The sequence below is a fragment of the Anoplolepis gracilipes genome, chromosome 7 (assembly GCF_047496725.1).
Source record: "Anoplolepis gracilipes chromosome 7, ASM4749672v1, whole genome shotgun sequence".
Taxonomy (NCBI): Eukaryota; Metazoa; Arthropoda; class Insecta; order Hymenoptera; family Formicidae; genus Anoplolepis; species Anoplolepis gracilipes.
This window is the reverse complement of record NC_132976.1, coordinates 1,194,076-2,331,173: the sequence shown is the minus strand read 5'-3', so window position 1 is coordinate 2,331,173 and position 1,137,098 is coordinate 1,194,076. Positions and strand designations below refer to the sequence as shown.

The following is a 1,137,098-nucleotide window of genomic DNA, read 5'->3' as shown; positions in this document are numbered from 1 at the left end:
TTAACATGTTTTATTTTTAAAATTTAAATTCCTCATTTTTCGAGAAATTTAATTTCAAGAAGATAAAATTTATTTAATTAATAAATGTTTTTAAAAATTCTTCCAAATGTTGCGTCGTAAAGTTACTCAAAATATCTGAAAGATAACGACTATCTATTTAACTTAAGCTTCTTAGATAATTTTTAATGAAACTTAAGGGGAAATTTAAAAAAGATACTTAAATGAAACTTAAGGGGAAATTTTAAAAGATACTTAAAAAGTTACTTAACAAATAGGAAAAACTTTTAATTTTTTAATTAATCTTATCCGTTCGTTCTTTATAAAAAATTTGCAAAAAAAAGCCTAAAAATCAGGCCTCTAGATCAAATTCCCCCCTTAAACCATACACGTGCCTCTTTGTTTTTTCTTTTTTTTCTATCTTAAATTCACTTGATGCGTCATCTTCTTATTTCAAGATGGACCGCGCATTATCTAATATATCGCGAATTGGCCGTCATAACGGCTCTTAAATTCCGCCTCGCAGCGGGACGCTTTCGAGAGAGTATTACAAACGATTGTCCGGATAGGTTGCCGAGAGAGAGACGCTTCTCCATTCTTTTCGAGACGCCGGCGGGCGACTTGGTTTCTCGAGAGTTACATCTCGAGGCTCACCGTCCCTGACCATTCGCGCCCGACAGGAGGATCCTTCTCACGTTTAGTCATTCTCTCCTTTGCCGCGAACGATCTCTAGGACCGAGAGAGGAGGAAGAAAAGAAGCGCTTCGCAGAGAGGAGATCGCAATCGCATCCTCCGCGCTACGACATCGCCGACGAATCTCGAAGTCGCGGATTGCCGTCATCCTCCAATCGCGCGCGTTGCACGCTGACCGGTTCGTGATGTCACTCGGTATTTCCGTTTTGAAAAGGACGATACCCGCGGGTCATCCTCTCCGTCCCGCGTGACGTCTCACCGCGGAGAAACGCGACGCTTTCGTTGAGTTGCTGAGAGAAAGAGAAAGAGAGAGAGAAAGAGAGAAAGAGAGAGAGAAAGAGAGAGAGAGAGAGAGAGAGAGAGAGAGAGAGAGAGAGAGAGAGAGAGAGAGAGAGAGAGAGAAAGAGAGATCCTTTTCTTCTCGGAGCGTCCACTACGTCGCCGAGGGAACGAACCCGAAGATTACACTTTAATTGCCTTCGTGCCACGAAGAGATTGCCGCTTGTCAAACCTTTTACTACGGACCACTGATGCAAAATCAGCGCGTCAAAAACACGTTTCCTACGTACAAGTTAGGCAAGATATGCTATAAAGCGAGATATCGTAAAAATGTCATACGTGAGACAAGTTAGAGCGCAGACGTCAAACTGCATCTACAGTGAATCTTCGTAAATAATTTTTCTTCTTTTCTATCTTAGAAAATAGCGAGTTGTTAATAATTTTTCCAGTCACGTAAGCAACTAAACTTGTGTATCGCACCCAAGTCTATATTTACGAGTCTCTTTATTAGGTGATATAATCTGGAAGCGCGCAGTGTTCGAATACGAGCAATTTGTCGAAGGAAAATAAGAAACGATTTTATGCGCTACAAGCTGTGATTCTCGAATCGGTTGACTCTTACGACCAATAGTTGGCGAGTTTACGCATAAACAGTCCAATAATGGTCGGACCTTGACATTGCCCGGCAGCGCAAACAATGTACCCCGCTGTCTCTTCTTTTCCCTCGGTCGAGAGAGAGCCTCACGCCTCGGAGGAGACAAAGCGACAGAGAGGGACGACATCCGGTGTTGAGCGCGTTTGTGTGTCGTTCAACTCGCGCCTCGCGCCCGGTTATCTCGCCAGCGGAAAGCGACCGACTACTTCTCCTCTCCGCCTCTTCGTCTCCTCGCGACTAATGGGACTCGCGACTAATTGGGGACTTTGTCTTCTGGGAGCGAACGGAAAACGCAGCCGTGCCTCGAGCGCCCGGCGAGGATTTCGTCCCGCGCCATTGACGGACGCAAAAGACCGCGCGTTCGCGGAAGTAATCCTCCTTATGACAGATTTCCACGACGGCGACGGCGAGGTAACGAGAAACGCGGCTGCTACATCGTTCCATTAAAGTCATTCTGAAACGAAGGTAATCTTGACGCGATCGAGCCGCGTGTTTATCGATTATCGCGGAGGAAGTGCAAGATGATGCGACAAGTTCTCAAGGAAGGGAAAAGTTCCGAACTGCCAGTCTTCGAGTCTCGCTCAACGTAAACGTATATTAATGGACGAAATTATTATCGCTCCGTATACCTATCTTACACAATATAATCTATTAGCGATCAAAGAGGTCTTATTTCCCGACCCCACACACGCACATGTATGGCGGTCGGCTTTTTCCCGGAGCATGTGAATGAAACTGACACGTTCGCATGATGGGAACACGTTGGCGAACGCAGGACGACGGGCGCCGATAGCACGGTGATTCACGAGATGATAGCAGGTGGGAAAAGATGAGAAGAGAAGAAGAGAGGAACGACGACGACGACGACGACGACGACGATGACGATGACGCCGATAACGAGGAAAACAGTTTCTCTCTGAAGAGAAAAACAGAAGAAAAAGGGAGAGAGGAGTCTAGGATATCATCGCCTATAAATACTCGCGCGTAGCCTCGGGCAAGGACGCGGTTGCTTACGAACAGGCATCCCGATTTCTCTCGCGCAACGTTTTCCGACGACGACGAGGACGAAGACGACGACGACGACGACGACGACGACGACGAGCTGCTCGACGGATAACATTGACGCGCACTAATTGGTATCTTGAGCGGCGAGTGGAAAAGGGACCGGGATAATAAAGGGTATTAGCAGCGGGGTGGATTCCAGGATATATACCCTACGTACGCGAACGCGTGCACGCAGTCGAGGCACATTATCCGAGGATAATGAATCTTGGAATATGATATATTACCGGTCGCCTCTCCCGGGAACGGAAGAATCCTCGTCTCGTAAATTTGCTCGTCAGATTGGCGGTAGTAACGGATCGGATCCTGCCTCCGCGACCGTGTATTATGCCTTGATTAGAGGCCCCCCCCCCCCCTCTCGATTAGAACCCGGCTGTTATTACGCAATGTTTTAATGCGATACACGATGCGCCGTATATAAGATCGACGTGATGAGAGCGCAAGATCGGAGTCGAACATCAGTTCAACCGAGTATTGATACCATATTAGCTTGTCCGCTGTCAGCGCGCTAATCATGATACGTTTTTTTCTTCACTTCGTATAACACGCGCGGCTATAATTTTACACACTTGTGTTTCATTATTTACCTGTCGAATAAATATCAAGCGTACACAATCTATTCGCTTCGAAGCGAGATATTAGTGCATTTGGAAGAAAGAGAGATGATGGAATCAGAAAAGAATGTCAATGATATTAAGAAAAAGAAATAATAGTAATAGCAGAAAAACCTTTGGTTTTTTTTGGCAGAAATATAATATATACTCGGCAATTCATATTTTATTTAATGACTTTAAAGCACCGTTCTTCGGATGCGCATCGACTTCCTTAACGATCTTTGGTCTTACTGCGTGTTCCAATTGGAATTCCAGAAATCTTTCGGTATCTAGATTACATCTACATTATAACCAGCCACTTTTTTCCGATGCAGAGATGATATATATTCTTATTTAAACACGTGTATTTAATTAATGAGAGAGAACATTTGTTTAATATAAAAATTCCTATCGCTGAAAAAAAAATTTTCGCGCGTAATCAAAGAAAGACTGGCTTATAAATTTACTCTTTGAATGCTATGGAACTACTTGTGCTGATTCTTATCATCGACTGTCGCCGCTGACGTAATCCTCCCATCGTGTCGTCTTGTGTTTACAACAATTACGATCAATCAACTTACAACGTTGTGATTAGTACCTTCTAGTCAATGACGCAGCGTACGCGAATCAAATCTCCGATCGTTTCTCGATAATCGCTGTCGAATTTACTAGACCTTCCACTGATTTCCTTGCGCTTCAGTGATCGTCATGCTCGGCGTAATAGTCAAGAACGCACGGTTGTGATTAGTCTCCGTTAATTACAATGATATGCGACCATTTTGCTTCAGAGAAACTGTTTATATTTTCTAATTTCATGAGTAATTACAAAAAATTATATTTAATCAGACTTGAGAAATACAGGACTTTTTTTAATTCCATTTGTTAAAATCGTTAACTAAAATATTACACAATTCAATTATTATTATTGTACATTAAACAATTATGGTTAATAATTTAAAGGTCAAAACTAGATTTCAAATGTAATAGGCTACATCCACGCCTGTGGAACATAGTAAGTTTTTTTATATTAATTATCAGGGGTTTTATGAGACTTTTTTTTTACATTTACTTTTAATATTTAATTTATCATTTTAAAAGATGTAGTTAAAAAAACTTTACGTACTTTGCGGGATTTCTCTAACTTTTCCAATATTTTTTTTTTTAATTATAAAAAGATGTGATGTGATACAGGACATTTGAAAGCAGATTTGGATTCAGAACGCCAAAATTGACTAAAAACATTTTATAGAAAAACAATTTTTAAATGCATACCGGTGTTATCGACTTTGGTTTCATAATTATTTATGCATGGCGTAAAGATCGAAAACAACGTCATATTTACGGTAATCATAAAATCGCGACCGCTTTTCAAGCCGGAGAAATGGTTGTAAGAATATTCAAGGATCCAACAGCCGTCTTCAAACTTATCGCGTCGGAGACGGAAAAAATAAGCGCGACCGTTTGCTGAATGGAAAACATTACCTATGAAACGGGCCCTAAATATGGAGAATGTTCTCAAACGCGCATCCAAGACTGGACATAAGTCGTCGCGTCAAAGAGACACACTGTAACGTAAAGTTTCCTCGTTATATTCGTTTGTATACAGTCCGAGGAAGTTACGTTCCGCGGACACCAACTTGATCCATTAGGACCCTTCTAGGATAGCTCGGCTGTTACTCGGAACTAATTCCAGACGGCAAAAGAGCCGCGAGATAAATTCTCAAATGAATGGTCTGGGAAACGTCACCGCCGTCGACGTTCGGTCGATAAATATCGATTGTTGATGGCGACGTCGAACCTCCCTCGACGCCAATCCGTCTCCCACGTGTGCGAAGGGCAACGAACGTCTTGACTAAGGAACATATTCGGACGGGAGGAAGGCTGCCGGAAGACGGTCGTTTCTACTTGTACGTACGAGTAATATCTTAATAGAACAATGACTACACACGCGACGAAACGTTATCCGGGAAACAATGAATCTTTTTTCTTTCTCTCTCTCTCTCTCTCTCTCTCTTCCCGTGCCGGAACAGTTCTTCTCTGGAAGTCATCGCGCTGCGCATGGATAATGTTGGGAGTCGACAACAACAACAGTTACGGCGGGGTTGTTGTGTCACGAGACTGTCGTTGTGAGACGACACCGGGATTTTCTATCCCGGCGGCTACAAGATTCCCGCGACTACCAAGCACCGGGAGATCGCGCAAAAATGATATTAAGCAGCGCTAATCAGTGTTTATGTCATGGGGGGCGTGCACGCAAAACCGCGTTGATGAAGGTTGCGTGTTGTAAAAGTATGTGCGCGCCCCAGCGTTGAATTCCACCGATAAGAGACACTCACGCTTGTACGATGTAATGAGAATTTAATTTCTCCAAGAACGAGAGAGAAAGAGAGAAAAAGAGCAAATAGGGTTTGCAAACACGAGATCATTATACTCGTTAGAAAGACGCGTTACTGATATAGGACGGCTGCGATTACCCTTCATTTTAACCCTTAGCTAGTTCGTCCCCGACGGATCCTCTCGTGTCCGACTAGGATTTGACCGATCGAAATAACTTTGGTACACGTTGCGTGTCGCGCGCGCTAACCGACTTAGTAAATCGCACAAACTTTGCGTTATATACGGTAGCACGTCCGTGCCAGCAAGGAAGGTTAAGCGCTCCAAAACGACACGCTCCTCTCCGACACGGTAAAGACGAGTTTCGTAACACGCGAGTTACGTCCAACTCGACCACGTAACACGACTCAAGACTTCTCTCTCTCTCTCTCTCTCTCTCTCTCTCTCTCTCTCTCTCTCTCTCTCTCTCTCTCTCTCTCTCTCTCTCCGACGACGACGACGACGACGACGACGACGACGACGACGACGACGACGACGCGGGAAAAATCATTTAAGCCAAATTCCAGAGCGCACCGAAACACATTAATTCGCAATAATTAGAAGACACGTCAGTCTCGCACGAATGAAAGCACGTGCAATTTAGCTGACAGTGACTTTGATTACAGCTCGCAAACGCCAGAGAGACGTAAGGTGCTCAAAATATCCCCGGCATCGCATTTTTCATATCGAGTTCCGAAATTATCTCCCCGTAAATGACATCTCGCGCGCGAGAGATCAGCTGTCTCTCTCTTTCTATTTCTCTCTAAAAAAAAAATAAACGTCACTCTTTCACACGCATCTCGACCAGAGCGTGACGTGAATCGCGCGCGAATTAACCACCTCCTTCTAGTTGCAGTTCTGGATGATGTGCACAGATACGAAGAATAGTGATTATCACGATGCGGCAATTCTTTTCAAAGAATTATATATACTATTTCTTTATCCTCTCTACAGGCGAACGGCGAACGGCGGTCAGGTTAATGACCCGAAATCGTTGCGACGAGAATCGGGCTAGCTTCCTTGTTTTCTCGCGCCCGTGTCGGTTACCGTACCGCAATTAGAATCGGCGGGTTCGCCGAGGACGGGGCATTAAAAATCTATTTAGCCGGATTTACACCGTCGCGTCACGAATCAGCGCTAACGGCCTCCTTTGGCACATTAAATTATATTTACGTGTTATGTAATTTATCTTTTACTCGACAAAAAGCGGCACTAGGTTGCTTCTTGTTAATGGCGATGCAAGTCGATGATCAAAATTAATCAACGTAGTAAACCGGTATCGTTTTTCTCAAAACAATTTTTTAAAGAAAAGTAGAAAGGATTTTACCCTTCTTATCATTTAATAATTTACACGTTATCGTTAAATACGGGCATGTAATAATTGCAGTTTGATATAGCGATTGCTATCCCAGCGAGGCTCTGGATTATTAAATACCATCAGCGACCGTAGCTCTGAGAATTCCCAGAGGTCGACCCTTTTCGCGGTTGCTCGTCGGGTATCTTGCTTTATTCGAAAATGACGGAGGGTCTCGTAGACGATGATAGAATGATACGAAGATCCGAGAAAAAGGGGTTTGCGTGAAGCCACATGGGTCTCTGTGGCTGAATTCTCCGCCGTGTGGTCTCATGTATAGTTTAGCTCGTGAAATAGTAATCAGTGTCGAGTTACCGCTTTTGACGGGCTGGCGAAGACTCGTAAACTCTTCTAGCGGCGCGATACACGAAGTCAAGATCTGTTGAAGTCGCAAGGAACCACCTACCACGAGAGAACAGCACCGCCAGTGCCTCCGGTACTTTCGTTCCCTCCGAGAGGGTTCGAGTCTGTGTAAAAACGTTCGCGGACTTTTGTAGAGAGAAACGTATTCCTTAATATTGCGAGCCTTTCTTTTAATGCCTATCTGTTTTATAAGGCCTATTTTACTCATCCTTATTGTTCGCAGAAAATTATAACAATGAAGAAAAAATGTCTAATAATGTTTTATAATTTTAAAACTGTATATTTTAGATACTAGAGAATTTTATTCTGAAAAAATAACTCATGATGACTTTGAGAACGAGACTTTCGAGAATATAATTATTATGATTTTATAACGCTACTGACACCGTTTATTCCCATTGAATAAATAATCGAGCTTGTCTTTGTTAACTGTAATTGCTGTAACGTTGCATAGAAACAAGTGTGGTTTTTTAAATTATCTTTTTATCGTTTTATTTCAAGAACAAGCAAAGAATAATATTACTTTCACAAAGATGCAAAATTTGAATATGGTTTAAATTTACATTTTAAGTAGAACACTCGCATATATATAAAAGAAATTTAAATTTAAATATATATATATATATATATATATATATATATATATATATATATTTACTGAAATATATTTTTAAAAATTCGTGAGAAAAAATCAATCAATACCAAGAATGAGAAATGAAATCTATATAATCGCCTTTTCCCCTCTCTTCCATCTAATCACGTGTTGGTATTTCTATTGGGCAATTGAAAGATACGGTAAAAAGAAGCGAAATAAAGACTGAAATAAAGATATTGAAATATTATGACCGCTCAATTCTAGTTGATCTCGCATGAGTATAGAAGGCATTCGCATATGCGTATCTCGATAACGGAGTCCGTGGATTGCTTCGCGAAGCGACGAAGCTTATCGTGGAACATCGTGAAACGATAGATGAAGTTGCACGCCATAATCCTTGGGTCTATACATACATACATACATATGACCAGTGTCGTTGCGAGTGTGATCGACGATGACAATGGAATGTGCGTCGTGTATGCTACAACTTTACGCATACACGATGCACATATCACAGAATCCATTGATATTTTGCTAGCAAAGAAAAATTCTCTCCCCGCAACAAAGTCAAAGGCGTGATATACGTCTTTTGTACTGATAAAACGACGGTAACATACTTGTTAGTATATTGAAATCTTAATAAAATCTTGTGTAAAGAGACTAAATAGAATATTAATTGAACAAATTAAATTGTTGAATTAAACACTAGTTATATTTCCATCGATTTTAAATGAATCAAAATTTTATCGATTTTAAATAAGATTTCGTGTTAATCATTTTTAATTTCTAGTGAAAGTTTCACGTATCAAAATTATTAGAATGCTTATTGAATAAATTAGATCGCCCGAGACTCAAAACGTATAAATATTGAGGTAAGACGCAAGTCGTATTTCGATAGGTCTATCGACTTTAAATGAGATTTGATTTTGTGTTATTCTGCAATCAATTTTAATTTTTAGCGAGAAATTTATGCATATTAATTTATTTATTAAACAAAAATCGCCTGAGATACCAGATTTATATAATACGAATTCGATAGTATACTATCGAAATATAACCACCGTAGTATCTCACCTTAGTACTTACACGTCCGGCATCTCAAACGATCTAATTTGTTTAATTAATATTCTAATAATTTTTATGCATATAACTTTTTCTAGGACTGTTGTGTAAAACTTTCAAGCGTTTAAAATTTGGAAAGAAATGCCAAAAAATCGTCAAAGAACAAAATGAGTAGTAACGCATGAATTTGACGTCTCAATCCCGAGTTATTTCTTGATTTAATGACAAGAACTATTTGTTTAATCTATTTAAAATTATTAAAATTAGAATCAATAATTAATGAGTTTTCATGAAATGTCAGCTTTATACACATCCAAAATGAATTGCACAAGATACATTATGCAATCACTGCGACAAAAAAATTAATTCCGCAAATAAAACGTAATAAACTACTTCATTATTCCTTCGACAAAATCATCTTTTCCTAATCCCTTGTCGATGCATCTTTGAAAGCGCTCACAAAATACTTGTATACTTAATGATGATCGGAAATATATTAATTAATCAACTATGATAATTGCGCGACCTTTTGCACGATACTTCTGATAATAATCGCACTCCTTGATGCGTACTTTTTCTATTAAAAATTTTAGAATTTATCAAATTCTAAAAAAATCAAAATTAAACTTGAATAAATTGTATGTACTTATTGTAAATAGATACAAAATTTTTTTAATTTTTAAAAATAAGAACTTTAGTTGTTTCATTATTTAATTAACAAAAAAAATACGAAGAAAAATAATATTATACAAAAAAATAATAAAAAGAAAATATCAAATTTGTTTTATTTTTTCAATGAAAAAAATCGTGTCTCTTCAAATCATGATTTCTTTTATTAAAAAAAAAAAAGATTTATTCGATTTTTTGTACATTTCAAAAAGAGATACTTTTATCCAGGAAACGTAGATAGAAATACAGTATGTCATTTTCTTCTACCTCCTCTCATCACCATTATACAAGTATGTTTATTATCGCGGGATACGCTCACGCTTGCGAGACCAAGATGGACAGAGGAACAGCTTTCGAGATTGGCGATCGCGGAAGTGCGTCAGGACATTCTCGCTAAAGTAGAGTATAAATCCCGCTCGCGAGATACTTGTTCCCCTATTTTATCGTCCGCGGTGAACGATTCCGCCGCATAACTAGCCCGAGCGTTGCGTGTACGCACCTACGCAAAACTCGTTCACCGCTTCTTCGTTGACTGACTCTCTGAGGGAAAAAAATTCACGCCAACTTGACGCTGGTAATTTGTAAACGTTCGCTCGATGAAACTTTGCCACGATGCGCGCCTAACGACCGTAAGGTGTCAATTATCGATTTACAAGCGGCGGAATCTGACATTTAGACGCAGCCGCGCGTACATCAAGTCACGCCTCGATTCACCGGCGCTTAATAACTTTGCCGATAATTTCTCGCTAATTCTCGTCTGGAAGATACATCACGCGCGTATACGCACAGAGACTGGATTAATTTTGAACTAGAACATGCGTGAATAATGCTAAAATCGATTAGCATATAAATAAAAAGGGACAGAACAAATTATTTAAAATTAATTATCTCTTACAAGCGTCTAAAAAAAATTACTACACATTTCTCCAACGAGATGGAAAAATTACAAAGACAACAATTCTAAACGCGAATTAAGTTTAATCTTGTTCATCTTATATCACAGACTTTGTAAGTCGAAAAGAGCGAGCATATAAATCCAGGAAAGGGACGAGCACGCAGCGGCATATCGAAACGACCGCATGCGAAATCGTTCTTCCCTGCTAATTGGAACGGAGCTCATTGTTATCGGGATACACGCAGCAGGGCTTAATTGGTACCGCGGATCGCATGGATTACAAGCGTGCTCGTTCGGGTCGCGGAACGAATGGACAGACAGACGGACGGACGGACGGGACCGACGTGTGCTCAATGTACGGCAATGTTGAAGGAGGAATGCCGCCGACCTGGCCGCCAGTACCGGGGAAACCTTCTAACTACGGTAGTGCATGCGTGTTCCAAGAGAATCGGTGGAATTTAATGGAACCTAATGGTTATAGCTTCGAGGTTAAAGTCTTTCTCGCCGAGAGCCGACGCGTCTTTTTTTTTCTTTCTTTTTTTTTTTTTTTTTAGTACGAGACCTTCTCCCATCCGCGGATATTAAGACGCGCGTCCCGTTACGAGGCTTATGAAGTAGCGACCATGCACTGACTTCGAAATTAATGACGTCGTCCGGTATTAATGACGATTGTTTCTCGCCTGGAATAAGAAAGGGTGTGCCAGTGAGCCGCATACTATCGTCGCGTATACTTGTCGGAGACGCTTGAAACATCTCAATTCAAAAACCGCGTACAGTTTCATAGGATAATATTTTTAATGACAAAAAATAGCAGATAGATTAACGAGATTCTTTTCTAAAAATTACTTCAATATATCCGCTAGAGTGATAAGTATCAACTCATTCATTTGATTTAATGCAAATTGCCAATACTCGAATGAGACAATAATAGACGATTACATTACAGCGAAACCTGTCGACGTGCGCGCGTTCCGAATGGAACAAAGAGATTTAATGGAATTCAGCGACGTCGGAGGTTAAACCCGTGCGCGGGATCGACGCCGATTCCGTTGCAAGGACTTGGCGATCCTATGAGAGAGAGAAAGAGAGAGAGAATGGAGACTTAAATACATATCCCGTTATAACACCGCGCGAGTCCAAGCTCGCGTAGATTTTCCGTGATAAATTCCTTTCCTTAACGACACGATGAAAATTCCTGTTGTCGCAAATCTACGGGAACGCTGCGTCATGCTGAGTTTATGAGCCGAATGCGCGCGTTTCGTATCCCTCGATGAATATCGTTCGTCGACAGGATTTTCGAAAGGGGTCAAACATATTGAAAAAAAAAAAAAAAAAAAAAAAAAAGAACAGAGAACTAAGTCGGAATTTATCAATCGCGGAAAACTTTAGACGATGGAAAATTCACCTCGGCAACCTTTGCTCAAGAATGGTGGAAGATCATTGTTATTCGAGAAAGGAGACGTGATGGATCGCGACTGACAGAAAGTAGGCGCCTTCTGATTCCTGGCAATTCGCCAGGAACAACGCACTCCCACACCCCGGACGATTTCCAGAGAGGTCGTGCCACCTGAAAGAAACTCGAGTATCGATTTTTTTCGAAAGAGTTGTATATATCACACACAGTGTGGTTGGGAAAAGGTATACACGTCGAGGTACGAGACCGTCGCGTCGATGAAAACGACAGTCACGCTTCGACGAATATGCGCGACCATCGCATCTCCAGGAAACTAACTGTTTACCGCGATGGAAGCGGAATCGATGGTTATACAAGACGATCGAATGCCATCTTTTTACGCGTTGGTCGAAGTTTCCTTTAGCGAGATGAACGATTATTCTCGGAAAGGACGTAACTCTCGATGCGTCTCGATTGTCGCGCTACACGAGCGTGATTATATACATAGGTGATAGAATTAAAATCAATGCGTCCGGCTGTCAGGACCTCTTGACCGCGTCCGCGGCTGACAAGTCGCCGTGAACGGCGAATGATGAATCCAGTCATTAACTTGATCCGTGCATTCGATCGTCATTGGGCGTCAGAATTATTAGCGGAGCCTAACGTCGAAGTTGCATCGTCGTTACCGTTCGTCGAGCACGAGGGTTAACGAGTCTACGTGTCTTCGGTCATTCGGGTTATTTCGTTATCGCAGCAGGAACCACGACCTCTCTCTCTCTCTCTCTTTCTCTCTTCCTCCGTCTTTGAACTCAATCAACCTTCCGTGTCTGTATGTATATTGCAAATAACAGAATGCGTTTTCCCGTTGGTCCGTATCTTTTTACGACCTAACCGTCGCCGGTCGGTTTTACTAATCGACAGTTTTGTCATAACTGTTAAGACGGGACCTCATTTTATCCAGGTGCTTCCTCTTTGTCCGTTTTACCCGGATCCTCGCCGGAGATGACGCGAGTTTTGCAATTAGCAACAAAGTGCGTTTAAAGACATGACGTGCCGTCTTGAGAGGTAGAATGGAAGGTGATTAAAAACTAAATAGTTATCTGAAAACAATACTGTATTCATACTAAAGAGTGTTTCAAACTAAAAGAGGGTAAACAAAAATCATAAAAGAGCTAAATCTATTTTGACCGAAAAATTTTCTTATCAAAACGTCTTTGCATATTTCTTCAAGAATGACAGAGGATTGTTGAGAAAAAAATAATCTTGCAAACAAATTGCAACGCAAATCTTTTACATTTGACCATGAATAAAACAAATTGATTCACCCATCAACGATTACGGCCAGACTCTGAGAGAAATTGAGAAAAAAAATTTTTCAAAACGATCGTCGAGGGTTTGCGATCGATCAGACTTTTGGTTATAAGCTAATCATGAAATCTATTCTAAAACGAGAAGGTTGTGATATAGAAACAGGCGAAATATACAACTTGCTGTTCGAACAAGACAATGTATTATAATCGTGCGAAAGGATGATTCGGCCACGAAATCGGCGCGCAACTTAATGCGATTCCGCGTAAAACGACTTTTCCTTTTAACAATTCACCGTCCTGTTCTAATCGATCGTCGCGATCGCGAATTCATTAACACGAAAAGAAAACCGGATCCGGAATCCGCGCGCGTGGAATACACATTCACATGAGTCATCGGCGACCGCGTCATCCTCGGCCATGTCCGAGTCCTCTGGTGTCTCGATACGTTAACGCGATAATCTCTTCTAATCTATCTTATCTCATAACGCTTTTACTTACATCTGCAAGGAACGACGCAACGGATATAAATAATCCAACCGGCTCATCGAATCACCATCCAGAATCGGCCATCCACGCTTGCTTTAGTCACGTTTATACGTGCTTCTCTCGGAGGTTTTGACAATCTTTATAACTCTTCAGAGTTATCGCGTCCTTGTATAATTCCAGAATAAAAAAAAATTCTATTAAGATAAAATCTAATTAATATATTGTAAAAGGATTAATTATTCGTATGTTTCAAGTCATTTATTCGCATTCTGACATTTAAATTTTATTCCATCAGTTGCTTAAAACTATTAATAGATTGTTGAGTCCAAATCAATTTCATATTCGCCTTTCATGCATTGATTCTTTGCGATTTTTCGCCGACCGTCCCCGAAAGACTAAACGCGACGATTAAGGGGATAGATGGGGGAAGAAACCAGGGTAAAGGAACGGGACAAGCGGAACGAAAGTGGATGATGTATAAGGGTGGACGTTTTGCACGGGGTCGCGTGGAAAACGAGTGAAACGGCGCGACACGCACTTTGCAAAAGAGAGAGGGAGAGAGAGAGAGAGAGAGAAAGACGACAGAAAATGAGAGAGAAAGAGAATGATGCACGCGAGGCGTATCATGGATGGCGTAATTGCGTTATCGTCCATTAATCATGTTACTTATGCCTCGCGCAGTTCTATGTATAGCGTGTAATTGTATCGTCCGTCCCGAGGGACGCCCCTTTACGAAAGGCGTCATTCCGCGTCCGTCGTTTCGTTTTCGTTGATTTTTTGCCTCTTGGTTCGTTGTCGTCGCCTTTGACGGCCGATCGAGTAAGTGCGTTTTCGAAGAAAACGCGTTCGCGGATGATGAAGCGCCCGGAAACCTGTTTCGATTTTTGGTCCGCCGTCGATACTGTAATAATTGCATCTCTGCAACGTTGTTAGCCGCGTCGCGCGTGATTTATGCGATCTCCGAGAGCCATTCTTTTCACGCTCGACGGGCGAGAAACATTTCTTTTCTTTTCTCTTTTTTTTTTTTTTTTCTCCTTTTTACTTTCCTCTCGCGCTCGAGTCGCCAAGTATAAAAATGCGACCGCGCTATGTCTGACCGCATCGATCTTTACCTCCTTGCTCGAAATCCCTCGAGTACATCCGCGGTTCTTCTACTCTATTTTCTTCGAATCTCGATCGATAGAGCGCATCGTTTCCCCTCTCCGTCTGTCAGACAAACGATTAATTATCAACTTGTTGACATGTCCAAGTAAATGATTGTCGTCCTCTCGCGTTTACCGCGGCCAGAAACCGGCTGCTTCGGAATAGCCGCTCCGCTGACAAATAGCGAGTGTCGGCATGGTGATTTACCGGCTCGGGGGTAATTGGCGACGAATGGCGAACACGAGGAACACAACGCGCGTTTCGTTATCTCGGCAGAATGCATCGGACGCGCAACGAGCGGCCGCCATGGCTACATACAATCGAATGCCGCGAAAATCTATCTGTCGTACCGTTAAGGCTAACGAGTGGATTATCGGGTTCAAGAGTAGCGGTTGTATTATATTCTAATTAGTTGCGTGCATCTTGATAATTATTATCATTGCGGCGAAACAGCTTGAAAGAGCTTATTTTTGCGAGCACATTTTAAATTTCTCATCTCTCATACTAAATTATGACATCAAAAAATTATGTAAATTTTTTCCTTGCGAAATATGTCAAAATTATTCTTTTTTTTTTTTTTTTTTTTTTTTTTTCTTTGTGCCGCGATTCTCGTTCAATAACATAGATTCTAATAAATATACCAAAAGCTTTTTCTTTTCAATTCGTGGATTAATAAATAGCTATAAAGTTTGATGAATTATCTATTTCCGCTAGAAATATAAGACACACGAGAGGGAAATGAGTAAGTATTATGCCTATATTTACTAATGCAAGATAATTTTTATCAGTACATGTTATCAAATATATGATTAATTTATGGCAATCAAGCGATGTTGATTCCGGTGATGCGATTCGCGCATCTTGACACAAATCTATCGCCTCATCGTTTAAATATTTATTTCGAACGTACTCGTTATTAAGACGTGGAACGAGCATCGGTCAGTGACGTCTTCTAACACGGGCAAGCGAACGGATTACGTGCGTCGGGCGTTTTCAATTCATCTCTCATACGTAATATCTCATCCCGCGCGCTTGATACTGTAATCTAGAAGTTGTTCTCTCTCTCTCTCTCTCTCTCTCTCTTTCTCTTACTCTCAAACCGTACCGAGCCCGAATAACCGTCTGATTATACCGACCGCTGTCTAATCCTATCGCGGAACTCACCACCATAAAATAATTACCTCGCCCCGCGCGGATGTCCCGCCTCATCGGGGAAAGGTTCATCAGACTCGCGATCTCGCGCGGCTCGAAGGAGCATCACGGAGAGAGCGAATCTCGTCCGGCTGCTTTTTACCGCGTGTTATTAGATGCAATAAACTATGACGCTCGCTTACCATAATAGCCTGGACAAGCGGAGCAGCGAGGGACATTGGTTAGAGTTTCCTTCCACATTTTTTCTCGCGTCGCGAGCAATAACAGATCGGATTTGAATTTATTCACTCGCTCGTATGATCGAAGAAACATTGACAACGAGGAACGGATTTTAATTGAAAATTCAATATTACTCTATCGAGAATCGGATCGCGTCCAAAGAAATAATCATAAAAAATTTAAGTAAGGAAAATTCAAATACATGTACTTTTATCTTTTAAAAAACTGAGAGAGAAGCTGAGAAAAAAAATTTTATTACTATTTTTAATCTCTATTTTCACGTTTATGCATTTTTTAGGGGTATTTTACATAAGAATCGTATTGTATTGAGCTTTGGTGTTTTTAATGCATCTCAAAGTTAGACAATTTTCTACTTAAATGTTCAGAAAAAAAATTTCGGCAAAACAATAAATTAAATAGTTTGAAAATAGAGTGATTTGATTGTCTAAAGTATCAAGACAGATGATAGATTAAAAGTGTCGAATCGGGAAGGCTATTAAATAAAAGTGATTGACAGTTGGTATAACCAAATGAGAGAAGAAAAAAATAATGCGATCGACAACGATGCTCGATGATCAAAACATCGCGTAGACTCCTCTGTTGCGAGAGTAAAACCCGATCGGCGATTTTCCACGCAGTCCAATGACGGTCGGTGCAAGGTTGCAGCACGCCTGGTCTATCTCGTCGGGGTACTTTAAGTAACTAGGATACACGCAACGTAGTTTTAGAATCTTCCCGAGCTATATTTAGACGAGAGATAACCAAGCGCGCAAAGTGTCTCCCTCCCTGCCTCCTGTCCTGCATAGAATCTCGCTTATCGGACCATGACTGAATCGGCTTCTTCATCGTGCCTCGTTGCTCTTGCTCGCCTTTTTCCCTCCTCGAGAGAAACTGCATTCGCTACTTTTTTCTCTCCTTCCTCCCTGGCCATTCGCGCCGCATCTCTTCCTTCTTCAGGAACCTTCAGAGGAACGAGTTTTCAATATGATATGCGTGTTATGGTTACGGGAGGATAATCAGCTACCGGATACCTGCTTTAGCGGGGGTCTCGCACTGGAAATTAGACGATAATGCGGGAGAAAAAATCGCCATGTTGTATAAACAGATCGTTATCATTTCGAGCGGGAGCGACGGCCGGACCGGTACGTCGCACTCCGATGACCACCAAGGTAAGGAACTCGCACGGAAAAGCGACAAAAGAGGAAGAGCGAAAGTTCGTAAATACGCCTGGAATAATACGTTCCGTAAAACGATGTCATTTACGAAACGTCCTTTCCGTCACGTCGAGTCAGTTAAGTCAAGAATGATTTTAGGATAATATCTTGGCCTTGTCAATTTCTGAGATAATAGTCCAAGATCCGGGAAAGCAAGCTATTAGTACAAACAAGCTCCAAAGTAAAAGCAATTAACGACACTTACACATCGATGGTGTTAATTTACGGTGGCGGGACTGGCGACGGATGAGTCTTTAGCGCGAGCGTTGGCGTGAAGGTGAAGGCTGACTGACTTTACGAGGTGGCTTTACCGAGAGAGAGTTTCCGAGCCTCACGTTGCGTTTATGAGCGACGCGTGATCGGCCAAGGAATTAATTTCGCAGCAGAGGTGCTTCATTGCCGCCTCGTTGCTGGCAAACGATGGTGGAGCCCTTCTCCGCGGACGCGCGCGACGACATTTTTCCTCGATTAATCGCTAAATTGACGTCAGACGGGTGGCGCGGGGAACGTGACGAGTCCAATTATCATTGTCAGAGGGTACAGTAACGTGAGGGTTTACGCCCCCTCTGCCGCCGACGTGAGCGCGCATCCACGCTCCCGCAATTTGCCGGCGGTAAGATTTTTTTACGCAGCCGCCAACCGCCAGCGGACTAAACGCGCCTTAATGGGATGATTTTCCAGTCAGCTTTTCGCGCGATGCGACGCTCGTTAAGCGGTCGTGCGTGCGTGAAGACGAAAAATCCACGAGGGGGCCGAGCCCGTGGCTCTTTCCTCGAGGGAGTGAGAAAAGAGAGAAAAGAGAGAAAAGCGAGCATGTGTGCATATGTACGCGTATGCATGTACGTCGTGTGTATGCGTGTGTATGCGTGTGAGAGAGGTGTTTTCGCGGCGTAGCGCGAGATTGAAATTAAAATCGATTAGCCTCGGGCGAATAATCGTTAATCCGTCAAGTTCTTTCCGTCGCGCGAGAAGGGAAGGCCGCCGCCACATCGTCGGCGGTATCCAATTAAATGGTCGTCGTGACGCGGATCGATGAAAAATCTTATCGAGAAGGGCGAGAACGCGCGTCTCTCTCGCACACGCGGACCATCGATATTATCCTTTACAAGGCTCGCATCCCGGTTATCCACATTATATTTCGAGAAGAAATATATGCCAGTAGATTAACTGGAAAAATAATGACGCATTCTTAAAGTTTTATTCATTTAAATACATTTATTAAAAAAAAAAAAAAAAAAAAAAAAACCTTTTTTTCAAATAATTATTTTTGTCGAAAATAATTGTATGTTAAACAGATTTCTAACATGCGTATGTATTTGTGTACATATTAATATTTATTTAAAAGCCATCTTTTAACGACCACAAATGCTAATTTTGAAACTACCTACGATAGCTGAAACATTATCGATACTCATCTTGAATATGAAATGCACTTTATTCTGACGTTAAGCATCAATTGCCTCGATATAACGACTCCGTGTCCGACTTGCGTGCGATTTCTTCCTCTATTACGACAGTACAGATGCGGAGATTATCGTTCTACACGGCGCTACGTTACTTTGATGCGCTTCCTCAAACGACCGCGATACGGAAACGTGAGAAACGCGCGCTAATAAGACACCCAACGTCGTTTATCTCAGTGCCGTAAAGTAATCTGTATTATATTAACGAGATAAATAATCGTTTACCTCGCCGGTGCCTCCACGAGGTGCCTAAGGTACCGGACCGGTCGGACGAAGCTGGAACGAGGAGAATCCCATGAGGGACTATAACGACGTCCGATGACTCTCGATATCCCCGTTAAAACGGCTCCTACAAAGCTATCGAAGCCGGTTTACGACGCGTCCGAATCGAACTTTTGCAATGGCGCCCCGCAGTATAATCGTTATGTAGAGAGACATAGCGCCGGTTTAACCAGTCCCGATACCATCTTTCCCAGGCTAAATATACCATCGCGCCGGCTAAATCCGTATCACGCCTATCGAAGGGGAGAAAATCGAGTAGGGACACGTATCGAACGCGTTCGCTTTGCTAAAACGACTCCTTGCCGAACGATTGTCGGCCACTATCGTTACGCGTAAATGCGTTGATCTCTGTGACTGTGATTGTGTGAGATCAGATGATATTTTTATCCGACAGATTTAACGTAACGTTCCATCGTCTTAATAGCGTTTTGAATGCCCGCGAATCTAAATCTAGTCTAAATATTTAATAGTAGAAATCTATTCGTGAAATACAAATAATTTAAATAATTTAGGGAGTTTAGAATAATTTTATTTAAAAAATGTATATTATAGAAATATATAATATATTAATAAAATAAAAAATAATAAATATTAAAAAATATAAAATTTACGAATAAAATGAATAATCAATGTATCGTAGATCTTTCAACTGTGGGAACTCAAAGCACTAGTCACTAAAGGACATCGCTGCAGCAAAGATGTTTATATCCGTGCTATCTGATGACAATTATTTCGTCGATGATGCTGATTATTCCGCATGATCGATTCGAGCTTGTAATAATAAACGGAGTCAAGGCAATCCATGTGATATACCAATGTCCCAGATACTTTACACGCGCATTCCGAAGACGGGGTGGATATATTGACGACGACAACGAGAGAAGAATCGAGATTTGTGTCAGAGTGTCTGGGAGTTAGCGGTCGGCGAAGAGAGCCGCGAGTACATCGATACTAAACGCATTGATCCGATAAACGAGCGCGAGATATCTCATATCGTCCCACAAAGCGCCAGGATTAACGGTTCGCCACCGCTAAACACGAGAAGTCAATTATTTGACTCCAACATTATCGCGGTCTGCTATCGGCCGGGAATTATAATCGTGGCGGAGCGAGAGGATACGCGCGCTGCTTCCAGGTTGTCTTTGCGCGTATCGTGGGAATATCGTGTGCGTTTGCCGGCGATGAGAAACGGCCGCGCGGTGCGCGCAATTATTCGACGCGAATAAATTCGCGCGCGATCCCGAGACGATCGATTCGTCTTTACCGTATACGCGGCTTCGCTGCGCAACACAGTGACGCGAGCTCATCTTAGCCGACCCGTTAGATATTACGAGTACCCGCGCGAGATACAACGAGGACACGGGAGAAAGGAGAGAGTGGGAAAAGACCACCGTAGGTTCGTGCCGTTATATCAAATCCAGGTCGTTATACGTGTTTCTAAAACGCTCGCACATTGGGAGTGCTCTTTGAATTGCATTTAGAAGCGCGCGTCTCGAGTCAAGTTCGTAGTAAGTTCAGGTGTAAAGTAGCCTTGAATAAGGCTACTTACTTTACTCTAGTAATGTATGAACAATTGATGATTTTTAGCAATTTCTTTTTTTATTGATGCAGTGTTTTTAAATTTTGAATATTAGCTTTTTTTAGCTTTTTTTGTTCAATATGAACGTCTGCGTGTTCAAAAATGCATGTTCGACGGTGTGACATGTTGCTGCTCATGTAATAAAAAAATTTGACGTATTTTTACTCCGGAGGATATTTTTCCGCTACTGAATCTTTTTCATTAGAAAAGATTTGAAAATAACGAAATAGTGTCATTTAAAAATTAGATATTTCAATTTTGCTAAAATTCATTTCTTAAGTTAGAAAGGATTTCAATATTAACGTTTTATTCCAATTAGATTTATCGTAAAAAAAGGATTCTCTTTTATTAAAAAAAAATTGAAATTATTCAATTTAATTAAATTATTCAGTTTTCTGTCACACCAATCTTATTGTTAGAAACATTTTGAGAAAAACGCATTTAAAATTTTGCAGCTTTATTTAAAGATCCCTATCTCATTCAAAGTTCTTATACATAACTGTCAATTTTATGATTTTTTTAATTTTTTGAAAGATATATTCTTTAGACGTTATGCTTTCAGAAAATGCAAAAAAAATCGATTTTTTAAACTCTCTATAATAGATTGGGCCCTTAAATCTAAACTTATCAAAATCATATTTTCTAACATAAAAAAATGGATTGAATAAAATACCATATCCCCTTTCTTCCTATCACATCATAAAAGTTCTTCTTTTTCTCATTTATTTTCCGCACATTTTTAAAAAGAAAAGTCTGACGATCCTTCGCTGTGATATCAAAATTCCACCGTGTCACGATGATCCGGAAGACCGGAAAACACGTTGAGGCGCCATCGTGCGATGCCACCTCCTTAATTGCTAGATAAGAACAATTGCGCAATTGAACTTTAATGATTAATTACGGTAAATTATGGCAGAGAGACGTGTTTGCGTCGAGAAGAAATGTGAATCGTTATCTCATCGTCGTCTCTAGCGGATTTCAGTTCGTTAACCAGACGGAACGTAAGAAGGAACGACACCCCACACAGGAAGATCGACAGCGATAAGTGTACATCGTCGGTCATGAACACTTACCTGAGAGTAAACAAAGGCGAGTTCTCGCCCGGGTGACAATGAACCTGGAAGCCCTTAAGTTACATTAACAGACTCTCCACGCGACTCTCCAGACGCATCGAAGACGTCTTCTCGGACGGACGTGATCTCGTAATTATGCGGATCCCGTAGACGAACTGTCTCTCCCATCGCGCTTTTCCCTACTCGCGTACGCGTCTCTATTTTCCTTCTATCGGACGTGCGCGCGTTATGCATCGGCGAACGGAAATTACACAAGCGCATTTTTCTTCCTTCCTTTTTTTTTTCTCCTCTCGATTTTCTTGTTCCTCAAGAGAATTTTCTTCAAGGATAAGTAAACGTCTGTATGTAGCGTGATGAGACGCACAATCGCGCGACGATACGCGACTGTGTTTAACAAATAATCGCGCATTCTTCCGTTTCTTTTCTTCAGATTCGGTGAAAGGGATAAACAGAAAGAGACAGACAGAGAGAGAGAGAGAGAGGGAAAAAAATTTTTAAATAGTCGGAGATAAGTAAAAATGGTCTCGCGGATTTAACTTTTCGTTCGAAAAGAGAGGCGTATTACGCGGAAATCGAAAGTAATGGTTCTTATCTAGCGGCAGCCTTATCGAGATATTCGCCGGATCACGAAAAACATCCGACATCTCTTGAGTTATCGATTCAATACGCATTCCATTTCAGAAACGGCGAGAGAGACGGGCAGTTTCCTGACCGATACATTCTCCCCTTTACTCAACCAACGTGTATCGTTGGCGCGTATCTCGCGATACACGGTTATCATTCATCGGAGGCTAACAGTACCTTCGGGAATTGGCATCGCACACGGGGAGGCACACGAGAGATGAACCGATGTTCCTCCCTTCCCCGACGTACTTATATATATCTACCTGCGCTTCCTCTCGATCCTATCGCGGTCGTACTGCGAGTGGAGTATCTACTGATATTTTACTGTCAACCGATGCTTCCGAACCGTTGTCCCGGGATCAGATTGCTCGCCGGCTACCGGGAAATCACGAGTGATACAGGAGGTACCTACGTCTTTGTCCTTTTTTCTAGATGTCATCCTCCGAATACGCTATTAATCCTATCGTGCTGCTTTCATTTCAAAATCGATGGATGTCCCGGAAAAACAACTGGCTATCTGAAAAATCAAGATCTAAAATTGTTCAGATTCTTCTCTAAATACGTCAATATATACTATTATTTCCTTCAAATTATTACCTTGGTCACAAATACGCGTGTTACTTCAGTCATGCGTGTCAATGTATAATGATGTTAATGGACATTCAAGCATGAACGTGCCTCATTTTAAGCGGACTATGACTAAGAATGTTGCATGCGTTCACAGTCTGGACGTCTTGGTCGGCACGTTCGCGGCTGTATAAACAAACGCGCTTTCTGGAATAACCACTGATGAAAAAAGCAAGCGAGTATAACTTGCTACTTGCATATTTTATTTCGCTACTGGCTGTGTGTAAAGCTAACAACTAACTAACTCATCGTTCCATGTTGCTCAACGTCATCTAATTCTCTCGTTTTCGGTTTCGTCGAATTCCAAGGAGAAAGAGCTCTCTGTTTCCACGAGTCGCGCGTCATACGCGAAAGGATGTCAATGCCCCGATCGTATGTTCAGGGATCCACCTAGTAGATCTCTGATCGTCTGTTTGCCCTTCGCACACTTTACTCCAACGAGACGATACAGTAAAACAGTTAGGTTTACTCGCGTTTTCGGGTAAAATCGGCGATCGCTCGAAACGAAAGGTCGATGACCGGTCCGTAATCCTGACGAAAAGACTCGCACGCGACATCGACGCCGACGAATTCCCAATCGGAAAGTGATCAATTTCTCGTCCGATTCTCGGCGGGAGAAACGTCGCGATTCTTCGATTCTCGCGCGGATCTCAGTCGGCGACCTCGACCGGGTCGATTCGCCTCGGGTGTCAATCCGAATCTCGCGGGAGCGTCACGGCATTGAGCGCGATCCTTTATACGCGTGTAGATACCTGTGTCCCGGGTAAAGGTTCGTTCCGGAGGAGCAGCGCGAAAAAAGCGCGCGTTCCGAGAAGCGCAGTTCCTCCGAGAGCCGGCATTCATCGGCGCGACACCGGTTCCCCGGGTCTTTCAACGTCGTCGACGCTGCTCGAGTCGCGTTTTTTCGGGAAATCGGATTTGCGCAGCGACGTTTCTTGCCGCTTTCGCGGCCATCGCGGTGTCCATTGTTCGAGGGCGAAAGAAAATGCTCGTTAAAGATGCGCCCCGGCCTTCGCCGAGGACGACGCGACGCGACCGGGAGCGAGCAAGAAGGTGGCTCGAACGAGAGGCGGTTTAATGGCGCTGTCAATTGCACTCGCGGATAACTTACGACTGGTTTATCGCCGTCAAAGAAACCAATTGTGCAAATAGCTTAATCGTCGCCAAGTCAGAAATCATTCGCGACGAGAAATATAGTTTTCTTCCATTCACGACTCTTTCCGATACTGCTGACTGTTAAAAATATATAAAGAAATTATTGTAGTAAAATTACAATATAATTTTCGGAACACACTAATGTTTAGTATAAAAGAAATTACATGAATTTTTGCTCAATAATATTAAATAAGTTTTATATTTTACGAAGAACTATTATAATTAATTAAATATTTTTATGTATCATTATTTAATCATTTTTATAGTAATAAATATTTTAATGTCGTTATATATTCTTTTACAATAATTATTGTAAAAGAAAATGTTATATTTTTCGGATTTTTCTATAAAAAACTGCGTTGTACTTTCTATGGGAAATTTATATTGGGATATTATGGAAGATTGCTGACTGTGTTAAAAATATATGAAGAAATTATTGTAGTAAAATTACAATTTTCGGAACATACTAATATTTAGTATAAAAGAAATTACATGAATTTTTGCTCAATAATATGAAATAAGTTTTATATTTTACAAAGAACTATTATAATTAATTAAATATTTTTATGTATCATTATTTAACCATTTTTATAGTAATAAATATTTTAATGTCGTTATATATTCTTTTACAATAATTATTGTAAAAGAGAATGTTATATTTTTGGGATTTTTCTATAAAGAGCTACGTCGTACTTTTTATAGGAAATTTAAATCTTTAAATCGATTATGTTTACTAGCAAATGCATTTTCTCACTCCATATTGATTTCTTTCATACGCAACTTACTTTATTCAAATAAACTTTATCACGATATCTTCAATAAGAATGCTATATTAAAATGATTCTCTATTACTTTTAACTTTATTATTACTTTCTATAAGCACTATTTTTTTCATTCTATTATTGTATCTACTGACATTGTTAAATAACTCTTATTTTTGTACTAAAAGGGGGATTTATTTTTCTCGTTTATATAATTAAATAAATCTTCAAGATTATAAATCCTCTTATACATTAAGCTTTTTTTCACTACCGTAAAAGCAAATATTAATACAATATTTTAGTTTCTCTGAAACACACTATTGCAGGCTATGTTTGCACTGTTTTGATATTTCTTGACGTACGTTGGAACCGCGTTTTAACAAGGAGTAAAGAGATGATTACTGTGACTCAAGGAAGCGTTTCAATGCTTAATGATTTTATACATCGGTGAATTCTCGCATGCGCGCTGTTTCGAAGCAATCGGCCGGTACGAAAATCGAATAATCGTCCCGCCATTAATGTAACATCCGTACCGGTTATTGGCTACGCATCTTGCGTGGATCCTCTTTCTCTCTCTCTCTCTCTCTCCTTTCGATGGCGATCGAATTACTCGGTAAAAATTGCCGGCGTAATTGGTTCTGGACGATCGACGATCGTAATTACCGGTAACCGGATGATTGAGGTAAGAGGTGAGGTCTTGGCAGGTCGTAAAGAGCAGTTTACGTGCTGAGAGCGCGACGTTGTACACGCACTTGAGCATCGCTCTCGCGAGAGATCGAGTTTGATAACGTCCGATACCGGGGAGAAGGTGAAGATCAACGACTCTCTCGAAACACACCGAAACGGCCGCGAGCATATAAACTCGGCTATCGATCTAGATAAACGGCATATCGAATCCTTTCAGTCTTCTCGACTAGTCTCAAATCGATCTCGCTCACGCTCGATAAAACGTGTGTCCTAACAGATACCATTGGAATTATTATATTCATGACCATGTGACAGCTTGAAGTCGCACTGTCAAATTGATTTGTCATTAATGGTCTCGCACATTAACGTCGTTTCGATAAATCATATGTATCTTGGCGAAAGTAGTACGCAGAGTTGTAATATTATCGTCTCAACTGTGTGACAACTTTGAGTGGCGTTACTGTTGCCAACAGACAGCAGTATCATCGATGCGTTCACATATTAACATCATCTCGATACACTGAGGATCTCTATCCGAGCGATTTGAACCAACCGATCTCGTTCCAGAGGATCGCGGACGCATGTTGAGCAACGAGAAAAATAACATGAAACCGCGGAGAACGTTTTACGGATAATCATCGTGAGAATGGTCGTGGTCCAGTAGGCGCTGATTTTATAGCAAGATTGTGTCTATAAGATTTTTTAAAAACGGGTTAACATTCGCACAAGTCGCGATTCATTGATCTTTGGTATTATCTGACAATGAATCCTTCTTCTGAAAAGGGAGAGATTCTTGAGGAGAGAATTCCCAAGTGTTTAGCCAGGACGTGTAGAACAGTGAACTATTATCACGACGTGAGAGGTCTTTATCGGTCGATTGATGACCCTACGCGAACTGTCAATTATTATTATCAAACCAACACGTCGCGAAGCTACGGACATATTTGTGATGCGACATAACTATAATCTTCCATGTAAAATGTCGGCTTTGATTGATTCGAGCCGCGGGTGAAGAGCCGCCGCGAGTCTCTAAAGTGCCGATCGAACGATAATCACTGTTATCCAGCGGAAGCGACGTTGAGAAATGATTTTTGCTCTGTTCTCATCGCCAAGCATAGGTAGGATAGGTACGTACATGACGCGAGAAGAGAATACGTTTTTGTGCTTACAATAACGCGCCAACCATTTCGATGACTCTGCAATCATTACAGGGAGACGGGCTTTATCTTTGCGGTTCAATCTTTCCCGTGGAAACGTCGAGTCCAAGGGTGGCCCCTGTGATAACAGATAACGGGTCGAGACGCGGCGTGCTAGTTCGAGTGTTTGCTTATCGATACGTCGTAAACGGAAGAAGACGTCGCATCCGTTACAGTTCGAGCGTTCGTACCATTTGACCTCGAGTAAAGTTGCGACTTATTTGCGCGAAGAAAACGTTACACACGAATAAAATATTGTGATCAAAATTACAATGTAATTTTTACAATTGCGTACACTATATTAACTTGCAAGACAAATCACAATTTTGTTCAATAGTATTATGCACTTTTTATTTATATTTTATGAAAAAGAGGAGGGGAACATTGTAATTATTCAAACATTTTGATGCACAAAAATACATAATTGCTTTTATAATTTTTATAGCAATAAATATCTCAATATATTTATATATTTTAGCTTTACATATAAAATATTGTGAAGAAAATGTATTTTTTCCATGTAATTTTTACTGCAAAATTTTCTGTATGCAAATACAAATAAGTTCTGCCTTAAAAAAAAGAGATAACTTTAAATGTATTTTAAATTTCATTAACAAAATACATACAATTACTAATATATTTCAATTTTTTAAATAAATGTATATATTATATAATGGTTATTTTAATCAATGATATTTTGAAACATGTGTCTTGAATATTATAATATTATAAGATAAATTCATAACAATATATTGTATTAAATAAATATTTTTGTTCAGTTTATGAGTAAAGTAACAAAGTTGAGTCTGCTTTTTGACGTGTGCTTGTGACGTTTAATAGACAATTATGTAATAATTAATGCCTATCTTCTTGAAAGACTTGATAAGGACCTAAACCAAAGGTTGAAACGTTGTCATGAGAAGCTTGTTTAACATCTAATAAATGAATAAAGCTTAATTCTGCCAGTTTGGTCGCCTAACTAATAAACCTTCTAAAGTAACAAATGTCACTGCTTTAATCAATAATATTTTCATTGTGTTGAGTCATATATAATTTATTATATATCGTCGATTTTTTTATACTTTTCCTCTAAACGCGTTCTCCACGTTATGTTCCTCGGCATTCGAAGCAGCTACGGAAACATTCACGAGCTCGCGTCTCCCAAGGCGACTCCATAAAGTATTCCCGAAGGGACGTCAGGTGAATTCGCCTCTTTATCTTTCTCCACGAGACCGCGCTGCTACAAAGTGGCAAGCTCTCCAAAGAGAAGAACGCCGGCTGCCGCGCCGCTCTCTGTATTCTCAATCGTGATTCCACGAAGTCATACGATTTCCGACAAAACGGGTCTACGAGTGATAAACTTACCCAGGAAATTAACTAGTCTCGAGGGAACGAGCGCGCTCGTTACGACTCGGTATGCGCTTGTCGGCGGATATAATCGGCACATAAACAATGACCTCTGTGAAATTAGCGTTTCATTTTCAGAATCATACGATATAATTGAGAGAGTTCAGGAACCTCAAAGTTCTTCTCGAGAGGGGAAAAAAAAACAAAGTTGGAACACTATCAATTATATCGAGAAATTCTGAAAAAGTAGGATGCTTACTTTCTTTACGGAAACTGAATGATACGATTCTGAAATACCGTGAGAAATTCCGTTGTAAATTAATTTCGTTACGTCACGTGTTTTTCCCCTCTTTTTCTTTTTTTTTTTTTTTTTTTTTTTTTTGTAGAAAAAATCGTCGATAAAAAAAAATCAGTTTTAAAATCAAACGTTTTGAATCTAAATATTCACTACGGAGGGAAAAAATTAATTTAACCCATAGTTTCGAAGAATAGATTATTGACTATCTCTTGTCTCACGCAATTCCACGACTAAATGGCACATCGTTTGGTTCTATAGCAATCTGGTACGTGAGGCGAAGCGACACCGGCAATGAGAAGTCTTAAGATCGTGCTGTATCGTCGCAAGGACGAAGCGTAAAAACTACGTTTAAACTTCGCTCTTCACTGACCAGCCTACCGTAATGGACTTTCGCGATAAATCAGATGAGAGAACGTGCCTCGTATGCGTCAAGAACGCGTGACGTACTTGATGGGCAATACTCTTCAAGATATCGCATATATATAACAGTAAAGTTCCCAAGATGGAAAAATAGAGCTCGAGAAACTCAATTTGTAGCTCTTTCAATGAGAGAGAGAGAGAGAGAGAGAGAGAGAGAGAGAGAGAGAGAGAGAAAAAAAAGACAGGTAAAGGAACGTATTGTCTCGGACTGAGAGAAGAATCTCGGGATGCACACGCGCCCTGTATAATAAATCTCGGCAACGTTATAAGCGCGGATTCCTCGCCGTTCTTCTTGCTGCGTTTCTTTCGCCCGGCACTTGGATCACGTGGTAATTGCCAGAAAATATTTCTCGCAGCGTCAGCTGAATAACGAGAGTGAAGGAAGAGGAGGAAAGTTGCACGATTGATCAGTAAGAGTGGAAAGAATTCCGTAATCGCGTAATCTGTAATCGTCTTAATTATTAATACCAGCTAATTGTATTGCAACGCACGGAATTCTCGATCGAGTAAACATTTTCAAGTGAATAAAAAGCGCAAAAACTCTGCGAGTCTTCTTTTTTTAAATGTATAAATTGTTGAAAAGTCTTTCCTCTCCGTGCCTCCTTCACCATTGATAATCGCCATTTATCGGTATGCGAGCTCTCGAATGGCAACGGGATGCCACAGGACGCGACAATCTGCACGAACAGTCGGAGAGAGACGACGAGTACTGGGTCTAGCGGAGTGTTTACTGTTCGGCCGGGCTGTAGATCGCCTCTATCTTCGATCTGGTCTCTCTTCTTGGTGCCATGCTCAACCTGAATGGCAAAGAGGAACGAGGCACGTTGAAGATCTCCGCGTCACACGGCGGAGCAACCGCCGCTACTCACCAGGGAATTTACAATCGCGCGCTGTTCATCCTTTATTGAGCGGCTTACGTAGGTACATGGCGAAATTCGCGGAGAACGCGCGGCGTGCGTCCCTTACGGTCGTGGATACTCTCGACCTCGTGGATCGTGACCTCGAGCGAGTTCCCTCGGCAGGGAGCACGCAAACGTCGACGGCGACGGCGACGGCGACAGCGACGTTCGATTATCGCAGTAAAAAGGATGGCGAAGGACGATCGTGGACAAACCATTCGGAAGGAATTTGATATATTTTAATATAAATTGACGATTGAATTTTTCAGCCAGGGTAGAAATGCAAGGACCGGTATTCTTCATCTCCCATCTAGGCCGAGTGTTTCCGTTTGTGTCACGAGAGAGAACTCCGTTTCCATTCCGTCCGAAGAGAAGCAGTACTCTTGTATTCTCGAGGGGGATCGATCCGCGGATTCGCCGGATCCGAAGCCTCTCGCGGACACTCGCCGTTTATCTTTCGAATACCTGCGCACGTAATAACGAGTGCTCTCGTCTCGCGAACACGCGGCATTATTCAACACTTTGCACACCCACAGGCAGAATGCGTGGGCGAGCGACTGGACATCGCGAGGTTGCCGCGGGTGACGCTTCATCCCCGAGAGAGAGACGCGCTCTCTCGCGAGAGGATCGACGCGGGGTCGACGAACTTTTAACCAGTTTCTCAGATTCACGCGCCGTTATTCCGCGCGACAAAACCTCGGCATCGAGGCATAATTCAAGCGCCGCGTAATTTACAATCGCGGACGATGATTTACGGAATTTGAGTATCTCGATGTAAAAACAACCGGACGCGTGCGCGCGCCAACGTGATTACCGTTACCGCTCGGAGACGCGCCGGATAAGATATTATTAATCGAAGGACTCTCGGAATTATTTTACACTCGATGAAAGAATGCCGACGATCGTATTACGGATTTCTCATACGCTTACGTTATCGTTTCAACAGTTTACGTTCGCTATCGCGTATAAACCTGCCACGGTTGATCAAATAAGCTCGTAATCGAAACTTTATCGTGCCTCGACGCAAAGTAGGTACTAAAGATGGCCAAATTTAATTAATACTAGTAATTCTCACTAGACTAAATAAACAGCTGAATCTAAAGTCGAGAGACATAATTTTTCTACGATATTTTATGGAAAAATTTTTCTAATGAGAAGAATATTACTACGATAACGCAATCAAATACTTATATAGTACAAAAAATATATAATAAAAAATAAATGTATAAATTGTAATTTATTTTCAAAGCTTAATCAGTTACAGATAAGCCAAACGTTTCGTGATCTATTATTTGGATGTTGATTTTTCATTTTAACATCGCACGCATACACTTTACTTTAGCGACTCGGTTTGTCTCGGTGAAAAGACGGTTTATCCAACCGACGTTTCTCTTGTATCGTTAAACGCACGTCCGATTATTCTTCGCAGAAACCAAAGCGGATAACCATGCGCACATGGCGGTGCATCGCGTGCAGGAGCATCGCGCGCACCTGGAGGTCCCGTCCGTGGATCAGTGGATCAACGCTAGCAGCGTTCAGACTGGGCGCCGCACCCCGCCGCGAGAGACGTTCCACCGCGAAAGAATCGCACGGTAAATTGAATCTCTGATAGGGGGAAATAAAAAGAAACCCACGCACCCCATCAGGCCGTCTTCTATTTGGAATATTAATTTCGACTCGGCGCACAAGTAACGCAATCGCGGGACAGGATTTATCCCCGACGCGACATAACTGGCGTATCTTTCTCTCTCTCTCTCTCTCCCTCGTTGGTTATCGGGACGCAATCGGGAGAGGTTTCTACTCCACCGAAGGTTGCGCGTATCGTTTCAATAAATTCAATTTCCCATCGAATTTTTGTTGTAATTTTAATGCATGCGCGCATTACGAACATTACAAGACCGATCTCGATTCTCGGACTGTACTCAATATCGTAGATCTACGTTTCAGATATAGTTGCGAAACTATTTCTCTTGGAAAATTCGCGTTATCGAGATAACAGATAGCTAATCTTGTGAAGGGATCCTTGAAAGCATTTCAGATATTATATTACACAAAGGATAATACTGGAATTTACACAACATTCCGTGGACGGGGATTGTGTGTGTTTCACATAACATTGAACTTGATGGATAGAGACCAAATTTTACAAACGTTATAATTTAATAATTATAAAATAAAATATTTTTAAAATTTTGCGCAACATCTTAATAAATAAATATTAAATTTTAGTTGTTTTATAAATATAAACTTTAAAAAAAAGTCGAGTAAAGAATAACATTCTGTCATTTATATTCGCATCTTTAAGTTCTCTAAAACTCATTGAATAATTATTCAGAAAAAATTATCAAAGTGCATAAGATAATTTTTGATTAAAATAAAATCCATTTTAAATGTGTACATTTTATGAATCAATGATTACATAACTGAAAAAAGATCTGAAATGTTTAGAGGTACAAAAGTGAGTCACACGCTTTACCCACTTTCATGAGGCCAAAACCTCACTGATTACAACAGTATTTCTTCATGGGCTGATCAGTTTCAGTAGAAGATGATCGTAAGCATTTTATATAAGAATGACGTAATAATAACAGTGTGTATGTGTGTGTGTGTGTGTGTGTGTGTGCAAATATTTGACTGGTTATACGGCATTCCGGCGAAGCGAAGCGAACACGCTGCCGCGCACCTTGACCTCAACCCTTTCTCAGATCGACGTATGCGATCGGGGATAAATCATTAGTCACGTTTCTCTCTCCTTTTTATTGATTTAACGAAGATGTGCCGCAGAAATGAGTAAACATCGCATATTTGCATAATTTCCATGCGATATCACCAGTAATTGCAATCTGTCGAACTTTATGCAGTTCGAAAAATATTATAATTGCTGAAGATATAGATTTAAAACTTTAATTGCAAGCTGAATTATCGCTATTCTTATAATTAGTATCAATTAATTGTTATTTTAATAGTTTTTCCTATTTAATATATATATCTCAAAAAACCGTGATCAGTAATATACTCGATCTTTATAAATACAATAATATTGATTTTAGATTTTCCTATACGAGACTCGAATAGAACCCTTTTTTTCATTTTTAATAACTGTTCATTCGTCATTGTAGCAATGTTGATACTGTTTTTTTTTACAGTTGTCAATTATATTTAATCAAAATAATCTTGAAAAAAAGATTCAAAATCCAAAGTGTGACTGTTATAAAAATATATGGTGCTGTACAGAAATAAAGTTTCCTCTCCCTTTTTGTAAATTTCAAGCTCAGTCGAGAGACAATAGCCTAGTAGAACACGACGCACAGGTGCAATTATTTAATAATTTTCGTCTAATATTTTTTTTTTTAGTTAAAGCACACTTATTGTCTTTTGTCATGCATATTCATGCATAAATCCTCAAGTTGGATACAAGAACATCGACTCGCGAAGGTGATTAGTACTCGTCGCAGTTACCCTTGGTGTTTGTCGGTCGATTGATAGGATCTTTCTCGTTGAATCTCGCGCGTCCTCGCGGACGCTCGCGCACGTAATTTGCATAAATAGAAATCAGTTGCGCGAGACGCACGCGATAATAGCGACTTATATCGTTCATGGGATAGTTACTTTTATCATAAGCAAATCGTTACGATCGCCGATAAATTCAATCGTACGGCGCGCGAAACATTTATGACGACGTCGTGTCGTCGAGGCCGCGGGTTGTGATAAAAACTATTAGATAAAATAAGTATTCATGAGACGTGGCATAAAATGCATTAATTACACGCGAGAAAATTTGAGATTAAAATAAACTTGGCGACATTCTTGCAGAGAAGGGAAAAGCTTACGTTCGTTCGGGATCCTTGGAATACAAGTTTTCCTAAAGTCCATACGATTCTTGTCGATACAAAGTTACAAGATGTTCGCGCTCATCGAAATTAATTAGCTCGGTAAACTTACGATGATCGTCTCGGCGGCGACGATTTGAAAAATCCGATGCGCCAGGTACTCATTACAGCGCGATATCGGTAATATCCTCTTCCCTTTCCTCTCCTTCGTTCGGCGCGTATTGTGATTACGACGGTGATTATCACGGCTTCTTATCGCTATCGACGCGCATAATTAATTCCTCGCCGCTCGTAACATCGGATTTGTTAAGGTAGCGATAAACACGCGAAAGGGATTACATCGTGCACTTTCTCCTCGCCTTGCGTCCTCCAAGGTCGTCCCGATATGCGTCGAAGATGCGACTGCGGTAAGGTAACGCACACCGATGTACGATATGTTTCATAAAGAGATCCATAAAGAGAAAAAAAGAAAAAAAAATGTGATGTGTTTAAAAAAAAAAAAAAAAAAAAAAAAAAAAAAAAAGGGAAAAAAAACCAACGTTCGCACGTGCGAAACTGAGAAGCTGACAGGCGGCTCGCTTTGTTCGATTCGGATTGCTCATTGTTTATTTTCGCGCGTTAAATAACATCTACCGCCGAGAGCGCGTATATGCAACCCAATGTGCCTTTTCTGCGTCCTTGAAACGAGGAACATACAGCGCTCACGAAGAGAGTAGCAACGTCTGCCGGTTAATTGCTCGGTCTCGCTGGCGCCGGATCTCTACACCCTATAAGAGATGCCTGCGCCTCGTTTAGGAGACGAGCTTCTTGCGGATTATTATCCACGCGGGACGTGGATTAGCAACATGGTATCATCGTGTCGTTTGCTCGGCCGCGTAACAAGCAACGACTTGAAAGCCTGCTATCGGCGACGCTTTCTAGCAAGAATGAGAAAAGAGCAAATATTCTTACATCGTAGGCATTGAAGATATCTCATTTAATTTTTTTATATTGTTAGATTATCTCTTGTCACAGCAGCCAAAATTTTCAAAAGATGCTATTTAACAATAGGAGGAGGAAACACTAATCCATTAATTTTTCTAAAAATACCAGCTCTTCGTAATAGGGAACGACTACCAAATGCAGATGAAAACTCCATCGTCGTCGCGATCTTGAAATAACGATAATGTTTCATCGGGGACAACGAAGAAACTCTTTTGTCGCGTTGCGCACGCATTCCGGGTGGAAAAGAAGGACGAGCCTGACATTTCGGCGACTGGCGTTGCTAATGAGACTCCTTTATGCTAATCGCTCGCGTGCTCGCTTCTGTGGATCCGCTCGACTCATGAATTTTATCGCGAGGCTCCATCATTCTCTTCGTAGACCACGAACCTACGAAGGAGCGAATTGAGTTGTCAGAGCTACGAGAAAGAAAGAGAGAGAGAGAGCGTCCTTCTTCTTTGTTCACCGGGATGAAGTGTCGTCCTCGGATGGAAGTCGGCAAAAAAATTGGAAAACGTTCTCGAGGGACACGACGATCCAGATAGGCAACCGAGAGAACCGTGGCGGACATTTTGTTTCGTTGCTGGTCGGCTCGCGATAGAGAGAAAATTCGCCGTAAACTCGATAAAAATTCGCGCCCTCAACGGCAAGCATAACCCCGATGCTGTTTATATGGCGTGGCCACGCAATTCTGTGTTGATTTGCTGCAGCATCTGCCGCTTCCAGGATGATTAAGGAAGATAAATATGGAACATCGGGCGCATTAGAGTGCGCGTATAGTGAAGAGGCATACCTGAAGGAACGGCGCAGTTTCTAAAGTACTCGGTGGTAAGGTCCAAGGCGAGAAAGGCAAAAAAATATGTCGAGAGAAAGCACGTCGACAGATTCTCTTGATAAATTCCTCATTTTCTGACGAATATTTCTTGGCCGATTGCAACAAGGACGATTAGCGTCAACCTTGGATGAAACGATTTCTAAAGGTATGATCATTTCCCTCTTACACACTTTTGAGGATCACCAAGATACTCCCGTGTCGCTCAAGGATACTCGTTTCTGTTTAACTGACAAATACTCGAATCTTCTTGTATGTCAAAACCTTAAATTAGGAAGTAAATAATAAGTGAGATAATTTTACTTAATATGTACATTTTAGTATTCACCGAGAGTCAAGGCTATAGTTTCTATTGCATCGAGATTACATAAAGGAAGATCGTTCTTTCATGATGGATTTACAAATAGACATACAATATGAGACAAGAGAGATGGCAAAAGCCATCGAAGAGCATATCGATCGTGCTTTCCGCCATCGACGAGAAACGCGCCGCAGAAACGATGTGAAAAACACATCCGGCGTTCGCCAAGAATTAAGCTTCGAAGGTCCTGACCTTGGCGTAACGAGCCACGCAGAGAAGACGAGAGAGTCACGCCCCGTGAGAAAATTAATTGATATACATTTTTGTCCCGTTTGCTTCTTTCTTTCTCTCTCTCTCTCTCTTTCTCCCTCTTATATACCTCTCGCCTCGCTTCTCTTTTCTTTCTTTCTCGCCTCGTGCTCGTTACTTGCATTACCGAGGATCGTCCGCTACCAGACCGCAGCGCAGCAACCTCGATTACCAGCAATGGACAAGAGGCAGCAACAACGACAACGGCAACAACGAACAGCGGGGGCTCTCGGCCGCGCCGCGAAACTCGACACAATGGGCGTAACAAATGGCGGAGCTTTATCCCCGCTGTCGTAATAATAAAGTGGTAGATGCCGCAATCGTCTTTGCGGTCGATTAGTAATGATTACGCGCGATTAAACGGCAGCGATTACGGCCACCGCACTGGTTCGAGACCGAGGAAGGGAGCGGAGCCGCGCGTCCTTGCAAGGATAAAGCCGCTCTGCAACCCGGCTTGCTTGGTGCATCGCGACTATTGCCGCCGTCTTGGCTCGACTCCCAAGACGCCCTTCCCAAGACCGATGGCATTCTACGAAGCGAGACGTGCATTCCGCGCCGGAATGAAATTAATCGCGCGCAATCACGGTCCAATTATAAGCGAAGCTACGCGAGAATGCGAGCGATTGCGATCGAGGGGTTTGAATGAAGAAAGCGCGGCTGCGCGAGTGAAAAAATCGCGGCTTACGTCGCTTGTATCTCGACGATGCAGAATCTGCAGAAGAATTTTATAAATGCAAAATTATCTGCGATTATATTAAATCATTAAATTTTCTGAAAGATAATTTTCATTCGCAATTTTAAAATTGTCAAAGTGCGGAATTTTATCTCTTATTGTTTTATATTATGCATATATATAAAACATATATTATATTACATGAAAATATTTATATAAAGAGAATATTTTTACATGAAAATATTTAACAGCAATATACATGTAGATGAGAAACCTAATCATTTTTTAAAATAACTTTGAAAATAACTTGTAAAAACTTTTAGTGTTTGTGAAAAACTCAATCAGTTTCGGATGAAAAATAAATATATGACACGATAGAATATTTTTATAGAATCGATTCTCTACGAGATAAGAAGAGTTTTCAATCTTTAGAACGAATTTAAACGTGCACACTTTTGAATGATGTCATTCAAGTCATCTGTATTTAAATAATAATGTAAATAAATAATTCTTATATGATTATCTTGTTACTTTTAGATATCGCGTCGCTTGATCGGTATTCATTAAATTCGAATAATGGTCGTATTATAAACGTAGCAAATCAAAGTCTAATGAAATTGCAGTAAATTTGCCTGCGGCAAATAATCTTAGCCGAATGCGACGTCCGTTAGCTCGAGATAAATAGCTTCAATCAGCGAGAGACGAGGGATTTCTTACCCGAAGCCGTGCGACGGTATAAATCAGAAAATCGCCTTGCGCTCGAGCAATCACGTCGGAAATGCAAACTCCGTAAACGAGAGAGACTCCACGCTCAAGAGAGATGTATTTGCCAACTTTTAAGTATTACACGCATATTTCAGTTACACGGACTGGTGATCTACCAATGCTCGCGAATGATACGTAGTCCACCTTTTTTTCATTCCGAGTTTCGCGATCGTACTGCGCGCATTAATCTCGAAATTATAATGGTTTATTTGAAATATGAGTGTCCTCGATTATTCCTTGTACTACAAGAGAGAAAGAGATGAAGGAAGAATCCTTCATCGCCAAGTCTCGGTTCCTTCGCGTATCTAAATTTGTAAATACACGTTCGGGAAACGCTTGCTCTCACACCTGCATCATTGCTACGCAAACAAAGCTGACAAAGTGAATATTAATGTTCAATCCAATGACACACGTGCGAACGAATCGAAGACACATGCGCTCATTAATCACGAAATATATGGTCATCTATCGGAAGGGAAAAAGACGACGAGAAATGCCGGAAAACGGAAATCTATAAATTTCGATGAGAAACAACTTAATCCGAAATTCTCATATTCTATATCGAGCAGAAAAAGACACCATATTAAACGCGGATAAACCTTAAAATCGGCACAAAGCTTACCTTGACAACGGATTTAAATTTAATGAAGGATTGAAATTACCTTCACAAGACATACAACGTGATCGCGTGAGCGAATATGTTGTGTTCTCGAATGAATAGTATTATTCCCCGGATTAAGTCCATAATTTTTTTATTATCGAGTTTTATCATTGTGGCGTCTCGACAGTCCACCGATTAGTAATTACAAATATTGCTTAACGCGATAGCAAGGAAAACAGGTATTTTTTTGTAAATAAGTGATAATTGTCGATATTTATATGCAATTTTTAAACCACAGCGATTCGTAATTTTTCAAAGAAAAAGTCAATAAATCTCAATTTTCCCGTTATCTCACGCAATTAATCTCTCGCAAAAAAACGTATATATACGAGATCAGATGTATCGTAAAGTTGATAAAGCGACGCTTACACTTTTAGGCAGACTTTAATTCTTTTCAATAATTATAATAAGATAACAAAATAAAAATAAATCTCTTGTTTAAAATTATTGAAAAAAATTTTTCGTTAAAACCTATTTTTTTCGTTTCGAGATATGTATATAGAGAATCACATAGAATTATTGAGCGATTAAACACGTGTGTTTCGCGATAGAGGATTAGATTACGAGTACGAGATGCGGCGAGGAAGCAACAACATGCAATACTGTTACTATTATTGCTCTAATAAAACCACGCGATTTTACGGTCGCTGACATTAAACTGCAACGCTTGTGCGCGATCATTAAGAGATGATCCGCCAGCCGGATTAGAGAAACATTGAAATTTAATCGAGTAATAACTTCTTACTTTTATTCATCCGGTATCCAGTATTAAATATCATGCAATGGCCTTTCAAAAAGGATGGACACTTTGTAGAATCGACATTACTATGGTAATCAAGGAGAAAGATTGCTTAACTCAGAAAGAGGCATGTTAATAGAATCGATAGATATAGTTAATATTTTATATTAATTTTATGTATTACAGATGTAACATTACATAACATATAATTAATATATGTTACATATATGTATAAAAATATATAATGTTTCAAGAATAAGGAAAAACATTTAATTTAAATAATAGAATAAGTTATGATAAAATTTTTATTAATAATTATTTTTATACATTTTATATTAGTTTTTAAAATAAACAAAAGTTACATCTATTATAGTTGTTATTTTTTAAAATTTATATTTAATTATGATATGTAAATTTATTAGTTATAACAAGAAATTAAAATTAAATAAATTTAGAATTTTGTGATTAATTTTATTTAAAAAATTTTTAATTAAGATGACAAAATATATACAATTTCACATTTGATTACCTGAAGCTCCCGTTTATATGGGTTTATAATTTTAGCTGCTATTGTATTAAAATTAAAAGTGCAAGAAATTCTTTTTTTTTTCAATGCTTTCTATTTGACATTTACTTTCTTATTAATACTTTATATTAATATCGAAGAATCTCGAAAAAAAAAATACTATCAAGAAATATCGTAAGCAGCCTCAAGCTGTCATCATCTTTTTGTCGCTGCTTCTTCTCTTTTTTATTGAAGCTGCATTACTACGGATTCACGTGCGACAACGTAATAGATAATAAAAAGTCAATATATGTGCACACAGAGAACTGTTTTATTGGAATCGGAATACGACGGAAAGCTTATACATATGTCTACGGTACCAACGAGGTCACGGCGGAGGTGACGTCATTCATGGATGATCACTGTCTTCGCGGCAGAAGATACGACCTTGAGGTGTCTCTGCGCTTCGATATAGCAAGCAAGCTTAACGATTCATCGATCGCTTTCGATCGGAACCGGCCGGCCTCTCAAGTTAGGCCGGTTGGTTAATCGGCCGATCGATTCGTGTCCGCAAACGAAATTATCGTTTTCCGATGGTTATTAATTTGCACACGTTAGTGCTCAAAATTATAGCTGTCTGTCCCCGTAATGTGTTAATCTCTATGCTAATGGCGCGAATCGATGTGCAGAACACGTTTCTTTTATAATGTGTGCAAGTCAATAGAGCAAGGTTTCTCCCGTGCAACTTTTCAGATGCTTAATCTTAAAGTCAAGAATAATCAATCGACAATATCAATCTGAACCAAGCTCAATTTTCAGATGAAGTACTAAACATCTCACTTTCAAATTTCAGTAAGACATATCACGGAGACTTGTGCTTTCTTACAGAAATTGAAAGATTGATATTGAAAGTATTACTGTGTATCAAGAATATTAAACTATATTTAATATTAAAGCCTGCACGATATTGTACTTTTAATATCAATATTTAAATTTGTCTAATATTCATTTTAAATCTGAGAATAAAAGTTAGCAGTTTTTTATTTTTTCTGAAAAATCGAACTTATCGCGAATTCATCGATTAATTATATTTTAAAATTAATGATTTATGTAAGAAATTTTGCGAAAGATATCATTTCAAGCAGTATTCGAATCTGCGTAATATCAATGAAATTATGGCTCGATTTTGTGATCGCGCGTGGAATAAATGAAAATCGATTAGTTCCGCGTACATCCGATTCAACTATCGTGACTTTTAAAACCGATAATGTTCGTTCCTTTAACATACATCAACCGTATAATATCGACTATTTGAGGCCGCTTATTATAAGTTTCTTCATCGATAATTCGCTTAATTGCGATGTGCTCTTTTGCGAAATTTTATGATTGTCCGTTTCTTACAACCAGGATAAAGCTAGAATCAACGTCTTTCCTTCAATTTGTCATACGAAAGTTAATTACGATAGAGGAATTAACGAATTAACGATCTTGAGTGAAGGTTACTTCTAAGCTCGTACCGTTATTACCCTGTCGCACCAAACGTACAAACATACTCGCGCATCGGGGGCAAGACGCGCGCGGAGATTTATTGATCATTATCAATGTAATTTCATTATACGCGAGTTATCGTATAATGGTATAAACCAAAGAAAATTCCTCGTCCTCCGACTCGCGGCTCGTTCGCGTCATCGTGATTACCATCGAGCATCGTAACAACCTGGAATTTCTCCATTTATGCACAGCTACTATCGATAATAATTTCTCTCTCTTTCTCTCTCTTTCTCCCTCTTTCTTAACAGATATAAATAGATTTACATTATTAGATACAAGTATCGCTAGTGGTAACCGCAATTGGAACCATTACTTTATTATGCACTTAATTACTTCATTAGTTCCTCGATATGGCATCGTAGAAAGCGCATATTACACAAACATCTGGATATATACAGTGAACAAAATAAAAAGGTCGCGATTCTAATTCCGTACAAAATGCATAATTGCATATCACACTGTCGTGAAATTAATTTCATTCTCGTGTGTTGAAATAATAAATTATCCTCCTGATTATTGTTGATAATTATCCTGATTATTCATAAAGTTTGCTTTTTTGGAAATAAAAAAAAAGTTAAACTTTCGCTATGCTTCTGCTCGCACATGATTGTTATTTATATTTTTAAAGTTTCAAAGATCGTTAAAAATATAAAAATCAAAACTTTTAATAATTAAACAACATTTTTATGTTATTATTAATTTAAAAAACTTTTTTTATTATAAAAATAAAATAAAAAAGTATCGTTAAATTTATTACTATTGACAATTGACTTTGCTTATCTTCATTGTCAGTAATAATTAATACTTAAAAGTAAGTAAGTATTTGTTTTTTTTTAGCAAAAATGAAAATATAATAATATTTCTTAAAACAGCGCGGATTCTTTAGTCAAACATTTTCTTTGATAAAGCAAGAATTTACGTAAGAAATTTTATATTCTATCGCGCAGATAAGAGCTCTATGAAGATTCACTCGCCGAACTGCATCGGACGACGATCCGAGGGCAAGGACCGTCGAGAATGCGGGTGGTTTTTATAATGGGTGGAGGACTCGGCTCGCCGGACTCACGTCGGGCGGCATAGGTCGAGTTTAATCGACTGTTCGGACCCGGCGCTCACAGATGAATTATCGATCGGCCTGTCATCGGTGACAGGTTATTGTTCCACGACGCGCGGGCGAGGCGCGTAAGTCAGGGTAATGCGAGAGCGCGTATATTGTCGGCACGGCGGTTTCGCGAGATCATTCGTGACGGTCCGACCGATCTGTCACCGCCATTAAGCTCACGTCAGATCGGTTTTTCATCTCTCCGTCTCTCGGGCCGCGGGTGGCGGATAGGAGGCCTCGATTCGCCACACAACCCTCGCGGCCTCAAAGTTAACAATAAATGCGAACGGTAATTAGTCACGGCGGAGGAGGATCGCACGTGGTATGCGATACGCAAAAAGTGCATCAGCCGCGATTCTCGCGCTCTTATGCCATCTCGCAAAGATTCATTACTGCGGCTGCATCGGGCTGCATAGTATTGTAAACGATTGCGTCGAGAATGCAGATTATTAAGAGGAAGGCAGATCTGAAAAAGTAGCATTTTGGATTTTTATTTTAAGATTTTTTTAATAAAAAAAAAAAAAAAAAACGTTCTATATAAAAAATGCAACTAAACTTAACATCGTTAAAAATTCTGCTCCAAAGATCTTTTATCAAAATTATACCAAAATTTAGCTTATCAAATCGCGAGCTCTTCGGGATTTTGTTCAAGATATGTTTCGCGATTGCAGACGTCGAAAATTTTCGAGAGAGAAGCGCAGTTGTCCTTCATTTCTCGCGCAATGTTGCGACTCGCGCGCGGCTTTCTCGGCGTCCCTTAACGGGATACAAGAGAGCAAAGGTGAGCGTACGAAGAAGCGCGTCCAACGGATCCGCGGCCCGACAAGGAATTATTTACGAGCCGTCTAATTAGGAGCTAATTATTAATGGCACGAAGCGATCGACTGCGGCGAATATCACTGATTATCGTGCATGGCGAACGCTATTAACGCCTAATTAACATATCGCTAACCGCACAATTTCGCGACTACTATCGACTCTTCGAAACTCGGCCAGTTTTCCTTCCACGAATCTTATTTCATGTAATTTTCAATAGTTTAACTTGAATTATTTTATTCAGATTTATTATTTAAGTAGTTTAACTGAAAATCATATTAAATTATTCGATATAATTATTTATAATAATCAACCTTTGGTTTTTGGTTTTTAGTTTTAATAATATTAATTTAGGAAAAATTGATTCTTTCAGATTGATTAAATTAGTCAATTTTTAAATAATTTAAAAGAAACAATAACACTTAGCGTAAAGAGTAATAATATAATAGAAAAATAATTAAAATATCTAAAAAAAATTTTTGTTGTTATATTAAAAAAAAATTACGATTAATAAAATCGCACGAAATAAAATTATTTCAGAGCTAGAAATTTTTAAACGGTTTTATCCTGAATTAATTTCAATGCTTCTCTTCTTAATTACCGATTAAGCTCGACGGGCGCTCACGACTATAGAAAGCGTCTATCATACTAGAGGCAAACGATAATCCGTGCCACAATAAACTTTTTTGATATGCAACGACAGGGACACTGTTGGCAAACTCGCAAATAAAAATCTGGTAGCTCGACAGCCGTGAAATCCATCAATTCTGAATTATCGCTACGACATTGATGGATGATTAATTTTTTCTCCTCGAAAAAAAACGATGGCCAAATTTTTTTTCCTTCGATCGTAATACGGAAGCATTTAGTTTTATGATGTCATTTTATATATATAATATTATTCTTTCAACTTTTGAATATGTATGTCGAGGAACAGTACGACATAAGGACCATTGCGTAATTAATCTCCTACGTTATACTTTTAATTACAGAATCGCTCAGCTTTGTTCATCTATCGTAATACGACAGACGAGAAGAATTTTTCCAACACAAATTCTGGCGGAAAGGATGTGTTATTAAGACACTAAAGTAACGCATCAAGATCGACGTTGTTTGCCATTAACGTACGAGCTCGTACATCTAGAACTATCGGAGTAAATTGCTCGATTGTAACCGCGATTAATTACACGCGCCGGTAACACGGTCCCCGAGGCCTCGTTGAGCGAGCACCTGCGAACATGACAATCAATCCGCTCTTCGGATATGGTAGCGCAATCGTCTAATTCACCGTGCGCCTTGTACTGATTTCCATTTACAGGAATCGCACACATTCCTCTCGCAGCGAAATCGTAATTTAATGCTATACGTTTGACGCCTTATCCTCTTTAATATTGTAACCTTCCTCTTTTCTTTTTTAGCTGAAACAAACCCCATTATTGTTTAGAAGAGGGGTATAATAATTAATTAGACGCATTACACACTTTTCTGAGTCTTCTATTTTCTCTCATCTCGAAACTCGATCAATTTAGGTTGTTTTCTCGAAGGAAAATATCGAGACACGAATAATTTTAGTTTTTATAAACAATTAAATATAAAAGAATTTTAAATAAAGATGTAAAAAAACTATACTTCTCCTGTAGGCCATCAAAAGCATTTCGTAAATCATCATTTTGCCTTAATTACTTTGTGGTATTTAATCAACACTCGAGTATTTAAATAGACGACTCAAATACAACGCAAATTCGACGAAGATACTTGACAAAAGTGCAATCTCACAGATTAATCCGCATCGACGATCACCAGCCAGCGAGCGAGCGGATCGGATAGCCGATGTAGAATCTCCAAGTTGATGGGGATTTCAGTTCTTATTATTGACTAATAATCGATCGCGATTCGAGTTAACGCCGCGCAAAATGGCGCGAGACATCGTAATTACGCTTCAACACCGGCGGGCATTAATTAGACACGACGAAATAATTAATCTCAGGTACTTAGATCATCCTCAGGAATCCGACGATTAGAGAGAAAGAGAGAGAGAGAGAGAGAGAGAGAGAGAGAGAGAGAGAGAGAGAGAAAGAGAAAGAGAGCCGTGCAAACATACTCGACCTCGTCGTCGTCGCTGCTGTTGAACAGATCGATTTATCGAATTTATTGCCATCTCTATCTACTGATGATCTCGCGCAGTTGCAATCGCTATGTATAGAAATCGCGAAGACACCTGCAACTTGTTCGCCTTTCTCGTCTCGCATCCTCTCTCTCTCTTTCTCTCTTTCTTCCTCGGCGCGTCTTGTCTCTATGCATATAAAATACGTCAAGTATCCGACGCTGCAGAAAAAGCTTTTCACGGCTGTCCGGACGATTATCAGGAATTGTAGGGGCCTTTGGCCTTTCCAGTAGTCATTGACGGTGATTATGACAGAAAGGAATGCCACTTTGGTGCAAATTCTCAGTGTGCGCCTCGCCGCAGAAAAGTGAATCTTTCGTGACACCTCTGCTAGTATTTATTCAATTAAATAACCGTCTTCGCGTACAAAGTGTGCAAGCTTAAATATAATATTTAAATTAAATATTTTCGTCACGGTAAACAAATGTAATGTTGACATTCTCAATGACAAAAGTAATCATGAATATTCAAGAAACTGAATTGTAAAACAAGACAAAATAAAGTCTTAAAATCTAAGAGAAATAAAGCGATATTTCGATTAAAAAATATTTTACCTATTGAAGAAGCTGTGTAATTTTAAACGATTTAGACACTACTCATTCTTACCGCTGTTTCAATCAAATGAAATCGATTTCGAAAATTTAACGTGTTTGCTGAAAGAGAGATGAATTTACGCGAGAGCGTTTACACAATCTCATGCAACACTAGATGATACACATCGCAATTGTCTACCAAAATTTGCATTTCAAATCGCGATTGAAATTATGCAGATTAATTCCATGAACGAAGATTAGGAGAGAGACTAAAGCTCGACTACTGTATACTCGATAATTTAGGATTCATAGACAGATTTTCGCGAAATCTCGCATAAAAAAAAGATATAAAACAAGATTAAATTAACAGCAATATAATTTTTTTCTAAGAATGTATATGTACAATAAAATTAACAATTACATAATTTATTTTAACGGATTGTCAATTTCGACGCGCACACGTTTATGAACATTGCATTGATAGCCTGTACGGCGAAATATGCGACGCAAATAATTTACAGTCAATTATTTATATCCTTTCGATTGCCGAGCGATGCGCAGCTTATTATATATTGATTAAACTACGCAGAAATCGGCGATGTTATCGGCACGCGATCGCTAATATATCGTCGCGACTTAACAGCGCGTCCCTCTCTTCTCTCTGCCGCATATCAGGCTCGTACGATTTGCATAACAGACTCTTCTTCTTTTTCCTCCTCCTGCTCCTCCTCCTCTCTTTTCCCTTAGTGAAAGATTTTGCGAGCGTAAATCGCGCGCGGTTCCATTATGCTAACCGTGAATTGGTCTGGTATCTTGATCGCATAATCGAACAATTAATCGCCGAGTCATCAGCGTGAATCAGCTCTCTTCGGTGCGGTTAATACGTTAGTTTACCTGATACGCATTTGCATTTCGACGGTTCATTCAGCGGGACGCTCGGCTCGTCAGAGTAGGAAGCGCCCCGCCCTGGCAAACGGCCGGCTAATTACGGCCGTTACATCCATAATTACACACCGCCGTCCGTGTGTTAAATACGGATTACGAGGACTAATTCTTGCCGAACGGAAGAGGAGGATCGATATTGTAAGCGCGCATGAAGAGAGAGACCGATCGCTTGGTTTGTCCGCTGAAGCGCGACGTTATTATCCGCGAGATTTGATGACATAATGAAAGAGCTATTGAAATAATCGATGATATAATCACGGATATTAGCGATAATTACTTTTACGCTCGCTTAAAGTATGGCGTTTGACTGTCATCGAACGGCATTCAATTAACTTATCCAACGGAGTGATTTATCTTCTTGAAATACTCGATTCTCTCTCATTTTTAGCCATGACGTAAACTCGACTTCGGGCAGAAATTAAATTTCAAATGCAATTTATTTATCTGCCACCGTGAAAAATATCTTTATTCGCTTGAAACTAAAAAATTATTGAAAAATTAGTTTCAGCATTTTTTTTTTAATGAGAAAAATTTTAGAAAAACAAATTTTGTTTTCGCATTCAAAGAAGCTGTCATTAAAAATCGAGTTAGCTCTATCAAAAACATCCCGTGTACATTATTATGCCGTTACAATTGTAATTGTATTTTCACGCTTTATTACTCAAACGTAACGCGGTGGCGTGTGCATAAGTTTCAATTAATAGCAGTAAACACGAATTTAATCGTTGTATATACAATTATTCATATATATGCGCTTCCTCGAATGGCAGACAACTTTATCTGCTTGTATCGCTTGTTGGCACCGCTGCATAGACAATGGCCTTGTCTACATATGTATATACAACATTCGTCTTTAAAAACATTCGTCGTAGCTACAAAGTGAGAATAATAATAGATGCTTAACGATTCGGTATGGAAAACAGTCTAATTGCACGGATACGTTTAGATGCGCCTGCCGTCACCAGGAAACATGCTTAAACATTGCGAAATAGTTTTCTTGGGAATGCGAATGACTCGGACTTAATCGTAAAACGATGTTTAATCATTTTATTATTCAATTCCGATTTATGTTTTACTTATGTTTTATTCATTGGCACGATTTTAATTTAGTAGTTAATTTTTTTTCAACATATGTATTTGATTCGATTTCATAAAAAAATTATCCAATTTCTTTCTTCCTGTCTCTGGGAAACGGTATATATATGTATCGTATTTAATGATATATCGCGAAGTTATTTTGGTGGAAATAAACTGAACGTGAGAGAGGTTATTGCACCCATTTCGGCAGATTTCCGGCGAATGAACCTTCCTCGTACACCGAATCTACCTTAATTAGCGAACCTAATAGATGATTTAACGGTGCTCCTGGCCTCCCACAATGGCGCCTAGGATTCGACCAGGGAAGACGACCTGAACGCGGATTCGATCTCACGAGCATTAGCATTTTTTCTGCCGGAACGGTGTGTCAAGTTCACGAAGATTATGCTAATTGAGAATCTTCTCTCCCGATGGAAACCTGTAATATTTTCTGCGTTGGCAATTTCGGACTTCAACGGCAGCCAAAATTGGGCGTGTGAAAACCATTGGCAAAATTCTTCCACAAAAGTCTCACATCGAGAATCTTTCACGTTCTAACAGATATTCTCTATCAAATGCTGTATATATTAGAAAAAAACATTTTAGTAAGATTCTTCAACGAATTTTAGAAATTGACGTTTCCTCAGCAAAACACGAGAAGTCGTTTATTTTAAGACGGTTCAATTTTTAGCTTTTTAGATATTTAATAAAATTCAATACTTAAAGAACCTGAATATTCGTACTTTTCATTATTAATATTCAATTGATTTCAAATTGTAATTTTATTATTAATTATTATTATTTCATCAATTAAATATAAAATTTTGTATAATTAGAAAAACCTTAATAAAAATTAAAATAAATATAGAAGTAATTGTTCAACTTAATTCAACTGAATGGCCTTGGAGTAAAAATTTATTAATAAATTTATTCTAAATTATTATAAATATAATTTTATAAACTAAGAATAATAAAAAACAAAGATTACTATTGTATTATAAAATCGTGAAAAAAAAAAATTGCTACATATATAAAAGATAAACTTTTGTAAAATTCAAGTATAACCGAGTTTTGAATTAAGATCAATCCAGGATTTCAATTAATGTCCTCATTAATTTAATTTCATAAAATATTTAAGTCTCTTTCCGCGAAATAAACAATTCAATTATATCCCTGTACCCGGTGCACGATTACTATTACTCGCTGTTAACCCCGAGCTATTGACCGAACGGTTATAACTTTATTACAATGTTATTTTTGCGCGCGTTCGATATTTGCCGGCGAAATTTCGCGGTGAAATGTCTCACGGTAAAGTCGATAACTCGCGTACGCGACGTGCGCTTGAGATACGTAGTTTCGTATCTGCCCCTTTGGGGGCCACGGGAAGAGGTCAAGTACTGGAGTCGGTCGACCTGCAATTTCGGTAATTTTGCGAGTGCGCGCGCGCGCGCTTGATTATCGAACCTCCGTCGGAACCCTTTCGTAAGGCGGTTCGGCCGATACCCCGCGTTTAGGATGTGCTTGGCTCTCCTCATCTCGCACGCGTTTCTACGCCCCCACGTCGTACGGTCTAACCCCTCACCTCTCCCCCTCACACTTCCTCCAGACGTTTAAAATCGATGAGCTTGCGCGAGAACGGAGAGATCGTTTCGGTACTTAAAACTACCCGCCCACGTCAAAGATTTCGTCGCAAAATTCGCCAAGAATCCCACCATAAAAGTGTACCATAAATTTCGAAGCAATATTCAGCAAACTTTACGAAATTATTCCATTATTCGCAATTAACTTTTTCCCCCGTTTCTGAGACACTTGAATTGCAAATTAATTAGATTAAAGCGTTCTTTGAAAATTCCATTCATACATATTGAATAATATTTATTGTCATTATCACATTCATTGTGACTTGATAGCTAATAATTCAATTGATTGACTCGACAAAAGCAATAAAAGTAACATAATTTTCACAGATTACATACAGAAGAAAATAGACATGCAACTTCTTATTACCTCCGTGCAAAGTACCGTAATAACACTCCCAATACGAGCGCAAATAATGAATCAAGAAAGTATCTAATAACGCAATTGTAAATAACGGAATTGTTATTTAACCCAATGTACCTCCTACTTTAGTGGGTATAAAGAATTTCGGGCTGACCGTAATTAAGTTTCATTAGAAAACTTCATGCTGATAGATTTTCTCGCATGTAACGAGGAATTAAATTATGTCTATTGAAGACAATAATCGCGCAAAATAAAATAGTAAAGATATAGAGAGAAAGAGAGAGAGAGAGAAAGAGAGAGAGTGCGATGGAGCGAATAAAACGGGAATCGTGAAGATAGAGTGAAAAGGGGATAGGGAAGGACGGGAGAGCATGAAGTAGACGAAAGTTGAGACGTTGACCAGACGCTGTCGAACCGCCTACCTCGTTAATTGATTTCGTTAACGGCGCGGCCATTAAACCGTAATAACTCCAAGGGTCCTGCCGGGTAGAAATAACCAGCCCCAAGCTGGCGGAAGAGGATTCGCCTTTTTCCATTAACGGACCGGGAGATTTATCGATCGCGCAAAATGTACGCTGTTTCTTCTCTCTATATCTCTTTTGACCATAGAATTTCAGGCGATTGACGCACGCGTGTGCGCTTCTGATATGTGGAGGAAAAAAAAATAGCGCTCGCAAAAAAATTAGAGGAAAATTCACCCGATATATAGAATAAATCAAGACGAATCAATTTTGATGTAAGGGAAATTGCAAAATTACAGCGACGATACGCTCGCCAAGATAACTCAATCAAGACTGATGCTGCAACTATGCGATATGCCACTGCATCTTATAGACGCGAGTTAATATCTGCTCTACACGATACACGAGATTATACTCACGATCGATCTAACGGAATACACGCGAGTTGTTAGTAATGCGCAAAGTGTTGAGCCGTCGTAACGTTTCCGAAACGTGTTACCGCTAATAGGACATGTTAATTGCATGTATTTTAACGAGGACAGTAACCCCGAGGAGGAGTACCTTCCGTCCGCAGGATTCTTCCTTTGTATTCTACGAAATTAAATCACCGCAATTAACTCGTTTCCTTAAGCAGCGAACATGATAACGAGGCAGATAATAGATAATAATAATTTATATATGCTATACGCATCTCCAACACGCGCGCGTATCACGCCTTTTGAATATAATCGTTAAATTGAAGAGCCAAAAGAGAGAGATAAGAGAAGAGAAATTAATTAAAGCAAATTTTCCTTTTCATTTTTATCATACGATATCTCTTTCATTTTTATCGTATAATCACTCTCTTCATATTAGACTGTATATCTCGTAAAAAAAAGAAAAAAAAAAAAAAAAAAAAAACGCCAATCGATGGCAAATCGATCGTTTCACATTCCAGACGGGTGGCATAAGTCAAACGGTGGCGTTGATCGCGATAATCCGTCGTTGTTTACGGTACAAAGGCGTGGCGAGCATATTCACCATCGATACGATCTTTTTTTGCATACCCCCTCGTCTGTAAATGACTGTCGATATTAATCGAGTCCTCGCGCGGATACCAACAGGTTCGTCGGTTGTGCGACGGAGCCCGGGTCAACGAACCGCGTCGAACGAAGAGAAGTAATTAAATGTTGAAACGTGACGACAGGAATTGACGGAACGAGAGTACGAAAACGTCGGCGAGATAGACGAAATCCGAGAACCGCGGGTCATCATCCTCCGGCGCGCGTACCTTGGAGAACATGCGCAAATTTGCCTCGCTTAATTACCTGGCCATTTAGAGAGAGAGAGAGAGAGAGAGAGAGAGAGAGAGAGAGAAAAGCAAGCGCCGGATCGATAAACAGAACGCGATAAAATTGCGCCCGGCGCGTTTTCACGCCGCCGAATAATTTATCCGTCTAATTTCGATCGCGAGCATCGCGTTTATACATCTGTGCCTCGGGGAACTCGGATTTCTCGAGCTTACCGAGTGACATACGAGCTAATTAAAGTGAACCGTTTCTAACTGTACGCGCGATCGTATGATCGCATCCGATCCGAGAAACGCATTTTCATTCGGCACGAATTGTGCACGCGAGCCGAGAAATTTATTTGTCGCTCTCCGGAGAGCAATCGGGATGCGCCGTTGAATTTGAGCTCTGTGCGGGGAATACGATGTACAATCCGAGTGCAATTTAACCTCGTTGCGATTTTACCGGTAAAATTTACAACGAACGAAGAATATTTTTCCAATGAAAATTGCGATGATGGAAGAGATATTTCACACAGGTGATATAATCTTTTCTAAATTTGTTTATAATAGTCTAAGTTTATATATCTAATAAATAACTAAATTATTGCACGATATAATGTATAAAAAAAATGACAAAATTTTATAAAGAATTTAAAAATATACAAATCATGATATTTCATTTGTAAAAAATGATATGAATATTGTATGTCTGATGCGAGTATAAAGTCTATAAGAAACAGTCCTTGAATAATTTTCTGCGGTATAAATTACTCGAGATGGGGGGAAGTATCGAAGGAGAAATCGAGTTATGTTAAAGGAAACGGATTTGTTTTATTCAGCCTCGTTCCGTCAGCATTCCAGACGAGGTCGATACCGCGATCAGCAAAACGAACGTTGTTATACAACACACCGTCCTTGAAACGCATAATACGCCTCCGCGTCTTATGTTCGTTCCATCTTTGCGCATCGACTTTCTTTATTATGTAGTAACGTCTACCAACGACGTTGTACCGAAAGTAGCAACGGGATTCAATTGTATCTTGTCAAAAGTAAACCTAACAAAACATCACCTAATAACGGCTAGATATACAAACTCGTAACTCGTTGGAAATATTTTTTTTAATTAACATAAAGGGGGTTTTTTTTAGTCAAAATATTAAGAAACAGATAGTAATTAAATTTTGATAGAAACAGATAACAGAATGTTTTTCATTCAAAGTGAAGTGGCGAGGAAAATTTTAAAAATGTTTATTTTTAAGACTTAATTACCAAGATATTTATTATTGACGAACAAGCAACTATCAACTTGACGAATAAAAGCCATACGCGGATATTAATGCGTAAATTTCTTAGGAATCAATTTTTTCCGCGAAAATTGAAACGTGCACAGGGTACATATCTTACTTGGTGTATTTTACCAAGAAATAGATTCTCATTTTTGAAAATTCTATAATTCTATAACCCCTCTTTACCCTTTCCCCCCTTAAAGAGAAAAATATCGGGGCGAAGTCGCTGATTTTATTATTGAAAATGGAGAGTTGTAAAAGAGAGGAGACAATCAAATTTTTGCCAAAAAAAAAATTCGACTCTGTGTTGGTCAAAGAATTCATTTCTGAAAAATAAACATGTTACCAACCTTCGTGGAAACTAATTGAATTTTAAATTGCAAAAATGAAACGCCGACATATTTTAACCTATGAGTTCCGAAAATATACAGATGATTGATATATGTATGTGCGTGATTGATGAGAGATATATGTATACAGTATTAATATTAATATTATCTCGACAGTAGGGAAGACCGGTCCATTTATAATCCAAGGGAATAAACACGAGGGGACGGTTATTCGGGGAACGTCATTCCGTCGTAAAAGAAAAATACGGGGTGATCGTCAACCGTCCAGTCAGCCGTCAAATGAAACGGCAGAAAATATTGCGGTGTCCGCGTGCAAATCCTGGAGAAAATATACGACGATTGTGTCTCGTTACGCTAAAATTGTCATTATTAAGTCGAGGGGGCAGCGATACGACCCCGATCCGCGATATTTATTCCGTCACCCGCGACCCTCGACCTCTCGCGTTTTCCCGAGGGAAAAAAATCGCGAAAACACCACCGCGCCTACGTTGTATTCCGCACAGGAGCGAGCGTCTAGACACCGATAACAGAACGGTTTTATCGCTCTACGGGAAGAGGAACTGCTCCGAGTGGACGACGAGGATGGCGCGCTTTTAGCATCGTCGCCACGTACGCGCGTAAATCCGTGAATCGCGGGCGCGAGCCTGTCGGCCGACCGGTCGTGCACACGCGATCCCCGTCGCGCTCATTTTTATGGGGGACACTTTTATGACCGAGGCTGATCGCCTGGAGATGAGAGAATCGGATGTCCACCGTCCGGCGAGCGCTCGCGCGCGATCGCATCGAGGCTTTCCATCAGGCTGTCCTCTCCCTTTTTCTCTCTTTTTACCCCGTCTTTCTCCTTCTCCGAATACGCAGGTATTGTCTCTCCAGAGATGAAAGATGAAAGAGAGAGAGAGAGAGAGAGAGAGAGAGAGGATAAAAGGATGATAAACTGCACTTGTGGGATTTGAGCCATGTCTGTCTCGAAATTACTCAACTTTTCGACACGCATATGGTATGTAAAACTTGAATGCAACTTCGTAACAAAGTTCAATTTTTTCTACCTTGTTTTATTTTTATTCTATATTCTACAACAGGTTAATACCCTCTCTATATTCACCATCCAATTATATTTTTCTACTCGATAACAAGACTATTAAAAATAAATTTTTACATTTTCACGTTAATTACTCTCGTCTTATGATATTAGGAATTCATACCGTACTTGATAATTCTGCTTTGCATTTATTAAACATATTTACTTATTTATTAATTTACTAAATAATTTTATTCATTTATAGTATTACATAAACTTCTTAATTAATTTTAATTTTCCTTTACTTTTACTCTATTTTTTCTATCATAATATCTGTTTAATTATTCTAATAAGCCTCTTGCTCCAGAAAAATTCATAGATTTCCTCTCTCTCTCCCCCCTCTCCGCCCCCCTTCCCGTTGATGTGCCTGCACTTTGGCAATTAAAAAATTCCTTTCTAGCGATCCAAAAAGACGCACGCGAAAGATAAGAGGGGAAGACGGGAGAAAGAAGCGTGCTGCGCGCGTACCCCGACATTATGACGGCGAATATAGCGCGAGTGTGATGTATGGTGCAATTGGACGTTCGACATAGGATGCACGCGGAGGTAGGGTGGCAGAGAGAGGGAAGATACGTCCCTCCTCGATCCACCAAATAATTGATGCATGTTCGAGCCTCCGCAGGGTTCAACGGATAATGATGGGGGTCCGGACTCTGCCTGGGCTCCCCGGGCTCCGCGGTTGCATCCTGGCCCCCTTACTCCCTTCCCTTCCCCTTCCCCTTTCTCGTCCTCGGCACGTCTGCCTCCTACTCTTCTCATCTCGGCTACAGACATAGACTTCCTTCATCCTTCGACAGGAAAGAAGGAGGAGATCCTTCCACCGCTAAATTAGAATCTCCCTATAAAACGGATCGACAGGATTGGTATCGTCACGGTCCAGTAAAAAAAATCCAAATTGAAAACTATGTATTGTAATAAGAAGGAAGAGAGGGAGGGCAGAAATTTATATTTCCCACGTAACAATTTACAACAATTTTTAGAAAGGTATAAATAATTTATATATGATACCGCAAATTTTTTTATTGCGAATGTCGTATACGCGAAACAAAGATTAAAATACATTTGCAGGGTTATTTTTAATGAGTATTATTAATCAAAGTTTGTCACAATTTATGACACTCATCTCTTTCCAGCAAATCGTCACTATATAAAAGGTGAGTAGTATCGTATAATATGACAAGAAAACCCGTGCAATCTAAAAATAGCAGGTTCGCATCAAGATAAAGACGTTATATGCACGAACGTCCGTCGATATGTATTAGCATTCCACCGGCAAGCGCGTGAGGTATTTCGATAATTCGACGGAGACGTGTCGCCGATCGTGATCAGCGAGCGAATTCGTGAAACGAGGTGAGCAGTATCGATATATCCCACGCAACATCGGTGTCATCGGAGGCTTCATCACGTTTCTATGCTTACATAATATATATATATATATATATATATCTTGATGAGAAAAGAAACGAAAAAAAATTTATCGGAATATTTTTCCCTTCGAGTCACTAATAAAGCAATTTTGTACTATTGTATATAAAGGCATATTGAAATCTCTCTGTGAACCGCTGTATCTTTCGGGATATATAACTAAAATATATATATTTATAACGTTTATATATTTTTTTAATTAACGTTTAAAATTCTTTGAAGAGTACCGTTGGCTATATATGTCAAAAACTTTTCCTTGCCTTATCAATCTTTCACGAAAAGACCGTTTTCTCTCCGTAGGCCTATATAAAACCCCCTTCGATGCATTCTTCGTTACGACTATACTCCGCGATAATTAATCGAATAATGGCATGGAAATATTGCAAAGATTTTTCCCAGCGGGACAAAGGTCGGCGACCTCTTGAGGACCTTAAACGTATATACATGTATGTATATATATAGACACATGCGAGACCATCCGCACACGTACATACAAGCCGACACAGAGTGTCGGTATCACCGCGCGAGAGAATGTCGATTGGAATTACGTCAAGAGGAGATATTCTACTCTCTGTGTTGGCGCGGGTTTACCGTTTTGCGTTTGAGAGCCGCGGACTCAAAGGTTACAAACGCACTGACCCATGCGTGTCACCGTTATTTCCATTGATTTTTCCCCTCGAAAATCCCCAGAGCGTGCGATCAGCCTCTCTCTTTCCTTCTGTCCCGTTGACGCCAGCACGTACGAATCGAATCGAAACGCTCGCTCCTCCCGAAGAGAGAAGAAGGTGCGCGTCATTACCTTACTTACATAGTACATGGGAATAAGCGGCGGCGGATCCGGAGAGCCATTTTCCACCGGCTCTCCCGAGCTACTGTATTTGCATGATTGACGGACTCTCAAGACAGAAAGGGATAGATAGAAGGAGAGTGCGATAACCCTCAATCGCGAATCAAGGTACGGACATTCAGTCCTCTCGTCCTATTTGTCCCGATGCGCGTACTTATTAACGTTGTTGCGGCCTAATCACGGTTGCTGCCAGTTTAATCTCCAGTGTAATTCTGCATTTCCCTTCTGGCCTCGCTCCGATTGATTAACCGCACGGAAATCCCTTCTAATCTGTCTTTCGTTCGTCTTAAGGGAGCGTGGAATGATGGATAATTTGTAGATGCAACATTGTAGATCGCCTCAAGCTAAGTTCTCCCGGTCCAATGTATTATATTATATCAGTTATTATATGTGAATGTAATTATAAATTTAAATCTTATATAAGACTTGTATTGTTTAAAAAAAAAAAAACATTGCGCACAACTCGATATTACAAATTTCATTGTGCCAATATATTTCCAATAAAAGCCGTGTTACGATTTTTATTCAATTTCTTCGAGCACTGTTTTTTGCCAAGATATCTGTTCGAAATATCGCAATTAAATTATCGATCCAATAATGCGACTTTACAGACTCGTGAGACTCGACTTGCGACTGACGGCAGAGTAAATCGTGAGATCCCTAGGTGGTTCTCTCATCTCCTCCTCTGGAGGAGATGGTGCAAACACAGAGAGAGGCGGTCCCTCCGCCGAGACGATTCGACCCTCGATATTATCGGGGACGCGCCCTGGCAACCCTCCTCGTAGTCGAGACGTTCCATCCCCTCGCGACGACGGCGACGGCGACGGCGACGGCGACGGATTGCGACGTTAGGATCGATCCTGGCGCGCTGGAGATTGTCACTGCACGCGCGTGAACGCTCCTCTCGAGCGCCCTCGGCTAAATTCCACCTTACGCCCGTCAAATTGAATCTCGGTACACTCGGTTGACCGCCGGTAGCTGCCTCTAATCCAGATCCTATGAGACGAGAATCTCATCGTGTAGCTCGGAGATCGAATATTTCTCGCGGCATTTAGTACTTAGAGACAGACTGTCTGACATATGGACGTATTCACGATATACGCGCGTCCCGGAAGATGATAACTTATCAAATTTCAGTCGAGAAAAGATTGACTCGAAATTCATCGAGGAATCTATTGATGTGAATTATTTGCGTAATCACTAGCTATTTTATTTCCGTTGAAAAAAAATCGTTGCTAAACACTGAAAAAAATGATCTTGCAACTTCAACAAAAATTTTCTAAGTGTAAAAAATTAACTGAAACAGATAAATTATTAGCAAATACTGTGATACTGCATATATTTTGCACTTAATCAATTCAAATGACAGAGACAAAATTTATATCTGTACTATTAGTGTAATTTAGACAGAAAATTTGTCTGCGATGCCTATCTTTAAGGCCTATTGTCAAGGACAGATATATTTGTGATTAATATTTGACAATGGGATCTAAATTTTTTAGAGATATTGCTAGATAATTGTTGCTATAAATTTTATATGACAAAAATATTCTAACAGATACAAAAAGTAGTAATAAATTTTAATGGAGACATTTAGAAATCTATCTACATTAGCAAAATATTTTTTTGAGTGAAGAGTTTGTCGTTGAAAAGATATTTTTGGATATTTTATACACGCATAAATTTTACAGTATAAATTATATGAAAAATACATCCTTTTTTTATAATAATTATTATAAAGCTGGAATGTAATAAAATTAAAGTATTCATTATTGTAAAAATTATAAATTTAATTAATTCATTAATGCATTTGCTTTTACATCAAATATTTAAATAATTCTAATAATTCTTTGTAAAATACGTAAAACATAAAATATAATATTATATTATTGAATTAAAATATTAATTAATAATTTTATTAATGATTTTACTTACAATTTAGTATGTTTCATAATTACAAAATTATGTTGTAATTTTTACTATAATATTTTCCGTTTTATTATAATATTATATTTTGCGTATTTCAACGATAGATTTCATACTTGGTCATTCGAGGTCGTGACACGACTTGATGTATCAATCGCCGTAGTTATGCATGACGATAATCGTCGGAATATTTCAACGATATTGATGTAGTTAGATTACAAAATCCCGGACATACATATGCAATACCTCAAGTGTACGTTTGTCTCTTTTCCGGGCCTTCTTGTCAAGGTTGTCGCTCTACTGTGACTCGGTTCGGATACCGTTAACCGGCAAGTTTTGTCGGTCTGGAGACACGTATAACCGTCTAATAAGATTAATAATGAGAAAGGCTTCGTAGGTGGTCGCGTGTGCGCGAACCGAAGGAAATTTTCATAGATTGCTTCGATCAGAGAAGAGTATCGTGTGCCGTCGAAGTGTCATTACGCGTAAGTGCAGCATGTATCATGTGATTACGGCTGCGACGTCAGGCAGATGGGCGGAAAACGATACTCTCAAGCGATTTCAATTAAATTATCGTCGATATAGGCAACGGCAAATATTCAATATTCGCGGAGAAATTACGAGTTATTATCCCGACACGTACTTTACGGCAGCGAACTTGAACGGAGGAGGAGATTACTTTCGTCGGAAAAGTTCGCACGATCGTGAAACACGTTCATTAACTTTTCAACAACTACTTAAGTGCGCGATTTCATGTTCAGTTGTATCAAATTTTCTCGAATTTAACATTCTCTTTATAGCGACTAGAAAGATGTAAATGCTCAGACAGGTAGACAGAGATAAATAAGATAATAAAGTCGACTCGAAATTTGTCTTCTACTTTCGATCTCAATCTAATATCACTTTGATACTTCAAGTAGTTAGATAACTCTGTTTCGAGAAACTATTTAATTTAATAGATTAATTTCTATTTAGAATTTAGTCTAAATAGAAATTTCGGCTTGAGCATTTCGTTGTAACATGAGAAAAAATTCACTGAAATTTATAATACAATCTCATATTTAAATATATAAATTTTAAAAATCATAAACTGACGAGGAACGAAAAGTTACTGTGTTTTAATATGATTTATCTCGTAAATATCTAAGACTCGAATTAAGTTTCACGATAAGTTTCGTATCAATATTTTATAAAAAAATATGAAATATATAAATTTGAAATTTTTCCCTAATTTTGTAAAACTTTTTAATTTTCTTTAAAACATTCGTCCAATCTAAATGAGTGCATTACATTGTCATGCGAGGACCGTTAGAATCGTACCTTCACGCGCGATTATCCCGACAGATATCCCTCCCTGCTCGCTTCTTTTAAACTCGCACGTACGCATGCACGCATATATACATATATGTACAAAACGCATGTAAGCCTCGTGAGAACAATTCTGGCGCCACGCTGTGAAAAAAAAGAAAAAGAAATACGGAGTGCGACATTTTCGCGCTTCTCGTTGCGCCCGTGTGTACTTTTATTTAAAAATAATTAGTATACGTATAGTTTATATGTATTATTTATAAGTTTACATAATTTTGAAGTATGTTATGAAAATTTTCCCCTACTTTTAATTTATTTTTCAAACTAATATCTACTAGATACTTTAAGCAATCAAATCTCTATCTTTTTAAAGTATTTAATATATAGTTTTTGAAAATTTCTCTCTCAGATTTTTAACAACAATAGAAACTTTTATATAAATTAAATCTATCTATTTATTAAATTTAATCTATCTATCTATATATAAAATTAATGAAAAACTATAAATTATATATATATATATATATATATATATATATATATAAATGTGTATAATAAATTAAATTTTCTAGAAATCCATAAATATTAGATAACAGAGGTTGAAAATAGAAGCAAAATTCGATTAGAATAGCTTCAGAATATGCAGTTGGCGCTTTTAGTTTTGTCCACTTGACTAATGTATTCCTTACTTGGTAAAAATATAAAATATTTACTCAAAGATAAATTTATCTTAATCAAATTTATTTCATATTTCTAACATCATGCAATATGAATAAATATGTTTATTTCCCAACAATAAATGTTAATTTGTAAATGTGTGTGCGAGGAAAGAAAAAAAGCATCTACTTCTCTTTTAATATTGTCCCTCGTATAATACTTGCTAACCACCTGCTGTATATATTCTATATGCACAGCTTTTATAAAAAGCAAACGATATTAGAATCTCTTTTCCTATACATCAGTCTTGCAAATATTGATACATACACGAGTACATTGATCCGAGTATTAAGTAGCAAATGTCAGATTCGATACGCATATCTACCGTGCGCACATATGTGTGTATACATACGTTATGGAAGGTAGAACGTCGCGATCAGACGTTGGTCGCACAATTCCATCACGTGTGAACGAATTGACCACCTGCCCAATATAAATAAATAACCATCATTGATATGCGAGACATGCGAGGCCGCTTGCGTGATCGATTGCCCGTCGTTACACGCATGTACGGTAATCGCTCCGTAATCGTATGCCAGAATCGCGAGTAAAGGCCGGATCGAATCACTACGAACTACGAGAATCTTTCCTTGACCCTCCCATGTATTCTGCTCTTATATGAGGATGCAATCAAGTTTTTTCACGTGCCAGTTAAAAATAATATACATATATATGATATGTACTTCCTCAGTTAGAGAACAGAACACTACTAAAGATTTTGCATTCCGAAAAATGGAAATAAAAAACGATAAATCCTACTTTTCTTTTTATAATCTAAATTTAATATACAAAATCTAATAATTTAATTATAAAAAGCGTCTATAACAAGAAAAAGATTTTGTGTCCAGGGTATCAGCGAGTGTATTAGATGTCATGATACACGTGTTTCTTATTAAAACGTGAATAAAATATTTTATTCGCGTTTATTGTTATAGAATTTTGTTGGCGCGATCAAATAAGGTTCACTCAAGTATATTCTTAAATCAATCAAACTCTCGATTCCGTTGGTTAATTCGATTTAAATCAGTTTTGTAAAAAATTATATGGAAGATTCGCCGCATAACGCAATACAGACGAGAAGCACGACGGATTTTCGCGCTGAGTCATCACTTGGTGGTCCATCATCAAATTAAACGTAAACGAAAAGTTGGCAATATCGTAATCAGACGATAAAAACCGAAATGACGGTATCATCCGGCTTACGTCAGCGAGCGGGTCCATCCAGAATCCGAATACGATCGATGACGTGCGCTACTTCGCGATGCGCCGGTATAGATCAGCAACAGCGATTAACGACGCTCGAATAACGCGACGGATGCGCGGCAGTTTACGAGCGTGACTCACGTTCACGCTGGTAACATCGATAGAGCCGAGTTAAATTATGTAAAGGTTCGCGCACACGCGCGTTCCGACACGTCGGTCGAGTGCTACGCGGTTTCCCCGGCAGCTATCGCTCTTAATGAGATGCGCGAAGCGAACGCGAAGAGATCTCTCACCGTCTATTTTCGCTCTTAAATTAAACCCCGCGCAACACCGACTCGGCATTTCAATGACCGCAGATTTTCAAACCCGGTAGCATGGAATGAATAATCCCTCGATTTTACACAAAGCGATCCGATCGATTCTGATAAGCAAATTATTCGGCCATCCGAATGAGACGTTTACGGAAATAAAAATTCCAAAAATATTAGCGAAATGGAAAATATATCGAGGCAATTATATTAATAATTAAAAGAAAAAAGATTATCCTCCTTGCACTTCTGGTTAGTTAAACCGATTGTTGTGATTTCAGTTGTATGAGGGATTTGCCGGTCTTCTCGCGATGATAGGAGCTTGATTCACTGGAGCATTGTTTCCGGACGATACGCATACAATGGCTCAAAGCGATCTGAATCTAATCTATGACTTATGGCCGCGATGCTCGCCTCTTGAATGAACAATGTGCGCGCGTACTTTTTGCTTTTTCCTTTTTCATTTTACGATTGGTTCGATCTCGGCTATATTCCAACTCGTAATCGTACTCGATATCTTCCTGTCGACGATAATCACTGGAAAAACCTTTTCGAGCAATTATGTCCCAGCATTTTGCAAATATTTCAAACATCAATTATTAAGAATATGTAATAAAAATTGGAGAATCTATTTGAAAAATTTAACATGACTTTTACAAGATTTTTACAAAATGAAGACCACTAATCGATAATTAAATTATTTGATTTTTACACACAATTAAATCACAATATTGTGCATGTACTCTTTTCACTATTATATATATATATATATATATATATATATATATATATATATATATATATATTATTCGATAGGAATGAAATTTCATATACATTGTGAAAATCTCAAAAAATAAATCACTTTAAGTCTTGAAAGTAACAAAAATCGACTATATTCTTAGAAATATATATTGTTATATATATTTTTTTAAATGAAATAAATCCATACATGTATGATAAATAAATCTGATTATTCTACAAATAGATATACTTGAAACTAAATGAATTGCTAATCTAAAGATTCAATTAGATTAAAATAAAAAAAAAAAAAAAAAAAATTGATTTTCTGCAACAAAAGGAAGACAAAGATCCTAATCTTTTAATCTTGGATGAAAAAAATGAAAAAGACAGTATGATATGTAACATGACATTCGGCGCGACAGAGTTGCCTAACGCAAGGTGCAAAGAGAGAAAGTCAATGGCCACGACGATGTGCATTTAGCGGTCGGAAGAGGCATTACCTAACACACGGCGCGAGATTGGATCTGCTTGTGCGGACGAGGAAAAACGAGTGGATGACTTCCTACATAGATAAGGATCGCCGTGAACGAGTATCCTCTTTAAAGCGACGAGGTCGAACCATTCGCCATTATGCGATTCCTTGAATTCATCGGGATATTTGCCGTTTGCTCTTTCGCTCAGATGCAATTCAGCAGAATGCAATTCGGAAATTGCCTTGGTCGAGGAAAATTTTGAGAAAATCAAATTCTCCATCACCTATTCTACTTTTTGCAAAAACCTCGAGAAAAGGAAGTATATAAAGAAAAAAGGAAAAGAGACAAAATGAAGAGTGCAACAAACTACGAAATATAATAGGTCTGAGTTACGGCCACGACTGTGTGGTCCTGGCTTGACCTCCGGTCGCGCGAGGTAGTTAGCTTTGAGGCTTAACACACGGCGCATGACGTACGCAACACGGCTTTTAAGTCGTGGAGGAGAGCGGTGGAAGGTGGTGGTATAATGCAAGTCTCTCTCTCTCTCTCTCGCGAGTTTGCTCGTCCGACGATGTTAACGCCACAGATCGACCCGCGCTTTTATTACGTAAAATATCTTATGCGTGATTCGCGCGCTATCGCGATGAAGCTCATCGCTGCTGTTGCGTTTACGAGAAACCTTATCGCGTGCACACCTAGGGCGCTCAGAAATCTCATCGCTTAAATTAAGTTATTTAACGGCTGTGCCATAACACGCGAGATGGTTACTCTGAACTTGTACATACATTCGACAATAATGAATAAATATACAGATTAATATATATGAACTCACGTGTGACATATCAGATTCCCGAGTTTTATATTTAATTAATATTGGAATTAATATTGGATTTATTGATATTTATTGATAATTTATTAATATTGGAAATAATTAGTAATAAAATAATAGCGAGAACTTCCTGTAAAAATTATTTTTTAAAAATGTTTTAAATAATATTATCTTTTATAATAGTGTGGATAAATTGATAATATAAAATAATATAAATAACGTATAGCAAATTTTTTAGAAAAGTTATATTTACTGATATAAAATTCTATCATTAAATTTTCGATTGAGTTTCACGAAAAATTTATATACATGTAAACATCGTGGAAATATTCTACATTAAAAGGACAATGTAACATTATTTCTCGAAGAAACTAGCTTTTCGTCGTCAGGATAAGAACCGGCAAGGGCAATAGCGCGGTTACTGCATTCGCGCAATGTGTCTGCCGCATTTCGTAATCCAGACGAGCCAGAAGTGCTCCGACGAATACAGAAAACACATCCACGAATGACCTGTGCGCAAAAGGCGAGGAACGATTGCCTCGGCTTCGCTTCTTAATGCATCCCTATCTGCATCCGCAAAACGTTACGTAAGAGTTCGGAAACGGAATTCGCGGCTCGAAGGAAGAAATGACGAAACATGAATAACAAAATGATGAATCATTCTTGTTAAAATTATGTTTCGTGTACAATTACGTATATTTTGTTACTAGAAACTTTAAAAATTATTGTATCATTCGTCAGTTAAAAATGGATTAACAAATATATTTTATTAAAAATTATGCTATCACGAATGTGTGCCTGTTTTATTCCTTCGATTATTTTCTCAGAATCATTTATTTCCGATAAAAATATATACATAAACAGAATATTTATTCAAATATTGGAAAAAATGCACTGAAAAGTTTCAAGTGCTAGATTTGCAAATGTACTAAGAAAACTAACTTTCATAAGATGTATATTCAATATGTATAAGAAGTACATATTCTTCGTAATTTTTAACAATAAAGATAAATTAAAATTTTATATAAGTAAATAAATATTTATCCCAGATTTTAAGCGCTTGACAGTTTTCACAATAATTCTATACAAAGTTCTATGCGTAAAAATTATTAGAATATTAATTAAACAAATTAAATTGCCAAATTAAATTGGTCATGTTTCGATAGTTCTATCGATTAATGAAATATTATTCTGCTATAGTTCTATACATGAAAATTATTAGAATATTTATTAAGCAAATTAAATCGAGAGAGTTTATATGTGTAAAAAATTTATAATATTTATTAAATAAATTAGATCAAGAGAATAATTTCATTTACGTCTAGCGATCTTGGACTATCTAATTTGTATAATTAACATTTCAATAATTTTTACTCATAGAACTTTTTGTAGAACTATTGCAGCACTTTGAAGCGCTTAAAATCTAGAAAGACTGTTAAAAAAATATTCAAAGCACAAAGTAAGACACAGAATAAACCTGGCGTCTCGATTTTCTCCAGGCCATTCTTTTAATAACACTATTTGTTTAATCTATATCAAGAATTTTAGAACTATTAAAAATAAAGCCAAAATTCTCAACAATTAATGAGTTTCCACAAAGTGGAAACGCCAGCTTTACACACGCCCAAATTGCACGAATTATACTATGCAATAATCGCGACAAAAATAAATTAATTTCGCGAATAATACGTAATAATAAATTACCTTGAGGAATAAATTATTTGATTGTTCCACAAAGCCCGATGCCACTCGAGTCCTGTTAATTTTCCTAATCCTTTGTTAGTGCATCTAAAGTATTCACAAAAATACTCGCGACATTTTACGACACTCCCGATTTCGATACATATACGATGTTATATATAAATACACGAAGCTTATGTCAGATCCGTACTTTCTCGCTTACGTGTCCCCGTACGAATAACAACCATCGAATAATTGCCGCGTACATTGCGTTGTATACAAAAAATTCAATATGTATTTTTTTTGCGGATTAATAGATTTGTACAATGAAACGATCATCCGTCCTTGAATCGCCACTTCCGATATTCGTTCGTGCGTGTTCACTCTTTCCCTCCTCCCCTCACGCTATTCGAATCACTGTTTCCGACGAATTCACGATCTTTAGACACGTCTCTTGATACACTCGCGGTATCTGTCGACTGGAATACTCATTTGTAATTGAAATTAATTATAATGTAACTATTTTATAAATATATATTTTGAATATTGAAAAATATAAATTTTTGCAGCATCTAAACAATAAATTTCGCGCAAGAGTAACATGTAGTAAATCAAATAAATTATAAATTACCTCACGGTTACTCCGTTCAATGCCTTTCCCTCTTCTTCTTCTTCTTCTATTTGGTATTTTTTCATGGTACAACTCGTGAAAACATTAATTAACATATACCGATTAATTAATATACAACGACCATGATATAATATACACGATCAAACCTAATTTAATACTTTACTTTTGATCTTAATATGTAACGCACGCTTTATATTTGCACACGTTATGATCGAAGCTACGATCAAAAGTCAAAAATTGTGCAAATAAATTCAAAACAAACGATTTTATTACGCAGTTGAAATGTATTATGATAATGATTAGATATACGCACGACTGTATTAATAATATCGCCAACTGTACTTCTCGTCGCTGTAATGAAATTAGTTATAAAAGACACGATGCGACGTACTTTCGAAAAATATATAATCAAAAGTAGTATCATGTGCGTCATATATTGCGAACATATAAATTCCGCATAATATGCTAAAAATATATCTTATTAACGCTTAAGTGATTGATTTAATTCGTGTCTTTATGTTAAATAACTTATGTAACAATTCGTGCATTATTTTATCACGCAGCAATTCACGTATTACGTCTCGAAAAGTAATAAGACGATACGACAACACTACCTGTTTGCCCGAGTCCCGGCGTCCAAATGACAACAAAACGATCGTGCATAAATAACAGCGACCTTCTCATACGCACATGTCGAGAAATTGAACACAGTATAACAACAAATATACATTGTATATTTCTTATCAGATTTAAAATTCAAAAAACAGAAAGTATTCCGTAAAAATGTCTTTCATAGTTTATTAAATATTTCGTAGCAATAAATATATATATACATATATATATATATATATATATATATATATATATATATATATATATATATATATATATATATATATTAAGTATATACAATATATAAATTAATATAAATAAATATTTATATATATTTTTAAATTTAATAATAATACTTTGTGCTCTTTGAATTTTAAATAAATTATTAATAAACAATTAATATACATATAATCGTTGTTACATGAATCCGGCGATGCGGGTTATTCACATATATTACATGTACTTTAGCTTTGAACTAAAAATAGTTAAACTAAATCACAAAATACTTATTTTAATAATTGACCACGTCCGTGATATTCTTATGAATTTTGCAAAACTTAATTATTACACTCTCTTTAAAATAATCTAATTTTAATAATTATAGAGAGAATGATCGTGTTCGGTGGCTCCCGATACTTGTAGCAAACGCGTGTTTCTCAAGTATTTATTTTTTATCATACATACTTTTATCATTTTACATGTATATGTGGCTCTTTTTGCACGCAGGCTACCTGTTTAATATACATTGGCGAATTTTGAACTTTCTCAAAGATGAAGTTTCAAGGGATATAATGTATACATGATCGTCGTAGAAGCGCAAACTCATGCGCATCTCGTTATCGCGTCCGAAAATTATCGAGACACAATTATCCCTCTTCCCTTTCTTCATTCGGCGCGACAAAAGAAATTACGCTCGAGTCAAAGCGGACGCACCGAGCCCACCCGGCGCGATCGAAAGTCATCCAGTCGCCGCATTCTGGCTGGCGGCCAGCTGACTTCGCAAGAACGCACCGACCGGGGTATCCGCGTACACCCACACACGTGAAAGAGCGGAGAGATGCCTATCTACTTACCACACGTGCAACGACCCCGTGAACTTGAACTTGTGCCAGTCTTGGCCACGGGTCCCGGCGCGGTCTGGCTCAGCTCAAATTGTTCGCCGAAACGTCGTTAAGCGGCGCGAAAAGAAAAGGTCCGACCTGCATCCGGCGAGGAAGAGCCACGCAGCAACTTGCGTTCACGCACGAGAGATGTGCGTTCGCGGAAGGGTATATAGTGAGGAACACGAGGTGATGTTAATCGCTACCAGGAAATAGCGAGCTGGGGGAGGAGAGGGTGAAGGGAATAGAGTTCCTCTCCTGAGACGCGACGTGGCCTGTAGCCTACAACAGCAGCAGCAGCAGCAGCATCGTGCACGTGTTGGGATCTGATGTGTGCTGTCTCTCTTCAGTTTCTAAACTTCGAGAAGCCGCGGCCCAGCTAGATTTCAGATGCACCGAGCGAATTTTTATGCCGCCATATGGCGACGGACCTCTCCTTCTTCCTTCCTTCTGTACTCGCCCGCCGGTTTTATACTCCCGTCAGACAAGTGCGGGTTCTCTTGTGAATGCGATTACGTGCTTCTCGCATAAACGCGATGTGCCTGCTCGTGGCTGCTGCTGCTGCTGCCGCGACGACCGGTAGCCACTCCGCTTGCCTCGCCAAATTATGCCGACGTCCGTCGACCGCATGTACATAGGGTCGTTTAACCCTACGTTAGAAGAGTCAGCGCGAACGTTCCTTTCGCGATGTTTCTGATAAAAGAGTCGATAAGTTTCGATATATAATAATGATACGATGGCAGAATGCAAGGCAACGATTCATGCTAGGCTGAAGGAGGAACGGAGACGATAATGCGCGAAGGAACGCGCACTAAAATGTCGAATTTAGCGCTTCAATCTGATTTCTCTTTTCGTCATATCGATTTAAAGTTTTTCAAGCATTTACGAATTACACGTGCGAAAAAGTAGCTAAATAAAAAAATTTTTCATCATACATAATATCATTTAAGAATTAAACGATATTTTCATGGTATTCTTATTTTATTTTCATTTAATTTCCCGTTTATCAAGAATTTTAATATTGGAAATTAAAAATTCGTAATGCTCAAACAGATCCTATCTCTCGTAAGCTTCTCGCTGAGAGAAAATCGACTTTGAATTTAATAGTGTCTACGCGTGACATCCGGTGATTCTAGTACTTGAAGATTATTCTGGCCTGGAGGACGAGGTAACTCGGTATGCGGGTCACTCCGTTCGCGCATATCGCGAGAGATGCATTGTCCGATCAGATAACGGGTAGGAGTTTACGTTATCTTGACCATTACTGCATAACTCTCGCCTTGCGCTTATTTAATCGTCCTGTGTGCATGCACTCGGTCAAACTAGAAAAAATTCTACAATTATAGTATATCTCTGAGAAATTCATTATATAATAAAAGTTAATTACAATGAACGCGTCGCATAATGCAGTGTTGAATAATTCGGGACCGTCATATATGTATACTTAATAAGTTTTGTCGCGTTATGTATTACCCTCCGCGTAAATGGGAATATAACGTAATTAGTCTGTAGCTAAATGTCAGAGACTAGAGAATACGTTCATTAATTCTAAACGTGTCTAAATGAAGAGAGCAAAGTCGGAAAAAATATTTAAATATACTTATCGATTAATTAATATTTAAATACATATCATGGATATGTGGATGATGGACATGTGTATTACGGTAGAAAGATAAATAAAATAGAAAAATTTAAAATAGAATGGTATATATTGAAAATTGTTTTTTAATCACTTTTAGACGTATTATGTGTATACGTCATAAAAATAATCGTAATGCAAAGTGTCAAGTGATTTGCAATTATCTCCCTGTATGCACGTGTGTCTCTCGATAAGCTGTTACGTCGCATTATGTATGCTCTCAAAGTGCAGCAGCTATGAGAATAAAACGTAAGTACTTACCCTTAGTCGCGACAGGCGATTGCCTTTCTCGGAATTAGATAAGTCTCTTTTATTGGTGATCAGATCATTGCTGCTGCTGCTGCTGCTGCCGCAGCAGCGATGGCAGCGGCAGCAAGTTCAAGGTTGACTGGGTAAAAATAGCTGGATCTTGCCGGACTCTCGCTCGACGGAGAACGTGCTGCTTCTCTCACTGCATCTGTTGACTGTACTTGACCGGAAATGTACTGTCCGCACCACTCTGATATGCCAAGACACTTCGAGAGAGAATCTCCCCGTATCGAATAATTTTCTTAACTATCACGGTAGTGAGAGGCATTCGAATAATATTATTCAAGATTTCTCAACTATTTTATCTCACATACGTACATATTAATTATTTAATATTTTTATTTAAAAAGTCGCTATTTGTTTTTAACTTTTAATTTAATTTAATTTAATTCAGCAACCATCTTCCTTCTATTAATTTTTCAGTTTACTGAAAAATTTCAGATCCAAAGAAGAAGATATCAAAATCAATTGTTCCAAGACAAATTAATGCATCGATTAATTTAATTCTAGATTTAAGAAATATATAAATCCAGATAAATCTGAAACGACCGTTAGTCTAACAGTTAAAGGAAACTCGCGATCTACGACACAAAGCCATTGATGAATATTGGAATTTGTCGATCGTGACAAGAAGCACGTATGTACACAAATGCCGTAACGGTGATTGTTGTCGTCGACATTCGCGAAAAAAAAAAGAAATTGCATCTCGTAGAAAAAAAGTAATACTCGAGATGACTCGGACGACCCTCGCGTGTCTAAGAGAAATACCATCCACGGATCTTCCGATTACGGGGATATAACGAGGTCGAGATCAACGGCTTTGTAACGCGACCAGGATCCACTTTGCTCTTGACTTTAAATCTTGCCAACTAGGTAAAGAGCACGTAAGAAAGATCTAGACTAGAAAAGTCGCCAGATTCTCGCAGGCAAAAAAAAAAAAAATTGTCGTATCCTGCCGAGTGGAAGAAATCGGCAGATTATTGCACTTACCATAATTCGCCGGAGACGTGATAATAATTCCGAGGATTAATTTCCTAAAAATTGTGCAATGGATTTTGGCATAAGGTCTTGATGGCATTCGAGGAATACCTTTTGTTTGTAATAAGCAATAAAAACAGTATTGTATACTAAATATCGTATAATTATACTGAATAAAGTACATAACGTAATAACGCTAGTCTCAACGTTTTATTGAATATTCAAAGTGGTAACACTATTAGTAGCGACATTTCTTATAATGTGTAATAAACGATTAGTCTAAAACTTCTGCTTTCGTAGCATCATCCTCATAGTTCGTCATCTCCGTCATCGTCGCTGTATCGCGTTATCGGCAAATATCTTTTCCTGAGACGAAATACAAACGAATCGAATTCTTTTACTTCGTCACATAATGATACAAGTACATAGATTTATTAGAAATATTGCGAGAATCTAGCGTAAAATCGGTGACGAATGGGTGTGTATTTGTACATATATGTATAATTATATATTAAATACGTAAGGCGCGTACAATTATATATAATTATACATATATACACCTATATACAATATAGATATAGGTATATTTACGGTGTTGAGAATTTATCTCGGAAGCGGAAAGCATCAAGAAAGCACTTTTCGCCGCAGAATTTTACTCGCATCCGAGATAAATTCGGCTCTAAAAGTCACGTCTATCTTTATGTCATAATTGTCTACCTATATTCAGGCATTTGTCAACCTCTCTCTCTCTCTCTCTCTCTCTCTCTCTCTCTCTCTCTCTCTCTCTCTTTCTCAAGTACTGGGAACTCGATCGCGCAAGTCGATCGGAGGAACGACGTATGTAATTTTAAGGTTGAAAGACCGGAGTGAATCGAGTGTGGAGTGGATATATATTACATCGAAACAGCGAAAATGGATGGTGATTATTTGGGGAAGGGACGGATAGAGTCTTATCGAGGTGGCTTAATCGCGAATAGAGTATCTATTGCATTGCTACGTCTATTGCAGAAGAGAGCTATTGCGATGATGTAGAGTAAACGCTATATGATATGCCCGGAGTACAATTGCAAACTATACCCTGATTATTATCTCATACAACAGTATCATAAATATCGCACATTAACGATAAACACTTTCCTCTCTATAGCCGAGAAGATGACAAAATTTTCCTTTGAACTTCGTCTTACAATATTTCATTCGTTATTTTTGATGACGATAAAATAGTATTATTTCTTTTAAAAAATATATAACAATTTTTTAATCTCTAATTTAATGTAAATGCGTGCGTATCTAACTATATTTTATAAAGTTAAATTTTATAAATTTTAATTTTTTAAAAATAAATTTTAATTTGGCTGCGATTCTAGATCATTTCATGACCCGAGCTTTAACTCCTTACATTAAATTTTAACAAAGTGTTTTCTCTTGAATCGGCTTAAAAAGAAAAGTGTTTTTCGATCATTTTCCTGCTATGTATTCACGATTGCATGACAAACTCGCGCAATCGATCTCGCCTGTTCTCATCTCTTTTACGCTTTTCTATATATATGTGCCTTATTAAACACATCTGTACTTCCTCGTACGAATTAATTATCGATCGCTTATGGCGATCGAATGCGCGCATTAAAAAGGCTATGAAAGGCTATACATACTTAAAAATTAATGAAACACAATAAGACAAGTGTATATCGTCCATGCTTCGAGCGGGTTTTTGTCAAATTGTCTAACGCTCGATCTCGCCGGAGGTTTGGATAAAAAATTGAGCTAAAAACGACGGCGACGGAAGGAAGGAGGAGGGAAGAGGAAGGAAGAAGGAAGGTGTGACAGGGGGAGAAAAGGAAAAAGACGCCAAAGCAAACGAACAACACGCCGAAGGACGAGAGATACGAATAGCTTCGCAGAAGGAATAGTCCCGCGTTTCTCTCTCTTTTCTCTTTTATTCTCAACCGATCCTGTCAAACGCTACTTCACCCGTCTTCTTACCGCGAACATTGACAAGTACGTATACTTAAACAAGACCTCGTCGCGTTTCGCAAATGGTGAATTTGTACGGTTCTAGCTTGCGGATTATTCGCAGCATATTATTCGCACAGGACGATCAATTAAATCCATAAGTAGTAGCAGAGTCTGTATGTATATACATGGACGACGTTTCTCTTTGGGAGAAAGAGAACACTTTCCCACAATGGAGATCAAAATATAGAAATGCTTTTTAATATTTCTTTTTACGCGTCCTTATAAAATACCACTGAACAGACATCCCTCGATACTCGTGACAGGATTTTCTTCTGCTCGAATGGCGCGGCCTCTCGAGCGGAACATCACGGTGTAACGAAATGATTCTGCCCGGGCTGTGTCGGTGGGTGGGTGGGCTCTTCTTCTACTTACTAATTCGATTTAATTCGCAGGAATTTCGACGCAACATCGAGATTTATCGCAGACACGGTTTTCAATATGTCAATATTTTCTTTTTTTTTTCCTCCCCTTTTCGTTAACTGTTTGCTCCCATTAATCTAATTATCATTTTTTCCTCTGTTTAGGTCACTCACTCTCTCTCTCTTTTTCTCTCTCACTCTTTTTCTTCGCGCACACACACACACACACACTTTATTACGCTAAGAAGCATTAAGTAACTACCTCATTTCTGTCGAAAAATAGTACATCGTGTTCGCTACTCGGTCCCAAAGTTCCTTACTGGTCGCGCGCGCGTGTCTCGACTGTGCGCTTTCGAAAACTTTTCTCTCTCTCTCTCTCTCTCTAAAGATTCTCTCGCGTATACATATCTGACAAAATCGAGGGATATCAAAAAACGCGGAGAAAACATCATCACGCGAGTCGCGTTTGAGAATGAAGCGATCTCGGCATCTCTATTTCATTCTCCACGAGAACCATGTGTCATGCAACTCTTATTTCGCGCTTATTAGTCGCTTTATCTCCTAATCGCGCTATCAAATGGCATCGCTAAGTCGACATCGATGGTAAAAGCATCAATTGAACGATTCTGACACGGAATGTTTGTAATAGCGATCGTGTCACGCTTGCGGGATACATTCGCTCGCTTATCGATAAAAGTATCTTTAATATTATTATAAAGAACTCGTACACATGTACGGTTGTGCAATCGCACACGTCATACTTTCCTACCTAGTCGTCCGCGTTGTCTTCTTACGTTAACTTTTCAAGTCTTAAATCGGTGAATCATAAATGTTAATATTAAGCTACACAAGTGAATAACTGCGGAAATTACAATGGAAAAAAGTCGATATAGTATCTTTAACACGACTTTAAAAGGTAACTCAAAAATCGACGTCTGATTAATACACAAGATATACTTCCAAAAAAAAAAAGAAAAAGTTTTTTAAAATTATATTATTAATATTAATAATTAATAATTAATGTTAAAAATTAAAAAAAATATATAATTTAAAATTATAATATCAATATTTCCTTTGAAAATATCCATATATATAATAAATTAAATATATAATTCTTTTATATTTTTTTATATTTTTTAGTTTGTATATTTTGCATAATCCGACAAGTTGATTTTCAAAGGTAAGCATCTTTTTCAATCGTTTCTAACGTAATTACACGATCAAGTTAGCTCGATTGTCAATCTTGACGATATCCTCGGTAACGATAATGTTGCAGTCATTCGTTGGAATAAACTTAATAATTCACCTTATGGTAGCTTAAAGGTAATGATGTTAATGACTTTTGCGTTGAAAGAATGGAGGGGAAAATTCCCTCATGGAAAATGTCACGCGGGACGATTAAAGACACGTTTCGCGATCGTCTCGAATCGTGCACACATATATAATATAAAAATTTTAATAATAACATCTTGATGAACAAAGTGAATATCGGCGAAACAAAATTATACAAAATAATTATACAACCGCCAATAGGCAATAGGATAAAAAAAAAGAGTTTTCTTTCTCTCCAAAAAGTCAGAGAAACTTAAGACAATTCTTTTTATACTTTTTCTCTTGATATTTTTTTCAAAACGTTTATTCTCCGTCCATTTTATCTTTCGATATTACTCTGTCTTTCGCCATGGCCGTACGTTCGAGGCATTCTTTCGGACCACCCGTTACACTAGTCTTCCTCGTGTGAAAGGGCTCTCTTCGGGATTTTTACGTCTGCACGTTCGAGATACACGGAACAATTAGAGAATAGGAAATGTCACGCTCGAGAGGAGTCTCCGAATGGCTCGCGCGTTTCCGCCAAGCAAAACGACACAAGCCTTTTTCTTTTTTCTATCGATGGTACCGTATTTCATTCAATGCAATTTTACGCGACCGTGCGCTTTCTTTTTTTTCTCTCCCTCTCCCCATAGATTTTGCTCTCATTCGTGTCGCACTTTGTGGTTTCGCTTCATGATCGGATAAGAAAAAAAATTTAAGAAAAAGAACATCATCGGGAAAATATCTGAATACCCCCTTTAAGAAGGAACTTACGCGATGACAACGTCGTGCGCGCACAGTTGACGGTCGATCGGACACGAAGCAATGAATTGCTCGACGACAATGACGAGCGTTCTTCTTCTTCTTTTTCTTCTCCTTTTACTTCTCTTTGCACTTCTCCTTGCGTTTGGTCGAGCTCGCGCGATAGGAACACGGAAGATTTCTCGTCAAGTGAGGATTGGAATTGGTCGCGATCACGTCATACTGTCTCAGCCTAATACGGCCCATTGCATGAAATCGGGTACTTCTCTCACAGGTACATCCCTCGCCAGAGCCTTCACCCTGAGGTTCCGGTCTTCCGTAAGCAGGACCACTTCTCGTCTCAAACGTCGCGGTTGTCCTTCCTCTGCTGGAATAAAAGACGGGATTCCCCGAAAGATTCTTTTTATTGAGTTTGCGCGATCTTCTCTTTGCGGGCTCCTCTCGCTACTATAACGCATTTATTCTCTTTTCCAGGTTCTCTTTGATAAATTTAAACTAGCGAAATATTGCCTTTAGATCTTCTTTAATAAATTTGGGACGAGGATTATCTTCTTTGAAAAATTTAAGGTCAACTGTGCACTATCGAAAAAAGTATCTTCTTCTTTTGGGAAGATTTAGAATAGAATTGTTAAGAATTGTAAATAATCGTAGAAGCATTCCAGGAATAATGTCCGACGTAATTAATTATCAGATAAACGAGAAAGATAATAAAATGAAGAAAAAATATTTCAAACTCGAAGCTCTAAATAGAATTCCTACCTGCGTTTGTCTGATCCTTGTTGCTCCTGCAAAGACTGAGGCACGTAGATAATATTCTGTCATCGTTGCGTATCAGTCCATCCTGAAACAAAACGATCCAAATTCCAAATATATCGATAAACTCGATATAATCACGTTCGCAATTTCAGTAAAATTTCCCGAGTCGTCACAAAGATTGTCATTAAAATTGAGTCTTCAACTAAGACATTACGTTGGTACAAAGATAAGATGAAGTTGCGATGCTACGGAAAATGATCTGCACGTACACCTGCGTGGGTGTTCTTGGCTCGTTATCATAACATTCGCGCTTCAATGAACACCGTGCCTTTACTCTCTTCGCTGCTATTGATCTTTCGGAACGACTACTTTCTGAGTTGTATAATACCATGTAGTTGTTAGCCTCCTATCGACTGAATGTCAAAATCGTTTCGTTTTATCGTGCCGCCTGTCATTACAGACTACAGGCGTTCGGATGTAAAGCCGCGATGAAAATATAAACAACCCTTCGATAATTTACATACTCAGTTGTCGTCGGAACGTGTTTTATAATCGCCAGTAATATTCAAAATCATATTATCTGCTTAACAGAATGTAAAATAGATTGATGTGACAGATGGAGATATATGGACGAGATTGGACAGTTAATTTGTGGCAATAAATTTAAAGAATTTTTAAATAAAGAGAGATAAAAAAAAAAGAATAGACAAGAACATTGCTCGTTGCAAATCTTCCTGCGGTCAACGATCGATGCAAATTTGCCTTTTAAATACCCCGAGAACATCAAGTACAGTTACTCGAGGCCAATGTAAGCGTATCGAATCGCCGACGTTCTCGTTCTCCGTTTCTCACTTACCTTGTCGACGTCCTCCTCCACCGTAAAGGTGCTAGATGTGAGAACGGTGCCTCTTGTGGTTAAGCACCGGATCGCCGGATTTCGGCTCCTCGCGAAGGCCAGTGCTGCCTTGGCGCTTTCAGCAACTCGTGCCACATGTTCGGGATTCAAAGCCGCCCTCGATGCTGGAGGACAATCTCTCGCATCAGCGCCCCGTGCTAGACCTTCGAGTTCGTTTAACACTGCAACAAAAGATACCACATTTCCGCTCATTAAACACGCACGTCTAAAAATCATAGTGGGTGTCTCACGAAAGAGGGGGAGGGTAACCAAATTAATTCCGCGTTGAATCGATTATTTCGCAAAAGCGTGAATTCTTGAAAATTAATATCTGTAAAAGAAAAAAAAAGAATTAAGTCGAAAGATATTAATCATCATGAAACACTTGTATTCATTATGATTCACGTAATAGTATAATGTATTTTATTTGACTTTATATCATTGATTTTCATATAATCACATTTCTCAAAACTTAGTTATAATTAATTTTTAATAGTTTATTACAATAAATATAAGAAGATAAAAACGTCATATTAAAAAAAATTAATAAAATTTAACAGCTATAAAATAAGATATAAATATGAATATTGCGATCCTTCTGTCTATTTTGTCTATCAAAAATGTCAATGATGTTTATTCAATGATGACCGATTCATCGAAAAAAAATTGCTACATTTTTTAAAGTTTCTATAATCATATAGATATAATTTATCATTCAAAATTAATATTTTTCTTTTCGTAAGTATGGAATTCGTTAAAAGAAAGCGTTGAAAGAAAGACTGTCTCTGTCAGCGTCGTCTTCATGCACGTGATTTCTCGACGGGATCGATCTCATCCTCGCAGCCAAGATTAAGAGAAAGAGGATGGCGACGTGTCGTTGAGGCAAAGGATCAGCTACGCTCAAAAGCTCCTCTCTCCCACCTGCCGACGACGATCATCGGGATATCGATATCGCCTACGTACTGATCGTAACCGGGATACACCGTCGTCGTCGACGTCGTCGAACCAATCGCGGGCGTTTCAAGCCGCATACATGCATTCATGAGCCGTGAGAACCTAACTGTGAACGCTCACCGTTGCTGGCCAGATCGGAGAGCCAGACAGGCCTGTGGTCGGCCGACTGGCCGACGAGGTCAAAGGGCAGCGAGCCAGCCGATTTCGCATGAAGGCGCACTTTCGTTTTTCGGCCCCGCACGAAAGGCAAAAAGGAAAGGGAGAAATGTGCCGAGTGAAAAGATAACAGGACGCAGATACTTCTTTTTCTAGAATAATGGCATTTTTTTACTTTTATTACACTAATGTGCAAAGTTTTGCTTAAAAAAAAAAAAAAAAAAAACTGTTTATATTTTATAATTCCTCACTATATAAATAATCACAAAAGTAATATTTAATATTGTTTGATTAAATTCAATTTTTGAGAAATATAGAATTTTTCAAAATTTCGCAAAATGTTCATTTATTAAAATCATAACTAGGATATTATTATACAATTAAATTACATTACACAGTTATGGTGTATTACTAATAATTTAAACGCCAAAACTGCGCAGGGTTTCAAGTGACATCTAATAGACTAAACATATTCATCTAGGACGCAGCCAGTGGAGCAGAGTAAGTTTTTATGTAAAATTAATTATTAAAATTATTTATGAAACTTTTCATTAATTTTAATGTTTATAATTGACGTAAAAATATAGTTAAAAAAAGTTTTACATACTTTGCGGGATTTTTCTATTTAAAAAATATTTTTCTAATTAAAAAAATTTTTTTTAGACATTACAAAAAAACCTGATATGACACAAAAAATCTGAAAGCAGATTTAGATTCAGTACTAAAACTGACTAACAATAAAACTACAGGCACTTTTTAACAAGAATGCAGAAAAAAAAATTGTTAATGCATCAGTTTTATTAATACATAAAACAAGAGTAAACTATTATGAATTAATATTTAACGAATTTGTTTTTCTTAAATCTAGAATCAACTTGATTTTTATAATAAAATTGTTATTATATTATTTTAATATGTAGAAAAATGAAACAAAACTAAAGCTTTAAATTGAGATTGAAAGAAATTAATAAAAAGATAAATTCAGAATTCGAGCTCACATTTTATTTGCCATCCTCTGAATCTTTTATCTTTTCTGTACAAACTGAGTTTTTTTTTAGCTCGGAAGATTATTGTGAATGCTGTGGGGGAGCTTTTTCGACTCCATTCGCCACAGATTGCGAGCAGGGAAGCAATCTGCGGAAAATGCAAATAGGAGATTCAGCAAACTTTCCCCGACTCAATAAATTAACCGGCTGCCAGCCTTATCCTCCTTCCAGACCCAACGAGCAGACAGACAAGGGTGGCGGATGAAGTTTACGAAACAGAGGGGCGGAAATAGAAAGAATAACTGCGGAGCGAGAGAATGCAGGAAATGGTATTATTTATCTCTTAGAGTTGCAGACATCATTTATCATCACGTGATAAATTATTATATCATTCGTTGAGATATATAATAAGATATAGACATATATAATAATAATTAATGCTTACAATTAGCTTTCGAACGATATATAAAAACTTCAATTAAAACTTTGTTATAACATATAAAATTGTAGTAAAATCAAACTTAATTCTTCATAATATATTTTTTGCACCTTAATTTTGCTGTCTTCTTAATTTTTCATATTTTTGCATCTATCTTATAATTTTCTTTATGCTAAAAAATAAGATTTTAATCATAAAATCAGAAAACCTAACAAATATGATGAGCCATGACTAATCGATGATGGCGATAATTATTTTTGCCATTGTAATCCTCGAGACGTTTGTCCTTGCCCTATCGCAACGGCCGCGACCTCGCCTAACAAACGCTTCGGCACATAAAGTTCTTTCGTCATGGTATCGACGAGTAATCCATAACAAAATAAGCTAGACAACAATGACGTAAGCTTCCGCAAAATACCGCATGCCTCATTATTGGCACCGTGAATCAATTTTGCTGAATCGACGATTGGATCAACGCTAATTGGCGATAGCGGATGATGATTGATGAGCCTTTCGATTTCCAACGGCCTTGAACCTTGACACCAGCCTCTTTGATCAAAAAGTGAGCGTGTAACCACATACGACTTTCACGATCTTTTTAAAAAGTTTTGTCAACTCATTATTTAGAAAAAAAAAAAAAATGTTCTTTATATTAAAGCTAATACATAGTGGTTTTAATTAATTTGAAAGATTCAATAAGCTATAACCTGGATGAAAAATATTTCTACGATATATTGCTCGAAAATTGCGAATACACGATTCTAATATAACGACTCACGATACACGAAATAAACACATTACAAGAGTTAGACATTCGAGCAAGTAAGACGTGACGAGCGAGGCAATGAATGCTCCGAATGTCTGTTCTACCATCATAGCCGTAACTCCAGACGCATTTACTGTAAAGTACCGTGAAAATGTCAGCCGCGTCGTGGAAGATTGTAAATTTATCGCCGATTGCGTTTCGTTGAGTAGCGAGTGCCTATAAACCGCGACTATTAAAAAAGAAACAACCAGTCGTACTCGTCGACCTATGCGTCATCGTAGTCATCATCATAGCCGATTGACACAAACGAGAGTCTCGTCTTCGTATCCATAAAAAAGACACCCCGATTGGAATGTGATTGATGTGACGCGCGATTTGTTTCATCGCTATAATTGCCGTCGTGGTGTTCAATAAATTAATCTCCCGACTGGAAACTTAATTCTCTAACGAGAAGGAAATTTTTCTTTCTTTTCAAGAATTATTATTTGCTTCAGAAGACGCAATTTCGCAGAAGAAATTATCATCCAAATAATTTATAATTAACTGAATTTTTTAGTTAAAATTTTAATAAGTGGAACTCGTTAATAACTTGTTAAATAATATTTCGGTAAATGTCTATAATAGCTACTGCAGCGAAAAATCAATTTATTTCAATACCAAAATCAACAAAACTATTATAGAAATGGAACATAGAAATGCTTTTAGAAGGGGGCAATGCTTCAATAACAAGTTATAGCCATAATTATTGTATTTCTTGCTTTATCTTCATATATATTTTCAATATTTTCATAATACACACACACGGAGGGGTGCAAGGGGGGGGGGCCTTCAGCCCCCCACTCATCCCATCCACCTCGTTTCGTATGTACATTGCAAGACAAAGCAAAGTTCATATAAGTTTGCAGCTTTTCACGCAAAGCGAGGTGGACGAAGTGAGTGCGGGAAAGGGCCGAAGGCCCCCCTTGCATCCCCCCTCCGTGTGTGTGTGTGTTATGTCATGAAAATATTCCCTGGTCCATATTTATATTATTCCATGCAAAATATAAAACTACGAACGAATAATTATGGCTATAACTTGTTATTGAAGCATTGCCCCTCCCTAAAAGCATTTCTACATTCCATTTCTATAGTAGTTTTGTTGATTGGTATTGAGAAAAATTGATTTTTCGCTGCAGTAGCTATTATAGACATTTACCAATATTTCTACTGACTGATTTAGAATTATTGTACACGCCTCTCGACAAACATCTCATCGAGTTAATACGCGTTTTGTTATTCCTCGTAATACGGTAGTATGATTACCGCTATCTAGATTCCAGTGCCTCACATACGTTCATTGAAACGAGTAATAATTAACGGATTCTAATAATATAATACTTTGCGATGTAGAATTTCTTGTATTAAAATTTAGATTCAATCTTTTCTTCCGCAAAAATATGACTGAAAGCTACTATTAATTACAATAATCTCACTTTCAGCATTAAATATATTTAACATTTGACATTGCATTAAAGTTTTGTTAAAAATCTGAAATTAGTAATTACAACTAGCAAAAAAAAATATATATATATATATATATATAACATATATTTAGATCCTAAATCTAAAAATTTGTATAAATTATATTTACATATCTGATAAATGCAACGCAACTGTTATCTTTACATAGCGGAACGCAATATGTATGCATTATAAAGTGCTCCGGATTTAACGGCTTCGGGTACGACCGGTGGATTGATTCGGTCCGGATTCTGACATGGGACCGTTAATAAAGAAGGCGCACTCTGACAGTGCGCGATCGGCGGCGCTCGAGAGAAATTGCTCAACGTTAATTGGAGCGAAGGAATCGGCGGCGACTCGCGTTCCTCGGCGTCATCATCCTCCGCCGTCGAGGAGCTGACGCAAGCGCCGTTAATGGCCGGTATCGGTCGTAGTTCGATCCAACAACCGCGACTCTCGCGGACAACGACGACAAACGCCAGGGATAAATAGGACAATCCATTCTCACGAGATGGAGGGGAAAGAAAAGTTCCGCGACAGGTGACAGGTGACGCGTAATGACGATGACCCAATGAACTATCCTCTGCCAGAGACCGACGACGACGACGGTGAACGTTGTGGACGAGGTAAGTTGGGTATGTTTGCGTAGCGACGATTGCTTTGACCCGAGACGTGACCCTCGACTGGTCGTCGTTTCTCTTTGGTAACAACCTATGGGGACACAACCTTGACAAGGTGTGCCCTGTCACCGTATAGTTTATCAAATATTCCGCAGATATTTTTGAGATTTTGCACGTATGAATAAATTCAGGTATAATAAGGCATAATAACCGATTTAATTACATTATGCGATATCTCTGACGATAAAAGAAAAAATGTAGACAATCTAAGATAATCATGTATCGATAAATTAACATCTCCAACCTCCTTCCCCTCTCTGTCTATATAAAAATGCTGTTAATTTGCAAATTTGTTCAAAAGTCAAAATTTACGAGAAACGATATCCATTTCTTTCCTGCAATGATTAGATAAATGCTGACAATCACGGTTATATATAGATACATAAATATATACTATATAAATATATTTCGATAAACATCATTTTGTAACGGCAACGTTTTCAATTTGCAAGAGATTTTTACGAGAAAATTTTATGAGACAACGGAACATCAGCGTAATGATATAGAGCCAAGACAGAGTTTACGACAGATTGATTCTCTTTCTTTTCCGTGATTCGACTTTTTCTTTGATTCGAAGACGAGTGACGATAGACTTTACACGATCTTTCTTTCTTGTTATTTATCGACGATTATTTCGCGCGCGCAATTTTTTTTCTCGGCAGGAGGAGAGGAGGATATTATATCAAACCTGTATTCATCTCTCTTCACTGATATTGACGAGCTTTGAATTAAAAAAATGATCGGTGAGGTCGAGGGTCAAACGACGGGCGAATCTCTCGTACCGTTCTTCCTCTCGCGTGATGATGGTATCTACGTGAAATTTTTCACTTACCTACAAGCGGCACCATGAGAGTGTAAATCGGCTGCGCGCCAGAAGTCGCCCTCGCAATGATCTGCAGCTGCGGCAGGTAGTCGATGAAACAGTTTGTATCTGGCACCAATTGCCTAGGTCTCACCTCAATCTCCACCGATACCGATGATTTTTGCAAAATGGCCTGAAACATGACAAATACATACACATGAATAATGTGTGTGGAGACAAATAAATAAATTTCAAAATTTTAACGTTCTTTTTTTATGAAAATTGAAAATATATTTTGACACAGATTCAAATATGCAAATTATTAACTAATAACTTAACCTATTATTAACTAATAATATTTAATAATTTTTGCAATTAAAAAGAGCTCAAATCTTGTAAAAAAAATTTCCTGAAATTTTCTTTGATTTTGCGGAAATTTTTGTTGAAAATTTTAGGTAAACAGAATTTTTTTTAGAAATTTTTTGAGTGCAATTTTTTAAAATTAATTTATTTTCTTTTGTGTTTTTTCTAATGTTAGAAATTACAATAAAAAGAATATATATTTCATATTCTTATTATTTATATAATATTTTGTGTGTGTATATTCTTTTATATTATGTTTATATATAATATACATATCTAATTATATATATTTAATTATATACTTCTTTAATTTTTAAATAAAAAAAAAAATCACGCAAAATATTTAAATCGTGGTTTCAAAACGTGTATCTGTCTTCGTTTGATTCTCTTCTTCGTCGAGAAGACGCGTTGCATTTTATGTGTATGTTACATATGCACGTTGCAGCCACCTTCCAAAAAAAAAAAAGAAAAAAAAAAAAAAAAAAAAAGACGTATATGTGTGCGCGGTGCACAGGATGCAGCGGAAGACACATTATCTTCCAATTGAATCCCACGTATGCGGACGGCGCTTCGCAGTGGCGCGCATTGAACAATGTCGACTCGGCAGCATAACGCGAATACCAAGTAACCATTGTCGTAACAGAGGCTACGAACTATGATGAGAACTCTATCTGATGTTGTTTTCTAGCATCATTACTCCAAACACAAGTTTAAATGTATTCTGAAATATGAAGAACGTCTTTGGTAATAAAAAATCTAATTTTTGGATGTTCAAACCGGCCTTACGGACATATATCTTCTTCATTAGAATGATAAAGTATTCAGTAGTTCTTATCTGAGGTCATTAACATATTCCTCGAGTGGTGTGATTTAAGGTGTTTACGCTGTCTATGATTTTGGAATGGAATAATGTATGCAAAAAAGAGTAGCTACTGAATACATTACAGCTATATAAATCTTATTTAATACTTTTTTTTCGATATTCTTCATATGACAATTTGATCAGTAAATTGCGAGTTAAACCAACAATAAAAATGCAATTATACATAATTTAAAATACGAAAAAATAATATAAATGCCAATCTACACATCAAATTATCTTAATTAATTAGTTTCAATCTATAAGTTATTGAAAAGACCCCATACAGATTAGAATACATCCAAAAAAATTGTTCTAAATTTTATATATATATATATATATATATATATATATATAAGTAAGTAACTTAATATAAGTACTTGAAAAAAATATAAATATATAATAAATAGCTAAAATTGTACATGTATAAAATAAAATGTTTCTTTCAATAAATAGTTTTCAAATAAAGACAAACTCTTGGTTACATATATTTTCTCAAGTCTTTGCAAGACTCGTAGAGTAAAAATCTACACTGATCGACGCGAATATATATATATGCGCAACGGTATCTCTCAAGAGAATTATTCCAATTCGAGAGTCTCCAGGATATGGTCTCGCACTAATGTCCGTGCGATGGCACGTCGCACGAGTCGGCGAAAAGCATGCGAGGAATCCGAAGACGAGCCTAATTGCTCGTGGGAGTGCATGGGTGGAATGCAAAACTAGGAGATCGCGCACACGTGACGCTGTCTCAAGCAAAAGCCACGTCAAACCGCACTACGCCGGTGTGCAAATGTCATACACGTGTCGACGAGACTTCTCGACCTCTATTCTGGTCCCCCCGACATATTACTCGCAATTCGCATTCTGCAAAGGGGTAATAAATAGCTGGCAGACCACCCGTCCGCTTTTCGGCAAAACTTGACGCGAGTACAGATTTGAAATCAAATAATCGCTCTCGAAACGAGTTCTTAGACAATGATTATGATGAGATATAAAACTGACGTTGCACGTATACATATTGCATAAAATTAAGTTTGCAAAATTATAGATAGAAAGTTTATTATTGCATAATTTATTTATTACTAAATAAATAATGTCCGAAATTTGATTTTTTAGATGCGTCTTTTGCAAGAATGCAACGTCGATTGTATATTTTCCGTATATCATTCGTTATATGATTGATATGAGATTAATGTTGCACATATTTCAATAAATTTAGTTTGTAAAATTAAATCGAATAATCGCTTTCGAAACGAGTCTTTAAAAAATGATTGATATAAGACTGACGTTGTACACATTATACAGTTCCATTAAACAATTCCAAGCAAATCCGTAATGACATAGAAATTACAATTAACATATTTATTTTTTAAATAAATTATTTATTATTTGAAAAAGATTAAACAATCGTATTTATTTCCATTTGATTACGCTCAGAAGATTTTCGAGTATCTCGCTACGAGGCACGTTCGCGTCGACTACGACTAGACTCGTCCGTGAATGAATGGGAACACCTGCTCGGAAATATTCAAGTGGGCATGGCACATGATCATAAACGTGTGCTCGAAATGTCCATTCTAGCTATAACTACGAGTGTTAAATTTAACTTCCGCGAACGATATATCATCAAAAGCGAGATTAATGTACGCGACATTTATGCAATCTGTATTAAATTGCATTCGACTGACAGCCGGTTGAACGGAAAGTGCAACATGTTAATTGAGATATCTGCCAATTTACATGCCAGATATTATTTATTATATGATATCTTTCACGAGCCGCCATAATTCACAAGTCTTCCTGTCTCGTTGCATCATCGCAAAATGAACGGTATTCACCCGCGAGCGTATTCTTCTCCAATTCAACGCCTCTCTGTCTCTCTTTCTTTCTCTCTTTTGCTCTCGCGGTGAGCCTCATTATGGCGCACCGTACGTGTGACAGCCACATAAAAAGTCCAGGAATTTACCCCCATTTAAAGTATTCGTGAATTCTTAAACGATGTGGCATGTACCGTTGCGCACTCTCTTTCTCTCTCTCTCTCTTTCTGTCTTCTCTTCTTCACGGTTCTTGTCACTTCTTTTCCTTTCTGCGATCCCAAGCTCATTCCTCGCGCCTCGCACCTCGAGCTCGGCCCATTCGTGAGAACCCTCGTTGAATCACGCATCGCGGCCCCTACGCCCGCGCGCATATTAAAGCGCACACGGGGCCTTCGCACGGTCGAGCGGGCCCGCGCCCCGTATAACAACGTTGTAAATGCGCAACACTTGCGGAAACGTACCTGGTAACCATCAGGAGACAGGTTCGTGATTCGCAGATCGTCCATTCGACGAGAGCGAGGAACGTGCGCGCGTGCTCGTGCCGCGGAATAAACGCTTTTCTTTACGTAGAAAGAAAAGACGGAATTGTCAGACTCCAATTTATTTATTTTTTTTTCTCTCAAATTGTCTGCATGGACCATCGATTATAATCTTTGCGACCGGATGCCCTCATTCGACAATTCATAATTTTTCTCTGACACAAAGCATGAATAAAAGACACGTCATATTTTTAATCTAAACTTATTTATTGTTAATCCCATTTTTTTTTTCTTTCAAATTGTCGACTGCATGGACCATCGATTATAATCTTTGTGACCGGATGCTTTCATTCGATAATTTATAATCTTTCTCTGACATAAAGGATAAATAAAAGACATGTCATATTTTTTATCTAAATTTATTTTGTTATTAATCCCATGAAGAAATTGGGAATTTTGTAAGTAGGTTATGATCAAAAGATCATCCATTTCTGCTCAGATATTGAATAAATAAAAAGACGTACGCGAAAAGATGATTAAATATTACATTCGGATAGAAAAACACAAGTTTTCCACAGTCAATGAATAATATATGTATATCATCGACTGAACAAGTTCATACGGATATAAATCAACGTTCCCGGTTCTAATATAACATCATATAATCTAAATTTTTGATACCAGATAAAAGTCGAAAATGAATCAAATTTAGTGCAGGGAATAAAATCGAGTTTGTTATAAGACTATAGATGCTATAAATAAGACATATATCAAAATAACAAATATATTAAAACCAAAAATGTATCAAAAGAATGTGTTATCATGAATAAATGCATCATGACACATGACAAGATAATTTGAGCAGATAATAATAAACTATTTACGGCAATTATAACGACAAGTTGGTAATTTATGGTAATTGTTAACTGTAAACTGGTTATGGTAATAATAATCTAGCATTTAATTTGTGCGTGTGTGCGAGAAACTACAGTGGAATAAGAAAATTGTCAACGATTAAAGAGCTAATTTTAAATAATGATAATAAGAGCGCGGGAGGAGAGAGTGTAAGAAATTATCTAGGAAAGAGTACAGAAATCAATGTTTTCCGGTAAGTTACTCAAGTTAATCCACGTTGATAAACGAAGTCGTATCATTACGAGTCGTATCATCGTACGCCCATTGGCAATGTACAAGTTCCCATAAATCAGGCGAATATCCAGCCTTACCGGGGCCGCCAACGATCAGCGTGTATCTGTTGCGCCATAATCGTTACATCTGTTACATCGTAATCGTTATCGTTCCAATTATCCGCGGACTTAACCAGTCAAGAGAGAGAGAAAGAGAGAGAGAGAGAGAGAGAGAAAAAGAGAAAGAGAGAGAGAGAGAAAGAGAGAGAAACAGCGATGAAGGAAAGAACATATCGAGTCGCGCGCAGAGGCGGACATACATTCGGCATAATTCTCATGTTACATCATGGGTTAAAGAAGAAAGACAGCAATCGCAAAATCATATGACAAAACTATCTATCCTTTTTCTCAACACTGAGTTAACATCTATCTAATTTTTTTTTAAATTTTTTAAATATACTTTGCTACATTTTGATCGATGCATGTATAGCTAATAGCAAACTTTTACTGAATTTTTATTATAATTTAAATAAAATCTTTGTGATCGTTTGTACATTTTAGTAAAATTATAATTTCTTTAAACTGACTAATCAAAAATTATAATTTATCCATTTCAGAATAAAGAAAATGATAATAATCCAACTAGTGAAAAAAAAGATATATAAGTTGACAAACATCATTTTATAAAGAAATATTTATAAAATTTTGACATCGTTTATATGTTTTTTTTTTTTTTTTATGTTTATGTTTTTTTTACATATTTAAATATATCCAAAAATCATTTTGTACAGCTCAAGTGTCATCAGGAAATTATTTACTGTTCTTTTATATAAAAAAATTTTAAATTATAAAACACACATAATATCTAAAACGTTCCATATTACGATTTTGTCGAACGCAAATCAGATTCTTTTTCGCGAATTATGAATTTGCTATCTATAACTTGTGTATAAATATCTCGTACGTTTTTCGAATCTGTATGCAAATATCTCTCTTCCTTTCTCCCCCCTCCTCTGTCTTCTCTCCTTCATTCTCCATCTCAGAGAGTGGAGTGAATAGCTTGTCTTTCTCGATCCCGATAATTAAACGTTTCACGCAATTTCTTCCGTACACTTTGTAATAAACGCTAATTCATTAGGCGGAGCCTCATTTACATGCATATAGAATGCTCCTTACGCATATACTGAGGTAATCGTCGACCAATATGTCTGACGCTAATGAGTCAAGTTTTTCGAAGTCTGTGAAAATTAGTCGCGCTACGCAGTTATTGCGCACGAGATCTCGCTGAAGATGAAGCAAAGGAGTGGAAAAGGAAAAACATATTATAGATAAATATATATCGGGTGTCCCATTTTAAGTATCCACTCCAAATATCTCTGTTATTTTTTATTTTAAAGAAAATTGGTTCAGACATGTGTTGTATGGTTTCGAGGGGGCCATAAGATGGTACCATTGGTTTGACCTTGAAGAGTCATTTAAAGGTCACGTGAAGGTCATCTTTAATTTTTTAAATGTAACCTACTATTTTTCATTACACATTCTTGTAGCTTACCTCAAAAGCTTTCCGAAACACTATAATAAAATATTTTTTCATTAAATATTTTTCGAGTTATAAGGCTTCAAAATTGCAATATTTTGACATAAAATACAAGATATCTCGTAAAATATTCATTTTTCGATTATCTTACCCTAATATACTTTTATCCACAGAATAATGAGACGAATCAATTGGTGTAAAGAAAGCACATAGTTATTTTTAAGAATCTGAATTTGCAACTAGCAGTTACACATTTTTACTTTAACATAATTATGTGTTTTAATTATACCAATTGATTTGTCTCATTATTCTGTGCATAAAAATATTAAGGTAAGTTAATCGAAAAGTGAATATTTTACAAGATATCTTGTATTTTAAGTCCAAATACTGCAACTTTGAAGCCTTATAACTCGAAAAGTGTTTAATGAAAAAATATTTGATTATAGTGTTTTGGAAAGCTCTCGAGATAAGCTACAAGAATATGCAATAATATATAGGGTGTTTGGTTAAAAAAAAAATTTAAGGTGACCTTCACGTGACTTTCAAATGACTCTTCAAGGTCAAACCAATGGTACCATCTTATGGTTCCCTCGAAACCATACAACACATGTTTGAACCATTTTTCTTTAAAATAAGACAGATATTTGGGGTGGACACTTAAAATGGGACACCCTGTATAAGGGAAAAAAAAAAAAAAAAAAAAAGGGAACAAACTTAAGTCGGTCGAGAGCGGAGGCTGCAAAAGGAATCGCGCGGCAAAAAGGGTGCTCGTAATTCCATCCTGATTTTATTGGCCACTCCACCCTGGGTGGAATTAGTGAGTGCCGCGTTACACGAGCGATATATTACAGGGAACCACATTCATAAATACAACCAACGGTTGCGGCATGCGATGCGGCCGACCTTATCCGTAATGGCACCCGCGTCGCTATAAAGTCCACTCCCACGTCCGTAATAAAAGCCGATTACTTCTTTGGCTTTTGTTGGATTCCCGAGACCTGTTACGAGGATGAATGTACGGAAGAAATTGCGTGAAACGTTTAATTATTGGGATCAAGAAAAACAAACTATTCGCTCCACTCTCTGAGAGGGAGATTAAAAGAGAGAAGAGAGAGGGAGAAGGGGAGGGGAGAAAGGAAGAGAGACATTTGCATACAGATTCGAAAATCGAATGAATCGCGGAGGAATTTTCGCAGATTAATGTAAGTAATCGCTGAGATTTGTCACCTGACGACGTATATACGACGAATTTGTCAGTCTTAAGATTACTGTCAGTTTATAAATAAAGGGCTCGGAGAAGAAATTGATCAGGTTTGTAATTCGTAAGATCCACTTTAGATATCCATTTTATATTCGAGGATTAAGTTCCGCCGCTTACGATAAGCGGCATAAAAGTGGATCTTACAAATTACTGATTTACTCTTCACTCTTTTATGCGCTTTGAACCTTTCAAATGCAGCCCCGGAACATTCTCAAACCGTTGCTCGCTTTATTTTTATCCTACAAAAGAGAACAATATGGATCGAAATTAGTTTTTCGTTCAACTTCCTTTTGCATATTATATTGAGACAATGGGTGGGATACCGAGAAAGAAAATATTAAAAGTTGTCTGACAAGGAAAGAGATTCATTTCGAACCGAGAGGCTCGGTAATGAAAGGTTCATTGAGGTAATATATTCGCGACGAGCGGAGCCGCACCGCAGACCTTCAACCGTGAATCTGTGCTTCCTTCGCAACTAGATCCTCGGTTTTAACTGCACCGAGAGTATCTTGTTGCAACGACGCAAACATTGACATTGTCACGAGCTACACAAGTCCTTTTTTTATTTCTTCTTTCTTTCCTCCTATCTTCGTCTCTGAAGAAAGAAAAGCGAGGAAATGGAGAAAGAAAGAGAAAGACCTATCGTGCAAGGAAAAAGGAGAAGCGGAAGAAAAGAAAGAGGGAGAATCTGTTTGCACTGTCGATGACTTGACTAACAGAAACGACGAGAAGTGGTGTTCGCTTTTCGATTTTCGAAGGCGCGTCGTCGGGTGCATTCCTAAGATATTTCTCGCCGCGCCGTCGACGGAGAAGGTAAATTGAAAACTGAGAGAAAACGCTGCGAGGCATCGAAGCATCGGAGGTGCACACACTCGATACACGAACAAGCGGAGAAACGAGAAACGTCAACCTTTCCCGTAAGGTGCGAACCCGACGAATTGAAAGAAAACTCTCGCCTTTGGTGCGACGGGATGGTAAAGTAAATTGTCGCACTATGTTATACGAGTGGAAATGATGTCGCAGATGCCAAACGGCCCGCTGTCGACGAGATGCGGAAAACGTAGGGAAGCGAAAAAATCGAGAAAAAAAAAAATATCGAAAGAGAGATGATGTCAGAACCAGAACTTGCACTCGTGCGATGTGAAGTATGATAGAGTGTGCGCGTTTTCATGTGTATTCAAAAATTTCATATTCCCAACCTCTTCAAGAACACCTGCATACATTAAATTTTAGTATATAAAATCCTTTCACGAATAATTAATCTTGACGTATGCTATATGTGCATTATTTTTGCAAACATCTGCAATTTTTTCTGTTTTGTTTAATAATTATAAATATATATTTTGGAAAAATATAATGGAAAAAAAAATAAAATACTTCATATTTTTTCCGACTTTAATAAACTCGTCTATGAAGAGATTAAAGAGGGACCTGCCCTTATTCAGCGAGAGTGCGCTTGCCTTCTAATAATTGATCGTTTCCTCTAGAAAAACAGAGAGCAATCTACGTACAACAAAATTGCTCGCATGTTACGCATGTAATAATACGATACACTTTATAATACGATAAAGTTTCCCAAAACGAGTACTTGATACATCAGCGATTTTACTCGATGAATCGTTTGACCACATTGACCTTTCAGGAGCTATTCTAGAATGGGTGAACACTCGAAGCGGCATGATTCATTTCACGGTAAATTAGCAGAGGCGCAGTTTCAGGCGGCGGCTACGACACTCTAGGGAAACGAATGTTCCCTAATATCTCGAAAATTAAAGATCCGTTTTCTCGCGGGAGTGGAGAGCAGCTATTCACCGTGTCGGTCCTGCGTCGAGGGACGACGAGTACAATACAACAATGTCCTTCTCGTCGGCGACAGACCCCTTAGAGTTCGGGTCGGGGGGTAGAAAATGTTATCTCGAGCCTGCGGATGATGCGGCGAGGGTGAAGTCCGACCGCGTGGTCGGGTTCCCGCGGGATTGTCGACTCGTAATATCTCGACCATAAATGTTTGAATATGACGCCCGGCACTCGGTTATATTCGTGCCAGGATACACGTCTTTATGCAGCGGATATGAAAAAAGAATAAAACAAAAGAAAGGACTTTTGGCGAACAAGAGCATCTCTGAAATAAGCGAAGGGATATACGGGCAACGTGATGAGTTTTTCTATAGCTCAAATCTTTTTTCTTATTACATCTCTTTTTCATTTATTGCTAAATTTTGACATTGAATTATTTTTTAATTTTTTTTCCAAAAGAAAAAAAAATAAAGTTACATCATAAAGCTGCAGAAAATAAAATTAAAAGATGTTTCACGTAAGAAAATTACATTTCACAATTTATCTTGATAAATAAATAATCAGTAAAAGAAAAAGATGTATTCAACATTGTTTGTAAACAGAGGGAAAAAAAATGTATTTTGAAATATTTAAATCGCTATATTTTTGTAAAAATCTATAAACGTCTTACCATCAAATTTATACACTAATATATTAAATAATATATTATGAATATTATTAGTAAATTCTCTTAACACATGAATAATGATTACAAATAAATCTTTCTGCATTACTAATAAATGCAAATTAAACTTGTGCCACGACATCGAACGAACGTGGTTCCAGCGTGGCGGGCTAACGTTCAAAAAAAGGCAACACAAAGTTTCGCGAACGTCCGAAACGTTTTAACGTCCGCTGCGAGATGAAATTCGGTACGTGCGCCCCATGGAGCAACGCGCGCTGGGTGAAATATAAGTTCACCCAGCGGGAAATGTATTCTCGCGAAAGAGGAACACGTGGGAGGAACCTCGTCACGACAGGTGTCTGTCTCGTCGCCGTATGCGCGTCCGGTGGGATTTATTTCTCTGATAGGTATAATTTATTCATACACACACACACACACACATATACGCGTCATTTAAACATGCACACATATACGTAGCTGCATAAACATGAAGCGGTATACGTGCCCTCGCCGGAGAAAGTAACGAGAGTGGACGGTAAATCACAATAAAGCGTATCGTTTATTAACGACCTCATTTAACCACGGGCAAAATAATGTTCCGGTGGAAAGCCACGTCTCGCATGTACTTTACATGGCAATCGCGCCGCCATTTATATTCCGACCGTTGCCTGAATCCTGTTGCCTAAACCATCGGTCGCGGAATCGCGATAAATTATCCATTATGCGGAGAATACGCGAGATATCGATTTGTATGCCCCTCTCCCCCACCCACCTTCCCCATTCCTCTCTCATCGAACGATGACGAGTTACGTTCCACCGCCACAAACCCGGTGCGAATCACAATGCGGCCCGATGCCCTACGGCTATTAACAACACCGGGATACCAACAACAATGAACGAACGTCAAAACACCCGCGCCGTTACCTCTACGTCGAGCTCGATACGCCGATTGTTACCCATAGTCGTCGGCTAATTAATTGAACAGCGATATGAAGTTTTGTTGCGGCTCGCGCGCGCTAACGGAATGCCAATCGGCTTGTTGGACGAGCGAACGTTGTCGATGAAAGAAAGTAGCGTCAATCAACTGTTACTTTCGCGCATAACTGTTACTTTTATCGCTAATAGAGAGTACAAATTCAAAGTAAGACGAAGCGAGACAGAAAATATCGTAGTCTCGATAGATAAAATAAACAATGCAATAAACGTTAAATTTTCGTTAAATCGACGACTCGAGTGATTGTTTAAATTCTTGGCGCTATCTTTAATTCTGGATTATTAATTAAATTATAAAATTAAATTTATTTCACATGGGTGAAAATTGCGACCTAGCAGTAAATTTAAATGACTGATACGCAGACTTTCGTCATTCTAGATATGCTATTAAAATCTTTATCTATCTTTCAATCTTTCTCTTTTTTTCAGAATAAAAATATCTCATTTTTAAAGAAAAAGATCATGTTTTACTTAGTTTTGAAAATATAAAACTTCTTGATAAATACTTTAGCACATATAAAAATAAAGCATTTGAAAATAGCGATGTAATTTTTTTGGTATAGTTAAAAAGACCTTAAAAATTTAGCCAATATTAATATTAAAAGATTTTAAAAAGATGTTAATATTCTAGGGTTAAAGTTTTCGAAACTCTTTTTCTCTCAAGTCTTGATAATCGAGTTAGGTTCATCCCTGGACGTAATCAAAAGTTGAATTGTTCTCTTCATCTATTTTGTGTGCAAAAGCTTTTTTATTAATTCAATAGCAATTTCGTTGTAATGGAGACTATAATATACTTTGTCAACGCGTTCGATGCTACGACGAATCTCTAAAGGTCCAAGAAAAGTCATCGACTATGATAACCGCTACGCGACTGTTCGGAGAGAGCGGCGCTAACAGAAGCTAATTACTCCAGAGTAATTAGCTGCTAGAGGACTCCCTTTGCTCTTACTCGCCGTCTTCACCGTCTTTGTATCTCCCTCCTCTTCTTTCTAACCGTCGGTAGCAGACACACGCCCATAAAACGTAATTGCATTTTGGTTTAATTATGCTTTTTATCGACCATTTGTCACGAAAGGATTTCCGATGTGACGTCGTACTCGCGTTAGTCGCGCAACCGTCTCACAACGAATATTTGTTGCAAAAGAGAGTAATATGCGTCATCCTGCGGCCATTTACTTTCATTTCGTGTAAACCGATAACGAGCAAATGCCCTTCTTTCTATGTAAAATATTTCATGCGTCGATAATAAAAATATATGCATACAACTTTTTCTTATTCGCTACGACTTCACGCGTCGGTTCCTAAAGTTGCGTCATGTCTTCATGAATCAGTCTGCATTAACTCAAGGACATTTATAGTAAGAGTATTTATCGTAAGAGTATTTATCGACATCTTAGAAATACGACGATTATTCTCTCGTAAATGAGTAATAATTAATTTCAAACACAAGTGTCCTTCTATTTCTCACACAACAATCTCTTTCGTCAAAAATCCTTCGGTATAATATATAGGAATTGATCTCTCTCTCTTAACACTTTATATAAAGATATGATAAAATCTAGATAAGATACTAGAAATATAATTATAATTATTGCGTAAACAGGATAGAAATTTATTGTGCGCTAGAGGAGTAGAACAATATTTTTTATTTTAATTATTATTTAACTAGCTAACAACGATGAAGACATGTTAACCTTGACTGGACCGTTTACTTTCAACGACGGAAATACAATAATTGTGAACTAAAAAAGACACAGCAAGTGAGTGGTAAATCTAAAGAAATAAATCTCATGAAAGCCAGAGAGAAAGAAAAATAAAAAGCGCAATCGTTGAAGTTTGTGTCAAATTAATTTAAAATTTTAATTTTGCAATTTAACAGAGATTTGAGTATTTAAAAAAATAAAGACCGGTATTTATGTAAGATTACAAGTGTATAACTTTTCTTTACATATTATACTAATGTAATTATATCGTTGATATGAAATGATGATAAGAGACAATTAGAAAAATAAGTACTTGAAAGCCGCGGAAATTATACGTACATTCTCGCGGGGAGCAAAATTTTATGCGACCGCATAATTTTGAGCAGTTTACGAGTAAATGCGAGTAGTCCGGTGAAATTATCTCTTCGGTCGCAATTTTCGCTCGTTCGCAGTCCACGAGAGAGAGCATCGGACTATTAATTTGTATGTACACGAGATTTGCGCGCGCACGCAAGTACATGTACAGAAAAACGCAATGATGTGCTCCGCACGGGTGGGTAAATGAAAATTTTGCATACGAAGCCCGGCAGTGATCTTAATTACGGTACTGTAAATTAGGGCCCGTTTAGGTACACGCTAATGCACGTTTCCTCGTCGAAGCAGAAACTGCGTAAACACTTGTCAGATCGCAGGGCGAATAAAAGGAAACTGACAAGGCAAAACCGAGAAGATCCGCCTCTCCCGTCCGTTAGGAAGACTTAACGTCGTGAGCGTGAGAGATCGTTTCGTATTTTTTTTTTTTTCTTTCTTCTTTTCTTTTTGAGGCACGCGAGTTGAAACTTTTCAACCATCTGTCTTCTTCACATTCATCACCACAGGCAAATTTTAGGTACGCGATACGCGCAAGATCTTCAGAGATAATAAAGGGCCGTACGAACAAAAAGATGTACACAAGCTGTATTCAACTCCACACGCTCGCTTTGAATTATTTGACAAGTTCGATTTTTTTGCAATTATTTTATCGACATACTGTCTTGCAACCTTTTTTAACTCCAAAACACAAAAAATGGTAATTTAATTGAGCGGTCACATCAAACAGATTGTTTTCCAGAATAACCTCCAAGCAGTATTTTTAATTGTTTTTTTTATAACTGCTAATCCCCATCGACCATTCTCTATTTTAATATTCTCGTGTTATATATTGGGAAATTTTTTTATTATTGTCCGAAAAAAAATTCTATTTTAGCCTTTCTGTTTTTATAACTTTTTTTTCTAATAGTATACATATATAGCAATTTAATTACTTACTTAACTTAATTAATTTAATCTCACAATTCAATAATTTAACACTAATTTACTTTAATAACAAAATAATATAATAGTGAGAAAAGACAGAAAAAGAACGAAATGTTTTCACATCATTCACGATGAGATTAACGGCAGCCTATAGGGTCCCAGACCTCGATCGTTCATCCATTCTAGAAAACGCCACTGCTCATAACTTTATGAATGTTCGCGATCTAATAACAAAAATACGGGGAGAGAGGAAAGAAACGATGAGATGCGCGCAAGAGAAACGGCAGGATGGAGATTCCAGGATAACCTTCGCATCCGCGGCGAAGTACCTAGAGAGAGAGAGAAAAAAAAAAGAGAGAGAGAGAGAGAGAGAGAGCCTCCCGTATATGAAGCGAATTTAATTGGCGTAATAAACCTTTAAATAGAAGCCTCGCATAGAGGAGCGAATGGCGTGTTAAGAGGTCGTTGGAACCGTTTTCTACCTCTCGTGGAGCCAGTTTAGATATCCTGAGATCCGCGAGTATACGCTCAGAACGAAAGACTCGCAAGGTATTGACGCATAAGAACGCGAGGGATCGTAATAAATTAATAGCACACTTCAGAATAGGGTACGCAAGCGATTATTTCATCAATTTCGCTTCTGCTTCAACGCACGTGCGAAAGTCACGTTCCGGTATAAAGTAAACTTTAGTTAAACTCTTATTAAATCACTATACTATTGTAATTTATTAGAAAAACAAGAAAAAAGAAATATTGCTATATATAATTTATATAAATGTATTTAACAATTTTTTAAATGTTCATTTAATTTTATTAACAAATTCCTTGACGTGATTTATTGTGATGGCTTGAATTCTTTTAAATATGTCAAGTATTATCTACATTAAATACTTTTAATTCTTTTAGAAAATCATTTATAAATAAATTGAATTTCCATTCTCTAAAAAAAGATAAAAAAGATAGAGAGAGAGAGAGAGAAAGAGAGAGAGAGAAACAAGCCGATCCAATGTAGCAGCAATCCCACGGTGGAAATTAAGGCGCAGCCTTGAGCCTAGGATTCAGTACGCGCGTAGAGCCAATATACGCGGTTGAAAAAAATGTCTCGAGGAAATGAATCGTTTCTTGCAACATCCTTCGGGTGCGTTACCGTTAGCCCAGCCCTTGCAATCGGCGCGCCGTGCGCCTCTCCGTTCTTTTTCCCATAGATCGCGCCCGGTCATCTCCACGTCGTCCGACCGCAACGAGAGGCGAACCCGTTCGATATTTCAACAGCGGGACACAGGCGTGGCAAACGCTTGTTATGTATAGAACTAACCCATTTCATATCTCAAGCAGCGTGTAAAATTGTTATTAATATGTCGTATCTCCTTCCCATTTTTTTCATCGAACCAGTTTTCGCTAACGTTCCGATTTTAGTCGAGTCTCACAGCGTTAAAAGATGAAATACAATATATTTATATTTCAAGAAAGAGTAAGAAAAATTTTACAAAAAGAGTTTATATAATGAATAAAATATTCTCCTGTCGCGCTTGCACAGTTATTATAATGTTCGAATTTTCCGAAAGATCGGTAAAGTGACTTGTGAAAAAAATAATAAATTGTAAATCCCTTTTATAATAAAAATTCGGCAAGAGCAAGAGGAAGAAGGGGAAGAGTTATTATTAGATATCTTTCATACTGCAAGAACCCGTGGTTAAGACGCATTACGATATTATCCTGAATCCGTGAATCGTACATGGTTCATCGACCAAGCATGACGGACCACCGTCGTGAACAAAAAGGAAACATTATCGAAGACCACGGGGATGCAAATGAAGGATTAATTGCTTACAGTTAGCGATGTATTATGTACACTCCGGTTCTCTAATGTAATTCGTTTGCGTCTTGATAATTATCACTAAACGTAACAATTAGATCAATTCGGCGGGAAACTTTTTATTTGTTTTGTAAATTATATTTTTTTTTTTTGTACACAGCAAGGAAGGGAATATCAATTTGGATTGGTCGACGTGACCGACAATGGAAGTTTACAGCTTCTTCCCTAAGAGAACGCAATAAGCACATGACGAGCAACAAAATGCGTATTTGATTATTCGGCTGATGGGTAAAAAAATCCTCGCAAAAAGTTATACCATGTGACGTGATTATATATGCAAAACACGCGACTTTCAAGCCTCGCTCTCGTTCGCATATGCGTACGTAAAACGATCGGCAAACTAAAAATAAAGATTTCATCAGAAAATAAAAATTAATAAAATCTGTTATATTTATATAAAACTATTTGGCAATTAGAAGCAATGTAAAGATAAAAATAATTAGATAAAGACTAAAAAATTTATATATGTTCCTAGAATTTTATATCTTTTGAATTTAAACAAATAAAAATTGATTATTATATAATAAATTTTTTATATAAACAAGCTATATATATATATATATATATATATATATATATGTATTTGCTTATGTAGATATAATATCTCTTCCAAAATTCTCTTCGAAAAGCAACTAATTTAATTTCTTACGTAACCAACTTACAGTTATTAATTTTAGCGTTACGGAAGCTATGAAATCAGCGTAATATTAAGCAATGTTATAATTAATTATTTTCTTTCAAAAAAAGAGTAGTTTACATTTCACGGTTATTCGCGTGTCTTGATGATGGAGATGAAAAACGGTATCCGCCTCTCTTTCGTCTCGAAATAACGCTCGACTAAAATTACAGATCTTGAAAAACGATAAAATTAAAAAATTATCCCCACTTTACAGACGAGCGACTGTAACGTAATCCGGTTTGGAGTTTATTATTTAACCGGTTTACAATATCCAACAGTATGACACAGGCGAAATTTCACCGGCCAATTAGCTACGTAGTTCTCGCGCGAATTAATTTGCGTTAAGGTAATTCAAAACTTGCAGAGTATGTGCAAAACGCAATTCACTCGACTCGATTAGCATAATTTAGAGTCACCGTTGTTCGTTGAAAAACTGGTTCCAAAATGTTGCGCGTGCAATAGGATTGTTCTAGATTCCGAGGCAGGTTCATTCAAGCATCAAATTTCATCCACAGATTTCAGACACCATCATTGTTGATTTCAGCGACGTAATATTCCAATGACGTTAAAAATGAAAAACTTTAAATTTTCACGATAAATTAAACTTAAGAAGAAGACACACTGCAATCATGTGTATGTGGAAGATTATTTAAAGTAAATTAAAAATAGTGTAATAATTATCATCTCTTGAAAAATTATACCCTTAGACCGTACAAAATTCAATCTTCATATTTCCTTAAGGAAATATATTTATATATTTATAAATAAAGAAATACTAATATATAGAAATATAGAAGTACAAATATAAAATATACTATAAATATATAAATATAATAATATATAATAATAATTAAATATATATTAATATATAATAATACTTAAATATATGAATAAATAAATAAGAATACATAATACAAAAATAATATATATATATATAAATAATAATAAATAAATATATTAATACAGAGATAATAAATAAAGAGTTATAATACAAATACTACAATAACACAAATATACGAAACATAAATTTGAAAAAAAACCTACTATTTCACGATAGGTATATTCCATGTTTTAAAGTTTTCAAATCTATTGAGAATTCAAGTTGTATCAAGAAAAAAAGACTTGGATTTACTGGATGTAAATAGCCCATACAAATTTAACGTGGTCATTATCGCTCCTTGCAAAAGGAAAAGCCGATTAAATATAAAAAGATCCGAATAAAAAAAAACAGAATATCCGTGAACCGGAGAAAGACGACCTGCGATAAAACTGCATGGGGCTGTCGAACAAACTACCGACGGCTACGATAGCACGGTTATTTATTTTGGCGAGGTCATACTGGTCTTCCACTGAACTTTATCCCCGAAACAATTCTACGATCGAGAGCTACACCGAGATCCGTATTTCGCCTCCAGTCTCGTTCTCTGATAAAAGCGTCGATCGAAAAATTCAAGAAATACGGAAAACGGCGAGAAATTTATACCAGTTTTTCAAATAGCCTGATGAAAAAGCTCGAGTAAACTTGTATTTTCTCAAGGAGAAAATTCCCGAAGTTTCCCGGATTTTATAGTTACAAATTACAAACGTAAATCGTTACATAAATCTATTTATACATACGTCTATTTAAATCTGATTAATACATTTTCAACCGTATTTTTCATTAACGTATTTGGTAAATTAATTTAAATATGTATATCTGTATTCTGAATACTTTCGAAAAGTGAAGCTTATACCTATGTGAAAAAAAATCAAGCCGAAGAACAGAACAATCGCGCGTGTACAGGCTCTCTTGGCCAGCCTACTCCTTTCTCTGTTGCTTTTTTTTCTTCGAGAAGAAAGATATCGCTCCGTGAAGGAGAAAGAATACGTGGCCGACCACATAGTATGCACAAAATCCGGCCCCAAGCTGGGGTAAGATAATAAATATGCAAAAAAGAGAAGTTTCGATGCCGTAAATAAAAACGGCTTGCGTGCTGTGCGAAAGTCTGCGGTGAGAGAGGATCGTGCGATTCGAAATAAAAGGCTGGTAAGGGCAAAGAAGGGTGGTGCGACAGGGGGTGGAGGAATGCGAAAAAAACGAGAAGGAACCGGAAGAGGAGGATGAGGAGAAGAAAAGAGATACAATATTTCTTCTATTCCTTTCGCGAGGAGGCAAACGCGCTCTCTTGATAATCTCTTGATTTAGTTCGACTTAGCCAAGATGAATACATTTCGCTGATACTTTGTCGGCTTTTTCGAGACGAGAAGGCAGATCGAAGGTGAATAAAATAGGGAAAAAAGCATAATATAGATAACAATTAGATTAATATCACGGTAGACGATTATTTGACAGCGACATTCGTGGAAAATAAATATCTTTGTTAGTGTAAGTTAAATTTAGAAAATGTAAGATTGCTCATTCAATTCCAAAATAGCATATTTATCTGGAACAGTTACTCGATCGAATTAAAAGTTTATTTTAATACGATCGAGTAGCTGTTCCAGATAAATAGGTAAACTATGAATAGTATTTTTATACAATTTTATTATTAATTTAATCGCGCTTATTTAAAACAATAATTCGCATAGATTTAACATAACGCGTGGAATTATTTAGTAATTTTTTGTTTATAATAAAGCTTCCAGTCTTCATGATAGAATATAAAAAATTATCATCAAAATGATCATATTATAGTATATAAAAATTATTATACGTATAATGTAGCATTGATTGAATTGAGCGTCAATCGAGACGATTAGGACACATTGCTAGTAATTCTATAATTATTTATATCGTTCATAGCGACAATCATCAATTTGAACAATTTTAAACCAGACAATTTCGATGTAATAATATGTAATAAGTGGCGTTTGATTGCAACGCCGTTTATCACGTCGACAAATCGATACATCATTCCCGGCTACGCAGGATATCGTTGTGAAATGTTTCTTGTACTCACCTGTACCCGTTGTCGATGTCGATCTTGTTTCCGCTGCCGCCTCTCCAGTTCTTCCTTCCTCTCGATCAGCGACCTTATCTCGACAGTCGCCACGGGAGCCGTCGTATCGTCAGGCACGCTGCCGCACGAGGGTAATCTTCTCAATGTGGAAATAGATTCCTCCTCCCCCTCGCTGTAACTCTCCACCATGAGCTCCGAGTCGCTCTGAAAGTGAATTAATTCCGTTCCTGGGATAATGAACCGTGGCAGATCGGATTTAACGGATTAGAAATTCAGGAGACGTAAATCTCGATATTTAATTTTCCGCTTCGATGTAATTACAAGGTACTTTAGTAATTACTTTTGTTATCATTTAATTAAATTTACTTTTTGTTATTGTTTAATTTAATTTTTTATAATTAATTAATTAATTAAAGTTATCTGAATACTTTATAAAATTATTTCTCTCTTCCTCTCTTCTCAAAATATATAATTGTATATAATATTCATTATTATTATTATTATATATTGTATATCAAGAAAAATTAAAAATATATAAACTTTCCGCGTCTCTTTCACCTGTCATTTCGAATCATGAAAATTGAATCAGGAAAATCGAATCCGTAATCCACCGGACTCTGCACAACGCAGCATACATGCTTTCTGTGGGCAACTAAAGATTTACGACAGTTACCAACATACCTGTGTCGGCGGCGAACTCGGCAAACTCGTGCTCGAGGCCTCGACCACGGAAACGTATTCGCTGACGCCGGTCTCGCTCTTTTGCAGTTTCAGCACCGGTGTCTCCAAGCCGCACAAGAACACTTGACCGAAGAAAAGGATCTTGCTTATCCTTAGACACGCCTGTGCCACTTCCTGAAAACGCATCGCGGATTTATCTCAATGATTTTAATTTATTAGTGTCACTGGAATATTCTCCGCGTAGTGAGGAAAATTCCCATTTGGGGACTTTGACATTTTTCTCGAAATATTGCATTCTTTTGATAAATCTATTATAAGTAGAAAAAGCAATATTTTATTTACAAATTTATTATCAGCAATATAATATGTAATGTAACCTACCATGTCTTCCGTCTTTTCCACATAGCAAGGATCTTGCGGATTCAACATGAGCGGCGTGAATCCTGCCAACGTGATATCTTCCGGTAATTTCACGAGCTCCAGATCTAGAAGCAAACGTAAAAATTCGATACAACCTAAATGCACGATATATAAATCCTAAATCCTACATGATATTCTGCGATCGTGCCAAATCGGATTCTCTTGCAGAGGCATGCAGAGGATTGACCCTGAATTTATCCGCAAAGATCCATATCACGTATCGCGAAAGGAGTTCAAATGTTTATGCAACGTGCCTTAGAATCGATAGAGTGATCGTATTCTGGCGACCCATCGCCTTTCGCGTCCGCCATTAAATTCTGCATGTAATTCTAATGCAATATAAGCGTAGAATAATAATCGAGCGATGTGAAGTATATCAAGTTTTTTGAAGCATTTTCATATACGGAAATACCAGAAAAGTATATATTAAAATGTTTATAAAAATATTTATCATTTATAAAATTTTAATCTGTTTTTAATGAGAAAATTACAAAAACATTTTAGCGTTTCGAAATATATCGGAATATATTGAGATATATATTAATTAAATTTAGATAATTAATAACGAAAAAAGATATACCGCGTCTTTTATCTCACTGATTTTAGGGCAGGCAATAGATACGTTAATACGAAAGGCTGAAAGACAAGTCGCGATTGTGGACTTGATTAACTTATTAATTCTAGTCAGATCCACCGTGTGATATTCGTTATGAGCAACGCGAGCACTGACATCTAATACATACATCGTACTCGGTTTAGAGGTAAGTATACCGTGAGCAAGGACGCGCCGCGAAACTGGAACGCTCGTTTCTAAGCGACCGGACCCGTTGGAAGACCCAGTTCGAGACCAAACTCGTGATCGCGAGTCATCTACAAAAATAGAAACTGACGAAAATAGGAAAATTTGTCGTTCGTTTCTATCGAAAATCGTACATATTCTCAATCATTGTCTTTGAAGTTGATCCATCAATGATGGCCACCGACAGTTACTTCTACTGGAGTTGGCAACTTTCAAGAGTGGATATAGCAGCCAACACTTAAAATCTTTGACACTTTCGCGGTCAACGCGATGACGTAGCACTACATCTCTTTGCTTTGAAAAAATTCAGAACCTTTGACTTAATATTACGTCTTTCTTGAATTGAAACTAATCAAGGGGGAGGGGAGGGAGGGCTACTAATATGTATTTGTATTGTCGTTTTAGAATGATAATTAATTCCACATAAAATCATCCGCAATCCGAAAGACTTAACGGTACCATTTGGTCGGATGTATCGACGCGATGCGTGCTAGATGCATATATACGGAAAAATCGACGACAGACGTCGTCGGGTCGTCTCGAGATCTACACGTGAATGAGCTTCGGGGCAATGTAATTTGTGTATTCATAACGTAAACGCAGCGAGCAACATATAGTGGCGATGTGGCTCGCACGCATGCTGAAAGACCATTGGCCACACGCTAGTAAACGGCCGCAAGAGAATGGCACTGCAGTGGTCATGTCGAACGTATTCACCGTTACGCAACCGTCGCGCCAGCTACCTACGGGTCAACAGACCGGTCACCGACTTCGTCGGCACTTCGAAGAACTCGCGACTTTTTCGATTAAGCCTGGTCCAGGTCTGCTCGCTCGACAGAATCGCTCTCCACCGAGCATCTTCTCATCGCATCTCGATTTCATGCACTTTTCCGAAATTAGTAGACAGTTCAGTCTTAGTGTAAAGGAACTCTCAAAGAGAATTTACTCAAGAGGGACTCCACTGTTATACAATAACTGTTACACATTCCTTTTTGAGTACCTAATTCTCCTCCAACTTTTTTACTTTTTCGCGCAGTTTCTTAAATGCTCCGAATTCGGTCTTGTTTCTCTGCAGAGAAACTTGAAGAACAGTTACATCTGTATATCCAATTACTCAGAGTTTCCGCCGAGAAGCATTCCTCCTCCAGAATGATGGTTATCTGTTTCAGCTAAACCGTGTCGCAAGTGTTAAGTAATTGCAATCCTTTTTTTGTGTATTCAAACACTTTATTTCCGTAAATTAATCGGAAAGAAAATTATTCACACAGTTTTCGGAAATACACAAACAGAAAATTTGTAAGTCTACTTTTAATAGTTTAAAATCAATTTTTTTACATTTTCTGAAAGTATGATGTTTGAAGAATGTCTGTCAAATTTGACTGAAAAGTTCGCAAAATTGACGGAATTGTAAAACTTTAAACAGGATAGCGCACGAGTCTTCAAATGAACTTGCAAAACTTTAAAACGCGTTTTTCTCAAAACACTTTTCAAACTTGTTATCTTGAAAACTAATGGACTGAATAACTTCATTTTTTTTAAATAAAAGGAAACACTTTTTGATGAAAGATACTGAATACAACAGGAATTTAAAAAAATTAATATTTAATATTTTTCTGATCTTTAATAAGTAAAAAAATTTCAGCAAAATTGAAATATCTAATTTTAAAATAACAAAATGTTATTTTTCAAATTTTTCTAATGAAATTGAGTTCAATTTTTCATAAATATCCTAAAGAATAAAATTAGAATAAGTTTATTCATTTTAGGCAACACGCGAAACACTATGTCACACCGTTCAACTATGTTTTTTCGATTACGCGTAGAAGTTGTATTCACCAAAGACAAGCTAAATATTTAAGTTATAAAAAATACTTTGACGTATTATTTAATCAAATAAATAAAAAAAACCAATAAAAAACATATATAAAACGGAAAGATCAAAATTTCTAATATTCTTTAAAAAAATTCTTAAAAATTATTTTCCATACTACTAAAATAGATTGGGCCTTTAATTTTTCAAGTCTTTTTAATTGTACTTTTGGCACGATTTTTTTAAACAAAATAATCAATATAAAAATTGTTTATCATATGCAAAAGAAAGACTATAAATTACCATACCTTTGTTCTCTTCACGATCCTCAGTATCCTTGCCCTGGATCAAGGTCGTCCTGGTATAATTTAATTTTTCTAAAAGATTCACCATCGTTGCCAGCCTGCTCCATGCGTCTCCCGGAGGCCTGTAACAAAATGAGAGATTCGAATTAAGCATCCTCTCTAAATTTCATGATAACATCCAGAATATATCCACAATTGAAAATTTGAAAGAATCGCCTACGGCTCTGTCTTGATAAAGATTCCCAATGATTTGGCAAAAACTCAATCAAAAGAATTTGATTCTTCTAACATATAATTTAAAGACGAAGGAAAAAATTCTCAATAATATCGAGGTGAAATGTCAAATTTATTTTCTGCGCGATTAAACCGGCTTAACTTCGAAGATTAAGTCGTCAAACTGTGATTTAGGATTCGCGCCGCTTTGAAATGATAATTCTCAATTCTCCAAAGTACATTTTTTACTAAATTCTTCCTAACGTTATTTGACGCCAGCATGACGCCTTAAGAGAGGCCGACGACCTCTCGTTTATACCTCCGATAATATTCGGGACTAATTTTCTACGGATTTCAGATTCCTAATTATTGTTTTTGTATAAGAATGACGGCATAAATTCCCCGAAAACTCGTGAGGGTCGCCGGCTGTGTAAACAACACTTGCTCAAACATTTGCTTAAAAAAATTAAACCGGGTAATTTGCTACTTGATTTTCTTCGCTACTGGCTCTGACATGAGGTAAATATTTTCAGTTTCTGGATCATTCGTCACGCGAAGAATATTCTCGCCGCAGGGTACGACAATTACCACGACGTGACCAAGAACCCCCGATGGAATTCTGTTTGCCCAAAATACAGTCTCGATGTGCCGCACAAAGGTACATCGAGATATTTCCAGAGATTTTGCGGTTTCGGAGAGCAATCATGATGCACGGCGTGAACGCGCGTTCACGAATTTTCGCACGCCTTTGTGTGCGCGATTTCGTGCATTTTCGACGAGATATATAAAATCCGAAGCGCGATAGACAGTCTTATACAGGATGTTTATTCATTTTTTTTTAAATTCCCTAAAAATTCCTTAATTTTCCAGTGTTTTTTTAATCAAAATTCCAGATAAAAAGAATGGTTTAAAGATTTTTTGATGCAACTTTCTCTAAAATAAATTCTTTTACTGCAAATTCAATATTTTTGTTAAGACATTGAATATATAAATAAAATAAATATATATTTATAATATATTTTAAACACATAATTCACTGGTTTGTCGACTGTTTACAATATAAGAGAAAAAATTATACCACAAAAATAAATTTTTTTTTTAAAATCCCAGAGTTCCAGTAAAATTCCATCAGAATTTTTTAATTATTCCAGATTTTCCATATTTTTGCGGGCAGTAGGCACACTGTAATAAAATTTATATCTAGTCATTCGTGTCGTGTGAAAGAGACAAGAAAACGTCACAAGTGCTCACGCGCAAATATGATATATTCTCGCGCGACCATTTATTATCAATGTCGAGAAGTACGTATTGGAAATTATTTGTGACGAGGGAGAGCCGCGTAATGCGCGCGCGGCGGATAATAATAATAGATCACGGATTTATACGTTTAATGTACTTCGCGTACGCGACCGGCGGCGGCTCGTTCCGCCGACGTTATTAATGATCTACCTACGGCGTACGGGGTATACGTTTCCATTCACCACTTCCGTATTACTGTAAAGTCACAGTGCTCAATTAAGGACCTGGTCTACTCTAACATGAACAATTGATGATTTTAAGAATGTTTTTTTGAAGAATATTAGAAATTGATCTTTTTGGTATTTATATATATATTTTTATTTTAATGTTTTATTTTAATGTAAGAGTACGTATATTAGTATTTTTAAATCTTGAATTTTTTAAGCTTTTTTTTAGTTTAATGCGAGCTCTGCGCGTAGCATGTTCAATAATAATAACGGAAATGAAAAAAATTCGGTCTTTTATTTCATAGAATATTTTTGAGATACTAAATTTAATTCGAATTTAAACAATATTTAATATTTTTTTAATCTTTAAAAAATGAAAAAATTTCAGCAAAATTAAAATATATAATTGTAAAATGTATATGTAACATTGGTTTGTTATTTATATAACTTTTTTAAAGTAAAATTAGGTTTAAAATATTCTAAATATTTTTCGGAATAAAACTAGATTAAATTGTTTCATTTAAGATAATTAGATAAAGAAGAATCATACCATCGAACAATACATTTTTCAATATCTACGTGCAAAATTCGTATTGATAAAAAAAAGTTTAATATCCAAAATTTAAAAATATTGACATATTATTTAAACATTACTACAATATATGTAAAACGTCAAAAAGATTAAGATTTCTAATATTCATAAAAAAAAAATTTCTAAATTCATCAATGTTTCAGACTACTAGACTTAATTCCCTCGCTGCTCTATGGCGGTTTCAGAATTGCTCGTCCGAGCAAAGACAATCTCATTTCCGGGACTTGCTATTCCTTTTATTCCCTACATGTTGTTTGCTGATAATACGCAAGTAGTTTCGCAACAATGTGTGCTCAATTATGCAAATTTTTATTATGCAAAAGAAATTTTTTACAAGCAAAAATATTTTTGATAATCCCGTAAAAAAAAATTGTAATGTCGGGTAAATATGTTACAATTTTATATTCCGTGGATTTTTTTCGAAAAATAAAAAAGTCACGTAGTAAAAAGAAGACGACTGTGAATTTTAAACATAAAAAAAACCATTCTATTGTGCAGTCAAGGAACGATTACTTACGATATACATCATGATAATTCCGATGATAATGCGTGAGAGGAAATCACGCGAGGAGAGACTTCTTAATCGACCGTTTAATTTCGCGACGATTTCCGGCGCGATTAATCGATCGACATCATTAAAGGTCATCGGTTAATCGCGTCCGTTACGGGACTCAGCTCGCGGAATCTACGTCCGGCATCGGCGAGAATCACTGCTCAGACCGTTCTAAGCAACGGTGATCAGGATCGGGAAAGGATCGGCGGCCGCGTCGTCGCGTCCTTGCCAAGGAAACGCTTGACTCACGTAATTGTTAATCGCTAACAAGAACAATAATTAACCTATCGGAGAGTAGCCGTTGGTTAAGCGCGCGTCTCGAGACTGAGAAAAAAAGAGAGAGAGGGAGAAAGAGAAACAGATAGACTGAGAGAAAAAAAGGGGGGAGGGAGCCTTGAGACTCTCGTTTAATGGACGGTAGATTGCATCAGTCGGACAAGCGTGACTCTGGCGTGCTCTTTTCTCTCGCTCTTATTCTTCTTTTATTTTATCTCATTAGCGAAACTCGCGCCGAGAGAAACGACGACGCGCCGTGCGTCGATAAGATGAACGGCGTGCTTTCTCTCTCTCTCTCTCTCTCTCTCTCTCTCTCTCTCTCTCTCTCTTTCTCTCTTTTTTCATCGTCTCTCTGCACGAAGTGCGCGCCAAAAAGTATTCGCTCACGCTCGCGGATGATCAATTCGAGACGCGTCGACCCGATCTCTTTGTGAAACACTGGTCCTTAGGGGCCCTCCAGCACCCCAGGACACCGGATCGGGATTTCCCCGTGCTCTTAGGTTCCTTATTTAGTGACGTGACTCAGCACAGGGCATACCGCTGCACTGACAATTCGGGGATTCAACTGGTTCGCGAACGAAAGAGTAAAACTCGAATTAGAATTCATTATATGTAAGTTCGAGCAGGCAGAAAATCATCGAATAAAATTGAATTAATAAACACATCTTACTGTAGTAAAAAAAAAATCTTCAAATATTAAAATCCATGTGTAATCTTTTAAAAACTATCCCAGATTATTCTTTAATTCAAGATTGTATTATATATTATGTATTATTAAATATGTAGATTGTGTATTATACTTTTTTCAATTGATTGTACTTTTTTGTTTTACATCATATAAATATATATAACATGCAAATATATCGCGCAAATTCCAGGTAAAATTCAAATTTAACAAAAGTCTGAATAAAGACAATATTTATTTTTCATTATAAATTTATAAAACACTTTACGAATATAATCATTTCGTCTAATTCGCTGGTAATTCATGTAACGCTTCCTCAATAAACTATTAGTTCTACTTTAAATAAATACAAATATTCGTAAAATAAATTTATTGTATTGTAAAATAAATTAAATAAATATAAATATTCAAGTATCAGTTGCAACGCGTTGTAATTTATCCTTTTTACTCTTCTCCGAAAATTCGTCCACCAAATCGCGGCGGCGGTTTCCGCGCAAGAATCATGAATTAGAAACGGAATGTGGAATGTTACAATCACGAACACGTGTCGCGCCACGAGGCCGCCGCGGGTGTCGCGACGTCTTTACCCGTGAGTTTCTCACACAGCGGTACGATTCGCCGAGGCATCATCGCGCGAGGAAAATTAATAGTCCGATACAACAACCATAATTCAAAACACCTCAAGTGTCAACCTGAATTAATAGTCGCTATGCGCAGCTGCGACGAAGCCAAATGCAGCGCGCGAGTTGGCGAAAGCTACCCTAACAAATGTCTCTCTCTCTCTCTCTCTCTTTTCTCGACACATCTCGGGGGATTAATTCGTTTGACAAAAGCGGAGGATGTGAACCAGCCTTCTCTCGCGGGGCCCGTACATTGTGCAAAACTCGTGCGTTCTCACCGAGTTGAAATTAGAACCGATGCGGTAATAATTAAAGCGGGACAGTAACTTATGCATTCGCGACGAAGCGTGATAGAAATAGCGCCGCGTGTACCTGTACTTGGCGCGCGACGAGGCGCGAAAGATCGAGCCTCGATACGATGCAGCGGTTGACCGTGACCTACGCCACGTTCGCTTCCATCACCTCCCTGTCCCTCTCACGCCCTTAGTGAGATATCGGCTCTCTCGCTAGAACAAGCTCGCGTCTATTAAGCAGAGGCGCAACCACAATCGAATAACGCGTACAGGAAATTTTGTATGCTCTCTTGTCTCATCTTATTTGTCACCCTATTTCGATTTAGTTGTTGGTTTGTCCGTTTCGTTAAAAAACAGTAGCGTTCGTTTAAGAGCCCAATCTATTTTAACAGTATAAAAAATTAATAATTTTTAATAATTTTTTTAAGAATATTAGAAATTAAGCTTCTTTTACATGTTTCTATTTTTTTGGTTTAAACAGTATGTCAGTATTTTTTTAATTGGATATTTAGCGTTTTTATTCAATACGAGCCTTAACACATGTTAACAAATATATAAATCGATGGCGTGACATGCTGCTTCTCGTATTGTAATTGTTGGAAATAAAACTCAATCTAGTTTTATTCCGTAGGATAATTCTGAGATACTATATCTAAATTTCAAATTAGAAAAAATTGAAAAATAACAAAGTAGTATTAGTTTAAAATTAAATCATTATTAAAAGTTTATGATTACCTCAATTTTATTGAAACTTTTTAATTTCTTGAAGTTAAAAAAATGTCAATGTTTAAAAATTTTAATTATGTTCAGTAAATAAAGCTCAGTCACAAAAATATATTACAAAATAAAACTAAATTTTTTTTTTCTTTCAGACAATTACAAGCAGCATGTAACACTGTCATTTTTCAACACGCTACGGATAGAGGTAAGTTTCATATTGGACAAAAAAGCTAAATATACTCAAGACTTAAAAATACTAAATTACTGCTTAGACATCAATAAAAATATGTAAACGTCAAAAAGATAAATTTCTAATATTTTTCAAAAAAATTCTTAAAAATCATCAAGTATTCATACTATTATACTAGACTGAGCCCTTAAGTTTACAGTCTAGCACAGTCAAACAAAGAAGAGGTGAAAGATTTTTGACAGCAAGAGTGCCTCAGGCATATTTAAATGAGTTTGATTATAATTTATTTCGATATGATAGCCAAATGTGATTAGGTCACGATACGATTGGTAGCATCTCGCGCACTAATGATCCCTTGCTCCCAGAATCTAAGTTATCTCAAGGCCACACGTCAACAGAAAGCATGATTGCGCTACATACTGAGTGCCTCGCGCTTCATTCGTGTTGTCCTTAAGGACAGCTAAAACCCCGAGGCTGAAGACGATCGAATATAACAATCATTTTCGAATTAATATTCTCCATCGTATAATAGTCTCTTCCGAACAAAAAACTTCTTGAAGGATGTACGAAAATGATTAATTTCCGAGTCTACATTGTTTATCGATACCAAAAGGAAGGACAATAAAATCAATTAATCTCCACCCTGCTATTACATTCATTTAGCCACACTATTCAATTTCAAATTTAAAATTATAAAAAACTATTTTAATGTCCATTTGAGTCAAAAATTGTGTGTTCAAATTATGTCTCGTATTATACATACATATATTTAAGTCTCGTTCAATTAATTAGTAATTAAAAAATAATTAAGAAAAAGAATAAATATTCAAAAAGATGATCATTAATGAATAAATACACTTTCAAATGGTAGATGCGTGTTTTGCGATCGGTCATCTCAATGATCGAGTTTTGGTTCTTAATAAATGCTTAATAATTTTTTTAACAACGTAAATCTCGCACTATCACAGTTGGAAATTGTGTATGATTGCAATTCAGACCGCACAACCCACAAAACCGCAAAATCGAAAAAAAATTGAAATATATCGCGCATTCCTGCTACAACAAGCTACAATGCAATGTACGTTTGTTTTCATATTAATTAAGTTGGCGTAAAAGTTAATTCTAACAGCAAATGAAACTTATTCGTTGCGAAACAATATAAAGGGATTAGACACCAAAGCCGAGAGCTGCTGTGACAGAAGATCGCGCTAATCTTATTTCGTTGATTGAGTTTAAAATTGGAAGAAACTTACCCGACTCTGTAATCCGTACAAGACGGCGGAGGATTCCAAACAGTGCTATGGCAGAGCATCCAGTCGCACCAGATCTACAGAAACAAACATGAAAAAATAGCAAAATTTGTAGCTCATTAATGTGTAATAAAATTGATGGAAACATACGTGATTAATACAAATAAAAAATATATATATGTAATTATAATATATATATATATATATAATATAACATAAAATAAATATAATTATTTAAATAAAAGTCAAACTATATATGAATCGTTTCAATCAAAGAACTGTCTGCGCATCAAACATCAATGTTCTCATTCATATTGATTTTTAAATGTGAAAAATAATAAGAATTCGAATAAAACAATACGTTAGAGTATTTTTAAAAATTTATTATTTGGTAGAGAAGACTTTTGCGCAGACACAAATAACATTGCGAGAGGCTGTAAATTTATTTATAAAAGCATTTAAACAGCAATTATATAAATATATGTATATAAAATTATGAAAAAATTTAATTATTTAATATTAATCTATCTTTAAGAATATTTTAAGAGTCTCTTTTAAGAACATATATTTTTCATTCAGAGAATAATAGTATTTTTGAAATTTTTATTTACAGTCGTATTAAATATTCAATTGTCGAAGAAGGCGCGAAAGTACTTGGCTATTTATAGCAATACACTCTCGCGAGGTAATTTTTTCATCGAGCACCGTCCATCTATCCTCTAAAGTGAAATGTATTCCAACGGCCTTGTATCGCGTCTACTTTATCGGCAATATTAATGGTCTCACCCCTCATACAGTCGTACGCGCGAGTCTGGCTATTATTCCTTGTATCAGCTCGCATTCCGATAGTAATCATTGTTTCCTTTTTTTCTTCACAGCCTTTCTTGTTAGTTGAGACTACATAGTAACTATGTAATGTAGACGCGCTAATTTCTAGTATGTTTGTGTATATGTATCAACAAAATATTTATTTATAACAAAATACTTGATTAAATCTGGCTAGTGTTAATTCATCATTTTAGCAAATTGCAAATCGAATTGAATAAAAATAGAAGAATGATTGTATCTTTCAATAAAATCAACTACTTTGCTAGATATTAACTTTATTTTTTCAATCTTATATAATTAAATAGCAATTATCATAACTTCGCATATTCAATCTTTTATAAAGATTAATTCCAAGCGAGATAAAATTGGTATCTCAAAGATATAAATTTCATAGAGCGATTATTAATCGATAAAGTGCGGATCGGTTTATATACGACATGCATCAATTGTGAACGCGTTGGATAATGTAATAGATCGCGATACGATCGAATCGAATTCCGGATCTGACACATCGGCCACCGGCAGCGAGTGCAAACGCTTCATAAATTCAGTCCTTTGACGGAGAATTTAACGCTTTCAAGTCGCGACAGCGACGGAGAATCGGCTCGTGAAGAAAACCTGGTGCCGTCCAAGTTGAGTCCAGGTGCTACGGACAACGGTGACAGCTAACTGACAGTGACCTGTCATAAATTATCCCGAAGAATACGGAAACGAATAAAACAGTGATGTAAACAGACAATAAAACCTTTTTTACGACCACACGCATATTTACACGAGCTTCCAAGACTGGAGAATAATAAACTGCGACCGCCAAAGAAAAGACTAAGAGGTTGGCCGTCACTGCTCCAGATCTAATTATCCCGTAATGGCGAGGAGCCATAGACGATGGACGTGATCGAGCGAACGTTTCGACTCGGAAATTGACTTACGCTCTTGCCAACTCGAGTCGCGAAATGCAATTAAGACTTCGTTCGTTCGATATGCATTGATAACGGCGGAAAGAGAGGGGGAAAAATACCTTAATTGCTGGTAGGAGCACTTGCAGATCCTCGCCGACCACCAGCCTCGGTTCCTGCCCGCTGTCTAGTTGAGCTTTCACCAAGGATACACCGCGTTCCAAGATCAAACTGAACATCTGCAGCGATACTACGAGCGCCCGTTCCTGGACCTCTGATCTATAGCCCTGTTCCATCTGGGAATCTGTAATCAAAAACGCCGACAAAAATATAAGATAAATATACGTACAGATAAGATTGGTTCTGAAAAAAGTACAACTCTTTACGAGAGATTAAAAATTATTCTTATTCCTGGAAAAAATTAAATACAGAAATAACTCAATAATATATCGCTTTACAAGAATTATAATCGATACGAGAGAAATATTCTTATAAGAATTAATTTCTTAGGTGAGAGTCATATTCAAATAAATTGTGAAAATTTCCTCAAAATAATTTCATCTCGCGATATACGCAAATACATGCGGAATCATCAGTATCGTCGCTCAAGATACCATCATTCCAATTGATTACAAACAACTCTTGGGAAGAAAGAGAAGTGCGAGGATGGACCTACCACGCGTGGCAATATCTGGCCGGCAAATTGGTGATGATTGTTCATCGGAGGAGGGGAAAACGCGTAAGCTAATGCCGGTAGCGATCACGTTTCGGTGATGATGATGATGATGATGATGATGGTGATGATGATGATGATGATTATGATTATGATGATGATGATCGGTGATGCACAATCTATTCGGCGTCGCGACCGGATTCGCCATTGGCGGCCGCGCGCTTTTCTCTTCGGGGCTGTCATTATGCGTCGTATCGAAGCTACGTGACGGGACGCGGCTCCCGGCAGATTCCAAGGAGCGAAGGTCATGGCACGACCTTCTGCGCCATCCCCGCTTCCTCCGAGTCATTCCAGATCGTTTCCTGGAGATGTTTCCTCGAAGAGAATCCGCCGGTGTAACGAATCGATTCCTCGAAAGGAAACGATACTCTCGATAAATTCAGGCGATATCAGCCATGAGAGAAGTTTAATTTGCAGTAACAAAAGATAATCTGAATATCATCCCCTGTAATTTCAACCTCTAGAGAAAATTAATTTTCTTCATTTCGTCTACTAATTTGAGTATATAATTGCTGTCTCACTGCCAGAATTATTTTACTCTTCTAAAAGTGTGATATACTCTTATAAGATATTTCAAAGATTTTGATTTCAAAAATCATAAAAAAAATTATAAAAATAGATACACAGACTCAGCATATGAATTAAATCTGTAAACGAGTTTGAAAATATTATAATTAAACTTCAATATTGATTTCACGAAGAAAAGAGAGAGAGAGAGAGAGATTTTTCATCTCACATATTTATTCGCTATTTCGTATCAATATTTTAATGGCAGTTTTTATCATTTCTCGAAAATGATTCGCTGATCGATACTAAATATTTTTCGTCCCGACACTAGAATCGTTCAAATTCTATTACTTCACGAATACTACGAATTCTACCGCGAGTATTCGTCTTCTCGGCGAACGACCTATCGTTAACTTAACTTGTGCGTCTTTATTAGCAGACTATAGTGAAGCTAATTAGATGAGCGTTGCTAATGATGGTATAACAGATCCGCGCAAGAACGCCATTTATCGGGACTACTAACATTTATTATAAAAACCGATTATAATGTAGTGACGAGTCCAACAAGCTACACAGATATGATTCTTTTCTACATTTATTAAAAAGGGGAAAAATGTATCATTCTCTCTTTCTCTTCTAAGAGAAATTTAATCCAAGGCAATAAGCGAAAATAAAATATTTCTATAAAAAAGAAATAAAAGAATATTATAAAATTAAATATATACAAAATTAATTGAATATATATTAAAAGATCCATGAAAAAACTAGAACAATATATATCCGTTAACTATTTGTCCTTCGCGATAGAAGTTGACAGTAACTCTCCAAAGGTTCGAAAATGCAAGTAAGAGTGTAATTTTTCGCGATGCGAATTAACTTTGCAAAATAGAAGGATAACACAAATCTAACAAGCGAAAGGGCAGCTCATCCATCCGTGCCATCCTCCATCAAGCATCCATACGTACGCACGAAAGCCATATTCGAAAGTGGACTCTGGCAGTTTAATTTATCGCGGACAAGGATAATAATTAGCGTTTAACCGCGAGGTCGCTCTGAGAGAAAGAGAGAGAGAAAGCCCGCATAGTCCTCTCTCCTTATCGGGAGTGTAAAGGGTAATTAGTTAGAGAAGATTTACCGGGAGAGGCTTTAACTAATTGCCACCGCGATCATTAGCGAAACTCAGGCGTATCGTCTTCTCTCGCATCGACTTCTCCAATTTCCCCGTCTTTTGCGCGATCTAACTGCGAGCGTTAATCCGCGAATAGACGTTGTCGCGCTGTCTCTTTCGAAACGGCGTGTAATTAAAATATATTTACGACAATTAACGATGTAACAGCGACATCGAGACGATGGCGAGCGACGGAAAGGAGTTCCTGTGCCCGAAATGTGCGGCAGTTGTTGAACAACAAAACTCGATATGGAATCAGTAAGGTGAACGAACTTTGCGAAAGATACGCACGCTTCCTCTTATCGAGATGTTTAACTAACGAAGTGAACGCGACAGAGCGAGATCCCGCGCTCTTAATGAAGTCGGTGGGTAAGCTCGGCCTTCCTGGTTCCCGGACCGATATTTTAACATGATTACGGACACGAAAACGGACGGAATCGAGTCACCGTGCACAATCAAATTAGCTGCGCGCAGCAGAGATAATTCGATTATTAGCGATTCTGACAGACATCGCCTCTCTCGCTGGCTTTGCGAAAATGTTGAAAATTATATTTACACGTCGACCCAAAAACTAACTTGATTCATAATTCGAAGAAATTTTATATTTACATTCCTCTTTTCGATTAATCTTATCATTGATTCTCTAGTGAGAAAAATGAAGAAAATTTAAAATTGTTTTAATTGAAAGGTTTATAAGCTTTTATCCAGTGATTTCATTTTTTTAGAAAAACAATATCTTTAGAGAAAATCTTTGTCATTGCCCAAGAACACATGTTTTACAGAGAATATACATAAAGTGTGTACTCTCTAAGATTCTCTTTACACAAGTTAGTCTTACCGTATATTTACGTAAATGTTATATTCTTCAGAAAGAGAGATGAGAAGTATATTACACGTCAAATATAATATCCGAACGTCTCTTTATTCTTCATTATAAATTCTATTATTATTTCCATTCAAAGTACACGATATTTTTAACGCTCGTTCTAAACATTCATTCAGACATTCGAAAACGATCACTTTTTTGTTCTCTCGCCAGTGTTTTGATAGATCTTGGGTCCTTAAGTGGTTAACGGTAAGGATGATAACCGATCGGCGTTCAGACATCGATATCGATGAATACCGTTGTCTTTGACAGGCAAAGCGCTTGTTTCGAAGTCCGCAGTAACATACACACACACACACACATGAAGTCCTCGTTTAATTCGGTTACACTACCCCATTCTCGTTTAGTAACGACTAAGGGAACGACGAGCAGACTATTGTCTGAGGATAATCGCGTTTTAATAGCCGACACGAGAACCTTATGTATCGTTAAATGTAGTTATAATGCGGAGCAACGGGGTCCGCGCAAGAGGTGTAGGATGATTTTAATGGCCGCGAATATCTCGGCCGAGCGTTTTACGCATTATTTAAGCAGCGCAGCACGCACGGACGCGCAGAACCGCGCGCTCGTTTTGCGGTTTAACGTTTCAATCCTCGCTACTACGTTTTACCCGCGTTTACCGCGCGTTATACCTTCCGAGTCGTTAACGGCTATTATAGAGATATTACGCCGCTCACAATGTATCGTGCAACCTTTACGATGTTGCATCTACTTGGCGGAGGACATGTTTTTCTCGAATATTGCTCTATAAGAACGATATTGAGTTAGTCATAAAATGCCCATGAATTTCTCTTTTTAATTGTAATCCGCTTGTTTAAAAACTTTCATCATCTTTTTTTTCTATTTATTTTTCTTCCGTTTATGAGTCCTCTTTCCCATTCCTATTTTTCATAAGCGATATTTCCTTTAAATTTTTCTCTTTAAAGCAGACATTTTGCGCCGAGTAATAAATGTGACTAATGTATTAATATCGCGCAACTCTTTGACACTTATGTACATATAATTGTTCGAGGTAAAATAAAAAAATTATCCGTCACAGAAACATAAGTTTTGCTGGAATTCTTGTCGTTGTTCAAACATACCGCTTCCTTTTCTTCTCCACGTGGCTCGGACAAACTCGCGACTTGTTTCAAGTTAAAAGATACAAAGTTGCGCAATGAATTTAACACCCGGTGTCTCCGGTGATAATGTCTTCGGAGAACGACGACGTGCTCGGACCGCCCGGAGGTAAAGACGATGAGCTACAAGCGCGTCCGTAAATAATCGGGCATAGGTGAATTCTCGTCGTCGACCTTCGCGTGAACGCCGTTTACATCGCACTAATCACCCCCGTAGATTAATGGGTTCCCCTCATTAAACCGGCCCGGCGTAATCGTCATTTTATTAGTCATTTTATCGATGCACTCGTGCGAGCGCGAGCATTTTCCAGCAGTAATATCCCGCTCGTGTCGCATTACCATACTATTAACATAGTGCATACCTCGCGGCTACGGTTCAACGACTTCAACCCTTTTAGCGCTCACGCGCGGGTACACTTTATTTAACTTTTAACTTAATTTCCGCGCGATCCCAACGCGTCTCTTTCGATGTTAAAATCTCTTGCGTACGTTGTTTTAACTATTTATCTTTTTTTTTTTTTTTTTTTTTTTTTTTTGCTTTTTCTAAATATAATAATTTGCGTTCTTCAGACTTTCGAAATCTTTTAACAGAATATATCCGGTTCTCTTTACATTTATTATGAATTAGAAAAGATAGAACATTCGTAACGGTAGATTTGCACAGATATTTACTCAAATCTTGTGAAATTATTTGCAGAGAATTTCCTGATTTTTCAAGTATTTGGTTTGTTCAAAACTTAAGCTAAAGACAATATTTTAAATACTTTTTTTTTTTAGTACAACTTTTTGAAATAAGTTTTTTGTATGTGTTTTCCAATGCTTTGCACTCATATGAAGAAAAAACATAAAGTCACTTAAGTTTCAAGTATTAAATGTCCCAGAAAAAAAACTGAATAGTTTTTTATTTGCGTACAACACATTTTAATTTTTTTACTAGAAATTACAATAAAAAAATATGTGTATATTCAATATTTTCTTAAGACATAAGTAAGAGAGATGGAGAGAGATATTATATTTATATTTATAACATATTTCAAACACACATAATTCGCGCAACTTGACGCGAAATTCTCTGATTTTTTTTTTCAGAAAAAAATCCCTGAGAATTTCAGGTTTCATATTTTTCCAGAGGAAGTAGACATCCTGATATACCATTATACAAAATCGCGAGCGAAGCAACAACGTATATATTCCAGCATGTGAAATTTAGCGACGATCGCGCGATCGTTTCTCAGCTGCTCGTGCACGCGACACCGCAGAAGGAATCACTTGGCGGCAGGCGCCTGGCGCCAAGAACACGTTAGGAGGAGGCTGCGTCGCCGCCAACTTCGCCGTCGTGTGAACGAACTGTAAGACACAGATTGCACGCACCGTGCGCGCACACACGCCAGGTATACACACGGCTAAATATGCGACGTCCTTGATCATTTTTCAGTCGATAAGGAATACGTTCGGTTCGCGCAAGAGAAGCTGGATAGGAGGAAGGGCTCCGGTTGCCTCCGTAAGTTTGTTAAGCTATCGTAAACTGGTTCCCTCCTGGTAAGGCCTCCTTGCGCCGCACACAGCAGATTTAATAGACCGGCGTCGAACGACGCCGGCCAGCCGGGGCCGTTCGATTACGATATTCTCGATACCTCCCCGTTTGGCCCGCGCACTCCTGGTGCCGCGGAATCAGATGGCAGTAAGATAAATTTCGCAAGAAACGACCGTTTCGGGCCGATGACCCCCGCGCGTTCGCCGGTCGACATTGAAAGTAGAAGGAAAGAGGACGGCCTCATCCCGAAATTCTGCACGTCACGATATCGTGGAACCATCATCATCTTGATGAACGTAAGCTGTTTGTGCTCTGTTAAGAATTTTTTTTTTTCATCGCAAAATACTCTCTGACGCATGTATGTATATAAAGAGATATTGGACCATATAAAAAGAGAACAATATCTTGATCATAATATTTCTCGAAGCAGTTGTTTTGCTTCCATTCAATTTAACTATCTGCTCTGCCATGTTTCCTGTACATATTTATTATCTTTGAGTTCAAAGGATAGCTCGTGTATAATTATATCTCGAGTCAAAATTGTTCTTCTTCATTTTTTAATCTTGATATTTAATCGAAACATTTAGTTTTGTACTTTAAGCAATCAGATTAACTTTATTAAAAATTTATTTCATTTATAGTTTTGTTCAAAGATTCTCTTTTAAATTTCTGAATCATCTATTTAAGATACAAAGTATAAGAATTCAATATATCAATTAAACCTATACACACACGCACGCACGCACACACACACATATATATATACTTACAAATCCATAAAAGTACGAAAATATAAGTTGAAAATAAAAGTAAAATTTCGACTTTGAGTGAGCAAATATTTTTATTTTTATAATGTAAAACGAAATTTGAAAAATATTAAAAACTGTGCACCCCTGTCTACAAGTATACATATTTATTTATTTATTGTATTTTAAATATTAAAAAAAAAAATAAAACATTTCACGAGCAGAACAGCGAGACTTAAAAAAATAATCCCGTTTCTTCTTTCTGCTAAAAATATTCATTTTTATTCATGTTCATTAATCTGGCAATCCTATCAAAAAGACGAGAGAAATCATATTCAGATGTATTATCAAGTACTAATTTATTACTAGCTTTTTACTGTAATATTACATTACATTAATACTGCTGCCAATTAGCAGGAAATTGATATTAAAATTATATAAAACATATTTTATAAAAATGTGAATAATTCAGTTAATAATTATAATTCAGCAATTAATTCGGAAAACAATTTGATATTAAGTTTATTAACTCCTTACTTTTGCCTACTTTATTGTTAGATTATACAACTATTTTACATATTATATATGTTGATATAATTGTAAAAAATATATTTTTAAATCAATTTTTTTTCAAAATATATTTACTACTTTTAAACTCAATTTGAATCTGTGAGCAATTAATTAATAATTAATTGATATATATTTTTTTGTTTATTATTCGCTAAAAGTTTTCAAGAACTGAAGATGCTGATACAATGTCAACTTTTCTATCTTTAAGATCATTTTCTAATTAGAAGAATAAATTCGGAATTACAATAATAAATTAGGATTTAATTATTCCGAATTTAATTCATGATACTCGAGATATATACTCCAAATTAATATTTTATACTTCTCTATTAAAAACTAAGGACTTCACAAAAATTACTTTCAGCATTTTTCAACATTATACACGTCTTCTCTCGACTTAACACGGAAAACGCATCTAACCGATGATGCAAATGAGTCGCTCATCTCGACGACTGGTCACTTTTATCTCCTCGAGAAGAGCGTTAACTAAACGATGGCTAAGAAATCCTCACATTATAATAAGAAAGAGAGCGTGAAAACGTGAGAGGTAGCGTTTTATTCATCCGCAAATGAGTCACGAAATCGATGTGCCAAATAGTAATAGTGGTAGCTGGTAGCAAGATGCTGATGATGACGCCGATCAGTAGAGAGATTAGCATCTCTCGAGAGCGACTCGCTCGCTGGAGCTCAACGTTCGACCTTGATGAGACCTTGCGAGGTCACCGACATGATTCCGTTCTGTCCACAGCTCGGTAGAGATCGGCAGGGATTAGGAGAGAGGAGTATATTACAGAAGAGCGGTGGAGTTCAGAGGGAAAGCAAGATGGGTCGGCATGACAGACGTGCGACGTTTTGTCATCCACCACAGACACCTCCACCTGCAGAGCAGCCGACTGGACTTTGACATCTGACTCATTCTTCTCGCGTCAGCCGCAGCTAGACTGATACGGTGTCGCTGAATAGCCGCGTAATTGGACTCGTTCGCGTAAAAAGGTAGCGTAAAAAAAGTGGGCAAAAAGTGTCGGGGGTCCGATGGGAGAATGGAACCGTCGCGACGAATACCGCGGATAATCCCGTTTGCAGACTAATCACAGTTCCTCGGGTGAGTTTAATTCCGGCAAAAAAAAAAGCGGTGAAAAGACACTTTGCATCACGCTACGACAACACGCGAACCTAATCTCCCCCACACCTTCGTATACTTTATTTATGCTATATCCTTCCTATTTCAATCTCTGACGTCGTGCATGCACGATGGAAACGATCAACGGCGAGCTTTCTACAGCGGACAGTATGTAAATTAGGCAACAGTAATCTGCTGGATATATATACGCTTGCTGCAGCTGCAGTAGCAACGTCGTGAAAAATTCTTCTCCGATAGAATAATTACTTCGCATGATTAACGAGCCGATTTAAAATCATAGAACTACCTAGATTCGTAAGTCTTTTATTACCACATCATTGCGCGTATTCCTTAAAACAGCTTGCATAATATAACGAGGTCTTATCGCGATATGCTGAAGAAAATTTAATTTCTACTTAAATTAAAACGAACCGTTTTGCGTAGGAGAATGCGGGAGAAATGCGTAACAGAGAATGAGAAAAAAAATTTAAGCCCGCGGTCTGGAAAATGAAAGATCTCTCTTTCTCTCTCTATCTCGTCTGCTCGATGAACTATTCAATTCCCGCAATTTCTGCACGAACGGTCGTGGTGATGAGATTGCGCCAAGACTTCCGCGTAGACGGGAAGCCGCGAACCACCCCAACAACAATCTCGCGCTCACGATCTACGTGCGCTATTTGTTACGCTCGCAGCAGTGATTCGCGAGTGTGTCGCTTATCCGAGGAAACGATCGAAAAACGATCATAGCAAATCCGCGAACGTATATTTCTGCAGATTGACACCGACATTGAATGCTCCTCGATAAATAAAAAAAGGATTTATTATAAGACGATCTCAAGAAGAAACTATTAACAGTAATAATCAGTACATAAGAACTTATGTCTTGAAAATAATTTTAAACAAAAGACTTTACATGGATGTAAACAGGAAGCAGAGATGGTTATTTAATTCTGGAAATTGAAACGTTAAAAAAATATAATAATTGTTAATCAAACGATTAATTAAATTTTATATAAAAATGAAATTTTCAATTATTCTTTTTGATTCAAGAATTTCTGCCTTAAATGAAAAATTCTAAAATTCCGCAAGTACACATATCTGTATGCGATGCTATAACAATAAAAGGCTTAATGAGAGTAAAGGTGTAGAGATGACTCTGGATTAAAGCAGTTTCTCGTTAGCGATACAAAGTAATACTCGCAGTTATCATTATGCGGGATAATTTTCAACATCGAGACGCATTGGAGGATGCATATCTCCTCGGTGCCGCGTGTGTCAGCGCATCGAAAATTCTTGCGGCAGGTATCTTCTGCAGTTATTGTGCGCGCGCGTCCCTTCTCGCGGGAAGTTATATATTAACGGTCGTAAACGGACGCGCTTCGCAAAAGGCCGCTCGCGCCTCAAGGTATAAGTGTTCGTGCAAATACAAAAGTAAACGCGTCTTTTTCTCCGAGTTCGCGTGCCGAGTTGCATACGAAGTTGTATGTGCGAGCGCGAGAAACCCGCGCCGGCTAAATTTAGATCTATAAATCTAAAACTCAAGTAAAACTTATGCGGAAGAGTAAAAAAGGAATCTCAACAACTCGATTCTCAAGCCAAGTCACGAATATTTCAATGCCCGCCAATGTTCAGATACTTCCAAGCAACACAATACAGTGTATAATAATATATTACGTATTGTAGGCATATATTGTACATATTATTACATATATAAATAATATATATACATTATAAAATCTATAATATATAATATAAAAAATATTATTTTTGTTTTATTACATATTTTATTATACATATATATATAATATTCAAATATTAAAAATTCTCTGAATAATTTCAGCATTAATTAAAAGAACAGTTCAATCGCTGGAAAATACCTTCGTATGTCTGAATGGAACCTGGTAAAGATTCATTGTACGTTTGCGAACCATCGGACGACGTTAATAGACGCATGTCGGATCACCCTGGGAAAGTTGATCTTATACAAACGCCACACGCGTTTCTTACAACATTCTTCCCCGTGCGGAATCTCGCTAGGCATTTTCCTGGGAGAGCCAGTATCGTTATTCCGCGCGCGTCAGCCAAGAAGAAGAGGACGAGCGCGTACGTAAGCGTTGATTACCGGACGACATTCGCAATTCACGCCGTTTCACGGCGGTGATGCGCTTAATGACAGCGCTATTAATTTGCAAATTGTCGTTTATCTGACGCGGCTCTCCGAGAAGACCGTCCGCCATCCCGCTCTCGTTGTAAACGAGTGGACTGTCGCGACCGCTAGTTAATTGATTAATCGTCCTGTTAGTCAATTTTATAACGTCGTGTCGCGCGTGAGTTAATATCTAGACTTAGTTTATGTAGATTAGAGTCTATATGTTTAACAAGTAATCCGTACATGGATGCGGACAAGCTTACTTCGGGCATATCAGTTTTTATTAATCGTCAAGAAACAAAAACAAAAAAAACAAAAAAAAAAAAAAAAAGATATACATGTATGAATATGTAGATCCTAACAGAAATCAATTACCGAAGATTCCGTTGAACGCTTGCATTTTATATTCCATAATTTCAATTTACTTACAATTAACTCTTACAAAATAACTCTTAATAGGGATATATGTAATTTAGATATAAAAAATTAATTAATAGAAATATAAGAAGGTATGTGACGTGTAAAATCTGCATATAAATCGAAAATCGTTTTCCAGGGTACGATTAAAGATAAAAGGAATAAATCCAAAACAAATGTGGCGCCCGTCAGGCGCCGCAAGTGCACTTTAAAGGTCAAAGCGGAAGAGCAACGGCATTCCGACGAATACTTCGATAAATCGAGAATTTAGATCGTGAGCACGCAACAATAAGCGTCGATTATCTATCACAGTACCGGTACTATTAGCATCGCCGTTAAGATTCGATCGTGGCAAGATAGAGACTTTTTGTCTCTAAAAAGAGAAGGCGCGCTTACGCTAAACGGTATTAACGAAGAACGCACCAAGTTTTTTTCTACCGGTTATGATTATTACCCGACGTTGCGATATGTTTCGTGATACGCAATCAAGCTGAAGAAGCGGGTTTTAATAGCCAGACCGAATTAGTCGCGACGTTACCTGCGGAACGATCGTCAATTTATTGTCGGCTTAACGAAGGAACGAAAGCACGGAATCTCTCCGCGCTCTCTCGTTAAGTAATCTCGTCCCGAGACCACGTGTGTGATTAGAAGGGCAGGAAATGAACGGCGAGCCAGGCTCAACTGACTTTTGATTCGCGGCCAATAACCGTCGGATGGAAAACGCGACCAGCCTTTGGCTCGTTCTATTCGCCGTAACTTGCTCTACGTGGAATTTCAATTACAAGACCGATCTGCACGTTTCCCGATCGAGAACGAAAGTCCGATTCATTGAATTTTAACGATTGTTTGCCGGTTTCCTATACGCATTCGATTACCAAACAAATCAGACTATCGAACCGTCTAGAAATAGAAAAAAAAAAAAAAAAAAAAAAAAAAAAAGGAAAAATAGGTACGGTTGCTTTCGTGTGTATATACATTCAATGGAAGAATGAAAATTTTCATTCTTGTTGAAAAAACTTTAACACGAGAAATTTTGATACTAAAAAACACATAATATAATGTATACCGAGATTTATAAATATATAATTCGTTGTATACTCGTCTCGTTGCTCAAGCGTTGCGATCTAACGCCGGCATCGTCAACGTCACCTCCGCTGCAGCTACTGCTGTTCGTTCACCCGACCTTGGCAAGGTCACGGAGTCAGAATAAAAAGTAGCGAAGCAGAAGCGCGGAAGGTAAGGCGAGGAGAGGTTCGACGAGAATGGGGGAGGGTGGAAGGGAGCGGGGAGAAAGTCTAATCAACGGCCGGCGTCATGCTCCAGAGAGCATCGCGGGAAGAGAAGGGAAGGCAGAAAAAGCGGCGAAACGGCCTGTAGGGAGACAGGGGAACGATGGCGATAGGAAGAGGAGATCGAAGGAGAAGCGATGCGGGCGCGAGAGTAGTGTCGGCCGACCCCACAGCTCAAACATCACATCCAGGGTTTCGAAAGACGTCGATGGCTCCCACGGGGGTAGAAAACGATCAAAGTTATCGATACCGCTACCAACAAAAAACCGTCTACGATCCCGATTACACGAGATAAGTTTAGCTTAGAAATTCGTCCTTCACACGATGCTTCCTCCTTCAATATGATAAGACTATCAAATAAATCTCTTCTGGAATTCCGCTCTTTAAATACTTCAATTATCATTATGTATATATGTATTGATATCTGTTTAATTTTCTCTAGTTCTCGCACACACATTGGTTATTTATAATAAATTCTTTAATATTTAACAAGGTATAAATGTGATTTGCATATGATTTCAGACTGTCAAATTATAAAGTAGAGAAAGAGATTAAAGATACATCGAGTTAGATTATTAAATCAACAGTAATTCAATATAAATCTCGCCATCTTCGCATCACATTCTCGCGTGACTTCCACTACTGCACGATACGAGTGCACGTTGGTCGAGACTCCGAGTTAAAAATAACGTCTCGCCGGATATTTATAGCGACAAAGCGGGTGGGGAAGAAAGAGAGAAAGAGAGAAGAGGGCGAGGGTTAACGGGATGAGAAAAGAAAGAAGAGGCGCATCTCTCGCACCGATCCGCGACGATAGCTGCAAGTCGCGGGAGAGCTCAAAGGCAAGGAGAAATCGCGGGACATACGGGTAGCACAGAAGGCGGATAAAGAGAAGGATAGAGAGGGCTGTAACTGTGTAACTTGCCTTGCCTGCCTGCGAGCTGAGTGGTAAATGGAGGGAGAGAAACAGCCCGAGTCTTGTACATGGCACGGGGTAGCTGAAGTGGAGCGCGATGCCGGTATATTAGACGAGTCCGGAACGCGTGAGAGAGAGAGAGAGAGAGAGAGAGAGAGAGAAAAGTGCAGCAGCGGCGGGTGCATTGCGCCCGAAGCAAGATGGCCTTGACGTGGGCCGACCGGCGAGGGCAAGGACGACCGCCCGAGGGATCTCCTCTCTTTTTATCCTCTCCGCAGTCGGCAGTCGCATCGACCACAACGACTGACGGCTCTCCTCTTCTTCGCCCGCAACCGCGCCCATCCATTACAATATTGCGACAACGACGACGACAATATCCCTCGGCGATATTTGCCGGAAGATTTCATAAGTCATTCGACTCCGCCTCTGCCGCGGATATCGCGAAATTATGCTCATGTCCTACGGGGGAGGAGCGATTGTGTAATGTAACGTAAAACGTGAGGAAGGGAATATAATCTCGACACTCGATCGTGAATGGCATTCTGGATCATCGCTGCTTTCAAGACCAGCGAGATAATTGATATACCTACATATAATTCGAGAATTGAAATTGAAAACAAAAACATTCACATGCTATAATTATATAGTATTGATTAATTATATCTTGAGTGTATTCTCAATTGATAATTACATTTATCAAAATAATACTATTATTTGAAACAGATTTTCTTGCAATTGTCTTCGATTGAGAAATTAATTTATTGATGGATGAATAAAATTAAATAAATCGTATGTTTCATATCTTGTGTTTTAATATCTAAATTCTATCTTCAATTCTTGATTAAAATAAATTTGAAAATATCTTAAAATAAAAATTTACATATTTTTTTCTTTTCTTGTCACAAATCTGTCGAAATCAAATTCAAGCCGACAATAAGTTAGTTTATTTTTTTTTTTCAACAATATGCTATTCTCTCTCTCTCTCTCTCTCTCCCTCCCTCCCTCTCTCGCTCTCTCGCCTTAAAAGTTAAAATACTTAAAAAAAGTGAAATGAAACTGATTAATCTTAAAACTGATTAATAAAAAGAAACATCTTTTTATACTTTTTTTTGCTCGCGTTTTAACGTTTTCCTTATAAATTGAAATAAAAAGCAAGTTAACTATTTTCATTTTCAACAAAAAAATTCAAAAAAAATTTTTTACTAGATTAATTATCGATTGCAACTTTCAAATATAAAAAAAATGCAAATTTTTGGCAAGCGATACAAATGGTAGATACTATCGATTCAGCGAATTTTGCAGTGGAACAATCTCATCCGTCACTTTTGTCTCTCTCGTGCTTTTTAATTTTTTTTTCATTGAGATGCCGAGATCTCGACTCTGAAAACTGCTCGACTTCGGCAATCGTTCCAAAGAATAATTCATGATCCTACGAAAATAGTTTATCGTCCATACAAATGGAAGTCATCCGATCGGAAATCGATTCGCAATGTATTGACGACATAAGTCCAATGAAAAATCACGTGGAGATAAAATAATATAGAAAAGAAGGAAATTCAGCTAATATGAATAAACGTTCATGAAATCGTCAACTAATCACTCCTAATGTGAAATACAGGTTTTCACATCCTATTCGTTCCAGTAATTCATCCGAGTTTCTTTAATTACGTGAGAGAGAGATGTAGCAAAGAGCAAAATGTTTGAACGAGTAGAAAAACTACTTATTTACGTCGAAATACAAAACATCTGCGGAAGTTCCTCGTTGACTTTGATCTCTAGATCAGGAAGTTTCTTCTACTTTAACAACTGAGATTTTTTTATAACATTCTTTCCCCTTGATCCTTCGTGATTACCAAGATCATTTAAGATGAAGTGAGTGATTAGTTAGATAAAACCGGAAATGACATAGCGGGTAAAGAGGATAATCTTACTAATCATCGTCGTTAGAGGAAAGTAAGATCAGTTAGACTAGTCGATTAGGATACTCAACTATTTTCCTGATAAGCGAATAAACTATGAAATAAGACTTCGTAAAGACAGCATATAATCAGCCAATTTATACTAATAATAAGATTTGAAGAAACGATAAGATCAGAGAGACAATATATTTATATATCTAAATATGTATACCAATATATATTTTCGAGATTTTAAACACAAATGAATGGACGAAAATCTATTTTGATAAAAGTCTAATTATTTTATGTCACACTTTCAGCTTGCTTTTATCGACATTTTCTTATATAGAAAATAGCACGAGATCTCACCAATGAATATTCTCTACAAAATTTAGACATTAATTTTAGCGCGCGTAAAAATAGGAAAAGGGTCTAAAACCGAGTTCTAGAGAAAGAGAGGAGAGGGCGACAGCCAGCGGGACAAATAGAATTTATGCGAGATGACCGGCGTAAAAGTATCGAAGTGCGATGTAACGCAGACGAAAGTGGCGCGAAAGAGGCGTGCCGCCGTCGCGCCGAGAATGAAATATCCGCGCTGACATATTGACACTGGGGAGTCGTAATTCGCGCCTCTCGGGCAAACACAGAGGGCTACGTTCAAGCGTTCGAGGTGGAGTTAGTTCGTCGATGTTCAACGGTGCACGGCTCGTGAAAAAGATCCTTTCTCTCTCCCAAGGGCGAGAGAATCCGTTTCGCCTCGCGGAGCGTGTATGAGCAAAGAGCACCGGTGCAAACACATCGGCCGTGTCGACCGGGCTGTTTGTTCTGCGTCGATTAATACTCGAACGCGGAGGAAGCGGAAAGATCCGCGAAAGATAAGGTACCATGGTATAGAATTTTGATTATCCAAACTTGTGAGACCAATTAAGTATGTACAATCGACTTCATCCGAGTTAATTTAGTATTATACAAGAAATAAAAGAAATTGCAATTTTTAATATAAAATAGAATATAAATTAATATTTTTAATAAAATAAATATATAAAAAATGTAACCTGTAGTATAATATTATTCGATTTTTAATCGGATTTTTCAATTGGATGCGAAGTAGAAAAAGATGTGTCATATCAGACAGTTTTTATAATAACTATATTTAGATTTATTCTTTCTCTACTTATTTTCAATTATTTTTCATGATGATTCGATTATAATATCAAATATATAAGTTAAATTGTTTTCTTAAACATAATATAATCTTGTTAATAAAATGCAATAGTGTTTAAGAGAGAAAGAAAGAAACTCAAATTAATAAATCATAAAAAATTCTTAAAAGATATCCAACATCTATAAAATAAATCTCATAAAAAGTTTGATTCTTATTATAACAGGGGTCTACACAAATCTTATAAAAAAATTCCCTGAAAATTTGCTAATTTTCCTGATATTTTTTTAATATTCCTAAAAAGAAAATTTTCAAGATTTTTTTTTAATACAATTTTCTCTAAAATAACTTTTTTATTACATTACTTTATGTTTTTTATTCATATCAAGGAAAAACACAGGACCTCTGAAGTTTCAAGTGCTAAATATGTAAATACCTAAAAAAAATTGAATAAATTTCACAAGATAAGCAATTTTCACTTGCATAAAATTTTCATTTCTTTATCATTTCAATGTATATATATATATATATATATATATATATATATATCTTATGATATTAAATATATAAACAGATTTATATATAATATAGAATATTTGTATTTATAATATATTTTAAACATATAATTTGTTTGGCTGACTGACTGATGTGTATGGTAAAGGTTGTGTCTTCTTCGTGAAAACTCACTAATTGGTGAGAATTTTGGTTTTATTTTTAATAATTCTAAAGTTCTTCACAAATTAAACAAATAATTCTGACCTTTAAGTCAAAAAAATTACTCAAGAATAAATTAAGACGTCATTGTACACGTGCTTCTTATTTTGTGTGCCAAAGATTTTTTAACTATTTTGTGCCAGATTGTAAGTGCTTGAAAGTTGCACAATAATTTTACAAAAAATTCTATATGTAAAAATTATTAAAATATTAATTAAAATGTGTAAAAATTATTAGAATATTAATAAATTAAATTGCCAAATTAAACATTCATATTTCGATAGTTCTATCGATTAATGAGATTTCATATTATTTTGTAATCACTTTTAATTTCCAGAGAGAGTTCTATTACATATTAAATTGCTAAATTAAATTTGTTTAATAAATTATAATATAATACTTGGAATATACTAATATATATACAATATAAAAGAAATCTCGCGCAATATTTTAATTCAATAATATTATATACGAGTATTATATTTTACAAAGGAATATCGTAATTATTCGTATTTTGATGCACAAATAAATAATCCAAGAATAACAGAATACATCGAGCATAAAATACAATACATAATCGTTAACGAACAATAGAACAAATATATAATTTATCATCTTTATAAGATTGTATATCTATACAATTAACTTATTCTAGACGAGCAGAGATACGAGTGTCTCACTTTGGCATTTATACGTTCGACATCTGAAAAGCGATCGAATTTGATTAATTAATATTCTAATAATTTTTACGCATAGAATTTTTTGTAAAACTATTGTAGAATTCTCAAGTGCTTGAAATTTTGTAAAAAATACTACAAAAATCGTCTCACAAAATAAGACGTGGCATGAAATCTCAGTTTGTTCCATTTTTTTGATTTAATAGATTATTTGTTTAATCTATCAAGGACTCTATCTAGAACTCTATCTATTAAAAATAAAGCCAGAACTCTCAACAATTAATGAGTTTTCACAAAGTGAGACGCCTGTTTCACACATACAGCTGATTGTTTATAATATAAGAACAAAATTATGAAAAAGAGAATTTTCGGAAAAATTCCCTGAATAAAATTCCACAAGACTGACCTGATTTTAACCAGATATAAAAGAAATCCTTAAAAATTTCTTAAGATTATTGTCTATATTTTTCCAGAAAGTAGACCACCCCGCATAATGTATAAAGACTAAAAAAAAAAGAAGGATTAAACGATCCTCGAATGATTCGATAGGTTTGCAAGGTGCGGTCGCGCTCGTGAAATCTTCTACAACATTGTTACAGGTCGTAAAGGTCGTCGCGCATCAAAATGTACAAAATTGTTGCACTTTCCGCCGCGATACGTTCAATCTTGACGGTATGCGCGATGGATATTATAAGCTACGCTTCTCTCCGTCCAACCGAGTGATCGTCCAACCCTCCAAGCCCCCTTCTTTCCGCTCCCTGCGTCCTCGCGCGCGCTGCCACATTAAAATAATTTAATTTAATACCCGGCAATTCTGCTTATTGCCATTGCAACATCAATTTTAATAATAGCCCTCTCAGCGAGCGAGAGCTTCCCGACACCCTCTCGGCGACGGCGACGGCGACGGCGGCGTTTCAGCGCCTCCGAAGAAACCGTGCAAAGCGCGCAACACACATTCGATATTACGACCTCGACGGTAATGACGTTTTTTCTCCGATATTACCGAGAGATTTTTTTTCTTTTCAGAACGCCAATCTATTTGCGCACCGTGCGCAACGAGATTGATCGGCAAAGAGAAGAAAAGATTACAGCCGTTGTTACATATTATACAGGGCTCCAATAATTCCGCTATCTGAAAACGCTCACCTTTTCCTCGATATATGTTAAATATGAAATAATAAAAATTCCTCTGATCATATCTAAATAAATGTTACATTTTTCATATTTTTATATGAGATATATTTAATCCTAAAAATTAAAAATTTTATTTTATTTTTTTGTAAGTTTATGTTTAAAATTACATTTTAATTATTTGTATGTAATATATTTCAATAATATGCATATTTTTGTTTTGGTTAGATCAGTCAATTACGTTTCAACAGTTTAATTTATTCTCAAGTTTATATAATTTTAAATTTATATTATAAATAAACTTAAGAATAAATTATATAAAGGGACGATACAACATCGACAGAATCTAAACGCAAAAAAAAATGTTATAAAATAAATTACGCATAAATAATATAATCTCATTCGCGAGGTCTAATATATTTGCCTATTGAAAGGCAGAATAAATTGATTTTCGCGTATAAAAATTTTTGTAAAAATTTTAATGAGAATATGGAGATTATATTTTTTTCATCGATTATGCTGAGTCTTGGTAAGACGCTGGTGGGGAAAAAATGTAGAAAGATCGTTTCTCGCACGTGTGCCCGCGCGCTCGACGAGATTTCTCCGCGGCAGAGCTCGCTCCAAAGTACTCCGCAAGTATCCCGAGGTTGGCGGTTGTTCGAAAAGAGCCACTCGACGTGCCTACATAAATTCACGGGCGCGTCGGAGCATGTTAGCGTTATTACGTGTGTCGAGGGGAGTATATACCGATCCGCCGCGGCCGTTTTCTCCGTCCTTGTACACCCGTTGCCGTAGCAGCAGCAGCAACAGTTTCAAACACCCGCTAGCGAAACTCCTCCCGGCCGGACACAGACAGGTGGTAGCGGGATCGCGTTACAGAAATTGCCAATTACCTATAACATGCAATTCCTGCCCTGCCCCCGTCCTGCTATCGTATTAATCCGCCGCCCGTTACAACCGGGCCGCGTAATCGCTCGGGAAGCCACGGTCGAAATTGGACGCCGTATCTTTTCCCGCGAAAACGTCTGCCAGAAAGCGAATCTCGGAGAACGTAAACGTAACGCCTTGCCGCAGCCACATTCGATATAATATATACGCGAGCGTTTTCTTTTCTCTCCAAGATTTCTTTCGTCTAGAAATTATCTACGCCACTATCTCGGCCAGACGCGTAAAAACGCGGTCCGGTTTTGACTTTTGCGCCGCGACGAAACGCATCCATCATTCACTCGTATACATACAATGTACGTGTACACCCGGAGGGTTCGCCCCCGAAGAGGAGAGGTCTCGGCTGCCAGCGGGAGTCGAGCGTTTATCACTTAATGACTTGGTCTACCGCCAGTTGCAAGGTTGATAGTCGGTAAGCAGGCACTCTCGACCGAGCCATCAGACGAGGCTAAAACCACTCGCTTAAAATTGTAAAAGTCCATGATTGGCCGCAACGACGTCAGAATGAGGAATGTTATGCTCGTACGCAAGGACGAACACTTTTGTACATCAACTTTTATATCCCTGCCCATCCCCCTTTTCCACGTAAAAAGGGAAAAAGAAAGAGAGAACAGATATTCGTGCGAGATAACATATCTAATTAGCGAAACTAAATAATGCACGCGACACATGCCGTGCTTAATTGGAAGAATCTCCAAATCACCGTTATACGCCTAATTAATTAACCGCCTGTGAATTTTCCTTTAAAGGCCGCGTGCTAGCGAGAGCCTCCTCGCCTCGATTGCGATTAATATCATCCCCGTCGTGCATGGTAAATCTTTCATATTACAGAGATACAGAAGCGATATGCTCAATTCATAAAGAAACAAAACGCAGTTTATAAGACTCGCGTGACAATTCGAGTTTAACTCGATTTTATTCTCACCGCTTCGTGTCAAAGTCAATATGACTAAGCGATTGTGATGTTCACCCGGAAAAGACTCGCACTTCTTTTTTTACGAGCTTTGCTCAGCAAACTTCCTGAACGATCAGCCGAGAAACGGCGTTAATGAACTCTTTCGGGTTAATATTAACTTTGCGAATATTTCAAAATTATAAAGAAACAAAAAACTCTAGTATGTAAATATAAAAAAAAATTTAGTTATGTAGAGAGGACTAATTGTAAGAACCAAGCACAAAAAGTAGACACAAGAAAATTATCAAAAAGTCTTCTTTAATTATCTGATACGTTTCGGTCCTTTTTTTTGGGCCATCTTCAGCAGAACCACTTGACAAAAAATTCATGCCTTAACCTTCCTCATCGGTTATCATCTTTGGTACGCCTCTTATCGATTCCAATTAAAAGATGACGAAAATACATAATCCAAATTGTCGAGCATTGATAATCGCAAGAGCAATCATAAACGAAAATAAAGAGCGAAAAACGCACATAATATCATAATATCACGAGATATTTTAATAAATTGTTCTAAACTATAAAGGATACTTTACCAAATTTTTAGGCGGTCTAAAGAAAGAACCGAAACGCACAAAATAATTAAAGAAAATTTTTTGATAATTTTATTGTGTCTATACTTTTTTTTTTGCGCTGGACTCTTGATAGCCCTTCAACTGAATTTTTCCAAAAAAATTTCAATCTATCGAAATATTTTGAAAAGATTTCTTAGTTCATTTTAAAAGTGATATATTATAAAAACAATACATGAATAATTCAATATCTACGAAAAGAAATGCAGACAAACGGATACCAATATTCCATCTCAACTATATTGGCATCCCGGGACTGTACTAACAGTAACTGTAGTAACATCTGAATATTTTAGAAAAATTCCCAACGTTTCAATACTCGCGTGTAGAAATAGCGTATGAATAATTCAAGCTGCTCTCTTATAATACATAAAGCATCGAAAGAGTGCCGAAAAAAAGAGTCGAGAAATGCGGTCAACCGATTACGAATGCGTAACCAACAGCCGGTGACCCGGCGGCAGACATCTCGCGACGTGTATCGCCGTTCGCGGTTTATTATTAATAGGACGATAAGATCGCGAGGCATTTACGCGAAACACACAGCTCGTCAAGTCGTAACTGGTTCCGCGCCGGAGATAGAGCCTCTCATCTATCTCCGGCGACGTGCGGGCGAACATAGATACGCAACCTCCGACTCACATGTGCGTGCGTGTGTGCGTGTGTGCGTGTGTGCGTGTGTGCGTGCGTCCCGGTCATTCGCGCGCCTAAGGCAATGGTCAATTTTGTGAGAGGAAACAAAATTTCGTACCGTACGCCAAGTGAGAAAACGACAAATGTCATCGCATCGGGGGTTTGACAAATATATCATACCCTAGAGAGACAAGATGTCTTATCGATCTCTAAATTCTCAGCAACATTCGTTTTTTTTTTTTTTCCTATTTTTTGACAAGGCAAAGTTTGTATTAATTCTACAAATAAAGCGTCATAAGGTCATAAAGAAGCAACTGATAAAAATATTGTATAGATCTTTAGATTATTTTTCTAATCTATGAATATATTACGCGTTTTACGCGTATATTCTGCCGAAATATTATCATTAAAATCGTGCAAAGAAACGAATGCTTTTACCATCAAGTCGGAAACAGTTACAAGTAAACATAACTTTAGAAAGACGCATGACCGGCAAAGTGATGCGTTTACGCGTGTTTTCTCGCATCGCTCTTGGCAGATTAGCAAAGCTTCTCTCTCTGCTGCTCTAATCGTCTTTACTAGGCTATAAATTATTCGCGGAAAATAAACTCGCAAAAACTCGCAAAACAGCTCCGCGCTAATCCTTAGAAACATAGAAACATGGAGATCGTCTTGAAATCGTCTCCGAGCGGAGAATTCGCCAAAGAAATGGAAGGTACTTTTTAAATACCTTGCAAAGGCTCGCATTTGCTTGGAAGCAAAGTTTGTAAAATGACAACGTTAAAAACGGCGATTCATCAAAGTTATATATAGATAATTGTATCCTTTGCATAGATATTAAAATCAAATTATGAAAAAAAATTAAAGCTTTCGGTTTAGGTCTGTTATCATCTTCCAATAAAATTATGACATTTGATCTACATTATTCTCCTTTTTTTTTCCCTAGAGGAAAAATAGAAGAAATTTTAACTGCATATTATGTATATCTAATTCATTATGAATTGTTTCCAAGTTATTTTCTAAGAATAAATAAAAAGCCGAAAATATATAACAATCCAGGATTTAAAAAGGAAAAATGTAAAGAAAAATATACGAATATTTAATGTTTTTATTTCTAATATACATAATGTATATAATTTTATTATTTATTAATTTATTTATAACAAATCTTGACTAAAGAGGAAAACGAGAAGCATTGTCTCTCTCTTACTAACACGGCAGGGTATATTTGACACGCGAATGCCATATCCAAATCTGAATAATAATGCCACTATTCAGCGAGTCTGGAGACTGGATTAATTTGGACCGTAGGACGTCTCGTCGCGTCACGTCAGACGAGGACCCATATTTAGGCACAATGACAGGACGATATTCGGACACCGCGTCTGGCCGGTTAGAAAGTTCAAAGGTCAATGAACCGCGACTGGCCACGCGAAAGAATCGCGCGCACGCATCGCGCATGAGAAGGGCTTGGCGAGGAAAAAAAGGAATATATTGAAAGACTCGTTTTTTGCCAGCTGATTTACGAATTGGCACGCGGAGAGATGATTTCTCTTTGGTGAGAGATAAAAGATCAAAACAAACGGCGCTCGCATTCGTGCGCGATGAAGCAGCGAGATGCGAGGTTCTCTTGCTCCCTCTCTCTCTCTCTCTCTTCCTCACTCTCATACTCGCGATACCGCCGATGGGTGGTGCGTGAATCCCGTCGTAGAAAGAAAAGAAACTTTTGCAAAATAAGAAATGCACAAATACCGCAGGAGGTGCGAGCGAGACGGAACGAAGCCACGGGCAATAATTCTCATATTTTAGGGAGGCAATTTCGAAGAAGCGAGTACGCGCACACGAGAGAAGAGCTGGATTTTTCGAGGGCTGTACTTTTCGATAATTTATGCCAACGAGCCCCCCCTCGCTCGGCTCGGCTCGGCTTTCCGAGAAGTTCACTCCCTTCCTCGCGATTGCCGGTCTGCGGGGCTCTCACTCTCACTCTCACTCTCATTCTCTCTCTCTTTCTCTCTCTCATATTCTCTCTCTCTCTCTCTCTCTCTCTCTCTCTCTCTCTCTCTCTCTCTCTCTCTCTCTCTCTCTCTCTCCGATCGAGTCGAAATAACTTGAGATTCGGACACTCGCGTGTACCCGGGGTGTATCGTGTATCGCGACACTTTCTTTATCGGAAAGCCCGTGGTAGTTTACTCTCCTTCTCCATGTAGGTACTTTATAATGTACAACGAGATTCGCCTTCGGATACGACCAAAAAACCTTACAGATACCTTAAAAATTACCTTTCGAAGACTCTATTTAAAAATAAATAAACTGGAATAACTTAGTGTTAAGATATCTTTGATTCGCCATTGGTTTTTTCAATTAATTGTATTCATAAGACTTAGCTTTCACGCGTTTATTATTTTACTTGAACATATTGAATATTAAACGATCTAAACCAAGTAAATTGTTAAAACTATATTAATAATAATAATTAGTATATATATATATATTTCTCTTGTTTTAACTTTCTAAATAAAAAGTGCTTGTGAATGCTCGAAAATCTGATTACATCGAATCTACAATGAGAAACGGAAGCACGAGAGCGTGAGAGATGAAAAAAAAGAGAAAGAGAAGATAAAACAATGAAACAATTTAATAACGCGCCAAACACGTGGAAAAAGGAACAAGTAATCTGTACTTGATAGGGTTCTACGGCAGGTAGTAGAACGTGGTTGGATTTAAGGTACGCAAAGCCACAAGCCAGCTCGGATGCAGATGATCCAAGATTATAGACATTAGGGACATCTCTCTTTCTCTCTCTCTCTCTCCCTCTCAGCCTCGACGTTATGCGATTCCTCGGTAGCCTCGGGGTTCCCGAGCTCTGTATTCGTTCCTCGTACATGCGTAAAACCCGCGTGAAATGATCCCGCAGCTCGCCATCGGCTTCCTCGATACGCATCTTAGGAGCCGATTAGATAATATTCGTAATATCGTTGAAGGATTCGCTTCAACTTAAAAGGAATTTTTCCAAAATCGAAATTGCAAAAAAAATTCCACATAATTTCACTTAATCGCTAAATAAGTTTCTTGTGCTTTCGAGCTTCGATAATACGCGAAAAAAAAATCGATGAGGATGAGGTGAAAGCGAGAGACGAATGAAACATCGAAATCGACAATTACGAGGAATAACTATCCTATAACCCACCAGTGAGGATGATTTCTCAGATCTGCGTTTGATTGGTAATTGGATCCGGCATAGAGAAGCATATACCTACGGATATATGTATATCCAGGAAGATCATTTACTTCTTTGAGGTGACCTCTTCACGATAAAATAATTCGAGATCCTGAATCTCTTTTTTTCTTCGTTTTTTTTCCCTAACACAATTATTAAAACTGAAAATTATCATGCAATCTAATAAGACTGAATTAAATAGTCCTAGGGACAGATATTAAGATAAATGAACCCGAAGAATTTTTCAAATATTTCTTTCTTGCTTTCTGGTGATATTTCGCCATTTTTCTATTGTACTTTAGGTTGTACTTCTCGTATATTAAAATAAGACGTCACAGACAGTATACTGTATGCTAGCTTCGAGATCCATAGCGTTAATATGCAAAGAGAAAGCCGAATCGGGGGAGCAAACCACAGGGATGTGTCGCGGCGGTTTAAGGATGATGAAGGCGGGACCTGACGTTCCTCGGCCGACAACCGCAGACAATGTCGACACGGTTGCATAAACTCAATGGTCCATTACCGACAGTGTTTACGATTTCAATTACTGGCTGGCTGATGGAGAATCATCACTACACCGAAGACAAGATTATATATATCCTGGAAAAAATTCTTAATAGACAGATATACGCAGGATCGCAGAGGGACAAACGGAGGACTTTATCGATCAGATTTCAAAGATATCGATTAGCTCTCAAAAGTTTTGAAAAAATATTTTTATGAAAAAGGTTTCAGGTGAGCTAAAATAAATATTCAATATCAAAAGGAGAGAGAAAAGAATTTGAGAGCTTCGAGGAAAAAAAAAAAAAAAAAACTTTTTCCTTTAATCGAAATCAATTAGCACAGAATTGAATGCAACCTATTCTCATGTCCGCGGAAAAACTTTGCGAGCACGACCGTTATCGTGCCATCTGAAGAATTTAACCACGAAAACCTATACGCTCAGACGAAGCCACTGCAGATTAACGCACGTGCAATATTACGAGAAGTCGCGCCAGGTATAACTCGCACGTGATGGTAACGCCTGCTTAAAGATTCAGGTACTAAAATCCCGTAATATCGCTCGCGCTCGTTTTAAACCGACTATTCTTTGGTGTAGTAAGGCCTTTGTCATTCCTCTATTATCAATGCTAGATAGATTTTCAATTATTGATGCAATTGCGCCAAGATTTCTTTATTATGATTTAAATTTTTTTTTTTATCTAATATATATATATGATGTATATATGTATATAAACGATTTATCAAAATATATTAGATTTGTCAGATATCATGAAATATAAAAAAATAAAAGACTAAAAAAACAAAACGATGATTGGATTAATTAATATTAAATATTACAAATATTAAAACACTAAACATAAATTAATTTTTTCTGTTGTAAGCGCAACCAAAAAATCAGCTTATACAAATTTCTAAATTCTGATATACTAAATTCGCGTTATCACAGCAAAATAAGATATACGCCGTCTGAGGGCGTAGCTTAGTGTAATTAAAGTAAAAGGGCAAAGAAACGTCCGGGCAGGTGCAAAGGATTCGAGCGGCCCGTTTCACTTCGGAAATAGAACAGTAAGAGAAGGAGCGCCTTGATGACTCAGGCTTAGGGTGCATTCTGAGAAGAGCGAACCTGATGCGAACAGTTTCGCTCTCGTATAGAAATTAGTGATAATTATATAGGGCTAGCACCTGCATGCAGACGCAAAAACTCAGAGAACGCTCGTTGCTGTTATGGTGCTCTTTTGAACCAGCAAGCAACCATGAGTCATTGTCGAGAAGCGAGAGTCAAGATACATCTACCCGAACCGGATATACCGTCATACCACGGTTGCTTGTCGATGACAAGCTAAAGCGGAAGAACGAGTCATCTTGATAGAATGTATCTTAACAACCGTGACAAAGATTAACCCTAGTAGCAAAAAAGTTGATCAACCTTAATCATATTAAGTTTATTATTTAATAAATTTTATTCTACGTTAATTGATTCTAATCAAAGTAATAGTATATTTTATCTTAAAATTTGCCTGAAAAATCTAAGCTCAATTAAAAGCAAAATTTCCAAAACAAATGTAGAAATCAATTCTACGTAAAAGAATGCTTTCTAAGTTTAAGCTGCACTAGAAATACCAGCAGCTTTGTCAAGATCAGTAGAAGTTATATATGCATTCCTGCATAAGTTAGGCATGCAAAATGCAAATTTCAAATAGTGACCGGTTCGGTATTTCCTTTTCTAACGTGTAGTCCACTTTAAAACGAAAAGTTCGCGAAAGAAATTAACATTACTCTGTATAAAACGAGTACAACTGGCTTGTTAGTCGGTTGATTTTATGTATTCCATCCGAATGGTATTCTTCCATAATTGAAGTCGCGAAAATTATTTGACAAGAGAGAATGACAATGTCTTAAAAAAAAAGTACGCGAATCTATATTATTTCACACATGCACGAACTAATTGTACATCATAAATTATCTCATTGTCAGTAAAAGTAAAATACAAATTTAATATTTTTTATATATGCATGTATAAAAATAAATTGTCTATAAAAATAACTAGTGTAATTTTATGTAAATTTATATAAAATTATTTAATTTGGATAGCCGAAAAAGATTTTTGTTCGAAATTAGTAAAGATTATTTTAAATATTTCTTTTCAAAAAATTGAGATAGATTTTTGTAAAAACTTGATTCGTTTTAACCGAAATTTTCGTAGATTTGATTATCCGAAATTTATTTTAATCTTTAAAATTATCTTAAAACGTTCTTGATGATAGACAAAGTATCTCACATATTCGTACGATTCATATGTTTTATAAATGTAAACAAGATAATTCTTTAATAAAAAAAAAAATTCCAGTAAATCTCGACTCACCCTTCAGCTGCGTGGTCTCGATAGCGAACATATTGAGCGCCAAAAGTTGAAGTAGACGAGTACCAGAAAGCGGTAGCGGCGAGTGTTGCAATAGGGCTCTAAATTCCTTTAACATTTGAACACCGGCTTCTTGAAAAGTTTCCATTCTGAAAAAAAAGAAAAACAATTTTCTTATATAGTGTTAAAAAATAACCCCCGTGAACTAGATTCTATCATTATATTCAATTTTTTATATCAAAATATTAATGTTGAAGATTATAAATAAGAATTGAGTTAAATATATAGTTTCTCGATAACGATTGAATATTTCAGTATATTGATCCAGACGAAGACAATGATCTGTGATTCAAATGAATGAACAATTAAAATTGTTCTTTTCAAATAATAAAAAACTTATTCCATTGTCACATACAGTCTGATATTACTTAACAATATCTTTCAAAATTTTACATAATTTGCTCACTTATAACGACTGAAATTTATTTCAATTTTTAGTCGATATGTCACGAGATATATATAATTTAATAATTTTTAAATATAAATCAATTTTTAATAAAATAAATCTACTTTCCTTATTTTGAAAATACTGTACAAATACACATGTGCGAAAATGATTAAAAGTATGAAAAATATATATACGCATGAAGATCTCCGACTGATCGAGCTCAAAAATAATTGAACTTGGACAAGAATCAATGAGTCTGCGACTCATGTGTGTCGACTAGATGGCTAATCTTACATGGTCAAAGCCGATGATAAAGGAGGACGAAGGTTGGCTGGGGGGGTCTAGAACTGCCGAGAGGGCATTCTAAACACGACAGCGAAACGGCAACGGGAGATCTCGCATAGCAGGCGCTATCTTTCCCACAGCCTCTTTTCGCGTAGCGTATCATATATATATATATATATATATATATATATATATATATATATATATATATATTTATTTATAAATAAGATACACAATCACAAATCCATATCTTACTTGATGTCACGATTCTATTCGCATTTGTAATACAAAATATTTTTTGTGTGTAACATAACTTTTATCTAAAACTATCCCTATAATACTTGTAAAAATTTCTCAGAATCTATTTTTCATATTTTCGACTTGTACTAGTCTGTAAGAAAAAATAGTAAGCTTTAATTAAGCTGTTTAAATGTTTATAATAAATTCGATCATTTATTAGAGAGAAATTACATGTTACTCATATTAGTATACTGATTACTCGTATTAATTTCATGCCATTCCTTCCAACGATGGTGTCATCTTAGAAGAAGAACGTTTCTAGTATAATAGAAAATTTCCTTTGTACTTCTTACTTTTAAAAATAAAAAAAAAAGCTTATAAAGGTTATATTTTTAAAATTCAGTTTACACTCTCCACATCATATATAACTACACTCAAATCCGGTATCTGGGATATCATATCCTTCTCCTCCCATAATTCACGAAGTTTATTAAGAATATGATATTGTTATATATTCTATTATAATCTCGTGACCTTATGTTCGCGTTCACTGTTTCTTCTACTCTTTCGAATTCTTGAAAAGAACCATACAACATGTGTTTCCTTTGAGATGAGATGAACAAAAGCATTAATTTCGTATTCAAAGAATAATTCAGAAGATAATATACCCTATTATTACGATAAAGGAGAAATGATGGAAAAGACTGACTTTATATGAAAATGCGAAAGAGATAGGGTTCACAAGTAATTGCACGCGTATTACCTAGCTAAATTATTGTATTGTCTTTGCCGCGTTAAAAGGAATCGATAATCGAGCTCCTTACAAGTTACCGAACGACAAACGTTCATAAGGAATTGCTGATAATTCCAGTCTTTCACAAAATGTAATATTAGTCTGTCACAAAATGTTTGACAAGAAAGACATTTGGAATAATCGCTACTATATTATTCCTAAAGTATACATGAGTCTAGCGGGAATATGGCCATATCGTAGACTTCGTGACAGATGTATATGCTTCGTACCAATGTTTACGTTCTGCTTTAGTATTCTGATACCCCAGGTATATATATTGAAAATTATACTTTTATCAGAGAACAATTCACGGATTATTTATTGTATTAATTCACTGCACAATTTTTTTTTTCGCCAATAAAAACGTTGATATATTCCACAATACTATAATTCCGATACAGTCACTGTACGCATTAACCGCAATGAATGCCGAAGCTATTTTCGAGAGTGTGCCATCCGCATTGATTAGCATAACATTCAGCTATAAATTAGTGAGCGCGATGTTGAACAGTAAACATGTAAGCAATCGTTATATATGAATGCAACGTAATCTTTATAAAAATCATTTATGCGATGTGGAAAATATGCGCGTATATTTATACAGATAAAGTCTTGCCTTAAGATGATAGAAGAAGACTGGCGATCATTAAATACGGATGCGGAAAGGGCTATTCTGTCACGTTACAGCGAATATAGTCGGTACTTAACAAGATTTTACGCAGGTACATTATAGAAACTGTAAATGTATAGCAAACTGTGCATTTCTTGGATGTATGTAAGAATGAGTATACATAAACGTACATTTTACTATCCTCTTTTAATGTCTCGAAATTTTCCTTGATTTTTATTGATTTTAGGCTTTAAAATTTGCACAAAAGATGCAAAAAAAAATTATTTTTACTTAATTTTTAAAAGAGATATTTTATTATCCTTTAAAAAATCGTAAAAATTAATAAGAATAAAATAAAATATAATATAAAATGCTTTCGTATAGCACGTAATACATATAGGATGTATCGTATTTATCAAATATCCTTTATATATAGGTGGATTGGAGACGATTGTTCCTCAACGAAAATGTTGAAGCATCGATAATTTTCGAGTTATAAGATTGAAAAAAAAAAAAGAAGAGGTTTTCGTAAACTAAACTTTATGAAGTTAAAAAATTAACATAATTACATTCTTCAGTAATTTCAGATGGAGTTTTAGTTTAAGACTTATTAAAGATATATAATGGAAAAAATTAAGTTTCCAAAAAATAATGACCTCTCGACATTTTCATTGATTGTGAGAGAAAATCCTCTCTAAATTGGTCAGAGAATACATAAAGATATTTGACAATTATGATACACCCGGTACATACATATTTTATATAAATATATATACATACACATATATATATATATATTTTTTTTTTCTTTTTAGTTTTTATATATATGACATCATTCTTTTATTTATTCAAACCAGTCATTCTAACGTTATTAGAGGACGATACAGCAAACGTAACAAAGTCGTCCATATCGGGAGCATCGAAATTGCCATTTCAGGTCGAGTACGGCGAGAAATTAGATCAATATTTTTACCCAATAATGATTCATTGTTATCTAGGGGTATACGCTCATGTATTTAGTACAATCGCAGTTGACACCTTATATTATACTTTAGTCCAGCATGCCTGCGGAATGTTCTCAATTGTTGGGTAAGAATATTAGGATCACAAAAAGAAATTCACACAGAAATTTGATGACGATTAACAACTAAAATATGAGAGTATGATTAAAAACTAAAATATAGAAGTATAATTTCTGCACTAATATTTTTGTATCGCTTGCAGATACATGTTAGAGGATATCGGTAAAGATAGTGACGCTAATTTTCACATAAAACTAGACAAGATGAAAGACGTCGATTACCATAAAGCATTAAACTGTTTGCGTAGGCATCTTCATGTGATAGAGTGCGTAAAAAAATATCTCTATTCTATTATTAGAATTCTTCTATATTTTAGAAAAGATATGTATATGTTAAAAATAATAGTCAATACTTTCGTGTTGTTTGCAATCGCGTTCAGATTCGCAGAACTGATTGAATCTACGTTTGCAAATGTATTTCTAATCAGTATTAGTTTAAATATGATTTGTGGCAGCATATGCGGTATACAAGTATGTATCAATTTCTTTTCGTGACTATACTTTGTTATTAATATATAATTAATATATAATTGTTATTAATATATAAGTAAGAAGAATTTCGTAATATTTTTCTCAATTATACAGTACATTTAACAAAAATAATGTTTACAGTTTCAATATCGAATTTTCAACATACTGTGTACATTTATAAGAACAAAGAAACTAATCCGAAAGTCAGAGGCAATTTGAAAATATTTTGATTAGCACTTAACTTATTATTCCAGGTAGTGATGAATTTAAGCAATGCGAGAGATGCTGCAGCACCTCTGGCAATTTATATTGCGCAACTCACTCATCTTTTCTTAGAATTTTGGCAAGCTCAATTTTTATTGGACTATAGCAATGTTCCATACGAATCGATGTAAGAATATAGATTTATTTTTTAGGTTTTTGTTTCAAGTGATAGAAATCTCTCTTTGTGTTATAGCTGCAGAGGAAAGTGGTATTACACTTCGAAAAGATGTCGGAAGATATTGCTTTTAATTATGAACAGAACTATGTCACCTTGCAGATTAACTGCTGGTAAAATCATAACTTTATCAATTGAAAGTTTTAGTACAGTAAGTAACACGATATAATTAATTCTCTAAATTTAAAAAGTCTTTAATGTTAAAAAAGTTGCACTGTATACTTTATTTATTTTCATTATTTATATGACACATTGAATAATTATTTAAAAATTGTATTAATAAAAAGGATATATATATATATATATACATACACTTTTTATTTTTTAAAGGTTCTGAAAACATCGATGTCTTATTTCACGGTATTACGTTCTTTCCAGTGATGATGTCATCAAAGTAGTTCATGCTTTTTGATATCTTATTAGAATAATAAAGTGATCTACATAAAGTCTCTCTTGATATTTTCCTTAGATCTCAGGATTATAATTAAACTATGTTGATTCTCTCACACACACATGCACAGAATCCAAGTACTTATAAATTTTAAAGTGCACGTTATCACCAATAATATACCAGCTACATCAACTTCGCTTACATCCTGTACAATTGTAATCTCATGTTCTTATATTCGTGTGTATGTGTTTAAGAGTTATTTTATTTCTCTTTCTTAGTTAACTATTCGAAAAAAATTTATAAAGTTTTATTTTCATGGAGGAGATGAACAAAATCAACTGCATTCGTCACAAGTTTACCACTGATTTGAATTTAATACTGATCTCGATACAGTTGATGTACCTTTCAACTGACTCAATGAATCTCGATGGTAAATGAGAATGTGCTACTTCGCCAGAGAGTGAGAGAGAAAGAGAGCGCCAAGTCATTCTGACCTCTACGCCGACGTACCGTTACGTATTACTCTCGATTAAACATCAAAGAATAGCTAAGTAATCGCTTAACCCCTTCTCTCCCCGCAATGAATCACCCGAAGGAATCGTATCCGAAGAGGCGAAATATCGAACGCGACGCCTGATAGTAGCCAACGATCCTCGATCGCAATCACCTGGGGAGATTTCTTCGAGAAGAAAGAATATTTTGTTGAAGAGAAGGCACCATTCCCATCGTGTCTGCGCCGCGAGCGATAAGAGCGGTTGCTGAAATCAGACACCTTCGGCGCGGATCAAGGCGCACTCACACGCTTGTTCGATCCTCGAAAAAGACCGTTAACCGCTGACTGAAATCAAGCTGGTATGCCACCATCCCATAGTATAATCGCACCGTGAATATTATTTATTTACGCTGATGCCGATGATGTTGCAGTCTACGAGCGAGAGAGTAAAACGCGAAATGTAATTTCGCTTAAATAGTCCTTTGGCAGCGCCTTGTTCGCAAAACCCGAAAACGATTGATATACAGTACTGTAATCAATACACGGAGAAAATATTATATAGTAAAAATTACTATTGCTCTAAACTATTCTTCAATCTTATTAATCAAATTACTCGATGCATTTATTTATCCAAAACTGACTGCAATTTTAATGTTCCCGATCGTCATTCATAGCCACCACTAATTTTGCGTCCCAGGGGAAGGGAAAATTCAAATAGACACTTGCGAAAAAATGCATTGCTCTAATGGCTCACCTTGTAATTACTGTTGTTTCTACGTGATCATCTTTTCTATTAACGATAACGAAGACAAAAAAAGAGGAAAACGATCGAATTTGTTTTTGTACGAATCAAGACTGAGCGGTGATCTTTTTTTCGTACGACGAATTTCAATGTCTATCAAGAGACCGACATACATCGCGCCAAGTCACGCGTAATAAACGAGTAGAGATAGACTGTATCTGCATATATTATAATTTAGCTTAGAGTATGTTACCTTGTCGTATGTCATTAGCACTCGGACCGATCGAATTCTTAAAATAGGCGTAAACTATATAATTTAAAAGTTCGATGTATTCAACAAACATTTTTTTATAATTTTCTTTTATTTACATGCGAAAACAGATGGAGCAATTCCGGTCGCTCTCTTTCTTTTGCTCGAATGTCTCTCGTAAATGACAAGATGACGTATAAATCATCAACGCGTTATATGCCACAAAAAAAAAAACATGTCGCAAAAGTCATAACATAAATTTACAATTTTTACATTTCTATTTTACTACTTTAATCGATAATCTATTTGTTTATAACATATGTACTATCACTCGAATATGATTCAATATAAAATTATAGTCTTATTGTATTAAAAATTTTTATTAAATTATCTTTAATTTGTTAAAGATAAAAAACAAGTCAAAGAGATGTGATTATTATAATTATTATAATTAAATGTACTTATCAATCCTATTGATTATGTCTCGCGATAAAAGATGCATAAAAGCATATCGAGATAAAAATGTTTAATATTGCTGTAATAAATGTTATATATATATATGTATATCCTAATTATCTATTATTATAATATATACGTATTTTCTACTTCAAAAATTTAATGAAAAAAATTAATATGTTATTATTCCAATATAAATCTATTTTTAGCAAAGACGATACTGACATGGAGGTGAATGGACGCGGGTAATTGGCAATTTTCATATTATTCGAACATAATCGTAAATCTGCCTACCTATTAATACTATTTAGCGAAATACATGATGATATCGGCTTGCTCGTGACTGCATGATCATCGATTTCTTTATCTTATTCGCGCTTTACAGGTCTTTCATGGAGGATCGAACGACCTCGTTTGGGATAATGCGTGGCAACTAAAAGTCATATCTGCGACCGATCGATCATAGATAACCGATAATAATCCTATGGCAGACCCGAGATGAGGCTCGTGAAAATTCCAAAGTAGCGACGACGGCCGATTAATTTTACGGTCTTTTGATAGATGCTAAAAACACTATTATTATACACCTCACGTGGGCTTATTAAACTGCCCGTTGCACTTTTATTACGACGCGACGTTACTATCACGTGCAAGATAAGCGCTCGAACCGCTTTTACGTTCAATGAGAGATTACGACGCCGATGCGGCGTGGAATTGAAATCACTTTATGACTGGAAACGTTGTAATAAGACTGACAAAGTAGCTTTTTTAATTTTAATTTTCCTTCCGCAATGTTTCCGAAAACAATAGATTTTCCTACATATAGAATTATAATACGAGATTTTGAAAAATAATTTAGAGAAAGAAATGAAGTTATAATTTAATGTAAGACTTAAAAATTTTAAACGCAATCAATTAATATCACGTCATTAACAAATTATAAATAATTTATTATTAAATATCAATTTTTGAATACTACTATACTATTTATTAAATTATAAATAATTTAGTAAATAATATAATTAAAAAGACTGACTAAAATAAGTGCGTATTTCTGTATATATCTCAATATTCTCTCAAATGAGATCATAACCGCGATCTAGGAAGAGAAGGATCTTTCAGTTAACTTTACTCAAGGACCGGTTGTAATAACGTCGCTCAGGGCTAAGTTAAGCAAATTTGTTTTCTGCATCTACACATCATAAATAAGACTATAGTTACATAAAAAGAAATAATAACAAATCGCTGAACTAGATCCACTTAAATCGATAATATGGAGAACTCCACCCTGTGCAAGCCTTATACAGATTCCTTGTACAACACCGGCATTTAAGAAGCCCCCTCGGCAGCCCGGGTTGTCCCATCGACATCGACGGGCTGGCTCTATGACTAACAAGTTTGCACTTTAGCGTATAACGGGGCATTCCGTCGTGTACCATAGATCATGGTCCATGACCCGCGGATTGCGTGGGCCGGCCACCATAATCATTCCTCGCCTCGATACAGCGACGGCAATGTGGTACCACGAGCATTAAGTTTCTTCTTCTTCGCCGCCTTTCATTCCCACTCCCGCTCAATCTCAATCGCGCTATTTCCCGCATTGAGCTCACTCCTCTCGCGATGGCGCGGTCAATTTCGTCGCCTCGATCGGAAGATACTCACGACGCGCGATTAATCCCTTCGGGAAGTTGTTTCAAATTAAAATGACGAATTACATATAGCAATCTGATTTAATAGAAAATTAATTCTTCATTATATATTGGTAAAATATTAATTGCTAATCTAAAATATGTTGTATATAAATTAGTAAAAATGACATTTATATATTTACATTATTTTCATAAATTTGCATTGAAATTACATCATAATCAAAATCTTTTTCCCACAAAAATATTACATCAAGTGTCTTTGAAAAAGACTACTTATTATCTATTATTTATATATACATATATATATATATATATATATATATATATATATAAATATCGTTTTAAAAAATATTTTTAATTATTATGTAATTTTATGTAAATTTATTAAAATATTTTAAAATATTGATTTTTATCTTGAAGAGTTTGACAGACATTCGTGGTACGTAGTATGTAATTTCATTTGACAAGAAAACGCAAATTCGAGCGAAATAGTGCGTAATTCTATGCACACGAGATATTCGCGAGCGGCGCAGGTTGTATCATAAGCTTGCGAAGATTAATTTAGCTGCAGCTATAAATACCCGTCAGATAGATAATAAATCGTCCCGCAAATACGCAGCGCGGATAAATAGGTACCTTCGGGCTAACGAAATTCCTCCGCTTTTTCATCGTCGGTCGTGCGATTATAAATAATTAATCGACTCGGCGTGACATTGGACGGGACACGTATATCCAGATCTCTAGATCGCCCGTAATAGAAACGTAATCCTCTCTTGGATTTTATCTAGATTGCAGAATCTAAATGACTCAATCGCCGACGACGATGTATCAACGTAGGACGCGAATCGAAAATGATTAAGGTCGATATACGTCTCGCTGTCTCGTAATCGATGTCATTAGCGTAATTATCATTATTTGTTGGCGGGCAATAATATCATCTAAAGTTGCTTGAACTGCAAAAATCATTCCTCAAACCGAGGTAGTCGATGCATTTTACTTCGGAAATCAATTATAGTAATAATACAGTGCGTGAAATGACACAGAGTAGCGACGCGTATACCAGCTCTGATTAAATACCATCGAGAGAAAATACACGACGACATAAATTGTAGGCTGCAATCGTGCAACACGATGTAAGTGTCAAGGTCATTTTTCATCTTCTTTCCCTTTTTCTTTACTTTGTAATATACAGGATAAGATTCATCACGTTTACTTTCCCAGCACTATATTATATTAGATATGTTTATTTGCTCTTCATTTATCATCAAAAAATATAGAAAAAAAACCAAGCTCAAATATAGGTAAATTTTTTACGAGATTATTATTGAGCAAAAAGTCTCTGATTTAAAACTGATTTTTTCCCGCTATATTTTTACTTTAATATATTTATAATTCTTTCTTTTTATTACGTCTTGAATTGTTTTAAATTTTTTAACCTCACCTTAAATTGAGCAAAAATTTTTCTTATTTTTCTGTTCTGAAACTTTGTACAAAATTTCTCACAAATATTTTTTGTCAAACAATCATTCTAGACAAATAATCTTTTTCAGGAATTTTCAAATATTGACACTTACAGTTTCTTTTACGTCAAATCATCAATTATGCCGTCTTACATCTATGCTACTATTTCACACCTCCAGAGAGACGTAAACTCTCTCAACCCAAGTTAAGTCGAAGAAATTCTGTCCAACGAACGTATTCGCGCATATCGTATAATCTCATCGTCCTTGCCAGCAATGCAAACATATAAACGACGGCATAATGAGCCATTAGGCTGGCAGTGTCGATGACAGTGGCCGATAGGTCGACTACTATACCCGCTATCTCATCGCAAACCGAATGCGTCGCGAACGACACTAAAACGCGTGTTTCTTGACGCCTTAACGCTTCAAACATCATTTAATCATCGATTACTATGGATTCTCGCGTAAATTCACGCGGAATCTAAGACAAATAAATAAAAATTTGCAAAAATATGTAAGTGCATTAGCCAAACGAGATGGATATCAAGGATAGTTGATATCAAAATTTTTGCTTTAGCAGTTGCAATGTTGCAAAACAATTATTTCTTTATGCATCCTCTCATATATCTGCACCTTATAAGTGAAAAAATGCAACAGTTAAAAAATGAATAAATATGTTATAAATTCTATGCATCAAAATTTCATTACAAGATATAAACTCAATATAAAAATTTTTGAATCTTTTTTTTTTGTAAAAAAATTTCAAAGTTGCTATTCAAACCGTAAGTTGCAATATGCTTGAATAGATATATTCATCAGCAATCTCTCATCAGATAAATTTAAATTTATATGCGAGAAATGATGATCTGTGAAAGGACGACGAGCTCTCGATCAATCAAACGACGTAAAAAGTGACGAGGTTTCATTATCGCGTAATTCGTCGAACCCGGTCGGCGGGTCGGAAATCTGATCGTCCGGAACGATCGGGAAGAATCCAGATGGTCACGATCGGTCCGCGTTGTGTAGCGTACGCCGCGGAGGAGACGACCAGGCCGGGTAGTCGGGTTCTGGTCCGCGGAGGCTGCGGTATCCGACAAGGAGGGTGCCCTTGAAGCGGGCGGGGTCGTCACTCGCAAGGGCCGCGGGTAAACGACCATCGGAAACCCATGTGTGTTACCAGCCGAGGAGTCTTATAGCGTAGCTTTACTTACTCGCACTACTTAAGTTTCTGACTGTGTATACGCGTCACGCTTCTCTTTCTGTATCTCTGTCTTTCCCTTTCTATCCTCGCAATCCTGCGTCTCTCTTCCTTCTCGAGAAGCATCACACTATGGTCCACGAGAGAGCCTACCTTGCCCATCTAACCACCACCGGTGAAAGCGCCGGCCGGCGACCACTTCTCTCTCGTCTTACGAGTGTTATGAAACGATTCCTGCCTTCTTCCTTCACACTGTCAATTTATAGCTTTAATTATCTCGCCTCTTGGTGCGACGCGACCTTCGCGATCGCCCGATCCTCGTCCGACAGGAAAATTTTAAGCGCCATCTCATACGGCGACACGTTAAGAGCGATTTAATCTATCGGACTATTATATTAATTGATGAAAAGCAATTTATCAACTTGCTCGAAATTATCGATCATCACCGATAAGCACGCACGTTCTTGATAGGGGATTTTCCAGAACCATTTTCAATCCTTTTACGTGTCCAATCATGAGTATGTATTTTTTTACTTGTAATATGTAAGTATATATTGTAATAATCAGAAGAAGAAACAACTAGAATTTTAATGTATAAAATTAAAATATTAGTAGAAAAAACGAAAAAAAAAATAGTTTACTTATAATATAATATATATTATTTAATGCCTAATATAAGTAATACCCATTTCTCATTTTCAATAATTTGCTCGTTTAACTTTTTACCTAACTTTTTAAATAAAAGTACTCTTCTCGTTTGAACAATTAAAAATGTAAGTATGAATATAAAAATACATTTAAAGTATTACATAACATATATATTAATTTAATCTCGCGTGTATTATACTATATTACTAGTGATATATTTGTCTATATTACAATTACAATAATTTACAAAATGACAAATCAATTTATATAATCAAAATTCACTATAAACTTTTGATAATTTATACTAGTCATATATCAGGTTGATATAAAAAATTGTTTTTATAACAAATTCTTTTAGGTCCATTTAAATAAACAATTTAAAAAAATTATATTATAAAATTACACTAGATAAGTGTGTATCTTTTATTGTAAAAGATATTTCAATTTAAGTAAAATATAATTTTTTAATCCCTTTTAAAATATACATGTAAATGTTTTAAAAAAATTGTTAATTATTTAAATGTTTATGTATATATATATATATATATATATATATATATATATATATATATAAAACACAACATCCATTATTATATGTAAAATAAGTAAAAATATTTTAATATTTTTATATGTAGATATAAATTAATTCAAGATGTATATATAATTTTACTTTCAACTTTTAACCTAATTGAAAAAATTCTCAAAAAAAGTTATATATGCTAAAAAGTGCTCAAAAAAGGGCTGATGAAAGGCGAGAAGCGTGATACTACAACGGAAAGGAAATAGTCCGCGAATGAGCCGTGTGAGAGCAACCTTGAGCGTACTCGGTAGGGTCGGAGGACGAACTCGGATGCTCCTGCAACCAGTAATGAGCCAAATCCATTACAGCAACAGCAGCCGCGACGCAACGAGAGTCAGCAACACCGTAAGCCAACCATACCACGCGTCCGACTGTGCACGGTCTCCCATCTCTCCCTCCGTATAACCCTCCCCTGTAACCACCTATCCGCGATCTATACGTGTGCCTATGCCACGCACGTACCTTGTCGTTAACAAGCACCTCTAACCAATGGCACTGGTTCGGTACCGATTCCAATTATAGACCACGAATACATTCTATGTAACTCTAGTAATGTATACAGAGCACCGAAGGTGCATTCGTATCTTAAGGGCTCAGTCTACTTCGAAGAATTAAAAAAAGGTGATTTTTGTTTACATTTTCTGAGAGTATAATGTCTGAAGAATATATCTTTCAAATTTTATTTAAAAATTTGTAAAATTGACAAAGTTATATGACTTTGAATAAAATAGTATGCGAGTCTTCAAAGGAATCTGTAAAATGCACTTTAAACATGGTTTTCTCAAAACATTTTATCACGAATTTCCAAAGTCGATGTGACGTATATCTTGAAAACTAATAGAACATCTTTAATTTTTTTTTAAAAAACACTTTTTTAGGGATACTAAATTAGAATTTAAAAAAATTAATATTTAATATTTTTTTACTTTGAAGAAATGAAAAAATTTCAGCAAAACTGAATTTTTTAAATAATACTACTTTATTACTGTTCAATTTTTTCTAATAAAATTAGAATAGATTCTCAGAAATATCTTATGAGATAAAAGTAGACCAAATTTTTTTCATTTTAAAAAATTACACGAGAAGCAGCATGTTACACCGTTGAATTATGCATTTTCTATGCTCAGAGACTGATTTTGAACAAAAAAAAAAAAAAAGATTAAATATCCAGAATTTAAAAATACCGACTTACTGTTCAAACATTAATAAAAACATATGTAAAACAAAAAGATCAATTTCTAATATTTTTCACACAAAACAAAATTCTTAAACAAACTAGAAAATTGGCGAATAAGAGCCAGCGCGGATGTTGATGCGTCATTTTCGCAGAAAATAATTTTTTTCTGCGAAATTGATGAGTGGGCACATATTTTTCTTGATGTATTTTACTAAGATTATTATTCTTATTTTTGAGAATTATAGAAACCCCTACTTTACCCCCCCCCCCCCCTAAAGAGATATAGGCAAGAAAAATATCGGGGCGAAGTCGCTGAATCGGGTAAATATTAAGAGCCTTATATTCGAATAATAAAATTCTTAAAAATCATTAAGTTTTTATCACTGCTAGAATAGATTTTTTTTTTTTTTTTTTGCCTCCTCTTGTAAAAGCTTCTCGTCAACCCGCTGGTTCTTTCATGTCACACGACTAACGCGAAATATTATTTAACGCGAGTAATTATTTAACTGGTAAAATTTAATTTTATATAAGTGAAAAATCCAAAAGATAGAAACCTTTCCACCTCGTTGTCCGAGTTTGTCGTCGGTGAATTATCGCTCAGAGGGTGCGCGCGTACGGTAGTCGCGAAGTTACATACCTTGCAAGGTCACAACAAGCACAGGACAACATCCCCGTCGTCGCATTACGGTCGAGACAGTGGTGATCGGGTGGCGCCATGCAACTGTCAATTAACATTTTTACCGCCGCGCGCAAGAAAACACGAAGCTATTACGAACCCGCGTCCGTTTAGCGTCAGGGATGAAATTAGGCACAGTTATATCTAATATATATGTATGTATATACAGGGACCGTTCAATCGGGTTCCGAGGGATCGCGAAAATGTGAAAGTATAGAGAAGAATACTGGACAGTCGACGATAAGCAAAATGCATTTATTTGTACTGTAAGTAAGACAACCGCGTTAAACGAGTAGCATGCTTTATTCCGTATGGTATTTATTTATATTTATTATTATAATATAATATAATTATAAAATTCCCTAAAATTTCTCTAATAAAATTAATATTATAAATAAGTTAGTATAAATTAAATTTAAATCAATTTTCAGTGCAACTTCTTTTTTTTATAAGAAACTTGATGATTCTTAAAACTTGTTTCGATTAATAAAAATAAAGGTAAAAAACAATGTTTAATATTATATCAAACAGAATAACAAAATCTTTTTTTATAAGAATATAGAGAAAAATATTATATATATCGGTACATAAAATTATAAATATAAAAATAATTAAAAAAATATTATATGTACATATATATATATATATATATACACTTTCGCAAGTATACACTGCTGAATATATATTTTCAAGAAATACAGAGAAAAAAAAGATAATTATATATACAAATAAAATATTTTTAAATAATGCATCTTTTCCTACGTACACAATTAAAAAAAAGTGATGAAAACCCGTGAAACGTATTCAAGTCAAATTTCAAGATTTATATTGTTACACTTTTTTCGTGCGTTTGATTGCGATCAATGACGTTAAAAAGTGAATATTAAATTAATTTGTTGACACTTTCTTGACAGTTCGGTGAAGCGTGCGCTATATGCTACTTCCAAATAATAAAAATGATAAAAGTGCATATATTTAAGCAAATATAAATTACTATTTTACTATAAAAACTAATATAATTGCATAAATATTTTTAATAAACTTGTAAAATATTTATTTATTTATTACAAATAATTTTTATTATACTGTCATCTTTGCACCTATCATCGGATGCAAATCATAATAAAGTTTACTCGATATCATCGACCAATCAATAATATATAGTTTGCCAATTTAATAGATTTAATATTAAATTAATACGCTTCTCTTAATCAATACATTACATTTACTAACCCCGCTTACTATATACGAAATATGATGCACTTTATTGAAATATTAAGAGATGTATTATTAAAATGCAATGTCCAATTATTTGTATTTAATGTATTAGACATTCCCTTTTATCAAAAATTCTTATTGTTAAGTGTTTAAAAATTCATTATCGTTCTTTTTATGCGTGTTATAAAAATATATTTGTTAAAGATTTTTATTTTGCATTTATCAAGAGTATTTAGTTACTTGAGTACTTAATGTACGAATAAAGTTTGTTCAAATCTTTATTTTTCGTTAATATTCGATTAGCAAACAGCGCGCGTTTTTTACATAGGCTCAATTTTTTCAATTTATTAAATAAAGAAAAAAAGAAGAATCTATATATTTAAAATTATTTTACTTTTACATTTTAATTATTTTATTTTATTTTATATATGTAATTATATATAAAATATATATATATAATATTTTTCTCATTCTTTTATAATTCTATAGTATAGTATATGTATAGTATACCTATTACATAAAATTCTTTTTCTTTAAAATTCTTTTATAATATAAAAAGATAAGTTATTTTTACATTTATATATAAAAGTATATCGTATATTAAAATAAAATTAATAAAAGAATTTATGGTTTTCGTGATTATAATATTGTTGTCACTTTCTGATTGATTTTAATTGATTTTGATATTTATTTTTGCACTGTCAGTTATCTACAAATATTTGCGCGGAAAATAATAACACTCTTTGAAAAAGCAGTATGTTAACTTTAATATTTTCGCAACTAAGAATACAAAACACAACGAACAAATTAAAAAAATAATCCTAACTGTTTGAAAGATAAGTCTACACAACAATCAATTGAAGTGTATAAATGAAATAATCTCTCCATTATTGATTCTCGAGACGAGAATCTTGAAAAGAGAGGACAATGTTGCACATCTTTTTATGTTTCATCTCCGTATTGAAGTAGCAAGTCAAACTTAATATGTATTTACTATACTCATCTTCAATCATCTCTTAGCACGCTGTCAAATTATTCATTAACAAAGACAACTTATATAAAGAGCAAATATCTTGTAAAGTCTTGTGATTGCTGAAATGCTTTGTGGACTCATCTTTCAAATGACTATATGATTATTCTATTAATTTTGTTGTTCCTTTTCAATCAATATTAAAGTTAACATATTTTAAAAAAGTGTCATATTTTTTGCGCAAATGCTTATAAATGAGTTATAAAACGAAAATAAATATTAAAATTAATTGAAATCAGTCAGAAAGTGCAACAATAATATATCTCGAAAATTATTAATTCTTTTATCAATTATCTCTATTTTAATATACAATATATTTTTATATAAATGTAAAAATAGAGCGTAAAAATAACTTATTTTTTTATACTATATAAAAGAAAAAGTATATGTATATGAAATTACAATTAGAAATTATAATATCGTGTATATTATAATGTACACGATATACACCTATAGGTGTGTATTGTAGGAATGATACTGTTGTCGAAAAAACTCTCCAGTGACATATGAATGCCTGGTTAAACTATTAGGTATTAGAAGAGCCGGAAGAGGATGAAACGGAAAACTTGTCTTTAGACAAGTTTTTCTTTTATAAGAAAGTAAAAGGAACGAGAGAGAATTAATGGCTATACGTGAGTATCCATGAAATAATTCCCAGTACTTAAAAAACTAGTTTTTCGCTTGTGAGAACCCGATATGCTTTGCTTTTATTTTTTCATTCATGAAAACTTATTGTTAGACATGCTTTTCCTTTACTGTGTAACATACACATCTCATCTCAATGAATTTTTCCTTTCATACTGCTAATCAAGTCGCATTAATCGACCAAACACGGTCGAGAAAGATTTTAATGGTAATCTCTAATATGTCTGAATTAATCAGTCTGAATTAAAATGCCACGAGCAAATAATATCCTGTTTGCGATATTTGAATTATATAAACTTGTCGAGATGCAGCCTCGAGTTTTTAATCGATAATCACTTTTACTCAGTCGCGTTGCTATCAGTTGCCGACTATTCCGATTATTTTTTTTTTAAGGATAATATTATTTATTTATGTATCTTTGGAATAAAGATATTCTGCTAATAAACAGAATACTAACGATAAATTTTCAACTTTCCATAAAAGCATCTTGCAATTTGCGCTTAAGATTAGACACTATGTACACTTCACTTATTTAACGTAATTGCTTCTGTTAATTAGAATTTCATTAAGATAATGAAGATGATCTTCGCCAATTTCCTGAAGCTATAAGTGAAGCCAAGATAAGGAAAGTAAATATCTATTACAGTATGTATTCCTTAGTAAATTGTATTAAATTATATTAAAAGATATTCGTGCGTTTTTATCTAAATTAAGTTAATTTAATTTAATAATTTTTATACTAAATAAAATAATTGCTTGTTTAACTGTTTTGTATAAATTTAATGTGTATTTTTAACAAATAAAAAAAAAGAAAATATAGCACAATTATAAAATACTGTTATAATACATTTCTGATTGAGTTTTAGAAAACACGAAAATTTATTATAAGAAAGAGAGGGAAAAGAAAAAAATAAAAATACGTTATTTCAACGATGCAAAACTATGAAATCGAGGAAGCTTCGTACTGGCTTTATTCACATTTAGTAAATACGAATGAGATAATAGTGTATATTCCTCAATAAAACGAGTAATAAACGCGAAAAACGATTCTTTGTATAGTATTCGTCATCTGACATCTGAGAATGATCTTTACATGAGAATATCGGACAACTGTACGGCCAGTCGATCACAATAATAAAACTATTCCTTTATTATCTATATACAAGTTTTCAAACGATTAAAAAACATAAAATTGTTAATCAGCGATTTACGCTTTTTCCTCTCATTTTATAGGAAAAAATATAAAGAAGATAGAGGATCAATATAATAAACACTCACCCTATCTTGGTGATGAGCTTCCCGTGAACGTGGAGGTATGAAGTGACGAATCGTTTGTTCACCTAAAAAAAGATTAAGTCACATGACTATCAAAGTATGAAATAATATAAAAAATATTTTCATAAGTATATAATACATTTTAATGATAATTTTATTAAAAGCGTATTAAGAATCAAAAATATAAAAAATAACTTTGTCAAACATAATAATATACATGTATTTACTTAATATATGTACATTATTAATTACATAGTTATCAATCATATAAGAAAATATGAAATTTTATATACAATGGACGTTTCAAGAGCTTTATGAGAATTTTGTAAATAGTTAATTTGTAGCATTTATCACTCGACTATAAAATGTATTCTATAGCAGATAGTTGCTTTTGAAGACTTTTAGATTAAAATTGTTAGACAAGAAATTAGCAAAACACAAACCTCGACACTCGTTAATTGCGATAACTCCTCCAAATCGCTTGTAACAGACAACCTCGTTTCGTTGGCAGTAGCCGTACTAGTTGTACGTCGCACCCGTCTACCATCACCCGGATGAATCCACGTTTCTCTCCTGAGTCCACCGCCGATAATGTTCGCGCCTTCCTTTTCTTTCATCCTTGCCCGTTCTTTGGACTCCCTTTCTTCCTTCCGTTTACGTTCGATAGACTCGTACTAAGAATATTTCATTTTTACTAAAGAAATACCTTTACCGCGTGATACATTTAAACGAATTCAGTGCATGATATAATTCAGCCTTTATAACTATTAACATATATTACATTTGCCGTTATATTTATGCACATCTCTGTCATATATGTACAAGTGTAAAATATACGAGCATTGCGTAATGCTATTAAAGTATCCCGCAACTAAATTTCCATATTCCTATAAATAATTTGGCAATTTTAATTCTTAATTACATCAAAATATTTGATATAGTAGATTAAGAAATTGCGAGAGAAAAAGAGAAATAATTGGTAATTTTGTATCTATTAATTTGTATTAAAATTTTTGTTATATTGAAAAATATTATCATTGAAATAGAAAAATGGTAGCAGGATTGACTTTGTATAGATAGTTAATCATACAAACAGCACCAATTGGACAAGTATTTATACTTCTCATTTGTACAAATTCCCGCATCTATGAGAAGTGCATGCTAACGAAATGTGCAGAGCTGTTGCAAAGACCAGAAAAGTCTCTAATTTGGATTTACAGCGCAAAGCATTTCTAGAAACTTAAGAACATGTCTTTCAAACAAGCAGTCTCAAAAATGCTGCAGGCAAATCGTTAACAGATATTGTGTTCTTGTATAGGTTTCTTCGAAAGTACAAATAGTATTTTTTTTTTTTTTTAACCTGTTTTGTATATTTTTCTTCTGTATAGTGTTCCTAACTTGTTATTAAAGCTAAAATTCGTGTGAACGAGTACTACTACAGCTATGTAAAAATAGCTATATAAATGTGTATTTAACAATAATGATGTATACTTGCATGAATGACATTTTTACTAGTTTAACAAATTAATAGTTGTGTGCGAAAGGCATTAATTCGCTACATTTGCGAAAAAAGAGTTAATAGAATGTAAAGTTTTAAAAGTGCACAAGTGAATTGAAATATCAAGGCTCCAAAGCACACAAAGTAGAAAATCTAAAATGATTAGCAGTAAAATAACAAATAAATAATAAAAGCCTTGACTAAATAAATATATGAAAAATGAATATCTAAAGGTTCACACGAAGTGTATCAAAATTTACTTACATAATGTAGATACTGGCGGCAGAAGAAAATCAAAATATTAACGTTAGTATAAATACAAACGTTTTAACAATACGGTTCATAAATTTCCTTACCTTTTTCCTGTTTTCATCAAAGAGCGCTATCAAGCTCTCCCTGGCAGAATGGAAAGGATTAGACGCCATAAGAGATCGCATGTAATAATACACAGCATCCAATTTTCGTCTCTGAAAACGTGATAAAGCATTAAGAAATATGTACACTATATTTAATTATATCTATTATGATAAAATTAATACGTACTGCATAATGTGCCAATAAGGCAAGCTGATTGTAAGGCCTGCCATTTTTAGGATTGATTTGTTGCGCTTTTAGGTACCACCTGCAGAAAAAGATTTTTTGTTCAAATTAAAAAATATTTCAAACTTTCAAAATTATATTATTTTTATAAGATTATTCTAAGCACTTACTGTCTAGATTTTCCATAATTGGTTGTTTCATTTGCTTGTTCCTTGTATCTCGCCAAATCTCCCAAGAACAAAAATATCTTTTGGGCGCTAACTAAGGCCAGTCCTAAGAGTCCAAGACCCTTGGGTAGACTCGACGACGCGAGAAATGTGTCCAACTTGAACTCGTATGTAGTTTCGAGAGCGGTCAATAAACTTTCCAGATAGGTGGTACCCTCATCAATGATATTTAACATTATCTGTTTGTAACGTTCACGTCCTTCCGAGTTCTCTTTGGGCATCGCTTTTCGAAGCATCTCAATCAGATTATAAAACAATATTTTCCAAAAGTGTTGCTCGACGTTTTCTGCCTGACAGAATTTGATATCGGTCTCGAGTAAAATTTTCAAGCTCTGTTGAAGGAAGTGTCGTATATATGCAACTCTATCCAAACGTGACGTAAAGCCACCGGAACTTATTATCCATTGTAGTTCCAAATCAGCACGTTCTATATCCAAGAGAAGGCAGTGATTTTTCGCTGAATGAAAACTGATGGCAGAAAAATATTAATATGTTATTGTAAAAGTAGGACTTATGTGTGATGATCTAAAAATTATTATATATATATGCATATTAAATAATTGATGTACCTGGCTGAAAACGGTTCGTACCACGAAGGTCTCATATTTCCGATTTGATCATTCATATATGGTGATGGCATACCATCCAGTTGGGTACTTTGAAAAGAATAATGTGACGGTGTGACACCTACATTAGACTGGAATACTGGAACACTCGAGATTTGCATGTCATTGTCCCTTAAAAAGAAAATAAATCATTGTTTATTATTTCTTGCAGTTAATAGATCACAAGAAAAATGTGAAAATCAAAATTTACCTTTGTACAGCTGCTCTACTTCCAGGTGAAGTAATAACAATAGGTTTATGCGGGTTATTCGGATCAAACAGAGTTCTTTGCTGCTGCTGCTGCTGCCCAGTTCCTTGTTGAGAAACTGTAGTTGTCTGATTGGGAGATGATGAAGTAGCATCGTTAGGCAAGATCAAGACGCCCGGCTGAGCATTATTGTGTCCGGTTGGAGACGAACGGAGTGCCACAGAGTTAGAATTAACAACACTTGGAAGAGGAGTATGAGAAGAAACTTTAGGAGTTTGTCTGCCGTCGTCAGATTCGCAGGTCGATATCTTTCTGCCTGTTCTCCAATCCTCGTCTAAGTATCTATCAGTTCTAAAATAAAATATTTGTTATATAATCTAAAATAACATTGAAAATTGTATTGGCACACGTAATATAAGCTTTTAAAGAAGTATACCTGCGTCTATGAAGATCATCAAAGTTTCTGTAACTGCTGCCATAATTTCTGTCTTTACTAGATTCTCGACTACGCTGAATAATATTACGCCTTCTGTGATCGTATCGTCTGTTACTGTTGTTATTATTATTATTCTTTTGATTAATGTTGGAGTTATCGTTTTCTCTGTTCTGTTGATTCTTTTGACGTTCGCGACTGTTGCCTCGCCCTTTGTCTCTGCTACTACCACTTGAACAATTTAAAGAGCACAATCTTACAAAGAATCTTTTGACATTCATATTTATATAATAAATCCGGATAATTTTAGCAAATATAAAACGAGATGAACAATAATTCCTATAAAAGAATTAACTTTCACCACGAACGAGATTCTAATTGAATCACTGTGTATTTGCGCTCGATTATGCTAATTATGCGCTCGATTAAGTTAAATGTGGTTGCGCACGTCATCACGTGATCTATTATGATATGAAAGTAGTACATTTGCCTTGTGGAAAAAATACAGACAAAAATATTACGCAAGCGACAAGCTTATCCGGATTGTAATTTTTAAACGGTCTTTAAACAATAAAAAGAACAAGCAAATAAAAAAGATAACATAGTAAAGTCATGCTTACCGATCAGCATCACGATGTTTATCGCGTTTTTTTTTTTTACGTCGCTTATAACTTTCGCCTACGGCCTGACTTCGCGGCATGCTTGCGCTCTCGCGTATACTTAGGACAGACGAACTACGGCTCAAATATTCTTGTTCCAACTTTTCATTCAATTCAACTTCTTCACTCCAGTCCTAATTAAAATACATTAATTTTATATTACCTAATTACTAGTTTATATTACCTAAAAAATATTTAAGAATTGAATTTATTAATTTTTTTTGTACTTACAAATGTTTCAGATGCAGTAATAGACGATGGATTAAGTGATTCACTTTTCATGGAGCTAAGATTTGTGTTTTGTTGATTGCTCTGTTTATCCAGACTCGAATTCTGCTCGTACGCGTTACTAATTGTTCTTTGCCTTGATTAAAAAATTAATCCAATTATTATCAAGCGCGTAGAAAGAATATAAAGAAAAAGAAGAAGTAACTGTTTAAATATTTTTGATTACATGTTGCTAGTGCGATTGTTGATTGGTGATGTTGCTCTACGATGATTCTCGGGTGACCTGTGGCCTCTGTTCGAATTGGATTGCGAAGTTGCCGGCGACGCGGATGACGGCGGTGGCATCATTGTACTATCAGCGCGACTTAAGCTCTCCATACTGGTATACATAGTGCTGTTACTACCACGGCGATCATAAGACCTGCCATGAGTTTTGTAACGTTAATTTTTTTAGATTTATATAAGATTATTTAAATAAAAAATCAAATATAAATATATATAAATATATATAAATATATATGTACCGATTCATATATTCCTGGCTAGGAGTATGGGATCTGGAACTTGGTGCTGAATATTGTTCAGGAGTAACAGGTCTAAAGATGCTGCTTGCTGTACCTTCCAGTTCCTCTGGTCTGAGTCTACCTCTTCCTCTGCTTCTCGTTGGTACGGTGTTAGCCCAATTAGATTGCGGTGGTAATGGCCCAGATGGTGGCAAGTTTTGCATTGTTTGCGAATGCTGCATTGATGGATAATTATAACTGGATGAAGCCTGCTAACAATTTATGTTGTGTTTCATATTAATCGTTACATTTGATATAAGCTTATGTGTAAGTATATAAAAAATTATATAATTAGCACTAAAAAAATCCTTACCTGAAATGTAACACTGCTACCATTCCAAGAGTCCTCTGTGGATGTTCCCGGATTGTTGCTAGGTAACGCGTATCCATTATCAATTAGATATTTCTTTTGCAATCGTGGTGGCAAAAGTTCCAACTTCATATTTTTCGACAAACTGTCTTTCGCATTATTGCGTCTACCAGAGGGTGGTTTGCCTTGAAATTTGTCTGAATGTCCAATGGGTTCCACACTACGCGTATCTCTCGTACGATTAAAATCATTCTGATTCGTCATAGACAGAGGTTCAGAACCCTAATAACACAGAAAAACATATTCTTTAAATTGTAGAAATTGTGCGTGAGAATACATTATAATTATATTTGATGTATACATTATAATTACATGTGTGCATTATAATTCTACATTATAATTTTATGTACAATTATTATTATAGCTTAACTTATTTTAATTTATATACAAACTTGTCTGACTTCACGTAGATTATCTTTCCGATTCGCATAGTTTCTAGCAGATATCGGTGAATCGGTTCGCCAACGTTCCTCGTTTTCATTGGCATGACGATGTCGTCGATTGCCCGAGTACCGTTTGCTGTTGTCATCTTTGCCCCTGCCTTCGTTGCCATTGTCTCGTACACTGTGACTGCTCGCGCGATTACGATCACTTCTGTGACTACGGTTGGAATGGGAATCACGATCATCACTCTCTTCTCTCTCTCGTTCCCATGTAGTATGATTGGGAGATCTAAAAAAAATTTAACAATGTTGCAATAATGAAATGAACACTGTTATCATATTATTCTTTCATAATAGAGATTATTTGCATATTATGACCTTTTTGCAGATCATTAAAATGAAAGCAAAACGTGTAACTACAAACATTTTTACCTATTAATTCCATCCTGTGCAGCCAATGCTTCTTTTATTTGTTTTGGTACATACAGCAACTGTTCAGGTTTTCTATTTTTCCTTTTTGAATCATTCCTTCCTGCTCCTACACTGATATTGTGTCCAGTACTCTGTGCTGGTTCACTGTTGTTGCTATTTCTATAGTCAATATGGGTATTGCCTAATTTTTCAGTTACATTGTCGATTTGTGATAAAGGTGGACTATCCAGTGTTTGGTTAGATCTATCGAGTTGTGACTGTCTCAAACGATACTGGACGGAGGTTGATCTAGGTTTTTCTTGCGAGCCATTTTCATTGTCGTATTCATTAGCAGCATTGCTGGATCTGCCTGACTTACGTAAAGGGCCACTTCCTGGTCTGTATAAGGCCTGAGATGCTCTATTCCCTCCGCCGCGCATTCCCGTCAATCTATCTTTCTCCAATTTAGAACTTGATAATTCTGAAAATGATTATTACAATATAAAATGTAAAAATATTGCTTTAAAGTTTTTTCTATATAATTATATAAATATTTTATTTGAATATTTTATACATGTCTCACACATGTGTCATTTTATTTATCGTACATATGTATAAGTAATAATGAATAAATGTTCTGAAAACATTTCAATTAAGATATTTATATAACAGCAATAATTTTTTGATAAATTAATATATATATATTAGACATTGTTAAATAGAGTTTTTTTTCTGTCAATGTTATATTTTGCATTATTTCTTCAAAACAGTAATACAAACACAGTACGCAAGAAATGAAGGAAAATTATACAACACTATACAATACAATCTTTGTGTAACATGTATGAAAACTTGTTCAATATTGCATACAATATTGTATGCAGAGATCAAAAATGTTGACACAAGAGATAAAGCAAACTCTGATAATTACATTTCATGGATCACTTTTCATATCTAAAGTTACCTTTCTGGATATGCGAGTGTAACAAAGTTAGAGAATTTGAATGGTGAAATATAAACTATTTTTTACAAAATTATATTGAAATCGTTCATGTTGACACTCTCTTGACAACGTTGGAATTTATTAAGGTGGACCGTTTGTCTTCGGAAAAAGACTACGTTCAGAACAATTAAACAGATTGATAATATTTTTAATTTACTTCATTAAACAAAGCCGATTATGATGGCCGGATTCAATCGTTACGTCGCCAAACGCCATAAAAATAACGCGATACCACAAGTGCCCGCCGTTAAGTTATAGGTTAGCTTGTTTAGTGAGGTTAATTTTGCACATCGAGTCTTGCGAGGGAGGTCGACGAATTTGGTCCCCAAGTCGGGCGAGCGCGAGTATCAGCAACAACACAACGGCGTTTCGTACACGATCGCGAGATGATAAAAGTTCTCGTCAAAATACCTTGTGAAAATCCTCCCCACTTTCTGCGTCCTTTGTCGCGGTTCGCCATATTGAAATGTAATCGCGTGAAATCGTATCAAGATTCTACCGCACTGACGACTGACGTGAATACACGCAACACGTGAAAGAACGAGAGATGTCGCGGGTCGCACTTTCTCGATCTCGATCAGGTGTACGCTATATATAATATCATCTATATATATATATATATATATATATATATATATATATATGCACGTTTTAATTAAATAATAATAAATTTCGTACGTTTTTTTGCGTTTTTTATTTGATTACATACAGATTATAATAGACACTAGGATTGAAAAAGAAATTTTTATAATTTACTCTAATCAGAACAAAGAAAGCTTTTTTGTTCTGATTCGAATTTTATATATCATTTTTTTTTTTTCGTCTTCAAACTCGCGCTACAATTTTATCTTTATCGTTATCAGACTCTCTTTTTAATTCAAAGAATTTACCGACAAATAAACTTCTCAGAAATAGTCGATAATTCTTCATGAGCTAAACAATCTGCGCCTACTCGTATATTTTGTGTCAGTACCGAGAAAAAGAAGATTCATTTCTTTCGATCTTTTTCTATTTATCATTTCAAGGCAAATTTATAGAATCATAATATATATATTATATTCTTTCCGATAAATCGTTACATATGTTTTGATAAATTCAATATAATGCTTGCTCTTTCGCGTTTTTTCCTTATGTTAAACGACTCTCTCGATCGATATTATTCCTTATCTTTTTCTTTGAATATGTTACATAGAAAATTGTATAATATATAAGTATATAATATAGAACAAATAAAATAAAAAACAATTATTTTTTAATTTGTACCCCCACCAGCAGATGTTGGACATAAAAGATCCGAGTATTCAGGGTCATGTCATCGTCAGCAGAACGTTATCGCGGTGTACTATATTACATTTTGTTGTAAAGGTACGGGAGAATTGTGGGACTTGCACTCTCGAAACGACAAACTTTGTTCATTTTCGCGACAGTTTCCTTGCGTGACAGTGTCATTCGGATATACATGCTAAACTATTTTTTCTCTATAAAAAGATTATAGTGAAGAGTGTTCGATCCAGAGTCCGTCTCAAACGTTTCGTCGCTGACGATGACGTAAAATCCAATTAAACTGTTTTTGCTTCTAATATATATTTACATAACAACTTTTTTTTTAGATTATTCACGCGTTATAGCTTTTGTTTATAATATTGACATATATGAGAAATTCGTTTATTTGCACTTATTTTAGTATAAATACATTATGCAAAATTTGAATCGTGATGAAATGGACAAAGAGAAGAGAGAGAGAGAGAAAAAAAACAAGAAATTTGACAATGAGTGCAGGTAAAATAAATAAATAAATAATCGAACCTCTATTGCTTCAATCAATCGACCAATTTGCATTCTAATCTTGATCATAAAAATTATAAAAATTTCTATTTCACTTTTTAATAATATTTATGTAATGCAGTGTATTATGTAACACAAAGATACGTTAGAAAGTCACAGACATTTTTTTACACACAATATAAATTTCTCTTTTCTCACGTTTAAATGTGATTTATTCACTATACTTGGACAAAAATTTGCTCGTCCTAATTGGTCCATCAAATTAAGGCATTTATAACGTCAAGTGGAATGCATCCACTGACACTTTTCCTTTTTTTTAATGCATATGCGGCATAATGGCGCGAAGTAAAATACATATAAATATTTATATAAAAAATGACATATATATACATATTTATAATATAGAAAGCATTTTGCACATATTGCAAACTTAAAGAGAAGTTTGCAGTTATCTAATGTATCTCTTTTATTCAGATATTTTTTTATATAAATTTGGTACGAAAAGAGACCATTCAATGCGCGCATGCGCGAAAAAGAAACCGTATGAGATGAGAACACACTGGGATTCCTAGCGTTTGACAAAGGAACATTCCAGAATGTTCACATGACATTTAAAGCACCTGTTTCGTGTGTCTCGTATAATGGCAAAATTTGCAAAAGCGCGCCTTATCTTACCTCGATATGTCGCCCGTTTAAATACGCGTTACCTAAATGGGCTAAGAATTTCGCGAAAGGTTAAGTTAGGTCAAGTCGGTGAACATGTTAGAACATGACAGTTTGCTATTCGTTCGCACTCTGGTAGGAAACGTGTGTAGTGTAGTTTGCTTTCGCGAGCTCAACGTTGTTGTAACGTTTTCGGGTTCAACAAGAATTTGATGACTGGTATCGTGTAAAATGGCAGAGAATACAGAGCGGACAAACCATCCTTGGAATGCTTTGACAACTGTAACCACGTTCGATCAGGGTATGTTTTATATATACATATTTTTAAACGTATAAATCGTGCATTACCGACGTTTTCTTTTTCAAAACGCTTATCAAATAACAGTCATCCAAACAAATGAGTTGATCGTTACATTTGAATTATATTATTTTGAAAATTATATTATCTTAAAATTTGTATTTTGCAGAAAATGCAGAAAATAAGTTTCAACAAGAAAAAAATATCGTAACAAAGATTTTTAATATTTTTGATGTAAATTTTTTCTACAGTAAATAATTTATTTAAATGTGAAAAAAATGAATCTTTTAAGAGAATATCATTGTCATGATTTTCTAATATATTTTTGTTATATTTATGTTATCATCATACTACAAATATTATGTATACATCATATTACAAATATTATGGAAATTTAAGTAAAATATAAATTTTTATAATTTTTATGATTAGAAGTTTGAAGATTAGAATACAAAAGAAATAAAATTTAAAAATCTTGACTTTTTTATGGGACTAGGTAGTAACATGACTTCAACCTTTTGTCTTAACACTAATACTGAAAGTTCAAACAGTGGACAAATCACACGAGTGAATCCTTCCTCTGGTATTTTAATTGAATCTCTCGTAAAACAGATATGTTATATATTAGAAAAGGATAAAACACGCAGAAATAAATTATATTATGGTAAACAATCTATAAATTTTTTTTTCATTATTATTGTACAGAAATATAATAAAAATTATATAATATTTATGATAAAAATGATTAAAAGTTAATATTTTTACAGCTCTCTGTGATGAATTATATAAATTGCAATTAATTGATAATTCCTACAAAAGGATAGAGATGCTAAGTAATAAATATCAACGTGCTCTTTATCAACTGATTAAAATGCTACAGTCTGCAAATGGCAATGAAAATTTATATCCACTTAGGTATGTATTAGTATATACATTGTAGTCTTTTATATGTTTACAAATATTGAGATATATATAAATATATATTTATATATATATATATATATATATATATATATATATATATATATATATTATAACATTAACATAATTTGTATTTTTACACAGTTCTCTGTCTGACTTATCCCGTTATCACCGAGAATTCATTGAAATAACCTTTATTGCTAGTGGAGGATTTGGCGAAGTTTATAAAGCGCAACATCGTCTCGATGGTATTGATTATGCAGTTAAAAAGATATCTGTACCTTCTAGTCAAGCAGATACTTTAAAACAACATTTGAATGAAGTGAAAACATTGGCTAAGTTAAATCATGTGAATATTGTTTCCTACAAAGCAGCTTGGATTGAAATAGCAACAATTGAAGTGCCATCTTTAATTTGTCATTCACCAATCACAGCTCGTAAATCACATAAGTCACGTTTAGACTCTTCAGATTACACAGAAGAATCCAAATCATACAACTTGGAGTCTACCAAAGATTCATTCAATAAAGGTAATAGTTTATATCTTAACAATATTGAACAAGATATATCATGTAATAAGAAAACAGCTTACACAACTGACATATATACATAACGAAACAACAAAACAGAAAACAGTGCTGGTGATAGTATAAATAGTCTAAATGTTAGTGAAAAGTTCGAAAAACTGAATTTTTCGACTGACATTATAGGAAAGCGGATAATCGAGGAATCTACTATAGCAGAACATATTGAAGACACCAATTCAGATATAGTATCTTTCAGAAATAGCAAGAATCAAACCGAAGATAATAGTACCGATCATAATAGTACCGATCATAATTTGTATGATAAAGCCACCAGTCAAGAAGTATGCACATATATCCCCAATGAAGTAAGTTGATAATATAATTAATATAATCTTAAATTTATAAAAATGTAATTAATAAAATTTTATAAATTTTAATATTTATAACATATTGCATTATTTTTTATATAATGTACAATACATGTTCAAAAATATGAATATAATCACACATATAGGTTTTAATGTTTATTTGTGTTATTTATTAATAGAATCATCAGTGCATGATCTTGTATATTCAAATGTCCTTGTGTGAGCAAACACTTGACCAGTGGATGCGTGGTAGAATAAATGCAACACCTGAACCAATGATTGAAGCAATATTAGAACAAATTCTTTGTGGAATCGACTATATTCACTCCCAAGATGTTGTACACCATGATATAAAAGTAAATGTTTATTTTAATTAATGTGAATTGAGATAATATATTCTTTTGAAATATAATAGAATGTTAATTTTGAAATATAATAGAATGTTTATGTTACAGCCACGTAATATATTTATTTCAACATCAGGGCAACTTCAAATTCAATTAGGTGATTTTGGTTTAGCTTGCCCGCTAAAGTCACAAGGAAAAAATCATTCTGCATGTGGTACTCATATGTATGCAGCACCAGAACAACTACAGGGAAAATGTGATTCAAAGGTAAATGAAGAAAAAAAAATTGATGAATAAAAAGCAATATTTTAATATTAATTTCACATTTTTATATTTGTAGAGTGATATTTATAGTGTAGGAATTGTTCTCATCGAGCTTTTGATTCCAACACAAACTCAAATGGAATTGAGCGCTATAATTCGTTGTTTAAAGTATGGTAATATACCAAAAAATCTTCCTGCAGAGCGACATAAATGGGTAAATCTTAAATATATTATAAATTATGTTTATTATATTTTATAATACATTCACATTTATATTTCATTACATTTGCATGTATATTTTATATTATATTAGATTACTTTCTTTTACTCAGGCACAAATGATCATACAAATGGTGCAAGAGGATCCTGTCAAACGACCATGCACAAAACAACTTTTAGAGAATTTAAAAAGAAACGAAGATGTGACAATAACTGAATTGAAAGATACTGTTGTGATATTGAAAAATGATATTCGCGATAAGAATAACAAGATTCAAAAGTTAGAAGAAACACTTGCATTATTAAAAAAAGAAGTTAAAAAATTAAAAAATCCCTCCGAACATAATTCATGATTACACATATGATAAAATGTATTCAATTCTCAAATATTTGCATATTTTAACTTTTTAATACAACTAATTTGAACTGCCATGGACATTACTATACATATATATAAAATAATTACATTGTGAGCAGCTTTTCCCAAGTATTCATTACTTGCATTGATTAGTAAGCTTAGCCAGTCAAGTTTTAATTATTTAACATTAAATATTATACTACTGTAAATATTAGATTTAGTAAATATTAGGCTATTTTACATTATTAAATATTATCTGACATATGTTGAAGTAAGACTGTAAAATAATTACAATGCACCTATTAGATAAATCAAATACAAAGGTTGTTATGCAGTATGAAGTATTTTTCATCGTTATTATGTGTATAGTATTAATTACATATGTGAACATTTTTACTGTATTTATTAAAATTTATATACACATATATACAAATGCATCAATTATTAATTTTTATAAATATAGATATCTCCCTTCTTGGCAGAAACTGAAGAAATAAAGAGATTTATTTATATAAATATAGATATTAAAGTAATAAAAAGAATAATATTAAATTTAGCTGTGTTTTATAAATTATGATTTTGTTTGTAATTTTATTATATATAAGTATATATTATTAGAAACTATTTTTTTTAGTATTATTAACTATATATACCTGTATATACATAATTATACATACACTTTTATACATAAGTGTGTGTATACATACACACACACTTAATATAGAAGTTTATTTGTATAATTTCTAATAATATATATATGTATGTGCTATTATGATATAGAAATATTTTGTACTATATAATATGTATAAAACAACGAAAATTATCGATTAATATAAAAAATCATATTCTTTGGGAAGTGTAGGAAAAAGAAACATAAGTTTACAATATTTAATATGTAATGTATAATGTAATTCTTTAAGCTATTTTGTTTCATTATATTTATATTGAGAAAATTCTTCTAAAATGGCATCCAATAATGCCTTGAGTCGTTGGCCGAAAAACATTCTAGTATTGGTAGACTTAGGGATGGCACATTGTTGTAACAGATATCCAATATCTGGATATTGCCATTGAATATTAACAGGTATATCATGAAGAAATCCATGAGGAAATAAATTTTCATTTGTTGAATCTAACAGAAGCTACAATTATTGATTTTCTGTTTTAGATATGTGATAAATATAATTATAAATTATTTATATAATACATGTATAAAAAGTACCTAATCTATAATTACCTATTAATGAAATAGCAATTACCTGACATATTGCATAATAATTGTGATCACTTAGATGATGATTGCAAATATCTTTGGCAGAAAATGCAAAACAATTAGGACAATCGAGTTGCATCGTGTTCTTTTGTAATTTATGCCATTCTTTTGGTATGTCTACAAATTAATATCATGCAAATATAGTACATATGTAATTTTTTCTATTTCAAATGATATCATGTTATAAATGATTTTGTAATAGAAAACATTTTACATTCTACCTCCCCGAGAAATATTTTTGTCAACAACAATAACATTTTCTAAATCGATAAATTTTGCTACATTTTTATAATCGACAGCAATATTATCGGCTGATACATCTGTTAAATAAAAGCCAAATTTTTCATGTTTAAAAGTAAACATGTAAGCGGCATTTAAAAGACTCGATGCTATTTTTGCTCTTTGAATCCAAGATTTATCATAATAATCAGAAAGTGGTGATCCAATATATTCTTCAATAATAATTCTGCCACATGCTCCAAAATATTTTGGCACTGGCCATCCATTTTCTGCAGGCAATATCTGAAAGAAATAAGTTGAGATGAGTTACAATATATAAATTTGTTTGTCTACAATATATAAATTGATTTTTTTTAAATAGAATAGAATTATCTATGAATTGTGTTTTATATATGTTTTTATAGTTTACCTGAAGAATTAATGGTTCTGGATTTAAAGAAATCAATGTCCAGAGATTAATCAAATATTGTGTAGGCTCAATATGTTTATTATTAAGATGAACATTATAAAATAAATCATCCAAATGTTGTATTGTTGGACAAAGTCTTAAACGGCTAGAATCGTCTTTAGAAAAATCAGAAGTAATTGTTTCTTTGATATAATTATAAAAATCTGCTGCATATCTGTTTAATAGGACATTTGTACAAGGATATTCCAGATGGAGCTTTTTACACAATGTAACATCAAATGCTTTTAATTCAGAAGAATGTGCCAATTTCTTCAGCACTACCTTGCTTTGATTATATGTTGCAAAGAATACATTTTTAACACCAAATAAGTGAAAAATTATTGCATTAATATCGTGCCATAAGAGATTTATTTTGTGAATATTATGACAAGCAGAAATCCCATAACACGCTGGACACTTATGTTGTTCTGTCAATTGTGTTACAGAAGGATACAAACTTGGTATAATGATATTTAGTCTTAAAACAAGAATACAAATGCCAATAAATAATAATAGTCTCCATTTCTTAAATTTAAAAATATTATGTATATAATATAGGATCATGAATCCAACATATGATCACATTTTAATTAATTCTTTTTATGTGGATATGCATTTTCTTAAATATACTTTTATATTTTATTTATCAACACCACACACATGTCACACACTGTTGTGATTACGTCAAACGTCAAATCACTGTTGTGAGCCTTCAAGGAGTGGAGATGTCCCATCAGCCGAAAAGGACAGATATATAATGGTGGGCTAGTTTTCTTTGTCTCAGCGATTCACTGATTGGTTAAAATTATTATATCTTAGCTAAAAAGAGACAGAGATCCAACCACTGCTATATATGTCTCCCTCTAATTTGCGGACACAATGTTCTTTGTTTGAAACAGGGAGGCTTGCTCCAGTCTCCAGTATGTTACAGAGTTTAGTGTGTCAAACTGTCAAATTGACATTGAAATGTTATAAAATATTCTGCTATAAGAAGTGGTATCGTTGACAACCAATGCTGTCACATGAAATTTATTCGCTCGCTATCAACTGCCATCTTCGAGGAGAATCGTAACAGAAGAGCTCGCCATCTTTTTTTTCCTCTTTCGAGGATCAAAACGCGAATGATGATAATACTCCGTTATTCTCCGTCCATTTAAACCTATAGCTATGGATTGTGCTTTGTTGAGCGTCAAATCACTTCGTCTTGCAATCAACTCCAGTGCCAGTTGTTAGTCCGATTTCTTTCGACACTGATGAATGATGACGATGCGAAATTGTTGAAATAACTCTTTACATGAGCCGAGTGCTGAATAAAACCAAAAATTTATCTCAGCACTCGATATCGTCGGGATACAATACAATGATATAACGTTGCTCCAATATTGCTTACATATTACAAGTAATAATATAAAAACAATATATAAGCGATATAATATTATTTCAATTCTTGCATAACAATTTTACGGAAAATTGCATTTCGTTGGCGGATTGTTATAAATTTTCGTGGCACCCACGGAATATTATTATTGGATATTGTAATGCGTTTAACGAATATGGGACTCAACGAATTGGTGCATTGGTAAGAAATTTCGATTGTCATTAAATTAATTTAATTTGATATTTTTCACCTCGAGCTGTCATTTAATTTGAAGATGTTAAATATCAAATCAAAAGTGATATCTATAATATATTAGAAAATGTATATAGAAATGATATATATATAAAAGATCAAATAATAAATAAAAAATTAATATAATAATTTCTTGTAGGTATCAAAAAAAGATTGGCACATATGATAAACAACAATGGGAAAGAACAATAGAGCAATATATTCTCGATGGACTTACGCATATTCCAATGAGAACAGCGAAACTTAAAACAGAATTAATTGACGTCGATCTTGTTCGTGGTATGCCACATAGATATATTAATAACTATATACAGAATATTATTTTAATATTCTTCTTGATAGACTTGTATATTTATGTGATATATCATTTTGTATAGGATCTTCATTTCCAAAAGCCAAACCAAAGCATGGCTTATCGACAGTAGCTTGCCTAGCATTTCAACGACTCTTGTTCCTTCCATTGTATAAAAAGTGGTGGATACAGCAAACGAGTTATCGCATCTTCCTGTTTTTCTTGTTGCTATATAGCTTACAAGTCGTCAATCTTTCCTTGTATTACATTTATATAAACAGGGAGAATGAGGCAGAAGTATGAAAACAAATTGTTGATATTTTAGAGCATGTTGTATTATTATTATTATTATGATTATTGTCTATCTTGATTGTCACATTGTTTACAGATTGTATCAATGTCAGAAGTATTAGTACCTGTTGTTATGATGCTTGTTCTGTGTATCGTTCATTCCCACATTGTATCAACGCATTCAGGTCCTACTATGCTATGTAATCAATCTAGACAACGAATAACAAGACGCTCTCGACATGTTAGATGCAGAAATGGAAAGTCTCGACATAGACAAAATTTACGTAAGTATTGAATAATATAAAAATGCTAATTTATTTTGATAATGCATTGAAATACAATAAATCTTTATTGAAGGTATACATAAGGATTCAAAATCTTCTCAAGATATTGCCTCTGAGAAGGCAAGTACGGGAAGTGAAGAAGTACTCACTGCAGTAAGATTTGCTAAAAAAGTGGTGATCGAGAATTCTTCAACTATTAATCAGGCTCAAGTAAGTACTGATTGATTCAAATTTGTGATATATTTTAGAAAACGTATGTCTGTGTACATATACATATGTATATATATATATTTTCTGTTGTAATAGGAATCTGTAAATGCTCAAATAGTGTTTGACAAAGAGGCAATAAGTGCAACTGAAGAGAATTCCAATCCCCCAAACGAAAATTCAGTTAATCATGAACCGCCAGGTAAGAGTATTATTATTTAATCCCTGTGGAATTTATATCTTGAGACCCAAGTGTCTACATGTAAATTACTGTATGTCTGTAATAGATGACATGCCAGAAGAACATGTAGCGAATATACATCAAGATGATGATGGCTTTGAGAGTTTAAATGGTAATGTTTCTAGTGATAATGATAGAGTAATAGGCCGTGCACAAGGAAATAGATCACGGCAGGGAGTAACGCGACAAAATAAAGATCGCAGATCGTGGTCGGAAGATAGTACTAGTCAACAAGTTTCACTTCCATCAAAACACTCAGGTTTGATTTTACAAGTACACGCTTGTAAAATAGATTGTAAATAATTAATATTTTGCAAAATTAATTATAACGTTTTATTTGCTATTGAATTCGTGGTGACATATACAAAAGTTATAAAAACGTGTAATTTGTCAAGTTTGAAAGTACATTTAGTGCTCCTTTGAATTTTAGGATTCATATAATATTCATGAAAATATGTGAGAAAATATTGAGAAGTCTTTTAATTTGTTTTTATATTTAGATGCATTTCGAACCGCTAACACGCTTTAATCTTTGTTGGAAAGGTAAAAAATGGAGTAATAGCTAAATCATCGTTTTCCACTTTCCACGCAGCACCCGATCCATTAAAAAATGATGACAAGTTTACGGATAATAAAAGCAACATTCACAACGATATTGAGGTACTCTATGTTTTATCTGTTTGTTTTTTAATTTATATATTTTAACATGATTTAAACACTACTTTTTTTTACTGTATCAAAAGATATTTAGTTTATGTTTTATGCAGTATTATGTAGTATTAATTTATTGATTCTGTTAATGTTGTTAATTTTCAAGGAGAAAAATGTGCCGTCAAAAATATTGGGTTCAAGGGAGGCACGGCAGCAGTGCGAGAGTGAGGAGGAAGGCGAGTGTGAGGAAGCTACAACGCATCATCTGACAGAGGCAACAACTTCAGCTACAGAATGGATGGGAGTAACAACCAATAGTGACGACTGTAGTTACAGGTAAGATTTAAATCTATTTTCTTAATGGGTTTATATTATAGTTTTTCGTGATTATATAGTTTTTTGCAAAACATGATTATTACAGTTCAGAACTCGGAGAATCTGATTTACCTAGTGAGACGAATCTTAATTATGGAGAATTTGTAGAACATCCTTTTTCCTGGGAATTTGAGTTGCCGCCTTCGATATTACTAAATTCTACTTGTACATCGTCTGATCGTGGTTAGTAATGGCAAATACATAGCGTACATATATAGTTATATGATTTATAATAAATAAATGTAGAATGGCAAATACATAGCGTACATATATAGTTATATGATTTATAATAAATAAATGTAGAATTAATAGCCTCTAATTTGTATTACTTTGTCTATAGTTTCATGTACGATTTGGACGCGACGTGATATCAAGAAAGCCGAATTGTCAGTGTTAGACATCAGTTCGGCAATCATCGCCAGGGTCGAATCTATGCCAGAGAGTATGAATTATTTTTACGGTGGTCTGATACTTAGTATCGCATTATGTCTAATACCATCAATAAAACGACTGAGCGATCATATGGGATCGGATAACATTAGTAATGTGTCTGTCAGCCTATTACCAAGTGATATGATTCAAGTGAACTTGGAAACTTACACCGATGTTTTGTGTAGAATAATTGGTATAGCATTTGGAAGTACTTTCTGGTAAGAAAGAATATCTTAATAAAATATGTTATTACGTATCTCATTTTAAGATATCTAGAAAATTAATAATTATTTGAAAACTAAAATTTAAATTGTTTCTTTCTTAGGGAACGAACACTAGTAGTTATTTCAACGTTCGAGCGACTTATGCTGTCGTGCTTTTTATTTTTCTTACTCGCAGTCGCAGAACGTACATACAAGCAGAGACTTTTGTACGCTAAGTTATTCTCTCACTTAACATCGTCCAGACGTGCGCAAAAGTCCGATTTGCCACATTTTCGCTTGAACAAAGTGCGCAACATAAAAACATGGCTAAGCGTCAGATCTTATTTGAAAGTAAGAATAAACTAATAATACTAAACAGTAACGTTTTAAACTATAACTGTATATATGTCTGACATTGTATAATTTTACGTTATAGCGAAGAGGTCCGCAACGGTCTGTGGACGTTATTGTATCGGCGGTATTTATCGTTACGATATTATTGCTGTCATTCGTAAGTTTGGAATTGATTAAAGTAAGTATATTTATCTCAGAATTGTGTGCTTTTATATTTTTCCTCTCAATAATGTTAATCATATTTTAGGATCTTGAAAGCCTACACTCGCGATATAACGTCGAAGCATTATTTTGGAGCTTCTCACTTGGAATATTTATATTACGATTTATGACATTAGGAACAAAAATCAACAAGAAGTACAGAAATCTTTCAGTTTTGATAACCGAGCAAGTAAGTTTTACAATAATATATACTTGCATTTTTATTCTAGATTTTTAAACATTTTCTCTTTTTTACACATACGTACACACAGTCATTTATTTATAATTTTTGGCATAACTTTCAGATTAATTTATATTTGCAAATTGAGCAAAAGCCACATAAGAAGGAAGAACTTATGGTCGCGAATAGCGTATTGAAATTAGCAGCTGATTTGATAAAGGTATGCGTTTCTGTTATACATAAATGGCTAATATAAGTGAATTAATTAATCCAATGGAATACTTTATAGGAATTGGAAAGTCCATTCAAGATCTCTGGACTCTCTGCTAATCCATATCTATATACTGTTACTAAAGTAGTATTACTATCAGCACTGTCAGGAGTACTATCGGAGTTGCTTGGTTTCAAACTTAAACTGCATAAAATAAAAATAAAATAAAACAACATAAGATGTAGTGTGTCAATCATGGAACAAAAAATGTAGATTCATTTGTCCATGATATCAACAGTCACGCATATATTATTTGTCAATTTCAGATTATCTATTGAATTTGAACTTAGTTTTTTGTAGCAGAAATTATTCTGCTACAAATTATTATCTCTTAATTACTCTTAGTAAACATAGTTAAATTACTTTAGCTTATTAAATTTGAGATCATATATAAGAATTGAATCATCAATGATTAGTTTGATTAGTTAAATTTGATTAGTTAATTAAAAAAATCTTATTTATAGCTAATCAAATTGATGATTCTATATAATATCGAATATGATCAAATTGATAATTTAATATATTCTTTTTAAAAATTACAAAAAAGGAAACTATGTAATAAAATTTTAAAACATTTTTACTAAGAGACAAATTAATTTTAAGTTCAAAAATAATCTGAAAAAAACGTGACTTTATTATACAACTACCTTCCTTATGTTGGAAAATTATTAAATTGATAAAATAGTGAATATATATATTTCTCATTAAATTAATTTCATAGTCTCGACTAATTTAATTTAGCACTAAAAAAGTTTTAATAGATTTTTTCATGATTGACAAGGCATACATTTATTACATGCTATTAATTAGCCTAGAAAGCATTAATTAGCCTACAACTCTCTTTTCGAGTTAGTATATTAATGATATCATACTATTTTATGGCATTATAGCTTAATATAATATTAAATTGTATAAAAAAATAATTTTTACACTTTAACAATGTGTAAAGTATTTAAAATTGTTTAAATAATGTACAGTGTAAATATTAAAAATGATAAGTGCTCGAAAAATTATGTAGAGGGAATATTCCAAAAAATTGTTTTATAATATTTTTAATCATAAACATTTCTTAAATATATATATTTTTTGTTTATTCTTACTGAATGTTACAGTAAAATTATATTATTGCTGTTATAAATGAAAAAAGTTTTCTATTTTTTTTTTAATTTTTTCTTATATATGTTTTATATCTTATTATTTTATACAGTTTAACTTTGCAGAATTGGTAATTTATTTAGAGCATGTTTATCGAGTTATGTTAATAATTATGTTAATACAAAATTATTATAATCAGACGATTACATGATATATATGTCATTTAAGACAAAACAATTTAAATTTGTGATCTGCTTTGACAGATATTTTAGGACATATCTAAAATATATAATCTAAAATCTAAAATGTATAATTGTACATTTCAATATAAAAGTTGAAAAATATATGTAAATACCATATGTATTATAAGAAAGAGTATATGAAAAAAATAGTACCTGTGCAATATTAAATTTGATGTAAATTATTTTTCAAATATATCTAAACTTACACACACACACACACACACACACACACACACACATACACACACACACACATGAAATAAAAACATTTACAAGAAAAATCCATTTCTTGAAATATTTTTTATTCTTAAATTGAAATATTTTTTTTTTGTTTTAAAAGACATATGTATTTCAATTTACAAATTAATCAATCTTACATTTATATAGCTTGTTTTTGTCTTACATTTTTAGTATAGAATAAGACAGAAAATATCTTAGTGATAAGAAAAAATTGTAAATTTCAAAAGCCTTGAAATGTATGTATATTCCTATTAGTATCATAAATTTAATAATGCATAATAAAGCATTTGAAAATACATTTTCTGCTAATAGAGATTAAATAAATGATAATAGACTAAATTTGGTTAATACTCTTGCAGTAATTTAAGTTTAATAATTACTATAGAAGATTAATGAAAATAAATCTCGGCAGTAAAATAAATTTGCATTTTTTAAAGAATGAGATTAATAATCAAGAAATTATCAAAAAAAATTATTAGCCAAAAAGAATAATAGCCTTTTTTATTTACCATAAATTTATCATAAATCTATCTATAATAAATTATATCATCTGGACTAAATTAAAAAGTCTTTATGTAAAGAAAGTAAATTGCATGTAAAATGTCACATTAAGATAAAGTAAATTCATAATTTACAATCACGATCAGAAATTCTGATATCTTTCTTTTCAATTTTTCTTTTTTTAAAATTTGAAAGTTACAAATATTTAAATAACTATGTCATGTGTAAAAATACAACAAAATTCGAAACCATCAGTATATATTGTATAATTTTTATCTTGAATGAATAGATTAATAATATCTTTAGTGTAATCAATTATATATAATGATAGCTGTAAACCATAATATTATTACATCATGCTAGTAGATTTAAAAAAAATTAAAGATTGTAATTTTATTAATCAGAACAAAGACGTTTGTTATTTATTTGAATTAAAGCACAGTTTAAATTTTAACTAAAATTTTTTCTGATTGGCCAAATTTCAATCTCAATCTTAAATGCGCAGTTTGATACAAGCTTAATTCATGCGACCACCTCTTTGGTACATGCTCGTAAGCGATTGGTCCGCCGCTCACACGAGCGTCTCACGCGAAATGACGCGAATGTCAAATGCCGGTAATGTAACCGGCGCGCGCTCTGCTTTGCTTTAGTTCGCCGGAGTCCTTCGTTCGCTCCCGTTTACGCGCGTTAGTGCTCAGCTGATTGCCGCCTGTATCTGATTACGCTCGTAAGTCACTGCCTCTGTCATCCAGTCATCTTTCTGTGAGTCCGGCGACCCCGTGGTCCGTCTCGCGTATTTCTCGCGACCACGGACCCTTTTCGGACGAATTCTTCGACAATGGCCGCGACCATGGACCACGATTACTACGACGGCTTCCGCACTTTCTCCTGGCTGGCGGATTTCGTTGGGTTACCGATTGACCAGGTGAGATACTCGGCTAATGCCATGGCCGATGACATTATGGTTGCGGAAAAGGACGATAGCGCGATAGTTGAAGTGCCGTTGTCCTCCGAGATTCTAGAGGCGGCAACTCGAGGAGATATCGATCGCCGAAGGGATCTTTCTGTCGCGCTCTTCCGTGTTATGTAGACGTTTCGAATAAAATCGGATATAAATTTATATAATAGATATATCTGTTGAATCTATTTTAAAATAGAACTTCTTCATCATGATTTTGCTCTATCGTATTTTAGTTGGAATAACTATGAAAATACGTATTGAGGAAAAGAATAAAAGAGAACGAATCTTTGAATATGTCACATACATTTGTGCTCCAAAAACCGCGTTTGAAAATAACGCAAAAATGACGTGATTCAATGTGATTTCCTGGATTATTTTAGGCTTATTTTATATTTCACCAATCATTTGCATTGATTTAAATAATTAACCCTGTTGTGTACGATCAATTAAAAATTTTTTAAATGTAAGAAAAACGGGAAACTTAGTTACAAATTAATATCATCATACACAATTGTGTTATGGAAAGTCTTTAAAAATTACGTAATAATAGTGTGTGAATAATTTTGAAAAAAAGACTTTGCATAATATTTTCTACATAATATTGCTTTTTTTCTAAAATGTTTTATAAATACAAAAATAATTATTAAGAAAATGTATATCTATACAGAGAAAAATTTTGTATGTATTACCTGTTGATTAAACTGATTTAAATGACTGATTAATTATTTCAACGAGGTTCAAAAATAGATTTTAACATTGGCCTGTATTATCGTTAAATGTACTTCTAAACATGTACAAACACATTTAAAGATACATTTAATTAATAATAAATAATTATAATTATTTAATTAATAATAAATGTGAGCTCAAAATACGAGTCAATGTCCATCGCGTCACTCACTTTTAATCGAAGGGAAAATTGGAATGCGCATTTTTTATGTAATAAAAAGGATAAAACTTGTAATTTATATTTATCAGTGCAATCTCGAGAAGTGGAATTAAAGATGTACAAACTTCATAAAACAGCGAGGCTCTATCATGTTCGATGCATGTCATATATTCCGTGTGTTTTATGATTAGAGTATTTTTGAAAGCTTATTATTATATCGAAGGCAATTATCTTGTTTACTGACAATCTCTAATTTTGTTAATTCTCTATCATTCAACATATATTTCTCTTTTTTCCGGATTTTCTTTCTCACTGGATTTTGCTATCGCGTATTATTCAACAAAAGAAGATAACAGCGAGCAATTTTATCTTTTTAACAATATAATAATAATAAACAATTAATTGTTTATATAATCTATTTTGATATATAGAAAAGAAGAGTTTTATTTTATAATTTTTTTTGTCTCGTGAAATATTAAATGCAAAATTAAACAGATATGAAATTCAGTAAATTGACAGGTATTATATATAGTAATTGCATAGTAAGGAGGAGGAGAGAGTGAGTTACAATATTATAATATTTTACATTATTTTATAATACTTCAATTTTTTAACAGTATTATAATCTTGTATAAAAAAAATGTTAAAACATATTACAAATTTATTATAATATTCTATGCCACACGCATAATTTTCAACATATTATATTTATATTACTTTAATATATTTTAATGACGTATAAGAAATTATATCAACACATACATTTTATCTCTTCTTATCACTTTAAATAAATAAGAAGTATAAGTATATGTATATATATGATTATAATAATTATGAATACTACGTACATTGCTTATCTGAATGACATAGCAATTATACAAGGTTATCATGAAATTGTGATTTAATTGCTTATCTTTTTATAAGATAATAAATATTTTTTCGATATTTATAAATAATAACGTGCAGCAGAGATGAGAACGGAATATATAAATGATAAAGAAATGCGCACGAATATACAAAAAAGAAACAATATTAACGATGATAAATTTTTTCCAAGTGTGATATCATTTATAAAGAAGTTTATCTCGTGATTGACTAGGTACTCAATCTTTCTTGAAATAAGACATGGATGAATTAGTGTTAACATTTTAAATATGGAAATAAATCATATATTACAAGATATGTAAATTTACATACGAGTCAATGTCCGTCGCGTCATTCACTTTTAATCGGACAGAAAATTGGAATGCGTATTTTTGATATGTAACAAAAAAAGATAAAACTTGTAATTTATTTTTATCAGTGCAATCTACGAATCTCGAAAAGTAGAGTTAATGATGTATAAACTTCATAAAACAGCGAAAATCTGTCATATTCGCAGTATGTATCGTTTACATTCTGTGTGTTTTATAATTAGAGTACATATTTTTGAAAGCTTACTATTATATTCAAGGCAAATATCTAGTTTACTGACAATCTCTAATTTTGTTAATTCTCTAGTTAATGAATATATTTATTTACTAGATATAAATCTTGAGATTCTCAAGAAAACTTAATTTCATTTAATTATATCTTGCAAATTATGTAGTTTTTCAATTAGCTAAGTTCAAGGGAAAATAATGAAAGTAAAAAATTAATTATAGTCTGCGGTTACCTTATATAATAAGCCATCTCTGTAAAAAATACTATTCTATTATGCGATGAAAAAAAGTGTTTTATTCATATTCATAATTTCAGAAGATTTACGTCCACTCACTGACTTTGAGAATAATAGAATTTGATGAACGAATGCAACATCATGTAATAAAGGAATTTTCATTTCACTCTGATGCACAATTTTTACGAGCCACTGTTCTTTGTCACATAATTGAAATTGCATTGTAAGAAAACGATAAAGTTTCGAACAGTAGGTAATAATCGCACATACCATCTCAAGTTCGTGATAAATATGGTTTTTATTACGGTATCTCTCTGGAAAACGATTGGAAGTAGGAAGCACATAGTATCCGTTTTATTTATCCTCTATTTTTAGCGAAACCTTTATCGCCTTCATTTTCAACGACGCATTCCACAAAGTGAAAACAACGGAGCGCGATCAGCTATTTACATAAATATGTTAAGAATAAAATGAAGAAGAAACAAAATAATAGAGAACTATTTTGATTAGCCTCTAGTAAAATAAAGATATTTAAGAAATTTAAAAATATTTTACAAATTTAAAGCACCAAATAATATAACGTTATTTCCTTTTTATATATTTATTTCACAATACGTGAATTTATTACGTTAATGAATACAAATTTAATGATTTAATTATTTATACATTTATTGCTGTCATTATGGAAGATATAAATTGTCTAAATTTGTATGCAATTTCTATACGATTTCTACAGTATGTTTTTCAAGATTTGCATAAGCTAGTATGTTATTTTCAATTTATTGTTGTAATTATAAAAACACCTATTACATAAACATTTTGTCTAAAAAATCTACATTAAGGGAGATACTCGGGGAGATATATCTTGAAATTTTTTAATTTTTATTTTTATTTAAAATATTTTTACACACAATTCTTTGCATTATTCATTATATATATATATATAATATTCTCTCCTTCTTGATTTTTATATAATTTAACTTTATATACGGTAAGTCACGGAAACTTGACTTGATAATTTTAAAATGAAATAAGTAAATAAAATATACTTAAATATTTATTTCTTGTCAGCTAACAAAAGGATATAGAGTACTATTGGAATATATTACTTGTTCTTAAATAAGTATTAATTTTTAACAAATGTCTTTTGCACTTATCCTAAATTGCTTTAGTTCATTACGTAAGTATTGCTGTAGGTCGCTATTTATACTATATTGTCTGGTATGTCTGTAAGTTTTTTCTGTATATTAACGAACTCAATGCTAATATCTAGGAACAAAACAATCATACCAAATAACATGGTGCATAAAACCTATATTATAGATTAGACCAATGTAAGATAAATGCGAAAAACATTTGACAAATAAAAATTAAAAAAAAAATTTTTTAAATGAATAAGATCAAGTAAATATACTCAAATGGCATTCTATATTTTATTATGAACTGATAAGAAATGTATATTTAATTATATATATTTAAATTACAATATATTTTATTTTATTTTAAAATTGTCAAGTTTTCCTGACTCACCTTATATACAGGTGTCCGGTCGCGACCGCCCCATAGCTCAAGGGCAGATAGAGCAGGTCAAACTGAACATAAAAGTCCTCTACCATTTTGCGATTTGCGCAATAATTATTAAACTATTAATTAAAAACGCTCGGCGAACGATATTACATATATATATATATACAAAGTGTTCGGTAATAATCGCTCCACCTCTCTAGGGCTGATAGAGCAAGTCAAACTGAACATAAAAGTCCTCTACCATTTTGCGATTTTCGCAATAATTATTAAAATATTAATTAAAAACGCTCAGCATATGCTAAGTGCTATATACAGCGCGCTCACACGCTGAGCGTTTTTAATTAATAGTTTAATAATTATTGCGCAAATCGCAAAATGATAGAGGACTTTTATGTTCAGTTCAGGCGGTCGCGACCGGACACTCTGTATATGCATAAAATTTATTAATTTAAAATAATTTGATTTGCAAATTTTTAATACTTTTATAAATATCAGACGAATGATAAATGCATTTAATTTTGCAAATAAAATTCCATTTGCTGTCAATAGTTAAGGAACAATGGAAATGTTATCTAGTTCAATTTAGTACCGTAAGCGCAATAACCATTGGCGCAGAGGGATCAATGACCTCGTCACTTGAGAATTGCAACAGTGTACCGAGGTAGAATGAATTCAAAACTTGAATTCGAGATTTTTTGAAATATAAAAACTCAATAGCAAAGGAAAAAATATAAAGAAATTAATATCTTTGCGTTTTCTAACGCGCGTAAAAATACCGTTGCTTTAATTATTCTGACATAGATAATTGGAGAAATCTGAAAGGAGAATTGCTTTATTTTTGCCTCTTTTCCTCTTGATATTAAATGTAGTGATATTCTCTGTGCATAGAGAAAAATAAGAAAGAAGCATTTCTCTCTTTGTACTATTATTTGTACAATTATTTATTTTAATATATCCTAATGATCCTAATATCTTAATAATACATTTATTAATTCAGATACTTCTTAACTTTATCATTATTCATATATTGGTATTATTACGCAATTATATTTTATTTTGAAAAATAATTTGATAAATAACTAAGAAAGTGAAGATGATTTTTTATATACGTTATATATTAGAATAATCTTGAGCTATCTACCTATCTTTAACTGTTAAGCTTAAAGTAAAAAAATTAAGTTATACTCTATAAATTATATATAATTGTATATAAATATTTCTTTTTTAGCTAAATTATAATTGTTTGTACATAATAATAATAATAATAATAATGATACTAATAATAAATAATGATTATATAAAAGAGGCCTTTGACAAAAGAATAGATATAATGAATAGATATAATGAACAAAGAATACATACAATGAATTTGTTTCTTTTCAGGTAAATTTCGTTTTGACACAATTCACAGCGCTTATACTAGCTGGATTTTTGAGATCGTCTTTGAGCCCCATTGCTGCTACCCCAGCTGCCAGACACGTCTATGGACTTATTATTGGTCTTGCCCTTGGATATTTCTGTTTTGGCAGGTGAGCCTATGTAGAAATCATCCTACACTGAAATAACATGGGAGTTTTAACACATGGAAATTTTGGCTCGGTGCAAAATGATTATAATTCAAAATAAGCTACCAATCATAAGTACATGCCACTTTCGAAAATAATTTCACGCTTTCAAATCATCACTTTGATAACAATATTTTTTTTTCATCTATGTCGTTTGTTTGGACAAATATTTAATCTGATCAAATATTTGATGTGAAATGAATAAACAAACAAAATATAAATTGGAGTTGAATTAGTTATATTGTAAGATATATTTTACATGATATTTTCTCTTGTGCTAATTCGAAAACAATTGACAAGTAATTGACAAGTAGTTATTAGTAAATACCTTGATAAATATTTAACAATGCAATTTTGTTTCCCGTTAAACTCATAAAACACTCATAAAACACGCACAATCTAAGACTTCATTCTTTCAACTTTTTTAAATTATGTGTCGAGTATTGGTATACGTTTATTTTTATAGAATATATAGAATACTTTCACTTATCAATATTTTTTCTTTCAGGCAAGCGATTCATCTTGCTAGTCTTCCCGCATTATGTTACATAGCAATGCGCACACAAAATCCCCGCAATATGCAAAGGTAAATATAAATATAAATACCTTGTGATATCATGAATCAAATATACTGTATTGATCGTTATTGGTCACTTGTTGCTCGCAATATTTAGTACCAAGCAGTAGGAACTCACATTTATCGTTATGTTCCTCTAAATGTGCTTTTATATACATGTGTGTGTATATATTTAAAGCAGATTTAGCGATAAATGTGATCTTAGAATACAGGCCTTTATTTCCGGTAGTCAGACAATTGCTTTTGTACTTTAATGAGAAGATAATTCTCTCATGTGTAATTAATTTAAGAAATAAACGTATATCACTATATGTGATATCATGCCTTTAGAAGACTGACGAGGATAGATATTAGCGCATGTCGTCGATAAGAATGATTCGCCGATAAGCTGTTAAGTATATACGATCATTTGCATTTACGTCGCACTGAATCACGCACTTATTAGCTGCGTTCAACAAAAAAAGTTGTTTTGCTACTGTTGTAAAAATCATAGCTCTGGTTTTCATATCCTCTTAATTTTGAATACAAAAGCAATTAGAATTTACTTTTAGATTGACAGTTGAACCGAGTTTTATAGTTGTAAAGCAGCTTTTTTTCTACTGAATGCAGTTATTGTCGTATTAACCGCATTGATCTCGCTGTAAATCACGCGGCCAATGATGACGGTCACATGAACTTGACTCGTCCATTTCAATGTTTCAGGGTCGTCCTCGCAATAGCGTTGATCTACTTATCGTGCATTCACTTTCACCGGCAGATTTACGATTATGGCTCGTATACTCTCGATATTACCGGTGCGTTCAACTCACAATCTCATTCAGTGTACTTCCTATTTATTTTGTTTACTTCTTTTTATTTGAACAAGATTATACGTCAGTTTGTTCTGTAGATCTCTATTTATGTCGCAATAATAATCGCTAAAGGGTTTGAGTAGAAGAAATTGCTGAAATTAAATTTTTATATAAAAGCAAAATGAAAGAGATACAAATAGTAGAAAAATCTTTAATACATATAAATACATATTTAAAAAAATACAAATATATATTTTATTTTATTTTAATCAGAAATATATATGCGAGTTGTAGATAATAAATATATTTATGCGTTCTTGTACGTTTTATATTTATGAGCTTTTTTAAAGAGACAAGAATTTTATTAAATATAAAAATTCTCTTTTTTAATAATACGCATATCACAAGCATAATCAGGTTACTACTAAGACAATAGTAAGGAGTGTTTTCGCGATGTTGTCATCTTTTTTTAAATGCATTGATGACGTAAGTCTCACGCCCGAATGCGACGCATCTATTTATTTAAATTACTCTTACACAAACGTGATTGCTAATATTAATTTCGCACACACTTGAATCTTTCGTATCAATCACTTGTAAGTAAGTTTACTTCTGTTATTGCTTTACGAACAAGGTTTTATAAGAATTGAATGCTTATTCAGGGCGACATTGATTATTGAACATCGTATACGTAACATCGTCTATTGAACGTCTATTATGTCCTGCTATTGTTCAGGCGCCAATACGCTTCGTTTGCGTATGTTTCGGCGCTACGTCGCGATAAATCGCGTTATTATACTCGTATTCTTGTCGCCTTTGTAACAAATGTTTTCTTTTCACAGGTCCTCTCATGGTTATAACGCAGAAAGTAACTAGTCTCGCATTCAGTATTCACGATGGGTTAACGCGGCGCGAAGAGGAACTGACACCGATGCAACGTCATCAGGCTGTACAGTGAGTGTACACGTGCTCTTTAAGGCCCGATGATATTTATATACCGAGCTATTAAGAAGCATGATGAATGTAAAGCAGAGAGCCGATAACTGTTTCCCTACGTTAAAACCGTATCGCATGTGAAATGTATATGAGCATGCTCCTCTCTCAAGACAAAAAAAAACAATTACAAGATTTTCGAATCTAATCGCGCAAAGTTTATTAAGAGATAAATTTTGTTTGCGTAAAGTATTATTTCAATATTACTTTTACAGGAAGATGCCAACTGCTTTGGAATACTTTAGCTACATTTTTCACTTTCAAGCCCTGATGGCTGGTCCAGTGATATTTTACCGCGATTACATCGATTTTATACACGGGCATCATTTACCCGGCGCAAAATCATTAGCTGTGAGTATATTGATATAAAAACCTATGTATATATTTTTTTTTATTTTATATATATATATATATATATATATATATATATATATATATACCTGTTATGGTTTTATTATAGAATATGTCACCTTTTTCTTAAAATAAAGATTGGTTGCGATGTTGCTTCGTAATGTAATGTCGCGAGGTTGCCAACATTTGATTTGCCAAAGTTGTTATTTATATAATATATATAAATAAAAGACTAAAAATAACGTTTTCTAAAAATAACAATATATGTACAAATATGATATACATAAAGACGCACACAGTATACAATATCAAAAATTTATTTAATAGACCAAAATTTATGTGTGCTTTTTTAGATGTTACTACATGAATTATTACACTTATTACAAAGTAAAATTTAGGTTTTACAATGAAATCTAACTAAATAATAAAAAATAATATTTTAGACTTTCTATGATAAAAAAAGTCAAGAGAAAGAAATTATCTTGGAGCCATCACCGACACTGGTCGTCATAAAGAAAGTCGCAGCGAGTTTAGCGTGTGCCATTATATTCATCACGTTCATCGCAGATTTCCCAATACAGCGTGTAAAAGGTTCGTTTGAATTATTCTTTATCTAAAGTCTTGTCACTTATAGCCTGTCTGTCACCATTAACGAAATTTCTCACTTTCAGAGGATGAATTCCTGGAGAACACAAGTATGCTTTACAAAGTATGGTATTTGATGCTGACGACTATGCTCGTGCGCTTCAAATATTATCACGCTTGGTTATTCGCCGATGCTATATGTAACAATTCCGGCCTTGGGTTCAGCGGTTACGACGAACGAGGCAACGCACACTGGGATTTGACATCCAACGTCGACGTTTACAAGTTCGAGGTGTGATACGTCTGCCGTTTATAAAGCGTAAATAAATATAATTAAAATTACGAAATACTACTTTCTTTCTCGACGATCAAACAGGAAAGTAAAATACTTGAGCTCTTCTTTTTATCGTCGACGCAATATCGCTAGGTATATTTATCGCGCGCGAAAATTGTTTTTGCAGTTTATCATTTGATCAATTTTCAGACATCACTTAATCTTAGAGAGAGCATCGACAGTTGGAACAAGGGCACAAATTTATGGCTGCGCTCGACCATGTATGAACGAACCGGTCGCAACAAACTGCTTTATACGTATGCTCTGTCTGCTCTTTGGCACGGTTTTTATCCAGGCTATTATCTCACATTCGCAAGCGGAGCGTTTTTCACTATGGCACAACGTTCGGTTAGTAAATTCTGTTACTTTGTTTCAAACAATTGCGAACGAATAAAATTTATTTTCACATCTTGTTACAACAGATCCGTCGTCATATAAGACCATTATTCCTGCAATCTCAGCGAAAAAAGACCTTTTACGATATATTAACGTTCATCACGACGAGAATCATGATGGCCTACATAACGTTCAGTTTTATACTGTTAGATTTTATGCCAAGCATTAAGGTGTACCTGTAAGTATTTAATATCGTTACATCATTCTCAATCGTTATTAACCATGGTTATAAGAATGTAATCTTTGAAAAGTCAATCCAGATTTGTCGAGTGAAATAACGTAATGTTAGTAAGTTTGATTTTTATTAATATAATTGTTTTTGTCGCTAGGCACTTGTACCTGCTCCCGCATTTATTGGGTTTAATTGCGATAATACTTCCACCTCATCTGGGACTATCGCGAAAGGCACACAAACAGTCAACCGAGACTGATCTCTCCAAGATGATTAGTAACGGAAACGCACACAAAACAATGTAGTCTTCTAATTACGATATGTTAACAAAGACAGATATTTTTTATGGATGTTTTTAATAATATATATACAAAATATATATAAATATATACCTAATAAATATAATATTTCTTGTTACGATGCAATTATACATGTGAAAGTCTATCGACAATGTGCTACGTGTGTGCATTACGTTTATGTATAGCATTATCAAAATCGACGTATCGTTTTTTTTCTATGGCAAACAAGAGAAGTTTTATAATTCGCCTAAATATATGACCGTTTTATCTACGAGTCTATTTATGAATTTCCCAAGCTATGCTTTCTCTGATATGTTACGGAAATAAAATGTAAATAAAACGGATAAAATTGAAGATTCATATGGAACCAATTGGAAAGGTAACAATGGAATATCAAAATTATTATTAGTTTTTAAGAAGATTTAAGCCAAGATATTTTACTGAAACAATTAGTTATTTTAATTGAGTATTCATTAAATATAATTACTTGACCGCGACTCAAATGGCTTTGCGCGCACAACTTTATTCGATCACCGTCTAATGGAATATATCACGTTAAGAGATTTATAATCTAGTAAAGAGAAGCACCGAAACTGTCAACGAAGCCCTGTCGTGCAAGAGACAGCGAGGAAACACGTCAAATTGTCGTGAGCAGTCAGTTAGCGTTTCATTGTTCGATGTCACCTTAGCAGAAGAGTACAAGAGTAAAAATCCCAGCAAAGGCAATCCAAAATAGGCATGGTAAAATCTGTCAGAATTATTATTTGTAATTTGAAACTCTACATTAATTGTATTGAAACTTTACCAGTATTTTACATATGAAGAACGATGATTATTAAATCACAGAAGGTACACACTATCTTGGAAGCTCCGAAAAAGAGGTATCTCTCTTATATGAGAATTGTAAAGAAGAAAATCTCAGATTTTATATGAGAAAAGGCTAATTAAATTTTTTTTAATCAAGAAAGCTACAGTAGATATGTAACACGATTGAATGAAATCAATATATACGGTATCTAAAATGTGGAATTTAGATATTCAAGAAAACAAGGTCACGATTTTTAGACTTATCGATATTTTCATGAATGCTTATGTCCTTTTACATGCGCATAATGAAAGTTTTATAACTACATCTGTTAAAAAATTCTTCTCTTCCACGATATGTTGCGTGTACCTTCGAAGAGAGTTCGAAAATGCGAAATCGATGATTTGCAGAAGCTCTTTACTTTGGTGAAGGTCGCCTACGTTATGCTGATAATCGTCCTGCTGTTGATGATGTGGGCGTCCGTCGTGCGGATGTACGAGTTACCGGTCCAGTATCCTCCGTGCTTTTTCAATCCACTCTGCACCTGCTCAAAAGTCATACCGGATCTTGGTATAGTGGCGTGTAATAATGTGCCGATGCCGCGAATACCACAGCCGATTAATTCCTCCAAAATGTTTATGCTACAACTGGAGAATAATGGGTTGAGATTTCTGCAACCGCAACATCTCATGAACACCGGTATGTAACTGAATTGAGAAAATAGTTACATTGAAGAGACTATCAGAGTTCAAGATTGATGTACCAAGATTTCCTTGAAATTTCTCATATTTGTACAAATTTTTAACTAGAAAGTTAATCTCTAAAATAAAATAGATTTAATCAATAACTGCCTGAAGACATGGATTCTTTATTTTTATATCTCGATATAATAATATATTATTATTTTATTTCAATAAATGCGTTTTTCTAATTATATCTATTATAAACATCAGTTCTTCTATCGAATTATATCAGAACAGCAAAAAATTCATAAGGTAACAAAAGTCATTGACATGCATTTTAGGTCTCTACAAACTACAGATCAAGCATAATCCTCTGGCGGACATTCCAGACGAAGCCTTTCTAGGTCTCGAGAGATCATTATGGGAGCTCGATTTATCCTACAATCAACTCGCAAGTGTGCCGAGCAAATCGTTCCGACATTTGCAAAAACTCCGACTTCTTGAACTCACAGGTATTCGCTCTTAGCGAATTAGATCAAATTAATTGCGGTCTAGCAATTCTTATAAAAAGCATTCTCACTGACATTTGTAATACATATAATATGTTTCTAAAAACATAATGTCGAGTTAAGAACCATTTAATGTTAATGATTTGATACAATTCCATTTTCTCTCTTCCTTTTTAATTAAATGTTACAAATTTTAAAAATAAAATTGTTGATAATGTAACAATACGAAAAATCTGGCATTATCAAACATACGCATAATTCGATATAGGTAACAAGATATCTCGCATCTCGGCGGAAAATTGGCGGGGTCTGGAGAACTCACTGCAGACTCTACGTTTGGGTCGAAACACAATCGAGAAGCTATCAGCCGACGCTTTCGCCGGTCTCACGTACCTGGAGATCCTCGATCTTCGAGAGAACAGTTTGATGGAGCTCGATCCGTCGGTATTTAGAGACGGGATGGCCCACCTGACGCATCTCTATCTGAACGACAATCAGTTTACATACGTGCCGTACGCTCAACTGTCCCAACTGAAGCACATAAAAGTCCTCGATCTCAGCTATAATAGGATATCGAGGATGCTGCAGACGCAACAGGAACCAGAAATCAGAGATATACAGATGTCCCTGGACGTGTTGCGGCTAGACTACAATCAGATCGAGATTCTCGAGTCCGGTGATTTTCAGCATTTTTCCAAAGTCAACCGCACGTATCTCAGCGGCAATCCTTTGACAATGATTGAGGTACGATTAAATTATAAATTAATGTGACTCATATATCATACAGTATAAAGTTGAGAGATAATATAGAAGATGATAGTAATTGATATTAATATTAATATCAATATTTAAAAAATAGCAATTGACGTATGTATTGAATTTCATGATTTAAAGGAGGGCACATTCCGAGACTCGCGCATTCGCGAGCTATACTTTAGCGACTGTAATTTACTGGAAATAAACTCGGCCAACCTTATTGGTTTGGAGTCGACGCTCGAATTATTAGATGTCTCAGGAAACAATATAACTACGCTTCCCAACCGACTGTTCCAAGAATTTGACTTCCTGCATACCCTTATCTTCCGCGAAAATCGTATCGACACATTTTCGCCAAGTAAGTAATTTCATGTAAGTACTCATGCGACGCAGATATAAAACAAACATCACTGTACAACATTTTAGCCGAGGTTTTCAACGGTTTCCAATATTCCTTGTACAACTTGGATATCAGCGGGAAGCAGAATGGCATTATCTCCCTTCAGGACCTACGACAGATGAGAAACCTGCGCTTCCTCTCGATCTCCCGGATGCCGCAGACGACCTTGTCGGCGGATGATTTTCTGGAGTTCGGTATGGATATTAAGGAGTTGCGAATCATCCATAGTAATCTCAATACAATCAAGAGTCATGCTTTTATGCACGTTCGTGGGATCAAGTACCTCGACTTTTCTGAAAACTCGATATCAACGATAGACGACGGGGCTTTTTCAGAGGTAAACTCTTACACGTCACATTTGAACCTTGTTTCATCTAAAAATTATACTTTATAAAGTATAATTTTATAATTTAGAATAATAATATTATACGTCTTCATGTATATATATATGAGAGAAAAAAATTTAACTTGTTAACTTGAAAAAATAAAATTTGTAAGATTAAATGTAAAATAAGAAAATTATGCAAAGTATACAAGTACACCGCTTTATAGTTTTTCGAATTCCTTACGCGTAGGTGGGCCATTCTTTGTTGACGTTAAGAATGTCCCACAGTCTGTCCTCGACGATTTCCGAGATACCTGATCGACCATTGAAATCGTTGACGAACTTGCAACATCTCGACTTTAGCAACAACAAGATTCGCTCTTTACCCTCCACATCGTTTCACTTCCTGAAAAGGATCAAGCGTATTGAATTGCAAGATAATGAAATCGACAATATACCTAAGGGTACTTTTCAGGTAAATTGATCATTTTAATGACACAATATCGTCTTACGCGATAAATATAATCGTTTGATTCATAGGGCGATATCCATTCGACACTGGAAGAGATCAATTTTGCGTTCAATAAAGTGAAGAATCTACAAACCCACACATTCGTCGATCTGTCGACTCTAATGACAATCGATTTAGAGGATAATGTCATTGACAAAATTGAGAGGCGCGCTTTCATGAATATGAACCGACTTAAATATATTAAATTGCGTGGTAATAAGATTAGGGATATCACCGACGAAGCCTTTCAAGTAATTTAATATAAGCAGATATTATGTAGAGTATCGTAGGACGTTTGAATAGATTCCTAGTAATAAATTCTATGACGAACCTAAGTTCTAGCAAAAAAGCATTAGTTATACGTAATGCATATTTTTCAACTATATATCTTGAAAGTTAGATCCTTGTCAAATCCAAGCTAATTAAAATTAATTGAAAATAAAGATCTTGTCACTTGATTGTGAATTAAAAATTCTTTGTTTCAATCTAATATAATTCTAATGTAAATCTAGTGCAATTCTTAATATTAATTGAGACTAATCCTTTATAAATATCGACGAGTTAATTAAAGATTCATGTGAAAACTGTGATATTTCAGAATCTACCAGATCTTGAGTTTCTCGATCTCGCATATAACAATCTTCGTGAATTCGATTTTGCTTCCTTCGATCAAGTGGGCACATTATCATCATTCAAAGTCAACGTTAGCCACAACGAGATTCTGAAATTGTGGAATAACAGCACCACTTTCACACCTACTTCTGCCAGTGAGTTCACTTTCACCACGCTCGATAAATATGATCTATCTGACAAATATTAATTTTTTTTTTTTTTTCACTTAAAAATGAATAATGAATAAAATTTAATTTTTAATTATCTATTTGTTTTAGTTGGAAGTACTGTACAATCAAACATCAAAGTTTTGGACTTGAGTTACAATAATATTTCTGATATCATAAAGTATTATTTTAAGCCGGTCGAATATTCGCTCACTCATCTGTATTTAGCAAACAATCAACTGAGGAACGTTACCCAGGGTGTCTTCGGCAATATGCCGCATTTACAGTGGCTCGACTTGAGACACAACGAACTGAAGGAGATGGAATTTGACTGCTTCAAGAATACAAAAAACTTGCAGGTATTGCTTCTCTCATGGAATGAGATCATGGATATACCAGCGGAGGCTCTGAGACCTCTGAAGAAGCTTCGCATCATGGACTTATCTCATAACAAGCTGAGAACACTACCGGATGACATATTCACCGATTCTAACATAGAGAGTCTCGATCTTTCGCACAATCAATTCACAAGGCTGCCTATTAAGAGTATGTCGTTGCCTTCTGCCGCAAGCTTAGTTAACCTGGACATGTCCTGGAATGTCTTATCAGGAATTCACAATACCGATACGATATTTAAACTCAAGGTAAATTTGATGCAGTTCATATTAAACTCTAAATTGCTTTTTTCAATCATCAACTATCTGGTTTAATCGTACGTTATTAAATAAATAATATTATACATTATATTTATGTATTTTTTGATAGAGTCTTGTATGGATGGACCTATCGTACAATCGACTTGTCAGATTAGATGATGGCGTATTTTCTGATCTACTATATCTGGCTCATCTCGACTTAAGTCATAACAAACAACTCATCTTGGAAAGCCGCGGAAGAACATTCTACGGTTTAGAAAATACGCTTCTGTACCTTAGTCTAAGCAACATCTCTCTTTTGAGCGTAAGTATTTTATCAGCAATGAGAAACATACATATGGAATGTCGTGTAAATAGTAACATAGGTTCCAGAGTTGCCTCTACGACGACTGCAAACCTTGTATTTGGCATATAACGAGCTAGCATCGATCCCAGCAGAAATGTCATCAAATTTGACGTCTCTCCATTATTTGGATTTAAGTGCCAATGATTTGACAGTGGTACCATTAATCACTCACTCGTTGCCAGAGTTAAAGACCTTCAATTTAGCGGATAATCCTATTACCGCCATTACGAATACGAGTTTCCTAGGCGTGGCCGACAGTCTTGAAGAGCTGGATATACGAAAGCTCACTCTGTCAAACTTTGAAGTAAATAAGCGCTTGTTTAAGTTCTCGTAATAAATTCTATAAAATTTCACAAACGAACGTGGAACGATTGGTAATCGACTTTTGCAGGCAGGTGCACTCTGTAAAGCCAGCAAGCTCCGCAAGCTGTACATCACTGCATACAATGGTGTGAAAAACTTTAACTTTCCCGATATTCTGCAGTATAATCATGGTTTGAAGCATTTGCTTATTGATGTAAGTAGTCGAATGAATATCATGTGATGCGAGTTAGATTTACTGAATTTACAAATGTACTTGTGTAGGTTCAGAATGATACTGATCTAGAGAAAGAAATGAAAGGGAAGTTACCTTACAAATTGTACAACATTACGTTGACTGGTAGAGCTTTAAAGAATATACATCCGGAGATACTGCGCGTAAGTTTTTGTCCCCCTTCTTCTAAAAACTTGTAAAATTTAAATAACTTGTAAATTTTATGATGTGGCAGTATTTTTATTGCTTTCACATTGTTGTAAATTTTATTGTGGTTAAATAACATTTCAATGGATTTTCCGAACCAGAATAATTATTGAATCAATTAAATTTTACTCAACTTAATTAACTTTTATAAATATACTCATTCATAATAGAATGTTATATGTGTATAATACACAAACATATGTACCACATATTATATGTATAACTTAGAAAAATTTCGGAGATGCTGATTGATGATAAACTTTACATAAAAATGTTAAAAAATTTTTATAAATAATATTAGATGTTCGAAATACATTGAACAATTTTTTTAGGGCATGCGAAATCCCCATCTTCATTTCGGTCTGTACAATACCAGCGTGGCGACTGTACCGCGACAAATGTTCAACAACGCGCAGCGAGTGCGCAACATAACTGTGGAAATTCGCAAGAGTGACACTCGAACGTTACACAATCCATCGTCCGGTTATAAACCAGGAGTGCCGGGGAAGCGATTTATCATGAAACTCCGATTAACAGGCAGCTATCTCAATTGCGATTGTGATATCGGGTACGATTGATACAGTAATGGAATGTCAATGACGATAATATAAATTTGAGCAGCGCAAAAATGAATCAAAATGCGATATCAAGAGTGACAAAAACTTAATCTGTATTGAAGTTGATGAGAAATAAATTTTTTTTCTTCTCTACAGGTGGATCGAAATATGGCAGAGAAAGCACAGACAGTATCAAGAAGATCGATGTACTTCTTATGAATTAAAGAATTTCGAGCACGAAGAGGGTGACGAATTCGATTGTTGGGACAACGGCTGGGACGACGATCTACGCGAGACGTTCTGCTTGAATAAAAACAATGTATCCTTGTCGAACGCATTGAAAATAGACCTGGAATGCGGATGGGGTGCAGGGAGTCACACTATTGTGCTGGACACTCTTGTTTTTCTGTTCTTCTCAATCGTCCTAGCTGTCTATTAAGCGTCTTGTTCGCGTTGCTTTTTATTTAATATTTTCGAATCGAAAGGAATATTATGATCATTGTAAAAGGACGACCAAGTCGCTATGCGTGTGCTTGTATAAAGTAAAACTAATTTGAAAATCTTTTGTAAGGGCAGCGCACTGTGATTTTATTCATTATATTAAAATCAGGATTTAATGGTGTGTTACGAATTTTGCCATGATACCAACTGCCATTTGTACAATCGGTAATACGATAAAGCTGAGTATAAATATAAGGCAAACATACACACTGAGCAATTGCGTAGCGAATACCGCGAACTTTACTATTATTTGTTGAATGTTCTTAGTTCTGCGTATGTCGATTATTTTGTCCAATACAAATCTTAATATGAAGGAAAACACCTGAAATTTATATTTCAGAATTTCAATCTTTATTCTTATTGTTAGTTAATGTAAGATATATCTTGTAAAGCTAAAGTAGGATGATATCTTGTGTATAATTACCTGAATAATGGGAACAATATTAACAATCACATATATCAATCCCCATAGAGATCGTGCTGTGGCTTGAGCCATTACTATGATCAAGGCTGCAAAGGAATATTCAGTACGCGGTGTACCGTAAGATTCTTGATAATTTGCTAAATATTCTCGACAATTGGAGAGAATGCTTTGCTTTGTTCTTCCTTCCTGAGGTTCATCCTCCTTGAGGTTTTCTATAATATTACAACAAAAGATTCAACTTAACTTGAAGCTTAACTCTTTATTTAGTTTAGTATTTCTTGTAAAAAATATGATTCTAGTCATGTGTACATTTTACACTATTTTTTTTTTTTTTTTAATTTATACCATTAATATATAAGATATATTTTGATTAATCTGTTTAATACAAAGGAATCCATGTAACGTGTAAAATTTTTCCACAGAATTGTTGGACAAACTTTACATAAATTGAATTGTCAATACTAAAAATAATATGTTTGTACAATTATAATTAATAATTGTTTGTTTACCTGATGCGTGATTGGATTTTTCATAATGTATAGAATTACTAATAGAAACGCTGTACGGATTTTTATACTTCCACGAGGCATATTCAAGTTGTCGAACTGCATTGCTTTCAGTTATTGATATATCATATTTTCCAACACTTTGAGTCTCGCTCGACGTACTCGAAAATTCTTCCGTCTTGATCGCATCAACCGATTGAAGAGATGGATCTGTTTGACCCGTCACATCTCTACTCTTTCTTTTGGAGATCTCGTCCACGATCTAACATATTAAAACCGAAGCTACAATTTTTTTAATACTTCGTTTATTCTTTACTTTACATTTTTATGCGGCTTGTCTGCTCGTTGGAATCGTTCGTAATGTCTGACAATGGGATTAATGATATCGCTCAATTTAGATGGAACAACCTTGTTGATTTGCTTCTCCTCGACATGCATACTGACGAAATTTACACAGAGAAATTATTTATAATAATTAAATTTGCATACGGAACGATTACATGTCTCGCAACAGAGAGGTTCGAGCGTGTGATTTTTACCTATCAAGCTTATCAAACATTCATTTTTCTGCAGAAAGATTGAAATATATAATACATATAGCGTATTTTCATGTGACAAATTTGAAGTTATCTTTTTTTAAATCGACAGCGGTAACGTACTTATCGACAGCAGTAATTTACGATACCTAAATTATTGACTGTCGAATTTTAGTTATCGATAGAGATACGAGGTTTAATTATTTTATAATAAAAAGCAAATTATTTTAGTAAAAATTTTTCAGATTGCTTATGACTGAGTCTTCTTTAGCAAAAAAGCTCTGATAAACTTATACCAATCGTAAAAATAATTTTTAATACATATTAGAAATTATTTATATTGACAATAAAACTTTTCATATTTTTACTCGTATAATTGTTTACTCTTTAACAAAGACTCTTATTTATATTAATGCGTAGAATAATTTAACAATTAACTTTATAACAAAATATTTAAATCTTTCTGATATAAATATAAAAATATGAAATTATTTTAAAATTAAACAATCAAATATAATTCTTTTTAAGGGTTTAATTTAAATATTGTGCACATTATATTTCTGAAACATTATACATATTAGTATATAAGTAAAAACCATTTTATTTATAATTCTACAAAATATTGTTGTATATAATACTAATAATATCAACAGAATTGCTTATGCAAAAGTAAAAAAATTCAATCGATTAAAAATTAGAAAGTTCAGAAATATTTTCCAATATAGGAAATAAATAAAAAATCGCACGAATGTATGTATATATATGTATATATATATATATATATATATTATGATACAATAATCTTTTATTAAATTTCACCTACAAACAACGAATCACAGAACGTTACATTAGAGTTCCTTACGTCAATCCATCGTGTTTTCATATATTTTACAGGTAAATAATTATGTATTTATCTCTATTACAGTAAAGTCTTATTTGTTAAAGTATCTCGTAGAGAGTGTGTAGCGTGAATCGTTATGTATATATATAAATTTAATTTACCTAAAAATAGGATTTCTGTTGTAGTGTCCATTCATTGTTTATAAGTGTCTGTTATCATGTATAGAAGTGGTATACTATAGGTACTTTTGTCCATTGTACTCTCTGATATATCTTGTTCTTTTATCATTATTATTATTATTATTATTATTATTAATCATATTATTAATGTTATTACTATTTCCCGCCAATACATTGTATTCAAAGTACGATAAAAGTCGCCACGTACCCCAAAGAACTCTGATAAAATTACAAAATTTAATTCCTCACAAAACGATGCTAGGTATATATGTAAAGAGCTTTAAGTACCTGGACAAAGTGACGGTATTTACGATACAAATCGCTAGAACTTTTATATGCATCTTTTTTTTTTTTGTTAGAAGGCAACACGTCTTTGTTAATACGAGAAGGCAATTTGCTTTGTATCATCGGTATGTCTGGTGTCCCCCGAAACATTGATCGATCTAACTAGCACCGCGCGCTCGACTCGAAAAGAGATTTCCGATTCGAACGATAAATGCCGAAGGGACCGTTTACAGGCATTATTGGCAGCACTGGATCACTGTGTCAAATATGTACTGTATATTTCTTTTTCGTTTCGTCGGAATATCCCGAGGTTGTAATGCAAAATCGGCCTGTGTATGTACACGCGTCGCAGTCACGTTTTACCATCGCGCGTGATCTATACAATTCCTCGTTTCCTTTCCTTTCACCTTACGTACGTTTTTTCTTTCTCCCGCGGATAATTCTCACGGGGATAACCAGCAACGTAAATTCTTTCTTAAACATATATATCTCTTTGCGACGATTCCTTTTTATGTACAAAAACTTAGGGCTACGTAGGATACACTTGCATTCGCGCGGATCACGCGTCCCGGGGCGCCAATAAGTTAAATTTTACTCTAGGGTTACGCGCTTTATTATTACGCGCCCCGGGTGGGCTTTCTCTCTGTTGTACGTGCGACGTCTCCGATCAGTCTGAGCATGCGAAACCAGAGCAATGTATATGTGCGTTGCGACGACTGCGACTAAAAAAGGGGCCGAACGGGATTTGGCAGACGTTCGTTCTTAGATATATAAAATTCATCCCCGATGTAACAGAGAGGGAGAAACAGTAAAAGATTAGAACAATAGTTTCGAAGGAGACGTCGCGGGCGCACGAGACGGTTAAGCTCCATACGCGTGTCGCCGTGTGTGACGACAAATCTCATAGAGACACATCAACTTTGCTCCATTTTTACTACATAACATATAATATATATATTTATATAATATATATAATATATTCAATATAATATATAATTTTTTTTTACTAAAGGTAAATTCTTTATATCTATATACACAGAGATATAATATAATGTCTGTCTCGATAATCATTAACACTAGGTTGCTAAATAATATTCTTGGACCTCGGTGTGTGTATGTGTGTGTATGTGTGTATGTATATTAGCCAGCACCTTGCGTTGTTGAACTCCTCGACTCACGAATTAGAAGGGCCAATCCCTTCCGCTTATACTTAAAAAAATATAATGTGTACCCCTCCCTGAGCTCGCTCCGTGAAACTTTAAGAGACGTTGCCTCTCATTCTTTCGCCGTGTTCATTTCTTGTCTCCTTTCCTCGTCTCTCGATACCATAATCCTTTCACAGCCCTCATTTCGTTACATTTTTGTTTTTTTTTTTTTTTTTTTTTTTTTTGTTTCTCTAAACTTTCCTCCGTTTTCGTACGTTTACCACTTGCGTGGATATAACGCGCATAACAATTTCCTTAGGTAACACACATATAAACGTCTAATATACAATAAATAATTTATATATATTTCTCGAATGTACAATTTTTCTTTTTCCGATGCCTCATGCTTAAGTAATTTGTCCACGGCGTTCTACCGTAAAAGGTACACCCCGAGATAAAATCTTTAGTTTTCCTCTTCTCGACGCGTTAAGAACTAAATTTTGTACAAATTTCAACGATTCGGGCGCCGTCAATCACACGATTCCGTCTCGATCCTACGCGATATTCGGACACACGAGAAAGAAACGGACCGCAGGAGGAGGACGAGGTACTGGATCGGGACCACCTCCGACGACGTCGCATCATCCGGCGCCTTAATATACATTTATATAGATATAATACAAGGAACAAACGAAGCCAGAAAGAAAGAGAGAAGTATACAGACAGACATGTACATGTGTAGAAAGAAAAATAGAGAAGCAAAAAGAGAGAGAGAGAGAAAGAGAGAGAGAGAGAGAGAGAGGGGGGGGGGGAAAGGAAGGGGGAAAATACAGTGAGAGAAAGAGAAAGAATGCATTTTACATCGTCTGAGGGGTGTGCCAAGTCGGCGCGTCTCGGCGGGAAGAATCGCTGGACGGCGTTCTCTCGCGCGAGTGAAATCCCGCGACGGGTGCGCGAGGTCGCAACGTCAGCAGGGACGACGGTAACGGTGGTCGACGTCGAGGCCGCGTCGAGACGACGGCGCGTTGCCGCCGTAGCAACAGTTCTTTCTCCTCGTCCCTCGCGGGACGGGCCGGCTCCCTATCTCATGCGCCTGTACAATCGATCTCGACGATGTCCTTCGGCACCTCGACAAACTGATAGACTAACCGCTGGCCGTCCACCTTCGCGAGAATACCGCGCTGATAGTAATAGCGCAGAGCTCTACCCATCGTCTCGTAATTCATGTCCGGTTTGTTCTTGTGCAGGCCCCAGAGACGCGAGACCGCTTTGCTGTCGACCAACTTGAAGACACCCCGCTCGCGATTCGTCCACTTGATGTAACGCGGACAGTATTCCCGATCTTGCAGCAGCTTGAGCAGAAACTCCCACAGGTATGTGGTCGAACCCTCGCGCGACTTCCGCTTCACCGCGGTGCCGCCGCCCTCGCCCTGACGCGGCTTCTTCAGCTTACTTTTCTTCGAGCGCGGCGGGAAGCCCAGATCGAGAAGGTAGAGATCGTCCGAGACCGAGCTGGTGGCCGCTTGGATCACGCTGGTAGGCACGCCACCGGGTCCTCGCGGTGGGCTCGGGGTGCAGGGTGTCGCGAATTGACCGCCTCCCCCATACATGGAGTTTACATAATTGTTGTAGCTCTCAGACACTGAAAAAGGAAAAAAAAGGTCTGTGATTAGAAAAAAAAAATCTCTATTATTTCTCTCTTGTTATTTATACGAGTAAGTTTTATCTACATCTACATAGATGTATTTAAAATAATTCAACTGTAATCTTTTGCTTAATTATAGGCTTAGCATATCAAACTACTATCTTGCATCAAGCATTTAATTACATCTCGCGGCATCTACAACAGTAACATGAAACCTGTACTTTATCGCGCTCATTTATGCGAAAGAATCAATATCCTTGCAACACGGTAGAAATTATTTCAGCATCGTATAAAACGAGTCTACTCGGCGAGGAGGAACCCTTCGAAGAGACACGCTTGAATCGTATATCGAATAAATCCTCGCCGCAAAGTAGCGCTATTATCTCGATTCGCGGCGGAGGGTCGGAGTCAGCGTTTATCGAGTTAGATTTTCACACCGCGCGGCTCAAGTATGTACGTCGCAGTTGAATGAAGCGTGCAATGAAGTATTAATAGCTTCGACGTTGACAAGGCGAAAGAGGTAAATCGTTGTCGTCGATACCTCCGTCGTTTCAATCACCTTCGGTTTGATCAACAAGTTCGATACTTTCGATATCGTCACCCTCTTTCCCACCCCGAATCATCTAAATCATTCGTCCCCTCTGACGTTAAAGGAGATTCTCTTTTTGACAGGTGCTTCAAAAGACGAAAGGCCCGAGTTGCCGAGCCGCTGAAAATTCGAGCGACCGAGAGGCCGTTTGTACGCGACATGTGCGTCTTCGGTAGGGAGTAGATCGGCGCGTAACATCGATCGCACGTCGGTAGGATCGTACAAACGCGAGTGCACACTGAGTGCATCGGAGTTTATACCGCGAGCATAGGGCCGTGCATTCTCTCATGGGCGTCGAACAGCGCGCGTTCCTCCTCTCCTTCGCGAGGAACTTTCGCGAATATCGCGCTGAAATGTAATTTCTCACTCTCAAGAAATAATCAGATTTCAGAAACTTATTCCCCTGGAAATTTAATAAACAAAAGCGCCTTTTAATAGCCTTATTACTTGTATCTTGGAATCGATTACGATGAAAATTCTTAACATTATATTAGGTTTTCCTTGAAAAAATAAATTTGATATTCCCAGAGAACGCAATTTGTCTCCCCTCCAAAGAATAATCAGATTTCAGTAGTTTATTCTTCTCCAATTTTAACAAATAAAAGCGCTTTTTTATATAAAAATTGTATGCGCACGCGAGGCTAAATAGTTTTATCACTTGAATCCATTTATCTCAGTAGCGATATAAATTATTAATCGAAATATGATACGGGTTTTTTCGAAAAAATAAATCTCATATTTCATGAGACTAGCATAAAAAAAAAAAAATTAAAATTTCTGAAATTTATGTGTGCATCACTGGCAAATATCTCAAGTATTTAAGAAAGAGAAAGGGTATTAGGCGAGAAATGACGAAAGTTTTGAAGTAATATATTTTCTTTACATCACACACATGTTGCGTCGAAGAAAGACTAGACACTTAAGCAAATAAAACTGGTTTGTAAGTACTGCTATAAATGTAATATTTCTTACGAAAAGCGCGATTGGTTTTATTGCATAAAGATTAAATTTTGTAGAGCAAACAATAAACATTCGTGAAAAAAAAAAAAAAAGAATAAAGATTCGTGAAAGACAGCCGTGCAAAATCTGCAGACGACTTGAAAATAAGTGCCTCTGAATAAATCTCACATCTTTTATGTCACTTGGTGCGCAGATTCGGCGTGTGGTTTTTATATAGGATAAAAAAAAATCTCTCAATATTTGACACACATATATATAAACAAAATTATACTACATTGTGCGCTGCGAAAAAAGAAAGTTTCAAAGCCGCTGCGGGATAAAATCTCGCATTCTTTATGCACTGGATGAGACGTGCATACCACAGTGTCTCGTCTCGCGTGATTCTCCCATAAGAAAAAAAAAAAAAAAAAAAAAAAAAAAAATTCTCTCACATTTGACGTACTCTATTATGCTGCAAGAGAGCAAAAGTTTCGAAGCTGCTGCGAGGCAGGAGAGAAACGTTTCCCTTACGCCACTGGCCTGGGAGGAAGAGGAGACGGGCCGAGATAAAGAGACGGCCGAGCAAGAGAGAGAGAGAGAGAGAGAGAGAGAGAGAGAGAGAGAGAGAGAGAGAGAGAGAGAGAGAGAGAGAGAGAGAGGTTAAGCGGAGAGTCGAGCGGAGCACGGGAGAACGAGACGGAGGAGTGAGGCGGGGGGAGGGGGGAGGGAATCGGGGGAACTCTGCCTGCAGTATGATAGAGGACTGACCCGAGCCAAGGTTGCACGGGTGACGCCATCAAGCTACTAGTGCATAATAGCGCCGCTCGTTCTGAGGCCGCCGCGACTGCGCTAAAATCGGAACTCGTTCTCCGGCCCCCTCGTCACCCTCGGCCCCTTTCCCCTCCCCCTCCCGCCATCTCCCTTTCCCCGTCGTCACCCTTTCCCCCCGTCGTCGCATCAGCTCTCTTTCTCTCTCTCTCTCTCTCTCTCTCTCTCTGCTCGTCCATCGTTCCTGTCCTCTCCTCGCTTGCATCCTTCTTTCGCGTTGTGCGTTGCAGTTCCGTGGAGACCCCGCGCGGTTGAGCGATTCTTGGGGCTCTATTCGAGGTTTTCTGGTTTGGATGAGACGAAAGGAAGAGGAAGAGAGACGGAAAAATATTTAGCGTTCTGTGAAGCGATATCTTCTGCGAGTTGTGCAGCAGTAAAGTATAAGGGATCACACGTACGAAATAATGGCTTAATACGATATTTTATGTGATACGAAAGTCTGATAAAAATACTGAAAAATTACACGAAATGGTCTCGAATTGAGAGATTGAAGGAGAGAAGGAAGAAGTATGGGTAGACACGGAGGAGCGGGTTGTAAATAAAAAAAAGTTCGCGAGAGCGATAAAATCAAATTCATTTTCTACGTATGTAGAAAATAGATGGATATAGTAGATTGGATATATAAAGCAAGAAATATAAAAAGCGATAGTACTTTATATTATAAAATAAAGACACAAAGGCAGAGGCGATTCATTCCATTTCTCTCGATAGGCGCAATAACATGTAAATTCACCAAGATATTACTCTCCGATTCGTAATATATGGATATAACATAACACACGGAAAGGCAAGAAAGAGAGAGAGAGAGAGAGAGACAAGATTTCAATAACTGAAAGCCGCGGGATATAAATAGCGCGAGAGAAACCGAGCAAAAATTTGAAGAAGAAGAGAAGAAAGAAGGAGGGCGAGAAAAAGACGGGGAAAAAGAGAAGGAGACGACGAAAGAGAGGTGGATAACAGGAAGATTTTCGAGGTGACTCCAAAAATATATGGAGAACGCACCCCGTTGTTCTCGACAAGCGCGCGAAAGAAACGAAAACGGAGAGAAAGAAAGAGAGAGAGAGAGAGAGAGAGAGAGAGAGAGAGAGAGAGAGAGAGAGAGAGAGAGAAAGAGAGAAAGAGTAAAAATGAATGCGAGAGGAAGGCGGTAGAGAGACCCGAGAGTGCGAGAACAGCTGGAGCGGATCGTGTTTACGCGCTGTATGACTGGCTAGATGAGTCAATCGTAGACCCGTTGTCTAGGAGTCGCCGCGGGGTGGGGGAACTGCTCCTACTTCACTGACCTATACCACGAGCGTTGTATAGCGCAAGGAAAGCACCGCTAGAGACGACGCATCGCCAGCCGATGAGTCTGGTGCGCCGCGTCGCGCGAAGACCGGATAGAGAGATTCCTAGAAGGCTAGGTAGAGTCTCTCTAGGATCGATTCAAGAGTCGCGCGTGAATGGAGGGGTGGATGTGATTCGATAATTCAATAATTTTCTACGATTCGTAAGCACGCGATCAAATTCTAGGATGAAGAACTTGACTTTTCGCACGAGACAAACGCGCAGATATTCCTGGAAACTCTCTCTTTAAGAGAGACTAACAATCGACAATATGGGGAGATCGCGTCATAAAATGTTTGGGGATTCAGGGACCGAGGAATTATAAAAGTTATAGATACGTGATTGAAACGAGTCCAAACTCTCGGTATCAACAAGACTTGAAAAATAAAGAAACGACATATACAAAGTATATAAATTTATCAGAGATTAAAATGTCACGGATATTCTAATTTAAAATATAGTGTAGCAGTAAAAGTCCGGTTGTTATTCGAAATCAAAAATATTTAGAGATAAACCCAAAAAGACTTAAAAAAAATTTAGAGACATCAGTCATTATCATTTTGCCGCTCTCTTTCTCTCCACGTACGATGACATTTTATCACTGCCGTTACCACATCGATTGCACTACAAAGCGCAGTCTGAGGTCGACTTAAGGCAATCATTGGTCGAATTTAAATTCAAGTTTCGCTCGGCCCGACAAGGCGATGTTTCGCAACAATGAAACGACAGTCTAATGCGTCCTCGAGGCCGTATTAATCTTCTACTTAAGTGGCATTCCTCTGCTCGAAAACAAGGTGGAGGACGAAGCAAAGATTAGAAGTTTAAGACGAAACTTAATTACTGAATGTTTCAAATAAAGTATATCAAAAAAATCAACTCTCCCTTCGCGAAACAAAAATAAAAAAAAAAAAAAGAAATATTTTTCTCTATACATCTTACAATATAAATGTATTTTTTTTTTTAATTTTATTACAAGAGAATGAATTTGCACGAATAAATTTACTAATCAATATACGTACGTAATATTCTAGAACTAAAATACATTCGTGTCTGATATCTATAATTTTAAAATCCGAGTAACATAATTATCAAGCCTGCTATGTATAAATATAGAAGAAGTTTCCATCATATCGAAAATGATTAAATTTGATAAACTTAATAAATTGATACATCTGATTCTGTAATTCTGAGCATACATATTCTCCAGAATATATGTAAAGAGCGATCGCAGAGCAATCGCCATTTCACATCCAAGTTTGTACTCATGAAAATTACACTCAATCGCTTTCGAGATGATTACACAAGGATGGTTTAAGTGAAACACGTTATTAATCTCTATATTTAACGAATATTTCGCAAGAGTCTGTCTCGAAGGAGAGGAGGGGGGAGAGAGAGAAAGAGAGAGAGAGAGAGAGAGAGAGAGAGAGAGAGAGAGAGGAAGAGACAGAGACCAACGCGAAGATGGAAAAAGGGAAGCGCGCGGCTGGAAAGAGCCGCATTTCCTCGTCGCGCTCTCGAGCCGCGTTCCTTCCTGACAGTGTCGGCAGGAAGTTTAGTCGAGGGACTCGGTAACGAGTCGATAGTTAAAAATATACGGAAGGGTAGGCACGCGTTGCGGCTGCGACGCGACGCGACGCGACGCGACGCGGCGCGACGCGGTGCTCGTTTATTTTGCGGAGGATTTCGCGCTACCCGCTCTCTCTTTCTCACTGCCTCTCTCTCTTTCTCGCGGGCCGGAAGTACAAGTATAGCGAGAAGGGTATAGGACGGGGTAGATGAAGAGAGAGAGAGAGAGAGAAAAAGAGGGAAAAAAAGCGCGATGAGCCGAGAAGAGCAGCGGGAGGCGGCTCGACCGGCGCGACGAACGGAGGGGATATCCAGGGACGTACGATTCGACGGAACGAGCGGTAAAAAAAGCGGTTGCGCTAAAAGCGAGCTCGCGGTAGAAGAGAGATGCTGCGGAAAGAAAGAGAGAAAGGGAGAGGCGAACGAGAAAAAGAGAGAGACACCTAGACAGAGAGCGCATTCTCACGTAGTGACGGTCCCGGATAATTGGCTGGGAAGTCGTACACGCGCGCGCGCGAGATCTTCCTTCGCCTTGATTTTCGACGGCCTGCGGCTTGTCTAAGCTAATGCTATCGGAGCATCGATACTGAATATTTTTAGTAATGATATTTCGTTTCTCTTTCTTTCCCTCCCAGTTCGCAGCTTCTCTGAAAATGCCGCTCAAGTTTCGACACTGCGCGGCAGTTTTGATGTTTGTATCTTCTGGAAATATATATGTATATTACATGTATACCGCGAGGCGAACTTGAAATATTAACTTGAAATAAGGCTGTGTGTGTTAACGATAATTCTGGAATATCCTCTACACTTTCGAACCGTGTGCTAATTATTTTTTATATCGTACAACGAATTTCAGTAATTTAATACTGCAAAGAAATTTTTTCTCCTTAATTATCGACGAAATTGAATATCAGTGTCACATAGCTTGCGTACTGTTCAGTGTAACCTGAACAAATTCAAACATTTGTAGACATGAATCGTCACGCTATGGAATAATTAAGTGCACTGTCAACCTACTCGCGCAAGAGTTAACTCGAGAAATTATCGCGTATTACAGTGTCAATCTTGTTACACTAATAGGCTAATTAAAGGGATTAATCATATATCTTTTAAACGACAAATATCTCTTCCGTATCTTTGTTTTCTCCAAGTTTCTTTGCGCGAACAACACTTCGTGTATAAAATTCCAATTTGCGCTTTCACGATTTTGTATAATATTCTACAACTACTAATCATAAAAATATTTACTAGTGAAAAATACTTTATCCGAGTATAAGAATATGAAATATTTAATCTGTTTAAGCAACGAATACGACTTTGGACTTATAGACAACTTTTATGGATATATCTTAAAAGAAAAACTGGGAAAAAATTAATTTTCTATCTGAAAAGGTAGAATTTTATCGGTTAAGAACTTGGTCCCTCCGGCTCTCTCTCTTCTTGGCGAGTTACTCTCGCGCGGCATAGTCGCGTGACGCGAGTTCTCACGTACCAGGATTTCGAGAGGCGGAATTCCGCGTGCATCTAAGTGCACGAGTTACACGTAGTCGAAGGGGAGAGGAGGAGAGGGGGAGAGGTCGAGAATGTCGGGGAGAGCGCCCCGTTCGTGAGGGAGAAAGGGAGATGCACACCGAACGGACGAGAAAGGAAGGGGGAGGGAAGGGGGAGGAGGAGACGAGGGGTGCAGCATCGGAATATAGGGGCCACCGAAAGTGTTCGCGTCCGGTATAAACAAAGCGCGATCGTGGATTATGGTTCCGACATAGCTCGGCGTGTTAGCGCACGATGAAGAGAGGGAGTAGGAAGAAGGGAGGAGGACGAGGAAGGGGAGAGAGGGGAAGGGGATGGCGGAAGGGCAGGGTGAAGATGGGCCGGGCAGTGTCGGTGATAGCGGAGCGACGCCGATAGCGGTAGTGGTGTGTAGTGGTAGTGGTAGTGGTAGTTGGCGGTGGTCGTCGACGAGCGATGGAACGGGTAGGAGGAAGAAGAAGAAGAAGAGGCAGCGGAGGAGGAAGAGGATGAGATCGAGGGAAGGGGAGAGTTGACCTTCAGCTGCGCCGGGAAAGTCAGGCAGTCACTGACCGACAGACTAACTTAACCGCTCTATCCTTCTCCTCCTTCTCTCTCTCCTCCTCCGCCTCCATTCGCGACCGGCTAGTCCGATGCACCGCGCATTGCGCACACACACACATACACACACACACACACATACATATATATATATACATATATACGTTCGCATACATATCGGAGAGTCTCGCTGTCCCTCCGTCCTCTCTTCCTCTCTTCCTCTCTTCGCTTTCCGCGTCCCAACTTCCCTTTCGCTCTCTATCCCGACCGATCTCCGCGTTTCTCTGTCTTCTATCCCCCTCTATCCCCCCCCCCCTCTCTCTCTCTCTCTCTCTTCCTTTCTCGCTTATTTTCTCGCCTTCCTATCCTTGCGTTTCCTTCAGCATCTCCCTATCCAATGTCTCGACGTCGTGACGTGCCCTCTCTTCCCTCGTCCTCCATTCTCCTCTCTCTCATATCCCCCTTAGACTCTTTCTCTCTTTCCTCTCGTTAGACCAAGTCCCTGGCTATTATGTTACCCTACTGCCTCGGGCTACTATCTTTAACCCCGAAACCCGTTCAAATTGCGAGTTCTCCGCATGCACGTGCACGTGCACCATCGTCGTCGCTCCTTCTCTACCTCCGTTTTGCCTCCCCTCTTCTCTCCGTCCGTCGTATCGTTTCTCTCTCTCTCTCTCTCTCTCTCTCTCTCTCTCTCTCTCTCTCTCTCTTTCGCTCTCCTCTCTCGGCATTCGGAAAAGGATAAGGAGCGGCCGAAGAGGATGCAGGGAGATTGATAGCCGAGGAAAGACTCCGCTTTAACTTTAAACTCGACGTTGTATCGTGTAAAACACGCCTCTGTTCCTCACAGTCTCTAGATTTGTAACTTCCGTCTAGCGATTAACACGCTATTAATTTTTAAGATACGTGAAATTTATTTTTTTTTATACACAATCATCTTTCAATTTATCATTATAATTATTTTTTGTCTCAGAAAAAAAAATAAAATACTTTAAACAGATTATATTCAAAAAGATTTAGCTTTTTTCTTTTTATCACAATCGTGACAAATTTTGAGCATATACATATATTTTCTATATTTTTCATTACATTTCGGGTATGCTTCCTCACTTTTGTTAAATTTAGATTTAGCATCATGTCTACGGATTAATATGATTTTTAATTATATTTGTGACATTCATTAACGTTAATATCATCCAGATTCGAATCTCATTAATTTTTTCGTCATCTCAATTCGCTCTAAGATAATTTATCAAATATTTTTCATTCGGAAAGGAATGTTCTCCTTTGGTCGTTACGTAAATGCGTTTCGTGGAGGAAGTTTCGAATGGGGAAACGGAACTTTGTATCCCGGATTAGGTTCGCATCGCGATGAGCAAACGCTCTTTTCCTTGTCGACAGGCGTGGGTGGCGTGCGTATATTTCTCTCGCGGTTTCTGTTTTCCACGAAGTGTCGGTCGCGTGAAAGACAAGCGATCGAGAGAGAGAGAGAGAGAGGGGGGGGGGGAAGAGACAGAAAAAGAAAGAGAGAGAGAGAAGAGATTTACGTTCCAGGCATTTTTTTTCGCACGACCACCTTGACTGCCTATAAAATGTTCGCGAAACGCGTGTGGGTTTCGCGCGAATCCGCCGACCGCGTCGATTCCACGACGAGCAATAACAATGTTCTGCTTGACGCAGGAGAGATGACGTTAACGTTAGGACAGACACGCTGTAACGGCGATGACGAAATCCCAAGGAAATGTCAATTCCAGCAACTCTGCTTTTTAACGAGATATCCATGATCCGGAAAGGTATAAGTAAATATCATCACGTATAAACTATTACATATATATATATATATATATATATATATATATATATATTTTTTTTTTTTTATCATCGCAAGCATTATCTTTGTAATTCATTTCTGCGAGTAAATATCGATTTTTGCCCAAGAAATACAAGAAATCCCCGGAACATTGATGATTGAGTGGGCAGTATCGATACTTATTCCTCCTCGCGAAGATAAGAAAGATTTTCTCGGCATGATCACTGCCAAATTTAATACAATGATCTTGACCTTTGCGACATTTGCGACACTTATCAAGAGCATTTCGATAAAAGACTATAGTTGTATCGCAGAATTAAAACATCTGCATCATCGAGAATCGCAGAGAAGAAGCGTTGTTGTCGGATAGATAAAGAAGCGAGTCAGCGAGTTGAAAATATCGACGACAAGAGCGTATATCATTTCTGGAGCGTGAATCTTGTTTCGCTTCTCGTCTCGTTTAAAAACTTTGCCGTGTTGATCATAAAATACTGTACAAATTTAAGGATGCCAAGACTATTAATCGTACAAAGTCGCTCTCCTCGCTTTTCTCTCTCTCTCTCTCTCTCTCTTTCTCTCGCTTTATACGGCTTTGTATCATTTTTATTTTTTTTTTTTTTTATCTTTATTTGCTTAACGCCTTCGGAACGATTATTTTTATGATTCTGACGAAATGAAAAAAACTCCTCCGCCATCGAGTTATAAACACTGGGCAGAATTACTTCAATATGCGTACAGAATGTTCTCAATTACCATATAAATTCCATATACAATGACATTTTTATTGCGGAAAATTCAGTAATGACGCAACGAATAACACCAAGAGATAATTTTTGGATCGTGGCATAGATGAGAAGATTCTTTCCAAACGGAAGGTTTATGAAGTACGACCTGGGAATAAGGGACGTCGATCGTCAATAAAGTGTACGCATTTTCGTTCGACGAAATATGTAAATCCTACGCGCGATTTATAACCGCTCCGGAACGTATCGTCGGCGCGTGCATCGTTTACGGAATACGTTTCCCCGGCGGGTTCGTCGATCGGTCGATGGGATTCTTATTGTCGGTTTCCTGCCGCACGCGTATCACGCCGGACAGCTCTCTCGCCCTCTCGTTATCCGGAAGTCTCGATACCGCGCTGAAGATCAACTGCGCCGCGACCGGAAGAGAATCGCCCTTCGCGCCATTTAAAGAGACTTTAGAATGTTGAAAATGTAACCAGGAGCAACACCGAGAATTTGTAAATTTATAACTGTTTTTTTTTTTTTTTTTTTTTTTTTTTACCACATTTATAACAAAACACCCTATATATTTTCTCTCACATATAATACGCGAGGACAATAACAACATAGATATAAAAAGACTTGCACGCGAAATACAGTTACGCACAATGGTCAACCGCAAGTTGCACGCCACCCATGTCATGTTATTTCTTTTGGAAGACGCGAGGGCTCGATGTAACGACGATAAGAGTCGAAAGAGCGACAGGTGTGAGCATAATGCGTCGACACTGTCCAATGACTTATGCAGAAACGATGCGTGTCCTCGGCGATGTCCTCGCGAAATGTGACGCGTGAGTCGACACTGCGGAACTCGGTGGCGCACTGACGACAAGTCGCCCTTACAGTCCCTTCAAATTAAGGGGCGTTACGAAGCAGTTGCGTTTGCGCTGACAAAAATGAGAAGACACGAAATGTGAGAAGAAAAAGATTGAACGAGTCTGCAAAAAGGAAACTCAACTATACCGGACGATATATAGATATCTGATGAATAATTAAAGAATTTAATTAATTAATAATTAAAAATATAGACAATTGTAGAGAAGGCAATAAACTCTTGTTGCAAATAATCTAATCTCAGAGCAGTCTCACTAGGGCAGTGTTGTATTTTGCGGAGTTACCTTATCACTTCCACTGTGCATCGATCCGTCGCGCGCATTATTTCTTTTCGACAGACGCAGGAGAAAGGGAAAGAAAGAGTGAGTGAGTGAGTGAGAGAGAGAGAGGGAGAGGGAGAGAGAAAGAGAGACAGAGAAAGAGACGGCAATCGGAAGACGACGGCGAAAGCGAACGGTAAGAATGCACGAGGCTCCTCTCTTCCGTCGGCGCAGACGACGCGATGTGTGCGAGGTCAGTGACCATAGCGCGCACTCTTGCCGCTCGCACTTCTTGTGGACGGAGGAGGAGGAAGAGGAGGAGGAAGAAGGGCAAGCGAGCGGTAATGCAACGGGAGAACGAGAGGGAGGAACGGGTGCAATCGCGCGGTACGACGGCCGGTGTTTATTAACGGTCGGATGGTACCGAATTTAGAGGCCGGAGGTGGCATCTCGCGTCCCTCCCTCCCGAAGAACAGCGCGACTATTAATCGACAAGAGAGAGAGAGAGAAAGAGAGAGAGAGAGAAAGAAAGAGAGAGAGAGACGATATCTGGATTCGGTCTGTTTGAAATGTGGCCTTGAAACACAAAGAGATGAGCGGCCGCCAATGTATTTACGAGACTGTTAATTTTGCAGGCCAATAAAATAAGCGAATTATTCAGCCAACGCGTACGCATCCCCCTCCATTTTTAGGCATAATTTCTCTGATAAGCGTGGATTTATATCATTTGAACAGAAAGAGCCCAGTGACGCGTTGCGTCATGTCAAGGCGGCGTTTGAATGTTTCTCGGTTACAAAGGAGGAGATTTCCCGTATATATTTCGTTCATGTGGGTGTATCAACACCTGCGTGACACTCGTATATTCATCCATACGTTTATGTATATGAGTTTGCGGTTTTAGAGAAACTAGAGAAGAGTAAATTTGCAAAATGATGAAATTTTTCGAAATTCTCTTTCAAGAACTTGTTTCGCAGAATTCTATCTTTGGAAAATTACAAGTATATATTTTTGTGTGAATAAATATATGATAATTTGACTCGATAGATTTCTTCTTGCTACCATTGAACTAAGAAGAATCTTGTTAAATATTACTTTAGATAAAAACAAATTTTTTACGACATTTTAAAATAAGATAAAGCAAAGTCGCACACACATCTGTTTACTTCTATAAAATTTTTATTCGTACCTTCTATCGCAAAATATAATTTATTTTTTAATAAGCTATCTCGAAAAAGCAAGCAATTACGTTGATAAACAGAGTCGGAAGTAGCTATTTTTAAAGGCACAATTAAACACGTAGTCTCAATCATGAGATAAACACCAGTTGCTACGTTAGCTTCTATTAGTAATCCAGCCGCGAGTCAACGTTCTCTCTCTCGGAAGGGAAATAATTCCGCCGACAGAGGGTCAGGATCATTACGTGCGGCTGCGAGAGTATCGCGCGTCGACCGTGTATTGCGCAAAAAATAAAAAAAAAAAAAAAAAAACGAAATTATTCGATAAGCGTCGCGGTCTCTCGAGTAACGAGGCGTAATGATATACATTCGTGAAATTCCACCAAGAACTCGATTTTCTTTCTTTCTTCTTTTTCTCTCTCTCTCTCTTATCAAGAGAGATAACCTTTCCTGGTAATTTTGCCAAAAGTATAAGTCTCTTGATTGAGATAATATCTCCTCGGCCTCGGATCAGCGACGGTTGATTTGGGTCAGCAGCGTTGACATGGATCGCTTCGGGATAGGCTCTCTTATCAAACGCTACCCGGCGCTACAATAATAAGATAACGATTGCAATGAAAATGTAAATAAGTCAACAATCCCTTGCCATATGGCCCAGAATCAATACCACTCATATTCGCGCGAATCGCGCCTATCTCGTCCGTTACGTAACGCGAGCGTTCGAAACGAGGCGACGTGAAAAAAATCATTCTGCGTCTTCTGTCACCGCGAGAACCGCGATAAGAAAGAGCGTCTTCCGTCATCGAGGCGTGGTGTATATATGTTCGCATATTATTACCTCTTACAACGTGATAACGTGCGCGCCATCAAGGAGCCTCTCGAAAGAGACGAAAAAAGATATATCTATATAATTTAAAGATAATTGAATTATTATATTCGTAATAAAAGTAGGCTGTATATATATATATATATATATATCACTACTTTGGATAATTTTACAGGAAAACACCTGCTAAAGAAATTTATTTTTATTCCAAATTCATTTTTCTATCGGTGGAATAAAAAATTTAAATTATTTTATCTGCTTTAAATTAAGGACAATTTTTCTTGCAATATTTTCTTGCAAATAGTTGTTAATGAGTGAGTCAAATTTTGAGATAAATTGGTCAATTCTGAAAAGTATAAATCTAATTTTTTATCTTCTTTTTATTATCTTTATCTCGAAACTTTTACTTCGTAAAGCAATATATATCATTCGCGTGGAAAGAGTTACGAGGAAGGGCTGCAACGATGGGATGCGTTCATAGAAGGGAACGCATTAATTCGATGGAACGATATGGTGTGCATGTCGGGCTCACAAGGTCGCGCATATGCAGGTCTCGTTGCAACGAAGAGCAGCAAGATTCCAGCCTGCGTGGTTTAACGCGAGTTTATGCATATACTGAGGCGGGAGAGAGAGTGCGTACATATGTATGTACAAATGTGGGTCGAGAGCTTATAATGCGGTGACTCCGAATATAAAAGGTTGCGGTATCGAATATGCTGCAAGAGTATATCCCGCTTTGTTACTTGCGGATGACGTAACGCATCGATGTCGACGAGAGAAACGAGTATGCTAAACGATATCGAGTGGATGTAAATTTAGTTTTACGAAAATTTGTTTCATCCTTTTAGGTACATTCATCAATCTTCTTTTATCGGGACAAGATTTGAAGAGAAAAACTCTGCATATACGAAGATAGAAAAGTTATACGTAGCCTGAAAGTGTTGAAACTGCTTTTCCAATATATTTCATGCGCACATCACAGGTATTATCTGTTGGTTGAAAAGTTCTGCTCGTACATAATATTTTGTATAGAAAATAAATGAAAAGATATTTTTAATTTAACGTATAATTCAACAGTTAATTAAAATTAATTTTCGCATAAAAAAAAAATGATAAAGAAAAACGCTATTATATAAAAGTTAAAAATTGACGGAATAAAAAAAAAAGCTTTGAAAAATTTATTTAATTTATGCATTTAAAAGAGTTTTACTGCACGCTCTTCTAATTCGCCAATGCGTATAAATGAATAATTGAATTAAAGTACAGATGTGGAAAACGGTGATAGAAAAAGCCGCAACTTTCGCGAACAACTTTTTATCAACCCAAGAGTTAGCGCGGCAGTAACTTCTTTTTTGCTCAACGACTCGTCCACCGCGGGGAAACAGAAAGGGAGATCATTTATTCATTATTAGGGTGAACGACGCGATGCGGGAACCCGTGCACCACGTGTCAATACACGCTCACGCACGACGCGCGCATACGTACGCCACCCAGTCCAGTATCCAGTGTGTCAAGTAGATAATAGAAATCGAATACGGCGGGAGAGAAAGACGGGGATGGGAGGGCGGGGGGAGGGGGAGGGGGAGGGAGAGGGGAGGGAAAAAGGAAGGCGCCGCATCGTGCATGACAGGAAGAGTTTCGCGTGCGAAGCCGCCGTCGCGACCGCCGCCACGCCCGTTCACTTTCTCCGATAGTACTAGAAACAGCTCGGTCCGTTCCCCTCCCTCCACCATCGGCGGGTTTCTGCCCTCTCGTCCCGTCTCCCTCCGCCCCACTCGCGGGCGCATATGCCCGCGGATCTAGGCTAGCTCAGTGGGTCTAGGTCTAGGCTGGCCGCGACGTCGCGTGCAGTATGCACCGGTGATGCAGCCGCGCGCGCGCGCGCGTCCCGATGCAACGTGCGTGCGTGCGTGCGTATACGCAGCAGGCTGCGTTATATTTAGATAGACGGTAAGCGGAGAAATTTGTGCACGAATTCGCAACCGAGCGCCCTAGACGATAGAGAGAAAGAGAGAAAGATAAACGGAAAGAGGGAGAGAGAGAGAGAGAGAGAGAGAGAGAGAGGGAATCACTCCCTGTTGAGTGCGACGGAAATGAATCATTTGGAATTGTCAACTTTCGGCTCCGTAGCTTTACACCCGTGCGTGAGAGATCGCGGGGAGGATCGAGGAAGTTGTTGGTCCGCTTGTATTCTGGAAATCGCTCTTTCTATTTTTTTTTTTTTTTTTTTTTTTTTTTTTTTTTTCGAATGCTGTACCTTCCTCCGGATTATGTAATCGACGGCTTTCTCATGCGCAGTGCGCAACTTTGATAAGCGGTTATATCGAACGGTATTATGGTAAAAAAAAAAAAAAAAAAAAAAAAAAACTGTCCGTGTAATTCAGTTCAAAATTAATGTTTAATAATAAAAAAAATCACGAAGGAAAATAGTCGAGGACGAGATATAGAGTGTCCAAAAGTTTCTCTTCAAAAGACTTTCTGAAAGGTGCTTTTAGAAGTTTTGGTTTTTGTGAGGGAGATCTATCATTTATAGAATTATTTACGATATTTTCCCGATGGTTGTTATTTTCGCGCTATTTTTTGCTCTCTTGAGAATATCTGTCAAATTACACAAGTATATGTTAAATTATATTGGAATATGTAGTTTATTTGACGAAAAAGTTTGACAATATATATATAATATATCCATATGTATTTTTTATGTTTTGCGTTACTGCATAATAACTGTGAATTGATCTCGACTTGTAGAGTTTAGCAAACATATGACCGACTGCGAACGGATATGTGGAACATTAGTGTATAATTTGCGAAACAGGAAGTGCGAGAGAGGCACGTAGTAGATAATGAGTATTGGAGGAAGAGAGAAAGAAGAAGAAAGACCGGAGCACAGCGTATATACGGTCGTTACCGCAATGAATTTAATTCCGTTTTTTTTTTTTTCCTAACAGAAATTTAATCCATTATTACGTCACAACTTACTTACAGGGGATAATTCTTACGGATTTATTTCCACAAAAGTTGAAAATTAATAAAAAATGGATAAAACAAATGTAATTTCTTCACAAAAAAATAAGAGATTATTACATTAATTTAGAAATTATTATCGTCATCATCAACTATTGTTGACTGATTACGCGATTCATGCAGAAATGAACACAGGCAATTTACGGAACAAAAAGCGGATCCAATTATTTTGACGCAAACTAGGTACGAACAAAAGTAAAAGTGCGCATAGGATGAAACTTGTATGTTCTTTTCCTCTGTCTCTCATTTTATAACTTCACGATAAACGAACAGAAAGTGTATACCTATCTTACATTAGTGAAAATAGTAGATTTTTAACTTTGACGTAAGAAGGAACGAGAGCGATGGAAAATATTTTTGCGGACATGTGTAAGCAAAACACGGTCGTTACAACGAAAAAAAAAAAGGTTGCTACAAGCATCTTGAATCCATATTTCTTCGAAAATGAATATTATGTGTGTGTGTGTGTGTTTGTATGTGAATATCACGAATCTGTTATGAATCTGCCTTCCACAGTTTTGTAACCCATTTCATTGTATGACTTGAAAACAAGCCCCAATTATAAGAACAAGTAGAGAAAGAAACGAAAATTTGGCTATATTATTTGGTCTAGAGAAAAAAAGCAGTGATTGAGAGAGATAGACGATGTATAAACTCTAATAATGTTTCACGCACAAAGAAGAAGAGGCACGAGACAAGAGTAGTGACTTTCGTCATAAACGAAGCGAAGGGTTCGACGGAGACGGACGTACTTCATCAAACGAGTGAAAGAAACAAAGAGAGAGAGAGAGAGAGAGAGAGAGAGAGGGGGGGGGGAGGGGCAGAGTCTAGGGCAAGTGAAAGATGGCATGAGAAGAGTCTGCACGCGATATATACAAGTGAAGCGCGAAAACGAAGATGCAAGAGGGAGAGGGCGATCAAGTAGAAAGACAAAGATAGCGAACGAGTGGAAGAAGCTGGAGGTAGATGCGGCGGCTACGTCTTTCTCGAGAAGTGCGACGAAGACGAAAGACGTCGGACGTGTCCGTCTACGCGCGCTCCGAAGGGGAAGGAGAGGGGTATAGGTTGTTGGGCAGGGTGTAGGGAGCGATCACACTACCCTGAGGAGCCCAGCGGAAGAGCGGAGAAGGGAAAGACACGAGGCAAAATGCGCGATGTCGGAAGACGGTGGGGAGAAGAGCGGTACCGATGAAGAAGAGGAGAAGGAGGAAGAGGAGAGTATACCGCGCCGCCGGGATGGAGGGGAGGAGAAGGAGAGGGGGGTCAGACGGGGTGAATTGCCGGCGACAAGGTCACCGTCTATATCTCGCTGGAACCGCCGATACGCGCCTTCGGCGTTATACCCGCACGATATACTCTAGCTGCGTCGCGTTTCTCTCTCTCTCTCTCTCTCTCTCCTGCTTTCCACCCTCTCTCCCTCTCGTCGGCAACCTCGTGCAGCGGAGTTACGTGTATGCACGTGTGCATACAGCCACGATGTGCGTGCAGACACGTCGAGACCCATGCGTGAGCTAGCATAATAGGAATAAAGAAAGTGACGCTCATCATACGTAGACGACGAGCACGTTGGTCAGAGGAATTTCGAGGGTCGAGAATAGACGACACAATCGAGGAAAAGGAATCTCCGATATATCGATAGATGTAGAAGCCACTCATTTCGAAAATATGTCACGTTCAAATAAAATGCTGTCACGTTTTTCCCACAAATATTGTTTACCTTCGCAATCATTCAAAAAAAAATTTCCAAAAAATGTTCCAGAAAAATTAGCGTTATGTAAAAAAATTATTAAATTAAAAAATCTTTCTACTTTCGCATTATTAACTCGGGAATTAAAGGCGATTGGAGAGCGTGAGCAACACGATTGAAAAACAAAAAAAAATTCTGATTCACGAATACAAAAACACTTGTGTATCTCACGGCCATAGAATAACATTAGTTGCCCCCTTTAACCAGAGATCTGATTCAGTTGCGACACTACATCTGTGTTTTCGTGACCGCTGTTCTGTCCGGAGTTTAACATTTTGGCATTCGATTCTGTTTATTTGGCATCGATTTCGGAGAAGGTTGGTCGGTGCCGCCGCGAAGAAAGGACCGCCGGTCGAAATTGAAAGTCGAAATCGAAAGCGCGAGAAAATTATTTTGGTCTCTCGCGCTTCCTCCTCGCTACCGAAAGCCGCGTTTAAATGCCCGAAGGAATCTATTTTCAGCGGCAGGAAACGCGCGAGATACGGACGTGAACGTGGAGTGTCAACGCGCGTATCAAAGTGTAGCGATCGCTCGTCTAAATTTTCTTATCGGCGAGGCCTCGGCGATAAAAAGACCGAGATCTCGGTGGTAATGTAAAGAGAAAAATCAACGGTGTGGACTGGAGAAATCGCTACAAATAGAATAATAAAAAAAAAAAAAAACGTAGCCTATTTTTGCGATAATGTTGTTGCTTACAGTTTCTTTATTTTTTTCTTGATAAAATATTTGTTTTAATAGCCACGGAAAATAATGATCCAAAGATAAATTGGAGAGAGACAATGTTTGCATAAATATACATATTTACATACATTATTAATTAATGGAATGATTATAATAAATTGGCAAATAATATATATGACATGGCTATAACTCTCAATAATGATGAAGTCAATAGCTCTTATTCAAGTAAATAATCGTAAAGTTTAACAATTTTAATGCTATTGATTTTATTATTACTGTAATTTGCGTTTATTTGAATAATAATTTATCTCAATTGATTATCAGTCGATTATTTCAATTAATAGCAAGATGAATACATTTTCAATTTAGAATATATAAAGACTGGTCTATATATATAAAGAAAATCTAAAAATAGCTACTTTTCTTATCTGCAAAAAAATTAAGTCATATCGCAAATGCCGCTACAAAAATGCATTGTTGTAGTCTCGCCGATAAAATAAAGCGAAAATAAAATTTTGAAGCGTCTTGTTTTTCGCGAATTACTATGACATTTGGAAATAGCATACGGCCTTGTCTGGTCCTTGCACTCAGAAGATTCTTCGATTATTGTCGTCGCGTGGGCACGCGGACACCCTGTCGATAAATTTCAAAAATATTTTGCGACATCGTGCGAGAGCCAACAACCGGAAAGATTAAAACGGTATGATTCCTCGATAGCAACGTGCTCCAATAGTCATCGGCAAACGATGGGAAAACCTTGAAGAGTCGTTTACTCGAACGACTTTACGAACACGCCGTGGCTCTTTCTTTCCCGCTTCCTTCCTCGACGCCCATCCTTCATTCGCCGATTATCTCTATCGTCGTTGAACTGAATCCATTGAACGTCGCGCGTATCTCTGTCCCGAGAATAATTCTCCGCGAAACGTGGCTCTTCTTATTTCGCGCGATACGACGATTCATACACGTACCCGGAGTTTACGCATTCCACGATCTCGCCGATTCAACTCTTCCGAGAATTTCGTAATTAAACTGCACTTCACATTGAATAACGTTTGAATAAAACATTTTATTTAAATCATTTTTTTTTTCATCTTTTTCAACGTTTAATTAAATTATCGATTTTTAATTTTCAAAATTAAATTACACGCTCTTCGAATAAACGAATATAATGGAGAAATCATATTACGCAAATGTATCAAAAAAATATATAAATAATTTAATAAATAATAATGTATAAAAAATTTAAATAATTTTTCTTCCTAACCATCTATTTCTGGAAGAAACGTATGGAAGAAAAAGCCTAGAGCTAAATAAACCTCGCAATCAAATTACATTTCACGCTAAATAAATCCGTTCGATTTAAATCGCATTTAAATTATCGATCCTTCACTCCTTCAAGATTAAATTATACATTATATGTTTTGCGATGGATGAATCACATGTTGCGCAAATTTAAAGACTTTCCTTCTCCTTCTCTCTACACCGATGCATTTCTAGAAGAAATGCGCGCGGAAGAAATGCCCTAGAGCTAAAGAGAGCTCGAGCGGTTGAGAACCGTCTGGTGCAACAGTGCTATGCATTTTTGCCGGCGGCGGCGGCGGCGGCACCGCGTATACCCACACGCACACACGCGAACGGCGGGCGCGCTCGTGTGCACGGCACAAGTGTACACGCGGAGGAGCGCACGCTCCGATAATATGTACACTGCAAATATACAATACTACAATACACATACGTCGGCCCCCGGTAGGGGCAGAGACCCAGGAAGGACGCGTGCTTCTCTGTCAGCCAGCGCCTGCCGCAGCCTATGCGCCTATCCGAGTGCTCTCCCCGTCCTCCTGCCCCTTTCCCCCTCCTACAGGGTGACGCCGAAAGACCGAACGCGCTAGTATCTTATCTCTCGCCTTACGCATACCTTACATATGTGAATTGCAACGTGTCCTTCCTCTACGATTTTTATGTAATGTATATCAATTCGACCCTCTGATTCGAATCTCTTACTCGCCTGGTGATTCGAGAATCGCATTTTGTTTACGGCGACTCTAAATGGAATTTTAATTTGCATCTTGTATATAGTTCTTGATTTTAGTAATTTTCGTATTCTCGTTTTATGATTAAGAAAGCAATGTTTTAATTAAACTTCTGCCTCGTGTACAAAATAATCCCACGTGGACTGTATGAATTATAACAGTTTTTACAAATAATAGATTCTTGAGAAGACAGTCATTAAAATTGTCCTCCTCGCACATTTACAAGGTTCTCTTTTACGTATTTTACTGACTTGACAATGAATTTTTTCTAAATAAATATTTTTCAAGTGTTGTCAATCGACTAATTAAAAATTTCGAATTAAAACCTCGAAGTATTTCGTACAGTTAGTATGTTTGCAGTAATATATTCCTTTGTGATTGAGCGATATTGCAGTATAAGCTAAAAAGCTGTTGTTTTATTTTTTCAATTTATAGATTAATTTACAAGTTCAGTTTATAGATAGTAAAACATCAAAAATTTTATCCGCACAAATTTGATTTTACATGATATAAGCATAATTTTTGTTAAAGGTTGCATTTGGGTCGCAATTTACATGGTAAGATACAAATGCAAAGCGAATTCGCGTCGAACTATTTAATTCCGTAACCTTCTTCGCGGTAACAATTGCGAATTTCATGCAAAGATTTAACTTCCTCGTGAATATTTAACAGACGCTAGCGGCGCTATTTAAAGGAACTTTGCACTTCTGAACTTATTATTGGATTGCGCGATATCAGCGCGAAGCTGATCATCGCCTCGTGCATAACTTTGTCGAGGAGAATTTTTGACCAGACATGACCAGACTTGAAAATCGTCGAGATTTAAATTTTTTGAAATTTAAAAAAAAACCAAAATGTTAAAATATTACGAATAGGTAAGAAATGTAAGCAGAATGTAATAGAGTTTTACAAGTCTGACATGAAAATCAAATCGTTCACAGATTTATGTTTCACTACGCACAGACAACAATTAAATAGAGTAAATTGGAAATTTTAAGACTTCAAAAAATGTGTTCACTCCAAAACACAATATTAATGCAGGCAAATGCGAATGAGAGGCAAAAAGAGTATATGATATAGCAAATTATCAAATTTAAAAGGTAATATTGCAAAATTCCTTTAACCAGGAAAAAAGATGTACGAGAGTTTGCATGCACGAATCGAAACTTGCTCGTCAATTGTGTTCACGGCGTCCCGTTATTTTCTGCCTCGCGTGCAATTTGCGAAACATGCTGTGGCCTACAATAAAAAAATCCGATACTGCTCGTACTTCCGGAATACGTTTGCGGATGCCGTTAATCAGCATGTCACGTGTTGACGATATAAATGCACCGGTCGACTTTCGATTTTTATGCTAAAAACGACGAGTCCGCGATTTCGCGGCAATTTTTACGAGACCCAAGCGCCGATTTATTTTTTCGCAGATGTCAAAATAAAGAAGAAACCGCGTACAATTTGCGAAAAACATTTTACTTATATTTCATCGTTCAAATTATTTATTTCTTAAAAATAAAGTCCTGCGAGTAACGAGAACATAAAATAAAAGGCTAAAATTTGATTACGTAAGACGTTATCAATTTTTCAACACTCCCGCGAAAAAATAATGCGATGTGCAACGAAAACTCGCGCTTTTCCAATGAAATGGATATCGCGGAAACCGGCATCCGTGTGTGTACCGACCATTGTCGAATAAGCCGACACGGTTCTATTGTTTCGTGTCTCGCTCGAGCGATCGGCGCTATTTTGCGCGAGCATTTCCAAGAGAAAAGTCGGATTGTTGTCCTCAGTCAGGAAATGAATCGCCCCTTCCTGATCGACCTAGACCTACACCTAGACCTAGACTCTGACGCGTCTCATTTCTCTCGCACTTGCACGCGCTTTTCCTTTCTTCGCGGTGAAATGCACATCTGTTTCGGGAAACAAACTCGCACTTTCACATCCGGATGAGTACAAATAATGTGATACATACATGAAATTATTTTTATTTTGAAAAAGAAAATTGTAGAAAAATGGCTTATAACAACATATCTTTATTAGAAATAAAACATGTAAAATGCATACTATTATTTTAAATTTTTATACATATAATAAGATTGCGTAATTTTAATATTCGTAATTGATAAAACATAAAATCTTCTTTTTCTCTTGCTTATAAAATATATAATTAATAAAAATGAAGTGAATGGTGATTACCGGAACTTAACTGTATTTTATAATTCGCGTTATGGCGGATTTCATCGACAAAGGAAGCCGGTTATAATACCGATCAGGAAGTAGACTATGGTACAAAGCGCAACATATGAAGCCGCACCCAGTCGACCTAGACCTAGACCCAGTCTAGCCTTCGTCATTAGAATCCACTCTGCATCACGTTTCGTTCTATTATTTTTGCTCGCCGTTATGCGAGGCGTGTTACATAAGGCTCTGTTCGCGCGCTCGGCCCTTTTTACGCGGCGCAGGAAATGCGCTTTATGAAATTCTTTTCCCTCGCGATCCATTTCTCTCGCCATTTTCACTCAACTTTGAAAAATGGTCTCGCGCTCTTCAAGACAAAGGGAATTTCGCGATGCCTGAATCAGGATACTTAAATAAAACTTGAAATTCACTCTGAGGCGTTCTAGATTCTTCGTCGATAAAAAAAAAAATTAAAAATTTGAAACGAGAATTTTTAACGATAAGTTTGTGCATATATTTTATTTATCGTCGGCTAAAACTATTTTTTCTATGACATTTAATAATAAAGTGATAAAAAAAATAAAACGACTTGATTTCGATAACAATTTCTTTATCACATTCCGTTAAGAAAATTTTGACGAGTCAATAAATGTGCGCCGAAGTGTAAATTGCACAAAAGTACTAAGAATAGAACGAGAAACTTTTATTACGCTGTTAAAAAAACGTGGAAAAAAAAAACGTCGGTACATATTGACTAAGAGCACTTTGAACTCGCTACGTTTCAGACTCACTTTCGCCGTTAAGGATGCTTGTTGCCAGATAGCGAAATCATAAAAATGATTGATCATATGTGGCAGTGGCGATGGCCTTTCTCGGCATTATCTTGCTTATCATCGATTGCTTATGCCAAACAAGATTTCAATCGCAAAGGTAAACCGAGGTAGAAAAATACTTGGATGAGACTTTAGCACATTTTACGCTGACTGATAACCGACAGCTGTGTAAGTGGCTTGATTTACATTGAGCAATTGTGAAAAGATTATTATTTCCGTCCGACGAGATGCCACTCGAGAGGAATGCAACGCGTGCGCTTGGCTTAAATCGAATATTCTCCGACAATTTGATTGGCAAAATAAGCAATTTGCGAAGATTAATCTTACGAAATCTTGATTGTACGATTACATATCGAAAGTAGCATCACGCGAGTCGCTTTCGATATATTAATATATATATATATATATCTAATATGCATAATCTGATATATAATACACATTCTCCTGAATGTAAACATCGTAATACGGAAGATAATTTCGCCAAGATTACGTAAACCATGTTATTAAATCACCGTCTGATAAACACACACGTAAATAGAGAGATAGGTTTATATTTACTGCGTTAATATTATTGAAAATTTTTGATTATTGTGATAACTCTTCGCCGACAGTGATATACTTGATGGAGAGCAATTATAATTAAGATATCAGTCCAATAAATTATACGTATATTACATAGATAACTTTTCATTGATAATCTTTATGACGACCGATTATTTCTCGTAAGAAAAAAAAATATTTAAAAAATGTACCTTCAAATAAGTATTTCAATTTCTTTTTCAATGATTGGAAATAGCTTTGGGATATCCTGCAATTCTTGATATTGCTATATCACTAAAATATTTAAGTCACATCTCGCAAAACTACATTGATCGATAGTTGCATCATTTAACTTGATTCCATCCGTCGTGCTTTGCGATTTTTCAAACAGCGAAGCTGCACACGGAATTTTTTCTGCAATCTCCCTGTCCGGCTGTCGGCTCTTTTACAAGCGAAACTGTTATTCGTCGACGTCGCGTTCTATTTTTTCCTCGAGATTTCCCGCGATAAAAAGTCACTTCCCCAGCCCCTCTTTGTGCGTTCACCCCTTCTTCCTTCGTCCGCGCGCATCTTGCGCATCCGCGAATTACGTCGTTGCGTTTCTCTCTCTCGAGCAATCTTTTAAAAATATCTCAGGAGTACTTGATCTAGGGCAACCAGGACATTCCCGATCCCCCACGGTTCTCACATTTTTCGCGCATTTTCTCGCACAAAATTAAAGAAAAATAAATACATCGCGTTTTATCAATCCCTTTATGTTTTTAACATAAAGCACTTTACTCGATATTATATTATAAAAATAGCGAATATAGTCGCGAAGAGAATTGCAGATGACAAAGTTATAGAGGGATGACATATAACGAATGTGACAGAGTATTTAAATACGATGTTAAAATTGAATTTTCCGTATTCACACAAGTTTGATTTCTTATAAAACGTTATGAGAAATCAAACTTGTGTGAATACGGAAGCCTATTCTTAAAAAGATTCTATAAAATAATTTGGCTTTTTGAAAGCAAAATTATTTTATAGAATCTTTTTAAGAACGCTTTCTCTCTACGATGATAAAATTGAACATATTTATTCCACTTTTGCATGTTTATGTAAATCATTTGTCCGTTTGTAGAAAAAGACCAAAATATTTTAATGGCATTTATTTGTTGATAATAAAGATGCTAATGCATTCGCAGACCAATATCAAGCTTTAAGTTGAGAGTATAATTGATGTTCACATATTTGTATAAAAATCGGGTTTATCCTTGACACAATACACGTACAGGTGAATGATGCGAATTAAAAGAGAAACAATATCGTAAACCTCAGAAATATGACATTTATGTATATTTCAAAAAAACCTGTGCTCTTTCTTTGAATAAAAATATTTTTTTCTGAATATTGCTTGAAAAAACTTCTAATTAAAAAGTACTACAACTTTATTCACAGTTATCCACTTTTTACTCGCGACAGAATATGATTCCCACGAATATGTTCTAAGCTCTCTTACTATATTGTTTACAAAATAAGCAGAAAATAACTTTGATGGTAAATTGGAGCAGTTATATAAATATATATATATATATAAATCATTCTTTTTATATTCTTAAGAATCTAAAAAGACGAACGTGTGTATCTCGTGCTGGAAATTTTGGAAAATTTTGAAATTTCTTAAGCAATATTACACAATAAACGCGAAGAGACTAAAATGAATAAACATAGGAACCAAAATCGTTTTGACGTATTAACGTTCTATCGTTATTCGCGGAACCTTGTAACACTTTCGCTTGACGCGTCGTCAGCGTCAAAATTTGTGCCACGCTGGTTTGCCAACGCGCGCCTCGCGTTCCTTCGCTTTCGTTCCCGGCATGCTTAAAGGGTCTTTCACACGTTCACCGAGAGAAGCGCTAACGGACGACGAATCGCGACTCGACCGATGATGATCCAGTCGAAAATAGCGGCGCGCTATGCTATTCTTTCCCCGGGTTACTATTCCGGTACGTACCCGGTTGTAAGAAGATCTATAACGCGAGATAGGCCAACAGTTCACTCGATAACGTCCCTGATTATTTACTACTTTTACGTAAACGGTGGTCTTCCTACGCTCTTTCATGCTCGTCGATCAATCGACCGAATAAACGAATCCGGCGTGAACGAGCGCGTTATCGATTTAATGGATCAATACCTAAGCGTGTAATCTGTGAATAATGGCAGTAAAATTCCGTGTGCACTTACAGATACATAAAGGTTTCAAGCTGGTCGAAGAGAAAGTTGAAAGCTGAAAGCGACGCGAGCTCGTTTTCGAGTATTCTGAGTTGTTATGCATCATCATCTCGTTTATTGCCGGGTTGCGCAATATTTGTGCGGTACAGTGATCTAGATAAAAGAGGCCTATGTCCAATTGGCTTCGGCGAAATCGCGGAAAATTGCACTTTTGGCAACGCGCAAATCCTCGCGGTGCAGTGGCCGGCCGGTTCCGTGGTCCGAATTCGAGAGATTTATTCGAAGCACAGAAGCGAGTCGCGTAAGCTCGCTGTCGGGAAGGAGAAAGAGAGACAGAAATTCATTGGCGTGAATAGAATTCCATTAAACCATAGTTTATACCTATCAGAGCTATAGTTACCGCGCGTTATTTCTTCCCACGAACAACGCGAGTATTTAACCGTATTTCTGCACAAATGCAAATCAGCTGACCATCAGAATTGTAGGTCAAATATAAATCTGCAATGCTTTTCGCATCAAATTTTATTAACAGTTTTTTTTTTTGGAGCATTTAAATCTATAATTAGACTAGTTATATTTTTCGTATAACTATCTATTAACAAATATCTTACTAATTATATATTTCAGATTTTAATTAACGTACAATCATCACGATATACAAATAAAATGATTATATTTTACATTAACCATTTTTTAATCCAGCAAAAAAAATTGCTGATGTTTGTTTTTTTTTTTTTTTTCATTTCATTTCGAATATTATTTTCTCCATCCTTCTCTGTCCTTAACAGGTTGAATTTTTGCCTGTCCACCATCACCGCCCGCGCGAACCGTTGCGCCTACCGCAATGGGAACACGGCCGTGTCCGTCGGACGGGGGGAGAAGAAGGGGGGAGGGGGCCGGCGACGTTACCAAATCGCTATGGCGTAACATTTTGCTTATTCACGTTCGATTATACAATCTGGCACACTTTTACTCGAAGTGCGGCGCGGCGAATCGAGGCGCAGTGTCGTTACGGCATTTTTGTCTTTTACTTTCCAAACTTTACGTAGCAGCGTCCTCTCTTTTTAAGAAGAAAAGGGAAATGTTCCCTTCTCTTTTACAAAATTAAAAATAAAGGTATATGCGACGAAACACAGGCTAATTTTTATAATTTATCAAAAGCTTTATTAAGCTTTTGATGTTTTCCCTCCTCTTGATTATTGACAAATTTTCTTTTTTATCTATTTAATTTAATCGTGAAGATAAAATTAAATTTTCAGAAAATAAAGAAATTAGCGTTTCTCTCATTAGTTGTCATTTGGAGTACGATGGGAAAATCATAATAAATATCAGACTATAACGTTTGTCACCGTAATTTATATCATTTTTCATGTCATCAAAAAGTAACAATAAGACGTTAAATTTCACACGATTAAATCGAAATTATGACAGAACTTGTCGCTTCGTTTCTATTTTCGTGGCTTTTTAACTTAACAGAGCTGTTTGTTTAAAAAAAAACTAAGTTATTTTGAAGTGCACAAATTTCGATTACTCATCTCTTATTAATGTAAACATGTATTTCGAACGATCGTAATTCACAGTGAGGTAAACGTCGATTATTCATGTTAGGTATCTCCGCAGCCACAAGTGGTATTTAGAATTTAGATATACGACGGAGATGCAGCAATCCTTTCCTGCGACGTCGTAAAAAGGAGGTTAAAAGGCAGCCTCGTGCGCGGGATATTTTCAATTAGGGAAAGTTCGATCTCATTGTCGACCGACGCGGCGGGAATCGCAACGTACGATTATAATAAAACGCAATGCTGCCGCTTCCGTTCGAGGCGCGCTTACTTTTGCCTGCCTGCTTCTCTTTTCTCTTCTTTTCGCGACGATAATTGATACTCCGCGCTCGCACGCGGAGAATTTCACCGCGATTTGTGAAGCGCCGGCACTTTCCACCGCGACCTGCGCTCGTCAAGAAATCAACTTTGGCGCCGATCTGAGAGCGCCCGTGTCTCTTAGAATTAATCTGGCGATGCCATATGTCGACGTGATCAGCTGTCGATTCGAATCAAACCGGTTTTAATGGCGAAAATGAAGAGATTTCACGAAATCGCCGCCGAGAAACTTTCCGGCTGGTTTGATCGTGTTCTGATTAATTATACCGATCCTCGACGCCATTGAATCACATCGTTTGCGTGTATAATTAATTTTCCCGACACCTTAACGCGCAACTTAATTCGGTAAGAATTTAATGTCGCATCCTCGACTTTTAAGATTATTTTACTCTTTATTAAAATGTTTACCGAAAAAAAATATACTTTTAACGAATGAAATTTGACAGACGCAAACAGATAAAACAGATAAAAAAGTAGAAGAATATCTAATCACGTGACTATTGTGAAAACCTGTGAAAAAAGAATGGCCGCGAGTTTTCTACGAGATCACAAGCATTGAAAGAGAAAACTGCACGCAACCGCAAGACGCGAGAGCGTAGACGGAAATGCTTCGGCGGTAGCAGCAGCAGGAAGCGAATCTGGGCCGTCGAATCGGAGAGCGGCAAGTGGGTCACGAGAACGAGACGAAGCCGTGCATCGGAGATGACGGCGACGACGGCGACGACGTTGGCGCGTCGCACACTTTTCAACGACGTTTTCCCGACGACAAGGCGAATCCTTTCACTTGGCATCTGCCGCGCGGAGGAAGTTCTCCGCTCGCGATTTCGTTTCAACCTGACTAGATCGCGGCCGACGTCGTTTCCTGCCTTCAAGCTTCTTGTCGAGAAACTCGGTGCAACTTCTGTTCCGCGATCGCGCCTGCCTTTGAAATCCTGATACGCGGGATATTGTTGTCTCTTTTTATATCCATTAGAAAACATTATCTTTCGGAGAGATTAATTTTATTTGCTCGTATTTAGCAAACAGTGTGTTTAGCATTTTTTGACGTCAATCCGTCTCGTATCTATAATATAGAATGTTATTCAAAGTTTATTTAATAAGAAAAGAATTGTTTTATTTCGGATTTTAACAGGAAATTAAATAAAAGTGTCAGTCATTTTGTACGTTCAAAATTGTATACAAATGATATATGCTATTAGAACTTAACTCTTTTAGAAATAAGCAGAAATAGAAATGTTTTAAGAAATATTGAAAATAAAATAAGCATAATATTAACCCTTATTCCGTATTGTTATTTTTGGCACCTTCTAACTGTACAGGTGGGTCAGCGTATTTTCCATAAGTTTATTAATATGTAAAAGTGTTTTAAAAAATCTGAAAAAATGTATATACCTTCTTTGAACATTCTAAATAAAGACTAAAATAATAAGTTTGAAAAATAATTTACTTAAATATATTATTTTATGATTATTTGTTTTCGAGAAATTGACGTTGTTAGAAAAATCACAGACAAAAATGATCCATCAGTACGGAGTAAGGATTAATAGATTATTATATCCGCATTTTGCTCGGCATTTTATTTGTGAGTTGCAGCGCGTTTCGCGAAATTGGATGTGGCTAAAAATCGGTTATTTTCAAGTTTTTCATATCTCACGTCAATCAACGCTTTTTACAAGCTGTTTGACATATTCAACAAAGGTGTATAAATATTCACGTAGTCATCGATTCAGTAGCGTAATACTTTTTTGTCGCAATTCTTTTCGACATTCACCAAAAAATAAACTTTTACGACTAAAGCGGGAGTTTATATTACCACTCGACGAAAGATTGACGTTTTGAAGGTTAAAACCATATAATGCGAATACATGAACGGCTAAACCGCTCACAGGATCATCGGGGAGCTGTATCTTGTAGATTTACGCTTGCGTGCATGATAATCCGTCAAAAGCGAGAATATTCCGCCGTGTTTGGTTGGTCGGCAACTACGATATCGAATCGATATCTCTACGAAGTCGAAATAAACTCGAGCTACCGAGAATTGTCGTTACGTCACGACAATCCAGGTTTCAGATGCCAGACGCAAGATACCGAAATCACTGTTTCATCGAACACTTTCTTGCCGTCTCTCTCTCTCTCTCTCTCTTCCTCTACCCTTCGACCGCCGATCGATCACGATGAGAACGAAGATACATTCGTTATCGTCGAAATTGTAGATAAGTAAACGAGGTCAAAGAAAAGGCCCGTCTTATTGTAAGTCTAGTTCGAATTCGTGAATCGCTACAGAATCTATTCCTATAGCTCTATCCATATAAAGAGTGTGATTTTGAAATTTCAATATTTGTTTAAAAAATCAAGCACACACACACACAATTTCACTGTATATTTTAAATATGATTTTTTTTTTAATTTTTACACGATACAGCCTGACAGAAATTTAATGTCTAAATATTATTGCTGTTACCTATTATTTTATCTATTGTTCTAATCAGTTAAAATCAAATACATTTAAGAAAATTGAAGATTTCCACGAAAAATTGCCAATCACGTACAAAATAAAAAATTTGGACTTACGCGAGGGTGGCTGACGGTAATGCAAGTGCTGCAGACTCTGCGATTGATGGTGATGGTGATGATGGTGGGGCGGCCCCATGGTCGAACCCATGGTGTGGTTGTTGTGCTGATGGTGCGGCGAGCTCCCCCGATGTGGATGATATTGGGAGGGATGATGCTGATGCGGATGATAGGAGGGCGGCAGAAAGGTCGCCGTCGACGGGTAAACGCCAGGGCTGTGGCAGGCTGACCTGCCGAGTGCTGCTGTCAAGGAATCAATACACTTGATAAGAAAGTACGTGTCCCTTCAAAATGTATTCAAAATTTTATCTCGTTAGAAACGCAAGGTTTATAATCATGTTCTCGTAATCTCTTTTATATAAATTATATTAATTTAAATTAACATTTTAAATATATCTATCTTTAAACTGTTCAAATATCTAATTTCTAATCAAACTAATTTTTTAAAGATAGATAATTGTTTATAAAAAGTTATGAAAAATATTCCATGAAATTATAAAAAGTATTCTTGATAATTTTGTTATCACACAATACGAGATCTTTAGGAAATAAAGACAATAAAGATTTAAGTAAAATCTTTTATAATTACGATCGTAAATATACTTGCATTAACGATTTTATTTTAATGATCGATAAATATAAAATAAAGATCGAGCTCACCAGACGACAAATGAGAATGATGAGACGCCAGACCTGGTTGGAGGGACGAATTAGGATTGAGCCTGGCTTTCAATAAGAGATTCGCGTCCTCATTGCCGCCGGAGGATGTGCTGGACTCGACATCGCTGACTCCGCTGTCCGCTGGGCTCGCTGGCAGTGATCCGCTTCCTGCTTCCGGCCGACGACGGCATGAAACAAAGGAAGGGGACGCGTCCTCTGTGATAAATAGCCGACAGAATTTAGGGCTAGCGATAAGGCGCGACATCGTCAATTAATCTTCCGACGATACCATTTCGCGCAAAAGAGCACGATAAATGAGAGGTGCTCGACTATCGCGTGTTAGAAAAAAAGAGTCGCGTTATCTTCTCGAAATTATTACTCGATTATAAAAGAGTTCTGTGCATCAAGGCCAAAAGAATATTTATAGTATAGAAAAAGAATTTTTAGGAGGAATTAAAGAAGAAAAAAAAAAAAAAAAAAAAAAAAACGCGCATATACATAATTTTAAATAGAGATAAATATTATTTAAAAATTTTTTAAACAGCTGCTATTTTTGTTTTTAATTATTTACCATTATTCTTATGTAAAATTGTCTTATTTCCTGTACGCATACACATAATTTTAAATAGAGATAAATATTATCTAAAAATTTTTAAGAATAACTGCTATTTTTATTTTGAATTATTACAATCATTTTTATGTAAAATTTTATTATTTCCTTGAATATTTTTTTTTCCAATAGTAATTTGCTTTTTAAATATTTTGCTCTTTCAAGATGTCCGATATAATTTTCACTTTTGACGTTATACACTACAAATATGTGGCAATTATCGAATTATTGTTCGATGTTGCATAATGCATCGACGATCGACCGGCTCGACGACTCTAAATTAAAGCCGCGCGTCGCTTTCGTCCATCGCTTTAAACAAATTAGATGTTCCATCGAGAGGTCCAGGGAGCTCGTTCGCTCGCTCGCTCGGCTTTATCGAACGTCGTCGAGCCACGCCGAACGTGTTCTCGCGCGCGCCGTCAATTAAAGGCATCTTTATGCAACGGGCGAAGGTCATCCGGTCATTGGGTATGCATATCGCTCGCTCTTCCCACGGTTCCCTCCCCTCTCCCTTTCTCCCTCGCGACGCGACTAACCGTCTCGAACGAGTCCTAAAGGGTTCTGCACGAGTTATTGCTCTCTTTCCTCCCTCTCTCGTCATCATTGTCGCTGTCGTTATCGTCATCGCCGCGTTATGCAAGCCGATATCCACGAATTGGATCGGCCGTTGCATAAAACAGCGATCGAGTCAAGTATTTTAAGAATCGATTTATGCCCGAATTCCTGGCGAAATGCAACGGTGACGGTGAGCGGTTTTGTCGTTGCGCGATGCAACTTTTGTGAAATCGACGCTGTTCCACTAATCCCAATTTCAAACTACAAACACGGAAATGTTTATTTTACTTTCGTTGTTGCTTTCCGCATCCCGTGCGCGTGTTACGACTATAATTGTTCGTCAGAAATCGCGGATATTTCTCACCTCCTCTTAACGGCCGTAAAACGATTGTTCGATTGCGCTACTTTTCGGTCAATTAGCAAATGGCACAGATAATTTCGACGCAATCATTCGACAAAATGTCCGAGTAATCCGTGATTGTTGCTTCAGTAATAAATCATCTACAAGAGAATGTCCGCCTTGATTTACGCCGTGATTCAATTAACGGTCGTTTCATTTTACACAAATATCAATCATTCGTAAAATGCCAATCTTTTATTTAATTATTCGCTTCACAATCAGCTCGAATGTGATATTTTTGATATTTCAATGAAAATGAATTTATGAAATTTTTTAGATGCATTGTATATTGCAAAATTGAAGCTTATAAAAGCTTATAAATAATTAAGTTAAAATATAAAATATCACATGTATTCTGTTTCTTATTACAAGTCAGTTCTTTTAAACTCACTTCAATTTCAGAAATGTAGATATTACGACTAATTATGAAATATATTTCTTCAAGTGATGTTAAAAATTTTAAATATTGGCGATCATCTATTTTACTTCTTTTTTTCATATTTTTTCACATAATTATTCTATATTATTACATTTATATAATATATCTATATAATCCATATAAATTATATCACAATCATTTGAAAATCTATCGCAAACTGACTGCAAAGTCCTCCAGAAATCTCGTCAACGTTTCCAAAAGATGTTTGCCGAATGCCTTTACCTGGCGTACTCGTGGCGATGGCGGCAGTAGTGTAAGGCGGCTGGCCCATCTGAGCGTGACCGGCCAAGTGTCGACCATATCCGTTCTGCAGCCCCAAGGCGTGCTGCTGGGGATGCTGGGAAAGGATGCCATGGAGCAGACGGGTTCCCGTGCTACTGGTGGTGGTCGCGCTAGTGGATCCTGGTTCCACTTTCACACTCGCGAGACCTAATTGTTCTTTCTCGCCCGTGTCATGTGGTTGGATTTCCCTGGTGTCCACTGCAACAGATAGACAAATAATCGTTGATAAATAAATGAGAAGAAGAAATATCAAAAATATTTAAGCTGGATCAATATTTTGAGTGAATCATCGTGAACGACAGAATATTGTAGATATTGTATGCAGTAGGGACACATCAATTTCGTTTATATAAAACAATAAAAATATAAAGATATTTTTATGCAAATTTCAACGTTTGCTTTATTTGCTCTTTATTTAAACTTTATTTACATATAAAGTGGAATTGTATCGCGTTCTAATAATATTTATCTGAATTCAAAAGATAATAATCACTCGGGTTTCATCAGTGAAATATCCATACAAATAGTAAGAGATATTTCAATAATATTTAACAATAAATAACAAAATCACAAGTTAACCATTATTTTTATTTCAGAAATTAAAGTACAGCATAATTTTTACTCGCTGCTTTACAAAGAGCAAAGCACCGATTCCTCATTAATGAACGTGAAATGATGCTCCTGAGATAAGCTGCTTATCGTGACCCGTACATTATATCGCGGATCGCTTGTCCAAATTAAGTGGATCAATTTGGGGGAGGCGTTCATTAAGATTTTACCGTAAACACATCTGCCAGTCGATCGAAATAATCGAGCGTAATCATAGGCGGATAAATATTCTCACGGGGGCAAGGAAAAACGCAGAAAAAGGAGTAAGAAAAAAAGGCCGCGACTCGGGAGGCGTTCTCTCTCTCGAGGAGCTCGCGTTGAGAGGAAGTGAAAGCCGGCGTCTCTCCTTGACCCACTGCAACGTTTCTACCTTCCTTTCAGGCGGTGCTATGCCGCGGCGCGGCTTCATTAAGCAATTTCTCGTGGCAACGGACCCGAAAAATCCACCGTGAAAAATGATCGGCGGCGACTGATCCGATCGATTAATTTTTCTCACCAATTCGCTCTTATGAATTTCATCAAGCCTCGCCGGCTCGTTCGTCTCCTCGCTCTCGGAAGGCCGGCGAAGATTGTATTGTTATGCAACCCCATGCGGATCTCTTGCCGTATCTCGTTTCGGAATTACGTTGATTTAAGAAAATAGTCGACGCTCACACAATTCGCGATCGAAAATAAAATCTGTCATCAACTGTCATCAAACATTTATTTTATTAAAATCACACGATGCAAACACGATAAAGATTTTGTTCAATTGATATTTATTATGGGCTTTCTTAAATCATCGTAGCTGATCTGAACGTTCGTATCAATTCTTATCGATCGATGTAAATTTTAATATATCTATAATAATAATTTTGTGATTTATCGTAATTTTATTTATTGCCATTTTGAGAATTAAGAGCACGTGATAATACTCGCTAAAATAAATCACAAGGTTGCAAGATAAAAATGTTCTACGTATAAGACGCATCTCTGCGTTGATGTAACATGTGTAAAGCAGAAAAAGGGGACCGCTTAGATCACACATCTCAAATCGTATAAAAACTGACATTTAATGCGCGCCGCGGCAGTACAACAGATTACAGAGACCGGTATTCCCATGAATAATATTCACCTCCGCTGTACAAATTGCATATCCTTGCGGCTTCGTAAGGAGCCACAACATTATAATAATCGCGGATGCGAGTTATTTGCGAGGCGCCGCGGAACGAAGAATGCAACATTTCCCCCCCCCCCCTCCCCCCATCCAATTGTCGCGTCGCGTAATATTCGCAACGGAAAAATTGATAATCATTGCGCAAAAATTAAAAGTGTATGACCTGATTTTAATACCGAGAAATATTGCGTTATTCCTATTATTTTGACAAAAATTGCCATAGCCGCGAAAGTTTTAGACAAGTTTTTAGAAATTTAATATTACGTTAAAAGTGTTTACGAGTATGAATGTACGAATTCGATGGAATTATGACGTTATATAGTGGCTCGAGTTTCGCGAATCATGGTTATATTTTAGCTGTGCACACTTTTTGTTAAGTCAATTATATCGTCATTCCATTCAAACTTCACATTCATCTTTCTACCTTTTTTCAACAAATAGCTATTATAAAGACAAAAAGATTGATATTAAACGCAGGCAGTTTTTTTTTTTAATACTCTGTTATCGACAAAATATATTCCCAACATTTATTTTCCGTAATCCACCGCGAGAGAACAAACAAATGAAATATGTCTCCTCTAAATAGCCTCAAGGTTCCCGGAAGTAAACAGCCCCGCTATTGTTCGAAAAAGCCGTCGTTTCATCGCTGCATTCCTTTGCAGGCCCAGCAGACAGCCCCCCAATGTGCTGTCTCGAATTTTCATCACGCGCGACTCACACATGGAGATCAAATCGACTCTCAATGGTCTTTTGTTATTCGCTGCCATCTACTTCCGCGAATCTAAGAAAGGAACAGTGATGGTTGAAATTGAAACGTAAAAAGTTAATATTTTTATATTATTACTAAATATAATTATAGACATTATTAGCTGTATCCTTCGTATCTTTTTTAAAGTGACTGTATTTTTATCTCAGCCAAACGGTCTTGCGTCAAGATGTATGCCGTTTCCTTCTGATTTCATAACATCTTGAAATTGATTGACTATGACAAATGGGACAAATCATAATATTTTACGAAAGGCTCGCAGCTTCTCGCGAATTCTCGACGACACGAACGGGAGATAAGTTTTTACTCGCCCACCGAAAACGGGGGAGTAGAATGACCTTACTTGGCATTGACTCGCGCCCTCGAATACGACAGACGGGGGGTGGGTGTCTAGCCACATCGACCGCGCGTGTTTCAAGTCGATCGGCGCGGCGCGAGCATAGTTTTCACGGCGTTTTCACCTTCTGCGCGCTTCCTGCCCGTTTCACCCGTAAGAACCAGAAGCCGACTTCCGTTGGTATCGACACACGCCGACAAGGTTTCACCGTAATCACCATTACCACGTCCCGGTTTTCATAGTTTCTAAAAGCCCGAGACCAGTTTCGCTCGCTCATCAAGTATCATTCGATATGATCGTAAATTAATATGCATCACAGGATTTTAATCACCGTAACGAAACCGTTAAAATTAACCACGAAATTATTCTTAGACCAATGGAAGAAAATATTGGCCGATAAATAACCGACATCCGTTATTCTTGACAAATATATATGTGCATCAACTCTCTCTTTCTTTAAGTATTTATATCGAAATAAGATACAAGTATCACTTTATTACTTTATACTATTTCAAGAATAAAGTTAATTGACTATTTTATAATTGTAATATTCTGCATACATGTATGTATTTTTAGATTAAATTACATGCAATTATTTTTATTATTCTGTAGGATAATAAAATGTTTTTGCGTTAAAGCATTCATCAAAGAATTATTTGCATGTGTAATGAATCTGTTAATATTTTCCTTATTAATATCGAGCATAGATAGAGAATTTTAATGCCTTCCGGATATCACATTATCTGTATGCGTTGCAAGGTATCGATATTTAAAAAACTAACTTATGTAAAAACTGTAAAACAATTATTTTCTTGCGGTTAAGATTAAGAAAAATACATTGTTGTCACGTGTCGATCAAAATTGCTTAAAGACTATATTCGAATGGCGACGAAACAGATCTACGAAACGTTCGTAGAACATGCGTACACGCTTGCGAACGCGCGCATGTATATGTATGTTGCGAACAGTATGTAAGGTCAGCGTTTGGCCGGGCCACGCAACTTTCTCGCACGCGCACACACGCAGAGACGCGTGTCCCGGTGCTGCGTGGCCGGCATTGCGTAACGGTAACGACTCTCTCTTTCTATGTGACATCACGTGCGTCCGACACGCCGTCGAGAAGCGGCAGCTCTCTTACGTATGTGTGTGCGAAAGTACGCAGGTACATGCCTCGTACGTATATGCGAGCGAGGACACATTTCCACTTTGTGTCACGTTGAGAAAGGAGGCAAACACGTTATTTCGCGTTCCGGCAACCAACTGGGATCCGGATTCGCCGTCTCTCGCCCACGGCGATCATGCGAAACCCGAAAAAACAGCCCCGGAGATATTATGACATCGATCCATCTCCGTTCAACGACACACCTGTTTTACTTCACAATAATATACGATCGATATTTCGCAGCCGAATAAAATATACATATTTAGCCAATAGCACGTGTGTGTATGTAAAATGTAACCGGGAAATTGAAAAGCGCACGACATTTTGCCGGCTATTTTCTCAATTTAATTATTTAATATTTGTATACAAAAATTTATTAACACACGCATTGATGGGAATAAGTATACAAAATTAATTATTACAACATGAAATTTTCCTTTTCTTTCATTTTTTCATTTCCCATATGACATTCTATTATGTTGTCATGTAAAATATTAAATATTGTATAATGTCAAGTTTCTAAAATTGTTACATATAATGAGTATATTACAAGTTACACGCGAATATCGTTGATGATATCGATTCATTGCTAACTAAATATTTCCTCCGCGAGTAGAACTGCCACGGGTGTTAACAGAGCGTAACCAGCCGTCATTCCGTTCCGCGAGAAACGCATATATCAGTGCATTCCAAGTGCAGCAGATGCATTGACACTCTGCATTCACGAAACATTTCGAAAAGAAAATTTATGTAGCGTTTAATCGTAAATATCTGTTTATTTATTCCAAATTTTTTTATCACGAGAATACAATTCTCATAATTTCAATATTTTCAAGAAATGTAAACTCGCAGAACAAAATAAATATCTTTTGTCTATCTTTTTCTCGATAGAGACAAGCATTATTTCATTAAGCGATATATGATGGAAAAATTATTTTGCCTTTGATTATATGTGTGTATGTCTATGATTAAAGCGTGCGTACAGTAGATCGCGATTATAAAGCGGAATCGATCTATTCACGTTTCCGCGTGCTACATCATCCGCGTACAGTTTATCACATGGCACACAATTATCGGACGTCGACATATGTCATTATGTAATTTAGCGATCGTTTATCGCCATGTATATTGATGAGACATGTTATTCGTACTAGCAGATACACTAAATTCCTTTCCATGTAAAGTTAAATGAACCGATGAACGGAAGTGATACAAGTCATATCTATCATTTTGGGAAACAAATTACGTGACGGGAAAAAAGAGTTATGAGAAATTTAATTTATATGTACTTCCAAATTATAATAAATTTAATAAAGCACGTCTGTGTGTGTGCGCGCGCGCGCGTGTGTGTGTGTGTGTGTGTGTAATTATTAAAGAGAAGAAAATATGTGATACAAAGGTTCAGATATAAAAAAAACGTTTCGTGTATATTTATATTTCAACTCAACATTTTTCCAGGCATTATATAATTATATATTTTTAGTATGTAATTTTATTAAAAAGATCTATAAAAATTAACAAGCGATTTATGTATCAGAAACGGCGATTATGAAATCGAAAGAGTTACATCGATCGCTCGCGGTTTCTGCGTCAACGATAAACAAGGGATAAGAAAAATACATATAATGCGGTGATATTATAATGGCCGGAAAGAGAAGTATGATTGTTACAACGGTGCGCAAGAACAAAAGTGAGCTATTCCATCACGACAGCGAGCGATCGATATCGACGAATACAATCCGACGCTAATCGAGGTCGTTAAAGCATTACAAGCGTGTTGATTTACAAGCGGTGTCGATTCAACGTTTACGGAATCCGGTCGGAGTCGGAAAGTTCATATATTAAATTATCATATATTAAATTACAGAGAAATTGCGAGAAATATGTCTCGTGCAATAAAATAAAATATTTTAGAAATATTATCGAATATTTATTATAAAATACAATATTTATTGTGTTGCACGAGATACATTTCTATTGTATTCAATATCTCTACAATTTAATATATTCAAAATCATCAAATGCAAAAAAATCCATTTGCATATCACTTGACGATCTGCGTCATTAAATTAGATCGTTAATCGTATTCATCAGACAGATTGAGTTAATATTAAATATAACGATTATTATGAATTCTTAGAAATTAAAATCTTATTGTTAGATCTTGTTCGCTACTATAACAATTATGACTAATAAATTTTTAAAATTTTTGATATTAATTTGTCAAATATTTTTATCGTAAAATAAATTCTCTTTTTATATATCATAATATTATAATCATTAATATTATATATATATATATATATATATATCATCACATATTTTGCTCTGTTAATCCGTTCCATTATTTTTTTTTAATTTTTAAGGATATATGTTTGTAGAAAAACAGTGAGGCATTATTAAATATTTTCTATAAACATGTCCGTTGTTCTTTTTAATCTAATATTTTAAAATGCAAGTCAATGTAAGACAGCATTTTAATATTTCGGAACAATAGCGGATTTGAAGACGATTGATAAGCCTTAATTATAATAAGGGTAATTATTTCGCCGACTCGGCTGCGTGAAGACGCTATTATGTGGCGCTAGGGTCTCTCACATTAACGGATTGCCAAAGCCGGAAGTTTCGATAGCGGAAACTGCGCGCCGCTCGTGTCTGTGTGAGCGACCCACTTCGACCTCCTCCAACGAAACCGAGAGTGTTCCAAGAGCGCGCGTGCCTGTGCATGAATGTGTATATGTACACGGGTCTGAGCACAACTATGTGTGTAGGTGTTTCGCGTGAAAGAGAAACCCGGTTATCGCGCACAAAGAGCTATCGGTGTGTTCCCGACATTCTCTCTTTCCGCAATTCTGCCCTCGCGCTTAAGCTGCATTTGAATTCTCAATTGATCTCCTTGCATCGTTCGGTTAATCTCCTTTTCATCAGCATCGACATGACGTCGTCTAATTTAATTCTTTCGCTTCCGCACATTTCTGTATATTTATTTGGAAAGGGCACATTTTTTACATTTGTCATAGATCGTTTTAGGAATCGCATTTTGACATATGGAGTTTCTTTCAACGTAAAATCGATACTGATGAGAAGAAAACATTTTCTTGCGTATTCCTGGTTTTCATTCTTACTATGATAATATTCTCTTTATTTCCTTATTCTTATTATGAAAGAATGATGACACTGTGAAATTTAGGAGACATTCGTAATCGATGAACTGCGACCTATATTCGAATAGATGCTACCATTTTGCTCTTTTAAAAAGGTAGGAACGACCGTGACCCATTTCCCCAACTGAATAGCTTTTATTGTCAGAATCATCTCCAGGAAAAGCTCTGTAGGTATTTAAACGAAGCATGTACATTCATTTTCCCTCAACAGATGAAAAAAAACCGACACAAGAAAAGAGAGAGAGAGAGAGAGAGAGAGAGAGAGAGAGAGAGAGGGAGGGAGAGAGAGAGAGAGAGAGAGAGAGAGAGAGAAAGAGAGATAAAAAAGAATTTTCTCTTAAACTTTTCTCTATAATAATTTCGAACATTTGTTCAAAGCTTTCAATTTTTTTAAAAATATCGATGAAAATAATTTTGTCTGTACAGAAAAAAATGTTGCAAGTGATTAATTGAATAATACAAACTTGTAGACTCTTTCTCGATTCATTTCGGTAATATTAAAAATTATAACTCGCATATTAGAAAATATTTGAGATAAATAAACTTTACTAATTTAAAATACGGAAGCTACATCGTTCCCTGTAGTGTCTTATAGCACTGTTATGGCGGATATTACAAATACAAAGCAAAGCAAAAAAAAAAAAGAAAAAAAAAAAAAAAAACTATATACAGTCAAACTCATATTATCGCAACAATGTCTTGCGTAAAGGAAATGGAAAGAAAAGAATCGAGAAGAGATTACTAGAGAGCGAAAGGAAAAAGAAAGGTACCTGAGTGGGCGCGTGTTTTAAAGGGGGTTTCGCGACGGTCGGATGAATTCTTTTCTCACGGGGGTGGGCACCCTTCCCTTCTCGTTAGGGCGTAAAATCGGGGGTCCCCCCCGCGCGCCGCTCCGACGAGTACCGTTATAAGTGCGCGCGTTAGGTTCGCGAGAAACTGGGTTATTCCATTCTCTCGGGATCGTGATCGGCACGCATCTCTAACGGTACCGTTTAAAGAATTCAGGTATCAAGGAAGAAAACGGATAACACCACATGGTCCACGAGAACCCAAATTGTTAGACATTAACTCATCCTTATTCGTTGCCTGTTTTCTCTTCTTTTCTTTCTCTCACTGCCACCCGCTGCCCTCTTCCTCTTTGCTACCAGAAGAAATGTTCATCGAGTGCATTTTTCTTTGAATTGATTGGTTTTTTTTTATTTGGCAGTTTCTTTCTTAGAAAAAAAATTTTTCTCCTGACCTATAATTGACAATTCTTTTCAGTTTACTCTGTCACTTCCGCTGAGAAACAACGTGCCTATTGGAGGTAGGTCGAAACTGTCAGTTGTCTAGTGACTAAATGTCTTAAGCAAATTTAGGATTTTTTTTTCTCTCGAAAGTAGAGTAAAATTCTGACTCTTCTTCCCTTCCCTGTTTCTCTCTCTCTCTCTCTCTCTCTCTCTCTCTCTCTCTCTCTCTCTCTCTCTCTCTCTCTCTCTCTTTTATCTTTTATCATCATATGTTTTATTTTTAATTGCTTATAATTTGTAATAAAGAATAATTTATAATAAAGAATCCTTTCTAATTGTATTCTTGTATCTTAAATAATATAATAAATCCTTTCGTTTTAATTATTTTCTCTTTTGGGAAAAATATATATTTCTTTATAAAATATAAAAAAGTAACCAAAAAGCTATTTTAAATAAACAAAAAATCTCGTCTAAACTATTTGAAAAATATTCTCGCACAGTTGCCTCTCTTCGGAATAACTAAATAAAATGATGCAATTCTATTGATTTTATTAATATTATATCAATATTTTATTTGCTATACAATATAATAATTCAACATAATTTTAGAACTTAATCAACATAAATTGAATTAAAAAGAGTAACTAATGTACAGCGATAACGATATGGTATATCTATTTGAAAAGATTTCAGACGTTATTATGTGTAACGTTATTATCAGTATCGTCTTTTACGTTTTCTCTTTCTGCAAGAACTCTCTTATAAATAATATATAAAAATATATCTCCATCCATCAGAGGAGTTCGATTAATCGACGGGCCCAATTAACCCAAGTCGAAAGAAGGCGCGGCAGACACATCATTGCGGCTCCAAAGTCCAGTTGTTTCTCGTAAAGGACTCATTATGTAAGCTAACGACGTAGGAATCTAATTTCTTAATTGCGCAACCTGATTGGAACGTTACCTCGCGTAGCGGTATTCGATGAACTTTCCTTTTTTTCCCCTCTAACCGAGTTCCTCCTTCTCCGAGAATCGATGACACCTAATTCGATTACGCATCGACCGGGGGAACTAATTGCGACAAGATCTGCCGAAAAGATCACTGGCTAGTTTGTGAATTGCCGGTCGAGGTCGTCAATTCGCGCGCATAAAGCGAGAAGGGGGATACGGGAAAAGGGTGTCAAGGACAAGCGGCGGGAATGTCGACGACGACGTTCATTGCGTCGTTTCTCTCGAAGCGAACACCGGCGGGAGATATTGTACTCGCTTTGGATTGGAAAATAGTACGTAGTCTCATTGCACCGAGCTGTATTGTGCAATTGCGCTACGAACGGCACGTAACAGCCATCCCGTATAAAACGCGCGTATTGCATAATATTAATCGTGCCGCGGCACCGTCGTCGATGATGATATAATAACGCGGGCACGAGCGATATCATCGGCCGTTGGATCTCTCTCTCTCTTTTTCTCTCGCCTGTCAAATGCGTTAGCCGGTGCATTCTTCATGCGCGCGCGCATGAATACGAATCGAGTAAATGAACGGGTCAGTCGGTGACATAGAGAGTAATTGTGACAGTGGGCCATGGTTAGATATAATATTCCTCTGTAATAAAACCATTTGTGGAGAGATGACCGAGTTAATTCTATTTGGCAAATATAAAAACAAAAAAATATGAATGAAACTCGTTGTTCTCGAAAAATACTCTCGCAGATAGTTTTGCTATTTTTAGAAAAATTTTGTAAAATATACGTATAACGAAATATATATAATAATATTTAGTTTTATAATATCCATTAAGGCTTAATGATTACACGTTATAAAAAGCTCGATGCTGATCGTATGTTAATCTGTTTTCTATCCGACTTGTAAGCATGAAGAAAAAAAGATGCCTCGTCACGACATAAATATTATATTTATGTCACAATTACTGTGTGACAACGACAATATGATTTCGCAATTGCATGCTTTTGAAAAACCCTGCTTTTTTTCCTTTTACACGTACAATGCGAGTTACCGTCATGCAGCGGAACACCCTTTTACACCCTCTGTCATCCCCTTCTCTCTTTTTCCGGTCAGATTTCAGAAACCGAACAAAAAGCGCGAGCGCGATTAACACGGTTTGCCCGTCACGCGTGTAAGGCGAGAGGGGAAAGAGAAGGAAGGGGGATAACTACACCCTACGTCTCTCGTTGCTATAATGGTCTAGGTAGCTCTAGCGTAGGCTCACCTAGCTCACAACACGCTCTACTATGTAGGTCAGGGCTGGTGCATTCAGCGACGCGCGCTGCTCTTCCTCTATGCACCTTTTGCGTACACACGTAGCTCCTCGTCTCTCCGCTCTATCTAACGGGTGTCCCTTTCGTTCCGCCTTCGTCGTCGACTCGCTTCACAGTTCCTAAGAATTTTGACATCGATCTACAGCTGGCGGTAAACGTATGCTAATTTTGACCGAGTATACTTATTTCTGACAAATATACATTGAACATCTTTTTATCATAGCGTTCTTATTGTTATTTCGATGAATTAATTTTTCTTGTTATTTTCTTCAAATTTTCTTTTGGACAATCCATAAAATATGAAACTGTGTCTGCTTTGCATTTCAAGAATAAAAGTTAAATCTAAAACAATAAGTGGCAAATTTACAAGTATTTAAATATCTTGAAAAAAAAAAGATATATATAAAAAAGTCGAATAACTTTAAATATTTGAATATATATATATATATTTATAATAATCTCAAAATCAAAATCACAGTTTTGCATTTCTAATTTCTCCCAATAATTATGAAAAATTCTTCGACAATAGATTCGCGATTTTGCGAAAATTATCACAACAGTTTCACGAAAAACAAATTTTTCACGTGAAACAAAACTTCCTCGTTACGACTAAAGTTCCTCGACGTTGTATTTTCTGTTGATTCATCAACACGTGAAATTTCATTTTATAAATGCTTGCAAAATCACGAGTTGGCATCTAGCGCGAATTCCCACTTGTAATTTTCGGTAAATTAATTCCAGCGCGCTGATTCACGTAAAAAAATCCTTTCGCGTAACAAATTCATATCCGCTGGGGGTAGATATCGGAAACATGCTCTGTGAAAAACAGATTCGCAAATTCATACAACCCTCCCGTACAGTTGAGTGCGTGCCGTTCGTTTTACATTCCGACGCGCCATTACTTCCCTATCGATCAATCGGCATGTAAAATTTGATGCGAGCTGGAAATTAATTGCGCGGCCGTCTGCTGATTATTTTCCAGTCGTGATTGCAGCCGCCAGTTGGTAATTAATGCACCGTTTGTGGGAGATATCGATCGCTCTACAGGGTGTTCCTATCAAACGATAGCGCCGTTAATTAGCCGCTTCGGCAAAATGATCGTGATATCGGATTGTGCGACATCAATCGAACGCATATGTGCGCGTGACGTGAAAAGGTATCTTCTCAGTTCACTGACATCGTCGATCGATCGATTTATCGAACGTTTAACTCGCGATCAGATATATATTCTCGAATACGCGAATATCTATTTTTATCTGCACGGTTATTATCGGCGCGTCACGTGATGATGCATCGTATTATGCGTAATGCAAGTCGCGTGCGTTGCGACTTACAATTAGTCAAAATAAATAAATCTTGCGCAACGTTTCTAATATTAACGTAAGAATTTCATGTGTCTTTTCTATTATTGGAAACTAGGGCTATCAAATAATTTCTACATACAGTGTTGATAAAATAGTGTCGCAGAATTTATAAACGTTTATTTTATGATAATATAAAGTCAAAATAATACAATCAATTTTTTAGCAAAAATATAATCGATAGTCGTCTTCCAGCGTTTCTCAATTTTCAATATTAAATATCTTATTGCTAGTAAATTATCTGTATATATATATTTTATACATAAAACTATATATAATTAAAATTAATACAAAATTATATAATATTCAGTTCTCATTTTAGATTTTAAAAAGCATAATAAGTGTATTACTTATTTATTTATTCGTGCATATATTATACGATATTATATATGCAATATTATACAATATTATGCGTATATTAAAAAAAAGTATTACTTTCTCGAAAAAATTACACTTTAGGAATATTTAAGATCTCTCTTTCGTGCCATCATCATTTAATTATGAAAAATGAAATATTAAATTTTATTACTTGAGAACACATAGAATGCTATCGTGATGCCACGCAGCTGTCTTAGAACACCCAGTTTATATATGTATATACACGGCATATTCCGAATATCCCACGTTCCCAAAACGTTTTTACGGCTTCCTCCGCGCGAGTATCGAATTTCAATGATTCGAGAGGCGTAAAGAGTTCCGCTCAACCGAACAAGGCATGCGTCTCGTTTCTCCAACTACAAACATCAAGTTTACATTTCAACAATTTCCCTTGTTTTTTCCAGATTATCGAGAGAAGAAACCGAAAAAAACTCCAAACTCAAATCTTCAATCATAAAAACTTCAAACATTAAACCATTAATCGTAATCCCTAAACGCATGTCCTTTATTTGACGTATGATTTGAGTTGTCTCAAACTTTGAAGTAAGAAAGTTTCATGTAGTAAAAAAAAAAAAAATAAATTTTAAAAATATATAAATTATTAATTTTTCATATTTATTATTGTATTTGTATATGTATTTAAAAAACGCAACAATGTTACGCAATTAAAAATAAAAACTTAATTTCAAAATTGAAATTCTACGCAAGTAACTTTAAGGATATATTCCTTCTGTGAGTGAGTTGAACGTAGGAAAAAAAAAATAAGAAATGGGACTTTATTATCAATTAGTATCGAAAGGGGACTAAGGAATCACGTTTTGAATGATGACGGAGCGTGCCAAAAGATCGCAAACCGAACACCCGGTAGACCAAGATAAGCGTCGCCGTGCCAACGTTCCAATAACCACCCGAGAGCGCAAGGACAGTCTACCCTAGTTTTCCTATCGCGACCGCCTACAGCACGTCGTCCTTCACCCCCTCCGCGCGCGCGCGCGCGCTTGTCACCCTGCTTCTCCCTCCGTCCTCCCCGGCGTCCTCTTCCTTCCTTCTCTCTCTCTCTCTTTCTCTCTTTTCTCTTCCCCCATTTCAATACCCGCCGCTCCCATTCTCGTGGGCATACTCTCTTCCGGGCCGATCGGCGTGGAAAATGCCGCGGGAAATCGATCCCGGCCGGACGAAGCGGAAATTCGTGAGGCGTGAGACCGCTCACGGGGTAAAAGGGTGGACCGAGAAAAGGGCGAACAAGGGTGATCATCGTCCCTCTTCTTGGTCAAAGACGCAGGAAGAAGTTCTTGGTTTCAAGGAGGAGAGAAAAAAAAGTGTCGGCGTTGCTTTTTCCTCGGCGATTATAAAAAAAAAAAAAAAAAAAAAAAAAACTTCGCGGAGGGGTTATAAAGACGATCGGTGATGGCGCGAGTCGTTAAACGAAATCAAGAGGGTGCGAAAGGCGCAAATGGCGTGAGTCGGATTGCGAGTTGAGAAAAAGCAGCCGCGGAAAATCACGGAGCCGTCGAGTTTTTTCGGCGAGCGAAAGGAAAAAAAGAAAAAAAGAGGAGGTGCGCGGCAAAAAAAAAAAAAGAAGGAAGGGCGAACGAGGGCGGTGCGAGGGAAATTAAGCGTGCAAAGAGCGGCCGCGGGAGGGTCTGTTCAGAATGTAGGTCAGTTTCGCGAGCGCATTCGGGGATAATTTTAAAATCACACCTAAGAGAGATCCTCGATATTGACATCCTGTTGACGACGTCCCTCACTCTCGTGATTCAAAAGAGCTATATTAGCGGATGTGTTACTTCTTACGGTTGTGAAGGCTGTACGCGGTAGTTTTATGACGTCAAGTTATTCAAATACCGCTGTCTGCCAGATGCTGACGTACATAATCGCTAATATACGATCCGAAAGATATAAAAATTTAAATGAACATAATTCCAATTAATAAATAAAATCCGACATTATAAAATATAAGTTTTTACCGTGTATGTATATAAACATAACAGTATAAAATTTTTAACATTCAATTTACAACTTTTACAACGAAGTAAATTTTGCAACTATCTGTTTTCAAATTGGCAACTTTCATTTCACAACGTTTGTTGTAATCGTTGATTTACAAATCTCAATCTATTCGTTATTCCTATTTTATTATTGCGCACAAATATCAATTATCTTTTCTAGAAAGAAAATTTACTAGAACAATTATTACTCTGCTACTTGAAAGAATAAATATGTAAAAAAGTACTTGAATATAGAACGCATTCGTATCTTTTTCCGAAGTGATGTAGAAACGAGGATCGTAACGTACCGCGATTTGTAAAACCTCTGACACTTTAATCGTCTCGAAACAGACAGTTGCTTGGTGAAAAGTGAAATCGCGTATTCTCAGCGATATGACGCGCCAACAAGACAGAATCTTCGTCTAGAGATGAACAGAACGAACGAAAAGGAACGGGGAAAAGCAAGCTGCTACGAGAGGGTACGTGCAGACAGGAAGCGAGTCCTTCCTTTCTTCCTTCCTTCCTTCCTTCCTTCCTTGGCAGACCAATATCCTGAATCTCAATGAACCCGCGCCTTTCTTCGAACCATTAGCTATTTAAATATAAATGACGGCTCTTTCATCGTCTGCAGCGCGAATATTCTCTGACAATCATATATATTTCCAATGATTATAGATATCCAATACGTCTCTTCAATGTTACCACGTTAAATAAATGGCGATACATTTATGTATCCGCAATGTCGTATAATTTCTTTACAAATTTCTTTAAAAATTATTATATAGCATATTTGACGATATAGTAACCGAAGGATTAAATAAAACCGTTTTATAACTAAGGCGACAAACGTGAACGCACGTCCCTCGACACCGAGACTATCCCAGGTTAACGACATCATCCGGCGGTCTTCAGGGCGTGCCCAGACTCGTTTTCTTTTTTCTCGTACCGTAATCCGCCAAGAAAAAAGGCGGCAGGAAAGGAGACGGAACAACCCCCGTGAGCGCAAGTCGCTGATTAACCCTACGGTCGACAGACGTTGCGTTTCCCCCCAAGGAGGCGATCGAAGCGTCTTCATTTCCTGATTAACTCGCCGAGCCGCTCGTGTGTTCCGAGAGAGAAGCGCAACCGGAAGTAATCCATCTTCCTCTCCACGCACTCTCGCGAGATCGAGAATGGGAAAGTGAGGAGCAAAACAACGCGGAGAAAGAGAGAGAAAGAGAGAGAGAGAGAGAGAGGGAGAGAAGAAACACAAATTCGCGCTTGAAATGATTTAAAGATTGGAGTCATCCTTTCGCCCTTTCGATTTTTCTCCTACCTATAAATAATTATTCGTTTTTTATTATCTTGTGTCTCTATCGAATTTTCGTATAATGCCATTTTCTTTTTCTATTAAAAAAAAACAATCGCGCAGATTTTATTAGATGTCTAACAATATATTCGTCCATAAAGAATGAAGAGTAACAAGCGAAACTGATCGATGCTAAGATTGTTTCGAGAATCTTGCAAGCCGGTATTAATGAGCATTCATATTCATAACGTTGCGCATCACAGCATTAAAATGCAAGACGATGACAGCGAGCGTGAATAATTATGCATTTGTCGATTCATTAAGGAAAAATTAAAAAATTTATTCAAGCGAAACAATTTTCCAAATTCACATAATTTTTAATACAATTTCAACTTATGTCGCAATTATGTTAATGTTGATGCTAATATCGCGTGACATCATTCGCGACACTGCTTTATTTCAATATATATATATATATATATATATATATATATATATATATATATATATATATATATATACGTATATATTATATTTATAATATAATAATATATATATCTATTAGTATGTAAGTGTTATAACAAAAATGTACGTACGAAATTTTATATAAATATATATAATTACAAATTAAAATAACAAAGAATATTAATTATAAGCAATATTTAAATATCTTTCAAAAATGTTCGCTAATAAATGTCATTTTTTAATTAATCGGTCGCTATAACGTTATAATTATATACCAAACACTCGCATAATTTACACCCAAAGACAATTCGTAATTTCACTTTATCTGATTATGTGGCCGACTTATCGCTCGAGAACCTCGCGCTCGACGCAATAAAATAATTTCTGCCTTCTCTCTCTTTCTTTCTGCACGTTGGCACACTTCTTACGCGCGCGATAACAATTTTATCTGATAACGCACGTTACATTTCGGCGAATCGGTACGATGATTGTTGACCGGAGTTCGCTAACCAGAGCAGGAAGTATGCGATGACTTTCGCGGAAACTACCGAGACGACCTCGAACGGCGTATGCAATTAATCTTCCCTTGTTCTCTCTCTCTCTCTCTCTCTTTCTCTCTTCTAAGGTCAAAATTATACAGAGAGAGAGAGAGAGAGAGAGAGAGAGAGAGAGAGAGAGAGAGAGAACGTAATTATCTTATTAGACGATTTCTAGCATACTCCTTAAGAAATTTTTGTTCCTTTTTTTTGTATTTTATTTTATTCTGCTTTTGTATATCTCTGTATTAAATTTCTTTCTGCGAGAGACTTTTAAATACAATTGTATCATAATCAAAGAAGTTTTATAAAAATAAAGAATTATACGTATATATGTGTATAATTCTTATATATGTGTATATGAATATATCGAAAGAGGAAAAGATGATACGTTATGACCTAAAAAATGAAAATGATAAAAATATCAAACAATATAGAAGGGTGAATAATCAAAAGCGTGATAACGACTTTGTGCCAAAAATTATTTTAGCTACCATTGTAAACACAATTTGTGATTTGTATGAGCTAACTGTGACACGTTAAAAGCTTCGAAAGAATTGCCGAAAAGAAAAGATGACACATACATTGTGACTAAAAAGAAAATATAATAAATGTCAAACAATGTATCATAATAGAGACTGAATAATCAGAAGCGAGACATAATCTTGTGCCGGAAATGACTAGCTACCGATGTAAACACAAATTCATTGTGTGACTACCTAATACGTGAAAGTTTTTTGAAATGGTTTTCAACCAAAGAATAAAAGAAAAGAAATGAAAAACAATAGGAATGAAGAAGCCGACCGAAAAGCAAAAGGAAATTTCGAACTATTACTACGTTTGTGCCCACGTTGCATCTATTCCCTTCGTCACGTTCCCCCTTCTTCTTGACTTTCTCCAATGGCTTCTCAAACCGAACAAGGTATTATAAACGAGAGTGAGGAACGAGATGATGCGTTGTTTGTATATTCTCGCTTTTCGACTGTCGTTCCCGGCAAGGGTTCGACAGAAAAAGGGTTCATTAAGAAAACGGTACTTTCCCTAAAAAGGATCTCCAACATTTTTTCCACCACTGATAAAAAAAAAAAAAAAAAAAAAGAAAAAAAGAGAGAGTAATAAAAAGTCACAGTAGATACAACGGTAGATCCGGATGCTTTCTTTTTCTTTCTTCCCTTGTATACATGTGCAAGCGTGGTAAAACGCTACGATTTCCTCCGACTATTAAAACCCCGTATGCTCGATAATCATCGGATTAATCGCTTCTGTAAAATAAAGCGACTCAACTTCGAGATGAAAAATTGACAAATTTCATCCTTTCTCTCCTTCTCTCCCATAAAAAAGTATTTATGGTTCAAGAAACTTGTGAAACAGTGCCGCTTCGAAGAAAGGTAGACATCCATAATAAATCATAGAATTGAATTGACAAAAAAAAAATTAACTATGTTGAAAAATGAGCTTTACTTTCCTGTGCTTTAAAGAATTTCCCGTCATTAGAAAATAAAAAGACAGAGGAATACCTAGCGTGTTATTCTTGTGCTTTGAAAGGGTTAAGAAGTTTTGCGTTATGTTCTTCATTTTGGCAGAAACTTTTTGTTAAAAAAGTTTCACCAAATGATAAAGATTTCTAAATGAGATTTAAAATAAAAGTGAAAGTGAACAAATCAATAAAGTTCAAGGCACAATAAATAATATAAAAATATAATACGAGAAATAAGAAAATAAGACAATATATTAATATATCGCACGATAGTATTAATAGTTAGGAGACTTAAGCAAGATTAGACATTAATTATAATAAATGTAATTAAAATTAAATAAATGTAATTGAAAAAGCTGTTACGATGTTATATTATGACTGGAAAAAGTACAAAAATTAAATAAATATATGTGTTTTTCATATCCGTATTATAAATTGTTCTCAATTATATTTTTTATATATTTTAACAATTTTAAATCGACATTTAAATCCTGAAAAAATCAAGCCTAATAATAATAATTTCTAAACGATAAGAAATTAAAAATAGAATTATTGGAAATAAATTTCAAAAATACAAAGCATAAATCTTTAACTTCATTTAATTTCACTCACATACACATATGTGTGTGTGTGTGTGTGTGTGTGTGTGTGTGTGTGTGTGTGTGTGTGTGTGTGAAATTAAATGAAGTTAAAGATTTATGGTTTGTATTTTTGAAATTTAATTTCCAATAATTCTATTTTTAATCTCTTATCGTTTAGAAATTATTATTATTAGGCTTGATATTTTATATATGTATATATATATATATATATAGAGAGAGAGAGAGAGAGTATCGTAAAAATATACATATAATATTAAAACTGAAAAGAGAAGGAAAATATTATTTTTTCAATAATTTACTTAAAAAAAAACAGAAATTAACCATTTAACACGAATTTAAGTAAAACTTACGTTCGATATGTTTAAAAAACTGTTGAGAAACAATTAGATTCTCTTTCCAATTCTTAATATTGTTAAAAAGCTAACAGGAAAAATATAGCAGCATCCAAAAACACGTTACGACCAGTCGAGAAATTTTATTTTTTCGAGACTTGTTTGTATATAAAACGACATCCGGTGTATCCAAAAGCAATGTCAAATCTCGATCGAAGAGACACGATCGAGCCGAGAGAGATCGAACGAGTCGTACGAGCGATACGCGAGAGGCTTTAATTTTGTTGGGGTTGGGGCAGGTCACAAGGTATTATCTGGCCGGGTGCGAGAAAGAGAGAGGAGACGGCCTTACAGTGTGATAACGATTGTGGGGCCCGATTACGTGAAACGAGTCGACAAATATCTCGATTCCGCCGCCGTCGCTTTGTAAAACGACCTTCGACGGCGCGGCTTGCGTAATATTTTTATCGCCCGAAATTACGCACTGGCCCGACGCATATGCGTGCGCATTGTATGATGGATTATACGAACTGCGTTTCGACACAAAGTACGAGCACAAATTTATTTTTACACTGCCATACATATATGCTTAGTGAAAAGAAGAAGAGAAAATATTTTTATTATCCTCTCTAATTCTAAGAGGAGCGTCCTTCGTTGTTTATTGATATTTTTAGTTAAATTCTGTTCGAATTTAGAAATTAGCAACTAAAAAATATACGCTAAATTGAGTCGCGATGACACAATAGCTACCTTATCGTAAGAATGACACGGTGATGAATGACAGCCGCGAATTGCGTATGAATTGTATATACGACAACTTGACAGAATTTGTACCGTTAGATAGGTCTTGAAATCAGCGACCAACCAATATATCGCGATTAATATGTATTATGTATGAAGAATCTATGTCGACATTGAGTGATAATCTTGCGATTAATCCCTTTCAATTCAACTCGCTGAGCAAACCAAGATAAATTTTCATAGATGCTACAACATCTCTATGATATTATTTTACCTCGCGCAATCTAAAGTGAAGTAGGAAATCTTTTTCTAATAAATTTCAAAATTTTTCAGATACTGCCGTATATATTTCGTCTCTTCTCTTTTTCGAAAATCAAATCAAATCAAATCGTGATTTATTTGCCGTTAAAAAATATCTAAAACGCAACAGAGGCTTGAAAATCTAAAACGGACTCTTATCGAAACATCTGATGGAGGATTTCCGGAAACGATAAAAAGTACGAAGGCGAAACACGATGAGAGAAAGAAACGCGTGTAGCGATAAGGGAAAATATACGGCGCGTAATAAATCTCGACTTACGGTATCGTTTCATGAGGTTCTTCTTGTAGGGTTTAGTGCCGGGCGGCCTGGACCGCGACCGCACGCCGCCGTTCTTCTGATTGTTGTCGGAGCACGAGTCGTCCGAGTCCTCGGAGCAGGTGCGGTCTTCCCGCTCCTGGTTGTACTCGGACGACGTGGCGAAGCATCCGCGCAGCCTGAGCGCGGCCGCGGCCGCGCGATTACCGTAATCGTCTGACAGATCCTTGCGCTCCCGCTGATCTGGCCCGTCATCCCGGTCCTCCCTGGCAAGCTCCGCGTAATCGCCGACGCGGACGCTCAGATCCAACGGCTGATCCTCGAGCATGATTCTTCGTTGCACTCTGTCGCCGGTGCGAAGAGACTAGACGCTCTTCCTCCTTCTCCTCCTCCCCCTCCTCTCCCGAATCCCTTCGACAATCGATAGATCCTCCCCGCACACTACCAGGACACTTGGTACGGCATCTCGTAATCCTTTCGCGAACGTGTGTTATCCCGCACTTTCCGATGCGTCGACGATAATATTACGGCATTGCACTCGCCAGGGGATTTCCCCGTACGACGACGGACGGCGCACGACGGACGTGTCCTTCGAATCGTACCTCGAACTTCCTCTCTTCTTCTCGCGGGGTGCTTGTCCTCCCGCTGCTCTACGACACCGACGCGGATGCGTCTCACTTCCGGCAAACTTAATCGGCAAACGAAGGGTCCGATTATTTACGTCGAGTAGATACGAATGTACGATTCGTTCGCGTGGGGTAAAAGGGACGGAGAAGGAGATCCTCTCGTGAAAGACGGCGGAGGGAACCTGCGCGAAAACACGGTCCGTACTTTGAGCGGCGATTCAAATTCCGCTCGCTTTTCCGAGATAACCGCGGCGCGAGGTTTCCGATGACTCAACCCGTTCACTTATTCGAGCGCTCTCACCTCTCGCGGAACGTTCGCCAACGCGGTAAAAGTCAGCCTTCAACGATGACAGCCGGAAAAAGCTGTCGCGCGCGAACAAGAAGGTCTTCAACTTGGTCGATCACTCTGTTACTTGTCACTATTGCCCGTACACAAAATTCTACGGAATACCACGCGCTATATAGTATATTTGCTCGCCCGCAAAGACCTTCGAAAAGGGAGGGAAAAAAAAAAAACAGAGAGAGAGGAGAGACAGGGACGCGATCGACCTGCCGGAGCGTAACCGCGTTCTCCTGCACCGAGGCTACGGTCGCCGGTGGCACACTGACTGACTCGGAACCGGGGTAGCCCGCTAGTCCAGACTCTCGCGCGCGTTCACTCACTACTTCTCCAGACTCTCACACTCCGACTCCGTGCGCCGGACTCACTCTCGCTCGCGCACGTCGCCGCGTCGCGTCGCGCCCCGCTTCCCGCGCCACGCTCTCCTCCTTCTCCCCCCCCTCTCCACCCCGCCCCGCTCCGCCGTGAAACGCTCTTCGAAGCTTCGGCGTTCGGCCGTCTTCGTCGCGCGGCTTCGGCCGCGCTCGGCTCGGCGCGCCGTCCCCGATCCCCGTCCGTCCGCGCCGAGCCAAGAGAAGCACCAGTCGGCGTTGCGATGCGGCGGCTGTCACACGCGTATGCGTCAACAACACGGTACCATTACACATGCGATGCGATGCGACGCGATGCGACGCGACGCGACGCGACGCAACGCGCGGAATATGCGTAGCCTACCGCAATGTCGGATCCCGTGACGCCCTCCCTGCGGAGGCAACGATGGCTTGGGGTCCCGCTTGGCCTCTAATAATAAATGTCTCTTTTTTCTCTCTCTCTCTCTCTCTCTCTCTCTTTCTCTCTCTTTCTCTCCTCCTTCTTTACTCGCTCTGTCGTTCTTTATCGTTCATCTGCACGAAGGAAAGCTATTTTCCGTCTATTGGGATAGGACACCTAACCGAAAGCTCGCAACGGGTTGCTGACGCACCCGTACCTCTCGCGTGACATTAACCTTCAGTTGTCGGGAAATACAAGTAGTTTTGAATCCCAAAATAAACTAGAATAAAACAAGTGAGGCGAATAACAGAAGCGCCTATCACGCTCTCGAGAATAAAGCATCGAGCGCGCACGTAAAATAATATTTAAATAAATAACAGATATGTAATACATATAGTTTAGTATATATAAATACCAATAGCAAATATAATCAATAGTATATACCTACGTATAAATAACAAATAACATTTCGCAATTTTATTTGCAGAAATTGTCGGATATGATCGTTCCTTACTTTCTATGCAAGAAAAATGTTTAAATGTAGTAAATTATGAATATTAAAAAAATTAAGTTAAACCTGAATATTGATCAATAAATTTTTAGTTTGTACCATATTCAATGCTAAGAAATAAATAAATTAAGAGAAGAGGCAACGTGTCTAATTAAATCTAAGTCGAGAGGTCAATTCTGAAATTGCAAAGTATCTATCTCCGCGGTGAGGTATCTAAATTTGTATTAGAAAATCCTTTATCTCACTCTTCGACATAAAAAATGCAATCGTATCTCGTTGCAACCGTCCCCATCGTCAAACAGAAAATTCGATGGCTTGCTCTAGGCCCACGAGGGCCCTCCGATATTGTTTCCGCCTTGATGCGCGGGTCCGTCAGTCGCAGGGAAGGAGAAGTCAGTCGCGAGCACGCACGGGAATGCTAGCGACTCTTCGCGGTATAGGTGAACGTGCGTGGTCGAGGTCGCCGGGAGAAGGAACTCTCTTCCTTCCAATCCGGAGTCGACCGCGCTGCAGCCGGTAAACACAGGTGCAACTACGTTGCTCTCGAGCGGTGATACGCGAATCGAATTTCGAAGCGGTGACGTTTCGTAATTCGCGTCGCGCCGGTCGACTCACCTTTCGTTCACCAAAAAGGCGGCCGTGCGTAGGCGCTGTGGCTTTTAATCCTTTCTCCTCTCTGTGTAAAAGAGAGAGAGAGAGAGAGAGAGAGAGAGAGAGAGAGAGAGAGAGAGAGAGAGAGAGAGAGAGAGAGAAAGAGAAGAGAAAAATCAACTTAACATTAGTTTCCGAAAAGGAATGAACATCGAGACGGTCGAATAAATAATTTTAATTTAATTTTTGCATTGATCTCTGATGTTTCGATGATATCCACGAATATATCTATTACTTTAATGTTAATTTGCTTCAAATTACAAATCGATGATGTTAATAGATTCTGGGAGCATACTGTTGCGCGCGGCTATATTATTTTCCAATTAAATAATTTTTAAAATGCAATCTGTTTATTATGTTCCTGAACGCAGTATAATTTCACGTGGTGGCGACGATGAGTATCGTATATGTATAATGTTCGTTCGGATTATCAGCGGTCTTATCACTCGACTATCTCTTGTTCTCGAGCGACATCGAGGCCTCGCGAACTCGTACGTTGCACGAGGGAAGCCCGGCAGGCCCTGAGCAGCGAAGAAGAAAAGCGCTTTATATATCGAGATGTTCGATAGATCGCGATAGAGAGGCTGCAAAATTATTGGCTCGCCGACTACACGCGATCTCGTTGCCTCGGGAAGGATATATGTATAACCGGAGACAAGAAAGAAGCGCTCGCTTCCCAGAACTCATCGCGTCATTGTCAGAGGATTTCCTCAACGAGAACACTGCTCCTCGTCGATGACGTCGCGCGACGTCCAAACAAGTCCTCGCCATTGCAATTCCGTTGTCTCGTAAAAAAGGAAGATGTACCAAGCGGGCGAATAGGTCGCATTAAAATTTGGATGCTGGAGAACCAAAGATAAAATATGGAAATGTAATCATAGTTGGTAAATAGATGAAAAAATTCATTCCAACTCTAATTAGCTGATTTATATTCTTTTAAGTCATCTTCAAATATAATTTTGAAATATTTTCGCTCATGTTTATTCTTTTTAAACGTTTTTTTTTATCTTACGCGATTCAAAATTTAAGAATCAAGTCTAAAATATCGCGCCCCAGAGAAAGTCTAACAATCGATAGGAATAAATGATTTTGTGGCAACCCGGAGAATTAGTAGAGCGATCAGTTTCTTAAATAAAAATTCAATTCTAACCGCATTTGTTATTACTAAAAACACTATTCGCCATTTTGTAGCAAGAGTGAAAATTTCATTTTGTAATATGTTGGATACAAATACGAATAGTCGTTAATTAATTTAACATTGTTAATACATGATCAAAAGAGTTTATTAATTAAAATAAATTATTAAAATATTGGATTCTTTTCTACGAAAAACTTTTCTCTTTACCTATTAAATGATGTACAGACCTGAGGAATCGCGAACGATCGATTGAGACATAATTAAACACATCGGTATAAAATTATACAGCACCAATCTCGAAGATTACTCATTTGAAAGTATACATTCTCTTTTTTTATATACTAAATGTTAAAGTAAAAAAAGCACAAATGAGAGAGAGAGTGAGAGAGAAAGAAAGATACATCTAAATCTGACAGCGTTATATCGTAATCGACGAGAAGAAATCTTGTTTCATCACGTAGAAAAGCTAGAGAGCAAGTGACATTTTCCGATACCTGTCGGCTATCCGTGCCACCGCGGTCTTCCTTAGAGGATGAACTCATCGATCGAGGCACGAGTCATGCCGCAGTATCGGACGCGAGAAATAGTTTGAAAGTTTTATCGCGGCTCGCGCAGCGTGAGGTACGATACTGTACGCACGTTAAATGCCGCATCGGTATGAGAGCTCGTGACAAATCGCCCTTACATTACAGAGATCGATCAACATTCAATCCCCAGATGTGCGTTATCGCAATCCATTCACAGACATTTTCATTTCGATACGCTGGATGTCTCGAAACTCGAGATCTTTGTTTATAGAAATCCTGCATAAAGCACATTGTCTTTTTAGCGTTCTCAGCAGCACATAAAGTTTTTTTTTTTTTTAATAATACAGAATATGCCATATACTATAAATTAAAAAAGCAATTAAAAAAAAAAATACTTTTCACGTTAAATATCTACATAATTAAAACCGTATTAAAAGTGAGGCAAAAATTAAAAAATGAGTGAATTTTTAAAATACTCTTTGGACTTTGTGGCGAACTTATCTCATACCATTATATACAGAAGCGGAATCGTTTCAAAGGAGCGACATTTAAGTTTTTACGACGCGAAACGAATTTCTGCCATCCACGATGGCGGGAGACATCTGCATTAAAGAGTCCTGCATGCGTGTAAAGAGAGAGAAAGAGAGACACTGACGTTAGTATCCTCGATTTGTCGTTCCTCCGTGGGGCAGAACCACGTCGACGGGGGACCGAGTTATTTTGGCACAAAAACGACCGACGGCTCCGGGAGAGAAAATCTCGTAACTCTCGTTTCGATCACAAAACAACGCCCATCCAGGAAAAGTGCGATTTCTAATCCGTCACTCGCGTTTATCCAATTAATATGACTCATTGTATTATTAAACAATAGATGTACTCGCATGACTATCCTCCACGATTTTGACAAGTTTTTAATATGTTGTGTAAAGTGAAATATTCAAGACAATATATGGGAACTGTGTTTTACTTTTGCTCCATTATTTTATTGCAATCTCTTGATGCTGATTCGACACATATTTGATGTAAAAATTTAAAGTTTTATAATATTGAAAACATTTCGCGAACATTTCGTGTCTCGCAGAGTTTATGAATAACTTCAAACTTCAAACGTGCTAAAAATATCATTCTTCACAACTCGTGTTAAATGTCGGAAATTTGGAAAGAAATAGCATGTAGGATTTTTTACTACATTACATAACACACACACACAGACACAAAACAGATTGAAATATTAGTTTTAGATGAAAATCTACATTTGTTGATAAATAATGCATTATCATTCTTTCTGTTATTTTATTTACTACAAAATGTAAATTATCATTTAAAACAATATTTTAAACGAGTATTATACAGTTACTAAAAAATTTCAATAAAATTCAAAAATCTTTTTTCTGGATTCTCTCTATTACAAAATGGCCATGTCACGCATTCGCTGAGATAATACGCTCGGCTTTAATAAAATGTCGCGGAAGAATGGTCGCATTTATTTTTTACCGGCTAATTCGGTGATATACGACCGAGTGACCCAGAAACACGACGGTGTCTTGATCAGTTTTGAGCACGTCCAACCGTTGAGAGGCGATTACGCCACTGTCATAATTATGACAAAAGGAAGTATCAGCTCTGCGCGTCAAAAGACATCGTGACGCACGATTCGTTTCTAATTTTGTTTCATTTAAATTTTTAAACGATATATAAAGGTATCTCATCACCTTTTATAAAGTTAGATAATGCAACAAGTGCATTGACGCATGAATCTTTCTTTAGAATCTTTCCGCAAAAGTAACAATTGCGTTTTTAATATCAAATTCAATTTATATTAAATAATTAATTTTTGAACAATAATTAGTGTAATAAGTTTCACGCGCTCCTCTTTTCAATCTATATAATTCCAACACTACTATCACACCTAATACAAACATATTTTTTATTTAACAAATTTTTTGCGCACGAAGAAGTTGGTAGCATGAAATTACTAATCGAGGAATGCAAAGGATACTCTAATCAATGCGCGTCATACTTCGCCTATTTTCTTCAGAGATATGGGGAAAGGTTATAATCTCTCTTCAAGTAAAGATAAATCCTACGCTTTCTTTATTTCTTCGGCCATTACTCCGCTATCTGTTATTTATCTCCACTTCTTCATTTATTCTCGGCATTATTTTTATTTATTTATTTAATTGCTCGTTCATTTTTCGATCTATATTTATTTGTTTTATTCATAATTGACGACCAACAAGGCTAAATCACATGTATTACATATATTAGAACCCCATACGCGTGACGCGTCCGCTAATTATTTATCGCAATATCGTCGTAGTAGTACTAGTTTGCCGTTCAATTTTCTGCATGTAAGCGTCACGTTCTCTTTCTTCGACTTTCTACGTCGAACGCCGTCAACCTTTCCAATTGTCATCTCGATCTCGTTGTGCCGTACGCTAAACTTTATTATACAATTGATTTATCGCTCTTCAAAGCACAGGCAAGTTTTGTCACTCACAATCTTCTCTCAGGTAGCAAATAGTTCAAAATTGTACCGAGGATTTTTGGGTATTCTCGTAACTCCTTTACACGTTGTTATAATTGTAAAAAATTTCTTCAATTTTTAAGAATTGTCAAGTAAGCTTTTGTGTAAAATGTATCTTTCCAGAAACATATATGTATAAAAATACCGTCGTCATAATACATCGATTCAGAGTCAAAGATAAAAAAAAAAAAAACATGGCAAAACATTATCATAAAACTCTCGGAAAATCATGGGGCTTTCGTGGCCGCGAGATCGCGGTGGTGGAGAAAGATGTTTTAACGAATGCATTTAATTAACGATGCCGCGAAACGATTAACAGTGCGCGTGGACCGCGGCGAAGAAAGTGCATCCCGTCTCGTTCTTTTCTCGCCGTCCTCTCCGTCGTCCCGCAATTAATATCTGATGCGGCGATTCGATTAAATGGCTTAGAAAGAATTAACACGAAACGCCGACTTGCATGCGCCTCCCAATAATTGCAGCGCGTCGAACTACTCTCGCTACACGAGAGAAAATATAGTTTGCGAAAAAAAATCTCACCGCCGAGATTTATCATAACATTGCGAACTATTTACGTATCTCTGGAAATAAATGTCGCAAATTCCACGATCCATTACGCAAAACAACCGCAATTATTTTATCAATACCTACGATATTGGGGAATTATTTATTTTCAACTAAAGTTAAAAAGAATTTGATTATACCATCGTTATTTCATAAAATTGATCATTATTATACCAAAATATGAGACAAATCTAGCATTATCGTAATTTTTATTAAAATTATTTCTGCGATGACAAACAACTCAATTCATTCGAGATATTAAATATAAACGTTATATATAAAGTATTATGTTAAATAGAGACTCTGCGATAAGATAATGGGTAATCGAGCGTTACAATTAAGAATTAATAGGCATCAAAGACGATGCGTCGCGAAAGTTTCTCTAAATATTGCGTGATTCGTTAGCCTCGCCGGCGTGGAAGCGCCTTTAATTTTTCGCTATTCTTGCGGGAAGGTGAAAAGAGAGGAGGAAGAGACATTAGCCGGTGATTCAGTCCGAGACTAACGCGCACTTTTCCTCGACACGTTTCTCCCCGACGCGGATGATTTCCTCTCCTTTTTTGCCCCCTCATCATTTCAAATCATTCAAAGCAAAAGGGCAAATTTAAGATTTTGCGATAAACTTCATTAAAGATTTCAAATGTTCATGATAATCTCAGATTTAAAGTCCAACAGTATCATAAATAAAAATAAAAATGCAATGATTTCTCGCGTATAATAATAACTCTATCGTGTATCTTTTTATATATCTTTTCAATGGATATCAAGTTTGCAAGTTTTAATTTTTTAATTAATTAATTATATCATTGCGAAAATATTATAATTAGAATCTAATTAACTATTGTAAAATATTAATTTTGAAGTATCGGTAATATTATATTAATCAATGAGGGGAAAACTATCGACAGCTCGTTAAATTTGATCCTCTCTAGATTAGCATTGGATGGAGAAGCAACAACAAGCGTGGCGGATATGCCTGAAGGTGTCAGAAACCGTGAAGGAGGCCTCCTCTCGTGACTCCCGAGACTCTTCAAGGACACGAGGGTGGCGGATCCGCCAAGGCGCGCGAATGCGCGCGCGCACCACTCGCACCGTCTCGTTTTCCTCCTGTGAAAATCACAACCCGAGGCAAGTAAACGCGAGTGAAAGAAAAATCGCCGGCGAAATCGCCGTCGCGTTCCACATAACAACGGCCGGAAAATTTTCCTGTCGCCGGTATTTTGTTGAAAACAAGTGCCGTATAATGTAAAATCATTTCTTTCATTTCGCGTGTTTTTTTTTTTTTTTTTTTTTTTTTTTCTACAAAAGTAAAACTTATCAGTAAAAATATTTCCCGAAATCAATAAACTTGAATATTAAAATAACAATCGCAGTCGTAATGAAATTGATCGTAAGATGCATCTTGGGATGTATTTTTCACGTGCAAACAAAAGGATATTTATATCTTCTTTCGTAAATAAGTTTTCGCAATATAATTAAAACAGTCACGTCTGTATCATCGTCATCGTCCTTCAACCAGGAATCCGGGAATTCTCGGTGTTGCTTCGCACCGAGAAGATAAGGACCCCTTCGTCCCGCGCGTCCCGCGAAGCGTGGCGCGTGTTCGACGAGCAGTTACGAGAAGGTGCCAGAAACCGTGAAGCAGTCCCGTGCATGCGACTTTCCAAGGACATACGCCGAAGAAGAAGAAGAAGAAGAAGAAGAAGCAACAGAAGAAGAAGAGAGAGAGGAAACGACGAGATGGGCAAAGAGGTGGATAGGGCGCGCGAGAAGAAGGAAGAACGGCGAAATAGGAGAAGAAGGAGAAGAGAGGGAGAAGAACAAGAAGAAGAAGAATCCCCTCAGCTCACGTCCGCGAGAACCGGAAAGATTCTCTCGATCCGCTACGAACGGCTTCCAAGGTCCGCGATCCGTATTCCAACGAGACCAACACGCACAGCCGGCCGTATTCACGCACGCACGCACGCACGCACGCATCGCGTACCTTTCTCTCTCTCTCTCTCTCTCTCTCCCACACGCGCGTCTCGGACGCACGTCCGGCCGCGAAGTTATTGTTTAAAACGTTCCCCTTTATTGTGTCTACAATGTGTTCGGTCGCACGCGGCCGGAACGACCGGGAGGGCCTCCACTTCTTCCTCCTCCTTCCTGCTCTGCTCGTTGCTAAATACGCCTTTTGCAATTCTTTCGCTCGGTTACGTCGCGCTTCTCCGCTCTCGTCTTCGGTCGGTTGATTAGCGGTCGGAATCGGCCGCGTATCATCGCGAAAGATTTATCTCGACTACGGACCACTCTATACAGAATATCTCGATTCCAACAGATTTCGTTTTTGCTACAATTTCCCTCATCGAGTTAATGTTGAATTTTTCCCTTTGTTTCTGTCTTTTAATCTCAACCGGTTTTTCCATTACAAGATCTCCACTTTCAATCTTGATAGAAGCGATCGCGTGGAAATCGACCTTGTTATTATTGATGTTATTGTCATTTAGTTTATATCATGTAGTTTTATTTTGTACGCTTTATTTGCATTTCGTCATTCTATATTCTTCTAAAAATTTAAAGAAAACACAAAATATTATTTTAAATAAAACATTTTCAACAAACAAAAAATTACATCTACATTTAATTATATAAATAAGATTATAAATGAGATATTTAAATTTACTGTTTGTTGAATAAAATTATAACAAAAATTAATTAGAATAAATACTAACAAACAGAAATGCATGTTTTTTGCTAAAAATTAATTTATTCAAGATATAAATTAAGTTTGATCAATATAATTCAATTAAGCAGATTATCGGTCTTTGTCATGTGTAATTATATAATTATAATTCCGTCTCTATCATTTATAATCCTAAATATCCTCAAGATTGTAACGTTAACTTTTTTTTTCATTCATTCATTAAGATTATTTTTAATCTTAATTTGCTTCTGACTTATTGATATGGATGAAAAATTTTCCGCTTTTATTTCTCTGCCAGATATGTTCCTCGTGCGGTGGTCTATAAATAATGAAACTAAAATCGCATCAAAGTCGTCAATTTTAATCGACTTGTATGATTACTCCTTTTCAACGTCGCGGAACTTCAACTCGGCCTTCTCGTCGTGAGACACGGAACGGATATATACCTTCGAGAAACGTTTATTGTGTCTACCAGAGAGAGTTACCCGGACTGACTGTACACCCAGCTTGGCACAGCTCCACGCTTATAGCCGTAAACGCAACATGGTTGCACTTTCGTTCTCTCTGTTCTCGTTGTTCGCTGGCGAGAGATGTCGAATATTGCCGTTCGATTCGCGGAGGCGAGCGAAGATTGCACGAACGAAAGTGAAGCAGATCCGCTTTGCTTTGAAGACGTCGACGGAAGGTTTTCTTCTGGCTTCCTGCTTTGTTCAAGATTTAATAAACTCGAGATAGAGATGTCTCCTCTGATAAACATAAAAAATGCAGAAAGCTTTTCAGGGAATTGTGATTTCCTTCCACGTGATGTTCAAATATGTGTACGTACTATGTTTCAAAATTCTCCTATGTTTTGGCAGTCTTTTCCTACACAGCTTGGTATATTAAAACAAAAAAATCACATCTTGTCCGTTTTTGTCGTAGAGTTATACATATCAATTAACTCAGTTATGTTAAAAGTATGTGATAAAATCCTAGTGTACGGTAGCGAGATTTCGAGAGGAAGATCTATCTATACGCTACGTGACGCTAATTCTACATTCCCGACAAGGAATCCGTCGTCTCTTCGAGAGTCGCGCTGCCCAAAGATCGTGTCGTATCTCCTTTTCTCGTGGAGAGTAAAGGGGGGAAGAAGAGGAAAAGGCAGAGAGAAGAGACGCGGACACGCGCATACACATACACGTACACACACACGCGGCATGACGCACGTCTATGCAAACGCATACGGACACGTCGCGGCCACGTGTGTCCATGTGCGAAACTAGCGGCGACTTGGAAAGGGGAAGTAGTCGTCGAAGATGAGGAGGAAGGACGAGGCGGAGGAAGAGGAGGAGGAAGAAAGAAGGGTAAACGAAGAAGGTGGACTACGCGGGAGAAGCGGGGGAGCATACGGAAGGGAGGGAAGAGGCAGGACAGAGAGACGGACGGACGGACGGACGGGAGGTGCAGCGAACTCTCCCAAGGCCTGCGTGTCCCCCCACCGTGCGTGCAACTGCAACTGCAACACTCGCGAACCGGAGAGAGATAGCTCCAGAGACCTGGTGCAACACGCGAGTAAGGATACACACAGGCCAGGCCGGACAAAGAGAGGCGACGCCGGCGAGCCCGGAAAGGATCGCGGCGAAGGAGACGGACTGGAGCGGAGCGGAGTTTATTAGCATGCTCCTGGACGCTACGCGAGAAGAAAAGTAACAGGAGACGGGGAATATAAAATTAAAATTAAGACATTGAGGATGGAAATGATTAGAAATATTTCTCCTTTCGAAAATAGTTGGCGCATCTGTTCTCTGGCATTGAGATATAAAAAGTATTTTAATTTTTTTTTTTTTTTTTCCTCTAAGAGAGGTCGCGTACATTGTAGCGGCAGAACAGTCGTAGGCGTTGTAATCAACGTTGGCTTATTGGAAAGAGTACGTCAATACTCTCGACTTTTAAAAACAGAGAAAGACATTATCGCGAAGAAGGAACCTCCGAATTATAAATACGTGATTTTAACAAAATAAAATGTGTAAATCTAAAAAGAAATAAAAGTCTGGATCATGTTTTTATTTACTTTTGAATTCCGTGACCTTTTTCACTTTTCTAACTTATATACAGGAATGTTATATTTAAACACTTTGGCTTAAGAAGAAAAATTTACGCGTTGTCATTCATTTAATTAATGTGACGTTTCTGTGATTACCTTGTTTGAACTTTCTGAAATTCGTGCGCTCGCTGACCTACCGCACGTCCACACCTCCGCTATTATTTTCGTCCAAATATCTTACTATTTGCGTCATCGTTCAAAGTCCAAGGCAAGCAAAAGAAGATTCTCGTCAGGAAATCGCAAACACATTGACACGATGCAACAAGCTCGTCTGTCGAGATGAACGACACTCTCCGTTGCAAGCAAAACAAGAATAGAGAGAGAGAGAGAGAGAGAGAATAGAGGAGAATTTATTTACATTATATTTTTTTGTCTAATAAATCTTTCCAATATACATATATAATAAAATTTGTCAGAATAATAATTTCGTATTCTTATTAAAGTAAAAAAAGAAATTATTTAAAAATGAATACAATTAAAAAAATGAAAAAATAAAATATAGTTAGAATGATAATAAGCTATGCAAATTCCGAAATTAAATAAAATTAATTAATTTTCTAAATTTTCTGCCGACTCATACAAAACAGAGTTTTTTCCTCCTTCGTTGAAAATTAAAAATACGCTTTATTCGTGCGGTCGTATAGCGCAGTGGGGCACTGAAAGCAATTAAATGTGAGTCAGGTTTTATTTCCTGCTTCGAGTTCCCATTACCTCGCCATGGCAGCCGACAACTCGCGCGAACGCGAATTATTATTTACTCGATGAGAAATGCGTGTGTGCAGCGCGTTAACAGCGAGGCAGGCCTGCCTCGTCGTCGTAAGCGAAGCCGATTATCTGCATCGGGTTCTCTGGGTCGATCGATTGTTAACTGCAAATACACGAGGGATTCGTGCGAATCGCACGCGCAAACAATATCATCGCGCGATACTAAGAAATTCTTTTGCAATATGTATTGTATAAATATTCCGTCATGACGTTTCGTTAAAAATTGTCGCTGAAGGATGTTTCGCTAAAATTTCTATCAACGTGACCGTTTTTGACTCATTCGTTATGCGAACCAAAATGTTCTTGTTGAACTTTCAAAACGACCTGTGACTTTTTCCTTTCCCAAAAAGCTGTTAAGGACTGGGGAATCAAAAATTAACAAATCTAATTTATGAGTTTTTGCTCCGTAAAATTAAAATTTTTATTTTTCATGAATTGTTGTGTACAATTAAAATGACTGGTACAGTCATACTATAAAAAAAAAATTTAATTAAAGCTAATATTATTATAATATAAGAAAAATAGTTTTTAAGATTAAATTATATTATACAAGGTAAATCTTGAATGTAATTCACAAATTAATTATTAATTTTATATCTTAAATTTAAAATTTTTAAAAAGTGTTTACTAAAAGTGCGCAATGTCAAATTCACGAATTCTCGAAATGCATTAGATTTATTAATTTTTGACATACCTGATCCAGTTCCTCCTTAAATTTAAAACGTCGCGTCGTAATACGCGGCTACGTCAATGAAGAGCCGGTGTCAAGGCGGCTCGAAACGCGACGCGTGTTGTCTAATAATAAAACCGGAGAGACTCTTTCGTAATTTTTTCATTAAGTTCGTCGACTCGAATGCCACTTTAATCGTTTGACGCGAAGAGTGTCGCGATAGTATTCTTTCACTCCCCATTGTTTGTTTTCTACGTATATCTTTCTGTGATTTCTTTTTTCTCTTCTCATCATTTAATTTTATTACATCGGCTTAATTCCGTCGATTCTAATTATCTGTCGCCAAGTGTGGCGATGACACGAATTTACACATTATTGCGCATACTTGCAGTCCGCGCTGTTTTCTCGTATATCGAGTCCGCTTTATGAAAAACAAGTTAAAAAGAGTAAATTCGAGAGAAAAAAATCAAATTTATCATTAAGAACTCCTATTAAATTAGATATTCCCTCCCTCCACAAAATCTCAATCATCCAAAGATAAATGTAACGAGCGAATTCTCACATTTCCTCGCCTCGTTGAAGCCGGCAATAAAATGACACACCGCGGTGATACAGGTGATCGCAAGGATATGGCGGCGGATCTACGCGCGGATCGAAAGTGAGATCGAGATCTCGCCGAGTCTCTCGCGTGCATGCATGCATATATGCGTGTGCGTTTCATCCGCTTAAGGAGATAGTGCCAAGTAGATACCCGGTCCAGCCGCGCGAGACTACTATCCCCCTTCCCCCTACATCTCATCCGCTCTTCCGTCGACGTTTCGGAGTTTGCGAGGCGCTTACACGTACACGTACACGTACATACACGTGCGTACAAGTAGTGGTAGCCCAGGTAAACACGCGCAGAACTGCATACAAGCAGGCGCGCTCTTCGCGCACGAACGAGCGAACGAGCGAGCGAGCTGGTTCGCCACGCTAGCCCTGGCCTAGATAGGCCGGCGAGTCGGGTTTGCATCGTTGCGTTGCTTTAAGCCCGTCTCACGCACCGATCTATCGTTGTCCGTCTTCGTTATTTTCCCCTCCCTGCCCCCCTCGTTCCCTCGAGACGAGAATCATTTCGTTCCTCGATGAGCTACGATGTCCGGCCTATCATTTGGTGCACTCGGCTGTAGGAAATCTTGCAAAATCAATTACTCGATTTTCCCATGAAATTCAGATTTCGTTTATCTAATTTATTTAATTTTTATAATCATTTCATATATTTCTTTCGATACCGTAACTTTAGTGTTTTATACTCTCTGCAATATACATATATAATAAAATATTAATAGAATAAATAAACTCACTCAAAAATTCTTTCTTTTTTATTGTTAATAACAGTAAATCGCATTCTTTTATCGCTTTGAGTTCATTGATCAGTCGATCAATTTTTTTTGTTCTTCAAGTTCGATTCAAGAAGATTAAGATGATTGATAGATATTTTGAGGAAAAAGGTTAGATGAAGTTCGAAGTAATCTACTAACTCGAAAAATATGGAAAACCGAACAAGGAGTGGAAATTCTGAGCGAGGATATATAGCTGCGAAAAAATTGTTCAAGGTACAAACCGAAAACATATGTACTTCGTTTTATTTGCTGTTATACTTCGATGATGAAGATGGATCCATCTTCTTTCGTCAAAGGGTGGAAATTCTGAACGTAGCTATAGCTACGAAAACATTCCATTTTTTTCGCGAGAAAACTTGACTTACCTTGTGCAAAGAACAAATCGAAAACGTACTTCTTTTTATTTGCCGTTACTTCGACAATGAAGATGGATCTTCTTTCTTAATTCGCCGAGTTTGTCTTTATTACACTTGTAACAAAAATCACGAAAAATGAAGGTTCGATTGAAGTAATCATAGAAGCAAATAAGTTGGCAGTAACAAGATATAAATAATTTTAAGTTGTAAATTTTTCGATAAATAATATTAATCTTTGAATTTTAGAAAATTTGTCGTCGTGTCATACTTGATAATCTACACCAAATATTTTCATGATTAAGCCACATATTAAATATAAGATTTTATTAAAACAACTTTGTAAGATTAATCGGAAAATAATTTTTTACACGTTTCAAAGTCTATGATGTATACACATCGATAATTAAGTTTTAGATTAAGCAAGTTCATAATTATAGATTAGTAATTCGGCATTGGAACGATCACACACAGATTCTATCTATACCTGTGCTAAAAACAATTTAGGACACTCTATATCTCTAGACATTCTAATCTTATATTTCTTCCGTCATTTTATTTTATTCTTATAATATTATTATGTACTAATTATAAATACAATGATCTCTCCATTTGTTGCATTTATTACTTTCACTTATCTGACAGATAACCATCTGATTCAAAACATGACATTTGTGCTCGCGTGTGAACGCGATAATCAAGCATCAGGCATAGCTCTTATAATGAAAGAACAATCATTCTTTTATAAAATATTAAAGTAGTAAGTACACTATTCGCCAGAGAGAATTCTTTAAGAATATTGAATATGTAAAGACTCGCATGTAAGTTGAAAAAGTAAACTCGATCATATAGTTTACAGACATTATACGCTTGCGATTCTAGATACGATAAATTTCTGACACGTACATCACCTTTCTTCTCTATAAGGCGTCTCTTGTAATCGACGACGTGTCCGTCGACGTGCGTCGAACAAACAAGAATGGACGGATAGACCGAGATGGACGAAACCTTCCCAAGTGTTGTAACCTCGATTCCCAACAGTAACGTGTCAAATCATACTCCATTTCATCGCGTCGGATCCATTTTTCCGCCCATGCATCTTTTATCGTCACATGTCGCGCGAGATCGTAGCCGAAAGTGCAGTGGCCGAATTTACGACGTTACGTCGACGCGACGGCGCGATGTAACATTTATCTGCAGACAGATTTCGACGTTATTTTAAACGGCGAACGAGAATCGGGTCGCATAAAGTTGCGGCCATCGAGTCGTAATCGTCATTTTCTTCGTAATATCCCGCATATTTGCGGGAGTAATCGCAACTGCCTGCAATTCATGCAACTTCGATAATTGACTATCGCACTCTGATAAAAAGAACACGAAGATATACCCCGCGTCACTTTCGCCTTTTGCACATTTTCGTGAAAATAGTGTATATACTGAGAGAAATATTATTTCGATTGATATTATTTAAGTTTAACCTAACGAGAAGCAGATATTTATTTCTGATTCGTAAAATTAATTAAGTAATTCGAATAGTATATACATGACTATATAAATCATTTTTCACGTCGTATTAAAAAATCATAAGGATAATATATAAATATTTACATTTTCTATTTCAAATTTAATTTTCTTCATTTCTTCTTGATCGACATTTTCAGTAGAATAATTTCCCGATAATTATTTCGTAACTATTTTTTCATGTTTCTTTTTGCGAGAAACAAAATTTCGTCGATGCATAACGGCAAGTCCTTCGCTAACAAAGATTGAATAAAATGGAAATTCTCCATATATATGAAACTCGATAAGTCTTAATTATAGCCGTAGTAGATTATGTAATGTGATTAAATTTCAGCATACACGAGAGCGTAATATTTTTTTCTCCGTATATATTTTGACAGATATATAATTACGGGAAGATATAATTCGGATTATACGCGGAGCCGTGCGATGATCGAGATAGTTTCACGAATATATCGGGATAATAGGAAGACGAGAGGGCTTAGTCCCGCTGTGCGTTATTCGGCGGTTTCGACAGTTCCGCGCGATGCCAATCGCGCCACGAGAGCGGTGCAACGACGGCGATGCGCATGTGCCGCTCGGCCGATGCACGTGGTAAGTGCAAGTATGTCAAGGCGCGACCTGAATTTTCCTACTCTCGGTGCCCCCCGCAACATTCCCCGCGGCTCCCGCCTACCCCCTTCCCTCCTCCTCGTTGCATCGCGCTTACTCGATGCAACCGCTCTCGTCCTCTCCCTCGCGCGTCCCCCCCCCCAACCGCCCTCCACCAGCCGCTCGACTGCGTGCGTGTGCATCTACCTGCGCCCTCGAGAAAGAGACACGCACGTATGTGTACGTGTGTATGTGTGACACGCTCTTCGAGAACGTAAAAATAGCGAGAGCTCGTATCGAAAGCGATTCCTTATCCTCGTCTCAGCCTCCTTCCGTCGCGAGCGGATTTTTCTGCGTCGCTTTTATCGCGGAAAAGGGAAACGCGCCGCGCGTTTCTTCTACATCGATCGGTCTCGATCGATCGACGGTGACATACAAGACGCGACGACAACGAGAAAGTTGTTCTCCGCGAAACGGAAGGAATGTCACACTTTTCTTTTTTTTTTCCCCCCCTCCCCCGACATTCAGGAGTCGCTTCGACGTTTTTCGCGCACGCGAAAACCTTTTCTTTTTTTCTTATCAAACATCGCGAGGAAACGAACATACGCATACCGAGAGATTTCCATTCCCTCCAACGCGCTATTACCTGTCACATTACATTGTTGTATTATTCGTATTAGAATTGTATTCGATAGCGCAATATTTTAATGAGAAGTTGAAGTGCCATGAATTTAATTAGCACCTCGCTCTCTCGACATTCGCGGATCCACATTCACATATTATTGAGATAATACATGAAATACTAAAGTATAAAGAAAAAATTTGCAAAATATTATTGTTTGTATGTATTGCATTTTTTCAATAATTTATCTTAAAAAATATATTGCACTTTCTTATCATCATAGAGCCACTATATAGACCCCCCACTCGTATATAATGAGTAATTTATATCTTAGCGACACGATAATGTTAAAGAGGTCGCGTAAAAAAAAGGCCAAAGATATATCTTATCCGATACGTGGATATGAAGTCAAGATTACGTCACTCTTCTCTGTGTGCGTGAATATTTTTACATACTTCCTGATTGTCATGTTCATAATACCTCAGGCAATGTATTTAAAACGTACGACGTCATTCCACCCTCTTGACTGATGTATCCCAAGGCGGCTGCTGCTCCCATACGTACGTAAATGTGTTTGCGCGCGGGCGCCCTGTACATGTGTGTACCCCTTACATACGTACGAGCCATTCTTACGTACGTATACTTGTTTTGCGTACCGGCTGATGCTTTTACGAGCGCGTGACGCTTTTACGACCGTACCGTCGCGGTGCAACGTACGATTAGGAGTTAATTGAACGAAGCCTCGCGTGATTCTGCCCCCCCCCCCTCCCCTCTCTCCTTGCTCTCTCCTTCCCTCTATTGTCTTTCCCCCCTCTTTCGGTCGCTCGGATTTCGACAAAGTTGGAAGAAAGCGCGAAAGAGAAACACACACACATGCGGGAGATATGGCATTATCGGTGAATCCTACCCGGTGCTATCAATGCACTCAATAAACATAAATCATTCGGGCGTGTGTTACGTGAGCATGTAAACACCGTTCGTGCAGCCATTCCCCTGGTCACGAAACATGCATTGTCGCAAAATCGAGATGGAACTTAATGATCCGCGAATACTTTTTAAATAAAACTTATATTAATTTTTTTCCATCGCCGCCTTTATACACTTTTATTATGTGCGCAATATTGACTTTTTACCTTATCAAAAACGGATGAATCGATCTTGCGTATGACATCATAATTTATTTCTCTTCATGCATTATTAGGAAAAGCATTTACAATTGATAATTATATATATTATTTCGAAAATAATTAGTACCCACACATTCCATCCAAAAGCATTATTCTATATTATCGAGCACTGATTCACGATAACACAAGTGTCACTATTGTATAGGGTTATTTTCGGTCTTGTGATAATGAACATGCCAATCGAATGATAGTGATTGATTATCGCAATTTCGTAATTAATATGCACGACCCATTGAAATTATGTGATTGATTAAATTGCATTGGATGTGCATACAGAATTAAGATTAAAATACACACAATAGAATGAGTTAACAATTATTTGTTAACAGTCGCCGTGAACATGTCTCACTTTTTTTTTAAATCATCTTTTTCTCTAGAACGAAAAAATTCTGCAAGTATTACACTTTCTGCTCTAATCTGTGATAAATGTGACAGAGACTCAAATCTATAAAAATTTAGCAATCACGCATCTCTTTTTTATTTAATAAACATCAAATAAAATTTAGCTTTAAAGACTTATAAAAAATTGTATTTTACAAGATAATAAATAATAATAAAATTTTTTTATTACAACTGCACACATATATGTCTCTATTATTCATTATGCTATCAATAAATATTCATGTCAGATTATAGAATAAATTAATATAGTTATCACCATATTCAGTATTTCTCTCTTTAAATAAATTTTTTTACCTAACCATTTCAATTCTGTCCTGGATTTCTAACACGTGCCATTAGCAGTTGTTAATAATGCAACAAAGCGAGAGAAGCAATATTTTTCCGAAGTCACTCCCTCCCGAATTTCCCACAACCAAAACCATTTACGGATGGCTCGCAACGCTATCGAACGGCGATATCCGGGAGTCCGGGCCTCGGCCCTGGAGCTTTGGCCGGCACAGGAAGGTGCGTGCGCGTGACATTTTTATACTTCACTTCTCCGCTTCCATTGAGGCGTGGTTAGGCTCGAGAGCAGGCATAGGGAGCTCTCACCCGGGGATACATGTTATAGAAGATCGAAGGTATATCGATTCCGCAAGAATTGCGTAGGTGGGTGCTGACCTACCCCTACCCCCCTTTGTCTTCGTCCTCGGGACGTCCTTCCAGGCGTGTCCTACCCCAATCCAGACATCCGTCCCGCCGACAAACAGCCTTTCCCCCCGTTTCACCCTCCGAGACAGAGCGACAAGCGGGTACAGTCTTCGCAGGACCTCTTTCTCGCTTTCCCCTCCTCCTTCTTCTTTTTGCCTTTCGGTGAACGCACCGAAGTCCTTTTGCCGGGACACAGCACGCGAACCCTCGTCAGGAGCGGTGTCCTATCGAGGCCAACCCCGCAAAAAATGGTTCGGAACTGACACGTAGTCTTTCCCTGCCTTCCTCTGTTCTCCTGCGCTCGCCCTTCGACTATTTCGCCTCCTTGGCTACCACTGATTCTTAAATTTCGAGACGTGGAAGAAGACAAAGTGGAAACGACATGATCCGCCGACCCGACACCTACTAAGAGAAGTCTTTGCGTCCTCTCCTCCTCTCCCCCTCACCTCTACATATTTTAAACGTATATAAAATACCGTATCATCATTTTGCCAGAAAAATGAGAAAAACATGATACACGATAAGCACATTTTGAACGAACAGACTATTTAAATAAAATAGTTTGGAATATTTTGCTTCAAATATAACAAGATATTTAAAATACTACTTATTTTTCCTATTCGTAAAATAAATAAGATTCTATACTTACATAATACAAAAAATATTACAGCCATTATTAATTATTCATAATTGAGTATATAATGAATATAATGCAATAAATGTAATTAAAATAGTTTTGTTTCTTTTATTTCACATTATTTTACCTATTTGTGAAAAAAAGGACATGATCCAGAAGACGTCAAGCAAAAGTCACGTATCGTTAACGAATTAAGCATTCTTCGTTATAAATATCAGTCTACCTCTTTTCAAAATATTACATTTACATCTTTACATAATTCTCGAAATTTTCGTCTTTATATAATTCATCGGATAAATGATACTTTAACGTAAACGATAATAAAATCACTATTGTATAATTTCAGAAATAGCACCTTAAAAAGTTGCATTATTTTAATCTTGTTAGAATTCAAAAGAGAGAAAAAAAGTAAATGTGTATTATTTTTATTAATAAATAATATAAATAATTATTTTTATTAGTAAATAATAGAAATATTTTCTCAATTTTTAATGAAAGTTAAGCAAACATGGCTTCTAAAAAAACTATCATTAATTCTCTGAACATGTACATTTGTAAATGTAATGACAGTTAAAGTTACAGACGTGTCCTACTTTTAAATCGATCCTACTATTACAAATAAATCTCGCATTTAAGTTTAATTGTCTCACTTTTTAAGAATTAAAAATTTGGCCACGAATGTTAAAACGTGCTAAAAATAGCTTTTAATTTAAATATTAAAAAAATAATAATAAAAGGATTATGGTCTTTTTTATATTTTTTTACAATATAACAATCCCTTGTTGATAAATGTTCTAATTGAATCATTTATTTAAATCTAATTTCCAATTATCAAATGATTCAATTAGTCTTTTTTTCAATTTTGTATTCATTAGAAAGTTCCTTCAAATAACCATTTAAAAAAAAATTTTTTTTTTAATTAAAATTTTACTTGCACAATTATTTTCACTTCTATTATATTTTGAAGAGTTTCTCCAAGAAAGGAAAAGGGCAAAATTTATACATCTAGATATAAAGAGAATCTGACATTTGTAAGATAAAATATATCGCAAGCGTTGAAGAAAAATATCTCAAATATCGAGTATTAGACATTTTATTGATTGTTCCAGGAAGTTCACTCATGGAACAATGATTCCACGAGGTATAATTATAACAAAGGCACGAGTTAATTAACGAATAGAGGGCGACGAAAAATGTAGTCTCCCGGAAAAAGCGTTTCGTAAGAATCGTTCTATTCAAAATTGATCGATAAGCAAAAAATAGAACGAATTTGCGACGTCGCGATAACGTTTAATAATAAAGTTTTACGAATCTTTATTATTAGATCGCACGGCGATTGTTAATTCTTCTGTCTGTTTTTAAGTTTTTAGAATTTTATTAATTGCAAGATTAACATCTAGTAGTGAGCAAAGTGAGATCCAAGATTATATCCTTGCAAACTCACACTCTTTTTTTCCGAGTCAAATATATCTTGCCACTCCGTCATTATGACGGAATTTTCCGAGATTTTTAACACCGGCGAACCCTCCCGATGCGCGAGGGCCATGTTCGGCTAATTGGCACGGGGCTCTGACGCAATTCCTATGGAAGAGGGACCGAGAATGGGTGCGTAGGGGCGGATTGTCGAGGGTCAGGGTCCCGGCCCTGCGTCCTCTCTCGCTCTTGCCGTGCGGAAACCGGACGGAGCTCTTTCTCTCTCTCTCTCTCCTTCTCTCTATCGCTCGCTCGTTCTTCTCTTCCTCTCTCTTTATCTCCATTTAATGCGCTGCGCGCATACATCCTCGCGAATACCCGGGACGTCCCTACATGCCTATATCGCGGGTTTTACGAGCGGGCGCTGTAATTTTGCCGCAGGATTCGCACACAAAGATCCGGATCGACACTACAGACCGGTCCGAGCTATTCTCTACCCAAGTGTACGCAGTTAGTTGAGCAACACTTTACGAAACCAATAAGATTGCAGAAACGTAGCAGAGTCCTGTCGAATATCGAATACTTTCGCCCTTTGTTATTTTTTTTTCTGTAATGGAATGTAAACAAAAAAAAAATTATAAACTTCTATCTTTGGATTATCTTCGTGCTTTGGAATAAAAGACCAATCTTATGTAGTCTGAATAATAAGAGGATCAATATATAAGATGTTCTAAATAAAAATTTTTTTATATAAGCTCGTATAAGTTAAAAAGAAATGCTTGCTTAAAAAATTATTAGAAAAATAAAGTCAGAATTTTTTGTATTAGAATGACGAAAAGATAGAAAGACTTAAAAATGTTCGTATTTTTAATAATTTTCCTTCAATGCATTGCGTGCTCATAAAACGTAGAGTGTAAGAATAAATTAGAAAAAAAAATAATGTAAGTTGGAAGAATTTAAAAAATTTAGAAACATGTTTTTTTATCAAAAATAAGAAATTATGCAATAATCAGACAATAATAAACCAATCATATTTATTTGTGCCAGATCCTACTTACGCGAAAGTTTTCAAAAGTATCGCTGCGACCAAAAAAACACAAGCATCAAAGAGAGCTTAAATATTCCATTGCTAAGCATAGCTCGTATACTTGCGACGTCACTCTCGTAGCCTCAATAACGCGATCGGTCCTTATCTGACACTATCCGTACGCAATTTTTTTTTATTTGGACCGCACGCTTTTTAATCATTCTGCCGACTCCGCCTTGTCTCTTTCCTCGTACTTTCTGGAAGTGAGCGATAATGGCCGTGGTACCTATCTCTGCGAAGGTCGAAGGTCAGCCCTCCGCGCGATGCACTTTATATACTCGGCAGAGATACGGTCGAGACGCCTGACAACGTCCGGTGGTCGAAATTGCGTTGAAGACGAGCAAATACGCACGTAGACTCCTTTCGGTGACAGTGAGAAAATGGGGAAAGAGATCCAATGGAGGTCGGAAATGTTTGTCCCTAACACGCGATTTCCGGGTTCGTCGTGATCGTTGTCGTCGTCGTCGTCGAGACGACAACGGGCGTGGCGAAAAGTGAAAATAAATCTGCGCGATAACGGGCGATAAAGCCCATCATCTTGTCAGCTGATAGCAAGCGCAAACAGGAAGTACGATAGAATAAAAATCTTCCGAAAAACAAGCGTCCCCGCTCCGGAGTTTATCTCGTGTTACTGCAATATATGATATACGATATGTCGCAATTGGCTCTCGGTATATAATGCCAAAAACGTGCGGTAGAGAAATTTTTTTTTCAAGCAAGAAATTCTTTAAACGAATCACGAGAGATAAATATTCGTTTTTCTCTGCATATTCCATCAGCGACACGAGATTTCAGATTACTATGTCAAATTTTTAAGAATTTTTGAATTTTCAAACGATTTACATGTATATTATATCTGACAAAAATTGCAGTTAAAATGTTCCTTTTTACATTCTCTGATAATATTGTTCTGCCATTCCAGACAGATAATAATATCAAGATTCTTCAAACATACAGTGATAATAAATATATAACAGCCTTTTTAATTATTTTATGTAATCAGTAGTATGTTCTCCTTATCTGGTTTTATCTAACCTATCCTGAAACTGTAGGATACGAGTTAGACTCCGATCATGTTGCAATTACACTTAACACACCATATTGCGTCTTTATCGATACCTCGTCGTCCAGTGCGCCACTTTTGTCGTCGCCAATAATCCCAATGGGACGTTTTCACCGCGGAACGACGTGCGGAAAGCTCGTTTCACTTGATTGCGAGCGACAAGCGAAACAAGAAAAGTATATCCTCTCCAAAAGAGTCCTTGGCGTTTATTCCTTGGTTGACGCTATTTAAAAATATTCAAATTATGCGAAACTAAATCATCGATTGTGCTAAACGCCAAGGGATGTACGAAACAAGTTTGCTAACAATTTCACGATACTAAACACGATATTTTATGACTGCAAATATTAACTATAATTTCGTTGAAAAAAGAATATTAAAAAAATTAAAGTGCCTGACATGTTGTCAACTTTTAAATGAATGTGAAGAAATTACGTCAGTTTTTTATTAACCGAGTAAATTTAGGATTTTTAAGATACCCACGTTTTTAAGATACCCAAAAATTGATAGGCTATAACTGAAACAACCGAAAAAATATTCAACATGTACAAATTAGAAGATAAGTTAAAGCTTAAAAATGTTAATATACACATTATGAATAATGTTTTTAGAAATTTAAAATTACACCAAATATTTACAAATTTTCACACGCATGGTTTAGAGTTTTAGAGCAAGACGTTTTAGAATATCATAAATATGAATTAATAAAATTAATTATATTGCAATATTTGGGCGTAAAATTAAAGTATGAAGGCAAAATTCTTTCTCTAAAAGAACATGATAATTTTGTTCGACATATTTGTACAAAAAAAAAAACTGTTTTATTTAAAGGACAGTAATTTATATTTTAAAAAATGTGAAAAACAACTGTATAATGTGGGCTTGTAAAATTGATTTTAAAGATATTAGATTATATTTCGCTAACTATATTTATAAGTAGTAAGAGATATCTTGCAATAAAGAGATTACATGATATGTATTATTTTTTATTCATATTTATAATCTCATAAAAAGACAGAGAGATTCTTTATTTCAATAAGAGGAGCATATATAAAAAATGCAGTCTTTTCTCTCTCGATTATGCTAAGTTAATCGAATAATTTTTCATAAGTGCGAAACTGTGAGTTTATCGAACTCGAGTATCGACCTCTTAAGAGCAAGCGGTGTCGTTACACTTTAAGATACGAGACAGCGATAAGCCGTTCGTGAGTTCGCGACAATTGCACGTGCATCGATGCATATGCATACCAGCGTCCGTGCCGCGAATGCGCCTCGAAGAATTCACGGAAGTGCCAACAGAAATGCAACGTCCCATTGCCGACATAAAGGCATTATCTTTGGACACAAATAATTTCTCAAATCGCACTATAATTTATATTTATAGTCTTGATTCTAAGCAGAAAAGATTGAAAATATCAAAATCTCACAATAATACTTAATAAAAAATAAACAGCAAGATTTTTGCGCACTAAAACCTTTCTCTACCTGAATTGCAATCATCAATACGCAAAATAATATTATATGTAAATTGAAACATTATTTGAGAGAGAGAGAGATATTACTTAACAGTGGAGATTTTTTTTTTCAATCATATATTTTAAATATGCATTATATCGCACAAGATACAACGAATATTTAATTAACTTTCGATTTACGGAATATTCAAATATTCTATTCACAGTCCATAAAAAATAGAAACACAAAGATTTCATTGTGAATTATTGGAATATAAATGTCCCAGTTCCAAAATCGCCAAATTTAATTTGTCGTATTAAAAAGTATTGAAATGTATATTTACCGATATATATAAATCCTGTTCATATTAAAAGTTAAAAGGATAAAGGTAGATAATTCAGATTATGCATATCGATAAGGTTTAATATTTCTTTCTACAGTCTCATACACGCAATTTATCGGTTTCGCATTTTTATAAACGCCACAATATATGTATTTTATAATTAAATTGCTAATTTCAGGAAGAAGCTGCATTTGCATCGTACTATGATGATCGAATGCACTTTCCTGAATCATTCGTAGAAAGTTTATACTTCGCTGCGATGGAAAGTCGGCAAAAAATGTAGAACAACATGCCGGCGTGAAAGTCGATCTATGTTGCTCGTATTAGATACGTTTTGACGATCGACGGAAAATAGTGCATAAATCGAAGCTGCGGATGGCGTGTCAATAATTTCAAAATATATATAATATTTAAATTATTTGAACGTCTCGATGTTTGTTCATCCAATACGTAAATCTCAATACGACCTGTGTCTGTTCATCCAATATGTCAATCTCAATACGATCTGTGTCTTTTGAGAAAGTTTAACGCAAAAAATATATTTGATAATGAAAGTTAAAAAGTTTTCTAATTAAACTAAAGATAAAAAGGAGAAAAAAAGAGGAATAAAAAGTAAAAGCATTTTGATAAAATAATTGTATATAAAATCAAAGAGCATATCAACGAAAGTTTTACTCTTTTTTTCTCGTAAAATTTGATTCCTATTAGTATTATATTCATATTTAAAACTTTGATGAATGTGTTAAATTGTTTTTAGATAAACCTTTTGACGAGAAGAATCATATTCGTAATTTCTCGTAGAATATGATTTGATTTCTGATACAGCCTGTATATTTTTCATGGGTATATGACCCGTTCGTTTACGCGCGAATTGCACGACGAATGAGGAGATCCTTCGCCAATCAAAAGACGCGGCCCTGAAATTTAGGGGTTGTTTCCAAGCGGTTTGCGAACCGCGTAGCATTCTCATCGGTCGGAAGGGAGGTTGGTTAGTTCGGAGGGTGGTATAGCAGACAGGGCGTGGTCGTCCTTGAACCTACCTATAGAGCTTCGAAGTGACCCTCTGTCTCCCTTTCTCTCTCTGTCTTTCTCCCTCTTTATTTCTTCGACCTTCCAGATCTGCCAATCTCTTTCTTTCTCGCTCCTTTCATCGCTCTCGCACTCATCCCTCACTCTCTCCCTCATTCTTTCCACTTCCCACACCCTTCGTTTGCTTTACGTAAAGGCCATGGAAACGGACGGTTACCTCGCGATGTCCTTTTGATAGGTTCATTGAGACAACCACGCATTCGGCGAACAATTTGCATGAATTATTTCATTATCTTGACGAAAGTAGGAAAGCGAACAAGTAGTCTAACATTTGCTATTTTTCAAGCAAAATATTATTATATAATTGTTTGAAAAATTTTAAATGTTTTAAAACAAAGTTGGAAATTTATAAGATTTACTGTAAATATTTTCTAACTTCTTAATTCTATAAAAATTGCAGTTAAAGTATAAATTACGAAGATATAATAAATAAAATAAAAAATAAAGCTTAAATTCTAGAATTTCCTGTATATATACGCATTTGTATTCTATACTATTCATGTATCGAGGAAAGTGTGTATGTGCTAGGAAAACTTGGCGAAGCAAAAACGCTAGACTCTTGCCCTGTTCCAAGAGTTCTTCCACACAATTTTAATTTTTCACTCGACAATTACTCGTGCTGTTTTCATGCAGCGAACTCTGCAAAAGCACAAACTCTGTAAAATGTCGGTATAGTTTCGTGTAGTGAATAAAATGGAAAATATTTATCTTACGTATGTGTATTTGTATTGTATTCTATATTTATCACATGAGTCTAAAATTCTAGCTCGAGTCAGAATTATAAATCGTACACAACTTGTATTTAAAAACATAACAATATTGAGAGAATAATATACGGTATGTTTGATTTCAGTGTATATACTCAGTTATTTCTTTAAATAATAGAGTTATAAAAAGTGGTTCAAAAAAAAATATTTTGTTTAAGAAGATCTATGTAAGTATACTATGACTTAAACGCGAAAATTTGAAATTATTTTTTTAAACATTGTCCATGATAATTTTACTTTATTTTTTTTTTTTTATTTTAAAAATATATCTATTTTACTACATTTTTATAAGGAATTTTATGATAAATTCAATAATGTGCAATAAAAATTTAAATAGTCGTTTAGGACCTATTGTTACTTGTGTTAATTTTAAGTTTGAGTAGAAAAATATCTTCAATAAATAACATTTAAAAACTGTCATAAATAATATTAAAAAAAATAATTTAGAATTTTCGTTTAAGTAGATATATTAATAAATCTTCTTAAATAAAATAACTTTTATTCGAATAATTTTTTATAACCCAAATATTTGAAATAACTGAGTGCGTACACTTAAATTAAATACATATGCTTTATAAATTTCTGAAATTTGAAAATTAATAATAAAGTTGAATCTGGCTTTAAATATTAATACCCCTATAAATAGGCGCGCAACACTTACAATTTTAATTAGGCTCATCGAGATTGTACAATCGGATCACGAGATAAATTTCATTACTTATCCCATGTCCATGACGAGCGTTTAATCGGCAACAAACGTATTATTTTACCCCTTAGTAGTATCTCCCCTTATTTCCTCATCAATGTTGCTGTCCTAGGCTGTTAAGGTAGGTTAGGCAAAGTGTCTTCCACGGCATTGCTTTATCAGAATCGAGACGCTTCAATTTAATAGGACATTGACACAATTACTCGATTTCCAATTTACATTATCCCCCATAACTATTATATACATTTTAAAGCGTCGTTACCGATAATTGAACAAACAATAATTACTTTCCAAAGTAACAATGAAAGATGGTATAAATATTTGATAAGCATATAAAGCGTAATAAAGTAAAGAAACTTGTCGCTGGCAACAAGTTTTGTTTATATATTAAGTTTCTATATATTATAAGAATATTAAAAGATATCTAGATAATATTATCATAGAAAAAACATATCGATGCAATATCCAATATCAATAAAATGAAAACATCAAACAAATTGTGAAACTGTTATTGTATCAATTCATCACATACTTTGATGTTACCAATGTACATATAAAAAAAATCAGAGTAATAAATACGCTACTAATTAGTGCATCGATGAATGAGATATTTTTACATTTTTTTATCTACATATATATATATATATATATATGTAAATACATACATGATACATAAGATGATATATGTAGATACATGTATAGTTATCCTATCTATATTCAGTCTAGATAAAATAGTTTTTTATCGAAAACTAATACATCTATATTAATTATTTATGAAAGAGTCCAATGCTTGTCGCACTTCGGTTAGGTTTCTGAATTTTACATAAAATTACGTCAGTTCGATTGAACGCGGCTTGATTTGCCACAAGCCGACACTCTCAGTTAGGTGAGTCGCGTTCAATTAATTGAGCGATCGATCAAACGAATATGCGCGCGACGATTCGTGGCGGATATTTTCTACACAACAACACTTTGCTTATCGTTCTACATCGTTGAGCGTCGTAAAAAAAAGAAAGGATAAAAACAATAACAAACATATAAATAGGAAATATTAAAATTTCCAAAATTTTACTTTATATTAAATATTGACATGCTTTAAGCGATGTTTTTAAGCATGTGACTCAATATGAAAATCGATACATGTGTTTTTCTCATAAATGAATAATAATACAGTTAATAAAGATTCTATATGTATATTCATGGATATAAGGTAATTAACATATTTTTGATATATGAGTAAAATATGTGTATATGACTAGTATAAAATAAAATAAAATAAAAGGCCAATATACCTGTCCAATAATCAAGAAAGGCAACAAAATGATGTAAATAGCTAGTTATTTTCTTTATTAAAATTATAGCTCGCAATGCTCGCATTTTGCAATTTTAAAACTCATTTTCTTCGTAAATAAAAAAAAAATACGAATAATAATAAAAATTAAAATAAAAATAAAAATTATTAAAAATAAAACAGAAATCGCGAATTAGATAATAATTACAGCAAAATTCGATCTTTCGAAGAAAATAAAGTTCATCTATTTTAAAACGTTCCGGCAAGATTCTCCTACGAAAAAGGGAAGAATTATTCCAATCTCTTGCATGTTCCCGTGTTTCCCAGTGGCATTTTTTTCTGTGAGAAACACCGAAAAGAATTCTGCTCTTACCTCGCCCCGATTATGTCTAATCGCATAAACGGGGATGGGCGAGAAGCCTTCGTCTGCGGGGGTGTGTCCGCCGGCGGAACGACCGCTTTGTGGTTTTGTAGATGACCTTGACCGTGGTGGATCGATCAACGTAAAACCCGGCAGTCGCCATGACTACGAAGGCTCCCGTTCTACCATCTCTCCGTCTCGCGAAAATTCCAGGCGAAATTCCGCGGGCCCGTATTCTGATCCGCGAGTCGTGACCCCATCGACAGATTTCTCATATCTTCATTGTTTGTTATTCTGTGATTACGGAGCAGTTTTCATATCACGCGTTGATTTATTTATCAAAACAAATCCTTGATATGAAAAAATGATAAATATATTTTTAATAAAAAAGAGGACCGTGTTTTCTAAATCAAAATACTATTTTTTATTATAAATATTGTAATTTTACTATATTTTATAAATAAATATCATAGTTTTGTTATATGTAACAAAAAGAAAAATATTTTTTTTTAATTTCCCAAAACTGCAAGTAAATTGTCTTTGCTTCAAAATAGCAAATTATTATTTATATTACTAGTCACGTGTCATTCATCGAATTAATTGTCAGAACTTTAATAAAATTTCAATAAATTTTTCGTGCACAGCCATACATCCTATTTTTCGATCGTGCTGTCATTTTGTGACAGATATCGCAATGTGATGCGCAGAGACGGTAAACATGACATTTATTCGTTCACTATATTTATGATTCGCTCACGTCTGGCGTTGAGTATAGACGTCATTTTCGCTTTAGCTCTTCAATCGCGCAATGACGTAGAGAAGAAAAATTCGCGACAAGCGTAAATATGTCAGGTACGCCGTGAATAATCGTTATCGTTATCGCCAAGTCGTCGTCGGTACGTCTCTCGCATTTTTGCGCGAATTTCAACCGATTTATCGCGTTGCTTCCAACTTGAGCGAAACGCGACTTGCTGATTATATCACGTGCGCGCGAAGAATGAGCGCGTATCAAAAAAGGAAATAGTGGCATAATGATAATGAAAGCTTGCGAGATAATACTTGCAACTGGATTTTCGATATCGGTAAACTAAATTCCGTTTGATAATTTAAAAATAGATTGTCAGTTCGTTAGTTAGTCAACTGACGTTAAAGAGCCTTGACAAATGTTCTAATGTTGAATTTTTATAGTTATCTCGATCGTAAGACTCTTGTTTCATTTTCCATGTTCATAGCATACTGTTTTTTTTTAACCGCTTGGTAATAAAGAGATATTATCACTTATTAGCATACAAATACTTTAAATGACTTGATGAAAACTAGATAATCAGTAAGGAATATGATAATAATCTAAATCAAGATTTCTGAGAAAAAAATATAGCAACTATAAAAGAAGTAAATTATTTTACAAATGATATGATATATAAAATGTTTGAAAGAATAGAATAAACGAATATAGTATATATGTTAATTTTAACATTTTTTTGCATGTCCCAGAAAGTCCGCTCTAAATTTTAAGTAAAAATAACTCATTCATCGTGTGTTATGTACTTATTGAAATGTTAAGTAAGTGGCATAAAATTTTATTATTATTTTTATTATTGTGACTTTAAATGTGATCTAAAAATAATATACAAATTAATTAAAAACATAGTTACAATAATTCATAAGAAATATTAATAGAACATTTTAAAGTTAATAATTATTCCAAGATTTATTTTAATTACTTTTCTTAGAATGTTAAACTAATTTTGAAACATATTGATTGTTAATAATGTGTTAAAAGAATTCAAAATAATATTCCATTTTTAAGAGACATACACAAAATGTTAAGTTATGAAGTTGACATAAACGTAACACATGAAAATGTTACAAAAATAATAACATATCAACTGTATGTTAATTTTACATTAAAGTATTGAACAAAACGTGAGAACACACACAAAGAAAATTTTAACATATGGACGCACAATTTTTTACTACATGTGACAAAATAACCAACGATAAAGTCACAAAGAATTTTAAAATAATCTAACAATAAGATAAATAAAATATCTACAGATATTCTAAAAAATAATTAATTAATAATAATTATATTTTATAATAATAATATACTTTAATTGATTTTATAATAATATATACAGTTTAATAATTAGAGAATTTAAATTGCAAATAGACGTGTCAAAATGTTTAGATGAAAACTCGCAATAATAATAAACAAATATATTCTCAAATAAGGAAAGTTAACAAAGGAAAGGGAATTCAGTGGATTAAGGATTTCGCGATAAATGTTGCGCGATATTCTCAAGTCGGCAATACGACCTTCACGGAACATTTTTCCGGCGACCTTTGACCCCGCCGGCCATGGGGGTGAAAACTTAAAGGCGCGTCGCGTACGTTTCCCTTCTCCCCCTACCTCACCCCCGCCGCGGCAGTCAGACGCCGGCGATTCCGTATCGTTCTGATAATCGTTCGACGGTCCCCGTGAGGCGGCGAGACGATGTCGCGGGGGTGGAGGCCGCGGCCATGACCTTGGCGCGGGTCGGCGGGGTAACAGTTATCGAGCGCCAGGACTTTCACTGTTCCCCACCCCCGTTCTCTATTCTCCCTTTCGCCTTCGGGCGCCGCCGCCGCAACTGCCACCCCCGCTACCCCGTCACACCCCATTCACGCAACTTTCTCTCCGACGCGAGTCATAACGTCGGGTTTCTACTACCACCTTCTCCCCCCCCCGCTCTTCTCCTCCCCTCGGGCTTGCACCCCGCCTCTGGTCGACTAGTTGAAGGTGAGTCGTCTAGACGGTTTCCTTGCGACTATTTCCTTCTACCATCGTCAACGGTGACAATGGCTTTACAAAGGGGAGAAAGATAGAGAAAAAGGGAGAAGTCGTGAGAGCTTTAAATCTACCTAAAGCAATGATTCGGAAATATTTTGATGGCATAGATTAAGCCAGTGTTTTCCAACTAAGCTAAACATTATAATTAATGCAACAATTTTGCAAAATAAAGAAATAAATAACGTAATTTTGAATTATGTGCATTTAACTGTGTAAACATTCTAATTTGTATAAAAATATCACATTAGGCTGCACATTAAGTTAAGTATTTCTTTATGTTTAATTAAATTACATCGAAAAATTCCGCATAAAATATAGCTCTTGTTATTATAATTATAAATTAGATACTCTCGCGTTTTTAATGTCAATGAAATAGAATTAATTGAGTAAAATAAAAGAAATTTGTCAATCAAATTTTCGAATTATTTCTCGAAACTCGGAGAATTTCACGAAATTTCGCTTAGTAATGACATAATACATAGAATATTGATTATTCAACGTAAAGAAAGAAACGGAAAGAGAGAAAGAGAGAGAGAGAGAGAGAGAGAGAGAGAGAGAGAGAGAGAGACGCGAAACGTCCTTCATTTTAACAGCCTACCTCAAACAGAAGTGCTCGTCGAATAGGGAAGTTGTCTTTGTCTGACGAATAATGATATCGTTTCATGTCCGACGATGTTACGTATAATTTTTTTGATTAATACATAAAGCGATTCGCAGGGCACGCGAGATGTGTATACACTGTTTTCCTCGATAAAACCCCTCTCGCTCATTTCTCACGGTGATGAAAATCGGGGTGAGAGGGATTGGAGTCTAGACGAACTCCTCTGCGTCCCCTCCCCCTACCCTCACATCACATCTCCGGGCGTTCACGGCGCTCCGGTGAAAGTAAAACCCGGGCTCTGAAATAATGTCGTCTGGACGGAAGATCCTCCGTCAACCTTCGAGGTCACCTTCCCCGGCAGGATCGATCTACGCCGACGAGTACTCCTCACACGTCTCAAGCATCGCCGGGGCAAAGTCTTGTTTCCTTCCTGAGAAGCAATTTTTTTTCCAAATCGCAATTTATCGCGGCGGAGATAAAACGAAAGTCATTCCGGCGCAAAGAGATCAATCAATTCCGTAAAGAATTATATCGATTCCTTGCTCGGTCAATCTTTCGAATATAAAGAAGGAACCGTAATAAAAATTGAAACTCTCTTCGCTGTAAAAAAAAATGCTCCCCTTATGATTCAAAGTACTATTTTCTAAAATACTCCTCGTAAATCGAGACCACATGAAAACTAAGCTATTTGCGCCTACTGTATTTTCACCGAGGTATTTCGCCGAGGAAATCGCAAATCACGAGGCACAATCGATCTATCGCGTGCTCATCTCAAATCTATCGATATCGCCCCTCAAATAAAAAACGAGACCAGGAGTCCTCAACGTATAATAGCTTTCATATACGGAGAATTGAAACGTAAAAAGAGCACCCTCTCGAGAAACATACAAACTCTTGCACGCAACTCATTAAACAGCGGGCAACAGTATCGTATTCAGTCTAATTGCATCAACGCATATGTACAAAACTTGAACGTTGCAGCAATAATGGTATAAATAACAATAATTTTGGAGAAGTAAATTTTATATGTATTTAGTATAGAAAACAAAGGACAATCTTAAACTTAAATTAAACTTTTGTGAATTTTCTGTGCATTTTTGCAAGATTAAATTCTTTCAAGATTTGAAAAAGATGCATTTCTAGGATGATCATGGACTTTTTCCATCTTCGAGGTAAATATGCTGCCGAGTTACGTTTGGGATAGACGTTTCGACCAAGATTCTATTTCTTTATTTTAATTTTTTCATAAGCTTTCTTATTAAATTTATAAGCAGCGACTAGCAACTTTAATCGTGTAACATTAAAATGATATTGAAAGTATGACTATGCTCCCTGAGTTTGTATTTCAATTTTTAAAAGGTCGCTGAGAGAGAGAGAGAGAGAGAGAGAGAGAGAGAGAGAGAGAGAGAGAGAGAGAGAGAGAGAGAGAGAAAGAGATGCGGGATAATCTCGGCGGGCGATGTCCTCGTTATTCTCGACTCGATTTCGGTAGGCTTACGGTGTTTGACGGATAATCCGCGAGCAAAAAACCGATCCCAGGGGTTGTTTTCCGTTCACGAAGGTCGCACCATCGATTTTTCGACCCGCCCAACCAACCTCGCCAATCCCGACGACGAGTTTCAAATTGTTTTCCGGCAGCTCTCTAGCTCTTTAACGTTGCCGGTATCATGCCCTTCCCCCGGGAGGCAAGCTCGACAGCCCCAGCACGATCGTCGACCCCGAGCAAGTGCTCCGTTATGTGCGCCCACGTAAAAACGCAATGGAGCCGTCTGACTTCGTCGACCTTCTCGCCTTTACGTTTTTTCGCAGCTGTTACGCGTTCGCTTTATCTCAAGATTTATTCAAGCAATTTCATCGTCGTCGCGTTAGCGTTATAGCGCGGCCAAGAGAGTTCTTGAAGATACATAAATGATCTCAAGATAAGCAGTGGAGGATATAATGCAAACTACCCAAACTAATCATTTAGGCAGAATCATTTAAATAAAGTATTACCTGAAAATTATTTTATCTTAGAATCTAAAAAAAATAAATGCCACAACAGAGAAATAAATAGAATAAGTATTTTCGTGAAAGGTGTTCAAATATTTTACTATTTATATAAGAAAGAAAAAAATTTAACTTTAATTAATTATTTAATTTCTAAGCCAAAAAATATATCTCTAAATATTTATTTTTTATTCAAAATAAAATCAACACAATATTTCAAATATTTTAATTAATGTACAAAGAGATATCACATTGATATTTGTCCAGTAAAAGAAAAATTTTTTTTTATTATGTTAGATCTCGAAATTTTAAGAAAATTATATTTTGACGTCGGGCGACGCTTGATTTTTAACGTTTTATCATCGTTGTTCAAGCGCAGAGAGACTAATCTGTGTATGATAATATTTACATCACAGTATAAAACAAAATCTTTTCTACAATTTAGCACATTTTCTTTTTTCTCTTAAGTATTTAAATAAAATTGAAGTATTTAAATAAAATTAAAATTTAATTAATTTCAGAAATGAAAGGGTAATTAGTGACTTAAATAAAATTCCGTTGTTCAAGCTAACAGCGATTAGTATTTAATTAAACGATTGGAGCTCGCTAATCATTCAAGGATCAATATATAAATTTGTTGTCAATTCTGGGCTTGCCCTTTTCCTTCCCTTTAAAAGGTTGTGCTCGCATCTGAATCTACCCCTTGAACCTCGAAAATCTATTTAAATTCCTGTAATCGATTATGACGCACCAAAAGCAGTCGATCGTACGAAAGGGTCGCAGGAATATTTGACGTTATCACCCAGGATCCCGGGAAAAAGGTAGAGAGACAAGGGAATAAACGTTAAGATAATCGTCATGCCTATAATAACTTCAGTATTAAAGTATTAAACTTCAGGATTATATATATATATATATATATATATATATATATATATATATATATATATATATAAATACGTAATTAATAATATTATAAAACTTTTAAATAAGCTTCAATTAAAAGTTGCGCAAAAAACTCATTATCATAATATTTAAAATTAAAGAATAAAAAATTGCGTGACAATTTCAAAAATAAAAAAATGAATCAATCCCAAATTAATTATAAAGATTTACTATAAAATATTTTCTGATAAAATAAAATTATATTTTAGGATATATAAAATATAAGCAAAATATAATGCCGCCCATAATAATGTCACGACGTAAATATACGTATATGCTCTTTTAATTATTACATTCATTAATTTTATTAAGATTATACTCTATTTACGTTTTTCCCTGAATTATTATTCCATCAATTTATATTCTTAATTATTTCTAAATATAATTTAGTACTCAGTTCTTTTGCTTACTTTCTTACTTTAAGTTGCTTTCATTACTTTACTCTACATATACTCGGTTTGCCATTTTTGTCAGATCTTGGTTTTACTTAGTCTATAATAACCTTCATCTATCGTACATTTATAGTTTACTGTGTGTCACGAATGTCTATATCCAGAAAAAGAAATGGTTATTTTTAAAACTTTGTCATTTCAGCGCACCTAATCGACTACACAAGCTGCACGGTATGTGCAATATATAGCGCACCTTAATGAGCTAGATTGTCCTCTCCGTTAACTCTCTCGCTCTGACGCTATCGCTTCCATGATTCGTGTTGCGAGATGTCAGCGCACCCCTCTAGTCAAAGACTATACTTGCGAAACAAATTAGGGAACGAGGCGAAATCGATAATGGAAGATGTGGGCGAAAACGCGGTTGTTACGAGAGCAATTTCGAAGATGAAATATAGTCGGAAAAGAGTATCTTTTCGCTTCTTCTTGTTTTCGAATGAAAATTAATGCAAAATCAATTTCGACCTACGATGTGTACAATTGTTGCGAAATCCTTTTTAAACTCTTGAATTGTAAATTTCGACGAGTTTCGTTTGAACGTGGATTGGCAATAGAAAAGGAATTACAGTTGCGAAATGAATTAGAGAGCGATGTGTGTCGCCGGAATCGACAAGCCACGTTAACGAAAACGTTACGCATCTCGGAGACAGATCGAGTAATTCATTTATACCTGTATAGTAAAATAAATAATAGTGGATAATAACAAATAGTGGATAAATACATATTAAAATAATACCATATTAAAACAGCATAATTTTATATCTTTGCTGCTTCGTTTACGCAGAAGATTGATACAGTATACATTTTAGTTTATCTTCCGATCGTCCTAATAGCTTCTTTAAATTTTGAAATTTAAAATTTAGTCTCGTGCTCGATCTCACGATGAAAGAGGGGAAGGGAAGGGAAGGGAAAGGAAGGGAAGGGAACAGAAATGGTGAAGAACCTCCGCTCAAGAGATTATATTAGCAAACTGTGTTCAAGCTCTCCGAAGTAAATCGAGGTCCGGCGTGGTTGGTAAGGTACGAGGTGCCGAGGGCAAATCGATAAGATCGCCCCAGACGACCTTCGAAGACCCACCCCGGGAAGAAGCGGAGAAACGGAGGGGGAGGGGGAGGAGACACAGAGTGGTGGAAGGTGTACAACCTCCGAAACTTGAGTACGGTAAAGTATAAGAGACGTCATCGGTGGCCGATCGTCTTCCTTCTTAGCGTAGGATGCTCGTGAAAAATCTATGGACACTAATGGCAAAACCTGGCTACCCTAATCAACTATCTTGGAAAGCGAGAGAGAGAAAGTCCGACCGCGCGCAACAACTTTGCGCGAAATAAGTTACAGAATTACTATAAGCGCTGACAAGCAAGAAATATAAATTCCAATTATTCCGCGGACAAGTTAATTTCTCTTTTTTCCCCTTTTTTCTTCTTCTTCTCTTTTTTTTTTTTTTTTTTTTTTTTTTTTTATTAAAGCGCCTGCATACATGCTCGCGCTTTTCTTTGTGTCCGGAAAGTAGGTCACGAATTTTTTCTGCGCCATTACCTCTCGGCCAAAGCCCACCCTTGCTTCCCCATCATGGCCTACCTCACACACCAACCCTCTGCGCACTCTCCCTCTCTTTCTCTCCTGGGTCTGCGTATTGCCCATCGATCTCCCCGGTAACGACACGAACTAACTGACAGTCAAAATATAAACTTGGGAATATGGGAACCCTTCGTTGTTCTTTCGCTCGGTTACGCTTATTGCAATGACGAAGAAGTTAAAAATAACTGTGCTTTTCTTTAAAAATGAATGGAGAAACTCATCAATTTTACAATAAAATACAAAATATAATAGAAATAAATTCTCGTAAATTTGGTTAAATATAGAAGATAGTCACGCGCAATTATCTTTGGAAAAATGACATTTGACAAATCTAAATAAAGCTTTTTCTTAAACGAAAATTTCATGCAAAGTCAAATCAATATTAATACTATATGTTATGTGCTAATCAAACATCCAATCAACCCTATTCTAAAATACAATAGGAATAACATGCCAAATTAATGTTAACTACTTGATTCTGAAACGATAATGTACACTTTTCACATCATTAATTCAAAAACTAATGACAGTTTTTCATGTATCAAAAAAAAAACAGTTACAAAATAAAAAAAATATAATTCTATTATTTTATATACAGAATACTCTGTAATATTAACCCAAATTCATCAATATTAGATTTACACCATCTCAAAAGCAAAAATTATATTATATATGACCGTAAACATTAAAATATATGCATTAACGTGTCTTTTTTGTATGTTTGATCGCATAAATAAAAATAAAATCATAAGAAAGAAATTAATAATATGAAAACATTATGGAAATACAAGAGTTTTTAACATGCTAGAAAATAATAATTTCTTAGGATTAGAACGCGACTATCTTCGATTATCGACGGCTTTGAAATCGCGTCATTATTCGTAGCCTGATACTCGCGAGGGGGAAGGAAAAAAAAAAGGTACATCGTAACTGTTTCTACGTAATGCGAGAGTTCCTCCCGGACAGAAGTTTCGTTATTAAGTAGAAACATACGACGACGATAATCAGCCACGCCGGAGCGTCGACGCGGCTGGAAACTTTTGCACCGTCCCGGTTTCGCGTGTGCATCTCATCATTCTCTTTTCTTTCTTTTTTTTTTGTTTTTTAAATGGTTGTACGACCGTGGGGCGGACACGGACGTGTCATGCGAGAGGCGCGCGCGCGCGCACACACGTGGGACACACGTGTGGGCGGCGCGGACTTTGCCGCCGGATAATTTCGCGAAGTTCTGCCGCGCGATGAAAGTTGCACGAACTTCACCATCGGGGGAGTGAGAAACATAAGGGGGCGATCGAGGACGCGGACGCCGGGGGATTGTTGTTTCACTGTTCTCGAACCGAATTAGCATGTCTGAGTGAGTCTCGATCAGTCGTATACGTCGATGCGTATCCGAGCGTGTTACGCTTACTCGAAGAGATCATTCGGAGCGAAAACAACAAAGTCCGCCCCACGGACACTCGGCCAAAGGGGTTGTGGCCCCGCGATCTCTCATTGTCGTTGTTCGGCTCGTGCGAGAATCGAAGTGTGAATTGCAATGAGCGGCTCCGACCCCTCGACGTACCATCCAATTTTCTGGCTACGTAAAGTTTTACAGAGGGTAAATGCAGCGAATAATCAATGTAATTTTTTTTTACTTGCGCGTATGACTACTATACTATATATAGCACATATTTATATTTATACGTTATTATTAACAGACTTTTGACAAAACATAACTATTGGCTCCCACGCCATAGCTTTCATGTATCATTTGTTAAAGCAATTATTTACATATTAAATAATGCTGATGCTATTATTTGATATTTTTGTAAAATAAATCCAACAATATAACAAAATATATATATATACACATATATATATATATATATATATATATATATATATATATATATATATATATATATTATAACGAGATAGTAAACACTTTAAAAAAATAAAAATCGCACATTTTTTTTCTTTTGAATAGCTGAAATTAAAACAAGCTCCTTCCTCAAGAAGGAAGACTCGGAATAAAAGCGGACGGTAATCGAATCGCAGAAATCTTACATTATCCAATACACCGGGCTTGTGAGTAAAATTTCGCAAGCCGGAATGTGCAGAATGAAGTAAGAGCGCGCGTGAATGCCCGAACAGGATTTTGCGAAAGAGACTTCTGCGTCGGCAAATCTGTCCCTCCCCGTCCCCTCCTGACTGGCCCGCCCGGGCTCTGCAAATATGTGGCGCAACACAGAATTCCGTTTCCTCGTCCAATCCACGAGGTACGCGAAAAAGGCCGCGTACGTTTGTATTGCCGTCAAGGCGTAACAAGACTCGATTTTACCACGCTGACCTTTTCAGAGGGTTCCAGATTTTTTGGAACCCCCTGAAATTCTTTTTTATTTTTTATTAATATCATTGGAAATTATTATGGAAGAACCATAACTTATTCGTCTCTGATCCTGAAGAGCAGTCAAAAATAAACGATAGCGATATAAAATCTCGACGTTAAGTTTCTTATGTGTTAACTTTCAACATATGACTCCCATTTCTCAACTCTCGTGTCTCAAAATCCTCAAGTCTCAACTCTCAATCTTTAACTTTCTACTTTCGTCTCTCAACTCGTAAGCTCCAACTTTCAGTTCACATAGAAAAAAGCGAATTTGCTAAGAATATGTGATATTATACAATTTTTTAATAATATATATATATATATATATATATATATATATATATATATATATATTTGATAAGAAAAAACTTTAATAAAAATATTTGTATAATTTATACCTCTCTCTTAGATATAGATTTTCTTCATAAATTTATCCTTTTTATTTTATAATTTTTTATTTTAAAATTTATACTCTCCTGCTATTCGAGTGATCTAGATCAATTAATGTTAACAAAATTAATGTTAACAAAATTACTTTTTTCCACCATAATTATATAAATAATTCTTCTCGAAAGAATATTAAATTCGTTTTATCTTCTCTCTTGATCTACCTGCGCGATAGGATGCGCGATAGGATGCGCGAATCAACCGGGCGATCGATAGTTTAATCGCGACTGTCCATTTCAAATATATACTTAGACGTGTCATCCGCTGAATCTGCGTCATAAAATTATGCTCGCGTCCTAGTTGAGTCGTCTGGAACGCTAATTCGGAATGATTATTGGAAAGCGTCAGATATCGCTAAATGGGTCGTCGCGCTATCAAAGACACGTCGAAAATCGCGCCGGCTGATGTCTAAACCGGGATCAAATCGCAAAATCCAATTTTATGAAAATAACACCTCTCGTCTCTTCGTCTGATTCTAATATACGACCTATATAGATCAGACATTTCGCGCCTTCCGCGAGATTCGACGTCACGAATGGCGAGCTCGGGTCACGTCAGTCCTTAATATTCTTATCAAACCGTGACTCGCTCCTTCTCTCTTTTTCCTTTCCATTTGCTGAGAAACTGGGTCGAGTTCGGAGAAGGGGAAATGTGTCCTCCAGGATTTCCCGGTACAGCTGTGGTCCACACGCATTTTAAAATACACATCACGCGTAACTTACGCATTCGTCCTTGACGCATCTCGTCCAAAACACCGTGAAAAACAGTAATATTGCTCCGAAATAGAGAGAGAGAGAGAGAGAGAGAAAGAGAGAGAGAATTGTGTCGGAAAAATTCTCGCCTTCGAATACATTTTTTTTTAAGTAATTGTGATCACTATTTATGTTAAATGTGATCTTTTGGACAGAGAAAGAATAAAGATAGATATTATAATCCTAAATATTTTTTGTGATAAAAACTTATTCTCAAATAACGTTATTAAATTCTGTCAATATTCGATGAACTCGACATGTACACTTTTTAATTTCATCGTTGACATTTAATATTACAAATCTTTTTAGTTAAATTCTTAACTGCTTTGAAAAATTTTGACAATTAACGTGTTAAGACATAATAAAAGAGTGAACACAAAACAGTTTTAATAATAACGCAATTGCATAACATACAAATTACGATAATCGAAAAAAATGTCTTACGAGACAGCATAAGTTTGGGATAATGAAATGCCAATTAACGATTTGAGATAAACTTAAGAAACAAGATGACCTCCGTAGCTCATGTTCCCCGAATTCATTTTGAATTCTGATTACGCGATACCAAAGTGATATCTACAAATAATAAAGGATAGAGTTAACGTTGCGCTTTTTTCAACCTATTGATATAAATTATAAAGTCGTTCTCTTTTTCTTTTTTTTTTTTTTCTTATCGGAAGAAATTAAATTGACCCCGTCATTATCCGAATTTAGCCGAAGTAACGGAAAACTAAGACTAAGTTCTTGTGGAGCTCATTGTGAAACAATCTGTATCTAAATTTAAATTAACTCTCAGAGCGTGTGTCCTTTTATAGAAGGTAATTTTTCGAATGAATTTTTTCTCGTTTACTGAAAATACGGAAAAGGGCGAGCGAAGAGGGATGAGGAGAATTGAACTGTAATTGCAGTCCCTTTGGTAGCGTCCGTGCACGTATTAATTATACCTTGCTCTCGAGTGGCCGGTGATAATTTAACTTCAAAGCGGGACCTCGCATGTCACCGACGAGGTCATCGGCGCTTCTGCCGCGATTAAAATAGGAATGGACGAAATACATGTATTGCACGGTTTGGTCTGATCCTGGCCGAGTAACGCAACGTCTGAGAATTGTATTGTCAAATCTCTCAGGAAAGAGTAATAATTTCAGCGTCAACGTAAACATCTCATTATCATTTCGTGTAACGTAGAATTTTTTCGCAATGCACATATATCTAATTAATACAATTATTATTTACGTTTATGCTTTTTAAATAAAACTAATTTGTTGTATAAATAAGAATATATATATATTAGATAAAAAAAAAAAATAGAGAATAAAATATAATATATGTATAATGTTATATTTTTATTGGTAGATAAAAATAACATAATATCAAAAAACGATGTCGTATAATATAATAATAAATAATTTAATAAAAATTAATTTGACTTTTTTTTGCCAATCAAATCTTGTTAAAAAGGAGAGAATTATTAAAGAACTAAAAATAACTGAAGATAAACAATTGTTAGAATTTTTTCTGGATACTCTTTATAATAAAATTTCAATTAATTTTCTCTGCGAGACATGCAGGATTATTATTTCAGAAATTTTTTTGACAATGCTCGGAAATGAGAGAGAACGGCAGTAAAAGTTTAATCGAGACGAAGTCTCGAGATAAGATTGATTTCATCGAAAGCCAATACTTCATTCCGTCTAAACTAAACGCTTATTTGTCGCACTTACCGATGTACATGCATCGTCACGATGTTACTAATGCATGAATCATTAATAAAATGACGACAGAAATGTCAAAGTAATGTGAAAATCTCGGTGAAATTAGCGATCGATGGTTGAAAGATTTAACGTGTCGTAACGAAAATTTGCGCAAGTGTGTGTCGTTTGCCACCGATCAATCGATGGAACAGGTAGAATTACGTCATATGTATCTCGATGGAATATCGTAAATTTTTTTTACCAAGAAGAGTACCATGTTGGAAGTTACAGCTACTGAATAAAAAAAACTTGCACACTCAATATTGTAATTCCATACTTAATAATAATATACACCATTATTTAATAATATATATATTATTTATGCAAAAAATTTAAATAATTGTTATTTTCCCTTTAACATAATACTTTATATGTAAGAAATCTTAAATTTTTTTAGAGTTATTTTCTTTTAAATATTTTTTAATAATGATATTATATATTTGAAAGGAACTCTCACACACACGCACACAAGTTTATTCTTTTGTGATTTTTCGATATTAATTGGCTTTCAAATATGAATTCATAAACTCATTCGACGTAATATTCTACCTCATTTTTCATTGTCCTATATTCTATAAGGAAAAATGTAAACTCACCATATGTGTACATTTTTGAGTAATTAAAAAGGTCTGTATAATAAAAGTTATTGTTATATTACAATTACGTGAAAATATAATCGCGTATCTAAACCGGAAATGTTAAATAATTAATGGATTTGCGCAAATTTGACCTCCTTTCGCAAGTAATTTCCTAACACGGAATCAAAACCGTATGTTTATACTATGACGTTAAGCGACACGATTAAAAGCGATAAAGATAAGATTATATCGAGCAAAAAAGACTGTTAAACATCACATTATTTTAATAAAAATACAAAGTGACCGATATTTGTGTTCGTATTTTGAATAGAAATTCTCACTGTGATAAAAACTGAAATAAATTCCTCCTATTTTCAGCTACCTCTGACGCTATACATTTTCATGCTGTTTATCTATATTGAAATTAAAATAGATGCTGCTAATGAATATATTATCCAATTCAATATTTCTAGAAAATATGCAAATTAGAAAAATTCTAAATATTCAAAAATATAAGTAAAAAATACCGTAATGTGGTTTACATGTTTATTTATATCAAAATATTTTTTATATGTCTTCGCAAGTATAAGTAGATAATGATAATGTGATAATGTTGCGTAAGAGAAAAGAACAGCTCACATAGCGCGAATATTCACAAGTTGATAAAAAGTTTTTGCTTTACGAATGATAACCACGTATAGTAATAACTTAAGTTTTTACTTAAGTCTTCGAATTAGTAAAATAATTTTTTTTTCTTCTATTTCCCTCGAAACAGAATTTAAACCTCGAAATTACGAAAATTCTACGACATCTTGAAATCGCCTCGATAAACCTCGATAAATAAATTGCGCTTTCCGCTATGCAATGCCCGACACGCACTGTGTCAAGGCCCTACTAAGCGTGCGCGCCCGATGCTAATAGACTCATACACTGATCGAGAGGAAGGAAAAGATAGATAGATGGAAAGAGAGAGAGAGAGAGAGAGAGAGAGAGGGGGGGGGCAAGAAAAAAAGGAAATAGAAAGAAAAGAACGTGTATCAGTTTCTAGCTATCACTCTCTAGCTGGATTTAATTCAGATTCTTATTTATAGAATTTTCTCGATCCTCGTTTCTATCTTATAATATATGGAAAAAAGATGCTTGAACTACACAACAAAATATGTATGTTTTAAACATATAAACTCTTAGATGTGGAAACTCAAATTAAAGCGTGCATTCATTTATTTATATAAAAATAATAATATAAATGTACACTACTTTGGAACTATAATGTTATGAAAATATTATTATTAATTAAAAATCGTTTACACGATTATTGGTAGAAATACAACGATTCTGGAACAGTCGGTAAACACCGTGACAGCGACCACTCATCGCGGTTGTGCATTATTCACTTTCGTTTTACGGAGACTAGCGATTCAGCATCTGGGTCTAGGCGAACTCCCGTTGATGCGAACGAGCGCGAAAGAACGATCGAGCTCTCACTCACTCTCCGTCTCTCTCTCTCTCTCTCTCTCTCTCTCTCTCTCTCTCTCTCTCTCTCTCTCTCTCTCTTTTTATTTCTCTCGAGTCAAACGCGACTTGGAACAAATGCGCGAGAGAAAAAGATGCACAAACAGACAAACGCGGAAAAAGAGAAGGAGAAACGTTACTGTTGGAGGAACGATGCAACAACGAACTGCGTAATCTGCGACGTGTCTCCGAAGCGACCCAATTTACAAAGTTCCTTCCTACACGTCGAGTCATGACAGTCTCTCTATCTCTCTTTCTCTCTGTCTGTCGCAATACGGAATAATCTGCTGGACTAAACGTAAGCATTCGCATTTTACGTTAAAAATCAGCGACATATAATAATATATAATAAAAAAAAAAATTTTGTGTCTTGAATAATAATTTACTTAATACTTTACAATATATTGATCACTTGTTGTCATAATATGACTATTCTCATATGATTCTTTTATTGAGAAATTTATATATACTTTTATGTAGATCTCTATACATTTCTCCGTATAACGTATTAAGATATTTAATTTCTAGGACATGGAATATACTCGGAGACTGTTCTGTTCTTCCCATCTTTCTCGCGCTCACAAGCGATTTCTGCGACTCGATATCGCCCGAACGGAAACAACTCATTAGTTCTTTTCCGCTTTTGCTTTTCGCCCCAGTGCGCTTTCCCTCGGAAAATTTTCTTTCACCAGTCAATCTATCATTTATCGTGCACCGCTTCGATCGACTCGTCTCCCTCCTCCGCGAAGAGATGAGATCTTCGCGAGGTGAACTTCTCCAAGAATGGCATAGGTCAACTTGTCCGCGTTACATACCGAATTTATGCTAAAAACAAACACGAGCGACGAAATCGAGCATTCAATTAAGCAATGTTTTAATAACCCAGGCCTACAAAATTTAGCCTTTTGAAAAATTACAAAAATGAAGTGATTTCTCATAATATTGACCTATCACATTAGATTTCTTTTAAGTGAAATCTCAAAAAATCAAAATAGCAATTTTGTAACATTAATAATAAATTCCTTAATTCGAGACAAAAATCTTATCTTATGCAATAGTGCGATTAAAGGTGAAAGATTTTTCGCGAATCAAAAGCTTCGTAGGATCAAATAAATAATACATTTCTTTCTTATTTAATGCGCGACTCGAAATTTCTCAGGAATTAATAATGAATCGATAAAATATCGCATACTTTTTGCCGGGAACGTAAAATCTTTCGTTGTATTCTTAAATTGGTGCACACGACGTTTTAATCCTGCAAAAGGCTCTTTGATGAGTTTCATTGATTTTTTTTTTCCGATGGCCGTTGACAAAAATACCGAAGCACGTTCCCTCCTCGCCAATTCCCTATATCGGGTGACGAGTTTTTTCTGCTCGCGGCTACGCAAACTCCTGTTGCACTTTTCATGAGCGACTCTCGTGGATTCGCCAAACACGGCAACTCGCGCGTTTTCGCGTCCTCGAAACAATTCTCCTTCTACGCGGTTGCTGTCACCGGACGACCGATGACAGCCACAACAGAGAAATTTTGCGGGATACAGAGATGCACGAGAAACATTCGAGGGCTGCCAATAGAATAATAGCGTATTATTCTCGACTACAAGAGATTCTACCGCAAAAACCAAGCAGTTTTAGCTAAAGCATCATCAATGTTGAGCGTTAATCAATAATGTTTGAATTATTGAATAAGTATATATATATATATATATATATATATATATATATATATATATATATATTTGAGAGAAAAGGTTTTTATTGTTTGTAATACCTCTTATTAGTAAAATAAACTAAAAATATACGTATACAAATTTAATTATCCACTATCAATTTTACAAGATAAAGAAGGATAAAATCTCTTTTTTCTTATTTTTATCAAACATTAGAATAATGAGTGCATAGATAATGCAACAAACATTTGATCAAACGACGATTCAATTAATTTATTAACAACGCAAATTTGAATGTATCTTGAAATTTTATAATTGTTGAAGCAAGAGTTAAAAGGCATTCAATTGCCTGTGTTATTTAGATAGCGACGTACCTGTTTACTGGTGCGCGCGTGCACGCTTATGCTAATACTATTTGTTTCTAGGTGAAGGACATGTGCGTTTCACCGATGAATTAATCTTGCTATTAAACGCCGCTCGCTGCCGCGTTTTATTAATTCCGGTGACCAGAGAATTCCTGCGTATCCTGTATATTTTATGAGAATTTTTTCGTCACAATCTCATCGGAATCTCGCGATGTACGTGATCGAAATTAATCACGCAACAAATAAATTTATCAAGAAATTCCAAGATTATATACACGTATAAAGTAGGCGATAATTCTAAGACACAGTATTGCGTTGCGTTAATTCGATGTCGACGGACCTATGCTGTAACCTTTTGCATCCTACAGCCTCGCTAACTTTACATTATGTCGCAATGATAATGTCATAAATACAATCCGTTACGTATTAAGTATACTCTCTTGCGTTTCGAGAGATTTCTCACGAAAATCACGTTAACTTATATACTAATTATCCTTACATAAAAATATTGTTATATTGAGATATACAATCTTATAACGTTCGTTGAGAGATTCAAACAAGTGCAATCAACAGACATTTTCTTTCACGGAGTGTTCAAAGATAGCGAAAATTACTTAAATGGCTTAATGACTTTAATACATTATAATTCAACGCGCAAACTTTACAACGCACTAAGGATTGCAAAATACATAGTGCATTCGTTAATAATAAATAACGGAACGAGTTCGCGGAAAACGAAATAAAAAAAAAAAAAAAAAAAAAAAAAAAACCGTCGAGCTTGCGCGTTTATAATCGAGCGTCGCGTTTCAATTTTGTGGTCTGACCTCGTCAATTTCCAACAACAGGACCGACCGATATTGGCGGCTCTCGCTATTTGCGGAGACCGCGCGGTCCGGTTTCGGTAAATACGTTATAGGTTTTCTTACCGTGCGAACTCTGTGTGCGCCGGAAATTAGTTGCGCAGACGACTCGAAATTATCGGTTATTCTTGAAATAAGTGCGATCGTTGCGAGAATACGTTGTACCGACGACGACGACGAACGGCGTCCAATCGCGCGCGCGAATTGCACCTTTTCAGACGATTATCGGATTTCGGCGACGTCGTCTGATGACCTAATTTACGGCACGAATATCACTATACATGCATACGTACACACGTGTACTTCTCACCGTGAGTCAGAAATAATTTCTACACACTGAGTCGTCGGATCGATCGCGGAAGAGGAGACGTCTTCTGTCTGCACATTCGTCCATAATGTACGCGAGAGAATCGTCGAAATAGCTGGAATCGAAATTATTCAGGCGACCGCAAACAGGTGACGAAGTCTTTCCGTCGCGTATCGAGATTGAAATAATAGTAGCGTATAAAAGAAAAGAAAAAAAAAAAAAAAAAACGCACTGTATTTCTGAAAATTACCAGTCCCGGGGTTAACGACAATGTGATCCGCAGTTCAATGAAATTTATATTCAAAGTGCAAAAGAGAATTCGACAGAATTGTATTTATTGCGAAAATATTCGAGGCGACAGATATCGGCGAAAAATTGATTTGACAACTTTTTCATTTTATAAAATTCTTCTCATTTTTCATCTTTTAATTTTATTTATAATACGTAAATAAATTGTTGCGCAAAGCGAGAGAGTTTGATCGTAAATTCACGGCTCGATTAATTTTTCGCGTTCCCTCAACAAGTAACGGAGCGGCTCTAATGTATAACTCGCGTTTTAATTCGCATATCGTCTAGTCCGACGTATCATCGCGTGGGAATTATTTCATCGTGCCACCGGAGCGCTGTCGCTGAGAACGATGCAACGATAAAAATACATTTTCTGTAATCGAGATACGATCACTCCCTGTTTCCATCTCTTTCCTTCTTTCTCACCCTCTCGCTCCAGTCTCTCGTGATGCGCATTCGCAGCACGTGATACGCGATATTTCGCAGCGATCTCTCCCCCGTGGGTATTTTTCGATAATAAATTATTTTTCCCACTCTCAATCGTTCTGTGATTTTGCTTTTTCGATAACCATCCATCGAATCGATTATTTGCTTCGCGTCTTTCTATCGTTTCTCATCGTAAACACAGATATTAGCAAAGATACAAAGAAGCACCGTAAATATAATCCTTGCGAATTAGCAAAAGACATTTCATCCTTCAGAGCGATTCCGTTATACAACGTGTACAAACAACAAATTGATTTTTTAAATTATAATTCCAAAGTGTCATAAATTTAAAATGTTTGTGACCTGTATCGATGGTCCAGTAACGATAATCTTGATTGTACCAAAATTAAGTACAGCCAGTGGCCAATTAGCAATTGGCGAAAATCGATATCTGACCTGGCTTGCGCCAGATCAAATCGTATTCCGTTCTACATATTTCGCTAGTATTTCTCGATGCAGCAACAAAATGTTTCACCTGATGGAAAATATCCGCGCGCTGGCTTTTCGAAGAGAACACACACCCATGCACATCCGGCAAATAGGATAATGACAAAAGTAAAAAATGTTCGAAGAACACATCGCGTAAACGCGCATTTCCGCCGATTATGGAAAGCGGCTGCGAAAAAAAAAAAAAAAAAAAAAAAAAAAAAGTGGAAAATTCTCCAAACCACCAACGGCAGGATCTAGATCGCGGGTGTGCATTCGCGGCCCCTCTCCCCCGCCCTCCCCCGCGAGTCGAGGACCCTTCTCAAGGGCGTGAGTAACGCACGGGGCCCGACCATGACGGTGCCGTCGCCATGCAAGGTTGTTATTTAAGGCGTGCAGCCACCTTCGCTTTCGCGGGGAACGATGTAAGCTATACATGTGTACTACGCACAAACAAGGACGGATTCGTGACACGAAGCCAACTTCCTGCGCGGCCCGTCAGTTTCCCTCGTATTCTCATATATCTCGACCAGGGGCTTTTCCTTCTTCTCGCGATACCTATCGGCGCCCGCATTTAATTAAAGGCGCTCCGGCTGCCGCGTCCGACTTTAGTGAAGAACGACGGAGAGTGGAAAATCCGCGTGATTGTAATTGGGTCGAAGTTTCGTGCTCGTTCTTACAACAAACAGCGAAATTACATGAATAAAATGGAGCAAACGTTTCGAACAATTTGAGATATTAGAGACGGTTCGCACAGCTGCAACTAAAGATTATCTATTTCGAAAATTATAGAGAAATTATATGGGGAAAATAAAAAGGGTACAAATTCCATCATTAATAATATAAAAAATAAGATATTGATAATTATATAATTGTAAGCGATGTAACGTAAACGAAATTACAATTCTAAGTGTCGTAAAGGAACGAAATATATCCTGCAGGACGTAGTGTCAAAACTTAAAACGAATAATGATTATCATATTAACGTCACTGGGACACGAAAGGAAGAACAAACGTCGCGACGAGTCGCGATAAACGATTTATCATGCAATTTATTGCAATGAAAAGAGATGCCTTGAATTCCAATATGTTGACAAAGAACAAGGATAGGAAAATTATGCGCGAAATTTCGCGATACGATTATCGCCGAAATATTAATCGCGTTTCGATCGTTATTCTAAAGAGGACAGCTCTCATGATTTTGCAAGTAAATTCGGACACGATTGTATATTGTACTGTATATTAAAAATTAAAAGCATGCAATCGTCTGTGAACTTGATTATTTTTATAGATTATTTTAAATAATAATTCGCCGTCGTCGCAAAATGCCAGCGACGATCGAAACAATAGAATAATATTTAGAGAAAATAGATATCTGAATATATTATCGATAAATTTACAAGTCTCAGTAGATTAATCATTCAAGAAATAAATCTTTTTTAGAATGTTTTTCATTCGTATAGTTTGAAAAAAAAAAAACAGTTTTATTTCTATTAAAATATAAAAATATTCAATTTCATATTTCAGACTCATTATGATGTTATTGATATTAACATTACAGTTTTATCTTAGTTTTTATTGTTGAAAACAATAAAACGCTTTACATTGGTTTTAAATTTGACAGCGTATCCTATGAGATAGATCAATATTTTTTATTAGTTAGAAATTTTTTTATTTAAAAAAGATATTTTTTTCTCAAATTATCAGTTTTTACATCAGTCACATTGACACGCATTTCCTCTAGTTTATATTATAATTATATCATAATTATTCTCATATTGAGAAGCAGGGAGTCAGAGAAAAATGTCATTTTACTTTAATACATCTTTTATACATTTTCAAATTCTAATCATGAAAGAGATACTTTATATTAATCGATACAAATTATTGTTACGACAATTAAATACTTACATTCTCGAGAATGGTAAATCGCATTTTTATGGTTGGCACTACCCTCTTGTTTTTTTAAACATGAACAACTTCATTTATCTGCGCGGAATTACAAGCGACGTTGATTTATGAATGACACGTTATGCAAATCAATGTTATCATGGAAAAGAGAGCACTCGCTTTGGTCCGCGCGATGGACCACACAGCAGTTGAATTTATTTAATTCCAACTCTCTCGATTCTTCACAATGATAAATTTCATGTTTAATGACGTGTTCGGATAGGCAAAAGCACATGTAATCTTGGAAAGTGATATTATAGCTATCGCTATTATAACGAAATCAAATAAAAAAATTTAAAAAAAAATAACTTGACCGACAAAGAAATATAAAATGATAAAGTGTCATAATTTCAGATTTGTGATCATTTTAAAAATTGATCGAACATGTCAATTTTTTATAATAAATATCGTAACTATATAAATATTAAATTTGGCCAATTAGAGAATCGAGGTACATCACAAAAATATGTGAGTTTAAGAGATATGTTTTCTTAATTATCGCGAAGCATTTCCAATAGAATATTTTATTACATCAGATAATTTAATGAACTTTGAGTCAAACGATGCATATTGATTAAAGGAAGGAATCTTTCAACTATCTGATTGAGGCTATCGGAGCGAATTCGATTCTGCCTTTTCCATAAACGATTACGCGAAGGACATTTGGTAAGCCTTATTAGGGTCGTATTATAGAAATTGCGCGTGTGTTAGCGATGACACATCACACACATTTATACATTCGTCCACACAAGAGAGATACATGTTTCGGAAACTATACGCCGCGTCGTGAAACTTCTCGCAGAGAAATCAGGTGATCGATTGCCTCTCTTGGAAACTTCGGTCCATATTTCAAAAAAGTCACTCTTCGAATAGCGAGCACAGGCGTGGTTTTACCTCTCGGCTGATAAAGAGGAGAGAGTGAGAACGACGAGCACAATTAATGCTATAATTGCAAGATAAGATGCGTGTTGTTATAAGAAGATTACACATAAACACACATCCAATCGCATGTTTACCTTTCTAATCGAAAGTTTATGATTCCGAATTTTTCCACATCGTTCCGTTATTAATTAACATTAAAATATATGTATATTGCGCGATCGATATTTTTATAAAATCTTGTGTATACGTCATGTGTATATCTTGATTTACTCTCGTTATATTGTATTGTAATGTATTTGTCTGACAAATTATTTCTTTCGCAAAATTTTAATAGATTATTTGCAATTATAATTATACGCTTTATAAAATTTCGCTAATAAAATTAGCGAAAAAGTAAAATATTTTTGTTCACAAATCACGTCTAAAAACTATTAATGTACCTCCGACCTATAGTAACGATTTCATTCAGATAGGTCCCAAGCATTTTAATGTTAATGAAGAAGAACAGGAACACGCGACGAGGATCTGCATCCTGTTTCAATTGCATCGTGCAATCGATCCGTCCCACGTACGAAGGAATTACATTCCATTATATCGTTAGGACTCGGCATACCAGAGAAAAGACGTCATCAGACAATATCTAACAATACACGCGAGTAGTCAGTCGATCAGGGAAACGAACGTAATCTGCGACGTAATTATAATGAGCACATCAACCCTCTACGTATAATTTTATCTCTTGCAACTCTATTTGCGAAAAGACGTCTCGTGTGACGGAATATTATACTCTTCACAAGTGTATATTAAGTTAATTATCAATAATTTTGAAGAATTAATTAATTTTATTACGTTAATTAATTTATTTTTACTACATTATCTTCGAAAGATCTTCTCTTTCTATCACAGTGTAAGGTTTATAAAAAAAAAATACTTAACAAAGAACATAAAAATATATCATATATAATAATATACTGTTATAAATATGACTAAAGAACAAAGAAAGGTAAGAAAATATACATTATTTTACGAATTCGTTTGCTTTAACACAATTATCTTTCAATGTGAAAATCCTCTCGTCAATTTTTCTCGACACTTCTTTTTGACGCGGAGCGAATATCAATTTATTCTCTCGAATCCATGATAGACTTTCTTTTCAGTAGCGAGTAATTCCAGTGGCATTCGCGTAACTCGAACGGGCAAGGAATTTCCTCGAGTACGAGACTTCCTGCGCGTGTTCCTATTTCGATTCAATCTCGATTACATTCGAAGGCGGGAAGGAGGGACTCGAGGGGCGCGGAGGAGCCATCGATACGCGGCGGCTGTACCTTGTGTACCTGTATACGTTATGCGACAAGTTTCGCGTATATACAGACGCAATTCACATATGCGCGGAGACAGGGTTCCACAGGTTAGCCTCGGCCCACATTGGCATAACACTTTCACTGACGTAACACTTCACTCTAAACTGTTGCGTTGCCGTCGTACACGTATTTCTTCCTCTCTTCCTCCCTCCCTCTCTTCCACGACCGCCCCCGGCAAGTGTGATACCGCGATGTACACGCACGTGTAATTGTGTGTACACATCACGCGTACACATCATCTCGTCATCTCACCGAATTTGCGAGTGAGACTTTTTTTTTTTTTTTTTTTTTTTTTGTTGTCTCTTTTTCTGTCTCTTTCTCTTGGAGGCGTACTTTTCGTCGCGTCTGCGAAACTCTCTTCGTGGAATTTATAAAATTTCATAACTTTTTATACAGAATGCGTTGCTAAAGGTGAGAAGAGACGCATCCCGCGAGAAGTACCGAGAATGGAAACTCGTTTCACGTTGCTAGAAAATGCGCCAAGAAATGCGCTCGTCTCACGGGAGCGCGACTCGCGCGTAAATTTTTAACTTTAATCAGTTTTGTAATTAAACATTTCCATGTTAACTGTCGTCGGACACAAATTCGATTTTAAGCACGCCAATATTATCTTGTTAATGATGCAGCAAACACCGTACAGATATTTCGACGAGATTAGCACAGAATGGTGCCATTACATCGACGCGATAGCGATGTAACTAGCTCTCTTTATTTTTTTTTTCCAATAACAATAGAAGTCTAACATTATCTTCATATTATAGAGCTGGAAATTATATACATTTATTTTGAATTTAATGAATGGTTTCCTTAACAATTGGTTTTCTGTATAAAATAATTAAATGATATCGTATGATTGATATCGGCAACAACTCACGGTCCAAAATAATCTCAAGAGAATACATAATGCATTCCTACACGTGACACTTGATACAACAAACGCATCTGCCGATGGAAAATCCTGATCATTAGCATGTCGTGAACCCGGACAAATCGAGAAGAAAAACTGCGAATAATCGGTGGATAAAAAACCGTCAGGATTTTCCCCAGGTACTACCGCCGGGTCAACCAAATCGTTGATGCCATTGTCATTCGCGCAGATTAGTATTGACGATACTTATTGACTTTATCGTCGCGCAACATTCGCGTCTGTTAAATCGAGAGAGAAGAGGAAAGATAATTCGCGGCGGTCATACACACCTGACCTACATTCCGCGACGGAGTCAATAATCGGTGAGGCCATTATACGGGGTGTACCAAAAGTCGCGTAATGCTAACGTCCGAAATAAATACTGGAGGGCAAAAGTATATGCAGCTTCGTTTCGATATTCAATGATTGATAACTTTTCCATTATATTTGATTCACGTGAAGGAAATCGAAGGACTCTTGCGTAAACTGAGAATTACGAAAAGAAAATTATTGCCAATAAATAATAGAAACCAATTCCATTTTTTTTAGACTTTCTATTGAGACAGAGAGAGTTAATTGTATACTTGAATAATACCTAGAGAATTAATTGTATAGAAATATATATAAATTTTTTTAAACACACATACATTAAAGTAACTGGGGCTTCTGGGAGCTTGCAAAATTACAAAATTAATACTCTTTGATTGCAAGAAAGCTCGTGATTTCTCATGCAAACAATTTTTTATCTCACTAATAAATCGATATAAACGTAGTGAACAAATAATCGCGTGAAATAATCGTACGGAAGAAATAATTACAGAGTTTCACGACGGCGGAGGCACGCTTATGAAAGTACCTGTAGACGCTTCTAATCGCGATCTACGCATGAATCGATCGCTCGCGCTAACCGTAACCCAATTTCGAGACATAACGTGCGTATATGCAACTTTTGCGCGGTGACTCGTGTATAAGGAAATTCCCGATCTCGCACCGCGCGACTCTTGCGAAACTGTTTACCTGCTGGTGTACAGGAAAACCTCCGAGAATAAAAGAGGTTCTTAAAGCACTATTCACACAATAAACTCTTTGCCCTCTATTTAGTTTTTTAATTCGATAAAATATTTAGCACTGCTATATCTCGCAATGAGTTTAATATCAATTTCAATCAAGCGTTAGCGTTATAATTTTGAGAATTAACCCTTACTCCATATTGTTATTTTTGGCACCTTCTAACTGTACAGGTGGATCAACGTATTTTCGATAAGTTTATTAATATGTAAAAGTGTTTTAAAAAATCTGAAAAAATGTATATACCTTCTTTGAACATTCTAAATAAAGATTAAAATAATAAATTTGAAAAATAATTTACTTAAATATATTATTTTATGATGATTTGTTTTCGAGAAATTGACGTTGTTAGAAAAATCACAGACAAAAATGATCCATCAGTACGGAATAAGGGTTAAATACTCGATTAAATTCCAAGATTTAAAATTTTTTTTTCCCCCGCTACGGCGATTCGGGACTCATCCACGAACAGGTGCGTGTGTGTCTTTGAAGTAAGTAAATATATGCGTCTGGGAAGAGAACCGAGAAATTAGTCCTTGGGCATAACAAATTTCCTTCTCCCTCGTCCCCGCTTTCCGCTTCCTGCCCTCTGCACGGTCTTTCCCTTGTGAAAAGCGAGCGTGTAACGACGAGCAGTGCGTCGGTGAGACCGCGTCGCGGAAATGCATTTTTACTGAGAAAACACCGGACAGAAGTCGGAACGACGACGATGACTACTACTAGCAAGCGTGATGTTCGTGGGAATTAAGGTTACCGTCTCGTCCTTCGTGACTTAATTATTACCGAGGCGCATCGACACGCATTGTCGAGTACTGCACCGCGAGTGTGCTTATTTTTAAAACGAGAAAGAGGGAAGGAAGGAGCCAGGGTATGTATCGACACACAATGCACGGGCCTTGGCGACTTCCGCGAGAGCCACGATCCACCTCAACTTTGCGCGATCTGATAAAAGCAATGAGTTTTTTCGCGTAGAGCGCGTATCTTTTGCACGCAACGAGATCCACCCGACCAAAGAGGGATATTTTTTTCACTTGTGCAATTAGACAGATGACGCGTCTCAATCAAATGAAATGTTAGGTCATACGCGGACAACACTTTTTTGCCTGCACAGAAAAAAAGAATATTTTTACTTTAACAATATCTTCAGTTTCAAAATGTAAATCTTGAAATGAGATTATATTGCGTTAAATAAAGAAAATTTGCTTGGATAAAGACATTTTATATAGTTTAATCCAAAAAATATATTCTTGTTATTTAAGAATAATTTTCTTGAATGGAGAAGAAAAAATGTTGAATAGAAAATAACACATGTTCAAATCGAAAATTATAATTTTTCTTAGAGTTAAAATAATTATTTTATTCTTCACATGACAATTGTAGTATTGAAATAAGATTATAATATTGTGCAAATTTAAAATTTTTAAATTCTTCTAAGAAGATTATAAATTGTTGAGTACATATGGAACAATAAACGCGTTCATATGAGTATATAAGTTTTCATTTGACACTTACTTTTTTTCTGTGTACGTTTATACGCGATAAGAAATGGGGTAAACTCAGGTAAGATGACCATAGTTTTTTAAAATGCAAAAAACATACTTTTATTTTTATTTTTTAATAGCGTTTAGCATATTATCTTCATTGAAACTTAAATTACATAATATTATCGAAATTAAAAGGAAAATATTTAATAGAAATTTTAAGATTATCAAAATAATACAATATAAGCATTGGCCATCTTTTACCCAACTTTTAAGGAAAAGATGACCATAGGGACGGAAAGATGGCCATAATATTTATAAAAAAATAGTGAAAACGCAAATAAAAATTATAGGTCATATAACAATTTACATATCTTTATAATATGTTTAACGTCGATAACTCAACTATCATTTATTCGACGTTATAACAGTTTTTAGTGGACACATGAAAAACTTTGCAGGTAGTCAAAAGTAAAAATATGATATAAGATTCACAATATCGTTATTTCGAATAATGTGTGCACATAAACTACTATATACATAAATATCGATTATCTTTGATAATGACTAAAAAGACGCACTATGTAGCGATTATTGAAAAAATTACAGCCTATGGTCATCATACCAGTTTACCCTATATCTCGAGATGTAAATAAAGATCCTTCGCAAGGTATATTATATTTGCGCTCGAATTTAATTGAAAACGCATCGTCGTTGATTAATATTTTTCGCGGATCAATATAAATTTCCTGTATAAAAATGAAGATACGATTACATGTGCTTTAATTATAGCATGCTTATTATTACATGGCAGTTCGGCGCTCATTTCCTTGCTACGCGGAGATAAGATTTGCAGAACTTTTTATTTACGTATTAAATAGAAGAGTCGCAGCGAGACGACAGCAGGATGGAAATATTGTTCTTATCGGTTGACTAACATTTTTTCCGACTATACGACTACGTTTTTGCAACCCCGATAAAAAATCCCGGAACGCGTTACGAATCCAATTGCGATTTCGCATATTTGAACAATAAATAAAACAGATAGACGTATCTTGAAAAATATTGTTCTTATCGGTATGATTAATTCGCATTTTTCACAATTTCCGACGTTTCTCAAACAAGCTCGATTCTTGAGCGCCGTTTAATATCAGTTACAAGAATTTCTTAAACGCGCCGGAAGGGGTGGTCTTTGACAGTCGCCGAAAAAGGGGATTGCCGAGGAAGTCTACAATGTAAACACGACCCCGGGCTTTCTAAAAAGCGAACGCATACAACTCCCTGAAAAAGCGATACTACTGCGACGGGCTGCACGTGTTCCCGTTAACTCCGTGCCACAACTGCAGCCGGGATCGCGCCCTAAGAATTTTTTGTCAACCCTTCTAAACGAACCAAGGGACCTCCCCGCACTTGTCCCCGTACGTCAACGTCAACGCGGGACGAGATGTGGAAAGATCTAAACACAGGCGCCAATGTTTTCGTACGTGTCGAAAGACTGATTTTCACTCCCCTGTGTATTATTTATTAATTTTAAAAAATTTCTAGAAACTGAAACAAATTTTAATTCTCTCTCTCTCTCTCTCTCTCTCTCTCTCTCTCTCAAGAAATGAAGAAATATATTTTAATTGATATATTTTATTTAACTTTGTGTTCCTTTAATAAATTTTTTTTTTATTTTTTATTAGACAATATCGCGTTTACGTATGTGTTAAACTGTACGAAATCAACGTAAACAATCGATACACGTGTCAACGTTACGATTATGAATCTTTTACGCGTTTTAATAATAATTGGAATGCTATTTATCTATACCTCAAATGAGCCTTAATTTGAGTCTCAATATTCCGATGGTAATATCCAATTTTACGTAATGGCCGTTCGATCAACACGACGATTAACGGAATTGCTTGTGTTAGTCGGCATCAAACAGAAACGTTATCTGTTGCAATCGCAACATCGGCAGAGTTGTGTGTTGCAGCGCAAAAAATCATCTCTCGAAATAACTGCCGCGTACAATTCAGTTCCCTAGTAACAGAGCGATATGTTTGCGCAGACAGCGACCGATTTTCAACAGGTGGTTCCTCGAGTTCACTCTTGTCTGATAAGTGATTTTCGAGCTTGTTAAATTATAAGTATATTTTATCGATATATATTTTATTCGATTATCTATCAGCTTATCTTTTCCTCATACTAACTACTATTTTTTTACGATAAACTTACGATGTTATTTTAATCAAAGTTATCATAGATTGCGTAAGTAAAAAAGAATCCCAATGTACAATACAAAATATCAAATATAACTATGATTTCTAATCTTTCTTATCTTGATGCGATTAGGCAAAGTGAGAGCGAAAAGTTTTATCAAAATCTGACTGTTAATATTATATAAGATATAATATTGTATATATATATATATATATATATATATATATATATATATATATATTTATATATATAATTATACATATTAATTAATATTCTCTAATTCTCGATATTGATCGAAGCCAACAAAAATCAAGATAAGAGAAGTAAAAAGGAAGAGGAGGAGGAGGGGCAGATAACGATCACCTTTTGTGGCGCAAAACGCTGTTTACATCCGCGTGCGAATTCGCCTTAAGGAAGGGTATATACAGGTAATGCCGATACTTCGCAAGGAGGGCCCTGACCTGATTGTAGAAAATGTCAACACTCTCGTTATACGCGGCTGTGCACTATCACCGGCCGTGTACACACACACACACACACACACGCGCGCGCGCGCGCGCGCGAATGCGTATACGCGCCGCGCCGCGCCGGCTCTGTTAAAGTGGCCATCTTGAATTCACTTTCAAACGATACGGACAAAGGGAGAGAGGAAAGAGGAGAGAAAAAGAGAGAGAGAAAGATCCACACAAGTGCGCCTTGTGGCACCGGCACGGCGTGTGGCAATACGAGGAAGCCGATTACCCAACCGGCCGCGGCCCGGGATCCCTCCAAGCCAACTCGTTACACGCGATTCCGTGTAACGCAGTTGCGTGTCGCGTGAATCTAAAGAAGTATACATGTATATATATTTTTTAGGAAGAAAAAATTACTAGTTGAGTAATTGAAACATTTTTCTCCTCCTGCCCCTTCACCTCTCTCTCTCTCTCTCTCTCTCTCTCTCTGTCTCTCTCTCTCTCTCTCTAGCGATGCAGCTAAAAAAATATCTAACAGTGTATCCCTTTTTACTCATTCGATATAAATATGATATTATTTCCACACTGTGATGATATGGTTTTCGAAAATCGGATATTTAAAATAAAAAAAAAAAAAAAAAAGATATAATAGTTTTCCAAGAGTATCGATGTATCTGATAATCAAGTAAAGAAAATTATTTGCAAATAATTCAGAATGATATACATATATTGGTATCAAAATATTATTACATCCCGAAGGATTAGTCACTAACAGTTATAATGTACAAAAATTACCCTTTGATACAGATTACCCTTAAATTATACCTCGGATTACTTAAGATTACTTAATAATATCTCAAATTAAAAATAAATTTTGAAAAAGAAATTTTACTTTAAATTATTTTAATGCTAAAGATTATTTAGATTTACCAAAAATAACCTTGGATTATTCAAAATTTTGCTGGGATTGCCGCTGAATTACCTAGCCCTTGTACAAAAATTACCTCAGTGATTAACCCCTCGTTACATCCTTATTTAAATTTCACACGCATTAATATCCTTTATTCAATACTGTCATTTAAAATATATTTTGATATCAGAGATAAATCAATGCGAAAATAAAACGTAATATAATAGTAAGAGTTCTCTAGGATGAGAAACCCCCTTTGGTAAAAGTTCGCAAGAAAGTTGCAATAACGTGCTGGCGAATTCCAGCAAAAGTGTGGCAAGTGCATCGTCGCGTGGGATTTGCCGGAGCACGCAACCGGCATCTCTGCAAAATAACATCCCGACGCGAAAGCCAGAAAAGCGTAAAAGGTCGTGCAGAAAGTGGAATCGCTTGAAAACGAGTTATCAGTTCGATCAGGAGGGCGTTTGAAGAGTAAGTGCCGCGAAGCGGGGCGTGCAATTAGCATAGAATTACTTGGATCCACTAGTCTCTCGGATTCGCAATTAATCTTTACCCCGTCCGTTCCCACGCGATTACTTAACACGTAATGTCGGGGGAATATATAAAACAATTCCTTGAACGTTTGATAATATCAACAACATATATAGTTACTTTAAGCGCATCAAGTCATTAAAATTATATCTTGTAATCATCCTTATTGATCCCCTTTAAATATTTCGCATATTTCAAAATATTTTAGAAGAAATTAGATGAAAGATGATTAAGGAACCTAAATGGTATTATCAAAATATTGGTTTATTATTTAAATTTAATAAAACACGGCGCTCTGATATAATGGATTAATTGAAACATTCTCCAGAATTCACGTAGCACCGGCAATACATGTGTCAACATTTTAATTAAACATGTGTTAATTAAAGGCCATGTGAAAGATTCTCTCGCACAAACGAATATATACATATATAGGATTGATCGATGACGTGACAGGCGATCGGAAATTTGATGCAACGACGCGATATCGTCGCGTTCGCTGCACTTGTTTCGCTTAAGCGAGGAAGCGGAGAAAGTCGGTGCACGGATCTCGAATCTATTTCCGTGGGGCCCCAACCGAGCGCGGTAACAGACAGAACGGGACGCGAGAGGGCGAGGGGGGGAGGGGCGGACGGAGAGAATTTATGTGTTTGGGGAGGGTCAAGGGAACGAGGGTAGCGACAAGTGCAGCGAACGGGCGGAGGACAGCTGGATGCAACGGGTGGAGAGAAACCGAAACGGAGAGAAGGGAAGAGGGACGGGAGATGGGAGACCGGGGGAGGCGCGGGGATGGCGAGAGAGGGATGGATGCACTTGCGCGTCACGCGCGCGTTATCGAGACGAATTCCATTCCCCGGATCGTTTCCGACGCGAGGACGCGACGGGGACCGTTTTGGAACCGAGAATCCGCGGTATCCCGAATTCGAGAAGGCTAGAGCCCAGAATCCGACGGATTCTCCAACGGCGGGTGTAGAATCTGCAGGCGATAGAATCCCGGGGATTCGGAACTTATACCACGTGGCGTTCGCAAACACTAGGGTCTGTACATAAGATTCTCCCTCTGCCGGAATCTACCGGAGATATGAAAACACGTTGATATATATGGGAATGAAAATTTTGTAAGAGAGAAATAACGTAAAATTTATAAAATATAAGATACGCAATTTAAATTTAAATCCGGAATTTTTTTAAAACCGGACCAAATAGTTTTTATTTCAAAATTTTAAATCCAACAAGATATATAAAACGTATTATTGACGTATAGCAAGTTGTTTTTTATTTATATAAAACATTATATCTTAGGATCTTCTTTACAGAATCAAGGCTATATTACTCTCTCGTAATTGCGATAATTTGGCAGGCTTCAACTTTGCCGTTCCGCATCGATCGCGATCTTACAAATCGCGAAAGTTGTATAAAGAAATGTGCATGCTGCACCGTGGTCGCTCCAGTAACGGAACGAGTCGAAAGTGAATTATATAGTTACTCGCGTTCCGACGTTTAATGCGAGAGATTACTTTCTTTTGTCCTACTTTTGTTTTCACGAATGCACTCGCGTCAATCACTTTGTCATCTGTCGGAAGGGATGTCGTTTTCGATGGAGAAAATAGTGACGCGCGAACGACACCGAAACGTTAATAAATCGCTACGCATTTTCGCATGAAAATCTGCATCCGCCGACACGCGCGTGTCCGTTCGCTCGATCGAGCGTGTAATAAGCGCGTCCCGCGTGAAAATCCGCTTTTTGCGCGCGTTACGCACCGGGTACCTGGGTGAAAGTGATGCTAGCGCCAGAAAGACACACGCCAGAAAATTAGCGTGCACACATTATGCGCTCGCTTTCCTCGCTCAACGAGTTCACTAGGTATCGCGATCGAAATCTCCCGGATAACACGGGACATCTTTAATAAATTCAATCCAATTAATCTCTCTGCTTTCGCGCGCGTCCCAATTAAAACTAGATTTTCAAGCAAAGTTTAGAATCAGTAGGCTTTTGCATGACACGTCGGTACATTAATAGAGGCAAAAATTTAGTCTCGCATCAAATCTCGTATGATGTACATGCTTCTATCATGGGACTTTGTTGTGAGTGCCTTTTTTTTTTAAGCGTTTCTAAATCCTCTTTCGCGTACACGTAATAATATATCATCGTCTCTTGATTTTCGTGTGAAATGGATACTTGTCTAGTTAAAAATTCTTTTTTTTAAATAATTTCTCATAAAATAATTCAGAGAATAATCTGATAAAAATATCTACTTTTTGAAATTGGTTTTCCATCGCAGATATATAATTTTGATTTCAATAACATAAAATGTTGTGTATTTATTAAAAGCTGAAGAAGATTATTCGAGAGAGAAATAAATATAAGATAATAAAGCATGATTCTACTTTCATGGAAAAAACATTATTTCAGTACGGAAAACATTGTTGCCACATTGTTGCAGGGTCTAGAGCTTTATTATAATTTAACATTTAATGCAATATTAGGGTGCATAAGCAGATTTCGATCTGTATTTGTAAGTTTTGTTAGAAAGTTTGGTTTCTCACTTTCCAACCGCTTTCTAAAAATGTGAAAAGAACAACGATGAGCACCCACTTCAATTCGTGTTCTAACGGCTCGTAATTACTCGTCGCGGCCTGCGGTCAGGACGAAATTGCATCGCGATACTCTGCCTCATCAAAAAGTCCGCGTCGAAATCGGCTTGAAAAAGATCCGGCGAATCGACACGAATTGTCCAAGTACGAAACAATAAAAATTTCTGAATAACAAAGACTATTAGATATTAAGAGTATCTTCTGTTTCTAATATTTACATACAATACGTATTATTATATATTATTTTCTATATTATTTCGATTTACGTTTCTTCTCTGAAAATCTTTAGATCGCATCATTTTATCATGTGATTGAGGAATTTTTTTTCGGAATTCATTTAATTTGATTCATTTCGAGATATATGAGGAAAATTATTCAATATATCAATCTGTCGCCGTCATTTCATTAATAGAATCTACCATTAATGAAAATGTCCATAAAAATTATGCCTTTTAGAAGATAAACTTTATTCAACAAAAATTTAATATATTAAAGAACAACGACGATAACTCCATTTTACTTTATATTAATTATTTTTTTAATTAACTACATATTCCACAAATTGCATATTCAAAATGCTGTAAACGCTCTAGATATCTTCTAAAAGATATAATGTCAAGGATTTAAATCACATTGATCAAGAAATCCAATAGTTAAAGAATTCATTTATATTCAAAAATCATACTTTGGAACAATGGTGCTATAAATACCTTGTTATTTTGATTGGAAATCGACATCCGCGGAACAGAGTCAGTCGTTGAGGTTAGAGTATTCTTGAAAAATACTCGTAATTCGTATGATGAGATATGCAAATTTTAGATTCATAAGCGCGAACAAAGTGTGTGTATCCACGAGGTATTATTTTCACGGATTCATCACGGTCATTTTTGCGTTTGCCGGGTCAAAAGATTATGTTCGCGAAACAAGGACAAAAGTGCGTTCGCGCGACATTATGACACGCCTGTAAATTATACGAATTGGGCCATCACACACATATGCGTTCGTTCGTTTTTTTTTTTCTCGAGTCACTGTACGCGAGAATATACACACGCGCGATTATTATCGTTAACGCGGATGTAGACGCACGTTTCGCGAGACCTTGGCCGGTTTCCCCTTCAGCGGTGAACGATTTGAATTTCCGGTACGCGCGCGAAGCGACCTACCCGATCGAAACACGTAACAACTTCTCGAAGGTAAAGAGGATTGTATTCGTTGTCGGTAAAGAAGAAATTCACAAGTGCGTTTTATCTACTGCAAAACTACTGTCGGTAAAACAGATGTTTCACATTATCGATATTTTTCTGCAATACCGACATTTATTGAAGCAAGAAATAAGGAAACGAAACCAATGCACGACTTACCTTTACTTGGTTCTGGTTGAATATTTTCCGTCTTGATTTCCGCCCTTGAAGCATAAGGGATGGAGGCGTTTGGAGAAGTTTGCGTCGATGGGGCTGCCAATTTTTCTGTACATACAATGGTAAAAACCGATTAGCACGTGTAAAAAAGAAAAAAGCATAAGCATTACAAACACGAATAGAATGCCATATAACGCGACAATTTACCCGCTAATAAAGGATTCGCGGCAGCGATATTGTGCCTCTGTCGCCTGTAGGAGGAAGGGGTCGTAGTGGAGGTAGGCTGGCTGGCCTCCGCCTCGAGTTCCCTCAGGAAATCCAGGGGATCAAAAAGTTCTTCCCCTGTAACACCGGACATACCCGCGCCTTCCTCCGCCGGCATATTTGGAGCCGCCGGCGTTCCTACCAGAGCACTCAACTCCATCGGCGAAAATTCTACCGATTGACCCGTGTTGCTCTGCTGAAAAATATATAGAGAATTTAAAATAATATAAAAATTTATGAGAATTATGAGACTGAATATTTATGAAAATTTAAGATGATAATAAAAAAGAAAAAAAAAATACATCTCGATTAATCTCTTGAAATCTTATAATATAATTTCAAATTATTTTAGAAACCTGAAGGCACTGGGTCAAATCCATTTTTCCGTCATTGTCAGAGTACCAAAATAGTTCGGCGTCTATGAAAGGCATGTTTGATTCCTCCTTGGGTACAAGGGTGGAGGTTAATGTAGGCGTTTGCGATACAGGGACCGGCATTGGGACCCGGCGGCGTGGCCACTTTAGCCACCCCCGCGGCTTCTAACATCTAAAACCACCTCTCCGGGACTCCTCTTCTTTCGCGTTATCCCGTACCCGGACAATTCTTCCTTTTTCTTTTCACGTGTTGTTATTCACCTGGAAATAGAATACAATGTTAAAACATGTTAAATTTGCTTCGAAAAAAAAACCTACATAATTAATTCCTTCAAGTTTAAACAAACGAGAATAAATAAATACTTCTTTGCGATATATATCTAAAGTTCTCAAGCTATGTTATACATGTCTACAATAAATTTAACTGCAATTTTTATAAACGTACAAGATTTTCTTTTTCTGCAAAACGACTAATTAGTCGCGAAAGGAGATCTCGTTTATCTCGCAATAACTTCCGGTACATCGTGCGTTCGCACTTTCATTTGGAATCTAATTTAAACTTGACTGAAAAAAAAAAAAAACGTAACGCGATGATAATGTTTCTTACTTTCTCCTACCGTCCGTGTACTCGTAAAAGGTTATACAAGACGTAATACTACGTGGAAAAATAGAAGAGAAATATAAAGACCTCTCGTATTGCAGATCCCGCTACATTGTAATGTGATGACATTTAAAAAATCCGAATATTTATACATGAACCAATGTATAAAAAATAGTTTCTCAAAATCAAAAGCTTGATAGAAGACAGTTATATGACGTTTAAATATTATAATTAGAAATTAAAAAATAAAAAGATCTGAAAAAGGAAATATTTACCGAGGGCAAAACTCTTTTTTTTTTATATATATATATATATATATATATATAAAAGTTCCGGTCTGTGAGAAAGACTTGATCGATTACTCGAAGGGGGCTGTTCATCGATGCGCGCAGCGGATGATGATTCGTAATTCGTAGCTAATTCGCATAATGCTGGCGGAAAGAGAAAAAAAGAGAGAGAGAGAGAGAGAGAGAGAGAAAAGGGAAGAGGGGGCGCGGACAATTTCCATGAAAGTGAAAACACCGAGCGAGAACTTTCTTTCTGGCTTCTGTTTCACTTCCTGTGCGCGTAACCTCGCGCTCTCCCCGCCTTCGTTGCATTTCTATGCACCTTCTACTCAACTGCATTTACGTAACTCGCAACCGCGAAAGAAAGTTTTCACCGCGCGGGAAGAGGTTAACATCCTCATCTCTCCCGACTAATATTATCGCAACGCATTAATAATCCAAGAAACGGATGTTTTTTTTCTAATAGAGGAAGTTGTCTGTACTCCTCACGCGATTCGTGCTTGATTATTTTAAGGAGGACTCGACGAATCAGCTACGTCAGAAATTAATAAATGTAATACATTTCGAGATTCATTGCGCGAGGAATAATTCAATCCTAAAATATCGTAAATATTATTTTGTATTAAACACACAAACTCTTTTTTTTATAGTGCTGTATCACGAAAATTTTATTATATACAAAAATTCGTAAAAATAAAAATTTTAATTCTATAAGGCAAAGTTTTAATATCATAAATTAATTTAAAATTTTAAAAGGCTAAAAGTGCCTTGTGCAATAATTAAATCTCGAAATATATTAAATTTATAAACTCTTGACGTAGTTGACCTGTGTCCAGTTCCTCCTTAAATTCTTCTTCTCCCATCTTGCCGCGCTTGTGTCAAATGGTGTCAACGTCCTTGTGTATGCATCGCTTGCTCTTTTTCTAATATCATATCGTGCCGAAAGGGCAACTATAAATTGACAAAACGTATGTTTGTCAATAACACGTGACGTGTCATGCTGAAGTACAAACGGCACAAGTGAACTGTGTAAATTTATCGATGGCAGACGAGAGCGATACGTCGGACGAGAGCTTAGATGTGGAAAGTGACAAGTTCGATCCATTAAAGGCGTTATATTCGCCTAAAATGCGACTATTATCCTCGGCGCCGACCTATGACAATATTTCAAGATTCGAGGCCGTATTGAAGGGTATCAACGTGTCGACGAAAGTGTGTATCCCGCCACGTGCTCGCGATATGTCAATTTTTAACCTGCATCTACGAAAGTCAAAATCCAATAAAGGGATCGATCGAAATGTTAAACGTGTTAAATTATTTAAAAATCGTGAAATTATTCAGTGAATCATTAGAAATCGAAGTTAATATTTATAAAAATTGTAGAAGGATCTGTGCAATGCCAGCGTACAGTAATCTAACCTCACATAACCTAACGTAATGCGTCTTGTGGATACTAAGATTTATTAAAGCTAAAATGTAGAAACAAATTACTTCGAGTTTAGATTTATTAGTAGATTCTATCCACGAGAGCCGTGAATCATTCAACTAAATCTGTAACGTAAAACACCTAGAATGCACTCTAATCTCTCTCATTGAGAGAGGGATCCCAGAGTTAGTAGAAATTATATATAGAATTTCTTTGGAGATGACAGTATATCTTGTAAGATTTGTATAATTCAGAATATATGTAATTCGAAAAATGTGTGAAACGGAATATACATGAAAAATTAGCATCTGTGTAATCATGAAATCATTGAGTCGTGATGCGTGGAATAAAAAAAAAAAAATCTTGTGAAATTTTAATCATAAAACACGGAAAGATAATCAGCATCTTTTCGAGATTCCAGTGAGAATACAACGAACAAACTAGTAATTTTTGCAACTCGTATTTCCTTTTTTTTTTTTTTTATTTCAGAGTAGTAAATCGACCGTGCCGGGATCCTCGAGAGAGAGATTTTTACCGCGACAAGGTAAGGAAACTCCGAGAGATTGCGCAGTTTTCAATTTACATAGAGTTTTCGCACGTCTCGCGAGAGATGGCGATCGCGTGCAATTTTACAGCTAGCGTAGAGGGCTTCATTCATACAAGTTGCCGTAACGATATCGAATTTCAATACGCTGCCGCGGCATTAATAGGCGTATATCTCTCTCCTCTATTGACATTTCCTAATTGCTTTAATCAATCAATATAACGATTAATTTTGTAAAAAAATCTAGACACGATATTTCGTCCATTATCCAATTCTATTTTTATGTGAAAAATAGCAAAAAGTATTTGTAAATTACATATCTCCATTAAGGACAGAGTCTTATCGAAAAATTGGTTGTCATATAAAAAATCTTTACGAAAAATCGGATATACAGGGTGATTGAAAACAGCCTGATGTCCTTAAAATGAATTATTCTTGAGTGAATTTTAAGACGATTTTTCCTTTTACAAAATTTTATCCGAAGCTTAGTTTCTGTTGTAATTGAAAATAGTTAGCCATTTACGAGCCGGATACAACGGGCATGCAGGGACGGCGCAACATGTCATCAGACTAATGGCCTCCTTACGATCAATAATATTGTATAATATCGTATAGAATGCAATATTAATTCAATAAACTTTAAACGATAATATTGTGTAATAATAATTATTATTATTGTATAATATTAGCCGTGTAAAGGTGTCATTTGTTTCATGACACGTTGCGCCTTCCCTGCTTGCCCGTTGTACTCGGCTCGAAAGTAGCTAACTATTTTCAATTATAACTCAGAAACTAAGCTTGGGACAAAATTTTGTAAAAGGAAGAATTGTCTGAGAATTTGCTCAAGAATATGTCATTTTAAGGACATCGGGTTGTTTTCAATCAGCCTGTATAATCGCAGCCCTGATCTTGCGATCGAGAGACACTCGTAAGACCTCGGGGATGCGCGCGATCCCCCGAAGGTGTCGAAAACCAAATCTATCGTTCGTCGTCGATTCGCGGCTACCAATGGCAATGGCTTCGGCCGTACATCATCCGTCGGCTCTTACATATATTCCAGATACCGGCGTACACTTTATTTACGGCCTAACAAATACCACGAAGGTCGCCGCAACGGCGGCTACAGCGCGGCTGCATTAGTCGCGCGTGGAATTTGACCTCCGCGAAAGTGTGCGTCAACCGTTTCCTCGCGTGTGAGACCGAGACCGTCGTCGGCGCGTACAGAGGCTTCCCATTGTTTCCTCTCTTCCACGGCTGTCTTTTCTTCTCGCGTATACATACGTGATATCTGCAATGTCGCGCGAGTACTCTCGCGGCGGGAAAAAAAAAGAGAGAGAGAGAGAGAGAGAGAGAGAGAAACAGAGGAAGAGACCTTTCCCTTTCTCTCTCTTTCTCTCACAGCGAAGACGTTACGCAAAAACGTTACGAATTTTCCGAAAGCCTTCTCGCGACCTTGCGAATTCTAAGCGATGGCCGTTAAATTGCTCCTTCAAGGAACTGAGATTTCATTTATCTTGAGAAAAGATTTGAGCAAAATTCTTACGTCAGATATTTTTATACAATAAATTTTTTCAGTCAACTTTTCCCCTACTGAGGAATTTTATTATGTAATCACATTTAGGTCTAGATTTTTTTCCCTTTAATCCGTGTTTATTATTAAAATCGTTTCCTCGCATTTTTACATCTCGTTGAATAATTCAGTCGGTTAAATCTACGATTTTTTTTTTATATTTAATGCATCAGGAGAATAGAAAATCGCTATAGATTTTTAATGAAAAAAGCCAACTGCGCACAACCAGAAAATTTTGACCTTGTTTAGGAAATCGGAACGAGGAAATAGAAGGAAAAGAAGCCACAATTTATCGTTATCTGAACCCATGAACTTATCTTATAAGAGACTATATCATATAAGTATTATATATGAGCAAGTATATTTTTCTTTGAAGCAATAATTCTTTCTTTGAAGTCTCTTTACGTCCGTCAATAGCAATGTAAAGAGAATTTCGAAATAATATTAATTTATAAAACCCAGAACGTGATAAATATTCTCTTTATACTCTAGTTAAATAAAAAAAAAAGTTTAGAAAAAGTGTCGTAAAATTGTTTCTATGACGTTTCTATACGTCAAGATTCCTTGTGCGCATGACAAATCATTAAAGACACAAAATTGTCTTTAACTTAATCATTATTAAACATACGCTATATAAACATAAGTTACATTTTTAGAGATTCACTTTTTCGTATCTGCAATCTTCGGAAAGATACTAATGTGATAATTAGTCTAACAAATTGAAAAGTTTCATTTCCTTGGTGAAGTCTGACGATCATAAATATGCGATCTGCACGGCTGATATTCACACCAACGTAACATGCAATACGTATCTCGCGGAATAAAACGCCTTCCTTCGTCGTTAGAGTTCCGAGGAAGTCAGATTCCCGATCCCAGAAACGAAGATGGAAATTTAATCGATGCTTGAGATTATTGCACGGAAATGAGCGACGCGTATGCGTAGAGGATCGGGGGGGAGGGGCAGGGGGATGTTGGACAGCACACAAGTAGCGTCTTCTCACCCCGCTTGCGCCCCGGACTCTCGAACGCACACACCCAGGGGGGGGGGGGGCAAGTATATATCTATTGGCCGACGGCCAATTACACGAGGCAGCCGATAAATCACGGATCCCTGACCCAGTGCAGTTTTATATTTACCGACGACGTGGTGTGTGCGGAGAGGAGCACGGTCACGCCGATTGTCTCTCTTTCTCTTTCTCTTTGTCTCTCTTTTATTATTCTGCACCTCCGTTCGAATCGCGTGCCTCGCTTCTCTCGTCGGCTGCTCGTTTCCCTCCTTCTCTCGTTCGCGCAAAGAGAAGCAAAGGAAGCGAGTGACAGAGGGAGGGAGGGATGCCACCTCTCGAAGGGGTGGAGGAGAGGGATCGCTGCGGTGGTCATGCGATTGTGTGAGCGAGCGAGATGGGAGGTGGGCTGTGTATGTGTGCGCAGAGAAAAGAGGGGGCAATAATGTGTGTCTGTGTGTATGTGTGGGTGTGTGTGTGTACGTAGTGCGGCACTTGTTGCGCGCCCGGACGTCGACCTCTTGCGCTCAACTCGAGGCTCCGCGTCGCGGCGCGTCTAGGGATGCTCATGATAATACATCGATATACCGTCCGAATATTGATGCAACATTCTTTTGGCAATCGATAAACTTGCCTCCAAATCGGCTCAGATTCAGATTTTCAAAAGACGAGAAATTTACATATTAAAAAAAAAAACTCTCTCCGTAGCTCTATTATATATTTTATATATAAAATATATAATAGATTCTTTAAAATAGTTTGAAATTAATTCTTCAAAATTATACATAATAATTGTAAAATATATATATATATTTTTTTTGTTAGAAATCTTTGGAAATGAAATTTGAAATTTAAATAATTTAAAAGACACATATACATCTCTTTTTTTTTTTACAATACATGCAAACTCTCTGTTATAATCACATTTACACACGATTATCCCATCAGTAGCTTCAATCATCAAGTTTATTTTTTATTAATATTTCGCCGCGACTGCTTTTTTCTCCGATTAGCATAAGGAATGTTTAGCAGCTTGCAAAAAAAGTGTAAAACGATATCGACATTTGCAATATAACATACGTACATACATCAAAAGGCAAAAAAAAAAAAAAAAAAAAAAAAAGATCACACTTGAGCATCACTATGCGTCGCGCATCGGACTGGCTGGCTTCTTCTCTCTCCATCTCTCCCGAGAGAGAGAGAGAGAGAGAGAGAGAGAAAGAAAACTTGGCGCACCGCGGCGCAACCTCAAAAAGGTCGTTCGGCTTCCGGCGCTCCCGTTTACAACCGTCTCTAAATCCGTGCACGAGCGAGCGAGAGCGTCGCGACGCGACGCGTGTCTCGCGGGCGAACGTATTTCGGAGGTCGACGCTTCGTGATCGAGTCCCGGCCGCCGTCGAAAGTCGCGCGCAGCGTTATCGAAGCCGATCGCGAACGTGTCCAGAGAAAGACGAGAAGGGAAGAGGGTGGGAGGGGGGGGCAGAAAGGGGAGGCGGGAGAGAGAGAGAGAGAGAGAGAGAGAGAGAGAGAGAGAGCGAGCGAGCATCTCGAGAGCGCACTTGTTGCGCCCGGACATCGACCTCGCCGCCGCGGCGAGCCTCTCCGCGCCGGCTTCGGGGCCCTCGAACACGTTCCGCCGGAACCTAACCGCGATTTTTCCCAATTGCGGACACGCGCCGGCGAACGAGAACGCGGCGTGCGTGGCTAGAGGTGCCGCGATTCATCACGGCTACGCTATCGCGGTTAGATATCGCTAGATTCTTGTTAGGTTTATCCGTAGGTCTTGGCGTCGGCCCTATCTCGATATATCTCACGTATGTACCTGGGTAGGCGAAATATTCGGACGACGATATTTCGCGCCCGGAGTCGATGAAAAGTTTGTGAAATATATATAAAATCAGTATTTATTATCTTCTCGAGTACATGTATCTAGAGAGGATTTTTCTCTCCTCTCTCTCTATCTCTCTCGTATATCTGGATCGAACCTCTCGCGACCAAGTCTTCCCGACCTATCGTAACGTGACACACATATGATTGCGACACGAACGAAACGACGACGACGACGACGACGACGACGACGACGACGACGATGACGACGATGAGAAGAAAAAGGGGCTCCTCTCTCTAAGTATCTTGGTATATCCGGAAGCGAATTTCGCTCTCTAGCGGCAGACTCCGAGTCCGCCACACGTACACACGCACGCATGCACGCATGCACGCGCGTACTCTCGCTTATGGCACAAACACGACGCGAGGCAACGACGGCAGCCGTTCGCCCCGAGTAACGGAATACTCGTCGATATTTTCTCTCCGCGATTCTCTCGCGTGGCAATTGCGCAATATTCGCGCGACAACACACGGCGAGCGCATGCGTTTTTTTTCATCCCCCTTTTCTTCCCCCTTCGCTATACGCTCTTTTTTTCTTTTTTTTTCTTTTTTCACCAGTTCCTACTCCTATTTGTACATACGCTGCTCCGAGATAAAAAGACAACTCGTCTCGGCTCATCAAGCTTCGGGGGGTCCGCTTCGATCGCTTCCGGTTTCCCGCGCGCGCGATCGAGACTCCCGGAGAACCGGCGGCTTCCCGAGTCCCTGTCCCGCGCGCCACCCGGTACAGTGGACGATCCAATTTCTCGGCACCGTGTTCGTGTGCACCGCGTACCCGCCGTCACGCCGTACCTCGACCTATCCCAACGTAACAGATGACTATCGAGCACGAGTCCGAATCCAGCAGCAGGCGCGCTCTCGCCTTTTAAAATCTAGAATGTCACCACATTTTGTAGCCCCGTTTTAGCGGATTCGGTAAAAATGTCATAAGACTATTCAAACTATGATTAATCAAATCAATCTTTTTATTATGTTGAATCTTAAATTTAGAGAACGCTCTCTCGGATCTAAGGATTCACATTATTGCATTTTCTCTGTCGTTTCTTTATCGATACCATACATTATTTCTTTTTTTTTTTTTTTTTTTTTTTTCTTTTTCATCATAGTAATAGTTAATGCAGAATCTATTCTTATGAAAATATTTTGTTTTATGTCACCAAGTTAAGTTTCCATTACACTTTTAGGTCTGATAAAAATACGGCAGTAATGAAACTCGATGCTTCGGCAAAGGCAGGGAAGATCGTTAAGATTCGCGAAATGCTCGGCCAGCCAAGAAGAGATGATTCGGTCGAGATTATTCGCGGCACAATTCGCCGAGATTCGCGGGAAAAGGTTTCCGCTGAGCGTTCAAGTATCTTGCGATAATTGCAGTTTACCGGATCGCGTAAGGCCGAACTTAATAGGGGATCGATCGTAAAGCATGGGGGGGGAGGGAGGGGACGAGAGAAAATAAGCAAGATTACATGTCAATTAGGGCAGAGCATCCTCTGGATATCTGATCTGTTGATTTGCTTGTCGAAACGAAAATTCGGAGAACGCAATTTCCGATTTCACCCAACCCGGGCGGATCGATCGACATTGGAAATCTGGAATCGATAAACCCCGTGTAACGACCTCTCCCCCCGTTGCCTCTCACACGCGTCATCCGACCTTCCCGGGGTAAGAGTGATTTCTCCTTTCTTCGGTCGAGAAAGGCCAGGAAAGATTCGCTGCTGGAATCCCGACTAAACTTGCCTTCCTACAAACGCAACCTCCTTTCCTCGTATTTTATTATATTCGATTCATTTAGTTATTCCACGAATACGTGGAGAGTAAAAGCACAACTTAATCTATTTTTTTCTGAGATTTTAAATATAGTTGAAATGTATATCGTATATATGTGCAAATTTAAGTAGATCAATTTTTTATTTATTTATTTAGGATTAAAAAAAAATGTCAAGAGTCCATTTAACTCTACACTTACTTAAAAATAAAATATAGCCTGATAATGAAACTGTACAACCAACTCAATATTATAAAAAATCTGAAAATGTATATAAAAAAATCTTAAGATGTGCGTGTTTGTATGTGTACAAAAATGTTGATTAAAAATTCAAAGAATTAAACATTATTTTCTACTAGTAGGCTCTAAGATTTTTTAAAGTTACACTAAATAGATAACTTTCTAACACTTTAATATAAATATCGTACATTGAATTCGATTATATATTTTCCCCATTTTTTGTTGCTGTTTAAGGAAAATGCTAAAAATTCAAATTAATTTACATTATATTTTGCGCTACAGTTCTTTTACCTACCTTAAAATTATTCGAAACATATCGAATATTTGAAAGACATTGCTTTTTTCTCCTTTTTTTTTTCTTTCTTATATCTCAATCTGCCGTTTTGAGAGAGGAAAAAAGAAACGATCTCACCAAACTGTCGTAATCGTCTCCTCCCGAAAACAAGTTCCGAATAATCATGTGACTTTCCATTACTGTGAAGATTCGCGAGGAAAGAAACATTGCATGGACCAGAGAGAGAGAGAGAGAGAGAGAGAGAGAGAGAGAGAGAGAGAGAGAGAGAGAGAGAGAGAGAGAGAGAGAGAGAGAGAGAGAGAGAGAGAGAGAGAGAGAGAGAAAGAGAGAGAAGAGAAAGAGAACCAAAGGGCCTCGTCGCAAAAGTAACAGTACCTACGGCTAGTTCGCGTAAAGCAAAGTGCACGGCGAGGCAGCTAGCGCACTTTTCGCCGTGTTCAAGTATACACTGTGGCTTGAAAATCAAGTACTTTCCCCTCGATTAGAAACATCTCGAGAAATTTAATTCTTCCGCGACAATAATTTAATTGAATTTCACGTTTCTTCAACACAATACGCGTTCTACAACTTTATACATAAAGTGACACTTAGATTCGATTTCTGCAAAAAAAAAAAAAAAAAAAAAAAAAAAAAAAAAAAAAAAAAAATAAATAAAAGAATGACTTTTAAAACCAAGTTTCTTCCGAGAAATTAAAAATTTACTCAAGATCCTTTATTTTTTTTTTCGCAAAATTCTCAGACAGATTATCGTCGTCAGATATCTGCATTTTTTTTTTTTTACTACTTTGGCCTTTAACGTCTCGCGTTGCGGAATAGCGCGTGCTGGAACGCTACGTACGGGACACCCCGTATATTCGCGAGCGACGTATATACGCAACGGCGGAGCGCGCGACCGTGTGCGATCTCGCGGAAACGTGTGCGTGCGCCCGTGTATACGTGTATATACGCGGAGAGGTCTGGTGGCTGCTCGCCTGCCTGCCTGCCTGCCTGCCTGCCACGGCTCTCGGGTGCGCTGCCCGACAGGACATTGAACCCAGCGCGACTCAACCTGGGGATCATCCGCGGGTACAAGCCACGCCGCTGCTACTCTGCTTCGCGAACTCCCGTCCGTCCGTCCGTCCGTTCGACGGACCGCCCGCCAATCTTCCCGTGATATTTCGTTCGCCGCTTTCGTTCGACAGGAGAGAGAGAGAGAGAGAGAGAGAGAGGGGCCCCGACACTCGTCCTCCCCCGCTCCCCCGACGAGAGGGCCCAGCCCTCAGTACCCACCTGCGACCCGAGTTACTCTCCGGACCTAACCAGGCGGTCTTTGGACCCGAATTGCTCCTTCGCACGCATCGCTCGTCAACATTTTCGCAGGTGAATAACACGCGAGACACACGCTGTCATACAGAACATCTGTTCGCGAGGCCCTTTTTGCACGCGTCGCATACGCGACTAAGAGACGCGATGATCAAGAGGCCGGAAAATCTCGAGCGCGTTTGGTTGCCGACGAAGAGAGAGAATCTTTCCTCTAACGCGTGTTCGATAAATAAAAGAGAAAACAAGCCATGAGGAGTCACTGACGCACCATAGATCTTTCCACACGCAACTCGAGCATTTTTATAATACAACACTAGGCGATACATTTTGTAAATTATTTCAACATACTTTATCATTTACTAACTTCGTTTATGCGCTGAAGAGGATCAGAAAGATCTGATGGAAACGTTCGCCAGAATTGTTAACACGATATTATAACTTTAAGTTCAATAATTTTAATTTATAAATAGATGCGATGTTACTACAAAACTCAAAATCTGGTCCTATCCAAGTTACCTTTGTATATTCACATATCATTGCTCTAATGCCAAATATTTTATACTTATGCTTATTCTTATAATTTTATAGAGCCTTTACGTTACTAATTAAAAGAGAAAAGTTTGTACTTATATTGAATCAAAACATAATTGAATTCTCTTGTGTAATTGTCAAAGTTTGAACATTGAATAGCTTGGTTAATTTAATCTTTATAAAACTTCTTCCGAAATAAAGCAAACACTAAGACTCCAATTACATCTCTAAAACCGCTTCTTTACTTTTCATTTGTTATTTAGTCATTTATCATATAAAAAATCTAATAAACTATAGACGCAAATCTTTTCATCTTCTTTCAGACTAGTGAGAGCACTCTTTGCACTTGGCAAAGTTTTCCAGCGAAAAATAAGTCTTAATTTGACTAACGCTGCTTTAATCATAATATGGAGTTATTGTAAAAAATAATATTAAAATATCATTTTTAAGCCACTATTTATGTACTTTATTTAAATTCTTTACAAGTTTACACACACTATTTTAATTTTTAAATAATTTCAAGCAGAGCTTGAAAATTTTATTGAAATAGAATTTTATCTTGAAGCACTCTTGTTAATGTTTTATCGACATTTTGTATAAATATAACATTTAATATTGAAACGTCAATAAATATGATGAATCGAACAAATTATTTACCTCGTTTGTATCTGATGAGAGGATGAGGTTGTAATAATTAATGATAGTTGTTGACACAATTTCCAACTTGCCTAGTGTTTTAAAATCTTCGCGTTTCTGTAAACTTTTACAATAACTCGACTCAAATTGGATTTCGTCCGACTTGAAGGCGTATTGCAAACTGCGATTGCAAACTACGATTCGAATAAGGCTCGCCAAATCATGTATCATGGATATGATTGCGTAATTTGAATACCAATAACGATATGTTATTTCAAAGTTCAGATAACAATGTAAATCGGATGCAAACAGGAAGGATTATGTCCTTATACATTTCGTAAATCATTAATATCCAATATTAATTGCTGATGTAGTCGCGCGGTGACATTTCGCGAAGGTCATTTCATTTATTGTGAAAACGAACTCGTGCAAATTATAATAATATGATTTTGAAAGCGACAAACCTTCGTTTTCACTTGGAACAACCTTGCATTCGAAGGTCCACTTCTTTCAAAATCAATATCACGAGTGCAAAAGATCAATATCTTTATAATCGCACGTGAGAATCTGACCTCGCGATACTTTTCAACCCACGTTACAAACCATAATATTCGCGACATAAATATTATGTGCTTTTCAAATTGCAATATATTAAAAGATTTAATAAGTCAAATGATCAACGAAAACAATGTAATGTTGCTTTTTCCACTTAAAATAATATACGTATTATTTATGTTTTAATCAATGTTTTATAAATAATGATGAAATCGCTGCAATATTGAACATATTACAGCAAGCTTCACGATCTTTTAATTCTAGAAATTTTGTAAAATATTGAGAAAAATTGTTGCTAAACTTACGTTGTCTTATTTCTTAATAAGAACACAATCGAAGAAGTTAATTTAACAAATTTGAAAATAAATGAAATGCTATAAATCATTAAATATAAATTGTGTATCATATACGCGATACATCGATATATTTGTTATATTTGTAAAAGAAATAAAATAATTCCATTTTTTAAAATAAAAAACAAACAGATTTATATTATATTATATACGCGTTTCTCAGTCTGGATTTTATTTATTATCAGACTTTGATTTTTAAAACCATTTCTTCTTCTCGCGACCAATTTGAAATGTCGATATCTATAGACACATATTTTCACGTTGATAAACCGTTTTCGACGATTCGGCTGTAGAGACGGTGTAGCAAAAAACGCGATTATCGAACACCCTGTATATATACAAGCTAGTCCGAGCATCACGCCGTCTTAAGGGGTTAACGAACGTGCAGCAAGAGGTACGGAACACGGCGGACACCTACGTGGCTCACCCTACCCAGGGAAGGGGCGATAAAGTCACCGTTTCGCGTTCCTCCCCTCGCGGCCGCGCGCGGTTGCGATCCTAACGGTTTCCTGCACGCGGTTCACGCAAACGTGAACGTTCTCTGGGCGCTATCCTCTGCGGCGAAGGAAGATCGGAGGAGCGAAGGAGAACTCGCGTAAGAACGGAGGAAAAACGGCCGGAAGGTCGAAGGTAGACACGAATGCGCTTATTCTTCCATCTCTTTTTCTCTCTCTTATCTCTCGTATCTTCTTCCTCCTACCTCCCCGAGATAAGCTTGATTTATCTATTTACAGATGAAAGAAAGCATTCCCTCTTCATTTAGCAGTAAATTGCATTTCTTCCTGTCTTTAATAATAACAAGATGTCTTACAGTATATTTCGCAGAACGCGCTGCGCACGTACGCCCAGCTTCCGCTTCCTTTGTAAAGATTAATCGCGAAATATTCGCGTCTATTGTATCATGGATTATCTCGGATGAAATTGTTTTCTACAATTGCTATCTGATCAGGAAATAATCCCGGCTCGTGACACGATCGTTCGCAACTTAATTACTGAGCGAGCGTGAAACGCTCCGCTCTGCTCTGCATCGTCGATCCTCCTCGACCCTCCTCGACGGCGACGGGGCCGCAATTGGATCGCGGTGATAGTGAAAGTGCACGCGGAAAGGAACAAAGAAAGGTGGAAAAGAAGCGGAGCGAGCGGCCTTTAGGTGCTATGAAAGTTATCGGAGAAAGCCAATTGGCACCGTCGATCTCGCTCCGTGCATCGCTCCTGCTTGCTCTCGCGCGCGAATCCCGAGTGTCGCGGGCGCGCGCGCGCGTGCGCGTGCGCACACGGAGAAAATAAGTGCACTCGCCGCGCCGAGGCTTTTACGTAACTCTCCGCGCGGCGTCCCTCTTTCCGCGTGACGACGTCAGGACCGGCTCCACCGAGATCCCCAGATCCCCCGATTGTCAAATTGAGACAATGTTTTTGCATCAAGGGAATCCAAAATTATTGACGGAACATGAATTACAGATTTGGAAAAATCGATTTTTTGCCTACATCGATTGATATAAATCCCTCTTCACAATTCAAATACTTATAAAAACCACACGCAGGGGCTAATAATTTCATATAAAAATGAGAACAAATTAAAAGATGACGGTTACGTCGTAACAATATTTATTTAATATAAAAAGTACGGTATGTTTGTGCGAGAGATATAGCATCTGCGTTTGGAATAACATGACAGAATATTAGTAAACTTTTGGAAATGACTTTAGAAGAATAGTAAAAAAGATTTTCAATATCTGTAAAAAATTACTCTCGTGCATCTGTGAGTGTGTGAGATTGAAACGCAACTCTCACGTCAGACGTCATTTCTAAAAGTTTACAAATATTCCTTCGTGCAATTCCTAGCAGAAACATATCTTATTTTGTGTATATAAATTGTAAAACTTTTATATTAATATATTGTCATGTTAGGTGAAATTTTTGGTCGATAATATAGAACAGCTTTTGGATCCCCTTAAATGTATAGAGGGTTTCAAAGTTAAGCGATCAAACTTCGTCAGATTATATGAGTAAAAGTAAGATAAAAATGTTATATAAACGTAGGCCCGGAAATGCTTTATTAAAATGTTATAACTACAATATAACTCATAGTGTAGTATAATTGCTCGTTATTATTATATTTATTATATTAATATTATATAGGAAGAGTTGTAGGTAAGATATACGGTACTTCGCTTTATATTGCATCGAGTATTTTTAACTTTGATACTTTACTAGAAGTATCGATCGGTTTTCATGTATATTTGTATGTATAATATATTAATTATTAATAAATATATATGTGTGAGATATGTTGTGCTATTGATTAATTCATTACTATTGAAATTATTTTAATTATTACTAATGATATTATTTTAATATGAAATGAGTTCAACGAAAACAATATTCCAATATAATCGATTCTATCCATTTTATAACGAAGATATCAAACATGAATAGCTGCTAATTTACATTACGATGTAAGAGTAGATCGACAATGATTATTTGTTTGCCAATTGTTTGGCCTGTGAGATCACTAAATATTACACTGCTAGACTTTTACCTATGGAAAAAAAAATGATAGAAAAGTATAAAAGTCAATTCGTGACAGAAACTGATAGGATCAATGATTGAACTAAAGCAAGATAGATATGAAATTCATAGGATATTAAATTTCTATCTGTCAACGACGTCAATCTTGCATTAGAAACGACATTTTGAAAAGGAAAATTAAATAAACTTTGTTTTTCAATGTAACGTAATAATAAAACATTTCTGGACTTATGTTTATATAAAGTCTTTTCTTAGAATATACTGATGAAATTTGATTGTTTAACTTTAAACACGTTGTAAATGTGCCATGCTATTGAAAAAAAAAATTAGAAACTCAGAGCTAAAGCCTTCATAAAACTTGAAGTAGTGTTTTTCGTTTAATATCTCCAGAAAAGGATAATTATATGCAAAGATTTTATACTAAAAATAAACGAATTAAGCTTCAGAGATGTAAATAGATGTTGAACACGGTTCTTCGTTTAAATTGAAATGGATTTTATTTATAAAATGCTTATAATTCATATTCATCGGAAAGATAAATTTGCAACAAATGACGACTCGTTATAATTAATATTTTAAATTAGCATAAATAGAGCACGTGTATCAAGTATCTAATTATTAACATATGGATAAGGAAATCAGCAATAAAAATAAATAATACGATAAAAAATTGGAACAAAAAACTTGTTAGGTTAAACTATTGTTTTCGACACAAAGTTAAATTCTAATTACACCTGTCATCATTATGATCTCGTTGATTTACGTCAAAGAAACCGAGAAAGAAAAATTTCGAATCACTGCGTATAACTACATATATGGATGTACAACGGCGAGGTTAATGAAGCTCTCGTGGTAGCCGCGTAAAGTCTCTTCGTCATGGCAAAAAAAAAAAAAAAAAAAAAAAAAAAGGAAACAAGAACTGAAGAAGCAAACGACGCGAACGCGATGCTATCGGCTCTCCGCTCCTCGCGCGATGATTTGTCGAGCGAGTCCGCGAGACACGAGAGAGCCGCATAAATTCTTATTAGCGCGATGTTACAGCGGTTCATAAAAGTCCATCGTCGTAACGTGGCCGGCTCAAGAGCTTCGGCGCTATTCAAGCGTGATATAACTCATTGTATAGTACAGTTACTTCTTATAGTTATTATTATATTTATTAATAATATATAGGGAGAGTTGGGTAGGCAAGATGTAATGCACTTTGCTTTATATTGCATCGAGTACTTTTAACTTTGATACTTTACTGGAAGTATCGATCGGATTTCATATATATTTTTATGATATATATAATATTTTAATTATTAACAAACATATACATGTTATAAAAATATATGTGAGACATATTGCAGTATCGATTAATTTATTATTATTGCAGTTATTACTAATCATATTTTTTTTAATATCAAATGAGTTCAATGAAAGCAATATTCTAGTTTTAGGAGCGATTCCTTCCATTTTTATTACATGTAGGAACAATTGCAATTTGCAATTCATGATCAAATAATTAAATTTGGTATCATGAGATTTATTTTAAAATTCGAGGCCAACTTAACAAAAGAGACTCTCTCTCTTTTTTTTTATTTAATTTTGTTTTCTAAAATTTAGCGATAAGTTGTGAATTTTTAGTTATACATGTATATGCGCATACATATGTATGCAAAATTAAATAAATTAAAAAAAAAATTGATTGACTGTTTGCAGAATCAGTGTCCGGTAAAAGACATGACTGGAAGAATGTACTCTCAAAAATGCAAAAAACTATTGGTCCATTAGGAATGCTTCACGGATGCATGGAAGAGAGAATTCGGATTAGGGTAAGTCACATGAATTAATCTATCTTATAAATATCAATTCATATTTATAATCATGTGTAAACAAAAGTCAGATGATTTTTTAAAATGCAAATTTCCATATTTTTTTTTTATATATTTTTCAATAATTTTAGTTAAAGAGCAATTTTCTTTTCGTAAAAAAAAAAAAAAAAAAAATTCTTCAAAAAAATTATGTTTGTTATACTTGTAGTTATAATAATAATAATAATAATAATAATTTGAAAAACTAGTATTATTTTCGTTTTCCCAATTTGTTTTTCAATAAAAAAACGTACTATTTTTTAATAATGTCATTCCCAAAACATTTTTCGTCGCAATTTCTTAATGAAAAGTATTCCTTCCCTAATCCTTTACATCATTGTCGAGGACGAAAAAGCAATCCTAAAAACGGTCGCTCCCGCCACTTACCTTCCATCCCCTTCGACCCCTGGTATTGTGCGTGCAGGCATACAACACGGCTGACACACTTTCGCAGTCGAGTGACATACGCAAACCCTTCGCGGGGGTGTTGGAAGGGCGACGAGATCCTCCCTTCGCCAAGAGCCGCGACTCGACGGAGGAGGGAAAAGCCCTCGGGTCAACACTCGTAACCATGACGACCGGACCAGCGTTCTCGACGTCTCTACTTACGTGCCTGACATATCGTCGTCCGTGCGATAAACGATTTGACGCGAGACAATATCGCGGCCGCCAAAAAGGGTCGCACTGCTACACTCCTAACACTAACTCCTTAAAGCATACAAGTTGACTTTCTTAGGAGAGTAAAATTCGAAGTTCGAGTAAATTTTTTTCGAAAATTATTGACTCGTTGCATGTTATATACATCTTGCAAAATTCCAAAAGATTTTTAATTTCTGTGAGAAAAACTAATTGAAACTTCTCCGTATATATATGTATTTCGTTTCTCCGAGATAATTTCATACAATTTCTCTAAAATTAATACGTAATAATTTTACGATAATACTTCTTGAAAATTACGAATTACAGATATTCTTTTCAAGACGAAATAATTTTGGAACAGCTGACGCGCGCAGTCTAGAATCTAATCCTGTATTCGGAATACATTCAGAATCAACGTCTTCGAGATTGTACGATTCATCCGGAAGTGAAGGCGCATAACCGTGGAAAGTTGTAAAATCGCGGCCGTGTGATGCGCACACTGATAAATCATCATCATACTTATCTAATCGCGCCCGTGATGATTTCCCGCGGTGCTGAACGCTTAATGATTGCCGCCTCGCGTTAAGGCCGGTTAATAATAGGACAATGAGACGGCGTAATGGAAAATAAAAGTCAAATTGATTTAATTGGGCTCTCTTCCTGCGGAAGCGCCGCTCCGCATCGGATATCTTCAACGAGGAGAATGGAGTTTCCGATTAGTCTCCTTCCGCCAACGAAACCGAATCTAAATTAATCGCAATTATCAACTTTCGACGTCGACATTGTCATTTCTTGAAGATTCTTCTCGAATCGCCATCCTCGGCGATAGATCCTAATCTTTCGCGACCTTCGAACGCATCCGGAAAGAAGATTTTTATCTTAAGGCTTAGATCGATCACTCGGCCTTCGACTGTTCAAATTACCGAGGAAAGCATGCAATTGTTATTCTTTTTTTTTTAATCATTAAGTCATTTGAAATCATTTCATCACGGACAAGTAGAAATGTGTTGGGAAAATCACGACGATCGATTATGTTGATTAAACAATTGAATGAATTAACATGTCCTCGAGATTTATTATTATTCACTATGTTGTTCGCTACAAGCGCTAAGAAAAAAATAAATTTACATTTAACAACTTTATGCTTTTATATGACATAATATGGGATTATTTTTATTTCGGAAAGTAGATTTTCGCGTCAACAGTAAAGCCATTAAAGCGGATGCGATCGAAACGAATTTGTAGGATTATACGCGATTTCAGCAGAATCGCAAAAAATTTAAAATTTAATCGAGTCCATAGCCCTTAATAATTAAATCAATTTGACTTTTATTTTCCACTTCCGAAGTTTTCCGGTCGAATTGAATCCACTTCTTACATCGACGTTTCCTGAATCGCCCTCGATATCTCATTGTCACAATCTTTCGATCGCGACGAAATCCTTGGATCCACGGTCAAGAAAATCCTGACACATCAAGCGCGCAAAATTGCTATAGTTCCGAAACAATGACAAGTTCCAATCAATCTGTACTTTTTGTATGATTTATGATATCCATGATTGACGATCAGGTTGATGTTCTGAGAGATATTTCCATATGTCGATAATTTTTTACTAAATGTTTAGTGAACATATTTCAATGAAATAGAAAATACTAAACTACTTCAGATTAATTTACAATAACGAGTGGATGAACGAAAAAAAAAAAAAGAAAAAAAACAGAAACACGTGGAAGAGTTTATAAAACGCGAGTTCCATCGCCTTGGAACTTTTCTTGACGATGATCTTGAGGAGTTCTGAGATCGATTCCGGCTAATTCGCAGACGTCGACGGCATTCATTCAATGGCTCGCGATGACACATAGTCCGTGAGACTAGCAATTGGTTTTCATTACGACAAAGCCGACCGTACATATGTATGTTTACGAAAGGCATTGAAGGGAGGCCTTGCCTCGTCGTCGATCTGTACTTCCGCAAATCAAACCGCTATCTTGTCTCTTGGGTTATCTATGCGACGAGCAACGCGTTTACAACACGAGCCCTTAACAATAGGCACGATGTTTCATTATTACATTTATTGTCCACAATATTGTGTTAAATATTGCCAAACTGTATGGCTTCTCGATTCGAACGAACGCGATACAAAATCCGGAATTCTCTAATAAATTTTATTTGGACAGAGGAAACATCACAAATTAAATTCTTCGAATAGAACATAATGGAATAAATTGACGATACTAAATTAAAATTGCAAAAGATAGGAAATAGTATTAGTTGTACGGTTTTATGCAATTTACTGATAATATTAGTAAAATAACATTGTTAAAAGAGTAATTAATTATATTTATAATACATTATTTAAATTACATCATTAGTTAGTCATAAGGAAGTTTAATAAATGCATGACACGTTTCATATGGAAATATGTGAAAAAAAAAAAAAAAAAATCTGTCGACTCGCGTCCTATGACAGCTTGTATAAATACTTCGTCGAATTTCCGCAAAAAGCTGCAATAATAGTTGAAAAAAAAAAAAGCAATGTTATGTTTGCGCTCTTTTACGAATTTATTCACGTGACATACATGATTCATATAATCATATAATCATATATCACTGATCTCGATGATATTGATAGATTGAATTTGATGAGTCAGATAGAGACAATTTATCATACTAGGAATGTGGACAACGAATGCTTTTTGGTTTTTATTGCTTGTTAATAGGGTTTGCTTTATTCTTTGCTTATTTTCTTATCGTTTTGCATCTACTTTATTCCACTATTCTCTCGTTTCGGTATGATTATCGAAAGTGAAGAGAGAATGCCAATCGCACCGTCTCTTTTCTCGTAAGTATGCGGCTTTACCTGGAAGAAACGCGTTAAGACTCGGGAACTCGTCACGATCTAAAAGGAATAATCGTTCGTTTTTTTGTGCCGAAGGTCTACACCAGGAACGCGCGCGGCATAAGGGGACACATAGAGGCATACGTGGCCGCCTTCGACAAGCACTGGAACCTCGCGCTGGAGGACTGCTTCGAGGTCTGGTCCCGCAAAGTCAAGAGAAAAGCACCCGCTCTTGGTACGATCATTCTATTAAAGTTTCGAATAATCCATCAAGGAGTAAAATTATAATTCAAAAGTTGAATTACACGCAACGTGCTCTTACAGTCTTTAACATCACGTTGATACGCAGAAATCATTAATTAGAGATAATTTATCTATATAGAGTTTTTTTACAATATTATTCATTATGAAAATCATTCTATTTTTCCAATATTTTTGTCCCGATATAATGAAACATTTACCGTTAATGGATTAAGTCGAGAAACGTTATTACTCACAAAATCGATCATACATATATATATATATAAGCGACCCACATTTCCACGCTGCAGCTACAGATTCTTTGGCAAATTGAGAATTGATTATTCTTTATTAAATATATCGAAATATTGAAATATTTTGTTAATTACGAGCAATCGTTAATTTAAAAACTTTTATTAATTAAGGTATAGCAATATGCAAAATAAATAATAGCTTTCATATAGGTTCGAATGAATTCTTCAACAGAATTGTACATAATGAAGATTACATAATTATGTTTGATATTTATTAGAAACTAAACATGATATCAACTCGAGTTTCTGTGACTACTTATTATCTTACAATTATAACAGCTTAATACGACTTATCTAACTTTAATGGAAACAACTATAACCTAACCTTGTCACGTGTTTTATATTAATGATCATATTAATACAATGTCAAGTATGTTTTCTATTTCTATAATAATCTAGAATAATCTAAAAAAAAATTAATAATAGAAAAAACTAATGCTACTTGCTATACATATACTTAATCGCGAGCATGGAGGTTACATAAAGTTATAATCTTCACAATTATTACATAAAACATTTGTAGCGTTTGATTCGTTATTATTAAAGATAAATTATATTTTTTTAATCTAGATTTTTTTAAGGAAGAACAGACAGACAAAATAAAGCTTTCCTATATTTTTTTTTAGTTTATTCGAAACGCTGAATCCGTTTCCAAAGATTTTCGAACGAAGAAAAATCATGCAACAATATCATAAAAATTTTCGAAACGATATGAATATAATGATATGCCGCAAAACGATATTTTTATCCAAAAGAGATTTTATACGAGTATAATTACACGCCGTTAAAATTCATATAAACGCGGTCTCATTTACCGGCAATTTAGATTCCCGACGTTATTAATAATCGCCCTCGATATAGGTAAACGTGTAGAATGTAAATGCTATTGTGCAATTCATGGAAAAAAAATCGCAAGTGTTGGACTCGGAAAAGAGCCGACCGATCGATTATCCTTGCCTTCTCACATATGCTTGCGAGTTTTTGTCTTACAATATAATGCGATGATGCGTAGACGAGATATCAAGATACTAATCAAGTTGTATGATAAAAAGTGAAACTGTGAGCTCTATAACCTTCAACATTTCTGACGTCGTAGCGTAATTCGAAATGCGAACGAGACTACGAAAAAATTCATATGCTCATACGATGAAATTCGCACGCGTTTCGATGACAGATAATGATGCTGAAAAATTCCGCTTAGAAAATCTTTGACATGGTACTTTGTTAACTTATCGTGCAATTGATATATATACCTATATATAGTATATCGTTAAATATGAAAAAAAAAAATAATATTTGTTAGTATTAAACAAATTTTTATGATGTTTTTATAAATATTACAATAATTTCTTCATTTTAAAAACGCTTGAAATATTTATATATGTATAAAATTCATGCAAAATTTTGTCAAAATTAAATTTTATAGCTTGTTTCTTCTTTTTTAAGATAATTGAAAAATTTCTGTCGTACCTTTTTAACTTATCGTGCAATTGATATATATATATATATATATATATATATATATATATATATATATATATACCTATACATATATGATATATCGTTAAAATAAAAAAAATAATATTTGTTAGTATTAAACAAATTTTTATGATGTTTTTATAAATATTACAATAATTCCTTCATTTTAAAAATGCTTGAAATATTTATATTTGTACAAAATTTTGTCCAAAATAATTTTTTAGTTTGTTTCTTCCTTTTTAAGATAATCGAAAAATTTCTTTCTTACAAATAAATAAATATATGTATTGGAACGACTGACGACTTTTTGATGGTTGATAAAGATTACTTCTGGAAATTGTGTAATTTTTTTGTTTTTAATTGTGTTTGACAAATATGACGAATCTTTGACATCAATCTAGCATAAAGTTGTAATACGTAAAATATACATATGTGTGTTTGCATTTGAAGTGTGAGTTATATAGAATAAGTACACTGTCAATCATACATTTTTTTTATCCGATAATCTGCAGACAACAGAATTTGAAATTCACAAATTTATCTCTTACGTTAGTTCATCTAGTTTGTTTCACCATTCACCTGCCACCTGACATCGTCGATACAAAATTACGTAGACAATTTAACAGGGTTGTACTAATTGACGAAAGTCGCTTCAACTTTAAATTATAACTCAATACCTCACCGACGTTATTTTCTGTTTGTATTATTTGATTGGTCTCGAGTAATAGTCATTCTTATTAATACGCATATTGCAAATCAACAGTCATCCTTCTTTCATTTAAATGATTTTTATAAATTCGTGTGTAAGTCAAAAGCGCACGACGAAAAAACAAAACAGACATTATACTTTTTACATTTTTCCTGCTTTTGAGCCGCGAAAATATATATTATTTGCTTAGTTCGATATATATTTCGTTTTTAATTAAAATATGTTTTTATTGAAAAAGGGTAAGATGAATTTTTCGCTATCGGTCTGACCATGAATGACTTTTACTACTCGTACGCGACCTTCGGTTCGTTGGAATTACTTTCATTATTTTTTTTATACACGTGTGTATTATAACGAATCTTTGTGAAGAACCGCAAGACAGTCGTCTCGCAAGTCAGTCGACTTTCCGTCAGGTGATCGAATAACGATTATTCAATGTTATCAGTCCCTGGTCGAATCGTTACGTACAATTTGATCGAAAGCTCAGCATTTAAATTTGTCGTATAATCGCGCGATAAGTATTCCTTTCGCACGATTATTATACATTGATATCGCACAAGTGACATTCCATTCTGTTCCTTTCTATTTTTGTCTTGGACCTCGTTTACCACACTAATGATTAATCTTTTATCATTTAATAAATTATCATGCTTAAACTTATTTTTCTCGAAAGATATCGAAACAACACGATTCGAAGTAAATAAATCTCGTTATCGGCAAAGTGTAAATTATTTCCGGACTCTCCTAAAAAATATGATTTATCCAAAACTTTTATATAACATTTATAACATTATTTGTTTATAATGAACGTTTTTTTATAAGCTTTATACACTGAAAAAAGAAATAAAAGAGAGCTCTCTTCGCGAATACGTGTCCAGTGCGCAAAAGTTCAAGATTAAATATTTCTATTTGTTCGATCGGACGAGGGAATTTTTTTCCACGCCCCTCGGCCGCCCCGTGTTTTTACACAGGAGAATAACATTTTACTCATCGCGGCAAAACTGATTCACTTTTAATCCGTGAGATCTCACCATTCCTCTCGGTGCGCGCGAATCGATAGAGTTTAACGAACTCTGGAAGTGCGCGCGCGTGTGATCCGCTCTCGTCTTTATTTACACCGCGTGGCAAAAGGGCGGTAGCCGAGAGAGCGGAGAGCAGAAGAGAAGGAAGGGTCGTCGTATCGCGCGCGCGAAGGGGGATAATATATCCCACTAAGGTCGCCGCTTTGCGGCAGGAGCAAGGACCGACCTTGACTACATTATAGTGGTCGCCGCGCGAGCGTTCGATACGCGTCGAGGAGGAGAGTTCCCGCGCGGCGACGCGGTAACGGCAGGGCGGGGGGGGGGGACGGGTGCCCTCTCGCGCGCGCGCTTCCTCGCTCGTGTTTCTTCTCTCCTTCTTCTCTCCTCTTTCTCCGGCGCGTTTTCTCTTCTTCCCTGCCTTTGCCGACTTCTTCCGCACTGTCTCTCTTCTGTCGACTCCCACGCGACCATTCCCTTATGCTCCCCCGCGTTCCTTCCGGCCAAACAATTTTCCTTTTCCGTACTTTTTTTTTTTTTTTTTTTTTTTCCTCTCTTTGCCACGTGCCCAACCTTCGCCTCTCGTTTCCATTCATTCGCACCGGCCATGTCAAGCACGCGCTCTACGTCGAAGTACTATACGTATATTCGCTGACTTTTTAAATTATAGATAGGAAGAATGGGGAATTGATACTTTATTATAAGCAAAATGTCATCCGAGAGTATTTTTAATCTTTAATTTTCAAATATTTAAACTTTCAAACAAAAGTTTTGTATTTAACGAAAATGTATGATTTCGTTATTTATTAGCAATTTATTCGAGGAATATATTACATATAGGAAATGTTGTAGCTTCAATTAAATCAAAGAAATTCCAATGAAAATGCGCTGGATAAATTTTCTCTAAACTTCCTCAAAAATGTAGACTACTTCTCCGAAGAGTGAAATCAGAGCTTTTTTATAATTCTCTGGATTATATATCCCGCATATTTCTTATTATTTTTTTGGAAAAATCGCCAAGTGGCTATCACATCATTCAAAATCTGGCTATTTTCGTCAGACATATCGGTGTTTATTATCGTGTATACAGGTGCGTTTCTCGTCAATATACATGCGTGTCTCGAAAGTTCGAAAGGCTTCCCCCAACGATTTGATCGAACAATCGGGCGGTGGTTACGTCAACAAGAAAACACAACGTCTGGAGTCAATTTGACAAAAGTGCTTTAACGGAAATTTGAATACGCGCAATTACGCATCGATCTTGTTTATTGTTTATATGATATGTATGTATATGTATATTCGCAATACATGCGATTATAACAAGCTAGAGTCAATGATTGTTTTTTCGACGTTGAAACAAGATAAATAAACAGAATTAATCTCTTAAAACAACACATACGACGCATATAAGATAATAAAAAAATATAATATAAAAAAGATTTCCAAAAACATATATTTGCATTACACTTTGAATAAAAAAAATATGTTTGTACATATGTCTTCCTTTTAAATTATTTTAATAAAAATGAAGTCGCGACTCGTAGCAGAGCTATCGTAAAAATTGAGTATTATACGTAAGCTTCGATAATACTATAATATATGAGATATAATTATAAAAAACATTAAATTCAAAAGAAATATAAGAGAATTCTCTTTTAACCATATATTTTTATTTTACCTAACCATATCTTATTATTAAATGACGTTATAATTAAATAAACCGACACCATTTTTATAAATGTAAAGTTTTATATTTTTTTTTATAATTAGAGCTAAAATCTTTTTTCTAGTACCTGTTGGTTAATATATTTCTTCACTTACAATTTAAATAAACCTTGAAGGAGGTTAAACAGAAAGAAACAACGCGATGACGTATTGCGTGGCAACGCGAAGAAACACGTGGCAAAGGTCCTAAACTCTTTCCTCCGTCGTGTTTATGGCGATCTAAAAAAGCGACGCCACAGGCACCGCGCGTATACTTCCTCTCTCTCTCTCTCTCTCTCTCTCTCTCTCTCTCTCTCTCTCTCTCTCTTTTAGCGCGTCGAGTTCAGGGTTAGTTGGCCTACTGACGTACTTCGGGATGTATCGCGAAGGGTCGCGAGGTCGTTGATACGTAGTTGGGAGGGAGGAAGGGTGGAGAGACGGGCGACCTTGGAAAACAGCCTACAGGATCGATGTACACGTGTCCTATTGGCTCCTCGTGCCTGCCTTTCTGCCACCAGCCCCCTTCCGACCCCCATCGTGGCCCTTCCGTTTCCTCCGTCCCCCGCACCTTTCTCCCCCCTCCGCCTTGCTTATGGTTCCACGCACACTTCTGTGGACACGTGCTGGTATATAAACAATCTTTCCAGACTTTCTTCGTGACCCCAGTGACATTTTCTTTCCGTGCTGTTTCACGACATCAAATACGTACTTCCGACAACATTTAACTAGCTAATATCTGTCATATTCCGAATCTAAAACTTTTATCAGAAATTGCTTATGCAATGCATCTACAAACTCGGTATTCTGAAGCTGAAAGTTTCAAATATAAAATGAATAATAAAATAGATAATAAAAGTACGATATAAAAAGATGAATAATAAAATGAACCATAAAAATACGATAAAAAGAAAATTTATTATAAAATGCTGTGTAAACTTGTGATTAAAAATGTTTAATCTTATCAATATTAAATTTGTAATATTATTATAAATTTAATGTCAATTTTGGAGATCTTACTGCTCTGAAAATATGATTTTTATTAATATTTTCAAGATTTATAAAAAAAACTCTTGTAAAATGTCGACAGAAAATTGTGAACTCTGAACGACATATACATATGACACTGAACGAAATGATAAATATTTTTATCATTTCGTTCAGTGTCATATATATATATGTCATATAACAAACGATGAGACTTTGACAGATTGAAATGCCATTACAATGTTATCTTTCGAGCAAACTGACAAGTATTATTCGCATTTACGCGCACACTTGCATTTTGAATTTCTAAAGAATCGTTCCGTTAGTTAAAAGAAGGAATTATGCATCATGAAATACATATCGCGAGGACTCGACATTGCATTTTTGATTCAGGTGTTGATGCAGTCAAGGTAAAACCGGCAGAAAACAGTGTCCCTAAGACGATAATAAGGAAGGAGGGAAAGATGGAGACCTTGGAGAGACACGTGCCACAGATGCTACTGAGGGGAGAACAAGTCGCTATAATCATCAAAATCAATTGACTATTGCCTTAAGAGCCGTCTCAAACACGTGCACCCAATTGTACAGCCAATACAACGATAGTTTTTCTGTAATCTATCATCCGTTATTTATTCCTTTAACGAACTAGTTAAAGTTTATGAATACCATATAATGAGTGTTTCACGGAAAAAAAATTCATTCGTGCATGAAAGCCTCCGAGATTGTACAATGATTTTCTTATCTCGAAGTATAATAATTAATTAAATAGCAAAACGTCAGTATCATCTGGTTATGCAGTTGCATTGTAATCTGCATAACCGGAATTTTCATTCGAGCGATCCATTTTACATCCTCTTCGCTTTCTCTTTTAACACGATATATTTGTATGTTTTGAATAAAAAAATTGTTAATTAAAAAAATAATATATAATATTTCTATTTCCCACGCGCACTCTGTTTCTTCCCACTAGAATAATTTTTCTGCGACACCCATGTACAGAGACACATTTGTAAGTATTACACTATTACATGATTACATCAAAGAGTATCGCCTCTGAAATTATACGAGAAATCAAAACCTGGAGGACGCTGGGACTTTCTCGCAACGCGGATGTAAGAACTCCAGCAAGAATGAAAAAAAAAAAAAAAAAAAAAAAAAAAAAAAAAACGGCGAGATGAAAAAAAGGACAAAGAGGAAGAGATCAATCTACATAGTCGCGGCCTTCGGACGTGCGTATGTACGAGCGGTTTACGGAGTAAGGTAAGCGGCGACGGAGTGAGTAAGAGTCGATAAAGAATCCGCTCTAATCCTCAGCGTGCGATGATCGAACGAGGAAGTCGAAGGCGGCGAAGAAAGTTAATTCGCGATTGTCCGGCGTCGCGCCGTTCCACCGTGACTAACTCACGCACCGCGACGAGGGACTGGTTTTTCCCTTCTAGCGCTCGTCGCCCTCGTAAATGTCTCCTTCTCTTCTCCCCCTTTCCCCCCTCGAATGAAGCGGAATGCGTGTTGCGAGGAATAAGAAAGTCTCGATGTTGAATTACGGTACCGGAGCGACGTGGTGCCGTCGACGGCTTGGCATCCGCATGAAAACGGCACGACGTAAATGAATTATTAATATTCACTGTTCGCTACCAGCGAGGAAAGAGGGGGATCGATACTTTTCGTTTTCGACCCCCTTAACTTCACGCGATTGTAGACAATTTTTAGAACTTTTGAATGAAATAGTTTCACGTATTCATTTTCAATGCTAGAAAGACAAAGTTATTGGAGAGATTTTAATTTTTATAGTTATGATATTGATAAAAGTGTTTTGCTAATTTATTATATTTATAATGTATGAATTTGTTTTCAAACCTTTTGATTTCTTTTTTGCGAGCACTGCTATGATAATGCTTTTCTAGGAATAAATTATGTAAAACTAATATGCAGTGAAACTTGAGATATAAAAGCATGTAATAAATTACTAAATATATAAATGCATAGATTGTGTAGATATATAATATATTATATATGTTGAGTGCGCGCGGGACTAAGCATGGCGCACTTTCTCTCGAGCGCAAATATTAAAGGCTAATCCGAGAAGGATGCTGGCTGTTTCATGGTCGGGCAGAAACATCCAGATTAACATATATTAGATATAAATTCTTTTTTTATTACCGTTTGTCCATTTTATCCGATTTGATTTATCTCTTTGTAACAAAAATATCGAGGACACAATAAATCTTTCGAGAGTTACAAACAGTTACAAATTTGAGAAAATTTTAAACTCCCACAAGACAAAAAGATATAATAAAATCTATTTTTCATTTATTTTAAACAGACTTTTTGTTAATATAATAAATGCAATTTTAATTTAAAGATTAATAGCCGTAATATATTTTAATAAAAAAAATTTAATAAAATTATCTTTTCTAATAAATTTAGAATAAAATCAAGTCCAACTATATAAAAGCATTAATAGCCGTGTGTATTTAAGGTTCATTCAACTTTTGCGTGTTTACACACGCGAGCATTATTGCCAAGAATGGCGTTGAGATGACACGTCGACTATAGTGTGCACCACGTTACACCGCTATTCTTCCATAATTGCGTTTCATGCAACTCGCAGCACCATCAATTTTCGTCCCCCTTTCCCCTTTCCCCGCGTCGAAAGAGAGCAACGGAGGGCAGTGCATCCCTAAGATTCAACACGGAATATCTCCCATACCAGGCCGCATTTCCTCGTCGCTTCGCGCGGCCATTGCTCCATTAATTACTCTAAAATCATATTTTTCCGCTCGCGGAATCGCGCGCGCGCGCGCCTTCGCCTTCTGCGTCGCGGAAAAGTGCATCTCGTGGGCAGGGGGCACGGTGAAAGCACGAATATCCCCCTCCCCCAACCCCTTCGGCCCCTAGATCACGAGCGGCCAGGGGAACGAACGCGCGTTCCCGGGGGGCCCTCTCACTTTCGCTCTCCGGAGAAAGTCCGCTCGCCCCCTTCCCGCTCTCGTCCCGTGCTGCTTCGCGATTTCCTCTCGCGTCTCTAACTCCGTAAAAGCCGCTCGCCACATCGCACTCGCCTCTCGACGACGAGAACCTACGGTGCACGTTGCTGCGAGCTTCCCTCGGCCCTCCCCCCCCCCTCGTCCCTTCGTTTCTTTCCGCCATCCGGCCGCCGCCCCCTCCCCCCAACCGACCCATCTCGCGCCCGCGACGGTTCTTCTTCTGCGTTTCTTCTACGGTGTGCTCTCGCGATCCGACAGAGGTTAATGCACTCCTAGAGCAAACCATAACCTTAGCCGGAGCCCTGGAGAAGCGCGGGAATCGCTACTGACGACAGACAGATAGAAACGGATGGAGGAGACCCCCGCCAAGTACTATACGAACGGGATCGAAAAACACATGTAATCGAATTTCTCGGTGCTTTCTTTCAGAAATGCGCTGACGTTGAACCCTCGTATTTTGATTTTACGTCGACTGCAAATAGTAGCGACAACTTACTACGAACTTACAACAGCGCGTCCGTTTTTTATTTAGAAAAAAAAATTCATAATGTATAACAAAAGGAAAGATATAATTAATAAATAAAGGTCTTGCAAGAAAGGGCAATTTATCGTTTCTTCATTTTCTTCAAATTAATAAAATCTTCGACCTTTGGATCTTCAAATTATGAGATGCTCTCACGCATTTTTATATTTTGTAATTGTTGACTCTAAAAGTTTCTACGTCATTCCTTCAATCTCCGAATTTTACGACGATTCTTGGACTCGTACAGCCATATCTAGACTTACATCTCCGGATTTCATTACCCGCGGAAAGTGGACGATATAGTTCGAAGATAACCACGTATCAAAGGAAAGTATCTCGGAAACGCACGTGATTATCATACGACTAGGCTCCTGGTTGCGTTCAGGCTTCAAAAAGGGTAATTTTTTTCCCCCACCTCCTGCTCCTGTTTTACTGAAAAATATACCAAGACATTTTTGTAAAATTACATCGTTCAGAGATACACCTATGATATGCGATTAAGATTGGTGGATGGACCTTGGGACGCATTGTCCGTGCGCGATAATTGACCGCTGTTTTGTATGCGTGCTCCTTCGGCAGACAGAATAGTTTATCTCTACTATCTTTCTTTTTCTAGTAAACTAGCTCGCGTTATCTTTCTCTCTCCGTCTTTCTCTTTCTCTCTCTTACACTAGTAGATTCTATAGTGGTAGAACGTCGATCCAGGGCCGACGAGTGAGCGCCTTGGAGGCGTAATGACGATCGTAGAAACTCTCGAGGCCGGCCCACACCGAGACCCAGAGAGTTTCGCGAACGCGAAATGAAGACTCGTGGAAACACGGATATGTAAATCTTTTTTTTTTTTTTTTTCAAAATTAACACAAATCTTTATTAAAAAAAAGTTATTGTTGTTAATCAAGAAAATATTTATTCTCGAGCGAACATAGAGAGTTTAGCTGGCTAAATACATGCTAATAAGAAAATTAATCGTGCGATTTTAGTTAGGTCTCTGTCTTGATAAAAATTCAAATCAAGATGTTTAATCACTCAAAAAAATATTTTGCTAATGTAGATAGATTTCTAGATGTCTCAACTAAATTTTATCGCTACTTTTTGTATCTGTTAGAATATTGTTTGTCACGCGTAGAATTTATAGCAGCAATATTCTAGCAATACCTCTAGAAAATTTAGATCCCATTGACAAATATTAATTACAAATATAATTGTCCTTGACAATAGGCCTTAAAGATAGGCATCGCAGACAAATTTTCTGTCTAAATTACACTAATAGTACAGATATAAATTCTGTCACTGTCATTTAAATTGATTAAGTGCAAAATATATGCAGTGTCACAGTATTTGCTAATAATTTATCTGTTTCAGTTAATTTTTTACACCTGGAAAATTTTTATTGAAATTGCAAGCTCATTTTTCCGAGTGATTATTATCTTGTGTGAGTTGAAAAAAAAAGTTTGAATTCAAGTATAAGCACGAATCGTGACACGTTATTTTCGATTATAGGAATGCGTGTAAGGCAGGTCATTGCAGTGAGATTAATCGGATCGATAGGAACAAAAAATACACATAAAATCACATTGTCCTCGAATCCGCGCGACAATCGGCAATTATCGCGTGCGTATTCTATGAACCAACGGTTGCTATTTGTGTGTATGCGTATCCTTCGATGTTTCTTACGAAGAAATCCCTCGCCAATGCGATGCGCTCGTCGCGAATACGACGTAATGACGTTACACGAGATAAAATCACGAATTACAGCGTGTGTCGCGCGATAACGAATACGTCGCGTGCATAACGCACGCGTTTTAACGACGCAATTATGACCTACCGAGAGCCACAGTTCTCGCCCCACCAAAGGAAAACGCCAAACATGCACATTCTTCACTGAATAGCAAACTTTTAACCCGGAAAAATGTGTAAACTTACAATATTGTAACAGTGTATGGAAATATATGCGTGCTAGAATGTGCAAATATGACAAAATTTACAATTCTCCTTTTTGAATGTAATAATCAATTGAAAGATGTATAAGTAGGATTCACTTCAACGAGAGTTTCAATTGCATTATCTTACATAAATTGATATTATTCTAGTAGAACAATATAAATCACATCTAAAAACTATAAAATTTGTACCACGAAAAAAAAATTTTGTGGAAAATACACAGTAAAAAAAAAAAAAAAAAATGCTAATTTTAACATTCTTTGCATGTCTCAGGAAATCCACTCTAAATTTTAAGTTAAAATATTAACTCATTTATTGTGTGTTATTTATTGAAAAATTAAAAGTGTTAAGTAATTGACACAAAACTTTATATTTATTTTTGTTATTGTCACTTTAAGTGTGATAAAAATAAACATACAAATTAATTAAAAACTATATGAAAGAATAGTTCCAATAACTTGTAAGAAATATTGATAGAACATTTTAAAATTCATAATTGCTCGAAGATTTATTTTAACTTTTCTTAGAAAGTTAAATTGATTTTGAAACATGTTGACTGTTTGAAATAATTGTTAATGATGTATTAAAATCACTCAAAATAATATTCCGTTTCTAAGAGACGTACACAGAGTGTTAATACATGAAAATGTTATAAAAATAATAACATATCAGCTGTAGGTTGATTTTACATTAAAGTAGTAATCAAAACGTGATAATTTTAACATATGGACGCACAACTTTTTACTGCGTAGCTTCTCTTAATTATCCGGTCGAAAATTGATATCGCAAAAACACGCGGACAACAAATGAAAAATAATCCCAAATAATCGTCCTTATTTCTAATAAATATATTTGTCACATAATCTCAATCTCTCCAAAACGCATGAGTCTGAGATGAACTTACACTCTGCGCTAAGCGAAGTGTTGAAAATAACCGCTCAAACGTCCCTGACGAGATGAGAATGTTGAGTTCACCGCGAATAGTATGTTGGCTGTCGCGATTTGCACTTCCTAGTCGAGGCTCGTACGCACTCTCGCGCGCGCGCGTAAGCAGTCGAGCACACGCATCGCACGTAGGTAGGTATGTGTGTGTACGTGTGTATGTAAGACTAACAATAATAATAAGGTTGAGTCATGCGTGTCTCAGGGACCTTCGTGAAGAAGGGCCTTGATTCGTGCCCCGGGCAAGGCGAGGATCTCTGTCTCGATTACTCAAACGTGCGCAGCCTCCTTCTCGAATTCAACGTCCTTTTTCGGAATCGCAATATCGGAATCATAAAATCACTGAAAATTTATCCATCATTCATTGCAAGATCTTTCGTCTTGGATATCGCGGTATAGGAAAAACAAACATAGAATTCTCCATGACAACATTTTTTACTGGAAACTTTTAAAATTAATTATTAAATATGTAAAATAAACTATTCAAAATAATGGATACATGTCAAATTAATTCAGAGTTAAAAATAAATTTGAAAAATTCAATATTGCTTTAGTATTAAGAGAACCATGTGCTAATAATAATCGCGATTTTTATATTAAGAAAGTTGCAAAATTCTTAATATTTAATCTAGAGCTAACTTTAATATTCTAGCACACATTTGATGCTGCAAATAACTTTAATTTTACTTATCAAATATCCAAAATTTTGTGCTTTTAAGGTAATTTCTAGAAAAAAAGGAGAGAATGTGCAGGAGAGAGCCACACGTAAAGAAATCAACAATCACGCCCGGCTGGAAGCCAAGAACCGCCATCTGTTAAAATCCAAGTCTGGAATCTGCTTGGTTTTTGTCTCTCGCGGGACATTACCGAGTGTGAGTGGCCATCGTCGCCTTGCCCCTGTAAATAATTTATGACAAATGCATCTCGACTGCATTCGTTCTGTGTTTGCGCGATTAATAAATATTCCCCACAAACGTGCATCATTATAAGAAACCTACGCACACATCTAAGTTTCTAGTTCAAAAAATCTCTGATAGCAAGAATATTATACATATATGTACGTAATTTAGAAATTCTATAGACGTTTCCAATAATATAATAATAATAAATCCAATATGAAAGCAATATGAAAGAATAATTATATCATTCGATATTAATAATCTTTGGGTTTTATATAATCGAAAGATTAATAATTACGGATTATTTCGAATTATGCCGGAAAATATATTGTGCTGACAAAGGGAAATTTCTCTCCATTATTGTATTATTTTGAATACGCGTGCAAACGGATCGTACGCTTAATAGTTATGACAAAGCAGACGACTTCCTTGAAGGTAACGACAATCGCCTTTCAATACGTTCGACGAGTTTCAATAACGGCAAAACCGTTTTACAATCTGCGTCTACTCGACAGAGACTGACAACGCCATGCGTGAAAATCTGTCGTTGTCATGTTCCCGACTGGTCAACAGTCACGAGAATAGACTAGACACTAGACTAAGAGCACTATGTATAGCAGACCGAATCGCTATATTGTATTTCGCACACTGAAATCATTTATGTAAAATAACTGTTCACACAGATCTATGGTAAGTAAAAAACGTATTAATTTGCTTTACATAACAATTATATCAAATCACGCTGAATTAAATGAGTCGACAAATTAAAAAAATTTTGGCAATAATAATGTAATATGTTAATAAAAATAGTATAATAAATATAATAAATTAATAATGATATAATGAATTAATATAACGAGAGAGATGTAATTGATAATAAAAATTTTCTACATGCGTTACACCGTCAATTAGTTTAATTATTAAGAATGAATCATGCTTTACTATAAATAATCATTTATTCACATTTTTACTTAGCTCTGCTAAATAATTTTTATAAATATTTGTATGTAAAAAAAAACTATAATAAAACTTTTTTCATATAACGCGTAATGAGTCTTCTGTGTGAAGATGAAATTTAGAAGTAGGTTAGAGCAATTGGTTTTGGAGATGCAATGGATAATTGCATTTTAAAATTAAGTTTTATCAACACAAATGAGCTTTACATACATTTTCTCTTTTCTCACGTACTATAGCAAACAATGGTATAAAATGTGGCAGTTTGTTCCGCTCGGTGGAATACAGCGTTCTAAAGTCAACTAAGTTTTTTTCGTAAGAAGATCGTGCGAGATTCGCTCGAGGAGAGACAGAATCATCGAAGGTCGTTGACGTCAGCCACTGCACTCTGAGTAATGCAATAATGAAAACGCGTAACGCGAGAAATTAGGCGAAGCAATGCGCCTTGGAAAATTCCTGCTTGACCAGCACGTGACGAGTATGTGAGAATATTTTTCCCTATACATTGTTACGTATAAAGAAGTTTCGATAACGTTGTTAAGAGTACAGAAGAGTGCAAATTCCGCCGATTCGCATCTATATATTTTATATTTCTTTTAATGAAAAAAACTGGAAATTTATTTATTAAAAATAAAGAATTGATGTGTATTAGAATAGAATTAAATTATTGAACAAGAACCTAAAATTATAATAATAAAGTAAAGAAATATTGATCTGATATCTATCGCGGTCCAGTGTATATTTCTAAAATTATATAACGTAATTCAAGATCGAACCGAAAGATAAATTTCGATAAACTAATTTTATCTCATATAAATTATAATTAAAATATGATGTCTCGTAAAGTCAAAAATTCAAGTGTGTATTCTCTATAACTAATGTGAAAAAACGGTTAGAGTTCTATTAATAAAAAATATTTGATTACAGAAGAAAGATATTTATATCCTGATGATATGACTTGAGAAATTATAATGACGATGAGACACGCGAGTCAAGCGAGAATATAACGGTTTTTAAGCCGGCGATGCAAAGTACGCATCCGTGATCATTTAAAGATGCAATTATTTATAGATGCTTAATTCTCGACTCTTGGACATAATGAATGAACTGCATAAAATTATCGTCAGAGAAGTATCCACGAGAAAAATGTTTCAAAATTTTTTTATAATTAAGTATTTCAAGTATTGATTTTTTTTTATTGACTAAAATACTGACAATGTTGCAACTAGAAATGCATACGTATGTGCAGGGAGAAAACCTACGGATCCAATTATCGCAAACCGCGGGGGTCCACAAGCAAGAATGAAATCAATCAATCCGCAAAACCGAAATCTGTTAATCAATCCTAGGATCTTGCTAGCTATCGCGATATCGCAACGATTAAACGAGACTTTGATTCATCAATTTGCAAGAGCTAATCAATATCAAGCCTTTTGGCTGTCCAATCAATCGAGTCAATTAATCGCTTATCACATGCCATATTTATCTAAGAACATTAATGACATAAAAAGTACATTAGAAACCTAAATATATATCGTAGCTTCTCTCCTCGAATAAATAAGATTCGTTTTATAAAGATATATTCTCTTATATATAGATAAAATCTAGTAGCAAAATTAACTTACATCATATATTTAAATATATATATGTTAAGTTCATTTAAAATGTCGATACATTTTCCGATTTCCGTTTCTTGATTAAAGAAATTTAATATATGATTACTTTAATTCATTCTTAACGAAGGTTAAAATTATATAATTACTTATATTTTGCTGAACTCTGTTTTTAATTTGCCCATTAAATAATCAAAGTGTATTCAATAGTAAAGGTAAGGAATTTATGGTTTAAATACTACTCCGAGCAACAAACGCGAATATCAGATATACGTCTTTTTTGCGTCTCTTTTGCATATCCCTAATATGACGCTGCTTTAACAACCGGTTTCGGATCAAGGAGATCAATGGTCCTCGCGATTCTTTCGCGAGCGTTGGTGTTTCGAGGCAAACTCGAGATCGATTAACGACCCTAACCCAATTAGTTGATGGCGATTGAAGAAGGAAGGTAAAAAAGAGATATAAGAAAAGATAAATATTATATAAATTTTATATTAATATATAAATTAAACAAAAATATTCGCAATTTTCTGCTTATTTTTCTAAAATACCAAAACAAGAGAGACACATCAGTAATTATTGTCTTCAAAACATTTTACGAGCATTCTATAAATAAATGTGAGGATAAAATATATAATTATTCACTCGACAGTTAAATTAATGAATAAATCAATCAAAATCAACAAAGTGTAAAATTATTTATATTTCTTATTTTCTTATACTGTGATATCCACAGAATAATTATTTACGTGTGTTTGTATATATGTCAAGCGAGATATTTTTTCAACACTCTAATCTTTCATTCTGATAATAACAGATAATAAAGATGATAAAGATAAAATTTCTGATAATAAAAGATACAAGGGAAAAATGATTTTGTTAAATACTTAATAAAATATTAAAGAGTAAATATTCTCTAATCGACGTTTGATTACCTGCGAAATTAAGGTCGAACTCAGGACGGCTCGAAAATCTCACGAGAGCACTTAATTTCGTTTAGCTCACGCGGCTGGTAAAAGTTGATACGGGAAGATAAAGTTCTCGTAATTTCCTTTACGATCACTTAACCCGTTATAAGAGCTACAAATTAGAACACAAAAAATTTTAATAAATCACGCAATTCTTTTTATTCCTCGACTTTTCGATATGTTTGGAAAGTTTTAGAGAAAATTTATTTCCCACTAAAGTCATACTTTATTCTGAAAATTTTTAGACGCAGGTCGTATCAAAGTCTTATTTAACATTCCGTTATCTTTTTTTTTTACTTTCGCAGATACTTTTTAAAATAAAGATGGCATAGAGACAACATTGGTACAGTGGCCTTCTGGATATCCGCGTAACCTTCTTCCTTTATTATGAGTTATTATGAGTTCTCGCGTTGACAGTGACGTTATATTCGTTCCATACATCTCTCTGCGGTGTCGTCTATTATGTCACAGTTCACAACGGAGATTCCGCCTGTCAGAATTTCCGCGTGTACCACACTTTTTTGCAAGCCCAAAACAATGACGCTTGACTGCCGCTAAATTTATGTCAATGTTACATACGCGAGCTAATGATCCGCCGTTACCTTCGTTTTTCCTGGTGATTACTACGTATCGATTCCGCGCATATCTTACCTCATGTCCGTGGAAACGCGACTGTATATACATGATGATTGATTATTGCAAACAACACTGCAATGCATTTTACATCTCGCGCGAGTATACGAGTTGATTGTCGTCTCTCCATTTACGCTTCCTCACTCAAACGCTCGTAGCAATCAAGCAAATATTATTGGACATATTGTATCTTTTTTATTTTTTTTATATTTACTTTGTTTTCGTTTGCTTTTTAAAAACTTTAAAATAAAATCTCGCACTCTTCCAAATTGAGATAGAAACACTGCTACAAATGAGATTCTAACACGCGCGACACGCTTATTCGAAAAATGAAAGGCTGCATTTATCATTTAAATGGCGCATCATTCATTAGCCTCGAGCTTGTCTTCATAAATATTTCCACTGCCACGATGACGGGCGATGCGCTTGCACTCGACGTATTTTAAAATCCGGCATCCTTAAGGTGAAACTTACACGATCGTGTTTGCAGAGGTAAACCGTTCCAAGGTAAGGTAAGCTAAAGTCAGCCGTGGCTGCAATTGTTTAATCGATCGCAACAATAACACTCGATTCATCATAATTTTACGCGCCTTGTTGTGTGCAATACTCAACAAACGTGGACGATGATGGGATGTCGTCGTAATCAAACTGCCAATAATAACACGAACATCAAGTCCTCGCTAATCACAACACACTAAAAGCTCGTTCAATATATAATTTAGCGAGTTGTGTATTTAAAAATACGTTACAAGTTTTGCACGAAAATCGATTTTTTGTCACACACGTGTCGACAATTAAGTATAATGTAAATGTAAAGCAAGATACATATTATTGTGATTCATTATTCAAACCGTCCATAAATCACATTACAAATGTCCCGTGCAGAAAAAAAAACATCATTTTTAAAAAAAAAGATACTTCAAGCTTCTTTATTGTGCTCTATTTCTTGTGATGAATAATATGATTAATTATTTTATATCTATTTTATATCATTATATATGTATAATTTATTCTATTCATTTTCGACGAACGATAAATTTTTAAAACAAATTAATTTAGGTAACAAAACATGCGCATATTCACAATTTAGTTTATTATCTACTGTAATAATTTACTAACGGAATAGCACATATTACTATAAAAGAGTATATGAGGCGATAGAGACAAAAAAAAAAAAAAAACATGATTGTTCGCGCAAATTCTTACCAAAACGTCATTTGTATGTATGTGCATAAGTTTCCATATACTTTACATTTAAATGCTACGTATAAAAAATTTCACAGAAAAGAGAGGACCTTCTGCTCCTAGATCGTAATAAATTACCATTCTATTGCATATCATAAATATGAATCCCAGCTTATTTTTAACGAAGCCCAATATTTTTCACCGTCCGGATCGTGTTGCATAAAAGACGGAATAAATATAGCCGTCTTTTGCCAACCGGATAACGCAGCTTTAATAACTTTCATTAATGTGAGCGATATCGCGCGCGTCAGCAAAATCAATCCCTCTCGAGATCAGAGACCATCCGAAATGAGATCAGGTCGATGCAGAAGCTTTCCCCGGTTGGTTCATCGGTCCTTGACCATGACCGCATTTCCCATGGTCCCCGTGCCCTGCACTGGCCGCCCTGTACACGCGCGTGCGGTTACGCACGTCGGCTAGTCGGTCGTCCCCCTGCTATCGCGAGGAAGGTGATTTCCAGAGCGGATATTTGGCGAAGATGGACGAAGGAAAGAGATGAGAGACGGGACTTGAACTCGCGAATTGCTCTCAGGAGTCAAGGCTCCGGCCCAATTCGAGTTCATAGACCCACGGAGGATAGGTCGCACATACGCACACACGCAACGACATACAGACGCACCGCCCGCGCGCCTTGTCTCTTGTTTCATGTTTCGCCTTCGTAAGGTCATTTACTTTTACCAGCAGCCTTCCTCAAGGTTCGGCGACTCGCTGCTCTCGTCCTTACGTCTTCGAGGATCGAGCAGGTGCGTGTGTGTTTATGTGGGTGTTGCTCCATTTCTCAAAATTTCCTCGCAAAAATGATCGTGTCGTGATTAACCCCCTCTCGATCGAATCGCAAAATTGCACTCTCATTTAGTATTGTAAATCACAAGTATAAATGATTATGTAAATAATGTAAATATATGTAAATGAGTATACAATTTTTGCTGAATAAATTATTTACACTTGCATGTCGTTTATCTATTTTTATATTTGACAAATATAAAATTAAAAGGTTTATTCATCAAAGAGATAGCTCAATGTTACTGAAATTCATCGATAAAGCGAGATATTAAAAACACACTCGATGACACACATGTCAGTTACACGCTCGCTTCAGAAATAAGCACAGCATTGTCGCTTCGCGGTCGAAAAATAATCGTTCTACGACGAAGTCACGATGCGGCGAAAATTATTTTCGACCACGTCGCGTGTACTGTTACGATCGTGAAGAAAACATAAACACAGACACATCTCTGAAGGCCAGATGCGCGATCAATGAGATGATACGGAAATAATGAAAATTAATCATACCGTTATCGTGTTCTCTCAAGATTCTTTCTCATAAGGAAAAAAGCGTTTTTTAAATAATATTCAAACTGTCTATTATAATAATATTAAAACTTTAGCTTGTCGCAGAAAAATAATGATGTGAAACAATAATAAATAAAAATAATTCGAGTGAGTGAGTTTCAATTTAAAAATTAATGTTGCAAAAAATAATGTTGCAAAAAAAAATACATATTTTATAATCTTAATGATATATATATTTATATGTTATATCTTGTTTTATATTTCAATATCGTATTATAAATACATTATATTAGCACACTAAAAATTTATCTCGTTATAGTTTATTATCAGTTTCTCATATTTTACCGCCAAACCTAACGATAATTTATCATTGAAGAAACACGAGGGTGCGACGTAAACTTTTCACGTATGTAAGTGTGTAGTGAATATAGATATATATAATGCGTAGTTCTAATTTGACTTCTCGTGAAGGTAAACACGAGGCGATCCACGTGGTGGCGCGTTCAGGGACGTCGCACACGATTTGTTTCCACGTGTACGAGAAAATACACTTCGCGATCGACGAGCACTGTCATTAACTATCAACACATTATCCGCGCTATCCGACAAGCGCGTGAACGCGGAATAGGATTTACGCGCGATCGAATTCAATGACGGTTAAACATTCACATGGCGTCGGGTCTTTCAAGGTCATATAATACGTGCATTTCGCTGCCAAGGTGTATATAAAGACGAAAATACAACGCGGCCGCGGCAACGAGTTGTCTCCATTACGATTGCTAATTTTTTTTTTCCGGAAGGAAAAAAATATATACAAGGACGTTACGGGAATGAGAAAAAAGAATGACTTACGTAACTCGATTAATATTCCATTGTTCAAATTAATGAAGAAAAGCAAGAGGCTTTTATTTCGAAAAAGAGTAAATAAATATAAAAATGTTATGGAAAAGTTTTTAAAATAAAACTTTGACTAGATTTTTTAAATCCAAATTTTGAAAAAGGAAATAAAATATACATATATATATATATATATATATATATATATATATATATATATATATATATGCTTTTCTCTTTGAATCATCAAACTTTCACGAATTTCAAGGAGTTGTGTATTTTCAATCTTTAAATCGATGCGAGTACTTTCTTTCAATTCACATGCCGTCCTCTGTTTTTTCACATTTCGGAAATAATTTTTAATTTATAAACACAACGAGCACCGATATTTGATCTTTCGGAATCGACCATGACGGAGTCCACGTGGCTTCAAGGCCTCTTACGCATATACGGGGCCCTTATGATTCGCGCCATGGCAATATTTATCGAACATACACATACACCAGACAGTTTTGGCCCTCGGACTTGGGCGCTTCGAAGGTCGCCACGTAACAGCTTGATGAGAAAAGCGAGAGAGCAAGGACTGGGAGAGAATAAAGTAGAATATAACTAGAATTTATATTACATCGTGCCACGCATATACAAACGTTTCTCTATAATGGATTAATTTCCTAATATTTCCCAATGATGATTTTAAACTTATTACAACTCCAAGTTATACAATATTAATACAACATAAATAAAACACTTCTCTCTCTCTCTCTCTCTCTCTCTCTCTCTCTCTCTCTCTCTCCACAAAATGAGAATAATCATGATAGTATTTTTCTCTAAGTTGACGCGAGATTCCTTACAACTCACGATAATTTTCCTATAATGTAAAAGAAACATTTTTTCATTCTTCCAATTATAACTATAAAAATAATAATCTTTTTATTAGTTGCCTAAAGATATCAAATGTATGAATGTAAAAACAAAAAGAATAAAATTAAATGTTAAATCGAGATAGAAAAAGAGATGTGCACATGTGGACCAATTTACTATAAATATTTTAACTATATTAGAGGTCTACGAGTTTTCTCTGCGCTTGAGCCAACAGAACCACAGAGGCCACAAATCGAAAAGGAGCGGGAGAACCGCTTGAGGGCCGAAGATTGGCCTAGGCTGAAAATACTTGATAAAATATAGCCGAATCTCTCTTGAGCGCACGAAATCATGCGAACGAATGCGCGAGAATTCGTCTATTCGAAGTTGCACGGATTCAGAGTTATCACGGTTTTTCGTGTATTTTTATATCGCAAATATTTATTAATTTATTATTACTTAACTCTATTTTACTAAAAATGCAGGCAAATGCGAGCAAAAATCCCTATTATATATATAATACACAATATTAATTAATTTGAATTGATTTTTAATCGTCGTAGATGTCTTCCCGAATGATCATAAATGACTACAAATGTCAGTAACCAATTAAAGACAAACTGATCGTCGGATCAGTTACGTTAAAAGTTAATAAATCTAATACATTTCACGATTTATAAATTTTGCAAATCACTTGTAGCCTTTTAAAATATAAAATTCGTACTTAATTTGTAAATTAAAGTAAAGATTTGTCTTGCAGAATTTAATTTTAAAATATCATCTCATGTCGAACTAACTATTTTATCTAATGACTGTTACAAGAAAATTTTATAGAGTACCTAACTGTACAAAAAAAATTCGTAAAAATTAAATTTTTAATTCTACACGGCAAATCTTTACTTTAACTCACAAATTAATTATTAATTTTATATTTTTAAAAGGCTAAAAATGTTTGGCGCGATCGAAATCATGAATCTATTAACTTCCGACGTAGCTAAATCCATCCAGTTTTTCTCCTTAAATTTAAGTGTCCCTTCGACGCAAAGCGTCAAGCGTGAAAGTATATACAAACATACGTCGGGGGAAGGAGGGGGGGGCGGGTCACTCCCAGCGATCTTTACGTAAATCAATACTCTGCGGCATACCGAGGCGTAATGCTCCCCCGATCACTTCCTCGATCGTATGCGATTACCGCCGGGCACACGAGAGCCGTTCATTTTCACCGGCGAGCCTCGACGTCGCGGGCTTGACGTTTGATTTTCTCGCTCGGCGAAAAGGTTCTATTAACCTAACACACGCGTTGCCCAGCCACTCGATCGCAGAGGCTGCTGTATCAAACCCCTTCCCTTTTCTATTTCGCTGCGTGTCTATGGGTCCCACGCACGCGACGAGCCGTACCACGCGTGGGCGAAGGCGCTTCGTCGCTTGCACGCACCGTCGCACTTTTAACTGTCACGGCCGCTAGGTTTAACCTCTGCTCGAGGATTCGAGTCCAAGATTGCCGCATCAATCTTATCAATCTTTGTCCGGAAAGATTGTCTTTCAAAAAGAACACGAAAGAGGAAAAGAGAGAGACGTATTTATATTGCAAATTTTTGTCCGAATCATGCAAATATATTCATAGAAGATATCGGACTTAAAGATCACATTGTTTGAAAACCAAAAATAAACGTACATGTAAAAAATTATAATATAAAAAAATTTCACTGTAATAAGCTCTTTCTCTCTTTAAGATCTACTTTTTATTACTCGAGATATTCTTGAATAATTTTTCCTAAGAAAATAAGAAATAATGACTTAAAATTTTTTGTTTGAATCGACGGAAGACTAGGAAATTTTTTCTTAAACTCAAAGACTGAGTCAAAATTGTAAGAGTGACAACTCTCGATTCGAATCCTTTCTAAAAAACCTACTAACCAATAATTACTCTTTCGCATTATTATTCGCGAAAAATAAAAAAAAGTGTATCAATTTCCTTATAGTTATTAATTCTTAATTATTCTATTTAAATTTTTAAGTTATTACTACAATGATGATATACATACATATTCATAAATAAATGTCCTTATATTTTATGTTAATAAGATAAACCACACACAGAAATATTTAGAGTCTCAATTCTGTACCGGATCAATTTTTGACCCAAATAGGTTTTTTTCTTTTTTTTATGATTGTATTTTCCATTATAAAGAAAGAAAAGGACAAAAAAAATTTTGTTAAACTCTGCTTGTTGGAATTGGGAAAAAAACAATACTTTTTTTAAATAAAAAATTCAAATTATCTAGACATTGTTTTTATTGAAAAATCGGTTGCAAAACCTCGACGGAAAATCTATCATCAAAAATCAAGATTGCAAAGTTATAGACACAGTTTGCGTACAGTCATCGAAAAACAATTTATATAAAATCGCGGAAGAAGTTTCTTACCTTGTTCTGTTTTACAAAGCTCCAGGGGAAGGAAACAAAGCACGCAATCGTCTCCGAGGTTTATTTCGCACAACTGATTTCTTCCGCACTCACACTGTATTCACCGAACAAGGTTCCTTCCTCGTTACGCGAGTCTTCCTCGCGATAATTTTCTTTTTTTCTCGAGAAAGAGGGAGAAGAATGCGCGTTGATCCGCTGCGATTATTTATCGGAGCGAATTGCGACAGCCCACGCGATCTGCATCACGCGCGTGCACGCGATGCACGCACACGATCGTGCGTCCACCCACACACACACACGCACGCGTTGTCTCTCGTTTGGGAGATTTTTTTTTTCACGAAAGAAGAGCAATAAAACATCAAGATAATCGATCGGCGAATAATAGATCGTCAAGAAGATTACGCAAACTGGAGGAATTCCGTGTCTCTCAAATCACTTGGGCGATATCACGTGTTTAAAGATAATACACCAAATTACACGAAAATAATACGAAAAGTTACGTCTAATGCAACAACATCATCAACCAATCGTAAATCATCAACAATTGATAACTAAAGTTCACTCTGAAAATTCGATTTAATTAAATACTCTTATGTATTCTTTTTAAGAAGAAAGACAGAGTTCCAAAAAAAAAAAAAGAAATTTCTTTCTCACTTTCTTCTCGCAACTTTCTTCATCTCGTAATATCTAGTCCCAGCAAGTTTAGCGGCCGTTTAAAACTTATCGCTAAATTAACACTATATCATTCCACGAATCCACGTAATAAAACGAGGTCAACAAATTGTTCTCCGCATTATGTCAAACTTGCAGAAAACACGCACAAATCCAAATAAACAATTCCTATGTTTTTGTTTACATCGAGGCGCCCCGAGTGGGGCGCGCCGCGTACTCTCGGAGCACGCGTCAAAAAAACGCGTAAAATCTTTTCCTTCACCTGATTTATTTATTTCCCACGGTATTTCATACGGTTTTCCGAAAGAACTGAAAGAACGTGAAACACTGGCCGTGTGTCACACGACTAAACGCGCACGAGACGAGAGAGAAGCCTCGACCGGGGAGCGCGCGCGGAACACTGAACGGGACGGGACCTCGGTTTGCCTAGCCTAGCCGCCGCTAAACGCCACACTATCCTAGGTTAGACACGCTCGCGACACACTCTCCCTCTCTCTTTCTCGCGTCTCTTTCCCCGTCCGCCTCTACGGATTCTCTTTCTCTCTCTATCTCTCTCTCGCTCGCTCGCTCCTCGCAAGCACGAGCCTCGCCGTCTCCGTTACTACTGCGAATCTCTCTCGCCTTCTCTTACTCCCACCACTTCTCAAGTTGTACCGTACTGCGCGCGCGATTCTGTCGACGGTAGGAAGGAGCGGCGGGGGAGGGGAGGGGGAGGAGGGAGGGGGAGGAGAGGGGAATCGTAAGGCCATAGCCACGGCCATCGAGTCGCGCGCACGTATACACGCACGTGTATGTATATATATATATATATATATATAATATATATATATGTGTGTGTGTGTGTGTGTGTGTGTGTGTGTGAGGTATGTGCGTGCGAGCCGCGACGTCCGCGACCGCGAGCGTGCATAGGCACGCGCGCGCGTGTGTGCGACACCGTTTGCGATTCCGCACGTCGCAAAATTACGTGTATATATATATATATATATATCGATACTCTTTTCGTTCCATCAATTATCTAGCATCTTCGTTTATTCGAACGAAATGCGGAATCGCGATTTTATCGCTAAACTAAATCTCGATTACATGACTCGATGCGCTCGTATGTAAATTTGTTTTGTTGATATTATTGAAAATAAAAAAAAATGTTAACCATCCTTCGATGTGTTTGCTGAAAATTATTTTCGAATTTACGAGAAAGCTACGGAGAGTAATTCCGGAATATAACTCCATACAATCGTTAATCTTATCACGACGACAATTTCGCAACTTTATATCATAATAATATTGCGCACGCCGTAATTTTTATGGGTCACTCGCGTACATCATCCTGGTAACAATGAGTGCATCGGGAGGTCGACGAAAGGACGGTGGCTCTCGACGCAATGCGTTTTTTCCATCCTAAAAGCGTGCCAGGAAGACGATGCAAAGTACGTGTGCGCATCACGCATCTTGATTAATGAATGTGCGTGCGTGTGTGTCCACGTGTGTATATAAAACGCGTTCTATATTCCGACGACGATCCGATAACGTGCACGCGACACACGCGTATCTCTACGCACAGCGTGACAGAACTCGTATGCGACTAACAATAAGCGTAATATAAAAGGATGTATCCCACCCCAACGACACGTGTTTTCGCCATTTAAATGGTCGCTTTTATGACGGTGACTTTCGATCCGAATATACACGATGATAATTTGCTTCGAAAGTAACGTAAATCAAATTTGAGCTACGTCGGCTGTGTCCCAGATTGATATAAAAAATTATTTTACGGAGAAATTTTTTTCTTTCTCAGATTTGATTGATTTACCGTCGGTGGTGAGTATGTATGTATGTATATGCAGCGGTTTGAAATGCATTTAAACAGTTTGCAGTTCGGCGCCTTCTTTACAGCAAGTTAATAATAAATCAGTTATATTTATTTTACAATCTTCTCGCGAAGTATTTAACGAGAAGCAGCGACAAGGAACTCGATGCTCGTTCTGAAATTAATGGAAAATGCGTTTTCTCGCGTTGGCTACGCAGCGCGACGCTATCAACTCGTTATCGCATATCGCTAATAATATGATGCGTCTGTGAACGTTAGATTAAAGAGTAATTAATGATCGTTTGTAGTCACGCCAACGTGCATGACGTATGACGCGATTTGCCGATTTTTACCGGACTTGATGTCTAATGCACTTTGCATTCAGATCAAAATGACGTGTAAAACAAACAAAACATCAAAATGTACATTATTTTGCCAAAAGAACGTAAAAAAATATGAAAAAAACACATAACGCGTAAACATTTATATAAAAAGAAGCAAACATTAATCATCTTTCGTAATATTTCAGCTAAATTCTAAAATATCTTTACTACTCCTATGCAGTTGCATTTATACATATAATTTATTTATATTTACATAAATCCGTATTATGAGTAGATAAATTTGGAATCGAATAAATAGTTGATTAAAATTTATATTATTATGCTGTAATTAATCCTTCTAATATAATAAGTGTTTCTTATAACACAAATCAAAATTGTTTCCGTAGAGAGAAACTACTTACAAAATATATAGTTAATCTAAATATATAGAATTGTTTGATGATTTGACGTGTATCGCAAACTCTCCTTTTCAAATTTAGTCAGAATCTAATGTATAGAAAATAAGATAAAACGCCGAATAAAACTTGATAGTGTATAAAAAGACTATAATTTTACAAAAAATGCTTGCAACATATATAAAAATATAAACATAATTTACAAAACTACTTAACGTTTCGTTGCATATTACGTATCACTCATCACTGTCTATCTGTTTGATATGCGGCAAATTCTCTCTGAACTCTTATCTGCATATATTACCACATCAGCATCAAGGCAAAAAGAGTATCTATATTTAAAAAAGGTAAATAAATCAATGCTGATCGGTCGATTCCATTATCCGTGTTTGTTCAGCAAAATCATTCTCAATAAATCATTCATTAAACGTTAAACAATATCTTGATACAAATTGTAATTCATTTTGTTCGGTGTTGTGAGTTTTTTTCTTTCAAATTGAATAATTTATTATCTATAAAAATTTAATTACGTGCAATTTTTCGCAGAAGCCAAAGTTTTTGCGGGGGAAGGGAAGATTTTAGGGCTAAAGGGGGTAATGCTCTCTGAGTGATGACACTCGGTGTTTGAGCAAGCTTCGTCTCGGCGATTATTAAATGCAACCGTTCAGCGCGCAGACGCAGGTGGCCGACGTGATTGCCGCGAAACGGATTCGCGAGACTTTCTAACGAAAGTGCAAGTGTTTTCTTTCTTTCTCAATCGGCCGTGCGACTGCCGCGTAACCGTTCTCGTCTCGCCGACTTTCGCACGTTTTCCGCGATTTCCCGCCGAGGTCGTCGAACGCTTCCTGCTTCGGCCGGGCTTCCATTTTCGCGATTGCGCACGTTATTTTCGGTCTGGAATCTTCCCCTTAAACCTCTGATCCTACGACAAAAATTTGAGAGTGGGAGTATAATTCCCTTTTCGTGGTCGTAGCATGAGAGGATTTTTTGTCGTAGGATAAGAGGTCCGACTGTACCTGAAAATCAGAAATTTTTCGTACAAGAGAAGGATGGAAAAACTTTAATATACTTAAAGGAGGAAACCACTGTGACGGGTTCAAAATTTCGATTTTTTTTTCTTTTTACATTTTCGTAATGCTTGAGATCTTAAAAATATGTCTCTAAAATATTATGTTAAAATTCGCAACGGAACTATGGTAATTTTATGGGTAACGCGCAAGGTTATTATATATAAATTAATCGGTTTTAAAGCTTTAAACGCGTTTTTTTCGAAACTATATTTTCGCAACTGGGCGCTTACATATCTCGGTCAATTTTTATCCAAATGACTTGTGAAATTTGGACAGAATATTTATAACAAAATTGTCTTCAGTTGCACGTACAATTTTTTAAATTCGATGGTTAGTTTTTAAAGCACATTTAAAAAGCTGATCATTTTAGTGGGCAAATCACGAACTTTTTGTTCTTTAAACGCCGCCATTTTGTTAAAAATTATTATTTAAAAAAATCTGTACGTGCAACTGAAACTACAATCGTATAGTTTAAAATAAAAAAAGAAAAATTAATTTCAGAGGTCCTGTTCAGAAGCAACACGAGCGCCCGTATATTCATGATTTTTTTGCAGAGGTACACTTCACAACATGTCAACACTAGAAATGTTAATATTAATTGATGATTTTTTTAATAACATGTTAAAGATATGTATAGTAAATAGATAAAAAAAATTATAAAATTTATTACTTATTTATTTTTTTAAAAATTGTAAAAATATAGCCTTTTTTCAACCGTCACAGTGGCTTCCTCTCTTAAATTATAATTTTTTACTTATTCAAACAATCTTCAAACTATTCAAATTTAAGTTAAAATCCCTAATATGAAATGAATTGAAGCATAAATATCAGCTGTTACTTTTTTGCTTTCTGTTTTGTAAAGTTTAAAAACTTTCGCTGAAACCTTTTTATTTTCCATCATTAATTTAGAAATGTTAATGCTTCGAATTATAAGTAAGGTGCGAAAATTTAAGGAATAATGCTTAAATTATGTGGCGGCAAAAAGAAAGAAACCTTCTTAAGATTCTTGCGATTAATACTCGCCCAATCATATAAGCGTCCTCCATGAGGGGCGTTCAGTCGATTTAGGAAGTCCCGGATCGACCTTCGCGCGGTAATTCGAGGGACCAAAATTTCTAAGATCTCCGACCCAATACACTGACAATGAGAGCTGCCCGCGGCGCTCAGCCAAGGCCCAACCGGCTTCGCCGTGACATAAATATTCGGGGCCCTCTTTGAGGGGCCTCGCTCTTTCGGCGGTCCAAAGAAATGAACTTGAGAGCGCGCGAGAAAAAAAGGAGAGGGGAGAGATGAGATACCCGTAACCCGTAAATGTACATCGTGGCAATGAACGATCCTGAAGCGACGAATTTGCCGATTCAACCGTCATCCATCGAGAGACGTGAGACGCTTCTTTTCGTCTATTTTTAAGAGCGCCAACTTTACGCTTGTCACAACGTGGCATACAATCCGTCACTTTTGTCGATGATGTAATCAAAAAATAAGCACTAAACGACGAAAATTTTAAGTAACCATATTTCTTGTTCGATAAATCAGAAATTTAAAACTCGACGATTTTCGAATTCAAAATAAATTAATTATGCTAGAAATATTTATTAATTACATCAACAAATATAAGCTGATTACATCAATCAGCTTATACCTGTTGATGCGTTCTATAAAGTTCATATTTTCGTAATTTAAATTATTATAATTTATGCAGATTATATAGGATAATTCCGGAGGTGATATAGTCATATATGGAAGAAATGGCCAACGAAAAAATTATTGAAATTTTTCGCAAGATGGCAATACTACTTTGTTTTTATTATCAGAACTTCTAATTTCTTTTGTTCATTATAAAGAGAAAAAGTTAAAATTCAAATCAATTTTGTGATTTAAACTTTAATCATAAAAGTTTTCCGTTGAGAGTGTCAGAAAAAACTACGGCCACTTCCGGACTTTCGTATCATCATACAAAAATTAGAATTATTCTGTTTTATTAGTTTTAACTCATTCAGTTTTCAACAGAATTTAATCTATTAATAAAATTAAAAAACTCGAGACGTGCATTCGATATATGGATATCAAAAGGATTGAGAGAAAGTTTTACTCTATCTCGGGACAAATCGTGTCCGACGTTACTAATCATTATACTATGCATTATTTATAAATACTAAAGTTTGAATTAATGCGGATATAAAACTCGTTAACGATCCCGAGAACAAATGTAATAACGCAACTTTATATTCATCCGCGTATACATGTTCTAATTATACCTTGGTAATGAAAACTCGGAAAACGAGCTCCAATAAATTCGCTTGTTACGAGGCTTCACTGTTCAACACCACTTCTACGAAAAAAAAAAAAAAAATAATACGATCATTTTTTTTCTATCCGTGCATGAAGATGCATGCGATTTAATTTCGTCGTTAAATTGGCAATTTGATTATAATTTATACATCATGTTTGCCTACTTCAACGTAAAATATCTTGTTGTTTTTAAATGGCAATATTTTATGCATATCTGATAAAACATTTTGTTCAAAACCAGTTGTGAAGGGTAATAAAATTTATCATAAAATTTAACACTTAGCAAGTCTTTTATAATTTTAATAAAATTTCAAAAATCTTTATATTAATTTGAGGCAATTTTTTACATTATCATGTAATGACATATAATTAAATAAACAACCTTAAAAATATCTGAAATAAGCAGATAAGCTTTAATCTAGATATAATTACAAGACATGATTTATACACATAATTATCTGTAAAATATTGTATGAATTATCTACTGTAAAAAGATATATAAAAAAATTTCTTAAACTGGTTTTTGTTTCTAGTAGGTTGAATTTTAAGAATCTTCTTTCTTAAAATTCGACCTACTGACCACTTTTAAAAATAGCTTCGGGATGTCAAGATTTGCGGTAACCAAACGAAAACAAAAAAAGTTCTTTATTATCCTTTCTATCGATCTCTCTTGTCGCGCTCCGCACGATGTGACATTCGGAGTCGCCGAATGAAAAATTGCGCGCCTTGATAGTGCAGTTTACGTTTATGTTAAACCCACAACGGCACTCCCGAATCGTATGTACATACATACACACTCAAATGTACACGAATGCACTCTGAAGCGTTTCATCGCGCGTCACCCGCGAGCGAGACTAACTTTCACTCTCTCCTCTCTCTGCTAAGTCTGCCGTAAATTCGGTAACTTCCACATCTCCTCATGCCCCTGTCCTCCTTCGACGATTATTTATACGTATCGTACGACGTGACAAAAGAAAAGTAAAAGCATGTGATTCACCAAAAAATGAATGTTGAATCATTGAATGGAACACTAGCATTATAATATATATACTTTTTCTTCGATTTAAAAATCAAGAGTTCAAAAAAATAAATATGTATTTAATAGATTAAATTTATGTAAAAAAATGCCTAACATAACTTAATTAAATTAATGTAAAACGTGAATCACCCTTTTTATCATAAATAGGAGTTTTGTATTGAAAGAAAAAAATTACGCATAATTTTGCGGCAATAACGCGCGAGGTGTATGTTTCTACGTGCGAAATTCGACCGTAATTTTCCTTTTCACCTGGCCAGGTGACAAGATTCTGATATTATCAGAGAGAAACATGTCTAACAATATGTTAATCTCGATGATTAAAAATCAATGAGAAGTCGTTATTGCATTACAGGATAATCAAAGCGCGATAAGCTCGGATAGATTATAATGATATGTGCGTATACTTTATCTATAAATACCTTCGTAATAAATAAATATATATATATATATATATATATATATATATATATATATATATTTGGCATCGTTTATGGAAAAAGATATTAAACATTATTGTTTCAACAATTATCTTACAAGTAATAAAATTTAAAAAATCTTGTAACTACATTGCACTGATCTCTGCAATTTTATCTCATAATATGTATTATATTTTTGAACGGTTTTTTTTTACTTATATTTAATAATAATTTTAATATAAAAATTATTGCATTCGTATCCTGTTCATACCTATTCCAAAATGTAATAATTTATTCGAGCAAATTTCTGTGCGAGTATAAAACGAGCGTGTTGTTAAACGACGAAAGCTTCCCAAGCTTTGCGTGACTTTAATCGATTCTTCAGCAGCGAAGGGATAAGTCATAACGGTTCGAGGCTCTTCGTACGAGAATATCTAAATATAACGGTCAAGTGATAAAAATAATAGACTCTAGCATAATGTAAAGCATAATATTAAGTATTATTGTCATGTACGAGTATGACTAGCGTACCGTCTCAATTTTCTCCATGTTAAAAAAGCAGAATTCACCTGCGTCACCAGTGTCGCTTAATTCAAAATGTCAATCAAACAATATTTAAATAACTATTCGTAAAATTTTTCTTCCAAGAGATAAAATAAAATTTTTTATAATCGTAAGACAAAATTGTTTCTTTTTTTTAGATTTAAAAAAATATGTAAACTATAAAATTCATTCTAATTTAAAGTTCCGGCGTAAAAAGTCTGCTAAAGAATTTAATAACAGTTTGCGGCGAAATGAAAGTTCCGATTGTAACAGAGCGATGTATTGTGATTATGTTTGTATTTAATTTCCACATTTATAGTCAAGAACGCATTAAGAATATATGCAAATCGTAAAATGACGCGCAGTGCCATTTGCCTATAAACAAGTATTGAAGTGCATCGCAATTTACGGTTAATTCGAATGACTGTTGTTTTATAAAGACTTTCTGCATAATAAACCATCTCTGCAATAAGCTGTCTCGTATGTATGTCCGTGAAAAAAGTGCATGCTGCAAATTTATCGATCAAATTATCATTATTGATTGAATGCAAAGAAGTTTGTTTATTTGTAACTTCAACAAATTGATTTTATGCTTACGTCGACAAAATTTGTCGAAAACATGAACCCCGTTTTTCAAAGAATGTAAAAGTGTGTGTGTAATGTGTGTATTTTATTATATAAAATTTTGTAATTTAGTAGTTACAACACAGTTGGAAATTATTTAATGACTTTTAAAACAGTATCGCGAAATTTTGAGAATATTACTGTGTTTAATGTATTGTAGAAATTATTTTATGCGGAATGAAAATATTTCATCAAAACCAGAACATCGATGGAAACTAATTTTTTGAACTTTTTAAAATAAAAATATATATCATTATACAACACACCCTTCGTATAATTAATATAAAAAAGACAAATGTATAATATTAAAAAAATTATAAATATGTTTTTATATTCGCTCTCTATGAACGATATGTAATAAAAATGTGATCTTTTAAATTTGACAAAAATAAAGTATAACATACTTTTCAAGTATAAATCTAAATAAAAGGAATTAAATTTTATTTATAAAGAAAAATAATTCGACTTTATACTAAAAATATTTGACTTCTTTTTGTATGGCAGAAAAAACCGTGTCAGTGCTTTTTTTACATTTAATAATGAAATTTTTAGTTTCGCGGCCCATTACTGGAAATGTTTGAATAACACTCCCATGAAAGATAGGTGCTAAATTACGTTTCGCTAAATTTAAGCTCCTCTCTCTTATTCGCCGATCATAATTAGCGACAAGGATCGATTACATGATCCGAGCAAAGCTTTAGCGCGAGATGTCCTGTCGAAAAGTAAAAGAAGTAAGGGACGAAGGGGGAGGGAAACGCACTCTCACTTTTCACCTTCAGAAAGCCCCGTTCTCTTCTTTCGATTTACCGACTTGGCCGGTTTAACGTACGCATAATGGATCAGTGTGAGGAATCGTTATTAGCGCCCTGACATTTCGGTGAGTCAGAAAAGTGTGTGACAGGGGCCACTGGCCAGTAATCGGGTCAATGTTAAAAGCCGGGACTCTAGTAACGATTGCCTAACATGCGGCAATGAACACGAAGAAGAGGAGGGAAGAAGGAAGGACAATATTTCGGCTCGGTGACAATATTATCTAACCTTGCGTATACATAACGATCAGTCTAGCGCGTTCTTAAAAGGAAGCCGGATCGTAAACACCTCTGAGGGAATCGATCGAATATGTATACATACGTTCCTCACGTACGTGATTAATTACATCCTTGTTGCGTCACCAAGATAAAATAGAGGGAAAAAATATGCGCAAATATCGAAACGTTTTTTATATTTTTTTACCTTTCACGTATATTGAATACTTTCACTGTAAAAAAATATGCAAATATAGTCTGTTACGTTTGTTCTTTTATACTCCTATTATCTATTTTATTTTTAATAACGTACGCTGTTACGTTTATTCTTTCGTACTACTATTATCTATTTCCTCTTCACAATTCTACGTTTATAATTTCCATATATTTTTTACTATATAGACATTTCGAGTAATTCAACTCTTAACTTTAATAATATAATAATGAAACGCCACAACAGAATCGATTAATAAAAATAATAGATACAAATATTATAAAACATGCATCATTAAATTACATATAAATGAACAAATGGATTAATTTAATAAACATCGCGAAATCGTTACAAAAACCATGATTATCATAATGCATATTTTTTTAAATTAATATCTATTTTCGGTCAGTCTTTTAACAATTAATAACTCTGTTTATACTATTTATTCGTGTATGTATTATATTTTTCATTATCCCTTTCATAAAACTTTCATAAATTCCGTACTTCAGAACGCTTTATCAAGCCTCTGTCGGTTTATTTTTCTCGCGCGACGCATATCTCGTTAAACGCGAAAGGGTTAAGACTGTCGTGGTATATAGGATATAGGGTATATAGAAAAAATAGTAAGTCGAGGAGAGGGAGGGAAACTTTGAATTTTCCCCGCGGCGCAACAACACCGATCGGTGCCTGCATTCTCTCGTGCTTGCATCGCGAGACGAGCGAGCATTCGCTCTTAATGTCCGTGCCTGGTGACCCGTGGTGCAAACTAAACTCACCGGAGAAAGTTGCCGGATACTTTCTCGTAGCTTGCTCCTTGCACGCCGGTCGATGCAATCGTTTGTAAAGGGGGCCCCCTCGCATCTCGACCCGACGCCGCTCGCGAGCGAGCGAACGGTTTTTAGTCCGCTAGGCGTTCCCGATCCTGAGATCGCGAAGTGCGATTCGGATATAGCTTCGATAGTAATAATTACGAATAATCCCCGCCCGATCTGGCATCCATGACAAATATCCAAATGCATGTATAAAGACGCAATAATTATCTCGCAATAAATTCCAATTGACAGACATTGAAAGCGTGGTCACTTTAACCATTAATAATTATCAACTTTCCGAATTTAATAATTAAAAAACATAGTGAATACATATGTCGGATCGTTAAAAATGAAACTGGTATTTTGCGAAAGAATCGATTCATTCTTGGCACGTTCGGTACCTTGAACACCGAGGCATTCAGCTCTTCGCGGACCAGCGACTTGATTTACTCGTCCGAGGGAACCAACTCTCGCGCTCTCGCAAAGGTAGGTAGGTAGATAGTTAGATACAGCCGGGCACCACCAAGCTCTATGTATAACCGCGCTATTATGCTCTCTCGCGCAGGTTACACACCGGGCGGCTTACTCCGTCTACTAGGAAAATCTCGGGGGCCCACCTACGCCCCGTTCGTTATCTATTCCTGCTTCGCGCATAGCCCGCGGTTGACCGTGATAAATCGGAGGTTACGCAAGCGAAGAAAAAAAGAGGATCAATCCCGCGTTTAGCTGCAGGTTACATCTTTTTTTACATCCTTTTTTCCTCTCTCTCTCTCTCTCTCTCTCTCTCTCTCTCTCTCTCCCTCTCTTTCTCTCTCCCACCATTTTCGTCCAATGTGATATTAATTCGAAACTTATCCCGTATGATACGTCTATATTTTTAATCATTTATGCTCGTAATTGTACGATTAAAAGACGCTCTTGTATATGTTATATTTAGAATATTCTTTCTGACTTACTTTGTCAATTATATTTACATGAATATCACATAATTTTAATAAATAAAAAGATATTTAACATTGGTGACTTGAAGGTTTCTAAATCATTTTTTTAAATTAATATTTTAGAAAAAAAGACAAAGTATTTATTTTTTATGATGCCTGTTTAAAATCATCCAACTACTAATGCAATGATACAAAATTTTGATAAAAGATATAAAAAATTACAAAATATACATTTGAAGAAAGCGCGTATAAATTCACATGTATATCGCAAAAACATATTAAATATTACTTAGTTAAGGATTAAGCAGCGCGTAGAAAGCAACGGGCAGAAAAAAGAATGCTTTCAAAATTAAGATTTTTGAAATTGGACGCGTCCTCGCGGATGCATCCAACTGTGACGTAGCTTTCGTGCAGTAAAGCCTGCGTGACGTCACTCATTCGATGACGTGTGGTCAACCGCGGTCAATGCACCAAGCCCGGCGTTTCTTCTTGCAGGGCACTATAATGCTCGGTTCACTGGCTACGACGTCGTGTGCGTTCGTTCACGTACACGGGCCGCGCGTCGCGGTGCACGTGCGCGCGTTACACCGCAAAATACCGGGTGTCCGTAAGGTTCGCTTTTTGCTCGCATTGAGAAAATTCGCGCGATTCAAACATTTCGCGCGGTGGCTTCATCGTCCTGCGAGTAATCATCGCGTTACGTTGATTCGCGACTAATGTTAATACAGTACAAAAGTTTATCAAATATATATAAAAATATATAACGCATAATCATAATACTGCAAATTATTAAATTTTTATCTGTCAAAAAAATCTTTTCGCTTATCTTATACGAAAATCACATTATGTAGATATCTTTTCTGTACATACATGTCTACTATGTATTTATTAAAAAAATTATTATTATATTTTCAATTTATCTGCGCTTTTCGAATATATAATATAAAAATTTATAAATTATATTAAATAATAGAATAATTGTGTGTGACGCTAAATGATTTTAAAACCTCAGATTAGCGAAACTTTAAAGACAACATTTATACTCCATCTTACAATGGCAAAGGATTAGATTTGCGATGGAGGAAGTTAAACCTCTTGAGTTTTCTCGGTCAAGACGCTCTTATCGGGAAAGTTCACCCACGCCCATCGTCTGCACCTACACGTCAGTCGTAGGTTGCAGGTCGACTAGTAGTAGATAGCACGAATTATCGGACAAGTAGAAAAGCCCGCTCACGTAGTCGACTCGTGTCTCGATAATCAATGACGATGTGCGTTACCTATACGTGCACACACGCGTACAGTCGACCGATTGTTTATGCAAAAAGGAAGCGTCTAGTATTACGCGTATAAGTCATGGAACACAACGCGCTCAGGCTAATTGGTAATTTTCTGAAATTGCAGGGTGCACGAGAGTCTGTCTCCCCATACACGGAATAAATAGCTTCGCTACTATTACTAACAATTTCGCGTTGTAAAGATGTAAGAAACTGATGTGTTTCATAAATCAATGAAATGATTTCTTATTTTATCAATCTATTTAATTAAGAAAGATTGCATGGTCAACTGGTCAGCATAAAACAATATCGTGTTATAGGCAGAGCCTATGTATATGTAAATAAAATTCTATTTTTGCTTAAGAAACTTTCACTTTAAAATATAAATTAAAATACATTATAAATATGTATATTATATATGTAACATAATACATGTGTATTAATTATATTACAAAAAATATATATATATATATATAACTCGTTCTTTTACAAATTTATATAATACAGTTATAAAGTTAAATTTTTTTTTCATTTAAAATATTATAAATTTTATTTTTTTACACAAAATATCTGATATTTTAATTTTATCTTATAACGTTTTCTTTCAATTTCAAATAATTTCAAAGATATAAGTCTAGCCCCAATTGTGTGAAATATATCTAAAATATATATATATATATATATATATATATATATGTGTAATAATATATTTATAATAATATAATACAGAAATGCACGTCTTTGACTCGATATGTACATCTAGGACAAGTATATAAATAGACATTTTCATAAATAATCCATTTATAGAGATAATATATATCAGAACAATATCTCTAGAATTAAATATCGAGTAATAAGAATTGTCGAGAAAAAGTTTTGATATAAGTGGCTCACGGTATTTAAAAATTTCGTGTTCGACTCATGCAACTTATGCTTAATAATTACCGAAAGTTTCGAGATTTCATCACGATGAAAGGAACGTATTTTCTATTCTTTAAAAAAAAAGTGGGTGTGCACGCATTTAGAAAGCATGTGCAATTCCGTTCATCGGAGCAGATGCAACTCTGTTACATAAGTTCAACAGAAAGAAAGTATTACGGGATATAAGTAAGAATATCCTCGCAAGAGAACGAATCAAGGATATTAATTATCAGAGAAATAGATAATAATAATCTCGCGGTAGCTAGTTTAATAAATAATAAATGACAATAAATAATAACCGATGAATCAATTGTAATAAAAATATTATATCAATATATACGATCTGATATATGTCACATAAAATTATCATATATTGATATTACATCGTATCATACATATACATATACATATATATATTACATTATGTATGTAACATAATATCACTTGTAAATAAAATTAAATCCGATTTATATCATTTCATACTGTCAGCAGAAAAAATATCCCTTATAAATGTGACCTAGACTCTAGTTCGTTATGATCATGATGTTTTCCACAACCGTCGCGATTTTTTTAAACAAACGCATATACGGGCTCGCGTGTGGAAAGTCGAAAACGGGAGAGGAAAGGCGAGAGAGAAAGAGAGAAAGAGACCTGACTTGAGCCATAGGTAGATCGCGGCAGCGTGGACGACAAGCGAGTCGAGTTGAGAGGCGCGGACGGGCGGTCGGTCAGAGACCCCGCAGGGCCGGCGCAAACAGCGAGTACAGCATTACCCACTTGCTTGCTCTCTATCGCGAACCTGGGCCCAACGTACAATGGGCGCGATAATCCTCCCTGTAATAATCGGCGGCGCCTTTTATCCGGCAACGTGGAAAAATCTCGCACACTCGCCTCGTTCCTCTTTTTCTCAAAGTATATGTCTATCTCGCTTTTCTCCTCCTCTTCCACCTTCTCTCTCTCTCTCTCTCTCTCTCTCTCTCTCTCTCTCTCTCTCTCTCTCTCTCTCTCTCTCTATCTCTCTTTCACTTTCTCCTCGTTCTTTCTCTCGTAGATCGCTCGCGAAATGCCACATGATGTTTCGTCGCGTTATTTTCTTTTAATGTCTTTGCGGACAAGAGAAAAAAAAAGAGAAGAAAATACGATGCGGATGAGAAAGGAATCAGCCGGTCGTAACCGTCAGTTGAATGATAAGATGTTAACATATTTTTCGTTCTTATCGCCGAATTTTATGTGTCTCATGTTATATGTATATATATATATATATATATATTATTTCTACAAAAAAAGATATAGACTTTGATATTGATATAATAAACCAGTTCTCTTTCCTTATTGCGAGAATAAAATTTTATGTACTTCTATTTTTACACATTTATAAGTGTTTGAACATTAACTCGCAAAATTTCTCTTCGATTGCAAATATTGTTTGATGTGACGTACACAAATCTTTGTTAGAATTAGATATAAATAATATAAAATCATGAATAAATATTTGATATCTTGATATGTATGATTTTGAAATATCAGTCAACAGTGAAAAGAGAGAATATGTTTAAAGACTTTTTCTTAAAAGAAAAAAAAAAAAAAAAACAAAAAACTCTTCGATAAAAAATTGTACTCGTCTTCAAGAATCATTAATTTCCGACCGCAAATCAATTACAACTAACTTGTATCATAGATTAATTGTATAACGCATAAAGAGAAAAAAATTCACACGTAGCAAGATTCGTTCGTTGAGATTACGATGCGAACTTGATGAAATGTACAAGAGGCCGAGCAATCGCGTATTTATTTTCGCGACGCGTATATAGCTACGATCCGCCAATATACGAAGAGACTACTTTCTCCTCGATTGCGCGTGTGGTGCACGCGTGTCTTCCAAGTTATGATTTCCGCGGTGCTCCGTAAATACGCGGGCGGTCGCGGCCGCGATGTCGTGCATTTAGAGCACTCAACCGTGCGAGCTCGCGGCGATGGAACGTCTGGACGCGGAATCGGCCGCTTCAATTTCGACTCTTTCTCGACTACTTTCTCCCGCCCTGTGATAACTCACGCTCCAACGATTAAAACTTTACCGACAACTGTCGATGTTACAAAGTGAAGGATTGTAAATCACGCGAATTGGAAAATCGACGCGCCGAACGATGCATGTGTGAAGAGAAAATCTTATAAATCAAAGAAAATCTACAAGATATCGCTCTCGAATGCGAGATAAATAAATTGCTGAGAACGTGTGAGCGGTAAAAGGAAGTTGAAGATATATAAAGAATATTGAAATATATAAGTGAGAAACATTGGATATTGGATACAAGTTCACATTTATGGCACTGCTGTTTTAATAATGAATCAGTCTAAAAAAAGATATACCTTTCCGTTGTTTAGAATTTTATATCTTATATCCGTTTATCGTTTTAGATATATATAGTATACATTCATGTCCAGTTGATAAAACTATATCGATAAGATATCTTGTGTACGTGTGTATTATTACGTGAGAATTGAAATATATCGGGGAGTTTCAAATAATCAGTTTACCGGCACGCGAACAAACTCGAAGATAATATCGTGAAACGATTAAAATCGAATTACTGTAGCAAAACGCCAGCCAAGAGAGCGACTCGTTCACGCTCGAGTTCGCGAGAAGCGCCGGCGAAAAATTGGGGTCGTTGCTTGCTTTTTCCGCGACTTTCGGCCAAAACTTTCGTCGACCGCGCTGACGTCTTAGTCGATCCGGATTTACAGGGTCAACGATCCCTCTCCGCCCTGATTTCACCGGTTTCGCCTAAAAGTACGGCGTCGGCTTCCGATACTTGCAGTTTTTCAGTTTATTCGCTCAACAACGGCGATTTTTTTCAGTTACCGCGGAAACCATAAGTAAGAGGCAAGAAACCTAATATCAACTTCCTCCTTTTCCTCTCAACCCCTTTGTCGTGAAGGTGGCAGCGAGCACGATCCACCTCTCTCGCGGTAACACTATCCACCCTATATTCTCGCCGCGCACGCGAGAAAAAAAAAGGGAGATTATATGAGAAATGGTGTTCAAGAGTCGGTAAATCGTGACATCCCGTACATTTTCCTATTATATACGTATTAAAGAAAACATCCTGTGTACACAAGTTTACTCACCGTTCGACGACGCGCTCGTGACATTTGAACGTTGCTCCGTTCTGGGAAACGGTCCCTTATCGTCGACGCACGGATGTCAGCAGTAGCGGGATCACCGATGTCTCTCGAATCGCAACTCACTTCTAGTCACCACCTGACAAATGCACCTACACCCACACTTCCTTATTCTCTGCCGTCGCAGAGGAAAACGATGCTTCTCGATCCGCGTTCACCGACGGGGAAGGCGAAGGGCCGCCACGCGCGACACACGCGTGGGCTATTCGGTCGCGGAAGATGAACCTCGCGAAGACGACCGGCAGGCACTCTTCACGTCTTAGATAACCGCCGATATATCGTTTTCGATGTCGCGCACTCTCGCCGGCACGTGGTCACCGTGTTACAGAACCGTTGTAACTCCCTCGGGGGGTTCCAATAGATGAGGAGAGAGAGAGATAGTCCGTCCGTACACGTCTCACGTGCCTGTAATCGCGCGTTCGACTGAACGAACAGTCGAGCGCTCCCCGAAGTTCGCCAACTTCTCGCTCTTCCTGCACGCGCCGTCCTTGTCGCGCGCACGTCAGCCAATCGCCGCTCTCCGTCGCGCGCGGCCCGGCATGCCAGCCGCTCTCGTTTCTCGCGAGGCGCGCGTCAGTCGTCGTCGTACCGTCAAGATGAGGAGTCTGTCTCGTTCGCTCTCGCGCGGCCACTCGCCGTTTCTCTTTCTTTCTCTCTCGACTGCCTTTTCAATTTCATGCGTACAATAAATGCAAGCATCTTGAAAAATATTTTGATTTAAGAGTATCAAATGTCGCTCCGTGCTCTTTCCAATAATATTAAAATATCGCCGTTGATGTATGACGGTGTCCCGACGAGAGAACCGAGAAAATAATTTCTGCAACAAAAAATTAAAACAATATGATGTAAATATAATTAATACATTGTATATACATATACAATGTAATGAAAGTACACAAGAAATTATAATAATAAAATATTATTATTTATAAGATGTTTGTTATTTATATTGTATTTTAAGTGCTAAGTGCCTAGCTGTCGCACATGTCCTGTCGATTGTCAAAAACATGATTACTTTTTTTTATAAAATCATTTTCAATCTCATTATCAAAATGTTGAAATGTAAAAATATTAATTTCAGATTTATTTGAATATTTTCACCAAGAGAATATGTCAGGAGAGTCTGTAGGTGGTTTTCAACAAATTAATTATAATAATAACAATGAAATCAAATGATAAAATATAAATACAGAATCATTAAAATATATAAATATATATAATATCTAATTAATATAAATAAAATAGATAACACACGAAAGATCTCTGATATTCCCTCCACCTGAATTCATTACTGAATGCTGCACTCCTATCTCTTTTTCTCTATCATGACTCTATTTCTTCTCTTTCACGCTACCGGTTTGTGTTTTTCCCTTTTCACTCGCGCAGCTCGTCTACTTTTTCCTACTTTCTTCAGCGCTGACTTACGTAACCGTCAGCCGTCTCATCGAAATCAGCAACATTGTTACACGCGGCGGGGCCGCTAGTTTCTCGTCCGACTTAAATCCTCTCGCGGTTATTTAATCTGCTTTACGCACTTTCCGATCATCTCGCATGACCTCTCTTTCTCTCTTTCCCTTATTACGATGCAGAATCAACTCTTGCATATGCTGTTTTTCTTTTTTATTTGTCCGATGCACAGCGTCCTCCTTCGTTCTCTTGGCGTATGAGAAATTGATTCTTCTTATTCTTTCCTCTCTTCACACGCCCTTTCGTCCTTTTCTCTTCTTTCCCCTTCTGCCCTATAACTTTCTTCTTCTTTTCCTTTCCCTAATCTTTGATTATCCATCCTTCCATCAGGTGCCATTTCTTGCTTTCTCTGTTCCTCCAACTTTCTTTCATCTTCCGCGATATTTTCTCGCTACAGTAATCGTATCATCGAGATGATGACCTCGCCTACCTTTTTATTATCTATTTTAATTCCTGTATTATTAATTTGTCAGGGAAATTCTCCTTTTTTAATCGATCATAGTCCGAGAGGACCATTTATTTCTGTTACGAAATAATTATTTCAATTCTCGATTCCAGGAACATTCGTCATATATATCAAATGCGGCTATCATGAAACATCACATATATGTACGTTTTTCATGAGATATCAGAGTCAGAGCTCTTAATAAATGTAATTTATTATTCTCAGAGTTTCTTGGCCTCAGTCGCAGCGGTCTCTTGTCCCTTTTGTGAGCACTGTCCCCATCGCCGTAGTCATCATGAGAGCTAACCAGGATTTATTATCTCTTACGTCGCGTATCTTTTGAGGCAGGTTAGGGCGCTTAACTAAGCATTAGCAGCCGAGAGAAGTCTGCTCGCCGAAGGCATAATCGCCATTCTGTGAGAGAAAGAGAAGGAGAGAGAGAGAGAGAGAGAGAGAGAGAGAGAGAGAGAGAAAGAGAAATCAATCCGGCATAGTGATTGATTTCCACGTGACGCGGTAAATCAGCGTGATCGAACTTCAACATGTAAAAAAGCCATCACGCTATATAAGCGTAATTGAAAGTTGTTTTCCTTTTACAACGAGAGATTATCAAGTTATCAAATTTATTGTTTTTATACAGGGTGTCTATTCAAATCTTGTAAAAAAATTCCCTGATTTTCCAGGTATTTTTGTTCAAAATTTCAAGTAAAAAGAATATTTGCAAAACTTTTTAATACCACTTTCTCTAAAATAAATTTTTTTATTACATGCATTTTCTAATAGTTTTCATTCATACAAAAGAAAAACACGGAGCCTCTTACGTTTCAATGTTAGATTTATAAATGTACTAAAAAAAATTAATAACTTTCATAAGATAATTTTTTATTTATATAAAATTTTCATTTTTTTATCTTCAAAAATTATAAAGAGTATGTATTTCATATTCAATATTATATTAAAACATTAAGTATGTAAATAAAAAAAAAAAAAATATATATATATATATATATATATATATATATATATATATATACATATATATTTATACGGGACAAACTGACACGCCAAGTTCACGTTGTCTCATTATGTACAATTATTTAAATATTTTGGTATAAACAAATAATCGTTAACAAACAATAGCACAAATATATAATTTATCATTTATATAGTTTATACAGAAAGAGTCATTAATGCCTTTACGCATAAATTTATGCACATTGGAACACATATATTTTCCATATATGTATATACAAAATATACATATAAATGTATTGATATGTGCATAAATTCATTTGTAAAGGCATTAATAGACGCCTTCTGTACATATGCATAATTAATTTATTATAGAGAAGCGAAGATACGAACGTCTTAATATTTATATGCCCGGTATCTCAAACAATATAATGTGTAATATTGTTTAATTAATGTTCTAATAATTTTTACACATAGAACTTTTTGTAAAACTGTTATAGAATTTTCAAGCACTTAAAATCTGAAATGCTAAAAAAATCATCAACAAACAAAGCAAGATGCAGTGAACTTGACATTTCACAATCAGTTTGTCTCAATAAGTCATTTTTTTGTTTAATAGTTAGAATTATTTAATCTTTAAGTTTAATCTTATTAAGAACTCTAAAACTATTAAAAATAAAGCCAAAACTCAACAATTAATGAGTTTCTACAAAATGAGACGTCAGTCACATACACGGTTGATTGTTTTACAAGATGAAAAACAAAAAGAGAATTTTCGAAAAAATTCCCTGAATCACAATAAAATTTCATAAGACTTCCCTGATTTTTCCAGATACAAAAGAAATCCCTGAATATTCCCGGTTTTCCATTTTTTCCAAGAAGTAGACATCCTGTTATATAACTACATAAAATAATCTACTTTTTATAAATATATAAATATAGTGCGTCAAAAAATTTAAACATTCGTTATATATGTTCTTAATTTGAAATAATAATGAGGAAAGCAAGTGAGAAAAAATTTCCAAAACTGTGTGTGGTATATAATTAACACGGGTGATAAATAGACCAACTTTGAATAACTTAATAATAATTAATGATTACTATTATTCACAAAACCGCGGCAGATTGATACCTTTTATAAGATCTATTGAATGTAAAACTATCGTTATGGCATTCATTACATGTCGATATGACAAAGATAAGTTTGACGTTCTTCGTATGATATCATTGCGCTGGAAAAACTCAAGAAAACATAAAAAAGAAATGTATCGCTCAAAGACCTTGAAGAAAAATTTGAATCAACCTATGTAGATTAGTAAATTAAATCGATATTAGTTCAAATATAAATCACGTGTAGCAATCGTCGAAATTCTCTTTCTACTTCCATGAATGTTTACATAATGAGATATTAAACTAATAAAATTTTCAATCAAACATATCTCGCCCATAGAAAAGATAATCAATTTCGATTAGTAAATAAACGCTGAAGCCGTTTAGATTACTTTTCATATTTTATCTCAACTAGAAATTATCTCGATTATCTACTTTATCTATTTTATTATCTCGAGTAGAGATATATAATTATTATTGATTATTATTAGATCAATACTTACAGAATTATCTGTAAATAATCGTTGATCATTATCATCATTAGATTATTTTCGTCAAAGATCTCATTAATTGACAGAAGGTAAGATATCCCGAAATGTTTCTGTATCTGATTAAATACTTATTTGTGTCAATGTGTATCGGCAAAACTTTTAATTTTTTATAATTTATCTATCGATTATTTATATTTTATTTACATTTTCGTACATATCTATAAAATTTGTTAAGTCTTGTCAATATAAATATATGTTTCTCTTATTTCATGAAAACAATGCAATAAAATTCTATATTATTTCGCGTATATTATTGTTTAACGAAATTGTTACGCGAAAAGATTGAGAAAATATGAGAAAAAAAATGTATTCGAAAGTAATAAAGACTGTACGTGATCTACCGACGACGAAGCGTGAGATGGTCAGATAATCTGCACGAACAATTCTGTCTCTGCCTAAATGCTAAGATTTATAGATGTAATATGACCGGTATTAATTCATAAATCCAGACGGTATTACGATCTACACCAAACTTGTGATTCATAAATCCCGGAATTTATGCGCTTGTTCTGAATGCCAAATGAAAACACGCTTACAGTTTGTACAGTATATATGTATATAACTATGGTGTGTGTATCATATGTCTTTTTGAAAATAAAATATCATTTGATATTCAATATAGAATATTTTAATACTTATATAATAGAATATTTTAATACTTACATAATTAAGAAAAATTGCGGTTTCTCTTTGATAAATTTAATATGTGTTAAATAAAGACATTTCACTAACAGATAGTACAACATAAGTATTTTTTTAATGTTAAAAGCAAAAATAGATATTCTTACTAAATTTTTATTAAATTCTTAGACTATAAATGATATGATGATATATTACTTAATATATACACACACGCGTAAAAGAGACACAAAGTTTTACACTTACGTCTTTTTTTACAAGTACGTCTTTTTACAATTAAAAAATGCAAAAATATTTTTTCGTTTTTTTTTTAAATATTTTTTTTAAATTCAAAAAATTGTTTAAAACAAAAATTTATTATGTATCTTTTTTATTTATAACTACTCCAATAATCATGATGTTATGTAACTGTTCGGCAAAAATATTCAAAACAAAATTTATGTTTTCAACATCTTATCTTATCATGGATATTATACGCATAAATTATTGAAAATTGATATCGTGTAAATAGAAAAAAAATTTCGATCAACAATGGAACTATATATATTAGTCTCGCGTACAGCAAGTAATTGGAAAATATCTCTTATAATTTATTTCATCGCTTTTAATCAGAAAAAATTCACGATTGTCAAAAAACATATCATATGTTAAATAAAAACTCGTAATTCTTGTTTGGAACTGCATATATGTACATATATATAGGTATTTTTACTAATATAGATTTTTAATATATGCATTCAAGTCATATCAAAAGTTGATGCGCAATATCATCGACAAAAAAATTTTAAATATTAGCTGACAAAAGAAACATTTCATATACTAAAAAAATAGTTTTAGAAATTAATATTTAATAATGCGCCATAATACAACATGTGTTCAAAATATATATATATATATATATATATATATATATATATATATATATATATATTGTATTTATTCGATTAGCTGTATAATGAAAAAAGCGCACAATTTTCTCGATTACCTAAGAAACAATGCGAGCATAAAGATGCGATGATAAACAAATTAAACAAAGTAATCAAATTTTATTACCTAAGTATAGGATTCATAGAAATACATAGCGCGATATCATGTTGAATTATTTGAATTACCGGTGTGAGACTTTATCGCGCGTTGGCACGAGTACGCCGAATACAGTAAATCGATATCACTATATCACTTCAATAATTTAATATGCAAACGCATATGACGCACGATGATCGATACGCCGTAGATCGCGAGACTCCAATGCAAAATTCTTATTGCGAGCAAGCAATTTTCGCATTTTTTTCTCGTCTCGCGAGAGTCCGCGGTGACGATCTCCGTTTAACGGGGAGGAAGAGGAGAACGTTGCTAGTGGAGAAGGAGGTGGCGATGGTGGAGGAGGAGGCACACGGGTTCGCTTTTGCCTGAGCGTACCCGTTCGTTCACCCTAGCGGGGGCACCAACCTGGCTTTACTTCAGTTACACGTCGGGAGAGCTGGCGCGTTGTGTATACGTATATATTGTACGTTCATACATATATATATATATATATATAAATGCATGTACACCTTTTTTATACAAAAATTGTACACATATATATCTATAAAAACCTATATATAATAATAATGTTGAATATATAGATGCTTGGAGATGTTTGCACTTAAAAATACCACAGCTCAAAAAAATGATGAAAAATTAAGCAACCAAAGTACTCGTCAATCGCGTATATCTATTTAAAATAGTCAATTTACGCAAATTACATGAATAATTGTATTTTTAGTAAGACATGCACGAGCAGTTAATAAAGTTGCCATTCAACTGTTTCACTAAATTATAATTAGCCAAAGTTTAAACATTTGTATTAAAAAAAAAAAAAAAAAAAAAAAAAAGAATGTTTGGATTATAAAAACTATCAAGTTATACAATAGTACCTTTAAGCGCGTATTTTTGGACACCTTGTATAAAGGTATATAATACATTCTCGCGTGTACTTACACCTAGTATAGGTAGGTACACGGGGAGCGTACTGAGAGTGTCCCGGTCGAGCACGACGCGATTCTACAGCTCCTCACCAGAAAGAGAAAGAGAGAGAGAAAGAGAGTGAGTGAACGAGGCAACTTTGCCGGTCCGAAGAAAGAGAAGAAAAGATGGATCCGCGAAGGAAAAAGAAAAGGATAGGCGCTTTTGTTCGGCCGCTCTGGACGAAGCGCGAGTCGCTCCTCTCCTCTCGAGAGAGGCTCTCGACGTATAGAAGGAATGAAGACATTACTGTCCGCGGTAATACTTCGTCGACCGTTTCTTGGGCCTAGAAGAGAGGATGCCTCGTCCGCGAAGAGACGCCTCCAGACGTCGGTCGCGAACGTCGGTCGCGAACGTCGAATTCGCTGGTCGTGCAATTTTTAACGTTACGGTGGAATTTGCACCGCTTAGAATCGACGTCGGCTTATAGTCGTTAGGTTCGACGTCAGGTTCTTGACCTAAGCCTAAGCGCGAGCGAACAAACAGGAGTTTCGATTTCGGAATGCTGACCGTTTGCCGAACGACGGAATCGACAAGCTCTGTCGCGATAAAAATTAATTTGGAAAAAAGTTTCGTTGATAGAGAGACGTTTCCCTGTCGTCGAAGAAAGAGAGGAAAATAGAGAAAAAGAGAAAGAAAGAAAGAAAGAGAGAAAGTAAAAAGGAAAGAATACTAGGCCTTTATTCATGCTATCGATCGACATGACTCTAATAATTTATAATAGAATTAGAAATAGAACGATTACGGCGTCGTTATATAGATATAGTTTTTTACAAGATAAAGTTAAATAATTAATCAATACACACTTCACATCAATATATACATTTGACACATGAAAATATTAAGAATAACGAGTCAAGTTCGATGCGTTGACCATCCTAATGGACACAGGAGCGGTCACCGTATCTGTCGGACTGGACCTTTGCGGATGATGAGAATAACTGACTTCCATATCAATCTCATCGAGCTCTTCCTCTTCTTCTTCGTGGGTATCCGATTCGTCTTCCTCTTCGCCGTCGCCCTCTTCCTCCTCCTCCTCCTCTTCCTCCCCTTCTGATCCTCTGAACTAGATTTTTCATTCACGCGAGAAAATCGATATATCATTAATATATACAGGTGTTTCCTAGTTGAATGCATCAAATGTACATAGAGATCCGTGTCATGCTTAGAACTATGCTTGACAATCTAACATCTCTTGAAGTATTTGATACGGATGTAAAAGATTAAAAAATAAATAATAAATTTTATGAAATATTATGTCATATCCATATCAGAAAATGTTAGATTTTTTAATCAACAAATGATATAGAATGTACTCGATTTAGAAATGTCTGTGTAAAGCATATTTGAAAAATATTAAATCGAGTGGTTCTTTCGAAATCCTTACAATTTTGTTATAAATTAAGAGACCACACAATCTATTTCTAGTATTGTTGTTAAAAATTTAACTGTAATATATCTCGATTGTGTATTAAAATAATACCGACAATAGTTTTGGCGTTCCTACTGATGGTAAAAAACATAAGTCCTATCATGTAACTACGTGCAGGTGAAAGTCGCGTGATGGCGCAATTTATCAGGATACGACTAAAATTCAATTATATACTTACATCTTTTCTTTTATTCCTTTAATAAAAAAAGTTCTATTGTTCTATTTGAATCGAATTTTTCAATATACGTATATATATTATTTTTTTGCTAGTTTTGTAATTTTGTAGTCTTAACTCCAAAGAACAATTTATTATGGAATTAAAAAGCTCAATTCTAAAAAGAAATTTTTTTACAAAATTATAGATAATTTCCAATATATAAAATAATCTGTAAAACTTTAATTGTCATCGGTAAACAAAAGATTCATGAATCAGTGAAAGAATTGATTTTTGTGCTTCAGTGCATCAGTGTCTATATTTTATATTATATGGCATTGATTTTCTTATAATTATTTACTATATATATATATATATATATATAAAAATAAAGGAAACTTAACGTCATTCTTTCTTGCGCTACAATGTACATTAATTTTAAAATAATCTTTCAAATAATAATCTTTCCTCTAGCTATTAGTCGCACAAAGATTATATGAAACATATTAAATAATTCAACTCAAATTCAATAATCAAAATACATAACACTACCAAAACACAAATATATGATAACACCATATATATGATAAAGATGAAAAAGAAATACGTCGATATTAGAATCGACATTAAAGATGACAAAATTAATGTACATTATCAATAAGTGTAAACAAAATGATAAAATAATCCAAAGGTATTAATAATATCGTTGGCAAGTGACAGTTAAAAGTCAGGTTACGTTAGGTTAGGTTAGATTAACTTACGTCGCTCACAGTTTTCCCGATCGGGATGTGCTCGTATCCCTGCACTCGCACGTGATCTCTCTGGAAAAATAAGGACGCGTGTTAGCGAGGTATGTACGCGTATCTTTTATTCGGGCTTCCGCGCGCTTACCCAGGCCTGGTGCTCCGCCTCGAGAGCAGCGACTTCGCTCTCGTCGTCGCACGGTCGATCGGCATTGAACCACAACGGATCGGTCGCTCGTGGCCGTAAATCAGGCCAAAGTGGCCTGATCGACATTACAATAAGGTGGCAAGAATCCCGTATCAGCGATTAACACGAAGATCGTCGTTGCGAGCTCTCGGCTTCTTTCGCACGTGTGACGCGGCGATGAAGGTTGTAAACATGACAGCCATGACAGCACATGCGCGTGATGGCGCGCGCACGTCATCTCTCGGCGCAGAGATTACGTACACTTACCTACCTACACTTTCTGAACTTTCCGTTCAGAAAGTATCCTTCGCGGCTTTCTCTCTCTCTCTCTCTCTCTCTCTCTCTCTCTCTCTCTCATCTGATAATTGACACAGTATAATTCGATAACCTAGTTAATGATAAAATGTAGATATATATCTGATGATAATTACGCACTATTGATGATGATTGTATCTTTCTGCTCCATGACTAGATAATAATTTTGGAGTACCGGACGATCTTCGTTCCGAGCAACAAATTGTAGCGATATACTGAAATGACAAGGTGGCTGTGATGATATAATTGCGTATATAAACATCCGACGCTTTATGAAAAATCACTCGCGATAACTTTCTGCGCATGAAATTCGCGTTTAAATGGTGACTATTTCGAGAAAAATACGAACGCGACTCGCCGAGTTACGAGACTGACCGCCATTTGAAATCTATCGAGGAGCAAATCGCGATTTTCAAAGTATCGATACAATCGAAAGGCTTTATTTCAATATATTATGTATTCCACGAAAGATAAAAATGTCAATATTAGACTTTCATTTCCTTCAATAGTTTTTGCTAGTCGCTAAATTAATTAAATACTTACAAATTAATTACATCTTATATGTAGATTTCCGAGATGTTTTGGGCGATGTTTGCGCATAGATATCGGAATCTTTCGATATCTATGCTTTTAGAACGATATTAGTTCACTCATGTATTCGCCCAGATGACGCTTGAAACGCTGTTCCAAAGCGAAATACAAGAGTTATTTAGCTATCTATTTTCTTATATGTCATCTGTGGTTTATTCATGGATTCGCGAGAGGTTGCTCGAGAGAGCGTGTTGAGCAGTTGAGCTTGAGCGGTGTTTAGACAGCAGGGAAAGAGAGCGAAGGGAAGTGGAGCGTACGAGAAACATTGCTTCAGCTTCATTCCACCGTCATTGCTCGACCTGACTTCGACCTCCGTCGCCGACTGTCGCACAGCGTGACATAACCTGGTTTGCAGAGGTGAGCGTTTGACACTTTTCGAGAGCTCCTATATACGTTTCCAGGGCGAATCCTCTCGCTCTCTTGCATACGTGTGACGTGATTTTTCCGCGATTGTTTCCGCTTTCAATCACACATCATTTTTATTCTGTTCATTTTATCGAGAGAACGATTTTCTCCTCTGATTAATTACAGGAGAGCAATCACAAATATCCCGCATTCCTTTTCTGATTTTGCGCTTATTTTTTTTAAAGAGAGTTACTTTTTTCTCTTCCTCTAATGCGACCGGACAGATAGATTTCGAATGACATTCTGTAAAGAGAATTTTAAAAATTCGTGTACGCCATGAAATGTTTTTATATCCCTAAATTAGTGGCCCTGAGGATTCTCGTATATATACGTCTAAAATGAAAGGATTGATTTTACAATCGAATTCTCCTATTTTATCTGCAGCGCAACTAGATAGAGATATGAAACGATTTAGAAAGGAACGAGGCGCAGTTATTTAATGGCTATCGTGAAGCAGGTTTTCTCACGGACGTATCATCGGGAATCTTTCCGCGTTGAATTTTTTACGTATAGCTTCATGAATATAACATATGTTACGGAGATATTTCCAATTGTATAAAAAGTGAATATATTTCCTAACAAATTTTCACTCTCCAGTTTCTCATATTTTGCCTAAATCGCTACGAGAGAAAAAGAGAGAACACTACAGAGCATTCACTTTCGCGATGTGAAAGTTGATACTTATTATCAGGTCGCGCGTGCGTTTTCTGACTCAAATAAATCACGCGCACAATCACAGCGGATATTTACTCTTCTTCTCCATATCCTTCGGTTAGACGCGCTAATTAATCATGATTTACCGTCATTGATTCAATTGGAGCCAATATCGCCAACCCTCGGCCGAGAATTTGCATCATCGGACCGATAGCGAAGTTTATGATGAAAGGATAATGCCCGAAGATACGAGCGAGAGAGCTTTACGTACGCGAAAAAATTTACAGCATCAACACATTTTGTCTTAAAATGTGCCGCACATGATTACGATATTACGTAATCGCGATAATATTTGACATTAATTTTTTTTTATCATAAATAATTTTTTTATCATAAATTTTTTTATCATATTTTTATTTTTTATAAAGTCAGTTTTGCATAACTTTTTATTATATTAAGAATGTACGTTTTTCATACAATTGAGTAAAGTCTGCTTCATGTGTAGTCTTTTAAATAAAAATTTAAAATTAGATTTTTTAAAGTAGACGAGATTATTAGATTTCTCACATTTTTCATAAAGGATTATATGTCTGCATTTTCTGAGAATTGTAATTACGTGGAATGATAAAAATGTCGAATTGTGTATATCAAACAAAAATTAGCCAGACCATATAAGTACTCGGTAGTTACAAAATCGCTACATTTGAAAGTCTAGTTAAATAGGAAAGAGTCTGTGAAAGGAACACAAAGCGAAATGTCCGCTATAATGAGACTTGATATAACTTTATATAGGCGCATGTTTATGATATCATTACGACTCATACTGGAACTTTTTAGTAATCGCTTCTATGAGAATATCTCGAATTCTTGAAATATTTTTCACTTACTAATAGAAAGTTCTTTGATATAAATTTTATTTTTAAATATTATAGGTTTAATAAGTTTTTTTAGTTGCAAACGTTTAACGATATTTTTCGCAAATTAAGCTTTAGAGGCGCAAATTAAAGCACAACGAAACTTTATTCTCCTTCAAACTTTTGAATTAATTTGACATTAATGAATTTTATTTTTACAGAATTTTATTTACAAATTTCCAAATTATTAAGTTCCAATCGCTAGTACTCAATTAATAGCAGGTAATATAAGTAGAACGACCAAACTAGCCAATAATATCTTTATTTAATATTAAAACGTTTTAATATTAAATAAAGATATTATTGGCTAGTTTGGTCGTTCTACTTACATTACCTGCTATTTATTTACAAAAATATTTGAAGTTGGATATGTTAAAAGACTAAAAAGTGAATTTTTTATTTAAAAGAAAAAGGAAACTTGATAAATTGATCGAAGAAATTATAAATGGATCAGAACCAATTTTAGAATCCGAGTTTGTTTTTGAAAATCTGTTTCACGTGGCATATTTATACGCTACAATGATCTCCGATACTTACATATTGCTTTCGCTGTTGAAAATTTCTCGCGAAAATTTATCCGAAACGTTCACTCTAATTTAGTTTATAAACGATTCCATCAGAATTGATCGATAATTGGGATTCTTCCAGAAATTATAACGCGTGCTTTTCTTTGACGTTCTGGTATTTCGATATTAAAGATTCCTGCAGCACGGCAAATTGTCGATTGGTATTGGTATCAGAACGCGTTTTTATCAAAATCTATCACGAAATATGAGATATTCGTATATAGAACGTTTATCTCGGTCGATGGATTAATTTTTTTTCATATTCGGCAATATAAAATAAGAAATAAGTTCAAATTCAAGTTCAGTGTCTCCGAGATTTTAATTCTAAACATTTTCTTGCGATAATATGCTTTAATCAATATTCGAAAGTTTAATAGTTTGTAACGGAAATTGTACTATATTTTTCACATTTAATATTATGCAGAGAGTTTTAATACTTTTTATGTTCGTCTTCAATCAATTTGCTTTAATTGATTTAATGAAAATATCGAATGAGGTCATCACTTATTCCTCTCTCTCACAGACTTTCAATTTGCAGTATTAAATATCATTATTAAATAATTTTCTAATTACAAAACCGTTAAAGTATATTTGAAATTAAATAAAAATAAGATTTTATTATTTGTTTTCATACCGAAGTTAAGTTTTCGAAAAGCCTTTTACATCTTCTGTTACTTATAATTTGAAAATTATTTTTTTAATGTAAAAAAACATTACAAAATCGATTCGAAAAATCTGTTAGTATGTATCTCTCGTTTTAAATAACTTTCTGGTGATTTAAATTCTTTTATCTGATTGAGTTTAAATTTACTGGAGAATATAAATATATAAAAATTAATATATTCCTCAAATTATATAAACAGATCTAAAATACTAGTAATGAGTTTATTATTTTATTTTATTGCTCATGCTTTGTAATCTTTCTATCTCTTTTTTTCCGGATATCTTATTATTAGCCTTGATACACTTTTTCTGCTATTTTTCTTCCAAATATCGTCGTCGCTTCCTGTTTTTTTTTCTTTTTTTAAGTTGTTTCTTTTTATCGTGGGTTTTAATCACGTATGTGGTTTTTATCATTAAACCGCCACTGAATAATAATGTCATATTCACCAGCAGTTATTTCATTTTTTAATTAGATCTTGGGATTTCATTACGAAACATTTAGTAGGATATTGAACAATACTGGTCTACACAACTATATTGATACATGTGTGATTCTGATATTTCTATAATATTACGTAATTTTGAACTACAGTTGCTACTTCAATGAGATAGCCGGTAAAAAATAATTGATACGATGACGATAGTGATAACGATAGTATTTATACCTTTCGTCGATATGTTTATTTCGTTGAAAGATTGAAACAATGGCGCTTGTTTGAGTCACGTAATATGCAATAATAGTTTATGCAGTCGAATGCGCGCATTCAAACGCATTCTTCAGCGTGTCTTTATCTGTTGCTTACGAGTTTTCTTTTTAGAATGCGAAACGAAACGGGAAAATATAAAAGAAAAGTCATTTGATTGGTACCGATCTTTATGGGAAATTTAGATCCCAACGCTGACACATGTACGAAAACTGATTTTTGAATACGTTTGGTGTTTTGGTTTGATCAAACCACAATTGACGAAATTTTTCACCTACTTGTGTACTCAAAATTTTAAACCGATTAAAAAAAATTATATAAATTATGCACGAAAGAGGGAGAGAGAGGAAAATTATTATATTTTCTCCTTGCATATTAAAAACTCTTTCAGTACAATTTATCCCTTTTTAGATTAGTATTTATTTTTAGTTCTTTATCATTGTAACTCGAACTCAGTTGCTGTTTTGTTTGTAAATACACGGTGATAATTCTTTTACATGATCATGTATCGTGCAAAGTTTAATCGATCGATAAGATTCGAAGTATTGAGATATTTTATGTACACTTCTTATCGATGTCGTTAGTACAATTCCAGAATGACATTCATCGATATGTATGTGTATCCTGATTAATCTACCGTTATATTTTGTCACATTCGTGTATTATCATTGCTATCAACTTTCCTCATTAATACAGCTTTTGGTACTTTATTATTTCTTGATCTTTCTGAATTTAAAATTTTTACAGATTTGGATATTCTTTCCGAAATTTACGATCTTAATTTTAATGACAGATTTTCTGACCAATTTAATCAATTATAATCGAAGACTCTCATTTGTCACATTTTTTAAATTTACGACATTATAAATATATATATTTGCAATTAAGCCTTGATTTAAAATTTCAGTCAAAGTATTTATTTTATTACAGCTTATTTCACGAGAATACTTTATTTTCAATAATTTATAACTCGAAAATGTCTCTCGTGTTTCGATATTTTTATTAATGTAAAAAAAATCTATTTCAGATTTATCTAAAAATATCTGTCGGATATCTAAGATTATCTGTAGGATAAAAGTTGTAAATTATTAAGTACTATATATATATATATATATATGTATTTTTTATTGCATAAATTATGTGTGTGTGTGTGTGTGTGTGTGTGTGTGTGTGTGTGTGTGTGTGTGTGTGTGTGTGTGTGTGTGTGTGTGTGTGTGTGTGTGTGTGTGTGTGTGTGTGTGTGTGTGTGTGTGTGTGTATGAATTGTGGTTGACAAGTGCCAAGATGTCTTATCTGTCTTAATGAACAAGACACACATTACGTGATTACATATGTACATGATGAAAATATTTGTACCAAATGTATTCTCGAATAAATAATCAAATTAAATACTTTCAAATTTGAAAGGCAACATTTTGCGTTATCTCTACAATCTTTGTTATTTTTTAAGTTATATATTATTCAAACTGCGCGTCATTATGTAAATTAATCAACTTTTTTTGACAAAAAAAAAAAAAAATAAAAAAAATATTACATTTTTACTTTAGAATTTTAATCGATGAGAAAAAATATTTTGATTCATATTCCTAATAATTATACACTTTTGAAGATAAAAAATAATAAAAATTAAACTTGTAAAAATATTTGATTGTGAAACAAACCAAAGCTAAACGAAATAAATATTTATTTTTCATAGAAAATAATTAAAATAAAATTATTTTTTTATAACTCTCCAATAATTGGCGAATTATACTCGGAATGGATATATAAAATATTTTTCCATCGCTTTTTTCTAACTTTTTCTTTGTTTCCGTGCAAAAAAAAAATCTTATCGTAAATCGTAAATGAGATGATAATGTTACCTTGAAACGTGTATAATTTGAAGTAGCCATTTGACTGATATATATTTTCGACTCATTATTTAACAAGATATTGTTGTTATCTATGAGCATATTGTATAGTATTATCACATTGTGGCACACTGTTGAAAAAAATATAATGTCAAAATGAGGACTTTGTGCTAAATCAAATTTAATTAAAATCTACTAATTGTTTATTGTTAATATTAACGTTTTTTTTCACGAGAGATTATCACAAAATTTATTATTTGTTGATTAATAATTCCTATTTAATCAATAATCTTTTAATTAAAATTATTTTACTTCAAATATATTAATCTTTAGAAACTTTGTATAACCAATGTTTCGATTTTAAATTAGCCTCAGCTTTTTTCTAGAATATTATTTTAATTCTTTAATATATATACAAATATATTAATCTTTAGAAACTTTGTATAACCAATGTTTCGATTTTAAATTAGCCTCAGCTTTTTTCTAGAATATTATTTTAATTCTTTAATATATAAACATATTTAAGCTCTATTTTAAAAATTGAAAATATTAAAAAATATCCAATTAATTTTTAAAATGCTACTCAAATAGACGGCAAATCTTAGATGATTAAGAGAATAAAATGTTGATATCTAATACTTATCCAAGAAGTCTTTAAAAAGTACAATGACTCACATTATATACTTCTTTCTTTTTAATTTGTCGAATCGACACTTGGAGAAACGTGCATCAGTTTATCTCGTACGCCAAATAAACTACTAAGAAGCAGAAATAATTTTAACAGGATAATATTTATAAATTGATTTTTCTTTACACTCTAAACCTTTTATTGAAAAAATTAAATTGCTATTTAAAAATTGCTTGAAAAATATTTTAATCAACTTTGGGAAATTCTATTACAAAGTGATAAAGTAAATAAAGCGTGATTGCAACTAACTAGATAATTCTTTAAATCGTAGTTTTCTATAAAAATTTTACATTTAAATTTAATTAATTTATTTTGTTTTGTTTTAATTTAAATTTTTTACACAATATTTAAAAAATTTTTTTGTTGCACAATATTTTTAAATATTTATATATATTTGACGATATATAAACACATTTGTCTATTGTCTGTAGCAAAATTTTTAAATTATTTATTTTTCTTTTTTTCAAATATATCCTGAGTTTCGACAATATCATTCTTCTTATTTACACATATATATATATATATATATATATATATATATATATATATTTACTTTGTGTGACTATCTGTATAGACTTATATATATAGCTGTACATTATACTAATAGTGATATCTTGTCTAGTTTGTTTATTATTTACTGATTCCTCTAAAATACGAAACAAAATATAACAATCGAGAATGGCGATTTAACATATATTTAAGATTATTAAATTAAAGAAAATTATGTCATTATAGAATTATACATATAAAATATCAAATATATATAAAATTACAGAAATCACACACATACACACAAATTTCCATACTTGCGTGATATATTTGTACTAAAATAATGCAGACTCATATCTATATCTTGTTAGAAACTTAATAATTCAGATTAAATTCCGCCGTTATGTCAATTTTAAAACACGTGTTGTAGACTCAGCGTAATCCATAAAAACATCCGTTCCGATAAAGTATCTGAAGAAGTAGGAGTAATAATTAAGGTACTCTAAGTTGTTAAAATGACGAAATCTTTCTAGGTGTTTTTTTAATACATTGACCTAAAAAAATTTTTCAATAATACAATCTTTAGATCCGAATTGGAAATGATTTAGATTCTCACATTTCGGATTTATATATTACTTCCTATCACAATAGAATTGTGACATAAAAATTTTGTATAACAAAGAAAACGATTTCATCAGATCTTGAAATCTAACAAAGCTCTCTAGCTCTCTCTCACTATCTTGGTGCTTCATATATTAGTTTTCAGAGAAATCGAAAGTGGATGAGGGTATATTCGATGGATTTGATCAAAGGATATTGAGTAAAAAAATCTCTTTCCTTCTTACAGATGTCTCATAATCACGCGAGCCACATGATGATGAACGGGACAACAGATCATGGATCCCATGATGCACATGCAGCTCATACGGGTATGGAACATGCGAGCATGAATCACGGGAGCATGGATCACGCGAATATGAACCACGGAAGCATGGCCCATGGGAGCATGGACCACGCAAGCATGGACCACACAAGCATGGACCACTCGAGTATGAACCATGATGTCGGTGCTTCGACGAGCAACGCGTGTAGCGACATGGGCATGCACGGTATGTCGGTAGGTATGAGTCGCTTCAGCACCCGGTGCTGCTAACGATATTATTTGCTTTTTATGGTCTAGATGACATTTCACACTGGCTACTGTGAATCGGTGCTGTTTGAAAACTGGAAGATCTCGTCGATCGGCAGTCTTGTCGGCTCGATGATCGGTATCGTCATTATGGCCGCGCTCTACGAGGGCTTGAAATACTATCGAGAATATTTGTTTTGGAAAACGTATAATACCCTGCAATACAGGAGCGTCACGATGCCCAGTGAGAAGAATGTGGTGGCCGAGGACAATCGAGTCGTTCAGTAAGCTCTTTTATTTATTGTTAAATGAGTGATCCTGCAAAAAACATTGCTTTCCCCATACTCGTGCAAGAATATTCATAATTTTATTGTAAGAAATTTGTGTATGTATGTGTATGTGAAGAGTGTTAAATAGATTTAAATAGTATGTAATCTTTAAACACTTTAATTTCAAAACCAAAGAGCAATATTCTTTTGGCAGGATCGCTAAAATGCATAAACGATAATTTATAAATAAAAAAAATTTAATTGTCAATTTAATCGTTAAATGTGCTTTTTTAGTATGGTTGGTGAAGTAATCCACAAACAACCGTAAGTAAATGGTGTCCTACAAGATATTGAGATTTTCTTTCTGAATTATACTTTGCAATATTACAGCTGTTCTTAATTGATGAGATGCAATTTACAAATAGCAACGATAACAATATTTTTTAGTATCTTAGTAAAAACGATTAACAAGAGTTAAATGATTTTTATATTATTGTAAAACTTGCATGTATATCTTTTTAATAGGTTTTTTTTATACTCTTTATATGTGTATAAAGCACAAAATACTTCATTTGTGAAATATTTTCAGCATGACTCCTGTCAATATTTCCTCACGCTTCATGTGTTTTTTTATTTTTAATCAGCATTCTCGAATTAACTTTTTCGAATTTAGTTATTGTATCTTTATTATTTATATTAAACTGAGTTACAAATAATTTCTGATACATATATCAAATATTAATTTTTTTCTAAATGCAATTTTGCTAATGGCTCTTTATTATATCCTTTAAGTAATTAAAAATTTTGTTATTAACAGAATTGAATTATTTAGAATATTCATGAAAATTATATAATTTTGCTACATATTTTGTTTCAGAAATTATGTATCAACTTGCAAATAGAATTATAAATAATCAGCATAAAAATTCTCTACAGCGTTTTGCTTTTAATATTAATTTAGTGCCTTTTAAACCTATTCAAATCTATAAATTAATTTTTACATTTTTCATAATTTTAAATGGATTCAAGCGTAACTAGATGCATTAATTTGTGCAGGCCAACTATGCTGTCCTGGATGCATTTATTCCAAACGTTTCTGCACATCATACAGATCGTCCTGTCATACTTCCTGATGCTAATCTTCATGACATATAACGTTTGGCTGTGTTGCGCCGTAGTAGTAGGTGCTGCTATCGGTTACTTCCTGTTCGGCTGGAAAAAGTCAGTAATTGTAGATGTTACGGAACATTGTCATTAGCATTCAGTAAATTGTTTTAATTTACTCTCTTCGAATTGCGTTCGTGCGAGATACAACTATATTTTGGCAGAAATCCATCTAAATATAAAAGGACTATCAAGATTAAGAGCATAGTATAACGTTCTGCATTTTAAACAAGGATATAGAGAGAGAATTACTCTACTCTAAATTCATAATACACACAAAAAAATATATAAATAGATATAGCAGAAAAGAATTAATCTTCTCTAAATTCATAATATATACAAAGAATATATAAATAGAAATATAGCAAGACGCAGGAAAAAACTATTTATTTTAGTTTAATAACTTGCATTAACTTTTCAGCTTTTGATTTCTTGTTTTAATAAAACAATCGATAAATGAACTTATTAATTTACAATTTAAATTATATTTTTAATCAAACATCTGAAAGAAATATTATATATAAATTTTACGCACAGAGATGGAAGAGATTTTAAAATGTAATTCCATTATATCATGAAATAACTTTGTAAGGAACAACTGGGAGCTTGAATCTTAGATACATATAAATGTGGCAAGTTGTAAATATTGTTAAGATATTCCGATAAGAAATATGTTGTTAAATGCACACACTTTTTCCCAATTAAAATATAAATATTTTTATTATCCGTTTTCATTATGCTTTTATAAGAATAATAACATCAATAATTTTTTAATATATTTGGGAAAAAGGATGTGTATGCCACATTATCTTAAATAATTGTATGAAAACATCATTATAAAATACAACTGTTATAAGTTGACATGTAAATTATACATACATTACATATAAAGATTATAATTTCATGTAAAATATCTCATAAAATATTTCAATTAAAAAAAAAACAAAGGAATTTAAAGAAATAAGAAGAATTATAATTCTTGTTCTCCCTTTTGTTTCTATAATGTAAATTTTTATCTCATATAATTCTCGTTATAATATATGTATATATTCTCGTTATTATTATTTTTCAATTCTTTTTTTTATATTTGCGATACGTTTCTTCTGATAAATTTTCTGGAAAAAATTTTGTCACAATTATGAAGGAGGAAGGATAAAGATAATAACTGATTATAATGTATAACATGACGCTCTTTAAACAAGCACATATAGTTTATTTTTCCTTGCAAAATCGTCTCCTAGAATTATAAAATCTTAAGGCATACACACATATTGTACATAAGTTACATATACATATGAGAAATAGCCTTGTCTACTAATTGTAAATATGTAAAAATAATAAATAATCGAAGTACGCGCGCGTATTTTTTTCAAACAAATAATACATATATATGTGTGTGTGTGCAGCAGTATTCTTTGAAAAATAATTAATAGACTTTTCGTATAGAGATTTGGAGTAAAAATAATGCTTATGTATTATGGTGATTATGAGATTAAGTTATCCCTCACCTTGATATGATTAGTTTTATGTATTTAATATTTTAATTATTATTATATATTTCATTATAAATTTATATACTTCACATATACTAGTTATATATAAAAAGCACCAGCATGCACATTTTATACACAATTTAAATCTTGTCGTTGAAAAGTTATTACATATTCTTTCTCATTGTGCTGTGTATGAGGCTCTGTGTTTCTGATGAATCAAATACCTTTCGAATAAAATATGCGGCAACGATGATTGTTCATAAAAAATTTCACTTCGTAACATTATTAATTTTATAGGAAAATTGTTAGATATTGATTGAGAAATGTTCCAAGAGCAGAAAAGCATATGCCACATTTTGTACAAATGTTAAATTTCCATATAGATTCGCACATGAATATCCATAGTAAGATTTTGCTTAAATAAAAATCATGTTACTTTACTGCTCTCAGACATATATCGCGATGATAAGGCAAATTTAGATTACAAAGCTAAAATTACACCTTATGCCTAGCCCTTATTTAATAAAGCAATTCATGATTATTATTATTATTATTATTATTATTATCATCATCATCATCATTATTATATTTTATCACAAGCCAGTGGTGTATGAAAACACTTAAAATACTGTCAGTAGCTTATTAAGAGCTGCATAAAGCGTTGATAGGACGTTTAACTTGATTTCTTAAAGTTGTATTCTGGATATATATATATATATATATATATATATATATATATGTATATATATATATATCTCACAATACATTATTTGTCTCATATATGACCTCTGTGGCTTTACTTAAGTATTTTTTTAAAATTTATCAAAGAGTTAGCCAGTAAAATCATGATTCATTCATTGCTAATAATATCTTCTAAATTAGACCACACATTCTTTGGAAATCTTAATCAGCCTTAAGTAAAAAATTTGAAACGATATATGTCGTTACATACAACCAACGTAATTCCAGTGTGTCAATAAAGAAAGTTTACCATATAATGAAGAAAGTATCGTAGACAGGCAAGAGATTCTCTTCAAATTACTTTGTTAGACCTAGAAACAAAGTATGCCATGTGTGAAAAAATGATGTCTTAAGTATAACTTACAAAAATGTCTATCTCTGACGAAACTGAAAAGAGAGACTAAAAAATGAGATTAATTAATCAAACTTTTGACTTTAACAAGCACGAATTCTCTGGACTAAAAATCAATGTTCACAAAGTGTGCATTATTCTGATTTGAATTTATAAAAAAAATCAGGTTAAAATAATTTCTTACTCTTATATTGTGTAATGTTCTTATTGATCCTAAAGAGAGTAAAAACACCATTTCTACAAGTTCAATTTGTGACATTGTGTCTCCTTCCAAACGTAAAGAAACTTTAAATGACTGTTCCAGAAATATTGCATCGCATAAGACTGTATACTGCATGCTTACAACCCATTTCAATTAGCTGGTCACAAATGAAGATCTTGAGGAAAACGTATCATGCATTATTTCAAAAGGATATAAAATCAGAAATTAATAAAAATCATGAGCTGTGACCTACTCGCTGGACACAGGCATACAACAGCTTGAACGATGCGGGGACTGCTGTTTAGAAAGATCGACGGTGTTCTCCACTAAAGGCCGTTCTAGTCTAGCTTCTAATCGCGCCCATGCGTCAACCGCTGCCCCGAATGCTGCCTCAACATTAGTAGCATCTTTCGCTGATGTCTCAACCAGCGGTGGATTGCCATTTTCTAAACACCAAGCTTGAGCTTCTTCTGTGGAAACCTGTTTATCAAATTCTGCAACGTCCACCTATAAAAAAAAAACTTTTTACCTTAAGGTAAGATCACTCAATAAATTTTGCTTGTTCCAGATTATTATCATTAGCTTACCTTGTTACCAACAACGATAAATGGAAAACTGGAATCCTCTTGAACATCTGCATACTTAAGGAATTCGGATCTCCATAGTGCTAGATTTCTAAAACTCGTCCTATCATCTACCGCATAAGTCAGAAGACAAATATCTGAGCCTCTATAGAAAGGTGTTCTGAGAGTTTTAAATCTTTCCTGTCCAGCGGTATCCCATATTTGTAACGTATAAGCCTCGCCGTTGATTTCAATATCTTTATTTAGAAATTCTACTCCGATAGTATGAAAACTATGTTCATCGAAATGATTCGACACGAATCTGTTCATAAGACAGGACTTTCCGACACCACCATCTCCAAGTATCACCACTTTCAGAAGAGTAGATCTCTGTGAATTGCGATTTTGAAGATTACCGCCTCTGTTTGTACTCATCGCCGTTGAATGGTTCGCCGACATTTTCCAACTGTTTTTTTTTTTTTTTTTTTTTTTTCTTTGCGAGAAATAATATCGTGCTTTACAAAATTATCTGATAACCAAGTTTTGTGCAACAAATATCATCGATAAATATATTCGAAGTAATTCACATATATATTCTCATTGAAATCTAGCTATAAATCTCGTGGACTTTCTTTGCCGATCAGCTGATTTGGAACAGGAACCTTGTACTTTAGTTTCTCGGAGTTTACAATACACATTAAAGTGTTTCTCCGCTTATTATCCGCAAAAAACTTCTTTTTTTTCCTTTCTATCTCTCCCTACCTCTCTCTTTCGCTTGTATCAAATAACTAGCACGTAGAAAGTTTTTTTGATGCTTTTATTTTTTTTCGATTCCACTGCATAACCTTACGATTGAACGATCGGGATTCCTCATTGATCTCACGATGGATTAAGAATTTCGAAACTTCGACGAGCAAGAGACCGTCTGATGAAGCAAAGTTGCACTTTTTTCTCGTGTTTTTAATTCAATTATCGTACTTAATTGCAGGAGAAACGTCTTTTGTTATCGCGACACTGTCAGCAAAAATAGCAAAAGGAAATCCGATACGTTTGTCAAAATAAATAATACATTCCTAAATCTTCCTAATGACGTCTCTGTCGACACATCAATTTCCACGGCGAATTTAATATCTCACTCGACTGCCCAACAGTTTTCAATCATTTTCGTCGACCGACTGTTCATTTGACACATTGCAGACGACAAAAAGGAACGCCCATGTTGGAGGTCGAGCGAGCGCGACCCTCGCGGAAACATGGCTACCTGCGATTATAAATAAATACCAGCCGCTGTCATAGATCTAAGAATACAATTGGGACATCTACTAGGAAACGAGAGAGGATACTGTTAAGATTGAAAAAAAATTCAAAATTGCTAAATCATGCTAACACATTTTCATTTATTAACATTATATAACTTGTTATTCTTTATTTAAAGTCTTACGTTCAAGCCTTCATACACATCACGTTGACAGATGTCAAACATCTGTTCCGAGTCATAATGTATGAATAGCTAGATACAATACAGTTACGTAGAGAGTTGCTTCGGAAGTTAACTTCGAAAATAATCAAACATGAATGGTGGAAAAGAAGAGAGTGGCAGTTTGTTACCATGAATCAAAAAAATCTTTGGACAAAAGATTCTTTGCCCATGTTTTGTTACGGAAACAGCTGTTTTCCAACGCAGGAAATTCAGAATAGAGATATGTATATATTTCTGTATATTATTCACGGCGGACAGTTTGAAAATCAAACATGGCTGCCACATGTGACAGTAGCGATATGTAATCTCTCTCTCTTATTTTTCAAACTTATTATAAATCATATAAAATTAGAAAAATAAGATATTAAGTAATTATGCAATTGTTATGTTATGTATTTCACATTTAAGTTAAGTTAAATTTACACAAGTTAGAAATACATTATACATAATTCGTGAGAATAGTGAATGGTTTAGTGTTTTACTATTTTTAATATGAAGAGAACTTTGATTCCAAAAGTGGAACGTTTAGTTTCCGATGCTAGAATAGCATGGAAAGTTTTAAACGGGGTGTTTGCTGTTTACAAACCACCAGTAGTCCCATATTTAAATACACGAGACACTATAATTTATCGCCTCTGCGAAGGTTAAGATTTTATTCTATAGAATTTTGCTTTATTCAATTATATCTTTTCTACAATTTCACAAATCTTGTCCCTTCCTTTTTAATTAAACTTATACATATTGTTTTAAGTTTGTTAAGTATAAAAAAAAAAATAGAAAAAATAATGCAGCGTTAAAAGAAACACTTTAGGAATTTTTCTTTTTCTTTTTTATTCTTAAAATGAAACAAAAACATTTGCTTATGTATATATTGTGAAAGAATCAAACAGAATGAATATTAATACAAAAAAGATATAAATCTTTATTTTTTTAAAATTATTTAACTTTTTGAAAAGCAACATTTGATTTTCAGACTTGAACAGTATGCATGTACGTCCACCCATCCAACATGTGTGTGTAGAGGGTGATACAACAGCCAAGATGAAAGTATTTGTACAACCTAGCTATGCGGATCATCCTTTAGTAGTAGGACCACGATATCAACATAAAGATTTTAAATTAATATGTGCTAATTATCTCAACACTAACTCGTCAGGACTCATGATTTGTGGTATTAATGATGGTACCAAGTGGATTCATAAATTGAAAGACTCTAAGCCTCCAACCAGTTACAAACTTAAGGGCATCTTAGGACAAGCAACAGATAATTATTTTAAAACTGGAAAAATCGTCGAGAAGGCTACATATAAATTTATTAAGCGCGACGCAATTGATAAAATGTGTGCTTCCATGCAGGCTGCTCATCAAAGAAAGATGTTTGAGTATGTTATATGATAAATATCTAAGATTTTATTATTACGTTTTCAATTAACATTTACTCTTTTCTGTTTAGGCTTTGTGGCTTAGATATGCAAAGTCAAGCTGCATATCAGTTGGCTGTACAAGGTTTATTGAGACCTACAGATAACAATATTCCTATGATATATACCATAAAATGTGTGGACTTTAAATCTCCTGAATTTATGTTAGGTAAATGTTATAATTCCTATTATACAAGAGATTTCTACTATTTATAATTATTTCTATTTATTATATATATATATATATATATACTTTTATTTATATATTTTTTTTTTCAGAAATTGTGGCTATAAACGAAAACGAAACATATTTGAAAACTTTGGTTCATGATTTAGGAATACAACTTCACAGTGTTGCTACATGCACTCAAATATTATGTTTTCGATATGCGTTATTCAATTTAGATCTTGCCTTATTGAATAAACATTGGAAGTTGCAAAACGTTTTAAATAATATGGAACAATGTCATAATATACTTGATCGAAATAAATACTTATTGAAACAAAAGAATCCGATATTGACAAAAAAAGATGATTAACTTGTAAAATGTGACTTACAAACTGTAAATTCAAATGTAGAAAATAAAATATGTATGTTTTGTAAATTATAACAAAAAAAAAAAAAAAAAAAAAAAACTATAGATGATGTATGTATATATTCTTTATTCCATAAGAGAATTATCGGTGGGTTTTGGGCAATAATAAAATGAAGGAAGGAAATAAAGGAGTTTTCTAATGTGACACTTAGTAATGGAAATGCGCAAGGTATTTCTAATTCAGTAAGTTTAAATTGATATATATACATCACTAGTACATTGCTTATGTAACATTATTGTTTACTTGAAAAAAAAAAGTTTTTAAAGAGTTATCTAAGCAGAGGAAATTCATTTTCTCAAGGAAAGAGCATACAATTTATCCTTATACTATACAAATTAGGTTTCTCTTTTTTTCGAGGCATTACATTCTCTGCTATGACTTCTTCTTCTCCGATTTTGACTCGAATCAGAATCATCAGATCTTTCACTGGATCTTAACGATTTTCCTCTTGGTTTCTGTTTATTTGGCCATTGCTGCATTTTCATACTTTTCGCAATCACACGTTTTTGGTGATCCAATTGTGGAAATAAATCTATAGAAAAAAAATATTAACAATGATAAATTACGAACAATGGTTCTCTAAATTAGCTATTAAACTTTGAACTATAAATATTGTATAAATTATAATATATAATCAAATTTTCCTTATAGTATAAATTTAAAGAATTTAAAAAATTTACTTTAATAATTTTTGAATTAAAGTAAAAGAATTTTGAATATTATTTTAATATTTGAATATTATTTAATATTGAATAGATTATAGATAAATAAAAGATTTATTTTCTGGTCTCAATTTTAATTGATTTTGCTAAAATATTAATTCAAAATTCGTATATTGTTAAGAAAATGTAAAAAAGATTAGCGACTAAATTTTTTAATCAAAAAAGATTAATTATACACGTTTATGTCACTTAATTAATTATTAATTGTAAAGATTGACAAGTCAATTTTAAATTAATCTATAATAATTATTTACCATTTTATATATATAGCCTACCTTGAGATTTTTCTAAAGCTTCTTTGGCAGAGTTCATTTCTGCTTCTTGGATACTATGTCCTGAAGCTTTAGCCAGTCGTTTCCCTTGGAAATAGACAGCGACTGTATAAACTCTTGTGTTAGTTGGTCCTTTACATTCGATGACTCTGAAAAAAAAGAAAAATATCGTGCAATGAAAATATTTCTTACAAATATATATACCTTTCAAATGTGAACATCATATACATATATTCAACAATGATTGAGACACTATGAAAGTAAATAAAACTTTTAGTAAATAATTAGGCTTTTTTGTTATTAATTTATAGTATCAGTATTTTATGATAATGAAATAATAAATTAGTATTGTAAGTTATTACATTTTTTTTTTGTTTGATGGTAATTTTTAAAAAATTTGTCAAAAATACTAAGAACTTACTTGTACACAGGAATATCTGGCTCTCCACCATCCATAGTTCTCAAAGTTAAACAGCATTGTTGTAGCTTGCTCTTTGGATCATTCCAGTCTTGATTCATGATAAAGTCTTGTAAACGTGGGAAGAAGCATACATCACAAAAAACGTGACAATATTTTAAACCTTTATCAACATAAAGCGCTCCGAGGAAAGCCTCTAATAAATCTGCTCTATCTTTTGTCTTTAATTCGGCTTTGGGATTTCCGTAAAGGGCGTATTGAGTCATACCAAGATCATCGCAAACGACCGCTTGCGTTTTATTATTTACGAGCGAGCTCCGCAACAACTGTACAACACAGATAGTGTCATTAGAGATAAATGGAAGAAAATTATTGACAAAATTTATGAATAATATATTGCTTACTGATAAATGTCCCTCGTGATGTTCCGGAAAGAATTTGTACAAGTATTCAGAAACAATAAGTTGCAGCACAGTATCCCCAAGAAACTCTAATCGTTGATTAGATCCTAATGTCAAATTAGTATATCCTATACTACGATCCGTGAACGCTCTAGCAAGGAGACGGATGTGAGTGAATTCTATTCCAATCGATTCTTCGAACTTTGTCAATTTCTGTTTAACATAAAAAAGATAAACGAGAACGTATAAGAGCGTGTCTTATAGTAGAAGAGAACTTATTCAAATGCTGAACAATATGTACCTGTAGCAGCTCAAAACTGGGAATCCATTGTCTATCTCCCATCGGTTCTTGTTCCTGAAGAGGATGCCGGGGATAATTGACCCAAACTTTGGCAAGTTCTTTCTCACTTTTGAAGAGCGTCTCTCCGAAAACCCGATCAGCCACTTCTATCCCTCCGTCAAGAAAAAGTGAACCCATCAATGCTTCGAAACAATTTGCCATTGCATGCCTCAGCTCCAAGTCGTGGCAGAGATCGCTACCGTGTGCGTAGAGCATGTATTCCTCAAGACTTAGTTTCTTCGCCAACACGGCAAGATGCTGATTTTGGACGATCGCCGCCCTGTAAGTAGCCAGACCGCCTTCCTCCAGATCCGGGAACATGTGAAAGAGATGGATAGACGTGAGAAACTCGACAACCGCGTCGCCCAGAAATTCCAGACGTTCGTTGTGCGCTATAGACGACTCAGTTTCTGTTTTCGCGCCGAATCTGGACATTATGTTTATCAGGGTGTTGATGCCACGTTTTCTTGTATTCATATAGTGGATTCTGCGATCGCCATACTCGGGCTGCCTTATACCACAGTTTGTCAGAGAGTTTCGCGCGTGATCCGGATTCGTGCCAAAGTTTTCACGGTAGCTAGGATGAGTGAGGGCCAGTTGAAGCAGATATCTGTTTTTAAACTCGTAACCCAATGTGCGTTCTAAATTGTCTAAGGATTTATGAAACCGTAAATGACAGACGAGTACCGGTATCAACATCGCATGTTGCACAATATCACACATAATGCCGGTTCTGTAAAATCCCTCGGAGCTAACATCGACTGTGACGTCGCGCTTCATCTTGCTCTGGGTACGTAATTCTTGAAGTTTGTTTTCTTTTGCCTCCAACTTTCTCTTATCCTCGAAAGAGGGTTTCGACATATTTGCGAGTAAATGTCGAAATTTCACATAATCTCTCCATGCTTTTTGATAACTGGATAAATTCATAAAGAATTAATTTTTATAGAGTTATACTTTAAAGTGCAAATAATGTATGATATGTATTTAAAAGATATAATTTTTCTACAAAAACTTAAAATATAGTTTTGTTATATTATATAGTTTTGTATTATTATTATAAAACATTTCTAAAAATTCTGTATTTTTAAGTAACAAATGTATGTGTATAATTCGTTCTTAGGTTTATTATACATACTTGTGTAAAATAAAGTACAAACTATTATATATAAATTAAGAAATATAACTTTAAATTGATTAAGGTTCAACTTTATTTGGCAAATTCTTTGCATCAAACTAATACAATATTTTTGCACTTTAAATATATGACACACATATTTTATTGATAGTAATAGATTACTTACTCAGCATTTCCAGCATAGCTAAGTTGTGGTGGACGGATACCAAAGTGTACTATCTCAGGATGAGCGATCACGCCGGGTGGCTGGTCTACTTGATTTCTATCCAACTGATCAACACGAACGCTGCATGGTTTCTTCCCAGGATAAGTTACAACCATTCCCTTCACCTCGTCTGCGAAATCTTGCCACTTATATTGTGCCATTGCCACCAATCTAGGTAGATCATCTGAATCTATTAGAGGAGTACTGCTCTTTATTAAGTAATTTAGAACCTCGTTCATCGATAAAATTTCTTGACCATTATCAGCCAAGTCCCGTACAAATCTTGGCATAAAATGGAACTGTCCACAGCCGGATTTGTCCTGTGCCGCATGTAAATCAAAATCTACGAGCTCCAAAACCTCTTTGAATAGATACATCTCTGTAAAAATTTAAAATATGTTCAGAGTGGACGCGATAAAGGAAAAATACCGTTTTTGCAAATTACTTACGAAAGTAATCAAGTTCCTGTATTGTGAAGTTTTCTGGCAATTTCTCTTCTATGTAGAGAATTGTATATTCAATATTAAATCGTATAACTTTACACGTGGGTAACTTGACTAGCGGGAAATGAGAGAGCATAGAAAAGCCTTCAAATATAAATTCATGTTCGTCGTGTTTGATAATCGTCGGTGTCTTGGTGAGGAAATTGGTCGGTGGACTGATTGTTATTCTATAGTGATACAATTTGTCTGCATTATTTGTATTTAAATCACATTTGTTTATTGCACCTTCACCGGCATAAATTCCATGTCTTATGCCTGAGCGCCGTGATTTCGCGCTGCATCTGCATAATGGACCATCATTCATCTATAAGAAAAAATTTATAATTTATTTTCAAGTGTCTAATATATAGATTTTTAAGAAGAGATTCTCGATATTACCTCTCCAGGATCATTGAACCACATTTCAGGATGCAATCTTTGTGGATGCTGTTTCTTTGCCATTAACTCTTCCATTGTTCTATCATCTTCATCCATAGAGCTGTCACTATCAGATGAAGAGCTACTGCAAGCTTCAGATTTATGACGACAAAGACGTGCTCTAGTTTTTCTCGGAGGTGGTTCGTAGGGTGGCTAAGTAAATTAAAATGATATAATTAATTTTTATTGCATTTCATTAGAATTTAATTAAGTTATTTAATAGAAATATATTGTACCTGTAATGCCCTTGCTTCAGTTGCTCTGTCAATTAATAAGCTCTTAAAAGTGAGACATAATTCTTGTAGCTTAGCAGTACCTTTCATTATCTTTAGATTATTCTCGTCTCTGAAATAGTAAAGATCCGCTGGTGCTGTGCGAGTCCAAATCTTTTTCTCGCTCTCAAGTATACCTTCTGATCCCATTGCTGATAATTCGTTCAATTTTCGCTCTATGTCTTTACTCGTTGCGCAATAATTACGTCTAAAAAATATAAAAATATATTGTGTAATTTGTAAAATCTTTTACTTTGTAGATGATTGTTACATATAAAACAAGCATGATAAAATTAAGACTGTAGTTAATTGAACTTTTATTTTTAAAAAAAAACTTCAAGAAATTAACTAAATCTTTGTTCCTTACTAGGTATGTCAGATATTAAATACAAGAAATCATTATGAGAAAAGAACTACATATATAAATCTTACCTATATTTTTCTAAAAGTAATTCTCTTTCAGTGAGACTCTTTGTTCGTTTAGCATTGTTTGGCGTTGTATCTCGGGTTGAACGAGATTCCTGTGATTTTGATCTCTTTCTACTTCTACTTCTTGTATAAGATTCCTCTGAACGAGATGTATAACTTTCGTGTCTCTTATATGAAGACTTCTTCTCAAAGTATCCACTGTCGTAGGATTCTCGTACACTAGATATTTTCTTGTTGTGTTGACGATATTTGTCCCTGTGATCGTCATATCGTGATCTATATACTTTTTCTGATCTACTTTCAGGACTTCTGGATCTTTGTTTGCTAATGGCACGATTGGGCAAAGTATCTCTGTTATCATATTTCCATTCGGGTTCTTTTATTCTTTGTGAGGATTCGTACCTTTCTGTCGAGCATACTCTCTCGTTATCGTCATACGTTTTACTCGTATCATAACAAGAAGTAGATGTACTTTGATACGTTGTCCAATTTGTAGTAGAATTATTAGTAAAGTTATTAGAATACCACTCGTTACTAGCACTATTATTATATACATCTCTGGAACTTCTATCCCAATTTGTATAATTTTCACTCACAAATTGTTGTGCAGATTCTGTCTTATCATGATATTGATTATTATATTGTGGGTCTGTTTGATTCTGGTAAGAAATATTGTTGTGATAATTGGTCGCTCCATCATACGTAGAAGGTGCAAGCTGATACATTGAGTTTGTCGATTTAACATTCGATACATTAGGAGGAGGTACATTGTACGAAAAGTTATAATTCGGTGGTTGATTGTAATTAGGTGGTGGAAAATTTGGCACTGGAGGCACTGGATAATATTTCATATGTTCCTGATTCCAATAGTATGCCTGTCCGGTGTTCATTGGAGGATTTGCCATTTTCGTCTGAAATTTTTTTATTAATAATTTCCTACTTATTAATTTTTTATAAATTATAAATTATCTTCTTATTAATTTCTTATAAATAATAATTTTCACAAAATAATTATATCAATGTCGAAAATTTCTCAATAATAATCACTTTCAACACAATAATTCTAGTTAGTTTTATTTTTTTTCGTTTTTCTTTATCTTTTTATTAATAATTTAATATATTATTTAATATTTATAATTACAAATGTTGATTTATACGTTGATACTCTTAAGACAAACGGGTTATAAAGTTTCTATAGCTAAAATCTGTCTATTCTAGATCAGCTGTTTCTTTGACAATCTCTGTAAACTAAAACTTCCCTTTTGTGTTGCTCTCTCAAAGTGCCATCTTGATTTCCAGACTAGTGGCAATCGTCCCTAATCGTCACTAATTGGCTAATTAGACACAGGATCTTCTGATTGGTTAATTTATTGGAAAATCTGAAAGCACCAATCGTTGGAATGTCTGCAATCTAATTTAAAATCTACTCTATTTTTATAAGTGTCATAAAAATATAAGAATAGAGTGCGTGAGAAAGTTGAAAATGCGATAGATGAAGAAATAGAAAGAAAATATATAGGCCCTTTGTGTTCTTGTCTAATTATATGCGCAATTAAACGCAAGCTCTTCCTTTCCTGATCGTAGAACACACGATTAGACAAGGACACAAAGGAGGACCATATATGTAGCGTTCTCGTTTCTCTATTGCTTTATCGTATCCATTTGTGTTTCGATTTACGTCGCTAAATGGATCAATTCTCTCTCAGATTCTCGCGTGCTAGACCAACGCGGGAAAAAGCGACGGCCAATCACCTGTCACTACGTATCTTACAATTTCCGTAAAAGCCGAAGTAAGATTGGCTATCGGTCGAATCGCGCGTCATTCCGCGTCACGTCGAATGCACAAGCAGCAAGTCGGTGAAACTGAAGAAACTCGAAGACACCACGTTCCGCCAATCGCATTCGAGTGTCCTGGCGCACGCAGCGCTGTAAGCGGGATTTGACGTTTCGTTGCGAGCGTAGCCGCGCTCCCCCTCTCCCCCCTAACCGCGCACTGTAATTCCTTTCAGTTTAAGCAAATGGCGTCGTACGGGTGGATATCGTTGCGTGAAATTTCACAAATCATGAATGAATTTTAAGTGCCGTCGCGCATTTCTCATGAATTAAGGATATTATCAGTTCTGGTAAGTCCTCTCGTGGTTGCGGTATATTTTGTGCAAGCGGGACCGATCGGGCGACGCGAGAAATCGCATATTTTCCTAGATGTTTTCTCAGTATGTAAACAAACATTGTACTCACTGAGCGCTCTCGAGTCGCGAGAGCCACGATGTTTTAAAAAAGAATCCCGTAATTATCGCGAGATGTTTGTGCTTTTTGCAATTTATATTTATAAGTGTTTATATGTACAAGTGTTGGATGCGAATAGATTGTATTGTGCAAGGTGTAATGTGCTTTTTCTATCACAGCATCTCTAATGGTCCATCTTAATTTTTTATTTTTACCGCGCATCTGTGATATATTTTCTTGTTCCCTTTTGTCACATGTATATAGTTATTTAATTGTTAAAATAAATGCAAATATTATGAAAATATGTTTTATTTAAAATTATGTAAAATTTATCTGTTTAATACTATATATTGTTACAATATTGCATATATATATATTTTTTTTTTACTTAATGAAGTATACATATATTATTTTTCTATATTATTTATTAAATTATGTATTATTGATTATGTTAGTTGCAAGAATCTTTAAGCTGTATAATATATATTTTAATATGCTTGTCAGAGATATGATATAATGTTTGGATAAATATTTTTAGTAAGTTGCGGCAAGAACGCATATCAAACAATGAACGAAGTAAGTGGAGGAAAGCAAGATATACCCAATACCTCAAATTGGGAAACTTTATCGGGGCAATCGGTGTCATCGTTGCCAGCCATGCATCATCACCAAACATTACAGCAAGATACAAATTCGACAGTAGCGCAAGTTATAGTTCCTACGCCTGTGAAACTCCAAACACCCATAATAACACCGACGCAAACTGTAGCTGATCACTGTCCTCAAATTGGTCATATACAACAACCACCGTTGATAACTCAAGTATAGAAAAAAATCTTTTATGAGTCTTTCTTTTTAACCATTACAAGTTATTAGATAATAAGAAAATTATTGTAGGGCACACCACCTGGAAGCTTTCCAGAACAGGAGTTATCTGTTGAACTTCAACAACAAGGTTGGAAAAAATTTTGGAGTAAAAGAGAAAGCCGGCCGTATTTTTGGAATAAGTTGACTGGAGAGTCTCTATGGGTAGTACCTTCCCTGAAACCTCAGGTACTACAAGATATAATATAATATTACAAACATCTGAATTTTTGAAAGAAAAGAAAAGATAATATATATGTATATTTTATCAAAGTTTGATCCAATCACGGATCCACTTGGTATTTGTGGTGTACCACCTCCACCTGGAAATGGAACCATTCCACCGGGTACACCGGGTGGTGCATTGAAACGGAGAGCATCGGAAGACGGAACTGTCCCACCAGCAAAGAAATTTATATTGGCGTAAGTGTTCAGTTTCACCGAGATATTAAAATGTGCTAATATAAATGAACAATTTGTTTATTGTTATGTTAGGGGCCCATGGGATCTGGAGATATCTACGAATGTTATAATATACGAGAGAGCACCGTCAAGTTTGCCGCATGTTCATCCTGAAGCGGAAGCTCTGCGCTGTGCATTATTGGCGAAACTACGGCAATGTTATCAAGAGTTATGTCACACTCGTGAATCTATAGACGCACCAAAAGATTCTTTCAATAGATGGCTGATGGAACGAAAGGTCATCGATTGCGGCTCGGATCCACTATTACCGAGTCAATGCTTCCCTGAAATTTCCATGTCCATGTATCGTGAAATCATGAACGATATCCCCATCAAATTGGTAAGGCCAAAGTTCACGGGTGATGCAAGGAAGCAATTGTCGCGTTATGCTGAAGCCGCGAAGAAAATGATAGAATCAAGAGCAGCATCTTCTGAAAGTCGGAAAGTCGTCAAATGGAACGCGGAAGACACCTTTCAATGGTTAAGAAGAACGGTAGGCGCTACGTTCGATGATTTTCAAGACAGACTCGCACATTTAAAGCGACAATGTCAGCCGCATCTTACGGAGACTGTTAAAGCTAGCGTGGAGGGTATATGTCTAAAAATTTATCACCTATCGACGGAATATGCGAAGAAGGTGAAGGATAAAAACAATCAAATTCTCAAGGATAACGGTCTCGGAGACGTTATACCCTTAGGAGGTCCAGCTAGTACGCAAAGAAAGGTTTGGTGTTACCCAGTGCAATTCTCTCTCCCCACACCGAGACTTCCACAGGTGGATTATCTCCCAGAGCGTGAGCAAACGATGCTACGCTTTCATGGTGACACTATGTATATCAATAATACACATCTCACCAAACTCGAACATTTGTATAGGTACAACTGTTTTGACGACAAAAAGTTTGAAATGTTTCTGCCACGCGTTTGGTGCATGTTGAAACGTTATCAGACATACTTTGGAATCAACGAGGGCCAAGCAACTCAAATGGCTCTCCCAGTAACGGTTTTTGAATGTCTTCAGAGATCGTTTGGCGTTTCGTTCGAATGTTTTGCTTCGCCCTTAAATTGTTATTTTCGGCAGTATTGCTCGGCGTTTGCCGACACGGACTCATATTTCGGATCGAGGGGACCGTTTTTGGATTTTAGGCCGGTCAGCGGTTCGTTTCAAGCGAATCCGCCCTACTGCGAGGAACTAATGGAAGCCATGGTCAATCATTTCGAGCGTCTGCTGGCTGATTCGGCGGAGCCCTTGTCGTTTGTGGTATTTTTACCGGAATGGCGAGATCCGGCTCCTAACGCGCTCATAAAACTTGAAGGCAGTCATTTTAAGCGCAAACAAGTAGTGGTACCTGCTATGGAACACGAATACAGACATGGATTTCAACATATTCTTCCAAAGTGTGTTTACGAATCACGAATAAATCCCAAACTTGTATCTAAAATAATTTATTTCACTTTGTAATATATTTCCAGAGGTGAAGTGAACATCCGAGCAGTACATGGTACGCTGGTTGTATGGTTACAAAATACAGCCGGCTCAGCACGATGGGGACCTACGGAAGAGCGAGTTGAGGCCTTATTGGAAGCCTGGCGACCTGGTCGAGAACGGGAGAGAGACAGACAAGAGCTTCTTTCCCCTCCAAGGCAAACGCATCAACCGATACCATCGACGCCAGTACCTGTACCGACAACACCAGTAACACCTGTGACAACGCCGACTGTGCCACCCGTACAGACACTACCCAGTCATTCTGTATAATTGTTGAACAATCTTTAAGAAAAACGTAGAAATAATTTCCGCGCTTGAAGATAAATATAATCTATATACTTGTAATATAACTAAAACTTTTTCTTGTTAAGAAAATTCACATTTTGTATTTTTAGGATATATATGTGTATATATATATATATATATATATATATATATATATATATATAATATATATATATATATCTATATATAAAACTCTAATGAAAGATAAGATGTAAAAATGAAAAACTTTTAGGTAGTTATATATTCAGAGAAAAATTAAACAAACGTAATATATAGAAAAAAAACCAATCTACATAACGTTATATCTACATAAATGTTACTTTAATCAGTGATATTTTTATGCTGATAATAAAACCCCTTGAGGTCGTGACTATCATTTACGTTTTAGAACAATTTTGTAAAAATTTGTTCATCAAACTAATGATTAATGATTATTCGGCCTTTTTTTCTCTTTAATGAGCAAGAGAGTAAGAGCATTCATTGTTTATCTTATTAATAAATAGTAAAATTAAAATTATAAGAAGAATACACTGTGGTACATTTACACCTAATTTAAATAAAAATATGAAAAGTTTACTTGCAACAAATATATAAGCACACATTGCAGAAAGTCTAAACTTTGCAGTAGTGGTTAATTGTTATTGATCAATGTGTTAGACTTTGTGACACGTGTGATGCTTTTTAAATATTAGATATGCTTGCTATGCAAGATGAAAAATTGTCAGAAAAATGTTTAAATTTACGAGAGTAAATGTGTGCGTGTGTGTGTGTGCGTGTATGTATGTGTGTGTACAGAGACTTATTTGTGTATATATGTGAATGTGTAAATGGTAGGACGTACATATATGTACCGTCTGTAATCACCTGTATTTGCTTATTTCTGTGGCCGTGGAAATTTTTTATCAGAAAATTACGCGATAAAATCGTTATTATATTTTAAACCATGACAATCTTTTTTAATGTCAGGAATCATGGAAAAAAAGAGCTAACTGTGTATCTCATTTTAAATAGCTCTTTGCTGGTGCAATATTTAATATCAGTTTGTAAGTGGTTACAAGTCAGTAAGGAAAGGAATGTATAGATTAAACCCTCTACAAGAAAGAGCACACATTTTTTTTATAGATTAATAAATATGTACACACGACGCGTACATTAGATAGAAGAGATATACTTAACTCTAGTGTTTCATATTAATTTCTTTCTTTTTCTCATGCAATATATATCCTACTATAAAAATTTTTTTAGAGCAATTTTTCAAATTAAAGACAGGATACTTGTGTTAAAAGATGTAAAAGATAAATTTTTACAATCCTTTTCATGTCAAGCATATCTATATTAGATATAGCATATATCGAGAGAATAGATGGATTCCATAAAAACAAAAAAACAAGATGCAAACTTAGATATAGGGCACACATGGAATAACAGGGCTCTCTAGACGCACACTCATAAACGTTGGAAAAAAATTATATACACTTATATGCATTACTAAATCAATTTGATTAGAAAAATATATCGTCTAGTTTCAATCACATCGGGCACTTTTTGAAGAAAAATTTATATTTGCATCTTATAAATTTTATATATTTTTTATTGCAAATATATATATATATATATATATATATATATATATATATATATATATATATGTATATATATATACTAGTGTACATGTATGCTAGTATATATTTGTGTTTTTTACACAAGTATATATAAGTGCATACATGCGCATGCGCGTGTATAATCATTTTAACATACACAGAAATATATATAAGGATATTTATGCTTATATATTATAAAAAAATTTGATAGTAAATAAGACAATACGCGTGAAAGCTAAATATAAGTTATGTTTTACGAAATACTATTGTTTACAAGCAGCAGGGATGATGTATCCACGATTAGGATGCACGTATAGCTTAGAATTTCAAATAGGAAATTTTTATTGTAAATCTTTATACACTTAGAGAATGTGTAGTATATATATGCAACTTAAGAAAAAAATATTTTTATGTTTAATTATACTTTAAAGAAATAATTTCGCTCACATGTGAAAATATGCCAGAGCTTCTAGAGCTTTCATTTATCGTGTGTATATATATATATATATATTTATATATATATATATATATATATATATATATATATATATATATCATTATAGACTATAAGATTATTGCTTTTTGCCATACATATGTTCCACATATTAGCAATTTTATAAAAAAATTGAAAACACTTCTTTCAACTTCTCCATTGCATTTTACTTGTGGATAATTAAATAATGTGTCTAAATATGCTTACTGTACAAAGATAATTTTAAAATATGACCCTGCAAAATGTTATCTTCTAAGAGAAAATTTAAATAAAGTTAAGGAAGGAAATTTATAAAATTTTAGACACATAAGAATATGACATGGTTTCATAAAACAATCAACCGCTATATTTATGAAAAGAAAACAAAAATCACAATTTGCTTCTATTAACAAATTTATTTCATTTGTTAAGATTCATTGAATCTTGCTTTGTGCGATCATGAAGTTATTTTCAATGTTACAAGCTGATTCGAGAAATGAAACAATAGTTTTCGATAACAGCTGTGCTTCATCATTTTCACAGATCAAATTGTACACAGACAGATCTTGCGCGTCTGTGATAATATCGTCCAATATGTTCTTCAGTATTCGCAAATCAAACAAACAGTGATTATATCCAAAACAATACTTGCGAAAACTGACAACTTGATTTTTCTTTAACATAGCATGTAAACGATTCTTAGCAATAAATGATATAAATTCAAGAAACTGTTTATAATCCATGCCATAGGAGACCTTAAGCATCAATTGACAATGTTCATTCCAGTTCTTCATATCCTTGCAATCGTCAACTTCTTTCATAACAGATCTTAATTCCTTTTTTAACGCATGCCATACATTGCTTATATTACAACTGTTAATCCAATTATGATTAATGGAAATTGTATCTTCCTATATAAAAAATGACACAATTAACTTTCTGTTAAACTATTTTTTTTTTTTTTTTTTTTTTTTTTTGCGAAGGATCTTACAACTTTATACAGCTTTATTATAACTATTTACCAAATTCCAAACTTGATGATGCCATCCAGATGGCACATATATAATCTCTCCTGCTTCTTGAATTATATCAAAACATTTTAATGTTTTACTATCATACATTTTGTATTTTGTATGATCATTAAGATCCTCTGAAACTGCATCATATGCTAATTGGCCATAAAGATCACGAAGATGATCCTCCTCATGTGGGGGAAACAATAACCATCTCTTTTTTCCAACTATATTTGCAGACCAGCTGTATGATGTAAAAACATCTGCATGTAAAGGAGTCCTGGACATTGTAGGAATGATTAAATCAATTTCAATATCCAAAGATCTATGGATATAAACAATAAGTTTTGAATCTCAAACAAAAGCAATTGTAACATTGAAAATGTACTTACCACGTTTCTTTCGGCCCCATATATATAAACATGTAATCATCATCTAGTTCAGGGTGAGCGATATAATATTCATTCAACCAGTCAGATACAAAATACTGAGGCACTTCATAAATTGGGATATCAGGGAAGCTTTTCACACAGTGCCAATCCTTTAGATATAATAATGGCATCGATTTTGCATAATTGTTTCGCTTATAATCAATCCAATATTCCAAGTAATTTTTCATGGGCATGTCATCCTTGAATTGTGAGTTGTAAAATTTTTTGTTACAATCAGCGACCGGGACGACGGTATGTCCTGGGCAATAGAAAATTATTTTAACGTTAATAATGTGATACATTTTCTTTCTTCAACGAGAATTTCTTACATACCGAATAATGTACGGAGCACTTGAAAATTGGGTTCACCATTCAATACCCAGTCGCGTCTGCACGGCCAATTTTCAGTTGCTTGGAAATTAATGACGCACGGTTTATTAGGTATCAGATACTTTGAGAAAAAATCGTTATATGTCACCGTTGATTCCTCAATTCGCTCGATCGTATCAGGAACGCAAGTGTCCTCGTCAAACGAGTATAAACTGTTATTAATTTCAATAAGCGTCGACATGACCAAGATTTGATCTTCATCGTACAGCTATTCCATCTGTAACGCTGTTAAAAGTGACGTTTATGATATCGAACAATGATGCCGATCTAGAAATATCCATTTTCGTTGTCGAGGATATAACATTTTTGAGTCAAATGATATTTTTTTACGATGTAAGTCACGTATCGAATCAGTCAGAATTAACCTCACGTCGCGCGACATCGCGCAATCTAGCACAGCGCAAAGGTAACACGTGACACGCTGACACGTGACATTGATGACAGTATCACAGGTGATGATGTTTATCTTGCGCGAGGTGGATGATCGTGGATTGTGCGCGAAAGCCAAAAAAGAAACTTAAGCTCGATTGGATCAACATTATTTTGGCTTTAAGCGAGACTAAATATATGTCTGTCTTTATTCATTTAAAAAGAAAGATAGATAGACACATGTTTCACTTAAATTCAAAATAATGTTGGTGCAATCGGGCCTTTCATAAATTTTATTTATTTATTTTCGTATTTAAATTACATAATCTTTAACATTATTTTCCTGCGAAAATATAGAAGCAATAAATTCGCTTTTAGAGCAACAAATTAGCACTTAATTTTGCAATATATGCGAACCCGATTTTTCATGGTGGGGGTGCTAGGTTAATGGGGGTGAATTATACCTTGGAGATGTCTTGCATCACGTATTAAACTGAAAGAGAGTAACAACATCTTAGGCGGTGCTATAATCCATTCACCACTAAGAATGCTGCATTATTTGATGCATATGGATATTGTATGAGAAATCTACTCATACCATCCTTTTCATGGGTTATATAAAATCTGCCACTAATATAGTGAGACTTATTCCCATGAAAAAACCTCGTAGAGGCATATGGGTTCCTCAGTGGATTCGAATCCACGTTCTGTCGGTTCGCAGTCGACGACGCAGCGTTCGTAGCCACACTCGTCCTTATATAAATACATATATGTTTACATTGAAAAATATTTCTGTTGACAAATTATAATATATTTTTAATGTCTCACACATTTTAATTAAAAATATGTATATTCCTTCGTAACACACAACTATATGTTATTGAAGAAAAGAACGTATATTTTACATTAAAACCAATCACAAATAAATGTAAAACTATAAATTGTAATTACATTTTTCCCATCGACCGTGATTTATTTTAAGAAGATTAACTTTTTTAAATAAATTTTCTCGTAACTGATTCATTCATATTATTTGTGAATCTGGAAATCGTCCAGCTATATCTACAATAACAATTTCTTCGCCAGAATCAGTACTAGTGCACGGTGTGAATATTTCTTTCTCCATGTCAATTATTTTTGTTATATGTTGAGTTGGAACAATAGTATATGGATTAATGTTGGATAAAATTTAAAATAATTGTATTTAAAATTCTATTTAAATAAAAATATTGTATATAAGTATAAAAAAAGGATATTAAAAATATATTATTTAAAATAGATAATATTTTATTTACATCGTTAATACGTATTAATATTTAATTTACGTAGTTTACAAAAAATCGCACTCTATTTTCACAAAGAGGTGAATATACTATATATAAATATCTATTGTATGCTATATTCATGAACAGCATTATCAAATTTATCAATAATACACTTTATTTCTTATATAAGCAGATAATAAAATACACACAATTTATTTATTGTCAGTAAATTTAATCCATGTGTAGCATTATTATTTATTATATATAAACAGGCGTATATTAGGCGTTATTTCTTTTATATAATTTATTTCGTCTTTGTTTACACGACGTGTTAAATCGATCAACGCAAAGAAATCTTGAAAAGAAATTTTCGTCATAAAATTTATTTATTTATTTATTTATTACGTTTTGTGAATAAGTATTTTCGTGTCACAATAAATGTCGAAAAAAAGAAAAGAAATGATAGCTGGGAGTGGTGCATGCAAAAATAAATAAAATATATCATTTCGGGGAAATTCCGTTTATGTCATCGATATACTTTGGTAGACACAAATTCCCGCATGCATAAAAGATTGTCGTGAATTATTTATGAGAGATGAATACAAAGAGATGAGCACGCAAGATATATGTTTTTGAGTCTTTAAAGTTAAATATATCATCGCCAGAGAGTTTTATCCACTATGTAATTTTTTTTCTCAAGTAGAGATATAATTTTTATATTACGAGTAATGGTAAAATATAACGTATGTGTAACCCGACAAACGTTACGAACACATCGCGATTGAAAATTCAACTTTCATAATCACTGTTGTGCAACGTGATAAATAAATTACATCGAGCATTTGTTGATGATAAGAATCAGAAACAAGTTTCCCTGGTTAATCAAAACATCATTAACTAGCAGATAATTTCAGTAAATGGCGGAATATATGATTATTTGATTTTGTAGAGACGTTACGACTTCATATAGACTTAGTAAAATGATTATTTAAAAGAATTTATAGCACTATATACTTAGTACATATTGCAGCAATATATTTCCTTTTTCTTAAATATAGGATTTTTTTAAATATAAATAAATCACAAAAAATATATAATATAAGTAAAAATTTATTTTTTTCAGACGCTGGATCATTTTTCTGATAATTACAAAGTAAATAAAACATAGATGCTATATATTTAGTTGTACTATATTTATGTGACAAAATATAATTATAATTACAGCTAATATACGCGTCGATTATCAAAAAGATTTAACATTTAATTTCAAAAATTATAAATATAAAATTTTACGCCGGAATTTTACCCGCTTTCACGGAATAAGAACCTTTACCACTATCGTCTATATTAGCTGAGCTGCTGCTGTAAACACCTTTGGCACCTTCCACAGTGCCACTCTTGTCCGCACCTTCTTCGGTATCACCAATGCGGGAGAATAAACTATAAACAAAGAAACATTTGATAAAATTCTAAACGTAAATTAAATAATTGTCAAAAAATTATCTATCCAATTATTTATTCATCTGGCTATATAATAATATATACTTTCAAATATGATACTAATATTACATTACAATAATGTTTGTCTTATTGAAAAATATTTTTCAGAGGAAGATATTAAACCTTGAGAAGTCAGAACTAAAAATAGAATTGTATTTTTTATTAATATATCGTAGAATAATTTCTGGTGTGTTATTTGTGTAGAATATATTTTACATTAGGCACATTTTCTATTTCCTTTTTCAACATTGTTTTTTTATCACTTTTAACTCTTTTAGCATAATTGCATCACAATTTTATGTAAATAAAAAACTAACAAAATTATTTTTAAAAACTTATTAAATAACTTTAAAAAATGGAGAATTTTATGAAAACTGTACAAAATGTAAGAAATGATACTATTTATAGTTGTTACTTAGGGTTATTTTTGTTCTTTTATGTTTCATCCAAGGTGCATGTGTTAAAAAAATTAATATGTCTTGTTGATTTCCATAATCAAGCATAATTTGCATATCATCAATTGTATGACGAACGGGAGTTACGGAAGCATTCTCTCTCGAAGCCTGTTTACCTTGAAAGCTATTCTACTGTTAGAAAAACTTACGCAAATTAATTTTACCGCATACAAAATTCTGATGTCATTATACAATGTCGAAACATCATAATTATCCTTCTTAGAATATTCGAGGCATCCCATATATATAATTCGTAATATTAATAATAAATTCTCCGAAAGACATTTGCAAAATCGATATTTCTTTTAAATCCTTTTTTATTATATATTTGACAAAAAATGTCAAAGTATATCAATGCTATTCGAAAGTTATAGGCAATTAAAATCGAAAATGATCTCAGGATCGAAATATCTCTTACTTAATGTCTAGAATTTATATATTTGTATATTTAATAATACATACTCTACTCCTGATCCGTGACCTGCGTAACCTGCGGGACCTACGGAACCTCCGTGACCTCCGTATCCTCCGGTACCTGCAGCACCAGCGTTTGCACTAGCGCTTGCTTGAGCACTTGCTGCGCCGCTACCAACACCGCATCCTCCAGCACATCCACCTAGAATATCATTTACAGCATAATCAAAATTTAATATCTAAGCTTAGTCAACCTTCTTCAAATTTTGAAATTTATTCCTCATTTCTTTTTATTCAAATTACCTCCACTTCCGCCATATCCGTCCAAGCCTCCTCCATGTCCACCGTGTCCACCACCCAAACCACTTCCTAAACCTCCACCTAATCCTCCTGCGCCACCATGTCCGCTACCTAAGCCTCCTCCGTGTCCCGCACCTACAATATAATCGCAAATTTAGTTTCTAACAATAAGTAAGTAACAATATTTTGTTCAAATTTTGAATCTTTATTCTTTTTGATCAAATTACCTCCACCTACGCCATATCCGCCCAAGCTTCCTCCGCCTCCATGTCCACCACCCAAACCTCCGCCGACACCTCCTGCGCCACCGTGTCCGCTACCTCCATATCCTAATTAATTTCTATGTAACTAACAACTTTCTTCAAATTTTAAATCTGTAGTTACGTTTAATTCTTTTTATTTAAATTACCTCCCAAACCACTTCCTCCGCCTCCGCCGCTCCATTTACCGCCAGATCCGCCAGCAAAACCGGAGTCACCTCCAAGCCCTCCCAATTCTTATTACAAAAAATAACATATGCTCATTTTTCATTAAATTATATTATTTATAAATATGCATAGAAACAAGAAAAGTGAAATATTATCTTATGAAGTTTCAAAAGTTATTGGACGGTTTATTAAAATAAATATACGAAAAATATAAAAATCAAGAATATTTCATCAGATTCTAATAAACTATTATAGAAAATCTATTACATATATATATATATATTCACTTACGACCATTTCCACCGTAACCACCACTTCCGGCACTACTACCTGCGTTAGCACCAGCACTACCATAACCACCACTACCACCACTACCGTATCCTCCGGAGCCACCATGACCACCACCATGACCACCACCTAAGGAGCCACTTCCGCCATAATTGCCGCTACCGGTGCTACCTCCACCGTAGCTTCCGGCACCAGAAGTTCCTCCACCATAACCACCGCTTCCGGTACCGGAGCTACCGTCTAACAAAAGTACATATGTCAAAGATATAAAAATCAAGAATAGTTCGTCAAATAAATTCTAATATAAATTATTGCAGAAAATCTATTCAAATATTCACTTACGACCACCACCTAAGGAGCCGCTACCACCATAACTGCCGGCACCGGCACTACTTCCACCGCTTCCGGTACCGGAGCTATCGTCTAACAAAAGTATGTCAAAGATATAAAAATCAAGAATAGTTCGTCAAATAAATTCTAATATAATATAAATTCTAATGTAAATTATTGCAGAAAATCTATTCAAACATTCACTTACGACCACTACCTAAGGAGCCGCTACCACCATAACTGCCGGCACCGGCGCTACTTCCACCGTAGCCTCCGGCACCAGAAGTTCCTCCACCATAACCACCACTACCACCGCCAAGACCTCCACTAACTTTACTAACTCCACTCCCTCCACCATAACCACCACTACCTAGAAGTGTATAGATTGCTAATTTGTTGTATGTTAAAATGGAAATAGCAAAATGTATATTTGAAATATATATTATTAAATCATATATCTTAATCAAAGTAAGTTATGTAAATGCTTTTATTAAATTATAAAAAATAATTATTATAGCAAAAACTAAAAGCAGAAGCATTTTTTTTTTAAATAAGAGATTATATAGTTTACGGAATTATTCTTTTCTACGTAACATTAGTATATGTACATTAGTATATAGGTCTATGTGAGAGGATTAATAAATTCTAATTGATTATAGACTTACCACTACTACCATAGCCTCCATTGTGTCCGAATCCTAAAAACATTTACATAATATATTATATATTAAATATTAAATAAATAGTTACAATTATTTTTAAATAAGATATTTAGAGATAATATCAATAAGAAATCAAATTATGCGTGCAATTATACATTTAATCATTCAGTTGTCACATAACATATTGATATAATAATATAAGTAACTTTTTATCAACAAAAAATATGATAAATATAAAAAACAAGAAAATAGTAATAATATAAACAATAAATTATAAGAGCAAAAGATAAATCGATAAAGTTACGATAAAGATATTCACCGCTACCAGTACTGGCTCCGGCGCCTCCATATCCCCCATGACCGCCGCTCCCGTATCCACCACTTCCAAGACCACCACTGCCACCTCCTAAACCACCACCGCCGCCTCCGTATCCACCACCATGACCACCGCCTCCGTATCCACCATGACTGCCGCCTCCGTATCCACCACTTCCAAGACCACCACTACCGCCTCCTAAACCACCACCGCTGCCTCCGTATCCACCATGACTGCCGCCTCCGTATCCACCACTTCCAAGACCACCACTGCCGCCTCCTAAACCACCACTGCCTCCTCCTAGACCACCACTGCCGCCTCCTAGACCACCACTGCCGCCTCCTAAACCACCATGACCACCGCTACCTCCATATCCACCCGCGTTCGCTAATGCCGAGGACTGAGCACCTGCTGAAGCACTACCGACAGCTTGAGCATCGGATTTGGAGAAACTGCTACCACCGCCATAAGAACTTGCGCTGGCCGAACTGCTGGCACTGCTGGAGGCGTATGATCCTCCACTGTAACGCTTCGGACGCAGTAATTCGACTTCTGGAATACAAATCGAGAGAATGATTTTTTATGCCCTCAACGTTAACATAAATAGTTGAAAAATAACTTTAATCATGTTGATGTCATATGATATATTCATAGATTTCTTATGATACTTTCTACATGAATTCTCCTCTTCCAAACTTGTATTGAAGAGTAAGTAATCGCTTAATGTTTACAGGAAATTATGTATACATTAAGCAAAATAATCGATTATCTTGAGTCAGAGTTCAAGTGCACGAATTATCTGTAGTAGTTGTAACTATAATTTCTGTATTTAAGATTATCTGTTATCGATTTCTTTACAAAGGAAAATTTAAATTATTTTACGTGCCTATTTCTTATTTCTATGAGTCTTCTTTGAAAGCAAGAAACGTTCGCAAAGCTACAAAAAGGAAGACGCGTTATGTCACGAAAAAAATATCAATTATTAATAATAGTTTAAAATCTTAAAAACAAGAATTGTCATCTTGCGCATTAAATCTCGGATACTGAGAGTATCAATTTTTTTTTTTTAAATGAAGGAAACGGTCAGGCTTATTTTGACGCCTTACAGCTCAAAATTCTTCTCTCGTTTTTTTTCTCAATAAAAATGATAAAAGTAAAATATGTAAAAAGAAATGAGGCTGTTAATGATGGTGACAAGATGTTGATACAAATTCGAAAGTAACTTACCTCGTGCTTGGACACATGCTGCAAACAGTAGTAAGGCCAAAAGGCCGATTGTCCGATGCTGCCACATGACGATATCTGCTTCTATCCCGATCGGCGGCAGTTCCCAAGTCTTTATATCTTGTCCCCCACCTTGGCCGCTCGTTCTTTCCTAAAACACCGGCTTTTTCGCTGAACGTTCGTCGGATTGAGAAACAACAGGAGCAAAAAAATGCATAGCCAAGGCTAAGGTAATCGGATGGATATATCCTGAACGGGAATCCACGCGGGTTTGTCATCGTAGATCTTCTCACTTTTGTTTATTTTGAGATTGACATTGATAAACTGGTACTTTAAAACTATTAAATAACACAAAATAATGTAAAGAATAAATTGATAAAATAAAAGATTTTAAACAAAAGAATATATCAAGTATATTCGAATAAATTTCTCCTGAAAATTATTTATAAAACAATAATTTTAGTATCGCATAGATTATGCTTCTTTTCAGAGAAATATGAGAAACAGAAGGATTTTTCACTTTGGTAAAGTTATTTATAGCAAAGAAGTACACTATTATACGATTCTCTCAAATAAACGATGCTTATGAAGGCCAAGTAATATAGACAGTTATTGAAACAAGATTTAATGTATTGACAGGTAACAGTCGTATAGACAAAGAAACTTTCTCTTGTGATTATCATTGCATTGTCACTACGTATGGCGAACTATTGTTATAAACACAATGTATTATACATGTATCAATGTTAGTTATTTATATAATGTAAAATAAGTGCCTACGGTCTATAACTTATTATGAATTAAACGCTGCTCAAACATGAAGACTAATATAAAAAAGCGTCACTCAATAAGAGTGGAATTGGTCATTGACATTGCCAATGGTTTAATGATTAGTTGTCAAACAATTTCTGGAGATGACACATCGAACAATAAATTGATAATACAAAGTGTTTTACGAAGGCCATTTGCAGCTTCCAGCGGATTTTTCTCGATGAACTTCAATGTCATTTTAAAGATTTATCACCTGTGTTATAATCACTAATAATACATAATTATTTTATCAGAGTGATAATTACGATCTTTCTATTTTCACAAAATACTCGATGATATATGACGAAGAATACAATCGGTATAACATAAAGAGAAAAAAATTTATATTAAACACATAGAATTCACACAAACATATATATATATATTATTTTTGATCTAAAATTTAATTAAATATATTTATTTTCTTGATTATTATAAATTTTACTGCTTATTGTTTACTTTGGAGACTTATAATTTATAAATTAAGTAATTAGAAATTGTTAACTAATGTCGTAAAAAAAGAATTAAGATTGTGATATTTCTAATCTTGAGGCTTTCGCGGTCATTAGAATCGTTTGAACTGAGGACTTAAAAATACTTTTCCCGTAGATAAAATACCTCTCACAAGATATAGAAAAATATTTTTCCCGTAGACAAAATACCTCTCACAAGACACAAAGACCTTAACTCAAGAGAGCTCAGTATCGGAGCTCTCAGCCCTGAAGATGCAAACTGCAACGTTTACGAAACGTCGGCATCACGCTGTCCAAACACGCGGCATCCATCCGGATGAAGTCCTCAGTTCAGACGGTTGCAATATTTCTTATATTTTATTATATTTTTTTATTATACTTCTAATATTTTTAATATTTTATACAGTAGTAGTAGTAGTAGTAGTAGTAGTAGTAATTAAGGAACGGGTGGGATTAGAAGAATCCCTGTTATGTCACCTAGATCTGGAAGATCCTCTGTGATCCCGTTGGTTTATGGAGGTTGTTACAGGAGGTTGTTACATTGTCAGCCCAGCTTGCTCAGCCAGGCTACATAAGTCATTGACCTTCATTTTGTGTAAATTTTGGGGATCTAGGAACATGTATCCCAGATGTTTGTACCTTTTTAGTACAAGGGAGAGGCAGTGATATAGTATATGTATCTTTATCTCTTCTTTATCTTCGCCACATAACCGGTATTCTTTTCGGCTAGACCAAGTTGTAGAGAAGGGCCACATGTCCAGTAAGGAGGCCTATACTGATACGAAGCCTTCTTTTGTATTTTATACATATAATTGAAAAGTTATTTTATCAATATATCTGATGCAGATTAGTATTATATTAAAATATTATTGTGCATTAAAAGACAAATTAATACACTAATAAAATATGTAATATATTCGATTTATTATTACAGGATATTAAAATTGAATATAGTCTTGATAAAAGTCGCATTTGTATTGCTATTAAAAAAGTGATTTTACAGGATATAAGTGATAAAAATTACTTGTATGTAACATGACATTAATTACATATTATCAAGAATGTAACATAAACAAGCGGGGGTATAGCATAAAATATTTCTCTATAATATATAAGTACAATATTACGATATATAAAAACATCAAAATTTCTTTAAATTTATTAAAGAATTCCTTATAGATTTTCATTTGATTTCTAATAAAAAAAAATAACCAATAAAACATAATTTATGTATAAATATATTACATAAATTATGCAGTTTATTTAGGTTTAAAATAATTTTGCACAATGCATATCTATTTTTCTTACGAAATATACACATGTTCCATAAAGTTTACATTAAGAAGACGAATTAAGATATAAATTAAAAGATCAACTGTAAAGCGTATATTCTCGATATCTCTATGAAAGATAAAGTGCTCTTGTGTTTATGTTGTAAAACTATTGCAATATGTTACAACCACAAGTTTCTCAGAGTTATAGGAATCAATTATGCAAACTTTTATGAAATACCATCGTTTCATCAATAGTTGGTTGATTTGTAATGTAAAATGATTCGGTTACTAATTTTAAATTAATAAAATATGTCAGAATAACTAAAAAGATATAAAGAAGCTAGATTTTTAAATTATTTTCTAAGAATTTTGTGAATCATAATATTTCTACAATTTGATATATTATTGGAATTAAATCAAATGAAAAACAGCATCTTAATTAATTTAAAAGATTACGCTAATTTTTTTACTTAGAAGTAATAATACTTAGAAGTAATGCGTATAATTAAAAGAGTTTAGCGATAGTTAATCTCTCTTCCGTCATCGGTCTTTTTTTTTTTTTTAATTTACTTGTACCGAGTTATAATTTGCATACTTGGCACATAGTAAATGAGACATACGAGGAGAAATATTTGTTTAGTGAACTAATCACACGCGATTGCTTTTCTCAATCCGCAAGTCGTCATTCGTTTGTATCAAATGAATGTATGATAACCTTCGTTATATTTCACTATTTTTAAATAACGAAAAAATGTGTGCGTTTATGATAAGGAAATAATATTATAGATATATGAATACACGTTGAAAATAATTTTTTTAAAGTATGCAATTTCATAAATTATTTATCTAACCGTAAATAGTAAAACACAATATTTTTTATATAATATATCGCCTTTACCTCGTATACTCATATAAAAATAATCAATCGGAATTTTTCTAATTTTGAATAAAAAATTAAATAAAAATAGAAAAATAAAAAATTTTTTTAATTTGAATTCATAGAAAGATTAAATCTATAAATTTTCCATATTATTTTATTGTTACACGTGATTTCTTCTGAATTCTCAAAAGATGAATACAGACAAATAATTACCTTGAAACTAAATTTTTCTTTAGTCTTCGAGTTAAAGAAAAATATTTCATTATATAATATTATGCATATGTAATATGCGATGTGTGATTAGCGATTAATGATTAGGATTACGATCGATGAATAAATTTATTACTTCATGCTATATATGGACAGTAATAAAGTGTCAAAAACGTCAGCTTTTCTTCGTTCATTATAAGCGATCGTCTTTACTGATATTAAAGAAGCAATTGTCGAATATCGTTGATCATCTTGAATGTCTTGGAATAAACCGCGGGAATTCTATGCATTGTTTTCCTTGAAACATAAGATCTGAAATGGAAATACCGTGATTATTTCTAGTTTTTCAATTTCCGGCGAGAAAATTAGCTCCAACAGACGCGTACACGCAAGAAAAATTAATAAAAACGGATAAATCAATTATTACAAATGATATGATTATCAATTGCAGAAGCATCATAGTTAACTGTTCCTATAATACACTTTTTGCGTTACTATAAACGAATTATGGATAATAAGCAAAGCTTTATATCTCAATGTATGCGTTTTAAAACGCATTATAATTATAATCTTCAAAACGGTAAAAATAAAAAAGTACATGAGAAATACGATATATTATAATCCATTTAATAATTTCGATGAAATAAATTCTTACGTGTAATTAAATTATAATCCATATTAATTTACGTTTAATCATTATAATTATGTTTTTTTATTTATGTTGTGCGCTTTACAAGATATATGAAAAGTTTTTTATTAATTAAATCAACTATAAACATCTGTGCTTATGTTTTATTAATTAAATTATTCTAATTGTAAGTTCAATTCCATTATATGTGTAAACTACAATGCATAAAAATAATGGAAAAATATATCCTTATTAATAGAGAGAAAAAATATATCATACGCACATTATCCTAATTTTCGAGACCGAGAGTTTTTTGACAACGAAATCTTGTAGAAAGATTAATTAATTTTATAATTAATTTTTGTATATTTTTCAGATCATAATACTCATTTTGATTTATAATCTGTATATATGTATATGTTTCAACAAATATTCATGAGCATGCCATAGGCTTATTAAATCTTCAATGTATGATAATCGTAAGAATGTATACGATATGAAGAAACTCATTAAGTTTATTAAAATAATTGAGCGATTTAAAAATGTTTTAACATATATTACTAATTGTTGGCTTTTTTCTCACGCTCATGAGTGGTATGATACACGCGTTTGGGTTTGAGCGCGTATCTCATTTCATTCGAGCGAGGCTAAACATGATTATAACATTTTTTTCTTTTTCTTTTCGATCATACGCTTAAGACTCATTTATTGTACAAAGTTCAACCAAGTAACGTGACGTTATTTTCTAAAAGATCGATTCTCAATTTTAATAATCAGGATATTTCTAACTATCAAATGTAAAAATGTATAATATTACATATATAATATATAATATTACATGTAATTTTATTTTAAAAAAAAGATTGATTAAACAAGTTATATACATATAAAACAGGTAATATATATATTATATATATTTTTATCTTTAATAAAATAATTTTTTTTAATTAATCGAAAAAGATTTTATTATGTATTTTTAAAAAATTGATTATGCTTTTCTATTTGTGTTGTGCGCTTTACAAGATATTGATTAAAAATTTTTGTTAATTAGATAAATTCATTTTAGATCGACTGTGAAAATCTGTACGACGATTTCTAGATATTTCTTGTATAAAGAATCTCATATCTTTCGAATCAGTCAATAATGAATAAGTCATGTAATATAGAATCAACTCTATAAACCAGTTTTTTTTATTATATCCGCTTTAGAAGGAACATGGTAAATAAAATTCTGTCATGTGGTATTACATTGAAAGTAATAGTTTCATTCCTTAATAATTTATTATAGAATAGATAGAAATTAATAAATTAATAAAAGAAATTAATCAAATGATAGAAATTACAAAAAGTATAACATCAAATATGTGGAAAGTTTGGTCAAATAAAAAAAGTCAATGAATTAGTAGCTATATCTTAGAAAATATTCAATATTATTAGTAGAAAAAAAGAAGATGCTCGCAATTCTATTGATATGTTTATTGCAACAAAATATGTTGATAATAGAACATAATTATAATATTATATTTATTCGTTTATCTTAGTCACGCAGAAAATAATAATAATTTAAAAAAAGCTGTACCTCTTGAAATATACAATGGCTTTATCGCTGAAAGATACATGTATCTGAAATATATACTATTAGACTATTTCGATATTGGTTAAACTAAGAAAACGATTTTCCAAAATTTATAAGTTACTGTAAAAGAATCAATATTGTATAATCTATCCATTATAGCAAATATTGTATAATTTTATAAGTTATTAAAGTCGCTAGTATTTGATTATAAACAACGGGTTAATTAAAAACGACCTGACTAGCCAAAATTATTCAATTTATTTACACGACGTTTCGACCATATGGTTGTGGTCCTTTTCAAGTGTAACTATAAAGAAAATAAATAAATAACGGATCAAACATTGATATATGGATACAATTTTTACCAGATTTTAGCCAAACAATACAACATAAAGGCGTCATAAAACTAGTCTACTCACACGTAAATTAAGAAAGAGATGAAAAAATCCAATGGGGCATGTTTAAATTTAAATAATATTTATGACAAAATTATAAAGGTCGTTTGAACTGTTTTTCTTTTTAAATATTCACAGTTTTGTTCAAAAAACTCATGCTGACATGACGTGTCTCCTTGTTTGTGTTCATCTCAAAATTTATAACCATTGTTTTTAACTAAGTGACATATTTAATTATTCCATCATTATGTTCTACCTTTAAACATGCCCCATTGGATTTTTTCATCTCTTTCTTAATTTACGTGTGAGTAGACTAGTTTTATGACGCCTTTATGTTGTATTGTTTGGCTAAAATCTGGTAAAAATTGTATCCATATATCAATGTTTGATCCGTTATTTATTTATTTTCTTTATAGTTACACTTGAAAAGGACCACAACCATATGGTCGAAACGTCGTGTAAATAAATTGAATAATTTTGGCTAGTCAGGTCGTTTTTAATTAACCCGTTGTTTATGTTTCAAATATTGTATCTTGTTCTCATGCAAATTCTCTACATATTTTAACTTTATTAGAACATAGTATATTTCCTACAATCTTTTCTATTGACTTCATTGTTGTATTTATATAATATCGTAATTTTATTATTATAGATATAAATCTACCTTTTTCATTTGCATCTTCTGCACTTAAAACGAGAAGCAAGCATACTTTTTATTATGCTAATATCGAATTTATTTTTATCTTAATTGCAAGTATTTTGATTTAAATCTATAAATTTTATAAAGTGAAATTGTATATTTATTTTTTTGTCTTCAATCATAATATTGTTTCATAATGATTTTCCAATTTGACGAAGCAAATTAAAAGATAGCAGAGAAAATATCCTATTCACATTAATCTCATAATATTACAACAATGTTATACTATTTGTTAGATTGTTGAATGCTCAGCAAGTATTATACATCAGACATTTTATGAGGCAAAATTGAGGTTTAAGAACCAGTCTGATTTATCTTGAACAAATCTCTATATAGATGTTTTCATTCCATAAAGCCTATAAGGTTATACATTTCTAAATGTATACTCATGGCTTTTTATTTTAACTGGGCAATATATATATATATATATATATATGTATGTATATGTATATATATATATAACTCTAGCTCTTTTCTCTTTTTTCTGTTATATATTAACTATAATCTAAATTACACAACAATCTCTCCCCAAATGACACAAAAATTCCAAACACGTTTCTTTTTAAATGTCTTCTGATGATAAAAAAGCATTCAAATAGATTGATACATTTCCACATTTTTTTAGATATTTATACAATTTAAAATCATGACTTAATAATTAACTTAATAACTAACTTAATAACTATTTATTTCTTTGATTTATTATTTAGGCTAGACAGATTGTACTGTCATTTAAAAGCTGCGCAAAAGAGATAGCAAAAAAATTGTTACATAGTAATATATCGTGCCATCTTACAAAAAATTTCTTTCGCTTTCCTTGCAGATACGTCGTATATACGAGTTCTAAAAAGCGTGATGGCACCATTTATTAAAAATTGAATAAAATTATAATCTTCTTATAGCATACCTATGGTTTACTACTTTCGTTATGCATTCTACTTAAACAAATTACATTTTATAAAAAGAAAAAAATGCGCAAAATTATTGTCTTATTGAAAACAAGTGTTTAAGATCGTTAAACATAGATTCAATTATAAAATTGGTCCAATATTAATACGCGTATAATTTTTTGCGATATCACCGAACCTTTGCTTATGTTATATAATAGAATGCGTCTTAAAAAAGTACTAATGTAAATATATTTATAGATACAATTCTAACACAATGTTATATCCGTTTTATATACAATGAATAATAGTGCAGGCTTAATCAATTATATATAATGTATAAATTTTATGACAAAATCTTTGTTATTAAAAACAAAAAATGTCTAAAAATACATTGTATACTTTATGATCGATTGCAAATTATCGCTCAATACAGAACAGATATAAAAAAGTTTTCATAAAAAATTTATAAACAAATGCGTCTGGTATATATGTGTAAATATGTATTTACAAATTTTTATTTATTTTTATATATATATTCTCTTTTTACGAATAATATTCTCCATAAATTTGTGACATAATATCGAGATTCTCGTCACCAAATATATTTTAACGTCAGTTATTTTCTCTCTCTCTCTCTCTCTCTTTCTCTAAATTTGTATTAAAAGCATAAAAATCACATATGCAATAATTTTGCACTTTGTACATAAAATCTCTTTTGTTTCTAATTTTCTATATTTCTCTTGTTATATTTTATTATTTGTATTATAAGTTTTAACTGTCTTCAAAATTATGAAGTTCTCTAGAAGAATAATTTAAGTTAAGTTAAGAATAATTTAAGACTAAAAATAAAATAATCAAAGAATTACGGTTAAAAATATTAGTTTTAAATAAATGCAGATATTACGAGTATATAAAATTCATAATTTACATAAAAGTAAAAAATGTAATTGAATATAAATTATTCTACCAGAGAATTAATTAATTTTATCAGAAATACGTACACATATGCGCAATTTTTGATTTTACGTATAATAAGGCCAAAGATTTAGACTTTTTCATTATGTACCATCTCTCTCGAAAATCATACTGCACAATTTCTTAACAAATGGTTCATTTCTTAATAATTATTTAGTTATTATAGATTCTATTCTAATATTCTTCTTTTCCATTCATGTTGGCGGCCACATGATTCTGTTGAGTTGCACTTTGAATGACTTCAATCCATCTAAAAAATGTAAATTTTATTATACTTTTCTTAAATTCATGATGAGATAAAATTTAAATATATAATTATCATATATTTATATGTAACTATTTTTTTTAATTATTAGAGTATCGCATTTTTACCTTCCAAAAGTATAATCACTTTCTGCTCGGAAGAAATATACATGATTCTTGAATTGTAACTTGAATACGAAGTCCTTATTAATCCCGTCTTTTTCCGATGGTGTGGATACAGTGTATCCTAATAACGGCAAACTAGCCAAGGGAAAGTCATCTTGATGAGACTTGTAGAAGAATAAGCAAAAATTGGTAAATACAACCCAAAGTTTTTGCCAACCATTGCTATTTTTGAATTTCCGTAAAAGAAATCCACTAAGCTGATTCTGTGAAACATATGTTGATTAATTTTTATATAGAATATACAAATCTCTCACACAATAGAAAAAAATGTGCTTGTATATGTGATACATATATAACTCACAATTTCAACATACCTGAAATGCTCTTAATTGATCGCTGTAACTAATACTTGTATTGCGATGCCAGCAAACATGAACTGTAGTATTGCTACGTTGTGAGGCCTTGGCACCTCCGCAACTAGTTCGGTCTACTTCTAATCCTACACCATCTCCCACTTCATCGGCTGAACCTAAAACTTTTGTATAACGGAAGAGAAAGTTTAAACACAGAATCTTTTTCATTCAGTAGAAAAATCTTTTGGTTTTGCTTAGTTATCACTTACTACAAGACTTTAAACTTAAATACGGCATCTTCGCATCTGTCGCATCAGCTTGTGTTATAGCCATGTTCAAATCTTCTATCCACCTCTCTTTCTCCTCTTCGTTGCTTGCTGCAACTGTTAACGATCTGCAGGAACAAAAAACGATTCAAATTTAACAAAAGTGTAATTTTAAACGCGAGGTAAAAAAAAAAAAAAAAAAAAAAAAAAAAAAAAAAAAAAAAACGTGGGGACACACCGTGCGACTTGATACACTTAAACAGTATCCAGATGATAATGAAGCATGGTACATGCAGTGATTTGATACTGCATGTCATCACACATACATGCGTGTTGTTTCATTATTGTAGATTCTGCTTAAATGCGCGGTAAATTTATCAAATGTATGCTTCAATCAGGTCAGTTGAGCTAGTTGATTTCTCAATAACAACATGACCTTTTAACGACCATTAGTATCTCTTCACTATTATCTTTTTAACTATACAATATAATTTAAAAAACTTGATGCTCACTGATTTCCTTGTCCATCAATAATAAACGCAAAATCCGTCCCAGTCTTATTATCTGCATCATGAATCTTCATTCCTTTCAATGGTAGTTGACCATGCACACGGAAGCATTGCGTTGGTTGTTGAGTACGGAATGTATACAACAATACGTCCGAGAACTGTGAAAATAAACGCGAAATTAATCTCGTCACGTTATGTCACACTAATTGAGGCGAAATATGCGAAAGAGACTTACCAAGAAGAACATACGCTGTTGAAAACCTTTACGGCTATATTTCTGTAGGCATCCTTGTCTAATAAATCTTCGACCTTCTTGCACTAGATTGTCAAAGCCAATAATATCTCGTTGCATCTCGCATAATTGTACCAAGTTTTCCTACAATGATGAGAAGCAAATTAGAAACTATTCAAATATTATATTTTCATATAATACACAACGTTATAATTTTCTCTCACCGCTTGATTTATAATTGTGAGTCCTTCGAGTAACGTCTCGCCGAGTCTATCTCTCGCTGCCAAACAATCCTCAAAATCGGTATGGTCTTTCGGATAATGGTCTAATAATCCTAAAAGAGCAGTATCACCGTATAAGAATTTTAGAGTTACATTGGAAACTAGATAATCGATATTAATCCACACTCACTGTCGATAATATTGTTATAATGTAATAATCGTTGCAAAGGTTTCAAAAGGAACGAGGTCAACGGGAGATAGCAGTGCTTCTGCGACTCGAAATCTCGGCAGAGTTGATCGAAGCGTCGCGACGTTCGCATAGAATATTCCATTTTCTCCAACACCGGAATTAGATTCTCAAGGTACTGGTCGTAGAGAGGCAGGACATTCAAGAGAGTATTGTACAGAAAGTCGCCGATATTATGACGAGCGTTACTCTCCCAGCGAGCCAGGCGTGCCTCCATTTCTTGAAGGCACGGTCCGTGCGCGTCAGCAAGCAGTTCGATGAGAGAAACCACCGATTCCCCTTCTAATTCTGCTTCCCTGGAAACTTCCTCCCGGAACCACTGCGTATAAAGACAATTTGAAAATTTAGAATTGAGAATTTTTTCAAACATTTTAAAGAGCTACCTTTTTCTCGAACATTTCTTGCTAGTCCTCTGGATTAACTTTTTACTTACCACGTTTATAACATCCAAATCCTTCTTGTACGTTCGTTCTGTCATGAGAAGCTCCTTGGCAATATAATAGGCTTTATCAGTTGGCCATCTCTGAGCAAAAAGAAAAATAGTTTTGTTAAAAGATCAAAAAATAAATTACACAATGATAGCGAATTTATAAACGACAAACTCACCTTCGTTTTTCTGACTTCCGTCTCCTCCGCTTCCCCATTTCGCACATTTTTCACTGGGCTGAGATCTGGCGAATTTACGACGCTCGCATTGTTCACCTCGAGCCCGCCATTCGTCGCTCGCTTATCCGGAGATTTTTCAGCGGTGTATACAGAATTATTGTTTTCCCGTTGATTAGATATCTCCTGCTTGCCGGTTTCGACATCTGTAAGCAGATTTCAGTCAGACGATCGGAAGAGAAAAGTTTTGCTAAACACAAGGAAAGATGAGAAAAATAAAATGATAAAGGTGTCAATGATATCTGAATATGTAAATATAAGACCTGATATGCATGCTGTGATACTTTTTTTTTATTTTCATTTTTTTTTATTATGATTATATCTGCTGCGCTCAAAAAGAAAAGATGTCGATGATTGATTTACATAACAAAAAACTTTCGGGAAAATTATTTCATGTGAGTCGAGATGGTATCTATAACTATATAAAATCTGTATTGTTTACATAAACTATTCTTGTAAAAATCTACATGCACGGAGAAACAGTAATACTTTCAATGTATTAACAGATATTGTGAAATTTACAGCAAACACATCATTATAGGTCGCTGCTTTTTGACCATCGATATTAAAAATTCTTTGTTACACTTAATATTTTTATCATAGAGTGCTAAGAGTTCTATCGTATCTTAACAATAATGGTCATTTTAGTGATAATACGAAGAGATAAGCATTGGTATAAAAACTGGAATGCATTTATACCAAAATAAAGGCACATGTTTCGCGGTTGACAATTCCAAAAATTTCAGAGCGGGATACGTGCAGTGATTTTCCGTATAACGGAAAAATCTGAGAATAAAAAATCCCATCTTTTCTACAAAAACAATATATACAAGTGAGATGCAAATAAGCCACTTCCGAATAAATGAATAAGAAATCAAAATTACATGTATGTGAGAGAAAAATTTCATTCCCACATAAATTCATGCCTAAGCGCGTCTATAAACGTATGTGCTTCGAGTAATAAGCAAATTAACGGCTATAAAAAAAAACAAAATTAATGCTAAAAAAATATCTTTATAACACATTCTATAGTTCATCGATGTAAATCGCATGCAGAAATAACATTGTGATGAGGTCGCCGTTATATTCGCAATGGAAAGCTTTTTAAGCAGCGAGTCTTTGATCAAGTTTTCACTTGTCAAAGACGAAGTTGACGAATGCGATAAAATTTGTGTACTTTAATAAAAAAAAAAAAAAAAAAAAAAAAGAATATTATACAGCGTATCTAGGAGTAAGCTCTATTCTATTTATGTTTTGCATCAAAACTAATGGTATAAAGATCATTGAAATATGTACGAGTATGGGCAGTGACGCATTTGCATGAATAAAGCCTTGACAATATATATATATTTGACCTTTGGCGCTTTAATTAAAAGCCATCATCACAGGCTTATACAACAACAAAGTCATGTATATGATTCCAAGGATATTTTGATTTTCACCAAAATCCTTAAAATCTCATATAAACAAAATGCTTATAAAAATATTTCATCGCACATTTATTTATTACGATATCTAAGAACAAAGTGTCATTTTTATCAAGCTCATACATCCTCCATATTCATCGTCCAATTATTTTATTCTTCTTCCTAGCAATAATTTCTGCAATTTAAGATACTGTCTGCCTGCGATGCAAATGCGACAGAGAGCCCAGACTAAATGGGAATTCGTGCTACTAAACGAAACGAATTATGAAATATATATAACGACGAAGAGAAAAAAAAATCGTAATATCCACAATTACAGACAGGCATTGTAAGGGCATTACTCACACATATTGTTATCCGGTCGAGCGACGAATCCGGCATTGCGGTAAAAAGATACGGTATGAAGAGTAAGAAGAAAAAAAAAAAAAAAAAAAAAAAAAAAAAAAAAAAAAAATAGAAAAAGAAAGAAAGAAAGAAAAGTACAAGGACGTCGCATCGCATATCGGGGAGAAACGGGCTATTCAATCCGTAGAAATTGCTGTGTAATAAAACGAAGAAAAATGCAGAGACCAACCACCTGGACCGCGCATACATCGGGTCCGAAATTAAAACGTCAGTCTAACCGCACGTGGACGGACAAAATGAAAACGGAAACGAGAGAGGAAAACGAATTGAAAAGAGAGAGAGAGAGAGAGAGAGAGAGAGAGAGAGAGAAAAGAACCAATTGTCCAGAAAAACTAAAGCGAAATTACTGGCGCAGATCCGATATATAAGTTCCTTTGACTTTGTATATAATTTATTGTTATCATAATTAATGTATCAATAATCAATGTACAATAGATTTCCCTACGCTTGGAATACCACTCTCGTCCTTCGGGGACGCTGGTAATTCCCCCACGTCCTTCCACCGAGCTCTGCGCTCCGATATATCGTTCGAACACGATCGGATCAATCGACGAGACGGCGCATCTTAACCGGGGGAGAATCACCGCGTAAAACAGATATATTTTTTATATATATATATATATATATATTTATATTTATATTATATATATATAGCGTTAACAAGTGTACGGTATATTGATAAACGATCAAAAAGTGTTACACAAATTACAAACGGGGGGGAGGGGGGAGCGTTACGCCGACACGACGGACACCCCGACGTACTGCTACGGTATATTTTGCTTTAATTATCTTGTCCATCGCCACAAGTCATTCCGACCGTTAAATCGGGTTCTCTAATTGTACAGAATTATATTGTATGTATGTATGCATACACGTGTGTGCGTGTGCGCGTATACAGGGTGTCCCACCATATCTTGCCGATTGTCCCTTCAGACATCAAGAAATGAAAAGCGAGAGAAAGATGACGATGATGATTCGAAACTTTGATAGTCGTCGAGTTTCTATCTGAAACGTCATGATTTATGTAAGTTTTTAATTTCCGAGAATACACTCTTTCAGGAAATGTACTGAAAAAAAAAAAAAAAAAGGATATAATAGAATCTTTTCTCTCAGTACGTTTTCCAGCTGACTTTTATCTTGACAAAAATTTGGAGCCAAGTTACTTAAAAAGGAAGATAAAGAGATATTTGCGAGACACACATTTAGAGAGAACACTCGGTAGCAATGGGGCAGCCTGTATACGGACGTCGTACATTTCGAACGCTCACAAATCGAAGCGAAAGTCAGTTGACACGCGAGTAACGTCGTCTTTGCAGACCGGAAACGGAAGATGAGCGAGCTCGAAGTTACATTGGGGCGATAACATGCGATTACCGTCAAGTCGATGATTTTTCTCAAGGACTCGTTTATTGCTAGTCTGGCAAGCCATTGGAAGAGACAGGGTGTTAAAAAGCCAAAGAACGACGTAATTAGTGAAATTACAAATTGGAAGACAAACAATAGTTCCAACGAGAAACACTACATGATGTAAATTAACATCTCGATCTTATTGGGATTTCATATAAATATCATTATTAAAAGCGACAGTCTTATAAAAATGTTTGACACTGAGAGATTAAGATATAGGAACACAATGCGCTTTTGCGTTGTCATTTGCAACGATATAGAAAAGATGGCTTGTCGATTTTGGTATATATGTATATATAAATGTTGATTTTTTTTTTTTACTTTAATAAAGTTTCAAGCCGAATATGCCATTTGGACAGGTGACACATATTTTTCAACAAATATCCGAATCAGAGTAAAAAGAGTTCTGTGTAAGAGCAATTAACGAATTGCTTATTTATAAATATTATTTTAAAATTACGATTGGCCAAATTTATTCCAAAATACGTAGAAATTGACCAATTGATGCATGTCCTTAGCTATAAAATGAAGTGCATTTATATTCACATGCATAGTAGAGCTTTTAAAAAAGCTTAAGGAGTCATTTCGCTCTAATCGTAATTAATCTGTTTATCAAATATTTGGCACTATTTTTGTTAAACAAATTTTGCTACGTGCCAATATGTGCATATTTCTATTTTTTTCAGAAATAAATAATTTATATAGCACCCTGAATTTTCTACAAAGAATGAAATGTAAATGTTTTATGTGACATTTTAGAAACATGAATAAAAAAAAACATGTCAAATTCATAGAGTGTATTAAAAAAGTTTGATTAAAGTGCCTTCTAATGCATTTGTGAATTATCAATAACAAAAGTTTTCTATTTCATCTTTGTCTACGTTATGATTGACTAAAAATGTATTAAGCAAAATTTAACTTTTCTTCTTTTTGTCTTACAGATCGCTCAAATGTTGTACATAATTTGAGCGATAGTATTATGTAAATTAGCGTTTAAATTTATGCCAGAGACTCATTTCTTGAGTAGCATTCCTCCTTATGTGAATCTACTAATGCGCTTCGAATTACAGCAGACTTAAAATTCCAGGCTTCTCCAATTTTCTAAATACATTTTTAAAAACGCAACAGATTAAATGTCCCAGAGAAAATTTAACTTTCTCAATTTTTAAATTAATTTCTAGATGAATGAGTAAAGTCACTCTTTGTTGCGGTGAATTCTTTCATCAGAACGAAATCTGACCCGACGCAAGTTATTAACCCTCTATTGCAAGATCTCTCTTTTCGCGTTAATTTTGAAAATAAAAAAAAAAAAAGAAAAAAAACAGCAAATTTTGTATGAAAAGTACGAAAACGTTTGTTTCTTCTAACAAAATTATGCTGCTTTTTTTGTTTGCGTATTATGAAGAGAATCTCTATATAAAAGTGGTAATATTTTCATAATAGAAATCCAGGTCGTATGATTTGTATTCTAAAGCCAATATCGTGCAATGTAGGGTCAACTATTTATAAAATATGTCTCCGCTGCAAATTTCTCTGCGATTGACTACTCGATACATAACAGTCGTTTGGCTGTCACGCTCGGGTTATATTTATATATTGATCCCCTGAACCGCTATCGAGATACAATACCGCGAGAAACACGAAAAACCGATTTTCTAGAATTCATAAAAAAAAAAAAAAAAAAAAAAAATAATAAAAACAAAGATGACATAGGGTAATATCCATCCAGTTACGGAAATCTTCTATCGCTCACCCCAGGCATCAGACTATTATTATTGCTAAATTCGTGAACATTTGTACAATAAATTGTGGTAATGCAAAATTATTGGGGGGAATTTGTAGCAGAGAAGAGCATACATTCGAACATTTGGAAAAAAAGTCGAACAATATATGTATATATACCGCGATAGAAAATTTTCAGCTCCTTTAGTTTTGATTGAAAAAACGGCTTTCGAAACATGAAAAGGAGAACACCGAAAATTTCCTATTAGGCAGAATATCTAAAATCGGTCGTGTCTATTTTGGGTCTCTTCTTTTTCTACTAGAAGAAAATGGGTGTAATTTTTGAACAAATTTTGAGGAAGAACCGTGGAGATGATTTTTTTTTTCTTTTTTTATACGGTGTCCATACACATATACTGTAAAAATACTGTGATAAGGATTATAGAACTTGAATGAGAGCAAATGTGACGTGATCGAGATTGGACTTTATACATATTTGATCAGGGTTTGACGTGATGAGACACTGTGACAGATGGCAAAATACGTTCGTGATTCGTGACAGGGGCGCTACGTAATGGTTCCAAAAAGGTTCCTAAGTAATTTGATAATTGTCGTATATATGTGTACGTGTGTGTTTTGCGTGTTTGTGTAACAGTGATGAATGCGGGAACGTTCAGTACCACGCTGCAACTAGAGATGTGAGTTTAGACGATCACTTTTAGCTTGTTTTTCCAATCGCAGGTGACAATGAGAAGCGATTGACAGGGAAAAGCTTTTTTGTACAATCTCCTATTATATTAAATTATTTTCTTTTTTTTTTTTTTTTTTTTATTATTACCGAGTTATCACAGTTGGCGTGCAGTATAAAATGGTCAAAAACTGTTCGATTTGGATACGAGATTCGTAATTAATTTACGAATATTTCATTAGCCAGTTGTTTTTAACATCTCTAACGAAATCGCGTCTTCTCTCATTTCCATGACTTAAAAAAAAACAATATCTCGTATTTCTTTAGGAGAACTGTTTTTCGTGAATACGTAACATTTATAGCGTACCATCAATGGGCGATCGTTCGATTAAGTGTATGAATTATGAATAAAATTCACATCTCTACGCACGCTCTAGGCAGGGAGGCAGGATTAAACGGTAGACTACATATATAAAGAGAGTACACGAAACTAATACGACTAACGCAAAAATGTGAAAGGGTGGTATATTTTCGAGGGTGGATTATTCGAAACTACTGAAACCTAAATAATCTTACAACTTCTCTTCAAGTTCAGTTAATCGCGTATATATACAATCGAAGAAATATGTTATCAATTGGCACAATTATATATATATATATGCACATTTAATTAATAGAAAGTATTAAAATTCACGGAATTGTTTTTTTAATGGCGTATTAAGAGACGCGTTTCTAAATTTTCTAATTGCAACAATACAACAGTGCGGTGCGAGTGTATTGAGATTGTGAAGATTATTGGATATTTTGTGCACGTAAGTCACACGAAGATCCGATGTATTATAATATTCAAATTTTATACAACAGACTATTCTCATCTTTTTTTTTTCTTTTTTTGAATCATGAATAACACATGGCAAGGATTTTTAAAATAAATATTACAGTGCGGCTGAAATGGGAGTTGCTATAAAGTGCGGATAAATTCTAAGGACAAAAAATTTTGCTACAAAATAATATTAATGAAGCGGAAAGACATGCCAACAAAGAGAAATATCGGAGAAAATTATACAATTATCAAAAACTAAATTCTGCGAGAAAGAGAGAGGACAGTTCGCTTTTTATTCATACGAGCGAAATGTCTGGATAGTTCTCAAAATAGTCTGATACAGGAAAAAGACAGAATCTCGAGAAGACACTTCTATAGATACAAAGTGATTAGAATGTTGTATAATACATGTTCAAGAAGAATATATTAATGTTATATATAAATATTACGAAAGAACACACTCCGCGCTGTCGTCAGACGCTGATATTAAAATAATTCTTCGGTGCTTTTTCTGTATTCTGTCTTATTACATCATTTTAAATTTTAAAGTTTTGATACTTGAGTAACTAGAATTATATCTGTCAAAAAGATTCACATTTTCTTTGTTTCAATATTATAGAAATTGTTGAACGTTTTTAAATACTATACTCTTGGATCCCATCTACTTTTTTTTATATAGATCTCACCCCGTACAATGTGATTTCCTACCTCCCTCCCTCCTTTCCACCCCACAAAAATTATAACCCTCTGTCTATAAAAAGTGCTGCGTAAAAATCAAACGATCGCAAACATAATGTTCAGCGATGAATCGAAGATGGTGGAAAAAAAAAAAAGAAAGAAAAAACGGAGAGTAGAAGCTGGTACGCTCAGGGATTTCGTTTTCGCAAGCGATTTCGCTTTTTACGCTCCTCTTGCGTGCGGTCACGCGTTTATTCGCGTTAGCCTCATTGACGTGTAGCGTGGTACTTTCCTAAAGCCTGAACTGTGTGCGGTAATATGGCTTCCCGCTCAACGTGGGTACAGCGGTGTCAGCGGTAAGAATCGATTGGTCAGGGTGCGTGGTGTTGCGTGAACCATTACGTTACGCACCTGGTTCACGCGATAATGCATGTGCCAGGCCGGCGAGTTCACGTATCCGTTCGTGTAGGTCCACCGATTGTAATCACCACCTGTCGAAAAGCATATGTAAAGTACACGAGGGGCAAATATTCTATTGTGCAAAGGCCCGTCTCACTCTGTCCGGGATGTGATTTAGGGGACCTATACGACTTCGAAATGAGCCGCCAAAAATTCAGCACTTTCCAGTGTACGAGATACATCATCGTTTCTCTCGAAAGAGAGAGAGAGAGAGAGAGAGAGAGGAATTTCTTCCACTTTCGTATTTTGCCACAAAGTATATATAATGTACGAAGGAAAAAGAAATATTTATCTGAGAAATAAATTTATCGTTATCTGAAGACTAGGTTCGCTTATCGACACCAGTTTTTCTTTGAAAAGATCGATCAAAAATTTATATCTTAAATAAAAAAAAAAAATAAATAAATAAATAAGTAAATAAATAAATAAATTTACAAAGCATGTAATAAATCGTAAGAATACAAAGAAGAAAGAGAAGATAAAAATAATTATTAAATTATCCGTAGATAAGAAATTTCGTGCTAGGTCTAGGAGTATCTGTATAAGAATAGCTGTATCATTGTATGTCATTTCTCTTCATCGATTGATCGACAAGTGTGCAACTGCTTGAAAAGACTCTCAAGTACTATTTCTAAATCGGATAATTTAATTTTGCCAATCAATAACACGTGCTCGCTCGAGACGACGTATCTAATAATACTGATCTGAAATTGAACTTCGACTTTTATAATAGACGAAACATGTATTCACACGTAACTCCGTTTAACCTTTCGCACGACACCTTACTTACAAGTGTACAGGGTGTCCCAGACCTAGCTATCTTTTGCCTGTAGATGTTATTTATTCCTCGCGAGTCTTAATCGATGCGTTGATGTGATAAACGAGACGAGAATACATTTGTATCGGTATTCTTTTCATGCATAACGTAATGTTCCGATTGTGACAGCTAGGAAAAATACACACGTACTGCGATTAATACGCATTAATTAAAATTAATAATGATATAGGAATTTGATGATGACAAAAAATGCGATGCGCAACAATGGACATGTATATTATATCTTGCGCTCTGATTTCGAACGGCGCATGGAGGGCGTGAAACACGCGTGTGGTCGATGCTGCACGCATCGTGCGTACGATTCGCGCATATGAGGGACGCGAAAAACAGATTGAAAAGACAGATCTCGCGCGCAAGCACAGGTGGAGGGATCGGGGCATACAGTAAGTGCGTGAGAGACGCGTGCGTGTACGTAGATGTGCGATATAGGTGCGATATTACGATGATGACAGGGGCGATATTATGACGATGCACAGATGCAAGAACCAAGAGAGATGGAAGGACGTGTACCAATTGCAGCGATTTCGAGCGAATAATCAGATCGCGGGAAAGATGGTGAATGATATTTCGGAGGAACATCGGGAATTTTTTTTTTTTTTTTTTTTTTTTGTTTTCTTCATGAAACTTTTTTTAATATACGCGTGACATGATTTTTATCGACGATGCAAACGACATGGTCGTTCATGCCGGTTCCGAATTTTGACAGATGAATCCTCGATCGAATTCGCTGCTGCAAAATACTCAATATACACAAACGGAGATACACAATGATACTAAACGCATCAAAGGGTTTTGTTCGACTAATCGCCAAGGCCGTGCCTCTAGACATTAATGTAACTAGACTATAGCAAGTATGACCTCTGCACCGAGTATTCGGAGAGATGAATCGTGTTATTAACCGCCTCATTTATCGTGTCCGCGCATTAAATCCTGCGCATCCTGATATTGTAACTTTAGAAGTTCTTTCTTTTTTCATAATTTCGATAAATTTATAAATCCGCTCAGAATTTGTAGATCATACATATACATTTTTATCAACAATAACTTTTTAATAGATAAATTATAAGTTTTCGAACAATGCAATTTTTAACACTCCAATATTTGCGTGTCAAAAATTCTACTTAAGTTCCTTTATTCTATATAATTTACATCCCGACGCGCATTTAAATAAATTATGTCCCAATTTTTGTAAAAAAGAAGGAATAATAAAAAATCGTTAATACAATGAATAAAAGGAGAATATTAGGTCGTTGAAAAGTAAAAATAAAAAAATTCAATTTTGAATCACAACTCGATTATGAATCGCGAAAAGCTCTGTTTAATTTAGATCAAAATATATTTAGAAAAAAAAAAAAAATTATTTCTCTTTTCGGGTCTACTTTTTTTCTTGTACACGGCCCAATATAAGTCATCTATTATTTCTACCTATATATACGATGCTGTAAATTAGGGCCACTAGCCATTCTAGAATTCTCGAAACCGCAACCTATTCAAGTGATTCAATAATAGCCATTCCAGTGGTCTCTCATTCCGAGCAAATCCTAAAATGACTATCGTTCCTAACTCGGGCTATAACATATACGGGATGTACGAGAAAATCCAACCCCCGTGACAGCACGGCTCTGATACATATATATATATATATATATATATATATATAGTGTAATCTTGATATAAATAAACTCGATCTGAATTCAACGTACAAATAGGCTACAAAATTCAGTATATATCTAGATATTAAAATTAATATATATAGTTATCGCTAACTCGTCGAGTAAAGTAATGGTATGCCATCATTTATCGGCACTCAGCAGTCGTATTTCCCTTTGTATTTCACATACTTTACGCCATGTATCTCTTTCAATGTGTGATACGCGATAATCGAATAACGATTAAACGTAACCGTGTATAATAGCGATACATTGCAGATATATGCAGCAAATCTCCGATATATCGATGGAACGTAACAATCTCGTTTCATTGTTAGAAATGCTGCAACTCCTGAATGTTTATTGACGAATTATTGCTGCAATTAATTATATTTGCTACAAATATATATCTTAAAAGAGGGTGTATTTTACGAACGGAACGAACTTTTAAGGATATATGTTTTAGCTGCCATTTAAATGATCGTGTTCTCCGTAATGAGAAAGAGAGATTTTAAGAGCTTAATATCAGTTCCATAAAAAATTAAAAATTAACCCTGCTGTTCCATGCGGATCTACTTTTATCCGTTAATCATTTTTAAGATGCGATAATTCTAATGGAAAAAAGAAAAGTATTGGTCTAATATTTTAAAGATTTATATAATAATAAATTTTTCATTTTAAAATATATTACTTACTAATGCAAAAAATATGTTTGATTAAAACCACGTTAAAATATATCATATACAGAGCATCTCTAATGATAGAATATTAAAAATATCTAACAATAAAAGACTCTTAGAAACAAGATAGCTATTAACAGCTCTAAATAGGATTAAAAGACTGAAGTAATTGCAATAGTTGGAAATTTCTCCTATACATGATTCGAGAAGAATAAAACAGAGTCGCGTTTTCTCTGAGAATACGCATTCAATTGTAAATCGTACAATTCGTAATTGTTATCCCTGGACTACACACAGGCACACACTATGCGCTCATAACAGCCAGCACAATGCACAACAGTGCACTCATTTTCTCTCTTGTGTAATCAATACCCTACGCTTACGTATATTTTACCTATCTAAGAACGTTGACAGGCACACACGACGCACACGCACGTGTGTACGCGACGACTCATTCACGCCATTTCACTATCGTTAAATTGTGCATGCGACGAACGTGGTATAAAAAACTAGGCACAATACAAGCTGAAACCAATGGGACTTTCTATCGGCTTACACGGACTCTTTCCTAGAGTTTCTTTCCTTCCGGTTAACACGCGCGTTTCTCACTGATGAGATATTCCTCGGGCGTTTCTCTCATAGATCACTCGCTACAAAGCTCTTTCTTATAAACTTCCGACTTAAGGAAACGAATAATCGTGAGCAGTAAACGTATGCATGTACGTCGTATTAGCCTCGAGTAGCAAATTCCTCGAATGAGCGAAAAAAAAAAAAAAAAAACAGCCAAGTAAAAAATGTCCGGAAAAACTGTTCTATCTCTGTCTGTATGTATATATAATAATCTTTATCTCTCTCTATATAATAAATAATAAAATAAATAATAAATCCTAGTAATAACTTTATGTAGATCTAACATAGGGGGCACGTCTCGATTTCCCGGTTCGCGATCTGCGTATTTTCAAGCGGAATAATAAATTGACGAATTTTTTCTCGTTCGCTCATCGTGTTATAAGATTGCGATTTGGATTCTCACCGTGCGATGAATTTTCAATGAGAGAGAGAGACAGAGAGAGAGAGAGAGAGAGAGAGAAAAAATACGTACACCACGTTTATGTATCTATTGAGCAACTTTTCTCCCCCTTCTAATCGCATACGCGAACCAAACCACGGCGAAATCATAGTTCGCATCTATGTATATATGTGCTGTTCGGAATTCGGTTCTGAATTGGAAACAATCGTCGACGAACAAGTTATTCCGTCTATATTTGTTTCCATCTCTCTCAAGAGAGATATATACCTCGGCGATCTCTGCCCCACGCAATTGATTGTCCTTGGTGAATTCAAGTCGCGACCGAGTAGTGTCACTTTTGCAAACGCCGTGTGATTTCTATTTAACCCTTTAATGTTGCGTTTAGCGTAACACGAATATACGTGCCGTAGGAGTGCGCTAGATGTGATTACGTAATAAAGTATTATATTGAGAAAGAAAAAGGAAAAAAAAAAAAAAAAAATATTTACTTATTTAAGTATCCTAGTACAAGACGTTCTCCCTATCAATGTCGGAAGAGAGAGGGGGGGCGTGGAATGAGAGGAGAGGGTAGTATCTCGTGCATGAATAAATGAAATGATGATTGGACCGATTAAAGGGTTAAAAATGATTACGCGGTTTTATATATATATATATATGACTTAAACTTACGATTACTCTCGAAAGTTCTACGCGTCGCTCCTTCGATCTCTATCTTATAATGTCGTACATTATTATTATTTTTATTACTAGGATATAATCGCGTCGATTGTGCACGTCGATCGTAATAATTAAGATATTCGCTTTCCGTGTTATGCATGAGTGTAAAGTACCCGCTAAGTACTCGTCTACGAGGGGAAGAGGAGGGGGGAGGGGGGAGGGGGGCCCGGAGGAATTCTATCGTGACGATAATATCAAAGTAAACCGGGTCTCTCTAAAACGTGTAACAAACGTGTATTATTCCGTATCCCTAACGATAATTATACTATAGATTCTCTTGGCGCAGATTTTGATCATTCGCTTGGGCCTTCTAACCCAGGAACGCGACGAACGAGTCTTACGCTCGTCCTGTTTTCGCCGTCGTTGGTGTAACTTTCGTCTTGAACATACCCGTATATAATTCTCGACCTCGGTAAATAATATTATACCGAGTGTAATCGCCGTCGTTGAATCAGGATTTTCAAAAACAAAGGCCAGAGTTTGTCGGTCCGGAGTTGCGGTTGATTTTCGTTCGTGCGATATAAGTTGAGAACGTCAACGCGCGAAGCCGTTTTAAGTTTATCAATTCTAAGTGTGCGCTCAATTCCACGCGATTGGAAAGATTTGTTTATAGATTCTAGCCCAGAGACGAGTGGCTCTATCATCTGTTCTTTCTTTCTGAATCTGTCTTTTCTACATTTCCTATTGTATTTAGCGACGATCGTCAGGGTTGCGTCAACGCTGCTGCTGCCGACGTCGTTCGTCCTTCGTCTCGGACATCTCATCGTCCTCGTCATCGTCTTCCAGATTCTGGCCTTCCGTTAGCAGAGGCGGTGGTATCGTCGCTACGTCAAAACTGGAATCGGTACTGGATACTATATGACCGTCCTTAACTTCGAGATCGACGACGACGCGATGTCGTCTCTTAGTGTTCTGCTGACGTTTCCGGCGGAAGGCTCGCTGACCTCGATCAGGCGTGTGCGCCGGACTGTCCATGCTCGAGGACGTATCACCCTCGCTCTGCGGACTCCGATTGGACGAGTAAGGCATTGTTTTCGTTCTGATTTGCGTTCTGATCTGCATCGGCGGACTGGACGTGGTCGATTCGCCGCTCTGACTCGTCGTAGAATAATACGGAGTCGACTTGGCTCGAATCGGTACCATTACAGGCCGCTCGGTGGAACGGGTGCCCTGATATCTGCCCGATTCATGTGGACTCGGCTCTGAGAAATGGCGATCGAATTTACTCGGCGATTTCACCGGTTTCTCGCGTACCGCAGGGATGTCTCTCCTCTCTTCCGAGGACCAATCGTCTTCCGCCAGTCTCGATTGTAGCGTCAGATCGGCGTATTTCTCGTGCATGTCCTCTGAACTGTCACCGCGGCCGACCTCCATCCGTACTTGGTCGCTACTGGAATACTTCATGGCGGGCACGTTATCGTACAGTTGATCTTCTTCATCTTCCTCGGGGATCGGCAGCGCCGTATCATCGCAGAGTGTCGTTTCGTCCTCCGGAATCGTTTGGAAGTCAAGATCGTCGATAGCCTCGTCATACTCGTTTCGAAGAGTGATGCGAGGCGGTGAAATGCCAAATTCCGGATAAACATTGTGCTGCTGTTGCTGTTGCTGTTGCTGCTGCTGCTGCTGCTGCTGTTGCTCGTCGTCGTCGTCGTAGCGACGCGATCGACGATGCTCGTCAAATTGACTCTCAATAAATCGTCGCGCCTCGTCAAATTCATCGCTGTGTGTTCGAGCTTGGCAGGGATCCTCCTCGGGCGTCTCGGGGATCTCGTGAAAAGTTTCGTATTGCTCGATCGCGGAACCGGCAGCTTCGTCCTCGTATTGGAACGGGGAGGTAGCCGTAGCAGGTGGAGAAGGCAGTGGTGGCGACACGGGTAGCGGCAACGAAGACGGAGACGGTGGCGAAGGGAGGGAAGAAGTGTCGGCGGTCTGACACTTTGAATTCGGCCTCATACTAGTCGCGCTCCTCTCGGACGTCGTGGTGTCGCTCTGGCTCTTATCCGCCGTGGAATAATATTGCTGCGGTATCACCGTCGTGCTACCCGACCAATCCGAGATCGAAGCGCCGAGTTCCGCTAGCGAGTTGTCGTCGGACTTGGTGCCGGAATATTGGCAAAATTGACGTACGGTATTGTTCGAGCTGGACCATTCGGACATGGACAGACCCATCGACGTGTCCTCGCTGTGTGACGAGCCAGTTATGTACGAATTCGATTTTGGTTTCACCGCGATTTTAACCGTACCGTCGACCGTCGTCGCGGATGTTGAACTTTGTCCGTCCTCCAAAAAAGTCGAATGAAGATCGTCATGAAGAGTTCGGTTCTCGTCGCTCGAATCGCTGTCTCGTTCCGCCCCGTGAACGGGCGTCTCTGTGCTGTCCGTGACGGTGACCTTGACGGCTTCTTCCGGTTTGATTTCCATGTAGAACGTCTCCACGTGGCTCACCACCGGCGTATCGAAAACGGGCGAGCTCGGCGGCGATGGCCAGTCCTCGGAGCTTTGTAGCTGCAACCGTGATCTTCTGTTTGTTCGGGGCGATTTCGAATCGTCCTCTTGCGCACCGATTACGTCGATGGGAATATCCGGTAGTTCGGAAGACGTTCTGCGATCGTCGGAGACGGATGGTAACGCTGTGCCGGATGGTGGATCCGACGACAGAGACGGCTGATGATCGCTCGACATTAAAGATTCGTCGTCGAGACTCGGCGACCTCGAACTGGGCTTGAACGAGTCTTCTAAATCACTTTTATCTTGTTCCGACGTAGTTGATCGCTCAGATATTCTGGACAATGTACGAGAGAGCGAAAACGCACCGTAGTTGGCCAATATTTCGGGTCCGATAGGATAGATGAAAGTGCCAGGAAAATCCGCTAGATCTTCTTGAAAACTGTCCTCGTTTTGACCATTGCTATCCTCGGATTGCGACTGTTGCGCATTGCCCTCATCTTGAGGCACCCAGCCTTCCTCCAAGCTAGAACTACCGGAGCTCTCTTGCGGAAACGATTTCCACGTGGCGTTCATCTCGTGCTTCGGAGGTGGTTGCGAGCCGTTGCTGTTGTCGTCATCTAAAGAACCACTACGAGCGCCTTCAATCAGAGCAATCTCTCGACGATCTACTATAGGTTGTATCTGACCGATTCCCAATGGCCGAGCGATGGAACACGAACTAGAATCCGGGTCTTCTCTGTCCGGTGTCCAAGTATTGGTTTCCTCGCTTCTCGAACGTTCAGTGCTCAGTCTGAGTTTCCTATCGATGGATAAACGATTCGAGTCCGCGATCTCCAGGATTTCTTTAACTGGCTCGTCTTCCGGTAATTCTTCCGCGGTCTCTTCGTCTTCTCTTTTCATCTCCAGATATTCCGGTGTCAGCTCGACCTCCACTAACGTTTTCTCATCCATCTTATCAATACCGTAGTCCGGCGAGCTCATTTCGCTGTCTACGCCTCGCATTTGCACTTGCGTATCGAGCGCATCTAGCGTGTCCTCGCTTGTATCAAGAGAATCGAGTCGTTTGTTTTCCTCTTCTTCTCGCTCGTCAACTTCCTCCACTTCTTGTCTCTCCTCCTCTTCCTCCTCTGGATTTCCCTCGTCGTCCGAGCACTCTTCGATGGATATCTGTATCGGTGACTTGACCATGTCTGGAGGCTCATCCTGATCGTAATAGCTAAGAAAGTATTTTTCGTCTTCTTGAACTACGCTTATAGTTACGTCAGGAACGTCGTCTCTCTCAGATGGGCTTTTCCGGTCGGAATCTTCCGAACGAGCTGGAGATTTTATCGATATCGTTTCGCTAATCTTCCCTTCTCCATCGTGGTCTTCGGTAGCCTCCTTCGACAGTTCGGTTTGCTTCTGCTTGCAAAGGACAACTTCCATACTAGCGCTCTTTACAAAGATCATCGACGATTGATCTGCCTGAGTAGTTTTCACGTCAGCCTTTATCGCTTCGGAACTCTTCCGAGAGACATCCTGTTCACCTCCAGACTCAGCGGAACTCTGATCGATAAATTTCGTGGCTTCTTCTACTTTAACGCTCTCAGTGTTCTCATTTCCATTAACAAAACTAATAAACGGAATTTGTCTACCATTCCCTTGCTCTTCGTAAGGTATCAAATCAATACCGGTGACGATCTCGTTACATTCCGTTAGCGGTGATTCTAAATACTGCGCCGAAGTCTCGGTGACGGATAGAGAATCGGTGCATATCTCCGGAATGGTCGTATGATCGGTACTGTCGGATCTGTGATTCGGAGAGGCCTCCATCTGCGCCGACTGTCCCTTCGTACCTTCTCGAGCCGCTTCTTCAGCGGCGGCGGCGGCGGCGGCGGTAGCAGCGACAGCGTTCTCGCGATCCTCCAGATTCTCCGATACGTCTACTGTGTCGTCCTTGCTGGAGAACGCGTTCGCCGGCGGGAGTCTGTGCACGGAGATCACCGCGGCATCCAAGGACTTTGCACGTCGCTGAGCGGTAGGTGACTGCGTCGCGCCTTGACGTTGTAGAGCGCCAATTCCGCTACCTTCGGAAAGACCGAGGCGCGCGCGAGCAAACAGTATCGGCGTTTGTCCCGGTTTACGTAACACTAAGGGGGATTGAGTTAAATCTTGAGCAAGCGTAGTTTTCTTCGCACTGTCCTTCGTTAATTCCTTGACCGGTTCCTTGGATTCGTCCGTTCCTACAGTCCGTTTAGTCTCTACTGGCTGATCGATCACGACGTCAGGTTTAACACACGGTTTTAAATCTTTCTCCAACTTAGATTGTTTCGATTCATTAGCCTCTTCACTAGCTGCTTCTACTTTCGGTGCTACTTTGCCACGTGTCGATTTCGAGTCTTGCTTCGATACTGCATCCCTCGCGATAGCAGATTTTTCGGTTTTTGAATCCGCCTTGGCAGCCTTAGATATGATGGTTCTTTTTGGAGATATTTTTTCTACCGAGTCCTTTTTCTCCGTACTTCCCAAGCTCTTTGATATTCCCAGTGACTTTGGTCTGGATTTTTCAGACTTTATCGTGCCTTTAATCAATTCATCGTCGACTGAAGCGGATTTCGCACGAGTACTCTTCGTCTCTTCCTTGTCGTCTTTTGACGTCGAGAATGGCTTGTCGGACAATCTGGTTACGGATTTTGATCTACCTTTTTGAACGATGCTTATCTCTGGTGCTACATCAGTCGAATCGATTATTATAATCTCCTGCGGCATTTCGCCGAGCTTTAATTTGGATTTGTCAATTTTTGTACTCACCACCGGTGCACGTAACTCCTTCGACGCGCTCTTCTTCAGCGGCGGTTTGTCACCTTCCAATGATTTCGATTGTTTCTTAAAGTCTTTTTTCGGCTCTGATTTCACTTTTTTCATTCTTTTCGGAGAGACGTCCTGCACGAAATGTTTATTCTCAACCTCCGGTGAAAGCAACGTGTCGATTGGTGCTTTCTCTTCCGCCAGAGATAAGGACTTTGACCTCAACGGTTCTGCATGCGGTCTCAGCATGAAAGGAACGAATTCAGGAACTTTAAGACTATCCAACTCTAGAGCAGGTTTCACAGGCACTTCGTCCAAAGGCAAATCGGCGACTGGATCCACAAAATCGTCAAATCCTGTATCGATGATCTTAGGTCTCGATATCTTTGTAGCGGAATTTTTACTAACTTCCGAAAATTTTGATTCTATTCTCTCCAAAATACGTTTCGTCTTCTCGGGAATACTTGGTTTCTCTAATGTTTTTGGTTTCTCCGGAATCGGTGGTTTTTCCATTTTTATGTCCGCCGATATGTGAACTTCAGCTACAACGGATTGTACGTTCTCTTTCTTTTGATCATCGTCGGACAAGTCATCGGTGGTTCGTCTTAACGAATGAACCAATTCTTTCAGCATTGCTTGTTGAAGTTTTCCGACTTGGTCATCAGGCGTCATTTTCTCTATGTCGCCCGTCTTTTCATCGTCAGGAATTTCTGGTAACGGTATCTTCTCGATGCTATCTTGTTTTTCTAAACTATCATCCGGCGCTTTCAAACTATCTTTTTCAAGTTTCGCTTTGCGTTCCAGATTTTGTTTCATTTCCATGCTGACAACGTCGGCAAAATTCAGAGAGACTTTCGATTTAGCATCTGCTGTTTTTGCAACGTTAGTAGGACTTCTGGGTGCTCCATCCATAGATTTTTTCTTCTGTATTACGGAAACAATAGTTACATTAGGATCAGTCGGTGATTTCTTGGGTGAACGTTTTTCCAGTGCCGATATAATGGTAACGTTCGGTTCGACCGGAGATAATTTCGAAGGTTTTTTATCCAAACTAGAAGATTTCTTGCACGTGTAATCTTCGTTGATGATGACCTCGGCCCTGTTTCTGTCTAACGAACTACTCTTCGGCGAAAGCTTATCGGGAGATTGAGTTTTCGCATTCACCTTTGAAGGACTTCTGTTTGTAGGCGATAAACTGCAAACAATACTCTTTGGATCTGTGGGCGAAAGTTTCGATGTTGGACTTAAAATACTTTTCGGCTTATCCGATGGGCTCAATATAGATTTTGGTCTTGCGGCGGTAATCGCGCCACTCTTCGGTTTATCCGGGGATAATTTACTGCTAGTCTTATCTACTGAGGAAAGCTTGGTTAAATCAAAGTACGAAATGTCTGTTATCATTTTCAACGGCAGCTTCGGCAAGTCCTTGGCGGTACTCTTGATATTCTTGGAAGTCTTGCTGCTATCCGACTCGGATTTCTCATCGGACGCCGTACCGTTCATAACATGTCTTTTATGTAAGGTGTACGGTATATCGACATTGGTCTTCTGCACTGTTGCCGCACTGTCTGAAAACGGTTCTTCATCACCGGAATCAGCGGGAGTCAGATCTATAGATTTCTGATGCATCAACATGTGTCGTTTGCTGTTGGATCCTAATCTCTGTCGCGCCGGATTCGGATCGCTCTTTGTACGTTCTACCGGTACGTGGCCGGGCAACGCGGTCTCTTCGAAACCTAAGACGACACCACCGATGACCTTCGGCTCGTATTCGGCAAACACGGCTTTCGGTTTTAAATTCTCCATTTCGTGCGGCACGCCGATGACAGTCTCTGTACGAGATTCGAGGGACAGTTTCGCTTGCCGTTCGCGTTCTCGCCTCTCATCGTCCTTCCGCGCTTTCTCCAAGCTCCTCCAGTCGTCGCGCTCTCGTGGTTTCTCCTCTGATTTCTCTTTCTCGGGTTTGCTCCTGCTCCTTTTTTGATCTTTATATTCCATCTTCTCGATGTTTTTTCTGCGCTCAGCGTTATCAAAGTCCAGGCACTCGAGACTTCTTCCCTCTCGCGATTCCAAGCGTCCCAAATGTTTTCGCTCCCGTGAATCCAACTTCTCTAGACTCTTTCGCTCGGCGCTTCTCGATTCAGTCTTCTTTTCATAAATTCGATCTCTTTGCTCGTAACGTTCGATCGTTCGTGGATCAAAGTCAAACTTTTGAGCATCCAGCCTCTCTATACTCATTCTTCGTTGTTCCTTTGGAGTTAACCGTTCGAACGGACTTCTATTGCCAGAATCGAAACGTTCCAAAGTATGCCTCTCGTAGTCAATAGAAGCCGCTCTGCTCTTTCTCGATTCTCGAGAATCGATCCGTTCGATGCTTCTTTCCCTGCGTTCTCGCGTGTCTGAATGCCGATGAGTGCTCCTGTCCTTAGGACTCCTCAAATACTCCATGCTGCTGCGCAGCCCCTGATAATCTAAACGATCGACGCTCTTACCGCGTGATTCGTAGAAATCATTGTAATAAAAGGCACTCTTTTCCCTCGAGTCCAAGTGCTCGTAACTTTTTTCGCGCACGTCGAGCCGCTCGATACTCCTACGTAATTCGCGTATGTCGATCCGATCTATACTGCGACGACCGTGACTGTCTGATTTCCGCGAATCGAGTCTATCCATGGACCGACGCTCCCGAAAATCATTTTTATCGTTTCGCCTGGAATCCCTCGAATAGTCCCTCTCGATTCGTTTCCGCTCCTCCCTCTCAGCGCTCCTACGTTCTTTCGATAATATTTTCTCAATCTTAATGTCAGAGTCTCGCGATTTTCTATCCCTAGATTTGTGTCGACCTAAGCTACCTGTCTCAACATACAACCGTGGTGGATGATCATCCAAGCTAGCGATACTGCGTGCTCTGGTCGTTCTACCTCTCGCGCTATGATCTAACATAGTTCTACTATTCCCGTCAACCGGGCTTAGATCGTCGTCTATTCGCGATTTTGGACGCATAATACCTTCGTCTCGCAAGACTTCCGAGTCTACATGAGTGATCTTGTACTTTGGTTTCAAGTTCTTCAACTCATTGAGAACCGACACCTTTTGCTTTTGTACCTGTAAGATTACGGGATCTTTTCTGGCCGAGTCTTGATGCGGAATAGCCGTCTTGGACGACTGTTCCACGGAATTGGCGTGTCTCACTTCAAACTTGCGTTCTATTTGAGTGCACGACCGTTGTATCCTGGATTCGGTGATCACAAAATCACCTTCTGCCTTGGATACAGCTGAGTACCGATCGATGGATTTGGCTTTCGTGTTCTTAAGCTCAGTTAGCGCGGATTTGTATTGTTGTCTCTCAGAAGGCTTCAACGATTTATGCTTGACGAAGGAATCGGTCTCGGAGTCCATTTGGAACATCTCGTGTTCGATTCCTTCGTCGCTCTGATCGGATATCGGTTCGTCATGTGGACTGGAATACGATTCCGGATACTCAAATTCGTGCTCGCGTTCCAAAAGCTCGTAAGAATCGTGCGAGAGATCGTCGTGCGACAGATCTCCAGCGGGACCCGATTCCTCATGACCCGATTCGGTAGACAACGACGACGTTCCCGGGTAGGAACTGCTGTAAACACGCTCGGGGACAGAGTCGTGATCTAAAGAAGGTAATTTCGAACTAGCGGCGCTATACGAACGATTACTTTCGTCGTAACGTGTTATGGGGTTATCTAGTTCACCTTGAGAGGCTAATATGAATGGATCTAATGGCGGTTCCGCGGAGACCTTATCGTCTCGCGGTCGCGTTTTACCGGAGTCCTCGAAACTAGAAGCGTACAGCTCGCGACAACTAGCCGACCGTTGCCAGGGGTGTCTGGGCAAAGGTCGTGGTGGTGGGAATTCAGGGGGACTGCTGTTAGAGGGGCTGATACGACCTGTTGATGAAGTCCGCTGTTGACTGGTAGCATGCGTCTGCCGCGGTGCTGGGACCTGGCTGGGGGTGGCTGGCGAATGGACGTCGATAGAGGTAAGCGTCCGATACGATGTAGCTGTGTCTTCTCGACGGTGAATCGTCCCGCCCATCGAGACACTCGTCACAGTCGTCGGAGAATCCAGTGTCATCGAACCGCATGACAGAGACAGAGCTGGGGTTGCCAGGGCTGAAAAGATTGCGCGCATATAAATCTCTCTCGCTTTTCCGACATATTCTTCACATAAAGAACCTTAGCGCGTAATTCTCATTATGTGATTATATCTTTGTCGTATTAATTATTCTAATTCGAATATTTAATTAACGGAACATTTCATTCTCTGAAAAAGTGAATCGATCGCATGTACGTAATACCTTTTACTTTTTTCAATACTTTTATCTCACATACATCTCTCTCTCTCTCTCTCTCTCTCTCTCTCTCTCTCTCTCTCTCTCTCTCTCTCTCTCTACATTAATATAGATTAATATTTTATAATTATTCCACTATAATAATTATTATGCTAGTGCTACTATCTTTTATAATATATTTTACACAGACATGTTTCTTATATTTTTATTAGAAGCTGTTAATGTTACTTTAACACCCTTCGTGATATCAAAACTAATCGATATTGAATTATATTTTTAGTTTTCTGTATAAAACTGACTGTAATGTCATAAACAATTTAATTTCATATTTTGGACGCACATAGTTTAAAAATTATTTTAATGTACAATTATTAACGAAATGTAATTGTAATCACAAATCTCTAAATATGATTATATTCCTTTATAATTGTTTCTTCACATAGACATATAATTTTTACAAACATCATAAACTTCTTACGCACAAAGGTCATTTAAAAACAATCTATTTAAGATACGCTAATCTACTCTACTATTACAGTACTTCAGTTATGATACGGTGAAAAGAAATGAGGCTAGAAACAGGTGGACAGAAATAGAGAGCCAAAGGGTGGAGAAATTAAAAATAAAGCGTTTGTTGTGGAGGTTGGTGTCGGTCATGGTACATACCAGGATCGCCGAGGGGCAGGAGGGGGTGGGCAGAGATGCTGGAGCTGCCCATAAGGGAGCTGCTTGGAGTGGCCCCACGATAGCCTCCCCCCTCCGAGCCCTGCAATGCCCTACCACCACTAGTCTGCCGGAACGAATTGGACCTGCGAGCAAGAGAGAGTCAAGTTCAGCATCAGACTTAGGCTATCAAATGCCAAGCCTGTTCGGAACTAACTTATCCCTTCTTTCTCTTTTTTTTTTTTTTCGTTTTTCTTAACAAGATCGGAAAGTAACAGTAGAAAAGAAAAAAAAAGATAATAGCTTCCGTCGACTAAGCGACGGTATATGACGTGAGAAACTGTGAGGAAGATATCGATCTTCTTGCTAACCCACGTATTGAAATATGCGATGCGATAAATAAAAATAGATTACACTTCTGATACGATACACGGTCAACATCGCCGTTAAGTAGCCGATTTTTTAATACAATATAGTTATATCGCTGTTGATGGAACATATCATTAGATTCTCAGTCGTTATATATATATATATATATGTATATAATATCTTCTATATATTTTCAACTATAAAAATATAACAAGATACAACAATTAAATGTGTATTTTAAATGTGTAAAAATATAATAAACTATATATTATTACTAATAAATCATTGGGATATATATCATGAGTGCAAAGGAGAACTGTGCACTACCGTCGAACAAATTTGGGAGTAGTGAAAAAATGGTCATTATTTTTAATGGAGTACAAAATTATGTAAAAGAAAAGGCTGTCTTATTATTTTCATAAATGCCTTATGAAATACATCTTAGAGGTGTTAATCGATACCAAAATCTTTGTGTTAAAATATTTGCGCTTTTTCACAAATGGAACCATACGTGCAATATAATTATGTGAAATATACAAGAAAAATATCTTGCGTGTCCAGAAGCGTAAATAAATACAAACAAGAGTGCACTTTTTAAATAAATATACTTATAAATATCATTTTTAAATATTAATGTGCATTGAATTTTTGCAATAATTTATTATTGTTTGTAGGAAGAAATCATGTCAAATTTTGTACTCCTGTAAAAAAACCCTACACACAATTATTACTTCCGAGGGTGAAAATTCAAAGATTAGGCATAAATATAAAAATATCATCTCAATAAACATAGATTGAGGTTTTTCTGCAAAACTGATGGAGATCGTTAGTGTAAAAATATACTGGCTACTTTAATTTTTGTAATTAAATTTAATATCACTCATGTTGTATTCTTTATTTTGCCAATTAATATATTTCCATAATGTGTATGTAGGCGTTTCTCAACCGTGCATCGATATCGCACAGCAAATGAAAATCTACCGGCAATATATGTACAATGAATAATTTTCTTTTTTTCGAGAATATAATTAATAATAAGCTAAAAAACTTCTATTTTAGAACAGTCTACTGCTATGGACAAATATCTTGATGGATAAAACTGTTATATAGGATATTATAGTGAAGTATGGTACTTTGCTGTGTATTATCAGATACAACAATAAATAATTAGTGATCACGCTATTGAGAGAGGGTACACTCATCATTCGGGTTTATCGTGCCTGATGGTGAGCCTGACTCCCCGCCACCCCTGTCCGAGCAGGCAACACTGACAAACGGAAATATAAAAACTTGGAAACAGTTTCCGCTATGGAAATTGTGGACGTTCGTGGATAATACATGTATATATAATAAATACCGATTCTGGCAAAAGCAAGACCGTGCCACCTCCTATCTTACCCACACAAAATTGATGCGTTCATTAATTAAAGACCTCAATGGTACAAACCAACATTAGGGGGTGAAACAGTACGCAATATACATGCACTACCTACATATTACATGAGAGGGGGGGGGGGTCTCCAAAGACTTTTAATTGTTCAATACAGCTTTGTCAATCTCTTATTGGAACAACTTACCTTTGAAATGTCTGCCTCTTCACATAATTGTCTCGAACAAATTCGACAATCTGTTTCTGAGTTTTGCCGCTATACCTGTAACGTAAACAATAGAGATTTTTTACATTTTACATCTTTTTAGAATCTTTCTTATACATGTACAATAACATTTTAAGAATCTTTAAAAAGTCATCTTGTATATTTAAAAATATATGAAAATGATTTATAAACACACGCTTTTTGATTTAGGTTAAGAAAGAATCGTAATTTGATATACCTGAATGATGATCCACGGCTAAGCACTCTGGTTTTCTGCCTCACGACTCTCTTAACTACAGAGCAACGGAAAAAACCATGGTTTTCTACACATTTTTTCCAAAAGTTTTTACATTCATTACGTCCCTCAAAGAAAAACTCGACTGTATCCTTATAATAACCCTATAAAGCAGGTAAAATAATTGTCTCACAATATATACATATCATACTCAAATTCATATTAATTTGAAGAAAAAATTATGTTTAAATATTAAAGATTTCCAAGTACTTACATAACCCTCGGGATGCAATTTGATTAGAAAGCGTTTTCGTTTGAAACTGATTTTTCTGATTTTGGCCCAACTAAATGTATTTATCTTAGTATAATTTTGAAAAACTACAATACCCATATGTGCCACTGCAAGATTTAGTGGAACGTTTTCATGATCCTAGTAAAGAACAAAAATGTATAAAAATAAATATACTTTATATATACATACAATATGTATATGATATAAAATATATATGAAATGTACACATTTTTTTAGTTTTTATCATTAAACTCACCTTAGCTGGATGCATTTTCATTCCATACAGTTCGCAACGTCGAGCTGTCTCTAAAAGATTGAGATCTGCTTCTGCAGGAGACTGACCTCTGTTAACATTAAAATCATGAATATTTAAACTCAATATTAGTGGAATATTACATGTTACATTCATAAAATATACGTTTCTTACGCATGTTTCTTGTGATTCTCCATAATACGTCGTTCCAACTCTTGATCTTGATGAGGCACAAATTTATATGTTGATAAATATGTATGATCTGGGTAATCTTCTATCACATAGTCTCCACATTCAGCTGCAAGGAAAATAACGATTGTGCACAAAAAAGTAGATTACGAAAATCTTTACATTTCAAAAAACAATTAAACTAAGATTATAAGAATTTTAACAACGGAAGAAATAACAATGATGCATTACCCTGAACTATGTAACTGGCCATCAATGCTGCTGTGTTGTCATTACATTGCAGTAAACCTAGAGATAAATCCCGTTTGATTTGTAGACAGAATAAATATCTTGTAAACTCTTCCTCGAGTTGTGCAGGATCTGGCGTATAAAATTTAACACAGAACCTCAATAGAGGATCAATTAGAGATAAGCCAACTTGTCTGCATACTGGTTTCTCCAAATCTAACCAATACTGTAAATATCACAATCTTTAATTTCACTGCTCGGTGAGGAAAAGCACAAGATTAAACAAAAAATTAAACATATCTTACTTTTGTTAAATTTGGTTCTTGATACTCGAGACCAAAATAATCTGCTTCTAAAAGGTGTAATTGCTTACAAACTTGATCAAACAACACTCTACCTAGTGCTTTGGCCTGAAAATTTCAAATAATAAAATTTATATAATGTAAGAAATTATACAAGTAAACTTTAATACTACAATAAACTAGTTAAATGATAAAATTCTTAAATATTATTAATAGCCTTAATTTTTATAAATAACATGATTATTTTGACATGTAAGAGATATATTTCCGCTATGTAATTATATAAAACCTATTATATTTAATAATATATATGTTACTAGTATATTTAATAATATATATGTTATGAAAATAATATGAAATAAGATTATATAATTAAATGCTGTAAATATAGACTGAATAATCTTATCAACTTCATTGCAAGAAGCTAAGATGCTGAGGAATAAAATTAATCTCCAAAGAAATAAGCAACATGTTGCAAGCATTGTAAATAAATAATCAATAAATGAGTTTACACACATATTGCACACAAGAATCCCCTATTTGATACATTATATGCTCCAGTAGCTCATTCTTCTGGAAGTATATGCATACACTATACAGCGTACACAGTATATAAGCATCTTGCCAATATAAAAACACATATATTACAAGTTAATAAATTTTTAAATAATCTAAATGACTATATAAGGTTGTTAAAAGTTTTTGAAAAAGTAAAATTCAGCTTATTAATATTTTAGCATGTAAATAAAATTGCAGAACTCAGTATTACTAAAATTATAAATTTAAAAGAAATGTAAAAGTATTCAAAATAATGTAAAATTCAAAATAATGTAAAAGTAAAAATTTTTCATGTATCGAAATTCTAAATTAAATAGGCTCACAAAGAGGATTCCAAGAGGCTTTGTAATCAATGACTCTTGACCTGGATGCACGAAGTAAATAGTTTAATATATGCCTACGCAGCAAATATAAGCTAATGGACATATTAATGTACATAAACTTTTTAATTACATAAAAAAAAAAAAAAAATGAGAATGACAAATTACAAGCAACAAGGTTCATATAAGTATAATAATTAATATGTTAAATAATATATATATGTGTGTGTGTGTGTATTAAAAAATAATATGTACATGTATTTTATAAAAATTATATCAAAGAAAAGGAAGATATATGAGCTTAAATTAGATTATTTAAAATTAAAAGATTAATCTTTTATGAAAAATATTTTAATATATAAAGAAAGTGTATATGTGCAGAGATGCACAACACAGATATGTAATAGCTTATAAATGCAACAATACATACATTCAATTGCTATATACATTGAAATTGTAAAGGTACAATAAGATATTCAAGCATCATTTAATGTCATTTTAGTATGTATTATTCCATAACCATTCTTTATAGAGCATAAGAGAAGTTGTGTTTATAAATAGTATAAACAATAAACATTTTTACATATAGCTCACACATTTTATATATATTTTATAAAATCACATTTTATAAATAATGCATATGAAGGCTTTAAAGGGAGAAAGTAATTAAACTACATAAAGGAAGATGGCAAAATATTCTTAATTCATATATATATATATCATGAGTTTCATTAAGAGAACCTTAGTAAAACTTGTATTTTTTTTATAGACAATATATTATAAGGATGTAAATTTATTAAATTTAATAAAGGAGCTTATTAAATTTTAACAAAAGAATTTTATTAATCCTTGATGATTATCTCGGGCTCAATTACATATGTATGCTCTGCTATATTTTCTTCATATATCTTATTGTTAGTACATGTATTGTCGCAAGCGATTGAAATATATGTGCAATATATAAGGGAATTATTTAGGAATAAAATAAATATTCAATTACCTGCACTTGAAACATTGTAATGGAGTCATCCAACATCTGTACACGAACTGCGAGCATTTTTCCAGCCTTCCTCGGTGTTGCAGGAGGTGTTCTACTACCTCCATCCACACCAGCTGGCGTCGAATGACTGTGAGGCATCTTTAAGCCTCCTTTCATGCCAAAACTGTCTATATCATTCATCTTGAATCATTTACTTTGTTTAAGAAGCAATTGTTTAATACGTGCTTTCTCTTTCAAAGAGTACAATCAATAAATCTGTATTATGTCATCATCTGTAATAAAAGAATAATGGGATAAGAGATTATTATATTAATATATCATATAATGAAGGTTGAATCAAAAAGGAAGACAAAATAAATCTTTAGATTAAAATTAATTCTCAAAAATAAATTAATTTTTTTTATATCAGAAAACTTGCCAAATAATGTATTATTAAATTATTATAATATTATAATATTAAAATAATTGAATGAATTATATTGACAATATGTATGTGATAGAATATTATACGGTCTGGTAAATATATATGTATAAGCTTGATCAAACATTCAAATGAAAGATATATTTTTAGCAATTAGAAACGAAGAGAAGCTATAAAAACAAAACTCACATCCTCGCACGCTCTTATCTCTATGTATGTTTGGATTAGAGATACTGTCCTACTTATCTATCTTACAACTTGTACGTGCAATCATTCTTACAATTATATAAAAGAGAGAAAACAAACGAAAAAGAAAAATCCAATTTCAACAGTTTTATTCCGAATCTTGCGGAGGAGAATGTGAGTTTTATATCACTATAAATTTTCCGCTGTCACTGTGTCACGTCCCTTCGAAAGCACGATTCATTCTTACGAGATGCCTAACGCGAATACGCGGAGGAGTCCGTTCGAGGAAGCGGATGCGTTTTAACGATATTAGAAAAAATTGTCGCGCGGGAAGACTGACTCCTGGTCGACTTCCGGCTCGAGTTTTGCGCGTTTCGCGCCCGCGAGAAATTGCACGAGGACGCGCCGCGTCGCGTCGCGTCGACTGCCCGCTCGCGCGCGTCCCGCCGCGATTAATCCTGATCGTCCGACCGAGAGGAAAGAGAGAGAGAGAGAGAGAGAGAGACAACGAACGAGTCTTGCGGATGCGAAGTAGGAGGACGCGCGGGGAGAGCGAGGAGCGTTAAACGAAGCGGGCTAACCGATTGGCTCCGAACAAAAGGGTTGAAAAACGCTGCTGATCCAACTGACGTAAGATCGCCAAGAGCGGAGAAGAAGGCATGGGAAGGGAGGAGGTGGAGGAGGAGCGGGGAGAGAAGGATGCGTTTAACGCGTGCACGCGCTCGTTACTCCGCCGCCCGCGCACGTATGTCCATAAGTGCGTGGTCGTCGTCGTCGTCGTCGTACATAATTACGAGTTTCTCTGGCGACGTACCGAAAATGGAAGTCGATGGGTGGCACTCGTCGTCTTCGTCGCGCGAGAAGAGAAAAAAATATGCGTCCTTTGATTTCGCGAAAAAACTCGCCCGAAGACTGTCGCAAGAATATAAATCCGACGGATAGCGAGAGAGAAAGAGGGGGGAGGGGGGGGGGGAGAGAGAAAGAGAGAGAGAAAGTAGCGAGGATTTATTATCGTTCGTACGTACGTTCGCCGGGCCATCGTTGCGTGCCCCGCCGTCTCTCCACGACACGCGACACTCAAGCAGAGTTCATTGATCACACACTTATGAACACCGCGCCGCACCCGCTGTTTGCGCGGTCCACCGGTGGCCCGCCTTCGTTTTCTCACACTCGTGACTCACGTCGAGACGTCGAGGAACGACGAGCGTCCGCGCGTTTAATAATGGGTGGCGGTGCTCGCCGATCTCTTCGCGGCGCCGCCCGTCGTGGTAGGTGCGGCGACGTGTGCGCGACGATGCTCGACCATCGAGCGCATACGAGAGCCCCGAATCGGAGCCATCACTTACGCACACACGCACGCACACATACGCGCGCAACACAACACGCATATACACACACACGCGTGCGTCTCTGCTCGGCACGGCCGCGACGGACAAGCGACGGTTGTCCTCTCCGACTTCGACGACCAGAGCGCGAATTGATACAGAGGATATATACCAGCGCCAGTGGTGCTCAATTACAAGCGGACGCTTCTTACGCCGTTGTCACGTCACGTCACGTCACGTTCCGTTCCGTTCCGCGTGTGGTCGCGATCGCGCCCAGTCGCGCCGCGACGTAGGGCCGGTCTATCGAGGATCGAGGGCGCGATGTGATGTACTGATGTACGAAGGGCGGTGGCACCGGTCGTACGACCCGCTCGAGGCCACATCTACCGACTGTTTGGGTCAACGATTCCTTTAGAACCGTGTGGATAAATTTCGAAAATATCTATCGGGCCAGCCGCGTCGGTCGATATAGTCACTGACGACGTTATCGACATGTATTGTTTACTTGTTGAGCAATCGACTATCGGTTGCTTTTTTAGTTACACTTGATTACGCTAGATGTCGCGAGGCTGCTTAAAATCGACGTTATATTTTATACGAGGCATTCAAGACTATTGTCCTCTTTTATTCAAACAGTTCTTATTACTGATGAATGAGAAATTTGCAAGCTACTCGGAGAGAGGAGTAAATAAATAATTCAAATCTTCGATTAATGTCAAGTAAGTATAAACTTCACTTTAATGCCGTTGAAGTAATAGTTTATCCACACTCATCTACGATAAAAGGATAAGAATAACGCGAATAGCTCAATGACTATATGTATATAGATATACATATACATATATATATATATATATATATATATATATATATATATATATATATATAGCTGCAGTTTTATTTATATATACATTTTCTTATATATAAGTACTTTATTTAATAATCATCTGAGTTATATAATATACATGTAAAATTTTTTCCTTGCGTATTTTACTGGCTGCCATAGACTGAGAGTGCCTGAATTTAAATGCGCGAAAGTCATTTATATTCGTGCACCGACGTGTCTACAACTCCCTACTGTTGTTACGTGTTATTTTTTTTTTTTTTTTTTTCTCTTCATAGCGCGTGATACACCAGCTAAGATACTCTGCCGTCTATAGTATTATTTTTTTTTTTTTCTAAGTATTCGCGCCCATTAATATTCGTGGCTTCGCGCGCGTCCGTGTGATTACCTCCGTAGATTACAAATAGGTGCACAGAAGACTAAACAGCTTGAGACGGTACGATCGGACGCTTATATTTCGCATCCACTTCGTTATTACGAATCCTTTACACGATTATAAATGATCAAGTATTTCGCATCGGAGGTACACTTTGTTATATACCAAAATCACCGCTTCTCAATTAAAGCTCGCCCACGATTGATGCCCTGTATGCTTCGCTTGTAAACATTTACCATATATGTATATATTTTCGCCATACTTTGCGTTACGTTACATCTTGCTATTTTTCACCAGCACGAGTAGGATGTGCTTTAAAAAAAAAAATTGTCGTTTCGCGGGACAAAACGCAAGCTATAAATTTGGGGAATTTTTCAACATAAATCTCTCTCTCGCTCTCTTTCTCTTCGATTCAGCTTCTCTATTCATCCCGTCACTCTGTTATTCTCTTTGGTATGTAAGTAATGTATCGATCAAGATATTTTTGACCGGTATATATAATCGTACTATACTTGTAGAAGATTATACATTCGGTGATAAAAATCCTTTAACGCTAGAAAAACCGTGTGACGGCCATTTTAACCGATCGATGAATATCAAATCGATAATCCCGCTTTTACATTCCTTCGGCCTTGCATCTATCACGTCTCTGTCTTCTCGATTAGTCAGCAGTAATCTCGAAAAATCGCCATGGGTAGAGTGTTCCTTATCTAGAAAGGCTGCTGTGATATAGGTACAGAAATGTGTGCCGGTCCTCCTAGAATTAAATATATATATATATATATATATATATATATATATATATATATGTATATATCTTAATACTACGGTTACATTATTCGTCGTACACACACTCGCACACAGATTGACAGGTTTTATTTTCATACCCCTATTATGTTTTTATGTAATATTGTAGAATAATACTCTCCACACGCATTTATACATATTTCGCAATTATCGCGCTCGCTAATCAGTCTAAAGATAAAAATCTTACATCAAATCCCAATTATGTTCCGCTCCTCGCAAACGTGAGGTGAAGAGTGAATAAAATCATTTTAAAAATGTAAGAAGATGCATCGGATGTGAAAGGAAATATTTTTAACTCTTTAATACGTTTTCGAAGGATTTCAACTTTAAAAGTTTTTTATTTTATTTTTCTATTTAAATTTAATCCTTTTCACACACAACTGCCTTCGTATATAGTTACAAGAATCAATTTTAAAACTCACCCTACAAAAAGATTGAAAATGTAAGAATGACTTTGAGGTACTAGAAAGAAATGTTGGGAGAATTTTCTTTAAATTAAATTAAAAATGTCCGCGCATTAAAGAGTTGATATAAAAATATTACCCGATAAGCGAAGTGACTTTATGAAAATGATTACGGATAAATTATCGCAAATGTCTCGGTTGTGTTCCCTTTTCGCATCATTATCGACTCGTAAACCTCCTCTTCTCTAATCGAGTAGAAAATATAATAGTTTTTCCGACTTTTCAGATATCCACGCGCTAATATCGCGTTCTCGCGGGGGAAAAGTTCAAGACCGCAAATTCATGCAATATCATATTCCGTGATACAACTTCTAGTATATATATATATATATATATATATATATATGTAATGCAACTTCGTGGTCTGTCTACGTATGTGCCACTTTTCCAGCCAACCGCGAATTCCAATATCGGTCATCTCTCTCGCGCGCCTCTTCTTGTTCTTCTCTTTTTTTTTTTTAATTAATTAAAACACAGGAACACACAGTCGCGGCTCCTCTAACAACACGCTCGACGAATTTACCCAATGTTACGAAGATAAAACGGACAAAACGAAACTTTTGGCACTTTTTCTATTGCTTCTTGTACATTACAGAATCGCAGTGTGTGTATGTATGAATATATTCGCTAATATTCGCTATAATAATGTCATGAGCGACGCGATCGGAGACACGATGAAAAACTTCGCCTTTGGGGATTTTTTTTTTTTTTTAGTGAGCCATATTGTACATAAATAGTCGCTTTACAAAATGTTTAACCCTTAACGGTCTCTCTCTGCGTTATTTTTATATACGAAACCCTTTGCATTTTCTGCGTATTCAAAGTAGCAAGATATTAGGTCCTTTTGTATGTCGCGCGTATATACTATTTACACTTTCCTTCGACGCCTCTTTGCTTTATTTCGCTCAAAAGTCAGGCATTACATCCGTTTCGGATGCATAAATCGAAAGTGCATCGTGTGTTAAATGGACCGTTAAGGATCAAGAGTACTCGAATACAAAATAGTAGCCGCTATAACATCGTCAAACTACAATCGTACAAACGACAGGATCTTTTACGAATATACGAGAGATGAAATGACACACGGAAACGCACATTCTTCGAGTCTATCGGTCATGAGTAGCAGAGAGACATTCAAGATTTATATCTGTACGCGCTAAGGGGTGAGTTGACATACATGTTGTCTTATGAAGTGTGCGCTACGAAAATGTAAATTGTATACTCGGTTATGCACTTTTTGAGAAAATAATCTCGATTTCACAGATTCGAGTTCTTCAGCACACATTCGCACTTACAATGATATATTCAACAATATTCCTTTGACATAAGAGAGCTAGAGGTTCTATAAATAAATCCACGCGTCCTCTCAGGGCCCGATTCCACAGACGCAGAAACATCATTATCTCCCTCGTAACTTGTTTAATTTCTTCATGAATTTCGCTTTATGCAAAAAAGTGAAATTGTTAAGAATACCTTCAGGTAAAATATATTCCGCAAATTCACGGAAATGCGTGCAGTTCTAAATTGTAGGGGAGTACAACGATTATCAAATAGCTCAATACATTACACTTATAATTTATAATGCTCGATCCGCTATCGTATCCGCTATGGTATCGTACGTTTTTGCATTTGCCTCGAATCCAGCTAATACGCAAATATCTGCAACATACCCAATTGTTGCAAATATATACATTCGCGAAACAAAGATCGTAAAGGTATTAAGTACCTCCGTTGGTAATGATACATTAAAAGCTACTCTTTGCATTATGTACCATCCGGCATTATAATTAAAATCAGAATCGTGATGAAGCCGTCTTTATAAAGAATCGATGGCTTCAAGAGAACATTATCATTATATACTTATACATATGTTGTTTCATGCGTAGACAGCCGTTCATTTATAGTAAATCTTATGTCTTTATAAAATGTCAGAGAATATATATGTATATAAATATATATATATAAAAAGGTCAACAGAGAATATAAAAATCTTTTTACAATTAAAGATCTTTAGAGTCAAGTAATAACAATATAATAGGGTTGACGACGAGATACACCTTATGTTCGATGAAACTAAAGTAAGCAGCTCTTTGGTGTCGCGTCAAGATAAGATCGTTGGGAAGAAATAAGATTGAGAGACGTATTTCGCGATTACCTAAGGGATTCCAAGATATTTCCAACCGTAAGATTTGACGCATTAAATGCAAGATACGAAAGAATGATATCTCGAGGGATATTCTTTCGCGTCTTCTTTGCGTGCGAAGATTTATTTCGAAGAATTATTCAGAATAGAAAGTAAGCTATGGGGAATATTCTTTTCATTTACCAACACCATTGCAGTTGTGCTGGGTTTACGATAGTATATTTAAATAATTTTCTTCAATTCAAGAAAATATCTTTTGTTAAAATTCCTTTGCGCATCATTAATGAAATTAATAATCAACATAAATATCACATGTTATGAGTAATCGATTACATTTAAAGCTTTTTTTTTTTCAAGAAAAATTTATAAATCCACAAAGTTAGAGAAAAAAAAGTAGAGAAGCGAAAATACAGATCGCAAGTAATGAAAACTGGCAATATATCTTTGTGACAGGAATATTCCGATAATTCAAAAAGCTAACGAGTCTTTATATTAGATGTTTCTCTATGAAATTATCCTCTGGAGCAGAACTCGTGACCTGTATTCGCAACTATACTTATCATATTGATTAGTACTCTAAAAGTAGTATTAATATATAGTAAAAATATCAGGAGCATTAACATTCTAATAATAAGAATATCAAGAGCCGTGCCTCCGCCATACAGGTATAATCTAAAATAAAATCATAGACACACGACTTTTTTTCTTCGCGACGAACGAAACCGCGAATTGACAGAGTCGAAAAAAAAAAGAAAAAAAAAAAAGAATAATTTTCTTGATATGATTCAACTTTGGCATAAATGTGTGAAACGTATTGTAATCGCTCTATCACACATACAACAACCTTATAATCCATAATTGAAGTAAAAAGGATCCAGGATCTTGATAAGTCATATAGACATAAAACTTACGATAAATGAGCGTATACTCGGCGCACACGACGCATACTTCCCGTACATCAATAGGACGCTACTAAAAATGATGCATCTTAATTAAGTAATCAGGTCGAGTCGATTAATACGATTTATATTGCATTATCGACACGCAACATTTGTTTTACGCAGACACCTACCGTACAATTTATTTATACACCGCCAATGATGTAGAGACCGCGAGGCCTTTAATACATCTAATCAACCTTTTCTCTCGCGAAAGGTCAGAGCTATTTTCTATAACCGTGAATTTAGTTAAAACGCGTAGAGAATTCATCGACGAGAATAGTTTTACATACGTTAAGTCTTATATCAACAGAATCGCGATTCAATTTCGCATATCACCTTCCATTTGGATTCTGCGTTACACGAGAACTTTCAGCTGTGTCAACGCTACATTTTCTAACAGAGAATTAAATTTATTATTTTATATATATATATATATATATATATATATATATATATATGTATGTATATATATATATATATATATAAATATAAATAATATATAATATACAATATATATTATACATATATCAACTATTATAAATAATAATATATAATTTCTAAAATCTCTCACGAGATATATTCATCTTTCTCTCGTTTATCACGTTGCCATGATAAACAGTGTTTAATCATTAGAGTCATCATTTAAACAATACGCGTTATTTAACACTCTCGCGCGAGAATAACGAATCGAAGAGCGGTATCTTCCAAGCGCTTGTCCTTATCGTTACGATCGTTCAATATCCATTAAGTGAGAAATTGCATATCGAATCGTCTCATTCCTTCGATGCGGTAGAAATGTTCCATTTGGTTCGTCTCTCCCGTTCTCATGAATTCCCCGTAATTGACTGTCAAACGCGTGTTTTACATCTTCAATCCCGTTACTTAGCCCATTACATTGTAATACATCCCCTGCTTCATCGCGAAATCGTTTTTCTTTTGGCACGAAGAAAATAAATAACTATCTATCTTGTTTCACGAGTGTCAACTGTATGTAGGCCGTGCGATTTTATTCCTCGATCTTAGATCGGTATTCACAGTCCGATCTCATATTTAAGATCGTCTTAAGACGATCTTAAATATAAGATCGGACTGTGAATACCGGCCTTAGAGGTACTACTTTATGTATATAAGATACGTTTTCTCGGAAGTGAGTTAGCGAAAGTGGCTACGCTAAAAAATAGATTCGCGTTCCCCTATATTGTCTATTTCAACTATGTAACTGTCGGTCTTCGATAGAATAGGATGATTTATACGAACGCGGGAGACAATTTTACGCGAGACGGTTGTACTTTCAACGAGTTCCTGATGAGAGACGCCGACGAGTGTTGCTGAAGGATGAGCACAAATAACCGTAACAAATATTCTGTCTTCTAAGCATCGCAGAGTACTTTGTACTTACTCTCTGTTTGTGTGTGTGTGTGTGTGTGTGTGTGTGTGTGTCTGGGTACAATACGTCTATTTATAATATAATATAATACTTGTCGTCATTAAGAAATGTCAAAGGATCGTTAAACACATTTGTCGCTTCTACTGTAACTGTAAATATAGATATGCTACATAATTTTGGTTTCGGTTGACGCCTCACGTTGTTGGGATCCTCCGTTATATGAGAAAGAATCTCGAGCGAACCCCGTCGACGACGTAAAGCGAAGAAATTAATTAACAAGAGTGAATTATATCTTGCATTTTTTTTTTTTTTTTTTAACTTTTCTTTCCGACGTATATTCTCCTTTCCCGTGTATCTCTTAGATCGTAGACTAATTTTATACTGACTAGAGGCATTGATACGTTTTAATTTGGCATGAAGCGTACAAGTGAAATTCAAGTGAATAGCGTCTTTCGTTCTAAGGGACGAAGTTTTACTACAGCACAAAGCACGGAATAAAGCAGAATTTTTCTCTCGCTTTTTCTTCCTTTTTTTTCGGAATTATTGTGGAGTGTAACACATAGACGCTACCGCGTCTTCTTTATAGAAAAATTCTTACGTATTTTCTCTTCGCGACGGGTCTTCTCTCTGTCGAGTTTTCCAATTTAATGCCCCGATCGCGTTTTATAAATTATCGTCGTAATTTACAAAACAAAAATTTAACAACTTCGTCAGATCATAAATGACGATAGTATCTAACAAAAGTAACTATCGATCTCTACCGCGATATCTACACACAATTCTAATAGAGAATAAATCCTAGAATCATTGATCACATGAACACAAATATCTACAGTGCTGTAAAAAGTTTGTACAGTGTTACAATATCGCGATGATAACGAGCGTTAAAATAATATAATTCGAACTAACATATTATATTATATCGCTATAATATAACCGGTACTGTGTAAATGGTGTCAAATAACGTAACGAAAATAGTATTGGAGAACATTAATACAAGTGCAATATATAGCGCAACACATATACACTTCCTCTAATAATATTTTTACTACGTTTTATATATATATATATATATATATATATATATATATTAGTGAAAGGTTTGCAACGAATATATATTTTCGTGTCTAAAGAGCGTTTATGACTTCATTCAGTGCCTAATAATCTTATGCAAATCCTGCACGGGTCTCGTCGGTCGCACCTCTTTAAAAAAATATAACTCTTGTATTTCGTAAAAAGAAATTAGGCTCTCTCTGTAAATGAGGCTCTTTTCGCGTTGTTTTTAATCGTGGGAAAAATTGCAAAGGTTAAAAGCGTAGATAAAAGATAAAATAGAAAGAGACAACGAAGAAAGCGACAGATACGCCAAATCGGAAAGAATTAAGAGAAAAATTTTACCCTTGATGAACGTCACCGTCAAGATGAGTAACTTCCGCTATGTAACCGATTGCAGAAGGAGGTGGAAAAATCGGCGAGCCTCTCTCTAGTTTAACGTGTATCTCCGTTACATATAAACCACTCGTCAAAATCACTCGAGGCCTAAACAATGCGATATGAGCCTGTCAGAAAAAAAACTCATTAACTCTATTTTCTTTTTTGTAAATTTTTTCATTTTAATACCAGAATTTTTAGCACTAATTACACACGTGTGTAATTGACTACGTTTACACGTCACTCTTAATAACATCCGTAGTTCTAAAACTATCCAATCACCAAATCAGTCGCACTTCCTCTAAACTCTAAAGAATGGAATGACTGTGATTGATTAGTCTTAGAACTACGGATGTTATTAAACCCGATTAAGGATGACGTGTAAACGTGGTCATTGATACTAAAATTAAGAAATTTACAAAAGTGAAGTTGATTAGTTTGGCTTCTAAAAGATTCACACGATACTTCCCAGGCGACGTAACCGTGTCCGCAAAGATATCGGCGCTTTAAATCTCCGCGAAATTCTTCGGGTGTCCTTCATTGGACATTCATATCCAGATCAGTATCCAGATCGTAATTCCATCGTTGTTCATCTTCAGACGTTCATGGCGTAGTACACCGTGTTCGTAGGATTGTTCGGGGTAGACATAAGACCGGCGTTGGGATCGACGTAAGAATTGGACATCAGCAGGACGTGCGGCGTCGGATTCGTCGAGCTGGACGATTGTTGAAAGTCCCGGGTGGGCAGGCTGGCGGCACCCTCGGGAACTCCGCGTTCCGTTACCGCGCACGTGTTGACGGTCCGTGACAGTTGCAACGGCGTCATCGAAGATACAGCTGTTGTCGTCGTCGACGTCGAACACACGAGCGGAGTTACATTGCCCGTTGCTGATTGCGCGACGTTGTAAGCCGCTCCCATGATCGGTTGCTCGCAGCTCTTGGCGTTGATCCCGGTACACTTGAGGGAAGTGACGGTGGCCGAGGCGGCAGACGAGGACGACGACAACGCGGACGCCGAGGACGACGACGAAGACGAGGAGGAAGACGACGACGACGACGAGGACGAGGAAGACGAGAACGACGAGGCGGCCGAGACGGTGACCGTCTGGGTTTGCATGTCCGCCGCGACGCCGGCGACAGCGTTACCGCGTGCCACGTGCGCCGGGTATAATGGATAGCCATCCTGATTACTCGCCGGTAAGCATCTCGAGGGTGCGATTACCGTATAGGAAGGTGCCGATTGCTGCGTCATTACCCGATACGACGCCATCTCGCCGGCGTGATGATGCTGATGTTGATGCTGATGATGATGGAACTGCATGGGATGATGGATCGCCGAGTGTGGCACGGGCGAAAACGCCATGTTGGGGGATCGAAAGGCTTCCTCGGTCTGGTGCGGATGTATATGTAGGTGCAAGGCTTGTTGGCCGCCCTGCAAGGAGTTGGGGCTCGAGACGGATGCGAGCGGCGGTGGCGGCGGGGGAGGGGGCGGTACCGGCGGGGATGTATTCAAATTGGAATGCGACGTGGCGGAACGATTCGCGTTGTAGTACAAGGCTTGTTGCTGATTCGTCTTATTCAAACGGGGATACGGGTACCGTTCGATGTGACTGGCGTAGTTGGGCGAAGAATGCGGCGGCAGGATACGCTGTAGATTCTGATACGTGGGATCCGATATGCCGCTGTACGGCACGAAGTACATGGTGCGATAGCACTTGGTGGTGTTGGGCACGGTGCCGCCGGGCAGGACGTTGCAGTGGTAGTTAGCGATCGTTACCGGCGGATTGCGACGTTGCATCTTTGACAGAGTGTTGGTGTATATCGTACCCGCCACATCATCGCCGCCGCCCGCGATACGTAACATGCGCGTGTTGGAGAGCTGCTGCTGCTGCTGCTGCTGCTGCTGCTGCTGCTGTTGCTGTTGCTGCTGCTGCTGCTGCTGCTGCTGCTGCTGCTGCTCCTGAAAGTAGTGATGGCCGTTCCTATGCTCGGCGTACAGATGCGCGGCACCGTCAGCGGACGGTGTCCTGACGACGAACTGTCGCGGTACCGCGTTCTCCAGATAAGTCACGTGCTCGGAGACACCCTGAATGTTGGCCGTGACCGCCGTGCTCTCGGCGATGGTCTGATATATGTCGTCGATCTGTCTCTGCATCGTGTTTATGCGATTGATCGTATTTGTGTCTCGCTCGAAGCTTCCCAACGTGGCGTATGTGTCAACGGATATGGGAATCGTCTCATCTCCATCGACGGCCAACTTGGCGTCGATCTTGTCGCCATTCACATCGCAGTACATTGGCAAGTACATTGAACTGGGTCTCGCGTCGTTGAAGTTGTTGGCACCGACGCAAGATCGCGGCCGATGGGAAACGTCGTTGGTAGCTTCGTACTGTTGTTTTATACCCGTCACCGACGGTCGCCGATTGAAACCGTAATCGTTGAGCTCGTCGTCGTCGTCGTCCTCCTGCTCGTTGTCCGCCTGAGCATCGTTCTTGATGCCTTTGCCGTCATAATTCTCATTAGACGACGTATTCACCGCCTTGTCCTCGGAATGGTAGCCGTTAATGAACGCGTAACGGTCCTCTGTCTCGTTGTAGCGGCGTTTTATCCGCTCCATCCTCGACTTGTCCTGCTCGACAAACGCGAGCAACTCGTCGGTGGTGTTGTCACCAATGTCAGGTCTGTTGCCTATCGGTGTGCACCTCGTCACGTCCGGTTGACCGGCGTATTTTCTGTCCTCGCCGTTTAAAACGGCCTCTATATCGTCCAAGCTGTACGACGAGTCCGAATTATAGTTTATCGATTCGCGATTCGCCAGTATCCTGGATTCATTCCGATAATAATCATCCTGGTTATCAGAGCTGTTGATAGCGACGCAAGAAAGCGGCGCCAGACTTGCCAACAATTGCCTTCGCACATCCGAATTCATCTTCGTCAATGGATTCTTGGGCTGACACTCCTTGGCGAGGAGACTCCTGCCACCGATCCCGAGATCGGGCAGATTCGGCTGAATGTTCTTCTTGTGCGCAAACAGGTCCGTGATCTTTCGGTAGGTGGACGACTGGGCATTCGGCGGCGCGTCCGTCACCAGCATCGGCATTCCCAGCATCGAGTTATGTCCGTGCGTGTTCGCGGACGCCATTGTACCTGCCGCGGTTGTCATCGCTGTCGTCATCGTGGTCAAGGAGCTCGATCTTGTCGGCACCATCGTTAAAGTGGCAGTGGTTTCCGTTGAGGTCACGCTCACCGGCAGCGATTCGCACATAGGCCGTTCCTCGCCCAACGGTGACGTTCGTATCGAGAGATCTCCGCTTTGGTACTTGCCGTCGCCCGTCCCGGAGTTGGTGTTATCGGAGCTATCCGTTGTGTCCGTCACGTTCTCGTCGTCCTGATCGACGCACGTGAGCTGCCTGATTCGTTCCTCCAACGACAGATTCTTGGGCCGTAGATTCTTCTTGCGCGATATCGTGTTATACTTGCCGATCAGACTCCGACGCAACGTGTTCCGCTCGATGGATCTCTTGATGGAGTTGGATTCGCATTCCGGCGACTCGTACGAGCCGCCAGGGATCGTCGACTTTTTCACGGCGTCGAATAGTCGTAGACTCTCAGCGGTGATCAGAAACTTCTGCGCTTCCGCGTCCTGAGAGTGTTCCGGACAAGTCGCTTTGTTGGCAGGCGCCGGCGGTGGCGAGATGAACTTTGGGTTAGGAAAAAGTTGTCTCACCGCGGAATTCGGCTTCAGACTGTTACTGGCGAGGGACACGTTACCCAGCTTGAACATGAGGGACAACTCTTTCGCGTCCTGCTCACGCGACTGCTCGCTCGCCGCCGCCGCCGTCGTCGTCGTTTGATCGCTGATGCGTTCCGCTTCCACTATCGTCTCCCTTTTATCGTTGCCCGTCGTAGGATTTTTGGCGTTTGCGTGTTCAATTTCACGATCCTCTGTGACATCCGAGTCGTTACACCGTGGCGGAATCAACTGCCCCGCATTCTCGCCCGTCCCGGGACAAAGCGCCGGATTAAAACCGTTATCCCTCGAGACGTCGCAAACGTTCTTGTCTTTATCCGTGTCGGATCGTCCGTAGCAATCCTTTCGCTCCTCCTCGCTAATTTCCCGCACAATACGCCGCTCCGTAACAGTTGTCATAGTTATTGTTTCCACGAGATAACGATGGTGCAAATCTGCGAACAGAGTTATTATATCGCTTGAATCAAACTAGAAGAGTAGAGAGACGCGTCGAAAAGTCAAACTTGAAATATTTTCATTGAATGCAAATAAACATTATATCCAAATTTTTATTTTGAAAATTACTCGCGTTAGAAACAAATAGATATATATATATATATATATATCGTAACACACATAAGTGGCATTTTTTATTTACTCAAGAGTTTATCGCCTTCGTAAAATATATGTAAATGATTGTAATCGTATTTGAGATTTATTTATAATTGAGCATTAATTATCATAAAATTACGCAAGCAGCTTTAAAAGCATAAAAGGATGAAAGACAACTTAAGGATGTTGCAAATCTTTAAACAGAATTATTATATCGCTTGAATTAAATCAGAAGAGTAGAGGAACGCATCAAAGAGTCAAACTTGAAATATTTTCATTAAATGCAAATAAACATTATATAAAGATTTTTATTTTGAAAATTACTCGCGTTAGAAACAAATAGATATATATATATATATATATCGTAACACACATAAGTGGCATTTTTTATTTACTCAAGAGTTTATCGCCTTCATAAAATAGATGTAAATGATCGTAATCGTATTCGAGATTTATTTATAATTGAGCATTAATTATCATAAAATTACGCAAGCAGCTTTAAAAGCATAGAAAGGACAAAAGGGAACTTAAAGATATCTAAAGAACGATAAGACGTCTTTAAATCATTTTTAGACGTCTTTTAAAAATATGTATTGTATGGAAAAAACTGTAATGTGTGTAAATGAATATTACTCTTGTCTAAAATGTCTAAAATGAATATTACTCTCATTTCGTGTAATGTAAGAAATTTTTACAACTATATATAAGAATAAATTATTATTAATTGCGTAAATACAATAGTATACTTAAAATATAAAATTCAAATATAAAACTGTCTTAAATTTTAAAATATCTTTTAAAGATCTTGTGAATTTACTAAATCAAGACGAAGTAAAAAGTATCCGAAGAATAAATTCTTATTAAAGAATAGTTTGTACAGACAAGTTTTTCTGCAGTAAAGATTCAAATTTCACAAGTCAATCTATAAAGTAAGAAAAAAATATACCAGGGAGAGATGCTCGATGCTGCTTATCCAGTCTTTCTTGCAAATTTCTTTGACCGTCGACAACCGTATCCTTGCTATCCTGTGTATCTTGTTTATTTCCATGATCTTTTGCTTGCAATTCACACTCTATAACATAAAAAGAAAGATCGCACTAATATTCTCGAATATTCGAAATTGTTATGATTTTCAGTAAATATTTTACAAACAATGTTTCCAACAGATATTTGTTGATATTTATAATATATAAATAATTGTAATTAATATCTGTTACACTAATACCTGTAATACATCATTAAATGAATATATAATTATTTTTAGTAGAATACATTTGAAATATATACATTATACGATTATTTAACTACGCTATTTATCAATCTTTAAAACAACGAATTGATATGCGAAATGTATGCTATCTATATCACTCACTGATTATCTTTGGATAATACGTGATCCTCGCAGAATTCTTTATACTATTCATTAAATCTGTCATTTTGTGGTCATGGATAATAAAGTCGTAACGTCTGATACAAGTGCCATTTCTGTACTACATTATCTCGTTAAAATCTTAAAGCACTAAGGCTAGAAGCTTTATCTCTTATCAGTGTTGTATCACGATATCTTGTAGATACGCAAAAGAGATATATAAAGTGTATCAAAATTGCGTATTTTCCGTCATTATTAAGCATTAAAGAATTTGAAAAAACAATTCTTTTGTTTTACGAAAATTTTATCATAGTTTTATTATTTTTCAATATATATTTTTGCATTCAAAATCTTAATTAGAATTTTATCATTAAAAATTTGATAGACATATGTGACTCTCGATATTATATTTTATCACGTCCCGAAATTATTCAAATGATCTATAAGTCAAAAGGAATTCGACGTGCTCACAATCAGTCTAACGCGCGCTGTGCAACGTAATATTGATCGTATCAAATCGTATGTAAACATTATAGATTTGTCAGTAGAGCAATAAATAATTATAATAAAAATATCTAAAAATATGATATAGTAATATTAAAATAAATTAGGATTTTGAAACTTTGTTTGCTCTATTTTTTCCATTTTTTTTTTTTTTTTTTTTTTTTTACTCAGCTCTCGTTACGAAAGTACACATAGTCCCAACGGCATTTTCCTTGATTAAATGTGGCTACATGGGAATTAATTTTTATTAAACTTGACGTACCAGTGTACTTTTAGGGCATGTCGACTATTGTAAAAGTAATGAATGCAAAACTTAATGCGAGAAAAATGTTTCTTTCAAAATTTTTAATGATGGAGTTGAAGTATTTTAAAAGAAATTCTTGAATGTCAAACTTGAGGAGGAAGAATATTTCCGACGATTTTTCCTAGTTATGACAATTGTTCCAAGAGATGGTCATCGATATTAATGAACTTTCAAAATCGCACTTTGAACAATTGACAGTTTGTATAACTTGTGCAGTTTCTAGTCCAGCACATTTGCACTATTAATATGCTGACGTACGTTTTCTATTGTCATATTGCCTTCATGATATATCATATCCTTTATTCTAAGAAAATCGAGTTAATTCGTTTGAATTATTAGAGTAAAATTTTATTTTTTATTTAATTATATCGCAAGCTCATGCCCTTTAAAAGACGCATAAATAAAAAAAAATAGATAATTATACATTTTGTCTTATGAATTCAAAAATGAATAATTTAATAATTTAATTTACACGAGTAACGTATACATATATAGATAAAAATTGCTTTATTTGAATGACAACTTTGTGTCCTAACAATGCGTTGCATATTTTATCTAATTTGTTCTCCAGAATTTTATTGCGTCATTTTTTTTATTTTTGTCGCTTTAAAGTGAGGGGACGACATGCAAAGAGTGCAACTTACTCATGAAAACATCAAATAACTGTCTTTTATTTTAGCTTACGCATATATTACGCACGTTTACATATAAATTGCAACCTGTTGCGAATTCGAAACATAAAAATAAAAACTTTATTTTACGAATCTAACATCTACGTTAAAATATTTTGTCTATGCATCGCATGTATGATACTCATGTATGTTACATGTATTTTTCACGCTACTTTTTTACTTTCTTTCTTTTGTACAACCTTCGAAAACTTTGTAGAACTCAATTACCGTAACGCCTAATGAAGAATTTAGTTCTATTTCTCATAGCATAAACACGAGTCGTTTGGTTAGAAATATAAGTGCTCTCTTACCGAGTATCAGGGAAGTACCGGAGTTACGCTAGGCCGCGCTTCCGGTGAACGTTGATACACGAATAAGCCTATACTCTATATCTACATGCATTGGTATTTTGTAACTGCGTTCATAAATCTAATCAAGGCTTTTAATCGATAAATATACGAATTATGCATCCTACTTTGCAAGGCATGTGCTCTATATGCTTGAATTATTTTTCCTCAAACTTTTCAAATTAATAAAGTTTAACAATGTCAGTTTTTAATTTATATATATATATATATATATATATATATATATATGTATATATGTATATATGTATATATGTATATATGTATATATGTATATATGTATATATGGCGTATTACTATGTTTCATCTATTTATTTTTTAAAAAGTGAATGTTTCAAGAAATTATTATTATAACTATCAAATTAGAATAATCGTGAATATTCATAAGTACAGATATTTTTCCTTTTAAAAAGCTCTTTTGGTATTCTAAAGAATGCGCATAAAAATTTCTACTATGTTCTTAAACGACTTACCGAGCGTGGCTAGACTCATGAAAAACAATACCATTATTATATACGCATCCTGTGAGGGTAGAGGGGCAGAGGGATATCGTGGGAGTGTTTCTCAGTTATGTGTGAGAAAAGAGCTGAGCAGCGATGCAATTCTCCTAATTTGCACCTTTCCATTAAAGCTGATAGATCCAACTCTTGATACGTGGCATCATCATTACTTTCATTACGCACAATCGAGTGCAGCGTAAAGCGTATTATATTATATATGAATTATATTAGTACATTGTCACGAACATAATATTGAAACGTACTACAATAAACGCGTTATAGACAGACTTTGACGTTATATTCTCTTTTGACAAATAATTCGTGCGCCTCTAGGCATTTTTCCGCTTTCATTAAAAAGCAAAGCGAAATACGATGATTATTATATTTTTTGGTTAACTGACATTTAAAGAAAAAAAAGAAATATCTGTAATTTATCGAATGATTGAAATTTCGATTGAGTTCCATACTATCAGATAATATATTTTTTTCGAATATGTAATTAGATGGGAGGAAACAAAATTTTTTGCAATGTTACATATTAATAATGATAAAATTATATATAATAATATATATAATAAATAAATAAATAAACAAATACATATTTAATAAATGAATATTTATAATATGATAATTTTTAATAAATAATATTAAATTTTTTATCCCCAATGTAATAAGTTATTATTATGATTCTACCAAAGCAATTTTTCATACGACGCTCGATGAAAATGTGAAGCGATAAAGTATTAAAAATAACTTTTGAAAAATTCCAGATATTGTTAATAGAAATTTGGGACTGAGTGTTGTCCGAATAATAATTATTGCACAAATTTTTATTAGGCAGATGTAATTTTTACATTATATATAACAATAAATTAAATTAATAATATCTACAATATGAAGATCAATTGATATAAAATGCATCTTATAGATCCGTTATAATTGAGCATCGAAGAAAATTAATGTTGAGTGTTTCTGACGAATATTTTACACGGTTGTTAGATAATAACGGGCTATGCATGGATTTTCTCTCCTTTTTTAACCAACGATGTAGAATACGCATCAGAAGTCTTCTGGAAAGTTTCAAATGCTTACTATAGTTTATTACGTTTTATATTGAGCTTTGTATTACAAGACTCGTTGCAGAACATTATAAAATTATTTTTTTCTTTAGTGACAAAGAGAACATTCATGTGTTTTTGATGTTTTAAATTAAAAGCAAGTTGGATAACTGTTCATTTTATATAAATTATTATTACTTTGATAAATTAGTATTATTTTTTAAATTTTGTTATATATATTATTTCTTTATAGTAAGATAAAAAAGTAAAATTTACAAAATGGGTGAAACAAATAATATATCACTATATTCGAAAAATTAATTGCTGACAGTGATTCAACTTATAATATGATATATACATAATGTAGCAAAATATACTTCTATTCAATTATTGCTAACACTTCCAATCTTCATCCTTCCTCTCTCCCTCCGCCAGTCTTCGTAATCTCAAATTTATCTAAATGAGAATCTAATCGATAAGATATCTACCAAACAAATTAGACTTTCTGTCTTTCTCTCTCTCTCTCTCTCTCTCTCTCTCTCTCTCTCTCTCTCTCTCTACCCAGAATAATCTACAAAGAATTATTTTATTAGAATCAACATTCCCATTGTAAGATTGCTTATTATTTCACCAGTTTACCCAATTAAAATTGTTGCTTATATATTATAATTCTTTTTTAAATATATTATTAATCACATTTGAAAAAATAGTTAATAAATAAAGTAAAGTTAGAATTAATTCAGCTATATATGATCTCTTTTTTTTTTTTATATAAAAAAAATGGAAATAACTTTTTACATAATATTTTATTACATATTTTTATTCTATTTTTTATTTTCAGATAACGAAATATATTTAATCTTATTAGTCTATTTTGATGTCTCTTACATCGCAACAATTCAAGGAAACGGAGGAAGGCGTCTTTTCCGCGTTTCGCCAAGCATTAATCGAGAAAATAAGTGAGTTTAAGTTTTATTAGCAAAGACTAAGAAAGAGCTCGACTCACCCGTTGCCTGTTGCTGATAGTAATTACACTCCGCGCACGTACGGCTATGCTGCTCCGTCTCGTTGGCGATCTCGCTGTTGGAGCACACGTCTTTGTAACCCTCCGGCGGGCTCAACGTTTCCTGTTGCTCGTGCCGCGGTGGTGGCGGTGGTGGCGGAACCACGGTTCCGCTCTCCTCCTGAGAATCCGCGCTCTCCTTCGATCGGCGTCCCTTCGTCCCGTCCTCCGCGTCCGCGTTCTTTCGTTCGCTCGGCTCCTTCTTTTCCAGCGACGTCGTCGCCGTCGCCGTCGCCGTAGCCGTCGCCGTCGCCGTCGCCGTCTCCGCCTTCCCGTCGACGTTCTCCATCTCGTCCTCCTCCTCGTCCTCCCGTTCCTCTTCGTCGTCCTCTTCCTCCTCGGCGTCATCGGCTTCCTCCTCGTCCTCCCCGTCGTCGTCCTCCTGCGAGTCCTCGCGACCCTGCTGACCCTTCCCGCGGGCTCCGCCACGCGCGGCGTTTTCGCACAACGTCTGCTCTACCCCCCTCGCCATCTCGCCGTATCTGCCGTTGCCGAGGCCAAAGTGCATGTTCAATTCCGCCCGGCACTCCTTGCAATTGCCCAGCCGCATAAACTCATGCTCCTGGTAGCAGCAGTCGCAGTCCTCCTCGTAATCGGCGCAACACTCCTCCTTGATCAGGATGATGTAATCCGCCGCGAAGAACTCGTTCAGCTTCTCGTTGATCACCACGCGATGCTTCTGCGACTTAGCCTTCGTCTGGCCCGGCTTCTTCAGCAGCGACTTGAGCGTCTTCGTCGCCGGTTCCGCCGGATGTTTGTTTCCGTGTTCCTTCATTATTCGCGGTTTTATTCGGTCCGTTTTCTTTCCCCCTCCCCTTCCCCTTTAAGCTTGCCTCTTTCTCGCTCTTTCCTTCTCTCCCTCTTTACGTGTCATTTGCTACATTGACATATGTCATACTCTCTCTCTCTCTTCATTGTATACTTTTTTTTTTTTTTTTTTTTTTTTTTTCTTTTTCAGTGCAGTTCTTGCAGGGGCTCGGCCCTCCCTCCCCAGGACAGTTTATTACACGGCTATTCTTCTCTCCTCTTTCTCTCTCTCTCTCTCTCTTCCCTTCTTTCCCCTCGCTATCCGTCCTTGTCACCGCCACCTGTACTACGGCTTCTACCTGTCCCTCACGCTCACTGTTCCCACGACGGCGGCGTACACTTTCTCGCGCCGTTAACGCGATCCACCTGTCTTTTAAATACCACCCTTATCGTTCATTGCCCGGCAACCCTATCGTCGCGTCGGCCATCGACGTTTGGCCGCCGTTAAGTGATCCTGCCGTCGAACGGTCGCAACATCCCTCTCCCTCAAGGTGATCGGCGCGTGATCGATGAAACCGCCGTGGTAATCACATGCTTAGACCCTCTCCCCGGTTGCCTGGCGACGATCGACCGACCGATCCAATCCGCCGACGTCGTCGTCGTCGTCGTCGTCGTCGTCGTCGTCGTCGTCGTCGTCGGTGCACGTGTTCCCGATGACGCTTCGCGTTCGCTCGCGTTGCGTGCGCGAGGAAGTCGGTCCGGCGAAGACCGTGCGCCTATCGATCGAGGTATGCTCGAGGTATCTTCTTCATTTCGCGGATAATCGCGTCGTTCCGGTATTCCACGACGAATCGAGAGACGAGGACTGCCCGTTCTCGCACAGGAAGCTGGTTACCTTGACGGTGTCTCAAGGTTACTATGATACGACGTCGCGCAACCACGACGTTTCATTGAGATCCGCGCGATCTCGACACAAATTTCTGACAGAGCAACAAGATACAAATACACGCTCGCGCGAATGAAAGTGGGTAGAGCGCGTTGTTGCTTTCCTCGACGTGCGAAGAGAAACGTCGTCGTGCGAATTTCTACGCCGAGTCCAGTCCACCACGGTCGCTGTCACACTCTCGCAATTATCTCTCTCTTTCCCTCGCGAGTCCTCGTTTCGTACCTTTCACGACGCGAATCGTAACGTGCGCGCGTAAGCGCCCGTCCCTCTCTCTCTCTCTCTCTCTCTTTCTCTCTCTATCTCTCTTTCGCGACGTCCCCGTTTATCGATTTCGCTTGACGAATGTCGAGAGGAGACCACCGACGCGACTCCGCGGTCGGTCCGTACAGATAGGTCCTCCGCGTTGCACTACGACAACGAGCGCGTTCCGAGAGGTCTTCCCTCCCTCCGCGAGTAATCACAATCGGGAGTAACGTGGGTTCGTCGATTAAACGATCGCGTGCAGCCGCGCTCGCGCGTATCTCGCCGTCGTCGTTGATAAGGACGTATTCCTCTTTTCGAGAGAGAGAGAGAGAGAGAATAATCGTCGCGACGTCCGAGATGGTCCGCGAGGAGAACGAACGCGGGAGAAAAGATCAATGAAATTGAACAGCCTCGCTCGCTCCGGTCGCACGACTAGCGCTCTTCCTGAGAGCGACGTCCGTCAACGTGCGCCGTGCGCGTCGTCCGTGACGCGCCGACCGAGACTACCGTCCGTCGTCCGTCACCGCCGCCGCTACCATCGCCGCCGCCGCCTCCACCACCACCACCACCATCATCGCCACCACCACCACCACCACCATTATTGTTGTCGCCGCCACCGCCGTTGATTGTAGGCGACAACGATTTTTCATTTGACCAATTTTCGCATAGCAATCAGACATGTGCAATGTTCTTAGATTTGGAGAACATTGTTAGGTTTTTACTAAGGGCTCAGTCTATTCTAGTAGACATTAAATGATTCTTAGGAATTTTTTTAAGAATGCTAGAAATTCATCTTTTTGCCATTTGTTTTTAGAGTAGTAAATTTGTTAGAATTTGAAAGATTAATATATTTAATATTTTTCTGATCTTCAAGAAGTGAAAATATATTTTGAAATAACATTACTTCATTTTGCAATGTTTTCTAATGAAATTAGAGGTTTAATATTTCAAAAATATCATACGCGGAATAAAACTGGACTTAGCTTTTTTCATTTCAGACAATTACACGAAAAGTATCACATCGTCGAATCAGGCATTTTTGAATACAGAAGCTTGTATTAAATAAAAAAGCTAAATATCCAAGATTTAAAAATATTAATGTACTTAAATTAATTGATAAAAATATATGTAAAATACGAAAAAGATTTCTAATATTCTTTAAAAATACTTGTTAGAAATCATCAATTTTTCATATTGCTAGAATAGACTGGGCCCCTCAATTCAACTAGTTTATGACAAACATTATACATCAGTCTTGTAAAATATTATCAGATTTTTTTGACCATATATGCTAAAAGAGAAGCACTTAACACTATTGATTGGTTGATGGCAGAGTGAGAGAGAGAGAGAGAGAGAGAGAGAGAGAGAGAGAGAGAGAGAGAGAGAGAGAGAAAGAGAGATTTAGATCTTCTTCTCGGAACTAACAGGAAGAATAAGGAGAAGATGTTTTTCTATTCTACCGACGTCGGCTGATTTGTTGCTGATTGTCACAAAGCTCTAAGCACGTTCGTCTTCGAAATGGCTCGAAAGATAACAGCGAGAAAAAAAGACACGCTGTGATGCTGCGCAAAATCTCCGCCAATTTCGCGTCTCTTTCTCTCGCATGCGTGAAAATAAAGCAGCGATTTTCCGAGAAAGAAAATTGAGAGAGTTGGAATGTCTTTCTCTATCGAAGAACATTTCATCTGGATTTTTAAAAGTTGTACATTCCTCGGCAATATTTTTATCTTGACGGCAAAATGTCTCTCGTTTTCTCTCGCTATTGTATATCTTTTGCAAAAGTTCATGACCTCGCGGTTTGAAATAAAACTAACAATAATATATGGGTCTGAAAAAAAAAAAAAAAATTTTACAAAGTTGAACTGTTTGAAATAAAAGCTTAGTTTTAATTTGTTGTAATTTTCGGACGTTAATCTCTCTTATCAGTATTATCACGTTTCTTTATATTTTAAGCATTACTTTACATTTCTACGTGATGTATCAAATGTCTGATAGAATACGCCTAACTATATTTTAGAACGATTCTATTCCAGTGTCATGTTTAGCCTTTTGTTTCAATTATCTTAATTAATCCCATATGCATAATTACATCGCGTCATTATTTATATGAGCTATACATGCGGGAAGGCCTGAGAAATTCTTGGAAACGTTTTATTCTCGCAACTTGAATGTATATACATTCTTCTATTTCAAGTACATTTCATTGAATGAGTAATCTCTTATGTTCTCCATGTGTTTATAATTCTATAATCATTAATTACAGGATACTATAGAGTTACATAATAACAATAATAATTCTTACTCAGTTTTAGCTTTCAGGAATTTATCTTTTGTAATTATTCCATAAAGTCACACGAATAATTCTACATTTCCGTAAAGTCACGCGAACAATTCTACATTTCACGTATCTTTAACGTTGCCATGCTTGAAATTATGTACTGAATTTCTAGCTGTTATTAACATTAACAGTTGCATCGCCTGTGTCTCTCACTTGCAAAAGCAACAAAGTATTTTCTTGCTTTCCACCGAACAAACGGGGAAAACGACTTGTAACAATTGTCCGAATAAATTGCAGAATATCCGTGTCAGCTTGTGAATTCTACATAAAAGAACCAGCACGCACGCTCCAATTAACGCTCGGTTTACGTTCCGCGCTCACTTTAATTGGATTATGTCATTCGACAGACAAAAAATTTATACTAACATGTGCAGCCACACTGGAGTTACATAGATATTCATCTGAATTCGAGTCGACCCGTTATTTATTTGATAATAATATTCAAAATCGGATATATGTTTTATATATATAAATATCTCTACGATCTATGCAGATAAATTGGATCATAAAAATTGTAACGAATTTTTATGGCTGCATAGCTGCCACAGTTCACTGAAAAAATGAAACGTACATCGTGTATGTGAAAATAAAAATATAAATATAAATATATGCGGCATATAAATATAAAAGTTTTGAGATGTAATAATTATAATTATATACGAAATTGAAAGAACATGGTAAAAAAAACTTTACCAAAAAATTCACACATTAGTAATCTCTATTATTTTAAAAACGTCTTATATATTTCAACTATGTATGAGATACATATCGAGATTTCGCTTTTTGAAGTGGATGAATTTATGAATACTTTAATTAAATGAATACTTTTACACTTACGACTGTGAAACATTTCCTGTCTGACGACAATTTTATTCTAAAAATGTTATGAATTAATTCGTTATTATAACATCATAGGAGATGTACATAAACGGGATAGTATTATAGTAACATCTTTATTTTTATCATTCGGGAATCAAAAGTATGACTCAAATATCAATATAATATACAAAAGAAATTTCAGTAGAAATATATAAATATTCTTCCTGGCTATATATAATAATATACGCAAACACGCACGCGCACACATGTGCATAGTCTTATAAAAATTTTTGGGTACTTATCAAATTAATTCTTATTTTCAACTCATTTTTTGTGTAATATGATTCATAATTTTGATACAAGTCATTATCAAGTATCATTAATCTGATTTATCCTCTGGTATTTTTTCAAAGTAAATTTCTTATTTACTCCTATCAAGCAGGAAAAGTTTACTTATTTTAAAGGAATAAATTTTTTTTAGCAAGATGCTAAAAGGAAACAATTTTAACTCTGTTAAAATTTTACCCGTAGTTTATATAGAGAGACTGAAACATATTTAATTTCTATTTCAGCATATTGCGATATAACTAGCAGAGATGAGAAAGATATATCTATCAAATAAAAATAATAAACGTGTGGGAATAACTAGAATCTAAGTCTATTTCCATATTCATCTAACTTATCGTTAGATAAAACTTTTCGGCCAAATGTATTCAGTAGAGGTCTGTACGGGCCTAAACCTGCAACTTTCGATCCGACCCAATAGAACTACATAACATAGGTAATGTACAGGGTCATATATATATATATATATATTTAAGAATGAGTATTATATTTAAAACAAAATTTGGACTTTGATGCCGCATTAGGTTTTTTCGGCCCGTGTAAACCTTTAATATTCGATACTTTCACTAAGTTCACAAACAAAAAGAATCTTATTATATATTATTTATATATATATATATATATATGTGTATGTGTGTATATTGTACAAGTGATATAATTATTCATAAGAGATGTATAGAGAATCAAAAACTTCCTATAATATTTAGTATTACATTTTATATCCAGATTGAAAATTGTAATTATATATCATCTTACAATAGTCTATTTTGTGTGTGTGTGTGTGTGTGTGTGTTTCGTGAAATATAATATCATATATATATAAACTAATGGAAATGAAAAAAATGTTTATTTGCTATGGGGTATGTTAGCAAAATATAATGATTTAACTCAAAGAAATAATAATAATAATAATTAAAAAAAGAAGATAAAATTATCTTAACTTAAAACAGGTTTAGAATTTTTATATATTTTCATAGAATATATTAGCTAACAATATATTTTTGCTATTCATTACATGAACTAAGTAATCACCAATGCTCTTTATAACGTAATCACTGCAAAAGAAATGGTAAAATAAAATAATTATTGTACCTCATACTAATTAAATCATATGCGGATTACGAATGACTAAAGAAATATTCAATTGCCACATAAAAATATATTAAACTAATCATATATATTAACGTAAATATTTATTTTACTGATAATATATCGATATGGCCACTAAGAAGGTTACAAATTTTATAACAGAATTTAATTTTGTTTAAACACACGCGCGCGTGTGTGTGTGTGTGTGTGATACTTCATATATGGTTCTGCACATAATAATAAGAAAGAATTTTTGTATCTCCCTTCTCTTTCTGTTACAAAAACGATAATAATAGACGTAAGTTAGACATTTTATCGTATTTCTCATTAAATTACTTTTTTTGAGCTAGAATGCAAAATTCAAATTTGATTAATTTGAATCAAATATCAATGCACACAAAATTGTTTGTGGTAAATATATACATTATAGGTACAGATTGCTACAAAAAAATTGCTAAAGAATTAAAAGGCGAGTATATTGTTCGCCTAAAAAGATAAAAAAACATTTACTTAATATGCAAGATGATACAGAAATTATAAAATACAGAATAGTATAATATTACACTCTTGCATATACGTGTATGCCACGTCATAATCTATGGAAGATTATAAATCATAGGAAACATAAAATTCCATTTCTTTATGAAATAGTTTTTATGTATACATATATGTATAATTATATATATATATATATATATATATATATATATATATATATATATATATATAACTATATGTACATATACATAATTGGATGTATACATATGTACATATAATTACATATATATTGAAATGATATTTTTTTTACAAACGGATATGATATAAATGTTATAGTAACCCTAAATTTTCGGAAATATTTTTTTATACAGTGTTGAATGGAACATAGAACAGTCGACATATTTGATCGCTATGATGCAAATATAGAAACGCGCGGAATGATGTGAAATACGTCGATAGAACATTCATTATGCAAGACGAAGATAATGTGATAATATTACAATTTGATAATTATAAAATTTACACAATATGCCAATATAGATAAAGATTGCTTCATATCCACGTATATGCCGCCAATGTTGAAAAATACTTATTGTATGCCTTAGAATTTAACAATTGTCACTAAAACTTTTTGCATGCAATGTATATGAGGAAACTTACAGTCTTCGTCACTGAACTAACAGTTTTATCAAAAAAGTCAAACACCTACTACAAAATGGTACACCTTCTTCTTCTAACAGGTTCGGGAGGCTCTAAAGCTGCTAATATTGCCTCATCAAAGACATTTTTAAGTCCTTTCTGAAATATTAAAAGAATAGCTTCTATAGCGGAAAAATAATTTTTAAATAATTAGTTGTCGAGAATGTAAAGCAACAAATAATATAACTGAAACTTATATTTGAGTTATCTTTTCAACTTTTATATTTTATGGTGTAACTTTTGATACTGAGTAAGTAATTATCATACCTGTGTAAGAGCGCTACATTCTACATATTTTACAGCTTTTAATTCCTTAGCAAGCTTTTCCCCTTGTTCATTTGAAATTGCTTTTTGTTTATTCTTTGCAAGTTTTTCAATTGTTGCTGCATCGTCTCGTAAATCAATTTGCGTGCCGACCAACAAAAACGGTGTTTTTTGACAATGATGTGTTATTTCGGGTACCCACTATTAATGCATTAAAATATTAAAGATGAAACTAACGAATTTGATAATATTTTATAACGATCAATTATGGTATACCTTTTCTTTAACATTTTCAAACGATGATGGAGATACAACTGAGAAGCAGACGAGAAATACATCTGTTTGTGGATAACTTAAAGGACGTAGACGATCGTAGTCCTCCTGACCTACGAATAAAAATATCACGTTAAAGCATTAGTAAATTGTCTTTAATATAATTTTGTTACTTTTCTTACTATTTATAATAGATGTATAATAACATATATTAAATATATTATTATATATCATTTGAAATAATTTGTTATAAATAATTTTACTTTGTAATAATGTATATGCACTAATAATGATAATATTTACCAGCTGTATCAAATAATCCTAATGTATATGGCTCACCGCCAATCATGACAGTGACAGCATAATTGTCAAATACTGTTGGAACGTATTCCGAGGGAAATTTATTCGTGGTATATGAGATTAATAAACAAGTTTTACCAACTGCTCCGTCTCCTACTACGACACATTTTATTGTCTGCATTTTGACCTCTGTCTGTGAAAAATAGAAATTGTAGAAAAATGTTATTTTTTAACTCAAATAGATTTCTAATATTACAATAAGGATATAAGTTATTTAATAATTAGTGATATATATGCAATATTTAATAAATTGATTGCATAATGTACAAATGTATATACAAATTACAGTTTACATCAAATTATCTATTAATCATGCTACATCATATAATTTATTATGAATATGGATCGAGTATATCTCTCCAAGAATGTTCATTCACATATGGTGTCGCGGTATGTTGAATGTATCAAGTGCTCTATCTTGATATTACTTTTGATATTGAAAATGAATGCAATTATAAAACGGCGTAAACAAGATCTGTTAGATAGTCAACTGTAGAATCATCTTTTTTTTTTCATTTGTTCGAACAAATAAAAAAAAAAAAAAAAAAAAAAAAAAAAAAACTGGATTCTAAATTAGTCTCTCTTGTTCCAGAATACGAGATGATCGATGCCGGTGAAAACAAATTGCTAAATGAATTTAATCGCATATATGCAACAATTCACTGACAGTGCAGACAGATTGTTGCGTGCAAACCTCTTTTATGAATGGGAGTACTGTCGTAAAGCTGCACGGATTACTACAAGGATTGACGTGCGAGAAATTCTGTTTCACTCCGACTCGAGAATCTACTTTGATTACACACGTATGTGTATAAATATATATATATGTGTGTGTGCGTGTGTGTGTGTGTACGTATATATGTATATAAATTTTGCGTAATTCTTGCGTCTTTCGGGCTTGATGGACGTTATAAATCTATCACGAGAGACGAGAAGAACGATCGGTAAGCTCGTCGCAAAGTGGCGTGCAAGCGCACCGGAGGCTCATTGTTTTCCGAGTCGCCATTTTGAGCATTATGTCAAATACACTTAACCGTACGGTGGAATGGTATGCCGGGAATATCGTGCGACGCGAATAAAACTCGAGTCTATCAGTCGTCCTGTGTATTAACGGCGGATGTAATGGCTCGCGGGCCAAACGGAATATACGAAATTTAAGTTAAACACTCACACGTAACTGGGCGTCGACACTGGACAACGCTTTATCGTCACGGAGTTTGCGATCACGCTAGATGGCCGTCACGTTGAGAATGCGCGCGCAGACTCGAGGCCGCTTCGCACAGGTCTTTCCCGTTCTCATGAATATCGGTTCCGAATTTCCATTCGTGCAAGCTAAAGTCACTAGATTATTACTAGTGTGACTTTAGTGCAAGCCATAAAGTTACACTTCTTGTATGCTCTTTCTCTCATTTTTAGTGCAGAAGGAGTAGTATATAACAGGTAGAAAAAGAGGTATATTTACGTTTCAACACAAGAATTGATTTGTCATTAAACATTATGTCATTAATAATTTATTTTAACTAAAATCGATAAATTTTAATAATTTATTAATTACTTTGCAATCGTTCGATTCTTGAAGTCTGCTTTCCAGCATAGATTTTTCTTTTCTATTCTCACTATAGTCTGTAATTTTCAGCCTACGTTTTGTAAACAAAGCGTGAGTGACGTTTGGAGTGGAAAATATTTAATGATTTGGACTGACAAGACACAAAATGCCTTTGCCAGCTGCCTTAGCCGCTCGTCTTGCGAAAAGGGGATTAATTTCTGGCTCTGAAAAGCATGGTATATATTTAATACTAAAAATGTAATTATTGACAGCGGTTTGTAAAATTTTTCCTTATAAGTAAATTAATTTGCTTTCAATTTCTAAAAATTGATAAAAAAAAATATGTATATATAATAGGAATTATATATATTAATGTTACATTATATTTTTAATTTTGCAGAATCCGGAAAAAAAGAGGCAAAGAAGAAGGTGCATGAAGAAGTAATAGCTGAAGATTATGACAATACAAAAGAAGAAATTAATCAGATTGATATATCACAAAAGTTTATGGTAAGTGAGAGATTAGTATTAGTACCATTAAATTTTTCGTATACATTGAAATAATACAGTTATAATGACGTGACATCATTTCTTTGTTTAGGGTTACAGTGGATGTCCTAATAAATATAACATTTATCATGAATGTACAAAAAAATGTAAAGAATTATGGGGACTAGGACATGTACAACCTTCGGACAAATATTTAAAACGACAAATAAAATTAATTCAGAAATATCCTTTGCCGGAGACTTGGAAAGCAGTCTATGATCCTGGATGGTAAGTCTAAATAGTTTTCTAGATGAATTTATTATTTAAAAGAAAATAAATGGTAGATTTGCAATTATTAAAATTGTAATAATTGTATAATATATTCTTATTGTCACAATTTATAAAAATATATATAGAAAAAAATATATATTTATAAGTATAATTGATCAATGTTCTTTAACAATATTTTTGAAAAGAAAGATTAAAATATATGTTATTGAGAAGGTACGTTGTACAGAATATTTCACAGCAAAATTGATTAATTTTAGATTTATTTATAGTGGACAACACTACTATTGGGATTGGTCATCTGATTTGGTATCTTGGTTACCACCTGGTCATCCTAAGTGTCAAATATCACAACCTGCATCCCAATTACGTGAAGAATTGCATTTAAAGGCGGGCGATCAAGATGATAACATGTCAAGTGATGATAGTGTTAGTGACCAAGAACAAATGGAAGTTAGTAATTTTATTTTTTATATAATATTGAAAATTTACAAGTTATCTATTATTATTATTATTATATAAGCATCAAATAAAATAAAATATATTTAACATTTACGAATAATACTACGACTTTTTAGGTAGATGAAAGTGACAGCAGAAAGGATAGAAAGATTGAAAATCGTACAAGATATAAAGGACCAGATAATAAAAGGATTCAAAGATCTGATAGAAGTGATAGTAAAGATAAAAAAGATCGTACGTTGGATCCTATGGATCCAGCGTCATATAGCGACATTCCAAGGTATGCATTTATATTTCAAACACATGTTTATTATATATTTTATAATTCTTATATATAATTACGTTATAGAGGGAAATGGTCAGATGGATTGGCTAGACATAACGAAGCCAAGACTGGTGCCGATACAACCGCATCAGGTCCTCTTTATCAAATGAGGCCGTATCCCAGTCCGGGCGCGGTACTGCGTTCAAATAGAGCTAGTAAAACAGAATCAGACTCGGCAAACAAACCGAAAGTTGCGTTTCCCGAGAAACCGGAATAAATACAGATTGTGACTTCAATGTATTATGTACGCATGTGATTTATGTTAATATATATCTTTACATAGATGTGTGTGTGTGTGTGGAAACTCTCTATATCATATTTCGCAATTTTCTCTGACGTTCTCTCTTTGTTTTTGATTTTGCACAAATTCTGGATCAATTGTTCATTTACATTTTTTTCAAGAAAAGGATGACTGAAAATTTATTAATATAAATATTTTTTCCTGTATTTTCTTATTGTGAAAATTTTTTTATTGGCAATTTATAATTCATACTTGAATTAATATGTACAAGATAGATTGATATATTTTTTATATTTTTATTTTAAAGTGTTCTTCTCACAATCAATATTACATTTATTCGATAAGCTCATGATAAAATCTCAAAATTGTATTAAAGAAAAAAATACGTTGTTGCTATCGACGCCTTAATGATCTAATAAAATGTGACACATATGAGAATGAATTTTTGGAATAACAAAATATTTTGTTTTATATTCGTTACTTCCATGTTTTAATTATAGAATAATTATTTTAACTCGTTCATACTATTGATTAGACTATTAGACTGTAATTGTGAATAATTTAGTAATAATGTATTACAATATTAATGGAAGACCCAAGTACATTTAGAAGAAACTTTTTGTCGTTAGCGAAATAAATAAATAATAATATCAATGTCTTAACGTCCAGTGTATGAGAATGTATTTCTTGAGAAAGGAAACGTCTGATATAACTTAAAAAACTGTAATATGAATAAAACTAGGTATAGGAGCAACGAAATTTGCCTCGATAATAATGAATGATTAAAATTGACCATTGGTCGTGTGCGTCAATCGTCGATATTTGAAGATAGATAAAACTGACGGGAGATCTAGATAGTATAAGTAATTGATCGATAATCGACGTATATGAACTTTCACACATATCTTTAATTTAGCACGGCTTGAACAACTGAAGCAGATAAAGAGCTCGCTCTTTCTCTCTCTCTCGATATGGTGTCGAGTAGGTAGGAAGGAGTGAGGGATTCTCTAATCGACGGAATTTGTCATAAATGCCATACCGTGGTTTAAGCATACAGTTTACCGTATTTCGCTCGAGTGGCTGCGTCGCTAAAAACTCGCTCGCCGATAAAAATCGCATGGGAGCAACACTCTTGCGATATCCGCGCGATATTTACGAGAATGACTATCGGTATCGCGCTGACAATACTTGTCATTCTTACTTTCGCGCCTGACGGCGGCGTGGCGGGTCTAGGATTTACGCGATTGTTCAACGGTGAGTTACAGAAGGATTACTTCGATAAAAAATCGTCGTGTCGATTCTATTCATCACGTATATAATAAACCGCGCGCCTTCTTCGTTTTGTCTCAAAGCGATCGCAAAGCATCGCGAAAAGCCCCTTCTTCAAATCTAAAGGACGTTATTTTGACGTCTGTATCTTTCACGATTTCCATACAGCTGAAAAGAGGAAAGAGGAAAGAGGAAAATGAATCTTCATCGCGCCTTCGTACGTAATGATGAAAAAGCTTACAGTGAAAATTAAGGTGCAAAACACATCGGTGAGATTTGGCAGAACGTTTGTGGGAAACTTGTAATTGGTGAGAAGTTTGTAATTGGAAAGTTTGTGACAAACTTGTTGAAAGTTCACAATTAATGGGAATTCTAACGCAACTTCTATTTGAAAGCCAGGATATTTACAACTGTAATTCAGAACGTTTCAGTCGTTTTTCAGACCGTTAACAGTTGTTTATTTTGTGTGTGTGTGTGTGTGTGTTGTAAGATTTTTTTCGATTTATTATAAATGCCTATGATAGGCCTTGTTTACACCGATATACTTTGGTACGTGTATATTAAATATTATTGGCTAATCACAGCCATTCCATTCTTTAGAAAAATTGCTAGTAAAGTACTTAATACTCGTATCAAATGCTCGGTGTCAACAAGGCTATTATTGTCTGAAATATAATATTAATATTGATCTTTCTTTTGTTATTATGAATTATAAAAATAATGACTCATATTTTGCTCATATTTATTACTAAATTTTTACAAACATATTTACAAGAACATATTTAGAGACATATTTAATAAAATATGTACGATATTTAATAGATAAATGTGAGCTCCGAACGTAGATCATAATGCAGATAATAATTAAATATTAAATTAAAGATATGAGAAATAAAAAAAATGTAAAAAAAAAAGAGAATGCATAAACAACAATTTTAAATAAACGAACAAAAGCTTCGTCTATAATATATTTTTACGTTTGTATAATTGCACACAAGTGGAAATATAAAATTAAGCAAAAATAAAATTGTTTATAATATTGAAACTAAATGGCTAAATGGTGAAAAATTTACATTGGTATGTTAAGAACAAAGTATAAAAATATAAAAAAAAAATTTATATTGTAGTTACACATTGTTTTGCATCTCCCATAATAAAAAGTAATACAAAGTTGAGATTTCTTGCGCGCAAAAAACAATTTAGAGGCGGATAAAAACATTTGTATTATTTTATTATTTATTTATTATTTCTTCAAGATTTTTGACTGAATCTCTTGTTTGTTCGATTAGACGAGGACTTTTCTACACTCTCGATTCTCGAGGAATTTTCAAATGATGATTTACGTTGGAACAATACTCGCGAGAATGAATGGATCCAATACGACCTTCCAGAAGTCGGGATACCTTATAACACAACTGACAACTGCTCGGGACGTTCGATTAACGAGTTCCCGGAGGTGTTTACTCTGGAGCAGCGTCAACGAGGCGCGATGGTACTCCATATCTTTTTCGGATTCTATTGCTTTATCCTGACGGCGTTCGTCTGCAACGATTACCTGTTACCAACCCTTGACATCATATGCACGCGCCTCAACATCAGCAGCGACGTCGCCGGGGCGACTTTCCTCGCCACCGCGAGCTGCTTCCCCGAGCTGTTCGTCAACGTCGTCGGGACCTTCCTGACCGAGTCCGATCTCGGGGTTGGCACCGTCATGGGTGGCGCGGTCTTCAATACCTTCGCAACCCCAGCATGCGGTGCATTATCGGCGATTCACGTGAGTACACTTAAGTATTGTTAAGCATACCTGCGAATATTAAGCGGGGAATTATCAAGAAGCGATAATGTGTCTTAGAGAAATCTTAGTTTGTTATGATACATCCAGATACGTGTTCTACTTATCTGTATTTATCTGTGTTTGACACGAAGTAGATAGAGGAAAGATATCAAAATTGCAAAAACTATTTTTTTCTTCATTCTAGAGCCTCTGTTCTACAAAAATTTGAAATATGAAAAATATATTCTTATAGATTGTTAACATATTTTTGCAAATTATTTTTTAAACAAATAAAAATAAATAAAAATTGACGTCTGAGAAATTGGTCCCTGAAATTCATTGAAATACGATAAAGATAGAAATAAAACAGATTGACTAATTATCTGTGCAAATATATGCACATATGTATATGTATGTGTCTAATGAAATCTGCATCTACTGTATAATGTGAATGTTATCGATAATGTATTTTTATCTCGCTTACCGACAATTATTTTTATTAATCATACAGTACTTTATATACATTGATATAGATTATAGTTGATATGGATTTATCATCTATCTATGATATATGTATGTACATCGTTGGAAATTATATTTTTATCCGCAACAAGCCATTTTATTGAAACAATATTTATCGTCGATTTCCTAAACAGAATATTTTCTTTGACATGGATTTTTCCATACATTAATATAATTTGTATATAAGCCTGTTCCTTAAGTAAAATTTTATTAACTAAAGACAGACAGAACATGTATGAAGAATTAAATTTTATTTTAATAGTATTTTAATATATATAATTGTGAATTTAGTAACTTAATATAATTGTATCTAATCTATTGAGATTGTTTGAGATTTGATAAGCTTGAAAAAGAATCAGAGAATTAGATTACACTTTGTCTCCTCTTATATAATAAAGTGTGATTATTCACAATACAGTTGATAAGAAAAATTTTGTTAGCATATAGATTACAATGCTCCAGAAAATAGTACACGAACATCTGTAACTTTGAAATGTTAAACTAGAGCAGACTTACATCTCTCGTGCATTATCACTTCCTTTATTATTCCTAATTATTCATTAACAGTAGTAATTAATTTGCAAACATTAATTATAATCTAAGAGATTAAAATCATTACAGAGATTAAAATCAATCCATGATATCATCAATAACGTCAACGAAATACTTTGAATGTCTCGTCAGTTTATTGTGATACGATTAAATGTTTTTTTTTCTTTATTAAACGTGATGAATTATCGAAACATGTATTTTATTTCTTTTTTACGTATTTTATACGTAAAAGTCGTGAATAAAGGAATTTGCAAAGATCTTTTCGTACATTTTTTTATTTTTAATTTTATTTTTTTTAATTATTGCTAAGTTAATTGATGTGTCACTTTCACTCGACACTTATAAAAATTTAATTACACGAGGTGTAAATTCAAATGGCTTTTCTGTTTGATTTCGCGTACAGATTTTTCGACATTTTGCTTCTTTTAATCCGTTCACAAACAGAGATCACTTCTCCGATCCTAAGGTATATATTCGTCTGATTAATTTCCATTTGTTAGTATGCACGCTAAAATGATACTTTGCATTAGTACAAGTCTTACAAATGACAATGACATATGACAATAATCTCTAATATCCGTATTATTCTTTTTATTGTGTCGATAAAGAATATATCGTTTCATTCGCAACATTAAAGATTTATCATTTCATTAATTGTAAGATATAGTTTACAATCTTTTTTACTTCGTAAAAAGTTAGATGAAATTAATATGCAGAAAATTCTTATTCACCGAAGAATGTGAATCATTATGACAAAACTATAGACACTAGAACAAAAAGTATTGCTCTTTTCTTTTAAAAAATTTTAGAATCTCCAATAAATATAATATAATCTTTATAATTTTGATAGATGAGCAAATTTTTTTACTCTTTTTCAATTTTAGTTTAAACTATGAAAATATAGGAAATTCTACAAACTTTATTTGTCGATCTTTTACCGTTACCAGTGGACTAGAAAATTGATTAAACTTTGTAAAGTAAACATAAAAAAATGAAGTGCTTATTCAAGTGCTGAATTACGGGATATCAGCTATAAATGCGACATGTGCGAAATTATGTCAACTGTGTAAGGCCGCGGGTTTCGTGAGTAATTTTTCATGTCTGCCCACACATACATGCTTATGTAAGTAATATTTTTTTATGATTTGCGGTGCAGAATTTATTCGTGGTATTTTTGATAAATATAAGCTATAAGTTTCAATTTTCTTAATTGTGCACTTTACTTTTGAACCTCCTGCGATAAATTTTAAAAATGTAAATGTATGTGTTACGTAATGCTTTCAATATCTTGTTAAATGTTTCTTTAATTTTACTATTATTAATATAAATGTTAATATATAATCATTAAACTGGCTCAAGAAAATAGTCATAATTGCTTACTTATATTTACGTGTACAAAATTACGAAAAATTCAATATGAAAAAGATTATAATAAATAAATTTAGAATAAATATTAAAAAATAAATTTAGAATAAATATTATCGATATAGCATTTATAATATTTTTATAATATAGCTTTTCAATTATAATATTAGAATGATGACTTACTCTGTTGCGCTATATGCTAAATAAAATTGAAACAATTTTTTTACATTGTTTAACAGGCGATACCATTAGAATGGCGAATATTAACTCGAGATTGTATAATTTACGTGATATCAGTCGCCACCTTAGTGGTCGTAATGTGGGATGGCATAATCAAGTTGTACGAAGCCATCATCCTCATGGTACTGTTCGTCACTTATTTGACGATACTGTTTTGCGGCAAATGCTTTGTGCATTGGCATAATAAACTTGCGCATCTTTACACTTGCAAGAACCGCAGTACAATATTTCCCGAAAAAGAAAGTAAGTTCTATCGCTGAGTTCTCTTTGAAATATATCTGTTTTGTGCAATTTCCATATGCCTTTTCACGAATGTGATCAATCTTCCCAGCAGCCAACACAGATATCATATCTGTACGTGTAGCAATATGAAATTCTGTATCGGCTTTTCATATCAGATCGTATTTTAATTCACGTAACACATGCTTTTGTTGTGAACGAAAATGTAACTGTAATGTAAAACGACATTCGAGCTTGAAATATTTTATGTTATATAAATATATTTATATGTCCATTTTAATAAAAATTTTACAAACGAGTTTGGATGTCTTTACAAAAAAGGACGATTGATAATATTTTTTTTTTTTTTTTTAATATATGAATTACATTACACTATTTTAAAAGATAAAGTATCAATTACTCGAGTCTAACTAGAAACTCGCATATCCTCGTAATATCTTTCACGTTAACACGTAATAAATTGTCGACAGGTAATTCAGTTATAACCGTGTGTATGTGCGTTTGTCTAAAATTCTAAAAGAGAGACCGCGTGGACCGCCTATGTATGAATTTTATTATCCAATAGTTCCTAAAGACAAGGAAGAGTCAATGCCTGACGGCATGTACAAGCCGTATTTTCACGGGGAACTCGTGGCGGAATACAGAAAGAGCGTAGTGAGCAACGGTGGTCACAAGTCTTCCTCCGCTAACGACGTGGAGACGCAAAATCACGTGGAACAAACGTCAGAGGAATACGTGGAACCAGGTATTGTATGCGCGTCCCAACTTATTAGCGAAAAAAAAGAATGGACTTAAAAAGCGTTATGCTCCACGATAAAATAAAATAAAATTGACGCTTATTTCTAGATACACCCTTTGTGTGGCCGACCGGAAGTAGCCTGGCGAAAGTCTGGTTCTGGTTCGTTTGGCCGTTGAAGTTGATCTTGTTCGTCACCGTACCAGACAGCAGGTATAAACGATGGAGAAACTGGTATCTGATAACGTTCGTCATGTGCGTGATATGGATCGCGATATCGTCCTACCTGACGTCGTGGATGACGACCGTACTCGGCGACACCATCGGAATCCCGGACTCCGCAATGGGCATCACGTTCCAGGCCGCTGGTGGAAATATGCCGGAGCTCGTCTCGATCGTGATCCTCTCCAAACAAGGTGAGTTTTTTCGAGTCGATCGAATAAAAAAAAATTTATCAATCAGAGAGATCCGAGAGGATGTTAGATAGGGTAAACTAGGGTATGATGGCCAAAGGCTGTAATTTTTTCTATAATCGCTATTTTCGTTTTCACCATTTTTTTATAAATACTATGGCCATCTTTTCCTTAAAAGTTGGGTAAGATGGCCAATGCTTACGTTGTCCTATTTTGATAATATAAAATTTCTATTAAATATTTTCCTTTTAATTTCGATAATATTACGTAATTTAAGCTTCAGCGAAGATATAATATGCCAAACACTATCGAAAAATAACAAAAATAAAAGTATGTTTTTGGCGTTTTAAAAAACTATGGCCATCTTACCCGAGTCGAGTTTACCCTATCAGTTGATTCGGACCAATCTTTCCTTCCACAGGCAACGGAGATATGGCGATGAGTAATACATTGGGTGCCAACACTCTCGACATCCTCCTGTGTCTCGGTTTACCGTGGATGATAAAGATACTTATGTACAAAAAGGATATCAAGATCATCTCGGATGCTCTAAATTACAGCGTGCTCTCGATCATCGTATGTGTCATCGCTTTTTACACGGTGACTGCAGTGTGTAAGTATCGGTTGAACAAAAAAGTTGGCATCATCTGCCTCGTACTATACACGATATTCTTAGTTTTCGCTCTGTTGTTCGAACTGAACGTCTTCTTCTCGGTGAACTTACCCATGTGTCCTTTTTAAAAATATACAGGTTTTATTTAATAATCAATAATTGTTCAACGCGAGAAAGGCAAAGAACTTGAATCAAAATTATTTTTGCCAACTTTGAGATTCAGATACTGAAGAGATCAACGCAATAACAGAAGTTCCTATATATTAAAAGTACTTATTTCTTCGTTAGTTAATTAAAAAAAATTTTTTAATTGCAAAATATTATCATCAAAATATTTCTTTTGTTTTTCAACAAATTAAATTTTACTTCTACAAGTTCAGAGATTAAATCAAGGATATTGTTTTACACATTAAAATATAAATATAGTTTATAATAAAAATAATTTTTTTTCTTATATTATATTATAAGAAAGAAAAGATAGAAAAAAATTTTCTTTCATTTTTCAATTTGTTCTTTATAATTAGCTCTATATACACGAGATGAACTTTGCAAATTTGCGAATCGACATTGTTATATATTAACGTTACAACCTTGATAAAAGTCGTACATTTAGAACACGATATGTACTCATGCAATAATTCTCAATTTCTAATAGGAAACTAATATTCCATAGGTGTCTGAAGTTTTTTTATTTATAGTTTTTATTATAAAAATTATTATATATATATATATATATATAATTTATACACTAGATGTTATATAATGCTGTAAATCATGAAGACGCAAAAGTGTTGTTGAAGTATCTATTTTTGAGATGGGCCAATCGCGCGATCCGTTTGTATTTTCGTTTAGAGTTATACTATACGCGCGTTTATAGACGGAGATCTGGTTATAATTTATATTAATTTTTATAAAGAAACTTTTGCCAAAAAATACGCAACTTCGAAGAGGAATACCGTTCTAAAAATTGCAAACGAGACGTAGATCCCGATATTCGTAAAATTACTCTGCCCATCCCAAACTTGATGTATTATAGTATATAGTATAAATTGGCTATATTATATATTTACAAGCGGACGGCATGACATTTCTTTTCCGATGTCGATTCTCTTTCCGCATTCTACGAGCACGAAGCGATTGATGTCACATCCAATTAATATAAGAGCCTCAATTTCCCCCCCCCCTTTTTTTTTTTTTTTTTTAATACCGTAATATACCGTAAGTTGTTTGAGAAAAATGTAAACTTGCAATTTCATACGATCTCGTACCACATTTTTTATCCTTATTTTTTTCTGTAATATATAATCCTCCTCTCTCTATTGTAAAGATTTCATCTTATAATTGGCAAATGTGTCAATCCATCGGTAACGACACAGTTCAGTGACATTAGATAAAATTCCAATTATCACAGCAATGGTCTCCCAGGATCAGCGATGATAGCAAGATGCCCATCGCAGCATTGGTCCCCTTTGGTCATCCAGGATGTCACCAGTGACCGTACGCGGATATGCCCAATGACCATTAGGATATCCCCTTAGCGATGGGCATCGAGAGCATCCCTCAAGATAGACGACGATTTGTTTTCCCATTGCTGTTGTCCGTGTGTTACGAGAATCAATAAAGCGCTCTTCGTGCTCTTAAAATCGTGGAAACGATCGGGCAATAAAATATCATGACGACGTTCGTTAGTTTCTTTTTATTCGATACGATTAGGAAAGGATTCTGCGTGTCGGAAATATTTTTTTATCTTGTTGGACTCTCAGATATTGCTTTTCTCTCTATTATGGCGTTGCGACCTTGCCGTACCTTGCCTTTCTATCGCATAAAGATACGATGGATTTGCCTATATATGTCAGCGAGATCTATGTTACCTGTTTACGAAAGTAAACAGGCGATAAATAAGTAAAGTAGGCGGTGAAGGCAGAGGTGTACGCAATAGGCCGCGGTGACATTTGCGTCTCTCTTACTTTTACGTAATTCTCTTATTTTGGAATAAATCAATATATTTTAGGAAAAAAGTTAAGAGAGAATATATAAAAATCGATATTTTGGGAAAAATCATAAAAAAACTTTATATATTATGTATATTCTTTTTATATCAATATATATGGTCAATCTTTAACACATGGCTTGTCCTTTGTGGACAATATGTAAAAATTAAATAAAAATTATCGATATTAATTATAATTGCTAAAAGCTATGGTGGAAACTGGTCTTTGCGGAATCGCCTTGACTTTAAAGTGTCTTATCTGAATTATCGTGCAGTCTGCTTTTAGCGTGTTCAAAATCTGTAATATTGATACTGTGTGATATTCTATATTGCAGTAATATATTAATCTTTATTAAGGTACACACAAAGAAACGTAAAGTATAAAAAAAAAATATGCACAAACGTTAAACTATAGGTTTGTTTTCTATTGAAATATGATAAAACAATCAAGCATATGTAAATCCTTGAAATAATTATATATTATATAGGAAAGCTCTTCGTCTAATCTGATTTTAAGAATAAAGTCATCGGATCTGATTCAATCTAAGATACTAATATAATATTATAAGCGATAATAGCATGGGACAACAAAAAAGTCGCGTGGTAAAATGGCAAATTAAAACTATTCTCCGGAAATATATTTCCTTCCTCCTCTGAAGCATTTGTTATAGGACGAATTAATTATCTAATAGCAATTGTAAAGCAGAAGCTTGTCACGCAAAGAGAACTGATGGCTTATTAAAATTATACTCATATGACTAAATAAAGCATTGTCAATTTTACTTGTTTGCCGTGTCGCTATTTTATTTTTGCAAAGCGACACCGGTAGACGATCTCTCATCGGTCTCTCGTTATTTTCAGCTCTGAAGCTAACTTGAACTTGAGGCATCGAGAGATACCACGTTTTTCGTTACCTCTAACGCAGCTTCCATCGATTATTCTTTCGATCGTCGGCAACGAGAGCAGATCGTGCCATCGGCATTTTTACACATCGTAAATATTCGGAAATGTACAAAATAACGAATGATTCACGAATCGATGACGATTATAGTCCCGCTAGATCGCTTTATTTGTAATATATAACGCGAATATATTATTATAATACATTCGCTCGCGATATTTCCCACTTTATCACTTCCAAATATTTACGCTAGATCACCTACATCTCTCGCCTGTAGCTATATATATATATATATATATATATATATATATATTTATATATATATATATATATATATATATATATAATGTTTCGGACAAAAGTTCTGAGTCGAAGAGATCATATTGCGCGCGATAAAAGCGTACTGGCAGCTTCCATTATTATCCCCTTTCTCTCTGAGCGCATGTGACACATCGTACATTTCCAAGAGGCTCTCTCGCATTTATCATCGATAATTGGCTTGACAAGATTAGGTGGAATGTCAATGATATCTATACAGAACGTGAAGAAAATCCCCGCGCGTGCACACACACGCATTCATACAATACATACAGGTAAAAATGAATTTGACTTGCATCACGCGCGCGGATGTAAAATATGACAATGCGTATCGCGCATATATCTGAGAAAAGTTTGAAAGAAATAATCATATAAAACGGACGCACGACAGCGTATCTTTTGGTTCGAAGGAGATTATATATAATATTTTTTTATGTTTCTCGTGTATGTACCTGCTCGTATGCATCTATATACTTTGATCAATAAGATATCAGCACGCGCGTAATTTGAAAAAAGAATTAATTTCATTGAAATTTAATTAAAAATTCATTTGCAGATTTTATGCATCTATACTTTGATCGATAAGACATCAGCACGCGCATAATTTGAAAAAAAAATTAATTTCATTGAAATTTAATTAAAAATTCAATTGCAGATTTTAATCCGAAGAATGTATGTAATGCGTGATATTTTATATATATATATATATATGTTTTTTTTTTTTTTTTAAATAAAAGACATACCTCTCTCTTTTCTTACGAAAGCGAGAAATTTTCTCACAATCTGTTATACTTGAGCAATGTTTGAATGGATTGGAAAAATGTGATAACAAAGATACGATGGACATTGTCATGACTTTTTATGTAACACTTTGGTCTGAAGAAATCACGAGGTAAATAAAAAAGGTTACGGTTTCGCAAAAAAGCATCGATACTTTGTACACAAAGATGTTATTGTGGAGAGATTGCTGTACGAATCTTGTAAGATAAATGATCTTTCTTGAGAATCTGCCGTATCTCTTTGTGGCGAAGCGGAAAGTTCTTGTGGGTGGTAAACAAACAAACATCCCTCTTTTATAGAAACTGTATCTGTTGAAGTAAATAGATCTTTTGTGTACAGTGTGTCCGGCTTTTCAAAGATCCCTTGTAAGTCTACCGTGTAGTTTACATTCGAGTTTAACTGAATTTGCGAATATTTAGTTAATGCATGGCAAACGTGTACGTTTCAGAAAGCATGTGCGCCAATGTAAAATGTAACCACTAAAAAATTTATTACATCCAAGTCTAACGGATAAATGGAATTAAAGAAAAAATAGATTTTAAGTAAAAAGAAAAAAATCGTTTTCTGATTTATTCTACTGATTCAACCGATTTCACCGAAATCATCATTATTTATACTTGTTCTCAATTGTCATTTTTTTTTCTTCTTGCGTAATTGCTCTCTGACTTTTAATTCATCCGCGAAAAAAATCATTTCAAAATATTTTTCTTTATATTTATAGCAATGTATTTTCTGTGAAAAACTTATGCACTGCACATTTCGCGTCTCTTAAAAATACGAGATGATCGGAAACTAAAAACAGATAAATAAATAGAGAAAGGGAGGGAGAGAGAAAAATTGGCGAAAAATATGGGAAAAATTAAGCGCGATAGTAGAATAAATACACATTAGATTGCCGGAGTTAACAAAGTGGTATGCGACATGTATTAGACATGAAAATACCGAATAGAGTACGCAAAATGCTCAGCGTTATTCATTCTTGGTAAATTCTTACGACCTATAACGTAATTTTTATATGATAATCGACGTACTATATCATTCGCAAATCGTCTTTACGCGACCAGTGAATGGCGGAACGAATGTACCTCGCTAGTCACTCGTGAAGACACTCCAAATTCCTGGTCATTCACTACTAGTGTGAGTAGCAAACGGGATTATTAACGGTAAGAATAATGAACACTTGGAATCGCGAATGGAAAAACCTCGACGATAAATTCTCCGGCCGAGGGAGAGAGAGAGAGAGAAAGAGAGAGAGAGAGAGAGAGAGAGAGAGAGAGAGAAAGAGAGAGAAAGAAAGAGAGACTTATGTGGAATAAGCCTAATCGTTTCTCTGAAAATGCTTTCAAAAAGCGCGACATGCGATTCCATTGTAACACGGGAAAGATCCCGGGTGCGCGACATCGCGTCTATCATATATATATCTCCTCTACATAATCTACTTATAGTCCACGAAATGACGTTACGCGAGAGAGCAGATACAAATATGGTGCGTGAAGAAGTACCCGACTGGTGTCTCGCCAAGTTGCCGAAAAAATTGTGTCGTTCTCGTAATCGTTAAGTAAGTATTGTCATCGACTCGTGTTTATGTATTTGTGCGTGTGTGTGTGTGTGTGTGTGTGTGTGTGTCTCGTATGTACAATCGATCTACGCCGCGATCGAAGGGGTGAAAAGCGAGAGCGTGGATGTGGACGTGAGAGAGAGAGACACGTGGGATGGACTTTCCACGACGTGTCCATCCATTAGCCCGGTCCTTGGCGGGCTTTGACAATACCGAGGGGGCAGCGAGATCGCCGTCCGCGCATCTCACTGTATCTCGCAGAACGGCATCTTGTTGTTCACCTCCTTGGTCTGCTCCTGATCCTGACTGTTGCCGCCCTCGCTCTTCGGGCTACCCGCATCCTCGACGGAGCCCCCACCGCTGCCGTGGGGGCACATCGATTGTCATCTAAGCGCCAGGGTGGATATCATCGGCGGTCGGGACGGTTTGTTGTCAAGAATCCTCTCGAGCTCGCTCATTATGCTCGCGTTCAATTTTGGGATAAGCTGAAAATATTTGCATATTTGCCGCTACTTCTATTTCTTTTTTTTTTTTTTTTTTTTTTTCGATCTTTAATTGATTTCGCGTTGGAAATTATCATATTCCTTATAATTGTAATTCTAATTGAGGGAAATTGTAATAATTATATTTGATTTAATTAATTTTAAATTAAGCGTCAAATTTTTCATTGATTAATTTAATTTAATAAAAATTTTCTATTAATTAATTATATTTATTTAATTTAATTTGATTTTGTTAAGCATTAAATTTTTATCTAAAAGGCAACGCGAAATCAGCTGACACTTGTCGATAAGCGACGCAGTTTATACACGACTTTAAGTATCGGTGTGCTATCTGACGATGATAAGAAAAGTATTATCAATTTCGATGTTAATCTTACACATTGCGTTCAAGCAGCCTTTAGAAAAACAAACAGTTTTGTTACCTGTAAGCTTTGGAGACTCTCGTACAATTGATCTATATTGGATGCACCGAGCAGAAGGCACTGAACACTTTCATTCTTTAAGGACCACGCGATGGCCAGTTGTCCAAAAGAACAGCCTAGTCTCTCGGCCAGAGCGTACACGTCCCGCAATTTATCCGAGTATTTTCGAGTCTCATCGTCGGCGGATTTGTCTTTCCACGCGTACTCCTGCGTCAAAGTGTGTAAGAACGGAAATTAATTCCAGAACAAGTCGTAAATCATATCTCGTATCTCCATATTATTAGATACGATAAGACATTTTTCAGAATTATGTAATTTGCATATTTATTTAATGGACTAATAAAAGTTGCGTATTATCTCTACTTCATAACTTTATGGTGGCATCAGTCCCGATTAATGTAAGCTTCAAAATAAATAAGAGCGAATGATATGGTGCTTTTTTCATTATATTTTACGTAAATATACGCACACGTTATATATTTCTGTGAATATATTATTTACGACGAAATCATACCTCCTTGTACAAAGATTGAGTTTCATCTTCCGTCCAACTGAACGAAGAGTATTTGTTCTGAAATCATAAAGATTATTTCTTGTTAGGATATACAAGAAATAACAATCCTTCGTCTTCAGTAGTTTAGATTGAAAAAAGATACTTTGAATATCAAGAATAACGATACTACTGCTGAGTGACAATTCTGCGATATACCCTCGAGACGTTTTTATTGGATTATTTCAAAGTATATAGAGCTGCGCTTTTACTTATTCCATAACGTATACATATATATATATATATATATATATATATATATATACTTACTTTATAAGAGGATCTCGAGAGGAACGATACTCCGCAATCTTCCGGCTTTGAAGAGACCATTCCGATGGTGACAGTGGACCATGCCATTAAACCAACGCCTGTAAGAAACAAGAGTTTACTTTTGAAGTAGTGGAGGGAAGGTACATGTATAGATTGACAAAATGTCGCGATCCTACGTGCAATAAATTAATTACCAATTTTGTTATACAATTCTGGCATATAGAGCTCGGGTTTCTCTCTGTAAAACAGATGGTACTCCGCTTGCTCGACGATCGGCGTCACGCAGTTGAACTGCCGACAGTTCGTGTATGCTTCCATGATCTCCACGGGTGTCCATCGCGACGTACCCCAGTACATTACCCAACCCTTGCTTATAACGTAATTCATAGCGCGAACGATCTCTGAAATGAGATCACGCGAATACGTGAGATACAAGGGACGAGACAAGGGACGTTCCTTCATCGTCGCGTGGAAAAAAATTGCTCAATGATTGGTGTGAACGATGCGAAAAATCAATACATATTATTTTTAAAACGGATACAGGTATTTTACTGTGAGAGAGAAATAATATATCTATCTCTTCTAGAGAAAGAGAGAAAGCAGAGAAGTGTGTGTTTTCAAGCGTATGGGGATAAAGGTAAAATAGTAGCCAAAAATAGTCTTCACTTGCATACATTTTCTTTTCGCACGATATTGAAGCATCATACATTAACGCGATACATAAACACAGGAGGAAATTTATACACATATCGATAAAAAGAAAATAAATACATACGAGGTACATACATATATATATATATATATATATATATATATATATATATATATATATGTATACATATATATATACACTTTTACAACAATAACTTTCCATTTTCACTATAAGAGTATGTAAAGTATAGAAAAAAAAAGCATACGGTAACTATTACGGCACAGTGCAACTGCCAAACATCAAATCGTCACTATAACGGAGATCTTTTCCTCATATAAAAAGTTATATTAATAAACTTTATAACGTTATATAATAAAGATTCAATACTTTTTAAATTTTTTTTGTATATATGGACTGAAAAGATTTCTCATGTTTTCTGTGAAATTGAATTGCGTTATGCAATATGGGAATCGATAGCATCTTATTAGATTTTTTATTAATTATAAAATCATTTTTCTTATTTTTTTTTTATTGCATAACACTATCCAATGGACTCGTGTTTTATAAATATGAACAAAATAACTAATATTCTTAAATCGATTTATTGTATTATAAATAATTCACGATCTTTTTTTTAAAGCTTGAAAATTGCAATTTTATTTTCAGCTTGCAGTTAACCTTGACGAAAAATAATTTTACCTTTATCCATGAAAAGCAGAATTTATTATACGAAATGATTTCTCTATGGAGAGAACTGCATTTAAGCAGATTCTTATCAAAATATCGATGAGGAATATAATGCTTTCAGCTCTTCACATTTAAATTAATTAAATAGCAGTCTAACATTATAAATCATCAACTATGTATAACAGTATCGATTATAAATATCTTTTTAATCGAAATTAAAAATAAAAAATTGATTAAAGATAATCCTTTGAAAAGAAATTGAAATAAATTGTCAAAGGGACATGTAATAAATTTAAACGGTTACAGAAAGTAGTATATCTTTCGATACGATATTTAATCTTTCATCTTTAATATATTTAAATTTTACCTTTCCGCGATATCAGATAATTTTCTTTTTCTTTTTTTTTTTTTTTTTGCTTCTCTACAAAATAAAGAGCAACAACGTTTTTTTTTTTTCATTAAAATGAAATATTACGTTGACAAGAGGCTTGAAATCACAGTTATTATTACAGTATATCTCATAGAGTACATTTTGTGCAGTGAGTTTTGTGCCGCAAGTGTGTGAATGAAGGAATGGGCGAGGAAGGATTCGAATCTTTGAGTATCACTCGCAAGAGAAAATTAAGAAGGTGGAAAGTTACCTTCCATCGGACACATTGGATCGACTTTGTGGATCATGACAATGTCGATGTACGACAGTTGCAGCCTGACGAGCGAAGCTTGCACGGACTCGATAATGTGTTTCCGCGATAGCCCGCGACCCTCGGTCCTATCAAGAATGGTAGATATTATCAATCTCATCATATACAATACAAAATAACGAATTAATATTATCAATGGATTTCGATTTAAAAATGATATATGTATTATGGTCTCTTGGTTTGATTTTTTTCTCCGGTTCGCGATTCCGAATACGAGCGGCGAACAAACAAGAGGCGGCCTGCGACGCTTAAATGCACGGAAACCTAGTTATCGATCCACATGTCAAGGCAGAGCCTCATATTCACACCGTCTACTTAATATTAAACGAGGTCGTCTCGTACCGAGATTCACTTTTCTACAGTATCCTTCCCTCTATCGAATTTTCGTTTAAAATAAAAGCGGCGATTTATGGAGTGAGTACCCTCGCGCCGATTAATCATCTCGACAGTATATCAATTTAGAGAAAAGGTATTTTAAGGAAAGGCTCTGTTTTCTGTATCGATATTGTTCTTGTATTCTTTACCGATATACGCAATCGATAAATATACGGTATGTGTGATAAGGTATCGATAACCTTCGAGCTATGAAATGATTGGCAACTTTACAGTTTGTAATATCTTTCTGATAAAATGAAAAAAAAAAAAAAAATTCAATTCTTCGAAAATCTAATACATCATCCAACTCGCTTCTCTCGAATAAAATTTTCGTACAATTCTTTTTTTTTTTTTTATTTCGTATAACGATTGTGTTGAAAATCATAAACAGATCTGCGATTCGATAACAGAAAGAGAAAAGACATCCTTCTGAATTCATCTACTTTTTACGGTTTACAAGCATCACGTACAATATCTAACGTATATCATGGTCTACATAGAATACGCTAGAGTGGGGAACGTTCGCGAGAGAGGGATGAAGTTCGCAGGTCGGTGAGCGTAAGAGTTCGATTATACACTGAAGCCATCGATCGAGAAGCACAACACGTATATGGAAAAAAGAAAAGGAAAAAAAAAACTTGTTCGCGCTTTCGCGTGCAGCAGCGTTACAACAACATCGAGAGAACCACCGACGAGAGCCACTATATATACAAGGTTTTCGAAAAGTCCTAAAACGGTCGAATATTTCGAAAATAAAGCATTTTAGAGAAGAATGTTTCAAATAAAAGTTGTTTGGTCCGAAAAGCGCCATTGGTTTGATCTTGGATAGTCGTTTGAAGGTGATATAAAGGTCACCTTGAATTTCTTAAATGGGACACCCTATATATTTTTGCATACTCTTGTAGTTTAGCTCGAGAGCTTTCCAAAGCACTATAATAAAATATTTTTTCATCAAGTATTTTTCGAGTCACCTACAAAATATCTTGTAAACATTGTTACATTGTCCGATCAGTCAAGGCACGACTCGGACATAATCCAGCCAGCCAATCAAGGCAAGATTTTTTATCAAAATCCTGAAAAAACTTTGAAGCCTCATAACTATAGTATTTTGGAAAGCTCTCGAGGTAAACTACAAGAATATCAAAAATATATGGGATGTCCTATTTAAAAAATTCAAGGTGACCTTCACACAACTTTCAAACGACTATCCAAGGCCAAATCAATGGTACCATTTTATGGCGCTTCTCGAACCAAACAACTTTTGTTTGAAACATTTGTCTCTAAAACGCTTTATTTTCCAGATATTCGACCGTTTCAGGACTTTTCGAGAACCCTGTATATACATATATACATATACATATATATATATATATATATATATATATATATATATATATAGACAGTCACTCCCGCTATTATCAATGCTCGCTAAACATCATCATCGCACGACGACGCCACCAAATGACACCGAGAACACGCGTAAAACACGGCTGGAGGCCCGGGGCCACGTACTCTACTCACTTGGTGTTCCAGTAAATTTTCGTCGTCACGACGTAACTGGAACGGTTCCAGGCGCGCCTCAGCAGGATGCGACCGAATTGGATTTCCGCGCGGTGGCCGCTGTGCGCCTCGCTCAAGTCAAACACATTAATCCCGCTGTCGTAGGCGAGCGCGACGACGGCCTCCGCGGTCTCCTCGCTGCCGCAGCCGCCCACGCCGAAGGTGGTCCACGTTCCTGCGCCCATAAAACCAATCAAGCGACATCAGCGACCGTTTCACGCGGCCCGCGAGGCCGTGCGATCGAAGTCGCGGCGACGAAACCGACGTGTCGCCTGCATCCGAGCTGCGATCTAGTACCAGCACATTTAGCTTTCATCTACAAGTATATTTCGCAAAAAAAAGCGACATTCCGTCCTAGAAGACCAGGTGCTAGCGTGCAAGGCCGGCTCGAAAACATTCGAGGGGATTAATCCTCAACAGTTTGCGAAAAATATGTTTCTGCCCATACAGCACAGAAAGATTGTATACACATTGCAACAATCTTTCACTGCAATATTGCAAATTCACTGAGAAATGTTGCTGCATCAATGCTGTGGGATTTCAGTAATGTTAAAATGTCCGGAAGATTGCAACGAAATATAGCAATATTGCAATGTTATAAATTTGCAATAATGCATTGTTACTGCAATCGTCGACTGATGTTGCATATAAGAGAATTTGTTTCTGATAGATAATTATCAGGAGCATATAGACATATAAAATACAAAAAAGTTGAACTTAAATGTTTGTAATAATTTTTTTTATCTAAAAAATATTATATTAATAAATTTACATAAAATTATATATATAATTTATTATGTGTATAAATTTATAATATAATATTTCTTAGATAAATATTATTGCAAACATTTATTTTAAATTCAACTTTTTCGTATTTTATATGTTTCGTATGTTTCCTATCTGTTTTACCCTAAAAAAATATAATTATAAAATTTTGATTTTGAAATTTTTCCAAAATATTTATGTTATGTTGCAACAACTGTGCTGATATTTTGTGAATTTATATCTCTGCAATGTTTCATTGCAATTTGCAATATTGCAACGTTTCTGCAATGTAATTGCAATGATGCGTGCTGTATGGGTGTATTGTGTGTAAATTGTAAATGCGGAGAAAAAATGTTATAGTAAAAGTTACAATATAATTTGTATACCCGTGAAATATTGTATAAGAGAAATCACAGATATAAAAATCAGATACTTTATTCACAAATATAAATATTATATATGTGTTTCTATTTTATAAAAAGTATTATAATTATTTTGATGTACAATCATTAACAAATAATAAAACAAAAATGCGTCATTTACAATTTTTATAGTAATAAATAAATATCGATCTTAAAATGTCTCATTATGTTCCAGCTTTACAATAAATGTTGTAAAAAATATATTTTTTATGTAATTTGTACTGCAAAATTTTCTCCGTACATTATATCGAGATAAAGATGATTATGTAATGATAATAATAATTTTGTTAAAATTTGCTACACACACATATATGTATATTCTTGAAACAAAAATATAAAATTCAATAATACTACTAATAAGCAGAATACATATGTTTTATATATATATACGTTACACATAAAAATGGCTACATATATACGTAAGAGGCTAAAATTATGATTAAAAATACAAACATGAAATAAATAACTAAGCATGAAATTCGTAAAGTTTGTACATTCGAAAAATTTGCATTGATAAATTTCCCTTGTGCCGAAAGTAAGAATTATTATTATATTCTTATTTAATTGTAAACTCATTGTATATTGCTAATTTTTAATAATTTTTTTAATAATGTTTTATTTTTACAATAGATAAGAAATTTTATTATAGAATTTAATCATGTCATAAGTTACAAATTTATATAATTCCATAATTTTGCTCTAACGCCAAATAGTTCTTCATTATTCTTATTTAATTATTATTATTAAATTCCTTATTTAAAGTGTCTCGCGATAAGAAAATAATACTTTATTAACGCTCAAAATTCGAAATATTTGCGTTTATAAGACCAAATACTCACGTGCGATTAAACATATATACATTTAAAAATTATCCTCGTATTTCATATTAAAATACTTGTATAAGAATTTTATTTGTACCAATCAATTTATCAATTAAATATTTATACTTGCGTACTATTCTTTTCGTTACTTTTAATTTTATATAAAAATGTATTGTGTAATAACTATTACGTTTTATTAATGTCTCCTATGTACCTGTTCCGATTGTAGTTTGAAGGATAATGATAGGACACGTTGTACCTGCTTGAGCTCGAGGCTCGAGTCTTGCGTGAACGTCAACAAACGTAGGCATTCCTATGAATGCCATTGACGTTTATGTTTGTTGACCTTCGCGCGATGAGAGTGAGACTCGAATGTTGAGCTCAAACATTAGTAACGTGTCCTATCATTATCCTTCGAACCGCGATCGCGAGAAGTACGCAGGAGACACTAAACGTGATACTCATTATAGTTGACTGAATTATCAACGAGTGCAATTCCAGCGATATGACACAATAAAAAATGATATCGTGACGATGATTGTTTAATGGCATATTTTACGCAGTAAGTATGTTTATTTGAAATAGAAATCAAAGCGATAGGGGGGATAGAATAATTGACGTTACATTATTAATAAAAATAGTAACTTCCAAATCTGAAAAACGACAAGAAAATTATTTTCGCTCGAGTAGAAAAATCAAAGGTATAATAATTTCAATATATGTTTTTACGGATGAAATCATAGGTCGTAAATGTCGCGATAAAACAACAATTTATGATGTCCCGTCCCCTATCGGCCTCGATTTCTATTTCAAATGGATATATTGCGTGAAATATATGCTCAAACAGCCATCATCACGATTAATCGTACGTATTGTCGCAAGATGTAATTAATTATGTAAACTGATAATCGCTAACATAATACTGTGTAACAATTAGCGTTTAACATTTGTCAGCATTTTTCGCACATTTCGCGCTTCTCAAAGGATAGGGTGACGATATACAGAGCTCGTTTGAATAACAAAAATACGACATGTAAACAGCATTATTATGCATTATTTTACTTCGATCACAATGTAATAAAGTGCGCGTCGCGTACGAGATTAATGTCGGGAGTGCCGTGTAAAGTATCGCGTGATGACAAAGCATCGTTTTGCTAATTGTCCGTAACCGTAATTAATGCTTTAGTGTTTTCGCGAATGAGTACCAGAAAAAGGAACAGAAGATGATAACAAGAGAAAAGGAGGAGGGGAAGAAAGAGGACTAGAATAATAATGGAACGACGCACGTGAGATGAAAACTTGTTTAATTTATCATTTAATATTTTTTATTAATTTATTTATTACTTATTATTTATTACAAGATTAATTTGTTTATTTATTTTCATGATAATCAATTTTAGTATATATATTTTATTATATATTATGTTGTGACTTGGGAGAAGGGTTTGGCACACAATGTTGTAATTTTTTTTACACATGTAGAGATTGGTGTTTCGTAGTTTTCTTGTTATTTATTTACTTTATATACGTTTTGTGCTTTTATAATAATTTTATCGTTCTACATGCATACGTAGCCATTTCTGAAGAGTTGCTTAATATCAGAGAGAGAGAGAGAGAGAGAGAGAGAGAGAGAGAGAGAGTGAATTTTTAAAATTTTTTCTTTTCCTAAAATACTCAAACTTGAATGAGATTAATAATGGCGGTAATATAATCGGTTTATAAATTAAATTACTGTTGAATCAAATTCAAACTAGAAAGTTTCATGTTACGGATTCAGTATAATTCATTTCTTGCGAATCTTTAAACTTGTTAAATCAAATTCCAAAGAGTCTTTATTAATAAATTGCTTTAAATTCACATTTGGAGGATATCCAGCCGGCCTTGCTGACGTACGAATATTGCAAAAGAAAATTTGAAGCTTATATGCGCTTAAGAAAGAACCATCAATAACATGAAAAACAGTGAGCGAGGCATTCGCGGAAGAATCTGTGAAACTATAGAAATTCACAAAGAAAACATCGCGAGAGAAAGCTTATTTTTCCTCTAAATTAGCATTACAATAGTTTTTTTAAGCGTGCAAAAATGTCCGATTTTTACTATCAAGAATCAGTTTGAAAGGATAAAATAATCCGTATCTAATAAAATTTAAATCATTTTATTGAAAAATGCTTTAGATAATAAAAAATGCTCAACTTTTAACGAAGAATAATAGAACAGCGATATTTTTGATATTTCGAAATGGAAAAAATTATTTTTTCAATTTGTAATGTTTAGAGTAACTTGAAGCGCTTATACTAGATATCAGCGCAAGTGTGTTTTATCTACGCAAGCTACCGATTCAGCCATCACACACACACACATAAATGATCAACTATAAAAGTGTGTCATCATATATTTCGCGTCCTCCTTTCGGAGAGCGCGAGGGAAATTGAAGAAAAAAAAAAAAAAAAAAAAAAAGTGTGCGTTGGCGGTAAGACAGTATTACATAAATAATAAATGCGAAAACGCAAATTGACAGCCAAGAGTCTCGACGCGGGTTGAGACGAGAGGTAATAAAAATCCGATAGCCGCGAGATGTATCCATTTCAAGATCGATTTGCGACACGTGCCGCGAGAAGGGATGGTGGTGGTTCTACCTACATATATAAATACGATATGTACATGTACATGTCAGCTGGAGAAGCTTTCGCGAGAGAAAGAGAAAGAGAGAGAGAGAGAGAGAGAGAGAGAGAAAGAAAGAGAGAGAGAGAAGAATCTCAGAAATGACTCTATGAAAGTGGGGGGAATACATTCAGCGTACCTAATCCAACATTGGAAACACGTAGACCGCTTTTGCCCAAGTTGCGGTAGCGAATACCTGGCGAAGGGTGCTGCAAACGTTGCGCTTGTGCGGCAATGCAGCTAGTTAGTAGCTGCTCTTTCGTTCCGGTCGTGTTGCTGCAGTGCACGCCCGAATCTGCACCTACGCCGCCGCCGCCGCCGCCGCCGCCGCCGTTGAACTCTTCCATGCAATCCAAACTTGCTATGGGTGCACGGCAGCTGCGCATACAAGGTGCACGAGTTATCGCGTGTACCGATATCTCTGTGTACGTACGTTCGCTATCGTGTAACTCGATTATGATCGATCGGTATATCTCGGGGTGTTTCAGAAGCGCCGGATGTTTGCCGCGTTGGAGAGAGAGAGAGAGAGAGTTCTCCGCCTTATCGGATATTTTTTTTTTTTTTTTTTTTTTTTTTTTTTTCACGCAAAACTGTTCCCGATCGTCTCTTTAATTTTATCTTGAAATATTAAATTAACACGGTTTGTAATAAATGTCTTTTTAAAATTATTTCTTTGCGCGTATTTTATTGTTCGATGTAGCTTAAATTTAAATTTAAATAAATTAAAATTGAAATAATTCAACAAGGTTTTGCTGTTCGTTTATAAATCCCTTTAAGATTTATTTTTACTTCCTAAAATTCGGTAATTATCAATGACTCTCTATTAAAGCAACTATTATTATATTTCTTGTAATTTTTGAGATTGAAAGAAATGTATATTCGATCGTCGTGGAACATCCCGTATTACTTTGATCCTATCCTGTCGCGCCGTTTAATCACATGCATTGCTTATATGCGCGCGCATGGGTGCATATGTGCATGCAACGATATACGTGTGCATGCGGCGCGTGTATCCATCGTATATGTACATGAATTTCCGAGAATTTTCAATCGTATTAATAATTTGCCACATAGCGTTGAGTACTAAAGTTAGAAAGACTCTCTGTTCCAGATCTTAAACTTGAGTATTTCTGAATATCAGCAAGGCTCATTTACTTTGCACATCTAACAAGTTTTGGCAAAATCTCTGACTCTGAGAGTAGGGGGGGGGGAAGGGGAAGAGAGAGAGAGAGAGAGAGAGAGAAGGGTGGTTAAAACTCATGAATATTCCTTACAAGTAGCGTTACATCTGTATCTGACGTGTCATGCAAATATGGAAATATTAAATCCGCGCATGTCGACTCTCTCTCTCGGCTTAATATCACAATCGCCGAACTAAGTGTCCGAGATTTATTGAGACAAAATTCAGACACGCGAATAATTTCGCGAATTTTTTGTGAGCGTGAGCGATATCGATAAGAAATGCAACCGCCTTTCAATACATAATTACGAGTTATTTAAAATGAAAATTCACCGCCCATCAATATTCAACGCAAAGTTCGATCGCGCCGTCTCACTCTGGGGGATCATACGTTCTCCCTCTACGGATTAGAGTCTTACACATGATATACAGACGCAGCGGAGGGAAACTCTTATTACGGCCAAAGTTAGCTCTCCAAGAGTGACGTTAATGCAAGCTCGTGCACACTCCAGTGCTCCTGTTACTCGTATATAGGGGAGGGGGGAAAATATACATCGGTGCAATAAAATTCTCGTCGATGACACATTTTCATCGAGTTACTCGTGTTTGAATGTCGCATGAATTTTGTATCGTTTCGTCGATTTCGTATTACAAGTGCAGTTTTATATTGTTATTAACGCCTTTTCCTTGGAAACGTCTAGGTGCGTTACGTAGGTGCACCTTTAAAAGCTAAAACTACCACCACGAGTACGTCGCCGCCGCCGCCGCCGCCGCCGCCGCCGTCGCCGTCGCCGCATGTGGGTCACCGGCGCGGGGACGACGACGCGGCACGATAGGTTTCAGGTCGGGGAATATCGCCTTTCGCTCGAGTGCCCGATATACATATACATCATGTATACCGATCACTTTGCCCGACATTATCTAGACACAATCACTTTGTGAACTAATCGCGCTTAATAATTATTAAAGCCCCCGCCGAAATATCTTTCTCGATAATTCGCCTTCTCTCGTGAGGCCAAGTTGTATCGACGGGCAATCAACACGATAGCGCAATGGAATATATTAAAATAAAATGGAATGCATACAAGAATTACAAGAGGCTTAAAAAATGCAAGTCAATTTATATGGAACGAATTTTTATAGAAAAATTTGAATTTTTACAAACAATCCGTTTCGACGTTGTTTGACAAAGAAACGCGATAAAGATAAAAGAATAAAGTAATTTAATTTGGGAAAATTAATTTATAAAAAATTTATTTTAATTTAATAAATTTTAATTGATAAATTTAATTAATACTCATGTTAATATATCATTAAATTTCGATTTACTTATTTTTTTTATATCCACCGAAATTAACGAGGTAGATTGTCAAAAGGATGTCTCGAACTGTGTGATTTTTCGATTGACAAGTCTCGCGCTTTGACGTTTGTCGCGATAGTGAACACATGGAGAGGAAAGCGAGTCTCTTTCGCGAGAGATGATTGTGCTATTACATACCGATAGATTGTAGGCAGTGGATAAGAATCGTCGTCCTCCATACTGCTGTTCGTGTTTGCGTTGTTGTTCGTATCATTTCCCGCCGTCGAGGCATTGCCAAGATTACACAGCATTAATCGCGACATTATACTAACGCGCGGCTGGTGAAAAAGTGAGTTTTCAGTCTGTCTGAAACGCTCCTCGACGCGAAAGCAGGCCGATTACCGAGTCCCACGCGTGCGAAACACTCGGCGAGTACATGCGTGTACTCGGCTCCTTAATTACGGTAATTCGTCCCGTATATATATATATATATATATATATATATATATATATATATATATTCTTTCGATATGAATTTATCGAATTTCGCCTTTTCTTAGTCCCCTCCGTCTCTCCGCACGCTCGGTGCGTTTTCTCTTTGCTTTGATACTTTGGCGTGGTACATAATCGGCGCGTGGTAAATGAGCATCGCAATCGTATCCCAAAATGCGTGTACGAACGTGCAGATTACGATAGATCGGTTATTAAGCAAATCGACAAATCATCGTATTGCGATTATCGCGCGTCTTGTGTGTAGGCACTAATTTACAAATTTTTTTTTTTTTTTTTTTCCTCCCCTTGTAATATCACGCTTAGGCACCACTTTGTTGAAGAGCAAATACAAACTTCACAGCTTTCCGTAGTTGTCGGCACAGGGTCCGCGTTCAGGGACGAGACACAGTCGTTTTTTGTCGATTAATTCGATTAATCGTGGGTTTGTTTGATCGAAAGTGGCGGATGCAAAGATGCTACGGGACGAATGATCGATATGAAGCTAGGATATGTGATACGAACAAGCGTCGGCCGCGACACGGGCGGGATATTTATTATAATATTATTACGAAGCGAAGCGGTGGCAATCCGATCGCGAACTGCAACGGGGGCTACAGTTTCGCCTTGCGATCCATCGTCGGTCACCCCGTCGTTCTCCAACAGTGTCACGAGGTCGGTCTTGCTGCTGCTGCTGTTGCTGCTGCTGTTGTTGCTGTTGCTGTTGCCGTTGCTGTTGCTGTTGCTGTTGCTGTTGCTGTTGCTGCTGTTGGTCGCGTAGACTGCCGTATCGCGGGTCACGTAACGCGCGCGGCAACGATAAGGGGCATTATCAGACGACAGTCGCGATTCGGATCCGAGCATAAGTACGCGCCCGCGAGATAACGGTCCGTCGCGGCGCGGCAATAACGCGCTTTCATAAAGGAACACACACAAATCGCCAACGAAACATGAGTGGTAAAAATCGTGTGGGATCACACGCGCAGGGAGAGAGAAAGAAAGAGAGAGAGAGAGAGAGAGAGAAGGGATGAAAGAGAAAAAAAAAGACAGAGAGAGAGAGAGAGAGAAAAAGAGACGGCGAGTGGTCGTGCTTCCTGTAGGCAATACCGCACGCACACACCGCTCGATACCCGCTGTGCGATTCTCACCTTCTCCCGGTGGACGGTGGACGGTGCTGATGCACAACCCCTCCCCGACGATGCCGATCCACACCCCCACGCGGTGGCTGCGCGCGCAGCGAAAAGCGGGCGCGCGCAAAATCGCCAAACTCCGTCGCGCATGACGCGCAGTCACGAGGGGTTACGACGTCCCTGCGACGATCCCCAGCCCCCGGCGCCAACGTTGCGTTTGTTCCCTCGCGCTTTCGGGGGGACTGCGAAATCAGAGCCCCTTGCAGGTAGTAAAAAAATCCGTGTCGTTCTTCGTGCCGTGTACTTCGACTTTTGTCAGCCGCGCGAGCAAGTCGTGCGATCAAGGGAACGTTTTTGGATTTTTATATATTACATGGAGTACAATTTACATTGTATATGTAGGGGGATGTATGAATACAAACTTTCGTTGACATTTGTGGGCGATCCGGTTATATTTCTGATCGTAAAAGATATATTTGTATATTTTCCTTTTATGCTTGCAACAGCTGAAAGACACGTGGTATCGCAACCATCCCTGTCAAAGACGTCTCGAGGAATCGAGATATCGCTAAACCACGATAACAATACAAGAAAATCGTGCAAAAAGTTACTCTTATGGCAATTTTTACTGTTTAATGAAAAATTCAGATTAATAGAAGGACACTTGTTCATTCTTAATATTATTTATTATTTATTAGAAATGACGTGTGTCCCCTTGATAATGTAATTTAAAAATTACTGAATCGCAAAGATTTCGCGCGAAAGATTTTGCAATTGTAAGAACTTTAGACTTTAGACAATTCAAAATGCTTCATTCTCTAGGTAGATTGCACATAAATGCCCTTTCCGCACTGTCTACGACGCACGCGCACTCACGATTTTCGCCAGGTCTTCTCTCGGCAAACGACGATTGCGGTACCCCGCTTTTTTTTTTTTTTTTTTTTTTTCCTTTTTATTTTTATAGTCTAATTTTTTTCAGTATATTAAACAAGCTAATCTTGTGTCTCTTGAAACGTGAACCGCAAGTCTTAGAAAATATATACCTCTTCTCACGTTATAATAATAATAATAATAAATAATTTTCGAACACAATAAATGAATCGAGACATTTAAAAAACGTTGCCCCACTTTTAGCCTAAAAACACGATAGCAACAAATCAAACTCAAAGTCATTAAAGACGACTCGAGTGATTCGCGAAGAACGCTATAACAAATATTTACCGATTTCCTCTCGATTAAGATGGAGTGATATGCAGGAGAGAGACGCAAATAAAAATTCTTAAATTTCTGTAAAAAATTCATAATGTTTATTGTCGAATACCGAATAGGTATACTTATATACGTATGGAGAGCGGTTGTAAAAGTGCTCGTGAAATACGCGTGTGTGTGTGTGTGCAGCCGCATTCGGCGCGCGCGTGCTCCCCGTTCCCCCCTACCCTCACCCCTCCACCCCCTCCCTATCCCGCGGTACCGCTGTACCGCGTGCGCGCGCGCACGTGCACACATATCCACGCGCGCACGCACGCACACACACACACTTACACAACATACACACACACACATACACACACGGGACATGTATAATCAACGTAGGAAGAAGGGTTTTGTGAATCAACGGTACCAACGGCAACGCCGCATTGCAGATCTGCCGCGCCGACACGCAACTGACCCCTCACCACCATTATATACCTAAAGTTATTGTACGTACTTTCGCACACATTCAAAACGCACACATCTATACAAATACTCGGCTATATATATATATACACTCTCTACTCTATATCGTCGATTTACATATAGTGCAACGAAAAGTAAACGCCGAAGCGGATGTCTCTCTCGCAAGCAAATACATGTAGCTTATAAAGTAACAAACAATAATTTATATATGTAGAAAGCTTGCTCTTTGAATACAGTGACGTCTAGACACGAGCATCGCTGTCGATGTGTCACGCATACACGTGTGGGCCGTTACGACACGGGAGAACCCGCGCGCGCTTTGACAGCACCGGTATCGCGCGCGGATACGGCTAATACCGCTCGACGTCGAGGATGATTATACGAGATGACTTGGTATATTCGCCGCCGAGGCAAAAGTGTAGATAGAGGTAACCGGGACCCGGGACAACCAAAAGATGCTCACACGCGCTCCTACATCTTTCATCGCCACGAACGGCGACAGATCCCAGCTGATTCCCGCGTCAACGAATTGTAACATTGACGTTCGCTTGACGTGCGTATATATCTGTGCCATTCGCGGAGCGAATCGTATATAGTACGTACCTGCAAGCGGATCTCGCGGCGCAAAATATTGAAGGGAATTATACGTTGAGCGCGTTAGCAACGTCCCGTCCGACTCGTATCTTTTCATACATTGCGGAGTCTGCGAAGAGAGGAGCCAGACGCGCGCCGGGAGGTTCGCTGGTAAACTCGGTCGTTGAATCCGTGCCAAGGCTCGAGTTTTCAGGAAAATCCAAGAGGACATATATATATATCGACATGGACTTTAAATAAGATTGTCGATATATATTCGCGTAGGATGATGATGATTGCTATTTCTTATTAAGTCCTTCGATCTTGCGACAAATCGATCGCGAATGTATAGCGAGAAAAAGAATCTTTCCGCTCATACACGCGATATAAATCTAGCATTATTCGTTCTACTTGTATCTATATCTCTCATATTAATGTCTTTGTGGCTATCAGAGTTGTGCCAATATCTACGGGGTATAACTGAAATAGCGAGTCAACATTTACGAATATATATATATATATATATATACACATTTTTGGCCAATGAAAATTATATCCTTGCATAAGACAGAAATGTCAAAGCACTAACGGTGGATCTGTGTTTTATTTTAGAGATTGGCATAACAATGTAGCACGATTAAAGAATAAATTTATGCATTAGAATAATGTAATTTTCTGTAAAGAGGTAGCGAATATTTTTGAAGGAAAAGAAGAGCGAGAGAGATCAAATTTATTAAAAATAAAATATAATCTCGAGCATTTCGCTACTGGTAGCATTTTGTGCATTTCATACAAGTCTACAAAAATGTATTTTAGACTCTGCTGTACGTTACAATTTTTTACGACTTTCAAATAAAAAAATTATCTTTTTTCTTTATCAATGTTTAATCTTCAACATTAAATATCGTAAATTAAAATTCCTTGAAAAAATCCGGAAAATATGAAATTAATTCTAAAAAGGATTATATTTTATTTATCTAGTTTTTTTATCTCTTTTCTATAAAAAAGTTTTTTATCTTCTCCCTTTGTAAAAGAGAGAGAGGCCGCAATTTATATACCACAACCTACGACATATTTCTAGAAGAGTCTCGAGAAAACATCAACTTATGCTGATGTATATTTTAAAAACAGCGTCGGCTTCAATGTGATGTATATCGGATCTTCTTTCGTTCGATTTTTCTCGTGTAAACGATATAAAAATATCATAGTACGTATGCGTGCACGGAAAACAAAAATAAGACGTGTCATCCGTAAAATTCTCTCGACTAAATATAAATATGCCAGCGTTCGTGTTTATAAATATTGTCGATTTAAACTTTGTCGTCTTAAGATAAAGATCTCAGTTTAGTTATCAATTTAAAAAGTTTCATTATGATACAACAAAATTACGTCAAAATCCACTTACTTTTTCGCATTACTATTTTTATAAACAGATTTGAAGAGAAAATTTTGTTTTGCGCGGAGAGACTCTGTATAAGTTTCATATTTCTAAGCCAAGAGTCTCACCCCTCCCCCCTTTTGCCCCTTCCTTCCTGTATTATGTACACTCACAGAGACTGGAGAGGAATCGATTTTTATTGGCTGTATTTTAATAACTTATTACAGTACTTTATATATTAAATGTTAAGTTACGGTTTTATCTAAACACATTTACAGTCACAGATTTTGTGTTTTCGCAATTTGCGTGAAGGTGTGTTATCGCAGAAAGGTGTTATCGCACGCGACGGCTTGTTTTCGACGGTATATTACAATTTTGTGTTTCGTGTATGCGTATTTTGTGTGCGTTTCGCTTTCAAATTGTCGGCGAGTGAAGGATCGCCACGTGATCGTGTAACAGGAGAATTTTTCCGCTGTTCCTCAAATATATACATAATCATTGATAGCTTTTTTTTTTCCTTTTTTTTTTTCCTTTTTTTTTTTTTTTCAGTGGAGAGATACCAAATAGAGGTAAATTCATCGAGCGGGTATTTAACGGGAAATTATTCCGGGAAATTATTAATTTATAATAAAATTTGTATATGCTGTCGAAGAGCGATGCGACACTTTGACAGATCGACGGCGCGGATTCGTAAACAAACGGGACGGGCTGTCGCGTTTCTAAATCGAGATGACATTTCACTCGCGTAAACACGTTTTCACGCGATCACACACCGAGGGCTGCGATATGCTGACGGAAACGGCAGTCTTTCTTGCGCTTTCGTACAATTAGACACAGTCGCGAGGCACCCTTGTTCGATCCCTCCCCCATTGTCGCTCAATTACGATTGTTAAATATCCTGTATCCAGGGCTTTCGCCCTGGCGACGACTTTGCTTTTTTCACGCACGCGTTTAGATTCTCGGGCAAGCTTCCGATCATGTGGCTTGAGATCCGTGGCTCGTTACTGTGACTAATCGTAAGTTGTTGATCTTTCGGCGCACACAATATAGCCGTAAGCACAGTAATCGTACTTTAAGAAAAAAAAAAAAAAATAAAATAAAATAAGCGAAGAAAGGGGAGAGAAGGGGAAAGGGAGAAGAGAAAAAAGAAAAAGTTGGCGTTATATATATAATACAAATAAAAATTGAGAGAAACTCGAAATGAGAGAGCGTAAAATGTATATGTCAGATGGAACGAAGAAAATGTTGACTAATATACTCAAAATGTCATGAGGCTTTACGATGAAGAGAAGAGAGCGGTGAGACAAGAGGGGAGAGAGATAGAGAGAGAGAGATAGAGAGAGAGAGAGAGAGAGAGAGAGAGAGAGAGAGATTCTTTTTAGAGAGCAGTAAGTAAATACAAAATGCATTACTGTCATGGTTCTAAACATGGTGATAACATTGTGATAGTAAAACTGTACACACGGTGGTCCTGTGTAGCTGGAAATATAAACACCCCTCGCTCGAGCGGGTCTCTCTCGGTAAGTCCGAAGGGGGGGTTTCCGGCGCGGATTGCGAGCGGGGCCGCGCCCGGACATGTATTGCGGGCGGGTCATCGTCCGGGATATCTCGATCATTTCACCGTCCTTTGGCAGGTGGGGAGATTTACCATGAAGAATACGTTGAGCTCGATCAGGGACGCCAGTATGAGGAACACGGCATACATGCACAAGCAGGCGCGGCCCACTTTTCTGTCGAGCTGAAACTTGTTGGAGGCGAACGCGATGTACAGCAGCATCAGGGTCGACAACAACGATATGGCGCTGTATTCCAACCCGCCGGAATTTATACTGATGTAATGCCTGCCGGGCTGCGTGGGCGAGAAGGACGACTTGATCAGCCAGGGTAGTCCGAGGCATAGCAGTATATCGAACGTGTTCGATCCTATCGAATTACTGATGCCCATTGAGCCGTGTCCTGAACAATAAAACGGGACAATAAGAGAAATTAAAGCAAAGGATAAGGAATTGGAAAGAAACGAGCATAAAACTATTTTTCCGATTCTATGCTGTTTTTTTTCTTCTTCGATGAAATTTGCCAAATTTCTAACTACTAACAGGCTCTCGTTACATCAGTATCTGGTTCTGGCCTCGATCCAATTATTAAGTTCCTCTCATATTAACGTTTAACATATGTACTAATTTGATAATTGACATAGCGATATCATTATAGGAAAAATTAATTTTAATTAAAAACTATAAGGTACCTTGTTTTGCGACAATCACACTCGACACCGCTTCGGGTACGCTGGTTCCCGCTGCGAGAAAAGTGATGCCCATTACGGAATCTGGTATTTTGAGCGTGTCGCCTAAAAGAAAACAAAATTCGGTGTAAGTTTTTAATTCTTGATATTTTTTAGAATTCCTGTGCGTGCAATAAAAAATTTTTTAAGAAAACTTTTTCCCGTTATTCGACTAGTTTATCGCTAAATTAAAATTATACCTCCACTCACCAATTATAGTGATCATCCACGCTACAACGTAGCTAAGCGATCCAATCCATATGATGCACATCACAAACGTGATGGGAAACCAATTCTTAAATCGGGGTTTCTCGCAGTCGGGGATTGTGCACATGAACACCAAATGAATAGGCCATGTTGTAACCCAAGCGGTCTTCCTTAACCATCCAGCGTGCGCTGGCCAGACCAAAAGTTCGTACTCATAATCTGTCGCACAACATAATACGATAAATATTAAATTCAAATATTGCCTCGCGTTCGTGTTTTCTGAAGATTTCAAATTATAGCTCTACGATAAGTTTATCAACTTTAAATATTTGATCTCTTTAATCTCTTGATGTTTGTTATTCGGAAAATTTCCATTCACACGTGTGCTTAATACATACTTGACCTATCAAGTGATTTTCACTGAAAATGTACGTATCTCACTAATATTTGAGAATACTAATATTGACAGATTTACGATGATATCGTCGATACAGTTGATAATCAGGCGAGAATCGTAATTTGATTAGATTAGATTTTACTAAAAGAGCAAATATTTATTAATGGTACTTTTGTACAATGAATTAAATTTTATTTTTAAAACTTATATCGATAGTGTTGCGCTATTGCAAAGAGAACAAACAAACTTACTAGGATCTGGATTCTCTTCCTGCGTTTTCGTCCCGCCATTTTGCAACGGCACGTCGATAGTGGCTATTTGCTCCACATGATCCCCCGGTGATTGTAATTTGTCCGGTCTTGGTAAGTGAATGTCGCTAGAATCTGTGAAAAATGATGATCTTTTCAAGCAAGTAAACATATTGTTGCAGCGTCAGGAAACATCAAAATATATATTTCGCCTTCTTCGCGCGCGCGTTCACGCTTTATTCTTTTAATGAAACTATAATATTATATGCGGTAATAACTTGATTAATCGTCGAAAAGCTTTTTTATACGACCACTTGAATGTATAGGGTGAAATATTTAATAAAAACCGCTGGGCAGAGAGAATTAAATGTTTTATTCATGCATCTAGATTTATTTTGGAACAAGTCAGCTCCTGTATTTCAAGACAATGCTCGTTAATCAAAGCTGTAATGAAAGCCCGAAATTACGGCCTCACCTGTCGTAACTCGTCGGCCGTCCGAAGATATCTGGTTATCGTTTGTACGGAATCTCGTACACCGCTGGAACGATTTATCCCAATACATCACGGCGATATAAACAATATACAAGAGCACCAACGTTAATGCCTCGTACCATTCCACTCGCTCGTCGTGTATAATGCATATTAAAATGGCGACGGTAACACCATAAGCAAGGCAATCTCTGCTAACAGGCCACCAATCCAGTGGCACCACCTGCTTATGGGAAAAAATTACGAATATAATTATAATGCACATTATTTAATGAACATACTTGTGTATCTGGAGGATATGTGTATTTTTTAGAAATCTTATATTTGAATAAACCAATGAATAATGTATTCGGTGAAAATCGTATTATCATAAATGTGATATCTATAAATGTGCTCTTGTACATTTGATGGATTTTTCTTACATATCCAGAATGAATATTTTAAATATCCAGTAATTTAAATAGACGTCCATTAATGTAAAATTAAACAATAAGATTATTTATCTATTTTTAAAGATAAAGATAACTTTTTTTCACTCGTTACAGTTAAATTTAAAAAAAAAAATTCAGTTTTAAATCCGTCAAGGAATTTTTCTTAAGGAAATAATATTGAAAAACTTTGGACACTCTGTATGTTTATTTTATAATCATTTTGAATTTAACTTAAATTGATATTATACGCGTGAATATATTTTCATAGATCTGTATCTTACAAGAGAATTGCGTATTAAATACCATGTGCGTGTCTTCGAGAATATTGATTACATATCAGTATGACGCATTTTTGACAGTTTTTTTAGGCACATTGATATCAATTTCTTGATTCTTGACGTTATCAATATCCATTTTATATTTATTATTATATAATAAAGCGATAAAGTTTACACGTCACTTGTTCATAATTATCTGAGCACAAAATAAAATAATTAGCGACTCAATGATGAATGATATCGACAAGAAAGAGAGAAAGAGAGAGAGAGAGAGAGAGAGAGAGAGAGAGAGAGAGAGAGAGAGCGAGAAAGATGAAAAAAGTAACTTGTTTATTAATCTAAAAATGATCGATGATTTCTTTTAATCGTCTAAAGTCGAAAGAAAGTAAAAAGAAATGCGTATATAAATGTAAATATAATATAAAGTATTATATAAAATAAAGTAAAATAAAATTGTAAAATATCTATGTGTATACATAATATTTATGTGTACAGTATGTATGTATAAATTCTTTTAAAATATTTTTCTTACAAGTGCATTTATTTTTCTCGCAGCAACATGTTTTATATTTTACTTAATATTGCATATATTGTTGTCAATTTTTTTTTAATATAGTATAATTTTTTTACACGCAAGCTCTCGTATTTTTCTCTAATATAAATGTATTTTGTATAAATTTGTCTACATATATATATATATATATATATATATATTTCTTTTCAAAATTATATAGAACACTTGGCAACCTACCATTCCCGCACCGATGCCGCAGCAAGCTGGGACAGCGAGGATGTTGAACACTGCGGAACCTACTATCGTCCCGACGCCAATGTCACCTTCCGTGATGAATGTTCCGATGGCATTCACGAATAATTCTGGAGCCGACGTCGCCGCCGCCATAAACGTCGCGCCGGCTACGTCTTTTGACATCGAGAGTGCTAAAATGCAACATGTCAATTTTGATTCTTTTACGATTCTTTCAATTTCTTTATCATCTAGATATACCTATATGTATACACGTATGTGTACGAAGCAAACTATCACGAAAAACACGTTACTACCTGGAGCGAATATTTATTTTTTTATATTTCGTTGAAAAAATAATAGACATGTACAGAAAAAAATAATCGAGAGAGAGAGTTCTTCTCCGCCAGAAATATCTCCGCTGGTAATGTGATGGAGAATCGCAAGATTTAATATTATATCAAATGTATCAATTAATCATTTTTTTTTTTCTCAAAGATAAGCACTATACCTCTGTCTAGCGATAAATGTGATTTTGCTACTCTATCGCACGAATTGGATTTCAATCACATTTAGCGCTGAAGGTTATTCCGAACCAAGGTACGTATTTGTTTCAAGAAATGTCAAGCGAAGTCAGTTTCCGAATGAGAGACAATTACGGTAACCGATGAAGACGTGTCTGGCGCCCGCAGTGACGCAGATATGCTGCAGCATGGGCATCGATTCGACAGTCGCATATCTCGAGCGGGGGATCAGCACGAGGCGGTAAAAGTGCCAGAATGATAGGTTTGATCTGATCTAGACCTTTAGGTCTGTTTTGTAGGATCGCGATTGGCACCAGCTCTGGTAGTTAAATAAATGTTTCTCTCGACATAGGTAGATTCGGAGAAAAAAAATAAATAAATAAATAAAATATGTACATACAACCCTCTTACCGTGACATATTTTTTCTACAGCAGGTACGAAGAATTTATCGCATACTACTGCTAAAGCGATAAATAAGTAAAGCGATACGATGACGTGTACGACAACGGCACCGCCTTGTCTTTGCTCCTCATCAAACAGGTCGTGTGGAAAATCTTCTATAGCCGGTGGCGTACAATTTATACCTAAAAATGTAAGTTAATTCTTTAAGAAAATTATACATACAGTATAGCAATAAATTCTTATAATTAATCATTTTGTCGGAAATTTTTCAGACGAGATCTTAAATTGATATGCAAAATATAATTTTGTGCGCGAGACATCCTTTCTTTTCTATCAGAGAGAAATTTTGTAGTACGTTCGAATGCAATCGTCGCGTTCTGCAGAGGGCATTGACTTACGACGGACGTGCCTTAATTTACTTCATCGATATTGCAGCAAGCGTAATAAACGTGGTAATCTTACATAATCAGTAGATATAACAGAAATCCGATCTTTCGTTTTTCATTCTCTTTTTTCTCTGGGTGATATAATTTGAAGAGATTTAAATTTTTTATCTTATCATCAATTTTTTTATTCAACACTCAAAAAAATATTTTGCTAATGTAGATAGATTTCGAGATGTCTTAATTAAAATTTATCGCTACTTTTTGTATCTGTTGGAATATTGTTTGTCACGTATAGAATTTATAGCAGCAATATTCTAGCAATACCTCTAGAAAATTTAGATGCCATTGCCAAATATTAATCACAAATATAATTGTCCTTGATAAATAGGCCTTAAAGATAGGCATCGCAGATAAATTTTCCGTCTAAATTACACTAATAGAACGGATATAAATTCTGTCTCTGTAATTTAAATTGATTAAGTGCAAAATATATGCAGTATCACAGTATTTGCTAATAATTTATTTGTTTCAGTTAATTTTTTACACCTAGAAAATTTTTGTTCAAGTTGCAAGATTATTTTTTTGAGTGAATATAAAAACAATTTATGATCCATGGAATATACGAGCTACATTTAAAGTTTTTAAAATAATTAAAAATTTTAAAACTCAAAATAAAAAATATAGATATTATAGTCTTCTTTAATCATTTTTTTATATTTATTTTATAACACATAGAACGCCAAATGTGTCTGCTTATGTCTACGCTCAAAAAAATATTTTGCTAATGTAAATAGATTTCTAGATGTCTCAATTAAAATTTATCGCTACTTTTTGTATCTGTTGGAATATTGTTTGTCACGTATAGAATTTATAGCAATTTACAGCAATATTCTAGCAATACCTCTAGAAAATTTAGATCCCATTGCCAAATATTAATCATAAATATAATTATCCTTGACGATAGGCTTTAAAGATAGGCATCGCGGACAAATTTTCCGTCTAAATTACACTAATAGTACGGATATATAATAAATTCTGTCTCTGTAATTTAAATTGATTAAGTGCAAAATATATGTGCATCACAGTATTTGCTAATAATCTATCTATTTCAGTTAATTTTTTACAGCTAAAAAATTTTTGCTTTTCAAGTTGCAAGATCATTTCTTTTTTTTTTTTTTTTTTTTTTTTGAGTGAAGTCAATTCGCTCGAGAATGAAATTTTTGCGAGAAGAAATTTTCTCACGCAATCTCAATTTACTTTACATCGCGAAAAGGATTCCGTCGCTGCTCGGCACGATTTTCGCCGCACCCTGTATCATTCGGACGATCGCATAATACCGATTCCGGATGTACCGCACCCAGGACACACTCGTATCCGACGAAATGCGTTTTTATCGTTGTGTAACACACAAAGCGCGTACATAGAAAAACTGTATAGTGTGTGTTAATTAAATCGGAATACCTTCGTTTCCATTTACTACAGGTCGCAGCGCGAATAGACACTGTCAGACGGAAAAAAACATTGCATTCCCCGCGGCACGCATGTATTTTTGACAATTCGTCCGCTCTTCCATCGCGCTTCCGTCCGTTCCGTTATGCTACATTCGCGTGATATTACGTCAATTACGTGTTTGCTACTTTAATGTAAAGCAGAAGCTTTTCCTCGAAGCTTCGCCACCGCTCGTGGCTTTAATACGATAAGAGCGGAGGGAGGAGCTTAAAGTTAACCATTATCTTTTTAGAGTCCGGCGGCTGATTCTGGCGCTAAAAGGGAGTGGAATCGTGTCGACGACGACGATGTGACGATGACGAGGAGGTAGATCGACGGTTACGAAATCGTATATGAGCAGCACGTACGTTGACTCGCCGAATAGACGAACGTTCCCGCTAGAAACGACACGGAATGTCACGCATGCACCGGGCACACGGACACGTCAGCGATACGGTACGACGGTGTGTGCGGTGTCCAAATCGCATCGTGTGGTGGTAAGATAACGATACGCCACAAGTAGGAAACGTCTCGTTACCGTTCGTCATTACTTCAATTTTATGGAACCGTCGAGTCGTGCCGAATTCTTTGGCAAACAAGCAGAAGCCGCGGCAGAGAGGGAGAGGGAGGGATATAAAGGTGGCCCGTCAGCAATATACGTGCGATTGATCGTGCATATATAGGCATCGAGCGGCGCACTCTCATAATTTTAGGAGACGAATTTTTTGAAAAATCAATTCCTTGCCAACCACGATACGCGTTAGGTCCTTTATTTTATAGTTGATTTTTTTATTAATTGTCAAACATTTCTCTAGATATTAATTTTTTTTTTATTCTTATGTACCTATATCTTCAAGTGTGCCTTCTAACTAAACTTGATATTAAAATGATTTTCTTCTTGCGTATATAATTAATGTTATATAAAAAATGTATCATGCATTGTGCATATTATCATTTGATTTAGCTACAATTTAACTTTAATTTAACATGCCCCTTTCAATTAGATCCCTTAGATCTATGAGGACATGTAAGTTTTCTTGGCAAATTTTATCGTCTTATTAATTTATTTTACTCATGTGACAATGACACGGCTACTTTATCATTATGTGTTTTGTTCATAATCGCGAATTAAAATCTATTATTCAACAATTGTCCAATAAAGCAACAGTAAATTGTGAAAAATAACGCTCCTAAATGATCACAAATATAGCACATTAAGACATGAAAATTATTTATAGTAAAAAGAAATGTGAAACTTATTCAAAAAGTATTTAATAGATCATTCTCTTTGAATAATGAATATTGATTATCTCATCTATCTAATGATATTACCAGATTATTACGTAATGTCCGATTTAAATTATTCTTTTGAAGGATTAAATATCAATGGCACATATAAAATAGTCGTAAAGTTCGTACCGGATTAACTAATTGCGCCATCGTCATTTAAAACGACATCGGGACAATGAAGTTTTAATTAACGATATTTCTCTATCTTTCTCTCTCGGGGTTTTATATTTTACACTTTTATATCTTATATAATTTCTCTCTCTCTCTCTCTCTCTCTCTCTCTCTCTCTCTCTTTCTCTTTTTACCCCGTGAGGGGAGAGACACACGAGCATGCGAACGTGCGCGCGCGTATTGGTGCCTCTTACAGGTTTCATACCGCTATGTGACTGGATGTGACTTCCTACCGATTAAGCAACCTAAAGAAGTTAAATTGCTCTCATTCAACTTGGCAGAACAGATGCCATTCATGTCTAATGTACGTCGTATAAACGTAGATATATCACGGACGACTCAACGACTCGGGTTCTCCGGCGATTCGTTCGGTCGGAAGGGCGCGGCGCGATACCGTCGCCGGTTGCCGGCAGACGGTAGCCGATGGATAACACAGTTTGGCAAGAAAATTAAAAGAGAAGAGAAATAATTATTCCCTGTAATTGTCTCTCGATCGATTGTTCATTCCACGGCGACCGCCGTACATTGGATCCTCCGGATGTGATCGATATTAACATTGAATTCGTATGAATAATGAAAATCTTCTCCACCTACGAATTTTTACAAACATTCGAAATTGTTTTTTTTTTTTTTTTTTTTTTTTTTTTTTTATCTTGACATCTGTCGTACTGAATTGCCATTTTTGTTTTAAAATATCAAATTTGCGTTTAATTCGATTTACAAGTATCTTTAAATTTGAATAAACAGTCGGAAGATATTTAGTAAAATTTTTCTCAAGGACTGAAATTTTCTGGTACATTTAATCTTGTTCAATAAAATAATACAGTTATTTTTCTCGTTTCGTATTAAATATCGTAAATATCATATGATAAAATATTTAAAACAGCCTTTTTGCAAAACTTTTTAAATTTTTCAAAAATTATAAATAAAATGTTTAGAGTTTTAACTAAATTTTTATATTAAGAATACTAGAGGGAATAATTATTGTCTTTTCCTTGGGTTTAAAAAAATATTACTTTTTGTTGAATTGAATGAATCAATTAGCCAGTCGACTTGCCAATAAGCAATATGACATTTCTGCGTTTATTAACATTTTCTTAATTACCTTTGCATAAATTTATTACTATTTTTCAATGATGTGCATAAACTTGCATAAATCGAGTATTTTATATTAATGAAAAAGGAGAGAGAAAATTCGCGAATAAATATAATATCATAGTAGAAAAGGCATAAATAAATAGTTTGAATTATCATTATCCGTTTTATAATATATTTTACAGTGGAGATGAAAGAACAATTTTAAATCAATATCATAGCAAAGCCGCGTAATACAATGTAAACTGCAATATGATAAATAACAGAGATGAACGACGTTAATTCGAGGCTTATTTTTTTTGTTTTATAGATTTAAATCATGATTAAATTTTAATATTTTTAATTCACTTGATTTTACTAGATTTGCTTAAATTCTGTAAAATCAATAATATTATATTTGATCAATACAATAGTGATAATGACAATTGAGGAAGAGAATTGAATTACTTTTACTGAGTATTTAATAAGTGATAATTATTAATGCATAATTATATTAAACTAATTGTTGCAATTTTGAACAATGTAAAAAAAATTCAATATTAATCCGTTCGAGAAAGAGAGAAAGAGAGAGAAACGTGAAATATTCGATTAAAGATAAAAGACCTACTTAATTGCAAACAGTCGGGATTTAAATCTATTGTATCGGTGTGTAATATTAACGAAACAAGTTTTCCACGAAATAAATTTAAAAAAGATATCTCTTCTTCTCCTTTCGATATGAATGGCAAAGCTGCTCATAACATATGTGTAATTCCTTCTCTAAATTATGATTTATTTACTTTATATGTAAATCTATGTGTGAGAATGAGTCTGAACAAACGCGATTGATAATGATCATACTAGACAAGTGAGTGACAAAGAACGGTGCGTTAGGATAATAAACGTCAAACGAGCGTCATTTTCATTAATCCTATCTCGTAATTGACGATGCTTAATTAGTTTTAGATCGCCTTAAGCCACCTAGGTGGTTTTGTCTCAAGACTCTCACCGGGTTAACTTTAATTGATGCTTCACCATCCCCTGCGTTGTTCTTATTAAAGGTCAACGTAACTGTCCGCAACGAAAGCGGATGCTTCGTCTAACGCGAGTACAGTGTGGAGGTAAATTTTTACGTCTACATCGCTAACGCGTGTGGCTGTTAATATGCCATTGATAAAGATCATCAGACGAGATCTTGACTTAAAAAATGTTTGGAGAAAACCTTTGGAAGAAATTGACCAACTCTTTTTTCAGATATTTCCATAGATTAATTAATATTTTATCATTGCTTTCTCTTTAATCGCGTAAACGAATTTATGTAACTTTGACAAAAAAGAAGAGATTTTTCGTACGTTTGGATGCATCTCCAGGTTAACACACTGAAAGCTCATCTTTGCACCTTAGCCAGGATATGATTATCTTGTTAGCGACAAGGATAGCCTGATTGCATTAGTGTGCTCAATGTACAGTGTGTTGATAAATTAAATTTGAAATGTGAGTTTTATTGGTGACATTAAAATTTTGTCGAGCTTATATTGTAAAAGACATGGCATTTTAATAATACGAGTAAAATATACTGCAACTCACGCATGCAGAAAGTTGTTTACCTTCCTACGCATTGCTTTCTAAGGATGTTAAAAAAGGAACTCAAACAAGCGCTGATTATCCCCGATTACACTTGTTATATTCGGTATAATACTTTAGTTATTTATAATACGTAAACAAGTTCTGAGAATCGTGATTTAAATCATTCGACATTATTTGTGAGTAATTTTAAATTGAATAATACATTCGTGATTTAGTTAATGTATGCAAAATAATTGCAAAAATATTTTAAAGGTACAAAAGAGAAACAAAATATACGCATAAGAAAATATTTCATCGATTAAAATATATATCTGTTCTTTTTAAAATGTATGTACGTATTTCAATGTTTATTTAAATCTTTTCACATGAAATGCTTAAAATTGAATCGTTAATTTCATTCAGTTTGTAATCTATAAAAAAACACAATTGACTATATATATATATATATATATATATATATATATATATATATATATAAACCGAAACTGTATATTTAAATATATAAGGGTTTTGTTTCGCAGATTCACAAGTTTATGATAAATAATATTATTATTCTAAATATTTTTCGTTCGCAGATAAGCAATATGTATAACAATTATTTCAAGATGTATGTAACAATCTGTTATTTACACAAGCAAAATAATATTAAAATTAAAAAAAAAGAAGATAGAAGAAGAAAGCGAGAAAGGAATATTTTAGAATTTAATTACTGTAAAATTAAATAAAATTAAAAAAAAAAGATCTCTTTACTTTATAGAAAGCAGCACGATTGTTAAGGCTTAATAAAAGTGAGGAGAGCAAAGTGGAAGAGGCAAATAAATAATTTTGGCAGAAAGAAGTATGAAAAAAAGAAGAGAGGAAGCAAGATACATGTCTAAATATTTCATACTGATTTTTATATAATGTCACGAATATTGCAAGCGCCATAAAAGGATTTGTATATTTTTTTTTTTGTTTTAGGAACACTTTCTTCACCATCGCTGCTTATCGCGAGGAGAATAATTGACACCAAGCGAACGCGTACAACGAAACATCCTACCGTATTCGCACATTCCCCATCTTCACAAGGTAAAACTCTCGCGTTCGCGGAAAAAACGCAAAGTGCCAAGTAAACGAGTCGATCGAAAGCACCTTATATGTAAATGCACGTCAATTTCTTTATCCCGAACCCTTTTCTCCGGCTCTGCAATTTTTTTTTCCCGCTCATCTCGTCGCCGTTTTTCGTTTCTCCTAATATTCGATACATATTTCCCCGGTTGCACGATTCACACCATCCTCGCTTCGAAACTGTTTTAACACGGTCGTAGTCCCGGTGATATTATTGAAAATAAGATTCAAACACACCTCCTCCTAGGTCAGTCGTATCCATGTTGTCAATCCCGTTGTCACACACATACTACATTAACATCTACTCCGAAGTCCGACATCGTTTGTTGGAATCGCCCCTCCCTCTATCTCTTCTCTCGCACGTAGCGCCTGTTGCTGAATCGTACCGCATGTAGCTTCAAGCAGACGGAGTTCCGAAATTTACAACAGCAAAAACAACACGTATTACGTATCGTCTGCAATGCAATAGTGATATCGATGCATTGTCGGTGGAAAAAAATTAGGTATGTTTAGGTAGGCGCAGGTTTTAATAAAATTTTACTACTAGCATCGTCCATTTTTGCAAATTTGCGAGACAAGTAAAACGACATGTATGTCAGAAAGAAAAAAATCTAAGAACACTATTGGCAATTAATAGATCGATTTTTTTCTCGTCAGTATTCTCAATCATACTTTTTTTACTTAATAATAAATTTTAATATGTAAATCTTACTGTGTTGTCGTATAATTTTTAATTTAAAAACAATTTCTTTTAAAAGTTTGTAAAATGTTGGTAGAAAGCTTATCACAATAGGCGCTTATACGAGAAATTATATTTTTATCATTGTCATAATAAAATAATAAACATTTATTCCTTTAATTAAATTATTAAATAAAATGAATCCATGCAAAGTGACCTCTCCTTTCAGCTAAGTACGGTTTAAAACCAGCTAGACTAGAATCTTCTGTTAAGTTTATACTATGTCATGCATAGTGGTACACACAAACGTGCATCAATTTGCCTGGTACAGACGCACCAAACCGCTCGGCTGTCTACGTTGATAACATGTACCTCTACGTCTGCATCGATACATTTTGCTTTAGAATTAATGTACACAATTAACGTACGCAACATTCACATACTTGGATAATTTTTTTGTAGTTACTACTATTAAATCTGCGATCTGCGTATTAGATTTTAACAGAAATATTCATGTTTAATATGAATTAAAAAATTTAATTTTATTCACTCAAAAAAATATTTTGTTAATGTAGATAGATTTCTAGATGTCTCAATTAAAATTTATCGCTACTTTTTCTATCTGTTAGAATATTGTTTGTCACGTATAGAATTTATAGCAGCAATATTCTAGCAATACCTCTAGAAAATTTAGATCCCATTGCCAAATATTAATCACAAATATAATTGTCCTTGATAAATAGGCCTTAAAGATAGGCATCGCAGACAAATTTTCCGTCTAAATTACACTAATAGTACGGATATAAATTCTGTCTCTGTAATTTAAATTGATTAAGTGCAAAATATATGCAGTATCACAGTATTTGCTAATAATTTATTTGTTTTAGTTAATTTTTTACATCTAGAAAATTTTTGTTCAAGTTGCAAGATCATTTTTTAAAGTGAATATAAAAACAATTTATGATTCATGGAATATACGAGCTACATTTAAAGTTTTTAAAATAATTAAAAATTTTCAAACTCAAAATAAAAAATATAGATATTATAGTCTTCTTTAATCATTTTTTTATATTTATTTTATAACACATAGAACGCCAAATGTGTCTGCTTATGTCTACGCTAAAAAAAATATTTTGCTAATGTAGATAGATTTCTAGATGTCTCAATTAAAATTTAGCCCTACTTTTTGTATCTGTTGAAATATTGTTTGTCACGTATAGAATTTATAACAGCAATATTCTAGCAATACACTAATAGTACGGTTATAAATTCTGTCTCTGTAATTTAAATTGATTAAGTGCAAAATATATGATCAGTATCACAGTATTTGCTAATAATCTATCTGTTTCAGTTAATTTTGTATAAATAGAAAATTTGTGTTCAATTTGCAAGATCATTTTTTTGAGTGTTAATAAAATTTTGCATTAATTCCATTTAAAAATATTATAGATTTATCAATTATCACAATTATCAATTATCAATTATCACAAATCGTTTGTTTAATTATCGTTAAATAATATTATCGTTGATGCTGTTAAAAATTTGCGTATATATGTGCTACAATTTTTAGTATAAAAGTCCAAACATGTTTTCTAATTCATTTTGATTCGATTGTAAAATAGCTCAATATCTGTCAATACTAAATGGCGCGATAAAAGATTTCTCCAAACAGATACAAGAAAATTTAGACATACATGAGATTTCTCTAATTGTGCCGTGATATTATCTTTGCTTATTAAAGAAGAAAAAAAGTACAAGTCAAGAATATTTGCGCGATTCATCTCGATCTCAAAGATATCGACCGTTTACAAGTACGTTATGTCATTGTAGAGTATATTTGAAATAAATAAATTTTAATCTAAATGTACGAATATCAACACCTACGAGTATCTCGAGGTAGCTTTCCTACGATAACATGACCACGTGATAAACTCGAAGTGAGAAGTAACAAGGTAAACTTGTCGAAGTTAAGAATATAAAATCCTTGTATAAATCTAAATTAAAAGCAAAAATCACAGATTCGAGGGACGGAAACGCGTTTGTGTCCGTGAAAATCGGAAATTTTCCTACGCCTGTCTTTTAATCGAATCAAAAGGAATAGATGATTGCTTTGCACAGTATCTTATCGGTGTCGTTGTAAGAGAGCGCGATAAATCTCTCACGAATGAAAAATATAAACGTGTGGTCGAACTCTGAGTGTCGGATAAACGGCAGGTAATCGCGTTGCGTGTCGCATCGTGAAAAACATCGAGAGGGAAGAAGTATATCACGTACTTTGCGTATTTCGCGTTATAATCACCTGAAAATCACCCTCGTCCTTACATAACGAAGAATGGTATGGCGGCACAGACATATGGTCGGATATCGGATATTTCTCGTTATTACTATACCAGCTACATACTTTTTTTGCGTCAGTATGATGGGACTGTTCTCTGACAGTTCGACTATCGGCTACGAGGCAAACTGGCGTGAGTATATCAAGTAATGCGGATTTTTTTCTTCATTCTTTTCTTATACGTTTTAGAATGAAAGGAGAAGAGTGAAATTATTGTCGGAAAATAAAATGTTTTTTTAAACAATCCAATTTTGTTTAATATTTTTGTTCATGGCTGTGGTGCTGTTTTTTTTTTTTAGAGGAACGTAAATTGCTACAAGTGAACGAGTTGGAACAACAAGGGAACGATAGTTACAACTGCACGCCGCCAGCAATCAAAGAATTCCCGTCTGACGGATTTACGCGGCAGCAAAGAGAAGCAGGATTTGTAATAATCCACTTCGTCATCGCTATCTATCTGTTTTTATTACTTGCTATTGTCTGCGACGATTATTTCGTTCCCTCTATTAAGAAAATTTGCGAGCGTGAGTATATAACTGAGGACTACTCGAGTTCAGACTTGACCGTATTTTTAAATATAATACATATATATATATATATCTGTTATATATTTTATCGTATATTGTTATTTTTTATTCCATTTTTCATTCTCTTTTCATCTTTTGCGCGAGGAAACAGCGTCGGTAAAATAAAACGAACGAAATCTCTTGGCAGGTCTTAATGTCACCGAGGATGTGGCTGGCGCGACCGTGATGGCGGCTGCGACTTCAAGTCCGGAATTGTTCATCAACGTCATTGGCACCTTCGTGACGGAAGGTGATTTGGGAGTCGGCACTATCGTCGGTTCCGCGGTATTCAATATATTGGCGGTACCCGCGTGTTGCGCTCTGTTTACGAACAAAGTACGTGTTGTGCTTTATAAATTTTGACGCACAATTTTGCGCGATTTCTGCTCCTTCTTATCGCACATTTCTTGTCACACAAATCCTATTTAATCCTTGTTATATCCACAGGTGTTACATTTAGAATGGTGGCCGATGTCGCGCGATATCCTGGCGTATGCTTTGACGGTTCTTCTTCTGATCTTGACTCTGGAGGACGGACGTATCGAGTGGTACGAGGCGCTCGTCCTCATCGCTTGTTACGTGCTGTACATAACAAGTAATAAACGGCGAATAAATTTTGCAGAAAAGCAAATTAAAAGTTTTTTCTTCATGCACAAGTTTGAAAAATTACGGATTTCAATCTTGCTTCGAATTTAAAAATATACCACACAGAAATATTCAGATTACATTTTAGTTATAACTTTAATCAACCTGTGCTTGCCATGATTATATTATTATATATCACAACGTAAGAATGTTTTAACAATCAAAGTAATCGCTCTCACGTTTATTTATTTTTTCAGCAATGTGTTTCAATCGTCGTATCACCGATTTCCTAAATCGAATAAAGTTTAAAAGGAAGAAATATAAAAATATCTGCGAAGAGAGCCCCCTCCTTCTATCGAACAGTAAGATATTTATAATATAATTTATTATTACTGCCTCTGCAAAAATAAGTGAATTAAAAGAAATTGATACAATTTTATTCTGTGGAGTTACGAATTTTTAATCTTTAGAAGTCATTACTTCTAATATTCTTTAATTTCTTTGCGTTTCTCTATCAAAATATAAACTTTGTTTTATTATATACTTTTAATATTTAGTCACATTAATTTTATCCTATAGATCGTCAAAAAAATAAAAGAGATTAAAAGTTCACAAGTTTATGAGCAATATAAAATGGTATTGATATAAAATTATTATATATTAAATGATATTAAATTATAATATAAAATTGATGTATAAAATTGACGTATAAAGAAGTAGAAAAAACCGGCCAAAAATCATTAAAATGTGACTTCGTTGATTAGGAGAGTTTAATTTCACAGAATAAATTCCTGTCAATCTATTTTAATCCACGTATCTCTTTGCAGGGATTGCATATGGTAACTATTATTTTCGTAAGTGTAATCTCATGTTTGGCTATCTTTCATTCTCTGAAATCTGACAGATGTTAAAGAAACGGAGATTTGTGGATTTACGAGTTCGAGTGAGACGGACGAATCACGTATGTATCACAAAATAAATGATATGTGTGATAATATTTTGTATATACAATAGTATGTATGTATATAAAACATATAATTTCGCTCTCACCAGTATATATAATAATACAAGTTCTTATATATATCTATAAAGTAAATGGGGAACGCAAAAATATATGCCTTGCATATTTTCTTTTTTTATAGTGGATATAGTAAACATGACGTCTTGGCCGAATACGACGTGCGAGAAAATATGGTGGATAATTACTTGGCCCATTAATCTTATATTACTAATCACTATTCCTGACTGTAGAAGAAGCAAATTACGATCTTGTTATCCCTTTACGTTTTTCATGTGCGTAATATGGATCGCGACTTCATCGTACATTATTGGCTGGGTCATCACTGTTATAGGTAAGATGTATCGTTTTGTCTCATTGAATATATTATATTAAACATATATATTTACCAGGTATTTTATTTAAATCGCTACCACGACAAAAATTTGGTAAAATGAATTTAAAATGATAAAGAGCATAAAACTTATGCTCTATGTAACAGCATTACATCAAAATATTAAAGAATATTGTGGGTGTGGAAATATTTTTAAAAAAATTCTAAACGTTTATATGTTTCAGGCAATACATTTAGAATTCCTGATTCTATTATGGGTTTAACGTTTCTCGCGGCAGGAATGAGCGTACCTGAAGCAGTTTCGAGTGTTATCGTCACGAATCAAGGTATGATAAACATCTAATCTCTATTTGTGGCTCTATGTTAGATTATGACATTAGAAATAAAGTATATGAAAATTTCTGGCTTACCCTACACTTTATACATAAGAATGCTTTCTAAGTGGACATTAAAAATCCTTTATAGGTCTCGGAGCTATGGGAATAAGTAATTCGATTGGATCAAACGTATTCGATATATTATTGTGCCTCGGATTGCCATGGTTTATAAAAGCTACGCTATTACCAAAAATACCCGAACAATACTATGTTCAAATCAATTCTCAGGGATTAGTATACAGTTCGATATCTCTCTTTTCTACGTTAACGATGTTATATGGTGTTTTATTTCTTAACAAATTTAAATTAACTCGAACGATCGGGATCATCTGTCTAGTGATGTACATTATATTTTTGATATTCGCATCCGTTGTAGAACTCAATATATTCTTTACCGTTAATTTACCGATATGTATCGACTAGGAAATATGTAAATTTCGTTCAGATATAAAGTGATATTTATATTTTTGTTGATATCTGTATGAATCTGTATGTTGTAATAAGTAAACTTTTACTTAAAACGTTTGTACAATTTTTATACAAATATCAAACAAAGATATGTGAATATTAATTAAGTTTCAACTAATGTATCAAATTAAAAAGAGCTACGAGTTAAAAAATTTATCTATCCTCAACATATTATTCGTAAAAATTATAATCTATTATTATCTGTAGTACTATTATTATATATAATACTCTATTATATATAGTATATATGTGTATATATATACATATATATATATATAGTATTATTATATATAATATACTATTATAATCTAATATTTATGCTTATTCTATATATTTAAATCATTAATAGCAGTCTAACTTTCTATATAAGTCTGGTTTTTATATCTATATATCAACACACATTTATACATCACACACACACACACACACATACATGCACACATATATATAATAGAAGATATATTTATCAGCTTTAGGAGAATGTCACAACATTTTTAAATGTAGATTGGAAAAAAATATACAGTAAACATATACTGTAATTCTCACACAAATATTACAAATGAATGAAATAATTTCATTATCCATAATAATTGTATTTATAATGATATAAAAATATACTTGGTTACTATAATTATTATGGACGTATAAACTCACGCACGCACGCACACAACATATGTATACACACAAACGTATGTAATCTTATATTTACTAGTAAATAAAGACTTAAATTACTTGTTTTATTAAACATACGAATTATAAATTGCATATTAAAGTAATAAATGTATAAATTACATTTTTTTTAAATTTATTTAACAAATTTATAAAATTTATAAATTCTTTTATTTTACAATGCTCAAGATAATTGACCGCAATCTATTACCATTATTTTCTGATATGTTTTACCAGTGGAAGAACCGTAACTTTCAATTTTTCTTACAATATCCATTCCTTCAACAACATTGCCAAATACGACATGTTTATTGTCCAGCCAAGGTGTTTTTATAGTAGTGATAAAAAATTGTGAGCCATTTGTATTTGGACCGGAATTTGCCATCGATAATATACCACCTCCGGTATGCTTGAGTTCAAAATTCTCATCTTCAAATTTATCACCATAGATTGACTTCCCACCTGTACCGTTGTGATGTGTAAAATCACCACCCTGACACATGAAATTGGGAATAACACGATGAAAATAACTTCCTTTATAACTGTAGCCTTTTTCTCCTGTGCATAGTGCACGAAAATTTTCTGATGTCTTTGGTACAACGTCAGGACGTAATTGTATTATAATTTGTCCCAATGGCTTATCATCTGTGGATATGTCAAGGTATACTCGTGGTAAATTCATCTTGTCGCAAATTTTCAGAGTATCTTGAGCTGGACATAATAATTATAAAGAAAATTATATTGGAGTTGGATTAGGTAAATTGAAAATCAAACTAAAAAGAAATAATTCTACTAATTTTCTTTTCCTCTACAATACTTATATATTATCATACATTTTTTATTTACTTACATGTATCTACAATGGATCTGTACACAATTAAAAGTTCGGTTTTTATTCAATTTAGATTCATAGATAATTCACTGAAATGCTTGTTTAGAATTTTCGTTTCTTGTATGGTTATGTATATAATTAAATCCTTGTCTCTCTTTACCTTCTCTTTTGGATATCTTTTTAGGAATGTAATATAGTCTGCCTATATTTTTTTGGAGCGTGTTTTGCAACTCTGGCCGGATTTTTTAATCGTTTTACACGTGACTGACAAACTATGCAGCTTGCGTTGTTTGAAATGTCTAACGTCAGTAGTGTCACCTGTAGTTTTATCCGGAAACCAATTGAATATCGAAAGTGCGTTCAAAAATTCGACACGTGAGATAAAGTACCGTTTAATTGATTAATCAGGACAAAAGAATCCTTTTATTCTGATTGGTCAATTAAATACTACTCTACTCACAGGTAGAATTTTCGAACGTATCCAATGACGTCCAATAAGCCACTCGATTTGAATAGCTTACAATTATCGTTGCGATAATAATAGCATCTCCTCGTGATACAATTAAATTTCTCAAATATAAGAAAGATCGAAAGAGTATTCATCGAAATCAAGCAAACCTAATTCTAATTTGTCCTTCATATTTTAATGACACATGCGCAGAATAAAAATATAATAATTTGCTAAAATTATTTTCAAAAAACATTATATATATCAAAATTGACATACACAGGTATCGCATTCATTTTGATATAATTCTTTACGTTTTATAGTTTTTCTGCATATTTTTATCTTTGAAATTTTATGTAACATTTATACAAACAAAAAAAATTTTCCTATAGAAAAAATAATTTCATGATCGCAATTTTAGGTAATTTTCGTACAAAATGCTCACGTTTCGAGTTTTTCTCATTACGTGATCAACATATCTGAAGATAATCGTCATCATCATGTATATATAATCACACAAAAATATTGCGTAATCTCTTGAAGATCTCGTAGATATGATTCCAAAGATAATTCAATTCTACGATTACGTAAATTGCACGAGATATATGTACATCGCATATATATATATATATATATATATATATATATATATATATATATATATATATATATATATATATATATAAAAGCGATAGGTATTTATGTAGAAATTTTAATTACATAATAATTGACAAAGAGAAGCAAGTTGTGATTTAAGAGCCAAAAAAGCGATGCATTAATTCGCAATAAAATCATCAAAATAAACAATATCTTGTTCGTTTTGCAAATTATATATAAGTTATTAAATTTCAATGAATACATATCTCGTGGCCCGTGACATATTTCGGGACATTTAAATCAATACGAATATTATCCATCATTTTTAATATTGCAAATATTCGGAAATAAAAACCACACCGTTTTTAGCGCCGAAAAAAGGCGCCAAATGGAAGAATGCGCGCCAAAATTAGGCTATTAAACATACTAAAAACTATATATTTTTCTTTTCATCTGTTTCAATAGATTTGAAGAAAGGAAAAAAAGAAAGATGGAAGTTAAATAGAAATAATTTTTTTTCAACCCTACAAACGGCTCGTATACAAAGCAAGAATGGAAACAATGGATTTACCTACGTGTCCCTCGTACGCGACTCATACGTCAGCACACACATGTATACACGCACACGTGCATACATGTGTGTACATACGTCAGCACGCTCCCCCAATACAATCAAGAACGCGCACGCGTGTGCGATGGAGCGTGGAAAGGGTGAGCAAGGGTGAAGAGCGTACGTTATTCCTTCCGAGTGGTGATTTGGAGCGAAAAGTTACGACTTTGTCTTTGGCGCCGTCAAACTCATCGGTGCTGCTGATTAATCCCCTACAGCTGACACGGAACAGTATCGTGATCGTCGAGGAAAGAGGAGAGAGTCGCGGGCAAACCGAAGGGAGTCGAGTTGAGCGAGTTGTTGGACCCGGCTTCGTCCTAAGTCCTAACCGACCTGACTTATTGTCGTCTCTCGATCGATTCGCCTTCTCCTGGACGTGTCATTATCAATCTGCGATCTAGCATGGAGGCTCTGATACCTGTGATAAACAAGCTCCAGGACGTGTTTAACACCGTCGGTGCGACTGTTTTACAATTGCCGCAAATCGTCGTCCTGGGTACGCAGGTTAGTTGAATCTTTCTCTCATCTTTGATATGTAATAACATAAAGGATCTATTCCTATCATTCGGACACCCTCTGCTGTTAAAATGTAATAAATATACACTTGAAAAGTTTGCAGAGTGCGGTTGGAAAGGACAGATCGAGTATTCATCGTTGGACGTTTAAATTTTTTTTCTGTCACGAATGATGTAATGGCGATCTGTAAAATTACTTGCAAATGTCACTCTTTCCCACTCGCGAATATTATAATTGAAAAAGACGGTATCGTAGCTCTTGTGATAAAAAAATCAAAATAATATGAATAGTTATTTTACATATTATTTTTTATCTATAATCAATTAAAAGAAAAAAAAAAACGAAATTATTGAAGTTGTAATATTTTAATTTCTAATTTGAGAGTTTGCTCCAAAAAAGAGATCCAAATGAGATAACCTATAGACATTATTTAATAATGATTTAATAACAATTATTGCATTTTTCAGAGCTCTGGAAAGTCATCTGTAATAGAGAGTCTAGTGGGACGTTCCTTTCTCCCTCGAGGAACTGGCATTGTTACACGACGTCCGTTAATATTACAACTTGTGTATACGCCAAAGGATGATCGAGAACATAGAAACGCAGAGAACGGTACTTTGGACTTGGAGGAATGGGGAATGTTTCTGCATACAAAGAACAAAATCTACAAAGACTTTGACGATATTCGCACAGAAATTGAAGCTGAAACTGACAGAATGGCTGGCGCAAACAAAGGCATTTGTCCAGAACCGATTAATCTCAAAATATATTCAACGTCAGTTGTTAATCTGACACTCATAGATCTACCTGGTATTACAAAAGTACCAGTGGGTGATCAACCGGAGGACATTGAGAATCAGATTCGAGAACTTGTTGCAAAATACATATGTAATCCTAACTCTATAATCTTAGCAGTTGTCACTGCCAATACTGATATGGCGACAAGTGAGAGTTTAAAGTTGAGTAAAGATGTTGATCCAGATGGCAGACGAACACTAGCTGTTGTTACAAAATTAGATCTCATGGATGCTGGTAAATTTAATTTTTTACAATCTTAAATTTTGTCATGAATATAGTATTGATTGCATAACGCAATTAAATACATTTTCTCTTCTTTCTTTTTTAGGAACCGATGCCATAGATATTCTATGTGGTAGAGTCATCCCAGTTAAATTGGGTATTATAGGTGTCGTTAATCGTTCTCAGCAAGATATAATGAATAAAAAGAGTATTCAAGATGCGCTCAAAGATGAGGCCACATTCTTGCAACGGAGATATCCAACATTGGCAAGCAGAAATGGAACTCCTTACTTGGCGAAGACTCTCAATCGTTTACTTATGCAACATATCAGGGATTGTTTACCAGAATTGAAGGTAATAATGTTAATACTTGTTAATGACAGCTAGTATAACTAGAATCTACTAAAGTAAGCACTACTAATTTGGTAGAACTTTGTGTTTTTTGAAAACAGAACAGAGTAAATACAATGATAGCGCAATACCAAACCCTACTTAATTCCTATGGCGGAGACGTCGAGGACAAAAGCCAAACCTTGCTGCAAATAATCACGAAATTCGCAAACAGTTATTGTTGTACGATAGAAGGTACTGCTAGAAATATAGAAACCACAGAGCTGTGTGGCGGCGCTCGTATCTGCTATATATTTCATGAAACGTTTGGTAAAACACTCGATTCAATTAATCCACTGGCGGACCTCAGTAAAGTGGACATACTAACCGCTATTCGCAATGCAACCGGTCCGAGGCCGGCTCTTTTCGTGCCAGAAGTTTCCTTTGAGTTGCTAGTCAAACGTCAAATACGAAAATTGGAAGATCCTTCGTTACGATGCGTAGAGCTCGTGCATGAAGAAATGCAGAGTATAATACAACATTGTGGCACTGAGGTGCAACAGGAGATGCTACGTTTCCCCAAACTGCACGAACGTATTGTCGATGTTGTTACACAATTGCTACGTAGACGCCTCCCACATACCAATGCAATGGTAAACATTTGTTACATACTTGTACATCCATTATGTATTTTTTTAATACTTATTTAATTATTTGATTTCTTGACAAAAAAGGTAGAGAACTTGGTGGCAATAGAATTGGCGTATATTAACACTAAGCATCCTGATTTTCATAAAGATGCAGCATTTGTATCTTCTTTACTGAAGGATGCTGATGTAGATCACCTGAAGCACAACAAACGATTAGGTTCAGCATCTAGTACCATAATCACTAATGACACAGTAAGTAATACATTTATTGTTTTTTTTTTTTCTTTTTTTTCTGTATTTTTTCTGTCTGACTGATTAACATTATTTTAAAGTTCGAAACTAAAAAGTCTGTTCGAAACAATAGTTCAAATACAGATGACAAAATTTGTGTATGTTTATCAATATTTATTTATTTTGTTTACATTATTTTTAATTTTTGTAGTGTGTTGTGTAATTAATAGTAAAATATATTTGAAACAGATTGTAAAAAAATCAGTCAATAATCAAGATGAGAACTCTGTTTCTGATCAGACTAAGGAACAGCAAGGACAGCAAAATCACTGGCTGCTAAGTAATTTACTACTTCAGGGAAGATCCGAATCAACTGGTTCGATGGATGGTTCTCCGGTCAGAATACGCGAAAGTAGTAATTCTTCGAATCCAGCGATCGAAATACAGAAAGCATCCCCACAACAAAAACCAGTAAATCTACTCCCCGCAGTGCCAATACAGACATCCCGAAAACTTAGCGAGCGTGAACAACGGGACTGTGATATTATTGGTAAGATAATATATAAATATACAAGAAAAAATTTTAATTTTTACCTTTTAATCAATTTTATTAATTCTGTTTACAGAAAGGCTCATAAGATCATACTTTTATATTGTACGAAAGTCCATTCAGGATAGTGTACCAAAGGCTGTTATGCATTTTCTAGTCAACTATGTAAAAGATAATTTACAAAGTGAACTTGTCACACATTTGTACAAATCGGATCAGGCTGAGGCCCTGTTGGTCGAAAGCGAGCACATTGCTGTCAGACGTAAAGAAACAGCAGACATGCTTAAGGTATTATAAAACATTACAGGTCTTTTTGTGTTGAATTTTGATCTCTAACAGTTGCTCTTGTCCTGCAGGCATTAACTCAAGCCGGTCACATCATTAGCGAAATTAGAGAGACACATATGTGGTAATCAAACGCCTAAGCCACTGGATTCTAGTTGAATTTAGGTATTACATCTGTGTTTTAATGAACTAAGTTAAAGGATGTACTTTACCAATGTATATGATGGACCGAACACTGTACATAATTCTTATCTTTCTCATGCAAGTAAGGTATACATGTATTGCAATTGAAGCAATGGTCCTGATATATTTCATTACCTAATTTTATTGTACAAGCATGAAGGAAGCACATAATATCATACATAAAACGCGCATTTAACGCAACATTGAATTATTATTTGATTTACAAAATGTATAATTTATGATGCATTTTTTACTAATCGTTAATATATACACTCTGACTTATTAATGTGTGAAAATGAAATAATTTCGTAATAATTTTTTTTTCCTTTTTTTGTTTTTATTACACGGACATTATATGCTTCTTCATCACTTAGTCTAATCTTGCATTGCCTTGCGTTGTTAATGATAATGCATTCAAGAGTGAAGAACATTGTGCCGTGAATATTTCTTGTTTTTCTATGTTTATAAATATTTTCTAAAAGCTGAAAGTACTCTTATGCGAATTATATATGTCGCGTTTTTTACAAAGCTGTGTGAAAGGCAAAAAGCTGACACCAGAAAATTATTTCACAATTATTTAAATAATAGTCATTTATACAGTAGTCATTTAAATAAATTAGATATAAATGACTGTTATAAACAGGCTCGAAAATTATTGCACAGAGATCGAGCCGAGAGAATTATAACACTGGATAATACATTGTTCTATTTTGATACCTTCGATATTAGGTTCAACCAAATGTTTATTGACAAAGTGCGCGTGCTCAAATAGCAAAGGGATGGCGTCTTTATAATTCCCCTGATACATTTTCGCGATAGCGCTCAATCTCTTTTGTATCGATTTACGAAATTGTTTCTCGAGCTTTTTCAAATCGATCATTTTTTGACATTTGGTGCACTGTTGATTCGACAACTTCTGCGATACGTTTGCACTTATCACCGAGACATCTGTTGATCCGGAACACGCTGTACATTTGTAGTACATTATCTCGGGCAGCGGAAATTTCCAGTCTTGCGTGCAAGCGTTGCATTCACACAGAAATCGATATTTTTTCCATAAGAATTCACGTCTGGTCGACCTGCTCTCGCTGAGGAATTGAGGCCCATAACAATCAAGTATCTCGCATCCTTTGCCGATGAAACGCAGCGCTCTGACCACAACCATTCCTGTAAAAAGATAATTTATTCGATGCCATGCAAATTTCCTGCATCAAGACATTCTTCCTCATCAATTTTTCGGACCGCTTACCATTGGGATAAGAATGGCGAACCACGTTGGGATAACAGCTATGATTCACGAGACTGACTGTGGTGTAAATCGCGCCGCCGACAATCCTGGGTTCCCAAACGCGCGTCGTTTCCTCATGAACATTCTCAACAATTTCGTATGCGTTACAATTAATCGTCTGCAAATGATGTAGCATAGCTACTGCCAATGGAATAAAAGTTTCGTTCGTACAGACGATGTCTAGTTTGCTCAGAACAGAGATCAAGCATTTCGCGAGGAAGATCGCCTGAATCGTTCGAATGAGATTCACGTTGGGTTCTACATCAGCGCAATGAGTCACCAACTGGATTACCGTTCGGTAATCGAGAGAATTGTATTTCTGTCTCGATTCTGATTTCGTGTATTCTTTACTGATATTTTCCTCGCTACTTTTACCATTGGCATGATATTGTAAGAAATCAGGATTCAAAACGTGTCTCGTTTCCGCATTGTTTCGCTGTGATAACGCTTGTGCAATTGTCGTGCGATAGGCTAGCAAAAGATACAATGTTTGCTGGTATCTGTCATTTGAGGAATTTTCGAAAAAATAATCAAATACCGAGCACTCGTATTGGTGATAAGCCTCCCACGCTTTCTTGCGACATGTTTCCGTGCAAAAAGACACCTGGAGAACGCGAAAACAAAATTATATCAAAGGAATCATTTCATAGGATATAAATTAGGATGATAAATGAAAAAAAAGAAAAGTTAATAAAAAACTTGCAGGGATGTTGTTGATATGTACATAGCACGTGCATGCGCGAGTATAATCATGCGCTCTACTAACTGTTTGGCAATTACGGCACGGGATTTTAACGCTGTCTTCTAATTTAAGTGTGGCATGGCAATGCAAGCAATTCCTGCCAAGAGCCGGTGAGTTCGTGCTAAAGGAAAACGGCCGGTCGACAATGAGTACAGCCCCCGGTTTGATGTCTCTTGTAGCCACGAGATGCCGGCCCCTAGTCTCGTCGAAACGCAGCTCGACGCTATCCGGACAGCTCGTGAGGCAACCGTGTGGCCTGCCGTCGACGACGGGCGTCGCGGTGACGTTTCCCAAGCGTTTCCCAAGCGACAAAGAAGAGGAGGAAGAGGAAGAGGACGTCCTCCCGCTACGTTTCCTAGAGGACGCGTTTCCTTCCAATTTCCTGAAGCACTCCCGTTCTAGCTGCAGGCATTCTTTCTTACGCTGCACAAAGTACTTGACGTTCTCCGCGGAGTCGTCATAGAAACTCGCAGGAAGCGCCAGCATGCATTCGCAGTCTCGCAGACAGCTCGCAAACGCGCCCAGGCGGTGGGAACGCCTGGCGCGCTCGCAGAGCGCATCTAGGAATACTCTACTGCTCGCACCGGCCGCAAACAGTGCTTTCGTGAGAATATTACACTGTCTAATCTCCTCCACGTGCTCGTTCCTAGGCTCTGCTGCCGTCGCCTCGAGCGATCTCTCGTACAATCGCGCGGCTTGCGCGTCGTTCTTACCCTCATACGAATCTCCCGGTTTCAGGCCCGCTACAAAGGGCATTTCTACAAGCATCTCGACCATTCCCCGTCTGTCGCCCGATGCGGACAATTTTGCGAATCGAGTCGCAAGTGGCTCTTGCGAGACGATTTCCTCGTATATGGCCCGACAAAATTCATCGAGCGAGACGTTTCTGCAACACAAAGGGAATGCAATATGAAACGTAAAAAGGAACTTTTCTCGCAAGAACAAAACGACGAAGTTCGCAAAAAAGCGAGATGTTTTTGTAATTTAATAAATAAATGTGTAAATGGAATTTTTTAAGGGAATTGCCGACATTATCAAGAAAAAATGTACTGAAAAGAAGAAAAGGATACATAATATCTATATTTACATCTTATATTAAACTTGAAGAAATGATTATCAGAAATAAGATAATTACATCTAGAACAATGTGGGAAATGGAAATATATAAAATGAAACGAAATACAAAAAAATCTTTGAATCGATGTCACGTTACAATACATCATTTTTGTAACGTTTTCAAAAATGTATGAGATTATCTGTTATCGTTTTCCAATTATTTTAATTAGAAATCTGAAATCTGCTTTGCATAACTCTAAAAAAAAAAATAGACAAAAATATTGGTCTATTATATATATTTGTCCATTTATTTTTGAGTTTATGTATATATATTTTTTTACTTTTATTTGCCATAGAAATACTTCTGGTATTGTATTGTTAGTACTTGTAATATTATAATTGTCTTAAAATAATACACAAGCATTATCGGTTCATCGGGACATACGGATGAATCTCATGCGCTAAATGCGCATATTTAGATCGCGTGCGACCAGTGACCTTAATTTTTCGCAGACGAGTCTGCAGTACTTCTGCTCCAAATTTACCACTGTAAATTTAATCGTAGATAATCTGAAATAGCGTACGAGCGACGATTGGTCCAAAGAACAGAAGAGACATTTAGGTGATATATTAGCGGACGTGAACGCGAATTTATCATCATTACAAACAAACAAAATTATTTTACCTACGAATATTCATGACAGCATGTAAATTTCAATTGAAGCGATTAGCTTCTATTCCGGAAAAAAGCTGGCTTACCCCTTCTTCGTCATAGACATTCTGTAATTGTTATCAACAGATTTTTTGTAATTATAATGTAACATCGACAGCTACAGGAGCCGTTTGTGTCTGCGTGGATGGAGAGTCGCGAATGTGACGGATTCTAAAATTAGGCTGATGGTCCCGCGTGTATTTGACCCCTCCTTCGAGATGTGCAGTGATTTAACTTAGAAAAGGTGTCGAGCAAAGATGCCTGGTTTGTTTTATTTTTTTTTTTCGCATACCGATAGAATGTACAAATGCGCTTAATACCAACTTAATAAAGAACTTATTACAAAATTGCTAATATCTGTTATAATAATAATGGGAGATCGCTATAGCCTTTCATCCAAAAATACATTGGAAATAATCTGAAATATATATTTGCAGTGCAATCTCTGCAAGATTTCCTTGCACGTAATTGTTAAAGCTAAATAAACAACCGTCAGCCTAAATAATAAATTTACAATTGTTGCTTTATTTTTCATAATAATATTTCATTAATTGAAACGTCAAAAGATTTTCAAGTACAGCAGCAAACGTTTTAAATTTAGCGCGCTTTTAGAAAGGCGTTCGAAAATCTTGTTCGTTGGGTAAAGTAGCTGATTGACCAATAGGAACAAAGAAATCTTTTCATTCTGATTGGTCAATAGAACGCTACTGCGTCCGACAAGTAGATTTTTGAACGCGACCCTGAGCCAGCAGTCGTCACATGACAGCAACGGGTGTGTGTGAGACTCTTTGTCGGTCTCTCGGATGTAGAAATTAAAAATTTGTTGGATAAAACCGTCACGCCGGGCTATTTAGCTTTTCCGGAGTGTCGACCGTAATTTCACAAGACTTTTATGTAATTTGCATTGAGTGAAATTTATCGACAATGGCAACAATGAGGTATATTTTGGGCAGCACATTTGCAGTCACCGCCTCGCTCACGACTCTTATTTTAGGTATGGATTTATCATACATGTATTTATATTAAAAAATTAATTTATAAACACGCGATAAAAGCTCACAAAAAATACGTAGAATTGAAATTGATGAATATTTTGTTGAATTATATAGTAAGTTCACTGTCATAAGTTGTTGTGTTTGTAATATTTAATAATTTGTTAAATATTTATTTTACTAAAATTACAAAGACTTTATTATATATATTTTATGTTACAGTTTTGTATTATGTATTTACTGGCAAGGGAGAGCAAATTAGCATTGCATGGTATGTAATCATATATTTATTTACTTTATATATTAGTCATTTTTTCTATTACTAAATTCTTGACATACAATGATAAACTATTTTTCTATGTAGGTTCTTGTCAAATACTTCTCCGTATATGTGGTCTACATTGGGAATAGGTTTGTCAGTAGCTTTGTCCGTAGTGGGTGCAGCGTTGTAAGTTTTATAATACATTTATAGTCTTATATGGAATAAAAATTTATCAAATTACTTATCATGACATTTACCTTTTCAGAGGTATTCATACGACAGGGGTATCTATTGTTGGTGGAGGTGTAAAAGCACCTAGGATCAAAACAAAGAATTTAATTTCTGTGATATTTTGCGAGGCTGTAGCTATCTATGGTCTGATTACAGCTATTGTTCTGTCTGGAATGCTTGAAAAATTCACTTATTCTGAGGCCATGTCAAACGAGGAGCTTAAGAATCAGAACTGGTTGGCTGGATACTTAATGTTTGGTGCCGGTCTCTCTGTTGGATTGGTTAATCTTTTCTGTGGAATAGCAGTTGGCATTGTAGGTTCTGGCGCAGCTCTCGCCGATGCAGCAAACTCCGCTCTTTTCGTGAAGATTCTTATAGTTGAGATTTTTGGTTCAGCTATAGGTCTTTTTGGCTTAATTGTCGGTATTTATATGGTAAGTTGATACATATATATGTCTAATAATAATTTAAATAATTAAAATAAGATAATTTGAATAACAAATATCTTTAAACTTATCTATTATGTTTTTATATTTTTTTTATATTACTCATTCAATATATATATATATATATATATATATATATATATATATATATATATATTTATATATATATATATATATATATATATATTTATATATATATATATATATATATATATATTTTTTTTTTCAGACTTCCAAAGTAAAGATGGGTGACAAGTTATAAATGATAAGAGATCATAATATACCATTCCATATTTAGTCATCAGTGAAAAATTTTAAAAAAATGATTGCATATCTGTGAAATTGTCATGAAATAATAAAAAATTTCTAGATACCAATACCTATATGAATTTGGTATATTACTGTGTATCTATACAATTACATTTGTGCAATTTTCATGATTCACGATTAATTTAACATTTATCTCAATATCTATAATTGGTGTGCTTTGTTGTCTATTGTCAGATATACTTTTCCATTTCTTTTGAAGCAGAAAAATGACTAAGGTTAAATATAAATTATATAATAAATATTTTTATCAATATTAGAAAACAACATAATTTTTTTTTCACATTTTGAATAAGTTATAGCACTCACTTTTACAATAAGTCAGTGTATATATTTTCTTGTTCACATGAGAGTAATGTAAAATAATATTTTATTATTTAATAATTTACCTTACATACATACATACATACATACATACATATATATATATATATCATATAATCACTAGTTAATTACTAGAAAAATTGTTGGTTGGTTGTAAAAATAGCACATATGTTATCAATTATGTATAAAAAATGTATTAAAAATATTTATTCTCAACAATTGTATATAACAGTTTCTTATTCTCAGAGGTAGCTCATTGCTGTTGCTTTTTATCTAATATTTAAAAAATGTAGTTTTAGTATCAAATTATGTGTCTACCTCTGATGTAGGCAACATGATTGTAAACATTTTCTTGTGTAAATGTATAATATATCTGTATATGTGGTAATAATATCAATGATTTCAGAAAAAATCATATCTAAATGTATGTGGCTACAATATACTTATGTGCTGAGCACATCATGGATGCTCTTGAATGCATGTTCCAATGTTTGTATATATTTGTTGGCATTACGACTACCTTCATAACTTGTGACGACAACGCCTAGTCGTTCATCTTGAATCATATATCTAAACATTTATTTTGTATTTATTAAACTCATTTTTTCCAAAAAGATTATAATAGTATATAAATAGTTGCTACTTTCAATATTAATACAATACAACATGAATAACTTACGCTATTCCATAACCATCAGATACTACTGGTCCAAATCCACCAGCTAGTACAACTGGACTTGATAAAGTGGATGTAGACAATATATTATAATTTAAAGCATCGTAAGCTGGATCTTGAAAAATAATTGGCTTAGTAGAACCTGATTTTTCTGACATGTTTCTCAAGGCAAACAAATGTCTATCAAATCCTTGGCCTGTAAAATAAATATCATTGAATAATCGTACATTCTTCTTGTTTTCCAAATTTATTTATTCGAAGCTTGCTTGATAATTAAACTACTTACCCATTACAGCCTCTTTTGTAAGCACATTATGAACTTTACTACACTCAAGTATCATTCTTTTTATATCTGTTTTAGAAAACTTAGTTTGTTTTCGAGTCATAGCAATGCAGATTTCTTTAGTTTCTAATGTACAAGGTCTGATAGTTTCTGTTCTGCCATGTTTATATGCAGCTGTACTGCAAGATTCATAAGTTGGCACTACTCTATCTTCTAGAGTATACAGTGCCAATTGAAATGCCAGCTGCATCACCGCATCTGGACTTACTCCAAGCTTTTTACATTGATTTTTGCCAAACTCTTCGTATATTACATGATCAACGTACAGTCGATTGATCCAATCTTGATATTTCGCTTTTTGTTGATTAATAATACTTTCGCTCTTTGCATCTATAGAAAATTGTAGTCTTTCAATGTTCACACTTTCTTTCGCAAGTTCATCTACTTCGTTAGGATGAAATCTAGGTTTCTTAGATACATCAGCCTTTATGTCCTAAAAATGAGCAAGATTTTTCTACATCTTTAGAAACTTACTATGATGAAATTAATGTGTCTGAAACTAATATAATGTCCATCTAACACATACTTGGAAATATCTAAGTATTGCAACACCATCACCCCACGAATGTTCGAAATTAATTCCACTGTAGCTGTCCTTAGTAACAATGAGAGTAAACGACTTGTCGAACCATCGATTGGTACCATCTGCATGTAAATATGATCTTAATAATTTGCTCTTTTCAGTACCAATAACTTCATCATCCAAGATCATTACAAATAAAGCTGAGTCAATTTTCTTAAGAATTTCCTGATTCCCTGTTTCGATTAAATGTGAACGTGCTTGTGCCCATTGATCTCTTTCTGATGTCGTAAGAACGCCCACAGGATGTTTATTTGGTGGTCTATCATCTTCCAGTACTGCTTTTAAGCATGCAGCTATCTCTCTAGGACTACGAATGGAATCATTTGCATCTAAAACATCAAACGCGTAAAAATGACCTTTTCTTAGGACAACCAAGTGTTTTGCTGAAGAATCTTGAAAGATTACATCCTTCTCCAATTTTGGTATTCTAGTTGTATTAAATAGATTTTTATATTGCGACATATCCAAGGGAAAAGCCTATAATGAAAAATTCTTTTTAAGCATATTCTATTTCTACACAAGTTACTATTTTTTTCAATTTATAATTATTGTATTCAATCTATACTATTTCACAAACAAAATTTCTAATTTATTATTACCTTGAATAAGTAAGCACCATACCAGCTAAAGCGAGGTGGAATCAGTCTTGTGACATTTCGAAACAATTCGGTATCCGATTTTCCGGGATTCATATGAAACACTTCTGGCTCTAAAATGTTATTTTTGAGAGACTGAAAAAATCTCAATGATGACACAACAAGATTTGTCGCCTTTACCAATTGTACATCATATTTTGGATCAGATTCAGGCAAAAAAACTAAGAAAGGATTGTAATTGATGGGTAAAGGCTTGCGATCTCGTAAATACAAGTCAAACCATGGTTTGCTAATGTAACTGGTATGTGGGTTTTCATCATTATTATGAATCAATTGTTTTTGCAAACTTTGTCCCTCATTGGCAAGAAATTTTGAGATGCAAGATGATGTGTATTGCAATTCCTTATCATTCAATAAAGGTTTCTGTGCATTCAAATATCTCTTACATGTATCTTCAAGCTTTGGTATTGGTAATCGTGGTAAAGATGCTTGAAAATGTAGTGTGGGAACTTTACTAATTTGCATATATTGGTATTCAGAGTTATCATACAATGGCATAGTACTCCTGAAATAAATATATTATACATATAATACATTAATTATTTGCTTTTATTAAATAATTGTATATTCTCAAAATTAAATTAATATTTTATACCTAGAATCATTTTAATTATTAGTCATTCAATTTATGCGATGATAGTTGTATAACAGCTAGTTTCATATTAGTTATGAATAATAAATGTAATTTTCAAAATGTAAAAATAACAAACACATGTCGCGAGGTCTATTGTTAGAAATATAAAAACAAAACATTAATACCTAGCTAATTGTTGTGTTAGCGTGATTCCTCCATGGCTTATCTGTAATATACGTAACAGAAAAGAAAAAATAAAAGCAAATATAAAAATGTCAGATCCTAAAAGTTAAATATCGAAAATATAATATATATATATTTTTGATGTTTAATTTTTAAGGTCTGATATTTTTATATTTCATATATATGGACGAGTTTTTTAATTCATCGATTGATGAATCGCATGATGCGTAAATACAACAAGCTGCATTTGCGAATCGTGCGATTGATCAATTGATGAATTAAAAAACTCGCCATATATATATATATGTATACTATGATATGTTGAAATTAAACATCGAAAATATATATATGCTGTATAACATATGTTAAATAAATAATTTACCAGAATTTTTCTTAATTTGTTTCTAGTTAAAATAAACATTTTTAATATACGAATTAGTTTCGACGGTAATAAATATAAAATGTATCAAATAAAATTCAACAGGAGGGCAATATGAGCACTATTGTGACAAACACTGTACAAACACACGAATCTCATTACTACTTGCTACATATGCATGTATGCACCAATGCGTAAAGTGGAAGTTAAATATTACACGAATATGCCAGCGTGTATGCCTCCACTCCTCCCCTAAGGCTTTTGTGTGTGTGTAGATACGTCATTGACTAGATACTAGATGATCGACCTTGTTACACGTCAGATATACATTCATAAGTAGACATTAAGCATCTTTTCGCATAAATTATTCAATTCTTCTATGTCATCATGACAATAATATATAAAGTATAATAAATACTATTTTAATGTGTTTTATATGTACATATAATTTATCAATTTTGGCTGTTTAAAAATTCACTGTACTGAATATCTATAGTTCACGTGACGTATATTATAGATTTCCAATGCTGATAATGAATTTCGGAATGCAACCTTTATAGAATGAAATGAAAAAATATATTATAAAGTATGTAAAGTATGAAAATATATATATATATATATATATATATATATATATATATATATATATATAATGTGAAAAAAATAATATATTGTGTAGAAAATATAGACGTTCATATAATAAATCAAGAATGTCAAAAATTATTAATAATTTTGATAACTCATTTTTTATTTATAATCGACAGAAATTATTACATCATTTATTCTTTAATGTTATTAAATTTTTCTATTAATTTTTTACGAGGGATTTAATATCTTTTATCGCAGTGAAATATGTACACTATCGAGGATTAAGTAGCCAGCGCTTACGTTGCTGCGCATGCGCGAGATTGTCTTTCTACCTATAGTAGTATATTTCTTTATTTTATTTTCTCATAATATGTACATTAAAATCAATTTTAGCATCCATGTAAAGGATGTAATTAACAATTATCTTAATGTATATATATATATGTACAAATTTTTGTTATTCAACTTACATTAATTCCTCCAACATATCTTGGAGTATATACATTTTTTTTTCCAAACGTCTGTTTTTTTGTGTCAAAATTTTATTTTGATGCCTGTTATAGGCAATATATCTTAAAAATGCTGACCACTTTTTACCCGAAGAAAAATCCATTTTTCTAAAGCATTCTATATTATATTTGGACATATGTACAAAAATCTTCTCAATTTTACAGTTTTTTAAACTAGACAATGGCGATTTCCTAAAAAAAAGTTTATTTATAATATTTTTAAGATATAAATTAAATGTTTTTTCTCCTCTTACCTTTTTTTATTTATACCATTCTTGTTCACAAAATTATCACCAACATCTTTTTGATTATCTACAGACAGAGTATTTATTTTTTTCTCCAAATCTGGAGATACAGTGACTGAATTTTCAGTTATGTCTAAAACAGTCGTTGATTTTTGTTCCATACTTTCGCTGCAGAAAAAAAATATTATTTAAAAAATACTAAATGCTAAAAGTAAAAATTAACATAACATTATTTAAAAAATACTACCTATGTTTGCTCACCTTTTTTTGCTTTCAACATCATTACTTGTATTATTTTTTTCATAATGTTTTATACTGCAATAAATTACATCCTTTTCATTTTGAGATTCCATTTCAGAATCATTTTGAAATTCAGTTTCAGAAGTACTTACATTTGTCTCTTGAAATGTAGATGATTCTATCTTTTTACCTTTTCTAAAAGTAAATGTTTGAAACAATTATTCTATATATATATATTATAATTTTAATATATTCTTACTTTTAATCACCTCTTTTCTCACCTGTCTTTTTTAATAAAAAGAGAAGGAATTGCAGTATTTTTTATTCTTCTGATTCTTGAGTAGATATTTATTTGATGAAAATCGTCCTCTTTAAAATGGTCACTGCAAACTCTGGCCCATTTGTAAGAGACAGTACGGCCAATTACACTAAACCATTTTTCCCTCATTTGTTCATTTGTCGGTATTCTATAAACATTGTATAAATTTTGAAACATTTGCAAAAGAATATAAATAAAAGTGCTTGAAATAAATGTAAAATTAGTAGTATTAGTTTACATTTAATTTTACAATATACTAAATTATATCAACATATTTTTCCATCACTTTGACATGCAAAACCTATTTTAATTATCAAATATTATTTAAAAAATAATTAAAGATAAAGAAATTAAATTAATTAAATCTCACAGACTGTCAATAATTCTTAATCATATTTGTATTTTATCAAAGTTTTGACTGTTCTCATTACAATCAGATATTATAAGATATAAATAATAATTTTCTTTTTTGCTTATCAACATTAATTTTTATTATTCTATTATCTCATTTCTTACTTATGATATATATATGTCTACATTTATAACCTGTGAAATGACCGTTGTGGATTAAAGGGAGTGCACTCCTTTGCACATACACAACACGACGTAACCATTTTTCTAAATAAATTTACAAAATAAATATGCTCTTTATGTATACTTAAAGTATAAAATTTGGTCGTACATATCACAAATTCAGATTAATTGTTTAAACGCTTTCGTCCGAGACAAAGATACGAACACTTCACCTCCTCTCTTTTTACACGTTCTTCGAACCTCAAGTTGAGGCCTTTTTGCGCAGTTTATTTCTCTCGCATTCATCTACAGTAGATAGAGTGAGAGGAGAAGAATCTATTAATATATCTACAGCTCCTATGTAAATAAAAGTTTGAAATATGCAAAATATTAAACACACATGAGATTAATACACAATATAACAATTTATCTATAATATCCTAATAATGATCCCAATAAATCAATCAATATAAAAGCATAATATCAATTTGTTCAACCGGAGAGAAGCTTGAAAGAAGCGGACGGTGCAATTTTTCACACACGCTTTTTCCATATTGTACACTAGCGTCACATACATACATTTTCGGTCATTTGGAACTACATCTCCACATTCACTTTCGATGATGATAAGACAGTTATGAATGTAGCATGAACCAGTTGGTTTAATTACAATATATCTCCAATACAATCTGCTTTTTGCTATTATAAAAATTTACTAATACTATATTAAATAAATATTCTCTCTCTCTCTCTCTCTCTCTCTCTCTCTCTCTCTCTCTCTCTTATCATAATTACTTCAATATATTACACGTGTAGTGTTTGTCTTTTTTATTAGAGAATTCTATTTTAATATTATTTATTTAAAATATTTTTATTATATTCTAGGTAGTAAGCACATGTCATTTTGACGTCCAAAACTGGTCATTTTTGGTTCAATCACGTCACGTGACCAAATAATGTCAAATTTAGATTCATGATCAAATGTCATTAAAACGTCACTAATAGGTCTAAAATGATGATGAAGTCATGTCTTTTCAACGTCTTGAAATGTCATCATCGGTTTATGACATTAGCCCGTCATTTTTCCGTCATTACATCACGTCATATTTGGTTCGAACTGACCATATTTTGATGTTAAAATGTCGTGTGCTTGCTGTCTGAGATATTATGTATTATATCGTATGTCGTGAGAAACGTTGACGGCGCATTCAACCTCGAGACGCGAGACGCACGTGTCGGCGCCGGAGTAAAAGCACGTGCGCGCATTGACACTACGCTTGCCCGACTCGAAATGAATGGCTCGCGGTTGTCACGGATCACGTGATCACGTACGCAACGCTCTCTCACTCCGCAACGCGTGACGTCAAGAAGAAGGTGTGCGAATAAAAGAGTATGTTTTCTCTCTCTCTCTCTCTCTCTCACTCTGCCCTCGCGTTAAGCAATAACAAATACGCTCTATAGTACGTGATAAAATTTGACGCGTTAAAATATTACATCAAGTGATTCTAAAATACATGTAAAATTTCTTAATTAAAATGATATTATTACATATACGATACATTTTACGTGTGTATGTGAAACATGATTACGAAACACAATGCATAAAGTACTTTAATCAAAGCAATCTTATAACTTGCCGCATAACTGTGTACAACAATTTCTTTATTATATTCATTCTAATAAATACATATTGTAATGAAAATTAAGTCAATGATGTTAATAATTATTTTTGAAAAATATAAATCTCTATTATAAACACATACATAAAGTATACATGTATTTATTAGACATAAAGTAAATGTAAATCGATAGTAAGAAAAATGCTGAAGTTTTACTGCGTACAAGTACATTTAGTAAATATAATTCTATGTATATAGAAATTTGTCATATCGTGTTAAATAAATGTTATCTCTCTCGTAACTATTTAATTATTCCTCTCTCTCTCTCTTTTCTCTCTCTCTCTCTCTCTCTCTCTCTCTCTCTCTCTCTCTCTATATATATATATATATATATATATATATATATGTATATATATTATACGTGTATTTTTCTACATTTATCAAAGAAAGAAAGAGAGAAAAAGGAACAAATATTTTTGTTACTTTATTTTATTATTATTCCTAAAAGTAAATTTATTAAATACAATTTTATATTTTAATATGTATTACAAAAAATATTTTTTATTATACATATATGTGTACGTTATTTATTATAGATTTTTCTATATAATTTATTTAGTTTTAAAATATGAATTTTGATCTCAATTATTTAAACTTATAAAAAGAATTTTAATAAATAATTATAATAATTAGAATTTATATAATACTAGAATTATAATAAATTTTTAATTATAATAATTAAATAACTAAATATATTTAATAGATAATAAATAGATATAATAACACTATAACAATGTAATTAAAAAATGATTTACAATCAAAAAATATTTGAGAATAATTTTCTATGAGATTTTTATACAATTTTTAATTAAGTATATTTTATGTAATAAAAATTATAATTACATATTTAATTAAAAATTATTGATTGAAATAAGATAAAAAATTATCCAAATATTTGATCTTATTTCAATCACAAAAATTATGATAACTAAAATTATGTTCTCAATCAATATATTAATTGCACGTAGTAAGAGAGAATAAAGTAAAATAATAAAATAGAAGAAATCTATTAGTATATTTATTATAGGAATATCTTTTAAAGGAATGAATATCTTCCTAGGTAGCAAACACGTGTCATTTTGACATCGAAAACTGGTCTTGAATTTCTGGTTTAATGACGTCACGTGACCAAATAATCTCTAATTTAAAATGTCTTTTTTGTGACATTTTAAATTACATTATATAGTTCCAAACGTAAAATGAATGTATGCGACGCTAGTGTACAACGTGAAAAAAGCATGTTGTATCAGAGTTGTATGAAAAGTGGCACGTGACCTCTTTCAAGTTTCTCTCTGGTTCAACAGTCATAATATATGAATATCTAGGTACGCTGCGTCCGTTCGTCTAGTGACCCTAGATGTTTCGTGAGAAAACGCCACCCTGGCTCTCGTCGCGGCTCCTTGGAAACTGGACATTACGTCCAAGCGATCCTCGCGCCGCTTCTGACGTCTTTCCTCGGTTCAGCGTGATCACGTCGACGATCACTGTGTGTGTACATATGCATTATCTGCCACACGCGTATCTATGATTGCTCAAGTTTGTATACGCGTACCACTCCCGCTATTGCGTGTTATTCGCCATTATTTTCGTGAGGCTGCCAGTGCAACGCGGAACCTGGGGCATCGGCGGAATATCGACGAGTACGCAAAGACGAAAGAGTGATGGGGGACGCGGCGATGAACGTCGCAGCGTCCGGTGGTGGTGGTGGCGGCGGCGGTGGCGGCGGTGTTAGCGGTAGCGGTAGCGGCGGCAGCGGCGGCGGCGGCGGCAGCGGCGGTGTCAGCGGCGGCGGCGGCGGCGGCGGCGGCGGCGGCGGCGGTGGCGGGAATGGCAGCGGTAGCGGTAGCGTCAGCGGTAGCAGCGTCGGAGGCAGCAGCGTTGGCGGTCAGCGTATCGTCAAGGAAGGCTGGCTCCAAAAACGCGGTATCGTTACGTCGCTAGCCTCGCTCATAATATTTACATCTTGCGCAATGTTTACTCGAGACGCAATGTGTCTTGTGATTGTCGCGTGCTTTTTTTTCTTGACATATATATATATGTACATACATGTGTGTATGTGTGTGTGTGTGTGTGTGTGTGTCAAGCGTGTGTCACGCGCGAGACAGTTGTCACGAACGCGTGGTCCGCCGAGCTGCCTTCTCGTCGACGTGACCAACGTGGAGAGTGACAATGAATATAAAATGCGCTTGCATCGATATTTGCGTTTATATCATTCAGATGTTCGTGATGAGAGATGAGAATCTCTGTATGTTACGTTCTCTTCAACACGACGTCTTTGCAATAGTTAAAAGTCCGCTTCCTGCACATTTTTTTCATTCTATTGATGTTAACGTACGGTGCATTTTGTAGCGCAGAAAATTGTTAACAAAATCTTACAAGCAAAGTATAATGTCTTGACTTTCCTAGATATCGTAGATAAGTATTTGATTTCTTTCAATATTTTGCATCATAAATTCTTGCACAGTAACAATCTCTTTTATCTTTATATTGGATATATTAATCAGAAGTTTTTATATTAGCTATAGTAAATATGAGATTAAAAAAAAGCTTCAAATTTGTTTTTCTTTTTGGAATTAAAATCAAATGTTTAATTAGAAGCTATTTTTTTCACAATCTCTCTGGATTTGTACTGGAAATAAAATATAGAATAATTTGTAGGTGAACACATTAAAAATTGGAGATCGAGATATTTTGTCTTGAGAGACGATGGTACACTGGTTGGATTCAAGGCAAAACCTGATCCACAAATGGCTACACAAGCATCTACGCAGCCATTAAATAATTTTACAGTACGGGGATGCCAAATAATGTCAGTGGATAGACCTAAACCATATACATTTGTTATTAGAGGCCTGCAATGGACAACTGTAATTGAAAGAACATTTCATGTTGAAACAGAACAAGACAGGGAAGACTGGGTAGCAGCAATCAGGTTTGACTTTAACAGTGATCTATTAAGCTTCAAAATATTAAATTCCATATGTATACATTATTCATACAACTTCTTCCTTGTGTTTTCTTTGCAGATATGTAGCAAATAGGTTAGCAAATGAAGAAAATCAGCATGAACAACAAATGCAACAATCTTCCTCTTCGGAAGATGTTGATATGGAATCATCAGTAGGCGCTAGGTCTGATTCTTGTAGCTCTTTAGGTGTTCTATCTACAGATATAGATGGTGGTAGTATTGACGAATTATCAGCAAAATTCAGTGTCCAAGGAACTTCAAGTAGTAAAAGCACTGGCAAAAAGAAAGTAGTAAGTGTTAGATTTTATTTATATAGATCTACTTGCTTATTTAGATAGATTATCTTATCATTTTTAAGAAACACACTGTTGACTATATGAGTACTTTATATAGGTGTGTTTGTGTGTGTGTTTGTATCTGTGTATTTATAGAAATTTAAAAATAATTTTTATTTATATATTTTCCTTTTATTTGTTTCAGACACTTGAGAATTTTGAATTTTTAAAAGTTTTGGGAAAAGGAACTTTTGGAAAGGTAATTCTTTGTAGAGAAAAAGCGACGGGACATTTATATGCTATCAAAATTTTAAGAAAGGAAGTTATTATTCGTAAAGATGAAGTGGCGCACACACTTACCGAAAACAGAGTATTACGCACTACTAATCATCCCTTTTTAATTGTATGTTGATTATGTATAAAATGCTACTTAATGTATCATTATTACTAGATATTATTACTAGAATAGTTATTATTACTGATTATTAAATGTCTCAATAATTTTATATATCAGTTTCGTTTAAAAACTCATGCTGACATGACGTGTCTCCTTGTTTGTGTTCATCTCAAAATTAATAACCATTGTTTTTAACTAAGTGACATATTTAATTATTCCATCATTAAGTTCTACCTTTAAACATGTCCCATTGGATTCTTTCTTCTCTTTCTTAATTTACGTTTACACTTGAAAAGGACCACAACCATATGGTCGAAACGTCGTGTAAATAAATTGAATAATTTTGGCTAGTCAGGTCGTTTTTAATTAACCCGTTGTTTATAATTTTATATATAATTTATCTACATTTGTATAATATATTTTTTCAATTTTCAGTCTTTAAAATATAGTTTTCAAACAGCAGATAGATTGTGTTTCGTTATGGAGTATGTAAATGGTGGTGAATTATTTTTTCATTTGAGTCGGTCACGAGTATTTGGTGAAGATCGCACACGATTTTACGGTGCAGAAATTATATCGGCTCTGGGTTATTTGCACTCACAAGGTATTATATATCGTGATCTCAAATTGGAAAATCTTCTCTTGGACAAAGACGGGCATATAAAAATTGCTGATTTTGGTTTATGTAAAGAAGACATTACATATGGTTTGTATTATATTTTTTAAGACTAAAGAGTAAAACACACACTAACAAAATGTGAACAAGTTTTAATATATATATATATATATATATATATATATATATATCATAATATTTATAGGAAGGACAACAAAAACATTTTGTGGAACACCAGAATATCTGGCACCAGAAGTACTCGAAGATAATGATTATGGACGAGCCGTGGATTGGTGGGGCGTGGGTGTAGTCATGTATGAAATGATGTGTGGTCGATTACCTTTTTATAACAAAGATCATGAAAAGCTATTTACGCTTATTTTATTGGAAGAAGTAAGGTTTCCTAGGAATATTAGTAATGAGGCAAGAGATATGCTTGGTGGTGAGTGTTATTTTAATGATTATAATCACAGTGTTTATGTGAGAGAATTTATTTATGAATTATTTTTATAGGTTTATTAATAAAGGATCCAAGTAAAAGATTAGGTGGCGGACCCAATGATGCAAAAGACATCATGAATCACGCATTTTTCTCGTGTATCAATTGGACGGATCTTGTTCAGAAGAAGATTCCTCCACCTTTTAAGCCGCAAGTGACTTCAGATATTGACACTCGATATTTTGATAGTGAATTTACCGGCGAAAGTGTTGAACTTACGCCCCCGGATCAGAGCTGTTTAGGTAGTGGAGGAGGTTTAAATTCTATAGCAGAAGAACAAGAACATTTTCCGCAATTTTCGTATCAAGAAAGTCATTCTGCAGCAACTTCTTCCATTGTCTCTATTAATCACTGACAGTGTCAAGTGTCTTGCTTAATTAATGTAATGAGATGTGTGGTTTATTAATGCATGAAAAACCTCGAGCAAAAACATTCAATTACAATATGTATTTGACAATTGTCTACAAAGCTTAAAACTTTCCCGATGATAGGCAAATCAATAAAATTATCTTTCTTTACGATGCTTTTTTTACGCATCTTAAGAGATTGTTACATATCTCCAATGGCAAATTAGATTTATGCGTATAAGTGTGCGCTCGCATATAACACCTATACACATAATTATTACTCACTAAATTGTATATGGCAAAATGTATACTATAAGATTAGGTCGAGATATAGTACGATTAATATTTGCTGCGTATAAAGGAATATGACAGGGATTATAAATTACGTTCTTAATTGAATCGAGTTAATTAAAACTCCTTGAGAGACATATATTGTGAATATTGAATAATTTTCTTGTCGTCAAGGAATGTGAGATAATCGTAAATATAAAAATCTTTGATTTTAACAAAAGCTGCACTTGACACTTTCCAAGTTTATTGTCACTGTTTATTATCTTATTTATGGAAGGACAGTTCCTGATATTTTTTCTTTTTTTTTTTCTTTTTTTTATTCAGTAGATGACTGGTACGGCAGATGCCAAAGTAAAAAAATTACAACTGGTAAAGAGCCAGACGAAAAATAATGGTTTGTCCATTGCGAAAGTAGAATTGTAGTAAAATATCAGCTTTAATTGAATTATTGTATAAATTTGAGATCATTTTTTTAGCCTTATGAGGAGCATTATTATAACTGGTGATAATTGGAGATGTGCGAGTATTCGAAAATTGTGAACTGTGTAGAGTTCGGAGCACTTAGTTGAAAGAAATGTTCGGCTATTTTTGGAATATTGCTCGGAACAATAGGAGAGGTGTTTAGAAGAAACTTGTAGCTTAAGTATTTTCAGCTTTTTTCTACTCTCTCTATGTGTGAGATAAAAACTTCCAAAATATTAAAATATATTAACTTATTGGGACATACATGTGCTGTGTAAATAGAAAATGTGTTTAAATTCTCTATTACATTGCTGCAATTGGATTATGAGCTTATATTATGAGCTTAAAAAGCTTGAGCATAATAGATATTCAATTCCATAGTTATCCAATGTAGCTTAATCTGGAGAAATGGGAGCTTTAAGATGCTTTTCAATATATTACAGCTTGTCTACCTTCATTGAGTAAGACATTTTTAAATCACAAAATCTATAAACATTCTAGATCATGTATAATAGAAAGTAACGTTTTATATATCAATTGTATTATTATACATTATACATGTATACGTTTCTATTCTTGTTAAAAAAATTTTTCGTTTTTTTTTTTTTTTTTTTTTTTAAGATAATCTCGAAAAATTGTTTTAAATATAATTGTTGTGTAAAAATAGTTCTTTAATGAAGGATGACAAAATATGTGAATCTTTCTTTTCATTACTCATGTCGTCATAAAACTGAAATCGTTGCTAGACTTCAACGGTATTGGCACAAAATGAGTTGTGCATAATTGTGATCAAAGTGCCTAGTGAACGATTATTCCCTAGTGCAAATAATGTATTACATTCAAATGCAAATATGAAAATATAGTATAATCACACAATCATGTGTACCATTACCCTATTTTTACCTATCAGGACTTAATCTATATCATTTAGATTAATTAGTTTTGCATTTTTTTTGAAAATTTGTGAATGTACAGAATACAAAAAAGCTACAGGTTTAAAAATTTGTTTAGGTTGAAAATATGTTTACTACACAAATATATGAGCAGTCCGAAAATAATAGCTCGAATGACTTCTATCCGAAGTAATAAAGTTGCAAAATATGTGATATGTAAAACTTCGAAAAACTCACACATGTCTAATTATAACAAATTTTAAATCGAAAAGATTTTCTGATAAACAGTCAAGGCTATTTGTTATTTACGTATCATTGAATAGTAATTATGAGAGCTAGATGGATATGAAATCTTATACACTAATACTATATATTATTAATACTATATTATATACTATATATAATAATTATATATATACATATATATATATATTTATATTTTAACAATTAAAGGATTATATTGTACGTTTCTGCATTTGCTAATTTTTTACTTGTTCATATGCAAATCATCGCTAATATTTTATTGTTCATGTATACATTTCGACCGTAATATTACCCAGCTTACGTAAAATATGTACTAAATTTGAATTAAAATTGTATAATTATACATATACAAGTCAAAGTGAAGGAAAAATCTTATTAACAATATTGCTTAAAAAATTTTTTTAATACATTCTTGTCTGTGTTTTCTACTTTATCACATGGCGTTAATTAAAATGACATTTATATTAGTCTGAAGGAAAAACTTCTACATACTGTGGTAAAAGATTCTCTTTCACGAGCCAAACTCTATCTAGAACAGCACCTTCTTTATCATCGGATACCTATTATTTACAACAGAGAAACAAAAAAAGTTTGTAATTTTATTACAAAAAAGCGACATTAATTCGAAATTTATTCTTGATTCGACATGTCATACCTGTTCTAGATATAAGTGAGTTTTGTTGAACGCCTTCATTCTTGTGTATCCATAATCCGAGCTGCGATATGCGGACCATGATGGTCGATCGGGAACAAATTTCTCTCGTCCTTCTTTGCAACCAGCTGATCCAGTAATTATATGCACAGGTGCTTTGTAATTTTTATACGGTTCCTCATAACTACCATTATACACCTATATAGATTACAATTTTCATAGTTACTAAGCACAAACTTTTTTCTTAAAATATTATAATAATACGATTGGTTTGACAATTACTTGGAAGTTATACATGGGCCACAATCTTTCGTAACTGTGTTCGTGTGCCCAAATTTCTAAATCCACTTTATGTTTGAAAAATAGATCTTCTAGTCCAAACCAATTTAAAAATGGCAATCCGACTCTAATTAGACTTTGATGATTGGTGCAATCGTCCGCATTTGCATTGCTGCAGTACATTGGTCTATGCCCGAATGTTACTATCCACGGTCGACGAGCTCTATAATCACAAATTTTCTATCAATCCTTATCATTTTAATGTCTCTATTGACCACATACCTTGCTTCGGGTTTATTTGCTTCTCGTAGATCCTTATCCAACCATTCATATTGTTTAACCAGTTGTTTTATACCATAATTCATGAAATAATAGGCTTCAGTTTCTATAGCTACGAAATGCACAGGACCTATATTGAAACTATACCACAAGCCTTCCGAGTCACCTGGCATCGAGAACCGAGCCCTAAAATAGGTGATTAAAATAGAATTAAATTTCTGCAAATATTAAATAAAATATCAGCAACAAGTTGTATGAAATTATTCAAGCATTTAATTACTAAATTACCTATAATTGCTAAAGTTATATTTCTCTTCATGATTTCCAGGTACAGTCATGTATGGTATATAAGCAGCAACAGATTCAATTTGTCGCATAAATTCATCACCTACACGTGCATCGTCACTGTGCATATCATAAGCAAAATCGCCAACATGAATAGCAGCATCGTATAAACCACGTTCCGTCTCTTCCTGCAGGCGTGATAAACTCTGTGCATTCTCATTACCCATATCACCAAAGATAACTATTTGCGGTGACCAATCTGTGGAGTCCTCAGGTACAGTTCTCATATAAAATACATTTGACCATCCGTAATGGCTACCGCAATGATATACTGTTTGACATAGTAAAAGTTTATTATTAGTATTATAATGTAATTTTAATCAATAATGAACGATAAAGTGCATAATGTATATGTTTATGTACTTACTATATTTGCTGTTGGGCGATAAATTTTTTAGCAATACTTTGTGAATGTATTGTTTCCGTTTTTTATGGCCACCATCGATAAAAAGAGTAGAATTTCCTTCAGCTCGCAAAACAAACCCGCCTATGCCATATTCTACTATTGACTCTTCGGTATCATCCTGTGTGCTCCAGGTGACAACAATGTCATGAATGTTATCTGAAAATTGTACATACATAAAAATACACATGTGCGCCATATATTAATTATCTTCCCTTAATTGTTATTCAAACTAGTACACAGAAAATTATTTTACCAGTCTTACTCAAAGAAGCAAGCGTAACATTTGTAGATCAGAATTGTATTTTTACGTATCAATAAGATAAAACTCACCGCCATAGGAAAGATGTACAGCTTCTGGCTGATAATATAACACACCGAATACGGAGGAAAAAAGCGATAGGATCACAAACGTGATGTATGGAAGCATCTCGTCTATATGTGAACAGAAAATAAAATGTACCCTGGGGTCAGATGGCGTATTTTAATTAACCATCATGATTATGCAGAAATGAATCAGAACAAAGAATTCAGCTGCGTGTGAACGAAATTTGAGTGATTCTACAACGTTATTAGAAGCACATTATACCTGTTAATTAAATATGACGTGGTATGTTTTTATCACACACGAATAAATAATGATGTGAGAGATTGATCTTTCGAAGGCTCACATATCATATAAAACTGGTGCGTAATAAAGCATTATCTAAAAAGTACATAGAAAACGTCATCGGAAACACATATCGCTTTTTGACGCAACTCTAAACGATGCGACTCCCACTTTGTCCCTGTCAGAGGCCAATCTGTCATAATTGTCAGCTGTTAGCTGTTATCGACGCACACATGACCACAGATCACGGTGTGACATATGACTCAGGGCGCGTTCGGGGAGACGCTATTAGCGCTAACAGCGTCGTTCTATCTTTGTTCAACTTTTAATGAGTAACGAACGCTAATAGTATCTCCCCGAACACGCCCTCAGTCGACCAATCGAGCGCTTGCGCCGAACGAGCGCGATGATTGGTCGCAGATGTATGTATATCGAATTCGAATGTTGGATTAGATTATTTTTCGTGTCTTATATTTTGTATTTACATGGCATTGCCTACACTGTCTCCTAAAATCATGGACGTATTCTAGGTCTATGCCTTGAAATATAAGTCACGTATGTATGTATATATATATATATATTACGTTATATAATCCAATTATAGTATATATCAATAATAATTCTCTCTCTTTTGCATATATTGCGTTTGCCAAAACTTACATTTATTTAAAGATTATTAGGCTTTGATATTGTTTTATACGTACAGTTGTAGTATATTATTTTCTCTTATTATATAATATTACGATATATACTTAATTGTTTGTATTACTTAGTAATATTGGAGCCTCTAATTTATTTAATTTTAGTTGAATTACATCATAATTACGATTTTAAATCTTTCCTTATTTTTAGAGGATTTTTGCACAGACTTTTCCTTTCCCGATATTATTATATATCGTTGAGAAAATAAAGTAAAATCTCTGTTATATTATCGAATTAACATGTAGAATGGCATCGTATATTTATAGATTTGCAATTTTTGTTTCATTTTATATATATCGTCATCATATTTTTTAACAAGTTCACTTATCTTCGCAACGACCTTTCGGTAAAAGATTATCGATATTTCATGTCGGTTCCACTTGCAATTTAAAATGATAGTTAATATGATAAAAATTATAATTTTGAATGTAAAAATTAATTAATTTTTGTAAGTACATATATATGATATATACGAAGATAATGAAACTTTTATATAACGTACTATTATAGTTGAAAAATAATTGTTCAATTCGTGCATGCTGTGATTTGAATCTTTCTTAAAAAAAAACTACAAATTCTATGTTTATCATAAAAATATCCACCGTGCGTAAAAAAATTCATGTGTACATATATTGTAATATTGCAGCGGAGTTGCAGAATTTGAATTTCCTAATAAATTCGTAAATACGTGGAGAAATATGTATTGTTTACTTGTCAGAATTAAATTAGAACAGTGGAAGCAAGAGAGAGAGAGAGAGAGAGAGAGAGAGAGAGAGAGAGAGAGAGAGAGAGAGAGAGAGAGAGAGGGAGAAGGAAAGAGAGGAAGTAATTAATTTAATTTCAGAACAGTTCTGGTGATACGAGAACTGTTGTGAATTCAGATTCGAACTTGTGAGATAGCCTGCGGGTTTTGCTATTAATTCGTACTCGAAGTTAAACGTTACTGTCGATTGCAGACAATGGGGCGACGTTGATTCCCTGTAATACTACGATAATGTAATTACAGAAGACGGAGGCTGGAAAAAAGCGATGCCACAAAGAGAAAGAGAGAGGCAGAGAGAAGGGAAAACAGAAAGAGAAGTTACCGAACTAACATCCCCTATATTGATCTTACAGCCTTGTTCTTCTCTTTAGGTTTGTTTTTTTTTTGTTTTTAGCTAAACTTTTTGTATTTCTCGTTTTTTTCCTTTTTTTCTTTCAAACTTCTAAATATATATATCTACTTGTTCTAGTTCACCTAAAGAAAAAAAGAAAATCTTTTGTCGCCTCCAGTTTGCACGCGTTTCCCGTGTAAGTGCAGTTGCAGAGATAAAAGAATCTGACGGATTCCCGAGGGTGAACAGATATATATGTACATACTTTAACGTGAAAAAAGCACATTAAAATAATCCTTGTCAAAATTCCTTGTAAAATTCCTAAATTGTATATGTTTACATCTGTAGGGAAACAATTCCTGAAACATTTAAATCTTTTTTCAGACTACAATTCGAGGCTACAAAAAAGAATTGCAACGATTGAAGTCAAGAATAAAATACCCGAATTATTAAAGCGTTCGGGCTACAGATTCCAAATACGAGACGCCTTTGAGGAATCATTATTCATTATAAGGTATAATATATTTGAAAGTTTATGTGATTCTCTTCCATTAAACAGCACGCATGTTTATTTTTTTATCGTAATAAAATACAATAATTTACAAAATTTTTAACATGTGTGTGTGTATGTATATTTAAAATATAATTCACATCCTTTAGAGATATTATTTATAAATTATATAGAAGCTATTTTCCAATTCCGCGAATATTTGATACAAATTTTGAGAAAAGCGTCGAATGTTCAATTTATCCGCGTGATTTTTTAAAATAAGTTTTGAATTTATGTTTGAGATTGAATAGAGTTTGTTGATATAAATCATATGAAAGATAAACATGCGTATTTTTTAAAAAGATTTTTCCAATCTGTTTGGTATCAACGAATTTATGATGTCTTTTCGAAAGAAAATTTTCAAGAATACATTGTCTTGTGAATTTCTTACTTCATACACGGTGAGAGTTAGGGAAGGAGCGAAAGTAATATAAGTTTTCTATTCTACTTCCAGCGTAGCGCGGTCCTCTGAGCATAGAACCCTCTTGTGTAAATATCTCAAAGATCCAATATTGTTCCGAGAGAGAGAAGATGATCTGATATTCGCAAATTTAATATATATAGAATATTTGAAATTCTAGAGATATATACGGACATATATATCGTAATACAAACTTGGAATATTTTGATGCTATCGATTTTTTTATACATTAAATAAAAAGATTACATTTGTACATTTGTAGGAAGAAGTGGAGGAAAATATCGGAATTTAATATCAAAATACTAAAAATATTGAAAACTTGATGTAACAAGATGTAAATGTATAGACTATCGTATACAATAACGTTTTTTTTATTAATAATTGATTTTTATATGTATATTTTATATATTAATTGATATGTTTGCAATATTTTTTTATACTGAAACAATCCTTAATATATAAATAATATATCATCCTTAAATATTTTTTTTAATTATATATATTTAAATATATTTGTATATATTTCCTATTTTGTAATTAGTTTGATTATAATTCATGTAGTATAATAGTTTCTTCATTATTTTTTTTATATTTTGCTAACATTTTCTCCCTCTTTAGCTACTTTTGATAAACATTGCGTATAAATAGTATAAATGAATCAATGCAATTAAAAAATATATCTTGTAATACCAACAAAAAACAACGAGTCATGGAAGAAAAGAAGAAATTATATGTGAATGTTTTAAATATAATTTTTATTAAAAGATTTTTAAAATTATTTTTCTAAAAATCATGAAAATGATTTTTTTATAGATCACGCTTCCGTTTACTACATTTGATAAAATGCAAAATTTGATGCTAACGTCTTTTTTGTCCGATAGATGTCGCCAGTAGTGATTTTGAGGCGCACTCGATATTACCGTAAGCGCGCCATTTCTTCAAGTGTCACCTCGGCCCCGCTCCAGGCGAAAAACTTGGGATAATTCATCGAGTGATTGGGTGAGTAAAAATACTTTCATTTCAATATCAAATGATCAGAGTAATAATCAGAAAAGCTACTTGAATTATCGCAACGTTCGTCTCTCAATATCTAGAACAAATAACGTCCCGCACGAAGATTCGCGGCATTCGAGAATCACGGATTACCTCCAATCAGATGTTAACGCCGTCGGGAGTTGCTTCCAATCGGGGGATGACGCCGCGCGCCGCTGACGCCGCTCCACGGCGAGGGTTGGAGGCGGCGCTCCAACGGCAGGGTAGGAGAGAGAGCGGTGTGTGTTTGCGTGTGTCTGTGTGTCAGCAGGGTTGCCGCCGCCGTCGATCAACGCGCACGCACACACAGGGGTGTTCACACCCAGTCCGCCGCTCTGTCGCGGGGGCAGTTTCCCCGAGAGTCACGGCTCTCCGGCTTCGACGTCGCGTTTTCGCCCGCGCGCGCGAGGAAACGGTCGGGACCTCTGCCGCCGCCACCACCCCCGTGTCCCGGTAACTCTCGGTTAGTCGACTCGCGCGATTCGGCCGGGGACTGCGCTGCTCTCGAGGTGCATCGTGTCGCGGCCGATTAAGGGTGGTGGTTGCGCGCCGTCGTGACGGAGGAGGGTGAGAAATAGAACACGCACACGCACATACGGTGCCGTATCCTAACCCAAAGACCCCGAAAGCGAAGGAACGGGACGGTCGAAGTGCGAAAGTGAGAGCTTCGAGTCGCCATCGGTGGTTCTCAACGTTCGGAGGAAGCACGAGAAAGATTGTGAAATCTGGATCCTTTGATCCGGGATTTTTCAAGATTTCCTCCCGGTGTTGATCCCGCGAAAAGGAACGGACACGCACGAGTGCGAAGCAGCCAAGGAGAAGAGGAACTTTGTCGTGAAACTTTGAAGAAGCGAGGAGTGTCCGAGACATGTCGCGGTGATGTCGAGGCGGGATTCTCGCGGCGGCTCCGTCAGATTCGATTCTCGTCGCGTGGAGCGACACGAGGGATGTGCTGCTGTCACTTCTGCGAGCGCGATCCTCCTGTCAAAAGAATACACGAGCGATCCCAGAGGACGGAGTGATCGGCATTAATAAGATCGCTCGTGGAATCATCATTCATTCCACGAGTAGCGTCCTGGATTGATTCGAACGCATACAAGACGTAAAAGACGCGTAAACATCGACATACCGTAAACGGAAGAGAAATAGAGAGAAAGAAAAAGGCAATTGCGTAAAATGATCTCCATGTTCGGCGAGGAATCCCACGGGAAATTGGAGACATCGTGCACGATTCCCACGCTAGTAGAGACTCAATGTTCCGTAATAACGATCGTCGTCGACGTGCGGTCGCATCAAGGATGGTAGCGCTAACGCACCCAACAAGAACGGAGGAGTGACGGCGCGGCAGCAGCAGCAGCAGCAGCAGCAGTAGCAGCAGCAGCAGCAGCAGCAGCAGCAGTAGCACCAGCATCAGCAGTAGCAACAGCAGCAGCAGCAGCTGGTCGGAGCTAGTACGCGCTTCCGGCACCGTGCACCGCGCCGCGCGGGGCCGATGCGGTGGATGCGGAACGACGGCGGTGGCGACGACGACGACGACGACGACGGGACGATGGCCGGCGGTGCGTGCACGGAAGAAGCGAAGCCAGTCGAAGCGGTGATCAATAAGACGCTCCGGTTCGCCGCGAGATTGTGAACCGGCGATCGCGGACTCTTGACAACCGTGGCTCGCGAGGCACGTTGCCGTAAGGATGTAGGGGAGGGGGCCCGCGCTATCGGGGCCCCGCGGAGGCGCCGCATCGTTTCCCCTCGCGACGATGAACTTTTTCGCGAGGACAGAGATCTAACGACGTTTTTTCGAAGATAAAGAGAAAGACGAGAAGAAAGGAGATAGTACATAGTAATAATAATAAGACCGCGCGCGCGACAGTGTCGAACGTAAAGAAAAAGAGAGAAAAAAAAAAAAGAAAAAAAACAAAAAGAGAGAAATAATTATGTGTTCCTTAGTCCATCTCTCTCTCTTAGGTAGCACCTCGTTATCGAGCGTGCATCATAGTAGTTCTCGTCGTAGTAGAGATTTTCTTATACCACCCTTGTGTGGAGCATAGATGCCTTAGTGTCCGTTTAAAGCGTCTCGGGTTTCCGATTTCGCGATACGATCATAAGTGCAGTGTACAAGCACGTCAGAGAGGCGCGGTTTAAATGTATACGCGGTCACCCCCGACGATATATATGAAAAGAACGAATCTCGCGGGAAAGCGCGAAAGTGGAACCGACACCTCAGAGGGGAAAACGAATCGACGGGGGGGAGAGATAAGTGTCGCGTCGCGAAAAATATAATCGTTGTTAGAGTGCCGGTCGGCGGGAAGTAGGTCACGAGGTCGATACGAAAATGAAGTGAGGATGCGATAGGAAACAGGGGAAAATGGCATGTGCTAACAATGTTAATAACGGCGGGTTGATTTTTCGGGGCGGACCCGAACCGGCGTAGAGTGCGGAGTAATTAGTGATTTTAACCCGTCGTGCACGTTGCACGACCCACACGCGCGCGCGCGCGCGCGCACACGTCATCTCGCGTGGAGTGCCGCGCGAGGTAATCTAATAGCGGACTACCCTCCCCCCGTCCCCTACCACTACACGTACGGAGGATAATTACTAGCGAAAATGGTCGATCTAGCGGGATACATTATTTTATTGACCAACGACGACGGGAAGATCAAGTTATACGGTACGTATATAACGATTAACGCAAAGAGCTCGTCAGATTTATTCGACGAATCCAAAATCTCTCTCGCGAATGTCCGCACGATGATAAAAGCACACGGCTTGATACGAAGCGTGAAAATGAAATCTCTTGCGTGGAGTTTATTTTCTCGCAAAATTAAATCTCTTCGAGGTAATTTTATAGCTTTTTATTATTTTATAAACGGTAAATATTTTTTTATATATAATCTCAATTTTTCTAAATAAATAAATAAATAAATGAAAGAAAATTTTGCGCGATATTTCGATGATCTCAGGAATAATGTCATTTTCCCTTTTCCCGATAATGCGGCATTCGTCGAGTATATTTGTCGATTGAACGCGTCGATTGCAATTCGCCTTTCCAGATAAATTTAATTATCCACGGGCGGTCGCCTCTGTTTTCCGACTTGTTGTACTTGTACGCGAGAATGCGGCAAGTAAGAAGGAGAGGGCAAAGTGTGAAAATTTTGCTCGTCAGTCAGATAATCATACGTGTAACTTATACACACACGTCGCGCACACGTCGGCGCGCTTTCGGAAACAGGAAATGTGCGACGGACGGATTTCCGATTTACACGACGCGTTACGGTAATGCGCGACGATTTACATAGAGAGGACGTTTCGCGACGTGTTATTTATAGGCTGACCTTTATGTTTATCGTAACGTGCGCTTTATCGCCCTGAGGAAGACTTGCTTATTTCACGTTTTAACCCCTTCACCCGCATCGATTTCTGTAGGCTATTTTTCTTACAAGATATTTCGATTTCGGTCTCTCTTTGAAAAAAAAAAGAAAATAATAATAATAATATTTGTATAAAGAACGTACGAGTGATATCAAATATAATTTTTATACAAATAATCAGTATAAACAGTATATCTACATTTTATGAATATAAATTAGCTCTACGATTATTAATATTAGTTATATTAATTCCTCCAATATCGAAGAGTTACAGGAAGACATTTATATGCGAATCGTGTGCGAGAATTATAAGAAGACATTTTTTTTTTTTTTTTTAATTTTGTCGAAAGAAAGCAACTTTTGCACGAGATCAGAATTTTAAAACGATTTAGAAAAGAATGCATACTAGTCGATTGCTTTCACTGTTTGCTTACAGCGCGCAATGCCCTCTAAAATGGTCATGTTCATTAGCAAATACATTTCTCGTTTACGATGCAGATTATATGTTATATTCACGGATGCTTAAACAGCAATTTTTGCAAGCTTTAACGTCTCGTTTTGTACGGATTATTATATTGATTGCGATATCGTGTTTCGAAATATAAATTGGAATATCCGCTTGTATAACGAAGCGCTACAATTCACGTATTAGAATTATTCGTGTAATTTTTTCTTTTCTATTTAGCATTGAACCTTTTTTTGATAATTAAAAATTCTAAATTACAGTAAGATATTTTTATTTGTGCAGGATCGTCGGCGGATAATGATACTCTAGAAGTGGGCGATGAAATTTTAGAAGTGAACGGTCGCACCTTAGAAAATGCAACTCATAACGAAGTCATCCAATATATACATCAGGTACTTACATCTTATACATATATCTAACAGAATATATTTTAGATTACTTATTACATGTTTGGATTATTTATCATTATATTCTCGATAATTTATCTCTCATACATTTTTTAATAAATTGTAATATTTTCCAAAAAATAAATAATATCATTAATGAATTAAAATTATGTGTAAAATTGATAATATGATTAATATAATATTATTAATAAAAAAAAATATGATATGCGAAAAAGATACATATAATTTTTGTACTCTTTTTACGCAAAAAAATTAATAATTATATTTGTTTGTGATTTAAGTGCATCAAGTCTCGAACAATATGTCTGCGTGTCCGGAGAAGAAGCGGCAACAAAATGGGTGAGTCGATTCTTTTATATTTATATTTTTAATTATAAAATCAGAAACGTATTATTCAAGTCTATCAAAAATCTAAGGAGCAGAAATAAGTGAAGCCGAAAAAATTATGAAAAATGGTAATTTTAAGGAGTCTGTCTATCGCGGAGAGATTTTAGACACGTTTAGAAGTAAATAACAAATATAAAAATTAAAAATTTACAAAGACAGTAGGACGAAAGTAAGAAAGTTATAAAATTATAAACGGAAGCGGCTACCTTTCACGCGCGTAGCCACTTTTTGTCTACTCGTTTTCGTTATTTCAAATGCTGGCAGCGTGTTTTTTTTCTTTGAACAGGTGTTTTTAAAGCAAATGAGACATTCCATCCGCCAAGCGGATGGTATTGTTGCTTTATCATAACCGTTCTTGAGCAAACGTGCAAACTAATTTGAATACATGCTCGATTTCGCGTTGTCACGTACGGTGTTGTTGTTCGTCAAGCAAACACATATAGCATCTAAACACCGTGAACACGTGTCACGTGAGATAACAGAGTTGAATAGGGGGAGGAGTCGAAAGAATAAGAATTTGGTCATAAAGCGGAAATGTCAAAAACCGCGACTGATATCACATTCCGGCACACTTTTTCCAACAGTGATGCTATCAGAGTTACGATCGGGGAGTGTTAAAAAAAAATTCTATATCGTGTGTGTGAAAAAGCCACATTTCTTCCCGTCGAAAGCCAAGGGATTCGCGTGTCAGAAAAGTTCAACATTGAAGATTTATAGATACAGATGTGCGCACACGTGTTAAAGAATGTGTTTTATAAAAGGATTATAATTATTTTTTATTGTCATACATTGTTTCCATGCGCGGCTGATGCATAGTGTGTGGAGGATAAAACGTTCGCGCAGACGATAATATAATAGTATAGATTCATTGGTATGAATGGCGCCTATATTGCTCGCACTGATAAGCAGCCTTATTGCAATCGATTCCGTTCGTAAAGTGAACACGAATTGTGAGTTACAGACTCTTTAATTAGTCTACCCATTTTAATCATATTATATATTGTATATATATGTTATAATACATTTCTCGATATTTATTGAATCCTAATTTTACATTAGCTTCAATCTGTAATGTAGCGTGTAATGTGATAATTGAGCGGCTATTTGATTACGTGATGTTAACATTCAATTAGCGATTTATTGCTAGACAAATTTAATTGCATTTTTTAAACAAGTACACTCAAAAAAGTGATGTTGCAACTTCGACAAAAATTTTCTAGGTGTAAAAAATTAACTGAAACAGATAAATTATTAGCAAATGCTGCGATACTGCATACATTTTGCACTTAATCAATTTGAATGACAGAGATTTGAGAGACAGAATTTATATCCGTACTATTAGTGTAATTTAGATATAAAATTTGTCTGCGATGCCTATCTTTAAGGCCTATTGTCACGGACAATTATATTTCTGATTAATATTTGACAATGGAATCTAAATTTTCTAGAGGTATTGCTAGAATATTGCTGCTATAAATTCTATATGTGACAAACAATATTCTAACAGATACAAAAAATAGTGATAAATTTTAATTGACACATCTAGAAATCTATCTGCACTAGCAAAATATTTTTTTGAGTGTAGACGTAAGCAGACACATTTGGCGTTCTGTGTGATAAAAGAAATATAAAAAATTGATTGGAGGAGACTATAATATCTATATTTTTTACTTTGAGTTTTAACATTTTTAACTATTTAAAAAATTTTAAATGTAACTCGTACATTCCATGGATCATAAATTATTTTTATATTCCATTTCTTTCAGAATTTCTGAAATTATTTATCTGTCGGGAGAAAAGTCATTTTGACATGCTTTATACATTGCAGCGATTTACATGGATTTCTTTCATCTAAATTATTTTTTATATATTACAGCATTTAGATTATTTTTAAAAACTCATCTTTTTTTCTTATTAATAAGATAAATAATAATTTCTCGTTAAAATATATAGCAAAGTTAATATTGAAATGTCGAAAAGATTTAAAAATACGTGTTTACAAACGTATTTAATAATACATATTTGAAATTACCTACAATTTTCAATGTATTTAATGCTTTTCTGAGAACATTTTTAGAAAATGATAAAAAATATACATATTAGCATACATATTATCGTACATAGGAAAAATGTGTTATATATACACAGTGGGTGGAATATCTAAAAACAAACTCTCTCTGAATACAGACTAAACAATTGCGCGGAATATACATACGATAGTTACTCAGGCAGACATGATGACGAAAGCCGCTAAACGTTAAGAGATTCTCGTTATCGTCGTACAAGATAACTAACAAGTGTTTGCAAAAGTTCTCTCCTATCCCGAGCAGCTCGTCCCGCGAGACGGCGCGGTAAAATTCGAACGGGGACTCGTCGGCCGATTCCGGGAGTGCTCGCGCGAGTTCGGCGTTCGCCAGGTAAACGCTTCAAGTGGTACCGTACGGTATCGCGGCTGGGGGTAGAGGGGAACAGGACAGGAGAGAGAGAGCGGAGATAGGCAGGTATAGGCAGGTTGGCAGGCTCATACGGTTGCACATGGCGGACCAGGCGGTATAACCTTCGGATGGTATCCGCTGTCACGCTCCGGGCCGCTCGCCAGTAACGGAGGAGCCGTTCGTACGCGTCGTCCGTAAGCGGTTCCGCGCGCTCGCACGCCACACGTTGGCACCGCCGCGTTGTTTCCGGCAGCGGATCGTCCGTCCGTCTGTCCGTTTCCCGTAATCCCGGGCCTCTCCGTCTCGGCGAACAACATCGTACGAATCCAGTCTCCTCGCGGAGATTACCAGGTGGCAAGCCAAGAACTCTCTCTCTCTCTCTCTCGGACCAGCGTTCGCCCAGTCCCAGGTTGGGAGCAGATTCGTCGAGAGGAGTCTCGCGCGGATGACAGACGCGTCTCCGCGGCGCGGGTCGAAGGTGAACGCTCGGCCGCTTCCCGCGATCGTTGCGCGCGTGAACCACGAGGTGTAAAATTCGTGAAAATATTGGTGCTTCTGTGTGAACGTATTTTTGTGTTGGTGAAGGAGCGACGTCAAGGAGCGTCCAGGCCGCTGCTACGCCAAGCGTCAACGAGGAGAGAGATTTATCTCTGAGACTGTTTTCTTCTTTCTTTCTCTCTTCCTCTCCCTCTCCCTCTCTCTCTTTCTCTCTCTCTCTCTCTCTCTTCCTCTTTCGTCATCATCTCGACGACCTGCCGATCTGTTGAAGGTAACTAGTCATTTCCTCTTGGCGTTGCGCGCTCTTTTCCTTCCTTTCTCGGCTTCTTCTTTAAGCGAAGCCCGATCGCCTGTCTCTTGCGGTACCTCTTGTATCTCTTTGCATCGACTTTCAGAGCAACGCGCGTCTTTTCTGGTGCTCGGTGTGTGTCGGTGCCAGAAGGTGCCAATGTTTCTTATACTCCGTCCTCGGCCGTCGTCTTTCTTTCTCTCTCCCTTCCTCTTGCCGTCTCGTCCGTCCGTCTCTTCTCTTTCCACATCTCTTGTGACATGTCGACTTCGCAATACCACGCGTGCCACTTATTTCCGATACATACCTCGTCGTCCCGCGGTTTTCAGCTCGCGTCTGCATTGTTTATGTTCTGGTAGCGCGGTTCGTAGTTGCATTTTTATTACGTGTCCCTTATCGTTCTGTCACGCGATAATTGTATATAATTTACCGCGAACGCTTTTCACCGGATATTTGCATTTAATTATACGCGCAATCTTTTTCTGTTAAATCGTCGATTTATGATGCGCGCGCGGCTCTTGTAATATTGCCATGTTATATTTTATAACAGTCTCACTTGATTTATGTTGATATTTATATTTTATCCATTTATTTGCTTCCATCCATCCAATCTTTTTCTCGCCCCAATACATCATCATTCTCTCATAGGATGTTTTGCCAGATCTTGTAGTAATTATTTTTCGTTTTATCCTTTTCCCTTTACCGATAATTAAAAAGTCTGTGTTAATACACTAATGTTTTTTTTTAATCATGTATAAATTTGCATATATAAATCTCAGACGTTCTATTAATTTTCTATTAAATTTCTACTCGTCTCTGTAATCGTTACACAAAATAGATGTTTTCTAATGAGTTTTAGAAAATGATAGACTATAAAAATAATAATATTTTTCAGGATAATAGCATATTGAATTTTATACGCTTTTATATTACGTTCTCAGTTGAATTACATTCCTTGTGCTAAAATGTGAATATTTAGCTTTGTTTAAGATTCTTTGTATGAGGAGAAGATGAAAATCTTGTGAAATTATTATTTAAGTTATTATTATAAACGCATTCATATAGTAACTTATCTATTCCTTGCGCACAATTACAGTAAATTTTTAAATGAAAATATTCATAGCAAGAGAAAAGTTTTAGTGGATAAAACTTTGTTCGAAAATGAATTTAGAGCAAAGTAATAAATAAATATATATAAATTAATATTATTACTACACTTTGCAAGGTAATTAAATTATACAGTTTTTAATTATAATTTTTTTTTGACAAATTTTAATCCACATTAATAGAAAATATTTCTCGAGGCAAAATTTTCGAGTCATCCATTTATTATGAATAATAAAGCAGATATAATAAACATATGACAGTTCTTTTAATATTGTATTAAATTTTATTCTTGAAAATTCAAGAATGACCGACAAATATCTGTAATAATTCATTATTAGAGGTGCGCGAAGACAGCGTCACGTTCTTGCATCATCGGTCAAACGTCACTTCGCTCCTGAATGTTTTTCATCCTTTCAGACCTGCTCTCCGTTGCAATGGACGTGCCTTTTATTACTTATATACTGGCCTCGCAAAACCGATCCATCAAAAATTTCTCGAAATTGTCTATATGCGTACAGGCAACTTACAAAACATCCGCGAAACATCACATCGAGTTTAGAGATGTTTGGGAAGGTTAAAGAAGGGAAAAAAACGGAAAAAAAAAAAAAAAAAAAGTCCCTCGATGTGAACGGACCCACGCATGATTTTTACGTCGAGCAACATCCGTGCGACCGCACATCCGCCTTCCGCACTGTGCGTACGTGCGTACCACGAATAATGCGGAATGCTTTTTTTTCCCCCCCGATGCGGACTAACAATCGTGCTGCGCACGGTGCGTATCAAACGCGTATTGTCGTGCGGTGGGCGTATTCACGCGCTCCCCGGATGGTGTGGTACAAACAGTGACAGACAGATCTCAAATGCTAGACTATCGAAAATAATTTAAATAGTTTCGTTGTCACACAAATATATATTATCTGACAATTTGTATTCTCCGTGAAAACAATGGATAACGAATATACATAGAAAATATTTATTTGAAATGTTATTATTTTGATTATTAAAGGAAATAATAATTTTGAAAGAATTACACATCAGAGAAATTCTGATTTGAAACAATATATTTGCAATTCTCGGTCTCTTATATTGATTATTCCGATTATTATTTCTTGTTTGTTCTCTCTTGTATTATTTGTAAAAAAAATGACAAAACAAATACGCATTTATTTTAATAATAATAATCATCATTTGTTAGACCATTTAGAAAGGAAAGAAATAGCTAACATGATTTAATAAAATACAATTATTATTTTATATTAATTTTTTATATAATCAGCTATGTAGGTGAAATAGTTTATTAAATATTTTTATTTTCCATTTCAAATACTTTTTATCTTTTACCCATTTCTGATGAGATATATACCAACATGCATGTCAGGAAACGAGGAAGCGCTGTGCGCTACACTGCGCTTTCGAATGTGGACGAAGGAGAGTAGGAAACGAGAGATGCGTAAACCCGGCGTTGATACCGGTACATAAGACAGGAGGCATGGTTTTACGAGCGCGAGACACGGAAAAGGTCGAGCAAATGTAGCAGCAGATACTGGAGAAAAGATATATAAGGTGTTTCTTGAAACGTTGTAGGAAAACGACAGTACGATGTCTCTCGATTTTCACGAAAATTGAAAATTTGTTCAAAGAGGAAAAAAAAAAGAAAAAAATATTTGACGAATTAAAACTTGGAGGATATAAATAAACAATATAATCTTTAGATTTTCTCCCCCGAAGAGTTCATTAGAGCGAGATATTTAATTTTCGCGACGATTTTTAACAATAAGTAAAATTTTCTTAAAGGAAAATTTTACTCCGAATTTGACGTGGGTATCGCGATACTTATTGTTGTTTTTTTTTTCCTCCCCCTGTGCGTGCGCTCGCGTGCGAGAAGGTATGCGGCAGAAATCGAGAATGAGCGACTCGTCAGCTACCGAGGTATAAATTAGGGACGATCACTTGTATCGTCTCGCGTGTACTTTCTCCCCCGTGATGTGCGCTAAATTGTTTCGTCCCAACCTGTTGAATTCCGATTTGGCAACGTAGTAGGTATAGGAGAAAAAGAGAATGTGCCGTCAATTTTTTTTCTCTACTACACCGTGTGACTAAAAAATCATTGATCGATGTAGCATCTGTAGATCTCAGAATCTTTTCAATGTCTCTCTCAGAGTAGACTTTTTTTTTCTAAAAAAAAGTATACTTTTACTAACGTACGAGTTTATAAGTTTCTATTCTATTGAAAATGTGTGGAAATTATGAAAAACGAAGAGTTGTGCAATTAAATGACACCTCATCTGTAAATGAATATGTTATTACGATACGCGCGCAAGCGGTAAAGAAAGTCGTTTAGAAAAGGCTGACTGTACAGAGTCTTTTGCCATTTCCGTCGTTGCAGTAACTTCTTAAACGGGTTTTACGCAGGCATTCCACATAGTCCGCATCATATCACGTAGTGATGCAATGCGTTAAATAAGTGTCATGTAATCGCTAATGAATATTGTGCATTTCACATCAGATTTACTTTCGCATATAACGCAATTATCTGATGATTATACAAAAATTAATTAGATTCCGATGAACAATAATAGTAGCTTTTTTTTCGAAAGAATACATATGTATTACTTTATAAATGTATCACTCAAAAAAATAATCTTGCAACTTTAACAAAAACTTTCTAGGTGTAAAAAATTACCTGAAACAGATAAATTATTAGCAAATACTGTGATACTGCGTATATATTTTGCACTTAATTAATTTAAATGACAGAGACAGAATTTATATCCGTACTATTAGTGTAATTTAGACAGAAAATTTGTCTGCGATGCCTATCTTTAAGGCCTATTGTCAAGGAAAATTATATTTGTGATTAATATTTAGCAATGGAATCTAAATTTTCTAGAGGTATTGGTAGAATATTGCTGCTATAAATTCTATACGTGACAAACAATATTCTAACAGATACAAAAAGTAGCGATAAATTTTAATCGAGACATCTAGAAATTTATCTACATTAGCAAAATGTTTTTTGGAATGATGTTTTATTTAAAAAATATTTATTTTTTGCTTATTTGGAAAAGAAAAGCAATCCATTTGCTTATTGTCCATCTAATTACAATTGTCGCCGACCTGAATTTAATAGATATTTAGACGCATTAAATTGTGCGTGTCGATGCGATTACATCGCATACTTGACATATTGATGTACGGTATAGTACGCACAACGCCAATAGTAGTGTGCATAGCTTAATGAGAATTTGGCTGACAGTCGCATTCGATTGAGATCGCAATCTCGATTGATTCGATGTAGTTACATCCCGGAGAACAGTTATTGCGCTCGTAAAAATCAGCGACTCGTTACCAATTGTTTCTCTATTACCTTTAATATAATTTTGAGCGACGCCTTTCGTTTCAATAATTTGCCAGTCGTTTCGCGTTATTCAGGGAGACTAAATAAATTTTATTCAATTCTTTTCTACTTAGGTATAGATTCGTATTGTACTGCATATTTTTAAAGTCAAATGTTAAAACGACGAGGATCGTTTGAAACGTGACAAGATAAAAATTGATTATCAAGAAAGCGACGAGGAAAAAATATGACTAATTTTTCCTTGTATGTAAAATGTATTTTTATATATTTTTCTTAGAAATGACTAATAGCGTCAGTAAACTTATTATGTATAATTTGTATTTTCAACTATTTGTTAAAAGAAGCCATAGTTGTTAGAAGTGATATACCTATGTTAATTTTTCATTCTAATTGCAAGCGTAATTAAAATCTCATTCTTTATTTATGATACACAAATTAAATTTTTAATTAAGGTCGCATATCTAAGAGGATTAAAAATTTTGAATTTTGAATCAAGTTATAATAATCTTTTTCGATTATGTATTATTATATGAAAAGTTAATTGCGCATATATATTTGCAAGAGAGAATCTAAATAAAATGTTATGGAAATTTTGTAAGATTTAAAATATTTCGATCTTCTCTTATACAATTACAAACGTTTTGATTATCAGAAATTTAGAGAGTTAGATTCGGAATATGTCATGATACAGAATTAAAATAGTAACTTATAAATTATATGTTCTCGGTAGGCTGTGCTTTATTGTGTGCGTGTACATGTATATATATATTATATATACCATTGTGTTAAAGCTTATACAGTTAGAAAACTGGTTTTTGCCTCCTTTTGCGTCATATCATATGATTGAGACCATCTCGTGCGTTGGTACAGTTGTTTCTTCTTGCATATCTTTATCTGTAAATTGTATATTATATTCATATGAGATATATTTAGAAAAGTAGATATCATCTCAGCTATCATTTCATAATTTATGAACATAGCGCAAGAATTATTTCTTAAACTTTAATATTTTAAAGCCAATTCAAATATAAAACTAAAAAACTAAAATAAAATATTTCTAAATTCGCTTTTAGCAGATCAAAGTTTACACGTTATCTATTTTTTATCTCGATAATATATCAAAATATAAAATTCTTTGTAAATTGCAATAGAGACAGAATAATTAATTTCTGTTTTTTTTTTTTTTTTTTTATATTATTTACATCTTAGAAATAAAAAAATGTGCTTACTATTTTTTCTCCAAATTGATTGTCAATCAAATGAATTAATAGAAAATACGGATTGCGGTTTCGAGCATTACTTTTAACGTGAGATCGCGCGACTGTTAATTAGTTGCAGTTAACACGGCTATTTTCGACTATTGAACTCGCGGTATCTTTCGGAAAGCGGTTTGGCTCCGGTTGACTCGGGTAAAGCCTACTTAACGTAACATGGTTGATCGGCGCCATCGGTGCTGTATATATATATATATATATATATATATATATATATGTGTGTATATATATATATATATATATATACATGTACATACATATATCCGTAGGTATATACGACATATGCGCGAGCATCCAGTTACCGTTCCAACGAAGTAGATTCCTCCGGACCGTTTGACGAGACAACGTTGATATCTGTGGCAACGCGTTGCTTGACCTGAATTTACCACGTCGCCGAATTTGCGAGCATATAATAGGTGCTTCATCTTCTCCCATATCTCTCTCTCTCTCTCTCTTCGCCCTATCTCCCGTATTCGCGCCTCCGCATTTACAGCGCTAAATGCAATTTGGTTCTAAATTCTGTTTGCCGTATTCATACGAGTACCTTATTCATTGTAAACACGGGACGTGAATGGGATAATTGTATTCAACGCTAAACGGAGAATTACCGCCAGCAAAGAATACTTTGCGCATTAATTCCGTACGTTATATTAATTTGTAATAAATTAAGAGTAACATAATTATTATTACAATTGCACAGTAATTGTGGATAACGTTATATCGCGATAATTTTATGTGATTTATATCCTCTATATTTCTGCACGCGGACTCTTTCAAGTGTATCTTGTTTTTTTGTTTTTTTGTTTTTATCGAGTTTACAGTATAATTTTGAGACCTTAAAGATTTTATAGACAATCTGTTATTATTATTAATTATTTAAATAATAAATGTTAATTGGGCCCTCTGTCCGGAATTTTATAGCGAATTATAAATCGTCTAAAGTGGACTTTAACGAGTAAATTATTGATTAGAATATATATTAGCCGACATTATTAAAATGAAAATCAATTATCCAAATGAAATAATATTTCTGATTTAAGTAATAATCATTAAAATAATAGTCATTAATTGTCATTATCTACATGAAGATTTTTTAGCAATTTATCTCTCGGAAAAGAAATTCAACAAAGAACCCATCCATTGCACACGTGCTTATCCACGTTCGCTACTGTCAGAAGCGTTTTACAATGAAAGCGAAATAGAAGAACGAGGCGTGTGCTTTCAGATGAAAACACGCTTTCTCCGAATTACCGTGCCATATCCGAATACGTTTTGGAGATACGCCAGAATATTTTGAAAAGGAATCGGAACTGTTGCGAATTTTCTTTGCTAACGCACTCCTCCGTTCAACGGAGCATAAAAGGCTTTAAGCCAATGAATGTATGCAGGTAGTGACACGGAAAGCTTCACGGAGACTTACTTGGCCTAGACCGTTTCAAGTCATATGCAATTGCGACTTCGCACACTACGTCAGCCGTATATACACTAGACAATGAACGAAGTGCATGTGCGCGAGATACGTATCGTATTGCATGTATATGCATAGAATGTGTGTAAACGAATAACTATCAAACTGCAGGCGATTGGAAAAAATAAACGGTTTATATAGCCGAACAAATATTATGCAGACTTTAATTCGATTAACTGGCACGATTTGAAAACAAAAATATTATCGATTGCTCTTCTCGTATCCCCTTTCTGATTTGAGAAATCAGTTTATTTGGTTTTTTTTTTTTTTTTTTTTTTTTTTTCGGCAACAATTTTAGTCTCACACAAGTGCGAAAGATAAAATTTAAATTTTTATCCACGAATTCCGCGATAGTCGGAAATAAAAATGTCTCGCGATCTCTCTTTCGAGCGAAAACCGCCGGGCGTACATTTAATCAGCGCCTCCATTCGCATCAAAGCGGATTGCGAGGAAACCAGGTCGGGGATCACATCAACTGATAGCTAAAAGAATGAGACGGGGAGATGTTCTACACACGTATTTTAGGAATTTAAGAACACCCTAGAATGCTATCGATCTCGTGCGTTTCTCCCTCGAATTCTCGCGAAAATTTTTCGACGACGAAAAATCGAGCGAAAAATTTTCGTTTATTTATATATATATATATATATATATATATATATATTCCGTTTTTATCCGTACTGTCTTGAGGTGCGTTGAACTGGCGCTCTCTGTCAATTTTTATCGTCTGTGCCAGCGTGTAGTTCCAAATATAAACTCCTTCGTGAATGCGTCTGTGCTATCCATTCTCAGTCGCCGGCTGCGATGGAGAGTTTATTTTCTAGTTTCGTGACACACGTGCACACGCGAATACCGTTCTCTTTCAGAAAAGCTTTCGGGGAGCTTCTCGAAGAGCGAGACTTTCATTCACAGCGTCCCAATTGTGTCGCTATCAGTTTCCGAATATCGTTAACAAGTTAGCCAATCGATTGCAGCCAGTGTGACCGATGAATTGACCAGATTGCTAATTATGACTTTTGAAATGTCACGCTGCGTTAAAGGAAAGTGAATAATAGATGACATTTATCTGTCACTCGTGTTATGAAAATTAAAATAGGCGCGATAAAAAAAAAAAAATCAGTGTCCGCCTAAAGTTAGAAAAATACAAAATAGGCATAACGTGGCGAGTAAATTGCGAGTTTTAAATATTAAATTATGAGATTGACACGAGATAAAGAAGATAATTTTGAGTCGCTTTTTATTTCCTTATACTCCTTCCTTTCGTAGGACGTGTGTATTTATGATCGAACCAGATGCTTTTATAAATAGAATGTAATTAAAAATAAATTTAAATCAATGCAGCTCAATGCCAATAAAAAAAAAATAAGCATAGCGGAGAGCTTCACTTATTCGAGCTTCGAATATAAAGTAACCATTTTTTTATGCTCGATACAAACGTGTTAAATTTTATTACGCGCAATACAAATATGTCGAAATTCTTTCGCAAGTTAATCTTTTGCGGTTGCTCGACACGTTCGGGTCTCGATAGCCGTTCGATCGTCGTCGACGAATCGATCGTCGACGATCCCCCGAAATTCGCGCAATTCCCGAATTACAAGACGGAACCCGAGGACCTGGCCAAGCATTTTGATCTGTCCGGTATAAAATTCATCGACGACGACGAGGAAGCCGACGAAGACGCGCCATGCACTAAGAACGGTAGCCGTCGATCGATCAGATTATTCTTTTTTTATAGAAAAGTGGGTTGATACACGCGGTAGGTCCGTAGATATTCCCCGCAGAGGGAGGATATATAAATAACCTGATGGGCAAAAAAATTACGAGGACAGCGTGGACTTTGCGCGCCGTATAACCAAGTTTTCGCAGTGCGACGCAACGAATTTACCTCGTCACGTATCTGGTTAAAATGGGCAGGTTAAACTCGCGTAGAAATATTTTTACCGATATTTTACCGAGAGAAATGACGGTCAGATTACGACCGACGATGGATATAAAAACACTCGCGCGCGCGCGGGATCTCTTGCGGGAGAAAAAAAAACAGAAAGAAAGAAAAAAAAAAAGGAACCATCGTCCGTACGAGAAGCACGGAGGGAGGCATTAAATTAATAATGGAATCACGGTGTAGCTTCTCGCGCGATATAAATGAGAAACGAAGGGAATTCGTCAGGCTCACGATATGCGCTTCACTTATCTCTGCTTTTCTCCGTTACACGGCCGCCGTTGTTTAACCGCGGCCTGGTTAATGGGTTATTTGATAGACGTGTTAAATACGCGATAAATTTGTCTAATTAATCCTTGGTGAATTGCCGACAGAAGAGCTGGACGGGCCAAACGCTGGGCGGATACGAGACGCCTGGGTTATCGCCGTCGAAAGGTGAGATAATGAGCGATTGTCTCGATAATGATAAAGACCATCTTGTTGGTACCTTTGGTTATTGCCTTATAATAGCTTATAGAGCACACGCACGTTCTTAGATACACGCGCGCGCGAATACGCACGCATGCGAAGCGGGAAATCTCTAATAAATGTGTGTGCCCCGCTTCTAGTGTAAATACATTGCTGTCGGGGCGCGGAATCGTGTGTATCGATTAAACGTCACATAAAAGGCGGTGATGTCCGGCGGGCGAATATGTGTTTTTGATCGAACGCGAGAATGCGTCATCTAAATGTCACGAGAATCCCACGGAAGTATGCGTTTCAATCGAGTCGATAATGACAGTCCGTGATGAGATATCGTGAAATCGGGAAAACTTCGCATTTTCAGATCTCTCCCTCTCTTTCTCTCTCTCTCTCTTTCTTCTTTTCTCTATTTTCTCTCTTTCTTTTTTTAATATTCCTTCGCTATTCGGGAATATCGATCTTAATCTTTTTCTTTTATATGGATTTTATGATTGACGTTAATGACGTCTCAGTGTTAATGGCGGTAATATGACAGAAATCAATTTTGCACGTTTACTTCGATACTCTTCTTTTTTTTTTTTTTTTTTTTTTTTCTCAGATACAAAATTTAATCGCTCAAAGATATTATTTATCCCAGCCACGAAAAGCTTCAGTTATTATGATGTGTGTATTTTATTTGAAAAAAATTGCGCTTATTTACATTGCTTTTGATTACTTGGACTATTATTTTCCGAGAAAGTATGTTTAATAGAAATGGATAATCTCTTTCTCTCTCTTTTTCTTGTCTTGTCTCGTCTTCTCTTGTCGCTGTTACAAATTAGATTTCAACAACAGGTTTCATTCGCAATTTGCAAACGCAGTTGCATTTGCATGCGTTTCCAAGAGAGAAAGAGAAAAACTGAAAAAGAAGTGGCGAATAGAAAACACTGTCGTCTCTGTGTCCTTATTTAGCGATAAGGATTGTCTCACTCTCGTAACTCATTCTCTTCATTCTAGTATCTCGTTCGCCTTCGCACAAGGATAAACACAGCGACATGGCTTTTACAAACGGGCGTTTCCTCTGTTTGCAGGAGCGCGCGGGAGAGGCTGCAGAAACTGACGGCGCTGAAGAAGATCCAGCCGCGCGATATCCAGGCCATTTTACATCAGCAGGTACGCGAGAGCGTGGGACACGTAATTAGTCGAATCGTTTGTTAATATCATGTTCGAGCGATTCGATGGCTTTGCGACGAGATACGCGATCTTGTATACCTCTCTCTTTCTCACCACGTCGGGTAAAAAAAAAGTCACTTTTTACGCCAGAAGCCTTTTTAAGCAAGTGTGATTTTCGTCTCTTTATCTTTACACAGGTTACTAGGTCATTGTCTCTTTATTACAAAATTTTAAAATGTTTGACAGTTAAAGACATAAGTAAAATAGTTTTACTTCTGGCGGTTTAGATTTTTTTCCTTACATTTAATAATCTTACACAGAAAAAAAGTAAGTGTCAAATCAAAAACTTATATACTCATATGAACGCGTTCATTGTTTCATATATTCGCAACAATTTATAATCTTCTTAGAAGAATTTACAAATCTCAAATTTCAACAATATTATAATCTTATTTCAATACTTTGATTGTCATTTCAAGAATAAAATAATTATTTTAACTCTAAAAAATTATAATCTTCGATTTAAACATGTATTATTTTCTATTCAACATTTTTTTCTCTCCATGCAAGAAAATTATTCTTAAATAACAAGAATATAGTTTTTTTTTTTTTTGGTTAAACTATATAAAATGTCTTCGTCCAAGCAAATTTTCTTTATTTAACGCAATATAATCTCATTTCAAGATTTACGTTTTGAAACTAAAGATTATTGTCAAAGTAAGAATATTCTTTTTTTCTGGGTAGTAAAAGCAGTAACATTTAAAATTTCCTTTTTCTCCAAATTTCTTGAATTTAAAATATTTAGTAGCGCATGTTATACATAGGGTAAACTAGGGTATGATGGCCATAGGCTGTAATTTTTTCAATAATCGCTATATATAGTGCCCTTTTTTAGTCATTATCAAAGATAATCGATATTTACAGTAGTTTATGCGCATACATTATTCGAAATAACGATATTATGAATCTTATATCATATTTTTACTTTTAACTACCTGCAAAGTTTTTCATTTGCCCACTAAAAACTGTTACAACGTCGAATAAATGACAGTTAAGCTATCGTAATCGACGTTAGACATATTATAAAGATATGTAAATCGTTATATGACCTTTAATTTTTATTTTCGTTTTCACAATTTTTTTATAAATATTATGACCATCTTTCCGTCACTATGGTCATCTTTTCCTTAAAAGTTGGGTAAGACGGCCAATGCTTATGTTGTAATATTTTGATAATATAAAATTTCTATTAAATATTTCCCTTTTAATTTCGATAATATATTACGTAATTTAAGCTTCAGTGAAAATAATATGCCAAACACTATTAAAAAATAACAAAAATAAAAGTATGTTTTTTACATTTTAAAAAAACTATGGCCATCTTAACCGAGTTTACCCTATAGACATGCGTCTCGTAATCAATTCACGCGCGGAGGTATTCAGGAGCGTTAATTCGTTGACGGAAATACTGAATACAATCTGATCGCACGTGAATAGCAGGCGGAGAAGCGACGTTGCATTCTCGGCGTTTCTGTCATCCGGGCCGATTCTTATTCCGCTCTCGTACCGCTGCAAGATTCAATCCGACATGCTAAACAACCAACGCGTCCGCGAATCCCGCGCGGCCGCGGCCGCGGCCGCGACTGCGTGCGCGCGGATCGATCGGCCGCGAGCGAAATCGTTACGCGCGGAGGCTGCTTATGAAATGCGGAATGCAAAGTAAATGAGCGGAGTGAGCGGCGGCGGGCACGGCGATTATGCACGGCCTTGTTTACGCGAGAGTGCGGAGCTACGTGTGCATGTGTGCCCGTTTCTCTCGGTTGCATCGCTCGCGCGCCTTCGCGAGTCCGAATTCCGCCAGGCTCGAATAACGCTTTATACGATTACGCAATAATGAGTTTTACGAGATCGCCAATGACCGCGTTTCGTAGAAAAAAAAAAAAAAAACGAAAGAAAAGAAGAAAGAAGAAATGATATAGTATCGCGATATATTTCTCTCTCGACGAGAGCTACTGGAAATATATATCGATACCCGATGCTGATCACTGAATCGGCAAATATTGCTGTCACATTTTATTTAAAAGTACCGTAATTTTGAACAGGGACGGAAACCGATATTATTTAGATATATTCATATTTACGAACATGTAAAATTCTTCATCTCTCTGCGTGCTTTGTGAATATATATGGAAAAAAAAATTCTCCTCCCTCAAATACCTATGTTTGCATATTTTTTTTTTTTTTTTCAAATAGATATAAGATCGTACCTACAAGTATTAGATAAAATTAATTGCTTTTTTATTTTTGGGGGGTGAAGGGGAAAGGAGATATTGTTATCGATAAAAGTCTAAGAAAAATTATTCGTTATTAACTGCGCTCTCCGATTGAAATCTATTTTAGGGTAGTATGCGGGATTGTTTCGCGCGTGATTGCGATACGGCATGCGGGCTTAAAATCTCGTATAAGCAGACATGCAACGCAAGTTCTCGCGTAAAATACATTGGATGAAGAAACCGCATGAAGGATGTCGTAACGCACGATGACGGTCGTTAACGAGTTTTCTCAATATTACGATTCGTATCGTTTCCAGTGCTTATTGGCGGCTTATTTCTATCAACAGCACGGCGTATTATAGCCTTTTTTTCCATATTAACACGATAATTTAGTTGAAAGGCGCGCAAGGAATAACGGGATCTCGGATTAATTCATCGTCGCAATGATGGTATCAATCGGGAAATTGTCCGGTCATTCCACCGCATCAATTTTTTTTGTCAATTTTATGGCATTAGGATGCAGTGAAAAAGACACTTGAGACATTTAGACTAATGAGTTTTTAACGGAAAACGAGTTTTAATCATACTAATTTCTTATGCACATGGATCTATGTTAAATTACATATACATAGAGAGATTAACAGAGAGAACTACAGAATTAATTTATATACTTTCAAAGCTTCGACGATGTACGAATAATTGAGTGAATTAAAATTTCAGTGATATAAGATGCGATGAATAATTATTTATTATTCGATTATAAGAGAAAAAATGCAAGAAAAAGAATTAATCATATTATTCTTCTTATCTCATACATACTTTAAATCGTTTTATTTTTAGAAACATTTTTTAGGAAATTTAAAATAACGTTTTGTATAATGATTTATGCACGGAAAAAAAGTAAGTGTCAAATCAAAACTTATATACTCATATGAACGCGTTCGTTGTTTCATATATACGCAACAATTCATAATCTTCTTGGAATAATTTAAAAATCTTAAATTTCAACAATATTATAATGTTATTTTAATACTATAATTGTCAATTTCAAGAATAAAATAATTATTTTAAGAAAATTATTATTCTAAGAAAATGATAATCTTCGATTTGAACATGTGATAATTTCTATCCAATATTTTTTCCTCTCCATTCAAGAAAATTTCTTTGTTTAACGCAATATAATTTCATTTCAAGATTTACATTTTGAAACTAAAGATATTGTCAAAGTAGGAATATTCTTTTTTTCTGTGTGTATATAGATGTGCGAGGAAAAAATGTTACGAGAAAAGTGTTGTTAGCATTCCTTTTTCGTGACGATATCATCGTGACATTGGCCCGGTATCCACACGCTGTCCGTTTATCGCTAAACATTGCTGACCGGTTCTGAGTTTTATATAATATACGACACGTCGACGATTATCTCTTTTTACGATTGCATTTATGACGAATACTAATTTTTATTAAAATTAATATTGATTCTTTAACATTAACATAAAACGCACGCACGGCTCAACGTGTCGCGAATTATAGATATATGCTGCGCGTCGAAGGTAGAAATATTGCGGAGATTGCATTTTTTTTTTTTTCCTAGAAATGCGGAAGCACGCGCGACACGAAAACGAAGTGAAACTGTGCTATCCGGCTTCTGCCGTTTTTCATAAAGCTAAATTGAATACTACGCAGTATTACTGTCACGTGATCGCGATATATAATTCTACATTCGATTAAATTTTTAATCATCGTGCGGCTACATAAAAACAAAACGCAATCACGATGGGATTTATTATTCGCCGCGGATGTAGCTTCCTCGCGTAAAATTCGCATGAAATATAGTGGGATCTATAATATTATCGGGACAAATGTGACAGTTAACGATCAATCAACTCTTTACAGATTGATTTTCCAAAATAAAATCCAGCTAATGTATGTCTACTGAACTGTCTGTTTCAGATAAACGATGCGGTAGCGTCAACGAGCGAGGATTCCGCTGCGAAAGAGGTGACGAATGGCCAAATTACGGTTACTTTGGCGGACAAGTAAGTTTTATTTTCTGTTTTTATTTTATTCAACTTTTTTTTCTTTTTTTTTAGCAATACTTAAGCTTATTTTTCCCGCCTTAAATAATGTAGATTGTCGAGGATATAATTTTGTCGGTGTAATTTTTTATTATAAAATTTGAAAATTTTTATTCTTGAACTTAAAATTAATAAACAAGAGTTGAAAAATCATTTGTATCGAACGCACGGTATATAATGCTTTGCTTTGTGGACCCGCTATACTTGTAATTAGTTTCCAAAGGCTTAATAACCCCTGGGATGTTCCTGTCAAAGCGTAATAAACCATCAATGTAAAACCAGGGAAAATATGCACGATATAGGAAGCATCGTTGCAGGCCGGATATGACAAATTGCGATTGTCGCGATTGATATCCCTTTACAATGCTGCGTGTATTTGCCTACTTTTATTTCGTACAAACGAGGGAAAGGCGGAAGATATTTTTTTTAGCTCTCACTATATTTTATATTTCTCATATGTACATATATTAAAAGATTTAAATTAAAGGATTTAATTTAATTCAATCTTGTTTTAATTATTTTTCAGGGAATTGGGCACGAATGCTTTCTCCACGAAACTTAGCAACGGTACGATTCCTAAAGCATTAACGAAAGAGGCAGACATTCGAGTGGAACACATCTCGCAGGAACGGAAGGACGTTTTGGAAAAGCAACATAGCTACGAAGAAGCGAATCTCTTGGTTAGTACATATCCTCTTTTATACATTCTAAGTAGAAACGAGATTATATTAGGGGAAATTTATTTTGTAAGATATTTCTTTTTTTTTTTAATCGAACGATATGTCGAAGCGAGAGCATTAAAAATAACAATTTAAAGACGACGAAATATTTATGCTATTACAACATTAAGTTATGTAAATAATTTTATTTTAAACAACGGGTTAATTAAAACCCGTCAAAAAACATTTCAGCTATTTCTCTTTTCTTAATAAATTTTTCATCATGTAAAATAATCGGCTTGTCCCACTCAAAATCATGCCCAAATTCAACTCTGTGCTTGCTAACGACTGATTGATTGGTAGGATGTAATTTTATATTGTTAAGATGTTCTTGTGAATAAATTGAATAATTTTGGCTAGTCAGGTCGTTTTAATCCGTTGTTTATAATTAAATACTAGCGACTTTAATCTCTAACTTATAATTTTATTTTACACTAGATTTTGTAATATAATCAGAAGCACATGTACGGTTTATTACATATGCACACATACACAGATTGAACATTCTTTTTTTATGTCGTATTATATAAGCTGTGTACACAACTTATATTATAACTGTAGATTTCACAAACACATTTTTTTTCAACATTACATTATGTTGGCACCGATCGCGCGTACTTACATAAGTAACATCCGCTGTGGATTTCTTAAGTAATTATTAAACAGTTTCCCGGAATAGAGTAAATCAGCATCGGTAGTTTATCGTGCTTAATTGCGAACGTTAAGCACGTTAATGGGAGCCTTCTCTCAAGACTCGTGGGCTACTGTTATTTATGTTCCTCGCGGAATGTTTCTTTGAATTAACGATCGAGCTATACAATCGTAATATCATTTTCTTCAAATATTTCCTTATACGTTTAAAATAAAATTAAGTCTAAGCATATGCATGTATGCACCATTAGATACTATTATGTATATTTTAATACATTAATAATGGATATTGAAATTATCCGCACTGTCATTACGAAAATACTTAACGCATGTTAAAATACTTATGCACGATATACAAACAAGACATTTAATCAAGTAATGTCATTAAGAAGATATCTGTTTGACAAATTCCAAACTGATGACTCGAGAGAACGAAACGCGAAACAAGTTTGGACTTTTATCTTGGATGATCGCTTTAAAAAAATATAAAACTGCTTGTTTGCTCGACAGCAACCGGTGCAGGGCGGAAGAATCAGCGAACGACGCTCGAGCAGCCCTTTCCAAAATGGTCGGACAGAAGTGCTGATTGGCGAACCGGAGGGCGGCCCGAGGTCGCCGCGGGGATCGACGTCTTCGGCGGTGAACGACGGCAATTTCCTGAATCCACCGGACGAGCGAGACGAACCAATTTGCAGGTAAGTACGTCGGACTGTAAGTGCGCGAGTTTTAAGAGAGCCTAGGCTCTTAAAACTCTCCTCTTCAAATCGCTCGATCGGCGCTTTTCGCCATTCTATCGCCGTCCTTTATAGCGTAGGTCTATTCAATTCTCTTGTGCGATCAACTTTTCGGCATTTATCTACTAGACACGGTTTATCTTTATGACTCGGTATAAAAGTTTTTTTTTTTTTTTTTATTGGCCGCTCATTAATTAGTAATTAAGTGATGGTGATATCGTTTACTTATTCGGTCGCGATAATTAACGGTTGATTTCGCTGACAACAGGGTGATTAAGTGAGTCCGGCAAGAACTGTCTGATGGACGAACGAGATTTGATTCAGTGCTGGTGAAATTAGCATTTTTTCCAGCTAATTTGAATATGTGAATTTTAATTGTGAGTTTTTGTGATTATAATATTTTATCTGCTCTGTGCAAGCACACACCCTTGTGCTTTAAACGACAAGTGTCTAATGAGAGACAATTATTTGGATTACTCGAATCTATAATCCCGCGTGTTCTGCTTTACCCTGATGGAAAAGCATAAATTCAGCCGATGTCCGCTGGATGTCGCCATGAACATACTTAGCGCGATCTTTTATGAAACCGAAGAGGATCTCTTCGGTTAACAAGAGATAGGAAGATATAGTTTCTAAAGTAATTTTACAAGTATATACTCCTCTCTGAAATCTTTTTATTTTGTAATATAATACATCCTGACAATGTCATTTGACATGGTATTCATTATTAAAGTCATTATGTGAAATTTCCTTCATAATTTAACATCTATTAGCTTTTGATGATATTACATACATTGAAATCTTTATTCACTAATGATCTTTTTTGAAAAAGATGACTATCATAATTGCAGAAGAGTCTTCAAAAAATCCTTGAATTTTAATAACAATTTTAATTATTTTACTTTAGCAAAAAGAGAAAAAACAAAGATATTTGCAAAAAGCTATTATTTCACACAATTATTATATTTGATAAGCTTTAATTCCAAAATTTTGCGCGAGTGCGTTTATTCGACGCAGAGATGCAGGTAATTATTCGGCTTCTGCGATCAAGTACGAGCTAATCTGAAATGCATCGCGAGAAGAGTGCAAGGGACCGAGTTCGTAGTGTCAGAGGGAAAATTCACTTTGCGGAGAGTGCATCTTCGAATCGTCGACAGAGTCGATTAAATACGGTGATATCTGCCATGCGACTCGAGCACGAGGTCGAAGTGCCAGGTCGAAGCTCCACTCGACTCGACTGAGAGAGAAAGAGAGAGAGAGAGAGAGAGAGAGAGAGAGAGAGTCAAGTCACTTCGCCGGTATTTCACGCTCGTGACACACCCATCCTGAGCCGGTGTGAGTGCAGCCTAAACAATGCGTTTTCCAGTCCTCGGTATGCAGCGCCTCGACAGAGGCCTGATCCCTCTCTTCCTCTCTCCCTCTTTCTCTTCTTTTCTTCTTTCGCTGAATTTCGCCTTCTCCCTCCTTCCCTCTTTTCTTGCCGCGCAGCCTCTCGCTGTCTCTCCTTCTGCCTACCGTCCTCTCCTCCTTCGCGCGTTTCTAACATGACACGAGAGGGATGCATGCCATATATATATAAGGACCGTGCGGAGGAGAGAGAGAGAGAATGAGAGAGAGGGGGGGGGGGGACTTGAAGTGCGACGACTCGACACACGAGTGTAGCTGGGCACTCTTGTGGTACTCGTACCCGTGTATAAGATTCTCCAATTTTGCGCGCGTCGAACGAAAAAAGTCTCTTTTTCCGTCCCTCATCACGCGATTTTTTTGCCTTATAATCTCACAATTAACGTGACCTTCTTACTAAGAGCGTATTATTTAGGGTAAACTAGGGTATGATAGCCATACGGGAAAGATGGCCATAGGCTGTAATTTTTTCAACAATCGCTTCAACATAGTGCGCTTTTTTAGTCATTATCAAAGATAATCGATATTTACAGTAGTTTATGCGCATACATTATTCGAAATAACGATATTATGAATCTTATATCATATTTTTACTTTTGACTACCTGCCAAGTTTTTCATTTGCCCACTAAAAACTGTTACAACGTCGAATAAATGACAGTTAAGCTATCGTAATCGACGTTAGATATATTATAAAGATATGTAAATCGTTATATGACCTATAATTTTTATTTTCGTTTTCACTATTTTTTTATAAATATTATGGCCATCTTTTCCTTAAAAGTTGGGTAAGATGGCCAATGCTTATGTCGTACTATTTTGATAATATAAAATTTCTATTAAATATTTTCCTTTTAATTTCGGTAATATATTACGTAATTTAAGCTTCAGTGAAGATAATATGCCAAACACTATTAAAAAATAACAAAAATAAAAGTATGTTTTTTGGATTTTAAAAACTATGGTTATCTTACCCGAGTTTACCCTAAAGCTCGGTTGTTTGCAGGAAAGATTGTTACACCTACGACGATATTCGCTGTGTGCTCTCCTCCCTTCTCTCTCTCTCTCTCTCTCTCTCTCTCTCTTCTTTCTCTTTGCTTTTCTCTTGTTGTCAGATGCGGGCTCTCTCGAAATCCTTTGCGGAATCTGCCGTTTGTTGTTTCGCTGTCTGATTTTGAGTTCGCTCTGAATTCTTCAGCTTGATGAACAGGAATCGCCGCTTGTCCTCGAGGACTCGTTTAAAACTTTGCCGTCAAGCGGAGCGCAGGCGAACGACGGACAATAATTAATGCGCGAATTATTAACGGCGCGAGAAAAGTTTAATAGCGTCATAACGAGATGCGTCGACGTCTCGGACCTGGTCCCAACAGATCATAGGTAACTTATTCATGAGTTTGCGGAGCAGGTCGCTCAGGTGCGAATGAATGCGCTATTGACACGAGGGCGCTTTTTGATGAGGGAGACTGCAGAATGAATGGTCCAAAAATAAATGCGAAACAGGCCAGTCTTTTTCTCTCTCTCTCTCTCTTTTTCTTCTGTTGACAGAGAAAGAGACAAAGCATTATTTATCGTGAAATACACACACACACACACACGCACCCAAGTCTTCTTAAGCAACGGAGAGGAAGAAAAACGATCATATCGGTATCGTTTGTTTCTTTGAATCTTCAGTAATAATCTCGCGCGAGAGGAGGCACCGCGCCCGGAAATTGTCCCAGTTTTCACGCTTCAAAGCGAGACGCTTCTCGTGCGCGACGCATGATCCTAAAAGCCCCGCGTGATTATTGCAACTAACGCAGTTTTTGGTACGCGTGCAGAATTTCATTTGCACAAGCTGGTTTTTGCATTTTTAATATTAAATTGCAGCTTTTTTCGCTGCAAGCTATATCGCATTTTTTTTCTGACCCAAATCTTTTATGATAATATTTCCTACAAATTATCTTTTGAACAAGATCTTATCGCTTGAATTTAATATTAAGCAAATTTTACTGCGCTATTAAGGAGTGATAATAAAAGTTAAAAAAACATGAAGTGAAAAGAACGCATAGAAAAAAGAGAGGTGCTCAATTAAACCTTGCTGAAGGGTAAATTGATTCTAAATTGATTAAATCCGTTACTTTTTTTCGATTTTAAAAGGACAGCCTTTGAAAGATGTCAAATTTATCAGGCAACTAACGAGATAACATTTTAGTGCAATGTTTGTAGATATCACACGTTTAATTTTGTAACCTCGCGTTCGTTATCCGAGTCACCGATATCGATTCGTTCTCCTTCGTAATCGATATCGTCCAATATATGTACTCGGCAACTGCATTTACGCTTACGCGCGTCCGGCCGGAACGGTGACATTTCTTCACGTCGTAGTAACATATTTGCATCGAACAACGACTGCCTTAAAGGGACGAATGTATCGCGATTTCCTATAAGGTCATCTTTTGTGTGATGTATCTTATTATATGTATCATGCATTACAGCAGACAAGTTAATTTTTATTTATTTATATCTCGGTTTTGGAAAAATTTACAATCTTTAACAAATTCTATTCTCTTGTGACTGTTTCAATAATTGCTTTAATAGATTTTCGTATAAAAATAATCTCGAATTATTCGCGAAATGTCACTTGTCTCTTTTCTCACAATAATTCACGCAGAATAATCCAAGCTTAATCGACGGAGAACATTTCGCGTTGATAAAAAGAAAAAAGGCATCGAACAACGATTGCCTTAAAAGAACGAATATATCACAATTTCCTACAAGATCATCTTTCGTTGATGCACCTTGTACCTAATTATACGTATCATTCATTACAACAGGCAAATGTCAATATTTATTTATTTACATCTCGGTTTTGGAAAAATGTGATTAACAATCTTTAACAAATTCTATTCTCTTGTAGCTGTTTCAATAATTTCTTTCTCTGATAGATTTTCGTATAAAAATAATCTGGAATTAATTCGCGAAATGTCACTTGTCTCTTTTCTCGCAATAATTCACGCAGAATAATTCAAGCTTAATCTACGAAGAACATTTCGCATTGATAAAAAGAAAAAAAGGAAAACTATTTAGTTGAAAAATATCAAGCCCGATAATTCAATCGCGAGAATTCGCGCGCGAGAATCCGTGTAAACGGCGCGTTTGCAAGCGTTTTTCCGGATCGCAAAAAAAGCGGATAACAATTTGTGCGCGTACGTGCGAGAGATTCGCGCGGCGACATAGGGTCGGGTTGAGGCGAGCGAATTTCAAGTGCATTCCCGTGATTGAAGCCGTTCCTGCGGTCGTTCCTCGTCTCTCGTTATACATACACAACGCACAATCTCTTTTTCTCTCTCTCTCTCTCTCTCTCTCTCTCTCTCTCTCTTTCTTTCTTTCTGTGGTGGTACTCACTCGTGTGCGACACACAGTCGCGGAATACCGATTGCTCACTCTCCCATGGCGTTTCCTGTTCCGCGGCCACGCAGTAGTATATATTCCGCTTTCAAAGTGAAAAAAAAAAAAAAAACGAAAACATACGCGCAGAAGCAGAAAGAGGAGAGTGATGCGTGGATGAACAGACAGGAATGAGACGACAGACGCGGGAAGGTAGAACAGAATGAGAGAGAGGACCGGCGAGGGGCAGAGGAAAGGATTATATAGGTGGTGATGGAAATAGGGATGACGAGGATCAGTGACGTTGTATATATATGTATATATGTACCAAGAGACGACACGCCCGCTGTCCATTGTTCACGTCTAACGCATTATGCGCATCATTCCTGGCCTTTTACGCCGAGCTCCTCCGCCAAGTTCATGTTAATTCTCGAGGACTAATCTCAGAGTTCTCTGAATGGATTCTGGGATGGGAAGGATATATGGCTTGAAGGACTGATTTCTGTCAACTTTATACAGGATGTGTTTCGTTAAACCTACTAGGAAGTATATCGTGCAGAGAATTAGATCCCTTTAACATTTTACAGCATAACTTTTAATTACAAGCGAATTTTTCAAGTTGAATTAAATTTCTGGAAAATGCAAATATCACTCATAGCATTTACTTCTCCATTTAATTTGAATTGATTTATTTATAATACATACTTATTTATTAAACATAGAAAAGAAGTTTATAATTGAAAATTTATAACTGACTTTTAATCCTATATCTAATTACATTGAATATAGTCTCGGTATTCACGGTATTAGTTTAAAATGAAGTTGAATTTACATGATAAAAAGCAGAGTTTGAAATAAACTTTTAGATTAAAATTTGTTTTCGGACAGATTATATATGTATATGTTAACTTGCGTTTATACGGGAGGTATTATTTTCTAAGAAAATTTATCTCATTTTTTGAAGATTATTTTCCTCGGTGAAAAACGCTAATTCTGTATATCATTTCATCACGACGTCTTTTGAACATCGCGACGTACTTACACGCAGGCGCGAACACATACACGCATTTTTATGCATCCACCTATGCTCCAATTTTTTGCGTTTCCGCGAAGGTAATAACTCCACGAGTTTTTCCACCGTTCTTCTGGAAGAGAGATCGGCCCCGCAATTTATGGCAATTTAGGTCGGTTACGTTATACGGATAACTTGGAGAGATATGCGTTTCTTTAAATATCGTTAAAGGAGAGCTGCCGCGACGAGATGTGTAATAAAATAGTGCGTTTAAGGTACGTGTACGTGTGTGTGTGTGTGTGTGTGTGTGTGACACTACAATCTATAATCTTTCTTCAATTAGAAACGTGTCACAGTGATAATGCTCTTTCTCCCTGACCTACTATCGATATAGTAATGAATGACAGAGAAATAATAAATTATTATTTTATATATTTACACAGCGATTGAGAGTAAACGTAACGTGAATATATAGCTTTTGTAACAAAATGCATTATAAATGTGACAAGTGTAAAAGATTTTTAAACAATTTGTACAACTACTAGGAAAGCTCTTGAAATTAATAGTGATTTTAGTATTTGTACACAGAAAAAAAGAATATTCTCTTATTTTGACAATATCTTTCAAAATATAAATCTTGAAATGAGATTATATTGCGTTAAACAAAGAAAATTTGCTTGGATTAAGACACTTTATATAGTTCAACCGAGAAAAAGATATTCTTGTTATTTAAGAATAATTTTTTTGAATGGAGAGGGAAAAATGTTGGATAGAAAATAACACATGTCTAAATCGAAGATTATAATTTTTCTTAGAGTTAAAATCATTATTTTATTCTTGAAATGACACTTGTAATATTGAAATAAGATTATAATATTGTTGAAAAATTTAAGACTTTCAAATTCTTCTAAGAAGATTATAAATTGTTGCGTACATATGAAACAATGAACGCAGTCATATGAGTATATATAAGGTTTGATTTGACACTTACTTTTTTTCTGTGTAGTTAATGAGCTATTTGCACAAAATTAAATTAGACTGAATTGCTTAAATTGCCCGTGAAGGAAAGATATAGGAGGACAAGTTTCTTCTATTATTCTTTCCTCCACTTTTACCGTCTTTATTTTCCGTCACCCGGAAATGATTCCCACGAGAACGTGACAGATAAATGTATACACGAGAGGTTTGAGCTCTTGTACGATTTTCGAGCTCATACTGCAGCTCGTTAATTCGTATAAACATCATGCATCAACAAACGAATAATATTGTCCCACGGAAATTGTCCTCTCCTTAATTTCCCAAGATCGCTGCACGGATCTAATTGCTCGCCGATGGAAAGTGTGGAAAGAAAGAGCCGAGTGTTTAACGACATGGAACACACTTTCCTATTACGCTTTCGGCGAAATCATTCAGCACTTGCATCCTGCAGATGCTGCACCCGTAGACTTTATCTCGGACCGCGCAGATAAAATAAATAACGTTATCGCATTAGGTTACACCGCTCGTGTTTTTCTTATGTCATGTTACGTTATCCGATGCGCATGGTGGTTGCATCACGGTTATGCAATTAACGTGAAGGAGAAGGAATGTGGACGAGCGTGTCTGAGAAAATGATTGGAAAAAGGGAGAGCGGAAATAAAGACGCTGTTTCGAAAAAAAAAAAAAAAAAAAAAAAAAAAATGTGCATCGTTTTTTCTTGTATAAAATTCATTGATATTCCGTAAGATTAAATAAAAATCCAGATACATTTATTCTCGCACAAGAAACAAACATTTTACACCCTTTTATTTCTGTTTCATCTGTAATTTAAATTTGTTTACATGTGACGCATTTGCCGACATTATGAAAAAGTCAAATTGACAACACAATTTTTATTATTATTTTTTTTTTTATTATTAAAATATTTACATTTTAACGCTATTTATTCAAAATGTCTAACTCTTAATATTACTTATAACATGACAGAATGAGTTCTCGATTCGCAGTACGGCTTTATCTAAATTATATGCATACTTTTTCGCGCCAAACAACTGTAAACAAGACTGTAAACAGTCGCCTGTTGCAACGGCATCGACATCCCAAATGTAAACGAGCGAATGCACGTGGATCATCGCCGTCATCGCCGTCGTAAACGTCGGCGGGCGCTATTCTATCACTTTACTGTCTTATATATATATATATATATATATATATATATATATAGGCGATGTAATTTCACATTCCCGAGTCGAACTGATTTTATGTCCGGCTCGACCCTTCGTGCGTCAGAATTAAAGTCAGGGAGAAGATATTCGCGCTCGGTTAATGTACTCCGATGTACTTGGCGGAACCTAATAAAACGTTACGCCCGGATAAAAATAGTGTTATACGCTTTTTAGCTCTCCCGTGGAGAAGTAAACGCTGAAGCTACATCGCGGATAAAGAGTGAGAAAAGAAGTTGCCGCGTTTCGCTTTGGAAAAATTGCATAATGAGATATTGTTGCACGTATTTATATTTGCGCGAGAAAATTTTCACTTATTTAGAGAGCGTTGCATGCAAACGGGGCAATATCCACGGTGATTCCATCCAACACTCGTAATTAAGCGGCGAATCATCTTGCTGGATGATCGCATCCAAAATATTGCTTAGAATATAGAGCGTGAAGGAACGCGACGACCTACATCCATCGCGAAAAGATCGACATCGGATACGAATCATATTCGTAATTTATCGCGACCTATTTTATACGTTTTATCGCCCTGCACTTGGGAGAAAAGCAGCGACGATAATTCTGCAAACAGCAGACGGACAATAATGACGAATAATCCTCGGTCGATATTATTTTCGATCGACGATCCAAGAACTTTACTCGACAAGCAAGTTGGATTCCGGCGGTGCAATCCATAGCAGAGACTCGGAGCTTCTATCTATAAGTCTTATATTGTATCCGATTGTGTTTACCGCGATGTAACGGACGAAGTAGTTTTACTTCAAGCTCGTGGGAAAGTATACGAGAGCTGTTTATCGGATAAATCGAAAATACGACCGGGAAACTTTAAACGGGTGGACCTTCTCGGGAATGGAATTGTTTTCAAGAAAATTGAATTCCTCGCAAAGATGTATTTTCCCCTCTCTACCGTGATGTAATAATGCAATTGCGTATAAAGTTAACATAACGAAGTACACAATATATTCGCTGAAAACATCTGTTTCGCAATTTCGACATATATTCCTGACGTGGTATTATCGAGCCGGGGTATCGTCTTTCGTGAATCCAATTTTTCGCCCTTTGTAATTTAAAATTGCTTGTACGACGATTTCTGAAACGTCACGGGAAATGTATCCGGTCCAAAGTTCAGCGAGTCTCGAGTCGGACACGTTGACGTAGAGTAAAGGCCGCGGGTATTAAAAACGCCACGGCAGTCGCGGATAATAGCTTGTGGCCGTTGACAGGCACGGTCATTAATCAAGCCGATTAATTGAGCACCGCGGAAAACGGTACTTAAATACCGCATAGCTTATATATACCGATCCCTCCCACGTAACATAACAACCAAGTATCTGGGAAATGGAGCATTTCGCTTCGATGCTCTCCGCGTTTCCTCTATCGCCGCAACGAGCGATGATGATCGCCGACGTCATGTATAGATACAGTCATCGCGTGCACGATTGCAGTAATAAACATGTCATGGTGTAATGTCAAATCGAACGATGACCTGTCGTCGGCTTTTTCATTCCTCGCTCCAGTGGATCGTAATTGATTTCCCGCGTGATGCACAAGTTTGCATCACTCAAAAAAATATTTTGCTATTGTAGATAGATTTCTAGATGTCTCAATTAAAATTTATCGCTACTTTTTGTATCTGTTGGAATATTCTTTGTCACGTATAGAATTTATAGCAGCAATATTCTAGCAGTACCTCTAGAAAATTTAAATCCCGTTGCCAAATATTAATTGCAAATATAATTGTCCTTGACAATAGGCCTTAAAAATAGGCATCGCAGACAAATTTTCCGTCTAAATTACACTAATAGTACAGATATAAATTCCATCTCTGTCATTTAAATTGATTAAGTGCAAAATATATGCAGTATCACTGCATTTGCTAATAATTTATCCGTTTCAGGTAATTTTTTACACCTAGGAAATTTTTGTCCAAGTTGCAAGATTCTTTTGAGTGAATATAAAAACAATTTATGATCCATGGAATATACGAGCTACATTTAAACATTTTAAAACTCAAAATAAAAATATATAGATATTATAGTCTCCTCCATTCAATTTTTATATTTATTTTATAACACAAAGAACGCCAAATGTGTCTACTTATGTCTACACTAAAAAAAATATTTTGCTAATATAGATAGATTTCTAGATGTCTCACAGTATCACATTATTTGCTAATAATTTATCTGTTTTAGTTAATTTTTTACACCTAGAAAATTTTTGTTCTAGTTGCAAGATCATTTTTTCGAATGATTTATTATGTGATGACGTATTAAATTGTATCAAGTTTATAAATATTTATTAATTAAACCAAATGCGTCAGACTTTTTCTATCTTAATTAAAATTTACACTAAAATATAAACAAGAAGATTCTATGTCCCTTTAAAGAAAAAAACAAAGCTTGAATGTAGTCTCTAGCTAAATTTATTTGTAGCTAAATATTATGAGCTTATAAGTTGAAATAATTATTGGAGATAAAATTTCGAAATTTATTGTAAAATTAAAAAAAATGATTTTACGCGTAATAACAGAAAGATATTTGTACGCATAAACAATAAATCCGTCTTGGAATCAGCTGTTGAATCGGTCTCGGTTTCATTTGTATAGCGGTCTTTCGATGACATTTTAATCGTTGTATACACGAAGATCGCGGCGTTAAAGCATTTTTGTCTTTATTACAGTCCATTCACTTGTTGTGGAAAGCCACTAATCTCACTGTTGGGACTACAGCACTTAATTGAAAGTTCATTACAACGTCTGTGCCGCGTTCCTTGGCATAAACTCAAATCCAATCAACAGCTCGCGTACGATACATCGATGTGTAATTGCTCAAACGCATTCCCGTAATGAATTCCGTGTTCCACTTAGTTCCGGCTATTGCTTCCGCTATTTCATTAATTTGCCACGTCGTCCGCTGTCCACGGAAAGTAGCGGAATGTTAAACTTGCTCCCTATTATATTCGGAAACCAGCAATCAACTCTCCGCGACGGTGCGCGAAATCCGGATAATTCGCACTTTCGAATTTCGCGTTTTGCCTGAGCTTTCAGAGTTAATGAAGTTAATGGAATTAACTCTCGAACGCGATGTTGCATCTCGACATATTAATAAGAGTGATCTTTTATCGCGGAAAATCAGCCAACAACAAATCTGGCAATGGATATAATTTTCTTTTTTTTGTATATATATATACTATATATGATAATATACGGAATAATAAATACGTTTTTTAAGCATTAATCGGATTTCTCTGTTCCGACATTTTATAAATATTTATTGTACAAAAAGGTTTTATTAAATATTTTGCATACAAAAGTAATTAAAATTTACAACAAATATGATAATCCAAGAAATGATTAATGTGCTTTCCACAAATAACAGTATTATAAATAACGAGCGTTATATCAAATTATAATAATGAAGTTAATGAGTAGAAATGCAGTGGTATTACCATAATAAAATTTGGCGTCTATTGTAATGAAAATTTTACGTTCGTTCAATACAACGAACTTTGAATATACATAATACAATTTGCAAACCTCGAGAAGTTATTGTAAGGTAGAGGTTTATCATATTTTCGCCAGCTTTTGAGGCAGAACTACAGTTTGATTAGAAACATTCTAGCTTTCTGTTTAATATTATAGTAAATAAAACAGTGAAAAATGTATGTACCATTAAAAGATGAAAGATTGATTATATCTATAGTCTATCACTCAAAAAAATGATCTTGCAACTTGAACAAAAATTTTCTAGGTGTAAAATATTAACTGAAACAGATAAATTATTAGCAAATACTGCGATACTGCATATATTTTGCACTTAATCAATTTAAATGACAGAGACAGAATTTATATCCGAACTATTAGTGTAATTTAGACGGAAAATTTGTCTGCGATGCTTATCTTTAAGGCCTATTGTCAAACACAATATATATATAAGACATTATATTTGTGATTAATATTTGGTAACGGAATCTAAATTTTCTAGAGGTATTGCTAGAATATTGCTGCTATAAATTCTGTACGTGACAAACAATATTCTAACAGATACAAAAAGTAGCGATAAATTTTAATTGAGACATCTAGAAATCTATCTACACTAGCAAAATATTTTTTTTGAGTGACAGACACATTTGGCGTTCTATGTGTTATACAATAAATATAAAAAATTGAATGGAGGAGACTATAATATCTATATTTTTATTTAGAGTTTAAAAATTTTTAATTATTTAAAAAATTTTAAATGTAGCTCTTATATTCCATGAATCATAAATTGTTCTTAAAAATAGCGATAAATTTTAATTGAGACATCTAGAAATCTATCTACATTAGCAAAATATTTTTTTGAGTGTGTATAATGAACATTGTTAGTCGTATCATACTTGTTTTTTTTTAATTTTTTTTTCGCCAAAACTAAATTTAAATTTAACTTAAATCTTCTTTTAAATTCGCGATATAGCCTTTTCGATAAAAACTATTTAATTAAAACAACACAGACTTATCTTTACGAGAAGAGTAATATTTATTTACTTGAGATGCACAGAGGAGTCTGACAAAGTTCTTGCGCAGCTTCTCGCCTTGCGATCTCGAAGGCCAGCCATGGCTCGCTCGTGGAATTTAGATGCTCTCGGTCCGCGTTTTTCTTGCAACCTTCACAATCGTGAGCATCAGAGGAAAAGCCGAGGGCTTTGCGGGATTTACCTGCGACTATTTATTCGTATCCGATGCCATTGTCAAGGCGTCCCCCTCGCCGAAACTTTCTCAAGAATTCCGTGCTGCACGCAGCTCGATACGCATCGTCGTAATCGACGTACAACCGTAGATAGGTTCGGGCCTCGACTCCCTCCACGTAGTAAGTAAGTAGGGTGGGTCCACCGACGCGCACACCTGTGTTTCCTGTCGTTCAACCGCGGCTCAGGGACGCGCACCTGACGCATCGGAAGACTCGTCGCTGACGCGAGAAGCGCAGTAAAATGCATTTTGCTTATATCTGAAAAATTCCACGATATTCCTAAAAAGTTTAAATTTCTATTGTATTTGTATCGCTCAAACGAACCATAAATATTTCTTTTACAAAAATTCTTTATTATATTTTGTAATTTTCAAATAAATAAATATAATATAAAATAATTAATAATTAAATAATAAAATAAAATAATTATATATATATATATATATATAAAAGACAGATTCTTTCTCTTCTCGAGAGTACAAACAAGAGACGTAAAAAGTACTTTCACGGACGCACCCACACACACACATATATATATATATATATATATATATATATATATATATATATATATATATGTATATACACACAAGTTTGCTCTCATTAGACTGTCAGTGTAGCTGAGAGAATAAATACGACAGACAGCGGAAACGAATAAAAGAATTTTTTTTACCCACTTGATAAAAATGCGACGGCAATTTATCTTTCGCCGAGACTTTACTCAATTATCACTGGGGATTCTCCACTTTGAATTACACCACCGCTTCTCGGATACCGCGTATAAATTGCGCGTCGTCTCTCGTCACTCGCGCGTAATCGCGCTTTGTAGGACACGAGGAAAACTCCGCTGGAATCCGCTAGTAGATCAATGAGTTTTTAGGTCAAGGATTGGATATAGTTAGTTGATTCTATTACGAACGGCGAGATTTCATGCGCGAGACCGCGGCATTTCTCAGCGGTTCTCTAACCAATTTATTACGTTACAATGCATCGCGTTGGTCTTTGTCTCCCGTCGACAACGGGCAATTAAAAATTTCGTAGGTCCTCGATTATACATATATTAGTCATTCGACTTGAAAACGTCACGCGCTATCGTGAATAATCGAGCCGGCGTCTATCAACATCGCGTGCGTCACGGATTCTATTTTCGTGCCGCGACAGATCTAACGTCACGTTGCGCGATATGACGTCGTCGCGACATCGCGGATACATCACGACGGAAAAAAAAAATATATATATATATATATATATATTCTGAGACAAAAAACGTATCATCGTTTTTTTGTGAATGCGCTCCGAAAAATTCTCTCTCTCTCTCTCTCTCTCTCTCTCTCTCTCTCTCTCTCTCTCTCTCTCTCTCTTTCTCTTGTTTGCCGCGAGTGACTCATCGAAGGGGTTGCCTATCGCGTGTGTAATTGAGCACATGTCGGCTCCCGGGCGTGTCCCTCGATGCACGCGTATATTCAGCTCGAAGTTTCAGGTGCGAGCCCACACGTGTCTGTGTTGCGCACAAAGTCAACATCTGAGATCGTGCTATTGTGAGTATAAGGTGTTGGAGAGAAAAAAAAAAATGTTACTGCGAGTTGAATTCGACGAGTCAGTGAATAGTGGAAAAATGTTTGATACATTAATTTTTCATAAAGAAACTACAATTTTTCCTCATTAAATTAATATTCAAGTATATTTAATGAGTTTATATATAATAGAATTAATTTTTAGAATTAATTTGAGCAATTTTAAAACGATTGAAATATTAAAGGAAGCTTGTAGGAAATTTTTAATTAAAATTAAATTCAATTTTTAATATTATTATACATTGGAAAGACAAAATCAATTTTTTATTTCTATATTTGATTAAAGAAATAAAGAAAAATTGAAATGATTTTTTTATATTACTCCTTTATACTTGGCATATAATACATATACAATATAATAAACCATTTGTCTAAATGATATCTCTCGAATGACGCAGTGGATCTGCGATCCGGATGTCGCACATTTATGCAAGAGACAATCAGGCAAAGTGCTACTCCGAAATTCCTCCGTCGCGCCTATCGCGAAATTAATTATTGCGCGTTCATTAATGCGTGCACATCCGCGGGATGTATCATATCTACCTGCGCGACACGTATACGTATACGAGCGCCAAGATAAGCTTTCGATATCAAGTACCGATGCCGATAAGAGCCCGCATTCCAGGCACCAGTTCTCATACACACGGCGCCTGATCGTCGTGTCAACAATTTCGCGTCCCGTCCGTTTCATGTATATATAAATATATATATATATATATCGTACGTGTACACGCGATACAGCGGTTGTTCCTTTCTTTCCACACATGATACGTTCACCCGTGCGTTATCACGATTATTTTCGATAAAGATTTCGTCGTTTTGCACGCTTCTTTGAGCGCGGTGCCATGGCAATGTGGATCGACCTAAACCGGGCGTGTGACCCGTGCAAGGTATGCTGGGTATGCCTAGCTCGGCGTCTCGGAGTTTCCATTCTTTGCAGGTAAACCTTCACGTGGTTGCGTGACGTAGAAAGGAATTTACTCTCGTCTTGTGTTCGTGGATATCTAACCGTGTCGTTTAAAGATAATGAACAAAATTATCTATTACGAGAACACGCCTCTTTTCTTTGTCGCAATCTGCGTTGGTAAATTTTTAATTAGGCGTAATATCGAAATCGACGAGAAATTTTCTCAACAATACATTTTCTCATAGTTCTTTGTTTTTCTTTTATATTAATTAAGGAAAATTATTGAATAATTTAAATATCGAAATCGACGAGAAATTTTCTCAACAATACATTTTCTCATATTTTTTTGTTTTATATTATTAATTAAGGAAATTATTAAATAATTTAATGATAATTAAAACTTTATTAGAAGCTATAAATATTTTAATTAAGAAAAGCAATAAGTAGTCGCAGTCAATTTAACTTTAAATACTTGCTCGTCGTATATAATTGCAAAATAATATATAGATGTATTTTATTAAATATTTAATTATTAATAAAAAGAAAAATTGTATATATATTTGTTTTCGAGTTTAGTGATGAATATCCGAATTAGGCATGGATATCACACACACACACGCGCGTTTAATGCAGCATGGTACCTTGATAGATCGCAATGATTGTGGTCGTAATAAATTTTCTGGCTTTAGTGGTCTTTAATTAAAGCGTCTACGTGCGCGACCGGGACGCAGTTTCATTGCGTTGGCAGTAACTGTATGTATATCCGCTAATATCCCTTCGTAGATTAAGCGAGATTATTTAAAAGGACGCACACAAGTAGGTACAATGGGCTCCTTTTACGCCTCACTTCCGTTCCTTTCCTCGAGGATATTAATAACCCGGCCGCGAGACAAAGGCGAATTGTTTCCCGATTTTATATATCCGTCCCTTTTTCCTCAGCCAAACAGACGCCGGCGACCGGAAGAGCCTTCCCCGAGTCCTTTGCGCAGCGACCGTTAAAGAGCCTCGGATGGCTGTACACCCTAAATTCCTGAATTCCCGATTTCGACACAGCATCACAGAGACCAGCCCCAGGTCGGATATTAAACGGAACTGTTTACGTCCGAAACGCGGAACATTTCCTACAAAGCGGTCTCGAGTAGTAACTGAGTGAAGTATCACGTGTTACACGAGTAAACGGAAATATTTAATAAAACAGAAAAATAAAACTTGTAATAAGTTGAAAGAGAGATTCTTGGACAAACGGAAGAACATTTTCTCTTATTTATTTCTAGACTTTGGAAAATTGTTAGCAAGTGAATCCCGCGCCACCCTGTATACGGATCGATCCGCTGGTTCCTTGAATCAGTCGACCATAGAACGATCATATCTCCCGATATGCTGCGATATTGCGAATTAAAATTTAGTTCATATCTCGCAAATTGTTAAAATATTGGAAGAGGAGGGAGGGAGTGCTTTTTTTAAATAGTATATATTACGATTACATGTCGATTGATTTTCAAATTAAACGTACCAAGTTTATCGTAATATAGACATGTTGCGAGGGCATCTAAAACTCTTAACCCTTTGAGTCACAGCGGGTCACCCAGAGACCCACCTTTTTTTTTCATAATTTTTTATTGTTTTAACTACTTTTTTATCAACAAATACCGGATTTTTTGTTTCTCCAGAGTCTCTAGAACATCAATAAATGTAAAAAAAATATGAACAGTCATTAATTGTTAATTACAAAATACCATATATAAACAAACAGTGAAAATTAGTACTTTTTTTATGAAAAAATGCATTTTCTACTAATCTATTATGACAATAAATACGGCAATTTTTTTATAATCTTAGTCCACTCTAAAGTATTTTTCAGAATTTTTTTAGAATTTTCCACCGTGTTGTTTTTGTTAAATCCTCCTTTTTTAATAAAAAATATATAAAAAACAATATTTTCTGTTCTAAATTGAAAGTAACAGTTGTATTCTTTTTTAAATTTTTTTCTCTGAAGGTTTTTTTAGATCGCAGAATCTGAATCTGAAGGAAAAAAATTTAATTTCCAAAATTTAATATAGGGATCCAGTATGGCGGAAGTAAAATTTCGTCTGCCATATTGGATCCGCTATCTTAAATTTTGAAAATCTAACAACCGATTCGTAATCAGCGACCCCAAAAACCCTTATATACCAAATTTTATAAAATACTGACAATTAGAAAAATTTGTGACTCAAAGGGTTTAATGGTTTGTGTTGACTACAGATGCAATACAAGAGATAAATAGTCGAAATTAGTCACGCTGATCGTTCATTAAGTCCTTGCGGTAGACATTAATAGTCCTTGGAACGTAAAATTCAGGTACGACTATATCGGAACTTTCGACGCCATGTAAGACCACCTACGACCGAAAGCTACTCCGCTACGCCTATCGGTCCCGAGAATTTGAGGACCGGCGGGATCCCTAGCGACAGAGCCACTTGAAATAAGAAGATACACGTGGCACGTTAAGCTTTAAAGATTTCGTAGCCGCGCGGGACTTTTAGACGACGACGATTTCGCCCGAACGCGAATCTGGTTTCACTCGAAAATGCCGCGGGGACGGGGGCAGTACCATTGTCCCCGTTTGCCGATACTCTGGCGTCCATAAAGTACCCGGTCGGATATCGTAACTCGAGTCCCGTACGCTCGGAAATTTCGAGGAGGAAACCCCAGAGCGTAGAGTTTTTTTCGCGGCGTCGACAAAGCGTGCCAGGGGACGGCACTCTTCCTCCTCGGGTTTTTCCCTCCTAAAATTGACACTTTGTGCGATTGCAAAGAGGGCGAGTCGCGCGATGCAATTCGTGAAAAAAAAAAAAAAAAAAAAAAAGAGAGAGAAAAACGATCGCGTCGCGTTCACGTAAAAAGTCACTGCCACAACCACGACAAAAGTCAATTTGTTTTATCGCGATGCTCGACGCTGCACTTGCTGGGTTCGGTGACCGAACACGGAGATCGGTAGGCAAACAATATTGATAGATAGAGCCGAGTTAATCTCCTTGGCGGGGATGACGAATATGCCACCGAGGGTCAACAGACAATTTGACAATGTCTATAGAACGATCGATACGATTGAGTCACATATTGACCGAGTCGTCATTTTGATTTTGATCAAATATTCGGCGTAAAAGATTATACTTAAGACCCTCACTTGAGTCGGAAGGCATGTAATCGTAATGTAAATTGTAATCTTTAACACGTCTCAGAAAGAAAAAAAATAATAGATATATATATAAATTTTTGAAGATGAAAATAGACGATTCGGATGTTATTTTCTGGGAATGACAACAGTTTCAGTTTTTTCGTCAGCAAATTTATCTATTTTAGCGACGATATTGTTGAATATGTTTTTTACGTTGATGCAGTAAAAATTATTAACTGTTTTTAATTTTGCAATAATAGACAACTTGTTGTATAAGGTGCATGTCTGTTGTCAAAAAATGACCGAAGCTAACTGCAAGGAAATTCCTACGTGATATTTTTTGAGGAAACGACACGTTGTGGCTAACCAGAACGGTCTGAGAGAATAATAGAGAACGTCTGGACTGGACCGCGCCGAATTCCATCATCTGTGGACTATACTTTTCAGTCTTATGCAAACCACATCGCGCCGACATGCAACGTATGGTTTCTGGGTTCGAAAAGATTGGAGAAAGGCCAAGAAGGAGGGTACAAAATGGAAAATGACCGTCATAATGTGACTAAAGCGTGAAAAAAAAGAAATAAAAAAGAATCTCTCTTTCACTTTATCTCTGACATAGATAATGATAAAACAGTCCGAATGAAAGAAGATAATGGTATAACCTGTTCAGTTGTTCGTTTAATAAACGTCAACGTTCGAACGATGAGAGAAAACATTCGCATTTTTGTCCTCGTTATTTTCTTGTGTTCTCTTCTGCGAAATATTACAGCTATTCTTCGAAGAATCTTTCCGTATGCGCGAATATAAATGAATAACATTTACTTGCACAAATCAAGATATATATCTTTTTAAGAAAATGAGCTGGCAAGAACTTTACTAGTTCCACGTAATTTCACATCCTAGATTTGCCTTTCTCTCTCTCCTCTCTCTCTCTCTCTCTCTCTCTCTCTCTCTCTCTCTCTCTCTTTCTCTCATTCACGGATACCTCAATCAGATCACAATCGATCTTAAGAAAAATATAAGCTTTCAAAGAAAAACAGATGCAGATAATAAACATTATTTTTCACTGAATTTTTAGGAAATTTTATTTTAATCTAATAACATCGAAAGAAATACGAGCCAAGCGCCAAATATAAAAGCGCAATTAAAAACTCAAGTTTCTTTTTTCTTCTATAAAAAAAAAAAAAAAAGAAAAGCTTGAGTTTTTATTTGCGTTCTGCGTTTGAATTGCCTTTCTCTTGACGTTATTAGTTCTATTTAAAAGCCTTGTAAATAATTATTTTTATTTTAATAAATTCATAATTTAAATATAATATCTGGTGTAAAATAATATTTGACATTAAAAATTAACAATTTGCACAACCAACCCTTGTACGACATTTTCGCTAAATATATAACTCTACTTTCGAAATCGATGATGTGCTAAATATGGAACGCTCTGTTTATCGACACTGCATTAGTAGATTAATCAATCAAATGATCAGCGAATCATTGACCCGTACATGGCTCAAATATTGTTGGACGATGATTATACCGTTTACACGCGCTAATCTATTCTCTCCCGTCTCTCAATTTCATTATTATTATTAAAGATTACGTTTTAGTCAAAGAATTATACAATTTAATCTAGCGTGGCATAAGTTTAATGAGACGCTTTTGCGCGCTTTTTATTCTCCGCAAATTATCCTTCAAGCGGCATTCGGACGTAATTCTCGGATCAGTGAGCATACACAGAAACGGCAGATTCAATGGGAGGCTTTAACACAATCGATAAATATTTCCGCGATAGATAGTTAATCCGAACGCGCGTTACGGAACACTCGAATAATGAGAGTTGCGCAATGATCGAGGGCGGATACTCGCATTCTGTCTCATTTGTTGACGCGGCATACATTTACAATCGGACAAAGCCATCCTCATCGCCGGGAACAATAAAATTGCAGATGCAAAATCTGCACACAATATCAAGGTGTCTCACACGATACCACGCTCAGCATCCTGCATTCTCGATGGTCGTGTCGAGTGCCTCATCCATTCGTGGCTCCGATCGCAAGTGCGACGTATACTTAAAGTATATACTTACGATCCTCCATTGAAATGTTACATTTAACATTTATATTTGTTTAGTATAAAAAATGCGGAGAATTTAACATTTCTTTCCGACCGCAGGATATTCAATAGCTTTTTGTGTAAAACTATACAACAAACTTGCTACAATAACAAAGTATAACTTTTATAATGGTGACACTTTGACGAGCCATTCTTGAGAGAGAGAGAGAGAGATATAAAATTCCGAGAGTAATATGATCGAGTATAATGCGAAATCGATTTTTAATCAAATAAGAATTTAAAAGCGCGCAGCTTCGCGCATCTTACACGGAGATCGATAAATTGCTGGAAGCCATCGAGTTTGTCATTATTCAGGCTCGCTGCTCGCGACTTTATCGCGCCTTTTTCTCGTGATGAAAGATGCCCCGGGCGTCTGGAATATTCAGGAAGCAAGGTCGGATTGATAATCGTGAGAAAGACGAAAACGATCGTCGGATCAGCTGAGAGTCGAAATACTATACGCGAACGAGATATCGCGGCGTGAACGTTAATGTATGCGTGAGAATGAGTACGTGTGCGTGATATTGTGCGTGTCACCAACACTTTTACTCGCCCGTGAACTCGCGCGAGACGGAAGCGGGGGAGAGAGCGAGAGACTTCAATGCTGGAACCACGTGATCGTCTTGGCAGCGGAGAGGAGTCTCGGATTTGAGCGAATACACCAGCGGAGAAGAGAGAAAGAAGTGAATCACCTCTGAGCGTCGGTAGAAAAAGAGAAAGATAAAAATATTGAGAGAGAGAGAGAGAGAGAGAGAGAGAGGGGGGGGAAAAAGGTTCAAATTTGTGTCTGGACAAAGACAGACACTCGACCGAGGATAGCGCTTCGCCGAGATAAACAGAGAGCCAGAGAAACAGGAATGCGGACCGAGTTGGATAGTAGGTGGGAGGAGGAAAGACAGAATTACAACGAAGAATGGAGCAAGAAGGCGACGAGAGCCGAAAATGGAAAAGAAACGGATGGAGCCGAGGGAGGGGAGGAGGGGAAGGCAGGTAAAGAGAGATAGAAAATTATAGTAGGGATCGAACGAAGCGAGAAGGATCATTCGAATGCTGTGAGATGGAAGGAGATACTCGTGGTTGAACTGGTGAACAGTTGGAGGGGAAGAAAAGCTAGTAGAGTGGGAGCAGCGAGGTAAGGCAGGAACGCGCAGCTGGAAGGTGAGCGTCGAAGAGGGGGTGGAGGAGAAGAAGGGGGTACATTTGATATGGAGAGGGATAGTATGTACATGTATGAGAAAGAGAGACAAAGAAAAAAAGATAGTGAGATAGAAGGAAAGAGAGAGAGAGAGAGAACCGAACAGGTAGAAGAGTGAGAAAGAAAGACATAATGAGAAGGGGGCACCGGCTCGCACGGCTCTCTGACTCTCTGGGGGTAAAGCGAAGCCAACAAACCTACGTCAGTTCGAAGCCGGAGGGACGCCTGGTGCGTTCCTCGTCTCGCTCGGTGTTCAATCTTATATCAGAAATCGTGAAGAGATCGTCCTAGTTAAAAAAAAAAAAAAGAAAAACTTAAAATACGACATCAATATTTTTCCTCTTTTTTTTTTCTTTTCTTAACAGTGAGTGGTAAAATTCAAAAAAGCGCAAATAACTCCGATATAGTTGCGAACAAATCAGCGTACGCCCGATAAGTTTAAGTGAGGACTGTTCAATCAGCCATTGTCATTAATCGTTTACTAGTCGAGCCGCGCGCGATTGTCACGTCGGGGTTGAAGTGGAGCGCAATTAAAGCGGTTAACGGAGTCGGGAATATCTGTCCGCTGGCGCGACAGGGCCAAAACCGGTACGAGCGTTCTCCACGCGATATAGTGCGCCGCCGCCGTCGCCACCGCCGCCGCCGACTCCTCCTTCGTCGCGTACAGCCTTCGGAAGGTGCATACACCTCCTCCGTTGAGTTGCCGGTCGTCGTTGCGGCGAACACGGCGTCGTGAATCCGTCCGTCGCGTGACCGCTCGTACCTGTGTCGGTGTGTGTATATATATATATATATATATATATATATATATATATATATATATATATATATATATATATATATATACATATATGTGTCTAGGTAGTCGTGTGCGTATACCTGTGTGCCCCTTGGTGTACAGGTGGAATGTGCCACCGTGCGCGCGGATATAACGCTGACGCGCTGGAGCCAACGAGGGGCGAGATAAGGTCGAGCCGTGTGAGGTGTTAGATAAAGTGATCCACGAGAAGAAGGAAAGGAGAGAAAGAGGACAATTCCGGGAAAATCGTGAGCATGAGGAATTGTCATGCGAGTCGTAAATAATTGTGGTTGACACGTGGTGATTGGAAAGTTGACGAATCGATCTTTCGATCGATTGAGAATTCAACGAAAGGTCTTTCGTAGGTCAAGGAAAAGTCGCGGAGGCCGAAGATAGATTCGATTAGCAGACGCGCGTAGGCGTTGGATCGGTGTGCATCCATTGTCGGGATGCATCAAGAGTGGAGAGAGATGGAAGAGAGTCGGTGAAAAAAAAAAAAAAAAGAAGAAAAAATTCGCGGAAAGAATTCACTCTCTGCGAAGAGACAAGAGGCGTAAATATTTAATGACGTCGCGGTATGAAGCGACGGGGTGTGGTAAAAGGAAGCGGAGGATCGTGTGCGGAATCTAGAAGCGTCTCGCGAAGGTCAAATCAAGAGCACTTGCGGGATCACAGCCGCGAATTAAAATTGAATGAGAGGAGACATAAAAATTCTGAAGAAGGTACTAAGGACAAGAGGAATCTCTTACAAAGATCAAATTATTTAGAAATATTTTAATGAAAACTGTAGAGTACATATATCAGGAAGAAGGAAGCGAGATTGGAAGGACAAGATTGAATAGAAGTAGGAAGACAGATTGGAAGATAATGAAGAGTACTTGTTAGTTACAACGGGTCATAAGGAAGGATTGGCGCCGAGGTCGAAAGAAAACGAAGATTGTCTCGAGTGCGCATTGAGATTCTTCGGCCGTAGCTTCGTCGCGCGAGCATCGTCCATGAGAGGTTTGAGCGAAGGACGAATCGTTGAGAGGACCACGCCATGAGAATCCTCAAAACGCTACACTGGTAGGTTTCCAGCGACAAGACGCGCGTCTCGATTCGCGATCCGTGCGCGGACGGTCATAAATAATTCGCATATTCGCGCGGTTACGAGAAGCAAAAACGATCGCTGATGTTTATATGCGATGTAAAAATGAATATATAAAAAAAAAGAGGCTGGCTGTCAGGCACGAGAAACGAGTAGAGAAGAGAGCGTTTTATATACCGGACTTTTCATTTCGGAATTTTTCTGACTCTTGTTGTAATTTATTTTATTTTATTTCTTTCTTTAATGAAAATTATTTTTTAGTTTTCACTGCTACATCACGGGAATTGATAGAATCAGGGTCACGTTTATAACGAGAAAAAACGATAAAATTCTGAGACAGGCTTTTTACTACCGCGGGCCTTGTATCTCAAATCTCTGGCTACCTTTAGTGTTAAATTTTCGAAAAAGCCCGAAAAACATTTTTCAACTTTTACATATTTTCTGAAACGAGAATCGAAAATAAATGGTTTAAATCTATCAAAGAAGATTATTTTTTTATGGGTATTCGGTATGGCATGCATTTGACATAGATATATCGACGGAGATTCGTAAAAAGTTACAAAATTGTGTGTTTTAAAATTACACAAAGATTGATTTTGTAGGAATTATAAATCTTTTCAATTTGCCAAAAAAAAAGAAGATTACAATTTTTATATTATTATTATCGCTTTACTTAATAGTACACTTATTCTTGCATTTAAATAGACTGTCTGTTTTCTTGAAAAAACATGGGAAAATTTCAAGAATTCTTTCTTATACTTTGAAAGGAATTTTTTCTTCTATCTAGAAAAATCAACGAATTTTAATGGAATTTAAAGAATTAAAAAAAATTTATATTGTTTTCTTTTAATAATTTTATTGTTATATTGTTATGCAGGTGCAAAAATTTTAGCTTATTAAAGTTCCTCAGTTTTTTTTCAATACATTTACAAACGTAGCACTTGACAGGCTCTATATTTTTTTCTTTGTATGAATAAAAAATGATTTTAAAAAAGAAATTAGAAATATATATAAAAAATTATTCTTTTTATTTGGAATTTTGAACAAAAGAATCTGTAAGATCAGAAAATGTTCAGTTAATTTTTACAAAATTTTAATAGAAACAATACCCTAATAGAGCAGGCGAATTGGAAGAAAATGTATAATCTAAGAAGAGAAAGAAAATCTATTCTTTTCAATTTTCGAAACATATTGCTGAACTTTTATAGTCTGCTTTTTTAAAGCACCTTGCAATCTTTCTTATACCTGGAAAGGAATTTGTTTTTATCTAGAAAAATCAACGAAATGGAATTTTATTGGAATTTAAGGAATTACAAAAAATTTATATTGTTTTCTTTTATAATTTTATTGTTGTAGTGTTATGCAGGTGCAAAAGATTTAGCTTATTAAAGTTCTACAATTTTTTTTCAATACATTTAGAAACGTAGCACTTGACTGGCTCTATATTTTTTTCTTTGTATGAATAAAAAATGATTTTAAAAAAGAAATTAGAAATATATATAAAAAATATTCTTTTCACTTGAAATTTTGAACAAAAGGACCTGTAAGAGCAGCAAATGTTGAGCTAATTTTTACAAAATTTTGAATAGAAACAAAACCCTAACAGATCAGGTGAATTGAAAAGAAATGTTTAATCTGAAAAGACAAAGAAAATCTATTCTTTTCAATTTTCGAAACATATTGCTGAACTTTTATAGTCTGCTTTTCTAAAAGCACCTTGCAACCATAAACCCTCTGCTAACTGCTTGCACATTTCGAGTACGTGATACACAATTGATGACACGAATTTCGATACGCTCGTGCACTTCCGGATCCACCGTGCGTGAAATATCGGCAGGTGATAAATTTTGTTCAAAAACTCGTCAGTACTTTCCGGTTTGAGCACTGCCAAACTATTGCCAGGTCAATCATAAATCTTCCTCGCCAGAGTTTCGCCGTTCCATTATTTATTCCAAAGTAGTTTACACATAACTGAAAGCGATTTGCGCGCACGCGCGTTTGGAATGTCACAACTCTAAATATTGATACTCGACGTTATTAGCGTATAACGGCGGACTGTATTGTTCGCGGTCGCTTACAAACGGCAATCGCGAAGGTAACACGCAGGTATTTGAAACACAGAGATTCGTGGGCAAACACATATTTCCCGATATCGTATTACGATTTTGGCAAATGGCAAACCGCAGTCGCTATTCTTGCGTGCCGCATGCGTTTCGTATCTCTAATTATAACATTTAATTACCTGCGAAGAAATATACGACACGTTAATTTTGCCTTTTTACTTTCCAAAACGGATGTAAAAAATTTTCATCCGACACAGATGACTTTTGCTCTGGGGTAGCAGTATTTAAAAAAAAATATATATATATAAACCTTGTATTTATAACGTTCTTAATTAAAGACATTCCTATTCGAGGGTTGGAGATTGATAAAGAGATCCGGATATATTTGTGTAAGGATTATTCCGTAGGGAGAGAGTTAATATCTAACGCGATGTAGGTATTATGTATTAAAGGTCTCTCGTGTGATATATAGTCTCTACTCGATAATTTAATAGCAGCTCGCTTGTTATCAAGCGCCACTTATGCTCAGTACACTCGGAAGAGATCTCAGTAATAACTATCCGTTATTACCATAGTCAGAGGACATAAATGCCAGCGTAAGATAGCCTATCGGGAGCCAATAATTTGCTTAGGCGGAATCAAATTTTACAAGAGGGACTTTTATTTTTCGCGTTGCTTCAAAAATCGGAAAATATCATTTTGCAATTATATCGTTGTTATATATATATATATATATATATATATGTATTATTATTATTTAATTCCAATACAATCTGTGTAATTGAAAATTAATTATTTCCTTTGCAAAGGGAAAATATCGGATTAAAAAAAAAAAAAAAAAAAAAAAGAAACTGCCTTTTATCTTTTTCCTCTAAATTATAACTTTGAGAGTTATTTTTTAATAAAATTCGGAACAAGCATGTAAATACATAGCCGCGTATGTATTTATAAACTTGTGTAAAGTGGAATACTAGTCATAGTTAAAGTTGTATAAAATCACGCTGGGGAATACCTCTGTGCTCTCAGCTCTGGGAACATCAAACGTGAATTCTCACATGAAACAAGGGGAGATCACGTGTTTCCGTTCTTGACTGCAGCCCTGCTCACCTGCCTGCCCGCCTCCACGAGTATCGTTAAGCCAGGGACGGATATACCGAGTCGTACAGTATTATGGAGATAATGTGGTCCGAAATACCACGACAAACCAGCCACGTGTTTCTTCATGCTCTTTACTTAGAGTAGCTTCTTTTTTTTATTTTTGTTATATATACAACAAATATATTTAATTCCTCTAAATTCATATACAATCAAAAACTAACTATATTTCGATTAAAAAATCCGACGATGGAGAATAGATTATTTGTCAGTGTGTGTAAATATCGGATGTTTTTTTTTTGTTTTTTTTTATCGGTACAATAATTGTATAATAAACGTGTTCTAACAAAAGTATACATACATAAGTAAATTTATGAATCCATTTTAATTTAATCTTCGTCTATTCAACAGCTTAAAGCTCTATTGGCTTTAATCTAACTGTAGTTGCAAGCTGTAATTGAATAGCACATCCGTGACAAGTTTATATAACAAGCTTTGCAAATTTTATAAAAGTTTACATAACAAGATTTATTCTATCAAAATACTACGTATCTTCAACACGCGCTTGTTTATACAAATAATTTCCTATTCTTTTGTTTATAACGTACTTAGCGCGTCGATAATAGATTCATTTGTAGGACAAAAAGGAATGTACCAGTGCTTGTGTACAAAAAATTCTATCGATTATATATCATATTTCGGAGATTTTTCGTGTGTGTGTGTGTGTATGTAAGAGATGTAAAAAATTTCGTCAGAATTTAAATCGCGCGAAATGTATGGCGTCTATCTAAGTCTACGCGCGCGTATAACTCGTGTTACGTAATCTCTTGTATTTCGCACGCGATTATGCGAATAATTGTTCGGACCTTGAGCTCGTCCCGATCTTTAGTTAAATACGAGCAGTTAAGCGCGTCGTAATTTAGCGAAGCTTGATTTCCGCTGCGTCACTCGGTCCCGCACTCGCGGTTGTAATTACCATTGTTACAAAAATAAATTGCATTCTCTATTGAGCGTGGGGATCGATATTTTTGCCCTTTTCGCGCGTGACCTTAAGATTCGCGACGTTTAATTATCGGCTTTCTCACATTGGCATCGACGAGTCAACGCGACAAATTCAATGATAGGGTAAATTCGGGTAAGAAGTTTTTTAAAATGCGAGAAACATACTTTTATTTTTGTTATTTTTTTAATAGTGTTTAGCATATTATCTTCACTGAAGCTGAAAACGAAAATATTTAATAGAAATTTTATCAAATATTTAATAGAAATATTATCAAAATAGTACGACATAAGCATTGGCCATCTTACCCAACTTTTAAGGAAAAGATGGCCATAATATTTATAAAAAAAAATAATGAAAACGAAAATAAAAATTATAAGTCATATAACGATTTACATATCTTTATAATATGTCCAACGTCGATTACGATAGCTTAACTGTCATTTATTCGACGTTATAACAGTTTTTAGTGGACAAATGGAAAACTTTGTAGGTAGTGAAAAGTAAAAATATAATAGACTAACAAGATTCACAATATCGTTATTTCAAATAATGTATGCGCATAAACTACTGTAAATATCGATTATCTTTGATAATGATTAAAAAAGCACGTTATGTAGCGATTATTGAAAAAATTACAGCCTATGGCCATCTTACCCTATTCGATGTCGTTTGTTACGCGAAACTTTATTGTCGCACGATTCCAAATGCATCGCGATAATCGCAAATATAATAACGTAATCCGCGACATTGTCTTTTCGATACGCTGCCATTGTACGCGATCATCATTGCGTGATTCGTGATAATCATTTAGTTTCACCCGTATTCGCGCAGATTTGAATCATCTGGCACTGACGTAATAATGTTGCACGATGCAGCGGGTGTATTATTAAAAACACAAGTGAATGGTGGTTTCTATTAAATAAGCACACCAAGTCGGTGAGAAAACAGATGATACGATAAAAATGTAGACATGAATGGAGAAATTAATTGAGAAAGCAAGAGTGACCTTTCGCAGGCGTCACGATTTGTCTATAGATATAGAGATATGCGATGCTGATACATTCATTATTAGACAGCTCGCATTCCTCTCGCGAGCCGTTTCGTCAGGATACTTTCACTCGTATATTTCGCGGCCCGCGAATTTTTCGGCGCAATTACTTTAAACTGGTAGCGTCATAAATGCACTTCGTGGAAAGCCACACTCTCCCGTATTATTTAGTACGAAATAAGAAAAAAAAAAGAAAAATAAAAGCTTTGAACGTTAAAGAACGTTTCTGCTGCACACGCACGTTTCGTGTGAAAAAAACATCTTTTTTTTTGAAATATTGAGAAAAAGTTGTAAGACAGATCTTAAATTTTTAGTTTGCGAAACTTGAAGAATCCAAGAAAACTTTTTAATCAAATCTTTTTTCGAGAAAATTCTTTCTCTTTTTTTAAATAAAAGTTGGAATAGACGACGAAAGTGTGCATCACATTTTACAATTTTTTTTTTAATTATAAAGGATATATTATTTTATATATTATTTTCGATATTGAACACTCAACAGATATTATGAATATGATATCGCGATAGCTTTTACAACTTAATTTAGCTTTCAGTTAACTCACACATGGATAAAAGCGCCTGAACACGTGGCACGTCAGATAATTATCGCTATCATTAATTTACTTTATATAGCCGATCATCATTCTCGTAATATTATATAAATGTTGTAATATTTTCATCCCTTTGATTTCGTCGCTCGATATTTCGCTAAAATATTTTCTGCGCACGAAGGTACGGCGCAGCAATTGTCGTATTATTGTCATTTTTCGCGAATAGAATCAGGTAGAACTTTTTCCTCCCTCGGCTGGGGATTATCGACCCCTCGGACCGACGGTAGGAATGCACTTGGTTTGAATTAAAGGAATTTACGACTTTTGGAAAGTTTTTCTTCAAACCTTAGTTCAAGATTCTCCGGTCTGGCCTCGTCCGTGTCTGTTTTCTTGAAAATGCATCCCCACCTCGGCCACTTCGACAATCATCCCTTTAAAAGCGAATCCTCTTGAAGGCCTTTCTCGACAGACATACAATACATATATGCAGTTTTCGTGTCGTAGACGGCTGACCTGCTCACGTTTTCCATTTTACGGACACGTGGAACGAATGCACGCGGCGATCTGCACTCACGTTAACGATCGATTTACTACTGGAAAGTACAAGCTGCAGTGGTTTCTTATTTCGGAAAGAGAAAAAAAATGTGACTCTTTTTTCCAGCGAAATCCGGCCGGACGTCGCAGAAATTAGGTTTCTCGAACTCCTTGCCTTTTTCATCGAGATATTTAATTCCCGCTATAAATAGATTAAAAAACGTAACGAACGGAAGATACAAAAACAAGATCGTTTCCTTAATTCGATCATCAGGATTGAATTTTTTTTTCCTCTCGAGTTTGAAGCTTATAAAATTGTTTGCAAGAAATACGAGGAACGCGTAATCGAAACATAATTTTTGAAACATACACAAAAAAATATACTTTTCTGTTGCTAATTTAATGAAAATATATCTGAGATTAATAATCATTTACTGCAATTTTTATTTATAAACTGCAAAAAAAATATATTTGTGAAATTATAAAATAGATAGAGATACCTTAATTCGATCATCAGAATTGAATTTTTTTTTCTTGTGGAGTTTGAAGCTTATAAAATTGTTTGCAAGAAATACGAGAAACGCGTAATCGAAACATACACAAAAAAATATACTTTTCTGTTGCTAATTTAATGAAAATATATTTTAGATTAATAATCATTTACTGCAATTTTTATTTATAAACTGTAAAAAAAATATGTTTGTGAAATTATAAAATAGATAGGGAAATTCGTTGAATACAGAAAAGTTTGGTGCATTTCTTATTTAGATGATCGCAAGAAGTTTCTAAAGATCTCGTTAAACGTGTTTTGAAGGAATGCGACCGAAAACGGCGTGGCGTCATTTACACCCAAATGTTATACACGTAATCGCGGTATACCTTCGCATTTCCTTTGTTCGCGATCTCCATTGTCTCCTTCTTTATCGTTTGCCCCATGAACCTTACACGCGTATTTGCATATGGACCAATGAGTGTAATGGCGTTCCTGTGTTGAACGCTCTGATGGCCCGGTGTAACCAGATCTGCGAAAAGGTCTATTGGTTTCCTACACGGATGTATACATACATGTATATGAACGGTCTTTGTCGGGTAAATCTAATTTATCCTTCGCTCCGTATAATGCACGAAACAGAAGCGCGTATGCGTGTGAGTGGAAATTATAGATATTGATAGCGTCATCAAATTGGAAAAACAAATTTTTCACTCATTTCGAATTCGACATGGAAAACCTTTTATGGATTAACATGTTTTTTCGCAACACTTTAATGTTCAAATCATTATGAAACAATACAGAATATTGGACGCACGGAAATATTGATTTAAAATAACACAAAAGATGCCATATATATGTACAATTTACTTTTTATTGCACACACACACACACACACACACACACATATTAATATATATATATATATATATGTGCGTTTTATACTATTTAATTCATCTATTAATTGGAAAAAACATGTTCGCTGACATTTCGTTCTGTTTACGTCAACAAGGATTGTGAGTCCATAAATCAAAAAGGCTGTTAAATTTTTGGCTTTTATTATTATGTTGATTCAAAACAAATATAACTATAAAAAAAAAATAATAATCGGTAAAAATTTTGACCTAAAGCAATGACTTGACAGATTGCATTTTAAAAGTTACATATTTGTATGTTTGTCAATTTTGTCAGCCTCTTTTTGATCGACTAATAATACAATGCCAACAGTTTCCAAAATTAAAACACTTTATTATTATACGATTCAAGCTCGTGTATGATTTCCATAAATCAATATTTACCATATAAAATTGCTACACGATATTAATAATATTATTAAACAAAACTATTTTGCATTATTGATTTGCGCCAGTAATTTACATTCAGATATAATAATTGAACGAATGCTGCATGTAATTCGGTTACATTTTTATGAGACGGCAGATTTTTTGTTTTATTCGATTTGTCAATTATAAAAATAAATTTGTTTCGGCCATTAAGAAAAATTACAATATTTACTGCGCGATCGCGAGGTACATACCTATTGCGAAATTTTTCTGCGGTATGTGCATATATTTTTGTCAGCATAACTTTATAACGGAAAAGAACCGTCACGATCCTTCTCGGGCATGATAAAGCGACGACTGACAGCAGGTAATACATATATTTTAGATTTATCGTATCGAAAGTTTCTTTCCGGTCCGCATATTCGAGTGACTTTTCGCGTACGATCGAACGACCGGGAGGAGATTCGTTTGAAATATCATATAACATGCACTGTATATCGAGAATCATATGATATATAGAACGACTGAATTTATTTCCACGTGAATGGCGTTCACGTTCTATGAAATCTAAAAATATGAAAGGTGGGAATATTTCAAGTATTAGGTACGAAATAGATGGCAAATATTTATTGCATATTATTTTCCTTTTCACTTACAATGCTTTGCAAATTTTTGGCTTGTTGGCTTGCAAGACAATGTTGAAATTAATCACACGTAGTTTGATCGTATTACTCATTTATTTCTCATTGAAAAGAGAGATAATTATATACTATATAATTTAGACGTTATTATTTTTATCATATATTCTTTCTCATAAGAAAAGTAGACACAATAGTTGAGCATTTATTAAAATCGAGTTATTTTATCACTTGTATATTAATTTACCTTCTCTGTAATGAGAATATGACCTTTTATTAATGATACGTTGTCATATATCCTGTACAGTACATTGAATCTGTTTACATTTCAAAACTGTCAAATTATCTGCAAATAATTATAACATACTATTTCGTATTCGTAACAGACAGCCATTTATCTCACTTAAGTTGTGTGTAAAAGATATATGCCAATAGCTAATTATATATCTTTCATTTAATTTTTCCTCTCGCAATAATACAATTACTCGTTCATTTATTGTTCTATCGAATATTTACGTCGACATTTATCTTACGAAAATATAAAAATCAGTTTTCTATATGTATAAGATGTTACATTATTTTAATTAATTGCTTGATATATGTATATTAGAGAAAATTAAGAACACTCAAAAATTTTAAATTAAATTTTAAATTATTTCGCTAATGTAGATAGATTTCTAGATGTCTCGATTAAAATTTATCGTTACTTTTTGTATCTGTTAGAATATTATTTGTCACGTGTAGAATTTATAGCAGAAATGTTCTAGCAATACCTCTAGAAAATTTAGATCCCATTGCTAAATATTAATCACAAATATAATTGTCCTTGACAATAGGCCTTAAAGATAGGCATCGTGGAAAAATTTTCTGTTTAAATTACATTAATAGTACGGATATAAATTCTGTCTCTGTCATTTAAATTGATTAAGTACAAAAATATATGCAGTATCGCAGTATTTGCTAATAATTTATCTGTTTCAGTTAATTTTTTACACCTAGAAAATTTTTGTTAAAATTGCAAGATTATGTTTTTGAATGAATATAAAAACAATTTATGATCCATGGAATATATGAGCTACATTAAAAATTTTTTAAATAATTAAAAATTTTAAAACTCAAAATAAAAATATAGATATTATAGTCTTTTCCATTCAATTTTTTATATTTATTTTATCACACATAGAACGCTAAATGTGTCTGCTTATGTCTACACTCAAAAAAATATTTTGCTAATGTAGATAGATTTCTAGATGTCTCAATTAAAATTTATCGCTACCTTTTGTATCTGTTAGAATATTATTTGTCACGTGTAGAATTTATAGCAGAAATGTTTTAGCAATACCTCTAGAAAATTTAGATCCCATTGCTAAATATTAATCACAAATATAATTGTCCTTGACAATAGGTCTTAAAGATAGACATCGTGGAAAAATTTTCCGTCTAAATTACACTAATAGTACGGATATAAATTCTGTCTCTGTCATTTAAATTGATTAAGTACAAAAATATATGCAGTATCGCAGTATTTGCTAATAATTTATCTGTTTCAGTTAATTTTTGACACCTAGAAAATTTTAGTTCAAGTTGCAAGAGTTATTTTTTTGAATAAAGATTTTGTTTATAAATTTTTTACAAGCATTTACTAGTTTACTCATTTTGAGGCATAAACTACAATTACTTGGTATAATATTGTTATGTTTTACTAGCTATCGATCGCTAATTAAGTAGTTGTGTAGGTTTAAACTTTATACACACTATATTATGGAGAAATTTGTAGAGTTGATAATAATATTAAAGAGTTGCGTCTCTCTTGTTTTAGGTCCCGAAGGCGTAGCGGTAGTGGCGTGACGGACATACACTCTCAGCAACAGCAACAGCTGCAAGAGAACAACAACAGCAGCTCGCGCGACGCGAAGAAGCCGCAGGAGGGACTGGGGCCCGATGAGATGTGGGCCCCTGGCGCCCTGGGCCATCATCGGGAGCTACCTGTTGATGTGCCCGACACCCTTTTACAGAAGGCCTATCCCAACAAGGTAAAGAACTGCTCTTCCGATTATAGGAATGGGCTACAGCATCGTCCCCGTAGTGCTAGCGATCTCGACCTATCCCTAAACCTTAAAAACGAGACCCTTAAGACGCGCACCACACTCGCGGACGGACACGTTAGACTCGTATCGAAAGACGACGTCGACGCCGCTTCACGGACGATCAACGCTCGCAACGGTCTTCAGTCCATGCTGAAAATCGAGCTAAAGATCGAGGACGAGGAGGAGAAAAAGGTAAAACTCGTTAAAAAGGACCTGGCAAGTATCGATAAGTATCACGTCAGCCCGATCGTGACCGATTCGTTAAACTTAAAGAGTGCTCTGAAAACGCTCGGGGAGTACGAGAACGTCGACGAGGACGTGAGCGGACAGAAGGAGTCTGGCGTTGACGTTGAGGACGACTATCCGTTCGCCAAGGAGGATTACCCCACCATGCTGAAGACGTGCAGCGACGATTCCGCGAGCCCGAGAAGCTCGTCGGGCAGATCGGACAGCACTGCGCCTCTGGACACTAGCTTGAGGTGCGAGCAAAGGCACAGTAAGAGTAAGAATAAACATAAGGATGTACGACATACATCTTATGATGTACGAAGGATAGATCTCGGCTCCCCTTGCAGATCGGTGATGCCCGACATCAAGATAGCCCCACTCTTTGGTCGCGCTCGGGATACGACGTCTTTTGACAATCCGGCTTATGGGCTAACGGATCTGCAGGATCTTCAAAATCTACTGCGATCCGACGAGGCCTCGGATATGGCTAGATTGATAGACGACCAGTGTCCGTCTGTTCCGAGGATTCCAAAGGAACAGGACAAGGCGCCGCCTGTCCGCGCGGAGGACCAGCAAATGGAGTCTTGCCGAACAACGACGGAGGAATCGGCGAACAAGTCTGGCGCTAAGAACGCGAAACGTCGCGCGAATCTCGACGAACGCGCCAAGCTGAAAGCAAAAACACGCAGCCTCGACATCGAGGAACTCATCCGAGCCGGTTCGACTGACGATTTACTCGGCATCGAACTGAGCCACCTCTCCTCCTCGTCCTCGTCGTCAGCCCGGCCCAAGAAGAAGCATAGACATCAACAGATCTCCAGTGGCTACTCCACGCTGAGAAGCGAAGCGTCGGGCGATCTCGAACGTAGTAGCGCCGATCGCAGCTTTCTCGTCCTCACGGACAGCAGGCCTTATCGCGAGGTAGCTGTTGACTGTCCGTCAGATTTCGTGCCGGTCACCAAACGCCATCCAGTATACCCGCCACCTAATAAAACCATCACGCCCGGCAACAGCAAGCACAACACTCTCGAGCCGAAACGCGACCGCGAGAGCGAGGGGGGCGCGTGCACCCCTGCGACCACGACGATGACGACAACGATCACGACGACCGCGCTCGTAGCCTCCCCCCGTCCACCCCCAAACGACAATAGCCGTAACGCAACGCTGTCTAGCGGCGACGATGGTAGTGCTAGAGAGACCGTGATCTCGCGCAACGCGACGGTAGACCGTAAGCACGACATCAGGAAGGTAAGGTCAAGAGCCAAGAGCTTGCTAGTCAACGGCTTGCACTCTATCATCCACAACGAGCACTGCAAATTGCTTCGCTGCGCTTTTTCTAGCACGCATTACTTTAACGCACCCACGCAGCTTCACTCTAGCGAACCTGTTTTGGAAACGTTCAACATGAACTCGGGAGAATTTTCCTCAAAGCCCTTTTATGAAAACCCCTGCTTTACCACGTTCGATCACGAGGACGTTTATCGCGATGTTTTTCCGTGTCGTCGAAAATTCCAGGAAAACGTCGAACATTCTTCATTTTCCTTTCGGCGGAATAAACTTTTTAAACCTAGGCGGCGCTCTTTCTACGCCGAAGGCGTAAAAGGATCTTCTTCTCCTAAAACGATCTTCCCTCTTTCGGCACCGATTAGCGATCCTAGGTGTTCGGTTAATCTATCTGTGTCCGAGGATAAGGTCGCGAATTCGTCGGATTGTCTTCTTGCGAATTTAAAAAATGAAATCCGAGAGATTATTTACCCCTCCGACTGGCCGGAAAATATAACTACACGTAAACGGAGTCCCTCGTTGCCCAATGATCTCAAAATCCTGGACACTCCGGCTCTATTGTTCAACTTTGTCCAAGAAATGTATCAGAATTCTTGGAATTCCTTGCACGAGCTATCCTCCTGGAAACGTCACGTCACGCGTCATCTATTCAATGACGGTTTCTACGATTTCCAGCGTTCGCTAAACGAGGAAACGCGCAATCGCTACGATTCACCGAACACGCAGAATCAGAAAAATTCCAACTTGTCCGTCAAGTACAAATGTTCCAAGTTGCTGAACGTTCCGACCGACAATGGCGCGAAATTTTTTCGGAGGAGCGTGTCGGATATTTCGGATTTAACGGCTCTTCGGATTCGCTTCTTGCTTTCCCGCCGCGAGTCTGTTCCAAACCCGAAAATCTTGCGGCGCACAATAGGACAGAATGGAAAGGACCACCTGATGATGACTTTGCACGATTCTGATGGATGTATAAAGCAGAGCTCGCAGAGATCGTCAAACTTTGAGCACACTTTGAAGAGTTATGTGCGCGAATCGACGCGTGTCGCCTCGCTCGAACAGGTAAACCGCAACAGACTTTGAGACTCGATTTTGACAACTTTCGTCTGCCGAATAGTTTGTGAACGTCGTCTTTGCACTTTGGAAATTTCAATTAATCGCGCATCTTGCGAAATAACTTTGGTAGATTGCTGCTTCCCTTCAAGTATCTTTAAATTGAATTGTTTTCTAGTAGCAATAAAATTTTCATTACTGTTGCGAAAGCGAAAAGAAAAAGTATAAAGGCGACTGTTTGATTTGAGATGTTAAAACGAAGAGCATGCGTAAAGGAATATGGGACATCTAACGTGAGGTCGTCGATAGCATGGTAAAGTAGTAGATTCACACACAAGCTACGCAACAAAAAAAAAAAAATAAGGAGTAAAATGCTTATCGATTTTCAACAACATATTGGAAATACTTTAAATTTTATTACACTCAGTTATATAACGTTTCAAAATAGCGAGCGAAAGAATAAATCGGCTCAGACTTACTATCTTTGTGATTGATATAAAAATTTAGCAGTATACATACGAAAAGTAAATAAATACGTTATCATCTTTGATACAATCACTTTTGAGAGAGTCGGCATTTTACTTCCATTTGATATTTTTGCTTTATATGCTTTCTTGCAGTGTATGCATATCTCTCTCTCTCTCTCTCTCTCTCTCTCTCTCTCTCTCTCTCTCTCTCTCTCTCGCTTTTCTATCGCAGCAGCTTCCCTGTCTCTCTCTCTCTCTCTCTTTCTCTCTCTATCTTCTCCTCTCGTCTGCATATGCATACGTTAGATCGACTGAATAATCTACACGTTTGCAAGTAGAAAAAGAGAATGAAACACACGTGTGAGAGAAGAAACAATAAAATTGGCAAAGTAAATTGTACGGGGTCAGGCACGTGAACTATTAATACGAATTGTGTTTTGGAATGGATTTTTAGGCCGGTCTCAACGGGGTCAAGCCTGCCATTCCGCCTCGCGATCAGAAAAGGGCGCCCGCCAGACCGCCAAAGGATAATTTACGTCTCTCTACGCAGAACAATAATATCGAAACGAGTGATAATGCCAACACAATCGAGCCGACGCAGCAGCAGCTTCACTCTATCAGGAAATATCAGGTAAGGGACACATGGGATTATCGCGTTGAGTTACGTAAGCACGTACGATAAGATGATTCGAGAAGCGCCGCATCATGAACTACCCTACGTCAAATTTTGATGGAAGAGACGTAACGCAAGTAAGTATTGCGAAGAAGGAGAAGAGAAATGATTAGCTATAATACCATTATACAGAAGCATGCTTCCTTTGATGTTGGAATTGTTATTATTAATTAGAGAGCTGTTGGAAAAATAAGTCTGATAATCGAAAGAGAGAAAAAAATTTAATATGTAAATTATTTTCAATTATTACTAATTGCCTTGTGAGAAAAAAAGAAAGAAAGGATTTTACGCGAAGCGCAACATTTGCATAGGTTGATTGAAGAAGGGTCGATTGCATAATATCACCGATCTAGCTCGTAAAATGATAGAAGGGCTTTCATCGAGGGCGATAACACGCCGTTCTTTAACGTTTATTGACGGGTGTTTTTTTTTTTTTTTTTTTTTTATGATTTTTGCCCTTGCGATCAGATTAAGTCATTAAATAGGTAATTTGAGGAAAAATAAAGGGAGATTCCTTTCTCTCTCTCTCTCTCTCTCTCTCTCTCTCTCTTTTGGAAAGCCACAGCCGCTAGCGTACGAGCATTCAGTGATTAATTGCATTGTGTAACAATGCGATAAATGACAGATCGTTATTTAAGAGGACATACAAGTCAACCCGCCCGCTACTACCCCCGTATGTGTGAACACTTGCGTTGGAAATTACGAGTTGACAATAGTTATTATCGGAGCGCCACTAGACGAATAGTCATGTCGTAATTTTCGAATTTCCTGCAGCAGATATTTCTCGTTCCAACAAAGTTTGATTTATGAGTGAGCCGCGATCTTGCACGAGTGGAAATCAATTAGGCGCATCGAGATACGCGTGAATAATCCGTGCGCATTCGAAATTATTGAACGAACAAAATGTTTTTATTTCTATTTTTTGTTGTAACATAAACGCGTGATACCGAAACACTGTCTGTACATGTTCTTGAGTATAGAAGGTACTCTAAGGGGAAAAAAAACACAGTTACAACCCACTTTGGGGCCCACGATTAATAATCGAATTATTTGAATTGCTCATAACTAATTTTTGCAATTAGCTATTCTATTTGTTTCAAAGATTTTTATGTTATACTAGTCAATTTGTTCAATTAGTTCCGTCAATGTCCAATTACGCAAACATAATTTTTACTTAAAGGACACTAATCAAAATGTTAAGTTAACTACAAAAAAAAATGAAAAAATCCAAACTTCTCCTAAAGTAATTGCAATTTTTAGTTACGCGAGGTTAAAAGTAGATTATTTACATAAAATTAGGGTTAAGAGCAGAGACACGAGTTACTTAAATAAGTTTTCGCTCCTTTTACAAAATTTTTTTATCAAATTGTTAAGAATCGAGAAAAAGGAATTCATTGTGGATAAAAAATCGTGGCTAAACCCTGGAGATGCTCGTGGGTCGAAGTGCCGCGCACTTGAAATTCATCACAATCTCGGGTTATCTGTAAGTGTGAGCGATGCCAGAACCCTTTTATACGTGACTGCGACTTCGTCGCACGGAGCCGCGTGAGTATGTTTATCTTATGGAATCCTCACACCATGCTCTCGCTCTCTTACCTGCCTTAAGTCAAGAGCGCGGGTCTGGAATGTAAAGAACCCCCACAATAGTCTAAGATTACATGCCTGAAGTGTAACGTTACCAAGTTTCGATAGGTTGTAGACGTAGGGTGACTCGCAGACCTGGCTCTCTGTTGCTGCTGCTGCTGTTACATTCAACTCTGTTCGTTTTTTTTTTTTTTTTTTTTTTTTTTTTTTCCCGTTCGACACACTTCCCTGACCTCACTTTCTTGATCTGCCTCAAGCGAGCGCGGATACCCTTTCCAGACCTTCGATTTGACTCGCTCTGCTCTAATATATCTCGAAATATATTGCAGCAGGTGTTCTGAATTAAAAACACATTCCCCCTGTTTTTACCGACTAAATTTATTAGCCAAACATCCTCTTTTGATATAATATTTATATGATATTTGAATACCATGTACGAGTTTACTTACATCGTTTAATCTACAAATTTTTCATAAATTAAATTTATCAAGATAAAATCACGTTTCTCAGGCAAAGAATGTAGAGTTCACGTAGACAATTACTAAAACCCATTAGGTTTTTCTAAAATTATTTTTATCGTTACGATCAATTTTTTTTTACACCAACATACACATGTAACATTTTTAACGCGCTTACGTTGGCCATCAGTTGTTTAATCGCGTTGCAGAGAGGAGAAGCTCAGGTTCCCCGGGAAACCTTACGTCGTAGTATAAAGGGCTTCGCTAAGATATTTCCACCCTTACGTATGCATAATGTCGCGTGGTGCTCGTTATATAAATGAAAATTACGAGTCTCATCTTTTCTCACTGGGGGACGTCAACGTGTTTTTTTTATCGTCGACCACGCGTGGTTGCCATAATACACATTTATCGTGATTTTACGTCAGCAGAGAACTGCACGAGTGACTAACGTTCAGTTTTATCAGCTGACACCGGTGGGCGTACATCTCGCGAATCACAGAATAACACGTGGCCAATATCATGACAAATTGACGTAATTTGAAAGAAAGATTGTTGATTTGTTAAAAATAAAAATGTACGAATTAGATGTTTCATTAAATGCATTTATATTGCATGGCTATAAAATAAATTTAATAATAATGATACAATTTTTAGCAATAACAATATATATAATTATTTAAAAATAATAAAATTTAATAAAGTAATAAAATTCTAAATAACTTCTAATTTTTTTTTTTGCAATTACTAGGTATTGTACAAAATATATAAAGCAACTAATATGTACATTTGATTGTATTACTTTATGATTGCTAAAAGATGATAACTATTGTAGAATTTAGGATTATCATTACTTTAAAAACACGCATAAAAGAGAGAGAGAAAGAGGAAGAGAGGGAGGGAGAGATTAATGCGTTATTGGATCGATTTATTATATCTTCTCTGGTAAAATCAGAATAAAGTTATACATTACACTATACAAATTTTTAATGATTCGTATATAATTTTCGAGAGATTAAATCTCTTGTTAAATAAATATCAGATTCTATCACAGTAACAGTTACGTGAAATTAATTGAAACGTATAAAAGAGAGAAAGAGAGAGAGAGAGAGAGAGAGAGAGAAATTTGGTTTATTTAATTTATTTAATAAACTTTTATAATTTTTTAATAAAAATACATTGCAATAATTTTCAACGAATTTACCGCAAGGAAAATTAACATAAGACGAATAGAGATTTTCACACTAAGATAGATTTTGCTGAAAATACTTCTGCAGATTGAAAACACGACTTGTATGTCAGAAACGTCATTCGGACAAATATATAATAGAATGTGTGGTATGTATATATGTTTGATGTGTCGCCGGATTTAGTTGACACTAGGAACCAAAAGCGTGCTACTTTTCCGAATATAAGTTGCTTTGGAATAATTGACGAGCAGATACCTAGAAATTCGTAAAGATATTCGATCGAGTTTGATGTCGTTCAAGGACTTGTTATTTTCGCGCGAGAATGTGGCCTATAAATTTCTCAACGAACTATGTACGTATTTGCGACATTCGTTACGCACAATTGCATACGACAATTATCTCGCAGCTTCTTGCATAATCCTCAGAGTTGTAATAACTCTTACAATAAGGTAAGAATTTTTAAAATATATATATATATAGCCAATTTTGCGTATTGAAATATTACTATTATTCAATTTATACTTTAAAATGAATAAATAAATGCCATACATTATGCAGGTATATGTACGGGAAAAGTAAACAATGTGAGTTTAGTTTAAAAATAAAATTTCCTCTGTGTGTATAAAATTTAAATTTATTGAAAAAAACTTTGTAAATAATGAATAGTGTGGAAAAACTATAGACTCTGTAAAAAAAATAAAATTTAAATTAAAATATATTTTTAATTTTCTGAAAAATATGAAATATTTTATGAAAATACACATGTCCCATATTCAATAATCATCGGATAGAATTTCGATATTTTACGCGGTTTCCAGGATATAAGCGAGGGGTTATATCTCCATAAAGTTAAAATATTTTTATTTCTTGCAAAGCAAATGGATCGTTTATATTGCATTTACAGGAACAGTTACGGAAACGAAAGGATGAGGAGGAAAGGCAGGAGATGCTCAGTCGTTCTCTCCGTGGATCTAAAAAGCTCCAAGCCTTGGAGAGCCACGCGACGAGTCTCGCTGGCCAGGAAAATCTTGCTTACGCACAGGACGAGGTGACCACCGTCAGCCGGATCACGCATGCCACTCCTAACGCGGTGCAAGAAGTGAAGGAGCCTGCCAGAACTCTCAGTAAGCAAAAAACGACTTGTTCCACCTTCTATCTAATGACATATATTTATGCAGATCTCTCTGAATGAGTACAAATTAAAAAAAAAATAAAATAAAATAAAATAACAGCATCGCCCAATCTCATCTTAATAGTAAATTTAAACTTTTTTGATTCCGCGTTACAATTTTCTGCCTTAAGTTTTCGCGATATTAAATTTAAAGAAATATAAGATCTTATCGACATAATAATTTTTAATAAATTTGCGTAGCGGGAACAAACAGTGAGAGTTCCATGGAACGACCAAAAAAAATCTCTAACAAATATATTCTTTTCATATTTCAGCGTACGGCGAGGTGATTGCTACGCTAGAGAGGTTGCAGCTCCAGCTGCAAAATATTTCAGGTGCTCTCGGTATTTCGGGTTCAGGTGTCGAAACCGAGCTGAAGGCAGTTCGGGCACTTTTGGTGCAAAATCAATTTGCGTCTGCCCTGGCGACGCGTCACGCTTTAAAGAATCGGCTAAGGACAAGCAAGATCCTCAAACATCACGCCGATGACACGTCGAGTTTGGCACGAGATGTACGTAAAATTCACATTATAATGACATATTATTATTTATATTATTTAATGTCTTTTAATTAGTTTAAGTATAGTATAATAAAAGGAGCTTATTAATACTTTAACAACATCGCTGATTCTCTATCATCTCCACGCATATCAATTTCAATTATTTAATTAAATTAAGAAGCTATATATCACAGATTTTGATCGTTTATTTAATATCATAAATTCAAAGAAAAGTGTTTTTACGATTTAAAGGTGACAATACGTTAATCGCAGCACACGAGCGTTTATTTAAATATGATTTAATTATTAGAATGTGCTTGTTTTAGTGCGTGGATATCTTGGAAAAATGGCAATCGTCAGCAACCTCAACAGGTGTCGGCGGTGCAGAAACAATAGCCGCTGTGGAAGAATTAACGACCATTTTAACAAGTTACGATATGGAAGCTCTGCTTCTCGCGCATGACTCCATTGTCTCGTACGTAGACGGCTTGCAAAGGAAGCAAAGTCCGTCGTCCTCGCCGCCCAGCGGTCCGCCCAGTCCAACGTCCAGCTGGAAAGACTCTCGGGTGGTCGACAATATTAAAATCATTCGAATCGAGAAAACGAACGAACCGCTGGGTGCTACAGTCAGAAACGAGGGCGACGCGGTGATCATAGGTAACCGTAATATATATTATAATTGTTTAATTTGATCTTCAAGAAGGATAATATTCAAATAATGCATAATATCTTTTAAGGACGTGTTGTACGCGGTGGCGCGGCAGACAAGTCGGGACTCCTGCACGAGGGAGACGAGGTTCTCGAGGTAAACGGTGTGGAAATGCGCGGCAAGACCGTCAATGAGGTCTGCGATATTCTCGCCGGTATGCAGGGTAGTCTCACGTTCTTGGTACTTCCGGCACCGACGAGTCCCAGAAATAATTTAAGGAGGGAAGACACGACACAGGTACGGCACAGCACAGATGTACAATACGGATCTCGGTATATTTAGCGGACGTTTTCATAGTGAAAGCACGCGAATTACGTATCTGCAGATGTTGAAACTGGAACAAGGGATATTTGTGTTGGAAGCGAAAGAGCAAATGTCAGATCAGAGAAAACATTTGTCCTTAAACTTTCTAAGATAAAAAGTGACATTGATCGTTTTACCTCTGATCATCTTTTTACAATTTTAACATCTGCTCTTAGTTTGGATAAATCAATATGTCATCTGAGGTAGTCTATTATTTACAATTATATTTTTTTAAATTTACTCAGAACGTGTTTAAACTTGAATACGCGCATGCGAGAAAATGAGCAAATGTCACATATGTATAAACAAATGACTATTGTTCTTTAACAATGCGACATTGACACTTGTAAGCCACGCGTGCGGTATATCTATAGATCGTGACACTAATAATAGCGACGAAACAGCTGTTCCAGTTTCCATTGCGCTGACATAACGTAGATCGGAAATATAACATAACATTTATAATCACATAAAGCTTTTGTCATTCACATCTAGATACACATACGAGCGCATTTCGATTACGATCCAGAGGAAGATCCGTATATACCGTGTCGAGAATTGGGCGTGAGTTTCCAAAAAGGTGACGTACTTCACGTAATTTCCCAAGAGGATCCAAACTGGTGGCAAGCATATCGAGAAGGCGAAGAAGATCAGACTCTGGCCGGTCTGATACCTAGCAGAGCGTTCCAGCATCAGTGAGTTAACTTCTAATTGCCAATGTTTGACAATCTCATCTTGAGCCTAATATGTCCGTTTTATTCTTCTGTAGACGAGAATCCATGAAGCAGACGATAGCCGGCGACAAGTCGACGGTGCGAGGCTCGAAGAAGTCTAGCACACTCTTGTGCGCAAGAAAAAATCCAAAGAAGAAGAAACGGAATAAGTTTGGCTCAAACTTTAATGACGACGGGTACCCTCTTTACGCGACAACTGCCATAGATGGTACGTAAAAAGCTTAAACGGATAACTTGATAATCAATTGTGTTGTTATTACGTAAGGCTTATCTTCAACGAGTGACGTTTCTTCTTTCTCGCAGATTACGACAGCGAGGAGGTGTTGACGTACGAAGAAGTCGCCTTATACTATCCTCGTGCAAATCACAAAAGGCCAATTGTTCTCATCGGACCTCCTAATATCGGACGACACGAACTCAGGCAGAGATTGATGCAAGACAGCGAACGTTTTGCCGCAGCGATTCCTCGTAAGAGCTATTCCATTCAACTGTATTTAATATGTCTCTATATACCTCTCTCTACCTCTCTCTACCTCTCTCTGTATGAACAAATATACGTCTAATTGTGTTTATCTGAATAAATGTATTTTTTATTTTTAGATACAAGTCGTCCGAAAAAGGATTCCGAGGTCGACGGCCAAGACTACCACTTTATTTCACGTGCTCAATTCGAATCTGATATCCTTTGTCGTAAGTTTGTCGAGCATGGCGAATACGAAAAAGCGTATTACGGCACGTCCGTGGAGGCCATCAGGACAGTGGTTAATTCCGGGAAAATCTGTGTCTTAAACCTACATCCCCAAAGTCTCAAGATCCTGCGAAATTCGGATCTGAAGCCGTACGTTGTGTTTATCGCGCCTCCGAGTCTCGAGAAGCTGAGGCAGAAAAGGATTAAAAATAACGAAAGCTTCAAGGAAGAGGAGTTGAAGGACATAATCGAGAAAGCACGCGAGATGGAGGATAAATATGGCCACCTGTTCGACATGCTTATATTGAATAACGATACCGATCGTGCGTATAACCAATTACTCACGGAGATCAACTCACTCGAGAGGGAACCTCAATGGGTGCCTGCGTCTTGGGTTATGCAGTAATTATGCGGTCTTAAGCTTTAAGACGAGGATTTCCGAGAACGTGTCTCGGAGGAGGAGATCAGCGATTGGAGGCCAGTATTGCGATTATCTGTTTGCAAGACAAGTGCTTTCAAGCAATCTTCCAAAAGTGAGACTTCAAGCGAGTCTGCTAAAAAAGTTTCGGTGGACCGGTTCTTCTACAGGTGCCTGTTACATAGTTTTATGTTTCTTACGCGAATCTTTTAAATCTTCCTCCCCTCCGGTTATACTATATTGCAAGTACTACCCGCCTGACAGAGTCTTCCGCGTGTGTTGTCGTACTTTGGTGCCATGAAATGAAGGATCATCGGAATCAGTTCTTTAATTGGGAGAAAAAAAAAAAAGAAAGAGGAAAAGAAGAGAATAGAACAAATATAATCTGCAAGAAATTCTCACACTTTTACAGACTATTCCTCCAGACTTTGCGTTTGGTATAAAAGCAAAAGTATATATCGTGTTTTTATGTATTACCGTGATAGCGAACGTTCGCGAGGCTCGGTCGCGTCAACGATGTTTCGAATTTGAGTAATGTGTAATCAAATCACGGACGATCGTCGGCCGAAGAACTAAGTTTTAAGTTACGCTCGAATTTCGAACACGGTTGCTGCGACTTGGCCTATCTATCTACCTTGACGTCTCGAAAGTCAGTTCAGGCCGAGAGACGTTCGTTATGAAGTTTACGAAGTGTATATTTACGAGGTTATATTCTCAGACTGACAAACGGTTAACTATTATAGACACGCGAGTATACAAGAGCATCAACCTGCGGTGCGTCAAAGCACATCTGCCGAGCGTCTCGCTCCTTCTACCAATATATTAGCCCGTTTTACGTGAGGAAGTGTACCTGACCTGATGTCTCTCCTAAAAGTTGAAAAATTTCTAACGGGGGCTCGTGTAAAACGCTGTGTAATTTTCTATGATCACGCATATATATACACATGTATACGTTTTGATAAATTTTGATAAGTGGAAAAAGAAACTTGGAACATTCTCAGGCTTATCCAAAGAAATCTCATTCAGCGTAGCGAATGTAATAAACGATATTAATATTAATATATTAATATTATTATTAATATATTAATGTATTAATAATATTAATATAATATTGCAATAAAACGTAAATCCATGTAGGATTAATTTTCCTTGCGTTATGTCGCGAACTTATACATCGCATATGACATCAAACTTCCGCAAAACGATCATAGAGAGTCGCATATCTTTTCACGTGACTGTTGATTAGAAATTTTCTGCCGATCCTGCTAATATTCTAATATCCGCAAACGGAATCCGCTGTTGTTGTAAAGAGAAAAAAAAAGATACGAAACGACGATCCCACGAGCATAACGATACACACAATGTATTTCTTCGAACGCAAGAGGAAACGCGTCTATGATCTCGAAGAAGACTGCGAAACTCGCTAACATGTTTTACCGTTTTCGCCCTAGACGATTCCGTGTTTGTTTAGAGAGCAGAAACTCGTGTGTTTCTAACCCGTAGATTCGTTAAACGCAATAGAATTTAGGCTCGACTGTGTGGTTCCGAAAATGCAACAGCTCTCGGAAGTTTCGCATAAAAAAAAAAAAAAAAAAAAAAAACGATTGTTTCTCCTGAGTGTTTTTTTACAGGGAGCGATTATTGTACGACGCGATCGAATAGGGTAAAAGGTGTTTTATCTGTGTCATTGTATCGCTACGAATAGGAAAAAATCGACGCGAAATAAAAAAAGAAAAAAAAATAAATAAATAAATAAAGGAGTATAGTATATATAGAGAGAAACCATCGTGGCGTTTCGTTCGGAAATTTAAACGGTAAATGTGCGGTAAATGCATCGTAGCAAGTGCGCGACGTGTGTCTTGCAGGTATCCTTGCGTTAGCAATAATTGTGTATTATCGGAAAAAAAGTAACTCGTTTCTCCGTTTTTTCAATGACTTTACGACACCGGTAAACTCTCGGCGAAAGATGTGTCGTTCAATACGTATAGAGACGAACAGGTGGGCTACTGTATCGCGATTAGATCAACCGTATAATGTTAGTCTCTATTCAGAGAAAAATAAAAAAGAAACGATAGAAAAGAATACACTAAATTCAATGTGAAACAGTTGTAAGTTGCGGACGCGCGAGATGTAGAGAAGATGTTTTTTCGGTGGAAAACAAAAAAAAAAACTCATCTTCATTTTTAGATATTTAAAATCGATCTTTTCAAGAGAGAGAGAGAGAGAGAGAGAGAGAAAGAAAGAAAGCCAATCAATGCATGCGACCGTCATTCAATAACGTGTGCCAAGTATCAGACCCGCGTGTGAAACGCATAAAAAAAAGCTGAGATGTGCCAAATATATAAATTCTGGATTATTTCCAGAGAAAATTCAAGTTTTAAAACGCGCTCAAAAGGAACCTTAGAATTTGTCATTATATTGATTATGTAAATAATTGTGCACTTGTATAGAAAAGAGAGAACGAGAAATAAGAAGGATATAGCTATTCTTGCGAAAATCATTATTATTATTTTTTTTTTAATTATTATACTCGAATGATTATTATTATTAACATGATTGTATCATTGTTATTTCATGCCCCATTGTCGAATGATCATGACAGATAGTTGCTGACCCGCGATTCTCCACGTAACAGCAGATGTGTCTTGAATCTTACGTCTAATCAAATTTTGATCAGCGAATGAAATTTTTCACAACGAGTGTTTATCGTTTGACAAATTTATACGGTGGCTAATTACGTCGCAATTATGATTGTTATACATATATGATTCTGATTGCCGTCATGATTATGTAAACAATAATAACAACGGTGAAAGTATGTACATTATTATTCGTATATAATTATTGTTATTATTATTAATTATTATTCGTATTATTATTAATTATATATTAATTTTATGTGTAAAATAAACGTACAATTTCAAAGAGAGAAGAAATATATGTGTATGATGAAGAAATATATATACAAATGTATATATACTACGTCGTATATACGCGCACACATGTATTGCGAGAGTCACAAGATTACACCAAATCTCGAATATATGTCCTAAGAGAGTCCTGGTTGTAGAAGATAATATATATTGTTTCCATTGTTAAAAACTTTACCATCTACCTATGTTATATAATCACTTCTGTTCGTAAAGAAAATATTTCATCATCGATATGACGAATCATTCTCTCGTAATACTTTTGCACCGTTACCCGATTTTACTCCCGTCTTCTCCTTTAAAATTTACGTTTATCTTAATTTTCTTTTTTTTTTTTTTTTTTTTTCTTTTGCGATACGATCGAATCGCATCCTTTTCACAAGAAAGGAATACGTTATTCTTGCTTTCTCGCTCGATAAAAAGTTTAACGCGAGCATTCCGTTGCGCTTTGCGGACGCATCTTTCAATATTTATGCAAGAGTATTTTTTAGAAGACTTGTGACGTCACTTGGGTCCCTCAAGAGATGACAGAACTAGTCACACGCCACTCAATTTATTATTAGGCCACCCTTCCCGGATTCGGAGTCCATGCTCTCTAGAACAACTAGATTATCGGGAACCTAATTATATACTAATCGATATTGAAACGCTCGTTAAATCACCGACGTCTCATTTCATTTCCGTGAATTTAATTGATTTCTTCTCAAGAGGAACAATTCGAAGATAATAAAAGAAACCCTCTTTTCGCTCCGGGGATCAAAATCCGCCGGATCTTCGGACCTAGATCTTCGATCGAGCCGGAAATAAGTGTGATAAATCTAATAAGTCGTCTTCTCGCTTTTCGGACGTCGTCCACGTCGATTCTTCGGATCGCCGCCGTCGCTGCCGTCGCCTCCGGGGGCGGTGGGTGGTGGTGCGGTGGCCGCCGCCGCGCATGTTTCTTCTCCGACGGGAAAACGGATCGATGCTGGAAATAGCTCAGCCCGCAGGAGAGAGTACGAGGTGAGTCGCCTTCGCTTTCGGCAGGGCCTCTCTCGATGCCCGCCACCGCCGCCGTCATTGTTGTACGCCGCTCGTTTCCAGAAGACAGATAAGCTTCCGTCCGCGTATCTTCATCGTCGGCGAAGACTCCTGTCAGTTCGAGCTCGCGGCGCGGCCGCCGCCGCCGCCGTCGTCGTCGTCGTCGTCGTCGTCGTCGTCGTCGTCATCGTTCTTCTCTCTTTCTCTCTCTTTCTCTCTCTTTCTTTCCTTCTCTCTCTCTCTCTCTCTTTCTCTTTCTCTCAAACGCCGGCTGCGAGCACATCGAGTCGCGACCGAGCCGGGGACCAAGCCGAGCGGGATGACGCGGAAAAAATGTGCGCCGTACCAACGTGGCTGATGAGGCTAAAATCGTGAGTATTACGTGTCATACAGGAGAATACATACACGCACGCACACACGTATGTAATATACAATACGCCAAGGGCACCCCCGTGCTTCGCAGCGACCGTCGCGAACGAGGGGTGCCACCCTCGGACGCTCTCGCTCGAATTGATCCGCCGCTCCGGAATCCCGAAGAGCGTTCGCCGAGTTAAAGAAGAACGCCGTTTCCACGCTCCCCCGAAGAGTTTCCCCCAAGATATCTTTCTCCTTGGCCCGCAACAGGCGTTCCATTCTTTTTTTTTTTTTTTCCTGCATCGTCACTTTGACACCTCACGTCAAATCGTCACGCGGATTTTATTTCGCCGTCGTCAGACTCTGTTCCAGATATATGGAAAACGGCGTTCGATATTCGCGCATTAGACTGGAACACGAATCTTACTCTCTGATCTCTTCCAGAAGGATGATGGGGTTCTGTCAGTAGTGTACTGTTCTAGTTATTATACCAGTTGCACGTTTAATTAGTTCCATTGCAAATCGATGGTACGCGCTTTCTGTGCTGCAGCTTACGAGGTAATAGATGTCCTTGGTAGAAAATATATAGAAACAGTTTAGTGTTATATTTCTAATTGATATTTCGTGCATGTCTCAGGATATATAAGTATCGGCCGATCGTAAGTTGTACACTTTTGCCTGATTCTAGATAATTATTCAACAATGCTTTAATTAATTTGTCGTTTAATAACGGCAGTGCTTCGAATCACGATCTCTTACAATTTGCTTAATTTATAAGCTAAATCACCGAAATGGCGTATTTTCATCTCGCGACCGTAATATTATAAGATGCGGGATTGCAGAAGATTTCGTTTTTTAGTTTTAGTAATTCTCGTTTCCTTAAACATAGATTTGGCAAAGAATTTTAGGATAAACCAGGGTATGATGGCCATAGACTGTAATTTTTTCAATAATCGCTACCTAGTGCGCTTTTTTAGTCATTATCAAAGATAATCGATATTTACAGCAGTTTATGTGCATGCATTGTTCAAAATAACGATATTGTAAATCTTACATCATATTTTTACTTTTGACCACCTGCAAAGTTTTTCATGTGTCCACTAAAAACTGTTATAACGTCGAATAAATGACAGTTGAGCTATCGTAATCGACGTTGGGCATATTATAAAGATATGTAAATTGTTATACGATCTATAATTTTTATTTTCGTTTTTACTATTTTTTTTATAAATATTATGGCCATCTTTTCCTTAAAAGTTGGATAAGATGGCCAATGCTTATGTTGCACTATTTTGATAATATAAAATTTCTATTAAATATTTTCCTTTTAATTTCGATAATATTACGTGATTTAAGCTTCGGTGAAGATAATCTGCCAAGGACTATTAAAAAATAACAAAAATAAAAGTATGTTTTTTGCATTTTAAGAAAACTATAGCCATCTTACCTGAGTTTACCCTATATACTTTCGCGGCCGAAATGTCAAAATCATCTTGCGCGGAAAAATCGAACACTCGCGACCAAGATTCCGGAAAGTTCCGCGAAACGAATCGTCGATGGTCGCACGGTGGTTATTGAAATCTTTTTTACGGGTATAGATAAAATTAGCACTCGTGCTCCGCTCCGCGTGTTCCAGTTCTAGACGCTCGTAGCTGTCCCTCGAACGTGCGCTTTGATGAATGCAAGTAACTGACAACCGCTGACGGAATACGCGATAGGATGCGATAATACCCTGATCGATCCCGGAAAAGGTCATCCTCGCTGGTTTTCATTTAGCTATCTTATCCGGCAATTGCATCGCGAGAGGAACGTTCCGTTTTAGTAGCCCTTCGTTAATACAGTAGGTTTATAAAGTATTGATTTTTATTGCCGCGTGTGTTGCGCATTATTTTATCCGTTCAAGTTTGTCGCTTCTTGGACGAAAATGTTTCTCGGAGAAATGTTGAAGAATGAGTTTTGTGCGAGTGAACTGAATGCATTTCTGCGCTGAGAAAAAAATCAACTCTGAAACTGTCCGAGAGAAAAAGTCCAGAAACTGTAAATATCTATACCTTTTTTATATCTCGGTGGATCGTAAATAGTTTGAAGTGTCGGAATTCATTTTTGCAAACTCGTAAACCGAAATATATTCACATTATTGCTTCCTTTCTCTTTGCATTCTGAATAATTGTCTACAATTGAGAGGCGAGATATAATCGGGATAATAAGCCCAAGTTTCTCTCTTATGTAGGAACTTTGCGACAGATTTTCTGGTTGAATGTGTAAGTGACAGGTGCATAGAACTACCGGAGGAGCCCGCGAGGGTTGTCATTTCAACTGACATAAGACCGGCTGGCCTTTAGTTGAAGTGGCTATGTGACAGATGCAATTGGTTATTGAATATGGATCTTATCGTTTGTAGAATGACCTAATTAAATAATAAGTAAGACATCTCTTTATCGAATTTTGTTGGATAGTGCTTCCGCACTAGACTACTTTTCCTTTTTTTTGCATATATATATATATATATATATATATATATATATATATATTTTTTTTTATTTTACTTGTTAAGCTGAAGTGTCAGCTATTGATTATTTCTTTACTTGACGCGCAATTAAAAATATAATAAAGTTGATAACAATGATATACACTGGCCAATGAAAAAATTCAGAGATATATAGTTTATTTTAAATACAAAAAAATTAATGTATATATTTTTAAAAATAATATTAATGTGATTACATTTTTAACAAATTTTACAAGAAGAATTTTCGAATTCTGCGGCAACACTTTCACTTTGCGTATTTTGATATGTGCGAAATAAAAATTTTCTAAACATGAAACTAACATATGTGCGACATATTTTCTCTTTGTTTCTTCATCAAGCTTTGTATTTTCTTTATCGCTAAATAACTTTTTATTGACACGCTATATCTATATAAATATTTTGTGTGTATAGAAATATATAGCACAACTTTAAATAGACATGCACGTTTATATCAATATATGTTTATATCAACATGTTTGATTTAAACAATAAATAAATAGTAAATAATGAGCACTGATATTAACATAATTGATATGATAATAAACAATAATGGATAATGAATATAATAATTAGAAATGCTAATCGCTAATCAAATCTTTCTGCTAATTAATTAATTGCGTCCCAATCGAGTTTTAGTAGTGGTGCTTCCATTATCGAAAATACACACACATCCACACTATATCGTTTCTATTTTTCCGAAATATTTTGGACATCGAAATAGTATCGATCCATCGAACAGTATTAAGAGTATTATCTGAGATAAGGGATTCGGTAGCCTGTTAGGATTTTTAATTAATAGAGATGAGTCTAAGTGTATTAATTATTTATGATATGCATAATTTATTACCGTTTGACTGCGGGGAAAGCGAAGGAGACGCTGATATAAGTAGCAGTCGATCGTGCGACTTTAGAGTGTATAGGATCAGTCTGCTCTAAGCTGAAGAAGTGCTCGAAGAATACAAGAAACTCTGCGACTTCTCATTCCTGAGTATTCATTTTTTCTCTAATTTTAAGATTATTTAATGCTGTATATATCTGTATATGACACAGTCAAATTGCACATCTGTCACATTAAAACTTTAACTTAAAATTTTTCTTAAATTATTTTACTTAAAATTATTTTTTTTTACTTTTTAATAATTAATGTATGTAATTTAACATATATATGTGTTTAATATTATTTTCACTCTGTTTTAATATTATTTTAAAGTTCAAATTAGCGTTATGATGATATTAGTAGTGCAATATTTTTATTAATTAACAGTACAATTTATTTATTTTTCTGTTTCTTTAATTGTTTTTTTTTATTAGGAATTTTAATATATTGTATATTGATTTTTTACTGAATTTTAATTATTTTAAAGTTCAAACCGTAGGATAATAATGTGATTCATTAATATGAATATTAATATAGGCATATTAAATTGTACTAATCAGTACATAATTTCTCCTCTAAATATTGAATATTTGAGGAGGAGTTTCTTTCAGTCGCAAAAGTGCTCTCTCGCTTCTTCTTCTTTCACGTATCGATTATAGTTTCACGACATACAGACGTGAATTTTTATATACGTGTGTATCACAGTGAAGTAGTGGAGAGTGGTTACTTCGTAGCAGAGTTTGCTCGGCGAGCCGTGACGGTAACATAAGGGATGCAGGGAGGTGTGTGCAATGAAAAATAGAAGGGTGCCGTATTACCACAAGAAATAAAGTACAGCATATGGGTTAATACGTATAAAAGACGAAACGTCACGTCTCAGAATTTACACGATCCAAGTTCTATCATCTTGTTTTCCATCCTCTTTAATATGCGTATCTCGCTTCAAGAAACCAACGCTCTAGTTTACTCTCTTTTCCTTCTAGAAGCGGGAAAAACAGATTATTTCCACATATCTACATTGTTTTATTGACGCGTTATACTAATATTCTCACGTGCACATCGCATGCCAATGTGATTAATTAAGTTCTATAGACACGAAAATTTGATGCGCCACTTGAATTAAAATGCAAATATTCATACGTATGATAAGCTTATTAGTATCAGCCTGTATAACCCGTTTGTTTGTAATCCATCGCACGACACACGCGATATGTTTCACTCAGCATAAGATAATTGAGATGCAAGGGATTTAGAAAGACATCTGTAAATTTTTTTCACCCGACTTTCGTTTAGCTTGACAAAATAGAACTGTTTGCAAATCATTTGTAATTAATTCTGGAAAATATTTATAAAAGTTATTTTGTTATTTACATATTAATTTAATAATTTGTACAATATTTTATATTATTCGAAAGAATTCCTCGAAAAAAATGCATTGTACCATTATTATGAAAAATTATTTAATTTCATTAAAATGTGAAGAATCTCGGGAGAATTTCGGCTGTAAAATGTAACTAAATCTATTTAAAGCCTCAACGGATTTTGACTTTAACGAAATTGTTTACAAGGAAGTTGACCGTCAACTATAGACAGTTTCTCTGAGAAATGCGCTAAGAAAGTTATTTCGCTTTATTTCCATCAACTGTTGTTTTCGCTTATCGAGTGACTTAAGGAACGAGGGAAAAACACGTTCGGTTACTGCACTGCGATCGATCGACCTCTTTTGGCAATGATCCCGCATAGTCGCTATTCCGGGACACAAATTTCTATCCAATGATAAATTAATTCGGTGATTTGACATCCTGATTTCTGCGGCGACTCAAAAAAATATGTACTATATGTATGTACAGAGTTGGGAAAGTTACTTTATAAAAGTAACTCCTTACCGTACCTTACGTTACTGTCACTCAAAAAGTAACGAATTGTTACAATTTCCGTTACTTTTTTTTATACAATACAAACTTTGCATAAAAATTGTTTTAATACAAGATCAAATTTTTACTCTAAACACTAAAAATTTTAAAACATTATTCTATATATTAAAGTAATCAAAATAATATAATTTTTTGATACTGATATCGCTATTGATATAAAGTGTGTAATAATTTTGATAATAATAAATTATTAAGTAAGAGAAACTTTTGAAGAAAAAAGTGCGTAAACAATGTAAATAAAATAATTTTTTTACTGTTAGTTTACTTTCAATAGATTTGTAAATATGGTTAAAATCGCTTTCTTCGCGTTTCTTCAATTTTTTTATTTTAAAATTCTAACACAATACGATAATTTTCGTAGCATTGAATTCTTGACTAATCATTGAATTATCTGTCTACTTAAATGGTTTTTTTACAAAGTAGAAAGATACTAGAAAGAGATGCCAGCAGTTTCTATGTGACACTGCGTTTCAATATTCTTATCAATCTTTAAGTTTCATTTCACGCACACAGAAAAAAAGAATATTCTTATTTTGACAATATCTTTAGTTTCAAAATGTAAATCTTGAAATGAGATTATATTGCGTTAAACAAAGAAAATTTGCTTGGATGAGGACATTTTATATAGTTCAACCAAGAAAAATATATTCTTGTTATTTAAGAATAATTTTTTTAATGGAGAGGAAAAAATGTTGAATAGAAAATAACACATGTCCAAATCGAAGATTATAATTTTCTTAGAGTTAAAATAATTATTTTATTCTTGAAATGACAATTGTAATATTGAAATAAGATTATAATATTGTTGAAATTTAAGATTTTTAAATTCTTCCAAAAAGATTATAAATTGTTGCGTATATATGAAACAATGAACGCGTTCATATGAGTATACAAGTTTTGATTTGACACATACTTTTTTTCTGTGCATATGTGCACGCATATTTACAGTATATGTTACATGTACTATATAAAACGTGCGCATATGCATGAAACGAAAAATATTTATGTTTCTTTAGTTGAAAATTATATTCAAAAAAATTATAGAATATTCAAGTATATTTGAAAAAAATCCAGACTGCACAGAAAGGTCAAAAGACAATAACACGTCTTTAAGTTGTCTTTTAAGCATTTTTTATAGACATATGCTGTCTGGAAAGTAACGATAAAAGTAACTGTTAATTTCGTTACTCCTATCGAAGAATGTAATAATGTTACTTTGTCCATTACAAACAAAATTTGTAACTCTGTTACCGTTACAGTTACCGAAAAAAAGTAACTGTAACGGTAAAGACGTTCCAAGTAACGCGTTACTTCGCAACCCTGCACATGTATAATATCAAGAAAAGATTTCGATTATTTATTATATCGCAAATACAGAATATTTAAGATTTTCCATTCTTGCATGATATATATATTTATTTGCAATTACGATTACGCATGTAATTAAAATGTTGTTGTAATTAAAATGATTCCAAGAAACGAAAGCTTGGAAAAATATGATTTAAATAAAGCGCAGATATATCTTGTGATTTATCCATATAAGTGAAATTTTTGTTTGCAGAAGCCTCTCGCACACCACGGTAGGTCTTAGAGGATGCACAAGCTAGCCAAAGGCCTGAAGAAGAAGAAAAAGCCGAAGAAGGGCAAGAAGGGCGCGGAAGAGGAATTCGATCCGGAAGAGCTCGAGCGTTATCGGCGCGAGCGGGCGGAGGCTGAAAAGAAAGCCGAGGAGTCCGGTGGGGCGACCGCCGGTTCCGACGAGTGGAAGAAGTTCCAGGCTCTGACTGCCGGCGTTGACTCGGTTCTGAGAAAGACCCAGGATGATCTCGATCGGATAAAGTCCACCTCGTTCTTCCAGCGAAAAGCGCCGTTGGAAGAGAAGCCGTTGGAGGAGGCGAAACCAGGCGAGGATTCCAAAAGGTGGGTGGGTTTTGACGCGGAGGGTAATCCTATCGAGGCCGCGCCGCCGGAGATCGACGGCCAGGACAAGAAAGAGGGAAAACCGCTACGAGTCAACGAGGACGGTTTTGTAGACGTGCCGGAAGACGAGGATGAGCAGGAGGACTCCGCTGATGAGGACATCTTCGACACTACTTACGTCGACGTTCTCCAGAATATCGATGTCCAATTAGCTTACATACCGGATAGTCCGACCGAGGAGGAGGCCGGCGACGATCCGTTTGACACTACCAACGCCGATAAGGTTCTCAAGACAGTCGACAAGAAGGGAAATAAGTTAGTCAGTCTAGGCAATGCCGTCGAGGTACTGTCGGGAAGGATCGATCATGTAAGCACTTGTAAGCTTACTAAAGGAAGGCGACCAAGACTTCAGCAGGATTTATTGTTGGACGATTTTGAAGAGGTAGAACAGCCTTCGGAAGCGGTAGCGGAGCCGGTGGAGGTAGAGAAAACTCTGCTGGACGACGATAGCGATCTTCCCGACATTCCTGTTGATTTGACAAAGTTACCACCTGTATTACCGAGACCGGCCACCCCCGTCACTCCTCTTCAGGAAGATACAACAGCTACTGAGAAAACTTTGAACGGTCCATTAGATATCTCCGAGTTCGAGTTGTTAAAGGAAAAGACTGTTTTGGAAGAGATTCCCGACTTGGACGACGCCGAATTCGATTTGGACGCTGCTCCCGATTTGGAACCAGCTCATCTCGAAGAGGCCGACGACCCGTTTGCAGCAAAAGAGCCTGAAACGGTCGACTTTCAGACAGAGATAATCGAGGCTAGCTTCGAAGCAGCCACCTTCGTCGACGAGGCCGATCCGTTCGACACCACATTCGCGGATAACATTCTACCGGGTAAAACGGAATTAAAGTTTATCGAGAAGGAGCTTGAAGAATTGCCCGTCTCGGAAGTATCTATATCTCTAACCGATCCCGCTGGCTTTAATAGAGATTACGAAACTGGCCTGTTGAAGTTGGACGATGAACAGAATGATGAGCAGAAGGACAATCTACAGTTACTTAAAAAGGATCTGCTAGACGGCTCCACGACCGATCTTAGCCAGTTGGCGGATCAACCGATCGCACCAGTCGAGGAGATCACATATGTCGATCCGTTCGATACATCAGCAGTGAAGGAACTTCCACCTGGTAAAACAGAGCTCAAAGTCTTGGAGAAGGAATTGCTGGGCGAACAGTCCGGTAACGGCATTGAAAACGACAACGATGACGATGATGACGACTTCAATCCGAGGAAGGATGAGTCGTCGGTGAAACAACTACCACCTGCAAGACCACCCGTGCCGGTTAAGCCTGTGTTCGAGGTTAACTTTGACGAGGAGGATATCAAAGTCGAAGCGACACCGACAAATCTTACAAGGAAGACTTCGCGGCCGGAAGTTCTCGAGTTAGCTCCGACCAAAGCCGTCGCATTCGAGTTGCCAACGCCGTCGAAGAGGCCTGACCTTCTCGCGACCACTGAAGAAGAGAAGACTTTACCTTCCAAGCCGCTGACACCATACTACTCACAAAAGTCCATAGAAGAGTCGTTGCCGTTGGAAGACGAGGAAGTGGATGTCGATCCGTTCGACACAAGTTTCGTCAACAGTGTCGCGCCAGGCAAGACAGAACTCAAGCTCATCGAGTCGGAGCTGCTGAAACAGGAACCAAAATTGTCTCACAGTCTGAGCGATTACGATTTCGATCCGAGATCTGCCGCGGAACCAATCAGGAGGCAGAGTGACTTTACCGCTACTTGCTCGGTTGCGCCGAGCAGTTTGAAACTCGCGCAGCTGCAATCATCGTTGATACAAAGGGTCGAAGAGGAGGTGATTGTAAAGCAGGAACCAAAGAGGCAAGAGAGTTTATTAGATGCCGAGGTCGAGGTCGATGCGAAACCTTTGACACCCAGGATCGAGAGCAAGCCCATCCAGGAAGAGGAGATTTCCTACTCGGATCCCTTCGACACCTCCATCGCGACTAACATCCTTCCCGGTAAAGCGGAACTCAAGATATTGGAGAGCGAGTTAGAACAGATTCCTCAGCAACCGCCGCCGCGTCCCATAAATCTACCCGCGGTAGTACCAACCATCCCGGTACCAATAATTCCGGAAATCGACGACTTTGATCCAAGAGCGGACGAGGTAAAGGAGTCCAAGGACTTTTTGTCCTTGGACGGGCAGGATCCCGGCGATAAAGTGTTAACGCCACTTCAGAACAAGGACTTCAGTTTGGACGACGACGTCGATCCTTTCGACACAAGTTTCGCGACCATCGAGCCTGGAAGAACTGAACTGAAGCTGCTTGAATCAGAATTGATGAAGTAATACAGCTCTTACAGAAGCTTCTTTTCTATCTTTAAAAAAAAAATCTTTTAACAATCTGGTTGTCACATTGTTCAACATAAGTGTGTACACGTTGAACTTTTGGAGCTTCACCAGGAACTATTTAAATCTATAAACTCTACTTGTTGCATGCGTTATCAGTAATCTATGTGTTAAAATTGAATTGAAGATTTCCAAGAAATCCTCGTGAATAACTGACTTAAAATTGTTGCGAATGTTATCTACATCTAATATCGCACAGAGCGGACACAAACAGACTGAAAAAGCGGTACATTCTATATTTTGGCAAATATATAATTCCAAAGAAATTTTATCGACTGTTATAGTTAATTCTTAATTGAAGTTCTTAAGTCGACTCATCGAGTTCGATCATCATGGATTCCAAGGGCGGTAATCCATTCCTGATGGACGATTACGCGGCGCAGCCGGGGACCGGTCTGCCTGCGCAGCCTTCCAATCCTTTCCTTCAGGATTTCGGCGACACGACGAGTTCCGGCGCGGGCGAGAATCCTTTTTTGAATTTCGTCAGCGAGCAGACGTATGAGCCGCCAGCGGTATCCATCGACTCTACCAACCCGTTCGCCTCCTTTGGCATCGAAAGTAACGCTCCGGACCCAGAATTCGGAGCAACCACCAATATTGATGATACGCCAGCAACCAACGTCTTCACTAGCCAACCATCTGACATCTTCACGTCCGACAGCACGAATGTGGATCTATTCGGCACGATTACGACGCCAACGACGACGACGACGATCATGACGACGACGATAGAGAAACAACCGGCGGCGATTGTCAGCCCGCCGCAGCAACCGGCGGCGACGCCTCCATCGAGGAACGGAAAACCGCCACCGTCGAGACCACCGCCGCCCAGACCGCAGCCGCCGCCGCCGCCCGTTAAAAACACAAAAGACCTGATACTGTCGGTCACAGGTGCCATGGACGCCACTTCGAATCATCTTTTGGATCGCTTGCAGATGACCAGAACGCCCAGCCCGACGCTGATGCATTCCCCGTCGCCCACTCCGGAGCACAGCTTCGCCGATCTCCTGGACGTCGACAGCAACGTGCCGGATCTCATTCCGGACGACAACAACAAGGCCGTTGAGCTGCCGAGCAATCAGGACATCATGGACCTCTTTGACGCGCCAAACGCGGATGTCCCTGCGTCCACCATCTTCTCCACTTCCATGACCACCGCGGGCACTACCAGCCTCGTCACCGGGATAACCGCCAACCAGGACAATCCCTTCGCGAGTATGAGCGAGGAAGCGGCGCTTCCGGTAGTCTCGCAGGCAGAACCTGCTTTCGGAATGGAATATCCAACGGATGCCGTCAGTAACGAGAAACGGCCTTCGATAACCGCGAGTCCTTTCGCGAATATCGAAACGGAAGTGGGAAAAGCCGGCACTGTTCTGGACCTCGCGGAACCCGCCCCTGCTGTTCAACCTGCATCGGCAACGGCCACTGAACTCTTTCAAGGTTGGTTAGAAAATAATTTCCTTTTCATTTTCTTAGACTAAAAAGACATGAAATTAAAGTGAGAAGACGTAATAAATAACCAAACGATTTATTGTACACTTTTTTCATTCAGAAGAAGTTCAAGTTTCCAGCAGTGCTGATGTGAATTTTTTCTCCATGGCCGACACTACCACAGCAACCCCGTTCGGCGTACCCGAAGTCACTTCCACGCCTTTCGCAGCTGCGGCACCTGCTCAACCCTTGTTTGCAACGTCAGAGATCACGGAGCCCCCTCGAGACGCCTTCGCCTCGGATCTGCTGGGTGACTTCGGTGAGCCGCCCAAAGAGATTAGCGGCGGTCTAATCTCTACTAGTCCGATCCCTGGAACAGAGTTTCCCGGTAACGAGGCTTACCTGCCCGAGGAGCAGCTGGATAACTTCACCGCTACAACTAAAGCGATCGAGAATACCGGCGATTCGTTTGACGCCTTTGCGTCCAAGTTTGATAAGGCTGCCGAACCGGAAACTAACGGGGGAGATCCCTTCCTGGATGCCTTCGGTGGCGGACCGACCGCCATGGACACCTCTAGCGACGGTAGGTAGCCTGCGGCATGCAAAGGGGGGTCTAAGTTTAAATACGATATCGTACATACTTAATTATTATTTATCGCGATTTTATTTTGCTCAGTTTGGGGAGACTCGTCAGTGACTGGGTCGGAAACGGCGATTACCGGTTTCGGTGAGTCCGATGGTTTCGATTCTTTCTTGAGCATGACAGCTCCGCCGCCAGACACAAAAGTGAAAAGATCCGAGTCTGCAGAGTCGGATGAGGGTCCAGATTTCAGCGTATTTATCAAGTGAGTGAAAGAAAAAGACGTAATTATTTATTCGCTTAATCGGAGATAAGAAGATTCCGAGTCTATAATAATCACAACTACTAGATAACATTCGATATTCTAAAAAATCTCGTAGCATTTTCTCTGAACGATAATTCACAGATTATATTTAAAAAATATAATGCTTCTTTTCTCCAATGTATATAAATGCATTGTCTAACGTCGATCTTTAATTCATCTAAGACCGAAGGAAGGGGATCAGATGGCAACAATGACAGAAAGCGGGCCTGTACCTACGTTAGCACCGCCGCCTAAGAGTCCGCAGGTGGTCGCGTACGCTGATTCCTCACCGCGTTTCAATCCGTTCGATAAATCTGGAATTGCGCAGGATGCTGTGGTATCCGAAACCGCTCAAACAGCCGAAATGGCCAGAACAGATTCCCAGGTATTTACGCACTAATACAATGCGTTATATTACGTCATATTCCTCTAAATTAACCCTCAAACTGAACACGTTTTTTTGGCACCGTAATCCTGAACACGTGGCTAACTGGAGTCCGAGTTAATTTTTTTTACTGTAAAATTACTCAAAAAATTTTTTAAAAATTTACACATCTTCTTTTAAGTTTAAATTAAAAGTTTATATAGTAGAGTTAAAGAAAAAATATTTTTAAATAGTATATTTTTGTTATTTGTTAGATCAAGATTTGGAAACATAGATGTTTTATATAAAAATTAATAAAAATTTGAACAAATAATTTTGAACAAAAAGGCTTGCAGGAATTTTTAGTTCAAAGTTCAAAGTTTACGAAAAAAATACTATATGTCAACGGCTTTAAAAAAATATAATTATTTGAATGATCTAAAATGGGTAATTTTCAGATATAAATTAATCTTTAGATAATTTATTTGAAAGAAAAGTAAAAACAAAATATAATTTACATTACAATCTACAGTATAAAAATTGATTAATATATACAACTCCTGTTTGTTGCTTGTTATCATTAACAAAAGATACTTTTAGCATAAAAATAAATGAACACAACAGAAATTAAAGCAATTCGTTTCCTTTTTAGAGAGATTATCATTGTAAATTTGCAACTTCTTTTTATAAAGAACAATTAACAGCAAAAGAACAATATTTTTAAAAAAATTTACTTCAAGTATAAGTTCCTTTTGACACAAACTTATTTTTGGATAAGTTTCCAACCTTGAAATTTTATTAATATTTTTTTAAAACAATGGATTAAAAAAAATAGCACAGACACGAAAGAGTGTCTGTCACAACACCCATGTGTTGAGTTTGAGGGTTAATTCTCTCTATTATTACGACATTTTTATGCAACCCTTTTTTCCTTTTGATATAAGCATTACTAAAGTAATAGAAAAAGATGGAAAGGTCTTGTAGCTTAAGCTAAAACAAATATTATCAACAATTTTAAATATAAAAGAAATAATAATAAATAATATTTTTTTAGGAAACCCCGCCTACTCCTTTATTCGACGAGGATGTGAGCCAACCTCTCGAGGACTTCCCGAGGGTAACATATACCGGCGACGGTTGGGAAATGCAGTTGCGACAGCCGAATAAGAAGAAAATTACGGGGCAACGATTCTGGAAGAAGATCTTTGTCAAACTCGTTTATCAGGCTGATAGCCCAATTCTCCAGCTGTTCAACAAGAAGGACGACAAAGATCCGTTTCAAGAATTACCTCTGCTCACCTGTTATTCGGTTTCGGATATCGGCGCTCAGCAATTTGATCAATATGGGAAGATATTTACGATAAAACTCCAGTACATTTTCTACAAGGAGAGACCGGGCGTGCGACCTGGTCAAGTGACGAAAGCGGAAAGGATCACGAACAAGCTTAGTCAGTTTGCGGCGTACGCTATACAAGGGGATTACCAAGGCGTTAAAGAGTTCGGCAGTGATCTGAAGAAACTGGGGCTTCCTGTTGAACACGCACCTCAGGTAAATTATTTTATTTTTTAATTGAAAAGATACTTAACCCTTACTCCGTATTGTTATTTTTGACACCTTCTAACTGTTCGACAGGTGGCTCAGCGTATTTTCCATAAGTTTATTATTAATATGAAAGTGTTTTAAAAAATCTGAAAAAATGTATATACCTTCTTTGAACATTCTAAATAAAGAGTAAAATAATAAATTTGAAAAATAATTTACTTAAATATATTATTTTATGATTATTTGTTTTCGAGAAATTGACGTTGTTAGAAAAATCGCAGACAAAAATGATCCATCAGTACGGAATAAGGGTTAATATTGCATCATAAAATATAAAATCTAATAATTCATAAGATTTGTATAATTATATGTTATATAAATTATAATGATAACACTTTAATTATATTTAATCATATTAAAATCACGAGCGCAATTATTAATTTTTATTAAATGTTTCGCAGATCTCGCAGCTATTCAAACTCGGTTCCCAATGTTACGAGGCCATGAAACAATTCTCCTGCGCCATCGAGGAGGCTCTCTTCAGGTTATCGGCGCACCGCGACCGAGCATTAAATTATAAAATGGAGGAAGTCCAGATAACGGTTGTGGACGAACTGTATGTCGAGCAGAATGCGGAGGGTCACGTGGAGAAACAGATTGCACGCGTTCGTCTTTTCTTCTTGGGATTCCTTACCGGTAGGTTTTTCCCTCGGAAATCATGATATCACATATGTGTATGATGGTTCTTTTTTTTTCTTGCAGAAATTATAATTTTTTTTTTTCTCATTCGGATCTAATCTGACAACAAACGCTCGCTCTCTTTCAGGTATGCCCGACGTAGAACTAGGAATAAATGATATGTGGCGACAGGGTAAAGAAGTCGTCGGCAGACACGACATTATCCCGGTTGTAACGGAAGAATGGATCCGCTTGGAGAACGTCGAGTTCCATTCCTGCGTGCAGCAAGACGAGTACGAAAAATCGCGGATAATCAAGTACGTGCATTATCGCAATTTTATTGCGATAAACCTGAGAGATAAATGCAACTTTGCTAATAATAATAATTTAATAATTCCTCACTCGTGCAATTACGAAAATTAATGCAAAAAGTATCATCGATCGTAGTAAAATTAAATTTTTACATGTCGATGAAATGTAATATACATATACATATATCTTTGTCTTTTTTTTAAGAAATTAATACGATTTGATTTGCTTTCTAATCTGCAAACATGCATGTAAAGTTATATGTAATGTCAACTTATGATTAAACCTGCACTAACACGTCCGAAGGTTCAAGCCGCCTGATGCATGTTACATTGAATTGATGCGGTTCCGTGTAAGACCGCCTAAAAACAGAGAGCTGCCGCTTCAGCTAAAAGCTGTTATGTGTGTTACTGGGAACAAGGTAAGCTTTTTTTCTTTAATTTTTTAGCTCTCAAACTCCCCTTCTCTCGAAATTTATATAAATTACAGCTAAAACTTGTAGTCTTCATTGCTTTTAGCAATACATCTTCGTATCTTTCTTCCATCAATGTTGTCATACATTTTTTCTTTATTCTATTATAAAAATATACCACTGATAAAAGTTTTAGTTGAAGTTTCTTCGTGCCTTTCAACTTTAGTTTCTGCAGTCGCAGCTCGTCTGACCTCTTTCTATTGTGTTACTAGGTGGAGTTAAGAGCAGATATTCTCGTACCGGGTTTCGCATCCAGGAAACTAGGCCAAATACCATGCGAAGACGTGATGGTTCGCTTTCCTATACCAGAATGCTGGATTTATCTCTTCAGAGTGGAGAAGCATTTCAGGTACGGCTCTGTGAAATCGGCGCACAGGAGAACCGGAAAGATCAAGGGTATCGAAAGGTTTCTGGGCGCTGTCGACACGTTGGAACCGCAGCTGATGGAAGTCACTTCCGGTCAAGCGAAATACGAGCATCAGCATCGCGCGATCGTATGGAGGATGCCCAGGCTGCCTAAAGAGGGACAAGGTACTCCCTGTCTGAATTTTTTTTATTTATTGTAGAAATACCTACTCAATTTTCTTAATCTTTCGTAATTAATATTTGTATAACAATTGTCTACGTTCTATTTGTATTCAATTTCTATGTATTAATTTTTTAAATAAAAAATTAAAATATTTATTTATTTAGGTTCTATAAAAAAAAAAAAAAAAAAAAAAAAAAAAAAACGAAAATGGAAATGTCAGATGAAACTGCAGTTTGAATATACTGCGTGTATTCGAATCATCATGCAGTTAGTTTTGTTGGCTCTCTTCCAATTTTGTTTTATTTCCAGGCGCATACACGACGCATCAGCTGGTTTGCCGTATGGCTCTCACATCCTACGACCAGATCCCCGAAAATCTCTCAGAGTACTGTTACGTGGAGTTCACGATGCCGGCGACCCAGGTCTCCCATACCACCGCGAGGAGTGTCAGTCTTCAAAATAGTGACAGTGATGCGCCTCCAGAAAAATATGTCCGAAATTTGTCGCGTCACGAATATAGGTAAGTCTTAAAGATTATCTTGACCTGAAAATTGTGGCACAAGAATTTTTTAAATATCACCAAGAAATTTATAAATATTTATAAAGGCTATAGCCGAATAAGCATACTAAAAATGCCCCTGACGAGTTTTCAAATAACATTTAGCCTATCATGATCTCATTGTAAAAAAAATGTCCTTAAAATTTGTGCTTTCTAACTCTATTATTTTCTGAGTTATCGAAAAAAACGTCATTTTCAGTTTTTATTATTTTTTTTCTGTAAATATTTGAGATGATCCTATATCGATTTTTTTTCTGAAGAACAAAAGACACAAAAAAAATATTTGTTTATTAATCTCGAATAAAAGCTTGATTTTTAAAAAAAAGATTGAAATTAATGGCTTTTTTAACATGTTTCTTTCGAGTTTCAATCACCAAACTTTTATAGAATACTCTTTTTATATGTCTCAATACTCTCAAATTTTTTCAATTTTTCGAGTTGGTGCAACATGGTAAAAAAAATTAAAAATCCTTTTTTTATCATTATGTAAAAAGACCATTTTTTAATTGTAGTCTCAAAAAGTCGAGTTTTTATTCGAGATTAATAAAAAAATATTTTTTTTGTCTTTTGTTGATAAGTATTAAGAAACAAATCGATATGGAATCATCTCAAATATTTACAGAAAAGAAAAATAAAAACTGAAAATGACATTTTTCTCGATAACTCAGGAAATAATAAAGAAGCTGAAATTTTGAGAAACATTTTTTTTAAAATGAGAAAATGACACACTAAGTATTATTTGAAAACTCGTCGGGGGCACTTTTTGTATGCTTATCCGGCTATAGCCTTTATAAATATTCCATCCAAATATTACGTTAAAACGCTTGGATATTAATACGTCAATCTATCAATCTGCGTCGCTTAAATCTGATTGTATTTTCTATGATTGTTTATTCCCTTTATTTATTGATTTAACGAAAGAACGATAAATGTATCGATGCATTTGATCGCGAAAAATTGCTTTCAACTTGCATAGTAATAATTCCGTAATTAAACCAAGTCCCAGTATCCAATACAATAACAATTCTGTCTATGACCCAGGCCTATTTCTTCAGGGTTTCTTTTTTTATCGCTAATCAAAAATTTCCGAATAATGCCGTTTATTATTAAACGTTGCTTAGGGTTGGGATCGAGCATACGCAGGGCGAAGGGCCGGGGGCGTACGTTACAGCAACGATCGCGAAGAAGATACCGGAAAGCACACCGGAAGCTCACAGCGAGGCATCCGACGCGGCGGCCGAGTCTGACTCTGACTCCTCGGAGTAATGCGGATAATCTCATTGTCAGTCTGAATCGTAGATCAAACGTGCTGTAATAATTAGTGCATACCGAGATGAAAGGGAAGGAAGAGGGAAGAGAGGGGGAAGGGAGGGAGAGAGAGAGAGAGAGAGAGAGAGAGAGAGAGAGAGAGAGAGCTAAAGAGAACACGTTACGCAAGTCGAGAGCGGTAAAGAGTCGGGATACAGCCGAGTCTAGTCGTTTATAAGACGTGAACATAAATACTGTATCATGTATTAATCTGTATACAAAGAGAAAATGTGCGCGCGAACGCGGGGATGTTTTGTGAATCGCCGATAAATTGCGATAAACGACGGATAATCTCGTTCTGCGAGAACGCAATTAAGTTTTGCGCGTTAAGTTAACGTTTGAAATTATGGTCGAATAAAATGGAACCGGGTCAAGATTAGTCGATCTACCAGAAAGCATCTTCAAAAGTGTGGCGCGCAAGAACACGCCAATTATTATTAATTAGTAAAATTGCACGATCAGAATCACGAAAATAAATCGTCTGAGATGTTCCCTGAATATAAGAAGATTATTCTCGATTTTTCCGAAATTTTCACATCTGTTCAATTTTCTTCGAACTGGATGATGTTTTGTTTTTCTCGGTTTGATATCAAACTAAATTTCATTATCGTCGTGCATTGAAAAATAATCTTGCAAGCAGGCGATTCGCGATACATTTCGCCCGAATTCGCGCGCGTTAATTATAGCGATTATAATGAGAAGTAAAGTAAAAAAAGAGAAGATAATTTGTGAAAAAAATGGAAGGACAATACCGCTTTTTTCGTTCCGTTTAGCTTGTTAAGTAACACTCGCGATGAAAAGCTTTGTATTCATGACGTTCGTCACATATATTGACGTTTCAAAGGCTTATCGACACTTTCGGGATGACCATGAAAATCCATTACTGGTGAAAACAGTCGCGTACTTTTTTAAACGATCGTAAATATTACACGTTAATTTCCGTCCAAAAATTTACTTTATTAAAATTATTTAGGCCTAGTATTTTAATTTTTTTTTCATCTATCACGATGACAATCTCTATAAATTATCATAGATTACAAATTGATTATAAAACATATAATGCAAAATTGATTTAGATATTTTAAAAACTTTAATTCCATATCATGTCAATATGTTCAGTAAGTACAATAAGATAATGTTATCGAATTTCCCTACAAATTATTTAAAGGAAAAAAGAAATTAGCTACAGCAAAAAGACAAAGCTGCAGATATCATACGCATATATATAATACATACATTACATTAAATTACGTTGTCGTTGCGATCAGAGAGCAATAATCTATTAGATGCCGTTATGGTTTTATATATACGCAAGCATATCTCATTGTTTTTTGAGCTTATAGAGAATCTACGCGTATCGTTATCTAGTCGCTAATAGATATATTAAATAGATAAATCAATTTATTCGTGTGCGTTATATAAAATATTCTTTAGGATAGCGTGCGGGCAACAATAATATATGAGATACCAACAATTATACAATACTGGAATGTCCATCGTGTGTACGTAATACTAGCTCAATGAGAATGCGATAAATTCGTAAGACTGCGAGAGAATACGTCTAGTCTTTAATAATATCCGTTAATTAAGCGTTAATAATCTTTATGCGCTTATGGCGCGATAGCGTTAGTTATAGTACAATTTCGAGAAGTGTAAGTTTCCGTTTTATTGTTATCGTCTTATTTTCATCTTTTTCCGGTCGGTTACGCAACATTAGTACCGACTTGTGGCAGAAAAGCAGCATCACCAAATATTAAGATTAAGGATTTACTGTATTTATTAGTGGCATAATTATATGCGAGAGTATTTAATATAAAGAGAAATCTCTCCGAGAGTTAATTATCCGTAAGATAAGATACTCTTGTGGCGCATTTAGTCGGCAATACTGAGACGAATAGAGATGTAAGTTTTAGTTGTGTTTTGAATTTTTCGTTGACACGTTCTCAACCTGCAAGAAAGGTCAGAAAGAGTTGATTCTAGTCCCTAGCTATTAAGAGCTGTACGATACGGACGGACATATCGTCGATCGTACATTAATTTAATAAGGTCTAGATTAAGGCTCTAGATTGTAAGCGCAACTTCCGCCGTGAATATTATTCGTCAGTGAATATCAATATCTAAACGGCCAAGCAAGTCATAATAATTAATCGCGCTTGTTAGTTGTTGGTTGCTACTCTGATCCTCGGCAACGTATGAATTTCTGACACTTTTTCACTCAAAAAAATATTTTGCTAATGTAAACAGATTTCTAGATGTGTCAATTAAAATTTATCGCTACTTTTTGTATCTGTTAGAATATTGTTTGTCACGTGTAGAATTTATAGCAGCAATACCTCTAGAAAAAATTTAGATCCCATTGCCAAATATTAATCACAAATATAATTGTCCTTAAAGATAGGCATCGCAGACAAATTTTCCGTCTAAATTACACTAGTAGTACGGATATAAATTCTGCTTCCGTCATTTAAATTGATCAAGTGCAAAATATATGAAGTGTCACAGTATTTGCTAATAATTTACCTGTTTCAGTTAATTGTTTACACCTAGAAAATTTTTGTTGAAGTAGCAAGATCATTTTTTTGAGTGTTCATAAATGTCTCATCAAATCATGCTTTTGGTTTTCGAAATATTTCATGTAAATAAAAAAATCGTCATTTTTAACAGAAACAATTTTTTAAATAACAAATATTAGAAACGAATAATTCATAAATTCGTTAAAAACAATAAAAAGGTACATTACGAAATGTAGTTTTTACTTGGTTACTTGCACATAATTTTTATTAAATCATATTATTAATTATGTTTTCGTAATTTCTGTCAAGTTATATAATTTCGATGGTCAAAAATTATATATACATATTTTTTTTATGTATAACAGAGCTTTCTCTCTCTCTTTGTTGAACTATAAAATTGATTATATGTGTAATAACTTATCAAGGTATGCCGAAAGTTTGAAGAGAGTACGCGCGAGATTCTGCAAATCTAAATCGGATGCTCCTCGTTCTTTGAAACAGCGCAAAGCTTTTCGAGCTACAGTGTCAAGGTTTATTTGAGTTTGGTGTCTTAAACGGATTTTGGGCAGGTCTCCTCTTAGCAGGGGCCTGCACCAAGACGTGACGTTTCCAGCTCGTGATCTCAAAATACGCATAATCGTACCGTCGTGCGATCCAGAAACGGCGTTCGTGTATCTAAGCAAAAAAAAAAAAAAAAGCATACATATACAAAATACAGTTAAACATTGCATGTATAGATTTTAGGAAGGGATAAGAGTAGAGTTAGAAAATAAAAGCGCGGCTCCGGCATGTTTACAATGATTCTGGAAAAGAATGAATGGTGGAGAGAAAGAGAAAAAGGAAATTGTACGCGATGTGAATCGAATTTTAAACATTGAATGAAAGCGAGTTGATATACTTGCCACATGTTTGTTGTATGATTCTACATAAATACGTTTTTGCCTCTCTAATAGTTTTTCTATTCTAAAGAGAAAGAAGGTAAACGTGAGAAAGGCAAAACGTAAAGCTATGAAAATGTTATATAAATCGTCTCTCTAAAGTATTACACTTTATAAACGACACATTATATAATGCAATCTGTTGATTTCATTTACAATTGTATTTTAATACAATCACGCGAGTTTATCGATAACAGTATGATATATAAATCGAGAGTTATATATAGTTTTGCGAAATGTGATGGTATACTCTATATACTTCTGTAAAAAAAAAAAGCATAGCTTTTTGGTGTTAGCGTGTATGCAGCGGATTAATTGGAAGTAGACGCGAAAAATTTAGCATCACACACTTCCTCCATTATGATAATATAATACATATAAATGTGTCATGTGCGTATATTGATCGACCACTTGAGAGGAAAAGCATTATTTATCTCCGTATAATAAATCAAGTAGAAATCAAGTAGAAAGAGAGAGTGAACAATAGATCTAAACTCTGTTGATCTGATATTTGACATAAGAAATAAATATTGTAAAGGAACAAGTCGTAGAATATATATTATATAACCGTTGTCCTTATCGTATTGAAACAAAAAAAAAAAAAAGAAAATGTTCTGTACAGGTAAAAAAAGTCTGTAAAGATAAAGTTAGTCGCGCTTTTTCGTGAGAACGATATGTAAGATTTAAGAGTAGGAAATATGAAAAGAATGGAATGTCTCTCTTGATAAATGGCAGATGCGTGTACGTAATTGGTGGAGTAACGTGTGTTTTTATTGCTTCGTCTCGATTGCCCTTAAATGAGATCATCGAGGGTAGCTTCATTGCAGTTTTCACTTTAATGCGAATTCGTCGCGAAAGTAAATGAGACAAGAATCGAATGTCAAAAAAAATTTATGTTAATTAAATTAGTGTATATATTCTTTTTTCGTTTCTATATATTTAAAATGTAAAGCTTCATTTTCTTGAATTGTTTTCTCGATCCCGGAAACGTGTTGTCATCACAAATATTCTGCCAAAGATACGAACTCTATGTAAAATTCGAAATGTGTTCAAATTTGACAGATTCTTAGATTATTAAAAAAAAAAGAAAAAAAAAGATTCAGTATCTGACCGAAGAAAATTAAAATAAATAAAAAAAAAAAATATATATATATATATATATATATACGTGTTTTTAAGTCAATATTGATGGTACGATGGATAATTACGCGTTACTTGTGGCAATGCATGTTAAAATCAGCGGATGACAACATTTAAGGGTAAATCGATATCGATATCAACGAGAAACTGAGAAACGTATGTGTACCACTTTGTTCCATCGTGGCGAGCAGTAATGTATACAGACATGATCGAATAAATAACTTACGTTACATATCGTAAACCAGAGCTTTTTATAGAACAGCACGCGTTCCTTCTAAGCTGCGCGAAATAAATATAGATCAAGATCGTCGGTCCGCATGCAAGTTTCGACCAATCTAATATATATATATGATAATACTTTTAGATTTGTGCATAAACGTGGTGGCAAAAAGTGTCCCTTTCTCTCGCGAATATGCTCTCAAACAATTCAAGAACATATACTGCGTATGAGACATATGCATATATATATATATATAAGTTGTTGCAATATGAAAGTATATAAACCAGTGTTTCTCCAATTTTTAATTAACAGAATTTATTCGGAACTTATTATATTAAAAAATTTTCGACATTTATGCTTTTATATGAAAAAGATTAGATCAGAGAGAAATAGCACGAATAACAGCCAATTATTGTGAAATTAATAGTTCTAGAAACTCGCACATAATTTAAAAAGTCACGATCGTTTTGGCAAAAGAAAAAAAAAACACAAAGCAGCGTTACTATTTTTTGGTACAAAGACCGTGTTTCCTGGAAAACATCGAAATATAATAATACAATAATTATAAAAATTAATTACGTTTAAAAGTGCAATAATGATAAAAAATGAATGATTCCATCACACGAAATCAAGTTGATTTGTTCATTTGTTGCAAATTTCTTTGTCGTTAGTTACCGGAAGCGTGAAAACTTCTACATAATAATATATATAATAATCTGACCAGCATTTGATTGGTAGCCAGCAATTCTCTTCCTACGTAAGATTTATGGCGTAATGATACGTTGTGAGAAACGCGATATATACATAGCTAGCTTATAGTTTCCGCAAATTGTAATTCGGATGTGGACTTTCTGCGACGATTGCTACAACGATGATGTAACGAGAGAAAAATATGTTATGCAAATCATTATTACCGTAGCGTCTTTCTACAGAAATTTTCATTGAATTAAAAAAATTGCATAATATATTTCTTAAATGTAAAAATTTCTTAAGGTAAAAATGTCCAAGAGAATATCTCTTAAGAATTTAATGGCTCATTGTTTTTAAATCTATTTTTCTAGAATAGAAATTTCAAAATTATACGGGAATTATCTTTTCAAACAAATATGTCATTTTATCAGAAAAGAGATCTGGCCAAGGATCTGATAAAAGATAAGTTAAAGGATTGACAAACCTGTAAGAATTAATGAAAATCGAACAAACGATATTTAAATATGACTTGTAGACTTTTTGGTACTGATATGATTTCTTGAAGAAAATGTATAGAAAATATATAGCTGCAGAGAGAAAAAAAGAACTTACTTGAATTAAACATTTCATTTTGAATTAAACATGGAGAACTTTCGTTGAAGGATAACATATGAATTATTATCACTTGTACAGATCTCGAGCGAATTGCGAGAGGCTATAATTTTTGATGAACTCGAAGAGCTAATTAGTTTCATAACGTGGCCGCATAATATTTAAAATATGATGCCGATAATTTGTGTAACTGTTGCACATGTGCGTTATCCGCTTGCGTGAGGCCACGAATTAACGTAAATCAACGGCAAATGAATTGTATAACGTAGAGAGTAGACGAAGACTACTTTTCATTCCGATTTCTCTCAATCTGATTATTTTTCAGTGCTTTTTGACGATCGAATATAATATATAATGCACATATATATATAAATAATAATAGTAACAATCCCCTGCAAGCAGACGGAAAAATACCGTATGCCTCGAGTGTACCTCTGATTTGTAATGAACTCATAAACATATGTATATGTATGTGTAACATAATGTACTTGTATAATGTACTCTATATAGATGTACCTATTACGTTAATTATGTAACCTAATTAATGATTAAACGTGAGCAACAAGATGAAGCAGAGACATCTCAAGAGGATTCTTCGGCGTGTATAATAATTTATAAATGTGAGAAAGAGAGAGAGAGCGCATATGATAAACATTTTTGACAGCAAAGACGAAGTAAGTGCAACATACTATTAGCTGATGGTGCCGATAATAAAAATTCCATGTATCGACAAATAATCTAAGGCTATTTAAGGGATAAAGATTAACGACAGTTAATTTATAAAGTTGTATTTTCCCAGCAACAGTAATTAATAACTTTACAATCGTTGCATTTTTTCTGTTTATGTTCATACCTATCAATTTTCTCGTATTCAGAAAATTGAAGCAAAGAATTTTGAAAGTGTTAATCGTCCTTAATTGTTAAACTGATATTTAATAACATGATTGATAAGTGTGCGTGGTAGGGAAAAAGATATATAGTGTTATGAAAATTATAATAAAAATGTAATAAAATATATAACGGAGCAATTCTACATGCTGACTCGATATAAATACATCATCACTGATTCTCTAGCATAATAAAAAATAGAAATGAAAAAAAGTATCTAAAATACATAGAATAACGTGATAAAAAAGTCTCCATGCCAACGCTGATTGTCCGCTTTCCTCTCAATAGTAATCAAATTCACATTGCTTTTGGGAAATGTCATATGTCTAAATTTTTTGTATACAGTGCAACTTTTTTTTCATTCTCTCTCTCTCTCGGTCCTTTTTCTACATTTAAATTATATAATCCGATCAAGCAGTCCCTTACGTGTTCGACTATGCAATCGCGCGAAACGTTCTTCTAATCTTCATACTTCTGTAAGTACAAGACGATTACAATTACATTAAATATATAGATATTTCCGACATAATTTTTTATATAATCTATAGGTTTCTCTAGCAGCTATTTGCCTCGAATTTAATACATCTATATCTTTGCGCGGATGTAGAGTGGATACTTGACATTAACAATATACTTTATATTACAAAAAAATTGTATAGAATGCTACAGATTATCAGATATATAAGGATATGTACGCACGCGCATAGTGTACATTCAACAAGCTAATTCAAAGTAAAATATATATGTGCATATCGCGCGTGTATGTATTGCACTTTGACAAAATTGAGATTTTACTGGATTGCATGTAACTTTTAAAGTCACATTTTTTTACCGCGCGCATTAAATTTATTCTCGATGTTATTCAACACTCAAAAAAATATTTTGCTAATGTAGATAGATTTCTAGATGTCTCAATTAAAATTTATCACTACTTTTTGTATCTGTTAGAATATTGTTTGTTACATATAGAATTTATAGCAGCAATATTCTAGCAATACCTCTAGAAAATTTAGATCTCAGTACCAAATATTAATCACAAATATAATTGTCCTTGACAATAGGCCTTAAAGATAGGCATCGCAGAAAAATTTTCCGCCTAAATTACACTAATAGTACAGATATAAATTCTGTCTCTGTCATTTAAATTGATTAAGTGCAAAATATACTCAGTATCACAGTATTTGCTAATAATTTATCTGTTTTAGTATTTTTTTACACCCAGAAAATTTTTGTTCAAGTTGCAAGATCATTTTTTTGAGTGAATTAGTTTTTAAAAAATTAATCTTCCAGTTTATTAAAAAAAAATGTGGCAAGTAGGTATTTCTAAAAAGAATTAGTCTCGGACGTCTAACGATTCAAAACCTAAAGCTGCAGGCCTCAACATTTAACTTCCGCATGCGTGGCTGAAAGGACAATAATTTGACATTTCACGTATTTTTTATTTCGAATTACAACTCCCAATTCGGAGTTTGTTAGAAAAAAAGGTAGAAAAATATCATTCCGCGTCGCGATTTGAAGGGGAACTGCTCGCGGGTGCGCGTCAGCGGCCGTTTTCTAGCTCGAGCGGCGGACCACGTGACCACGTGACCGCGAGAGCGCGGGCATCGCGCACGCGCGATGCGGTCGATATTATTGTGCGGACGGCCGCCGCCGCCGCCACCGCCGCTACCTCCACCGCTCGGCCGCTCAGCTGTTTCTGTTTACTAAACAAAGGAGCCAGTCCAACGCTGGATGGCGAACGGCGCGTTCGCGCGCGAACGTCACCCGTCCTCCACTCGAGGAATCGACGACGCACGTCCGAGTCCGCGCGACGCCGTGAAGCTGTTGACGCGAGGGAAAGAGCATCTCGCTCGCGAAGTCGCGAATGCGTAGGAGATAACCACCGCGCGCGCGTGTGTGCGTGCGCGCGAGAGAGCGCGTGCATGTGAGTGAGTGAGTGAGTGAGTGAGTGAGTGAGTGAGTGTGTATGTGTCCGTGGATGTGACGTTCTGAGCATCATCAAGGGTGACCTGCGAAGCAGTAAGTAGAGAATTATAAAGCCGACGCGGGCTCCAGGTCCCCACCTGATCCTTGACCCGATTTGACCCCTTTCGAGATTTTTACAATGTTTCTCGCGCGAAACGGGAACTCGCGTCCCGCGCCAATCGCGGAAGTCGTGACGCGACGGTCGCGCTCGTCACGCTCGTGTGACACGCACGCACGCACGCACGCAGCCACCGTGATTGCGTTACTACGCGTTTACATGCCCGCTGTTTAGACAGCTGGATTTTTCTGAAGAGAAAAAGAGAGAGAGAGAGAGAGAGAGAGAGAAAGCCTCGTTCCTGGATTCAAGTATGGACCTAATTGTCGATACCGCTCGACGGATAAGACTTCGAAGCCCGTTTTCTCGCGCTCGCACATCACCTTGGATAACCGTGCTTTCGTAGGAAGCTATTGGGTTTTGCTGATTACACATCCGTCGAGCGGTATCAACAATTAGATCTAATTGTAAGACGTCATCCGGAAGCGATGTAGAGTTCACCTTGCTCTACAGGGTGATTCAGTTAATGCCAGCAAATCTCATGTTTTTTTTTTTTTTTTTTTTTTCAGCGGAGTAACAATAAAACCATGAGAGAGTTGTGCGAAATCTATCAGTTATATAATTATTGTCACATATAAATATATATAGGAAAGGGATGTAAAGATTTTGAAATGTCAAAATGAGACGCAGAAGTAAAGCCTAATCATTTTTTTCGCGCGCGTAAAATTTGTATAATTACCTTTTCGTATATTCGAGTCATTTTTATGGAAAAATAAACAATACTTATTTTTCATCTACTTTCGAATTTTTATTCGTAATAATATGAAGCAAAATCTCCCCCGCTGCGGAATGTGAATGTTAGTTTTATTTAACAATTATTATTGTGTACGTGGTTGATTTTTTCATGTTTTCCATGGTTCATAGAATAATCATCCTGTTTTTATATAATGCAATGGGCTTGGCTACTGCCAGACTGCAAATCGATCGCGCTGTTTCCGGTGCAATGTAGGAACCGGCCTTCCGTTACTTTTCTTCATTAAATCGAGCATTATTTTCTGGCCACAGCTCCTTTTTATTTGAAGTTTCTCAAAACAAAATCGTCATAATTTTCGCAAAATTAATTTAGAGAGCTTTTAGAGAATTCATAAAGCGTTGGATTATTTAATTCATAAAAATCACTCGACAACAGATAAAACTTTACGAAATGTTACGTAACGTTTAAGTAAAGTAGAAAGTAGACGCCTACGGTGTCGCTGGAAAATATCGCGACGTTTTAATAGTTCATAACTCTGGCAATATGTTTCATAGATAACTCGCTTGTTGTCATTCTTTACTCGCGCCATTGCACTTTATCGCAACTTACGCAACTTTCAATGAACGTGCCTACTGGCAAAAGCGTCTCTAAATGCTCGATCATCGATTACGCAATCGAATTCCAACGTATCGCTGCTCCCCCGCAGCCATTTCATTGTCTAGCGAATTTTACGATTGCACTTTCACACAAGAGCATGTATTGTGCCCGCCTAATAACCTTGATAAGATCACAAGGTCGAGATAAGAAGAAGAATCACACACACACACACACACACTCGATTCTCATGTAATTCGAAGTATCATAAAGTTTTTAATTGGGAAAAAGAAATAATAGTACTACAAAAGAGTGTATGATGTTAACAATATGACGCGAAATGAATTACAAAGTGTATGAGCAAATCAAAGAAAAAAGAAAAGAATTTATTCAATTTTCTTTTTCTTAAAGATCATATGGATCTCTTATATTAATCAATAAGAAAATGTTTAAAATTTATTTTTTAACTTTTCTTGCACACGATTATTTTCTACAAATATCGAGGAACATATATAAATTGTTGTATATTTTTCAATCACTTTGAGACAACTAAAACTGCGAGGAGACATGACTCGTAAGTGATTAGACAGAGCAAAAAAGGGAAGGGATGAAGAATTAAAATCGATACGCAGTTTGTTTCTCTGATTAAAATTTTATCTTTAAAAAAGCGAGATAAAGTTGTTAAAGTGCGATAAAATGCAAATTATTTTGACATTTACAACGCAATCGATGGCTGATGATTTCGAAACGCGTAGTGAGCTTAAGACGTGCTGAAGATCTAATCGGTTTCGCGTTCCATTGACAGCTATCCTTTCATTTGTGATGATTTAATGCCTTTGTGCAACAAAGTCTATCCTCGCGGCGCGATTAAACGAGTTTCTCGCACATAATTTCAATCGATTTCAAGATATTATGTAAACGAGAGAGGAGAGTGTGCAAGAAGTATATATGCAGCATGAGAAGCACGTTTGGATGCCAGATACAAAGTTTACAAAGATGCATTCGATTGCTAAAAATATGTCGCAGTTGCATCAGTATATTGCGTTATCGATCGTCACGTAGAAATCAAGCAACTGCCTCGTAGATTTCTCGATGCGCGCTCATGTGAATCTCTGTAAAAATCCTTGCGTTCTCACTCAAGATATTTCTTTTCAAACATGATTCTGCCATCTTTTTTCTCAACCTCGCGTGTAAAAAGAAAATATAAATATTGCGAGAATTATTCTTCCCTCACGCACCAGATCGCAAGTTTGTAAGCGGAAATAATATTGTACCTACATGAGGATAAATTTTATAGCATCAATTTGTAAAAGTCAATTATAATATAATTGTCTGTAGAATGAAAATCTGTTGTTGAGAATCTTTCATAAATAATGCCTAATAATTTATGTATGTATCCGGGATGCGTTATCGAATCTGTTTGAACGCTAAACAAGGCAGGTGTAAATAAATTAGTGATTAAGCTTAATCAAAGTAATCAATCTCATTGGCGAACGCATTAAAAAAAATCTTACGCACTGATACGTTTTTATTTTTCGCTTACGGTGGCGTGACTTTGCAAGATTTTCCGCCGGATGAATATTTTCGCGAAACTTCCCGTTGCTCTCTTCAGGATAAAGAAAGTGTAATTTCATTTTAACTACTTGGGCATTCTACGGAAAGCGTTTGTTTACTACACCGCAAGATTGAGCGAATGTAAGGAGACTCAAAATCCGATGAAGGTAGATAAAAATAGAAAAGACATTTTTCTTATAGCCTGACCTATTGTTTGAGAATATTTCATCATTTTGACATAATTGACATAATTAATGCAGTAGATGTATCGCAAGCAAAGACAATGCCTGACCTTATTAAAATTATCGAAATCTTGAAAAATTATCCGATTTTATGTAACATCAAAATTTTTTGTCAATTTTCGAAAATTTTTGACATTTTCCTTATATTCTGAGCTATTGTTTGAGAATATTTCGTCATTTTGACATAATTGACATAATTAATGCAGTAGATGTATCGCAAGCAAAGACAATGCCTGACCTTATTAAAATTATCGAAATCTTGAAAAATTATCCGATTTTATGTAACTTCAAAATTTTTCGTCGACTTTCGAAAATTTTGGACGGTTTCGAACTATTTATTCGCGAAACTTTCATAACGTCTAGTAACTTTTGTAACGTAGTAATAAATCGCTGTTAAAACGCGCAGCTAGTTGTGTCTCGAAAGGGAAAGAGGCTTACCACAATATATATAGTTATAGTATTCTAATGAATAGCCTATTTAGTGCACACACGTGTTTCAAAGCTACTGCGCAGCGCGTTTCAGCGGCGAATAAATATTTTCTATTAAACTTAGAGAATTTACAAACAAAAGGATTTCATTTTTCAGTTAAATTGATTTCGTAGTTTTACTTCATATTTCAATTTTAATTTAAGGGAAAGTATATAATATTATAAATTTCAAAGTCACGCTAATTACATCGAGTCATAATCATCAGACCTTCTCTAAAAAAAAAAAAAAAAAAAATAAAAAAAAACGGAATTTTAAACTTATCGAGAGATCTGACTATGAAAAATTGCGCAGTAGCTGTTTGACATGTCTGTATATTTCTCCTCTCTCGTCGGTACCCGCTTTCTCACACACATCAATTTAATTGCCATGCGCCGATGCGAAACGTGTTTTTAGGAGTCAAGTGACGGACAAAGAGAAAAAGAGAGAGAGAGAGAGAGTACATTATCTGATCGTATAAACATATTCCAGGGTATTTCCAGTAGCGTGTTTGTAAGAGATAAACGGAATGGAGGGCATTGCTTATCGGTTGTCGCCTCTCGATATATTGTTGATTGAATTTTATTTCCATTATGCTTGTAAAATTATGCAAAAAAATCAATATTTCAATCAGTCTGCATAAGCTTCTTCTATAAAAAAAATTATCCCATGATAATTGAGTATGCTAATAAATTTCCAAAGCTTGCATTCTATTTTTTATATTTAAAAATTAAATCTTTAGCTCCTTAGAACACATTCTATTATCTTCGCGTCATCCGCATCATTCATAACTTCATTCAAAAGTGTTTCTACCTCCACGAAACTGAGCGCGTTGAATATATTGTTTTGCATGAATCGCAATTACACAAATCTCGTGAAAGGTGTCCCGCCGATCGAATAGCGCAGCCAACGATAACGACTGTACGTAACAAGGATGTAGACGAGAGGCGGCGGGAGAAATATATACACTGATAGATGTATAGACGATATATACGTCGCACACAATGTCGTCGCGCGAGCAACCTTGAACAAAGTGAGTAATATTCCGTCGACAGACGGTGCGAAGCCGCCGCGGCTGCATTTGCGCAGCGCGAACTTTCCTCAATGTTACTTCATCGGGTTTTACACGTGAGACGGAAAAGCGAGGCGTCCGTCCGTCGTCTCGCTCCGATGCGCGTTCGGCGCATTTTGGTTTCTCCCTCGTGTTGTTTTTTTTTTTTTTTTTCTATTCTTTTCTGCGGTCGGTGAAAGGCAATTGTGCACTACGACGTAAGGAAAGCTCCAATCTTGCCTAATCCGTCGTTTCCTACTTTTATTTCCGCGACTCGCGAGGGACAAAGGAAAAGGTGAGAAAAGAAGAGGCGACGCGCAATGTTTATCACGTTTTTCGAAGCTCTGTAAGTGATAGGTAGATCGTCATTCTTCTCTCTCTCTCTCTCTCTTTCTCCTTTGTTTTTTAAGCAGATCTCTTTTTACCAAACGCGAACGTGATTGCAGGTTTATTTTGCTGCGACTTGCAACACAGTGTGCTTTGTTCATTATATATAAAATGATTTAAACAATACGGCGAGGTTGATAGAATTTTCCGCGGTGGATCAAAGTGTAAAATTTAAACGCGAAAAATACGCCGATAAAATTTACCGATGCCCTTTTTCATGGTTTAACCTCGGTTCCACTTTTAAATTTTGAAGACTTATCGCCGGGACGCTCATTAAATGCACTCGTTAAATGCGCACTTGAATTTATCGTTTCTTGTTGGCGCTTGTTCTCCGACCTTGAGATTTCTGGTCTGTAGAAGCGCGAAAGAAATTGAAGGCTAAATCAGCTTGAACACCCTCCACCAGACAGTTTTACAATTAACGAAACATAGATGAAGCTAAAATACTTTTGTAAAATATATGAAAAAAAAAGTAAATTAAAAATGTTGCAAATGTCATGACGATAAGAAATAATAAACGATAAAGTGTTGAAATTCACGTGTACATTATCTATAAAAAAAAAAAAAAAAGAAAAAAAATTAGCGCATGTTCACTTTCTTACAAAATTTGAAAACCAATTCATATAACAATTGTCAAGTGATCATATTCGAGAATAGATTTTGTTCGAATTGTCATATTTTTCCCGAAGAGCAAATAAGATACCTTTGAGGATTATAAAGACGGATTTTTCAACGAGAAATAGGAAGGTCGGCCGCGTCTTTTCCGACGCTCGAGCGTCGTATAAACGGCAACATGACTGACCCACTGCGCCGCCAATTCTATCTGACATTTCGTAATCGTCATCATTGTCGTATATTTAGCATTACGTTACGCGTAGCCGCGCGGGAGAACGGGATGCATGGCTCGCTTTAATGCCGTTCAAGCTCGCGACTCAGCTGATTGCCAGCTGTAATCCGTCTGTATCCTTGCTAATATCTCCTTGTCATGTTTTTTCCCCCTTTTTTTTTGCACGAGCAACAATACAATAAAATTGCTAACTTTGAGAGGCTGATAGATTAACTTGGAGTTGGTTTTTTCACACACATACGGTATAATATACAATAAAATAATTCTTAATAACGTCACGGAGAAAGGCAAAGGAAACCGTAAAATAAAAATTCAAATTTATTTTTTTAATAAAAAAATATTTGTTTGAACGTTTCGGTCCATCTTCAGCAATACAACGAAGAATATATAATCAGTTTGATTGTATATTCTTACGTTGAAAATAATATAATATAATAATTTAAAATAATATAATAATATAATAATTTGATTATATATTCTTAAGTTGTATTGCTGAAGACAGATCAAAACGTTTAAATAAATGTGTTTTTTTTATTAAAAGAAAAATGGCTCCTATTGCCTTTCTTCGTGACGTAATTAATTTTATTTAAGAGTCTTATAAATTATTATTTTTAAGTAATTTTTATTATATGCAAAATGTCCTTATTTCGTATTTATATTCTATTGCCATTTATACGTGATATTTGATTATTTAATTAATTTTTACAACATATATTTCTGGATCTTTTATCTCTCTCGAAGCAACAAATTTCGCTTTCAGAGGTCGTAATGTGAAATATAAATAATCTTTTATCATACAAATCGAAACATATCTGCAACCAGCGTGAAATTATATAGAGAGTGAATCTTGGCTTTTACAATTGTATTACGGTTTCCATAATTTGTAAAAAACTACGTCTAAATCCACGGCTTCTCACTCTTGCTTTTCTCTATTTTATTACCAACCGCGGATGTATTGTATGTCTAATTTAAAAATGGTATGATTTCGCAAGCGAAATTGAAACCGAAATTGCGTTCCGCCTAAGAAATATACATAATTATATTGTCGTGTAAATTTATACGTGAAAATAATGAATGTGTAAATACACGCGGTTCTTTCTTTCGTTTAACTAAAAAGTAATTGCAAAATTCAGTAAAAAGAAAAAAAAAAAAAAAAAAAAAAGATGTCACACCTCGTATTTTTCATCGACTAATTTTCTCTGTTTATTTTCCCATCACTGGGTAAAAAAAAATCCGTCTATCGCATTCGTATATATATATATATACATATATGTTATTCCCATTTCTCGCATAAATTCGTCTCGCGAAAGAAGACGAAGATCTAGAACACAATTCCTAGATGCAGTGTCCACTGACCGTGCCCGGACTTTCCCGGACTATCGTGGACTATGTCGAGATGAAGCAACACGCGCCTCCGACTTTAACGTGACGGGCAATGCGGTGCACGGTTTTGCGGCTAGGCCTCTCGCTCGTAGAGCGGAGAAAGTTAATTTCGCATGGCCGTTGAACCGATATCGCCGCTATTACGTAGGAGAGTGGAGCGCGCGCGGACGCTCTTAGAGATCGCGATTTATAACACTTACTTCTGGGCCGTTGCTGTTGGTCGATTGACGAGTGCCGCTGGACTCGCCTGATCGAAACCAGAGCATCCCGAATTAACTCTCCGCGCGATCTGTCATGTATGATGTCTTGACGTCTCGTTGATTTTCTTCCTTGGTGAATTTTGCGAGCAGTCGCGCACCAAATGTTTCTCCCTTCTAATTTCCCTTTCGTTTCTAATAACGCCTAAAACAATGCTATTTTCTCTTTTGAGGATGTCCTGGTTCTTGTCTCGGCTTTTTCTTCTTCTTGTTAAATATATACGACTTTATACTTTCTTTTTCTTCAATAACAAAATTTAATCGCGCGAGCTCAAGCGCGAATAGAACCTTTTAGAAAAATTGCGAGAGTTAAAGAAAAAAAGAAGAAAAAATTGAGGGAAATAATTTATTCAGTCTCATCACATATCGCTATTTCTCTGTCACGATTGAATATTTATAGAGCGTGAAATTTGCATCGCGATTATGCGGGACTTGTTCTTCATACCGTATTTTTCATAACGCACAGGCGTAGAACAATATGTAAATGTAAATTAATATGATAGAACGATGCGATGTAATCGAAATGGCCTTCTTACGTAAAGGCAAGTGCAATTTTACAGCAAAAGCGCGAATGGCCTTTTACCTGCTGCTTACACTTACATGTCGTCCGATCGACGTAACACAGTCTTCCATCTTTTGCAAGCGAACTTAGAGAATCCTTAAAGTTCCTGATGTATGCTAATTTTGCATCGTATAAATTTTATCGGTCTTACGATTTCGTAGAATGTGTAAAGTACTAAATGTCAAGGAAAGTAATGGAAAGTGTTCTTTTCCTTCTGTCACGATCAGAACGATTTAAGATGTCTCGATATGCCGAAAATATGCTCGAAACTGTGTCGGACGCTACACTTTCGCGAATTCATACAAACGCAACAGTCTCACTCTCTTCGGTCTAATAAATAATGCAATTGTGGGCATTAAAGTCAGGTGCGTATCGTGTTGTGCGACACGTGGAAGGTGGTTGAATTGCGGTCGTCATGCATAGTGAAGACATGTTAAATGACTGAGTGGGCCGTATATAATACGCGTAGAAAGAAATTTATCGTTGATTGAAGATGTAGTAATCCAGCTACGTATTAATCATGCCGTATAATAGATTTAAAAGCTCCTCTAAACTCTCTGCCGTTGCTGTGCTCGAGAAATCGTTGAAAAGTCATTGAGAATTTTTCTTACAATATATGACATTAATCGAATTAATGACTTGAAGACTTAAACTTAAATTCAAAAACAAAGGCAATATTCAATAATTTAATATTATTAAAATAAGATTGATTTAAAATTAAATAACAATTATGAGTTAGATTGTGTTTTATTATTTGAAATAAATAAATAAATATATATATATATATATATATATATATATATATATATAATGATAATATAATGTAATATAATAATAACGAAGTTTAATTAAATTTTATTTTTCTCGATATGATTAATATTGTACAATATATAAGATAGGATACAGTTTAAAATATGATTTCTTCGCGAATAGAAACCTTCGGTATCCATTGGTTTTGTATTAAAAAACAATTAAAAGTGTCCATGATAGATTCTTAAAATCTTTATCCGATCAGTCTCAATCTTTTAAAGGGATCCCAAAATAAGTGGGCATTTTATTTGTATGATTCTTAAGTCTCTTTCTCTTTCGCATACTTTATCTTCGAATTTTATTAAAATATTTATTTTCTTTATATTTTCTTTTCTCTATATTTGTGCAACGATACTCGTCAATTTTTCCTCTTTTATCGGGAATGATTTTTGTCATTCAGCGTGTCTCTCTGAGCGAACGATAGATAAAATAGGCTCAGATTCATTCCGAGTACTCTCGGCGCGTGGGCGGGCGCAATCACGAGGAATCGTTTTGTGTCGACTACCCGGAGAACGAGTACCGGTTCTCAGTCGCTGCGCAAAAAGACAATGGCGTGACCTTAGCGGATATGGTGAGACCAGATTCTAACATGTCTCGAGGATGACCGGCTCCAAGGTTTTTCCTTCTCCCTTCTTTTTTCTTCCCTCTTCCCTCTTTCCTGTTCCCGCGGTATCGCTTTGTGTTATTGCAAATTCACTCGTATTTGTATTTTAATTCAGTGAAATATAATTTATTTTCAAACAACTGAAATCTCTCTCAGTTTTATCTTTTCTCCTTTAAATAGTAACTGCAATAATATACTTGATATTTATTATATCGCTGCTACAATAAAAAAATAAATAAATAAGATAATAAGATAAAAAAATAAATAAAAAAAATAATAAAGAAAAAAAAATAAATAAAATAAATAAGATAAAAAAATAAGCATATTTTTTCATTTTTCTCAGAATGCTGTAAAAATGCCGTCGTTGCTGGAAGCGCTGGAGCTCAAGTATGGCAGCTCGACGACAGACTGTTCGTTGACGGACGACGAAGCAGAATCTGGCTCGCCCAAGGCGGCTCTATCAGTGAGCATCTTCATCCCCAAAAAGTCGCCACGGCATACGGTGCCGGCGTTGCTGGTACTCCAGGATTGCGACATTGAATCGGCGGGCAATGATGCCGAAAAGCTACGTAGCAAGTGCAAAAATGTCGAGGAACTCGATCTGGCGCAGAACAAGCTGTCACAGTGGACGGAGGTGTTCGGCATTCTCCAGCACATGCCCAAGATCAAGTTTGTCAATCTCAGTTTCAACTGCCTCGCGGAAGTGTTGGATGTCAAGCACGGTAACTACGATCTTCTGAGGAATCTTGTGCTCAACGGCACTAGGGTATCCTGGTCGACGGTGCAGGGATTGGTGCGGCTCCTACGGAATCTCGAGGAGCTCCATTTGTCGTTGAACGAGTACAAAACCGTAGACCTCGATTACCAGAAGCCGGAGAATGTAAACCCGGCGCTGAAGAAGTTGCACTTTACTGGCAACCCGGTGGAGATTTGGAACGAGATCTGCAAGTTGGGGTAAGTTTCTATTTACGACAGCGTTTTCCTTATGCTAATACAGCCAAGAGAAAATGATCCACGAGATATATACGGAATAAAATTACGCTGTAAAAATTATTTTTCGAAGATACAAAGTACAATTAATTTGTCGTTTCGAGATATTCAAATAGGGTAAACTCGGGTAAAGATGGCCATAGTTTTTTACAATCCAAAAAACATACTTTTATTTTTGTTATTTTTTAATACTGCTTGGCTTATTATCTTCACTGAAGCTTAAATTACGTAATATTATCGAAATTAAAAGGAAAATATCTAATAGAAATTTTATATTATCAAAATAATACAACATAAGCATTGGCCATCTTATCCAACTTTTAAGGAAAAGATGGCCATAATATTTATAAAAAAATAGTAAAAACGAAAATAAAAATCGCTATGTAGCGATTATTGAAAAAATTACAGCCTATGGCCATCATACCCTAGTTTACCCTATAATAAAATTTTAATTGTCACGTGTTCTTTTTGTTAGATATCTATTTCCAAATCTGAAGAGTCTTGTCCTCGCCGAGTGTCCAATCAGATCGCTGGCTCTCGAGGAAAATCGGAATTTGTTGCCCGAGAATGATCGACGAGCGAAGGAAGAGGACCACGGACAGGACACCGAGAACATGAATCATTTAGACGCAGACGAGCACACATCGTCGACAGACGAGAAAGGAAATAGGATATTCGAGAATAAAGTCAACTATGACAGATCCGAATCGGAGACGGAGTCCAACGGAACGACCATTAGGTCGCCCCACGATCCCTTCAGGATGCTGAGGTTCTTGAACGTGAACGGTACTCTGTTATCGACCTGGGACGAGGTCGAGAGGCTCGCCAGGTTTCCCGCGCTCAAGTCGCTTAGAATTCAAGGATGTCCACTTTTCGAGGTGAGCGACTCTTCCTCTTCCGACGATCAAAGATTGGCAAGTCTCTACATCCGCCGTCTAGAAAATGTTTCGATTGATGTTTCGATGTCACGTTTCGCTCGTCGATTAAAGACCGGATGCGATTTCACTTCTGTGACGCACAATTCTTTTTAAAATGAATATTACTTGTAATATAATTTAAAATAAATTATCTAAATCTTGGCGTGTTATATATAAAAAAAATAAAATCAATTTTCGAGGAGGCAGAAATCAATTCTAACAAAAGATAATTGTAATACACGCGATAGTTTAAGCTTTTAACCGTCACGTACTTATAACTGAAGGTGAAGTTATGTTCTTTGAAGTAACGCAAAGCAAATTTATCCCATCAACTATTAGGAAGCATATGCGTTACGAAATATGATACGGTGCGGAAATTATTTGAAGCATAGGGTTATTTTCACCCTCTCAAAGTGCGTCTTTCAACATGTTCAATCTGAGCGCGCTCGACGATAGACAGATTAGAGACACGTGTCTAATCTCTGACATCATCGAATACGACAGTTGTTTGCGACTATGTGAGAAATATGCGTGTCCTAGTAAGCTCGAAGAGATCTTTCCGCATGAATATAGAGCAATTGAATCTTGGCACCTGTTCAAGTAGGCTTATAGATTAATGTAACGTTTTAAAAGCAAATTTTCGGAATTGATAGATCCTACAAACGCATCTTGTGCTTTCAAATATTGTGTAAATTAAGAGAATATGCGAGAGATACTCGCACCTTTGTAAAACGCAGAAGTCTCGTTTTACACGTCAGAATTAGAATAAAATGGTTCAACACGCATGACATTGCTAATTAAAACGACACGTGTGTGTAACATGGTAACCTTCGGTTCAATGAACAACCAGTTTTATTACGGAATGTGGTTTCTATTCTTTAAGTTATCGATGTCTATAATTGCGGTCGCTATATATTACGAGAGTATAGCTCTTTGACATTACTTACAATTCATCTAAAATGCAATTCATATTTTTGATAATGTTATTTCAATCATTATTTCAGAGATATACATATATTTTTTCATTATTCATTTTTCTAATTTTTTAATTAGTACTTTTTAAATCATTTTATTATCACTTCTATCATTAATTTATTATTTTTTATAGATCCGTCCATTCTCAGAGCACAGCTAATAATAATGGCAAAATATTTAGGATATTTATACAATCTTTCTGAAAATACGTATATTTATAAAACTTAAATTCTTTTTATTATGTAATATATGTATTTATTTTACAGCAATTGATGTGTATGAATTTTGATTCACTAATTTATATATTTTTATTTAACAGAGCCCTCGCGAGTACACAGAACACGAGAGGCGGCAGCTACTAATAGCTCGGCTACCAAACGTCGAGACTTTGAACGGCGGCGGCGTGATATCGTCCCAGGAACGCGAGGATGCCGAGAGAGCTTTTATACGTTATTACATGGACAAGCCGGAAGCCGATCGGCCTGAAAGGTGAGTTTCGAAAGTGTCGTTTCTCTCTTAATGAGCAAGGCAATCGCTCCGAATGAATTTTCTGCACGCTACAATTCTACTACTCCCGCGAATCGTTGCGGTTCTAACTTTACTCGAGCCTATTAGAGTATTCTCGTTTCACGGCCGCCGCTTCTTTCCGCCGGAGACGCTCCAACTTGACCCGCTTCTTCAATTTTCAGATATTCCGAGCTCGTGGCTATTCACGGAAAGCTGGACCCCTTGGTGAACGTGGATCTGACACCGGAGAAGAGGGTCAAGGTCACGTTCACTTACGGAGATCTCGTCGAGGTATTTAATTTCGCGTCAACTTTCGTTACACTTTAAATAGGCGTGTCGTATTAAAAAACGAAATTTGTGACTTGGAAATTAATTTGGTTTTTTTTTTTTTTTTTTTTTTTTTTTGTAATCTAGTCTGGGAAGTGTTCTTAATACACAATTAAATGCGAAGATTGTATTTTTTATTCGCATAAAAAAATTCTGTCTCAGACAATAATATATGTTTAATTACACACGATTTTATCCTTTAGGTACGGTCAGTGGATGTATATAGAACAGTTTTCGAATTAAAAACCAAATTGGAAAGTATGGTGAAAATTCCTGCCAACAGAATGAGACTCTTCTACGTTGATCAGGTAAGCCGTTCCGCCCTGTATTAATTAAACGATTTTAATATCATTTTCGCAGAACGTTTGGTTCCTTGACCGTTCCTTTGAGAAACCCGAAGTCGCAATTTAAATTGTCCCTTAAACTGTCCTTCCGTACGATTTCTTTATCCTGGAGACCGTCGCTTAAAATTTCTAACTTCCTGTGAAAAATATTTCCCGAAATATTAGTAACAAGGTATGGAAAGAATTTTTTAGTGTGTTCTTTGTGAAATTTTGCCAATGTTTATCTTATCACTTACACTAAAATCGCGAATAGATAAGTTACCACATATTTCGAAGATAATGAAATAAATCTCGACATTTTAGGTAATGAAAGCGCAATACGGACCGGAAGAAATGCTGTATCCGAACAAACAGCTCTATCGATATAACATTCGAAACGGCGACGAGATCATCATCGACAGCAAACTGAATCGATTCGCGTCAACGTCTTCGGCTACATCTTCCATTCGTTCCTGAAGAGGATTGACACGCGAATCGAGCGGTATTGAAGAAATCCGATAGCTCTACGAGTTCTTTGATCTCTTACTTATTACTTCGCGATGTGATTCGTTTGCTGCTAAATTGTAATAATCCTATCGATACTGATCGATAGAGAAACATCGGTGTTCCGCCTTTATTAACGTTGCAAATCTGATAACTGAAAATTGTTACAATCGGCGAAAGGCGATTCGGAAACGTTCCCTTGCATGGAAGTATATGTATGTGAACTACTAACAGTTTAAAAGAATTGCAAATGTTCGATGTTGTATTATACTGAAAATATTTCGGAAAAATAATAACTGACATACAATAATCATAAATTGGCTAATTAATATCGAGTAAAATTTTTAGGACACAAAAAGTACACTTTACCGAAGATTATTGTCGCGATCGAGGCACTTTGATCGTAAAGTTGTCTTTAACACTGTTATAGATAATTATTTATATGTATGAGAAACTCATCCATCGTCTCGACGTATAAACTTAACCGCTACTAACGAGTCTGGCGCATAATTATAGAGAATAATTGTTTCCAGTGTATACATGTACACTTAGATAAAGTAGGTGGTTGTCGATTTGTAAGTTTTTTCTTTAATGTAGAACATAATTATCTCGTCTGTTTTAGGCGACAAAATGTAATGGGAAAGGATTGTACATAGCCAATATTTCAATTTCCAGCCAAATTCGATGTAGCTACGATACGCGAGCTTCAGGAGAATTTATCTTCTTATTTATCGATGCTCGACTTAGGGGAAGATAGGGATTCATGTAGAGAAAAATAATTCACATTGATTATGTGACGTAAAACTTAAGATAATGCCAACACAACTGTGACGAGGCGCGTTGCTATTGACGAAGAGAATGAAATATTTTTGTAGATCATGGTCACAGTTTAGCTTTAAAGAAATACTTCGTTCATGACGAACGCGTTTTGTTGCTCTTTGTCAAGCATCGGGTAATGATAAGTAAAAGTGTTTAAACGCCACTCGCAGCTGTCATTTCCGTCGCGCACGCATTTTTATAAACACGAAGAATGCGTGCGAATCTTTTGCGAGGGTCACTTGTGCGTAGATGTAACATGCAAAGAAAATTTCGTGTTTAAGAGTAGAATGTTATCGCTGGTTCGCAAGTGTCACGCACTTATACTGTCATCTTGACTTTTATGATCTCTGTACTTTCTCTCAAAATGATATATTTACATAAAAATCTCTTATCTCAATTCTGCGCGAAATTAAAACAGCACAAGTGTTATCAGTCTGTAAATTCTTCTCGTCCTGTTTAGATGGTTTTAAAATTAGGATATTGCATCGTTGAATTTAAACGCGAAGGGAAATTTGCGTAAAGTTAAAACTGCGTTACGCTATCTATAATCTATTCTTGGTATCTGTACTTAAGTACAAATTAAATATCTTCGAATAATGTGTCTTTTTTTAATTCCAGGGTATTGAACTATAACAGTAAATTGTACATTATTGCTTCGTCACAAAATGAACAAACGGATATATAATATATATTGACAACTATAATATAATCACAGCGTAAATTTCCAATGTGATTTTATAAACAAAAATTGCATACACCTGTATAATTTAGAATTGTAATTATCTCAATTTTCAAAAGTATTTAGCTTTTTTCTCTTAAATGCCAAATATATCCTCGTTGCATTTATGGCTTATCCCGATTTAGGGCACAAGCGAGCTTGCGAAAAGAGAGTTATTAGAACGTTGCGTTGCTTTGTTCTTTGAATCTGCTGGCACCGCGCAAAATGTTCAGCTACAAGCTTTAGAGAAGGAAAACTGTTAGTGTATCGTGTTTCGGTCTTCTTTGACTCACAAGCAACGAAGCTTGAAGAGTCATTTATGCCTGCCTTTTACGCGTATTAGTGTAACTCTGATACTTCTAACACTGCCCTGTGAACATTATAAAGCGTACTTTGGGACGTGTGGCAAGGCTCTCCAAACATAAAGAGAAACACTAATCGAATTCTCTTGTAGCTAATAAAAGAATCGTACAGTTTATCAATAATAATAATAATAATAATCTTCGGCCAACGATTAAAGGAATATTCGTAAAACAAATTTTACTACTATATTATTATACAAATTTGATACTCTTCTAGTTTAGTATCAATTATTAAGAAGCTAAAGGTAATTTCGCTAAATGTGTTTGGTAACGAAAGAAAATAGAAATAATTTTGTTCGTGATATCTAGAATCCATTAACAGACACGATTGTGGATTTCTTACAACTACGAACGGAATCTACTCGAGAAATTCGACTAGACGTTTCTCGGAGATGGAAAGAGCACCGCGATAGCCAGGAAGACGTTAATTATCGGATTCCAATGCCATTCGTATTCTGCCTTCGCGATACAGCGCACAACTGACGCGAGTCATTTAACAAGAGGCGAAGAGCGGAAACGAAAATCAATCACAAAGGAAGAATGGTAGAACTGGTATTGGAATCCCATGCTGCATGTGTCTAGTCTCGAAAAAAGGAACTCTGCATTATTCTCATTTTATATAATACAATCCTTTTTTTGTGCTGGCGCAAATGTACGTACTAACGAAATAAATCGTTTATATGACAAATGGTTTTTTTTCTCATCCTTTTCTCGGTAAACTTCAATAGTCGTGATTAAACGACAATCAAAGAGCGAATTAACATCCATCATTAATTATAAATCTATATAGTTTTAGTTTATTTTGTAGTATCTGAACATTTTTTTTTTTTTTGGATTTGAACAATTTTTATGGATAAAAACTATACGCTTATATTATGCATATATTAATATAATACATAAAATAAAAAAGCGATTGTAAATCTAAACTCATAAAAATTCCGACTATTATCCCATTATTCATTCAAACTGAAATAATCGGATACCAGTTGCAAATAAAGCCTACGAATAAAGAAATGGGACGGCGGCAGTTAATCTATAATACATGTGTTTTATTCACAACCGTTACCATAAACGAGCCGGATGATAATTTTACATGTATTTAAACCCTACGATCTATCACAATGTATTTTCTCTGTCTTTTCTTCCTTTTCGCGGATGTATAGAAATATATCTGACTAAATGTGTGCTAAAGCTACTTAAAATTAATTGCGTCTCAGACGCAACGCCACAGACATTTATACATAAAACGTTACAACAATACATATGTACATAGGTATAAGTTAGATTTGTAATGGAAAACAACGGAATCAATATTCCTGCTGGATATGTCATGAAGGCATAAAGCTAGATCTACGTACGATTTGGTCCGATCTTCCGTAAATCCGATTTTCAAAAATATTTAAACAATCCGTTAATATGGCTGAGCTAATCACCCCATAATCATAATGCAATTTTAAAGTGAAACTGTAGAAGACATCGGTATTCAATTCAAGATTAAAAAAACATGGGTAAGTACAATATTGTACATACTGATTCCAATTCGCATATGTGTGTATGATTGGAAGTATATTGTACTATAATATATTATAATTGTACTCCTAAGAATATTATATTCTCTTTTCTTCTCTCTTTCTCTCTCTCTCTCTCTCTCTCTCTCTCTCTCTCTCTCTCTCTCTCTCTCTTTCTTTCAATATCCTTATTAAATTATTTCTTTCCGTTTTAATGTAGCGAAAATTCTAGCTATGGACTAATATAGTCTTATTTGTACTCTTACTTTTCTAGATAGAATAGAGAGGAGAGCGTTATTGAATTGATTTAATAATATAAAGTACATCAATTTTTATTTATTGCACTATGTATCGTTAATGGAAATATTTGAGAGGAATAATTGCGTCACTTCCCTCTTAAGCTTGCGATCGACTTTGCCCATCGCATGCGTCGTAGAAAAATATAGGGACGATGGGGAAGTGACGTAAATCAACGTTTGCGTGAAACGACAGGCGAGAGCGGATACGTGTCGTCTCGCAAATTTTTTTGATCTACAATTCTTTACGTCGTACACAATGGTAACGTTCAAGGTAGCTTACCCTCCCTGATGCAGCCCATTGAGACTAATTAGAACTTAACGATTCTCGCAGACAAGCGCCTCAACATACTCGACAAAACTTTTCGCGCGATAACCAGAATACACACGGACTAGTGCAAGTATTACTGCTCGAGCAAAGAGATTTGCTCGTGCGCTTCACCGTCAGAAATGCTGAACGTTTCAATTCTCCTGCCGGGATGGGTTATCTTCTTTTGTCATAGTTTCGTATGCTTTACACTGTCCGTCCAGTAATTCTGTATTGTCATCGCTTCCAGCGAATTTAGGAACGAATCGTTATCCAAACTGTACATTTCTTCCGAGTTATCCTGTAAAAATAAAAGGTATCTTTTTCAACAGACTTGAAAATTGTACTACTTATCTACTAAAATCATGACGTTTAAAATATATATTCGTAAAGCTTATTTAAAGTATAACACGTGCGTTTCAATTAATTATTTTCACTAGACGTATTAGAAGAATTTTATTTATATTTATAATTATATTGATATCTTTTTATAAAGTATATCTTCATATACTAATAATACTAACGCGAATGGTGGAATCATCGATGTAACCCGAACTGTCGGGGTTACTGCATTTATCACTGTTTAATGTTTGCGGTGGATTCAAGTACTTGCGCCTGAAAAGAGAGCAAAACAACATCAACGCACACTCAGATGTTTAATGAGCGTAATTAAAAGCACATTACAAAACGTCATTACCTGTATATAATAAATCCGAGACTGCCCATTGTACTGAGCAGAGCCACGGTCGCCAAACAACTACCCGTTATAGCGGCTATACCCGCGGCGGATGTCCCCGAGTTTTGTTGTTCGGCCTGATTGCTGTTATCGGTATCAGTATAATCGGAAGACAGATTGTCTCCCTGCATTTGATCCCTCTGATGTTTCGTCATGAAAGTGTTCCTCGCTCTGCTCAGTCGAGTGGATTCGCTCACGCCAACTGCACAGTTGTTTCCTTTTTCAATTATAATTTTCAAAATATCTAAGTTTTTTTTTTTGTATTCGCTAAATGCTGATTAAAAAATACAACAGTCTTATATCTAATCCTTTCTATCGTGCGACAAATAAAATAAGGAATTAAGTCCAAGTCGAAAAGTAGAGCAAAATTAGCAAGTGTGAGAAAGAAGGCAATGAAGGCAAGGTGAAAATCAATTAAAATACAATGCTAATCTCTTATCTCTCGCGCGAGCTAACGTCATCGTTGTTAATTGCCCGCGAAATTATTCTTTCATCTACTCGCTTTATATCACTCTTCCGAAAAATTCACCTTCAAGGATAGACGCCGCTGTGGCAAAGTGCTGGGTCTGTGCCACTTCCTCGTCGAACTCGACTTCGTCTTCGGACCGATTGAACGTCCTGATCGCGGCGTTGCTAGTAACACCGGCTGCAGACAAGGATGTTACGAGAGAAGACCTAGTCCTGTTTAACGACAGGTCGGCCTTGGTCATCTCCTCTTGGAGAGGTAACACGGTGAGATCCTCGACCTCGTCGAAGCTGACGTTTCTACCGGCGTCGCTCGACTGATTGTACCTCTCCTCCTGATCGTACTTGGATCTACCCGACGACTTGCTCGTCGTCAGGATCCACGTGATCTTACTGTCCTTCTTTGTAGTCGGGTTCCTGAGCCTCTCGATGATGCGCTGCGCCGGAGTCGTCACACCGAGCGGCACAACCTCGGAGATGTTCCCGCGGAAGCTCGACTCGTCGACAGTCTCGTGACCGGTCGCTCCGAGACCGGTACTCCCGCGTGGTTCTAACAGTGACGAAGCGACGGTGGTGACGGATTGCTGTCTGTCAGTCGCCACGGCCGTATTCGTCTGGGGATAAAGACCGATAGCTTTGGGGATGCGGAAGCCCAGTCTGGGTGATTTCGACGAGCGATAAATATCCTCGGTCTCGAGCGACGAGGATGGCGTTCTCGGAGATGGCTGAGGCTGTTGATTGACGGGATCCACCGTGGTAGAAGGCAAAGGGTTCCCCAGAATAACTATCATCAAAGAAAAATGTTGTATATCGATTAGAAAAGAATTATACTCTCTCTATGAAATCTCGCGTGTTTCAATTGGAATTTTAAATTATATAAGACGCTGTAAAAACTATATGTATAACAATTTCATGTAAAAGTTAATTTTTGCTGAACTAAATTTTTTTTATCTCTTTTTAATTTTTAACACATTAAAAATATCTTAGTGATTAAAATTACATTTACATTTAATCATATGAAAATTAATTATATTACATTAGTATTAACTACGCACACGCATAAATCTTGATAATTGAAATTATATTCGCGAATTATTTGATTGCATAAAGCAATATAATTAAAACAGAAAATTGTTTAAATTTTTCGATCTTACACTGAAAAAAAAATAGTGTTGAATCAACAACATTATTGTAGTTGAAATTTATTTTATTAATTCAACAACATTATTAATGAAACGTACGCATTATTAATCACGTATTGATTTGATTAATAATGTTGTTGAATTAATAAAATAAATTATTATGATGTTGTTGATTCAACATTATTTTTTTTTTCAGTGTACAAGCTAACGAAAGCATTTAAAAGAAAGATATTCACAATTTATTATATTAATTATTATTATATTAAAATATTCGATTGCAAACAAATCTGATGACTCACCAAGAAATTGCGCGGTAACCCAGAACCAGTGCATCCACCAATGTAGCGTCATCGCGTCATCTGGATGTATCTGGAAACACGAATGCACCTTTATATAAAACTAACTTGCAACAAAAGCGAGAATGATCGATCATCGCGTCATACAACTAGTTTGTGCATTAAAACGCTATTTAGGCTCGAACGAACGAACGAACAAACGAATGAACGAGCGAATGGCTAATGTTGCTCACTTAATCGAAGAGAAGGTTAAAATTATGGTGAGTAATCCACGACCGGTATTGCTCAATCGCGAGATCTGTGAGTCATTGCGGCAGGAGGAATTTTAAGATCAGCTCTCGGTTCCAGGTATATAATGATTATGAAATCACTCGATAAAATCATAGATCTTCAATAAAAAATACGCCAAATTTATAAAACTAGAATATTACAAAGCGCGTTTCATTTATCTCCTTATGCCATAAGTATATTATTTAATTAAAAAATTCCCAAAAAATTTTAAAAAAGTCTTTTTAGTATATAAAAATTTAATGTTAAAATTATAATGTTAAATTAGTTTACACATATAGTTTCTTGATCAAATTAAAATAAATTATATTTTTAACTGAATGTTTACTAAAAAAAAAATAATCTTGCAACTTGAACTAAAATTTTCTAGGTGTAAAAAATTAACTGAAACAGATAAATTATTAGTAAATACTACATATATTTTGCACTTAATCAATTTAAATGTCAGAGACAGAATTTATATCCGTACTATTAGTGTAATTTAGACAGAAAATTTGTCTGCGATGCCTATCTTTAAGACCTATTGTCAAGGACAATTATATTTATGATTAATATTTGGCAATGGGATCTAAATTTTCCAGAGATATTGCTAGAATATTGCTGCTACAAATTCTACACGTGACAAACAATATTTTAACAGATACAAAAGATAGCGATAAATTTTAATTGAGACATCTAGAAAAATCTATCTACATTAGCAAAATATTTTTTTGAATGTTAAATCTTATGCGTTATGGGCCAATCATCGAAATTAATTTGAAAACCTAGAAAATATTCAACCTAGATTTATATTTATACAAAATATTGAATATTTCATGAATTAATTGTCACACGATATTTGGTTACTATACTTTTCACGGGATATTATTCTTAAGACACGTGGTCGCCTTGTCATACAAGTGATGCAACTCGAACAAGAAAATAGTAATATGAGACGTTCTCATATATCATTGAATTTCTTTTTCGAAAACTGCAATCCCGACAAGTAATCGGGAAATAATTCACTATGATCATTATAATTAACAATTAATCAACTGCGGTAAACAATGCGTAACTGTATGATGATAAGCTTTTATGAAAGTGCGTAATTTATTCTCGTAATTTATTGATTTATTACCTTAAGTACAAATCAAAAAGGGGATGAAAATTATAAATTATTCTTTCATTACGATCTTACAATACAATCTTCGCACGAAATGACATATTGCCTCGCTATCGCGGAATTCAGGAGTGCCGTTTAAAATGTCACAGATACAAGTGCGGGAATACCGTGGAAAGTGTCACATAATAAACTGTATAAACTTTTCGAAAGTTTACCATGTGAATCAACGACCCTAATAACCTGAAAAGAGGAGAATGTCTAATTATAAGAGAAGCATCGAGACTCGGTGGAGCAACCTTAGAATATTTATTATTAGTTGTTATATAAATCGTGCATTAGAGTTCAGCCAACCAACACTGCTGCTTGTACGTAATCTTAAGTGCTTATACGACCAGCATCTGTAGCGTTAAAAGCAAGCCTTACGGCGTGTCCGGTCTGATAAACTGACGCAGAAACGCGTCTGTAATTGCACGCAAAGTGGCAGATTGTGGTAAATATAGCATTAAAAAAGCTTCGCAGATAAAATCGAGTTTTCTGACTAAACTGCATCTTTTCTAAGAAAAATGGATATTTTATACAATAGAAATCCTCGAGAACAAATATTAAAATTATTTGTTGTTGAAAGAGCTAACATTATTACAATTCTTCTTTGGTAAATTAAAAAACATTTTACAGCTAATAAAGTGTAAAATTTCATTTTCTCAGAAAAATACTAAAATGTAAAATATGTAATAATTTATTTATAGAATATTAGATTCTAAAATTTTGAAATCTTGAATTTTGAAAGTTCAAAAAATTTTAAGTAAATTAATTTAATTTAATTTGAAGGATTGGATTTCCGAATTTTTGAATTTAAAGTTTTGAATTTCTGGTTTTTTGAATTTGGATTTTAGATTCTGGAATTTAGAATTTGGAATTATGATTTTCAATTGAGAACTCGAATTTTAATTTTAATATTAAATGTGATATTAATCTTAATTTTAATTGTAATTTTGATTTTGATTTTAAGTTTTAATTTAAATTTTAAGTTTAATTTAAATTTAATTATAATTTCTGATTTTAATTTGAATTTTGATTTTAACTTAAATTCTGGATAAAAATAGATTGACAGGTTTTCAAGGAATTATAGATTATATAGTTTATGTATGTATATGTTTGTATATATAGATATTTATATTTATATATATATATATTATATTTATTATATTTTTTATATTTTTATGGAGTTATTTAGTTCATTTCAGTTTATTTTATTTTATAGGATATATTTTTGGATATATATTTGGCAGAATTAGTAAGCATACTCATATGGTTTATAAAATTCAAGATATGAAATGGTTATATGTACGTACGTAAAACATGTAAGCTGGAAGCCATCCTAAGCCGAAAAGCAAGGATTAAGAATAAATAACAATAAAATAAAAAAAATATTTATAGAATATTAATAATCGGTGGTAACTTTAATTAATGATTCATGCGTCCATTTGTTCACCGGAGACTTCGTGCGACGCAAAATGTTACGGAAAGAAGCGACAGCAGGATACAGCGCGACGGTCATGCTCTGTTGTCTGCAACCAGTTGCAACTCGTGACGTGACGCGAATTGTATTTAATGGCATTAAGGATCGACCATCGTAACTTTTCAATTTTATTGCCCGACGAAGGAGAGATTTGTTTGACAGAACAATCACAAGCAAAAATTCTATATCGAACTATTCGTAGAAAATCCACCTGAAATTGATTTAAGAGATTGCATCCGAGTGTTTTAGATTTTTTAATTTTTAATATTACATAGAAATTTATAATTATGCTTTTAAACTTTCGAAAGAACAATAGTATGTGTGCAAAGGAAGTTGAAGAATTGGAGACAACTCTTATGAAACGTCGCGCAGATGTAAATTATTGCTGTACTTCTTTTATGTCAGATGTTTGTTTTAAACGCGAAAGGTTTTTAAGTCAAACGCAGATTACAAGCGTTCTATTTTCATGCATTCTTCTGCATACGCCAACGATAAAATCAATGAATCAATGAATGAGTTTATAAAAACCACTGCCTTTCAATACGGTATTCATGTACCTTAGTCCTTCCTTTATCCATATTTCAATAAATACAAAACAAAACATCTGTCTAACACACATATATTTCAAAGCATCAACATCTCATTTCACGTTTAATCCTAACAAATTTCAAAATTCTAAAAATTATGATATAAAGAAGAGAGAGAGAAAATTACTCTAAATAATTTAATATAAATAAATAAATATAAATAAAAATAATTACTGTATATAGATTTAAAAAAATGTTTTTTTTTTATTTTGGGACCTTTGTATAAATACATATTTTTATGAACAGAAATCAACAAACTTTTCAAATTTAGGAAAAATCAATTCACTCAAAAAAATGATTTTGCAACTTTAACAAAAATTTTCTAGGTGTGAAAAATTAACTGAAACGGATGAATTATTAACAAATATTGTGATACTGCATATATTTTGCACTCAATCAATTTAAATGACAGAGACAGAATTTATATCTGTATTATTAGTGTAATTTTAGACAGAAAATTTGTCTGTGATGTCTATCTTTAAGGTCTATTGTCAAAGACAATTATATTTGTGATTAATATTTGGCAATGGCATCTAAATTTTCTAGAGGTATTGCTGCTATAAATTCTACACGTGACAAACAATATTCTAACAGATACAAAAAGTAGCGATAAATTTTAATTGAGACATCTCAAAATCTATCTACATTAGCAAAATATTTTTTTGAGTTTTTGATTATTTTCGAAAGTAGACATCTCAATTATTTTCTCATAAGTGACAAATATAAATGCAAACGAAAACATTCTTGGTTTAAAAATTTCAGATAATTCTCGTATGAATGTTAGCGTTAAAAAATCTTTGTCGCAAATAATAATAATAATCCTGCCGTTCGGAGGCTGCACCAACGAGCCTTCCTCGAGCAAAGTGATTACAGAATTAAGGAGCATGCGAGACACACGTGTACAGTTAGTCAAGCCGGTCATGCTCCTCCGAGCATACATAACTAGTCGCACCTTTGCGCGGATATATGGCTCGGTGATGGAACCGGAATAAAGAAGAGAGATGTTCTTTAAGAACGTCGCAATTCTTTCCCACCGGTAATTCAGGCTTAATAAAGACACCGGAACAAAGACCGCTCCTCTTTTCTGGGCGACAAAAGCTTCACCTCGTTGAGTAACGCACCCTTCGCACATCGGTGTGACTTCATTCATGGACCGGAAACGCTTGCGACCTCGCGCGTCGTAACACGTCCGGAGTGAAGCGCACGCAGGAACGTGACTAGATAAATTTTATGACGTTTCCGACATTCTCAAAAGTGAGAGAATAAAAAAGAAAATTCTCAAAAAATATAAAGACTTTCGAGTCTAAAATTATTTGTTTGTGAAAACACTCTTTGCGCAATTTCGAGATAAAATCCGTTGTTTCAATATCATTTCGACATGTAGAGATAATACATACATACTCCTGATGTATCTCGCAAAAGCGTGATTTACCTTTCAGATTGGCGATAATCGCGATATAACAACACCAGACGATGATGCTGTTACGGACCGCTGATCTTCGTAAATAAGACACATCCGGTTCGCCGACGCCTCAATAAATTTCCGCGGATTAAGGAAGAACTGTACGGATCGCCTACGTTAAATGTTAATAAAGCTAATGTATTTCGAAATTCATAAACTTAATATTGCGCAAGATACTTTTAGTAGAATATAATTTAATCTAAAAAATTGTAAATATTATTTCATATCCGACTTTTTATAGTGATTATATAAAAAATTAATGAAAATAAAAATTTTAATTCTACAGGGCTTCTTTTTACTTTAACTTACAAATTAATTATTAAGTTTACATTTTAAAATTGCTTTTTGCAACGTCAAATTAATAAATCTCGAAATGCATTAGATTTATTAATTTTTAACGTAGCTGATCCATCCAATTCCTCCTTGAATGTGTGATTCAATTTAACATATTTACACAGAAAAAAGTAGGTATCAAACAAAACGTATATATTCATATAAACGCCTTCATTGTTTCATATATACGCAACAATTTATAATCTTCTTGAAAGAATTTAAAAATTTTTAATTTCAACAATATTATAATCTTATTTTAATACTACAATTGTCAAGAATAAAATAATTATTTTAACTCTAAGAAAGTTATAATCTTCGATTTGTTACATGTGTTATTTTTTATCCAACATTTTTTCCTCTCCATTCAAGAAAATTATTCTTAAATAACAAGAATATATTTTTCTCGGTTGAACTATATAAAATGTCTTCAATCAAGTAAATTTTCTTTATTTAACGCAAAATAATCTCATTTCAAGATTTACATTTTGTAACTAAAGATATTGTCAAAATAAGAATATTCTTTTGTTCTGTGCGAATCTAGCGGCATTACGCCGCGTTCCATTTCGTTTCGAGATCAAAAAGAGATAACGCAAATAAGCAACATTATACACTACTCAAGTCGCGCTAGCGTACTTAATAGTTAATTCGCTTATGTACGAGACGAATTAGAACGCGTAAGCACATATTTACGCTTCGTAAATATGATCCCGTAAATGATCGCCACAAAGTATGAAATTGCACGGGGAGTGCAAGCAGAAAAAAAAATTTGTTGCACATGACGTAACTTCCGCGTGCTGAATCTCGTCCTACTTCATTTTTAGGTCAAAAAAAAAAAATGAAAATAAGATACAAAATGCGCCCAATTATAAATGTACCGTTAAACATGCTTATAATTGTTGTTCGCATTAATGATGATTAATTGCATCTAAATGTCTGACTTTGTGAGAATAAAATCAAGATCGATGGAAACTTCATTTCCAAAATAGATAATTGCATGTGAGTAGAATTGCTTTATCAAAGTAGAAAATATGTATGCGGTTATACTGTATATTCGAGAGAATATACAGACTAAAATCACGTCAGACTGAAATTAATTAATTTTTTGTTAAACTAAAAATAAATTAAATCTTTTCTATGGATTATTTTATAAATTTTATATCGGCATATATTGGAAGATCAAATCACCCCTTATTCTTTCATTGTCAAACTCACAATCCAACTTAATTGCGAAATTTAAAAAATCATCATTTTTCACGCAAGTTACGTTATAGCAAGTTTATTTTAGCAGAATTTAAATTATTTTTGATATTTCAATGTTGTAACAGTTTAGAGAAGCTCACAATCGAAAAAAAAAAACAATTTTTAAAACGCAAATTCATATACAACTGCAACACATCGAGGAGTGAATCCACGTAGGAGGCGTTCACTTCACGTATCCCGTACGTTCCGTCCCATTTGATTTTCAGACCAAAGAGATAATTGATTTAATGAATTCGCTTCTATTATGTACTGTATGCTTTATATACTCTTCGTGAAAGCTCGTAAAAAAAAATTGGCCGTTTCGCGGTTCACGCAACAACGTATAATTCGAGTTCAATAACCGCCGTATATAAAGTTCTTCGAAGCGAATACAATGCGTTTAATGTGCGTAAATTAGCAATATAATTCGATAGAAATTTCAACTTTTCTATCGTTTTCTCGCGTTGTTTTCTTCAAGATTGCAGTCCTTCATACAGTCACCGTGTTTTCTGCGTCCTCCCAGGGACCGTAATCATGTTTATTTCTCACGTCACTGAGAAATTACAATGTTATTTATTATCTGTGATATCATGCCATCGAATTACAATGCGAGTCACGTAACCATGACAATTAACTTGTTAAATTGCAACCTTTTTGCTTAAACCTTGACTTTGTCATTTTCGCATTCAAAGTGTGCGTATAGATATGCATATCTAAAAGATGTAACATCTTTAACACAATTTTGATAATAATTGCGTGCGATCGAATTCTTAAAACTAGCTTATCAAAATTTTTATATTTAATATTTAATATCATATATTTTTTATTTAAAAATAATATTTCTTAAAAATGTAACAAGACTTGGTACGACGCGAAAGTTCCGCTGTTCAAGTCTGTTGCCTTCGATCTTCAAATCTGATATAGAACATTCAATAAAAAGTGGAAGAAATGCGCGCGACAGGATACAATCGCTGAAGCATGACGTGGAAATGTGTATATTTTGCCTCTTGATCATACAATCTCCGGAAAGATCGCGATAAAAAGCAACATTCAGTGGAAACTGGTTTCTTTGCACTTGATTCACTTTCAATGTTTATTTCAAGCGAAGGTTAACTCGAGTTGGATTTAAAATAAAAATAGAATTCAGTTACATTAGAAATCTAATCAGAATTACATTACAAACAGGATACTCCAACATCAGTATTTTCCGAAACGCAAACTCTAAAGTTTTATTTCAACGATTTCTCCATTAGAATTACAACTTTATAAAATGATAAACTTTTTTATTGAGAAACGGAAAATATATCATTTTTATTTTCTCAATTTCTCCAATTGTATCGCTAAAAATTGAGCGTTTTACTATTATTAAATATAATAATATTAAAAAAAAGGCAATATATGCGAAAGAGATACGCATTATATCTTTTCTTATATTACAACGCAGCGAACCGAGAAAAAAAATATTACTGCGCTTCTTGCGCAATCATAAATCATCAGACCGCAAAGATTGTCAGATTGTCGAGTTACGCTTTATCGAACGAAATGCATCGCGGAGAGAAATATGACTGAGTCGACGCGCGATCGAATTAGAGAAGTGGCACTAACGAGGGCTGCAAAGTGAATCGCGATTTGTCGCCCCTAGTGCGAATTCGAATTATCGAGAGCAGAATGCGCGAAACTAATAGGCCGTGAACTGATTATTCGACCTTCGTTTTCCACTCAATGTTTAATAAAGCGAGTTGCGAAGCGGAATGATCCGTGAAAGGGTTAATTTCAGCGGTCGTTGCGTAACTTCTCCTACTTCTCAAAAAAATAATTTGCTATGGTAGATAGATTTCTAGACGTCTCAATTAAAATTTATCGCTACCTTTTGTATCTGTTAGAATATTGTTTGTCACGTGTAGAATTTGTAGCAGCAATATTGTAGCAATAAAACCTCTAGAAAATTTAGATCCCATTGCCAAATATTAATCACAAATATAATTGTCCTTGACAATAGGTCTTAAAGATAGGCATAATAAAAAAATTTTCTGTCTAAATTACACCAATAATACGGATATAAATTCGGTCTCTGTCATTTAAATTGATTAAGTGCAAAATATATGCAGCATCACAGTATTTGCTAATAATTTATCTGTTTCAGTTAATTTTTTACACCTAGAAAATTTTTGTACAAGTTGCAAGATCATTTTTTTGAGTGTAATCTCTCATTCATTTATTATTTTACTACTGTGGTTTTCCAAATCAGTGCGCTCGCGCGGAACCTCGCCATCGTTAGAAGAGAGAATTGGACTGCTTTTTCTTTTTTGCTAGCTAAAATTGCTTTCCTTTCTGTGAATCGCCTTTCAACGGTCGTTCTCAATACGAAAAGTCTAGCGTAGCATCTACGTCCTAACAATTTTTCCTTTTTCACATTTATATTTCCTCTTTGGATTGGTGGTTGTTTGCAGCTGCAGCTGCGCGTTTTATCGCAATCTTTTTCTGTCGGCGTATGTCGCCGAAATGATAAAGAACAACGTATTGTATGTTATGTTATGTATGCGACCGTTTATAATACTTACAATAATATAATAGAATTATAAAGCACAGAAAAATGTAAAAAAAAATATTACAAAACTATTGCGAAATAAATGGTTGAATTAATAATATATTCAACATTTGTTTATATATATATGACTTAACTTTTAATATTCGTAGTAAAATATTCATAAAAAAAATACGAAAACATTTAATTAGAGTGCACGATTAAATCTATAGCCATAAATATAAGAAGATTGAAAGCAGCCTCTTCATGTATAATTATCAGTTTTATTTATTCAAATTAATGCTCCTCAAGTTGCTCTCGCAAAAGAAAATCTGAAATTAAAATTCAGTCGAACCAAAAATAATCATAATTTTATTCGCTCGAACAGAAAAAAAAGAAATTATGCATTAAAGGAATGTCAGTCTGTTGGAATTCAGATAACAGCTGTGCAACCTGATCGTCTTCGATATATCATATTCACAATATAAATTTTCTCACACATACACACACGCATACTCTGATTGCAATCTAATTTCCTCTGGAGAAGTTTCACCGTATTTCGGAATAACACGGTCCCGATTGTAGAACACACGACGTGAGATCGCTTTTTTTGTCCAATTAATCTTACATAAAAGTATATCGCGCATGAGAATCTCAACCGTTAAATAGGTGAAGATGCGATTTAAAATCTGAGAAACGTATTAAACTCGTGTCATCTAAAAAGAATGGTAAACGGCACATCGAGTTTCTTAAAAGGTGTTAAAGATCGTTCGCAAACTTTTTGACACAAAGAAATATTCAACCAACGAGAAGCAAAAAAAAAAAAAGAAAATTAAATGCGATTAAAATTTCTTGTACCTCTTGTCAACGATAGTGCAAATATCTTTTCCAATAACGTTTTCAGAAGAAAGTTGAAAAATGTAATTAATTAGAACTATCAAAATAACAAAGTGATTTGTAATTAAAATAATAAATAAATGTGTAATATGTGTTATATTTAAGTAGACAAATAATATAGAAAACATCAATAATTCGCGACCTTCATGTGACGAAAAAAATTCTCTCGCATATTCCTTTATCAATATATAATTTATATCGATAATCTATATACATTACTGTATATAAACGCGGATATGCTTCTTCCGAGCAGTCGATATTTTATCGAACATTGCTTTTAGATGTGCTTGATCAGGTCTATTAAATGTAGATTTACTACTCCTCGTTACTACTTCCTCGCAACTTTCGCAATCGTAATCGCGTGTGGATAAGTGAAGCAAAAGCGTGAGATAGCTGTTGTAAAATTCGCGATTTTAAATCCATAAAATAACTAAAACAAATGAAGATTTGGGCTTAAAAATTGATATACGAAATATTATTAACTATTATAAACGTCATTTTTTTCATTACTCAATCAACTGTAAAAAACATAGCGAAAGATTGTTGATATAACAGATATTATTTAACCGGAATTTAATATAATTAAGTAAAAAACACTATTCACTCGAATCTATTAATAATTCTCCCTTGCGCGTCAAAATTCCATAAAGATTTGTAATTGTTGCACGTCACGCAACTTGCTTATTTTAATTCGCCAAGAAATTATTATATTATCAGCGTAACAATCGGAGAATATTACGATGAACATTTTTTTCCGACGCAAGAAAGATTTCCATCGCACATACAAGGTAGATTTTCAGGTAGTTTGACCTTATTTATACCAGAGTTTCTTTCACCTGTAAACATTCTTCTTGAAATCTCTATTGTCTCCCACGGGCCACCTTTCCGCCGGTGCAGTTCCTCGAGAGTGGCATCGTTTCAAACAATCGATGTCGCTCTTCTTGTACTTTTGTCCTCGCAAAAAAAAAAAAAAAAAAAAAAAAAAGACAGAAAAATAATTTTTAGTTCATCGATTGTGCGTTTCCTTTCATCGCACCACGACTTGGCATCGCGACTGACACTTTCCATTCCATTATCCAGATCCAGATCCATTACAATGATACCGTTTGCGAAGTTTATTAAGGATTTTATCCGTCGGGGAAATGTTTCTATGGTAGATTAAACTCGGGTTACACTCGCAAAAGAAAGAAAGGTAAAATCTCTTCATTTATGATCGAAAGTTCGAATGAGTTCATCCGACAATTACATTAAAGTCTGCGAAAGAGAAACTCAGAAATTTACGCTAATCCCATCCAACATATGCATATGTACATGTGATTATTCTTTTTCTCCCTCAACATTAATTTTATCAACTTTTCACGGCAGTATGCAAATTGCATGGACGATATCGATACACGATTACATTTACAATTGTAATTTATTCGCGTGGGCTACTAATCTAATCTAATCTAATCGATAGCTCGGCCTATAAATTGATTTAGAGAATTACTATAGCTACTATCCCATATTTCAGAGAATATACAATTAATTACATTGGCTTAATTGGTACTAAGTGCGGAATGAGCTAGCGAAGTATTATGACATGCATCATTCCCTTTGACATGCTTCCATATCGATTATGTCGCTTTTATATGGTAAATGCATCCTTGTTAATGTATTAATAGAAGCCTCTCTACCTTTATTTTATTCGCCGTGTAATTTTACATTAATGATCGCATGTGTATTAAATGGAAATATTATGTTATTTCAATCACAATTAAAAAGTCGAAATGATGGACGGTAATTTCTCTTCAAACTTTCATTAAATATCTATTGTTCAGTTTGACTGTATTGTTCTGTAAAATAACACTTTATAATTGCAATACATTTGCTATATCAGCTTATTCATGTCTCATAACGCTAACAGATGGATGCTCAACAGATGTGATAAAAACATATTTTACACAGTTATCTTGTTGCCTGGGGAGTTTGAAAAGCAATCCCGATGTCAATTTATTACAAATATGGCTTTTATCGCGAAAACATTGTCCATATGTTATATAATTTATGTACGCCATTTAAACGCATCATACGAATAACGACATGCATATTAAAAGTCAAAGATATTGAAAGAGATAATTGAATTATATATTTTAGATTATACTGATTAAAAATATTTAAAAAAATGCTTTTTCGCTTATGTAAATGTATTCAACAAATATATAAAAAAAAACAATATTTAATATATTTAACAAAGTTATGCATTTATATTAATAATATTACGGAAAAAAGCAACTCTTGATTAGATCAAAGAATATGACGTGTAATTAGCTTCCATGAGATCTACGTGAACATTTTACACGACATTCGTTAATGACAATACGGTCAATGCGTGTGCAATAAAAAGATCACATTATCAAGTTAGCATTACTTAACTGACGTTTAAATGACATTAGCTGACGCATCAGCTGATATAGCTCGTTGTCATTTCGACACGTGGTCAAAGAACGCGGAATATTTCGCTAGACGCGCGCGGAGAAACGGCATAAATGTTAAATATATGTATACATACATATAATTTGCTGCACTGCGAATTTCTAACTTCACGGGAGATAATAAGTTATATATAATGCGTATATACTATTCCCGAGAAAAAGAGAGAGAGTGCGAAAGCTCTCGTGCTGCAGTTGCATCAAGTCACGCATGCGTTGTTGCAAAACTAGCGAAAGTAAAGATTCACTTTCGCAGCAGTTTATTGTAAGTCCGCGTGGTGTTCGATCCAATTATAAGCATGCGAAAAGAATGTGCGTTAGGTGATATATCCGAATATGTATACTTGTTCTTGTCTGATTTGTTTCAATTCAATCCCATCCCTGACGTGCGCTTTTAATCAGTTTAATGAAAACACTTTCCGGGGCAAGCTATCGATGAAAAGTTTGCGTGCAATAATTTCCAGCAACAGATAGCAATATTGCATAACTTTATTAATTAATAGCTGCTATGTAACATTTATAAAATACGAAAGTAATTTTCCCAATATATTCGTGTGCAAAATAGTTCTAGATAATTTTCTATTTAAAATAAAGTAAAAGAATGTAATATATTCGAATCGTTTTAAACAGTTGTAACTAGATATGTATAACGAAGTAATTATGATTATATTATTATATTTCTCTTGTTCATATTTTGCTTTAGACGATTTAATTTAGCTGCACAATTTGAAACAGAAAATTTAATTTATAATTTTATAAATGCTACATATATAATGCACTGTTTGTACGCTGACTTATATTTTGTATAAGCGTAAATTTTACTTTTGCAAATATTTTCTGTATTATATATAAAAAGTTATAAATAAAATTATAAATATATAATTATAAATATAAATATAAATATAATTATAAATATATATAATTATAATTATAATTATAAATTTAATTATAAATAAAATTCTGTTTTGAATTTTGTCACGAATTACAGATCGTTTAATGTGATCTTTAGATTAGAATAATTATTTCTTGATCAGTAATAAAATAATACAGATTTTAGAGGAAGATTTTTACAAATCTTTTTATAAAAGTGCGACTTATAAACGTAAATTTTACTTTTGCAAATATTTTCTGTATTATATATAAAAAGTTAAATAAAATTCTAATATAATTATAAATATATAATTATAAATATAAATATAATTATAAATAGAATTCCATCTTGAATTTTGTCATAAATTACAGATTACTTAAAGTGATCTTTAGATTAGAATAATTATTTCTTGATCAGTAATAAAATAGCACAGATTTTAGAGGAAAATTTTTGCAAATCTTTTTATAAAAGTGCGACTTATTTAAAATTGAAAAATGCATCTGTATAAAAGCATCTGTAATAAAAGAAGACAAAAAAGGCAGACTATTTGCGTGTGCAATAAGCGGGGTCACACTGATAGTCATGCACGCACACGTACGAAGGTGCGAAGGTTCGTTAAGTGGCAGCATGCCACTGTAAAGTTCTGCTGTCGCAATTAGCGCGACTCTCTGCAACACGTACGTCACACGCATTTGAGAGAGAAAAAAATTGCAGTTTCTCGCTGCGGCAGCGTCATCGCGTCTCATGTATATGCAGCAGTTCGCTTCGTCAAATATAATTACGATCGATAAGAAGTAGAAATTTCAAACCAGTTAATCGTTGTTGACATTACATATACTAGAAAGAGATATTATAAATAAAGGAGTTATGCTAGGTTTTTTCACTAAAATTTATTTAACTTTATCAAAAAATTAATCAGTTATAATTATATACAATTATTCATAGTCTTATATGTCATTTATGTGTCTTTTTACAGTTTTTTTCCAAGAAATTATTAATTATTTTTTATATTAATAAAATAATAACGTCGCGAAGAAAGACAATAATAAGTAAAATAATTTAGAGACATTTCGACATGTAGAATGTATTAACATTTTTATAATTTAATAGCATTATTAAAGCTGTTTTAGCGAATTTTAAAAATAATACCGTAAAACTTTTTTACATCGATGTGAGTGGAAAATTGATTATAATATTGTCGAGAGTACCAAAGAGTTTTATAAAAATTATATAACGCAATTGTATTTGAAAACGATTGAACTTTTTACGCGAAAATTATATTTAGGTAATTGAATTTTTATTCATATAATGTCATTTTTATTTCATTTCTAGAAATATATTTTCAATGTTATATAAAATGTTTGACTTTTCTTTATAAATATTCTTTAATGTAAAAAAAATAAAACAGTTCAAAGTTGGTTTTAAGTTCAGATTTCATCTCCATTGTCTTTTATATATTTAAAATGTATATAATAAAATACATATATAAAATATTATATATAATAAAATATTTATATTATATTATATTATATTATTATAATAATTATATATAATAATTTATATATAATAAAAATCAAAGTATATCTTCTCTTAGAGTTCTCTATTAGAGTTTATAAAACATTTTAAAATACTAACCGCACATTTAATTCAGATAATTATTATTTTCGTATTAGTATGTCGAGATGTCCTTAAAATACTTTAAAAATGTGACGAGAATCATGCGCAGTATGCAAATGAAATAATTTGTTGACAGTTAATAAATTATCCACACGCACCTGTGCGTGCAGATAAATTCAAATCAATTTTAAATCGGTCAGGTTGTAACACTCGATGAGAGAGAAAGAGAGATGGATAGAACGTAGATGGAGGGAATCGCCTATTTAATAGGATTACTAGTTGCGCCTTTGTAGGTCACGTGGCATCACGAAGCCCGTGATGGATATCTTTTAATCAACAACGCAACCTATACAATGCATAGCTGCTGTCATCAACGACGAAATTCGCTGATGCATCATCTCGCATGCCTCAACGTACAATAAGTATAGAATTTTATGCAAGGTAAAGCCTTCACGCACGTTGATATTTCGAAAGGATACGAGAGCAAGTGCTATGAGAAAGAGAGTGGTTGATTGTTTCACTCTTCATTGCGCCGAAAGAAAAGCCGCGATAACCGAAAGGAAGAGAGAGAGAGAGAGAGGAATTTCCTCTTCCTTTGAACGCGTCCATCCGACGATAACACGCTGCGGAAAAGAAACTGCGCTTGTCGACGAATCGAGATAACATCGCCGGATCTTGCGTAAAGTGCTTGCATGAAAATCCCGAGTGTTAATTTTGTGGAAAGTCTGATACAATATAGAATTTTTGCATATGTTTCGTTTCGTTTCACTCGAACATCGCATTCCAAACTCGATATACTTTTACTCGTCGGCAACAATAGATTTTAGGTATTCATAGATGATGGCGGGAAAATATCTCGCGAAATTCCTTTATGCAATCGTTTTCTATCTTGCATAGAGAAGATTTTTTTTTTTTTTTTTTTTTTTTTTTTTTGTGCAACATAATCGACAAGTTCGTACAAGGAAATGATCCGACGAGAACCGGGAAGAGAATTCTTTCGACTTATAGTTAGCTATCTTTCCACGATCCGTCGTGGAAGCAACAATAGGTTTTTCAATCAAAGATCGGTACATTCCAGAACGACACGGCCCATTCATTCTTCGCAAACGCGAGCAGATGTTGCGAAAGTAAAATGCAAATTTCGTTCCAGTCATTCGCACGACGCTCGAAGGAAGTAGGGACTTCCTGGGCGGAAATTCGCGGCCCTCGACGGAAGCCTGAGGGAGAACGCGGATAAAGTTAGAGGAACAGCTGAGCGAACAATTACGGCTCATGAATATTACAATTTTATATGGGCAAGTAACATTCCGTGAAATTTGGATTAAGATCAAATTTTTATTTATTAAAAATAAAAATAAAAAAGTGATTAAAAATAATTTCACAATAAAAAAAATATTTTTTTTATATTTAAATTATTTTAATTTTTCAATTCTAACTTTATGTATAGTTTCTTTCTGAATTAAATATTAATTTCAACAAAATTTTGTAATTTTTTTTACATATCATGTATTATAACTTTCTAGAGAGTGTGAAAGTATCCGTATATTTAAATAATTCGGATTGAAATTAATACAGAAAGATAAATTTAACAATCGAAAACCTCGAGCAATGAAAGTTACATATCAAATATGGAGAAAATACATAAACAAATAATATTAAAACTTGAGATATTTCTTTTGATATCGCGCGACCATGATAATTAAATAAATATAATTGAAAACTAGATAGAAATGATTTATCTTCTAAAGAAGTTTAGTATCATCGATATCATCTGTATGTGATATGTGTATATCAAGATGTATATACATGTGTATGTATATACATCAGATACATACATCAGATTTCATCACGACGTGAAATAATTGATTTGCAAATTGACTTTTTTCATATTATTGCGAAATGAAAACATCAAGCAAATACGTATATTTTTTAGACAAACTATTGTTTTGTTTCAACAGTCTTTATCTACTATTTATATATTATTTTACCCCAAAATAGAATTATATTATATTATTAAAAGTACATTTATCTTTTTCCTTACAAGAATTACGGTATCCTCTCGGTTAAAATTTTCTTTTCTAAGAAAAGTTTTTCTTTCGCTTCCAAAAAAAAGTATCGTTGAAACATCGTAAGTACAATTCCACAGAGTGAACAATGCATTCTGGAGTGCTTTATTCGAACTATCAAACTGTGAGATTCCCGGAAATCTTAAAGAAGAGATGAATAAAAGAATTTTTCTTGATATACGTTCCGACGACACGAAGGTGCGCTGTCGAGCGTGAAGAAAAAAGGAAGTGGACACGCGCGTCAGGTCGGCACGCCTGGAACGCAGACTATTTCTGGACATTCCTCGAAGAACCCGTCGCGTGCGCTCGCCTTGCGAAAAAAATCGTTTCCTGGTTGAGCTTAGTTTAGACGCATTACACGCATTTCGATATACCGATTGTTCCAAAAGTAGAAAGTCGAACAATTAATAAATTGGAAACGCAATTACTGACAGCTTCATTTATTTGATAGATTCATTTTTTTAAATAACATTTTAAGATTATATATATATATATATATATGTATAAGGAATTCATAACGTAAAGTTTATTAAAGAAATGTCTTTCGAAATTAATGCCTAAGGAAATTATTTAATTTTAAGATGTTAATCAACATCGATGCATTTAAATCTATCATAAACTATATAAAACTAGATCAAATCTGAAAGTAAATATATATCATCATTTGCAAATTTATTTTTGCGTGTTTCGTTGAATTTATTATGATTGGAAAGGTTGTCAGATTAAGATTTACAAGATATATTTATAAGTATTTGTATATAAAATTATTTTTATATAATATTTAAATTAAATATGAAATTAACAGAATACTTTACGTAAACAAGAGAATCATTTTATTGCTGATGTAAATGTTCTTTCTCTTTCATATTTACGTAAGTTCATCAATAATAGACGAAACCATCAACAATACATCGCTTATACAATCGGGATTCACTTGAATGAAAGACCGAAACGTTCGCCGCATAATTTCCGCAAACACTAATTGTCCCATTAGAAACTGCATGATTAGTTGCAATACTCGATACTCTAATTACAATACTAACAATGGTGGAAAATAGTTTTCTATTACGTGACGTATGACGTATTGATGCAATTTTGTCTGACCTCTATTTTTTCCAATACCGACGCAATACTCGATTGGACATTGCATATAACCGGTTATGTTGTACAGTCGTCATAAAGTATATATTCTGGTTTGTGAAGATGCAACGAGTTACAAAAATATAAAACAGAATAGAAAAAATATAACGTCGATCCTGCCAGGATTCGAACCTGGAATCTTCTGATCCGTAGTCAGACGCGTTATCCGTTGCGCCACAGGACCATCCAATTACAAAGTAGTTTTAAACGACCTATCAAGGGATAGGAAAATCGCCAATTATAAACAATAAATATTTTTAATATTACAATTTATATATAATAATAAATAATGTCACAATTTGCCACAAATAGTGACACACATCCTATATTCCTATCTAATTGTCCTTTCTAATAAGATGACATTTTTTATTATGTGTACATATGTATATGTATTTTATAAAATTTCTTTCATATTAATAATATATTAATATTTATAAAAATATATCCTATTATAAAATTATACAATAAATAAATATTTTTGATATTACAATTAATATATAATAATGATAATAAATAATATCAATTTGCCACAAATAGTAACATATCTTATAATCCCATCTAATTGTCCTTTCTAATAAGATGACATTTCTTATTATGTGTATATATGTATATGTATATATGTATTTTATAAATTTCTTTTATATTAATAATATGTAAATATTTAAAAATATTTCCTATTTATCAAATTTTTAATCGCCTTCAAATTTGCGTAAAAAAATCCATTTATGGAAATTATTTCGTTTATTTTTGAGAGCAAAAATCTGCATCATTAATATATATAAATAAGGTTAAGGATAAAGAAAATTGAAATGACCGAATATCCTAGTTTTCGAGGATATGTCCTCTCTCGACGTCCTTCAGGATTTTCAGATTTGACCTAGTTGATGAAGGAGATTTACACGTATCATAATTGCTAGTCAACATTTTAAAATTAATTAGACATTTCTATTAATAAATTTTATGTTATTCTAAATTCTATATTCCTCTTATAAAAACCTAATCTTAAAATTTTATTTAAAAAAATAAACTTATGCATAAAAAAATTATTAGTAATTTGTACATGTAGTTTCGTCTATATTTTAAAAAGTGTAAATATCCTAATTTCTTTCGCGTTGTCACTCATGCAAATTCCGGGGCGGAATATCTGACATCAACAGAGAGGCAAATATCTCTTCACGGCATAATTTATCTATACATATAATATTTCAAATGTAAATTTCGCAACGGAACGCATTTCTCTTTCATCGCGTGAAATTTCATTAGATTCTAAAAGACGTCTAAAGGACGATGATGTTGACTTCGACTGCAAAAGCTAAGTATAAATTAATTTTTTACTGTTGATAAGTCTGAATTATTTTCTTTGATAACGAATTGAAAGGTGCGGCTAGATATGATATTATATACTATATACAGCGACGCCAAAAATATAATTATAAACATAGTTAAGATCCGATATTGGATGTTCTAATTATTACTTCGTCTTTTTATTTGAATTTGTAACTTTGAATGAGAAAGTAAAAATAACCGACACGGTTAACTATTCCGAGATTGATGTTTTCCGATAATTTCATTTCACGCTTGCGCTTTATGTCCAAATGTCCGTCTTTCACTCCCTTGTAAATCGCAAGACGTCCTTCCTTCCTTCTCGTAAGAGGCGAATATTTCACGGACACGTTGAATTGCAGACGCGCATCGATCTTTAGGCGAACCGCTCGTTTTCGCAGCGCGCAGCATCACATAAAACGCTGTTCAGTCGGACGTAATGCATAGACATCCAAATTCCTGTATATTTTGTGTACAAAAGTTTCATAAGAAAGCTTCTTTACAATTAAAAAAAGAAAATAATCCTTTTTTTATAATATATACATATTTTATATGTATCAAAAGATAATCTAATTATCTTTATAATTTGCTTTTTTTATGTAAATATAATAAAGTATGTTAATAATAATTTAAAAAATAATTTCAAAAAGACAGAAAGCATAAATCTTTTTTTGGAAAAGCTAGTTAAATTATATTATTTTGTTAATTATGATAATAGTTTGTTAAAATGTATATATATATTTGAGAAACATATATTTGATGTTGATATTAATTATCAATATATGAAGATTGAGGATAAAGTTAATCATTAGTGCAAATTCCAAACTACTTGATATTTACATTTAATCACATTATAATTTATAATTGATTAACGTTAGACGTCAGTTACGATGCCTGATTTTTTTATTTCGCATAAAAACACGATAAAATCGAATTCCATTTATCGCGATATCGAAGATATATAAGAAGAGAAGCGCACCCATTTTCCGGAAGAGTGCACGAGTGGTATTGTTTCTCGCGATTCATCTTCGTACATATGTATTATATATATATATATATATATATATATATATATATATATCGATGACAACGAACATGAATGTGTTCCATTCTCGAAGTTCTCGATAGCTGTGTTCGACGCGTGTCATGTTTTTTAACGAACGTGTACATACAAGAGTTGGTCGACAACGGTAAATCAATACGCGACGATGTAATTTTCAGAGAAATCACGGTAATGAAATGCGAGCCAAGAGAAAGAGAGAGAGTGAGAGAGAGAGAGAGAGAGAGAGTGAGAGATCGTAATGTAATTTCAATATTTATATTTAATCATCTCGGTTATTTCTGGTTTTTCATTGCAAATGTAAATAAAAAGCCGGGATAATAATTACATACTACATTCAATATCGAAAATTTATAATCCAAATATGTAACTGGCAAAAGTGTCAACTACATTCATATTTATACCCTAACAGCACACATGTTCACAAGATGTTTTTAAGAAATCCATAGAATGTTAAAACATATTTTAATATCCTGTGGATCTCTTAGAAACATCTTTTGAACATGTGTGCTGGTAGGGTATTTTCGGAGTATTTTTCAAATCGCATTATCAAAGAAAATACAAATCTATCAAGATGAAAGCTATCCTCCTTTTAAAATATTTACTAAATATAGATATTACGTTACTATTTCTTTTTATATGTCAGATGATAGGACACCAGAATATACGGAAAAAAAAATCTAGCCTATTTTTCTTTTTTTTTTGAATAATTTTCACATAGCTCGATTTATACGGAAGGAAAAGTCTAGACGATCACACGCTAAGTATAGTCTACAAAATACAATACTGTTTCTTTTACGTAAGATATTAGTAGCGAAAGAGAGAAGAGAGGGAATTAGTGCAGAACTCCTTTTTTCACCGCGTGCATAAGAGCGAGTCGATAAGCGCGCGCGACCGTATTTACGTCGCGGTATGTCACGTTGACAGCGAGCACTATAAGCGTTAATGCAATAAGTCACCTCGTGACGTGAAACTCGCCGAGTTTTTAAAATATACCAAATTCGAACCGTCAAACTCGTCAGCAATTTGGCACTTACGATTAGCTGCGGGAAAATTTGGCGCGTCGCTGTCACCCCCCGTGGGTTGATCGTCCGAGAGAGACAGGAGAGGGGTGTCCGCTCGCACTGGCCCGCTGATCGCACGTATTATCCGGCTGTGATGTTTTTGTACACTATGTTGAAAAATGCGTGACAGGTCCTTCGATTTCGCGATCGCGAGTGTCGACGCGAGTCACGTGGATCACATTATCGTGCGCGTCCTATTCAGAGAAACGCGAACGCGGCCGAAACGCGACGCGAGCCCTGACAGACCATCGTCACACTCGCCATTTTGATTCACACTGACGGTTGTTTCGTCGCGATCAGCGAGGTGTCCTGCGCGACGCGACGTATGCGCATGCGCGTGACAGGTGGCTGCCCGGGTGTCACACCGTTCCTCCCCCGCCATCGTGTCGCCGCAGGTGAGACGGCAGATTCTTGTATTACCTGCTCTCCCTATTTTACCGACGATAAGACTGCAGTGTATTATAATCTTTTACGTATACATATATATATATATATATATAAATGTATATAAAAACTGCGTATAAAATTGTACCCAGATAACAATACTTAATAATACTTAATAAAAATTGCATTCTTATTAAAAGCACGAACGGAATGCTATTAAAGATTGTCAACTCTGAATAAATTTTTGTGACTGTCACTGAAAAAAGTAATAGAAGAACGACAACATTACCGATCATTTTGGTTGTAGAATAAAAGATACGCACGAATGTTTTAAAATTTATCCAGCATTATTTTTATTGAAAATAACTCTTTTATTAGTCAGATTTATAAACATAAACTCTATCAAATCACTTTTTTTAATATCGATGTAAAAACCTATTTATAATAGAAGATCTTTTCTAATTTTCCTTCATTCGGTTACTTAGCTAATATCTCTTCTTGATACCCTTCAAAAGATGAATCAATGTACCAATAACAACTGTTGGTAACATGTCAAGAGATATCTCACTTTATTATTTTCTAACTAATCCTGAACAGATAATCATTGTAGGAAAAAAGCCTGATTTATATGAATAATTTAAAAATTTTTAACTTAAATGTAATAAAACAAATATGAAAATTAGAAATAAAGAAAAATAAAATATTTTCCATTAATAAAAATAATAATAAACTGCACAATTTTTCTCATAATCTCATAATATCGAATAAACTCTGCTGCATTTACAGTTATTGCACACTACATAAAATATTTTTAACTATCATATTAATATCTTCTTAATGCAAATTATTCCTAGTGCAATATTATTTATAATATATATTTTAAAAATGCCAAAAAAAAAGATGGCCCATGGGGGGATCGAACCCACGACCTTCGCGTTATTAGCACGACGCTCTAACCAACTGAGCTAATGGGCCTTCTTGCAAGTACTTGTCTGTGATAGCATTTTCTGTGCAACTTTGCCATTCACTTGTGAAAATAATATCAAGTACATACATTCTGTGCGAGCACTTTGTACCGAAGAGAAAGGCAAAATATTTGACCCATGAAGGAATTGAACCTTCGTCCTTCGTCATTTTTATTAGTACGACGCTCCAACCAACTGAGCTAATGGACCATGTTGCTAATTTTATTTTTAATTTATAATAAGAATCTATATATAACTTATATATTCAAAACTATATAACTGCTTATAGGAATTTTAATATAAAATGTAATTATGTGAAATTGACAATATATAGAGCTTAGAGATTGCAAACTTTATCAAGATACTAATTTATTTCTATGGATAAATTATATTATTACGAAATATATACGCATGTTTATATAATCTACTTATATCTATATATACTCAGACAGAACACGTTATTTATGATAAATATTATATAAAATATTTGATTTATATTTTAATAATATATGTCAAACACAGTATTTTTATGATTTTTTAAAAAATGTATACACTGAAAAAAAATAATGTTGAATCAACTACAAAGATGTTGTTGATTCAACACTATTTTTTTTAGTGTATAAAATATTTATACATATTTCTGTGCGAGCACCTTGTGCTGAAGAGAAAGGCAAAATATTTGGCCCATGAGGGAATTAAACCCTCGTCCTTCGTAGCGTACTTTTTTTAGCATGACGCTCCAACCAACTGAGCTAATGGACCATTAACTTTATTTTTAATTTATAATAAGAATCTATATATAACTGTATATTTAAAACTATATAGTAATTTTAATGTAAATATAATTATGTTAAATTGGCAATATTGTTGAATTAATAAAATAAATTTCAAAAAAGTATATACAACATTTCAAAATAATAAATAGTAAAAATATTTATCATAAATAATGTATGCTATCTGGACATATGTATCTCTATACATATAGGTATATTGCCACAATTTCACAAAGTTATATTTATATTAAAATTTCTACAAGATACATAATTTTGAATACTTATTATAAATTAAATATAAAAAAAAATATTTACAGCAATATTTTTTGTATATATATTTGTTGAGATATTTATAATAAACCTTTATGATCCGCTGAATTTATTTTACGAAAATATTTATAAAATATTTTGATAAATATTTATAAATATTCAAATAATTATTTTTTTAGCTAGACACATCTCATAACTTTTTATTAAATAATTATTAATTAAAAAGTTTTTACTAATGTAAGTAAATTTAAGAATGATTATTTTTTGAGTATTTCCCGTACAAATAATTCTGCAGTGACCTGAGTGATTTTTATTTATGTTTATAACATCTCTCTCAACAATATATGCAATTTTATCTTTCTGTTCAACTTGAAGAACCAAGGTTATTTACAAAACGATAATATAAACCTTTGACCACCAGTCTTTTCCTTTTTTTATCTCGCATGCACCGATAATCCTTCACCTTCCATCCAAATAAATACACGAGAACAATCATCCTCCGACTGAGAACACGTCTTCGTCGCTAGCGGAAAGAGTTCGTGAACCCTATATCGATTCCACACTATTCATAGAAACGACACAGGACCGGTCAATGGACTGCTGTTCGTTTCGATTAATATATATATATATGACGTAGGAGAGCTCAGGTTATAGCAAGTCTATAAGTGACTTCCTTCTTTTGCAACTTATATATAAAGTGTAAATTGGTCGGAAGTCAACGAACATATGTTGCAAGGGCACCGCTGTATAATCGAAGTGCCCTTCGAGGACAGTGCAATGTATTACAATTACGATGCAATTTGTACATGTAATTCAAATTCGCAATAATAACTCAGTAATAACTCAAACTAACTAATTAATTAAACTTGAATCCTCTTTTTTAAATAAATATACATTAAAAATTAAGAAGAGAGAGAGAGAGAGAGAGAGAGAGAGAGAGAGAGAGAGAGAGAGAGAGAGAGAGATTCTCTTGTATATTATATCAAGATGCAATATGTATGTATCAACGTGTGCAAGTTTTTAAAAATAATAAAAATGTTCAGCTTACAATGTAAGAACAAAGATAAATGGAATCATGATAAATAACATAAGAAAATATCAGTACAATTTATAATTTGGTCAAGTTTACTGTTTTTTTTTTTTTGTATGAAAGAGATATATAACTGTCAAGAAGAATATTGCACAGATATAAAAAAAAAGAAAAAAAAAGAGACGAGAGTTTTTTTATATAAGACCAAATGCGTTGAAATACATTAACATTATATGTGCGAATTAAAGAATTTATACGTTTTACGTCATGTTTCTTTCACAGAATTGTATGAAATGCGAGGAAACCCGTATAATGTGTAAATGTGAGAATGTAACTAAGAAAGAAATTATTTCCCTGCAATAAAAATTTCGGAAGATGTTATTATATTGTTAAAACTACCTGTTATTTGCATGAATTTGTATAAATAGATAAAAGGAGGCAGATTTCATATCTCTTCTATGTTAGATTTTATGTAAACAAAGAGAAACGAGTCATCAGGTTTTATTTCTTTCTTTATTTTCTAATAAATAGTTGCGAGCATCTGTGATGTAAGTATGCAAGATGAAAAGAAAATAACGCTTTTCTTCTTTCTTTTTTCTTTCAGAATATTTAGAAACAAGTACAATATATATATATGTATGTTGATATGTTACTATATCTCGACCTTTTTACTTTTTGCTCTCTTTATATTTTTTATTAATTATTTTATACAATTTTTTATTAAACTCTATGCGTTTATGAAGAAACATATATGTTATTTATTGCATAATATTATGCAATATTATAACGATTTCTAAGAAACTTAGGATACAAAAATGAAAGACAAACGATAAGTGTACCATATATATATATATAGCCTAATGCTGCTCTCAAAAAAATGATCTTGCAACTTGAACAAAAACTTTCTAGGTGCAAAAAATGAAACAGATAAATTATTAGCAAATACTATGATACTGCATATATTTTGCACTTAATCAATTTAAATGACAAAGACAGAATTTATATATGTACTGTTAGTGTAATTTAGACAGAAAATTTTTCTGCCATGCCTATCTGTAAGGCCTATTGTCAAGGACAATTATAGTTGTGATTAATATTTGGCACTGGAATCTAAATTTTCTAGAGGTATTGTTAGAATATTGCTGCTACAAAGTCTATACGTGACAAACAATATTTTAACAGATACAAAAAGTAGCGATAAATTTTAACTGAGACATCCAGAAATCTATCTACATTAGCAAAATATTTTTTTGAGTGTGGATTATATCTAAATATCCATGATTTTACAATGTCTACGATTTTACAATGTCCACGATTTTACTTTCGTAATGTTTTTTCATTTGCATTTGTGTCTGAAGCCGAATTATAAATTTTAACCTTTACGAATATTTTTTTTAATTTTATTTATTTTAATCTTTAATTCATAAAGAAGAAGAGATATGAAATATGTGTTTTAATGTGCAAAATTTTATCTCCAAAAATGATCGTCGATTATATTTTATCTTTTGTATATTTATTATTTGAAAAATATGCATTTGATTTAATGTATTTCAAAAAATAACTTACAAAATAACTTATAAATAACTTATAAATTTGCTATTGTAAACGTTTACAAACTAACACAATCAATACAAAATAATACAGTTTATCACAACTGTACTAGTTGTACTGCACTTATCGTTTGTCTCTCATTTTGTATTCTAAGTTTCTTTAAAATCGTTATAATATTTTGCATAATATTATGCAATAACCAGAGATATTCAAAATGGGTATCTAAACTCATTTGAAATACAAAATACAAAATAGTTGGAATCTTTCCATTTGAAAATATAAAATGTAAAATGATTTTCAGATACCCATTTAAAATAGGAAATGGAAAATAGGCATTTATAAAATGGTTTTCTAAAATAAAGATGGTTTTTTAAAATCTCTATATTTTTTTATTTATTTATACATATATATATATATATATATATATATATATATATATATATTTTATATTAATTTTTTTAATAAACTTTTAATAAACATTTTTATATTAATTTTTTTAATAAACTTTTTTATATTAATTTTTTTAATAAACTTTTAATAAACTTAAAAACATCGATTGGTTGTAGAATAGAGAATTTCTAGAGACTCAAGAATTTTCTTCCCTACAGCCAATCGACACGCTTGAAAAATTTATCCTGCATTATCAGTTTTTTAGGCCTCTTGCCCATAGGAAATGTACGCGGCAAAACGCGACACAGTAGCCAGTGAACGCTAAGAAAACGCCACGTTGATTAAATTTTTAGTAGTATTGTTTATAAAAAATGTATTTGAAATAGGAAATAAAACCTATTTAAATGGAAATGTAAAATAGGTTTTAAAACAATATATTTTAAATACAAAATATTAAATAGGCATTTTACATTTTGTATTTCGATTTTAAATGCATCTACTTGGAAAATGCACATCTCTGTAAATAACATATATGTTTCTTAATAAACGCATAAAGTTTAATAAAAAATTGTATAAAATAATTAATAAAAATATAAAGAGAGCAAATAATAAAACGGTCGAAATATAATAATAATCTCGTCTAAATTAATTTCTGTTTTGATTAAAAAAAGCGCACATATGATAACCATTATTCTCACTGCTAAAAAAATAATGACGTGACTTCTAGCGAGCTGATATCAGTATTGCAAATATCATGCTTGTAATAGCTTTATACTTTTACAAATAAATTCATTTGCTTGTATTACTAATATTTTTTGAATCTTTTCAAAAATACATTCTCTCTAAATTTTTTAGAGTGAAATTTTCACTCTAATCATGGAGTCACTGACCAGTTCACTCCATGTGGAGTAAACATTCACTTCAATAGAGGGAATTTATTCACTCTAAGAAAAAACTGAAAAATTTCACTCTTATTTTTAAAGTGAAGTCCACTCCTAAAGTTAACACTCGAAACTTCACTCCAATTTAAAATGAAATCGCCTGCGTAGTTCTTTCCGTGTGTCACTTTTAAGTTAGAATAGCGCAGCATAGGCAACAACGTACATAAAAAAAAAACAGTGAAATGTCACTCTTTTTAGAGTGAAGGATAAATCCAATAAAGAGCGAATAATTTTACTTTTTCGAAAAATTGAAATTTCACTCTACTTCGACTGGCAGTATTTTCATTATTGCTTAAAGTGAGATTCGACTCCAAAAGAGTGAGATTCCACTCTAAAAAATTTAGAGAGTTATATACATTCTAAAAATTTTTTTTAGAAAGATTCTGCGATTAAATTCTCACAGATTTTCTAAAAGAATATAATTAGAGCAACGTTTGCACAATATATTAACTTTTAAGTAAAACATGTTACACACATATAATAACAATTTTATCTCTCTTTTCTCCCTCTTTCCTCTTTCTTAATTAATGATAGTTTCTAGCAAAACATGATTCAAAAGATATGTCGTTTTACGTTCTATTTAGAGATTTATATCTATAGAGACTTAAGTGCAGTTATCGATCGATAAATGTTACGACCAAAGGGAATCAATAAATTGATACTGTCCTGAGGTAGTAGTTTGTGAGGTACCTCATGCGAGAGAATAGATGTGATATTAAAGAATATTGAGTGAAATTGTAATATTTAAACATAATCTTACAATAAATGATATACCAAGGGATATGTGCGTTATTATAATTTATTAATTTTTAAACATTTTATTTCAAAATAAATAACATATAAATAAATGGCTGTAAATCAATCAAAATAATCCTAACGATAATAATTGAAATTAAAACTTGAATTTAAAGCATATTCTATAACATATATCGAGATAAATACATTTTAAAATTGCAACTGTGCACATCTCTTTTTATATAAGTTTACATTTAAGAATTATCTGTCCAAGAAATGCTAAATCATTTCTCGCGCCTTATCACAAGACAAATATAACTTATTATTTAGACCTATGACTCACCAGATGTGATATCTCGTCAGTGCTGAATAGATCGGTAAACAATGTAATACATATTCTGTGTTCAACATTAATAATTACATTTACCAAAGTACACACGATTGTACGTACATTTTGTGTCACATTGCTTTGAGAAACATAAAACTCCCTATAACAACTCGCAATATTATTGCTATGTCAAGTGATAACATATAAGTACTTCTTCACTGTATAAATTATCTTCATTAATATAATTATTATGGTGTAATTTATAATCCATACATGAAGATATCGAGAGAATCAATTTTTAACATTGATATAAATACATATTGATGAGACAGATTAACAGATGTCAATTTAATAAATATCTTTCGATTGTCGAATCGGTTTAAATTATCCTTTATTTTAAAAAATAATTTGTATCGCTATTATTGTTGCTTTATTATCACTAATTTATATCACTATTATTCATTTACAATATCTTAAAATTAGAAATAATTAATATCAAATACGTATTAATACAAAAGTGACGTCTGTCAAATAAAACGAATATTTGTAAATGTATTTTAGCACAAAATAAAATCACGATATAAAAGTAAAAGCTATTGATTTTGAATAAATATAACTGCGCAAATAATGGATGATTGTGTAATTTTATATTTTTCTTTAAATTAATTGCATGATATTTCAAATCAATCTTATTTACCTATTTAATTTAACCTTATTCTATTCTACTCTTACTCAATAATTAGTAAAATGATGTAATTAATCGAAAAATATAAAAACAGAAAAGATTATCATAATTAGCTAAATATTAATTACAATATAATAATTAAAATGTCATTATAAATTACAAATATATTCATTATTGAGTTTCTGACTCTATTTAATTAAACCAAACATTACATAACTTTGAATGTGTAAAAATATATTCTTAATTCAATAAATACGAAATTGACATCTGGAAATTTAATAGAAAAGAAAATTCAACCTTTTTAACAATCTATCTCTATATAATTAGTTCATCTATCAGCATTTTGATACAAGTCACTATCGTGTCTGTATAACAAAATTTGATTTGTTAATTTTACAATTGTAAATTACATGAAATTATCTTATCATTGTCCTGAAGATTTGTCAGGAATATCTCAAGACAGTAATTTATTTTTATTATCGCAAATAAGTCCATCGTCTTTATCTATAAAATTTAAACTTTTTTTGACTTAATAGCTTTTATGCTAAAATATGTATATGATTATTTACGAAGTATTATCTAATGTATCGTGTGCACATACATATATGTATTAAGGAAATTTATGCGAATAGTTTTATATTTTTATTTATAGATTGCATGATTATATAAGTTTTTTTATATTTATAGATGAAGCAAATATCTGATTTTAGATTTCACGAATTGGGACGATTTTCAACTTAAATATCAAAAATATTTAATATTAAAATTTATAAATCTATCGAAATAAATGTTTAATGAAATATTTCGTTAAGAATAATTTTAAATTAAAAATTTGTAATATTAGAAAATATTTTAATTTCAAAATGATTTAAGAAGATCATAAAATTTATAAAATCATTAGATTGCAAGAATGTTTATAACTTTGGATTTGACATTTTACAATGTAATAACATGGCAGATAAAATTTTTTAATGTTCTTATATATACATATGTATGTACAACGTAGAAACTTGATCAACAAGAATCTGATTAACATTGCTCTTCGCCAAACGTTGAAATAAATCTTACTGTTAGAGAGAACAAGCATAAATTAAATTTATTTTTGTATTCTTTGTTAATGGATTTAATGTATTTTAATTGTTCAGGAATTTGAATTAATATTCATCTATATTCTCACTATCTATATTCATTAATTTAATTTCTAAAAATAGATATTTTATATGATCACATTTATAAAATTCAAACTGAGCCTTTCTAAGAAGTAGAATTCACACATATCTGTGTATTTTAAACTTGAGTTTGACTTTGAGAATAATTTCAATTTTAAATATTTTAACATGACAGTATATCAACAACATCGTTATTACTTACTTTGACCTAGCTAAAGATTAAAAGGTTAAAAAAATAAGTAGCAAACATTTTTTTGTGTATGTATATACGTCAAATAACTCTTGCGTAAGTGCATAGTTAAGCAAATGTAAGCAGTAACTTATTCTTCTGATGACAAAGAAATATTTTTACATTCTCTCATGCTTTGTGTTTTTATCGATATAATGATCGTGCAATGATGTTAGAAACTAAGACTAGTCTTAGAACTCGAAAACATATTAGTATGTTAATAAATTCTTTATTACATCAGTGATTATCAAGTAGCAATTATTTTGTAATATAAAAGAGATCACGGAAGTACATAAACAAATTTAATTTTAATATCACAAATGTCAAAAAAATATAGATATACATAGATAATAGAGACATTATAATATTAAAATCCTGTGCTATGATAATATATTAAATCAATATTTTTCATTCAAGTTAATTTTAATTTATACATTTAACTCTTATATCAGTCTCAATTGCATATTCTTCAAATTTTCCTTTGTTATTGAAGATAATTAATCAAAAATTTATCGATCATCATACATCATTAGTTATATTCAAACAGGCTGCGCACATTACATTGTATATAGGAATAAAACGTACGGATAAGATGGAGAAGGAATTATAATTTTTTGAAAGAACCAGTTTGATACGACTAGTTAAGAAAATTAAAATGATAAAATAATCGGCAATAATTTTACTATTTTTGTCAGGAATTAATCTCATGCAAAACGCATACGTTATTTAAAAGGTGTTGACGGATTTCACGATCGTGTTATTCGAAACGACGCGTGTATTCGACGTGCTCGTCGTAAAATGCCTCGATGCGAGCGGATCTCGTTTGAGACAGCCGGCTCGCTGCACGCACATTGCAGAACGAAAGTGAGATTGCGTAAACACTCCCGAAAGCAATCCGTTGAAGGCGAACGTTTGGATCGCGAGGAATCGCGCGCAAATCCGGCGCGCGAGATCTTGTAATTTCGTTTTCGCAGGAAAGATGCATTTCGATGTCAGCGAAAGTGCAGCGCCTGAGATTCAGGAGTCCCTGGAAATTTCTCCGAATACATAAGAGTAATTAAGACCATACGTATAATTACAAGACTCTAGTGCAATTATTGTAATACTATTATTCCATATATTTTATGTTGCGAATATGCATCTAAAATCTCTACCCGTAAGAAATAGATTTAGAGAGAGAGAGAGAGAGAGAGAGAGAGAGAGAGAGAGAGAGAGAGAGAGAGAGGGGGTAGTTTTTTTTCCACGACAACGCGTCCGAAGTTGCTCTTCAACAACTACCATGTAACTAACCAGTAGAATCGTAAATCATTAGTCCATAATATCATTCTAAAAGCGAAGATTAAATCGCTTTTTTATTTAAAGCAGCTATAAAAGAGCTGAGATAAAGATTCGTCTCTCTCTTTTGCTTATTCGATATTTTCTCCGTAAATAGTGACACAAATAGTCACGTTGCACGATGAACTTTACGGATAACTCGCATGGTTTAATGTCACGTGGATTTCCCGAGGGAGGGGGATTTCAGGTCAATATTCGAGAGAAAGAAATACTCACACCGCGCGATTTGAATTTCTCCACGAACCGTAATAATTTTTCCTCGAGTTCTCTAGCTACCCTAGGCTCTTACGACGATGTTCTACTGGCGGAAGTGCGGACGCGTACCGAACGGCCACCCACCTACCCACCCATCCATCCATCCATCCATCCAGAGACGGCTTCGCTTTAATAGACGTTTCTACTGCACGTTGATAATGGTTGCGGTCGTCTTATAGTCAGACATCTCTGGCAAAGGCCGATGGCTCACGCTTGAGCGCCGACCAGCTGTCGCGATTGTAGTAGTGATGGAAAATTCGTGTTGGTAGCGGTCAAAGAAGCTCTATAGCCGAACGCGGTTTAGTCTCGGTCCGTACGCAAACGGCGACGGTTCGTAACTTGCCCAAGTTCGTCCTCGGTGTTCACCTTAGGCAGACCTGAGGGGTGTTTGTCGCTGATAAGAGTGAGTAATTTAAGCGTAATATTATCAAATTTTCCCTATCACGCCAAGGGCAAGGGAAGGGAGAGCGTGGGAGTGATCGGTTCGAGTATAGAAAATTTCGGAATTGACTTCTTTTTTATTGAACGTTAAATTAAATTTGATTTTGTATTTTTTCTTTTTATATAAGATTAATCCCTGATAAGATAAAAAAATTTTGGCCGATTATCTCTCGCATTTTTAATATTCTTCATTGGTCATGTGACAAGCTGGCTCTTCCAAGAAATTATAGCCCCTTGTCTGTCTTTGATAATTCTAACGAACGCAAGCAAACATGTCGTAAGAACTACGCAAGATGTAAGTTATAAACAGCGCGTAGTACGCAATTCTGTTCTTTGAACCCATCCTCTCTACTTGGTTTTAATTATTCTAACGATCAACTAGTTATAAATATATCCTTTATTAGGTATATATATGTATATATTAATATATGTATATAACATTTTTTTTTATTTCTTAATATTTCTTGATGTATAATCAATTATAAATTAAAACTTATTAATGTATGGTTTGTTTCAAAATAACTAAATTGTGTGAATTAAAAAAATAAAATTATATATTTTTATTAATTTTTCTTGCTGAGTAAATTTCAATTTACAGCAGAATTTTCGAATTCAAATTATCCAATTAAAAGCCGGTTAACCGAAAGAATAAATATATATTGGCATATATTATTTATTAATTCGAACAATTTATTCTCTCCAGAAACAGATAATTTTTAGCGAAGCATTTAATGTTTTGCAGCAAAATATTTAAACGTTATAAACGTCAATTATTAACGATGTTTTCGCAATTAAAAAAAATCAAATCTAAAATTGATAAATCAATCAACTCTGCAATATAAAAATAATCTGCAATATAAAAAAATGCAAAAACAAGGAAATGTGATATATACAGAGAGTTTGTCAGATATATGTGAAAATACAAAATTTGTTTATAAAAAAAATGTAATATTAGACAGACATTTAAAATTTCATGTCAATATTTAACAAAAATCATTCATTATCGGAACATCTTGCTTTGCTATTTTAATTTAGATAAAATAAAAATTCTGTTATATTAAAGTCTGAAACATCGAATTAAATAAAATGCTCGCAAAGTCGAAAAAATATGAAACTAAATTTTATTTTTATATTTTTTAAAGAATATGCTTTGAAAGTTCATCATAAATTATATAAGACAAACAGTACTTGTGTATTTCGTAGTTTAGTTTTGGTGTTTTATATTTCACGTTGACGTAATTATAAATAGATATTGCTGTGTATATATTATATATATTAAAAAGAATTTATAACGTATATGATTTTATGAAATAATCTTTATAAATTAATTGGGTCTTATAAGTATATTTTAAAAATTAAGAAAAACTTTTGAACAAAGCTAGCAACATTCAAAGTCTTAATTTTTCACTGCACATAAATCTGTATTGTAATATATTAATTAGCCAGACAAGTTTTATATAAAAATAATATAAAACAATATATAATATAATAATGAAAAAAAATTCCTAAAAATCATATAAAAAATTCTATTCTAATATTTAAATTTAATGTAAGAATTTTTCTGTGCAAAGAAGATTGTACAGCAAATTAAAAAGAAAAAGGTCAAGGGAAAATAGCAAGGAGTCACTTTTTTAGTTCACGAGTTTCGACATATGAAAGGAGAATGTTCTAAAATATAAACTCTGCGTGCGGTCGAGACAGACTTTGGTATTCGTGAAGCCAAATATGCAGGAGGGTGGGAAGGAACCATCTGATTCGCTACCTTCACGGTCAAGATTGGATAAAATCTGCACTGGAGCTAGCTATATTTGAAACACGTTGTTCAATTATAATTTTACGGTACAGTTATAACACAAAAAAAGAGCGTTTTTAAGTGCATTAATTATCTGGGAAATAATTTGAAGATTAGTCGAAAGAAACTTTAATTAGATGGCAAAAAATATTGTAATATAAATTATCTTTTAATATATATTTATATATAATACTTATAACAGATATTCCAATTTTTTATACTTTGAATAAAAGATAATGTTTAATATGCTTTTATAACTAATACAAATTCTTTTTGATAAAAGAGATATTTATACTACATTTTATTTGCCACATAAAATAATAAAGAAATGTAACGATAACTGTAATGAGTATTTATCACTGAATAAAATATAAGTCTCGAGCCAATTGTCATTAAAACTATCTTCTTGATATATTCTTATTATTATACGTGACAAATAATATGCAATATAAATATCTATCTCTCTTGTAAGAAATATATATAATTTGCATTCATTCTACAAAACCATATTAAAGTTTGCTCAAAGCGTATAATATATAGAATATTTATAGTTATATAACGTTTTCATATATTTATATATAGAATTATATATAGAATGATTTATATACAGGGTGTCTCATAACTAATGAGCCAACGCTCGTGAGTGGGTAAAGTACAGTGAACTAAACGAAAAAGTATTAAGTCATTTTGCAATTTTCGCAATAATTATTAAAATATTAATTAAAAACGCTTAGCGGACAATGTTATACATATCTACAAGATGTCCGGTAATAATCGCTCCAACTCTCTAGGGCAGATAGAGCAGGTCAAACTGAACATAAAAGTCCTGTATCATTTTGCGATTTTCGCAATAATTATTAAAATATTAATTATTGCGAAAATCGCAAAATGATTTAATACTTTTTTGTTCAGTTTACTGTACTCTATCCGTTCACGAGCGTTGGCTCGTTAGTTATGAGACACCCTGTATAGCTTATATATAGAATATGTTCAATCTGTTTAACAGAACAGATACTCCTATTTATCTAAACTTGTTGACAGAAAATTGTATATTGAGACACGTTTATTACATGATATACTTATACTTTTTAGCAAGAGATTCACAAACATTTTGCCACTCAAACGTGTCATACTATCGTGTGACCTTGCATTTTAAAACGTTCGTGGGATCGCGTGTGATCAATCTCTTTTTTTGTATTTCCGAAACTTCAAAGAACGTGTTAATAAATGTTTTTAAAATTAACCTTGATTGAAAAGATGTTAAATAAATTGCATATAACGCCGCATTAATATACAAAAAATCAACTATTAATATACAAAAATTTATTTTATTATTTAAAATTTTTATTGCATTTAATTATAATACTTGCTTAACGATTAAAAATTTTAATAAATAATCTATAAAACAATATATGTAACGAATATAAATTACATATAAATAAAAACATTCTCTAAAACAAAATTCGACAAATATAAATATTTATAAAGTTATATAATTTTTCGTCATGTATGAATATTTATTAAATTATTACTAACAATTTGTGAACTCATTCTCAACGGAAGACTTAAAAATATATTTCTTAAATAATGAGATAAAAATACATTCGTTAAATTAAAATTTGTTCTCTCTTTTCTCTATAATCGAAAATATATGTGATGTATGTACACGGAAACGGAAAATCACAAATAGATATAGTTAAAAAATAACTGTGAATAACTAGTTATTCGAAATAGGTGCAACTATGAGCTCATGTATGTATCATGATATGTGACACGTAATCAGTATACTGCCCACAATTGCTGCAGTAACCTAGTTCGTTCCAACGAGATAGAAGGTTAAATGCGCGTGTGGATCTAATATTTTTTAAACTTCCACATTATTAAAAAAATGTGAAGGAAACTCATTGTGAGAAAAGAGTTCAATGCCAAAAAGAATTATCCGACCTCTACTACAAACTCCGTAATATCATTTTGATTTTCTTCAATGACATATGTAAGTGCTATCATAAAAATTTAGTTGCACTCAAAAATTTAACAATTATTGATATCGAGAACATTCTATTTATATGTTTTTTTGTTAATAAAAATCTAATGACTAAAGAAAAACGCGTAATTTACATCTCTGAATAATAACGCAATATTATCCATTACAAAAATATAATATTATTGCTCCAATAAGATTGATATACTGATTAATCTACACTCTACAATTTAAAAAATAATTAAAATACAGAGATACAATCTCAAAATAATTACATGTCACATTCCTATCAAAATATATGGTTTATAATTCACAATAGAACTTGCTGTTATGATTAATGCAATAATGCGTAGAACGAATATTATATAACATAATGTAGACCCTATATTACGAGAGATTCTTTACCATCAAGTTTAAATTGATACATAGTACAATCATACAACGCGCACGCGAAAAATATAATCATGTTATTTCAAGAAAGTTTCAAAATTCTTCTTTTTCCACAGAAAAAAAATCATCTATTGAGCTATGACTAAAAAAAAGTATTATATTACCATTTTATTGTTCCGTAATAAATACTGTTACGTAATAAATAAAGTGAATAAATTAGTAATATTATTACTCTTCTGCGTCTTAATTCTAACAAAAGGCTAGAAGTGTTTTTCCGACTTTGATGATTTTTGGATATATGGTAATCTAGGTCAAAATATATAAAAAACGTATATTTCTTTATTTAATCTCTAATGATCGTTAATGGAATAAAAGATTCTCTTAAAAAAAGGTGTTTATATTTCTGAGCAAATACTGTCACGAAACGATAAAAAAATATAAGAAAAAAATTTCAAATAAAAGTTTTACGGTTCTTGATGTATTTTATAACAATGCAATTAGAGTTTTCTAAAAATCTTCATTTCTTTAACAGTCATTAAGGAGTAAATAAAAAAATATTTTTCTTATTTTGACCTAAATTACGATACCTAGAGCTTATGAAAATCGGACGAGGACATTTCCAGACATTTACCTTCTCTTGTATAAAAAGTATTATATATATTTTAATACCTTAATACAAAAACTCTACATCCATAATAAAAAAACACTTCTTAATAAATTATTAATTTTAACACAAAGTTTTATGAGCAATTAATTTAAATTATTACGTTTTTAGATATTGATGGACAAATATTTTTAATTAATGTATTCAAATTAATGAAGATTTAAAGTATTAATCGTATCATAATGATTAGCTGTATCGATAATGTAGCTATCATGACAGTTGTGAATGGTATCAACACGTGGAGAGAGAGTGGTATTGCGCGATTAAACTGGTTATAACGCCGATAGCGATTTATTATACGTATATGTTAATTTATTACGCCTTATTCTGTTGAAATATGATATTGTTGCCATCAATCATTTTTTCTAATATTATAATTTGCAAAAAATTCTTAGCAATTTATCTGAAACATAGTGCTAATATTCATAAAGATTTATTTCCTTTTCCTCTCTCTCTCTCTCTGTACAAAGTTTAATATGAGTTCTTTGTAGTACACGCAGAATAAATTATAATTGTGTAAACATTTGAAATATAGATTTTTTTTCTATCCATCTAAAAATACATATATATTGTTTCACATAAAAATTGATAGATGTGCTATTATAATTCCAATAAATTTTTTGTGTTGTAAAAAATAATTTATCAAAAAATTAATTAATAATAACATTATTACACAGTTGGAATATTTGTGTTTTCTATTAAAAATTTTGCTAATTAAAATTTAACACATTTGCTCGGTAATTTAACATATTGCTGTTCTGTTAATTCAAGTCAACTGTTAAATTATTAAATTAATAACTGGAAAAGAGTGTAAAAATAATACAATACGCACATATTTTTAATTTTACATTATAAACATGTTTCGAATTATTAGTAACAGAATTTATCTGTTAAAATTTACAGAAAAAAGCGTTGAATTTATTCTATAATAAATATAACAGTGACTGTTATATCGTTCTTAACTTGACGTGTGCCTCACAAATGTCAGCAGTGTATCCAAAATCTGTTTTATTTTATCAAGTATAATTATTATTAATCATTATTATTAATGCATTATATTATTTATAAACTCAATCATATTTACATAAGATATCATATATTATATACAGAATGTACAATAAACGTACAAATTCCTTTTATTATTATTATTATTATAATAATCACTTTTATATAGGATGTTCCAAAACTAGATCGAAATTTTTTAATAATTGTTATTTTTTATAAATGTTATAATGTATTCAAAATTTTCTACAATTCCAAGAAGATTGTTCCAGATAAAAATGTCCAGATGCCAGAATGCTTTAACCTCTTTTCATTTTACATCAGTATTCTTTTTTGTTTTATATACAAATAGCATTAAAATTTTCGTATTAATTTTAAAGCTATTTGCAAATTGAAAAAAAAAACTTGTAAAATGACAAGCAACTAAAACTTGCTTCTGTAACGTCGACATTTTTATATTATATTTTTTCTGTCATTAAAGTTTCTATTGGTACTGGAACAATCTATGTAATTGTAAAAAAAAATGTTAATTATAACACTATAACATGTTTATAAAAAGTAACAAAAAATTTTTCAACATTTCTGAAATGTTAAAATAATTACTATATAATATATGTATATAACATGTTACTTTAATATTATTTTGTCATTAAATTTTCATCCAAAAATTATGTCAAACTATAAAATTTACATTTATTTTTACGTTAAAATATAACATATTATTAATAATAGTACTTATGTCTAATATGTTAAATTAACAGAAAAATTGTGGACCGTTTGGGACATGCGATTTGTGTCAAATATTTATTATTAACACAAATTTTCCAACTGTATAATAATAAAAATTATAATAAAAAATTTGTTAATTTTACAGGTCGATATATCAGATAACCATGGTAAAAGCATACAACGGTGCGTTGGTTTTGGCGGATATCTTGCTGCTTATTTTGAAACTCCTATATTACATATGCGAAAGCATATATAAATTTTTCGTTCCAACAGAAGAAAAGAGCGTTGCTGGTGAAATCGTTTTAGTATGTATCATACGTGCATTACTAATATTGCACATTCATTATGTTTATATGTAATATATACATTTGTATTTTACAAAAAATAAAAAAGCCAATTTTCTCGGAAAAATAAAGATTGAACTAAAAAATTCATGCGATTAGAATCTTTGTACGTTATATAAAAAACATAAAAACTATGAAATAATTTTTAGATATGTAGGTATATGACACATATTAATCATTAAGTAATGTTGGTTGCTAGACAACACACACACGCACACACACACACACACACACACACACGCGCGCGCACGCACGCACGCACGCACGCACGCACGCACGCACGCACGCACGCACGCACGCACGCACGCACGCGCGCACGCACGCACGCACGCGCGCACACACACATTTTTTTTTTAAATGACAATTATTCCTTTTTTATGTACTAGAAGCTTTTTTTGCGAGCGTATAATTATTTGTTTTTATAAGAATAAATTATGATAAATTGCAATTTAAATGATTCTAAAGTAACATGGTTTCATTGTAAATGTAAAAAAATAGACGCAGTTGTTACTTCCAATTTTAGGTCTTCAAAAATAGCTTTCAGACAAATTTTAAATGTAGACAAATTAACCCTCTTATTTGTATAATAAAAGAAATGAGATTTAACATTACCTTTATCTCTGAAAAGTATAATAAGTAATTTGAAAAAGATATGTAAATTACATAATAATCATGTGTATTATATTTCATTATGCTTCTACAGATCACAGGTACGGGTCATGGTATCGGAAAGGAGCTGGCCCTCCGTTACGCATCTATGGGTGCGACCGTGGTATGTTGGGATTTGGATCAACAGGCAAATGAGGAAACGCTGAACGAAATAAAAAAAACTGGAACTGCTGCAGCCTACGCGTATCAGTACGTATCGTTTCTTTTCTACGAAACGCGAGAAAAAAATTGAGAGAACGCTATAATAAAAATTAAAAATCAACATGAAACAAATTCCATCGAATTTTAACAGAGCATCTTTATTTCATTACAGATGTGACGTATCAAACAGAGAGGAGGTCCTCCGTGTAGCCGAGAAAATAAAAAAGGAAGTCGGTGACGTTACCATCTTGATTAACAATGCTGGTATAATGCCTTGCCACGCCTTTCTTGATCATTCGAGCGACGAAATTAAACGGATCTTTGAGATTAACGTGCTGGCTCACTTCTGGGTAAATTAATAAAGGCTAACATATATAAAAGTTAATTGAATATACGTGTAGAAATAAAAGTCTATTAAACGTGCGCTATCTCTCGACAGAAATAATCTGAAATGTGCGTTTATATTTTATATCTAATAATTACATAATAATTTATATATAAAATATAAAATACTTTTTTTTCTCCGCAAGCTACACTATCCGCAATGTTATTTATGTTATATTATTATTTCCATTATTTTCAGATGCTGCAAGCATTTCTACCAAGCATGATCGAGAAAAATCATGGCCACATCGTTGCGCTCTCGTCACTGGCAGGAATCGGCGGCCTTCCGAATTTAGTTCCTTATTGCGCTTCGAAATTCGCAGTTAGAGGTAAAGGAGTTTCGTATAATCAATTTTTTAATCTATATTAAAGTGTAATTTATATTTAAATTGAATTAATAAATTTATGAACAAATATATTACGCAAATCAGAGAGACTTCCTATTTTTAATTTCGCATTATGCAAATATTACAGGCCTCATGGAATCAATTAGCGAGGAATTGCGGATATCTAGCAAAGGAAAATCTTTAATCAAATTCACTACCATTTATCCATACATGGTAGACACCGGACTCTGCAAGAAACCGAAAATAAGGTAAGAGTACGTATGAATGAAAACGTACGTACAAAAAAAAGATGTACGCATAAAGGATGTTTCGCAATACATGACATGTATTTTTGCCATTACCGATAATTGTACGCTATACTATTACGTACCGTAACGAATAATTACATGCAAGACTGACTCGTAAATTTCGATCTTTTACGACATATTTCTAAGTCACAATTATATAGATTACACGTGAATAGAGTTTGCACACAAGTAGAAATTATCTACGCATCGTTCTAACAAGCTAAAATTTTTTACATGCAGACTAAATTTTTGGATGCGAGGTGAGCTATTGCGATTTTCTTCTAGTAGAAAAAATGTATAGAACACACGTGTTATGCAAAATAAATTTATAAGCAGTTTTTATTTTAGGTCTTTACGAACGCACGCACTTTTTCTTTAGCATTTCCATTAAAATTTGAAATATAGCGTAAAGTTCTTAATAATTTTTTTATCATCAATAGCAATAAATATCTTTAACTTCAACAGGTTTCCGTCTGCCATGCCGTTGGTTTCACCGGGGCAAGCAGTTTCACAAATAATCCTTGCACAGAGACGTGGTTACCGAGAGAGATCTGTGCCTTCATCATGGCTGACAATAGGCACACTGTTAAGGTAATCAAATCTTTTGAATAAAGATCCTAACAGCATGTTAAGAAGTATCTTAAAAAATACCTCGGTGCATTAATATTTGAAGTTAATGATACAAGAGAGATTGTCGAAAACAAACTGCTAATATTTGTAAAAGAGAGAAAAAAAAGATATACATAATAACAACCATCAATTTGTCTTTTAATCAATTTTACTTTTATATTATTTAATGAAATCAAAATATATATATATATATATATATATATATATATTTATGTACGTTGAATAATAGTTAGAATTTTCTCATAATATATTGCAAATATCAATTTTTGTAAATATCTGTCACAGTTTCCTAAAAAAATGTTAGATAAATAAAAATAAGAAAGGTGACGTGTCGAATGTAATATAAATATTTTTATTTCAGAATTTTTCCTGACCATGCGTTACACAGCATGATAGACTTCTTCGACAGCGGTGTCGAGGCGGTGAGCTAACAGAGACAAGAAACGCTGATATATATATATATAAAAATAATAATCTAAAAAACAAATTTGTGAATAAAGTTTTTTATACAATTATGTATAAAATCCATTATGTTAACACATTTTTATATAAGATAAAATAAGTCATAATTGCCAACATTTTTGATATTGTTAGTACATTTGAAATAAGACGTTCGGTTATCTTTTTTTCTCTTTCTGATGCTTTTATACTATTCTATGTACGAGTAAAAGTAATTATTTTAATTAATTAATCGTAAATAATTAATTGTTGTAAACAGAGGTAATGTGCGCAAGTGTAGATGTTTTATATGATACGCAACGTAAGTATTGTAAGTAAATCTTTTGTAAAGTGTACCCAAAGAAACTGCATAAAAATGCTTTAACGTTTTCTAATCACATAAAATTATACATCAATTTTGTAGACAATAATATTTCGTCTTATTAAACTGATAATCAAAATATGGTAATGATAAATCGCGCATAGTCTATTATTTATAAAATTCATCACAGAATGTAATATATATACATCATATATATAAAATTGCCTGTGAATTGCTATTTGCGAGTTATATGTATAATAATGTAATGCGTATTTCCTATCAATAATATAAGTTCGCTCTGCAGAAGATGTACTCTAAATTTCAATCTAACGCTATCATTGCACAATATTGCATATTAAAAAGTAAAAAAACGGAGATAAAAAATTAAACAAAGTATAATTTTAAAAGTAAATATAATTATAACATATCGATATTGTGTACGCACATATCTCGAAGAAATTTATTCGGTCAAAGCTGCAGGCGCAATTTCGATACAACATTCATCGACACGTATACTGTATCAAGATTCTCGAGTTTATGTATAATTCGTTTGTTATATTTACTGTGTTTTTTGCCAAATAAATTAATTTTCAATTACAAATATTGTAAAAATAATAGATTATAACTGTTAAGTAATTAAATAAATAACGATTTCACTACGAAAGAATTAAAAATTCTTTGCTCTTATAATTTCTATTTCTATAACTAGAACATTCATGTTTTGCCTCAAATTTGAGGGATTACTAAAACAAAAAAAATCTAATAAGACAAAAATAAATCAAAACTATAATATAGAAGCTCTCTCTAAAATTAAACAATAGGTAATAATAGGCTTTGGAGAGCTGCTAACCTTAATAAACTAGGTTCTTAATTATAATATCTTTTTTAAAAAATTGTGGGTTAAATTATAAATCAAGGGTGCATTATAATGGTATTATTTAAAGTAAAGAAAACACTACATCAGATATACATATATAATTTAAAAAAAAAATTTATTTCAATTTAAATTGCTTTTTTAAATTATATATGTATATCTGATGTTGTGTTTTCTTTACTTTAAATAATACCATTATAATGCATCTTCAGCGCAATCTAGTTATAAATTAATTCTAAACGTAGGAAGATTTTTCTTATGGAATATGGTCATTCTTAGACCGTGTATATTAATGTCAATTTTATCACTTTGTACCTGTAATTTATTTCAATTTAAGTTGCTTTTTTAAATTATATATGTATATCTAATGTTGTGTTTCCTTTACTTTAAATAATACCATTATGATGCACCCTTGATTTATAATTTAACCCACAATTTTTTAAAAAAGATAGATCATAATTAAGAACGTAGTTTATTAAGGTCAGAAGCTCTTCAAAGCTTATTATTACCTATTGACAAAAATAAGATTTATCGATTTTATATTTTAATTTAAAAAAAATAAAAACATAATTGACAGCTAATTATATATCAAAAATAATTTTGATTGGAACGATCAATATCATTGATATTTTAGACATAGAGTCTTATAATAAGCGACTTATTTATGTGAAATCTTGCCTATTAAAAAAGACATATATATATATATATATACATATACATATATATACATATATATATACTATATATACAATATATATACATATATATATATATATATATATATATATATATATACATTAAGTTACGTAAAAAATTTTGATATAAATAATATAATGATAAAAATAATTTTTATAAACATAAAGTAAAGAGAGATTTAGCCTTATTTTTATATAAAATAGAACGTCTTGATTATAAATTTACATTAATGGCACAACCAGACCCAACAAGATATGCTACTTTTTCTAACCATGGGTAAGTTCGAGAAAACGCTATTAGCATGCTTTGTCTTTGTTCAACTTTCAGTAAATAAGAAAGATAGAGCGACATTGTTAGCGCTAATAGCGTTTCCTTACATGTCTCGATGTTGTAGATCAGCGCTGTGTTCAATTTAGTCGATGTAATGTATTTCTTCGTTTTATAGTAATGTTATACAATTAACCTGATAGAATTATGCAGAAACTTGCATATTAAAATTTTATTTTAAATAAATTTAAATATTGACGTCAACTAGTACCGGAAATAATTAACTCTCTTGAGCAAAAAATTTAAATTTTTCTCTTACATATGAAATGTTTGCAGTAGAACATTTGCAATATAAACGCTTGAATAAAACACTTGTAATACGATTCATGGTCTGTGACAGTCAAAGTTCTTGCAAATTTGTAAGATATACGTAATGACTGAATGCTGAAAATATATTCCAATATTGAGTTATTGAAGCATCATATCTTACAAAGCAAATATGAAAGCCTGTTATTAAAAAAGCAAATTTTGAGATTACATAAAATAATATATATCAAATATCTTTCAATCGCAACAAAACCAGTATCCTTAAAAATTTGTACATAATATTCGTCCCATAAATATATTACTTAGAATTTTCTAAAAAACAAATAGAAAGAGAGAGAGAGAGAGAGAGAGAGAGAGAGAGAGAGAGAGAGAGAGAGAGAGAACGAATAAATTCGTATTTAATCTTTAATATATATACATATATTTAAAAAAATATATATATGTATATATCTACTTAATATTATTGTATAATAAGTAATATATATTATTATTACTAATTTTCTCCACAGATAATCATGTTGAACATATACGACGGCATGCTTTTTCTGACAGAAATACTATTTATTATTTCGAAAGTTTTTTATTTTATTTATGAGAGCATATTTGCAATATTTATTCCAAAGACAAAAAAAAGCGTAGCTGATGAAATTGTTTTGGTACGTATGCAATTCATAATATATGCATAATATTTATATACAAAATATATTATAAATTTTTATACAATTTTAAGAATTATTATACAATTAAAATAAATATATTATAATTTAACATATATATAAAATTCATAAAATATTCACAATATAGATAGCAGATATTTTTTTTTGTTTTTGTAATAATATAAAATATTTACTTCTAAATATTTTATATTACCATAATGTTCGTAAATATGTTAATAAATTTAATTTAACAAAATATATCATTATGTTTTATAAATTATTCCATCAAACATAACAAGTCAACAAACTTTTTTGTCTCACTTCAGATACTTTTTTAAAATAATTTAAACCTAGTTAACATCAAGTTTTTCTTCTTTAAATACAAAATAATTAAAGATGAAACTAGATTTGTTAGTTGTTTTTATTTGTATATTTTAAAATATAACCTTGAAAACTCAAAAAAAAAGTTGTTAAAGTTGTTACTTATTTATTTTTTAAATTAGATAAAAATTTGTAATCTATAACTTTATAATAATATATAATTCACATGATGCAGTCTAAATACATATATATACATATACATATTTCGACAGATAACAGGTGCGGGTCACGGTATCGGGAAGGAATTAGCGATTGGTTATGCATCGTTAGGAGCAACAGTGATATGTTGGGATATCAATGAAGAAACCAACAAACAAACGATGAACGAGATTAAAATGATGGGGACAAACACTGTATACGCTTATCAGTAAATCAATGTTACTTAATTTCATAGAATAACAAAAATAACGTAGAATTAATCACATATGTCTAACTATTGTCAACGCTGATTAAAAACTTGATCGAAATTTTTTATAGATGCAACGTAGCAGATAGGCACGAAGTCTTTAGAGTAGCTGAAAAAGTGAGAAAAGAAGTCGGCGATGTTACTATTCTAGTCAATAATGCCGGTATAATATTTCTTAAGAAATTCCTAGATCAAAGCGTCGATGAGATTACACGAGTTATAGATGTCAATATAATGTCGCATTATTGGGTAAGTGATATATTTGAGCTATACATGTACAAAGTAGCTAAGAAATATGTATATAAAATAATTGGCAATTTATATTATTCTTAGAAACAGAGAACGCACTGATTTATTTACATTCACAATTAAAGCAAACTTAAGAAATTAAACAAGTATACATACACACACGCACGCACGCATACTTAATAAGCTTCCGCAAAATATTCTCAATACAATCACTTTTAGACATTGCAAGCATTCCTACCAAGTATGATCGAAAAGAATCGCGGTCATGTCGTAGCGGTCTCATCAGTAGCGGCATTTTACGGCGCTACACATGGTACGGTTTATTGTCCCTCAAAATCCGCGGTTAAAGGTAATTCAATCGATATATTATAATTTTACTTATTAATATATATGTATAGTTACATATGTATAATTTTACATATGTATGATTAATATTTATTGTAAATTGACACACATTATATGGATATATTCAAGATGTAAAAATAAATACAATTACAGAGCATGTTTCTGTAATAATTTCCTCATGTGTGTATTACAGCACTTATGGAAGCTGTTTTTGATGAATTGCGTACATATAGCGAAAGAAAATCCTTGATTAAATTCACTACCGTTTATCCAGTTCTAGTACTTACTGGATTTGTCAAAAAGCCAAGAATAAGGTAGGTTTATTTAACGAAATTGAATTGTAATTAATATTTCATGATAGCGATAATGTGTGAATTTATAAAATTATAAAACTCATACATTTTATTAATTATTAATCAGCATATTTGATAAAAAACTGGTGGCTTTTACTGCATAGAATTTACATTAAACACACACACATCCAAAATATTATGTAAAATATAAAAATAATAAGATATTTTTATAATAGTTATTGTTGATAAATAATTTTATTTTATTTATTAATATAGATTTTCAAATATAATGCAGCTTACACCGCAGAAAGCAGCTTCATTAATAATCGATGCACAAAGACAAAATTTTAAAGAAAGAACTATACCTTCACATTGGCTGGCGCTATTATATTTAATAAGGTAAACCGCGTAAATAAAAATTCTATTATTAATGCACATAATATATTTTCAAATAAATCACTACATATGCTGATAAGCTGCAAAGCGATTCATAAATCACCAATAAATGTGAATAAATGCTAATAAATGCTATGCTTATATTATTTCCGTTTGTATATTTTCTAGAATAAAACTAATATTTTAATTTCAGAATTTTACCCAACAAGGCATCATTTTGCATATATGATTTCTTAAGTATCCACTTTGATGCAGACGATTAAAAATAGGATATACCTATATACATTATATACATATATATATATATATATAATATGTATATCTTGAAATATATATTGTATCGCTTAAATTCGTTATTTTGTATTAAAAACAAGAAAAATATTTTTCAATTATATATTTAATAATTATTGTAATCATAATAATTATTATAACTATTATATAATTATATATAACCATTCTATTATTATTTCTCAATATGTAAAATAATTATACTGTATTTTCTTTTATATCAAACTACAGTGGTTGTTTTAACAGAATAAAAAATAATTTTTCCAATAATTCTAGGTATATATGAAATGTTCGAATGTAAAATGTGTCAAATCTACTGTACTGCAAATTTATTAATAATTTGCATAAATGATAAAGTAAAACTTATTAAAGAGAAAATTTTTTCAAATTTTTTTAAATATAGAAAACCGAAATTGTGAAATCTTAAAATTTCAGATATATATTCCTACTGTTTTACTGCGTTTAAATTGCTAATACACACATCTTTAGTTCTATTCCCTAAACATTGTATAATACTTTACCAGAAATTGGAATGTGATCGTCAAGAAATTCGATCTTTGCATTGTTACAAAAGTGGAAACGAACCTATACGTATGTATACACAACTCTAAAACTGAAGCAACAAAGCTCACGAGAGCGATAACTTCACTTCTGGAAATTTGCCAGAGAAAATCAGTAGAGAAAATTACCTTCGCTTTTATCTGCAGACTCGTCTGAACAAAATAAAACAAAATAGTTATTTAAACAAATACACAATAAAGACAATTTCACCGATCGTTCATCGATAACACTGACAAGCAAGATCAAGCTTTCGTGTATAGTTTTTGTAATGTACACTAAGTAAAGTTAAAATAAAGGAAATTCTGCATGCAATTGATAAATTTAATGATTGAGCAAATCAATATAGACATATTTCATTTATAATAGTTAGCGATAAATGAAAACAAAATAAAACTTACGCATGCGTAATATAAATGCATGGTATAAATTATAAGGAAAATATCAACAACTTATATAAACCAGGTGACAATTAGCATTGGCACAGTCAGAGAGTTTCAATTGAGATTTAATCATCAGACTGAAAAGAAATTAATTTATCACGACAGAAGAGTTTTAAATTGCGATTATAATTAGGTAAATAAAATATATTTTATTTATATTTCTGTTTTAGTTTCACGCAATAAATAAATTAAAAAATTTGAAAAATCATGAAAATTTAAAACTGTTTTCTCAAGAAAAATTTCTGTCGGCAATAGACTTCTCTTCTTAAAAAATATTTACTAAAAATTAATACTTTTTTCTTATACAGTTTTCATTTAATTATTTTTATAAATTGATATTTTGATGTTCATAGAAAAATATCTGTAAAAATCATAAAACAATTAAAGCAAAAATCAGTTTATTCAAAATACTTATGTAAAGATACTTGTCTTTAAGTATTGGTATTCATAAAATACATATATATGCATGTATACATTACATTATTCTTCTAATTTTAAGCTGAGTAAGCAAAATTAATTATTCCTTACTTTGCAGCATAACTTTTAATATCAATATTCTGTGAACTTTTTTAACCATTGAATTGCAACCGTAAACTAATGAACCAAAACAAAGATAAATAATAAAGATAATACGTATATATCGTTATTATTAGTATATATTTAATTATGAAACCATACATTGTGTGAGAATTACATCATTAAACGAATTTTTTATGTACATGTTAAGTTATTTGTGGTTAAATATAGAAAGATAAAAATAAGCCAAAAATAATTTTAAGAGTCATGGAAGAATGTATACATAATCACGTTAAAATATGCGTACGTATATACGCCACGTGAAAAATTTTTATATAAATTAATATATTGATAAAATAAATAACTTTTAATCATAAAGTAATTTTTAATCATAAAGAGAAATTTAGCCTTAAATCAATATAAAATAGGACAGTTCTTGTTTCTTTTCTATCTTTGATTTTCAATTATCAATTATCATTAATCAATACAACAAGATATATAATTTTTTTGATTATGTCGCGATGCTCCAGATCGACGCTGTGTTCAAACAATTCAAAACAGATCTTATTGTTAGTGTAATGTGTAATGTATTCCTTCATACATATAGTAATATTATTCAATTATCATGAAAAAATCATGCAAAATTTCCACATTAGAATTTCAATATATTTTAATTTTAAATATTGACGTCAACTGGTAGGAGTTAGAAATAATTTACATCTCTCTTGAACCAAATTTAAAGCTTCCTCTTATATAAAACGTTTGCAACAAAATATTTATATTATGAAGACTTAAATAAGGCTTTTGTAATACGATTCACAATCTGCGACAGTCAAGTCCTTGCGAATTTGTATAAGATGTGCGTAATAACTGAATACTTAAAATATATTTCAGTACTTAATTATTATATATCTTACGAAGCAAGTATGAAAGGTGGTTATTAAAACACGAGTTTTAAAATTATATAAAATAATATAGCTTTCAAATATCGAATCACCTAAGAATCAATATCCTTAAAAATTTGTACTTTATATAAAAACATTACTTAAAGAGAGAGAGAAAGAGAGAGAGAGAGAGAGAGAGCAATTAAATTTTATTTAATGTATGTACATCTTATGTATAAACAGTACAGTCCAAAAGTTTTAAGATAATTTTTTTATAACAATATTATTAGCTGTAAAGATACTATTGACTGTAAAGATTGTGACGCTACATATATAGGACAGACGAAAAGACATTTAAATACACGCATTAAAGAACATAGAAATAATATCAGACCTCATGTTAGCAATCATTCTGTTATCAGCAAGCATAGGACAGATTTTTCACATGAATTTGAATGGCCAACACCCAGTATACTACATCGCGAAAAACATAAGAGAAAAAGAGAAATTGCGGAAATGTTTCATCAAGATGCATGACAATGCGATTAACTTACAGAAGGATACCGATAATTTAAACCCGATTTACAATAACATTATAAAATATTTTTAAATGTTTGCCTTTGCGTCTGTTTGTTATTATACGTGTGACTGTTAGTCGACTTTCTGACGTGTAAGTTTAATGTTCGATCTGTAACACCTTAACCGTCAGCGTCAATCAAGGTATGCTTCACATGTTCTCTTATGCGAGGGAGGACTGTTAATCTTGTTGTTACGAGTGAATTTTTTTCTTCATTTATCTAAACAAGTACATTAAGCTAAACTTCTTTTATAAAAAAATTTTGTAACATATTATTACAGACTTGAAAAGGACCTTAGCCAAAGGTCGAAACGTCATCGATGTCAACCTTTTAATAATAAATTTGATTTGCCAATTTGGTCGCTTAAATAAATTATTGTATAATATTATTAGCGTTATTTACATATCAATACCAAAACTACCTTTTGGTACTCCTTAACAATGTCTGTGTAAAATTTCAGCTTGATACGATCAGCTGATGCAGAGTACAAACGTTTTTTATAAACCTTGTTTGATCGATTACAGTTTCGAAATAAACGCGAAAAGAACAGCGCGAGATGATAAAATTTTGTTTCAAGAAAAATAATTGCCCGACTCATTGCATCAGTATTTCTCTATACTTCTTGCATCATTACGATTATTTGCGAACACTTGGCCTTGAAACGCTTCTTTTTTCATTTTAAGATTATTGATACATTTTAAAACATATAACAGATTGCAATAAACAAGATCTATTAAAAATATTTGTATTCTGTATCAGCTTATTATATCAAGCTACAATTTTACACAGAGGTCACTAAGGAATATCAGAAGCTAGTTTCAGTTGAGATTTAAATAGTGCTAGTAGTTACTGTGCTGTAACAAAAATTATCTTAAAATTTTTAAATTACACTGTACATATTAGTAATATTAAAATATATATATAAAGCATTAATATTATTAGTAAATTCAGTAATATATATATATATATATATAATTATTACTAACTTTTTTTGTAAAATGGTGAAAATATACGATAGCATGTTTTTTCTGGCAGAAATACTATTTCTTATTTTAAAAATTTTTTATTTTATTTGCGAGAACATAGTCAGAATATTTATTCCAACGACAAAAAAAAGCGTAGCTGATGAAATTGTTTTGGTACATACATATAAAATTCAATCTATGTGTATAGAAGATATATTTTTGTACTAATCAAAATATTTAATTCTAAACATTAAAATTAACATAATATTCATTTAAAATATTTAAAATTAATATAATACATAAATAAGTTAACAAATTTATTTTATAAAAACATTATATCTTCTTATAAAGTATTTCATCAAATATAGCAAGTCAATATATAAACTCTTTCTTGTGTTTTACATGTTGTTTCAGATATTCTTTTAAAATAATTTAAAATCAATTAAAGTCATTTGACGATTTATCGTCAAATTATTCTTCTGAATAAAAAAAAATTAAAGATGAAACCAGATTTATTACATTCTTTTTATATATAATATTTTAAAATATATAATTATTTTTCGATAAAAATATTACCAATTTATACTAGTTATTTATTTTTAAAATTGGATAAAGATTTGTAAACATTTACAACATTTATAACATTTGTAATAATATATAATTCTTATGATGCAGCCTAATACTTAATACATATATATTGCGACAGGTAACGGGTGCGGGTCACGGTATCGGGAAGGAATTAGCGATTGGTTATGCATCGTTAGGAGCAACAGTGATATGTTGGGATATCAATGAAGAAACCAACAAACAAACGATGAACGAGATTAAAATGATGGGGACAAACACTGTATACGCTTATCAGTAAATCAATGTTACTTAATTTCATAGAATAACAAAAATAACGTAGAATTAATCACATATGTCTAACTATTGTCAACGCTGATTAAAAACTTGATCGAAATTTTTTATAGATGCAACGTAGCAGATAGGCACGAAGTCTTTAGAGTAGCTGAAAAAGTGAGAAAAGAAGTCGGCGATGTTACTATTCTAGTCAATAATGCCGGTATAATATTTCTTAAGAAATTCCTAGATCAAAGCGTCGATGAGATTACACGAGTTATAGATGTCAATATAATGTCGCATTATTGGGTAAGTGATATATTTGAGCTATACATGTACAAAGTAGCTAAGAAATATGTATATAAAATAATTGGCAATTTATATTATTCTTAGAAACAGAGAACGCACTGATTTATTTACATTCACAATTAAAGCAAACTTAAGAAATTAAACAAGTATACATACACACACGCACGCACGCATACTTAATAAGCTTCCGCAAAATATTCTCAATACAATCACTTTTAGACATTGCAAGCATTCCTACCAAGTATGATCGAAAAGAATCGCGGTCATGTCGTAGCGGTCTCATCAGTAGCGGCATTTTACGGCGCTACACATGGTACGGTTTATTGTCCCTCAAAATCCGCGGTTAAAGGTAATTCAATCGATATATTATAATTTTACTTATTAATATATATGTATAGTTACATATGTATAATTTTACATATGTATGATTAATATTTATTGTAAATTGACACACATTATATGGATATATTCAAGATGTAAAAATAAATACAATTACAGAGCATGTTTCTGTAATAATTTCCTCATGTGTGTATTACAGCACTTATGGAAGCTGTTTTCGATGAATTGCGTACATATAGCGAAAGAAAATCCTTGATTAAATTCACTACCGTTTATCCAGTTCTAGTACTTACTGGATTTGCCAAAAAGCCAAGAATGAGGTAGGTTTATTTAACGAAATTGAATTGTAATTAATATTTCATGATAGCGATAATGTGTGAATTTATAAAATTATAAAACTCATACATTTTATTAATTATTAATCAACATATTTGATAAAAAACTGGTGGCTTTTACTGAATAGAATTTACATTAAACACACACACATCCAAAATATTATGTAAAATATAAAAATAATAAGATATTTTTATAATAGTTATTGTTGATAAATAATTTTATTTTATTTATTAATATAGATTTTCAAATATAATGCAGCTTACACCGCAGAAAGCAGCTTCATTAATAATCGATGCACAAAGACAAAATTTTAAAGAAAGAACTATACCTTCACATTGGCTGGCGCTATTATATTTAATAAGGTAAACCGCGTAAATAAAAATTCTATTATTAATGCACATAATATATTTTCAAATAAATCACTACATATGCTGATAAGCTGCAAAGCGATTCATAAATCACCAATAAATGTGAATAAATGCTAATAAATGCTATGCTTATATTATTTCCGTTTGTATATTTTCTAGAATAAAACTAAAACTAATATTTTAATTTCAGAATTTTACCCAACAAGGCATCATTTTGCATATATGATTTCTTAAGTATCCACTTTGATGCAGACGATTAAAAATAGGATATACCTATATACATTATATACATATATATATATATATATATATATATATATATATATAATATGTATATCTTGAAATATATATTGTATCGCTTGAATTTGTTATTTCGTATTAAAAACAAGAAAAATATTTTTCAATTATATATTTAATAATTATTGTAATCATAATAATTATTATAACTATTATATAATTATATATAACCATTCTATTATTATTTCTCAATATGTAAAATAATTATACTGTATTTTCTTTTATATCAAACTACAGTGGTTGTTTTAACAGAATAAAAAATAATTTCTCCAATAATTCTAGGTATATATGAAATGTTCGAGTGTAAAATGTGTCAAATCTACTGTACTGCAAATTTATTAATAATTTGCATAAATGATAAAGTAAAACTTATTAAAGAGAAAATTTTTTCAAATTTTTTTAAATATAGAAAACCGAAATTGTGAAATCTTAAAATTTCTAGTATATATTCCTACTGTTTTACTGCGTTTAAATTGCTAATACACACATCAAATTTAGTTCATTACAAATTTGTCATTAATTTGCATAAAAGATAAAAGAAGGACTAATTAAATCATGCACAAGCAACATTTCATATTTAGATTAGAGTAGTTCTAGATTAAAATTTTAGATTTGTATTCAGGTTATTAAAATATCAGTAAGTAAACAAATTTTTTATCAATTGTACATTCTAATTAACAATTGATTTAATAAATCTAATTAAATAATTGATGTTCTTACTGTTAATAAATGCGAACAATTCAAATAAACTGCCGTTTACACAAAGTTTCATGCATTTTCATTTGTTATAATGATACTAACAATAAGATTTCGAAGAATCGTGAGAATATATCGAAGAAAACATTAATACATATATGGAAAAATTTTGCAATCATTAAAATAATAGATAAAATACAAAAACATGATTTACTTAAATCACATTAAACTACATTAAAGGTATCTACTCAAATCTTGTAAAAAAATTCCCTGATTCTCCAAGTAATTTTGTTTAAAATTCCAGTAAAGAGAATATTTTCAAAATTTTTTAATACAACTTTCTCTAAAATAAATTTTCTTATTACATATATTTTCTAATGTTTTTTATTCATACAAAAGAAAAACATAGATCCTCTTAAGTTTCAAGTACTAAATTTATAAATGTACTAAAAAACTGAATAACTCTTCTAAAATAAGCATTTTCTCTTATATAATATTTTCATTCCTTTATGATTAAAAATTACAAAAAATATATATTTCATATTCAATATTATATCAAAAACATTAAATATATAAACAGAAATATATATGTGCACAATTAATTTATTATAGACGAGCGAAGATACAAGCGTCTTACCTCGGTACTTACATGTCCGGCATCTCAATTTAATTTGTTTAATATATTAATAATTTTTACGTATAGAACATTTTGTATAATTATTGTAGAATTTTCAAACGCTTAATCTGATTCAAAAATACTGAAAAAATCGTCAATAAACAAAGTAAGCAGCGCGAACTTAGCATCTCGGTTTGTTCTGAGCCATTTTTTTTATTTAACAGCCAGAAATATTTATTTAATCTTTAATCTATCAAGAATTTTAGAACTATTAAAAATAAAACCAGATCATTCTCAACAATTAATGCGTTTCCATAAAGGGAGACGCCAATTTCATACAAACGGCTGACTGTTCACAATTGAAAGTAGAATTATCAAAAAGAGAATTTTTGAAAAAATTTCCTGAATTCTAATAAAATTCCATGAAACTTCCCTGGTTTTCCTAGATACAAAAGAAATCCCTGAAAATTCCAGGTTTTCTATGTTTTTTCAAAGAGTAGACATCCTGATATTATAACTAATATCTCTCACTTTGTTCTGTATTATTTTCTTTCATACCTTTTTCTCATTAAATATTCTTATTCACTCTTAATATAAATTCGTTTTTAAAGTGGGTGCTTAAAATCAAATCAAATATTATCACTGTACTTTTCTCGCGATGCAAGAGAAATTAAAAATTTAATAGGTGTAAAAAATACATATTAAAAAGTAAAATCTTATTTTAATTTATTTTATAGTTTTCGTGTAACATTTATGCAAAATAAAAAGATAAAGCAAAGCTTGAGTAATAAAATTCAGCCAAGCTACTTGAAAAATTCATAGAGAAATCGATACGCATAATTATGCGAATTCTATTAACTGCGATTATTCCCAATATTAATATGTAACTTTTTATCTAAATTATTGTCTTATATACATTATTATGATATTATGATATTTTCATGTTAAAAATATCTTGATATTTTTGTATCTTTGATTTTCTAATTAACTTTATCTTTTAAAAAATATTTAAAATGTTTTATTTAACAACAACATAATCTCACTTATACAGAAGCCTAATTTTATTAATATAATTTCATAAAAATACGAAAAATATTTAAATTTTATTATAACTAGTTATATATTTTAAAACTTCATAAAAAAAACATAACATCTACTATAAATTTTTTATATATTGTAGCTCAATAGTATGCATATCAATATTTTGAAGAAAATATAAAATAATGCCATCGTATCGCGATAATACAATCACCAGAAATTTCAATTCGATTGGATCTAAAAAAATAAGTAGCTCGATAAAAATCTGCAGCAATAATTCAAGGTAGAACAAAAAGACTTGTCAAGGATCCTGGAATCATTAACATTTAAAATCGACCGGATTTAAAACGGTGATGACTCAATAACTTGGATAAGAATCTGGTACAACAAAAGATTTCGCCGAGACCAGTGAGGTCAAGATTTTATTGTACTGGTGAATTGTCAAGACGATAATTTTGAGGATAGAGGGGAGGGGGGTTGCGGTCCTGTATTCTCGCTGCGATGTCGCTTGTGCGATGTAATAAAAAGATCATCTCCGAGATGACATGAGACCATGAAAGGAGAGTCTTTTGAATAACAACAGCAGAGATCCGTTATCAAGCAAGCATATTGTTGACAATTCGTTCTTCTGACTGCTATAAGTGTTTATGCGTTCTCATTCGATATTAAAGTTTTCTGTGTTTCTTAATAGTGTTTTAATTATCCTACGTGTTTGAGTGTCGGTTGTAGCGCGCACATTCGATATCGATAGTAATCTAATAATAATATATATTACTAATAATAATAATATTATCATTAATAATAGATATTATTATTATTTACTTTATCTCCAGAGAATAATGGTGAAAATATACGTAATATATAAATATAAAAAACTATTATTTCAATTTTTTATATATTTTACATATTTATAATAATTTTTTATAATTATATACGAAGTTCAAAATTAACATATGTAAATATCTTAATATATTCATTTTATGAAAACATATTAATTTTTGCTTTATACATTATTCCATCAAATAATTCCATCAAAAATCGCTTTCTTACATCGTTTCAGATATTCTTTTAAAATTATTTATAGTTACTTTACTATCATCAAATCTTTCCTATTACAAACAAAAAATAATTAAAAATAAAACAAGGTTTCTTCTTTTTTGTTTATTTTAAAATATAATTATTTTTCAAGAAATTGATAAAGAAATTATTAAATTATTTATTTTTTTTAATTTATTATTTTATTTTATTTAAAAGTGTGTAAATTATATAATTGATGATAACGTATAATTCACGCGATGCGGTATAATGTGTAAAATACATATATTTTGTATGTGTGTGACAGATAACAGGTGCAGGTCACGGAATCGGGAAGGAATTAGCGATTGGTTAGGGGTATCGTTAGGAGCCACAGTGATATTTGGATATCAATGAAGAAATCAACAAGCAAACGATGAACGAGATTAAAATGATGGGGAAAAACTCTGTACACGCTTATCAGTAAACCAATTTTATTTAATGTCATGGAATAACAAATTATTCGAATACTTTACGCGCATATAATTAACCACACATATCTAACTGTTGTCAATGCTGATTAAAAATTTGGTCGGAATTTTTATAGATGCAACGTAGCAGACAGAAACGAAGTCTTTAGAGTAGCTGAAAAAGTGAGAACAGAAGTCGGCGATGTTACTATTCTAATCGATAATGCCGGTATAATATTTCTTAAGAAAGACCTAGATCAAAGCGTCGATGAGATTACACGAGTTACAGATGTCAATATAATGTCGCATTATTGGGTAAGTGATATATTTGAGATATACATGTACAAAGTAGCTAAGAAATATGTATATACAATAATTGGCAACTTATATTATTCTTAGAAACAGAGAACGCACTAAAAATTTATTTACATTCACAATTAAAGCAAATTTAAGAGACCAAACAAGTACACATATACACACGCACGCGCTTATTATTTAATAAGCTTCCGCAAGATATTCTCAATACAATCACTTTTAGACATTACAAGCATTCCTACCAAGTATGATCGAAAAAAATCGCGGTCATGTCGTAGCGGTCTCATCAGTAGCGGCATTTTACAGCGGTACATATGGTACGGTTTATTGTCCCTCAAAATTCGCGGTTAAAGGTAATTCAATCTATATATTATAATTTTATTTATTAATATATATATATCTACATATGTATAGTCTTATATATGTATGATTAATATTTATTGTAAGTGGACACACATTATATGCATTCAAAGTGTAAAAGTAAATACAATTACAGAGCATGTTTCTGTAATAATTTCCTCATATGTGTATTACAGCACTTATGGAAGCTGTCATCGATCAATTGAGTACAGATAGTAGAGAAATTTTCTTCATTAAATTCACTACCGTTTATCCAGTTCTACTTACTGGATTTGCCAAAAAGTCAAAAATGAGGTAAGTTTATAACGATGTAAAGTGGATAAATTATGATTAATATTTCGTAATAGCAATGTGTAAAAAGTTAAAAAAATATTCATATATTTTATAAATTAGCATATTTGATAAAAAAGCAATGCTTTTTTATTATTTTAGATCCTATATGCACACACGTACTTTCAAAACATTATGTATTAAATAAGATGTTTTTATAATATTTTTTATATAATATCAATGATAAATAGTTTTATTAATCAATAATACAGATTTCCAAGTATAATGGCAAGGTTGACACCACAAAAAGCAGCTTCATTAATAAAAATCGATGTACAATGACAACACTTTCAAGAAAAAAGTATACTTTCACAACGGCTGCCAATATTATATTTAATAACGTAAACTGCGTAAATAAAAATTTTATCATTAATTCACATAATATATTATTAAATCACTGTATGTGCTTATAAGCTGCATTCATAAATCATTAATAAATGTCAATAATTGTTAATTATTGGTTATAACATATGATTATATTATTTCCATTTGCATATTCTCTAAAATAAAAAATAGTATTTTAATTTTAGAATTTTACCCTACAAAGCATTAAATTGAGTATATAATTTCGTAGATATCGGCATTGAGATAGAAGATTAAGAGATATAAAAAAAAATATGGGTTTACATATATTATTATGTTTATATCTTATGATATATTGTATTGAATTTATTTTGTATTAAAAACGAGAAAAATATTTTTGAACTATATATATATATATATAATAATTGTTGTAATCATAATAATTATTGTAACTATATTACATAATTATATATAATCATTCTATTATTATTTTCCAATATAAAATAATTATACTGCATTATCTTTTATATTAAACTACAGTAGTTGTTTAGCAGAATAAAAAATATTTTCTTTAATAATCCTATATATATATATATATATATATATATATATATATATATATATGTGTGTATATACATATATATGTATATGTATAGAAAATGTTTGAGTATAAATGAGTATAAAATATGTCAAATCTATTCCACTGAAAATTTATCGATAATTTGCATAAAAAGTAAAGTAAAGCTTATTAAAATATTTGTAAATAAAATTTCATATTTAGATTAGAGTAATGCTAGAGTGGAATAATTATCAGGTTATCAAAATATTATATCAATAATTAAACAATTTTTTTATCTATTGTACATTCTGATTAAGGAATAATTGATTTTCTCACAATTAATAAACGCGAACAATAATAATTCAAATGACTCGCTGCTCAGTTTATACATTTTAATTTATTATAAAGATATTAATAATAAATTTCTGAAGAATCGTGAGAATATATTGAAGAAAAAATTAATACATTCTCTCTCTCTCTCTCTCTCTCTCTCTTTCTCTACATATATAGATAAATTTTGTAATCAATCGTTTAATTATAAATTAATTTATATTATATTTATATTAATTAAACAATTATAACAAATTTCGATATATCTATCATTAACAATTTTGATTCTGTATATGCATACCAACACAAGTACGCATTATGCAAATTTTAATCGCGAATTCTTCTTAATGTTAATGTATAACATTAATTGTTGTCTAAATTATTGTCTTAAATTGTTGTGATATTATAATAGTTTTATGTTAAAAACACTTGTCAATATTTTGATATTTCCATGTTTTCGTTTTTCATCAACTTTGACTTAAAAAGAAAGTTTTTATTTAATAACAACACAATCTCACTTATACACACAGGTATATTTTTATTATATACCTATATATTTTAAATCTTGAGAAAAATGTTATGTATGTCTACTATTAATTTTATATGATGTATATTGTAGCTCAACAATAAATGATCAACTATTTCACATTGGAAATATACATATACCGTAATACATGTGTATTAATAATTTATTATTAATAGCATTTTTCAGTATTAATAATAAAGTTAAGACTTTACTATAATCATTACAAATTGCATTGTTGTGTTTTAATCTAATGTAATAACAATAATAATTATGCTAATATAATGTAAAAAAATATTCTAATTTTGCAATGTATAAATCTCTGTTGACATATATTAAGTAAGTAAGTAAGTAAGTGAATTTAGAAATGAATACCTAAATTTAAAAATTCATTCTTATTCATCTTATAAACATATAATTATAATATCATATCGAGGACATCTTGAGATATTTTGATGATTCTATTTTGGAATTTGGAGTGAATCTTAAGATATGTATGAATTTATTTTTACCAAATGATACAAATTACAATAACAATGTAAAAAAAGAGAATTTTCTTTTTTTCTTTATGTTACTAATAATATAATCAAGAGGTAATTCAAAAAGAAATAGAAATGTCATAAATAAATAAAATTAAATAAAAAATGAGATATAGAGATGTAGTGTTATATTAATTATATGTGTATTTTATATACATATATATACATATATATATATATATATATATATATATATATATAAAATTTTTAATATGTATTCTCTATATAAATAAATAAAAATATTAATCAGTGCAGTCAGATTTTATTGTGCATTAGTTTATGAAGAGATTGTTTCTTGACACAGTGAATAATATTTCTATCAAATATAATTAGAAAGAAATCATAATATAAAAAGCAATATTATTATTAAGAGGGTTTCCTACTTCTCAATTCTTTATTTCGAAATTCAGTTTTTATTAAGTATTCATAAATGATATTAGCATGTATGAATTGCTTATTAAGTACGCATCCATAACAATATAACTCAAACAAAAATATTTTCACTATTTTAATTTGTTTCGCTATCTTTTATAGTTTTTAAGTACGTTAATTGAAAAAATAATATTTTTAGGAAAATCTCTTTATAAAATTGATATTTGTTATTTCAACTATGACAAATTATGTACTCAACATCACGTATTGTACTATTAGAATCCAGAACAAGACTTTGAAAATACATGAAAAAAATTGAAATTACAGTACTTTAAAATTTTTTATACGCATTTTTAGTGTTATTCCTTAAATATTTTACTTTAACAACAATTCAAATGGGACCAATCTAGAGACGTCAGCAATACCATCATCATAACAGAAGTGTAAAAACGTATGTGTGTATGTGTGTGTAAGACGTACACCAACCTGAGATTAAAAGCAATTCCTACGAGAGCGACAGTTCATTTCTGGACATTCGCCAGACAGTACCAACGTAGAAACCTTCACCTTCGCTTTTACGAAGACGAACACCTAGCTTCGTGTGAATAGAATAGAAACAAATAGTTATTTAAACGACAAAGTACACAACAAAGGACAACCTCCAGTTAACGGATCGATCGTCCTGAGCACTGTAATCACGTATATATAGCCGAGCTTATCATAATCGTCTTCGTCAGTTCTTGCTTTTGTTCGTACAAAGAAACACGTTTGAGTTCTAAACATCAACAGTCATAAAAATTTTGTAAGTATTATTCTAATGAAATATAATTAAAGTGTCACGATACTCGTCGAAAGTTTAAATATTGGTATCCGTTCAATTTTCACGATTTCTCTTTGCAAAATAGTCAGTGTTATAGCACTCGAGCCTAAAGAGAAAAAGCAAAATATCTCTATAAAAATCTACTTTATAAACATAAAATATTCTAAAAGAAGAGATACATTTTATATTTCATATATATATATATATATATATATATATATATATATATATATATATATATATATGTTTTATATTGTAAATAATTATGTAAAGTGTATGTAAATTTAGATTCAATACACAATAGGAAAATATTTATTAAAATAAATTATCCTAAAATTTCCCTATTATGCATTGAGTCTTAAAAAATATTGATCGTTTTTACCTTAATTTTAAATCATTGTTTCTTTTTGTCTTTGTTCCGTGTAGCTACAAAATTCATTTAACTTTCGATATATGTGTTTTGTAAAATAATCTAAACATTGCAAATTTTTACTTTAATCTTTCCAGTGTCCTTCAAATATAACGGTTATTTAAAACGGTGTTTCAAATTAAATTCTTTCACTTTATTTTGAAGACCATTTCATAGTCAACAGATTATTTTAGTGAAAGACAAAGAAAGATTCAAATAGTTCCCTATTTTTTAAAAATAAAATCAGATATAATTATATATCATATTTTATATAAAAATCCATATTAAGAAATCAATAATTTTCGAGATATTTTATAATTTATTTCGATTTATTTATTTTAATTATATAATTATGTAATATTAAATATCTTGTATCTTCAGTGTTTCAAATTAAACTCACTCTTTCGTTATAATATTCAATAAATTGTTTATAGAATAATAAGTAGAATTGTGATTAATAATCATATGTTCATACAAAAATAGCATCGACAATGTGCAGTTTTAAAATAAGCATATTTTTAAAAATAAAATATAAATAAATGAGTGTAAGATATGGAGAGCTGTAGTTTTAACATTTAAAAAAATTAAAATTAAGAATATAAAAAAAGTACATAAAGTTTATTACAGATATAATATCATAAAAATATATTAAAGGCGTATTGAAATAAGACAAAGAAATTATGAAATAATATAAAAAAGCGGACATTTTGGCTTGATTTTTCAGCGCATTAACATGACAAAAAAATAAAACCAAATGAAATAAAAAACAAACAAGTTATTCGCAAACATAAATCATCCGACAAAGTCAAAACGCTTTATTCACCTTTTGAATTATAATGAGGCTAATTTTTATTAATATGTCGGTAATCGTATCGAACATATAATTCGCTAAATTCTAATTCAAAATAAAATTATATAAATTATATGTTTTTGTGTGTGTGTATATTAATTTATCAATTTCATTACTTTTTGCATATTAAAATATTAAAATTATTGAGAAATAATTAATATATAGTTTAAACAAAATATTATATATTTTATACGTAATATTTCAAAATAAATTGTGAAATATCTTGTAACTATTTAAAAAATTATTGATTTCTTAATATGAATTTTTATATAAACTTATATATTTTTAAAATATAATTAATAAAGTATTATTTATATAAGTATATTTATATATATTTCACGTATTTTACGATAACGTCACATTCTTCTTTTCTTTCTTTCTAATCAATTACTTTGTCCTTGATCTTTTCTGGCCGGATATGTAAATAAACTACATAAAAAGAAAAAAATTTAGAAGGCTTAAGAAAAGAATTAATAGAGTCATACAGCCATCCAGACAAACAAAATATTTTACAAACAAGTCTGACAAATAATAGTATGTGTAAACTATTTTATAAAACTTAGAAATATTCAAAGTTATTTTTTACAAAACTTCTAATAATATACGTATCTTTATTTGTGTATGTGTGAAAGATTTATAAATTACAAAATTAAATGCCAAAAGAACATTAAATTTCAATGTACGTTTTTAAAAACAATTTAATATATCGTTCAAAGAATATACTTTATCGCAGCTTCTAACGTTTATATGTTGTTAATTAGTCTTTAATTAGTCATAACCAAGTACGAGAAAATTATTAATTTTTCAGTGCACCATGATACCCAAGATCATGCATATTCTGGCAAACACATTACAACTTTTTTTGCTAATTCTTTACTACATATATGAGGACATATATTACAAGTTATTTAAAGTAGGAAAAAAGAGCGTGCTTGGCGAGATTGTTTTGGTACGTAAAAAATTTATACCTGTAGATGCATTAAAAATTCGCATAATCAAAGAAATGAAAGATATCAATTTTTAAAAACTTGAAATTGACAAAAAAGGACAATGCAAAAATATTGCAACGTGAACATATATTTTTAGTCTCATTTCTCTATACTTATATATTATATGCAATAGATAACAGGTACGGGACACGGTATAGGAAAAGAGTTGGCGATTCAGTACGCGCAGTTGGGTGCAACAGTTGTAGGTTTAGATGTGAATCAGGAATTAAATGAGAAGACGGCACAAGAGATTATGGAACTAACGACATATCCGATGTATACGTATCAGTATGTTACTTTTTTGTATAAAAGCCTTACTTGTTTCTTACATATTTTAATCAAAGAATCTGATCATTACTTTTTATATGTATAATAGTTAAAAATTTTTTAACTTGGTAGAATATGAAAGACAAGGTCTTTTGCTATATGACAAATATTCCAATTATTACTAACAACATGTCATTAGATGATATGACGATAAAATGTTACATCACTACTAATTGTATAACAATTAATCACTCAATATAAACTAAAAGGCTGAGTTAGTAGAATAAATGCTGTTATATCATATTTTTTACATATTTTCATTTACATATGATATATATGCATATATGTATATAATAATGTTGTATGATTGATAATAATCAAAATTTAACCTCTCTACAGATGTGATGTATCCAATAGAGAACAAGTTTTTGAAGTAACCAAAAAAGTGAAGCAAGAAGTCGGTGACGTCACTATTTTAATTAACAATGCTGGTATAATGCCTTGCTACTCATTTCTAAATTATACAAATAATCAGATCAGGCGACTTTTTGACATTAATATAATAGGATATATTTGGGTAAGAAATTAAATTATAATGATTATGATAAGTTAAAAGTATGAATATTAAATTAGCTTTCCGTTTCTGAAAGAATAATAATATTATTTTTATTTTATATTTTTCGGTTACACAAATATAATTATAGTACTCCAGAATGACACAAAATTTAATTCAATCATTGCTTATATTAAAAATACAAAAAATTTATACGGCCATAATATATATATATATATATATATATATATATATATGCGTCCCCGCAAACTATTAATTTAGTATTCGATATACTATTATATGATATACTATATGATATAGTATTCGATTATTTGCAGATAACACAAGCATTTTTACCAAGCATGATTAAAAAAAATCGAGGTCATATCGTTGCAATTTCATCGATAACAGGACTTGTAGGAACTCCTAATTTAGTGCCTTATAGCGCTACGAAATATGCAGTTAAAGGTAAATTTTTTTTATGATTTCATACTAGAGATGTTGTAATTATTTTTTTTTCTTCAATAATTTTACTCGAAATAATTGACTCAACTTGAAAAAACGTTACTTTTTTAAACGTTTTTATTTTTTAGGCTTTATGGAAACACTTAAAGAAGAGTTACGAATATCTAGCAAAGGAAAATCTTTAATCAAATTCTCTACCATATTTCCTTACATGGTAGATACGGGACTTTGCAAAAAGCCCAAAATAAATAAAATGTAATTTTAAGATGAAATTATTACAACAAAATGAGTATATGCAATCGCAAACGCAAATATAAGAAACTCATTTATTTTAAGATAAATAATAAATATTTCTGTTTCACTTTTTTCTTCTAGGTTTTCAAGCATTTTGACATTAAATTCGCCAAAAGACGTAGCTACACAAATAATTAATGCTCAACGGCAAAACATAATTGAATTATCTATACCATCATTTTGGTTATTTGGCATTGCAATTGCTAGGTAAAATGCAATATTTATAGTGATAAATTTGTATGTAAAAAATATATATAGAAGCGTAGATTGCGCAATATTTAGTGCACAAAATTTGTCTTAAAGTCAACAAATTTTAAATATAAGAGTAAAAATTAATTTGCATTATGTGCAGTATGCATAGCAAAAATTCATATATTACATAAATACAATAACTTAAAACATAATTTCACATTCTGCAATTCGATATTATATTTTAAATTATTTTAGATATTAAAACAGGTAGATATTCTTTAATATAATTTAATTTTTTCAGATTATTACCCTACAAAGCACAAGAGAGTATAAAAGACTTTTTTGACACTGGTATTTATCCCGAAGATAGTTAATCGATATGAAAATAGCGCAGTTATAATAATACATCAAATTTTCGAAGATTTATGACAAAAAAGAAAGATATCGTGATAATACAATTATCTCAATTTTTGTACATTATTGCAATACAATAATACAAAAATACAGGTATTTGTATTTTATTTTACTTTTTATTTCATTATATTGCATTTATTTTGTTTTTTGGTGTTTGTTTTATTCGATATTTTATTATTAAATATCATACGTGTATTGTATATATTCTCCATTATTTACAAAAAACTTATTAGTGTTCAAATCATATAAGATAATATAATTACTTTTAAAATACGGAGATAAAATTCCAAGATAATTGAAAGTTATTCCCGCAATGTATACACAGTGGAAAGAGAAATAATGTAAATTTTAAAAATTTTAGATAATAAAAAAATAAAGAATGAATAAAATTCGTTTCTAGTTATTGCAGCAAACACAAGCATTAGCATGCTATTTATAATTTTTATAACAAAACATACATATATATATTTGCAAAGTTTAAACTACACAACAAATGAATATATAAGTTATAATTATCGCTTAACTTAATAAAATATGTTAATATTAGGTATATACATATGTAATCATTTGCATACACGAACAGAAACACACACACACACACATATATGTCAGTTTTTCAAAATTTAAATTGTATTATACATATAAACATATAAAATGCAAGTTATATATTGCACTTACTAAAATCCACGATAATGCATAAATATACAATATATATTGAAAATATTTACTGCTAAGTTGACGAATCGAGTTGTGAAATCTGATTAGGAGAAAAATTTGCAAGACACTCATAACCTCTCGAACCGACTTTTGTACCAGCAATACAGCATGCAAATTTGATAGCCTCTTGTAAAGTTATTTCATCAATAAATTTTGTTCGATTATATTCCACATTTTCTATATTGAGATATTTATCTTTACCTTGTCTGACTACTGTGCTACCACCAATAGTACCATCACATAATTTATTAGTATCATTTGCATAAGTTGGCTTGCCTTTATGTATAAATTCTATTTTACTTTTATTTAAATAATATAAAACACCTGCATTAAATGTATCACCTGCTCCCAAAGTATCGATTACCTTATGTGGTGGGAAAGCTGGAGATTGTACTCTCCCCCCGCATGGAGTACGAGCAATTGCACCTTCCTCTCCCCAAGCACAAATAATAGCTCCTCTAAAAATAATTATCTTTTAAATGTCATATTTCATATATAAATACTAACAAATTATTTGTATTTCTTACCTAAGTCTGACATCCTGGCCAATAGTATGTATTACTTCCTTCATGTTATTGAAACCTTGGTTCTTAGCAAAATCTTTTGCTATAAATGTCACATCAGCATACGACAATAGATCCAGTAATCTGGAACTTGATTTGGGATTTTCTAGCTCCATACTAATCGTAATTGGCATATGTTTCTTACTGAGCTCATGCGTGCTATTTAATGAATTATTATAATTTTCTATATGTTGTATCATAAGCAACATTTGATCTATATTTCTTCCCTAATGACATAAAATGTTTTGTTTCAATTATATAAAAATTTATCTCATTTACATTATAAAACATACTTCAAAGTGAATCCAGCTGTATTCTGCCAAATTTAGTTGTTCAAAGTTCTTTATTGTCAATTCTGGCAAATTTTGATTGTGATATATAATTGTGCGAGTCCCAGTATTTAAACTCAGTATAATAGTTGCAATAGGACAATCAACGCCTTTTAGTATAGGACAGTGAGAATAATCAATTTTATATTTATGTAGATCATTTTGCATAAAATTGTTGTTATGTTCATCTGCGCTTAAACAAGCCAAAAGCTCACAAGACTGTCCTAGCAATGATAATACAGTACAAGTGTTTGATGCATTGCCTCCTCTTTGCCATCTATAATCGATAGATCTGAAAAGTATATTATATTACAATAAAAAATAAAAATAATAAAATAAAAACAATAAGAAATTAAAAATGTGTTTAAATCAGATATTAAAAGACTATAACAATTTTATGTGAATTATTTTTCCAACATAAATAAAAAATTATAATAAACAGTATAATATTGATAAAACTTTCTCCTATGAAAATAGATGCTGCTAATTTACATAAAATAAAACATAACGCTTCCAAAAAAATGCTTATTATTTAAAAGAAAAAAAATAGTATTCTTGCAAAGATCATTAGGTTAAAGTTCAACATAATACCATTTATCTCACATATATAATAGTCATAAATATTGTAAAATTCATTACTACTGTTATTTTTTTGATGCTTTTTTTTTACCTCAAGATAAAAAATCAAAGCAAGTTTTTTGTATTATATATATATATATATGTATATATATATATATATATATATATATATAATACAAAAAACTTGCTTTGATTTTTTATCTTGAGGTAAAAAAAAAAGCATCAAAAAAATAACAGTAGTATGTATCCAGAAAAAATAATAAAATAATTTTTCTCAGAATTTTTTCTCTTAATATTCTTATTAGTAGTTAGTAATATACATCGATTTTTTATAATTATATGAAAAAAAAATCTAACATATTACATAAAAAGAAAAAATATGTTAATATATATTATATTGAAATTTTATGTACATTTAAATGTTGAAATATTACCTGTCTAAAAAAAAAATAGTTGGAAAAAAAATATTCAACGATAATGACCAACATGGAATTTATACACGGTGGTCGGCGGTATATCACAGATACAAAGACGTAACCAACGAAAAATTTTCGTGCGCTTATTCGTGGTAAATTTATTTGAATTGGGCGCGAATAAATGCCATACCTTTGAGTGGAATCCTCCGCCGGGAACTGCTGGCAAGTTTGAACGATGTCAAGACAGGTACGTCCCACACATAAGATCTTCGGCATATTGAATTCCGTTAGGCTGGTGGAATCATCGATGACCTTTTCACGAAAGTCAGTCTCCGGATTCGACGTCATATTAATAATTCAACAGCCAAGAATGTGTGTGTCAAGAATTTCTTTTTTTTCCGAACACTGTACGACAAGAATTTGACGTTACCCACGTGAATATATATGTACACGTTGTTTGCGGCCACCCGTCTGATTTTAATCAATTTTTAGGGCCTGTCCACATAAATTTACATAGATCGTCCAAGAAGAAGTGTATACACTTTAGAGAAGAAGTCAACCAATCGTAAATCTTAAATAAAAAATGCTTGATTTTATTTTTTTTTGTACGTTCATGACTATCGCATGAACCCATGATCCATGATCCTATATGACGTATGTATATAGATATGCATATGATTGCAAATAAATGGAGATTATAGTCTCTTTTTTATCGTCATTTAATTTACATATATATTTTATTTTGATTATACATATGTCATCCCGAGAAAGATCTATCTATTTTATAGTCATATATATATATATATATATATATATATAAATCTGTTTTTTTACTCTCTATTTGTACAGGAAAAATTATTTTCATATTGTTGCTATATATAACAAAATTATTTATGTATAATCATATATATATATATAAAATACTGCATATACGAATGCAAACTTATTTATTTCTTCTAAAAAACAATGTAAAAATAATTCTTAAATAGTTTTTCTTATTATTTTTCTACATATAAATTAATAGAAAATACACATGAAAGAAAGAATACATTATATACACATATTTAATAATATATAATCATATATATTATTTATACATGTTTTTATATGTATATATAAATGTATATATAAATATTCCTTGACATATAAATTAACGAAATTACCATTATTTTAAACAATTATCTCTTGTATGTATGCGTATTAGCAACAATAATATATATTGTCGCGTACGTAATCATTCAAATTTTTGCGCCTACAATTGTCAGAGGAAGTGCGAGGAGTGAGGAGGAGAATAAAGGTTATGAATAAACGAACGGTGATCGAATTACCAAGATGGCGACGAAATCGAGCTTTTAGCACATCGTACATCGCACGATACCCGATATCTGTCGTTCAAAATTACCTCTAAACCTTACGATATCGTGACGGACATTTGCATTATATTATATACGATTAAGCGCGACGAGGACTTTGACGTATCGATAATATCCGCCTCGTCACGTTGAACACATGCGTTTACACACGTGGCTCGAGAAATTCGCGCTTCGCTGGCGCGTATAATTGCGTGTTGAAATTCCGTGTTAAAATTTCGTTGCCGTCTGTTCGTATGTAAACAACGATCCACGATGGATCCACGTTTGCATAGAAGATCCGAACCGGAAAAGGAACCGGGCGATTTGGTTAGTGGCTTGTTCATGTCAAAATTTCGCATCTCGCCGTCTATCGCGCGTAGTCTGTCGGCGAAATGACAATCTCGTCGTATCTTTTTCGACGACACGTTTTCCGCATTATGCATTCGTTTAATCGAGAGAAAACGCAAAAAGCTGCTTTTTTGCACTCTGTGATAAAATTACATGCCCCTTGATGGCAAACCTTATGTAAACATTATGCACGAACTCAAAGACGTTTGTACACACACACATACACACGTATTTTTTGGTTCTGTCACTCGCAAATGTCAATGACAAATTGTTGCGAATGCATGATGCTCTGTAAAAATAAAATATTTCAATATTTGATTTAATGTATAGCAAATTTATAATGGTCTATATTAAAACTAAAGAGGAGAGAAATTATTGTTAAATTTGTTTTAAAGTTAGCTTTTTTCAATAGTATTTAAGTAGAATATTACAAGAATTTGTCTAATTATCTAAATATCCAAGTAATTGTGTATGAGATAATTTATCTTTTATATTGAAACATTTTAATATATAATTTTTTAAATATATTTTATTGTATGCGCAGATTGTTGAATGGATAAACGAGGCTTCCATGAGCCTCGCTGAAGAAGTTAAGGTTGCAAATATATGTAAAATACAAGAGTTTTTATTGAATAAAGAACCACATTTGTTAGAGCTTTACTTGGACGATGTTCTTCAATTTTCGATAAATAGAAGTGCTGAAGTCAGAAAAACCATTACAGGATTTATCGAAGAAGCTGGGTTACTATCATTAAATTTATCTATTATTATGCACAAAAAATATTGATAAATAATTTTTTAATATATATTTTATTTTTTTTTTTAGAATAAAACAACCAGAAGTAATTCCTCGTATAGTTCAAATACTTCTTACATTAGCATCGGATGAAACATCGGCTGTGGCTAAACGTGCGCTTAGAGCTAGTGGTAGAATTCTTAGAGCTGCTCTTAAATGGATTGCTAGCGCTACTGTTGTTACACCAGATATGGAATTGGCATGGACTCAACTAAGCGCTCTCAAAGTTCAAATTATAAACATGATTGACAGTGATAACGATGGGTGAGTAAAATTAAAAATAATCATAAAGAGCATTTTTATCATTAGGCTAGATCTAATATTGTTAAAATATTTTAAATTTCAGGATAAGAACACAAGCTGTAAAGTTTCTTGAGGGCGTAATATTAATACAGACATATCCAGATCCTGACTGTCCAAAGAAACCTGATGACTTTTCTCTCGAAGATATTCCGCTAACATTGAAAATAGCTCGTAGAAGGAAATTAGAAGAAGAAGCAAATCACGTTATGGATTTGTTGATTAAGTTTCATGGATCTCCACATGTTAGTAGTGTCAATTTAATGACATGCATGGGATCATTGGCGTTAATTGCCAAAATGAGGCCACAGTTTATGCCAAATGTAATTCAAGGTATATATCTATTTTTATATATTATATATTTGCTGTTTTTTTCATACATTTCTGCATAAAATTTAATGATGTAATGTACAGCTTTACAGAGGTTGCAACATGATCTTCCGCCAACGCTATCTGACTCTCAAGTAACCAGTGTGCAAAAACAATTGAAACTTACGCTTCTCGGATTAATAAAACATCCTGCTAGTATTGAATATGCTTCAACCATAGCTAAACAATTGGCACAACTTGGAGCGAAAGAGCAGGAAATTATTAAGGCCTATCCAAAACCGGAAGATGTTCGTCGGATAAAAAAACGTCAACAGGTATATGGGATTCTTAAGGAACATATTTTCTGTTTATTGTTTGTATAATTCTTAAAAATTTTTTGTCACGTGTAGGAGATAGCAGCTGCTAGTGCTGCAAAGCGAGCAAAGATTGATATGGCTCTAATATCCGACGAAGCAGAGACAGCGTCAAGTCTTCTTCCTACATTTAAATTACCAGAATTAATTGAACTTTCTGAAAGTTTTATTGCTGAAAGACTCAGTGTAGAGATTGCAACAGATTTAGTGATGGACAGTATGGTATGTATTACGAGTTGCTTCATATAAAATTTAAGCTATTAAAATGTATCTTAATTTATTAAATGGCTGTATTTAACAGGCATGGGTACCAGATACTATGACAACAATTTTCCAAAGAGAATATCAACCTACTGCAACTACTGACATTAATATACAACGTCAAACAATTGCTAAACTTTTAGCAGCGCAAATCAAACAAACTAAAGCGAAAAAACATAAAAAAGATACCAAGGAAGAAGATGCTGTAATGGAAGATTTAATTAAGAATCCCACCATTAGCGTAGCTGAGGCAAAGCGTGAGCGTAAACGCGAAAAAGATCGCGAGAAGGAGAAGGAAGCGAAAGCATCGTTGGAAGCTCATGAGAAATCTCTTGCAAAAGCTAGAAATCGTTTGAAGGCATTAAAATTAACTGAAGTGACAAAGCCACTTTCAAAGGAAACTAAAGAGCGAATGTTATTGATGGCAGTTAATCGAATATTACTTTCGGAAAAGACTGCAGTTCTCGGTGGCGTAGCCGCTATAAGGTAATAACAAAATGAAAAATTCAGATAGTGATAACATAGATTCTCATGTATAATATAACACATAGATTCTCATGTATAATATATATTGTTCTCTTTAATATTTTTATTAATCCTTTTTTTTTACTGTATGTTACAGATCTAAAATTCTGACTACTCTGGCAGCTACTTTTAATCCTTATATTAAGGAAGCTGTGCTGCGATATATTACCGACGATATGCGAAATCGATTAGATTTAGCACTAGGTTGGCTATATGAAGAGTATGCATTGTTACAGGGATTTCAAAGGCGGACTACATTGTGTACAAAACCACAGGAAGCTCCACATCAAGCATACAACTTTTTATTATGCACTTTAGTGTCGGCGATCGATTTAATTCAGGGTAAAGATCGCGATACATTGTTATCCAGGTAATATATTACATTTTTGTGCTTATATATATACACACACATATATATATATATATATATATATAAAAGTGTGAAAATGTATAAGAAAGAAAAATGTAAATGTATCAGTACCTAAATTATTATAATACTAATATATATATATATATGTATATATTTTTTTTTTTTTTTTTTTTTTTTACGAAAGATTATATCTGGAGGCACCACTAATAACCGAAGATGCTGTAGAGGCCTTAAAAATGGTATCATCTGAAGAAACTAGAGGTCTTGCACCATTGCAGCTTCTGAAAGAAATGGTAGTGCGTAGACCCACGAAACAACTGGTATTTTTAAATGTCTTATTATGCCATACCGGACATGAAAACAATACAGTAAGATTCTAAATAAATATATTAAAATCTTATATATTACACATGCATAATATGTATAAATATAAATAATACTACATAAAACATATTTATATTAATAGATACGGGAGGCTGCGATACAATTAGTCTGTCAGTTGTATAGTAGGCCAGAATTAAGTAAATTGATTGAGGAATATGCAGTTCTATATCTAGGCTTTTTACGTCTTCATAACCCACCTGAAATTGTTTTTGGACAAGATAGAGGAAGACCGCAGATTGAGAGCCAATGGACAGAATCAACTACACGTGCTTGTTTAGGTTTATATCTTGCTCTTCTTACTGAACATCAAGATCTCATTCATGAGTAAGTAAAAAAAGTAAAGCAATTAAAGCATATATATATATATATTTTTTTTTTTTATTATTATTAAATACACATGCATATGAAATATATCTCTCTTTGTGTGAAAATGAATATGTATGTATATTCTCATAATTATATGCTTTTTGTAATGACAGGTTAGCAAGAGTGTATACATCAATGGCAGCAGATGTGAAACGTATTGTATTAAGACTAGTAGAAGGACCAGTGAGATCTTTAGGTATGGGTAGTCCACAACTGCTCGCGCTTGTTGAGAATTGTCCGAAAGGATCTGAAACTTTAGTCACAAGGATTATACATATCCTTACAGAGAAATGTATGTTATTATTTATAGATAAAATATATTTGTTCGATTTTTGTTTATTTGTATTTTACATGATATTGTTTGTGCAGCTGCTCCAAGTACAGAATTGGTAGCCAGGGTACGAGAATTATATCAAACTAGAGTCTCCGATGTCAGATTTTTAATACCTGTTCTAAATGGACTTACAAAAAAAGAAGTGATTGCTGCACTTCCAAAATTGATAAAATTAAATCCTATTGTTGTAAAAGAGGTAATAATTTCTTTAAAATATAATTTTATTCACTATTTTAAATAAAATTCTAGAATATCATTAATAAAAATATTTATAATTTTTTTTTGAAGGTATTTAATAGATTACTTGGAACACATAACAATGATAGTGGTGTGCCTCATACATCGCCCATTACACCTGCAGAATTATTAATAGCTCTACATAATATAGATCCAAGCAAGGCTGAATTAAAAACTGTTATTAAAGGTAAATTATTTTATGTATAGCATTTAAGAGAATATTGTTTACTTAGAAAATTTGTTATTAAATTTAAATTTATTTAGAAAAAAAATTGTATTTATGTAAACTTTATGAATATATTTTCTCTGGTTTACAGCAACTTCTCTTTGCTTTGCTGAAAAACAAGCATATACACAAGAAACAGTTGCCGTTGTGATGCAACACCTTATGGAAATGACACCTCTACCCACACTACTGATGCGTACAGTTATACAGAGTTTGGCTCTTTATCCTAGACTAAGTGGATTTGTCATGAACATACTTCAGCGTTTGATTTTGAAGCAAGTATGGAAACAGCCAAAAGTATGGGAAGGCTTTGTCAAATGTTGCGAACGCACGCAACCACAAAGTTTTGCCGTTATTCTACAATTGCCGCCGGCACAGTTGGCAGAGGCGCTCCGAATGGCCAGCAACTTACGCGCTCCTTTGTTAACCCATGTTGAAGCTTTTGCCGAGAATCAGGTAACTTCCTTAGTATATTTTTATCGCACATTTAAAGTTCAGTTATTAACATAACTGAGTTTATTAAATGAATAAATATTGAAATAAAATTGCAAATTAAATATCTTAAATTCAAATATAGTGAAGCTTTAATGTGAATAATATTAATATTCTACATATCTATAATTTATATTAATTCGAAATCCAATAAAGAAAAAAAAGAATGTTTTATTAAGATACAATATTTATTTTATTTTATTTTTTTCCAGAAAGCACACATTCCACAATCGATAATGGATGTCATACAGGGTAAAGTGCCCTGTGACATGCACGATGAGTTTGATATTGTGAGTAAAGATGCCTGTATATAAAGGAACAGTTTTTTAAAAATCATTTCTTTATAATATAATTCTTTAAAATAAATATATATATATATATATACTGGGGAGACCCAAAAATATCTCCTTCATCAATTTCTTTCAGGCGCCACCTGGTGATTTTTCGAATGATCAAAAACCAGATACAATGGAAATTGATCTTTCGGAACCAGCTCCTCCCGGTTTAGATTAGCATAAAGTCATTCTTCCAGTATTAGGATCAGAAGCATCGTCTACCGACTATCCTAATGTTTAACGAATCCACACAATAATTCGTACAGTAAATTATTTTTATTTTATTTTATTTTTTTGTTATCTCTGTAAGCAACATATTACACATTGCATTGACAATGATCCTTATTGATAACTTCATTAGGTATTCACAATGAGTATAATTTTGAGTTTGAAACTTTCTTCAATTAACATTTAGCACTAAATGTGCAGAAAAAACAAAATCATAAACACTTTAAGATAAAACATTAAGATCCAAATAGCAATTTGAGTGATTAATATTATTTTTTATATAATTTTGATTCGATATTATATGTTAATTTTGTAGTTGTTAATTTTAAATCACTCTTTATCTGACTGTCTCTATTTTTATATATTAATTTCAATATATAATGTGATAGAGCGTATGGGTGCTATCTGAGTCTTCTTATATATAAATAATACTATCAATAATCTCGATAATATACTTGAAAAAAAAATATCAATTTCTTAAAATCTCTAGTAATTTTTTTATATTTGTGATAAATGTCTTGATGAAAAGGTTTATTTATATTATGCTTTAATTGTTACACATGTACAGGAAAAGAAATATTAGTGTTGTAAGATAACTAAAATATAATATATCTATCAGATATATTTCATACAAAATATACATACTTTAGGAAACTTTAGGGAACAAGAAACTAAATCAATAAAATAAATCTATTACTTCACGTGACAATTTTTTTTTATATTATAGATTTATATTTTAGTTTTCTAAAACTAAAATTTACGAGCGACCATTTCGATTACTTGCTTGCTCGCTCGCGTGATGTGGCAACTTAAAACAGTCACTTTACAGTAATATAAAAACGTTTAAAAACTTGCATCACGATTATTACAAAAATAATATTTCATTGGAATGAAAAATATAATGTATAATGTATACACACACATTAGTTTGATATAATTGATTTGCATATTACTGTGTTGCGTGTGCATAAAAATCAAATCAATCGCAAATTAATTTCAATATATTGCACACGCACGCACACACACACACGCACACACACACACACGCGCACACACACACACACACACACACACATATGTATATATGTATGTTAAAAGTTATATAATACGTGTATTCATAAATACTTGTGTGCTAAAAAAATTTAATATACATAAAATATAAATAAAATTAATCATCATAAAATTAAACATTATAGAATCATATAAAACTAAACAATTTAAATAGACTTTTTTTCCACGATAACGTATATAATTCGCATTGTATAAAAAATAAAAAATTTTTTGTTACATAAAATTCTCATATCTTACTTGTATATTTTTCCTTTTATAAAGATTAAGTGAATATAAAGTTTTCTTATACACATAAAACAGTTTTAAATAAATATTTTAAAACATGTCGATGAAAGAAATTAAGAAATTTCTTCTTGTGAGAAATAATATCTAGCAAGAATTTTAAGAATGATAATAACAATCTGTTAAACAGTGAAACTCTATTGTTATTTCCTGTCTGCAGATATTTAAATACAGTTTTCATAAAAGATATACATATTTATGTACATCTATGTACAGAATATTTTACTTGTAACATCAACTCTAATATATCTAACAAATCAACATAAAAATTAGCCTATTTTAGAAAAATCCTAAAAGAGAAAGAACTTATTAATATTGAATATTTTTATTATTTATATTATCTCATAAATATATTAAATCTTATATGTAATATTTATAATTAAAATTTAATCTTTACATTTTATATTATCTCACATACATTTAAAAGAAGTTGAAGTATACAGTTGAAATATATTTGCGAGTACGAAGATATAATATCCGCGAACGAGCGAGCAGAAAATCAAATAAGAAAAACATAAGCGAAATGTCGCGTGCAACAGTTCTAAACAGTTTTTAACAATTCTTTTATCGGTCGCATCGGAAGCATAAATCAACTATCATACGATCTATTAGGCTTTATATTTGATGGTTACACAACATTATATCTGATATTTCTATCTTTTTATATACATGCTATAGATTTCTGACTTATAGTAAGAGAGATGCTTAAAAAATATTAAAGTTTTTGAGATTCGTATTTGATACGTTATCCACAATCACTTTTGCAAATTTCGTAGCTATTTGTGACTATGATAAGTTGTAAAAATCGTATCTATACTACTTTTAAAAAATAGAAATATAAATTCTTATAGAAAGACAAAGAGAGTCTCTTTGTTTTAGACGCATTTTTTTTGTTTTTCTTTTTCCAACAATTTAAATTTTAAATTTATATTTATGTTATAATAGTTGTCGTATAAAAAATATAGGAAAATATGCTAACACGAACAAATATATATTTTAACATATCAAATATTTATTAATCAAAGTAAAATTTATAATTAAAATGAACATTTTACATTTATGATAAAAATTTGAATAAATTTATATTATGCTAACTATTTGTTACAAGCAATATTTTGTAATTTTAGGCAATATTACATCGTGGAACGATTAACATTTTATAAGGCTTTAGTGTGTGCAACAATCCGCTGGTAAACTTTACTTCGATGGATTTTTCACCTGCTAATGGACGTAAATAATACTTTTGCATTATTCCGATAAACAATAGGAACATAGCACTTTTTGCCAATGCTTCACCAGGACATCTCCTTTTGCCTATAGAGATAAAAAAAGATTTGTCAAAATAATCGATACATTAGATTTTAATTTGTCAAACTAATAATTATAGTACATTGTTATCCCTCATGCAAATGATTTCGCACGAAAATTAATTAAGAGCACTTTTTTTTTAATGGAAAAAAAACATTCATCTTTTCTTGCATTAAGCAATCGGAAAACAAAATAGAACTATCATAATTATAATTAACAAATCTTGTAAAATCTTGCAACATTTAAATTTTCCTTACAGCTATTACTTCTTCATAAATCATAACTTACCTTTTCCAAATAGTATGATATTTTCATTCTTTCGATAAGCACCATTTTTGTCTAAATGTCTTTCTGGCTTGAATGAAGTCGGATCAGGAAATAATTCTGGATTCATATTATTATAAAATACATTCATTAAGATGATGGCATTCTTTGGTATCGTGTAACCTCCAAGTGTTGTATCATCAAGAACACGTCGTGGACCAATTACAGGTGTAACGAGCCACATCCGTTGACTTTCGCTAAGTACAGCCTCCGTAAAAGGCATTCTGTCATTTGAAATTATAAATGAATACTTTCATTAGAAAATACATGAGAAAATATAAGAGTCACAAAAAATATTTGAAAAAATTTTGTTCGACACTTATATAAAAATATATTAAAGGTTTTGTTACACATTATTACTTTACTCTATCCTCCAAATTAGGTAATCTATTAGGACCGATCACAGCATCGATCTCTTCGTGCAGTTTGCGTTGCACATCTTGATGATTAGCTACTTGTAAAAAGAGAACATCCAACGTCGCCGTCGTGGTCCTTATTCCAGCGATGAAAAGATCGAGCAACGTTACAATAAGATTCTCATCTTAAAAGAAAACATCTCAGATCATATATTTAAAAAATAATACAATATTTATTTTCTTAATTTTATCGAATAAAAGTAATATTTTGAATACTTTGCTTAATAAACATATATAAATTTAAAGTCTAACAATAAATATATAGTAATTCAAAAGTTTGATATAATGAGAAAATCTTTTCAAATAAAGGCATTTGAGACTTGTGCAAACAACATCAAGTTTTATTATATTTAATCAAGTTGTTTATCAACAAAAAATGGATCATAATCAGCTCGATTCGCGAGCGTTCATCAAACTTATACAGAGTATTCGGTAAAGATTGAATCAATGTTTGTGAGCAGGTAGAGCGCACTAACTGAACACAAAAGACCTTTACCATTTTGCGATTTCCACAATAATTATTTAGAAATTAATTAAAAAATATCGACCAATTCGCGCCAATATATTAGCGCTCTGCGAAAGGAAACAACCCGCTGTCACGTGGTCGCTATACGTGCGATTAGCAACCGCGTGACAGCGGGCTGGCTTTTCTCGCCACGTGCTAATACTCAGACGAACTGCTCGATATTTTTTAATTTCTCAATAATTATTTCAAAAATTGCAAAATGGTAAAGGACTTTTCTGTTCAGTTTAATGCGCTCTACCTGCTTACCCTCTTTACCGGACACCCTGCATAAAGAAAACGTTGCAGTCAAAATAATAATACTGTTAAAAATTAGAATAATATTGAACAAAAATGTTTCAACAATTTTCGTAATCTCTCTTCAATTTCTCGCATTCAAGTCGCAAAGTACTATACACAGTGGCAGAGTAATCTAAACAGTGTAAACTTAGATATTTTAATGAGAAAAAAGCAAAATTAAAATGGAACTATGTTGAAAACTTAAATAAGCTTAAATAACAACTCTCAGAAGAGTTTATATGTAATAATATATTTTTAAAATTTTTATATAATAAATTGTGAGAAAAGATGAGGTTGTTGTATTACTCTCTGAACGTCATTAACAATAATAAACAATTGAACTCGTACCTGAAAACACAGAAGTGTTGTCCTTTCGCGTGAACATCTCGTGGAGAAACGCATCGATAAAATCTTCCTCTTTTTTTTCGACATATCGTTGTTTGTGTTCATTAACAGTTTCCTGGATGTTTGAGACAGTTACAGTGCACAAGTCGTAATAAATATTTTACAAACGAAAACAAACATTAAAACATTAACTTGATAAGAGCCATTAAAATCGCATACCATTAATAAATTCTTCAGCTCGTTGTTTAATGTGACAAGGAGTTTGTATCCTGATATCTCGGGAATGACGAAACGTAACCAAGGAAAACCTGATAAAATGCCACCAGCTAGATCGAAGATTTGCGAGCGACGACTCATCAAATGTATAAAATTCTCTAATCTGTAAGCAATCAAGAGTAGAACAAGAGAAAGAACAAAGAGTACAGAATCGATTATAGTTTTGAATTCAAACTTTCTGAAAATAAATTTGCGATAGTTATATTAAAATTAAATGAAAAACGTCTCGATCTCAAGAAATATAGTTCTAACAAAATTCAACATACCTTGACTGGTCTTCAGAAAGTTTTTTTCCTGTAACTAAAGCCCAAAGAACGTTTATCACAGTTGGTGCAATTACGGTTTGCATATGTCGCACGCCACCGTCTTTTAGTCTTTCCTGAATAAGTGCCAGTTCATTCCAAAATAGATTTTCTACAGTTTCTCGTTTATCGAAAACCATTTTTTTCAGGCAACGTATCGACCAAGAACGTAGCTCCTTCCAATCTGGTCCGTCATTCATCGTGATCCCTAATCTCAGTAATTTTAATTAATCAATAACTTTTATTATTTTAATTTTCCCAGTTATGCAAATAATAATAACCGGATTTATTTATAGAAATTTAAAAGATTTCTCTTTCAAAGAATATTATATCAAGGAGAATTGAATTGTTTTATCTTTATTTCTTTACTTCTTGAGAAATAAAAAAAACAACGTAAGAATTTCATACATTTTAGGTGATTTGGTGATATTAAAGGGAATGTTAAAAATTAATCTACATCTCTGAAATTTAAACTCAAATATTTTGGAAAAATATAAAAGTTAAAACTGGCAGCTAATGAAACGCATATGCATAAATAATTTACTTTGTTAGTAATTTATCATTAGTAATTTATAAAAAAAAATTTTATTTTGCTTTAAAGTAAAATAGCAATGTTAGTATTTCTATAATAAAATTGCATATACAAGTCTTTATATTATGAAAATATTATGAAAATTTTTAATAAAATTCTTAACTTTAATATAGCAAGCAATCAAATCAAATCAAATTAATTACCTTTTTTCATTCCCATATTTCGCAGCTTTATGAACTCATTCCAAGGGCGTCCATCATACTCTCTTTTGCTAAGTATTTCTTGTATAAGTTTACTATCCGAAACAACAATCGTGTAACTGGCGTTTAATCGTAAACCAATGATATTGCTATTATATCTTTTGCTTAGTTCTAGAAAGGCAAAATGTTGTCCGCCAAGTTTTTTTGATAATTTTTTAAAATAATATGTGTTCCCAACAAATGGCCATGGAAAAGGACCTAAAAATTTTTAATACGAAAAGTAGGTATAAAAATTATCATTGTGTAAGTCTATATTACAAAATATTTCAATATTATATAGAATATTCTTTTCGCAATGGAAATTTTCACCAATCTGGAATTAATTTTTCTTAAACGTACACGTAATTCGATCTTGCATATTTCTAAACAATTATTCATTTCGCGAATTTTTAACATATTTTATTTTATATTACAAGTATTTTCAAATGTGATACAAAGTTAAAAAGATATGTACGACAAAAATATAAGAATATGACAATAAAAGTATTAATTAATTAAAAGTATTTAATACAAAAAATTTGGTACTGCTATGTAACAATCAAAGTTAACATTTTAATTATCATATAAAAATGCTATTATTAAAAAATGACCAGTGTTGTATTAATTAATTAAAATACAAAATAATTTGTAAAAATTGTTACAGCTCGTGTAAATCGTTTTCTCAATCGAAGATAACGTTTATTACAATAAAAGTGAAAATAAAAAACTTATTATAATAATAGATATTTTAATAATTTATTAAAATGCACGATAGAATAAAAATTGTTGCATAATGCAATCTTTTTTACATTTAATTTTTTAATTATTACTATTTTCAATAATAAAATAATTTTATATTAGGATTATTATATATAGATAGTTATAGAATTGAGCTAGACGTTACTCTGAAAGATTAAAATATTTAAAATATTTCTTATACATATTTACATATACTTATCTATATATATATATATATATATATATATATATATATATTATTTTGTAACACAAAAGTTCAAAATAATATAACAACAAAGTAATATGCCAACAAACAAAAATTGACAAATTATATTACACGAACAAACTTATTAAAAATTTATTTTTTTTTTTTTAATATTGGTTATTTTTAAAACAAGAATGAAATTAAATATCAAAGAAAAAAGTTAAAGAAAAAGTTATTTTTCTAAAATAACCATTTGCCTACGACATATACAGGGTGTCCCCGAATTGCCGCGCGCCTAATATCAAGTAACAACTGGGAGGATTCTTCGCGTCGCACGCTTATCCTGGCACGGATTGGCCGATCTTTATTAATTTAAATCTTATTAATTATTGCGAATTTAGCAAAATGATATAAGATTTTTTTCTTCAGTTTAACATGCTCTATCTACCGACGAGAGTTGATCCGCCAATTCGAGGACACCTTGTACATAGACACGTTCAAACTTGTCATTGCGAAAAAAAACAGCGTTCGACAAAGTCATGTCGAATTTGTACACAAAGAAAAAAACGCTGAGAATCGCGATATTTCTGTCCAGTCTGTGAAGAGAAGCCAGCTCTTTGTGTAGAAGATTGTTTTAAAAAATTTTACAAAAAATAAAAAAATATTCTTTTACTTATTCATTTTTGATACGAATAATTTTTTTCTTTTATATTTTCTATTTTTTATAAATAAATTTTCTGTTTATGTAAGCCAAACTTGATTTACTTTTTTATTCCTGGAAGCCATGTACCCAAATAATCAAGCGTGATTAATCATATTGATTAAGCATATTACTATTGTGTTGCCAACAATTGTATTATTGTTAACAATTGTTGGCAACAAAACAGCAACTTCACATATAGTTGGCCATCTGAGTATGCTTATTTACATTTGATATACCACGAGTATATTCATATTTGCACAGTAATGGCAAGCAAAACAACTATGAGATAAGTTGTAATTTCGACGTCCTAGTCAGGAAGGCAGACTACGACTTTCGTAGCTGGCAGTCAATGTGTTAATTTGTTATATTTATTACGTAAAAGTTCGCGAGTTTATATTGCTTATATAAGCTTTTAAATTCGTCGATAGTGACGCAAAAAATAATGCATGCCAATTAATTATATATATATATATATATATATATATATATATGAACGAGATGCTATGAGTATTGATCACTATACTTTTAATGTACACAAAATGTTATGTCTAATAACTTATACAGGATGAATCACACATATTATTTCATATCTCTTTATATAATCAAACAAATATGTGATATAATATGTATCTATTATCATAATGTAATAGCTAATAGATAATACATATTAGACTAATTACATGAAACAAATGTTTTCTTTATTCCTAAAACAAAGACACTGAAATTGATAAAATATAATTCTAGAATATTTTTCTCTCAAACGTTTTTTTAAATTTACGTTTATATCACTTATTTGTTATACTATTTTGAAACAATATCCTTTTGTTAGATTTACAAACTATTACTCTCATATTTCTTAAATACTATAGATAACACAGGCGTGTGTGTAAATATAATTTCAATTTTATCAATAAATAAATCTACTAAAAATTTCAAATAAGAAACTAATAAGAATTTCAAATAATAATTGTCTATAATTCACGTTACATATATTATATGTATATTATAAATTTTTAATACTGGCAGTAACTTTTGAAGCGCACTCAAAAATATGCTATTAATGTAAAGAGTAATGTATTTATGAATAAAAATCTGATTCACGAATTTACTAAAATGCAATTAAATTCATATGTTTGCAGATTAATCATTACTCTTTATCTTTAATATAACTTTTTAAATAAGTCGTGATAATTTTTTTAATAAATAGATAAAGTTATGTAAGTTTAGTTGTTTAAGTTAAACTTATTTTTAGTTAAATATTTTTAGTTAAATATTTTAGTTAAATATTTTTAGTTAAATATTTGAGTTAAATATTTTTAGTTAAATATTTTTAACCTTTGTACATTTATTATCGTAGAACGACGTATTATCTAATTATGCTTGTAATTTTATTTTTTTGAATTATTATACATTTACTTATATAAATTTTTAATCACTTTATTAGTTAAGCATACATATAAATTTTCCTCAATAATAAGGATAATAAGGAAAAATATCTAATGTTTATCGATTTTATATGTAGAAAAACATGTTTAAAGTAAACAGAAAGACGGATAAATTTAACGAATTCTGCAAAATGAATTATTTTTTAATTTAAGTCTCTAATTGAAGAACATACTGTTATAATACATCTATAATATACCGCAGCTATATTTTACAACTATTATGATTAAAAATTACATAGGTGAAGATACATCTTTTTATCTAATTATGTAAATATACAATAGATAAATTAGATAAAAAGATCTGATAATATATGTAATTTTATATGATTATATAAAACACAATTTAAATTTGAAATTTGGTCATACATGTGATATGATTTATAGATAAGGGTTATGAAATTAATTATAAAAACATTTTTTATTTGTGATATCTCTCTCTTACACAATTTAAATTTGAAATTTGGTCATACATGTGATATGATTTATCCATATATAATTAAATTTAAAATTTTATTATATGTGATATGATTTATACATATATAATTAAATTTGAAATTTTTGAAGTAAAAGTGACCATTTTTGTTTAAAAATCGACCATTTTATTTTTGTAAAACAAGTTCTAATCATCAAAAAAAAATCCTTCGTTCACACGGAAGACAAGGTCATCTACTAACGAAATCTATTTGGTTTGTTTATTTCAGATGATCCTATCTCAAGTTATCTTAATTTGTATAAAAACAAGTTTTTTCAGTAAAATATTCATAACTGCTTTAATTATTGTTATTTTTTTATGAAAAAATTACCAAATGTTCTTCAAATGTTACTTAATATCATGCAAAAATTAATATTTCTGAATAAATAACTTCATTCGTTTTTTTATAAAAAATTCGAAAAAAACCCTATTTTTTCGCCCTTCTGACTACCTATTCCCCCTTGCCTTAAAATGTATTTTGCAATTCTTACTTTGATTTTTGCATAATCTGACGTAATAAAATTGCATTTAAGAAGAATGTAAAAATATAACCTTCATATTTTAGTTCGAAAAAGTAAATATTTTATATTATATATAAAATATTATGTATATATTACATATTCCAAAGATAATTTAGACGATTAAATAAATAATTAAATTGTTTAAATGCAACTTATTATTGCTTTTATTAATTAAATAAAGAAACAATTTTTTTAACTCTTTCAAATTTCAAATCAAATTCTATTTTACGATCGAGAAGAGAGAAGATTTCATATTTACAAATTATAAAATAACTAACAAAATATACTTGCGGTACATTTAATATATACATTATATACTTAAATGTATTTTCTTAATTATTTGATATTTTGCAAACATATTAGTTATTTTATATTTTATAAACATTTCATTTATAACTGGACACTTAATTTGTATGAAAAATGTATTACAATCTATTAAAATATAATTCTAATAAAACATAAATATTCAATATAATAACCAGCACATCTATGCTCTTTCTGTACACTTCGTATAGGGGAGCAAAAGATGAGTAAGAATAATAGTAATAAATTACCTGGTGGATAATTCGATCTCTGTCGCAGTACCATGGTGATAAGTAAAATAATGAAAATCACGGCGATCAACGCTATCATTGTGTCTCACTGTAAAGTTTTTCTCTTTTTGTCTCGAAATCGTCACACGTTTCTCAGAATAGATCTTCGTGTTCCGCTCTGTATCGTTGGAATGAGCTGTAATAAGTCTTCCCGGATAAAGATTGACTTATCTATCCACGTGGCTCATTAAGACAAAGATTTCATCATTGAAAGCGATTGTCTGCTTACGAAATCGTGTTACTTAGAAGGAATCACTAGTTCCGATTTTATAATCACAATATATAGATTTAGGCATTATTTAAATGCGCATGATCAATCGCGCCCGAATACAACATTGATTTGTACAAGATGTAGATCAACTGGCTAGACGGTCAAATTATAGTGAGATACATCTGACACGTAATGACAGCGTGATCCGTATGTCAGGAAGCTTCTCTTTAACGAGAGTAAAGCGGAGTTCACAGCTGACGTTGGCGCGAAAATGTAAAATTCCTTTATATCGAATGAATCAACTGACAACGATTACATATTAAGTATTAATTAAATAACATTGTTAAATATAATGATTCTAATATCTTTTGGACATCACGAGATCATCGAAAAAGTTATAAAATTAGAAATAAAATTTTTACGTTTTTATTGAAATATATTTGAATCATACGAAAAAAAAAAAAAAAATATATATATATATATATTATTCGAAATATTTGTTAAATCTAATAATTAATCACCTTATGATTAAATTAATATTTATATTTTCAAATATTATTTTCAAATTAGTACACTTGAGGAAATAGTTTTTCCTAAGTCATCCTTTCCAGCCGAAAGGATTATTCTCTCATTAATTTAATGTTTAGCTAAGAAAAACTTGAATAAAAATTAAAAGTTAATTACTCAAAGGAAATTATTAATAATATGTATTAGATAAAAAAATTCATAAATATAAATTATAAATGTATTTTATCCATTATTTTCTATCTAAATTGTAATAATAATAATCGAATATGTAATATTACCCTAACAGCACACATGTTCAAAAGATGTTTATAAGAGATCTATAGGATGTTTTAATATTCTATAAATAAAATATATATAATTTATTATATTTATGAATTTTTTTATCTAATACATATTATTAATAATTTTCTCTAAACAATTAACTTTCAATCTTTATTCAAGTTTTTCTTAGCTAAACATTAAATTAATCAGAGAATAATTCTTTTGGCTGAAAAGAATGACTTAGGAAAAACTATTTCCTCAAATGTACTAATTTGAAAATATTAATTTAATCATAAGGATGTTTTAACATTCTATAGATCTCTTATAAATATCTTTTGAACATGTGTGCTGTTAGGGTAGTTATTGTGTCAGCGTAAAGTAAAAATAAACGACATTTTTTATGATTTATACTACTATATTCTACTTTCACATTATGTCTGTTCATTTTAGGCAATTTTGCGTTTGTTTAAAAAATTAATCAAATCTTAAGAGTAAGCGGGAAATAAAAATGTAGAAAGTACAACTAAGACTGTGTCCAAAATTCACTGGCAGTAGTGCCAGCATGTTATCTTTGTTGTTCACTGAATACTAGACAAAGATAACAACGTCCTGTAACCTCAGGCCAAAGTTGCACTTTCTACATTTTATTTCCCGCTTACTCTTAAGATTTGATTAATCTTTTAAACAAGCGCAAAATGATTATATGATTACTATACCGTTTCGCAGGATTCATCCAAAATTGCATAAGACACACAGCCAAATTCTTTTACTCCGAAATTAGAGTAAACACGAGCTTCCATGCATTTTTTCAATAGTCTTTTTAATCTATTTTGTTACTTTTATTCTAATATATTCTAATGACAGATCCGTAAAACGACGTATACAATGAAAATATTGCGCTCTCTATTTCTCATACTTTAAACGTGATCACGTGATCACAAGGTAAACCATAGACATATAAAATACATATAGGAGCCTACTAGAGACCCTCTAATAAGAGACCGGACAAGAACGGGGCCACTTTTGATTGGTGCGCGATGTTTCGTCTATTCCCGCTCATATTCAAATTTAATTTACTCCACATCTCTGAAGCAAAATATATCTGTATAATAAAAAAAAAAAAAAAATCCAAAGAGTATTTTATATATTTTTTTATTAATTTTATTAGAAACATGTCCGACTGTAGTCCGACTATAGTCTATATTTCTTTCTCGCTCGCAGGATTTTGACGAAACATAGCGGGCTACTAGTCTCTGATTGGCTAGTTGCTGGCCGGTCTCTTATTATAGGGTTTCTACGATATACTATACACGCGTTCGGAGGGACGCTATTAGCGCTAACAGTGTCGTTCTATCTTTGTTCAACTTTTAATGAGTAACAAAGATAGAATGACACTGTTAGCGTTAATAGTGTCTCCCCGAACGCACTCTATCCACAAATTTATATTATGCTAAATATTTGTTACAAGCAATAGTTTGTAATTTTAGGCAATATTACATCGTGGAACGATTAACATTATTAAGCTTATTATTGCTTTTATTAATTAAATAAAGAAACAATTTTTTAACTCTTTCAAATTTCAAATCAAATTCTATTTTACGATCGAGAAGAGAGAAGAAGATTTCATATTTACAAATTATAAAATAACTAACAAAATATACTTGCGGTACATTTAATATATACATTATATACTTAAATGTATTTTCTTAATTATTTGATATTTTGCAAACATATTAGTTATTTTATATTTTATAAACATTTCATTTATAACTGGACACTTAATTTGTATGAAAAATGTATTACAATCTATTAAAATATAATTCTAATAAAACATAAATATTCAATATAATAACCAGCACATCTATGTTCTTTCTGTACACTTCGTATAGGGGAGCAAAAAATGAGTAAGAATAATAGTAATAAATTACCTGGTGGATAATTCGATCTCTGTCGCAGTACCATGGTGATAAGTAAAATAATGAAAATCACGGCGATCAACGCTATCATTGTGTCTCACTGTAAAGTTTTTCTCTTTGTGTCTCGAAATCGTCACACGTTTCTCAGAATAGATCTTCGTGTTCCGCTCTGTATCGTTGGAATGAGCTGTAATAAGTCTTCCCGGATGAAGATTGACTTATCTATCCACGTGGCTCATTAAGACAAAGATTTCATCATTGAAAGCGATTGTCTGCTTACGAAATCGTGTTACTTAGAAGGAATCACTAGTTCCGATTTTATAATCACAATATATAGATTTAGGCATTATTTAAATGCGCATGATCAATCGCGCCCGAATACAACATTGATTTGTACAAGATGTAGATCAACTGGCTAGACGGTCAAATTATAGTGAGATACATCTGACACGTAATGACAGCGTGGTCCGTATGTCAGGAAGCTTTCAAATTTAATTTACTCCACATCTCTGAAGCAAAATATATCTGTATAATAAAAAAAAAAAAAAAAATCCAAAGAGTATTTTATATATTTTTTTATTAATTTTATTAGAAACATGTCCGACTGTAGTCCGACTATAGTCTATATTTCTTTCTCGCTCGCAGGATTTTGACGAAACATAGCGGGCTACTAGTCTCTGATTGGCTAGTTGCTGGCCGGTCTCTTATTATAGGGTTTTTACGATATACTATACACGCGTTCGGAGGGACGCTATTAGCGCTAACAGTGTTGTTCTATCTTTGTTCAACTTTTAATGAGTAACAAAGATAGAATGACACTGTTAGCGTTAATAGTGTCTCCCCGAACGCACTCTATCCACAAAGTTTACTAAAATAAGACATCTCTGATTGCTAGTTACTTGTACATATAAATCCACCAATTAGATCCCACTGCTTGCTGATGCTACCAGATGTCGCTTGTCTATGATGTTGAATAAAGTCACTAGGTTAATGTAAATTATATAATATATAATCTAGTGACTTTAATGTTGAATTTTAAGATTCAAACGGGAGGGAAAAGATCGTCGGTTACGGATAAACGTGAGACATATTTGACTAATGTGAATTGAATGTATTTATCGTGATCCAAAAGAGCATTGTAAGTGAATAATAACATCATTATGAATCCTTGAACGAATGTCGGCAAGTACTTGAGAAATTTTCTATTTTCTGATGAGGAAATTTATGAAAGAAAAATTCGTTAATTTATCATAAGTTATATTAAGTAAATGTTGTATTATTTATGCAATTTTTTTCATAAATAATATTACACAATTAATATTAATAGAGGAAATTTAAGTTGACAAAATTTTATATATTTATATATTTTTTTCAGTAAAAGAGATATTGTATAATATATTATTCGCATAATGGAAAGTGGACAGACATTCAAAATGCCATCCACTGTAGCTGGATATAAAGAAGCTATTCAAGAAGCAAGTCGTAAGATGATGGATCATATTAACAACAGGGGCAGAAAGTATATATAAAAATATTATATTAAAATTGCGATATACAAGAATAAATTGATACATTAATATATACTCAATATTAATAGAAAATTTTAAGTATTAAATTATTTATACATTAATACACAGTTAATATCTTTTATTGCTAAACTTTAAACTTGTCAGAGTAATTTTTTATAGGATAAAGTTTTTGTAAAACATGATTATCATATAAAAGATCTTTTAAGTATATATATTTATATAGTATATTAAGTATTTATTTATATATAATTAAATAGCTATCAATGGAGCTTGGAAGATTTTGAAATTGGAGCACCTCTAGGAAGAGGAAAATTTGGCCGCGTATATCTAGCTAGGGAGAAAAATACTCATTATATGGTCGCCTTAAAAACATTGTATAAAGTTGAATTAGTAAAAGGACGTGTGGAAAAACAAGTAATGCGAGAAATTGAGATACAGACACATTTAAAGTATGTACATCTATATTCTAAGACATGTTTATATATATTTTTTTAGATAAATCATTTATTTGTACATGCTTTTATTACAGACATCCACATATTCTTCAGTTATTAACATATTTTCATGATACTAAAAGAATCTATTTAGTTTTGGAATTTGCTGCAAAAGGTGAATTGTATAAAGAGTTAAAACGTCAGCCAAATGAGAGATTTAATGAACACTTGTATGTATTTTTAGTTATTGCTGTATATAATTTTTCTACAAGCTATTTATACTTTAAATATTTTATTAGATCTGCTAAATATACTTACCAAGTGGCAGATGCTTTGGAATATTGTCACAAAAACGATGTGATTCATAGAGACATAAAGCCTGAAAATTTGTTGCTCACATATGATGGTGATATAAAACTCGCAGACTTTGGATGGTCTGTGCACGCACCATCCTCAAAGTAAGTGTTATAATATAAAACTCATATTTTCATCAAGTTTAATAACTAGTACTTTGTGCACCATTTTGTTTTAGTTTCAAAGAAATTATTTATTTGACAATATTGAAAAAATTGTGTTCAAATTTAAAAAGCTAGTTTAATATGGAAATCCTACTCTTTCAGACGGAATACATTGTGTGGAACTTTAGATTATCTACCACCAGAAATGGTGCAAGGACAGGCCTATGATATCTATGTTGATCATTGGTGTTTGGGAATTCTCTGTTATGAATTTCTCACAGGACAACCGCCTTTTTTAAGTAGTTCTACGCAAGAAACATATGCTAAGATAAAAACCATACATATACAATGGCCGGAACAAATTAAACCTGGAGCCAAAGACCTGATATCTAAGGTGGTATTTCATATCTTTATATATTTTTATATCTTTATTTATTTAAAATTATAAATTTATCTTTACAGCTAATTAAAAAGAAAAGTACGGAGCGAATTTCTATGGCTGAAGTTAAGACACATCCCTGGATTGTAGAGCACAAAGATTCACAAAAAGCTTAAATTAAAAGAAACAACAAATTATTCTTCATTAACATTACAAAACATTTTATATTTCATCACTTTTTGCAATTTTATAGTTGGATATGATATCAAAAATATATTTATACGTCCAGAGAATGAAAAATATTGACAAGTGTCAACAAATCTACACATTTTTCAAAGTATCTTTTTATATAGTATAATATTTAGAATGAATATCTTTTATGTATTTTTAATATTTTGCAACTTTGTTTTAAAAATACTAGATTTATGAACATTCATCTTCATCTCTTTGGAGAGGACAAGAGAAAAGGGACAAAATATCATATATACAATATTTATTATAAATTTTACTGTACTAGTTTCATTGAAGTTCATATTAATGTTATTTATTACTGTTTTTAAACTTATAAATGCATGTTATATAAATTGAAATTCACACATCGATAACAATTTGGTATATAATTTAATGAAACATGAACTGCATCTTGGAAAAACTAACTAATTTGTTTCAAAAACCTTTAATAAACTTTGTAATTAGATTTATAAATTTAATATATTTTATAATTTATATATGTAATTATATATATATATATATATATATATATATATATAAATATAAATATAAATATTATATATATATATATATATATATATATATATATATATATATATATATGTATGATTATAAATAATTAGCACTTATAATTACAAACCTGAAGGCCAGAAGAGTAAACATTAATTGGGAGTCCTAAATGGAATAATTGTAATTATTTTTATGTATGTAGAGAATATTAATTGTCAATTAGTCGAAAGCTACACAATGTTTATCTATCAAATACATTTCAAATTTGTTTTAACAGATATTTTTTTATCTTTCAAAAGAATTAAATAACAAGAGATAGAAAAGCAAATAAGAGTCAAAAATATGGAAGAATCGAATTTTAAATTTAAAATATATCATGATTAAATAAATAATTAGCACTTATAATCACAAACCTGAAGGCTAGAAAACATTAATTGGGAGACCCAAATGGGATAATTATAATTTTTAATTTATTTTGAAAATAAATTTGCAATTTACTAAACGAAAAGTATCTTGAATCATTTTTTCACAATAACTCTATAACAATAAGTGTTTAGACTGATCCTAGAAAAATATGAATAAAAAAAAAAACTTATATAAACTTATAAATTCTAGTTTATTCACATTGCCTCTCTATTAAATTTTCTTTTTTTAAATTAGAAGTCACACGGTTTTCAAGTTAAAAAAAAAGATTGTCGAGTTTTGTTTGCTGTAATTACTCGTTAGTATAACAATAAGTATAGTATTAAGATAGACGAATTTTAATGTCAGGTATTAAATAATTATCAGATACTCTCAATTACATCTCCTATCTTTATCTGAAGCGATAGTATCACTAAAAAATAAAGTTTAAAAAATCTGAAAAAAATTCTCTATTGTTTTCCATCGATTTTTATTATCAATCACAGAATTCTATACTCAAAGCACTTTTCTTATATAAGTGTATATAAGAAGTAATCTAAAAGAGAGGATACATCTCTAATACGATCAGTAATAGCAACTCATGATTTATATACACCTTTAAGCTTAAGTTTCAATATTATATGCAGACGCTCAACATTCATGGTCATCACAGAGGAATAAAACATAAAATTAAGAAACGAAATATTAATATGCAACTCTAAATTTTAAACTGCTTATTAATTGTAATTCTTATTAATGCACAGATAATTGTAATTCTTATTTATGCATAAATACTTATAATTCTTATTTATTCATAGAAATATATAAAAAATAAATTTTAATCCAAAAATATATATCTATTACATATATGTAAATTTTATATTATAATCTATTATATTTATAAGTATATGCATCTGTACAAACATATATATATATCTATCACATAAAATGTGTATGGAAGCAATACTTTTAGATGAAAGAAAAATTAAAACATCTTCAATTATTTGATTTAGCAGAATTCTTTTTCCCAAAGGGAGTTATCTAATTCAGCGACCAACTATTTTAATTATTTGCTTGTTTGCATGATATTGTACGTTAAACCGCTATTATATAGTAATGTAAATCTGTTTGAAAATTACTATTATATTATAATCATTACAAATAATATAATCAATTTGGACACTAAACTAATAAAAAGTAGTTTAATATAATTGATTTGTATTATATAGTATTGCTTATGCATAAAGATTAAAATTAATTAAAAGAAATCAGTCTCAATATATATGTTATATACTTTTAATGTACTTTGTAAGTTGTAACTTTTTATTTATGCACCAAAAAATGTTAAAATATAATTAAATGTAACATGATAATATTACTTGAAAAAGAATATACAATTTTTTTATATAAACCATGTTTTTTTTCACAGAGCAAGTGAAAATAATTAAATATTTTTTGTTGCATAAATAAATTGTTATCAGTATATATATAATTCTATAACAAAAAAATATATATAATCTTTTTCTTAGAAAGAGAGAGAGAGAGAGAGAGAGGAAAAATAAATATAAAATCACTGAATAAAAAAAAACTTTATACGACTGAAAAAAATTGTAGAAAAAAATTTGAAAGTTTCTTACTGAACTACTGATTAGATATTAAGAATTTTAGGAGTTGTCAGTAATGAACTGTTGATAAGTGAAATTTTGGAAAAACTTAACTGCTGTTTTGATTTCCATTCACATTAAGCATAAGCTACACATTTGTATATAACAAAATATAAATCATTTAAAAAAAATAATATATTGTAACATCATGCAAAATCAACTCCTGTATCTAACAAATCTCGCAACATAAAGGATGCCTTTTTTGGGAGAATCCTGAAAATATAAAAACTTGTTAACATTACTCACACACATCAGTGTCATATATGTAAACTCAAAAAATGACGAAAATACCTAAGAACATGTCCGAGATAAAGCAGATACCCTGGCACACTAAATTCTGCATAATTTCGGCGAACGCCATTTAAAATTTGTTTAGCGGCTTCTGCAGCAGACATTGTACCAAAGTAACTTGGTATTCTGCAAAAAAAATTTTAAGAAATTCAGAAATTAAAAAAAGTAACCACAAAATAATAATGATAAAACTATGAATTAAATATACAATTTACAAGCATTTGTTACCTAAAACGTATATCTTTTGCAGCTTCGGTCCCAATAATAAATGGATATACATGAACTAATGAAACAATGATATTGCTATTTGAATGTCTCAATTCCATATGTAAAGACTCTGCTAAGCCTTGTACTGCAAACTGAGCAGTAGATAAAGGAACTCTGGTTCCATGACCACTTGATCCATTGGAAAGACCAGCAACAGAAGACAAGATTACAATGTGACCTTTACCAGCATGTTGCATACATGGCAAAACTGAATCCAACAACTATAAAAATAAGAATATTGAATATATTCGCTTCTCCAAAGTTTGTACATCAAAAATATAACATCAAAAGGATTTACCCAAAAATGACTAATGATTGACAAATCCATAGTATCCCTTACTTCTGATGCACGTACCAGTGTACGTGGACTGGGCAAACCGCAACAATGAAAAAGCATTGTAACATCTCCCAACTCCTTCTTAATGAGATTCACTGTTCGAGCAACCTATTTAATATCAACCAATAACAATGTCAATATAAATTAAATCAATATATTTGGAATTAGAAGAGTCTAATAATCCTTATAATTATAATTTAATTATTAGAATTACTTAAAAATAGAAATACATACTGCTTCCTTGTCTCTCACATCACATTGGTAACTCTTACATATTCCGTGTATCTGCTGCGCACTTTGTACAGTGGCAGAACAAGTTTCAATATTAATGTCTACACAAGCAACTGCAACACCAAAATGGCATAACTGTAGAGCAAGTTCTTTACCTACCCCACGTCCTGCACCTACAATCTAAATTATATGGTACATTAATAACAAAGTTTGAACTTATCATAATATCAATTATAAGTTATTATTAATCATATATCTGCAATATTACCATAGCAACTTCAAAATTAAGATTCTTCAAGGATGGTGGTCTAAACATTCTATAGACTGCGACCATGATCGCACAGCATATTCCAATGAGCAGCATCGTCATATCCAATGCTAAAATGCAAAGTGAATATATTTTGAGCAACATCTTTGATGGCTGATTATTTCCCTGAAAAAAATAAACAACATTATATATAAAAATTATTTTCGTTTGATTTTTAACAAGATGAGAAAACTCATTTCATAGAACAAATGCACTCTAATTACATCTACACATACCATCTTGTCGGAATCATTTATTAAATCTAATGATAAGTAGCTTCTCAAGGAACGGTATATATACCTTGTATATATGTGTATATCAAAGACGTAGCAAACTTTGTTGATAACGCGTTACTGATAACGCGGTTGATCGTAACAGGATACCATCCGATTCTTCACATTGAAATTATCTGGGTTCCCAATTAAGTCGAAAACATTTTAAACGAGATACATTCCTGATTAATCGAGGTAAATAAAATCAACATAACCGATTATTCTTCTTTAGTCCCTTGGAATTATTTTGAATTTTTATGCAGCCCTCTAAGAAATATTTAATAAAGCGTGTTTGATTTTTCTACAATTATCAATTATTAAGTCGAGCCGCACATACTTTCGCTACCGGACACGTGCGCGGGAGTCTGATTTCCGGGTTATCAGTCGTGATTTTTTATCAGCATCAGAGCGTTGCGTGTGTGAGTGTATGTACATACAGACATAAAAACATAAAGCGTGTTCGGGGAGACACTATTAGCGCTAACAGTGTCATTCTATCTTTGTTACTCATTAAAAGTTGAACTAGGATAGATCGACGCTTTTAGCGCTAATAGTGTCTTCCCGAACGCGCCCATAGATCAGCTGCCGATATGTCAAAGGGAGGGGATGCATCGAAATCTCTCGGTCCTCTTCGGTTTCTTTCGGTAGGTTCGGCTATAAAGAATAAACTTCATCTATGTTTTTTTTTATTTTGTGGTGTCTGGTGTCTCTCCATGTCTCTCGCATGTCATCGATGTTTACGCCTCGAGTTAATAAAATATAATTTATAGGTGCACATCTTTCATTTTGATAAATCAATGGAAAAATTATATTTATTATTATTTATCGTTTTGTGACATGACATAAAAATATTCGAAATAAAAATCACAGTGAAAAAACTATACAGTATTTATTATTGGTGTATGTACATATATTTGAAAATAGATGAGGTATAAGACACGCAAATTTAAAAAAGTATGACGAAAAAAATTTGACGATGGATTTAATAATTTACAAGAATTTCTTCATACTTTTTTCATACAGCTTTGTTTTTCTCTGTGTGATTTTCTCTCAAAAACTTGAAATATACACATATATATTTTATTATTATTTTACAGATATATAAAAACACCGTAAAAATATAAAGGAGAATCAAAGGACTAATACATAAATACCAAATATACTTTGATAATAATTTTATTTTTAGCAAGACTCTTATCTCTATTATATTTTAAACAAAAAAAGAACTCTGCAAACAATCTTTTTTTGACTTTGAAAAAAAAAATATTGATACTTTGTGTCTCTCTTCCGTTTTTATCGTTTTCTTTATTACATATTGTATGTATATGTCATCGTATGAATGTGTCTGCGCATGCGCGTAGACGCAGGTTATATCACATTTGAGTCTCCACGAAAGGAAAAAATTTCGTACGGTTCTGTCAGATTGTAAAAGCTTTACAAAAATGTGGTACGAGATATTTCCATCGATGGTTGTTATAGGTTTAATACCGGTTGTACCTCAACTTGCAGCTTATTATTTGAATCAGTATTTTTTAGGAAATGTAAGTACCCGAGTTTTACATAACATAACCTTTCAACGCATGAATTTATTTCATACGGATTGAGAAAATAATATAATTAAATAGTAACATATATATATATACTAGATAACTTTCGAATTCGAAGCACTATTGTGAAAAAAAGGGACAAATCTTGCGCTAAATATTTAAGAAACATACTTGGCTAACAGTAACGTTTAGAATTTAAGAAATTTATTGATTCAGTAAACTTTATATGTTTTTGCCAAATAGAAAATTATATTAAATCATACTCATAAATTCTCTACACACATTTTGTTACATTAAGTAGAAAGTCGACATTTACAAGAAATTAAATAAAATTGCTTAAAATTTTCTTTTACATACAGAATATATTTTTATTTCTTATTTTGACTTGGAGTTAATTGCAGAACGTGCTGGAACTTAGTTTCAATTTTATTATTATTATGTTCCCTTTATGCAAATACTTTACTATCTTTTACTTTGACATCACTTGAACAAACTAAATATACAAAAAATTACAAATGGTACATACCAAATAGATCCGAATGAAATTTTAATAATACGTTTCTTCTTTTTTCCAGCCAATGCGTAGAGATATGAGAGAAGTATGGGATCGCAATATGTTTACAAGAGACACTCGCATTGATGGAGCTCCATGGAAAAATAGGGTAATTTGTCAATTAATACATTTATACAAGATGTACAAATAATTCTATTTATATCATTAAATTGAAAGAACTTATAAATGTGAGTATATATATTCATGTTTATAATCGCTCTTTCACAGGGACTAGAGAATATTCCTGATGACTAAAAGTACAAATAATAGATTAATAATCTTACAGTAGTGGTACATTAGACCACTATAGATGGGATATAGGTATCGAGTTAACATTTATAATTTTAATTTATACATAAAATAATTAAAGTGTATATATATATATATACATACGATACATGAATATATTATAATATTATAAAAATATATCTCATTTTTCTAACTTCCCATGTGTAAAAATTAAATTATAGTCATAAATTCTCTACACACATTTTGTTACATTAAGTAAAAAGTGTCGACATTTACAAGAAATTAAATAAAATTGCTTAAAATTTTCCTTTACATACAGAATATATTTTTATGTAACATTAAAGTTACATTACTCATGAAATGAAAAAGTAATATATTGTTACATATAATCTAATCTAAGTTTTTATTTTTAAGCAATATGAATTTAATGTCTGTGTGCATTTATATTTTAAATTTAATCCATAATTTTAATATAAATATGATTATAAAATAATAGGTATATCTTGAAACTTGAATTAAATTTAGATGATCCGTTGATAAAATATTATTTTGAAGAATACACAAATCATGATAATGAATTTTAGTAGCAGAATCATCAAGTTAATGAATTAAAATCTCATATGTAAGGAGATGTAAGAGCCGGGATAGATAGTTTTATCTACATTGATTTTTTATATAGGTAATACAATAAGTCGACAAAGTAACATTATCCTTATCCTAAAAATTCCTTAATTTCACAAATATATGTATGTGGTATTGATAAGATAAGAGCGTAAACATTGTGCGGAAACTCCCTTAACTTCCTCTTAAGTCTTAAGTATGACATTTTCAGAAAATCAATAGTTGGCAATATACTCTGCTAGTAATGTTACTTAGTTACTTTAGCCCACATATCAAGTTAACGTACGTGTAGTTTGGGCTTTAGGTAAATAATGGCGTACACTACCCAATACCATATTTAGAACACGTGATCTGAAGCAGGGCATTTGACGAATTTCAGCGAGGTGTTTGACGGATGCTAATTAATATTGACTCACACCGATATATCACATTTACACGTGTAATGCGTTCATCTTTATTCGATGTCACGAATATAGTTTGATAAATGCATTCATTCACATTTCAACAATGCCCCGCTCATCCAACAATATCTCGTATCAGGAAACTTTACAAATTATAACATATATATTGTCATATGATTGTCACACGGTTGTCACATGATTTTCGATTAAGATAAAAGAAAAATATTCCAAAGAAGGGTTTAATAATATAAAATTATAAAATGTTATTAAATTAAAAAAAAAATATAAGTATATATACGTGCTATCTTTTTTCCCCTCTTAATCACAAAAATATTTAACTTTGAGTATTTAAAACTGCAGTTAGCCCGCCGTTAAATTTTTGTGAATGAAAAGTCAAGCACAAAAATTCGTCAAAGGACGTGCCATTAAAGGCGCATTGAGACCTTTCCGTTTTAACTTGTGGAAACTGTAACTTTCTCGGTTCTTTAAAGAGTTACTTTTAAATCCCATTTCCAAGATCCGTGTAGTGTACCGTGTAGTTTTAAAAAACTGTGGTTAAGAAATTTTACTTCTCAAAGCATGTACATCTCGCACATTAAGCTGAGAAGCTGAGAGTAGAAACTTTCCAATCTGTGTGATCCTTAAATCGCATGAGGAAGTTTTGCAAGCATTTTTTTTCATTTTTTTTTTTTTTTACTTTAAGCACCTAACATCCAACGACAGCTTCTTCGCATTGCAAGTGAGAAATATGGAAATCAGCTTAACGGAAAAGTGAGATTCGCATGGCAAATACGCGGGTGGCAGCAATATGTCTCCCGGTATCCACTATTTGAGCAACAAGTGTGCCGATGGAGGGGTTCAGAGAAATACGTTGCTCTTTGCGCGATAAACTTTGACATAAGATCCACGCGTTGACAGAAAATAATAAATCATTGCCAGGAAAAAAAGAAAACGGCTATAAGACAATATAATATTAGGTAAAAACAAACCGATAGATTTTAAAGCGCGCAAAAACGTGAATGATATTTTAAACGCTAACAATAAACAAACAATATTATTTTAACATGTTATAGTAATATATGATCCGCATATATATATTCTACTGCATGATATTCAATAATTTTCGTATAACTTTAATTCTAGTTTATTTATGATTAAAATGCTTCTCACCATAAAAACATTTTCCGAGATTTATTCGCGAGCCCGATAGAAAAATGTCACTATATACGTTGTATGTAAAAAGCGCGTCGTAAAATTTCCATTATGCGATTATATATCTATTATCTATATAAAACCCTAATTATAAAATTCTCATCGTGCGATAGATCGATCGGTGTCGATAAATTTTTTCACGAAATAATTGCTGCGGAAAAAAGAAACGGAATGAAGAGAGAGACATAATATATTGGTCGCACGCTTTTTTTTTTTTTTTTATTTTTTGTGCGGTCGATGAACCAGAGGCATCAGTCAAAGACCTACAATACTACTGTCGTCGGTTTTCGAATAATAGACTCTGCGTCGCTATAAGAGAGCCATCGTGCGAAACCGACCGAACGAGGGAGAAGGGAAAGGGGAGGGGCGGGGGGGATCGGGGGGGAGCGAGAAAGGAACTGAATGACAAATTAAAATTTAATGTATCGCGAAAGAGTAGCCGGTGTACCGCAGAGAGGAACATTACCTCTGAGGTATACGCGCTCGCGGAATGAAAATTCCCCGCTTGTCAGACTGTCAGAGAAAGAAATATCCGGGCAGGGGAGAGGTAGGGTAACTTGCCTACCGTCAGGGAATTCTTATTTCCCTTGCCCTTCCTCCCTCCCTCTCACCCGCGTAAAGCGTTTTCGCTATTCATTTTCCCGGCACGTTCAATACCTTAGGTAGAGACGCTCCGAAATTTTCAGCGTTGCGAGTGGAAGGTAAGCGACGACACGCAGGAAAAGAGGTTCCAGATGTGGAAAATGACGATGTGTGCTCTTCTTTTGATTTTTCTCTTCCAGAAAATATGTCAAATTGATCTCCATAGACGAGCGAGCGTATAGATAATGAAAGACAACATCGGTTACCCGAGTAATTGAAGAATCACACTTACATATCCTGGAAAATAATGTTTCGTAAAAAAATATATTTCCTAAAAAAACTAAGGTTTAAATGCGTTAATATAGGAGGCGTATTATATATAAATGCACGACATACATCTTGTTATATGTAAAGAAAAAGTAACAAAAGATAAGAGATAATAAAGAAGATAATAAATGACAGAAGAAAGAGATAAGAGAGATATTAGAAAGAGTTTATACCCTTATATATATATATATATATATATATATATATATATATATATATATATATATATATATATATATACAGGGTGGACCATTTTAATCCATCGAATATCTCGAAAACCAAGCCCGGGAGAGAAAAATGTTTCAGACAAAAGTTGTATGGTTTCGAGGGGGCCATAAGATGGTACCATTGGTTTGACCTTGAAAAGTCATTTGAAGGTCACGTGAAGGTCATTTCAAGTTTTTTAAATGGAACACCCTACATATTTTTACATATTCTTGTAGCTCATCTCGAGAGCTTTCCAAAACACTTATGACAAAGTATTTTTCATTAAGTATTTTTTGAGTTATAAGGCTTCAAAGTTGCAGTATTTTGACATAAAATACAAGATATCTCGTAAAATATTCATTTTTTTATTATCTTACTCTAGTACTTTTATGCACAGAATAACGAGACGAATCAATTGGCATAATTAAAACACATAATTATGTTAAAGTAAAAATCTGAATTTGCAACTAACAGTTACACATTTTTACTTTAACATAATTATGTGTTTTCTTTACACCAATTGATTCGTCTCATTATCCTGTGCATAAAAGTATTAGAGTAAGATAATAAAAAAATGAATATTTTACGAGATATCTTGTATTTTATGTCAAAATACTGCAACTTTGAAGCCTTATAACTCAAAAAATACTTAATAAAAAATACTTTGTCATAAGTGTTTTGGAAAGCTCTCGAGATGAGCTACAAGAATATGTAAAAATATATAGGGTGTTCCATTTGAAAAACTTGAGGTGACCTTCACGTGACCTTCAAATGATTTTTCAAGGTCAAACCAATGGTGCCATCTTATGGCCCCCTCGAAACCATACAACTTTTGTCTGAAACATTTTTCTCTCCCGGGCTTAGTTTTCGAGATATTCGACTGGATGGATTAAAATGGTCCACCCTGTATATATATTATTGAAGTTTATAGATTTGATATCTTCTCGAAGATACCCTTTATACGGATTCCAATTTCGCGCACATGTGAATTTTACACACAAGGATAATTTTAGATAAAAATTGGAATAACTTGTTTTTCTGTAGTTAAATTTAATCGGTTTTTTTTGCAGGCCAATTTAATGGATTGCGCGACCAGTTATTTTGAAAAACACTTTTTATTTAGACTATCTACTACTTAATTAAGAGAATTATAAATATATTTTGTAAAGTTTCTCTCTCTCTCTCTCTCTATTCTACAATATTTTTGCGAATTTCCGACATAACGCAGCTTCATTTCCAGTCTGTCATTAACCGTAGGAGATTACTGGCAATATTTAGGAAATTCGATCGAACAGATTTCGTCAGCGATTAATACAAATTTGCAATCTACAGCTTATTAACGGGTAACGACCGTACGATGAAAAAGCGACGCGACATGTTTTTTACGATATTTTTCCGCGACTGATACAACCACACTCTTACAGTCAATTGAGTAACTTTAATCGAGCATGAAACGAGATCGATATTAAACGCGTACACGCGAGGTTGTATTGTTGTAAAATGTGCGATACAAGTTTCCGAGAAGGGTACAGTTATACTGTAAATAAATTATGTTTCACAATTACACGAAAGGCTTTGTACCCCCGCATTGACCTTTTCGAACGGACTCGTTATTGGCTCGTAAAAGACCCCCGAAAAACATTAAAGTCAGCAGGGAAACGAGTAAAGCCAATGGTGGTCCTCTTTCCCTTCTGTCCCTCAAAAGGATGTATTATTCATGCTTCTGCGCGAAACTCTCTCCGAGAAAACAGTCTGTGTTCCCACAATTCGGTTCATCATATACCTAAGAATTTATATTCCTTGTGAACACAAGAATTCCAAAGAGCACGATCACGATAATCAATTATTTGCCCTGATCGATTGTCTTTAATATAAAAAGTTATGTCCGTATTAATATCAAGTATTTGATCGATGTTGATCGATTATTCGTATAAACAATTTATACATTCGTTTAAATCTTTAAAAGCAAAAGCGTGTAAACGAACCAATGTTTATTAGCTAATTAATTCCGTCGATATTTATTATATGTTTCGATGGAACGCATTCGTAAACAATTGAAGTGTTTTCGCTAACAAAGTGTAAAAATATGTCAATAATTAATTATTTGAAAAATGATATTATTAATTAAATAGTTTTATAACGTGTTGAAATATATAACGAGATAAAGCGAGATGCAAGTTTTAAATATTTGTGTTAAGAAAAATCGATTGACTATCTTTAAAATCGTGACAGAGAATCTAGTCATTAGAAGCTCTATTATTTTTTAGCTCCCCTTCTTGTTATACAACAACATAACTGTCAGAATATATCTTTATATATCACAGTTATATTTTGTGTTCAATTATTATTAACAGCATAAATAAAATATGATGACTTACGACTTATTGTGGCTTTCGCCAACAATACACGATGGTGGTTTGTAGGAAGTAAATCCTGCTTTCGCCTGTACTCTATAAATCATGAAGGAGCGTACAATACCTGAGTAAAATCGACAGAACGTCTCGCGCGATGCGCGACATTAATCTTAGATTACGATAAGCGACCTCACTTTGTAGTTTTTGCGACAAATTTCGCGTAAAGCGCGCTTTTTGGCGCTGATTTTTCGAAAATTCCAATTCTGCCGAATCGTCCAGATTGTCATCGCCGGAAAATTAAACTTATCGATTCGCGTATCTAAATCAGTCCATGCCGACTAATTGGGTAATTTCTCTCTTGTTCGTTTTGAAAAATTTTGTCGTCTTTCGACGAAGGATGCAAATCAATTTTCGCAATTTTTAAAAAAATTTTGAAACTCATTCTTCCTTTGAAAAATGTACATATCAAAGTAGCAAAAAAGGCGCGAACTCAAATATATTGTCATTATTAGTATGTAATTTTTCTTCATGCCTTAATGAAGTGTGCATATCCAGTGTCCCTTTCAGTCTCTTACTATACCGGTCGTTTGTAGAATTAATTACATGTCACTGTTCGTCTCCACAGAGGCTTCGTGATGCCATAGAGTACCTTCATTGCCAATTCCAATTCGAGAAAATCGTGGAAAGCCTGGTAAACTGTGCAAAGTTGCTTGACCTGTTTCCTCAGACTTACAGCTTTTGCATTCGCAGTTACTTTCCAACATAAACGAAGGCCCTTTACCTTTTAACGTCGATGATGTAACCTCGCTGCGCTAGTCGCACGAGCGACAAAATTAAATGAAATTGCAGCGAGAAAGAATTAATTTGAAATTTTACATTGTAACAACATCGTAACCACTGTGTAACATTCGTATGACCGCGGTGACGTCTCGACGTTTTACCGTTTGCGAGGACGCTGGATAGTTGGACGTTTGTTTGAAGTTTATGTAAAAGGTAATTCATTTTAACGGCTTTTTTTTCATTCGCAGATGATCGCTTTTTTGTTCCTAGCGTCATAAATCACTGCGCGATATAAAACGTTAAAAGCCGTCTCTTGCATTCTGAGCTCTCTGCTGAAAACGCAATATTGTCCAGATTATAACAGTGGATAGCAAAGAAGAAGTAGAAAGTAAAAAAGTACCTATATAATATCTCGCAAAAATATGTCATACCAGTATTACGTTCATTAATAGATGTACATACTTACATACTTACATACATGTACATACGTTATATGCATATGATGTGATAAATGTATAATTAATTATAAATAAAATCTTTTTTGTCTTCTTTCTTTTTGATAAAATGTTAAATCTATTGTTGCAGAAAAATAATTACTTTTTCATTGTGAATGTATGTATATGTGTGTGTGTGTGTGTGTGTGTGTGTGTGTGTGTGTGTGTGTGTGTGTGTGTGTGTAATGATGGTGAAAATATAATACAAATTTATACCGTTAAATTCTATATAGGACATTTAAGATTAATACATTTAGTTTCGTTTGATCTTTTTCAATTTTGAATTTATATGTATAATATATATATTAAACAATAATTGTCCAGGCGCTTTAAAATATTTGTTCGTAAATTTATAATTAACAGAGACACTCGCAGAATGCAAGAGGCAAAAAATCTAGGCTATTGTGTATATATATTATAACACTTTGTTAAAACTGAATGTATAGAAAAATAATATCAAGGTTAATTGCCTTTAAAATATAGAGATACCTTTAAATAGAATTATTTTTACCTAACGATGAAAAACAAAAAAAAAAAAAATCGGATTGAGCCAGATAATTTATGCGGGTCTATTTGCCTCGCGCTCGATTTAAGTCGAGCATTTTTTATAACCCTGGCTAATTTTCAATTTGGGGCGCGCAAAATCGGGAATCTACATTCACGAGATGGTGCGATGCCATCTTTGAAATCCATTTTCACGGATAAATGAAAACTTGCTGAACTTACATCTCTCGTGCCACTTTGCATACATCCGAAAAGTTTCGTGGAAAATTAAAATTTTCCTGTGCTAGTCGGTTCTACGTAATTTCAATTGGCTTGCCAGAAATGCAGTTTTGGGCTCTTGGATTTTAATTAATGCGGCAAATCAAGAGAGAGAGATCCCTTCAGATAGATATCCCTTCAGATAGATTTTAAATTGTCATATTGTTAGATGATGTATAAGCGTATTATTATTCGTTATGAATTTTGCAGAAGATTTATGAAAACATTTCCGAAATTAATTGCCACATTAAATCGTATATGACAGATATTAGCGTTGAAAATGTAATCCATGCTCTGTCATTAATTATACAATAAATTGACAGTTTATAATAATCAAAAAGGAAAAGAATAAAATGCAATTTATTAAAACTTTCTTGAAATTTGATTAAAATTATTAAACATAAATTTAACGAATCCTCAATTTTAAGAATATTTCTATTATTATCTGTATATCTACATATCTTAATTTTATTTATTGCAAAATCATAATTAATTGTCAACACACGTTTTTATATATATATATATATATATATATATATACATATATTGGAATCGCAAAATCTAAAATATTTTATTCGATGTCTGTAGCCTTAAAAAAAATGCAGTTTGCATGTATTTACACAAAGAAACAAATATCTTAAAATGAAAAAAATTATAGAAAATTTTTATAATCCAAGTTGTTGTGCGGCTTTAGATATTAACAAATATCAAACATTATAATATTATTTTCTATTTTTGTATATCCTGCATAATTTAGTTTTATTAATGTTTACGTCATTTAGCATTATTAGAAGAAAAAAAGTAAGATGAATGTTTAATTTAAAGAAATTTCGTCTTCGATATTTTTAAAACTCACATATTTTGTGCATTTCGAATAGATTCAATTTTCATGTCCCGAAATACATAAAATATATGAGTTTTCAACAAAATTGAAGAGAGGACCATATATATATTAAATATTTACTCTTTTCTCGGCATTGCCGAGATTGTATATAAATAACCACGCGCAACACGCTATTTACGAACGTGAGAATCACTAAACATCTCAACTTCCGATTCTGCTAGGAGACTAATCCGAATTTAGGATTCTGGGTTTGTATTACGTGAATCAAATATGACTATCGTGACGTAGTTTATCTAAGTGCATCAATTTCTATTAAACACATCATTAAAGCATATATATATTTATTATTATTATTTATTCATTGCTCTGCGGCTTAGAATGACTTTTAGTTTATATTTTCCATTTTCCATCTTAATTATATATTTATATTTTTCAATTTCTTTACTATAAACACATGAACCATAAAATGCATAAACATAACATAAGACATAAAGTATAAAACATAAAACATAAAATTTTCTAAACACAAAACATGGAATATAAAATCAAAACATTAAAATATAAAACTTACCATTTAAAGTCTACACCTTTTAAAACATAAAAATAAAATTTTAAATATAAAATTTAATTTAATTTAATTTAATTTAAATATAAAACATATATATGTATATATATATAAAATTTTTGTTGCTAGTTATTAACGAATGCGTTGCAATATTTATTAAACAATTGATTTGTCATTCTTAATAGTATCACAGATCGCGTTTATATATGTAATACGTGTATCATACTAATCCTTATAATAATCCAGATAATACTGTGTAAAAACTTTTTTTTAAATGCATACGTACCTCACTCTTTACAACATTGTATTTTTTTAAAAAATATAAAGAGAAAGGAATAGCGATGATCGGCCGCTTTGTTATACAATAAATACAAAAAAAACAGTATCGTGACTATGACTGCTAATGCAACAATAATATCAAACACGACAAATTCTCTGGGAAAATTTAAACAAAATAAGTGTGTGAGATTTCCAAAAAAAAGGATAAAAATCAGTAAAGTAAGGAACGAAGTAATGCGTACGGCATTCACTCATTGTCAGTTCATCTTTCATTGTCAGATTCTCGTCTAGTCATCAAAATACAAATTATATTTCAAACACAATGATTATGTATTTTTCACCTAATGTGCGAGTGTGAATTGGAGTATTTTTATCATATTTTAAATACGCTGTTCGAAATTCTTAATTGAATAATGAATAATTATACCTATATCATATTTGAGAAATGAAAGATTTTTTGTTTTGTAATAAAAAATATATAAATTAACATAAAAAGATATTTGATAAAAATTTGACATAAATTTTCACTAGTTTTTTCATGAGATTATATATGTATATATATATATATATATATATATATATATATATATATATATATATATATATCTGTGTTAATGTCATATTTATTAGAAATTAGCGTTAATTAATGCACGTCGTGACACGTTGTATATCGACACCCGTATTTTGCTCATGAACTCGGAATTTTGGATAATATCCTAATGGAATCAACAGGAAATGTTCAGTTATCTCCACGCTCATCATTAGTGTGGTTATTTATGGTGTCGAGATGCTGCTTGTAATGCGGATATGATCATGTTCAAATATCTAAAGAATAGAATTAGTTCATAATTAATGCTGTAATTAATATGATTCTCACTACGTGCATAATTATATTACGATATGATATTACTTATCACGAGAATCACTTGTCATCATATCTGAGAGTTATCGGATTTTAGATTATTGAAAATAAATATTATCTGCAAATTGTTATAGCATCAGAAGTATTGAAAAAAGTATCGAACAATTATCGCATTATGCGCAAATACATATATCGTATATCGCAGCGTGTGATAATTCCATTAGGAGAATTTTGTGTGACCATAGCTACAGGTATTGTCTGAAATATATGATAGTAAAATTACTGAGAGAAAGAGAGAGAGATATAATAAATATCATTTTATAATAATAATTATTATATTATAATAAAATAATATAATATTGTTATCTATATATCGAGCGATTCTTGTATTATGTATATATTTTAATATATATATATATATATATATATAATACAAGAAAATGTCTTCAAATGAATTTTGTGCGATCGTAGTTTCAAGCATTGTTAATAAAGCAGAAATTTTAATATAAGAGTCATCAAACTTTTTGGAACTCATGTAGTTGATTTTTATACGTACTAAACGAGCTCTCATATCATCCTCGTAGAAAAAGTAATCCTCATAGAAAGAGAGATAGGAAAAGTGAAAGAGAGAGAGAGAGAGAGAGAAAGAGAGAGAGAGAGAGAGAGAGAGAGAGAGAGAGAGAGAGAGAGAGAGAGATAAAAAAGAATCTCACAATCAGTAGGAATTTCTGTTCGTTCAGCAAAGTTCTTTTATTGAAAGTTTCGTACAAGCCTTGTTAAAACTATTCAACATGTGTTATTATAAGTAAGTGTGAACTAAGCATTTTTTTTATACAAGATGAGAAAAAAGCTTTTTGATTCAACTTCACTGAAAAAAAAAAAAACAAAGATATCCGATGTCACTATCTCAACTCGCATTTAAAGTGTCAGAACTCGCTTTAGTATGTATAGAGTTCAGTGATTTATGTATTTTGAAACATAAAAACTGAGTCTGTTAAAAAAATTGTCGCTCTTGTTTCATTTTTTAAAAATCGTGTTTGAATGCAGTGATTAAAGCAACAGAAATTTTATATAAAAATTTCAAATCAGAGAAAAATTTATATCTTATAAGCAATAAAAAATGATAAATCTTTTTTTCGTTCCTCTTCAAGTATTATTATTAAAATAGAACATTACAATGTGTAGAATTTATTGTGCTTTATCAGTGCCTAGAAAAAAATAAAGAATTAGTATTGTTAGTATTGTTACAATAAATATTAAAACAATGACTAATAATTCTTTGTCTCTTTCTAAATATTAAAACGTGCAACTTAAAAAGATGTGATATTGTACGCTATATTTGATTAAAAATCTTGAACAAATAAAGATAAAAGATATTATTTTATAAATATAATCGTCATTTTATTTGACACAGAAATTGATAATTTATGAATATTTATTAGTAAATGACAATAATTAACGTTATATAAGTAAAAAAAATCAATGTAATCATTACGATAAGGCATGCGTAAAATTATTGCATTCAAATGATTACATGAGAAATAAAAACGATAATTTTTTTTTAGCATATTCATTTTCTTTTTACTTCCTGTCTGCAAAATATACATAAAATGTAATGCGAGATTGAAAAAAATCATGAGGCGGTATAGAAATATTTATTGTTTGTGAATTAAAAGTTATATCGAGATAACTAAATTCGGCCTATATACATCATCGTACATGCAATCGTCGTAATTTTCCTGAAAATGACAAAATGTAGGAGCATAAAAAGTTGGGTGGCGCGCGTCTTTTCCAGAAGTTTCCCCTCGTGAAAAAACAGTCGCTTTGAGAAACACTGATATCTACGACGCCACCGTCGTGTCCTGCTGCCCTAACGTACGAAGTAAATCTCCCCTTACGCAAGGACCGGTTGGCGGTGGCACGTAGGCTCGGGGACGCGTAAACTACGTCATCCGTGACACGCATGGAATCGCGAGGGTGAAGCGTCGTAGCGACGGTCGCGCAGTCGAGCGTGGCACTTGGTCGGGGCAGCTTCTCGTCTCGCGTCTGCGCATGCTCGGTTTCGCCGATCTCGTTGTTTCGAAAGGTCTTACGGTAAACTGCGAAGGCAAGTCTGTCGACGGATGCGCGTGCGAAATCGTGTTATTCTGTGCCAAGTATCTTTGCCTTTTCCGAGAAAATCGGAAGGAAAGCCGAGCGCGAAGCGCGCGATCTCTCCGGAGAGCGAGAGCGAGATAGAGAGAGAGGGGGGGAGAGGAGAAAGAGAGTCTCCCGAGAGTCCCGATTCCGTGAGTAGCGCTCGCAGTCGCGCGTGAGACGCCGTTGAGGTAGTAACTTTGTCTACGAGCGATACGACGTTTTTTTTTTCCCTCGAAAGAAAAGTCGACGCGTTTCGAGAAACGAGAGATTATCGTGCGATCGAGATTATTTTTAAGAGATAGCGAGAGACGCGGAAATATATCTAGTGACAACAGCGACGATATAACCTCTATCGGTACGTGTGTATTTTTTTACGTTTTTGTGATATATTTTTGTTGTGCGGCGTATTTTTGTTCCCTGCTTGGAGTTTTATTTTAATGGTGATCCTGGCGGAAAGTGTTAATGATTTAGCGAGTAAGACGAGAAGTTTGTTTGTTTGTTTGTTTTTTCTTTTTTCTTTTTTTTTTTTTTTTTTTTTTTTCTTTTTTGTGACGCGATTTTAAAATTTGACAGCTGTATCGATTTTCGATTACAATTTCACTCGACTAAATATTTTCTGTTTCCTTCTTTCTCTTTATTTATCCCCTTATTTCTATTGTGTGCAGAGAGTCGATCATAAATTATTCCGATAATTCTCGTGCTGGAAATAAAGTCGGGAACATATTATTCGAGGTTTTATTGGATACGTCACGGAACACGATACGTAAGAAATTTCACAGCCGTTCTTCGAATTACCAACTCGCGAGGAGATTGATTCGCGATTATCGACTTGGCCCAAAGCCAATTCGCAATTCATATCCTACCACAGGCGGTCGGTTTCTAATCGTAAACTTTCGATTCTCGCCCAAGTGAATATCGCGCGGAAATCAATCGGCCAACTAAACCGTCTGAATTCGCGTCAGACGCTCTCGATTACGAAATTTCGTTCGGGAACTCAATCTTCGGGTCGCTAACTTTTCGCGTCCGTTCGGGAACTACGGGCCTTCGAAAACCAGGGTTTTTCAACTTTTCCCTTTGGGTTAAACTCCGGTAAACTTAATTTCCCCAACTTCCTTCTTTAGAAAAACAAGCTTTTCTGAGGCTTCTTTTTCATCACTTGAAGGAGAAAGAGAGAGAGAGAGAGAGAGAGAGAGAGATTTTCAGGAGAATACTCGGCGACAGAGACCAAACTTTCGAGCCATCGCGCGTGTATTTTACTTTGATAAAGAAAAAAAGGAAAAAAAAACCAGAGACGATTTAACGCTGGTACATAAAAAATATATTTCTTTCGTCAACTCGGGAGAGATCAGGTCCGAAGTGAAAATCGATCGTCCGTTGGCGTCGGTTCCGGTTGAAAAACACTGGTCGGTCGAAAGGGAATGAGGGGAGACGATCGTCCTTTTCGCTACTACGCAGCACGTTTGTCCTTGAACAGGTACAAGGAAGAGGGGTTATATCTCGGCGGAGTTATATAGGACGATTTATACGATACTATACGATGCGATACGGTTTCGCGGAATGCGCGATGATGATGATGATGCAATGATCTCATTGTCAGATCCTGCTCGCCGCTAAAACCAAGGAAGGAAAAGAAGTTTGCGATGACGGTGACGACGCGGTTCTGAAAGACGACCTGCTTTACCCTCACCCCACCTCACCTCGCCTGTATTCTTGCCACGTCTCACGTCTCACTTGGCATCGTTCTCACCTCGCTCTCACCAACGCACACACCTCGTTCTCTCCTTCTTATCGGTGATCCCGGCGCGTGTACGTGCGATGGTGTGCGTGAGATTGCGCGCGCGAATCGTTGACGGACTCTGGAGTAGCGTGTAACTCGTAACAGCAGCTGGTGGTATTTGCGCGAATACAAAGGAGAAGGTGGCCGAAGAAGAGTTGAATCCAACAGAGAGAGAGAGAGAGAGAGAGAGAGAGAGAGAGAGAGAGAGAGAGAGATATATATATATATATATACAGAAAGAAAAACTTTGATTCGTCTCGGGTCTTCAACATCAGCCATGCGGCTCTTTGAGATATCCTCGAAACGGACGTCCGTCGTCAGTGAAATGGGTAAGCGCACAAAGAACTGCTAAACAAAGGCCACGATCCCGGCCGCCATTTTTCGGAATGAATTTCGCATCGCGTGAATTACCGGCTAAAAGTTTCCTGTCTAGCGTATTTTTTTTTTTTTGTTTTTTTTTTGTTTTTTTTTTTTTTTTTTTTTTCCGTCATGTCCGGATACACGCGACAGGACACACTATTGTCATATTGTTGAATTGTGCGGAATTATGCGAATAAACTTGATTGCTAATAAGCTTCCCTGAACAGTTTCAAACAATAAAATAATACGCGTAATTTTGCTATATTATTTTCATCAAAATTATCAACGTGTTTGCGTTAATAATTAAAACAAGTATGGGTGAATGAAATGCAACGTAAATATTCTCCATAAATTTACAACCGAATAAATGACGGTTAGAAATTAGTAACCAGTATGATCTGAATCACTTATGAATACGCAATCGTGAACACCTGCTTTGCAGACGCATATCATAAATAATAAACAGACAAATATATATTCACACATATACGTGTACACAATTGTAAACAAGTCTGAACTCTGTGTAATACTTACGAGTTACGATTTTTTTCAAAAATATGCCAAGTAAGTTTCACAAATAAATCTGTACGGACAATGTTTCAATAGATATAATATTGCATTTTATTTTAATCAAATATTTCCTTAAAAACAAAATAGTAATTTATTTATACATAAATTTAACGTTATAAATTATGTGAAACTCAATTGTTATTTTATGTACATTTGAGAAAGTTGCACTTAACTAAAAATCAACGAGCTTTGTTCATCGAATACTTGACTCAAAAAAAGAAACATGTTTTTTTTTTTTTCTTTTTTTTTTCTCGAAAGAAATCGACGATAAAAAGGAAGCGATATGTATCTTGGTAAAAGAAAAATAGCGCGCAACGTGTACAACTTGTGATGATTAAATGAAAAACCGGGATCGCTGTCTTCTCTCTTGATAAATCGCATCTTCGGAATGAGATCGGCGGAATTTAAAAAAATGTCAATGTTTTAAACCCGCAGAACGATTCACGATCAATGTACGAGAGTAATTAATAATATATTGTAGGAGGCAGGGATTTGGAAAATTAAAAAAATTTTTTTATTATCGGAGTAAAAGAAAAAAAAATAAGAGAAAGAGAGAGAGAGATAATACTTTCCTCAAGTGTATTACTAATAATATATTGTCGGAGGCAGGGATTTGGAAAATTTAAAAAATTTTTTTATTATCGGAGTAAAAGAAAAAAAAAATAAGAGAAAGAGAGAGATAATACTTCCCTCAAGTGTATTACTAATAATAATCTCAACTTTGCGCAGTTGAATTTTTCAACCATTTACCTTCTTTGATATTTAATAATTAATTTTTATCTTCTTCATTTAAAATTAATAAAATAGAAACGAAAAATCATCAAGATTTAACAACTTTTGACTAGCGCTTAAGGCAAATGCTACTTTGCGAAGAATAGAGTGCTCTCAATAAAAAGGACTTAAATAAACTTGTAAGACATTTTTACGTCAATAATTTACATTGGAAAAACAAGCGATGTTTTTCTGTCTCTCTCTCTCTCTCTCTCTCTCCTTCCCGCGGAAAATAAACACATTTAATTTTGATTCCGTTTCGTATAAACTGGATATTCCGACATGCGCCGAACTCATTCCGGAGGTACGAAATACCTCGAATTGTTTTCACCGACATAACGAGATTGCGTCAACCAACTGCGTATCTCAATCGCGCGAAGTCGATGGAAGTTGCACGTAGATGACGTTGCCCGTCGACTTGGAGCGTTGAAGTAATGTTGTAATCTTCTTACAACGAAGAAACATCGGAACTTGGTCTGTACCGGTGCTGGTTGCGTCAATAAACCATTAACACGAGCGTAAACTAAAAGCCGTACCTATACGGTAACTGCACGACGGCCGCTGGAAATCGAGTGCTTTTTCCTCCGACCTGAATTTTCTTCAAAAAGAAAACTACGACTGTTGAATTCGAAACACTTGGTCGCTTCAATGATTTAGCCACAGTCGATTGTTACTTCGCAGGGGATGCATTTATTTATATATAGATTGTACACCTACTGAGATAATTGAATTTATTATCTATAAATAATTGAGACAAAATTAGTCTTTTATTCATCTTGATCAATTTAGTCCAAATATTAATTTAATCACTCAAATTTTCTCTTCAAATTTAGCTGCGCTTGATTTTAGATAAAAGTTTATAAATTTAAATCTAGATTTAATAAAAAATAAAATTTTTGACTTTGATAATTCACTCGAGTGTGTTTGAAACATACGAGAAGAATAGACTATTATTTATAGATTATTAAATTATCGATTATTAATACTAATAGACATTTAAAATTAGAGATTATTTTTTAAGTCTCTATACAAATTTATTTATATAATCCAAATAACTTTCTTCGAAATTGAATTCTTTGAACCTAACAATAAATTTAACAACAGAAGTAAAAGTAAACGAGAATGCTATGTACAATTTTAAAAGACTACATCAAAAGCAGCATCCTTAAGGCGAATTTAAATTACTTTTATTATATTTATCTTTTCTTCACTGTTATCTTAAGTAGTTTGATAATTAAATCGTACATTATTCGATGTTCTTTACAGTCAATTCTAAAAATTGCCATTGGAAATCCGAGAGTTAATTAAAATGTCATTTACGATCAATATTTTTCAATGTATGTTCTAGAATGGACGGATACTTATTATCTTTGCAAATTTAATCTTCAAAAATGATGGATATTTCTAGTTTGACAAATGAAAACATTCAAAGCGTCCTTTTAAAATCCGGCATTTCATAATAGTATGCAAAAATATAGTAACTATTTTAGTTTTTTTTTAATAGTATTACCAAGCAAAATATATAAAATGTATAGCAAAAAAATATATATAGGATTATAATATATTAAGAGTGACAAAAAAAAATTTCAATTAGATTCTCATATTTTATACGCACTTATTTGCGTTTACTTCAATCTTTAATCAATCTGATTTGCACGTACCTATTTGGAATGGTTGCAAGAGCAATATGAAGTGAAATAGAAATTCGCACATCGACGTGAGTAGCTAATTATCGTGTGGAATTTGTAATGAATCTCGGTGAACGTGAATAGCAGCGTCTAGATATTTCCAACTTATTCACATATTACATAAGAGCCTTCGTCAAAAGAATATTTCTAATATATACCTTCCTTTTACATTAATTTATTCTATTTTAAATACATTTCTATTATAAAGTTATCTCATATCTCATAATATATGAATTATTTTATTTTAAACACGTTTAATTATTGAATCGTTTAAGAAATATATAGTAGAATAAATAGTACATTTTGCTATGTTTGAGAAATAATTTATTTATTTATTCATCGATTTGTATATAACTGTTTTAAAGTTATTTAAATTAAAATTATTTCAATTACCTATTTCGAATGTGTTATTCGAATGTGTTATTTTGCATTAATTTCTTTTCGTTCGCCCGTGAATTTGTGTTGTTTGAGTATTCCTTACGAAAATACGCGTGCACATTTGTAATTCCAAAAAAAAAGAGAAATAAACGAAAAAAAGGGGAGACGATTTATTTTTTTTTTTTTTTTTTTGCAACGTGATTTTTGCATTTGATTTTTCGTCGTCGGGAAAGCCGGGATCGTTGCACCGCTGACCGTTGAGAAACGATTTCCACATTTCGTGTTCGTGTAATTGGTAGATAAATGCAGGTAATGCATGATAATTAAACCGCGCTTCGTTGCGTCATGGTTAAACGCGAACGATCCTTGCGCGTTACCCAGTTTCTCTCAGTGGAGAGACGGTAATAAAAACACGACAAGAATTAATCGATATACTTCATATTGTTGGTTTTGACGAGTTTAATGGTTTTATCTCCTCTCTCTCTCTCTCTCTCTCTCCTACCCTCGGTTTATCATCGCGTGTTGTTATTGCGATTTAGTCCCGTCGAAGAAAGAACGTGATAATTTACGATTCACAGTACGCAAATTCCGCAATTACGAGATTCTTTATTGAGACTTTTATTTGCAATTTCAACTCGAGATATGACATAGAAATATTTGTGTTTAATCTATCAGTTGTGTATTATTGAATATGGTAATTTAATACTGATAGGGGAAAGATAATAGTATCGAATGAAATGCTTTGTTATTAAGAACGTATATTTTACATAATAAATATGGAAATGTCGAGAAAAAAATTATGGTGAAATCAGTATTCTATGAACATCTTAGACCTTTTTTTCTTTTCCTAAGGAATTTAAATTGATTAATGTTCTTATTTAGATTTAAATTGCTATATTGATGGAAATATTATTTTTAATAATATATCCCAACGACATATTTTTTTTTTAATAAAAGACTTAATATCTAGAATTTAAGTCACGTAGAAAATATAATAGAGAAATTGCTCGTGGATGCTAAAATGTTGGACTAAACGAAGGAGAAAATATTAAATCTTTGTAAAATCCTTTTAATTGTAACTATATTACATTCTACTAATAACTGGAGATTGGAAAGATTAAAGATAATTGCACTAATGATATATTGTAAAGATGAGATTTTATCGTCAATAATTTCGCGTTATTACGTTAAGAGAACATGTTTCTATATTGTCACACGTAAATAGTTGGAAAATATTGAGCTAATTTAAAATCTTTGCGTTTGATGTAAAAAGAATTTCATATAATAGTATTTTATAATTTTACAGTTCAAATAAGTATTTCTAAAATCTCTTTTTTTTTTCTACAAATATATTTAAACGCCAAATATATTTATTTTGTTATATTTAAAAAAAGTTAGTTGTACCTTTATTTAAAAAAAAAAAAACGCTACATTTATTTAAAAAAAACAAAAATAAATAAATAAAGGCACTAAAAACTTGTCAAAACTCCAATCAATTTTTCTGCTTAACAGCGATGATCATATTTTTTTTAAAGAGATTTCTCGTTTGCAGTAAACAACGGTTGTTGTCCCGAATAATTTTCTGCATCGCCATCAATTTTCTCCGAGAGAATTGTGTGTATTCGTATTCCAAAAAAGATTTATACATCGCGGTTAGCCGTTTTCCATAATTTTGTGTGTTCATAATTTTGTGTCGTCCTTTCAGCAAAACAATGCGTATCCATGCGTAGATAGCGACACGTCGAAGCGCAACAGCGACGCATATCGAACCGCGATAAAAAGAGCGTGAAAGCTGCATTACTCTTAAATTCGTACGTCTATTTCACACAAAGGCAATGTAATGCCGGTGGATGAAATCGCGTCACGCACGTTCCTCGCGTCATCTCGCTTGCCGTTCTCGTTTCGGCGTCCATCCATCGCTTGCCTTTCCGTTCACGAGTTTGAGAGGGCGGTTGGAAATAATTGCTTTCGCCGCATTGTGCAATGCGATCGTTTCTTCTCATATCGACGGGGGAGAGGGATTTTTCTTTGAGTACGTATATAGAGTAGGGCTCGGCGGGTTACGTTGCGAGGAACGTCAGACGCGTATACAGGGTTGTATCTTGATGTACACCGCCGCCAGGTCCCACCGGAGGTACACCAACGTTTTCTCATTTCGCACTGAGACTGTTACACGCCGCGAAAATATCACTCGCATTTTTTCTCTCTCTCTCTCTCTCTCTCTCTCTTTTTCTCTCTTCGTACAAATTTCCTTCAGCGTTTAATTATTCTGCAGACCTAAAACGTACCTAGGACCCCCGACGCATATATTATCACTTTTTTCGCGTAAAAAGGAAAAATGGTTCGCGGAAAAACCTTGAGTCGTATGTAGATATATATTAGATTCGTGAAAAACAGAAACAGAATTTGAGAACTGATTTTTAACCCTTATTCCGTACTGATGGATCATTTTTCTCTGTGATTTTTCTAACAACGTCAATTTCTCGAAAACAAATAATCATAAAATAATATATTTAAGTAAATTATTTTTCAAATTTATTATTTTAGTCTTTATTCAGAATGTTCAAAGAAGGTATATACATTTTTTCAAATTTTTTAAAACACTTTTACATATTAATAAACTTATCAAAAATACGCTGACCCATCTGTACGGTTAGAAGATGCCAAAAATAACAATACGGAGTAAGAGTTAATAATATAGTATATATAAATTAATAAATTAATACTTAACGTGTGTGAATCTAATTATTACTTCTTATTAGTATAGTTATTATTACTTCTTACAACTGGCGAAACATTAATTAATTATACTTTACTTGAGATGATAGAAAGATAGATGTCGTGCATAACGTGATATTGATACTGATGAAAAAATTCGATACTGTAATAAGAAAAAAGCAGAGGGACGCAAAGAAAAATAATATATCAAAGTATCACGAAAAGAGCCCAAGTAGATGAGAGTGCGGCGATATATATTTCGATAACTCATTACTTGTTTTGATATCTTTATTAGTCGCTTATACTCGGATATTAAATATCCGTTTCGGATATAGATGCACCAAGAAACTTTTTTTGGTTTTTTTTTTTTTTTTAATTTCAATAACAAGTAGAAACATGGTCCGCGGATCGCGCTCAGATTTTAAGACCTAACCTGTAGGATAGATGTGGATCGCCGAGCAAGTTGGCCGCGGAATTTCCGCTAGTTTAATTTAACTTTTCTTCGATGGGCTAAGCGCGCTAACGAACAAATTAAGCCTCAATTTGCATGCGGGCTCGCGCTCGCGCTATCCTGATCCGCGACGACGACGTGCTTTCGACCCGGTTGCTCCATTTTTTTTCTTTTCTTTTTTTCCCCCTTTCTTTCCGCGAGGCGTAATTGCCAATCACGATTATCGGACCATTTACAACACGGCGGAATAGTCGTAATCGGCGCGAACACGTTATTTAACGCCGTTTTCGCGCTCTATCGGATCATCACGGAACAGGATGTCGCCCGTATTCCGATTCAATCCGGTCTCTTTATTATTTTCTTTTATCGAATCGCGAGCTCTTCGATCGTATCGATGAAATCGATAAAACGATCGTGGGGCCCGAATGAAAGAATCACGACGCGAGACTTTTTTTTTTTTTTTTTTGTTTTTTTTTGATAAATGAGTTATGTGTATTCAGATCGAATGACAGAATTCTATCGAGTGATTCCAGATAACACATACGATGAACAAAAGGGATGAATGGATTTATATTTAGTTTCTACCGCGAAAATTGATCTTGTTCTGGTCATCATGCTAGTTTTTCACAATCAACGTGATACCCCCTTTTTCAATAAGGGAGCGAGCACATTCGTATATCCCTTCATTTTCGTAATGAACGCATTCAACGACATACCGAATTACCTCTTATACAGAATTCGACTTTGATTACAATAATACATCATTTTCTTCATTACGAAACTTTCGTCGGCAAAGGCATTTATTAGAACTTTATCAAATCCTTTATTAAATATATATTTCGAAATTTTTATGCTAATGGTGAGTCTACATTCTTTTCGAAATATAATAATTGAAGACAGAAAAAAAATAGAGTAAACTAGGGTATGACGACAATCTATCTTTCTATCATCTCAAGTAAAGTATAAATTGATAAATAGTATAATAGAATAATAAGAATAAAGATAATAGATAAGAGATAAATAGAATAATAAATTAATTCGCCAGTTGTAAGAAATAATAATAAATACTTATAAGAAATAATAATTAGATTCACATACGTTAAGCATTAATTTATTAATTTATATTAGGATAAACTAGGGTATGATGGCCATAGTCTATAATTTTTTCAATAATCGCTACATATAGTACGCTTTTTTAGTCATTATCAAAGATAATCGATATTTACAGTAGTTTATGCGCATTGTTCGAAATAACGATATTGTGAATCTTACATCATATTTTTACTTTTGACTTACCCGCAAAGTTTTTCATTTGTCCAATAAAAACTGTTATAACGTCGAATAAATTACAGTTGAGCTATCGTAATCGACGTTGGACATACTATAAAGATATGTAAATTTTTATGTGACCTATAATTTTTATTTTTGTTTTCACTATTTTTTTTATAAATAATATGGTCATCTTTTCCTTAAAAGTTGGGTAAGATGGCCAATGCTTATGTTGTACTATTTTGATAACATAAAATTTCTATTAAATATTTTCGATAATATTACGTAATTTAAGCTTCAGTGAAGATAATATGCCAAACGCTATTAAAAAAAATAATAAAAATAAAAGCATGTTTTTTGCATTTTAAAAAACTATGACCATCTTACCCGAGTTTTTATACATATTTTTTTTATTATATAAATAATTTAGAATCCGCGCCGAGAATTAATTAAAAACTGAGTAAAATTGCAAGAAGTTGCGCGCGGACGTGGTACTTCTGTTTTTCTTGAAATTAGAATTGCGCATTTCGTGCATTCGGAATATCAAGTGCCGATGAAACCTTAAAAGCGTTCTTCTGTGTTCTCATACGTGCCAGAGAGCATCGCGCAGTACTTAGATCGCCAACATTGTTATTAGCTCCGCTGTATACGACGAATTTTTTTATTTCTCCATCTCTTTTTCTTTATTATTACTATCTTCCTTATCATCCTGCGTAAACGTTCAAATTATACGTTGGAACGCGTACAATGGGAACTAAAAATATTTACACCGCTATCTACGTTGATTGCTATTAATATGAAAACATTGAAATGCGCGCGCGGCCAGCGAACGCGGTTTACCATAATTTTCATCTAATGGGCGATTATTACTCGGAGCAAGCATTTTTTTTTATGCTCTCCGTCTCTCGCAAAAAAAAAAAAAAAAAAAAAAAAAAAAAAACGGGCTGTTAAGCGCTAGTTTTGACGTTTAAGCATCCTGCGAATTTAATCTTGTATTATATTATCCGGGTGAAGAATTTAATTAATTCGTTTGCAATCAACGCATAACAATTTGTTACACTTGGCACTCGGGATAAAATGCATTTTTCTCATTTCTGCACTCTTTTCCCTGCGTTCCGCAATGTTTTCAAACGAGCAAAAATTACTCGCGATGCGAGCATCTTTTGTCTCTTTCTCTTTTTTTTTTTTTCCTTCTTAAGGAGTCCCTTCGAGATACGCAAATTTAATTTCGTGAATTAACATCACATCTCGCGGCCGACGATATTTAGAAAAATTACAGGACTTATAAAGGAGGTATAAAAAAATATTGTGTCTCCGAGATGTTATTTTTTTTTTTTTTGTGCAAATATTTTCCTTTTTTCGGCGTGGAAGAGGACAATTTTTCGCGCAAGTATTTCACGATGCGAGCAGAGAGGAAGAATATTAAAAAACTTTTTACCGAAAGCACGTCGTCTACATAAGAAACGTCATCGTGTACGAGCAGGGACGAGGGAAAAGAAAAAAATCGAACTTTAACTTCTTGTCCATCGTTCTGACATGTGGCCTTTGGCGCCGCGCGTTCTAGACATTGTGATCAAAGACGCTACTTCTCAACGATGCTAACAATATCGGCGCATAACGCATGTAAGACTGATCATCAATATCGCATACTTATGCTCGATTTTATGTATCTCGTCGTCGTGTAACGCATCTTCAGCTCTTTATACGGGTAAAACGCGATCGCCGGGAAGAATCGATAACGTTAACGGACACGGCGTCTCGCGAGATAAAGGTAACGTTCAGGAACGTTGATTGCTATATCCGTGGAAAAGAGCCGCTAGGCAAGTAGTTCAGTAATCGCGTATATCACGAAAGTACCTCACGAGGATTCGATAAGCGGGAACGAGCGACTAGCTGCTCGTGAAGGCAACAATCGGATGCTGCGTAAACGTGAACGGCCGAGTATATTTCTTCGATAACGATGAGAGAGAGAGAGAGAGAGAGAGAGAGAGAGAGAGAGAGAGAGAGCTGTTTCGAGTTATAGTTTCAACAATCAGCCACATGATTACTTATCTCTTCCGCCTATCGTGTTTTAAAACAACTGAGTTTACAAATATCCACCGGAAGCGAGGAAAAATTGAGCTCCGTTATCTATTCGTCGAAGGAAAAATGTATCTAGAAACAACAGTTTTACGTGATTGATAAGCATTGTTATTTATCTCTCTGTCAAATTTGAAATAATAAAAGTTGATTAAAGAAATGAAATTTCTATAACAAGTTGCGCATCGATATGTATAGTAAAAGAAATGTCAATCGCACGATGACTTTAAAGACGTTTTATTGAAATGTGAAATCAAAAACGGCCTTGATAAACTGTGTATGTTCAAATATCTGTTGTCATTAAAAAAAGAAAAAAAAAAAAAGATGGACGAGATTGAGTCATATAGCTAAGCTTTCAATAACTTCCGTGAGTTCTTTGTTGACAAACTCATTCGTACGTTTTCGCTCGCGTTCGTTTGTATCGATAATTTCGTATCGATGTGACATTTCCATCGTAAGCAAAGCCATTCTTTTGTAAGCAAACTCTTCACATTGATTGTAGAAAAGTTGTGTGCACAACGGATTTTACTTTCAACCATAAAACAGCATTCAAACAACTTTGTTTTTCCTTAACTTTATAATATTATTTTTATTCTTATTCTGAATATTTCGTAAAAAGTAATTCAGTTTAAAAAGCAATTTTGTGGACAATATATTAATGCATATATGAATATGGCATTAATTTATCCCAAATTCGCAGCGCGAAGGTAAGTTAGAATGCAGTTTACAGTTTACTGAATTGCGTACATATGGAAAAAAAAATTAATTAAAAAGATTTTATTTATTTTTTAAAATATAACGAAAAATATGCATTTTGCGTCAAAGTTGCTTTTGGATATAATTGAAATTTTTTTTTTACGTTGCGATTGAATTAGCTTTACAAATTACTTTCACAATCGTTTAAAAAATGGCGATGCAATTCCATGCTTCAAATTCGTTGTGCATTGATTTCTATTGAAGCAATTTATATATTTATATGTTTATATATTTATATATATATATATATATTTTTTTTTTTTTTTTTTTTCTTTTTGCACCACTACTATTATTTTTAACAGTAATGCAAAATACGATTCAATATTTATTTTTACACATCTCTCTTGTTTTAAGAGATATATTTTAGACGAAATAATTTACATATATACGGATGCATAAAAAATACATTTATTTCAAGGACGAAAGAAGAAAGGAAAAGAAAGTAAAAGTAAGAGAGAAGGCAAGAAGTTGTCGTAAATTTTTAACGCGTTCAATTTTATATTCCGCGCGCAGAATTTGTAGCGCGCGATATTAATTGTGCCGTGACAATATTGAATCGCGAGCTTGACATTAGACTAAATAATGCACGGCGCAAAATGTAATGTAAGGGTATGAATATCGTATCTTGTACCGAATTGCAACGTAATCTACTCTACCTTGCGACTCAGAGAGAGAATTGCGATACCGCGAAATCTATTAAAGCGAAATCTGTGTATATCGCGCTACCGCGAATAGAATTTCGCGAAGAAATAAACATCGGTATTACATTAATTTGAAATTAACATTAAGCGGGTTTCGCGCGAGTGCTGATGAGATATAATGCGGCGCGCAGCCTTTTATACCGGTGTTTAATTACAACCGCATCATACCCGAGTTTTCGCGTCGCTAATTACTACACGCAAATTGGCGCAAAATTTATTTCGCTATAACGAATTTACAGCGTGGAGAATCGTACGTGGTTCTGTTAAACAAGCATCTGTTTTTCACGAACTTTCGTTGAAAAACAAAAAAATTCACTTCACTTTCGTAACTTTGTCTTATTAATTAACTGATCTCTTTTCAAAAAAAAATTTCATCAAGCCTTTGTCATTATTTTAGTCTGTCGGATTTGCAATGTAAAATTACTTGTACTGTTAACTCTTATTCCGTACTGATGGATCATTTTTGTCTGTGATTTTTCTAACAACGTCAATTTCTCGAAAACAAATCATAAAATAATATATTTAAGTAAATTATTTTTCAAAGGCTATAGCCAGATAAGCATACTAAAAGTGCCTCCGACGAGTTTCGAAATAACATTTGGCCTGTCATGTCCTCACTGTAAAAAAAAATTTTCCTCAAAATTTCAGCTCCCTAACTTTACTATTTCTTAAGTTATCGAGAAAAACATCATTTTCAATTTTTCTTTTTCTTTTCTGTAAATATTTGAGATGATTCCATATCGATTTTTTTCTGAATACTTATCAATAAAAGACACAAAAAAAATATTTTTTTATTAATCTCGAATAAAAGCTCGATTTTAAAAAAAAAAAATGAAATTAATAAATGGCTTTTTTAACATGTTCCTTTCGAGGTTCAATTACTAAACTTTTATAGAATACTCTATTTATATGTCATCTTAATAATCTTAAATTTTTTCAATTTTTTTTTGAGTTGGTGCAACATGATGAGAAAAATGGAAAATCTTTTTTTTTTTTTATTATTTTTTAGTAATAAGACGTAAAATTATTTATTTTTTTGTAATAATTATAGTAATTATAATAATTGTAACAGTTATAATTATACTGCAGGATAAAAATATTTTTTATGCAAAAAAAATTTTAAAGTTTATCTAAAAGTTGTAATTTTTGAGAATTGTTTTTGTATAAAAAATATTTTTATTTTGTAGTGTAATTATAACTATTACAATTATCATTATTACTCTTATCATTACTATTATAATTATTCTTTTTAGAAAATTTTCTTTTACAATGAGAAAATGACAGGCCAAGTATTATTTAAAAACACGTTGGGGGCACTTTTTGTATGCTTATCCGGCTATAGCCTTTATTATTTTACTCTTTATTTAGAATGTTCAAAGAAGGTATATAGATTTTTTCAGATTTTCTAAAACACTTTTACATATTAATAAACTTATCGAAAGTACGCTGACCCACCTGTACAGTTAGAAGGTGCCAAAAATAACAATACAGAATAAGGATTAATTTTAGGTGTACAATTTGCGTATGCAATTTAGATAAGAGGATAATATACGTATACCATCTTTGCGAATGATTGAAGGGACCTCTTTCTCACCGTTAATGAATAATTATAAAATTAATTTTGTCAACAGTGACATCCATTTCCGCAATAAAAGCGTTCACTTCCATTATGAGTGCCACTACCATTAGAACCGAGCGGTCGTAATGAGGGTTACGAGCGGATTTTCGAAAAGCCGTAAATTTAATACTCTCGAATATGCGCTTATTTGAATTAAGCCATATGGGCATACGTAGTTCGCCTCAGGATACGATGCCTCATTGGCGGTTCTCGGTCTCAGAGCCGCATTTATAGCACGAGGTTTCAGCTTAAAATTCCAATATATACGCGGGTAGAAATACCATTAAGCTCTTTCTCCAACATCTTGATTTCAATAAAATGTCATTGATTGAATGAAAACAGTTTTCCTTTAAATAACACTGATTATGAATATGAAAAGAAAAACCGATAAAATGCAGGAAGGATTTTGAGAAATGTAGGAAACACACAAGATACTACGCGTAAAAATGTACAATGTTAATATTAAAATTTAATACAGAAAATATACGGAGATATTCTTGAAAATCTATTAAAGTTAGCACAGAAAAAAAAAAAAAAAAAAAAAAAATAACACTTTTCCGATAAGAGACTATTATTGTAAAAATATGTAAAATTATATATAATGTAAAATTAAACGATAAATATTACTTACAATATTACATTATTTATTGTATAATTTCTCATTTATTATTTATGGAATTTTACATAGGTACTCCTTTTTCCAAAGTGGATGAAACTTTTTGATTTCTGTTTTTATAATTACATATATGCGTTGTATTGTAATATCAACTCGGTCGGTTCGAAAGTGGCTTTTCGTGATACGCGCTCGTTGGTTATTATTCTTGCTCGTGTACACGAAAAGCTCGACGGTTGATATTAAAAAACAATGATCGTCATTAAAACAGCACGGCGGATGTTAATGAGCGTTAATGCTGGAACAACACGCGGTCGACGCAAATCCTCGCGATGTTCTCCAACGACGGGGATGATCATTATGTTGTTTTCCTCGGGGGAAACTTCGGGGAGGAGAAGAAGAGGGGCGGCGAGGGGCGGGGCGCGGGGATGGAATAGTGGCCGGCTGCATTTTTCCAGAAAATGGAGGCATTTCTCCCTTATTACTAGATCCGAGAAAGAAGCGCGACGGAGGTTAACGTGCAGTTACCTCGAGCAGCACGCATTGTCCGACAGGACGTGCAATTGAAGCGCATTCATCGGCGATTGCGTGCACTTTGTTCTTTATCACCGCGCTAGTTCCTCCGTTAGTTTGTTCTGGCTTCAATTTCAAGACTTGTATATCACCGTTGATTTATGAGTCTCTTGTAATATAACAATTAAAGTGAGATTTTTTAACGACGTTTTTAAATTTCTACAGAATCAATAACGCACATTATAAGAAATAAGAAATCTATATAAGTTTTCTTAAACAGATTTAGACCGATATAAACCTATATATAAGCCTATCCCCCAACGATTATGTTGTACACTTTTATCGGACCTGATACGAAATTAATCCGCTTAGTTTACTCGAAGCTTATAGTTTTTGTGTATTCGTTGTTCGTTTGTATCTTAAATCGGCTTGTATCGAGAGTTCTTAAAGTTTAAAAGTTTTTTTTCTTCGTGGTTTTGTTGGTCAATCACGTGATCTGAATAATGGAATATCTTTTTTGATATTATATTTTTATTCTTGAAAGAGAAAGAGAGAGAGAGAGAGAGATGTTTACAAATTTCTAAATTTATTCTATTCTTTTTTAATTTTTTGATCCTAATTTTTATCATGGTTCTGAAGTTTTTAAATAAGTATAATATACATCGATTTTCAAGACTGATTTTCCGAATTTTATTCATATTCATATACAGAAAAAGGCCATTTGCTTAAGAAATAAATTTTGAAACAATATTAACTCTCAAATTTAAAACACGTTTTGTTGGTAATCTTGAACGCGTGGGTAATTGGAGTTCAAGTTAATTTTTGTATTCTAAAATGACTTAAAAAACTCTAAAAAAATTTACACATCTTCTTTTAAGTTTAAAGTAAAAGTTTATGTAGTAGAGTTAAAAAAAAAAAAAAACATTTTTAAATACTATATTTTTGTTATTTGTTAGATCAAGATTTGGAAACATAGATGTTTTATATAAAAATGGCACGGACGCGAAAGACCCACGTGTTCAGTTTGACAGTTAAGATGACTGTGAATTTAATCTGACATGTCAAATGACAAAAATTATAGTAAAACAGATAAGAATAAAAGTGAAAAAAAAATAAAAGACAATTTAACTGTCTTCTCAAACACGAATTTATCACTTTTTATGTATTTGTAAAGCAGAAAAAATTGCACGTAATTTTTGCAGGCCAGCAATGAAATATTTTCTAATCTATGATAAGAAGCGTTGTATGCATATGAATAAATTTGTGGTCAAGTACAGATATTGCTAAGCACTTGTGTATCTAAGTATATATCAGGAGCTAAACAGAGTCTATCTAGATATTTGCATCTAGATGCAATGACAACAACAACAACAACAACAGCAGCAGCAGCAGCAGCGTGAATTTATTCTCGTAAAGCGATACGCTTGGCTGCTATGTATCGTCGCGTCGGACGCTGCCGTCGCCGGCTGCAGCTTTCCGATGCATAACAATGTAACCGCGCGATCCGCTTCCTCTTGAAATAACGGCCGCATAATGCAACAGATAGCACCTGTTAACGCGCCTCTAAATACCAACTTGATCACTATTTATCAAAATCCTAGCGTGACGGACGCGATTAGCCGATAAGGTCCTCTCCAAACTCTTCTACTATTAATAATCAAGCGTTGTTTTCCGGAGGAACATTAAGACGTCGGCGTTCATCGTTAATGAGCAATTTAAGGACGCTTAAACGCGGATATCTAATTAAAAAAATTTCAACCACAGAAATGAGATGAGCGTCGTTTATTCGTCGCGAGAGAACGTGACTCCCCGTTTTTCGCCCTATTCCAAATTAGTTCGCCAGCACGCTCTTTAATTTAACGCCTCCTTCTTGACCCGGGGAGCTTGCGGATGGGAGTCACCATTTAACAGGTTATCACAAAGGACTAATTAATACGATGACGGAACACAGAAATTAATTTTTCCACCAAAGTGCCGGCGCACGAGATTCGCGCCGCGCTCTGCGCTGATAACGCCGATCTTGATAGCGGCGAATTTTAACTATCTCCCTCTCGTCGGATTTTAACCTTCCCCTCCCCTACCTTTTCTCTCTCTCTCTCTCTCTCTGTCTCTTTTTCACTGACTGAAGCTAGATTAGATTACGAATTTCTAATTAACAGTCTCGGTAGCGAGCTGGTGTAAGATAGACTATGTCTGATGTTGCATACTGTTGTCGGCCTTGGAAGATAGTGTCAGACACGCAGTTGCACCTTATGCGAACGAGCTTTTAAAATTCTTGACACATCACGGAATTTACATTGATAAATTATCAATAAGCAGAACGCGCCTAACAAATATATATTGTAAGAGAGAGGTGAGCATAGACAGAAAAAAAGTAAGTGTCAAATCAAAACTTGTATACTCATATGAACGCGTTCATTGTTTCATATATACGCAACAATTTATAATCTTTTTGGAGGAATTAAAAAATCTTAAATTTCAACAATATTATAATCTTATTTCAATATTACAATTGTCATTTCAAGAATAAAATAATTATTTTAACTCTGAGAAAATGATAATCTTCGATTTGAACATGTGTTATTTTCTATCCAACATTTTTTTCCTCTCCATTCAAGAAAATTATTCTTAAATAACAAGAATTATATTTTTCTCGGTTGAACTATATAAAATGTCTTCGTCCAAGCAAATTTTCTTTGTTTTACGCAATATAATCTTATTTCAAGATTTACATTTTGAAACTAAAGATATTGTCCAAATAAAAATATTCTATTTTTTTTTTCTGTATATCAAAAAGATGCTTATTGTTAATCAAAAGCTATTTACACAGGTATTAATATTTTAATTGAATGCTACATCGATTCAAGCGCACATAGAAATAATAAAGTTTTAAAAACATTTTTAAGGGGATCCAAAAGCTGTTTTATATAAATTCGATCAAAATTTAACCTAATGACAATATATTTCCTTAGTATAAAAGTTTTGCAATTTATACGCACAAAATAAGAAAGGTTTCTGCTAGGAATTGCATGAAGGAATATTTGTCAACTTTTAGAAATGACGTCTGACGTGAGTTTGTGTTTGAATTTCGCACACTCACAGATGCACGAGAGTAATTTTTTACAGATTTTGAAAATCTTTTTTACTAGGCTTCTAAAATCATTTCCAAAAGTTTACTAATATTCCGTTATGTTATTCCAAACGCGGGCGCTATATCTCTTGCGCGAACATACCGTACAACTTTTTATATTAAATAAATATTGTTACGAGGTAACTGTCATCTTTTAATTTTTTATCATTTTTATATGAAATTATTAGCCTCCGCGTGTTGTTTTTATAAGTATTTTAATTGTGGAGAAGAATTTATCAATCCTTGTAGCCAAATTAATGTTCTATCGGTAATTTTGGATCCCCTTAAAGGAGTATATTTAAAAGTAGACATAAGATTGAAACAAACAAGCAGAAAATTCTAACGAGATGACGTCATTTGAAATAAATGTTTGGTATCATCAGATAAATTATTATTATTATTAGTATCCGTAAAATAATTTTTTTATTTGTAAGTATTAATAATAAAGAAAAGAAAAAAAAAACAAGTTTGCTAGGTGTTATGTATATTTATTCAATTCAATATAATTTTTAATTTTTGAAATATTTTTGAAAAAGTAAGTATCAAACTTTTTTCCACACAAGTTTTGATTGCGCGATCATCACATCGCAATTTCAGTTTCGCAACAAACGCCCGGAAAAGTGCATTGATTGCTGTCTCCAAACTAAATTTGTAATATTTCAACCGATAAAACGATCCACATCGCGTCATCCGGCAGGCGTTACATCCGTGTGAAGTTTATACTTTTTTCGAATATCTCTCAATGTGTATACTCTTAATTGTAGTCGCATACAGTCTCCTATGCAGTGATATCGGAAAATGCCAAAATATCAAAAAATTCCAATCCTTTTTGCGCGATGTGAGATAGTTCGTTTTAATCTATCCCCACTGTGCTTCTGAAATATAATTCTTGCAGTCCCTTTTTTACGGAAAGCTGCTAATTCTGCGAGCGACGTGACACGTGAATGACAGATCTTCTATAAACATCTTCGAAAATAGAAAATTATTAATACTTTAATACTTTAATAAAGTTTTACGGGTACATTTACCCAAATGGTTCTTTAACGAGCTATATTCATTCTAACAAAGTTATTTTTATCAGTCTATGAAAAATATGCTATGCTATCACATTAATAAATCGAGGTAATATTATTTTTTAATTATCTGTCTCAAGAAAATTTAAAGAATTAAGAGTTGTTGAAGCACCATATAAGGGAACGAAGTCATTGCCTGGAGCTGCATACATATTTTATGTCGAGATGATAAAATATATTAGATATTAACGATATTACATCCAAGTTATACACTTTATAAAAATAAACTTAATAAAGAAAAACAAATATGACAAGAAGATGCATAATAAAATGAAATAAAATGAAATAAAGTTTACCAGTATTTTTTTATATTGAAATATTATTCTCTTCATATTTCAAATTTTAAAAAACTTATACAACTAACTCGCGCGTATTTAAAGCCTATTTAAAACAAGTGAAAAAGGTGAGTGCAATTTTTATGTAGAAATTTTTCTAAGCAAGAAAGTACAAACGTCCGTAACGAAAATTTTCGTTTTCCCCTCAATATTTTCCGCCTTACGAATTTTATATTCGAAACGGAATAAAGGCCACACTCATAATCTACGATCGACGTGCGCGAGGAATATGCACGCCCCACGATTCGATATCTAATATTTTTTCGCTGACGTTACTTGCGCGGGAAGGATTTCAGGATCTACGATTTCGAGCTGGGTTTCACGTACCTATTGTGCTCGATATTTGTAATAACCGCGAAAAGATCGCAGAGGAGCGAAGGAACATGACGGGAAGGCCTCGCCTGGAAAAATATGATAGCGGTTTTAAGCCGTATGAGAATTTTTTTTTTCTTTTATGTCACGCCTAAGAAAAAACACACAACTAAAATTCCAGCTGACTCAGATTCGGCACGTTTCTATAGCTTACGTACAGCATCTTCTGCAATCAATGACACGCAATAATTTTACAGTCATGGTACATGGTACATCTATATTTGCGAAAAAAGATGCCGATTCTTTCTTTCGAGTTAATTATCTACATTCATCTTTGCTCTATTTTTCCATCAAATAAAATGGAAGAGGTTTCTTCCTATTTTTCGTACAAAATTTTGTCCCTTTAAAGTGCCTCAAACATTTCTCTCTTACACATTTTTGCAATTTTGTTTGTTTTTTTTTTTTTTTTATTTTTTTTTATTTTTTGAAGGAAAGAAGTTATAAAGGAAACCACAAAATACACCAACAAAATATGAACGTTGAAAATATTTACCACACACGCAGACATGTAAACATGATTTAAAACTGCGTAATTATACACACAAATATGTACATTTTCACGAGAGGACGTACACTTTACTTTATTGTTAGAAGTAAAAAGAAAAAAAAAAAAAAAAAATAACGATATTTACAATTAAATATATAAGCGTAACGTTTTAGAATCAATTTCTTGCAAATATACACGCGACGGAAATGGAGAGAAAAGCAGTTACATTTGCCTGGAAAAGTTCAGCGATATGCGTGACGCGTTCGCTGCGTAAGCAAAGGCAGTAAAACGTTACAAGAGCAATCGATATGATCCGTGTTACCTTTCGCGTTTGGTCACTTGCTTTTACGAGCATTCTGCAGCTATAAACGTTGCACTTTACGAATACGCGCTTCATACAACGCAATTTGGTGCGAGAAGAACGCGCAAGCCACGCAAGCAAAGTTCGCGCTAGCAAACTTTCGAGTTTCAGGTTGCTCGAATAGCGCAGCTGTGTGTATATGTGTGTGTGTGTGTGTGTGTGTGAATGTGTGTGTGTGTGTGTATATGTGTGAAAGATGCATACACGCGTGGGAATTTCTGTGCACTTTGAAGGTATCCGACCATCTGGACCCCGTTTCCACCTGGTTCCTCGGCTATCCATTGTCATATAATTTTCAAGTTGCACACCTTCTAAGGGTGACTAAAGTTATAGTCCAGATTTGTGAACAATTTTTTTGGTGTCTCGCGCGAAATTCGAAGACGCAATATTCTATCGGGAATTTGCGCGATCACCAGCAAAAAAAAAAAAATGTCATACTTAAATAAAATTTTCTATCCCTCGAGAGATTTTGCTCTCGTGAAAATTAACTTACGTTAATTGTGAATTAATAACATTTTTATAATAAAACTTGAATATGATTAATCTGGAACTTTATGAAACTTGAATAATCTTTGCTGGTCTTACCTTATATACTTTTTATTTATCTCACGTCAATAACGGTTTTATCAGAAAGATAAAAAAATTATTTCTTGATACTTTAGATATAATTCTCTCAAGTCTTTTTTTTTCTCTTTTATAACTATTAAATTGTTTCAAATGGTGTTCCATTAAACGGAATGTCCATATTATACATGTATTAATGCAGTAGAATATTTCCATGATAATCTACCTTTTATTTATGAATTCTTTAATTAATTTGAATTCAATTTAAAAAAAAATATAGAGGTATAACGTATTATTTTTCATAAATTATTCATCTTTGACATTAACATCTTTAGAAGATATTCTGAGGTAAATCTCTATTCGTGTAACTAGTCTCGAAATAATCAATTAAGTAAACTTGATAACACGTAAGGAGAAAACCGTTATTATTTTCTCGGTTAATTGTGGAAATACTTACCAGATATTTCACTGTATCGCTATTTCTGTTGTGATTCTAACGAGTGCTTCGCGATAATTCATAATATTATTAATTCATTACCTTTAACATTTTATCGTGAAGTTATGCATACATAATGAAATTTTCGACATGATATAATTTACCTGAATATTCGATAGAAGCCATAAGTATATTTGATGTAACCAAATTTTAGTATAAAATCAATTGCGAAGAGCCAATGTGAAATATATCTGTGACATTTTATTACAAATTTTGTGAAATTTCGTTACAAATGTTGTAAAATGATGTGCATGCAAAATCACAAATATACACACATACATTAATTTGTAAATTATGGATATTATATGTATAAAATTTCGATATTAATACCGGCAACAGTATAACAAACTCAGTATCGTTTTATAAATTATCAATCATGTTTTTTCTTTTCTTTATTTTTATTTTTGTTTTTGTTTCATTAGTTTTCGCTAATTCAACGTAACATAACACGGCAGCGCGCGCAAAAATTGTCTTCAATGAAAATATTTGGTTTCATTTTTCGCAGGAAGGTGGATTTCACTTATTTGAGTATAATTCTTGTTTATTATTGAAAATTTACATCAAATAGCAAATAGAAAGTAATATTCTGTTTACAAATTTCAATTTCATTTCATTGATCGACACATCTTTACGCCTCATTCGTTCCTTTTTATTTGTCTATACGAGTCTCGGGACGATATCGGGAATATCGTTCTCTGCGAACCTTCATTATCCAATGGTTCGGAAACATACTTTCGCTCAAAATGAGAATGTCTCGTATATATGAAAGAACAAATAGCACATCTATAATCGACGTTACACTTCAAGAGAGAGAGAGAGAGAGAGAGAGAGAAAGAAGAAATGAAAATTCGGTCGTTTAAGTAAAACGCGTGCGTATCAGAGATCAGCGTTATCAGCGCCGAAAGGTATATCCGCTGAGGAAAAAAGGAAAGGGCGAAAGGGGTTCCTTTCTCGACGTGACTTTGTCCCTTTATGTATATCGGCGCGATTTCTCGCGTGAAAATCCGGGCTGAAGGTTGCTGCTGCGCGGAAAAAACGCAAATGCTTTTTACGCTATGGAAGATTTATAGATTAATTCGAAGAAATCCCGCGGTCGCGTTAACTCCCTTATCGCGTCGTTCTTCCCCCCCCCCCTTCCCCTCTTCTCCTCTCTTCAACGCCCTAATTTACAACGCGCGTGTACGCGCGAAAGCTCTCCGCGTCCTGGACATTTCCTGCATCGTTTTCCTCGTGCTTGCACGAGGGACATAATGGACCGCACATGCGCGAATACACATACAAACTCGCGGGACCGTGAATATTTATGAGGCATTCAGGGGTGGGGAGGGGATGGAAGAATGAAAAATCACCGGCAAATCCAAGGGAGGCTTTGTGTGGTTCCACGAAGTCGAGGGTTCATCGGGAATGCGTCAAGCGATTGCCGGAGACGTCCGTCCGCTTGCCAGAGAAGGTGACGATGTATCTCGCCTTCAGGCGAGAGAGCTCTGTTATTTCCGTGAAATCGATATGGAGACGAGCTAGAGCGAAAGCTTCCTTCCATGCGAGAAAAAAAAATTCAAAGAACTTGTCGATTTTCGAGAGGAATTTATACATATTCAAAGACTATTACTATTTTTTTTTTTTTTTTTTTTTTTTTTTTTCCGCAATCTATTTTAACCCTTACTCCGTACCGATGGATTATTTTTGTCTGTGACTTTTCTAACAACGTCAATTTCTCGAAAACAAATAATCATAAAATAATATATTTAAGTAAATTATTTTTCAAATTTATTATTTTAGTCTTTATTCAGAATGTTCAAAGAAGGTATATACATTTTTTCAGATTTTTTAAAACACTTTTATATATTAATAAACTTATCGAAAATACACTGACTCACCTGTACAGTTAGAAGGTGTCAAAAATAACAATACGGAGTAAGGGTTAAAAATCCTTTTCTTAAAACTACATTAATTTTGAAGTTTGATAATTGTCTTGTCGTAAATGTATTAATGACATTGTTGGCAAGAATATAGGAAAATTAATATTAAAGAAAATCAATAATAATATATATTAATGCATCATAGATATATTATTATTTGAATATAATTATTTATCAATAGAATTTATCGCGGAAGTATATTTAAGTAAATATTTAATCAACTATATTTGATTAATTATTTTATTAATTATTTTGAATCATATCTTTTGTTTACAATTAGTACGGACGAATGATTCATCATTCGCACACGCTCAGACAGTTCACAAATATTGTCATCTTATAAAATTTATCGTTTGTCGTGCGAAATTAATATTCAAATTGTACAATCAGTATCAAAAATATGTATTTTCTGTCTAGACAGGATATTTACATCCTTGAATAAAAATAATCGGTGTAAATCTATGAAAGTAAACCAAAATGCTATATACGTATTTATTTTAAATCTTCATCTTTTTTTCTTTCAAATTAATATTGGCTGTTTTCGAACATCGAATATCCAAATATAAAAAAATTTGATTACAAAGTTTAAAAAAGTCGAGACATAAAAAAATAGAAAGTATATTAATTTTGTTAAGATTATGGATGACTTTTAGAATATATGTACTTACACGCAGAGTCTATCATAAACGTATTAGGCTTGTTTGATTTGGGTTAAAAAAAATGCATGAAAATTTTTTATCAGATACAATGTTTACACCACGGGGAGCGTGATTCAATGCAGATAAAGGTATGCTTAGTTGCACTTTTGCCCTTACGATCTGCATTCGACTTTTAGTATCGATAAATTCACGGATAGGATATAAAAAAACTTTAGGAATATATAAAACTAAAGCGAAGAGCATAGATTGTCCTAAGGATATATATGTGTATGCGAATCTCTACATCACGCACATAAAATATCATAAAATATATCTCGGCAAATTTTTTCTATTTTATTTTTTAAGTTTGAACATATATATATATATATATATATATATATATATATATATATATATGATATATAAGAGACTACAAAGTTAAAAAGATTAAATCAGAAAAATATAGGCGATCTAAAAAAAATAGTCATATCACTTTTTAAACGTGACGTATAAAAACGAGAAGCGATAAAAATCGTTTTAGATGACAACAATCTTAGCTTTACAGATTATATGATTTTGACGCGATATATCAACCGACAGCGATATCGATTTGTTGAGCTCGAATATCGATAATAAATAAAACACACGCGCGTAAATAGGCCAACAAAACGTTCAATGCGAAACATTGCGAACGCAAAATCTGCCACGGTTAGTGTATTAAATGTAAACAGGCGGACAATTTGAAATATAAACATTTGTCTGTCCCACATTCTATATACAGGGTGTACCAAAATGCGCGATAATAATTTTAATGACAAATATTCTTTGTAACATTTTAAGACGAAAGTTCAAGTACGAAAATACCGAGGCTATAATAGCTTTCAAATTAGAAAGATTTAAAGATCACGAATGACAGGACTAGAATTTCGCGCGCTCAGGGATGGCAAAATGGTCAGTAGCGAATCGAATAGGTATCTTTAACAATAGTAAAATTATTGTCAAAAATTCAAGGGTTTTATTAAGAATCTCTTTCTGCTTATCCGTAAGAAATTATAACAACAGTTTAAAATGTTTTTATTCAATAGTTTTAAATACCGATGTCGATATGTCATCTGTCACATTTGGTTCATATGGTAAGTTCTCGTGGTAAGATTTATTGATAAAATAATTTCTTACGGATAAGTGAAAATAGATTTTTAATAAAACTCTTAAATTTTTGACAATAATTTTACTATTGTTAAAGATACCTATTCGATTCATGGAAGTACCTTCGTTACTAACCATGTTGCCATCCCTGAGCGCGCAAAATTCTAGTCCTGTCATTCGCGATCTTTAAACCTTTCTAATTTGAAAACTATTAGGGTAAACTAGGACATGATGGCCATAGGGGCTGTAATTTTTTCAATAATCGCTACATTGTGCGCTTTTTTTAATCCTTATTAAAGATAATCGATACTTACAGTAGTTTATGTGCATACATTGTTCAAAATAACGATATTGTGAGTCCGAGGTCACTAACAGTTATAATGTACAAAAATTACCCTTTGATACGGATTACCCTTAAATTATACCTCGGATTACTTAAGATTACCTAATAGTATCTCAAGTTAAAAATAAATTTTGAAAAAGAAATTTTACTTTAAATTATTTTAACGCTAAAGATTATTTAGATTTATCAAAAATAACCTTGGATTACCCAAAATTTTGCTGGGATTGCCGCTGAATTACCTAGCCCTCGTACAAAAATTACCTCAGTGACCAACCCCTCGTGTGAGTCTTACATCAAATTTTTATTTTTGACCTACCTGCAAAATTTTCCATGTGTCCACTAAAAACTGTTATAACGTCGAATAAATGACAGTTGAGCTATCGTAATTGACGTTGGACATATTATGAAGATATGTAAATTTTATATGACCTGCAATTTTTATTTTCGTTTTCACAATTTTTTTATAAATATGGCCATCCTTCCGTCACTATGGTCATCTTTTCCTTAAAAGTTGAGCCAATGCTTACGTTGTACTATTTTGATAATATAAAATTTCTATTAAATATTTTCCTTTTAATCTCGATAATATTACGTAATTTAAGCTTCAGTGAAGATAATATGCCAAACGCTATTAAAAAAATAACAAAAATAAAAATATGTTTTTTGCATTTTAAAAAACTATGGCCATCTTACCCTATAGCCTCGGCATTTTCGTATTCGAACTTTCGTCTTGAAATGTTACAAAGAATTTGTCATTCAAATTATTATCGCGCATTTCGATACACCCTGTATAATAAGACCACCCCAATTTGATGCAATAACTGTATCGTATATCGTATTGCGCATCGCGGGGCAATCGTCATAAATGTCTGCTCCTCCCGTTCACTTGTCGTCGTCGTCGTCGTCGTCGTCGTCGTCGTCGTCGTCGTCGTCGTCGTCGTCGTCGTCGTCGTCGTCGTCGTGGATTCCTACGTGTCGTATCGTTAACAGTTTCCAGAATTTCGTCGGAGGACGTGAACAACATTTCTCTACAATAGTCGGAAAGAGAAGAGAGAATAAACTCGAAACGCGGAATCTTTGGAGCGTGGCCATATATCAACGGCAACGGGGAGATTCCGGTTTACGGTTCACGTCGAAATTGCGATATCGAACGGGGGTGGGGGAAGGAAAGGAAAGGAGGGTAACGAGTTAATTGAGAAATCTGAGGCGCATCGTACATACACTCGACGATGCATTTATTTCATACGCTGAGTTCTTCATGTAATGGCGGGGATATGCGCGATCTTAATTGTCCGACGTTTTCCCGCATGTATGTACGTTTATTACCTTGCGCTCCGAGGCGGGGATTTATTAATCGTATCGGATTGTTATTTCGTGATCAACTCGAGCGTTACGCAGTTGGGAGGATACATCGCTTGTTTTAATATGGTAATTATGACGTCGAGGAAGACTAATGTACCTCGGGAATTGATTGAAGAGACGCGGGAATAGCGCTTTGAACGAAATTAGATTCTAGAAATGAAGATTTGATAAAGTTTTAATAAAGTCAGATGATTGTAAGGTCTCCATTAAACGTGCAATTATCTGTATGGAAATTAAATTTTGCACTCTGCGATTTGCAAAATTCGAGTTAGAATTTTTTTTTTTTTTTTTTTTTTTTTTTTACCGATGAAAATTATCTTGGAACAAAAAGTTAAAGGATATTACTTGTGATTTTTAAAAATTTGATTATTATTGTATATCTTGCGATAGATAAATTTTTTTCACCTGTCATTCATGTTTGGACAAATAGACTCGTAAAAACTTTCAAGTACTTTTTTTGTATAGTCTTTCGTCGATAAACGATCAAATGTATAATTGAATTTAGATGTGCTTTATATTTTCAATAATAAAAATACTCTTGATTGCAATTAAACTTTTCCAGTCATTTGTTAATTCGCACAAGAGAATAACACAGCTTACAATAAGTATGACAACATTTAAAACTAATTACTCGATAACAATCGATAACAGGGAATAAATTGCGTTGTATTGTTTAACATTTATCGTACACAATGATAATTTAAGCTTTTGTAATATCCCGATTGAAATAAACAGTAACGAAATAATAATGCTGGCATTGCGAACGTTTATTTAAATTGATTTACATGTGATGAAATTCGTTTAGTACGGTAATCAAGTTCTGCGCCCGAGTCGCACATTAGTCGCCCATGTCCCTCCATTATCCGATTGCAATTTTTAAAATTTCTAGAAAGAAGGATAATCGAAAAAGCCGATCCATCCGAACACCCATCGAAGGAAGTTTCATAATTCACCGCGCTCCGTCCACTCCCACTTCCGCTTCTTTTCAAACTTTTAATCACTCGGCTTAACAACGTTAAAATCAACACCCTTCACAAGAAAGTCACATCTTTTTAAAGTCCGCTTTTACGTAACTTGGAATTCTTAATTCCGGACGGATTCCAATCCTGATGAAAAATTGTTATCGCAAGATACTAAAGATTTTTTCATTCAATATATATTATATACAGAAAACTTTTATATGGATTATTGCTTCGCGGAATTCAATTTTGCGACCGAGACTTAAAGTGGATTTAAATATAAAGTTGAAATATCTTAAACAACAAGTAGGATATTATTTTTCTACAATTTATTATGCACTTTTTCATTTCGATAAAAAGTTTATTTCAAAATGCAATCGCGCACGATTGAAATATTAAAAATAATGTTCATACAAATTAAATCTTTGTAATAAATAAAATAAATTCTTGTAAAACTTTCACGCACTCTGCACCCCTTAAGTGCACGTTGTAACTCTGTTGTCGCTATACGTTATTTTGAGACATTCTTTTGTAGAACGAGATAAAACGTGGACAAAAAAAAAAAGAAAAAGATACTAAAACCATCAGGATACAAGACCCCGAGAAAAATGTTGTGTTCGTCTTGCGGCTAGATTTTAGACTCTTTAGATGAAACATCAATTTTCGAACAATCGAGCAATGGTTTGCGGAATCCGCCACCGCTATTCGGACCCTTCAAGGGAGAAGCCGAAGAAAGGCATCTTTCTCGTCGTATCCTCTTTTCTTCGAGACAAATTAAATCTCTGCACGCGGCTCTCTTCTTATGTACGTACAGTTCTAATTGCACACGTGATGAATTACTCCCGTTTATGTAGATTTTACGCGCGGGCTGTTTAATTAAAGGATTTAGGTGCTTCTTCCCGTAACCTTAAGGGGAACGTTTATTGTTTATCGTATACTTTTTTCTCTCTACACGCGAACCAGCAGCGCGTTACGAGATCCTGCCGCGCGCAAAAATATTCAATACCCCCCTGTCAGGTAGTTAGTGAAATATTGCGTTCGCGCGGTATTTTGTTATCCATTTCGCGAGAGCAACTTACCACGCGAACTCGCTACGGCGGTTTTCACGGGATATTTGATCGCGACGGCGATTGCGTTCGAATGACAATGAAAGGATCTTCGCGTCGCGACAGTAAATTAATTATGCTCGCAGTGAAAAACCGCGTAGCAACGCGAGTTTTAATAATGATTAAACGTGTGTGTGTTTTACATATTTGTCTGTTGTCTGGTTCATTCGTTATAATTACATTACATCGATTTTTTTTAAGACCTCAGAATCTTTCACGCTTTTATTCATTATCGCGCAAATTAATTACACGAGATTATTTCTATTTTTGAAAAAAAAACTCGAAAATCATATTTTTAATAACTTAATAACACATTTTTCTTATATGAATAAGCTTTTTTTTTTTTTATAGTTGATATATTTTTCATCTCTGTTATCGCAATATGATATGTAAATGTACATAGTACTCTTTGTGTATTCTGAATACAAATATATATATTATTTTTTTTAAATGGAAAAGTATGAGATTTAATTAAATCGTCAGTTTGTCGAAAATAAATATTAAATAAATATTATTTTGATTTCATTTTTACATAATGTTTGAGAAGATTGGATAGACAGAATCGGATAGAAATGATATATCGGGGACGCGCTTGAATTTATTCCATGCAAGCGATTATAAGAATTATCAGGCAATATTTTAACGTTTTATCCAATGACCCAAATTTTCCTATTATATTATTGTTATGCAGCGTGTGTGGGATGTGGTGATTATACAGCGTAGATCATAATTCTTTCATAAAAAATTATTATTAATGAAATTAAATAATAAAATTCTTCAAACCTTTTTATCTTGACATTTTTTTTGCATTTTTATAATCGAAGATTTATAAGCAATTAGAATAATTGCAACAGCTGAACAAATAATGCAAATATGGAATAAGATATTTTTGTTGCGACGTTGAGATTGAGATTTGTTTCATTTTTAAAGGTGTTATAAACTAAATTATAAAAAATTAAATTATATTGATCTGGCAGAAAAGTAATTCCTTGACGAGAAAAGTCATAAGAGAGGGACTTATTTTTGTTCTAACAGAAGACCTTTTTCCGGTTCAGGTCTCTTTATCTCAAAAGGCTCTCTCGTTACGTGCTTCCTCCCATGATGATTTTTTTCTCCTTTAGTCTTAAATCCTCATTCGCTGCATATCTCACCTCTCTTTCTATTCCTTTATCACATAGCCTTCTCTTTCTCTCTCTCTCTCTCTCTCTCTCTCTCTCTGCCGTTCTTTGCTACTTTGCAGCACTACTCATGACATTCTCTCCGATATCCATCCGTACCCTTCTATCTTGTGATCCCCTTCGTGTGTTCCCCCTTGTATGTTCAACCCTATTTTTCTCGCATGTTGCTTAACTTCCACGCTATAATTCTTTCACTGTTCAAATTCTCTGTGTCTCTTATGCAATTAAATGGAACGGCGATGAAAAATAACCGGAATTGCCTTCGTTAATCATGCTACATTAATTTTTAATAAATTTAATAAACTGTTATAATCCTAATTATAGAAATGCATATGTTTATCCACTTGCGATATCGCGAAATTACGCGAATATTTATTCTCGAGATTACATTTAAAAGCCGGCATTTGTGTTTTAATAAAACGTACACATATAAAGTATAAAGTAAACATTAAAACACGCACCGCGTGTTTCGCGCAAACATTGAGAATCCCTGTCATAAGACCTCCGGAGATTGTCGCACAACTACAATATATAACGAGGAAATATTGAATATATCATAGTCGGGGGCGTGGTTTGGATTAAATATAAATTACGCGAATTATTTCTCTCTCTCTCTCTCTCGAGAAGAAGAAGAAGAAGAAGAAGAAGAAGAAGAAGAGGAAGAGGGAGAAAAAGAAGAAGATAAGGCGCGCTAGATATTATTACAGGGGGTGGCGGTTCACTTTATCGGCAACGAGGTATCTACATGCAAGAGGAAAAGACGCGCGCGAACGGAATAGGATCGGAGCGCGAAGGGGCGATTTTATATATATATTTCACAATGTCTGGGGAAAAATTTCCAGATTGCGATGGTGCCCGACAATTACCGGGTGCCTGGCATTCCGTTAGGAAAGAAATATTTACGTTGCAAGAGCAACGACGAATGCTTTCGCTCGGGGAGGAAACGTGAATAAATAGTTGGCCAACAATGCCTGGTTCTCGTCCGACTGACAGGCCTACTCTATAAATCGAGTTCGGTAGAAATAATATTTATACGCCCGCGTTTGCGCGAGCGCGCATTATTTTCGTTCGCGCGAGAGGAAGATGCCAAAGCTCCTCTTTGCTTTAATCCACGCGTTTCCGCAAAAGACGCGTCTCTCAATTAAGATAGAGGTTTACAATGTAAAAAAAAATAGGAAAAAAAAATTTTATTAATACTTTTTATTGACTCTCTCTCTCTCTCTCTCTCTCTCTCTCTCTCTCTCTCTCTCTCTCTCTCTCTTAAGCAGATTTTAATCTATTAATGTTAATTTCACAAATGAAAATTTGCATCGAAATATTCGTTGCAGTAATTTGTAATATAATTTACAAAGTTAATTTATAATAGGGAAAATGAGAGGCGCAAATTAAGCATTCACAAATTCGATAAAGGTATCATCTCGTTATGGTTTATTCTTGCTAATCAATCTTGCTGCTGGTGTTTGAAAAATTATAAAAGTAAAAATAATTAAAATGATAAGGCAGCGTATAATCGCTGTGTAAAAAGTTCTTTGCACGAGTGCGACGGGCTTCCACGGGCCAATATATCTTCATATACGTCTGATAATAGAATTTTGCTCGCGAATCGTCCATTGATATATCGTCCAGGAAATTGTCTCCGTAACCCAGAAAAGAAAAAGAGACAGAAAAAGAAAGAAATGACGCATCTCTCTCGGTTCTCTGTAAAGCCGCCGGACGCTGTAAATCCGTCGTGCGGTTGCTTAACTTCATGTATCGGCCGTATTTATTCTTAAAAAACGAGATTACGTCGGTAACAAGGTTTAGCCCCGCGTGTAACGCGATATCATGGGCGTGTTCTACAGGCTGCAACAAAAGCCATGGGGTAAAAACTTGAGACGCGTGTGCTCGGGATAGAATATGGGGATAGTGCCGGTTAATATATGTGTATATATGTAATGCTATTACATAAATTTATACATTACTCTTTCTCTCTTCCCCCCTCCCTCCCTCCCTCCCTCTCTCTCTCTATCTCTATCTCTATCTCTCTCTCTCTCTCTTTATACATGTTCTGTCATGTGCAGCTGAGGATTATTCGTATCGTGAAAATAAATTGTGCTACAGTTATAAATTGTGAGAAATGGAAAATTTGTCTAGTTAAAAGTGTCATACAACAAAATATTAAATCTTTTAAATAATAATAGTATTAATAGAATACAAGCAAAGTAAAATTTAAGTAAGAAGATGTACATAGTATCGAAACAAAAGATAAGTTTATAAAACATCTGTTTGAAATGTACAATGTATTAATTCCATGTTAATTTGAAAAAAAAAATTTTTATATAGATAAAATTTTATTATTTCAAAGATCTTTTGTGTCATTATTCGGGACGGTAAAAAATATATTGTACGAAAATTAAGTTCAAACGTAAAAATTAAATTATATAAAATATAAAATTTATATTAAATACATGTAAAATTACGAGAAAAATTAACAATTTTAATTTAAATATAATTTCAATGTAAAATGTATATATTGTATATGTATTTACATTTATGAAGTAAATAAAATATACAATTATTACCACTGTGGTAGTAGATATTTTGAAATGTAAGTTATGAAAGGCATGATGGGACAAATTATTTTATACATTGCTCGATTCTCTTAATGAAAATTATTTTCAGTAAACAATACGAATGCATCATTATATATAGTAGTAATAAAAGTTATATATAGTGTCATTGCAAACTGATATCCATGGATATCTGATCAGACTTAGTCATCGATCTCTCTGAAGCGTAATACACTATTCCCTGGTGCTTTATACTTCTATTTTCGTAGACTAAACAGCGTTTATCCTTGGTCGAAATATTATATTAACTTTCTCGCACACGATTTGTTTTGTGCACGAAACAGTCATTTAATGATAAATTTCAAAGTTTTATACGTGTGCACATACATATAAATTCAATTCTAATACAATTTACACGGAGAAAATTTTATATTAAAAATTACTGCGATATGTAATAACTGTGGATCATTCTAAAGTGAAGTGCTATGTAAAATTATAAAAATTACATCAATTTACGCAATTTTTACAGTTTTACATAGCATTTTAATTTAGAGCGATCCTTATAATGGTCCACAGTTTCTACATATCATAGTAATTTTTAATACAGGGGAAAGGCGAGTAGCATCGGACACTTAAATAAAACGCATAAAATAATATACAATCAACAGATTTATTTTTTTATTTATTATTTATTTATTTATTTATTTATTATTTTCTTATAAATTTTATCATAAGTTTTCTTCGAAGGTTTCTCCGCAAGCAATACATTGAGTGTCTTGATGTTTAGCTTGATGAAAAAAATTTTGATTCTTTTGTTTTACGTTGTTTAGTAATACATTTAGCACCTTCAGTATCTTTATTTTTTACAACAAGTTTATATATGAAGGCGATGTATATAATTTATTAATAATTATTAATTATAATTGTATCTAAAAAAAACATTTATATAATTTAGTACATTAAAATAGTATAAACTGATAATTGCAACAATAAAATGTTATTATTTTTATAATTTAAAGTTAATAAATATCTCCGGAGATACCCGCCATATTAATATCCGGGGATACCTGATTGACTTGATCTAATATATTTATTAATTAATTTGTGTAACGTAAAAAAAAGTTAATTAAATATATAAGAATCTTAAATCATATTTAATCAATAAGACATGTAACAGCACTTACATTTAATGAACAATAAGCATCGCCAAAATTTGATGGGCGTCGTAATATCAACTCTTAACGGGAATAAAACTGATTATATAACATCTGATCCGCTTGTCGTACATATTATTACTGACTTGCAATTGCTCATGTGCTGAGACAGGCATGTTTTAACGTGTTATTTGTTTTTCTTTTTTTTTCGCAGTTTAGCATGAGAGATATTAAGTGTTACCCGCTGTCCGAGACTATCCGCCTTCCCCCTAAAATTTTCCCCGTATATATAAATTTCAATTTGCAAAAAAATTTACTTTAGCAATTACCTTATTTCAATCTATGTAAAAAACAATTGGACCGTTCTATTATAAAATCGGAGCATCAGTATAATAATATAGAATTTCAAAGTGTCTAACAATTATAAAATTGATACAGCAAGCACTTCTTCTGCTCGAGATTTAGTTCATTTATCTACGAGAACTTAAATAAATATCGTATTATACATAAACATATATGATAAACGAACCGATACGCGTGTACGAAACCCCCCTCGGGATGGGTAGATAATTAATCTAACTCTGATTTGCGTAACTCGATTAAATCCAGCATTTACATAAACATCGCACGCTAATGTTATTCACGTAAAAACAACTCGATTTGCAGTGTCTCGATTGTCGTTGCGCCAGTTCAGAGCTGATATATTTAATGCAGCCTTAAGATATTCCCGATGACGAAAGACAGCCTTTGCTTCGTAAAGAGATAGAGAGAGAGAGACGTATATCGATAGGCTGCCATAACGGCATCTCTTATCACGTCAGAGCTACCGCGATGATAACGCGTGTCTCGGCACCGGGGAACAATGGGAGCACGAGGGAGAGAGTAGCTCGCTCACCCGCGACGAACCGTCGTATATTTCAATAGACGACGGTGCGTTCCTCTCGTCGAGGGAGGCGCTCCACGTATGCGGCATAAATCCTGGAAGAATTATCTGACGACGAGGCGAATTGAAGTCAACGTGCGACTCTTGGTGCGCGCGCGCGCGCGCGCGCGCGCGCGTGCTGAATTAATTTTACTCTCTCCGTAAACCTTCATACATTTTAACATGCTATTGTGCCGCTACATCACGAATATTATAATGTGCACAATGGATTTAGTGCGGAATAGAAATGTTGCAATTGCACTTAGTAAATATATATTTAGAGTATTATTGATCAATAGTATTTTTCTCGTAAATAAATTAATTAAATCTTTCCAATCGCAAATTTCTAAATCACACTTTGGAATCGACCTTTTTTGTGAGAATTTGATTTAATAGGGTTTTATTTAATTATACATGTATAATTAAATAAAATTATTATACGTGTATAATTAAATAAAATAATTATGTATGCAATGTGAAGTTCACGTTTTAAAAAATGCAGATTATTGAAGATACGTGGATGTCTAAATTTAACACTTATTCCGTACTGGTGGGTCATTTTTGTCCGTAATTTTTCTAACATCAATTTTTCAAAAACGAATAATCATAAAATAATATATTTGAGTAAATTATTTTTAAAATTTATTATTTTAGTCTTTATTTAGAACGCTCAAAGAAGGTATATAAATTTTTTTCAGATTTTTTAAGACACTTTTACATATTAATAAGTTTATCGAAAATATGGTTAAAAGATGCCAAAAATAACAATACGGAGTAAGAATTAAGTAAATAAAATGTTTAAAAATTCATTTTCAATAAAATTAAATTTTATTTATTTTTTAATTGAGATAATGTATAATAAAATGTAAATAAAAATTAATTTAGGAGATGTATAAGTAAAAGGAAAAAATAGAGTGCGAAATAATTATTTCAATTGAAATTTCTAACAGAGAAAAAAAAAATATATATATATATATATATATATATTTATTTCTAATTTAAAATAAATATTTCAAGTAGGATTTAAACTTAAAAATTAGGAATTATTTATTTTACATTAACCATTTCTAAGCAGTGACAGAAATTGTTGGCATGAACGTCTTTGTTCTATATTTTAAATTCTACTTTATCCATCTCATGGTTCATGTATCCCGCACACTGGAGTGGAAGGTAGACTACAAACTCGTCTACTTGAAGCGTGTCTTAGAAGAGCGTTTGTTTTACGATCCCTGTTATCACGATATCGCATCGGGCTTGTGCGCTTTTGCCGATAACGAAGTGCGCTCGCGCGAAACAATGACGAAAGAGTGGTGCAAGATAACGATCGGCAAATTCCAAGTCAAGATGTTTCCCGATTCCGGAATAGTTTCGCGGGGCGCAATAAATTCCTGAAGGATCCCCGCGTTCGTTGTCGGGGCTCGATCTCCACCGCAGCAGGGAGGAAAATTCCAGCGGTGACGCTGCGGGATCTAGACGTCGTCGTCACCGAAGATCCAACGTGCACGCTCCTCCGTCGTGCACATTTTGGAAATTCGGTCCAGGCGGCAAGGTGTGCTCTGCTGAATTGTTAATCGACTCGTTCGACGAAACTTTTCCATCGTCATTCCTGTATTAGGGAATGCCGTTCGCGAAACTTTCCCGACTACTCCTACGCCCGATTAATCTTTCATTCTTTCAAATCCCATGTTAGAGCAAATTGCCAATTAACCCGTGATCCTTCCCTTGTGGCGATACTATTACGCAGATGTATGTGTAATGATACATAATTTATCTTTACGAACTCGCGCGACATCGCTGTTCTACATGTGACGCGCGGTTTATGTAACAACTCGTACAGCGGTTATTTATTGTAATCAATGTGATTAATTATTTTTACTCTCCGTCTATAATTTATAAATTTATCCTTTATTAAGGAAAAGATAGAGAAAGAGTATGTTTGTATGTACATTATGTACGTAAAATTCTATTTGAAATATTTACTTTATTTTATCAAATTAGAAATAAATAATGAATTTGAAATATATATATTCTCTCTGTTGGAGATTTCAATTGAAATAATTATTTTGCACTCTATTTTTTTTGTTTTTCCTTATATATCTCCTAAATTAATTTTTATTTACATTTTATTATACATTAGCTTAATTAAAAAATAAAATATAAATTTAAAAACTAATTAATTTTAATTTGATTGAAAATCAATTTTTAAATATTTTATTTACTTAATCCTTTCCGTATATTTTTGTCACCTTTCAACCGTACACATGTGTAATAGTAATTAAGCATATTTTACCTTAATATTTAGATATTCAATCACCAACATTTTTTTACATCTATCTATGTTTATTTATTAAAAAAAGAAGTTAGTTTTTTCTTCGAGCCTTTTTGAGTTAAGTTGTATTAGTTGTATTAGAATAAAGTTTTTATCAGTTAAATCCAGTCTTTAAATTACATCTTGACATTAATACTAAAAACTTTTATAGTATTTTTAATGAGTTTATTAATATGTAAAAGTGTTTTAAAAAATATGAAAAAAATTTATATACCTTTTTCTTAATAAAAAATTAATTTATAAATTATATGCAGAGAGCAAAAATAATTAATCACATTGATTACAATAAATAACCGCTCTATACGTATATACATACACATTACATAGATAAGAAATATATACATAAATATATCTATTTTATTTATAGTTTTATTTATAGTGTATATATAATGATAGTATATGCATTTTCCATGTTATAATATTTTCTATGTAATAACCACTAGAATTTGATTTTATAATTAGTGTAATTCGAAAAGTCTGCGAAAGAAATTAACATGCAAAGTACTCGACGCAATCTAATATATCTTGGTGAACATTTAATTAACCTATTTTTACTTTGCTGTTATATCGCGTAGATCTCCATTCCGAAGCAGAGATTGAATATAATAAAAAAATAGCATAGTCGTAAAAGCATGGCTATAAAGCTCCCAAGGTTATTTTCTTAGCAGTAAATGGTTGTATTTGCGGCTTATTATGACTATTCTAAATCTTTTTACCGATTATCATATATCGTTAAAATCTTTAAAAATACTAATTATTAATATAATTATTTGAAATTAAATGAACAATTAATTAAATTAATATAAATATATTTATTATATAAACATCATAAAACATTTATTAATAGAAACAGATAAATAGATTTTTTAAATAAAATTTCGCGATTACCAGTTAAGGTAAACTAGGGTATGATGGCCATAGGGGCTGTCATTTTTTCAATAATCGCTACATAGTGCGCTTTTTTTTTAGTCATTATCAAAGATAATCGATATTTACAGTAGTTTATGTGCATACATTATTCGAGATAACGATATTGTGAATCTACATCATATTTTTACTTTTGACCTACCTGCAAAGTTTTGCATTTGTCCATTAAAAACTGTTATAACGTCGAAAAAATAACAGTTAAGCCTATCGTAATCGACGTTGGACATATTATAAAGATATGTAATTGTTACATGACCTATAATTTTTATTTTCGTTTTCACTATTTTTTTTATAATTACTATGGCCATCTTTTCCTTAAAAGCTGGGTAAAATGGCCAATGCTTACGTTGTACTATTTTGATAATATAAAATTTCTATTAAATATTTTCCTTTTAATCTCGATAATATTACGTAATTTAAGCTTCAGCGAAGATAATATGCCAAACACTATCGAAAAGTAACAAAAATAAAAGTATGTTTTTTGCATTTAAAAAAAACTATGGCCATCCTACCCGAGTTTACCCTATCATTGTTTCGTCTCATAGTTGCAATTAAGAATATGTTGAGAATCTCGACGACAGCAATTTACGGGGGATAAAGTGGCGGATGTATGTAGATAGAGAATGTCTTCCGGTTTAAAGCCCAGCAATGTACGCGAAATCGGTCGCCGATCAACAAATTCCGATTCTCAACGTTGTATCTGGAATCGACGGCGGTGGCGGCGGCAGATCCGGAGGAGAACAGTTTGCAGGGGGCGCGTGATAAATTCCGGAAGACCCCATGTGTGTGGGTGGGAAATACCGGCGAGACACAAGGATGGCGCGGATCGAGACATCGGATCCATTGTAGGTCCTCGCGCTTTACTCACAGAAACTCCATCGAACCGATATTGCGCCCAGTATGCGATATTACGCATTGTACATGTGTGTATAAGGGCCGACGACGATGACGACAAACAGCTACATACATGCATGTATGCATACATCTTATGCGCGGGCGCGAAATCGCTTTGTATTTCGTGTTAGGCGAATGCGAACGACAGGGTATGTGCACGCATACCGTTTCGAGGGTGCCGTCGAGATTCGTGTTTACATAAATCTTAGGCAGGGGGGGTATCTATTTGGCTCGGCAGATGTGTGTCGGAAGACGTACGATGCACGTATGTATTACACGTACGCTTTACTGTTGCGTGCCCCGCAATGCGCACGTCGCCTCGGCGCAACCGGAAACGAGTTTATCGAGCACTCGCTGATAATTTGTCGCATTGGGCCGGGATAACGATTTTTGAAAGAGTCTGGTAGGAAGGCAATTGTCGAGGGAAAGGAAAGAGGGATAAAAAGGGACATGCGACGGACAATATTTTGTTCAACTTGAAATTTTTCTTCTTCCCCGAATTAGAGGGTATAATTTTATTTTGAAAGTAATTTATTCCGCCATTAATTTTTATTCGACTTTTCAAAATCAATTTTTCAATTTAATCTCTGGATAGTCTGGTTTTATTTTTCATATTTTAGAACTTGTTGCATTATTTATTTGTTTTTATAAATCGACTCTGCATTATTTATTCGCCATTTGGTTAAAGTTTTGTAGGATTTTATTACACGCATATATATTTAACAGATAACAATTAAAACGATGATATAATATACACTTATAAAATATTTTATTTTATTTCTGAAATTTATAACTCTTTGAACTACAGATAGTTTTAAAGAATTTCAAAAATTCTGTTTTATTAATAATAATAGTTGTCGATATCATTGATAATTAATTATTATCTAATAATGGCATATAAAATATATATATCAGATTTTACTCACTCGTATTATTACTTCCGTAATAAACGCACGAATTAACGTTGCAGTATAATAATAATACACGGACATTATCGATTAATCAGAAACGAGGAATTTGTAAAGGAAAGTGGAATGAAATCAGACAGACCGGTAACGTTTATTAGTTCTGAAACGGAACCGCTTAGAACATTCAGCAGTTAATTACTACGCGGAACGTCATTAAAGAGAGTTGAGCAAGCTGAAGAGACCTGTGATGTTCCTTTTATCTACGAAGGGATCAGTCTTTAGTGAGGAAAGAGAAGATTTGGAAACTCGAAGAAACTCGACGATTGATTTCGCAGCGTTAATTAACGCTATTGATAATGAAATACTGCTTTATATATATGTATATATATATATATATATATATAGAATCAAACGATAATAATAATAATAATAATAATACTGCTCGTGTGTAAATACCGTGAAATTCGTTTAATGCGAGTAAAACAAATATAATTAAATTTCATTATATATGTATATAATTGCGCACGGCACATATAAAGGTAATTAATGTAAATGAAATTTGCCGATGTAACGAGCGTATGCAACAATACACATATGTATAATGCTCTCGTGCAAACAAGAGGTTGCAGGGGTCGCTTTAAGAGAACACGACAACGACGGATGGACAACTGTGTGATGGATGAATCGCAATTACGTGGGCGTGGAAAGAAGGAGATGGATTTGAGTGGCGAATAAAGGGAACGTAAACGCAGCCATATTGCACAGTTAAGGGAGGAAAACGTAAGAGAAAACGTAAGACGTGAGCAGAGAGGAAAATCGAAATAACATAGAAAAGTAACAAAGAGGCAAATACATTATCCGGATGAAACTAATATAAATATACCGTCAATTTATTATATTTGTATATATTGATACAACACACACACACACACACACACACACACACACACACGTACGTTATTTTCTATTAACGAATAATACCTCAATACTTAATACAAGAATGCGTGGTAGAATTAATTACAAATTATTCTATTAATATACGCGATTAGCACATAATTGTGCTACGATTAATTATGATTGTAAAAATTATTAATAATAAATAATAATAATAAAATAATCAGGATTTTAATTATGATCTGAAAGAGAAAAATTATGTCTTCATATATCACACATATTGCATATAAAACATATATGTATATATATATATGGTTAAAAAAAAATTTGTTTAATGAAGCGATTTGTCTGCATCATATTAATCTAACAAGAGAGGATATTAATATACATGATTAGCAAATAATTGTGCTACGATTAATTATGATTATAAAAATTATTAATAATAAATAATAATAAAATAATTAGGATTTTAATTATGATCTGAAAGAGAAAAATTATGTCTTCATATATCACACATATTGCATATAAAACATATATGTATATATATATATATATGGTTAAAAAAAAATTTGTTTAATGAAGCGATTTGTTTGCATCATATTAATCTAACAAGAGAGGATATTACATAATAAAAATATTGCGGGTCAGTATTTTAGTCCACTCCGTGCGAGTAGCTCGGTCAGCTTGCACGCGTAAAAGTAATTTTCTGTCACAACAGCAAAGCTCGTGTGGTGTGCTATACTGGCGCAGCTCGGCATCGCGAATTTTTGTTATCACAAAATACAACGTCGACGAGCGTCGGAAAGCGCGTATTCCGCGGGAAAACAGAATTTTATTGTTGCGCATACGCGAGGGAAGATTAAAAGTCTGTATTTTCTGCGAAATTGCGGGCACACAACGTGGCGGCGACGTCGCCCCGGTAAGGATAAGTGAGTTTCAAAATAACACGCAGCAAATTTCTCGTAGTCTTCATTTGCATATATATATAAACGCGCGACTGGCCCGAAACTTCATACTCCCCGACGATAATCATGATGTATGGCCCTGTGTTGTGTATATGTATCATTATCGCCGTATTACGGCTGCTAAATTTTGACCTGCTTTTTTACTTTCCATTATCTGCCGGACATTGCGAAGATTGATGCGCATGTTGCAGCGAGTAAGTACGATCCGCTGGTAAAAGACCTCTTCCCGGTCCCAGTGTTCTCTGGAGCCAGAACGCTCCAATGTTATCAGTTATCACTGCTCACTACCTACCAGCTACGATAGATAGGCCATTCGGCTTGGCTAGATTGTTAAAAGCGCGGAGCCGCTGCTGGATCCGAATTTCTCGTATGAAGAATAGTGCGTTATTTTGGCAGACAAAGAGCAGTTAAAAAGTCCGCGCTCTTTCTCTCTTTCCTTTTAACTCTAAGAAAAATTGATGTGACACGAGTAGATAGAGTAGAGAGACTCGTCCAGGCGACAACGTCGGGGGTTTGTTGCATCTCCGTAATTACCTCCGACTCCGAAATCGACCTTCGCGATACTCTTTTCGATCCATTAATCGTCACCATCCGGTGGCGGACTCTTTTACGCAACAATTGATTGAAACAAGAGTGCTGTTTATTTCTTTCTTTAATCAATTATCGCTAAAATAATATTTTGACATTTGTTTTATTCTAATCGATTAAATTAAGTATATGTAACATCCCTCTTCTACAAATATACATGTTATTTGCATATTGTTGCCTCTTTTGTCTCGATGTCTCGTTGTCAAGTGCGTTATTGCGACTTGCTTCGCACGTGTCATCTGTAGCTGTCAAATTTTGACAGTTTATGGGACAACTTGTAAAAAAAATTAAAGAAAACGAAGGAGAGAAAAAGAGGGACAAAAAAAGATACATACATATATTATGTAATTTATATTTGTGTAATTAATAGAAAAAAGAAGGAGAAGGGGATATAATATTACATAAAGAAAGAGAGAGAAAGAAAGAAAAAAAGAAAAAAAGGATGCTTTCTTAAAATAAACCGTAAATATTGAAATTAAATATTCAACAATCATTGCGGAAAAGAAACTTTAACGCTTAACTTTAACATACATTATAAGAACCATACAACACAATATAAACATACATAAAATAAATGGCGCGCGCTTAAAATGTTCTAGTATATAAAAATTCTTATAGGCTAACATATGACAGTAAAATTACATTATTACACAATACATACTTGGCTTTGTAATTTTTATATTACATATAAGTTCAGATTGTATTTAAAAATGTAAAAGTTTTCGGCAAGTGGATGAAAACACACGATACACTTTGCTTCGATTTCGATTCGTTCGCTTAAGACGTTCTGTCCCTTTGCAATGAGACGTAAAGTTTCGCTTTTATTTGCACAAGCCCACCTAAATTGCACTGTATAGTGCATTCGGCCATAACGGTAGACGACCTCGTTACTTTAAGAAATGCAGCAGATCGTAGAGGCTAAATTTTAAACTGTCATTTTAGTATACATTTTAGAATACTGCGATCGAGCTTGTCATTCGCCATCACCATAAGTATGTGTGATCGATTATTTCATCATTCTGCAATATTACCTTTAACATGGGAGCCTTTTAAACTTTGCACTTTACACCGCTTCATTAACTTTCCAACAGTGTTCAGCTGAAGTGGGTATACGTTATATACCATGAGAAAGACGGTCAAAGAAGATAAAATATTCAAAATGAGCTGTTTTATTAAGACATGTGTAAGAGCTCTTTATTTCCATATATTTGAGATAATTTGAAAGTCTGAATATTATACGAAAACACGAGGGAGAGTTTCTAAAAAATGTGATAAATGTATATTTATGTATACGAGATGTGCTTTTTATATTATTTTTTAGCATGACAGATATATAGGGTGAGCCAAAGAAAGCCTGGCGATTTTTAAAATAAAATTTAAAAAATTTTTTTAATGAAATATAACCTAAATATTTCTTATTACACAATATATAGGATATATAATGCCGTTTGTGTATATTACCTATTATATTATTATTTTTTTATTTTATATTTTAAACAACAGTTTTTTAACACATTTACCATATGTCCTCCATTTATTCTATACTGCTCTAGTCTATTACGCAGGTTTCGCATCGCTGTTTGCACCATATTGTCTGGTATGGCTGTAAATTTTTTCCGTATATTAACGAAATCAAGGAGAATATACAAGAAAAAAATTACAACTGTATATTCAGACAATATGGTGCAAACAATGCGATGCAAATCTGCGTGTTGGATTAGAACAATGTAGGATAAATGCAGGACATTTGACAAATATGCCGTTTAAAAAAAGGAATAAGATCAATAATAATAAATAATAGATGATATATTCTAATGGCATTATACATTTTATACGTTATGTAACAAGAAATAAATCGTTATTTTATTTTCTTTTATTTGGAAATTTGTCAGGTTTTATTTTGGCTCGCTCTACTTTTTCAGCTAATTTTTTCTCATTATCCTTTTCCACCGATAGAAATGTCGAAGCACGTGCAGCTTTCCATAAATTTTTCTCTTAATATGCAAGCTTTTAATATGTAAGCCATCTACTTGTGTGGATTGATCGCAATTTCATATACTCTCACGCTCGAGAAATCAGAGGTACTTCGGGTTTCCAGGAAAAAAAAAAAAAAAACTGAACGATATGCACGCTGATAAACTTGACCCACTCTGAAAATATCCCCTGTTCTGTAAAAAGCCGCGATTCTAATAACCTACCCGAAGAAAACTCCTGTCTTGTGTTATGTTTTCCTCGAACGTACGTCGGCGCGACATTACGAAATTACGAGAACGAATAGTCGTGGGACGACAAAAAAAAAAAAAAAAAAATAATGAGAGGTAGACTTCCTCGCTATTTCCACGTTCGTTGTTTCCACCGCAAACGATATCTGGGGCGGCCCATAAATTCTCGCCTAATGATGCCAGAACGAGCAGAGAGCGAACCGGTAACAACGAGAGAGAGACCCCCCGAAGCACTTGGTTCCGATGCGGCGCGAGTGAAATAAAGTGGGGCTTCGACAGGTCCCGGAGGACGCGAATATGTCACTCGTTTAAGACTAATCGATTATTAAGCGCGCCGAGAACTTTACGAATACGTTGGGAGATGATAAATTCTTTTGACGATAAATTAAGAGAATTATAATATATTATACAGCAAGATGTAAAATTTCAATGATATAGGCTAAACTTGGGTAAGATGTGTGTTATATAGGTTTTTAAAATGCAAGAAACATACTTTTATTTTTGTTATTTTTTAATAGCGTTTGACACATTATCTTCGCTGAAGCTTAAATTACGTAATATTATCGAAATTAAAAGGAAAATATTTCATAGAAATTTTATATTATCAAAATAGTACGACATAAGCATTGGCCATCTTACCCGACTTTTAAGGGAAAAAGATGACCATAATATTTATAAAAAAATAGTGAAAACGAAAATAAAAATTATAGGTCATATAACAATTTACATATCTTTATAATATGTCTAACGTCGATTACGATAGCTTAACTGTCATTTATTCGACGTTATAACAGTTTTTAGTAGACAAATGACAAACTTTGCAGATAGTCAAAAGTAAAAATATGATATAAAATTTACAATATCGTTATTTTAAATAATGTGTGCACTTAAACTACTGTAAATATCGATTATCTTTGATAATGACTAAAAAAGCGTACTATGTAGCGATTATTGAAAAAATTACAGCCTATGGCCATCATAGCCTAGTTTAGCTTATTAAAAACGATTTTAATTGTTGCGTCTAAAATCATAGCAAGAGTTGATTTTTCTCGCGGAAACAAAGTAAAGAATAAAACTATACTTTTCGCACGTTTGTTTCTGAGAAAATTGGCTTTGAAAATTGGACAATTAACGTTTTCATGCTTTTCCAAGCTTGAAAATAATTTAGTATCACATATATCGTGGAATTTGTCTCTTATTTTTAGCAACAGTTATTAATTTATGAAAATGAAAAACAACATTTCATTTAGTAAAAAAGTAATTTAAATTAGCGGAGAAAAATTGTGTGCAAAATATCCAGACTATTTATTTTTTCAATAGAATATGTGTTGTATGTATATATTGATTTTATATATATATTGATAGCTGTCAAGATAAATTCGATGATGTATAACCCAAGATCGTTCAAGCTTAAAAAGGATCAATATGCTATCAATCTTTCAATTTTTAAAGTTACTTTTTTCAAAAACGAAACTTTATAGGAACAAATTTTATTCCACCTTTTCGATTTATTTTTATACACGAAGAAATTACCTGCCTTTTACTACAATTTCTACATACCCGCATAATTACATAGCTATATATGAATTATTAATTAAAGCGACGTTTTTTAAATCAGTGAAATAAAAATTAAATCGAATATATTACAATTAATTTCACTGTTTTGCTATATTTTCTCAGATTATTTCTCCGACTTCAACTTCAATACATTTGAGAAATTAAAATAATGCAGAAACAACGAGAGCGAGCTTTTAAGAAAGAAATACGTCGAAGTACGAGAGATCGATGTTGCTCCAGATTTTTCCACGCGATATGCGAGCAGAGCAATAGCCAACGGATCGGATTAGACTAAATGCAATCGCCGTGAGAGGGAAAAGCTTCCGCCACACTTGTCTCGAGAAACGTAGAAAGGATTTTTTTATTTTTATTGCGACGCGCCGAAAAGAAGCTCCGAGCAGTCGGCAGAGTGGCTGGAAGGAACCAACGGCCGCCGGAAGTGCCACTGACAGGTCCACGAAATACTTTAGAACGTCCGAGTGCGAAGAAAATACCATATTGCGCAGCCGCATTCGTGTTAAAAATAGAACCTCTCATGTTCGTTCGCTTTTAATCTTTGTGAGATGCGTTAGAGATTGCTCGTACTGCACAAATGATTAAAAAATAAAAATCTAAAAAAATAAAAATCTAAAAATCTAAAAAAAGATAAAAAATTAGCGAAGAAAAAAGTTTATACAGATAATTTATATTTTATTACAAGAGCTGTATTTTTATTTTTTTTTAGGTCGATGTATTCAACAGCTGATAATAATTCAATCTTCGTGAAATAATAATCTTTGCTCGACGTAAATATTCTCTTGTTACGAAAATTTTTTTTCCATATATAAATCTACATATTTATATTAAACCGTACCGCATTGATATGATATTTTTGTCATGAGAAAGGCAGAGTCAAAGGTTGGTGTGTATGACGAAAGAGATTTAAAGGAAGGCAGTTTCATGAATGGAATGTTATCACGTGAAATGGATTTGTTGCCGTCGCGCTTTCTTTCGTCGAAATGGTTATCTCGTTTTTCGAGAATTGTATTAACTAGAAGAAAACAACTTTTGATCGATAAATCGCAGTGTATACAAGCTCTTGTAAAATTCATATTTCTGGGGGCAGAATACGGAGCACGCCGCGCGCGCACGCGCCGGTTTGATCATCGAGATCTCCAAAGTTTCCGCGAGGCGAACGCTAACAGAGACGCTCGTTAAAGGGGCTCGCAATGTCTGATAAAAATTTCAATTTATACGCAAAAAAGTACTCGAAACTTAGATGAAGAAAGTTCATAACTGCCCATTAGCTCGTTTGCCCTGCCTGCGGGAGCGACGCCGGAGTCGCGACAACCTTTCCTAGCTTTTTTTTTTCCTCCCTTTGCTCGAACCTCTTTTTATAACTGTATATAGCATCGTAAGAAATGCAGGCATCAGCACGATGTTCCGAAAACGCGACGCTCAGCAGCGGATTTGTAATAATAGATGTCGCGATAAAGTTTATCAAAAAATTACTCGTGCCAAAATGTCGGCATGTCAAATTCCATAAATTCTAATAATATATACGTGAATAATCGCACGCAATATACTGACGCTGTAACACGTGTTGTGAATGTTTCCTAAATTGTACATTGATCTTAAAAAGTGTTTCGAATTATCTCGTGATTTTAGATACACAATTTTTTTGCTCTCTCTCATTGTCAGTGAAATATGTTTGAATGATATTGTTAAGTGCGAATAGATTTTGCTTAATAAATAATTAAACATTTTTTTTATTAAGTTTTTTTTTAAATTCTTATTTTTTTAAGGATTTTAATTATGAAAAATTATATCTGTCTAAGAGTATATTTTTAAGTAGCTATAATATATAAATAAGTCTATAATATATAAATAAGTTTTCTCCTTCTCTCTTTTTTTTCTCTTAATTATCTTTAATAATACAGTGTACTTCTTTCAAAAGTTGCGCTTAAAATGTTAAAATAATAGCAAATCTTGGTTAATTTTTGTATTTTTTAAGAATAAAATAGACTTATCTAATTACAAGTTATATTCTCGAGAACAAAATGAACTTATATAATTATAAAATTATATGCGGTCATATATATAATTGTATCTTGCCATTGTATATGCACATGTACAATTACATCAATTTCATATATAATTATATATGACCATATATATCTCATGTCTGTTTTTCTCAGGTTGATATAATACTGATTTGACATAAATGTCTTTAATTGGAATATTGGTAGACAATTGTAATATAGGATTATTTAAAGAAAAGTGTATTTTATTGATTTGCCTTCAAGACTTTTATTTATTTATTAGGAAACGATTCTGTGACTGTCGATTAAGTGAAATTTTGCAGGTATTTGTCAATTCATATTTTCAAAAAAAGAATCATGCAGCACGTACCCGACTCGAATTTATCCTCTATCGAATCGCTGCGAAAAAAAAATTTATTTACCTCAATCGCGTATATACATGGTATGAGAGAAATTGCGCGTCATTTTGATATCATAGTTCATCAGTTATACAACGCGCACTTGCTTTGAAGTCTTAACATTATTACTTTACGGTAAATTATTTTTTACGCGCAGGTCATTATTTCTTAACTTAAGCAACGTTTGCCCCGCGATGCAATAAAAAAACAAATAACAAAGCATCATTAAATATATGGGTAGGTAAGTTCTCCTCCTTCAAGTCTATGCTAAGGAGGAAAACGATGGGATTGATCTAATTAAACCCGTGATATAAATTTATCTAGACGGCTCTTAGTGGCAATTAATTACTTATCTAATTAACCGACGATGCTTCGACAGTATCAGTAACACGCAAGCGATGGATAGAGCGAGTATGTTCAACGTTTGTCGAATATATCCGTGATGATCGATCATCGTGTTTGACGCCGTCATCGTTTCGCACCTGGTTATCTCGCGATCGCGATCACTCGATTAATTAATAGCGAGTTAAATCGTAATTTATTATATCTCTCCGCCGATCGCGGAATTCAAACGCCGGATGTACTTTTCGTTTGACGGACAAAACGATACGTGTTTTATCGTACATTCCTACGCAAGAGAGAAGGAATACGCTCGCGCCATTAAATGTAAAGCCGCACACGGTATCTGTTTCATTACGAGAAATATGATTAATGAATCTCGTCGCGCATGAAGCGACGTTAACATGCTGGAACGTATTCGTCATTAAAATATTCGTTCGTTAAAATCTGAAGAGGATATCGCGGACATTTTACCGCGCTCGAAGTTACGTAATTACGATATAAATTTGTCGCGCAAAAAAAAAAAAAAAAATTGCGCAGTCAAATGGAAATTTCAACGTGATAATTAACCACTCAAACGACAGGCCTGAATTTAAAAAGCCGAAACGCACATAAAGAGATACCGTATATATATATATATATATATATATATATATATATATATATATATATATATATATATATATTTACCGTCATTTGAATTAAACGCGAGTTTAAACTGAATCGAATATTACTCGCGCAATAAAATGCAATTGTGCTGAAGCTTGTTAGAAATATGAACTTTATTACAAAGAGTTAATAAATTAAGATGTAAATTAATTAGAAGATTTAATTTGGTTATATCGGAATGTTGATTAAATTAATTTTAATTAATTTTTCTTTAAGAAATATCAGGAAAATACAAGTAGCTAACAAAATCTTGTATTCTTAATTTAAATTGTTCATAGATTTCAGTAGAATTTCTATTGTGGCATTTCGTTATAAAGATATATTTAAACTTGATTATACTATAAGTATTAGAGTTATGAAAGACTAATTAAGAGAGTTTAATTAGAATTTCGCTAAGAGAAGGCAACGTCTAAATTGCTCAAAGAATTCGTAAATGAAAGAAAATGCAGGAAATACCTAGCACGTCCTGCATTACTTAAAGAAAAAGACGTGTATCCTTTGTGTAAATCTCTTCCTTGGTATTTGAAGGCTTAATTTTCTCTGCGCTACAAATTTACATGGCGCCAAATTGTATTATTACAATAAATTTCATCTCATCTTTTTTATCTTTGATACCTTGATGATACCTCTAAGTATAAAAAAAAAAAAAAAAAAAAAAAGAGCGATAGTTAACGAAGTGATCGCGAGATTTATCGCTACAATTTTTCGTTAAAATCATTTTATCCGGATTTTTTTTCGTCATGTGAGCTTTAGAAGATCAACGCCACTCTTCTTCTGTGCGCAAAAATTTCTGGAATTGAAACGAAACGCGTCGGAAACGTATTCTCGGGTTTCTCTTTTCACATTAAAGCGTCAAAGAGAAGCTACATATATATATGTACATTTTTAATTTTTTTCTTATTTTTTTTTACGTTCATTACGAGCATCGTATGGAGTCGCAAGGTCATTAATACGTACTCTTCGCGTAGCGAAATGTACTTTCTGCTACTACTGTTATAGGACGAATGTGGCAAATGTGCTCTGGCGAATGTGAGTGTTATGACGATTCGCTATGCACGAGAGAGAATGGCATTATCAGTGCTCGCACGCTTCATTCACTCGCGAGGATATTCGCGGGATAAAAGTTATGAGAGAGCGGTCATGTTTCCGTAATCACACGCGAGTTAAGCCCCGGATGCCATTCTGCATTAAACCGCGGGCGCACCTATCTCGGTGCGAATTAACCCTTGACACGTTAACGTTACATTCATTTCGATTAATTTCTTAAAAGCTTACAACTACATATGTAGCCTAAAAATATACGCGTACTCAGTGTTACATTAAAATGAATAATATAATGTGTACGTTCGTTAGATTCTCTCTATCGATAGCACATAGTTTCTATGTAGCAGCTAATTGATTTTATAATACGTAAATTATAATCTATATAATCGGCAATATAATATGCTGGTTGTCATTCAACGTATTAAATCGTAGTAATCCTTGAAATAATGATTTCAAGACTTTGAATTATTTATTAATGCACGATACATGCGAAACTTGCACAGAATGAATTATAATTTATTATAAAATAAATGTTAATACATTAGATTATTTTATTTCTCTAATAAATTTGTATAGAAAACCTACATTTAAAAGAAGAATAAAAAGGAAATGTTGCATTAGCAAAATTAGTCGAGTTTCAGAAACTAACGTTTTGGTTTGCGGATTAAGTCTGCAACTACGCGCGTCGACGGCTTAATCTGCTACGATTTATCGCGCGACCTTCGGAGCCTTTTTAAAGCGCACAAGTGGGTCATTGTCTCTGGATGAAGGAGGGAGAGAGAGAAAGAGAGAGAGAGGGAGCAATCGGTACGAAAACTAAATTTCTTCGGTCTTTCCACCTCTCGAAAGCGAGCCTTGAAATAACAACAGTCCGCGTTTGAAGGACGTCTACCTAGAAAGCATTTTAAGAATGTTTTTCCTCCTTTTTTTTTTTTTGTCTTCAGAATATGTAGCGAAATTAACTGCGCGTTAAATTACAAAAAGGTAAGAGAACTACTAAGCTGGAGATGAGGTTTCCTCTTCTCGAAATTCGACGTATATAAGATGCAAAGTATTGTAATATGATTAAAGCAAGCAGAGTATACTAGAAATTATTTCAATAATAATGATAAAATTATTGAAGAATAATAGGAGAACATAAAAATGATCTCGCAAACAATAAAATATTCACAAAAGCAAAATGTTATAATTTTAAATGTTATAACCTCGATTCCAATTTATCTACATTTTAAAGCGCGAATCCTTCGAATTACGTGCAGCAGTGTTCGGATCTTTTTTCAAGGAAGGGTGGTCTAACAGAGTTCTTTGAGATCCGTTTACAGATACTTTTTCGTGGTTATTTTTATATCTTTTATATCCTCGGATCGTTTTCTTTTCAGAGACGAGTAGGAAAGAGTCGTGAAAAACGATATTTTGCGAATTTCTGGTGCATTTGGTCCCTCGCGATTCCTTCCCTTTTGCCAAGCTAAAGAGAAACGATTTCAAGTAGTTCGACACATTCGATAAGTTGTCGAGGCAAAAATTTCATCGAAAAATCTCGTCATCTTTTTCATGCAGTGAAGTCACCGATTTTGGATCAAAATCTTTTTTTTTTTTTTTTATTTTCGAGAAGTGAGATATCCGTGCGCGATACCATCCATATTAAAAAAAAAACTTTGCTGGTACACTAATAATAATATCGTTCAGTGCGATATCGGGTTGTTAAAATATGAAATAATTTGCTCTGTATATTTTAGAAATTAAACAATATAAAGGAGGAAAGATTTCATGCTCAGCCAGCTCTCTCTCTTGTCGGACTTGGGGAAATTATTTTTTCCAACCCCGCTCTGTTCGACTTTCGAGGGTTCCCCAATCGGCTTAACGCGCTCCGTCTATCCTTTTTAAATAGCTTCTCAAATCTAACTCGGGATAAAGCGAATACGATAGTTTCTGCAACATTATTCCACAAAGCGAATCTTAATATACGTATGCACTTTGTGCGGAATATTTCGACATTTTTTATCTCGCAGGATAATATCGCTCTGAGTGCTCGATCTGCATAGTCGAAAGATTGCGCAAAATATATATCGCGCGCGAGACGTGGAAGAACTAAATGCGAAAGTACGCATTCTCGACAGAGTTGTATATTAATACGTCTAAAGATGCGAGTACCAGATTAATAGAAGAGAGAAACATTTATACCATCTGCAAAAAAAAAAAAAAAAAAAAAAAAGAAAAATAATAACAAAAATTAGTCGAGGATGAAACGAAATCTCTTTTAAACGTGTTTACTCTGTCGAGGACACGCTTGTCACGTTTCGAACAAAGTGACTGGCTTTTACCTGCTGGCGAAATTTACGAAGCGACAAAAAAATTGCTTTCTCGTATTTTTCGCAAAAAGAAAAATAAAAAAAATAAAAAAAATTAAAAAAAAATTGCAATTTTTAAACGCGAGTCCGCATTCGCGTATTTTAGGCGTTTATCAGCTCTCGTATTCTCACTCATCGGGTTTTAACGTTAAAGCTGATAACGATTTATCTTGTTCCAAATACGACGAAGAAATATATCCCCGCGTTCGACATCAACACGAGATAAGAATCTTCACATTTAACGTCAACGACGTGACGTCGCGAGATGAAAGTACCGGACGTTGATCTCGTATCTCATTTAACTGTTTTGTTTCCTTTTTCTTTCTTTTTCCTTTTTTTTTTCACATAGAAAGAAGCGTCCCTAGAGAATCTGGCGCCCGAGACAGTTGCCAACAAGATCAGTTCCTCCGACTCTCGCTCCAGTCCTGCGAGGAAACGTCATAGGAATACTAAACGCGCGTCGCGAGCACGAGCACATTTTTCGTGGTACTCACGTCGGGGGTATATGCCATATTTTTCGTCCCGCTCTCTTTTATGTAAGCCCTTGGCTCGGGCCGCGAGAAATATAATACATACGTACTCTCGTTCCTTTCATCGCGAACAAGGGGCGCGGCGCGATATCTGCTCTCTTAATTTCATGTTTTACTTGGTTGGTTTACGTATTGCTAATATTTAAGTGTTACTCTAATAGCTCGTTCTAAGTTGCTCGTCTTAAAATGACAAGTTGTGCCAAAATGTTGCATTAATTTTACATAAATCGATAAATATTAATAGATTATTAAATACAGCTTAAGATAAAGTGTTTTGTTTTGTTATGTCGTATGAATATCAAATAACGCTTTCAAAAAAGAAAATATGATTAATAAAATTATCGTGACATTCAATTTTCACTTATTTTCGCACTGTATATTATTATTACGATGAGTGAAACACTGTTTCTATAATATCAATGCAGTACTAAAGTAAACTCGCGTTAAAAATGCGAAAACGATTATGTCCCCCGACCGAAGAATGGAGTCTTTCTATCGTGAAATGTATAAATAATACTGCTATAAAATTTAAACACATAACTATTGTTATCTGAAGGGAAAAAAGTAATTGTATATACACATGTATATAACAAATTTAAATTATAATTACAAAAATAAAAAAAAATAATTATAAATTTTTAATCTTTAAAATAACTCGAGAAAAAAAAGAGAGAGAATATAAAAAATATTAAAGAGAAGATGTGATCTATAATAATAATAAATTCAAACGTGTAATTATTTCTTATGAATTTAATATTTTCCGATATTAAAAATTTTATTTTTAGTAAATTGTATAAAGTATTAAGTAAATCTCTTTCTAAATGTTATATTTGAGATCGCATGATTTAAAATTTAAACAAAAAGGTAATTAATGAAAATCATTTAGATGATCAATATTAACGTTTCAAGGATCGACTTTTTACATATAGGACGCACTAATGTTCCGTTATCAAACGCGGGCGCTCCGAGGGTTAAGAACTATTCCCGTTTTTATCCGTTTGACAAACGTGGTACGAATACTCGGGCTCCGATTCCAATGGATCCATAAATTACCCAGAAGCAATAATAAATCTATGCAATTGAGACATTTTACTTCCATTCCGTTATTATTCCCCGAATGTCCTTAGATTTGCTCCGAAGTAATGAAAGCTGCTGGAATAAAGAATGCATTGGATCTCTAGGAAATTCAGATAAGAAAGTCTGGAGCGAATAAAACGTTATCTCGGCAAGTAAATCGTACAATAGCACACCGAAAAACAGATTACATAAAATTTTACTTACGTGAACCTGAAAAAACATCTATAAGAAATTTACAAACAAGCCGAATAGACAAGTTGATGAAAGCGTTTTAATATTATAAATTTTAATTATTTAACTTTTTAATATTATAAATTTTAATTATTCAACATTTTAAATATATAGGGTAGACCATTTTAATCCATCCAGAATATCTCGAAAACCAAGCCCGGGAGAGAAAAATGTTTCAGACAAAAGTTGTATGGTTTCGAGGGGGCCATAAGATGGTACCATTGATTTGACCTTGAAAAGTCATTTGAAGGTCACGTGAAGGTCACTTCAAGTTTTTTAAATGGAACACCCTATATATTTTTACATATTCTTGTAGCTCATCTCGAGAGCTTTCCAAAACACTTATGACAAAGTATTTTTCATTAAGTATTTTTTGAGTTATAAGGCTTCAAAGTTGCAGTATTTTGACATAAAATACAAGATATCTCGTAAAATATTCATTTTTTTATTATCTTACTCTAGTACTTTTATGCACAGAATAACGAGACGAATCAATTGGCATAATTAAAACACATAATTATGTTAAAGTAAAAATCTGAATTTGCAACTAACAGTTACACATTTTTACTTTAACATAATTATGTGTTTTCTTTACACCAATTGATTCGTCTCATTATTCTGTGTATAAAAGTATTAGAGTAAGATAATAAAAAAATGAATATTTTACGAGATATCTTGTATTTTATGTCAAAATACTGCAACTTTGAAGCCTTATAACTCAAAAAATACTTAATGAAAAATACTTTGTCATAAGTGTTTTGGAAAACTCTCGAGATGAGCTACAAGAATATGTAAAAATATATAGGGTGTCCAATTTAAATTGACCTTCAAATGACTTTTCAAGGTCAAACTAATGGCACTATCTTATGGCCCCCTCGAAACCATACAACTTTTGTCTGAAACATTTTTCTCTCCCGGGCTTGGTTTTCGAGATATTTGACTGGATGGATTAAAATGGTCCACCCTGTATATATATATAAAATTATAATTATTCATTTATAAACATGTTTATAATTATTATTATTACTTCATAATCTCTCGTTATAATTTTGATGCGTACTGGATTAAAGTTGCTACTAATTAAAGCTTCTGTGAAGTGCTTTATACACAAATTCAGTAAATATAAATATTGAAAAAAACCGTAAATATGTGCGGATAAGTGAGAATATATGAATGAGCGTTTTCTTTTTTCCGAGAACTGAATGAACACTGACACGTAAGCTCTTAAAAGTCTGTTAGTATTAAGTAATAGCGATGAAAAAAATACGGTTACGACAGACAGTTACGACTTGAATGTAAAAAGGAAATATTGCAACGCGAGTTACATCAAATATTGTACATGTTTGGTACATGTCATCTCTCTTGTACATCTATATCTCGCGGTTTGTACATGTAAAAAAAAAATGATATTTTTTTTTTCAAAACGGTCAGATGTTTTTTTTCTTATTTGCACGGATAACAATTTAACAGGAAATAGTCTTTCTCTATCTCTCTATCTCGCCGAAACGCATCCGAATCGTGATTGCTCGAGGCAGAGCTTTTGTAGTTCGGAAGTGTACGACTGAACAAATTGAACGTAAATCTCGAAGCCCGCCATTCGCTTTAATTCTAAGCATAACTTTATTCCAGACGGATAAAGTTCAAGAACAAATGGCTTCGTTTAGAGTTAACAATAAGTGAGATATGTTATGTGTCGCAACTCATATCGAGGGATTTACAATTTCCTCAATTAAAACACTAATAAACCTTAGCTCCGTTACTGTCCGGACCCTAATAAACTTATTTCTAAAATCTATCGGGAACCGTTTGGGATGCAGAGTTCTTAAACTTTCGATTTTTGAAAATGCAGCGCCAACTTTACAGAGTCATCCTGTAACCTTTTGTCTAAACCTTTTTTTTTTTTTCCCTCTTTCCAAACTTTCAATATACGACCAGTTATAAAGATTGCGTTATACATTTTATTATTTTTTTTTATTATTATTGTTTTTTTTTTGTGCTTTGCAACCCTTCAATTTTACTCCTTTAAAAAATAAATATTTCTACGAGAGCGGTCTTTTTAAGACTAAAATAATTTCTCCGTTTTCTTTCAAAGCGATTACATCTTAAACTAGGGTATGAATGGCCATAGGCTGTAATTTTTTCAATAATCGCTACATAGCGCGCTTTTTCAGTCAAAGATAATCGATATTTACAGTAGTTTATGTGGATACATTATTCGAAATAACGATATTGCGAATCTTATATCATATTTTTACTTTTCACTACCTGCAAAGTTTTTCATGTGTCCACTAAAAACTGTTATAACGTCGATTAAATGACAATTAAACTATCGTAATCGACGTTAGACATGACATTATAAAGATATGTAAATTGTTATACGACCTATAATTTTTATTTTCGTTTTCACAATTTTTTTATAAATATTATGACCATCTTTCCGTCACTTTTTATAAATATTATGGTCATCTTTTCCTTAAAAGTTGGATATGATGGCCAATGCTTACGTTGTACTATTTTGATAATATAAAATTTCTGTTAAATATTTTCCTTTTAATTTCGATAATATTACGTAATTTAAGCTTCATTGAAGATAATATGTCAAACACTATTAAAAAATAAAAGTAAGTTTTTTGCATTTTAAAAAACTACGGCCATCTTACCCGAGTTTACCCTATCACTTGTTGACGAAAAAGTATTATCAATGGACGCTTATGATTATCTTTCCTTTTTACGTACTCGTTACGCGACTCGTACATAACAGGTACGTGAATACGGATTTGGGATTAGAGCCCAGTTTTTTTTAATCAGTAAAGTACAGAGACCGTAGTGTTAAATCCCAAGATGACGCGTAAAGATTTAAGCTCCTATATCTAATTTTGCACACACTGCGAAACACTTTATTACCTCGCGTCGAGGTGGCGGCATCATTAATTTATCCCGCTGTGCAAGCTGCTTGACACATTGCCGAAGCGAGAATCTCATCGATAAATCTCACTCCTGCTTTCTCTCTTTTTCGCTCTCTTTCGATCAGCTCAGCGGGATAGCCATTTTTCGATCAACACTGGGGCTTGACGAGAAATGGGATAAATCTGGTCAATAGCGTATTAGTATCACCTCGCTGTAGAAATGACGGAGTTGCCGCGATGTGACATCGGGAATCGATCGAAAGCTCATTTTCGCGCGACACCTTAGCAACTGATACTGCACGATTTTTTTTCTCGAAATGGGAATTCGCTGTTTTGCTTGTAAATAGTAATGACAGAGTCACTTTAGAAACGACAGTATGAGATACTGTCGGCAATCTTCCGAAGTTTCTACGGGAATTGAAATGGAAAATTAGAGATACAGAGAGGGAGCGGGAGAAAAGAAAAAAAAAAAAAATGGAATCGTGTCCCAAGAGACATCCATAATAAAAGAAGACGAAGAAGAAAGGAAGTAACAAAACGTTTACTAATGCTCGGGGATCATCCTCTTACGCAGCGATTATATGGTGTTAGGCAAAAAACGAGTTAAACCACCAAGTAGTTTTGAATAAACTTCCATAGTATAAAACTCGCGGAGATTTATGTTGCTGTGGTTAAGCATACAACTCCTCTTTTCCAACTTTGTATGTTAATTCATTTTCACGAGCAATATCACGTCTATCGCAAAATTCTTTCCTCCGCGCTCCCTTCCCGTAACTTGTAACTCTATTTATTTTGCCGCAAATTTTTCAGAATATATAAAAGTTTTTTCCTCGGTCGTATAATAAAGTAACCCGCGTTGTGCGCAAACAACTTGCTCCCTTGCCACTTACTCGACCTTTCATCGAAGTCTCGCTAACAATCAGTAATCTTATCGTTTTGCTGTAAAATCTCTATATGATATATATATATATACACACACACACACGTACAAAGTGTCTCCCACATATAAAAATTATATTAATATTTCTTATCAAAAAATAAGCATTATTATTTTCTTTCGAATTTACGAGAATACATCGTCGAGATCTCTCTTTCTCTTTCTTTTCTTCCTATTTATGGCAATATAGTGCATCTGTTATCTTTTAAATCTTTGTGTAAAAAGTTTAATATCCTGCTTAATTATATGTTTTACATAATTTTCATAGTATTCCGCAATGCTAAATGATTGTTAAATATTTAATTTTAATATTTACGGTTGGCTTTAAAAAAGCATCCATCTTTCGTTTTCTTTCTTTCTCTCTCTCTTTCTCTTTCTTTATTTAATATTATATCTTCTCCTTTTTTCTCCCATCTCTTCTTTTTTCTATTAATTACACAAATATAAATTACATAATTACTATACATGTACTATTATGGGAAAAGTTTATACATAGGTTTATCATATACAATACATGCATATATATATATATATATATATATATATATATATATATATATATATATGTACTTTTCTTTTTCTCTTCTTTGTTTTCTTTTTTTAACTTTTCTTTAATTTAATTTTTCTACAAATTGTTACACAACTGTCAAAATTTGACAGCTACAGACGACACGAGTGAAGCATGTCGCTCTTGACAACAAGACTGCGAGACAGCCAATCAACGTCTCGGAAAAGAGGCAACGATGTAAATAACATGCTTTCTTTAGAAGAGGGAAAATGTGTTTTTTGGCTGGTAAAAAAGTAAAAATTATTGTCTATAAAAATCTCGAGAACGATTCCGTTTAAATTTTATCAAAGGAAAAAAAGGATGTTGATTTTTTTATTAAAGGAATAATGATATAAATATGAATCTACATGGCACTTCTATATTGGATATTCTGTATACAGTATACATAGATAGATATATATATATATATATATATATATATATATATATATAAATATACAATCCCCATGTAATCGTATTTTTCCTTGTATATATCCGCGATCTGCTAGAATTTCAAAGACGTTCGTTCGTTCTCGCACGCGTTCGGACACGTGGCAAATAAAATATTCCACACATCTATCCTCCGGTTTCTCCGAGCATTTCTCCATCTCGCCGCGATTTTCGTCGGGCACGTCCGGCACGGCACAGCCTGTCGTGCCCTTCTTGTAAACTCGCGCGCGGTTCCGTACGTACGCTTTCGTTTCCGCTTCTACGTGTTTACGCGCTCGAATGAATTTACGTACTCGCCGCTTACACATACGCGGCGATACGTCGCATTTATCTTTCGTATTTCGGTATACGCGGCGCGTTTATTCCGGCCGTACACACACGTTCGAAATATGGGACGTTATCTCCGGTATTCCGTATATCCGTTACAACGGTAGCAACCCGAGGGGGGAATATGTGGATTTATGCGCGACAGGCGCGAGAACGCGAGCGCGCGCGCGCGCGCGCGCCCGCAAACGTCCTTTTTATCTGTCCTTTCACGGGATGGACGTAAAGGTAGAAAGAAAGAGAGACAAGCGTTTCATCTCCTCCGACGATGCTATCTGTGTCTCTTGTCATCGACGCCTGTTGAGACCCATGGTATCGACGACATTCGGTTTCTCTTCCTCTTCCTTGTATCGAGATCCCGTTGAGTAACATCTTCAGCCACAGATAGACAACTCGTCGGTTATCGGGTATATTCGACAAATCCATGTTGCATCGCGTAACAAATGTAGACTGTGACTGCCTTTCAGAGAGCAGATGGGAACTATTTATTCACCCATAGTCGGGCATGTTTCGAATGCAAATTATCGAAAATCAGTCAAATAGTTTGTGTTTTTTGAATGAGTACTTGAACTTTTATTTTTCATAGTGAGAGAACTGCACGGACGTAGGAAGTATTAATCTGAAACGCAATAATTTAAATTAAAATAGTTTTAATTTGAAAGAATTAAAATTATTAAAAACTTTTTTCTAAAGCTTTTTTTTTTAACTGTTATTGATTATTTGAAAAATATATTTATTTATTTATTGTATTTCAAATGTTTTTTTTTTTTCAAGAAAAAGAATTAGAAAAATAACAAATATATTTAATTGAAAAATATTATTTATTTAATGCTAGTTACAAACTAACACCATTTAATATGTTAAACATAGACCAGGCAAACAGATATAAGAAACTAGAAAAAAGGAAGACAGATAGAATGAATGATTTATTGAAAGTAATATTCAAAAATTTTATTGTTTGTATATAATCAGAATAATAATTATTTTAATGGATGATACATATATAATTATATAAGGCCAAACATTATCATATATCCACTTTTTCTCAGTTTTGCTTTTAGTTTGTATAATATAATTTAATAGTATAATAAATAAAGGCTAATAAGCTACTTTTGTCTGTGCATTCTACGCAAGTTATTTTAAAAACATTTACATTTTTTTAAATTATTTAAGAAACTCTAGCAACTCTCTGCTTTCGACTGAATTTGTAAGAAATTTTCATTGTTACAAAATATTGTGAGGTCACAAACGACGACAGTTATGACAATGGGAAAAGTGGCTCTTTGTTATAACAATGGGGATAAGTATGATAATTATCTCGATTAACCCTACTTAAACCGTAAGTACGCTTACGGAGTAACTAAGAACCTTCACCGTTTCCAGTAACTGTAGAAAGAAAGTACTTAATCCTTATCCTAGCAACCTTTTTTCCTAATCAAGAGGGAAGGTGATTTTCACGAAAGTAATTACTTAACAGAATTTTCTGATGAATAAAGACTCAAATATTTTAAAACTGTCCGAAAGAAAGGGACCAAATAAACGAAATGATACCAACAGTTTAATTTTTAGTCAGAAATAAAGATAAATAAATAAAATATATATTTTTAAACGGGGCTAAACATTCAATAATATATATATTTTGTTTTTTTTTTTTTTTTAAATATCAATAATAAAAAATTTGAAAGCTGAAATATTTTTTTAATTACAAATATTGAAAATAATACAAATATATTTTTTTTTTATTTAGATGTCTCTTTTATCAATCGCTATGTTTTTTTCGATTGGAAAACGATATGAGAATTATCATACATTTTTATTACTATTTTATTTCATAAATTCGGAAATAAAAACAGAATCTAAAACGTGGTACGCGTTGCAAACTAAACCAATATTCCAATGAAGACAATAATAGCAGAAAATTATACGTGATCCGATTATCGCGAAATTAGCTAATTTACAAATTATTGCTTACGGCGTATTATTTCATTATTTGGGATTCGGTATATATTCCAAGTGATTTCGCACGAGATTGTTACATCTCCTCTCTCTTTACGCAAATGTAACTACGACGTTAGGTATCTCTTGTTTTAATTCCATTTTTTTTTTTTTTTTTGACTCGCGAATATGCTCATTCCTCGCGCTCGAGCACGCAGTCTGTACACAAAACTCGTGCTTTTATCTTCCGTACCGCGTCGCAGAGAGAGAGAGAGAAAATCTACGTGAGAGGGAGTATCAACGTCTCGGCGGTGGCGATATTCCCTCCGTGAGATATTTTTCCGCGCGAGACAAACGCGAAAAAGAGACTGCCATTGTTGCGTTTCAAAGAACGGCTCCTGCAAATTTAATCATTCGTAAATCATCACCGCCACTGAGAGAAAGATGAAAAGAGAGAGAGAGAGAGAGAGAGAGAGAGATAAAAAACTATGCATTTCTCAAAGTGAAAGGCCGCGCGTGTCTCCCCTCTCGCCTTCCCTCGCATATTATTATCATTATTTTATAGAATTTTATAGACTATTCAAGAACTTCAAGTAAAGTTGCGCTCTATACTTTCGGGACTCGGGGAATTCCTTACCTCTTCGTCATTTGAATATCAATTTCGATATTGTCTTTCGTGATCTTTTTATTTAAGGTATTTTTATTTTAATGTCCAATCTTATTGAAAACTATATTATTTTCTTTGAAAGCGTTTGCGAATTTTAAACGCTATATATTTTTTAAACTTTTAGTGTAATTTTTATTTTTTTTTTTTTAAATACCAATATCGTGAATTTAATAATAATGTCCGGAAAAATTTAAGAAAATTTGATATTTTTCCAAACATTATTTCAAATAAATCCATTCTACACGTGTTATCGGTTCGACAACATATAAAATTGATGAATTTTTAAATGAATTAAATAGCTGCCATATATCGAAGCTCGATAACAATTTGTAATTGTACTCATGTCAGCATAACCAAGATATACATATATATATATATATATATATATATATATATATACTTATACGTTTGATGTTTTTTTGATGATTTTTTGATTAATATGTTTTATTATATATTTTTTATTTATAAAGCTCGTCAATCAGATGAACCTTTACGTCATTATTTTTAGGACGTATAAATGACGCACATTTATTTTTGTTCAAATTATTGTACATGGTATTTTTTTTTTTTTTTTTTTTTTATACGCTTCAAATTGACACACTAACTTTCGAAAACTCGGATGCATGTCGCTGCCTTCTTTCGTGCTTAGAAACTATATTCGTTTCGAGAAAATTCTCACCTATAGAGAGAACGATATATCGTACGACGAGGTTAAATGCATTCCTACATGCAACCGGGTGAGAAAAGGAGAGCGATCGTATCGCGCCGACATGCTTGCGCAATATTTTGCACGTTTATTCCCATTTTGTTTTGCGCCCGCGTGCGCGACGTGTAAATTAAATCGTGCGTAAGTCATCCGTCGCCGTCGTCTCTCATCTTTTTCTCTTTCTTCGCTCTCCTATTTCTTCTCTTTATCTATCTGTTTACGCGCAAAGTCACGTATCGCGAAACGGAGGTAGCGGACTCTGCTAATAAATGCAGCCCACGTCGGGCCAATGGTGGACGTAAGGTGCCAATTATGTTTTCGAGTCGTCGGTAATTTTACTCGTCGATCTTCCGGTCGCATTTCTATTTGCTCGAATTTGCGGCGAATTAAGGCGTCTCCCGGAATCTTGTTCGCATTCTCGTCGCGAAAATAAACGGTCGATAACGTTAAAATTAGAGGTCGATCCTTTTTGCCTTTCATGGTTAAAATGAAAAACAATTGTAAAAGAAGTTTTCTTCCACAAAGAAATGTCAGGGTTTGATCGAAATAGTTTCACTTTTAATTGGTATGAACCGCGGCCAATCTGTGGCAATAAGGAAAGGAGGAATTTTTATTTTTGCGCTGCAGAAATTCTTTCTATTTCCTCAAAGTTATATCCGACAGCTTTCTCTTGATCTCTTTGGTCGCGTATTATTGAGTAAAGTATAATCGATATTTAATCTTTTGAGAAAGATTTGAAAATTTGCATAGAACAAAAAAGAAAAGAGAAAGAAAATGTAACTTAATCTGTCATTAAAAATTTCAAAACTGCAAATATTTTTACGTTATTTAATATTATATTATACGTTAAATTATTATATAAAAGTTGATAAGGAAAAAAAAAGAAACATACACATACATATATATTCTAATTAATCTAAATAAATAAACATTTTTTCAAGATTTTAGAGTAAAAAAAAGTTAAAAAAATTATATACATATTATATATATTTCCTCTCTCAATATTTTATACGGTTGTCTTCTCTATGTAGATGCTTGCGTATGTCTCTTGTTAACATAATAATAACGCGCATATCTTTCTGGCTGGATGCGAGCATCTCTCTATTTTTTAGTGACTTCATTGTTAACATATTCGCCGTTGTATGTTGCGTAACCGTTTCTTTCATGAAAGAGATAAAAACGCTGGAGAAAACGTGGAATGCGAAATTCCGAGGCAAGGAAGTACAAGGCGAGAGAATTCAACCCGCTCTATACGCGAATAGATACGCGAAGAATTCATTCTTTCTTTAGAATTTACTTGAAATATGCACGCAGTCCTTATAGTATGGCCGCGCAGAAGAATCGCGTGAACATTTTAAATCTTCTCGTTTGATTTGAATTCTATAATGATAAAATGAGATGTATAAATCATCGGACGGATGTATCAGAGAACAAAACATGTGTAAGCTATAATCCATTTTATAATTTAATATGTGATACGATATTAATTAAATTATTTTCAACCAGGATATAATATTACCGAGCTATTGTATTTTTATTGAATTAATAATAAAAGTATTAATATTAAGACTCGTTATATATGTACGTATACGCAGGTGTGACGTATGATGAAATTTATACGTATTTAATTATACGTATTATTATTAATAATCGTAACATAGCCGTATTATCTTTCCGCTATATTATATGGTTTCGTCATGAATATTTACGGCATTGCACTGGATTACATTGGTCAGTTCTCGATGAAAAATCGGTTTTGAATAAAAAAAGACCCATTCACGTCTCAACCCACGTAATGATCAACGCAGACAGAGTTGCGGCGGATTCAGCTTTAGCAGAGGCTAAATATAATACCGACTGTCAAACTTTTATTCTCGTTCGATGAGGAAATGTATTACTATTCGGCAGTGAAAAAGAACGGGCCACGTGTGTGTATGTATATATCGGTTCACGAGTATCTTTTTTTTTTTTTTTATTCCAGTAAGTTAATATTGCGGGCAATCGCCGGCTGACGCGAGAGAAACAGAGAGGAGGGTTTCGCTTCGCCAACACTTTATTTTCCCAAGCGGAGAGCTTACGAGGTTTACATCGTCGAATAATCGTCTGTGGGCCACCGCGAAAGAAGGAAATGTTTACTCTGAAAATATCAGCCTCTCCGTGTATGTGTACGTGTGTTGAATGATAGCAGAACTTGCGTCAGGTGCTCCAAACTTGAGAAGATTGTCGGACCGAGATTCTCTTCATCGCTTAACCATCTCACGCCACTTTCTTCATCCATTAAATTTGGAGAGATCTCGAAAGTATATGCAATATAATATTTTTTGTTTCTTATTTCAAGTACGATACAAAAAAAAAAAAAAAAAAAAATCGAAATGTCTCTTTATTTTTATTCAAAATATTATTTTATTATACCCATTGCCGTTGTATATATATTTTGAATCTTGGTTTTGTATAGTATTTTAGTCTAATATCACATGAATAAAGCATTTTCAAAGTCTGGCAGATTTCTCCTCCGGGACAGTTTGCGTAGAATATTCTATTTAGAAAAGCCACCATGGAACTGCTATAGTAATATGGCAAATTTAAGAGCGTAAAATATATATATATATATATTGAAATGTCAAGAATAGTATATGCAAGATTGTATTTCTCGACAAATTTTAAATAAATTACTTATTCAATTAACAGATTTTATGTACATTTGAAGTTTATTTTTTGTAACAAAAATTTGATTAAAAATCTTTTACTTTTTCAACATGAAACTGATGAATACTAATATAACTGTTAATAACGTTTCAGTGTGAACTTTGGAACATTTTATTAAACAATGAAAAATTAAGATTTGTGAAAAAATATGATGAACAATTAAATTTTTACTAAAACGAAATTACCTCGAAATTGATTAATAAACGCCTGCAAAATTAAACCAATTAATTCGGGAATATCCAGCGGATATCGTAGTTTAATATCGCGTATCAGAGTAAATTTTATAATCAAAACGCTCATGCATACGCGTCTATTAAAATGTATTTATATTTATGGCAACGCTACATTATTTACGTTTGTATACTCGATTTTGGTTTTACCATCAATTATTTCCACTTTATTTTACGTTTCACATGCACAATTATACTTATCTATATGTTTACGTAATCCATTCGTATACGCGATCCTGTCATCGCCTCACCATGTGACAGGCATGTTTGCGCATGAAGGATTAATGAAAATGAGTCAGTGAGCAAAGACTTGAAGGTAATTAAATTTAAATAATGTTTCATGGCCGTGCGAGCATGCGCATGGAACGAACTGTCATATATATGTCACGTCGAACACCATTATAATGAATTCAAAATCAGTGGACCAATTGCGCAACACATTCCCCGCAGATGTATTATTCGCTTTTATTAATAAATTAACATGAATTAATCGCGTCCACGAACAGTCTCATTAACGATTCAGTATGATTGACGATAAATTGCTTTCGCGACGAAGGGATCATGACGAGGCGGCGCAGAGAGAGAGGAGAGGCTTATTATCTCGGCGAATACGCAAAAACGGAATACATCTCATACGTAAAAGCCGGTTTCTGCTCTGGTGTTCTCTCTCTCTCTCTCTCTCTCTCTCTCTCTCTCTCTCTCTCTCTCTCTCTTTCCCTCTGGCGAGGTAAACGAATGATAGGAAAATTTCGAAATCCGATCCTCCACAACATCGCGGAGTATGCTGGGGCTTTAAGGGATGCTCTTCTCCCGGAGATGTGCTCTCGGTAAATACGGCGAGTTTGGAGAATTTAGCGAACGCGGGAAACTATGAAAAAGCGCTTAGGAGAATGGGTACAATAGCGCAGGATACGCCCAACTCTTGCCCAACTTGCCCAATTGCCATGAAAACCGGATCAAAGCTCTATTTAGCCAAGTAGAATGTCGGTAATATGTAAACATATTATCTTTCTTTCTGTAGAAGAATTAATTTCTCAACATAATCATATAAGGCACATTAATATTGGAGTTTGGTCCCAATATTTTTTTAGCTCGTTTTAAAAAATGCTCGAGAGCCGATTTTCACATATCTTTTTAAGAAAAATGTATATTTAAGAATTAAAAAATAAGCATTATCTTTCTTTCTGTAGAAGAATTAATTTCTCAACATAATCATATAAGCCACATTAATATTGGAGTTTGGTCCCAATATTTTTTTAGCTTGTTTTAAAAAATGCTCGAGAGTTGATTTTCACATATCTTTTTAAAAAAATGTATATTTAAGAATTAAAAAATAAGCATTATCTTTCTTTCTGTACAAGAATAAATTTCTCAATAGAATCATATAATGCACATTAATTATCGGAGCTTAATATTTTTTAACTTGTTTTAAAAATCTTTTAAAAATATATTTCAGAATTAGAAAAATAAACATATTTAATAAGTAAATTTTTCTATCTTTACTACAAGTCTGACTACTTGAAAGTTTTAATCTGTGATTAAATTTATATAGAAGGATTGTAAAAGTCTGTTAAATATAAGCGAACTGTGTTCTTTATTCATCGATGTAAATTCAATGCGAGAAATATATAAGCCAGAAATCGTTATTAAAATTGATTTTAGATTTAAATGGGCAACTAAACAAACGCAACTGCATATTTATTAATTTATACGAAATAGTCCGCATTATAAGCAAATTAAAAGTAAATATGATAAAGCTGATTTGTTGTATAATGACGAAAAACAACTTGTTTAAGATAACGAAACAGCTAATGAGCATACGCTTTTTCATTTAAATAGGCAACGTTCTATAAAAGTAATATAACGATATTCTGCTCATAAGACATATAATAAGAGAATATGTTTGTACAAAGAAAAATGAAAAAATAACGCATGCAAACAATGCACTATGCCTTTGTAACATCAGGCTTTATGTTATCTATTTGATGCTGCATTCATAAGTAGAGTTTTACATATCAAATAGACAAATAGGAAAAATTATAAAATAAAGATATTAATTTTTATCTTTGTGATAAAAATACATAATATAAAAAAAGATTATCATAGATACATGTAAACATTTTGTTTACATTAGTTGTGGAAATGAGTGAAATTACTTTGATTAATTATGCATTACAAAATCCCGCCGTGTGTACATATGTTTTAATTAAAAATAATTAAAAGTAATTGGCGTAATCTTTTTGGCGCAAAATTATGATGAGATATTACGCGGTCGTAATCTGATTGTGAAAAAATTCCGCTACTATTACATGAAAATGTTTGCCGTAACATGCAATATTGCAATCTTTCTCTAGATAAATGAAATAAATCAATTTATCCCTTTATTTAATGATAAAATATCTAAGAGTATCATTAGATAAAATATCTTAAGAGTTGGGTGCAATTTCCTTCGCGTGCGATGTAACGCGATGCGAAACGCCACTCGTGTGAAATTTCCTCGTGTAGATTCCAAACTCGATTAAATCATTCGAAATGCATCCCATTCATCGGAGGAGGAGGAAAAAAAAAAAAAAAAAAAAAAGATCGAACGTGCATCACACGGTGGGAGGATACAGGAAATACGAGGGTTAACAGTTAACAGCCCCAGATAAAAATTGCGGTACATAGGGTCGAGGCCGGAGCTTTTCCACAGCGTGGCGAAAAAAAAATCCCCGATTTGCGTACACTCATTTATGACACGTACGTAGGGGAACAAACGAAAGAAAATGGCGGGTGCGTGGGCGCGGGCGAGAGAGGGGAAGGAAATCGGAGCAGAATAGGGAGCGAGCGAGAGGGACGGAATGAAAGGGGATACCCGGAGCGGGGTGGTTGTCCCTTGCTCAAATAGCTCCTATTGTCGCGCCCCGTGTGCCGTTCGTGACGTTTCGCAGGTATTTTCGTTTCCGACGTGAAACGGCGGTCGGCAACGCGTGAGTGCTCGTTATTTCTGGAAATTCTCTCTCTCTCTCTCTCTCTCTCTCTCTCTCTCTCTCTCTCTCTCTCTCTCTCTCTCTCTCTCTCTCTCTCTCTCAAATTTGTTTTATTCCTACGTGACTCAAATTTGTTTTATTCCTACACACACGGTGTGCCATAGAGTGCAGGGTAAGTGCGTTAAAATTGCGCGCACTCTCAACCTTCCTTCTTTTCCATCTAGTTCCTGCTCTCGTAGGCACGGGGAAACGAAAGCCACGGTGGTGCGGGATTTCTTCCGCTCGACTCGACATCCGGAGACGCGCAGGTAGTCTTGCGTAAAATCAGCGCTTCTTCGAAGGTAATTGGTTTCTGTCGAAAGTTCTTATTCCATTCCCGAGCTTCCTTACATTCGCCTCGCGTCGAACAGGTACCCGGTGTTACATACAGTGGTGCTTAAACGGAAGAGGTCTCCGCTTTAGAGATTTTACGCGGAATCGGACGGAATCCTATTGCCTATGGAATTAATTGATTTTGAAATGATTGAAATGCGTTTATAACATAATATCTTTGAATTATATAAATTACTGATCAATTACCGAGTTTGATTTGTACAGTTCGAATATAGTTATTATAACGTGAATATATAAAGTTATATGTTTTTCCTGTATAAATTACAAATTGTTTTGATATCTTATCGTGTTGGATTGCAAGTGTAATCAATAAAAATCTTTTAATTTAAAATATATTTAGAAGCCAATCGAATATATCTGCTTAAAATTAAATTAAACAAATGTTTTCTGATAATAAATAATATTATTCATTAAAATCATGTTTTTTTTTTAGAAGAAAGATAAATTACATTTTCTTAAATTATATATAAAAAAAAGGCTGAATAAATACTAAATATACACTATTCATTTTTTCCGGTAATTTTATCGCCACAATATTAATTAAAGACGATAATATAGATAACAATTCAATTACCTAATATTAGAAACGTCTATTTTGTTTCTCTTTATGCATTCTATTTTAGAAAATCCGTCTTTTTCAAGTCCACGAAGATGTTATAAAGCACCACTGCGCGGTATTTCTTATAACGGTAAACATAATCGATGTCGCGGAATAATTTGAAGCGACATCGAGATACCGAGAGTATCGTCGCAAATAACTGCAACCGATTGCTTTTTTGTGGAGAGCACCGCATAACGCGCAGCAGCCGACAAGATTATTTCTTTAATAAGAAAACTCGTAGGAGGAATGCGGAGCTAGAGGAATAAAAGGGGCGACGGAAAAAAAGAAGGAAAGCGGCTTATACATTTCTTGTGTATAAAATCGAGAGGATTAAAAAGTTTTGATGTAAACTATCGGCAAAGGAATTTATTTAGAACGAGCACAATTTACGATTTAATGATTACTCCTTAATAAAATAGATCACTATTGTAAAACAAGTATTAGAGTTTTTGAAGTAGTAACGTTTTAAGGAATCCTTCTTTTTAGATAATTCCTTTCTCGATTTTCTTATCGATATACGAAAAAAAAAAGAAAGAAAACATTCGAAATGAACAAAACAATTTATCCACCATACAAATATTAACCCTTATTCCGTACTAATGGATCATTTTGTCTGTATTTTTTCCAACAACACGTCAATTTCTCGAAAACAAATAATCATAAAATAATATATTTAAGTAAATTATTTTTCAAATTTATTATTTTACTCTTTATTTAGAATGTTCAAAGAAGGTATAAAACACTTTTACATATTAATAAACTTATCGAAAATACGCTGACCCACCTGTACAGTTAGAAAGTGACAAAAATAACAATACGGAGTAAGGGTTAAAGAGTAGTTTAAGTAGAGAAAAATTTGCAGTTTTTCTGATTAAATCGAGATAATTAAAGTAACGTATTCTTGTTATACCGGCTGCACGCGATGCAGTTGGATTTTCCGGCTTTCGCATTGCGATGAAATGCTCTAATCAACGTAGAGTTTACGTTGAAGGTTTAAATAAGATTGCAGCAAGCTAAGAATTCTGCATTAAAGGGAGAAAGAGATAGACAGACAGAGAGAGAGAGAGAGAGAGAGTATATTGCTGCGGCGCTGCAGCGATACTAAGCTTTATGCACGAAGACCCGATTGCTTGTTGTTAGTGATGAAGGGTCGGTCTGGAAACTTCTTAGCGGAAGTACCTTACATTCTGTACTAAGGATCCTGTCCAAGTACATTACCCGGAGAATGGTCGCGCAGAGTGTAATTTACACCCCGACGATTCACAATCGAGAGAGCGCTTTCGTCTTTCGGCTTGAAATCACTGGAATTAGCATTCGAGTCTCGCTTGGCTCAAGAATTGCTTTGCTTTCAGCAAAGAATTTTATTTTATATATATATATATATACACACGCACATTTACTGCAAGAGAAGGCAAATTAAGATTTTATTACAGAAAAAAGATGTCAAATATCTATATATTTTGTATGAGTGTAATATTATGAAATTTATGATAGAATGAATGAAATTTTATTTTGAAACTGTTAAAAGAAATTTTAATAGCGTTTTTTTTTTTTTTTTTTCTACAATGTTCGAAAACATTGCAAGAGCTTTTAATGTACTTACAGAAAATGGTCTCTCCACAAATTAAAAAAATTATGCAATTTTAAGAATATATAAAAAAGAAAATATATTTTGATTGTTATTTACTCTGAGGGAGTGAAATTAATTTCTAAAAATCACTAACCGTTATTTTAATTATTTTTTTATTTTATTTTTTTTTTTTTATTTATTATTATTTTTATTTCTTATTTTATTATTTTATTATTTGCAAACAAGAAAAGGATATGTAGAAAAAAGTTTTATAAAGTAAAAAATCTAGCATCTTGTTATACAATTAATTTTTCATATTACTAATTGTTTATAATTTTTTAAACAATTAACAGCTAGATCCAAGAATTCTACCTATGATTACATATGTATATAGTTTTTTGAGAAATATATTGTTGAAAGCCTTTTCCTGTTTGCATTTGAAAATGCTGTTGCCCGAAACTTTTACGAGATGTTTTTTAATGAGTTTTCAGAAAAGTGTTATATACCGGTTTTTAGATCCGGTGCAAAGTATCGGAAACGTAATCTAAATTGTATTCTGGATTGCGGGAACCACCGATTGCCGCTATTGGATTCATTGTCCCGCAGGGCTTTTTTTGCGCGCTATTTCACGAACCTACTCGACCGTATGAAAGCGCAGTATCGGAAAGAGAGAAAGAGAGAGAGAGAGGGCGGGGGAGGGGGAGGAAGAACGAGAGAAGCTTTAATTGAGCGATTCGACCGCGTAATTTAGAGATTAAAAACATCGGAGGAGCGGGAAATGTTGCACGCGAGCGAGCTGCATGCTCGCGTGTATTAAAATCTCGGGGCTGTAATTCTTCAACGTCGAAATGAACCTCGGCGAATTAAACTGACGTAAATCGGTGCAACACGCTCGAGGGCAAGAGTAGTAGGTGGCGTACCCGCTATATAATACGTTGGCACGAACCGACAAGCTGCATCTACGCCTCGCGTTTATCCGACGATACTGCTTTACACGCCAGTGCTACGCGCGATACACGAGTTACCTTGTTTTCATTCCTTCTGACATTATTCGCTATTTTATGCTAGCATTAATCGTACGCGGATGTACTCGAAAACATATCTCTTTCCAATCGTGTGTGAAAAATACGTGAAAAAAAATAAACGATATGTAAACCTCTAAAGGGTAGAATAAAAAGATAATTTTAAGCCATTCTCTTTTCACATGAAATATTTTCTGATTAATCATATCAATAATATTTTATCGAACGCACGCGTTTTCAAATTAACAGGGTAAACTTGGGTATGATGGCCATAGGCTGTAATTTTTTTCAATAATCGCTGTTAATTGTTTAAAGAATTATAAACAATTAGTAATATGAAAAATTAATTGTATAACAAGATGCCAGATTTTTTACTTTATAAAACTTTTTTCTATATATCCTTTTCTTGTTTGCAAATAATAAAATAAGATATAAAATTAATAATAAAGTAATCAAAAAATACATAGTGCGCTTTTTTAGACATTATCAAAGATAATCGATATTTACAGTAGTTTCGGTGCATACATTATTCGAGATAACGATATTGTGAATCTTATATCGTATTTTTACTTTTCACTACCTGCAAAGTTTTTCATGTGTCCGCTAAAAACTGTTATAACGTCGAATAAATGACAGTTGAGCTATCGTAATCGATGTTAGACATATTATAAAGATATGTAAATTGTTATACGACCTATAATTTTTATTTTCGTTTTATTTTCACTATTTTTTTATAAATATTATGGTCATCTTTTCCTTAAAAGTTGGGTAAGAATTTCTATGAAATATTTTCCTTTTAATTTCGATAATATTACGTAATTTAAGCATCAGTGAAGATAATATGCCAAACACTATTAAAAAATAACAAAAATAAAAGTATGTTTTATGCATTTTAAAAAACTATGGCCATCTTACCCGAGTTTACCCTATTATATATTATATTTTATATTTTTATTTGATATTTAATTTTTTACAACTCGACACTAAATTAATAACAATTGAAATATTTAAAATCAAATTTAAGCGCGAAAGATACGGCGGGGGAGAGAGCGTTTCTCTTTTCACTCCATTATTTCAGAAAATTCTTCATTGATATTGCATGTCATTTTGGTATCGTGTATGTGTGAAAGTGACATAAATTGTAACGAATGGACAAACATACTTTGAATAATGAATACGTCTCCCGTTGACACTGTCGCATTTTCCTTTTATCCTTTTTTCTTCGCGATATACTCCATACATTTCTTACCAGATGACATAAATTGACACGTAGTTCTTTTCCTTTTTAGTAGTTTTTGCTCTTCTTTTTTTTTTTTTTTTCGTTGGATTCTCGTTCCATTTCAGGAAACGCAGTATACCATTAGGTTACTTATCAAAGTTAACTGATGAAATACTTGTTTCACTCGTTAAGTAGAACTGACGGGAAATACTTTACCTCTTTTCATCGCGAATATCCGACGCGCGTAAAATAACGTTCATGAATTTGACATTAACAAGCGTAGAAAAAAAAAAAAAATAAATAAAAAGAAAGTAACACATATCTCGAAACTTGCTATTGTGCCTTGTAAATATCGATTATGTTACATATACGATAATGAAATATCGAGAAACAATATCGGCATGCATAGATCGCCGAAGTTTTAATGGTCAATAAGGGTGGCGGGCTGAAGGGGAGAAGTAGGGGGGGGCGGGCGGGGCGGGGCGGAAGGGGGAAGGCAAGCTATCTAAAATAACTTTCGGCAGCAACTATTATCGCGGTCCGCGATATTAGAACGGGGGAGAGATATGGAAAGAGATAAATTTACAGAGCCAGCAAGCAGGGCAGAAGTGCGAAACACACATGCGACGCAGGACCAAATGGATTTCGGTGCTATTTAAGTGTTCGTTCGATCGCTGCCGCCGCGGTTTGACCGACCCGATCGATCGATCGATCGATCGATCGATGATAAGAATTTCTCTCGTTAGTTCGGCATCGGCGGGGGGGGGGGGGCGATATCCCTCCTCCGCAAACTGCAATAACGCGTACGCGGTCGTCATTCCGGAAATCAAGATGCGAGGGCACGTGTATGTGCACCGTTGACAGATCAAAGCTTTCAATCGGTGGTTGCTCTTCCTCAACGACGACGAGGAGGGCAACGCGGGACGCCCTTTGAAAGGCCCGCGTAAGCTTTTATTACTCGTGTGTCGGGTCGAACTCGGAACCGATGGCGCGCGATGCTGTGCTCCATCACCGTGTACAGGGTGCTCGACAGGATACTACCAGAATGATTTATTTCGTCGTTCCAAAAATGCGCCGAGACGCGAACGGTTTTCCGGATATATGCGATCGATCGAAAGGAAAGAGGGAGGGGGTGGCAAAGGGGGTCGGGAAAAGGGGTCGATCGCGAAAAAAGGAATGAAACTTTGTTGGCCAATTAAAAATTAGATGCTGATTAAATTAATCTTGCCCTCGAGTTAATTAACGAGATATATTTAATGTGCTGCAACTTTGAGATAACTTTATAAGAAGAAACGCGCGTAGCGTTTTCAATTAAGTTGGCACGTTTGAAGCTCTCGGGCCCCTCGCGCGGGGGAAAGTTTTTCTTTCGAAAAAATATCCGGGAGTGTCTCTCGATACTTTTATTAAAATGATAGAAATAGAATCGATTTCAATTTCAAGTCTAGGAGGTTGCCATTAAGGGGTAATCGGAGCGAGGGCGACCCGTACACTTTTTTTTTTCCGCTGATATCGTGCGTCATCATCTCGAAAAGGAACTTTTTCCGCAGATCTCGTAAAATTTTGATTCCTCGCCCTATCGAGCACCTTTCATATCACCGAGTGGAGGGCTATCAATTTTTATATATCTCGTTCATACCTCGCTATTTCGTGTACCGAAAAACGCCGTACAATTTTTGTATTACTCTTGTGGTAAAAGCTACAAGCTGGCTTATAAAAATCAAACGTTACTGCGGCGATTTCGCGCCGTCAGATTAGCGCCCACGCATTTCCATTCATCTCGTTCCTCTTTTATTGCATATCCTTTTGAAATCGACGAATTATTTAACCGAAAGGATCGAAATTCCTTTACATGTCCACAGGGCTTATCGTTGATCAATTTTTAACTCACATAGTTGTATTTTGTCTTCACTATTTTTTCGCTCGATTATTACAAATGCCATGTTTTATGTAAATTTATTTTAGAAACTAAAATAACTTTACGTCATGATATAATACACTAAAAATCAAGAGGCCACTTTCTTTCATATAAAGAAAGGTCAATTTTCAAGTAGTTGTAACTTCCTTAAAAATAATCGGAATAAGATCAATAAAAAAGCGTTTCAAAGTTTGAAATTTCTGGTTTAGAATCTTTCAATTCTTTCCATTCGTTACAAAATTACATTGTAAGAAAGCTACGTCCGTCGATTAAGCAAATTTTTCAAAAGTTTGTTCAAGAATATTGAATTAAAAAAAAATTCTAGAACGATTTTATTAATTCTATGTTAAAGAGCAGAGTTTTAGCTTTAAATTTTTTTTTTTTTTAACGAAGGTTCTATGATTTTTTTTCGCCGAGATATTCATTATTAAAGCAAAATCGAACTATTAACTTTGAACGCTTATAACTAGTGAAAAAATGATCGTACAATAATCATTAAAAAAGCAATTTAAAGAGAAAAGTTAGCACTTTAAAATGCTTCTATCGTTTTTTCAATCATTATTTATTTTTAAAACGTAACTTGTTACTTAAAATCAAGTAAAAATTGCACATTTATCTTTTTCTATTTAAATCAATAAAAGTTAACGAAAAAACGCTAAAATCTTCATGAACTCTACAACATTTACAAGTAAAAAGCATTACTCGTACAAAAAGCCGAAAGATTAAGTTTTTTTCTGTACATTTCAAAACGATATCATTTTTTCACTAGTAAGCGTTCAAAGTCAATAGCTCGATTTTGCGTTAATAATGAATATCTCGGCGAAAAAAATCATAAAACATTCGTTAAAAAAAGAAATTAAAATTCTCTTTAACACACAATTAATGAAATCGTGGAATCTAGGATTTTTTTTTAATTCGGTATCCCCTTGGATAAACTTTTGAAAAATTTATTTCATCGACGAACGTCACTTTCTTACAACGTAATTTTGTAATAAATAGAAAGAATGGAAATTTATTTAAAGATTTTAAAACTAGAAACTTCAAGCTTTGAAACGATTTTTTATTGAGCTTACTCCGATTATTTTTAAGAAAGTTACAACTACTTGAAAATTGGCCCTTTTTATATGAAAGAAAGTGGCCCTTTAATTTTGTTGCGTATCTCTAATGGTCCCAATTGAACGTTGTAATGTCAAAAGTATGGTACTGAGATAATGGTGTCTTGTGAAAACGAAACTCATGCCATTGACAAACAAAGGAGCAATTATTCGCATATTGAAGATGGCCGTGATTCCTCAATTAATTACAGCCTTGTTCGCCGACCTCATTAGTCCAATAGGATCCGCGAGGGAGTAGTTTTTGTATTTTTTTTTTAATTTTTTTTTTAATAAAAAACGTGCAAACGGGGTACACGTCCGAATACTGAAGCCTTTATATTGATTTAACAGAGTGTGCACAGCAGCGGTCGAGGCGATTCGAGGGAAATTGCAGTAGTACGCTTCACGCTGTTTGCGAATTGCATCTGACATTCGCCATGCTAGTCGTGAAAACATGCACATGCACACATGACAAGTATAGACTCAATGAAACAATGATTGACTGTAAATATTTGAATCGATTCTGAATCTGTAATAAAACACGAATTTTGTTTTTTCTTTGTTTACACACACCTCTATATCTATTAAATAAAAAATTGAGAATTGAATGTCCACACCGTGGACATGAAACAATTCTGACACAAACCGTATCTCTGTCACTCTGATCATTATTAACATGTATATATATATATATATATATATATAATCGTATATATAAATATATATTTGCTATTATTATTTATATACGCAAAAATTTTTTATACTAGAAATAAACATAACAAATAACGACTTAAGGGAAAAGATTATGAAATAGATATGAATATGTGTGAAAATATAAAGCGAGCTACAAAAATGTGATTGAAAGAAGGTCATTTAAAATTCATCAATTACGCAATGAAAATTAATCGCAGCTATGAAAAGAGTAAGATATACATGTATTAAACGACTTTACCTTTTTGGATATCGACGTACAATACGGCCGTTTGTTTTTCTCGTTGGGATATAGCGATGTATAATAATCTATTCGCCACATATGACGAGCAGTATTGACCTGCAATAAAGAGAGCTTTTTAGCTTTTGATACTTTGATTTATTAAGAGAACAAATTGAGAATTTTTCATGAGTTAATTACAATGTACAATTATATTTGAAAATTCTTTGCCAAATTTTGATTAAATCAATTTAAAAGTTTGCTGTCGATTAACAAAATATATTCTAAACAAGATATTCACATTTTGATATTACTTTTTAAATTTTACTTATCGATCTTGTGATGTTTTTAATTAGATTAATCAGGTTAGGTAAAACATTCAGGTATTTTTGAAAATTGCATTCGATTTCCGATAAATAAGACCAGTAATTTTCTCTACTTATTTATATATAATTTCATAATATATGTATAATCCTATAAATTAGTTTCAACTAAAGACCCGAATGTATATAAATAAATATATATTCATTAATATAAAGACTCTTATCGCAACAATCTGTACAAGCTTTACACGACGCAAACTACAGCTGTAAACTATATGTACGGTTGCATATTTTGAAAATTTAATTGCGACGCATTACAAACACTATTAAATTCCCATCTTGTTTGTTGCCCGGTAATCGCGAGGTCGATCTTGCACTATTTGCGCGTCGATTGGATTTGGAAGTATCTCCGTCCATTCGTCAAAATCAGAGAGAGAGAGAGAGAGAGAGAGAGAGAGAGAGAGAGAGGGGGGGGGAGGGAATATTAAGGTTTTCCCGATTCAATTAAGATCGCGAGCAGCGAGCGAATTAATTTGCTCCGGGCGATAGTAACGGGCGACTCCCCCGATGGAGGGAGGCCCCACGCATCGTGAATAAACATGCCCGAAATCCTCGTCGTCGCCGCTTTCCCGACCGAACGAGAGCCCACTTTCCGTAACATTGCGCAGACCTGTTGCTGGGTTGGGTGTATATCGCGTAATGTTGTGCCGCATGCACCGCGCCGATAACACGGTCTATTTTGGTTCGCGTCTTGAAGCCAGGAAGGCCTCGTAAAACGTCGAGCGGCGAGCGGCGCAGTTTCCTCTAAAATCGACGGGATTACTTCCGGGACGGAGACCGGATTAAAGGGACGTTAATTGGCGCCAATTAAGATGTAAATGAAATTTTTATTTCACCCTACCTCGAGGAAATAGAGAAGAATCGGAAGAATCGCCCCTTCCCCCACCTCTGTCGCTTTTTATTTTCTTTTTATTTCTGTTCTCATCGAAAAACGTTTTTACTTTTTTTTTTTTTTTCCATACGCGATCTTTTAGAATTTTAGTCTCGTGGATTTGAGTCTTCCTTCTGACAGGAAGATTTAGAAGATTTTAACGGCGAACGTGATTACTTATGCAGCGGAGCTTGATATATGTATGTTCGCTGTCGTGAGTCAGAGATATCTCAGTCTGACGTTCCTTTTCGCGAAACAGTTTTATTCACTTCTGTTTTATAGCGAGAGATTCTCTCTGACGTATCTCTTTGAAAATCTCTTAAAAGAGTCACGATATCTTCAATCTCTGAAATAATTACATTGAAAATTTTCTTCAGCACGTCTCGCCCGTATTAAATTTTAAATTTTAATGACTTTTTCATCAATATAATATTGATATCTTCTTGAGGAAAAATTTTCTATTAACTTGAAATTATAATAAAGAAATGAACTATAAAATGAAAAATTATTAATCTATAATCACAATCTACACTACTATATATTAAGGAAATTGAATAGACTAAATAATTAAATTAAAACAGACTTTCCTTCTCTCTCTTTCTTCATCTTTGGAAAATACTTTCTTAATAGAAAATTATAAAAAAAAGTCAGTTGTAAAAAACGTGAAAGCATTAATAATAATTTACTTCATATAATAATATAATTATCAGCGCAACGGGTATATTTTACTGTTGAATTTTCATGTAATTTTCTCTCACAAGTTTTCCATAAATTTTTCCAGATATACGTTTGTGTATATATTTTTTTTTTTTCTTTCTTTTTTTTTTCGACCGCTTGCCACTTTGTTTCGCCGTCGAAATGGCCGGCATCTGTTCGACATGTGTTTTGTTGTCCGAAATATGTGGCATGTGTGTTACAGAACACCCCGTATATACCTCATCTTTCGTCCTACGGAATATTAAGCGGTCTGTACAAGTCAACCGTATATACGTATCGATATACAGGCGATAAGCAAGGAAGTTTGGGCTGAAATTCGCTGCTGCCTCTGCAGTTCATCAGAGATCTTGGCACAATAAACACTGCGTCGTCCTCTTTCAAAACTCGCAAACTCCATACGGACCGTGAATCACGACATCTTGTAAACGGATCCTCTTCTCCCGTTTCCTCCGGTTACGCACCGGAAATAAGCTCCCAGCGTGAAACGTCAGTGAACGTTATATACCATTTCATTGTCGATAGCATCAACTTCCGAAATCCCCGTGGAATCGAGATACGAATTTTGTGGAAAATTTATCCGCCGATTCGGTTCATCATTCGTTTCTCGCATCAATGGCTCTTTCTTCCGCCCCTCGCCCCTCGCCCCTCCCCAAGTTAAAATAAACTTCGTTCAAAGGGATTTTCTCGTTTTACATAGAAGACGCAATAAACGAATAATAAATAAACGAAACAGCTAATAATAATATCATAACTGAGTTAACTATGAAAATAGGGGGAGGGGAGGGGGAGAATAATTTATTACAGTTTTGTAGCGAATTTTTCGGCAGAATTGTTATTTCAATTTTATGACAATTTATTTTATTAATTTAAATGTCGATTTGCATTGCTTTTAATAACACGAAAACAATTATAAATTTAGGTAAATAAAGATAATAATTGTGCGTAATAATGTGGGAGGTTTCCAAAGATTGAAAAATTATTTCGAAAAATATTTTCACTTTTTAAAATATTAATTCATTATTGCCATTTTTAATCTTTTATTAATATATAAACTATGGCTTTTCATTTATGCTGTTTCTCCACCCATTGTGAAGTAGGTATGAATTATTTTATAATTTCCAATCCCTATATTTTTATTACCCTGTACTTTGAACGAATATGAATGAAAGGGTGGATTATCCGGCCAATTTCCATAACGATATGTTTCAAATATGTTTTTAATCTCACGATATATTATTATTAATTCGAATCTCGCGATATTATATCCAGCTACGGTCATTTGGACTCTTGTCCGGTGTTTTAACACTATTTCATGCCATATTCCTATTGGGAGATGTACTTTTAAATTGTATTTGCCCTCTCGCTGATTGAAATGAAAGCCCATGGCTTGTTTCGCGCGACCAGCGTGAAAACATATTACCGTTGCGGATATATTATTCACGGCTTTTATGTGGATCGCGGATCATCAAAAGTAAATACGGAATAATAAATTAATATTGAATCGTGTATCGTCTCATTGCTTACAAATAACGCTTTGTAATATAATCGGTAAATGGAACACGCTCTGTATTTTCAGTCCCTTGGACACGATATAAAGGCTATTACCGAACGATCAAGGAAAAAGCCTTCGAATCCTTTCAAGTGCTTTCTAGCGATATTACATCAATATTGTTATCAAGGAGAAGAGAGATATCTGCAAACAGAAATATCCGACGAAGAGAAATACCTCAAAGTAACTCTTCGCATTTCTCGATATAATTCACAAAAATGAGAATCAATTTGTTACGAATATTTAATAGTTATCGTATTCTCGGCAACATTATTTTCAAATATATTTCTAGAATATTTTAATGATTTACATAATTTATATTCTTGAAAGGAATAAGAAAAGAAGAAATATAAAATCATATCAATTTTTATTTGTAATTTAATTTCTCATCGAATTAAAACACGTCAGTCTTTCAAAAACGTAAACTGAATTAAACTTCTTTTTCCTGAAAGAGGAAGAAAACATGAGATTAGAAAATCATTTCATCTTAAATTCATACATGTAATTTATGGAAAGTCGATTGAGGGAAAGATATTCCTCGTAAAATCATATCAGATAACTCTTCAAAATTAATAGACTCGTAATTTCCTTCGCGGATTGCTTGTGAAATGAGAGAAACGGAGAGAGAGAGAGAGAGAGAGAGAGAGAGAGAGAGAGAGAGAGAGAGAGAGAGAGAGAGAGAGAGAAGGGGGAAACGTCGCGCTGCTCAAAAGTGTAAGTTTGATTTTATCAAGATATTAATTTGTATTGGAGAGAAGTATATATCTCGGCAAGAGAGAGACTTTTGTAAAGAGAGAACTGCCGTTCCAATTTGTATTAATAACGTTTCCAAATGCAAGCAAATGAGCGTGAGATGTGCAGAAGTCGGTGAAGGAGACCCGGTCGTCGTCGTCGTCCTCGTTCTCGCCCTCGTCCTTTATACAAGCGGCGAACTGCAACGCGGAGGCGCATCTCCTTCCTTACTTCAGTTCTCCTCCTGCATTCTACGCAATGCTATTAAGCTTTGGGCGAAGAGAGCACTTTCGTCTTAGCTAACTGCAATTTAATTTTAATTATGGTCGAGAGAAGTCGGGTTTCCCGCTATAATATCCAGCTCTTAGGTAACGGGAGGTACATAGAGGAGCGCCGTGAAATTTTTATCTCATCGAAATACGCAATAAATCCCGCGATAAAAGTCCGCAGTGTGGCCGCGCCTTCGCGGAACGACTTATACCGGTACTTAAAGCAAAAAGAACGATGAAATATTCAAGACTCGATGTATTATACGAGGTGTCGCATAGTGTTTGAAAGATTCTTGCGAGATGGATTTTATATCAATGTGAGAAAAGCGTATCAAACAACGTAGCATATAATACTATAATCATTTTATATGTAATATTATACACATATATATATATATATATATATATATATATATATATATATATATATAAAAGATGAGAGAGAGAGAGAGAGAGAGAGAGAGAGAGAGAGAGAAGAAATTAATAAGACTGAAGATACATATGTTTCGCGTTTTTATATTATATTTAATTTTTAATTATATATATATATATAATGTTTAATGACGTTTGGATGAGCATAAAGTTTACATTACATTTTATCAAAGATATTTTAAGCACAGTTACTATATATGCAATATCTGCTTTTTTTTTACATACGTAGTAAAAAAAATTAATCGATCAATCTTCGTCTAAATCAAATGACGCGAAAGTTTCACTCGCTGTGTAAACTATAAACAATAAATATAATTAAAAATTAAACAATTAAATAATAAATTAAACTTAAATAAAAAAATTAATAAATATAATTAAATATAATTATTAATTTCTTCTCTCTCTCTCTCTCTCTCTCTCTCTCTCTCTCTCTCTCTCTCTTTCTTATCTTTAATATTTTTTAAATAAAAATTCATCTAATCAAATAACGCGAAAGTTTCACTTGCTGTGTAAACTATAAACAATAAATATAATTAAAAATTAAACAATAAATTAAACAATAATAAAAAATTAATAAATATAATTAAATGTAATATAAAAACGCGATACATAATATCTCCAGTATTATTAATTTTTCCTCTCTCTTATCTTTTATATTTTTTAATAAAATCTAATGAATAAAATACACACACACACACACACACACACACACACATTCTTTCGGTTGTGTGAGAGTAAACGATTTAAAATCAATCCTGTATTATCGCCATTACATGACAATCGGTACAGGAGAAATTCAGAATGAACACGATGACACGTGGACATTCTCGGCAACTTTCTTTCTCTCCCCTCTCTCTCTCTCTCTCTCTCGCCGTACGAATATTATGCTTCGACAACAATGTGCGAAGCGAGAGAATGAAATAGACGGATGAGAGAGGAGTCTTGTTAACTTTCATCTGTTAACTTTCTCGCAAACGTCCCCCCCTCTCTCTCTCTTTCTCTCTCTCTCTCTTTCTCTCTTCATTAATTTTCACTTCATGCGCTCCAACGTCAAAGTTCGAAAATTTACTCAGCTGAAATTTTCTCTCTCTCTCTCTCTCTCTCTCTCTCTCATCTACGCGCGTGTAAAGTTGAAATCGCCACCTGCGAAATTACTTCGTCGACACAGTAGCGGACCGAACGATCGGCCCCAGCTATTTCGACCAACACTACTATAAGAGGTCAGCACTTTGCGCGTTTGCACTTTGTCGGTGACATCGCACTATGCATGCATACCGCGATAATGGATAACCGTCGAAAATGCTTGCCCCCGATCGACCTCGATTGAAAATATGACGCCTATTCAAAATTAAGCTAATGATTCCCTGTCAAAATCGGGCAAATAAACGTAATAGCACCGGAAGCTGAACCTATTATAATTCCCTCTCTCTCTCTCTCTCTCTCTCTTCCTTTTTTCTCAAACGGTAGTTAATTAGGCTACGGAAATATCGAAGTTGCGCGTATAAATGAACGTTACAAGAGATAGCTCGGACGATTGGAAAAGTTTTCACAACTTTTTTTTTTTTTTTTTTTTTTTTTTTCGAAGCTATCTCGCTAGCCGCTAATCAACTTCCTTTAACTTGCTTTAAGCCGACCGTCATCTCACCCCCCTTTTCCCTATCTTCTTATAAAAGCGGATTTTTAAAAATAGGAAAGTATCGATTAAATGAAGTTGGGGTTCGTAAAAAGAACATTTCATAAATGTTTACGGCATCAAAATATAATATAATATATGATTTAGTGCAACAGAGATACATTACAAGATATTTATAAATATCACAAATAATACCTCGCGTATGAAACGTAGCAGTGCAAAGGACGAATTCGGAATATTGATGCACTATTACGAGCATTTGCGAGCGAGTAGTTATCCGATTGTGAATCAACTTGGGCAAAGTTTAAGCGTACATTTCCTCTGAATCTGTTACAGACATGAGCAGCGTCCTCCTCTTTAACGGGTTTCTCTTACTAGCCACGATATCGGATGTTCTGGTATTGGGTGCACCGGGCGCCACGCAAATCATGGACCGAGATCCATCCGTGAAGAAATGCAAGTATAACAGGCCCTATTCGATGCTGGAAGCACGATGCTCGAATCTGGAATTGCATGAAATCCCGACAAATTTGAAGGCGGATATACAGGTGAGATGTTCTTCAAATATGAATATAAATACACAAATTATCTACGTTTACTCTGGTTTTAAATTGCATTAAAAAATAGTTATATATATATTTTTTTTATTATAAAAAATTTTTTTTTTTTTTTTTACCGCGAATATATCTTTAATTTTATCTTATCTGCAATTCGTATCAAATAGAAATTAACAAAAGAATCGCTAACAAATTCTAGAAATCAACTGCTTTACATTTAATTTTTATTAAAAAATTTATTTAATATTATTAATGATTTCCGGACATTGATAGAGAAATTTTTTTTTTTTTTTTAATACATTAAATGTAAAAGTGTGATTAAGAGATGTTTATAACAAAGCTTTTCTTTTAATTTAATTTGTACAACTGCAACGTAATTAATAACTTCCGACAACATTTAGCAAATTCTATCTGAAAATCTCTTTAAAATATAAGCATTGTCGATATAAATTCTGAATAAATTTCTAATTAACTGAAATATTACAAATACATATAAATATATAATATTTCTATCAGACTTTATACGTGTTATATTTTATATAATTAATACATGTTATTTTTGTTATCGAAACTGCGTTATATAAAATGGAGGGTAATATACAGTGAAATGTACGTTATGTGTAAACTCTCTTACGCTCTTGTTTCCACTCAAAGGGTAAATCTGCCAGGCTTAGTTGCACGAAGGATGCACACAAGACTGACTACGAGACGGATTGATGTCCCAGTGGGTTAACGCGCACGCTGTCTTGTAACGCGCACTTTCTACATAATAGCATTACAGAAGTTTCGCTTTATCAACGTCGCCGATAAAATGCATACTTATTGGTACTGTCGCTCTCTGTCTTCCTCTCTCTCTCGGACGTTTTTGTTTCAATTGCTATTTTATTTTTAATACGGTACACAACTCTCGTATCGCGTTAATAAATTGCAGGCGGTTCATAATTTTATGAAATATTAAAAGCAATAATTAATCTACCTTTGCACATCCGCGTGTATATTCATAATTTATTCATTATTCAGTGATGTTGCGTAAAATAATATATGAATTATTAATCATTGTCTTCTTCTTGTCGAATATATTGTAAATTTTTGTAATTAAATCTCGAATTAAAATTCGATCTCACGCGAGACTGTTATGTATGCATCTTTTTGGAGTTAAAATCCTTTCGCGGAACATTTTCTAGTCATATATATCTGTTATTTCATTTTTAACCGTCTCTGTCCAATACAACCCCCATGTTGTAAATCCGGTACGTCTGTAGCTAAATCTTGGTACTCTTTGGTAAACTTGCGTCGCGATGAATCCCAGGCAAAACTCCAGACACGCTAAATCCGGAGATTGGGTTGTCCAGGGTCACGAGGATAGATGCGTTCCGCAATACACTTGAGAAATTTTAACCGCGCGGAGATATTGTCAATGCTTCAGCGCATTTGATCTTGTATACCGGATGTCCCGAGCAGAATCCGAAAGCAACGTGTTCTCATTGCAACCAATCTCTTCTCTAACAAAATTAATAATTTTTCTCAAATAAAACTTTATATACTGCACAGAAATAACAGTCCTAATTTTTTTTGTTTTGTTATGTAAAAATTTTAATTAATTAAAATAATTTAATAAAATAATTAAATTTAATTAAATTGTAAAATGTAAATAATTTAATGTTTAATCAATTTTTTTTAATCAATGTGTGATTATTTTGCCTAAAAGTTTTGTCAATAAAAAATTGATTAATAATATGTCAAAGAATTCGTAAAGTTTGAAATGTTTACATTATATATAATAATATCATTATTTAATTCAGAATAATGTGTCTTGAGAATTATGTGTAAATTTACAGTACTATATCAAGAACTATATATATAGACGCAAGTATGAATCAACGCAAACAGAGAACTGCCTGTGCATTCAATCGACAAAGTTAACTTGTACGCAGAAAATGTACATACATACATACATACAGTAGACACATTTGCAGAAATACCACGGATATTAATTTCGGAGTTTAGTCTATTTCATGTAAACCAAGATCAACATGTTAATATTTTATAATTAATTTTACGAACTGTCATAAAATATTTTTCTTCTAGAAAAAACAATATAATATTAAGAATATATAAAATTATATATTTTTTTTTAAACCCAAAGTGATTAATTTATAAAGAATACGATTAAAATGTAATTTGACATAAAAATCGTGCAAATGTAATTAATATTTTTCTTTTGATTATTTTTTTTTCGGGCTTTTTTTTATTTTTTATTAAATTAATATCAAAGGGACATTAAAATGTTCATCTTTTTCATCGCGTCCTCGCGTATCGAAAGGGTAGGTCGTGTCAAAGAAACCATTTTCCATCGTGTTAATATCGCGCGTCCTTGCATTATTGAGTTAGCTGGGCCATTAATTCTTCTCGCTGGTCAGCTAATCTGACAAGTGCATCTTTACGGAAACAAAGATCTTATTGATAAACGATCTCTATTCCTTGTAAAATTACCATTTTTCATTCTGAAACATTTTTGCTAACAAAAATCTGATGAATAGCGAATCAATCTTCATTTGAACAACACACTGAGTGCCTGTAAAAAATAAAAGTTACTACTACGATGTTAAGATGATATTTATTACGCTTCTCTCGTAGTAATTATGATAATAAATTATAATATTGTAGGATAATCGATAACATATCGGTATATTTTAGCAGCAAAAGTACATACTTTTGCTGCTAAAATATACCGATATGTTATCGATTATCCTACAATATTATAATTTATTTTCTAATTCACAAGTTTAGCAACAATTTTCAATACTCTATTATTTGTTTATTTATAATTAATAATCTCTCGAATATATTATATATATACATATATATATATATATATATATATATATATATTTTACCTCTGATATTCCTGATTTGCTTGATAGGTGCTGGACGCTACCGTAAATCGATTGAGGGAACTGACGAACGACAGTTTGACACCTTACAAGAGTCTAAGCTACATCTACCTAGGTGACAATTTCATTCAGAATATCGAGGAAGGAGCCTTCGCTAATCAACGTTATCTGGAAGTGCTGGATATCTCACAAAACGGTTGTGACAATCTGCCCAAGAGTCTCTTTCAATTACCGTATCTGCGCACGCTCTATCTCGGTCACAACAAACTCACCGATTCGGTGTTCAAGGTGGAGGTCACCTCGCCTCTCAAGATGCTACAATTGACCAAGAACAAGCTCACCCGGATCCCAAAGTTAGGCATCCAATCGACTCTCGTTCATCTCAACGTGTCCGACAATCTTATCACCTCGATCGACGCCGACGATCTCGCACCGTTCTGCTCGCTGAAAGTGCTCGATTTGTCCAGGAATATCATCAGGTTCAATCGCGGCTGCCAGTGTCAGACGTTTAACGCTTGGGTGAAGCTACGGCAGATCAAAATCAAGCCTGATGATTTCTACAATTGCACCGATTCACCGGTCGAGGATTGCACCGATGTGCAAATTAACAATCGGACGTATGAGCTGTACAACGAGTGCACAGACATCATACAGCAGGAGGTGGAGACCGAAAAGGCTCGATCGGTATGGATACTGGTAGCATCGTGCGTCTCGGTATTCCTTTTCGTGGTCTTCGTCGCGTTGTTTTGCGTGCACAAGCGAAATCGCAGACGACGCAGGAAGCAGAAGGAGCAACAGCAACTGACGGCGAACAACGCCAACACCGAGCTGCTCAACAGCAATCTGACGGCCGGCAATTCGTGAAATAATCGCCAGAAGAACCTACAATCATAATAGAACCATGCCAATGGCTCTTTTGTGTCAACGACGATGAGAGGTAGAATTCTACACGTGGAAAGGGATGAAAGTTTAAATATAGTATTCACTTTGAGAAATAAACGACGTTCAAAATATCCAAAAACTGTTGGTGTTTATTGAGAGTTTAATCGATGAATTTACAGAGAATTTAATCGGATATATCTGCGGTTACGTGCCTAAGTTTGTATCTGATTATTAATACACATCGCGATGTTCAATAAACGTAAGATTATTATATAGCTCGAATATGCTCTTTTGGCGTGATTGCCATTTTGAAAAATATTACAAGTTTTTGAGAAAAAGTGAGATATATTATTATATAGCGTCTTGAGAAACGCGCGACGCGATACAAAGGTATTTAATCATTCAAAAACTGAGAGATCGAGCAAAAAATATGGAATTAAAATATGATACTTATTGTTAGAGATTACTTAAGATGCTGAAAAGAAGAAAGAAGCTTTATCGAAAGTAATCACTGACGAAGACAGCTCCGCGAAGATTATACTTATATAAGATATGAACGCGTTAACTTATAAAATGTGTAAATGTTCTATATTGTGTTCACATATATAATGGTTACGATATTTATATATAAGGTCTATGTGAATGTGCGGCGAATTTTCAAGAAACTCTGCGTGTTTGAACGAATATTATCTCACTGTATTCTCTTTGCGACGATATGTAGGAAATTTCGATGTTGATTTCTTCGATGTCGGTCGAATGAATCTCGAAGCCGATCGCTCAATGTCGTCGCGTGCTTTTTGTCGATGTAATAGCGTTGTGAAAACGTACATTTACTGTTTATACGGTACTTAAACAGAATTTTCTCCTTAGGAGGATTTTGCGCTAAAGTGGATTTTTTTATATCCAAGTGTCAATTATTTTATTTACTTCCTATTGGAAAACTCTTCTTGGTTATAATTTTGTGCGTATTTTTATTTAGTTCTTATTAAGCTTAAATAACTCTATTAATAAGTTTAATAGCTCTATTTATTAATAAGTTTAATAGCTCTAATCGAAGCTTTATATATTTATTTAAAATTATTTTTTAAAAATTACGTACATTATAGTAACAGGATCTATGCACTTATTTCTTCAAGCTATGGTCGACTTTTTTTTCTAAAACATTTTTCGTTATACGAATATGTATGTATATTATTGTAAATTGCTATATACATTTAGAGGATAAACAATTAAGTTATATATAAATATATATATATATATATATATATATATATATATATATATATATATGCGAATATATAATATATATATATATATATGCGAAGAGCTCTTTTTAATATAAGAGAATATTATTGAACTTGTATTTCTTAGAATGTGTTTGGAGAAACGGTATTCGCGCTAAAAAAACGTTATTTTATCCTTGTTATTTAGGGAAAATTGAACAAAGATAGATCGACGTTTTTGTGCACTCTTAATTTTTACACTGTGTTTTTATTTAGTTCCTGATAATTATATGTATATTTATTTCATACGGGTATTTGAGATAATTTCATTTCATCGTGATATCATAAGGTAAATAGAATATAACCGTACCATCGAAATGATTAATATAACTTACATTTACACATATATGTGACGCGCGTATTTTACAATATGTCCAAAAACTTTTATACTAATTTCCACGTTACTCTTTTTAATATGTATGAAAAATCTTTATATGTACAGAGATATTAATAAAACTTGGAGATCCACAATAAATCGTCTTCAAGCAAGATAACGATTTCTACGTTTTTTATTTAACAGAAAAGTATTAGAATAAGAAACTTTTTTTTACACATAAGTATTTTTCAAACTTATAAAATTATTTATTGTTAGCACAAAAAGCAAAAATGGAAAGTTAAGAGTCTAAAACAGTGCGAATAAAAATAATTAAAATCTTTAAAATATTTAAAAATAAATATTTATAAATATTCGTAAATATATTTTTAAAAAAAGATTTCAAAATATCTTAGTTATAAAAGTTTCGAAAAGAATTTTCCCAACCCCAAAGAAAAAGGTTCCTCGTTCAATATTTTCACTGAAATTATTTAAAAAGCATGTATTATTTTAATTTTTTTTTATTTGATCATAACTGTTTATAGTTTATAAGGTAATGTAATGTGTACACTTTTAAATACATTATCTGTACAGTTAATAGAAGAAAGTAAACATAAAAAAATTTCATCGCCAGAACGGAAAATACATTTTTATTGATGAACTTTATTCTAAAGAAGATGTAAACGTTGAAAATATCAATACACTCAATAATTTTACATAAAGATGCAATTTTATCAATTCGATAAAATATAGCATTCTTAGATTTTAAAATAAAAGGGAGAGATTTTCTTTTTTAAAATTCATTCTATATACAAATATTTAGCTTTGATTTAACATGTATTTGTAAATTTAGAATATGAACAACGTAATCTGTCTAAACTCTTTTTTTTTTTCCAGTATGATTATGTCTCTATCAAAAGACTTATTCTAATTTAATGTTTGCCTAAAAATAGCTGCTTTCACACTGTCGTGAAAAAAGAATAATTATACGAGTACATTTGTACGGTTAATTTTTATAATTTTTTTTTATTATTAGTATATATATATAAATGATATAAAGCTGAATACAATTGAGAAAAATCATTTTGAATGCACAGGTGGGCGCGCGATTGTAAGAACAAATATGTTTCTTGCATTTTCTTTGAAATCTTATTTCGGTAGAAAAATCAACCGCACATCAGCGGCATCCGGTGCACAGTCTGATGCACAATTTCGCGATCGAAGAACGCGCTCTTTTTAGCATTTAACTGCGACATACAGTTAAATGTCACTCAACTGGAAAATGGAAGTAACATTCAATCGAATGTTAGTCAAGCGTTTTCTTCGGGATAACGTAGAGCGACGAAACTGTTCATCCAACTGACAGTTATCATATTTAGCTCTCCTACAGTCTCATACTGTCATACTAAAAAAAAAAAATCAAAAAAAAAAAGAAAGAAACGAATATTGACAGCTTAATCGCTCTTGAATATTTCTTTTTGGACATAATAAACGAACATAAACATAACTTAATTTTTACCATAAATTAAGAAAGTATTAATTATTAAAACACGCTCGAAACATCATTTGTCCAATGTTACAATTTGAAGAGAAAATAAACAGATACATTAACATGGTGGTAAATGTGAACTTGTATACAGCATGTAACAATGGAGAAGAAGAAATTGGCTGAACACAAATGTTATATATTACCATATACAACCATTGCTGTGGGTTCAACAGAATTTAATAGGACTCTTTCTCTTATGTAATAAATGAATTTGTAAATGCAACATATTTCATTCATTCCATGCAACCCAGTTGTTAAATTTGATTGGAATTCTTGTGCATCAACTGAAATATATTATACAATATATCCTCTTTCTCACACATACATTATACATACATATGTAATCAATTGCAATAATGGTGAAAATTATATAATGTGTTTTAACTGCAATATATATTTATCGTTCTTTTTTTCTGTTTATTATTCTTCTCTTCTTTAAGGTGAATAATCCAATAAATGAATCTTGTAAAATTCATTATGTCTCTGACATTATACTCTAAACTTTAAATTAATTTCTTTGTGTTAACAGCACGATTTTTTTAATTCTCATTAATTTTATTCCACACTTACAAAGTTTAATTATTATAGAAACTTTTAAAATTTTTCGACAATATAAAAAATGATGAATATTGCAATTAAACCACATTTTATAATAACTTTCATGTATTGCAATAGAAAAATATATATGTATAGTATATTCCATTGCAGTACAAATTTAATATATTTATATATATATATATATATATATATATATATATATATATATATGTGTGTGTGTGTGTGTATCTATACATAATATATGAGAAAATATTTTATATTTGAGCTGACAGAAAAAACTTAACAGAAAGAAATTAATTTAGAATATAATGTCAGAGATATGAGATACAAGATTCACTCATCAAAATTAATTTAGAGTATAATATATATTTAAGCTTATGATAAATTTATGTTCACATAATGCGGCAACGCTCTTCACCTTGGGGATCGCTCTGAAACATAAAACGTACGATATTTCATCAACAAAACGAACGAAAAAAATGTAAAATAAATATGAGTAATTACCGCGGGCCCCACAATTCGTTCAATTCACTGCGTGAATATTGACGTGTTTATTTAGTTACATATACAAGCGAACAATGGACCTTTACTGTTAAATTCACACAGTGACGAAGATATGTATATGAAAATATGAGATATATCCTTTTGATAATTTACATTACTCTATTTTGTTTAAAATTTTTTGTATACAATTTGCATATATTTAGATCGCATAATCCCTATTATCTGTATATATTATATGTATTATCTGTATAATCTGTATAATCTATATTAATATGCAACTAATATACATTACATCACTTTCACGCTAAATTAAATTTATGTCACTCATAAATGTTACTACCGTTCACATTTTAAATAAAGCAAAGCGCATATAGTTCCTCAAATTACACGTTATATAATTCGATTATATATCTATATATATATTCATCAATAATCATGAAAGCTGATATTTATGTAATGTCAGAAGATAGAAAATTGATTCTTCATTGAAATGCAATATAAAAGCCTATATAATCGACGTAAAGATATCTCGCACAGATTTAATATTCAGAAAATCTAAAAGTTAAATAATATATTAATAATACATATTTAAAATTTGTTTAAATTACAAATTATTATTGAATATTCAAATCTTATGTAAAAAAAAAAAGCTTTAAGTATTATCTATGCAAATAATATTTAATAATATGTATATGTTCTTATACAATAATTGCAATAATATATTTTACTTAAAGACAATGTGGTTAATTAATGGGCGATGATATAATAATCTTAACAAAGATTATATTAATTCTCGTAAGACATGATATTTTAGTTGTTAAGCGGTGAGTATCCAGGCAAAGTGCTGCATGAAAACCAACAAAATATGAAGCAAAATAATTCTTATATATTATATGAGTGCGAAGAGTATTAATTATTGACAACGTAATGTTCGAACATCTGATAGGTTATAAAATAACTTACATAAAGTGCCCATCAGAGTCGTGTGCCCTCACCCTTAATACGGGTAGAGATATCTTCTCTATGGAACAAGAAGTGAATTGTGAAAACGTTACCCCCCCGAAATTAGTTGTCTATAACTGCAACACTTATTCTGTATATAACAAATCTCAAACAAGTGGAAGGTAAGTAATGTCTGAATATTTATATAAATATTTATTACATTACTAGACTCACAATGAAAATTAAATTGATCCCTAATAATGTGCTTTAAAACTTTCAAATAAATATTATTCTCATAGCCACATTGTCTTCTTTTAATGATGTTTAAGAATTTAAAAAAATATATTCTCTTCTGTGTCCGAAGTTTATTTTTCTATTGATTAGCATCTTTTTAGTTTGCAAAAACAAGCATTTTTTTTACATTCTTGTAACTATAAACTACTACAATTTGCTAGATACAATTTTATACATCAATAGTATATCAAAATATTGCTGCAGTTAGAATATAACACTGATATATATCAACATTATATTATTACATTCAACCTCTATCCTGCCAATGATGTCTATTCTTGTTTTAATTTCGTAACTAGTTTAAACCTTTCATCTACGATACTTACAATATTCAATGATGCGTAATGCAATAAAACATTTACTGTATCCTTACCTGTTGGTGGTGAAGTTCTTCTGTTGACCGGAATCCCATGCTTTCCCTGTGTCGTGACAAACTTGTAGACAACTGCTGTCTCTTGCGCTCAGAAGTTGCCATTTCCTATTAGAAAATTAAAAAATGTAAAATTTTTCCCCTTAAATGTTTGTGTAATACTTTAGCTGATAAGAGATCTGTTTCTATTTTGCATTTTTTTTTTCAAGGATTAAAGCATATCTGTCATACATGTCGAGATTGAAATAAAAATGTTTATTTAAGGGTTAAGTGCATGATTCGTGATGATGCATACCTCTCCTTCGTTATTGATCAGAGTTGTAGTCATGTTGTCTGCTACAAACCACTTCTGACCCTTCATAACGATGTTGGATGGTGGCTCGTGTGTTGCACCGATATCGGCTGACCACACCAGTACATTAGCACCACTTTCGAGCTTCGCGGTACGATGGAACTTGAAACCTGTTTCCAAAGTACCAGCTTTACGAATAAGCTGCCAGCCGCTCAAACTTATTTCCTGTTGCAAAAATTCCGTATATATAAGTATGCGTTATATAGTTTCAAATAAAATTAATAAATTCCTTCAAAAGAAAAACTTTCAGCCTTACCTTATTGCCCTTATTGGTGAGTTTCACAAATCGTCCTTGAGGATCTGCCTCTGTAATTTCTACGTCACCCCTAGCAGTGCCTGTAACGCTGTAATCACTACTGCTGCGCTCTTCACTTTCCTCCAACAAAGTGCGTTTTCGTTTACCGCCTCTAAGAGGGGTATGTCTGGACGGAGTTGTTCTACCAGTTAAAGACGTGTTCGTCGATTGCATAGGCGTAATGTTCAATCTAGGAATTAAAGTAAGAAATTAACGTCTATTTGTATTAAAATAACACATGGTATCGTGCAAGCGCGATCGATTCCGGATTCAATCTCATATGTTTTAAGACGAACAGTGAAAGATTGAAAGTTCAATAAAAATTGAATCATTTAAGACTAAAAAACGAAATAAAAAAATTCCAGATTACAAAAAAGAGTTACAAAACATAATTTACAAACACGAATGAAGAAGAAAAATAGGAGAAAAAAGTTGGAAAGAAATTAATACCGCGTCTAACAAAAGATGGAAATTTAAAAAGAAATAAGAAAGGAAAAAGTATTTGCCATTCAAATTTAAAGAGATATATTGGCTCACCTGGCTTCCTCAGACTCGAGCATCTTACGATATGCAGCGATTTCTAAATCCAGTGCCACTTTAATGTCCATGAGATCCTGATATTCTTGCAATTGCTGAGCCATTTCGTCTCGCATGTGTGCTAATTCCGCTTCTAATCCAGCTAAGTTTTCCGCGTGACGAGTACGTTCATTTTCTCGTAAATTTTCCAAATCTCTGTCGGGAGATACATTTACGTTAATGAATAAATAACATTTTAATTGGATATATGTGTACGTTATAAATTATAAAATATTAAACATTTTTCTCATTAAATTGTTTTTTTTTCTATATTATCTATTCTTTTTGCTTACTTCAAGATAAAATATATGATGTTATTTAACAAATAATATTAAATATAAAGATTTTATTTTATAAAAATAAAAAACTTTTGTAAAAAAAAAATGTATTACCTAATTCGTGCATTCAATGCATTGTTGGCCGCTTCAAGCTCGCTGATTCTTGAATTAAGCCCTTCGATTCTAGAGCGTGTCTGTCTTAATTCTTCGACTGCTATGCTGGCGGCTCCACTATTACGTTGTGCATGAGATGCCAAGTTCTTGATTTTGTTTTCATATAAAAGTTCAATCTCCTCTCGATTAGCACGCATTTGCCCTTCATACTGATCGCGCAATTCTTTTAACGACTGCTGCAATTTGGCCTCGTATTGTTCCGCAAGGCGCCCATCTATTTCGGATATCTCAACCTAAAATGCATAACATTATAAATGTTGTTTCAAAAAATTTATTAAAAAATCAACAAATAAAGCAACATTTACAAATTTAAAAGTGATTGTACAAACATTTTGATTAGAAATTTATTTTTAATCTTTTCTCAATTACAGTTCTGATTATATTGTCAGTTTTACATCATTTTATTCATCAACTAACTTATTGTGAGAAAATAGCAATAAATGACCGATATCTTTGTAATGGTGCAATGAAGTCTAAAAGATCTTATTTCCAATAATCACTTACTTGTCGTCTAGTACGAGTCTCTGTAAGTTCTTGCTGATAAACTTGATCCTTGAAACTGATATCTTCTTTGAGACTCTGAATATTGTTCTCCAGATCGATTCGCTGCAAAGTTTCTTCCTCTAGATGTTTCCGAGCGTCATCGAGCAATGCTTTCAATCGATCAATTTCCTTCTCCGAATCTCGATCTTTTTCGGCGAGCTTCTTGCGCTCTGCCTGCGATTGATTGAACTGCGACTGCAAATCACTGCAGCGTGTTTCAAATATCATTGCATTTCGTTCTGCTATCTGCAAGTCCTTTGTCTTCTTCTCCAATCTAAAAAAAAAAAAAAAAAAAAAAAACATACATTAAATAAATGTTAGTCATTGAATCATAATATATGATATCATTTATTTCCGTCAGTAGAATAATTTATACATCTTCGATATGAATGCATTTACTATCCTAGACATTTCACTTTAACTCTCACAACAGTATTTTCGAAAACACTTGCTAAGATTTCTACGAGCTTTTACATCAGCGCAGGAAGTTTATAAACCGCGATATGTGCTTGACTCTGCAGTGGCAGTTGTTATTCATTATAATTTAGAAAAAGATATCTACGCAGATTAAGTCTAATTAACGACATTACATAACATTTTATCTTTCAAGAAAGATTATATACATTTACTTAGTAAAAATAAATTAAAATGCTATTCTAGTTACTTTAAGAGACTATTCTTGTGCCAATATCTACATGTTTTTAATACGTATTTATCCGAAAAGATATATCATAACATATATGTTAATCAATATTCAATATTTCATATCAATATTAATTATTGAGGATTAAATGCTTCTGATTGCAATTTTACTTAAACAGGAAAAGAAACTTTTTTTATTAATATTTATACACAAGAGACAGTTTTATTGACCCCACAGATAGACTTTTATCCTTCGACTCTTCACGAAGGTTCTTTGGACATAAAATACTTGGAATCAGCATCGTCTCGCTATCCTTGGCCTACTGTTTTAAAACAGGTAATGTCGAATGATGCTATTCTCGTAAAAAACGATAATTATTTTTCTTACTGTGATATCTTCAGAAAATATCGACGATTCGAATAACTACATTACTATCGATCCTCGTGTTTTATATTAAATTAAGGAAATAGTTCATAATCACGTAATGAATAAAAAAAAAATAGATTAATAAAACAGGATAATTTCTTGTAAGATATTCTCACTTTTTTTTCTTTTTTTTTTATTACTTTGCGGAATTCCTTTTTTTATTTCCGATTTGACGTAACGCGATAAACGCAATTTCGCATTTATGCACGCGTAACATTCATCAGAGCATAATCAGGAGCATTATGACAAATTTGCCTGCGTTTAATAACATTCCGACGAGGAACGTGAAGAAGCCGTTTGCCGGCGAAGAGAGACCGCGCTTCTATTTCAAGCGGTGCACGACCCACATCGAGAATTTTATTTTCTACCATAGTGGCCCAGACTGTTGTCTTTAATATTCGTCCACAAAAGTTTCGCGTTGCCATTAATCTTAAACGAAAATCTTAAAAACGATCTGAAAAATATATTGATTGACGAACTGAACTATAATTATCATCTGATGCTACTTAACATAATATTAAATCCGAAATATATAAACGTCAAATATGATTTTTTGTTGAGCATTATTTATTGCAATGTTATTGCAGTTTGCGATTTTTTAATCAGATATCATTGATAAATATATTCTTATTATTTATATTATACTTTAGTCTCATTAATCGATGGCATCAATAAATTTGAATTCAATACTGTGCTACATCACGGGAAAAAATTACATTAACATATAAAATAACAATAAATTTTCTATTGTATAAACAATTTTTATTATATTTACTACATTTCTGTGATAATTCTCGTAAATTCTATCATGCATTTATAAATCAATAGCCCGTATTCTGAGCTGACATTTATTATTAAATGTGTCTAACGAATAAATGTCAGCTCTAAATGTGTTTTTACACATGTGTTTGTATACATTTAGAGGCACGTTTAGCGATAAATGTGAGCTCAAACTAGAATACAGGTATTATAATGTTCGAGATTAATAATCTGCTTTTAATACATTTGTCATTTATATCATACATTCGTTTATAAATTTATATTCTGGCTTTTAACACTGTATCAAGTTGACTGTTTTAATTAAGTGTGCGTTTAAATTATTATATTATATGTAATAAATACATTAATTTTAAATTATATGTAATAAATATATTAATTAATAAATATATTAAATATATTAATAGTAATAAATATATTAATTAATTAATATAATTATTATATGCATCATAAATTATTATTAAATATGTATATAATTATAATTAAACACAAGTTAATCCGTTTAAATTATTATATTATATGTAATAAATACATTAATTTTAAATTATATTATATGTAATAAATATATTAATTAATTAATATAATTATTATATGCATCATAAGTTATTATTAAATATGTAATTATAAATATATAATTATAATTAAACACAAGTTAATCCGCATGTCCAACGAGATTGGACACCACTGCTCTAAATAATCGTGAGTAAGGAAGGAAATCTCAGGATTTATACGCTTCTTAGCATGGGGTGATGGTCGTCACCCTCGTCTTCCCTCACAGCCAATAGGAGTGAAATGAGACAGACGGGACAAAAGTGTTACAATGTTATGTACATTCAACCATGAACGAACGACGAGCGTTTCATGTTTTATATTACAATGTCAAGCGTCAAGTTTAATTGCGGACTGATTGAATTTGTAATTTTGTGCTTACATGATTAATTAAAGAGCTAAATGCAATCCTTAATCTTGTTTTATTCGAGTGTATCACGTTGAATGAAACAAAAGTTTTTTTTTAAATTTTATTTGTCGAAATGAGTCTATCTTATATAAATATTTTTCATCGTTTTTTTAAGTACTTTTAATGCTTATATAAATTTTCAACAATTTAAAAAAAAATAATTATTAAGAAATTGATACTATAATCTAAAATAAATAATAATATTAGCGTTGCCAAATTTCAAATAATCAGCAAAACCAGTACGATAAGGCCCAAATAATGACAAATTTGTTGGCAAATGATCATCGTACGTATACGTGACACCTTGTATTTAATCTTGACTTTAGAACGCGGTCTTCGCAGCTCCAAAAATGGTTTTACGTTCGCGAGTACACAACGCTGTAAAATAGCTGACACACAAGGGCACATGATGTCATCCTCAATTCCGTACAGCAGTTTTTCACTCGTGGCTCCGAAATTTCGCATTTACCCGAAAGCATCCTCAAGACCGCGCGCCACGTGGTGCAAAATTCGCGTCGATTAACACGCAATCATCGTTTCGAAATAGATACCGCTTCATGGATTCGTCAGCAGTCTTATTTGATTCCGACATTTATTCACAAAATAACAATGAACGAAAAAAGAATACTTGGATTTTATTTTTAAACCATTCATCGTTCTATATCGTATTCGTTTAAAAAAATATTATACAGAATGTCCTACGAGGTATTGTTATTCATATATTTGCGCGAATACATAAATAATATTATTTAATTTTATTTTTTTCTTGTTAAAAAAAAAACGTTATTTTAATTATATTATTTTAAATATATTTTATCATATTTGCGAAACCTGCAACACTTTTATCTTGTTAAATTATTTTATTTTTTATTTCAGATAAAAAATAATATATTTTATTTTTTTCGCAAATATCTAATGGAATTGTTAATAAAAATGTGCAGATAGAAAAGAAATTATGTTTCGACAACAAAATTTTGTGTTCACGTGAAATACGTGTTGTATAATGATTGCACGTACCTAAACGTGCATAAGCAAAAATTAAAATTATTTAAACATGTCATCCACGTTACGTAAAATAAAGAATGCACGAACGTATTATTTATCACGCATTTATCACAACTGGATTACGGACTTAACAACAGTGATACTTTAGGTTTAGAGAGTAAAACTGAAAAGAATTTCTTTCTTTCGAAAAGTTTTGAAGAAACTTTCATTATTTTCGAGAACAATGGGGCAAAATGAAAAGTTTTTGAAAGAAGCTTTAAAAAGTTATACAGAATCTTCCACAAAGTATTATTACTTATATATTTCCACGAATATATGAATAATTACATAATTAAATACATGAATTATTTAATTTTATTTTTCTGTTGTTATAAAAACGTTATATTAATTTTATATTTTATTTATATTTTATATTTTATTTTCCAAACCTGCAATGCAATTCGAAAGATTTAAAAATTAAGGAAAATACACACAACTCCAAATATTAATCTGAGAAGAATAAACTATAAAAAACTTTGGGAATCCTAACAAGATTAGCATTAAATTTTAAATATTCGCGTTCTCAGATTATTAAAAAACACTTGCGTCATCGCTTTTTTTTTTTGTGTGTCCAAGGACCTCTACATTTGTAAATGCTAAGTATAATTAAGAGCTGCCTATCGCATAATAAAGAGTCACAATTTTGGTCGCTGACACAATTCCTCTCTCACGAAAAGTCTTTGGATCCGAGACAATGGAACAAAAGAGTCACGATAACGAATGCAATATGATATTGTCTGTAAAGTAAACAATAACAGAGTCGCGAAATGTCATTGTATTACTAGGTCATGATATTACATTGACAAAAAAATATTTTTAAAAATTGTGATTTTTAATGTGACAATGAATCTTGACAACCGTGATTATTTCCCGGAGGATTTCAATCGATACTTTATGCTTTCGAATGCTTTTATCAATCAATGTACGAAGTATTTCAATGCGTTTTAGTTTACAGTAAAAAAAAAAAAAAAAAAAAAATAGTTTAGAATCTGTGAATTGACAAAAATATAATTCGAAAGATGCAGGTGCAGATGATGGAAAAAGTCGGGGCATTCCTGACATTTCTATACCTCAGGTAAACCGGGCATGACAGATGCTTTACGGGAAGCATACTGGTCTTATCCATTCTTAAAACATTCCAGTATAGTAACGGTATACTAGAAAACACCGTAATTTCTCGTCACCTCAGGCCAGCCCTTTTCAATTACGACAACTTGTAATTTAGAAACACCTTACGCATTATAATTACTTTAAGCATGCAATTGTCGAATACGTGTATATATACGTGTAATAAATAAAATTTTGTGCAGTTCACGTGAATGAAAAGAATGAATAAAATTTGGTTCACAAAATGTCTTTTCTATCTGCATATTTAATGATTCCACTAATTTTGTAAAAAAAAATATCATCCTTTATATTGAGATAAATCACAAATAAAGTAACTTGATAAAATAAGACAAGACAATTTGCAATATCTTCTATTGCGTTCCATACATTTTACCAATTTTACAAGTAAATGTCAGAATTAAGGGAGACCAATCGGCGCGATTAATTTTCAAGAATGTGAGAAAATTGAGATAAAGGGTTAAAATTGAATACATATATCGTAGAGTAAAAGTTTCTTCGAATTTCACTCTCACATTTATCGATCGATTCAACAGCGAAATAAAACGCGCCGGATGTATGTATATGCATATATACGGAGCGCGTGGAGGAACGGAGTCAATGTTTTTAGGTCAGGTGATAGGTCCGCGGGCACGCTGACATCATCGCCGCATAGTAAACGTGACGCAACTGCTCGTAGTAACGTCATTGGGGCCCGGCCTCCGTTCATGCTTCTCTTGATGCCAGGCGGGACCGAGACGCGCGCTCACGCCGAAAATTATTTCCTTTCTAACCGAATACACGGACTCCCCTTTAAAATCCGCTTTGGATCATCGAGCATAATTCTCGACCAAATCCTATTTATAATAATTTTTTATACTTTTAGAATCAGAATGCAATGCATATTTACATATACAAAGTACACGTATATACATCTAGACACGTAATGCACGAGACACGTAAAAAAAAAAAAAATAAATAAATAAATAAAATTGTCTTCTGTCGCGAATGATAGATTACCTATCTAAAGCAAGCTCAAAGTTTACATGATCCATGACTCTTGACAAAAATTACATTTATATATATATTCATATATTATATGTATTCTGTAATATTATATATATAAAAAATCAGATACATCTTATATATATATATATATATATATATATATATATATATATATGTATGTATCAAAATATATAAATAATAGATAAATAAATAGATAAATAAAATTCTGTTGCAATTGAATTTATTTTCGTAGATATAGATTCTTCTTTTTCATTATCTCAATTTTTAATTTTCTCTTCCATGGCTAAAATGCATTCTATATATTAAGATTTATCATATTTCTTTTAATTTATTTTGTTATATCTTTCGTTGTATAAATAGCACATTTAAAAAAAAAAGCATTAAAAAGAGAATATTAATCTTTTTGTCAAATTTGTGAATTTTTTTATATCTTCCTTTATAATTTCAATTATAATGTAAATATTTTAAATATAATTTTAGATATTTGCTCTCTTTGTTTTCCTTTTTACTTTGTTTTCTCTTTAACTATAAATTGACAGATATATTTGTATTCTTAAAGCCGATACATCATTTAGGATTTTATTCTGTTGACAAACACATCCTATTTATAACACGTGACGCATGATCGTCTGCTGATTAATTTAATCTAAAGATTGATAATACAACAGATATCGATTCCTTTAATCTTTAAACTAACTGAATCTCCTTTTCACTCCAATTCACGAAATTGAGGGGGCCATAAGGATTGATACTATTGAACAGCACGCAATGAGGCAAAAGATAACACAAATGGCAGAAAAGTATTGATCGTTAATACAGGTTGAAAATATTGAACGTGTTTATAATGCACGTTACTAAGATTCCACATTCTTGATCTAAGTTTATTTTTATTTTATCATCTTTACCGTTCTTCAATGTTTCTTTTTTATAGCTTGCACATATGTAAAATATTGCGCGTAGAATATTAAATTATACAGCACATAAAATGTCCTCAAATATGTACACATGGTAGATATATATCTATCTTTGTATAAATTATTTAAATTCGTCAACATTGAACGACGCAAATATCAGTCTACTATCTTTGACAAATCAACAAATATATTCACATTATAGCGAATGTGTGCAATTTTCAATAAATGGTTCAATATTCTTATCTGATAATTCCGTAGAAATTACCGCGAGTTAAAAAATATAGGAAAAAATTGACTAACAGTCCATAATGGTCAGCGAGTACGATGTAAATATCTTGTCTAAATTTGTAGAAATATATAAGACACAACTAATTTTCTTTATATTCATATAAATATTAAAATAATATTAATTAACAATAACGAGCTTTTATATCAATTTAAAATTAAAATAATCGGGCAACAATGTATAGCAAGAATACATAAATAAAGTCAACCTTAAGTTTGTGTCATCGCTATTTCAAGAATCATTAATCTCTACGATATGAATTATTCATAATATTATTTAGATATATACATACATTGCATTTTTATGTATCATAAAATTAAATTCGTAGTAAATATAATCAAACTTGAAATGATATATATCATTGCATGAAGAAACTGTGCGCAAAAAGAATGCATACAGTTTACAGACTGAATTAATTCAAGAATAGGGGAAAGGCAGTGAGAGATAATTTAAAATACAGAGACTTTATATATACGATGTGTGTGTGCGTGTGAAGACGCATGACGCGTACAAGAATCTTATTCCGCGAATACGTGCTACTAAAGTATGATTCAAGACTGAAAGAGAAATTGAAAATACAGGCTTGGAGCCGATGATTTGAAACGAGATTAAATCGATATCTGTAAATTATATATTTTTTCACCCTCTGTCACAAACAAAAACAAAATGTCTCAGACTCTAGAGCATTGGAAATCTGAGCTTTCTTTACCGACAAATTCCGGCGCAGCTATTTTTTTTTTTTTTTTTTTTTTTTTTTTTAACCAATGATATGCATCCTACAAGCGATAAATTCACCTAAGCATGAAACAGAAAATGAAAACTCCTATATTACTTATCCTAATTTACTTCTGTATAAAAATTTCACACTCGACAGACACAATGACTCTCAAGATGTCGCAGACTCAATTGCGCCAATATCTGTCAATATAAACCCTTACTCCGTACTGATGGATCATTTTTGTCTGTGATTTTTCTTAACAACGTCAATTTCTCGAAAACAAATAATCATAAAATAATATATTTAAATAAATTATTTTTCAAAATTATTATTTTAGTCTTTCTTTGGAATGTTCAAAGTAGGTATATATATTTTTTCAGATTTTTTAAAACACTTTTTTTTATTAATAATTAATTAATAAGCTTATCGAAAATACGCTGACCCACCTGTACAGTTAAAAGGTGCGAAAAATAACAATACGGAGTAAGGGTTAATATTCTGATAAATGTCATTTGAATTTCCTATCCATTTTGCGGGTAAAAAAAAAAAAAAAAAAAAAAAAAAACGATATAAAAAAATGCAGCATTTATCGTTCGAAGATTATTCCCTTTTTCGAAATTATAGCGCGTATCACTTACTTGCTCTTGAGATCTTCGTTATCATCCCACAAACGTTTGGTGTCGATCTCGAGTTTGGCGCGTTCCCGGGCGGTCTCGTCGAGCAGTTTTCGCGCGTCGGAGAGCTCGTGCTCGTACATGGCCTTGATGTTGGACACCTCCCGGGTGACGGTCTCCTGGGTGGTTTGCACCTCCCGCGTCAGCCGGGAGTTCTCGGTCTCGAGGTGACGTACCTTCTCGATGTAACATGCTAAACGATCGTTGAGATTCTGCAGGTCCTGCTTCTCCTGCATCCGTGAGTAGCGAGTAGGGCTGAGCGGGCTGCCGGGTCGCCGGCCGACGATCGGCGTCGACGTGCTCGGTGGCGATTGGATGCTACTCGTCGACGAGGAGGCGGCGGTCGCTGCGGAAGAGGCGGCGGCCGCGGCAGCCGCCGCCGCCGCCGCTGCCGTCTTCTTGCTCGACTTGGTCGACATCGTTATTCGAGGAATACGTGGCCTCTCTTGCACGCGGTTATGTGTCGCGACTAACGCTCCAAGACCCTCTCGGGCACCGAGGGTCAGAAAGAGACGGAAGAACACCGGGCGCGTGCGTACTAGCGAATCGTCAACTCGCTGCCGAAAGCGTCAGCGCGTCCGTGCGTGCGCGAGTTCTATATTCGCGATCGGAGATCGGATATACCCTGTACACCTCGCAGCTAAATGCGCACTACTGGTCACGTTCAGCGCAGCCAACGGTCAGAGCGTGCAACGACGCCACATCACAAGCCGGGTTTCGCGCCGCCATTATGCGGGAAAATGCGCCGGGCGCCGCTATTGGCTGTCGGGTCGCGCGGACGCCGCGCGAGCCGCCAATCGCGGGCCTCGAGCCGGGCAAGGGCGCGTAATGTCGGGCGATCCGATTCGTCGCCGGTGAAAATTGAACGAGACGTACAACCAATTCGCGACGCGAATAATTCAATGTACGTTGACGTTCAATTACGCGGGAATGAATTCTTGTCAATCATCTCCCGAATGTATTGTTTACTTTTTTCAATTATACTATGCTTTGAATGTAATATATATATGTATATATATATATATATATATATATATATATATATATATAGATTCAAGATCAAAAAGCGAAGAAATTAAGTGCCAATGAATAAAGATAACTTTCTTTCTAATTTAGTAGTTTAAAACAATTTCTTTTACGATAGATCATTGATATATTTTTTAAGAAATTAAAGATATTGACTTTTTCAATACATGCGTCAAAAAGTATATATATTGCTATTATATTTGTGCAAAATTTAAAATTCTATTTTATTTCAATATTTTGATAAGTGCGGATGATAAAAATATTTGTCAAAAATGTGTGTCTTGTCTTTAAATTTATATATTTCCATAATTTGTTATATTAAATAAAATAATCTCTCGAATGTATTCTTTATTTATTTTAATTGTACTATGCTTCGAATGTAATATATATATATATATATATATATATATATATATATATATATAGATTCAAGATCAAAAAAAGCGAAAAAATTAAGTGCCAATAAATGAAGATAATTTTCTTTCTAATTTAGTAGGTTAAAACAATTTCTTTTACAATAGATCAACCATATATTTTCTAAGAAATTAAAGAATATAATTTTTCAGTACATGCGTCAAAAAGTATATATATTGCTATTATATTTGTGCAAAATTTAAAATTCCATTTTATTTCAATATTTTGATAATTACGGATGATAAAAATATTTGTGAAAAATGTATATGTATGTCTTGTCATTAAAATTGTATATTTCCACAATCTGTTATATTAAATAAAAATAAAACTAGTTTCCGACTAAACTAGAATACAATCTTTGAAATTTAAAATTCATCAAAAGATGCGAGATATTTTTCTCTCCTTTTAAACAAAATATAATGACGATAATCTTGAAATAACAAGACAGCTGCATTATATAAAATATTGCATGATATATTTAACAACCAGTGGTAACAAAGGTAGGTTTTCTTTCTTTTACGTACTTATAGCAACAGAACAACATTCTCGCACGATACAAACTCTTCAGCCTGTATAACTTTCTATATATATTTATATTTTTGTCACCTACAAACTTTGAAAGAGCGTTCGTTTAACATAACAAGTGACATATCACTAGAAAAAATCGATTTGTTCTGTTTCAGATAACTTATATAACTTATGAGATTTAATGACTTTTATGTATATGAGTCTACATAGAAATATATATATGTATATTTATATCTCTCTTCTCTCTTTCTTAAAGAATATGATTCTCTATAGCGAAATGCTTTCTCTTAAATATATAGATGTAATCTATTACATCCGCACCTTTCTCTTAAATATTTTTATATAATAACTACTACATGATGAAAAATTTTCGATAATATCTCTCATCTATATGTACATAATTTCTCGCCGCTACAATATCTCATACTTTTTTTTGTTTTTTGGTCTTATAAAGAGCAGTGTTGCTTCAGTCATCTTTGGTAGAAGCATGTGTGTACGCTTTTTTTTCACATAACGCTATCTCAATACAAGATAACACAAGACCTTATCCAATTAACACGCGTCTGTTCCCTGAGTTGATATACAACCACATTTCAGTCTTTGCCATTTTGTTATTTCATCTTTCACAGCAATTGCCGCACATCGAGTGAGACAGCCGTCTCACTGTATAAATACAGCAATCTAATAAAACAAAAATTCAAGACCAAAAATGCAAATTGCTCTGTATATAATGTTACAAATAGATTCCCTTTCGCAAACAGTACTACGTGACGGAGAAATGTGTGTGAAGGAAAAAATATCCTTCTTTTCTGTTTTTCGAACATTTTCGAAAATAACTTAAACGGCAAATCGGATAAAGTTTTGATAAAACAATTTTCATAAGTCATTTCATATATATTAATCAAACTAAAATTAAATTAAATAACAAATTAAAAATTGAGAAAAGTATTTCATCAATCACATATTTCAATTATATAAATTATTCATAATTATAAATTTAACTACTTAATCAAACCTAATTCACTCGCAGCACTTTGATTATATCAATATGAAGTTAACAGAAACATCTGTTATTTTCTCGAAAATCCCCTCGCTCGCCCTATTTTTTTTTTTTTTTTTTTTTTCTTTTTGTTAGCTTTTTTTTCTCTCCGATCTCTATTACTAGCTATATATTTAAAATAATTATTTTATAGAATTTTCTTAAAAATCGTACAAACGCGTCATTATTTTCAATTATATTATTTGGAAAAAAGAAACGATTTTTTTTTTTTTTTTTTTTTTTTTAAGCAGACTCGATTTTTCAGTTTTTTCTTTCTTTTCTTCATTAAGCTACCACTGGTGAAAATAACAGATGCTTATATTATTTTCACATTAACATACATTAACATACTAATCTCTAATACAATTAATTTAATATACTCATAGCGAAATGAGTTTTCTTAGGCACATCCACCACATATACAGTCGTCATAAGCATTTGCTAAAATTTTCTTCGTATTGGCTCGTCGATCGTTACCATCATTTCGTTAAGATTATCGATTGCAAAAAGTGACGATGGAAGAAAATTTTAACGGGAGCGTGTAATAAGTTATAATAACTTATAGTATAAGCTATAATAACTTAAGGTGTATGAATCTTGCATTAGGATCACAGACAACCCCCGTTTAACGTAATAAAATCCTCATCATCTTACTCCATCTTACACTCTCTCGATAGCGGAATAATAAAAATAAAATTTTGTACATATTTTGAGTAAACTCCCGCGCAGAAATTCACGTCAATACTTCATCTAGACCCTGACCTTAGTAATACAGTATTGTTTTACATTTTTCTTATGTATCCGATATTTTAACAGCACAAAAAAATGCGCTTGTATAATTATCATTTACATAGATAAACGTAGATCTGGAGATGACACGAGATGGCATGTAGTTATACATGGTAATTAATTTTATATACACATATGATATTTTTAAAAACTCGTGATAATAGGAATGATGCGATGCTTGCGTCTTGTACGAACGCCGAAGGCAAACGTGTTTACATATCGTGTAAAATGCATAGGAAACAAGATAAGAACTTTATTGGACCGAGCGTAAATAGGAAACCTCTATTCGACTATAATCGTGGGAAGGCGTTTGGGCCGCTTGTTGGCCTTATGCTTTCTGTGGACGCTCGTTTCGTCCCGCGCGATCTGCGATGGTGATTCGTACGATTCCACGGAAATGTCGGAGCTGACATCTCCGCTTGTGCTTACAGTCTGTTCTAGTTTGCGTTTACGCGATCGTGTCATTGGTCCGCTACTACTGCTGCTGCTATTCTCGCTATCAACGTCGCGCCGATGCCGATACTTTTGTCGATCCGACGACTCGAGATTGTGCTTGGCATGTTTCATCGCTCGTTTCTGCAAAAGTGAGTATGATATCGGAGAGTTAGAATTATCGGAGGAAGAAGAAGTCAGGTACTCGTTGATTGCTTCCTCGCTAAAGTCGAAGACGCTCGGTGACGAAGTGGAAGTGTGGTTCGCGGTACTCGCCATGGCGCTCGGTGGACGCAACTGAATCGATGACATAGGACTCGAAGAGGAAGAGGACGGTCGTGACGAGGAGCTAGAATTGGAACATTTATGCTTGCGACGCTTAGCCAGCTTGGCATCGCCAACCTCGCGTAACCGGAAGCCCTCGCGCTCCATCGTGCTCGACGTCGAGTTGCCGGCCACGGCGTAATCTACGTGATTTACGTCGCAGATAGGCGTCGCCGGGGGAAGAGTCGCATCGTTGATCGATGTTAACCATGAATGATATCTTAAATGTCTCGCGGTGAGTCTCTCGTCTGGTTCAACTGTCAACAGACTCTTCATAACTTGCACTGCCGCGGCGGACACGTGATTCCAAGACTCGCTGTCGAAATCGATCTCGCCATTTCTGATACGATTCGCCATGTCAGGTAAGTCCGTTCGGAAGGGCGGATCGCGGGACAGCATAAAATACAGAATAGTGCCCAAGGACCACATGTCGCAACTCTCATCGTATCCCTGCCTGGCTATGATCTCCGGAGCAGCGTACGGAAGCGTGCAACAAGGCGTGCGCAGCAGCTCAAAGTTGTTCTTCATCCGGGCGAAGCCGAAATCTACTATTTTCAACGGCGAATCTTCACTCGTATTCGCAAAAACAATGTTCTCTGGTTTCAGATCGCGATGTACTATGCCAGAATCGTGCATGTATAGCACTGCGGAGGCCAGTTGCCGCATTATCCGCTTCGCCTGTAACTCCGAAAACGGTCGCTGTCGTTGCGACAATTCTCTACCCGTGAGCAATTCCATCACGATATACGTATGCAGCTGATCGTGATGAACCTCTATCAGCTTCACCACGTTCGCGTGACGCTGACAAGCGTGCAGTAAGGTCTCCTCGCGGTTGCAGTCAGTTTTCCTGCTGATAATTTTCACGGCGTATTCCTGCCGGGTACTACGGTGTCGACATCGCAGGCAAATCGAGAAGCTGCCGTCCCCCAAAGGCGGTGCTGTTTGGTCTAACTCGTATGTCTGGAAGAACGTAGAATCCTCGAAACGCATGGCGTACAGGGCGGGTAGCGAAGGCCGCTGCTTGTCGCCAAAGATGTCCCTGCTCACCACGTTATCGCTAAATAGTATCGAAGGTGCCACGTACGAATAACCCTGCAAAATTGTCCGTTGTGAGAAAAAGTATCAATTGTCGTACACGTTTATCTCGCTCTGTTATCGAAAAATCTTGTAGAATAAATATTGTGAAAAGATGTAAGGATGTTTGATATTTTATCTTCTTCCTCTTTCGATATTATCAAATAATTTGGAATTGTCCGATAAAAGATTATCTCAATCGGGTTTTAATCTAATTTTAATGCAATAACTGTTACGGCGTGCATACAAACTTATATAGCTGGAACGATAGCGGAAATAGAGGTAATAGAACTTACTCTGAAATGCCTGATAATGTTGTTACTGTCAACGATCGCCGGGCTGTCGGTAACGTCCATTTTTGTGAATTCGTCTGAAAAATTGCTGGTGTCCAATTCATGCGTAATCTTTGGAACGATGGGCGGTTTGATCTGTTTGTTTTCCAAGGCCTTCCAAGTGAAACCCGGCGCGGCATTCATGAAGAAGGGGTGCTCTTTGAGATCTTTGGCGTCACGTGGTCCACCGCCCAGCCTCCTTCGTGGATCCTTAACGAGCAACCGACTGATGAAATCCCACACCTCCTCGCTCAGGTAATTCGGTTTCGGCGGCAAATCGTTCCTCAGTATCCTCTTTGAGATATCCTGTTGTGTGTTATCGCCATCCATTGACGTGAAAGGTGACGAGCCGGTCAGTAATTCATACGTTAGCACGCCCACGCTCCACCAATCGACAGCCTGCAATTATATTAGAATATGACAATATTTTATAATATATTTTTCACTGTGAATAAATATTATAATTGAAATGAAATCAATTAAAATTAATATTATATAGTATACTATATAGTATATGGCTGTATTATTATCAAACTTACTTATTCATACTTTCATGCATTTCCTTTTATTTTATTTAGTACTTACATAGTTCAATTCTAATGGGAATTTAATTTAATTTTGTCTCACATTATATTAATATTTATAAAAATTATATGATTTTAATTCTGCAGAGAGAGAGAGAGAGAGAGAGACAAAATAAAAAATTAAAATTAAGGAAAAAGTTTAAAAAACTGGAAGAGGAACGGAGGGTTGAATAACATGAGTCGGAGACTAATATACAAAGGTCTCGACTCACAATATCGTGGCCGGTCGAGCCCCCTCGTACCACTTCCGGCGCCATGTACTCGATTGTTCCGCAAAACGAATACGTGCGCGCATTGCCGTTCCTTTCGTGCGGTAGGAATTCCTTGCTGAGACCGAAATCTGTCAATACGAGATGTCCTTCTCTATCCAGCAGTATATTTTCAAGCTTAATGTCCCGATAGATTATGCCAAGCTGCAACAAAGCAGGGAGAAATTCATAAATTTTTTATTAAACTTATTAAATTATTTTTTTATTGAATTATTTTCTTTTTCTATCGCGCTTTTGCATGTCAGATATTATAAATCAACTATACAGTCTAAGTTTTAAAAAATCAACAATTCAAACGAAAAATATGTGAGACTACTCTATAAAATAGCTCTTTTGTCAAAAATATTTCGTGCATATTATTATTATCATTATTATTTTTAATACATACTTCGTGGAGACGTTCTAGCGCCAAAATAAGTTCGCCGATGTAAATTCGTACTGTGTCTTCCGAAAAGCGTTCGCGAGCAAACAGATGCGTAAACATCTCGCCGCCAGCAATATATTCTGAAAGTAGAAAAATATTGTCCAAATTCTTTTCTGTAGCTTATCCGTACCTCAAGATATACCATCAAGCTTTTCCGCTGTCATCGCATATTATCCATAATAATATTGATAAATGTGTGTCAGATAAAAAAAGATAAAAAAAGTATATATATCACCATTTTATGATTTATGCGTATGCTAATTTCTTAAACAACTTAGATATATTATATTTGCAATTAAGAAGGAACTGGACGGATCAATTACGTTAAAAATTAATAAACGTATCGAGATTCATGAATTTGAGATTGCGCAAAGCGCACTTTTAGTTTTTTAAAATATAAGGTTTATAATTAATGAATTAAAATATTATTTATTAATTTCAACGTTAAAATTTTTATTTTCATAAATTTTTGTATCGTAAAATAAAAATGTAATTTTCTGACATACGCTTTTGTTTAACTTTTACTTTACTCACTCTTATAATCGATATTTTTATTGCTTTTTATTTCTCATTAAACCTTACCTAAGATTAAACAGAGTTTTTCATTAGTCTGAAACGCATAGTGCAGGGTTATTAAGAAGGGACTGTCCCGAATGGCCTCCAAGATCTGCCTCTCAGACATTGTGTGCTCTGCAGTTTTCTGTTTTTGTGTGATGGTAGCCTTTTTCAGCACCTTCATGGCGTAAAGTTGACCAGCGTTTGCACCCACCGTCTTTCGCACCAGGAAGACCTTGCCGTAAGCTACATCAAAAATAAAAGATGTTACCACATATTATAATAATTGATAATCGAGGAATATCTCTATTGATATATAAAAGAAATATCGATTGAAGAACTTAATACATATATTAAAAATATACTTAAAATATTACATTAGAAATCTATTTAAACACTGGAAATATAATACTGAAGTGTTTAAAAAATTTTTGATATTTATATAACATAAATAATGTACAGACAGAAAATGAGAAAAAGAAAGAGAGAGAGAGAGAGAGAGAGAGAGAGAGAGAGAGAGAGAGAGAGAGAATGCACACTATAATAATATAAATATTAATCATTATGAATTTTAATAATATTGATATATGGTATAAATTTATTTGTTTTAGATATATTATGATTAATATATGATACTTTTTGTGTTCTCTTAATATTATTATATTTAAAATATAATATTTTTTTATGTCAAATGAAACTCCTACCTCCAGTGCCAAGAACTTTCAGAATGTCGAAGTGTGTCATATCGACTTTTTGGCTTCCACTACCTGCCAGATTTACTGTAACAAAAAGAAAAACACATCCTATTAGACACGCATATTAACGTGCTTTTAGTGAAAAGATCAATCCACAATTTCCGGTTGATTATGATACCTGTTATAAACCGAGACGGGACTATTTAGGGAGACTATTACGGAAACGATCGCCTTGTGCTCACGTACCGTAAAACGATTTACAAAGTTTATGTAAAAACCTGATATCGCGAAAACTGTGCAAACTATTCCCAATGGATTAATTCAATCTACAGTGAGACAATATTTCTGTGCAAAATATTTAAATGTTTTCTCGAGAATAACTGCAAGTAAAGAGTAGGAAGATCCGTGTATCTTTTTCATATATTTATGTGTCTAATTTTTATTTAAGAAAGAACGGTAATTAAATTTTATATTTTATCGAAAAATTTTCGTTAAAGTAGAATTAATTTAAAATTAATAACTTCTGAAATGCTAAAACAGAAACGCATATTAATAAATGATTTCTCAATCTCTAATAACTCTCTCTTTGACATTTATATATATATATATATATATATATATAACAAAAATTTTCTAGGTGTAAAAAATTAACTGAAACAGATAAATTATTAGCAAATACTGCTAAATCATAAGTTTTTATATTCACTCAAAAAATGATCTTGTAACTTGAACAAAAATTTTCTAGGTGTAAAAAATTAACTGAAACAGATAAATTATTAGCAAATACTGCAATACTGCATATATTTTGTACTTAATCAATTTAAATGACAGAGACAGAATTTATATCTGTACTATTAGTGTAATTTAGACGGAAAATTTGTCTGCGATGCCTATCTTTAAGGCCTATTGTCAAGGACAATTATATTTGTGATTAATATTTGGCAATGGGATCTAAATTTTCTAGAGATACTGCTAGAAATATTGCTGCTATAAATTCTATACGTGACAAACAATATTCTAACAGGTACAAAAAGTAGCGATAAATTTTAATTGAGACATCTAAAAATCTATCAACATTAGCAAAATATTTTTTTGAGTGTTCGAAGGGCACTAAGACACTCGTCGGATTTATTGTTTTTTTTTCTTTCTTTTCGAACGAGAGAAAAAATAATAAAGCTAATATCATATAGCCGAACGTCGCGTAAACGATGCGCGGAATGGAATGCCGCTTATTTGACGTGTCGCAAACGTGCAAAGGCAACCAACACCTGTACGATATGCGGCTAATATCGGCAGGTGCGCGTCGCCGCCGCGTGAAAATGCACACGTGAGCAATTCGCCATCGTCGCACGCCTGCAGTTCGGTCGTGCAACGTGTTTATCGCCTCCCCGGAGGTTTCGCGTGACACACAACACATGTGCCACCTTTAATTAAAGTGGCGGACACACACATAAAAGAGAAATGTCACATGCGAAATATACAATACAGAAATCACCTACAACGTACAATGATTGCAGCGCTCAATATATAGCACAGTTTAGCCATATTATTTTAAAGCAAAGTAATTTTATATCGCAGTGTTATATAATTTTCAAAACAATTGCACGTATACAGGGTATCCTTGTGTGTGTAATTGGTGAAAACCCTGCTAATGGCAGATTCATGAGATCATTGGAAGACGATTTTTTTTCAGCGAAAATGTCGAGGCGTCAATAATTTCCGAGTTTTAAGCGATTGAAAAAAAGGCGCTTTTCGCAAACTAAACTTTTCGGAATTAAAAAATTACTAAAACTACACTCTTTAGTTAATTTGAGATAAAGCTTGCTCTAACAGAATTTTAATTTAAGGTTTAATTACAAAGATATTATAATGACAAAAATTGAAAACTGGCAAAAAATGATGACGCCCCTCGATATTTTTGAGGACAAATCGACTCCAAATGATCTCAAGAATTTACCATTAACAATTAAATTTTTCCAATTACAGGACACCTTGTATAGTAAACACAGCAAGCGTTATAAGAAACTGAATAATAATAATATATTAGTAATTACATTTCTCGTAATTTATTTTTATCTCATTCATGGTGTGCTTTCTCTTATAAACAACCATTCATTTCATTGCATTTGATTTATTTTCCGTGAAAAATGTACAAAATTCCTGTTCACAATGAAGATTATGAACAACTGAATAATTGACATGATAAAGCACAAGAAAATAATGTTTTTAAATATTTACCCATTTTTCTGATTTACAATAGAATATATTTCTCAAAAATGGCTATAGAAATTTGTATATAAATAAATTTTCTTGAATAGAATATGTATGTCCAAAAAGTTGTGTTATAACAATACGGTCATTGAAAGGAATTGCAAGATAATAGCTTTTAGGATCTTTTGTGTCCTTTGACCAGTGTCTAGACTCTTATTTTTCTAACGTATAATTTTTTTTTATTGCATCTGTCCTTTGTCATTATTTATAATCCTTTTATTGTAAACAAAAATTGTATGTACATTTCTTAAAGAAAAAGCAAACAAAATGGAATAAAAGTTTTGACTTTATAAGTTGGTGATGCCGTTAAATCGTATCGTACTCAAACTACATGTCATAAATCATACCAAAACTTTGAACATTTGTCAAATATAATACCACGATCCTTCAGTTCAGCTCTCAATTAAGAGACAAATATAAATGTTATTTTTCAAATACATAATATTGCTTTATATGTTTATTATTTTATTATTTTACATACATATATATGTTTTTATATGTATATATCTATTTTATCTACTTTATCTTTATTTAACTAATTTGTTATCGTAAAACAAACAATTTACGAAAGATTTTAATAGATAATTAATTAAAATATAATAAGTTTTCAATGATTTCTTTCGCCACCAAACTATTATCTCTATCATTGAAAACAATGAAAAATATGCGATAAGATTCCTAAGATATTTACTTGAGAGAACTCTCAATATACATATATATAGGAAAGGATGACTAATAAGGGTATCCTCTGTCGTCTTGATTTTGGTGACTCATTCAATGGCAACGCAAAAAGAAAAAAAAAATAGGACTCTCGTGACTAATGACAAAAGAATATGACGACTATTCTGTAGAGAAATTATAAACTGGATATTGCCACTTTCACTTTTGTACCTTCTCTCCCATTCTCATTGCTTTTCTCTACTTCTTTGTAAATCTTTTTTAATCAAATTTTAATCGAGACGAAATGGAAGACATGACGAAAGGAAGCGGAGATCCGGCTAAATCGGTGCGAAGAAATGATCGCCGAAGGTTGACGCGATCTGACGCGCGAGCGTGGAACCAGGTTTCGCGATATCCCTGATCTGCTAGAATCTCCGACAGTCCTGATAATTTGCGTACGCGAACTACTCGTGCCACATCCAAAGCATACTTGAAAACTAATTCTACCGTTGTAGACTAATTCAAACGTTCCATCTTGAGTCATTATTCTTAATGGCTTTTAGCTGTTTATCAAGTTGCGCCGTCCTTTAAAAACTCTCTCGTTGTAATGAGTATAATGAATAGCTTATAGCCTAACGAGCCATCTCATTAAGAATTCATAATTTATCTTTAATATCCTAAAATCTTCTTAAATTACCTCGAAAAATCACTAATAATACATATGCGCCCGACAAAGTATAATTATGCCTAAAAACATTGACGTCTAGAAACAAATATCGAAAATGATGACTTCAATTGTAGGGTAAATTAGGGTATGATGGCCATACGCGGAAAAGATGGCCATAAATTTTTTCAATAATCGCTACACAGTCCGCTTTTTTAGTCATTATCAAAGATAATTGATATTTACAGTAGTTCGGTGCATACATTGTTCGAAATAACGATATTGTAAATCTTATATCATAGTTTTACTTTTGACTACCTGCAAAGTTTTTCATGTGTCCACTAAAAACTGTTATAACGTCGATTAAATGACAGTTAAACTATCGTAATCGACGTTAGATATATTATAAAGATATGTAAATTGTTACATGACCTATAATTTTTATTTTTGTTTTCATTATTTTTTTTATAAATATTATGGCCATCTTTTTTCCTTAAAAGTCGAGTAAGATGCCTAATGCTTATGTTGTACTATTTTGATAATATAAAATTTCTATTAAATATTTTCCTTTTAATTTCGAATGTCAAACGCTATTAAAAAATAACAAAAATAAAAGTATGTTTTTTGCATTTTAAAAAACTATGGCCATCTTACCCGAGTTTACCCTAATTAATAACGTTTTTCCAAAAACTCGATTAATCCTGGAACACTTTTACATATTTTACCAGACGTTATTATTATTATTTTTTTTTTTTACACGTCTTGTTAACGTCGTCACATCTAAAATTATTATTATTACTTTAATGTATCATAATTAAGAAATGTAAAAAAATGCGGGCAATTTTAAACTTTCTCTAAAGAATTGGAGTCTCTAACACCCTTGTTAATGCCCCAGGATTAAAGGTATTCCATGATTACGTAATCGCAGAAGCGTGCGACGAATGCGACGAATGCGACGAGCGAACGAGAATCGGGAATGGCTAATTAAGCGGTGAAAGCGGCCGGCTCGGACAATGTTCGGTTCGTGGAAATGACAACTCTTACGAGACCGGGGACTTGTATCGGACGTCCCCGGCCCTGACTGTGTCAGCCGGGAGAGAATGCGTGTCAAGGTGGCAAAAGAGACCACACTGGCACGGCGTATCTCGCGATTACATCGCGAACTCGCGGGCGCGCCATATATATATATATATATATATATATATATATATATATATATATATATATACGCGTTTACACACACGCGACTCGCACGCACTCGGTTCCCTCACCCGCGCTCCTTTCCTAGCGGATGACCCACTTGCTGGAGAGGCCGACGTTTTCGCAAAAATCTTTCGATTTTCAGATTCCCATGGTGTGAATTTCGCCGAGCGTTTTTCGGGAGCCCGGATGAAGCGGTAACTGATTACCGAAGATCGTTTCGATCTCACCTGTTGTCCCCCCAACTCGATTCGATTCGATTCGATTCGATTCCTGGCCTCCTTCGCCGACTCAGGGGTCCGCTTATCCGTTACTTTAAAACGGCATTCCGGCTCCCCCTCTTACTCGCGTAAATAATGAGTTCCCTTTTTTCGACGCTGAATCGCGCCGAGGGAAAATCAATTGAGGAAGATGTACCGTAAGACCTGGCAAGGTCAAAAAAAAAATAAAAAAAAAAAGGAAAAATGCAATTTAAAAAATTATTTTTGTAAGCATCTCGGCAGAAAGTCCTTGCACAATTCCGAGATGATGTATATAGAAAATATTATTATATATAAAAATATATATTATATATATATTTATTAAATTTCTTTTATTAAAAAAGTGCGGTAGAGAAACTAAAGACCAGATTTCTAACGAGGTTATCGATTTCGATAAATCTTGCAAATGAGAAAGTGATATTAAGCTTTCCGTAATGTCCAAATTCAAAAGTTTCAAGACAAAGATTTCAGAGAATTCTCAAGGTTCCTCCCATACCTCGTGTCATTCCGGATCATTACATAACAGAATGAGATAGAGCGTCGTCGAGTTAAAGTTTCGCCGGACGGTTTCCGCGTCGAATGTTCCTCAGAATGGAGGACGTGAAAAAATCGCGAAGAACACGTCGAGAATGGAGGAGGGAAGAGGAAAGAGGGATTTGGCTCTCGCGTTGTTATCGCTTTTTTTAATTCGCGAAACGAAAAAAAAAAAAAAAAAAAACTCACCCACGCGAAGCAACGGGCAACAACGGTCTCGTAGTCGTACACGTCGCGGTAGTTCCGCTTTTGTCTGACCCAGATAGTCTGCATTCACTCGCTATTTCGTAACGGGACCTACTACTTTCTTTCGCTGGTCGCAACGTCGGCCCGGTTTACACGTGTATGTACGTACATAAAATACGTGCGCACGTAATTGCACGTTGCAGAAGAAACCTGTTTGCCATTCTACCATTAGTCCCCGCGACTTCAGACTTTTGTACAATAACATATGCACTTGTATGTATACATATATATATATATATATATATATATATGTATATGCATATGCACGCAACACATATACCTACATCTAACGTGACTGAACAATTCTTGTAATAACGAGTTGGAATATTTATTTTTAAATACCGTCAAGTTTATTATCAGCTCGGTATCAATGTCGACTGTCAATATTGATTGAAAATATATTGATGCTAAACGTAAGTACGTAATCGTATATAAAAATTAATTATAAACAATTTCAAAAATATTAAATCTGAAAATCTCATTACAAATATACTACATAAATTAATAAAGAAAAAATCATGTAATTCAAGTTTTTTTTCAATACGTTCCCAAACGTCAAATGGATAAAAACGCATGAGATTTAATAAAAAAAAATATTAGAAGCCTTATATATATTCAAAATAAAAAAAAAAAAAATATTATCTTTAAAAATACATATATTATCATAATATAAATTTAATGCAAATAATAATTAGAAAAAATTATTCTCGAAATTCTTTCAGAGAAAGTCGATTTCTCATAGATTACGATTAATATAAGTTTAATTGCGTAGACCGATTAATATCTCACAATAAAATAAAAGTTTGATAAGTTGTAATCATACATATTTTACTTATTGTTAGTCAATGATTTTGAATATCAATATGTCAATATATTTGAATAGATTTTGAATAAGTTATAACACCGACAATCGCATCATCAAACAGATCATTAATGCGGTTGAAATTCGTCCTCTGCAATGATTATAAAAAAAAAAAAAAAAAAAAAAAGAAGAAGGGAGGAAACATCATTGAAGTACGAACCATATGACAGGTATATCATGGCGCAACCGTTACTTGGTACCGTACTGTTTCTGCACATACATTCCACTCATCGTGGCACGTGTGGGGCAGTACACGTGCGGCGAGAGAGAGAGAGAGAGAGAGAGAAAGAGAGAAACTGCAAGGAGCCAAACTCGAGCTATTTCAATTAATAGGGACGAAATGGAAACGCCGCATTGCATCAAACAATCGGACGAATCAACAGCGAAACTCATTCATCTCGAGTTAAAAGTATCCTAACAATAAAATGAAAGAATGCAAATGTCTGAAGAATTCACAGATTATTATACGCGTAAAAAATCTTATTGTCGGCTTTCCTATAGATTATACGAGAGAAGTTGACACGATTAAAAGCTTTTATACGAGAATTGATGAAATTAAAATCGTTTAGCAAAATATATATATATATATATATATATATATATATATATATATGTGTATTCAATTATATTGAAATCTCTTATTTATACATTATGCATTACTGGTATTTCACTCACAATACGTTCCTGTCATGCGAAAGATGACGTGTACTTAATGTTCCTTTTAACACGTGCCATATATACGCTGTCATATGGGAACTGATGTATGAAAATGCAAGCCACGAACGCTTATGATAAGAGCAATGTTGTTGCACTTTCTCTCCCTCCCTCCCTCCCTCTCTCTCTCTCTCTCTCTCTCTCTCTCTCTCTCTCTCTCTCTCTCTCTCTTTCTCTCGCTCGATAATCTCCCTTCAGGATGTTCGATTAATCGGAGATCACCCGAGACCTGCGAATAACGCACGTGTGCTTCAAGCCGCTCCAGATATCCGTTCCGATACTTATCGGACACATCACACGTATACGGGGACATACTTGATATTGATTCGTTACAATTTTATATTTAGACTCGCGTCGCGGATAGGCTTGTTTACTCTCGCTCGTACAAATTTTTCAAACGAGCGGGAAAAAAATAGTCGCCGTCGAGAGCACGATTGTGAGACAGCAAGAAAAGATTCCAAGTCCATGAACTCCGAACGTCTCTTGGCAAGAAAAAAAAAATCCTATTAAAATTATAAGTGTAAGAAAACATGTTGAGAGAGAAAGAGAGAAAGAACGCAAACACGGTTTGTGTTCAAAAATATACATTTCATTACTTGCAAAAGATATTTTAGTCTTCCGTTATAGTTTGTTAATTTTTTTTTTCAGAGTTGTACACAAGAATTCACACTTTCCATTGCAATTCTATAAATAATTTTATTAATATTAATCACCCATCTCTATATTATTTAGAACAAAATGTACTATTCAGCTAAATTAAAATTAGTTAAAAAAAATGCAGAGAGAGAAAATCAAAATGCATGTAAGAGTTTTTAGAACGTAACAGATTAATGAAAAAATATAAAATTAAATAAATTTAAATTAATTCTATCAATAGCTATAAAGTAATTATTATGATAATGCATATTATTTTTTTACCTGATTTAAAAGAAAAAAGTTAAATTTTTTATCTGATTCAAAAGAAAAAAAATTTCAATCTGTTTTTGTACAAACACAATATATTCCTATATAAATACTCTTTTAGTTTTTATAATTTATCTACAAAGACGCAAGTACTTCTTTTATGATGACGCAATTTAGATTTATTGATTTTCAAGATTGAACTTAAAAACTGCAATATACTTACTCGCTATTAATTATCATGCTATTCGTAGATGTATAAAAAGATATTACGACTATGATAAGTATCAAAATCAAGATAAAAAACTTGAAGTTTCTTTTCATCATTAGTATTGCATAAGAATTATTAATTATTGATTGGTATAAGATAAATTGTAGGATCAGCAAAACGATTTTAAAATTCACGCATAGAATTTACTTGATAAGCGTTTTTATTTTATTAAAACGATCTCTACGTTTAGCTAAATATATCACACAATTGCGACTTATATATAAAAATAGTAGAATAGTAAAATAATAATAAATATGCGCAAATATATAATAATAATAATAAATAATAAATCGAACATAACACAATTTCACGGAATCAAAACCACGTACGAATAATTAAAGTTAAAAAAAAGTGAACGAGAAAAGCGATATAATACGGCAAAAAAAAATTGTATAGCAAAATAAGACGACTCTCCACGAAATTTCCATGAAAATGTATTATTGTAAAATGAATTTATTAAAAAAAAGAAAAAAACGAATCGAATGGGTTTTCTGATAAAACCGTATAACATGTGTCACGTGTGTAAATGAGCGTCTTGAGATTCACTATTAGGCCACGTGTCGCGATGCTTAAGTATTAATTCACCTTACGATGTAATTATGCCGAAGGAAAGCCGACCGCATTGACTCCATAGTGACGGTGTGACATAACGAACGTTCCGTATATTACGTGCATGTCATTCTCATGTCTTCTCTTTCTCTCTCTTTCTCTCTCGTTGCATCACAAGTTTATCGACAAGTCTTGCAAGAACATCCGTGACGTTCGAACATAGACAGCGTCGTCGTCGTCATCGTCGAAATACGAATAATTGATAACGAAGAATAATTTGCTCAGATTCTCTCTCTGTAATATTTTAACCCTTAAAAGTCACAAATGAATCATTTAAACTCTATTGATATTTTAACAATAAAATATGCCAAAGGTCTTAATCGATAAAAAGAAAAATGTTTACGATTCATTTTTTAACTTTTGTTGTATATATGATTATTTTCTACAGATGTCAAGAAGTGTATAGAAATTTTTGTAGATTTTTTTTTCAAGCATTTTGAGAGACCCAAAGACTGCGACGAAATATTGTGACTCGTATGTGATCGAGAAATAAAAAAAATGTGTGATCTACAAGAGTTAATTTTTCAAGAAGAATCTCTTGTCATTTTTTTGGGGGGGTTTTTTTTCATAGACATATTAATGTTGCATAATATCGTACATATACATGAATTCACTTCTAGAATGCCTCTGAATTTTTTAAAAGTCTTACAAGAATTTCTCTTTCTTAGCTTTTATAATGCGCAATCGCAAAATTTGCCTCACTATGTGAACGTTTTGCCTCTCAGATATTTTATCACAATATACACTATAGTAATAAGCGATAATATAAAGTATTCTGCAGTGATTACAGCAAGAGTGTACGCGTGTGGTGAAGTGTTATGTAATAGTGATACAGTGACTCTCACAACGCGATCTTTTATGATACCGAGAATAGGTTTCAGCTGCTGCAGAAAGTGTAATCGATCTCTACATTCTTTGCGATCGGATAATATTAGATTTCTCACAGATTCGAATAATAAACTAAAGTTATATAGATAACTTATTCGGTGATAAATTTAAATTTAAAATAAACTTTCATCCAACCTCTCTCTCTCTCTCTCTCTCTCTCTCTCTCTCTCTCTCTCTCTCTCTCTCTCTCTCTCTCTCTCTCTCTCTCTCTTTATCTCTGTCTCTATTTCAACACTATTCTTTGATCTGATTTTCAGTAACACTGAAGAGATAATAACTAAAAAACTGGAATATAATATAGTCTGAAGAATGTCAAAAAAATTTGGAAAAAAGTGTACCTTTATCGACATTATATATCCTTATAGAAAACTGCTCTTCAAAAAGGTTAATATATGTATAAATTCTAAATTGTGCGTGTGATTTAAATTTACAAATCATGAATTATAATACGTTTTTTTTATAAAGATAAGAAATTTTCATTATTTAAGACGCATGTATTAAACGATTATTCGGAAATGCTAATAAATAAATATGTTCATTCTTGGTGAGACCAATTATTTTTCTTATATTTTATTATTCAGCCAATTAAATTTTCTGAAGATATTAAAAGTAACAAATCAAATTAATCGTAAAAAAAATGACTGACATTTATGAAATAAAAATCTTCTCTCAAATAAATTTTCATTTTGATACTTTTTATTCTGATTAATATTGATAAGTCTATTACTGTCAAGGATTAGGATGTTGCCTCGTGTCTTGTGCGTGCATGCGTGTACTAGTAATATATAAATATTAATTACCAATTACAATTTACGTAAGCGTGAACTAAGTTATATTCAATTTAAATGTAAATAATTACTTTTAAAAAACACCAAGAAAAGACATCTGGAAATCGTGATCCAAATAAATGAACGTTTTGCACGACCGTTCTTTTTTTTTTTGTAATTTTTATTACATCTTAATTTTATTATTTTGCTTTTGCTCCGAAACTTGTTCCCAAAAACGAAATCTATATGTTTTATTTTTTAAATTTCGTTTCTTTCAATTACACTTCTTTTTGGCACATTATCGACAAAACGCAATCGAGAACCGGTCGATCTAGACCGAATGTCATATATGTAGTGCGGCCGCGAACGCGATTATTGTCGAGTACACATGCACATGTGTACGATGCGGGTTCTATAAATAGAGAAGCGCTTGACGCGCGCTATATGCATACACCAGTTGCTAAATTTAGACGTTTTCAGGGATTTTTGCACAGATACACGTGCACGTATCGTTAACGTGTACACACGAATATATGCCTAACAATTGGCACATAATTGATTGCAAATTAGTGACCAATTTCTGTAAAAAAAAACAAAAAAAACACACATTCATAATAATCGTAAATATATCGTTTATATCTCCAGCTTTATCACGTACAATCTCTCTGTTTTCATGATTTAAAACATTCCAGCAAAAATGGTTTCGCTTTCATATTTTTTTGAATATGGAAGACAAATAGAATTTATTTTATATTAATGATAATAATAATTACACGTTTCTCTTCTTTAATATAGACGAATGTTTCTTCAATTTATTAATTTAAAACAATTTGCATTAGCCTAAATAATGGAACCTAAATGGAAAGGTACCATCGGAGTGTTTGTGCTATAACTGTCACGATTCTGGCGACCTTAGAACCGTTTTCCTCGTTATTGATGCCAAGAACCGAAACGGCCACGTGTCCTACTTAATTTCATGTCCACATATTAATCTTTTCTCAACTATAACAGTAACCATAAATTATTTGTAAATTCTTCGTTAATTTTTGTTTTAATCAAGTTTTTGAATTGAAGAAATTGTTTTAAATTCGTCAATTATTATTATTATTATAGAAGAAAAAACCTACAGATTGACGATTTATGCATAAAACATTTAATGTTTGATTTTTTGTAAATTTACATTTTATTAATAATCAGAGCTCAATTGCAATAAAAATAATTATAAAAAATAATAATAATATTTTAAAAAAGTGAGAGATCACGTTTTACATATTTATCAATACAGCATATTTTTGCACGACAAAAATCTTTCTTTCTATGTTCTTAATTGCAATAATAATAGAGCAATATAATAAACACGATAAAATAATTTGCAAATGTGCAAAATAATATATTTATAAGCTCACGCGATGCCTTGTCGAACTGACGTAAACAACTTTCAATAAACAGCTAGATATTTTAAAAATGGAAAACAATTTTGACTTTACTTTCTATCTATCCATCTTTTTGTATTTATTTTTTTTTAATATACTACACATTCGCGCGTATGTACTACACATTAAAATTATACGTCTTCTCTTATCAATTATTTATATAAATTTCGTAACACTTTGTTGCACAAGTCAATCGGCAACACGGTACTTGTGCAAGAGTGATTTCACAAAATACAATAAATAATAATGAGACTTAATCTCGAAATTAAATTAATCGTCATAAACAAATTCAGAACTAAGGCAAATTAAAAATCAAACAACTCTCGTGTTGTTTACTGAGAGCTTGCCGAGCGAAGCTTGTCGAGGTGAAATGTGAAAGTAATATGCATAACTCTTGCGTACATTACCCACTCTCACGGTGTACGCGAAATCTTACTAAACGAATTACGCGCGCTATGTTAAACCAATTTCCCTCGTTTTTATTCGTATGCAGGGAAAACAATGTATTCTCTTATCGATTACGGAAAAAATAAACATGTCCAAAGAACGTTTATGCGTTCGCTAAGTTTGTTTCATCGCTGTAATTAAATGGCGTTATTATTCGCTTCTATAATGCTTCAGGCATCTGAGATTAGTTTAATGCGAAATCAATACAGAGTTAATGTCACTACAATTAAGTGGCCTTGCAAAAAAGATATCTTAACGTTCACTCGTGTGTATCAGGCGTAATACTGTTTTTTAAAATATATTTTCTGCTTAATATACAGGATGTCTAAGTTTTTTTCTGTCAATCCGTGCCAATATATTTTATGAGTAGAAATAAGAAAACATATTATATAAATATAAGCTTACAAATACTTTATTAAAAAGTTGTATAATAATAAAAATGAAATGATAGCGAATTTGTTCTTTATTATTAATACGGTATTATATTCACTGTTCTGTTACATTTAATATTACATTTACGAAGATAAAAGAGAATTAATAGGAAATTCATATAAATAAATTCAATTTTCCAGCAGAAGGTGCCAATCTTGTTTTAAAAATAACAGTGGACATTTTGAAATGGAACAATAATGATAAACACAATAATAGTAAACGCAAATTATGTAAATTCAAACAGATAAGTAGGTCGTCGACTTATTTTCACACAATAACGTATATTAATAGAACAAGTCCGTTATCATTGTATTTTGTTTTTGTTTTAAATCTTTTAATAAAGCATTTAAATCTATGTTTTTATATAACATTTTTTTATTATTTCTAGACTCTATCGTAAAATATACTGGGCTCAATTTGGCAGAAGAAACCTGGAACACCCTGTATATTTCTCCTCTTTTCTCTTTCAGCACTATATTAATATAAAATGATGAAACTTTATTTTTATAACGCTTCGCACGTGTACGAAATCGGTTTTTAACACAAGTCGAAGATCTCTACGATCCAATTACGGAAATTATCGGGTAACGATAATTAAACTCGTCATAAAAAAATCATCTTATATACGTTAATTCTCCGCGTACCGAACACAGAGCGAATCCGTGGGCTATTATCTTTACCAACGGGTGCGGGTACGCCGTTATGACTGTCACGTGCTTCTGTCATGCAAAATATCTGCATCAGGAAGCAAGTGCACGGCTATAATATTCGTCTCGCAGAAGAAACGAACGCGGCACAACTGTCTCACTTGCATATCGCATAAGTACAAAAGCACACTCTTCACGCATGATTGCTAATTTAGTTAATGCTAATGCGATCCATTGACGCGCGATAATACTGTCAATGTCGCCAAGGTTCGAAACAGCCACCAATTTAAAAAATCAATTTATCGTTCTTCATCGTTCTTTATCGTCTTTCTTATAGGCAGGAAGTGGAAAATAAAATATGTAAACAAATATGCAAGTAAAAGTGTAACAAACAGGTGTTTCGAGGTTTGTACAAAACCTGAAATATTATGCGCGGCGATTTATAGCAACTACTCTCAAGAAAGTATGAAATAAAATGTACAAGTAAAAGTAAAATTTAATATCATATATAATAATATAATCATATAATCATATATCATATAATCATATATCATATATAATAATATAATAATATAATCAATAATAAAAGAAAAATTTTTTAAATGAAAATATAGTGTTGTATACGCATATATATACTATTCGAAAGTGAATACAAAGGAAAGGAAAAATGAATTTATAGAGAAAAGAACAATAAAAAGTCTATTCATTAATTTTATCATTTTGAACAAATGAATCTAAGCTGAAAATATAATATTGAATAAAAGAAAAATAAAAAAATGAAAATGTATTATTTTATACGCATACATATACTATTCGAAAGTGAATACAAAGGAAAGAAAAACGAATTTATGGAGAAAAGAACAATAAAAAGACTATTCATTAATTTTACCATTTTAAACAAATGAATCTAAGCCGAAAATATAATATTGAATAAAAGAAAAATAATAAAAGAAAAATTTTTAAAAATGAAAATATAATGTTGTATACGCATACATATATTATTCGAAAGTGAATACAAAGGAAAGAAAAAATGAATTTATAGAGAAAAGAACAATAAAAAGTCTATTCATTAATTTTATCATTTTAAACAAATGAATCTAAGCTGAAAATAAGACAATAGAATTTCTTTTCTTTCTTTTCATTCTTTTTTTTTTAAAGAAATTTGTATAATTTTTCGCATTCTTTCCTAATGTTTGTGTATGCTTTAAAAGAGTTGAAAGACAAAAAGATTGATGTTAATCGTAAATTAAAATATAACGGTCAGTCCTATCTGAAAAATTGATGGTTACTTTTCTTAAATATGTCCGTTTCGAGGATTAGATTACCGAAGCGTGACAACGACAAGTATGCCAAAAGCATTCAAACAAGCTAATGCACGCAGCAAATTATATGCTTCTTCACAGAGGGAAAATATAAATAGGAAAGAATTTTCACCGTAAAGGGTGTGTATTCCACGACTGTGCATTATCTTCGGAATCTGACGTTTAAATTAATTTTTAATTTAATCTTCCGAGTTTGAAATAATATAAATAATATAAATGTAATTATACATGAGATTCTCAAATATTGTAAAATCAAACTAGTTAAATTTAAAGAAAGCAATTAATGTACAAACACGATGTAAATTAAATTGATAATATAAAATTAAAAAGTTTAATAAGCTAAATTATTATAATTCCAGATTTCACTGTTCACTTTATCGCTTTCTTCTTCTCTAACACGTCATACTTATATTATAGACAAAAAAAAATTGATTTTTTTCTCATGAATCGCCTCTCCCTTGTTTGGCTTATAAATGAGGAAAAACCCAAATCGAGAAGAGAGGTCACTTTCAGTCCGTTCGATAACGGATTCCTGCAACGTAATGTAACCACGACACTGGTACTACATATCCGCAATAGCTCGGATTACTTTCCGCTATACATGCACCGGCTTCGCTTCAAGAAATCGTTAAAATTTCCGATGGCACAACATATACTTGGAATTATCGTCCACTCGCTATATATATATGTCACGTGCTTCTTATCTCGAAACTGAAGCCGGCATGACTTTATAAAAAATACAATTTAGATTTAAGAACTTGAAAAGGATAATTTCAGTTTAATTTTTGTAACTGTATCAAACGGAGATAAATATTTTTTGTTCTCGAAAGAATGACTTATTGTTAGATCGCTAATGCATGCAACTTTCTCATCTTTGATTAATTAATTAATAATATGACAAATTATGTCAAATTGTTAAATTGCTTTTATTTCGAATATATATAGAGATCATTTTCGGGTGACTATGATATCGGAATGAAAGTATCTTAGAAACTATATTAATGTTTGCCTTTATTGCCTTCTCTTATCTTGAAAAAGTTGATACAAGTTATGTCGTAATCGAAAACAGCAATGATAACTACGTATTGTATTTGTCCAAACATTCGTGAAAATATGAATTATCATATTTACGGAGGAAATTTGCTGAATAACTTCACAATTAAATTGTAATATTGTTGCTCGTCGTAATTAAATGAACTTCTTTATATTCGAAATTTACGAATTTATATAAAGCATTGAAAATCCCCACACAACAAATATTTAAACACTCTCGATTCTAAATCCTAATTTTAATGATAGAGATTCTCTAAGGATTTTAAATTTGAATTATTGTTATAAAAAAATTCCTGGCTTTTGTACTTTTATACAATTATATTTCAGACAAAAATAATTTTACACTTTTTCAAATAAAAATAATTGAAATTGTACAGAGATTGCAATGCCATAATAAATAATCTCGATATTATTTAGATAAAAGTTTACAAAAATAGCAGAGTAGCTTTTTCACTATTTTTTTTTTAGAAGATTATAAAAAGGTAAATAAAAAGCGCTCCTACAATCTATCGTATTAATTAAAAAAGACCAACAATTAGGGCATCACTATCGCGCTCTCGATTAAGCAACAATTTCAAATGTTACAATAATTTCATGCGGTAGAAAGATACGCAAAGATTTCTGTTTAAATAATTCCTCGCTTAATTAGAGTATTTTTGCTGGTCAAGCGAATAACGTAGTTTAATAACGAGCATTTTCGATGTCGTTTTGCAATGAAAACACAAGCATTACACAATTGGATATATCAAACGTGCGTAATTGTACTCGGAATCCTTGGTAAGATAATCGTATCGCGTTGCATCAGTGAAAAATATAGCACGTTCAGAATTTACCATGTATCTTAATAGTCTAGAAAATCTCTCATAATCCAGAGACTAAACGGACACGCTTCTACCAATGCTACTTTTGTGTCATTTAAAATTATCGTATTACCTTTTACACCTGATTTCTAATCAAAATAAAAAAGAATATATATAAAAGAAAGAGATAATACTTAAAATGCACATCTCAAAATTATTATCATTTCTTGCTATTAAATCTGTCAATTTAAAGACAAATTTTTGGAATTTTGAACGCAACTTATCTAGGTGTTTGAAGCTCATTGTCAGCTTGACAAATTCTTTAAACTTTATATTGCAAAGTTAATCAGTTCATTATTAGTAACACAAACGACGTGACCAGTACAAACAGCACAAAAAAATATATAGAAAAATATATTCAAATAAAAATAATATATTCGGTCAAATGAAAATATGTACCCAAGTAAAAATAATAAAAGAATATGGCTGCACTAAAATAGAAGTTAGTCGTTTCATTTCCAAATAGCCTTGCCTTATATATTATTTATAAGAGTTATATGAATCTTTTGTACACAGTAACTCATATATATTTCTCGTATAAAGTATAAATTTATTAACGATTCATTTCGCGTTACTTTTGTTCGGACATCCACGTGTAGATTTTAGCATCTTTATCCGTTCATTAAAACTTGTTTATACAGCTATCCAATCACATATGCCTATCGTTTGTTGCAACCACGTGCTCAATCTCAGGTCATTTCATATACCGTGCGCATTTTTTTATGTTCAAGAACTCTTTTTATAGACACGCACAAGCAGACACGTGTAGATATGTATGTATGTACGTCAAATATACCGCGTTCCTTGTGAATTTATGACCAATTCAGAAAAATTTGTTCTTAATCAAATACAAATATTCCTTTATTAAAAAAATACAATATTTAATAAGATGTCAAAATTTATTTTCAATTTATTTAAATTTATTTTTTTTTTTTTTTTTACGATCTCAACATTAAATGTACTTAAACTTACAAATATATTAAAAAATGTTATTAAAATAAACAGTAATACAAATAAAATAAAATTTTTTTTCGCTTTGTCAAAATCTTTAGTTTTTATTTCTATTTAATTAAAAAATCATTGATGAAGTGTTTAAATACCGAAGCAGCTATCCCTGTTAACTATATGTGTATCATTCGTGAGATGATTTCTGTATAAACGAGCATTTTAAATTGTAATTACTTTATGATAGCAGTATCAAACAGCTCGTACAAATTCCAAATATGCAAATAGCTATTGCGTCAAAGTTTTATGAGATTTTGAAAAATGCGGCTTTAATATGATTGTTTCATCCCCCAACATGTTTGCGTTGTAAAAAGTCTGTATATAGATTGTATTCCCTTTAATTTCATGTGTTTATGCTAAATACAAGCGCTTCTGATATAACCAAGAATATATTTTAGTCTATTCGTTGTGTGGCAATAAAATTTCAATAAATTATAAAAATTAAAATTTTCGATAAGAAGGAATGGAAAAATTATTGAAAAATAAATTATAAAAGAAAAAAAATATCAAGTGTAAAACTTACTTTTCATATAACTTTTCTTTTTTTCAATTGCAAGCAATCCAATGTTTATATAATAGTAGTAAGTATGTTTCTCATACACACACATATATAAAGCATCATATATAGGTAAGTGGCTTAGCTTTGAAAAATAATAGGGAGAAAGAGACTATAAAAAATGTTACGATGCCATTTATACTTAAATTCCAAACTTTTTTGCGTGGACTTTCAATACTCAACAATAATTTAATTTTAAATATCCTATGTTTGCTAGATGATAACGGTTATTCAATGGAAACAAACGCATGAATAGGAATAAACTATACCTTTTTGTGTGTTCGATTAACTTGTTTAGGTGAAAAAACAGCTCCTTATCTTGGTAATTCATTGTTAGTCAAGATTTCGTTCTGTATAGACCCTGCTTTGCGTAAATAATAGAGAATACAAAACAAGATATTTCTTCTAATTAACATATGATATTATTCCTTGCGACTTATATACAGCGTGTTTTCAAATTATTCTTTTATAATAAAAAAAAGTCTGTGACCAATTTGAGGACAAGAGTTTTCCTTTACAAAAATATTAATATTAATATAATTTTTTAGTTATAAACTATAGAAAAAGAAGAGCTGTTTTTAAATTAAATTTCAAAGTTGAAAGATGAACAAAATTATATTTTTGAGTTAATTTCAGGTACAATTTATTTTAACATTTTAAGTTAAAGCTCAGTCATGATATATGATGGAAAAAATTGAAAACTTTCAAAAAATGATCTTGCTGTTGTTTTCGCAAGAGAAAAAGTGATTTTAAATTGGCCAGAGAATAAGAAAATAATTCTCGAGAACATTTATAAAGCGCGAATGTAATATTTTACTAAAAAATTACGTCGGGTTCGCAGAAATTTAAAACAAGCTTCTTTCGATTGAAGAATAACTGAAGAATATAATATGGACGCTTTCGAAAGTGCGCAAAACCTGCACGTTTCAAACCGTGTCTCGTTGTATATACCAGGAGAAAGTGATTAAGATCTTCCCTCTACTTTTCCACCGTTTAATATTAACTCTTTCGTTATAAAGACACGTGTAAAATGCCTAGAATAGAACTATCAAAATTTTTAGAGAACAACAGATTTGTTAAAGAATAATTAGAAAAATGACAAGTGCGTGTTTTGATATCAAACCTTTTTCCCTTTGTAAAAATAACTGAGCTTTTAATTTTCTTATTAAGTACATATTTAAATTATAAAAATATAACAAGTGTTAATCACTCTATATGAGAATGAATATCCGCGAACTATCAATGAGAATACGACGATGAAAAATTATAACGTCCGCTACGGCGTCGTGTTTTGAGAAAGCGTCCGCCACATTCAGCGCAGTCTGAGTCAACACAAGGACATTGACGAAGCTGTTCAAAATATAATCTCTCTTTTCAAGACAAACACGTACAGTCTATAAAAGAGTATAAAGGATAATATAGCGCGGAACACAAGATCCGAAATCCGCACGTTATAGCGTCGTGTCGATTCACGCATGTTTGTTTTGAAGAGTTAATATGACATTGAGCCATCAAAAAATCTGTGAATAAAATAATGTTAAATTTAAATCTGAATAAGTTTTCAACAGACGAATTAGAGATTATATTAAAAAACAAAAATTTTAATCAAATACTTTACATAATTTTCTAACCAAATTTTTACTTATTTTATCAGTTTGTTAATTAATTTTGTAACAGTTTATTTATATGATTTACACTTATTTTGGCAGGCTTAATTAATTATATTGAATTATATTAAAGAAGAGATAAGATACGAGGGTTTAATGGATCCTTAATTTAATTAGTCCTAATTATATCGGGTAATATCGTTTGAAAAAAAAAAAAAAAAAAAATATTTTAATTTTTCTGCCAACCAGGTTCAAACACAAAAATTTAAAATATAATTATTCCAACAATCCGAAACCGAGTGCACTTTAAAATCTCTAACTTAAAAATTTCAAGCTAAATAAAAAATTTAACCCATGTAAAAAAAATAAACATAGAAACTTTTCACACACACACACACACACACACACACATACACACACACATTTATGTTCCTTTAGGGAACTGAATCGTGTCTTAATTAAATTAACTTTACTTATATCGCACTGCAAGTGCAGTTAAGTAGTCAGATCGATACCTCCTAATGGTTTTAAGAAACCTAAAGTTTAGCATCAGCTGCATTTAGTCTCATTTGCGACCTGTTGAAATCCCATCATCGTTGAATGTCATGCGACAACGTTGCAGTGTTGGTGGCCGCCAATATATTCAAAATAATATTAAATATTCATTCATTTTCATAGCTTCCTCTTATTATTAATAAGGGAACCATTCTTCCAAAATTAAATTAATGAGCCATAATAAAAAAAAAAAAAAAAAAAAAAAATTATATAAACGTTAATCACTCGAAACTTGTTTGGACTCTCTTCTCATTATGTTAATTTTAATTTTATTTTAATTTAATTTTCTCAAAAACTAATGCCCATCGCGTCATATCCGGTTATCCTCATACACAGGAGAGACCCCCCTTCTACAATATACATATGTAATGCTCGCCCAAATCTGTTTTTAACAAAGGTGTAAATGATTTGCAAGGAGAGGCGCGCTTTATAAAAGAGAATATAAAAGAGAATGTGAATTTCTATTTGATGGATTAAATGTGACATTTAATTGTTACCTTTATCATATATGTTCTCCTCGCTACTATTGCTGAAAGGATCCGTTTCACATTCCATTTGCACGTAATCATCTTCTACAGATTCACCAATTTCAATCGTTGCCATGACATCGAGATCGTCTACGAAGAATGAATTTTGATTTCTTTCGGAATATCTATTGTTGAGATTTCTGTTTAGGTCCTCAGAGCAGGAGGAAGTAGAGAAGCTTTGCCCACTGTCCTCCTGATTTGAGAGATCCGCCTCTTCGTCAATAATTAAATCGTTATTTTCGGTGCTAACACTGCTTCCAATACTGAGAATAGCGTTGAGATTATTTGCAAAGACTGAATTTCGACCTCTTTCGGAATGTCTGTCGTCGAATTTACTATTTATGATCTCCGTCGAGTTGGAGGAAAAACCTTGCCCACTATCCGTCGAGTTGGAGGAAAAACCTTGCTCACTATTCCCTTGTTCTGAAAGACCTGCCTCCTCATCAATGATTAACTCACTGCTTTCGGAGCTAATATTATGTCTGCTAGTGAGAATATTGTCATACTGGTTGGCGTATCTCTTAATTATTTTGCTGATCATCTTCTCGCGATTATTATGTTCAAAATAATCGCTCTCCTTTTTCTTCATCGGGCTTAAATTAAGCTCGGAGATCGCTCGATTTTCATCCAGTATAACGTCCTTGGGCTTTTCGGTCCTTACATTTTTTTCTGCAACCATCGCGCACTGATCAATTTGAGAGTCTCCACTCTTTGCAACGTCCTGTTTTTTATCCTTCGTGTAATAATCGACCTCATTCATCACGATGTTTTCTTCGTACATTGTACAACGATGATCGATCCAGGATTTTCCGTCCCTCATGGCTTTTTCTATCATATAGATTTTCCACCATACTTCTGATTTTACATCCATCACGTAGCAATCACACTGAAATCCCTTACTCTTCACGGTGCTTCTCTCTTCCTTTATTCTTCAATTTTATATGGGACCAATATTCGTCGTGTACGTCACTGTCGTGGCGCGTACAATGTCAGCGGAAATGAAAGTGAGAAAGAGAAGACAAGGGACAAGAAGCGGGAGACGATAGTCCAACGATCGACATAAGTCGACCTTGTCACTGCTGTCGCTGTTATAGGGCAATTAATGACATTAAAAAAAAAAATTTAACGTCCAAGAAACTTGCGAACTATTATCTCGATCGTGTCATATCGAGAGAGGATAATGCGTAGCTCGGTGTAAAAATGGCTGATTGATAATTGGCAAGTTTCTTCGATCCCGTTCGACCGTCGTCCTATATATACCTCTTAAGAGATGAACAGCAAACAGAGTTTACAAAGTAAAAAACGTTTTACCTTAATAACGTTTGAATGTTTAAAAAGACTAGTCAAGAAAATTCAAGAAACAAGGTCGCAAATAGAAGAATTGTAAAATACACTGAAAGTTATATATAGTACTGTGTTCTGAATAAGATAAAAAAAAATCCAATAAAAAACCTATACTATATGTACCATTGTAAAATCGCGAAAATACAAGCGAAAGCTTCAAATCATAGAAAACATTATTCTTCTATATTTATATTTCTAATAATCTTGATTATAGGAATTTATACCGAATATATAGCCGATAGTTGAAAATTAAATCGTCGTCACAACTTCAATGTTGCGGAGATGATTGAAATGATGGAAGTCGTAGAAGATGAATATGAAAATCGAAGAAATCAGGGACTCTGAGACAAGTGTTTGTGATATTTTCGTGGAAATAAACACTTCCCTACGAGACGAATCCTCTCAATAAGCTATAAAGTTGTTTATGAAATTAATGGAAGCTGCCTATAGGAGGCTCACCAAAGAGAACTTGATAAAGGTCCAAAGCAATACAGCAACCGCTAGCTTCGAAGTGAAAGTGTTAATTTTTTAAGTGGATCGTCTAAATTTTTCCATCTCTCCGCAAGATATCGATCTTTTTCCAATCTCTTAAGAGGCATATGGCAGATAAGGACCAAATGAAATCGAACCTGGATACCTACCGATTATCGGTCAGTGGTTTCCAAACGAAGCTTTACACTTCACTTCACTTCGAGTACCATACGCGAAGAATTCATAACACTACTCGATACTTATGTCACATATTAATAAGAATGACAATCTCAAAGCGAACAAGACACAAGACCACGCACGACACTTACTTCGTGAAGAATCGTCGGTGACTGTCGTAAACTGAAAGAAGGTAAGCAATGGAACCCTACGCACACTACTATGTGTCTTCCCCCACCCCACTACGTTTCCCCGCTACCACTCGAGTACTAACAGCTGATGCGAAAAGCTTTTCTCAGTGACGGTGCTAGTGCCACGTTGCTCCCGCGGTTACATAATACAACTATAATTCCATTTATATACGAGAAAGAAAAAGAGAGATCTTTTCCGAAAAATAGCATATAATATATTAGATATTATATAATGACGAAATATTGGCGCAATTATGCCGATAAATATACGCAAGGTTGATGAACTTTTGCTATCTGCATGATAACTTCGCTTGTAGTTGATCTAATGAATTGAAAAAATTAGATTATATTATATTATATTACGTCATGTAATATATCATTATAGCAAAATATAAAGATTTAAAAAAATTTCAAAATTTTAATTTAATATAACCAGTATCAAAGACATACGTCAAAGCGCAGCAACAATTATGATATAAAGTATTAAAATAAAACAAATTTTCAGAGAAGAAAAGTATTTAAAATCGCAATGTCTTTCAAGAGATAACTGAGATGTTTTCTCAAAAAATTCGATTTTCAAAATTAGAAAAAAACGGAATCACGAAAATTATATAATTATATATTATACTGTAAGGAAGTTGGTATAATATTCTTTTAAAGATAGCAACGTAGCGACACTTTGCAGAATATATTACATTTAACATATTTTTCTGAGCAAAAATATTGACTTGAGAACATTCACGTATAGTTTACGACACGTAAAAATTGTCTATTCAAACAATAAAATAATCTTTATTTTGAAAACATTAAGAATATTCTGATAATCGAAACGATCTTTTTGCTGAGTTTTGCCTCTCGCTCTGAAAATTCCTTTCAAAAATTTACCAACTAATCCAAACTGCCAAATGGAAAATAAAATACAGGAAAAAATATGAGCAATTGATGCAAAAAAGATATAAAGCAATAGTGTTTTACAATATAATTTTACGAAAGAGTGAAAGATAGAGTATCCATTTGAATTATTTTAATAATATTTATTAAATAATAAATATTGAAATAAGACACATATTATAATTAGATATTATAATTAACTTAAATTTTTACGCGCGCCTAATAAATAAAACACAGTTATATACAATATATAACAAATTCTTAAAGAAAAAATATTTTAATTTAAAAAAAAATGTGATTGCCGAAACGTAAATTTTACAAATTACTCGATAACTGACTGCAAGACCCTAATTCACGTTAAAGATTTACAAGTAGATCATGTGCTTCGCTTCAGTGCTCAAATGCACGGGAGTAAAGATAAAGGTTTTCAGAAACCATAGTCATGCTCAAATGCCTTCCCCTTGACCTCTTGTAAATATTTCATGGGATTGGTATTCAACGATAGTATAGAATCTCCCTTCAACATATATTTTCGACTTGTTCGAATAATTTCAAAATTTTCTGTGATTCTTGTTAGATTATTCGTATTAAGCGTATAATGCTTCATTAATAAATAACATAATTCAGCTACATAATATCAGAATATATATCAAAAGTTAGAACATTTTTTGTTAAAAAAATAAAATAATAGTGATATTACATATACTTTACATAGCTTTATAACTTGAGTTATTTTAAACCGCTTTATTTTATTGACAGAAAAATAATGTATTTTTATTATAGTGTTGTGTAATTACAGCATTATCTCATTATGAGCATTTGATTTAGCTTTTTTTTTTATGATTTTATGTTAAATTATTTTTATAATGTTTTAAACAAGCGAATATCTTAATCTGAATGAACTTGTATTATTTAGCCAACATCTGGTAGTATTCAAGCTTTTGCACAAAAAATCATCCTTTCTTATTCTTTTTTATTCATTTTCTCTTGTTATTTATTAGCATCTCGTCCTTTTATCATCTCGTCTGAATACAAAGATAAGAAAAAAGGCTACGATTAATTCGGATCTAAATGAATTCCATCGTTAATGATCAAACGATACATTCATCCGAAAGTGAAACATTTTGAAAAATTGTATTTTATGGAGATTTTTCTTTTCTAAAGTTATACAAAAGGTATGAGCTTTTCTATTCTTCATCTCACAATCAGACAATAATCGTTTCAAAAACTTTCTCTTTTATAACATATATCCATTATTTTTAGTTTCTTTGTTTACCTGGTTCTTTCAATCTTATCTTCTGCTGCTTAAATATTTGCCTAACCAAATAGAATTGAAAAAATGTTTAAAAAAGACGAAACTATTGTTAAAATCAAAACAATGGGAACTATGCGGGAACAGTCGAAAATACAATAAAAATAGCTTACATAGTTCTCGCGTCCGAAAATGCAAAGCCAGCGTTAAAATTAGAAAATTGTTTAAAAATGTTTAAAGGCCAAAACTATTGTTAAAACCTATTAAAAACTATAAAATTCTTTAAAAACTATAAAATTCTATAGTTTAAATAACTTTTTTCTTTTTAATAATGTACTGTGAAAAGTTAAAACTTTTATTTTTTTCGAGTATAATTTTTTTAAATAAATTGACGGAATTTTTTTAAAACCTATCAGAAACTATTGCAGGCGCAAATGGAATTGTTGATAAAATTTTTTAATTTTTGAAAATGAGGTACTAAAATTTAGCAAAAACGATGTTGCGATTGTAGGCAGAGATGAATTATAAATAATAGAGAATAGATCTTTTTCATCGAAAAAAATTATAAGCTAAAAACAAAACCAACACTGATTCCTGACTTTGAGAGAAAGCGATTTCTCTCAAACTGATGAAGTACACAGAACAAATTTATAATATGTCAAAGGCAAGAATAATTTTAAAAATATTCGAGTTTCAGTATAACGAAAACAATCGCATTACGCTGAAAGTATTTATAACACTTTTATACTCTTAAGAGAAAGCTACTTAATCAATAATATTTATATGGGAAATTAAATTTCCAATAAAAAGTATTTTAAAAAGTCTAAAGAGCGGAAATGGCGAAAAGAACGATGCCCAATATAGCAAAATGTAACCAGTTTGTTTATATTTTAACAAATAACAATACGTCTGTTCTTAAATAAATTATTATTTACGACCGCCAAATCATTGAGATATCTTGAGCCTTAATCATTGGCACCGCATCACGATTCATTAAATGTTATAATATCGATAGTGCGAGAATCGTAGTTTATTTAACTATTCTATAAAATATTTATTTCAAATTTTATTGTAAAAAAAATTCTGAAAATAACTTAACCTGATCTTTGAAATATTTTTATTCACTATTGGTTTTTAATTTCTATGAGCTTTTAATTTAAATTAAAATAAAATCTTTTTTGTTCAAAAATCTCACTACGTACAGAGCTTGGCTCTTATTTTCCTGTTTTATTAACTATCTTGTCATAATTTCTAAGAGCCCTTCTAATTATTGATATTTTTATCCCATATTGCAGATAAAATAAGAAATTTTTAGATGTAGTTTTGTAAAACTACATTTACAAAATTTTATTCTTAGGTGACCTTTCTATTTATTTTCACTCACACAAAGAAACAGTTACTAAAGCTTTTCTAGGGATAGACACTCTGCTGCACTTTGTCAGAATAGATAGCCCGACGAACATTCCAAGAATTTAACTCGATTTAGTGCGAATACATGCACGACAGAAAACCAGATGTAAAAAACTAGATAAACAAAAGTTAACAATAAACAGATATGTAATAAAAGAAATAAAAGGAGCTTTTGAAACTGCTATTGTGAAAAAAGAGAAAATAAAGACAATAGAATAAAGAGAAGAATAGAATAAAGTTCATTTTTTATATAACTTTAGACAAAAATTTATAAAATTTTTTACAAATATTTAACTTTCAGAATGTATTGAGGGATATTAAATTATCAAAATATAATAAATTAGCTATCAAACTAATTTGCTAATTTTTTACTTCGATTTATGTATATTTTACAATGACTCGGTAGCTCGGTCTTAAACTTTAGCCTTTCGTAACATTTTAAGCAACAAAATTATTTTTGAAAGTAAAAGATACCAAAAAATTAGCAAATTATTTTGCTATATAATTTACATATAATTTATTATTATGTATTTATAATTTGGCTTGAATAACTTATATACTTAATGTACCGAGTTGCATAGTAACAGTAGACCGGTAACGGTAGATTCATCTAAATCATCAACTATATTTATATTCGGTTTATCCATAACTGTTGTTTTCTTGCATTTTTACATGCTTTTGAAATAATATTAATACATTATAATTAAAAGAAAAGAAAGAAAAATGATATAGGTACAGTATAAATAAATGATATTTAATAATTTGAAGTATAATAATATAAATGATATTTGTTCCGTTTCAGAATATAAAGCATACAAGAATTTAATAAACTCAATTTAGTTTATGATTTAAACTAAACAGTATATTTACAAACAAAAGAAAAATCACAAAAAACAGTTATAAAAAATGACAAAATACAGCGCAAACAAATTTAAAATTGAAAGTTTTATTTTCGCGTGCAACCATTTGTTAAAAATACTATAATTTTTAAACTGTGTAATTAAAAACAATAAGAAACTCATTATTCAACATAGTGCAAGTAGATTTGAGATATTTTACAAATTGAAAAAAATTATACATATACGAGAAAAAATTTCATTTTTGACAAATTATTTAAATTATTTAAAAACAACGGGTTAATTAAAAACGACCTGACTAGCCAAAATTATTCAATTTATTTACACGACGTTTCGACCATATGGTTGTGGTCCTTTTCAAGTGTAACTATAAAGAAAATAAATAAATAACGGATCAAACATTGATATATGGATACAATTTTTACCAGATTTTAGCCAAACAATACAACATAAAGGCGTCATAAAACTAGTCTACTCACACGTAAATTAAGAAAGAGATGAAAAAATCCAATGGGGCATGTTTAAAGGTAGAACATAATGATGGAATAATTAAATATGTCACTTAGTTAAAAACAATGGTTATTAATTTTTAGATGAACACAAACAAGGAGACACGTCATGTCAGCATGAGTTTTTTGAACAAAACTGTGAATATTTAAAAAGAAAAACAGTTCAAACGACCTTTATAATTTTGTCATAAATATTATTTAAATTTTCAGTATCTCTTTGTAGATTAATCGTGGAGTTAAATTTCTTAATAAAAAACATTTCAGCTATTTCTCTTTTCTTAATAAATTTTTCATTGTGTAAAATAACCGGATCATCCCACTCAAAATCATGCCCAAATTCAACTCTGTGTTTGCTAACGACTGATTGATTGGTAGGATGTAATTTTATATTGTTAAGATGTTCTCTAATACGTGTGCGTATATGTCGCTTTGTTTGGCCAATGTAAAGCGCATCGCAATCCTTACACTGTAATTTATAAACCACATCAGTTCTAAAGTCAGTATGTAATCTGTCTTTACCACGCTTAATCAATGTATTAAGTTTATTAGTTATAGTCATAACGACGTTCAAACCAGCGTCACAAACAATACGACGTAAACAAAAGCTAAATTCATTAACATAAGGAATTGAAACATAAGGTCTGCCTCTTTGTAATTCCTTCCCCCGGGGTTCAAATTCCAAATTGTTGCGATTTTTTAAAAAATTGACCCTCTTTTTGATGTGTCGTCCAATAAGGTTGTCAGGGAAACAATTATTACGCAAAGTTTTATAAACGATACACAAATTCTCATTATGGAACCTAGTATCAGAGAGCAACAATGCATGATCAACAAGACTATAAATCGTATTAATTTTATATTTCATGGGGTGATTCGAATAAAAGTTGATATATCTTCCCGACCAAGTGGGTTTCCTGTACCAATTAGTTATGAGTCCATTGTCAGCACGTAAAACAGTAGTATTTAAGAAGCTAATGGACTTATTCTGTTCAATCTCAAACGTAAATTTTAAACGAGGGTGAAAATTATTAAAGGTATCTAACATCTCATCAATGCATGTGCGTGGAATTATTGCAAATATGTCGTCCACATATCTATAGTAAATTGGGACTTTAAAACTTAACAAATTTAGACAATGAGACTCTAAATCATCCATAACAATGTCCGCTAATATCGGAGATAAAGGAGAGCCCATGGGGCTTCCGAAAATTTCAAGTAATGATATCATTGGATGTTAGCTCGTTATTTACTAATATCCCCAAAGAATTGGTTCTGACCGCCATTGAAAAGCGATGGAATAGCATCAGTTCTGCTACTAACTTTAGCCTTGCTCAATTTGTGCATGTTGTGGAATTGATTTTAGATTCGACAAGTTTTAGTTTCAATGGACAGTTTTACGAGCAAATTTGATTAGAATTAGAATTACGAGCAAACGTTTGAGATTGAACAGAATAAGTCCATTAGCTTCTTAAATACTACTGTTTTACGTGCTGACAATGGACTCATAACTAATTGGTACAGGAAACCCACTTGGTCGGGAAGATATATCAACTTTTATTCGAATCACCCCATGAAATATAAAATTAATACGATTTATAGTCTTGTTGATCATGCATTGTTGCTCTCTGATACTAGGTTCCATAATGAGAATTTGTGTATCGTTTATAAAACTTTGCGTAATAATTGTTTCCCTGACAACCTTATTGGACGACACATCAAAAAGAGGGTCAATTTTTTAAAAAATCGCAACAATTTGGAATTTGAACCCCGGGGGAAGGAATTACAAAGAGGCAGACCTTATGTTTCAATTCCTTATGTTAATGAATTTAGCTTTTGTTTACGTCGTATTGTTTGTGACGCTGGTTTGAACGTCGTTATGACTATAACTAATAAACTTAATACATTGATTAAGCGTGGTAAAGACAGATTACATACTGACTTTAGAACTGATGTGGTTTATAAATTACAGTGTAAGGATTGCGATGCGCTTTACATTGGCCAAACAAAGCGACATATACGCACACGTATTAGAGAACATCTTAACAATATAAAATTACATCCTACCAATCAATCAGTCGTTAGCAAACACAGAGTTGAATTTGGGCATGATTTTGAGTGGGATGATCCGGTTATTTTACACAATGAAAAATTTATTAAGAAAAGAGAAATAGCTGAAATGTTTTTTATTAAGAAATTTAACTCCACGATTAATCTACAAAGAGATACTGAAAATTTAAATAATATTTATGACAAAATTATAAAGGTCGTTTGAACTGTTTTTCTTTTTAAATATTCACAGTTTTGTTCAAAAAACTCATGCTGACATGACGTGTCTCCTTGTTTGTGTTCATCTAAAAATTAATAACCATTGTTTTTAACTAAGTGACATATTTAATTATTCCATCATTATGTTCTACCTTTAAACATGCCCCATTGGATTTTTTCATCTCTTTCTTAATTTACGTGTGAGTAGACTAGTTTTATGACGCCTTTATGTTGTATTGTTTGGCTAAAATCTGGTAAAAATTGTATCCATATATCAATGTTTGATCCGTTATTTATTTATTTTCTTTATAGTTACACTTGAAAAGGACCACAACCATATGGTCGAAACGTCGTGTAAATAAATTGAATAATTTTGGCTAGTCAGGTCGTTTTTAATTAACCCGTTGTTTATAATCAAATACTAGCGACTTTAATAACTTATAATTTTTAAATTATTTAATCATTTAAAAATATACAAATTATCACAATTATTAAACAATACAATTATAAATAAAAGAAGAATCACTGCAGATAAAATTTTTAAAATTAAGATATGTCAGCGAGTCTTCTTAGGTATCAAAACTGGATTACGATTATTTTTCAAATTATTATATTTTATGATTTGAATAAACAAAGTTGTTGTTATTATAAATAACTACAAGCGGAACTTTCATTTGAACGTATTTGTAAATTCTACAATAACAAAAAAAAGAAAAAAAATAAATTATTAAAACACATTTATAACCAGTGTGCAGTAGAAAAATATAGAAATATTTTGCGTATCTTTTAAAATATAAAAAAATATCATTTATATTTCGTTTATATATATTTTTTCTACTTTCTCTTTTTAGAGTATCATATTTGAAATAAAGTACTTATAAACATATTTAAAAGTAATTAAAAAGTAATTAAAAAGCATTTAAAACATAGTTTAAAAGTATCTAAAACGTAATTAAAAAGTATTTAAAAAGTTAAAAATTCAATACATATGTCCTTCTTTGAAAATAGTGAAATTTTACTATATAGGTAAGTTCTATAGGAGTTTATCAGTTTGTAAATACATTTGGAATGCGAGGATTGGTTATTATTAGCTCACATTCTGCAGAAATACGTGATAAAAATTTCTATTCTTTAAAGAATAGTTAATAGTGATTGAAAGCTTTCTTTTATCTCTTAACAATAAATAAATAAAAGCATGTTTCCTTTAATATTTTGTTAATTACTTAGCTTGGAGAGCTAGTGATTTCATTTTCAAAACACTGAAATTCAAAAAGATAAATAACATTTTCCTGTGATAGATTTAGGACAGAATGACCTCTTAGTAAATTCCATTTTCAAATTTGCGATATAATCGATAGACAAATTTTGTCTTTTTAATGTATTTCTAAAAAAAAAAGGTTCTGTCAATTAACTAGAAAAAATAGAAATTCAAGGATATAAATGCTTATAGTTTTACGTTTAAGCTATACAAAAATTCATCGTAATCTTTTTAATTTAATCAAAATTTATACGAGTACTTTTTCATAGAACTCTCGCGAATTCGCTAGAAAAAATTCTAAAATTAGTTTGGAAAGAGTTTATTAATTATTATTTATCGAAATTTCTGGAAAATTAAGTGTACACTTTGCAGAGATGGCTGTATTTTATCAAGAAATATCAAGGAAAACAACGCATACATCTTTCAACCTTCGACGTTGATAAATATTGACAATGCACGTTAGTAACTTTGATAGTTTCCCGTCAATAAGAATATCTTATTTATATACATATGTGTTTACATATTTCTCACGTTATAAATATCTAAGAAACATGAGAAATAGAGCAATTTAATAAGCTCACAATCAGTGAGCAACATAAGATTGGGATAGGTATTAGAGAGATATAAAGGAATAGACATAATTCCTCAGGAATTTCGCTTACAGATCAAACACATTTCTTTATGAGATGTGAGAAAGACAAAAAAAAAAAAAAAAAAAAAAAAACTGACGACAACAGTGTATTTACGCGACAAACCTCCTCCGCCCCGCAGTTAAAATGACTGTAAAATTACGCTTATATATTGGTTACTAAATATATATATATATATATATATATATATATATATATATATATATATATATATATATATATATATATAGAGAGAGAGAGAGAGAGAGAGAGAGAAAAAAGAGTCGTTTTACGCAGCAGAGAATGACACGTATATAAGTACACGAGTCTAATGTCAGCGGGAAAAACAACGAGAATTTTTTAAAGTATATCTAAACGATTTTCTTGAACAGCATAGACACAAATTGATGCGGAATCTCTCTCTCTTTCTCTCTCTCTTCGCCAAATCATAAGGTAATTTTATACCATATCGCGTCGCGTGTCAGCGACGCAATATTGATGGCGCTGCTGTTAGTTTAAACACTATATATAAGACACTGACATTTGATATTTTACGCATAATCTCTCTATAATAACTCTACTCTCTACAAAAGTAAAAATACAATGCCAGCGCGTGTCTACGAGTTGCGTAATATATTTTCAAAATGCGTTGTACATAGAGGTATGTGCGTAAGTAACGTCCAAGTGGACTGCGATATCGAAGAGTGATAAGGTCGCATGAATAACATAAATTTATGTCGAAAATCGAGCATCATCATAATTTCGACGAGCTCAATTTCCGACACGCCAATCGTCCCTGAAATGTAGAAATGAATTTTCGCGTGTCAAAGAAAATCTCACGATATTTTATCACGAACTCATACATATACATACATATATATATATATATATATATATATATATATATATATATATATATCGAAACCATTTCGATCAATAATACCCCGCGATAATACATAATCTAGAATCTCGAAAATATCAGAGTGACAGATTAGACGTACCGAATGTCAACTCGTGGGTGACCGTCTGCTCCGTGTTGCTGCTCTCAGGCATGTCGAAAGCGGGCGGTGGGGGTGGCGGTAGAAGCGGCGGCTGCATGGCGTTCTCCATTCCCTCCGTCACTCTATCTGTCTCTGTCCCGTTCACGACGCACTTGTCACCGTTATCGCCGTTCCCGCTGGACGTCGCGCACACTATCGTACCGGTAACCAACTCCTCGGTACCCTCAATCGAGACGTATTTTGCGGTAACACGATGGTACGCCCATTCGCGTACCGAGCAAATGTCTCTCGCGCACTCTCGTGTACTACTACGTGTGTCCGTGCGAATACACGTACATACACATATATCTGTGTGTGTGTGTGTGTGTATATGTGTGTACGTGCTATAAGAGAGTACACGTTAATAACGGCGTAGGAGAAGCAGCGATTCACGCTTCACGCGAGTACAGAAGGTGCAGGCGCTGCGAGCGGAGCTTTATATCGAAATCCGCGGATCTATAAACCCACGCTCGTTTATATGACAGTAATTTCGCGATCCCCCGTGTAGATCGTGACACGTAACGTCGGCTGTCGCGCCGCGCGATTTTCACATGATCGGTCGCGTATACACGCCCGCACATATCACCGCGTCTCGACGGACGCGTCCGTATCGCTCGTGCACGCTCTCGCTACTGCGCTCTGCGTGCTCCGTGCTCTCTGATTCTCCGAACGGCACGTCCTCCCCTTTCCTCCTCCTCCTCCTCCTCCTCCCTCCCCCCTCTCCCACTCATTGACCGCCGCGCGCTTCCCTCTCCCAACTCAGTGTCGCTGCGCGCGCTGATCGCTCAGGTCTGTATCGCGCGATTCACAGGCACGATCGATGAATCATTTCCTCGACCGTCTTGAGGAAGGAATCTGTACGCGAACTTCGTGGTGAGAAGTTTTCGCTGCGAGTAATAAATGTAACGTGTGTGCATAGAAAAACAACCGGCTGATAAAATGCTTGTAAAGTGACAGTATACCGTTTGGTATCAAAACTTTGAGGCGCGTCTCTGTATATTATATTTTTTGATAAATATTGCGTTCAATTTGATTGTCTATTCCTTTTTTTATAAAGATTGAATCGAAAAAAAAAAAAACAGAGAGACTATTTAACTGTATTTAATTGTAGTTAAATGCAAACGAATCGATTCTAATTAGCGTTGTTTTAATATTTAATACGTAATAATTATGAAATTTGGTCGTGGCTCATGCGAAAATGGCCAGCCATGTTTCGAGCTAAATATAGTATTCTGTATTAAATATTTAATATCGTAATCGATAACATTGGTGAAAAGATTCGTTAAAGGACGTATGTATATCAAATTCTAATATAAATAAAAATTATAGAAAAATTTAAAGAAATTATTTTCTTTAAATATATATATATATATATATAAAATCTCCCTATGTCGGGTGCGTGATATCACAGTCCTGCTCTGGAGAATCTTGTACAATTTCTTATCATTGTTTTTTTTTATGTCTCACACGAACTAGTCTCGAAGTGTCGGAGACAGCTTTTAGTATTGTATTATTTCTTTCGATTGAGAATTGAGAAGACGATACACACAAACACACAGCCGGAATATCTTCTATAATATTATATCGAAAGGAAGGGGGATTGTGTATACTGCGTTCTCCTTAATTCTGCGTATCGATTTTTCCTTATTGATAATCAAGGTCGACACGAGGCGCGTTGCATTATATTCCTATCATAAAATGAGAATAAAAATTTATATGTAAATTTGTATATAAATTAAAAAATTAATTAATTAATTTCACCATAGAACCAAGCAAAAGAGAAGAAAGAGTTATCGTACAAAAAACTATATACAAAAAAAAATAGTTTATTTAAGTTCAAATACTTATTGTTAGTATAGTACTATTTTTCCTGGAAATTTTTTCCTGCGAAAGTTTTATTGCCAATACAAAAACAAATGTGCACTACGTATAATGTATATATATCTCATGATACTTTACACGAGAAAATTTAATTTAGATTCTTTCCATTTTTTTCGGTTTTTTTATTAAACCAAGTTGTGTGTAACTTGTAAATGTATAGAACGAAAATGTAAAGTTATTCCGAAATTTCCGAGAGAGAATCGATTAGGAAAGTTCCGCTTGCCTTCTCAGTCACCATATATGGTGGCATAACAAAGAGGAAATAAATAATAATTAAAATGCAAATAAAATGTGTTTAGGTAATTTTATAATCCTAATGTATCAAGATAATTATCATCGACCTAAGATAACTAACATAATTAATTAAGAATTCGGAAGGATTTATCATTTTCAAATATTTTATTTTGATATTCTAAACTGATTGTTTCTCTTCAGAATTTTTTTTAATTTAAGAGACATAAAGAAGTTATTTTAAAATCAATTCTATTGATCAATTATTTCACATATAACAAAACTATGATAAAAATTTCGTCACAATATTGAATGTAAGCTGTGCAAAACAACACACGCGATGCTATCGTTTAATATCATTCTGAAATACGAAAAAAATGGAGATAAGCTGGAACATGTAGAGCTGTAGAGTATGTAAAATTTTAAGTTTTAGATATAAAAATTTTGACACGTGTGCAACTGAATGCATATAATATCAGTCGTTTATAGTTTCATTAGAAAGTTCATGGATTATTGATGACTCAAAACGACTGACACATCAATTTTACGCGCCTCTTTAACGAGTTGCGAGAAGTATTTAAAAAGATTGAGTATATATGTACGCGTAAGAGATTACAGGCCTAAAAAATTTTTCTATACGCGACGCTATTGGAATGTTCATGATATCGCTCTTATATCTTATATCTACGACCTTGATGACTCGGTTGAGAGTGAAAATCATTCCAATCCGGATCAGTAGTGAGTAAAAAGCGGCGCGAGAGAGAGAAAGGTTCTTTGTCTCTTTGAGCATAAAATGTTCTCCGAATATGTACCTTTTGTTACAAAATATTTTTATCATATATTAGTTGCCGTCATTTCATTCGTTTTGTTCAACAAATTTTTCGGATGGCCAGATAAGAGAATCGCTCATCCAAGTGGGACACGCGCATTCACGGCGTCTGATGAATCTACAGATCCGAGTGAAAGTAATGTCACAGCGGATACCTGTACACCATATGTAATCGTTGAGCGGAACCTAGTCATATTTACCTCATTTTGAAAAATGAAAGTGGGATGAAAATGCTTTAGTTGATACCTTCGTTTAAAAGTGTTAAACAATAGAAAGATTAACAACGGAAGACAACATAATGTAAAATTAATAGTTATATAATTAAAAATTAATAAGTATCCATTTTGTAAAAGCGTGTGTAATTGCCATCTTAAATTCCAGTGAGTTAATCAACAGACAAGAATTTACGATTGAAAGCTCCCATTCCGTCGGTCATAATTAATTTACATAATTCTTATTCGTTTTTCGTGATTTTATAAAATAAATATCTCAAATATTTCGCTCTCTACCGATAATTATTTTTTGGCATATAAAAATATTATTTTACACTCGCCAAAAAATAATTATCCATAAAAACTGGTATCAAATTTTTTTTATTACATTATTTTATTCCGCTAGCTCATATATACGCGAATTATATAAGATATCAAGATATTTTTACATATACTATGATGCAAATTATATTTATTAATAAAATCTCGCGTAAAATATTGTCTTAAAGAGGTAGACGACGAAAAGTTGCTTGAAGAGGCCCAAGAAGAGCCTGCCTTACCAAAGGACCTCAAGCACATACCATATCAGTATGTCCGGCTTTCTGAAAAGGAAATGCTGTCTCGGGCGTCAGAATTTTATCAAATAGCAGCCGCGAGACGTACCTTGAGATATTTCAGCGCGGATCCCGTTGCAAAAGAAGTTATTTATGAAATTATAAAGGCCGCAGGTACTTGAGGTGATATCTGTCTCAAATAATATTACTCTCGAAAAATATATTAAGTATTTCTCGCAAGATATATGCAAAACTTGTAAATGAAAAAAATAAAGTATAGTTTTATAAGACTTTTAGGAATTTTCTCCTTCTCTCTCAAGTCTTGATATCACTCAAAAAAATGATCTTGCAACTTGAACAAAAATTTTCTACGTGTAAAATATTAACTGAAACAGATAAATTATTAACAAATACTGTGATGCTGCATATCTTTTACGCTTAATCAATTTAAATGACAGAGACAGAATTTATTTCTATACTATTAGTGTAATTTAGACAGAAAATTTGTCTGTAATGCCTATTGTCAAGGATAATTGTATTTGTGATTAATATTTGGCAATGGGATCTAAATTTTCTAGAAGTATTGCTAGAATATTGCTGCTATAAATTCTATACACGTGACAAACAATATTCTAACAAATATAAAAAGTAGCGATAAATTTTAATTGAGACATCTACAAATCTATCTACATTAGCAAAATATTTTTTTGAGCGTAGACATAAGCAGACACATTTGGCGTTCTATGTGTTATAAAATAAATATAAAAAATTGATTAGAGAAGACTATAATATCTATATTTTTTATTTTGAGTTTAAAAATTTTTAATTATTTTAAAAATTTTAAATGTAGCTCGTATATTCCATGGATCATAAATTGTTTTTATATTTCCTCAAAAAATGATCTTGTAACTTGAACAAAAATTTTCTAGGTGTAAAAAATTAACTGAAACAAATAAATTATTAACAAATATTGCGATACTGCATATATTTTGCACTTAATCAATTTAAATGACAGAGACTGTATTTATACCTGTACTATTAGTGTAATTTAGACAGAAAATTTGTCTGCGATGCCCATCTTTAAGGCCTATTGTCAAGGACAATTATATTTGTGATTAATATTTGACAATGGGATCTAAATTTTCTAGAGGTATTGCTGGAATATTGCTGCTATAAATTCTATACGTGACAAACAATATTCCAACAGATACAAAAAGTAGTGATAAATTTTAATTGAAGCATCTAGAAATCTATCTACATTAGGAAAATATTTTTTTGAGTGATCCATTCATCGAAAATGAGAGCACTAAGAATAGATAAAAGCTTGCACTTAATTCGCATCTCATTATCTCCAAGTCTCGCACGTGCTTCTTCAATTTAGGTACTGCTCCCAGCGGCGCGCACACAGAACCATGGACCTTTGTCGTGATATCCAATCAGATTATGAAATCAAAAGTCAGAACTATCGTGGAGCAAGAGGAAGAAATCAATTACAAGAAAAGGATGGGCATAAAATGGACGACCGACTTGTCTCCATTGAGGACCAATTGGATAAAGGAATATCTCACCGTCGCCCCGTACCTGATACTCGTGTTCAAACAGACCTATGGTTCTTTGCCAAACGGAAAAAAGAAGGTGCATTATTATCACGAGATGAGCGTTTCTATCGCGTGCGGGATCCTCATTACTGCTATACAGGTAATTTGAATATTTTCCAGTTGTGAGAGATCGGAATGAATCTCTTTTGTCTGGAGGATAGAATATCCTACTTATGAAATGATAAAAAAATCTGTAACTTTATAATTACGAAAAAATATTAACACAAAATATTAAAAACACGAAGAAAATTCTTGAAATTTTTAATCATTAAATGTATTTTAATTAACGTAACTTTGAGATACTTTGAAAAGAGTTCTTGCAAACTTGACGGATTCCTCGATTAATAATCATGATCATTTCAGTTAAGGCATAATTAAATTATTTGCACAATGTTTCTAAATATAGCACGCCGGTTTGGTAACTCTTACATCAACACCATTAAACTGTGGACCGGCTCTACGTAGTCTTCTTGGACGTCCAGCGAACGAAAAGCTCGTGTTACTTTTGCCGGTCGGATATCCAGCCAAAGACGCCACTGTACCTGATTTACAACGAAAACCTCTATCCGAAATTTTAATCGAGATTGATTAATGGAAGTAATAAGACGAGACAAATTCATGTGACACGCCTCACTACCTTATCATAATATTTGACAATAGATAATCGAGAGAATATGTTTCATGTACTTTCCTATCATTTATATGGGCAGATCGAAAGAAGGACTATCTGAAATAAATATACTCAAACATGCATTTATGTTAATGCTATTTTTATGAAAAAATGTTATATTTTTCGGATTACTAACTTTTTTTTTTATATCTTACATAGCAATTATTAGCTACAATAGTCAAATGTAATATTCCTTATAAAACATCACTGCCAATATTACAAAGTAATCGTAATGTCCAAAAAAAGAGCTAATCCCTGAAATGTAGCACCTGTTTGTGTCGTTTGTGTTATATAACCTCTCTCCTTCTCTCTCTATCTCTCTCTCTCTCTCTCTTTCTCTCTCTCTCTCTCTCTCTTTCTCTCTTACAATTGAAATGTGTACAATGGCACGCAATAAAACTGTTCTAAACTTAATAATCCAGTTTATATAAACTAACGTTTATTCCAATTTGTATACATAATGTTAAAAATAAGCGATATATAAATTTGATCAGGTTTAATCGAGGAGAGAAAAACTTAAAGATGAGTCGGCAAAAAAATTTGAGTGATATATAACACTAGTTGTACAATTAGGCGATCGTAAAATTGTCAAATTACGAAACAAAGTTTGACATTATATAACGAATACCAAATATCACCACAGTTTCTTAAAATTAAGTACATTTAATATATAAAATATAAAAATACTGGGCTAAATGTGTGACAAATAACATATAATCTTTCTGCGAGTATGCTGCAAGTATGCTGCAAATTTGCGTATGACAGCTATGTCGCTACTAATAGCTATCTCATTAAGTGTAAAAGCTTTAGAGTATCATGATACATACAGAGAAACAGAGATAATATTTTATTTTTATCACTATTCATGGAACAAATACTATTAATATCATGATTTTTCTAGAATAAATTTTTTTCGTTTCCATATCTTCTTTTTTTTTTTTATTTTTTTTTTCTTTCCTATGAAACTTGGTTTTTCTACCAAGTCAAATAGCGCGAGGAGCTAATAAGAGTTAATGTGAAAACTCGAGATCGTCAAATTTATCGTTAAATTTAAGCAATTGTAAAAGTTCTGAATGTAAATCAAATACTTTAAATATATCATTGACTAAGAGTAGAATAATCTATATATAGAACTAGGAGAGTATTGTCCTATTTAACGATCTTTGACTATGTGTAAACCTCTTATAGTTCGTTTGTTAGTAATATCGCTGTAAACGTGTATATGTTTGTATGTATATATATATATTTATATGTATTTGTGTCAGTTCGTAAAATGAGCAAAAAATACACTTTGTTCGGTACGAATGTAAAATCTAAGATCGTCGGTAAATCGAACTCCGTCTTTGTCTTTAAAATTAATAATCTCTCTGTTCGTTCCACAGAACTCTGCTGACATGCAGTCGGTCATGAATTGTATCTTTATACATTTATATATTCTAAAAGCTATCTCGGTTAAATTATATATATATATATATATATAAATACGTGTTTCCTTACATCTTTATCTCGTCGAGATCACCAGTGCCTGAGATATCTAATGTAGTTACGCTTAACGTATCCTTCATTAATTATTATTATTATTATTATTATTATTATTATTATTATCATCATTATCATTAACGTAATTTTACAGGAAGCTGATAAATCATATTAATTTTGTAATAAATAATAATCAATGAAATTTTTCGTTTTTTTCTTTCTTTTTCTTCTCTCGAAAAGTTTGCCGGTGTACGCCGTATATAACAATATACGAGTGAACTCTCGTAAATACTCTCCTAATTCTCCTAATAAGACGACCAAGACGTTGTATGCCGCATCGATAGCAAGGATAGCTCCGTGACTTATATCTATCTGAGAGTGAACTTAATCACGGTGATGAAATTCAGCTATGCATAAGCGGCACGACCAGGAGCCCTCGGGAGGTGACGCAAGAGGCGGAGACAGACAATACATGTGGTATCCACGATCACAGTCGTCACAGAACAGCAACTGATCCTATTTCAGTTCGCCAAACCGTTAATATTACAAGTAATCCAAGTAAAGCTCGCGTAAAACGTACATAGTATTAATATTATATTCATTTGTATTGATTTTTCTGCCCGAGAAGTTGACCGAATTAACTTTTCCGAATGATATTGAATTTAATTATTTTCACGAGTAAATCAATCTTATTTGCAATAACACGAGATAATTTCAACAATTCTGATAGCATTGTAAATTGCGACTGTGTGTAATCCGTTTTTTAATCGATAAAAGTATATATATACATTGAAATTAATATTGATTTTTATTTCGTACGCCTCTATATTGACACGTCCGCGAATGTGTAAAGGAAAAAAAAAAATTTTTTTTTTTTTTTTTTTTTTTTTTTTTTACGAACCCTGCAAAAGATTACGGAAATAAATACTTACATCGTTGTCAGAGGTGCCGCAAATGGAGCAGCATTTGCATTCGATACATTGCCACCTGTACTTGCGAACAGAAACGATCATGTTTGCAGTGAATTGCAAACAAGTTGGATGCCCTACAACAAGAACGTACGCACGTCATGGAACACGCATTTTGGGATGGAACGAGGAGAGATCTGTCGTGGGATACGAGTAGAAAGGTGCCAGGACAGTTATCTTGTGCCGAAGAACAGTGAACTCCAAGCTATTATATTTGTTTTTTTTTTTTTTTTTTCGTAAATCATTTACTTTTTTTTTATGCTTTTTTTTCGATCACATCGCAATCGAATTCTTTACACAAGACAAGGAAATGCTGTTTGACAAATCTGATCCACACACAAGTACGACTCTACAAGATGTCTTTCACCTTTCCTCAGCACTAAAAACGTCCGGAATAATGATACGTCCTCGTGTTTCCGCACAGAATATTTTATTTCATGATATCTGTAATTTTTTTTTTTTTTTTTTTTTTTTGATGTTGCATTTTGAACATATTGTTATTATTTGGAATAATAGGTGGTAAGTAATAGCAGGGCGTACCTTGGAATAGTTCACGTTCTTTCTTGCGCAGCACAATATAAACGTCGCAGATGCACACTCTCCCTCGCTCCTTTTCTTTCTTTCGCTCTCTTTCTCTCTTGCATTCTCTCTCTCTCTCTTTCTCCTCGCCATACACACATACACGCAACTCATATAACGTATATCACATTCTTTTTATATATATCATATATATATGAAGTCATATATATAATTTATATATAACTAGTGTGACTTAAATACTATATTTATAAGCCTCATTAAGGGTATTGCTTAATTAAAACTGCCTAATAACAAGTCTTCAATTTTATATATAACAAGGAGGAACTATATATCTGCATGCTTCCATTGTTTTTATACCATGTGAGTTTTTCTTACGACAATCTAAGGACAATGTAATATCAATTTATACAAGAAACTAAAACGTAAATATATATAGTACCCTCTCTATTCTCTGCCGTATTTAGCTGTACCATATTAAATGATAGAATATTCTACGTTGTGTTTCATATGTTATATGTAAAGAAGCTGTAACATACCTTTGTCAATATAGCCTTCTACATACTCGAGTTACATAATGTATGTATATTAGAAAGTACTTTGTGAAAAAAGATTATGAAGCTCTAGGATTAAAGAAGACGTTTGCTCATCAATTGTATAAATTATTCCAAATATTTCTATAGATATTCAAAATATAAAAAACCGCATATACACACAGATCTATATATCGTGAGTAAGAGACGTAAAGTGTTTATAACGTATATAATAGCGTATATATGTAAAAAGTGTGTGTATATGTGTATGTGTGTGTGTATATAAAATTACGATATATATCTACAATCAGCAAAGTATATAAAATAATTCGAGTTTAATCGAAAGCAGATTTAACGCCGCGCTTCTCCATGTGCCTGAAAAACTCATAAGGTATTACATTAATTCCATATGCGGGAGGGTATTCTGTAATTATTTCCTAATCAAACGATATCTGTACGAGTATCAAAGCTCTGCTTGTGTGTACAAAAAACTAAGCTATGTCGGATTTCTACAAGAGAAGATATAGGTAGTTAAGGGCGCGTTCACGTGTGACACGCATCGCGTTTTAAAAAGGTACCTATGTAAAATACATATCCAGTAGTTTAAAAAAAAGAAAAAAACTTGATTATACTCTGTAACTATAGGTTTTTTATCTCATATTCTTTTTTTCTTGCTTGTTAAATACGTGTGTAATAAATATATTGCGTTATTATAAATGACAATAATAGCAAGGGGGGAGGGGGGGGGGAAGCGATTATATTATATTAGGTCGGAAAAGCTAATGCCCACAACTAAAGGTAAAAACGGCAGATATACAATGGAATGTGAGAGACGTATTAAAAGGGGAAATCAACGAGCCGAAAACGCGCGTGATCGCGTTTTTCATCTTTACAACGAAACTCGATAATACATCGAACATTCTCTATTTTACACATGTAAAATTAAAACTCTCGTAAAAAAAAAAAAAAAAAAAAAAAAAAAACCGTTAGGGCTCTCCGCCTCAAAATATATACGATATTCTTACGCGAAGAATATATATATATATATATATATATGTATATATAAAAATCATTAATAATTTACTACTACGAAGATGTGAAATAAAAATCTCTTGGGTAAAAATTGTCTAAGGGAGGACAAGATGTTACTCAAAATACAAAGCTTTACCGTTTAAAGAAACATTTTTTGTTTGTTTGTTTTGTTTGCATGACGCATGCTGTGAAACGCGTATGTATATCTTTATATCGCGTATATAATGAACGTCTCTCCCATTTTTTTTGATGAACGTATTCCACACTGAATGCGAATTATTCTGGCGCGATTATAAATTTAAAAATAAATATATTGAACACATAAAATGTTGTAAAACGAATATATAAAATCATAATTATTATAACGGATAAAACATTATTATCGATGTTCGTATTAATCTCATCCAGTCAATCTTTCGTATCGAAATTCTCTCAAAATCGCGAAAGAGATACACGGAGATCCTTAAAATTGCACTCTTCTCTTTCATAATCCTCTTTTTTTCTGTGCTGCGCTCCTAGCTCACATCTCATCTCTCTAAAAATCTCGTTACGATATACTCAACAAACGCAAAAGATACAAAAGTATTTACAGACGAATCGAAAAACATGCAGAGAGAAATATCGAAATATGACGCGATCAACATGTCATTATCTTACAATAAATATTGTTACCTTCGTTAAAACGATTCTTATGATTGTGCTGGATATATAAAGTATATATATATATATATTTATATTGCATCTCGCGTGTATCTAAAAATCTTTTTAAACTTGCCGGTGCGTTTCTCACGCCGTGTATACCTCTTTTCTTTTTTTTTTTTTTTACGTTTTTTCTTTTTTTTTTTTTCTTTTTGATTTCCAACACGCAATAACGTAAATATCAGGATACACTGTCAAACAGAAGACAAACACCTCTTCCTCAATACGTGCTCTAGTGGTACTGTGCAACAGGAATTTTAATAAAGCTGCAAAACTTTTCTCGCGCAAAAGCAAAAGACGCCGCGATTCCGTCGATCGATTTCTCTATTTGATCTATCCAATCTCGCACACACGCACATACGATGAAATCTGACTTTTCTCATTGCGACGAAGACCTTTTTAGACTCTTCCCGTGCTCTTTTCCCGTTAATATTAAAACGCGTTTGAACCTCCGATTTTCTTTTTTTTGTTTTTTTTTTCTCCCTTAGAACTAATCACTGAAAAATACTATAAATCACAGCAAATTCACGCGTAGTAAAGGAATTCTGGAAAATTCCTATTACTCAGATGCGACAAGTTGCACCATTGACAAAACGATGTTTTGTGTTCCTCGCCTTGACTAGTGTATGTAAAGCTCGTAACCGTTTGATCTCTAAAACACCGTGCAGATAATTAAATCGTTTTCTCTCTTTCTCTCTCTCTTTCTCTTTCCTTAATTATTGCACCCGGGAAGTTGCACACAACAGCACGTTACTATTACCCTTGACGGCAGTGACGAAAAAGTGCGTCACGCGCGACAATTGTAACCCTATACAACTCAAAAAGTTGCCTCCACTTTTTTGTTTTTTTTTTTATTTTTTTTTTTTTTTTTTTTTTTTTTTAAATCTGCTTTTATCTTAACAACTTAAAGCGAAGATTTAATAGAGAAAACATGGTATGCCAAAAACTGATAACAGATTTCATTTCTACGATTATTTTTTAACGGCTATACACGCGTACACGTGATGTACGCATAAATCAACGAAAAAAAAGGCAGAATCCTCAAATTATTACAAATGTAACAGATAATTCTAAACATCTCGATATCGCGCGGTTAACAATTATAGGTACGTTTGGAATATACGAATAGGGAGGGGGGAAGGGGAGGGGGAGGGGGGAGGAAACAGCGATCCTCTCTTTGCGTAAGGAAGAGCACGTACGCTTGCTTGTTTGTCGTAAAATTAACAAGTTACTCAATATCTTTCACGATGTTAACAGCTGAAACATGGAAGTATAAACAATTATAGCGTGAACACGTATATATATATACCCAATAACGCTATATGCCGTTATCGGCACATCAGATATTGCCGACATTAAACCATCTCGTTATCGCTAAATCATCACTAAGTCACATATCCCCGCGTTTCATAAATAAGCTGCTAGTCACATATCAGTCGCGCGGAAGCATACTCGAGGTATTTGCGACATATATAATGATCTCCTGATTCTTTTTTCTTTCTTTCTTTCTTTTTTTTTTTGTTTTTTTTTTTGAGTTGTATCTGGCTATATATTCACAGGACGCAGTTGCGCGATAGGCTCGCAAAGAGATGTAGAAAATAGTACCGTCCGCATAGACACGGAACGACTTACTCTTACCGTCTCTCAGATTCAGAATATATATTATATCATCATCATCCTCATCACCACCGCATTCGTTTATCCTGACCATCGTCATCGTCGTCGTCGTCGTCTCTCGTCATCATAGTCATCGTCGAGTGCGCGATCGAGCATTAATTGTGATTCGCTCTCCTGGTATACTTGCGCTTGATCTTTTCCTCTGGCTTACCTGAGCGGCCACAGTCACTGCACGACACCAGCTCCTCGGACCCGCCCGTCTTCTTGTTCTCGCGCGCGTCACCCAGGCAGAAGTCGCAGTACGGGGACGGCTGTGCCGCGGATGACTTGCCGCCTGGCTTCTTCTCCGCGGTCGGTCCGCCTCCCCCTGCTCCTCCAACACCTCCTCCTCCTGCTGCTGCTCCTCCACCGGAGTTGGGCGACCCACCCGGCCCGGACTCCGTGGACGAGAGCGACGGGACGGCGGTGCCGCCGGGCGAGGACGCGGCAGGCAGATGATCTTCCTTGGTCGCCGAGATGGTAGGCGACGCTGGAGCGACGGGCGTCTGTGCGGATGCTGGCTGCTGCAGTTGCTGCTGCGATTGTTGCGACGGCTGCGACACCGCTCCAGCAGCGGATGCGGCGGCTGGAGCCACCGGGGAAGGACTCGAGGTACTCGAGGACGTAGCGTTCTGACGACCCCGACGCGTACCACCTGATCACAAACCGATCAACATACCCACAGTTGCGCTTTGCCGTCATAAGCTGATGGACCATGCACACCGGCTTTATATGATAGATACAATAAAGTCGTATTTTTTTTTTACTCTCTCTCGCACTCTTTTTTCTTTTTCTTTTTTTTTTTTTTAAATGTCCGTTCGTAATCGATTCAGTTTTGTCGAAATCGTGGGCTGGAATAGAAGTATAGACGAGTTACAGTTTGCTCAAATATCAGAGATTCATTGCAAACTACATATATGAAAATTAAAAGAGACAAAGACAAAAATTTGGAGTTTAAAAAAAATTTGCTAGATTTGCTTTAATATATTTCTGCTTTAATATATTTCAATTTCAATTCTAATTATTATAATTATTGTGTATTATATTATATCGAAAGAAATTGATTGTAAATTGATCAAAATAATTAGAAATAAAAATGACAACTGTAAGGACAAAACACTCTGTACACGTTACACCTGTAACATTCAGATTAAAAAGCCCATTGTCCAATTACCACAGTTTCTTCGACTAACAGAATCAATTATTCTAAACATTCATAAATAATCTAACAAATTGTTACAACAAGGGAAAAAAAAAACAAATCTTATTATATGTAAGTATAACAAAGTGCACATGTCAATCATTCCATCACCAGCAGCAAAATCCAAAGATATATAACGACGAGATATATCGATTCCAAGTATAGAGACAGATACAAACAAACGATTTTTCAAACATATTGGAACTACAAGTAACTTGAAAGATACCTATTTGAATCAACGAAGCCTTAACATTCATTAATAGGAGAATCGAAGCCAAAATCGCTCTAGGAGTAATACACAAGCGTCAAAACAGCAAAGAAAAGAAAAATCTTTATTTGTTAGACTCATTCGTAAAAAATATAATCATGCTAAAAAGGGACATACTAATTAAAAAAAGAGCTACACATTTAAAAAAAAAAAAAAAAAGAAGAAAAAGAACACGCACACGCATACAAGACGCTCAATCAAGAATAAAGACGCTGACATTAAAGAAAAGGAAAAAAAATACACTAACCTAGATGATTCGATAAGATCTCATCTCTCTCGTTCGCTTAAAGTATATAAAAAAAGAAATACTTTAAAATATTATATATATATTGCAGAAGCATGCCACTGCAAAAGAGATACAACACAAATAATTATCGCTTTCTCATACATTAAGATATAAAGCATTCCCATTTGTTGTCACACAATAGATAAAATACAAGAAAAGAGTACACAAATATATCTTTTTCATAATAAAATGCAAAATCAAATCACTTATATCATACTGGCTTGAATATCATTTTATCCGTATGATATATTAATAATAAATTATATGTAGTAATTATCGTAATATATATATATATATATATATAATAAAATTATTATAATTAGACATATATATATAATTAGATATTAGAAAGGCATAAATTTCATACATACATATTTTAAGAAATATAAATTTAAGTTTAGAAAGAAAAAGATGTGATAACGATATCTTATTTGCAATGCATGCATTTGCAATACATGTAAAAAAATTTATAAATATATATTAGGTTGTTATATCGGGATATAAGTTTTTGGACGAGTTAGTTGCATGACTGGGACAAGATTGAATACAATGGCAGATGGAGGAGGAGATTGGATCTCTCAAAGGCTTGAGGAACGCGGGGCTTAAAGGAAAGTGAGAAAACTGAGCTGATTTTGGCTCCAACCTGGCTGGTTCGAAGCAGCGGTGTCTGCAACGCTCCTAGGTTCAACTTCGGCAGGACTGGGACTTAGTTCCTTAGCAGGATCACCGGAGGAAGTAGAGTGGGAATGACCGTAATGGTAGACCAGACCAGGTCTGGTCTTATACCGTGCGCTGCATACTGCAAAAGTGCAAATACTGTTTTCCCGCAATCCATCCAATGCAACGTCCAATGATAAGACAGACCTTTTTGTTTAACGGACGATCAAGGGAGGTAATATCATATGGGATATCAGAAAAGCTGATAGGGCTAGGGTGGGGGGACGCGGGGTGCTGGTCAGGGATAGCATTTGCACACCTTCCGCACCAGTACACATCCCTATCCACCTACGAGTCTATATGTGGACAAGCAGTGAAGGAGTTCCAGCCCAAGAAGCAAAACTAATACGATGCAAGGCTTGATGCTTGTACTCCTACAGAATGAGCTCGCTACAGTGTTGAGCCAGTACATTCTTGCTCTGTTATTATTGCAGGTAGAACTAGTCCGAAGATATTTGGGCCGGTGACATTAGCTCGATTGTCAATAAACGAGTTCAATGTTTTGTCAAAATTGTCTCTTTAACACGAGCTCTTGGTACAACCAGACCAAATGTCTTTAGATCATCTGCTAGTCTAACAGGAGTGGTTTCAAGAAGTAAACAGATTGCAGGCACATTCGAGTTAATTCATAGACTTTGTGTCTGGAAATGTTTGACCAAATTAGTAATGACCATTTTATACTCCTTCAAGAAAAGAATATATCGAGTTTGTTCAAAAAGTTATTTCAATTTTTTTTTTTTTTTTATCTTTTTGTTTTCTTGTTTTGCTTATGTTATAGACGTTACTGAAGTCCATAAATTTGCGCATAATAAGTATATAAATGAATTGTTTTTCCCGAAACAAAAACACAATTGGAAATCAATGTCTTATTCATGTTTTGTAAGTATAAAAGATTTTAGCAGTTTTAGAAAAATTCAAAATTATATTTCCGTGATGGATTTAAATGTTAGATAATGATGATGATGATGATGATGATGATAAAAACTGTCAAATAAATTTCAAGCATTTGACTAACATGATTGTACAGCTTGTTAGTAATTTAATTTTTTATTTTAATTAGAGTAAAATATGATTATTAAAAATGACAAATGTTAAAAAAGTTAGGCTGCAATGTGCCAGATGTCTGATTTCAGCACGGTAATGGAATAATTTACTCAAGTTATTTGCTTAGAAAGTCTGTATTCATCTTTTGATTATTTTTAATTCGATTAATATAATATTTAGAAGCATAAATAAAAAGCATATATACTATTTATGCACAAAGTTTTGGATATTTGGAACATATGACTAGTCTTTGCCTTGCATTCAGAATCATATTATAATTACTCCTACTCGAATAAAGAACAAAATAAAATAATCAAACATGAGTTTCTCGATTTTTACACTTAATTTTTTGTATATGTTACTTTAATTAAGACGTGATAAAAGATACCAGTCAATATGGTATGCTCTAATCAGTCTCTCTAAATAAATAGTATTTAATAGTTAATGTAAGAACTGAGCAACTTATACAATTACTATGTTGTCTTGATATATAAGATTATTTAACTATAATATTTAACAATTTATTTCAACTTTTCATCTTATTTTATATTATAGTCTAACTTTTGTGTCGTGGTGTAATATATCGGGTATAAATATACGTGGGATAAAATTAACAAATTTTGTAAACGAAAAAATAAATTTATAACTTATTTGAAATAAACTTCAAAACTAAAAATAATAATATTTATAATAAACTAAATAACAGGAAGAATAGTCATTTGTAGTTGTATCTATGATTAAACTTACGGTCACAAACGAATGGTTTATCAGTGTCAACAGAGTCGTAGTTGGCTTTTTTGCGTCCGCGGCCCCCACCCTGCATCAGATATAAATTACATTATTTATACATTTGAACAAATTGTGTCCATAGTCACATAAATTTAAAATAAATATAAATGTTATCGCCTCAAGATATATATCCTGATTTCTCGACGTTAATATGTCATATTTAAAATGTTTATTATCTGTAAATACGTGCATTATTACACACCTTTGTTCGTTTACCGCCTGGCGTGTCTGTTGAAGGTGGATGACTACGAGCAGGATGGTGACCACCTCCACGCGTTTTCCTGCGTTTTCTTTTACTACTATAACTTTCTTCATAATCATAATCACTATCAGGATCAGGTTCTTCATAGGCATCCATATCTAACATATCTTGCTCATCGTAATACCAAGCGTCTTTACTATGTTCATCTGAAAAAATTCAATTTTTATTTGCAACACAATTTAAATGCCAATGTCTAAATTATATGACTTAAATAATGATAAAAATATCTTTTGTATATTTATAATTTTTTTTTAAATCAATATTTTAATTTGTTTTTTTGTTATAATATATTTTATAAAATATTTCTCCATTTCTTGTTTACCTTTAAGCACTACGGAATCTTTACTATCATCATTTATGTGTGTAACAGCTTCGACACCTTCTGTTCCATCCTCTGTGTCACCTCTTGGGCCTCGTTTTGGATGTAGATAGTGCATTAAATATTGCCGTCGTTTCTTTCGCCATCTTTTGCTTGGATAGGTGTAAATTTGACCATGTAACAAACCTGGTAATCTTTCTCTCGAGGACATAAAGAGTGCAGAATGGTTCTGTGCTACACCTGTAATTTTATACAAGTCTAAATATTAACACTTAAAAATAATTTTAGATAAATAATTATAATAATTTTAATTATAATTTACAATTAATAAAGCTATTTACAAAAATATAAAAACTTAATTGGCATTAACACAAATAAGCAATAATCTATTATTATATTGCTAATTTAATGTTAAATATAATAAATCCTTTAATTAAATATAAACTGTGCATCATTATGCAAAAAAAAATTTTATTATCCTCAAAATATTAAGTCCCAGAATTAAACCATTACGTGACCCAATCACCTTACATGACTTTGCAGGTGAATGTTTACATACATTTACAATAAACCTAATTAATCAATAATGTCAAAGTGCACACATATTGATTCTACAATTATTGTAAAGATAAAATTACCACTGCGTTTAATCATCTTACCTGTTTGCGAGTCGAGGAAGGGCATGCGAAGACGTCGTTCTCGGCATAATCGACTATTATAATTCGAGGAGTTTTCAATGGCTTCTCTGTAAGCTGTGTCGTTGAGGAAGCTGCAAGTGGATCGATAATTATTTGCGACTGCTCCGCGCGAAATGTTCGGCTTTACGGTAAAATTAAACCAAAATCCGTACCTCTCTATTTTACCTAAATTATTTTCGTTCACCATTTGTATTATTCCATTGTTATTATGTGACATTGCGGGAGGCATAGCCACCGCTGTCATCTTCGACCTGACGTTACACCACACTCCGCGACTCGTAACCCGTTAGCTACGTTGCTTATGTGATGTGCCGGTCCTGCTTCTTCCCGGAAGTCATACTACGACCATCAAATGTCGCACTCTAATATTAACAAAGTTAAAAGGGATGCAGTCTCGAATAATGAATAGAAGATACAAATAATATTAGTAAAATACATTACTGATAACATGTAAAACTATTGCTATGAGTGGGATAAAAAAAGACTTTTTATACATTTAATTGTACAATTGATTTCCCTTCTATCTCTCTCTCTCTCTCTCTCTCTCTCTCTTTCACTAATAGCACATGCGCAGAACTAAAAGCACTTAGGTAGTAAAATTAAAGATGAACATCTGGACAAAATTAAAGATGAACATTTAAAATAAAGGAAAATAGAATATAGGAAATTGATTGTATAAGGAAATCAAAGATTTATTTTTGAAATGAAAAAAAGAGATGCAGCAGAATACATGTTTTACATATTATCTAAAAGTTTCTATTCATCCAAGCCAGAGAAAGCACAGCCACTTTGATATATATTTTTTAAATTGTGATTATTATGTAATAATAAAAAATATACCCAAATAGCTACCCAATTTCCTTATGTTACATATTGTGATCATGTTAAGTGTGATCTATGCATTATAATATGTGTACAAAAACTGTTTATAATAAAATATTTATAATAAAAATACTGCACACTATAAACAATATATAAATTAAATTCTCTTATATCTATTTTCATATACTTATAAAGAAGGGATTTTGCACTATTCAAGAAACATAGTAAATGCAAAACTTGATATTTTATAAATTATTTTATGATATAATTATCATATTGATCTTGATTCATATTGTAAAGTACATCACAAAGAATAAAAAATACACATTTTTTTAATGTACAAAAAAAAAAAAAAAAAAAAAAAAAGAGAAATAATTTATAATTAAGAGTTAATCATTATTAAGTTACGTATTGATTTATCAAGATATCATGTAATATTTAAAAATAAATAAATCCTTTAAATATGAGATAATGTTAGATTAAGATTTTAATTCACCACTTAGATCTCTCGTTTCCTTCATAATTTTCAACTTTGAGATCAATTCCTCTACTGCCATTTCACCGTGCACTACATTGTCTCTCGTTCGTATGTTAACTGTGCCAGCATTACGTTCCTTTTCACCCACAACTGAAATAAAATGTGCACGTGTCAATATAAAAGTAAATGAGTGTATTATTTTTATCACTAAATAATATAATTTTATATAAATTATTTTATCGAGCAAGTTTATAGTAGTACCTACCAAGAATAAAGTTGAACTGTGCAAGCTGAGCATTGCGAATCTTCTTGTTCAAAGTATCGCTCGCATCAGTGTCGATTTCTACCATAACGCCAGCGTCCCAGAGCTTCTGTTTCACTTCATAAGCATAGTCATCGAATTGTGATACTACTGGCACAACCATTGCTTGTCGAGGAGATAGCCAGTATGGCCACTTTCCTCCGTATGATTCAGTTAGGATCGCAATCATACGCTCTACAGAGCCTAGGATAGCTCTGTGTATGATAACTGGACGTACTTTCTCTCCAGTTTCACTGTGTAAGAAAGTAAGTATTAATTCAGGTATTTGATAAAAAAATTTCCTAAATTTTTTCAATAATTTCTAATGTACTTACTTAACATAAGATAAATTAAATCTACTTGGCAATTGGAAATCCAATTGTATCGTAGCGGTCTGATGAGCCCTTTTAAGCGCGTCCATAATCGTTATATCAATTTTAGGTCCATAAAAAGCGCCATCTTGAGGATTAAGGGTCCACGGTTGACCAAATGCATTCAGGCTGTCCTCCAATGCTTTTTCAGCTTGGTTCCAGACTTCTATGTCGCCCAAATACTTCTCAGGTCGCGTAGACAGGCATAAATTAAACGTAAAACCAAAGACGGAATAAACGTGTTGTAAAAAGTCGAGAGCCCCTGTCATTTCATCTTTAATTTGCTCGATGGAGCAGAATATGTGCGCATCGTCCTGTTGGAACCGTCTCACTCTGGTAAGACCCGTTAACGCGCCCGACAGTTCATTACGATGCAACACACCGAAATCTGCCAATCTTAGTGGCAGCTCGCGCCACGATCTGTTTCGAACGTCGAATATCATGCAATGGCCTGGACAATTCATGGGTTTCAACGCAAAAGTCTCCTTTTCCACATCGAAAGAGAACATATTTTCGGCGTAATGTTGCCAGTGTCCGGAAGTCTGCCATAATTTACTATTATAAATGTTTGGAGTAATCACTTCCTGGAATCCTCTCTTTCTGTACTCGGAACGAATAAATTCGATCAATGTATTGTATATATATGCGCCACGTGGTTGGAAAAAGCAAGAACCAGGTGACAGTTCATGGAAAAAGAATAGCTCTTGTTCTTTGCCGAGCTTTCTGTGATCACGTTTGGCTGCTTCTTCTTGAAACTTCTCCCATTCCTTTAACTGCTTAGAATCGGGAAAGCTTATTCCGTATACTCTTTGCAATGACTCCGCGTTAACGTTTCCCTCCCAGTACGTGGCCGAATTTTTCGTAACCTTGAGAGCTTTAATCTTGCCCGTGTGCCTGACATGCGGTCCTCTGCACAAATCAATCAACGGGCCGCATCTGTAAGCGGTAGTAGTGGGCGTTTGTATTTTTTCCTTAATAATCCGTACTTTAAACTCATTGTACTTGAACATTTCCAAGAGGTCCTCCTTCGTCATTACTAGCCGTTCAAATGGTTGTTTCTCTTTGGCTATATTCTTGTACAAATTTTCCAAAAACGGATAGTCCGTAGTAGAAATGCCTTTCTCTCCCACATACATATCATAGTAAAAACCATTTTCGATCGGTGGACCGTAACAAAGACAACCACCATATATTCTTTCCATAGCTTCCCCAAGAATATGAGCGCTGGAATGCCAAAACACTTGCCGACCTTCCGGATCGTCAAATTTCAATAATTGCATTTTGCAATCATACTCTAAAGGTCTGTCAAGATCCCATAAATTATCGTTGACCTTTGCAATTACAGTATTGTCCGCTAATCCTTGACTGATACTCTTTGCAACTTCGTAAGGAGTTGTACGCCAGGACTGAGCGGTTACTTTTTTGCCATCCGGCAGAGTCACAGTTATATCAACAGGGGTTTTTGCGGCTAACTCAGCCTCGTACTCCTTTTTTAACTTGTCCCATAATACAATACGATCCTACAAATATATGCAAAAAAGAAATATCAAATATCGTACTTTAGAATTTTGAAGAAAACACATCTTGAGAACTTGCAAAAAACTTTTGTAAAAAAAAAAAAAAAAAAACAAAAAAAAAAAGAATAAACATATGTTTCTACTTGTATAACATTTTTTTCAAGTTTTCTCTCTATTTACTTGATTTACATTAAGAAAATTTTGCAGCCAAAATCTCAAAAGCAATTATTATTCATAGAGTGGAAATAATGTTCATAATAATCTTGATTTACCTGAATATATGAGGGCCAAGGATTAAGCTCGGATATAGACTTCTCCACCACAGCATTTTTCTTCTTGTGTGCCTTCATTGATTTAGTCTAAAAACAGAACAAGAATCTAAAGTAAAAAATCGCTATGAAAATAGTATATTAAACGTATATCAAAATTTGAACGACGTGTTAAATTACGCAAGAAGTCACATATTAGGTGAACGTGTGTTAGGTTAAGTTAGGGTTGGCATACTTTGCAAGAAATAATAGTTTTGTTACGTCAGATTATATCGATTTTGTCATTATGAAGAAATAATCGGCCATAAGTTATAAACAAAAGGCACGCGGCTGCACTGTCAAACAATACGGAATAACAAGAGGAGCTCGCGTGAATTTTATTTGTATAACATTTGCCATGAGGGGGAAGCCAGAGAGACAAAAATACATCTTAACCAACCCGAGCATGTGTCCACTTAGTACCGCAGTAAACGGTCCTACACACGCGAAAACTCGTCAACATAGTAGTCTTAATAATATGAAAGAACCATAAGAGCAGCCGAATATTATATTAAAGTTAAGGGATTCGTGCCTTATCCTCCGTCAAAGTCAGATTTTGTACGTCGGCTACCACGTTGTCGCTCATGTCGGACGTGTCACACGATCAAGATCGCCGGTCGAAATTCAAGTTTCTGTTCCGTTATTGTTAGTACGATCGGTGTGAAGTCATACACCATCCACGCGGTTGTTCGAAATGTCAACGTTACTGTCAGCTGTGCGTTCGAATATATAAGTATGTAGTCAAAGGACTGACCAATCAGAAGAGAGAAATCTTTTCTTTCGTTCGAGAGGTTAGATTTTCGAACTCAATCCTAGGGGACAAAATATTTTGTTTTGGCGACACTGCTGCCACTACTGGCGCCGCATCGGAATACGACCAGTGCGTATCGGAGATCGGAGCACAGCTGGGGAAAACGGACCCTTTTTCTCGGCGCGAGAGAAAACGTCGGTGAGAATACCATCCGTGCTTCCATCCTCGCGAAACAGGAGATTATTTCGGCCCGGCATCCTGGGAGGCACAGCAAACACGTCGACCGTTTATTCGCGGATAGGTGAGAAATCTGCTATCGCGTGCACCACGTTGCACCATCTGCACTTCCGAAACCAGATGGGCATGTATTCGGCGGTGGAGGTAGAGAGGAAAGAGAAATTTTACGAAAGACATGCGGGTTTCTATGCTTTCTCGCTCGCTTCGTGGTGAAATGTACGTGTACTCTTCTCGGGTAGAAAGTTTATTCCGCACTTTTTCTTTTTTTTTTTTTTTTTTTTCCCCCATCAACTGAAAGCGGCGACCTTATATCTTACCTCGCGCGCTCCGGGCTGTCTTGAAGCGAACGCGCGATTTATCGCGACACGTGAATAATTTCGAGTCGCGTGGATATTTTCGATCGTTTTGGCGTCTCAGGTATGGTGTATATATATATATTCCATATTTTATTTCGATAAACAATAGACGCGGGAAAAAAAATTGATTGCTGTATTGACAGTGGATGATAACCAGAAATATAAGATTAGATTTGTTATACCAGGCACGTTAGACATGACGTTCTAAAGTTAGTTCGACTTGGTCAATGAACTTTGCGGATGCGCGAGAGGAAGCAAGACTGTGAAAGCATATTTTTATTATCAATATTATTTGAGACGTGTTTTCACTTGTATGTCCTTTTTTATTTGCAGAATGGCTCGTGGACAGCAAAAAATACAGTCTCAAGCTAAAGCAGCCGAAAAAAGTGCAAAACTAAAGAAACAACAAGGGCACAGTGCCAATGATCAGAAGAAGGCGGCGCAAAAAGCACTTGTGCACGTGTGTACTGTATGCAAGGTCCGAATCTTTATTGACTTTTATAGATATCTTGGCACTTATATACAGGGATATTCCGTAAAAATTTAATCAACGTTCGTGAGTAGGTAGAGCGCATTAAACTGTACAGAAAAGTCCTTTACCATTTTGCGATTTTCGCAATAATTATTGAGAGATTAATTAAAAAATATCGACCAATTCGCTCTACTTGCTCACGAACGTTGATTCAATCTTTACGGGACACCCTGTATATTTAATGTAGATTCCATAATGTATTGTTTTATTATGTTAGATTCTAAAATGGAATTGTTTTATTTGCAGGCTCAAATGCCAGATCCTAAAACTTACAAACAACACTTTGAGAATAAACATCCCAAGAACGACTTGCCTGATGATTTAAAGAATATATGAGGGTACGAACTTTTGTACAGTGAGAATTGGCGGCTAGAATGCGGAGGAAACATATGTTGCAACTGACAAAGTGATATAGTTCAACGTTCATCTGATTATTGCATAGTTTCAGAAAATGAATAAAACCTTGTTAGTGTTTTAACTGATCTATTGCATTCAACAGATTGTTGTGCACAACTCAGAGCTTTAGAGACATAATCGATGATTTACTTATGAAAAGTTTTCATTTATAGAAGTCAATACTTTTTTCACGTAAGCATAATTATATATATATATAATCTTGTGTACGTTTTTAAATAAAGTTGATAAACTCAATGGCGCAAAGAATATATTTCAATGTAAGCAAAGAGAGAATATAGCATTAATTTCCTATTTCTGTTATAAAGAGAGATAATATATGAGATATGATGAATGACTAATGAGAGATTTTAAATCACTTCCTCTGTATATTAAAAAAAAAGAGCATTTTAAGATTATAGAAAGATTATGGAAAATGTTTCCTCGTTATGAATCTTAATTTTGTATTATAAATTATGAAAAGTATAATACTTTCTGCCATTGACTTTGTTGCATTTAATTTATATATACTTTGATATAAGAGCTCAGAAGCAATTCTTCAAGTTACAAGGTTGAATAACGCAGAAAAATCTTTAACATAACTGCCAATTTATAGTTGATTGTATGGTATGCTCTTTAAAATAAGAACAATGTATAGAGCCAAACAAAGATATTATTACATAGTCCCTTCCTCCCCTATTTATAGAAATTAAATTTCTATTTCTATTCGAACTAATTATATATATATATTGTTTGCATTGTACTGTATTATCTATCTGTCTAGATAAAACTCCTTCCGTTTTGCAAAACGTCTACTGATTAAAATAATGCATTTTTTATATGCTTAGAAAAATATATGTAGTACTTAAAATACTATAATAAATTAAGAATAATTGATTCCAACTGTATTATTGCATATTAGTATAATTGTAAAAATGTAAAGAATTCGATACATGGTGGGATATATGTAGTTACTATTGACTTTAATAAAAAAATCCGTTATATTCTTGTGATGTAATAATTTTAACATATTTCACGCAGAACACAGATTATACACATCTTAAGCTACATCTTTTTACATTTTAGATAAAAAAATATATAAATTGAACTGGCGACCAAACAAAGCGATTGATAGATTTTCTATTGAAATTGTACAATTTTAGTGAATTGATATAGAGAAAGAGAGAATTAATTTTGAAAATATTTTAATAAAAAATATATATTTTTAAATATATGTTTTACGCACAAACGTGGGCCAGAAACATCTGTTTTAAAATTATTTATGCTTTACTACATCAATACCATATTTTATACAAATATTACGAGAGCGCGCGTCTGAATTAATCACAATTTTATCTCTTTTTTTTTTTAATTATTCCACAAGTCACTAGTTTGCAAGTCATTGCATATTGCGTCATATATTCGACAGATATATTTTTTAGATAGTATATAATAATGACGTAACGCGCGCATGGTGTAATAAATAATTGTGATGACTATTTCAATAAAAAATATGAATATTTGCAATCATAACGTTAATATTATTACATTTGTCACATCACGTTATATTTGACAAAAATTTATTATATACATTAAAAGAAAACATATATAAAAATGAATGCAATAACACTTACTATTAATATCGAGAGAGTAATTCGTTATTTAATTGATAACCGATAAAGAAGAAGCACCTGATATTAATTGTTCGAATAATTTGCTTGATCACATCTTGTAAAATGTTACGAGAATCGTTCGCAAAGTCTTTCACAATTGTTGGATCACTCGTTTTTATCAAATTACTAAACTGAATCATGCCCCTCGATGTCTCGTATGAAAACTATATTACATCATATTGAGAAGTAATTCAATAACATGCACCATTAGCCAGTGTGTATATATACATATATATGTGTGTAATCTACGCACACACTGTCACAATGATTCTTATTTACCACGATATATATAAATGGACGATCACTGTATCACTGCGACAGTTTTCACATTCATTTCTATGAGCACACTTTCCGTCTCGATATTCTTATCTCTGATATTTTGAAGACTGCGATTTTGGATTCTCGTTAACATCGATCGTGGAATAAATTAAGGTACGATATCTCTCTAACGAAACAAAAGCTGTCAATCTCAATGTAATAGCGACTCACTTATGAAAAGAAATTAATTTTAAAAAATGCAAGAATTCAATTTAGATTTATATTTGTATTTTAAGTCAATTTCTATTTTTTTTTTTTTTTCATTCTGTCCAAGTTTAATTAACTTTAGATTAATTTTTTCAAGTTGTATTAAAAAGAAGAAAGAAAAAACCATATTGAATATCTTGAAATATTTTAAGCTGTTAATTTACTTATGTAATTATAAGTCAAGATTTAATCTGTCATTGTAATCTGTATCGGAAAAAAGGGTACAAAAGAAATGAAAATTATAAAGAAAAAAAAAATTCTTTTTTTTATACATTTTTATACGTGACATTTACTTTACTTTACTTTACATGAATTTTACACTTGTCGATTCGAGCGATTAAAAAATTAAAGATTACTAGTTAATAAAAATATATAATTATACGCGTTTACCGATATATTAAAATTATACAAATAATTCGACAAATTTAAAAATTTCATATTCAATTATTAGTTGTAAAAAAGTGTATACACATGTTACAATAAATTTATTATTATTCTTATTATTTTATGCTTAGACAGTCTAAAATGAAATGGAATCATACCTTAACTTCTTTAATTTTGCAATTGCGCTTTTAGAGCTACGCAAATTGTCATTCACACTCTAAAGTGCGCTTGTACTCGAGAGCAAATAGTAAATGCTAGAAGAGACAATGAGATTACTTCTGAGAATCTGCTAATGACACATGAAGGTTGTAACAATTATTAAAGGGAGAAGTATCATTCTCGTTCATTATTCTCATTCATCGTTGCCTTTATTGTAAACCCAATACATCTTACTTGACTCACGCTGAAAATACATTACGCGCGATAATAACAATTTATGCTATCATGAAAATGACTAAGCTATTTGCACGATTTTATAAATAAAACCTTATTAAAAACTATCAGCGCATAATTAATACGGAAATTAATTGAGCCATTAGTCTAATTATGTACACTTAAATATCTCTGAAATTCAACAAGTTATTAAAAAGCGAGAGAGAGAGAGAGAAAGAGAGAGATAGTTGACAAAAAAAAACATACATAAAACAGTGAATCATATATATTGATGTTTTTAAATCAAAATATTTAATTTCTACAAACCTTTTTTTTCTTTTAAATAATTTTACATGTAATATTTGTTAACACAAAATGATAGTTTTGAAAGTGAAATTTTTCTGTTTCACAAAGTGAAGAACATGTTATCTAATAATAGATTATTACATAATTATTAGCAAAGGTCACATTAGGATCATCTATAATTATATAATTATATATACACCTATTTATATTTTATAATAACATGTTTGAGCATCTCTCGTGTTAATATAAATATATTATATTTCATCATAATATTTTAATGAAATATAGTATATATTTCATTTTTAATATTATCTATTTTCATATTTTATATAAATAATTGTAAATAAATATAGCGCGAATATGTTGCACAAATTTGCTTATTTATATTTAATAAAAAAAATATATGTATATACACACAAGACTGAAATTATAATTTCGAATAATGATAATAAGAAAAAAAATTTGCTTTAATATCTCTCAGTTCATACAGCATATAATTTGTTCATCAACATTGTAACAATATTGCAATTTCGCAAATTGCAGTGTAATAATGTTACGGAGACCCAAATGCATATAAAATCGTGAAAAATACTGATCCCCGCACTTTAATTATACTTTAATAAGATATCGACTGGTTCTGCAGTTTTCTCGTAAGGTTTCGCGCGATTATGGATTCCACGGTGTTTCGCACTCGTTCTCATGGTACACCAGCTGAGGGTGTCAAGGATCAATACGCAGATGGTAGAGCGGCCAAAGTCTGGGAATTCTTTATCGGTGACATTAAACAACGTACTCAGAATTACCGGGACTTTCTGGTGAATCTGCTGCGACAAAAGGGATGCCGTCGAATATTGGATGTCGCGTGCGGTACCGGGGTCGACTCCGTGATGCTGCTCGAAGAGGGCTTCGAGGTCGTCAGTATCGATGCCTCTGATAAGATGCTCAAGTATGCGCTGAAATCCAGATGGGAACGTAGGAAGGAGCCTGCCTTTGACAAATGGGGTAAGGCAGATGTTTGGCATTTTAATAGGATCAGAATTTCCCATATTAGCCCAAAAAAAGAGTTTGGAAGAAAATTAGAAAAGAAAATAAGTGAGACACATCATGAAGAAATTAATGTTCTTTTAAACGAGAGGGGAAAAGCAAAATTGCGATAAACAGAATAACATGTAACTTTGAAAAACAAAGATTAATCAAATGACGTAGAAACAACTTAAAATAATTTTGTGGCAAAATAGCTTGTATCTGTTTGTTTCCCGATTAAAATAATAAAATATGATAATCATATATATGTTTGAAAAATATTTTAGTTGATAGGTAATTCGATAAGGCAAGATTATAAGTTCAATGTTACAAACCCCTTCATTTACAAACCTCTCGCATGTTGATAAGTGGTATCATTAATATGCACGATCGTAGAAAATAATATATATGTAAATCAAAATATGAAATCATGATCAAATAAAGCAGTCTACAATATCGCTCCACAAAAATAACTGAAATGTTTTATCAGTGAATAGGAGAAGTACAGGAAGAGTTATCCTCCTTATCAGCGAGGGTTAACAGCATTTTATATTTTTTGGCTTTTGACCTCGTGATTTTAATCACATTCGTCGACTAAAAACCCGAATGATCTAAACACTGATAAAATTAAAGCAAATAGTAAAATAATTCAAATAACATTATTTTTTCTAGAATTGAAATATTTATAATTTATATAATTGCAAATATCTTTTTTTACAACTGTATATATATATCTAAATATAAAAAATTTCTCAATATATACTCTGACAATATATGTATAGTAATATTTTAAAAAATATTAATAAATATATATATATATATATATATATATACATTTATATTTATTAATATCTTTTAAAATATTACTATACATATATTGTCAGAGTATATATTGAGAAATTTTTTATATTTAGAATTAAATTTTTAGAAAAAGAAAAACAAAAATGAAAAATTTTAAAAGAAAACTAAATTTCATTGACAATACTTTTAAACTAAGAAAATTCTATAAATTTGTTTAGAACTTTTGCAATTTTTATTATTGTTATATTAATGTTTCGAATTGTAACAGTGATCGAAGAGGCGAATTGGCTAACTCTAGCTAACGATATTAGTCACCTCATTGGAGAAGGTTTCGATGCCGTCATATGCTTGGGAAATAGCTTCGCCCACATGCCTGATACTTTCGATGATCAGAGAGAACAGAGGTAATTAAAAATACATCATTTTATAGATCATATTAAATTAGATTATCTATACTTAAATATCGGAACAGTTTTCCCTCAGATTCGCGAAACCTAATAACTTTAAAGATAACTAAAATTAGTAGAAAATTCTAAGTATAGAGTGTCTAATATAATTTTATTTGTATTATTTATAAAATATATATTTTATTATAATTATAGAGTGTCTAATATAATTTCATTTGTATTATTTATAAAATATATATTTTATTATTCTAGACAGGCCCTAGCAAACTTTGAACGTTGCGTAAAACCGGGAGGTTTACTGCTTATCGATCACAGGAATTACGACTATATAATCAATACTGGCCAAACTCCTCCCAAATGCATATATTATAATGTAAGTACTACTTAAGAAAATGCGTGATTATTTATCGTTATTGTAAACTAAATACATAATTTACCGTATTTACGTTATCGTATTAGATACATACGACGATTCTAATTCAACAGTCTAACTTAAACTTATAAATATTAATTCTTTTCTTTCGTTCAGTTAATTTATTAGAAGAAATAATAATTATTACCAGGGATGGGAAAGTTACTTTTAAAAAGTAACTATAGTTACCGTTACTCGTTACTTATCATCAAAAGTAACTAGTTGTCGTTATCGTTACTTTTTTCCTGACTTTTTTAACGTTAAAACAAGATTAAAAATTAAATAAAAAATATACTTTTGTAATATATTATTTTAAAAAAATTAATAAATAAAATATTAATAAAATATCAATAAATTTAAAAAAATTTTTTATTTTAAATTTGTAATACCATAAATAATAATTAAGGAAGAAATTTTAAAACACTCAAAGTATAAATAAAAAGATTTTGGTTTGCATTAAATTTATAAATATAGTCAAATACACGATATATTTTTTGTATTCTCATAATTTTGTTTAAAACCTTTAATATAATAATTTGAAATTTATAATATGAATATCTGTTGATAATTGAAGATTGAATATAAATAGAAAATGGAAAATATAATAGATCATAAATAAGAAATAGATTCCAGATATAAAATGTAACGATAAAAGTAACTGTTAAATTCGTTATTGTTACTGAAAAAAATGTAACTATACGTTACCGCTATAGTTACAGAAAAAAAATAGTAACGCCGTTATCACTTCGTTACCAAATAAAAAGTAACTGTAACGATAACGACGTTACAAATAACGCGTTACTTCCCAACCCTGGTTATTACCCGTTATTTGAAAAATGTTGCATCAAAGATTTCTCGTGTCGTAGAGTCAGCATATGATGGACATCAAAACGTCGGTACTCTACGTATCTGGAAAACCGAAAATCGTTACTATGGATTACATGATCGCTCTAGACGAGGAGAATGAAGACAATCCCGAATACATTAGCGAATTCAGGCTGTCATATTATCCTCACAGATTATCAATCTTCCGGGATATGCTAGCCGAGACATTCAGCCACGGGACAAAACACACAATCTACGGTGACTTTAAGCCACTCGACGAGATTAAAGATCCCGGATTTTACATCCATGTGCTGCAAAAACCACTTTAAAGAGCGAGACATGAAAAATCGAATGTGATATTTGTTTCTAAACAGTCATTGGTTTTTCGAGACAATCAAACGTCCCGTTACATGAGACTGAATGATATTAGAACTGATATTGGACTGTTTAGAAACGAATTGTGTGAATTATTTCTTAATTAAGATGAGAGATGTTTTTTATCAAAACATGCAAAAGACTTTTTCAACCTAAAACTTATTATAGATTTTATAATTATAAAATTTTTTTATGAAACGTATACATATATATATAATAAAAATATATATTCATAAAAAAATATACTCATCTATATACATTTAAATCATGGGGAAAAAATGTACGCTAGGAAAAAAACCCACAAGGAAGAAATACTGAAAAAATTCCTATCTATGAGAAGAACGTGTTCCGAAATGATACACGCGAGAATATAAGTTTTAGTATTTTTATTATAAGTCTGAAAGCAGCTTTTTTTTCAATTGAGTATTCTAGCCAGGCTTCGTTCGATGCTACAACTTGATCTCTCAAGGATATTTTCCGAACGATCGTTGACGATGATTTGCTGGATAATTTTTTGGACGAATTTTCGTGCCTTTGTGCTTTTTCTTTTCACTTTCTTTCATCTTTCGTTTTTGGTCGATGTTTCAAAATGCGCGAATTTGGGAATAGTAGGAAGACTAAATGTTTGCTGCGCACAAATCGACTGTCTTCTACGTGTGTTTTGATCTTAACTGATGGAGCAATAATGAAATATTTACGAGAGAACCAAAATCCATCGAATCATTCCGATCGTAACATTATCACGCTATAGAGTAAACTCGGCTAAGATGGCCATAGTTTTTTAAAATGCAAAAAACTTACTTTTACTTTTGTTATTTTTTAATAGCGTTTGGCATATTATCTTCACCGATGCTTAAATTACGTAATATTATCGAAATTAAAAGGAAAATATTTAATAGAAAAATTTTATATTATCAAAATAGTACAACATAAGCACAACAAACTCTTACCCAACTTTTAAGGAAAAGATGACCATAATATTTATAAAAAAAAATAGTGAAAACGAAAATAAAAATTATAGGTCATATAACGATTTACATATCTTATAATATGTCTAACGTCGATTACAATAGCTCAACTGTCATTTATTCGACGTTATAACAGTTTTTAGTGGACAAATGAAAAACTTTGCAGGTAGTGAAAAGTAAAAATATGATATAAGATTGACAATATCGTTATTTCGAATACTGTATCCACGCAAACTACTGCACTATGTAGCGATTATTGAAAAAATTACAGCCTATGGTCATCATACCCTAGTTTACCCTAGCCTCATCTAATCATCATCCAAGAATTGACATCGAAACACACTCGAGACACGTATATCATCTGATGTTAGCGTCATCGATCGTCAATGATCGTTTCAACTTAAGATTATCGGCGCAGAAATTGTCGCGAATTCTTACTTAAATCCACCCCCGACATCGCTCCCTCGTCGGGGGCGGCCCCGCGAAGCTTTACAGAGGAGTCTCGCCGCGTAAAGGGTGTCGCGCTATCGTAGAAATCGAACCTCGAGGGATTGTCGTAGATTTAGACTAATTTTGCGCTCAAGGGGAAAAAACGGAGGGCCTGAGAGAAAGAGCGTATGACGTAGGAAGGAGAAATCAAGCTCGAGCCCGTTCGATTTCTTCGATGTACATACTTTCCGCGCGCACAACCAAGGGGTACTTTTCGGTCGAAGAAATGACTGAGGACAATAATTTACAAGGCCAAGGATTTGTGTTACAAGTGCAACGAACTGCCCATATAGAAAAATGGACGAAGTGTTATAGCAAAAATCTTTTCCCTCTTCTATCAATATATATATATATATATATATATACGCGAATGTATTTATATATTTATAGTTTTTTTTTTCTGTTCAGTACGTGTGTGTGTGCGCGCGTGTGTGTGTGTGTGTGTGTGTGGGTGGGTGTAGCTATTTATATGTGTATATATATATATATAGACTCTCCCAATGATTTTCTTTGTCATGAAATTCGTACGGTATCAATCACGGCTTCTTCAATCGTCGTATTACAAACACTGTCGTCGTCGTATCGAATTTTTTCATATTTTAAGGCTTTCGAGATCGCACGTGGCGATCGTAGCATGCTACTTGGCGTGTTGCGGCTGTATACATAATATAACATAATGCTAATATGCATAGATTATGCCGTTTCAAAGCTTATTTTAATCTCTACCATTGCATGATAAAAAAATAATCTGAGATTTGAATCGTCACTTTTTTTTTATATAATTTTAATTAAAATAAATTTACATGCAGAAAGATGTAGGTATATATATGATATACGTATCACTGATAAAAACGCACTAGGTCGCGATAATGAAAGCCGATACATTTCTATTCATTCTGATGAAACTTTTTCACTTATAAATCTAAAGTATAAAACATAATAACAATAATAATCAATAATAAATATACTAATCAATTATTTTTTGGTGATCAAGGACAGAGTAGAACTTTCGCAGCAACTTTCGTATATACGGACTTGTAAATGCATGCCGTGTGTAGTAACTTGTGACGAGTCGCGAAAATTGACTTGAAACTTTGTTTCAACAAACACGTAAAGTCAGAGACGACGACTCGTGTTACGACGTTGTCATTCAAATGGTGATTGTTATTATTGCAAAGTAGCTGATATAAAAAATTGTAGTATCGTATTGCGTTTATGTTCTCTCGATTTTACTTCCAATGACAATCTGCCCAGTGAAAGCTGCACAATGTGAATCACGAGATGATCACTCTCACACAAAGAACATAACTATTTTTTAAATATTTTTAAATATTATAAATATCGCTTATATATATACTTTTCACCTTTATTATATTTTCTACATGATTTCTACCGCGTAAAATCAATTGAAAGAATATAAATTGAGCGAAAGTTATTGCCGCAAGTGACGACAGTAAAATTAAGATGTATTTGGTCAGGGCAGATCGCGCAAACAGAGAGACCTATTTCTTTTTACAACTATATTCACTTATTGTTATGTACGCCTTTTCTTGCTTCCCTCTCGTCATTTTTTTTTTTTTTCTACAAAAACTGTGCGCAATATTTAACGAGCAATCCTTCATCGGATTTTATACTTTTATCTGAGATATAGATTGCTTATTTCATGTACTTAATATTTATGGAAAGCTGCGGTATCACATATAAGTCCTATTAAGGACTTAACAAAATTAATTAGCTTTGAAGATCACGATAAAGGCCGGCAACAATTTTCTTTTCAAGTTTATTTACGTATATCAGTAACTCTGTCGATGACTAACGCGACTTTATAAAGTTTCCATATTTTAAAAGCAATTATATTCGTTTCATTTCAATATATTAATTGCTTCAATATTCATATCATCTTTATTTAATTACGCCAGATTTACGTCGCAGACTCACATGTGATCTTCGGGATTAATAGTGATTATCGTTTCTGACCTGTCGAAGGTGATATTGCTTCGTTAAATTCTGCCACGCATTAATATCACGGATTAATTAGCAAACTTTCACTCTGTATGTAATTGAAATTTCACATATACGCGTTTTCCTTCCTCTTCCGCTACCGCGAACCTCGTGTCGTTGTTCCAGTATGAAATATGTATCTCTTGCAGTTCGTTGAATCGTGTCTTGCCGTATATCTCGCGGTGAAGAGATAGAAGTCGCGAAACATTTCGAATAGACCGGCCTTTCGATCAATAAACAACAATCTTTTTTTTTTTTTTTTTTTTTTTTAAGCAATGAGGTGCGGAATTAAAGCCATTCGGGCTCGCATCGCGTACGTTTCCATGCTTCGTGCAGATTTCACGCATCTCTCCATCGATATGATGAAGATAAAAGGCAGCTGTAATTGACAAGAGTTTGGTCTTCTTCAGCTTCTTCGAAAAAAAAAAATAGTTACGTTAAAATAGTTACTTCAATATTATTACGATAGAATTATTTACATAAATATTTCGCGAGTCATAATGCTTTTCTCTTTTTTTTAAGGCGGGAAAAAAGTATAGGGTAAACTCGGGTAAGATGGCCATAGTTTCTTAAAATGCAAAAAACATACTTTTATTTTTGTTATTTTTTAATAGCGTTTGACACATTATCTTCGCTGAAGATTAAATTACGTAATATTATCGAACTTAAAAGGAAAATATTTAATAGAAATTTTATATTATCAAAATAGTACGACATAAGCATTGGCCATCTTACCCAACTTTTAAGGAAAAGATGACCATAATATTTATAAAAAAAATAGTGAAAACGAAAATAAAAATTATAGGTCATAAAACGATTTACATATCTTTATAATATGTCTAACGTCGATTACGATAGCTCAACTGTCATTTATTCGACGTTATAACAGTTTTTAGTGGACAAATGAAAAACTTTGCAGGTAGTGAAAAGTAAAAATATGATATAAGATTGACAATATCGTTATTTCGAATACTGTATCCATGTAAACTACTGCACTCTATGTAGCGATTATTGAAAAAATTGCAGCCTATGGCCATCATACCCTAGTTTACCCTAAGATTGTTTGATAATTGATCGAATGAAATTTCTGTCAATATTAAAAATATCTCAAAATTATATATTAAGTTTGACTGATTCTATGACGCTCGAGCTATTCAATTATGTAGATTTCGATCGTTCTAAATACGTCGAGATATGCTCCAGCCATCGAAACGCACGGACGACGATCCCGTATGCTGTGGACCGTATAAATGTATGTTACATTCTCATTTGTGAGATTTATAATTAAACTGCAGAAAAATCGAGCATCTCAGCCCACAATATGACCCGCGCGATATGATTTGGGGACATGAAAAAAATCTCAGCGCTTTTTCAACATGATCAACGCGCGATAGTATGTAAACTTAATAACTACAATTTCAACAGTGTTAAACCTTTTTTTTCTCTGCGTATAAGTATATAAACTATGATAGAGCCAGCTGTTTTCTGTCTCTAAAATCTATTTAACAAAGTCTTCGTAACTGTTCGATAGTTCATCTTTCGTAACATGAAATTATATATATGTATCTCTATATTTATTTTTCCTTGTCCCTTATTATATATATATATATATATATATATATATATATTTATATATACACGCATATATATTGTATATGCGCGTACGTGTTTGTTTGTTTGTGTGTGTATGTATATATAACATACGCATCTCTGCATTGCATCTATACTTTCGATTTGATCAAATGTTTTCTGTGATGAGAATTCGCGCCTTTGCTCGTTGCATGGTCATTTGAGAATAGAATAATACTGACTTTATCGCGTTGCATATAAAAAAAATAGAAATAAATAAAAAATTTAATCAAAGAGTAAGACACTTGGTGTGATACTTATCGATATACGAATTAATCATTTTGTCTAATTCATGTAACAAAACTCCAAATTGCGAATAATTCAGAGATTTGTTTGCTTTGATCTGATATAAGCTTAAAAAGACACTGTGATTGTCGGCTCATTCAATTATTAGCAAAGACGCGATTCTCGTTTGCAGTAACAGTAGCAGCGTGTTTCATCACGTTTGTATAACCCATAATTAAATGCAAATATATATACATGTCATATTACAAGATATATACATCTAATATTGCTGTTTGGTTTTCGTATGCATGCCATACGAATTTGCGTAGCGCCATTTCTGTGTAATAGTACTATTTGCACGAGAAATTGTTTTTCTCCATATTATTTAACATTCTTTGTTTCAACTTGACGAGCAAATTTTTTAATTATTCTTTCTTCGTAGCCATTCGTAATTACTCGTTACATTAAATGCAAAAATATTAAATTGACAAATAAATAACAAGAATTATTATTTTTTTGTAATTATACAACTTTATATAAGCGAAAATCAATTTGAAACTAATTAAGTTTCAATTGAAACCTAAATCTGAATCAGATATTTGCAATACCCAACAGATCACGTTCTATCTTGATCGAAATGATTATAATTACAATTATTCATTGATTGAGTATGACAAAACAATTATTTCCATTAGTATTTGATTTGACTGTTTCGCTCTAATTATCCAGCATCATCAAAATGAAACAAAAAAAAAGAACGCAAATGTACGTTTCTATTAAAAAAAAAAAAAATTAAGATTTCCAAAATGAATTACTTAATGTCGGTGGTGTCCAAGTCACGTGTCAAAATATAATAATTTTTTTTTTTTCAAAAGAAATTATATCGGCGCGTGCGCGATAAAGTCTTTAGTTTATTAGTTTACCATCCATTTTATCATTAGTATAAATGTTTTAGCAACGTGAAAATTAGTATAGTTGGCCGATTTGGACTAGACCTTTTTAACAATCAAATATTGGACACCACCGTTACATCACGCAGATTCATTGACTTAATAATTACAAAATGTTATCCCTGTGCCTCGTCAAGAAAGACACTAGTTTAATGTCATCGCTCATGGCCGGAGAGGCTTAGAAATTTAGCATGATCACCATGAAAGAGAGAGAGAGAGAGAGAGAGAGAGATATGCTACAGCGAAGTCCGCTACGCGATGCGTGTGAATCTACATCTATCTACGTGTGTGTATGTGTATATGTTTGTGTGTGTGTGTGTGTGTGTGTACGTGATATATAGTGAATATACTCCCTCGGAGAGTTTCGATGTGTCTCGAAGAAGCCGTCGTAAGCGAATAATTTCGTATTTAAGACTGCATTTATTCATCGTTTATTTATTTATTTATTTACCACTTTCGGCCATGCAGAATTACACTTTATTTCGCTCGAGACGAAATCTTTTCATTCTCTTTCTCTCCGCTCGTCTTAAAAAGCGATTAGCGCGAAAATACGGAGCTCTTCTCATTAAATATTGTATAATTATGTATATATTATCAGATGTTACCTTTATGAACAAAATTATCGACACATTTTGTAGTCATCCGCCACTCGACGAGAGGCAGAGAGAGAGAGAGAGAGAGAGTCAGTTTACACAATATTTCGGTCCCTTTACCGGAGAGATTCAGACCACGTGAGACGTAAGACGACCAGCAGTTTGCAAATCTTCCAGGTCGCATTCAAATGATTCGTCGTCATGATGATTTTCATGACATGTCATCTCGTATATGTACACACGAATGAAAGAGTAACAAAACAACAGTTATTGTTCGATGTAGCACATAGCTTCGGAATAAGACAATCGCGCGGGCAAACTCGTGTTCTTGCGTGATTAAGTGCTAAACTAACAAGCGTATCGGACGATGAACCTTTGACCGCGTCGCGGCGGATTGTTTTGAAAAAAAGAGGGAAAAGGGAAATAAAAATGCGACGCGAGAAGAACTTTCACAAATACTCTCTCGGTCTTGGCGGCGGTCTCTTACGTTCGGACCTTTCGGCGGTGCTTCTGTCGGTCGGTCCACCCGCGGTTGAGTCTCGGTCATCGGTGCACTCGAGCATCTGCGTGGTTTCCGTGATCTCTGTTGGGCTCATCGGTTGCGTGGCGAGTGGCGCGAGTGGGGCGAGCGGTGCCGCGCCCTTGTTGCGCGACTTGCTACGTCGCTTCCGCAGGATTAGCGGCCCTAGAGCGTTGGAGTCGTCGCCGCGTGACGTGGAGGCCTGTGCCAGCCGCTCCAACAGCTCCTTATTCACATCCCGCGACGACGACGATGACTGATGATGATGGTGATGATGATGGTGATGCTCCTGACCGCTCTTGGATATGCGCTCCGTCGCCGTTGACTGCTCCCGATAGCCTTCGCTCGGGGTCGTCGACGTCGACGTAGTGGCGATCGACGGTTTGTATTCGGTGGTTTGCGTAGCGGATTGGACCAACGTCACCGCGCTCGGGGTGACGGGCGGCTGATTCTGGATATTGCCGTTACCACCCAGAACCAAGTTGCCGGAAATCTTTTGAGATTGCTGAGAGCCGGATGACGGTGTTCCTGCAGCTGGTAACCTGTTCATCAGCGCCTGCAGCATATCCTCGAGTTTGGCTAACCGTTGATTCACCCTCTGCACCTCTAGCTTCAGATCCACCTTCACTTCCAGCACCGCCGCGAGAATCTCTCGTTCGTGACTCGGCTGATGTGTAATCAGACCACCGTCGTAGCTTTCCAGACGTCGTAGCTGCAGCTGCTTCGACGTTTCCACGGCGAGGGTCTGCTGTGGTTGCGCCTGCTGTTGTTGCTGACCGTCTTTTGGATTTTCAACGTTATCGCTCACCTCCTCGATCGTGCCGCCCAACTTGCCAAGCTTCGGGAAGACTTTGTTGGTAGCGACACTGGAACTTGGACGTGGGTCTCTCGCGCTTTGGGATCGCTTGAACGTGTCACCAATTGCTCCCGACTCGCTACCAGAGTCTAAACTTGAGCTACCTGCAACGTTATATAATTTTTCCCACGGATTTTAATCTAGAAAGTTTTCTTTCAATTAACTTGCTTCAAATGTCGGCATGTCTCTCGATAACGAGTTATTAGTGCACAATTTTCCTCGATAAAAAATTTTACATAAACACTTAATAATTAAATTAATCAATCGTATCTAAATAAAATAAATAAAGATTATTTTTCTTACCTAATAAACGGCCCCATTTTCCCGGCCGCGTTTTCGCGACGGTTGCACTTCCTTCCTCGGCGACGGATGGCTTCTTAGCGTGCGACGTTTCGCCATCCTTGGCGTCCTTACCGTCGCCCTTTTCCACATCAGTGGCAGTGTGTTGTCTCTCTCGGCGAAATCTACACGGAGTAATCGACAGAGAAACGATTTGCCTTTACTTTCCAGTATAATAAATTTGCAGAATGTATTTACAAATACAAAGGAATAGATATACGATAAAAAAAAGGCTTGTCATCATTATTCCTTAGATATTTGGAACCAGGGCAGCAAGAATACAAATGCATATAGAGGGTCGAGAGTGTGGCAAAGGGGTGCATTGGACCATTCTCACGTGAAAAAACCTCTATTATTTTCTCTTTTCTTTTTTCTCCTTCTATCAATCATTATTCGTCACGTTTCATTTTTCCCTTTGGTCCGCGATTAAATCTACGGTGCATCCCCGAACTAGATCGGTGGATTATCAAACTAATCGGGGTTATTGCCGTAACGCAGATGCGGCCGTCTACTACCGACCATTATTAGAAAAAGGAAGGCGGCTCCGGTTACTGGTTGACGACCCTATTGGAACGACATATGTTGGTGCGACGTATCTACGGGATCCACGGTGGTGATAAACGTTTGACAAGATTATAAGGAAAACGGAGAACGTTGGTAAACGCCGACGGTGTAATAATTTCGTTCAATTTAACGTGCACAATTTTTGACAGAGACATATAAATATATAATTGTTGAATACTACACTTCTCGACAAAATTAAAGGATCACTTAAAATAAATTAGCGTGGAAAAGGCTCATGATTCCAATACTGGCGGCAGAATACAGATTTTTGCAGGAAAAAAAGCACTATTCGCTTCAAATCATCGTAACTCAGCGAAGAAAAGTCGTAGCGCTATGATTAAAAGCGCATTTTAAAGAGGAAATGTTAAATTTTAAGACACAGTTGATAAAGTTGGTGGAAAAAATTTTATTCCGCCCGTAGACCTCGTCAAAGTTGAAGTTTATATTTGCAATTTCGCAAGGGTCGCTTTAAAGTAGCGGCATCTGTAGAAAAATCTTTATGGCAAACTCTTCCTCGAAGCGTTGGAAAGTTGAGGTTTCAAGGTTTAAAATGCTTTTTTAAACATCACTCTACGATCATTATTCGCAAAGACACGCGAAGTTGAATTTGACCCACGCCTAATTTTAAGTGATCCTTTAATTTTGTCAAAGTGAAATTCATCAAGTAATAATTTTTCCTAAGGAAACAGATATCGAGTAGTACATTCTCAGAAAAATAACCAAATAGTCGTAACTGCTCTCTCGAACAATCAGAGCACGTTCTTGCATTGCCATAACGTTTTGAGTTACCGAAGCTTAGGCGAGTTGCGTCGAAATTATGCAAGCCCCTCACGTACCGAAACTTTTAATTCGCCTGAAATCACCGGGATTACGATCCCGTAATACAAAATCTCAGGAAAACTTTCGGTAATTCTACTGTCGGTCTTTTTGTGAATTTATCATTGATCTGTATTAATAGCGATTACCGAATGCTTCACCTTTTCATCAGATCTTACAAAACGATATTACACAACGGCAATTGAAAATATTGTAAAGAACATGAATTGAAAATTACATATATCACGTTTGATTCGTAAGAAGTTTTTAACAAAGTTTTTTAACGTAATTATATATAAATGTACAACGTTTTTAAATAAATAAATCGTGCATTTGCTATATATTGAAAAAAATTGTAGACTATTTCACGACATAATAAATCTTTTGATGCTTGATTTAGAGTTATATTAATAATTTTCAACAGTTACATATTCATTATCTGCATAAAAAGGACGAGTTGTATCAAATCAATTAATGCAGATGAAATGAATCAATAAAAAGTTATTACATTCAATAATGTAATATAAATTATTGATAAATAATAAACAGTTATATAGTGATAAATAATATATAATTAATATTTAACTCTCCTTTTGAAAAGGGTATTGCAAAGCGGCACCGATCAGCGTCGACCAACGTTTCGATATACTTTTTAGTGATAACGACAGAGTCGGGAGATGATAAATTGCCCGACAAACTTTAGGAATGCCACACTATCGAACATATATTAAACGTGACGAATAGTTGCGTTATTATAGCCTTGTCTTTGTCAGGCGTGACTCGCGTAGGTAGTGGAAAATGTTATTAAAATCACATTATTATGTGCGTCAAAGCAAACTCGAGAAACCTATCGAGAAATTAATCGAGGATCGATTTAATTAGAACTCTCTCTCTCTCTCTCTCTCTCTCTCTCTCTCTCTTTCTTTCATTATCCTGACTTTAAAGTTCTATTAAAATTCATTATACGAATTAAGCTTTCGATGATACAAATAATAATTTGAAAACGCTAAAGATTTGTGTGCGCGCAAAAATTCTCCTCCAAGTTTTATAAAAAGTTCTACAAAAACTAAGATATTAAAGCGCGTCATCATGACGCTAAAACTCGATTTTTCCATGCATGTAACTCAATAAGTATCTATCATTAAACGATAAAAATGCTTTCCGACTGGTTGCGATAATAATTATTACAAAAAAATAAAAATTATTATAAGTTAGCAAATATAATGGAATTAATTATGCTACAGAGAAAAGTAACATAAGACTGTCAAGACTCGAGAGACAATTATTAGCGGTGAAAACACGTTGTGTGCGTGCGAAAGTCAGGCAGTTAAGAATGCAAAAGTCATAGATGTATAAAATTTTTGATGATAAACATATCAAGAGAATAATATAAAAAAAGGCAAAAGACTGTAAAATCGCAAACGTAGCGTGATGTTCGTTCTTAGTTTCTTCTCTGGCATTCCGGTAGTTTCTCGGGCACAGCTGCATGACAGTAATTTATATATATTCGTATACATACTTGTAAGAATACTCAAATATAACATTTTATATAAAAAAAAAAAAAAAAAAAAAAAAAACCAAGAGGAAATCTGAATCCTAGAGTGTGTGCGTTCATCGCATGCACTTTGCTTTGTATAAGAATCGAAGAAGAGCGGATGCTCGTTTAAACACGTCAGGATTTCGGCAACTTCTCACCCCGGTGTCAGGATCGCGAATATTTATTAATTTCTTAATTTTTGTATGAGCGTTCGTCTTATCTTTTTATTAATTTAATTAATAATTAATATAATTACACACGCTCGTACGTTTCGATCATTTCGATGAGATATCGACTCTCAATGGGCAGAATTCTCATTAGGCACTAATTTTATCGAATATTGCGCTGCATACTTAAGGCTTACTTGTTAAGGCCATTCCACCTTAACAGATCTTGTAAGAATTATGACTATTGTTATATATACCAGAGTACGACTATGATATCTCGTTCTAGCATTAAACTATGAAAGCTGGCAAATAAAATTGCAAAGCTGTATATTCGGGAAAGGTGAAAACTATACGAAATCCTGCAGTTTGCTCTATATATGTAACTTTCGACTTTTAATTGTAAGAAAATATGATGTGAAAAAAAAAGAGAGATGCGCATAGCCTTGTGAAGCCGTATATCTTACAGCACTCTAGCATTCGTTAGAAACTGCAATGTGATTGTTAAAATAATGATAATGATACGAGACCGCAAATAAATTGTATGTACGTCTCGCTTGAAAATGCTGCTGGAAGGACGAACAAATCTTAAGGATCTTAATCACGTATAATTTCAGTAATATATATAATTTTCATACGTCTCGACGAGAAAAGCTTGAGTTACTTGAGCAAGAATCTAATATCCAATAAACTCTAATTACTAGTAATTAAGTCTACTTTTCTCCAGCTTTCGTCCTTTATAGCTCAATAAATATTTATTATTAGATATTGTCAAAAAAAAAAAAAAAAAAAAAAAAAAAAAAAAAGAAACATGAATAACATTTTAATATTATTGTAAAGTAAGAAATAGATTAGTATTTTAAATTTTGTTAGTTCCAAATAAATGCATTCTCGATGATGAGATGAACCTGGGCATCCTCGATGCTGGAGGAATTTGTGGCAGTCAATCGACCGCTAATTTCGATTTGCTCGTGTCTCGACGTGCGATGAAAATTTATCGTCGTTCACATTCAAGCGTGTATACAGAAAATGCACGTACGTGATACCTTCCGGCTGGCACATTACGGAACGCACATTACGGTATTTGCTATGGCGAATTAAGGCGGGGAAAGCGCCCGAGCGTGTATACAGAATTCTCGAATGACAATGACAAATTTCAGCTCGAGAAATCTCCGACTAATCTGGAAAAGGTCGATTTTTTTTCTTTCTCTCTTTCTCATAAAAGTTTATCAAGATCTAGATTTTCACGCTTCCTTGAATTTCACCGTTGAAAGTAGCTCGTTTAAAATCATTCATGAACTAAATATTTGATTTGTTCGAGAAAAAAATCGACTCTTAAGATCGAAGATTCGAGTGAAATTTGTCATTATTATATATACATAAAAGGCCATCCTGCCATGTAAATGTCATCTCTTTTTAAGAGGTCAAAGATGCAATTTAATCCATCGTTTGCTCGATCATATTATTGAAATTAAAAGTTTCAACTAAATTCTTAAATGAATGTATCTCATTGGATATTTTAATAATAATTAAGTTATTTCTTAGATTAAAGTTCTCTTCAAACACACGTTCGCCTCAATTTTTATTAAATATAATTATTTTATCTTTTATCTTTCTCTTTCTCTCTCACGCGTATATTATACTGTGTCTTTTAAAGTTGATAAATAAATATCAACTTTGCGATAAAAATTAAAAGTATTCAACATGACTTTCAATTATCAAAGCTCGATTATCAATATCGAATTATCAAAATGCAAATGTGGATTAAATCGTGACGACACATGCGCGCGCTGCCCGTGATATACAGTATACATCCGTGAATATTACATATATACACATGTACGAATATTGAAACAGGTATTATATGTATAATGTAATACACAATACAATATTCATCGTATACATATACGCAGTGGGTATTAATAAAACTGCCACGGTCATAATAATACGGCAATTATAATAGTAATAAATATAAATTCAACGACAGACAAAGAATAATAATAATAATAATAATAATAATAATAATAATAACAACAATAATAATAATAATAATAATGATATAATAGTAATTATAATATGAACGAGATAATAATAAGAAGAAATTGTGTAGGCAGCGAGGAAAAAGGCAAAAAAGAGAATTGAAGAAGAAATAAATATGAATAAGAAAAATGAAATTGCCTAAAACTCGGCCAGGGCGGCAGGACGTTGACGGTGAGCTCCTCGTCGGAATCCTGCTGTGACCGTCCGCTCACGGTCCTGGTCACGCCGATCTGACCATCCCCTTCGCTCTTGAACCTTCGCGGAAACAACAGGCCAGCCAAGCAACACGATCACATTCAGCAACAGCCACGGAAAATATAAAGAATGCCCGCGATAAATTTCTTTGCACACATCTTGCTTCTATCTCTCTTATTCTTTTCTTTCTTGCTTGTTTTTCTTCTTCTCTCTTTCTTTCTTTTTCTCTTTCTTCTACATTGTCACACAGGATGTTACGCGTACAAAGATACGGAAGGAAGCTAAAATAATCCATCAGCAGCGCTATTATGTATACTTCCGGTTTATTTCAAGCTTGCTTAGACAAAATTTCACAATCGTTGTCAATAAATACTTTAATTGTTATCGAATTTATTTTTGCTGACTGATGTTTTCGTTTCTATTAATTAATAATTTTTTGGAATGCACTTTATATCCAGCATAAATGCTCTGTAATTATTATTATTATTATATATATATATATATATATATATATATAGAGTTATTTCAATCGTATATATAAATTATTTGATCTTTCGTGGCGTGAAAAATTTTAAGAACCAAAATAAAAGATTGCGCTATAAATATGGAAAATTATATATCATCGTTTGTACGCGTGAAAAGTATCATAAATTATTATGCAGAATCTTATAATATCGCAAAGTCACTTATATCTAGACATTGTTGTGTAGAAGAAATTTTGAATGCAAAAATAAATGAGTTTTCTCGCATGCTTCGATATTTGTTAAAACAAATCGAAGCATGTACTTTGGAACAGTGTTATCATTAGTGGCAACCGGAAGTAGTCAACTACTAGGCTAAAAATGCTTGCAACAACAACCGTAATTTTTGCACCAGAAATCCATTCTATAAAGTACAAAAATATTTGTAATTCGACTCGAAATCAAAGAAGATTGCATCTTCGTTAAATTATCCAACTTGTTTTTATTCCGCGTAGCTTCTAGCTCTCCGAGATTTCCCGAACATCGAACATACAATTTCTCAGAATGGATTCCTTTTATTTCGTCCAAAGGATTTGTAACTGGCACCGAGCCCGATTGCATTCGATTGTATTCGGTAACTAATAGCTGCTGGCAAATGTTTTCTTACCTCGAAAAGATCTTGCGAACCAGATGATCCTGTGCCTGATCCAACTGCGGCTCGTTTTTCCTCCTCTCGGCCAATTCCTTTTCTCGACGTACATCGGCAACCTTTCGAAAGATGAGCTGCACACAAGATTTAACATTCGTCAATATAAATAAAAAAGTTTAATTGTAATTTGGATTTTGATTTTAACTTAAAATTCGGGATAAAAATACATTGACAGGTTTTGTTTCAAAGAATTATAGATTATATAGTTTATGTATTGTATGTATATGTTTGTCAATATATATTGATATTGATATTTAATATTTATATATATATATATATTATATTTATTATATTTTCTATATTTTTATAGAGTTTATTTCTTAGTTCATTTCAGTTTATTTTATTTCATTTTATTTGATTTTATGGGATATATTTTTGGATTATATTTGGTAGAATTAATAAGCGTACTCATATGGTTTATAGAATTCAAGATATGAAATGGCTATACGTAAATACGTAAAACATGTAAGCTGGAAGCCATCCTAAGCCGAAAGGCAAGGATTAAGAATAAATAATAAAAAAATATATGCATATAAAAATAAATATTAAAAAATCATTAGTTAAATAAAAATGGTACAAATTTAAGGAATTAAAGGGATCCAAAATATTATCGACAGAACATGAATTACAGATTTTGAAAATCTCTTTTTTAGGCTACAAGGATTGATAAATTCTTCTCCACGATTAAAGTAAAGTTATAAAAACAACACGCGGAGACTAATAATTTCATATAAAAATGATAAAAAATTAAAAGATGACAGTTACGTCGTAACAATATATTTATTTAACATAAAAAGTTCTATGGTATGTTTGTGGAAGAGATATAGCGTCCGCGTTTGGAATAACATAGCAGAATATTAGTAAACTTTTGGAAATAACTTTAGAAGCCTAGTAAAAAAGATTTTCGAAATCTGTAAAAAATTATATTCTCGTGCATCTGTAAGTGTGCGAAATTCAAACATAAACTCACGTCAGACGTCATTTCTAAAAGTTCACAAATATTCCTTTATGCAATTCCTAGCAGAAACCTATCTTATTTTGTGTGTATATAAATTGAAAAACTTTTATATTAAGCAAATATATTATCATGTTACGTTAAATTTTGATCGATAATATAGAACTTTTTCTTCGATAATTATTTTAATCATTGCAATTATGAACACATGTCACACACACACACACATGTCAAAAAATTATAACTATACATAATAAATATAATTAGATTATATTCGTCATACATATATCTATATTTTTTACTTTAGTTATCATTTTCTTACGACAAATATAAAAAGTTGCCCCTGATATATATGAATATATGATATACATATAATATATACTTTATATAATTTAATAATTATTTAATACTCTGCGTAATTTTAGAAACTCGTTGTGAAAAAGGAAAAGAATGTTTCATTTAAACGATACTTAACAGTTAAGCGTTTTCGAGCTGACGCGAAAATTGCGTGGAAACAGCCGGAGCTGCGTTTCGGCTTTGTCGCATTATGCACGTGCGTCATCTTGAATGCGCTCTGTGCGCTCAGGGTCATCTCGCTTGATCACACTCCTTTGAAAATTGCACAACTTGCGCAATTGCCATCTATTCCCTTTGAGCAAACCCGCGCAATTTTACGCCCTTTACGACCCTTTCGTCCCATTATCCGACCCAAATGTTACTTCGACAAGTCTCGAACGTTGCGGTAATCTTAAATCTCGTGCCGTCGATAGAAACGAGAAAAATGCATATAAACGTGACGTAGCCAATGACATAATGCGGGACGAATAAAAAAAGCTTCCGGTTCTCTCATTTTGCGCTCTTTTCGTTTACTCTAGAAATATTTCATCTATAAATATTATCGTCGAATTTAAATTTATATTCAAACGCGATCGCAAGCTCGCTTTACCGCCTCCGGTTATTATCGTGAAAATTTAAACTATTTTCTCTCTCCGGTGTTTGTCTTTTCCTTCTATTTCCGTCTACTTCCTCCCTTCCATCCTCTCTTTCCGGTATTTCCTGTTACGTTATCTCGCCCCCGATCCCCTTCGATTCGCCACTGCTTCACAACCCTTACTCCGCGTTTTTCGTACAAGAAAAAAAAAAAAAAAAAAAAAAACCGAGACGATCGTTCCGATAAGCGCCTCGGAGCTTCACCGTCGATTTTCTCGTGCGCGCGCGACGAACGAGAAAAATGCACAAACGTCGCGCATAGACGATGCACGGTGCATAAGGCATAAGGCGCGTGCGAAGGTCAGTCGCGCGCAGGCGCGATGACGCAAGTGGTCGATAGGTGTCGACGCTGTGGCGGGCTGCGCATAACCTCTAAAATCCGCTCCGCTGGTGAAGCCGAGGGCCGAGGCTGCTGAGCGCGTCCGAGTCGTTCGTCGTTCGCGCGACGACGACGTGCGACGACGTGACGTGACGTGACGTGACGTTACGTAACGTGACGTCGCGGCGTTACGCGAGCCGCTGCCACGTGAGGAGAGAACCGTGAAATATCGAGGCTGTTGATCTCCCCGTCCGCGGGTCGGAGTTGACAAACGAGAAGGTATATGGACTGTCAGGAAAGGAGGCTGCTCGTCCGTACGAAAGGTGCGTACATGAATTTTATGTCGCGTTATCGACGATACGTAACGCGGAATGCGATACCACACCTTGGAACTTAATCGTGGAGTTTAAGAAATATGTCGCGGAAATATTTGCATGCAAGCTTTTTTGCGATTCTAAAGCCAATAGCGAGAATATGATCTCTATGGAAGGATCCTAAAAAAGTGTGTGTGTGTGTGTGTGTGTGTGTGTGTGTGTGTGTGTAAGAGAGTCAGAGAAATTGGAGATTTTATCGCTCTTTTTCTGCATAGTACGACTTCAATAATTTACTATTGCGTTCTGCGATTAATGCAAATTAATGTGACTAGATATCAGAGTTGGGCACAATTAAATCATACTGACAATTAACAATTGATAATTAATTAATAAATAATATTTAATAAAAATAAATTTTATCTGTTAATTGTAATTAACAATTAAACTATAGTTAGTTATGAACATGTATTTGTTTTGCACAATTACAATTAATTAATTGTTAATTTAATGTGTTACTTATTTTAAAGACTAGATATTCTTATTGGTTGTTTATATATCCTTGCGAGAGTTTTTTTTATAGAATAAGATGGCAAAGGAGGAAATATTACAGTAATTTAAACAAAGTTTAATTCCAACTAAAACAATTAGTTGCAATTAAATTTAATCACAACTGAAATGTCACAATTATTCAATTAATTGATTAATTGATTAAAAATTTAGTTGATTGATGCTCAACACTGCTAGATATAGTACACAATAATTTGAAATAATTATTGTGCATTGTAAAAAAAAAAAAAAAAAAAAAAAAAAAAAAAAAAAAACAGTGTACCCTGCTGATATAGTTTTGTGATACAAGTTTTTATAAAAATTAATTTGCATGCTTAGGAAGACTTACAGTTTATGATTAGAAAAATGAAATTAATACTTTTGAAATGAGCAAAATGATTAATGTCATGCTATGTGATTCTTTCAGATGGGTCATGGGTCGAGCCGTTCTGGTTCATCGGTGAATATTCTTTCTTCGGAGGAATTGACACTAGTGGAGAACCTCTTTAAATCCATGTCCCGCAGCTCGGGTTCCATTAAACGCGAAGATATATTCAAACACTGGTCGACCCACTTGGACGATGTGTTGCTACAGTTTGTGGTACGGTTCCTTTGTCACGAACCTGGCAAAAAGGTCTCGGCCATCAACGGCGAAAACTTTGGTAGACTCTATGTTTTCGCCGTACGTGGTAGTCCGGAGGAACGCACCAATCTGATCTTTGACGGTTTCTCAGAGGAAGAGCAAAAATATGAAATACCCACCGCTACGTTCCTTCAATACCTTCAAGCAACGATCAATTCTTACTTGCGACTACAAAAGAACTCTGGTAATACGCATCACCTCAGCTGGAGCAGCATCGGCTGCACCATCAACACCAGACGTATAGGGATGCGTTCGCGCTGTCTTTGCGAGGATCTAGTGAAATACGGGGACGTGCTGACTGTGGATCAAGTGGAGATTTGGTTCGTGACGGCAGCTACGTTCAAGAGCATTCAGTCACATGTTTTCCAATACCTCTATCTAATCTCTCAGAAGAAATGTAGCGATAAGAATACAGCTGCGCGGATAAATGATCTGAATCTTCTGCCGTTGTGCAAGGGTTTGGAAAATATACCGCACTTTCCGAGTATCCTAGGCTTAGGAGACGTTCTGTTCCTGAATTTGAGTCTGCCACATGAGTTACGTGACGAATGGCGATTTCTGTTCTCGAGTCAGGTGCACGGCGAGTCGTTTTCCACTATGCTGGGAAGGATCGTCATGCAAGGTGCAACGATAATTATACTGCAAGACATGGACGACCACGTGTTCGGCGGTTTTGCCTCCGACAGCTGGAGGCTAGGACCGAGCTTCATAGGGACTCAAACTTCGTTCCTATTCAAACTCGAACCGGAAATACTGACGTTCTCGTCAACGAATTACAACAATCATTATCAATATCTTAATCTCCATCAGCAAACGATGCCTAACGGCCTGCTCATGGGGGGGCAGCTTAATTATCCCGGCCTCTGGTTGGATTGCGAATACGGCACCGGCAAATCGAGCTTGTCGTGCACCACCTTCCAGAATTATGTACAACTTAGCGGTAAGGAAGACTTTAAAATCAAACACTGCGAGGTGTGGGGAGTTGGCCCGCTACCGGATATTGAAGAAGACGTGCGCGAGGTGAAATCGGTATTAGATCAAGATCCGACGTCGAAAATGATGTTGGAACTGTCCGGTCGTAAGTTACACAGCGAAGGGCTTCGCGAAAACCACGACGAGTAATTGTGATACAAAATTTAGAGGTCTTTATGGAAGCTTGTAGAGAGTAGAGAGAAGAGAGAGAATGCTAATGTTGTAAAGATATTTGCAGATATTTAAGATTGTTCAACTTGATTTAATTCGAATAAAATGTATGTAAAATTTGTTATCGATTCTGATAATTGTAAACGGGATATATACGGGTATGAGAGAAATATATATATATATATATATATATATATATATATATAAAATATGTATAAATATGTATAAAATCTTAATAGTTTGCAAAAATAACTGGTTATAGTTATAGACGAAAGAAAGAGACAAAAATCTTCCCATTTTACACAGTCTTTAAAGTTGAATTCGCGTGATAACGTTGCGAAAGGCAATTAGAGCACATTAATGGAAACGAATTACATTACGAAAATCACCACGAGAAGTATGAATGAAAGTTGTCTGTTTGTGTATACGTATGAATGCAATCTTTATGTACATTTTTGTTACAAACTTATATGTGTATGAGGCTATTTATTTGTATAATTATTTATATCTAACAATAAGTATATTATATTATATATTATATATTAGGACTTTTGTCCCTTTGTATAACGGCCTGATGTCTCTCGATTATCTCTTTTTGATCATTCGATTATTACTTATCGTACAATCTTATCATATCGTCTATACGTGTATACCTTTTTTATTAAATTTAACGTTATGATATTAAAGAATATCATATCATGCCAATCGTTGCGTGGCCTGAATGCCTATTGTATAGTGCCTGACGTTGTTATGATTGTTAATTTATCGTTCTCTGCGTATGTTAATTATTCGTAAACGAATAACCGTGTGCCATACAAACATTGCTCTTGTTAACTAAGACTGTATAATTGTGTCATCATGTAAAGAATAAACAAATACACATACACACACATATAATGCAAACACACCGATTGTTTACCAGCTATAAGATCGAAGGAAATCATTACTGCATTACTGTAAGATCTATTAAAAAACTTCAATAAACAATCAAAATCTACATCTTTTTTCGATAGACTTATGATCCGATCACATTCTTTCCGTCAACTTATAACAGGTACACTCGCATTTTTTTTTTTTTTTTTTTTGTTTTTTTCAAAAAGACTTACCCGGTGACTCAAGTTGTAAGTCAGGATCAGATTCCTGGCGAAGGAATTGGCGAAAGCCTGGTAAAAGTCCAACACCTCCAACAGACGATCCCGCTTGATCGTATGCAGATCACAGTAAGTTAAGGCTCGAACATTCGCCGCGCTCTGGCCGATCGACGGATTCGTCCAGAAACTGTCGCCGAAAACGTCACCTTTCCCCAGAATCGCCACCACTTCGTCGTCCTGTATGACCTCGAGGCTGCCGGTCACGATGAAGCAGAGGGAGTCGATGGACTCCCCCGTGTGATACAGCAGATCCCCGGGCGCGCTGTGCGACATGGTAAAGTGCATCGCCAAAGCGCGCAGACACCCGTCAGACGCTAATCTAGATATTAAGAAGAAAAAAAAGAAGATGAAATAAAATGAATTAGTATAATTAAGACTATTTAAAATATGTTCTTTTTTTAAAATCTTTAAAATCGGGAAATGTGCGATTGAATTTACCTGAAGGCAGGATGTTCGTTGAAGACCTTCCGATTGAGATGTACGCAGATGTCGGCCTTCATGTCTTTGGGACAGTAGTTGAGAACCTTGTCCGTGTCTAGACCCTTTGTCATCGCCCACGTGCTGACGACGTAATCCATGACGCGCTCGCTGAGAGCTTTCGGCACCTCGTGTAACTTCATGAATTCCCTTACGTTGTTCAACATGTCGTGATACTTGGCGGTGGCGGATGTCATTTGCTGGATGATGGTGGTGACGTGACCGAAGATCGTGGCGTACAATAAGGCTGATCGAGGAAGAGAAAGAGAGAGAGAAAGAGAGAAAAAGAAAAAAAAACGATAGTTTCAAACACTTATTTAATAAATTTTTCTCATCTCCAGCAATTATTAATCAAACCCGCATAGAATCGAGAGACTTTATGTTCTTTATTATTTACATATATATCGCGCGAAAAAAAAGATTAGATTATTGGATTAATGGTAATATTGTTCATACCAGCAATGATCATCATGCAGATGGTAAAAATCTTCTCGTTGTCCGTCTCGGCCGCGACATTTCCAAAACCCACGGAGGTCATGCAAGTCATCGTGAAGTAAAGAGCAGTGACATACATGGTGCGACGTGACGGGCCGGCTACTAGTTCGGGTGCGGTGCTAGCATTGGTCCACAAGTAACTGTACGGTGACTGGGTAACATTGGCCAACTTCCACAACCATGAATACTGTACCCCGTTGTCGGCGTCCGATCTCCCTATCGAATACCTTTAACGCAACGAGATCTCTTACCGTGGACGGGATTAGGTGGACGGGAGATTGATATGAGATGGCGAGATAATGTGACAACATTTCGATGCACTCGACGCATGCTATTTTCTTTCAAGTTTAAGATCACGTCGATCGTGATCTTAAACTTGATCGATATTTTATGTTTCCATCAAATACTTTCAAGATTCTCAATCAACCTTAACTGTTGAACTTTATTAGTTAATTAGTTAATTTTTAATATCATTACAATTCTCCGTATTTCTGTCTCTTCCCTTCTCTCGCGTATATATATATAAGTACATAAATAAGTATATAAATAATCTCCAACACATATATATGTACTTATATAAATGTAATATACAGAGTAATATTTACATGCTGCTTTATATGGGATTAAAGTTTCCTTGGCAATAATATTTAGTAAATTCAGAAACGTTACAAAAGTCAACGCTTATTTTTGATGACAATATAAAATGGAAGTGGCAGACGTGGAGAATCAGAAAAGAATCGTTAAAGAATCTGCAGGAAAAATATAGATATGATGGAAAACAAGAAATATATGAGTTGCATGCAGTAACCTAAAGTTTATCACACGTGGCATAGCAAGAGTCATGACGATATGTTTGAACGTGTAATGTTGTAATGGTGAATGATCGTTGTTACGCGGCGTACTCGTGTTCCGGGGAGACGTGTGTGTTACCTTGAATACGTGTACGCAGGGTAAAATCACCTTAATGTGACGTACCAGATACAGGCCAGCCAGTGAGCAACCAACATGTAGAAACAGAGCAGAAGAATGAGCATCGCGGCACCGTACTCCAGATAACGATCTAGCTTGCGTACGACTCTGCCGAGTCGCAGCAATCGTACCACCTTCAGGGCCGAGAACAGGCTACCTATCCCGTCCTCGTCGTGGTCGAAAGCGTTAAACACATCGTACGGTAGACAGCTTAGCAGATCTATGATGAACCAAGATTTCAGATAGTTCATTCTGATTACCTGAAAGTATCAAAGTTGCCTTATGAGAACAACGTGTGAACCGAGCAGGCCGATTATCCCGAATGTAAGTTATTCGCAACAATTTTTACCGCACAATCGTGCAATATATAATAATAAACTTACAGCTTACTTCATTACAAAATACTTCATTTTTATTTTTCTAAAGAATTCTTTGTAAAGAGAATCCGAGAAATTAAAAAAGGTCTCAAGTTCACCTTCGGATCAGACACCACTTCGCCACCAGCACCTACGAACGTTGTGTGAAAATTTAGCACTATGTCGATGAAGAATATCACGTCGACGATACTGTCGACCACCAACAGAGAGACGTCCTCGCTGGTCTTGTTTTTAAACGCGACGTTATACGGCACCATGATGGCTGTGTAAAAGGTCAAACACAAAATGATCCAGTCCCAGATCGCTTTAAACGCACAGTAATGCAGTAGGATGTGTGGTGGTGTTTTCGGCGCTTCTTGTCTGTATTGCGGCATAACATCGCCGCTTAAAGACATCATCTGAAAGAAGAAACGTCATATTTTAAAATATATATATATATTTTAAGCACGGTTGGGAAGTACTTGCTAACGCCGTTACCGTTACAGTTACTTTTTTTTGCCAACAAAACGGTAACGTAGTTACATTTTTCTAGTAACGGTAACGAATTTAACAGTTACTTTTATCGTTATTTTTTATATGTATGGAATCTATTTATGACATATAAGATTTTCTATTTTCCTATATTTAATCTTCAATTATCAACAGATATTCATATAGATCCGTGCTAATATCTTTTTGTAAGCGCGTTCTGAATACGGACCGTAATTATAAGAGTACAAGAAATATATCGTGTATTTGACTACAGTTATAAATTTCATGCAAAGTAACATTTTTTTATTTATACTTGGAGTGTTTTAACAATTTTTTTTCTTATTATTTAGAACAACCAACTTTTATGGCGGGCTAAATATGAAATTGCAAAATTTGAAATTATTCCGCGGGCCATAGCAGCTGAATGTAAAAGTTTTTTTTTTTTGCTCTTTCACCTCTGCATCTATGCACTAAAAATTCAGTTATTTTCCATTTTTTGGATCCAACTGGAACGTCGCGGACCGAATTGGAAAGCCTCGCGGGCCGAATCTGACCCGCGAGCCACCAATTACGCATCCTCTGATTTATGATATTAGAAATTTTAAATAAAAAATTTAAAAAAATTTATTGATATTTTATTATTTTTTTGAGAAAATATATTTTAAAAGTATAATTTTTATTTATTTTTTGATTTTGCTTTAACATTAAAAAAGTAACGAAAAATATTTATTAAAAGTAACTTTCCCATCCCTGAAATTAAGAACAAATCCTTTCTTTACAAAGGATAATTATTAGCAAAAATTAGTCATTTATTATATATTGATATATGTGTATCTTGTGATTTATATTTATCGTAATTTATATAAAAAACCTGCTAATGGCAGGTTCTTGAGATCATTTGGAGACGATTTTTCCTCAGCGAATAATTTCCGAGTTATGATTGAAAAAAAGACGGTTTTCGCAAACTAAACTTTTTAGAGTTAAAAAATTACCAAAATTACATGAAACTTGCAAAAAATGATGACGTCCCTCGATATTTCGCTGAGGAAAAATCGACTCTAAGTGATCTCAAGAATCTGCCGTCAACAGGTTTTTCACCAATTACGGGACACCCTGTATAATTTATTCATTTAAAGATGTTTTACATGTTTTCATAAATTATTTTTATATTGCTAACAAATACATATTATTATCAAGAAAAATAAACAATTTTTTAAAATGTCGCATCAATTTCTTATCCGTCGCGTTTTATTTATTTGTTGTCTTTTTTTTTTTAACATCGAGTCTGACTCCATTAGTTCTTTACGCGCCAAAGAGCTTTCGAATCTATAAGCTTTCCATGTTGATTTTGAAGAAAGATTCATGGAAATGTGTTTCTCAGCTTTCCATTTCCTGACGAAGTGGAGCAATATTGAAAATACATTTTTATTTCATCGATTTCGAAATGAGACTTCATAAATCGTAACTACCGTTATCCATTACACTAACTGTTTTTGAATAATCCAAATAAATTTTCAGCCATAGATAAGAAAAAGATATCAAAACACATATATATTTTAAAATAAGAGAAAAAAACATATATATGTGTAACATATGTATAACATATAATATATAATAACCTCAAACTGACCACGGGTCATTTGTGTCCGCTTCAGATTTAGATTCGCCAGCACTTTGCACTGAATGAACTGTTTAAATTATCCCTTCAGTTATAAGTCCCTTTTGACACAAACTGACTTTTTTTTGGACAAGTTTCCAACCTCGAGATTTTATTAATATTTTTTTAAAACAATGGATTAAAAATGACACGGATACGAAAGACCCACGTGTTTGGTTTGAAGGATAATATATAATATATGATAGTATAAAACTTTTATAATATATGATAGTAAAAAAATTGTATAATACACAAGAGTGTATAAAAGTGTTGGTGTGATAAAACATTACGGCGACTTACATGACCCAAATGCGATTGTTTGGTGGTAGTCGGCGCAGCTGGGTCCTTCAGAGCCGGCAGATGTGAGCTGAACTGCGAGACCAGAACCGATCTCGATCTTGTGACCGATCTGGCGAGCTTGGCGAATTTGGAGAGGCCGCCTTTGCTGTCGTCCGTTTCGATCGGCTGCTTCAGGGCGGTGATGTCTCGAAACGTCAGCAGGAACAGGACCACGAGGTCTCGTTCGTTTTTTATAGGCGCTATCTGCAGCAGCAGCCATAATGGTGTCTCTGTACAGCGTAAAAAGAGAACGACACCGGTACCGTCTGCTAGCACGAAGATGGTATAGAGAGAATAAAATCTACTTTTTAAGTCATATATACTTTCAAGCACGATCGATCGCAGGAAGATTATCACGAATCTCAGTTCTTTTTGCAGAGGTTGCGGGAGAATCAGCGAGTCAGCTGATTGTCAATTCGGCTGAGAATCTTTCTGCTGCCATAGTCTAGAGTCTAGATAGATTTTTCATGCTACTAGAAGCTAGTTTGTAAAATATTGTGCTAGTATATAAAATACAATAATAATAAAAGCGTTTCAGACAGGAAAAAAAAGGAATACTACTATATTAAACTATAATCTCAGTACTATTTCATGTATCAGAAAAACTTCCAAAGATAAGAATTGCTGCTACAAAATGTAGAATAATGTAGAATGATGAAGTAATACAAATGTAATAAGAGAAACATATGTAAAGATATTGTTTGTCGTGAGAGGATAAAAAAAATGTTTTCCTTGAAACATCTATACCTGTATTCTTCCTGCAATATCGCGAATAAATAGTCGATAAAAAAAAGTTTCATTTCTCTCTGTTGCGTGACAGCGTTAAATTATATCCAATCATGCAATTATTGTGTGTTGCCTCGAGCAAAAGTCAAAAGCCGAGTCAATCAGACATAGTTAATTCTCCAACATTCAATTTCTAAGTTGTCACTCCAAGTCTTTGTAATATAATGCTTCAACTACTATACAAGCGACAAGTTGCACCACGTGCTAAATTATTGTCGCACTTGTCCACAATGCCGCATGTCGGGCATGCAAGATCGAAGCTATATGCGAGTACAGACCGATGGAATCCAATTAGGGATTCGCTTACGATGCTTCGCGGTATAAAGCATGCGAACATGCGGATGAATGATTACCGATAATGAGGAAAATTCAAAGTACGAAAAGGGAAAAGATACAATATATATATATATATATATATATATATATATATAATACGAGGATACAGATAATGCAATAGAAAGAGATATATATCGCGGAATAGATGATACAAAAGATGCTTTCAAGAGAGAGTTAGAAAATTGAGAAATTTGCGTGTCGGAGTAGATAGGAAAGTAAATTTCCTGATTAAGACGATATCTCTGCATCTCGTCTTCTTAACAGAATGCGCATCTCTCTCGAAAATATTTTGTCCAAATGACCGTCCTTTATCGTGAATTAATGTGTGTGTGTGTGAGAGAGAGAGAGAGAGAGAATGCGAAATTCGCGAGAGTACACGTGAAATTTTAAACCCGAGGGACAAACACATACTTAAACGCTTGATAATTAAACACTATATGTATATTCGCGCCCCGATAACTCGCTTAATTAAGCAACCGTGTAAGCCCGTCAAACGATGATGGCGGGTATGAGCTATCTATGAAAAGCATCGACAATGTACATACATACATTCGTCGGCCGGAAATACGGGCGACCCTGTTCTCGAGGGGTAGGAAAAAGAGTGGGTCATCCCTGTAAGAGCGTAGCTTATAACTTCAAACCAGTGTGAATTTCAAAGCGAAGCGGTAGAGGCTTATTTAATCTGTCGAGATAAATGTGACATTAGAAAGAGAAAGAAAGAAAGAGAGAGCGAGAGAGAGAGAGAGAGAGAGAAGAATAAATTTGATACTGAAATATTCTTCAACGATAAATCCGTAATTTATAACAACTACGAAATTAGAAGATAAATATTTGTTAAAGAGATTACGTAACATATTTATTTGCATTATTCTGTAACGTTGCATGGAAAACGCTGTCTTTATCAATTTTATCGTTGCAAAGTATCACAGTATCACATTAATATACCGCAAGGTATCAAAATTATCTCAATTGCCGCCATATTAAACTTTACGCCGAATATTCCAATTCACGCTTGAATGTAAATAGCATAATTATATGACGCAGCGTGCTTTGTGCTATTACGGAGAGTATTACAAATTATTGGTAACAAACAGAGTAACAGATGAAAGCAGAGTACATAATGTATTAATATCAGGAGAAGAATAGCGGGATATGAAACGAGAAATGAAACTCGCTAATGATAATTGGTTCGTTCAATCGACCGAAATGTTTTACTAATGAGCGCTAATAACGTCAAACTCGCCGAATTCGCATAATCTGAGTTTGTGGATCATGATTTAAGGGAAAAGTCTAACAAAAGATATTGTTGCTCGGATGTTGCGTCAGCGAAATAATAAATATATTAAACTTGGCCTCTAAATTTGAAATTTCTAATGCATACGTAAATATATAACAGCGATACTAAAGGATAAAAAATATGTAAGTTAATTTACATCGTGCTAGATGCTTTATGCGACAATTCTCATTTTAATAGGGCGAAACGAGGTAAATGAGAACGAAAATTGCTCCGACAGCATATCATTGCATGTGTTACCTGTACATGTTATGTACATATAATATACAGGGTGTCCCATTTTAAGTGTGCACCCCAAATAACTTTCTTATTTTTGATTTTAGAAAAAAATGCTTGCAGACCAAAGTTGTATTGCTTCGAGGGGGCCATAAAATGGTTACCATTGGTTTGACCTTGAATAGTCATTTAAAGGTCACGTGAAGATCATCTTTAATTTCTTAAATGGAACTTACTATTTTTTATTACATATTCTTGTAGCTTACATCGAGAGTTTTCCAAAACACTATAATAAAACTTCTTTTGATTTGAAGTATTTTTCGAGTTATGAGGCTTCAAAGTTCCGATATTTTGACATTAAATACGAAATATCTCGTAAAATATTGATTTTTCGATCATCTTATTTTAATACTTTTTAGCACATAATAATAATCATAAAGAAATTACATGGTTGTTTCTTTAAAAAAAAATCGAAAAATTAATATTTTGCGAGACATTAAACTACAAGAATATATAATTAAAAATAGGATGTCCCATTTAAGAAATTGATGGTGACCTTCACGTGGCCTTCAAATGACTATCCAAGGTCAAACCCAATGATATCATCTTATAGCCCCTTCGAAACCATACAACTTTTGTTGGAAACATTTTTCTGTAAAATAAAAAATAAGAAAGTTATTTGAGGTGCACCCTTAAAATAGGATACCCTGTATACATTGCTGTGTGCGTAGGCGAGGATAAAATGCGGGTAAAAATAAAATTTGTCGAAAATAAAAAAAACCTCCGTTTCTCTCGTAATATCTCGCGTAATTAAATCGCCTTTTACAAAGCTCCGTCTGCGTCTCCTCGTGAGTTAATCAACCCTGTGGGTTGATGATCTTCCCTCAAGAGGTGTAACCTTCTTTTTCTCATCGGAGAGAGAAACGGAGCGGCGTTGCATCCACTTCTTTTGCGTCTCTCTTTCGACGATAAGGGCCGTTGGCTGGGGATTTTGTCGAACAAAAAAGGTACTTAGACTCGCCCTCTTTCGGGGGCGAGTAATGCGACGCAAAAATAACGTTCGTGATCTATTTTTACGATCGTACGCGGCGCTATTGCGGAGCCATAATCTTTCCATTCTGACTCCTGGTTGGCAGGGAATTCTTCAATTAAAGGAACAAATGAGGTTATCCTCCAAAGTGAGTGTGAATATTATATGAACAGAATTTTTATGAAAAAGAAAAGGCTAAAAGGAAGCTGCGAAAGATATAAATATCGTCGGTACAAGGTTAATGTACAAGCGAAGAGGCTGTTTTTTAAGAGAAATTGTCAGAATCGCTCTAGAATTAATTCAAATTTAAAAGGTTTTTATAAAGCTTCCAAATTCTAATTTGAAAGGGTAGAGGGTTAAGATTTTAAGATGTTTTATCAGTAAGTATCTGTCATGTATACGGTGTCTTTTGCATAGATCTAGATTCGTGGGTGACTTACTGGTGGCATTTGCGAGCACGTTTTTGCGAACCTGTGCTAGACATACCTCGTGGGCTACCTTTAAACAGAAGGATCTCTTTCATTATTACGCTTAACACGTCACGTATCGAGAGGGGAGGGGGTGTTCTTTTTTTCTTTTTTTTTTTCCTCTCTACTGAGAATAAGCAATCGGAAATAATCAAATTTCCTTCGAGGGTGTTTTCGTGCCGCAACAGCACGTGAATATCAGAATTGGGTGATACGACATGATAGTGGAAACGACCAACACGAAACACGAAACTTACCGGTACATATGATAAATATATGTAGACACAGTTACGTTTCAATATATGTTTCCATCAAATATTGCACATGCACAATAATACACATTTCGTGCCCCGAGGCGTTTTCCCGAAACGACGGTTTCACTATTAACGCAGCTTACGAACATTACGACTAACACAGTGTGCCTGTTCAACATGCTCTTTCCAAATTTAGAATTAGTTATTTAAATATAAAATAAAAAATATATACAATCAAACTTTTATGCACAGTTCATCCTCGCTGCATTCACGAATTTCAAAAAACAATGTGTATGAAGCATCGTGGAAAATAACACATCGATTTTCACGATTATCCATTGCATTAGCTATGCTTTGCGTATAAAATTTTTAACACAACATCGCAACGGCAAACGTTTGTGAAACAGCATTCAAAGAAGCGCAATTTTTCTATATCGCAAAATATATTGTACTATTTATTAAATTAATTTTTATATCAATCTGATTATAAGGCCGACATGAAAGATTCAATTTTTTTTTTTTTTAAACATTCTAGGAGAGATGGAAAAAACTAACGCAATTTTTCCCATGCGTTTATCGCTAAGAATGATTACATATCCTAATTAAAACATCGGCGCATTTCATTGGCAGGCAAAGTATCGGTTTTCCTGCCGTAAAAACGGTCACGTTTTGTTCTCCATTAAATACATACACAAGTCGAGCTGATTGCTGTACTTTTAACGTTTCCGCGCGATGCATAAAGTACACGACAACGCAATAGGAAACTAGATGCCGGTCTGATAAACACGCGCATGCAAATTCCGCGCAATAATTCCTCTCCCGTCCCCTCCTCCAATCAAGATCCCGTGCGGGGTAAGTTTTTTTCTCTTCCCCTTTCCGACAACCGCCTTTTTGCACGGCCATCCAATTATCGCGCGTGATAAACGCGCGGAGAAAAACGGACTTGTCACCGTCGAGGAAGGTTTCGCTGCGCGAGTTTTCGCCCGAATCGAAAATTACGTCATGACAAAATAACGACGGAAACAACTCACTTGAGGAAGGAGTTATTTAATCTTTCATTTATTCATACCGTATAATATCCATCGCAAAAGTGACGATTTAATTTAATAGGTGGAAAAAAAAAAACGGTTTTGTTACACAGAAAAAAAGTAAGTGTCAAATCCAATATTATAATCTTATTTCAATACTACGATTGTCATTTCAAGAATAAAATAATTATTTCAACTCTAAGAAAATTATAATCTTCGATTTGAACATGTGTTATTTTTTCTATCCAACATTTTTTCCTCTCGATTCAACAAAATTATTCTTAAATAACATTGAATTATATAAAATGTCTTCATCCAAGCATAATTTTCTTTGTTTTACGCAATATAATCTCATTTCAAGATTTACATTTTGAAACTAAAGATATTGTCAAAATAAGAATATTCTTTTTTTTCGGATTTTTTTGCAGATATGAGTAAACGCGCTTAAAATTTTTTAATCTCTCTCGACCTTGTAATATTTTTTTTTTTTTTTTCGTGTTTTGATGGTTTTTTATAAATTACACGTGAATCCGTTCGCAAAACCGTCGATTCTTGCGAAAAAGCCTCACGAACCTCACATTTAAGCCTGCACATGCAGATATTTATAAACGTGACGACTTACTGGTCTTCTTGTACAGTAGAATCTCGAATTGATCGTGAATCTGGCCCTCGAGACACTCCTCGATCCTGGCGATCGTTTCTTTGTCCGTCAGCTCCCCGTACATGAATCCACAGCGGCATGACTTTTGCATAACCTGGAGACACATGAAATATCCATTATAATTTATTCCTTCGTAGAACATTATGTGTGTGTGTGTGTGTGTATAAGAATGTATAACGCATTGCTATTATATAGGGATGGGAAAATTACTTTTAAAAACTAGTTACCGTGCCAAAATAGTAATTAGTTATCGTTAGCTTAAAAAGTAACTATTCGTTACTTTTTTAATGTTAAAACAAAATTAAATAACAAATATACTTTTGTAATATTGTATATATTTTATTATAAAAATTAATAATTAAAATATTAATAAAGTATCAAATTTTTTATTTTAAATTTGTAAAACCATAAATAATAAGGAAAAAATTTTAAAACACTCAAAGTATAAATAAAAAAATTTTGATTTGCATTAAATTTATAACTATAGTCTAATACACGATATATTTTTTGTACTTTCATAATTACGGTCCGTATTCAGAACGCGCTTACAAAGATGTATGATTATCTCTTGATAATTGAAGATGGAATATATGAAAATACAAAATATATAATAATATGTCATAAATAAGTTCCATACATAAAAAGTAACGATAAATAATTAAATAAAAAATATACTTTTGTAATATATATATTTTATTTAAAAAAATAATAATTAAAATATCAATAAGTTTTTTTAAATTATTTATTTTAAATTTGTAAAACCATACATAATGAGGAAAAAATTTCAAAACACTCAAAGTATAAAAATAAAAAAGTTTTGGTTTGCATTAATTTATAAATATAGTCAAATACACGATATATTTTTTGTATTCTCATAATTTTGTTTCAAACCTTTAATATAACAATTTTAAATTTATAATATGAATATCTGTTGATAATTGAAAATTGAATATACAAAAATAGAAAATATAATATGTCATAAATAGGAAATATTGTTCAATAGGTTCTAGATAAAAGTAACTGTTAAATTCGTTACCGTTACTACAAAAATGTAACTACGTTGTCGCTACAGTTACAGAAAAAAAAAATAGTAACGTTATCACTTCATTACTAAAAAAAAAAAAAAAAAAAAAAAAAAAAAAAAAAACTGTAACGGTAACAGCGTTACAAGTAATGGGTTACTTCCCAACCCTGCTATTATATATTGTGTAGATAAGTAATTATTATTCTCGGGAAGAAAAGAGAAGAAGCGGATGATAAATGTGCGCGACGGTCGCGGGTGGTGGAAGATCGATTAATTCGCTTCATAATTAGAACGATCTGCCTATTATTAATATGCACTTTGCGCTCGTTACGTATTAATAAAGAGCGTAAGTTACGATTGGACGGCGCAAAATTTTCAATTGTAAGCGATAATCGGAGAAAAAGGCGCGCTATATTCATTATAATAATCGACTTAGGCGCTCACGGAACGATCACGTGGCTGTAGATAACCCTCGAATAAATTATCCTTGTGAAAATTATATTTTTCTGAATCACTGCGATAATATACAAATTTATGTACGCGTGAGCGAAAATGATAATATACGTTACAATCTGTAATGCTCACGGGGCTAAACGACGTAAACAGAAGCCATTGTGAATAAAGTGCTTCCTTAAAATAGCGATTTTGCGGATCGATAACGTCGATAAAGGTTGACCCGATTTGCGTTATCAAATGCCGACGAAAGCGAGAAACGGTCGTTCGTGCGGGATATCAGGCATAGATGATACCGTGTTTTTTTGACCTCGAACAGATTTATTAATCCCGTAGCGCTGACCTTTAAATCCCACGGCTCGCAAGCGCAACAGGAATGAAATCACTTCGATCCCGGTTGAATTAAAATCGCCTCGCGTGATGCCATTCTTTTTTAATTGGAATATTGCATAAATAACAACGTACGGAGACAACATCTGTTAAATATATATGAAAACTTCAAACACAATGTAAAGCTTCTGCGTTTTATTCTCGCCGTTTTATTCTGCGTGTTAATCTCGCCAAGCTGTGACTAAAAGAGATTTACTTTAAATTTCCGATAGCATCGAAATACACGCATCGCTGCTCGCATCTCTCGCGCTTCAACATCTGTAGCATCTGCAAATGAAAGGGCGTAATGTAGCTGTATTTTCTGTACGTTAAAATGTTAGCTGCATTTTTTCCCATGTATATAAAGTGAAGAAAAGATACGCCACTTATTTAAAAAGCAGAAAAGTGCAATGCGCAATCTTGCTGGCCGACGCGAAAGCAGGCGTGAGATTCTCAAAGAAAACTTGAGAATTTCACGCACGAAGGAATTCCGCGACTGTATGATTAAGCTGATTACTTCTTTGAGCCTGTTGAAAGCAATAGGATTAACTACGTCATTTTCTTTAATAATGCTGCTCGCGACATAGGAACGATTCAGACAAAGTAAATAAGCGAAAGGTCACAAGTATGCAGCGGGTTTCTATTTGTCGAGCGAAATTGTCATTTCCTGAAGGAAATCTCCGGAAATCAGTCTAACAAAAATTTATCCAATCGTTGTCTCGTCGTTAATAATTATCTTCAAATAGATTTATATTCTTATATTTTATAGCGACATCTCAATTTCTTTCGTTAAAACAATAAATAAGTCGAACAATAGTGAAAATGCACGGTGTGTACCCTTGTTCACCACTACCACTTTTGTTCCTTACCACGTAAACCTTCCACGAAAACATCCTCAATCCGGCTTCCAGTAATGGAGTTCGTAAATCTCAAATCCATGTGTCTCTCCGAACAATAGGATTTGGGACATTGGGTGTCTTACAGAAACGGGATAGTTACTGCTGCTGCGACGCGTCGTCGCTTAGTCGAGACGCTGGAGTCGAATCACGCCCAAGTCTAATAATCCCAAGGTGTTTTCGATGTAAATGAGGGACAATTTTTTTCGTCTTTCTTGCATTCTTTGCCATTACTCTTTACGAGCTTCAAACATTACTTTAAGCATTACATTTAACAAGATATCCTGTTTACCCGGATACATGATTTATAATCGTTTTTCCAAGGAAATTTCTTTCATGTGTTTCATGAGTTTTCATTACGTAGATATAAATATATCGGTGGACTCAAAAAAATATTTTGCTAATGTAGATAGATTTCTAGATGTCACAATTAAAATTTATCGCTATTCTTTATATTTGCTAGAATATTGTTTGTCACATACAGAATTTATAGCAGCAATGTTCTAACAATACCTCTAGAAAATTTAGATTAGATCCCATTACTAAATATTAATTACAAATATAATTGTCTTTAACAAGATGGACACCACGGAAAAATTTTCTATCCAAATTACACTAATAGTACAGATATAAATTCCGTCTCTGTCATTTAAATTAATTAAGTACAAAACGTGTGCGGTATTACAGCTAATCATTTATCTACCTCGGTTAATTTTTCGCACCCAGAACATTTTTGCTGTAATTGCAAGACTATTTTTTTGAGTGTATGAATATATTCAAATGGATCTTGCAAAGTGGCAAATACAATGGTCGTGCATATTTCAACGTATAACATAAAGAAATGAATAAAAAGTTAAAAGAGATTTAAGATCGCAAATAATAAAAATGTTCTACTTGAAGCGCAATTTTATTTATATTTATGTACTTGTCAGCTACTGTGTTATATTTTATGTGAAAAAAATTTTACAACTTTCAAAAATTTACATATAGATGTAAAATAGAATGTCTCTCTGTCTATACACAGAAAAAAAGAATATTCTCATTTTGACAATATCTTTAGTTTCAAAATGTAAATCTTGAAATGAGATTATATTGCGTCAGACAAAGAAAATTTGCTTGGATGAAGACATTTTATATAATTTTATATAATTCAATGTTATTTAAGAATAATTTTGTTGAATCGAGAGGAAAAATGTTGGATAGAAAATAACACATGTTTAAATCGAAGATTATAATTTTCTCAGAGTTAAAATAATTATTTTATTCTTGAAATGATAATTGTAGTATTGAAATAAGATTATAATATTGTGGAAAAAGATTTTTAATTTCTTTTAAGAAAATTATAAATTGCGTGTATATGAACCAATAAACGCAATAAATATGAATATACAAGTTTTGATTTGACACTTACTTTTTTTCTGTATATGTTTTCTATCACTCAAAAAAATATTTTGCTAATGTAGATAGATTTCTAGATGTCTCAATTAAAATTGATCGCTACTTTTTCTATCTGTTAGAATATTGTTTGTCACGTATAAAATTTATAGCAGCAATATTCTAGCAATACCTCTAGAAAATTTAGCTCTCATTGTCAAATATTAATCACAAATATAATTGTCTTTGACAATAGGCCTTAAAGATTGGCATCGCAGACAAATTTTCTGTCTAAATTACACTAATAGTACATATATAAATTCTGTCTCTGTCATTTAATTAATCAAGTGCAAAATATATGCAGTATCGCAGTATTTACTAATAATTTATCTGTTTCTGTTAATTTTTTACACCTAGAAAATTTTTGTTCAAGTTGCAAAATCATTTTTTTGAGTGATAAATTCCTAAATCCTTTGACGAAATCTAGACGAAATTTTGCATACTTATTCTCTAGAACTCTGCGGAAAATATAGACTATCATAAAATTTCGACACTTTATTCCCTCCTCTTGATTTCTTTAACTCTTTGTAATAATTTAAAAAAGTTTATGCTTTACCCATGGCCCATGGTCAACTATACGTTATTTGCTCCAGAATGAGCATGTCAAAATATTTATACACTTTCAGCCCGGAAGGGAAAACCATTGTGTATCGCAAAGCATTAGAATAATAAATTAGCCATGTTGCAATAATACACGTATTTAGTATAGCAGAATAAATCGAGATACTAAGTAAATTATTAAATATATCACTATAAATTAATTTCAATATTGTTGTTTGATTTTCACATTTCTACAAATGCTAATGAAATATAAAAGCCCGGACAATGCCGGGTAGTTTAAACTAGTAATAAATATTCGCAATAATATTCTGATCGGAAAGATCGATAGTTTATCAAATAATCAAATTCATCGAGTACGATCAGCCAAATCAGCTAATTTGCCTTTAAACTCGATATCGGGTTTGCCCGATGCGCAGCAATACAATACTCCCGATATCTCTGGCTTTCGCACCTTACTAGCTAAAACTCTTATCCACAGCTATAAATCGATGTCGATAAATCAACCCTCGCTGGTCGTTAAATCCCGTTATTCACTCCGCCACCCACACCACTCTCATTCTGAAGAGAGAAGAGTGGCAACGAATAAGCGAGCCATTACTCACCAACAGATGAGTATCGAATATATTCCATAATATACGACAACACAGAATGTTATAAACATGTATCGGTTTTTTAATCCGAGGAACCTAGAAAAATATGCAACGCGTTTCTTGAGAAAAAAATATGCAGCAAAGCGTGAAAGTTTATGTATAGTCGATTTTCAAATGTAGCTTGCGATTATCGAAACCAGAACTGAAAGAACATTAATACACTTTTATGTTCGTTCTCGATATTATACGTATAAAACTTTCGAATAAAAAAAACTGTATATGCGTTGAACGAAAAGATATAATAATATATTATTAACTCTCAAACTGAACACGTTTTTTTGACACCGTAATTCTGACCGCAAGATGGGTAACTGGAGTCCGAGTTAATTTTTGTACTCTAAAATTATTTTAAAAATTCTAAAAAAATTTACACGTCTTCTTTTAAGTTTAAACTAAAAGTTTATGTAGTAGAGTTAAAGAAAATATATTTTTAAATGCTATATTTTTGCTATTTGTTAGATCAAGATTTGGAAACATAGACGTTTTATATAAAAAATAATAAAAATTTGAAAAAATAATTTTAAACAAAAAAGGTTCCAGGAATTTTTAGTTCAAAGTTCAAAGTTTACGAAAAAAAATACTATATGTTTACGGTTTTAAAAAAATATAATTATTTGAATGATCGAAAATGGATAATTTCCAGGTATAAAAAAATGTGTTTTTTCTGAGGAAAAATTTTTTTTTAATTTTCAGGTAATTTATTTGAAAGAAAAGTGAAAAAAATGTAATTTACATTACAATCTACAATATAAAAATTGGTTACTACATACAACCTCTGGTTGTTGCTCGTTAGCATTAACAAAAGATACTTTTAGCATGAAAATAAATGAACATAATAGAAATTAAAGCAATTTGTTTCTTTTTTAAGGAGATTATCATTGTAAATTTATAATTTATTTTTACAAAAAAACGATTAACAACAAAAAAACAATATTCTTAAAAAATTTTACTTATTCACGTGGGTCATTTGTATCCGCTTCAGATTTAGATTCGCCAGCACTTTGCACTGAATGAACTGTTTAAATTGTCCTTTCAGTTATTTTTTTGGACAAGTTTCCAACCTCGAGATTTTATTAATATTTTTTTAAACAATGGATTCAAAATGGCATGGAACGATACGAAAGACCCACGCGTTCAGTTTGAGGGTTAATAATTACATGTAGAACGTGTAAATTGTTGGATATGATATTCTCTGTGTTCGATTTGTCGGGGGAAATCTATATTTCCCCCAATATTTGAATAATCCGTGTCTGATAATTGGCAGTCCATTGTAATTAATAAATGAAATAACAAATTGAATATATTTGTGATGTTTGATGCGACATGTAATATAATTAATCAATTAATTAATATACGGTGTAAGAAAGAGACACGCAACAGCTGTCATGCAATATGTGTCCTTTAAATATTAGCTCTGCGAAAATTTCTTCGCGATAATATCGGCGCAAAGTTTTTGAACAAAAATTTGAGTGAAATCGAGTGTATGTTGTATTAAATAAGGTGCTCACCTCGGCACGGTTGTAGCCGGAGATCTTGACGAAGCTCTCGTTGCAATAAACGATCGGAAAATCGACGATCTGGGCGTTTGCCAGTAGAAAACTGCTGTCGGCTGTGGACAAAAAGCAGAGAAAAAACAAGACATTATTCTCTCTTGCATAATAAAACGTGGCACGGTGGCGAAAAATATGCATTTCTCTTCATTTCTTTCTTTCTCTCGCATTGTCAGGTTCTTTTGTTCACAAATTTGTTCGTACCATGCAACTTCTCAAGCTTTGTATGTACAATCGATGCATTTGTCTCTATCAATTGTTACACAAATTTTATAAATCAATACACATTTATCTGTACCGATCGTTACACATAAATACATCGCATATTTCTTGGTAGGGGACAACTTTTATTTATTTAATCCGCAGATACATCGTAAATCATTGTCCGATGCACGATACAATCAAGAGAAAAAGCATCTTTGTACCATATAAATCACAATTACGCAACCTACGTATAATAACCAAAATAAATGTAAAAGCTACATATTACATAGGCAACGAGAGCTAGTGACGGCGGGAACAGTAATAATCGATGCCTCTCTCGTATAAATCTACGTTACTCGACTAATGGATGTCCCGGAAGTTTTTCAACGTGCGCTAGAGTTCATTTAGAGTTTGCCGATAAATTATGAGCCAGGGAATTAAACAAGAGGCAGCGCGCGCTTGCTGAGGGAAACTACGCGCTTATAACGCGTAGTTTCATGAAAGCGAAACAAAAAGGGTGTAAAGGAATCCACGTCTCACCATAATTATCTAATTAGTCGCTAAATTTAATTAGCGTTCAACGAGCATCGATTCGCTTGCCGAGGTCTGAATCTCAGTCTGATCAGGTCTTATTCTCCTATAAAATCTCTCATTTTATCCCGCGCGAAAGACACGTGTAAGATCGCCGCCGATGACGCGATCGTATAAATTGATGGTCGCCGATCAGGCACGAATTATAACAGCTCGTTAAAGTTCGCCCGACACACGTAACACAACACTCCTTATTACCATAAAACAATCGTGATTATTATTATCGCGCGCGATAAACACGCTATCGCGATTGACACGAGGCGATCAGCACGCAAAATTTTAAAGGCGAATTCGCCCCCAACCGATAATCGAATGTATATTACGTCTCGTTTTCTCTTTCGCAAACACCGATTTGGAATACGAAGTTGAGTCATAAAATTTAAAAGCGTCGCAGTCCCTCTGCCGGGAGGTAATATCGGGAGAAATTCGCAAAAGTCCCGGGATACAGGAAGGATGCGCGATCGTTTTTCCGTCGACTTCATTTACCAGGCGTCTCTTAAATTGTAAACGAAAACGTCTGAGGATTCGCCTTGTCAAGCATAATTTATATACGCTCGTTTCGGTAACGATCGTCGACGTTGTCGTGATTCCACGACAAACAATGACAGTCGGACAGAAGCAAAAGTTTTATTTTTATAACGCAGCATTTTTATACATCACCGAACATTGGAATAAAATCACGCTCGCGAGAGGAAAATGTGCTATTTTTCACTTTCTGACAAATTATTCATCGCATCAGGTATGTATATCATAGAGTTGTAGCATCGGTATAAAATTTCGTAATCAAATCTGTCGAATTATTAATTATGCGTGTAATATGAAAAAAAAAAAAAAAAAAAAAAAATTAGGGACGATAATTATTATAAAATTAATTAAACGACTTTTGTAGAAATAAAAGAAATAATTAATTTAACTAATGTGTTATCAGAGATCATTCAAACTTGTTACTAAGAAAATACGTCAGGATATAATCGCAAGCGATTAAACCAAAAAATAAAGGAAAAAAAAAAAGATGGCTCTCGTTGATTTTTAATGAACATTGCATGCCGAGTCTCGACGAAATAGCCCGGTTAAGTAATATGAATCCATATCCAAGAATACCGTGGCCGTATTTCCATCCGCTGTTCCCATTCTTTCTCGAGTTCTAACACAAGAGTCAGATGCACTCCTCCGAGCGTATGATCTCTGAAGTGGATCCTGTTGCATTCAACGCGCTGTGAAATAGTATATGTACGATTCCCCTGTGTGTATGTGTGTGTGTGTGTGTGTGTGTGTGTGCACCGAATATGTATACATACATACACCGGATGTATCTGCAACATTCGCAGCACGAGTCGGTCGTCGGCACGGAGGCTTTCAACGACTCTACGGAGAGCTTTCGAGGGGACACTCGATCAAAAGTGCCTCCTTGTAACATCGTCGACCTCTTCCCTTCATATCCCGCCCTTCTTTTCCCTCTAAGCCTTCTCTTCGTCGTCGTCGGCACGAGAATTCCCAACGAGACTTAGTTAGTGTATGGACTTTATGCGACAACTATCTACATGACAACACCTATTGCGGTTGTTCCATGTGCAAAAAAGTACAAATTTACGTCATGATATCATCGAGAATATCGAGAAAAATGTGTAACGATATCAAAAAAAAAAAAAAAAAGATATCTACTCGAAAGAGTTTATTAATGTAATCTTGGTAGAAAATACATTTTACAGAATTAAAGCTTATGATAAACTCGTTTATCAGACGTATCGAGAAGCATTTATTTATTATATATAATAAATATTTTATCGTATCATTTGAGTAAATGCAATATATAAAATATAGTAGAAAATAAACAACTTGTGTATAAAATATAATAGTTGGACGCTACTTAGATGCTAATGCATATAAAAGCTATGAGAAGAAATTTTTAATCCACTCAGTGTATTAGAAAAGATGTTACCATATCCGATCTTGTAACAGAATTTATGAATTATGAATATGTATGAGCTCGAAAGATGTGCAACAAAAAAACCATTCACGAACCATCGTATAAAATTCGCGTTATACGCTTTTTACGTTTAGGTAATTTATAAACTCTCTCTGTTTTACTTTAATTGCGCGATAAAAAAAAAGAATTTTATTTTATTATTAATAAATTGCTTGTATAAACGATTAATTGTGATCACTTTATCTGTGGAATACCTGAACAGTATTTACTATTCTGTACTATTCTGTACACGTATTATTTCGTTTATTTAGTATCTATTTATTTTAGATTCAATTTATTTAGTAAATGATTCTAATCAATGTCTGAATCATAAATATATAATAAATAAAATTATTATTAAAAAATTCCAGTAATAGAAAATTATTATATAAGATCCTATACGAATATACATATATATTTAGTCTCACTTCTAGACGTTGTTACATCTCCTTTAAAACCCTTCTGTCAGTTGGAGACTTTTACAATGGTCCAAATTATTGTTGAATTTTTTTCAGAAACGTGAAACACAAACTTCTAATTTCGAACCTCAATAATAAATTGTATACTTCTCAGGAGGGAAGTTTTTATATTCTTATATCAGAGCTCTTTTTGTCTTTACTTGTATACTTCCCATCCCCAATCGCTAATTAATTATCAGTGGTAGTCGTGTAGCAATGTTTTATCGTCGCACAGTAAATATTTTCTTCCGACTTGAGCAAACAAAGTTATAAGGTAGGATTCGCAATATATACATACATGTCAAGATCGTAAATATCACGGGTAATCGAAAATTTTAGTACATGTGATTAACATTTTTATAAATTGATTTTACAGATTTTTTTTAAAGTATTATAGTTCAACATTTAGGTTTATTTTTTATCTACATTTTTATGTCTCTCTTTTTCTCTCTTTTTAAAATTATTATTACAATGTAGCTTGTAATTACAATTTCCTTTTATGATTGCAATCATTTTTATAAATTCTTTTATTGAGTTATAATATTTTTCGCGTCTTACACTTTAAAGAAAAATCTCCTCGTGAAGAATTGAACAGGGAAAGAGAGACTCAAAACAATGATGCAGCTCATTAAATTGCCGAGGTTCGTAAACCAACACCGTTACATGAACGATGGCATCAAGCCGCGATACCTTCCATTAAAGGAAAGTTGGTGGCTTTCATTGCATTATTTCCCACGTAACGTTAATCGAAGAGAGATTATTGGCATACCATCCGTTCATTTTCAATTACAGCTCGCCGCACAAAGGCCCGAATAAATTTGATTTAAAAAGAAAAAGAAAAAAACTCTCGCGCCAATAGAAATTAACAAAATTTCGATCCATGTATCCGTTACGTATATACAGGGTGTTTTGTAATTGGTGAAAAACCTGCAAAAATAGTAGATCATTTTGGAGTTGATTTTTCCTCAGCGAAAATATCGAGGGACGTCATTACTTTTTGCAAGTCGAATTTTTGTCATTATATATCTTTGTATTTATAATTAAGCCTTATCATTAAAATTTTATCAGAATAAACTCTGTCTGAAATTAACTGAAGAATGTAGTTTTGGTAATTTTTTTAACTCCGAAAAGTTTAGTTTGCGAAAAGCGCCTTTGTTCAATAGCTTATAACTCGGAAATTATTGATGCCTCGACATTTCCGCTGAGAAAAAATTGTCTCTAAATGATCTCAAGAATCTGCCATTAACAGGTTTTTCACCAGTTACGAGACATCTTGTATAAAAGTACCAAATCTAATGTTTTCTCGGCTGTATGTTTTTCACAATTATGCACTTCTTTCTCGAAAATATAACAGACTACGTATTATTTGTCTATGGATTGTCTCGATATTTTAAACAAAAATATTTTAATTTTCTAAAATATGTTTTAGAAAACTATACACACCTATGTTTGTATTTTAATCAATGTCAACTTACTTATGTTGCATTCTCTCTCCTGTTTCGCGGTTTATGTGTGTACCGCGGAGCGCGAGTCAGCAGCTTAGTTACATTTATACTTAATCAGCTTGTGTGATCGATATCCGCGCCATTGGCGAATCATCATTATTTCGGGACACACACACACACAGAGAGAGAGAGAGAGAGAGAGAGAGAGAGAGAGAGAGAGAGAGAGAAAGAGAGGGAGGGAGGGAGAGATAGAGAACGAGATTGGCTGTGGATATTCGTTATGCATTAAACATGGGAATGCATTTCCGCGGTGATATGCACGATAAATTTCGACATAACGAGCCCTGATTGCTACCAACGTGCCAACAGCACGTGGCTATAGCGCCCCCGAGCTTTACGTGTCTATTAATTAATTATTTGCGTTATGAAGTTGTTGCGCGCGCAATGATAATGTGTAGGTATGTGTGCGTGTGTGCGTGTCATCTTGAGGTGCATGTAGAACGTTTTAGCCACGGAATTCCACCGCGGCGACCAGTGCCAGGATCAGTAATCACTAAACTACAGTCGGTTATTATTATCTAATTTATTGCCCCTAATTTATGTCTGTCCATAATTCACGTTATATCCACATCGAAAGAATCTATTCACTTTAAATATATATCGTCACCAGTGCTTATGTAATTTTCGTTTAAAAGCTATATTGTGCACAGAAAAAAAGAATATTCTTATTTCGACAATATCTTTAGTTTCAAAATGTAAATCTTGAAATAAGATTATATTGCGTTAAACAAAGAAAATTTTCTTGGATGAAGACATTTTATATAGTTCAACCGAGAAAAATATATTCTTGTTTGTTGAGAATAATTTTCTTGAACGGAGAGGAAAAAATGTTGGATAGAAAATAACACATGTTCCAATCAAAGATTATAATTTTCTTAGAGTTAAAATAATTATTTTATTCTTGAAATGACAACCGTATTATTGAAATAAGATTATAATATTGTTAAAATTTAAGATTTTTAAATTCTTCCAAAAAGATTATAAATTATTGCGTATATATGAAACAATGGACGCGTTCATATGAGTATACAAGTTTTGATTTGACACTTACTTTTTTCTGTGTGTGTGTGTGTGTGTATTATACAGAGTGAGGAAAGTATAGAAACCCTGAAAAATTTCGGAAAATATAAGTTTTACAGAAAAATGTTCGAACAAAAATTGTTTGGTTCAAAAAGCGCGATAAAATGGTGCCATTAGTTTCAACCTTGGACAGTCGTTTGAAGATCACGTGGTCACCTTGAATTTCTTAAATGAGACTCTATATAGTTTTATATATTCTTATAGTTTACCTCGAGAGCTTTCCAAAACACTATATAGTTTAATATTTTTCGGTTAAGTACTTTTCGAGTTATGAGGCTTGAAAGTTCCAATATTTTGACATCAACGACGAAATATCTCGTAAAATATTAATTTTTCGATTTTTTTTAAAGAAACAATCATGTATTTCCATTATGATTATTATTATGTGCTAAAAAGTTTTAAAATAAGATAATAGAAAAATTAATATGATACAATCAAAAATAGAGTGTCCCATTTAAGAAATTGATAGTGACCTTAACGTGACCTTCAAACGACTATCCAAGGTCAAACCAATGGTGTCATCTTATAGCCCTTTCGAGACCATACAACTTTTGTTGGAAACATTTTTCTGTAAAACTTATATTTTCCGAGATTTTTCAGGGTTTCCATACTTTTCCCTCACCTTGTATATAAAAATATATATTTATTTTACATTATCTTAATCGCGAAAAAATCAGATTTTTCTCGCACCAATTAGTTAAGAACACTTATAATATGATAGATTCTAATTAATTTTTCATTACGATCTACTAATATCTACTATTTATTTATTGCCACCTTATTTATAGAATATTGATGTGATCTTTCTCGCGATGAGTCTCGATTTATCTTAGTCCCGTTTAAATCGAAATCAAATCTGATCCGATATATACTCGACATAATATCGAAGTCAATCGAAGTGCTTTCGTTTCGGGAATGATGAAAGATATTCGGGTATAATGGAGTGAACGCGCCGCTTTTTTTTCTACAGTGATGACGTCGTTCACACAAACGCTGACTCACAAACACGAGTCAAACATGCTTTTAATGGACTTTTCTACTTAGAGGCCAATAAAATGCAACTGATATCTTCCCTTTTTCCGACAAAGTCGTAGCCTTCGAACGTTGAATTGAGAAAACGCAGGTTTAAACAAAGACGGATAGTGGAAAGGACAAGTGACATCGAAATCTAGATTACGTAATTTTTTAGGTGAAACCGTGAAAAGTAGAAAATTTGTTTGTCCTAATTTCAAAAATTAACCAATTAAAGCAAAGAAATTTTTCACTTTTCACAGTTTCACTTAAGAGAAAAAAAATTACACGATCGATCTCCTGATTTACATTTTCGTACATAAAATGAATAAAAAATAATCGCACGACGGGTGCACCTGTGAGAAATAATCTGATTTTGAAGAAATACAAAGAAATATATACCCTTAGATCAGAGGTAAATCGATAAACATCGAAATATGTTTCATGTAGATTGCATGATCGGTCGGTCAAGTTACATATAAATGTAGAGTACGTAGTTAATTGAATTTTCGATGCGATAATATTATTCACACGCGACATGATACACGACATACACACAGCAATCATTAGGTATAATATTTTGCATACATGAATAAATAAATTTTACAAGAATTTATTAGGGGTACAAAACAAAGATATGAAACAAGATATTGTTCCTTTCCTCTACCCAAAATCGCAGCGTCAGTTTTACATTTATACTAAGTAACCTGTTTGAATCGCGTCCGACGATGTGTAAAATTGTTTTCGTTCGTTAAAGTATTTTCCTCTCTTTCGCGAAGAAGAGAAAGAGATTTGAAGAAAAATCGCGGAACTACGGCAAACGATTCCGGACCAATTAATGCTTCTGCGATCCCGAGAGGAAGTTAATTGAGACGAATGGTAGACGGCAAAGAGAATCGAAGCTCGTTGTAAACTCCACTCCCGGTTGGCTGTGGATCGATGAAACACATTAAAAAGATTTAGATTACGGATGGATGGTCCACCGAAATACTGACGCCACCGCGTCCAGCCACTCTCTTTCGAGCTCGAGATAAATTTCAAAAGCGAATGTGAAGAATTCGAAGAATTAAAGAAGTAACTACGACGGCGTAAAAGCTCTTTGAAATGTCTCTTGCCTTCGAGGCTATACACGTGCCGCACTGCCAAGATACACGATTTTCGCAAGCAATTGCGATGACAAAGGAGAATCCAATCCGTGATTTATTAACCTATTCCCTACGAAATATCCGATATGTAAGTCAATCGATTCTGCTTTCCAGAAGGAAAAAAATAAATATCTTTTACTATAGATAAATATGTTTAACGTTATGGATGATAAAAAAGAAAGAAAATCTTGCAAAAATTCCGACAAAGAATTCGATCTTATATATTTTAGGCGATGGAAATATCAATTATTATTATACATCATGAAACACTGTATTCGCATTTAATTATCATACGACACATTTTTTTATGTTTGTTTTTTTTTTTTTTTTTCAAGTTCAAACGAAAACGAATATACATTATCTCGACAATGCAGTTTGCTTTTGTTAGGCGAAATATTCTATGCGCTCGCACGAGATAAATCTTGACCTCGTAATTGTTTCGACATAGAAATAATGTACGCGCGTGAATATCCATCCCCGGCGACCCCGGGCAAATGGCAGAACATGATACCAATCCATTAGTAACTGCTGTCCGATAAAAGTATCCGACTAGCTAGATTTTCTTGCCTTCCTCTCTCTCTCTCTCTCTCTCGCCATTACTCAACATTACACGGCATGCATAAAGTGGGAAAGATCGTCTCTCTTAGAATATCCCGCGGCACCCGCGTTACACTCTGCAGAGAAAAATTCTCCTACTACATTTTCAAATACTAATCCGTGTTCGCGAATGCGAGTCACTGACTCTACAACGAGGACATTCGATGTAACCTTCTTGTGAATCTGAAAACAAATTTATAGCCGGTGATAGCCCGCTATCTGCCCTTTTCAAATCTTACAACGCGTATCTCGCTAACAAATTGTATTTCCCTTCGAACAAGATGGATTACGAAGCTCTTCCGTTAAAAGCTTCTCTCAAAATTTCTTTAGCATATAACGACATAAGAAAAATGTCGTTTTACGAGAAGATTTTTATAAAAGATATCCAAAAATATATTCTCTAATATACACGAATAGGATAAACTAGGGTATGATGGTCTTACGGAAAAGATGGCCGTACACAGAAAAAAGTAAGTGTCAAATCAAAACTTATTCACTCATATGAACGCGTTCATTGTTTCATATATACGCAACAATTTATAATCTTCTTGGAAGAAATTAAAAATTTTTAATTTCAACAATATTATAATCTCATTTCAATACTACGATTGTCATTTCAAGAATAAAATATATATTGTAACTCTAAGAAAATTATAATCTTCCATTTGAACATGTATTATTTTCTATCCAACATTTTTTCTTCTCAATTCAAACAAATAATTTTTAAATAACAAAAATATATTTTTCTCGGTTGAACTATATAAAATGTCTTCATCCAAGCAAATTTTCTTTGTTTAACGCAATATAATCTCATTTCAAAATTTACATTTTGAAACTAAAGATATTGTCAAAATAAGAATGTTTTTTTTCTGTGTATGTTTGTTCATTGTGAGATCTTTCTTTTCTTTTTAGATATACCTACACAGAAAAAAGTAAGTGTCAAATCAAAACTTTATACTCATATGAACGCGTCCATTGTTTCATATATACGCAACAATTTATAATCTTCTTGGAAGAAATTAAAAATTTTAAATTTCAACAATATTATAATCTCATTTCAATACTACAATTGTCATTTCAAGAATAAAATATATATTGTAACTCTAAGAAAATTATAATCTTCCATTTGAACATGTATTATTTTCTATCCAACATTTTTTCTTCTCAATTCAAACAAATAATTTTTAAATAACAAAAATATATTTTTCTCGGTTGAACTATATAAAATGTTTTTATCCAAGCAAATTTTCTTTGTTTAACGCAATATGAAATGAGATTACATTTCAAGATTTACATTGAAACTAAAGATATTGTCAAAATAAGAATGTTTTTTTTTTCTGTGGGCTGAAATTTTTTCAATAATCGCTATATAGTGCGCTTTTTTAGTCATTATCAAAGATAATCGATATTTACAGTAGTTTATGCGCATACATTATTCGAGATAACGATATTGTGAATCTTATATCATATTTTTACTTTTGACTATCTGCAAAGTTTTTCATTTGTCCACTAAAAACTGTTATAACGTTGAATAAATTACAGTTGAGCTATCGTAATCGATGTTAGACATATAAAGATATATAAATTGTTGATATATATAAGATATAAGATATATAATTGTTATGGCCATCTTTCCGTCCCTATGGTCATCTCTTCCTTAAAAGTTGAGTAAGATGGCCAATGCTTATGTTGTACTATTTTGATAGTATAAAATTTCTATTAAATATTTTCCTTTTAATTTCGACAATATTACATAATTTAAGCTTCAGTGAAGACGAATATGCTAAACACTATTAAAAAATAACAAAAATAAAAGTATGTTTTTTGTATTTAAAAAAAACTATAGCCATCTTACCCGAGTTTACCCTATAATATCATTAAAATTAAATATGTAAGATTTTGCGCGGATTTCGGGATATTTATTAATCGTCGCGCGTGACAGAGGATTCATAATAAATAAGTAAAATATAGGGAAAAAAAAAATACGTCAGGGCTTGAATTTCAATATATGTATTTGTTACGAAAGATATTTTATTTCGACAAATAATCGTACATTGGGATTTTTAGGAGCATATCCGCAAATTTGTTGTTACGACGATGCGTCACGTATTGAATTTCACAGGAATCGTATACTTCACGCATTTCAAGCTCGCGCCAAGGCAACCGGGCAACGTTACAAGATTTAAAGCGCAAACACGACCGCGCATTGCGTTATTGGGAAAAATTGTGCGATACTGTGACCGATCTCGATGAGTCTCTTCGTATTCTTACAAAATGTTACATTATCACATGAACAGAAAACATACAACGTAAACACATACGACAAATTACGCGATATTATCTCTCTTTCTGATCTTCCAGGGAAAATATATATTATCAGATAGTTGAATAACTTGTTGTAGTTTCCTACAAGTAAATCTCTCTGGTACTTAACGCGGAAAATTTATTACAGAAATATTCAGCGTGCAAAAATATGCTTCATTAAACAAAATATCAAGTTCCATTACTCGTGTAAATAACCGACTGCGTTTCTAACGTTAATATAGTCAATCTGATAATTTACAGAGATATAAAGAGATTTTAAATAGGCGTAAAATATATAAACTTGCCCGAATAAACTCTCGACGAAGAACCTTTCTTTTATGATTGATTGTTCTTGCGTGGTATATCGTCGTTTGAACTTTGAACTTTAGAACGCTCTGTACACTCAAAAATGAATCGAATTAGCGAGTTAAACATTATTTCATTACGAACATTAAATATGCGAGATTTGCACGAAAACGTCACCGGAGAGGAGCAGTAATAATTTATAATGTAATTTCATATTATTCTACCCCCATATTTGAAAAAAAAAAGACTTGCTTCATCAACACGTACGCTATATAACGGTCCTATAAAAGATCTCTCCTTTTTCAACGTTAAATGTTACATGTCGTAAGAGATTTTATTACAACAATTTTTTTTAAATTATGTAAAAAATTGTTGGATATATTTTCGTAAGAAAAAATTGTGTGTAATATTATAAATGAAGACTCTCTGTGATAAAATAAAAGAAAATCTATAATAAAGATATAACGCATGAAAGAGAGAGAGAGAGAGAGAGAGAGAGAGAGAGAGAGAGAAAGAAAAGAAATGATTAGAAATGAAATAGAAAAATTAAATATAAAACATTGAATAAAAGTCTAAAAATACTAAAAAGATATTGTGCATTACGTTTGTGATTCTCTTGCGAAACCGATTCGAGCATTCCGAAAGGATGGATCGATTAAAAGAGTTTAATTTCTTAACTGCAATTAAAAGAGATCACACGGAAGAAGCACGTGCATATCGCCCACGCGAAACCGCTACGCGCGAAAGGCCAGATGGTGTTAACCCTTTTCGTCGTTATCGCGAGAAACGTGATCGCAATTTCATTGTTCCAACGATCGAGTTATCCATCGAGATAATACACGATGAGCGATGCAACATACCAATTCATAGCGACGTCAGATTATTTGTGATATTGCACTAAGTGAATTGCGCTCGTGATAATATTATTGATATATGTATGTACGTAATATTAAACATTGACATTTAACATTATAAATACGATAATAACATAAATACGATAATAATGAACATTATCAAGAAATTTACTTGTCACAAGTCAGTTGTTTCTGTCGAGTACTTTGAATTTTATCACAGAAAAAAAGAATATTCTTATTTTGACAATATCTTTAGTTTCAAAATGTAAATCTTGAAATGAGATTATATTGCGTTAAACAAAGAAAATTTGCTTGAATGAAGACATTTTATATAGTTCAACCGAGAAAAATATATTCTTGTTATTTAAGAATAATTTTCTTGAATGAAGAGGAAAAAATGTTGGATAGAAAATAACACATATTCAAATCGAAGATTATAATTTACTTAGAGTTAAAATAATTATTTTACTCTTGAAATGACAATCGTAGTATTGAAATACGATAATAATGAACATTATCAAGAAATTTACTTGTCACAAGTCAGTTGTTTTTATCGAGTACTTTGAATTTTATTACAGAAAAAAAGAATATTTTTATTTCGACAATATCTTTAGTTTCAAAATGTAAATCTTGAAATGAGATTATATTGCGTTAAACAAAGAAAATTTTCTTGGATGAAGACATTTTATATAGTTCAACCGAGAAAAATATATTCTTGTTATTTAAGAATAATTTTCTTGAATGAAGAGGAAAAAATGTTGGATAGAAAATAACACATATTCAAATCGAAGATTATAATTTACTTAGAGTTAAAATAATTATTTTACTCTTGAAATGACAATCGTAGTATTGAAATACGATAATAATGAACATTATCAAGAAATTTACTTGTCACAAGTCAGTTGTTTTTATCGAGTACTTTGAATTTTATTACAGAAAAAAAGAATATTCTTATTTCGACAATATCTTTAGTTTCAAAATGTAAATCTTGAAATGAGATTATATTGCGTTAAACAAAGAAAATTTTCTTGGATGAAGACATTTTATATAGTTCAACCGAGAAAAATATATTCTTGTTATTTAAGAATAATTTTCTTGAATGGAGGAAAAATTGTTGGATAGAAAATAACACATATTCAAATCAAAGATTATAATTTACTTAGAGTTAAAATAATTATGTTATTCTTGAAATAATAATCGTAATATTGAAATAAGATTATAATATCGTTGAAATTTAAAATTTTTAAATTCTTCCAAGAAGATTATAAATTGTTGCGTATATATAAAATAATGAACGCGATCATAAGAGTATATAAGTTTTGATTTGACACTTACTTTTTTTCTGTGAATGGCAAGACCTATGGTTATTTTGTTTAAAAAATTAGAATATTATATTTATAAAAAAAAATGAACAATTTCCAAAACATAAGACGAGCAAAGTTCAGGCTATAAAATAAATAATAATATTGAGCAATTAATTTTTAATCGCTATAAAATAATAATATCGTTTACTATTGAATTCGTCGCAATAAAAATGCGATAGCCTCGCAAAAATTTACCGAATATATTTTAGACTTCTAAATTGAAGTACACTTTTTAAATACGTACAACTCTTCTCCAAGAATTGCATCGAATGTATTGTGAAATCGATTTGAAAATCGTTATATCGTAATCTCGCTCGCTGATAAGACTCGCGCGGTGAAAGCGTGGAGAAAACCTTATGGGTCGCTGATTGTTAAAGAACGAAGAGGTATGAACGGCAAGCTTTACCTCTTCAGAAAACGATTACGCATCGTGGCGATAGTGTCGGATGGTCGACAGCAAGTAAGGTCAGGCCGACCTTACTTAATCTTGATTCGCACGCGAGTAATTCTCGCGACTGAAGTTAGATCGGGTCAAGGTGCAGCAAGCTTGGTAGACTTGCATGCGCTTGCAGTTAGTTATAACAACAATCGAGTTTTTGCGGCCGCCACTTGTATGTTTAATTCTTCACGATGTTGAATCGAGGTGAACTTGACTTGATACGATAATATACGATGGTTTTGCAAATGAATCGCTCGATTAAGAATCATTTTACCACGTGTGAAACGTGAAAAAAAAAATATATTTTTCGTAAACTATCTCATAAAATTCACGAATCCGTGAACAACTATAAATATAACTTTATTATTCGAACTTTTATTCGCGCGTAATAAATTATTCACATCGTCGAGTATATCGTCAACGTGTAAATTTTTTATAAACACGATGCATCGAGAATAAACTCACACGCGCATCAAAATGTATGAATGTGAAAAAAAAAAAAATATCAATTTTGTAAGCACAGCTGGTATTCTAGTCCTGTAATAAAATTGTAGCTAGCTGATATTACAACAAAGCGCGAGACGATTTGAAAAGATAGATCTTCCAATGTAGATTTTTTTATGAATCTCTCTCTATAAAATGTGAATTGATTTAATGTCACAACGCGGAAACAGAAGCCAATTAAAAACATCGATAACGTCAATTAACTGACACCATTTTCAAAAGTCTTTATTCAAAGGCTACCGTCGAATACGTATATATTATTGAATTCTATTTAAATATATATTGAGTACCTAGTGATAAAAAATATATTATTTTATTTTTTATTTCAGACCCATTACTTCGTTTTGACACGCATTTGTCTAATTATAGCTGATGAATCAACCTTTCTTTCTCGTACAAGGATTTTTCTGAAAATCATCGTGACCCAAAGACACGAAAGGCGATTTTGTCGGAAACGACTAATTGTAAGTGGCTTATTATCGCGTCCTCTCCTACAAACGCAATGCGTCAAAATTATATTTTCAATTAGCATAATACGAGCTCTGTAAAACGTTGTGTTATTACGTATGCTATGTGATTGCACAAAGCAACATACATTAACACGCGAAACATTGCAATTTGTTACATATTTCTAGGAAAAGTTAATATACATATTACCAATATAAAAGGATTTTTTTTCTTAGAAAGTCATGCATTTTTTTGCGATTTGATACTTTTATATACAATATCATAATCGCATTATATTATATTGTATGCATATTATTAATTATCGATAAGATATTTAGTTGGTTATTGTTGAATAAAATTAATAGTTTGCAAAACATGTGTGACTGTGTAATAAAAAATTATATATTTTATAATAATAAAATAGTTATAATGTTATCATTATCTGCGTGAAATAATGCATTATGTGTGTGAGATGTGATATCACTACCGATACTCATAATAAAAAAGTGATGAAAATCCGTGTTTGTTTAAGTAGAAGTTCGAAATTTATATTTATTATATGTTTTCTACGCGTTTGATTGGCGATCAATGACGTTGAAAAGTGAATATTAATTCAATTTGTTGACAGTTCCTTGACAGTTCAGTATAACGTGCGCTATATGCTACTTCCAAATAATAAAAATGCATGTTTAAGCAAATATAAATTACTATTTTACTACAGTAACTATTATAATTCCATAAATAATATTTTTAATAATCGATTTTTATTTTGCACTTATCAAGAAAATTCAAAGAATTTTAAAGAAAAAAAATTATATATATATAAAAAACTTTTCTTTATAATTCTTTTATAATATAAAAAGATACGTTACTTTTACACACACTTATATATAAGAGTATATCGTATATTAAAATAGAATTAATAAAAGAATGTGTGGTTTTCGTGATTATAATATTGTTGTCATTTTATGATTGATTTTAATTGATTTTGATATTTATTTTTGCACTGTCATTTATTTACAAACATTGGCGCGAAAAAAAGATAACTCGTTAAAAAAGTAGTATGTTAATATTTGACCAACAATAAAAATACAGAACACAACGAACGAATTAATAAAATAATCCTAAACTATTTGAAAGATAAAGGCTACATAGCATTCAATTGAAGCGTATGAATGAAATAAATCTCTCTCATTATTAATTCTCAAGACGAGAATCTTGAAAAGAGAGGACAATAATGCGCACCTTTTTATGTTTCATCTCCCTATTGAAGTAGCAAGTCAAATTTAATATTTACTATACTCATCTTCAAGAGATTATCTCTTAGCACGCTGTTAAATTATTTATTAACAAGGACAACTTGTATAAAGAGCTAATATCTTGTAAAGGCTTGTGATTGCTGAAGTGCTTTGTGGATTCATCTTTCAAACGATTATGATTATTTTATTAATTTTGTTGTTCCTTGTGTTCTTATTGTTGGTCAAATATTAACATGTCACAACTGTCCGGAACCGATTTGATTCTTCTTGAAATATGTTGTTAAACACTAAAATCTAGAAGAGAAAAGAGACACGTATTTTTTTATACCAACATCATGTTTAAAAGGTAAAACACTTTTTTGAAAAAAAAATGGTATTTTCCTTTGAGGTCAAATACCGTCAAAACTATAAGAGGTAGAACAAAAATTGCTAAATAAAAAAGTTTAACGGCTTCAAGAGTACTTTAATTTGGTGAAAAAAAAAATTATAAAATTTTGAAAAAAATTTTGGACGATGGGCTTTTTTGAAAAAAAATTAAAAAATTTTTTCTCATAACTTTGAAGTGCTTTTCAAACTGTTAAACATTTGTTTAACAACTTTTACAGTTGTGACATGTCCCTTGTTAGTTCAATATTAAAGTTAACATATTACTCTTTAAAAGAGTGTCATATTTTTTGCGCAAATGTTTGTAAACGAGTAACAGTACGAAGATGAATATCAAAATTAATGAAAATCGATCAGAAAACGCAACAATAATATAATGTATCCCAAATATTATTAATTCTTTTATCAATCCTCTCTATTTTAATATACAGTATACTTTTACATAAGTGAGTGTAAAAATAACAATTTTTTTTTTTTGTACTATATAAAAGAAAAAAGAAAAAAAATATATGTATATAAAAGTACATGTAGAAGTTATAATATATTGTGGGTGTATATTGTGGGTGAGATGAATGGTATTGTTGTCGAAAGAATTCTCCAGTGACACATAAATATCTAGTTAAACTGTTAAAAGAATCGGAAGAGAATGAAACAAAGAAAGATGTCCTAGACAAATTTTTTGTTTTATAAGAAAGTAAAGGGGCGAGAAAGAGCCAAAATATACGTGAATATTAATGAAATAATTCCTAGTAATACATTATAGTATGCAATATATGTTTAATTTGCGTAAAAAGTAATTATATATATGCTCTGAACGATTTTTATTGCCCCAAACCATGGAAATAAGAGGAGTAGATACATGTTACACGCACATCAGAGCGATAGCAGATTGTACATATTTGATAAGAATTAAATTCTCCGCAAGATTATGAAATTAATCGTCATTTTTACAGATATTTCATTATATATGTATTATACATAATGTATGCAGATGAATAATAAATAAATTTCTGTAATAACTTTTCATTATTATAATAAATTAATAATTGCTCGGTCAATATTAATCCAGCTCGATTAATGAGAAAAATATAATTTCTTTACGTATGACTAATTAAACAGATACATTCCTTTGTTAGAAAATGTGTTGAACTCTATCATATCAGAAAAATAAATAGGATAAACTAGGGTATGATGGCCATAAGGAAAAGATGGCCATAGGCTGTAATTTTTCTAATAATCGCTACGTAATGCGCTTTTTTAATCATTAGTCGATATTTACAAAAGCGATTATTAGAAAATTACAGCCTATGGCCATCTTTTCCGTATGATCGTCATACCCTAGTTTACCCTATTGTAAGATTATAGGGTAAATTCGGGTAAGATGGTCATAGCTTTTTAAAATGCAAAAAACATACTTTTATTTTTGTTATTTTTTAATAGTGCTTGACATATTATCTTGAATCCACTGAAGCTTAAATTACGTAATATTATCGAAATTAAAAGAAAAATATTTAATAGAAATTTTATATTATCAAAATAGTACGACATAAGCATTGGCCATCTTACGCAACTTTTAAGGAAAAGATGACCATAGGGACGGAAAGATGGCCATATTATTTATAAAAAAATTGTGAAAACGAAAATAAAAATTATAGGTCATATAACAGTTTACATATCTTTATAATATATCCAACGTCGATTACGATAGCTCAACTGTCATTTATTCGACGTTATAACAGTTTTTAGTGGACAAATGAAAAACTTTGCAGGTAGTCAAAAGTAAAAATATGATGTAAGATTCACAATATCGTTATATCGAATAATGTATGCGCATAAACTACTGTAAATATCGATTATCTTTGATAATGACTAAAAAAGCGCACTATATAGCGATTATTGAAAAAATTATAGCCTATGGCCATCATACCCTATCTGTAGTTTACCCTACAAAATTCTCGAAAATCCTAGTCAAAATATTCAATGTTTTTCCGATTAAAGCAGAAATTCATATATTTTCCTATCGTCTCTTTCATTTTACCGATAATTTATGCATAAAGAAGAGATAATGACAACTGTCGGCTATCACAGAGGCTCCCCTTCACATAAATGTCAAGAAAACAAAATGAAAATCTCTTCGCGGTTAAAAATGTTGATACAATTATTTCTACTCGCGCGATTTTTCTCACAGTTCCACCGAAGACCGTCGAACAACGTTGCGACACAATTTTTCATCGCGCAAAGCGAAAAAGTTGGAAAATAAGAAGGTATTAAGTATTGGCTAGGTCGATCACGTAGCGAAACCGCGGCAACCGAAAATCCTTCCACCTCCCCCTTTGTGTTGCCGGCGCGTTATTACGACGACGGAGTCCCATACATCTGCGGATTGCATCGAGGAATCGAGGCGATGTCCCAATTCGCGAGCGCACAGCTCCCTCCCTCCCTCCCTCCCTCACCCCTCTCTCACTCTCTCTCTCTCTCTCTCTCTCTCTCTCTTTTCTAGAAAGGAAAGGACGGAAAATGCTCGTGCTCGATTTAATATATCGTGATCATAAAGAGAGAGGCTATAGAAACGCGGGCGTGTCGTATCGTCATCTACGTGACAGTGCGAAATAAATGCGTGCGATAGAATTCGGAAGAATCGCGGTCGCTCTACACGAAACGCAAAAATCATTGAGTCAAAGAAGCTGTCATCATATTCTCGAGTCGTTCAAAGTCGGTTTAAATTGAGTCCGCAATTCGCGGACTGTCGGCTTTAAGTATAAAATTGTACTTGAAGCGAATCGTACGAGCTGGATTGTCTTTAATTGTGAAAGAATTCTCGTTACACTTACGTACACACCTACATATAAGTAGGAAGACTCAATAATAAAAGCTCTTGCCTCTCCTAAAGTCATTAGAAAAAAATGGATCCTGTAAATTTTAATCTGTTAGGCAATGGCTCTGCGCAATTTGAAGGATAAAATCTCGCGCGAATAAACTTGTCCTCAACGATCTCTTACTAATAAGCTCCAGCAGAGAGCTCACTCATACATGTATGGAAGTCAGCTGGCGAAAGCTCGACAAATTTGCTCATCTCGTTTCGACACGGATGGTAAAACGCAAGCCGCGATTTACCCATTTTTATTCACGGTCCAGGCGCATCTGCGACACCGCCTTTGCTTGACGTGAATCGTGATTAATCTGCTCGTACAGGGAGAAAAGGCACGGCAAAGATGGGAGGCACTTCTGCGCTCGTGAAAAATTAATCTGCTGATTTATTAAACTTCCGGCGTGAATATATATATATATATATATATACGTACGATATATATGTACGACTGTATGAGAGCGGCTACCATGTCTTTGGAAATGCAAATTTCATGTTCTTCCGGGAGCAGAACGCAGTAGCAGAAATGTCGCAACGATTACAATTCCGGAATCTTCTCTCTCGCGGTCTCATCTTGCAATTAAAAATTAGTGTTGCGAGAATACACACTTTATTTTCGAGACTAATTATATAACAGTTTTATCGCACATGTGCGGCATTATATCTTTATTATTACTTTATTATATAATTTATATTATTTAATAAGCAATTGTCAGTTTTTTAAAAGCTGAGAGATTATTTTTAATTTTGAAAAAAATTTAGTAAAAAATCTGAATTTATGTTACAAAGACACGAAACCTCTGTACATAAAAAATGTATATAATGTCTCTCTAGCTATGTTCACGTACAATACTTTAAGATCTGCTTTTAGTAATAATAAGCAACGAAGAGAATACGCGTTACAGACAAGTACCGCTGAAACTTTATCATACAGCAAGCACAATATACGAACAGTCCGTTTCCCAAGTAAATATTCATTTTCCCGGCTTTATTGTGACTAAATTTAATTAAGTTATACCATAAACGCCGGGTGTGTATATATATATATATATATATATATATATATACACCCTGAGCATAATATATATATATTATGCGAAGTTGAAAGATGAGTTTGAAAAGTATATCTTCGATAGTATGATGCTTTCCATCAAAAAGGAGGTCGTCGGATAAAGATAAAGAATCCAAAATATCTATCTGCGATACCTCTTCTTAAAGGTACATCAAGTTTCATCAAAGATATTAGAGACTGTAAATGGCAACTATTACGATATATCTTATCAAAAATATCTTAAAATAATTAAAAAAATGAACATAATAATTTGTGTAATTACATTCTTTTCTATAAAACTCGAGAAATTAATTTTATATAGTCCGGTAAAATTAAATTTAAAAATTAATCTTTTCAATTTCTCAAAAAAGAGACTGAAGACTATTATTACCTTTGGAGTATCTTTAATTTAACCACCTTCACCATTTTTTCTCTACATAATTTATAATATTACGAATATTTTCGTGTGCCCTTCGTATTACTCGATCTTCATTAAACATATCGCGAGCTTCTAAATTCGTCTCTTCTTGCTAAAGGAATTTACGTCCCACGCGATTATACTATTATCTTGCAAAGACTTAAACGGCAACTATTACGATATATCTTAAAATAATTTAAAAAATTAACATAATAATTTGTATAATTACATTCTTTTCTATCAAATTCGAGAAATTGATTTAATAGTTCGAAAAATTAAATTTAAAGATTAATCTTTTCAATTTCTAAAAAAAGAGACTGAAGACTATTATTACCTTTGCAGTATCTTTAATTTAACGACCTTCGCCATTTTTTCTCTACATAATTTGTAATATAACGAATGATTTCGTGTGCCACTCGTGTTACTCGATCTTCATCGAACATATCGCGAGCTTCTAAATTCGACTCTTCTTGCCACGAGAATTTCCGTCTCACGCGATTATACTACTATCTTGCGAAGATTTTCCCGAAAGCTTCCCTGCTTTATCGAACATCCCCTCTCTCCCACCGAAGGCACATTCGTCGTCGGAAAACTGCAACGATTACGACTGATGATTTATCGCCGGGACGTTGGTGGATCGCGTGCTGTCGCTCGTCTTAATGCGCGTCGGGAGCGCGAATTCTCCTCGTCAACGTCGACCCCTGTCAAGGCTGTCACGACGAACCTTGTATGCGGATCGCAAAGGGCTGATAAGGCGTGGTCGAAATCACGCGTAGTGATCCGTGTGTGCTTAACTGTAGCGTGATACAGCGTCGCTGCTGGTTGCCTACAACTAAGTTGTTACAACTAATGTAATTACGACACGCGCTGCTAAGATCGCGAATGAGGATAGGAGCGTCGGCTGTTCTTCAGGGTCGTTGTGACCTTCGGGGGAAAGCTCTTTTGATAGAAATACTATTAAATTAACATGTGTGTTAGTTTATTTTCAAAGCGTATTTACTGTTATATTTTATCATGCGTCAAAATCTTATCCACTAGTTATTATTTTAAATACAGGATATGTGGAAGGTAATATTTAAATACTTTCAGTGCAAAGTTCCTTGATTAAGAAAAGATTTAACATATGTATTATCCAGATTCGACGTATAGCTATCTTTCTATAAATTTCTTCACATTTTTAAAAATTTTGAAAATACACGATCAAATAATTGCAGATTAATCTTAAATTGAATATGAATATAAACATCTTTCGTATAGTTACTTATCGTTAAATCGTTAAATTCGGTCCACGTACGCGACTACTTTAATAATGAATCCGATCATGATCCCTTGCGGTTTTAGAGTTTTAGGGTCGAGTCTGAAAATACGACAAATGCATATTTCAACGTATAGTCGCCTCCATACTTTGTCTCCATTATAATGTAGGTACGCGAACAAAGTTTGCAACGGTATTATATTCCATGCCTTCCTTAAATTTCCAAACCATAATAATTGCCAATTATCTCTCGGTTATTTTTTCAGAAATTTTAGAAAGATTAACACAAGGAATTGCATATTTCACGAAACCACGCAAAGTCGAGTCGGCGCGGCCGCTATAATTTGAAGATATATATATATATATATATATATATATATTTTTTTTTAAAAGAATTGTACGCTTTTGTTTTTTTCATTAGAAAGCACGAGTGATCGGCGGCGGGACGTTGAAAATTTTAAAGGAAAGGTTGCTCTAAAAGCAATTTTACGGCGCGGCTATAGTGATGGCTTTTTATGTACACGTCCATCGCCTATATCGAGATTTCGCGGGCTATCGCAACGAGTTCAAGGAGAGCAGAGCAGAGGGAAACGATCTCGATTTACGCTCGCTGCGGAGACACTGCGGTATTGCGTGTTGCATTGTTGAAAAAAAATGACACGGTGATGTCGGACGAAACACGACGATTCACGAGGCGAATTTACAAGTCTGTACAAGTTTGTTAACATCACCTATGTATACACTAAAGTTCGTGCATGAAAACTAAACCTTCGTTTACGGCGAGCGTGTGCAACACCTTGCAGAACTTTGAAGTAACCTCATTTAGTGCTAAACTGTGCGCGATGAAAGCAGGAATCTAAGTATCATAGAAAGGTTTTTTGAGCGTGAAGAGAATTTCAAGTCCAATCTTTTCGTTTGAAATATTTCCCTCTTTTTTTTTTCGCGCTCTTTCTTATTAATCAATCATAAAATTTTTTACGATGATTCTATAAATATTTTAAGAAAAACATATGCTGACATATGTATGTGAATAATCGCTAAATCATATTTTAAAACATATACATATGTGCATAACATGCATTGAAAAATGAGAAAATTTTTATAAAATAGAAAAATAGACTTATGTATTTTTGAATTTTATAAAAATTTTCACATTTTCAAGCTAATTATTTTTATTTTTTAAATCTATTTATATATATATATAAATAGAATATAAATATATAAACAGAGTGTAGATGTAACAGATAAAAAAATAGAGTTTATTTTATTATTAAGAATTAAAATTTTAGAGCGTTATTTATATATAAAAATTGTTAGACTCTCTATTTTTAATGATTGCTATTCGGACGGAATTACAGATAGAACACAAATTTTTGCGACACACTCGACGAACACGATATTCCTTTTAGATCGTATCTTGCTGTTTATATTCCATCAGTATGAACTCATACTCGGGCTCTCGTCAAACAACCTTCAACCTTTTTCACGTCTTTTCATTCATTCTCCGCAGAACTGTTATCACCCTTATGGAATCAAAAATAGTACGGTCCATGGAAGAAGAATTTATGTCAAGTTGGAGGATGATCGTTCCGACGACGATGCCAATAGGGTGACAGCATCTATGAGCTATTGTCTGTATTCTTCCCTCTCTTTTTCTCTCTCGCCCCTTACAACATTGCGAATAAAATTTCGCCATCTTCAAAATCGATTGTTTTTTTTATATACAAATTTAGATTTTTAACAGATAACTTTTTATTAAGAAAAAAATCTCTATAAATAAAAAGTTTCTGAAATATTATTTCATGAATATTTATTAATTGATGGAATGATGCGTATTATATATTCAATATAATTAATTAATTGATGGGATAATGCATATTATAAATACGCAATATATGTGCATTGAATTGTATTATATAAAATACTATTACATTAATGATTAAAAATTTTACCATTTCTGTATCTGACAATGAGTGGTTTTAACCATAATATCTCGGAATAAATTGATCATGATTATAATTTTTTGCATCTTTATTTTAATTAAGCACTAAATGAAACATTAATATGTCTGTAATTATATTCCATATAAAGAATATTAAAAAACAAGACAAAATGGAGAATATTGACAAAAAGTCAGTAAATTTATTATGTGAAAATAGTGATTATCATAAAATCCTTTCAAGTTACCCTTACCTTTTCTTCCGATTATAATCAGTATAATATTACTCGAACATTACGTGATATTGCACTGAGAAAATAATTTATAAGTTATTGAAAATGTTTCACGATATTAAACTCATTCGGAAAATGCACTTCGGTGAAGTTAAAATAGTGGAACCAGGAAATTATATATATAGATATATATATTTTGCCGCAAGCTTACATCGCTTTTTGTATACACTAACCACAGGCTAATATATTTCTATATATTTTTCAGCATCATAATTTTTGAATATCTGCGGAACAAAATTTTCACGTTGGCAAATTTTTGCAAACGCGGATAATTGGTTTTCAACGCAGCACTCTTTACAATACACACTCAAAAAATTAATTTTTGCCGTTTAAAGGCCATATCATAAAAAATCCATATACAAACTTATGTACATACAAATTTTAATATCACTTCTAATATTAATATTCTTAATATTAAAGCAATCCTAATTTTTGAACGGGCACGTTGATATACAAGTCTTAAAATAGATGAAAAAGGTCATCGGATCAATAGAAATTGAACAAAGCCGTCAGCTTTATTTATTATTAAGCCACCTTTGTTAAGAGAGATCAAGAACTTTAGCACGGAAAAAGAAAGTTTAATAAGTCATGAACTCACACAAAAACTGTGTTTTTATATTGTATTCAAATATATATAGAATAAAGAAAGAATTAAAGCGATTGCAATGTTGAATTTAATTTCGTACATAATTTCTTACAATCATTCTAATTTTATATTCCGAATAAAATGCAAATATAAAAATATTAATAATTAAATCGAGTAATATTTTTATAACTTAATACACGCGAAAGTACAAAAATGTGATACAAAAAAGCCAATTTTTCATTAAATTATATAATATATAATATATCACAATCACACTATAATAATTACAATTTGTAAAAATATAAGATTAAAAAATATAATTTTCATTTCTTTTCTACAAACTATTTATACAGGTATGTGTATCATGTTATAATTTTATTTATATAACACAAATATATATTATTTATATAAACGTCACGATAAAAAAGTGCCGATTCCGAAAGAAATTTGTTAGAAAGGAAACTCTATTTATTATTTATATCGTTCCACGCGTTGTTGAGTAACACTAAACATAAAGTTATTGTGAACCGAGTTTTGCAAATTTATGATCCCGTCAATTATTCACTTCAGTAGCTCAGGTTCGACATTGTGCGAGATAGATTCTGTTCGAGTATTCTCGATGCAAATTTAACTCTCCCTCGTTGTTTCGACGCGCGCGTGCGCAGACATACACACGTATACATAAGAAACAGTACGCCGTTAGTTGCTCTCACCTAGATTTTTCGAAGCGCGTCTTCCGCCTCAGCTTTTCTCTTCCGTGTCCATTTTTAGATTTTTACCTTTGATCAAAGACGCTTTTCTCGTTCGAGTTAAAAGCCTAACGAATTTTAGAATCGCTTTGCGTATTCGAAGAAATTTCAGTGCAATTAAATTCTTTTCTTAAATCTCTTTCAGTTCCTTTAGAATAAATTTCTCTATAAATAAATTCGAATAGATTTATACATTTTGTACATTCTCAGTGTGCACGAAAAATATTAACGATTCGGTTAACATTGTATTGATGTTGCGCGATTCATGTCCGTTAAATAAATGCGTAAAATAAAAATATATTTTTCCGCAACGTTCGCCAGAGAAAATCCTTGAAAGTCACCACCGTACCAACAATTTACCATTGTTTCCCGGGCAATGCGGCACTTCAACATTTATCGTATTCGTAGTACAGTCTATTGCAAGTCACCGTTGTAAAGTTTTCTTTCGCTAAACCAGGAGAAACTCGCGGAGGCAAAGAATAAAAATAAACCGCTCGCGACGAGCGAATTTTCATCGCGTACGCACACATGGCCGCATGACAATTTCATTTGCCTTGCGTACGTTCGAGAGCAGATTTGACCCAATGACCCGGGGGGACGAAACGCAGCGGAAGTAACGCAGGGGCGAATCACCTCCGGTGTTGCCGACAACTTGTTCCGATCTCCGGTCAAATTACTACCGATGAGCCATCGATTTTCCTACATCGTTTATAAACTGCATTTTCACGACTTTGAAATCCGCGTGACAATTTCATTTCTGACGTATATTAACTTTGTAAACATTTCGCGAAAATTTATTTCTCTATCGATTATCGTAAATGCAAGTCGACAGTCGCGCTTTTTCGCGGTTAGTGATATCAATAAAAATGCTAACCGATAAAAATTGTCCATACACTCATGCATAACGTATCACTTTACCAAATCTGGAAAATCTGCGAATACAAAATATGATATGCAATCGCGTGTGGATTTTTTTCAAGTGATTATACATATTTTTGTATACTTTCTGATGTGTTACTCCCATTAAAAGAAACTTGAGATAATTAATTTACATGGTCGGAGGAGATGCAATAAATTCTTAACAATTAAATTTTTCAATAAATAATAGAAACAAATTAATATTTCTCGTTTTAAATTTGATCAAGACTGAACGCTTTAAATTTACAGAGAATAGAAGTGTTAATTTCTCTCCATGATATAGTTAAGAAGGTTGAAAAGATCTGAATAGTTGAAGAGATCTCTCGTGGGAACAAAGAGAAACGTCTTTTCATTTCTGTAACACTTTGATTAAATGAAATTAGTCATCACGAATAGTAATTGAGGACGTTCAATACATATATATATATATATATATATATATATATATATATATATATATATAATATATCATCTTATTTTATTTAAAATGTCTTTTATTGTTTTTACGAAGAAATTTTAAAGAAATTCTATGCCCGGTAAACAAACATCTGCAACTTACAATAAATTAGTGAGAGAAGGTTAACAATACACATTCGAGTCAACAGTCGACTGTATTCTTTGTAAAAAAAAAAAAGAAAAAAAGAGAGGACACATACAAATAGAGGTGAATTAACGTCTACGTGTCGCGTCATGTCAGGTGACTGAACATTTGGAGCGTCATACACGAGTGTGACTGTCGCACCCTCTCGCTCAACCTCGAAATTTACATAGCGAGAGCTGTGAGAATAACTGGTACAGATTAATGAGAAGCGACGCTGCACTCAGAGAAACGGCAATGTCGAATACGTACGAATTATAACGAGTCTGAATAATGAATGTACACTATAAATACAGAACGTCAAAGTGTTATAACGAATAAAAACAGCAAGAGTATTAAATAGCAGTGCAATCAAGATTTATTTGCTTCTTTACGAGAAACTATTAAAACTACGGAGCTATAATTAATTGTTTTAGTATTTATATTATGTATGTTTTTCGCACTTTTTCTTCGTCTATAAATGTAATGGCAATGTCTTTCGATGTTAAAAGTGTCACAGCTGATATATATAAGATCTACAAACTTCCGTTCTATTAATTCATCATAATTTAATCTCCATAATTGAATTATCGTTGAATTTTTCGCTCGCCCCTCTGTTGACGTCTAGAAATTTTTCACAAACAATAAATGTTTCGTTTGTTGACATTTATGATTGTCAATACCTGGATTGACAATAAAATATCGACCGAACAAGAGCGTTGCTAGGCTCTTGTCATCGACTCGTGGCAGCTGCCTTCCGCTACTTCTTTCGCTCACCTCAACTCACCCCTTCCTTCTCTTTCTCTCTTACCCTTTTTTTCACCACCTTTTCAGTCTCCGACTTCTCTCGTACTCAGGGCGGCCGTGTTCTTTCTAAAAATAGGCGCGCATCGAATAACGAGTCGGAGGGGAGGCGGCGGGGGCGACTGGGGTTGAAGTTTGTATTGTGAACGCGTACAGAACGGTGTATATGACTACATGGTACCTCCCCCCTCTCCTCCCCCCGTCCATCCCCTCATCCTGCATGTAACCGTAGATTTGACCCAATGACCCAGCGAACGGGCCCGAAATACCGCGGAAACGCCCGACCGGCTTTCACCCTCGATCCCGAATTGCCCTTTCTCTCTCTCTCTCTCTCTCTCTCCATCTCCGTCCACCCTTTATTCCGTTACCCGTGACGAGAGATGTTTCGCCTCCGCTGATCAACTATGAACATCGGTGTTAAATATTTAGTGTTGTGTATCTGTATAGTGTCCTAATGGAGGAGAATAACGCGCGACGCTATAATGCGGTTTCGGCACAAGCGATATTGTTATTTCGACATCCCCTCCCATACGGTGATTAATCTTTGCGGCCGTTTTCGGGATAATCAGTGTGTCGCGACGTCATAATGTATCGCGAGATTATACGCGTTATGCGAACACTGGGGCGCGTTCGCATATCCATGGTCCGTCGGATCCCCCTGCGAAGATTCTCGGGATATCTTCGGCGCAATTAGGCGAGTATGACTTGGGTCGGTGATATTAACCCTTTGAGTCACAGCGGGTCACCCAGAGGCCCACCTTTTTTTTCATAGTTTTTTATTGTTTTAACTACTTTTTTATCAACAAATACCGGATTTTTTGTTTCTAGAGAAGAGTCTCTAGAACATCAATAAGTGTAAAAAAAATATGAACAGTCATTAATTGTTAATTGCAAAAATACCATATATAAACAAACAGTGAAAATTAGTACTTTTTTTACGAAAAAATGCATTTTCTACTAATCTATTATGACAATAAATACGGCAATTTTTTTATAATCTTACAGTACACTCTAAAGTATTTTTCAGAATTTTTTTAGAATTTTCCACCGTGTTGTTTTTGCGGTAAATCCTCCTTTTTTGATAAAAAATATATTTTCTGTTCTAAATTGAAAGTAACAGTTGTATTCTTTTTTAAATTTTTTCTTTGAAAGTTTTTTTAGATCACAGAATCTGAATCTAAAGGAAAAAATATTTAATTTCCAAAATTTAATTATAGGGATCCAATATGGCGGAAGTAAAAGTTTCCTTATATACCAAAATTAATAACCCTTATATACCAAATTTTATAAAATACTGACAATTAGAAAAATTCGTGACTCAAAGGGTTAAACGAGACGCTAAACGAAGCAAACATTCGCGCGTTCTTGGTGCTCGGGAATAAATATACATATTTTTGCAGGTTTTGCACCGCGTCTCGAACAGCACGAGATAACTTTAATGCAAATCTTCCCTTAACTGAATAAATTTCACACGGTAATGAAAATTACCGACAAAACATGAATTACAGATTTTGAAAATCTCTTTTTTGGCTACGAGGATTGATAAATCCTTCGCCACAATTAAAATACTTATAAAAACAACACGCGGGGGCTAATAATTTCATATAAAAATGATGAAAAATTAAAAAATGACAGTTACGTCGTAATAATATTTATTTAATATAAAAAGTTGTACGGTATGTTCGTGCGAGAGATATAGTGCCCGCGTTTTGAATAACGTAACAAGGATATTAATAAATTTTTGGAAATGACATTAGAAGCCTAGTAAAAAAGATTTTCAAAATCTGAAATCTGAAAAATTACTCTCGTGCATCTGTGAGTGTGCGAGATTGAAACACAAACTTACGTCAGATGTCATTTCTAAAAGTTCACGAATATTCCTTCATGCAATTCCTAGCAGAAACCTATCTTATTTTGTATGTATAAATTGCAAAACTTTTATATTAAGCAAATATATTGTCATGTTAGGTTAAATTTTGGTCGATAATATAGAACAGCTTTTGGATCCTCTTAAACAGTACAATTAGAAAGAGAAATAATTAATTAAAACTAGTAACAAAGGCGTAACAGAGCCAAATATCAGTTATATTAGTTAAAAACCAATGTAATTTAATAAATTTATCATTAGAACATACAATAATAAGCAACGTACATATATATCGTAAATGGTCGTTAAAAGGTATATCAATACAATATCAACTGATTAAGAATTAAACGGGAAAAAACATGTTGAATTAAATATAAAAATAACGTGCGGACGTTTCGGCTTGATTTTTTAAGCCATCATTGGCGCAAAAAAAGTGTGAAAAAGTCTTGGGCATTATATAAATACTAAGAAATTATCAGATAATATAAGAAATAGTCAGATAAATAAAATTCGGAGTTAATCAGTCCTTAATTGTATGTAATCTTCAAACAGCGATGATTGAGTCTGAGAAAGTGTTTAACTGTACAACTCCTCTCTAATTTGTAAGTTAGGAGGAACGGCACCTATGATAGTTTTTTTCATTTTAAAGTCTGAAAGAGTACTAGATTGTAGTAATCATAATAATTAGTGGGTTTGTACGATACGGGTTACTACGATACGGTAATAATAAAAGAAGTAATGAAACAAAAAATCTCAAACTATTTTTCTAAAAAATTATTTTTTTATAATTAAATATAAGAAATAATTAAAAATCATACAAAACAAATGCAATTGCGAAATTATACGGTAACATTATCTATATTTATATTTCTTTTTCTCTTAGATTACATATCTAAATAATATTTTTTCCATCACCTTTTTCATATGTTTGTCACTTTCTACACTTTGATCAATTTTTTTACTTATTGTGAGATTTTTAAAAAAATTTAATTATGATTTTTTAAGAAAAGACCAAATTATAATTTATTTATTTGTAAATAAATTTTTAAGAAATGTTAATTGAATCAATGGCTTCCAAGAAAAACATAAAGGTCAGAAAAGATAATTTTATAACAGAGCCTTTTAAAAAAGTCCATTTTATAGTTCAAAATGTTCAAGAAAAAATCTATCTTTTTAAAAAATAAAAATAATTTTAATATTTTAATTATTTTCAAGTGTGTATGTCCGCTATCTAAAAAACAATATTTACTCTACTAATTATAATTTTTAAAAAACTTTCGTTTCTTCACAAAATTAAATTTGATCAACTCATCAAAGATGCAATTTAAGATATTTAGCGAAAAAAATATAAGTAATAATGACAGAAGAGTACAAACAGCGAGATTTAAATCTCGATGTATAGCTCATAAAGTTATCACGAGATCAATATAAAGGTTTTCTAATGTCAGGCATTATTTAGTAATATTGTCGTTTAGTATGTAGTATGCTGTAACCGTTAGTAAAGTGGTCGTTCTTTTTCACACGATTTTACTGGATCACTGTTATGCCGCAGTGTAAAGTGCTGTAATATCGCGTCGACCGCTATGATATATCGCGTTCGTAGCATTACATAAAGTGTGAAACATATGTTCGCGATATGCCTCGACACTCCTTCGATCTTTTCCCGATCGATTTGTGAAAGTAAACGGGACATAGAAAGCCGAAACCAGAGTGTAAATACACTCCCGACTCCGATAGTTAGTGTAAACTTTATTGCGCGATCTGTCATATATCCGCATATAATTCAATACGCTACGTAGGTATGTATGATGTTATTTTGTCATATATAAAAACGTCACGTATAACAAAAAATATGCAGGTGTAGCGAAATAAACACGAGATACATTGGTCGCGGCGATGGTCTCTATGTCGCCTTTTCACGCTTTCCACACTATTCGGAGCTACGATAAATGGCAAAGTATTTCAGAACCCGCATCTCGTAATGTACAGGAAAAGTAACTGAAAGTAGAACAAACTCTAGGTTGTATATGTGTATGTGTATCTGATAATAGGATTAATTTAAATTATTTAGTTAATCCTAGCATGTGGATGCATATAAAGAAAATGTACCGCGCATGTATTATATAAACGAAGAGATTTCTCATTACTTGTTAGCATATGTGTTTCGTATACAAATTTGTATTTAAATTTAAATTTAATTTATATAGGAAAAAAAACATATGTGTATATTTTGTGTGTTAAAATTGAAATTATTATATCATTATATACATATAGCGTAGATATATGAATATATATTATGTGGATTTGCTCAATTTATTCCCGCATATATATATATAAATAAAATTTAAATTTTGTATGCACATAAGATATTTATTAAAGGTAGAGATGGATCGTGTTTGTCTGATAAACAACTCGTAATTGTGAATGTCATAACTGACGAAAGATACGACAAGAAAATAAATTGTTTTTGAAGCACGTTCGCGTCGATATCCATTTTACAGTTCCTCTTGCGTTTTATTATATATTTTATTCATTCTATATTCTCGGCATGCCACATACATTTTCTCAGTTATCCTGCACGGACATTTCTCAGGTGTAATCTTCCCTCCAGAATAAAGATCCCTCGCGTTCTTTAAGCAAATGATGACAACGTCAGGAATACTGCATCGTAAGTATATTTTGTTATTATTCGCATCGAGATTCCATTTTAGAAAAAAAAAACAAATTTATATATTCATATTTTGTCAACTACGGATTATTTGAATTAATTAATAATTAATATAGTTATCGGAATTCCCAGAGAATTCTACGCATTTAGAAGAGCATAGAAAAATATCGTACAGAATAAGTTGCCACCAGACGTGTCATTTTTACGACAGGATCCTTTTAAAGAAACGAAAAAGAAATTATTACGGCATATATAGTAACGCGATTGAACGCTTCTCGCGGAAATATCACGAGCTTCGTGAATTTATAATCTGGACGGGGGATAAAAACGAGACGTCATTAATCATGCAGCGCGCATCCCTCCCAGCGATGCTTCTCAGGTTGCTATATTCGATCTCTTTATCGTGCTCAATTTGAAAATACGATGAAAATTTTAATCGACGGAAGCGCACAACATTATTTGTCGGATCATTACGCTTTTGTATCATATAATTCATGCCTCGCGAAACGTCTTCTCTAATCGTAATTTGAATATTGTTACGTGATCATATATGCGTAAAATTTGCCTTCATAAATAATTGAAAATAATGAATTACTTTGCAGAAGCGATGCCGACCAAAGAAAATGTTCAGCTCTTTGTACATATAATAATATGCTTAATTTTAAGTACTTTAAATGTATATATGTGTATATATACCGTGTCCTATTTTATACACAGATCTGCACAATATACACAAATAAAATATATTTTTTAACGAAACACGTTAATTAATTGCTGTGTGAATAATCAATTATGCTTTCTATCGTTTCTACTGCACGTAATAAAATTTTACAAAGCAAAATTTCAAGCACAAAGCAGGTTTTATTTCATTACTATTTAATTTAATCCAATTAAATTCAATTTTATTAATACCATTATTTATGTTATATTTATGTTAAAATTCAATAAAATATATAACTACAGTTATCATTAATCGACATTACTTTTATTTCTAATTAAAAATAATATTAAATTTTTCTTAATGAAAGGAAATTATTTAAAAGTGTATATCATTGATCGCTATATCGGTAATTTTCCTTTTTGATAAAGTTTGTTAAACCGCCCCTGTTTTAGCATCAAGAAAAACAATCTCGCGCGCAGATTAATGAAGTTCTACGGTGTTTACCCGCTTTTAATGGCTTTCGAAAGTTTAAATAGTCGTCTCCTATCTAGCAGGTTAAACCTATCAAACAATAACTAGTTTCCTAATTTCGTGGAAGTCACACATTTTCCAGTGGTGTTTCAAAAACTGTTATAATCTTTCTCTACAAATTACATCTATCGATCTATCTTAATAAACACAAACTCGTTACGAATATAATAAATCGAATCGCGAAAAAGATAAGATTTGATAAGATGTTTGTCATTAACCGCGCTTTTCTCCAAGTGCAAGTGTTTTTTTGACGGATTTAATATCGACTTGTACGCAGTCAAAATTTATCAAATATAAAAAAAAATCTATATTTAAATGGATTAAAAGAGAGAGAAAGAAGGAGAGAAAAAACAAACTTATATTTTTACTTGTAAAAGTATTTAAATATGATATATTTATAATACGTCTATTGTGAGAAATATGAGACTCTTTTATACGAAGTATAAAATTCTAATGTCAACATGCCACTCAATTGAAATAGTCTTTTGTACGGTCAGAAAAATGGCGGAAGTTATATTTACATTTCGCGCTTGTCCGCTGGCTATGTTATATCTCGTGAGAAAAGTTTCTTTGCGGAGTTACTTTATAACAAGTAACATCCTTTTTTTTCCTCCGTACAACACGTCAAACTTCTGTACTAATTTCACGACGAAAATCTCGCACGTAAACTTTTATTAAAATGAGCGCGGAAACACTTACAAGGTGGATGAAACATTTTATTTCGCTGCCTTTTTTTTTTTTTTTTTTTTTTTTTTTTAATAAAGTTATATAATAATATTTGACTTGCATGAAAAAGAAACTTGTGCAAAAAATTTATTGACTCTAGACAAGTACAATACTACTCGTATATTTATTCAAGTACAATATTACTCGTATGTTCTTTCTTTCTTCCTTTATGTCAAATGTTAGGTCGCAGTTGCATTAATTTAAAAATCTTTTAAATTTTATATCAAAAGTTAGTTATATATCAGTCGCCAAAGACATACATAAAGTTCATACCTCAATATAATTTAATCTTTCCTGTTCTCCGTTTTATTTACCGTAAAATATATGATCAAATCGTCCTGGGAGATTTATGCAACTCCCACGCAATCTTGGGGCGCAATCCTTCTCATTTTTCGTTTCTTGATGTTTCTCCTTTAACATCCTGACAAATGTAAGGACATAACTATGCATTTCTGCGGATATTGATTGCCGCTTAAGAGAGAGAGAGAGTTATAAAATATATATATATATATATATATATATACGCACTCTTTTACATACTTGTAGAATTTAATTGTACGTTTGCGTGTACAAGCGATATTGTTCGTTATGATGTGTCTATATGTATTGATTTGGTAATTGATCAATAATGTTATTGCATTACAGCTTACGAGATGTTGAAAATTCGATCGCATAATCATCACACTCGATTTTACGAGTCATTTACAACGGATTCGTCGTAAAAATTTACATAAAATTCTCTTGTTTCGCACGCCACTACAGGCGATATTTCCTTCGATCATAATTCACCAACGGTTATGGTTTTGATATGTACACACATGTTAATGAAAGCAAAATAATTGTTACATACACGTATAAATATTCAGGCTTTCTTCGTAAATCTTGTAATTACGAAACACAATTTAAAATGCAACGTATAATTTTACGTAATTGCTTTTCTTTCGCTTTTCGTTAGCCAGGTACTTGAATTTTCTGATAAAGAAAGAATGCGATGCATCATATTATATTTTTGTTCCAACTATGCATAAGAAAAAAACCTAACTTGTAAGAGATAACTCGAATATGCATTTGAATTATATTTCTCTCAATATAACGCTCTAATTTAGTCCATAATTTATTCCAAAATTTTTACATTAATACTGAATTAAAAAAGCGACCTGCGTTGCTCTGCTCATATTATCTTTTCTGTCATCAAATTTTCATCAAGGTTTTATGTTGCAATATAATTCGAATAAAATGTCAGAATGTGCATATATCAAATATAAGACTGACCTATTTGCTTCTTTTTTTATTGCAATAATTTTTTTTTCTCTCGATTCTGGTTATTACTAAGAGAACAGGATCTGCATCGAGATCGCGCAAAAAAGAATGACTTTCGCAACAACAGCACGACCCGCCATACAATCTCTCATCCCTCTTTCATATAAAATATTTTTCGACGTTGTCTGATATCAGCGTCGGAATCCCGCTAGCTTTTCCCTGGGCGAAATGGGGTAATATTAATCGTCCGAAGAGTATCGTGCGCACAACGACGCGATACGATACGCTCGCGCTGGCTCTGAGAGAGAAACGTGCTTTCAAGGCCGAAGAATAAAAAAACAGGTTGGCAAGTTATATCTTGGGGAATCGATGCTTGCGCGGGAGGAGAGAGATAAGCTCACGAACTAAGGGAACTTATACTAGGTCAAGCGTGAAACCGCAACTCAGACTGAGATATCGAGTGTTTCGGCAGTCGAAGCGAAAATAATTTTTCACTTTGGCTAATTAATCCCGCGTCACTATATAATATAATGTTACCTCGGTACATAAACATTTGCTCTTTTAAATAAGCACTCGTAGGATTCCGAAGAATCGAGAACAAATTTCATATACAATGCCTCGACTCTTGACATCATCAGGTAGAGTAAACTCGGGTAAGATGGCCATAGATTTGTTATTTTTTAATAGTGCTTGACATATTATCTTCACTGAAGCTTAAATTATGTAATATTATCGAAATTAAAAGGAAAATAAGAATAATATCGTCAGGGGCTGTAGAGAGCGAGACGTGAATCGGAAACATATAATATAGTAACGAGTTAAAAAAATATATAAAATTCTATAATCCAGTGTATTTAAAACAATAATTATACAAAGATCGATTAAGCTGATAAATAAACTACAAATAATTAAAGATAATTTGTAGCTTATTTATCAGCTTTAATCTTTAAGTCATCGATCTTTGTATAATTATTGTTTTAAATACACTGGATTATAGAATTTTATATATTTTTTTTAACTCGTTATTATATTATTCTTCCCTGACGATATTATTCCTATTTAAGTGAGAGTTATTTATAATTCTTGTTTTTAAAAGGAAAATATTTAATAGAAATTTTATTGTATCAAAATAGTACAACATAAGCATTGGCCGTCTTACCCAACTTTTAAGGAAAAGATGACCATAGTATTTATAAAAAAAATAGTGAAAACGAAAATAAAAATTATAGGTCATATAACAACTTACATATCTTTATAATATGTCCAACATCGATTACGATAGCTTAACTATAATTTATTCGACGTGATAATAGTTTTTAGTGAACAAATGAAAAACTTTGCAGGTAGTCAAAAGTAAAAATATATGATATAAGATTCACAATATCGTTATCTCGAATAATGTATGCACCCAAACTACTGTAAATATCGATTATCTTTGATAATGACTAAAAAAGCGCACTATGTAGCGATTATTGAAAAAATTACAGCCTATGGCCATCTTTTCCGTACGGCCATCATACCCTAGTTTACCCAATCTCGTCAGCTAATAATAGAATAGTCCGCTATCATACCATTTTTACTTTTCTTAATTGTACTGTCCATCTATTTAATGTAGCACCATAATAATTATGATTTAGTAGAAAAAAATAGATTCTAGAAAGAAATTTGAGCAAAGAATAAGTATTTGAATTAGACAATTTTATTTTACATTAAATGTATATATTAATTGCGTAAGCAATTTATCTTTGATTCCCCATTTTAGCTCGATTTATCTAACTGGAAATTGAATTCGTGAAACTTTCATAGAAATCGTAACACAGTAAAGCTGTTGAACTTATCAGACTCGATCTACCAGCTCTGCACAACGGGACCGATGCTTTGATGCTTTTGCGTAACTAATAGCTATGATCAAAAGTGTACAAGAAGTAAATGTTTATTCTAATTACCTTAGATAGATACATAAAATAAGTTTCAAGTAAATCAAAGAGATTGCTAATTAAATTAAATGACTACAGCTAGGGTACACACAAATGAACAGCTTAGGTAGAGAAGCAAATCAAATTTTCATATTATAATTGAGAGCTTTTATTTGTCATTATTTTATTCATTACCATCTTTGAAACATTTATGTTTAATGGAATGCACCGACTGTTCTGCTTTATGGTTCATTTAATATTATATACATTAAATACATTTCGAAATTTCGCACATCGATAGAACCGGTTATTAATCTAATTTTCCGGCAGAGAAATTCTTTGTAAAAAATAAAAGAAAAAAAACGTGTCACCAATGCGAATTATCTCGTAAAAAGGCAATATGTCTTCGGTCAGGAAACTATTCTTTTGTAAATTTTACTAGCTGGAGAATAAATTGCGAAAAGAAAGAACATCGAGAAACGACGGATTCACTACACCGTCGATTTCGTTTTTAATTCCATTTCGACGTTTGTAATATCGACGAGATATAAAAGAAAGATGTTGGCAAAGTTCTCGATCTGTCACAATCGAAATTCTAATGGTTTATTATCCAAAGAGAAGGAATTTTTCATCGAGATTGTTCAAATTTCGAATTAAAAGTTTTTAAGAATAGAGCTCCTTTAACGTCAATTTGTAAAAACGCGAATTTAATGGAAATATGCTTTTTTCTTTTTCATAATATCTGTAAAATGTCTAAATAATAATGGTAGAAGAAAGATATCTTTGCGCGTCGCGTTGTCTGAAATTGAAAGAAAAGGTAATCCTTGGATCGCGAACGTTAAAATAAGCGAAGAAGTCTCGTATAAAGTTTGAAAGTTTCTTTAAAATTACTTGGGCGCAGAAAGTCTCTGCATAATTTAAAATAAAAGATGCATACATAAGGTAAAACATGTATATATCTACATGATGTCGTTTTATATTACGAATGTTGCCCTATGTTGGCAATTATTCTATCAGCGCAATCTAATAATTAATTATTTTTAATTTATTTATTAAAAATAAACTTTGCTTATATATTGCAACACATACGTTCGCCAACTGTATTTCAATCAAGCTCTATTATTAATTGTAACAATTATTTATTTTATTGATAAAAGTAATACAAATAAATTATTATTAGTATTATTTATAATTAGAAGGAGACGAATATACATATATTAAATTACTTTACTCCAACTTCTCTCTAATAGCAAATATTATACACGAATCGGTTTTTAGGCGAGCCACAATAGCCACAATTGCAGAGATGCAAATCTCTAAATGGCATGATAAAACGCAAGAACTCAAGGGAACGACGAATAGATGGATAAGCATCGGTGCAGCTCGATGAGAGATAGTAGTCAATCCCCTTTATTTACAGGCAAACGTGTGCGAGCGTAAAAACGGCGCCATGAACTCGTCGTCGTATAGCGAAATATAAACGGCACATGGCACGCTTTTCCAACTTTCCCCGAGTTTCAAAGCTGCACAGCTAGTAGCAAGTAAAACACGGTAACTGATCTCTCTCTCTCTCTCTCTCTCTCTCTGTCGTCTGTCACAATCATCTCTCAGGAGGCATTTCCTCTCGACAAATACTCTCCCGGTCATGTATTTCATCTCCCTCCTCCCCCTGCCCCATAAACTCTTTTACAATAAGATCCTATCGCTTCTTCCGTTGTTTAAATAGTTCTCATCTGTCTCTTCTTCGTCCATTCGGGGCGAACAAGAATTACGATTGTTTTCAAACGTTTATACTATTTTACGACTATTAAAAAGTTAAAATTAATGTGTATAATATAATTTTGCTTTGACAGGAATCGGTAATCAATACAGAAAACAGTTTCAATAACTGATAGGATTATAGCGGTTGAATTAATTCACGAATTGTCATCGATGCCGTATCGACGCGTGCCATGAATATTATATGAAAATTACATATCCAACAGGCACTTGTCAGGCTGGACGTAACGCGCTTCACCTGACATGTAAAACAAAAGTAACAATAATATATGAAACGAACAAAAAATTTTTTTCTTTTTTTAAAAAAAGAAAATTTTAAACAATTTAATTATCAAAGTAATTTATACACCTGTTTAATCTCTCTGTCGTGTAAAGCTATCCTATTTTTTAGCCTCACGAACATAGCTCTATTAAATAAATAAAAAAAAAAAAATATATATATATATATATATATAGAGAGAGAGAGAGAGAGAGAGAGAGAGAGAGAGAGAGAGAGAGAGAGAGAGAGAGGAATCAAAATATAATGGAATGTATAAAGACATAATAACCGGGAATTTGCCTAAATATCTGCACGGTAGAATAAAAAAGAGAAACAGATGCTTAATAGCTAGGTTCAGGTGTGGAAACGAATGGAAAGGAAATCAGCACTGGAGAGAAATAGAAGATAAGACTTGTAGAATATGTGTAGAAAGAAGAAGAGAGCTTAGAGCATGTAATAAGAAGATGCCAGACGATAAGAAGTGATATACAGTTGCGAGAGTTGCTAAATGAAGATGGTAGAAGAATAGAAGTGATGAGAAGAATAGAGAGAGAGAAAAAAAATAGGAAAAGAGAAAGTTAAACGAAAGTAAAGTGGGAAGGGTTGAATTTAGAAATTAAGTTGAGACTGTGTATTTTGATTTTGATCTTGATTTTAATTTTGATATTGAATTTTGAATTTTTGTATTTAAAAATTAAAAAATTTTAAATTTTAAAGTTTTGAATTTTAAATTTTAATTAAGTTAATTTAATTTAATTTGATGAATGGGATTTTTGAGTTGAAAATTTTGAAAGTCTGCAGTGGGAATGTTGAACTTTGAAGTTGAGAATTTTCGGTTTTTCGAATTTGGATTCAGGAATTTAGAATTTGTAATTACGATTTTGAATTGAGAATTTAAATTCGAATTTTAATTTTAATTTTGATTTTAATTTTAATTTTAATTTTAATTTTAATTTTAAATGTGATATTAATCTTAATTTTAATTCTAATTTTGATTTTGATTTCAAGTTTTAATTTTAAGTTTAAGTTTAATTGTAATTTCTGATTTTAATTTGGATTTTAATTTTAACTTAAAATTCTGGATAAAAATAGATTGACAGGTTTGTTTTCAAGGAATTATAGATTATATAATTTATGTTTGTATATGTTTGTATATATAGATATTTATATTTATATTTAGATATTTATGTTTATATATGTATTATATTTATTATATTTTCTATAATTTATAGAGTTATTTTGTTCATTTCAGTTTAGTTTATTTTATTTTATGGAATATATTTTTGGATTATATTTGATGTAGAATTAGCAAGCGTACTAATATGGTTTATAGAATTCAAGATATGAAATGATTATATATAAATACGTAAAACGTGTAAGCTGGAAGCCGTCTTAAGCCGAAAGGCAAGGATAAAGAATAAATAAATTATATATATATAAAGAGAGAAAGAGGAGGTAAATGTAACGAATTATATACGTCTTTCTTTAGAAAAGAAGGTTTAGAGGAATGCCAATTTCACACTTGCGATATACATATGTATAGAGGCTTTTAAAAAGCTTCTATTCTCTGTAAAAAGCTGACGCGCGGGGAAAAAAAGAGAGCTTTTCCACCGATCTAACATACAATACACGACACGTATTGACGGCATTGGTCACAACCCCCTCGCTCCATGCGATGGCACGAAACGTCGGTTTCGTACGGTGTTTATCGACAGCTAGCTGGCGTTGGTTTGACTAACGAGCAGGTGCGCGCGCGCACCAGGGGAAAGTAGGCAGTTCGAACCCTCGGCTGGAGGTCGTGTGTCGCGGACGCGGACCATTTCACCCGGGCTCTGATGATTTTCAATCAGGATAATGCATCAAAGCGGTATTAACGACAAAAGCACCTGCGCACCCCGTCGTCAATATTCCCTCTACTCGTCGTATTTGTCAGCGTACCCGCGTAAATCGAAATCATTGGTTTTCTGTATAATTTACTTCCGGGACAGTGGCTCGTCGAAAATATGCACTGCCGCTGTTGCCGTTAATAATTTACCCCTTACATCGGCTATCCGCCGCTGTTGCGCTATTGTTGTACCGCGGCCCGCCACGTTTGTAATACGCGATGCCTCTCTGCTTCCGGGATAAAGATGTAAATATCTTTCCGTAATTGTTTTCCCTTCCATTCGATCCAGTTTGATGCAAGCTTTTGCCGCCGCGCAAAATCGGATTCGTTTAATCGTGTTTTACCGCGTTTTACCGCAATCAATTTGTCAATCGAGGAATTAATCAAAGCGATAGTGAAGCTACAATTCACTTTCAACAATGTGTAATAATATATTTAAATAATTGAATAAAAGACGTAAGGGAATATTGTAAAATTTTAAGCACAACGTATGTAAATATAAAACGTAATTACGTAATATTAATAAATAATTATAAATATTATAAATATTCATATGGATATCAATTAATATGTAAAATATATACAACAAACTGTGTTGTTTGTTATATTATTGGAACGGAAAATATCGTGACTTTTTATGTTCATCCCGATGTACAATACATATATCATAACCATATCATCGCCACACGACTAACGTTAATTAAAACTAACTCCGAAGATTGATATAAATATGTTCCCCTTTAGGATTATAATTCTTTCGAAAAAGCTGAGTATGTGATGACTTTATACGCTACACAAGCCTAATCCTCGTTTATCTCGTCATGCAAATCATTTTTCCAGGGGAACGTAGTCTGCATAAATCTACATCATATCTTCCCCATCCTCGAAGCGCCGTCAAGCAACACGCAAGTCAACGACACGTGATGGTATGACAAGAGGCGTAAGTATTGACAAAGTCGTGTCTGCATGATAGTGCGTGCGTAGCATCCAGAGGCAGAAGCCAATATGATTTATTGTCTTTACAGAGAGAAACTAACCACGGGGGAGATTTCGATCTTTCAAAAGAAATTTAAGGGGTAAAAATCCATAAAAAGGGCTACGCTCGATATTTTACGTAAACATGACAAACGTCGTCGGAAGCTCCGTAGAAATTTCGTTCCAGAAAACTTCGCGCATCATCTCGTTTCACGATTGATAAAACGCGGATAAAGTCTCTCCTTCCCTAATTCACAATACCGTAATTCTACCATAATTCTCATATTATTATTATTATATATAGGCGAGCGTGACTTTTCGCAGTGTTATATGTGAAAACCGCGTCTCCTCCCTCGCTTATCTATTTAATGTAATTTTGAAATCCTACACGCTCTACGTAATTTTCTCATTGGATTTAACTGAAATACATTAACTTATTAAAAGATTTATTTTACGCTCACATTGCGTGCCTAACGAGAAAAAGTGATATAAAATTATATATTACACATATGCATACATATATTTTAAATTATTATTATATTTACTTATATATTTTATTTATATTTAAATTTTTTATATATAAAACTTTGTTATAAATTCCTCTCTCTCTTGGGACAAAAAAAAATTGAATTGTAAAGCGTATATATAATACAATGCTAGAATTATGATGTTGTATGTACATATGTACAATTTATTGGTATATTCGGTATATATTTTACCCATGGAATCGATAAGAACAAAATTACAAACGCGACGATATTTGAAACGATCGTTATTCCGAACTTTTAATTACCTCCAAGTTAAAACTTGATTCACAAAGAACCGTTTCGACCGGAACGAAAGTAACTGAAATTTACATGTAAGCGACGCGCTTTGAACGCGTACCTAACACTTTCTTCTCTAGAAATAAGAGTAAGCCAATAATATATCAGTCCAAGAGATATAATATAAGTATAATCGCCTTGCCTTCATTTACGATCCGCTGCCGTTGCTATTTTTGAACGTATATATAGAGAATTCCGACAGATTCCGGAAATTCGAGGCATTCCAATTAGGAAAATCGATATCAAATTACATGCTTGATTTAGCCCTTCCATAACTGCCAAAAGGTTTATTTATGATACTTGAATCTGCAGCGTAGTAGAGTGCAGAGTATTTTCTATGAAATATTATGCTATCGCACACTATAAAATCCGCGCAACAATAGCAAAATTATGATTGAGAGATTCGAGAATAATCGCATAATAATGCGACATGTTATATAATAGGGAATATTGTATTTTGATTCACGTAAAATCAATAATTAACCATTTCTGTTCTTATGCCTCGAATAAATATGTAAAACCCTTAATTATAATACGCTACGTACTTTGTTGTTGCAAGTTTAATAATATTTCATTTAAATTTAATTAATATTTAATTAATATTTGATTATATTGATTGACATTAGATCCAGACTTTCTTATTACTGGAAATAACAAAGTTTCGCACTTTTACCCACTCTTGTCATTCCTACTGTGATCGCCAATCGTAAATTAAAAAGTTCTTGGCGCCTACAATTTTCTGAAGCCTTAACTGTATAGAATATCTCACTCTTTTCGCACATTATTCTTTAATGTGCCAAATTTCTTATCCAATTTAGATTTTTCCTTCGCAAAAATGTCAGAGAGTTATCATTATCATTTATTTCGCCCTTAATCATTTTTAGAATACATCTTTGCAATTAAACTAGAAATAAAATTAAAATTTCCTTAAATTCTATTTAAAATTTAGTTAAAGAATAATCAATGTTTTAGTATTCGTTTGAGAGAGTTTCGCGAAAAGAGCTCTCTGCTAATCGCACATAGTTGGAATTATTAATTAATGCCTCGAGATTTTTGCTAAAGAAAAATAGATTAAAACAAGCCGAAGAATCTACGTCACATCTTTCTGGAAACTATAGCTGCATTCTTTTGCAAATTTGTACAGACGAAATAGTAAAATAAAAAAATACCTAAGGGCAAAAACTTACGTTGACTGCTACTGCGTCGTATGATGTTCTCCAAGAACGTGTTTTGGGGGGCTACCAGGCCCCTGCGACCCCCTGGCATCCTTTCTTCGTTGAATGGTCCCGGATCCTGGTCGCTGCGGTGGCTATCAGGATCTCGACCAACCTGTACCGGCTAGTACGATCTCAAGCCGCTCGCGACACATGACGAAAATCCTCTTCGTATCTTCTTTCTCTTCTTGTTGTTTTTAGCCTGGTAACTTTACCTCGGACAAATATCTCTCTCGGTAACGCGTAACAAAAGCAACGGTACACTTCACGCACTCAAATTCGTTCGCGATGTCGCTCGAACGCGGCGATTCAACATCGCGATTCATTCAGATCGGTACGCGCGCGCGCGCGCGCGTCCGTTCAGCACCAACACTAGTCCGAGATAAGTACGAGACGCGTATGAGTTTTGATGTGATTTCACATGACCGTGTAACACCAAGTAGCACTTTTCAAACAGCGAGCATTCAATTTTCCAAAAAATTTCGCAATTTTACAGCACTCTCGAGCGACAGGAAAAAGCGCCCAATAGTTTCTCATCATCACTTCCAGCAAATCAATCGAAGCACTCTCTGTTGCCCGTGGCACTTGGGACAAATTTCAGATTCGTTTATTTTTATTTTTTTATTTTTTTTTTTTTCCCTCTTTTGACGTTTTGTTTCGGCACAATTTCTAAATCAGCCGAAGCTTTCGGCGGCTATATTACAGTAATGAAAAACGAAGAGGACCTCGAGTTCCTTGGGAGATTTTTCATATCGTAGATCCTCGCGCCGTTTATCACTGCCTTCGCTTCCCAGATTATATAGCCGATCGATAATCGAACGATAATTTTCCGGACAGTCGACAAATTCTTCGATGAACGATGACGGGGGGATGGGATCGACGACTTTTTTCGTCACCTGAGTGATGTCCTCCTTCTGAACGTCATCGCGGCAGCTCGAAACAAGGTAGCCGTAAGAATCAACAATCCCCTCGACGACGATGAGGAGGAGGAGTCGATCGTTTTGTAAGGTTCGATCGTCTTAGGAATGGCCGGCTGGAAAAACTGATTTATCGATCCACTCAAAAGAATTGACAGGTGTCTGACACGTGTAATCGTTTGCTCGTTTACTAGTCGACAGAAGGAGAAAATCGGTCGAGCGATTATCGGAAATCGATTCTCGGGATCGACGATTCCTGTCAGTCGGTTTATCCTATTATTCTTCCAGATCGAGTTTACTAATCGGATTGAATACGATCGAACAAGGAGGCTAGCGATACTCGACGGGATTAACGTGTCTATCGATCCGAAGGCCCGATCAGCGACCAACGTGCCGCTGGTCGATGGTCTACCTGGCTCTTCGAGGACTCTCGAGTGCGCTTCGAATTCACTTATTGATTCGCACGCCTGATACTTGTCCGGAATTCCAACTGCACGTGTCTGCTGACCGTACACGCTCGATTCGACGAACTCGTTTATCGACTTTCTTGACTCGGCGTCGAAGACAACGGTCGTCGTTGTCGATCTATCAATCGGCCCAACTGTTAGTCGTTCACGGGGACGAAGCGATTCGTCGAATCCGCTTGAAGTGAATATTGACCGGAAGTGTCCGACAATCGAGCCGTCGTCGAGAAGGACGAGCGATCGTAATGCGGCGTCGATTGATTCACCTGGCCGTCGTCCCTCGAGAACGATTATGACGTATGTTGTTGACGATCGCGGTGAGCGAGGCGAACCCCTCTTTTTATCCGCGCGCCCGGGGCGTCGATGGGCGCGTGTCCTCGACGGTGCTCCCGGAAGTGTCGTCGGACGATGGCGGACGATGCACGACCGATGACCCATCTAACCGCAATCCTTCCAAGTGATCGCTCGCGCGGCGACGGTAAGGAATTCGCGACAACGACGACGACGACGACGACAACGACAGGTAACGTGACGATTGCGCCGATGTAACCCTGACGTCGTTCTCCACATCCTCGGCGTCCTCCTCGGCGTCCGTGCAGACGGTACCCGCGGAGGAGGACATTCCTCGGGAGAGATGGGCCGAATGTGGAACGTCGACTGCCGACAGTCACATGACCATCTCGAGTGAGCGTGCTATCTCATGGATGAGAGGCACCTCCAAACTTTTGATTCGATTATACGGTTCTCGCCCTACAACAAGTCGATGTGTTACAATATGTTGCCTCTCGTTCAGTTACTTATTCACAAGGATCCTTCTCGGGTGATTGATGATCGAACGATGATGATGGAGAATATTCAGACGACGATACCGATAAAATGTTTTCTGTAAACAGAAAAATAATTGTTCGTGTAAGCGTAAACTAACAATAGTTCAATAATTTAATATATAAGTTACCGATATTAATATTAAATTAGGGTAAACTAGGTGAGATATGATGGGGCCATACGGAAAAGATCACCATAGGCTGTAATTTGTTTCAATAATCGCTACATAATGAGCTTTTTTAGTCACTAAAACAGTTTAAGCGCGCGCTATTTATTTTGTTTATATTTATATTGTGTTGTATTGTTATATAGTGTATGTTAAAGCTAAGCTAAGTTAAAGTTTTTTTCCGCGATGCTAATTGATTGTTAAATATTTAATCTTAATATTTACAGTTGGCTTTAAAAAAGCATCCTTCTTTCTTCCATCTCTTCTTTTTTCTATTAATTACACAATATACAATACATGCATATATAATATATGTACCTTTCTTTTGTCTCTCTTTTGTTTCTCTTCTTCGGTTTCGTTAACTTTTCTTTAATATAATTTTTCTACAAATTGTCACACAAATTGTCAAAATTTGACAGCTGCAGACGACACGCGCGAATAATGCGCTTGACAACGAGACCTCGAGACAGCCAATCAGCATCGTGGAAAAGCGATGGCAATGTCAGTAACATGCCTTTTTTAGAGAGGGATTATCAAAGATAATCGATATTTACACTTGTTTCGGTGCATACATTATTCGAAATAACGATATTGCGAATCTTACATCATATTTTTACTTTTGCCTATCTGCAAAGTTTTTCATTTGTCCACTAAAAACTGTTATAACGTCGAATAAATGACAGTTGAGCTATCGTAATCGACATATTATAAAGATAATGTAAATTGTTGTATGCCCTATAATTTTTATTTTCGTTTCCACTATTTTTTTATAAATATTATGGCCATCTTTCCGTCCCTATGGTCATCTTTTCCTTAAAAATTGGGTAAGATGGCCAATGCTTATGTCGTACTATTTTGATAATATAAAATTTCTATGAAATATTTTCCTTTGAATTTCGATAATATTACGTAATTTAAGCTTCGGTGAAGATAATACGCCAAACACTATTAAAAAATAACAAAAATAAAAGTATGTTTTTTGCATTTTAAAAAACTATGGCCATCTTATCTGAGTTTATCCTATAGTGAAAATTTCCATCTGCTATAATATTTCAGATAGACGACCTTTAAAATAGCGTATCATTACACAATATCATTTTATTCCTATTACGTATGATTTTACGATTCTTCGAGTTCGACGTTTTATTTCGTAGAAATTCGATTCGCGCGAAAATCGACTTTATCTAGTTCACCATTGTCCCGAATAGTGTGCTTCTTGTCGTGCCGAAAGAAATATAGCGGTCCAACTTTTAATGTCATTCGAGAACTTTCTGATACTGATGCTTCCGAAATTCGAGTGCGAATTTGATTGCTGTGTCGCGATCAGCCTGTTGCCAACAATACAGCATTTTTTCGCTATGTTTATGTAATCGGTTATGAATTCCGAAAAAAGATGTTTATAAAGGATGGTTACAAATATGTATATCATCTTGCGATACCGATGAACTCTATTCCTACGCGCTTCAAGCCAGGCATGGTTAATCGTATCGTAAATATCATACATGTATAGATATGATATGACACGTACATATATAATATGACATGTCCGCCACGTGTCGTGGCCTTTATATGTAGCTTTGCATATGAATTGAGCATTAAAATAGAGTTTCACGTATATATTACCAAAATTCCCTCGTTTATTATTAATTACCATTAAGAGAGAAAGAGTATTAAGTACATTATTATAATTATTACAATATAATTATAATTAAGTAGAAAACTACTACGTTTTGTCTCACAAAATTATGTACTTTTTGTATCTATATTGTATATTCGAAATAAAACTTTTGACAAGTTTAAATAAGAGTATGCCATTATCATTTCCTTGTATAAAAAAATGATTAAATGATGTAATATCAAAAAATCAAATTTTAATTAATTATAATTATTTTTATAATATTTCAAAATTATTCTAGATTTTTTTATTGCAACTTTTTCACGATTAACATTCATTGCACGCGAATAATGAATATCGTGTTAAGAAACACTTGGGGCCGACTGACCTCTAACTGTTTGAAATATATACACACATCGAGATATATCGTAAAACTACTCATGGCGATTAAAATAAAAGTAACAAACGAGATTGCTCGATATAGTATTGTGAATGGTATTATGTTAACTCGAGTGAGAAAAATATTGTAACAAAGTTCTGTCCATGTAATCTATATTATTTAAGTCTCGCATATTTTCTTTCGATTTATTTTAAAGAGCAAAACAAAGTGTATGATGAGAATACTTGCAAGAATATAATTGAGAATATAGTATGCGATGCACGTGTGCAGAGGGAGAAGGCGACGCACGTGTGCAGAGGGAGAAGGCGACGCACGTGATAAGATATATACGGTTCAATTGCAAACTTTAGATTCTATAGTCGCGATTATTGTTGTAGCACCACAAGGTTGCCACGATTACTTCCTTTCGCGCGTCTATTGTACGCTACTCCTCCTCCATGTTTAATTTTGAATCGATTGAAACGGTTACACCTACGTACCGCTACTTGAATCGCTCTGATAATTTCTAGTCGTGACGCCTTTACAGTTTTACAGCCACATCTTTACGTAAGATAGATCTACACTATTTATAGAAGCACTAAACTAGACAATGGCAATCTATATATATGGGATATAATATTGCGTTTAAATCGATCTATTATTAATCTCGCAGGTTTTCGCGCATGCATTTTTTCTTTATAACATAAACTATTAAGTAAAATATAAGACAAATTATTAATTTTATAGAGAGAAATTTTTTCCCGAATCTTTGACTTTACCTTCAAAAAAATGATGTTGCAACTTGAAACAAAAATTTTCTAGGTGTAAAAAATTAACTGAAACAGATAAATTATTAGCAAATGCTGCGATACTGCATATATTTTGCACTTGATCAATTTAAATGACAGAGACAGAATTTATATCTGTACTATTAGTGTGTAATTTAGACAGAAAATTTTTCTGCGATACTATATTTAAGGCCTATTGTCAAGAACAATTATATTTGTGATTAATATTTGGCAATGGGATTTAAATTTTCTAGAGATAATGCTAGAATATTGCTGCTATAAATTCTATATGCGACAAACAATATTTCAAGAGATACAAAAAGTAGCGATAAATTTTAATTGAGACATATAAAAATCTATCTACATTAGCAAAATATTTTTTTGAGCGTAGACATAAGCAGACACATTTGACGTTCTATGTGTAATAAAATAAATATAAAAAATTGATTGGAGGAGACTATAATATCTATATTTTTATTTTGAGTTTTAAAATTTTTAATTATTTTAAAAATTTTTAATGTAGCTCGTATATTCCACGGGTCATAAATTGTTTTTATATTCACTCAAAAAAATGATCTTGCAACTTGAACAAAAATTCTCTACGTGTAATAAATTAACTGAAACAGATAAATTATTAGCAAATACTGCGATACTGCATATATTTTGCACTTGATCAATTTAAATGACAGAGACAAAATTTATATCTGCACTATTAATGTAATTTAGACAGAAAATTTTTCTGCGATGCCTATTGTCAAGGAGAATTATATTTGTGATTAATATTTAGCAATGGGATCTAAATTTTCTAGAGGAATTGCTAGAATATTGCTGCTATAAATTCTATACGTGACAGACAATATTCCAAGAGATACAAAAAGTAGCGATAAATTTTAATTGAGACATCTAGAAATCTATTTACACTAGCAAAATATTTTTTTGAGTGTAGATCTTTATAGACGTCAAAATTATTTGTAAGTAGTTATAAGTATATGTGTACTGTATAAGAACTAACTTTACGAGAGAATCGAATAGAATCGCCTTCGGAGGCTGCCAAAGTAGAAGAACTTTATTGATGAATAATACGCCTTCCTTCGCGAATGAATGCTGACGAAGAAATAATTGTAATATTTTCGTATCTACTACGTGTCGGTCGTCGGTCCTTGTCCTTTACTCCTTTTCTGGCTTTTGTTATAGTAGGGTGCTCCGACTACGCTGCATTGACATACCGCCAAGTATGTAAACAAGTACAAGTCGCTTCTTTTACAGTTATCAAATCTTATATTTTTATCAGTAGTAGAAAGTAACGCGTTACTTGTAACGCCGTTACCGTTACAGTTACTTTTTGTGATAACAAAGTGATAACGGCGTTACTATTTTTTTTCTGTAACTGTAGCGATAACGTAGTTACATTTTTGTAATAACGGTAACGAATTTAACAGTTACTTTTAGCGTTATTTTTTATATACGGAACCTATCGATGACATATAATATTTTTTATTTTCGTATATTTCAATCTTCAATTATCAACAGATATTCACATAAGTCCGTATTTAGAACGCGCTAACATCTTTGTTGACCATAATTATAAGAGTACAAAAAATATATCGTGTACTTGATTATAGTTATAAATTTAATGGAAACCAAAATTTTTTATTTATACTTTAAATGTTTTAAAATTATTTCCATATTATTTATGGTTTATGGTATTATAAATTTAAAATAAAAAATTTACTGATACTTTATTAATATTTTAATTATTAATTTTTTTTAATGAAATATTACAAAAGTATAATTTTTATTTAATTTTTGATCTTGTTTTAAAAAAGTAATAAATAGTTACTTTTTAAGTAACGATAACTAGTTATTATTTTGACTCCGTAACGAGTAACGGTAACTAGCTACTTATTAAAAGTAACTTTCCCATCCCTGATTTTCATACATGTATTGTATAAACTCATTGCCAGTATATTTCTAAAAGAAATATTTTCGATAAAAAATAAACGTAACAAAAAATTTTCGTTTAATTTTAGCGTTATATTCAAACAACGTATTACTGGTTTTGTTAAATAAAGCATGGGAACGAAGGTTCTGTTAATTGGAAAATAAATCTGTCTCTTAAATAAACGCGAAGATTACTAATGTTGCGAGGAAACTGTTCGATAAATAATCGAGAGTGCTGTTTTTATCCGCTCGCATTTTCTTTGTGTTTGAATCGCTTTGGTCAATCCCCGTATAAAAAGAGAATCGACCTCATTTCCAGGCCGTTTGCCTCCTCAAAGTATCAGCAAGATGCAAGCACCAATGACAATGTCAAATCTGCGTTTCTCACGATCTTATTTTTTGCGAGCGTTGCAATTTCCGCGTATGTCGCTCGTCATCACAAATGCGAGCAAAACCTCCGTCAATGTTTTTCATTCAGCAACATACCGTCAGACGATTGTTTTGTCATGCACACGAAATTGCGAAATGCATAAAAAAACGCGATCATGCATTACGCGTTCGCCAATATTATGAGCTATAAAATATGTATGAAATAATATCTTGGTACTTCATACAAAGTGTAAATAAGAAATTTGACAGTTTATACGTAAGACTTTTTTGTACATTTTATATATTAATATAAATAAATCTTTTTATTATTGTGTGTGTGTGTGTGTGTGTGTGTGTGTGTGTGTGTGTGTGTGTACAATATAAATAATATAAAAAATATATAATAAAATATAAATAAAGTTTTGAAAATTTAATTTAATCAACAATAAGTATTGTGTACTATTAGTTATTTATTGATATAACTAATTATTACATTAATTATTTGTTTATTAATTACTACTTCGTTATTCACTAATATAATTAATTATTATATATACTACTACTGTAAATTATTATGCGTTATACTATTTGCGAATTATTACAGTTATATTGTATGTATAGTATTGATTTATTCTTTCTGTCTCGTTTATATGTGTAAGTATATACTTGAGATACACATCTACTTTAAGTGAAAGCCAAAAACGGCTGCGCTCAAAGTTTGCAAAGAGCAAAACTTTGCTGGATGCAAAACATAAAGTTCCTTCTCGCCACTTGATATTTGCGATAAGAAGAGAGTGGTGGCGATGTATCGCGACGTTCATTAACTTACGAGCACATCCGCTGCGGGAAACCGAGGGAGGAAGACTCGAGGAATACCTGCGAAAGTTCGATGTCTCAAAGGAATAACTGTCTCTTTCATGTCGAATAACGAAAATTCGAGGAAACTGATAATCCGATGATTTTTCCTGAAACGTCGCGCGGAGAATAGCAAACGAATTCGGAATAAATTGAATAAATGTATTCTCTCTGATTATATCAAAATAAATTTCTCAGATGTATTATAATCATTTATCTCTTTCTACTTGTCAGATATATTTTTGTCCTCTAATTAATAAGAAATAAGAATCTATTTTTTTTTTTCTTTTTGTCATCACTCTTTACATCGTTGTAAATCACGTAAAGTTTCGAGATGCTGACAATGTGTTGGCAAAACAACGTCGGAGTATAACTTAATTTTTTATTTATTACTAAAAAGAGATGATGGATTCCTATAAGCTGAGTTATCACATTCGCGCAAGTTAAGAAATGTCGCGGGTATTTGTATAGGTGAATGGATGGGAGTCAGTTGGTAATTATCTAATGCGCAGATCAATTTTACTTAGGAAATTTATATAGCAACGTAAAATGAATTTTACGATATTATCTGAAAGCGATGCACTGCGAGAAGGCTCTTAAGGAACGCTTTTCAATCTAGGTGACACTTAAAGTACCGCTAAGATAAAATGAGGAATACGAGTGGGATGCAAACCATTTAACGAGCAGAAAGACGATATTACCACTTGCTCGAACTGGAATAACAATCATTGTCGATCGCTTATCGGGTTTTACTCCATTTCTAATGCAATCTATGGACAACTTTATTGGAAAATATAGAATAAAGGGTAAATATTTTAAATGCGAGCTCGTAGTTCGCAAAAATTTCGAAATTAAATCCTTTTTATTTCCGCGAGAGAGAGAGAGAGAGATAATCCCTCTCTTTCTTTCTCAAACAACTTTTCTACCTACGGTTATCGTGCGCTCATCGATTTACGTCAACATCATAAATCATCGCGTTACGAAATTGAAGTTAACAATCCAAATGAATAATTTATCCAAGAATGAGACAAATCGTTCCTCGATATGTTATCGGCAGCTTCGACTGAAGACAATCGAACTTCCTCGCGACAAACATTTGCAAATCTTGAATCGTCCAAGTTCTGAAAATAGTCGTGATTCGTTTCTTCAAAATCCAGATGGTCGTCGCGTGTTTATTTTTCTGCAAAAGGACCACCTGGAGTATCGAAGCAAAGAGCTTCAAGTACCTGACTAGCTACACGGGTTAGATGGATATTGAGATGTAGTAGTCCCTCAAGGAGGAGTTCGAGTGGTATTATCAATAAGTTGAAGAAAAATCCTTCAAACGAAAATCCTCCAAAATTATCGTGAACCTTATCACGATGCTCTCTACAACAAGCATATAGTGGGATGAGATTAAATTCATAGATTAGATAACAAAATGAACAACGATTATCAAGAGTAATTATTCTAAACTGCGCGACTGAACGAAACAATCCCCCTGAACTTTTTCTCGCTATCAGCCGCAACAAAAAAATATATAATTCTAATGATTTAAGAAATATTCCAGAAATAGAAATAAAAGAAACAACATCAAACATTTGACGTAAATGTAATAATAAACGTAGACATTCGAGCATGTTAGAATCTGTAATAATCTATGTGAGGGTATCGCACATTAAAAATTAAGCTTGTTTTTACAAGTTGATGCGAAATCGACCGGAAAGGAAACGTTGACTCTTTGCAACCTCGACACCGTTGACTCGATATCATCGTCGACGTCCTCGTCGTCGTTATGTGACATTTCCAATTTGTCCCAGTTTACAGGATAGGTGCACTCATGCCTCGCGTGCAGGCGAATGTTACCAATATTAGAAAAGAGAGGCCGAGTTCGCCCGGATTTACAAGAATTCTAATATCGCTCGAAGGTCGGCCTAAAGTGGAAAAGTAGTTCGCGCACAATCGATTAGCTTAGTTTCGCGCTGAAAAAAAAGCCTAAGCTCGCGTAAGGACGCAACGGCCGAGGGATACGTCCAAATAACAATTGTAATGCAATAGAAAGTCTATGACAAGCACAATGTAAGTCTCTAAAGTCACTAAAGAAACTTTATGCTTTCATGTCGTCTGTCAAATCTGTAAATACGCAATGATATTCGTGGGAAAATTCTTGACGAGTTACATTAGATACCATCCCATTAGTATGCCAAAATTACTCGATAATAGCGAAAATAATATATATTTCAGATACATAATTCGGCTTCTTTGGCGATGAAATTGGACATAATAATAAGAAAACAAAATATGATACACGTGTAATAAATTTTAATAGTAATAGATATATATTCAATATATTTGCAGAAATTTTAGTTTAAAAAATCAGTTGTTTTTAAGTTTCTTTAGGGTAAACTAGGGTATGATGGCCATAGGCTGTAATTTTTTCAATAATCGCATACATAGTGAGCTTTTTTAATCATTATCAAAGATAATCGATATTTACAGTAGTTTCGGTGCATACATTATTCGAGATAACGATATTGTGAATCTAATATCATACTTTTATTTTTGACTACCTGCAAAGTTTTTCATTTGTCCACTAAAAACTGTTATAGCGTCGAATAAATGACAGTTGAGCTATCGTAATCGTTAGACATATTATAAAGATAATGTAAATTGTTGTATGCCCTATAATTTTTATTTTCGTTTCCACTATTTTTTTATAAATATTATGGCCATCTTTCCGTCCCTATGGTCATCTTTTCCTTAAAAATTGGGTAAGATGGCCAATGCTTATGTCGTACTATTTTGATAATATAAAATTTCTATTAAATATTTTCCTTTGAATTTCGATAATATTACGTAATTTAAGCTTCGGTGAAGATAATACGTCAAACACTATTAAAAATTAACAAAAATAAAAGTATGTTTTTTGCATTTTATAAAGATATGTAAATTTTTACATGACCTATAATTTTTATTTTCGTTTTCACTATTTTTTTATAAATATTATGGCCATCTTTTCCTTAAAAGTTGAGTGAGATGGCCAATGCTTATGTTGTCCTATTTTGATAATATAAAATTTCTATGAAATATTTTCCTTTTAATTTCGATAATATTACGTAATTTAAGCTTCAGTGAAGATAATATGCCAAGCACTAATAAAAAGTAACAAAAATAAAAGTATGTATTTTGCATTTTAAAAAACTACGGCCATCTTACCCGAGTTTACCCTATCAATTTTATTTATACTGTGAGATAGAATAGAGGAAATAAATTTTAAAGCGTAGGAAAAAGTAGATATCACCTCTAAAGCAATAATACTATACGGTAAAGGAAGAAAAGAAATATCACGTCTTTCACATTCCTTCTTTCGTAGTTTCTTTCATATGGATATCCTCGGCAGAATAAATACGCCTTGTTATCTGTCTGCTACAAGACTGTGAATTTTCAGATGCAGCTGCATATATCGTGCAAAAATTCTAATCTTGCAGGAATTTCTTATTTATTTGCTGATTGAACATCTATCGTACCTATTACATTATTTTTATCAGCTGCACGAGTCCAAGGTGTTTCGCGTTATAACATTGTAAAATATAACGAAGAGAATATGAAACCTCGGGACGATTTAAAGCGTGTATCACAAAAGCGCGGATCGATTCGCCAGAGAAAAGAAGCGTTTTATATATTTGTATATAAAACATCGTCACATCGAGACGCGCGTTTTTGGCACGACACGCCTTACTACCCTTTTTCATCTTCTCCAGAGATCGATCGATCCGCGTATACTTTTCTCAGTCGGTGGTCCACGCCATTGTCTACGTAACCGCCGAATGACCCCGTTAAGACAAGCCGCGCTCGTTGGGCGGAAGCAGTTCCACCAAGCCTCACAGGAAAGTACAATGCAAGAGAATTCAGCAAACTCCCTTCTTGCCCTGTGTGTATTTACGTGCACGAGTTGTTAAATTCAAGGGCGCCTTGCTCTTCTCGCGGTAGGTCCCACACAATTTCCTACGGAATTCTAAAATGAAATGAAAATACGAATGCAAAATACAAGATGCCAGCCACTGCATCAACATTTTATTCTTTAGTTAATTTGGAATACACCTTCCTCTCCCTTCTTATAGTCATTTACTTTAATTGCGTTGCATACACTGGCTTGTGCGGCGATGCAATCGATAATGTATAACGTAATGTACGAAGAAATACACGGTTTCCACTGTTCTACGAAAATATGTCATAGTCATAAGTAATCAGGAATATAATAATTATTATTAATAATATTTAAGAATAATAGGTCAGGAAAAAATTATCCAGCTCTCATCTGTATAATATAATTGATCTGTATAAAAAAAAAAAAAAAAAAAAAAAAAAAAACGAACAAAGGAAAAGGAAGAAGACTGTTTCCGGAGAGTCGAGCTAATAATTCCATCATTAATAGCTCGCGCAAACATCGAAAGTTGTCTCTTTCGTTCTATAACGAGATATCGGATCGTGCTGTATATCACGATCGATAATCGGGTAGTTACATCGACCTACAGCAACGAGTAGAGATGGGTAGTAATAACAGGCTCTGCTGTGCAAATTCACAGGAAAAAAAAAATCGATCGCCTAACAATAAGCATGACTTTTGGATGTGTTTCCTTTGCCTTTCGGCCACATTCTCGCTTTTTCTAACCTTCGCATGGGATATACGATATCTCATTCACCTTGTAAGTGGAGTTCGATTCACCATTAGCGTTACTTTAGTCGGACTATCTTGCCGATGTGCTCGAGGAAGCGGCTTCTCATTTCAAAAGGGGCATATATCGATCGACCTTACTATACTCCCTACACGAAGATACGCCCTCCCTGCGCGTTCATCTTACACCGACTGCCAGAAGGAATTTGTCCCGTCCTCGGATAATGCTCGCCGAGTCGCCTGTTGACATTCTACTATCTCCTGAATTCGGCGTAAGCAATGAGGAATCCATCAGATCATGCCGGATTCGCGAAGAATGTATTTCGACGATCTTGAACCGCCATCCGTATTTTTTTTTTTTTTAATAAAGATTGAAAGCCAAGATTTTTCACAACAATGCTTCATAAAAAAAATTCGATATCTCGTGAAAAATTTCCAATGACATATAGTGTATTGAAATTTTTTCCAACCATATAGGCATGTTTATTGTGCCCCAGACTTTCCCACAATTTTCATTTGCCGATACTTTGTAAGCTAACTTGCAAGGCCGCGCTTGAGCAGAAACTTGCGACAAAGCAATTTCGGTCGATCGCTTAAATCAGTGTCTCCCAAGACTATTCCAGAACTGAACGGCCGTTGAAAGATTATTAAAACGGAAGATGATTTTCTCCTTTGCTGAATATATTCAGTCTAGCCTTTTATCTCTCGTATCGCAACGTGGTTGATATAATTTATACAAAAATGATTCGCAAAGTCTTTCAAAGTTCAGTTCAGATGGGTTCTCGATATTTCGTTGCTCGAAATATCTCAATAAACGCGGCATGCAACCTGTTTGGAAATGTTTCTAATTTCATCAATACGATATAAGCGAAATGAAAGATTAAATCGTGTGAAATTTTGAATAAAACGTGCGTTAAAATTGCTCAATTTTAATATATATTTAAAAATATATTTAATAGAGAATTGAATAATTATTGTCAGTTTAATAATAATATATAATATAGTAGAAATTAAATAAATAAGAATCATTCTTATATTTTCATATCCTTTATAATTGAATTTATCCAGATTTTATACCGATATAATTAAAATAAAAAAAGAATTATTAATGGCAATAATTATCCAACTATTTTATTTTTCAAAATGTTGAGAATATTATCACTCAAAATGTTCAAAGCGCATGCAACTTGCTTAGAAATGTTTCTAATTTTATCAATACGATATAAGCGAAATGAAAGATTAAATCGTGTGAAATTTTGAATAAAACGTGCGTTAAAATTGCTCAATTTTAATATATATTTAAAAATATATTTAATAGAGAATTGAATAATTATTGTCAGTTTAATAATAATATATAATATAGTAGAAATTAAATAAATAAGAATCATTCTTATATTTTCATATCCTTTATAATTGAATTTATCCAGATTTTATACCGATATAATTAAAATAAAAAAAGAATTATTAATGGCAATAATTATCCAACTATTTTATTTTTCAAAATGTTGAGAATATTATCACTCAAAATGTTCAAAGCGCATGCAACTTGCTTAGAAATGTTTCTAATTTTATCAATACGATATAAGCGAAATAAAAAATTAAATCGTGTGAAATTTTGAATAAAACGTGCGTTAAAATTGCTCAATTTTAATATATATTTAAAAATATATTTAATAGAGAATTGAATAATTATTGTCAGTTTAATAATAATATATAATATAGTAGAAATTAAATAAATAAGAATCATTCTTATATTTTCATATCCTTTATAACTGAATTTATCCAGATTTTATACCGATACAGTTAAAATAAAAAAAGAATTATTAATAGCAATAATTATCCAACTATTTTATTTTTCAAAATGTTGAGAATATTATCACTCAAAATGTTCAAAGCGCATGCAACTTGCTTAGAAATGTTTCTAATTTTATCAATACGATATAAGCGAAATAAAAAATTAAATCGTGTGAAATTTTGAATAAAACGTGCGTTAAAATTGCTCAATTTTAATATATATTTAAAAATATATTTAATAGAGAATTGAATAATTATTGTCAGTTTAATAATAATATATAATATAGTAGAAATTAAATAAATAAGAATCATTCTTATATTTTCATATCCTTTATAACTGAATTTATCCAGATTTTATACCGATACAGTTAAAATAAAAAAAGAATTATTAATGGCAATAATTATCCAACTATTTTATTTTTCAAAATGTTGAGAAATTTATCACTCAAAATGTTCAAAGCGCTGTCACAATGTGTATTTCGTGCTCTGTACCGATTATATCACGTACAACGTGTCACCGAATGTCGAGGGTAAAACACGTGACAAGAAGTTCTTTTAGCTGCGAAATGCAACGAGAATGATCTCGCCTCGCGTGCGAAGAAGTCAAAATTAACGTCTTAGCGAGTATATGAGCGCGAGACCCGGAGGTCGGAGGCGCCGCTATCTTTCCCGCGATGTCATTCGAGAACGAGTCGCTCGTAAATAGCGTCGTCGACGAGCGTAAATAACGTCGCGCGAGACGTGGTGGAGAGCAGAGACGAGAGAGTAGAGAAAAAGCCAAATTACAATTCCTTCCGACGTCCTTCGGAAGGATGCACGACGTCGGGAGTATCGCCAGCGACTACTATCGTCGTCGTCTTGACCTCCCACGTGAAAAGAAAACGCGCTTCTTATTATACCCGTGTCTTGTAAAACGCGGAATAACGCGAGCTTGGCTTGGGATTTCAACTACGACGAGTTTTCATCAATCGATCTTCCGCGAAAGTACGCATTGTTGAATAAAAGAAAATACAAAACAATGTCGTAAAGCGTCGATATTTACTCTCGACAAGAGCTGAGCTAAATAAATGTAAATAAGAATAATGCGCTGTTCGACTGATACCTTTGTCCGTAGATGTACGAACTGTTGCGCCTATCTATCTAAAGAGTGAGGAAAAAAAAATAATAAAAGTATAGTATATGCTAATATAAACGTACATCAAGAATTTCAAGTGCAAAAGAAATAAATTCTTCGAGATGTAATAATCATGTTTTTTTAAGCATTTACTACGGTTACTTTATTGTTTGACTAAAAAATTCATCCTAACGATATGATGATTATAACTTTTAATATCAACTTTTGCTATTGTAAAATATAAAATAAATCAATCAAAAAATAAATAAAGAAATAAATTGTATTTTTTTAGTAAATATCCTGTGCAATATCATTAAAAAGTTCAATAAGCGAGAGAGTAAAATCTGTACTTTCATACAGTGGAATGAATCGTATCATAGACTTGTAATGAAAACGCGAGAGCATGATGTTTATTATTCACATAACACTGTATTAATATTAATTCAACAGCTTACTCGTCGTCGTAGAAGTTGACCCACGGAATATTTGCGTAGAATTACACAATCGTCGCGCGTGTTAGAAACAGATATGTAGTTCGCTGAATCAAGATACATACAATTCAAAGTTGAAAAAAAAATAATCGGAATACGAAATGAAAAAAAAAATACCTACCGAAGAGTAACTACGCACTAAATTTCCGCATTTTTCAATTTCTCCTTTGTAATATGCTTGGCCTATTTTCAGACTCGATTCGATATTTGTATGACACGATGGATGTGCAAAAAAAACTACAACGACTTTGCGGCGATCCAAAAAACGTTCACGTTTATATCAATATACATACATGTATTCCTCCATTTTTTATCCTCTTATAAACATAGTTTTAACAAACAACCTCTTATCAATTTTGTTTTCAACGATTGTTTAAAGAAATAAAAATTTGATTTTTAATTTGCCTGAGCTAATAGACATGAAAAATAATAATTTGTAAGTTATAGCAATCAATTGTAGAATCAAATATTAACTTAGCATATTAACACAAGAATCATATATTACAAACTATATATCTATATATCGTACAAACTCTTCAAAGACTTTCTGAACAAAATAAGCTTTAGTTATTATTGCAATGTGAGTGGGAAAAATGCAGAAGAGAAAAATTTTAAAAAGGAGCTATTTTAAATTAGAAATTTGAAAATGTATTAATCAAATTTGGCACACTCTAAAACAGTAATAGAAATGACGGGAATTTGAGCGAGCCAGAATTGATCCGACGATAAAATTAAAAGATGCAAAGTGCGCGAAGCGCAATACGCGAAAGCAAAAGACAAATCGCATCGTAGCGATTGGTGACGTGGAAAGCAAATTATAGTTAGTCCGCAAGGTAGTACATGTATATACACATGGTCCTCGATTTCCCTCGGGAAGTAAGGCAAATTCATAACGCAATCTATTTGATGAAAGATATAGAAAGCTGCCAAAAATATCGTACCAATAAAAGGCCAACGATCAAACAATCGTTGTTATGTATCAGATATAAATACATGATTTAAAAAATATATATATTATATATATTATATATATTGTATATTATATATATATATATATATATATATATATATATATATATATTGTATTTTGAAATTTTTATCTCTCTGCCAGTTAAAATAAAGTTTTTGTACGACTACTTGCGAAGAGAATATTCAGAATGTGTGTCAGAAAGGAAACTCACAGCAGGAAGTTTTTGGCGTCTGGTCGATATGCCAGGATGAATTGGCGAAATGTTACGCAAAGATTCAAGCGAAGATATACTTCTAGAGGATTTTTGAAATTCCCAGGTCGAGCAAAAAAGGGTGCACATTACAAATGGCAACGCACGTGCGCATGTAAAACTTATACAACAATATAACTTACATAAGAAAGGATAACAAAATATACATAAATATATATATATATAAATGCAAATAAAACTAGAAAAATTATTCAAAAGACACTATGTAAAAAAAGTTAATTAAATACATCTCGATGATATGTAATGTAAACTATATCTGTAAACAAATATTGAGAACGAGAGAAGAAAAAACTAAGCTCCAATTGTGAATACGCTATATATGTGTTGCTAAACTTATGAAATCGAATCGATAGTGTATAACGGATTGGCGATAAGCGAAAGATAAAATTGGAAATATTTCTTTGTATAAAAAAAGTTGGCGTGACAGTAAAGGGCAAACGAAAACGTCGAGCGGAAAGGCTTGTGAGGATTTTCCACGTTTGATCGATCGACGGGAACTGAATGAAAGTTCCAACTGTTCATCTATTTTTCTTTCTTTTCTATTTTTTTTATTAATATGATCTAATCAGCTCCACTTTCACCAGACATTTGCGGATGAAAATTTTATCACAAATGCAATTATATCGATTGTTGTTTAACGTACCTTTCTTTTGCAAGCTTTATATAAATATAAATATGCAAATGTTATTTCAAATTTTTTTACCCAATATTGTAAATATTTGTAAAGTAATAATATTTAAAATTATATGGAAAAGATTGGGTCAAATATTAATAGCGACAATTAATTAATTATAAGAGACAATTATAAAAGTACTTGTTGAATTTAACATTTTCGCTTTGCTATTCAAGAGATAACTTCATTAAAGAAAGTTTATGAAAGGAAGAGAAAGAATAATCCTAGCTAAAGCGGTTGGAGCGTGAAATAATTTTATCTTGTAGCATCATTGACGAGAAATTGATTTAAAATTAGCCTGTTCTTTCTTTCATGAACACTAATCAATAAATCATAATTTCTTGTTTGAAAAATTTCTCTCGCTATCCATTCGATATTTCAATAATCTTTTTTAAAACCATCATTTTTCAAAAATGTTGGCAATCTTGACTGGCTATAATTCAAATGTACAATCTGTTATAACCTGTTACAAATTCGCAAAAACAACTTGTTACGATTGGCTTTGTTAATTAGACTGACCTTAGATGAAATTTATATTCTTTCGAATCAACACAACCAGATTCAGTCACTGATTCTTTATAATTCTGTCCAATTACAAATTCTATTAATTTTTTATTTAAAGTAATGCACATTGGATCTATTTATTCCTCTTCCCACTTGCATTGCCATTCGAACGCTGTAATGTAATTTATTTTTTTGCGCTTTTTTTTCACCGACTTATTATACCGATATGCCGAGAAGGAAATAATTAAAATAATCGGAAGCACTTTGATCACGCGTCACTGAAGGAAAAAAATTGTTGTTCTATCTACAATTTATGCCAAATTTCGATTGTTTTTACTAATCTTCACAAGTTTAATATCGTGGACTTTATAAATCGACGTTCCGCAAACGTTATACAAAGTATCTTCCATATTCATTATATCATGTTTTTGACTCATTTTCGAGGGAAATCGTCTTCTTGAGAAAAAAATAGGGTAAACTAGGATACGATGACCATAGGCTGTAATTTTTTCAATAATCGCTACATAGGGCACTTTTTTAGTCATTATCAAAGATAATCGATATTTACAGTAGTTTATGCGCGTACATTGTTCGAAATAAAGATATTGTAAATCTTATATCATATTTTTACTTTTGACTACCTGCAAAGTTTTTCATTTGTCCACTAAAAATTATTATAACGTCGAATAAATGACAGTTGAGCTATCGTAATCGACGTTGGACATTATATTATATTATAAAGATATGTAAATTGTTATATGATCTATAATTTTTATTTTCGTTTTCACTATTTTTTATAAATATTATGGCCATCCTTCCGTCACTGTGGTCATCTTTTCCTTAAAAGTTGGGTAAGATGGTCAATGCTTATGTCGTACTATTTTGATAATATAAAATTTCTATTAAATATTTTTCTTTTAAAAACAAGAATTATAAATAGCTCTCACTTGAATAAGAATAATATCGTCAGGGGCTGTAGAGAGCGAGAAGTGAATCGGAAACATATAATATAGTAACGAATTAAAAAAATATATAAAATTCTATAATCCAGTGTATTTAAAACAATAATTATACAAAGATCGATGACTTAATGATTAAAGCTGATAAATAAGCTACAAATTATCTTTAATTATTTGTAGTTTATTTATCAGCTTAATCGATCTTTGTATAATTATTGTTTTAAATACACTGGATTATAGAATTTTATATATTTTTTTAACTCGTTACTATATTATATGTTTCCGATTCACGTCTCGCTCTCTACAGCCCCCGACGATATTATTCTTATTTACCTTTTAATTTCGATAATATTACATAATTTAAGCTTCAGTGAAAATGATATGCCAAACACTATTAAAAAATAACAAAAATGAAAGTATGTTTTCTGCATTTTAAAAAAACTATTGTCATCTTACCCGAGTTTACCCTACCCACATTTAAATATTGTGTCAACAAGAACATGGACAAAATCTAACCGAAAGCACACGATAAATTACCTTGATCTGTAACGACCATCATGTACTTATAAACCTCAATGAAGTACGAACCACCGCTGATCGATTGGATAATGTTAAGCTATCAAGGTTCAACCTAGTAGCCTTAATTGATGAAACTTGGCGGATACCATCAACTTCCGCGTCTCAGTCTTCTTGAGGGCAAGAGATTGAAAGACTATTCAGGTGCAATCGACTATGATGCGTTCCGATCTCTCCTAAGCCGTCATGTTCGATAAGGGCGGTAATGTGGCTTTCCACATCAGCACACGGGTGCACGTTACTAATAACAATGTCGCCATAATTTTCGTTACAAAAGGTATATGTATGTACATCTTGATTTAATTATCGTGTTGAAATTCACTTGACATTATAAACGTGTCACGCGTACCGATTGTTGGTTGCATCGCAAAATGCCAATTTTGCAATTATCTTTGAGTACAAAATAAAATCAACAACCATGATAAAATTAATTAACGAACACGGAAACGCGAAACGTCGTTACCATAATAGAATTGCGAGTGTTAATTGATTCGAGCACAGAACGAGCACGGAAATGCATAGAAATATCAATCGTGCGTTTAATAGCGAACTAAATAAAAAAATGTATTGCCACAAGATGTACATATATATATATATATATATATATATATATATAGTCGAGCACTCTTTATATCTTAAAAGAAGCTTTGATCGCGCGCACGAGACAGTACATTAACATGGCCCGCACAACTTTAAAAGAACTGCGCCAGTCTCGAGCTCTGTCGCAGCCATATGATGCTGTCAAGTTTTCCACGAGATAAAACCCAAGTGATTCACTCGTTGAAGCCTATAGCTGACAAAACTCGATAGCTCCTTGCTCCTTTTATCGTTGCCATAAAATCCTGTCGACTAGAATGGAAGCTGTCACAAAATCCGATACGTCCAATCGTTTAAACGCATCAAATATAATATACCGTGCACTCAAAAGCCAAAGTAGCGAAAGTCGATGAAAAGCACATCTAAGATGCAGTCATCGTTTGTCGATCTTATATGGAAAAAAAAAGGAATTCGTAATAAAAAAAAAAAAAAAAAAATGATCTTCGACCAACGGATAGAAATTGCTTTCTTCGTCTTCATCGAGTTACTTGCTATTTTACACTCGATAGTTTTACTCGCTCCTAATGGAATTTCTAATTCAACGCAGTGGTGCTAAAGTTCATCGAGCAGCACATGGCACATGGCACAATCAGTATCTCGAGGAGAGAGTCATCGAACGATTAATGATCGTTCGAGAATCGTCACGATGTAACAAACTGTACTGCTGTTGGAGCGTTTCATCCCGTATTGTGTAAATTTACGTATACTTTGGTAGATATTGAAACCATATCATGAATAATTTATCAAACTTTAGTCGATGCAGTTCTTGAATATATATGTATACGATTCTCACCGACAACATGCATTAACATTATCTTAACTGAGCACTGCCTTCTCATTCTCCTGGGGATAAAGATAAGATACATTGATATATCAGTTTGCGATTTTTCTCTCGCCACGATTTGACACGATTCAATTGTAATCAAGAAAACGCTGAGAACTGGAAAGCGTATTAGATCCTCGCTGCACATACACATTCTATATATATATGTGTGTGTGTATCTCTCTCTTTTCGTCGTCTCTCGAAATCACAATTAAGAATTCATTTGCCCTCTCGTATACTTGTTCGGCTCTCCGATATAGATATCTCTAACAAAAACGTATGCTTATATTAAAAAATCATTGACTAGTCTCAAGTCCATCGATTGAGAATTTTTAATCAAACACGGATTCTGAAGATCATTTACGTTTACTGTCCCCTCGAGATCACGATTGCAGAATGCGCGATAAACGATCGAGTGTCGCGCAGCGACTAAGGACCGAGAGCGAGAACGATCATTCCGGACTAGGTCGCATCACGCGACCCGACCGCTATATAAGCTCCCTTCTCGATAAGCGCTTTATATCGCTAACATAAGCCGGCGCAATCGGAGCGCATTTGAAGCGATCGCCTCGGCTGCGCACGATCTTCGTACCGGTATAATAGCGTAGCCGTTGTCCCTTATTCCCTCAAACTCCTTATCTGTCGTCCCGCAGGGGGATGGTTCCGTCCATCGCCTCTCTGGATCGTATTGTATCCCGAGTATCGATCGATCGTCGCCTGGTGCACGCGCGCTGACCGGTTGCGGCACCACGTTCCCGCACACACGGGATTCGCACAGATCGCGGATCCTTCAAAACGCGAATCCTGGGGACCAGGGATGAGGTATAGGGGTGAGTGGGGAGGGGGGGCGGCGGCCACCACAACGTGTCGCGAATCCACGAAGGGGACGAGTCTCCCTCTTCGAAGAGCGAGAAAAGCCCGCGCGCGATTGATCACGATTTGCGTGAGAGAACGAACGAGAATAAGAGATTGATACGCGCGGGTAGAGACAGATCGACTCCTGGCGCGGAACCCACCCGTATCGGCGGGGTGACCGAGTAGCGACTGAGACTCACCCTGCGTGGTGCCGCGTTGGCGGCGCTGACTACCCCTTCCGAAAGAAGAAACACCATCCCCCACACGGCGGCGCGTCGCGGCGCGTCGCGGCGCGCAACCCCCCCGCTGTGTGTCTCGCCCTTTTTCCCTAAAACTCTCCGGCCCGGCCCGCCGCGACGTGCCGTCTCCCCTTGGACGCTGGTCGACGCCGGGCCCGATCAACCGTTGGCCGTAAGAGTTGAGTTGACTCGGGTCGGGTCGGGTCGGGTCGTTCTTGTAATCCGACGACCGACGACGGACCAACCGCTGACCGGCTTAGAGAGAGCCCGCTGGTTAATGTAACTACCGGAATATCATATAGCTACTGGCAATTTCCACACGCCCGACGTTAACCCTTTCACTGTCAAGGGGACGCACGTGACCCGCTGACACGCAAACGCGCGACACGAGACGCGGTGATTTGCGCGACGACCGATTCGGTCGAAAGAAATTTTAGCTAGTTCGCGAATAAAACAACGTTTATAACTTTATTTGACGACAAAAACATTAATAATTTTTTTATTTTTTTTTTTTTCCTTTCCCAGCCACTTTTTCTCGTCAACCTGATAAGGAGATAATAACATTCGTTGTACATTTTGCGCGAAATAATATCTTGACCGCGCTTTGGCAATTTTTACAATTCTATTACGCTATTAACGATCTCTCATTCTATTGTGAATATCCCAGCGAAAGTTGGCACGATTCCAACGAGAAATCTTTATGACAAAAAGTTTTGTAATGTTTGAAGATTTACCATGCTTAATCGTCCAAGTTATTTGCATTAACAACTATTTTATACGGCTATATATATGTATATTATGACATCGAAAGAACAATTATGGGTGAAACGAGAAAACGATTTTATAAAATCCATAGTAAATTCTTTCTATTTCGATTCATATATATCTGTGTTTAATCATGTATTCCCAATATTTGTAAAAGTATTTCATTTTTAGTAATTTGATGTAATTTATAAAGTTCTGACTATGTTATTCAAAGCACATTAGAAATTTCAAAATTCTTAAGAGTTTTAATTCTAAAAAAAAGTCTTTTCTCTCTTTTCGCCGGAAATATTTAGTATTCCTTACAAGTTCTAAACAATCTTCATTGCTCTATCGAAAAGTATAACTCAAATTGATTTTAATTGCAAAATATAAAACATTATTATCAATTGTTACACAACACAAAGCTCTTTCTTTGTATCTCTATTTTTTGCATTTAATCGTAAAATTTATTTTTAAATCAAAAACTCTAAAATTTTTGTGCACTAAAACAACTTTATTAAGTACATTTATGAGAATCTTAAAGATAGAATACAAAACATAGAGATGTATTTCCCTTGAGAGCAAACAAATTATTCCCGATACGCTCTATGGAGTATCGTGCATTGTCATTAGGGAGTCGTTATTAGGTTCGCGATGCAATCGGCATCGTGTATTTATTAGGGTAATGGAGGAACTGTACGGACCAAATGCCTCGCCACGACATGCAGTGCGAAGGAAGGGATGGAACGTGAAACTACGTCAGATCAAGAGCGAGGGAGATGGTGTGCGATGCAAGAAGAAAGACAATAGGAAATGCATAAGCGTTTCACATCGTCTGGATTAATGGAAAAGGATTAATATGTCGAGTTAGACCAACTTTATTGTTTAGTTGCGTAAATCATTTATCAGTAAAGTTTAGATTGGTCCGTGGACATATTTATTAGCTCGATACAAAGTACAATATCTATTGCACTTGAGCTAAATATTTACAAATCCGTAAAGCTAATGCACATCGGACGTTATAAATTTTATTAAAGTATCAATATATTTGACGAGTAGATTTTTCTCCCTCTATTTTATAACAATTAGAAGAAATAAAAAACCTAGCATGTACGAATATTAAAATGTTTTATAGTTAAACGGAGAATTCACGTTTATTCAATGCCTATAAAAAATATGTCAGTATTATTTTTATTAAAGATACAATGACGCACAATAATATATTATAAGCTTAGTTAAAGTTTTATTAAAATTTTTTAAATAAAATCAGACAGAGACAAGGATAAAACAAATACGATAAAACTATATTATTTTCCTTATCGATACAAAATAATTGAAATTCTTGTATTCTGCAAAACCATAAAAGATCACTGTTATAAGTGAAAATCGCTAATAAAACCGACAAAAAAAAAAGATAACTTTTAGGAGGTAGACAAATTGTATAATACAAGTATTCGCTTTCATTGGAAGAGTTTCTGAGAAAAATGAATATTGTTTTCAAAGTCAACAATGTTGTGAACGGATTCATAAAGGTAACACACACAAAAGACAAATAAAGAACAAAGTTACAAATAAAAAACAAGTTACCGAATTTCGCTGAGAAATCGATCGCGCAACGATTTTAGTTTAAAAAGATTTCTAGATTCTAAAAAATTCTCTATCTCTACTTTCTAGTATTGTAATGTCAAATCGTACAACTTGTGCAAGAGATGCGAAGCTTGTATAAATTCAGCTTAAAACTTTAAGAATTATTTTTATATTTATATTCAGAAATAGAATCGTATCACGAGTGATGTATATCTTAATATATCTACAATATCGGAAAAAAAATTCGCCAAAATTATGTCAATTAAATTTTAACACATACATACCTAACACAAGTATTATTTTTAATATAAAGAAAATGTCTAATTATATATATATATAAAAATAATAAATATGCAATTATGTATATAATAAACATTTATTTCTCCCAGAATCTCACGCTGTCCCTAAATTCGAAAATAGAAGGCAAAGTAGCCCGTTGAAATCCATATAGACACCGTGATAATGTCTCCGAAACACGAAGAAGTCGCGTGCTAGATAAAGAGGCATCGCCAATTCAACGAGGATAGAAGGGTTGCGATCGAAGGCGTAAAAGGGAGGGCGCCACCTCGCTGGCAACCTCATTTCCGTCGATGCCACGAACTGATTCCTAGCGATGGCTCTCAAGCCAACACTTACTTGCGATTTTTGAAAATGCTAGACGGTACCGATTTTAATTTAGAAACGACCGGCGCCATAATAATGTATTATTATAAAACGCGATGTGTTGAAGGAATTATGTAGTTGTTAATTTACATTTTTACCGAAAAATAAGGCAGTACTTGGTGAGTCTTCAATGATAAAATAAAATTACATTTTCCCTAATTATAATTTTGTAAGAAAAAAAAAATTAAATAAAATCATTCTAAATTCTCTCATTTATGTTAATAATTTCATTTTGTATATAATTTTTAATTCTTTGATATTGCACAAAGTTTACTTAATAATTTCAAACAACGGGTTAATTAAAACGATCTGACTAGCCAAAATCATTGGATTTATTCACACGACGTTTCAACCATATGGTTGTGGTCCTTTTCAAGCGTAAACGTAAATTAAGAAAGAAAAGAACCACAACCATATGGTCGAAACGTCGTGTGGTCGTTTTAATTAACCCGTTGTTTACAATTAAATACTAGCGATTTTAATCTCTAACTTATAATTAATAATTTCAGTTGTCATTCAATCTGTAGAAAGTTTCTTATAAGTTCTATATAATATTCTTTGTAAATTTTTAATATTCAGTGGATTTAAAACGGGACACTTGGGACTTGTGAAAAAAACTGAAAAGCTTTATATCTTTTAAAGTTAGACAGCTGAAGATGGTGAATATTGAATGATATTCTTTGATGTCATTCAATATTCACCAACAAACTGTATGAAAGTCATAAAAAAACAAATGGACGAACTCTTTGAAAGCGAAACATGGCACGAGAAACTTTCATCAAGACAAAGAATTGACATTACCATGATCAACACGAATATATTGACGTGGTGAATGTAATATCAATAAATAATTGTGATCTTTAGTGATCATCATCACATGACAATCTCTTTCGTCCCGCGGCTATACTTTGATAAAGCAATTTAATTATATTTTAACATCACATTCTCGTGCTACAAGCTCTTTTTTAAAATTAATTATTTAAGATAAAAAATATTACATTATATAAAATAATAAAAGCATAAAAGAATTAAATTTATCGAGGATTAGATTTTGCTATTGTATTACTTTTCTATGCAAGCGGAAGAACTTTAAATATTAGAAAACTTAAAAAAAAAAAAACAGTATATCGAATACAAGATCATTAGATTGTCACCTCTTTTTTCGTTTATCGTAATTTTTATTAAAGAGCTATCGCGTTTCTATTCTTCCTGTAGCAATAAAAGAATCCAACGCAACAGTGACCTAACTCGTCATTTTAAGAAATTAAATGAATTAAATATGACTTTCTTAATTATAAAAAATATTTGCCCAAGTTTTAATAAAAGTCGATTAACCACTACTTTTTCGAATTCTTCATTGTTCTCGTTTTCACATGCAGAATGTATCAGTAACGCGCGTGCAGTTACTGATAAAGACGATTTAATCTCGTTTAATCACTGTCTACGTATATCCAGAACGTTTGAAAGAAATATCATGTTAACGAGGTAAGCCATCATTCATCCTGCACATACATATAATCACACGCAGAAACTCCCCATAGGCCGCACATCACGCACGTGTACTAACTCTGGGAAACTTCGGTCTCCTCCAGAAGGCTCATTTGAAATTCAAATAGCCACATTTTCGTCCACCCCCATGCGACGATGTAGACAGCAATATATTGCCAGCTACTTGGACTGTTAACCCGCGCGATTATCATATTGCTTTGCTAATTGTAAGTCGAATCGCACTTTTTTTAAATACATATATTTTTGATTAAATATATATTATTTCTTTTCATTTCTTACACTCAGCTTGCGTACATCGAGCACAAAAATAATCTCTGATATCGTTCTATATAAATCACGAGGTACATATGTATGTGTCACACGTGTCTCGTATATACTTGTATAAGATTGTATTACGCATAAAATTATACACACAACTGACATCCTTTTTTTCTACGCGTGTAAAACTGTGTATATCGAATAAGCAGATAATTCATAGAATCTTATTTTTTATTTGGGTTTACAAAATATTACATAATATTGTTAGTCATGATGAAAAATTAGAGATAACGCTTACTACAACATAATCAGTAAGGAAAAAAAATTTTGATATCATTTTACGACATTTATACTTAAAAAAACAAATATAAAAACATTATGTATTGTGTCTTATTGTTAGTTAAATTAAAACTAATAATAAAATAATTAATATTAAATCTAAAACTAATTAATAATAAATAAGATCATCTTATATTTTCGATAGTTTGAATGTTTTCACGATGGTGCTTAGATGTATATGAACGTTTTTTTAATTGTACTTTTCGCATACATGTAGAAATATGCAAATACAATCTTCTTGATGATCCTCTACGTTTTCTCGTCAAACGCAATCGCGTAGAAAGTGACTTGGATAGACGCCAAATAACCTCGAACGTAGCTTTCGCTAAGAGCTCGAAAATCACTCGTAATTAATTCCGCGTTAAAAAAATAAAAAGAAAATGTATCTTCTTGTCGAGTCTTTGCAGAATCGCGATCATGACATACTTTACCTCTGACATACTTTCGCCGTTACCTGTTTGGTTCGTTTTTCATTTCTAATCCAATCGAAAGAGAGAAAGAGGCAGCAATTTTTCTCGTTTGAAACTTGAAAATTACATATATTAATTAGGTCGTTTTGCTTCGATATCGTTGTTGTGATAAATGATAAAACGTTATCATTAACGTGCAAATAAAGTTATATATATATATATATATATATATATATATATATATATTATAAAAAAATGTTGAAAAAAATCAATTTTTTTAAATATACGTGATAAAATGTATCACGCTACTGCTTCCAAACATCAATATTATGTGATAAATTTTCCATCATTGAGTAACATGGCAATCAAGTTTTGCAAACGTAGTGTACATTTCATTTACTTGTATAATGATAAATATTATTATAGAATGTTCAAAGTACGCGGTATCAATTCATAAAATTTTTATGCCACTTTCTTTCTTTGAAAACTTTCTTTCGATATAGAATATCTTATAGAAATATACTATTATTTGCATATGATTACGAGACAGCTGGCACGATGGTGACGTGTTGCATTAATCTGAATATATCTTCTTACAAGAGAGAACAACAAAGCAATTCTTCCTTGAAAAATAAACCTCGTTCTGGAAATATTACTCTACAAATGCAGCAACATAACAGGCCGTATCGCTACCGTATTTCGCCGCGCAAACAAATAAAGCTACAACTGCGGAGCTGTATATTCCGCGGTGTATCTTTACGAGTGTGCATATCCATGATACACACGTAAAATCAAATATCTCTCACATTTGATGACATCCTGTATATCACACGTCGGGCAACTACTGAGTATAATTTAATATTTAAAATATCGACCGGACAAAAAAAAAAGGAGAACCGATCTCGAGATGCCACGGCGAAGGTCGAGGTTGGCCATAGCGTGGCTGAGCAAAGGAAATCAAGGATGGCAGATTCGCCGGAGGGAGGCGAAGGGTAAATCGCACGCGATTCGGCGATTTGCACATTCGCACAGTCGCGTTTGGACGGAAATAAAGTTACCTTTTTTGTCTTGCCCCGCAAGAGTTTGCGCTTTTAAACGGAAATTCGATATGTATCCGAAGTTGCGTGCGCCGCCAAAGACGGCGTATTAACCCAGATTTTTCGCATTTTGTGCTTCTCGGAGAAATATGCGAATGGTTATGCTCGTTGGGAAGAAAATCGGCGAGATTCAATCGACGTAACATGTATCGTTAAACAATGTATCTACAGGGTGTAACAGAGCGCTCGTATCAGGCGTTCTTTTTTTTCAAAACGATTTGTCGTAGCAAGTTGGGGAAAAATTTTTATAAAGTCCCAGTGAAGAATCGAATGGTGACATTTGCGTTTTCCGAAAAAGCCGGGAAATCGGAAAAATAAGTGTAAACTTCATTATTTTAAATGGGAAGGGGGTTCGAGTGAGGTACCATTGGATAGGACTTTTAAAAAGAAACAACTTTAGGAAAAATTTTTTAATTCGTTTCACCAATTAAAAAAAATGCAAATAATTAATTTTTATTCACAAATGTTCAAATTCCTTCCAGTGACTTTCAAATAAAACATAAACATTGTAACTCATGTTACGATGTTTATTTTTCTTGCTCAAAGTCAATATAATTTAATCTTATTGTAGATTTCTGTTATAAACATTACATTAAATTCTTCTTCAAAGTGAGATTTCGCGTTGTGTGGAATAAAATTTGAAATTTTTCCTTAACGCAAAAGTTGATTTATTTTTTACATTTATTTTTAATATTTTCATTATGATGTTCAGCAATGAGGAAGCTTTTGATATATTAATGGTGTTAGGGGATATTCCATACAATGCGAAATCTCACTGTAAAATAAAGAGGATTTTAATGTAATGTTTACAACATAAATTTACAATAAAATTAAATTACATTGTCCCTGAGCAAGAAAAATAAACATCGTAACACGAATTACAATGTTTATGTTTTATTTGAAAGTCAAAGGAAGGAATTCGAGTATTTGTAAATGAAAATTAATTATTTGCATTTTTTTAATTGATTGAACGGATTAAAAAATTTTCCTATCCAATGATACCCCATTCGACCCCCTTCCCATTTGAAATAATAAAGTTTATACCCATTTTTCCGGCTTTTCTAGGAAACGCAAATTATTCGATTCTCTTCACTGGAGCTTTTGTCATAAAAATTTTTCCCCAACTTGCTACGTCGTTTAGAAAAAAAAACGCCTGATACGAGCGCTCTGTTACACCCTGTATAGCGAAATCTCTTGGTATTTTCGATTCGACAACGAAACCTGTGAGAACTTAAAAATTTCCCACTTTTGTGATCATAAAAGATATACTTGTTCCAAAACAAAATTTTCTTACATAATTGCAAAGTGAATTTTTCAATAACTAATAATAAACGATTTAAATTAGTGTCTAAGTAAATGCGTTTTTAGAATGCATTTAAACATACACGCTAAGATTCTTTCAACATTTGTGTGTGTGTATGAATATAAAAAATTTGATTCTATTAGTAAATGTAATTGCTATCTAAAAACACGATGAGATATTGATAAAACGAAAATCTCAAATAGGTGAATATTTATATAAAGAAATTTGTATTTTAAATTTCGTATTGTTAATCAAATTGCTAAGTAATTACAATCAGTAATTGCAAACTAATTTCTTGTTTACTATTTTAATATTGTTAAAATTGTGTGCATTCTCGCTTTTATTGTCAATTATATGTATGTATGTATAATTTGTTAATAATTGTTATACATTTTACGCATAAATAATTTATCATGTCGCGATTCAGAATGCACAGAATCGCTTATCTTGACTATACGTTCATCATTTCGCACATGAATATCATTATAATGTATGAGTACGAAGTGCTATTTATGTTCTACAAACACCTATAAGCGTAGTATACACATTTGAAACAATTTTACAATCTACTAATACAACCTTTGCACTCTACTACTAGCGTGATCTTGATGCAATTGTGCCAGTTAAACTAACGCATATACGCGTAATAAACACGAAAGTTTTCTACTGCAATGATACTGTTGAAATCTGCTTTTGTATCCGAATATATATTGTGTTTATTCTCACTTTTATTATTAATTACATATACAGTCGGACCTCTTATCCTACGACATTTTCGGTCCGGAATCTTCCCCTTAAACCTCTGATCCTACGACAAGAATTCGAGAATGGGGGTATAATTCCCCTTTCGCGGTCGTTTTTTGTCGTAGGATAAGAGGTTTCGTAGCATAAGAGGGTAGGATAAGAGATCCGACTGTAACTCGTTAATTGTTTATTTTCAACATGAATGAGCAAAAACGCTTGCTTTTACTGTATTTGTCATATCTGTCTTACAAAGATATTCTAATCAGAGTCAATTTAACTTCAAGGTTAAAAATAGATACAGGCAGTTGTTAACAAAATTTTGTTTTGATCTTTAAGCCTGGCTCATAAGGATTGGTAATGTTGAACTGACTGTCTGCAGTCTGAATGCATGATAACATTTTACAGTGTAATGCTGCGTGTAGTATACTGTATGTTAGAATATTGCACTGTGTATGTGTCGCGAAAAGTAGTGGGGGGTAGTCAACATTAAGTCAGCAAATAATACATAGAATTCTATAATACATTTACTGGTTTTTGGTCTCTCACAGATACTTCGTGTCGCGTGTTACAGTCGCGGATATTGTTCTTGCGTTTAACGAAATGAAGATTCTACGATCGTCGATTTTTGTGCGTACATTTCTGAATCGGTGCATTAATGGATCGCCAAAAATTCACCTCGGAAAAATGATACAACGTCGATGCTACGCGACCGCGATCAAATTAAAAGTGGATTCACAGAATGTAGTGAGCAGCGGATTGCCCAATGTGAGCGGTTTCGAAAATATTTATTTACACGATTTGATTTGGGAGAAGATGGAGAGATGGCCTAATCACACTGCTTTGGTACGTGATTCAAGTGTAATAATATAAAATTGTAAAAAATATACGAGAGTAATAATAGTATTTTTCCCCACTATAGTAAAAAATATATTAAAGAATTTTTAAATACATGAAAAATATATTTCTCATTTTATCATTAAATCATAAAAATCTATTATCAAACGGTGGCAACAAATATTGTTAAAAATTTCAAAGAATACCTATATCGACTATTCAAACATTGATTATGAGAAAACTGATATCTCTCTGTAACGAAAAAAGGAACCAAATGTCGCTTATATAAATTTATATTCTCTTACTGTTTGCATGTAAAACGCAATATAAACTGTTAAAGAATTACATATCTAAAATAACAAAAAATCTATTAAGCTTAAAATTAGACTTTTCATATTTGTAAATTTTTCAAATATTATAATATAATATAATATAAGAATTGATATCAGTTATATTAAGTAATGCGTCACACAATATTAAATAACAAAATTACATATGCAATTAATGTCTGACCTTTTGTATAATTTCAGCTTTGCTTAGATACTGGTAGATCGTATACGTACAGTCAATTGAGAAAATCATGCGGCAGACTAGCAACGAGTTTGAGAAAAAGCAAACTCTTACCAGGGGATACCATCGCCATTATTTTGCCAAATATTCCAGAATTTGCCATGATAGTATTAGCGGCAAACGAAGCTGGTTTGCGAGTAAGACTAAATTATATATTTAAAAATATTTCTATACGCGCACATATATTATATAGAAATCGTCCATAATGAATAAGAAATTTTTCTTGTTGAAATGAGCAAACAAAATATAGTTTATTTATAAGTATTATATCATATTTACTTGATAACATATTTAAAAATATTTCTATACGCGCGCATATATTATATAGAAATCGTCCATAATAAATAAGAAATTTTCTTTGTTGAAATAAGCAAACAAAATACAGTTTATTTATAAATATTATATCATATTTACTTGATAAAATTTTCGCGAGCTAAATTATTTCACATCCTATAATAAATTGTCTTTATTAATTACATAGTTTTCTCGAAAAAAATCACTTAAATATAAAAAAAATATATATTTATTTCATTATATAATATTTACGTAAATTCGTTAAAATCGAAAATAGCTTTAGAATTTGTTTATGTTTATATATACTGTATATTTACTTCGTGCATATTGACTTTGTATAATAGTGCATGTATGATTAACATGCTAACGTTTTTTCTTTTTTAACATTTAATAACGATACATCGGTGAAAAAATTGAATACATAATCAAATAGCCATTCTAACTTGCAAACTTCTTTTCTTAACATTTGTTTAAACATTTTCAATATACTTATTTACTTCAAACAAAATTATTTGCTTGCTGATTATATTATCATTCATTAAGTAGTAGTTTATACGTTCTGTAACACAAAAAGTTAATTAGAATATCCTTAAAAAATTTGGAAAATGTAATATGACAAAACACTTGAATCTGTTTAAAATAAGGAAAAAAACATAGCAAAAAAATATTCGCAATAAATATTAATGTGCAACAAAATTAAAATTAACGTTCGTCACATTTAAATAAGATATTTATTAACATTACTTACTAGCTGATTATATTATCATTCATTAAGTAGTTTATACGTTCCGTAACACAAAAAGGTAATTAGAATATCCTTAAAAATTTTGAAACACGTAATATGACAAGGACACTTGAATTTGTTTAAAATAAGAAAAAAAATATAGCAAAAAAATATTCGCAATAAATATTATTGTGCAACAAAATCAAAATTAACGTTCGTCTCATTTAAATACGATATTTATTAAAAGAATATAATTTAGAGAAATATTCATTAAAACTTCTAAAATATTCGTCACGCTACATAAGCAGAATTGTTATATCAAAAATTGAATTTTTCTCTTTCTTCTTTTTAGACAACGCTAATTAATCCTGCATATACAACATACGAGATAAAAAACCAAGTGGAAAATGCAGATGTTCAGGCGATTTTCACATTTCCGGCCAAATACGCTGATGTCAACGCGAGTATAAAGAACAATTTGAAGATAAAATTGCCTATCGTTATCGTAAATGGCGGCAATGACAACGCCTTGATTGCGGGAACCATCAAATTCGACGATCTCGTACGCGATGACATCGAGGAATTTTCAGTTAGTCAGAAAATCGATATCAATTACGAAGATACGATACTTATGCCTTATTCCAGCGGTACGACTGGTCTGCCGAAAAGTATCGAAAACAGTAACAGGTGCGATCTGATAATATATATCAAGCATTTGAATTAAACGCATAAATATATAGGTACTAACAATGAAAGGTACAGAATTGTCCCCCTCCGATTTTAATGCGCTTTGAATATGTTGTAGTCTAGGTCAAAGTAGGAGACACGTATTTTTTTTATACGTGCCCATACGGCTGTTAAAGGGATGAAACACCTTCTTGAAAAAAAAAAAGTTTTTATATTTCTGAACGAGTACCGTCAAAACGATAAGAGAATTATAAAAAAAAGTTTCCAATAAATGTTTTACGCTTTTTAATGTACTTTAAAACTGCATAATCAGATTTTTCAAAAAATGAAGGAGGGAAGGAGGAAAAATTTCGAAAAATATGATTATGCAGTTTTAAAATCCATTAAAAACCATAAAACTTTTATTGGAAACTTTTTTTTATATCTTTTACCGTTTCGACCGTATATTTGCTCATAAATATAAAAACCGATTTTTCTCAAGAGAGTGTTTCACCCCCTTAACAGCCATCTGGGCACGTATAAAGAAATACGTGTCTCCTATTTTGATTTAGACTACAACATATTCAAAGTGTATTAAAAATCCAAGGGAGAAGAAAATGTACCTATAGGTGTATTATTATCTGATCTTATGAATGATTGTAAAAATAATGTTGTAGGAATATTGTGGCAAATATTCTTCAAACTATAAATCCGGCAACCTTCACCGGAATAGAAGCAACTGAACATTATCAAGATATTATACCGCTGATGTTACCAATGTTTCACATTTACGGCTTAATAATTATTATGTATTGCTATTTGCGGTATGTGTTAACACATATAAATTTATTCATTCGCAATAGTAATATATTAACGCCTAAATATATTCAATTCAGTATTTATTCACTGTTAAATGTAATTGTTTAAAGTACATTGCCAAAAAAAATAATGTTGAATCAACAACGTTATCATAGTTGAAATTTATTTTATTAATTCAATAACATTATTAATCAAATCAATACATGGCGTGTTATTAATTTGATTAATTAATTTGTTATTGAATTAATAAAATAAATTTCAACTATGATAATGTTGTTGATTCAATATTTTTTTTCAGTGTATCAATTTTTCTTTTTTACGATAACATTTGAAAAAATTAAATTTATTATAATGTTATATAACGACATATAGGATAGGTGGTAAGCTGGTGTGCATGCCGCAATTTTCCATGAATAATCTCATAAAACTGTTGGAAGAACATCGATGTACGGTACTACATACGGTACCACCGATCGTACAGATGATGGCGTATGATCAGCGGATAACATCGCGTCATGTTGAGTCTATAAAGTTAATACTGTCAGGAGCTGCGCCGCTCGGAGAAGAGTCTATCGCCAAGTTTCAAAGTCGCGTCAGTAATTCTGTGAATTTTGTTCAAGGGTAAGCGATATCACAGTTATAAAAAAAAAATACGTCTGTGTAACAATATAATAAAATTTGCAACTTGCGTGCAGATACGGCGCGTCAGAATTATCGCCGCTCTGCACTATAAGTTTAGACGCACCATCCTTATCATCCGGGTATCTGATTCCAAACACACAGTTGAGAATTGTAGGCACGCGACAGGATAATCTCGGTAGAAATTTAATTCCGGGCGAAGTCGGAGAGATATACATACGAGGTCCGCAAGTAATGAAGGGATATTACAAAAATCCGCAGGCTACGGCGGATAGTATGGACGGAGATTGGTTCAAGACTGGCGATTTAGGATGTTACACCGAACACGGTAAGCAGGATTTAATTTGGATTGAAAACTTGGAAAACATCAGACGCAACATTTACGTTTTAAAACGTGATAATATACTTTTACAGGCCTATATATAAAAGGACGATTGAAGGATATGATAAAGGTAAAAGGATATCAAGTGTCGCCGACCGAACTGGAAGAAGTAATTCGCGGTTGTGACAACATACAAGATGTTGCTGTCATTGGTGTCGCACACGATAAATACGGCGAAATTCCAAAAGCATTTGTAGTTCCTAAGTCGGGCGTAACAATTGATGAAGACAAACTCAAAGAATATGTAGCTGGACGTGTAACCAAATTCAAGCATTTGGGATATGTACAAGTTGTAGAAAGTATACCAAAATCTGCAGCTGGAAAGATTCTTCGAAGAGAGCTTCAAAAGTTGTAACGCACTTTTCAAATATCGAGTTTCATACTCGAACTAATAGTAAGGAATTTGTTTATTATATTATATTATCGATAAACGCTCAAGAAATATCGGTTCATATATGTATTTATATTAAGATTAACACTAACAAAAAAATATTTATTATGACAAAAAATCTATCGATAAAAGATATAGTTATTTATTTACACGCTAATTAAGTTATTTTTTAGATTTATTCGCCCCACCTTGCGGGGATTCTTCATTTTCCAAAAGAGTACTTGTAATTCCAGCTTTCTTTAATTCTTCAATAAGCTCACCATTCTTGTGCATTTCTAACAGTATGTCACAGCCACCCACAAAGTCACCATTTATATATACCTGAGGTATTGTGGGCCAATTGGAAAAGTCTTTTATACCTGAGTAATTAATATTAATACACATTTAAAAGTGATATTAGTAATAATATTACGAATATTAAGAGAGAGAGTATTTCATTTATTTTTATAAATCCTTGGAAAGATTTATAAAAATTATACAAATTATATATATATATTGCAAATATTTTTTTTAAATATTTTTTCTTATGATATGTATATTTTTTATAATAATAAAAAGTTATATACATTCTTCTTGTAAAATATTGCATGAATATGTGAGTGTGTGTGTGAGAGAAAGAGAAAGCGAAAGAAAGCTCAATATATACTTAACATAGTTATAAATATTTGTAACAATTTACCTTGTCTGAGTTTTTCATCTTTAAGAACATCGTGAGCGTCGTACGTAACACCATGCATTCGTAATATTTGAACCACTGCGTTGCTAAATCCACATCTTGGTTCTTCCGGTATGCCTTTCATAAAGACAACTACTTTATTTTTCTGCAAGAATTAATCTGCATATAGTAATAAATATTGCACATTGATAATATATTTATATAACATAAGAAAAACAAAAAATTACTTTTGATAATAAGATTGCTCAATGTTTTGTTTTCTATATAAAAATACTTTTATATAGAAATATAAGCTGACTTACCAAAATGCATTTAATTATTTTATATAGAAATATAAGCTGACTTACTGAAATACATTTAATTGTTTTTACATAAAATAACGTACATCAAGCTAGAAATATCTTATGTAATGAATAAAAAAATATACAAAAACATATCAATCATACTTACTTTAACGAGGTTGCCGATCTCGTCGAGCTTCGCGCTAAAATTTCTAACGATAAAAGAACATCTCGCTCCAAAACGCAACATGTTTTAATTTATATCACTAAAAAACACACTTTACCGATTAATTTCAATTTTTGGTTTAACTACCCTGAAAAGGTTATGTACATACTGCCTGTCAGCTCAGCTGTTTCTTATTTACACGCGGTCTAAAGTCCTAAGTGGCGCCATCGTGCGATGTAATCGCAAAGTTCGTAGCCGAAATTTTCCCGCAAATTTTAAAGAAAATATTTCCTTAAAAATATGTATTTTGAATTAAATTTTAAATTGTATGGTGTGTATGTATACGACACAGCAAACTTTATATTGGAATGCTCAGTTTCTTTGTCCACTTATCTCGTTTTTAACAAAGAATTAGGCAATCAAGTATAGTACAGAATCCTAATACATGAGCAACAACATGCGAAAAACATGCATTTTCTTTGCCGAAAAAGAAATATCGCATATGTTTATCGAAAATAAATATATTAAATTTAAGTTGCACTTTTAAAATGATCGCATTCAAAGGCAAACTATAAATTCCATGAAATGAATAATTTATTGGAGTAAGAAATAATTTATCGAATTTTAAGGTAACATAACGTTGCAAATAAAATGTAACAATTTACAAACTGCCATATTACAAATTTATTACTCACCAACCGTTTCACCGACTAATGTCGCTTTAAAAACAGCTCGTTCGCACGAATAATCACTCGTTTACGAAAAAGAACGCGACTAATTACGCACGTGAGTACTAAACGCGATAACAAGATAATTTATAACATATATAATTTCGTTGTAAATACGACACACGCGACACACACATATATTCGACTACACAAATAATCGGAACAAAAAGAACGCGCGTTACCTCACTACCA

At 34.2% G+C, this 1,137,098-nt stretch overlaps 62 protein-coding genes and 3 non-coding genes across 157 annotated transcripts; 32 read left to right on the top strand and 33 right to left on the bottom strand.

Moving 5' to 3' along the window:
* Positions 1-71,071: 71,071 nt before the first annotated feature.
* On the bottom strand, positions 71,072-170,501 carry LOC140667859 (telomerase-binding protein EST1A). 7 transcript variants are annotated; one of them, XM_072896153.1, is made up of 27 exons: positions 170,356-170,501; positions 167,568-168,027; positions 167,145-167,424; positions 166,696-166,974; positions 166,344-166,594; positions 166,046-166,240; positions 165,823-165,955; positions 165,553-165,725; positions 164,936-165,163; positions 164,503-164,850; positions 164,256-164,423; positions 163,630-164,154; positions 163,463-163,541; positions 163,276-163,386; positions 161,865-162,095; positions 161,425-161,486; positions 143,167-143,312; positions 115,369-115,550; positions 113,526-113,599; positions 106,668-106,786; positions 103,712-103,815; positions 103,331-103,504; positions 102,650-102,853; positions 83,287-83,449; positions 76,935-77,155; positions 76,082-76,163; positions 71,072-75,689 (listed from the first exon to the last, which is right to left on the bottom strand). In XM_072896153.1, exons 2-27 carry the CDS (start codon positions 167,984-167,986, stop codon positions 75,550-75,552), a joined length of 5,091 nt encoding a protein of 1,696 aa, XP_072752254.1. In that variant the 5' UTR covers positions 167,987-168,027; positions 170,356-170,501; the 3' UTR covers positions 71,072-75,549. The 7 variants fall into 7 exon arrangements, with proteins under 7 accessions (XP_072752254.1, XP_072752249.1, XP_072752250.1 ...); XM_072896148.1 differs by lacking the exon at positions 170,356-170,501 and adding an exon at positions 168,961-169,115; XM_072896149.1 differs by lacking the exon at positions 170,356-170,501 and adding an exon at positions 168,961-169,115 and having other exon boundaries at positions 71,072-75,686.
* On the top strand, positions 144,979-148,042 carry LOC140668017 (uncharacterized). 2 transcript variants are annotated; one of them, XM_072896531.1, is made up of 9 exons: positions 144,979-145,197; positions 145,331-145,447; positions 145,534-145,651; positions 146,355-146,628; positions 146,764-146,886; positions 147,001-147,091; positions 147,346-147,482; positions 147,549-147,643; positions 147,861-148,042. In XM_072896531.1, exons 1-9 carry the CDS (start codon positions 145,042-145,044, stop codon positions 147,926-147,928), a joined length of 1,179 nt encoding a protein of 392 aa, XP_072752632.1. In that variant the 5' UTR covers positions 144,979-145,041; the 3' UTR covers positions 147,929-148,042. The 2 variants fall into 2 exon arrangements, with proteins under 2 accessions (XP_072752632.1, XP_072752631.1); XM_072896530.1 differs by having other exon boundaries at positions 147,549-147,681.
* Positions 170,502-170,905: 404 nt separating the features above from the next.
* LOC140667865 (eukaryotic translation initiation factor 2-alpha kinase 1) lies at positions 170,906-174,713 on the top strand. Of its 2 annotated transcripts, none has more exons than XM_072896171.1 (9): positions 170,906-171,298; positions 171,792-171,959; positions 172,063-172,210; positions 172,361-172,746; positions 172,846-173,108; positions 173,291-173,467; positions 173,567-173,725; positions 173,799-173,936; positions 174,055-174,713. In XM_072896171.1, exons 1-9 carry the CDS (start codon positions 171,229-171,231, stop codon positions 174,292-174,294), a joined length of 1,749 nt encoding a protein of 582 aa, XP_072752272.1. In that variant the 5' UTR covers positions 170,906-171,228; the 3' UTR covers positions 174,295-174,713. The 2 variants fall into 2 exon arrangements, with proteins under 2 accessions (XP_072752272.1, XP_072752273.1); XM_072896172.1 differs by having other exon boundaries at positions 170,911-171,298; positions 172,927-173,108; positions 174,055-174,711.
* Positions 174,714-175,047: 334 nt separating this feature from the next.
* On the bottom strand, positions 175,048-176,992 carry LOC140667869 (divergent protein kinase domain 2A). Of its 2 annotated transcripts, none has more exons than XM_072896177.1 (4): positions 176,222-176,992; positions 175,794-176,094; positions 175,559-175,689; positions 175,048-175,431 (listed from the first exon to the last, which is right to left on the bottom strand). In XM_072896177.1, exons 1-4 carry the CDS (start codon positions 176,822-176,824, stop codon positions 175,258-175,260), a joined length of 1,209 nt encoding a protein of 402 aa, XP_072752278.1. In that variant the 5' UTR covers positions 176,825-176,992; the 3' UTR covers positions 175,048-175,257. The 2 variants fall into 2 exon arrangements, with proteins under 2 accessions (XP_072752278.1, XP_072752277.1); XM_072896176.1 differs by having other exon boundaries at positions 175,049-175,441; positions 176,222-176,989.
* A 158-nt stretch (positions 176,993-177,150) lies between these two features.
* On the top strand, positions 177,151-182,235 carry Phtf (protein phtf). 2 transcript variants are annotated; one of them, XM_072896160.1, is made up of 16 exons: positions 177,151-177,839; positions 178,030-178,169; positions 178,268-178,479; positions 178,571-178,757; positions 178,831-178,967; positions 179,064-179,166; positions 179,252-179,317; positions 179,798-179,865; positions 180,023-180,192; positions 180,278-180,414; positions 180,572-180,881; positions 180,989-181,217; positions 181,303-181,398; positions 181,468-181,611; positions 181,727-181,822; positions 181,892-182,235. In XM_072896160.1, exons 1-16 carry the CDS (start codon positions 177,799-177,801, stop codon positions 182,039-182,041), a joined length of 2,286 nt encoding a protein of 761 aa, XP_072752261.1. In that variant the 5' UTR covers positions 177,151-177,798; the 3' UTR covers positions 182,042-182,235. The 2 variants fall into 2 exon arrangements, with proteins under 2 accessions (XP_072752261.1, XP_072752262.1); XM_072896161.1 differs by having other exon boundaries at positions 177,697-177,839; positions 179,252-179,464.
* Positions 182,236-184,570: 2,335 nt separating this feature from the next.
* Positions 184,571-195,319, top strand: Oys (lysophospholipid acyltransferase 6). Its single transcript, XM_072895547.1, has 11 exons — positions 184,571-184,876; positions 190,369-190,514; positions 191,059-191,136; positions 191,830-191,921; positions 192,761-192,872; positions 193,127-193,262; positions 193,706-193,853; positions 193,934-194,139; positions 194,332-194,529; positions 194,604-194,755; positions 194,907-195,319. The coding sequence occupies exons 1-11, from the start codon at positions 184,790-184,792 to the stop codon at positions 195,052-195,054; spliced, it is 1,503 nt and encodes a 500-aa protein (XP_072751648.1). The 5' UTR covers positions 184,571-184,789; the 3' UTR covers positions 195,055-195,319.
* Chp (leucine rich repeat containing G protein-coupled receptor chaoptin) lies at positions 195,290-203,085 on the top strand. 3 transcript variants are annotated; one of them, XM_072895545.1, is made up of 17 exons: positions 195,290-195,427; positions 195,624-195,789; positions 196,264-196,552; positions 196,878-197,048; positions 197,314-197,789; positions 197,940-198,159; positions 198,228-198,538; positions 198,777-199,001; positions 199,067-199,288; positions 199,636-199,804; positions 199,928-200,460; positions 200,582-200,776; positions 200,838-201,122; positions 201,210-201,335; positions 201,404-201,517; positions 201,893-202,128; positions 202,274-203,085. In XM_072895545.1, the coding sequence occupies exons 2-17, from the start codon at positions 195,787-195,789 to the stop codon at positions 202,554-202,556; spliced, it is 3,858 nt and encodes a 1,285-aa protein (XP_072751646.1). In that variant the 5' UTR covers positions 195,290-195,427; positions 195,624-195,786; the 3' UTR covers positions 202,557-203,085. The 3 variants fall into 3 exon arrangements, with proteins under 3 accessions (XP_072751646.1, XP_072751647.1, XP_072751645.1); XM_072895546.1 differs by lacking the exon at positions 195,290-195,427 and having other exon boundaries at positions 195,469-195,789; positions 196,285-196,552; XM_072895544.1 differs by lacking the exons at positions 195,290-195,427; positions 195,624-195,789 and having other exon boundaries at positions 195,802-196,552.
* On the bottom strand, positions 202,731-203,986 carry LOC140667643 (uncharacterized). Its single transcript, XM_072895782.1, has 4 exons — positions 203,870-203,986; positions 203,552-203,810; positions 203,043-203,254; positions 202,731-202,940 (listed from the first exon to the last, which is right to left on the bottom strand). The coding sequence occupies exons 1-4, from the start codon at positions 203,984-203,986 to the stop codon at positions 202,731-202,733; spliced, it is 798 nt and encodes a 265-aa protein (XP_072751883.1).
* A 1,069-nt stretch (positions 203,987-205,055) lies between these two features.
* On the bottom strand, positions 205,056-393,136 carry Eip74ef (Ecdysone-induced protein E74). 6 transcript variants are annotated; one of them, XM_072896087.1, is made up of 8 exons: positions 392,540-393,136; positions 329,584-329,862; positions 329,171-329,423; positions 328,967-329,071; positions 241,766-242,023; positions 239,540-239,707; positions 238,880-239,122; positions 205,056-208,176 (listed from the first exon to the last, which is right to left on the bottom strand). In XM_072896087.1, exons 2-8 carry the CDS (start codon positions 329,722-329,724, stop codon positions 207,620-207,622), a joined length of 1,725 nt encoding a protein of 574 aa, XP_072752188.1. In that variant the 5' UTR covers positions 329,725-329,862; positions 392,540-393,136; the 3' UTR covers positions 205,056-207,619. The 6 variants fall into 6 exon arrangements, with proteins under 6 accessions (XP_072752188.1, XP_072752191.1, XP_072752186.1 ...); XM_072896090.1 differs by lacking the exon at positions 392,540-393,136 and adding an exon at positions 375,025-376,286 and having other exon boundaries at positions 329,171-329,420; XM_072896085.1 differs by lacking the exon at positions 392,540-393,136 and adding an exon at positions 375,025-376,285.
* Positions 331,364-357,930, top strand: Lsm11 (U6 snRNA-associated Sm-like protein LSm11). Its single transcript, XM_072896092.1, has 5 exons — positions 331,364-331,701; positions 332,405-332,459; positions 346,825-346,937; positions 350,550-350,688; positions 357,296-357,930. Exons 1-5 carry the CDS (start codon positions 331,531-331,533, stop codon positions 357,442-357,444), a joined length of 627 nt encoding a protein of 208 aa, XP_072752193.1. The 5' UTR covers positions 331,364-331,530; the 3' UTR covers positions 357,445-357,930.
* A 5,667-nt stretch (positions 393,137-398,803) lies between the features above and the next one.
* Positions 398,804-402,577, bottom strand: LOC140667821 (uncharacterized). The gene is made up of 3 exons (XM_072896093.1): positions 402,259-402,577; positions 402,129-402,188; positions 398,804-400,847 (listed from the first exon to the last, which is right to left on the bottom strand). Exons 1-3 carry the CDS (start codon positions 402,382-402,384, stop codon positions 400,623-400,625), a joined length of 411 nt encoding a protein of 136 aa, XP_072752194.1. The 5' UTR covers positions 402,385-402,577; the 3' UTR covers positions 398,804-400,622.
* Positions 402,578-403,344: 767 nt separating this feature from the next.
* Positions 403,345-413,624, top strand: Ctr1a (Copper transporter 1A). Of its 2 annotated transcripts, XM_072897072.1 has the most exons (5): positions 403,345-403,560; positions 410,984-411,253; positions 411,317-411,549; positions 411,829-411,858; positions 412,591-413,624. In XM_072897072.1, exons 2-5 carry the CDS (start codon positions 410,984-410,986, stop codon positions 412,790-412,792), a joined length of 735 nt encoding a protein of 244 aa, XP_072753173.1. In that variant the 5' UTR covers positions 403,345-403,560; the 3' UTR covers positions 412,793-413,624. The 2 variants fall into 2 exon arrangements, with proteins under 2 accessions (XP_072753173.1, XP_072753175.1); XM_072897074.1 differs by lacking the exon at positions 411,829-411,858 and having other exon boundaries at positions 403,346-403,560.
* Rab9 (RAS oncogene family member Rab9) lies at positions 412,614-417,263 on the bottom strand. 3 transcript variants are annotated; one of them, XM_072897076.1, is made up of 3 exons: positions 416,074-417,262; positions 415,740-415,993; positions 412,614-412,746 (listed from the first exon to the last, which is right to left on the bottom strand). In XM_072897076.1, the coding sequence occupies exons 1-3, from the start codon at positions 416,506-416,508 to the stop codon at positions 412,725-412,727; spliced, it is 711 nt and encodes a 236-aa protein (XP_072753177.1). In that variant the 5' UTR covers positions 416,509-417,262; the 3' UTR covers positions 412,614-412,724. The 3 variants fall into 3 exon arrangements, with proteins under 3 accessions (XP_072753177.1, XP_072753178.1, XP_072753176.1); XM_072897077.1 differs by lacking the exon at positions 412,614-412,746 and adding an exon at positions 415,103-415,243 and having other exon boundaries at positions 416,074-417,263; XM_072897075.1 differs by lacking the exon at positions 412,614-412,746 and adding an exon at positions 415,520-415,661 and having other exon boundaries at positions 416,074-417,261.
* A 123-nt stretch (positions 417,264-417,386) lies between these two features.
* On the top strand, positions 417,387-419,551 carry LOC140668234 (pseudouridylate synthase TRUB2, mitochondrial). Of its 2 annotated transcripts, none has more exons than XM_072897068.1 (4): positions 417,387-417,830; positions 418,503-418,911; positions 418,983-419,119; positions 419,230-419,551. In XM_072897068.1, exons 1-4 carry the CDS (start codon positions 417,659-417,661, stop codon positions 419,487-419,489), a joined length of 978 nt encoding a protein of 325 aa, XP_072753169.1. In that variant the 5' UTR covers positions 417,387-417,658; the 3' UTR covers positions 419,490-419,551. The 2 variants fall into 2 exon arrangements, with proteins under 2 accessions (XP_072753169.1, XP_072753170.1); XM_072897069.1 differs by lacking the exon at positions 417,387-417,830 and adding an exon at positions 417,904-418,172 and having other exon boundaries at positions 419,230-419,547.
* A 47-nt stretch (positions 419,552-419,598) lies between these two features.
* Drosha (ribonuclease 3 drosha) lies at positions 419,599-425,944 on the bottom strand. 2 transcript variants are annotated; one of them, XM_072897052.1, is made up of 11 exons: positions 425,803-425,944; positions 424,665-425,572; positions 424,197-424,440; positions 423,922-424,113; positions 423,490-423,847; positions 423,002-423,419; positions 421,662-422,613; positions 421,364-421,573; positions 420,963-421,285; positions 420,545-420,690; positions 419,599-420,079 (listed from the first exon to the last, which is right to left on the bottom strand). In XM_072897052.1, the coding sequence occupies exons 2-11, from the start codon at positions 425,564-425,566 to the stop codon at positions 419,883-419,885; spliced, it is 3,942 nt and encodes a 1,313-aa protein (XP_072753153.1). In that variant the 5' UTR covers positions 425,567-425,572; positions 425,803-425,944; the 3' UTR covers positions 419,599-419,882. The 2 variants fall into 2 exon arrangements, with proteins under 2 accessions (XP_072753153.1, XP_072753154.1); XM_072897053.1 differs by having other exon boundaries at positions 425,709-425,832.
* A 720-nt stretch (positions 425,945-426,664) lies between these two features.
* Positions 426,665-430,066, top strand: Pcif1 (Phosphorylated CTD-interacting factor 1). The gene is made up of 6 exons (XM_072895529.1): positions 426,665-426,784; positions 427,426-427,709; positions 427,785-427,940; positions 428,026-428,174; positions 428,247-429,611; positions 429,687-430,066. The coding sequence occupies exons 2-6, from the start codon at positions 427,455-427,457 to the stop codon at positions 429,970-429,972; spliced, it is 2,211 nt and encodes a 736-aa protein (XP_072751630.1). The 5' UTR covers positions 426,665-426,784; positions 427,426-427,454; the 3' UTR covers positions 429,973-430,066.
* Positions 430,067-432,456: 2,390 nt separating this feature from the next.
* On the bottom strand, positions 432,457-434,310 carry Jmjd4 (jumonji domain containing 4). Its single transcript, XM_072895531.1, has 4 exons — positions 433,838-434,310; positions 433,466-433,763; positions 433,083-433,353; positions 432,457-432,971 (listed from the first exon to the last, which is right to left on the bottom strand). The coding sequence occupies exons 1-4, from the start codon at positions 434,073-434,075 to the stop codon at positions 432,495-432,497; spliced, it is 1,284 nt and encodes a 427-aa protein (XP_072751632.1). The 5' UTR covers positions 434,076-434,310; the 3' UTR covers positions 432,457-432,494.
* A 2,310-nt stretch (positions 434,311-436,620) lies between these two features.
* Positions 436,621-442,527, bottom strand: LOC140667506 (uncharacterized). The gene is made up of 12 exons (XM_072895530.1): positions 442,522-442,527; positions 441,449-441,596; positions 440,225-440,773; positions 439,909-439,941; positions 439,452-439,613; positions 439,256-439,336; positions 438,917-439,153; positions 438,607-438,693; positions 438,425-438,526; positions 438,201-438,332; positions 437,946-438,099; positions 436,621-436,968 (listed from the first exon to the last, which is right to left on the bottom strand). Exons 2-12 carry the CDS (start codon positions 441,513-441,515, stop codon positions 436,818-436,820), a joined length of 1,755 nt encoding a protein of 584 aa, XP_072751631.1. The 5' UTR covers positions 441,516-441,596; positions 442,522-442,527; the 3' UTR covers positions 436,621-436,817.
* Positions 442,528-449,916: 7,389 nt separating this feature from the next.
* LOC140668241 (FERM, ARHGEF and pleckstrin domain-containing protein 1-like) lies at positions 449,917-455,258 on the bottom strand. Its single transcript, XM_072897084.1, has 11 exons — positions 454,885-455,258; positions 453,060-453,262; positions 452,887-452,976; positions 452,397-452,772; positions 452,210-452,319; positions 451,989-452,129; positions 451,757-451,911; positions 451,248-451,372; positions 451,000-451,160; positions 450,629-450,888; positions 449,917-450,506 (listed from the first exon to the last, which is right to left on the bottom strand). The coding sequence occupies exons 1-11, from the start codon at positions 455,135-455,137 to the stop codon at positions 450,431-450,433; spliced, it is 1,950 nt and encodes a 649-aa protein (XP_072753185.1). The 5' UTR covers positions 455,138-455,258; the 3' UTR covers positions 449,917-450,430.
* A 2,559-nt stretch (positions 455,259-457,817) lies between these two features.
* Positions 457,818-483,425, bottom strand: LOC140668224 (FERM, ARHGEF and pleckstrin domain-containing protein 1). Of its 5 annotated transcripts, XM_072897048.1 has the most exons (12): positions 482,832-483,166; positions 481,200-481,471; positions 479,325-479,429; positions 479,023-479,245; positions 478,777-478,900; positions 478,606-478,693; positions 478,332-478,487; positions 478,061-478,221; positions 477,805-477,879; positions 475,862-476,004; positions 474,792-475,016; positions 457,818-460,757 (listed from the first exon to the last, which is right to left on the bottom strand). In XM_072897048.1, exons 2-12 carry the CDS (start codon positions 481,377-481,379, stop codon positions 460,597-460,599), a joined length of 1,641 nt encoding a protein of 546 aa, XP_072753149.1. In that variant the 5' UTR covers positions 481,380-481,471; positions 482,832-483,166; the 3' UTR covers positions 457,818-460,596. The 5 variants fall into 5 exon arrangements, with proteins under 5 accessions (XP_072753149.1, XP_072753150.1, XP_072753147.1 ...); XM_072897049.1 differs by lacking the exon at positions 475,862-476,004 and having other exon boundaries at positions 460,622-460,757; positions 482,832-483,174; XM_072897046.1 differs by lacking the exon at positions 457,818-460,757 and having other exon boundaries at positions 464,165-475,016; positions 482,832-483,425.
* A 5,831-nt stretch (positions 483,426-489,256) lies between these two features.
* LOC140668225 (uncharacterized) lies at positions 489,257-502,490 on the bottom strand. The gene is made up of 3 exons (XM_072897051.1): positions 501,644-502,490; positions 496,813-496,938; positions 489,257-495,709 (listed from the first exon to the last, which is right to left on the bottom strand). The coding sequence occupies exons 1-3, from the start codon at positions 502,473-502,475 to the stop codon at positions 492,120-492,122; spliced, it is 4,548 nt and encodes a 1,515-aa protein (XP_072753152.1). The 5' UTR covers positions 502,476-502,490; the 3' UTR covers positions 489,257-492,119.
* Positions 502,491-509,020: 6,530 nt separating this feature from the next.
* Positions 509,021-511,562, bottom strand: LOC140668239 (cdc42 homolog). 4 transcript variants are annotated; one of them, XM_072897078.1, is made up of 5 exons: positions 511,493-511,562; positions 510,265-510,454; positions 509,965-510,074; positions 509,692-509,889; positions 509,021-509,523 (listed from the first exon to the last, which is right to left on the bottom strand). In XM_072897078.1, the coding sequence occupies exons 2-5, from the start codon at positions 510,440-510,442 to the stop codon at positions 509,434-509,436; spliced, it is 576 nt and encodes a 191-aa protein (XP_072753179.1). In that variant the 5' UTR covers positions 510,443-510,454; positions 511,493-511,562; the 3' UTR covers positions 509,021-509,433. The 4 variants fall into 4 exon arrangements, with proteins under 4 accessions (XP_072753179.1, XP_072753181.1, XP_072753182.1 ...); XM_072897080.1 differs by having other exon boundaries at positions 511,361-511,499; XM_072897081.1 differs by having other exon boundaries at positions 511,356-511,495.
* Pqbp1 (poly-glutamine tract binding protein 1) lies at positions 510,995-513,715 on the top strand. Of its 2 annotated transcripts, none has more exons than XM_072897070.1 (7): positions 510,995-511,124; positions 511,958-512,103; positions 512,268-512,377; positions 512,469-512,644; positions 512,917-513,097; positions 513,223-513,386; positions 513,456-513,715. In XM_072897070.1, exons 2-7 carry the CDS (start codon positions 512,034-512,036, stop codon positions 513,646-513,648), a joined length of 894 nt encoding a protein of 297 aa, XP_072753171.1. In that variant the 5' UTR covers positions 510,995-511,124; positions 511,958-512,033; the 3' UTR covers positions 513,649-513,715. The 2 variants fall into 2 exon arrangements, with proteins under 2 accessions (XP_072753171.1, XP_072753172.1); XM_072897071.1 differs by lacking the exon at positions 510,995-511,124 and adding an exon at positions 511,721-511,773.
* Positions 513,716-514,471: 756 nt separating this feature from the next.
* On the top strand, positions 514,472-523,886 carry LOC140668230 (sodium/potassium/calcium exchanger 4). 2 transcript variants are annotated; one of them, XM_072897058.1, is made up of 6 exons: positions 514,472-514,926; positions 516,231-516,715; positions 519,394-519,637; positions 520,200-520,379; positions 520,481-520,786; positions 521,205-523,886. In XM_072897058.1, exons 1-6 carry the CDS (start codon positions 514,833-514,835, stop codon positions 521,522-521,524), a joined length of 1,629 nt encoding a protein of 542 aa, XP_072753159.1. In that variant the 5' UTR covers positions 514,472-514,832; the 3' UTR covers positions 521,525-523,886. The 2 variants fall into 2 exon arrangements, with proteins under 2 accessions (XP_072753159.1, XP_072753160.1); XM_072897059.1 differs by lacking the exon at positions 514,472-514,926 and adding an exon at positions 515,033-515,210.
* Hk (potassium voltage-gated channel subfamily A regulatory beta subunit hyperkinetic) lies at positions 522,844-540,139 on the bottom strand. The gene is made up of 9 exons (XM_072897067.1): positions 540,011-540,139; positions 537,472-537,710; positions 532,625-532,838; positions 530,669-530,796; positions 528,883-529,089; positions 528,689-528,786; positions 528,383-528,439; positions 527,869-528,075; positions 522,844-527,428 (listed from the first exon to the last, which is right to left on the bottom strand). Exons 1-9 carry the CDS (start codon positions 540,133-540,135, stop codon positions 527,327-527,329), a joined length of 1,377 nt encoding a protein of 458 aa, XP_072753168.1. The 5' UTR covers positions 540,136-540,139; the 3' UTR covers positions 522,844-527,326.
* Positions 540,140-544,660: 4,521 nt separating this feature from the next.
* Positions 544,661-558,754, bottom strand: Zyd (sodium/potassium/calcium exchanger zydeco). Of its 2 annotated transcripts, none has more exons than XM_072897066.1 (8): positions 558,404-558,754; positions 551,072-551,245; positions 550,143-550,330; positions 548,668-548,905; positions 548,196-548,327; positions 547,551-547,766; positions 547,305-547,406; positions 544,661-547,015 (listed from the first exon to the last, which is right to left on the bottom strand). In XM_072897066.1, the coding sequence occupies exons 1-8, from the start codon at positions 558,426-558,428 to the stop codon at positions 546,672-546,674; spliced, it is 1,419 nt and encodes a 472-aa protein (XP_072753167.1). In that variant the 5' UTR covers positions 558,429-558,754; the 3' UTR covers positions 544,661-546,671. The 2 variants fall into 2 exon arrangements, with proteins under 2 accessions (XP_072753167.1, XP_072753166.1); XM_072897065.1 differs by having other exon boundaries at positions 544,662-547,015; positions 548,668-548,908; positions 558,404-558,753.
* On the top strand, positions 553,291-565,273 carry LOC140668231 (sodium/potassium/calcium exchanger 4). 4 transcript variants are annotated; one of them, XM_072897063.1, is made up of 11 exons: positions 553,345-553,434; positions 556,433-556,593; positions 558,020-558,127; positions 561,480-561,704; positions 561,895-562,082; positions 562,194-562,341; positions 562,589-562,693; positions 563,236-563,292; positions 563,474-563,683; positions 563,908-564,009; positions 564,149-565,273. In XM_072897063.1, exons 2-11 carry the CDS (start codon positions 556,563-556,565, stop codon positions 564,481-564,483), a joined length of 1,509 nt encoding a protein of 502 aa, XP_072753164.1. In that variant the 5' UTR covers positions 553,345-553,434; positions 556,433-556,562; the 3' UTR covers positions 564,484-565,273. The 4 variants fall into 4 exon arrangements, with proteins under 4 accessions (XP_072753162.1, XP_072753164.1, XP_072753163.1 ...); XM_072897061.1 differs by lacking the exon at positions 556,433-556,593 and having other exon boundaries at positions 553,291-553,393; XM_072897062.1 differs by lacking the exon at positions 553,345-553,434 and having other exon boundaries at positions 555,996-556,593.
* LOC140668240 (peptidyl-prolyl cis-trans isomerase) lies at positions 565,234-566,330 on the bottom strand. Its single transcript, XM_072897082.1, has 2 exons — positions 566,048-566,330; positions 565,234-565,908 (listed from the first exon to the last, which is right to left on the bottom strand). Exon 2 carries the CDS (start codon positions 565,877-565,879, stop codon positions 565,382-565,384), a length of 498 nt encoding a protein of 165 aa, XP_072753183.1. The 5' UTR covers positions 565,880-565,908; positions 566,048-566,330; the 3' UTR covers positions 565,234-565,381.
* A 1,425-nt stretch (positions 566,331-567,755) lies between these two features.
* Positions 567,756-571,562, top strand: Drp1 (dynamin related protein 1). Of its 3 annotated transcripts, none has more exons than XM_072897056.1 (8): positions 567,756-568,188; positions 568,668-569,232; positions 569,327-569,574; positions 569,673-570,203; positions 570,285-570,452; positions 570,789-570,981; positions 571,058-571,269; positions 571,338-571,562. In XM_072897056.1, the coding sequence occupies exons 1-8, from the start codon at positions 568,087-568,089 to the stop codon at positions 571,392-571,394; spliced, it is 2,076 nt and encodes a 691-aa protein (XP_072753157.1). In that variant the 5' UTR covers positions 567,756-568,086; the 3' UTR covers positions 571,395-571,562. The 3 variants fall into 3 exon arrangements, with proteins under 3 accessions (XP_072753157.1, XP_072753155.1, XP_072753156.1); XM_072897054.1 differs by having other exon boundaries at positions 570,681-570,981; XM_072897055.1 differs by having other exon boundaries at positions 567,757-568,188; positions 570,732-570,981.
* A 230-nt stretch (positions 571,563-571,792) lies between these two features.
* LOC140668229 (SET and MYND domain-containing protein 4) lies at positions 571,793-575,434 on the bottom strand. Its single transcript, XM_072897057.1, has 4 exons — positions 575,295-575,434; positions 573,504-574,365; positions 572,699-573,341; positions 571,793-572,616 (listed from the first exon to the last, which is right to left on the bottom strand). Exons 1-4 carry the CDS (start codon positions 575,357-575,359, stop codon positions 572,102-572,104), a joined length of 2,085 nt encoding a protein of 694 aa, XP_072753158.1. The 5' UTR covers positions 575,360-575,434; the 3' UTR covers positions 571,793-572,101.
* A 565-nt stretch (positions 575,435-575,999) lies between these two features.
* Positions 576,000-577,747, top strand: LOC140667761 (V-type proton ATPase 21 kDa proteolipid subunit c''). Its single transcript, XM_072895983.1, has 5 exons — positions 576,000-576,241; positions 576,462-576,510; positions 576,604-576,687; positions 576,767-577,166; positions 577,408-577,747. The coding sequence occupies exons 1-5, from the start codon at positions 576,172-576,174 to the stop codon at positions 577,438-577,440; spliced, it is 636 nt and encodes a 211-aa protein (XP_072752084.1). The 5' UTR covers positions 576,000-576,171; the 3' UTR covers positions 577,441-577,747.
* A 260-nt stretch (positions 577,748-578,007) lies between these two features.
* Positions 578,008-581,512, bottom strand: Cpt2 (Carnitine palmitoyltransferase 2). Of its 3 annotated transcripts, none has more exons than XM_072895981.1 (7): positions 581,441-581,512; positions 580,847-580,887; positions 580,031-580,592; positions 579,375-579,908; positions 578,792-579,281; positions 578,509-578,701; positions 578,008-578,399 (listed from the first exon to the last, which is right to left on the bottom strand). In XM_072895981.1, exons 3-7 carry the CDS (start codon positions 580,583-580,585, stop codon positions 578,273-578,275), a joined length of 1,899 nt encoding a protein of 632 aa, XP_072752082.1. In that variant the 5' UTR covers positions 580,586-580,592; positions 580,847-580,887; positions 581,441-581,512; the 3' UTR covers positions 578,008-578,272. The 3 variants fall into 3 exon arrangements, with proteins under 3 accessions (XP_072752082.1, XP_072752081.1, XP_072752083.1); XM_072895980.1 differs by lacking the exon at positions 581,441-581,512 and adding an exon at positions 581,227-581,434; XM_072895982.1 differs by lacking the exons at positions 580,847-580,887; positions 581,441-581,512 and adding an exon at positions 580,683-580,816.
* A 450-nt stretch (positions 581,513-581,962) lies between these two features.
* On the bottom strand, positions 581,963-584,301 carry LOC140667664 (uncharacterized). Of its 4 annotated transcripts, none has more exons than XM_072895804.1 (6): positions 583,641-584,301; positions 583,087-583,272; positions 582,827-583,000; positions 582,575-582,733; positions 582,282-582,512; positions 581,963-582,143 (listed from the first exon to the last, which is right to left on the bottom strand). In XM_072895804.1, the coding sequence occupies exons 2-6, from the start codon at positions 583,251-583,253 to the stop codon at positions 582,140-582,142; spliced, it is 735 nt and encodes a 244-aa protein (XP_072751905.1). In that variant the 5' UTR covers positions 583,254-583,272; positions 583,641-584,301; the 3' UTR covers positions 581,963-582,139. The 4 variants fall into 4 exon arrangements, with proteins under 4 accessions (XP_072751905.1, XP_072751906.1, XP_072751904.1 ...); XM_072895805.1 differs by having other exon boundaries at positions 583,807-584,301; XM_072895803.1 differs by having other exon boundaries at positions 583,671-584,296.
* A 2,378-nt stretch (positions 584,302-586,679) lies between these two features.
* On the top strand, positions 586,680-593,442 carry Akt (AKT serine/threonine protein kinase). Of its 2 annotated transcripts, none has more exons than XM_072896817.1 (7): positions 586,680-587,239; positions 587,975-588,248; positions 588,343-588,574; positions 588,765-588,962; positions 589,392-589,662; positions 589,778-590,014; positions 590,086-593,442. In XM_072896817.1, exons 1-7 carry the CDS (start codon positions 586,978-586,980, stop codon positions 590,424-590,426), a joined length of 1,815 nt encoding a protein of 604 aa, XP_072752918.1. In that variant the 5' UTR covers positions 586,680-586,977; the 3' UTR covers positions 590,427-593,442. The 2 variants fall into 2 exon arrangements, with proteins under 2 accessions (XP_072752918.1, XP_072752919.1); XM_072896818.1 differs by having other exon boundaries at positions 586,687-586,956.
* Positions 591,001-595,148, bottom strand: LOC140668138 (acid phosphatase type 7). The gene is made up of 8 exons (XM_072896827.1): positions 594,876-595,148; positions 594,620-594,721; positions 594,251-594,445; positions 593,827-594,154; positions 593,542-593,724; positions 593,263-593,482; positions 592,984-593,178; positions 591,001-592,888 (listed from the first exon to the last, which is right to left on the bottom strand). Exons 2-8 carry the CDS (start codon positions 594,714-594,716, stop codon positions 592,793-592,795), a joined length of 1,314 nt encoding a protein of 437 aa, XP_072752928.1. The 5' UTR covers positions 594,717-594,721; positions 594,876-595,148; the 3' UTR covers positions 591,001-592,792.
* Positions 595,149-596,486: 1,338 nt separating this feature from the next.
* On the top strand, positions 596,487-671,782 carry LOC140668131 (protein PALS1). 11 transcript variants are annotated; one of them, XM_072896808.1, is made up of 23 exons: positions 596,487-596,732; positions 596,831-596,949; positions 597,077-597,206; positions 598,545-598,662; positions 598,758-601,360; positions 602,809-602,918; positions 603,215-603,272; positions 616,063-616,123; positions 617,221-617,302; positions 621,526-621,611; positions 622,177-622,330; positions 623,531-623,715; positions 657,825-658,284; positions 658,366-660,663; positions 661,576-661,752; positions 665,931-666,150; positions 666,473-666,708; positions 667,023-667,353; positions 667,434-667,642; positions 668,204-668,403; positions 668,478-668,650; positions 668,746-668,910; positions 669,043-671,782. In XM_072896808.1, the coding sequence occupies exons 5-23, from the start codon at positions 601,297-601,299 to the stop codon at positions 669,534-669,536; spliced, it is 5,763 nt and encodes a 1,920-aa protein (XP_072752909.1). In that variant the 5' UTR covers positions 596,487-596,732; positions 596,831-596,949; positions 597,077-597,206; positions 598,545-598,662; positions 598,758-601,296; the 3' UTR covers positions 669,537-671,782. The 11 variants fall into 11 exon arrangements, with proteins under 11 accessions (XP_072752909.1, XP_072752910.1, XP_072752907.1 ...); XM_072896809.1 differs by having other exon boundaries at positions 657,825-658,571; positions 658,668-660,663; XM_072896806.1 differs by having other exon boundaries at positions 596,831-596,933; positions 657,825-660,663.
* A 1,078-nt stretch (positions 671,783-672,860) lies between these two features.
* On the top strand, positions 672,861-694,872 carry LOC140667640 (uncharacterized). Its single transcript, XM_072895779.1, has 13 exons — positions 672,861-673,869; positions 680,755-683,473; positions 683,845-684,975; positions 685,088-685,549; positions 685,643-685,811; positions 686,034-686,235; positions 687,269-687,763; positions 688,219-688,453; positions 688,584-688,752; positions 689,051-689,165; positions 689,429-689,747; positions 690,055-690,265; positions 691,426-694,872. The coding sequence occupies exons 2-13, from the start codon at positions 680,788-680,790 to the stop codon at positions 691,568-691,570; spliced, it is 6,339 nt and encodes a 2,112-aa protein (XP_072751880.1). The 5' UTR covers positions 672,861-673,869; positions 680,755-680,787; the 3' UTR covers positions 691,571-694,872.
* Positions 694,873-700,314: 5,442 nt separating this feature from the next.
* On the top strand, positions 700,315-717,274 carry Mlt (tubulin folding cofactor E like protein mlt). 5 transcript variants are annotated; one of them, XM_072896822.1, is made up of 7 exons: positions 700,315-700,632; positions 710,488-711,098; positions 711,610-712,012; positions 713,346-713,515; positions 713,716-713,824; positions 714,064-714,168; positions 714,508-717,274. In XM_072896822.1, the coding sequence occupies exons 2-7, from the start codon at positions 710,500-710,502 to the stop codon at positions 714,658-714,660; spliced, it is 1,539 nt and encodes a 512-aa protein (XP_072752923.1). In that variant the 5' UTR covers positions 700,315-700,632; positions 710,488-710,499; the 3' UTR covers positions 714,661-717,274. The 5 variants fall into 5 exon arrangements, with proteins under 5 accessions (XP_072752923.1, XP_072752920.1, XP_072752925.1 ...); XM_072896819.1 differs by lacking the exon at positions 700,315-700,632 and adding an exon at positions 700,922-703,702; XM_072896824.1 differs by lacking the exon at positions 700,315-700,632 and adding an exon at positions 704,494-705,589.
* LOC140668139 (uncharacterized) lies at positions 714,967-743,185 on the bottom strand. 2 transcript variants are annotated; one of them, XM_072896828.1, is made up of 6 exons: positions 742,873-743,185; positions 721,340-721,409; positions 719,963-720,682; positions 719,395-719,650; positions 719,222-719,312; positions 714,967-718,998 (listed from the first exon to the last, which is right to left on the bottom strand). In XM_072896828.1, exons 2-6 carry the CDS (start codon positions 721,389-721,391, stop codon positions 718,888-718,890), a joined length of 1,230 nt encoding a protein of 409 aa, XP_072752929.1. In that variant the 5' UTR covers positions 721,392-721,409; positions 742,873-743,185; the 3' UTR covers positions 714,967-718,887. The 2 variants fall into 2 exon arrangements, with proteins under 2 accessions (XP_072752929.1, XP_072752930.1); XM_072896829.1 differs by having other exon boundaries at positions 719,395-719,635; positions 742,873-743,184.
* Positions 739,564-739,636, bottom strand: Trnar-acg (transfer RNA arginine (anticodon ACG)). Its single transcript has one exon. It is a non-coding gene; the product is annotated as a tRNA-Arg (tRNA).
* A 999-nt stretch (positions 743,186-744,184) lies between the features above and the next one.
* Positions 744,185-744,258, bottom strand: Trnai-aau (transfer RNA isoleucine (anticodon AAU)). The gene has a single exon. It is a non-coding gene; the product is annotated as a tRNA-Ile (tRNA).
* A 122-nt stretch (positions 744,259-744,380) lies between these two features.
* Trnai-aau (transfer RNA isoleucine (anticodon AAU)) lies at positions 744,381-744,458 on the bottom strand. The gene is given in 2 exon segments: positions 744,381-744,417; positions 744,421-744,458. It is a non-coding gene; the product is annotated as a tRNA-Ile (tRNA).
* A 9,734-nt stretch (positions 744,459-754,192) lies between these two features.
* On the top strand, positions 754,193-765,101 carry LOC140667714 (short-chain dehydrogenase/reductase family 16C member 6-like). 2 transcript variants are annotated; one of them, XM_072895881.1, is made up of 8 exons: positions 754,193-754,342; positions 761,084-761,243; positions 761,986-762,140; positions 762,265-762,442; positions 762,676-762,805; positions 762,951-763,071; positions 763,576-763,701; positions 764,102-765,101. In XM_072895881.1, the coding sequence occupies exons 2-8, from the start codon at positions 761,103-761,105 to the stop codon at positions 764,169-764,171; spliced, it is 921 nt and encodes a 306-aa protein (XP_072751982.1). In that variant the 5' UTR covers positions 754,193-754,342; positions 761,084-761,102; the 3' UTR covers positions 764,172-765,101. The 2 variants fall into 2 exon arrangements, with proteins under 2 accessions (XP_072751982.1, XP_072751981.1); XM_072895880.1 differs by lacking the exon at positions 754,193-754,342 and adding an exon at positions 757,983-758,165.
* Positions 765,102-767,171: 2,070 nt separating this feature from the next.
* LOC140667825 (17-beta-hydroxysteroid dehydrogenase 13-like) lies at positions 767,172-769,688 on the top strand. Its single transcript, XM_072896100.1, has 7 exons — positions 767,172-767,320; positions 767,914-768,068; positions 768,179-768,356; positions 768,576-768,705; positions 768,895-769,015; positions 769,271-769,393; positions 769,584-769,688. Exons 1-7 carry the CDS (start codon positions 767,180-767,182, stop codon positions 769,651-769,653), a joined length of 918 nt encoding a protein of 305 aa, XP_072752201.1. The 5' UTR covers positions 767,172-767,179; the 3' UTR covers positions 769,654-769,688.
* A 3,045-nt stretch (positions 769,689-772,733) lies between these two features.
* On the top strand, positions 772,734-781,323 carry LOC140668143 (epidermal retinol dehydrogenase 2-like). Of its 3 annotated transcripts, none has more exons than XM_072896834.1 (6): positions 772,734-772,799; positions 779,804-779,958; positions 780,083-780,260; positions 780,484-780,613; positions 780,797-780,914; positions 781,163-781,323. In XM_072896834.1, the coding sequence occupies exons 2-6, from the start codon at positions 779,912-779,914 to the stop codon at positions 781,230-781,232; spliced, it is 543 nt and encodes a 180-aa protein (XP_072752935.1). In that variant the 5' UTR covers positions 772,734-772,799; positions 779,804-779,911; the 3' UTR covers positions 781,233-781,323. The 3 variants fall into 3 exon arrangements, with proteins under 3 accessions (XP_072752935.1, XP_072752936.1, XP_072752934.1); XM_072896835.1 differs by lacking the exon at positions 772,734-772,799 and adding an exon at positions 778,980-779,211; XM_072896833.1 differs by lacking the exon at positions 772,734-772,799 and adding an exon at positions 778,980-779,303.
* On the top strand, positions 773,498-776,109 carry LOC140668142 (17-beta-hydroxysteroid dehydrogenase 13-like). The gene is made up of 8 exons (XM_072896832.1): positions 773,498-773,549; positions 773,655-773,796; positions 774,329-774,483; positions 774,594-774,771; positions 774,991-775,120; positions 775,310-775,430; positions 775,686-775,808; positions 776,005-776,109. Exons 2-8 carry the CDS (start codon positions 773,656-773,658, stop codon positions 776,072-776,074), a joined length of 918 nt encoding a protein of 305 aa, XP_072752933.1. The 5' UTR covers positions 773,498-773,549; position 773,655; the 3' UTR covers positions 776,075-776,109.
* Positions 781,324-784,086: 2,763 nt separating the features above from the next.
* LOC140668141 (short-chain dehydrogenase/reductase family 16C member 6-like) lies at positions 784,087-789,218 on the top strand. The gene is made up of 8 exons (XM_072896831.1): positions 784,087-784,378; positions 786,464-786,604; positions 786,778-786,932; positions 787,311-787,488; positions 787,803-787,932; positions 788,058-788,184; positions 788,305-788,430; positions 788,717-789,218. Exons 2-8 carry the CDS (start codon positions 786,470-786,472, stop codon positions 788,787-788,789), a joined length of 924 nt encoding a protein of 307 aa, XP_072752932.1. The 5' UTR covers positions 784,087-784,378; positions 786,464-786,469; the 3' UTR covers positions 788,790-789,218.
* On the bottom strand, positions 786,777-792,739 carry LOC140668140 (ketohexokinase). The gene is made up of 5 exons (XM_072896830.1): positions 792,597-792,739; positions 791,624-792,004; positions 790,403-790,730; positions 790,074-790,336; positions 786,777-790,004 (listed from the first exon to the last, which is right to left on the bottom strand). The coding sequence occupies exons 2-5, from the start codon at positions 791,779-791,781 to the stop codon at positions 789,560-789,562; spliced, it is 1,194 nt and encodes a 397-aa protein (XP_072752931.1). The 5' UTR covers positions 791,782-792,004; positions 792,597-792,739; the 3' UTR covers positions 786,777-789,559.
* A 34-nt stretch (positions 792,740-792,773) lies between these two features.
* Sym (symplekin scaffold protein) lies at positions 792,774-799,035 on the top strand. The gene is made up of 16 exons (XM_072896816.1): positions 792,774-793,112; positions 793,678-793,874; positions 793,960-794,193; positions 794,276-794,562; positions 794,644-794,873; positions 794,949-795,134; positions 795,214-795,659; positions 795,796-796,068; positions 796,253-796,436; positions 796,535-796,776; positions 796,932-797,110; positions 797,188-797,348; positions 797,441-797,576; positions 797,707-798,071; positions 798,320-798,397; positions 798,534-799,035. Exons 1-16 carry the CDS (start codon positions 793,059-793,061, stop codon positions 798,618-798,620), a joined length of 3,339 nt encoding a protein of 1,112 aa, XP_072752917.1. The 5' UTR covers positions 792,774-793,058; the 3' UTR covers positions 798,621-799,035.
* Positions 799,036-801,092: 2,057 nt separating this feature from the next.
* LOC140668137 (probable cytochrome P450 305a1) lies at positions 801,093-809,665 on the bottom strand. The gene is made up of 8 exons (XM_072896825.1): positions 809,206-809,665; positions 804,532-804,786; positions 803,761-804,004; positions 803,438-803,597; positions 803,222-803,333; positions 802,016-802,196; positions 801,620-801,879; positions 801,093-801,337 (listed from the first exon to the last, which is right to left on the bottom strand). The coding sequence occupies exons 1-8, from the start codon at positions 809,282-809,284 to the stop codon at positions 801,147-801,149; spliced, it is 1,482 nt and encodes a 493-aa protein (XP_072752926.1). The 5' UTR covers positions 809,285-809,665; the 3' UTR covers positions 801,093-801,146.
* Positions 809,666-813,196: 3,531 nt separating this feature from the next.
* On the top strand, positions 813,197-815,580 carry Aurb (aurora kinase B). Of its 2 annotated transcripts, none has more exons than XM_072895818.1 (7): positions 813,197-813,342; positions 813,536-813,679; positions 813,947-814,138; positions 814,219-814,353; positions 814,423-814,581; positions 814,744-814,975; positions 815,044-815,580. In XM_072895818.1, the coding sequence occupies exons 2-7, from the start codon at positions 813,570-813,572 to the stop codon at positions 815,134-815,136; spliced, it is 921 nt and encodes a 306-aa protein (XP_072751919.1). In that variant the 5' UTR covers positions 813,197-813,342; positions 813,536-813,569; the 3' UTR covers positions 815,137-815,580. The 2 variants fall into 2 exon arrangements, with proteins under 2 accessions (XP_072751919.1, XP_072751918.1); XM_072895817.1 differs by having other exon boundaries at positions 813,197-813,298; positions 815,044-815,578.
* A 2,102-nt stretch (positions 815,581-817,682) lies between these two features.
* Positions 817,683-820,019, bottom strand: LOC140667622 (17-beta-hydroxysteroid dehydrogenase 13). Of its 2 annotated transcripts, none has more exons than XM_072895761.1 (7): positions 819,437-820,019; positions 819,162-819,326; positions 818,897-819,073; positions 818,624-818,770; positions 818,287-818,546; positions 818,059-818,184; positions 817,683-817,980 (listed from the first exon to the last, which is right to left on the bottom strand). In XM_072895761.1, the coding sequence occupies exons 1-7, from the start codon at positions 819,437-819,439 to the stop codon at positions 817,914-817,916; spliced, it is 945 nt and encodes a 314-aa protein (XP_072751862.1). In that variant the 5' UTR covers positions 819,440-820,019; the 3' UTR covers positions 817,683-817,913. The 2 variants fall into 2 exon arrangements, with proteins under 2 accessions (XP_072751862.1, XP_072751863.1); XM_072895762.1 differs by having other exon boundaries at positions 819,501-820,018.
* A 722-nt stretch (positions 820,020-820,741) lies between these two features.
* LOC140667624 (NADH dehydrogenase [ubiquinone] 1 alpha subcomplex subunit 1-like) lies at positions 820,742-824,410 on the top strand. The gene is made up of 3 exons (XM_072895766.1): positions 820,742-821,013; positions 821,595-821,681; positions 823,547-824,410. Exons 1-3 carry the CDS (start codon positions 820,915-820,917, stop codon positions 823,616-823,618), a joined length of 258 nt encoding a protein of 85 aa, XP_072751867.1. The 5' UTR covers positions 820,742-820,914; the 3' UTR covers positions 823,619-824,410.
* A 9,696-nt stretch (positions 824,411-834,106) lies between these two features.
* Lapsyn (Leucine-rich repeat activity-regulated protein at synapses) lies at positions 834,107-926,366 on the top strand. 11 transcript variants are annotated; one of them, XM_072895755.1, is made up of 4 exons: positions 834,107-834,218; positions 835,848-836,356; positions 920,592-920,803; positions 923,737-926,366. In XM_072895755.1, the coding sequence occupies exons 2-4, from the start codon at positions 836,305-836,307 to the stop codon at positions 924,568-924,570; spliced, it is 1,098 nt and encodes a 365-aa protein (XP_072751856.1). In that variant the 5' UTR covers positions 834,107-834,218; positions 835,848-836,304; the 3' UTR covers positions 924,571-926,366. The 11 variants fall into 11 exon arrangements, with proteins under 11 accessions (XP_072751856.1, XP_072751855.1, XP_072751857.1 ...); XM_072895754.1 differs by having other exon boundaries at positions 834,124-834,218; positions 835,725-836,356; XM_072895756.1 differs by lacking the exon at positions 834,107-834,218 and adding an exon at positions 834,225-834,438.
* Positions 926,367-927,182: 816 nt separating this feature from the next.
* Positions 927,183-941,883, bottom strand: LOC140667619 (lamin-C). 2 transcript variants are annotated; one of them, XM_072895739.1, is made up of 9 exons: positions 941,157-941,883; positions 932,581-932,893; positions 932,017-932,309; positions 931,586-931,780; positions 931,010-931,238; positions 930,697-930,918; positions 930,405-930,509; positions 929,759-929,816; positions 927,183-928,722 (listed from the first exon to the last, which is right to left on the bottom strand). In XM_072895739.1, the coding sequence occupies exons 1-8, from the start codon at positions 941,609-941,611 to the stop codon at positions 929,793-929,795; spliced, it is 1,836 nt and encodes a 611-aa protein (XP_072751840.1). In that variant the 5' UTR covers positions 941,612-941,883; the 3' UTR covers positions 927,183-928,722; positions 929,759-929,792. The 2 variants fall into 2 exon arrangements, with proteins under 2 accessions (XP_072751840.1, XP_072751839.1); XM_072895738.1 differs by lacking the exon at positions 929,759-929,816.
* A 1,206-nt stretch (positions 941,884-943,089) lies between these two features.
* Positions 943,090-983,916, bottom strand: LOC140667618 (ribosomal protein S6 kinase alpha-5). 2 transcript variants are annotated; one of them, XM_072895736.1, is made up of 8 exons: positions 972,953-973,540; positions 970,938-972,052; positions 949,687-949,761; positions 949,010-949,228; positions 948,392-948,507; positions 947,947-948,147; positions 947,115-947,549; positions 943,090-946,836 (listed from the first exon to the last, which is right to left on the bottom strand). In XM_072895736.1, exons 2-8 carry the CDS (start codon positions 971,836-971,838, stop codon positions 945,271-945,273), a joined length of 3,513 nt encoding a protein of 1,170 aa, XP_072751837.1. In that variant the 5' UTR covers positions 971,839-972,052; positions 972,953-973,540; the 3' UTR covers positions 943,090-945,270. The 2 variants fall into 2 exon arrangements, with proteins under 2 accessions (XP_072751837.1, XP_072751838.1); XM_072895737.1 differs by lacking the exons at positions 970,938-972,052; positions 972,953-973,540 and adding an exon at positions 983,223-983,916.
* On the top strand, positions 981,263-989,317 carry Iyd (Iodotyrosine deiodinase). Of its 3 annotated transcripts, none has more exons than XM_072895765.1 (5): positions 981,263-981,360; positions 981,965-982,050; positions 986,924-987,142; positions 988,350-988,666; positions 988,973-989,317. In XM_072895765.1, exons 1-5 carry the CDS (start codon positions 981,323-981,325, stop codon positions 989,156-989,158), a joined length of 846 nt encoding a protein of 281 aa, XP_072751866.1. In that variant the 5' UTR covers positions 981,263-981,322; the 3' UTR covers positions 989,159-989,317. The 3 variants fall into 3 exon arrangements, with proteins under 3 accessions (XP_072751866.1, XP_072751864.1, XP_072751865.1); XM_072895763.1 differs by lacking the exons at positions 981,263-981,360; positions 981,965-982,050 and adding exons at positions 985,887-986,111; positions 986,219-986,338 and having other exon boundaries at positions 988,973-989,316; XM_072895764.1 differs by lacking the exons at positions 981,263-981,360; positions 981,965-982,050 and adding an exon at positions 986,122-986,338 and having other exon boundaries at positions 988,973-989,316.
* A 1-nt stretch (position 989,318) lies between these two features.
* D4 (double PHD fingers d4) lies at positions 989,319-1,002,049 on the bottom strand. Of its 8 annotated transcripts, XM_072895741.1 has the most exons (10): positions 1,001,877-1,002,049; positions 1,001,686-1,001,795; positions 1,001,030-1,001,266; positions 1,000,648-1,000,853; positions 1,000,404-1,000,473; positions 998,539-998,694; positions 997,857-997,892; positions 996,313-996,795; positions 991,648-991,760; positions 989,319-991,231 (listed from the first exon to the last, which is right to left on the bottom strand). In XM_072895741.1, the coding sequence occupies exons 1-10, from the start codon at positions 1,001,966-1,001,968 to the stop codon at positions 991,100-991,102; spliced, it is 1,635 nt and encodes a 544-aa protein (XP_072751842.1). In that variant the 5' UTR covers positions 1,001,969-1,002,049; the 3' UTR covers positions 989,319-991,099. The 8 variants fall into 8 exon arrangements, 7 of the variants coding, with proteins under 7 accessions (XP_072751842.1, XP_072751845.1, XP_072751843.1 ...); XM_072895744.1 differs by lacking the exon at positions 998,539-998,694; XM_072895742.1 differs by lacking the exon at positions 997,857-997,892 and having other exon boundaries at positions 1,001,877-1,002,048.
* A 346-nt stretch (positions 1,002,050-1,002,395) lies between these two features.
* Thrrs (threonine--tRNA ligase) lies at positions 1,002,396-1,006,213 on the bottom strand. Of its 3 annotated transcripts, none has more exons than XM_072896651.1 (5): positions 1,006,054-1,006,213; positions 1,005,486-1,005,572; positions 1,003,661-1,005,216; positions 1,003,290-1,003,579; positions 1,002,396-1,003,174 (listed from the first exon to the last, which is right to left on the bottom strand). In XM_072896651.1, the coding sequence occupies exons 1-5, from the start codon at positions 1,006,105-1,006,107 to the stop codon at positions 1,003,026-1,003,028; spliced, it is 2,136 nt and encodes a 711-aa protein (XP_072752752.1). In that variant the 5' UTR covers positions 1,006,108-1,006,213; the 3' UTR covers positions 1,002,396-1,003,025. The 3 variants fall into 3 exon arrangements, with proteins under 3 accessions (XP_072752752.1, XP_072752751.1, XP_072752753.1); XM_072896650.1 differs by having other exon boundaries at positions 1,005,922-1,006,062; XM_072896652.1 differs by lacking the exon at positions 1,006,054-1,006,213 and adding an exon at positions 1,005,718-1,005,886.
* A 159-nt stretch (positions 1,006,214-1,006,372) lies between these two features.
* Positions 1,006,373-1,008,869, top strand: LOC140668079 (zinc finger protein 706). 3 transcript variants are annotated; one of them, XM_072896656.1, is made up of 3 exons: positions 1,006,373-1,006,573; positions 1,007,199-1,007,343; positions 1,007,644-1,008,853. In XM_072896656.1, the coding sequence occupies exons 2-3, from the start codon at positions 1,007,200-1,007,202 to the stop codon at positions 1,007,731-1,007,733; spliced, it is 234 nt and encodes a 77-aa protein (XP_072752757.1). In that variant the 5' UTR covers positions 1,006,373-1,006,573; position 1,007,199; the 3' UTR covers positions 1,007,734-1,008,853. The 3 variants fall into 3 exon arrangements, with proteins under 3 accessions (XP_072752757.1, XP_072752756.1, XP_072752758.1); XM_072896655.1 differs by lacking the exon at positions 1,006,373-1,006,573 and adding an exon at positions 1,006,604-1,006,725 and having other exon boundaries at positions 1,007,644-1,008,869; XM_072896657.1 differs by lacking the exon at positions 1,006,373-1,006,573 and adding an exon at positions 1,006,784-1,006,926 and having other exon boundaries at positions 1,007,644-1,008,868.
* Positions 1,008,870-1,009,745: 876 nt separating this feature from the next.
* Positions 1,009,746-1,015,288, top strand: Gnmt (Glycine N-methyltransferase). Its single transcript, XM_072896654.1, has 5 exons — positions 1,009,746-1,009,895; positions 1,011,694-1,012,052; positions 1,013,143-1,013,278; positions 1,013,534-1,013,654; positions 1,014,560-1,015,288. Exons 2-5 carry the CDS (start codon positions 1,011,719-1,011,721, stop codon positions 1,014,845-1,014,847), a joined length of 879 nt encoding a protein of 292 aa, XP_072752755.1. The 5' UTR covers positions 1,009,746-1,009,895; positions 1,011,694-1,011,718; the 3' UTR covers positions 1,014,848-1,015,288.
* On the bottom strand, positions 1,015,265-1,121,062 carry Eag (potassium voltage-gated channel protein ether a go-go). 4 transcript variants are annotated; one of them, XM_072896645.1, is made up of 14 exons: positions 1,120,581-1,121,062; positions 1,098,217-1,100,507; positions 1,053,763-1,053,863; positions 1,046,829-1,046,961; positions 1,040,757-1,041,025; positions 1,038,427-1,038,726; positions 1,037,943-1,038,211; positions 1,036,944-1,037,209; positions 1,036,449-1,036,734; positions 1,035,966-1,036,329; positions 1,029,908-1,030,023; positions 1,028,723-1,028,839; positions 1,023,428-1,023,588; positions 1,015,265-1,023,228 (listed from the first exon to the last, which is right to left on the bottom strand). In XM_072896645.1, the coding sequence occupies exons 2-14, from the start codon at positions 1,098,293-1,098,295 to the stop codon at positions 1,022,198-1,022,200; spliced, it is 3,492 nt and encodes a 1,163-aa protein (XP_072752746.1). In that variant the 5' UTR covers positions 1,098,296-1,100,507; positions 1,120,581-1,121,062; the 3' UTR covers positions 1,015,265-1,022,197. The 4 variants fall into 4 exon arrangements, with proteins under 4 accessions (XP_072752746.1, XP_072752747.1, XP_072752748.1 ...); XM_072896646.1 differs by having other exon boundaries at positions 1,037,958-1,038,211; positions 1,120,581-1,121,061; XM_072896647.1 differs by lacking the exon at positions 1,028,723-1,028,839 and having other exon boundaries at positions 1,120,581-1,121,060.
* Positions 1,032,271-1,035,856, top strand: LOC140668077 (MTOR-associated protein MEAK7). Its single transcript, XM_072896653.1, has 2 exons — positions 1,032,271-1,032,536; positions 1,033,501-1,035,856. Exon 2 carries the CDS (start codon positions 1,033,501-1,033,503, stop codon positions 1,034,836-1,034,838), a length of 1,338 nt encoding a protein of 445 aa, XP_072752754.1. The 5' UTR covers positions 1,032,271-1,032,536; the 3' UTR covers positions 1,034,839-1,035,856.
* An 8,582-nt stretch (positions 1,121,063-1,129,644) lies between the features above and the next one.
* LOC140667840 (uncharacterized) lies at positions 1,129,645-1,135,019 on the top strand. Of its 2 annotated transcripts, none has more exons than XM_072896120.1 (8): positions 1,129,645-1,129,704; positions 1,130,285-1,130,579; positions 1,131,101-1,131,277; positions 1,132,511-1,132,845; positions 1,133,502-1,133,648; positions 1,134,016-1,134,264; positions 1,134,339-1,134,610; positions 1,134,697-1,135,019. In XM_072896120.1, the coding sequence occupies exons 1-8, from the start codon at positions 1,129,664-1,129,666 to the stop codon at positions 1,135,017-1,135,019; spliced, it is 1,839 nt and encodes a 612-aa protein (XP_072752221.1). In that variant the 5' UTR covers positions 1,129,645-1,129,663. The 2 variants fall into 2 exon arrangements, with proteins under 2 accessions (XP_072752221.1, XP_072752220.1); XM_072896119.1 differs by lacking the exon at positions 1,129,645-1,129,704 and adding an exon at positions 1,130,131-1,130,186.
* A 38-nt stretch (positions 1,135,020-1,135,057) lies between these two features.
* Grx5 (Glutaredoxin 5) lies at positions 1,135,058-1,136,367 on the bottom strand. Its single transcript, XM_072896121.1, has 3 exons — positions 1,136,182-1,136,367; positions 1,135,735-1,135,876; positions 1,135,058-1,135,414 (listed from the first exon to the last, which is right to left on the bottom strand). Exons 1-3 carry the CDS (start codon positions 1,136,260-1,136,262, stop codon positions 1,135,218-1,135,220), a joined length of 420 nt encoding a protein of 139 aa, XP_072752222.1. The 5' UTR covers positions 1,136,263-1,136,367; the 3' UTR covers positions 1,135,058-1,135,217.
* Positions 1,136,368-1,137,098: the final 731 nt, after the last annotated feature.

Coding starts and splice junctions, on each gene's coding strand:
- LOC140668143 (XM_072896834.1), top strand. CDS start 779,912: ATGAACGAGATTAAAATGATGGGGAAAAACTCTGTACACGCTTATCA. Junction 779,959..780,082: donor AACTCTGTACACGCTTATCA/GTAAACCAATTT, acceptor GAATTTTTATAG/ATGCAACGTAGCAGACAGAA. Junction 780,915..781,162: donor GCCAAAAAGTCAAAAATGAG/GTAAGTTTATAA, acceptor TCAATAATACAG/ATTTCCAAGTATAATGGCAA.
- LOC140668138 (XM_072896827.1), bottom strand. CDS start 594,716: ATGCTTCCATACATCACGTTTGTGATCCTATCGCTTTTTTCCTCCGTA. Junction 594,446..594,619: donor TGTACATCTTTCCTATGGCG/GTGAGTTTTATC, acceptor TACAATTTTCAG/ATAACATTCATGACATTGTT. Junction 593,725..593,826: donor TATAACTTTAGCAATTATAG/GTAATTTAGTAA, acceptor CACCTATTTTAG/GGCTCGGTTCTCGATGCCAG.
- Pqbp1 (XM_072897070.1), top strand. CDS start 512,034: ATGCCTTTGCCAGCTGCCTTAGCCGCTCGTCTTGCGAAAAGGGGATTA. Junction 512,104..512,267: donor TTCTGGCTCTGAAAAGCATG/GTATATATTTAA, acceptor TTAATTTTGCAG/AATCCGGAAAAAAAGAGGCA. Junction 513,387..513,455: donor TCATATAGCGACATTCCAAG/GTATGCATTTAT, acceptor ATTACGTTATAG/AGGGAAATGGTCAGATGGAT.
- LOC140668140 (XM_072896830.1), bottom strand. CDS start 791,781: ATGACGTCGAATCCGGAGACTGACTTTCGTGAAAAGGTCATCGATGAT. Junction 790,731..791,623: donor GCGGAGGATTCCACTCAAAG/GTATGGCATTTA, acceptor TATACTTTTCAG/ATCTATCGATTATAGATGGC. Junction 790,337..790,402: donor ACAGCTGGATTCACTTTGAA/GTATGTTTTATA, acceptor TTATGTCATTAG/GGAAGAAATATAGATCAAAT.
- LOC140667624 (XM_072895766.1), top strand. CDS start 820,915: ATGTGGTACGAGATATTTCCATCGATGGTTGTTATAGGTTTAATACCG. Junction 821,014..821,594: donor ATCAGTATTTTTTAGGAAAT/GTAAGTACCCGA, acceptor TCTTTTTTCCAG/CCAATGCGTAGAGATATGAG. Junction 821,682..823,546: donor GAGCTCCATGGAAAAATAGG/GTAATTTGTCAA, acceptor TTTTACTTTAAG/CACCTAACATCCAACGACAG.
- LOC140668141 (XM_072896831.1), top strand. CDS start 786,470: ATGATACCCAAGATCATGCATATTCTGGCAAACACATTACAACTTTTT. Junction 786,605..786,777: donor TGCTTGGCGAGATTGTTTTG/GTACGTAAAAAA, acceptor TATATGCAATAG/ATAACAGGTACGGGACACGG. Junction 787,489..787,802: donor ATATAATAGGATATATTTGG/GTAAGAAATTAA, acceptor GATTATTTGCAG/ATAACACAAGCATTTTTACC.
- LOC140668017 (XM_072896530.1), top strand. CDS start 145,042: ATGTTTGACAAGAAAGACATTTGGAATAATCGCTACTATATTATTCCT. Junction 145,198..145,330: donor TTAGTATTCTGATACCCCAG/GTATATATATTG, acceptor ATTCCGATACAG/TCACTGTACGCATTAACCGC. Junction 146,629..146,763: donor GGAATGTTCTCAATTGTTGG/GTAAGAATATTA, acceptor TATCGCTTGCAG/ATACATGTTAGAGGATATCG.
- Grx5 (XM_072896121.1), bottom strand. CDS start 1,136,262: ATGTTGCGTTTTGGAGCGAGATGTTCTTTTATCGTTAGAAATTTTAGC. Junction 1,135,877..1,136,181: donor AGATCGGCAACCTCGTTAAA/GTAAGTATGATT, acceptor TAATTCTTGCAG/AAAAATAAAGTAGTTGTCTT. Junction 1,135,415..1,135,734: donor AGATGAAAAACTCAGACAAG/GTAAATTGTTAC, acceptor TTAATTACTCAG/GTATAAAAGACTTTTCCAAT.
- LOC140668240 (XM_072897082.1), bottom strand. CDS start 565,879: ATGAATTTACCACGAGTATACCTTGACATATCCACAGATGATAAGCCA.
- LOC140668139 (XM_072896828.1), bottom strand. CDS start 721,391: ATGACGCTACATTGGTGGATGCACTGGTTCTGGGTTACCGCGCAATTT. Junction 719,651..719,962: donor AGCGGCGTCTATCCTTGAAG/GTGAATTTTTCG, acceptor TAATTGAAAAAG/GAAACAACTGTGCAGTTGGC. Junction 719,313..719,394: donor CTCGGATTTATTATATACAG/GTAATGACGTTT, acceptor CTCTCTTTTCAG/GCGCAAGTACTTGAATCCAC.
- LOC140668239 (XM_072897078.1), bottom strand. CDS start 510,442: ATGCAGACAATAAAATGTGTCGTAGTAGGAGACGGAGCAGTTGGTAAA. Junction 510,075..510,264: donor AGGATTATTTGATACAGCTG/GTAAATATTATC, acceptor TTTTATTCGTAG/GTCAGGAGGACTACGATCGT. Junction 509,524..509,691: donor AATGTAGCGCTCTTACACAG/GTATGATAATTA, acceptor TTAATATTTCAG/AAAGGACTTAAAAATGTCTT.
- Sym (XM_072896816.1), top strand. CDS start 793,059: ATGGATCCACGTTTGCATAGAAGATCCGAACCGGAAAAGGAACCGGGC. Junction 794,194..794,275: donor ATTGACAGTGATAACGATGG/GTGAGTAAAATT, acceptor TTTAAATTTCAG/GATAAGAACACAAGCTGTAA. Junction 796,437..796,534: donor CCGGACATGAAAACAATACA/GTAAGATTCTAA, acceptor TTATATTAATAG/ATACGGGAGGCTGCGATACA.
- LOC140668079 (XM_072896655.1), top strand. CDS start 1,006,685: ATGCGGGTTTCTATGCTTTCTCGCTCGCTTCGTGGTGAAAT. Junction 1,006,726..1,007,198: donor CGCTCGCTTCGTGGTGAAAT/GTACGTGTACTC, acceptor TTTTATTTGCAG/AATGGCTCGTGGACAGCAAA. Junction 1,007,344..1,007,643: donor ACGTGTGTACTGTATGCAAG/GTCCGAATCTTT, acceptor TTTTATTTGCAG/GCTCAAATGCCAGATCCTAA.
- LOC140667643 (XM_072895782.1), bottom strand. CDS start 203,986: ATGCATGTCGAGGAGAAGCAAATCAACAAGGTTGTTCCATCTAAATTG. Junction 203,811..203,869: donor CAGACAAGCCGCATAAAAAT/GTAAAGTAAAGA, acceptor TTAATATGTTAG/ATCGTGGACGAGATCTCCAA. Junction 202,941..203,042: donor ATATTGTTCCCATTATTCAG/GTAATTATACAC, acceptor TATAAATTTCAG/GTGTTTTCCTTCATATTAAG.
- Ctr1a (XM_072897072.1), top strand. CDS start 410,984: ATGTCTCATAATCACGCGAGCCACATGATGATGAACGGGACAACAGAT. Junction 411,254..411,316: donor TGGGCATGCACGGTATGTCG/GTAGGTATGAGT, acceptor TTTATGGTCTAG/ATGACATTTCACACTGGCTA. Junction 411,550..411,828: donor GAGGACAATCGAGTCGTTCA/GTAAGCTCTTTT, acceptor GTGCTTTTTTAG/TATGGTTGGTGAAGTAATCC.
- LOC140667714 (XM_072895880.1), top strand. Junction 762,443..762,675: donor ACGTGCTGGCTCACTTCTGG/GTAAATTAATAA, acceptor CATTATTTTCAG/ATGCTGCAAGCATTTCTACC. Junction 763,702..764,101: donor ACAATAGGCACACTGTTAAG/GTAATCAAATCT, acceptor TTTTTATTTCAG/AATTTTTCCTGACCATGCGT.
- Gnmt (XM_072896654.1), top strand. CDS start 1,011,719: ATGGATTCCACGGTGTTTCGCACTCGTTCTCATGGTACACCAGCTGAG. Junction 1,013,279..1,013,533: donor GATGATCAGAGAGAACAGAG/GTAATTAAAAAT, acceptor TTATTATTCTAG/ACAGGCCCTAGCAAACTTTG. Junction 1,013,655..1,014,559: donor CCAAATGCATATATTATAAT/GTAAGTACTACT, acceptor CTCGTGTCGTAG/AGTCAGCATATGATGGACAT.
- Mlt (XM_072896819.1), top strand. Junction 713,516..713,715: donor GAAGCCGATCGGCCTGAAAG/GTGAGTTTCGAA, acceptor TTCAATTTTCAG/ATATTCCGAGCTCGTGGCTA. Junction 713,825..714,063: donor CTTACGGAGATCTCGTCGAG/GTATTTAATTTC, acceptor TTTATCCTTTAG/GTACGGTCAGTGGATGTATA.
- LOC140667865 (XM_072896171.1), top strand. CDS start 171,229: ATGGCAGAGAATACAGAGCGGACAAACCATCCTTGGAATGCTTTGACA. Junction 173,109..173,290: donor GCACATATATCCCCAATGAA/GTAAGTTGATAA, acceptor ATTTATTAATAG/AATCATCAGTGCATGATCTT. Junction 173,468..173,566: donor TTGTACACCATGATATAAAA/GTAAATGTTTAT, acceptor TTTATGTTACAG/CCACGTAATATATTTATTTC.
- LOC140667622 (XM_072895761.1), bottom strand. Junction 819,074..819,161: donor TTAATTTTGAAGTTGCTATG/GTAATATTGCAG, acceptor CATATAATTTAG/ATTGTAGGTGCAGGACGTGG. Junction 818,547..818,623: donor CAATCATTAGTCATTTTTGG/GTAAATCCTTTT, acceptor TTATTTTTATAG/TTGTTGGATTCAGTTTTGCC.
- Akt (XM_072896817.1), top strand. CDS start 586,978: ATGGGGGACGCGGCGATGAACGTCGCAGCGTCCGGTGGTGGTGGTGGC. Junction 587,240..587,974: donor AGGCTGGCTCCAAAAACGCG/GTATCGTTACGT, acceptor AATAATTTGTAG/GTGAACACATTAAAAATTGG. Junction 590,015..590,085: donor GGCAAGAGATATGCTTGGTG/GTGAGTGTTATT, acceptor TTATTTTTATAG/GTTTATTAATAAAGGATCCA.
- LOC140668229 (XM_072897057.1), bottom strand. CDS start 575,359: ATGTTACATTATAATTACAAAAAATCTGTTGATAACAATTACAGAATG. Junction 573,342..573,503: donor CGTGCCGTAATTGCCAAACA/GTTAGTAGAGCG, acceptor CGCGTTCTCCAG/GTGTCTTTTTGCACGGAAAC. Junction 572,617..572,698: donor TCGCCATTCTTATCCCAATG/GTAAGCGGTCCG, acceptor ATCTTTTTACAG/GAATGGTTGTGGTCAGAGCG.
- LOC140667761 (XM_072895983.1), top strand. CDS start 576,172: ATGGCAACAATGAGGTATATTTTGGGCAGCACATTTGCAGTCACCGCC. Junction 576,242..576,461: donor GCTCACGACTCTTATTTTAG/GTATGGATTTAT, acceptor TTTATGTTACAG/TTTTGTATTATGTATTTACT. Junction 576,511..576,603: donor GAGCAAATTAGCATTGCATG/GTATGTAATCAT, acceptor TTTTCTATGTAG/GTTCTTGTCAAATACTTCTC.
- LOC140668230 (XM_072897058.1), top strand. CDS start 514,833: ATGACTATCGGTATCGCGCTGACAATACTTGTCATTCTTACTTTCGCG. Junction 514,927..516,230: donor ATTTACGCGATTGTTCAACG/GTGAGTTACAGA, acceptor TTGTTCGATTAG/ACGAGGACTTTTCTACACTC. Junction 516,716..519,393: donor GTGCATTATCGGCGATTCAC/GTGAGTACACTT, acceptor ATTGTTTAACAG/GCGATACCATTAGAATGGCG.
- Cpt2 (XM_072895980.1), bottom strand. CDS start 581,265: ATGTTTATTTTAACTAGAAACAAATTAAGAAAAATTCTG. Junction 579,282..579,374: donor CAATACTTAGATATTTCCAA/GTATGTGTTAGA, acceptor GCTCATTTTTAG/GACATAAAGGCTGATGTATC. Junction 578,702..578,791: donor TACAAAAGAGGCTGTAATGG/GTAAGTAGTTTA, acceptor TTTATTTTACAG/GCCAAGGATTTGATAGACAT.
- Jmjd4 (XM_072895531.1), bottom strand. CDS start 434,075: ATGTCGACGCTTATTGAAATTAATAACAGTTTATACTCGTTTGACGAG. Junction 433,354..433,465: donor ATGGGGCCGAAAGAAACGTG/GTAAGTACATTT, acceptor TACAATGTCCAG/GACTCCTTTACATGCAGATG. Junction 432,972..433,082: donor ATCATCAAGTTTGGAATTTG/GTAAATAGTTAT, acceptor TTTTTTATATAG/GAAGATACAATTTCCATTAA.
- LOC140667821 (XM_072896093.1), bottom strand. CDS start 402,384: ATGTCGATCAGGCCACTTTGGCCTGATTTACGGCCACGAGCGACCGAT. Junction 402,189..402,258: donor AGGCGGAGCACCAGGCCTGG/GTAAGCGCGCGG, acceptor TTATTTTTCCAG/AGAGATCACGTGCGAGTGCA. Junction 400,848..402,128: donor TCGGGAAAACTGTGAGCGAC/GTAAGTTAATCT, acceptor TGAAAAATCTAG/TTCAGAGGATCAGAAGGGGA.
- Chp (XM_072895544.1), top strand. CDS start 196,210: ATGTTGCGTGTACCTTCGAAGAGAGTTCGAAAATGCGAAATCGATGAT. Junction 196,553..196,877: donor GCAACATCTCATGAACACCG/GTATGTAACTGA, acceptor CATGCATTTTAG/GTCTCTACAAACTACAGATC. Junction 199,289..199,635: donor TCACCGACGAAGCCTTTCAA/GTAATTTAATAT, acceptor GTGATATTTCAG/AATCTACCAGATCTTGAGTT.
- LOC140668077 (XM_072896653.1), top strand. CDS start 1,033,501: ATGGGTCATGGGTCGAGCCGTTCTGGTTCATCGGTGAATATTCTTTCT.
- LOC140667840 (XM_072896120.1), top strand. CDS start 1,129,664: ATGATACTGTTGAAATCTGCTTTTGTATCCGAATATATATT. Junction 1,130,580..1,131,100: donor GGCCTAATCACACTGCTTTG/GTACGTGATTCA, acceptor GTATAATTTCAG/CTTTGCTTAGATACTGGTAG. Junction 1,133,649..1,134,015: donor ATTATGTATTGCTATTTGCG/GTATGTGTTAAC, acceptor AACGACATATAG/GATAGGTGGTAAGCTGGTGT.
- LOC140668231 (XM_072897061.1), top strand. CDS start 553,291: ATGAGCAGCACGTACGTTGACTCGCCGAATAGACGAACGTTCCCGCTA. Junction 562,342..562,588: donor TTACGTGCTGTACATAACAA/GTAATAAACGGC, acceptor TTATTTTTTCAG/CAATGTGTTTCAATCGTCGT. Junction 564,010..564,148: donor TGTTATCGTCACGAATCAAG/GTATGATAAACA, acceptor AATCCTTTATAG/GTCTCGGAGCTATGGGAATA.
- LOC140668234 (XM_072897068.1), top strand. CDS start 417,659: ATGAATCAAAAAAATCTTTGGACAAAAGATTCTTTGCCCATGTTTTGT. Junction 417,831..418,502: donor ACATGTGACAGTAGCGATAT/GTAATCTCTCTC, acceptor TTTGATTTTCAG/ACTTGAACAGTATGCATGTA. Junction 418,912..418,982: donor CATCAAAGAAAGATGTTTGA/GTATGTTATATG, acceptor TTTTCTGTTTAG/GCTTTGTGGCTTAGATATGC.
- LOC140668225 (XM_072897051.1), bottom strand. CDS start 502,475: ATGAAGGAACACGGAAACAAACATCCGGCGGAACCGGCGACGAAGACG. Junction 496,939..501,643: donor CTATCAGCAACAGGCAACGG/GTGAGTCGAGCT, acceptor TTTATGTTATAG/AGTGTGAATTGCAAGCAAAA. Junction 495,710..496,812: donor GCATCGAGCATCTCTCCCTG/GTATATTTTTTT, acceptor CTCTGTTCGCAG/ATTTGCACCATCGTTATCTC.
- LOC140667618 (XM_072895736.1), bottom strand. CDS start 971,838: ATGGATGTAAAATCAGAAGTATGGTGGAAAATCTATATGATAGAAAAA. Junction 949,229..949,686: donor GAAAGTTCTTGGCACTGGAG/GTAGGAGTTTCA, acceptor TTTTTGATGTAG/CTTACGGCAAGGTCTTCCTG. Junction 946,837..947,114: donor ACATTATCAGGCATTTCAGA/GTAAGTTCTATT, acceptor ACAATTTTGCAG/GGTTATTCGTACGTGGCACC.
- Oys (XM_072895547.1), top strand. CDS start 184,790: ATGGCCGCGACCATGGACCACGATTACTACGACGGCTTCCGCACTTTC. Junction 191,922..192,760: donor GTATACTCTCGATATTACCG/GTGCGTTCAACT, acceptor TTCTTTTCACAG/GTCCTCTCATGGTTATAACG. Junction 193,854..193,933: donor CCCAATACAGCGTGTAAAAG/GTTCGTTTGAAT, acceptor TCTCACTTTCAG/AGGATGAATTCCTGGAGAAC.
- Phtf (XM_072896161.1), top strand. CDS start 177,799: ATGCGTTTAACGAATATGGGACTCAACGAATTGGTGCATTG. Junction 179,465..179,797: donor ACTTCCATCAAAACACTCAG/GTTTGATTTTAC, acceptor CTTTCCACGCAG/CACCCGATCCATTAAAAAAT. Junction 181,823..181,891: donor TAGCAGCTGATTTGATAAAG/GTATGCGTTTCT, acceptor AATACTTTATAG/GAATTGGAAAGTCCATTCAA.
- Eag (XM_072896645.1), bottom strand. CDS start 1,098,295: ATGCCAGGGGGTCGCAGGGGCCTGGTAGCCCCCCAAAACACGTTCTTG. Junction 1,053,864..1,098,216: donor ACGACGCAGTAGCAGTCAAC/GTAAGTTTTTGC, acceptor TTTTGTCCACAG/CCGACAGCAGTTTTCTACTG. Junction 1,030,024..1,035,965: donor CTTACAACTTGAGTCACCGG/GTAAGTCTTTTT, acceptor TCTTGTGTGCAG/CTCATCTTTCGAAAGGTTGC.
- Hk (XM_072897067.1), bottom strand. CDS start 540,135: ATGTCGCGATTAATGCTGTGTAATCTTGGCAATGCCTCGACGGCGGGA. Junction 529,090..530,668: donor TCCAATGTGTCCGATGGAAG/GTAACTTTCCAC, acceptor ATCTCATTTCAG/AGATCGTTCGCGCTATGAAT. Junction 527,429..527,868: donor AGAGTCTCCAAAGCTTACAG/GTAACAAAACTG, acceptor AAATATTTTCAG/CTTATCCCAAAATTGAACGC.
- LOC140668131 (XM_072896806.1), top strand. CDS start 601,297: ATGGTCGATCTAGCGGGATACATTATTTTATTGACCAACGACGACGGG. Junction 623,716..657,824: donor CGAGACGAACCAATTTGCAG/GTAAGTACGTCG, acceptor CTCTTGTTTTAG/GTCCCGAAGGCGTAGCGGTA. Junction 668,404..668,477: donor AGCAGAGCGTTCCAGCATCA/GTGAGTTAACTT, acceptor ATTCTTCTGTAG/ACGAGAATCCATGAAGCAGA.
- Pcif1 (XM_072895529.1), top strand. CDS start 427,455: ATGAACGAAGTAAGTGGAGGAAAGCAAGATATACCCAATACCTCAAAT. Junction 427,941..428,025: donor TACCTTCCCTGAAACCTCAG/GTACTACAAGAT, acceptor ATTTTATCAAAG/TTTGATCCAATCACGGATCC. Junction 428,175..428,246: donor GCAAAGAAATTTATATTGGC/GTAAGTGTTCAG, acceptor TTGTTATGTTAG/GGGCCCATGGGATCTGGAGA.
- LOC140667640 (XM_072895779.1), top strand. CDS start 680,788: ATGCACAAGCTAGCCAAAGGCCTGAAGAAGAAGAAAAAGCCGAAGAAG. Junction 683,474..683,844: donor TGAATCAGAATTGATGAAGT/AATACAGCTCTT, acceptor GAAGTTCTTAAG/TCGACTCATCGAGTTCGATC. Junction 688,753..689,050: donor GAAAAATCGCGGATAATCAA/GTACGTGCATTA, acceptor ACACGTCCGAAG/GTTCAAGCCGCCTGATGCAT.
- LOC140668142 (XM_072896832.1), top strand. CDS start 773,656: ATGGTGAAAATATACGATAGCATGTTTTTTCTGGCAGAAATACTATTT. Junction 775,431..775,685: donor GCCAAAAAGCCAAGAATGAG/GTAGGTTTATTT, acceptor TTATTAATATAG/ATTTTCAAATATAATGCAGC. Junction 775,809..776,004: donor GCGCTATTATATTTAATAAG/GTAAACCGCGTA, acceptor TTTTAATTTCAG/AATTTTACCCAACAAGGCAT.
- Thrrs (XM_072896650.1), bottom strand. CDS start 1,005,984: ATGTTGACGAGTTTTCGCGTGTGTAGGACCGTTTACTGCGGTACTAAG. Junction 1,005,573..1,005,921: donor CTAAGTGGACACATGCTCGG/GTTGGTTAAGAT, acceptor TTCTGTTTTTAG/ACTAAATCAATGAAGGCACA. Junction 1,003,580..1,003,660: donor TTTAATTTATCTTATGTTAA/GTAAGTACATTA, acceptor TTTCTTACACAG/TGAAACTGGAGAGAAAGTAC.
- Drp1 (XM_072897054.1), top strand. CDS start 568,087: ATGGAGGCTCTGATACCTGTGATAAACAAGCTCCAGGACGTGTTTAAC. Junction 570,453..570,680: donor CCATAATCACTAATGACACA/GTAAGTAATACA, acceptor TATTTGAAACAG/ATTGTAAAAAAATCAGTCAA. Junction 571,270..571,337: donor AAACAGCAGACATGCTTAAG/GTATTATAAAAC, acceptor CTTGTCCTGCAG/GCATTAACTCAAGCCGGTCA.
- D4 (XM_072895741.1), bottom strand. CDS start 1,001,968: ATGACAGCGGTGGCTATGCCTCCCGCAATGTCACATAATAACAATGGA. Junction 1,001,267..1,001,685: donor CTTCCTCGACTCGCAAACAG/GTAAGATGATTA, acceptor ATAAAATTACAG/GTGTAGCACAGAACCATTCT. Junction 997,893..998,538: donor CGCTGCTTCGAACCAGCCAG/GTTGGAGCCAAA, acceptor ATATACTTTAAG/CGAACGAGAGAGATGAGATC.
- LOC140667859 (XM_072896148.1), bottom strand. CDS start 169,009: ATGGCGAACCGCGACAAAGGACGCAGAAAGTGGGGAGGATTTTCACAA. Junction 163,542..163,629: donor AATTATGGAAAATCTAGACA/GTAAGTGCTTAG, acceptor CTTTTTCTGCAG/GTGGTACCTAAAAGCGCAAC. Junction 161,487..161,864: donor CGCAATTAACGAGTGTCGAG/GTTTGTGTTTTG, acceptor ATCTTTTTTTAG/GTGAACAAACGATTCGTCAC.
- Lapsyn (XM_072895755.1), top strand. CDS start 836,305: ATGCGGCTCTTTGAGATATCCTCGAAACGGACGTCCGTCGTCAGTGAA. Junction 836,357..920,591: donor GTCCGTCGTCAGTGAAATGG/GTAAGCGCACAA, acceptor AATCTGTTACAG/ACATGAGCAGCGTCCTCCTC. Junction 920,804..923,736: donor ATTTGAAGGCGGATATACAG/GTGAGATGTTCT, acceptor TTTGCTTGATAG/GTGCTGGACGCTACCGTAAA.
- Aurb (XM_072895818.1), top strand. CDS start 813,570: ATGGAAAGTGGACAGACATTCAAAATGCCATCCACTGTAGCTGGATAT. Junction 813,680..813,946: donor ATTAACAACAGGGGCAGAAA/GTATATATAAAA, acceptor ATAATTAAATAG/CTATCAATGGAGCTTGGAAG. Junction 814,354..814,422: donor GAGAGATTTAATGAACACTT/GTATGTATTTTT, acceptor ATATTTTATTAG/ATCTGCTAAATATACTTACC.
- LOC140667506 (XM_072895530.1), bottom strand. CDS start 441,515: ATGTGGCAGCATCGGACAATCGGCCTTTTGGCCTTACTACTGTTTGCA. Junction 439,942..440,224: donor CGGAGCCAGTACTGGTAGCG/GTGAATATCTTT, acceptor AAATGTTTTTAG/GATTCGGACACAATGGAGGC. Junction 438,527..438,606: donor CGGAGGAAGTGGTTTGGGAG/GTAATTTAAATA, acceptor GAAATTAATTAG/GATATGGAGGTAGCGGACAC.
- LOC140667825 (XM_072896100.1), top strand. CDS start 767,180: ATGTTGAACATATACGACGGCATGCTTTTTCTGACAGAAATACTATTT. Junction 768,357..768,575: donor ATATAATGTCGCATTATTGG/GTAAGTGATATA, acceptor AATCACTTTTAG/ACATTGCAAGCATTCCTACC. Junction 768,706..768,894: donor CTCAAAATCCGCGGTTAAAG/GTAATTCAATCG, acceptor TGTGTATTACAG/CACTTATGGAAGCTGTTTTT.
- Iyd (XM_072895763.1), top strand. CDS start 986,027: ATGTTCATGATATCGCTCTTATATCTTATATCTACGACCTTGATGACT. Junction 986,339..986,923: donor ATCTACAGATCCGAGTGAAA/GTAATGTCACAG, acceptor ATTGTCTTAAAG/AGGTAGACGACGAAAAGTTG. Junction 988,667..988,972: donor TCCTCATTACTGCTATACAG/GTAATTTGAATA, acceptor TTCTAAATATAG/CACGCCGGTTTGGTAACTCT.
- Eip74ef (XM_072896087.1), bottom strand. CDS start 329,724: ATGCCGGTCCCTGTATCGCAAACGCCTACATTAACCTCCACCCTTGTA. Junction 329,424..329,583: donor ATTTGACCCAGTGCCTTCAG/GTTTCTAAAATA, acceptor TATATTTTTCAG/CAGAGCAACACGGGTCAATC. Junction 242,024..328,966: donor TCAACCAGAACCAAGTAAAG/GTAAGTCGTGCA, acceptor TATCTGTTGCAG/TGGACACCAGGGAAATCCAA.
- LOC140668241 (XM_072897084.1), bottom strand. CDS start 455,137: ATGTATGCGCGGTCCAGGTGGTTGGTCTCTGCATTTTTCTTCGTTTTA. Junction 452,320..452,396: donor TTATAACAATATTATCGACA/GTGAGTGTGGAT, acceptor CTGCTCTTTTAG/GATTATTAGACCATTATCCG. Junction 452,130..452,209: donor TCACAATTATAAATCAAGCG/GTGAGAGAAAAT, acceptor TCATCATTGTAG/GAAAACTTGGTACAATTATG.
- LOC140667869 (XM_072896176.1), bottom strand. CDS start 176,824: ATGATCCTATATTATATACATAATATTTTTAAATTTAAGAAATGGAGA. Junction 176,095..176,221: donor CAGAACCATTAATTCTTCAG/GTAAACTATAAA, acceptor TATTTCTTTCAG/ATATTGCCTGCAGAAAATGG. Junction 175,442..175,558: donor ATTATTATGCAATATGTCAG/GTAATTGCTATT, acceptor CAATAATTGTAG/CTTCTGTTAGATTCAACAAA.
- Rab9 (XM_072897076.1), bottom strand. CDS start 416,508: ATGTCGGCGAACCATTCAACGGCGATGAGTACAAACAGAGGCGGTAAT. Junction 415,994..416,073: donor TTATCGTTGTTGGTAACAAG/GTAAGCTAATGA, acceptor TTTTTTTTATAG/GTGGACGTTGCAGAATTTGA. Junction 412,747..415,739: donor TGTATGCCTGTGTCCAGCGA/GTAGGTCACAGC, acceptor GACTTTTTCCAG/CCGAACAGGAAGTAACCGAT.
- LOC140667619 (XM_072895738.1), bottom strand. CDS start 941,611: ATGTCGACCAAGTCGAGCAAGAAGACGGCAGCGGCGGCGGCGGCGGCT. Junction 932,894..941,156: donor AACGAAGATCTCAAGAGCAA/GTAAGTGATACG, acceptor TTTTTTTTTTAG/ATTGGAGAAGAAGACAAAGG. Junction 932,310..932,580: donor AGACTCGTACTAGACGACAA/GTAAGTGATTAT, acceptor TATGCATTTTAG/GTTGAGATATCCGAAATAGA.
- LOC140667664 (XM_072895803.1), bottom strand. CDS start 583,738: ATGGTTACGTCGTGTTGTGTATGTGCAAAGGAGTGCACTCCCTTTAAT. Junction 583,273..583,670: donor CCACAACGGTCATTTCACAG/GTTATAAATGTA, acceptor CAATGTTTATAG/AATACCGACAAATGAACAAA. Junction 583,001..583,086: donor CTTTTTATTAAAAAAGACAG/GTGAGAAAAGAG, acceptor ATTTACTTTTAG/AAAAGGTAAAAAGATAGAAT.
- Zyd (XM_072897065.1), bottom strand. CDS start 558,428: ATGGATACGACTGACCTAGGAGGAG. Junction 551,246..558,403: donor TACGACTGACCTAGGAGGAG/GTGTGTTTGAAT, acceptor TTACATTTTTAG/GTATAAATTGTACGCCACCG. Junction 548,909..550,142: donor GCGGCATCGGTGCGGGAATG/GTAGGTTGCCAA, acceptor TTTTCCCATAAG/CAGGTGGTGCCACTGGATTG.
- Drosha (XM_072897052.1), bottom strand. CDS start 425,566: ATGGCAAATCCTCCAATGAACACCGGACAGGCATACTATTGGAATCAG. Junction 424,114..424,196: donor CTGAAGCAAGGGCATTACAG/GTACAATATATT, acceptor TAATTTACTTAG/CCACCCTACGAACCACCTCC. Junction 422,614..423,001: donor AGCTATGCTGGAAATGCTGA/GTAAGTAATCTA, acceptor GAATTTATCCAG/TTATCAAAAAGCATGGAGAG.
- Lsm11 (XM_072896092.1), top strand. CDS start 331,531: ATGGCAGACGAGAGCGATACGTCGGACGAGAGCTTAGATGTGGAAAGT. Junction 331,702..332,404: donor GTATCAACGTGTCGACGAAA/GTGTGTATCCCG, acceptor TTTTTATTTCAG/AGTAGTAAATCGACCGTGCC. Junction 332,460..346,824: donor GAGATTTTTACCGCGACAAG/GTAAGGAAACTC, acceptor GACTGTTTGCAG/AATCAGTGTCCGGTAAAAGA.
- LOC140668224 (XM_072897046.1), bottom strand. CDS start 481,379: ATGAATGATATAGACAGTTTTGGCATGAAAGGAGGCTTAAAGATGCCT. Junction 479,430..481,199: donor TTACAATGTTTCAAGTGCAG/GTAATTGAATAT, acceptor TGAAATTTTCAG/GCCAAAGCACTAGGTAGAGT. Junction 478,694..478,776: donor GAGAATCACAAGAAACATGC/GTAAGAAACGTA, acceptor TAATGTTAACAG/AGGTCAGTCTCCTGCAGAAG.
- LOC140668137 (XM_072896825.1), bottom strand. CDS start 809,284: ATGATAGCGTTGATCGCCGTGATTTTCATTATTTTACTTATCACCATG. Junction 804,787..809,205: donor GAGATCGAATTATCCACCAG/GTAATTTATTAC, acceptor AAAAATTTTTAG/GTCCTTTTCCATGGCCATTT. Junction 803,334..803,437: donor AGCTGAAGAATTTATTAATG/GTATGCGATTTT, acceptor TCAAACATCCAG/GAAACTGTTAATGAACACAA.